The following is a 1,153,433-nucleotide window of genomic DNA, read 5'->3' as shown; positions in this document are numbered from 1 at the left end:
GCTGCTGTGCGACAGGGGGCAGACAGGCCAAGAGAACCCACTCTCCACGAGGCCCTATCCTCCATCATGGGAGCATACCACCACTCCCAGGAGACAATGGCGACGGTCCTGGACAAGTTTCAGGAGACCCAGCGCCTGCAGGAGGAGCAGTATTTGGGGTTCAGGGAGGAGCTCAGAAACATCAGCTCCGCCCTGGGCACCATCGTAGGGGTGCTGAAGGACATACAAAGGACCATGAGGGACACCGTGGCACTCCAAGGGGCCCCTGGCACTAACCTGGACGATGAACTGCCCCCCACCTCCGCCGGAGCTAGTGGACAGGACGCCCCGCCACAGGACCACCACACCAGCACCCCACCCCCTGCAGACGGACAACCACCACGCAGCAAGCGGTCCCTGAGATCCAGGAACAGGACAGAGCAAGATGGCAAGACCCCCGCCAGGAAATGAGACCACCCTGATTGTCCTCCCACTGTCTCACTTTGTTACCCTGTCCATACTTAAACTGCCCCAGCTCCACTTCCTATGCCCATATAGGCAGTGCACCTGTGTGACCAATGGACTGGACTCTGCCATGGACATTCCTCCACCGTCCCCCATCACCATATTCCAACCCCCCTCCATTTTTGAGCACTTAACTTAAATAAACACCCTTGAACCACAAAACAATCTGGAGTCAGTCTGTGATTTGGTAAATTTGTATTATCAATGACAGTGTCAAAATGCGTTCTCAATTGTAAAGCCAACATACCTATGTCACACATCACAAGTCCTTGAAGGATGCAAGCAGATGACACACATTGGTAACCACACCTGTGAAACCGTAATGGAAAGGTACAACTCAGTGACCAAATACTGCTATGAAATGACAGACAGGATATAGGTAGAAGTGTGAAAGGGAATGTAATGGTAAAAAAAAAAAACTGTTCTCACCTGTGTGTCACTGGAAATATTGCTGTATGACTGACTCCCTGTTGTCTATTACTTCTTCCTCAGCTTCCTCCTCATCACTGTCCACAGGCTCCACAGCTGCCACAACACCGCCATCTGGACTATCCTCCTGCAGAAAAGGTGCCTGGCATCGCAAAGCAAGATTGTGAAGCATCGAGCAGGCACACCTTCGTCGGTGAGTAGAATAGGGAACCACCTGTCATATGGAGGCACCTGAACCTGGCCTTCAGGAGGCCGAAGGTGCGTTCGATCACCCTCCTAGTCCGCCCATGGGCCTCATTGTAGCGTTCCTCTGCCCTGGTCCTGGGATTCCTCACTGGGGTCAGTAGCCATGACAGGTTGGGGTAACCAGAGTCCCCTAATAGCCACACACGGTGCCTCTGGAGTTGACCCATCATATAAGGGATGCTGCTATTCCGCAGGATGTAGGCGTCATGCACTGAGCCAGGGAACATAGCATTTACCTGCGAGATGTATTGGTCTGCCAAACATACCATCTGTACATTCATTGAATGATAACTCTTCCGGTTCCTGTACACCTGTTCACTCCTGTGGGGGGGGACCAGAGCTACATGGGTTCCATCAATAGCACCTATGATGTTGGGGATATGTCCAAGGGCATAGAAGTCACCTTTCACTGTAGCCAAATCCTCCACCTGAGGGAAAACGATGTAGCTCCTTACGTGTTTCAGCAGGGCAGCCAACACTCTGGACAACACGTTGGAAAACATAGGCTGGGACATCCCTGATGCCATGGCCACTGTTGTCTGAAAATACCCACTTGCAAGGAAATGGAGCACTGACAGCACCTGCACGTCAGGGGGGATTCCAGTGGGATGGCGGATTGGTGACATCAGGTCTGGCTCCAACTGGGTACATAGTTCCTGGATAGTGGCACGGTCAAACCTGTAGGTGATGATTAAATGTCACTCCTCCATTGTCTCACTGGATGACTAGCTTCATCATTGGGAAAGCTCCTCGTTAGGCCGGTGCTGCAATGCCTAACGGGCTCCCTGAGGGGGGCTCTTAACCGTATTGCTCTAATAGATGGAATTAGATGATATAAATGGAGTAACAAAATTCAGGTACTCAAGCAACAGTGGAGAGAATGAAATAATAAAATTGGTTATCCATCATATAGTGTTAATCATACATTTTAATCAGTGCTAGTAGGATGGAGACCAAGACTAAAAACGAAGTGAGAGTCAAAGGGTGAGTAGTAATGCTCACGTACTCTCAACAATTACGCTGGATGATTAAACCAATTATGGCACCTCTAGTCATCAGGTCTACCTGGATCCATTGACGCTTCATCAGGATCAAAAATACTTTTACAACTTCTCCAAAATGAAATAATATTGACCCTACTCGGGAGAGAAATACAAAAACAGTCACTTACTTTTATCTACTTGCTATGTCAAATAAGGTCGCCCATCTCCGGTATCAGGATAGAGCTCCTAGGAATCGCATGTCAGGAACTGGAACTGACATTAATTCTCACGTCACTCGTAGGTTATTAAACCTACCCGCCTGACAGCGTCCCCGATAGCAGTAAAAAAGTAAAAAAAGTAAGTGACTGTTTTTGTATTTCTCTCTCGAGTAGGGTCAATATTATTTAATTTTGGAGAAGTTGTAAAAGTATTTTTGGTCCTGATGAAGTGTCAATGGATCCAGCTGGACCACCAGACGCGAAACATGTAGACCTGATGACTAGAGGCACCATAATTGGTTTAATTCTCTTGCGTAATTGTTGAGAGCACGTGAGCATTACTACTCACCCTTTCACTCTCACTTTGTTTTTAATCTTGGTCTCCATCCTACTAGCACTGATTAAAATGTATGATTAACACTATATTATGGATAACCAATTTTATTATTTCATTCTCTCCACTGTTGCTTTAGTACCTGAATTTTGTTACTTCATTTATATGATCTAATTCCATCTATTAGAGCAATACGGTTAAGAGCCCCCCCGGGGAGCCCATTAGGCATTGCAGCACCGGCCTAACGATGAGCTTTCCCAATGATGAAGCTAGTCATCCAGTGAGATGCTTGAGGGTTCTCGCTCCTGTCGAATTAGGTCTCCATCCTTTTCTTCTTGATTGGAATAGTGCACCTCTTTTTCTTTAGAATTCATATTGGGAGACTGTACACTGGACCATTAACCTCCCGGTCCCTCCTCTTTGTTCCTTTGCTCCTCCATTGTCAACAGGTCCACCAGCGGTCGGTACACCGGAGGATTCCGCCATCTTCTCAAATGTCCCAGCTGACGGTGCCTAGGAAGGACAACAGCGACCACAGAGTCAACAAAATCCCAGGTATGTACCCACAGATACACAGAACACGACACCAAAGACAAAACTCTTCCTGTATGTGTGTCGAGTGTAGGCCTAGGTATGTGGGACGCAGTAGTAAATGAAGCCATGTGGGCCCCTGAAATGGCGGCTGCCTGACCTCTAAACGGGGACAATGGGATGTGAGGTATCTGCGCTGGCGTTGTACACCGTCGCGGTAGGCGGTCGTAGACTGCGGCGCAATTCTGCATTGGTTAACATTGGACCCTATGGGTCCCAGGAGCCAATGATGAAGTGCGCCGGCGGGGATGATACGCACCGCCGCGGACGTCACCACCATTTTCTATCTGTTCAATCACTCGATACCTGATCTTCGACAGGAGAGGACCTACACTGCAAGTGCTGCTGTGACCTCGGTCTGGAAGAGACAATGGCTGCTGCGTCTGGGGAAAGGGCCCCTGCCTTCACTGCTCAGGAGTTGGAGAAGCTAGTCGACGGGGTCCTCCCCCAGTACACGCTACTCTACGGTCCTCCAGACCAACAGGTAAGTACACAGGGAGCACGTATGGGCTATGCCTGGGTGGAGAGGGCTGGTTGTAAGAGGGAAGGGGGCAGAGTTCAGGAAACATGAAGGACTGTGAATGCATGTGCCACATGGCAAGGGTAGGGATGGGGGCCACTCACATCGATGGTGCAGTTGGTAATGACTTCTCTTCTTCCCCTGTGCATGTCATGTAGGTCAGCGCCCACCAGAAGAAGGACATTTGGTGTGCCATCGCCAAGGACTTCCGGACCCTGGGGGTCCACCAGAGACGGGGCACCCACTGCCGTAAAAGATGGGAGGACATTCACCGCTGGAGCAAGAAGACAGCGGAGGCTCAGCTGGGGATGGCCTCCCAACGTGGGAGGGGTGCCCGTCGCCCCATGACCCCCCTGATGTTCCAGATCCTGGCGGTGGCCTACCCGGAGTTGGATGGGCGCTTGAGGGCATCACAGCAGACACAAGGGGGTGAGTAAACCCTCATTCTGGGGACTTTGAGCGCAGTTGAGGGGTCTGGGTGTGGGAGGAGGGCTGTGGGTTTCCCTAGGCCAGGGCGACTTACGTAGGTTAGGCCCCTCGTAATGCAGGCCATGTGCCACTCCACCCCACCTCAGTAGAGGGCCAAGTACAGGTATACATGCCCCTGTGGCATCCATGTGTGCAGATGTCCACCATAGCCATGTAGGCCATATCCCAGGAATTGCATCTGTAGAGGCCAAGAGCACGGCGTAGTGCAGGGGGCTGCTGTGTCTGTATTGTCCGCCAACGGTAGCGGTAAGCCATGCACTCAACCTGTCTTTCTTCTGTCGTCCCCCCCTCTTTTTCTGCTCTCCCTATTCTTTTGTGCATCAGCATCATCAGGCGGAGGTACAGTGGCACCCGAGCACGAGGGAGCTGCATCCCACATGGCCATGGAGGGCCACACCACGGACTCTGAACGCACCAGTGGGACGGGGGCGAGGGGATCTACACGTCGGTCACCGGATCACCAACCAGCGACACAGACTCGTCCGCCAATGGGAGCTCCCTTGTGGTGGCGGCACCATCTGTGCCCCCCACTTCTACAGGTACAGCCGCCACCTCCCCTACCAGCACCGCCCTCCCAGCAGCCCCTCAGCGTTCGCCCCGTGCCCGCTCACCCAGGAGGGTGGGCATCACCTTCGCCCCAGGCACCTCAGCCCCTGCTCCTGTCACCCCTGCTGCCCTCAGTGAGGAGGCCAGTCTACCATTGTGAATGCCATCCAGGGTGTAGAAAGGGAGTTGCAACACACTAATGCATTCCTGGAGGGCATTCATTCTGGTCAGGCTGCCCATCATCGAACCCTGCAATCTCTGGCCTCAGCACTGATGGCAGCCATTGTCCCTGTGTCTAGCCTCCCCCCTCCAACTTCCTCCACCCAGACCCAATCCCCTGTACCCCAGCCTATCCCAAGCACACCATCAGACAAGCATGCATACACCTCAACACACACATGTAGCTCAGGCAAACATAGGCACCACACAACCCACAGGCACTCACACAAGCATCACCCACATACAGACACAGCAACATCCACTACCTCCACTGTGTCCCCCTCCTCGTCGTCTCCCTCCTCCCTCCCAGTGTTGTCTACACTCTCACCTGCATGCACTACATCTACAGCCACTAGGACTCGCACCAGAACACCCAGCACCACACCCCGCTCACCTGCACTCACCACCCCCACTACCATTTACACGTCCCCTGTGTCCTCTCCCAGTGTGTCTGTGACGCCCCCTCCCAAAGTACACAATCGCGGGCACCCACACACCCAACATCCATCCACCCCACGACAGCCTCCAGTACCTGCACCTGCACCCAAAACACCTAAAGTGACACCTCCTACAACCACCTCCTCTTCCTCCACTCCCAGACCCCTTCCAGCTACCCATCCCAGTATTCGTCAGAAACTCTCCCTCAGCAACGTTGACCTCTTTGCCCCCACCTCCACCCCTCCAATTCATAAGTCCTATAGTAGCGCCTCAGCCAAAAAGACTCCAGTACCAGTGGTGCGTGTTACAGGTGTGTGGAGTGCACCGGCCACCAGGGCAGGCAGTGTGACACAGAGCCAAAGCACTGCCAGTCCACCCCCTGTAAAGCATCTCAAGTTGGAAAGTGTCCAACGGGACAGGGTGAAGACTCCTGGCGGCAAAACTGCTCACAAGGGTCCCAGGGGGATTGCAGAGTCAGCTGTGACTCCTCCAAAGGTGGTGAAGGGCCAGAAGAAGTCTGCACAGTCTGGTAAGAGCAGCACGGCGGAGAAGGGCGCCATCCTCCCCGGCGGCCGGGACGCCACCGCCAGCACCGTCATCACTGGTCAGAAGACCACCGCCGGAGTCAGTGCCCAGGAGGGCAGGAGTATCGTCACTGGTCAGGGGACCACAGCTGGAGTCAGTGCCCAGGAGGGCAGCAGTATCGTCACTGGTCAGGGGACCACCGCCAGAGTCAGTGCCCAGGAGGGCAGCAGTATCGTCACTGGTCAGGAGACCACCGCCGGAGTCAGTGCCCAGGAGGGCAGCAGTATCGTCACTGGTCAGGGGACCACCGCCGGAGTCAGTGCCCAGGAGGGCAGGAGTATCGTCACTGGTCAGGAGACCACCGCCGGAGTCAGTGCCCAGAAGGGCAGGAGTATCGTCACTGGTCAGGAGACCACCGCCGGAGTCAGTGCCCAGGAGGGCCCCGGCTGCCACAGCCCCGCTGGGCAATGAGGGACCATCATGCCACATACCAATGCACAGGTCAGAGACCGCCATGGCAAAGCACCGCTGAACAAGGTAATCACCACCATGGTGAAGACCGCTGAACAGGGCAAAGCACTGCTGAACAGGGCAAAGCACCGCTGAACAGGGCAGAGACCCCCATGGCAAAGCACCGCTGAACAAGGTAATCACCGCCATAGTGAAGACCGCTGAACAGGGCAAAGCACCGCTGAACAAGGCAAAGCACCGCTGAACAGGGCAAAGCACTGCTGAAGAGGTCAGAGACCGCCATGGCAAAGCACCGCTGAACAAGGTAATCACCGCCATGGTGAAGACCGCTGAACAGGGCAAAGCACCGCTGAACAGGGCTGAGCACCGCTGAACAGGGCCGAGCACCGCTGAGCAGGTCAGAGACCGCCATGGCAAAGCACCGCTGAACAAGGAATTCACCGCCATGGTGAAGACCGCTGAACAGGGCAAGACACCGCTGAACAGGGCAAAGCACAGCTGAACAAGGAAAACACCTCCACATCAAGCATTGTTATCCCATGTGCAGCTGGGACAGTGATGGAACAGGAACCGTCATGGGGAGCCTAATGCAGTCAGGGCACCATTCCCCCTCCAGAACCAGTGGAGACATGCATCCACTCCGTCTGTCGTTAAGAGGATGAAGCACTCTGGGCACCAGTCCCCCTCCAGAACCAGTGGAGACGGTTATCCACTTGAGAGACTGTGGCTTTGCACTCCCCAGGATGGTACAGTGGGCAAGCCACCCACTGTAGAGACTTGAGACTGTGGCTTTGCACTCCCCAGGATGGTATGTAGAGACTTGAGAGACTGTGGCTTTGCACTCCCCAGGATGGTACAGTGGGCAAGCCACCCACTGTAGAGACTTGAGAGACTGTGGCTTTGCACTCCCCAGGATACATCAATGGGCATGGAGCCCCGTCGTGGATATGGCGTGGTGCTGCAATCCGTCTGAGGTGCCCCCCTTCCCTTCCCCCTGAGGTGCCTGTTGTATTTCTATCTGATGCCCCTGCAGTGTTCTCTCCGTTTGTGGACAGGTATCTAGTGTGGGCCTCGCCCATGCATTTTTGGCCCAGTGGTGCACGGACATTGATATGTGCATACCTGCACTACTTCTCGTAATGTATATAATTTTGAATGTGTATATATATCTGTATATATTTGGTAACTGTATTTTGATACATTACAATTTTTTGAACTGATTTCCTTTTGTCTTTGCATTCTTCCGGGGGGGGTTGTGGGTTGTTACTGTGTTGTTTGGAAATGCATTGGTTTGTGTGTTGGAATGTGCGAGGGTGAGGGTGAGGGTGGGGGTGGGGGTGTTGCGTGTGTGTGTCCCTGACTTTTGCCTCCCCCCTCCCCTATGTCGTAGGTGCAGTACTCACCGTTGTCTTCGCCACCGCCGTTGCTGGTGTTCGTAGATGAGCAGGAAGACAAGGGCAGGGAGTATTTGTAATGCTGGCTCCATGGTGTCCTCCTTCCTCATGGGATGTGTAGAGGTGAGCGTTTTCCCATTGCAAAAGCTGTTTCCGCCGTGTTTTTATCCACGATGAATCCGCCCCGGAAAAGGTGGCGGATTGGCGGGTTGTGATACTGTGGGCGGTACATTGTCTCCCGCCTGTCTGTTGGCGGTGACCGCCGCGCTGCTTGTCTGTACCGCCGTGGCGGGCGGAGTGTTAAAGTAGCTGTCTATTTTGGCGGTTTCCGCCACAGTCATAATTCCCTTTTTTTGTCCGCCGGCCTGTTTGTGGTATTACCGCACCTTTAACACCGTCCGCCAGGGTTGTAATGACCACCTATATGTTGACATGGTCTGCAAGGATTTGGTAGATGTGAAACAGAGGAGTGTGTACTTTGGCACCTAGCCAAAGAGGGAATGTCCAAACGTATATTCAACTATGTAGACTAGCGTGTGTTTGTGTGTGTGTGTATGGTCCACCATTGCCTTGGTTGAGAACAAGAAGTTCATACCCCAAATTAATCAATGTTGATGCTCATAACCCAAATTAATCAATACCTCACAGTCAACTGTATATAAATAAAAATCATATTTATTAGACACAGCGTACACATTGAGGAATAGAGGATGTAACCACTACAGCTGGTCAGCTCATTGTTAGTCAAGAAGGTTGTTAGTGCCAACACATCATTCCCCACATCTTGGCAAAACAGTGTCATCAAGGCACTTCCCAATTGGCAAGCGGTGTGCAAATCAAACTGGGCTTTAGCTAAACTGTCATGTTGTCTGGTCCCACGCAGAAACAAACTTATATTGTTGGTGCTTTCAATCTTCTTGCTTTCTGAGTCATCCTTGTTCTTTTTCCTTTGGGCCTCCCCCACAGGCCAGGAATGCGAATATCCCAGTGGCGGAGGTCGCAAATCTCAAGAGGAGGGGCGGGGACAACAGGGGATATGGAAGGGAAATATAGTAATATGTATATTTTTTTTAACTTACCTGCTGCTGCCACCCATCTCAAACCTCTTCCTGCGATTGTGCTGGTGTCCCAGCAGTCCCTGGGATACCAGTACACGCTCCCCAGCAATCCTGATGCTGCTCTCATGCTGTACCTAGCATGACAGCAGCATCAGGATTGGTCTGGGCAGCTTGTTCTGCTGCTCAGACAGTGTCCTGGGGTCTGTGCAGTTTCTCCAACCCGACTGTAACACAGCTGGGTTGGAGAAACCTAAGTGTGCATGTCAGTTTGCCCAGCCTAAGACGCACTTAGTGCACACTGACTCCACTCCCTCACCTCCCCATCCCATGGACCAGCCCACCCCTCCCTGCACTTGCTGGCTGAGCCAGCAGCTGAAAAATAAAAAAATATTAAAATATTGCTGCATTGCGAAAGAGCTGCCCCTGGATTATCCCCAGAATGTTCTTCAAGCGTGATTGAGGTGATGCTGCAATGCAGTGGGATGTACAGGTGAAGCTTGTGGAAATGATTTAGATCTTCTCTATGTATGATATGGGGCATCTGGACGAACTTGCCTCCTGTTGTAGATTCCTTTTGCTTTTAGAAGGTTTAGGGTGGCTGGCTCACCATAACCCTTTGCAACTGGGCCCTTTCACTTTTTTTGTTTAAATCTGTTCATTAATTTTCTTCCTTTTGTTACGTTAGTCAAAAGTATTTAATTTAAAGAGTAGCTCATAGAGTTAAGCCATATGCCTGTAAGCCAGTAATACAATATTGAACATATTCCAATAGGCTACAATGCATTAACATCTACTAAGTCTGACAAATTGGATCTGTTACGTAGTAATACTGAAGCTGTGCCTAAGTGTTAAGGTTGTGTCAACAAGAGGATTTCACAGTGTTCTTGTATACATTACTCATGTGTGACTGAGGTGCCCAGTAATAGGTATAAATAGTGTCGTTTTCGCATAATAACAAAACAAACTTCCTGGATATCCTAACTTCTATTTCCACTGGTCCTATAGTTGCCACCAAACATTACATTTTGCCTCATAAGGGGGAAAGTTAGACGTATATCTATGAATATCTTGTTTGCCATTCAGCATGTTGTGCTGGGGTGTGCTTGGTCGTGTGTCAGTGCTTAATGGGGCTCAGCTTCCATGAGGGCTGGGTTTTATGTCTCCCCAGTGAACCAGGCTCGGTAGTAGATGCCACAGGTGTAATGTCTGCAGGATAATGTATTGCGGTATGTAGGTCAGGTACAATGGCATCCCAGGCATTAGCTATCAGGCATTTACGGAGCCCTAAATTATCCTCTCTGTGCAGGGCAAGCCTCTCTGCCCGCATCCACACCACCAACAATTGCATCCAGGACGTTAGCGACAGATGGCCAGGTGATTTCCACCTGCAGGTGAGGAGTGTTGGCCAGTAAAAGGCCAAGATCTATGAAGCGAGATCTGACTCTGTATTTCTTGCATCTAGATATAAGACCAGTATGCATGCCTCCAATGTAATTAGTACGTCTGGGCTAGTGCAGAGGGACAGGTAATGTTTCACTCCGTGCCAGTAGTGGTGTAGTAGAGGGCAGGACCACAGCATGTGCACAATATCTGCATTCACCAGGCAGCATCTAGAGCACTTTGCATCAACAGAGTGGAAATATCTGTTGATCTTGGCAGGGGTGAGATAAGCCCTGTGTAGAATGTATAATTGTAATTGTATGAAACGAAATAGGGCGTTTCAAAGGACATGAGTTGGGCCTTATGGGCCCCTTTCACCTTAACGTGAAAGAAAATGTGCGTGTTATTGAAACACTATGGCCCTCATTATGACATTGGTGGTATTTTCCAAATACCGCTGTGTTGACGGCCGCCAACATACAGCCGCGCAGGTGAACATCTGCCCGCCAGATTATGACACACACACACAAAACCAACAGAAACCAGCCTCAGCCACAAATCCTCCAGACCCAACAAACGTGAAAAATTGTCGGAACTAGCACCCATTTCCTTACGGCAGCAAAAAAAAAAAACTCCAAAAAAGGACCCATGAATCACCACAGCGGACATTCAATGGCGGTAAACCATTGGCGGTGCACACCACTGCGTCGGAAATGGCCACCCAAAACAAAAACAAGCCAACATTGGCCAGACCAAAAAACCCACACCTGACACAAATACACCGCCCCAACACACACACACACCAACAGCACTATAAAGCACACCCACACATCACCCACAATCCTTTGCAAACATGAGAAGACCGCTACACCTTGCCAGGCCAATCCCAGAGATAACTGCACACACTCACATCACAACTACCCATTCATCCATCACGCACCAGACACCCCACCACATCACTCAACACCCTCTGCACAACACACACACCACACAACACCCATGTCCCCACAAAGGCACCCCCGTTTCACTGATGAGCAGTTGCGGGTGATGGTGGAGGAAATAGTCAGGGTAGAGCCACAGCTGTTTGGAGCACAGGTACAGCAGATCTCCATTGCCAGGAAGATGGACCTATAGCGGAGGATCGTGGACAGTGTGAATGGCCTGGGACAATACCCATGACCAAGAGACGACATTGGGAAGAGGTGGAACGACCTACGGGGGAAGGTGCATTCCACTGCAGCAAGGCACCCGCTCGCCATCAGGAGGACTGGCGGTGGAACCCTACCTCCTCCCCCACAGTTGACACCATGGGAGGAGCAAGTTTTGGCAATACTGCATCCTGAGGGCCTCACTGGAGTAGCCGGAGGTCTGGACACTGGTGAGTCACTAACACCAACATCAACCTACCACCACCCATACCTGCATGTCATGTCACCCCCTCACTCTGACTCCCTTCACCCCACTCCATCCCACACAGTGCATATCCCCAAATAAAACACCTAAATGTCTACCCCTGCATGTCATACCCACTTCAAGCACATCCCTCCCAGCTCTGCATGCACAACCACCAACAATGCATGGACAGCATGTAAAACTACCAATCCCACAATCCATCACCGTACACTACTAAAGGTGGGAGGACAACACCAATATCATTGAGAAAGGTAGAAATGCGGAATATGTGACAGACAATTACCCTAACAAATCACTTACATCCCCGGAGGTGTCCCAGCCAATGTCAGCGGTGAGGAGGTGCCATGGCAACCCAATCCCCCACCAGAAGATGTTCTCATTGATGACAGCAACTCTGGAGGTCTTGATACGGATGAACTCCCTGGGCCATCTGGGACCACCAGTCAGTCGGCTATCACATCCCACAGCCAGTCCACTACAGGGCCCCCCTCAGAATCAAACCCCAGAGCAGCCAGCCAACACCCCCAAACCTCTGTCCCCAGGATACGTCTATTAGTAGTGCGCCCACCTGTACAGTGACCCAAGTCGACACCACACATGCAAGACGAGGAAGGCCCTGGTGTAAGTGGGATTGGCACACCATTCAAGGGACACAGGCCGGGGGCAAAGGGCAGTCGGAGGATAGGTGTGCGCCAGGGGGAGGCCAGGCCCAGGGAACTGAGTGCCCAGGAGGCACTCACAAATGTCCTGGGGGCATACCAACAATCCCAGGACAGGATGGGTCAGGTGATCAACATCATTCAGGAGAACCAGTGGCTGCAGGGGGGACACCACCAGGAGGTCATGCAACAATTGCAGGCATTGAATACCACCATGGTCTCCATTGCAGGGGTGCTGAGGGACATGGCAAACATCATGCGCGAGTACACAACACACCAGCAGGCCCCTTCCACTAGCCAATGTACTGACCAGCCCTCCACATCTGCTGCAGCTAGTGGACAGGATGCCCTGCCACAGGACTCACAGGCCACCAGCACCCCTCCCCCTGCAGAAGGTGAACCACCCTGCAAACATTCCCTGCAGCCCAGACAGACACCAGAGACAGTTGCCAAGACCAAGACCACAGCCAGGAAATTAGCCACTCCAGAATGTCCCCCTTGGGTCCCCACTGATTCACCTTGTCCACTCTGGACTGCCATTGCTCTTCTTTCTACGGCCCCATGAACACTGGGCCTGTGTTACAAACAGACTGGGCCACTACACTGGACTTTTCCCAACCATCACCCCACTCTATTGCACTTTCCATTGTTTTTTTGTTATTCAAATAACACCCTTAAACACAACTTGAGTAATAGTGCTTTATGAGAAAGAAATGTGCAATGTATTGAACTGTATTGAACTACATTATCCTGTGCAAATGTCCTGTAATGTGTGAATCCATCCAGCAAATGTGTTTCAGCAGTCTGTAGTCATCACATCAGTGCACTGTTGTAACCACACCAAGATCTGCAATAAGGGAAGGTATAGGTGACAGTCAATTGTGATGCAAAGATAGTGACTGGCACAACACAACAGCCACACAGCACTTTACAAAAATGGAGACATGTATAGATCATCAGTCTTATCTGAGTGTCATTGGAAGTACTGCTGAATGATATGTGTCCTGTTGTCCACATCCTTCTTCTCTTCCTCCTCATCACTGTCCTCAGTGTCCACTGCTGTCACGGGTGCATTGTCACCCCCCTTCTCCTGCAGATAGGGCGCATAGCGGCTGAGGGCCAACTTGTGCAGCATGCAGCAGACCACTACAATCTGGCAGACCCTCTCCAGGGGGTAGCACACGGATCCACCATCCACCAATTAAATGTAGGCACCTGAACCTGGCTTTCAGGGGACTGAAAGTGTGTTCCACAGTCCTCTTGGTACACCCATGTGCATCACTGTACCGAGTTTCAGCCCCTGTTCTCGGATTCCTAACAGGTTTGGGTAGCCGGAGTCACCTGGAAGACGTGAGGGACACACATTAGCCATGCACAATGGCATGTGTTATGACTCCAGTAGGCATACACTGACATACATCGGATGGGGACTCAAGCTCACCTATAACCCACACTCTGTGCCTCTGTAGTCATGCCATCACCTGTGGGACACTGCTCTTCCTCAAGACATAGGCATCATGCACAGATCCAGGATACTTGGCAATGACGTGGGAGATGTACTGGTCAGCAAGTCACACCATCTAGACATTGAGAGAGTGGAAACTCTTGCTATTCCTGTGCACGTGCTCATTTGCCCTGGGAGGGACTAAAGCAATATGGGTCCCGTCAATGGCCCCAATCACATGTGGTATGTGTCCCATTGCGTAGAATCCAGCCTTCACAGTGGGAAAATCATCATCATGGGGGAATGTGATGTAGCTGCTCATGTGTTTCAGCCAGGCAGACAAAACCCTTCCAAGCACAATAGAGAACATTGGCTGTGACATTCCTGCAGCCAAGCCCACAGTCACCAGGAAAGAACCAGTTGCCGGGAAATGGAGCACTGACAGTACCTGCACAAGAGGGGGAATTGCTGTGGTGCTACGGATAGCAGGTATCAGATCAGGCTTCAATTGTGCACACAGCTCTGTGATTGTGGCCCTGTCCAGACAATAGGTGAGTTTGATGTGCCGGTCCTCCAGTGTATACAAGTCCACAAGGGGTCTGTACACGGGTGCTTACCTCCTCCTATTCCTCCACAATGGTTGGTATCTAAGTGAGCCAAAAGTAAAATGGGTGTGACAACAGGACCTATGGACACACATCATAGTACACAGAGCATGTATGTATGTAAGACACTACAATTGTCCAGGTGTGTACACCAATGATGTACATATAAATTAAAAACATGAGTACTAGCAGTAGAAAATGGCAACCGGCTCTCCTGTATGCTGGGACAGGTTGAAGTGACCTCACTCCGCCTCCTCATGGCGGAAGGTGGTATGCAACGCCATGCTATTCCTCATTGGTTAACATGGGGCTCTATAGAGTACAAGAACCAATAATGATCAACGCCGGCGACGGTGGTGTTCACAGCTGCGGACGTGACTGCCATTTTCTTTCTACCACTTCACTTGATTTTGGACTTTCCACTCAATGACATCTCCACTGCGTGTGCTGCTGTGACCTGTGTCTGGAACCCACATATGGCCCCTGCTACATGGGGAAACGGCCCCAGCCTTCATTTTAGAGAAGTTCGAGAATCTTGTGGATGGGGTCCTACCCCTGTATGGGCAGTTGTATGGGCCTCCAGACTAACGGGCGAGTACATCATGGGTACGTTGCATGCGACGTGGCTGCATGTAGATGTATGTGTGTGCTAGTAGTGTGTCATTTGGGGGGTATGGCTGCAGGCAGTGTGAATGCAGAGGTATGGGTCATGTGTGTGCTTGATGAGGGGCAAATGCAGTATGTAAGCCATTTGTGTGACAGACTGGATTGTATGGTTCATGGTGTCCTTCTGTCTGTTTTTCCTCTGCAGGTCAGCGCCCATCAGAAGAAGGGGTTGGGGCATGCCATCGCCAAAGATGTGCAGACCCTGAGGGTCCATAGCCGGCAGAGCACCCACTGTAGGAAACAATGGGAGGACCTGAAACGCTGGGCCCTGAAGACTGCGGAGGCCCAGCTGAGGACGGCCTCCCAACGAGGGTTGGGGTGCCTATAAGAGTCTGACACCCCCAATGGCCCACATACTGGCGGTGGCTAATCCTGAGTTGGATGGGCGCTTGAGGGCAGCACAGCAGCCACAAGGGGTAAGTACACACTGTGTGGTATTTTGTATATGTTGCCTGCCATGGGGTTTGGGTGCAAGGTTCTAGTCGATGGATGCCCCAATATGCTGGTTTAGCCATTCCTGTGCAGTCCTGCTTAGCTATGTAGGGTGGGATGCCTTTTTTGGTATTGCTAGGTAGCTAGCATACCAACCAGACAGGGCTTAGTTGGTCCCAGTATGTGTGCAGATGGTAGTGTTTGGATTATTTCCTGCTGTAGTACCTAGGCAATGGTTTGTCACTGTGGTCCATACTACCCAATGTAAGTCCCAGGGAGTGATTGTGATGTGTATACCATCTGTGCTGTTAGTGCTGTGATTGACCCTGTGATCCTTTTCTTTCTCCCCCACCCTCTCTCCTTTTGTCATCTTGTCCATGTGTACATTAGCATCATCTAGCGAAGTAGCAGGGGCACCGGCGAGTGAGGGAGCTGCAGCCCCCGGGACCCACGAGGCAGAGTCCACTGACACCGAAGGGACCAGTGGGTTGGAGGGTGAGGGGAGCACCATGGGGGAGACTGGAGCAATGACTACAAACTGATTTCTCTTCCGATGGAAGCTCCCTGGTGGGGGTGGACCCCTCTCGGACCACCTTAGCTACTTCAGCTTCCGCCGCCCCCATACCAGCACCGCACTCCCAGTAGCACACCACCCAGTTGCCCGTGCCCGCTCACCCACGAGGGTGGGTGTCTCCTTCTCCCCAGGCACCTCAGGCCCTGCCCAAGTCAGCCCTGATGCACTCAGTGAGGAGGATATTGACCTCCTGAAATCCATCTCTGTAGAGCAGTCAACCATAGTGAATGCCATCCAGGTGTTGGCATCTCAGATGCAGCAATGCAATGCCTTCCTGGAGGGCATTCACGGTGGCTTGGCAGCCCTACAGAGATCGTTTCAGGCTCTGGCCTCCTCTCTGACAGCAGCCAGTGTCCCTGTTTCTTCCGTTCCCCCTCCAACTACCTGTTCCCAGTCCCATAGCCCTCTCCCCTAACCCATCCCACATACAACAATCTGACAAGCACGCACACAGAACAACAGACAGGCCTCGCACAGACAAACACAGGCACTACACTTGACTCCACAACCAGACACACAGCCAACACCCAGATGCACATACTACTGCCTCCACTGTCACCCGCCTCCTTTTCCCTCACAGTCACGTCAGCACTCACACCTGCATGCACTGCATCATCAGTCCCAGATCCTGTCACCTGTACAGCCTTGTTCACAGTCAACACAACAGCACACATGCAGACATGCACACCACATGCGCAGTCACCTCCACCACCATCGCCACCTCATGCAGCACAACCACCTCACTTGCAGACACCACCACAACATACATCCACATGTCCTCTTTGCCTCCCCACCCTATCTGCCCCTCTCCAAAGACGCATAAACGCTCCTACTCAGACCCCCAACAGCCATCTACCTCACACATGCACACTGTCCATGCACCTGCACCCAATTCCAGCACAACTCCTCCTCCTACAATCACTCCCTCTACCTCTACTCCCATTCCTCCTCCCACACCCTGCCCCACTGGTCCTAACAAGCTTTTCCTTTCCTGCCTTGACCTCTTCCCTACCCCACCCCCACCGCCCTGCCTGTAAGAAGAAATTAAGTCCCCCTGGCCCCCAGCCCAGGACCCCCAGCTCCCATTCGACTCCTGTTCCTCCTACTAAGAGTTCCCCCACCACTAAGGGGAACAAGAGTGGCCCTCTGGCCGCCCCGTCCCAAGGCTACTCCTCTGTCCCCTATCCAGAAGGGCAAGGACCCGCCCCCTCCCAAACCCAAGCCCAAGGACCTCCCTCCCAAGAAACAGCCCCCCCACGTTCCTCCCACACCCTTCCACCTGAGGTGACTGCCTGCCATCTCCATGATGTCCCAGAGTAGTGCCTAGGCTGTCAGGAGTCAAGTTGGGCCTTGGATGTTGCCCTGTAATAATTTTGGACTGGCCAATGGCCCTTTCTGTACATATATATATTTATATTTATCTCTTTTTACAATTGAGGTCGCTGTTCCCACCTAATTACAGTGGTTGGACAACAGGTATGTGTCCTGGCTTTCTTTGCTACTGGGTTATGTTGTTGTTGATTTACTCTGCAGATTGTTCTAGGTATGTGGCATGTGTGCTTGGTGTGTGTTGTGCGTGTGTGTGTGTCAGTCTTTCCTCCCTCCCTTGTGTGCCAGGCGGCTGTACTCACCGTCGTCGAAGTTGGTGCTTCTGGACAGCCATCTCGTGGTACAGCATAAGGAAGTCTTCCAGTTCGGGGCACTCTCCTGTGTCGCTGGAGGTGAGTGTCTTCTTTTACATGATGTGTTTCCGCCAGGCTTTTGGTGGCGATGCTAACGTCCTGGAAATCCTGGCAGTCTGCTATATCATAATATGATGGATGGATTCTTGTCTTCCTCCAGCCTGTAGGTGACCACCACCCTGGTCAGTGGCCATACCGCACTGGCGGTTGGGGTGGTACATTGGCTGTCTATGGGGGGGATCATAATTTGGCAGTCATTACCGCCAGCCTGGCAACTGTACTACCGCCATGACTGGCATGGCGGTCATCTGACCGCCAGTGTCATAATGAGGGCCTATTTGTCCTCACTTACCCAGCACTAGTGAAGAGACTGCAGAGTATCAGCAAAGATGCTGCCCTCCAGCTTCGTGATCTCTTCTTCCAAGAGCTCAGTCTAATATTGTATGGAGCCCTCAAATCTAGCCACATAGGCTTATTTGGCAATCACAATAGCTTCTTTCTTTTCTTCTTTCAACGTCTTTACTTCATAGCGCTATAAATGCGCAAGCTCCAGTCTCCAGTGTTTGTATGAAGTATCTGATTTTTTGTGGGGCCTAGTCATAAGCACTGGTGGGGATGGAATTCACCCATCTGGGTCATAGGGAGCTCAAGGCAAAGTATCACACTAATCCTCCCAATACCTACTGAAAGCAACACTCCTGCTTGTCATCCAGTCCTGCCCTCTTTTCGTACGAAGTGGGTTCTAACCTTCCAGCACACACTGGGAGGATGCAGATATTCTAGTCAGGCATTAGAAGACTCGGTCAATGTTAGGTCAGAACAATCCCCCACTCTGAGTGCCCAACTGCATATATATCTAGTTTCCTGACTTTTATTTTGGCCCTTCCTGTCCTTGTCCTGGAAATAGCACATAAAGCACTGGTGACAGCACACTGTGTTTTTAAACAAAATTAGTAGTGTGACCGGATGTTTTTATCTGCTTCACTGGGAGTGAGGTCCACCAGCCAGTTGTGTAAAGTTCCATTGCTATGTGTATGCCAAGACCCTTGCTCTGGCATTCTCTATATCATGTGAGTGTGTATGTGTATTGCATGTAACAACTGGGCCGTCTTGAAATGTGAGTGTGTGAGTGAGCCTGAGTAAGAGGCAAGAGGGATCTATTTTGAATGTGCGTGGCCTACCACTAAATGCAGGATGAGGACTGTGCTTCAAGATAGTGGAAGTATATTGCCTGCTGCTATAGGGAGGAGATCGAGGCACTGAAGTGAGGAGGATGGAGACATGCTACCTTTAGAAATTCCATGACACCTTTTGTTAGCAAAGAGCTGCTTAGCTTCCTTGAGCGCTGCCATTTTGCGGCTAGCAAGATGAGGGTTGGACTGCAGTTTCTGTGTTGCGAGGTGAGGATGTTTCTATGTAAAGCCTGTCCTGTTGTATGTTCCTGATTACTCCTTCAGTTCTCAGCCAGTTGTAGAGACCTCACACCTCAATGTCCCTTATTGTGGGTGCTTCAGGTTAGAGACAGCCCCAATGCTATCCTCCATGACAACTATCACTCTAAACAAAGGCTGTGTTTGGAGAGCAGCCTGAGAACATTTGAAAGAAACATTACATTTAGAACTTTAGAGGTGCGTTTGTAAATGCCAATGGGCTTATATTTTTTGTGGGGGTGTCTGTCCTTCCCTAAACCTTGCCTTATCCTCCTTTTTCCCCTCCTTTTTTCCCTCCTTAAACTTCACCTGTTTTGTAGGAAGTATGCCTCATTTTTCAACCACTCCACAGGTCCCTCCCACACTGAACACTAAGGGACTGATTTTGAACTTTAGGCAGACAGGTTACTCAGTCACAACGGTGACTCATGTTCCATTTGCTGAAATCTAAATCCCAATGTATTCCATGGGATTTAGATTTTGGCAGACAGGATAGTCTTCACCGTTGTGCTGGAGTAAACTGGCCGCTGAATTCTAAATCAGGCCCTAAGCAATAAACTTTCACTTATGAGGAACTCCTCATAGAAAAGGTATGAGATGTGGAGGTGGAGATTTATACTTGAAGGTTTGTGAATAGTAGTTTGTAGTACTACTGTAGCACTACTAAACATCTGAGAAAATGCAGTTCGAGAATAGGCCTCTATCTATTCACTTCTGTATGCCACACTGTTTCAATAAATACTGCTTAGAAATAAGTCATAAATGTCATTTCCAAGCCTCTAATTTGTAAACCTTGTTTCACTCACAAAACCCATATTAGTGCAAGGTATAGAGAAGAACAGACAGAGCGGGCAGAACTGGCTTCAAGACCTTGGATGTCTTCAACTGTACATCTGTGACTGATCCACCTATGTCCTGTTTCTCGACAATTTAATGATTTACATTTAACATAACATGTGATGTATGCATGTTTGTCTCTGGTGGTCTTTGGCTAGCCAGAACCTAGCCAAAGACAGCAGCTTGCTGTAGATGGTCGAAGTTCAACATCAAGAAGGTGCTTCCTACCCTTCTAGGACTTACTTGTGCCTGGTCCTCTGACTAGATATGGCCCTTTTGGACCCCTTTCCTGTGCGTATGAGGCTCCTGCCTTGCTTCTGGCAGCATCCCCCTTGTCGCTCTCTCTCCTCTCTCACGCTTGCACCACTTTCTCTTCTAATTTGTCTGTTATTATTTGTTATTGTCAATGATCAGTTGCTTGCCTCTAAGCTTTGCCTATTGGTTGCCTCCGATTTGATGTTTTTATACTTATCTCTGTCTTATTGCCATTACCCTGCTTTTATCACCTTATTTGCACGTTTATTTCACTCTCACTTTTGCCTTTCTTCTCTCAGCATCCTTTCAGATCCTAACTCTTTATTTGTCATTTCTGCCTTTTCTTTCATTCTCCCTTACATTTTCACACATTGAGCATGTATGCTTTTTTTTAGCTATTTCCACTTTGATAATTTTTCACTAATTTCTTTGTTGTTCCCCCTTCATTGTGCCTTCCCACTCTTTTCCCCCTCTCTGCCTCCCTGCAAACTCATTATTTCTTTCCCACCTTGTCACGCTCTCCCCATCCCACCTCCCATGGTCCCTCCCAGCCCTGCTCACCACCCCTTGAACTCCTCCCCCCTCGAGTACTTACTTAATGGCAGCAGCGCTCTGACACACAAAAGGTGTGCCAAAGGCAAGTCAGTCTGTAACTGTCTGTGCCCCACCCACAACCAGCACCAGAAACTCTGGTCCTTCCTCTGTTACGACTGTTGTCCCTTCTCTGGGGGACGCTATACACAAACTATCTGCAGCCTAGGAATCACCATTAAAACTAATCCAGAGTCCCTTTCTAACTCCTGCTTGCCTCCCATTTTGATATTGTTTGCTATTGAAGGTTTAGATTTGCTTCTATGGACTTCAGGTCTCATAATGCACTGCCTAGTAGTCAGTAATCTGCTGTACATTGCTTCCTATAGGAATAGTTCTGCTGTTCATTTGTACTAGATTCTCTTCTCCAGGACTTGTGAGAGACTGGTACTGCACACACCTGTAAAAAAAACAAAAAAACCTTCACACTTGTATAGCGCACTACTCACCCATTAGGGTCTCAAGGCACTGTACGCATACCACTGTGGAACCCCTCCTGGCTTTTCAGCTTGAGGTGCCCACTCCTGGGCACCACCACACTGTCAGGGACATTGTGGAGATTAAGCAAGCTATTGCCCAGAGTTACAGAGTGGGACCCATTAATCAGATTAGGCACCAAGGAGAGAATTATCTGGTCCAAGGGAATTGAGCCCAAGACCCACAGAGGCAGGAATTGAACTCTGGTCCCAGGCCAGATCTCTACATCAGAGTCTGCTGCTCTAACCATTGTGCCACACTTCTCCACCCTGTAACCACTCTTGTGCAGCCCAGCCAGGTGACTTCACCCTGGCTTGCTGCTGCCTGGAAGTGCTTATAAACTGCCATTTCCTGAAGCTCCCGGTCATGCATTGGAGTTTGTTTCCTTTGTGTTGGCTTGTTTTGCAGTCCTATTCGTGCTTGCTTCAGCCAAAGCCTGTGCCCTATTTTCCAGTCCTGTTCCTGCTTTACTCTAGCCTGAGCCTGTTCCCTGTTTTCCAGGCCTGTTCCTGCTTTGCTTCCTAGTTTGTTCCTTCTGTTTCTGGTATTCTTTTCCCTTTACCTATTCCTTTTGCTTCTTCCTTAGTGCCTGTAATTTTCTCTTCTGTATCTTAGACTTGGCCGCTAGTTTCTATTCTCTTTCTCCGTGATTCTTGCAGTCTCTAGTTCTCTTGTAGTTAGTCTCTTGCTTGTTACAGTTTCCTAGAATTCCTGTGTATATTTTTCTAGCTCTTACTCTGTAATTTCCTCTTGGGGTATTGTGTCTGGTAAGTGTACTATTAGTCCTCACCTGTGTTTAAGTGCTTTCCTTTGTACAGGGGTTGGCTCCTGGTTTCCAGGAGGCAATTCCTTTCCCATCCTTTGTCTAATGTTGTATGTAGTATTAAGTGCCTAACTGGGACAGTATGACATTGCTGTTCTCCAGCTGGACCCACAAGGGCTTGTCTTATGTATGTAAGTACAATCCTTATTTGTGTCCTAAGGGTCCAGAGACAGATCCACTTCTGCTGCATTCTTTCTATGGGGCTTGCGGGATGACTACCTGTAAGAGTAATCTGCACAGAGGCATTGACGTTCCCTGTCGCTGTGGAAAGTTCTGAGCCTTACCTGTGTACAACCTTAGTGGTAACCCCAGTGTGTTTGTCCATTACTGATCCGTCCCCTGTTTGTTCACTCTAAGGTTGCTCTGCCCTCAGTATCCTGCTTCTGTGCTTTACTATAGCTGTTCATTCCTGGTGTATGCCTCTATATTCTCCTCTGCTTCGACACACTACATACACATGGGGATAATCCGTGACCTCAAGGGGTGACCCTCCCGGAGTCCTGATAGAACTGTCCGGGGCCGTGACATCCTCTGTTATTACCCCACCGCAGCCTTCCACTCTCTCAATCCCAGTTGGTGCTTTCCACGCTGCTGCCTCAGTGTACCACGCAACACATGTGGAACTCTTTGAACATCTCTTCTGCTTGGATTACAAAGCCTACGTGGCAAGAGTCCATGATGAAAGGGGCAAGGCAGGGAGCTTATTGGTGGGGCTCTCCAACCAGCACAAACACTGGGAGCTCATACTGGTGATCCATATAGTCCGTGGCTAAGCGGTCCACTCTCAGATGGAAATCAATCAGGTCTTCTTTTACTATTATGGAAGCCTCCCTGATGCTGTTCATCCACACCTGGTGGACATGGTGACCTGGTTTCACCGGAATGCAAACCTCCTGACCTTGCTGCCTGATGAATGCTGCACCTCTTAGTGAAGCAATCATTGAGGTTCAAATCTGGATGACAATTAAAGTATTTGCTTGAGAGAAAATACTTGGCTCAGATGGCCTCCTCATTGAGGTTTATGCCACATATGTGGATTATTTAGGGACAAGGTTGATGGCTATGTATAATAATGCTTATATGACACTAGAACTTTTCCCACAGCTCAGAAGTCACTAGTGGGCTCTCTATTTAAGATGGATAGGCTCAAGGACAGGTCTTATTTTATCTATGCATGCTGAACGTTGATTATAAAGTTCCATTTTGTCCTACAGGTTGCTCCTGGTTATGCCTCAGTTTATCCATTCAGACCAATCTGGATTCAGTCCGTGTACAAACACTGCATTGAATATGCAAAGGACCATAGATGTACTTTTCTAGTCTGCGAACATTCACTCCGGCGCTTTGATTCTCTCAATTGACATCGAAAAAGCATTTGATTCCTGAGCTGACAGTCTATCCTATGTAATGGAGATGATTGCCCTGGGGGAAGGATCCATTAAATCAACATGATTGCCCTATACCGACCCTACTGCTACAGGGCATACTGGGACCCTCGAATTGGAAGCATATGTAATGTAGAGGGGTTCAAAATAAGCTTGCCCCTTATCTCCACTCTTGTGTGGACCCTCTAACGGCTGATAAATGCCTACACCAAGCTGCTGTACATCAGAGACATGTTGGAGGGCTCTCAACATGCCATGTAGGTACTGGAGAGATTTGGCCTGTGTTGGACTTGGCTTTTTGACAGGGTCATCCCCAAACTTTTTGCCTCCTTCCTCCTATTTTTTCTGACCTGTTGTTGTTGGCTTTTGAACTATGGGCACCTTACCACTGGTAACCAGTGCTAAAGTGCATATGCTCTCTGTATCAATTGTACTATTGATTGGTTTATCCATGATTGGCTATTTAATTTACTTGTAAGTCCCTAGTAGAGTGCACTATATGTGCCTAGGGCCTGTAGATTAAATGCTACTAGTAGGCTTGCAGCACTGGTTGTGCCACCCACTTCAGTAGCCCCATAACCTTGTCTCAGGCCTGTCATTGCAAGGCCTGTGTGTGCAGTTTCACTGCCACTTCGACTTGACATTTAAAAGTACTTGCCAAGCCTAGAACTCCCCTTTTTCTACATATAAGTCACCCCTAATGTGTGCCCTAGGTGACCTCTAGAGCAGGGTGCGGTGTGGGTAAAAGGCAGGACATGTACCTGTGTAGTTTATATGTCCTGGTAGTGTAATACTCCTAAATTCTTTTTTACACTACTGTGAGGCCTGCTCCCTTCATAGGCTAACATTGGGTCTGCCCTCATACATTGTTGAAGTGGCAGCTGCTGATCTGAAAGGAGCAGGAAGGTCACATTTAGTATGGCCAGAATGGTAATACAAAATCCTGCTGACTGGTGAAGTCGGAGTTAATATTACTATTCTAGAAATGCCACTTTTAGAAAGTGAGCAATTCTTTGCACTTAAATCTTTCTGTGCCTTTCAATCCATGTCTGGCGAGGTTTAGTTGACAGCTCCTTGTGCATTCACTCAGACACACCCCGAACACAGGGTTCTCAGCCTCACTTGCATACATCTGCATTTTAAATGGGTCTTCCTGGATTGGGAGGGTGGAGGGCCTGCCCTCACACAAAGGACTGCCACACCCCCTACTGGGACCCTGGCAGACAGGATTGAACTGAAAGGGGATCTGGTGCATTTCTTAGCCACTCTTTGAAGTCACCCCCACTTCAAAGGCACAATTTAGTATAAAACAGGGCCTCTGCCCTACCTCATCGGACACTTGCTGGAGAAAAAACCTGAACCAGAAACTACATCCTGACAAGAAGAACTGCCAGGCTGCTCAAAGGACTCACCTGTCTGCTTTCTCCAAAGGACTGCTGCCTTGCTGTTGGCCTGCTGCCTTGCTGAACTCTTGTCTAGCTGTAAAAGTGCTCTCCAAGGGCTTGGATAGAGCTTGCCTCCTGTTCCCTGAAGTCTCAGGACCAAAAAGACTTCTCTTTTTCATTTGGACTCTTCGTGCGCCGCAAATTTCGACGCACAGCTTGCTCCGCTGCGAGAAAATCGCCGCACACCGACGCGACGCCTACGGGGCGGCCGGAACTTCGACGCACGGCCTCTCATGTACAACACCACCCGACTTCCAGAGGGGAAATCGACGCGACGCCTGCCGTGAGAAAGAAAATTCCACGCACAGCCTTGTGTAACGACGCGCAGCCAGAAAACAAGCCGAAGAATCCACGCACAGACCCTGGGACATCTGGTAATCCTGCGATCCATAGAAGGAGACGGTCCGCGTGCCGGAAAACGACGCACGTCTTCCCCGAGTGAAAAATAACGACGCAAGTCCGTGTGTGAAGGGGCGCAACCGACGCACACACCATTTTTCCTCCTGTAGAACGACGCACGTCTCCCCGCGTGAAAAATAATGACGCAAGTCAGTGTGTGAAGGGGCGTAACCGACGCACACACCATTTTTCCACGCATCTCCTCTTCTGCGGCCCTCTGAAGACACTGTATATCACTTTTTAGTGATATCTTTACAAATTCATATTGCATCTTTGTTCGTTTTGACCTGCAAATACCCAGATAAATATTATATATTTTTCTAAACACTGTGTGGTGTATTTTTGTGGTGCTATATTATGTTATTGTATGTTTTATTGCACAAATGCTTTACACATTGCCTTCTAAGTTAAGCCTGACTGCTTGTGCCAAGCTACCAGAGGGTGGGCACAGGATAATTTGGATTGTGTGTGACTAGAATGAGGGTTCTTGCTTGGACAGAGGGTAACCTGACTGCCAACCAAAAACCCCATTTCTAACAGCCTGCTGTCTGGACTTTGAGTGAATTGGAGCAAATCGGGGGCCATCTCTATGCACATCCCAGATGCCAATGTGGAGCCTACAACAGCATCGAGGGCCCTTTGTTGGTGACCCATTGTCATCAGATGCTTGAGGGTCCAATTTTAATTGATCCGATGAGGACTTCTTGGACAGAAATATGCAACCTGTATTAAAAGCCTTTCACAGCAGTATGCAGCTTTGGAGATCACTCCCCTTACCCGTCAAGGGTAGAGCAGCAGTAGTCAAAATGGTGGCTCTCCACAGCCGATACTTATTTATTTTGTGACTTTGCCTGTATTCATTCCTACTGATTAGTTTGAAGAGTTATACACCATACTTAGTACCCTGATTTGGGGCACTAACAGCCACAGAGTGGCCCTGGCTAAGCTTCAGTTACTTATGTCAGAGGGAGGAATGGAAGCCCCAAACTGAAAACTATATTATTTGGCCACACAGCTGAGTGGCTTACATGCAAAGTATCAACAGTTATTATGGAATTGGGAGAGAACTGTTGCAATCAAGGGTTCAGTAGCTGCACTGTTTATTTAAATATATTTATTGGTTAAGGAAGATTGGAAGTGACTTCTGTCCTTTCCAGCTCAAAGCAATTGACAATCGCAGAAGCTTCACGTTCCTATCACAACCACAGAAAGATATAGCATTCCAAGGCTCCCTATTGGAGCCTAAGGTTGCATATTACAAATGTATTACTTCATGTAACATTACAACATACCCTCATCTCTTCATATTCATAAGGCATTTTACACATTAACAACATGCTAAGATATTCAATGGCAATACATGGCATCTTGTACTACATCATTAAAAACACAACCTGCATATTAGGCTTTTACCAGATGAAAACGTCCTTTACACTGCATTAGCTCACATAATCCTGTAAATACGTCGGAGCTCTTCTCTGTCTTTGGGCTCGCACTTCTACATCATCATTTCTTATCAACATTGAAGCAGTATCCTGTGTATTATGTACAGGAGCTGATATCTCATTAGGGGCAAGCGGTGACCCAGGCCCAGGTTTGCTTACACAACTCTCCTCCAAAAACCAATAGCTTTCACTCTCACTCTCTTTCCCCCTCTCCTCACACTTCTGCCCTTCACCTTTTGAAGCAAAGTTTGCAACTCTTCTGTTAATCCACTTCTCTCTATTGTCAAGCACCCCATGCCACCTAGGTACTTCTTTGACACAGTAGGGTCTCTTAAATTTACTTGGACCTCTGACAGTCCTTCCTGGCTTAACCTTCACTAAATCCCCTGGCTCAAGCCTACTTTTGCTCCTTACATTACTCCTGACACATTCTCCACCACTCTTAATCCCAATACTTCTTGTGACTTCCCTACCAGACTATAACTACTTCTTCAACCAAAACAGCATCATCCTGGTATTGGGTTTTCTTCTACGCAAGATAAAAAATGAAGAGGTATTTACTCTGCAATTCTCAGTTGTGGAATAAGCCCTAATTAAATCAGCTACAGTGCATTCCACACTCATGTTGTTGGCCTTTGCGAACTTGATGGATTCTTTAATCATCCTGTTAGCCCTTTCCACAATACCACTGGTTTGTGGATTGTACAAAGCAGTAGGTGAATGATTCACACCACAATCTCTCAAAAACTCTGTCATTTCATATCTTAATTGTGTACCAGTCAGTCATTTGGCAACTTGGAAAACCCTCATCTTTGAAGATCGCCACTAATACATCTATGGTGGACGCTGTTGTAATCTCTGATATAAACTTGACAATCAACCACCTGGAGGGTGCATCTATAAGGAAAAATGCAAATCTCAGTCCAGCTCTGATGCCCGCAATGGGACCAACAAAGTCTCCACAACCCATATGTTAGAAATGGGGTCTCTAGTTGGCAGTCCGTTTGTACCCTGTCTAAGTAGGGACCCTCACTCGTCAGGTTAAGGGAGATACCTAGCTCAGATAACCCCTGCTCACCCCCTTGGTACTATGATATGAGCAGTCAGGCTTATCTCAGAAGCAATGTGTAAAGCATTTGCACATAACACACAGTAATACAGCGAAAACACTACAAAAGGACACCACACCAGTTTTAGAACAATAGCCAATATTTATCTGTGTAAAACAAGACCAAAACGAGAAAAATACAACATACAATATTAAAGAGATGAATTTAGCAAGAATTACTTAAACTTACAGTTCCTTGAAGCCAATAGCTCCATCTGGGGCTATCACAGCGTCGTGAACAAGAAATCCAACAGGTCAGGCCAGCCACAGCGTCGCGGGCCAGCTTCGGTATCGGGAAGACCCGCAAACAGTACCTTGGAAATGCAGGGCGTCGTTATCCTCGCAATGAGATCCGGAGTGTGGCATTGCTGGCGTCAGTTCCAGAGGTCGGTGCATGAGTCGTCAGACCCTTAAAGTCACACGTGTTGCAGATCAAACTGCAGGCTGAGGATTAAGTTAGGAGCGCTGGTGTGGATGGCATGGGGGCTGCGGTGCGAAGCGGCACGGTGCAACGTGCAGTGCCCACAGGTCACAATGCAGGCAGCCTCGCTGTGACAGCGTCCTGCAGCCTTGGTGAGACCAGGGCTGCAGTGTGAAGTGGACGGTGTGACGTGCGGTGTCTCCAGGTCATAGTGCAGGCAGCGGTGTTGTCGTTGCTGAAGTGGTGTCGTCAATAGGCCCAAGTCAGTGGTGAGGCACGGGACGGGCTCCGTGCAGCATCCACAGGTCACGGTGCAAACAGACGCCTAGTGACGACACTAGAGTTGATGGTGCTGGCGTTGGTGGACCGGGGCTGTGGTGCGGGTCGGGACAGTGCTTCATGTACCTCACAAGCAGTGTCCACAGGCCATCGTGCAGGCAGCAGCACCAGTGTCAGCAGGAGCATTGTCGTCAGGGTTGCCAAGGCTGTGGTGTGAGCAAGGCGATCCTGGAGATCAGGACCCACAGGTCACTGTGCAAGCAGAAGCTCAGTGGCAGCATCAGATGGCAGTGTCGGTGAGACCAGGGTTGCGGTTTTAAACGGGGCAGTGCGGCTCCGTGCGGCATAGGCAGGTCACAGTGCAGGCCAGCGGCATCGTTGGCGGCGCAGTGGTTTTTCTTCTTGAGCAGCACAGGACACACAGTTCCCAGTGCTGCAGGCAGATGAAACTGAAATCCTTGGTATCCCTGAGACTTCCAACAGGAGGCAAACTCTTCTCCAAGCCCTTGGAGAACTCTCTCAAGCAGGATAAACAGCAAACTTCATACTTTTAAGGCAGAAGCAGCAACTGCAGGCGCACCCAGCAAAACACACACATCAAAGGGGCAGTACTCCTCCTCCAACTCTTCCGCTCTTCTCCTTGGCAGAGGTTCCGCTTGATCCAGAAAGATTCCTGAGGTGATCTAAAGTCTGGGGTTTTGGGTCCAATACTTATATCCCTTTCTGCCTATGAAGTTGCCCAATTTCAAAGAGAAGTCTCTGTTGTTTACAGGATCCTGCCTTGCCCAGGCCAGGCCCCAGACACACACCACAGGGTTGAAGACTGCATAGTGTGAGAGTGGGCACAGCCCATTCAGGAGTAAGTGACCACTCCTCCTTACACTCTAGCCCAGATGGTTCATCAGGATATGCAGGTTACACCCAGCTCCCTTTGTGCCATGTCTAGAGGAGATTCACAAACAGCCCAACTGTCAGTCGGACTCAGACAGGGAATTCACAAACAGGCAGAGTCACAGAATGGTTTAAGCAAGAAAATGCCCACTTTCTAAAAGTTGCATTTTCAAACTAACAATCTAAAAACCAACTTCACTAAAATATGTATTTTTAGATTGTGAGTTCAGAAACTCCAAACTCCATATTTCTATCTGCTCTCAAAGGGAAACTGCACTTTATGGATATTTAAAGGCAGCCCCCATGTTAACGTCTGAGAGAGATACATGCCCCACCTTTAACATACACTGCACCCTGCCCATGGGGCTACCAAGGGCATACCTTTGGGGTGCATTATGTGTATAAAAGGGACGGTTTGGGCCTGGCAAGTGGGTACACTTGCCAGTTCAACTTGGCAGTGCAAGACTTCACACACAGACACTACAATGGCAGGTCTAAGACATGTTTACAGGGCTAGTCGTGCGGATGGCACAATCAGTGCTGCAGGTCCACTAGTAGCATTTGATTTACAAGCCCTGGGCACACACAGTGTGTTTTACTAAGGACTTGTTAGTAAATCAAATATGCCAATTGTGGATAAACCAATCATCACTACAATTTACTTAGGGAGCACTTGCACTTTAGCACTGATCTCCAGTGCTAAAGTGTTCAGAGACAATAAACCAGCAAAAACAGAGCCCAGCATACCATAAAAAGAGGAGGCCAGAAGGCAAAAAAAAAGGGAGAGGAAACATGTCAAAAGGTGCCAGGTCTAACACCGTATGTCACACTTGGTCAAGGTCACTGATGTTCCCAAAATCTGTCTGACTTCCCACTTTCAACCACTTCTCACCTTCTATGCAACTAGTACATCTTTCAACCCACTGCACCACATCATCATCATCCATACCTGGCCACCAAAATTCTGTCCTTAACCTCTTCTTCGTCATGATCTGCCCCAGGTGACCCTCATGTGCTATGGAAAACAATTTTTTCCTCAATCCAACAGGTGGTATAATTCTTTCTCCTCGCACCAGTACCTTATTGTCTATTAAGGATATCTCATCTAGTATTTTTCCATAAGAGCATAACAACTTAGGTAGGGTGCTCTCTCTCCTACCACCCTTAACTACCATAGTGACCACTTCTTTTAGAACATCATCTTGCTGCATGGCCATAATCCATTCCTCACTGTGCAAGGTCTCTGAAGACCAACGCACCAACGCACTGAGAGGCTTATGATCAGTATGTAGTTTGACTTGGTTTCCCCAAACAAACGTTGTAAAATACTCCATTCCACATGCTGTTGCTAACGTTTCCCTTTCTAGCACCGAATAGTGATGCTCAGCATATGTTAACGAGCGTGAGGCAAAAGCAATAGTTTCCTCCTAATTATTCCTAATCTGTAAGAGTACTCCTCCTATCACACATGCACTGGCATCTACCGTTATAAGAGATTTGCTCCTAGTATCAAAAGGTGAAAGAATGCCTGCCTCAAACATCTTTTTTTTTATATCCTCAAAACTTTTCTGCTGTAAGGTAGACCAAGTGAAATTGACACCTTTCCTCAGTAACTTTTTGAGGTCTTCTGTTTTGGAAGCAAAGTTATTCACACATTTCGAGTAATACTCTATCAGACTTACAAAAATATCTTAGTTGATCTTTGTCGTGAGGTGGCGGTGCCAATCTTAAGGCCCCCACCGAGTCCTTCTAAGGTTTAATGCCTTCAGCCGTTATTGTATGGCCTAAATATTCAATTTCTTTGGTAAGATACCCACAATGTTCATTCCTTAGAGTTAATCCAGATTTCAAAATTATATCTAGAACCAGTTTTTGCGTAAAAGTGTGGTTTGCTTCTGTGTCACCATATACTAGGATATAATTTTGGAAAAAGATAACATTGCTCATTTCCTTAAAAATCTAAACCATTACTCGCTGAAAGACGCAGGCTGCAGAACATGACCCAAATGGCATCCTTGTAAATTGGAACATGCCCTCCCAAGGCCATGAATGGTTTAGAATTTTCATGAAGTTTCACCTGATGATAAGCATGCTTTTAATCAAGCTTGGAGAAAAAATGTCCTCCTTTTAATGGAGTTATGAGTTTGTTTATGTTTGGAAGAGGAAACTTATCTGCCACAACATTTTGATTTAAGCTCCTTAAATCAATGCAAAACCTCAGCTTCCAATCAGCTTTGGTCATGATGACCACTGGACTAATCCAATCTGACGCTCAACACATTTAACAATTCCTTGACTTTGTTTCTAACCATTTTAGGTACCCTCCTAACCTTGTGTTGTACAGGGATTGCACCTTGTTTTTACTTTATTTTGTGTGTAAATAAAAACTTTTAAAAGTCCCATTTCCTCACGGAAAACCTCTGCAGCATCCTTGAAGATATTATCAAATGATTACTCCTCCACCACCATTACTTGAATGGGAGTATGAGGGTGAATAACTATATGGAGATCATACTGATGAACCCATCCCTGTATTGGAGGCCCTGATTCTGTTAAGTATACTTTAACATTTGTTTTCTTGCTGTTGAAGCATATATCAGCAATCATATACCCTATGAAGTCTATCTTTTTGCCGTGATTTGCTCCTAGGTTAATGTCTTTTGGAAGTAACTCTACTTGTGGCCACTGAGTTAGGTGCACTCTCTTGGGTACAATCGTATATAATGATCTAGAGTCAACCATCAGCTCAACTTTTTTTCCCTTTCACCACAAACTCAGCTTTGGGTCTCTGTTTTCTGCTTGACAATTATTCCTCTCTTCCACACAAAACACTCTCTCAGTCAACCCACACTCATTGTTCTGCTCACTCTCTTCAGATAGTACCACTACCTTACTCTTCATCGTACTCCAACACATATACACAAAGGGGGTCATTCTGACCCTGGCGGTCACCGACCGCCAGGGCCAACGACCACGGAAGCACCGCCAACAGGCTGGCGGTGCTTCCTGGGCCATTCTGACCGCGGCGGTAAAGCCGCGGTCAGAAAAGGGGAACCGGCGGTTTCCCACCGGTTTACCCCTGGCCCAGGGAATCCTCCAAGGCGGTGCTGCAAGCAGTGCCGGCATGGGGATTCCGACCCCCTTCCCGCCATCCTGTTCCTGGCGGTTTTTACCGCCAGGAACAGGATGGTGGGAACGGGCGTCGTGGGGCCCCTGGGGGCCCCTGCACTGCCCATGCCACTGGCATGGGCAGTGCAGGGGCCACCTAACAGGGCCCCACAAAGATTTTCAGTGTCTGCAAAGCAGACACTGAAAATCGCGACGGGTGCCACTGCACCCGTCGCACCCCTGCAAATCCGCCGGCTCCATTCGGAGCCGGCTTCCTCTTTGCAGGGGCTTTCCCGCTGGGCCGGCGGGCGATCTTTTGGAGATCGCCCGCCGGCCCAGCGGGAAAGTCAGAATGACCGCCGCGGTCATTTGACCGCGGTGCGGTCTTTTGGCGGTCTCCGCCCGGCGGGCGGTGCCCGCCGCCCGCCGGGGTCGGAATGACCCCCAAAGTGTCCTTTGCGACCACTCTTCCGACACACTTTACCAGTGGTAAAACAAAATTGCGCTTCAGTTTGTGAGAGGCACTTCCACACTTGCCGCACACTTTACTTGATGGTTCATCAACAAGTTGAGTCTTATGCAACTTACTAGGCATGTTAGTGGCTTTTGCTATTGATCCCCGATCCCTAGTACTCAAATTTGTTGTCGCTACATCAACTTTTGACTCCCTCTTGTCCATCGCTCTCATGCACTATTCTGATTTCCCCACCACCTTTGCTATCTCTATAGCATCTTTTAACGTTGGGTCTTTTGCTGCCCATAATCTCTCTTGTGTTTTCCGACTTCTGCGTTGAACAATAAGCTAACCGTAAATCATTTGATTAATCATAGTCCCAAATTGACGCTTAAGTGGCAATTCCCTCAACCTGGAGACAAAGCTATCTATTGATTTTCCTGCCCCTTGAGGTTGCATATTGAATTTATACCTTCTCATTACCACAATGGCACACAGACTCTCAGCCTGGTTCAATGTTTTGTGCTCCATGTTAGTTCTAAAGGTACACCGGTTGAATATGCAGGTCGAAGAGAAGTCAGCTATCACCATGGCACGTAGACTCTTAGCCTGGTTCAATACTTTGTACACCGTATTGATTCTAGAGGTACACCGGGGTGGGTACCATTCACATAGAAGCTCATGTCCTGATCTCCCTAGCAATGAGCCAGCTTCAAGTCGTCTTCAAAAATCTGTTACAATCAAGGGTCCACTAGCCGCACCATTTATGTATATATATATATATATATATATATATATTCGTTAAGGAAGATCGGACGTGACTTCTGTCCTTGCCTGCTCAAAGCAACTGACAATCACAGAAACTTCACGTTCCCATAACAACAACAAAACTCTATAACATTCCACAGCTCCCTGTTGGAGTCAAAGTTTACATATTACAAACATATTACTTCACGTAACATTACAACAAGAACCACATGAATTTTCAAATGCTTGCTGAGCTCCTTTGCATGATAGTTCAATTTCCAGCATTCCTTTGCGCACCATTAAATGGCACATTCAAGGTCCTCACACTTTGTTGGCACTGCTGCCTGAGGAAGACAAACTTCCATGGCCTTAATAAGTTGTGACTGGGGAGCTTTATAGAGGGACAGCAAGTTTGAGATGATAGGGGACTTGCATAGAGAGGGTGTACTCTTAGGGTTTGATGACCTGTGTGACACATTTGAAATACCTCTTGGACGATTCCTTCTCCACTAAGAGATTAATTGAGGCAATGCTAAAAAACACATGCAAGGCAGGACTGAATGAACCTGAAACGCATCAGAATCCAAACTTGCTGCTCACCACTACTGGCGCACACAAAACATTCACACTCATATACAGGGCATTGCCCCTTTACATTCAATCATCCGTGGAGACACTGCATGCCACTATGCCCAATAATATGGATATCCCCTTTTCTGATTCAATCGAGCAGGCCTTAAAAAACTGCTTCCAATTGATTAATTTCTGCTACATTCACCGGGCATACCTTACACCTGAAAAAGATCAATAGAATTCCACTGGGAACCCAAGCATGATGTCTTAGATGTAAAACAGAGTGGGCTAGGTACTTACACATGGCATGGATGCTGCCACACTTATGGCCCGATTTATATGTTGGAGGAAAGGGTACTCCTTCGCAACGATGACAGAGTACCCTTCCCGCCAAAGTAACGGTCTAGACCTTTGGTGTAACCAAGGGGGAGACTATTACATCTTCACCATGGATAGACTCCTCCATCTGCCCTAATTAGTAAGGGCTACTGGAGGTTGGCCTGTATGTCCATTCACCTAAAATAGATTGGCAGACACACTAGTCAGTTTTTACTGCAAATATCACCAGGAAAACTCTGGAGGTAAGGGGTAGTAAAAACTGCAAAATGCCCCCCTTGCCATGGGAGATAACTCTCATTGCTACTAGGGGGGCATTGTGTTTTTATTTTTAGTTTTGAAAATAAAAATCACACCCTAGGTGTTTGTTTTGAAAATAGTAAAAAACAAAAATTCGAACTTTGCCATACATCTCCATCATGTTTGATGGCAACACAAGGCAAAGTTGAAATTTATTGATAGGAACAGCCTTGACAGCAGTTCATGTCAATGCATTAAATGCCTGCCAGACTGATGGATATTTATAAATTTGGCAGTCGGGCCTCTGCCAGGGCTGTCAGAGTTAAATACTCTGTCACCCTGGCAGAGGACTGCCTGACCGCCAATACACAAATTGGCCCTTAATTTTGGACAATGTGGTGTGCTTTGTGAAAACTACCACTGATGGAAACATTCTTTCTACCCCTGCTACCTGACCTTTGTCTGGTATATCTCCACCCTAAGAGAAAAAACTTCAGTAGAAAACTCATAAACCTGTCTTTGGTCTTGGCAAGAGACAGATCATCTTGTATTGGAAATCACCTGAGCCTCCCTAAGGGACTATATGGCACAGGGACATAATGAAATAGGAGGACTACAAAGGTTTTCTGTCACATCAAGCTGCTAAAATGGGTCTGGGTAAACAAGTGGTGGCGCACACCTGGGAGCTCCTTATAGGCTCATTTCAGGAAGATGTGGAGGAGCATAATAGCCAACAGGAATAGGCCCCCTGGGTGCTTCTCTCCCCTAGTTTTCCCAAGATGCATGTCAGTGCGCCCTCCTTCACCCCCTCCACCCTCTTGCCTCAGGGTTTGCCTGCATTGTCCTCTGGGGCTCGAGGACCGACCACGTGAGTCGCAAGATGGTGGCTGCAGCTTTTCCTTCAGGTTGTGGTCAGCCAATCATGTATGCTTGAGCTCGCGGATCAGCAGATCCACTGCAGTGGATCTGCAGCATGAAATATACATACTACTGATAGATTTTCACCAAATAAACACATGCATACTTTCTGTGTAAAGATCTAGCTCTCTATGATATTTAGTGTAATACCATTCCACCATTTTGACTGAAGGTAGGAGCTGAGTTGGATGAACCTTTTTTTGGAAAGTTTCTTGAAGATTCGTCAAACTGTACCAAGGTTATTAGCAAACAAATAAATCCATTTGCTTTGGAAACCTGCTCATAATTGTACATGGTTTTATAGTTAGGTGAATATGTCAATCATAACATCATGTTTTAAATGCAAAACAAAAAGACCAGCTATAGTTTACAATTAAACTGCAATTCCCTGCTTCTGACGTCAAATATGACATCACTCATGAAATGTTCAATCACATCATTGTTGACATCACTGATGACATACCAACATGCTGCCTCATATCGCTTTGAATGCCCACAAGAGTTTGGCTGGCTCTTAAAGCTTTGGTACAGGGCAAAGGTTGTACATAGTAGTTGCTTACTCTTTTATTGGGCCTTACCAATCTGTAGGGAGTGGTTTCTGCATGAAAAGCTGTGCATAGGAGTGCAGACAGTACGCATCAGTTAATTGCCCAGCCATATGTGCTTGATTGCCACAAGAGGTTGGCTATTTGCAGAGTGTTCAGTAACGGGCGAAAGCTGTGCATAGTAAGGCCTTCACTACCTAAAAGCCCTTGAGAGTGTAGCGGGAGCGGGCTTTCCTTGGAGTACTTCTACACAATACACAACCGGTTTCTGATAAGTACTTTCCCACCTGTGTGTGGTTGTTTGCCTGTGTGAGATCCATTTTCTGCAAAGGTTTCAGTACAGGATAAAGGAGTACGTAGTAGGGGCTTGGCCACCTTCTAGGGCTTAGGTGTCTAGATGGGGTGGGTTCTCCATGGAAAGCTGTTCATAAAACAAAGATCTTCTCCAGCAGGGACTTGCTGACTCATATCTGGTTTATTACCCACATGAGTACTTAATTTAATTTCTGAAATCCTGCACTGGTCTATACAGTAATCTAAGCAGCATTAGCTTTTGATTATCTTATCAGTAATGTCATCAATGGTATCTTTGAGATGTCATCACTAATGTCATCAATGATGTCATTAAACATGCCTTGAGCATTATAATATGCGTAATCATAAGCAATGCATGGTGGGGTTTCAAGTTATAGCTAGTTCAGTAGACTACAACTAGTGAATTTCAGTTCTTTGTGCATTTAAAACCTGATGTGATATTTATGACTGACATTTTCAACTAATTTTAACTTCACTTTAACCTTTGTTTTTTTTCAATGAGTTTTAGGCTTATTTTAATGCAAAGTTAGATGTTATTAGCATACCAAATTATAACATCACTTTGACCATTGCATTTTCTCAGTGAATTGGTGTTATCCATTTCTCTGACTAAGGGATTTGGATTGATCCACACAAGGTGGCAGACCTCAGTGATGCAGAGCCTCCAGAGTCCCTACGAGAAGTCAGGTACTTCTTAGGGCTTTCAGCCTACTGTGGGAAGTTCATCCCCAAACTTGCACAATGGCTGGGCCACTGTAAGAAGTATGAAGACATCACAGCACAATTGGCAGCATTCTTAGTAACCCCTGATGAAATTCATTTTGTGATCTCTACTGATGAAGGATAAAATCTAGAAACACGTGTCTAGAAATGTACAGCACTATCAGCACCATCTCAGGTGAAAAGCCACAGCTAATATTCAAGAAAGCACAGACTTTGTACAGCATTTACCACAATGCAAAGGGCCAAACTGTAATGTGATGTGAGGCAGTGTGCTCCCATCCCTCTTCTGTTTAAAAAGACTCAGTTGAGCCAACAAGCTTTTGGAGATGCACCTGTGTGCCAGTGAAAGGTATTGAAATCTGAGAGGACTGTGGAATCAATCCCAGCAACCCCTGATGAAATTTGATTTTTGATCTCTACTGATGAAGTATAAAATCCAGAAACAAGTGTCTAGAGAAGTATAGCACTATCTGCACTAACTCTGGTGAGGAGGGGTGTGTGGCCAAGATGGCGTCCAGAGCGGACGCTAGGTAAATAGCTCTGCTCCCAGCCCAGAAGTAATCCTGCCGAAATACCCTAGCCGGACCCCCCCCCCCGATGTCGGCTCTGCGGCCCTATTGGTCCTAGACAAGAGGAGTGTTGCTGTGGGGTCTCAATTTGCCCACTGGTGACGACCGGCATGCCCGGCGGCAGAGCGGCCTGTGCGGTCATCTGGAGAGAGAAGGCGGGACTCCGCCACGGCCTGTTTTGGTGCCAAGCAGACAGAGGGGTTGCGGCACACCGCGGCACTGCCTGCCGGCATGAATCTGGAAATCATAAGAGATTGCGACTGCTGAAATTGACGGCGCTGGAGGAGAAGGCGAGTGAGGCTTGGGGTGAGCTGGGAGAACCGTGTCGCCTCGAAGGACCGTGAGGCAGCAGAGGCGCTACGGAGTACACGCACGGGCCCTGAAATAACAAGCTGCGCTTACTGTGGCCCAGGTTCGCGGTGAGAGTGCATTTAAAGCCCCAGGCCTCTCCTTTGAAAACAGGGGGGCAGCCCTCCTTTTGCCACTTTGCTACGCCTCTGGAGAGGGCATGGATGTACTATGCCTGAGCAGTGAAGATCCTTGGAAGGAAAGCCATGCGCTGACCGGCTCCTGAGAACTTAACATCGACTGCAGGGGGTGAAGGAGAGGGGACCGGACCCCTTTGGCTGCGCAGGACGTCGAACTCATGCTGACAAGGGAACCATACTGGGGAACTGCTCAGTTGTAGGATCGGCTCTACGAGGCCCTGTTGATAAACCGTGTGGGCCCAACACGATATTGTGGGCCTGGAAATTGCGATCCAGCTCTGGGGCCCTATGGGTGGCTTCTTCCAAGCAACCCAATCAGACATTGATGCTGGCCAAGAGAAAGGCCACAATAGGCTCCCTGTTATAAGAACACTAATGGACTTTGTCTCTAATCATCTGGTTGATGAGAATATAAGATAGAGAGTCGCACACTAGTGAGTGTGTTCATCCAATCGCCAGCAATCATGGTCAACCCAAAAGCAGCTCAGTTGCCACCACTTGCTGAGAAAGCGATGCCACTCCTGTCTACCATTGCTAAAGACAATGCGGCAACCCTCCAACAGATGAATGAGACTCTACAAGTACATTCCACACAATTTGATAAGCTCTTACAGGCAGTATTGGACACTAAGGCCCTGATTTATACTTTTTTTTAGCACCGCATTTGCGTCATTTTTTGACGCAAAAGTGGCGCAAACTTAAAAAATCCAATTATATTTTGTAAGTTTGCGCCGCCTTTGCTTAAAAAAATGACGCAAATGCAGCGATAAAAAAAGTATAAACCAGGCCCTAAAACGTCTTTGGAGGTAAAAATTGACTCAGTGGTGCAGGTGGTCAATCTGCTTTGAGTAGATCATCGCAAACTAGTTGACAGGGTGTCTGAGAACAAGGCCTCATTGGCTGTAGTACAACCAGGGGTTAAAGATCTTTAGAACCAGGTGACACAGCTCACTGCGGAGGTCTCTTCTCTGCAACGCAGAGCAGAAGATGCAGAGGGACGATCACGGAGAAATATCATTTGTTTTCTAGGGTTTCCAGAGCGTGTGGAGGCGCCTAATGCTGAATTATTCCTTGAACAATGGCTGAAGACCACGGTGTTAGCAAATAAGGTACTACCTTTCTTCTCAATAGAATGAGCACACCGCATTCCGGGAAGGCCACCACGACCTAGAACACTGCCTATGCCGTTAATAGCCGATCTTCTCAGTTTCCGAGACCGCAACTTGACTCTCCAAAGCTTCCACACATTGGGCCCCTGGAAGTTTGATAATACTATCATCACGGCCTACCCTGACTATACCTTGGAGGTGCAATGAAAGCAATCCAGGTCCTGCGCGAATGTAACATCACCTATTCCCTGTTGTTTCTAACATGCTTGCGGGTAGTGGATGAGGAGAAAACTCATACTTTCCCTTCACCTGATGATGTGTAGCTGTGGTTGCATGCCAAGGACTTGGTTAAACTGCACCGTGAGGATCCTCCAGGGGGGGCCTGGCTGACACTCCAGCCCTGGCGCACAAAGAGATGTGGTAGCAGGATGCGCCCCCCCCCCCCAGGGCGCAAGCAGCTGAGGGCCAAGCACAGGCACTACTTGAGGCGACCCAACTCTCATCTAATCAATATGCTGCCCTTCACGATGATAAACCATCGGATTCCAACTCTTCGATGGGCCGTACTAGTGACTCCACAACTCCCTCGACATTGGGCCCGGAAGTAACTCCACGTACAGCTGACAACCTCTAATATCACAGGTTCCCTTTGAATGACATTACTCTGTTCCCAAGCTACGAGTGATGTCAAGCTTGCCTTCAGAAGCCTAGTCGACGGAGCTCAGGTCCTACATTTACTGTGTCACACTGGGTGGCACTGCTGCTTGGCCTTTCGTTTTACTTGCTGGGTGATATAATGTATTCATGAGGAAAATGGTGACCCGGGTGCATATGTCTTCAGCTGGCGAAGGGGGGGGGGTCGTTAGGTGGGGAAACTGCCGTAATTGATGAGGGCTGGCAGGGATACAATGTCAACTTTTAACATCAACGCCCCCCCACTCCGAATGGATTTCCAAATGGACACTGTTCACAACATTATTATTAATTGCACCTGTTGTGCTGACCCGTTACTGGGTGGTCTAGGCCCTGTTGGCCGAAGCCCTGGTGGGTTGAACACTGTTTGTTGTTTTTCCAATGTCGTTTGGTTCTGACATTGATGATGAACACCGGTGGGGGAGGGGCACGGTGGGTGGGAGACAGGGACCTCTTGACTTTATTGTCTCTACCATGGCGAGAAGTCGCAAGATAATAGCCCACACATTGTACCACATAATCACGCACTCATGCAGAATGACAGCTATAACATAGTAACGTGGAATGTCAGAGGAATGGCCAATCGTATCAAATGGAATAGGATACACACGTACTTAAAGCGTCACAGGATCCATAGAGCGATCCTGCAAGAAACGCATCTCACAGACAGAGACCTGCACAACATTAAAACTAAATGGCAAAATGGTGTGGACTAGTGCATGGTACGGCAATGTCGACATTTGCTAAAGAAGTGTTGATATGGTTGGCTCCAGAGGTTCTCTATGTAATTGAGCGTTCTAAAGTGGACAGGGAGGGCAGATATGTGCTGCTGGAGGGCTCCCTAGATGGCAATCCCCTATCCATAGTTGGAATATATGCCCCCAATTCGAAGCAGAGGGATTTCCTGAAGTTAGTCACACCGGCGCTCTTCCAAGACACAATGGCTAATTGCATATGAGGGGGCGACTTTAACTGCGTACCAAGTGTGGATATGGACAGATCTCATCCACCACTGGGGGGCGCCCCCAGTAGGACAATGGCAAGTGAATTGTGCCATTGGATGTCCGATAGGGGGCTCCATGATATATGGCACCTTTTACACCCTCAGGATCGAGAATAATCTTTCTATTCCCCAGTCCATGGGTTACATACCCGTATAGACTTGCTGTTAAGCCATGTAAGTTTGGCCCATGAAGCTTTGAGGGGGGACTACTTAGCCAAGACGTTATCAGATCACTGCCCACTGAGGGTCAACATGCGATGGGGTAGACAGCGCGCCCATATACCCACTTGGCGTCTACAGCCTGATATGCTGCTGCATCCTCCTTCCGCCAGGAAGTGCTTGATTGCATTTCCAAATACTTCAAATTACCTGGAGAGACAGCCACAATACGTGCCCATAAGGTTGTGGTTCGAGGCCATTGCCTTGCAGCCACAGGAGGAGTACAGCGTACGCTGGTGCGGGAACTAGCCGCACTGGGAAAATGCCTACACAGCATGGAATGTGCAGTAGCGCAGGGTTCATCTGACCCTGATACTCTTCGTGAACAACGTGTACGACACAGAGAGGAAGACAAGCGTTTGCACCTTAATGATTATCAACATTACATTTCTAGATCACATGCAGAGGGCGATCGGTCTGGCAGCTGCTAGCGTGGCTGACCCGGGGCGAGCAGTAGCATGCTCCTATTGGGGCAATAAGGCTTGACTCAGGAATTGTGGTTATTACTCAAATGGCCATAAATTATGCCTTTAGACTTTACTATAGCACACTCTACACGGCAGGACCGGACTCCCCCAGCTACACAACTAGTGGACTTTGACTCGCTTCCCCTTGCTCGCCTTACTCCACTACAACGCATGAAGCTGGATGTACCTATAGAGATTGACGAGATCCAAACAGCGTTGCGTCAATTAGCTCGCAATAAGATTCCCAGCTCGGACGGGCTGCCCGTGGAATATTATGCAACGTTTGTTAACTAAACAATCCCTGAAAGTGCTACACGAAGCACAACAGTGAGGGCAACTTACGGACTCACAACGGGAAGCACTGATTGTGGTTCTGCCCAAGCCAGGCCATGACACCCTAGATGTGCGATCCTACAGGCCTTTGTCATTGCTTAACCTCGATTGCAAGATATTAGGCAAGGTCCTTGCAAATCGTTTGCTTCCGCTGATAACACACTTGGTGCATAAGGACTAATCAGGTTTAATTCCAGGAAGGAACACTTTCCTAAATATCAGACAACTCTTGATGTTAATGACGGACGCTCCGGAAGGAGACAGTGACAAATTTGCGTTATCATTAGACATCGAGAAGGCCTTTGACACCCTTGGGTGGCCTTTCCTAACAGAGACTTTATGTAATATGGCATTTGGTCAAGTATTTTTAAGCTGGATCAATATACTGTATTCCAACCCCATTGCCTGTGTTAAAACAGGCCAAGTAATTTCCAAAAGCTTCCCCATTTGTCGTGGCACCAGACAGGGGTGTCCCTTATCATGGCTGTTATTCGTATTAGCGGTTGAGCCGTTAGCGGCTCAGCTCAGACTATGGGCGCAACAATGGGGGATACCCGATGTTAGCAAACAACATATAGTATCCCTCTATGCTGATGATGCGTTAATATACTTACGCAAATGTACATCGTCCCTTCAGGAGCTCTTATAGTTACTAGATCATTTTTATCTCTCCGGATTGCATGTACATTCGTCAAAATCCTGTTTCTTTCCGTTGACTCTGGTACTGGAAAACTTGCGGCCTGCTCTTCCACTCCATAGGCTACTTTGGTGCCATTCCACGTTTAAGTATCTTGGCATCCACATTTACCATACTAAAGAGGATTTACTGGAGGGCAATTTGGAATGAGCGATGCATGATATTAAGAGATCCTTGCCGTTTGGGGAGGGGTCATTGCCACTGTCACCTTTGGGACGAGTGGCTATTGCAAAGATGATAATACTCCCCAGACTACTATATTTCTTTAATGCACCTCGCTCTTTCATTAGAAACCTGAATGGCTTGATGCTTGGTTTGATATGGGGAAATGGTCTTCAGCGAGTCGCACTTACTGAAATACATCAGCCGCTTACGAAAGGGGGCATGGGCATGCCAAATTTCGAATTGTATTATGCAGCAATTCGACTGCAGTGGCCGCTTAAGCGGTTAAGGAATTCCCCTTATGGAGACACTGACAATACATAACAGTTTGGGAGCGGTGGACCTGCTTGCATGGTTACAGGATCACACAATCCCTCCCCTTTAAGGAAACAACCTGATAGAAGTGGCTCGCAAGTGTTGGAGCCGTTATGTGCGTGGAAAGGACATAACTCCACCTTACTCGCCTAAGATTCCACTGCTACATATCCCAGGCGCAAGGAAACTACAAACACAACACACCTTAGCACCATGGTTAGAGCTGGGAATACACACCATAGGTGACCTATTTCAGGAAGGTTTCAAAATGATGACCCAGAGGATACAAGAGACGGGGTCAACCTGGGGGAAAGTGGTCGAGAAGCCGGAGCAAGGGCCAAGGAAGGGCTCACCGAGACAGAGTGGGAAGGACACAGTCTCTGCTACCGCCGACATCAGAGGCCAACAGCCAGAAGTTGCATGTGACACCATATCATAATTTGTGTCCTTCTATAAATTGAATAATGGGTTGCACTCGGGGTGATGCATGTAATTTTCTCTCTCTGTCTAATATCCTAACATTGTGCGGTAATAAATAGGTGGTGTTGGTTTTTTTCTTTCTCCTTTTTTCATGACTTATAAGTTGTTGCACTGGAATTAGGATGAGTAGGGTGGTGATTTTATATTGTTTTTCTTTTAATAAAATAAAAATGTTTTTATTAAATAAATGTGTTATATATATTTTTAGAAATATATATGTATATGCTGTAATGTGAGTTAGTGGTGTGAGGCAAGTGGTGGCCGATTTATAATTTGAATTGAACCATTCTACTAGTTCACAACTAAATGAAACTTCTGTGAGGAACGTGGAAGAGAGCTGTCACTGTGCTGTCTCGTCCTCCTGCTAAAGGAGCACGTGCTTGCAGGCCCTACATGAATTAGGCCCTGCCTAATTTCAGCACGTTCCCTGCCACCCATTACCGTTAAGCATTTATAATACTGTTGAAAAAATACATGGAAGCGGGTTATTAGCTTCTCATTGCTTCCAAGGGGCTGGCTGCACTTTTGAAGGCAATAAGTGAGAGGCCTGGAGGAGGGTCAAGGTAGTGCCTATAAGGGTGTCTTGAGACACCCCCTCACACAGTTCTCAGACGTGGCATTACTATTTCCAGCTCCAAAGTTTGATTAGATCACCTGTGTTTTAATTTGCCGCTGCAATAATTTTCGTTTGCATTATGCTTGCTGCCACCTACTGACCAAACAAGGGTCCTGGAAAGAAAACCTGCATATTAGAAAGAAATACTGTGATTCACTCTGCACTCCAAATTGCCTGCTAACATTCTGCTCCCCCAGCACCACCGCCAGTGTGGTTGCATCCCAATAGAGCCTCCACGTACGGTAACTTGTTTTTTCTTTGTTGTTTTTTAATATAGCCATTGCTCCTGGAGCTGGCGAGCCACTGTAGGCTTAATCCAGTTGTTTAGCTCTGGCTAAGCTCGAAGTCCTCTTCTTGATCCTTTGAGCCCCAAACAAGACGAGTTTTCATGTGGCTACTGCCTGCCACTCACGCTGTAACCTCATGAGCCAAGATTTAAAGAACAAGCATTGGCAAAGCCACCAGGTCTCGGCTTTGAGACCTAGTGGCTTTGCCAATCGTTTTAGCCATGCAGCACAGCATCTGCAGTGCGTGCTGCCTGACAGCGTTTGATGCTGCTGGCCATGTCATTTGGTAGCCACTCACACCACGTATGTGCGCACCTACAATTCGACATGGTTGTACTTTGGATCGTAACTAAAAAGAAAACACGCAAAAGTGTTACTTGTTTGTGGAAGTATGGGGGTATGATACACGGGGAAGTAAGAGGGATGAGTTTTTAAAATGGGATGTTGGATCAGCACAAGAGGCAGAAGCAACCTGGGAAAGAAGCAATATGGGATGTGGGTGGGGGGAAACAACACAGAGGTGCAGATGGGAAGACCAAACAAGCAAGAGAGAAAGGTGGAGCTGACAGGCAAAAAGCAGACCGGTGGGGGAAAAAACACAAAGCGAGAGAGAAGAACTGAGTCAGGGGAAGAAGCGGAATATGAGGGAGACAGCGGGAAAACATATGTACCCTGGTAAACTACGTAAACAAAAAGAAAAAGGTGGTGCCTCAAAAAGTGAGCAGTGGAAGGACACAGTAATGCATTCATGCTCCCGGGGTGATACAAACCTAAAACAAGCATTTGCAATGTAATAGGGTCTCGCATTTCTCCGAGTTACAGCTATTAGCCGTTGTAAACTCACAACCGGATTTTTCTTTCCACATTGAAAGAAAAAAACAGCGCGATTGCGCTGCTACAGTTCACTCGTAATGAAACCTATCAGCAAAAGTGCAATTATCTACATAACCAGCAAAAGTGTAATTAACTATGTAACAGAGTCGATGTTATGCAAAGCGCTCAACTCTGCCAAATGAGATCGCGCTGCAAACAAATGATCAAAAGTAGTCCACAAACCTGACGGGAAACAGCGAGCCTCGCATGTTTTCAGTACTTGGTCGCTGCACTCGAGGAAGGCTAACCACTGGAAAAGGCATGACGTATGCATGTCTTCCACTAATGAAAGCAAAGAGATTTTATTTAACAGGCAAGCCCACGAACCAATGAAAGACAACTGACATGACGTGAACGGGGCTCAGAGCCCTTTTCTAATTCCTAAAGCGTCTCACAAGCGAAACACATGTGCAAGCGCATGCGACGCAGGCACGACCCTAAAGAGGAAGGAAAGACCACACAGCTAAGAATAAAAAAGCAAGCACATGAGAGTGACGATGAAGCCAACAAATGGTTAGCATTGGGTAGGCTCCAAGCACTCTATAACAATATGTCCTGCAATGGATAGCACATGTGCTGTCTTAGACGAGACCTTAAAACAGTCAACCTTTGATTTAAAACAGGAGCGAGGAAGAGGTTCCCATCTAGAGGCATCGTTATACATTGTGACACCAGAAAAACGGGGATCAATCTCAGCTTCCCTTCTCGATCAAATTTGTGATCCTAAGCAAATATTTTATTTCACCAAGGCTACATTTTCTTCATTATCACAAATGACAGCACCAAATATGTGAGTTTAGAATATGCGCTATACAAAAACCTCTCTTATGTTTGATTTGACAGAATCTAATGTTGCTCCATGTATAATACAAATAAAGACCACATACCATGTGCCTATGAAAACTGACTTACCTTTCAGTTTATTAAAGGCATTGTTGTCAGGGTAGGAGGGCATGAAAGGTTCCAAGTTCATATTTAAAAAGTATCTCTTTTATTAAATGGCTCGCAATGTATGCATTATTTGATATACTAGGGTGAAATGCTTCTGTCTGTTAAAAAAATACAATTTTGAAGAGACTTTATCATATTTTTACTGGAAGTTTGCTGCACGATTTACATTCCTAACATTTCCTTGGCTTGGGCAAGTGTATGAACTCTTAGAGCCAAACCAGGCCCAAGACGTGGCTTTGGTTCTCCTCTTTAATTTATTGTCTTGCAGAGTTGGACTGGCCTATAGGGCAATCAGACAGTGACGGAAGGGCTGGCCTGATAGGTCTGTGTGTGGCCTTTTTTCTGGCTGTTTCTGTGCCTATTTTAAGCTGTGGAGGGCCAATTTTAATATTGGTTTCCCTGTAATTAACACAAACATTGCCTGCAACAAGCTCAAATTCACACAGCCCCCCTTACCCTGCAAATACCTATACAGCATGTCTTAACAAGTTCAAGACTGCCCATATTTGAAAATGTGGGCAATTTTTGGAGCTCTCTCATTCGCTATTGGGACCCTTTTTTCATTTGCTCTCTGGGACCATTTTCTGTCCCAGTCCGACAGTATTGACTCGCCCACCTCTACTTACTACAGGAGCATTAGTCAACAAGGTGAATAACATATGCTACTGCCAACTAGCACTGATCTGTAATCTTTTTTTTTTTTACCTCTTGTTGGACCTAGCCCTTTTTGCAGAGTCACCCCCAGATTTTTGGCTTTTGTTGCAGAACCCGATTTTGTTGACATTAGGACTCTGTGCACATTTATCTGCTAACCAGTGGTAAAATGTTTGTGCTCTCTCCTTCAAACATAGTAAAATTGGTCTACACCTAAATGCCACATTTAATTTACTTGTAAGCCACTAGTAAATGGCACTACATGTACCAAGGGGCAGTATATTAAATGATACTAGTGGTCCTGCAGCACTCATTGTTCCACCCACTAAAGTAGCCTTAAGTCACCCCTAAGGTAGGTCCTGAAGGCTCATAGGGTAGGAAGCATTGTATTTAATAAGTAGGACACATGTACTTAACATTTACATGCTCTAGCAGCGAAAAACTCCTAAAGTCGTTTATTACTGTTTTAAGGGCTGTGTCACCCATTAACATTTAATAAGTGATACCTTTTGATTGACTCAAGATAGAGATCTTTTGTTTACTCTGAAAGCAATTGTAATTTAAAACCCTCTTTATTGCTAAGGTCAGATTTTAGGTCACAATTCTGAAAATGCCACTTTTAGAAAATTGACATTTTCTTCTCCTAACCCTTTGTGCTGTCTGCCAGTGTCCTGGGTCACATGTATGTGAACAGCTCTGCTCACAGAGCAGAGAACTGCCCACTTTCTAAAAATGGCCTTTCTAAAATAGTAATGTGAAATCCAACTCTACCTGTCGAGAGGTCTTATCATTACCATTCAAATGATATGAAACATGACAAAGCTACTCCTCTCTGATCAGGAATTACAGCTTAAAGGGATATTATGGAATTCCCAAAGCTGCCTATGAGAGGATCAGGCCCCACAGCAGTGAAAAATGAAATAGGCTGTTTGTCACTACCAGGACATCTGAAACATAAATACACGTCTTGCCTTTTACTTACATGGCACCCTGCCCTTAAGGTTAATTAGTGCCTACCTTTGGGGTGACATATGAAACAAGTATTTGCAATGCAATGGGCCTCACGTTTGCTCGAGTTAGAGCTATTAGATTTGAGAATTCCTAACTGGACTTTTCTTGCACATAAATTAAACAAGAGTCTCAAATGGGTGATTTGTGGCAGCAAATTCATACAATGTATTAATCAGACAGTGAGCACAACTGGAAACCATTCCGGACTACAAAAAGCCAGGTGATTACAGCTATCAGGGGACAAAAACTCAAAAGTGAAACAGAAAAAAGATTACAGAGAAGGCGATCAATGACTTCTGTTGTAACTGTAAAGACCTCCGAGTATGTGCCATGCTGCAATATGCCATGCAAATGGTGCCTTGATTCCACAGGGCAGATCATCTAAATATTTGTGCGTTTTTCAAGCATGGAAATGAGGTTGCTGCAGTACTCATGCTTAAATTGAGGTTTTATGTTCACTGTAAAGCTCTCCAACAGTACAGATGTTAAATGTCAATAGGATAACAGACAAAGAAAAAGGTTCAAATATATTTTGGTATAAGAAATGCACAGTAACGCCACAATAACTTGCTTATACTGGGATAGGACTGTTCGCGTACTGCAGCATTTTCATGTCGGCCTCTTTAAAATCAAGAGACCATGTAGTTACATGTTTCAAACCACAGAGCACAGGCAAGCAAGGCAAGGGCAGTGTTTATATGTTAACAGAAAGAAAAGGCTTGCAAGCATTTTTCCTTGCATTTCAACAAAGTTCTAATGATGTTAGCAGAGCAGCCTGAGAAGATTTATGACCCCGATAAAGGAGATAAGCAATGCCCTGTGTGCGATGTCATGAAAGCTGGCAGGGAGGGGGGCTGGAGAGAGAGACTCTTTGCGATGCAATGCGAGGGCATATGATTTTTGTTTGGTAAAATAAGCTTATTTTAGGAGCCGGGTAAACAAGGACAGCACTGGAATAAAGCCAAAACAAATGTCATCAACAGCATGGAAGGAGCTGGGAGGAACAAAATGCTGCAAAAAAACACAGGCAGCTACCAGCCTAAAACACGCACAGTGAAAGGAACCACCAAATAAATGTAAAAAAGTAGTCCATCACAGCAACATATAAAGAAACAAAAGTGAAACAATACAGTAGTTGGTCACTGCTCTGAAACAGAAAAAGGAGGGAGAGAAAGGAAGAAATGACCACTACCGAGCAAGAATTTTTAAAGGACACTGCAACCAACAAATGAAATTGCTTTATCCCACAGTATAAGTATACTTAAGTATTCCTCAGGTCAAACACTTACGCTTGACCTAAAAAGGGGGGGAGGGGCTTAAGGCTTGGCAAGAGGTTTTAAATGTCAAGCCAAAGTGGCAGTGAAACTTCACACATAGGCTCTGCAATGGCAGGCCTGAGACATGTTTACAGGGCTACTTAAGTGGGTAGCACAATCCATGCTGAATGTTCACTAGTAGCATTTACTTTACATGCCCTAGGGGTATGGTATGCCACTTTACAAAGGACTTACAAGTAAATTAAATGTGCCAATTGTGTATACACTAATTGCACCATGTTTTAGCGGAGAAGCACATACACTTTAGCACTGGATAGCAGTGGTAAAGTGCTCAGAGTCCTAATGCCAACAAGAAGATGTAGCAAAAACAGGAGGTGAAAGGTAAACATTCTGGGGTAAGACCACCTTAAGGATGCCAGTTCTAAAACCTACCATGGCACATATTAGTGTTTATGAGCATAGCCTACATTTCTAATGACACAATAGGCTCTCATGTTTAACTCTATAGTCTTTCTCCTCAACTTACCATGACCACCATTTCCCTCCCTGAAGGTCCTCTTGTTAATGTATGTAAAATAGTGATAATGTGTGTACACATGTGTTTGCAAACTTGCACATATGTGAGAACAGTGTGATATAGGCCCTCATTATGACATTGGCAGTGATTGAAAATGTGGTGGTAATACCGCCACCATGCTGGCGGTAATTACTGCCAAATTATGACCATGGCTGTGATAACTTCAATAGACAGCCAATGTACCACACCAACCGCCAGGGCATTAACACTACTGACCACGGCGGTAGCCATCAACAGCCAGGCGGAAGACAAAGTACCCCCCACCATGTCATGACCCAGGAAACCGCCACGATTTCTGGGCCGGTACCAATGCCATCAAAAGTCTGGCAGAAACAGAACACAGAAGACCAAAGACTCACCATCGGAGATACAGGGAAGAATAACACCGCCATGGAACCGGAACTGCAAGTCTTCCTGATGCTCATCTACTCCATGCTCCACCTCGAACACCAACGCCGACGAAGACGATGACGGTGAGTACACCTGCTTAGCACACACGGGAGGGAGGGAGGAAAAGGGGAGAGACACACACACACGATACACACAACCAGCTGCAGATGAAAAACAATGGCACACGACACATAATAATGTAAGGACAACAAGAATACAGAAATGAGAATGTATTGATTGTGAACGGCTACCAAAAGAACCAATTGTAAGATAAACAGATATGTACAAATGTACACAAAGGGCCAATGCCCAGTCCAAAGTACTAAAGGCCCACATAGCCACATGGCACAGTCCAAGGCCCAACTCTAATCCTGACTTCATGCGGATAGAACTCTGCAGGGGCATCAGTTTACAAGTGGGCAGACACCTCAGGGTGATGGGGGCACCTCAGCCGAATACGGGAACAAGCCCACTGGTTCTGGAGGTGGGCTTCATGCCCATTTCTCTCTGCTGGAGAGTGCAAGGCCACAGTCTCTGGAGTGGGTGACTTTCTCACTGGTTCTGGAGGGGGCTTCATACCTATTTCTCTCTGCTGGAAAGTGCAAGGCCACAGTCTCTCAGGTAGGGAACATGCCCACTGCTTCTGGAGGGGGCCCCATTGTAAAGCAGTCCCTGGAGGGTGGCCTACATGGCTTCGGATGGTGGTGAGGGGTGCACTGTGTCATCTGGAGGTGAGGGCTGCACTGTATCAGCAGGTGAAGGTGCCTCTTGGGCAGCCTCTGATGGAGGTGAGGGCTGCACTTCCTCAGCTGGTGGTGAGGGCCCCGTGGCCACTGGTGGTGGTGGTAGTGTCACCCTGAGAGTCTCTGCTTGAGGTAAGGACTGCATTGTGTCAGCAGGTGAAGGCGCCTCCTGGGCAGCCCCTGCTGGAGGTGAGGGCGGCACTGTCTTAGCAGGTGAAGGTGCCTCCTGGGCAGCCTCTGCAGGATGAGTAGGCTGCACTTCCTCAGCTGGCGGTGAGGGCCCCGTGACCACCGGTGGTGGTGGTGTCACCCTGACAGCCTCCGCTGGAGTCGAGAGGTTCTTCCACTTCATGGTAGGAGCTCTTGGATCCTTACCCTTCCTGGCAGGAGTTGAGGGCTTCTTCCCCTTCATGGCAGGATGAGCGGGCTCCTTCCCCTTCATGGCAGGAGGTGTGGGATCCTTAACCTTCCTGGCTGGTGGAGTGGGATCCTTCACTGACTTGCCACCACGACTAGGTGGTGCCACCACTGTCCGTGTGGACTGTTTGGCTGAGGTGCTGGGCTGGGTCATTGGGACCCTGCTCTTTCGGGCAGGATAGGGAGGGGGGAGGGAAGAGGTTAAGTTGGGCAAGGAAAAGCTTCTTAGGGCAGTGGGGCGGGACGAGGGAGGAGGGATGGGAGTGGAGGTTGAGGGAGTGGTTGTTGGAGGAGTATGTCCGCTGGACTTGGGTGCAGGTGCATGGGCAGTTTCCTGATGTGAGGTGGATGGCTGTTGGGTGTCTGAGTGCTTGCGTTTGTGTCCATTGGGAGGGCAGACAGGGTGGGAGAGGACAGAGGACACGTGCATTGATGTTGTGGAGGTGTCGGCTAGTGAGATGTGTGTGCTGCTTGGTGTGGTGATGCTGGTGGTGGATGTTGATGCAGTGCATGCAGGTGTGAGTGAGGATGTGACTGTGAAGTAGGTGGAGGAGGAGGAGGTGGGGGAGGCAGTGGATGTGGTTGTGTCTGCAACTGTCTGGTGTATGCGTGAGTGCTTGTGGGATGAAGTGTGGTGCCTGTGTTTGACTGTGCTACTCTTGCATGTTTTCTTGTGTGCATGCTCGTCTGTATGCGTGCATGGGATGGGTTGTGGTTGAGGAGACTGGGACTAGGAAGTGGTAGTTGGAGGGGGATGTTACGAACAGGGACAATGGCTGCCATCAAAAAGGAGGCCAGAGCCTGAATTGATCTCTGTTGGGCCACCAGTCCACTGTGGATTCACTCCAGGAATGCATTACATTGCTGCATCTGGGATGTCAGCCCCTGGATGGCATTCACAATGCTTGACTTCCCTACAGAGATTGATTTTAGGAGGTCAATAGCCTCTCACTCAGGGCAGCAGGGCTCACTGGGGCAGGGCCCCAGGTGCCTGGGGTGAAGAGATGCCCACCCTCCTGGGTGAGCGTGAACGGGCAACTCGCTGAGGGTCTACTGGGAGGGCGGTACTGGTACGGGAGTGACGTCTGTACCTGCAACTGGGGTGGTCACAGAGGTGTCCACCACCACCAGGGAGCTTCCATCAGAGGAGGTATCTGAGTCTGTGATGCCGCCTCCTGTCCCCGCCGTGGTGCTCCCCTCGCCCTCCGTCCCACTGGTTCCCTCGGCGTTGGTGGACTCTGCCTCCAGGGTCCTGTGGGATGCAGCTCCCTCTGTCACCGGTGTCCCTGCTCCTCTGCCAGATGATGGTAATGCACACATGGACAGGATGACAGAAGAAAAAAGGGGGGAGAGAGAGAAAGGAAACACTGGGTCAAATACTGCATCAACACCACAGTTGGCATACACAGCACTGTCACACACAGGGATCAGGTTGAGCACTATGCATTGCACTGCCAGTGATTTGGCTAGATGCCACGGCAGGATGAGGGCCACACACTGCCAACTGCACCCCTCCTGGGACCAACAGAGCCCTGACTGACATGGAATGCTAACAAGCTAGGTTACCTGCATTTGCCATACATCTATTACCCTTGAGCTGGATCACGCTGCAATGTCTGACCTGCCATTAAGGGGCACCCACTAACTCACACCCACCACCCAGATCCCATGCCTCCTACCAATTATTGTAGTAATGCCCACTGTACTCACCCCCTTGTGGCTGCTGTGATACCCTCAAGCGCCCATCTAGCTCTGGGTAGGCCACCGCCAGTGGCCACGGTCAGTTTCCGACGGCACCCGTTCCTTGTTGGGAGGCCATCCCCAGCAGGGCCTCCTCGGTCTTCCATGCCCAGCGTCTCAGGTCCTCCCACTGTTTCCGACACTCGGTGCTCCACCTGCCATAGATGCCCAGGGTCCACATGTCCTTGGCGATGGCATGCCATAATCCCTTCTTTTGATGGGCACTGACCTGCAGAGGTAATACAGTCAGGAGGACACCATTACACATACAATCCAGCCTGTCACACATATGGCCCACCAGTCCCGTTTCCATCACCATTGGCACACATATCACCCAGCACACACCAGGTACACCAACACAAGACATCCCCCCAATGACATGATGCTTGCACACACATCTCCATGTATCCTTCACACATGCATCGTGGCCAAGGTGTACTCACCCGTTGGTCTGTAGGCCTATACAGCAGTCCGTACTCCTCCGCAGTGAAGGCAGGGGCCCTTTCCCACATGGTAGGTTCCAGACACAGGTCACAGCAGCACACGCAGTGTAGGTGTTGTCCTGTGGAAAGTCAGAAATCAAGTGAGGTTATAGACAGAAAATGGCAGTCACGTCCACAGCGGTGTACATCGTCACCGCCGCTGGTGATCCCCATTGGCCACTGTACTCCATAGAGCCCCATATTAGCCAATGAGGAATAGCACGGCGGTGCAAGACCACCTTCCGCCATGACAACCTACACCGGCAGAGTTACCTCACTTCCACCTGTCCCTACATACAGGACAGGCGATCACCATTTTATAGTGGTGGACAACATTCAGATAAACGAGAACTGCGTCATTTCTATAATTTGCACATACATTGCCATTGTCCCATCACATCACTGTACTATGTACTCTGTGGTGGTGGTTCCATTGTTCAAATTGTGACACCCTATTCACTCTTGTGTCCCTTAGATACCTACCACTGCTGAGGAACTGGAGGAGGAGACAAGACCCTTTGTACAGACCCCTTGTGGACTTGGCTACACTGGAGGACAGGCACATTATACTCACTTATAGACTGGACAGGGCTACAATCACAGAGCTGTGTGCCCAATTGGAGCCTGACCTGATATCTGCTATCTGTCATCCTACTGAGAGCACCCCCTCTTGTGCAATTGCTATCAGTGCTCCATTTCCTGGCAACTGGTTCTTTCCAAGTGACAGTGGGCTTGGCAGCAAGAATGTCACAGCCAATGTTTCAATCGTGCTGGCAAGAGTTTTGTCTGCCCTGGTGAAACACATGTGCAGCTACATAGCTTTCCCCCAGGTGGAAGATCTGGCCACTGTGAAGGCCGGATTCTATGCAATGGGACATATCCCCAATATTGTTGAAGCGATTGACTGGGCACATATTGCGGTAGTCCCTCCCCCCCCCGCCAGAATGAACAGGTGTTCAGGAATCGGAAGAGTTTTCACTCACTGAATGTGCAAATGGTGTGCCTGGCGGACCAGTACATCTCCCACGTCATTACTAAGTATCCTGGGTCGATGCATGACGCCTTTGTCCTGAGGAATAGCAGCATCCCAAATGTGATGGCCCAACTACAGAGGCACAGGGTGTGGCTAATAGGTGAGCTATGGTCCCCAATCACTGTATGTTAGTGTATGCCTTAAGGTGTCATCCCCATAGCATCGTGTGACGCTAAATGTTGTCCCTCAATACTTGCAGATGACTCTGGCTACCCAAACCTATCGTGGCTGCTGACCCCTGTGAGGAATGCCAGGACAGGGGCTGAGGAACGTTATAATGAGGCACATAAGTGAACCAGAAGGATCATCGAGAGGACCTTCGGGCTCCTGAAGGCCAGGTTCAGGTACCTCCATCTGACAGGTGGATCCCTGTGCTACTCACATGGGAAGGTCTGCCAGATAGTAGTGGCATGCTGCATGTAGAACAACCTGGCACTCAGATGGCAGTACCTTTTCTGCAGGATGAGGAGACTGGAGATGCCCCTGTGGCAGCAGTGGACCCTGAGGACAGTGAGGATGAGGAGGTAGAGGATGAGGAGGCAGAGGATGAGGACAACCGAACATCAGTTATACGTCAATACTTCCAATGAAACACAGGTGAGACAGTGCAACTGACCATTCCTCTGACTATTGATGTTTTCTGTGTGGCTGTAACATGATGGCATTAACTTCCATCGCATATCAACTTACTGTCACCTATGCCTTGTCATTTTACACATGTTAGTGAGATAACAACTGTGCACTGATGTGATGACTACAGACAGCTACAGGTCATTGTTTCTATGCTCTCACAGTGTTCAGATCATTTGCACTAGATGTGACTGTTTCCATAAATGCACATTTTCAACAAATAAAATACTAGTAGTCAAGTTGTGTTCAAGGGTGTGTATTGTAGTGCTATGAAATTGAGGGAAAAGTGCAAAGGAATGGGGTGATGATGGAGGAAAGTCCAGGGTATTGTTCCAGTCTGTTTGTAGCACAGGTCCAGTGTCCAAGGGGCCATAGTAATGGGAGTAAAGGCAGTTCAAAGTGGACAAGGTGGCAGTGTGGGACACAAGGGGGATAATCAGGAGAGCCTCATTTCCTGGCGGTGGTCTTGGCAAGTGTCTCTGGCTTCTGTCTGGATCGCAGGGAACAATTGCAGGGTGGTTCACCTTCTGCAGGGGGAGGGGTGCTGGTTGGCGTGTGGGTGCTGTGGCAGGGCCTTCTGCCCACTAGCTGCAGCGGAAGTGGAGGGCAGGTCAATGGACTGGCTAGTGGTAGGGGCCTGCTGGTGTCCTGTTGCTTCGCTCATTATGTTGCCCATGTCTGCCAGCACCCCTCCTATGGAGATCAAGGTGGTGTTGATGGCCTGCAAGTCCTCCCTGATCCCCCGGATACTGTTCCTCCTGCAGCTGCCTGTTCTCCTGCACGTTGTCAAGGATCTAGCCCATCGTGTCCTGGGAATGTAGGCTCCCAGGATCTCGGTGATTGCCTCCTGGAGAGTCGGTTCCCTGGGCCTGTCCTCCCCCTGGCACACAGCGGTCCTCCCAGTGTCCCTGTTGCCCTGTGGCTCTGTCCCCCGAACGGTGTGCCCACTGCCACTGACCCCAGGTCCCTGATTGTCCTGGGGCGAGGTGTGGACTGGGGCCCCTGTACAGGTGGGCTCACTGCTGATTGACGTGTCCTGAGGACAGAGGTGTGGGTACGCTGGGTGGGTGCTGTGGTGTTGGATACTGATGGGCGAGGCTCTGTGGTGGACTGTGAGTGGGCTGGGGTGACAGACTGTCCAGTGATCCTTGATGGGCCAGGTTGTTGGTCCAGATCCTGAAGTCCAGAGATACTGTCATCACTGGGGTCATCTTCTGTTGGAGGACTGGATAGTCGTGGCACCTCCTCTCCACTGGGAATGGCTGGGGCACCTATGGGGATGTAAATTATGAATTTGGCTTCATGTCTGTGACATATAGTACATCCCTAGCTTACCCTCTATCGTTGCTGTTGCCTTGCCACCTTTGTTTGTGTATGGTGATGTATTGTGCCGTTCTTAGATTCCCTATGCTGTGTGTGCTTTAGTGATTGGTGCCCATACAGGGCTGGGAGGGCTGTCCATGTTTTGGTATGGCATGCAGGATTTGGCATTGGGGTTAGTCAGATGTGTAGGTGCGGTGTGTGGGATGGATTGAGGGTGAGGGGGTGTATTGGCATGCAGGTATAGTGAGTGATAAGTAGTAAATATTGACTCACCAGTGTCCAGTTCTCCGGCTACTCCAGCGAGTCCCTCAGGATGCAGCAATGCCAAGACTTGCTCCTCCCATGCTGTGAGTTGTGGGGGGGGAGGTGGAGGTGGGGGTCCACTGCCAGTCCTCTTTATCCGAGTTGGTACCTTGCTGCCACGGACAGTACCTTCCCCCATAGGTCGTTCCACCTCTTCCTGATGTCGTCTCTTGTTCTCGGATGTTGTCCCACAACATTCACCCTGTCCATGATTCTCCACCATAGCTCCATCTTCCTCGCAATGGATATTTGCTGTACCTGTGCTTCAAACATCTGTGGCTTTACCCTGACTATTTCCTCCACCATGACCATTAACTCCTCATTAGTGAAATGGGGGTGCTTTAGTGGGGACATGGGTGTTGTCTGGTGTGTGTTGGTGAGAGTGTGTCGAGTAATGTGGTGGGGTGTGTGATGTAGGGTGCGTGAGGGATGTATGGGTGTATGTGGTGTGTGTGTCTAGTTGTCTCTGTGCTGTTCGTGTCAATCTACTGGCAGTAATTGTTGTTCGTAAAGGTTGTGGGTAATGTGGGTGTGTGTTTTATGGTGCTGTGGGTCAGTGTGTGTGGTGTGTGTATGCGTGTCAGGTGTGTGTTTTAGTATCGGCCAATGTAGTGTTGTTTTGTATGTGGGTGTTCTTTCTGAGTGTGGCGGTATGTACTGCAAATGGTTTACCGATATTGAATGTCCACTGTGGTGATTCGTGGGTCATGATGTGGTGGGGGCGTTGTTTTGTTGGTGTAACGGTATGGGTGCTGGTACTGCCACTTTAGCACTGACCTTTGGGCTTGCGGATTTGTGTATGTGGCTGTATTCTGTCGGATTGGTGTGTGTGTGTCATAATATGGCGAACGGATATTTACCGCTGCAGCGGTATGTTGGCGGCCGTCACCGTGGCGGTAAGCGGGATTTACCGCCATAGTCATAATGAGGGTGATAGTGTGCTAAAGTGTGAATGAGAATTAATACCTGTAAGTATGATTGTGTGAGGGTATTCATGACCATGTATGAATGTGAGCAATCGTACATGTCAACTTGTAAATTTTTGGGTAAAAACTCTGCCGCAGAATTAATTTAAAACAAGGCCACACATGGAAGTAATTTGATTAGGGAAAATTAATTTGTCAAAAACAGGATACATTTAAATATTTAAGATATTTATTGGAACTAAGGCACCTGCTGCCAAGATCTTTGTATACCCAATAAGTTCTACTCTGTAAAAGCAGTGACATACATCTGGTGAATGATGCACTTGCTGATGAGATCTGTAAGCATTTTACTCACCTTTGACTTAACATTAAGTAGCAAAGGGAGTAATGTGCCCTCGACAAAGCATAGGAAATGTGTACATGCACGTCAGGTCACCTTTCAGTATTTTATGTAGAAACGTGAGGGGGTTGAGCACTTTGGGTTAACAATTCACAAGTTCTAATTCTTTATAATATCTTAGTAAGACTCAGACAATATTGATGACAGGTGATTTTTGTCCATCATTTATCAACACTGGAAATAGGGAACCTCTTTAAAGAAATTCAGTAAAAAACACACATAGTTTAAAAATGTCCCAACTGCCACTCTTCTTTTTCAAAATGTTCTGGGTTGAGAACCCTCACTCACCCCCCAACTCTGTTTATGCCAGTCCCACTCGCTGCACTCAAACTTGTCCAACTTTTATGACACGCCACTTTAATAATTCAACATACCTTTAACTTTGCATCAAGCTTAACAAAAAAACTCTTCCAATGTCTGAATTGGTGTATTCTGTAATTTATAAAGAAATCTGGGCACTGAGATTATTTTGTAGTAAGGAGCTGTCACTCCAAAGAGAGTGGAAGCCTCTTCCAGGATATTACAGAATTCATGAAATGACCTAGTGCTACATAGAGATGTTCCTCTTGAAAACTATTCCTATCTCTAGTACTAAACATACCTAGGTATTACAACCCCATGTAATAATCTGGAAAGGACACACACTATCCCCCAGAATTGGATCAGCTTATGTTGATGCCAGCTATGCTGAATATCTCCAGACACCCTAAGAACTGCAGCCTCCAGATCTGTTATACAGAGGAATAACAAGTTACAAGTTACAGTATACAATGATACGCTTTGACTCACCCCCCGGTCCCAGAGTAGCCCCTAAGGCATCCCTCTGAATTCAAGTAGCCAATTTTCCCAACACCAACACAAAAGGAAGAGGAGAGAAGGTGCAGCCCTGTCACATCCCTCTCTCTTTACTCAAAGCAGAAGATAACACTTCACTTACCTTAACTCTTGCTTTGAGTATGCAGAGAGTACAACAAATGAAGCCATGAATTGTAGGACCAGACCAATTTTACAGAGAACAATCAACATAAAAGGCTACTCCAGTGCATCAAGACCCTTTTTTGCCATCTGAAGACAGAATTGTTCCAGCATCTTTGCTGAATATTTCAAACTGCACTGTCAATAGTGTACATTAAGGCCATTTGATAACCTAGACATAATGCGGGACTGGTCTGGCTGTATCAGTGTCAAAAAATACCCTGGAATTAACCTAGTTCCATGGACTTGTTTAGTAAGCATCTAGCTACCTCCACTGCAAAGGCTCTGCAAAGGATATATTTAAAGATGTTTGGAGGTGCTTGGTCTTAAAGTAATCTTGGTAGCTTTCTTGCAATCAGAATGTCAAGGAAATCTTATTCTGAGAGTATATTGAAAGCACTTAGTAGTGAAAGAGTGCTTCCAATATCTCAAAGGTCTAATCTAGTGATAGGGATCAATCACTAACTCATTGAAATCAGTTTTGGCACATGATAGCCGAGAGCCACAGAGTGAGCGATAGTAGTCGGCAATGTTTCCACTATCTCTGGATCCACAATATCTAGGTTACCTGGCCTATCACTCAGTTCTGGAAACCAGCTTAGAACCACTTCCTGGCAGTTAAGCCACACAAACAGAATGGCAAGGTTATTGCCAACATTGTACAGTGCTCTTGCCTCCCTGTCAACCAAAATCCTAATTCCTCATATCTTACCTCCCACTGAGTGATTGGTCTCTGGAGAGAGTGCAGCCACATAGTAATTCTTCAGGGTAATAAGATTTTCTTCCAGCTTTTTAACCATGCATTTTGGAAATAGCCTGCTTCTTGTGTACTGCCTTGTATGCTTTCTGTGTTATCATTGCAGAGCTAAGGGCCAGATGTAGGTAGGAAACATTTAGCAAGTAGGAAATTGCGAGTCGTTGCGACTCGCAATTTCCGACTCACTAAATGGTATCCAAGAAGAAAACGCGACTTCAATCTGCGACTCTCAAATGAAGTCGCACCGCAGATTGCGAGTCCGCTGTTTGCGAGGTCGCTTTTTGCGACCGCACTCAAAACGAACACGCAATTTGCGAGTGGGTGTCGCAAATTGCGACTGTGCTGCAAATTGAATGCAGGTGCTGCAGAACACTCTGGAAAACACTTCCTGGCTCATGATGATGACATCACAGCCAGGAAGTTTACAAATACACCTGGGAGGAGGGAGGACCACACCCATTTTAACAGCAGAACTGCAAACAGAGGGAACAGCAGCTACCATGGCTGAGACACCAAGGAAGCGCAAACTTAAATTTGCAGAGAAAGAGCTGGAGGTGCCGACAGAGGAGTGCTGTCAACACCATGACCAACTATTTGGGAGGGCAGCCCTCACTGTGCCAGAGGTGGAAAAGAGAAAAATATGGATGGACATCCAAGACAAAGTGAACTCCCTGGGTGTCAGCCACCGGAGCATCGAAGAACTCAAAAAAATGTGGTATGACCTGCACTCCCGGACCAAGGAGAGGGTGGCAGAGCGGCTCCGGGAGATGAGGGGGACCGTCCACAATACCACCACCCACACCCCTGGAGGAAAGAGTAGAGGAGACCCTTGAGCCTGAGGCAGTGTGCGGGATGGGAGAGCTGGATACATCAGAGCCAGGACCATCAACCGGTGAGTACCATGAGACATGCATGTACCCTCAATAATGCCATACCCCCACCCACCTTGTACACCGTAGCATGCACAACCAAAATAGCTCCATTTCAGAGTTGCAACCACCAGAATGGTGCATTATGGGCAATGTAGTCAAGTAGGCAGTTGATAGGCAACAGTTTATTAGGAAGTTGATTACAGATAGTAGATACCGACAGTGTGTTCCCTATGTCCCACAGGTCTCCCACAAGACACCCCCACCAGCCAAAGCATCCAGGGGCCAATGGTCAGCCAGCAGCCAACAGATGACTCAGGACCAGCCACCACTGAGACCTGCACCACCAACACACAGTCCCCTCATGATACACCAGTTGCCATACTGGTGTCTGATCCAGCACCTGGTCCCAGCCACAGTGCCACTGTAGAAGACACGGAGCCTCCACTGCGTCGCAGGCGACGTGTAAATGTACCATCACAGCGGCAGGCAGAGTCAGGGGACGCCTCCATATCGCGTGCTGAGGCCGCACTCCTACGGGGTCAGCGCCTGCAAACACAGGAGATTAGGAGAATTACAGGGGCATTGCGGCGCATGGAGCGAAACCAAGGCAGTAGCATGCAGCTTGTGCACACAGAATTGCAACAAATGAACGCACATATGGGCAACCTTGCACTCTCCATGCGAGACCTTGTGGCTGGACTCCTAACTCAGACAGAGGGTGCAAGGCGTCGTGACGGGCAGCTACTTAACCGGCTGGACCGCATGTCTGCCTCCATAATCAGGCTGGCTGTGAACACTACTGGCCTTTCTAGGCGCACGGTCAGCCTCCAAGTTGACATGGGCCACGTTGCCAGTGATGTGGCACGTGGACTGGGCCGTCTCAGCCATGCTGTTGACATAATGGAGGCACGGCAGGTGGCCAGGGGCGCGGCCGACACGCCGCAAGACAGTGAGGAGGGCTCCACCATCAGCAGTGTCTCTACCAGTGACACCAGGGTGTTACGCAGTGGAAGCGCAAGGCAGGGCACTGCTGACACCCCTGGTACCAGCCATGCTGGCCGAGGCTGGCGTAGGATCTGAGCTCCACACTGTCCTGGGGTTGGGGCATATGAGGTCAATGTGTCCTCATGCCAGGAGGACTGTTACAGCCCCTGAACTGTTGACAATGTATATAGTTTTTTTGGTTGCACAAATTAAATCACTTGTTAGTTCCACTTAACACCTGGACTCTTTGTGTGTGACACTAGTGAGTGTGGTGACAGCACGTACCTTCCTGTCTCAGTCTGCCTTGATTTGCAATGCTTCTATCCCCATGATGGCGATGTGGTAGCTCTTGCTCTTCATCCTCCGAATCTCGGTCTTCAGGGGTGAGAGGTAGCCCACGTCTGGTGGCAATGTTGTGCAGTATAGCGAATGCGACAGCAATCTTGAAAGCTGGTATTGGGGTATACTGGAGGGCACCTCCACTTCTGTGGAGGCATCTGAATCTTGCTTTCAGCACTCCAAAGGTCCGTTCTATGATATTTCTGGTCCTCTTATGTGCACTGTTATATCGCCTCTCTGTCTCATTGCTGGGTGTTAAGTATGGGGTGAGTATCCATGGTCGAAGTGCATGTGCACTGTCACCTGTTTGGCATAAAATGCACAATGTTAGCAGGGCATAGATGGGTTCCACATTGACCTGTGTGTATGTCTGCAAGGTGTATTCAGCTATACCTAGGAAGTATCCGTCTCCAAACTCCCCACGTTTGGAGACGGATACCACGTTCTAGGCGTTGGTGTATCCCATTGTGTCTGAAAACGTAGGAGTCATGTGTACTCCCAGGCAATTTGGCAACCATGTCAGTGATAACATAATGGGCGTCACATACCACCTGGATGTTGAGTGAGTGGGTACACTTCCTATTGCGGAACAGATATTCCAGATTTGCAGGAGGGTATATTTGTATATGTGTCCCGTCTACACACCCTATGACATGGGGGAAGTTGGCAATCCTGTAGAATTCCAACTTGGTGCTGTTGATTTCTGCCTCATTCCTGGGTAGGTATATGTATCTGGACATGTGTGTGAGTAAGGCATCTAGGAATGCCCTGATGAACCGTGAGAGTGAACTTTGGGATACCCCACCTGCCACGGCAATGACCCCCTGATAGCTACCCGAGGCCAAGAGGTGCAGTGAGCAAAGCACTTGCACATGCGTAGGGATGGCGCAGCCGTGCACAGTCTGGCGTTGTAGCTGTGGTTTGACTAATTCTATTAAATCTAGTATTGCTGCACTGCTGAGTCTATATTTATCATAAATCTCCTCCTCAGTTTGTTGGAAAAGTGTCTGCCTGGTTCTTTTATATCTTCTCCTGTCTCTGGCTCCTCCTCCTCCTCTGCTGTGCGGCATGGGCTCTCCTCCTCATTCCTATCACATATATCTCCGCCATCTTGAGTAACCCAGATGCCTTTTGGGTCTCCTTTTATACTTTGGTAATGGTTACCACCTGCTCTGAGTTAGTGGTAAATTGGAAGTGCAAAATGGGCTTTTTGCGACTAGTCGCAATTTGCGAGTGGCTATTGCATATGGTTTGTGACTCGCAAATTGCGACTTCCTATTTGCGGGTCGCAAAATGGGGTCGCTATTTTTGCGAGTCGGTAACGGCTCGCGTCGCATTTTGCGAGTCGGAAATGGGATTTCTGCATCCCATTTCCGATTTTGCGGGGTCGCAAATTGCGATTCGGGCCATTTGCGACTCACAAAAGTTTTCTACATCTTGCCCTAAGTGAACCCAAACAGTCAGTGAAGTAAATCATCTGTCATCATCATTGTAGGAGGCTGGCCTGGTTTGTAGTGAGTACCTTGGGTACTTTCACCTTACACCAGGTACAGTTATCCCTTGTTAGTGAATGTGGTAGTGTTCTAGCAGCTTAGGCTGATAGAGGTAGCTATAGCAGAGCAGCTTAGGCTGAACTAGGAGGCATGCAAAACTCATGCAATACCACTTATAGTTACACAGTACTAATACACAAGTAAAGACAATACTCAGTGTTACCAAAAATAAAGATATTTATTTCGGTGAATCAGTACCAAAAATATCTTAGAGACAATACTCCTTCTGAAGGTAAGTATTATACACAATATATACACTAGACATAAAAATTAGACAAGTAAATAGTCATAGAACAATTCAAACAGTAGAGATCCTATAGAATGCAATGGGAGAAAATAAGTCTAGGGGCAACACAAACCATATACTAAAACAGTGGAATGTGAATCACAAATTCCCCCCGGACAAGTGTAGTGTGTGCTGGGAGAGTAAGAATACAGTAAAAGTAAGTAAATTACCCCACCCCAGAGCCCAGAAAAGCAGGAGTAAAGTACTACAAGTTTCCTTAGGACACACTACACCTCGTTTTGGGGATTTTGCAGCAGTCAACCAAGTCTGCAAAGAGCAACTGCTTGGACCTGAAGACCTGCAAAGGAAGGGGACCAAGTCCAGAAGTCAAAAGAAGTTCCAGGAAGGACAGGAGCCCCTGCTAACCCAGAAGAGGGTGCAAAAGAAGAGTCCCCGGTTAGTCGAAGACTGCAGAAATGCACCCTAGGAAGATACCAGCTGGTTCCTGCATGATGCAAAAGATGACCCATGGCGTGAAGATCGTTGCAGATGAGATTTCATGTTGGAAGGCGCCAACAAGCCTTGGCTACGGCAAAATTGTGTTTTTCATCAAAAAGGCTGGATGCACCCAGGACGGACCTGGGGGCCTCAACTCTGTGTGAAGAGGAAGAGGGGGCCATCTGCACTTTAGAGAGCCCTCGGGATGCCAGCCAGCACCCCCAGAAGCTGCAGGATCCAGGTTCAAAGGAGGTGCAAAACGGGGTTGATGCAGCACAACAAAAGAAGGTCCCACCCTGCCAGGAGAACAACTCAGCGAGTTGAGCATCGCAGGGTGGAGTGCTGGGGACCTGGGCCAGGCTGTGCACAAAGGAATTTTGCAAAGAGTGCACAGAGGCCTCAAGAGGCGAAGAAGACACAATACATGTCGTTTTCGGGGCAGGCAAGGTCTTACCTCCTCCAAATTGTGTCAACAGGACCTCAGGACAGTCTATGTCGATGATGTTCACCCTCTGTGTCCTTGGAAGCATGCTCGTTGCCGTGAGAGGAATCCCAGGGTACCGGTCGTCACCTTGGAAGGTGCCTGCTTGGAGCAGGGGAGTGACTCCTTCACTCCACGGGAGATTTCTTCAGTCCTTCTGGTGCAGGATGAAGACAGAGAGTCCCCAGAGCAGGCACACCATGGAAACGGACGCAGTTGCTGACCTGGAGCTCAGGTTGCTGAAGAAAAGTGTCTCTCGTAGATACTCTGTTGCAGTTACAGCGTTTCTTGGAGCAGGCTGCGGTTGATCCAAGGTCAGAAGAGTCTGAAGGTTTTCAGAGGATTCCTGAAAAAACTTGCAAGCAGAATCTGAAGAGAACCCACAGGAGATAAGCTAAATAGCCCTGAGAGGGGGTTTGGCTACCTTATCAGGTATGGACCTATCAGGAAGGGGTCTCTGACGTCACGTGCTGGCACTGGCCACTCAGAGCCCTCCAGAGTGCCCCCACACCTTGCAAAGCAAGATGGCTGAAGTCTGGGGCTGAAGTCTGGGACACACTGGAGGAGCTCTGGGCACAACCCCTAGGTTGGTGATGGACAGGGGAGGGGTCACTCCCCATTCCTTTGCCCATTTTCCTGCCAGAGCAAGGGACAAAGGGTCCCTGAACCAGTGTAGAATGGTTTATGCAAGGAGGGCACCATCTGTGCCCTTCAAAGCATTTCCAGAGTCTGTGGGAGGCTAACCCTCCCCAGCCTGTAACACCTATTTCCAAAGGGAGAGGGTGTAACACCGTGCTCTTAGAGGATATGCTTTGTTCTGCCTTCCTGGGACTGGGCTGCCCAGACCCCAGGAGGGCAGAACCCTGTCTGTGAGGTGGCAGCAGCTGTAGCTGCAGTGCAATCCTCAGAGAGCTGGTTTGGCAGTACTGGGGGTCCATGGTGGAGCCCCTAGGATGCATGGAATTGGCTCCCCAGTACCAGATTTGGAATGGGGGGACAATTCCATGATCTTAGACATGTTACATGGCCATATTCAGAGTTACCATTGTGAAGCTTCATATAGGTATTGACCTATATGTAGTGCACACGTGTAATGGCATCCCCGCACTCACAAAGTCCGGGGAAATGGCCCTGAACTATGTGGGGGCACCTTTGCTAGTGCAAGGGTGCCCTCACACTTAGTAACTTTGCACCTAACCTTCAGCAAGTGAAGGTTAGACATAGAGGTGACTTATAAGTTACTTAAGTGCAGTGCAAATGGCTGGGAAATAGTGTGTGCACTATTTCACACAGGCTACAGTGGCAGTCCTGTGTAAGGGTTTGTCTGAGCTCCCTATGGGTGGCAAAAGAAATGCTACAGCTCATATGGATCTCCTGGAACTCCAATGCCCTGGGTACCTAGGTACCATATACTAGGAACTTATAAGGGGGGTCCAGTATGCCAATTGAAATTGCTAAATGAAGTCACTGGCCTACAGTGACAAAGTTAAAAGCAGAAAGAGCATAAGCACTGAGGTTCTGGTTAGCAGAGCCCCAATGACACAGTTAGGCACTACACTGGCATACACGTTAGGCCACAGACTATTAGCACTGGGGTCCTGACCAGCAGGATCCCAGTGAGACAGGCAGAAACATATTGATGTACATGTGAAAAATGGGGGTAACATGCCAAGGAAGATGGTACTTTCCTACACAACCCCCCCCCCCCAACAAACGAGGGACAATAAGGCTAACCTGGCCCAGATGAGTCTTCATTGTCTAAGTGGAAATATCTGGAGAGTACATCTGCATTGGAGTGGGTACTCCCAGGTCTATGTTCCACTGTATAGTCCATTCCCTGTAGGGAGATGGACCTCCTCAACAATTTAGGGTTTTCACCTTTCATTTGTTTAAGCCATAATAGAGGTTTGTGGTCTGTCTGAACAATAAAGTGAGTCCCAAACAAGTAGGGTCTTAGCTTTTTCAGTGCCCAGATCACAGCAAAGGCCTCCCTCCCTCGCAGACCAACGCTTTTCTCTAGGGGTCAACCTCCTGCTAATAAAAGCAAAAGGTTGATCATGGCCCTCTGAGTTAAGTTTTGATAGTACAGCCCCTACCCCTAATTCAGAAGCATCTGTTTGGACAATGAATTTTTGGAGTAGTTTGGGCTCTTTAAGACAGGTGCAGAGCACATTGCCTGATTAAGCTCCTCAAAAGCTTTTTGACTGCTAGCTGTCCACAATACCTTTTTAGGCATTTTCTTGCTGGTGAGGTCATTAAGAGGTGCTGCAATGGAGCCATAGTTCTTAACCCCTTCGTTGCCAGGCCTTTTCCCCCTCCTGTGCCAGGTCTTTTTTTGCCTATTTGGAATAGTTCTCACTTAGGCCCTCATAACTTTTTGTCCACATAAGCTACTCAGGGGGAGCAGAAATGGCCTAGAAATAATTTGTCCCCCGAGGAGCAGCCCTTGCCCAAGGGGCTGCTCCCCTTACTTTAAATAGCCCACAAAAAAAAATATTCCCTGGTGTCTAGTGGATTTCTGCCCCCAGGCCGATCTGGATTTCTGCCCCTAATGATATTTTGCCCCCCCCCCCCGGAGCGACCTTTGCCCAAGGGGTCGCTCCCCAAACATAAAAAAAATAAACAAAGCAATAAATTATATTTTCCCTGGTGTCTAGGGGGGCAGGAACAGCCAAAAAACAAATTGCCCCCCTGGAGAGCGGCCCTTGCCAAGGGGCCGCTCTCCTTTTGAAGTAAATCATAAAAAAAAAAAATCCCTGGTGTCTAGTGGCATTTCTGCTGCCTGATCGCGTCGCGATTGGGAAGTAGAAATGCTCAGAGAAGCCTGAAAGGAGAGGCCCCCTCCACGTGATCGGAGAAGAAATGCTTTGCATTTCTCCTCCAATCGGGCGCTGGAAGCTGAGCTTCCAGCGCCGGAGGGAAGGCCTCTGATGAGGTCAGCGTGCTTTCGCGCGCTGACGTCATCAGACGCCACGGGGGGCAGGGGTGGAAGGGGAAGTGATTCCCCTTCCATCCCTGCCTAGGGGAGGGGTGTGCCTTGCCATCGGGGGGAGCTCTAGCGCTCCCCCCGGGGGCCCCTAGCAGGACGAGGCGATCTCGTCCAAGGCACCGGGGAACCCGCGACTTGGACGAGATCACCTCGTCCTGGGCACACAAGGGGTTAATGGACCTCCTATAATACCCAGTGAGGCCTAAGAAGGCTCTAACCTGGGTCTGAGTTGTAGGGGGGGCAGTCCATAATGGTCTGAATCTTCCCCTGAAGTGGTGCAATCTGTTTCCCACTTACCAGGTTGCCCAAATAAACCACTTTCCCCCACCCTATCTGGTACTTTGAAGCCTTGATAGTTAGGCCTGCCTTTTGCTGGGCCTTCAAAACTTCCCAGAGGTGGACCAGGTGATCATCCCAGGTGGAGCTAAAGACAGCAATATCGTCCAAACATGCTGCACTAAAAGCTTCCAATCCTTGGAGGACTGTATTCACCAGCTTCTCAAAAGTGGCAGGTGCATTTTTCAAACCAAAGGGCATCAATGCGAAGAGATAATGCCCTCCTATGGTAGAAAATGCAGTTTTTGCTTTAGCATCTTCTGACATTTTTATCTACCAATACCCTGCAGTCAAGTTAAAAGTGCTTAGATACTTGCCAGATGCCAGTGTATGTATTAGCTCATCTGCCCTGGGTATACGGTGAGCATCTATTTTGGTTACTGTATTGAGACCCCTATAGTCCACCCAAAACCACATTTCTCTCTTTCCTTCTTTGTTAGGAGGTTTGGGGACAAGCACCACTGGGCTAGTGCAGGGGCTATCAGAAGGCTTAATAACTCCAAAGTCTAACATTTTCTGAACTTCAGCTTTTATGCAATCTCTGACATGGTCAGGTTGCCTGTAAATTTTACTTTTGACAGGTAACCTGTCTCCAGTGTCAATTGTATGTTCACACCAAGTAGTTGTACCAGGTGTGAGTGAGAAAAGTTCAGAAAACTGATCAAGGAGGGTTAAGTCCGCCCTGTCATGGTAAGGCTTTAGGCGACTGACATGAAGCACCCTAAGGGGGCTTCTGGCAGTGCCCAGGCCCACCAAGTAGATGATCTCACCTTTTTTCTCTACAATTAGATGGAATCCACTCCTTTTGTCCTGGAGTGCTCTTGGGGCCACCGGCTCCAAATCCTACAACTTCTGTCCTGGGTGGTACTGGGTCAGGATAGCATTCTGGTCAAACCATTGCTTTTGGAGCTCTTTGCTGGCCTGAATGCTTTTGCTGGCCTTTTTCATGTACTTAGCCATCCTACTTCTCAGGCCAAGTACATAGTCTACTATCTCCTGTTTTGGAGCTTTTAAAGGTTGTTCCCAACCCTCCTTAACAAGAACAAGTGGACCCCTCACAGCGTGACCAAAGAGGAGTTCAAAGGGGCTGTAGCCCACTCCTTTTTCGGGTACCTCCCTGTAGGCGAAAAGAAGGCATGGTAAGGAGCACATCACATCTCCTTCTGAGTTTTTCAGAGAGACCCATAATCATACCTTTTAATAGAACTCTCAACCAATCCGTTAGTTTGTGGATGATAAGGGGTGGTGAACTTGTATGTAACACCACACTCCTTCCACATTGCTTTTAGGTATGCAGCCATGAAGTTACTACCTCTGTCTGACACCACTTCCTCAGGGAAGCCCACTCTGGAAAAAAGTCCCAGGAGGGCCCTTTGCCACTGCAGGAGCTGTAGTGGTCCTTAAGGAGATAGCTTCTGGGTACCTTGTGGCATGGTCCACCACCACAAGGATAAACCTATTGCCAGAAGCTGTTGGAGGGTCAAGGGGGCCAACAATATCAACCCCTACCCTTTCAAAGTGCACCCCAACCACTGGTAGTGGGATTGAAGGAGCTTTGGGTGCCACCAGTCTTGCCACTGGCTTGGCAGGTGACACAGGAGCAACAAAACTCCTTTGTGTCTTTTGACATATGGGGCCAGTGAAAATGTGGAACATGTCTGTCCCATGTTTTACTCTGGCCTAAATGCCCAGCTGATGGGATGTCATGAGCCAGAGTTAGAAGGAATTCTCTGTACTGAAGGGGGATAGCCAGTCTCCTGGTCGCACCAGGTTTAGGGTCCCTTGCTTCAATATAAAGGAGATTATTATCCCAGTAAACTCTGTCTGTGTCAGTGACATCACCATTTTGCTGCTTGACAGCTTGCTGTCTGAGGCCCTCCAATGTGGAACAGGTCTGCTGTGCCACACTCAGCTCTTCCCTGGCAGGCCCCCCTGCACCCAAAAGCTCAGCTGTATCAGCTTCCAGCTCCTCTGGTGTAGGTTCTGCACAGGGAGAGAATTCCTCTTCCTCACAAGGGGAATCATCTGTGAAGGGAGGGATAGTGGACAAGGGTTTGCCCTTCCTACCCCTAGTTTTTAGGAGCGCTTGGTCCATTGTTCCAGGATTCAAGTTTCCCTGTCCTCTTTGCTTCTTGGCCTGAGCCCTGGTAAGAGCAAAGATGTGCCCTGGAATGCCCAGCATTGCTGCATGGGCCTCCGACTCCACTTCAGCCTAAGCTGAAGTCTCCAAATCATTGCCTAGCAGACATTCTACAGGTAAATCAGTGGCTACCACAACTTTCTTTGCCCCAGTAACCGCCCCCCCCCATTTGAGATTCACAAAAGCCATGGGGTGGCTTACAGGGTTGCTCTGGGAGTCTGTCACTTGGTACTGGTGACCAAGTAGGTGTTGCTCAGGGGCAACCAGTTTGTCCATCACCATGGTTATACTGGCACCTGTGTAGGCCTCAACCTGAACACCATAAATCAGGGGTAGCTGATTGTACTTATCCATATTAAGGGGACAAGCAACTAAAGTGGCTAGGTCAATGTCACCACCAGAGACTAAAACAGCCTCAGTGATCTCCTTAACTAGACCAACCCCAACTACATTACCTATGGTGAGCCCAGCTACACCCTTTGACTGGCTATTAGTAGTGTTTTCCCACCACCACTGCTATTACTAGGGGCACTGGTGGCTGCAGTTGGGGTTGTGGTGGTGGGAGTTTTGGTGTTTTTCTTTGGACAATGAGGATCAGTTGCCCATTGGCCTTTGGCTTTACACATATAACACCAAGGTTTCTTATCTTTGTGAGAAGAGGATTTGGACCCACCACCCCCAGAGGATTTTTGTGGGCCTGATGAAGACTCTGATTATTTTTTATTTTTGTCCCTACCCTTGTCATGTGACTTACCATCCTTCTTCTTGCCATCTTTGTCACCCCCTGTATGAGCTTTTCTGCTCACCCTTGTTCTGACCCATTTGTCTGCCTTCTTTGCCAATTCTTGGGGAGAGGTCAGATCTGAGTCCACAACATACTGATGTAACAAGTCAGACACACAATTATTTAAGATATGATCTCTCAGAATCAAGTTATATAGGCTTTTATAATCAGTCACCTTACTGCCATGTACCCAACCTTCTAGGGCCTTTACAGAACAGTCCACAAAGTCTGTCCAGTCCTGTGATGACTCCTTTCTGGTCTCTCTGAACTTAAGTCTGTACTGTTCAGTGGTTAAGCCGAGACCATCGAAGAATGCATTTTTAAGAACCTGGTAATTATCTGCATCATCCTCTCTGACAATCAGAAGTCTGTCTCTACCTTTGCCAGAGAAGGATAACCAAAGGATAGCAGCCCACTGTACATGAGGGACCCTCTGAACTTTGCAGGCCCTCTCAAGTGCAGCAAACCACTTTTTGATGTCATCCCATCCTTGTAAGGAGTGACAACTTTGTACAGATTCCTAGAATCAAATGAAGGTTCCTTAACATTTGTATTTCTAAAGCTGCTGCTGCCACCATGGGGAACTAACCCCAAACCCTGCCTCTCTTTCTCCACAGCCAGGGATTCAGTGTCTAAGGCCAACTACTGCTGCATTAGCTTTAGTCTGTCCTCCTCTAACCTCAGTTTTCTGAGTTCCCTATCTAGGGACTGGTCCTCAGGGTTAGAATTATGTGAAGCCTCTGAAGCAGAGGTAACATGAGAGTGTGCAGAGACAGACCTATCTCTAACAGGGGCCACTCTAGTGACCTGGCCTCTGGGGTGAAGGGAGCCCTACTTGTGTGTGAACCCTTCCCACTACCAGTTATACTAGGGGGCTTGTTGACAGATAGGTCTGTGGAAGGACCCTCCCCAGGATTGTCATCATGCTCCTCAGCCTTCCTGTTGGAGTTATCCTCTACCTCTTCCCCAGTCTGATCTGGACCAGTGCTGAGTCCCTGGTTATCTTGGAGGAGAAGATTTAAGAGGAGCTCCTTATTGGGGTTCTTCCCAATCCCTAAACTTCTTTCAATACAGAGACCCCTCAAACTTTTAAAGTTTAGATTCTCATATGTTGTTTTCACAACTCTAGGGGTGGCATCTACAGAACACATATTGAAAGAAAAAGGTTTTGGGAAAGTGAGTAAAAAGTTAGTAGAATAACAGAGCTAACTTTTTAGAAAAAAAGAAGAAAACTTTTCAGAACTCTGAAAAACTTTTGCAAAGTTAAACAGAACTTTTAAGAAAGTTATAAAATTGTTTCCTGGTATAAATTATATATGCTCTAAGTATTGGAGAAAGCTTTTCTTGTGAAAAGCACAGGTAACAAAGTGGTAAAGCAATTGCAAATACTTATCCCACCGCTGCACCACCAATGTAGGAGGCTGGCCTGGTTTGTAGTGGGTACCTTTGGTACTTACACCAGGTCCAGTTATCCCTTGTTAGTGAATGTAGTAGTGGTCCAGCAGCTTAGGCTGATAGATGTAGCCTTAGCAGAGCAGCTTAGGCTGAACTAGGAGACATGCAAAGCTCATGCAATACCACTTATAATTACACAGTACTAATACACAAGTAAAGACAATACTCAGTGTTACCAAAAATAAAAGGTATTTATTTGGGTGACAGAGTACCAAAAATATCTTAGAGACAATACTCCTTCTGGAGGTAAGTATTATACACTAGACATCAAAATTAGACAAGTAAATAGTCATAGAACAATGCAAACAGTAGGAGATCCTGTAGAATACAATGGGAGAAAATAGGTCACAAACCATATACTAAAAAACTGGAATGTGAATCACAAATTCCCCCCTGGACAAGTGTAGTGTGTGCAAAATCACTGGGAGAGTAAGAATACAGTACAGGTAAGTAAATTACCCCACTCTAGAGCCCAGAAAAGCAGTATTAAAGTACTGCAAGTTTCCTTAGGACACACTACACCTCGTTTTTGGGCTTTTGCAGCAGCCAACCAAGTCTGCAAAGAACAACTGCTGGATTATTGGACCGAAATACCTGCAAAGGAAGGGGACCAAGTCCAGAAGTTGAAAGAAGTTCCAGGAAAGAACAGGAGCCTCTGCCAACCCAGAAGAGGGTGCAAAAGAAGAGTCCCCTGTTAGTCGAAGACTGCAGAAATGCAACCTAGGAAGATGCCAGTTGGTTCCTGCATGATGCAAAAGATGTCCCACAGCGTGAAGATCGTTGCAGACGAGATTTTGTGTTGGAAGGCACCAACAAGCCTTGGCTACGGCAGAAGTGCGTTTTTCATCAAAATGGCACTGGATGGACCCGGGACGGACCTGGGGTCCTCAACTCTGTGTGAGGAGGAGGAGGAGGGGGCTCTCAGCACTTTGGAGAGCCCTCAGGATGCCAGCCAGCACACCCAGAAGCTACAGGATCTGGGTTCAAAGGAGGTGCAAAATTCAGTTGATGCAGCACAACAAAAGAAGGTCCCATGCCACCGGAGAACAACTCAGCAAGTTGAGCCTCACAGGGTGGAGTTCTGGGGACCTGGGCCAGGCTGTGCACAACGGAATTTTGCAAAGAGTGCACAGAGGCCTCAGGAGGAGAAGAAGACACAATACACAGGGGTAATATTGTTCTCAAGGAAGGCAAGGTCTTACATCCTCCAATTTGAGTCAGCAGGACCTCAGGACAGTCTATGTCGATGATGTCCACCCTCTGTGTCCTTAGGAGCACGCTTGTTGCCGTGAGAGAAGTCCCAGGGTACCGGTCATCGCCTTGGAAGGTGCCTGCTTGGAGCAGGGGAGTGACTGTCACTCCAGGGGAGATTTCTTCGGCCCTTCTGGTGCAGGATGAAGACAGGGAGTCCCCAGAGCATGCACACCATGGAAACTGTTGCAGTCGCTGACTTGGAGCTGAGGTTGCTGAATAAAAGTGTCTCTCGTAGACACTTTGTTGCAGTTACAGCGTTTCTTGGAGCAGGCTGCGGTTGATCACAGGTCAGAAGAGTCTGAAGGTGTTGCATAGGGTTCCTGAAGGAAACTTGCAAGCAAAATCTGAAGAGAACCCACAGGAGAGACCATAAAAACTCATGAGAGGGGGATTGGCTACCTTATCAGGTATGGACCTATCAGGATAGGTCTCTGACGTCACCTGCTGGCACTGGCCACTAAGAGCCCTCCAGAGTGCCCCCACACCTTGCAAAGCAAGATGGCTGAAGTCTGGGACACACCGGAGGAGCTCTGGGCACCACCCCTGGGGTGGTGATCGACAAGGGAGTGTTCATTCCCCTTTCCTTTGTCCAGTTTCCTGCCAGAGCAGGGGAGAAAGGGTCCCTGAACTGGTGAAGACTGGTTTATGCATGAAGGGCACCATCTGTGCCCTTCAAAGCATTTCCAGAGGCTGGGGGAAGCTACCCCTCCCCAGCCTGTAACACCTATTTCCAAAGGAAGGGGGTGTAACACCCTGCTCTCAGAGGAAATGCTTTGTTCTGCCTTCCTGGGACTGGGCTGCCCAGACCCCAGGAGGGCAGAACCCTGTCTGTGAGGTGGCAGTAGCTGTAGCTGCAGTGCAAGCCTCAGAGAGCTGGTTTGGCAGTACTGGGGGTCCATGGTGGAGCCCCCAGGATGCATGGAATTGGCTCCCCAATACCAGATTTGGAATGGGGGGGACAATTCCATGATCTTAGACATGTTACATGGCCATATTCGGAGCTATCATTGTGAAGCTACATATAGGTATTGACCTATATATCGTGCAAGCGTGTAATGGCGTCCCTGCACTCACAAAGTCCGGGGAAATGGCCCTGAACTATGTGGGGGCACCTTTGCAAGTGCAAGGGTGCCCTCACACTTAGTAACTTTGCACCTAACCTTCAGAAAGTAAAGGTTAGACAAACAGGTGACTTATAAGTTACTTAAGTGCAGTGAAAATGGCTGTGAAATAGTGTGTGCACTATTTCACGCAGGCTGCAGTGGCATTCCTGTGTAAGGGTTTGTCTGAGCTCCCTATGGTTGGCAAAAGAAATGCTGCAGCCCATATGGATCTCCTGGAACCCCAATGCCTAGGGTACCTAGGTACCATATACTAGGGACTTATAAGGGGGTCCAGTATGCCAATTGAAATTGCTAAATTAAGTCTCAGGCCTACAGTGACAAATTTAAAAGCAGAGAGAGCATAAGCACTGAGGTCCAGATGGCACAGCCCCAGTGACACAGTTAGGCACTACACAGGCATACACATTAGGCCACAAACTATGAGCACTGGGGTCCTGACCAGCAGGATCCCAGTGAGACAGGCAAAAACATACTGACATACATGTGAAAAATGCGGGTAACATGCCAAGAAAGATGGTACTTTCCTACAATCATGAAGTGGGATAGTACTTCTTTGTCATTGCATTCCTCACCCACAGGACATGCAAAGGGGAAAGTAAAGTCATTACTATGAGGAAAGTAGTCTGAGAACCCTCTAGACAAGAATGGTGTATTATGACATCTTAGATAAAAAATACCTAAAGTCAGTATAGACTCTAGCTTGGAGAAGAATGATCCATGCGACACAGAGTAGAAAGCCTATCATACAGTTAGAAGCTCTAGGGCTGTTACCAAGGACTCAAACCTAGACTTCTGCAGCAACCCCAGACTGTCAGTGTGTGTCTTTCTCATCCTTCTTCCATCACCAGGTTAGAGGCCCCATCCACAATAATGCAGAGTACAAGGTCTGTAGTAGAGCAGGCTAAACCTTTGTAAAGTAGGACAGTGGTTCTTAACCTTTTTACTTCTGTGGGTCCCCACTGAAGCATTATTGGATTCCAGGGACCCCTCCTGAGTAGTCGTGGTGAGGACCCCTGGCCCAAGTTATTTCTATGATTTAAAATAATACACAAAAATACAATACTCAAAACAATACACAAAAATACAAAAACAAGTATAGACCAAGAAAATGCTCAAAATTGAAATATTTTGTTTACTATAGTCAAACATAATATATAAATCAAATTTAGAAAAAACCTGTCCACACATTCAGTTTTGTTTCTTTTTTAGTATAATTTCTTAATTTGAATTCATTAATTGTAGTATTATTTCATTTTGTAGACCTCCTGAATAGGCCCCATGAATCCCTGGAGGCTGTCGGACCAAAGGTTAAGAACCACTGAAGTGAAGATTAGAGATGGGGAAGTATAATGACAGCAGCAATATCCTTTGACCATCCTAAATACCAAGGATAGCTGCATCAGACCTGAGAAGATCTGTCCATACCCCCTTGATCAACAAAGGGGACCAATTTCACCAAATATCTTACATCCCATTGGAGCCATTCGTAAATCCTGCAAGTGCTAGTTACCTATATTTTCGCCCCCCTGATAAAGTTGCACTGATTACCTACTAAATGGATTTCTTGCAGCAGTGCCACATCGAGCCCATGCCTATTCAAAAATTTAAGGACAAGCCTTAGCTTGATCTTACGACCCAGGATCTCGTCTTGTCATGTAGGTATCGGAAAAGGCTGCTTCTATGTAACATTACTGTGTACAGGTACAACACTCCCACTCCAGATCTCAAAAAAGCTTTAGGAAAGACCAAACTTGGATTGGTGAAAATACCTCACCAGCAACATCAAAACTAATGGAAAAGTATCCTACAACCTAACACAATGGAACTAAAACTATTTCTGCAACACAGGAGGTACATGTCACCATAACAATTCATATATATCTCCACACCAGACTTCCAAATGAGTTGTGTTAATATGAGGAAATAGAAGAAATGCACTACCCAGTCCTTCCATCCAACCAGCCATATAATAAAAACACACACGTACATGAGTAATGCCACTCTTTAAATATTTACTCACAAGCAGAGTTGTATTATTCTCAACAATCATCACCACTCACAATAAGGCTTGACAGGCAAAGCTGACATTCAGAAAAAAACACAAATACACCACTCCCTCTTGCCTACTTCACGCCTTTGCTCCAAAGGGACATTATGGGGCCCAGCAGTTCTCTCACTGAGACTCTCATCCCTAAAAACCTCCTGGGAACCTTTTCGGAGCTGCTCGTCATCAAAAAGAGTGCATAATCTCTGTCTAGATCAAGTGTGCTTAAAAATTCAGGTCCAAAGGGCTACGCTGACTGTCACCTCTTCCATCAATTTTTTTCATATTGGCATCATGGACCCTGATCATGACCTACAGCATACAGAAGAGGAGAGGCCAGGGTTTCACCTCATCAAATAATCCAAAGCCGGACTGGGAAGAGCACCATTACTGGCAATTACTCTTGAAAAACTTACATTTTACTACCTTCACTCTACACTGCCGCTATATCTCCTGTGTTAGGTCATGCTAAAGGAGTATTTTCACGTCACCAGAAGTTAAGGTCCATGTTTTCTATCCACCTTCAGGATGAAAGCCCTGTCAGAAATATTAAAGAATATTGGAATGGTAGACCTAGCAGCACCCCCACCTTCAGTAGGGGAAGGAAGGAATCAGCGCCCTTTGTTTCCTCTATTAAAAAGAATGTGGTTAGTTCCTTAGGGTATTGGTGTTTAACAATCAAGTCTTTGATAAACAGTTCAATACACTGGTATTCAACCCTCTTGGACAAATATTGAATTTTAGAATTCCCCAAGCACTGATAGACATAGGTTATATTTTGTGGTCGACAGCAACTCTAGAGGCGCTTACCATGGCAATAACATCCCTCATTGTTGGTTTAGAGTCTGTGTTCTCTTAAGGCTGGTCTATCAGGGCCCTATTCTATTCATCTCAGGCACTCACCACAAAAGGCTAGTTTGGCTTATTCGGCTGCCATGAGCAGAACCATTATCCCACCCTATTTTGTCTTATTTTATCCTCTGCCATGCTGACTTGCTTTAAAACACCACAGACTGTCATCACTGCTAATGCTGTTCATAAAGCTTTCAATAAACATATAAATCAATATGAAATTGTTAAGTGGGAGACAGAAGCTAGGCCTAACTGTAGTTGCTTGTGGTAGTCATAAACTCTCTATAACCTCTGTGTGACCTATGCTGCTTGACTTGCTGAAGGAAAACTGTTAATGTTTCTAACACATTTCTTTGCAATACAAATGTTTTGCTTCTGACCTGTTAATTGCGGATGCATGTTGCAACCTTCTTCCATTTTAGACAACAGAAACAGTATTATATATAATATTGTGCTTGCTAACCTGCTTTGGAATGCACTGACTTGTACATAGTATACACTAAATTGCTTCTTGTTTAATGGATCTACAGTGTGGAAGATATGGGAAGGGAGATGGTGATTTTATTCATGCGTCTTCTTTATTCTTTCAGAAGTAGGCTATGCATGGGAAACCGTACAAATGTTTCCATCCACCTCTGAAAATGAACAAACCAATTGTATTGAAAGTTTCTACATGCAAAATTGTTAGTGATTCTAACTCTTATTTTGAATATTATTTTTGGAATTTCGATATGATGCTTTCTAACGTGCCACTAATGAAAAGCATGAATTTACATCCATAAGCTAAAGAGATGGAGACAGCTTGGCATTACTTTAGACCATTACTTGGCGTAAATACTGTTAAAACACATGAGAAAAACTTCATCTGTTTAATGAGTTCACAAGAAAAGATTTTTATACAAATGCTAGAAGAGAGAAATGAGAAACATACAAAGAGTGAATAAAGGAGAAAGGATGTGCAGGAAAAAAGAGGAACATGAATTTAGGACAAAGATAGCTGTACCAAAAATGAAATTAGAAAAAAGAATGAAATGAAAAGTGTGCATGTTTAAAGGGAGAATAAGTGGGAAATAGGAATTGCGAACACACATTTCAATTATCGGAAGAGAATGGCAGATGTTGCAAGAGGATGATCCAATGATACCAGAAGTTGTTTTGTATGTGGGAGATTTGCATATTATAGGTTAACTACATTTTGGGAGGAAATATGTTATTTGGGGTTGTTGTTTCCAAACATTTATCATGTACATACTTTAGAGACATTAACAATGTCAGCAGCACACAGGAGATACATACAAAGTGTGAGTGAAGGAACACAAATGATGGGAGATATATTTGGAGCTTTAATATCTGCAGTGAGTGTGATATTATATGATGAGAAAATTAGAAGGTCGCCAACTGTGGTTGATAAGTTGGCAGCAAGCACATCAGGAGCTATGTTATTCGAGAACACAGAGATTGTAGCTATTAGGTCTATGGTTATTCAAAACTGCTATGCATTAGACATACTTTTAGCTGAGAAGGGCAGAGTCTGTACGATGCTAAGAATTGAGAATAGCTGCAGCTATATACAGTACAAGATCAGTGCAAGAAAATACTAGACTATGCTAAGAACATAACTAACTTAAAGCTTGATCTTACACTTTTGGAAACTCCTACTATAGCTCAAAGGTTTTCTAAGGGATTTGCAACAGTAGCAACCTGGGTGAAACGACTGGGAGGAGGAATCCTTGAAACTATATTAGTATCTGTGTTAGTAGTAATAGTCTGTTTTCTGCCTACACTAGGTATTTATAAGACTATTAAGATGATTATAATAAAGAAATGAGCAAGATAAATTAACAAACAAATGAAGAAAGGTTTGGAATTGAGTGACAGGATGAATAAAGAATATAAGAAAATAAAAGAGAGAGAAACTCTAAAGAGAAAAAGACAAAAGTCTGGCAATGATGAAAATGAAAATGCATTATGACAAATACATTTGTTGAAGTGAGGTTGATGATGGTTCCAAACAATCAGAAGGGGGAAACTGCTAAAGCTTTCAATAAAAATATAAATAAATCAATATGAAATTGCTAAATGATAGAAAGAAGCTTGGCCTAACTGAAGTTGCTTTTTGTAGTTATAAACTTGCTTTAATTTCTGTGTGACCCATGCTGCTTGAGTTGCTGAAGTAAAATTGTTAACATTAACACATTTCTTTTCACAACAAATGTTTTGCTTCTGATTTGTGCATGACCTATGCGTGTTGCAAACAACTTCTGTTTTGGACAAAGGAAGCAGTATTATGAATAATATGGTGCTTATTAATTGGCTTTGGAATGCACTGACCTGCACATAATATATACTAAATTGCTTCTTTTGTGAATTGATCTACAGTGTGGAAGCTATGGGGAGGAAGATGTTGATTATATTCATACATGATCTCTATTCTTTCACAATTAAGCTATGCATGGGAAGCCGTACCAGTGTTTCCATCCGTAGGAGGCTGGCATGGCTTATAGTGGGTACCTTGTGGTATTTACACCTTGTGCCAGGTCCAGTTATCCCTTATTAGTAGATTAGTAGTTTTCTAGCAGCTTAGGCTGATAGAGGTAGCTATAGCAGAGCAGCTTAGGCTGAACTAGGAGACATTCAAAGCTCTTAATATACCACGTATGTCAGATAGCACAATATCATAAGAATCACAATACTCAGGGTTACTAAAAATAAAGGTACTTTATTTTGGTGACAATATGCCAAAAGTATCTCAGAGGATATACTCCCTTAGGAGGTTATTAAAATACACAAAATATACACACAAACCAAAATCAGGTAAGTAAAACACTTAGAAAAGTAGTGCAAACTCTGTAGAATGCAATAGGAGACAATAGGCCTAGGGGCAACACAAACCATATACTCCAAAAGTGGAATGCGAACCACAAATGGACCCCAGGCCTAGTGTAGTGTGTAGAGGGTCGCTGGGAGTGTAAGAAAATACTAAGGGTGTCCAAGATACCCCACCCCAAGACCCTGAAAAGTAGGAGTAAAGTTACCCTACTACCCCAGAAAGACAGTAAAGTCGAGATAGGGGATTCTGCAAAGGCAACAACTGACTGCAAAGCACTGAAGACAGATTCATGGACCTGAGGACCTGCAAAGGAAGGGGACCAAGTCCAAGAGTCACGCAAGTGTCCGGGGGGGAGCAGGAGGCCACAAAACCAAGGATGAAGGTGCAAAAGGGCTGCCTCCGGGTGGAAGAAGCCGAAGATTCTGCAACAACCGAAGGTGCCAGGAACTTTTCCTTTGGTCAGAAGATGTCCCACGGCGTGCTGGATGATGCAGAGTTGTTTCTACGCAGAAAGACCGCAAACAAGCCTTGCTAGCTGCAAGAGGTGCAGTTGAAGATTATGGGTGCTGCCAGGGCCCAGGAAGGACCAGGAGGTCAACCCTTAGAGGAGGAGACAAAGGCTCAGCAACAGAGAGCCCACGCAGAAGCAGGCAGCACCTGCAGAAGCGCTTGAACACGCATTCAAGAAATCTGAGCATGCGGTCGTCTCAACACAACAAAAGAGGGTCCCACGAAGCCAGAGGTCAACTCAGCTAGTTGGGCAATGCAGGACGGAGTGCTGGGGACCTGGGCTGTGCTGTGCACGAAGGAAGTCTTGCAAAAGTGCACAGAAGCCCTAGCAGCTGCAGATCACGCAGTACACAGGATTACTGTCTGGCATGGGGAGGGAAGGACTTACCTCCACCAAATTTGGACAGAGGGACCACTGGACTGTCAGGGTCACTTGGATCCAGCTCCTGTATTCCAGGGACCACGCTCGTCAAGATGAGAGGGGTCCCAGAGGACTGGTGATGCATAAGTTTGGTGCCTGCATTAGCAGGGGGAAGATTCCGTCGACCCACGGGAGATTTCTTCTTGGTTTCCAGTGCAGGGTGAAGGCAGACAGCCCTCAGAGCATGCACCACCAGGAAACAGTCGATAAAGCCGGCAGGATTAGGCGCTACAATGTTGCTGGTAGTCGTCTTGCAACTTTGTTGCGGTTTTGCAGGCGTCCTGGAGCAGTCAGTGGTCGATCCTTGGCAGAAGTTGAAGAGAGAAGTGCAGAGGAACTCTGGTGAGCTCTTGCATTCGTTATCTGAAGAGAAACCCACAGGAGAGACCCTAAATAGCCCTCAACGGTGGATTGGCTACCTAACCAGGTAAGAGCCTATCAGGAGGGGTCTCTGACGTCACCTGCTGGCAGGCTGAGTGAAATAACGTCCACGTTATTTCACAGTGAAATAACGTGGACGTTATTTCACTCAGCCTGCAGTGGCAGTTCTGTGTAAGAATTGTCTGAGCTCCCTATGGGTGGCAAAAGATATGCTGCAGCCCAAAGGGATCTCCTGGAACCCCAATACCCTGGGTACCTAGGTACCATATACTAAGGAATTATAAAGGTGTTTCAGTGTGCCAATCAGAATTGGTAAAAATGGTCGCTAGCCTGCAGTGACAATTTTAAAAGCAGAGAGAGCATAAACACTGAGGTTCGGTTAGCAGAGCATCAGTGATACAGTTAGGCACCACACAGGGAACACATACAGGCCGCAATTATGAGCACTGGGGTCTTGGATAGCAGAATCCCAGTGACACAGGCAAAAACAAACTGACATATAAGTAAAAAATGGGGGTAACATGCCAGGCAAGATCGTACTTTCCTACACCATCCACCTCTGAAAATGAACTAACCTAATGTATTGAAAGTTTCAACATGTGGAGAGAAATTACATTTATGTGAAACTGTTAATAATTGTAACTTTTATTTTGTTATAAAAAGGTGTCCAAGGGAAAGAGTAGGGAGCACCCAATGCAAAGCAAGGCAGATACAAGAGGGTGCTGCTTGGGTTCCTGGCGTTTGGGCATTTCATCTTGTTTCATTCTATTTAGTCATTTTAGATTTTCTGCTTCACCACAGAGCAGCATACTGACAATTTCTAGAAGGAGAGAGAAAGCTGGATAGACTTGCAGAATAGCGTGATAGATGAAGCTTACTGAGTTGATAGGTGTGAGAACTGTTTAGAGATAAGCTAAAGAATTACTTTTTTAAATTATTAACTGTGTTTTCCCAGGCTTCTTCAATTTAACTAGACCATCTGCAACTGTATTCTTTATGAGCACAGGGAATTTAGGCCAAATAGACTGCGACAAACAGAACAGGGACAGATTCAGGACACGCTATATGCAATTGTTCTGTAAACTATGTAAGCCATATAAACTAATAATACCTACTACCCTATTGGTGAATAAATACTTTAAACGATCTTAAACTCTCGCTATTGTCTCCTATTTGTCTTTTATAAGGTTAACTTGTGATTAACAAGGTTCATATTGCAGCTTATTTTATACCCAACAGCCACCCCAACTATCCAAAGACCAGTAATGGGCTCAGCAGCAAGGCGGCATAATTATACAAGGGGTATTTAGTGAGGATACACTACCCAACAGGCTTTTACCATTAGTCCCTGGTGGTCACACCTTATGAGTCCTGTCTGATCTGCATTGCCTCAGTCCGCCTGGACGCAGGAAGGACCCCACTGATAAATCACGCTCAGTAACCCCTGCTCAACAGACCAATCATGTACCAGTGCAGCTCATGCCTGTCTTGGCATGGATTATGTCCAAATAACCCAGCACAGTAGGGAGCAGAGAACCACAAGATTTTAAGCAAGCAAATACAGCTGTTTCAACACAACAGTCTGACCTCAAAGAGCATGTCCACTCAGTCAGCTTTTATTTGTAATAACGGGGTAGCATTACATAGTTGTCACTGCAGGACGTTGCATTTATGGCAGTTGCGGGACCCTTCCCCTTGTATTGGGGTGCATATAGTAACCAAACGGCAGGCCCACAACACTGCAAAGCCAAAGAGAAGCACAGCAGATTGGGGTCCACCAGAAGCTCCAAGCTATGGATCCCCGCTGCCAATCGCAGGAACACTGTCCCTTACTGCTCAAACAACCATTACGGAAGTACAAACCCACAAGGTAATCTCGCAGCCTGCAGCTATCCAAAAGCCCTACATTGGCCTGTTTCTCACAATTAGCTCTGCGTTCGGGTCCTGGTGTCTGAAGATGACATCCTAGAATAAGCACGTTCTCCCTCAGTTCATCCTTCAAGTGGCCACAATACCAGCAATGCCCCTCCATGGTTCCAGCTCAAGCTGGATATTGGGCCCACACTTGTAGGCTGCACACGTTTCTCCATACGGGCTTCCAGCGGAGTCACTGGGCTCAACTCAGGCACAGGAACCAAAGTGATAACCCCACAGCTGTCGCAGTCTGTAAGAGAGACAGCCATTGGTGCCAGGTTATAAGGGCGTGCGGGACGTCGGCACCAACAATAAGTTTTCAGAAGTGCCCAAGGCTTGGTCCAGAACCCTTCTCATTGTTTACTGGTTGAATGTGTGTGAGGGCTATGTATGGCCAGGACGCTGCTTTCAGAAAGACAAGGTATGAAAGAGTGATCGGTGTTTCTAGAAGGGGCAGTGGGTGTAATTAAAAGCCATCTCTCATTTCACATACCCTTAGCGCCCAAACATTATGACATTCCAGGCAGTTGAAAAATAGTCCTTCTTATGATGAAATTACATTGACGTACATTGCGCCTATGCTACATTTCCCACCCTCTACTTTCATTATGACTTGGGTTCAAGCGATAGCAAGCTTGGCCATTCAGCACTGGTTGGTTGATTCACAAATTGAATAACTAAGTTGCTTATTTATTGTTACCCGAGATAGGGTGAGTTATTTAATTCCTGTTTTTTTCCATGGACCATCATGCATGTGTGTCAAGGCATCCTTGGGGCATACTCTCCAGCATAAATCCTCGTGAAACTGCTCATAAAACCTGGGAGCCACAAATAATTTGGTGCACCTGCCTTCTATTGATACGGCGGGGTTTAAGGGTTGTGGGCGGGTCTGGGTGGATGCGGCAGACGCCCGAAGCTCTCCTAGAGTGTGGCTACTTCAGCCATTTTGAGTGCACTGACTCTTCAAGACTGTATAATAACCGTTGTGAGTGCAGCACCACTCAGGCATTCATTCACACAGGACCAGTGCTTAATATGAGCCGGTGGTTTCCGGTGGGGGTCGCCAGCACTTATTTTTGAAGGCCGGCACTTATTTTTCAGCATCAGGTTTACTGCGATCAAAAGACAGATCTGGGAAAGACGGAAGAAGACAAAAACGAGACTGCGTGACCATGGGAGAAAGCTGCACGAGTGAGCTGAAGGGACAGGGAGTAGCTGTAAATGGATTAAAGCACATTTTTATTTTCACGATTAAGCACTGCACGGGATGCGTCTGACACTACAGAGGCATTCGAATACATTCATATTCTTTTAAACACAAGAGCCCAGGCTATTGCATTTAAACTAAAGAGGGACACAACTAGAATTGCTTCCCAGGCCATCAATGGTACGATAGGCGGTCTTCTACCGATCATTAAAGCATGCCCCACAACTTCCTGAATGTGACTGGGCGGAATGTACTGACCCTTCAAAACTATATATATATATATATATATATGTTTTTTGTTTTTTTAGAACCAACCTCAACAAGTTTCCAAAGCTTGAGTGAACATAAAAAATGACAACTCCAGTGTTGTTTATTGGCTCCATATTTGTCATGTTTTACCCAGAACCATAAATGTGAAAACAGATTAAAACAAAGCGCGTCACAAATACTGAGATCAAGCTCATCAGTGGTTAGGCAAGATGTCAATGTTCTGGAGTCATGGGAGAAAGGCTTTTATTTTTAACAAATATAAAGGTCTTGTACTAGCATTAACTAAATATTGTGTGTGAACAATCAAGCTGTTCCGGGTACGGCTTGCTCCCTTGTGGGATTAGCAGAGTTTTGTTGAAAGTACAAGGAGCATTGCTCCGAGGAGAGATGGCGCCGGTCGCCTGACAGCTGGGAGCCACATGATTTAACCGCGCTGACTTCTAGTTTTCCTATTTCAAAAAGCGCAATAAAACGGTGATTTTGGCCAGCTGCGCTGCAAAAGCACGCGTGGTGCGTTTTTTCGTTATGTTGGGGTTCTTGTAATAGTCAAACTACTGTGAGGAGGAGAACCTATACTATGTGTGTGCGCTAAGGGGCTTGCCATGCATACGTTTATAGTTAATGCACTTTAACAATTTAGCTACAAAAAACGTTTTACGTGTGCCCGCCAACTACTTTTGGAACGAACTCTAAACCGGGCAACCATGGTATTGCAGGAAAATGAACGGATAAGACGAACTCGCGAATTTATTTAATTGAACGCTGTTCTGCAGAAAGAGGGAAACCCTTGTATTTTATTTGTTATTGGCGCCATCTAGTGTAAAAAATATACAACTGCCCAGGAGACGAAGCCACCAGTTTTGGAAATCAGTCATGCAGCAGGCCGGCCGGCTTCTTCAGTTTTAATGGGATGTTTAACTTCTTTTCAACTTTTCTTACTTAGAACATCCTCAATGTGAAATTGCTTGCCATGTGTTGTGTCTTTTTACTTATGCCTGACAAGTCTTTACCGCCATATTATTGTATCACTTGAAAGCAACCCCAGCATCACCTCCAGCTCGTTCTTCATCATCCTCCTTATTTCACATCATCGTCCTTACTGTCAAAGCAGATATGCCTTCAGGCTTGGTCCACTAATTAGGGTCTCAGATGCGCCACTCTCAGTCTCCATCCGCTATGAAGGGCAATAAACAGGAAACGTGCTCCGACAAAGCAAGACAAACTGAGAAGCTATGAGCAGCCCCGGCCAGCGGGAAGTTGCTAATTAGTATAATTAGTGAGATCATAGGAAGTGACATCACTGGAAGTGATTACACATGTCAAAAATAAATGTAGAATTACTAATTCACGGTTTCGCATAATGCCTACACAGCACTGTGCGAAAATATTGTACCAGCATAAATACACGTATCATCAGATGTTTGCCATTTGACTGTTTCTTATCTTTACATTGCGAGTGAACTACGCTAGCTGTCAGTCTTTTTTTCATTGCTGTTATTAAACGCACATATCACAAGAAAGGTAACCTCAATATCAATAAATAATTCTCGCTATCAGGACAGCACTCCTGTATTTTTTTGACATGTTTCTATGTGGCAGTACGTTTTTACGTGACCGGGTGGGCTCAACTCCTCTTGTGGGGGGAGAACTTTGTTGTTACCTGCAGATTTAGTCAAGGGGAATAGAAAAAGGGGAGTTAAAAATGCATAAGCTAGCTTGTTTGTGATTTTTTTTTCATTTTAATATGAAGCGCACCCTTGGCACCACTACAACCAGGAACGGAACCTCTAGGAGAGCTTAATACCCCCCCCAGTCAACATGTTTCAGCTGTTTTTGTAACAGGCAAACAGGTCTTCCAGCTTTCGCCAGGACCATTCAGAGTTAATTCAGGCCTCCTTTATAAATGTGAATAGCCTGGCCTTGCACCTAGAATGGTTCAATGGCTCCTGAATGTCAGGAACAAACCAATGTGCTCTTAAGCAAATCTCCAGGAATGATTGCCCACAAAGAACAATGCTAAAACCCAAAAGCGATTGTTTTGTATATGTTGTGAAATAAATATGACTTACTGTTTTTTTAAATGGGTGCGGACAACACATCCTGCTTGGATTTAAAGATAATTTGTTAACGTTTTTTTCTCATTTTGCTATGAACTGCTGATGTATTGAAATATTTTGGAACATCTTGGACCTTTTCATTCAATGGACTCTTTCTATCTTTTGTATTCTCCTTTTTAGGGCTGGCTCGACAGAACAGTAAACAATGAGGGAGTCCTAGCATCCTTGTTCAGCCACTGGTTTGAGGCTTTGTCAATCACATCTTGGATCATGTCAGTGGATTATACATCTCTCAACTCAGGCATTGCAATGCATGATGGATATTTAACATCTACAAGAATACTAAACCATCACACTCTTTGTCACGTTAAGTTATTTTTGTTTAACCCATACACGCGTTGTATGCAGTAAGCATTCTTTAGTGCAGCAGGCAGTTTTCGAGGAATTGTTTTGGGACTGAAGTACGAAACCGAACGTACCATGGTGGCATCATTTATTTCTCTGTCACCGAAATGTCTGCCTTATTTTAATTGTGTTTTTTGTTCCGCGATTTTTAGTCCATGTTGGAAACTCCTCCCCAAACTTATTTCCCACACAGCAAGAGAAGCATTAGAATAATCAATAGGTTTCGCTTTAATGAAGTAAAGCAGGCAACATTTGTCCAAGCCTCTATTTGCTTATGCTTGCGTCTTAAAAGCAAACCCATTGGCACATGCAATGCTTATTTATTTTGTGAGCTGTGACGCATTAGCAATGGCATAAGGCGCCCACATTGAACAACTGTGCACTGGATAAATCCACTTCAATTTCAAAGCTCTTACTGAATGGCTGCACAGACAATACATTTGCTCTTGTTGTTGAAGGCAGTACTTATCTCCTTCCAAACGAAGATTTTCATGGCTTCCCAATTAATTTCAGTCAGGGTTCAAGGCATCAGTAACAAGAGCCTGATTATAAGCCAAACCCGTGTGGCTTCACTCACACAGCAAATAATGAATGCATCAAAATATTTTCCATAGCTTCGGCTAATGGATACCAGAAGAGGCCTATTTGCTCTGAAACACCAAATCATTGAGTGTCCATGCAAACTCATGGTGAAACGCAGCAGTCTGTCTGTCTCTCCCTTGTATAGAGACCCCCAAGCCCCAGGTCAGTGGGTGAGGCTGATTGGCTCTGCTGGCCTTTCCCTGACTCACCAGCATGGCTAGAGAGTCAAGGAGGCAGTAGTAACAAGAGTGGGCCTCCACCTCAGCTCCAAAATCCTTATCATGGCTATTAAAGGGGAACTGATCTAGCCGGACACCGAACAGCCACTGCCATTTAAAATGGGCGCGACATGGCACAGTGTGGATAGAATGCAAAGTGCATTGACACTGACCCATGCGGCCACTGGTGCAAGGCCTTTCCCTGGTTCTGCCGCACATAGGCAAATGTAAATAATCCTTATCAAACTATTCATCTGTGTGAGGCGCTCTTGTGCTTAGCGCTCTGTCAAACTGCATCCACCAATGTTGTCCTGCGTATTTCAGAGAGCGGAGACGTTCATCCCCCGATAAACCGTAATAGTGAGCTGCAGCGCCTAACCAATACACCAAGGGACGTCATTTAGGGGTCGTCAGAGGTCGCAACTGCGACTCCTGGATTGCCATTTGCGACCCAGGGAACTGCCTTTTTGCGACCCTCTGGCTTCAGAAGTGACAACACTCAGTGCCTGGAAAACAGTGGCAGCTCGTCCTCATGGACCTCAGATAAGGCTCCATTCTACTTGTTTTCTGTCAATGTTCTATTACACTATTAGTGAATAATAATGTACTATTCACTATTAATGTAATAAAATGGAGTACAATTAACTGGAATATCCCCTTCCACGGCAGCTGAGGTAAGTAAAAAATGCTTTTAAGTGCACGTTGTGTGTGTGCTTGCGGGTGAGTGTGTTCATGCGAGAGAGTGAATGGAAGTGTGCATTTCTGTGTATGTGAGAGTGTGTATGAGTGATAGTGGAGGTTAAAGGCCGTGTGATGTCACTTCCGCTACTCCTGGCACTTCCGTAAATTGACTTCCATCAATACACCTTGGGCATTTGTATAAGTAGTGCCTTGAACCTCTAGGCAGTACAATAAGGGATGTTCCTAATGCGGGTAAAACCCTGTGCAACACTCTTAATGTACTCTACCCCTCCTGTGAGTTGTTGCGAACAGGACCCTGAGTTTTGCATCACCCACTTGTAAATTAACACACTGGTATTCAACAGACAAGCCAAATAGCTCTCAATTGTGGAAGCCAGTGTCCTGCAGCTCCTCACAGCATAGACGTGTTTTCCATGTGAAAACATTTCAAAGCATTTTATTTCAATCAGTTTGAGATTTTTAAAGTGTTACTCACGTGCCTAAGTTTTGTACGGCACGGGACGTTAATATGTAAATGCAAATATGCTTGTAATGCATCTGGGATATGTTGAACGCCACAGCGAGATTTACTGGGGCACTGTATAAAAGCATTTATGCATTCACGTATGCTGTAAATTGGGTGTTGAGCGTTCACACCATGTGCTTTGGGTACAGTAAATGTGAGCTAATAGGGCCTTCTTCTCCCAATTGAGAATAATAATCGTCTGTGATACGAATTAAAACATGAAGGGCCTTCTCACTTCTCAGCCTATTTAAATCACATATTTGTTACCACTTTATTCTACAGTAAACGTGGAGGTCATGTTTGCTGCTCTGATTTTAAGGGAGTGATTGTAAAATATATTTTCATATTGCAGTTGTTTCCTTAAAAAGTGTACTTTTTAAATTGGCCAAAGAATTTCAGAAGAAAGCAGGACACTGGTTTCTTATAGGTTACAGAGCATTAATAGGTTTTCTGAGGAGCTGGTCACTGTACTGTACTAATTCCATTTATACAATTAATGATGCTAGCATTAACAAGAGTTTAATGTTATTGCATGTAAAACAATATTTTAACCAGGGATACATATGTGTTATGTTACATCTCTACATGAGACAAAGGATGAAAATGGGGTCAAAAAGAGAATTTTCTAAATACTGCCACCACTTGCGATTCTGGATCATAAAATCTGTATGCAGAATTTAGGTTCTGGGTACAGCCAGTTAAGGAACTGAGGGGGTCATTCCAACCTCGGCGGTAAAAGTCGCTTACCGCCAGACAGAAGACCGCCATAACACCACCGCGGTCGCGGTAAACCGCCACGGTCATTCTGACCCACAACAGGCAAACCGCCAAAATCCCGACATCCACAAAAGTCCGCCACACCAAAGGCCAGCGATAAACTGGCGATGATCAAACCTCCACCGTCACGCCAACAGAAATACGCCCATGCCATTACGACCCACGAATCCACGCGGCGGTCTTTCAACCGCGGTATTCCATTGGTGGTACACACCGCCGCGCTCAAAATACACATACCTGTACAAAACACTATCACATTGGACAATTCAAAATACACACACCTGATACACATACACACACCACACCCACACACCCAATACAATATAAAACACACACCCACATCACACACAAACCCTTACGACCGCAATTGCGACAGAAGGCCAGAGAGAGACACCACCATCTACAAACTAGCAGCCACAGGCACACAACACCATCACCCACACAACTCCCACGCACAAAACACCACACACCACTACATATCACCACACTTATCACCACACACACCACCCCACACATCACCCACACCACCCCATGGCACCTCAAAGACACCCCAGGTTCTCAGATGATGAACTAAGGGTCATGGTGGAGGAAATTGTACGAGTAGAGCCACAGCTATTCGGGACACAGGTGCAGCACACCACCATTGCCAGGAAGATGGAGCTATGGAGCCGAATAGTGGACAGGGTCAACGCTGTGGGACAGCACCCAAGAAATCGGGACGACATCAGGAAGAGGTGGAACGACCTACAGGGGAAGGTGCGTTCCATGGTATCCAGGCACAACATCGCGGTGCAGAAGACTGGCGGCGGACCCCCACCTCCTCCCCAAGAATTTACAGCATGGGAGGAGCAAGTCTTGAACATCCTGCATCCTGAGGGCCTCGCAGGAGTAGCTGGAGGAATGAACTCTGGTAAGTGAAATCTTCACTACTTCATCCCCCCCACCCCACCTGCATGCCAAATCATACCCCCACCCTCACCCCATCACACCTACTCCTTGCAAATGTCTCACCATCACAACCCACCCATCCCAAAACCTGGCCCTGCATCCGACCACAAAGCATGGACACCCATCACCAAAGCATGCCCACTGCACATACCCATCCCCCCCCCAAAGCACTGTCACAACAGCCCCCACAAAGGAATGCCAGCCCTGGGGTACACGGGCACCCACCCATTGCACACTATGGCACACACAGAAGCAATAATCATACTTTCGTACCCCTGCAGGACCCGAACGCCACGTCACCGCGCAGGAGGGTCCACAAATGTCCACTCCACCCCCAGAAGAGGCCCACAGTGAGGACAGCAGCTCTGTCGACCTGGATCTAGATGACCAGCCCGGTCCATCAGGGACCTCGGGACAGTCGGTTACCCTCAGGCAGTCACAGGCCACAGCAGACCTTCCCCCCTCTGGGAACACCAGCACAGCACCCACCCAGCGGGCCTATACCTCTGTCCCCAGGACACGTCAATGAGCTGTGTGTCCACCACTACAGGGAACCCAGGATAACCCAACACCCCAACAACAACAGGGACCTGGGGGCAGTGGTAGTGGGCACACGGTTCAGGGGACAGAGGCCCAGGGAAACAGGGGAACTGTGAGGGCTGCTGTGCGACAGGGGGGGGACAGGCCCAGGGAACCCACTCTCCACGAGGCCCTCTCCTCCATCATGGGAGCATACCACCACTCCCAGGAGACGATGGTGACGGTCCTGGCCAGGTTTCAGGAGATCCAACTTCTGCAGGAGCAACAGTATATGGGGTTCAGGGAGGAGCTAAGAAACATCAGTTCCGCAATGGGTACCATAGTAGTGGCCCTGAATCAGGTAGTCACCACATTGCGGGACACTGTGGCACCACAAAGGGCCCTTGACACTAGCATGGACCAAGAAATGCCTACCACCTCCGCCGGCGCTAGTGGACAGGAGGCCCCAACACAAGACCAACAGGCCACCAGAACCCCACCCCCTGCAGAAGGAGAACCACCCTGCAAGCAGGCCCTGAGATCCAGGAAGAAGACAGAGTAAGATGTCAAGACCCCCGCCAGCAAAGGATACCGCCCTGATTGTCATCCCACTGTCCCACATTGTCACCCTGTCCAATCCTTAAATTGCCCCTGCTCCACTTCCCACAGGCATTTGGACAATGCACCTGTGATACTGATAGTCTGGACTCTGCCATGGACAATCCTCCACCATCACCCCTCACCGATTTGCAACCACCCATCCAATTTAGAGCACTTGAATAAACACACTTGTTGCACAAAACAATCTGGAGTCTGGCTGTGATTTTGAACAAATGTATTAGACATGACCGTGCAAAAATGTCCATTCACATTGTGATGCCAACAAACCGCTGTCACACAGCTGTAGTCCATGGGGAAACAAAGCAGATGTCACGCAGTGGGGCCCACATCTCTGAAAACGGAAGGCAAAGTCACAACACAGTTACCATACACTGGGGAAAAAAGTCAGACAGTAGAGAGATAGGAGTGTTGAAGAATATGTAAAATGACGGTTTGGACTCTTACCTGTGGGTCACTGAAAATACTGCTGTATTACTGTGCTCCTGTTCTCTATGTCGTCCTCTTTGGCTTCCTCCTCTTCACTTGCAACAGGCTCCACAGCTGCTACAACTCCACCATCTGGACCATCCTCCTGCAGAAAAGGCACCTGGCGTCGCAATGCCAGGTTGTGAAGCATACAGCAGGCCACGATGATCTGGCACACCTTCTTTGGTGAGTACATTAGGGATCCACCTGTCATATGGAGGCACCTAAACCTGGCCTTCAGGAGGCCAAAGGTTCGCTCGATCACCCTCCTAGTTCTCCCATGGGCCTCATTGTACCGTTCCTCTGCCCTGGTCCTGGGATTCCTCACTGGGGTCAGTAGCCATGACAGGTTGGGGTAACCAGAGTCCCCTAATAGCCACACCCGGTGCCTCTGGAGTTGACCCATCACATAAGGGATGCTGCTATTCCGCAGGATGTACGCGTCATGCACTGACCCAGGGAACTTGGCATTCACATGGGAGATGTACTGGTCTGCCAGACAGACCACCTGGATATTCATGGAATAATAACTCTTCCTGTTCCTGTACACCTGTTCACTACTGCTGGGGGGGACCAAAGCAACATGTGTCCCATCAATGGCACCAATTATGTTGGGGATATGTCCAAGGGCATATAAATCACCCTTCACGGTAGGCAAATCCACCACCTCAGAGAAAACTATGTAGCTCCGCGTGTGTTTGAGCAGGGCTGACAACACTCTGGACAACACCTTGGAAAACATAGGCTGGGACATCCCTGATGATATGGCCACTGTTGTTTGAAATGACCCACTTGCAAGGAAATGGAGTACTGACAGCACCTGCATTAGAAGGGGGATCCCTGTGGGTTGGCGGATGGGTGACATCAGGTCGGGCTCCAACTGGGTACATAGTTCCCGTATAGTGGCTCGGTCAAGCCTGTATGTCAGTATGACATGTCGTTCCTCCATTGTCGACAGGTCCACCAGCGGTCTGTACACGGGAAGATTCCTCCATCTCCTCGCATGTACTAGCGGACGGTGCCTAGGAAGGACAACATGGAGCACAGAGTCAATCAACCCACAGGTAAGTTCCTACAGCTTGCACACAACACGATTCCCAATGCATTGAATGGCTTGTATGAGTGTTGATGCAAGGCCTAGGTATCTGTGACACAGTAGAATTTAAGCCATGTGGGCCCTTGAAATGGCAGCTGCCTGACCTGTGAAGTGCAACAGTGGGATGTGAGGTCAATGCGCTGGCGTGGCACACCGTGGCGGTAGGCGGTCGAAGACCGCGGCGCAAAGCCGCATTGGTTAACATTGAACCCTATGTGTTTCAGGAGCCAATGACGATGTGCGCCGGCGGTCGCGGTACGCACCGCCGCGGCCGTGACCGCCATTTTCTATCTGCTTAATCACTCAATACCTGATCATCCACAGGAGAGGACCTATACTGCAAGTGCTGCTGTGACCTCGGTCTGGAAGAGACAATGGCTGCTGCGACTGGGAAAAGGGCCCCTGCCTTCACTTCTGAAGAATTGGAGAAACTCATGGATGGGGTCCTCCCCCAGTATGCGCTACTCTACGGTCCTCCAGACCAACAGGTAAGTACACTGGGACCATGCTTTGTGGCCAATGCCTGTGTTGAGTGGGGTGGATGAAAGATGGTGGGGAGGGGTGCGATTGAGGCATGCATCAAATGACAGATGAGAGCATGTCCCACATGGCAAGAGTGGGAATAGGGGGCCACTCACATCGAGCATGCAGAAGGTGATGATTTTTTCTCCCCCTGTACATGTCACATAGCTCAGCGCCCATCAGAAAATCGACATTTGGCGTGCCATCGCCAAGGACGTCCGGACCCTGGGGGTCCACAACAGACGGGGCACCCACTGCCGGAAGAGGTGGGAGGACATCCGACGCTGGAGCAGGAAGACGGCGGAGGCTCAGCTGGGGATGGCCTCCCAACGTAGGAGGGGTGCCAGTCGTACTTTGACCCCCCTGATGTCCCGGATCCTGGCAGTGGCCTACCCCGATTTGGATGGGCGCGTGAGGACATCACAGCAGACACAAGGGGGTGGGTACAAGCACATTCTGCTGACTTTTCGCGCAGTGGAGGTGTCTGGGTGGGGGAGGAGGGCTGTGGGTATCCCTAGGCCAGGGCGATTTCTGTAGGCTAGGCCCCTCCGTTTGGCATGGCCCTGTGCCCCCGCCCCCCACCTCTGTAGGTTGCCTAGTACAGCTATTCATGGCCCTGTGTCACCTATGTGTGGAGTTGTCGTCCATAGGGTTGTAGGCCATGTCCCACTGATTCAGTCGTGTACCCCAAGTGTGCGGCGTAGTGCAGGGGGCTTCTGTGTCTGTCCTCTCCGCCAAAGGTGTCGCCAATGCATGCACTCAACATGTCTTTATTTCTCCCCCTCCCCCCCATTTTTTGGTGGTCTTCCTGTTCATGTGTGCATTAGCATCATCAGGCGGAGAAGAAGTGGCATCGGAGCACGAGGGAGCTGCATCTCACATGGCCATGGAGGGCCATGCAACGGACTCAGAATTCACCAGTGAGACGGAGGGCGAGGGGAGCTCCACAGCGGGGACACGTGGTGACACCAGCGACAGACTCGTCCTCGGAAGGGAGCTCCCTTGTGGTGGCGGCAACATCCGTGCCCCCCGCAACAACAGGTACAGCCGCCACCCAGTGCACCAGCCACGCCCTCCCAGCAGCCCCTCAGCGTTCGCCCCGTGCCTGCTCACCCAGGAAGGTGGGCATCTCCTTCGCCCCAGGCACCTCAGGCCCTGCCCCAGTTACCCCTGCTGCCTTCAGTGAGGAGGTCATTGACCTCCTGAGGACCCTCATTGTTGGGCAGTCTACCCTTTTGAATGCCATCCAGGGTGTAGAAAGGGAGGTGCACCGGAGTAATGCATACCTGGAGGGTATTCATTCGGGTCAGGCTGCCCATCAGCGATCGTTCAACGCTCTGGCCTCAGCACTGACGGCAGCCATTGTCCCTGTCTCCTGCCTCCCTCCTCCAACTTCCTCCACCCAGTCCCACTCCCCTGTACCTCTGCCTATCCCAGACACACCTACAGACCAGCCTGCACACACCTCAACACCCAAGGGAAGCTTATCCAGACATAAGCACCACACATCACACAAGCATTCACCCAAGCAACATCCACATGCAGACATACCAACAGCCACTGCCTCCTCTGTGTCCCCCTCCTCCTCGTCTCCCTCCTCCCTCCCTGTGACGTCTCCACTCACACTTGCATGCACAACATCTTCAGCCACTACGTCCATCACCAGCACACCCACCAGAACACTCCGCACACATGCAGTCACCACCCCCACTACCATTTACACGTCCCCTGTGTCCTCTCCCAGTGTGTCTGTCACCCCCTCTTCCAAACCACACAAACGCAGGCAGCCACCCACCCAACAGCCATCCACCTGACGACAGCCTCCAGCACCAGCACCTGCACCCAAAGACACCAGACTTCGCTCTCCTACAACCACATCCTCTTCCTCCACTCCCATACCCACTACACCTACCCGTCCCTCTCTTTCTAAATTGCTTTTCCTTTCCAAACTTGACCTCTTTCCAACAACTCACCCACCCCGTCCATCTCATAAGACTCCAATCAGCACCTCAGCCACCACAAAACCTGGACCTACAAAGACAATAGTCCAAGGATTTTGGAGTCCCCCACCTACAAGGCCAGCTAGTTCGGCTAGGAGCAAAGAGACGGCCAGCCCACCCCCTGAAAAAAAAAAGGAAAAAAAGCCAGTGCCCGGCACGAGAGGCCAAAGACAGCAGGCTCCAAAATCACTACCCTGGCTCCGTCAGGAAGTGGGGTGCCACCTGGCACACCGCCAAAGGGAGGAAAGGGCCACAGACGAGCAGGGAAGGGTGGCAAGGGCAGCACGTCCGACAAGTCCGGCAGCAGGCCAGCTGCCCAGGAGGGCCCACCAGCCCCATTCCAGGTGTGCAGGAGGACACCCACAGGCCCGGTACGGCAGCAAAGGAGGGCCCCGCAAGCGATAAAACAGATGGGCAGGAAGGGCCCGGCAGCCACATGTCAGGTGGCGAGTGAAATCCATGGCATGGCCGGATCTGGTGACCTGGACACTCATGTCAAGCACCGCTGAACAGGGCCCTTCAAGTGAAGAACCGCTGAACAGGGCCCTTCAAGTGAAGAACCGCTGAACAGGGCCCTTCAAGTGAAGAACCGCTGAACAGGGCACTTCAAGTGAAGAACCGCTGAACAGGGCCCTTCAAGTGAAGATCCGCTGAACAGGGCCCTTCAAGTGAAGATCTGCTGAACAGGGCCCTTCAAGTCAAGAACCGCTGAACAGGGCCCTTCAAGTCAAGCACCGCTGAACATGGCCCTTCAAGTCAAGAACCGCTGAACATGGCCCTTCAAGTGAAGATCCGCTGAACAGGGCCCTTCAAGTGAAGAACCGCTGAACATGGCCCTTCAAGTGAAGAACCGCTGAACATGGCCCTTCAAGTGAAGATCCGCTGAACAGGGCCCTTCAAGTGAAGAACCGCTGAACAGGGCCCTTCAAGTCAAGAACCGCTGAACAGGGCCCTTCAAGTCGAGCACCGCTGAACAGGGCTCTTCAAGTCAAGCACCGCTGAACATGGCCCTTCAAGTCAAGAACCGCTGAACATGGCCCTTCAAGTGAAGATCCGCTGAACAGGGCCCTTCAAGTGAAGAACCGCTGAACAGGGCCCTTCAAGTGAAGAACCGCTGAACAGGGCCCTTCAAGTGAAGATCCGCTGAACAGGGCCCTTCAAGTGAAGATCCGCTGAACAGGGCCCTTCAAGTCAAGAACCGCTGAACAGGGCCCTTCAAGTCAAGCACCGCTGAACAGGGCCCTTCAAGTGAAGAACCGCTGAACAGGGCCCTTCATGTGAAGATCCGCTGAACAGGGCCCTTCAAGTCAAGAACCGCTGAACAGGGCCCTTCAAGTCAAGCACCGCTGAACATGGCCCTTCAAGTCAAGAACCGCTGAACATGGCCCTTCGAGTGAAGATCCGCTGAACATGGCCCTTCAAGTGAAGATCCGCTGAACATGGCCCTTCAAGTGAAGATCCGCTGAACAGGGCCCTTCAAGTCAAGAACCGCTGAACAGGGCCCTTAAAGTCAAGCACCGCTGAACAGGGCCCTTCAAGTCAAGCACCGCTGAACATGGCCCTTCAAGTCAAGAACCGCTGAACATGGCCCTTCAAGTGAAGATCTGCTGAACAGGGCCCTTCAAGTCAAGAACCGCTGAACATGGCCCTTCAAGTGAAGATCCGCTGAACAGGGCCCTTCAAGTCAAGAACCGCTGAACAGGGCCCTTCAAGTCAAGAACCGCTGAACAGGGCCCTTCAAGTCAAGCACCGCTGAACATGGCCCTTCAAGTCAAGAACCGCTGAACAGGGCACCGCCGTCTCAAGCACCGCTCCGCTGGGCACCGCCGTCTCAAGCACCGCTCCGCTGGGCACCGCCGTCTCAAGCACCGCTCCGCTGGGCCCTTCATCTCAAGCACCGCTCCGCTGGGCACTTCATCTCAAGCACCGCTCCGCTGGGCCCTTCATCTCAAGCACCGCTCCGCTGGGCCCTTCATCTCAAGCACCGCTCCGCTGGGCACTTCATCTCAAGCACCGCTCCGCTGGGCCCTTCATTTCAAGCACTGCTCCGCTGGGCACCGCCGTCTCAAGCACCGCTCCACTGGGTCCTTCATCTCAAGCACCGCTCCGCTGGGCCATTGGCAGAAGGAGCAGGCCCGCATCTATGTCGGGCAGGGCTGCATGAAGCAATCTGGGCACCATGCCTCCTCCAGAACCAGTGGAGTCTGTAATCCACTTGTGAGACTGTGGCTTTGCACTCCCCAGGATGGCACAGTGGGCAAACCACCCACTGTAGAGACTTGAGAGACTGTGGCTTTGCACTCCCCAGGATGGCACAGTGGGCAAACCACCCACTGTATGGACTTGAGAGACTGTGGCTTTGCACTCCCCAGGATTGCACAGTGGCCATGGAGGCCCCTCGTGGATCTGGCGTCATGGACTCATCTGGCTGAGGTGCCCCCCCTTCCCTTCCCCCTGAGGTGCCTGTAGTTTTCCTATCTGATGCCCCTGCAGTGTTCTCTCCATTGGAGTCGGGTATCGTGTGTGGGCTTTGCCCATGTGTTTTGGCCCAGTGGCCCACGAACAATGGCTGCTACACAATTCGGACTGGACTTTTTATATATATATATATATATAGTTATAGATGTTTGATATATTTTTTTACTCAGCCGTACAATATAATTCAAATTTCATCATCATTTTCTTTTGTATTTGCATTCTTCCAGGGAGTTTGGGGGTGCCACTCTGAGTTGTTGCTATGCATTGATGTGTGTGTAGTGGTGGGTGAGGGTGAGGGTGGGTGTGTCGCGTATGTGTGTGCCCATAGTCTTTTCTCCTCCCCCCTCCCCTGTGTCGTAGGTGCAGTACTCACCGTTGTCTTCTGCGCCGGCGTTCGTGCTCCTGGTAGAGGAGCAGGAATACAATAGCTGGCAGTATGTGTAGTTCGGGTTCCATGCTGTCCAGATTCCTCGTGGAGTGTGTAGAGGTGAGCGTTTTCCGTTTGAAATGGCTGTTTCCGCCGTGTTTTTATCGGCGGGGCTACCGCCCCGGAAAAGGTGGCGGATTGGTGGGTTGTGATAGGGTGGGCGGTACATTGACTCACGCCTGTCTGTTGGCGGTGACCGCCAAGCTGTTTGTTTGTCCCGCCGTGGTGGTCGGTGTGTTAAAGTGGCGGTCTCTGTTGGCGGTTTCCGCCAGGGTCAGAATTCCATTTTTTTTACCGCCCGTCTGTTGGCGGGTTAGCCGCCGCTTTAACACCGACAGCCAGGGTTGGAATGACCCCCTGAATCTTTATCTACTGATGTTAAATGTCTCAATTGTAATTAGGATTCGATTTTAGGGAGATTATTTGATCATAAAACTGCATAATGTTATATAGTTACTTATGTATTTCTAGATCAAATTATCGTGTAGGCTCTCATTATCCTAAAGAGACTACAGGATTTGGGCAGCAGAATCACTTGCACTGTAGGGGACTGAGTCTGAACCCACTACAGGTGACACCTGTCAGCCTAATCTGGGTTTTGCTCCAGCTAACTAGCAGTGCCTCATCTCCACCCAAGAGTAGGGATGATTGGGCAACCGAGCGCGTTACACAATTGACTCCTCGGAAATCGTGGTCACTCAGATCTTGTCCGTTTCTCTCAGTTACATTAGTCTCACATATACATGGACAATCAGAGGCAGAATAGAGTTCAATAAGGTTTTATTGAAGTACCTGCATCTTAGATAATAAAACATGAAATGCAATAACAAGGACAATGAAGCATGACAGGATTAAAATTGTGACAAGGAGAGAGAAACATAAAAATAACGTTACCATATTGTCACTAGAGTCGTTAAGATAGCTCCTACCTAGGCTATGTTAGAGCACAGCATGTTAAGCTCTAATTCTACCCTTCAGCTTCCCCGGAAAGACATCATCCCTCATACCATCCAGGCAGAGTGGATGGATCTGGTGGGTGTGTGGAAGAGACGTGGTGGTTCAGGTAGGCTGGTCCTGCATTGTGTATGGCCTTGTACGTGTGGGTGAGTATCTTGAAGCTAATTTGTTTCTTGACCAGGAGCCAGTGGAGGGGCCTCAGGTGTTGGGAGATGTGTTCTCGGCGTTGGAGGTCCAGGATGAGTCTGGCGGCGCCGTTCTGGATGAGTTGCAGTTTTTTGATGTTTCTAGTCGAGGTGGCGGCGTAGAGGGCATTGCCGTAGTCAAGCTTGATTGTGACTAAGGCGTGGGTGGCTGCCCTGCGACAGTCTGCTGCGATCCATTTGAATATCTTCCGAAGTTTGCGAAGTGTGTGCCAGCAGGAGGATGCGACTGAGTTTACTCGGTGGGTCATGGATAGGGAGGAGTCGAGGATGATGCCTAGGTTGCGGGCGTGCTCAGTCGGTGCAAGGGGGGGGGTGCTGAGGGATGTGGGCCACCAGGATTCGTCCCAAGCTGAGGTGGTGTTTCTGAAGATAATGAGCTCAGTCTTGTCAGAGTTGAGCTTGAGGCAGCTTTCTCTCATCCAAGTGGCGACTGCTTCCATTCCTGAGTGGAAGTTCCTTTTGGCCCTGTCCGCGTCTTCGGTGAGAGAAATGATGAGCTGTGTGTCATCGGCATATGACACAATGTTCATACCATGGCTTCTGACTATGGCTGCAAGATGGACTGTGTATACGTTGAACAGCGTGGGACTCAATGAGGATCCTTGGGGGCCTCCGCAGTTGACTCCTTTGGATCTGTATGTGTAGGGTGAAAGTCTGACCCTCTGCGTCCTCCCAGAGAGGAAGGAGTGGATCCATTCCAGGACTCTTCTGTAGATTCCTATGTTGTGGAGTCTGGTGCGTAGAGTGCTGTGGGAGACCGTGTTGAAGGCTGCTGAGAGGTCGAAGAGTAGGAGCGCTGCACTGTGGCCGCGGTCTAGGAGTAATCGGATTTCGTCGGTGGCTCCCAGGAGCACTGTCTCCGTGCTGTGGTTGCTGCGGAAGCCAGACTGGGAGCTGTCCAGGGTGTTGTTGGCCTCAATGAAATTCCGTAGTTGGGAGTTGATTGCTTTCTCCAGTACTTTGGCAGGGTAGGGTAGCAGCAAGATGGACCGGAAATTCTTTAGTTCTGATGGGTTGTCTGAAGGTTTCTTCAGGAGAGGGTGTATTTCGGCGTGTTTCCAGTCCTCTGCGAAGGTGACAGTATTGATGGAGCAGTTTATTGTATTTCGGAGCTCGGGGCGATGGATGCGCTGGCTCTGATGTATATGTGGTGTGGGCAGGGGTCCATGGGGGCTCCGAAGTAGGTGATGGTCATGATGCTGACTGTTTTCTCTGTGGTGAGCATGGACCAGCTGTGGATGGTCTGGGTGGGTTCTGGGGGGTGGTGGGTTGGTCACAGGTTCTGGTGCTAGGATTTTCCAGGAGGAAGCTGTCGTAGATGTCCTGGATCGTTCAGTGGAAAAAGGTGGCGAGTTTGTCGCAGAGGTCCTTTGACGGGGGATGCTGGTGGCTTCGGAGGGGGGATCTGTGAACTCGTTGATGAGTGAGAAGAGTTCCTTAGAGTTGTGTGTGGAGGAGTTGATGCACTCCCGGAGTGCATCCTTCCTTGCGTTCTTGATTTTTAAGCAGCTGTTGCGGCTCTGAAGATGGCGATGTCTTTGCTGGTTTGGCTGTTTCTTCATTTTTTCTCTATATGTCTGTGGGGATGCTTTGATTCTTGGAGTTCGGTGGTGAAACAGCTGGCTTTCTTAGGTATGCGTTTGGCCGATGTCAGTCAGAGGGGGGCTAGAGTGTCGGTGCATTTGGTGATCCATGTGTTGAGATTGCGTGCTGCTGTGTTGGCGTCATTGGAGGGAGAGATTTGGCAAGAGATGAGGCGAGTTGGTCGTTGGTGATTTTGTTCCATTTCCTGTGGGGGGCACTGGGGCTGCAGCTTCTGGGTGCAGTGATTGTGGAGTGAATGCAGCGGTGGTCGGTCCAGTCTGGGGTGGAGACGGTCTCAATGGTAATCCGGTTGCTTAAGGTGAAGATGGGGTCCAGTGTGTGTCCTGCAATGTGTGTGGGTGCGGAGACCAGCTGTCTGAGGCCGAGGGTGGTGAGGTTGTAGAGAAGAGCGGTGGTGTTTGGATCGGCGCGGTACTCGAGGTGGAAATTCAGGTTGCCGAGGAGGAGGTCGTCTGCCGCCAGGGCCTGGAAGGTAGCGATGTCTCCAACGTTGTCTATTAATGCTGGGTGGGGCCGGGTGGCCTGCACTCCAGGGTGTCGCAGATGGAGGAGTTGTGGTGGGAGTGGACCAGGAAATGAAGGTGTTCCATGCATTGTTCTTCTGGGATGCCCTTGACACGTAGTGAGGACTTGTGTACGATGGCGAGACCTCCGCCCCGGCGGGAGGGCTGGTCCCGCCTTAGGATGCCACTGACCTCCACATCCCGAACACTGGGAAATCTTGTAGGCAATGCATTTTAGCCTCCCCTTGCATGGATGATGCATTCTCCTGTGCTACCTGTTGCTTCTCCTACATATCACCTTTCTCTAACCCCCACCCCTCCTCAACCAACGCACGTCTGAATCTCACACCACATCACCACGCATAACACCCACCCCACCCTCTGATATCTTCACCTCAACACCCATTCACTTATCAGACAGATCATCAAAGTCTGGGACCTCCTGCACAAACTCTCACTAGACCTGCTCTTCCTAACTGAGACCTGGGTCAAACTAAGGTTGGCCGCTGACATTGCAGTGGCTATTTCCCAGGTGTTAAAATCGCAAGGCAGGACAGAACTTGCAAACCCAGAAGAGGACTAGCCATCGTCTACAAAGAAAACATCCACTGCTCCATCACATCCGATAACTCACAAGACCACCTAGAAAACCTGGCTTTTAAGGTCAATATCGCCAGCAACACCATCCTGGGAGGGTTCCTGCTCAACCGACCTTCCAGCCCGAGATGCAACATCAGAAATAGACTTGCATACCTCACCTCCCCCTCACATGTGCCTGCGTCCAGCTCCTTCATCCTTCTTGGTTCCCTTAACTTTCACCTCGAGGACCACACTTACCCGAACACCAACAATCTTCTCCAAGGCCTAAACATACCAACATTCACCCAACGAGTGAAGGGCCACACCCATGCTGCCAGACAACTCCTCAAGTTTGTTTTCACCAACCAACCTCCTTGATATCATGGTGGACAAGCCCACCCACTCACCTGGACTGACCACATCCTTGTCCGCTTCTACCTACACCCGCCCTATCAACGTGAAACCACTGCCATTAAAACCAACTTATGCAACTGGAACAGGATCCAAGAGGAAACCTGGACCACTGACTTCTAAACACGCCACTCACCACACCTGGACGACCTCCCCCAATCCATCACCAACTTCAACTACTGGATCACCTCTGGTGCAGACACCCTGGTTCAGCTCAAGATCATCACAAGCCCATAGACTAGACCAGTAGCCAGCTGGTTCACAGAAAAATTACCACTACCAAATATTGCAAACAAATCGAACACCAATGGAGATACACCCAGGGCAAAATCGACAGAAGCACCACTAGACATGCCCTTCAGATTTATCACCAGCGACTCAGATCTATTTAGAACTCATATCTGACTGAAGGAATTGAAACAGAAACAGTTCCAACAACTTCGAAGAGATACTCTGGATAGTAAAGTAATTTACCACCCGCACCACAACCATCACCGCTACTCTGGAGCTCTGCATCCAGCTCTCCCAATACTTCAGCAACAAAATCAGCACCATTTATATTAACCGAACCTGTCCACTCTTGCCTCTCTCAAACCCAAAGAGATGAGTGCTCTGGAAACCAAAATGACCAGCTGACCCATCGTCACCACTATGTAAACGTCCGTGTGTGCTCCATTTACTTGAGAGCACCAAGGGACTCCTGCCCCCATTTCATCTTCACCAAACGACTCAAGCCCATACGCGCTGCTCTTAACCCCAATACTCAACAACTCCCTCACTACTTACACTCTTTCAGATGCCTTTAAATACACCACCAAACTACCTATACTGAAGAAACCTTCAATAGACCCAAAGGCTTTGGTCAACTACAGACTGATATCCTTGTTGTCCTACCCCACTAAAGTCCTGGAAAAACACTTCAACAAATGACTGGCTGACCACCTCAATGACAACCACTTCCCGGACGCTTCACAATCTGGATTCAGGCCCAAAGACAGCAGGGAAACAACTTCATAGACCCTTCACAATATGGATTCAGGTCCAATCACAGCACCGAAACTGCCCTCATTGCTGCCATTGACGACCTCTATGTAATCATGGACAAGGCAGACACAGCGACACTCATCCTCATCAACCTCTTTGCGCATTTGACACTATCTCTCACCCCATCCTCATCAAATGCCTCCATGAAACAGGCATACATGGTTCCACTCTCCAATGGCTTAGTTCCTTCCTCACTGACGGTGCTCAGTTTGTCAGCCTGGATTTGGACAACTCTTCTGCCTCCAACTTGATCTGCAAAGTTCCCCAAGGATCCTCGCAGAGCCCCCATGCTCTTCACTGCTTACATGGTACCACTCACCAATATTGTCCATAAGCAAGCCCTCAGTATTGTTTCGTATGACCCTCTCCAATGACACCTCAACACCAAATGGATGAAGACTGACTTAGATAGAGGTGCTATTCTTCAGAGAAGCTGTGGACTGCAACCTGGTGGCCACCTGAACTAGGATATTCAATTAGTTGAACCAAGCCAGGAATCTAGGTATAGTAAATGACAGCCTAATGTCAATCTCCAGCCAGGTCAACTTGGTAATCTTCTCCTCCTTTCATACCCTCAAGCTCTTCAAATTTTCAGATGATCCACCTGAAGAACTATTACACATGCTGATCACAAGCAAGCTGGACTATGGAAACATAGGCTTCATCTGCATCACTGCACAGCTCAAGAGACTCCGGGTCATACAAAAAGCAGTAGCCAGACTCACTCTCAAACTCTAATCACGCAGTCACATTTTCACATATCTCAAAGACCTCCACTTGCTCCCAGTTCACAAACACGCACTGCTCATCCTCCTCACACACTCTTACAAACCCTGCACAGTCTAGGTCTTGCATATCTGAACAGCAGCATCAGCTTCCACACACCAAACAGAAACCTCCGCTGGCCTCTGGCTCACCGACGTCCCCCACATCGGAAGAACCAGAGTCTGCAGATGCCTATTCATGTGCCTGGCTCCTAAAGCCTGGCAGGACATCCCCCTGCATATCGGAGCCACCAGCTCATTCTTGGAATTTTGCAAAGTACTAAAAACCTTGCTTTCCGAACGGTCTCTGTAAGGACAGCACCCTCCTTTGGCAGCGCAGCTAGGATAATTTCCCAGGTGAAATGCGTGCCATGCAATATTCATAATACATTATGTAACATTAGTGCGGGTACGTATCGCATCATGGCGCGTTCTAATTTCATATCTGGTAACTAAATGATTATTCTACAAAGGATGCTTGCAATAGTACACATATAACTTTTTAATAAAACATTGCTATCAACGTTCTTCTTATTAAAACTCTTCACCATCTTAAGATGGCGACCAGTGTCTGAATCACGTACACCGTCACCTACAAAGTACTATACAGTGGCTAAAAATGGGGTTTCTTTTTTCATAAGCATTATGGTGTATGGCTCAGACAACCAGATTTTGACATGAGCATTATTGGCGGGATGGACTATCTTTAGCACTTTGATTGTTGCTTGTCCCACATATATGTTTTTACTTGTGACGTCCCACGGTGGGTTGCCAATCTTGACAGTATTAATAAAAAAAACATTGATGCACATACAACAGCCATAGATGTTTAGATGGTGACTCACACTTCATATGTACCCCTAACAATTTTAAGAAGGCAACCAGTGTTGTAATCACACCCCTTCCACCTCCATCCATGTGATACATGTACCGTATAGTGCCTGAAAATGGCATGTGCTCTTCCCATAACTATAATAATATATATCAAGTAGAACCAGACTTTTATGTGGACATTATTGGCTGAATGGATTATCTTTACTACTTTGATGGTTGCTTGTTCCACATATGTGGTTCTTCTTTGAAATGCTTGAGAGTGGGTTTCACTTTTCGTTAGTATCAACAAAAAATATGTCAATGTAGAAATTACAGACATAGGTGGTCATTATTAACATGGCGGGAAACCCAGTACCTCCAGCGGTGGCAGTAACTACCGCCAACAGGCTGGTGGTCCGGACTGTCAAATAATGAAGCACATGAGAAACAAGTAGCGGTCTAGCCACACACCGCCAGCATTGGAGTGGCAATGAGGATGGAGGAGGCCGCTCACATGTTGGCGGAAAGGCCTCACCCGCCCACCAAATAATGAAGCACAAAACCGCCTTCAGTTCCGGGGCCGGAACCACTGCCACGCTTTTGGAAACAAAATAGATAAATGGAAACACTCACCGGCGTCACACACAACACGCCGAAGTAGACATGGAGAGAGAGTTGCAAATAATGCCAGTACTGCTCCTTGCCATATACCTCCACAAGCGTGACCGCCGTCGAAGACGACTATGGTAAGTACTGCAACCTAGTACACATGGGAAGAAAGGGCACAGCTACATACCCACTCCACATTTAGGGACAAGACGGGGTGGGCCAGTGGGTTCAAACAGGTCAACACAGGAGAGGAAACGTTTCTTAGGAGCAGTTGGGGTGGATTTGGAGGAAGGTGTGGGAGTGGAGGTACCAGGTATTTGTGTGCTGGACGTGGATGCAGGTGCCTGAACAGTATGATTATGTGTGGTGGATGTGTGTTGTGTGGGTGTCTGTGAATGTTTGAGTATTTTGGGAGGAGGGGGGGTGCACACAGTGGGTCTAGAGAGGCTGTCAGTGTACATGGATGTTGTCTGGGTGTCTGCAGGTCTGGTGAGTGTGCTGCATGTGTCAGTCAATGTAGTTGTGGTGAGTGCAGGTGTGGTGTCTGAGGTGGATGACTGGATGTCACATGTTGTGGTGACTGCAAGAATGGGGGCAGCAGCAGTGACTGAGGGTGCAGTGCTTGTGGGTGTGCATGGTGAGGTGACAGACAGGGAGGCAGGAGAGGTGGACACAGTGGGGGAAGTGGATCTTGTTGTGTGTGCCTTTGTATGTTGGGTGTGTGTATGCCTGTGGTGGGAAGTGTGGTACTTGTGTATGTCTGTGTGCTTCTTGTGTGTTGGTGTGTGTGCATGGCTGTCTGGACGTGTGCTTGGGATGGGTGAAGGGAGTGGGGTGCTGGAAGGGGTAGAGGTGGTTGGAGGGGGGACAGAAAGACCAGGGACACTGGCTGCCGTCAAAGAGGAGTCCAGAGTCTGAAGTCTCTGTAGGCCAGACATGGCACCGTGAAGGCCTTCCAGGTATGCATTGCATTGCTGCATCTGGGATGTTGGTCCCTGGATGGCATTCACAATGGTTGTCTGCCCTACAGAGATGGTCCTCAGGAGGTCAATAGCTTCCTCCATGAGGGCTGCAGGGCTGACCTGGGCATGGGATGAGGTACCTGGGGCGAAGGAGTCTCCCACCCTCCTGGGTGAGCGGGCACGGGCAACTGGGTGGAGAGCAACTGGGAGGGCGGAGATGGCATGGGGGGTGGCAGAAGATGACAAAGAGTGGGTGGGCCCACTAGGGTCCACCACCACCAGGGAGCTGCCATCGAAGGAGGTACAGTTGCCATTGTGTGCTGGGAAAGCCCAGGAAAAGGACTCTTGCAGCTTATTGTAGCCCTTTATCCTGAAGAGAAGGTCAGCCTTATGACCTTTGGAGTCCAGTTCCTTGTCCTGGATACAAGAGGGAGCAGGTCCAGTCCTTCAGGGCTCCCATCAGATCAATGACAACAGGTCCAGTCCTCTTCTGATCTTTCGCAGGTCCAGGAATTGTTCTGAAGTGGGTGCCTTGAGGTGCCACATTTATGTCTGGCATTAGCTAGTTGGTGGGAATGAATCCTGGGCACGCCGCAACCAATAAGGTAAAGATTCTTGGGTAAACCCTATCCACACTGGGCATTTTTAAGATAGTAAACGTTTTTGGCCACTCTAAACTTGGGCATTGAGGGCTGGTGCTGTGTGTGGCGAGTGTACTACTGTAATTGTGGTATCTTCCCACATCTACCACTAGAATCCAATTTGAGGAAGGCTGTGTAACCACAACAAAGCCGCAGACAGAGGTCTGGTAGTAAAAAAGCAGAGTTCTTCAGCAACCCGACAGTGGATGTGCAAGGACTGAGTTGGAATCCTGTTCTCCATCTTTCAATTGTGCCCCAAGTGTTATACAGGAATCCAGATTTGACACTCAAGCAGGATTTGACACCGGATTGTCAAATAGGATGACCACATCCCCCATCTTCCATATTCTGTGCAGCTCAGAGGAGTCATCTCTGTCCATTCAGGTCAGCCTGTTTCTTGCTCCTGGCAAGCACTTCATGCCTATTCAATGTTAATTATTGGCTGGGAGAAGCCAGAGAGCAAATGCAAATTAGCTTTCAGGAAATTCAGCCATGGAAATTCCTTAATATTTAGTAGAAATCAGACTGACATTGAATTGGATTTTTAATAACTATTAAAAATAGTTGTTTAATTGTGTTTTTAGTTGTCCCATTCCCAAGATACATTTGAGTATTTTAGTCTATATTCTGGTTTTGTACATAGGACAGCTAGGCTTGCCACAAAGAAAATAACTTTTAGGTGCTAATTGCTGTAAGGATTTGTTAACCTTAAATATCTACATGTCCTACTTTTAAATACTGTGTATACTACCTCGTGGGCTACAAGGCCCACAGAATGGTGACTAATTAACATTTAAAAGCAATGTTTATACCTGTCTAAAGGGTTTTCTTTGGCTGGTAGAATTGCAGTATTTACATGGCTACAGTGAAGCTTGAATGCTAGGCCTGAAGAAATATGTGAGATGACACTGTAGTGGATGGCAGGTTAGTTACTGCCATCACCTAGTAGCATTTAACTTCCACAGCCTACGTACACTTTGTAATTTATACTAGTGAATCATAGGCAAGTTAAATATGCCAGTTACGAGTAGGCCAATTCAAGCATCTTTAAAAGGGAGAGTGTAAGGAAATGCCTCCTTGGCATGGTTACCCCCTAATTTGTTGCCTTTTGCTGATGTCAGTTATGATTGAAAGTGTGCTGGGACCCTGCTAACCAGGCCCCAGTACCAGTGTTCTTTCCCTAAACTGTACCTTTGCTTCCACAACTGGCACAGCCCTGGCACGCAGATGAGTCCCTTGTAAATGGTACCCCTGGTACCAAGGGCCCTGATGCCAGGGAAGGTCTCTAAGGGCTGCAGCATGTCTTATGCCACCCTAGGGACCCCTCGCTCAGCACATGCACACTACCTAGCTTGCGTGTGCTGGTGGGGAGAAAATTACTAAGTCGACATGGCACTCCCCTCAGAGTGCCCTGCCAACCTCACACTGCCTGTTGCATAGGTAAGTCACCCCTCTAGCAGGCCTTACAGCCCTAACACAGGGTGCACTATGCCACAGGTGAGGGCATATGTGCATGAGCACTATGCCCCAACAGTGTTTAAGCAAAACCTTAGACATTGTAAGTACAGGGTAGCCATAAAGAGTATATGGTCTGGGAGTTTGTCAAACACAAACTCCACAGTTCCATAATGGCTACATTGAAATCTGGGAAGTTTGGTATCAAACTTCTCAGCACAATAAATGCACGCTGATGCCAGTGTGGAATTTATTGTAAAATGCACCCAGAGGGCATCTTAGAGATGTCCCCTGGATACCAGTCTGACTCCTAGTGCTAGGCTGACCAGTTTCTGCCAGCCTGCCACAACCAGACGAGTTGCTGGCCACATGGGGAGAGTGCCTTTGTCACTCTGTGGCCAGGAACAAAGCCTGTACTGGGTGGAGGTGCTTCTCACCTCCCATTGCAGGAACTCTAACACCTGGCGGTGAGCCCCAAAGGCTCATGCCTTTTGTTACAGCACTCCAGGGCATCCCAGGTAGTGGAGATGCCCTCCCCTCCAGCCACTTCCCCCCACGTTTGGCGGCAAGGCTGGAAGAGATAATGAAAAAAACAAAGAGGAGTCACCCACCAGTCAGGACAGCCCCTAAGGTGTCCTGAGCTGAGGTGACCCCTGCCTTTAGAAATCCTCCATCTTGAGATTGGAGGATTCACCCAATAGGATTAGGGATGGCCCCCCTCCCCTCAGGGAGGATGCACAAAGAGGGTGTAGCCACCCTCCAGGACAGTAGCCATTGGCTACTGCCCCCCAGACCTAAACCCCTCCCTAAATGTAGTATTTAGGTGCACCCCAGAACCCAGGAAATCAGATTCCTGCAACCTGAAACAAGAAGAAGGACTGCAGACCTGAAAACCCTGCAGAGACGACGGAGACGACAACTGCTTTGGCCCCAGCCCTACCGGCCCGTCTCCTGATCGAAGAAAACTGCAACAGTGGCGCATCCGACAGGGACCAGCGACCTCTGAAGCCTCAGAGGACTGCCCTGAACCAAAGGACCAAGAAACTCCCGTGAACAGCGGCTCTGCTCAACAACAGCAACAACTTTGCAACTTTCTTGCAACTTTTAAAGACCTCACTCTTCCCGCCGGAAGCGTGAGACTTCACCATCTGCACCCAACGCCCCTGGCTCAAGCTCCAGAGAACCAACACCACAAGGAGGACTCCCAGGTGACTGTGACCTCGTGAGTAGCCCGAGACGACCCCCCTGGACCTCGACAGCGACGCATGCAGAGAGAATCCAGAGGCTCCCCCTGACCGCGACTGACTGTAACAAGGAACCCAACGCCTGGACCAAGCACTGCATCCCTGGCCCCCAGGACCAGAAGGAACCGAACCACAGTGCAGTAGTGACCATCAGGCGACCCTCTGCCTAGACCAGTCGGTGGCTGGCCCGAGAAGCCCCCCTGTGCCCTGCCTGCACCGCTAGAGTGACCCCCGGATCCCTCCATTGTTTCTAATACAAAACCTGATGCTTGCTTTGCACACTGCACCTGGCCGCCCCTGTGCCGCTGAGGGTGTGTTTTGTGTGCCTACTTGTGTCCCCCCAGTGCTCTACAAAACCCCCCTGGTCTGCCCTCCGAGGACACAGGTACTTACCTGCTGGCAGACTTGAACTGGAGCACCCCTGTTCTTCATAGGCGCCTATGTGTTTTGGGCACCTCTTTGACCTCTACACCTGACCGGCCCTGAGCTGCTGGTGTGGTAACTTTGGGGTTGCCTTGAACCCCCAACGGTGGGCTGCCTATGTTCAGGAACTTAGGGCCAGATGTATCAAACGATTTTGCATTCGCAAACGGTGCGATTTGCAGAAATCGTCCGTTTGCGAATGCAAAAACTTGATTTGCGATGTATGAAAGGCATTCGCAGGCCAAAAACAAGGAATCACAAAAATTGCTAATTTTAGCGAAGCAACATGGTTTTGCGTGTCGAAATCTGTGTATCGCATTTTGCGACATGAAATACCGAATCGCTATTTGCATTCGTAAATTGCGAGTCCGAATAGCGACTCGCAAATACAGAATCTGTAATTCTCTTCGCAAATTGCTATACGCAGATTGCGACATGCAAAACCATGTCGCAATTCGATGCTTCAAAAATTGCGAATATTCGCAGAATGGCCTTTTGCACATGCAAATTACCACGGATTGAAACCAGGTGGTAACCAGGGCAACCTATATAAAGAGGCCCAGAATGCCTCAGCCTCTTTTCCACAATGGCTGCACTCTACGTCATGGCGAAGAGAATGAGGATCTTGGCAGGTTTGAGGAGAGGGAGGAGGAGACAGGAACGCATTTTCAGAGTGCGCATTACCCTTTTTGATCAGACTGAGGAGGAAATATTTGAGAAGTACAGGTTGAGCTCAGCCATGATACTTGACCTGATAGCTGAGCTACAACCCATACTGCAACACACAGGACCAATAACATACCCACCCATGTGCAGGTATTATGCTCCCTGCACCTACTTGCCTCAGGGAGCTATCAAGGGGTCATAGCAGCAGCTGGAGGGGTATCACAGAGTGCCCTCTCTAGATTTTTCAAAGCATTTCTAAATGCCATGCTGAGCAGGATACGCCAGTACATCAGATTCCCTCACACCCCACAGTAAATACAGCAGACAAAAATAGATTTCTATCAGATAGCACAGTTCCCACATGTCCTAGGTGCCATAGATGGGACACATGTTGCAATCTGTCCACCATCGGCCACAGACCGTAAACCGTAAATACCAACATTCAATGAACATACAGGTGATATGCAATGCCTCCTACATCATAACTGATCTTGTGGCCAGGTACCCAGGGAGTACACATGATTCGTACATCTTTTGCCACAGCGGGATTCACACAAGACTGGTAGCTGGGGAATATGGTGAAGGTTATCTACTAGGTAATTTCCAACTTTACAATGTTGCATTGATGCCAGTGTGACGTCAGATGGCACAGCTACTCATTATACCCTCTGTTCCTTCCAGGAGACAGTGCCTACGCAGTGCTCACCTACATGATGACGCCCTATCTAAATCCTGCAACACCAGCAGAGCGGAGATACAATTCAACACACAGGGCAACCCGCAATGTTGTGGAGCGCACCTTTGGCCTGCTGAAGAGTCGCTTCCGATGCATCCACAAAAGTGGAGGGGCACTACAGTACAGACCGGACACTACCGGTAGAATAGTGGCCACATGTGCGATCTTGCACAATATAGCTACCACCAGGGGCATACCTGTGGAAATATCGGAGCTAGACTCAGATGAGGATGATGATCCCATACCACCCCTACAGCCAGCAGACAGGACCAGTGCAGCAGAGGGCAGGCAAAGGCCTGCTGACATCACGCACAACCATTTCAGATGTAAGTAATGACAACACAACCTCACTGACATGTATTCCGGTAGTTAGCACCTTTATTACGTTGACTTCAGGTAACACATGTGTCACTAGGACAAAGCAATACACATGAGTCAGACATGAGCCATTAACAGTGTCACACTATTGTCATCATAGTTTACTGTATTGCTACATGTGAAGGTAGTCCCCTATAGCTCTCAATGTCACTTCTTACGACCACGCATTCCACTTGAGTGTGCAGTGGCCTCGCCGGCACCTCTTGTATCAGGCTCACAGGCAGTACTGTGCCTGGCACTGCGAAGCCTAGGATCCATAACGGGGACTGCAAGACTGCTGAGGCTAGATGACTCCTCAGTATCCCCAACTCCCAGTTTGCTGGGTGAAGCACTGCGTGCTGTCAGCATAGCATCCAGAACGTTGGTAATTTGCACCAATCCCTGGGCAACATCCCGACTGCTATGTGCTACCACCACCTGTGCGGCCACAGCACGCCGTGATATCAGGGCAGTAGATATAGCAAGAAGATTAACACATCTGCAAAAGCCATTGAACATTCCCATGAATTGCCTTTCGCGCCTGCGGTGGCTAACTCGCTCATGCCTGATCTCAGTACCGTGTTCCTTAATGGCATTTGTCAGTTCCGCGGTGTTCTCCGCAGCTGTTTGCTGTCCCTCATGCAGCTTGCAGATGTTTGTATTCAGATACTCCAACTGCTTGTGTAGCCCCCCCATATTGGCATTGTGTGACTGCAACTGCCTGTGCATTTCCCTCATGTTTTTCCATTGCAGGTGCTGCACTTTGAGCATGGATGCTTCAAGGCCACCAAAGAATGATGGGCCCTCACCTACATCTGTGTGCTGTGTGCCTGCATCGTGAGGCCTCCTGCGGGGAGTTGAGTGACGCTGGGGCAGGGACTGCTGCCTTCCTGTGGATCTAGCTTCTGGGGGTGGTGTGTGGCCTTCATCCGGCATGTCATCGGAGTCCTGGTTCAACTCGTGGTGAGGTAACACCCTTGCCCTGCGTCTGATTGGTGCTATGCACAATGACTCCCTGGTGTTTGAGTTGGACAGAGGCTGTGTTTCTGCATCCCCCACATTGGCACCTTCTGCTGCTGCTGGGCCTGACCCATCTGCAACGACAATGTGCAGCATGTCATTTAGGTATGTATCACCAAATGTGGCTCAATGGTAATAAATGTACAATTACATCGTATCACTATTAGCTGTGTGTTTTGTTCTTCTGTGTGTCGCTATACTTAATTGCATTCTATGTGCTATTTTCAGCTCTGGGTTGTGGACTACCACTCCCTTAAGGCATTGTTGTGCTGCATGTAAGATGTGGAATGGATTACGTATCCCAATGCTTTGCACTACTTGCTATTTCCTAAGGGACATCTGTAAATGCACATATGGGGTTACATATCATTATTGGACTTACCTTTACTGGTGCTGGGTGTGCCGGAAGTGTCAATGTCAGTGACCCCACTGACAGCTTCTGGAAGCAGTGTGGAATCCACCAGGTCTTCCATGGGGGTGGAGGGTGTCTGGGTGGATGGTCCACCTCCTGTGCTCCTTGCCTCCTTTAGCCTGCTGGCCACCCTCTCCTTGGCACGGGAACGCAGGTCGTACCACCTATTGCGTATTTCTTCCACCGAGCGCTGCGCAACCCCCACTGCGCAGATTTTGGACTGGATGTCAGCCCAAAGTTTCCGCTTCTCACTCTCTGGTATCTGGAGTGAGCTCTTCCCAAAGAGCTGGTCATGGCTCCTGACCACCTCCTCAGTGAGCACCTCTAATTCTTGCTCACTGAATTTCAGCTTCCTCTTCCTCTCTCCCTTCTCCTTCCCATTTCCAGCATTGGCCATGTTGGTGTCAGGTCCTGGCTTGCTCACAAACTTGCTCCCTGGGGCTGGTCTGTGACTCTCTGACTGCTCCTGTGGGTGTGGTACCTGGAAACAGCCTGGGCTGACTCACTTCCTGTTTGTGATGTCATCAGGCTGTGCCAGGTGACCGTTTTCGCAATTTGCGATTTTCAAATACCGAATCGCAATTATTTTTGCGATTCGGTATTTGGACCTCGCAAATTGCATTAGCGAATTTTAGGAAATCGCTATTTCCGACTCACAATTTTGTTACATCACATTTTGCATGCCGGAAATAGCGATTTCTTAAAATTCGCTATTAGGGACTCGCAAATGACATTCTTCATACATCTGGCCCTTAGACTTGTAAGTGTCTTACTTACCTGACAAACTAAGCAATATTTACCTCCCCCAGGAACTGTTGATTTTTGCAGTGTGCCCACTGTTAAAATAGCTTATTGCCATTTTTACTAATACTGTGTATGCTATTGCTCTAATTCAAAGTTCCTAACTTACCTGTGTGTAGTACCTTGCATTTTATGTATTTACTTCAAATCTTGAACTTGTGGTTCTAAAAATAAATTAAGAAAAGATATTTTTCTATATAAAAGCTATTGGCCTGGAGTTAAGTTTTTCAGTATGTGTTCCTCATTTATTGCCTGTGTGTGTAGAACAAATGCTTAACACTACCCTCTGATAACCCTACTGCTCGACCACACTACCACAAAATAGAGCAAATAGAATTATCTAATTTTGCCACTATCTTACCTCTAAGGGGAACCCTTGGACTCTGTGTACACTATCTCTTACTTTAAGATAGTACATACAGAGCCAACTTCCTACAGAGAGCATCAACACTTTTCTTCTGATTAGCAGGGGTAAAGTGCAAAGAGTTCTTAATCCAGCTAAAGCATACAGTCCAGCAAAAGGCGAAAATCCATGGTGACCTCGCAAAAAAGGCAGATTTCCTACTCTCTTCATATCTGCTTCAGTTTCATCAACTGATCTTTGGCTATGCATTCAACCAGGTGGACTGCAGAATACACTAATTGAAACACACTTTCTTGTGAAAAAATAATTATCTATTTGTCCTTATTCCTAATAATGGCATTTACTTTGATAATTATCTGACATGGGAAAGTACAAGAATTAATTAATGATTAATATGGACATCTGGATATCCTCTGTTCTCCAGTACTTATTGGGAAATAGTTGTGCAAATTAAATTTGCATTATGCATACGCTACATGGAAACCAGATTACATGCCAAACATGTAGATTAATAGGCCATCTATATGAACCCATGCTTTATCACAACTATTTATATTAGTTTTCGTGTTTTTTCAGATATTGTGTTATAAATAGGAATCATGGGCCAGATGTACCAAAGGATTTTACCCATTCTGTGTCTATGGGAAAAAGCTTTCGTACATATGGCCCCATATGTGTTAAATTTGTCATTGTAAAATGTTGCATATTTCCGTCAACTTTCAGTCTGCAAAGAAGTTTCAAATACGTCAAGGAACGAAACGTGTTGGGTGATTTTACAAGGAATGGAGAATAAAAAAATGTTTTAACCTTGATGACAGAGTTCATGCCTTGATTTATTCGCAGATTGTGCACTCTCCTTATCTCATAATTGATTTGTTCTCTGCATCATATGTCAGCAGTAGCTGTTGCAGCTTGTTATTGTTTGGAGGCGCACCACTGGACACTGAAATGACTGATCTAAGGAGTATTATTACTGTTGTTATCCTGGCTGCTCATTGTAAATCTTCTTAGCTCATAGTACATCCTCTTAGTTCATTTGGAGACTGATTTCCAATACGGAGGGTATGCAAGGGTGTGCCAAGCATCTGGATACATCTCCTGTGGTTCATTTATGGGATATTTTCTCAGTGACCACCTGGGAGACTCCCAGTAAGGTGTTCTTGGTTGTGTCGGCCATTGTCAGACTTCATTTTAGTACACCCCAGAAGTAAAAACTGAGACAAGGAAAAGGTAGGTGTATATAATTCCTATATGATTTACTAATAATCTCCATTACACCTAGTTAAGTAGCTTGATTATGATTCCAAAGGGTTTCTGAGAAAGGAAAGGGATAGTACCTGGGAGGATGAATGATTGAGTTTATTTGAACAGGATCAATATTCCTGCCAGGAGGCAAGCGATTCTCTTATGTAATGACGGTGATAAAGAAGAGAAAGGCTAGCAGTAATGACAATTACAGGTAAGTAATGAAGGCATTTGCAGTTTTTAAATGATAAAGAGTCCCAAAATGGCTACCAATATTTTCTTGTTGAATTGTTGGAGGTCAATCAGATCTCAGCACAAGATAGGGAGTGTTTGCGAAGCCTCCGCGTCTGTATATATACACATTTTGATTTTCTTTAATATCTCATAAACTACTAAACATATTTACACCAAGTAACAAAAAAGCCTCTTTCTGGACCAAGAGCTACCTTTCTGCCAAATTTGGTGTAATTCTATCCAGCGGTTCGGGCGTTACGTTGTTCAAAATCCCTATGGAAAAATGAATGGGGAAAAAGCGTTTTGGGACCCCCCTTTTTCTCAGCCCCCGTTTGACAGATCACCCCGAAACTTTCTAGACAGCAGCTGAAGTGAGCACTGTTTTTTGTTTTAAATTTCATGAAGATTTAGCATATGGCGCCAAAGTTTTTAGCAAAACAAACACGCTTTTCTATAGAAACTAGGTCCTAACAATAACTACCTAGTGATGACGCCATATATATATATATATATATATATATATATATATATATATATATGAACAATAAGATTGCCTCTAAACTTACTCATTTATCTGCATCATATGTTTAAAGGTTTTTTCCTGCAATTTCATGTAGTTATTAAAAAGCTTTTCACAGCTGAAATTAGCACAGGAAATGGTAATATCTGTAAATATATAAATGCTGGTGTCACATGGGCAGGCAAACTGCTTCGTAGATGGATAAATTAAGTACTCTATGCCTTGTTTGGTTACTTATGTGTCTCTTTACTTTCTATATGTAAGTCTCATGCTTTGCTCCTCTGTGGTTTGGTTTGTAATGATCGTCTCCATTCTTCCTCCGTGGTTGTCGTGCCCCTCGGACAGAAGAGGAAAGAACCAAAGGTTAGTGTATACTTTTTAATTTTGTCTTGTTTTTATGTGGGTGGGTGTGAGGGAGATAATCACTGTTTTCCCTATTCCGTCACCGAGTTGTCAAGCTTGTTTCTTTTACTTGAAAACATAGTATGCGAGGCTCGTTCCTATCTTCTAAATAAGAAGAGGAGTCTGTCTCTTACATGGGTGTCCCCTCCTCGCAACTACCCATTTTCCACCCTCCCACTCATCCTGGCAGATGCTCACATACCTGGGTTAGCCATGCTCCTCAGGGAGTGTGGCGGGGCGACACGAGGAGACGGTGGCCTCCCGGCTTACTCAATCAACTTTCATCCGGTTCCCTGGAAATCTCCAACAGACAGGACGCTGGAGCCACCCGAGTCGTCCTGTGCCAGTCAGTCTGGTCCTTTGTCGGTCTCTCACGGTGTCTCCGTTTGGTGCTCCTCTCTTGTCGACACTCCTTCCTTCCGGGTTTGTCATCCTTCCGATTTCCGGCCACCAATTATCAGGGGGATGATCAGTGTCACACTCAAGTCCATGCCCCTCCTCATATCACTCAGAAGATGTCTTAAAGGGACAGACATCCCATGTAGTCTGTAAGAAAAAGATACACACATCTTGTGCTGCAGGCGGAGAAGGGAAGGGCCAGGTTAAAACCTCACCTAATCTGACATTATCCATGCCACACACCCCCACCCCAGGATTTTCCCGCTTGGGGAAAGGGAGAAAACGAGAGAGGTAGTCAGAGTTTCCCTGTTCCCTACCCTTCCTATGGCAGACCTCAAACCTGAACGGCTGCAAACACAAAAACCACCTCAGGACTCAGTCATTGTTCCCTTTGTTACATTGAAGCCAAGTGAGGGGAGCATGATCGGTGTACAGTACAAAAGACCTGCCCTCTAGATAGTAGCGCAGCTTCTCAATACTCCATATCAGGGACAGACACTCTTTTTCTATGGTGGGGTACACCTTTTCACAAGCAAACAGTTTCCTACTGATATTGAGAAGAGGTCTCTCTTGCCCCTCAGCATCCAACTGTGACAAAATAGCACCAATGTCTACATCTGAAGCGTCTGTTTGTAGAATAAAGGGTTTACTAAAGTCAGGAGACAATAGTACCGGAACAGTAGTAAGAGCGTTTGTCTAACCCTGGAAGGCTACAAGGTTGGTAGCTGGAGGGTTTATAAAGATAGACGGAGATACCAATTTCTTTAATAAGTCCGTAAGGGAAACTGATCGCTCAGAGAAGCAAGGGATAAATCTTCTGTAATATCCTAGGAGACAGAGAAATGCTCGCATTTCCCTTTTTGTTTTGGGAAATGGGGTTTCTGTTATGGCTTCTAGCTTCTCTCTTTGGGGTATGATCACCATGTCTCCAAGGATATAACCCAGATATTTTACTTTATGGTGTGCAAATCTGGACTTTTGTGCATTGGTATGGAGGTGGGCCTGTTGTAATTCCAATAGAACTGATCTAAGATGGTCAAGATGTTCTGGCCATGTCTTGCTGTATACACTATATCATCCAGGTAAGTGGCTGAATACCCCTGGTGTCTTGCTAGTAGGCTGTTCATGAATCTCTGGAAGGTGGCAGGGGACCCATGTAACCCAAAGGGAGGAAAGTGAAGTGGTACAATCTGTTAGGCAAAGCAAAGGCTGTTTTCTCTTGGCCAGCTGGGTTTAACTGGATCTGCCAATAGCTTTTCATCAAGGCAATAGTGGTTGTGTAGTGTGCTTCCCCAAGCCTCTAAAACATCTCGTCTACTCCAGGTAAGGGGTATCCATCCAGTTTGGAAACTCTGTTCACAGCCTGGAAGTCAATACAAAAACTTAGACTGCCATACGGTTTTGGAACGAGTACTATAGGCGAACACCATTCGCTTTTGGATGGGACAATAACCCCCATTTTAAGCAGTTGTGTGTCCTCTGCCTGGAGGGCAATACGTCTTGCTTCAGGAATCCAATACAGTAGTTGCTTGATCACAAACCCCCTCTTGGGTTGGTATGGAATACATAGCGATGTTAGTCCTACCAGGTAGATCTGAAAAAAATGTCCGCATAATCTGATAGTACAGTCAGAAGTCCATCTTTTTTCCTTTGGATAGGGAATTATTGATGTCTGTGTTACTTATAGTGTATTTTATCTCCTCTACGGAGTTCACCATTTGTACAGTCTTGGAAGAGGGTCCTAATTATTTTTAAGGATGTTAATGTGATATAACTGTTTTCGGTTTTGGGGTAGGCATAGGTGGTAGGTGACTCTTCCTACTCTCTTAACTATCGCATAGGGTCCTTGCCACTCTTTATTCATACTGGCAGCGGAATTGGGTAGAAGGACCAGCGCTCAATCGCCTACAGCGAGTTCCCTCCAACATTTACCCTTGTCATAGAAATACTCTGGCCCTCATTACAACCCTGGCGGTCGGTGTTAAGGCGACGGTAATACCGCAAACAGGCCGGCAATAAAAAAATGGGATCAGGACCACGGCGGAAACCGCCAACACAAACAGCCACTTTAACATTCCGACCGCCATGGCGGTAGCAACAAACACTTCGGCGGTCACCACCAACAGACAGGCGGAAGTCAATGTACCGCCCACAGAATTACAACCCGCCCATCCACCAGCTTTTCCGGGGCGGTACCAACGCCATCAAAAGCACAGCGGAAACAGAACACCGAAGGGAAACCACTCACCTCTCGACACTCAACAAAGAACCAAGATGCCATGGAGCCCGAGCTACAGGTCCTGCCCATGCTGGTCTACCTCCTCATCTACCAGGAATACGAAAGGCGGCGGCGACGACCACGGTGAGTACTGTACCTAGCACACAGGGGAGGGGGAAGGAAAAAGAGAGTGACAAACACATGCAACACCCCCACCCTCACTCATAACACCATACACACAAACACATGAAGCAATATTACATTTACACCCCGTAACCCCCTGGAAGAACGCAAGGACAAAAGGAATGGAGTCAAATCAGTGATATATTAGAAATAGGCAGATAAACATAATGAATAGCAAAACAGTATTTACAAAAATATACAATATGTACAGAAGTCCGTACATTGTCCATGTAAAATGTCTGTGGCCCACTGGGCCAAAAATCATGGGCCAAGCCCACACTTGACTACTGCCTCAATACGGAGATAACACTGCAGGGGCATCAGGTCGAAAACACACCTCAGGGGGACGGGGAATGGGGGCACCTCAGCCGGACGATGGTACTACGCCACTGCTCCCTGAGGGGGCTCCATGCCCACTGCTTGGTCCGGGGGAGTGCAAGGCCACACTCTCTCAGGTGGGTGGTTTGCCCGCTGCTTGGTCCTGGGGAGTGCAAAGCCACAGTCTCTCAAGTGGGTGGTTTGCCCACTGCCTGGTCCTGGGGAGTGCAAAACCACAGTCTCTCTAGTGGATGGCTTCTCCACTGGTTCTGCAGGGGGCCTTGTGCCCAGTGTGCTTCATCCTGCGAAGAAAGGGGTGAGTGGATGCATATCTCCACTGGTTCTGGAAGGAGCCTTGTGCCCAGTGTGCTTCATCCTGCCAATGATGGGGTGAGTGGATGCATATCTCCACTGGTTCTGGAGGGGGCCTTGTGCCCAGTGATGCAGCACTTGGGGTGTGGCAGTACACATTCCCTCACCTGGGTGTCTTAGGCATGAGATTTGCAATGACCAGGTTGCATGATAGTCCATGGAGGCAGGGCTAGACTCCATCCTGCAGCGGCTTAGGCTGCAAACTGGTGGTAGTGCCTGTGCTGGTGGGGGTGCTGCCATTGGTGGTGGGAGGCTGCAGCCCGTCTCCTGCAGCTTTGGACGGCTGCCCACTGGGGCTGCTGCTGCTGGTTGTGGTCCTACTGTCAGCGGTGCAGGTGGCGGTGCTTGCGGCGGGGCTGCTGGCAGTGCTGGCCGTGGTGCAGGTGCCGATGCTGCCAGTGGTGGAGGGAGGCTCCAGCCCTTCTCCTGCAGCCTCAGACGGCTGCCCACTGGGGATGCTGCTGCTGACAGTAGTGGTGCTAGCGGCATTGCAGGTGGCGGTGCTTGCGGTGGGGCTTGCGGCGGGGCTGCTGGCGGTGCTGCCGCGGTACAGGTGGTGGGGCTGGCGGTTGTGCTGGTGGGCACCAGGCCTTCACCTGCAGCCTCCGACGGCTGAAGTGCCTTGCCTGGTGTTTTCTGCCCCTTCCTCACCTTGGCAAATGCTGTTGTGACCTTGGCTCTGGCAGCTGGAGTTTTGGAGGAAGCCTTGCTGGGTGGTTCGTGCTCCTTGCCCTTGCTGCATGCTGTCCCCTTCTTCATCTTGGCAGTTGGCGGAATGGTTCTGTCCTTTGCAGGGGTTGGTGGCACACTTGCTGGGCTGACGGTTGCCCCCTTTGAGCCTCTGTGAGTTGCAGGTACCACAGCGGACGCCGGCTTGGTGGCTGAGGTGCTGGCCTGGGTTCTGGACACCCTGGCCCGAGGGGAAGGATGGGGGGGGAGGGGTAGGGAAGAGGTCAGTGTTTGCCAGGAAAAGCTTTTTAGACACACTGGGGTGGGAAGAGGGAGAGGGTATGGGAGTGGAGTAAGAGGGAGTGGTTGTAGGAGGTGTCTGTCTGCTGAGGTTGGGTGAAGGTGCATGGGCTGGATGCTGCTGTGAGGTGGATGGCTCTTGGGTGGTTGGGTGCTTGCGTTTGTATTCTTTGGGAGGAGGGGTCACAGACACACTGGGAGAGGACACAGGGTGTGTGTGCATGGATGTGGGGGTGGTGACTGCCAGTGAGGGGTGAGTAGTGATGGGTGTGCTGGTGATGGAGGTAGTGGATGAGGATGTAGTGCATGCAGGTGCAGCAGGTGCTACTGGCAGGGAGGTGGACGACGACGAGGAGGGGGACACAGAGGAGGCAGTGGATGTTGGTGTGTCTGCATAGGGATGGTGCTTGTGTGAGTGCCTGTGAGATGAAGTGTGGGTGCTTGTGTTTTCCTGAGTCACTTTTGTGTGTTGATTTGGGTGAATGCTGGTCTGATGGTGTGCTTGGATAGGCTGAGGTAGACGGGATTGGGACTGGGTAGAAGAAGTTGGAGGGTGAGGCTGGAGACAGGGACAATGGCTGCCATCAGTGCGGAGGCCAGAGCCTGAAATGCTCTCTGTTGGGCCGCCACGCCAGACTGAATGCCCTCCAGGTATGCATTTGTTTGTTGCAAATGCCTCTCAACACCCTGGGTGGCATTGAGAATGGTTGACTGCCCAACAGTGTGGGATCTCAGGAGGTCAATAGCCTCCTCACTGAGAGCAGCAGGGCTGACTGGGGAAGGGCCTGAGGTGCCTGGGGCGAAGGAGATGCCACTCTCCTGGGTGAGCGGGCACGGGAAACACGCTGAGGGGCGGCTTTCTGCATTCGAAATAGTAATGCTTCCAAGTATTTTTCAAGGTAGAATTTTTCCATGATTTCTTACTTTGTTGATTCCAAGGGTTTAAGCCAGTGATCTGTGGCATCCTTTCTCCTATAAAATAAGGTTTTCAGGGTATCTCCAGTTGTACCTCTTTCCTTCCTAAATTTCCGTCTGTAGGTTTCTTCATCTATGCCTACACGATCCATATTAAACCGTTTCACTTCCCCATAACTTGTCCCATCCAGATTGACGATCTGATTGGCCACTTGTGCTTCTCCTGTAAGCATTGGTGCCAGATAGAAAGGCCATCTTTCGGTTGGCCAGGTGCAAGCACAAGCAACTCACTCAAAGTTCAGAAAGAATGTCACTGGCTCTTCCCCGGGAACATACTTCTGTAATTGTAACATCAGTGCTTAATTTGTGCTTGTTGTTTCCGGTGCAGAGCAGAGGCACTTATTTTTGAGTGCTGGCACTTATTTTTCTGCCTCAAGCATTTACTGCGAATGGAAGGCACGTATGGGAAAGACGGAGGAAGAGAAAAACGAAATAGTGTCACAATGGGAGAAAGCAGAAAGCTGCAGGAGTGAGCTGTGGGAGCAGTAGGATGGATGTAAGTGGACTGAAGAGGCCCGTGATGGCTTCAGGATTATGCTGCCTCAGTATTCTGTGCTCACACATTTAATTGCAGTAGCCGCGTGTTTAAGAGGAGAGCCTTGGGCACCGGCACATTTTTATTTACAAATTAAGTGCTGGGTGACTTAGCCCCTGATACTGTCGGTCCTTGTGAATGCGCAACGCCAGCGACCAACTAATAATGTCCTTCTGCCATTTTAGTGAGATTATCTCCTTGTGAACGAATGGCAATGGTGAATACAGTCTGGTCTACGTCCGCTTGCTTCATGTGTTTTTCGAGGGCCCATTCCAGTTTCTGCGGGCCCTATAGTAATTGATGTACAACTTGTTCCATCTTGTAGGAGACAGTGTCTTATGCCCATGTTCTCCACCACTTGTCACATGGGCAGGCAAACAACTACGTAGACTGATAAATTAAGTACTCTACGCCTTGTTTGGTTACTTATGTGTCTCTTTATGTTCTCTTTGTAAGTCTCATGCTTTGCTCCTTTGTGGCTAGTTTCGTAATGGTCGTCTCTGTTCTTCCCCTCCCTTCTAGTCTGGACAGGACTAGACCACCGTGCCTGTGGCTCCCCTCAGACAGAAGAGGAAAGAACCATAGGTCAGTGTTCACTCTTCAATTTTGTAATTTTTATGGGGGTGGGTGTGAGGGAGATAATCACTGTTTTTCCTATCCCGTCATCGTGTTGTCATGCTTGTTTCTTTTACTTGAAAATACAGTATGCGAGGCTCGTTCCTATCTTCTAAATAATAAGAGGAGCCTGTCTCTTAGACGGGTGTCCCCTCCTCGCTATTATCCATTTTCCACCCTCCCACTCGTCCTGGCAGACGCCCACGTACCTTGGTTAACCACGCTCCTCTAGAAGCATGGCAGAGCGCCACAAGGGGATGGTGGCCTCTCGGCTTACTCCACCAACTTTCATCCGGTTCCCTGGAAATCTCTGACAGGGTGCTGGAGCCTCCCGAGTCGTCCTGTGCCAGTCAGTCTGCTCCTTTGCTGGTCTCCGTTTGGTGCTCCACTCTCCCCCTCTCATCGACACTCCTTCCTTCCAAGTTCATTGTCCTTCTGATTTCCATCCATCATTTATCAGGGGGCTGATCAGTGTCACACTCAAGGCCACACCCCTCCTCACGTCTCCCTGTAGATGTCTTAAAGGGACAGATGTTCCATGTGGTCTGTAAGAAAAAGACAGGCGCATCTCGTGTTGCGGATGGAGAAGGGAAGGGCCAGGGTAAAACCTCATCTAAGCTGACATAATCCACGTCACAGCTGGTTTACAGTCCTTGAGTTTCGGAAGAAACTCAAAATCTTGTTTTTCAACTAGGCCTCAGCCTGCTGCTATTTTCCAGGTGCCAGGATACTCTCCTAGGTGAATGTGTGCCATACAAATATGGTAACATATTATAATATGACCGTTTTTAAAGTGTGTCTGTAGTAACAATGGTTTTAAATGTTTTAATTGTTTTTTTTAAGGGAGGAAAGAAAAAAAGGAAGTGCAAGGTAGATAAAGAAGCATCATGATAATAGCTGGTTTTATTATTTAGGGTGAGTGGTATAATAGGGATTTCTTACGAACGTGCCCCTGATCTTACCTTACCTGAATTGTGTCAAGAGGAATCTAGCATAATTAGCCATAAAAAGAGATAAATACATTTCCACATTTGATGCCCGTTTAATAAGTAAAGATGCCTTCACTTTTTTAGAGCTCAAGATCAAAATGACTGGTAAGAAAATTCTATGTAAGTAGAAGTCTCTGCTTTTTTATCACAAAGACATGAACTCTCTCCAATTTAAGAAGCGCATGTAACACATGACGCAGTTATAGAATATCAAATGCTGCGTACACATGGCAAACACTGCATATTATGCTGTGCATCAGAACAGTGTCTGACCCATTTTAATATTCAATGCTATTGAGTTTCACAAGTCATCAGAGGCACACTCTGTCTAGTCTGATGTAGAAGCCAAATGCAACTAATGATGGATTATTTAGGTGAGATTACCAAAGACTTACCCTGTAACAGACTATCAAAAATTACTAACCTTGTAGTCCAGATCCACTATTAGAGATGCATTTTTATGCAATTTAACAAATCCAATAAAACCCCACAGAATAGGAATATGTTGGCTAATAATAGCCAGGAAATGGTTAAGCGAGAAAAGAGAGACACTCTGATATGCCCCTCTCCTGTGCTCAGACGTCTAAGGGTTGTAGTGGGCTTCTAAAGACTAAGGGGGTCATTACAACCCTGGTGGACGGTGTTAAAGGTGCGGTAATACCGCAAACAGGACGGCGGACAATAAAAGGGAATTATGACTGTGGCGGAAACTGTCAACATAGAGAGCCACTTTAACACTCCGACTGCCACGGCTGTACAGACAAGCAGCGCGGCGGTCACCGCCAACAGACAGGCGGAAGAGAATATACCGCCCACAGTATCACAACCCGCCAATCCGCCACCTTTTTACGGGGCGGATTCACCGTGGATAAAAACACGGCGGAAACAGCTATTGCAATGGGAAAACGCTCACCTGAACACACTCCACGAGGAAGGAGGCCACCATGGAGCCCGAACTACAAATACTCCCTTCCCTTGTCTTTCTGCTCCTCTACGATCACCAACTACGTAGGCGCGAAGACAACGGTGAGTACTGCACCTACGACATAGGGGAGGCAAAAGTCAGGGGGACACACACGCAACACCCCCACCCCGAGACCCTCACCCACTACAACACACACCAATGCATGTCCAAACAGCACAGTAACAAACCCCCCCCCCCCGGAAGAATGCAAAGACAAAAGGAAATCAGTTAAAACATTGTAATGTATCAAAATATAGTAACCAAATATATACAGATATATATACACATTCCAGATTTTATACATTACGATAAGTAGTGCAGGTATGCACATATCAATGTCCGTGCACCACTGAGCCCAAAATGCATGGGCGAGGCCCACACTAGATACCTGTCCACAAACGGAGAGAACACTGCAGGGGCATCAGATAGAAATACAACAGGCACCTCAGGGAGAAGGGAAGGGGGGGCACCTCAGCCGGATTACAGCACCACGCCAGATCCACGATGGGGTTCCATGCCCATAGATGTATCCTGGGGAGTGCAAAGCCACAGTCTCTCAAGTCTCTACAGTGGGTGGATTGCCATCTGTACCATCCTGGGGAGTGCAAAGCCACAGTCTCTCAAGTCTCTACAAGTGGATAACAGTCTCCGCTGGTTCTGGAGGGGGACTGGTGCCCAGACTGCATCAGGCTCCCCGTGACGGTTCCTGTCCCGTCACTGTCCCATTTGGCATTTTTTCCCCTGTCCAGCGGTGCTTTGCCATGTCGGTCTTTGCCCTGTTCAGCAGTGATTTGCCATGTTCAGCAGTCTTCACCATGGCGGTCTTTTCCCTGTTCAGCGGTGCTTTGCCATGGCGGTCTGTGCCCTGTTCAGCGGTGCTTTGCCATGTCGGTCTGTGCCCTGTTCAGCGGTGCTTTGCCATGTTCAGCGGTCTTCACCATGGCGGTCTTTTCCCTGTTCAGCGGTGCTTTGCCATGGCGGTCTGTGCCCTGTTCAGCTGTGCTTTGCCATGGCGGTCTGTGCCCTGTTCAGCGGTGCTTTGCCATGGCGGTCTGTGCCCTGTTCAGTGGTGCTTTGCCCTGTTCAGTGGTCTTCACCATGTCGGTCTTTTCCCTGTTCAGCGGTCTTCACCATGTCGGTCTTTTCCCTGTTCAGCGGTGCTTTGCCATGGCGGTCTCTGACCTGTTCAGCGGTGCTTGCCTTTGCTGTCTGACCTGTGCATTGGCGTGTGGCATGACGGTCCCTCATTGCCCAGCGAGGCTGTGGCTGCCAGGGCCCTCCAGGGCACTGACTTTGGCGGTGGTCTCCGGACCAGTGACGATTGTGCTGCCCTCCAGGGTACTGACTCTGGCGGTGGTCTCCTCCAGGGCACTGACTCTGGCGGTGGTCTCCGGACCAGTGACGATTGTGCTGCCCTCCTGGGCACTGACTCTGGCAGTGGTCTCCGGACCAGTGACGACTGTGCTGGCGGTGGCGTCCCGGCTGTGCTGCTCTTACCAGACTGTGCAGACTTCTTCTGGCCCTTCACCACCTTTGGAGGAGTCACAGCTGACTCTGCACTCCCCCTGGGACCCTTGTGAGCAGTTTTGCCACCAGGAGTCTTCACCCTGTCCCGTCGGCCACTTACCAACTTAAGGTGCTTTACAGGGGGTGGACTGGCAGTGCTTTGGCTCCGTGTCACACTGGCTGCCCTGGTGGCTGGTGCACTCCACACACCTTTAACACGCACCACTGGTACTGGACTTTTTTTGGCTGAGGTGCTACTACGGGACCTATCAATTGGAGGGGTGGGAGTGGGGGCAAAGAGGTCAACGTTGCTGAGGAAGAGTTGCTGACGAAGACTGGGATGGGTAGCTGGAGGGGGTCTGGGATTGGAGGAAGAGGAGGTGGTTGTAGGAGGTGTAACTTAAGGTGATTTTGGTGCAGGTGCAGGTACTGGAGGCTGTCGTGAGGTGGATGGATGTTGGGTGTGTGGGTGCCCGCGTTTGTGTACTTTGGGAGGGGGCGTCACAGACACACTGGGAGTGGACACAGGGGACGTGTAAATGGTAGTGGGGGTGGTGAGTGCAGGTGAGCGGGGTGTGGTTCTGGGTGTTCTGGTGCGAGTCCTAGTGCCTGTAGATGTAGTGCATGCAGGTGAGAGTGTAGACGACACTGGGAGGGAGGAAGGAGACAACGAGGAGGGGGACACAGTGGACGCAGTGGATGTTGCTGTGTCTGTATGTGGGTGATGCTTGTGTGAGTGCCTGTGGGTTGTGTGGTGCTTATGTTTGCCTGAGCTACTTTTGTGTGTTGAGGTGTATGCATGCTTGTCTGATGGTGTGCTTGGGATAGGCTGGGGTACAGGGGACTGGGTCTGGGTGGAGGAAGTTGGAGGGGGGAGGCTAGATACAGGGACAATGGCTGCCATCAGTGCTGAGGCCAGAGATTGCAGGGTTCGATGAAGGGCAGCCTGACCAGAATGAATGCCCTCCAGGAATGCATTACCGTGTTGCAACTCCCTTTCTACACCCTGGATGGCATTCACAATGGTAGACTGCCCAACAGTGAGTGACCTGAAGAGGTCAATGGCCTCCTCACTGAGGGCAGCAGGGGTGGCAGGGGCGGAGGTGCCTGGGGCGAAGGTGATGCCCAACCTCCCGGGTGAGCGGGCACGGGGAGAAGGCTGAGGGGCTGCTGGGAGGGCGGTGCTGGTATGGGAGGTGGCGGCTGTACCTGTAGAAGTGGGGGGCACAGATAGTGCCGCCACCACAAGGGAGCTCCCATCGGCGGACGAGACCGTGTCGCTGTTTGGTGATCTGGTGACCGACGTGAAGCTCCCCTCGCCCTCCGTCCCACTGGTGTATTCAGAGTCTGTGGTGTGGCCCTCCATGGCCATGTGAGATGCAGCTCCCTCGTGCTCCGGTGCCACTGTACCTCCGCCTGATGATGCTGATGCACAAAAGAACAGGGAGAGCACAAAAAGGGGGGGGACGACAGAAGAAAGACAGGTTGAGTGCATGGCTTACCGCTACCGTTGGCGGACAATACACACACAGCAGCCCCCTGCACTACGCCGTGCTCTTGGCCTCTAAGGATGCAATTCCTGGGATATGGCCTACATGGCTATGGTGGACATCTGCACACATAGATGCCACAGGGGCATGTATACCTGTACTTGGCACTCTACTGAGGTGGGGTGGAGTGCCACTTGGCCTGCATTACGGAGGGGCCTAGCCTACGGAACTCGCCCTGGCCAAGGGAAACCCACAGCCCTCCTCCCCCACCCAGACCCCTACACTGCGCGCTAAATCAGCAGGATGAGAGTGTACTCAGCCCCTTGTGTCTGCTGTGATGCCCATCCAACTCAGGGTAGGCCACCGCCAGGATCCGGAACATCAGGGGGGTCATGGTGCGACGGGCACCCCTCCCACGTTGGGAGGCCATCCCCAGCTGAGCCTCCGCTGTCTTCTTGCTCCAGCGGCGAATGTCCTCCCATCTTTTCCGGCAGTGAGTGCCCTGTCTCTGGTGGACCCCCAGGGTCCAGACGTCCTTGGCGATGGCACACCAAATGTCCTTCTTCTGGTGGGCGCTGACCTACATGACATGTACAGGGGAAGAAGAGAAGTCATTACCAACTGCACCGTCTAAGTGAGTGGCCCCCATCCCTACCCTTGCCATGTGGCACATGCATTCACAGTCCTTCATGTTCCCTGAACTCAGCCCACTTCCAACTAACATCCAGCCCTCTCCACCCAGGCATAGCCCATACAACGCGCTCCCTGTGTACTTACCTGTTGGTCTGGAGGACCGTAGAGTAGCGTGTACTGGGGGAGGACCCCGTCCACGAGCTTCTCCAACTCCTGAGCAGTGAAGGCAGGGGCCCTTTGCCCAGACGCAGCAGTCATTGTCTCTTCCAGACCGAGGTCACAGCAACACTTGCAGTGTAGGTCCTCTCCTGTCGAAGATCAGGTATCGAGTGATTGAACAGATAGAAAATGGCGGTCACGTCCACGGCGGTGACGTCTGCGGCGGTGCGTATCATCACCGCCGGCGCACTTCATCATTGGCTCCTGGGACCCATAAGGTCCAATGTTAACAAATGCAGCATTGCGCCGCGGTCTACGACCGCCTATCGCGACGGTGTACAACTCCAGCGCAGATACCTCACATCCCATTGTCCCACTTTAGAGGTCAGGCAGCCGCCATTTCAGGGGCCCACATGGCTTAATTTACTACTGCGTCACACATACCTAGGCCTACACTCAACACACATACAGGAAGAGTTTTGTGTTTGGTGTCGTGTTCTGTGTATCTGTGGGTACATACCTGGGAATTTGCTGACTCTGTGGTCGCTGTTGTCCTTCCTAGGCACCGTCAGCTGGGACATTTGAGAAGATGGCGGAATCCTCCAGTGTACCGACCGCTGATGGACCTGTTGACAATGGAGGAGCGACATTTAATCATCACCTACAGGTTTGACCGTGCCACTATCCAGGAACTATGTACCCAGTTGGAGCCAGACCTGATGTCACCAATCCGCCATCCCACAGGAATCCCCCCTCAAGTGCAGGTGCTGTCAGTGCTCCATTTCCTTGCAAGTGGGTCTTTTCAGACAACAGTGGCCATGGCATCAGGGATGTCCCAACCTATGTTTTCCAACGTGTTGTCCAGAGTGTTGTCTGCCCTGCTGAAACACGTAAGGAGCTACATCGTTTTCCCTCAGGTGGAGGATTTGGCTACAGTGAAAGGTGACTTCTATGCCCTTGGACATATCCCCAACATCATAGGTGCTATTGATGGGACCCATGTAGTTCTGCTCCCCCCCGCAGGAGTGAACAGGTGTACAGGAACCGGAAGAGTTATCATTCGATGAATGTACAGATGGTGTGTTTGGCAGACCAGTACATCTCGCAGGTAAATGCTATGATCCCTGGCTTTGTGCATGACGCCTACATCCTGTGGAATAGCAGCATCCCGTATGTGATGGGTCAACTCCAGAGGCACGGTGTGTGGCTATTAGGGGACTCTGGTTACCCCAACCTGTCATGGCTATTGACCCCAGTGAGAAATCCCAGGACCAGGGCAGAGGAACGCTACAATGAGGCCCATGGGCGGACTAGGAGGGTGATCAAAACGCGCCTTCGGCCTCCTGAAGGCCAGGTTCAGGTGCCTCCATATGACAGGTGGTTCCCTATTCTACTCACCAAAGAAGGTGTGCCAGATCATCATCGCCTCCTCGATGCTTCACAATCTTGCTTTGCGACGCCAGGTGCCTTTTCTGCAGTAGGATGATCCAGATGGCGGTGTTGTGGCATCTGTGGAGCCTGTGGACAGTGAGGAGGAGGAAGCTGAGGAAGAAGACATAGACAACAGGGAGTCAGTCATTCAGCAATATTTCCAGTGACACACAGGTGAGAACATTTTTTTTTACTATTACATTCCTTTTCACACTTCTACCTCTATCCTGTCTGTCATTTAGTAGCAGTATTTGATAACTGAGTTGTACCTTTCCATTACGGTTTCACATGTATGGTTACCAACGTGTGTCATCTGCTTGCATCCTTCATGGACTTGTGATGTGTGACATAGGTAGGTTGGCATTACAATTGAAAACGCATTTTGACACTGTCATTGATAATACAAATTTACCAAATCACAGACTGACTCCAGATTGTTTTGTGCTTCAAGGGTGTTTATTTCAGTGCTCAAAAATGGAGGGGGGTTAAAAAAAGGTGAAGGGGGATGGTGGAGGAATGTCCATGGCAGAGTCCAGTCTATTGGTCACACAGGTGCACTGCCCATATGGGCATAGGAAGTGGAGCTGGGGCAGTTAAAGTATGGACAGGGAAACAAAGTGTGACAGTGGGAGGACAATCAGGGTGGTCTAATTTCCTGGTGGGGGTCTTGCCATCTTGCTCTGTCCTGTTCCTGGATCTCAGGGACCGCTTGCGGGGTGGTTCTCCGTCTGCAGGGGGTGGAGTGCTGGTGTGGTGGTCCTGTGGCGGGGCGCCCTGTCCACTAGCGCCGGCGGAGGTGGTGGGCAGTTCATCATCCATGCTAGTGTCAGGGGCCCCTTGGAGTGCCACAGTGTCCCTCACGGCCTTCTGTATGTCCTTCAGCACCCCTACGATGGTGCCCAGGGCGGAGCTGATGGTTCTGAGCTCCTCCCTGAACCCCAAATACTGCTCCTCCTGCAGGCGCTGGGTCTCCTGAAACATGGCCAGGACCGTCGCCATCGTCTCCTGGGAGTGGTGGTATGCTCCCATGATGGAGGAGAGGGCCTCGTGGAGAGTGGGTTCCCTTGGCCTGTCCGCCCCCTGTCGCACAGCAGCCCTCCCAGTTCCCCTGTGTTCCTGTGCCTCCGTCCCCTGGACCGTGTGCCCACTACCACTGCCCCCAGGTCTGTGTTGTTGTTGGGGTGGTGGGTTATCCTGGGTTCCCTGTAGTGGTGGACACACCGCTGATTGACGTGTCCCTGGTACGGAGGTATGGGCCCGCTGGGTGGGTGCTGTGCTGGTGTTACCAGAGGGTGGAAGGTCAGTGTTGGGCTGTGCCTGTGCAAGGGGAACCGACTGTCCCGAGGCCCACGATGGTCCGGGCTGGTCATCAGGATCCAGTTGGCCAGAGCTGCTGTTGTCACTGTGGGCCTCTTCTGTGGGTGGAGTGGAGATGTCTGGACCCTCCTGTGTGGTGACGTTCCGTATTGGTCCTGCAGGGATATAAGAGCATGATTATTGCATCTGTGTGTGTAATGGTGTGCAATGGGTGGGTGTGCGTGTACCCCAGTGCAAGCATTCCTGTGTGTGGGTTTGTGTGATGATAGTTAGGGGGTTGTTCTGGGTATGTGCAGTGAGCATGCTTTGGTGAGGGGTGACCATGCTTAGTTGTGTCATGCAGGGCTTGGCCAATGGAATACCGCGGTTGAAAGACCGCTGAGTGGATTCGTGGGTCGTGATAGCATGGGCGTGTTTCTGTTGGCGTGACGGTGGAGGAATTGTTTTCGCCAGTTTAACACTGACCTTTGGTGTGGTGGACTTGTGTGGGTGTCTGAATTTCGGTGGATTCCGAGATGTGGGTCATAATAGCTGTGGCGGAATTCCGCCGCCGTGGCGGTGTACTGGCGATCTTCTGCACGGCGGTAAGCGGCTTTTACCGCCAATGTTGTAATGACACCCTAAGGCCCTCATTTTGACTTCGGCGGTCTTTTTGAAAGACCGCCGAAGCCACTGCAGCAGCAAACTGCTAGTGCTGGTGGTCTGCTGACCGCCATATCAGGAGTCATTTGAGGACTTGGCGGAAGTCCGACTCAGAAGAGGCGGTTGCATCGACAGCACTGCCACGGCAGCAAGACTCTGTCCGCCGTATTACGAGCCGTAATATGGCTTGGTGGAGTCTTGCTGGCGTGGTGGTGCTGGCAATGCAAGACCACCAGGACCCATCCCTTCCTGGATGACCTCCTCAACAGAGAAGGTAAGTGATCCTCTGAAAGGTGGGGGTGGGGGTTGGGGAGTGCTAGGTGCATGTCTGTGTTGTATGCGTGCATGTGTGCGAATGGGGTGTATGGGTGCGTGTGTGTGTGCGAATGGGGTGTAAGAGTGCATGTATGTGAGCGAGTGAATGGGGTGTTGTGTCATGTATGCGAGTGAGTGGGGGTGTCTGTGTGAATGTATGCGAGTGAATGGGGAGGTGTGCCTGCATGTATGCGAGTGAGTGGTGGTGTCTGTATGAATGTATGCGTATGCCGAGGGGTGTGTATGTGATGTGGCGGTCTTTACCGCCAGGGCAACGGCGGTAAGTCCGTCACAGTGAGGCATGAGGGCCTAAATGATATATTTTAGAATTTGTCATTAGGGAGATTCCTCCAACACTGACAATAGAAAGGCTATACCTTAAGAATTCTTTCTTTCAAACTCTCTATGCTCTGATAGAATGCTGACATTCCTGAAACTGGGGTAGAAATGATACCCAAATAGCTAGGGGCCACATGAACAAAGCATTTTTCTAGTAGCAAATGGGCCTATTCGCAGAATCGGCCCATTTGTGACTAGAAAAATGCTTTTTGGGATGTACAAAGCCCAAAGTGCGATTCAGCCACTTGTTACAGAATCGCGCTTTGGGTTTTGCAATTCGGTATTAGAAAGGGGCGTGCCCTCCTAATACCGAATCTGAATGGTATGGATGATTGTTTTGTGACCGTGAATGCAGTTGCAAAACAAACCCAGTTAGCACCAATTTCAAATTGGTGCTAACCCATTCGGACAGGGTAAGGGGTCCCTAAGGTCTACTTTGTGAATGCATGCAAAAACGTTTTTTTAAACGTTTCATTTTTGTCTTTTTAAAAGCAGCCCGTTGTCGTTTAAGGAAAATGGACTGTGTTTAAAAAAAAAAAAAAAAGATTGCTTTATTTAAAAAGAATCACAGACATGGTGGTCTGCTGACACCAGCATGTCACCATCCCTGTGATTTTTGCGATTCCAGGTGGGTCGCAAATTGCGACCTACCTCATTAATATTAATGAGGCAGCTCTATTTGCGACCCACTGGGAATATCAAAAGAAACTCAATGGAGTTTCTTACATTTGGAATTGCGATTCCCTAATTGCGATTCACATGTAATCGCAAACACGAAATCACAATTCCAAATATTCATTCATGTTGCTCTAGGTGTCTTGACTGAACTTCATTCCCTGTTGCTAAGGAAACTCCATTATGCCTTTGGCATTACATGCTACTTGCTTACTTTCGAGATTGTCATTAATATTCTGTGGTACCCGCTATGAGCAATAAATCGGTTTCCTAAATACCATGTGTACCTCAACACATGCACGCACCCACACACACCCACACACAGACGCACACACTCTTAATGCTCATTAATCTTTCTGGAGAGGATACTTCCTAATTCCTTAGGATAATGCAAAATCCAAGGTGCGTACAAAATAGAGCTCAACTTCTTCATATCACTCAGAATCAGTTTCAAAAACTTTGAGTCCATGTCTAGACACAGCTTAGTTCCCAGAATACTTACTTCTCTGTATTCCTTAACAGTCCAACACTCTGCAATGGGAAAAAATATTGGGCCAGATGTAGCACGCGAAAAACGCAGTTTGCGCCATGCAAACGGCCTCACGCGATGCACATTCCAAAATTGCGAGTCGGTACCGACTCGCAATTTGGGAATGCGACTCGCAAATAGGAAGGGGTGTTCCCTTCCTATTTGCGACTCACATCGCAATTCAGAGTTGCTTTGTGACCGCGAATGCGGTCGCAAACCAACTCGCAGTTACCACCAGTGTCACACTGGTGGCAACACATTCCCAAAAGGGAAGGAGTCCCCATGGGACCCCTTCCCCTTTGTGAATGTCGATAAAAATATTTTCTCAGAGTAGGCAGTGGTCCTATGGACCACTGCCTACTCTGAAAAAAACGAAACCAAATGGTTTCGGTTTATTATTCATTTTGCAACTCGTTTTCCTTTAAGGAAAAAGGGCTGCAAAATGAAAAAAAAAACTGCTTTATTTATAAAGCAGTCACAGACATGGAGGTCTGCTGACTACAGCAGGCCACCATCCCTGTGAGTGCAGGGACTCGCTATGGGGTCGCAAAATGTGACCCACCTCATGAATATTGATGAGGTGGGTCTTTGCGACCCCATAGCGTGTCGTAAAAGGTGTCTGGGACACCATTCTGCATCCGTTTTTGTGACTTGCAAATTGCGAGTCGCTCAGACTCGCAATTTGCAAGTTGCAAAAACAGATTTTTCTACATCTGGCCCATTCTTCTTTAGTGGCTCACAAAACAGAGTAGCAGGGTCCGGTCTTCAGCATCAACGTATCTCTGTTGCCTAGCAAGGATGCTGTGAAACATGAGGAAACTGATACCCATTAATTCAAAATGGCCACCACCATTTCCAAACAACGCAAGTGTTCACAGATTCGTTGTCCGGTACCGTAGCATACTGTGTTCTCCAGTGACGCAAAGCCTTTTGCCTAGCAGCGCCAACACTCGGGTATTATTGCACCTGCGTGCCCACCAAGCACTGAAATGTGATCCATGACTCCTGAGACACATGGATATACCTGTTTTCCTTAAATTGGATAGAAAAAAGACTTGTCACAACCCCAAACCCTCATGATATGGATAGCTGTAGGGGTTCATTTTAATTTAAATATATTTACTGGGCCATCCACAGGTTTGTACAAGCACTTCTTAGGAAAACAAAATATAACTAGGCTATTGTCTTCTGACATTCACACCTAGGACTTTTTTTTCTTTAGCAGCTTAAAAGTGAGCCCTAGACATACAAAGGACATAGGGCCACATGTGCAAAGCTTTTTTATCATCGCAAACGGCTCGATTTGCATAATTGGGCCGTTTGCGATGAGAAAAAATAATTTTGCGATGCACAAACACAATTTTGCAATTCGGTAATTTCTTTACCGAATAGCGAAAAGGGTTTGCGAGTCGCAATTAGGAAGGGGTGTTCCCTTCCAAGTTGTGAGTCGCAGTGCGATGTATAATTGTTTTGTGACTGTAAATGAGGTTACAAAACAATCGCAGTTAGCACCAGTTTTAAATTGGTGTTAACCCATTCACAAATGGGAAGGAGTCCCCATGGAACCCCTTCCTTTTGTGAATGCAGGCAGAAATATTTTTTTAGAGCAGGAAGTGGTCGCAGGGACCACTACTTGCTCTGAAAAATTGAAAAGAAAACTTTTCATTTTTGTTTTTGAAATGTATTCTATTTTCCTTTCAAGAAAACGAGCTGCATTTAAAAAAAAAATACTGCTTTATTTAAAAGCAGTCACAGATATGGTGGTCTGCTGTCCACAGCATGCCATTAACCCTGTGAGTGGGACTAGTCCCAGTTGGGTCGCAAATTGCGACCTACCTCATGAATATGAATGAGGTGGGTCATTTGCGACCCCATTGGGAATCGCAAACAGTGTGAGCTACACTGTTGTGCATTTGGTATTTTGACTCGCAATGATTTGCAAATTGCGAGTCGCAGTACCAAAGGGTCATACATCTGGCCCGTAATATGTTCCAACCGCTGAGCACAGAAAAATATTCCACCAGCTGAATGATAGGAAACTGCCATGACTTTTAATTTCATTATGTCTGAACACACAGATCTGTGAGGCCTGGGAAATAGCATATGGATTCACCAGCATTTATAATCCCTTTGGTGCGCGTGAGATAAGAACATTTCATGAGCATAAAAGGCAAGTGAGGTACAATGAAACAAATGCGTGACTACAGATCACTTTTGTGTACACTCAACAAAAAGGGCGCCGGTATGCACCCTTTGCTGACACCGACTGTTAGCTGCAGTTGCTGTACAATCATCTTTATTACTGTATCAAACCAATTCTTGACTATGCACGAGGCGAAGCAGTGAAAATACCTTTAATTATACACATTTTACGGTCACAGTTTCTGCCAGTCTAGTAAAGTGGCCACCAGAACCATAAAGGCTATATAGATCCTTCCATATTTTGCTCTGGTATATTTCACAGCAGTCAAGTATAAATGTGAACATGGTTCCGCCACTACAGCCCCCTTCCATGGAACCATACTATACATCAGGCATCACCTTATTTTTTGGCCATTTCTGAAGCCTGCAGAGGGTAATCTGCGGATCCTGTAGAATCTAAAATGGAGACAAGCGCAGGGCTGGCGCTAGGCATGGGCAGCCGCTCAGCCCGCCAACATGGGATCTCGTGCCAGTGTCCACCCTGACCTGGACCTCACACCTATGCTCCAGCACTGCGAGGCCCACGGGATGGGCATTTCTTTCCTGGGCCTGGCAGACGTGTAGCGCTGCCAGGAATAGGGGAAGGCCCTTCAGAAGGAGAAGCATTTCTCATTCTTTCAGCCTCATGAGCTGTGAAAGAGATGCCTGCCAGTGTCTGAAGGGGGAGTTCCTGCAAAACATGCAGGTTCAGGATCACCTTCAACTTTTGGGATGCAAATAGGGTTGCCACCTTCCCAAGAGGAAAATCCAGGCCATTTGCTGCTGTGTTAGGAGTCTGCAAAGGGCAGGACTCAATACTAATTAGCGCTTTAAACTTTAAAGAAAATCGTATGTATTTATTCATAGCAAGACATTTTTATCTTTGTTTACCTTAATTATTACTCAGGGATTCGACACAGCTCTAAAACAGTTTAAATATGTTTTCTGTTTACATTTTTTTTTATTATGTAAAAATAAGGGGCTAAAAAAATCGACTTTAGGTGGTTTGCTTATTTTAGCTTATTTTTGTATCTGCCAGGACATGAAACAGAACGGGACACTAAACCAGCCAGGTGGCAACCCTAGATGCAAACACTCTTGAATGAAGAATGAAACCCATTTTATGCACTTTGTATAGCGCAAACTCAACCCGAAGGTATTGGAGTGCTGTACATGAGAACCGGTTAAATTACACAAGGACACATTCTTTTTTTAGGCACAGGGGGATTAAGTGATTTGCCCAGAATCACAGGATCTTGTACTGACGCCAAGACTTTAACCAGGGCCCCAGGTACGAAGTTGACAGTTCCAGGCCTAATGTCAAATCCTAGTTAAACAGAGGGTGGCAGGCAGAACCCACATGAAAGCTCGACTTTTTATGGACTAGTGGTTTAAACTGGACCGCAGGCTGAGCCAGGGAGAATTCCTTTGTTGTCTATTTCAAAATGCTACCTTACTGTCAGATCAGTGGACGAGGCACAGAGAAAGAATTATTTGCCAAGGATCAAACAGTTTGCTAAATTAGTAGGCCCAAGACTGGAGTACTTGGTACAAAGGCTATATGTTTACCACTGTACTCCATTTAGGTGACTATTACAAATGACTGGACACCGTCCTTCTCTCAGGTAATATTCATAATTTTTTTTAAATCTCAGTGACTAGCAGTTTTTACAGTGAATCAAAATACTCCTAATCTTGCCAAAAAGGGAGCTGTAGAGCAATAAACAGGGCCACTGGAATTATGTAGGAGGGGAGGGTCAAATTATGCAGCAGAGATGGGTAAATTATGCACCAAGAAAAGGCATATTATGCAGCATTATTCAGCATATTTTATGATAATAATACTTCACCATATTGTAATTTTTGCACTTGTTAACAATGCCTGGGCATTTGTTGCACTTAATTAGTAACAGTTTAACATCCAAATGTAGTAATAAGCAACAGAAAGGTAACCAGTCTAGCTCAGCAAAAGCTCTTCAGCTGCACTGCAACATGTTTTGTTGATTTATTAGGAACTTTTGAACCATTTGAGTTAGAAACAAAACTTTTTATCGTTAAAACCTGCAGATTATGCACTAGATGATGGATTATTTGGCAAATGTGTCAAATCTATAATTATGCCAAAATGCAGCCACACAAATGCATAATTCCAGTGGCCCTGGCAATAAATTCAGAAAAGTGATTGCTCAAGAGCACACAATTTGGCCAAATTGGAGGACAGGATTAAAGAAAAACACATCTCCTCATTCCATATCTCCAATTAGTCCATTAGACCACAACAGGGACGTCAGTGATTCTGATGGCAAGGCGAAGGGGCTGCCCCTCCTAAGGTATTGCCATCCTGTTATCAATCCTGCTCAGCTTTAGAACATGGTGATTATTTCCATCACAAAACTGAGATTAGTTGTCAATATCCTTGTTCCATGGTTACAATGTGCCAGTTGGACCAGGTCCTGTGACAGTCGGTACTTACTGGATAGGAAGAGTGTTAGATACCTATATTTACAACTGGTGTTTCAAACCTAACACTATTTCATTCTGTTTGAGTACCAGAGTTCTTTTTTTTTTTACTTATTGATCAAAATCAGCTATTGTGAGCAGTTAGGACTTACTCCATGGGGTGGTAATGGGATTAGGCCTCAAATATAATATTAAGAGTAATCACACTTGATAAACGCAAACTCCAGATGAGTTAACTTGTAACATGACCTGTTTTAGAGGGGGAATTTAAAATTAAACTCCAAAAATCTGCTAAGTGATTCTTAGTTCCCCTACTCCCCAATAAACATCCTCTGAAGTCTTTGTTTATCCAAACGCATAAATTGTCCTGTGAAGTGATAATGGAAAATTGGCCACAGTACTTGCAGTGATGGCTGGTGTCCATGGCTGTGAGGCCCAGGGAAGGAGATTCTCCTTCCCTTGGTCTTGCAGCAGCAGGTCGTGGATGTGAAGCCCAGAGTGGTGGGGCCACATGCCATGGGCCTTGCAGCACTCCATCATACTTGTGAGGCCATAGGATGGGAAAACAGTCTCATGGGCCTCACAGCTGTGGATCATGGTGTGATGGTCCATGTGAGGCAACGCTCTTCCCCTCGGTTGCAGTGCTACACTATTGTTGTGAGGCTAGTCGTAGAGGACTCCCCTATCATGGGTTCCCTCTCTTGTGCCTTGCAGAACTAGACCATAGTTGCAAGGCCTAGGAGAGTCGAGGCCCCTACCCTATGCCTCGTAGCCATGGTGTAGCACTGTCAGGTCATAGGGAGGGCCCCTCTCCCCTAAGCCTTGCTGTCATGCTTATGTGCTGTGGGACCCATGGGTTAGTGGGCTCCCTCCCCCAATCCTCTCAGTGCTACACCATGCCTGAGAGGCCCAGCGGGTGGAAGGCACCTTGTGTGGGCCCCATTGACACTGTCTCACAGCTCTGTACTATGGCTCTGTGCATAGTTCGATGTCAAGGTCCATGTTTGTGATGTCATTTCCTGTGATTTCATGTTGCATGGAAAGTAGAGGGGCCTAGCATATTCCCCTTCTGCCCGGGCATAGCCATCGGTCAGGGGCATAGCCATCAGTAGTGCAGCAAGAGCAGTGGCACTGGGCCCAGAGGTATTATGTGCCCAATGTTCCCAAATTATGGATTTATTTTACTGTGTAGCCAGTTTACTTTGCACCAGCACCCATGGTGCCATTGTTGTGCTATGTGCCTCTCTTCCATGGACACTGCAGCCATTTTCCAGAGCATTGAGGCCTTGAAAAAACCTTTCCTCCCCTGGGCACTGCAGACGGCCACCGTTGGACACTCAGTGGAGGAAGCACAAGTCCATGAGCTTAGCAGAGCAGAAGTATGGCTGTGAGGCTAATTTCTCATTGGGGGCATCCCTCATGGGTATAGCTATTAGTAGTACAGCAGTTGCAGTGGCACCAGCACTCTTGGAGGTTATGGACCCAATTATGGCTGCTTTTTACTGTCCAACTTCATTTACTTCCATCAGGACCCTTGGCGACACTACTATACCAAAGATCCCTTCTCTCGTACACTGCACAGCCATGATCCAGAGCTGAGAAGGTCAGGAAAGGTCCATCCTCCCCTAGGCCTACCAGCCATGGTCCAACCCTGAGAGGCCCAGTGGAGGAAGCCTGCTGTTCTGGGCCTTTCAGCACTTGTCCATGGCTGAAAGGCCCAGGGAAAGAGGCCCCATTGAAGGGCATATATATCAACAGTGCAGCAAGTGCAGTGGGACAGTGGCCTTGTAGGGTTATGGGCCCAATATGCCCACATTATGGTTGTATTTTACTGTCCACCAAAAAAGTATACATAAATTGATGGATGGAATGCTTGCATTCATCACAGCCACTAGTAATTACTCAGGCTGCATCCCACTCCATTGTTATTTTGCACACCATGCCACCTCCCAACCCAACCATATGCAAATCAGTCTTGACCCTACTCCAATGTTAACAGTCCAGGCCGAAATACCAGGCCAGATCCTCCCTGACCAGAACACAAGCAACCCAGGACAGATGTTTTCCTAGTTAGGGATCATTAACCAGTTATGACTTGGTTCCGGTGACACAGTGTGCACAGAACCAACATATGGGCATACCCATCCCACTAAGGGTGACTCACTAAATTATACAAACAAAGTGAAAGATGGAATGATTGAATTAATCTGAGCCACTGCTGAGGCTGATGCCCCTATAAGATTAATTGAGGTCCACCAGGGGAGTCTTGTCCCAGTTTGAAGTCCACTGCTTACACCATTAGTCTTTTTATTTTTTGCACTTATGATTTGAGAGATTTTACTTAGGTGATGAGGTACAGTTATTTTGTTCTATATTGTTATATCCCTATAAGTTCTATTGAGATCTTATGCTTTTTTGCTCTGTTTTAGACATGAAAATACTATCCATGATGGTAAAATACTGATTAGGCACAACCCGTGAGGCCTGGCGTCTTTCCCAGGGGCCTTGCAGCCATAGTCCAGCACTGTGAGGCCCAAGGAAATGGACTGATGAGTGTGCCTGGCTCGCAGCAATATTACATTGCATTTAAACCTATGTATTCCAGGTTTTGTTCAAAATTAGGTGAAATCAAATGAGAGGAGATGTATCTCAAATCTGTTAACTGAATCTGCATCATGCTAATTTACAAAATGAAATGCACTCTGGCGCCATGTGAGTGTATACTAATTATTAGTATCAGAATATTTAAAGGCTTTGGAGGACATTGAAAGGGGTGTTGTAATCATTGCTAATGGCACATAACATTAGACCCTTTTAACCTACATATGATTGTATTCTGGTAGTTTCTGGTTTATTTCAGTGACTAGGGGGATGCCTTTAATAAAAGTCATTCTATTTTCAACAAGTGTATTTGTTTTCATATCTTTTTTTGCACATACCCTATCTTTCACTATGTATCTGGGAAACCATCTTGGAATTTTAAGGCCAGATGTACAAAGCCATTTAGCATTTCTTAACATTTCAAATTGCTATTTCGGGCCGTTAAGAAATGCTAAATGGGCTTTTCAGATGTACAAAACCCTTTTGAGAATCGCAATAGGGGATACCTATTTGCGATTCCTATTCAGATGTACAAAGCATTTTCTAAATGCGAATTGGGCATTTAGGAAATGCAATTACCATTGACTCCACCTCGATGGTAACTATGTGCAGTTTGAAAAAAACACCCAACAATGCTTTTTTTAAAGTGCAATAGAGGAGACACATGCCCCTAGGGCTTACGTGTGCTCTACATGTGCACCACTATTTTTGGGATGCATCACAGGGGCCTTTTGCCTATAGCCATCCTTGGTTTTGCATTTAGAAAATAGCGATTTTCTAATAGGAAATTGCTATTTTGGAAATGCAAAAGTAGCCCATTGTAACGAACGGCATTCGATTTAATTAAGATTTCCTAATAGTGATTTCTACTTTGTAGGAATCGCTTTTAGGAAATTGGTATTTTGGTACATATCATTTTGCATTTCCTAAATAGCAATTTCTATGGAGTCGCCTTTTAGGAAATGCAAAATTACATCTACATACATCTGACCCTATATCCACACTGGCCCCCTTAAGTGCATTCTACATGCTGCAGCACACCTCACTAAGCTATGAAGAAATATGACCACATCATAACACCGTGATGGAACTTCACAGGTCCTCCTTGCTAGCCCGCACCATCCTCAAGCTCAGCTGCATTATCTGCAAAGCTATCACAATGTGCTAACACTCCACTAACCAGCTACCTTTCCCATCAATCCTCCACTTTATGCTTGTCATTGACCTTGCTGCTTTTTCTAGGTTTGCACTATGGATGACAAACTTGCCTTCTCCAGTGGCTCGCCACACACCCGCAGCAAGGACACCTTCAGACAGAAAAAGAAGAAGATATGCTAAAAAGAAAAAAAAAGAAAAACAAAAGGCTTTTCCCATCTATGCCCCAAGTATCTGGGGCCAGATGTACAAAGCCATTTAGCATTTCTTGACCGTCCGAATCGCTATTTCAGGCCATTAACAATTGCTAAATGGGCTATTCAGATGTACAGAGCCCTTTAGGGAATCTCTAGTTGCACTTTCTACCCAGTAGAAATCGCAATTTGCGTTCCTCTAAACAGAAAATCACAAATAGGGATTACCTACTTGTGGTTCCTATTCAGTTGTACAAAGCATTTCTTAAAAGCAAATTGGGCATTTTGGAAATGCAATTATCATCAACTCCAAATGGCGGGCAACCATGTGAATCGTTTTAAAAAGCTTCCAAAGAAGTTTTTTTAAAGTGCAATAGAGCACAAACATGCCCCTAGGGCATATGTGTGCTCTATATGTGCACCACTATTTTTGGAGTGCATCACGAGGGCCTTTTGCCCATAGTCATCCTAGGTTTTGCATTTCTAAAATATTGGAAATGCAAAACCTGCCCATTGTAACAAATGGCATGAGATTTCTTAATTGTGATTTCTTAATAGCGAGTCCTTTGTAGAAATTGCTATTAGGAAATCTGTATTTTGATAATATCATTTTGCATTTCCTAAACAGCGATTTCTATTGAGTCACTACTTAAGAATTTCAAAATTGCATCTACCTACATCTGGCCCCTGGAATGCAATTCCCTTATCCATCTGGGCAGCCCAAAGTCAGCTCGAATTTAGGAAACAGCAAACACTCAACAACAACAAAATCATGATGCAGTCACAATACATAAACCATCTAGTCCTCTTATCACAAATAGACTGTTGACCCTGTACAGTGTTTAGCAGCCTTTCGGCTTGGTTTGCGCTATATAATTACCACATATACGTATATAATGCACTAATCTGTAAACAAATTGTTAACATTTGATTGAACTTCTAAGTTTTGGAGAGACCTAGGCCACACCTTTCCGCTCAGTCTGACTAATATAATGTATTTCCAGTTAATTGAAATGTTATATATATGTACTTATTTTATTAGTGTTAATATCTATGTTTTTGTTTTACTAATATAAGCACCTAGAAAGTTGATTCTTGCAAAGTTGCTCTACAATACACAATTGATGGCACTTTCTATGATGTAATTATCTGTGATTTCATGTTGTATGCAAATTAGGTGGGTCTCACACATTCCCTTTTTGCTTGGGCCCTGGCCGGCCCTGGACAAGCCTACAAGAAGCCGAATCACTTCTGCCACCACCTTCCAAAAAATGTTATAACAGATTCCGTCCACGATTTCGAAATCATACTGCTAAACAATGCACTTTGAAACACACAGCTTGAATGTGGTATTCAGAGGCTTTTAAACACACAGATTGAATGTGGTGTTCAGAGGTCAGTAAGGACCAAATATACATCAATCCATACTTTGTTTAGCCAATGGATTTTATTTAAACCACAATTTTTCAATACTTGTTGCACCTCTCCCATCAGTATTTTAGAGACTGTGACTTGAGAAGGGTTTTGTTCTGGGGCGGAAAGTACTCCCCCATAAAGGTTACAAATATTCAACCCAAATTGGAGGAAGAAAAGTAAACTCTTGCATCAACCTTTAAGTCACCTTGTTTTTTTGTAAAAGGAACTAACCTCCAGATTTGGGATAGATTTGGGATGAAGCTTCAGGTTCGCAGGCTGCTTCTAAGAAGTGTGCCATCCATTCCTGACAAAACTGGCTTACTTTTTGCCAAGCATTTCCTATATTTGCCCTTCTTGAAATCCACCACGTGAAAATTGTGTTCTTCACAGTTATGTACTTTATTTAAACACTTCTATGCTGACCTGCACTCAAGATCAAATCATATGTGACTCTTCAATCTAAAAGAGAGGTTGATCCAGTAGCTAAATTATTTGTTTCAACACTGATTAGATTAGCTTTGCCCCGTCATGAGTAGGCTGAATGAGTATGATTGCACATAAGGTCTCTTCCAATGGGAACAGGCTCAATCAGAGAAGGGGTAATGTAGGAAATTGGGTTCCTGGTTGAAGGGCAGAAACCCTACTTAAGCAGCAACCACAATTTTTCCCAGGGTGAAACACAAGCCAAACCCAAATTAACATGTGCTTAACCCTATGGTAGTTTGGTACAACCAGTCGGCCTTAATTTAGAGGGAATGTGTAGCATTTATGCAGCACTTCAAACAGTAATAAAGTAAAAACACAACACAATACAAATATCATGCCAATTTAGAAAAATAGAATAAAATGTAATCAATTATTTGAGATGAAAATGACAAAAATCCAATCACAAGAACCAGAGATATGCAATTAGATTTCAAGTAAGTACAGTGCCTAAAAACACAAAACACCATTCATGGTTATCTGGTCGTGCAAGACAGGGTGAAAGTCAAATGTTCAGTCTGCCTCAATAGAGCGTGGCTGGAGACAGGGACCAGGTTAGTCCTGCTGAAAGAGTTACCTTTGATAGTCCGGGACGAATAGTACAAGGTAGACGGGCCACAAGGAGAAAGAAGAGCGTTGAAGATGGTTGTCGCTGTAAAACAAAGAGTAGGCCGGGCATCCTGGATGGTCATCACTGTAGTGCAAAAATGCTGTTGGAAGTTGCAGATGTTTGCTGCTTGCGTTTTGCGTCAGCAGCCACTGTGGCCTGTTGATGCTTGTAGAGCGAAGAGCGGATCTCGCTCTGCCGGTTGTCGCTACTGTTCTCTCTAGCACAAAGAAGTCAGGTTCACCAGAGTTTCACGCTGGCAGGTGGCAAGATCTTGCCGCAAACAGGACCATTCGTGGTTGCAAAGAGCCTAAAGCTTTAACATTTTCTCTTTTCTCTTAAATGGGAGCACAACTGATGCCACACCAAGGGTCCAGGAGCTGATGTGCACCTCTTAGGGATCAGGAACGCACTCCAGTAGAGGCCAGCAGGGCTCAGGAGTTCTAGTTGGAGATCCAGGCAGCAGGTAAACTGGGCAGATGCAGGGAGGCCTCTGGAACTTGATAGCCTGTAGCTCAGAACAGGAGGTCTGTCAGCCAACCCTTGGAGTCACTTCACGCTGGGATCAAGGGTGCATGTAGGAAAGTGCCATGGTTAGTATGGTTAACCCCCAATTTTCTGCCTAGTGTTGATCCCAACTGTGATTGAAAGTGTGCTAGGACCCTGCTAACCAGGCCCCAGCACCAGTGTTCCTTCCTTAAAATTGTACCTTTGTTTCCACCATTGGCACAGCCCTGGCACACAGTTAAGTCCCTTGTAAAAGGTACCCCTGGTACCAAGGGCCCTGTGGCCAGGGAAGGTCTCTAAGGGCTTCAGCCTGTATTATGCCACCCTAGGGGACCCCTCACTCAGCCCATGCAGACTGCCTTGCAGCTTGTGTGTGCTGAAGGGGAGAAAAAGACAAAGTCGATATGACACCCCTCCAAGGGTGCCATGCCCACATCCCACTGCCTGTGGCATAGGTAAATCACCCCTCTAGCAGCCCTCACAGCCCTTAGACAGGGTGCACTATACCACAGGTGAGGACCTAGCTGCATGAGCAATATGTCCCTACAGTGTCTAAGTCCATTCTTAGAAATTGTAAGGGCAGTGTAGCCGTATTGAGTATATGGTCTGGGAGTTTGACCTTACAAACTCCACATCACCATAAAGGCTTCACTGAACACTGGGAAGTTTGGTATCAAACTTCTCAGCACAATAAACCCACACTGATGCCATTGTGGGATTTATTGAAAAATGCACACAGAGGGCATCTTAGAGATGCCCCCTGCATGTTAGCCCAACTGCTACTGTAAGACTGACTGGTCTGTGCCAGCCTGCCACTTTCAGACGAGTTTCCGACCACATGGGGTGAGTGCCTTTATGCACTCTGTGGCCAGAAACAAAGCCTGTCCTGGGTGGAGGTGCTTCACACCTCCCCCTGCAGGAACTGTAACACCTGTCGATGAGCCTCAAAGGTTCCAGGTTTGGCGGCAAGTCCGGCGGGAAAATTAGGGAAAACAGGGAGGAGTGACCACCCCAGCCAGGACCACCCCTAAGGTGTCCAGAGCTGAGGTGACCTATTCCATGCAGAATCCTCCATCTTGGTTTGAAGGACAGGGACCAATAGGAATAAGAATGTGCCCCCCCTCCCCAAAGGGCACAAGGAGGGTGTAGCCACCCTCAGGAACAGTAGCCATTGACTACTGCCCCCTGACCCCAACACACCCCTAAATTTAGGATTTAAGGGCCTCACTAAAACCCAGCTCACCAGATTCCTGGTGACCTACAAGAAGAGAAGGACTGATAAGCTGAAAGCCCCAGCAGAGAAAAGGAAGATGACAACTGCTTTGGCCCCAGCCCTGCTAGCCTGTCTCCTGCTTCAGAGAACCTGCAAAAAGACCAGTGACGCATCCAGCGGGCCCAGCAACCTCTGCCAACTCAGAAGATTGCCCTGCACCCAAAAGGACCAAGACAACTAAGGACTCCCACCTCACTCCAGATTCATGAGTCCTGAACCCTGTGCTCCCGACGCCCACAGCCCGTATCCTGGTGGTCCACCAGGCAAGAAAGGGTTTCCAACCGATTGTGAACAAGAGCCCGCCCTTGGTTGACCCCTCCACGACAACACCTGCTCAGGGAATCCCGAGGACCCCCTGACCACGAGCTCCGGATGAAGATAACCGACGCCTGAAGAACCACTGCACCCGCAGCCCCCAGGTCTTGGAGAAACCGACCCCCAGTGCAGCATCGTCCAGCAGGTAGCCCTCCTCCCTGCCAAGCCAGTGGTTTGCCAGAGAAGCCCCCCTTGGACCTCGTCTGCAGCCTCAGAGTGATCCCCAGTGTCCCCTCATGAAGTTGCATTGAAAACCCGACGGCCTGTTTGCACCCTGCACCCGGTCGCCCTAGTCCCGCTAAGGGCACATGTTTGTTGCCCAGCAAGGGCCCCTCCAGTGCTCTCTTGAACCTCCTCCGGTCTGCCCTCCGCAACAGTGGATACTGCCAGCAGACCAAGTTCCGAGTGCCCCCTGTCTCCGTAGGAGCCCACATTAATTTGGTGCCTCTTTGACCACTGCACCCAACCGACCCTGTGTTGCTGGTGGTGGGTGTTTGGGTTTACCTTGAACCCCCAGTGATGGACTACCTATACCACGGAGATAATAACTGTAAGTTGTATACTTACCTGCAAAACTGTACTATCTTTTCAGCCTCCAGGAACTGTTGAAAAATGCAGTGTCCACTTTTAAAATCGCTTTTTGCCATTTTAAGCAAAACTGTATAACGTGTTGATTCCATTAAATGTCCTGATCATATATATGCGAAGGACTTTTTATTTTATGTACTTACTTGCAAAATTAATCTTGTGATTCTAGAAATAAATTAACAAAACATATTTTTCTAAACAAAATCCTATTTGTCTGGAGTTAAGTCATTGAGTGTGTGTATCTTCTCTTGTTGGTGTATGTACAACAAATGCTTAACACTACCCTCTGATAAGCCTAACTCATCAACCACACTACAATAAATAGAGCATTAGTATTATCTATTTCAGCCTCTGTCAAGCCTCTGGGGAACCCCTGGACTCTGTGCACACTGTGGCCCTCATCATGACATTGGTGGCAAATGCCACCTACTGCCACAGTGACGGCCACCAACATACCGTCGCCGTGGCTACCAACCGTCCATGCCATTATGACTGTAGAGGGAATACTGCCAGAAGGCTGGCGGAATTCCATTGACGGTCATGGCGGCCGACGGCGGTAAGGCACCGCCTACCATAACATGTTCCATGATACGGCCTTGCAGTGTTTTGCTGGCGGATGCTGCTTCTGGCAGCAGCGCCGCGTCCCATCTCCTGCCGTTGCAAGCAGGTAAGTCAGGTCCTCCGACAGGAGAGGGGGGTAAGAGGTGTTGTGTGTGTGGGGGTGTGTGTGAGAGTGGGGGTGAATGCGTGCATGCATGTGTAATGCATGTGTGCACAAGTGGGTGTACGTGTATGTTGTATCATGTGATTGCGTGTCTGCCTGGATGCATGTTTGTGAGTGCTGTTGTGAGTGTGTATGAATGTATGAATGCATGGGTGACTGTGTGTATGGGTGAGTATGTATGTATGTGCGGGTATGTGTGTAAATGTGTGGGGGGGTCGGGAAAGGTAGGGGGAGGGCTGTGGGGAGGGGGCTGTGGAGACCCCTATCAGTGCCAGGGAAGGAATTCCCTGGCACTGATAGTGCCTACCGCCATGTTTTCAGTGGCGGTACAGAAACCACTGAAACCATGGCAGTGGGCAGGGTCATAATACCATGGGCAGCCTAGTGACGGCCGCCGGGCTGGAGACTGTAGTCTCCAGCCCGGCAGTCGTTACCACTGTGGCAGTCGGTGTTGTACATTGGCGGTTTGGCTTTGGCCAAACTGCCAATGTCATAATAGTGAAGGTAGGTACCGCCAGCCTGTTGGCGTTAATACCTCCAATATTCCACCAACCGCCAGGGTTGTAATGAAGGCCTATATCTCATTTTGATATAGTATACACAGAGCCAGCTTCCTACACTGCAGGTCCAGCCTTTCTTCTAAGCAAGCAGGGCAGGAGGCAGCAGCGCAGCAGAGTAGCAGTCCTTCTGGCAGCAGAGCATCACAGCAGTCTTTCTTCAAAAGTATCTACAGGTCCAGCAGTGTAATGAAGATTTGGGACTGAGGATCCAATATTTATACTTAGTGCCAGCTTTGAAGTATGAGAAGGTTCGGGAGTTTTCCACCCCAGAGGTGTTTGGAATTTCCTGTTTCCCTGCCCCCACCCTATCTGGGGGCACAAAAGACTAGTATCAAAACTCTTTGTGTGTGTGCTCAGGCAGAGCCTTTTTGATGTGCAAGTGTGACAGCTGCTCCCCCTCATCAAGTCAGAGATGTCTGATCCTACCAAACCCTCTTAGCCCTTTGTCTCATTATCTGGGAGCAATACACAAAGAACAACTGTCATTTACACCTAGGCATGTGACCCAGGACACAGGTTGCAGTCACCAAATGGTTGGGAAAAGAAAATGCCTACTTTCTAAATTTACAATTCGTTAAACACCAAACTTGGCATCCCAACCTGCTCCCAAGTAAAAGTTATCACTTATTAAATGTAATAATGCAATCCAATGTTATCCTATAGAAGAGGTAGGCCTTGCAGTAGTGAAAAAGTAATGTAAGAGTTTTTTACTACCAGCACATGTCAAAGTTACAGGTACATGTCCAACGTTTAAAATACACTGCACCCTACCCAATGAGCTCTTTAGGTCTTACCATAAGGGCAACTTATATATACTAAAAAGGAGGGTTTGGGCCTGGCAAAAGGTTTATTTTGCCAGGTAGAAATGGCAGTTTAAAATTGCACGCACACATGCTGAAATGTCAGGCCTGAGACATGTTTAAAAGAGCTACTTATGTGGGTGGCACAATCCTTGCTGTAGGCCCAATAGTAACCATTTAATTTACATGCCATGGGTACATGTAGTACTACTTTACTGGGGACTCACAAGTAAATTAATGTGCCAATTGGGTGTAAACTGATATCACAATGTTAAAAGGAGAGAGCACACAAACTTTAGCACTGGTTAGAAGTGGTAAAGTGCACAGAATCCGAAGGCCAACAAAAACGAAATCAGCAAAAATGGAGGACCAAGGCAAACAGTTTTGGGGAAGACCACACTAAGGCTGACAGGTATAACACCCCCCTCCCCACCAACCGAAAGTAGGGAGAACTACCCAACCTCCTGGGAGTTCTTATCATTAACGCAGACGGACTTGGAGGGACCCTCAGTATTGACGTGGTCTGACCAGGACTGTGATCCACCGTAAAGCCCATTCCCTGTAGGGAGATGGACTACGTCAACAGATTGGGATTTTCACCGCTCATTTGCATGAGCCATCTGAGGGACCTGTGGTCTGTCTAAACCTGGAAGTGAACCCCAAACATGTATGGGCTCAACTTCTTCAGCATCCTGACCACAGCAAAGACCTCCCTCTCAATAGCACTCCACCTCTGTTCCCAGGGAAGTAACCTCCTGTTAGTGAAAGCTAAAGGCTGGTTTAGGCCCTCCTCATTTAACTGTGCTAAGACAGCCCCTACGTTATGCTCTGAAGCATCTGCGTGCACAATAAACTCACTGGAGAAGTCAGGAGCCTTGAGTACAGGAATTGAACAGAAGGCTTCCTTGAGGGAGTCAAAGGCATTCTGACAGGCCTCTGTCCAGATCAATTTCTTGTGATGCTTCTTAGAAGTCAGCTCAGTTAAGGGGTTAATGGTGCCATACCCTTAACAAACCTCCTATAATGTCCGGTGAGGCCCAGGAAGGCCCTCACCTAAGCCTGTGTTTTGGGAAGTTGGCAGGCCAGGATAGTCTGAATCTTGAACCACAAACCATCCCAGGGGAAAGGGGGGAGAGAAATTTAGAAACAGGATAACATTCTCCCTATCAATATATCCTCAATCACCTGAAGATATCCCACTCCACTATATAGTCACATGGGTTTAGGATTCTATGAATGTCACCCTACGCAATGAAAAAAAAACAAGTGTTTTTGTTAGACCCTCACTCAGTCTGCTAATGGTATATTTCATCATCAGGTCTCATCCTGGTCCCTAAAAACCAGGATGGGCTAACCATATACCAGGGATCACCTATGATATAAACTGTAATCGGAATCTTCTCAGAATAAAAATACCCACAACAACCAAGGTATCCCTTGTAATGGTAGTTATTCAGGTATGGTTAAAAGCCAACAGGTGGGGGTAAAAAATGGGAAATACTAACCCCATTACTCTAATAAAATGTCTTCATGCATCAGCCCTTATAAAATGGCCCCTGTGGGAGCCAAGGCTTTCATCAAGACAAAAACGTACCTCAGAAACCGTTGACTTGTTAAACCATGCTACTACAGGGGGACAGACAATCATGCGACACAGGGGTTCATGCATATGATGGATTACTAGCCTGCTTCATCAAAGGTATATTCAATCTTGATTCCTATAAGAGAAAGGCACATCGTATTATATAGAGAGTATACATATGTTCGGGTCAGCTCATGATCCACTGTGAGTCTGGGGTCTACACACTTTGATCGTGCAAATACATGTGATACTCTTAAACCGTAGCACACATGCCATTCACAAACACTGATAGGTGACATGCACAGAGATACACTGCAGGCATCCGTTCTTACCAAAATATGGAATCCCTTAGATTTGCATGGGAGGAGTAGGGGTACATGCCCCTATAGCCACACCCTGTGAATGGATAATCACAGTATAAGAAGCGGCGATGATGAAAATAAAACGAAATATAATGAAGATCACTAAGTAAAATCATCAAAAGGAAGAAATAGCACAGAGGTATCAGGGTGGTAGTCCTGGTCCACTTTGCTTATGTCATCAAGGGTGCCATGTCGCCAGCACTTAATCCTACTGGCTCTGTCTCGGTTAATTGCCAGGACACCTCTGTATAAAAAGCCATCCTCCTAAGGGTGCCACAGGGACTGCTGGTTGTGATTGTGTCATCACTGGAGGGGGGGAGGGGGTGACGTGCCTAGGGGGAATATAGGAATTGTAATTGAAATTGTAAAACTGTAAGTATATGGTGTATGGGCCGCATCTCTCTACGGAAAATGAAGAACAAATATGGCCAGCTCAATGCAACCACAATATATAAAGGAATGATTGTTTCTTTGCGACGAAAGTGTAATAAAAACATACAAAGAAAATCATTTTTTCTAACGTTGAGAGTGGAAACAAATAGTTCTAATCAACACTGATCACAGCAAAAAGTATATTGAAACAAACTGCCTGGAGGGGTTACAACTTGTGGCCCAGATACACCATGATACCCAACTTATCTGGCTCTTACTGGCCTTGATAGTCAGGCCTGCCTACTGCTCCTTCCAGCTGAAGGTGAAGACAGCTGTGTCATCTAGGTAGCTGGCATTGAATGCCTCCTTTCTAGCCAGGACCCTATTCATTAAACTCTGAAAGGTGGCATGGGCGTTGTTTAGGCCTTTAGGCCAAAGGGCATAACCCTGAACTAGACGTCGAGAATGCAGACTTTCTTTTGCCCCCACAGTCAGAGCAATCTGCCAGTCCCTTATGTGAGATCAAATGTACAGAGGAAGCAGGCACCACCCAGGTGGGATCATCAGCTCAGGAGATGGGGGTGAACGTTAGTCTTAGTGACAGAGTTGAGTCCTCTGCACTATACTTCTGGGGTGGCAACCAGTGAGGCAGCCTTGGGTACCAGCACAACTGGGGTGGCCCAGGGACTGTTGGAGGGCTCAATCACCCCTGATGCCAGCATCTTGGAGACCTCCTTCTTGATATTGGCCCTCACCTTATCTGACAGCCTGTAAATTTTATTTTTGACAGGCATACTGTCTCCAGTATTTATGTCGTTGGTACACAAATAGGTCGGCCCATGGAGGAGTGAGAACAGAGAAGAAAAGAGCCCCAGTAACTGGTAACAATTGCTGTTCTGTTCTGGGGTAATAGTAGAGGAGATGTTAACACCATCTACTGACCCATTGTGCTCCTTGAAAAACAGGCAGTCAGGGAGACGTTCACTCTCCTCTTCCACTCTGAGAGGTCCAAGGTCACCACGTTCTTGGTGACAAATGACAAAGTGTGGTTTGAGGTGGTTTATGTGGAGCACCCTTAAGCCGTTTCTAGGGGTCTTGAGGACTACAGGGTATGTGGCATTCCCCTGCCGCTCCTTCACCTCATATGGGCCTGTTCAACAATCTTGGAGACCTCTGGCCTACACGGTATCCAAGACCCACACCTTCTGGCCAGGCGAAAACTCCTCCGGAGTGGCTGTCGTACCAGGGTTTCATTACTTCTGGACTGACCTCAAGAATATCTTTCATTGTTTCGAGAAGTGCTGCATTTGGTTACGGAGAGCCAGTACGTAGCTGACTACAACCTAGGGGGTTTAATGGGCACTTGCTATCACCCCTCTCTCAAAAGCGCAAGGGTCACCCTAACACAGTGACCGCTAAGGAGCTCAAATGGGCTAAACCCAACCCCCTTCTGCGGCATCAACTTGGAGGCAAACAGCTGGCATAGGAAGAGGACGTCCCACTGCTGCCCCATGGGCTCAGGCAGGCCCATTATGATACCTTTTATAGTCTTGTTGAATCTTTCAAGAAGACTGTTGGTTTGGAGGTAGTAAGGTGTGGAAAAAATGTATGTTACCTCACACTCCTCCCTCATGTATGTTGACATGAAGTCCGTGCCCCTGTCTAACACTACTTCCTTGGGGAACCCCACAGGTGCAGTCACCGACCTCAGAAGGATGAGCTCTGGGTACAGTGTGATGTGATCTACCAAAACCAGGATGGACGTGTTACCTAAGGCTGTCTTGGGGTCTAAGAATGTTGATGCCAAACCCTCTCAAAGGGAGTGCCAGTGACAGGCAAGGAAGTAAGTGGTACCTTCAGCTATTTCCCTCCTTTCCAGCTGACCTGGTAGGTGGGACAAACCCTGCAGAATTAATCTGAGGCTGTCTTGATCCGGTGCTAGCAAAAGTGGAGGACAAACCTGCAAGGGTCTTGTCCTGCCGTAGATGTCCTGCCATTGGTATATCATGAGCCAGCCCCAGTAGGAAGGATCTGTAACACTGAAGGACCACCAGCACACAGGCTACCCCAGATCCAGAAACCTTAGACTCAATGTAAAGTAGGTAATTCTCCCAGTAGATAACGTGATCTCCAGAGGTATCACCTGCAGTCTGGGCCTCAGCATGTTGCCTCAGACCCTCAAGAGTTGGGCACTCTTTCTGCACCTTGCAGAATTCCTCCCTGGTGGGGGCACCCTCAACTTGCCATCCAGCATGTTCAGACAGATCTCCCCAGGAGGCAATGTCCTCCTCTGTAGGCTCAGGGACAGCTTCCTCAGATGCCTTGTAAACCTGGACCATAGCAAATTCAGCAGCTGGTTTTCCGTCCCACTTGCCCTTCGTCTTCTTGGCAGCTGCCTGGGCCACTTTTCCAGGCTCCAGACTTCCTTGACTCCTCTTTTGGGCAGCCATGGGCCTTGTGGTCACACAGACCCATTAATGCAAGCTTAACCTCTCCAGGTGTGACCTGAGCTCCACTTCCTTCCAGACAGTGTGCTCTAAGGCATTACCTAACAGACAATCTACAGGCATGGCAGAGTTCACAGCTTCTTTTAGAGAACCTGAGATCCCCCCTCCCCCACTCAAAAAGAACCAGACTATGACTTGGTGACAGGGATGACAACCTGTTCTGAGGACACCGGATGACACCTCTTACTGGCTCCCGTGCCTCTCTGAGCCTCCACCCTTTCCCCATTGGGGGTGACCCACTACCCACACATAGAAGTATTGGAAGGCATAAGGGATTTTTGCAACATCTCTCTATCCTTTAGAGATACTAAAGTAACCTCTGCTCTCTCCTCCAAGCTGGATGGGGCACCTGCTCCTCAAGCTCTACAATCGCCAACCCCAGTGTCTGTCCACTAGTGGAGGGATGTGCCCTTTTGGGGCATTTGATGTCTCCCATGTTGTGTCCATACTTGGAGCACTCAGTACAAAGGGGAACAACCCTCCCTGTCCCCTTTCTTTAGACTCATACTTGGGCTGGTTACTATTGTTCCCTTGGGTATTATTTTGGGGGCCTTTAGAGAACTCCTTATTTTTATGTTTTTCTGCCCATTCTTCTGGTGGGACTCCGGACTATTCTTCTGGTGATCAGTCCCCAACACTCCCAGATACATTTTCAGAAACTCTGGGCTTACCAAGCGGACTGCCTCATTAGCAAGATCCCTGGGATCAATAAGCTTATTATTGGCTAGGTGCTGGCACAGCTCTGTAAAACAAATATTGACTATGTGCTCACTTAGTATCAGATTAAAACACCCAGTAAAATCATCACCTTTGCTGCCTCGCACCCCACACTTCAATGCCTTGCTGGCAGAATCAAGAAAATCCATCCAAGACTGGTTCTGCATCTTTTGACTATCCCTGAACCTAATGCTATACTTCTAAGGGCTAAGTTCAAACTTGGTGACAAAGATGGTTTTTCGTTAAGATGTACTTCATCTGGTCTCCTACCTCTAGTGTAAGCAAGGCATCCCTCCAGGATGTGATACTCCACTGGTTCTGGAGGGGGCTTTGTGCCTAGAGTGCTTCATCCTGCCAAGGACTGAGGTAGTGGATGCCTTTCTCCACTGGTTCTGGAGGGGGCTTTGTGCACAGAGTGCTTCATCCTGCCAAGGACAGAGTTAGTGGATGCCTTTCTCCACTGGTTCTGGAGGGGGCTTTGTACCCAGAGTGCTTCATCCTGCCAAGGACTGAGGTAGTGGATGTGATACGCCACTGGTTCTGGAGGGGGCTTTGTGCCCAGAGTGCTTCATCCTGCCAAGGACAGAGGTAGTGGATGTGATACTCCACTGGTTCTGGAGGGGGCTTGGTGCCCAGAGTGCTTCATCCTGCTCATGGTGAACTCAGTAGCGTCAGTGCTCTTGGCGCTCATCGGCCAGCGGTGTTTGTTGCGGTGGTGTCCTTGGCAGCGGTGCTTGTGGCGGTGGTGTCCTTGGCAGCGGTGCTTGTGGTGGCGGTGTCCTGTTCAGCGGTGCTTGTGGCGGCGGAGTCCTGTTCAGCGGTGCTTGTTGCGGCGGTGTCCTTGGCAGCGGTGCTTGTGGCGGCCGTGTCCTGTTCAGCGGTGCTTGTGGTGGCGGGGTCCTTGGCAGCGGTGCTTGTGGCGGCGGTGTCCTTGGCAATGGTGCTTGTTGCGGCGGTGTCCTTGGCAGCTGTGCTTGTGGCGGTGGTGTCCTGTTCAGCAGTGCTTGTGCGGCGGTGTCCTTGGCAGCGACTCAGCTGCTGGCGGTCCTGTCTGGGCCAGCAGGGCTGAAGCTGGCCGTCGCCTCCTGGCCAGCGGGGCTGGGGCTGGCAGTCCTGTCTGGGCCTGCGGGGCTGCTGCTGGCGGTCCTATCTGGGCCAGCGGGGCTGCTGCTGGCGGTCCTATCTGGGCCAGCGGGACTGGTGCTGGTGGTCGCCTCCTGACCAGCGGGGCTGGTGCTGGTGGTCCTGTCTGGGCCTGTGGGGCTGCTGCTGACTGTCCTGTCTGGGCCAGCGGGGCTGGTGCTGGCAGTCGCCTCCTGGCCAGCGGGGCTGGTGCTGGTGGTCCTGTCTGGGCCGGCGGGGCTGCTGCTGGCGGTCCTGTCTGGGCCAGTGGGGCTGATGGCGGTCGCCTCCTGGGCAGCGGGGCTGATGGCAGTCGCCTCCTGAGCAGCGGGGCTGATGGCGGTCACCTCCTGGGCAGCGGGGCTGATGACAGTCTTCTCCACCCTGCTGATCTTCCCAGACTAGCCGGGTTTCTTGTGCCCCTTCCCCACCTTGGAAGGTGTTGCAGCTGACTCCACACTCCCACCTGTACCCCTGGGAGCGGCGTTGGTGGCTGGTGTCTTCCCCTCTCCCGCTGGGCACTGCCCAACTTTTGATGCTTGACAGGTGGGGGACTGTCCGTGCAGTGGCTCCTTGCCACACTGGCTGCCCTGCTGCAAGGTGCACTCCAGAATCCGGTGACTACTGGCACCACTGATCCCGCCGATGTCGTGGCTGAGGTGCTAGGTTGGGACCTGGAGAGTCGGGCCCTAGGAGACTGACGGGGTGGTGAAAGAGGTCAAGGGTGGACAGGAAAAGTTTCTTGGGAACACTGGGACGGGTAGCCGGAGGGGGTTTGGGAGTGGAGGAAGAGGTTGTGGTTGTAGGAGGTGTACGTTTGGTGACTTTGGGTGAAGGTGCAAGCGCTGGAGGCTGTTGTGAGGTGGATGGCTGTTGGGTGGGTGTGTGCCTGCGTTTGTGTACCTTGGGAGGTGGTGTCACAGACACACTGGGAGAGGACACAGGGGATGTGTGAATGGTAGTGGGGGTGGTGACTGCACGTGAGCAGGGTGTGGTGGTGGGTGTGCTGGTGATGGAAGTAGTGGCTGTAGATGTAGTGCATGCAGGTGTGAATGGAGACGAGACTGGGAGGGAGGAGGGAGACGAGGAGGAGGGGGACACAGTGGAGGCAGTGGATGTTGATATGTCTGCATGTCTGTGATGCTTGCGTGAGTGCCTGTGGGATGTGTGGTGCTTATGTTTGCCTGAGCTTCCTTTGTGTGTTGAGGTTTGTGCATGCTGGTCTGATGGAGTGCTTGGGATAGGCTGAGGTACAGGGGATTGAGTCTGGGCGGAGGAAGTTGGGGGGGGGGAGGCTAGAGACAGGGACAATGGCTGCCATCAGTGCTGAGGCCAGAGTCTGCAAAGTTCACTGAAGGGCTGCCTGACCAGAATGAATGCCCTCCAGGAATTCATTGGTTTGTTGCAACTGCCTCTCTACACCCTGGATGGCATTCAAAATGGTAGACTGCCCAACAGTGAGGGACCTGAGGAGGTCAATGGCCTCCTCACTGAGGGCAGCAGGGGTGACTGGGGCAGGGCCTGGGGTGCCTGGGGCGAAGAAGATGCCCACCCTCCTGGGTGAGCAGGCACGGGGCAAAGGCTGAGGGGTTGCTGGGAGGGCGGTGCTGGTAGGGGGGGTGGCAGCTGTACCTGTAGATGCAGGGGGCACAGATGGGCCAACCACCACAATGGAGCTCCCATCAGAGGAAGAGTCCGTATCACTGATGTCAGCTCCTGTCCCCGCCGTGGAGCTCCCCTCGCCCTCCGTCCCACTGGTGGAATCAGACTCCATAGTGTCGCCCTCCAGGGCCATGTGGGATGCAGCTCCCTCCTGCTCCGGTGCCACTGCTCCTCTGCCTGATGATGCTAATGCACACAAGAACAGGGAGACCACAAAAAGGGGGGGGGACGACAGAAGAAAGACATGTTGAGTGCATGCATTACCGCTACCGTTGGCGGGCATGACAGACACAGAAGCCCCCTGCACTACGCCGCACACTTGGGGTCCACTATTCAATCCCTGAGACATAGCCTACAAGGCTATGGCCGACATCTGCACACATGGATGTCACAAGTACTGTACACAGGTGGGGTGGGGTGCCACAGGGTCTGCCTGAAAAAGGGGACCTAACTAGCACACTCGCCCTGGCCTAGGGAAACCCACAGCCCACCTCCCCCACCCAGACACCTCCACTGCGCACTGAATCAGCAGAATGAGAATGTACTCACCCCCCCTTGTTGCTGCTGTGATGCCCTCAAGTGCCCATCCAACTCCGGGTACACCACCGCCAGGATCCTGAATCAGGGGGGTCATGGTGCGATGGGCACTCCTCCCACGTTGGGAGGCCATCCCCAGCTGGGCCTCCACCGTCTTCTTGCTCCAGCGGCGAATGTCCTCCCATCTCTTACGGCAGTGGTGCTCCGTCTGTGATAGACCCCCAGGGTCCGGACGTCCTTGGCGATGGCACACCAGATGTCCTTCTTCTGGTGGGCGCTGACCTACATGAATTGTACAGGGGAAAAAGAGAAGTTATTTCCAACTGCACCGTCACAGTCATTGGCCCGCATCCCAATCCTTGGGACTCACCGTCGTTTCATGCACGCCTCATTCCCCCCCCCTATCTTTCATCCACCCCACTCCACACAGGCATAGCCCATACAGCATGCTCCCAGTGTACTGTTTGTCTGGAGGACCGTAGAGTAGCGTGTACTGGGGGAGGACCCCATCCACGAGTTTCTCGAACACCTCCGATATGAAAGCAGGGGCCCTTTCCCCAGACGCAAGAGCCATTGTCTCTTTCAGACTGAGGTCACAGTAGCACTTGCAGTGTAGGTCCTCTCCTATCGAAGATCAGGTATCGAGTGATTGAACAGATAGAAAATGGTGGTCACGTCCGCAGCGGTGCGTACCGTCACCGCCGGCGTACATCGTCATTGGCTCCTGGGACCCATAGGGTCCAATGTTAACCAATGCAGAATTGCGCTGCGGTCTTCGACCGCCTACCGCAACAGTGTACAACCCCAGCGCAGTTACCTCACATCCCATTGTCCCACTTTACAGGCCAGGCAGTCACCATATCAGGGGCCCACATGGCTTTATTTTTAACTGCGTCACACATACCTAGGCTTTGCCTCAACACTCATACATGCAAATTTCGGATTAGGAATAATGTTCTGTGTAAACTATGTGTACGTACCTCTGAGTTGATTGACTCTGTGCTCGCTGTTGTCCTTCATAGGCACCGTCCGCTGGGACATGTGAGGAGATGGCGACATCCTCCGGTGTACAGACTGCTGGTGGACCTGTCGAAAATGGAGGAAAGACATGTAATCATCACCTACAGGCTTGATCGTGCCACAATCCTGGAACTGTGTGCCCAGTTGGAGCCAGACCTGATGTCAGCTATCCGCCGTCCCACAGGATTCCCCTCTCTAGTGCAGGTGCTGTCAGTACTCCATTTCCTTGCAAGTGGGTCATTTCGAACAACAGTGGCCATAGCATCAGGGATGTCCCAGCCTATGTTTTCCAACGTGTTGTCCAGAGTGTTGTCTGCCCTTCTGAAACACATGCGGAGCTACATCGTTTTTCCTCAGGTGGAGGATTTGCCTACAGTGAAAGGTGACTTCTATGCCCTGGGACATATCCCCAACATCATTGGTGCCATTGATGGGACACATGTGGCCTTGGTACCCCCCCGCAGGAGTGAAAAGGTGTAAAGAAACCAGAAGAGTTATCATTCGATGAATGTGCAGATGGTGTGTTTGGCAGACCAGTACATCTCCCATGTGAATGCCAAATTCCCTGGCTCAGTGCATGACGCTTACATCCTGTGGAATAGCAGCATCCCTTATGTGATGGGTCAACTCCAGATGCACCGTGTGTGGCTATTAGGTGAGCACCTGGAAGCAAGTGAGTGGGAATAGTTGTCTGGGTCTGGGGATATCCTTACAGGTTAGTGTGTGTCTAACAGTTGTCCCTCGCCATTTTCAGGTGACTCTGGTTACCCCACCCTGTCATGGCTACTGACCCCAGTGAGGAATCCCAGGACAAGGGCAGAGGAACGCTACAATGAGGCCCATGGGCAAACTAGGAGGATTATAGAGAGGACCTTCGGCCCCTGAAGGCCAGGTTCAGGTGCCTCCATATGATAGGTGGTTCCCTATTCTACTCATCAAAGAAGGTGTGCCAGATCATCGTGGCCTGCTGTATGCTTCAAAACTTAGCTTTGCAACAGGTGCCTTTTCTGCAGGAGGATGGTCCAGATGTAGATGTTGTGGCAGCTGTGGAGGCTGTGGACAGTGAAGACGAGGAAGCAGAAGAAGAGGACATCGACAACAGGAACTTGGTTATCCTGCAATACTTCCAGTGAGACACAGGTAAGAAGACAAACCTGCCTACTACATGTACTTTAACACTACTACCTCTCTACTGTCTGTCCTTTTCACCTAGTGTATGGTCACTGAGTTGTCACTTTCCCTTACGATTTCACAGATGTGGGTCCCACTGTGTGACATCTGCTTTGTTTCCTCATGGGCCAGAGCTGTGTGACATAGGTATGTTGACTTTACAATTGAAAGAGCATTTTGCCACTATAATTGCTAATACACTATTTCAAAATCACAGACAGACTCCAGATTGTTTTGTGCTTTAAGGGTGTTTATTTAAGTGCTCAATATTGGAGGGTGCTGTAAAATGGTGAGGGGGGATGGTGGAGGAATGTCCATGGCAGAGTCCAGTCTATTAGTCTCACTGGTGCATTGCCCAAAGGGGCATAGGAAGTGGAGCTGGGGCAGTTTGAGGATGGACAGGTGTATTGCTACATGCACTACGTGCATGTAGCAGCACTACGTGCAAGGTAAACAGTGGTGCAGGGTGTGGACCATTGGCCTCTGCTTCCATTGGCCTTCGCTTCCATTTTGGTTCACGACTCCATTTTGTCGAGTCTGGTTCAGTGCGTAAGGCACTGTTCTGTGTTTTTCCACAAGCTTCGGCAAGCTGAAGGGTGGGGTGTTTTTCTGCTCAACTTCGCTCCATCTGCCTGATACGAAGAGCGCTATTTACATTCCACGAGCTATCAGTTAGAACAACAGGGGGATGCGCCTGTACACAAGGAGGAATGCAAGCTGCCTGTACACAAGGAGGAATGCAAGCTGCCTGTACACAAGGAGGAATGCAAGCTTCACCTTGGAGCCCTCTCCTGGGAACTTGGCCCGTTCTGAGGAGACGTCTCGAAGGGTGAACAAGGTACCGCCGATTGCACAATTTGTAAAGGAGGGGGTCTTTTTCTAGAAAAGACTCCTGGGTGTTAGTAAATACTATAAAAGTTGGGGGCCTGGATGGACTGGTTTAGGAACTCTCTTCTGGGTTGGACGCAACGCCAGGAGGACTGATTGTCCCGAAAGAGGCTCCCTGTGCCAGCCGATTTGGGTTCCCCGGCTTTGTGTACGGCGGAGGGATGAAGACGCTCTTTTCGGTGAAGCTTTTCAATTTATTAAGTATATTGTGTGTGCGTGCGTAATATGCACTTATTCTTGCAGTCACTTTCATGCTATTAAGCATTGAAGTATATTGTGTGTGCGTGTATTATATGCACTTACTCTTGTAGTGATTCACAGAGTGCTTATATTCTCACCATTATTCTCATGTTATTCTCTTGATATATATATATATATGTATATATTAGTGTGGTTAGCTTTGCCATATGAGAACTTGCCCCTTAAATAAACTTGATTATTTTACCCACTAAGGTGTCTGAGAGTGCTTGCTTTACATTGTGCCTTAAAATATCCTGAAGTGCATAGTTTTGATATTCTGAAGAGTAAAGCAACACAAATTGGCGTAGTCGTTTGCAGGATTTAAAAAAAAAAAAAAGGGAAAATGCTTAATAAGATCAAAGCGAACTCAAAAGCAAGTTCTCATGTAGCACATCCAGACATAGAAATACCGGGGTGGGAAACTGCCCCGTATAAACTTTTAGCTCAGGAATGGTCATGTTGTGCTGGTTTGTGTGAAAATTGGAATGCGTGTATGTTAAATACAGAACCTGAAGATGTTCTTACATGTTTACAAAAAGTTTCAATTGACAAGGGAAGGGAGATTTGTGCGTTGGGGAGGCGAGGCTGGATCTTGCTTTCTGCGTACCGAAAGTTGTATGAAAAATGTTTACAGTTACAAAAAGACCACGAGCAGCTGGAGAAGTAGTTAGTAGAAGCCCGAAATTCCTCTACCATGCTAGCTTGTCAAAATAAATTATTAAGTGATAAGCTGGAAATGTACCAACTGGTTGCAGAGAGAACGGCCGTTAGCGTCGCTAAATATAAACACAAGAAACGAAGAGGGAAAGTTAATAAAAAGAAGGTGCATTTAGCTATCTCTCAGGTAGGATTAGCCTTTGACCCTGAATTTTGGGATGGAAACATCTGGGATACATCTGATTTTTCAGATGAGTCTGGGGGTGATAACTGTCAAGATGTTAGTCAGGGAAAGACAGAGCGCAGGAATGTTGTCCGTGCGCAGCCCATATATCGGCGAAAGTTACAGCATAGCCCAGCTAATCCTGGAGGGGTGATGTTGGATGCCCTGGAGGATTATACACAGCAAGAACTAAGTGATGTGTTAGACAGATTTCGACAGAGCTCTGGGGAAACATTGTTTACGTGGATGGTGCTGATATGGGAGGCCAGGGGGTCCAATTGGATCACGGCGACGCCCCGAGGCTTTGTATGTTAAGTACAGACCCGGTTATCCAAAATGAGTTTAGAACTTATCCAGGGAATGGTCCCATGACCAATTTGTTGGAGTTAGCTGCGCAAGGGTGTGCTCAGAAGTATCCGACAGAGTCAGACTGGCCGCCTAATGATAAACCTTGGTATACTTTGAGAGATGCAGTACAGAGATTGAAGGAAGAAGGGATGAAAACAGCTATCTTTATGGGTAATGCCCATGATTTGATGAATGGAATTTTAAGTGTGTCTGTGCGAAACCGGTTGATTAGGGCCGCTCCTCCTGCATATAAGCATGTCATCATGACTTTGTTAATTAATCAGACGGGTAACCCATTGTCTCAGGTGGTAGAAGCGGTGCGTGAGTTAAGTGACTTAGGAGAATGGGCTAAGCCAGAGAGGAATTCACGGTCTGAGAATCGTACTGATAACAACAGGGTGACAAGGCGAGACATGTTTCAGGCCTTGCTGCGAGATGGGGTGACCAGGGATGAAATTGATGGGATAAGCACCAAGGACATCTGGGAAATGTACCGCAAACGCGGTTTGGATAAAAAGGAGGGGAGCAGGAAAGGGAACAAGAAGGATAACAAAGTGGTGAACCAGAGAAAGGCAGGAGGGGAGGAGCGTGAGGGTGAAAAGGGAGAGAGAGGGAGAGAGCCCCACAGTAGAGAGAGATCCCCAGATGATGGAGATTGGGAGGAAAAGCACTGAAGCTCAGAGGGAACCCGGAGCAGGGAGAGAGACCGGGAACTGACAGGTTCTGGGAAAACTCGAGGGAGAGAGTGGGAGAGGGAGCTGGTAAGCTCAGAGAGGTTGCGAAGCAGAGACAGGGAGGAGGAGTTCCCTGAGAATTACCGCAAACTGTATCCAGATCTGACTTGGGCAGACTCTGATGTGCGCAGAGTGAAAATAGATTAGGAAACAGGTCAAACTCCGGTGCAGGGATGGGCTCGCAAAGATAACAGACCTCATGTCAAAGTAGAAATTTATTGGAAACGTGGAAATGTTCAAAAGGTTCGAGCCCTCGTTGACACCGGAGCGGAGGCCACTTTGATTCATGGCAACCCAAGAAAATTCAGGGGACAGTACTTCACCATTACGGGATTGGGCGGAAAAGAAACTCCAGCAGTGCAGATAGTGGTTCCCATGAAAATAGGGGCACTGCCAAAGAGAGAATACACTGTCTTGATTGTGCCCATTCCCGAGTACATTATTGGAATTGACATTTTGAAAGGGATGACCCTACATTTGGAAGATGGATGCTATCAATTTGGTTCCAAAAGATTTATATCAATAGCCGCCGCAAGGGTGGGGCTGTTGAAGATTCCTCCGGTAACACTTCCCCAAGCTACTAAGGTGATTCAAATGAAACAGTACAGAATACCGGGAGGACATTAGCTAGACTATACATGATTTACTGGAGGCCGGGGTAATAGTTCCCATCACCACTGCGTGGAATAATGCCCTCTGGCCTGTTCGTAAAAGTGATAACAGTTGGAGGATTTGCATTGATTATCGCCAATTGAATAAACATACACCTCCTTTGACTGCAGCGGTCCCAGACACCATTACCTTGATTGAGAACATACAGAAACACAGTGGGACTTGGTATGCCACCATTGACATTGCCAATGCGTTCTTTACGATACCAATAGCTGCTGAGAGCCAGCCTCAGCTGGCATTCCAGTGGGCGGGGCGTCAGTACACCTTCTGTAGATTGCCCATGGGGTATTTACATAGCCCCACCATCTGCCACCGGCTGGTGGCAGAGCATTTGGATGAAGTACCAGTGGTTCCCAGAGTGCAAATTTCCCACTATATAGATGACGTGATGATGCAGGGAGAGACACAAGAACAGGTGCAAATTCAGCTAGACAGGGTGGTGGAACATTTGCAGAATAAAGGGTGGGAGATTAACCCCGAGAAAGTGCAGGGACCATCTCAGAGCGTGAAATTTTTGGGCATTCAGTGGAATCAGGGACACAGAGAAGTGTTGCCAAAAGTGAAACAAAAGATTAAGGAATTTGCAGTGCCGCGAAATCGGAAGGAAGTCCAGAGTTTTATTGGACTATTCGGGTATTGGAGACAGCATATAACCCATTTGTCTCAGATTTTGGCCCCATTGTACAAAGTTACACGAAAGAAAAATGCGTTTGAATGGGGAGAGCAGGAGCAGCGCACGTTTGAATTGGCGAAAGACGCCATTCAGCATGCTTTCGATTTGTGGCCGATTCGGGAGGGAGACATTGAGTTGAATGTGACAGTCCAGGGGCAGTATGCCAATTGGAGTTTATGGCAAAAACAAGGAAGAAAGAGGGTGCCCCTGGGATTTTGGACAAAGAAGTTACCCGAGGCAGGAGAGCGGTATACTCCCTTTGAGAAGCAGCTGCTGGCCTGCTATTGGGCCCTGGTTGATACTGAGCAAATTACACTGGGACACAATGTGATTTTAAGGCCTGAAATTCCCATCATGCAGTGGGTGATGAGTTCCCCTAAAACTCATAGAATTGGACATGCGCAGGAAGCCAGCATTATAAAATGGAAATGGTATGTCCAGGACAGGGCACGAGCGGGTCCAAAAGGAACCGCCGTTTTGCATGAGCAGGTAGCGCAGGCTCCAGTGGAGAATTCCGAAATGTTGCATGATGTACCTTCAGTGTGTGAATACCCAGTAGGGTGGGGCCAGCCGTTCGCAGACTTGTCTGCAGATGACAAAAAACATGTGTGGTTCACACATGGCTCAGCAAAATATGTTGGAGCGAAAAGGCACTGGAAGGCAGTGTCCTATAATCCTGTTACAAAGAAGCTTTTGACAACTACAGGACAGGGAAAAAGTAGCCAGTTTGCAGAGCTTTATGCCGTGTATCAGGCTTTAAAACAAGAGCTACCCGGAAAATGTCACATTTATACAGATTCCTGGTCTACCGCCAATGGGTTAGCTACTTGGCTTCCTACGTGGCATGCACATCAGTACAAAATCCATAACAAAGAGGTATGGGGGAAGGAGTTATGGCAGGAAATCTGGGAAATGTTACCTCAAAGCACTGTGACTGTCTATCATGTGGACGCTCACTGTCCAACTGATTCATTAGACCGATGGTTCAATTGTCTTGCAGACGATCGAGCCAAGATTCAAGAGGCTGAAGTGGAGACGCAGAATTCTGATTTGGTGGGAATGGCTAAATGGGCACACCAGAAATGCGGACATCTTGGAGAAAAGGCTACTCACAGGTGGGCCGAGATTAGAGGGATGCATCTTCCGCTAGATTTGATTAAAACAGCAATCATTGAATGTCCCATTTGTCAGCATGCACAGCACAGACCGGTCCCACAGGTGGTGAGAGGCCAGCTAGGCAGAGGTAAATTGCCAGGACAGATTTGGCAGATTGATTACATTGGACCAATGCCAGTGAGCAGAGGGTGTCAGTATGCCTGCACCATGGTAGACACTTACTCTGGTTATCTCATAGCCTTTCCCTGCAAGCGCGCAACTCAGCAAAGCACCCTGAAAACATTAGATCTATTGATTCTGTACTATGGGGTGCCACTCCAGATTCAAAGTGATAACGCCAGCCACTTCAAGGGCAGACTAGTGCAGGACTATTGTGCACAACACAATATTGAGTGGATTTTTCACATACCTTACTACCCACAAGCAGCGGGACTGATTGAGAGAATGAATGGGTTGCTGAAAGAACAATTGCGTAAACTGTCTGATGGGACACTGAAGGGGTGGAGAGATAATTTGTACGATGCTTTGCAAATTTTGAACAACCAACCCCTTACAAATGCCGAGACACCTCTCATGAGAATGCTCACACCTGCTTTACAGATTAATCCGTTTACAGCGAGCAATACCATTGTGTATTGGGAAACAGCTCCAGGAGCTTTGGCCCCATATCGAGCTACACCAGAATCCGCGGGACTTGACTTACATGCTTTACACATGCATCGATTGAAGCCTAGAGACATCACTCTGATTGAAACTGGGGTGGGAATTCAGATTCCCCCTGAGCATTACGGTCTGATCGCCCCTCGATCTGGGCTTGCCCTGAGAGGCATCCAAGTTTTAGGAGGCGTGATAGATGCAGACTACCAGGGCGAGTTAAAAGTCATTCTCTTGAACAGTGGTGACGCAGACCTAGTGGTGCAACCTGGTGATCGCGTTGCCCAAATTGTCATCATGCCGGTTTATGGAGGTGTTGTTAAGAAGGGGAGCGCCCCAGCTCTTCTCACTGTAAGAGGCAAAGGAGGGTTCGGATCTACTGACAAGAACCCAGGGGCCAAAGTGTGGATTGAATCCCCAAATAACCCTCCTCAACCCGCTGATGTCATCGCCACTGGACCAGACAATGTCCTGGTAGTTATGCGACCTGGTCAAGACAAATGGGAACATGTTCCCGCTGACAAATACTATTTGTGAGAATGATAATACGTGTTTTGTCCTTTGTTCTTTTCAGATCATCCTGTGGAGTGCCTGTGCCATGAGTGTGGTGTATGGAGCCAGTTCGGGAGACTCCACTGGGGAGCGGGAGGGGCTCATAGCCCAAAAATTCAACCGTCAGCCGCAGATGCCGACGCTGCTGCATCAACCGAACAATGTTTGGATTCATCTAGCGCAGGAAGTGCTGAATATATCTCACTTCTGTATGAGTAACATGCAAAGCGTTCAAGATCTGATTACCACTTGTCTAGTGGCAGTGCCCACTCCTGCTGCTGTATTATTGCACATCTTTAACAATACAAACCAGGATGGAATAGTGGATGTGAGTGACGTTCGCTCCCATCTGTCACTCTATGAGTACTGCCGTCATTGCCCGGAGGTGGGCAGGCGGTTGTGGAGGAACATGACATCTATACTCACGTTTAACATCTCAAATGGGGATGTGTGCTATTCATTGACCTGTGATCCTATGAAAATAGGTAAATGTGCTCAGCTCAAATTGGAGAAAAGAGACAAAAACTTAACTGCTGCACAACGGACATTGTGCCACTCACGGAATGATCTGACCTGTTTGAATGTAAATAATTTGATGTTTTGCCAGCATGTGGTGCCTGCTGCCAACCACATTCAAAATGTTAAGTTGCCTAAAGGTTGGCTCTTTTCTTGTGGTAACCTTTCTTTTACTTATATTCCAGCCAATCTAACCGGAGGGCCTTGTGCCTGGTCACGCTTAGGCTTTCTCATGTTTCCTATGGATACTGCTCTACACCCTCGCTATACCAGAGACACTATTCAATTACCTACGGACTGTGATTCTGAAATTTCATTGCTTTCCAAAACAGAATATGTTAGTTTAGCTGGTTCTATCGTAGGGGTGCCAGGACTTGCAGTATATAATACCAGAGTTATTAATAAACTTGCATGTTTAGTAGTCAAGAATATTAACTATACATCAGCTGCCTTAGCTGAGCTATTATTAGATGTACAGGGAATTAGAAGAGCTGCTTTGCAGAATCGCGCTGCTATTGATTATTTATTGCTTAAACACAACCATGGCTGCAGTGATTTTGAAGGGTTGTGTTGCTTCAATTTATCCGACCACTCCATATCAATCAACTCCCATATAAAGGCCCTGCATAAATTAGTGAAGGGGTGCAGCAGGATGTTGACAAGGGGTGGTGGGATTGGGCTTTTGGATGGCTACCTAATTTAGGCCAACTGCGTTATATCTTTGGTGTAATCATTATCATAACAGTTATTTTAATTTCGTTATGTTGTTGTATTCAGTGTGTGCCTAACCTTCTATCTCAGTGTCGCCCAAGAGCATTGCCATTTCAGCTTATAGGATATACTTAGTTGTAAGTTGGTCAAATGGTCCAAGGGTGGAGATGTATTGCTACATGCACTACGTGCATGTAGCAGCACTACATGCAAGGTAAACAGTGGTGCAGGGTGTGGACCATTGGCCTCTGCTTCCATTGGCCTTCGCTTCCATTTTGGTTCACGACTCCATTTTGTCGAGTCTGGTTCAGTGCGTAAGGCACTGTTCTGTGTTTTTCCACAAGCTTCGGCAAGCTGAAGGGTGGGGTGTTTTTCTGCTCAACTTCGCTCCATCTGCCTGATACGAAGAGCGCTATTTACATTCCACGAGCTATCAGTTAGAACAACAGGGGGATGCGCCTGTACACAAGGAGGAATGCAAGCTGCCTGTACACAAGGAGGAATGCAAGCTTCACCTTGGAGCCCTCTCCTGGGAACTTGGCCCGTTCTGAGGAGACGTCTCGAAGGGTGAACAAGGTACCGCCGATTGCACAATTTGTAAAGGAGGGGGTCTTTTTCTAGAAAAGACTCCTGGGTGTTAGTAAATACTATAAAGGTTGGGGGCCTGGATGGACTGGTTTAGGAACTCTCTTCTGGGTTGGACGCAACGCCAGGAGGACTGATTGTCCCGAAAGAGGCTCCCTGTGCCAGCCGATTTGGGATCCCCGGCTTTGTGTACGGCAGAGGGATGCAGACGCTCTTTTCGGTGAAGCTTTTCAATTTATTAAGTATATTGTGTGTGCGTGCGTAATATGCATTTATTCTTGCAGTCACTTTCATGCTATTAAGCATTGAAGTATATTGTGTGTGCGTGTATTATATGCACTTACTGTTGCAGTGATTCACAGAGTGCTTATATTCTCACCATTATTCTCATGTTATTCTCTTGATATATATATATATGTATATATTAGTGTGGTTAGCTTTGCCATATGAGAACTTGCCCCTTAAATAAACTTGATTATTTTACCCACTAAGGTGTCTGAGAGTGCTTGCTTTACATTGTGCCTTAAAATATTCTGAAGTGCATAGTTTTGATATTCTGAAGAGTAAAGCAACACAACAGGGTGACAAAGTGGGACAAAAGGATGACATTCAGGGCGGTCTCATTTCTTGGCCGGGGTCTTGGCATCGTTCTCTGTCTTTGTTCTGGATCTCAGGGACCTTTTGCGGGGTGGTTCTCCATCTGCAGGGGGTGGGGTGCTGGTGTGGTGGTCCTGTGGCAGTGCCTCCTGTCCTCTACCGCCGGCAGAGGTGGTGGGCAGTTCATCGTCCAGGCTAGTGTCAGGGGCCCCTTGTGCAACAGTGTCCCTCCTGGTGTTGAGGACTTCCTTCAGCACCCCTACGATGGTGCCTAGGGTGAAATTGATGGATCGGAGTTCCTCCCTGAAGTCCAAATACTGTTGCTCTTGCAGCCGCTAGGTCTCCTGAAACTTGGACAGTACCGTTGCCATCGTCTCCTGGGAATTATGGTATGCTCCCATGATGTTGGAGAGGGCCTCGTGGAGAGTGGGTTCCCTGGGCCTGTCCTCCCTCTGTCGCACAGCAGCCCTCCCAGTTCCCCTGTGTTCCTGGGCCTCTGTCCCCTGAACGGTGTGCCCACTGCCACTGCCCCCAGGTCCATGTTGTTGTTTGGGTGGTGGGTTAGCATGGGTTCCCTGTAGTGGTGGACACACTGCTGATTGACGTGTCCTGGGGACAGAGGTATGGGCCCGCTGGGTGGGTGCTGTGCTGGTGTTCCCAGGGGGGGGAAGCTCTGTGGTGGCCTGTGACTGTGTGGGGGGAACAGACTGCCATGAGGGCCCAGATGGGCCGGGCTGGTCGTCTAGATCCAGTTGGACAGAGCTGCTGTCATCACTGTGGGCCTCTTCTGTTGGTGGTGTGGACATGTGTGGACCCTCCAGTGCGGTGAAATTGGGTAGGAGTCCTGCAGGGGTGTAAAAGCATGATTATTGCATCTGGGTGTACCATGGTGTGCAATGGGTGGGTGACCGTGTACCCCAGTGCTTGCATTCCTGTGTGGGACTTTGTGTGATGATGGTTTAGGGGGGTGTATGTGTATGTGTTGTGGCCATGCATTGGTGATGGGTGTCCATGCTTTGGTGTTGCATGCAGGGCTTGGTGTTGGGATGTGTGGTTTGTGATAGTGGGACATCTGTGAGGAGTTGGAGTGATGGGGGTGAGGGCGAGGGTGGGGCTATGTGATAGCATGCAGGTAGGGTGGGGATATAGTAGTTAAGGTTTGACTTACCAGAGTCTATTCCTCCAGCTATTCCTTCGAGGCCCTCAGGATGCAGAATCGCCAAGACTTGCTCCTCCCATGTTGTTAGTTGTGGGGGAGGAGGTGGGAATCTGCCCCAGTCCTCTGAACCACAGGGTAGTATCTGGATACCACGGAACGCACCTTCCCCCGTAGGTCGTTCCATCTCTTCCTGATGTCATCCCTATTTCTTGGGTGCTGTCCGACTGCGTTGACCCTCTCCACTATACTGCGCCATAGCTCCATCTTCCTAGCTATGGAGGTGTGCTGCACCTGTGATCCGAATAGCTGTGGCTCTACCTGGATGATTTCCTCCACCATGACCCTGAGCTCCTCCTCAGAGAACCTGGGGTGTCTTTGCCGTGCCATGGGGTGGTGTGGGTGATGTGTGGGGTGGTGTGTGTTGTGATATGTGGGGTGATATTTAGTGGTGTGTTGTGTGGGGTGTGTGGATGTTATGTGGGTGATCTCTCTGGCCTTCTTTCGGGATTTTGGTTGTAGGGGTTTGTGGGTGATATGGGTGCGTGATTTATATTGTATTGGGTGTGTGGGAGTGGTGTGTGTATGTGTATCAGGTGTGTGTATTTGGAATTGTCCAATGTGGTAGTGTTTTGTAAGAGTGTGTGTATTTTGAGAGCGGAGGTGTGTACCACCAATGGAATACCGCGGTTGAAAGACCACCGCGTGGATTCGTGGGTCCTGATAGTGTGGGCGTATTCCTGTTGGCGTGACGGTGGAGGTTTTGTTATCACCAGTTTATCACTGACCTTTGGTGTGGCGGACTTGTGTGGGTGTCTCAATTTTGGTGGATTCCGAGCTGTGGGTCATAATGGCCATGGCTTAATTCCGCGGCAGTGTGTTGGTGGTCTTCTGCACTGTGGTAAGTGGCTTTTACCGCCAATGTTGTAATGACCCCCCAGATCTTTTGGTATACAAACTTTCTCACCCCCTTCAGACACTGTGAGTATGCTGCCACCATGGTTGCTGAACTCTGTTTGGCTTTAAAATCCATCTTTCTGGGGCCCCTTTCATGAGTCAATCACTCTGAAGCTAGTCTCTACTCCATCTTGAGTTTGGCCATTTGCAGCTAAACACCCTCTCTGCCTTCCTGACTGCTGGTTCCTTTAGAGCCAGGCAATGTGAAGATACACTGCTTCCTGCTCTGGCAGGGACTTTCAGCTCAGGAAATGAGCCATTCCCTCCTCTGAGTGCTGCCTCTCAGGGCTGGTGCCGGGCCCTTTACTGCTCATCCATATCCTTCTTCTCATTCCCATCCTCTGTTGCTGTTAGCAACTGGTTGATCTCCATCCAGGCCCAAGCTCCAACTTCTTGGTGCCTTTCTTGACAGTCAGGTAGCAGTGAGAGTAGGTTTTGAAAAACAAAAGAGGCAATCAAGGTGGGTGTTAAAAAAAACTCAAATTTGAATCAAATCATTTATCTGGGATTTTAGTATAAAACAAAAATCAATGTATGGCACTACACAAACAGAAGTCCAGGTCCTAACTGCTGACCACTAATGTGAGAAATTGGGTTGTTGGTTGGGGGGTGTAAGATATTGGGTTACTTGTTGAGGGGGAAAAATCCTTCTCAAGCAGCAACCACAATTCTTCTGTAACACAGTGCAATCACACAACAAATGGATCGCACAACAGTTTAGAAAAATACAGTACAATTTAATAAATAAAACAAGACTACAATAAAAAAATCTAATCAGCAGAACTGGATATATGCAATTCAAAAGATTTTTGTAAAAATAGTGCCAAAACGCAAAAAGCGCCAAGTGTGGACATCTGGTCATACTGGACTGCGACAAAGTCACAAGTTCATGCTGACTGCACTGTAGTGCGGGACAGCTGCAGGGACCCAGTTAGGCCCATTGAACAAAATACCTTCAATCCTGGTTTTTGGAGAGTCGGTGTTGAAGATGTGTGGCACAGACAAAGTGATGCATACGTTCTGAGATGCGGCAAGGCATGCGGTGTGAGGTCATGTTGCTTTGCTGTTGAAGATCCAGCTGGACGAGGGCTTGTGATGCAAAGGCTGGAGTCTGGATTGTATCACACGGTCAGGGCAGTTGCATCGGTTCGGAGGAGCTGTGAGGCTGCGATGTGGAGTCTGGCGTCATCATCAAGGCTGCCGTAGATAAGGGATGTGAGGGCCTGCACCGAGGGTCTGCCATGCATCGTGCAGTGGTAGTTCTGAACGGGATGCAGGCTGCGGCGGCGATGAGAGTTTTTGTGACGGGTCCAATTAATGCAGCAACAGAGATGTCTCAGTTCTGCTGAAGGTTGCTTTGCACAGTGAAGGAGATGTGTTGGTTGCATTGGGTCCACAGAGGCTGGCAAAGCACCTTAAACCCACTTCCAAGGGTCCAGGACTGGGGTGGCACCACTTGGCAGGACAGACTCACAGATGGCAGAGTCCAAGTGCAGGTGCAAGGTTGTTGGAGCCATCTGTCCCTGAGGCTCAAGTCAGCAGGCCAACCAACTAGGCCTTGGAGTCACTCTGGGCTTCTGGGTTCAAGAGATGTAGGTCCAGTCCTTCTCTCACAAGCAGAAGGGCAGCGGGCCAGCACAGCAAAGCAGCAGCATAAGAAGACAATAGTCCAGCAGAGTGCAGTCCAACACAGTGGCAGTCCTTCAGCTGCTCAGCAGTCATTCTTCCAGGCAGAGTATCCACAGGTCCAGAAGGGTACTGAAGTGCTTGCGCAAGAGGTCCAGTTTTTATACCCAGTTGTGCGTTTGAAGTGGGGAGAAGCTTCTAGATGTTTCCCTTTGAAGTCCTCAGGCATCCTGCCTTCCTCCTAGCTCCAGTAAGTACAGGGGTATGCAGCCATTTGTGTGGAGCCAGGACACTGCCAATTCAGGTGTAAGTGGGGCTGTGTACAGCTCTCCTCTCCCATCCTGCCAGTGATGCCCCATCCAGGCATACCTAAGCTCCCTATTGTGTGTAGCTGTCTAGGAGGACTACACAAAGCCCATCTGTCAGCTACACCCAGTCATGTGACCAGAGACAGGCATTAAGGGCCTCATTTCAACCTCAGCGGTCTTTAAGCAAGAACGCCAAGGTACCGCCATGCTGAAGACCGCCAGTGCAGGTGTTTTTTTGCACAGCGTTATCATGACTGCTGGCAGCCCTCTGTCCTTTTTCGGATGGAGAGCCGCCACCAGCCATACTGGCGGTCGGCGTGGAAGTGGAGGCTGTTCCACCTCCACCGCCACGTCGTCAGAACACCGCCCACCGAATCACGTCCCATGATTCGGTGTGGTTGTGTTCTGGTGACGGGGAGCTGGCGGCGGAGCAGCCCCCATGGATCCTGTTCCCTCCCGGAGGATCACCGGTCCAGGTAAGGTGATCGTCCGTTAGGGGAGGGTGGTGGGGGGTGTTGTGTGCGTGCATGGGGGTGTGCATGTGAGTGTGTAGAAGGGGTGTGTGAGTGCGTGTATGCCTGCGGGTGGTGTGTTTGGAAAAGGTGTGCGTGTCTGTCTGTGTGTATGTCTTTGTGTATGTGTAGTTGTAGTGTAAGTGTGCGTGTAGGGGTGTGTGTGTGTGTGTGTCAATGTTGAGAGGGTGGGGAGGGGGGTCCTACCACCTTTGGGGGGCAGTGTGGGGGTCGTGGGTTTGGGGGGAGGACTCTGGGGAGGGGGAGTGGGGGAGACCCTTATCAGTGCCAGGGAACTAATTCCCTGGCACTGATAGTGCCTACCGCCATAGATTTCGTGGCTGTACAGGACCCCATGAAATACATGGTGGTATGCGGGGTCGTGATGCCACCAGCGGTGTAGTAACGGCCGCTGGGCTGGAGACCCAAGTCTCCAGCCCAGCGGTCTTTACCACCCTGGCGGTCGGAGTGGAGAAGTGGCGGTTTTGCATGGCGGTCACCACCATGCTTGTAATTCCAATTTTTTTACCGCTGGCTTGTTTGCGGCATCATAAGTTATGATTTTAAATTCCAATTCTAGAAACATGAAATAGAAACTGGTTAACTGTTCCCATTTGAAAATTACACTTATAAAATGTAATACAGTAACTCCAGTGTTATCCAAAGGGAGAGGTGGGCTTTGCAGTAGTGAAAAATTAATTTAAGGGCTTGCCGCTGCCAGGACATGTAAAACTAAAAAGCACATGTCCTACATTTTAAATACATTGCATGCATCCATCTGGGCTGACCAAGGCCTTCCCTAGGGGTGACATATGTATTAAAAAGGAAGGTTTGGGCCTGGGAAAAGGTTTATTTTGCCAGGTCGAAATGGCAGTTCAAGCTGTACACACAGGCTGTAATGGCAGGCCTGAGATATGTTTAAAGGGCTACTTAAGTGGGTGGCACAATCAGTGCTGCAAACCTACCAGTAGCATTTAATTTACAGGCCCTGGATACATGTAGTACCTCTTTACTAGAGAATTATACGTGAATTGAATATGTCAAATGGGGATGAGTCAATGTTGCCCTGTTTTAAGACGGAAGCACGTACACTTTAGCACTGGTAAAGTCTGTGGGGTCCTAAGGCCAGTAAAAACAACATCAGCAAAAATGGAGGAGGAAGGCAAAATGTTTGGGGGAATATCACCCCAAGGCTGACAGGCCTAACAGGGGTGAAACCCTACTCAGCCAACAGCTGCACTTCTTGTCAGGGTGAAGTGACAAACAAACCTCAATTTAACCTGTGATTAACACTCTGGTACCTTGGCACAAGCTGTCAGGCTCAACCTAGAGGCAATAAGTAAAGTATTTATGCAGCACTTCAAACAGTAATAAAGTGAAAATACAACACAGGAAAGGTCCCACACAAAGTGAGAAAAATAGAGTAAAATGTGATAACTTATTTGACATAAATAATGACAAAAATACAATCAGTACAACTGTAGATATGCAATTTTACAGATTTAAGTGAAAATAGTGACAAAAAGCACAAAGCACCAACTGTGGTTATCTAGTCGTGCTGGACCGGGACTAACTCACGTGTTCAGGCCAACCGTGATGCAGCACAGACTGGATCCAGGGACCAAGCTTGGCCTACTGTATAAGAGTATCTTAAATCCTGGTTATGGAGCGTTGCAAGATCCCAAGACGAGGATGCGCCACACAGCGGTGGTTCCAAAGAGCTGTGTGGCAATGTTATGGAGTCATGCGCCATTGTCGAGGATGCCGTTGACCAGGGGTTTGTGAGGTAAAGTTCTGTGGCGATGATGTGTCATGCACTGACTGTTCCAAAGAAGTTGTGGGGCTGCGATGTGAAGTTCTGCATTGTCATCAAGGATACCATCGATGAGGGGCCAGAGATGCAAAGCCCTGCTTCAAGGATGCATCACACAGCTGTGGTTTTCCCGAGGAAACTGTGGGCTACGATGTGAAGTCCTGAGTCTGGGATGCATCACGCAGTGGTGGATCCATAGTAGAGCTGCAAGGTGATGCATCAAAATGTGTAAGTTCTGCCCAGAGGACTACGGCTGGGCTGGCAGAGCGCCTTCATGCCCACTTTCAAGGGACCAGATATAGGGTGGTATTATTGGGGGTTAGGACTCATAGCAGACAGAGTCCAGGTGCTGGGTAAAAGATGGTTGGAGCCTTTTCTGTCCAAGAGTCTCTGATCAAGAAGCTAGCCAACTAGCCCTTGGAGTCATTCTCGTGGTCCTGGGTTCAAGATGCAGTTCCAGTCCTTTCAGTCAGGCAGCAAGGCAGCAGAGTAGCAGTCCTTCTTGCAGAGCTGCACGGTAGTCCTTCAACAGGTCCAGAAGTGTTCTGAAAAGTTGAGTCTGAGGGTCCATTATTTATAACTGGTGCCCACTTTGAAGTAGGAGAAGGTTCTGGATAATTCCGTCCCCAGAGGTGTTTGGAATTTTCTCCCACCCTGCCCTGGCCCCAGCTTGTTTGGGGTCACAATACACTACGGTCAAACTCTTTGTGAGTGTGCTCAGGCAGCTTTTATGATGTGCAAGTGTGGTAGGTGGCGGCTCTTCCCCCCATCAAGTCAGAGATAGCCCATTCTGCACCCAGGCACCTTTTTTTTTTAACTATCTGGGAGCAATACACAAAGACCAACTGCCAGCTACACCTAGTCATGTGACCCAGTAAACAGGCTGCATGCACCAAATAGTTGGGGCAAGAAAATACCAACTTTTTAAAAGGGTAAAGAACAGATGATGGACGGAATGCAGAACAAATCAAAAATTCACCCCCAGATCTGGATTTAATCCATCACTGTGCCACTGGATTCAATCTAGCCTGGCTGATGAGGGGTGATACTCAGAAACCGTTCCCAGGATGCTTCTTTCCGGTCCAGGAAGGCCCTGGCTTGGTAGTTCGGGCTGCACTGTTCCTATTGGGGAGCAGGGTCAAGACTGATTTGCATATGGCTGGGTCCAAACTGGGGTGGCATGGTCAGCAAAAGAACGCTGGTTTAAACCCAGATCTGGGACTGGGTGAGTGTTTGAAAAGTTTCAGCACCCCGTTCTTCATCCATTTGTGTTGTTAAAGTCGCCCTATGTGGCTAGGGTATGCCCAGATGTAGGTCCCTTGCTCACTGTGCCACTGGATTTAAGCTAGTCTAGCTGATGAGGGGTGATACCCTGAAACCGGTCCTAGGATGCTTGTTTCCGGTCCAGGAAGGGCCTGGCAGTTTGGGCTGGACTGTTCCCATGGGGAGCAGGGTCAAGACTGATTTGCATATTGCTGGGTCCAAACTGGGGCAGTATGGTCAGCAAAAGAACAATGGATTAAACCCAGATCTGTGACGGGGTGACTGTTTGAAAAGTTTCAACAGTCCATCCATCATCCATTTGTGTTGCTAAAACCTCCGTAAGTGGCCAGGGTATGCCCAGGCGTGAGTCCCTTGCTCACTGTGCCACTGGATTCAAGCTAGCCTGGCTGATGAGGGGCAATACCCCGAAACCGGTCCCAGGATGCTAGTTTCCAGTTCCGGGAGGACCTGGCCTGGCAGTTCGGGCCAGACTGTTCTCTTGGGGAGCAGGGTCAAGACTGATTTGCATATGGCTGGGTCCAAACTGGGGTGGTGTGATGAGCAAAAGAATAATGGATTAAACCCATATCAGTGACTGGGGGTGAGTGTTTGAAAAGTTTCAGCACTCCCTCAATCATACTTTCATATTGCTAACTTTCTAAAAGCGGCATTTTAAGAACTGTGACTTAAGATCCAATTTTACCATTGAAGTGGGCTTCAAATTACAATTCTTTAAGCACCAAACTTGGTATTCCTACCTGCTCCCAGTTGAAAGTTATCACTTATTAAATGTAATATGACAACCTAATGTTATTTAAAGGGAGAGGTAGGCCTTGCATTAGTGAAAAACAAATGTAGGTGTTTTTCAGTACCAGGACATGTAAAAGTTAAAAGTACTTTTCCAACTTTTTAAATACACTGCACCTGTTCCTGGGGGTGTTTAGGGTCTACCCTAGGGATGACATATGTATTAAAAAAGGAATGTCTATGCCTTGCAAGAGGTTTATTTTGCCAGGTGGCACTGGTAGTTTAAAATTGCACAGAAACATGCTGCAATGGCAGACCTGAGGCATGTTTAAAAAAGCAACTAAGGTGTGTGGCACAATCATTCTTGCAGGCCCACTGGTATCCATTTAATTTACAGGCCATGGGTACATGTAGTAACACTTTACTTGAGACTTACAAGTAAATTAATGTGCCAACTGGGTGTAAACCGATTTCACCATGTTTAAAGGAGAGAGCCCACACACTGTAGAACTGTTTAGCAGTGGTAAAGTGCACAGAGTCCTAAGGCCAACAAAAGCAAGATCAGAAAAAATGGAGGAGTAAAACAAAAGGTAAAGGGGAAGACCAACCCTAAGGCTGACAGTACTATATTAGGAACAGACCACAAGTAGTGCGGTACAGAATGACAGTGTCATGGCACAGAGTTATAATACCAGCAAACTTAGACCATGCAAAAAAGGTAGATTTTCTGCAACATGCAAGAAATAAACAACTAAAATAAAGGATGGGTTAGTAGGACTAGGTCTTCTGATACTCAAAGAAATAAAATATAATAGGAATAAAATGAAAAGATTTTAAAGCAGTGCAACACACTCCATTATAGTAAGGCACCCACATAACCAGTTTCACCAACTGATAATATATTGAGTATGGTTTATGAAACAGTCGCTGCTATTTTAATAACCTTATTCTTCCACTTTTCATTTGCTGCCTATATGGTGCCTCGTTTAGGTATTGTATTGTTTTTGGTGGTGTCAATTTATTATTATATTTTCCTTGTCCATGTGCAGGTCCTTTTTCGTTCTGAAAAATCAATTTGATGTTGATGATAAATTGGTCATAAACAGGAAAAGGAGTACTTCCAGTAATAATAAGTACATCTGTTTGATAGGGGATTTTATTACTGATGATGATCAATGTGATAGCCCTCGTGGAAGTTCAAGGCATACCAGTAAATATAGCGGACCCATTTTTGAGATTTGTGTTGACAGGCATTTGTTATGTAACCCACTGATAGGAATTAGCCATGTTCGTTTACAAACTATGCCCTGTACCACAACTTTTGCTCTGTATGTTTCCACTTAATAGCACTTTATAATTATGTAAAATGTATTTTTTATGTTTTTATTTGTATGTTTACAGTCAAAAGTGACCGAAATAAAGAATTCATTGATTGAGTAAATGAGTGCAATGGATTAAAATAAATAAAATTTATGTGATAATGTCTGCATCCCTAAAAAGAAAATTCTTTGGAAGTTTGAAGAAAATGGACAAGGGGCCAAGCCGCCAGGTCACGGGCACCGAAGACAGGTGTGGGCCGGATCGGACCGGTCAGAGGCAGGGGCCAACAGTAGCCACTTTTTGTATTTTCCTATCCCCCACGGTGAGCAACCATTGCTCACATCGGTGGCGGGGTCGCCTGGGCGATCATCAGGGGGCAGGGCATGTTAAGTACCAGGCCAAAGTCGCCAGGTTACACATCACTGCCTGGGCCCCCAGCCCCTGACGATCGCTGCCGCCGCCCACCTGTTTATGTCTTTCGAGCAACGGAGTGCTCCTCTTTTTTCCCTCTGTTTTTCTGAGGCCCTCCATGGGCCTGTTAAGGGGTCGCCTCCGTGGGGCTCCTGGTGCGGCGATAGGCAAAGGACGTTTTCCCCCGTCTCTTGTGGGAGGTAGTGCCTGTTGCCTTGTCGGGGACCTTGGTGTGGAGGCGGTCATGCGGAATCGGAGGTGAGGCGAGGTGAGTCTCGCAGGGTGCTCTGGAGTTGATGAGGGTGAGGGGTGGCGGTCTACCCTGGGGGGGGTCAGAGCGATGTTTTTCTGTTTTATGGCGTGCCTGGGCAACTGTTAGAATCAGAGTGCCGCAGTGTGGTGGAATGGGATCGGCGGGGAATCGACTCTCACCGTTATGCCATTACTCTTGAGAGGGGTCCAGGCTTCCTGATTCTAGCCTGTAAAACAAAAGGCATTTTGACGATCGCTGCTGCCGCCCGCAACTATTAGGACGAATCATAAATAAGCTGTAAACACTAGCTGTTCTCCTATACAGCTTTAGTTTGTTCACATTCAGATACAGCCGCCTCAAACAGTCGTCAACTTGCTGTAGGAACAGATTACGTTAGTGTCTGGTCTTTATCGCAGTGAGGTCTTGGTGTGTTTTTTCCCTGTTGACGCCATGCTGTACGGGTGTTGGTAAATGGGGTTATCCCTGTGTATTGAATGTTTTTGTTTGCCGCCGGGCATGAAAAATATGACCACTTTTCTGATTTTCTTAATGCCAAGGACTTTTTTGTTGACAGAAATTAGGATGGTAGATAAATATTTTCTATCCGGGAGTGGCAAGGTCTAGTGCCTTCGGTGCAGCAGGCTACCGGTGTACAGGGGTTCGAATCCGGCCAACGCACTAACAATATGTTGACAGAGAGGCAGCCCCGTGAGTGGCAGGAGCAGACAGGTGCTTAAAAACCCAGTGCTTAATTTGTAAATAAAAATGTGCCGGTGCCAAAAGCTCTCCTCTTAAGCCTGCGGCTGCTACACTTAAATGGGCGAGCACCCCATACTGAGGGTTGGCTATGCGTTGGGTCCTTTGTCACTCGTATTTACTGTCTCCTACTTGGCCAGTATGCGCCTTGGCGTCACTTCTGAGGCAGGGTAAGCCTGAGGCCATCTCGGGCCTCTTTAATCCATTTTACAGCCACTCCTTGCCCCTTCACAACTCACACTGGCAGCTGTCTGCTTTCTACCTTTGTGACTTATTTTTCGTTTTCTCTTTCTCCGTCTTTTGCATATGTGTCCTTTGCTTGCAGCAAATACTTGAGGCAGAAGAATAAGCGCCGGCCCTCAAAATTAACTGCTAGTGCTCAGCACCGGAAACAATAAGCACAAATTAAGCTCTGTTAAACCCAATATTCGAGGAGAATATAATGAAAACAGAGAGCGAGGTGGGGGGTGATGTATGACTCACCTTTAATTACAGTTAGTGTGATGGGGAATCGGAGTCCTATTAGTTGGGTCCCAAAATTGTTTGTACAGAGTCTTGCACAGCGCCAAGACTTCAAGGCGCTACGACGGAGCAAAGTATGATACAGTAGTGGTAACACAATCATCAATTATTTGCTAGAGCTTTAAACGTCACAAAACATTGGTTCACTGATGGCTTTTGTCCACGGAAGCTGACAGGAGGGGTCACATTTCATGAAACCTATTTGACTAAAATGAAGGCTCGCCTCGCATGTAAGGACGGCCGAACACCGTTCCACCGCTCAGAGACCGTTCATTGATTCATACGCGCTGCTGATTGTTCCTAGGTGTTAATCGGTGTGATGTGTGTACTAGGCTTGGAGCACTTCCTGCCACTAGGGTGTCCTGTGTGTAGATCAATGAGCAGCGCTAAGAAGGGTCTTGGGTTAGGTTGGTGCTGGGTGTGCTCTTCTCTCATGCATGTGGGTTTATGACGCAGCTGACCTTGTGTAGATCTGTCTTCAGATCAGAATGTTGCGTGTTCCACGGCGCGGGGTCACAAAGTTGTTTCGTAGTGTTTCACTTCTGGTGGTGCATGCCCTCCTATTGAGTGTGCTCGTTTGAGTTTAATTTATGTCTGATGACATCTCTTCTCTTGTAGATCAACAAACAGACACGCTCACCTGTTGTTTTTTCGGTAGGGCTTCAACTCGCCCAGAACTCATCTTGGTGGAAGACAAGTTTGTGTCACTTCTTTTCAGGATCCCTGAAATAATCCACAGCTGTGATGCAGTCCTTGTTTAAATTACATTTTAATTTGGGTCTTCCTTGCTATAAGAGTAATCTTTTTCACACATGTTGTGTCTGAATACTTTTGAAGTGCAGCATACAAGTCCTTTCACATCACTTCGGGACGTCTGGATTAGTTCTGGCGGTGGGTGAGTATTCACTGCGAGATATGAGTAAGCACTCTACAGATGAGTCGGACACTGTGCTAATTCCTCACCAGCCCTGTCACTGTTTTATTAAGATGTTCCGACATAATCCACATGTGATCAGGGCTACTGAAAAGTATGCTCTCACTGCACATGCCTAGCTAGGGGTAGGCATGGTCATCCTCACGCTCCCTGAAATTATCAGCTAAACCATTAGAATAAATGAAAGGGGCTTTGTTTCAAATGTTTTATAATACCTTGTATCCTCATGCCTTTCAACACTGTGCAAACTGTAAGACAGTTAATGCCGAAGTGTGGGTCCAATTCTTAGAGTTTATTATGGAGCGCCCCCATTTTTATTCAGACATATTGCAGTTTTTGTTGGTCTGGGAGGTTACAACTCAAACCCGAGGAAAGTACATTCACTATTTCTCGGAACATAGAGCCAATACTATAAATTTATAACTGCTGGAACAAGGGGTGGGGGTCTCAACAGCCTTTAAGGGACCATGGACTTGATAGCAGGAGCCCCATAACACCTAGTGTATTTATTATGACGGCCTCCCTGATTCAGATTGATCGAGGGCTAGGTCACTTCAGGTCGGGGTACTGGGCAGGCACACAAAGTGTCTTTTTAATATATTACAGGCATTTATAGGGATAGCGGGACTCCGAGGAAGAAGGTGTGAATGGGTGAACAATCACACCACTTCGCAAATACCACTTGGTTGCAGCAAAACCCTTGCTTAAACGCCAAGTCCTGTTGGGGGAGTTTTAAATATTGGCCAAATACGGTTGCAATCCAGTGGGGTTCCTTAGTGGTTGCGGTGTTATAAATTAGCTGGTACAGCATGAGTCCAGCTGAAGAATCTAGGAGGGGTGACCAGTTGGCCCCAGGGGTCCGTCATCCTCAAATGCCACCCTTGTCATAAAGACTACCTACGTTGCTGACAATCATTCAGAGCTAGGGAATACTGCAGGAATCTTGGTATTGACCACGTGAGGGCATGTGCACAGGAGTCGTGTAAACATGTGCTAGTTTGGATAGGCTGGTCAACACAAATGGGAGCTGCTTTTTCGGGTGGCTCGGGCGGCAAGTTCCCCACAAGCTACTGCCTAGAGACACCTAGTCTTCAATCACTGTTAGCACCCACTGAGCACACCCACTGTTAGGTGTGGGAGAAGGTAATCTCCTCATTCCCTGGAGAACAGAGCATACCTAAAATGATGTAACTGCAATTGACTAGCACTGTTTTTTATATGTCTACTGATATTTATTTTATCTTGTTTGAAATCCAAACTTTAGGTCACGTGGCTACAGCCAGTGCATTGATCCCCGGTCACGCTGCCATTAGCAGTCGAAGTCAACTTCTGCCCAGAACCAGAGTGACAGACAATGCAGAAAAGCGGACCATTTCTCTTCTAAGTGGGATGTGTAGGTTGGTCTCTGTTGGAATATGGTATGCCAGTTTGCCCATGAGGTCACGGACAGGGAGCTACATCACTCCACAATTTGCATGGTCTCTAGTCATCCCAGGGTGTGGTTGGGGGGAGGCCGTAGGTGGGGCCCGCCTCCGGCAGGCCAACTATTACAGTGGAACAGTTGTCCTTCAACAGGGATAAGGTTCATTTTTTTATTAGCCTGTGGGGGCAATAAGTCTGTTTTGAAGCCTATGATGGCATCAGCTACAGTCCCACTAACAGAATCTGGTGGGAGGCCTTGCTGGTCGGGAAACCATCCAGGCCTGTGGCGGAGGAGGAGTCATGTTTGGCCACTAAAAGAATGGTAGACAACATTGGCATCAAGAATATGTGTAGGCGAATTTGGGATAGAATTGGATTGTTTAAGCATTTAGCTCAATCCGGGGCAGGGGTTCTGCAGTCACTACTGGAAGGCTGGGGACGCCCGCTACCGCGCTTGCCCATAGCCAGCCGGGATACTCCATCACACGGCCCTGGGGATACAGGGGATGGTGGGCTAGTATAGGAACCAATATATTGCCCCAGTTGGCCAAGGCCCACCTCCCAATGGGTGCTAGGGGGAATCCCTGTATTGGGTAGCTCTGGTATGGTTGTTTGGGGGTACAGCTGTTATGCTGGCCCAAGCTCCCTCTGTCTTGAGGAAAGTGAGTTTGCCTTGTAGAAGACAACTTATGGAGAGACCGGCAGGGTCTTGCCCTGGGTCCAAGTCAATTAAGTCAAGTCAATTGAATCAGTCAACACCACAAGGGGCCTGAGGGTGGTCAAGCATGACTCCTTAATTTGATGTAAATTAATGTATTCATGTATTAGTTATGGAATATTTGATAGGAGAATGTATGTATTAGATATGGTCATGTGGCCACTATGCTGTACTTTACTTAATTTCGTATTTATATGGAAAAACAAAACATTTGTTGTGTTTGTGATTTGTAAGAAATACGGCTGGAGAATGTTATATTCTTCAAACGCAAGAAAATTGCCTTGCATTGGGTTCTTCTTGTATAATTTACCATATGAAGGGTGAGTAATGGTATGTCTGGTTGAGATTTGACTGGTCTTGCTGCGGTCCCCCACCTGTGGACAAGGGGCCAAGCCGCCAGGTCACCGAAGACAGGTGTGGGCCGGATCAGACCGGTCAGAGGCAGGGGCCAACAGTGGCCACTTTTTGTATTTTCCTATCCCCCACGGTGAGCAACCATTGGTTGCTCATATCGGTGGCGGGGTTGCCTGGGCGATCGTCACGGGGCAGGGCATGTTAAGTACCAGGACAAGGTCGCCAGGTTACACATCGCCGCCTGGGCCCCCACCCACTGACGATCACTGCCGCCGCCCACCTGTTTTTGTCTTTCGAGCAACGGAGTGCTCCTCTTTTTTACCCACACTCCCATCCCTGTGTTTAGCCCTATGGGGGAATGTTCAATCATTGTTTGGAGGAGAAGGAGTAGACTGGTAGACAACATTGGCATCAAGAGTTTGTGTAGGCGAATTTGGGATGGAATTGGATTGTTTAAGCATTTAGCTCAATCCGGGGCAGGGGTACTGCGGTCACTACTGGAAGGCTGGGGACGCCCGCTACCGCGATTGTCCATAGCCAGCCGGGGTACTCCATCGCACGGCCCTGGGGGCACGGGGATGGTGGGCTGGTATAGGGACCAATATATGGCCCCAGCTGGCCAAGGCCCACCTCTCAATGGGTGCCAGGGGGAATCCCTGTATTGGGTAGCTCTGGCATGGTTGTTTGGGGGTACAGCTGTTATGCTGGCCTAAGCTCCCTCTGTCATGAGGGGGCAAGTGAGTTTGCCTTGTAGAAGACTACTTATGGAGAGACCAGCACGGTCTTGCCCTGGGTCAAAGTCAATTAAGTCAAGTCAATTGAATCAGTCAACACCACAAGGGGCCTGAGGGTGGTCAAGCATGACTCCTTAATTTGATGTAAATTACTGTATTAGTTATTTAATATTTGATAGGAGAATTTATGTATTAGATATGGCTATGTGGCCACTATGCGGTACTTTACTTATTGTCATATTTATATGGAAAAACAAAACATTTGTCGTGTTTGTGATTTGTAATAAATATGGCCAGCGAATGTTATATTCTTTAAACGCAAGAAAATCAGCTTGCTTTGGGTTCTTCTTGTATAATTTGCCATATGAAGGGTGAGTAATTGTATGTCTGGTTGAGATAGGACTGGTCTCGCTGCGGTCCCCCACCTGTGCATTCCAGACTGAATTTGAGTTGTGTGAAAGATTCTAAAGCTCTCCCTAATTTGAGATGTATTCATACTTGCCCAGTTATAAGGAAAGACAGGATTTATTGTTGTAATAACTTGCCTGTGAATGAAATATGTAAGCCTGTGCTTTATATAGTACATCTACCCTCCCCCACAATCAAAATCTAAAGCTTCTCGTGCTCTAGTAGCAAGAGACTGACTGGAAGTCACCTTGTGTGGAAAGCTGTTCAAGAAGACTGTAGATAGTAAGAAGAAAAACTGAATGCAACATCAAATTTATTGTTTGTTTCATTCACTCAAGGCATCTTTTTTAAATATGTATTTCTGGAAGGGGAACACAAATATTTTGCATTACACAGCCTATAAAAAAATATTTTGGGATCCATATGAAACGGATAACATGAATCTTAAAAAGAGGAAATATGTTGATAACAAAAATAACAAATGAGGTCGGTAAGGAACGCTGGAAGATCGAAGAGGACTTTTTTCACTACAGTAACTATTCTATTGCAATGGCATGCATTTTCATGGGAAATAAAAAGGCACGATAAACTGCGGGAAAACACAACTGTGTTCTGTTCCTGGACTAGGAAATTTGACCCACTTGGCAAAGAATTAAATGCAAAGCATTTACAAACTAATTTCAATTCCCATGCATTATTCATGAAGACAGCCATCTTTCACTGAGGTTTCAGAATGGACATGCAAAAACATTTAAATGCTGTTTGCCTTGTTCACCTGAATTGTTACCTAATACAACACACGTGGGACATTTTTAGTTCAAGTTTATGTGAAGATCACTGTTGCTTGTCTATACTGAATGGAAAGTTATACAACTTGAACATTGGCCTAAATCTACCCTTGAGTGCTTCTTTCTATGCTTTACTTTAAACTGACAAATCTCTCTTTCGAGAAAAGGTGCCAAAACTACCATATTACTTAAAACGATATTGTTTGGTATCATGCAGGCTCTAGTTAGCATACAATGAGTGATAAAATTAAGTTACTCCGAACAGGGGCCCTCAAATATGCCTTGCACGGGGCTCCACAAATTCTTAAAACAGCACCGAGGTACAGATGAGAAATTGGTAAGAGCCTGAGGGGACCTTTTGCTCGTTTGCGTCAATAACTGCAGCGGCCGTCTCCTTGCAGCAACGCCTGATGTTTTCTGATATATATTCAGGGCGTTTTCAGCGTGGCTTACTCACGTTTCCTCCTCCTGTCATGCATCTCTTTTGCCCTCCTGCCAAATTAATTAATAAGCTTGTTTGCAAGACAGCTTGAGAACTCCTCCTCCTGCATCATCCTTTTGGGGATAATTCTAGGTTACGCGACGTCACCCTCATTGATTTCGTCTATTAATGGCCGAAGGGCGGGAGAATCAGAAAGCATGTGAATGTGAGGTATACTGGGGACCGTTATGCAAGTGAAAATACGGATGAGAATTATGCATAGCTGCGAGAACCTGTCCCATGTCCTAACATCTGTTGTGGTTTTTTAGTCATCTTAAAATTGCACTCTGTGAGCAGTAGTTAAGCTCTCATAGTCATAAGCAGATGGTGCCTAAAATACCGCTGGCTGAAGGAGAAGAGGTGACATGAGACCACTCTGTAAGAGGCATTGCAAATGGATATATGGAAATAAATGTTTTTGAAGTACAAATTTAAGACAATGGATGAAATTTAAAAACGTGCGCCCAGCAATTGTGAGAAGTAGTATACGCGCACACACACAAAGGTATGCAAGTAAACGAGATGCAGCCTTTGTTTTATGCAGTCGTGAAAGGTATGAAAGTAATTAGTGTGCAAGTAAGCAATGTCCATGTTTTTAAGGAAAATAAAAACAAGTATAAGATGCGTATTATGCGCCAGCCACAGACATGGAAAGGAAATTGTATCGAAATGAGACGGAATGTGCTAGATAGGTAAAGAAGAGGTGTATACAGCAAAAAGTATGATCGTGAGATATAAAAATTAAAGATATATGAGTAATATTAATATGAAAGATAAAGTCAGCTTTGTAACTGTGGAATTGATAAATAAGTAAATCGGAGAAGCACATCAGAAATATATTCAGATTGTGGGGGTCCATCGGAAGGATAAACTTCTGCACAAATGAGAGCCTACCTGCGAAAAAACAGATATAGATTGTTGTAGGACGGGCCCTTTGCCAGCCCTCCATAAAGCTTTAATACTGATGGATAGCTACTGCTACGTTTAAAAAAAAAACAGAACTGATGAGCCACGCTTTCATCCGTCGTAGCCTGGTGCGCGATTAATCTTGGTCACTTGGTTTCTACAATGAGATTACACTGCGCGGAAATGCGTCACGCGATGGAGAGAGAGAAGCGTTTCGTCGGGATGAGATAATCTAGGAAAACTGGGGGCTGGGGTCCCCATGCACGATGCCTCTAGTGTATTGTCGGGCAGAGACGCAGGTTGATCCCAGCTGTTCACGTGACCAAACAGCATGCTGGGGAGATTGGTTGCTCCGTTAGAAACAAGGTAACTGGAGTTAAGAGGTGCTCGTTTATGAAGACAAAAAGACGGCCATCTTCAATGTGTATGTATTGTAATCATCATAAAGGGAATAGGAAAAGAATAAAGATTTTTTTTCAAAAGTACTGGAATGACTAATTATTATTTTGCAGCTGCAACCTATGCGAGGAGCTGCACTACGATTTTTTAAAATTATTTTGGCACTACAAAATTGTGTTGCGTGACAAAATTAAATGTAATAAATTCCAGGCGAGCCGACAACAATATATTTGTTAAAGTTCTATTTTGGTGTATTTTCAGAGACTGCGAACTGCAGCTTCTCCAGTTACAACACAACACAGCCGTGCACCTGCAGCTCTACCGGGGCGAGTCCTTCCTCCGTGTCTATGCCGGCAGCTTCGGGCGTGTGAGCTGGGCGAGGGCTGCCTGCTCCTTCTCCCCCCGCCTCCTCTCAGCATCCTTCCGCCTGCTCCTGGAGGTGATGCGAGCGGCAGAGCAGCGGCATCCGACCATGGCCTCTCCGCCTTAGCTGGAGCGGTTTCCTCCACCGGCAAGAAGGGCGTGGAGGCAGTGATTTTGCGCTGGTTTGTTAAGGTTTCGCGGATATTGAGGAATGCGATTCTGCCATCATGATGGAAGGTAGGTGCTGGCCTCTCTCCTTGTGGTGCCGCTCTCCATGCGTGTCCTCTACAGGCTTTCGCGGCAGGTGCTCGGCTGGGCCACTGGACGATTCTTAGACGGTCAGGCGCTTCTTGAAGACACTCAGGGCTGGGGGGCAGTCCACCTCGGGCTGGCATGTGGCGGACTCAGTTTAAGTTCTGCCCGTCGCAGAAGCCGACCTGTCAGCCATTCTCCTACTAGTCCACCCTCTGAACGGGGAGGGTGCCTCGCCAAGGGCTGTCATCTCACGGTGTTCGCTGCCCGCAGGTGTCTGTGAAGCGTGCTCTGCTGAGACGGCAGGTGTTTCCACTGAGGCTTACCTCCCCCCCGGCCGCTCTTCTTAACATGAAGGTTGTGTGCGCGTCCTCGTCTTTCCAGGGAATTATGGTAGTGCCCTAGTGAGTTTAAGGTGGACGCTGAGCAGCCTGTCATGGAGCTTGTGATACCAATCCGAGGGCCGAGCAGAGCTGCTAGTCTGTCCGAAACGGCATTTAAGTGTTCTCTCACAACCTTGCATGTGACAGTTATTTCCCGATAGTCCAAAATCTTGAGTATGTATGCTCGTCTATTTCTCTGTATCTATATACCTTTTTATTTCAGAGCGCAATCAAACTACTTACCACTTTAAATCAAACAAGTGCCAGATATATCTACCGCCACAATCTCTTCATTTGTGTACCATTTTGATATTCTTGAAAATGTACATAGTTGACAAATCCACTACCATAGTTGGTACTAGATGAAACATGAGCACATGCAAATATTTGCCGAAAACGTATTTAAAATGCTTTCATAATTTCAAATTTACGTTTATAAAATATGTTTGAGGCATCTAACTTTCTATGTATCCGCACAATTATTTTTCATTACTATATCTGTGTGGACACAAGTTTACCGCTTGCAATGACGTAAAATCTTTCACTTAATTAAACAATCAGAACCCATTCATTACAGATGGACGTTGTGGTGTTGGCAGAATATACGATCTGTGGAACGCGTGAAGTCTTTTTCTGTAAACACAGACCTGCTAAGAATGGATGCAAATGATGATATTCCATCAGTTCTGTTTATGCGCATGGTTGATAGTTATTTTTGAAGAGTCCAAGTCTTTAAGGGCTAACTTTAGAGAGAGTGCATTCTGTTCACAACATGCTCCATTTTGTAACGAGTATTATCAGAAAAGCATTATTTTGCAAACTGTATCTGAGAAAAGACATAAATGTTGAAGTTTTATAAAGTGGAGTAAGTCTGATTTCTGTTTGTGTTTATGAATTGCACTAACCTAATGATGGTCTATCAATAACACAAAGAGATAACTGGTGATTTCACATCAAGAAAGACATGAATGAGGCAGAAATTATTGATTTTTTTTTTTTTCTCGTGTGTGCTCGCAGTGGAAATATTAGCTTGTTTCTTTGAGTATAACTGCAATACCTTCTGGTTTTTGAAAATGGTCTTGCAGCATTCCACATATTTCTAATGTCTATGACCATAACGCACCAGGAATGGGGTTCGGGTTTTCTCGCCCATCCTACTATGACAAACTAGTAGCTTTTGTCTTTTGTATTGTAACCAGTAATTCATTTGACAGCTTTGCAAGGATAATCAAGGACGTTGATTAGTTTTGTGCATAATCACAACTTCATCTTAATGTGTTTTCTAGTGAATAATTGTAGATTCGTAATGGTCTGCTTTTTCCAGTAGCTTGAGTTTGTCTGTACCCCTGCCACTCAGGGCTTTTGGCACATTTGGCTTTGGTCGCAAAGCATGGTCTTTAGCCACAGTCTGTACATGAGCCCCTTACCCTAAAGTCTATTAGGCATTTACTACAGCTGTACCTAGCAGGCTCTGTGTTTCAGAGCTTGGTCTTTGGCCAAGCCCTTCTCCTAGTCGCCCATCTTTAAAAAATCACTGGTCTTGGACTTCAGTGGTGCCAAAGCAGGCTTGGAGAGCAGAGCACAAGTCATGCCATGCACCACCCCCGCTGCTAGATCCTGAATGGCTGCTTTCATCCACGTCAGCATTTACTTCAGGCCTCGGTGGACATTACAGTACCCACTCTGCCTTTTACCCAGTACCCATGGTGCCAGATCTGACTGGCATGGCTTTGGGGCGTTCCCCGTGTTCTCTTTGAGTAGTGTGTGAAAATGACCCAATTTTTATACTCAGTGAACAGTTGCGGTAACATCCAATCTGCAAGTTTTGTGATTTCTGACTGATATTTTAACAGTTTGTAAGGTCAGTAGTGATGTCATCCGACATGCAAATGACAATCCTGTAATTCCATCAGCCAGCACTACATCTACTCATAGCAATTAAATGTAATTGGAAGGCTGCAGTCCCCCTTGCCATGTGTCGATGTCCCAGTAATGAATACATATAAAGACACAGCTGTATTTATACTGTCGACAAATACATGGTGGTTGCAGCTGCCAACTTTACTGTCTTACAAGTGTTAGGTTGACAATCTTAAATGTGAATTCCGAAGCCCCTTTGAAGGTTGGGCCACTGTCATACCGACTCATTCTTTCCCACTGAGGTTTAGTCTCCCAGTCTTGTGAGAGCCTGGTTTTGATGTCACAAGGATGTGAGAATTGTCAGCTGCCCGCTTTTCATCCACCTACACAAACATGTTGATTGTAGAAGAATGAGGCAGCTATGAGATGCGCCGGCTATTTGGCCATTATAGCAGTTGAATTTAGAAGGCCACTGCACAAACATTGCTCCCTGGGCCAGGAACTGACAAAGGGGTGGGTTCCCACCTCATCGGGATGCAGGTAAATAACTTTTCCCTTCCTAAGTCGAGGGCAAATATATATGTGTGTGTGTATATGTATATTAACTTTAAAAAAAAACCAAAGGTTATAGAGACGTTATAGTTAGGTTCTGTATTTACTTGCACAAAACCAGAGAAATTCATCAGTGACAGTTGTTTCAGGCAACTTGAACTTGCACCCTATGCTACAGGGACGTTATAGTTAGGCTCACATTTTAAATGTACAAAAATATAGAAATTCAGTTATAAATAGTTACTTCAAATGACTTTAAGTGGTACCTAACGCAACTATAACTCACACCCCTGCCATGCACATTTATCTCCTCAATAATTTTACTGCAAATGTTACAGTAACATTATCAATGGTGTTCTAAAAGATGTCATGAGTGCTGTAATATCTGGGGTAATTAACAGTGCATGGCAAAAGTTATATTTACCTTAGTGCACGAGTTATGGTTACTTGAAGTACCTCTAACTATAATAGCTGATATTCTATATTTTTATACCTTTAAATGTGAGCTTAACTATTACGTCCCTGTAACCTTTGTTTTTTTAATGTAAAATTATTTTAATTACTATATGTTAATCCAACCACCTCCCACACCCACCCTGAACCCCAAAAACACTGTACCACCCAAAAACAGCATACCCACACCATAAACACATTAAACCCATAACCACCCAAAACATTTCCTTGCCACCCAAAAATCCATACCCACCCTAAAATTACCCCTGCCACTCAACCCATACCCACCCAAAAACTACCTCTGCCGCTCAAAAACCCATATCCTCCCTAAAAACACATTAAAATCCTAAAACCCATACACACCCTAAAAATTTCCTTGTCACCCAAAAAAGCCATACCGACCCTTAACCATAAAACTACACTTGTCACCCAGAAACCCATACCCGCCCTAAACCCTAAAATTACCCTTGTCCCCCATACACACCCTAAACCATAAAAAACCCTTGCTACCCAAAACCCATATCCACCCAAAAACACATTAAAACCCCAAAACCCATCCCCACCTTAAAAATGTCCTTGCCACCCAAAAACATATACCCACCATAAAACTGCCCTTGCCACCCAAAACCCCATACCTACCCTAAAACACATCAAACCCCATACCCACCCTAAAAATTTCCTTGCCAACCAAAAAAGCATATCCACCCTAAACCCATACCCACCCTAAAACCTAAATGTATCCTCACCACCCAAAAATCCCATACCCTCCCTAACCCTAAAGTATCATTTGCTCCTCAAAAACCTGTACCTACCCAAAACACTTAAATCACCCTTGCCACTCAAAAACCCATACCCACCTTGCATCTTAAAATTGTTGTTAAGGCTGTTTCCCCTACAGCACTAATAATAATTTCTATGACAATAGGAACACACCCAATTTGTTCATTTCTCAATTAAATGTTTCAAGTTTTACCAGTTTGACTCAATCGAGATTACTTCAGGTGTGCCACACTTTTGTCATAAGTAAGACTGTTAGTGCTCTAGTTCTTTATAACACTGTGGGAGGCCGCAGTAGAACACAAGAGAATCAACTGACAGCCTGCTCTTGTTGGAAGTACACGTTGTACTGCAAATGTCAGACTTCATTCTCCTATGGCTGAGAAAGATGTGTGAATTTACAGAAAATATGCTCATTTTTGCTTCAGGAGCACCTTCCATCACCTCCGTGGGAAAATCATGAGAAAACAGTTTTCTCTCAAACATGAGTCATGAAATCCAGCAGGGTAAAATCATCTTAGAACACACCACAATTCCTAAAATTAGTATGGTACTACCAACAAACGATTTATATTGTAACTAAAATTTGTTATCACCCTTTATATGTTCTCCCTTTTGTGACCCTCAAAACTTCCCATTCGCTACAATGCATTTCAGTGGGGTGCTAGCATATATACTGGTCCCAAAGTGACTGGCAGCAGTTCCTGGCTAAGGTGCTGGCAGCCAGTCAGATCTCCCCATGAGATCTATGCTTAGCTCTACTCGGATATACAAATTTGGATTTTCTTTAATGTCTTCTAAACTTCTGAGCGGAGTTACACCTAGTTTAAAAAAAAAAAAAAAAAAAAAAAGCATACTCTGCAGAACAAAACCTAGCTTTCTGCCAAATTTGGTGTAAGTATATCCAGCGGTTCGGGCTGTAGTTGTGGTCTAAACACCTATAGGAATTAACATAGGAAACACTTTTTATTTATTTTTATTTTTTATTTTTATTTTTAAAAACTACTCCCCATCTTTTTCTCATCCCGCTTGACAAATCACCTGGAAACTTTCCATGCGCAACAAGAATCACCGCACACTTTTGTTTTGGAAAAGTTCGCGAAGATTTGCCAAAGGACACCAAAGATAAAGGCAAGTCAAAAAATACTTTTCCTGTGGAAACATGGTCCTAACTATAACTACCTAATGGCAACCATCAGTAGGTAAAATATATTCACTGAAAAAAAACAAAAAAACAAAGGATACAGGCGCGTTACAGTTAGGCTCAGATTTCACTCCTACTAAACCATTGAAATCCAGCAGCTATAGTTAGTTATTTCAAGTAATTATAACTCGCGGCCCAAGGTAACTATAACTCGCGCCCCTGCCATGCACAGTTTTTTTTCTTCATTAATTTTACTTCTAATGTATCATTGAGATTTTTATTGATGTTATAAAAGTTGTCATGAGTACTGTAACTGGGGTAATTAGCAGTGCCTGGCAAGGGGCGCAAGGTATAGTTACCTTAGGCCGCAAGTTATAGTTGCTTGAAATAACTCTAACTGCTGGATTTCAGTGGTTTAGTATGAGTAGAATCTGAGCCTAACTATAACGTTCCTGTAACCTTTTGTTTTTTTATTTCAGTGAATTTCTAAGGTTTCTTTTTACAGTTTTCTAACTAACGTCCCTGCAACCTTTGTGGGTAGTTTTGTGGCTGTGTGGGTATATGAGTGGATGTGTGTGACAGCTGTGTTGCTCTGTGAGTGGATGTGAGAGTGGCTACCTTGGTGTGCGAGTGGGAGTGTGTGGCTGTACGGGTGTGTGAGTGGGTATGTAAGTGGATGTATGCGTGTGTGTGTGTTGTCGAGTGGGTGTGATAGTGTGTGAATGAGTGTTTGAGTAGGCGTGTGGATCTCTGAGTGAGTTTGTTTTATTTTAAATAGGGGTCTGGATCCCCAAATCCTCCCCAAATCCACCAGAATCTGTGAGGATCCAAGAAGGATCTGCTGCTCCTTGCTTGGATTAAAAAAAAAAATATATATATATATATATGTATGTATGTTTTAGACAATTTCTTGCCTGTGAGGGGTCCCTCACAAATCCCTCCATTAGTACCATGGGGGTCAGGGTACCCCTACCTTGACCCCTTCTGTCAGTTTTTATCTATTTTTTCCCCAGTGGGAGCGAAGTCCTGATGAACAAAAATGGCAGGTGCAACTTTCCTCAGGATGCGTCCAGCCAGTTGCTATTGGCGCTTGGATTTGCGAATCCTCTTCCCCGCCTTTCACCCCCTTCCCCCACACACACACACTTATCTCGGCCCCTCTTGATGGATCACCTCAAAATGTTCCAGATATAAGCTGACATGAGTCCTATTTTTTTTTTTGGAAAAGTTTGTGAAGCTTCGTCAACCGGTGGCAAAGATATAGGCAAGTAAATAAAACATGCTTTTTCTATAGAAACTAGGTCCTAACTATAACTATCTAGTAGCGACCACCATTAGGTAATATGTTTTATTTTACATATATCTCCAAACAAGCCTGCCCTCCTTTGGGCGGATAGTCAGCGCTGTTCTCTGTCATTACGTGGTGGTGCCGGCCCACGGCTGGGCAAGCTGTTAAACCTCCTGAAACATCCAATCCTAATATCCAGGGAAAGAAAGGACCGCACTCAGTGGACTGCTCTTTCGTATTTTATTTTCAAAGGAGTTGGCAACCGTGCCCAAATATATATATATATATATATATATATATATATATATATATATATATATATATATATATAAATACCGACCTCCTGTCTACATCTTATTTTTTTCTCAGTCATTAGAAGGTCCCCTAATGCTTTTTGCACACTGAGTTAGCCTTTTATTTTTTTCCTTAAGAGTTATAGTGTCAAGATGGATTTTGGCCTTTTTTCTTGTAAGGTTCAGAACCATAAAATGGCTAACAAATGAAATGTGAGGATAGTGAGCATCTTAGCCAGTCAGCTTAAATGTGGGGTTCATGAACCAGCTCACAAACAAAAATGTCAGTATAGTTGTAACATTCTTCACGTTAATATTGAAAATCTGCTCTGCTGATTTACAATTCACAAAGGAATTTAAGGGTTAACCAAGCCTTTCCTACTGGTCTGGCTTAGTGTGAAATAGTTTTTGCTGAATGCTTGAACCTATCAAGTTTTTATGATAAGCACTTTTTTGTACAGTGATATCAATGTTGCATCCCTTGACCAATCTGCACTGAACATTTCAGTATTAAATTTAGTTGGACACATTTTATTTTTTTCAAAATGTTTTTCTTTTGGATCAGTAAAACTGCCAGAGTTGCTAGCGATCAAAAATACTTTCTTATTGGAGTAACAAACGCAACCATAATGAGAGTCTTTATAGCAGTTTCTTTATTATACATAGAAAAATCCATTCCAACCCAGAGGGTTACTTAGTGCCATTTGTTTTAAATCCAGGCACTAAGGAGTGAGCATAAAGTGATTTCTTAAGCACAGTGGAAATAAGCACACTCTTTATTCCCTGCTATTGGGGAAGGCTAAAATGGTCTTCCTATTTTGTCACCTTTCTGCAGATCTGCATACTGGGCTGGAGGTATCCGTAGGCTGTAATTCCAGGATTGGAATGTCCTCTTGAGTGTGTGCAAACCTACTACCTTGCATGTTTCATGGGTTTTCGCCAGCTCTTTAGTCTTCTCCCATATTGAAAAAGGTTAGAAATTTACTCCTGACAAGGGTAAAAGTAAAACAACTTCCAGGGTTGGGAAAAATGTTGTTGGAGGGAAAGTGAACTTGTAAACGCTAAACAGATTTTCGCATGAGTAAATCTATACATGCATATTTGCGCATGCTAAAATGCAGTTCACAAATATTTTAGTACAATTTCCTGGCCTACTTTTGTAAAATCTTGTGAATTCATGAAAGCCATAAATCTACACTAACGCAAGGACATATTATTTTTGGAAGGAACTCACGACCATGACAACAGTATAGCCATAGGACACAGGACGCTTCTCCTTTTCTAATATGGGTTAGAGGTATGGGAACACTGTTGCATGCAACACAACGTGTGACTAGTTTCTGGACGGTGGACACAAGCTTAATTGGTTTAAAAAAGCAATTCACTAAGGCAGCACCTCAGTGGGCAGGTGAGATATTTAGAGAAGTGATTGGAATGGAGCTATTCTGCAAATGGGATATAAGCATATGAAAACGTGGAGACAAGGCTGGTTCGAAGAGGGTACATGAAAACATTTTGAGGGAGGCTTTCTACTGTTAGCTTAGTGGCCAACACACATTTACAGGAAGCACAATACATGTTGGGATGATATAATGGATTATTCACAGATAGAAGCAGGGTACTTACCTTTGTATTTACCAATGGAGTGATATCTAAGAGCTTCATATTGCGCACACATAACATATAGGACAACCTGGACTTTCTCAGATGGTAGGGAGACCTAGGAATGTTAAATGTCACAGACTGGGAGGAGGCACTTACCAGTTTTTTTATAGGTGAACATTCAAGCCAGTTGACATATGCTCCATAGGAAGTATTCTAACTGATAAAGACTATGCAACTTGTGAATTCTATCAGACCCGCCCCGTATTAATTGTGAGGCAGTGATGAAATTCAAACCTTCTTGCAAAGGAAATAGCTTAATCTCAGAGTGGCCCAAGGACAGATCTGACCAGTCAAGACAAGTCCAAACAGACAAATTATTCCTTGGGCTGATGATTGCATGGGAGGGTATCTTCAATGACTGGAGTTGCCCTAGGATACCTGAAGTGGGCACTTGAACAAGGGATTGGACTGGTGTATGCTCTCTGAAAAAGTGGTTTGTGGTGGACAAGGCTGCCCTAAGAAATGTATAAAATTTGGAAACCTAGAAGGGAGCACTTTGGTCTGAATGGAGTTGTACTCAAAGTCGAATTTCATATAATTCAACTCTTTTTTTGCTCATGCGCCATGATTTATATCTTTGATCTAATTACAGACAGGCAGAAGACACCATTGTTCATAGACCTGCTGTTCCACTCCTAATGTTTAGAATGTTATTTTTCAGTTTATCTTCTTAAACCAATTATTTTAATCAATAGGGCTAAAATAGGCAAGGGAATGCATTAACAGTAATCATCCGCTTGAGTCTGTTAAATATTGGCAGTTGATCACTGTTCACGTTTTATTCAATTTTGAATTCTGCATACACAGATCATGCGTGCATACATGGTTTTAATTTTAAAATACAGTCTCTGTTCTGTGAAAGAGTAAAAACACTGGTAAGGCAAAATACTCTGGTTTTAGTCTTGTGTTGGTGATATCATAGTGTGTGGTGTTAGAAGAGACTTTGCAAGAATATTCGATCTAAGCAATGTTTTTGTAATGTTGAGCGTAAATTAGTTTTTAATGTTGGACACATTTATACTCTGAAAAGAAACGGCCATTTGAGACAATCAGAAGAAATAGCATTTCCATTTGCTTGAGTCCATGACTTTTGTGATTTGGAAATTGAACGGAATCATACATTGTAAGGTCGTACCTTTTTACTTTTGTAGGGCTGTACAGCATTTAAACCATGAAATGCTTCTTCATTACAGGTTCACTTTGGAAATAGTGTTGATTTAATAATAATGCAAGCTATACATCGCGATGCACTCCAAAAGATCACCTTGCATTTTTGCTAATTTATTTAGGTTTCTTGAACCAAATGCATGCTTGCTTTTCCCAGTGTAGGCAATGATGGAACATTTGTTTCAGTATAATTTGTACAACAATCATATACCTAGCTAAGTAAAGGAGTTCTTCCTAATCGATAGGGCTAGATGCTCCATATACTTTCTGAACCATTGTTATATAGATAGTTATTAGTGTTCTGAACAATCCTTTCATAGAGAGTGTCTGATAGGATACACCTTTAGTATACTTCCTCAGTGGTAAGTGTTGTTTATTGCATCAATTCTGTGATGCTTCAGGGATGGATAGATTACCTTTTATTAATTTATTTTAATATGTTTATGTAGTACACTATAATCCTTTATCATTTATGTGCTTTACGTCTAATTGAGAACATTACCTCTAAGTGGAAGAATGTGTATCGCCAAAAATAAGGTAAGCGTGTGCTGGGAGACTTTAAAATGTATTAGAGCAGTTATAAAGGCAGGACTACCTGTAGATAGTGGGGCAAAGAGGTGTGAAACCCACGGGTAAACCGAGAAAGCTATGCATTTCTGCAGACTAGACAAAATTCCTGATTCAGCAAGGGGCCATTGTTGCATAAGGTTTTCCCAAGGAGACAAATTGCTGAAATAAGTAGTGAAAATAAGTCCGGGAAAAAGAATACGTGATCCTGTTTTAATTTGTAAGTTTTTACACAGAAGACTCCTCTACAGAAGTAATATACTGTTACATCTGTCGGGCTCCTTTGGTCACAGAGATATAAAGTTTTTGTCGGTTGTCCAAAAACCTGCAATCCCCGCCCAGACCATCAGCAAAGCAGCACCTTGCAATGAGTTTTCATTGCCGACCGAACAACCATCAATTCATAAGGAAAAAGCTTATAGATAAAAACATTTATCAAGGAAAGCTGGTCATTTCTTTTATTTTTTTTATCTGTACTCAAGAATCTGAGTTTAGGGACACAGGTTATTTGTGCCACTCCAAATTTTGGATTACCCAGAATGGCAGGGTAATAGTGAGGTACTTTTTCAAAATGTGTGTTTTGTGCACACTGATACAGTGTGAAGAAAAAAATATAAAGAAATTCAATAGAGAGTGACAATTATCTTACCTTGTTGTGGTACCACACTCCTCATGATCAAAAACAGTACCCCTGTATGTATGAGACCTGCTGTATTTGGACCCAGGCCTTACTTTAACCTGAAGACATCTTACAGCCCTCAACATTTCTGAAACTTAGAGATTTTGGTGACTCGAGGATGCTATGCGATGCTCCGATCTCACCAGATTTTCTTAGAGAGAATTTCTTGCCAATATCAAGTTTTGGTTTGGGTGAAATCAAAGAACTTCTTCACACTTGTGTGAGAGAGAGTTCTGAAGTTTGTGGTGAATAACAAATGTCCTTGAAACAGCATCCCACACTTCTTATAAAAAAAACTGTTGCCTCCCTTGTGATTAACACATAGTCAGGACAGGAAAGGGCCAGAAATGCACATTGGAAACAACAAGATTTTTACTTCGAAATTACATTGATTCCGGGACATTGGGTAGCTAAAGCATTTGGGCCCAGGTTGCCCCAGCACCCAGAGAAACCTTCCAACCCAGACATTTCTGAAAATTAGACAGCTGGGGGAGAACAGGGTGGTGTGGCTTGCATGAATTCATTACCATTTCTTACCAAGAACATCCTGTAGATATTAAACATTGAGTTAAATCCCAGAATTGTTGAAGTTTTTGTCAGGCAAATATCAAAATCTTGGGTGAAAGATAAATGTCCAGTCACCCAGTGTTCCCACGCTTCTCCCAGTAAAAACTGTACCCCACTTGAAAGGCTTCGTCTGCCAAGACAGAAAAGGCCCAAAGACGCAGTATGCAAATGCGAAGGATTTTGCTTTGATGCTTGGGATGTGAGTAGCTGCGTTATTTGGGCATGAAATCTGACGACCTCTTTAGACACGTACCAACCCCAGACATTTCTGAAAATCAGAGACTGGAGGGAGTCCAGTGTAGTGTGGCGTGTATGGATCCTAGTCAGCATTCTTACTCCTTAAAGATTGTTGTAAATATAAGAAAAAATACTCTGTGTTGTTACTTTCCAGCGGACCCTACCAACGCTGCACTTTTCTGAAAACTAGAAATTTATTATAATCCAGGAAGATATGTGGATCGCAGTATGATTTCTTGCACAGGCTGGTTGTAGGATGCCAGTAAAACAAAACATCTTTGGGAGTAAGGAATAACCGATATTGGTTAAGATTCTAATCCATGGTGAGAGGTTGCATAGTTGTCGTCATAGCTTTACAGACTCCCGTCACCCCCCTTTTTTTTTTTTTTTTTTTTTTTTTTTTTTTTTTTTTTTTTTACCTATTTGCCTTCCTTATAGTCTCCTTCAGTTTAAACTGCATACAATCTCAAATACATGACTTTTATTCCATGAGTGCATCCAATCGCAAATCCAGCGACCACCTTCATTTGAAGTACAAACACCTATCTGCTGTGAATTACGACCATCATCCTATCGGCTGTAGGACATTGAAATACATTACATTTGTTCACCTAGAAATACTATATTTCTTTAATGCAGCATTCACCGTTGTAACTGCTACTAATTCACCTCTCATTTATCTCCACACAAACAATCTCTTTTTGTCATATTAGTCAACACAATCTGTGGTTGCAACCTGCATCCCAGCCCACATTATGTCAAATTGTTATTATCTACAAATTCGAATTGTTTAAAAATACATTTCCATCTACATATCTGGATATGTTCTGGCAACAAGCCAAAAGCAGTTTTACCATTAATACTGCTCGTATAGTTTTCCACCCCCTCAGTGAAGTTGAAACCACCAAGCCAGAACAGCAGGGAAGGTTATATCTGTTTCCTAACAAAAGTGGAATTATGCTTGTGAACATAACCAAAGCTGTATGTGGGTTATGATGTGAATTTGGTAGCTGCTATCTATTGCGCAGTACTGAGAGACTGTTCTGGGGAAACTCTCATTCCAAGGTTAGAGTGAACTGAGCAGAGCCCAGAGTCTGCAGCCACTGAGAATGCAAGGATTGCAAGTTCTTCCTAAGGTTAAAAAACAAAAAAACGACAGTGGAAGTCCTTAAAGTTAGACCATCAAAGTTATATATGTTTGGCTACAGTTGTGATTGTTTACACAATTGAGTTTGCTGTTCAACAACATTTTATTGGTGCTCAAGGAAGGAATTTATCGATTTTAAGGTTCTTAAATAGTGTGGCTCTAACTGCTAGGTCTTAATATCCTTCATAATAAACAACTGTACCAGGTGTATATTAACAGTTGTAGTAGAACAGTTCATCTCCCCAATAAGGGTTTGATTAAGGCTGGAGCGTTGAGGGGTGGCTTTTTATTAGGAGTTGGTGGGAATCAATTGAGGATATTTTAGCTTTTGAGAATGTGAACTTTCAAACGTTTCAACCAGAACGTGTTTTTTTTTTTTGTTTTTTTTCCACAAATGGCACAAGTATTTTTCACGTCTGAGCTGATCTGACCGAGGTCTGCAGTGTTGGGTTGCACCAATGGAGGACTTGTAGGTGGCTTGGAAGGAATTCTTGCTTTCAGCACTGGGTGGATTCTTTGGTCCTCAAGATTCTTTCACTGCCACAGATATGAAACAGGGGGTGAAAGTAGAGCAGTTTACTGAGTATAAAGGGCTTAAAAGTCTCAGTCAAGCTTAACTTTTTAATTTGTTTTTTTTCCTGTTTGCAAACAATTCAAGCTCAGAATAAGAGATTGGAAGAATTGCAAGATACATACTTCAGAAAGTATATAATTAGTTTCAGGCATAGACATATCATTTGGGACACCAAACCATAGAGCCAGGACAAGGGGACCATCTAGACACCCCAGGGATCCATCCTAACACCTCTTCTTCTCAATACCCCTCCCCCCCCCCCCATTCAAACTTCCTCCATCATCCTTTTGTGTTGTTAGTCACCCTAAGTGGCCAGGGTATGCTCAGACATGGGTTCCTTGCTCACTGTGCCACTGGATTCAAGCTAGCCTGGCTGATGAGGGGTGATACCCCCAAACCAGTCCCAGGATGCTTGTTTCCGGTCCAGGGAGAACCTGGCCTGGCAGTTCAAGCTGGCTGTTCCCATGAGGAACAGGGTCAAGACTGATTTGCATAAGGTTGAGGCCAAACTGAGGTGGCATGGTGAGCAAAAGAACAATGGATTAAACTCAGATCTGTGACTGGGGTGTTGAAAAGTTTCAGTACTCCGTCCATCATTCTTTTGTGTTGCTAACGCTTGATCTTACTGCCCATGCCATGTACATTCCACATCAGGATCCTTAAGGATTGAGTTTAGGGGTAATGCTGCCCCTCCACGGGGTCTTTGCCCTGCTGTGAGTCTGGTTGCCGCCCTCCGCCTGTCATCTGGGCCCGCACCCCGGGACCCGCCGAGCCCTCCTTGCCATGACTGCCTTGAGTACAGCATCCATCCAACTAGTCCCAGGATTTGCCTTCCGCAATTACCTGCAGTCAAACTGGGTAGAGCATCATACATTTTCACTCCCCGAGTGCTTTCTTGACCTCATCAAAACTACATCGCTGGCACTGCACGTTTAGTGGGAAATCGTGGAAAAACTGGATCATTGTGTTTTCGCACTGGAGGCCGTCACTGGACTGCAGGATAACATCACTGTAATTAAACACTCTTGCAATGATCGTCCATGGGAGAGCACCCGGCAGGGGAGCACCCGGTTCTCTGTATCTGAGCCCTTTGTGCTCATTTGATAGGCACAAATTTGGATAGGTGTTTGGTGCAAAGTTTGTTGGTGATCAAGTCTTGGGATCCTCAGCCCCCCTCCGGGACTTCCACCACCCTAATATTGTTCCATCGAGCCCTCTCTTCCTGATCTTATAGCTTAGCGGATATTATGACATTTTGTTTGGTAAGGAACTGCAGATGGGACTCTAGTCTCTTAGTGGTCGCTTGGAGTTGGTAGATGTGAGACTCAGCAATCATTACTTTTTCATTGATCTTTTTCCATATCAGCACAGAGGAGCATAACGTCAATTGTCACAGCATCCAGCTTAGGTTCCAGTGATCCCTTAAGGTCCCGAATGGCTGCTCTGATTGCCCAACGATGGCTCACCCATCAAGTGGGGTTCTGTATCCAGGCCCGCATCTGCAGCGTCACCTGGTCCAGCTCCTCGGCTGTTTCAGCCACTGTGTATCTGTCCATTTTATTGGCCTAATGCTACTTCTTCACCACAGGAGAAGGGGGCAACAGCGGGTGCAGAGGCTTAGTCAGTAAGGTCATTCCAGTGATCTCCCCATAGCGCTGGCGAACCTCGCAGCCCCTTCTGCGACAGATGCACAGCTCCACTGTCCTCCAGTAGGTCTATGGTGGGCCCTCATGGTCCCCGTCTCCTAGCAGGCTGCTCTCCATATCCTTCGAGAGCCACCCCACCCCAGTGCTCTTCAGCTGACACAGAGAGCAGGGGAGAGAGCAGAATGCATTGTCAGCAGTTCCTCCGCGACTGCGCAGCCCGCCCGTTTCGACCCAGCTTGGCAGGCATACAGCCATCAGCAGCCTGGCTGCGGTTTTGGAAGCCACCAGATGAGCAGAGCCCCCAGAATGGATGGCAAGGGATTGTACGTAACCTGTGGCAGCAGATAGGTCCGAATCAAAGGACTGATGGCGAGGGATTTATTCTAGGCGTTACAAAGCTTGCCTAGATTGCAGCCATCTTGGCTGGCGCTTAGCAACACCCCATCAATCAAGCTTAAATTTAATCTTAGCCTCTAAAGGGAGCCTCTGGGGGACGTTTCAATATGGGCGACATGTCGGTGGTGGACGGCTTTTACAGGCATCAATGGAGTCTTTGTAGTTCCTGTGATCACGTAATTTCTGTAATAACATTTTGGACTGACCATGATTTCTCTAGTTCAGCGCCCCAGTAGTTGGGTGGAGAGAGTTCTAATAAATGAACAATATGTACTAAATGGTACGAGGAGAGCAAAAATATTTATATATAGTATTAAGTGCACCTCACTTAGGTGACGTGCTACGGTACATATCGTTTTTAAAGATGGCGTTGGGCTGAAAGTTATGTTGCACACTGTAGGAAAATAATTTTAGTTGGCAAACAGTTTTGCGCTTTATTTTATGAGGATTGAATAGACATTAAACATGAAGGATTTTCCTGTATGCAGGTGTTTTGTGAGATAATGTCCTGCTCTTCTTGCATGCAGTAACATTGGAGGAGCACAATGTGTTTCACTCACACAGCCACGGAGGTCTGGTTGTTTACATTTTTTGAACATGGGGCCAAGAACGCCACGGAACATGTTGGGATAACATCTGCAGTTCAGGGAATAAATATTTCCTGTTTTCCTCTATGGGGGCTTGATATAAAAATGATTGCGTCATTTAAGTAATTATAAATGTATTGTTTCATGTAAATGAAACGCTAAGATGAAATTTTGTACAATTTGTTACGCACTCAGAGGTATACATAGTGCTTGATGTTTACAATTGAATACCAGAGACCATTTACAGTGATGCTAGTAAAAGCATAATGTGTTGCGCTTATATGGTTTCCTAAATACAGTTATATCAAAAGCGTGTCATATCAAGTAAAGGCTTAAAGGGCTTCTATTTTATGGCCACATATAGAAAGTTATTCAGGAGATTATAAAATGAAACTTATTTGAGCCTTCAAAGACTTTTGAGAAATTATGGTCCTTTCCCTTTGCATGTGACATTATCTTAAAACGCAAAGAACATTCTTCATGTGGTCACATATACAATGATATTTGAGATATTCCAGGATGGCACCTCTCTTTCCTATTCGTGTTATATTATTAATTATAAAAGTGATGAGAGCCCAGTGTGTGAAAATACGTGCAACTAAATATCTCAGCATGCCGGATGATGATGTATCAAAGTATTTTGAGGTATCATGCTTTATTACTTTATCTGAAACAGTAATGGATGTGCTTACATATGTCTCCCCATCTGTACTACTTGAAGACTGTGAGATAGCAGAATTTAGGACCAGGCTCCACAACAGTTTCAATCTTTTTTTCCTTGGACACACCTTTCAGCTCACTTTAAAATATTGATCGTCCTCTGTTAACCAAATGCTGTTTGCGGTTCCACGAGGATCCTCCATGAGTCCCACTTTCCAACATCTATGTCTGCTTGTTGGCGGACATAGTAGAGGCTTTTGGCCTAACATTGTTCTCATGACAATTAAAAGCAGATTGTCTTTTTCATGTGTACTTTGGAGGGTAACAGATGCTCTAGCCTCAGCCCTTGCCTAATCACTGTGGCACAATCAATGAAAGACAGTTGCCTGAAACTAAATGGCAAAAAAACAAAATTTTGGTTGTTGGAAATTGGCCACATCTTTGGAGCTGACAATGGTGGCCAGAAGAACAGTGCCGCTTCCTATTCCAAAACAGGTGGCCAAAGACGTGGGAGTCTCCTAATACTTGAGGAAGATTCTTTGACTCTGTCCTGTTTAGGCCCCAAGGACGGTTGTTCAAGCTCTTATTGGCTCTCACCTTGACTATGGCAATGTTGTCTACCTGGGAACCTTTAGGTCCTTGTTTGAAGAGACTGCAGACTTATGCTTGTCTTCTCTGCCATGCCCCACGGCATGCTTCAGTCTCTGCTTAGCTTCAGAACTTGCACTGGCATGATCGTTAAGTGTGTAGTTTAAAGCGCCTTGCTCCCTGCATATAAAGCCATGACTCACCCCGGCCCTCAATATCTAAAACAACCATTTGCAATGCAATAGGTCTCGCACATTTCGAACAAGTTAATTGTCATCTTTTGACAACAGCACCAACAAGCAAAACCAAAGAAAATTAGTGGAAACTGAGAAAAGAGGACTTAACAAAATAAAATAAAATTAGCTTTAAAAAAAAAAAAAAAACCTTTGCAATTTTGTTTGCCCTGCCGGGCACCTTTTTTCCAAGGGCACTGGAAGTTAGATAAAATAGTACCTCAATCACATTGGGAGCAGCGGAAGGGTACTAATTAAGTAGTGATCGATCCCTGCTCCACACAGGAACGGAAATGATGGCAGACATGCCTTGACGAATTACAAGGCTGTGAAGAAGAGTGCCACGCAAACCGGACTCCAAGTCCTTTACTGAACACAACAGTGTCTCGCATGCACAAGTACATGCACTCACAGGCTCGACCCTAAAAACGAGTGTCTCTGTTTGTTCCTATACGCTCTCTGTGCTCTGAGTTTTGCGCCAACCCCTTGTTTTAAGTTGCTCAGCCCAGGACTCCATTCCTTTAGATATTTGGGGACCAAATTGTGGAATAATCTGTTGCTTAGGCTAAGACTGCACTTCTATAGAGAGTGTCCGGAAGCAGTTAAAAACGGCTATTTTAATCTAGCTTTGTTTAGCTTGGGTCTGTTTATGCTAGCGCTAGCATTTTTGTGGTCAGCCATGCTCTTTAGAAATAAACATAATAGGTATAGAAACGGTATTTAAGACTTCTCAAGATGGTGCAGATTATAAACACTTTCCAACTTGTGCTTACTTGTCCTCTATAGTTCAAATTTTAAAGGTGATCTAATAAGATGGTGACCATTGAGGCACAGAAATTCTTTTAGAGGTTAGAGGTTCTCTCCTTGTGTAATATGAATGGAAGTATAATGAGCAATTCATTTTTGGCCCTATATGTAGTAATACCTAAAATGCTTCAGAGTGGTGCTCATTATAGACACATTGGGATTTATGCTTCTATAGTTAAATCATAAAGCGATCCAAATTGGTAAATCTGGTATGTGAGCAAGGGACCTGAAAATTCACTGTGGTTCATAGAACATATACTTTCAGAGTACATGCAAAATCAAACTATTAGAATTTGACCCATTTCTCTTGGTTAGTGTTCCGTTTTGTATTCAGAAGATGTTTTATGTGAAGGTTGGAGCGTCCTGTAGGAATGCTAGGTATACTTAAAGAATAAGGTGTAATTTTCTTTTTTACATAGTATTGAATTTATGGTACTGTATTTGTTTTCTCTTTTATCGATTTAGGAGACAAAAGTTTACATCACCTTGTGGTTTACTAGAGGCTTAAAAGACATTTGTTGCTGTTACATTAGTACTTACTCATCACTGGTATTCGGTATTAATATTAATGAGAAACACTTAAGTATATAAACATTGAGTCAAATCCATTTTCCTTCATTCAAGATATTACTTCTATTAAAAACCATGTTTCCACCATTAAGTGGTATATACTTAAGACAACCCAATTTGGTATGCAGCGTCTTTTTTGTGTGAAAGAATAACATCATTATTTTGTAGGAACACATACAATCATTTTGTATGTTCTCATTTACTTTTGAAGAAGGCACCACATTCTGTAACATTTAGTAAGCTGTTAGACTTTTCATCCTTGGCGTGGTCTCCCTTAACTTTTTGCCTCTGTTCCCCAGGTTGTTGATGTGTGCTGGACTCTGATTTTACTGTTTTTGTTACTCTGGGCACTTTACCACTGCTAACCAGTGCTAAAGTGCAAGTGCTCCTGTTTAAAATGTGTACGTAATTGGTTCTCCATGATTGGCATATTTGTTTTACTGTTAAGTCCCTAGTAAAGTGCACTAGAGGTGCCCACTGGTTGTGCCACCCACACAAGTAACCCTGTAATCATGTCTCACACCTGCCACTGCAGTGTCTGTGTGTGTGTGTATTTTTACTCTGTAAATTCGACTTGGCAAGTGTGCCCACTTGCCAGGCCTAAACCTTCCCTTTTCTTACATGTAAGGCACCCCTAAGGTAGGCCCTAGGTAGCCCCAAGGGCAGGGTGCAGTGTATGGTTAAGGTAGGACATATAGTAATGTTGTTTATATGTCCTGACAGTGAAATATTGTTAAATTAGTTTTTCACTGTTGCAAGGACTGTCTCTCTCTCATAGGATAATATGGGGGCTACCTTTAAATATGATTAAAGCGTAGATTCCCCTAGAGAGTAGATGGACATGTGGAGTTTGGGGTCCCTGAACTCACAATTTAAAAATACATCTTTTAGTAAAGTTGATTTTGAGATTGTGCGTTTGAAAATGCCACTTTTAGAAAGTGAGCATTTTCTTGCTTAAACCATTTTGTGACTCTGCCGTGTTTGTGGATTCCCTGTCTGGGTCAGTTTGACAGTTGGGTTGTTTTTCACCTCACACCAGACAGTGACACAAAGGGGGCTGGGGTGTAACCTGCATTTCCTGATTAGCCATCTCTGCTAGGAGGGAGGGGTGGAGTGGTCACTCTCATCTAAAAGGACTGTGCCTGCCTCTGACAATGCCGGCTCCAACCCCCTGCTGTGTGTCTGATGACTTGCCTGGGCAAGGCAGGATTTCACAAGTAGGTGTGAGTCCCCTTTGAAGAAAGGTGACTTCAAAGACTAAAATGGGTATAAGAAGGGCACCCAAATCTACAGACTTTAGAAACACTTCTGGAACCAAGAGGAACCTCTGCCTGGAGAAGAGCAGATAGCTGAGGAAGAAGTGCTGCCCTGCCTGTGACTGTGCTTTGTGGAGCTTTCCTGCAGTGCTGCTTCTGACAGTGTAAGAGGGCAAAGACTGGACTTTGTGTGCCTTCCATCTTGTGAAGAAATCTCCAAGGGCTTGAGTTAGAGCTTGCCTCCTGTTGTTTGAAGTCTCAGGGACAGCAAAGACTTCTCTCTGCCAGCACCTGGAGTCTCTGGAGAGACTCCTGCTCTGACAAGTGGTGCCCTATCCAGTTCCTGGGCCCTTGAAAGGAAAGCTGGTGGAAATCCAAGAAAATCGACTTCGGACGACTTTGGACCGACGCCGCTGCTGAATCCGGTAACGCCGCCTGCACCTGACGCCGTGACCTTCGCTGGAACGCGACGCTCTTCGTAGGCCTGACGCCGCAGCAGCCCCGCTGAAGTTCGCAACTCCGTGGAAGTCGCCGCACCACGTCGTGACCGACGCCGCTTTGAGTTTAATCTTTAAAAATTCATAACTTGACTTGTGTATGTTGAATTTTTGTCATTTTGGTCTTGTTTTGTTTAGATAAATATTTCCAATTTTTCTAAACCGGTGTTGTCATTTTGTAGTGTTTTCATTAAGTTACTGTGTGTGTTGGTACAAATACTTTACACCTAGCACTCTGAGGTTAAGCCTACTGCTCTGCCAAGCTACCAAGGGGGTAAGCAGGGGTTAGCTGAGGGTGATTCTCTTTTACCCTGACTAGAGTGAGGGTCCTTGCTTGAACAGGGGGTAACCTGACTGTCAACCAAAGACCCCATTTCTTACATAAGCCATAAGAGTTTTTCTCACTGCTGGTATATGATTAAGCATATCTTTTATTACAGCACTGAAGAACTTCCTAAACATGAATGATTTGTATTGGCTGGGGATGTATTTTAATATGAAGTATAAATTAAAAATATATAATGTACATTCAAGCCCTTTTTACGACCTTTTGATGAACACGAAGTAAAGCCAAAAACACTTGATGCATAAATAATTGGGACTTTAGAAATTTGAAAGGACCTTTTATATGAATGGTCATATGAGATACATGCTTTATAGTGCATTCCAGTGTTTTGTAAAATTGTCTGTCATATTGCGGCTTGTTTTTGAACCAGTACTTAGTAGCAAGAATTTTTAGATGACTTGAAGCCATTAAACAGATTAAAAATAACAGCATACACCTGCTAAACCACAACTGCTTATTATAAAATATACTTATACGACAGAAGATGAAGGCAGAAGCACTCTTGTCCCTTCAAGCCAGTGTCTCAAATAATACTGCACACAATTCCCTCTTATTAAGTACCACTTGTGGACAATCACTGTTACCCTATTTGGTAGTTTCCCTTTGTATACTTGGATGCCTCTGTCCTATCCATATATGTGTGGTTGCGACCCAATATTTTTTTGTGTCCAGCATAAGGTTTGCACCAAAACCTTACTTTACAATCCTTGCTCTCACTTACATTGTAGTATAATTGTCCAGCAACCCCAAAGCAGAAGTAGATGATATTGCAGCCTCAAATTTGCTGCCTCCTGAAGTGCAATCTAGGCAGAACGAGAACCTTTGAAAATGCCCTCAATGCAACAGATGCTGCGGGGAAGCGTCTGACTTGATACCATCCCCACTTTTAATTCTCGAAGAGGAAACAGAAATTGGGAAATTGCGTTCAAATGGGGGAGTCTGCACAAATAAAGTTGTTTTCCAAATACAGTATTCAGGTTTGCAGCACTTTTTGGAGTCTTATTAGGTTAGAGACAAATGCAGACTATTTAAGAATAAATATATGTGATGGGCATTGTTTAATTGTCTGTCCTTTTTCCAAATATTTAAATACATTAATTGGCTGTTAAACCTCTCTTCTTGGCATGATTTTTCACATAACGTCCATGTGACGATGAGATCATACCCGTTTGGTGCTTCTTTCTGGGTTCAGACAGACCACAGACCCCTCCGATAGCTAATACTGATGAAGGGCGAAAATCTCAAACTGTTGAGGTGGTCCATCTCCCTACAGGGAATGGGCTTTATGGTTGGAAAACCATCCTGGAACAGACCACACCAATGCTGCTTGTCTCTCCAGGTTTTTCTGCCTTAGTGAAGAGAACTCCCAAGGGTTTGGGTTGTTCTCCCAACTTTCAGTGGGAGTCACATGTTAGACCTGGCATCCTTGGTGTGCTTTTTCCCCTAACCTTTTGCCTTCAGACCTCCTGTTTTGGTGACTTTGTTTTTGCTGGCCTTAGGACTCTGAGCACTTTGCTACTGCTAACCAGTGCTAAAGTGCTTGTGTTCTCTCCTTAAAAAATTGTTAGATTGGCTTATATCCAAATGGCATATTTAATTTACTTGTAATTGCATAGTAAAGTGGAAATATCTATGCCCAGGGCCTGTAAATTATATTCTCCATGTGGGCCTGCAGCACTGATTGTGTCACCCACCTGCCTGCCATTGCAGCCTGTGTGGGCAGTTTTAAACAGCCATTTTGACCTGGCAAAATCAGGCCCAAACCTTCCTTATAAATATGTATGTCACCCCTATGGTAAGACCTGGACAGCCAGAGGGCAGGGTGCAGTGTATTTAAAAAAGTTGGACATGTACCATTACATTTTACGGGTAGTGAAAAACTCTCATTTGTTTTTCACTACTGTAAGGCCTACCTCTCCCATAGGATAGCATTAGAGTTACCTTATTATGATTAATACACTATAATTTCCAAATGAGAGCAAGTAACTAGTTCCTTTTTATTGTCTTTGGAATTGTAACAGAAAAATCAATCCTAATTTATTGTGAAGCCAGGTTTTAAATTACAGTTTTTAAAATGCCACTTTTAGATAAACACAAATGATGGACAGAATGCGGAACCAATCAAACATTCACCCCCCCCAGTCACAGATCTGGGTTAAATCCATCAATTATTTTGCTAACCATGCCACCCCAGTTTGGACCCAGCCATATGCAAATCAGTCTTAATCCTGTTCCCCATAGGAACTGTCCAGCCCAAACTGCCAGGTCCTCCCTGGACAGGAAACAAGCATTCTGGGACCGGTTTCAGGGTATCACCCTTCATCAGCCAGGCTAGCTTGAATCCAGTGGCATAGTGAGCCCAGGACCCACACCAGGGCATACCCAGCGCACATATGGCGACAAAAGCAAACCAACACATCTTTTAGAAAGTTGGCATTTTTCCTGCCTTTGCCATTAGGTGCCTTCAGCCTGTCTCTTGGTCACACGACTGGGTGTAGTTAATAGTTGTGCTTTGTGTATTTCTACTAGACAGCTACAAACAATAAGGAGCTTAGATGTGCCTGTATGGGCAATCACTGGCCGTATGAGAGAGAGCAACTGGGCACAGCCCCAGTTACACAGGAATAGGCTGTATCCTGCCTCCACACAAATTCTATTCTGTTCTCTGGATTTATAAAGCGTATGGCCACCCAGAAGGGCCTCCTGGTTTTAAGCTAGCAATCAGGTCCTCTAACCTTGCTGACAATTTATTTGAAAAGGGCCCCATACTCCCTTTAGTTAGTCTGGAGCCAGGGCCGGGAAGACATGGCACCTATCCACTTCAAAGGCTTGCCTGTAGAAACTTCTTCCCACTTCAGAGGCACAACTGGGTATAAATACTGAACTTCAGACATCAACTCTTCAGTACACTTCTGGACCTGTAGATACTCTGCCAGGAAGGACCGTTGTGCTGCTGACACTCTGCTGGACTACTGCTCTAAAGGACGTCTGCCCTGCTGTGCTGACCTGCTGTCCTCTTTCCTAGTTGAGAAAGACTAGACCTGCATCTATTGAAGCTAGGATCACCAGAGTGACTCCAAGGGCTAGTGGGCTGGCCTCTTAGCTTGAGCTTCAGGGACAGAAAGCTTCCTCAACGTTGATCCCAGCACCTGGACTCTTCCATTTGTGAGTCTACCCTGCCAAGCGGAGAGTGTGGCTTTGTCCTGGTCTGGAGTGACCAAATACCCACAGTTAATGCTTTGTGCTTTTTGGCACTATTTTCACTAAAATGTTTAAAACTGCATATCTACGGTTTTACTTATTGGACCTTTGCCATTTTAGTCTTGTTTTATTTATTTACATAAAATCACTCTATTTTTCTAACTTGGTGTGGGATCCTTTTCTCATGGTGTTTTCACTGTTTTACTGTTTGAAGTGCTGCACCAATACTTTACACATAGCATCTACGTTAAGTACGATAAGCTTGACTGCTCTGTGCCAAGCTACCAGAAGGTTGAGCACAGGTTAATTTAGGGTTGGCTTTTGCCTCACCCTGTCAACAAGTGTAATTTTTGTTAGACAATGGCTCATACCCCCAATCAGTCAACAACCCTATTTTGTAGAGTCTCCAATTTTGGTTATCTTTTTATGACTGCCTAATGACCGAAGTAGAAAACGTAAGTTGAAAAAAAATACCTTAAGCTCAAGCAAGCATCTGTGTGGGAAGTAGCAAGATGGCCAGTATATTGCAGTTAAATATGTTCACTGAAACATTAAAATACCCTCCTCTCAAAAAGAGTGGTTCACTTTGTAAACCCTAAGGGAATGTAAAGCACAGGTAAGCTTTTGCTTTAGTCAAGGAGACTGGCCCATGAAGAACAGTAGGCAAAATCAGGGGTGTCCATTGCTTCCCTTCCTTTCACCCTGTAGGGGAGCTAGCTGCAATACGGGCTACCTCCGAGCTTGCATACTGGGCCAGGGATGATAAATAACTTCCTCATATAAGTATCTGGAATAGGATGTGTTACATTCTGTCCACTGCAGACATTCAACTTTGTGAGCACCCAAAAGAATCCCTATTGGACAATGGTAGATAGAGTGCTGAGCTGAAGGTTTGAGCAGAGGTCTGGCTGTGCCTGTGGTGATCGTGGTATATTTATACTTCTCAGAGCATCTGTTGTAGCTGTATCTTTTATGTTAGCCTTCTGCTGTGTCTTCCTTTTGCTATTACCTATTGGACATGCCCTTTGACTGCTTCACCTTCTTTTCCCCCATCTCATGGATATATGTGGGACTGATGGCCACTTTTCGTCTCCTGGGTTTAGTGGTATTATTTCATTTAATCCTTCTGGACCTTAGATCCGTTTGTCTTACTGTGGACAGTGCTGCTCCTTTGGTGCTTCTGGGTTCTGAATTGAATGGCTCTAATCAGTGTTTGAGGCCCATTCCTCTGCCCTTTATCTCTAGCTGATGACCATCTTGCGGTGATGATTGGTTACTGATGTTTGAATTGGCAATCAATCTTGTGTTGCTAAAGAAATCCATTGCAATTCCAGTTGATGTTGTCTTTCATGTTATTTGATCCCCATATGTGAGCATAGACTTGAAACATACTCCTTTTCTGTGAATTTAGGTTCACATTTCTAAAACATTGCTTTTTGTTCAATACGGTAACGTAATTTACCAACTACAATGGGGAAATACAAACAAACTTCAGAGTAAGCTGCAATAATAATAAATTCCAAACATGTTCCATCCATCCCTGTTAAGGATTTACTTTTGGTATTGTGACTATCAAAACTTAGACATGATCTAATATGCATGCCATGAAGATAAGTATAAATTCATTTAATTTGAAAGCAGATAAACTCAAGAACAAAGTGGATTGTAGACTAGCGTCGACTAATGGGGAACCAGTGAACAACTAAGTAAAAAAATGTGGCTAAAATGTATTTTGTATTGACAATTGCTTGTTTCTAGGCTATTACTGTGTCTGGTTGACTGCACCCTGATACCCTTTCAGATAAGTCATCCGTTCTTCCCCATTTGAGCTTACCGCTAGATACCTTCAAAACATAGAATATGACATTTAATAAATTATGTATTAGGGATGCATAATTTAAAAATGATACTTGCAGTGCCATTAGAGAATCCTTCAAGAGTGAGGTTTTGAATGTTTAACTAGGGGAATGCAAGATTTAAGGAATTTGTACAAGGTCTCTCCATCAGGAAACAGGCCTACTTGGTGGAAGTGAGGAAGGCACTGATTGTCTTTTGTAATAACTTAGTGGAAATCACAGTTGTATCTGGGAAAGGGAAATTATTCCCAGGTTGCACCCAAAATGTACGGGAAGGGTTACAGAGACTCATTCTCCTAACTGCTTAGTCACAAGTGTTCCTTCAGAGCCAATATTCAGAAACAGCAGTGTTTGCATTGTTTAGTGATGACCTCATGATCAGGCCATCCTTTCTCATTATCTTGAACTCACTTCAGGGGTAGAATGGTCTGTGTCACAGACATCCCAGTGCCTTGATCTGGTAAGTCTCACTTGCATTGACAGTACCTGTAAAGTAAAATGAGAGTTTGTGATACTAAAGGACACAATATGAAATGCAATAAAATCTTTGCATGTAAAAAAACAACCCTCCTAAGTGGTCTTAAGGATGAATTGTAAAAAGTTTATGATGAGGTACTGGCCTGTCCATCTTCATCATTTATAAGACACTGTTGTCTGTGTTACATCCCTCTACGAAAAACATGCTACGTTTTTGCTCATTCGAATTTTCATAAGCATGCGCATTTATGTTCTTGAAGTCACCCACTAGCACTTAATAACTTGGACAACAAAATATTAGCCAAGGTTCTTGTTAATTTGTTCAAGTGAACAATGGTGTTTTCTGGTTTTACCTAGCCAGGGTATTCTAAAAAGGTCTGCGTTTCATAACATTTAGGCCCATGCTCTCTAGTCTGCATCGCTGGGTACCAAATAGGCTTTCTATTCCTGCTAATAACATTTATGTTTGAGGTTCTTCACAGGATGGGGGTTGATAATCATGTTTTTGTTTTTTAACAACTTAGTTTCCTAACTGCCCCCTTTTTGTATTGACTTCTGTTGTCAGTCAGATGGGATATGCATTGCAGGGCTTAAAACTTGAGGGTACGTAGACCTTTTTATACAAGCCATCTCACAAACTGCATACTAGCTTGCCTTAAGTGCCACTTCCAAAATCACCTCCAGTGTAGCTCCCAGTCTGAAAAAAACAGTCCAGTTATTCCAAAGTGAGACTGTTAAAAACCACGGTGATTGATTTTGAACTACAAATACAGGAATACCAACAGCAAATGCTAGTTTATGCATTAAGTAAGCCATCCTGATGTATACCACTCATTATGTATGCCAAATGAGTTTCTTCTGGAAACTTAAGGTATATTTTTGTAAGCTGGTACTACTGAATAAACTATAAACATTCACCCTGATATTTTCGTGGTCACAGGCAGCCTTCCCTTTTCAGTGTTGAGCTGACACACTGACTTGTATAATTAAAGTACCATTCCTGTATTGGTAACTGAAATAAATCTAATTGTAAGAATACTTCTTCTAATACCGCTGTCATCAAGCAGTAGCCAATATAATTAACTCTAACAACCCTTTTTCAAACATAGCTCCTTTGCCAGGGTTTGTTTGCAGAACAAAAGCAATGCTCCATATAACCACATGACTGCCACACAGAGGCTACATAATGATCTGCTGCTAGCTTATATCTTTAACCCCTTTCACGCCATGGACGTAATGGTTACGTCCATGTCTGCGCCTGTGAGGCTCCATGGACGTAACCATGACGTCCATTTACCTGTCCCCCGAGGGCCGCCCCTTCACCCCCCCAGGTCAGGGCTGGAAGGGGAATTGCTTGTTTTTCTTTTATGTTTAATGAGCGACCCCTTCAGCAAGGGTCGCTCCATGGGGGGCCAAATTGTTTCTAGGCCATTTCTGCCCGCTCCCCAGGGGAGAAAATCCCACCAGAGACCAGGAAAGATTTGTTTTCAAAATGAGGGTGGGGGTATGGCCATAACCCCACCCCAAATAAATGGGGCCATAGTTGTTCTGCCACCAGTGGGCAGATGGGGCAATTACCCCCGATCCACACCCCGGGGGAGGAGGGGGTGCAGAAAGTCTAGTAGATGGCATGGAATAAAAAAAATAAAAATAGTGAGGTGGTGGCTACAAACCAGTATGGGCTGGTTATGCCACCACCCCAACTGAAGGGGGTAACAGTCTTTCAGCTCTCCCCTCTCCCCCCCTCCCCACACACACTAAAACATCTTATCCCACGGCAAGTTTGGTTTGGTTTTACATTTGGGCCATGAGAGCTTGGTAACTCTCAAAATCGTCCCACTTGGAATAGTGAGGGCTGCACTTTTTTTTACTTTGGGACGCTGCCATTCAGAAAAATCCACAAGACCCAGACACATCTGAAAACTAAACATCTGGCTGATTCCAGGGTGGTGTATTTCACATGCACCCCACACCATTTTCTTACCCACAAAGCCCTGCAAACCTCCATCTTTGCTGGAAATCACACATTTTCCCCACATTTTTGTGATGGAACCTTCCGGAATCTGCAGGAATCCACAAAATTCCTACCACCCAACATTATCCTATCTAATCCGATAAAAATTCTGCTGCACTTGTCAGCCTAAAAATGTTTTATTTTTTTCAAACTGCCCTTTTGTCCCCGCTTTGGTTCCCCCTCAATTTCGACATGTTTTTGGCTCTTCCCTGTCACAGGCACTTGGCCCACCTACACAAGTGAGGTATAGTTTTTTCTGGGAGACTGAGGGGAACATTGTGTGGTAGGAAATTTGTCCCGGTGCAGTGATCCCACACAGAAATGTGGGAAAAAAATGTTTGGTTTTTTTAGCTAAATTTGAGGTTTGCTCAGGATACTGGGTAAGAAATCATTGGGGGATCAACGCAAGTCATACCTCCCTGGACTCCCTCAGGTGTCTAGTTTTCAGAAATGTCTGGGTTTGGTAGGTTTCCCTAGATGGCTGCTGAGCCCAGGACCAAAAACGCAAGTTGCCCCCACCCCCCCCCCCCCCAAAAAAAAACCAGGTAGTTTTGTATTTGATAATTTTGATGTGTCCAGATAGTGTTTTGGGGCATTTCCTGTCACGGGCACTAGGCCTACCCACACAAGCGAGGTATCATTTTTATCAGGATACTTGGGGGAATGCTGGGTGGAAGGACATTTGTGGCTCCTCTCAGATTCCAGAACTTTCTGTAACCGAAATGTGAGGAAAAAGTGTTTTTTTTTTTTTAGCCAAATTTTGAGGTTTGCAAAGGATTCTGGGTAACAGAATGTGGTCAGAGTCACCCCATTGTGGATTCCCCTAGGTGTCTAAGTTTTTAAAATGCTCTGGTTTGCTAGGTTTCCCTAGGTGCCGGCTGAGCTATATGCCAAAATCTACAGCTAGGCACTTTCCAAAAAACACATCCGATTTCAATGTAAAAATGTGATGTGTCCATGTTGGGTTTCCTGTTGCGAGCATCAGGCCTACACACACAAGTGAGGTAACATTTTTATCTGGGGACTTGGGGAAACACAGAATAGCAAAACAAGTGTTATTGCCCCTCGTCTTTCTCTTCATTTTTTCCTTCCAAATGTAAGACTGTGTAAAAAAGATGTGTAATTGAGAAATGCCCTGTAATTCACATGCTAGTATGGGCACCCCGGAATTCAGAGATGTGCAAATAACCACTGCTTCTCAACACCTTATCTTGTGCCCATTTTGGAAATACAAAGGTTTTCTTGATACCTATTTTTCACTTTTTATATTTCAGCAAATGAATTGCTGTATACCCGGTATAGAAAGAAAACCCATTGCAAGGTGCAGCTCATTTATAGGCTCTGGGTACCTAGTGTTCTTGATGAACCTATTTTTTTTTAATTCAGCTGTTATTTTCTGTAGGAAACCCTTGTAGGATCTACACAAATGACCCCTTGCTGAATTCAGAATTGTGTCTACTTTGCAAAAATGTTTAGCTTTCTGGGATCCAGCATTGGTTTCACACCCATTTCTGTCATTAAGTGGAAGGAGGCTGAAAGCACACAAAATAGTAAAAATGGGGTATGTCCCAGTAAAATGACACAATTGTGTTGAAAAATTGGGTTTTCTGACTCAAGTCTGCCTGTTCCTGAAAGCTGGGAAGATGGTGATTTTAGCACCACAAACCCCTTCTTGATGCCATTTTCATGGAAAAAAACACAAGCCTTCTTCTGCAGACCTTTTTCCCCATTTTTTTTTATTTTTTTTTTTTTAAACAAAATGAAGTTTTCGTTGTGTTTTTCTTGGTCTCCCTCAGAGGAACCCACAAAGTCTGGGTACCTTTATAATCCCTAGGATGTTGGAAAAAAAAGGATGCAAATTCGGTGTGGGTAGCTTATGTGGACAAAAAGTTATGAGTGCATACGCGCAAACTGCCCCAAATAGCCAAAAAAAGGCTTGGCACTTGAGGGGGAAAAGGCCTGGCAGCAAAGGGGTTAATTTAAGCGATACACCAATAGCATTGGCAATGTATGCAATAAGCATTTTGAGTATGTTGATAATAGTCAAGCAATCAAATACCATAATGTAAACAGAATGATATAGGGCAAACTAGTTAATTACAAAAGGTCATCATCTGATTGTGGTAAAGCAACACACTTGATAATGAACAATTGTGCATAACACTAAGTGTTAAATGCACTTGGTGGGACAGGATTTTTTCCTGCATGGTAAATGAGTCTACTATACCTTTGCCTTTAGTGCTCGATTCCATGTGAATCTGGTATCCTGACTTTTTGTTTGGCCCTGACACCATGTTAACCTAGCTTGCACACAGAGATCTAGACCGGTCTATGTTAATGGAAGGCCCAGAATCTGTTCTGTAACTTGGATGGGCGCCACAAATGTGAAATTCATAATTGGCATAAGACCACTAACTGTCCTATGATGTCACATAAAGCAGTGGTGTCAGCATACTGAGTTTTGTGAATCATGACCAGATCTTTTTTTCTGTGTCAGAATAAAATGCAGTCTACTGACCCCACTCATAAAATTCCATTGAGTGTGCATCCTGATCTGTATGTGGACATTCCCCGTGTTTATAAAGTGCATGTGTGTGCAGTAAATATGTAACCTGTAGTAGGTTGTTTGTGGTTGGAGTCTGAGTATTGAGGCTATTGGGGTCCATTTGGAATGTTCTCTAGTTTAGCATGGCGGATGAAATGGGGTGAATACGTCTTACCCAGACAATTTAAGTGTGTTGCCTTCATTCCTGTGACTGGAGTATGGAGAGCCAGACACTGAAGTGAAGGAAGATGGAGATAATTCAGAGAGGGCCTTGATGATGCTGCAGCATTTTTCACCCACACGAATGAACATGCCCTTACAGGAGGTGGACTATTTTTCACCCATCTGGAGGTAAGAGGATGTTAGGGGACAACAAATCTTTCACAAAACTACAAACAGCGTTATTCAATACAGTATGACCAATGTGGCCACATAAGGAAAACCAAGCTGGGGAAAAAATTTCAATGGGCTTTATTACAAACAAATGCATAGGTTAATATAGACAATCCTCATTAGCAAATTATAATGATAGAAAATCACTAAAGGGTGATTAAAATGCTGTACATGTCTAAGTTGTATTACCATCAAGCAGACCTAACACACACTGCAGATGATACAAAATAACAACATAGCTTGGTGACTGCATAACACGCGTACATCACGCTCAACATGGAAACAATTTCAAATACAAACAGTTAGTTACAAAGTAGGACTATCCCTACAAAGAAGGTCACTAGCTGACATTACCAGGGCTAGTCAGATTTGTGAACAAAACAAAAAGAGAACAAAAATAATTTGGATAAGTGACATCTCGGCCAACCTCAGGCTAACTAGAATTGGCAAAAAGTAAATAAAAGGAGACGTCAGCATTTGAAGCTCTGCTAAGAGTCTTCAAATAGGGTCGGAAAAATCCTAAATCTAAGCTTTAGCATCAGGATAGTTTAGGGAAAATCAAACATATAAAACTAATTTATACCTAGCAAAACCCATTAGGAGATTTAGTCAATGCAGAAAAGAGTCACCAGCAATAGTGACAAGGGCAAAATTCAGCAAAGTCTTTGATAATCAGCATTAGGAAAAAGTGTCAGTGTGTCCATGGGCCGGGGCAATAGCTTGAAGATTCAACCTGGGCAAAAAGTTAAAAAAATAAATAAAAAAAAGCATGTCCAAGCAAAGAAAACTGCAGCAAAGTCAGGATACAGAGTGCTCAGAGCAAGATCAGGGAAAGCATGCAAAAACGTCTATCCAAGAACGATAAGTTAAAGACCATAAATTGTTCTCATTCGCTGAAAATTCTAAATTTTTGGATCAAATGATTTCATTATCCAATCAAAAGACATCACATGTTGGGCTGCTGTTACCTTGCGAAAGCCGTCCATTATTGTCTTGGGAAAAGGGTCCATCTTCCCCTTGAATACATTATTTGCAACACGTTTTAGGACCATGTTCCTGCTGCTAGGGCATCAATATAAAGTCACAGGCAAAATACAATGGGATATTTAAAATCCACAGTTTAGTTGGCAAGAACGGATGTAAATGGTAACATTATTAACAACTTATAAATAATCATCCTAAAAGAAATGTCATGTTAGCAAGTTGAAAGGGTTTCTTCTCAAAGAAACTGCACAGGTATGGGCCTAACAAACTACTGTGGCTAAGCATTAACTCAAATGTGCCATTTTAATAATTAAAATAACTTAATTTAGCATCTAATTAATTCTACATTATCACTTATTAAGCATAAAACAAAAGATTTAAACATTTAGAAAGAAAATGTGTACTTCAAAATTCATATTGGTCACTATTAAATCTGCAGTTATGCATAACCTCTTACATGGCAACAAGGGTTAACTTGTGAAAATAAAATACTTTCAAAGAAATCTGTTAATTTACATGCTAGAAAATTGTAATATGGCAAAACGATTTTAGTAGAATACTTTATTCTTATTATGCCACATGTGTAAAATAAACAATCACATTTGTGAATGCACATTGTTAGGTTCTGAAGTGCCCCACTTTATTACTGAACTGTTAGACATTAGTATTCGTAAATAAATATATGGGCACGTCTAAGAATATATTGTGACTAAATATGTGCAGTCATTATCACAGCTGCAACAGTGACAAAGGGCTTCTGATTAGTTCTCTCTCAGCACTGCCCTATGGTAGATGCTACAGGTAAGGGTGGTACTGTAGTCTGTTGTTCAAAGTGAGAATGCTTTTAGACACTGTCTGCTTTTGTCTGTCCCTGGTTACGCTTCAGTAAGGTAGATGACAGAAGCGGGGACCCGACACTTCATTGTGCCCTTTTTTGAGTACTCTTCTTGGAGCCAGCTTCATTGCTACCAGCTGTGAGAGCCTTCACCATGCATACAAAGGCTGTGCCTGAAAAAGAGCAAGAAAATTACGTTTGAAAGAGAACCACCTAAACAGCTTCTGGCACCTTGGACTTTGTATCCACATCCATTATCTGGAAAGTGGGCTCCAAATCACACTAAGCAATTCTAAGCTCTTCTTGACTAAGTAAGGGTTGCTCTGCAGATTACTTGAAGGACTGCTATGTGACTGATGGTGTCTGCATGACCTCCAGTCTCTCGGAGGTAAGGGGACATCACTTGAAGTCTGGCTGGAAAAACAGAGGGCCTGTGCCATCTTGGAGAGGAAAGAAGAAAGCCCCAACGTGTTCTCAGCATGGGGAGTTCCCAGACTGACTGCTTTCTAGGGGCAAAGCCATTGTTGTTTCGAGGGGTTTCCTAGTTTTATCCCAGCTCAGTTCTCTTTCTTAGCTGCATGAAGATATCCACTAAAATCTCATTGTGCTGTTGGCAGATCCGCCTCAGGTCCTCTCAGCTGTCAGAAGCTGCAAAGTTGGCCTGGAAGCTGTGGCTGCCAAAGACAAGTGCCTTCCTGCATCGGCTCAAAGGCTGCAACTGCTGAAGCAGAGTACCCGACAAGCAAGCCTTAACATGCAGTTCAACACGAGTGGCCTAAAGGGAAGAGAGACTCCTGTCTGCAGTCCTCCTTCAATGACGCTAAAACCTGAGGGTGCAAAGTTGCATACCACACTAGTTACCACCACTGATCATCAATATTGTTGAGCAGGTAATGTGAAAGCGAATCTGGCTGGCTGATTGAACTCTAACATTTGCCAGTACAAACATATTGAGAATAAAATCTATTGAACTGATCTACAAACTATCCATTGGTATAGTTGATAGTGAACCACATTTGTCAAGTCATACCAGTTCATTACTTAAGTTACTTTGGTTACTTCCCAGAGAAAGGACGGAGGACATGACGAGGTAATCATCACACTTTACTAGTGCTCATAAGTGAGGATGCAACCTTGTAACTGAAACATCCTTGAAACATCTTTGTAGTGTATATTACTTTGCTTTGCTGTAAGGTAAAGTACTTCTTTTTAACTAAAGATAACACAGGACTGAACAATATGTTACCGTATCTACTTGAGTTTTGAGCTATTGCTGACCATACTACCATCCTGAGAATACTTTTGATCCTCACCACTAAACAAGACAGGTGTGGACAGGGTGAATTCAGACATGTTTACATAGCCATAGTAAGATGGGCACCATTAGCAAATGACTCAAACCACCACGGTTAGAGCCCAGTTGCCCGTCTACCCTGTGGCCTCCGTGGGTCTGAAAGCACTTTAGAGTGCAATGAAAGGCAGAAACCCTCTGAGTGCTTTAATGAGCTAAGTCACTGCACGATAGCCTGTACCCGAATGTCTCTCTATTTAACCAGATACAGTGACCTCCTCTTATTGCATGCACTTTGTTGTTTTTGGTTCTCTTCTTTTCATATTACATTCAGAGAAACATAGGTGCTGTGAAAGTATATCCCAGAATATTATTTCAGGGTAGAACTCAGATGGGATTTTAGTGGTTGAAGTCTTAGTGTTTCTTGTAAAACCCACAAAGCACCAGCCTTAGTTTATACACTTTAGTAATTAGCAACAAGGGGCTGGGGTAACCATTATATGGGTCTAACGAGCCCCAAAAAACTGATACAACAAAGAAGAAAAACTTTGAGATCAATTTACATATAAAAAAAAAGTAATTTATTATCTATGAACCTAGACACCCTACTCTAAACCACACAGATTTGTCCCTAATCTTTAAAAATACAATTCACAAAATGTATACATATACAGTTACATATAAGACTAAGGGAACAAACAGATCAAGAATTGTTTTTACTAAATGTGCACAAACCTCCACTTGCTTGAAAAAAGAATGCCCTGTGTCTTATTAGCAACACTTCGGTAACCCCTATGATGATTACAGATTTCTACGTTTTGGTCCCATAAATGTGTCTATTGGGACCATCATCAGGACTTGGTGATGGTTATACACAATCCAAAGGAATAGGATGCTTCCAAGTCACAGGTTACAATAACACTTGATCCATACTATTTAGATGGATATCAAGGCCAAGATTATATTGCCCCTGCTGTCATCGTTATTTCAAAACTTTCCACTACTGCTCTGAAAAAACATTACATTCACAAGATTTACTGGGTTTTAAAAGTAGCAAAGTCCTAATAACATCCATTTAATGTATTGATTTGCAGCCACAAATGTGAAAAATCCCAGCATGTGTCCTGCACTGTGATAAAACAGTACTGTACTTAGTTTATAATGGTAATTTTTAACTGACGCTTTCACCTAACTATAACCGCACTGTTAGAAATTGGGTCTTTATTTGGCAGAGGTATGCACCCTGTCCTAGTAGGGATCACAATCCTAGTCTGGGTAGAGAAACATCCTAAATTAACCTGTGTTCACCCTCTGGTAGCTTGGCACAGAGAAGTCAGACTTGAGCAGCAATGTGTAAAGTATTTTGAAAGACACCACAAAAAGACTCCACCGTTTAGAAACAAAGAGAATAGTTGTCTGAGTAAAACAAGACCAAAACAAAAAAAATCCAATAAATACAAGTTGAGATATGAAATTTTAAAGACTAAATGTGAAAAGGGTGTTTAAAAGTCTCTCTCTGTCAAAAGGTTACTTGATGTCATGAGGGACAGGTGCAAATCCAAAGTTCAGGCCAACTGCGGTGGAGGGTAGACCAACTACAGATTCCAGTCAAGGTCCGCTGAAACAGTACCTTTGATGGAGTAAAGCCTCAAACTCGAGCGTATGATGCATCAGTTTTTGCAGAAATCAGCAGCAGAACCCACTTCTGAGGCCCAGGCCTGGAGGGGGCACCTCTGGCAAAGGTAGGACTCACATAAGGCAGAGTCCTGCAGCAGTCTTTGATGTCCCTGAGACTGCGGATAACAGGGGGAAAGCCAACAAGCCCTTGGAGAATCTTGGATTCAAGAATGTAGAGAACAGTTCCAGTCCTTCTCACTCCAGGCAAGAAGCAACAGGCCAACACAGCAATGCAGTTGCAGAGTGGCAGTCCCTCCTGGCAGCACAGCGGTCCTTCCTTGCAGAATGTTCTTGGTTCTAGTAGAGTTCTGATTTGGTGGGGTTTGGTGTCCAGTACTTACACCCAAATGTGCCTTTGAAGATCACAAGGTCCCTGTCCTTCCTTCCCTGGCTCCAGGCACTCTACAGGGGATTATGCAGCCCTTTGTGTGTGGAGAGGCACAGCCCTGCTGAGATGTGAGGCTGTGCTAAGCTTCCCCCCCCCCCACCCCACCAATCATGCCCATTAAGGCCCAATAAGTCACACCTAAGCTCTCATTGTATGTGACTGTATAGAGGGAATGCAAACAGCCCTACTGTCACTAACCCTAGATGTGTATTCAGAGACAGGCAGAGGCGCAGAATGGTTAAAGTAAGAAAATGTCAACTTTCTAAAAGTGGCATTTTCAGACCTGCGTTTTAAAATTCGACTTCACCATAAGGTGAGATTTTTAAATTGTGAGCCTAGAGACACCAAACTCTCTAAATTGTTATCCTCTCCCAATTGGAAGTTACACTTCAGGCTGCTTCAAGGTAACCTCAATATTAACCCATGGAAGAGATGGATCTTGCAGTAATGAAATAGTTTTTCACTACCAGCACATGTTAAACTTGAAAGTATTTGTCCATCCTTTTCAATACACTGCAGCCTGCCCTTGGGGCTAACTAGGGCCTACCTTAGGGGGACTTAAATGTAATAAAAAAGAAAGCTTTGGCCTGGCAAGTTGGTGTAGTTGCCAGGTCGAAATGGCAGTTTAAAACTGCACACAGGCTCTGCATTAACAGGCATAATACATGTTTGAAAGGCTCCGGTAGTGGGTGGCACAATCAGTGCTGCAGGCCCAGTAGTTGCAGTTAATTTTCAGGTCCTGGACCCACATGGTACACTTTACTAGGGTCATGTGAGTAAGTTTAATATGTCAATAGTGGACAAGACAATGTTACCATGTTCTAAGCAGAGAGCAAGCGCACTTTAGCACTGGTTAGCTGTGGCAAAGTGCCCAGAATCCTAAAACCAACAAAAGCAAGGCCAGAAAATGAGGAGGAGGAAAGCAAGGAGTCTGGGGTTGACCCTACAGAAAGAGCCATTTTCAACACTCACTAAGATGTTATTACCAGAACTAGCTACAACATCACTTCAACCCTTTTTTTCAGTGATTTTCTATGTTTGTTTTAATGTAAAGTAAAATATTGTGGGGGGGGAGGAGTGTGTGTGTCAGTCTAAACAGTGAATGCAGACTGTGTAGCAGGGGCTTGCCCACTTAATGGAGCTTCATGGTGTATTAAGAGCTGCAAACAGCCTATGCTTTTTTTTATTTTTTATTCTCGCGGCAGCTGTCTTGCGCCCTTAGGAGTGAAATGCCTGGCGGGAAAAAAGTTTTGGTCAATCAAAATCAAGAAGCAGCATTTTGGGACTCCCCATTTTCTTGGCCCGTCTTGACAATATCCCCAAAACTTTAAAGGAGGGAGCTGATGTGAATGAACGTTCTTTGGACAGTTTTGTGAAGATTCATCAAATGGCGCCAAAGTTACTAGTGAAAGACAAAAATGTCTTCATATTGAAACTCAGTATGTACTGATTGTGCAAGTCCATTTTTTGTTTTTGTTTTTTTACACACATACAAATTGACCAAGGCACCTGGACTTGCTTAACCCCTTACCAGCTGAAGGCTTTCCGGCTCCAGTGCTGAGTCTTGCACTACAGCTTTCATAACTTTCTTTTTTTCCACAGCTTGTACCAGGCCAAATTTGTATCCTTTCTGAACTCATTTTGGAGATCCGAAAGGTACTCATTATTGCCATGGAATGAACTGAGAAAATATATCAAGAGATTTTTTTATTTTTATTTTTTTTTTGGTCGGGAGATTTGAAAACGGTGCTGTCCAAGAAAGCATTTTTTCCCTAAAAATTATTCCAATTTAAGGTTTGCTGTACGATGATCCTCCCCCTCCTCAAAGCTTTCAGGGCAAAGAGTTGTAAAAAAACAAAACAAAAAAAAAACTTTTTTTACTGCAACTTTTTAAATTTCTTAACGGGAAGTACATGCTTCCTATTTTTTATGGTTTCAACCTGCTTGTAATTTGTGGTGATAACAAGAATGATACCCATGGATGAAGCAGGAAAGCTTTATATTTCTGAAAACTAGATTGATGGGTGGTAAAAAAGCCCACTAGCCACCAGGGAATAAGTAGTTGTAAAAAGTGAAAGGGAGCAGCACCTGTGCCATCTGCCTGCCTGTCCCTTCCTTGTCCCTATTGTCGTCAGCAGGGTTGTACCCTAGTGACCCTATTACAACTAGATACATAAATATAGTGTACACCAAATGAGGTTTGTAGAACACATTTATTATAATTCATCAGCTTCGTGCAATAGTCTGTTGCCTAATGCACCCAGTACCAGAAGTATAAAAACATCATAACTTATCACATACATCAACAAATCACAAATTAGTCACTGGAAATATAATAATTTCAACTGAATTGTACTTGTACCTTCCTTGTCCCTAGGTACAATAGCCTTCCCCCTCTAGCCCCCACCCCAGGAGAGGATAAGGGCTTTTTATCCCCAATCTGAATTGGGCGCCAGTACACCACTAGACACGAGGGAAGAAGTAGGAGGAAAAAGTGGGTTGGGGGAACAGCCACAGCCCCTGTGGGCATGGGTCTGTGCTCCCCTCGACCTCAGCCCAGGTACAGTAGTATTTCTCCTCCCCCAGTGTGTCTCTGTGACAGAAAGCCCAGATAGACACCAATGATAAAGGAGTTTAATATAAAAAAAAGATTTAGGGTGGTCCACTCAGACTTGTAGCCTGCCCACGCCTGATTTAGGGTGATCCACTCAGACATCTAGCTTGCCCACACCCCAGAACAGGTGCAACAGTCTCCTTGTGCCCTCTGACCCCTCCCTCAGCCCCTGGGATTAATTGATTAAGGGTTTACTCACAATGTAACCCACACAGAGCAGAAGGCTTACTAGCTACTAGGGAGTAAATGACTAAAATGAAGAAATAGAGGGGACTGTCTGGGCAGTGGTTTGTGCCCTCACCCAATAGCAGGCTCAAGTCATTCTATTCCCAATGAGGGCAGATTGCAGGTTTTATCACCCAGCAGCTCACCGAGGGGTGGAGGAGGCAGGAAGCCCACTAGACCTAAACACCAAGTTTCCATAGGAAATTGATTTTTTGGTTTGCTAATAGTTTTGTCCTGATTTGATGAATCTTCATAACACTTTCCAAACAAAAGGTTCATCCATCTTGGCTTCTTCCTGCAAAGTTTCAGGGTGGTTCATCAAGCATAAACAGGTATAAATTAGGGGTCCCAAAATGCATTCTCTCCATGCAGTTTCCCATAGGAACATTAAACAATGCTGCTGTGAAAACAGCTGAATGGAAATAAACTAAATTTGGCAGAGAGCTAGATGTTCATCCACAAAGTTTGAGTAGATTTTGAGAAATTGAGATTTAAAATGTATAGATGTCTAGGTACTCATGAGGTACACCAACAGGACTTTAATGGGTCCTCGAGGGGAAAAATGTGAGCTGATTGGCTTTTCCGGTGCAGGTTTCGCAGGACCAACCAATGTGATTGGCATGCCGCAATGGGGAGAAATTTTGAAGCTGCCATTACAGAACTAGGGAGCTCAGTTCCCAAGTCTTGAAAAATGAACAAAGAAACGAAAAATGACATAAGAAGGCAGGGTATGGATTCCCTGACCCCCCACCCTTTGTGGGATGGGGGTTAGGGGTTCCCTCTCTGGCCAAAATGGTTTAAAAAAAACAAAAAACAAAAAAAAATCAAAAAATGTAACTGTTTTCACGATCCTGCGGAACTCAGCATGGCCCCTGTGTCCTTCTGCAGGACCATTAAGAAGAAAAAAAAGCTACTTCGCACAGCTTTCACCCTATATAGAGGTCAGTCCCTCACCAAACCTTTCTATACTCAGCCTTTGCCCTGCTGTAGGCCTTGCTTGCTGTGGGGGTTGGACACCTTTAGGGGGGGTTGTGAGTTGGAGGCAGGGTCAGGCTGAAGGGCTTGCACGCAGGGGTTCAGAAGCCCAAAAGTGTGATGCCCAGGTCCTGCAGCCAATCCCACACTGTGCACGGCCTGCCTAGTAGATAATGGTAATAAAACCTTACTTTACGTTTAAAAAAAAAAAAAAAAAAACTAGAAATTCACTGAAAAATTCAAAGGTTAAAGTCTCTTTATAGCAAGGTATGTGAATAACAACTTACTTTCTATTAAAAAAAAACCAAAAAAAAAAAAAACCTGAGAAATTCACTGAAAGAACCAAAGGTTAAAGTGAGGTTATAGTTAGATGAAAATGTCAGTTAAAATGTTGCAGATAAAACTCAAAAATCACTGAAGTTCACTAATTCCAGTTAACTGAATTAACTATAACTCACTCCCCTGCCCTGCACGATGTTGTCATCAGTGATGTCATTTCAGATGTCTAACTAATGTTATCATTGATATCATAGAACATGTCATAAGTGAGGTTATAAGCAGGGCTTGGGGGCATGAGTTTTAGTTAAGTTACTTCAGTTAACTTTCACTGGTGAATTTAAGTATTTTTTTAACTTTAAAATGTAACATTTTAACTGACATTTTCACCTAGCTAGAATGCCACTTTAACCCTTGTTTTGTTTTTGTGAATTTGTCTTTTTTTAAATTTAAATATTTAAGAATATTTTATTTTAGATGAATGTTTTTTATGCAAAAGTATTATTACAATGGCTAACTTGGATGGACTGGGCTGCCCAAGCGTAGGGCCAATCCTCCACCCCCAAAAGTTCCAATAGTTTGTATCTGTGCTGGGGCCTAGAGTCCCAATAAACACAGTAAGCAATAGGAAGTGTGTATTCTTTTGGGTGTAGTTTTGACATATGGGCTGGCTGATTGGAGGTGAATCGAGATTTCCTATCCCTTGCCATGCTAAATAGCTTTACTATTCGGGCTTGGCTGCCACCCAGTTTAACCTTTCAAACCCAAACATTTCTAAAAACTAGACATCCAGGGAAGTCCAGAGCCAGGGTGATGTGACTTGTTTGAATCTCACTCCATTTTCTTACTCACAGTGCGCTGCAAACCTCAAACCTTGGCTAAAATCATGCACTTTCTTTGCTTTCCTGTGAGGGGAAAATCCAGAATCTGTGAGGAGCCACAAAAAAAACAGTACCCTACTTCTGTGGATGGTTCTAGCTCCCATGACCCAAAAGGCCCCAAAGCGTGACATAAAAATCTTACATTTTCCCATCAAAACTAACCGGCAATGTGGTTAGCTGCATTATTTGGCCCCTACCTTGGCCATCACGTAGGGGATCCTAGCAAATCTGAAAATAGACACCTACGGTAGTGTGACTTGTGTGTATCCCGCAAAGTTTTTTTTTGTTTTTTTTTACCAGAATAACCTGCAGCCCCAAACCAGCGCTAAAATGTATTTTTTTTTTTTTGAGGAAAAGGAAAAGGCCTGGCATCTACATGGATCTACAGCGTTCCTGTTCATACTTCTGCTAATCAAAACGGTATCTCACGTGTGTGGTTGTGCTGTATGCCTGTGATGTTAATAGATCAACCCAGGGAACATGAACTGCACGTGGAAAAAGATATTGTTGCATGATGCTAAAATTCACATTTCCCTATTTGAATCACTAGAATTGGCAAAGAAAAGAAGATCTGCAGATTATCAAAAAAGAGAATTTCCTTGGAGGCAGATACATCTCTGATGATCTAAGTTGAGTCACACATAAAAGCTAGATTTTCTTCTCCCTACTGCAGCCTGAAAGAAAGGAAGATGTAATATCACCCTAAAAGGTTGCGTTGTTAATGAATGCTTCTTGTTTTTCCATGAGCTTGTCTGAAGGGACAGTCTGTGTCTCAGTTGATGAGGGAGGCATTTTCTTTGAGTTTGTTGTAAATAGATGTGGTTTGTTGTTTGTTGATAGTCACCTACTGAACCCTCGTAGGTGCTTAGGGGTCCTTCTCACTTATTCCATACCTGTCATGGGGTGAGGGACTGTGATCCTGGCCACTGGAGGACTTTTTGTGGAGGGTTTATAGTTGTAATTGTATAATAATAAAATTATAATAATAAAGTACGTTTTGTGAGTTTATAATTGAACTCATATGTACATATGCTAAGATCTTTGAATTTGATTAATTAATTGTACTCTTTCTGCAATGAATTTCACACTGTGCTGTTTTTCCTTCTAAAACATCTCAACCAAAGACCCCTCACCCCACCCCTTCCTCCCCAGATGGTATTACGCTAGAAAATAAACTGCTGCCTGGCTTGAGCTCTTCAGGGAGCTTTTAGAGCTTCTGCCATAAATAAACGTTTGGGAAAACAAACTCAGACAGTGTAGAGTGGTTAACTTGTTCACATCGCATATTGTGGAAGCAGAAAAAGCAACCGGCTCCAGCGTTCTCCAAGTGGGGATTCGGTGGGTTCTCCCGTGATGGAATTTAAGCAAAACACTTAGTTTTACAGCACACGTTATACACAAATTTGGCAAATGGCACAGGATTGTGAAGGGACAGCTGTACCTATTAATATATGTTTTGAGTACTATGGAACACTTGTAATAACACACTAGTATCCTTGGTTATTAGAAGTCACTCATTCATTCGAGTGCCTTCAGTGTTATCATGTTTTTGAATGCCATTATACTTCTTTTGCTTATATTAAAGGCCAAGGCCCTGCTGTGGTAGGAACAAGAAGAATTTCAATCTTACTAAAATTAATGATTTTTATTCAACTGTGTATGAACACACACTTATATATTTATTTATTTCTAATGCATACCTCTAAATAAAGTAGGCATAGGCTCACTTATATCAGAGTGTGAATTACCAAAGTACACAATCTCTATCTGGTTTCTACTATTACTAACCGATTTCTGGGAGATGCAGTCCATACTTTCCTTAAAGGGTGCACTAGTGATTTTAAAAAACAAACATTCAATTAAAATCACAAAAAGGTATACTAAAGTCCTCTCTCCATCCCATAATACAAGTTCAGTCAGTTCATTGTGATCAATTGTAGTAGTACCATACCCTTATTTGTGTTACACTATCTTGAGTTGTCATTCAAATGAGACTGTTTACTCCTAATCCTATTTACATGTTCAGTATAATACTATTCTCTGAATCCTGTATTTCTTCTCAGTTTCATTCAAGCCCTCTTGTGAGCTTTGATAATTTGATTTTTAGCCTGTATTACTTATGTTGTTCCTATTGATCCTTTCAACTCTATTCCAAACCAATAATCTCGGCGTCCAATGGGCGGAGTCAGTGTTACTCTATTTAAATCTTTACCCTGTGATTTGTAATGTTATGATCCACATGTATCCCTATCACTTATGGATGGAATTTATTTTTACAAAAATCAACCTGAAATGTAATCACACATAATTAAAGCAAACCAACTAAATCTGATGTACGGAAAGCGGTTCATCCTGATTGAGACCATTGGTCGGGCCAGTCATTGTCTCTATGCTCAGGGAATACCATGATACTTGTCTACATAGTGCTAGTTCTCTAACACCCCCCTCTCGTTTCTTTCCACTATGTGAAATCCAAACGTCCTCATTCTTTTCACCAGCCACTGTTGTGCTTCAAACTGTCTCACTGCTAGGTATGTTCTATCCTTGTTGGTTATTGCCCTTGTGTGTGTGTTCCAGTATTCTTTTTTTCATCTCACATGTAGTACTTCCAACATAAGCTCGGTCACACATACAACGTAAATTACAAATTTACTTTTACATGATGTATTACTTTTGATAATTCTCTCTTTTCCATTTCTCATTTCAAATTATTTGGTGTGGACAGGAACCTGACAGATCTTGCATTGGTTGCATTTGAAAAAAAACTGTTTGTGTATTCCACTATTATTTTCTTTCACTCTATCTTAATGCTCTCAGCTATTATATACATTATTGTAGTTATGTCTCCCAAAATTCTGTCCAATGTATGGTCGCTCTTTGATATTCTCCAGTTCTTTTTTTAGGATTTGTTTAATTTGGGTTGATACATTTGTTAATGTCAATATCATCGTTTCACCTCATCATTTGCTATGCCCTTTTCTCTTTTGGGGACCAATAATTCTTGTCTATTTCGTGTAGCTGCTCTGTCTGATCACACTCTTAGAATATCCTCTCTTTATAAATTTGTTTGCAGCATCCCTATTCCATCTCTTCAAGTCTTTCTTTGTAGAACAGTTTCTTTTTATTCTTAAAAGTTCACCAAACAGGATACTATTTAACAAGCTTGGTTGATGAGAGCTCTTGACATGTAGGACATTGTTATTAGATGTGGGCTTTCAATGTAGTGTGGATTGGAGTATTACATTCTTAATGAATATTTATCCAGAAATATAACTCTTTCATTGTTTATTTCTTAGATGAATCGCAGATTCAGATCAGAAGTGTTCAATTTATGTTGGCAACATTGGAATTCACCTTTTGTGCCATCCCAGATGATCAGTAAATAGACTTTGAACCTCGTGTTAGACCTGACATGCTGAGGTGGTATGTCCCTAAACATTTTTGATCTTTCTGGGAAGTTTTGCTGATTCCCCTCAGTGGCCTTAGGGTCTGGCACTTTCCCACTGTAAGTACAGTGTGAAAGTACACATGCGCCTTCCCGCACATGTTGGGAAGTGGCGCTGGCCTAGGTGCTATGGTGCTTTAAACATGTAACTCGCCTGACATAGCAGGCCTGTGTGTCCACTTGCACCTTTGATGCTTTTAAACATGTGTCCAGCCTGCCAATGCAGGCTTGATTGTGCGCAAGGACAGGTATGTCCAGAGAGTGAAGAATACCCTTATTTGTTTTCACTGCATAGGAAAGCTGCTCTGCCCATAGGTTGACATGGGAGAAGTGTTGTAATTACTCCTAGCTGCAGCAGTGGATTGCAACCGAGTAGACTCATGTTATTTACTATCATTGTATTTGTCCTGGCAAACTCATTTCTATAATAAAGGTGATTTTGTCAATCATCTAGAAAGTGGACATTTCTCTGCCCTAAAACGCTTTGTGTGCCTTTTAATTTGAGTTCACACTGGGGGATGGAGCAGCACATCTGTGCATTCCCCACGACAGCTATACAAATTTGGCACACAATTGGAACAAAGACCTCTGCCAATTGTGGGCTTGGCTGGATAGATTGAAAGGAGAGGTTTTGACATTTGGCCTCCTCGAAACAGATCACGGCCTCACTGAAGATTACGATCTGCATTCCACTGCCCCTTGACAGACGACTGAAATTTAGGGGAGACGTCTGTGGTTCAAAGGGGAACCCTCTGAATGGCCCACAACTTCAAAGGCACACGACAGTATGACTACTGGTGCCCCACTGCAGCAAAGTAGAGATACACTTGCAGGAACGTGGTGCACACTACCAAAAGAATCTGTGCACAAGGAGTAATTACTCTAGGAAGAGACTGCACTCCCTTTCTGCATCGTGGCTGGCCTGGGCAAAAATGGTTGCTGCTGTGTGGCACTCTGAAGTCTGCTCTCCAAAGGCTTGTTGGCTTGTCCCCAGTTCTCTGGTGGATTTCTCAGGGACATCAAAGACCTCCCATGAGGGATCTGCACCTTCTAGTGATGTCCTCAAGCACTCTGTAGTAAAACAGAAAGGAATTAAAACAAAATACTACCAAAAGATAACAATACAGGTGAGGAAGCAGTACCCTGTTCATAATAGGGAAGCATCACAGTCATGTGAGTATCATGATGTGGCACTACTTTGAATGCATTATCCATGTGTCTCACATCAGGTGGTGAATGGAGCAGGTGAGGTGAGAATTCATGACCGATGTCCATTACTGAGTGAAGTCAAACATCCCGCTAAGGCTTGGGTGATGGTAGAGAAACTAGAATAGCGATTCCTTCTTCATGTAGAGCGCCAGGCGAATCCGGCAGGGGTTACGGCGGCAGGGTGTCATATTTTGCATCAGCTTTAAGGTTGAATAACATGTCATCGAATCCACTGGTTATAGGACGTTTCCTGAGACCTTTGACCTCTTCTCAGGTCTCTGCTCTTAACCTCACCCCACCTTGACATAACCTGATGCCATGCATACATTGTAGAGGGCGTACCAATCTCCTATCTCATTATTATAATACATTTGATTAGAAGTAGGGCAAGTTCTTGAAATTGAGCAGTCAATCTGTTCTTTAATCTCATAGTGACCCAAAGCGAGCACCACCCAGCTCTTCCAATTAGGGCAGCTGATGATGGCAATAAGAATGTCTGTGACTGCAGACCAGTAGTCCTTAGAGAGGAGTAATCTTCTAGCATGTACTGGAGACCCACTGAGGAAGCATCAGAGTGGGGTCCTACATTGTTACAGTCAACAGAACCTGTCTTGAAGCTATCTGGTTAGGTAGGCCTTATGCAGAATATTGAATGAATGTATGTTATTTTGGCATTGTAAGAGACTGCGTGTGGGTAGGTTATTGTCCTGTCCCATTCCTTATTGTTAAGCACTCTCCCCTACTCGAGTCTCTCGTGTCTCACGTAGACCTTATTAATCCAGCTCCTGAGCTTCATGCCATTACCCATCATAAATAAGGTCTTATAATGGTGAGTGCTTGGCACTGTTCAGTAATGTTGTTCCACTTAGCCCGAAGAGCCTTAGTCAAGAGTGTGTAGGTCAAGAATTGACATGTAAATATCAAACTGCTCTATAGGTTCTTTAAATGTGAGAAGCTAGCCGTCTTGACACAGCTCACCCAATGCCATGAAGTCCATTTTACTCCAGTGCCTTAAGTCCCCAGTGGTAAGGTGACCTTGGTGAGTAGGTAGGCTCAGTGGGGGACCTGATGACCAGTAAACTCCTTAAGCAGTCCTAAAAAGACTGAACAGGTAATTGGGCTTTAAGGGGCCACATCCTGAGCAGATGTCTTCTTGGGAGTCTTCCAAGAACCAGAGCAAGCCCATTGTAACTGGTCTATCGGATAATAACCTTCAAAGTTAGGGCTCCCCAGCCTGCCCTTGTCAATCAGAAGTCTCCGCTTGGTTGAAGCAACTCCATGCCTGCAATTGTACTGTGTAAGCTCAACAAGCAGCGTATCCAGGACCTGAAACAATTTCCTCATGAAGTATGATAGGAGACTGGCAAAGTAGTACAATAAGTGGGAAAGTGTTACCATGCTGGTCAAAGGTGATGTGGCGCATGACCAAGTACTGGGGGGACTGATAACTTTATCCAAAATGTTACTTGAGCCCTCAAGGCCGAAACTGCCTTGGTGTAGTACCTTTCAAGTAGATCATGTTAAGAATGGAAGATTCCGCTCCAAAAGTAGCAAAGAGATGTGCCTTCACAGTTTAGTATCCTGTCATCCTTATCTAATTGTACAGCAGGGATTCCCGGGCAAAGGAAACATATAGCAGTTGAACCATTTAACACAGAGCCCTGAATCTTATCCTATGCTTGAAGCGCATGAGCCATGTCGCTGTGGTCTGCCCTAATGACCCTGACCTGCTCCAACAGTCTGTTTAGAGTACCGTGTCATCTGCATATAGTGAGATGGCATAAGTTATATTTCCTAATACCCCAAATATTCCTATCTCAGTGTAACCTGATCGCTATAGGCTCTGTGGCAAGTGGGCAAAGCAGGAGGGATAGTTGGCATTCTTGACAGGTCCCCTAATAGACTTTAATGGCTGGAAATTATCTTGCTCATCCCACACTAGCTGTTGGACCTGTCTAAACAGGCCTTGAAAAATCTACTCATCCTAGTCCTATTTTATCAGGTGGAGCTATTTTGAGGACTTACTAGTTGACAAAGGTGTTCTGTTCAGTCAGAAAGTGAAAAAATAGCATTAAATCTTGTACTTGTTACATTTGCTCTGTGTTCAGAGACAGAGGTCAAAAGTCAGTTTGTCTTTATTTTGACTCTAGAGCTCCAGGATTTTGTAAGGTGACCTGTCTGACCTGCTGTAAAAAGTATGAAATGAAAGGCTGTGTGGGATTTTCCTAACACAGAACATTTAAATAACTAAGCCAACTGTACAAACATTTCAAAATACATCAGTATTGTGAAAGACTATTTTTTGTTCAGTGTGGTGAAAAAAATATTTTAATAGGATTAAAACAAATAAAAACACTTTACTTGGTGATGTGCAAATGATTTTCTTGAAACCCTGTTTTCACAGATTATTAATACACTACATAGTTTATCAGTAAAGCTGCAATTTAGTGGAAAGGTTTGTAGACATTTCTTGGAAACTTACTGCCTGCAAAGGACAGTGTACCACCACATCATCCTTTAGTAATGTAGCTATTAAAAGTGAGTGTTTAAAATTTAAGCTGGGAAATACTTCTGCATTGATGGCAACGCTATTAGTAAACTAAGACAAGTCACGGTTCATGTGTACCTTGCATGTGGGCTAGATTCTTATTAAACTTGTAGCAAACGTTGCGTCGATTTAATCAACAAAATAGGTTTTTTGTTCACATATTTGAATGTGCACTCATGTTAGAATGAAGGAAAAGGCCACTCTGTAAAATAAAATATTTGCCTCGGATCACACAGTTTGAGACCCATTTACGGGTCAAGTACATTACAGTTATGTAAAGTAAATTATTCAAATTACTCGACCTGCAGGTCTAGTAACAATTTTCTAGGCTTGCTAGAGTAACCTAATCAGTCTTATTTCCACTCTCCAAATCCTCATTTGGTCAACACCCTAAACTGGTAATTCCTGTCCACTGCGTGGAATGCTTTCTCCTAGTTCAGAACCAGGCAGGCCGAACTGGGGCAGGTTGTAGGAGACATCTCCATGATTCTTTTGAATATTCAGTCAGTTGTTTCTTTGTGGGTCAAAACCATTCTGATCAGGCAGGACTAGGTTAGGAAGCATCTATAGTATCTACCAGGCGATAATTTTGCTAAGGATTTTATCATCAATATTAGGGATTTCGAGTGGGCTACATGAAAGTTGGGGGGGGGGGGAGGAGGGGGTCATGTCCTGATTTAGGCATTGAGATGATTAGAGCCTCCCTGAGGGAAGGGGGTAGCCTACGCTCTGTAACGGTAGCCTCATATAACTGAACAACATTTGATACATTTCCACCAGGCATGGAGCATGGAGTTTTTCACATTGCTAGGTCACACATGACGTGTGTGAATACATGAGCATTTATAGATGCATCCATCGGATTATATCTTTGAGTGGATGAGCGAGAACCACGTGCAATACCACACTAATTTATAACAGATCTCACATATTGGTCAGAATAAGGGAGAACTTGTTGTCAAATTTTGGCGGGAATCCCTACCTCCACTGCTTCAGCCTGTTAATGTGTGGAGAAACGTGGAAATTAAATTTGGTTGTAGTCTCTCTTTCCAGCCTTTCCAGCACTGTGTCATCCGGGCTTGAGGGAGAGGAGGGTAAGCTCTATCGAGCCCAATGTTAAAATGCAATCAAAGACCCCACCCAACAATCAAAGTATGGCAGCCATTTAGCAAACCGCTCCAACAATCTGTTCAGAAAAGTGATTCACTCTGTTGGGGGCCCCTGTCTAGCCTTCCAACAAAAACTATCTGCCTTCCCTTTTTAGTATTATGGTGAGTGGTTGAAAGGGGATTCCGGCTCTTACCCAGATGAACCAAAGCATAACAGTAATTTGTGGAAAAGTCCCGACCTCTCCGGGACTCTTGAAGCCATTGGATGGAGTTGCAGTTGATCTGTGGGTTAGAGTTATTCATGAATCTTCTGCATTAACATTTGTCTTTCCCGTTTCTTGGAGGGTCTGCTTGACAAAGTTACCTGCTGCTCGGCCCAGTCCCAGTGCGCTGCAAGGTCACAAAGAAGTGCAAAGTATACCCTGGGATAATCTTGAGTATACCAGGAAATAACAGAGTATTTCAGGTTTAGGTCCATCGATTTCTGTTTCACTCCTGCAAAAGATGCCCTCTGCTGTTGAGCTGCAAGAAAGATTGTGATCAGAAAACACTATAAGCCAGTGATTGGGTCGAGGTGGACAGCTTTCCCAACTGCCCTCAGGATTTCATCTTGGTCCTAGAAATGCAACATCGTTGCAACAATTGCATAGATGCAGAGCTGGGGGAGTCTTCACACCAGTACTATTTGGGCCCATCTGATGGAGAATACAGGGTAGAGTTTGTGCAGAGCAACAAAGTGTTTGGTCCATCTTTGTCCAGAAAGTTAGCAGTGCCCTGCCTATCTAATCACTCCATCAGTCCTGTGTTTCTGGGATTTCTTTGCCAAACGTGGGATTCTGCGTTCTCTGCTCTGTCCTCCAAGAAATATACATGGTCTGTTTGTCTGCCCAAGAATTAGTTGTTTCAGGTCGATTGTGATTTCAACTCCAGCAGTGTGTGTTCCGACTGCGACGTTCTGCGATATAGTTGTTTTGTGGTCGTCCTGCAGAAGTCCCTGCATCGATAGCTACAGTATCGATCTAGGTCTTGATGGATGTCCTGGTCATACCTATGCCTTCCAGAACAGTGTCTGGTTTATAATTTCCTGCAGGTTGGTGCACTAGCATTTTTGCTACAGATGAGTCTGTTTTGCTTGAGTCCTGATTTTCTGTGGGCAACTAATTAGCATTTGACCTGATTAGAATGTTCCCGTTTTTACAGCAACCTTCACTTTGAGGAGATGTCAGATTAAAGCACTCATATAGCTGCGTATGGTGGGGTGGCATCGGGGGCAGTCTCTTTATTATTATTTTTTTTCAAGTTGAGAAAGTTATTAGAGTTTTAAATACAAAACAGGTGGTTGGCGTACATATAAGTACTAAGTGTATTGTTAATATTACAGTTGTTCAAGTATTACTTAATGATAGTACAGTACCCTTAAGACCCACCTTCCTTAGCCGGCCAATTCCAGAGGATGCAGCCAGAGGCAGTGGAATAAGCAGCCCGTTAGTTAAGAGGAAGGTGGTGTCCTGTAAAATGTTGTTCCCTGTGCTCCTGCAAGCTGCCAACCCATGTAGCTGAGGGCAGGCGCTTGGCAAACAATACTTATGCTTGGTTAAAGCTAGTGCACGTGCTGCTTGAATATCTCCTGCTGTACAATCCAGAAGCTTGTCGACTACTTGGAAACAAAGGCAACGACCTGCCAGCACCTCATGACTACCCAGAGGAAAGGGGCACTGTGTACCAAACGAATAAGGGGTGTCCACTGCCAGTGTCTCTGTACTTTCCAATGTCAAAATGCTGTGGCAGGCAGCATCAAGTGGGAAGTGGGGAGGGAGCAAGGCCCTGCAGGAGTTACGCCATAAGGCTGAGGAGCAAGGGTTTTGCTAGATCCATAACCTGCATCTTAGGAACAAAGTCTCATAGAACAGTAGCCGTTTGATTTTTGCCAAAGACTGCACACTTTATATGCCTGTGCGGCTTCCAACGATTGGCCAGAAGGCAGAGGGCACTGTGTTAGGAGGGGCTTTGTGTGAAAGGAAGGCATAGGGCTCTGCAGCACCCAAAGAGTTTGCCCAAGTTGAGGTGGGAGAGGGTGGCGAGGGTCCTGCTCAAAGGGGCAGTGTTTATCCGGATGGGAAGACCCAGTCATCTAATTCTCTCCAAAGGCATCTGACTGGCCCCCAAAGTTATCTGCCTTTCCTGACCTGTCCAGATTCTGCAGCGCTCTAAGGAAGGGTGGGGCATCACCCAGGTGCTCTTCACCAGTGACCCACCCTCTGGCACCCACTCTATAAGGCTACAGGTTTGCGTTGGTAGGCCACATCTGCCACTCTTCTCCTCTGTCAGGACATCACTCATCCTAGTTTGGAGCAGCTGACTAGTCTGGGCTGTACCCTGCAAGAGTGTGGTCCGATTGCAGGCTCCCATTGCACAGCAAATTAGTTTATCCCCATATCACAGGCCAGAGGGTAGATTGCAGCCATGAGGCAAATGAGAGCACTAGGCCTCCTGTCAAGAATGTAGTCTCTTGCTCCCTCTCTCTGTTGTGATGTGACCTCAAACCTGTATTCTCAGCCGCAACTCAAGTCGTGGTGGATGTCCGCTCTTTATGGGGCCCGTAGGACATTGCAATGCTGGTCCTACAAGAAGCATGCCCTATGATAAAGCACGACATCCCCATGGGTTGTGTGAGGGCACCACAAAACAATCTATATGATTCCCTTTCCAAGCTTGTCCATTGTTCTGCCTGTTGTTTCCTCTGTTGATAGGAATAGTACCTTCCTTTGTATTGAGTTACCCTCTTAAACACACCTCCTAACCCACAATTTTAAGTTAAGATGTTGGCAGGTATACATTTGCCACTGAAGAAAACACTCTAAGGCCCTACTGACAACCCTCTGTAGTTTCGTAAAATACACTACTCACGTTCCTGGGATGGGTACAGTGGCATACAACCTTAGAGCCATGCTTACAATATTGTTAAAAAAATAAAATTAAAATAAAACACCTCTAAGTGGATCCATACATTCTATATTATTCTGCAGTGCCTAAAACTCTTCAGCAAAGTTCTGTACATAAATATCCACAGTTAATGATCCCCCCCCCCAAGCTATGTAGAGTTTGTGTATACCACTGCATTACATCTCTTTAAAAAGGACCACATGGCCAGATATCCACTGCTGGTTAATCTGTTGTCAACAGCTTTGTCCTTTTTTACAGATGTTTTAGAAAAAGCATTAGAATTAAGCCACAACCTACCTCCTGTTATAAATCCACAACTCACATCAGGTGCGCTCAGCATTTACCTTGTTTGACAAGGAGCACTGACTCCACCCCAAACTTTAGTTGATTAAGAAACTGGGCCAGTGGGAAACCGGAATGGCAGGTTTCTGTCCTAAAGAGTTTGGTCCGCCGCCCGCCAAACTCAAAATGAGGCCCCAGGTGTTATTCTGAAGGCCAAAACCTCTCATTTTGATTTTTTGCATCACTAGTGAGAGAAGGTTATTTTTGTATAGAGCTTAAAAGCAGATTTTTGACCATAACTATGGGTTTCTCCTTGCTCACCGAGGGAGTAACATTCTTACTGTTAACTATATATTTATATTACGCTGTTAATTTAATGATCAGTTGAAGTAAGCATATGTTGAAATTGCCAGTACAGCTGTCTGATTCTTTGACTTTGTTCATATTGTCCAAGTGAGCAAATTGCAAGATTTACTTAATAATTTGTTTTTGTACTTTAAGAATTTTCATTTCTGTTTCCTCATTCTTGGGCAGGTTCATATATGTAATGTAATGTGTGTTTTGCACTACGGCTGCATATAGAGATTTATAACATTTAGTGAATTCTTTGATATTTTTTCCCCTTTGCCCTGGTTAGTTTTGAGCCTGTGTCTATTATATCATGGAGACCATCTCAACTTCTCTCTATTGTCGGGCTAAGTGCATGCCCACCTTATTGCTCCCTTATTAAGAATGTCACTTAAGATGGAGTAGGGTCTATTCCAACTTACTAATCACAGTACCTCTTTGTTGCTTTTATGTATGTAATTTTTCTTAAAACTAAGAGTTAGTCTGCTTAGAATCTCAATGTTTTTAAGTTCTTTTTTTTTTTTTTTTTCTTCAATACGCATAGTATGCGAAGCCCTGCCATCATGACAATGCATTTGCTCCTTAGCATCACTTTGAAAACATCTTGTACCCTTATGGCCGATATTGGTCTCCTTTTTTTTATGTCAAAATGCTCTGCATTAGGTGCCTCAGAGACCTTCCTAAGTATTGGATCTTTAAGTAGCAAGGGGTATAGGTTCCGTTTTCCACGCCTTTTCAGTTTAAGGTCTTTAAGTTACACTTTGACCAGGGTGAATTCAGAGGTCAAAATGAATCTTATTTCTGTTGCACCACAATTACTTACAAAAATATCCTCTATCCTTGAAGGATCTTTGCCATGCGTCCCTCAAGCCTATGTTGTTCTGTGAGGTCTTAACTTTCTTAAAGAAGATGCAAGTAAATCCCTACCCAAAGCCTGTTCTGTGAAGGCTTGTATCCTACAATTCAAATAACTTTTAAGTAGAACATTCTCTTGAGCAAAGGCAGGTAAGTGTTGCAAATATGTTTAGGAGAAATGTATTTTGTCCCACATTGGGTGAGTAGACATTTGCCAAAGTAACCTGTGTGCCCCTGGTTGTCACTCACCATGAAATATCCAGCATTAGCTTCCCTTTTGGTTTCTGCTGTGGAGATCTTTATCTACAAACACAGCTACTACATTGTGTTTAGTGTTTGCAGAGGAATAAATTGCATCTCGATTCTGGCTAGGATTTTTTTCTCTATTGGCAAGTATGATTAAAGTGTGTTCCTTGGAGACCGATTATCCCAGGCTGGTAACCCAGAATGGATTCTCGCACCACAACTCTCAACGCTGATGAATTTGGGTCATTCACTTTTAAAGAAGTTATTTGAACCATGTTTGCTACATTTTAGAAGCCCCTTGCAGCGAGGACTCAAGATCTGCATCCATCCATTCCTCAAGATTACCCTGCGCAGGACATGTTAAGAATCACAGTAGTTACATTCATCTCGCCATCCCCTATTTCTCAAACTCTTATTACTGGCAGCAGGAACATTACTAAATAAAAAGACAAAAGATTCTATCTTGAGGGTTACCATGTTAGAACAAAACCTTGCAAACCTTTTACCTAGCCCAGTAGTGTGATTCTTGTTCTGTAGGTAGACAGTTGGGCAGTAGTGAGAGAACTTGGTGAGGCCTGCTCTCCAACCTGTTGAATTTCTAGCCATAAGTCAATGGGGGAACTTCCCCACTACAAATGATATATTTATTTTAATAGAACTGTTGTATCTTTAGGGCATATCTAGCGGTGAGGTAAATATGAGCCATGCAGATTCTTACCATTCTTTTTGTCCCTTCTTTATTACCTTGTATGTGAGAGGGTTGTGACTTTTTTCATGAGACTGAGTACTCCACCTTTTTTCGTTCATCTCTTCTTCACTGTGAGTTTGACCTTTCTAATTGGACCATGCAGCTCAAGCGTTCTGTTGAGGACCCAGGAACTTTCCATTGGCTTTTGAACCCCCTGCTCCTTGGTCGGTGTGAGATTCTTGCAGTGATTTCCAGCTGGTCAAAAAGTCTTGTTTGTCTATTGATGTGTGCATTTTGTTGTCTTTCTCCAATGCTATGCCAAAGGGTAGAGTTCACCTGTAATGATTTCCATTCTCTAATTTTATCAGCTATCAGTTTAATTTAAATCCTTTTCTGGGGTGTCAGATGGTATATCTTGACTATATAATCCTTGCCACTTTGGTCAGTACATCTGAAGGAGGGGGGGGGGGGGCTATATGTTTGTGCCTCTCTCTCTGGCCATTCATGTACCATCAACTATGTGCCGCTGCAGAAAGGTATCTTGCCTCACTATAGGTAGCTAAAAGTCAGTGTGTTGGGATTTAACAGGGATGTGTGGGGCCCGGCAAGCAGGTTCATGGTGGGGGAGTGGGATCCTGGAAGGGGGCCCAGATGGGGAGAAGAGGTCCATGGGGTCTTGACACTGGTATATCATCTGTTCATAGGACACTATTTTGTGCATTTACAACTTCCATTCACCACAGGAGGGTAGTTGTGATGTCCTCCAGTGTCGTAAAATGCACAACGTATTGGTGGTCAGCAAATACATGGGCGGCATGCGAGATGCCAGGGAGATCCACTGTATTGTGCAGCATGACAAACACAAGAGTGTGTGTGGGAGGTCTAAGGAGTGGCTGAGTATGTTTGGAACTTGGGGCCATTATCAGAGCTCTTCAGGGCAGTCGTAGCTAATATGCGTTATGTTACACACTGGGATGGCGCAGCACCAGCAATGAGTGGTGAAGGATGCCCAAGATCGTCAATTTTGGGTTGTCTTAAAAAGACAAAATGTCATCTGAGATTCACCGGTCCCTCTGTTAAAGTCTTATATTTCTTATGCCCAGTCTTCATCATCGTATTTTATTTCAAGTTGCAATGCCATGTAGTGCGTAAGAGGACCAATAATGGTCACTAGTGCAGGTGGTGAGTGTAAGGTTGTAGAAACTGGACATCATCCCTTTGAAGGAGCGCCAAATGTTCAGGTATTGTGAGACGGAGGAGTCGGGGAATTACTACAGTCTGGGCCCTAAATGCTATACAGGCAGTGTCGGAGCTGCCCTTACCTTCTTTTACCTCTACCAACCCTAATGCTAAAATCACTCATAGATCAGTTTGTCTTTCCCTGCAGTTAAACTCTTTTTTTTTTTTTTTTTTTTTTTTTACTACGAAATTATTTAAAAGATGTATATACTTACCTGCATGGTAAAGGTTAAAACCTATACTATGTACTTACCTAGGTGGTAAAGGCTGTTTTCCCCCATGTTTTCCAAGCTTAGTCAGTGTATTTTTTTTTTTAATCTGTAAGAGTGGTCCCCATGTCAATATGACATATCGAACCGCTGCTACATTGTCCATCTTCAGGAGGACACAACGAGTCTTGCCTTTGGTCCAGCATTTTACAGCGAAGGGACCTGCCATTAATTCCAGACAGTTTACGCGCCTTTTCTGCGGATGGACATTTTCCTCCTGTGGAATATTCCCTGCAACATGCTCCCCACCCCGTAACGCTGGCTTCAGGCTCGATCACTAGATCAGGATGGAAGTAAAAAATTGTCCGCCTATTCCAGGCTTCCATATGTGAAATCCACCACTGAGGTGCCTCTCTAGCTTCTGTGGAGAGAAGAATGTCCTGGGAGTAGATAAGACCTTGATGAAGATTAGAAATCTTCAGACGGAAGTCCCGAGAGTGGAGGGGACCGAGGAAATTAGCTTGCATGGAGGATGAGAAGCCCTACGATTTGTTAGATGACTTGGCTGAGATCCATTTTTGGGCAAGGTTCTCCTCAACTCATGTCATGTGATGGAAGACTGAGGGTTGCTTTTATGAACCCAAGGATTTGTAGGGACTCTAAAGGGGGAGAAGGGAGGATTTAATCTTGTCGACCACAAACCCAGAAGATTTCAGTAGGGAGATAGTCCACTGCAGGTGTTTGGTCAAGTGTAATGGGTGTTGGTTCATCAGAAGGATGTCTAGATAAACAATAAGACTTATGCCCGAGCCCTTAAGTGTTCGGCCACTGGCTTCAGTACATGCGTGACACACTGTGAAGTGGAAGATAGAAAGGAAGGGACGTAAATTTGAATATCTGAGCCCCCCCCCCCCCCCCCCCCCACTGGAACTGTAAAAACAGTCTTTGAGGGAGTCGATGGAAATCGCTAGATAGGCGTCCTTTACATCCAGACAGACCATCCAATCTTTTACTTGTAAAAGTTCCCCTGGAAGGTGAATTCCCTGTATTGTGAATTGGCGGTAAACAAGCCACTTGTTCACTTCCCTTAGATTGATAACCGGGCGTTGTCTGCCATCCCGCTTTTCTACTAAGAAAAGATTGTAGAGGAAGACAGAGTGTTGTCGAGTGGTCAAAATGATCGCACCCTTCTCCAACAGTTGTGCAGTCTTCTGATCCAACAGTTTTGATTGCTCAAGAGAAAAAGTGAGGGGTTTTGGTCTTTGTTGTTGAAATTGAACGCCATAGAATTCTATTTGGAAACCCTTTATGATTTGAAGAACCCATGCGTCTGAAGAAAGAGCCACCCAAGTGTGCAGAAAATGTGCCAAACAGACCCCAAGTTTTAACCCTTCCGAGTTCTTTAACTTACCTTGGGAATTGTTGTAGGTGCTGATGCCTCTGGAACCACCTCTGGCACCCAGACAGGGAAAGCTCCTTGTTATGTAGAAATTCCCAAATTTGGAGGAATCCTGACATTGTCATTGTTGGGTATCAGCACATCCGGCGGAGGCTGGTTGAAAGGGGCGGCCAGTCAAGCACCCCCTACCACGACTGACTGCAGCAAAAACACTGGGTAAAAGATACGTTTAATGGAGGACTGGACCTTGTCTAGTAAATTGAAGGTATTTACAAATTTGTCTAGGTCCTGGACAAATGGATCCCCAAATAAATTACTCTGGGCCATGGGACCCGCCTCAGAAGTAGAACGATCCCCCAATTTGGGGTCAATTTTATTCAGGAGTGATCTCCGGTGCTCAGTGAAGATCGCACAATTGGCTTTCCCTAAGGAAATTATGGCCGTTTGAGCCAAGTTAAACAGGTCTTCGGGAGATATTAGCAGGCCAGACGCCTTGGCGTCCTCGGCCATGTCCCAAATCTTTGCCAGGGACCCTGCTACATCTAGGAACTTACCATGGCACGAAAGCCAGGATAGTCGGTCTATGCCTTTTTTGGGGCCTCGGACAAATTTTGCCAGGAAAGTGTCCATCTTGGTATCGATGTCAGGAGGAAGGGCCACAATATCCTCCAAAGAGGGTCTGGGGCATTCTACTCATAGACAGCTTCTCATCTCCTTATCTAGGGGTTTGCACACCCTGCCCTCTGTGTAAGAGGCCACCTTAGGTGCCGAGCACTATTCCGCTAAACGAGGGTCCATCAGTTAATCTGGGTCTAACATATTTGCTTCAGGGACTGATGAATTAGTGGTCACATGAGGACCATTATCCAATACTAAGGGCTTAGATGATGGGCACCATGGCCTACTAGGGTCCACCTTGCCATCCAAAGCTTTAGGGGAATCAACTCTATCTGTAGGGTCAAAAAGGGGGAAGGGGAAGAGAGGTAGTCCCCCAAGGTAGCAGGGTTGTCATAGTCCAAGCGGTGGGGTAGGAGCTTGACAATCCATAAAGGCCTTTTTAAGACGCGCAAAGGCATCTAGATTAATCCCCTGGATCATCTGAGTGTTTGTGCTTAGAGTCTGAATTAGCTATGGTTGGCTACCCTGGAGGTTGAGGGTCCAGTGGCCCAGTAGTGTCTTCCCTCTGCCTGAGGGTTTTTTGGCATTGCGTCTGCATTTGTACAATTTTCTTCTCCAGAGGTGCCACCAGCTGTGTAACCACCTTGAAGATGTAGGCGTCTATCCCCTGACAAAACTAATCATCATTTGGGAGGGAAGTAATACCCTCTTCCTCTATATATGCATCTGAATTTTCAAAACCCTCCATAGTTGCTAAGATTAATGTTAATGGGTTAATACTCTGTATGAAATAGTCCCAGAGTTTTTGGCAGAAAAATAAGCGAGGCAAAGGCCAGACGTATAGGGAGCAGTAATGGAGGGCTAAAAATAAAAAATAAAGCCTAAATATCATGGCCCCCGTTTAAACGTGGCCCGATGCGTTTCATTACTAAGCGAATGAATGAAAGTGCCAGGAGCAGCCGACAGGAGGTCGGGATGTGCAGGGCGCGAAGGGAAATTGTGTATGGGTTTGCTATGCGGCCGGTAGGCCGCACTGCACACCAGAGCTGGACTTGAAAGAGAAAGCAGCTGCATAGGAGTGAGAACGTTCCCGCAGCTGTGCTGGAAGAAAGACTGATTAAGCACAATGTACAGAGAAAGAATTAGACCTGAAAACTAAGCGATGTTCACCGCAGTGAGGAATAGATCTTTTACTTGGTGTCGCTATGAAGCTTGGCAGGACAAAGTACGATTCAATACAAGTGAGAGAGAATACCAAAGAACTTAACTTGGCTGCTGGAGCAGCGAAGAAGGAGGAGGCTAGACAGTCTTCAGTGGTTATATGACTACACAGCGTTCTGATTGGAGGAACTGTTTTCTTCTTTTTGCCCATAGGACTCATGGGAAATGTCGTTTTATTGACCTTGCGTAAAATTTAAAGGCTGCCGTAGAGAATAAAGTGGAGAAAGTTAAGCCTAATACTTGCCCCCTGGGTCCTGACATAGAATTGAGCTGTCTTAGTCATTACCTTGACGAAGCCATCCACTCTTGTCACTGCAACCCTCCTGTGTTTGTGTGTACCACAGGTCGGCAGACCAACAGCACCCACAGCATTAGCCTGGGATCTGTCCTCTTTTCACCGCCTGATAGTAGCTGAAGTTTGGGGGGATGTGAGGGGTGGTGAAGAGTTAGCAGCTTGGCACACAAGCAGGTCCTTAAACCCTCCAGGGTCATGTGAATTCAAAGCATTTCATTTCCCATGCTTCCTTTAAGTATAGGCACCATCTTGGACATGCACATTATGGTGATAGGGTCTTCATGTATCCGTCTCAAATGTGAGAATAGCAAGCGATTCTGCATTGCTTCTTTAGTTTTGAGAGGATTTCTACAGCTCTTGATGGTAGGTAAAACAGTTGTTCAAGCAGAATGGACGTGAAGCTCCCGCGATATGTCGCTGTAAAGCACAGTGCCTTGCCCTGCTCCTCTCTTTGAAAATAATCTTAACAATTCAAAAATACGGGGGCGTGGCCCAGCAGGATGGCTGGCGGGACGCGCTCTTGGTGAGCTCCCGCTCTCCAGCCTACTCCTGCATAATATCCTGGGGTATCCGTGATTGTAAGTTTCCCCCCACAGCAGGGTAAGGTGCCCAGACCTTGCAAATGCCCTCGGCTCCTGGATTGAGGGCTTGGGTCCGCGGCTGTCAGACCGAGCAGATCGTCCGGAAATCTCTGGGCTGCACGACATGGAGTGTGTGTGTGTGTGTGTGTGTGTGTGTGTGTGTGTGTGTGTGTGTGTGTGTAGGCCCCATTAAGCGTGCCACGCTTGGAGCCGCATGAGCAGGGGGAGATCGACCCCCCCCCCCCCCCCCCCCCCCCCAGTGGAGGATTCCCGGGTCGGCTGGCCTGGTGGGAGCGCGGTGCCGCGGCATGGGCGGAGCTGGTTGCTGGGGTGCTGCGGCCCGGGTTTAGAGCAGGCCTGTGCTCTCAAATGCCTGTGGAGGGCCCTGCCTCGACCTATCTCTTCATCCTGGTGCATGGTGAGGAGCGGGGACCTGGCGACAAACTCTGGGTTGACTGAGTGGAGGCAGTGAAGGAGCAGCTTGTAGCTCCTGGACACACAATGGTACTGCCTCTATGGTTGAGCTGCGGACTCTAGAGTGGTGACTTAGCTGGCCAACGAAGCGCTTGTAGCCCAGTTGTGGGCCTGCCTGGTACAGTTGTATGGAATTTGCTACTTGGGACTTCTGGGGAAGAACGAACATACTGACCCTGGCCAGACACGGTCCGGGGGCACGAGGATGTTCTCGGTGTGCCCGGGACCACCGGTGAGCCGTCGGAAGCGGAACTTCTTACAGCTATACAGGGCTCCAGGGTGGCCCTTGAGGGGAAAATAGAAACAGTGGTGGTGGAGGTCAATCTCATGCGGGCAGATCTCAGGAAGGTCTCTGAGAAGGTCAAGGTTGCAGAGGGTTCCATAGTGGAACTGCAGACCGGGGTGGGCTCTCTATGCAAACAGATGGTGCTGGTCAATTCCATTGTCGGAAGGTTGGAAGCCAGATTGAAGGATGTAGAGGGCAGGTCATGTCGGAATAATATCCGTTTACTGGGGTTCCCAGAACATGCAGAGGGAGCTAGGGTGGAAGGCTTCGTGGAAAGTTGGATAAAGGATGTGTTGCAACCGGTTGGATTGTCCAGGGTGTTTGTGGTGGAGCGAGCTCACAAATCCCTGGTGGCGCTGCCTCGTCCCAGGGTGCCCCCGACAGCTATTATTGCTCGACTACTTAATTATAAGGATAGGGACTGTATCTTGAGGGCAACCCGCAAGTCTGAGAGAGCGGTTTTTGAGAATTGCAAAATCTCCATTTATCCTGACTATACAAACAAGGTTCAGACCTCTAGGAAGGGGTTTATGGAGGTGAAAGCCAACCTCCGTGCCATGAACCTCAGATACATGTTGGTATACCTGACAAACCTGAAGGCGATATCCGGCGTGAAATCTCTTTTTCGATTGACTGGAGGAGGTTTGAAGGTGGCTGGACATGTGGGACAAAGCTGCTCCTAGTAGGATGGAGAGGACTGGCCTGACTGTCTATTGCCCTTCGGACCCTGCTAGCCTGGATTGGAGATCTTGCGGGGAGAGACAGCTGGAGGGCACTGCAGACCAGATAGTGGACATTGTTGCTCCCACCAGAGTCGAGATTCAACAAGATCGGATAATGGCTGTGGTAACTCCTGAATCGACGGATGGATCGATGGGAACAATGGTTCCAGGTGCGGAGTCGCTCCCGGTAGACACTTGACCTGTTATTTGACTTTGGAATACCGATGTTGTGCTTTCTTAATGGAAGGTCTGGATCTTCATGCACAGTGCCTGAAATGTTGCTGGGGGGTCTGCTACACGGGGGGCACTGTTAAACTTTTAATTTGCACATAAGTTGTATGATGGGGGAGGAGGCAGTTTTCTGCGTTCTGTTCATCAGGTACTCAACTACATAACTGTTGTAATCGGGGTGGGGGTTGGTCACGCCACAGTTGTGGTAGGACCTTGTAGATGGGGAGTTGGGGATTAGGCTGTTGTCCTGGCAGCGAGCATATGTATGGATCTACAGTATGGTTTGATGTGTTTGAATTACTGTTCACCCGGGGTGGGAACTGGTGAGTTGGGTTTTTTGGTTGGTGCACTGTGTGAATGTTTGCAGGTTATAATAGTAGTGCATGTGTGTGTGCGTGCAGGAGATGGAATGGGCTCTCACTCTGTTTAATTCCCTGGTATGGAGGAAAGGGATGAGGGGCAGGTGGGACTGGAGGGGAAAACCTATTTGGTGTGGGACGGCAGATTAATATACTGATATGGAACGTCAGGGGGCTGAAGAATTACACCACACGGTACAGGGTGCATTCCTTTTTGAAACTTCATAAGGTCCATATAGCCTGTCTCCAGGAAACACATATGAATGAGGAGGAAACTAAAAAGTTTGCGAAGAAGTGGCGGGGTCAGATGTTCTCCTCGTCCCTCTCGTCTTACGTGAGGGGGGGACGATATGGATTGCTCCTTGGGTTCCCTTTACCCATGTATATAATGAGGTGGATGTTGAGGGGAGGTATGTGCATATGAAAGGCACGTTTGATGTGGAGCCCCTCACCATTCTGAATATTTATGCACCTAATGTGGATGATCCCTCCTTTTATGATAGTATCCCTGAGATTATAGGGGATGGGATGGATGCGCCTCTTATTTGGGCGGGTGATTATATCTGTATCCTGGATGACTAAAAGGATCGTCTCCCGCCCAGATTGGGGAGCAAACCACTGATGACGAGATCCCTTGCGGAGGTAATGCACAATCTAGGGCTATGGGATGCATGGAGGATACTATACCCGGAGGGCAGGGAGAATACATGTCACGCTAAGACGCATAACACACATAGTAGGCTTGATCGGTTTCTCCTGGGTGGCTGGAACTCATCACAGATTTTGGATGTTGGTCATCTGGGCAGGTTTTTTGTCTGATCATGTACCTGTGTTGATACAGCTGCCGTGGGTACCCGATAATACTGAGCTAACACGTAGTTGGAGGATGTCTGTGGGCTTTCTGGAAGATGTTGGCTGTCGTGATAAGGTGGCGGTGGCTATCAAGGACAATACGGACCTAAATTGGTCCACTATGGATTCTAGAGGTACGGAATGGAAGGCGCTGAAGGCGGTTGTGAGGGGGGGTTGTGCATTGGTACAGCTTGTGGGGTGCGTAAACAAATGGAGCAAGAACTTACTGAATGGAAGGACAAGTTGGTGGCGTTGCAGGTTCGGACACCACTTACGCGGGAGGCTGAGAGGGAACAGCTTCAGCTGTACAAGATGGTGAACAAATGCTGGGATACATTAAGCAAGGTTACACTTCAAGCATATAGACAGCACTAGCATAGGGAGGGGGATAAGTCAGGCAAATTATTGGCATGGATTCTAAAAAGAGAAGTGGAGAATCCCCCCATATTGTATATTAGGAATGCCAAAGATGAGATGATTACAAAGCTCAAGGATATACTTAAGGTATTCGTGGAACACCTCAGAGAGTATTGCAGATGGGTGCGGTAGTCCCTGATGAGGAGTTGGCAGGGTTTCTACTGCTCATGCAGATGCCACGTTTAGAGCCGGAATACAGGGAGGCTCTTGAAACAGCCGTAACAGTAGAAGAGGTGAGCGAGGCGATGGAGGCTATGTCAAAATCGAAGTCGCCGGAGGGTGACGGGTTTCCAATTGATCTATATCAAGTGTTTCCCCTACTTTTGCTGGAGAAACTGTTGGGGCGCGACAGCGTGGTGTCTTGCCGGAAACCATGCACCAGGGCATTGTCTGTTTGATGCTTAAACCTGGGGAGATCCGGTTGATCCCTCCTCCTATCGCTTGCTTACTATGTTGAATAGTGATGTGAAGGTCCTTTGCTAAATATTGGCCACTAGGCTTCAAGGAGTAATTCGGAGTTTAGTGCATGAAGACCAATGTGGTTTAATTCCCAGTCGCAGCATGGCCTATGATTTACGCCGCTTGACACATGTGCTGCATGAGACTGTGGGTGGGAAGGATGAGCTGGCACTAGTTTCATTGGACCTGGAGAAAGCCTTCGACACGGAATGGGGCTACCTACTAGCGGTGCTGCGGGGCATGGGTTTTGGCCCACAATTTTATGAGTGTGTGCTACTGCTATATACTGCAACCCTCGCACGTGTTCGAGTAGTGGGAGAGCTATCAGAAGCGTGGGAGATTGGCAGGGGAACTAGGCAGGTCTGTCTGCTTTCTCCGCTTCACTTTGCTTTAGCTTTGGAGCCACTGGTGATCTGGATCCAAGGGGAGCTAGAGCCTCTGGGATATCCGAGTGGGGCAGGCCACACATACTCTCTCTTTATATGCGGATGATGCGCTGGTGTATCTTCGTAAACCCAGTGTTTCGGTACCTGCGCTGTTTCAGGTGTTGGTGGCTTTTGGAGCTGTGTCCGGTCTTCGAGTGAATAGGAACAAGTCACTCCTGTACCCATTGGGTTCTCTCTGTGGTACCCCTCTGGAGGAGCTACCAAGGGTGGGGCTCTGATCGGAGATTGAAAGCTTTAGATATCTGGGGATTTGGGTGACTCAAACCATGGCAGCCCATGAAAAACACAATGTGGAACGAGTGGTGTCCGGTCTTGAGCGGTCGGTGCTATTCTGGAATAAACTACCTCTCTCGATAATGGGGAGAGCGGCTGTAGCCAAAATGGTATTTTTTCCAAGGTGTCTTTGTCTGGTTCAGAACTCACTGTTCCCGCTGCCTGCTCGTGTTTTTATTTTTTTTTTATTTTTTATCGACTGGTTAGCTTGCTGATCTCGTTGGTATGGGCTGGGTGGCATTGTCTACGATGCAGAGGGAGTTGGAGTAGGGAGGATTGGTAATCCCTAACATTAGAAATTACCTCTATGCAGCGCACCTTCCACACACTGCGAAGTGGATGACGGACTTGGATAACTGGGAGAAGAGATTGTTTGTAGGATTGTTGAGCGGGAAGACGCTGGTACATTTACTAATGTCAGGTGGCCGGTCTGAGTCAGATGTACCATATCTGGTTAGAACTACTGCTTGGCTATGGGAGCAGGCAGTCAAGAAGGTTCTCAAACGTGCCTGCTTGATAGAGAGTTAAAGATCTGGGACTTAGGCCCTTTAGGGATATGGACACCTTAATGTCAATGGAAGCCTGGAGATTTAGAGGATGTGCATTGGTGGGAGATTTATACCCCAAAGGAGAGTTCATCTCATTCTTGGATGCTCCGGATGCATTCGGACTGGGCCCAAGTCAGTTCTTGCAATATGCCAAAATGGAGAGTGTGGCCAAGGAGATCTGGTGTGAATTTCCGTTGGCCCCTAAACCATCGTCTGTGTTGAATGGACTATTGAATTGGGGTGATGACGCCCATCTTATCACTCTGTTTTATAAGGCCCTTCGGGAGGGCCAATCGGGTCCTACGAGTGTAGCACGCAGGGCATGGGAGCGAGATTTTGGTGAGCCCATGGAGGATGCGGATTGGGCAGTGGCACTATCACTAGTGTGTGCTGTGTCATACAAGCACAGGTTCAAACTATTACACTTTAACTTTGTGCACAGGACGTACATCACACCTGATCGGCTCAATAAGATCGACCCAGCGAGGGGGGGCGAGTTGTCCTAAATGTGGCATGTTGGATGCTTCTTTTCTCTATTTGGCCTGGTCCTTTCAGATGGTGTATCAATTCTGGCAGGAGGTGGTGGGTAAAGTGGAGGAGGTAACGGGATAAGTGCTCGAGGTGTCATCTGTGACATGCCTTCTAAGAGTGGTGAAGGGGCCCCCGGGGTAGGACTATCCCATACAAACTCGCACAACTGGCCTTAGTGTTGGCCAAACGTAGGGTGGCCATTGGTTGGATGAGCCCCCGGTGCCAGGCAGTCTCCGGCTGGATTCAAGACTTGATGGAATGGGGTGCTGCCAAAAAACATCTGCTCATGATGCGGAGAGGGAAAGGGGCACTCACGGATGTGATTGCGTGGGGGACATTATTGGAACACTTCTCCGGTGTGGAGGAGTCAAGTCTCGAAGAGAGCACGGATGAGGATGACTGATGGAATGATATATGTCATGCTTAAAGGAACGACGATGTGGTTAGATCGTGTTTACGCAATTCTTCAGATATGTACAATTTGGTCTCAGGTGGATCCTTCCTGGGGGTGCAGGGGAATGTAATTCTCATTGTAGTGGGTGTTAGAAATGGGATCTTTGGTTGACAGTCAGGTTACCCCCTGTTCAAGCAAGGACCCTCACTCTAGTCAGGGTAAAAGAGAATCACCCTCAGCTAACCCCTGCTTACCCCCTTGGTAGCTTGGCAGAAGCAGTAGGCTTAACTTCAGAGTACTAGGTGTAAAGGATTTGTACCAACACACAGTAAATTAATGAAAACACTACAAAATAACACAACACAGGTTTAGAAAAATAGAGAATATTTATCTAAACAAAACAAGACCAAAACGACACAAATCCCCCATACACAAGTCAAGTCATCAATAAAAAGGAAAAAGAGTATTTATGTAGTTTAAAACACACACTAACACTGTTAGCGTATAAATGTACCTTGGGTGTGTCAAAAGTAACTCTGTACGGTTGAGTGTGCGTCAAAAAGAGCTTGGGATGCGTCGATTCCATTCATGTGCGGGACCTTGCGTCATTTCGCCTTTCATTGGGTCGGGCGCGTCGTTCCTTCTCTCCGCTGGAGGGCGATGCATCGATCCAGTCAGCACTGTCTGGTTCAGACAGGCCTTGCGTTGTTACACGCCCAGCGAATGCTTGCGCGGAAATCCAGCCGCACGATGATCCGAAAACCACGCAGTGTGGGTTGCGATCTCCCAGCCTCCGTCAGCGATGCAGTGCGTCGTTTCTCCAGCTCGGTGCATCGATTTTTCGGTCGTGTTTCCGCGAGCATCGATTTTCAGCCATGGAGCTGACATCGCGTTGTTTCTTCAGCCGCAGATCGGAGTCGCATTGATCTTTTCCCCGCACGGCTCTCTGTGCGTGGAATTCCTCCTCTTAGGCTGCCTGCTTCTCCTTTCAGGGTCCCAGGAACTGGATGGGCACCACAGGGCAGAGCAGGAGTCTCTCCAGTGACTCCAGGTGCTGGCACAGAGAAGTCTTTGTTGTCCCTGAGACTTCAAACAACAGGAGGCAAGCTCTAAATCAAGCCCTTGGAGATTTATTCTCAATATGGAAGGCACACAAAGTCCAGTCTTTGCCCTGTTACTCTGGCAGAAGCAGCAACTGCAGGATAGCTCCACAAAGCAAAGTCACAGGCAGGGCAGCTGTTCTTCCTCAGCTCTTCTCCAGGCAGAGGCTTCTCTTGCTTTCCATAAGTGTTCTAAAGTCTGTAGTTTTGGGTGCCCTTCTTATACCCAATTTCTCCTTTGAAGTAGGCCTACTTCAAAGCAAAGACTCTCTTGAATGTGAAATCCTGCCTTGCGCAGGCCAGGCCCCAGACACTCACCAGGGGATTGGAGACTGCATTGTGTGAGGACAGGCACAGCTATTTCAGGTGTAAGTGACCTCTCCTCCCCTCCCTCCTAGCACAGATGGCTCATCAGGAAATGCAGACTACACCCCAGCTCCCTTTGTGTCACTGTCTAGTGTGAGGAACAACCAGCCCAACTGTCAAACTGACCCGAACAGGCAATCCACAAACAGGCAGAGTCACAGAAATGGTATAAGCAAGAAAATGTCCACTTTCTAAAAGTGGCATTTTCAAACACACAATCTTAAAATTAACTTTACTAAAAGATGTATTTTTAAATTGTGAGCTCAGAGACCCCAAACTCCACATGTCCATCCGCTTCCAAAGGGAATCTACACTTTAATCAGATTTAAAGGCAGCCCCCATGTTAACCTATGAGAGGGACAGGCCTCGCAACAGTGAAAACCGAATGTAGCAGTATTTCACTGTCGGGACACATAAAACGCATTACTATGTCCTACCTTAACCATACACTGCACCCTGCCCTTGGGGCTACCTAGGGCCTACCTTATATGTAAGAAAATGGGTTCCCTTGACAAGTCGAATTTACAGTTAAAACTGCACACAGAGACACTGCAATGGCAGGTCTGAGACATGATTACAGAGCTACTTATGTGGGTGGCACAACCAGTGCTGCAGGCCCACTAGTAGCATTTGATTACAGGCCCTGGGCCCCTCTAGTACACTGTACTCGGGACTTACTAATAAATCAAATATGCCAATCATGGATAAGCCAATTACATACACATTTTGTAAAGGAGCACTTGCACGTTTACACTGGTTAGCAGCGGTGAAGTGCCCAGAGTAACAAACAGCAAAATCAGAGTCCAGCACACATCAACAACCTGGGAAACAGTGGCAAAAAGTTAAGGGAGACAGTGCCAAGGATGAAAAGTCTAACAGTGGGTATCATAGATTCTTATACCTGAATGCTGGCCTGCCTTATCCTAGTGAAACCTGACCAATAGGTACAAAAAAAAAAAAAGCATGTCATCCTTGTATTGATGCGCACTGCACTGTATTGATTTTGATGGTTCTGTTTATTAAGATCAATAAAAACAGTTATTAAAAAAAAATATATATCAAAAATACATTTCCCTGTCTTTCTTACATCTTTCCTTCATCAAGGTCTCTCGTCATTCTTACATTTTTATTTTTTACTGATGGAACATAAAATTTCCCTAGAGCATTCAAATCAGTGAGGGAATATGATGATAGCTGCAAAAAAAGGTCTTTGAAAAAATGGGTTTTACTCAGCATGGGTACATTTATATAATGGAGAGAAAAACTTGGTGAAAAGTGCATGTTGGTTTATTTAGAACAGTATCACAGGGGCACCCAGTTATTTAATGAGGAGTCATGTTTTGACAGCTGTGATGTATTGTATAGTTTCAAATTGTAAAAGGTTGTGACCTTTTTCTTTGTACCCCCGCCGTTCACAATTCCTATTTTTCGGGCACCCTCATTCCCCCTAAATCTGGTTTAGGTAAATTTTATCACATTGAGATTGAAAGGTATTCCCTATTTGCATATGAGATGTTAGTTAATGTTGATAGGATGTTAAGTCATTTTATTTGTTGTTATACATATTTTGAGCGGTCCATTCAGGGAGGGGGGTGAGTTACGGATTTCATTGCAGGGGCACAAGTTAATTAGTGAATGTCGGGGGTATTTCAGTTTCATTTCTAACTATATTTTCATTGTAACTTTTTTCAGAAATTTCTGAAGATTTGTTTATTTTGCATTAGTAAACGTTAATGTGTTAGGAGCAGACAAAACGATATCTTTATTAATATATATTTGAATTTACTTATGTACATCGATTAAGAACAGATATCTTGCACACTGCATGACATGAGAAGTTTCACAAAGCAAGAAAATATTTTTCCAAATCGTTATTTAAATTTTTTAATTAAAGCTGTCCAACTTAAGTCTTACAAAGCATTAACAAAACTAACAGCCCATGCACAATGACTATTTCATCTTACGTAGCAGTAATAGTCATTTGTACATTTCTGTCCTGTGTTCATATCGGGCAGCCCCCCACTTCCGCCTTGTCAAAGCACAATGGCTAGGTCAGAAGGATATTCTGTTAGATTATCTTCCAAGTTATTGTGTGTAAAGGGCAATTTCATATGCATTTCTCCATTCTCCATTATCTTTAGTCCAGTACTGTAGTTAAAGCACACTTTTAGTAATCAATAAGACAGTGCTTCTTTTCACCAACAGCAGTGCAAATTGGGTAGCTTTTATTCTTGTATTTTAGTCTTGAATGGGAACACTCCCATCAAGTAGCCGTTTGATATTTTATACAGAGGTAGGTGTATGTCTTTCATATTTTTTCGTCAAATTACTGCAGTATTTCTGCAACTTGGCCAGAAGATGTGAAATTTCGGAAATAAGCAGGGTCGTGGAATCCTATTTAAGACATCACTTTTTCATGTTTATTTTGTCCAGTTCAGAGACCCACTTTATCGATCTTTGAAAAGGCATTGTCTGTAGTTGTGCCAAGATTTGCACCCATTTGTTCATGCTGTTAGAACTTGTATTTATGGTTCATTAATACGAATTCTTTATTAATAGGGTAAGCGCTGTAACCATATGATGTGAGATCAGCTTGTACTACTGGCAGTGGTTCAGTATAAAATCTTTACACGCTTGCAAGATGTCATAATTTGAGGCTACATGTAATGCTCCCAGAATGCTCTCTGATTAGATGCAAGTACATAAGAAGACTGCAAGCAAAAATTGATGATTCTTAGCTCTCAAAATAAAATGTACACAAAAAATATCAACTTGCAGAAAAACATTTTACTGAACTGCAGTTTTAGAAACCGTTCTTTTGAGGCAAGTGAAAAACCATTGGCTAGAAGCAGAAATGTTTTTGGTCTCAAAAAGCACACACTGCCAATAGTAGTCCTTAGAACTGGAAAAACTCCTGTGTGTGCCGATGTTCTCCTTGTGAAAGAGCAGAATGCCATAATTTAACAGTGAAGTGAAGCTAGATATATATGTTTCATAAAAATAAAAAGGCCTTAGTTAGCACCAGGTATAATCGGGGGCTCAATTATTAAAGAAAGTCACAAAAGTTCCCACAGCGTATGTCCTACCATTAGTGCTGATTTAGGACTTCATGAATTTACAAGTATTTACAGAAGCAGGCCTGGAAACTATACTCCTTTGTGAACTGCATTTTTGCATGAGCATGACCAGCTGTCCTTGTTCAATGCACCAGTTGTGATGAGTTTCCTTAAAGGTTTGTAACATATATTTCTGCCTAAGCCCTTTGTGTTGCCACAGTTGGACATAAATCTAGTTCTCACTTTTCTCATGTGTGCCACTTTAAATAAATACACAGCTGTCCCTTATGCATCCCCACCTTAAACTGTCTTTCTGGGTGCAGTAACATGCACGCCGAGTGAGAGAGCTTCAGGCCCTCTTGGCTTACACCACCTTTATTTCTGCAATACTGTTAAGGACACAAGCAGCATTCTGACCAAATAGTGATGCCTTTTCATGCCGAACAACCACTCTTCTGACCTACTTTGCTCTGCCTCATTCTTTAAACAGAAAGAGGGACTCCATTTATTTAGACCCTCAAAAGTGCACTGAGCTTTTAATAGACGTCACTGAGGGACATTGGCTAGGCCCTCAGCACCTTTTGGTATTCGTATGAGAGACAGACCTCAGTATTAATATCTGCTGTGCATTATCTTAGAAGTGGCCCCAGAAGGTCTGAGGCTCATTCCAACAGGGCCAAAGCTACTACCACTGCGTTGGCATTATACCAGTGTGCTGGCACGCAGATTGCCTGTCCTGGATATCTGTCAGGCAGCTACATGAGTATCAGTGCACATGTTCATGAAGCACTACTGCCTTGACATCTAGGTGCGCCGAGAGGAGCATTTTGCTTGTTCAGTCCACAAGTACTTTTTAGTCTTAGCCATTCCACAGACCACCATCTTGGCAGGTACTGCTTGGGTATCTAGGAATCAGTGGTCAGATGTATCCATCGAAAGAACAAGTTACTTTTTGGTAAAGCTCTATCTGGTGGCTAGTCTTTCCAACTGCAGGTTCTTGACTGGCCTCCCACCTCCTCGTTCAGGGGAATATTTTTTTTTCGTTTTTTCTAAATCTAAAAGCTTCATGTTTAGGAATCTGCTCTTTGCTTTGTTAAATTAGCTGGTGAGTTTTCGTACTGCAGCCTAGGACACGGACAGGCTTATGAAAAGAAACTGATCTCAGATCCCATGAGTTGCTTTACTCTTTAATTTCTAGATGGGAATGCAGTCACATAACGTTACCTTTGATGCTCAGGAGCACTGCTTTTTGAGTTTTTCGGATCCTGTCTGGTGCTTGGAAGATTCTCAAGGCAAGGGATATGTGGTTAGATTGAGTATCCACCAGAAAGATCATTACCAAAGGGAAGTAATTTTTTCTTCTTGTCAATTTCAGCCTTTTTGTGTTTACCCAATCGGCCATCCCCGTTTAGTTACTAGATGTAATGTTAGTTTTTTTTAAAGGGCAGTTATACATGTTTCCTCCTGTGCCTTTTGGACCCTAATTGCTGTTCCTAAAGGCTATCGACCGTTAAAGTCTCCTCATGGTGATTACTTGCATAGACCTTGTCAGTGAACTGTAGACTGTTAGTTCAACCACCATATTCCACTTTCTCTCCCATACAGGCTGGTGCTTTTGGCTCCTGAATAATTTCTGCCAAAGATGGTAACACTGTACCATGTTGGCCCATTCATCATGTTCCTGCTTTTTTGTCTATGCCCACCTCCTCCTGTGCTGATTCTTTTTTGGTTATTTGAGGTAGTTCGCATTTAGGCCTCCCTAACGTTTTGTCCATATGAGGCTTCCATGCCAAATTTGCGTCCTTTTTTTCCAACTTGCTGGGGATTCTAAGAGTACCCAGGGTTTGTAAATTCATCAGGACAGGGCTGAGAAAAAAAACATCTGAAGGGGACCACGATAATAAGCAAAATATTGCTACATTTTGAGGGTTTTTTGGGCACAAATAACAAAAACGTGCAAAGTGCTCTGAATAAGTGATTTTTCCCCTAAAAAGGGCTTCAAGGAATGGTTTGCTGTGCTAAAGTCACCACTTTTCCAGCGTCCAGGGACATGCAGCACTGAATCGAAAGAAATAATTTCTTACTACAGTTTTGGCATTTTTCAATGTAATAGCTTTCAACCTACTTCTAGTTTGTTGTGGAAACCAGTGTGAAACTCATGGGTGATCCAGGAAAGCTAGAGATTTCAGAAAAGTAGGCAAACTTTTGAAATTTAGCAAGGAGTTGTGTAAATCCCTTAAGGTTTTCTCAAAAGAAACCAACTGTTGAAATAACGAAATATTGAACATGGGTAGGAAAAAAATGAGATTGAGGACTGTTTTCATCTGTAACTTTTTGTCAGAATGTCCGATTCACAAAAAGAGTATAACATTACGTCTGCTAAACCCTTCTGGTTGCAGCGATATATGTTTGTAGGCTGTTTAAGAACCCGGGGTACCAAGAGCCAACAACTGAGCTGCACTGTTTAATGTTTTTTCATTGTGTACCGAGTATAGTTAATTCATATGGTGAAATATGTAGAGTGAAAAATGGGTATCAAGGAAACCTTTGTTTCTGAAATGGGCACCGGATTTGACTTTTAGGATCTATAGTCAGTTGTACATCTCTGAATATGTGGGTACGCATAATAGCATGTGATTCAAAGGACATTTTTCAAAACGTCTGCTGTCTTACGCACTGCCTTACATTCATGAGGCACAAATGCAGCAAAGTCCAATTGCTGGTAACAAATATTTTACTATTCTGTGTTCCCACAAGTCTTTGTAAAAAAAATCGGACCTCACTTGTGTGGGTAAGCCTATTGCCCGTGGCAAGAAACAAGCCCCAAAAGTAATGGACAAATCATATTTTTTCGTTGAAAACTGACACTTTCTTTGTAATGTGTGGCTGTGAATTGTGGTCCCAGTTCAGCCAGCATCTAGGGGAACCTAGAAAATCTGCACATTTAAAAAAAACTGCACAAACATGTAGTCCAGGGGTTTGTAACTTGTGTGGCTCTTACCAGGTATTTTTACCCAGAATGCTTTGCAGAATGCTTTGCAAACCACAAACTTTGACTAACATACATTCTCCAGATACTTCTGTGATGGAAAGCTCTAGAATCTGTGGCACATTTTCTACCATCCAACCCCCCAAGTCTCCCAGTAAGAACGGTACCCCACTTATGTTAGTGGGCTAAGAGACCATGACACAAATGTCCCTATAGTGAAACATTGAGAGATAATTAATAGTGGTAGCAGAGGTATTTGGGGTCATGCAACACCCCTGCATACCGCAGACATTTTTGAAAACTAGACAACCAGGGGATTCAAGGGCGGTGGTGGGCCTTGCACAGATCCCACGAGGCTTTCTTATCCACAATGCTCTGCAAACCTCAAACTGTGCCTTCAATCATATATTTTCCTTACATTTCTGTGAGGGAAATTTGAGGTTCCGCAGAAATCCACTGATTCCTACCACTTGTGCTGATAAAAATGCTGCGCCACTGTGGCTAGGCAGAGTGTCTGCTACAGAAAGGGATCAAACCGAGGTCAATGAGAGTCCCCTGGCAAGGGCTCCCATTTACCTTGGTTTGATCCGTTGCTGTGGTGGGCACTAGGGCAGATTGTGGAATGCAGGAATTTTAGAGCCTGCACAGTTGTGTTGGGGCGCAGGTCATTTCGCCCTTTCAGCGCACATTAGAAGTTAGTTCAAACTAAGGCAAATATGCAGGGAAAGACTGCTTAAGTTCCTTGAAGAGCACTTCAAAAACTAATCAAGATTTCACGTTTTTACCACAGAGGGTACTTCCTGACAAGGTGGCTTATGTTCCATCCACCATTATGTGCAGAGTGGCGAATATAATGCACTCGGCATTCATCGCGCAGAACACCTACCACCTTCAAACAATGGATAGAGGTGAAGAGCAGGCCAAAACCAAGTCCATGATTTCCGCAATTAGATGAAAATAATTGTGTGGATGCTTGCCTAGTGAAGTAGTGGCTCATTGAAGGTAGGTATCCATACACAGCCATTGAAAGGTGTATGTTATGGTGGCTCCACCTCTGTCAATTTCCCAATACTTCACTATTGTATGGTACAACATAAAGTAAGTAGAAAAACACATGGCTGGCTGAGATGGGCATTGGGGTCACTAACAATGACTCCTCTGCCTTTTCCCTTGCTTAGAACCGACTCCGCAACTACGACATTGTCAAGTCTTTTTAGCTGTTGCAGGAATGTGGCCCGAAAGTGCTGATCCTGCGGCGTTGCCACGTTCTCCAAAGAATATGAAGGGCAGGCTGCTGCTTCTGTTCTGTAGCAGTAGAACTTTCAGTGACAATCAACAAAAAGACACGAGTCTTACTCTGGTGGTCTGATGATAAACAACATATGCATTGTATGTTGCCATCTGAATCAGGTGGGTAAACATCTTCTTTTACCAAATGTGAGTACTACAACTCGCATTGTGTGGCTGAGGAACCTGGCCATTTCTTATCCACTCTGCCCGTGTATTTGCTGTATTCAGGTTTACGGGTGGCCTTGTGAACTTGGGCAATCTGACCCCAAAATGTGACCTGGGAAGTGCACTCATCATGAATTGTAGTGAACATGTACATGATGAATATCAGAGAAAGTGACTGTGAGCAGTTTGTTGGAAAGCAAACAGTGCCTTGGAATATTTGGAGCTTCTTACAAACAAGCCCCTGTGGGAATCCTTTGCAAGGACAAGGACCTGTACCGTTTGTGACAGTGCCAGCCTTGTACAGCTCACTGAACAGCTCTACTACTATATAGAAATTGGCCACATAAAGGTTATAACCCTTGTGAAAAAGTGTCTGGACAAGCTCCCATACAGTCTTTCCCATTGCTCCTAGCGTGGAATGGCAACCTACAGGGTTTAGAGTGGAGTCCTTCCCTGTATACACTCTCAAGCTGTAAACATAGCCAGTAGTTCTCTCACGCAGCTTGTACAACTTGATGCCATAGTAAACTCTTTTGCTTGGACTGTACTGTCCGAACAGCCTCCCTTTGTACATGATCAAGGACTCCTCAATGGCTGTGTTCTTTCTGTGTTGATACATCCTTGGAAACCTGCCAGACAAGTGTTCCAGGGCAAAACTCGAATCTCTGGTCATGTACGGTGTGAAGTTGGGTGGTAACTAAACCATGCCAGTATACCAGTAGGGCTGCAAGGTTGGTTTGTGCACTAATCCGATTTTGAATGTAAGGCCGCAAAATGTTTTGAACTGCTCAAGTTAAGCTGGAGTCCACCGGTGTGCCCTAGAATGAGGCCCTAGAGTGCCTCCATGCTCCCTCAGAAACTGTTTTGCACACAGATTTGTTTGCTGCACAGTTTCCTCAAGGTAGTCAACATCCAAAAGAGATGGACGTAGTTGATTGGCAAAAATGTGCTGTATCGACTTTACATCCAGTGTCCCCAGTCAGTGGGGAAATTTGGGGCTGTACTAAATTGCGGGGCTGCAAAGAGACCACTCTGTCTACATTTGTTGCCATACATGCCTGGTCTCTTGGGTGGTCCACCCCGGGTATGGTCACAGACTGTGCTTGCAAAGGGACATCACAACTGTCATTATCACGTCCCTCAGAATCGAAGAAAGACTAACTTTTGGAGGAAACTCCACAAGTGCAAAATCGCTTCAAGATTCTACTACATCTTCCTCTCCCTCGGATGCCATCTCAGTTTCTTATCCTGCCTCAGCACTGTCGTCCATAACTTGAGTTAGTCTTTGGGCAGCAGTCCTCTACCAAGACTCCATCTCTGCTGACTAGCTAAAACCTTCCTTCCAAAACACCGTCCTACGTAGAAGGTAGAAATATTGTACTAAATCTGTTAGTGGCTGTCTGAGCCTGTGAGATGTGTGCAACAGTAAAAGAGCAATTACTTGTCTTTATAGATGAAGCTGGAGGTTCTCCAAAGACAATAAGAAAGACATAAAAGAGACAGTATCACAACTGATCACATACCCCCACCACAGCATACATTTGTCGTGGCTTATGCACAACTTTATTGTGGGGGAGCTGCTGGTCCTTTGCCACTATGAAAGTAATTTCCTGAAGCCACAAATCTACTAAGGTATGTAGCAAGAAAAGGCAAATTATACAACATCAAGCAGCACATTTCTTTGATAGTATTACTTCATTATTGCTTAATATGTAAACATACTAATAACCCCTTGGCAAAGGTCCTCTTCAGCATCAGTATATCAACCAAATACTGAAAATAAACAACTGAAAGATGACCCTACAGCATTTGCACAGAGCCTTTCACTGCGTTTGAACAGGTCACCACATTTTCCATAACTTTTGACACGCTTGAACGAAATACATATTTTTTAATATAATCTGCACATAATACAGTGGGTAGTAATGTGGCTTTTCTTTAAAATTCCCCTTGTGGAGGGTGGGCACAGTCGTCCTTCCAGGGGTAAAAACACACACACACACACACACATAAACACACATATATATATATATATATATATATATATATATATATATATGTATATATATATATATATCGCCCAAAGGGTTCGACCCATGCTTAGAGGGCAGACCTCCTACCTATATTTATGTTTTTTGGGAAATATGTGGTTTCGCTGGTGCTGCAATTGGCTCCTCAAGGAAAACCTGCATTTCCCCAAAACATTTGGGGCCATTAAGGGTTAGTCCGTAGGCATGATTTCACTCAGTGGGGTGGGGTCAGCCCATGTCCCAGGGTGGCTGCCTATCCCTCCCCCATCCTCCTAAAAACAAACTATTTTAGGCCTCCATGTTTTTTTCCTGGGGGTGCACGATTGAGCTCCGGTGGGGGGGGGGGGGAATTAATCAAATAAAAGGCCCCCCGTGGGGGCCATGGGGGTGAAGCCATGTTCCGGTAGGCTGACGTCTAAAGTCCCTGGTGTCAAGTAGTTCCTGGTCTTTGATCGCTGTCCATTCAAAATCGAAAAGTAGAAAGTGTTTTGAGAAAGGCATCGCTGGAAAGGGAAGAGTCCCCTCTCTGGCGATACCTCCCTTTAAACTGGGAAGGCTGCCTGACGGGCAAAATCCCCACCTGATGTGGCAGAGAAACACAAGTTTCTCCTTGTTGCTCCATTTGAGCATAGTGATGTCAGCGTGCTGCAGGCTGGGATGGCAGGAGCTTAAGCAGAAGCAGTTCCATTTCGCCCCTAGCTTTTTTTTTAATAAAACAAAAATAATCCTCTTGTGCGAGCACTGGAGGATCCTTCATAGTCCCCCGTGTCGGCCATCAAACAAAGGGGTTTAAATAGACTAAATTCACAGCGCCTTGTGAATACTTGCTGGTTCTGACTGTCGTTCCTTACTTACAAAGCATAACAGGAGCATAGCACTCCTTGGACTACAATTTATTTCAGTACCAAGTTGAGACAGGAGCCAACGTCTTGGGTCACTTTTTATGCCAAAGGACCCTTTTGCAGATATAGAGGTTATTCATGTTAACTGTTCTTTGAGGTGAGATACTCTTCATGTTTTCAGGCTGCTGTGGAAGGACCGGGCAGGCTGAGGTTGGAGTTAGTTTACTAGAACAGTCCTAAATGTCCACATAACTATCCTTCCTCCCCCGTTGTGCGTTGAAAATTGAATATTTTACATGTCTTTATTGGTCATTAAATGCATTGTATGCATGAATTGTTTTGCACTGTTTACTACTTTTATTCTTTTGGAAATCAAACTATAAATGTCCATTTATATAATAATCCTACATACTTATGAATACAACAGCTCTCTTAATAGTGCACCAACGACTGTCCGGTCAATGCAGGTTAAAATTGTTTATATCGTACTAGATCTGTGGCGAGTTAGATATTTCCGGTTCAAATCTTTGTGCTTGAACTAATGCATGATGCCATTGAAAATTGCTATGAATAATAGATTGGTGATAGATGTTTTAATCAACAATCAATTTTACTTGAGTGATTCAGAACGTATTGTGGGTTTAAGGTTAGGCATGTTCCTGCAAGGATACTCATTACTGTATTAAAGCAGATTTAATGAGAGTGCGACGTAAAGATGAATGAGTTGATACCATTGCTTTTGTTCATCATCCGAGCTTCTGTTATTCAACTATTTTGTTTATAATTATGTGACGTCCTCCATAAAAGACGCCCCCTCCCCAATGGCATTATGCTCTTGCAACTTTTGTATATTACGCGCTGTTTTCTGCTAAGAGCATCTGGATATTTGCATAGGGCCTTGGTGAACTAATGGCAGCCATGCATGGTTTTTGTCTGTCTTGGCATGTGTTTTTTTGCAAATTCTTGGTCGGTTTATCCTCTGCACTCCGCTCTCCCTACTAGCCTTCTTGTTACATTTGAAAGAGCAAGTATGTATTTCCCAAGACTTAATTAGGCGAGGTGTGAACTTGGTTTAACAAAAAAAAAAAAGTTTGAAAATTTTGGGTAATTCAGAATTTGGGAATATCATGAATATCGCCGCTGTAATTAATATTTCGCCCAATCACACTTAATATTCAGTTTTGGGTATGTGGAAGTAGTAGTTAGACCGCAGATGGAAAATAAACTTTAGTTCTTAATTAACAGTCCAATTACAGTGTCAGACACGCATCTCTCTTGCTCTTTGATTTGTTTTACTTTCCTGTCACAACGACAACTTCTTGGATTTAGAGTTTAATTCTTAGGCTCCATTTCTGTTGCAATGTTTGTTCTTACCTCAACTGAGTAAGTTAATATTTTAAGAAGTAAAGCAACAACTGTGAGCCTTAGCTCCATCGGTGAGCTGTGAAAATTGTCGTAAGCTAAATAATGGCATACTTATGATACCAAAAATGTAACAACATGTTGGGCTAAACGGGCGTGCTTCACTAAGAACCATTGTAGACAGTAAATGAAAAATATATAACTGATAAAAGTGTTTCCTTAAAAGTACATGCATGCATGTGGGCTTTAAAAAAGAAACAAAAAAACCCACAAAACTGGCATTTGTCAGTGTTTTGGCCGAGATAGCACACTGTCACCTTGGTGTGTATTCATTGAATCCATCATGTTCTACATATGTGACACAATTCGAGATTAGACAATAACATTTTTAGTTAATAATTATTGGTATTTATTTTTGAATATGAGAATGTTTTCCCATTTCACTTTTTCATCTTTGTCTATAGCTATGTAGTCGTCTCTTGCCATAGCTCTCCCCACCCGTACTTCTTCCAACCTGTACCCCTTCTGAATTATTCCCTTCCTTGTACATAATTATGCTTGTCTACACCTCTGCCACCCTGTTCCCGTCCAGCACTTTAAGTCTAAGCACCTGTCTTGGATCATTACTTTCTCAGCTGTGCCTCTTCTTCCCTATATCTTTACCTCACGCCACCTGTATAAGATTGAAGCTCATGCCCCCTGTACGTCTCCCTCCCAGGCTGCACTACTCCCTTCGCTCGACCCCTATCTTCCCCTTCTTCTCCCAGGCCACACCTATCTCACCCTGCATGTCTTTCTGCTGGAATCAGCTGATGCGCATACCTTTCTTCACATGTACGTCTCCCTGGCAGCACCTACCTATCCCAGCATGTGTAATGACGAGGTAAATGGAGTAACGTTTAACCCTTCTTTATTTCCGATCTTAGTTCACATAATGGGTGCTCAGCTGTCGTAACACAGAGCCTCCTCAACATTCCAAAAGCCACGTGCGGCGTATGCCGTGCGCACAGACACATGACGATGACAGACAGGGCATGTGCAGACACAACGCAGGGGCTAGTTTACAGTGCGTTACATCTCACCGTTTTAACAGTAGATTACATCTTTTCCCTTTTTTCAACAATTAATTCAATATGTAATCTTTGACTCTGATGGTTGGTACAATGGTTCTTCTGGTTATTACAGTATCCTTTGGATCAGGCACAGTCATAGTTGAAGACATGTCTGAAGAATTATTTGCAGTATTGGCATAGCTTGTTTGGCATTGCTCATGGTGATCAGCTTTTCTGTTGGATTCAAGCACATTACTAAGAACAACTTTATGGTCCCTGACTGGTTCTGACAATCTAACGCCTACCACGTTTGATCCATTCCACCATTGACCATGGTCTAATGAAACAGCAGTGCCATTGATCTTAACTACACATCTTGGTTCACTGTACTTGCTCATATAGGCTCCCTTCTTTCAATACTTCACTATTACAAAATCACCAGCTCACACATTAATTTGTAGTTGCTACGCATGTGTGTTTGACGTTTGTCTGCTAACTCTCTCTGGTTTCCTTTTCCTTCATGTTCTCCTCTTCCCGTTTCTTCCAGGCTAAAGATCAGTATGGCTGCAATTGTGTGATGGCTAATCTACACCTGAGCAACTCGAAGGGCCTTCTACACGTAGTGTTGTGTGGAGTGGCGCAGTATGACCATAGCCTGGTTCTAAGGGCCACCTCAATGGGGATATGAGACCTTAAAGCCATTTGAATGGTTTCGTTGACTAGGTGATTGGCCCACTCGACCTGCCCATTACGTTGGGGGTGATATGAGGAAGACTATAAATGTTCTATGTTATTTACCTTCAGGAATGTAACCATTTCTTGGGATAGAAACTGCACTCAATTGTAAGACTAACTGATGTGGTAAACCCTCTCTACAAAACAATTCCTTCAGAAATGTTGTTACTTCAGATGTAGTGAGTTGTGGCACAAGCTTAGCTTCGATCCTTCTACAGAAATAGTCTATAATAACAATGGCGTAACACATGTGTATGGGTAACGCATTCATTGTTCCGATAAAGTAGATTCCGACTCTTATCCAGGGGCCTTCTGGTAGCTCTACAGATGACATGGGGCACCGGTGAGTAGTAATGGATTTGTCCGCTGTAGCACAAATGGAACATTGACTGATAAATATGTCAACATCATGTTTGATGGCTGGCCACCAATATATTCCCCTAAACTTTTGTTTAGTTCCTGCCATTCCCATATGGCCTTCATGGGCAACGGTCATCAATCTACCTCTTAGGGACACTGGCGCAATTAGGGTTTCTCAGCAGAGAAGAACCTCATCAACTATGGTGATGTAATCTCTAATTTTCCAATAAGGTTACAACGTTTCTTTCAATAACTTTTAACATGGCCAACTTTCAATTACGTACTTTTGTATTTCTGTAAACACATAGTCATTTCTAGCGGCCTTCCTCCACTCTTGTTTGCTGATAGCACTACTGTATTCTTCACAATCAAACAAACATGCAACCAGAAAATCATCATTGCACTCATCTTTTTTTACAATATGATTCATCATCAGATATAGCTCTTGACTATTGGTCAGCTGAAACTTTCACTGTGCCAGAAATGTGCTCCATTTTGAATTGGTACTGTAGGCGGGTGTCGTCCACCTCGCCTACCGACGAGCAGTCATGGCGCCGTCAGCGCACCTCTTCCGTCCCCATTCCGTGTCGTCAAGGAGACGCGTGGGGGCGGAGCACCCGATCGGCACCGGACTTCCGGGTTGCCGGATCGGAAAAGGAGGAGAACGCCACAAAAGAGAGGAACGCCGAACCGGAGACGAGGGAGGCGAGAGAAGGAATCGAAACGGAGGAACCATCCGGAGCAGAACAGAGTGCGGCCGAAACGAGGACTGAGGAGCGGAAGCCCAGCCCTTGCACTGGCGCTGAAGAGAACCCCCGAGGAAGAGAGAAATCCTGCCACGACCCAGGAGGGTCGTGGCTGCACAAGATACGGGCAATATTCAGGGGCACCAATATTAAAGGGGTGAGGGGGAGGTGGAAGGAGGAAAAGGAGACTGGGGAGGGCAGAAAGGGAACAGGGCAGGTTGGACTGAGTGCTGGGGAGTTGGGGACCACAGACCACCTTTTCACTTGCCTGACACAGCCACAGTAACAGTCCGTTTTCCCCCTCTTCTGTTTGACCTAACCCCAATTAAAACACCACCTCCTGTAGTTCCTTCCCTCACACCCCCCCCCTTTACTAATAAGATAATAAAGATAATAAACTACCGTCCTACTTACCTGGACATATCCTCTTGTTCTTCCGAGAATCCACGGGAACCCAGAAGAAGCTACCGGGAGATCGCCACCTAACAGGAAAAAAAGAAAGAACATTACGGACTCATGCAAGCCACCCAACCCCTATAATGGAAAAACCCCAAAGAAAGACCAAGAAGAAGTTCATCTACTATTGCAATATCTTTACTATAATCAATAAAACCACGGCTACAGCCTTATAGAGCCTTAAAGTCCGAGTCCTCTGTACCACTGAGCCCAACCCCACAGTGGTGTCAGAAGTGGGATAGATTATTCTATATTACCCCCTCCACCCCCCCCCCCCGGGTCGTACAGAGGTATTGTAAGCATGGAGGAGAAACCTTCCCTCGAGGACATGATAAAACAACTGGCAGAGGGTCAACGCCACCTCCAATTAGTGTGGGAGGCGCAACAAAGGGAGGCCAAAGAAGACAGAGAGGCCCTGCAAGCCGCCTTGAAAAGTCAGGCCACTATAATGGCCAATAATCAATTAGTCCATGAGATGCTCTTCAAAAATTGACCGATACAATTGCTGACAGTAAAGTGCACCCGAATGTGCCGAGCTCGGTATTACAAAAATATCAGGAGGGTGAGGATCCTGACTCTTTTTTCACGAACTTTGAAAGAGTAGCCTCATCAGCTCAATGGCCTGAAAACCGATGGGGCCAATACATCGCTCCCCTCTTAACAGGCACACTCCAGTCCGCCTATCAGGCTGCAAATCCTGGGGGCACCACCCCATATTCCGAGATTAAGAAGAGTATTTTAGAACGAGTGGGGCATGATACTGAATATTATAGGACAAAGTTTCGCAAAGTTAAATGGGGACCAAATGAAGATCCACGTACATTCTACTACCGGGTGAGGATCTAGGACTGAAGTGGTTGGGACCCTTAGGGACTAACCGTGAAGATGTCATTAAGGCCATTATTCTAGAACAATATCTAGATTCACTCCCTACGAGCACCCAAAACTGGATAAGACAGCACCCTAAAATCGACACCGAACTAGCTGTCGACTTAGCATGCGCCTATCACAGGTCAGTGGATGTGAAAAGCCAGACTTCCAGACCGCTGAGCAAAATACCTTTAACTCCTCCTCAATATACCACAAGACAAACCCCTGAGGAACCCGGATCCTCCCGGAGTACAGAGAGAAACCCCATGCAACAACCTCAGTGTTTCAGTTGTGGGGAGTGGGGCCACATAGCCCGAGGATGTCCAAAGAAACATGAGGGAGTGGAACCGATGGAGATAGGGGTTACTCGAGGGAGAGTCCTGTGCATAGGGAAAGGTGATACGTCGTTCAAACATCCCCTGCGAATAAATGGACAATTGGTCATGGCCTTGATTGACTCCGGGTGTAGTCAATCAGTGATACGTCGAGATATAGTCAAGTCTGTAAACTCCACTGCAGATCACTGGGTAACGATATGTTGTATCCATGGGGACCGAGCTCAGTATCCCCTTGAGTTGGTAGAAGTAGAGTGGAACACCTATCATGACTTCCTCTCCATGGGACTCATGGATAATTTGATAGAAGACTGTGTCATTGGGACTGATTACCAGCGGTTTAATGATATTCTAGACCAAACACGGAAGCCCAACCCTATCGATGGCTGGTGGGTTGCCGCTCCATTCCGGGATACCCCCATTTATAGTCCCCCCGAACAGAAAAAATTAACCCGAAAAGGGCAGAAAAACATAAACATGCTGGTAATCAAAGACAGAAGGAAGCCGAGAAAACAGTGGCCAATATAACCAGCGCCCCAGTGCCATTTAGAGTAAGCCAACGCGAAGATCCCACCCTCGAGCACGCCTGGAGAAGTGCCAAAAATGACTCTGCCGGAGAGGTAGGTCCCCACTTTATAATACATAAGGACCTATTATATAGAGTGTCCACGACAGTAAATGGCAAAAAACGACAACTAGTGGTCCCTGAGCCTTACCGGACTCAGGTATTGTTCCTAGCTCACAACCAGCCGGGAGGAGGCCATTGTGGCCGCGAAAAAACAGAGGAATACTTATTGAGACGTTTTTACTGGCCGGGAGTCTATGCCCATATTCGAAGGTACTGTACCCACTGCCCAAAATGCCAACTAGTAGAACCAGGAGCCACCAGAAGAGCCCCGTTACATCCGCTACCAATTATAGACACCCCCTTCAAAAGAGTAGGCATGGACTTAGTCGGACCTCTTTTACCATCTACTAAGGGCCACACTCATATCCTCGTTCTGGTTGATTATGCCAGCCGATATCCAGAGGCAATTCCCCTTACTAGTACCACCACCAAAGCCGTTGCACAAGCCATGATAGCATTTTTTTCACGGGTGGGTTTCTCTGAAGAAATTCTTACCGATCAAGGGACACCATTCATATCTGGGCTTATGAAACAGATATGTAAGACCCTAGGCATTACCCAGATAAAGACATCGGTATATCATCCACAAACCGATGGTTTAGTGGAGCGGTATAACCGCACCATCAAGACCCTTTTGCGGAAAATAGTAAGCGATTCGAGAAAAGACTGGGATCAGAAATTACCCCTAGTGCTTTATGCAATCAGGACACATGAACAGTCCTCTACTGGGCATAGTCCGTTTGAGCTGGTATTCGGGAGACAGCCCCGTAACTTACTAGATATGGCAGAAGAATTGTGGGAAGAAGAGAACAGTGATGAGAGACCCCTCCTAGACTATATCCACAAATTAAAGACACACCTCCAGACGGTCTGGGAGGATGTAAGGCACCACTTAGAAAAAGCACAAGAAGCCCCAAAAAATTATTATGATTAGGGCACCAAACTGCGGGTTCTTCACCCCAATGATCAGGTATTGATCATGCGACCCACCTCTGAACATACGTTACTGGCAAAATAGCAGGGCCCATATCGAGTAGTAAAAGCAGTTACCCCTGTTACTTACTTGATTGAATTAAATGATAACCCTAAACGGACTCAAATTTACCACATCAATTTGTTAAAGAAATGGGAGTATCCTGAGGACGATAGTGGTCCTCCTGCTACAGGATGCATGGTAACACCAACCAACTCATTAGGGTTAGAACTATGCCCCACCCTCCAACCGGAAAAACAAAAAAAACCTTGTGTCAATGATTCCCTACCTGATACAGAGAAACGTCAATTATTTGAGTTAATTCAAAATCATTCCGAATTCTTTTCAGAACTTCCCGGACGAACGTCTTTGGTCCAACATCATATTCGAACACCTGAGGGCCAAACCGTACACCTACAGCCCTACCGAATTCCCGAAGCAAGAAAGATTCTTATAGAGGAAGAGATAACAAAGATGTTGTCTCTAAAAGTCATTGAACCTTCCACAAGTCTGTGGTGTTCACCTGTCGTTTTAGTACCAAAACCAGATGGCTCGGTCCGGTTTTGTATCGACTTTAGAAAGCTCAACGAGATATCACTTTTCGATACCTATCCTATTCTCCGGGTAGATGAGGTACTAGAGAAGATAGGACATGCACGTTTTATGTCCATTATTGAACTAACGAAGGGATATTGGCAAATTCCCTTAGCCCCACAAGACAAAGAAAAGACAGCGTTTGCAACCCCTTCGGGTTTATATCAGTTTACCGTCCTTTACTTTGGACTTCACGGTGCCCCTGCTACATTCCAACGCTTAATGGACGACTCCTACGGCCCTTCCAAGAGTTTACTGCCGCTTATCTTGACGACATTGTCATATTTAGTACATCCTGGACAGACCATCTCCAACACCTAGATAAAGTGTTCTCCACCTTAGCAAAAGCAGGACTCACCGCCAATCCTCCAAAGTGTGTCCTAGGACAAACCCAAATCGCATATCTCGGTTATGTCATCGGTATGGGAGTTATACATCCTCAGAAAGATAAAGTACACACCATTCGAGGGATACCACTCCCCAAAACAAAAAAATGAACTCCGTTCCTTCCTGGGGTTGGTGGGATATTATCGTAGATTCATTCCACAATATTCTACCATTACTGCCCCCCTCACAGACCTGCTAAGGAAACAATATCCTACCACCCTTCCTTCTTTCTCTCCCTCACAACTTAAAGGTTTTCAATTACTGAAAGAGGCCCTCGCAACCAAACCTGTATTGCGATGTCCTGATTTTTCTAGTCCCTTTCACCTTTTTACTGATGCTTCCAACGTCGGCCTGGGTGCAGTTCTAGCACAGCCAGATGAGCAGGGGTATGACCACCCCATTGTCTATATTAGTCGTAAGCGGTTGCCTAGGGAAACTCACTATCCCACTATCGAGAAGGAATGCCTTCCCATAAAATGGGTGATTGAGTGTCTGCAATATTATCTCTTAGGTCGACCTTTCGTCCTCTATACTGATCATGCGCCTTTGACTTGGTTGGCCTCCCATAAGGATACTAATTCCCGGGTGTTGCGCTGGTTCCTTGAACTCCAGCCCTTTACCTTTCAGGTCCGTCACATCCCTGGGTCCAGCCAGTGCTCCGCTGACTTTCTCTCCCGCTGCCCGGATTCCACGGTCCTATACCAGTCCCGTTCATGGGATGGGGTATGTAGGCGGGTGTCGTCCACCTCGCCTAACGACGAGCAGTCATGGCGCCGTCAGCGCACCTCCTCCGTCCCCATTCTGCGTCGTCAAGGAGACGCGTGGGGGCGGAGCACCCGATCGGCACCGGACTTCCGGGTTGCCGGATCGGAAAAGGAGGAGAACGCCACAAAAGAGAGGAACGCCGAACCGGAGACGAGGGAGGCGAGCGAAGGAATCAAAGCGGAGGAACCATCCGGAGCAGAACAGAGTGCGCCGAAACGAGGACTGAGGAGCGGAAGCCCAGCCCTTGCGCTGGAGCTGAAGAGAACCCCCGAGGAAGAGAGAAATCCTGCCACGACCCAGGAGGGTCGTGGCTGCACAAGGTACGGGCGATATTCAGGGGCACCTATATTAAAGGGGTGAGGGGGAGGTGGAAGGAGGAAAAGGAGACTGGGGAGGGCAGAAAGGGAACAGGGCAGGTTGGACTGAGTGCTGGGGAGTTGGGGACCACAGACCACCTTTCCACCCTATCACTTGCCTGACACAGCCACAGTAACAGTCCGTTTTCCCCCTCTTCTGTTTGCCCTAACCCCAATTAAAACACCACCTCCTGTAGTTCCTTCCCTAATGCTAATTTTGCTATCCTTGGAGTAGGTTTGCTAGAACGTTTTCCTTCCAAGATGTTGACTAAAAACTTGTGATCTGTGCATATAATGAACTCTTTGCCCCAAAGAAAACTTTTAAACTTTTTGACAGCCCAGACACAGGCTCCTCTCAGCTTTCCTGATGCAAAGGCAATACTTTTTTTCTCCTTTAACTGTTCTCTGGCTGACCACCGCCCCAACCCAGTTTGGCTAGCACCAGTGGTTACTATACTATGTAGTTTTTCCACTGAAGGACTGCAGGGATGGTGCCAGCCCAAGTTCTTTTTTTTAGGTCCTTCATGCTCTGCTCACATGTCCCATCCCATATGAACTCTGCATCCTTTTTCATAAATTTTCGAAGTGGTTCAACTTTTATTGCATGATTTTGTATAATTTTCGAGTGAAATTCGCATATGCCAAAAAATAATGCAAGTTCTTCCTTGTTATTCGGGGTTGGTGACGTTGAAATTGCAGATATCAAGGATGGCTGTGGTCACGCTCTATGTTCATCAGTGAGGTGTCCTAAGTACTCTACTGAGCCTTTGAAAAAAATAAGTTTGTCTCTTTGTAATGTTAGACCACTGTCTTGGAATATTTGTAGAATGTTCCGCAAGATAGACATGTGTTCTTCTTCTGTTTTGTTGTAAATTAGTATGTCATCTTGAAATGACCTTACGCCTTACATGTCTGAGAAAAGTTGGTTCATTATGCGTTGGAAGACCGCTGGTGCTGAACATAACCCAAAAGGTCTGCAAAATTGGTAAACTCCTTCAGGAGTTATGAATGCTGTGGTACCTGTTGAACCCTCCTCCAATTGTACTTGATGGTAAGCCGCACTGAAGTCAAGAGTTGTGAAGATCTTTGCTTTCTCCAAGATCATCACCATTTCATTTATTAGAGGCAACGGTTGACAATCAGCTACCACATGATGGTTGAGTTGGCGAAGGTCAATGCATAAACCGATTGATCCATTTATTTGTTTAGCTATGACCATTGGTGATAACCATTCTGATAGTTTGATGGGTTCTGTTATTCTGTTGTCAAACCAATTCTTTAAAATATCTTTGACCTTGGAGCGGGCTGAGAAGGGTATATTTCTTACACGTTGTTTGACAGGTTGTGTGTTTCTTTTCAGAATTGTTTTATGTTTAGAGTTCCTTAAGCATCCAAGTTTTCCAATGAGCACCTTCTTGTACTCTTCAAGAATAGCTTCTACGCTGTCTTCTTGGATGCTGAACACATAAGGAGGTTGACATTGATTAATCAACATTTTCAGTTTCTGTTGCTCCACCCTACCAAGGACGTTGACATTGTAGTCTACTACGAATACCTTTGATGAAGCACTTTTCTCCTTTAACATCTAATCGGCGCAAAAAACTCCTTCCAGCTTTATTTTGTGACCTCCATAGGCTGCTGGGATGATCCTGCTAATAAGTAATGGTGCTTTACATTCTAAGTTTTCGTAGGTGTCCTTTGATAAAATAGTGATTCTGGATCCAGTGTCAGCTAGCCTCTCCACACTTTACCCATTCATGTGCACATTGCATTTGGGTTTATTCTGTATGTTTTCCTTATTGATGATGGCCACAAGTAACACTACTTTTTCCATCATTTCACGGTCATCTGAGTCTTCCTCTGATTTAAATTCTTCCACTTTGAAGACTTTCTTTACACAAGACATTTTGCAAACTTTACCCCCTTCGCTGCCAGGCCTTTTCCCCCTCAGGTTCCTATTTGGGGAAGTTCGCACTTAGGCCCCCATACCTTTTTCTCCACATAAGCTACCCATGCCAAATGTGCGTTCTTTTTTCCAACATCCTAGGGATTCCAGAGGTACCCAAAGTTTGCGAGATCTCCTGGAGGGAGACCAAGAAATTAGCCAAAATACAGCTAAAATATTGTTTAAAGAAATGGGTAAAAAGGGCTGCAGAAGAAAGCTTGTGTTTTTTTCCCTGAAAATGGCATCAGCAAAGGGTTTGTAGTGCTAAAATTACCATCTTCCCAGCTTTCAGGAACAGGCAGACTTGAATCAGAAAACCACATTTTTCAACACAATTTTGACATTTTACTGGGACATACCCCATTTTTACTATCTTTTTTTGTGCTTTCAGCCTCCTTCCAGTTAGTGACAGAAATCGGTGTGAAACCAATGCTGAATCCTGGACAGCTAACCATTTCTGATAACTAGACAAAATTCTAGATTCAGCAAGGGGCCAGTTGTGTAGATCCTTCAAGCATTCCTACAGAAAGTAGCAGCTGAAATAAAAAATATATATATATTGAAATTGAGGTAAAACAAAAAAGAGCAATTTCTATCCACATTTTCTTCTATAACTTTTGGCAGCTATGACAGATTTTTGAAAGCAATATATTGTTACGTCTGCTGGACTCTTCCCGGTTGCAGGGATGTAGAGGGCTTGTAGGTTAGGAACCTTAGGTACCCAGAGCCAATAAAAGAGCAATGGTTTTTCATTGTATACCGGGTATACAGCAATTCATTTGGTGTAATATAAAGAGTGAAAAATAGGTATCAAGAAAACCTTTGTATTTACATAATGGACACAAGATAAGGTGTTGAGAAGCAGTGGTTATTTGCACATCTCTGAATTCCGGGGTCCCCATACTAGCATTTGAATTACAGGGCATTTCTCAAATAGACGTCTTTGTTACGCACTGTCTTACATTTAAAAGGAAAGAATGTAGAGAAAGACAAGGGGCAATAACACTTGTTCTTCTTTTCTGTGATCCCCTAAGTCTCCCGATAAAAATGGTACCTCACTTGTGTGGGTAGGCCTAATGACCGCGATAGAAAACGCAACATGGACACATCACATTTTTATATTGAAATCTGATGTGTTTTTTGGAAAGTCCTTAGCTGTGGATTTTGGCCTCTAGCTCAGCCAGCACCTAGGGAAACCTACCAAACCTGTGCATTTTTTAAAACTAGACACCTAGGGTAGTCCAAGTTCTGGAATCTGAGAGAAGCCACACATTTCCTTCCACCCAGCATTCCCCCAAGACTCTTGATAAAAATGGTACCTCACTTGTGTGTGTCGGCCTAGTGCCCACGACAGGAAATGAGCCTAAACTCTAAGTGGACACATGAAAATTATCAAATACAAAACAACCTGTTTTTGCGGGGGTGTTTGGTCTTTGGTTCAGCAGCCATCTATGGAACCCTACCAAACCCAGACATTTCTGAAAACTAGACACCCGAGGTAGTCCAGAGAGGTTTGACTTGCGTGGATCTTCCAGTGTTTTTATCCAGAATCCTCAGCAAACCTCCGATTAGGTAAAAAAAAAAAAAAACATCTAACTTTCCCCACATTTCTGTGTGGGATCACTGCACCGACACAAATTTCCTACCACCCACTGTTCTCCTCAGCCTCCCGATAAAAATGATTCCTCACTTATGTAGATGGGCCAAGTGCCTGTGACAGAAAAGAGCCAAAAACATGCCAAAATTGAGGGGGAACCAAAGCGGGTCCAAAAGGGCAGTTTGAAAAAAGTGTTTTTAGGCTGACAAGTGAGGCCAACTTTTTATCAGTATAGATGCAACAATGTTGGGTGGTAGGAATTTTGTGGTTTCCTTCAGATTCCGGAAGGTTCTATCACAAAAATGTGGGGAAAATGTGCGATTTCAAGCAAAGTTGGAGGTTTGCAGGGCATTGTGGGTAAGAAAATGGTGCGGTGGTGCATGTGTAGCACACCACTCTGGACTCACCCAGATGTTATTTTTTTCTACATGGCAGCGTCCCACAGTCCAAAAAGTGCAGCCCTCACCTTTCCAAGTGGGATGATCTTGAGAGTTAGACGAGCCCTCATTGCCCAAATGTAAAACCAAAGCCATCAAATGTCCTCTTGCTTGCCATTGGGATACGATCTTTTAGTGTGCGGATGGAGAGCTGAAAGACTGTTAACCCCTTCAGTTGGGGTGGGGGCATAACCACCCCACTATTTTAATTTTTTTAAATTCCATGGCATCTAGTAGTCTTTCTGCCCCCCTGAAGATTGGATCGGGGGTAATTGCCCCATCTGCCCACCGGTGGGCAGAACAAATTTGTCCTTATTTATTTGGGTGTGGGGGTATTGGCATACCCTCCACCTTTATTTGTTTTTTTTGTTTTTGTTTTTTTTAATAAAGATTCTTCCCTGGTGTCTGTTGGGCTTTCTGCCTCCCCTGGGGGAATATCGGCCTAACAGAAATAGGCCTGTCTGCTCCCAAGGGGGGCAGGAATGGCCTAAAATAAATGTGCACCCCTAGGGGAGCGACACATCTGTTTAAAAATAAAAAATACAAAACCCTGGTGCCTAGTGGTTTCTGCCCCTTGGGGGCTGATGTCTAATTAAAATAGGCTGATCTCCCCCCAAAGGGGACAGAAATAGACTAAATAAATTTGCTCCCCCCCCCCCCCCCCAGTGAAGTGACCCTTGCCTTAGGGGTCGCTCCTCTTGCATGAAATTGGTGCAAAAAAGATACCTGGTGTCTAGTGGTTTCTGCCCCCAATAAATTTTGCTCCCCAGGGGAGCGACTCTTGCCTAAGGGGTCGCTCCTTTGAGTGAAATAGATGTGCGAAAAAAAAATCCCTGGTGTCTAGTGGTTTCTGTTTCCCCTGGGGGCATATTGGCCTAAAAACATAGCCCGATCTGCCCCTAAGGAGGGTAGAAATGGTCTAAAAATAATTTGCCCCCCAGGGGAGCGACTATTGTCCAAGGCGTTGCTCCCCTTTATTGTTTATTGGAAAAAAAATCCTCCCTGGTGTCTAGTGGGCATTTCTGTAGCCTTATCGCTTTACGATCGGGCTGCAGTAATGCTCAGAAATGCATGAAAGGAAAGGCCTTTGCTTTCATGTTTGCCTGCCGTCCCTAACCCCCCGATCTGAAGAGAAATGCAAGCATTTCTTTTCCAATCTCGCTGGAAAATGGGGGTGACCTCTGATTAGAGGTCATCAGATGTCACGGGGGACGTCGGGGGTCAAAGGGGAAGATTCCCCTTCCGTCCCTGCCCATGGGAGGGGGGGTGGAAGGCCCACTGGGGTAAGTGCATGTGCTCCCCCCGTGGGCCGGGTGCAATATGTGCTGGTTACGTCGTAATGATGAGCGCCTCATGAACATTCCAATGGACACACGGGGATGACAGACAGGGCAGGGGCAGGCACAACAGAGGGGCTAGTTAATGGTGCATTACATCTCACCGTTTTAGCAGGACACTACACATGCTCCCAACCTACCAAGTACCTCGTGCTGTGTGTACTTCTCCCTGCCCATACTTAATCATGCTTGCACTTCTCCTCGCCTCCACATCTCCCTGTTGGTACCTCTACCTACTGGTACCTTTCCTTACCGGGACTTCACTCTGTTGTCATCCAGGCCTCATCTCTCCCAACCTGTGTATTTGGCTGCCCCGGTCTCGCTATCCATAATTTATTGGAACTCTCTCAGCAAATCTAATTGCTTGAACTTCTCCCTGCACTTGCCTCTCATCCCCCTGTCACAGCCTGCGCCCTGCCTGCACCTGTCACAGCAGATACCCTTCTCAAATAAAACACTCCTCCACCTCTACAAGCTTTCCTGTACCTCTTTCAACTGCACTTCTCACAGTTCGCATCTGTTCTTCTCCACCCTTCTTACAACCAGTATTTTCTGAATGCATATCTCTCAGCCTTCACATGTCCTGCTCACACATCTGCCAATCTGCATCCGCCCCACACCTTTCCTTGCTCATACTTCATGGCCACACCTGCCTCTGCCCACACCTCTGCTTCTCAGATCTGCATGCCTTAGCAATGTCTAAGCTAGTGAATCTGGCTTACTATCGAAAATGCAGGCCAGACCTATTGACTTTGCCAATGTTTGTTTTATGTACACCAGTTCAAGATAACTCCTAAGGTTTTGAGCTGTGTGTGAGCAGAAACCTTGTGAGATGGCCGGCCTCTCAAAAGACTACACGCAACTATATTATTTGCCTGTTTTGGTTTCAGGTTGACTGAACTATTTCTCTTTCTGGTCATTATACCATGGTACACAAAGTAAGGAATGATGTGTTGTAATCTTTAGTGAGGAAAATGTTTTATAAAACATAAGCGGGCACGAATCAAGGGGAGTACATGTCCGTAGTAGCAATAAATAAGGAGTTCATGCTGGGAAGGACAGGAGCATAGCAGGCATACCAGCATTTGAAATACATTAGAGCACCAACAGTGAAAACGACCAACACCCAGACAACTTGGAAAATCCTGATGTTAGGCGAGCTGCAAATCCTTTGCATCTTGAAAAAAATCATTGTTTTCTTTGGGGGCAGTTTGGGCTTATGTACTTATCCCCCTTTGTTGTTTAGTCATTGTAAGAATTCCATATGAGCGAGGATTTTGTGCCTTTCCTTGACTGGGGAGATGTTGCACAGCTTAAGCGTTAGATTCTCCCTGCACTTTTAGCTTGATATACATCTTTGTTTTACTGCCCAGCTATTAGTGTATTTTTAGAGGCGACAATCCCAGCAGGGCAGCAGGTAAGGCCATAATTTCCAAACGAATAATGTAATTTACCACCTGCTCCAGTTTAAATTGAACCTACCCTCCATCTGGTGTCTATTCACACTCTTTAGGGGCTAAGATATTGGTAGTGCAATACTCCAGGCATGTCTCTGTTATACATTTGTGCCCGATAGTCTACCCACATTTGTTTCAAGGCACTTTTGAGACTTCCTCTTGGATGAATGCAAAATTGGACCAGTAAGTTCACTGCAACCTGACGCTGCCTCATCTCATTTTCATATGTTGTGGAACCTCTTTCCCATATCAAGACCCTCTTGCCGAACTCCTAGTCGTTGGCTTTATTTTCAAGAAAGGACATGGTGAATGCAAGGATGGAAGCATGCTGCCCATGATAAATGTATACATTCACATTACTGGCAGGAATACTGACTCTAAAGTTAATAAATGTTGAAGTGGTTTCTGGTCAAGTCACTCTGGCTGAATATCAGGTGTGAACTGCCTACAGACTGAGAGTGGTGAAGATGCCTTAAAATGAGCTTCATCCTTTTTCTCCATTTTATATGTCTAGTGTTAGCCAAGACATTTTGATTTAACTAAAAGTATATTAAATGAAACTATAAAAATTATAAAGCACACAGTTACTAAGAGGTGTCAAGGTGCTAAAAGGGGAGCAGGTTTCCAAGGAAGGAAAGAAACTTGTATAAAAAAAAAATAAAAAAAAATACAGCCAATCATAGAGTAAAGAGCCAGGTCTTCAGTGCTATCCGGAAGCTATTATGTTCCTGTAGATCACTACAGATATCTCTGAAACATCCTAGTTAATGTTCTGGGTCTGATATCTTGCACTACCCTCTGAACAATGCATAAACGCGTAAAGGAAATGTGTGTGTTCACAGGCAGCCAGTGCAAGGAATGTAAAGTATCAGTATGGCAGCCACATTCTGTACTAACTGTAGTTTAGCAGTTGTGGTTTTGTTGATCCCAAAATAAAGAGCATTGCAGTAGTCTGCCTAGAGGGTATCAAGGGAAGAACAACCTGCTTACGTGCTTTCAGCTGGAACAAGGCACCATTTTCAACATGTGTACAATCCAAAAACAAGAATGTTACTGTATTTTTGACCTGAAGTTCAAACGATCACTTGGTGTCTACAAGTACTCTAAGAGTTTTAGCAGAGTTGATCGGAGTAGGAAATGCCTCTGTGTGTGGCCACCACAAGTTATTCAAAATAGAGGGTTGGGTACAAAACAATCAAAACCTCGGTCTTATCACCATTTAGTCTAAGATATTGAATATGTCTCCAAGACGCTACTGCCTGCATACAGTTCTTGGAATTAGCTGCAGTTGTCTCCAAGACCTAGGTGATGGACATGATCATTTACGTGTCCACCTAGGATAAGGCCAGTCCGATGGACCTATCAAATTGGCCAGAAGGGGGATATAGATTAAAAAGGGTCAGGCTCAAAGAAGAGCCCTGCTGCACACCACATGGCAAAGAGATCGGATCAGAACTAAATTGGTTCATGACAACTGTCTGAGATCTATCCTTCAAATATGTTGTTAACATGTCTAACTCTGACCCAGAAAAGCCCAAGTGTTCGCAGCCAATCTGTTAGCAGAGCAGGAGAGATGGTACCAAAGGCTGCAGATAGATTCAAAAGGATCAGTGCCGCTGCCTGCCCTGCATCAGCCACAGAACAGATATTATCCACAGCTGAAACAAAAACGGTTTCAGTCCCATGGTTAGTTCTGAACCCAAATTGAGAGGGATCTAGAAGTTCTTGCTCCTCCAAATAAGCAAGCAGTTGTAAGTTAAGGTGCTTCTCCAAGATTTTAGATGGAGTGGGCAAAAGAAAAATGGGCCTATTTTCACATGGGTGGGATCTAGATGAGGGTTTTTTTAAACAAAGACTTAACAACTGCCCTTTTCCACAATAGGGGGTATGTTACTGTGCAGATAGCTTTGTTAATAGTGGAAGCAAGGTAAGAAGCAACCATCTTGGATACCAGCTGCAGCTTTGATAGGAGAACCAGATTCTATTGTTAGAAGGTAGGCCTCTACTTGCTCAGCAGTCAGGCAGGAAAAACTATAAAGTCCTTTCCTCTGCTTGAGCACAAAATCTCTGGCCTCAGGAGGGATATCATCCCCCTGCTTATTATCCAGGGTAGAAGTACAAGAATCGTTGTCAATTAGATCAGGTTCCCTATAGATATTAAGAATATTGGTTTGAAAAAAGCTCGCCAGCCATTTACAAAATTCTTGGGTCCCTTCAGTACTGTCGTCTACGGTGGGCATAGAGAGAAGATTGATCAGTTTGAATAGCTCTCAAGAGGACTTGGATGATTCAAGTTGTTTTGTACCAAAGCAAATTTTTCTTCTTTAATAACGTCCTATATAGTTTTCACATGTAGATTGTAGTTTTGTCTCCACATACTTTCTTGGCGCCTGCATACCTGTCTTAGGATTCTGAGCTTCTCAGAAAATCATGGAATTATGGTTGCTTGCTATGGGTACAACTTTCCTTAATATGCACACTAGTATCAATGGCTGACATAAGCCAGATGGAGAATTCAGCTGCCTCCAAAGCTGTGTTGTTGTGGCTAGTCCAACTACAATTCATTAAAGCTTAAGGAAAAGTTAATTCCAAAATCCCCTTCCAATTCCTTTTAAAGGTTGTAATGCTATGACCTTTAGGATTCACTTGATAATGAGATTAATCCATCAGAAAAGGGACAGCATAATTACCAGACCAGGTTAATGGCAGTGCTGTTGAGACATTAACATGAGCGTCATTAGAAAAAATACCATCCAATGTATGGCCTGCCCTAGGAGTTGGATCCTTGACCAGTTGTGAGAAGCCACAACTTAACATCCCATCTCTAAGTTCCCAAGAATCTCAACAATTTTAGTCCTTCACATAAAAAAACTAAATCCACACTTAAAGGTGATACTATGCTTACTGAGATGAGTTTCTGTCAAATGTAGGAACTCAGAAGTAAAGGAAGACCTAAGTCCAGGAGGCCTATATGCAAGAATTCCCATGAACGAACAAATGAAGTTGATTTTAATGGAAAAGTGTAATGCTTCACAGGGAGTCGACACCTGCAGCGGATCAATAAGACAGGAAAAAGAAGATTTAAAAATAATAGCCAACCCGCCTCCTACTCTTCCCTCCTTATGTCTAAGGACCGTGAAACCAGGGGGAGTGGCGTCCACCCGGTCAGGCACTGAGGACTCCTTAGTCCATGTTTCAGTGATAGACTCAGTCGGGGTCATGAGCTAGGATAAATTCCTTCAGTTTTATCTTTAATAAGGGAGTGACAGTTAATCAGAAAACCCTTTAAACAAGAGTTGCCGGGGGAATTTTGTTTAATAGTAAAAGTGGAACCAGCAAAGGTGTGACCACAAACCACAGCATGTGCATATGCAGCTACAGTAATAGTATAGTTTGTCAAACTCCATAGTCTGAGAGCATTGAAAAACCTTACTGCGCCAACTTAAGAGTTGCCCTCTTGAATACATACTACTAGTGGTCTCGTGTAAAAAATTGACCATGGGTTTTGGCGCAAGGCGCAGTTGAGGCATGGATGGGCTCGCCTTTTGCACTCTGCACCTCCCCTGTCCATTTATAGGCGTTTTAGTTTAAAGCACAAAGGAGTAGACCGCTGACCCACTTCTGAGAGCAGTCAATGGAAATGGAAAAAAGCGTTTCCTTCTGCTGAGACGGCTACCAAGAAAGGCTTGTAGAGCAAGGAAGCTGCAGCCTAACCACAGGCACAGTTTCTGTTTTTATTCTTCCTAACGTTGTTGCTTGGTTCCTTCTTTCGCTGTTGCTTGCTTCTTTCCTTTCTTCCGCCTTACTTTCCCTTCCATCTTTTCCTACTTCCTTTCTCGCCTTCTCTTTCTTGCCACCTTTCAAGCTTTCTCGCTTTCCTTCCCAGAGGCAAGAGACTGGCAGCCAATGCCCTGGCCTATTGACATTTTTAAAGTTTGTTAGCCAAGGCCTTTTGATTGTACAACATTTTTTCTGTCAAATACAGTTACTTAGATAGGATTTCATTCAGACTTTGTCCATTGGTCTGTTTCTGTCATTTACGTTTTTCTTCCTCCCACTCCATCATGCATCAAATGGCAATATGTCAGTCCACATCAGCCATTGGCTGACTTCACTTTGAGTTACGGCTTGCTGCCTTTACACAAGGAGCATATCAACACACAAAGCAGTTCTCTTCAGTGACAGGGAGTACTATGGCGATGTGTGCTTTTTTCAGAGACCAATACAACGGTTTTGTCTTTTGCCAATGTTTTTGTTTAGATTTGTGAAGGTCAGGAAGCTCCCTGTACAATAACATTTTTCAAAAATCATGAAAAAAAAGAGAATTGGCAAAAGGCTGATGCCAGCGGCCTAATGGTGCGCAGCATAACTCTGACCAGACACCGCAATATATTGCTGAGGGTAGGGGGCTTGGAAGTTGCAAACAGTACAGAGTGCCTAAAGGAGTCTCAACTCTGAGGAAAACAGGATGTAGTAGCATCAGTGTTGCCATCCTACACGTGGGGTTTGGTTCATTGTGCTACTGTGAACTACCCGAAGTGATCTGCTAGGGGCCTTCATGGTGATGATTTGGGTGGCTGGAACAGAGATGTCTAAGTAGCAGTGTCCCTTAGAGCCTTTATGATTTTCTCCCACGGCCCCAGCACATGCCTGCAACAACATTTTTCAATAGGTCCCATAATTCCCCCCCATCCCCAGCTCAATTTTGCAGTTATAGAGAGATTAAGTGTACCAAATGCTTCGAATATAGCTTCTTTTCGAGATTTATACTCCAAGTGGCTATTGTTAATGTAGTCATCCTGTACCATAAAATAATTCTGGAAAACACTCCTTAGAGTCATTCCTGTGAAGTTACCACCTGATAAAACTGCGGCCTGTTTTGATACCAGCAATCTTGAAGGTTCATAATCTCATCCTCTTCTGTGCCTCTGTTCAACCACTTAAGTTGGTGATAGAGTGCCAGTAGAAGAAAGAAAAAGTATTAAATTCACCTGAATGTTTCCTGATCTAATCAGCCGCTCCCAATTTCACCATAGATCCCTATGGTAGATTTCTAATCCATGTGGAATAGAGAAACCATGTAAAGCTGGCACAATCAAGGCCCCCAGAACATTCCAAAAGAACTGTAGCTACTAAAAGTACAGAGTAAGTGTCTAAAAACAGTTGAGGCCAATATGCTTCCTCATTCGGTGGCACTAGAAGCAGGAATGAAAACATCTGGCCCTGTGCTCCTTCATGAATTCCACGTAGGTCTGGGTTTCTCATTCAAGCTGGGTTCAGTTAACATTTCAAAATATCAACACAGAAGGAAGGAAAATTTGTCTACAAGTACAATGACAGTATTCCATTGGATGATAGACTTATGTGGCACATAATGCAAAAGCTAATATAAAAGAAGAGATCATGTATTCTACCTTTGAGTAACCCACTGACAATTGTTACTGGCCAACTAATACATAGCCCTTCAAGTCAATCTAGCCCCTTGAGTGCAGCACTCCATCAGGGGGAGGTAAGATATTCCAACATCAGTCCCACCCCATAATTGTCCGCAAACTAAGCCCATCAAATGCAACAACTTCTGTAGAAATTACTGCCCATTGTGCATTCATTGATTTCCTCCCTTGAAGTGTGTTTACTGGCCACACTTACTTTTGTATCCTGTAGGTAAAACCCTAGTGACACATATCTAGCCTCTTGACCTTGTAGAGAAGAAAATAATGTAGTAAGTCACTGAACGCAATCCATCCTCACACATTCAGGCTCGTATAAGATATCAAAATCAAAAGAGGCGGCTCAGCACATCCTACCTGCGAAGATGGAGGTAAAGGATCAAAGAACTCAGATTTCTCTTCCAGGGGATCCTCATCAATAGTCAGAAACATTGAATATTCCCGCCCCCATGCGGGGATCCCGGAGCATATATAAAAACACACATGTATAAGTATGAAATATATATGAAAAAATAACATTTTTAGTAGATAGTTTCCATACCAGAATCATGTATACATGTGTATAATAGCAATGCAGACTATGTTGATAAACAGGCTAAAATGCTTTATTTCTATGGAGTTTAAAAAAAAAAATTGTTTTAATACATCAACACTCTCCCTTATAATTACAAAAAACTCTCTGAAGCCCAATTGGAGGGCACAGAAAAAATACCAGCAACACATGTGAAAAGAGAAAAAACTACATTGAAAACAACAGAGCATTATTAGCCAATAGGCTGCATGCAAGTCAATACAGTAGAACCACAAAATTTGGCACCGTGCCTTTAAGACCCTGAGCACCTCCAGTATCCCACCATACCTCAGGGGTGAAGGAGAGGTGACAGTTGGTTCACAGTTAGGTCAGTTCTTTTTTCCGGCTTCTTCTGAGAGGATCCTGGAGCACTGAGCTCTGTTTTTCTGAGTTTTTCACAGAAAAATATATAAAAACCTTGTTTTTTCTACCTTAACTCAACGTTTTTCACCTTTTTCTGAGTGAGGGGATTTCTTCCTGTCTGGAAAATGCCTTCTCTTTTTGTGAAGTGTCCTTCCTGTGTGAAGAAGAAGGCCCGGTCTGATCCACACTCTCGCTGCATTGTGTGTTTGCCTCAGAGCCACTGTCCTGACACATGCAGGCACTGTAAAAACATGTCTAAAAGGACTCTGAAGGACAGAGAGAATATACGACTTCATGGGCTTCATGAGAGGCAGAAAACATCATCCTCTTCTCTTCCCAGACAGTCAACAAGCCATTCTCATGAGCGACAGGCTAGATCGACGTCAGCTGGTAAGAAGATACCTGTTTGTTCTCAGTCAACGTCATCTCTGCCACCGTTGCATCATCGGACCTTATTGACGGCGACCCGACCGGCGTCGAAGGATACGACGTCGAAAGCTCTCATCGGGGCAGATCTCCGTCGACTGCAACCCACCAATCGAAGTCGTGCCAGCACCAGAGTGCTCATACGCCGTCGAAGGCATCACAACCCTTGACGGCACGGAAGGCGATGTCGAGGTCGCCGCATCGTGCAGAGCAGAGACTTCCATCGTCAGCTGCCCATCACTCGACGGCGAAGCATACGACGTTGAGTCGTACACATGGAAAGGACTATCAGTCGCCTTCGAGGCGCTCGACATTGAGACCTGAGCAGCCCACGACACATTCTGGGCCTCCTTCGACGTCGTTACACCGATCGACGTTGAGACAGCTACCGCCTGTCTCTCAAGGAGAAGAGAGTCAGCAACCACCGGCCGACAAGAATCTCACTCCACCAAGTCCAGTGGTCTCCATAAGGAGTGGATCGTCCAGACGGTCAAGGGCCTTCTCGTCAAGGCACATCTCGCCCATAAACCTATCGCCTAGGTGGTTGGAGAGCCTTAACAAGGCGCCGGCTTCTCCGGACTCTCAGTACTCACGTATGTACTCACCCTCAGCGTCGCTTCCGAGGACACCATCGCCAACGGCGCATACAGAGCGGGCTGGCTCTATGTCTCGCCAATCTATCACTAGGCCTCAACGCACTCCCACAAGATCTCGGAGCAGGTCACGCTCCCAGAGGAGGTCTAGGTTAAGGTCGCCCCTTCTTGGTCCACATCGTCTAGGTCTTCCATAGGAGGTTACTCCCCGACTCTGACAGACTCTCCACCAGCTAGAGTTTCCCTGATGGATGATATAACAACTTTCAATGAGGTGCTGCTTAGGGGAGCACAAAAGCTTAACATTGATGTCCCCGAACCCTCAACTTCCTCATCAGTGATCTTTGAAACCTTGCAGCACAGAACGGCTTCAAGGAAGTTGTTACCACTCCTTCCCGGTCTTCTCCAGCCGACCATGGAGACTTTTTTTTTTTTTTTACACCAGCAAGCCTCCGTTCAGCTCCTGCTAGGATCTTGAAAAAGTACAAAGCCCCAGATCAGGATCCTTTATTTCTCAGGGCTGATCTACCACCAGACTCAGTCATATTAGCCGCAGCCCGCAAGACTCATTCTGTGGCATCATCCTCAATGGTACCGTCAGACAAGGAGAGCAGACATCTGGACTCACTGGGTAGGAAGATGTGTGGCACGGCGGCACCGATGATGAAGGTCTCCAGTGCCTCCGCACTCCTAGGCAGATATGATCGGTCCCTCTGGGACTCGCTAAACAGATTTGCGGAAAAGCTGCCTAGGGAGGACAGGCAGGACTTCCAGGAGATCTTTCAGGAGGGAAGTTTGGTGTCCAATCAAATCATCAGCGCAGACGGTGCAGACTTGGCGGTACATGGATACGCGCATGGGGTTTGCGCAAGATGATCTTCCTGGCTGAGGCTCACGGGGTTAAAGCAAGAGGCGCAACAGCATATCGTGAATCTTCCGTTTAACGGAAACTCGTTATTTGGTGCCCACACGGATGATGAAATGGCACGTGTGAAGTCTGAGGTCGACACAATGAGGGCAGTTGGTCTGGAAAGAAGGAAAGACTTCAGAAGGAGGTATAGACCTTACGACAGGCACCCGTTCCAACAGAGGGTTCAAACCCCTCATTGGTCCCAGAGATCGCAACAGAAGCAAGGGCGGCCCCTCTTCCAGTCCCGCAAGGCCACAAGAGACCGAGGGTCAAGCGGACCTCAGCAGTCTACCCCCAAAATCCCTGCAAAACAATGAGGGTTCACTTCCCTTAATACCGTCCACCACTCCGCTTGGGGGAAGTATCACAGAGTTCGCTCACGAGTGGCATGGCATAACAAGAGACAAATGGGTGCTGAACATTGTAGAGAATGGATACTCTCTTCTTTTCCGACAACCTCCACCTCATTTGCCACCAACCAAGTCGAGATCTGCTCACATGAACTTACTACGCAAAGAAGTTTGCATCCTGTTAGAGAAAAGAGCGATAGAAAAGGTGCCAGCTGCCCAAAGGGGAAAAGGAGTATACTCCCGATATTTTCTAGTAGCAAAAAAGGGTCGGGAAGGAGTCTTCAGACCTATTCTAGACTTGAGGCTGCTCAACAAGTTCATACGGAAACAAAAATTCAGAATGCTGGCTCTTCATCAGATTTTCCCTCGGCTGCATCGAGGAGACTGGATGTGCTCCATAGATCTGCAGGATGCGTATTTTCATATTCCGATTGTACCCAAACATCGAAAATTCCTTCGATTTCTGATAGCCTCTCAACACTATCACTTCAAGGTGATGCCTTTTGGCCTCAAATCTGCCTCTCGCACATTCTCCAAGTGTGTAGCAACGGTAGCGGCACATTTAAGGAAACAGAAAATCTTAATTTATCCATACCTAGACGATTGGCTGCTGAAAGCCTTCTCTCCGGAACAGGCGAAAAAACATCTGAACATGGTTCTCACTGTTTTCCGCTCTCTAGGTCTGCAAGTCAACTTCCAAAAGTCCACTCTCATCCCAACTCAAACCCTCCACTACCTGGGGGCAATACTGAATACAGAGCTAGAAAAAGTGTATCCTTCGGAGGAACGACTATTATCAATAAGGAGGAAGTGTCACGATCTTCTTGGTTCCCCCGCGCCTACAGCCCGTCAGGTGACATCTCTGTTGGGCTCCATGGCCTCTTGCATTTTCATTGTCCCGAACGCCAGACTGCATATGAGACCTCTTTAAGAGACTATAGAAGAACATTGGAATCAACACACAGACCAATGGGAGGACAGGATACTTCTTCCTGTCGCAGCGCGGCAATCATTGCAATGGTGGACGCGCAGACATCACCTGTCAGTAGGGGTTCCATTTCACCAACCATTTCCTTCCGACACTCTGGTAACAGATGCATCCCTACAGGGCTGGGGAGCTCATCCGGGTTATCTTCAAGCTCAGAGCTTGTGGTCCAGCAAAGAGAAGACTTATCATATCAACCTGCTGGAACTCAGAGCGATTCATCTGTCACTCAAATCATTTGCGCCATCGATTCAGGGAAAGTCTCTGCTGCTGCAGACGGACAATACAACGCCAATGTATTATCTGAACAAACAGGGGGGTACGAGATCCCGCCCCCTGTCTCGGGAGTCTGAAACCATTTGGCACTGGCTCATAGCGAGGGGAATGTCTCCACCTCCCAGGGCAGCAAAACGTGGAGGCAGATTTCCTAAGCAGAACCCTCGCGGACGCCCACGACTGGGTTCTTCACGATGAGTTCGTCGCAGACATCTTCTTTCAATGGGGTCAGCCTCAGTTAGATCGGTTTGCAGACGAAGTAAACAAAAAATGCCCAGACTAAGCGTCCAGGTTCTACCGTCCGGGGACTCGAGGGAATGCCCTGTTGATAGATTGGTCAGGGATATTTCTCTACGCTTTTCCACCGATCCCCCTGATACCAGCAGTGATAAACTCTACAGATCCAACACCAGAATGATACTCATAGCCTCGCAATGGCCTCGACAATTCTGGTACACGGATCTTCTCAAGTTGTCAGAGCAACCGCACAAGAGGCTGCCGTGCAGACCGGATCTCCTTTGCAGGCTGGGAGGCAAGATTCTTCACCCCAACCTTCCCTCTCTGAACTTGACGGCATGGCTCCTGAATTCCTGCAGTATGTGCATCGAGGGCTCTCGCAGGAATGCATGAACATTTTAAAGGAGTCCAGAAGGCCGTCCGCGCGACGCTCCTACACGTTCAAGTGGAAGAGATTCTACATGTGGTGTCGACAACAGGTTCAGAATCCTATTCTAGCTCAGGAGGCGGTCATATTGTCTTACCTGCTCCATCTGGCGAAATCGGGACTGCAGTTGTCATCTATTAAGGTACATTTATCTGCCATTACAGCTTATCGTAAGTCACCTTCTCAGAAATCCTTCTTTACCAAGCCAGTAGTCAAGGATTTCTTAGAAGGTTTGAAGAAGGTTTTTCCACCCATTCGAAAACCCTCACCTCCATGGGAGCTGAACATAGTGTTATCTAAACTCATGGGCCCTCCTTTCGAGCCTACTCACAGAGCTTCTTTGCAACCCCTTCGTGGAAGACAGCTTTTCTCGTAGCCATTACTTCGGCTAGGAGGGTCAGTGAGATTCAGGCTTTGTCCTCCAGGGAACCGTATATGGTTTTCCATGATAATAGAGTTGTTCTGAGAACTCATCCATCATTCCTACCGAAGGTGGTGTCGGATTTTCACATCAATCAGACTATATCACTCCCAACTTTTTTCCCCAATCCAGATACTCCGGCAGAGAAAGCCTTGCACTCCCTGGATCATAAGAGTGCTAAAATTTTACCTGGATAAGACCGAATTGATTAGACAATCTCACCACCTGTTTGTAAACTATGGACATATGAGGACAGGCAATGCTGCCTCAAAACAAACTATTTCTAGGCGGATAGTCTCATGTATTGTAACTGCATATCAATTGGCTAACAAACAGTTATTGGCTAGGCCTAAGGCTCATTCAACAAGAGGAAAAGCGACTACTGCTGCCCTCCTTAACAATGTTCCAATCTCGGAGATCTGTAAGGCCGCTACATGGAGATCTGTACATACGGTTACTAGGAATTACTGTTTAGATTCAGATGCCAAAGCAGACGCACAAGTTGGTCAAGCGTCTCTGAGAAATTTATTTGCATAGTGTATGTCTTTTCCTGCACTTCTATTAGACAGTCCGCAGAGATAAGGGATGGGCTTGCTAATCTAATCAGTGTTTATGCCTATTGATGAGGATCCCCTGGAAGAGAAGGATAAGTTACTTACCTGTAAATCCTAGTTCTGATGGATACAACTACCTGTGGATTCCTCACCTATTGAATACTCCCCTTGCGCCAGCATCCGACGGAAATCATCTTCCTAGCTTCTGCACGTTGACGAGGACGTCACAATTGCCACTCGACGCCGTCTGACGTCATAAAGGCAATAAGAGGTCGTCGCCGACGTCAGTTCCCTTTTTTTTGTGCCATTTGAACGACGGTTATTCTTTGAGGAAGCTACTGTTACTACTCGACGTAGTTACGGGTATTTTTGCTGTTTCTTCTTTGAGAAAAGATAGAATGTCGCAAAGAAAATCCGGATTCAAGCCTTGCAATGAGTGCGGTGGCAAGATGTTGGTTACGGACCCACATACTGACTGTTTGTGGTGTCTCAGCTCCGACCAAGACGTTGACAAATGTGACTCTTGTCAACGGATGAATCCAAAGGCTTTAAAAGAGTGAGAAGCAAAGCTCTTTTTGGCGAAGTCGTAGAAAAAAGAAAAGCGACATCATCGCAAGTCATCTTCTCCGAAGTCTCATCAGGGTCATCGTGACTCCCGGCGTCGTCTAATCTCGGCGCCGGTCGAGTAGGGAGAGATCGCGTTCGAAGTCGCCTTCAGCTCGACGCCGGAAGACATGGGAAGTGAGTCCCGCCATCTCTCCCCAGCCACAGACGCCGTTTGCATCACCGACATCTCCGACTTCGCCAACGTCGCCTGTGAATCCTCCTTCGGTATTTGAGGTTCCTCAGCGTCAGGAGTTCTCTCCAGCTTCACAGAAGCCGGGGCCGGCGCCGATGTCGCCTCCAACCCAGGCTCCTCAGTACCCGGCTTTCCCGGCCCCTGGAGCCGACAGTTCTGCATTCTTGAATGCGATGTTTACAATTTTTCAGCAGATGGCTCCAGGTGGTGGACCGGCTGGTCCTTCGGGCCCATTGGCCTTCCACATGGGTGCTCTGGCTCCGTTACGACCGGCACCTTTTATGCCCTTCCTTCCCATGGGAAATGTGGGCTCGGCGCCGCCGCCTATGGCGTCAGCCTCTCAACCGGTGACGCTGAGTAGACCTGTGGCTCCGGCGCCGGAACAGTCTCCTATCCGCCCTTCGCTTTGTACGGCTCCGAAGAAATCCATGGCGCAGATGGATCCGGCGTCTGATGGATCCGAGGATCAGCGTCGAGCTTCGATGTCTGCTGAAGCCATGTCGGTGCCTAGGATTGAGGCCAGGTTACACTCGAGGAGGCTTGCTCTTCGCCTCCTTGAGGAGCAAGAATATCAGAGACAAGTGTTGGAGCAAGGAGAGATTGAGGAATCTCAAGGAGACCTCCATGGTTTAGACACAGCCCGTGGTCTGGACACCTCTCCAGAATGGGACTTAACATCACCTGGAGAGTATACGGAGGAGGCTGCATCATTTCATTCAGTCATTAAGAAAGCAGCTGATTTTTTAGACCTCCCTTTGCCGGTGTCTGAGCCTAAGCCTAATATTTTAACGGAAGTATTGCATCCTGTTTCAACAGCTGCAGAGCCACTTCTGCCTTTTAATGAGGCTCTGTTAGATCCAGTTCTGGAAATATGGAAGAAACCGGTGTCATCTTCGGCAGTGAACAGATCGGTGGCTCGAAGATATCGAGTGGCTCCTGCTGATCCAGGCTTTCTCTCCAGGCACCCAACCCCTGAAAGCCTGGTGGTTCAGGCTTCATGTTCATCTCGATCTGCCCCAGGTTCATTTCCAGCTGTGCCCTCGGACAGACTCAAAGAAGATGGACCTTTCGTCTAAAAAGGCTTTTTCGTCATGTAGCATGGCTTTAAAATCCACAAATGCTACATGTATTTTAGGGAGATACATTTACACCCTGATGGACGAAATAAAGTCATCTCATACTGAAGTGCCTCAAGAGGTGATGAGCCTAGTTTCTGAAGCTCAAGCAGCGGCAACCCAAGTTATTCAATCTGGACTGGATACGACTGACTCTGTAGCCAGGGCTATGGGTACTGCTGTTGCTACAAGGAGGCAAGCCTGGCTTTGTAGCTCTGGTTTCTCGTCTGATGTACAGTCAACCCTCTTGGACCTTCCCTTCGATGGGGATAAACTTTTTGGCTCTAAGGCGGACTCTGCTCTAGAGAGGTTTAAGGAGAGTAGGGCCACGGCAAAGTCTTTAGGCTTGCAGGCCTCCTCTTCTGTTTCCTCCAGACTTTTTAGAAGGTTTAGGGGGTTTGGTCGTGGTTCCTCCTCCTCCTTTCGAGGCAGATTTCAGCAACAACCCGCCTCTGCTCTCTGCTACAGATCCTACAAGGGGAGGGGGAGGGGTAGGGTCCGAACCAGGGGAGCCGCCCAGCAGCACTCTGCCTCTTCCTCCTCCTCTGGAGGGGTGCAGCATGGGAAGCAGCCTTAGCCTTCCACCAATTCCTTCTCACACCACTCCTGTAGGGGGGAGGTTATTGAACTTTCTCCACAAGTGGGAGGTTATAACATCAGACTCCTGGGTCATCAGCATTGTGGGGAAAGGCTATGCAGGAGGTTCAAGTCCTCCTTTTCAAAGGTGCGGTGGAGTTGGTTCCAGAGCAGGAGAGGGGTCAGGGTTGTTACTCAAGGTACTTCCTGATCCCCAAGAAGGATGGTCGGTTGAGGTCAATCCGGGACCTGAGGATCTTGAATTGGTTCCTTAAACAGGAGAAGTTCAAGATGCTGACCCTAGCTCAGGTGCTTTTGGCGCTGAACGATGGAGATTGGATGGTGTCTGTCGACTTGCAGGATGCTTACTTTCATATCCCAATACTCAAGTCGCACAGGAAGTATCTCCGGTTTGTGGTGGGGTCGCAGTACTATCAGTTTGCGGTCCTTCCATTTGGTCTTACTTCAGCACCTCGAGTCTTCACGAAGGTGATGTCGGTGGTTGCGGCAGAGCTCAGAAGGAAGGGGATAGCAGTATTTCCTTACCTGGACGACTGGTTGATCAAAGCCAAGTCTCCGGAGCTCGTGTTGGATCACCTACAGTCGACAACCCAGTTGTTGTTTGACCTGGGTTATTCAGTGACTGTGCCCAAATCTCACCTAGAGCCCTCTCAGCGCCTCCTGTTCATAGGGACAGTACTGGATACAACATTGAGTCGCGCCTTTCCTCCGCTTCAGCGGATTCAGGACATTCAGGCGTTGGTTCCAATGTTTCAAAGTGGAGCGGTCGTTCCAGTCCTCAAGGTCCTACGTCTGCTCGGTCTGTTTGCTTCTTGCCTTCTGCTGGTCACTCACACTTGCTGGCACATGAGGGCTCTTCAGTGGTACCTCCGGAAGCAGTGGTCTCAACACAAAGGGGATCTCGAGGGATCGGTAAAGATCTCCAGGGATGCTGCTGCGGATTTAAAATGGTGGATTGCGGACGGCAATCTTTCCAGAGGAAGGCCGTTCTCGCAACCTCTGCCGGTGACCACAGTAATAACGGATGCTTCCACTCTAGGGTGGGGAGCTCATCTGAGGGACCTGGAGATCAAAGGTCTTTGGTCTCCAGTGGAACAGATGTTTCATATAAATCTGTTGGAGTTGCGGGCGATACGTCTTGCACTCAAGGCCTTCCTCCCTTCCCTTCGCGGTCAGTCGGTTCAGGTCCTGACGGACAATACTACCGCGATGTGGTATATAAACAAACAGGGAGGAGTAGGGTCGTACCTTCTCTGCAGAGAAGCTCTGCGCTATGGTCCTGGGCAAGGGACCATCGGATTTGCTTGGTAGCAAATCATCTGGCCGGAGTCTTGAACATGCGTGCGGACATTCTCAGTCGGAATTTCTCGACCGATCACGAGTGGCGTCTCCATCCGGATCAAGTCCGTCAAATCTTCCAGATGTGGGGGATCCCTCGGATGGATCTGTTTGCCACTCAGGAGAACTCACACTGCCCGTTATTCTGCAGCCTCCAGTATTCGGTACAAGGAGCGTTGGGGGGTGCGTTTCAGATGACCTGGCGCAACCAGTTGCTTTACTTGTTTCCCCCCATACCTTTGATTCCTCGAGTTTTGAGGAAAATTCGCCAAGACCGGGCCCAAGTCATCTTAATAGCTCCGGATTGGCCAAGGGGGGGTATGGTATTCGGATCTTCTCCAACTCTGTGCCCCCCGCTCCGTCTCCCTCTCAGGGCAGACCTCCTCTCGCAATCGCAGGGGCAGGTTTTACACCCCCACCTCCAGAGCCTGCACCTTCATGCCTGGAGATTGAACGGGGCAACCTGAGTTCCTTTTCTCTCCCACCTGAGGTAGTGGATGTTATTTTATCGGCCAGGCGATACTCCACTAAATCTATCTACGCAAGCAGGTGGGCTAAATTTGTGAATTGGTGTGGAGAGAAGCAAATTGATCCCTTACGTGCCCGCTTATCGGATATCTTGTCTTTTGCGTTGTCCCTGGCACAGAGGGGTTGTGCAGTTGCTACAGTTAAGGGCTATTTGTCGGCTCTGTCAGCCTTTCTATGTCTTCCAGACCAGCCTTCTTTATTTAAATCCCCTATAGTACTAAGATTTTTAAAAGGTCTCATTAATACATTTCCTCCCACTCCTTTCATTATGCCCCAGTGGGATCTAAACCTAGTCTTGACTTTTCTTATGGGTTCACCGTTTGAGCCTATGCATTCTTGCCCTTTAAGTTGGTTCTGAAGACTGTTTTCCTTGTTGCAATTACTTCAGCAAGAAGAGTGAGTGAGCTGCAGGCTCTATCTGTTAGACCCCCTTACACATCTTTTTATGGGGATAAGGTGGTGTTGAGGACCAAGGCTGCTTTCCTGCCGAAGGTTGTTTCACCCTTTCATATGGCCCAAACAATTACTCTTTCCTCGTTTTATCCTCCACCTCATCCTTCGAAAGAGGAAGAAAGACTACACCGCTTAGACCCGAGGAGAGCGCTGAGCTTCTATGTGGACAGAACAAAGGATTTCAGGTTGGAGGATCAACTCTTCATCGGGTACGTGGGAAAGAGGAGAGGAAGGGCAGTCCACAAGAGAACACTCTGCAGGTGGGTCATTCTTTGCATTAAACTGTGTTATTCTCTAGCAAAGAAGGAACCCCCTGACGGAATAAGAGCTCATTTCACCAGAGCTAAGTCGGCCTCTTCAGCCTTGGCTAGGGGTGTTCCGGTGGTCGACATCTGCAAGGCCGCAACTTGGTCATCCCTCCACTTTTGCGAAGCATTACTGCTTGGATTCTGAGGTTAGGAGGGGTGGCCATTTTGCACGGTCAGTGCTGCAGGATTTCTTGGTTTGACCATTCAGGCATCCTCCACTGAGTGCAGTACTGCTTTGGGACTCTTTTCAATAGGTGAGGAATCCGCAGGTAGTTGTATCCATCAGAAGAACGAGTTACTTACCTTCGGTAACGACTTTTCTGGTGGATACATTAGCTACCTGTGGATTCCTCACGGTATGTTATTTTTTCCTATATATTTCATACTTATACATGTGTGTTTTTATATATGCTCTGGGATCCCCGCACGGGGATGGAATATTCAATGTTTGACTATGATGAGGATACCCCTGGAAGAGAACTAGGATTTACAGGTAAGTAACTTATCCATCTCGTCTCAGCCCATTGCTTTTCAACCTGATCTAATGAGCCCTTTTGCCAGATTTGCAGCAGAAAAAAAACAATGGAGGGAAAACAAACAGGTGTATTGTGGACTGCTATAATTAATCTTCTCCACTGGTAGTCACAGAGGGCCACATTTCACTCTTTAATTTGTTTTGCCTAGTGGGCCACTCTAGACGGAAACCAGCCATATGCAAATCAGCCTTAGCCCTACTCTGACAGAAACAGTCCAACCTGAACTGCCTGATGATATCCCCTGCATATATGAACACAAGCAACCCCAGATAGTTTCTGCCTAGTTAACACTGAGCAGTAGCATACCTGCTGTGGCGCAGTGAGCACAGGACCTTTCTCTGGTCAAACTCATCACACTTAGGCCGTCCATTGAAGAAAATAAGAAGATAATGGGTGGAATCTGTGAATTAATCTCAGCTATGTGTAATTACTCTGCATTCCAGTCCATCTTTTATTTCATTCACTATGAGAGTCTAGACAGAGTTCAGCCACATACAAATCAGCTTTGCTTCTGATCCGGTGAGAGCAGTCCATCCCGAATTGCCGGACCATATGTTTGTTGTAAATTGCTGTCTGCCATAGAGATCATTTAGCTCAAGGGAGAAATGCCATGAGTAGTTCACAGTAATATGTCCAGATCGACCTTGTACCATTACATGTCCCCTTGTATCTCAAATGAAATGAATCTTTAATAGCCTTCACTCTTCTCCTCCTACCTTTCCAACTGACACCGGTTTGCACTCATGGGCACCTCGAAGTTCAAAAAAATCTCTATCACTTGCGAGGTCCCTCAGGGTTTCATCCTCTTCCTGGTGGTCATCAGCCTCTGCATGGAGATTTTTGGTGCTTTTTTATAGATAACAGCATCAAGATTCACCAATATGCTGATAAATCGCAACTCTAACTGAAAGCAGTGTCGGACTGGGACAGAAAATAGGAAGCAAAATAAAATGCCACTATTAGTGAATTAGACAGCTAAAAAAGTGACCCATGTTTGCCTCTTGGGGCAATTTTGAACTTATAAAGTTGCTGTATAAGTGTTTTGTACGCTATTGGAGACTTCATGGATCTGAGCATGCTGCAGGCAATGTTTGCTTTAATGTCAGGGAAAACAACAGTAAAAAATAAAACATCCAGAGACTATAAAACAGGCTGACAGACAGAAAAAAAAAGCCACACGCTGACCTGTTAGACCAGCCCATTGGGCACTGCCTGATTGCCCTATAGGCTAGTCTGACCCAGCCTGAAAATCTCCTTAGCTTTAGACACCCAGTGTCTCAAGCACGGATTACACCAAAACCAGGCTTCACCTTAAAGCTCAGCTGAAGGAATACTGAATTAATTTTAATTGCCAAGAACAACAAACATTACTAACCAGGCTCAATTACATGAATCTCAATGGCTTTGAATACCACCTTTTACCTGAATACCAAGTCACTTGGAGTAACCCTATACGCCAACCTCAACTTCAAGGAACACAGTCAAAAACAGAGACTGCCTGCTGCCAGCTCTTGCTTTAAAGAAAATGAGATTTGTTTTGTTTTCCAGAGAGTTATTTGAGTACTGCTGCTCAAGACCTTGTACTCTGGTGGGAAAGCCCTACTTTATGGCCTCTTAGACTCCACACTGGACACCCCTTCAGGGTTTTTTAAATGTCATAGTGCATCTGATCCAGGGCCTGGAGGAATATCACATCACCTGGATCCAGATACATCTCAATTGGCTTTCTTGCCAGCTTCCATCATCTTCAAAACAAGATATGGTAAGATTAAACAGTACAGCAATATTTTTAGAATTATTTTTCTTTGCTGTGGATTTTTGCATTACACTTGTTAGAAGTGGGGTTTCTGGTTGGCTATGGTATGCACCTAAGCCAGGCACAACCTACCCACTCTAGTCAGGGTGAGGGAGTTGCACACCCAAGATAACCCCTGCTCCCCCCTTGATAGCTTGGCATGAGCAGTCAGGCCTATCCCAAAGGCAATGTGTAAAGCGATTGAACAACACACACAACACACGTGACTCACTATGTAGAACACAAAGGAAACACAACACCAAGTTATGTAAAAATAAACTGTATTGCACAAAATAGCATTGGGCCAAACACAATAAGTCAGTAATACCCTGCTACACAAGCAGTTGTCAGAACATTACACAGTAACTAGTACTCTGGAAAAGCCAGCAGTAGTCAGGTTGTCATCATTATCAAAGGGCACGTCATAGTAAAACACATTATCATAACTGTCAAAACATTACCATGAATTCCCATAACAATGAAACATCAGAAACGCTCATGGCATTATCATACTGCATCATCATGGCTGCACCCAATAGGAAACATCACCCCAAAAATACACATGGTGCAGTAATTGCATTATCAGGGGCCAGGACATTGTGATGAACACATCCCCCAAAAGGTACACATCAGGCCCAAAGCAAATGCACAAAGCATGCAAACATTATCACCCGTCATGAGGGCATGATAAAGTACTTAGCCTAGCAGGACTGGGGGCCTTTGTCGAGGGTCAACGCCCTCCACCCCCAGCCTGCTAAAGATACCTCAGCTGAATGCTCCACGGGGCCTCCGATGAGGCTTCCCTCACGGGAGTCCCAAGGACAGCAAGGGTGCCCGGCAGGAATGGGGGGAGCCTTGATGAGGCTTCGCTCCCGTGAGTCACAAAGACCGCATGGAGGCGTGGCAGGAACGGGGGCCTCCGTGAGGCTTCGCTCCCGTCCGCGAGCCACAACAATGGGAAGGGGGACCGGCAGGAGCGAGGAACCTCCAATGAGGTTTCCCCTCCTCCGGGCAGCTGCTCCCCTGCCGGACGACATGCCCGCACATGACCAGGTGCGCAATCCTCCATCTCCAGCCCTTCCAGGCTGTGGCGGTGAACGCACCAAAGCAAGTGCCTGGGGGCACTCCTCACCCTGGGGTCACTACACAGAGCGCAATCAGTCCGGACTCCGTTCTCCTGTGCCCCGGGGGCACTCCACAAAGCGCGTTCGGACCCGCTAGCTCCTTGCGACCCACCCGGGTCGCGGCTGTGAATACTCCCTTGGGGAGACTGAGATAAATGCTCCAACGAGCTTAAACAAATAAAGGGAACAAGCGCTACGCTCCTACAGAGGAGCCTTTGATTATAGCGCTATCGTCACGCTTTCAGCACACAGTCCACAATGGTTCCCCCATGCTGGGGAAACAGAGTATTGCTCTCTGCTAGCGCTGTGAAGCAGAGAACAGGGGCCTCAGCACCCAGACTCTGTAGACAGTCAAAGGGAGCACAGGGCTGTAGGGCCCAAACAAGCAGGTCAGCAAAATGTGTTGCAGTCAAAGGCAGTTCCTTCTAGTGACACAGTAGATCACAGGTCAGCACAACACCAGCAGCCCAAGGCGGTTCCTGGTGAGTCCCTTCAGCAGCATTCTGTGTCCAGTTCAGTAGTGAATTAATGTCTCTCCTACATGGGGAAAACCTCCTGTACTAATACTCAGTTTTGCACAAGTTTTCACAAAAGGGAGAGAAGAGGTTCCAACAAGTTCCAACTGGTTCTATGAGTGTCCTATCTCTCCTGCAGCACAGGCTCCAGACATCAGTTAGGGGTAAACAAGCCCTTTGCGTGAGACCAGGGCACAGCCTTTACAAATGCAGGTGTGCCCCGCCTCTCCTTCTCACAGCTCAGGAAGACCAATATGTAGATGCACCTCTGTGACACCTCCACCCTTCGTGTGTACAGAGTGTCTGAAAAGTATGCACAAAGCGCAGCTGGCACTCTGCCCCAGATGTGGATTGGAGTTAAGCTGCAAAACACCAGAGTCATAAGCACAGAGAAATTCTCACTTTCTAGAAGTGGCATTTCGATAATAGTAATAAGAAATACACCTACCCCAGTAAGCAGCATTTCTCACTACCATTACAACCATAACAAACATGCCTGTGCTACTCCTCATAGATCAGACAGTACCCCCCTAGGCATAAGGCAGGGCCTTTCCAATGCAATCCCATGAGCAAGGCAGCACTAGCAGCAGTGAGAAACCAAATAGGCTGTTTGTCCCTACCAGGACAGGCAACACAACCAGGCACATGTCCTGCCTTATACATACATAGCTCCCTGTCCATACGGCTAGTTAAGGCCTACCTTAGGGGTAACCTACATGTAGTAAAAGGGGAGTTCCAGGCTTAGCAAGTACATTTAGCTGCCAGGTCCCTGTGGCAGTAAACTGCGCATGCACGCCCTGTGCTACCAGGCCTGAAACAGGTTTGAAAAGCTACTTCGGGGGGTGGCGCAAGCAGTGCTGTAGGCCTACTAGTAGCATTGAATTTCCAGGCCCTGGGTGTAGGGATACCACTGTACAAGGGACTTAAAGGTAAATTAAATAAATGTGCCAATCAGGAGTAAGCCAATCATACGAAGTTTAGAAGGGAGAGCACCTGCACTTTAGCACTGATCAGCAGTGATAAAGTGATCAGAGTCCTAGAGCCAACAAGAGGTCAGAAAAAAATAAGGGGAGGAAGGCCAAAAGTTCGGGGATGACCCTGCAAAAAGGGCCATGTCCAACAACGCTTCATTTACTCATTGAATGCAACTCCCCATGGTCTCCCTAGAAAAATTTGAATCTATGTCAGTAGTATAACTGATTCATGCGTGTGAGAGTGCAGGTCCATTTCTTGACTTATCCACTTCTTGTGTACCATGACTAGAAGTATGCCGACATGTCACTGATTGAAAGTGAAACCAGTACACTGCGTCAGCTAGGTTCACTTTAATCCGTGCTCGATGGTTGCCGAGGAGGAGGGCCTAACGCTAAAAGTGGAAGCGGTACTGCTCAAAATGGGGTATTGTCACCCTTCCAGCAGTACATTTTCTTAGTGAATTCCTGCTTGAGAATTACCCCAGGAGGGTGACCTGGAGCCCAATATGGAATCCATTCACTAGACCACAGAGATTTTCTTTTTTGGGGATTGGGTCGCTCAGGCAAGTGCAAATGATTTCACTCCTCATCCCAAGAAAGGTCCTTCTGGCCTGCAGGGAAATGAAAGCCCGCTAGATACCAGGGATTTGTTTTTTATTTTTTATTTAAGAAGCGTTTGAGTCGGCTAACCCGGGAGACTGTTCCTGCTCCCCTAACCCCCCCCCCCGCCTTCGCACCGCTAAAGAGCAGCACAGTCTTTATGCCTCCATAGAGGAGCAGAAAACCACAAGTCGTCAGCAATTCTATGTATTTCTTTTTAAAAAGGTATGGGGCAGCCAGCCAGGAAAAAGGCTGCACCCCCACCCCATAGCAACCCCAGCAGTCCACTATATATGACATATTATTTTTGTGATGAAAAGAAAATATGATGGGGGATGCTGGCCCAGACATCAGGCCTCACCTCCACCCCTAAATGACAGCACAGTCTTTCTCCTCCACTACACCCAGAGCTGTTTTTATTGAGGAAAAATGGGATTGGCAAAGGCCCCCAATGGTTCATGCCCACAACTGTTTTTCTGACCCCCCCCACTAGAGAAGAAAATTGTAGGATTCTTTCTCCCCCATACCCCTCTCACCCCCCAAATGGTTCGTTCATTCGATTTTACCAAATTAATTGATGCATGATTGATCCATAGTGAAAAATCATTTTGCTGCAGTTCAGCTCATGGCTATGGGTTCCACATATTTTTGGACAACCCACAAACACAATATATCCCTGTTACCAAACGGGTATGATGGATGTAATGGTATATTATATTTGTAATTTGCTCATTTAGGGGAAAGAATTACAGATGGAAATGTGACCTATTTCAGTTTATTCTACTTATTTTCATTTTTTTTAGTCTAAATGGTTATTTTTATTGTAAAAACAATGAGCAATCTATACAAATTGCCCTTGCTAAATTTGAAATTCTAGCTACTTTAACTAAATGTACAGCTTTCTGGTTTCAACCATGGATTTCACACGTTTCCAAACAAACTGCAAGGAATTAGATACCACAAAAAATAGGAAAAATCTACTACCATTTAAAAAAAAAGAAAAAAAAAAAAGAAAAAAATGCAAGTAAATTTTTCATGTATTTATGTTTTAAGCAACCCTGCTTGTTTATAAACGGGCCAGGGCCTGGGAAAAAATGTTATGGAGGCTTATGCTTGAAATAATACAAACTTCAAAAAATGTTTCAGCACTTGGTGGAGGTTGATGTAAGCATGGGTGTTAGCATGGGTGCCGAAGCAGCTAAGGGGTTAGGTCAACTTCCTCAAATTAGCTTAAACATTTGTCACCAGTCGTCTTGGCAAGCCGCCCTACTTCTTCTAGGTGAACTGGGGTTGTTTACTCTATTTCATATTGGTAATTTTCTAAAGTGCTAACCAGGCTTAGGTGGGTTGTTAAATGGTGCAGATAAATAGCATATGACAAGAAGTTTCAATAGTATAGACAACAATTGCTATTTTATGTCAACATGTCAAAGTTTTATTTTTCTTGGCCCTCAGGCAGTGAAAATATACCAGATTACAATTTAGAGCTGAATGCTCCACGGGGGTAAATTGACAGATGTCCCTTCAACCTCTCCCAAACGTACCTGAAAAAGCATTTGTTAGGAGTAGACAAACCTACCAGAGACCATATGTATATTTGTCTCTATTCCCTCTCCCTTTCCCCTAGGTAGCTCACCTACATTTGACATCTGGGCTAGTGGTATTGGAAGCCTTTGTTAGAAGTCAAGATAGAGCACAGAATGTCCACAATAATGGAAAATATCACAGTTATGGTGTTAATAGAGAATATTCAGAATGTAAATATTATGATAATAGAACAATCATTTTGGTAATTGTTTTCCTACCAAGTGTCTGCTCATGAAAATTGGGATCTAAAATGTCTTCCATATTAAAAGGTGACATACATCATAGCTTACTTGTTTGCTAAGTGCTGTCAACCATCACTTCACAAGACCAGGCCCAGTCAGTGAGACTACTCAGTTTATCAGCCATTGTCCATGGTAAGACAATCACCCTGGTTGCAAGAATGTGCCTCTCTACCTGAGAGAACTCAAGGGATATTTTTAGTCCTGTTTTAAAGAAGGACCGTGGGAAGGTGTCCTTGCGATATCTGACACAGTGTGTGAGTATGGTGTTGGTAATATTTACGTTCCTATTTGTGAATATACACGAGAGCAAAGTCGTCCTAAATTTGACACTGTACCATACTTAATTCTAGCGTAATAGGCCAACTTTCTGCATAATAAATAAAGACAGTAAAGCAATGATCACTTAGGGGCATAAAGCCAAAGGTGAACGGTGGCCACAAAATAACATGTAGGTTGGGTGGATTTGGATAGGGTGGCTGTTTCCATTCTCTCTTGTACTGTTTCTAAATTAGTCTAAGACAGTGAATCCGTATAAGATCATTAGCACTAAACAGTTCACACATCTAATCAAATTTGGAAGACAGAATTAAAATTAATTTGGAATCTGCAAACTATTTTTAAACAGTGCTTCCCTACCTCTATTTATTTAGTTTTTATGATTTTTTTCTGTAGTGTATCAATTTTTCAACCATAGGTTAAAATGCTTGACAATGAGGTGAGGAGGCTTATACAGAAAATGTATTAACATTTCGCAAAGTGATATTTAGGGTCGAGTGCACAAGTGCTCAGTCCCTGTTGTAATCTCTCTTTGGGCTTTCAACCTTGCCAAGTCACGCCTGTCGTTTCCGTTGATTTGTGTGCTTGCATTTTAGAATCCGCTTGCTTTCATTATTGTAAGACCTGCATACGTCATGCCTTTTCTGGTGTTTAGCCCACTTACACAGCACCAGTAAACTACTGAAAAAATACGAGGCTCCATGTTTTCAGCCTGGTTTCTGCACTACATATCTTTTTATTTTCCACGTAGCGCAATCGTGCTGAGTTTTACATAGCACGCTCACACTTTTTTTCTTTCATTTTATATGACAAGAAAAGTCCGGTTAGGAGTTTAGAATGCTAATAGCTCTAACTTGAGCAAATGCGAGACCCGTTGCATTGCAAATGCTTTTTTTTTTTTTGTTATAGATCCCATCCAGAGGATCTGTCTGAATTTATGAAATGCATTTCATGTTATAAATGTAGTTTGTTGTCCTTTCTGGTCATTGTGCATTATTACACCCAAATCGTGCTTTACCGCTTTCTCAAGGCTGTTAATACAATAATAGAAAAACATCCCGTCATTTTATACAGTATCACAAAGTTTTAAAAATAAAATGCAGGAGGCGTAATTCCAAAGTACGAAAAATGTCAGTTTACATTTTTTCCTCTTTCAATCATCCTCGTGCCTCAATAAATGTAAATCAAATCGTAGATTTACATAGTTTAAAGATTATACACAGCAATTTCAGGTAGTCTCAGTCACCGTCAAATAGTTACACCATTGTGTATTGATCCCCTAAGATGATCAACTTATTATTCATAAACCATAAATCCACATGTTTGTAAGAAAAACTTTTTTTCCTAACATCTACATGAACCATTGTCAGGATGTTTTGTGAATTTGTTTTGTGCACAAGTAAGCTTAAAGTAGTTTAGATGCCGGTACCTAGCAATGTAACTCCGTGTGCCATGGCTGAAAATGAGAAACACTTTTTCAGTTTAACTTGGGATCTGAGATGGAACTTGGTTATGCAGTCCTTAATGAAGACATTGGATAGGACTTTACTGATTTTAAATAAATTTGCTTTTCACCCTTGTAACAGTGGTATGACCGGCCAACGTTTAGTTAATTCACCAGAGGTTTCACAGGGGTGTGGAATTTAATAAAATGTCTACTTGACAATGGGACAGGTTGCTTCATAAATCTACTTGCCCTGTCAAACAAATCCCCTTGTCTGATTATAGCATCTCTGATTATGCCAGAGCTCATAATATAGTAAGGTTTTAACACTACAAATTTTCTTATTTTGCACATTTTAGCAGTTCTAGATACTGGGCTTGGTGCAAGTTGGAAGAAATAGTTTCAGGGGTTCCAGGGTTGGAATGCCCTTTTGAGTCTGTGCAAACCTACCTTGCATGTTTTAGGAGTTTTCACTAGGGGAAGGGCAGAAGTAAAACTTCCAGGAATGGGGAAAAAAGTGGTTGAAGGGAAAGTGAATTTATAAACGCTGAACAGACTTTATGTGAGCAAATCTACATATCTATATTTACTTGTGCTAAAATGCAGTTAATAAATATTTTTTAGGAGTACGATTTCCTTGCAAACGTATGTAAATTCTTGTGTTTCATGAAAGGTGTATCTCTGCACTAATGCAAGGACATTTAAAATGGGTGCACTTCTGTGATTTTCTTTAAGAAATGGGCCCCTAGTTAGGTCTGGCGTTAACTAAGACCTTTGAGTTTTTTTTTTTTCTTCATTAAAATTCTAGCTATCAGCGAGGTCCACTGTGAGTGAAAGCATTTTGCTCTTTCACAAGAAGCAGATCAGCACACAAAGTAATTTTGTTCAGTAGCAGGACCAACTGTGGAAATGTGTGATTTTTGAGACCAAAAAATATTTTTGCTTTTTGCCAATGTTTGTTATGGTTGTTAAGGACCAACAGCACTCACAACTAAAAATAAAAAAATAAACACCCAAATACTGCTTTGCCTTAATGAACTATAAATGAAAGTTTGAACAGCTGTAACATATGGACACACAGACAATGCCTTTTCCTGATCCATAATGTTCTGTAAATTGCCAGCCAAAGGGTTTGTGCTGCAAGGGGTCGGCCCTACTTGTCCCAAGGACAAAATAAACATGAAAACTTGTTGTCCTTGACCCCAAACAGTATGTCCTGGGTGTCGGTATATAGGACTTTTTCGGGACACCATGAAGAGTTGTTTTCAGATGTCAGAAAGCAGTGGCTGCCACTCTTCTGACATTACGCCTACGTGGTCCATAGAAACTCAGTCTACCTCCCAGAAGGGGATCAGTGAATCCTGATTTCTCCCCTCAGTAAGACCCACGATCACTTCTCTTTCCGAGTCCCTCTACACCCACAGCCCTTTTTCGTATTGTAAGGGGCCTCTATAGCCTCTCTTCTATTGGTGCCCTACCCCACAAAGAGCATAAAAGTCACCTGCTGTACTTTACTGTGAAACCCTGCATGTACAGCCTCTGTCTTTTTTGAGGGCCTTCTGTGCAGGCCCTCTCCCTTCGTGTGAGTTGCCTGAGAGCCTATATTTGCCTCTCTGAAGGATCTTCTGGTAGATCATTTCTATACTCTTCTAAGACCACCTGCATCCCCTCATTCTCTTGGTGGGGGGCCTATTGGCATCCTGTTATCCCTATAACTATCTAGCTTATCTGGCTCTGTGCTTTCACTCATCAGTGAGAATCACATGCAACCCTTCTACCATCAGTGCACCCATATTGTGTTATACGACAATTGACCTTCTGCGTTTTCTTTTAGGATTAGCAAGTAGTGCATGAACGTTTGTAACCATTTATGTAGTCTACTTTCAAAATTGTAACTTCAAGATATATGAAATAAAGGAGTGTTATTTTTAAACTTTTTTGGGGCTGATTTTGTAGTTCATTATGGGATCCCAGTTAATATTCATTTGGTGTAGCTACACTGCACTGCAACTGCTGTTTGTAAGTGTAAACAGAATAAATACTGATGGTTTCTATAAGTAATAAAACAAGATGCTAACACGTCAGATGTATGAAATGTGTTAGTGATGATGCGGTGAACAATTTATATATGGCACTTTCTGTATCCAACTCTATGGTAACTCATTAAGCGTAAAGTAAATCAGAGTTCGGCTGCCAAAATTCCATCCTACCAACTGAATGTTAGTCGCAGAGCTCTATGGTGGACAATCAGCATTTTGAGCAATTTTGTCAGCATGTTAACTATCCTCTAATATGGTGTGTAGTCATGCATTTTTAGGTCTCGCCTGAGTCTGTACATGTGCAGTCTCTTGCAGTTTTGTTAACTTACAGTGGGGTCAGAGCCCTCCTATTGATTACCATTGGCTAACTTAATTTTCACTCATTTGCTTGCTTCTGATTTTTTGCATTTGTTGAACCCATGAAAGCTTCATGTCCTCTTCATGTTTGACCCACTGTGAAGAATGGCCAAAGTACTTTTCTTTCCACTGCTTGTGACGTGGGGGGTGATTTTTTTTTTTGTCTTTCTGTTGAAGCACTTTGTGTGAGTGCATGTTTGTGTTGGTTTGCTCTGCTTCCTTTCACCCCTTCCCTCAAACTCTCCCTGTCTGTGTTGCCTCCTGCCCCACTCACTCATTTGCTTGCTTATGATTTGTTAACCTATGAAAGCTTCAAGCCCTCTTTTCGTGTTTGACCCACCGTAAAGCATGGCCAAAGTAATTTTCTTTCCACTGCGAGTGTTGTGGGAGCTGATTTTCATCTTGCTTTTGAAGCACTTTGTATGTGTGTGTGCGTTTGCTCTGCTTCCTTCCAGCCCCTCCCTTAAACTATCCCTGTCTTTGTGTTGCCTCCTGCCCCACAATACAAAACAAAGTAGTGACGCAGCCACGCTGGCTGAGTCATCGTGTTTACTTTTTGTCCCTGTTGACCCCCCATACACCCTCCTGCCCTCTGACTTGCTTCATGACCCTTACTCCCTACCACCAATTAATTAATTAAAAAACTGATAATGTGACAAGTGCACCATGCGCCATAAAGCATTTTTTTAACTTTTTTTTTTTTCCACTCAGCCATCCTGCAGAGCAGCCCTACTGATGTGCAGCATGGCTAAATTGTGGTGCTGCTTCACAAAGGCTCACACCCCAGTCCACTACCAATGCAATTTCTTACAGAAGTCTTCTGATGACTGGTCTTGCAGAAAACATTGAACCCATTATTGCATTTTAGCCTTAAGAACACAGTGCAAAAGCAGCCCTGCACCTCAATACCACCAAATATCTGGTTGACTCTTGCATTCCATCAGGAAAAATGTAAGAACATGAGATGCTCTTCGGCAAAAAAATTGTTTTTACAGTGAATTACATTACACTCTGTTTATCACCGTGATGACCATCCAAGACGTGCAACGTTATTAGAGGTCCCTTTCTATGTCAAGAGCCAGTCCAGGCCCCAGGCCATCCAGGGTTCTTTGGCCTCTGTGCTTCTCAGAGTGGGGACGGTAGCCCTCTGGTGTTTGGTACCGTTCTTCCATTCTACCACCCACCAGTTCAGGGGTGCTATCCTGAGACTTGCCACTCAGCCTGGGGTCTGCAGCCTGAGTCTCTTCCCTCACCCAGCCCCTCCAGCTGGGCTCCTATTCTGTCCACTTTGGAGTGGTACCCACCAAAAAACGGAACTGTCAGGCGCTCTGGGGGGGGCCTTTCCTCTCAGTTCTCTTGACACCCTTTGCAACTCATTCCCCAGAATGCAGTCTATGGTCATCTGGTGACTGACCTTTCTCTGTCACCTCCCCACACAGCTACAGGGTTACTAGGGCCATAGTAAAGTCCTGCCCATGGGCCTGAGTTACCCTCCACACCTGTTCCGTGTACTGCTCTGGAGAAACTACCTATTCCACTGTCATGGTTTGGCTAGACCCTGTGTTGCTCAGAGCAGTGACAGGGACCCCATTCACCTGGTGGGAGTGACGACTTCCACCCTCAGGGATGATCAGCTCTCTCCGATTCTATCCCCCAGCTAAGGGAGATCATGGTCTACTTACCCCTAAGGCCACACCTTTACAGGTCCCACCAGTGGGTGGTTTTTTTGGACAGCCAGTGTCCCCCCTCTTTGTGTTCTTACTAGAAGCACTCAAAGCAGTGGGTTTGGAAATGGTACACCCTGGGCCGCTTCACACCCGAACCTCCTCCTTGTTTCTCAGAAGGGACATGGGAACCTCTTACTCCCCTTTATTCTGATGGTTGTCCGTGGTGTGAGCCCCAGTCAAACAGCAACCACAATCCTTGTCAAGGTGGAGGCACAACCTGACCCCATATTCACCTGTGCTCCACCTTCTGGTAGCTTGGTACAAAGTAGTCAGCCTTGACTTAGAGGCAATGTGTAAAATATTTTTGCAACCCTTCAAACTGTATCCCACCAACAACAACACCACAAAAGGATCCCACACTAATTTAGAAAAATAGTGGAGACTCTAATAATAAAAAAAAGTCCAGGCAACAAAAATTCAATCAGTAGAACCAGAGTTATGAATTTTTAAAGATTGAAGTGTAAAAGAGCACCAAAAAGCACAAAGCGGCAAACGTAGCTATCTAGTAGTGCTGGATTGGGCCAAAGTCACACTTTCAGGTAGACTGTAATGGAGCGCAGGTTGCTACAGTTGTTAGGTTTGGCCCACTGAAGTTTACCTTCCCAAATCCGTGCCAAGAGTACTGTGTGCAAAGGAGGAGGCTGGGAGGGACAGGGAGAGCGTCGAAAGAGGCTGCAACAGTAACGCAAAGAGCACACCTGGTATTGCAGGTTTGCTGGAGCTTTCCTTTGGCAGTCCCCTGCTAGCAATTGATTTGTGCGCAAAGAGGTGGCTGCTGGAGCTTCGCTTTTAATCACAGTGGGAGAGGTCTTGGTACGAACGGGCTTGTTTGCAGTGTCAAAGAGCCCAAAAGCTTGCATCCAGGGCCCTGAGCCACACCAAGGGTCCAAGACTTAAGAGGCACCACTTGGTGTCTGGAACTCACTGCAGCTGGTGCAGGATTTTAGGAAGCCTTTTATGTCCCTGAGGCTCAAATCAGGATTTCAGCAGACTTAGCCCTTGGAGTCAAACTGGTGTCCGTGTCTCAAGCTTGGAGTCTAGTTCTCTTCGTAATTAGGCAAGAGGACCGCAGGAAGGACAGTAAACACCCCTCCACCGGTGGAGTATGCAGAGTCCTGCCAGTCCGTGCTCTGCTTGGAGCACGGAGTTCAGCAAAAACATCACCATCCGCAGCATGGCAGAGTTTACCAGTGCCCACTAATGAGCACATTTATCATCTGCGTCCTTGATTTAGTCACTGATTTTCGATTAACAGATTCCTCTTTCTACCATGCTCATTCCTGTTAGCGCGTTGGTACTTAATAAGTAAACTTACAAGGGGACGAGTATAGATCGATGAACCTTTTGACTTGTTTAAGATGTTCTTACCATAGCTCCAGAACAGAAACAATAGTCAATACACAATAATCATTAGTTAAATCAATAAATGGAGTCAGTGATTATCACACACACCATGACCTTCCAGCCATGAATAACCACACCTTTAGTAAAAGTTTAGTACGTTTATTTCCCCCTGTATTAACAATGCTAAAGTCATGTAGATTACCCTCAAAATCAAATGAAACACATATAAAAACAGTACTAGTTGACCAAAGCGACGAATGAAACACAATCTAATCAAGGCTAGAGTCGCAATGCATTCTAAAGCAATGGTGCAGATCAATAACAAAGTCAGCTGCAACAAAGTAATCACGTACATAGAATTCACCAAGATAACTCGTCAAACATTTGTCCGTGCAATTTGTCACTTATCATGTGAATAGCCTCAACTAACCCAGATTAGCATCAGCATGTGGGGCTTCATGCAAAACAATTTAGATCACAAATTTTGGAAAACATCTAGCTAGAGAAACAATCAAAACGGTGCAGTTGGTACCTAGAAAGAAAAGGCATAAAAATGCATTTCAGTCACATTGTCATATCTTCCTGTCCACGGAATGGGTCAGCAAGCAGAATCAGTCTTGGTCCTCAGGTCATCAATCGATCAGCAAAGCATCAGGCTCTCACTCAGAGAGTATGAGCCCACTGACAGAATCTCAAATCTCTTCTTCTCTCAATATCTCTGGTCTCAATAATGGTCTGAGGTCTTTTCCCTCTGTCACGTTGTTAAATCAAAGTCACCCAAACTATCCCCTAATTTTCTATTGGCCAATTAATCGTACGTTATTACTCTACCCTATAATATTTCTATACCAAATCTATGAATTCTAATTTCTCTCTTCACACAGCATTGATTGGTCCGTCTTACGATGTTCTCATCATCCAGCTCATTGGGTATCACATTTTTTGCATCTTCGTCTCCAGTCAGTGTCTTTATTGTTCGCGTCCTAGGACACTACTTCTCACACACATTACACACAGCTTGTTACATTTTTAAGGACACTGTCTCTTGTTACTTGGTTCTCATGGAAAGCTTCTGCTAGGCACTTTTAACAAGACAATGAACATTTCACAGTTAGTCCACTCTGTCAGCATTTTCTATTAACAACTAAGAAATACAGCTTCTGCATGAGGCCTGGCAAAAACTAGGCCAAGACATTCGCTAAATTAAAGCCTGCAATTAATAAACTAAAGCATATTTCATAACCCTAAATATGACATATTACTACATTAATTTAATACATTTTCAATATTTCATAAGTATTAACCATCAATTAGTACATTTGGTGAACAATGGTGGCCATTCTTCAAGGTCCCAATTTCAAACATGTGCATTATTTTTCTACATTATTTCATTTTCTACGTAATTCAATTATTCAAAATACATAAACATTCATTAATAATCTCTAATTAAGACACCTGCTTCAGCATTCCCTATGGGGGTCACCCTATCTCTAATCCTTCTGACTCCGGATGGGGCTAGGCTTCCGCTCTTCTGTTATGTAATTATAAACAACTAGAGAACTCCCTACGTACTCAGGTTCACCATTATTCTCACATGCTCACTGGTCCATTACCATCACGTGTGCAAAAAAGAAGCATGTTAGATGAATTGTGGCAGGCAGCCAATGGTGGCAGCCCCGAGTCTGGGACCCTTACTGATTTAACCCTGTATGGGCCGACAGGGGGAGCTGAGAAAGTCTGACGGGTCTGTGGCATGTGCAAGTGGCCACCTGTCCCCAACAAAGTTGCTGCTTATTTTAGCCCTGGCTGCTCTCACAGGCCCGAGTCCGGGTTGACAGAGGAGGCAAGCATAATTCCTCGAGCACCCCATCACTGTTGGATGCAAAAGGCACAGAGGACAAGTTGCGTCAGGCACAGGAGGGGAGGCAAGGAATGACAAGAAGTGAACAGCGAGACCTTTTTTTTTAAATAATAAAATATAACTGCGTTGCTCAGATATGACCACTGCTTTGTTCTAAAGCTAGAGTTGCAGAGGGTTTGAGCTGCACTGGTCAGTAGCCGAGTGTGCTGTACGAGGACCAGCTGGCATGTGCTGAATGTACTCATTCGCAAATGTACCGCTCACAATATTTTTAATGTCTGCATCATTGAGATGCATCTTGATTTCTCGTATCTCGCTTGTTTCTGTATTTGGTGGGAGATTATTGCAGTGTAAGCAACCAGGTTGCATTTCATGAGTCAGACATAACTGAACTCGGTTCGGTGCTCTGTGCAGACAGCGTGTATACATTTAACACTTGCCATTTATTGGATCAATCAATCTTAAGTATAGACATTATTTTATGGAGGTTTTATAAAGCACGACCTCTGTCATTTATGTGGCCTCCTAACACTGACGGTTGTCTGAGCTAGCAGAGTTTGTCAACTAACGTGAATTAATGTCAGATCATTCACATCTGATGCTCACTCACAGCATCCTCTTGAAAAGCACACAACACTTTAGCTTTCTCATAAAACACCCGATGGGCAGAACTCCCAATCTCAGAGTTTTTACATAACTCTTTGATTTCTGATGAGTGAAACGCTGTGAACTCCGTCCACCCTTAGTTAGAACAGCAGGGCAGCAGTTCCTTCAGAGTAGCAGTCCAGCAGATTGGCAGTCCTTTCAGCCACACAGCAGTTCTCCTTCCTGGCAGAGTATCTACAGGTCCAGAAGTGTACTAAAGACCTTGGTTTTAGACTTATTTATTCGCATGTCATTGATCATACAATAGTCTGAAAACCCATCCAGATGCCTCTGTAGGCTAACTGGCTTAAAGTCCAATAGCACAGTGTCATCAGCATAAAACAGTGACAAAAAGGCCTTCGCTTCTAATTTTAGCGTGAAAGAACAAACCTTATTTTTTGCTGTCATAGCATCAGCAATATAAATTGAGAAATGAAGCGGAGTTAAGATGCACCCCTGTCTAATACTATAGGAGTGACTATTTTTCTGGACGTGGTTCTACTGCCCCCTAGTTTAACCCTTGTCCATGATCCCTCATGCAATTGAATTATCAGCTTTAATAAGCCAGGCGGGCAATTCCATTCATGTATTTTATTTTCCCCAAAAGTAGTGCTCGATTTAGTGTGTAAAACGCTGTTGACTAGTCAATAGATAACACATGTTTACGTTTGAAGGCATATTTTTCAGCCAAAAGATTTAAAATTGAACAACCATTGATTGTTGAATATTCTTTAAGGAAACCCATTTGGATTGTTGGTACAACTCTGAGTCTGATTACCCAATCTTCCAGTAGACCCAGCAGATGTTTTGCGTACATTTTACTGGAAGTGTCCAACAGGGTGATCATATAATACTGCTAGGGAAGTCCCTTCTCCCTTTTTTTTTATACAAAGAACCCCTAATGCTTCCTCTCCAGGATTTTCGTAAATCATGGCCACTTATTATCACTCCAGACATCAGAGTCATAACTTGGACCGTCAAACTTGGATTGTTTCATTATGTCTGACGAAATACTATCAAGACCTTGAGCCCTGCAGCTTGTTAAGCCTTTTATAACTGTCTTGATATTACTTACTAAGGGGAACAGATTACTTTCCACCAACCCCTTCTCCTGAAAACCTGGATACTTGCTCCCCATATTTCCATGTATTTACCTGTATTTATGTTTTACTTGTATAGCTCAGATATGTACCTAATCCATGTTTCTTCAGGGATCAGCACTCCTGTTTTTTTTTTTTTTTGGATAGTCCAAAAACACTATTAACCGTGTTCCAAAAGCCATTTATTCTTCCAGTTCGAAGGTAAACAATTACCTTCATCCGTGCAGTCTTTTTTTTTTTTTTGTTTTTTCTATCCACCTAGACACTTCCGATCAACCCCCGCCTACTTTATAAGCCTCCCTTATGTTCTTATTTATTGCAGACTTTGCCCTTGCCTTGGCAGCAATATGTATACCCTTTCTTGCCGGGCCACAGTTGTAGCCCACCCTCGCTGCTGCCCACATAGAGACAATTAGGTTCTCATAATTCTTCACGATGGACTGAGGTGTTAGAAACTCAACAATACAACTCATAGATTTTTTTTTTAATTTAGCTGACTCCACTAGACTATGCTTAATCCTACAGTAAATTGGCTGACTGTTCTGCCAGTGCTCTCTTAAATATGTACCACTATACAGTGAAAGCCAGAGTTGTTTGTGGTCGCTGCCTGCTAAATTGCCTATTACGAGGCCCTTTACTAAGCTAACATTTGTGGGGGAAATTATAGCATAGTTGATCAGTGTAGCCACCCTCCCATTATCAAAAGTGAACTCAGCCGGCTGGTCACCTGAGCATCGGCCATTGATGATAGGTATGTTCAAGTTGTCTAGCAATGTATCTAATTGCCTACCAATCCCATCCACCCGCTGGCAAGGCAAGACCTGGTATGGAATCCCAAAGCATTTTCTTTATGCAATTGTAACTCATCCTTTGTGGAAGAATGGGGAATCTTCACATTAAAATCACCAACCAATAAGACTGGCAGGTTTCGGATGTCAGGTTAACATTATCCATTAATACTACCATCTCCTTTAGCAGTTTTTTTTCTGACTTTTCTTTCTTGGGGAGGGGTGGAGGTAGAATATGCATTATTTAAAACTAGATCTGTAACACTTTTTATTTTTTATTTTTACCCTTTTTGCCCTACAATGTCAAAAAGTTAGTAAAGTCCTTAAATATTATGTCCCCATTAACACCATAATTTACAGCTGTCTTAACAGCTGCGCCCCCAGCAGGGAGGCCAAATTAACCATTGACTGCCTGAACACTGAAAAGTTCCTATAATCCCTCATCACCACCTCTTCCAATTTCCAAGTTTCTTGCAGGACAGTTTTATCATTTACAACATAAAGAAGATATTCAAAGTTCCTTTCCAGTTCAATGATGTGCCAGGTCAGAAAATTAACTCCACCATCATCAGGATCTGCAAAATAGAAGTTTTGAAATTGGTTTTTTTTTTTTTTTTTAAACTAATTGTTCCCGCTACCTAGTTCCAGTCATTGTCCTGTTTTTCTGATAGGACTTCTCATTAGTATAGATATGCCTCCTCTTCTCTGATTTAACCATAAAAATCCTTTTCAGACTTCTGGCCCCCCAAGCCCCCTAACGAGAGAGCATGGTTGGGCCCCATTGCGTTGGCAACCCCTTATTAGATGCAGGCTGCCGGGTACATGAATCATAGATATCAAAGCCTTCCTGACGTTGCTTGTCAGTTGAGTTCAGGACTTCATCTGCTATTAACCTGGAACAAAAATGAACCAACACATGAGGCTAGGAGGCCGCAGTATCACTTGCCTTAGGGAAAAAACCAGGGCAATGTCTTTCGAGGAGGCCAACTAAGGAATAGATTAAAAAAAAAAAAAAGGATAATGTGTTTAAAACACATTCTATATCAGGGTTGACAAAAATGTACTCCAATTGAATAACCCAATCCACTACCTCATAGGGGTTAGCTGGGGCCCCCTTAACCCACCGTTGAATGACCTCCGGCCTAATGACCTCGGCTCCAGCAGCAGTAGGAAGAACAACCGTACCATTTGAGGGCGCTGATATGTCCTTGCCCATCTGCACAAGCTTAAGGACAGAGACCTTAACCATAGGTTCATTTTTCACTGTTAATTCAGGGCAGGTTTCGGGTGTTTGACTATGGCTAGTGTTTTCAGTAGAAATATTATCTAAGTGTACCCTCATTGCAGAATTACTTCCCCAGGGATATCTTGAATTTTTTGGTTTTAATCTACCTTTTGTTCAAATGTTTCTTTACTAGATCAGGCTTGAACATAAACACTCTTCTTGCTTTTTTGTTATTCTGTTCTTCCTGTTTTTCTTCGGTTTGATTTGAATCGATGCGTTCCTTAGTTTTGCTTTCTCTTGGAAGAGCGGAAACATCCTTTCATCTGGAACCACTCCATCCTCTTCTCCAATGTTAGTTTTTTCTAGTTGATTTACACAGGTGGTGTCATCTGGGCCAATACAAGAAGGTTGAGGTCTCTTGTTGGGGACACCTGTCGAGGATGCTGCATCCCTTAGATTAGTCTGAATTGCTTCATCACACATCACAAGTGCATGGTTATATTTACTCTTTGCACCTGTCAAAGCTGCTGCTCGGGAGCAGTGCTTACCACACTATCTCAACTTTGTTTCCTCATAACATTATCCTTCTCCTTTTTTGTCCTTATCTCGGATAGGACCAAAATAGTTTCAACATTGCAATCGTGTCTCTCATAAGTTTAGAAACAAGTTGGACAGCCAGTTGTAATATTTTATTTTTTGTTGCCATCCAATTGGAATTAATAGTAACTTTCTCGTCTCAAGGGCGATTTCTATTTTGGGCCCCTGGTGGACTGTCTATTGGTGATTTCTGCTCAGATAACTTGTGCCTACTGTCTTTATTACGGATGGGTTTTATGAACACATGATGCACTTCAGCAGTCACCACCAGTTCACCCTTTTTCCACAGGGCATTGCCTGCCACCAAATTCCTGCTAACATCCACGGAGATCTGACCGCTGAAGTCCCTGTGGATAGGAGAGACACCTGATTGAATCAGTAAATGCACCTCTTGCAGGGACCTTATTTAGCCCAGCGTCCGCTATGATCACTCGAGTGACTTGGATCCAACCCAACAGCAGCAGTTTACATAAGGTCCCCCTCTTTCGTCAGCTTGGTTTGCAGATATGACCTTATTGAATAATTCTGAAACCTTGTAGTGTTGAGGCTCTTAATTAGTTCCCTCCGCCTTACAACTCAAGATCTCAGAACTTGTAGTGACTGATTGCACATTGAGGTACTTGGACGCCACTGGTATGGGTGCTAGGGTGAGCCCTGGGCTGAGCATCGGAGAGAGCAACAGCTCCACCCCCCCCTCCTCATCCTCCATTCAACCTTGGCCTGTCTATGTTAAAGCACAAGATTCTAGCACGTTCCAGTTAATTTTCACCATGCTGACAAGCTGGATAAGATGACAGATAGCATAGCAGGGTAGTGATCTTCTCCCCTGCTGAGATCTGGGGCAATCTGTACACCACTGACCTCTAGCCGAGCACCCCCTGCTGGACTCCCTTCGGTCACACCTGCTGTGACCAAACTCTGTGCCTCCTGGGGAGCCACGAAGGGCAGAGCTGTGGTAAACGACCAACCTCTGCTCATTTTTTGTTCTCTCTCGCGCGCACACACACTCACACTCTCACAAGCACACACACACAGACAACAAAATTACAACAGACACTTAAAGCCGTCACTTTCCAAGAGATGCGCTCAAAGCTCATAAACAAAAGTCCCACTGAATCAAAAGTTCCCTTTGTTCTTCCGGTTGATATGTCATAGGGCAAGAAGGCACAGGTGTGGGAGGAGGGCGAATGTGGGCACAGTCTGATACAAATGCAGGGGAGCTCTCCTAGGGTCACAAGCTTCACCAGATCCTAATCAGGCCTCTTCTGAGAGCCTTGGGCTGAATCAGCTGTGCCTGCTCTACTCTTGTTGCAGCAGCAACCACAGCTGTCTGCCACTACTGCCCACTACATCACCTCCTCCTTACCGCTGCTCTGCACCAGGAGTCCACAAGCCAGCCCGACTGGATGTACGAATGTGTTGGGAGCGTTGGATGAGTTGGGGGCAAGTGAGGTGAAGATAGAAGCTAGTGGGCCTGCACTAATCTTCGAAAGCATATAGGGGTGGAAAGCAGTGCGATAGCCCGGGAGCCATTACTGCCAGCCCTGCATGTCGCCTCTCTTCCAGTGGTTGCTGCTTGCAGCTGACTCCTCCTCCATGCACAATGTCTTCGGCTCACGTCAATACCAGATATTACTCAGTATTTTTAAATCACTCCAAGGAGCTTTGCACATATATCTGGATAACTCTGTCTAAAAGTCTAACATCCTCGAAACTCCCTGTCACAAGTAGTTTGTGACATCCTTTGTCTTCTGAAACTCAGTATTGCCCACAATCTATGTAAATTCACCATTCTGTTGATAAAATTAACCACTGAACTAATCAAGGTTTTCTCTATAACCAGATCACCAGCCCGGCCGGCGCCCCTCAAATATATTTATTAAACATCCTCCTAACATCACCAGCTATATGACCAAAACGATTATCCGTTCATTAGTATCAACTAGGCAATTGTTAAACAAGCTAAAAACTTATTTCGCTAATATAGTACTAAAGAAGCAATGACCTGAACAGTCAAATACAGCAAACTGCATGCCATTTCTCAGTAATCTTAGCGAAAAGGCTGCCTTCATTCAAATCTCTGAATTCCTCATACAATACAACCTGGCAATCCAACAGGGGCCTGTTTTGGGAGGAGCACTGAATTTGTGATAAATATAGTCTCCGATTACCTCAAAAACACTGTGACCTCTCTCAATGGCTTTTCTGCTATTTGTCTTAATCTGTCTTAATCTTAATTTGCAACTGTTGAACATCATCTCGTACTCTAAAGATTAGGTAGAGCTCGGAGTACATTGCTTAATGGATTAAGACCTGACTGACAGAAACGAAATTGTTATACAACCTCTGTCTGCGCCCTACCTTTCAGCTATTAAGTAGGTGCCCTTTCAAGCAAAACAATAGCTCCCTGTTTTTAATGTGTACGTGTTGCCACACTCGGAGTTTATCAACTTCTTCAAAATTACGTAGTACACCTATGTTGGGCACACCCTCATCTAAAAATTAAAAAACCTTCAGACCTGTATACGTTACGAATATGCCAGTGCCTGCAAGCAGTAGCTTGTACCACTTAACCTCAGCTTCAAAAAACGGAAAAACTTTTTTATGGAGCAGGGCATAAATATGACCCACCACCACCTAGTTTAAGGAAACTAGATCACCATGAAACATCTGTTTAGAAATAAAGAATCGGGGTGTGATCATGGGCTGCAGCGGTTAACGCACATCTCTGCTTAAAATGTTCCGTTGTGTTGTTTTCACCACGATAATTCCTACAATGGATCCCCCCTCATAGCGACTGTCTTACAGGGTGTTGGTCTTGGGAGCCCTTGTTCTGTATTGTCTTGACTATGCCAGTGACCTCTGTGAAATGAGCTCCTATTAACAAGCTAAAGTGAATCTAAAATGCTGAAGCGAGACTAGTGCAAAGCCTTATCTGACACCATATTACCACTACTTCCAAGCCCATGCTCTGGCTTCCAGTTGCTAGAAGGGTCTTGTTGAAGGTTCTCTCCACTGTCCACTGGACCTATTTATGTACATATTTATGTATATTCAAATGTAGGGTCTGCTTCTAAAATGCTCATCATCCCTTCCGTTTAAAAGAACTCTACTAGGAGAAGATACTTTTGCAGACAAGCAAGTTATGATGCATGCTCTCAAAGCAAATAAAGAATCGGCAATTGTCTACAATTCAAAAGGGCAGTAAAGACCTGACTGTTTTCTAAAACATAATTTCATAATTACTGTTCTCTGCATGCATACTGCAGACCTATCTCTCACACCTTCTCATCAGACGTCATGTAGTATTGAACTTCAACATGCCCGCTGAAAGACGAGTGGAATCCTCAACCACAACACCAATACATTTATCTTACTGGCAACCCTCAACCAATAGTCTTTTACTCGTGCATAACAAGTACACACACACTTGTCAATCTGGAAGAGGCTTTGGGCCTTGCAAGGGATGGGAAAGTGCTATATAAATGTTTGCACATTTCTCTTGACAGTGTCTTGCTTTCAGTTTGGGTGTTCTCCTAGATGATGGGTTACTGAGGGTTAGGACAGCTCCAGTATCCAAGTCGTTTAATGTAAAATACTAACCTCCGAAGTATACTAAGCAAAGCCTGCTTTACTAAATTCTACTTCACGTAACGTAATGATGATAACATCTTATTTGTTAGGACATGGTACAGGGAATCGGAGCTGGTTGTCCAGACTAAATTGCTCAACAGACACAACTTGCTCATTCTTCAGAAATTTAAGACAGTAGTTTAAAAGAACACCAAACGTGTTTGACGCGCCGTCATGCCTGCTTTTCTGCAACTCACTCGCTCTGGGTGAGTGCATTGTTTGAAGGTTTCTGTTAACCAAGTAGTGAGTAATTACAACCTTTTCGACGTGTTTGTCGGTTTTGCTGAACTGAGATGGCACATCATTTCTGAATTGTTTCTTCCAGACTGTGAATTTTTTTTTTTTAACAATGTAACTGTTCTTGGGCTTGGATCAGCTGAAAACAGTCTTCAGCAACTTTGCTGTCACCAGTCCACAGTTGAGTGGATGTCAGTGAGTTGATGGCAAAGCGCATGCTGATGTTTATTAAGGGTAATTAAATTGGAGTGTCGTTATAGATCTGCTCACTGATTTCTCAGTGGTCTGTACAGCAATGCTCTGCTTGAAGATTAATACTCTAGGGATTCAGCTGTCTCCACAGCAGAGCGTGACTCACTAACAACTAGCAAATGTTATCCGTTTTAGGCATTTCTGTAGTGGGGTGATGCTTAAAATAGCGGCTCATTTGATTTTGTCTTTTTAATCTATCGTTTTTTGGATATTATTCAGTAATCAAATATTTCATTTTAGCAGCTTGTGGTCGTCTCCATAAAATAAGTCACAGGGTTACTTTCTCGTTCCCTTTAAACACTTTGTTTTTCCAATTTGCCTTACTGATTGACATGAAGCAATTATACCTGCAAGTGAATGCAACTAAAATATTAATGCTAGTATCACGTTAGACTTTGTTGTAACTGTTTTTCCATTATTAAGCACATTGCAAGGGTTACGTTACTCACTTTGAACCTAGGCTACGCCTCTGGCTGTCTGGATCATATTATATTCTTTAAATATTAAGGCTCTTTTTTATAAAGCTATCACGGATTGAATTGATAGTTATGGCGCAATGTTGATGAGATTGTTTATAAAGTTATCAGTGAATGCTAACGAGTGAAGTAAATAGCTGACCGAGTGATCTTGATGAGACAAATGTGTTTCTCGTTCTTAAGTGACATTTAGCACTATCCACGAAAGAAAGTGATCATTTCCAAAAAGCTACAAAAGTGCAAGCAGGAAAGTAATGAATAGAGTCGTAGCTGTGTGGAGTGTTTAGTCACACTAAAAAAGCATTGACAATGCCAGTAGCTGTGGCTTAAAGTAGCTCTTCAGTCATTGTGAGTTTAGGCACTCAATAAGTCATCATACATGCACTGTAGCACTCATTCTTGTACTCGAGGAGCCATTCATATGCTTCTTTTAGGAATTTGGCATTTTCTTTCCCTAACCATTTATGCCTTCTGCCAGTGTCCTTGAAAAATCATAAAAATGTTACTAAACCTGCAGGTCTAGTGACTTAAATAATCTACTCTACCTGATTATAATACTCTTGACCCATAAACTGGTTTCAAAAATATGTGATCCTGGGTAAATAGTTTAATTCACTGAGCACCCATTTTGTTCTTTATAACATACGAGAGAACCTTCAAATAATTGAGTTCAACATTTCTGCTGTACAAAAAACACTTATTTTTGATTTAATAAACTAAACTTTTGCTCTATATACAATACAAATCTAGCCACATAGGATACACATGACCGCTGACTTGCCTCTTAGTTCATTAACAGCATTGTCATCATTACGGGCGCAGTAATGTTTCTCAAAATATTTATTAAATACATCCCTAAGGCATGAAGTGGTAGCACACTTATTTGCAATCAGCAGATTTTCCATTGAAATGCCCACAAAATGTCCCACTGACATGGTTTTATTGATAAAACTGTATAGTCTACAGTGTGTGGAATTAGAGTTTTTTTGCAAATATTTGTCATTTGCATTCACCAAGTTAAGTGTTCTGATTTGTTTTGCTAAAAATTTAAATCTTTCTTTGAATCACACTTCTGAATTTAAAATAGGAATTTATTTGGTAATTCCCGACATATTTCGAAATACTTGTACTATTCATTGACAAGCTGTTTAAATGCATATTAGAGAAAAACTGTCATCTTGCAGCCATTTGTTTTACAATGATTGTCAGACAGCTCATTTGAAAAAAAACTAATGTAAGAGAAAGAAAGGTAATCACATTTTTCCACAATAAGGTAAGCAACAATTAGTAAAATGATAAACTGACATTTGACCTGCGTCCCGGAACGGACAGCAAGTGTGTTAAGACAAAAAATAAGATTTAAAGGCATCTTTATTGCTCATTCACTTTCTGAAGTAACAGAACACGTATTCCTTTCCAGCTTATGCTCACTCGCCAGAAGGGACTTGAGTAGGTGCTCAAAATAGCTTGACCTGATAAAATGTGTCTGTCATATCGAGGGGGTGAGTAGCTTTTTTTAAGGCCTGCCTTGGGTACATGACTGTGAACGGCTCTGGTTGGAGTTATATATTCCTGCCAGATAGTAGCACAAGGTGGACTAGTTGTGGGCAGGATGAGCAATCCTTCCAGGATGGCTGAGGGCCGACCTATGCCCTGCCCTACTTGTCCTTCAAAGGGCTTGTGTCTAGCACAACACAAAGGACCCTCTAACCAGCCTATTTTCACCCCACATAGTGTGGAGCAATGACGGGTGAAGGGAAGTACTTTCCAGAAAGATATGGTGTAGTCCAGGGCATCCCCACCACACGAAGGCTGGTACCAGGTATAAATGTTGAACCATCAGAACAACTCAGTACACTCCTGGACATGTGCTATATTTAGAAGGACTGCTTGGTAGCCCTGCTGCTGAAAGGGTTGTCCTGCTGCCTTAAGGAGATGGATTGGATGCCTTCCTTGAATCCATTACTGCCACAGTGATATGAAGGGTTAGTTGGCGTGCCTCCTGTGTGAGCTACAAGGGCACAATAGGTTTTGTGCTACTGGCCTCTGCCAAAGTGCGTCCTAACCCCTAAAGTGATGCCCTTCAGGTCCTGGACCCTTGGAAATGGTGTTGATAGTACTCCTAAGACTGCTTTTGTGCCAAGCTACCAGAGGGTTAAACACGGGTTAATTTAGTGACTTTTTGTGGTCCACTGTGACAAGGATTGTGTTTATTATTTAAGTGCGACTTTCACTCATCTCAGCTAATAACTCGGTTTCTTACAGTGATGATGCCTAAACATGGTAGGCGTGTGCTTACAATGAGAAAATTAAACAGTAGCAGCAGATGGTCACTTTTCAGGTGAATAGTACATGGAGCATCACTGCTTTTAAGTTCTAAGACTGTATGAAAAATAATCCATAACACAATAAACAACACAATAAACAACACAATACATTAGTACCAGTTCATTTTCCAGTAATAGAACTTAATTACCGTTGTCATAACCTCAGCAGGAATACTCAAATGACAGTGAGCTCTCTGTGCAGGAATATCTTCTGTTTTAGTGGCTGATCTCATCCTGCACTAAGTCTTATAAAGCAGCCAAGAGGTTGAGAGCCGTAATGCAGAGGTAATCAGTTCAAAAGGTGTCAAAACCAATGAGATCCAGGAACAGCTCAAAAAGAGTGCTGTTCTTTATATTCTTAATTTGTTTAAGTTTTTAAGTAAGTTGTAGGAAACACTTTTCAAATTCTTATGCAAGCTAAGGAGTTTTTTTTTTTTAAATGTCAATGTCTTGAATAAAAACATTGATTTGGCATGTGATTAACCTAGTCCTGTCAAACAAATCCACTGATTTTAAAATACTGCAATGGGGCCTGATGCACCTAATGGAAATCAACCCCCAGCTATAGAGAAAACTTGGACAGAAAAACGTTTATTGGGAGATTCAGAGATTACCCAAATAGAATCTCTCAAGTGGCAGCTTCAAAATGATCTCGAAATAGGAGCTTCCTAAATCATAGACTGGAAGTCTCCACAGCCACACTGACTCTACCTGAATCAGAAAAGGCTCTCTCAGGAATGGTATTTAAACCAAACACTATTTCAGCCCATAAACATGGTAATATTGTAGCAAAGGCGCCTTAGAAGCCAGTTTTAACACTACTGACACTGAGCTAACCCTTCATCTTATATTGTATTCCATACCTCTCTCGTACAGCACTTATTCCGCTCTGAGGTATCTGGTTCTTCCTAAATAAAATTCACAATTAGTAATTAAATAGAAACAGCTCCAAAAGCTGACTTTTGGGGAAAACTGGGACCCTCATTACGAGGCTGGCAGTCATGAGACCGCCAGCCTCGCTGGGGCGGTCATTCCGCCGCAGAGCCGGCGGTAAGGACCGCCACATTAAGAGTTGTGGGGCTTGGCTGACGCCAAGCCTCCAAACCCCGCTGGTGCAGTCGCACTGCCATGACCAGTGGTGAGCACCTCCAACCCAGCAGCAGGCCTCCACCTGACGGACGGATTACAAGGCTGCAAAACCGCCAGGCTTTCAGTCGTGGTCACCCTGCCATGAAAACCCTGGTGGTCCCGCACCCAGCGACAGGAATCTCCATTTCTGTCGCCAACACACACATGCGCACATGTCCCCACACATGTGCCCATCACCCCCACCTGTCCACACACCCCCCACTCCTTCACCATGCATGCATTCACACCCATTCAGCATACCCATTCATCCACACAGACACCCCACTCACTCACATTTATCCGCACAGACACCCCTGCTCACTCGCATTCATCCACACACACACCCCCACTCACTCGCATTCATCCACATGGACACCCCCATACACTCACATTCATTCGCATACACCTACGCATTCACCACCCCCATTTGGCAGACACACACCCAAACGTTCTGACACCCTCCCACCCCCTCTATCGGACCCCCATTTACCTTCTCCGTCGAGGAGGACGTCCGGGAGGGGGTGGGTCATGGCGATCTTCCATCTCCAGCACCACCATGCTAGCAGGGCTCCGCCAAGCCGTATTACGGCTTGTAATACGATGGGCGGATGCCTGCTGCCGTGGCAGTGCCGGCGATGAAACCTCCTCTGCACCGCCGACTGCAAGCACGACTGCTGGTGACTTTCCACTACAAGTATGGCAGATGGCTGCCAGCAGTTGTAGTATGGCGGTCTGCAGACCGCCAGCACTGGCGGTCTGGTGGCGGGTTTGGCTTTGGCAGTCAGGCAAATTGACTGCCAAAGTCAAAATGAGGGCCTATATCTTTAAAAATACATACTTTATTTACATTTGCAAATAGCATGTGATTCTAGATGAGCCTTTATGTTTGAGAGATGGAACATTTCACCACAGTCACCTGCCAGACCGTTGTCAGATTAGGATGTATGGGAGAAAAAGATCCAGAAGCTGGAACTGGGGGCGCAGAGGATAATACCTAGAATAACTACTAACTTTATTCTTTACAGGAGGAAGACTTTGAGGCCATTTTCACCCTAGCGGGCAATCCACTAAGCCTTTGTCAGCAGAGACACTTGCCTCTACCTTTACAGCGAAGCACCAACTGATTCTCGGCTGTGTGGTGAAGATTGTTACGTTAAGAGCCTCAGCTTCTGTGGTGGTAGCACTTTTGCTCAAACTGAATGTCTGGTGTTTTTCTGTATTTTTGCAAGCCACTTTTGATTTTCCCAGTATGGGACCACCATACTTTGCATGTTGGACCCTGCCTGGAAAACTCTACTAAAAGAGGATCTCTCCAGAATAAGGCAGACCTCTTGATTTACTAAAGGTGGTTGACAATCAGTGCTTCCGCTACCTTTAATTCGGGCTCTATGGCTTTAAGAGTCTTGTACTCTACTACCCCTCACTGCCTTCCCCTCTACATTAAACATAGCCTACCATTCTGTAATTGATGAGTAATTTTATAACAATGGTGTGGTCATGCATTGGGAAACTGAATCATATGTGAGGCGAAAAATTACGTAAATTATTCTGTGATCATTTTTTGACAGGGACAATCCAATTGATTTGCTTCTTTGCATTAACTGGAAGCTAAATGGGTGATCTGGAAATAGAAATGAGATTCTGTAAACTTTACCTGATTACTGGAGCACAGAAAATGAATCATAAGACAGTCTGCTCATATCAAAATGTCAATCATTTTGAGTTCAGTGTCATACAATAAGGATAGCAACATTGTTGGTGACAGAACAACATTTAAACCCAATCTGTTTCGGCACTGAAGAAACCGAGTCAATTATTGCCTCCTAGCATGCAATGTGGAGTTTACATTGTCTCCGACTGAGATCGATTGAAAACATGCTGAGAAGAACTGTGTGAGCGTTCATCGTGGGCATTTATAATCCGTTGTGCTTACAACGGTTGACTTTGGTGTAGCCTGAAGTATGCACCACCCTCTTCTTCGTCATTAAAGAGTCTAAAATGTACTTAGCGGGAATTAAACATTGCTCCTTATAAACTAGCTGTATGTTCATGAGGTTTGTTGTTTTTTTGTATCCTTCCTGCGACAAGTGACTGTACTTTGCAATGAGCTGATTTGCTGTCAAAAAGCTCCGAGGTAATATATATTTTTTTAAACATCTCTAGTATAAAATGTTCATTTTGCAAGGTAATTGTTATTTACACTGTCGTGTGTAGAGGGGTATACCTTAACAGAATTTTTTTGTTGCAATTACTCCAGTGCACTTCTTCCTCGATATAAATAAAGGTACACATGACTGGGGTGTCTTGGAATGATGTAGCTGACTTTATTTCATTGGCCTTTCACGTATAGATTTCTTTATGAAATCTCACTTTACACTTAATACAAATAGTAAAGATAACGAACTGGAGTTGGGACAACACAAACATTTTAACTCTAATGGCTTTAATGCACTCGAATTGCTTTGACTGACTGGATAGTGAATGGAGTTAGAGTAACATGAATGAAATATGTTTAGTTAAAGATTTCGCATTAAACTAATTATGTGAGGAGAGTGAATTTTAAATAGCACAAGAACTGTTGTTTAAATAAATAAAACAAATACGTAGAGGGTACTAGGCAGTCATTGGCTAAAGGGACTTCTCCTGCATTGTAGGGTATTCTGGAATAGACGTCAAATGTCCCTTTAAAAAATAGGATTGCCTTAATGGAGAGAAGGTAAGAAAGCAGTTTGAAGTAAATTAGTTATAGATATTCAGAAGCAGATTGGCCAAAATCATTTATTAAGTGATGCAGAGTTTAAGATATTCCATTTTTTAATTGTACAGTCGTATGCTAGAGCTGACTGGTGAAAGAAAGATGTGGTGGTACCTTGGTGTGAAGTCAGTACTAATAAAGGAGCGGATTATACAATATCTGTGAAGAGACTAGATGTGGCTAATTCAAATATTGAATTAGGTAGACTTTCTGTTAATGTTGAATAAGAATATTAATGCAGAATAGTTGTATATTCATTTTCTGATTATTCTTTTAAAGTATATTCTGACGTGCAGTTAGCTTAAGCATTTTTTAAAAGGGTGGCTTTATAGAGTATTAATTCATGGCATAGTGTGTCGATTGTATGATGATTGAATATCATCTTTTTACGTTTTGTAATTTGTCTCCATCGCAAACAAAATATCATAACTTTCCCACCTCTGTTGCGAAACCCTCATTAAGTCCACCAACCCTACTGTATATGTGGTTGAGCCTTTTTTTTATAGAGGCATGGACACATTAGGTTTATACGGTTTGTTTGTGGTCACCTCCTCTCACATGTTACTTCTCAAGATAAGGTAAGAGATGAGGCAATATTTGATTTGTTTACTAGCAGTTTTGTGTAATGAGAACTAGACTTAGAGGTGACCTAGCAATCAATATACATTAAAATGCTTGTCCATCGTTTACTCATTAAATGTTTTAATACTAAACTGATCAACTAAAGCTTTGATGTTTCTTCTAAGGTGATCTAAGTTATATAAGTACATTCTAGCCGAATAATAGAAGAGTGGTTCATCTGCAGATTTTCTGACATGATTGCTATGGAATAACTATAGGAAATGATGGAACTTTAGGACTTTCAGCTCCTCTTGAAAGTTTGGTTCATATGTTGTTCTGATTGAGAAGCGCAGGGAGTTCCATATTGTGGGCATGTAATGCATTTTAAGTTATAAACCTTTTTTTTTTTTTTTTAATGTAGTCTAGCCCTGTTACGTGGTCTGATGATGAAACAAGAGACTAGCAGTCAGGAGTTAATATACTGGGGTCCTGGGGTTTATAGGCTTTCTCCAAAAACACTTGGCTATAAAGAGTTTGAGACCGTCTAAATTTCCAAGAGGTCTAACAGCTACCTCTGGTGCCACAAATACTATGACACTAGGCATGTTGGAGTTACAGCTAAATGCTTATCTCCTTATGCACACAATAGGTTGCATGTCTAACAATTTTTTTTTTTTTCTTCAAACAGACAGTGGTGTGATTTTGAAAATAACCTGCAAACCATGGGCATTGAGGTTTACTTGTAGAGGGTACTATTCCACGAGTTTGCAAGTTAACACTAAATAGTCTGTGACCTAAACCTTTATCCCTTTTGGGCTTGAAAATGACAATTGAAACAATTGTTCCTACAATTGCAGCAGCATCAGTTCATTTATTTGCATTCCTTATGGCTCAAAAAACATTTGTCCATAGTAAACCTAATTCCTGCGGGAAAATAGTTATTTAGTCTTCTTTTGTTCTGGAAGATTTTGAAGATCACATCTGTGATTTGAAGCTGTTTTGAAGAAGATAGCTTCTTTGAAGTTGTCAGTGACCTACTATAAATCCTAAGCCTGTTGAGCTATGTGTACATTGGCCTTTGTGGGATTAGTCCTATGGCCATGAGATTATAGGGATCGAATGGAGGAACGCCTTTCCCTTATAAATTCCCTTATAAATTACCAAGTAATGACATACCCACCTGTCCAAAAGATCTGTTTATTTGCCTGGAAAAGCAGCTTGAAACTGAAATTTCTCTAGTTCAATTCAGATCATTGATATGATCTATCTTTCCACAAGACAGGGAAGCATTTAATTATCTTCCAATCTGTAACAATGTTTAGTAATGCTCTTATATTTTAAAATATCTGCAACAGTATTCTTCAGATATGTATTGGCATAACTGTAGTGTATGAAACACAAGCAAGTATTGTTTGACTATTGTATAAAACATGTTGTCTCAGCTTTTACATATTTGCCTTTCCTCAATAGAGACCTGGCATTTGGATCCTGGACGTATATGTGGTCAGTTTTGAAGCACAGGACAAACCTCTATATGTGTGTGTGTGTGTGTGTGTGTGAGAGAGAAAGACCTGCACAGCTGACATGCACACCCTTTGCCTTCGCCTGTATTGCTCCCTTTGTGATCTTTCCTCTTATTGGCAACAATATTGGTCCTGCAAACTACAGATTAGTGTTCATAAGCTCAGGGTCAACCTTTTGGGTGGACTTGGGAGAACAGGAGAGCCATTGGTCCTCCCAACCTTGGTCATAACGGTTAAGATTCCCTTTGGCTGCCTGGGATTGTCCCATTGCTGGTGGCAGCTTCTTTATAGTATTTGAGTGCCTAGGTGCAGGCAGCGGAGTTGCCTTCCATCAATGTTAGTATAAGTGAAGTAACATAAAGGGCTTCGTCAACTTTACTGGTACCTATAGTTCAGATTTAAATGTAACTGATCCCACACCTTTGCAAGATAGTTGCCTCATACGGGCCAAACACATCCATTACTTTCTTCCTCTTCTATCTTGTTTTCTGTGGTCTGGAGTGAATACACACAGCTTCCCACAACAGGAACTCATTGTCAGCTGAGCTCCTGGATGTATGCTGAGATGTATGCCATACCAGAATCCTGTCCGTAGAGGGAATACTGTGACCTAGCCCGATGCTTAGGTCCTTTCATGGTTTTGATAGTGATTAGCAGTGGGCATCTGTCCAACTGCCCAGTTCTAGGAATAGAAACTAGAGCTGCCCAGCACCTCACTGAACATCTTTTACACTGAGGTACTGCATGGATGCCTTTGCTGAATATGCATTCTGGAAAGGGGAGCTGATGTGTTGCCCACTTCCTCACATTTATAAATAAGCCTGTGGTCCTGGAAAAGTTCTGCTGGCTGTCATACTGCTGACCTTTGCTTACAAGGAAGCCCCAAATGACCCCAGGAAGTCCTGCATTTTTGAAGAGTCTGTGTTCATTCTAGCCCTCATCAAGAGATGTAGGTGGTTTTCTGACGATTTTTCCTCAATGGCATTGGACATTAGATAATGTCTGCTGGGCCCCTCATATACCTCCCCCCTCCCCCCAAACCTTTCCCGGTGTCAGAAACAGGCTGCTGCAGTTGATTTTTGCTGTGAGCGTAGTCTGTCTGACAATCGCATCCCTCTGTGCACAAACATTTCTTTATTTCTATTAATTTATTTGTTGTTCTTTTGACCTTACCTAGCACAGTGATGCAGTACCCGGCTAGTAAGAGCCATGTGTGCTGTGTGGGCAGTTGGGGCTTGTGTCCACAACACCCTGAGGTCAGTGTAACTCTCTGGTGTTCAGAAGCCGTCTCACAAATTTCAAGACAGTGTCTCCTTTCTTTGCAGGTATTCTTGACTGTGTAATTGCCAAAATGCCATCCTTTGTTTTGTGCTGTTTCCAACATTCATGAATCTGTTGGGTTGTGAACCTAAACCATTACTATTGATGCACAGAAACCTGTTTTGGCAGGCATTCGTAAGACTTTGTTAACATTTAAACTAAGTTGCCTGTTTGGGCTTCGCAAAGAGTAGCTATTTGCAAACTTGTACTTTTTTTTAAATCTGTGGTTTGTTGCGTTGGTGCTTTGTCCTTTCTTTCTGGTCTAGGTGTTTTCTGAGCCTCACGATCCCTGGTGCTTAACAACATGTGAAACTTTGTGAAACTTAACTGATACCATGGATCGTATAGTGCATTTACCCAGGGTAGCTAGTTCGATTTCTGTATAATACTTAACCCTCTGCTTTTACCGCTGCCTCTGGATGGGCATTCTCATCAAGAGATTAGCTCTGCATTTATCATCATTTGTGTTAGAAATTGGGTCTCTAGTTGACACCATGTCCAAGTAGGGACCCTCACTCTAGTCAGGGTAAGGGAGATGCACAGCTCATATAACCCCTGCTCACCACCTTGGTTGCTTGGCACAAGCAGTCAGGCTCATCTCGGAGGCAAGGTGTAAAGTATTTGTACCAACACACACAGTAACACATTGAAAATACCGCAAAAGGGCTCCACACCAGTTTGGAAAAATAGCCAATATTTATCTAAATCAAATAAAACGACAAAAATCCAACATACACAGAGATATGAATTTAAAAAGTTAAATCCCGATAAAACACTTAGAAACACAATAGTTCCAACTAGTGCTAACACAATGTCGTTGACGGAGTTGTTCCCAATAATCCGACGCCCCTCGCGGGGAGGATGACTCTTGTCACGGAGTCGCAAGGACTCCCAGGTACAGTACCTTTTGTAACGAAGAAAACTAGCCAGTGCAGAGAGTCAGTGAGGTGAGGCGAGGCGTCGCTGATTCCGGGGTGGTGTCTGCTCCTTACTGCAGAACAGGGGAGGTGATGCAGCACTGGTGCGAGGTGTCGGTTCCTTACAATTTGGTGGGATTGCTGAATCCGTCGGATCAAGATGTGGTCTGGCGATCTCTCGGGTCGCTGTTCACGCCACAGGCCTGCGGGTGCCGCTGCAGAATCAGGTGTCACGGATGTTGGTGACATGGCACTCAGGACTCATAATCTTGTGGGATTTAATCAAGGCTGTGGCAGCATCGGGCCTGCAGCATCGGTCGGGGTTGTCGCACTCCAACGGGGACCATGGCTTCGAGTTTGCAGGCAGCAGCGCAAAGTCGTGCAGCAATGCTTGTTCTGGAGTCTGTGTGCCTGTTTTCTTTTGGTTTCAAGACAACTTTCACTTCCAAAAGGCCCAGGAACTGGATTGGCACCACTTGGCAAGTCAGGGTCCTCAGCAGGAGTACCCAGCTGCTGGCAGGTGAAGTCTTTGATATCCCTGAGACTTCTTAACAGGAGGTAAGCTTAGTCCAAGCCCTTGGAGAATCTTCACTAGCAGGGTACACAGCAAAGTCCAATCTTTTCCCTCCCAAGACAGAAGAAGCAGCAGCAGGCCAGTACAGCAAAGCAACAGGCAGAGTGGCAGGTCCTCCTCAAGCATCTAGCTCTTCTCCCTGGTAGAGGTTCCTCTTGATCCAGAAGTGTTCTTAGAGTCTGGAGTTTTGGGTCAACTACTTATACTTATTTCTCCTTTTGAAGTAGGCAAACTTCAAAGGAAAGTCTTTGTAGTGCACTCTGCCTCTTCCTTGCCCTGCCCCAGCCACACTCTAAGGGGTTGGAGACTGTATTGTGAGGGGACAGATTCAGTCCTTTCAAGTACAGGTGACAGCGCCTCCCTCCGACTGTAGCCCAGAAAGACTCATCAGGATATACAGGACACACCTCAGCTCCCTTTGTGTCACAGTCTGGAGTGAATTCACAAACAGCCCAACTGTCAGTCTGACCTAACCATGGATTCAGCAGCCAGGCAGAGGCACAGACTGGTTAATCAAGAACACACACACTTTTTAAAAATTGCATTTTCAGACAGACCATCTAAATCCCAACTTTACCAAAAGATGTATTTTTAAATTGTGATTTCAGAGACCCCAAACCTCTCAATGGGAAACTGCATTTAAAAGAGATTTAAAGGCCATCCTCATGTCAACCTGTGGGAGAGATAGGTCTTGCAATAGTGAAATCAAATTTGGTAGTAGGATCAGGACATGTAAAACACACCAGTAAATGTCCTGTCTTTTAAATACACTGCTCCCTACCTATGGGGCTGCCTTGGGCCTACCTTAGAGGTGACTTACATGTAGTAAAGGGAAGGTTTGGGCTTGGCAAGTGGGTGCACTTGCCAGGTTGAACTAGCAGTTCCAAACTGCCCACACAGACACTGCAGTGCCAGGTCTGAGATATGTCTACAGGGCTACTCATGTGGTTGGCGCAATCAGTGCTCAAGGCCTACTAGTAGAATTAGATTTACAGGCCCTGGGCACACATAGTGAACTTTACTAGGGACTTAGACAATTTAGACAGAGAGCATATGCACTTTAGCACTGGTTAGCAGTGGTAATGTGTCCAGAGTCCTAAAGCCCCAAAAAACGGGTAAAAAAATAAATAAATAGGAGGAAGGAGGCAAAAATGTTTCGGGATGACCCTGCAAAAAGGTCCAGGTCCAACACAACCCCCCACCAGCCTAAAGCCCAGGGAGACTATTCAATACCTTGATGGACTTCTCTGATTGGGGCAATGCAACATGGACCCTGGCCTGCAACAGCAGGGGCACATTCCTGTTCTAGGTCTTCCTGAACCCAGTTGGATCGCTCTATCCATAATCTCAAGGCTCACTAAGCTAACCCATGGGTAATCCTCCTCCTCACCTATGGACCCCATCTGTGCAGCACCTAATGTTTGCTCACAAACGTATCCCCGTGGGCAGACAGTACCACCATGGCCAAAGTAGGGGTGCTGCCCATTCCACCCAAAGGGCGTGACTCCTGTCCCCAACTCAGTGGCAAACCTGTCCACTAGGACAGCAACCCACAGTGGTCACTGACAACTGTCAGTGATGGGAGCCAGATCTCTGGCCTTCCAGGGTTCTCTAGCCGGTATTGTTCCTCAGAGTGGGGGGAGGGGGGGAGAGGAGAGGGCAGTAGCCCAGGTGACTGGCACCCTTTTTCCACTCTCCCTCCCACAAGTACAGGGGTGCTATCCTGAGACTGGTACTCCAGCCAAGGGTCTCTATACTTAGACTGGACAGAGGCCCGGGGCAAGTCCTTCGTCCCCCTGCCCTCTTCCTGATGGCTCTGCACCCGCCTTTTGGGAGTGGTGCCCCCAGACTCCAGAACTCTCAGGGTGCTGGTGCCACCTGACCTGCACAATTCTCCTACAAGGGCAGGGCCACTGCCCTGTAACTGGTCTCCCAACCCAGGGGCTGTATCCTTTGATTGAACTGGGATCAGTGATGAGTCTCTCCCTCCACTGCCCCCACTTTGAGTTCTGCACCACTCCCCTCCCTTCCCGCCCACCACCACCAAGGAGAGTACCCTGAGTAGATAACACGGTAGGGACACTGTTAGCTGTCGCTCCTCCCTCCAGATCAGGGGACACAGCCTGAGCCTGGCTGTTCAATCTAGGGTCTGTAACTTGAGACTGGACCTGTGCCTGGCAATCTAGGGCTTCCTGGAGAGTACTCCTGGAAGGGAAACACCTTTGTCAGTTTTAGTGCAAGAGTCAGTCTCCTGACCCCTGTCCATTTGGTAGAGCGTGAAGCCCCCTAGATCAGACGTGGTATCACCAGGGCCATTCCTGACTCTCCTGGTTCTCCACTGGGTGCCGGCTACCCCTCTTACCTCTCTGTCTGGCCTCCCGCATCCTCCCACTAAGGAGAGTAGTACCAGACACTAGGACGGACAGGATGCCTGTGACAGGCACCCCCTTCAAGTCCTCCTGACACTAAGGGGTCCCCTTCAGATTGCCTCCCAGTACAGGCTAGGCTCCCCCCCAACACCACCACCATCAAGGAGAGTACCCCAAGTAGGCTCCCCTGCCCCTCTAACCCCTTGCCCAGGCCCCTTGTTCCCGCCACCGGTATTGTCTCATGGAACCCTCCCAGGCTCAGGGACTGGGTCTTGGGCAACCTGGGCCTCTGCCCACCCCCACTCCTTTTCTCGTGAGACAGAACATGGGATCCCTTACCACTTCCACTACACGGGGACCTACCTGGGTCACTGCAAACCACCCCCACCTCCCTTGTTTGGGATAACCTGAGCCACTCCCTTCAGGAGCACTCACAAATAACTCTTCGGACTCTGGTACTCACTCAGAGGTCTGCCTCCAGTGCAAGTTCCCTTGTGTCAGAACTCACACCCCACCTGGTGTTTGCATAAATCTGGAAAACAGGGACTGAACATATGCTCTTCAGCTATCACATCACACAGCCCCTCACATGTGTTAACCAAACTACCCTTCACCTCACCATCCATTGCCTTGAAAAAGTACCCCACATCACCCTCCTGAGACTGGTGAGACAGTATCTGACTGTCCCTGACACTCAGCCCACACTCTTCTGGGATGTATCCATAGTTTAATACCAGGACTTTTACCGGTGGGGACCTCTTTCCCTGTCACTTTCACCTAGAGCCAGTAGAGCATCCCTCCCACCACTAGGAGTATGACTCCCCATGCCCATTTCCCAGTCCACCTCAGGGATCCTGTGCACTACTGGAGCTGCCTAATAAACCTGAATCTCTGAGTGTAGGTCATCCCCCCCCTTCAAGTTTGGTACCAAGTCTCTGGGCATGTTCACTTTTTCTGTAATGGACATAACACTTTTGCTGCCACCATCTAAACTGGACTCAGCCTGCATGGCTTCCACCTTCAGCTCTCCACAGTTCATTTCATGAGCTACCAACATGTCTTTTTCCTTGGCCAAGGCTCTCTCAGCCTCAGCTCTCTTGAGCTCTTCATCTAGCTCTCTCAGCCTCCGCTTGCAAGCTAGACGCCATTCCTCATGCTCTGTTTCCCTGTCAGAGTCATTGCCCTTCTCATCAGAGCAGTCCTCAGAATCATCTGGTAAGATTCCTTCCCAGCGTTTCATCTTATACTAAATCAGGTTTGTCTCAAGAACCCACCTTTGGGACCTTCTCTTCACAGCCAGCCCCCTTTCCTTGAAGAAAACTTTTAGCTTCCTCATTAAATAGATTCACAGGTGCCAGAAGTTGATTTCCATTTTGCCAAGGCTTCACAAGTGCAATCACATTCCAGAGTCCCAAATGTAAAAAAAAAAAAAAAAAAGTCCAGGAGGACACCAGAGGACATAAGAGGAAAAAACAGTATGTGGTCACCTAATGGTCTGCCCTGGAAGTAGTGTACATGAATCACTGTCAAGTACAAATACAAGTTTTATCCTCACGGCTGATTACCAATTTTAGAAATGGGGTCTCTAGTTGGCGGTCAGTTTACACCCTTTCCTAGTAGGGACCCTCACTCTAGTCAGGGTAAAGGAGATTCGCAGCTCAGATAACCCCTGCTCACCCCCTTGGTAGCTCGGCCCAAGCAGTCAGGCTCATCTCAGAGGCAAGGTGTAAATTATTTGTACAAACATACAAGGTAACTGAGTGAAAACACAACAAAAGAACTCCACACCAGTTGAGAGAAATAGCCAATATTTATCTAAATTAAACAGGACCAAAACAATAAAAATCCAACATACACCAGCAGATATGAATTTTAAAAGGTTAAATCCCAATAAAAACACTTAGCCCCATGTGGAGCTATTGTATTTCTATCACAGCGTTGTTGACTGAGTCGTTCCCAATAGTCCGATGCCACTTGCAGGGAGGGTGGCGCTGGTCACGGAGTCCCACGGACCCCCAGGTACAATACTTTTGGGAATGAGCAAAACAAGCCTGTGCAGTGAGTTGGGGAGGCTTTGCTGGATCTTGCTGGATCTGGTACACCATCTGCTCCTTTCTGCAGAACAGGGGAGGTGATGTGACATAAGGGCAAGACATTGGTTCCTTACGATCTGGCAGGTCAAGACATGGTGTAATGACCTCTCAGGGTCTCTGTTCTCACCACTGGGCTACAGGCGCCATGGCGGAGTTGGAGGATTTCAGCAAGGCGGCGTTGGTCAGGTTGGTCAGATTTGTCTCACTCCAACGGGGACCACGGCTTCAAGTTTTTGCAGGCAGTGGTGTCCCAGCCACCCTCTATTGTGGGGGGACAGACACAGCCCTTTCAAGCATAGGTAACAGCTCCTGGCCTCCTACTCTAGCCCAGGAAGATTCATCAGGGTATGCTGGACACAACTCTGCTCCCTTTGTGTCATTGTCAAGAGTCAATTCACAGCCCAACTGTCAGTGTGACCCAGACGTGGATTCCACAGCCAAGCAGAGGCACAGAATGGTTAATGAAGAAAATGTCCACCTTTAAAAATTGCATTTTGCAAACAGAAAATCTAGAAACTAACTTTACCAAAAGATGTATTTTTAAATTGTGAGTTCAAAGACCCCAAACTCCACATCTCTATATCTCCCAATGGGAAATTGCACTTAAAAGAGATGTAAAGACAATCCTCATGTTAACCTAGGGGAGGGATAGGCCTTGCAATAGTGAAAACCGAATTTAGTGGTATTTCACTATCAGGACATGTAAAACACGCCAGTAAATGTCCTGTCTTTTAAATACACTGCTCCCTACCGATGGGGCTGCCTCGGGCCTATCTTAGAGGTGACTTACATGTAGTAAAAGGGAAGGTTTGGGCTTGGCAAGTGGACACTACAGTGACAGGTCTGAGATACTCCTGTGGGTAGCCTAATCAGTGCTGCAGGCCCACTAGTAGAATTTGATTTACAGGCCCTGGGCACACACAGTGCACTTTACTAGGGACTTACTAGTAAATCAGATATACCAATCATGGATAAACCAATCACCAATACTATTTAGACAGAGTGAGTATGCACTTTAGCACTTGTTAGCAGTGGTGAAGTGTCCAGAGTCCTAAAACCAAGCAAAAACAAGTAAAACAATAGAAGGAAGAAGGAAGAAGGCAAAGCGTTTTGGGATGACTCTGCAAAAAGGGCCAGGTCCAACAATTTGTATTACACTGGTACACTGCTTATTATTGCGCGTTGTGCTTACCATAGATTAAAACTGCTTATACTGTAAATATATTTAAAATATAGGAAATACGTGAACGCAGCCTTAGCTGGAGTGATACTTCATTTTTGTATTAACAGTATTGTGTTGTATCTAATCTGCCCACAAAACACTTCTGAGCTAATATTTGACCCCTCGCCCACCCAGAGAGTTGAAAATGCTGCTGACCCACATTTTCTTTTGTTGACTGAATGCCGATTGTCAGGGTTCTGACTTACTGTTATTGTGCCCCCTTTATTTACCTGCTCGCGAGAACCTGGCTTTATCATCTCAAACGCAATTTTAAGTAAAACTAACAACACTGTAATGGGTGCAGAATACATCAGACATGGAAGATAAGAGACTGGCTCCTGTTTCATACTGTGGTTTAGTGTATAGATGAATTGTTTTTAAGTAGCACACGGCTTCAGTTTGTATTCTCTCATTCTACGTTTTTTTTATTTTCATGATACACCGATTCTTCAAAATGGTTAGTTTATTAACTAGATAATTTTTTAATAAGTGTTTTATTTAATTATTTTTAATTTATTCAATAAAAAGTGGTTCTTTACGGCTCATTGTTGTGGCTGCAATTTGATCCGGACTTGCAGAAACCATATGGTTAATACAAGGCCTGTCTTCATAGTGAGTTTAAGTGTAGGCAGCTTGGGTTGTCTTGCTGCTAATGGAGTGTTCAGGTGCCGTCATCACTGTGTTAAGTCTTAGGGTCATCAAGCGTATGCATTACCATTGCAGTGGGCTTTAAATAAAGACATGAAAACACTTGGTTAGTTGAATAACTCCTAGTAATGGCAGAAGTAAAAGCATCTTAGGTGTACTTTACACTACTGCAAGACGAGCACCTGTTTTCAAAACATACAGCAATACACATGATCCCTATGTACATGGAATATATGTGTAAAACAATACAGAATGTTTCAAGTGACCCATCTCACTTGGTAGCTTAATTGGATGCCTTTTTCCTATGGATGAAGCCTGACAAGTGATTCATGGTCTATTGTAGCATATATATTCAATGCAAACCGTAGAGTGCCACACTTAGACATGCACCTTTGTGTGTCTCACAGTCTTGTTCTCTGAGTGATGCTCAGTGAAGCTAGACAACTCTTCTGTTTATGGCAAGTGCAGCATTATTGAGACTCGAGCAGTAGGATATGGTTAGTTGCAGTACTGAGGTTAGTATCATAGATCCTTTGGCTTTTTCCCTGGTATACTCTTGGGAGCTGTCCATCAGGATCAACAGTATCTGGTAGAAGTCCTTTTAATTTTCATGTAATTTACTGTTTAGATGTGTGGCCCACCCAGATAAATTCTTGCCATTAAACATGCTCTCATTCCTTGTTGCCCAAATGTGCATACACATGAGAATATTTGATTTCTAAAATCTTGTAAGACCTCCTTTCACTTAGGAAGGGTGACCAAGTTTTGGCTGTCCGATAAACATCTCCACTCTATTTTCCTGACACATATGAAGGTTAAGCACATATAATGCTCCTGCTTGGAGGAGGATCTTAAGATTACTGATGATCTGTATGCTAAAATTAAACCTTATTAAGAAAGCTCGTGCAAGATGGCCTCCCTGTGATCACCCTTTAATTTAATAGCACTTGGCATCCGACTGTGAACCAGACTGGACTTGGTCTACTCAGTGGCCTAATGAAACTTAAAGGGCGTCCCCTGCAAAATACCTAGAGGGGGGTCCCATCCTCTTTGGGTGCAATCAGGGGCCTGCGCACAGTATACTGTGTTGAGGGGGGCCCCTCAAGCATGCCCCACCGCGGGGGCCATTGTTATGCCACTGCTTCTACTTATTAACGTATTGGAATCTAACACAATGTTTTCTTTAGTGTGTGAAAAAAGAGGATACAGTTTAAATTAATTCTAAAATTACACTTGACAATGCTTAAATTGTTCCAGATAGACTGACTTCCTACCTGATTGCTGCAGAGGGTACATTGAAGGCACCATAATCTGTATTCTCTGGTTATGATGCTTTGTCCGTTGGATTGGAAAGATAGTAATTCTCTTCAGCCTTACCCAATTTGGCTAATATTGGAATGGATGTTTTAATTAATATACTTTTATTATTTGCACCTTTGCGTCTCACACATACCATTGGTATTTACTCAATTTGGCAAATTGGCACTTAAAATTTAGAATCCCTCAGTTTCAAAAATGTTTATTTCAAAGAATGTATTATTTAAAGTGTAAAATTCTTCCAGATTGATAGTTGACATAAAACAGTAGATCATTGTTATCCTTTCCACAGGACTGAAAAAGCGTACACGAAAAGCATTTGGAATGCGAAAAAAAGAAAAGGACACTGATTCACAGTATGTATTTTAAAAAGAAAATAGACACAACCGTATTGTATTATAAATGTGTCCAAACTTTTTAAAGAATGTTGATGTATTCTGCTTACTAGATTGAATGAATTTTAAATAGTGTATGTCATTCAGAAAGTTTTAACAAACTGGATCCAAGGAATTTTCCCATTCCACTATAAGATGTATGGGGAAAGATGGCAACCAACCATTAAAATTATTTTTGTGTAGTTTATGGGACCTTGTTTTTATGTTTGTTTGAGATTCTGCCGAAGTAGCTTTGTGATGTAGATGTTATTCTAAAGTGTATTTACTCTCAGATCAGTCAATATGTAGCCTTGGCAATAGAATATATTATGAACTATTTTAAAGGATGTAACTATTTTAACATTGATGTGCACCAGACTTGTTTCAAGGAAGTTTGGAGCACTGCAGAAAATAAATATCAAAGTTTTGAGGACAGTGTGAAAATACACTTGCAGTTAGAGGTGAAATCAGAAATTACAAATGCATGGCCCCTTTAACCACAAAGCAGTGCCAACATTCCTCTCAGTGGAATTGTCAGAGGAAATTCCGGTTCAAGGTGTGCATTTCTTCGTTCTCCAATCATCTCTGCAATTAATACTCGCATGTTTGATCTTTAATGAAGAATCGCATGTTGGCCACCGTTAGTAGCCTGAGGAAAAATGCAGTAAGTGTACCACATAGCTCTGCTTTTAATTAAATGCTTTTTAATGTTCAACTGCTTCCATGCATGAGGGCATAACTTACTTACTGAAGAGTAAGTAATGTCTGTGTGTCAGTATTTCAGAGGACTTGAACAGATTTACTGATGCTTTTTTTTTGTTATAGCTAGGACTTCTTCCTTACTAATGTTGGAGTGCTTTACAGAGGATAGACCAGGTTAAAAGGATAACATCACGAGTGGTATATTGATAGATGGGTTACAATACCTTGAAAGAGTGGTCTTGGAGATCGCAACTAAGTAATGTTGGCTAAGAACTAAGTCATATGTTTAGGATGTAAAAACTGGGAATGAGAAAGCACTACAGGTTTTTAGTTGAGGCTTTGAAGGTGGCAACATGAAAGGGACGCTGTTAGGACTATTGAGACAATGTGACAAAGCTCTAGGAGGAAGGGGAAAATTGAGGTGCTTAGGAATATGTTTAGCCTGCTGCATGTCGAATGATATGTTTCCACTTTTCATATCAATTATATTTAGTGGGGCATGACCAACCGCCTGAGATGGCGGACGCAATCCAGTAGAGCTCCCGAGAGGTGTGCGGGATTCATCATTATCTGCTGCCAATCCAATACACTACTACCCTCCTAAAATAGAGAGGGAGTGGGGGGCTGAATGTTGCTTTCTCCCTTGTGCTGCTACTCCAGTTTGTGTGGTCCCGAGGACTGGACTGCCCTCTGCTGTGGAGGGCAGTGTGGCAGAGCAGGCCTAGTCGGAGTGGAGCCTGGTGACCGGCCTGCCCCATCTGTGTCAGCAGTGCTGACTCCCAATGTGATATCTGGCCCTGATTACTGCAAGAACTTACCCTGGGTCCTGATAGTAAACTCAAGCCCCCTACTTGTGAGTGCTCCCGGTCTGCCAGTGAGTGGGACGCCTGTCCAAGTGATGCAGTGGTGCTCCAGGGGGTGGCCTGCGTTTAGACTTTGAGTGTCGCTGGAGCCCAATGCCTACTTGTCCTGGGGACCAACGCTTGCCGGACCTGGCCTACAATAAGGAGATCTGACAGATTTCTGCGGTTGACCCTCCTTGGTGTGGGGCTCCTGGGGCGTGCAGTGGAGCGCATTAAATTTCTTTGCTGGAGGGTGGCTAACTGCAGATCCGGCCTTGGAACAAAAGTAAGACTAAGTCCCTTTGATAAGGGTATGTGAACTCCCTCTCTGGTGCCATTAGCCTGACAGGCCCCAGCCCCGTCAATCAATCAGTCAGTGTATTTGTAGAGCGCACTACCTCCCGTAAGGGTCTCATGGCGCCGGGGGAGAGGGGTGAGGGGGGGTGTATGTGAGGGTGCTGCTACTGCTCAAATAGCCAGGTTTTGAGCCACTTCCTGAAAGTCAGCAGGTCTTCAGTCTGTCATAGGGGCAAGGGAAGGGTGTTCCAGGTCTTGGCGGTGAGGTGGGAGAAGGATCTGCCTCCGGTAGTTGCTCTTCGGATGTGGGGGGCGGTGGCGAGGGCGAGGTCGGCTGAGCGGAGTTGGCGGGACGGGGTGTAGAAGGTGAGTCGTCTGTTGAGGTAGGCAAGACCAGTGTTGTGGAGCGCCTTGTGTGCGTGGGTGAGGAGCTTGAAGGTTATCCTTTTGTTGACGTGGAGCCAGTGTAGGTCTTTCAGAAGGGGGGTGATGTGGCGGTGGGCATCTAGGATCAGGCGTGCAGAGGCGTTTTGTATGCGTTGCAGTCGTTTGAGGAGTTTGGCCGGGGCTCCTGCGTTGAGGGTGTTTCCGTAGTCAAGTTTGCTGCTGACGAGGGCTTGGGTGACTGTTCTTTTTGTATCTGTGGGGACCCATCTGTAGGTCATGCAGAGAGTGTTGAAGCAGGTTGAGGAGACAGCGCTGACTTGCTTGGTCAAGGAGAGTGTTGAGTCCAGGATGATGCCCATGTTGCGTGTGTGGTTGATGAGTGTTGGGGCTGCTCCCAGAGTGGTCGGCCACCAGGAGTCGTCCCAGGCTGAGGGGTTGGCGCCGAAGAGGAGGACCTCCGTCTTATCTGAGTTCAACTTCAGTTTGCTGTTCCTCATCCATTCGGCAACAGCCTTCATTCCTTCGTGGAGGTTGGATTTGGCGGTGAGGGGGTCCTTGGTGAGGGAGAGGATAATTTGGGTGTTGTCGGCGCAGGAGATGATGTTGAGGTTGTGCAGCCGGGCAAAGCGGTCGAGCGGGCCATGTAGATGTTGAAAAGTGTAGGGCTGAGGGACGAAACTTGGGGAACGCCGCAGATTATCTTGGAGGCTTTGGAACGGAAAGTGGGGAGGCAGATGCTCTGTGTTCTGCCAGAGAGGAAAGAGGTGGTCCACTCCAGAGCCTTGTCACGGATCCCTGCGTTTTGAAGGCGTGTGCGTAGTATGCAGTGGCAGATGGTGTCGAAGGCGGCCGAGAGGTCCAGGAGGATGAGGGCTGTGGTTTCGCCGTTGTCTAGCAGGGCCCTGATGTCGTCAGTGGCGACGATGAGGGCGGTTTCCGTACTGTGGTTGCTGCGGAACCCTGACTGGGATGGGTCCAGGATGTTGTTTTCTTCGAGGTAGTAGGTCAGTTGTCTGTTGACGATCTTCTCGATGACCTTGGCCGGGAATGGGAGCAGGGAGATGGGGCGGAAGCCCCATAACACTCCTATATCAATTGGCAGTCTTAGAATAGGTGCATTTTGTTGGAATACCAACCATGGAATTATAATTTTCCTATTTGCAGACTTGCCATTGACAGTGTCTTACTGCTGCCTGTATGCCACCTTTATTGACCTGAAACAATGGGCTGGCCCCGGGGCTTCCTATTAACTCTGTAGCACTCGCTCTGGAATTGATTTTGCGGCATGTGGTCCACAGTTTCGAAATTGAAATTCAGCCAAAATCAGTGAGCAACAATTCTGGCTTCCACTTTCTCAGGTTGGATGACTAATGCTTCCTGCCGTGGAGGTTCACATTCTGTAGCACCTACACATCTACTGTGTGATGATTGTGTAAGACTGTAACTGCCAGTCCTCAGGTCCCTCTCGGCCCCTCCTGAATTACTTCCCATTCCCTCACGTGCAGAAAGCACTTGTTCATACTGATTCGATCCCCGTGCATGGGACCTCCTTGAACACTCCTCTCCTACAATCCTGCATAATGGTTTGTGGGGGGGGGGGGTGCCAGGACCCCTGTGAGCACTAGACTAATTAGGCTGGAGGTAGAATTTTAGCCGCACCTGCACTTGGGCTACATTGAGGGGCACAGAGCTGGGACCACAGATTAGTGATGTATTTTGGAAGCGCACATTGGAGAGAAAACTCCAGTATTGGTTGCACCAAGGAAACAAAACCAGGCACAACATTGAACCAGGATGGTGGAGAGAGCTTACAACCTCAGACGGTCCACGCTGACAGATCTCTGGACCATATGGGAAGGGACTATATTTCTCCAACAGCACCCAATCTGGCCCCTGAGAAACTTAGACAATCCTGAAGGAAATCGATGACTCCAGATTAACCACAGAACATCAAATTGGCACACTGGTGTGTAAATTGGGGATACTTCGCAATGAATATCGGAAACCGGCAGAGTAAAAAAAAAAACTGGAGTAGATGTGGCGAACATGGCGCCTCAACAAAAAGTTCATACACACCAGCTGGAGGACTAGTGCTCACAGCTATGTCTTCTGCGTGACCGAGCAAAGGATGCTGAGGGCAGAGCATAGCGCAATGATGTGCGTATTATAGGAATGCCAGAAAACACAAAGAGCTCCACTGCTACCCTATTTATAGAAAACTGGTTGAAAACTATAGTGGCTCCTCTGGCACTCTCGAACTGTTCACAGTAGAAAGAGCATACGGGGTGCCCACTTGTAGGCCACCTCCTGGAGCTCTCCCAAGGCCCATTGTGGCACGCATTGTAAGCTTTAGAGACTGAGATGTTCTGCTTCACAAAACCAGAGAAAATTCTCTGATACAAGTGGATAATGTTGTGCTGTAGCTTTTCCCTGATTATACGCTGGAGGTATCATGTAAACAGTCATCATTTCTTGCTGCAAAAAAACAACTTGGGGCAGATGGACTGTCATACGTCCTTATGTTTCCTGCTCGAGGGTAGTGCATGACCAGCACCCCTTGTTCTTCCATACCCCTGAGTACGTGTGGAACTGACTCAAGACACAGTACCTCAATACTCATCGTCCACCCCCATGAAACACAACGAGGTTCTAGTTGACATTTCAAAGAACTTGCAGAATGGGGGCGCAAAGACAACCATTCTGCAAAGCTGTTCCCCCTCCTCAACAAGCGTAACAGGCATGCTGAGCAGTTCTGAAGACTTTCCATAGCCAGAGAAGGGCAATTGTGAAATTCCCTCTCAAATACTTCTAGTGCAGCTGCTCCAACTCTGATTTCAACATAAGCATGGCCCTCATCCTTTCAGTGACACCACTAACAAATGATACTATGATTTGATTTGTCCGGACACTGCTACACATGAATAGGATTCACGATGCATGCCTGGGGAGCCCATACCTGCTCTCTGCCCTCAAGTATAGTTTCAACCATACAAACTATCCTATACTGTAGGATGTGGTTGCGTTAATTCTTTATCCTGTGACCCCTCTATATCTAGAAGAATCACTTCTACTCATGCAGGTTAACATATGTTTTATCCTGTAGGATTTTTTGGCCACCCCTCAGGGTAACTGCTACAGTTTATTTACTCAAGGTTGATTTTATTGGTTGAACAATTGTTTCTCGCTGGACCTAGAATTGGGAATGATTATTATGTTTTCTTACCTATTTTGTGTGCTGCGGGATTGTAGCATACGTGGTCTGGTGGGGGGATGGAGTGGGGATTTTTATGGTTTATACCATTGTTCTAATGTTTATTAATGTTGCAGTAGCCAACACTCTCAAAATACTGACTTGGAATGGTCGGGAAATCACAGGGTACCGAATTCACTCTCAAACTAATCGCAAACTAAAAAGTCCCAGAAACTACGATCCAAATGGAAGGGGCAATTGTATCCCACCAAATATTCAGCTTATGCAAGAGGTGCTACGTCTGGATATGTGTTGAGAGACCCTTTGAGGTGGTAGATAAGAGGATAGACGCAAATGGCCACTGTGTATTTATTCCAGGGAATTCGGACAGCAGATCCGTGGTATTGGGTATTGTCTATGTCCCAAATGCAGATCAAGATTTATTTCTCTCACACACCTCCGTGTGTCAGCCGATTGGTCCCATCTCCCATGGATAATATGGGGAGACTTTAATGCAATATTAGATACAAACTTCATTCACTCCCATCCTCTTTTGCTCAGTGCCCCCTCCTTTAGACCAATGCAAAAACAGATGATGGACAGAATGCTGAAAAAATCAAACATTCATCCCCAGTCACAGATCTGGGTTTAATCTATCGGTTATTTTGCTTGGCGTGCCATTCTAGTTTGGACCCAGCCATATGCAAATCAGTCTTGACCCTGTTCCCCATGAGAACATTCCAGTCTGAAATGCCACGCCAGGTCCTCCCTGGACCAGAAACAAGCATCCTGGGCCCAGTTTCAGCCAGGCCAGCTTGAATCTGGTGGCATAGCAAGCACAGGGCATACCCTTCCCACTTGGGGCGTCAAATGCAAAATCCTTTGGAAAGGCACAAGCATTGCGAGATTGGGCATTGAGATGGGCTTTATTGGATATGTGGAGAGAACTGAATGCAGGAGTGTGAGAATACTCCTTTTGTTACCCTCCACATAGGTTGCAGTCCTGCCTTGATTTAATCTTTTGTCCTGCAACTCTGCTTCCAAGCATTTCCAATCCCACTTATTTGGGCAAGACATTATCAGGCCACAATCTCCTGGAGGTTATGTTCACTTGGGGACGCATTCCTACTCCAGTCCCAACCTAGTGTTTTGAAACCCTTGATTTAGAAGACGCTGTGTTACACTGGCTACCATCATCACCAATTACTTTAAGGTGAACGCTGACACAGCTTCGTAATTACTGACAGAATGGGAAGCCTTTAAGGTGGTTGTGTGCCTAGTGTCGTTGTCCACATTGGCTGGAGCACATCACTTGATCCTGGTAGACCTCACTTCCACCGGGGCACATTTGGGAGGGCTTGAGCAAGAAAATGCATGTGATAACTCTAAACAGGCAGAATTACAAGAATGTTTTATCTGTTATGCGAAACTGCTAGAACACCTAAAAATCCTTGCTTATAACACATACACCCTCACACTACATACAAATGGAGATAAGGCCAGTGCACTTTTAACACACCGTCCTCAATTGTCCCCTATTCCTCTGTTGTCAATAAATACGCCTGCAGGCATTAGATACACATCACAATTGGATATCAATGATGCCTTTAGAGAATGTTATGTCCACCTTTATGTATCGTGCCCACCCTCATCCCCAATAGTTATCACAAAGTTCCTCTCAGGGTTACGCCTATCACAGGTGTCAGCGCCACGTCAGGTGGAAATGGCTGCCCCCATGCCCCCTGACACAGGGGAAATTCACAGTGCTATTTTAGAACTTCTGGGCAAGAAGTCCCCTGGGCTGGATAGGTTACCCTCCAAGTTTTATACTATCTTTAATGCCCGTCTAGTACTGCAGTTTAAGAAACAATATAATATCTCATTGGAAATGGGTATACTTCCTCCCACGATTCGTCATGCTCTAGTGACATCTTTGCTCAAACCTGGCCATGACCCGAAGGATATGTCCTCTTACAGACTTTTATCCTTGTTAACAAAAGAGTCCAAAATATTAAGCAAAGTATTGGCAAAAAGATTACTGCCCATGCTTTCAGACTTAATCCACTCAAACCAAAATGGATTTATATCCCGCACATCCTTGAACATTCTTTGCTCTACAGGTAATGGAAATTGCTAAAACGGACTACCCAGGCGCTGGGTGTCTCTCATTAGACCTATAGCAAGCGTTTGGCACACTTAACTGGGACTACTAGTTTGTAAACCTACACAAATTTGCTATGCCCTCCACATATTAGATGGGTCAAGCCTTTATAAATGTACCACACTGCACAAGTGTGTACTGGGGCACGTTTCAGCATCCTATCCAATCTATAGAAGAACCAGACAGGACTGTCCCTGTTATTATTTGCCCTCAAAATATGGCCATCAGCTCAGAGCTTTAGACAGTCATCCAAGAACTGGGGTATAGTTCAGGGACCACAATGCCATGCGGTATCCCTGTATGCTGATGATATCGTTTTATGTCTGTGACTTGACTATGGACCTCGCCCCACTCTGAACCCTTTTTTCCCTGTTTGGAGACATGTCTGGTTTCAGAGTCATGCATGCCAAGTCATATGCGTTCTCCTTTAGAGAATGGACATTGCATGACTTCATAACACAGGGTGAGTCTGCTATACTAATTGCTCCCAACATATTTAGTTACAAGGGAGTGGAGATATACTGGTCTACGAATAATTTAATAGATGGTAATCTGTTAAAAACGTTTAATTCTCTCCGTGCACAGGTCGAGTTGTGGATCCCCCTCCCCTATTGGTAATGGGGCGCTTGACGCTTTCCAAGATGGTAATGCTTACCTGGTTACTAGATTTCTTCGTGAATCTCCCTATTGTGGTCCTTATGTTTTATTTTAGACCTCTTAATCCACTACTTACAGACCTGGATTGGGGGCAGCGGAAGATGTAGAGTGAGCCTTTCCAAACTGCAGTTGCCTCTGGATGGGGGTGGGGGCGTTATGGGTGCACTCAATTTTTGTGCCTATTGCTATGCAGCTCTGCTACAATGACTAGCATACTAGGTGGGGGGGCTTCCATTTGTCCAAAATAAATTATACTCCTCAAATGCTAAGGCAGGGTACGTTCCATAATGCTTCCAGGAGTGTCTTGTAATGCACCTCTGATCCTCAGTAACACACTTAAATATTGGAGACAGGCTCTCAATACATATCTTCTACACCACAGTGTGCACCTAACATACCACTACATGGGTTATCGACACCAATGGGCCCACTTAGATCACAGGTACGTGCACCGTGGAAAATGGCTGGGATCTCTACAGTGGAGGACCTCTTTACTAACAGTGAATTATTGTCACACCAAAACTTGACCCAAACGTATAGTTTGCCCACATCACTTTTTAATACGCACATGAGTATCTCCCATTTTATTCGGAAATACTTAGCTTCCAATGGTACAGAACCTGTCTCGTACTCATTAATAATACAGGAAATTTATGGAAGGAGTTCTGTGTGATATACAGACTTCCCTAATGCCGCTCTGAACACTCTGGGAAGGGGACCTGAACAGAGCTTTGCATGTTAAGGATTGGCAGTTTCTCGCAACCTATCACACCAGGATCCCACGAAACTATAGATTCAAAATGGAGTTTTCCATATTACACAGGACCTATTTTACACCCCAGAAATTACATAGAATCTTCCCAGCGGTGTTCCCTTCCTGTCTCAGGTGCCATACTGATCAGGCGGATTTACTGAACATGATGCGGGTTTTGCCCTCCTTTAAGTCCTACTGGTCTGATATACATACTTGCCTCTCAGAACAAGTGGGTACTGCCCATTGGGATACTATGGAACACTGTCTTCTGGGATAATATCCTTGCCCTAAACAGAATAAACCCTGACATGCTTTGTGGATCTGGCCCTCCTATTGGCCAAGTGTCACATTACTAGGTGTTGGAAGTCGCCCCGTGCCCCACAGTGGACGGCTTGGCGGAAGGAAGTCTTAAGACAGGGCGAAGCTGAAATGGTGGGATGGATATCAAGGGCTTAGGGGGCAACCAATCGCCGTGACCTGGGATCTTTATCTGGAATCGTTTAAGGTCCAAATGGATGAATTTCCTGAATAAGTTATGACACTGTTGCTAAAGATAGACGACCCTCTGACTTTCTCATACTAGCTCCATTTGGTAGACACCTACTTGGGAAGTTGGGTACCAAACTGTTTGACCTACACACTGCTCACCCTCCTTTTCCCCCCGCCCTCCCCCAACCCCGTCCACTTCTACAGATGATATTGTCATTTACATGCACAGTTCAGTCCCGCACAACAGATCTTTAGTTGGGGGGAGGGAGGGGTGGGGATTATCATCAAACCACAATATTCTGTTTTGATCCTCATAGGTACTAAAATGCAACATTGTGGATACCCACCAGAACATGAGAATGATTTAATGTATGGGTTATCAGCTGCCTCTCTGTATAGAATGATGATGGTATCAAATGTCAACATGACATGCGTTTAAATTGTGATTGTTGTCATACATGCCTTCATGTATTTGTTGCCTGATAAAAATTCCAATAGTTTAAAAAAACGAGATTTGACCCATGCATTGTTTAGATCTCAAGACCACTACATTGAACGAAAGGTTGACTACCATTAATGGAGAAAACTTTTTCAGGGAATGTGAACTAAAAGCAGAGAGATAAGAAAGGGGTATGGGTAGGGAGTGACTTTAAAATTTTGCCATGCCTCAGATTATAAGATGGTGGCTAAACGAATGTCACTTCAAGACAAACAACCTGTGGATATTTTATTTGGCTAGCTGCTTTTCCGGATGACGTGAGATCTTACCCAAATGTGGTCCTTCAAGCTTTCAGGAGAGGTCTTAGTTTTTATTTCACGAAACACATTTGTTACTTGCTGGGTAAGTAATGATAGTTTAAAAATATCTCTCTATTAAGCATGACTGCTGGAAAATGACAGATTATGTGAATATTTGTCCTGGTGTTTCATTAGAGGTCTACAGAGCACCCTTTCTTAATATGGATGGTTTTGCTACTTCCTCGACTGCCTTTGATTTAGACAGTTTGTCAAATATAAATCTTCCACGAAGTTAGAAATTAAAAACCTTTTCTATGAAGTAGTATTGAATATCTGTATCTGCCTAGCAATAAAAGTGTAAAACAAAGATCAATAAAGCATTAGTCTCACGATAGCAGCTGTTTGAGAAAAAGGCAAACTGTACAGTTCCACATTCCCTGGTAACAAAAATAAGAGGTAGGCTATGTGAAAATTGTAGGTCCTTACTGGCTGCTCAAGTACATTTCTATACTGGTCTACATTTCCCTTATTTAGAGCTAAGAACAGTCTTTTAGAAATTTTTAAGACTTCTGAAGTCACAGTGCTTAATTATACATAAAGGACACTTTCCGTCTGAACTAGGAAGCAATCACTCCCTTACTACAGTTCTTTCTCTATTTTCCTATGCGCTGTCCATCTCTGACGCAAGATGTGTAGACACTCATAGCAACCATGCCTTGCAAATATAGCAACTAGATGTTTCCCGTTACATGTTCAGCAGCTTTGTCTTTGCTTAATTTACTATTTTGTAGTAATTTCATCTTCTGTGTGCGATGATGAATGGAATGCTGAACAATGGAAATATTCACACCAGTCTCAAAGATCTAGGTTTAATCCATCATTTTTTATTGCCTACCACGCCACCCCAGTTTTGACCCACCTGTATGCTGATTAGTCTTAACCCCGTTCCCTATGGTAAACAGGGCAGCCCGAACTGCCAAGCCAAGTCCTTCCTGGACTGGAAATAAGCATCCTAGGATTGGTTTTGGGGTATCACCCCATATCAGCCAGGCTAGCTTGAATCCAGTGGCGCAGTGAGCACAGGACCTACGACTGGGCGCACCATTCACACTTAGGGCGACAAAAGCAACAAAAAAAACTGATGATGGACGGAATGGAACAATGCAAACATTCACACCCAATGACAAAGATCTGTGTTTAATCCATAGTTTTCTTGTCCACCATGCCACCAGTTTGGACCTGCCATATGTAGATCAGTCTTGACCCTATTTCCCATGGTAACAGTCCAGCCTGAACTGCCAAGCCAGGTCCTCCCTTTGCCCTAAACAAGAATCCTGGGACGGGTTGAGGGGTATCACCCCTCATCAGCCAGGCTAGCTTGAGAAATAAGCTTGGGAAATTAACTAGTTGCATAAAAATTAAATGTAATTCGTGGAGCACAGTGTACATTTAAACCTTTAACATGTGTGAATGGAAATAGCTGGGGTCCATACTTTTAGTGCAGCTAGGCTTGCTGCAGCTTAAAACACTGCAGTAACATGTAGAAAAGAAATGGGTTTAACATGTAGGAAAACCTACTTTTATACATTAGAGAAGTCTCTCCTCTCAGTGTTCCTTGTAGCACACAAGGCTGGGTGGTGTAGGTATAGAAGTGGGACATGCTACTCCAAAGTATTTTCTTCACTTTGTTGATTTTCTTTTGCAGAGACGTTTGATTAAAAGTTAATTTTCATACAATTAAGGCCAGACAGATTCTAAATAATCCTAGTGTATTTTTAATATTTATCAGAATTGTCTCTCTGATCCCAGTTGGGGACAGTCTGTTTCTTGGAGAGCCAGAGAAAAGGATGGGTCCTGATTACTGCAGACAGGTCCTGGTAGGAGTTTAGGAGCTCTCTGGAGTTTAGGTCCTTCCTCTCGTAACTGAAGTATCTGGGAAGGGTGGGATGGCTGGACTGTGGAGCTGCTGTATATGGATTAGAGAAATGGTTGTCTGTCACCAGTCAGGGGATAAAAAATACTTTCCACTCTAAACACGTCTAAACACAATTGTTAATGGTGAAGAAAGAGTCTACCTTGAATTGTCTGTACAAAGGAATTTGGGAGAGGGGTGTCAACGTGCTCTGCACTTTTATCCAGTGATTAGAAGTGCTCTTCGAGCATCAGTTGTCTGACCTTCTAGCTTTCCATCAGGGACACTCAAGGATGAAGAAAATCTCCTTGTGTGGGAGAGCCTGCTGCCCACTTCAGAGTTGACTGCACTTTGATAACCATTTCCCATTAGGCAGCATCACTATCCGTTCCCGCTTAGCAGTTATCTTTGACATTTTGCATTAACCATGAGGACTGTAGTTAGGGGATATAGACGAAGTTCTGAGAGATTTAATCCATTGTACCATCCCTCACCTTAAGCTCCTTACTTTGATGCTTGTGAAAGTTGGATGGAAGGTGTGAAGCATGGTAGAATTACATAAGGTCACTACATTGAATCTGACCAGGGAGTTGATATCTGAATTTTAAATAACTGAAGAAGAGCAGACACAGTTCACATTCTGTTACCTCCCCCCTGTTCTTTTGGCTAATGCAGACAACCCAGATTCAGATGTGTGTTGCAACAGATTCAGATCTGAGCATCAGTCAGCACTTAATCAGAAGAGAGACTGAGGACAGCAATCCCTTCTTCTGCCTCTCTCTCTTACTATGCCCAAGCACAGATCCATAATGAAGGGCCTGCGTAATAAAGAACCCCATACTAGGCTCTCCCCCAAATTGTACTCTACTTTGTGACCAGCCATATATCGTAATGCCCAGTCTCCAGCTACAGGATATTGGTCCTTGTGCCCAGTCTTCAGCCATAGGAGGTTGGTCATCGTACCTAGTCTCCAGCCATAGGAGAGTAGTTTTCAAGCACCAATTAGTTTTTCTCTTTCTGTCTGAGCTCAAAAAATGTATTTCCCATTGAAGAACAAACCTCTCCACTTAACTCTAAGTTTCTTATATGGGCCATAAGTACAACCACTTTTTTTAAGGGATGTCTGCATTCTATGTCATTGATAAGATATAGACAAGGCAACAGCCCATCTCAGTTTAAGCACCCAGGATCTGGAATGAATGTTCGATGTCATGTGTGTCTGTAGATACACATGCTCTGCATACTCCTGTCATCTAGTGTGGGGTCCAGAGTGGTGTAAATTGTTATTCTTCAAAGAAATGTTCAGAGTCATGAGATCAAGTGACTCCTCTTCTTGGTGATATTGTGCATGGCCATCGACTCCTTTGTTAGATTGTTTTCTCTCCGCCATCGGATTCGGACATGTGTGCCTCTGCTCCGTCTATTGTTTCTGTTCGGTTCTTCCAGTCTTTTCTTTCTTATGTTGACGATATTGTTATTGTTTGTGCTTCACCCATCTTATCGCTCTTGTCATTTGGATGGTTCGGGCACCGACTGCCCGCCCGGCCGCCCCTCTGGGCTCCAGCATCCACTTTTGGCCTACAATCCATGTGGTTCTGGCAGCTATGGGAATGGTTTCCTGGTGGAACGGACTTCATTCCGATTCTGTCCTCTGTATCACGCAAGTTCCCGCATACCAGCCTACACCTCCTGTGTAACCTCTGTCTCTTTCCGGACTACCTCGAGACCGACTGCAATGCCTGCAAGTCACTCCACTCCAAAAAATATCCTTCACGATTGACGCACTTGTTGGCTGGAAATGGCCCGGAAGACACCAGACTACACCCCATCTTGGGAGAGGAACATGCTCAGGAGGAACCTGAGCAGGCGGATGAAGCCCTTTCCATAAAGGACAGCTCCGAGTTTGACTTCGAATTCGACATCGAAAGCCACAAGGTGGCTTCTGTCCAGCGCATGAGTACTGTGGCCCCTGCTGTCCCACATATGTCCTCCAAAAAGAATACAGCTGATTCTTGAGGTCACCAGTCCACCACTGCCACCCCTTCCTGCTCAGGGCTGAAAATAGCTGCCAATGCCAAAGCTGTGTGGTCAGTTCCCACCTCCAGATTCGGATCAAAAGATCTTTCCGGCATCTATTCGAATATCAGGACTGAGCCACCAGCCTCCTCTTCAGTTCCGACCAAGCTCCCGAAACTGAAGACCTTGGCGCCAAGGGCCTTGGAGCCAAAAAGATCAGAAGCCGGAGACTCAGACTAGTCTTCCACCCACTCTTCACCAGTCGAGCCCATACTGGAGAAAATGGACGCTTGGCAGCACAGGCTCCAGCTACAAGAGGGCACAGGTAGGACCATTGCCACTACTTTCTCATCTGTGCTCCCTAAAAGGGAACTTTCCTTTCAAGAGGCTCTGGATGTTCCTGTCCCTTCTGCAAAAAACAAAAACAAGGACAAGGCTACTAGCCATCTATGCAGGCCCTTCTCTCCGACCTCCTCCACCTCTAACACCTCCTCCAACTTCACCTCCACCCCCTTCACCTTCACATTCCTCCACATCACCCATACACGGGAATTATGCTCCTCAGAGTTCCTGCATTCTTACACTGGCAGTTTAGGGAATCCTTCAAATTCTATTGACCCTTGGGATGCCTATGACCCTGATCCTATTCCTCCCAATGATCGCGACCTGTACCCCGCACGCCCCTCACCACCTGAGAAAACTACTTCGTACCTCCAGGTAGTTGCCAGAGCAGCCACGTTTCACATCTTGGAGCTGCACAAAGATTCTACCGAGCAGGGCTTCCTGTTTGACACTCTAGCGACCACTCACAGAAACACAGTACCTCCTCATGCTCTCTGGGATGCTTTGCCATGCTGAAGATATCTTTAAAGAGCCTGTTCGCTCCCGGGTAATCATACCAGGGGTGTACAACAGGTACAAAGCGGCCCCCTCTGACCCACTTTACATCAGGGCAAAGGTACCACCAGGTTCCATTATGACAATGACGGCCCGTAAAGAGGCTAATAGTTAGGCTACTGGGGACTCTCCTCCCCCAGAGAAGGAGAGTAAACAAATCGATACTGCCAGAAAGAGGGTAGCGGCCGAGGCTGTAAACCATTGTTGAATAGCCAACTCTTAAGCCCTTTTGGCCCTGTATGACCGGGTCCATTGGGATGAGATGGAGGAGCTCTTAGCTTCCTGAGAAGCATCGCAGCAGGGTCGGTCTCTTCAGTGGTCTCAGTCACAAGGTCACCTGGAAGATCTAGTGGTGTTAGACTGTCAGACTCACCGCTCTCGTGGACATGGTCTTCTCAACTGTCACAACTCTCTCTGACCATATGGAAGTGGGCCCATCACCACCATGTTCACCTGTTCACCACCATGTTCACCTGTTGGCAGAGTAACTGCCCAGGATGGACAATTACTTTGCCGACCAGCTCAGCAGGATGCAGCAGCAAGTCCATGAGTGGGAACTCCACTCACAAGTCCTTCACTTATACTTCAAAAGGTGGGGGAGTCCCTACGTAGACCTTTTTGTCGCAGGAAAAAACACAGTGCCCAAACATAGCCTCCTGATATCTATACACGCACTCTATCCAAGGTCAACGCTCTATGGATGAGTTGGTCAGGGATATTTGCCTACGCTTTTCCGCCTCTTCTTTTCATTCCCTTTGTGGTTCAGAGGATCAGGCCAACGCCTCTCGCCATGATCCTTGTGGCTCCCACTTGGGCACACCAGCCTTGTTTCGCCACACTCTTGGATCTCCCAGTAGTCACACACGAGAAGCTTCTCACTCAAAATCAAGGTCAAATCAGGCATCCAAACCCCAAGTCTATCAACCTTGCGATAAGGCTCCTGAGGTCATGGAGTTTGGTTACTTGGGCTTGTCTGCAGATTTTATGCACATTCTCAAGGAAGCTGTAAAACTACTACCAGAGCCTGTTTTGCTGCAAAATGGAAATGTTCCTTTTTGCTACTACCAACCCAAACGCATTAAACCTATGAAAGCTATAGTACAAGAAATCGTCTGTTATTTGCTCCACTTACAGAAAACAAATCTAGCTTACAATTCCATCCGCCTACATCATGCAGCTATAGCTGCATATTTTCAGAACAAACAACATATTTCCTTGTTCAGAATCCCGGACATTAAGGCTTTCATGGAAGGTCTTAAATGTGTAATTCCTCCTAGGGTACCCCTGCACCATCGTGGAACCTTAACATTGTGCTCACCAGCCTCATGGCTCCCACTTATAAACCACTCCATTCATTTCCGCTTTACTTTGTCTCATTGAAAGTGGCTTTCTTAGTCATCATCACATCACTCAGGCATGTTAGTGAGTTTCAGGCTCTAAGTTTGGAAGAGCCTTTCTTCCAAAGTCATAGGGATAAAGTAGTCCTTCGCACTAACCCTAAATTTCTACCTAAAGTGTTTTTTCAGTTTCACCTTAACCAGTCTATTGAACTACTAGTCTTCTTCCTGCAACCTGACTCTGTTGCGGAAAGAGCCCTTCACACTCTAGATATAAAAAGGGCACTCATGTTCTACATTGACAGAACTAAAGACTAGGAAAACCAAGCAACTCTTTGTAGTGTTTTCTCTACCTCACAAAGGCAACCCAATATCCAAGTCAGGCATAGCCCAGTGGGTAGTCAGATGCATACAGACTTGCTGTGTAAGGCCAAGGGACCGTTACCTGTTTCTCTCAGAGTTCATTCTACCACAAAGAAGGGTGCTACTATGGCTTTTTTTTGGTAACATTCCCATAACTGACATTTGCAAGGCACCTACTTGGTCTACACCACGCACATTCACAAAACACTGCTGTGTGGATGTTGTAGTACCCCAGCAAGCTAACGTAGGTCAGGCAGTGCTACATCTACTTTTCCAGTCAACTGCAAATCCTACAGGCTAGACACCGCTTTATGGAGGGACTGCTTTAAAGTCTATGCAGAGCATGTGTATCTACATATGCCATCGAACATGTGTTGTTGCCATGTAAGCATCTCTTCGTTGCATGTAGTGCTGTAGATTCATATGCATCCTCCCCGGACCTGTGCAGTATCACCAAGAGGAGTCACTCTATATCATGACTCTGAACACTTCTTCGAAGAAAAAAAAAAAAAACTTGCTTTCACTTCTCTGGACCCAACACTAGATGGCAGGAGTGTGTTGAGCATGTTAATCTACTGCATTCCACGACCAGATGCTTGCAGGGTAAAAAACATAATCCTTATGATTCCATAAGGAACACCTCAACCCTGCTCTGATTTAGAAAAGAGCTGAAGATATGCCTCCATTAAATCACCTCATAACAACAAAGTAAGAAGCCACCTCCACTTTTAAAGCCCATCTTCCCCTCCAATCACTCAATGACTGTATCTTTGCATTTGATCCTGTACAATGCTCCATTGCCTTTTGGCTTAGTTGGTTATAAAGACAGCACCTACATACATATAAAAATTAGTACAAACGTATTAAGCGAAACTTCGGTTAGTCTACTTTCTTCTTTTTGTGCTACCAGTACTCCCAGTTTTGCCCTCTTTTCTATCCACATTTTAACACTTCACTCTTGATTGGCCTTGCTACGTGTTAGACCTGGCATTCTATGCATAGTTTCTCCTGTCTTTTTTTGTCTTTGCTTCCTGTTTTTTTTTTACTGTGTGGTGGGCTTCGTTGTTGCTGGGTTTTGTTACTCTGGGCACTTTACCACTGCTGACCAGTGCTAAAGTGCATGTGCTCCCTGTGTAAATTCTGATTATGATTGATTAGCCCTGATTGGCATATTTGATTTACTAGTAAGTCCCTAGTAAAGTTCACTAAAGGTGCCAATGGCCTGTAAATCAAATGCTACTAGGGGGCCTGCAGCACTGATATGAGTAGCCCTGTAAACATGTCTCAGACCTGTCATAGCAGTGTCTGTGTGTGCAGTCCTGCACTGCCAATTTGACCTGGCATGTGTATCCACTTGCCAGGCCCAAACACATTCCCTTTTAGTACATGTAAGGTACCCCTAAGGTGGCCCTAATTAGTCCCATGGGCAGGGTGTAGTGTATTTAAAATGTAGGACATGTATTTGTTTGTTTTACATGTCCTGATAGTGAAATACTGCCAAATTCAGTTTTCACTATTGTAGTTTCCCATTGGGAGCAGATAAAAATATGGAGTTTGGGGTCTCTGAACTCTGCATTTAAAAATACATCTTTTGGTAAAGTTGTTTTTTTAGAATTTGAGTTTGAAAATGCCACTTTTAGAAAGTGGCATTCTCTTGCTTAACCATTCATTCTGTGCCTCTGCTTGGCTGCTGGATCCACGTTTGAGTCAGCCCCACAGTTGGCCTGTTTGTGAATTCACTCTAAATAATGACCCAAAGGGAGCTGAGGTGTGTCCTGCCTATCCTGATGAGTCTTCTTGGGCTAGAGTGGGATGGAGGAGCTGTCACCTGCACTTGAAATGGCTGTGCCTGACCTCACACAATGCAGTCTCCAATGCCCTAGTGTATGGCTAGAGCAAGGGAGAGACAGGGTCCTGTGCACTACAAAGACTTTCTTTTGAAATTTGACCACTTCAAAGGCAGAAATGAATTTAAGTACTGGACTGCTGACCCCACGATTTTAGAACATATGGATTAAGGGGAACCTCTGTCAATGAGAAGAGCTGTTAGGATGAGTACTGCCTCATTGCTATGTGCGCTTTGCTGGGTTGGCCTGCAGTTGCTGCTTCTGCCTTAGAGAGGACAACTAGACTTTACTGTTTATCCTGCTTGTGAAGATTCCCCAAGGACTTGGACTGAGCTTGCCCCCTGTTAAGAAATCTCAGGGACATCAAAGACTTTATCTGCCGGCACTTGGTCTCTCATGCTGAGTACCCCTGACTTTGCCAAGTGGTGCCACATCCAGTCCCTGGGCTCCTAGAAGATGAAACTAGCAGAACCAGAGTGAAAATCCACACACTGGAGCCGAGCGGCAGGAAACATCGATGCAGTGCCTGCACTACAGCTGAAAAATCAAACTAGCACAGGTGAAATTGACGCATTGCCAGCTCAATGTGGATTCATCACTGCTGTGTGTGGATTTTCCATGCTTCATCCCTGGGTTTCAAATCTTCAACATCACCCCACAGCCCTACGGCTGCCTGTCCAGAAATCAACACATCCCTGCGAGGAAAGAATAAATGCGCCGTTTACCCAATAGAGAAAGAATCGACATACAGCCTAATTTGCGATTAAGGAATCATCTTGCTTTTCTGACACACCGTCGCCCCCTGAGGCTTTATTTTTGACGCATACCAGGTACTTTGTGCTAAAACAACGCATCCATTGATTCTTATGGATGAAGACTTTTTCCTTTAAAATGTGATAATTTTACTTGTGTATGTTGAATTTTTGTCATTTTGGTCTTGTTTGATTTAGATACATATTGCCTATTTTTCTAAACTGGTGTGGAGTCCTTTTGTGGGACTTTCACTGTGTTACGGTATGTTTTTATGGAAATGCTTTACACACTGCCTCCGAGATACGCCTGACGGCTTGTGCCCACCTACCAAAGGGGTGAGCAGGAGCTATCCAAGCAGGGTATCTCCGTCACCCTGACTAGAGTGAGGGTCCCTCCTTGGACAGGATGTAACCTGACTGCCAACTAGAAACCCCATTTCTAACACTACTTCTTTGATATCTCTTTAAATTCCATCCCTCACAACACTTCACCATTCATGAAAACATTTTGAACATCCAGGGTAGAGATTGAGACAGACGCAAGAAGAACATATCTCCTTTTTGGAGATTAATTACAATAAGCAACCTCTATAAAAAAAGACTTTGCCTGAGAGAATCATTTTCTTTCTAAATTCAGCATTGACATGTACGTAGAACACAGCTTGAATAAGTATGAATGTTGTTGTCTTTTACTTTGCCCTTGTCACACTTTTTGTAATGGTATATTTTGAATTTGTGTTGCACCTAATGCAGCAAGTATTGTAATGTTTGTATAACATAAAGAGCTGGTCTGGGCATGATATGTCAGAAAGGAAAGCGACATTTGACATACAAACAGGTGAGTTAAAGGTTAAATTCAGATCTGTGACTGGGAGTGAATATTTGATTGGTTCTGCACTCCGTCCATCATTTGTGTTTGTTTGCTTTTGTCATCCTAAGTGCGCTGGGTATGCCCAGACATGGGTCCTGGGCTCACTGTGCCACTGGATTCAAGCTAGCCTGGCTGATGAAGGGTGATACCCTAAAACCGATCCCAGGATGCTTGTTTCCGGTCCAGGGAGGACCTGGACTGGCAGTTCGGGCTGGACCGTTCCCATGGGGAACAGGGTCAAGACTGATTTGCATATGGTTTGGTTCAAACTGGGGTGGCAAGGGGTGCGCAAAAGAATTGATGGATTAAACCCAGACCTGTGACTGGGCGTGTGTGTTTGAAATGTTTCAGCTCTCCGTCCGTCATCCTTTTTCTGTAGGCATGTATCACCTGTGGGACTTTAGCCTCTTTTGTTTTCCCACCTCGGATGCTGATCACATGTATCCTGAAGGTCTGTTCATTACGATAGCCCCAGATTAGGTCAGAGATTCTGTTTTCCATAACCTGCTACATCTGCCATCCAAGTTCCAACAAAATCAAAGTCTGATGTCCAAACAGGAGGGCTGAGCTCTGCACCTGAATCTCTACAATCTATGTGGAGTTTGAGTGGAATCAACTTAGTGACTTTGACTTCTCACTAATGGTGGTGGTTGTGAATTTGGCTGCTTGCATTCATCCACAAAGTTCATCCATTCTAGACGTTGGTCTAATTTTGTCACATGGTGTAAGAACAGACTGATTCTCTTCAAGTTAAGTCATCCAATGTGTTTTTTTTTTTTCTTTTGCCTTTCTTAGCAGGGCTCTATTAAGAGCACATTTTGATGTTACTTAATTCCCCCGTTTCAGCTGTTCATTTCCCTGCTGAGCCCTCATTACTCAAGTAAACTATTGCTTTGTGATTCTTAAGAGTTTCATATACGTTTCTCTCTGCTCTTTTTATTTTGCCATACTGGGACCTTAGTTTGGTCCTTAGCTCTTTTGCTGTGTGAACTGTTTGAGCCTATGCACAGTTGCACCTTGAGACTTTTGAGACTCAAAATGTTTTCTCTTATCACTTCCACATGTTGTGTAAGTGCATTGCAGGCTTTCAGCTGTCATATACCACTTTTTCCCTCCAAAATGTTGGTGCTTTGACTTGAGCAGCCTTTCTTCTGAAAGTGGTGTTGCCTTTTCATTTGGAGAAATCTATCATGCGCCCTGCATTCTTCTCTCCATCATATCCCTCTAATTAGGAGGAGAAGCTACCCCACTTGGATCCTTTGAGTTTCTATATTGATAGGACTAAGGAGTACCATAGACACTTTCCCAATATGAACACTCTTACAGGAACCCTTCTGCCCTTTCTCACAGATTGAAGCCTGTTGGAAGTGCCCATGCCTACAAGGAGACGGTCATGCTGCATTTGATGTACACATACTTCTCCAGTATTGGATCTTTCATAGATTCACATGCTTGAATCATCCCCGTCGTCGAGGTGGGAGCCTCACGGTAAACTTAAATATATAAAAAGCAGTAAGTCAGTAAAAATAAAACCAGTAGGCCCTAGTAGGCCTCATAGGGTATTTTACAGTCTATCCACTTTGTTTTGTGAAAAGACCCAAACTTGAGTATCAACCAATCAGGATTCAGCCCCTCCCAAACACTCCTAACAGAGGCTGAATTCCCTCAGATTTTCTACCGCACGTCGTGTGAAGGGAGTCTCCCTGAGCTCTGCTCAGTTTTTTTTTTCCTATTTTCTGACTGAAGATTGTTTTTTCTCTCAGGAAACTAGTTACAACTTTACTATGTCTGAAAAGGCAAAGAAGGGTCTGTTCAGAGACTGTGACAACTGTGGGAAGAAGAGACTACATATTGATGACCCCCACAAGAAGTGTATTTACTGCCTTCATCCAGACCATAAGGTGAGAGACTGCAAAATCTGTCGCACCTTTAGTCAAAAAACCCTCAAAGACCGAGAGGGTAGACTTCTCTTATGGCTGCAAAAACAGAAAGCCTTAGAGCATCCTTCATCAGACAGCGAAGAGTCACCACAAACTTCTCGCCCTCAGAAAAGAACAGGTGAGAGAGATAGAGGTGCGGATGAACCACCAAGAAAAATGCACAAAAAGACTAAACAAGTCTTAACTGAAGAGGCAGTTAAACATGGACCAAAAAAGGTTCATTCAGAACCTACTACGCCGTTACACCGGAAAAGCACCTCAAAGAAACCATCCCTGTCTCTGTCACCACAAAAAGAGACAGAAAAACTCTTTTTGGTGAAAAAACAACCGTCGACGACCGCCCCGTCGACGACAGTGTCGACGGTAACAGCGACCACGGTATCGTCGACGTTCACAACACCATCCTCACCGATGATTATGACGTCGTCGCCTTTGTCATCGACGACGATTATTACTGCAAAAATCTTCAAAAGAGCTTCGTCGGCAACCACATCGTCGACAGCGGAGGCCTCCTGGGTTCACAAATCATCCAGGGCACTCCCATCTACGCAAACTACGTCGGCGAAGCGACCGTCGTCGCTAAAATACCCGTCGACGAAGGGACCGTCGACTAAGGACCCATTGACAAAGACGCAGTCAGGGACGGAAGCGTCGACGAGAGACCTGTCGACGAGAGACCTGTCGACGACAGTACAGTTGACGAGGGAGCCGTCGACGAGGGAGCCGTCGACGAGGGAGCCGTCGACGAGGGAGCCGTCGACGAGGGAGCCGTCGACGAGGGAGCCGTCGACGAGGGAACCGTCGACGAGGAAACCGTCGACGATGGAACCGTCGACGATGGATCCGACGATCACCACAGCATTAACAGTTTACAAACCTTTGGACATTTCACCAGATCATTCCTCATACCATCATGAGGACTCCACCAGATTCTTACCCCTTTCCCTTATTAATATAGGGGACAAGCCATCTGACATTTTGCCGATGCATACATCACCAAGTAAGGTGCTGCCATACCCACCGCAACATCTTTTAGACGATGAGGATGATGAGGATCAAGGAATGTTTGGGGCAGCTAGTAGCCCGTCCCAACTAAATGTCAAATGTCAAGAGTTTGATGAAGAAGAGGATCAACATTACCAGCATAGTTATGCTTCAACATCTTATCCACAGGCAAACCAACCATCGCCTCTAGCTATGCCTAGCACATTAGTGACAGATTTACAACATATGTTGAAGGACTACTATAAAAGGTTCCCACCGTCAACTCAGTCCACGCCACCTAGACCTCAGAGTTACCAGCAAGCTCAAACTACTAATGTTTCCGAAACGCCACAGGCTAGTAGACCTGTAACTAGCCAAGCTCCGGAAGCTTACCTCTCGTCGGACGACGAAAGGGAAGAGGGCGAGCTAGCAGATTCAGCGGCTAGTGAATGGGACGACTATCTCGTTCCCACACCATCTCCACCTCCAGCAGCTCCAGTGGATTCTCCTCCAGAAGACATAGGAGGTTTCCATAATATCATAGAGAGAGCGGCGAAACGTTTTGGCCTGGCAATTGTTTCCCATGAAACTGAGTGTTTTTTGTATGACTTTAAAGAGCCATCAAAGAGATCTGTAAGAGCCATACCGATTGTGGATTTCTTATGGCAGGAGGGTTTGAAGGCAATGAAAAACCCGGCAACAGTGCCTTCACAAATGCCAAGGCTAGAGAAAAAATACAAGGCCCCAGATGATTCTCCGGCCTGTTTAGTCTCACAGCCGAAACCTGACTCGGTTATATCACAGGCGGCTCAACGACGATCCAAAAACCCCTCTACACCTATTGCGTCTCCCCCAGACAAAGAGGGAAGGAGACTAGACAATATCGGTAAGAAATTCTCCTCGGTTGCTGCAGTAACGGTCAAGGCGGCCAATTCCCTCGCCATCCTGGGAAGGTACGATCGGCAGATGTGGGCAGACATGTCCGCTTTTGTAGATTCACTGCCAGAAGATCTCAAGGTGGAGGCTAAAAAGGTCTTGCAGGAGGGAGAAAGGGTTTCCGCAGAGATAATAGACAGTGCAATAGATATTTCCCTCACTGGCTTTCGACAATTAGCTGGAGCAGCAGTCCTGCGCAGACAAGGGTGGCTTAAAGCTACTTCATTCAGACCAGAAGTCCAGACTCGTGTTCTCGACATGCCCTTCGATGGAGAGAGTTTGTTTGGCAAACATGTCGATGATATGCTGCAGGCTATCAAGACGGATACCGATACAGCAAAATCCCTAGGTACCCTGCAATATAAAAAACTACCTTTTCGTGGAGCAAGGGGTAGAGGTAATTACTCCTTTCGAGGTGGATACCAACAATACAGGTCACAATATACATCTTCCTCCACAGGACCAGGACATCAGCACCATCAACAACAGCAGCATTATCGATTACCACCAGCCGCAGCTTACAAACATCCAGCTAGAGGAAGAGGAGCTGCCCGAGCAAGAGATACAGGCAGAAAGCAATGACCAGCGGATAATCTCAACACCTCCCCAATCAATATTGAAGGTCGGAGGTCGCATCAATTCTTATTTCCCCAAGTGGAAGGCTATAACATCGGACAGATGGGTACTAGATGTGGTGACCAGAGGTCATACTCTGGAATTCATCCAAACACCACCGAGTGTCCCTCCATCGGGTACACCGCCTCTGAGGTTGAGCCAACTTCTCAGGGAAGTAAGGATAATGCTAACAAAAGGAGCAATAGAACCAGTCCCTTTATCTCAAAGGAACAAGGGATTCTACTCCCGGTTTTTCCTTCTCAAGAAACCCTCAGGAGACTGGCGCCCCATCCTGGACTTGAGAGCACTAAACAAGTTTCTAAAGAAACAATCGTTCAGGATGGTAACGTTGCAGGATGTCCTGCGTCTCTTAAACACGGGCGATTGGATGGCATCCCTAGACCTCCAGGATGCTTATTTTCATATCCCCATATATCGCAAATTTTTAAGGTTCAGGGTAGGAAGTATGCACCTCCAATTCCGGGTTCTACCATTCGGTCTCAAATCAGCCCCCAGAATCTTCACAAAAATGCTAGCTCCAGTAGCAGCACATCTTCGCCAGGCAGGTATCCAGGTCTTCCCTTACCTGGACGACTGGCTTATAAAGGCACCCTCAAAATTCCAAGTAACAAATCATATTTCCTATTGCCTTCAATTGTTACACAGCCTGGGGTTTGTAGTCAACTACCAGAAATCTCAGATATACCCCAAACAAGAATTGAGTTTCTTGGGAGCAATTTTGGACACAGTACACAGCAAAGCGTACCCATCACACGAGAGGAAACAAAAGTTAACCTCGTTGGCAGACAACCTATCCAGAAAAAAGTTCGTTTCAGTCCGCATCTACAAATCATTGCTCGGAATGATATCATCGTGCATTCCGCTAGTCCCAGATTGCAGGCTCCATATGCGACCCCTGCAAGAGCAATTGGACATACAATGGACACAGGTCCTCGGCTCCTTCGAAGACAAGATTCGCATAACGCCTCTAATGAAGAACACTATGAGGTGGTGGGCGACTCAAACCAATTTCTCAAAAGGGCTGTCTTTTCTTCTTCAAACACCAAGTTACATAGTAACAACGGATGCCTCTCTCGAAGGATGGGGTGCACACTGCCAGGACCTGCAAATCAGCGGAATCTGGAATCAGCAAGAGAGCCAGCTCCACATCAATTATCTAGAACTCAAAGCAATACACTTAGCTCTAAAAGCTTTCTTGCCAAAGATACAATGTTCAAGCGTCTTAATCCGGACGGACAACATGACCAGCATGTTTTATCTAAACAAGCAAGGAGGCACAAGATCCCTACAACTCTCGCAGCTAGCCCAACAAATTTGGACATGGGCCATCAAACACAATATTTCACTAAAAGCGGAGCATGTGCCAGGACAGATCAATATTCTAGCAGACACCTTGAGCAGGACAGTAATTCCTTATCACGAGTGGGAGCTAGACCAGAAAACTCTCAATGGCCTGTTTCTATTATGGGGCAAACCAAACTTAGACCTATTTGCCACTCTCGAGAACAAGAAATGCCAGTTCTACGCAAGTTGGCTTCCCCAAAAAGATTCGTGGGGGAATGCGTTTTCGATGAGATGGTCAGGAGTTTATGCCTACGCTTTTCCTCCGATCCCGCTCATTCCGAGAGTCATCAGAAAAATGAAGACGGAGGGGTGTCGACTTCTACTCCTAGCTCCCAGATGGCCCAGACAAATATGGTATACGGAGCTCCTCATGCTCTCCGAACGACCACATCTACCACTCAGACAGAGTCCGACTCTTTTAACGATGCACCAGGGACAAGTCACACACCCACATCCGTCGTCTCTTCATTTGTCGGCTTGGCTCCTGAACACAATGAATACTTAAATCTCAAAATTTCCCCAGAGTGTAGAGACATATTAGCAAAAGCTAGAGCTGACACTACCAACAAAACCTATAGACTTAAATGGAAACGGTTTTGTGTTTGGTGTGCAGCGGAAAATATACATCCTTTATCTTCTACTTCGGAAAAGATACTTCCATATCTCCTGCTCCTGGCAAAATCAGGACTTGCATATTCTTCCATACGGGTACATCTGGCAGCAATCTCCAGATACCGCAGATCACCAGATAGACTCTCTTTGTGTTCCACAAGAATTGTCAAACAATTTATGAAGGGCCTTTTTCGGGTCTTCCCGCCAATTAGGAAACCCCCGCCTCTATGGTCATTGAATGTTGTGTTGATGCAACTCATGAAAGCTCCTTTTGAGCCGATCCACAAAGCTGACCTAAAATTCCTCGCATGGAAAACAGCGTTACTGTTAGCTCTTACTTCGGCAAAAAGAGTCAGTGACATTCAGGCGTTCACCATCAAACAGCCGTTCCTCCAGTTTACAAACTCAGGTGTCATCCTGCGGACAAATCCTAAATTCATTCCGAAAGTTCCCTCAACATTTCATTTAAATGAACCAGTCATCTTAAAAACCTTTTTTCCAAATCCGCAAACAGTGGCGGAAAAAACATTACATTCTCTCGATATTAAAAGATGTTTAAAGTTTTATCTACAGAAAACTCAGGCCATCCGCCAGTCGGATCAATTATTTGTAGCATTCGGCGGAACAAAGAAGGGACACGCGGTGTCCAAACAGACTTTAGCAAGATGGATTGGCCTGGCGATTCAATTCTGCCATTCAAAAGCAGGAAAGCCGCTCCACACCAGGGTGAGAGCCCACTCTACAAGATCGGTAGCCACTTCAGCTGCACTCTTTGCAGGTGTACCACTACATAGCATCTGTAGAGCAGCAACATGGTCCAGCCAACACACATTTACAAGACTTTACTGTCTAGAGGAGACTAACCAGGTCGATACTGCAGTGGGACAAGCAGTGCTGAGGCATCTATTTCGTTAAGGTGAGCCTCTTACACATCCCACCACCACACTCGAGGTATGGTCATTAATGGTTCATTTTCTTATACTGTTTAACGTGTCGTATTCTCCATAATAATAGCATAAACTGTGTCAGGATTTCTTGCCACACACATTTTATTGCTCTTATATTCGTATGTTTGTGAATATAAATATAATTATATGTAAGTGCATATTTAAAACTGAACTAATGTGAATCACATCACGTATAGAATTACGATGGAATTACAGTCAATGTAATTCAGTAAGTAAGAAAACATTACTGCTCGTTACTCGGATTCAAGCATGTGAATCTATGAAAGATCCAATACTGGAGAAGAAAATTAGTTACTTACCTGTAACTGCAGTTCTCCAGTATTGGTATCTTTCATAGATTCACATGCGACCCACCCTCCTCCCCTCAGAGGCTCCCCTATTATACAGATATTAAACTTCACACTCCTACTAGAAAATCTGAGGGAATTCAGCCTCTGTTGGGAGTGTTTGGGAGGGGCTGAATCCTGATTGGTTGATACTCAAGTTTGGGTCTTTTCACAAAACAAAGTGGATAGACTGTAAAATACCCTATGAGGCCTACTAGGGCCTACTGGTTTTATTTTTACTGACTTACTGCTTTTTATATATTTAAGTTTACCGTGAGGCTCCCACCTCGACGACGGGGATGATTCAAGCATGTGAATCTATGAAAGATACCAATACTGGAGAACTGCAGTTACAGGTAAGTAACTAATTTTCTTATCTGGTGTCCTAGAAATATCCAAACTCAATGAAAACAGTTATTGACCATAAAGCTGTAGAACTCTTTGGGAAGTTGTGGCTGATGGTGGTTGATCAAATAGCAAATCGCACTGAGAAGATCAGCCCTGATAATGAAAATCCATATTCAGTCCCTCTTTGGAGAGGTAGTGTAAGAACCTTCGTGGGTGACCTCAAAACCGATTTATCATTCCTTTTGAGTAGTTCTTTTATATTATTAATTCTGTCACTTAAATTGTCTAATGCTTTTGGTCCTGACAGCCTTGCTAGTTCTACTTTGCATAAGGAGCCAAAATGGTGGGTCTCAGTTAAGCCCTTCTGCATGCCACAGTGACCATAGGAGATTTGCTTTAAGAATGGAGAGGGTATTATTATTATAGTATATAGTCAGACCGGCTTTCAGGCTGGCCATTTCAAGTTCCAAGAATAGCTTGCACTTAACTCTTCTGGTTGTGCTCTCCCTTGCCAGATTTTTACAGCTTAGCTCACTGCCTTCTGTGGTTTATGCTGGCCAGATTTGGAAAATCCCATTCTCCCAGCTGAATTGAGTAAGATTAATAACCATTGAATTGAAAAGTAGGAACGTTTTTTTGCTTTTTAATGCATTCATAGCTGAGATTGAAACATTTTTGGCATTCTCTCAACCATTCACTACGGTTAGGCACACTACTATAACTGCTCCTAATTATCCTGAGAGTATGCCCTTTGTGGGACGGGATTTGGGGGGAATATCTGAAATGGGTGGGACTTCTTCTGTATAAGATCCCATTCGCCATAGTTGGGTCGAATGGAATTATATCAAGCAGCTGGAGGTTGGAAGGAGGGACTACGGAGGGAGGTCCACTGGCGACCCTGTTGTTTGGAATAGCAATAGGACCATTAGCAATTCAACTGACTGACATGTAATAAACCCATGGGGAATACAAGTGGTGGAGGTGATCCATGAGCTGTCTCAGTATTCAGACAGGACCCTGGTGTACCTGGCTAAGCCCTCTGTGCCCATACCTGTACTTCTACAGGAATTAAAGGAGTTTGGGACAATATGAGTTGTAATAAGCAAAATACTCTACTATTTTCCCTAGCAGGTCTGACAGACATGTCAAGATCGGAATTGCCTGACCTGAAGTTGTGCTGGGAGTGTGTGACGTTTCGATATCTGGGACTCCAGGTGTAGTATGATGCACATAACCTGGGGAATGGCCCTAGGGGGCTTAAAGCCTCTATATCTTTCTGGAACTCACTCCCTCTTTCTGTTATGGTCAGAGTGGCACTATTAAAAGTTGTTTTGCTGCCGCATTGCTTATAATTATTGCAAAATTCCATGTCCCCTGAATTGAAGCCAGCTTTCCAAGGAATAGTCTACTGATCCTGATGGGATGGGAACAGAAATGGTGCAGTTGGAGATCTTAAAAATAGAGCAAGAGAGGGACTGAGTCTACTGGACCTGGTGCTTTACTATGTTGCTGCACAGTTGCAACACATGGCGAAATGGTGTGTTCAAAGTCCTAACTGTGGCTCCTGTACACCCTTTGATTCATCTGTCAGGTGGATGCTGCATGGGAATTGGCAGTCAAAAGAGTACCAAAGTACCCACAGTTCAGTAGGTTTCTGCCGCTTGAGTGGCTAATGCCATTTTGTCACATACATGAGTCCTTGACACTAGCAGCATTAGAGGGTCCATAACATTTGGGGAGGCTCAAAATGACTTTGGCCTGGGAGCAGGGCAGATCCTGTAATTCGCCAAAGTGGCATGCACTACCAGGGAGGTTGTACAACCTTCCTAGTGGTCACGGAGACCTCCAGGACTATGGAGATGTTACTAGAGCGGGGTGGAGGGTGGAGACTCTTCACAAGGCTCTATAAAGCATTGATGTTACTAGAGCGGGGTGGAGGGTGGAGACTCTTCACAAGGCTCTATAAAGCATTGATTGATGACAGACCTTTAGGCACAAGGGCTAGGCCGACTTGGGATGGCGACATTCTGACTCCATTGACAGAAGAGGACTGGAGAAAAATGAATGTGCAAGTACAAGAAATTGAAAGTAATGTGTGGTTCATGTTGCTGAATTTTAATTATATACGCTGCATATACCGTAAACCCATTAGACTGCAGAGAATATATCCAAATATGAATGTGTTCTGCCTCAAATGCTCTGAGCCAGGAGCCAAGTTTCTGCATTTGACATAGAAATGTGGAACATTTTCAGACTACTGGGAGGTGGTGGTATCTGGTCTCAAACAAGTAACATACAGTTGCCCTAATGAGCATCATACAACATCCCAAAAGAGGGAAGATGCAGCACAGGTTTGCAATGAATGAAAGCAATTAGGACAGAGGAAGATCTAAGTGAATGGGCAAACACAGGGCCTACTGGATTTACAGGAGCGAAGGGATATGAGGAAGGTGTGTGTTGTGGGGGTGATGTGCCTGAGAGATCTGATGAGCTATAACAGGTGATATTGAGTGCTGGCTCTAAGGTAGGCACAACTGTTGCATACTGAGGCAAAGCTGACCACATATACTGGTGCAATAAGGAGATGAAATGGAGAATGTTGAGAGCACAGGAAGAGGTGGCATGGATGTCAAATCTGATCCCGCTTTCCATACATATTCTAGTGTATGTACATTGTAGAGTCGATTGTTGTTGCAATTGGCTTCTGTCCCTTCAGTACATCTGGATTTTTTGCTTTTTCTGACCACCTAGTTTTAGACTTCTTACTGTGAATGAGTCTCTCTACCGGTGTCTCACCCACGGTTATCATGTGGCAAACTGACTGAGCGTGTTTACTGCCAGTGTCTGTCTTTTAAGATAAGGCCGCTGTGACGCAGCAAGAGTAAGGGGCACTTGGCTGCTTGCATTGTACATGTATGGCGCACAGGTAGCCTGGCTCATTGACGACTCTGCAGGATTTGGTATTCACCTACGATAGGCCTTATGAACATAGTGTTAATAATAGGGAAAGTCAGTGTGATTTATTGTTTTGTGTGTGATTTATTGTTTTGACTATAGTGACACCCCATTATATACATTGGAAGAGAACTTCCTTGATGTGCAATTTCGTTCCCCTTTGGCCTACAGAGGCCATTGATACCTTGAATTGGAGTGTAACTTGTGCGGGACAATCAATTATGTAACTTCCAATATGATATCTATACACCTCATGAGTCATCCAGAGTTTTCATATTTCCATTGCTCAGCTCAGGCCTTTTGCCACCCTGCTGTGCCTAGTTAATTACATTACATTTCTCTCCAGCAGCAGGGACAAAAACTGCCGCACGCAAAGACGCATTAACAGTACTCCTCCCAGCTCCTCAAGAGGAAAGGAGTGGGATTGAAATGATCTGCATCAATCACTCCGCTATCACATTGTACCAGGAATAGGCCTGCCAAAGCCCAATAAAAACAGGAGAGTGCCCAGAAAACTGGAGCCAACCCAGAAGGGGGCTTTCTTTGAAATTCTAGTGTGCAAGTTCCTGACAGTGATGTCCACGAGGGGCAGAGCTGAGACCCCCAGGAGTTGATGTGACCAGTGATTCCTGGATGACGCCGGTTGACCCTAGGACCAATGGGTCCCCCCCAAGGACCAGTGAGGCTGGCACCCTTTTACCACCTGAGAACCAGTAGAGGTATAGCACTGGACTTTTATGCACCCAGAAACAAAGAACGAGAGGAGAGCTGCCACAGGGAACCAGGAGTATCAGCTCTTTTGAGGACAGCAATGCTTTGGATGTAAAAAGGGTTGTTGAAACTGCTACTGGTGGCTGGTGCTAACCGCCCTGAGTGAAATGGGCCCAGGATCGTCCAAATCTGCCCACTGGGACCCATGTTATGACATTTTAAAGTTTGGCAGCCTTTTACCTTTTCTGCCACCAAGTGTGCCACCAAGTGTGTGGTTCTCCGGTGCAGGTCATGGAAATTCCACAGGGTGGCCCAGGGAATGGCACAATAAAGACATATTTAAACAAAAAAAATAAACCAGAAAAAATAAATAAATAAATATATATATATATATGTTCGATGGCATGTGTAGCTGCAGATACACATGCTGTGCACATCCCGCCATCTGGTGTTGGGCTCGGAGTGTTACAAGTTGTTTTTCTTCGAAGAAGTCTTTTCGAGTCACAAGATCGAGGGACTCCTCCCATTTCAGCTCCATTGCGCATGGGCGTCGACTCCATCTTAGATAGTTTTTTTTCCGCCATCGGGTTCGGACGTGTTCCTTTTCGCTCCAGGTTTCGGTTCGGAAAGTTAGTTAGAATCTCAGAAAAATCGTCGGTATTGTTTGCGTTCGGTATCGGGTTAGTTATAACAGGTTGACACCGACTTTTGAAGAGCTCCGGTGGCCCTTCAGGGTTTTTTCGATCCCCCGTCGGGGCCTGGTCGCCCCGGCCACGTGTCTCTTCAAGGCTGATGGAATGGACCCCATTCCGCTTCTGCCCAAAATGCCATAACCAGTATCCATATACAGATCAGCATCTGGTCTGTAACTTGTGTTTGTCGCCAGAACACAAGGAAGATACTTGTGAAGCCTGTCGAGCGTTTCGGTCCAGGAAGACACTAAGAGACCGAAGAGCAAGAAGACTGCAAATGGCGTCGGCGCCGACAGGACAAGGGCATTTCGAGGAGGAAGAAGAAACCTTCTCCATCCAGGAATCGGACTCGGATGAGATCGATCCCGAAGAAACGCCGAAAACCGTCAGTAAGACGTCGAAACATAAAACTCACGAGAAGACCACAAAAGCCCAGGGGACGCCACCGCCAACAGGCCATGGCTTAACCCGAAAAATAGGTGACCGATCATCGGCACCGAAAAAGGGCACGGTGGTGTCGAAGTGATCCAGCTCCGGTCGAGATACCGCCACACAGCAATCTCGGGCCTGAGATAGCGGCTCCGAGCAAGTTAGGCACCGAGACAGCGGCACCGAAATGAGTCTGCACCGAGAGACAACGATGCCGAAAATAAAAAAAGGTTTCATCGGAACCGAAAAAAAGTAGCCGAAAAGGTTTTGATACCGAAACATCCGGCCTCGGAACTGAAATCAAGTTCCTACACAGAGGAACAAGGACTGTCCTCACAAATGAAAATACATAGATTTGGACAGGAATTGGAGACAATGGAGCCAGACTACACCCAAAGAAGGCTCCACATCCAAAAAGAAACTGGGAAGATCAGCACTCTCCCTCCTATTAGAATGAAACGCAAACTTGCCTTCCAGGAGAAAGACAAGCAGCCACAGGCAAAGGTGGCTAAACAAGTAAGCCCGCCACCGTCTCCACAACGCTCGCCGCAAACATCACCGGTAGCCACTCCACCTATGATGCAATCCCCGACTCATACAGGGATGAGTCAAGATGACCCTGACGCGTGGGACCTTTATGATGCGCCAGTGTCAGATAATAGTCCGGACTGTTATCCAGCTAGACAGTCGCCACCAGAAGATAGTACAGCCTACGCACAGGTGGTGTCGAGGGCAGCGGCATTTCATAATGTCAGCCTGCATGCAGAGCCCATTGAAGACGACTTTCTATTTAATACACTGTCGTCCACACACAGCCAGTACCAGAGTCTTCCCATGCTACCCGGAATGCTAAAACACTTCAAACAAGTGTTTGAGGAGCCTGTAAAAGGAAGGGCCATTACTCCAAGAGTGGAGAAAAAATATAAACCGCCACCAACAGACCCCGTGTACATCACACAACAGCTAACACCGGACTCAGTTGTAGTAGGGGCAGCTCGCAAAAGAGCGAACTCACATACTTCAGGAGATGCACCACCTCCAGATAAAGAAAGTCGAAAATTCGACGCAGCAGGCAAAAGGGTGGCGGCACAGGCAGCAAACCAGTGGCGTATTGCAAACTCACAGGCTTTGTTGGCCAGATACGATAGGGCTCATTGGGATGAAATGCAACACTTTATAGAACATTTGCCCAAGGAGTTCCAGAAGAGAGCACAGCAAGTAGTAGAAGAAGGACAGAGTATCTCCACCAATCAGATACGGTCAGCAATGGATGCAGCAGACACAGCTGCTAGAACTGTCAACACAGCAGTGACAATAAGGAGACATGCATGGCTGCGTACATCAGGATTTAAACCAGAAATACAGCAAGCTGTGCTGAATATGCCATTTAACGGACAGCAGTTGTTTGGGCCGGAGGTGGACACTGCTATTGAAAAACTTAAGAAAGACACTGATACGGCCAAAGCCATGGGCGCACTCTACTCCCCACAGAGCAGAGGCACATTTCGAAAAACACAGTTTCGAGGGCAAAGCACAGAACCCACGACCTCACAAACAAGGCCCACTTATCAGAGCCAATATCTGCGGGGAAGTTTTCGGGGACAATATGTAGGGGGACAGTTCCAAAAAAGTAGAGGGAAGTTCCAAAGCCCCAAAACACCTCAAAACAAGCAGTGACTTCCAAGTCACACATCCCCAACACAACACCTGTGGGGGGGAGACTACGCAAATTTTACAAACATTGGGAGGCGATAACAACAAACACTTGGGTACTGGCAATTATCCAGCATGGTTATTGCATAGAATTTCTCAAATTCCCTCCAAACGTCCCACCGAAAACACACAATATTTCAAGACAACATATAGATCTTCTAGGACTAGAAGTTCAGGCATTGCTACAGAAAGAAGCAATCGAATTAGTACCAAACCAACAGAAAGGAGCAGGAGTTTACTCTCTGTACTTTCTCATACCCCAAAAAGACAAGAGTCTGAGACCTATATTAGATCTCCGAACATTAAATACCTACATCAAATCAGATCACTTTCAGATGGTGACATTACAGGACGTAATCCCACTGCTCAAACAACAAGACTACATGACAACACTAGACCTAAAGGATGCATATTTCCATATACCGATACATCCTTCACACAGAAAGTACTTAAGGTTTGTATCCCAAAGGGTACATTACCAATTCAAGGTGTTGCCATTCGGAATAACAACTGCGCCAAGAGTTTTTACAAAATGCCTGGCAGTCGTAGCTGCACATATCAGAAGGCAGCAAATACATGTGTTCCCATACCTAGACGATTGGTTAATCAAAACCAACACGCTAGAACGGTGTTCACAACACACAAAGTATGTCATAGAAACCCTCCACAAACTAGGTTTCTCAATCAACTACACAAAGTCACACCTTCTGCCGTGTCAAACACAGCAATACTTAGGGGCGACAATCAACACAGCAAAAGGGATTGCCACTCCAAGCCCACAAAGGGTTCAGGCATTTCACAATGTAATACAGGCCATGTATCCAAAACAAAAAATACAAGTCAAAATGGTGATGAAACTCCTAGGCATGATGTCCTCATGCATAGCCATTGTCCCAAACGCAAGGTTGCACATGCGGCCCTTACAACAGTGCCTAGCATCACAGTGGTCACATGCACAGGGTCAACTTCTAGATCTGGTGTTGGTCGACCGCCAAACATACACCTCGCTTCAATGGTGGAACAGTATAAATTTAAACCAAGGGCAGCCTTTCCAAGACCCAGTGCCACAATATGTAATAACGAAAGATGCCTCCATGATAGGGTGGGGAGCACACCTCAATCAACACAGCATCCAAGGACAATGGGACACTCAGCAAAAAGTTTCACATAAATCACTTAGAACTATTGGCAGTATTTCTAGCGCTGAAAGCATTTCAACCCATAATAAGCCACAAGCACATTCTTGTCAAAACAGACAACATGACAATGATGTATTACCTAAACAAACAGGGAGGGACACACTCAACACAGTTGTGTCTCCTGGCACAGAGAATATGGCATTGGGCGATTCACAACCACATTCGCCTAATAGCACAATTTATTCCAGGAATTCAGAATCAGTTAGCAGACAATCTCTCGGGATCACCAACAGATCCACGAATGGGAGATTCACCCCCAAATACTGAACACTTACTTCCAAAGTTGGGGAACATCACAAATAGATCTATTTGCAACAAAAGAAAACGCAAAATGCCGAAACTTCGCATCCAGGTACCCACAAGATCAGTCTCAGGGCAATTCGTTATGAATGAGCTGGTCAGGGATATTTGCTTACGCTTTTCCCCCTCTCCCACTCCTTCTATATCTGGTAAACAAGTTGAGTCAAAACAAACTCAGACTCATACTAATAGCACCAACATGGGCAAGACAACCTTGGTACACAACACTACTAGACCTCTCAGTAGTGCCTCATGTCAAACTACCAAACAGACCAGATCTGTTAACGCAACACAAACAACAGATCAGACACCCAAATCCAGCATCGCTGAATCTAGCAATTTGGCTCCTGAAGTCCTAGAGTTCGGACACTTAGACCTTACACAGGAATGTATGGAGGTCATAAAACAAGCTAGGAAACCTACCACTAGACATTGCTATGCAAATAAGTGGAAAAGATTTGTTTATTACTGCCATAATAATCAAATTCAACCCTTACACGCATCTGCCAAAGACATCGTAAGATACTTACTACATTTGCAAAAGTCAAAGCTAGCTTTTTCTTCCATTAAGATACATCTTACCGCAATTTCAGCTTACCTGCAAATTACACACTCAACTTCACTATTTAGGATACCAGTCATAAAAGCGTTTATGGAAGGCCTAAAGAGAATTATACCACCAAGAACACCACCAGTTCCTTCATGGAACCTCAACATTGTCTTAACACGACTCATGGGTCCACCTTTTGAGCCCATGCACTCTTGTGAAATGCAATACTTAACATGGAAAGTTGCATTTTTAATTGCCATCACATCTCTAAGAAGAGTAAGCGAGATTCAAGCATTTACCATACAAGAACCATTTATTCAAATACACAAGCATAAAGTAGTTCTACAGACAAATCCTCATTTTTACCAAAAGTCATATCACTGTTCCACTTGAATCAAACAGTAGAATTACCAGTGTTCTTCCCACAGCCAGATTCTGTAGCTGAAAGAGCACTACATACATTAGACATCAAAAGAGCGTTAATGTACTACATTGACAGAACAAAACTAATTCGAAAAACAAAACAATTATTTATTGCTTTCCAAAAACCTCATACAGGAAATCCAATTTCTAAACAAGGCATTGCTAGATGGATAGTTAAGTGCATTCAAACCTGTTATCTTAAAGCAAAAAGAGAACTGCCTATTACACCAAAGGCACACTCAACTAGAAAGAAAGGTGCTACCATGGCCTTTCTGGGAAATATTCCAATGACCGAAATATGTAAGGCAGCTACATGGTCTACGCCTCATACATTTACCAAACACTACTGTGTAGATGTGTTAACGGCACAACAAGCCACAGTAGGTCAAGCAGTACTACGAACATTGTTTCAAACAACTTCAACTCCTACAGGCTGAACCACCGCTTTTGGGGAGATAACTGCTTACTAGTCTATGCACAGCATATGTATCTGCAGCTACACATGCCATCGAACGGAAAATGTCACTTACCCAGTGTACATCTGTTCGTGGCATTAGTTGCTGCAGATTCACATGCGCCCACCCGCCTCCCCGGGAGCCTGTAGCCGTTTAAAAGTTGATCTTGAACATTTGTAAATTTGTAAATATATTACTTTAAACTTCATTATGTACATACGTATTCACTCCATTGCATGGGCACTATTACTAGCATACACAACTCCTACCTCACCCTCTGCGGGGAAAACAATCTAAGATGGAGTCGACGCCCATGCGCAATGGAGCCGAAATGGGAGGATTCCCTCGATCTCGTGACTCGAAAACACTTCTTCGAAGAAAAACAACTTGTAACACTCCGAGCCCAACACCAGATGGCGGGATGTGCACAGCATGTGAATCTGCAGCAACTAATGCCACGAACAGATGTACACTGGGTAAGTGACATTTTCCATATATATATATATATGTATATATATATATATTTTAGATATATATATATTTTAGATATTGTTTGGGGAGGGTGTGGTGGGGGGCCCCCTCCATTTCCTTTCCTCGCCTGGGGACACCATCACCATCATTCCCCATCATTCATTGTTTAGGGGGCCAGGTTCCCATCCCCACGCCTCGAAGCGAGGAAGCATCTATGCTCTTTCCCTTGATTTTGGGAAGGGGCCCAAACCCAATCCCTGAGCTCCAAGAACCTAGGTTGCCTACAGGAGCAGGCAGAGTAGAATGCCAGGCACCCCGCGAAGGAAAAAAACAAGGCGAGGCTGCAGATGTAAACAAGAACACACCAGAAAAAGGCAACACAGCGGGAGAGCCAATCATATAAAATTCACTGCACTTGCTTTGCATGACATTGACCCTGTTACATAGATAATTGCATAACTGCTGATACGTTGGACTGCGAGCGAACTTCTGTTTCCTCTTGTGTGCTCCATCATGCTCATGACATGGCACTTTCAATTGTCTCGCTTATGTAAAACTGTATTACTTTTCATTTTCAATTTATGTGGCAAGAAAAGTCTGGTTAGGACTTTACAATGCTAATAGCTCTAAGTCGATCAAATGTGAGACCCTTTGCATTGCAAATGCTTGTTTAACCTGTTTTTGGTGATTTCTCCCCTTCTGGTGGACCCAGGGCAAAGGGGTCCCCACCAACGGCATCACAAAGGCACCGTCTTTCCCCACCATGGATTTCAGGAGTCTCCACTTTAAGTGGGTAGGGGCTCCAAAACATTCACCACCCCTGAATTTTCATTGCGTTTTCAAGCTCTCCCAAGGCTGGACCGTTTGCTCTACAGCTGGGAGTGTTGCACACTGTAGGGGCTGTGTTTATGGCGACGTTCATGAGAGCCCTAAAGGTGGTTAAATGTAATACTGGTATTGAAGCACTTTCTAGGGGCCAAGTATATAGTTGCAATGCAATAGTAAATCAATGTGATGCACTCTATGGGCTGTTTTTATAATCACAGTTTGGTATAAAATGTATAAGCAATTCACAAATATGGTGTTTATTTGTGACAAATGCTTTATTGGGTCAACATAATGATTTCAAATGCTTTATTGGTTCTCCATAAGGATTTTAAATGCTTTATTGGTTACTACAATGATGACAGTGACTACTGCTAAAGGTATATAAATGTGTTTTATTTCAGTATGAAATGGTGAAACTCATTTGATATGTTTGGGTGACCCCTTTAGCTGGTCACAAGTGATTACACAGTGTCATATATGGTATTTTCCATCTTTGTAAATACTGCATTGTATTTAGTCATGTATATGTAGTAAATGTACTCATTTTTCTGAAGACAAAGTACTTACTCAACAATCATTTATTGAGTGAAGGTTGATTACTATCCCACATAGCCTCCTTTGAAGTAGGCCTTGGACAGCTCTGCTCCGCTACCTCTTAAGAGTAAAGCGCTACAATGGGGTGTTTGATTCCTAGTAAGGACAATTGTGGACCTATAACTTGTGCAGCCTAATTTCCTACAATGGTGCTGCACATGACTTGCATGTATAAATGTTACCTTGTTACTACTGTTGATGGCTGAAACTAAATAAAGACATTTTACATATATACTGACAAAATAGTGCTTCCTTCTTTAACTACTGTACACGCTATAAAGTAGTCATGCTCCATAATTTGGGTTAACTCGCTAGATATTTTGACAAAAAAGAACCACGCTTGCTGTTATTACTATAAAAATTAAGAGCATGACTTTTAAGTGACAGTGTCAAAATGGGGAATGATGGTATAACGCATAAAAGCTTTGATCATCTGGGTTGGCTAATGGATTACAAACCTTTTAGGGCCCCCCTAATAAAGTTGGTAAAAAAGGCAAAGAATTGTGCCAGGGTGAATGTTAAATAGTAAGTATAACAGTAATTCATTCTTCCCACTTAAGTGTGTCCACAGCTGAATGGCAGTTCCCCAGTTAATTGATGGTAGCTCTGTTTGGCGTCTTGGCACATGTTCCTTTTGGAAAGAATTGCATACTTCAGTTCCAATTCAAACAGTGAGGATGAAGCAATTGCTTGAATCCTCATATACAGCCATAATAAAATAACTTACGGACGGATGTCAAAGGAAGTTTACTATAGGTATTTATTAAAGAACTCTCTAAAATGTAATCATTCCCATCTGCACATTTTAGATTGAAAACTTGGGACTCTGGCTTTTTTTTTTCTACACTGAAAAAAACAACAGCAAAGTTTACAAACATATGTTCAAAGTAAAAATTCATGAATACAGTTGTTCTTGCAGCAGTTCTTATTTACAAATGAGAACATTGAGCTTAGGCCAAAAACATGGCGGTTGCGCTTCCTTGATGCTCTGTCTCACTCATAGCAAACCTTGCAGCATCCTGTATCTTGTCAGCTTCCACCATGGCAGTAAGAGCAAGTCATTGCAAATTTTTGGCTGTGTTGAGATGGTAGATTACTAAGTGATTCAGGGGAACCCATGCTGGAGAACTACTCAGACTGTCATCCCCATGATGGCGGTGTTGGTTTGAAGCGGTGGCAGCTGACTGCACGTGGATGGGGAGGTAGGAGAGCAGCAGACCTAAGAGTGCTGCTGTTCTGACTCCTCCTGCACCTCCTCCCTCCCACATGTTGCCTAGACCTAGGATGTGTAACCTGGGAGAGGTGAGGGTGAGCCAGCTTTAATTGGAACTACGATGAAGAGAGGATTCCAAAACATTCAGTGAGTAGTGTCAGGGGAGAAGGCCTGGGAGAGCACGAGAAAAGTGGAAGAAGAAGTCTGCTGGCCAGTTCTCCTACAGTGCAGAAATTGTTTTAACTGTTTGGCCCATGTTAATTATGGGGCTTGCATGGAGGAGGTCTGGTGGTCTCCCAGCTGCATGTGTAATAGTGCATAGGGTCAAATATTGATCAAAAGAGGAACTGATCTCTGACTTGGGGTAGAAAGGAGGCGCACGCCTGACCAGCTTGAAGTGGCTCTTCGGACTCTAGAGCATGAGGGGGGTATACTAATAATTGGAGGCGTTGGGTAATGGGCTGTGTTAGCCCTCCCTTTTCCCTCTGATTTGATTTTTAAAAAAATATCTTTATTGGGTTTTGCAAATCACATCCAAATGTTATACATCACATGAAAGTAGGCAAAGGGGCATAGCAAATAACGTGCAGCCCAATATTATTTAGTACTACATCCACAGGAAGAAATGGAAACAAGGCAAAAGCAATAAAATAACGGGTGCTGTAATAATAATGGCAAGGGATGATACAATTCAAAGTTCTGTGTCCCACCTTTCTGAATAAAATCAAACATGTATTGCATCTAAACCAAAACTAACTATAGAATCATCTGGCTGAAGGGGTGACAAGGCGGTTCAAGACTGGGAGGGGAAGGCAAGGAGGGTCTCTGATAGGTATCAGCTGTGTGTAGCCATCAGGACACACATGGGGGAGGAGAAGAGAAGGAGGGGACTGTAGGGCTGAGGAGCAGGGGTGATAATACACAGTCATGTCAAGCTCCTTCATCGTCTGTCAGCAGTGCCAGCAACTATGTGTTGTCATCCACTGGGGCGGTGTTGGGAGGGGTGGGGGATGTAGTATGTCAGAGGTGAAGTACAGAAGTGTCCCAAAGTGTGACCGCCCCCTCACCTCTGTGTCACCACTGGTCGGACACCAAGGCGTCTGCCTCAGCCAGGGCCCATTTGTGTGTTGCCCGAAGCCAATTATTAATTGTGGGTGGCTACGTGGCCTTCCAGGTCATAGCTATGAGAAGCTTGAATAGGACCAGAGCGAGATCCACAATTCTTAAATCGGATTTAGCACGTTTGGTACATTTCGTGCTCACCAACAGACAGAAGATAGATCCCGATGCAGCTGGACATCGATCACAGCAGATCTATAAAAGGGTCATCACCTGGGTCCAAATGCATACCAAAGGGGTGGGGGGGCAGTTCTATACCATGTGGAGGAACATGGCATCACCATGTCCCCACCTGGGGCGGGTAGGTGATGCTGTTGGGAAAATCAAGTGAAGCTGTTCTGGGGTGATGTATGTTTGTTGAATATAATTCCCTTTTACGTCTGATGGGTAAGAATGAACATTGTTTGGTTTTTGTGAGATACACAATGAAGACCCTTGGTTTAGAAGGCCAGAGATATTATGGTCGAACCCCAGTGGTCCCGGTACATCTGCTCGTCCTGTAGACGACTAGCCTAATACACCTCCCTCCTGAAATAACTGAGGACTAAATATTGTTGGAAGATGTTCTTGTTGAAAGCAGTCAGCATGATGTGCACCCACGTTGTGGAGCAGGAAGGGCCACAAGAACGGATGGCACACACAACTACTACACAACAGACCAGAAATATCTCTGGCCAACACAAAAATAAGACAAAATGGACAAATATAAGCTTCTTCTGCCACCACAGACATTGAGGGATAGGTGATGTGGTGAACACTTGGGATGCCAGAGTCGGCCTGGAAGATTCACCCTCTACAGAATTGATTCTGTAAGCTAATTGCAAGTCAAGAACAGACCAAGAAAGCGATATTTGGGATGGATGTAACTGTTCTGCTGCAGAACTTCAGAAATTTGGTGCACAGGGTCATGGAGGAAGAGGGTCACATGTTTGATGTTGAAAACACTGTCAAGGAGATTCAGAATACAATGCAGCAGCTGAGGTCATCTTCCAAGGAAACTGTGGCACTCTTAGAGGACGCAGTGGTGTGTATCAAGAACATGGGATTTGGGGGATTTCCAGAAGGGGCAGAGATGGTTAACCCAGAACTGTTCCTGGAAACATGGCTGAAATAGAATATTCTGGCTGAAAGACTTTCCAATTGCTTTGTAATTGAGAGAGTCCACGAGGTGCCAAGTGCCAAGCCTCTGCCTGGAGCTCCATAATGGCCTCTGATTGCCCAGTTTTTGAATTATAAAGACAAGGGTACAACAGTGAAGGTCATCAGAGAGAGAATGTGAGGTCCTCTTTGAATCTCTCAAGAACCAGACCTTTCTGAGGTCCTGCTTGAACTTTGCAAGACACAGATCTTTCCCAATTACACCAGACTCCTGCATAAGCAGCAAATGATCTTTGAATAGTTCTATGCATGTTTGTGGTCAGTCCACTAGAGATACATGCTTCTGTACCTTGGTAAGTTGAAGGTTCTCTTGCTAAATAAGTCTCTTTGACCTGCTAGAATATGCATAGTTGTGAGTAGAAAAGCTGAAGGCACTTGACAGAAGTGAGCTGACCAGGCAAAGACTACTAGAGAGTGGGCATACAAGAGGTACCAAATATAAGAAGCGGTGTCCAAGTCCTACGCCACATACATACGACATAAACAATACTATGAAAACCAGACATGGGGTACCTGCACAGAGTTTCGCAAGGGAATCATCTAGTGCAGAGATCTAAACAAGTGACCATCCTCAAGCATCAGTCGAACTACCACAGACAGTGGATGAAACAAGCTGCGACACACTGGGATCTGCATACTCATACACCATAGATGGAACATTTCTCACAGATTGCGGCAGTGTCTTATCAAACCAGTTGATGACAGGCAGCATGCACTACTGAGCTCTGCACGCATTGTTCATTTGAAGATGGTGTGAGTCGTGATGTGGTAGTATGTAACATTATAAGTAAAGCTGGCAAGAAGGTATTCAAGTTATTGACTTTTCACAGATTGGGCGGTGTCGGATCCAACCTATTGATGACAGGCAGCATGGACTTGTGAGCTTTGCACAAATTGTTCATGATGATGGTGTCAGTCGTGATGTGGCACTATATAACATTATAAGTAGAGCTGGCAAGAAGGTATTGAGGTTATTAACTTCTTCTTTGGAACTGCCATGCCTTCCCCAAAACCTTAAGTTGTAGTTGGGTAGAGTATTTGGGAATAGATCATTGTCACTTAATCTGTGACCAACTGAGGGTCAGTCCACCCGATGTAAGACAGTAGATACTTCAGGTTGAGAAATGTGGGGTGGGGAAAAGGAAAGTCATTTATGTTAGTAGGCAGTTTTGTTTGAGAGTGAATCACTATGAATGGCACAACATGTACAACGTGGACCTGCATGCAAGAATGATTGTGACATCCCATGACACTGTCACCAATGGGAGACATCACTTATCATGGAATGTGATTGAATGTGAAAGGGCTCCTAAGTAAGATCAGAAGGGCTGTGGTTTACTAACAGCCAGACATGATTGTCCTGACATTGTTATGCTTATCCTCTGTAGAATCCCTATGAGCTGTTGGTGCAGTTTGAGGGTATGTCTGGTCACATGGATATTCACTGCAGTTAATCACATTGTTTGTTGTACAGCTCATAAAATGTTGTAATTTCCATTCTTTACCATTAATATTGCCATATTTTATTGTTCATGTTGTGACACACGCCATACAATCACCATATCGGTGGTGGACTATTAGTGGTTCAAGACCCAACATTTGTGTTAAAGTACATTTTTCTGGTTCCTTATATGGTCTTGCAAGGCTGCCTCTTGAATGGTGACCTCTTGTGAAAGCAACTAAAGGTTTTCCAATGGTAAAACATTTTTTTATTTTTTATAATATCATTCAACTCCATGCCAAAGGTAGTAACACACAGCCAATGAGTGTGTGTTTCTCTGATGTTTAGTGGGGAGTCATGGTATTTGTACCATGTACTTTTCAGTGATTAATGTTTTGTGACCAACTGATATGGACACCTTCTTGCTATCAGTTTTGATGCTGGTATTTTCCTTTATGTGATGTATTCATTTTCTTTGAGCAGTTACGTCTGATACATAAAAATGGCAAATCATCCCTAAAATTCCTTGAGTGATAACTGTTGGATTTTAAAAATGTGTTACATGCAGTTGGTTTTGTACATAGACAAATACATAATGTGCCTTCATCTTCTTTAATAGTCAAACCTAGTAAGTTAGTCATAGTGGTGCTGTAGATTATAGTAAATTGTAAATTATTGTTTTGCCTATTGACACATTTATGAAATCATTCTTTCACCTGTGAACTCCTCCAGATCATGAACATATCATCAGAGTAACAACAGAACCATTTCTTTATGCGAGTTATGTATGGAATTAGTGTCACTATAGATGGTGGTATCTTCAAAGGCTGATTCTTATAGGCTAGCTATCTCTGGAACATAAATTGTGCCTATAGCCGTGCCTTTAAATTAGTCATTAAAGATAACCTATTTTCTTTTAATGGTTATAGTTGCACATTCTATTGTATAGGATAACAGAGTTGCTTTACCTCCAAACTGGCTTGGGTTTGGTCCTTTCCTACTTCAGTTGGTGGTGACAGTACTCACACATTGATGCATTAATGAACAAGTATGATTGTATGACTCAGCTCTTGCTAGCCACCAAAAGTTCTGTACTAGCAAAGTCAATTTGTAGGCAGAAATGTCGCTAGAACTCAATATGCTATTGTCTTATAAGGAAATGCCTAATAAAAACAGTTTTAAAAAATGATGAATATTAGATGATAAATGAAGTAGGTATACGGAGTGGTCTAGTCAGAGTCTCTAGAAAGGAATTTAGGATTTGTGGAGCTTCAGTTTAGGGCAAAGTTCATACATAAGCTTTCTATGTTCATTATAGAAAAGAGTTGATGTATTAAACCAAAGGTTACAGAATGGATTGACTTCCTGCCTTGTTAGCGTGTCCCAGTGTTTTTTATGAATTTCCGTATAATTTATTGAGATAGATCCGGCTGCCTTCATTTATGCCAGTTGGGATGTTTCTGTCCAGTCCAAGATGGAGTTCATTAAACTTGTTTATCATACAGACTCACATGCATGGTACCCTTCTGTTGATTAGTTGAACTCAAAGCGACTTCACAGGTGCTTCTTCCCTTGTATTTGAGCTTTGTCCTTTAAGATTGATGGCACTATTTCCTCTGTATTTGACTAAGCCATGTTTACCAATTATGGTTTTAATGTGGCTTATTTCGATTTGTTTTGATGCTTTATAGTTATTTGGATGTACATATGATTATATATATATTGTTTAAGTAAGAATTTGATTTGATTGGGTAACTTTTTCTTCTGGATTTAGAATTTATTATCTGTGGAAGAGAAAAGTTGATTTACCTTTAGGATATTGCTGGTTCCGGTGCAATGATATGCTGTAATGCGGGTCTGTGCAGCAGTTCTGATCTGTGCAGCAGCAGCGATATCGTTGCACAGCAGAGGAGATGCGTCTGTTCTGTTCCATCAGCAGAGGCTGGCGGAGCACCTTGGGCCCACCTTCAAGGGTCAAGGACTGTGGTGGCCCCACTCAGAAGCTCAGACTCACTGATGACAACATCCAGGTGCATGAACACCGTTGGTGGAGCCTTCTGTCCCTGAGGCTCAAGTCAGGAGGCTGTCCAGCTAGCCGTTGGAGTCATTCTAGGCTGGTTCAAGAGATGCAGGTTCAGTCCTTCTCCCCCCACTTCATAGGAACGTTTGGGTGTAGGTACTGGGGCTCGGACCCTACCAAATCAATACACTTCTTGTCTTAGGAAGGACTCTGCTAGACTAAAGACTGCTGTGCAGTAAGGATTGCCACTTTGCCTGGAAGGACTGTTCAAGGAACTGCTACTCTGCTTTGCTGATCTAGCCTGCTGATCTCTGCCCTGCTGAGGATAAGGAGTGAACTCATTCTGCTTAACTCAGTGACTCCAAGGGCTTGTCCCCTGTTCTTCTGCAGTTTCAGGGACATCAAAGACTGTCTGCAACTCCCTGGTGCTGCTGGTCTCTGGCATCTGAGAGTCCTACGCTTGCTTGAGGCACCCCCTTCTGTCCTGGGCTGCAGAAGTTGGTTCTGCAGCTGCTTTCTGTAAAAACCAATGTAACGCCTCAAGTGCGTTAGAAAATCTGGTGCATCGCTCCTATGATGCAGAAGAAGAGGCTGCAGATTCAGAGCCTGCGCAGCCAGACAGCGATGCTCTACGCAGCTCAATGACGACTTACTGCATTCACTTCAGTGGAGCCTAACAACGATGCAGTGACCCGACTACGTGCAAAATACTGTTGCGTAGAGTCCTAGATGGCGACGCTTTCCTCCATCTAAAATACTGTTCCAGCAGGCCTTGCATGGGTTCTTCTGTAGCTGGCCTACCCTCCATTGTTAACCAAAAGACATTTAGCGGAACACACACATATAAAAGTCCTAAGCTAGCCAGAGTAACGTATTCAATAATCATTATGCATCAATATAAGAACCAAAATACAGTTTCAAGATATGATTGCTAAAAATATGAATGGATATGTGGCAAATTATTACAAATTACTCTATTTAGCACAAATGTGTCTATTACAAAATACATTTCCTAACAATCCTAATTCAAGTATATTAAAACAATATCAAAATGTAATATGTAATCCGGCCTGATTCTAGAAAATTCAAGAAAGGTCCATCTGTAGGCAATCTCACAAATGTTGGCCGGATTCAAACATCCAGCCTAATTTTAAATAGTTCGTAAAAAGTCCAACTGTAAACAGTTTCAGAGATGTTGACAGGATTCAGCCAAAGTTGACAGGATTCAGGAGACACGTGTTTCGTCCTGTTGTAGGACTTTTTCAAGGCTGATTAAATACCAACATATGAGCAAATATTACAAAAAATATATTTATATTAATCAATCAAAATAACAAATCTTACAAAAATAATTATTTTAAAAGTTTCAAATATCATACCATCATATGTTTAAAACAGCTAACAAATATACTAAACATTTACAACTACAAAAAATAGTAAATAAGCCACATACCCAAAGAAACACCAAGTTATAAACTAAATCTGCTTTAAGACATACACCAATTACCCAAGTGTCAAAATATGATAGTGATGAAAAAAGAGAAGAATAGAAAAGACGTAAACACAATACGACAACGTGATACCTTAACCCAAAATATGCAAAGGATTAGTAGTTTGTGAATAAATACTATCTCATATAGTAAAGATTACAACACTAGTTATACCTCTTTACAAATGAAGAGATCCGTTTAATTCCGAGACATCACTAAGAATAGAAGAGAAAGATCCATTGCCATGTAGCCACACATTATGCTGACATATATCACCCATAAATATCCAATTCCATTGCTCAACCAACCTTATATTTGTTGTTTGGTTAGCAAATAAGTTTTAATTCCACTGCAAGGTTCATCCAAGACCATCATTCCAATTTGAAATTGATATGTATATTGTGGCCAGTTTGTTTCTCAAAACCTCATATATGTGTATCTGCAGTAAATAGAAAAAAACAAACGAAAAAGAGACCAAATTAATTACCTATCAAAGGAATATACACTCCTCTGATATATCCATTCCAATATACAACTAAATGACCTTCCTAGAAAGTAGCCAACCTCAAATATGTGGAACAAATACATGGTTCCACTAATGAGTCATCATAATTATATTTATTTGGATATTGTTGTTATCTTTTCAAAGAAATCCCGCAATATCACTGCAATTAGTCTCCAAAAACAATAATTTTATATAGTTTGTTTACTTCAAATTCCATATCAGAGTTGATATACTAATGTAAACTACTCATTTTATACAAAGTGTGAAATAAATCACTCCATCTAATTATTTACCTTCATAGTCTGCAAGTTTGTAATTCACCATCAAAAACACGCCGTATCCATTATGATGCCAAGCAACCAGAGGAGCAGCAGGTCCTATCCTTATATAGTGCGAGAAACTACAGTTGGTCCATGTCTGCGAACGTCATCGAAAAGCGTCTAAAAGCATATTGGCAATATCGGTCGCCATATTTGAATGGAGCACACCGATGCTGTGACCTCATGAGTATACCATTTATATACAATTCGATTGAAGATTCCCATCTATATTTTTAAATCACCAAAACATGTTAGCAATTAAATCAAAAGTGTGAATACTGCCAATAGACCCTGAAACAACACGAAATCCGTCTTGAATATGATGGCCATTTTGGAATGGGCCAACAAACATCCAAAAGTATGCTGACAAGAAAGGTCGTCGCATTCAAATGACTTAGTCTGAAAGTGTAGCATTACTGTGATGTCCTTCACAAACACATCAACGCAAATAGTTTTTGTTTTAGTTTTAAAACTGCCTCCACCAATCCTCAAAATTCGCATTACAATCAAGTATCTGAGCTTATTTTCTTACTCAGAGTTGTCAGAGTAGTCGTCCCAGAAACAGCGGCCCTTTGGAAAATGAGCTAATATATCAGTACATAGGAGTAGAGTGACATGAATATAAGAAACCACCCTTACACTAATCAATCCCATACCAGAAAAATAAGATAAAACAATAAGACTAAATAAAAACAATAAAAATAAAAATTGTAAAAATGGGACAATGTTAGTATTAGCCCCTTTAGAATGTGTACATATACCATTCGAAGGGCCTCTATATTTTCAATATGTATTTAGCCATATGAAGCACAAGGCATGTTAACAGTGTGAATGGCAAAACATCAGATGAAAATATCTTAATATAATTATAGTCTGTTTTTTGAATGTGTAGAACCCATATAAGGGTTGAAGTGTAAGAGACATATATAGAATTATCAAAGAGATGTGTAACATCATCATTTATAATTTGTGATACAAGTCATGCTCAATGAACTTTTCAAAAATAGATAGTTCATGTCATTGACTAATCGTCTAAGTCAATTGTATGCATTGTTATTTTCCTAGTTTACATAATTATAGAAAATGATGCATCTCATGATCCAAATTCATGCCCAGTTCAATACTCCTAAGTCTAATTATCTACCTGGCCTCATTTCTTCTGAGTTCGATCTCTCGATTGCCACCTCTAGGATGTAAAGGAGTTTGGCTGATACCATATATTAATCAAAGGAACCTCTGATGTTGCATGTTCCTTATTTATGTGTCGAACAATGGGTGATGAAGGATCATTATTCCTCAAGGTATGCATATGTTCCTGGATCCTCTCTTTTAGGACCTAATGGTACTCCCTACATAAATTTTGCCGCAATCACATAACAATATATACACAACATATTTGGTGTTGCAGTTAAGCAAAGTTTGAATCTTGTATAGTTTACTGGCACTAAAGATGAAGGTAAGAGTTTTATGTAGAGCTATATAACACATTACAAATTTTGCATTTATAGAAACCAGTTAGTTTTCCCAGTAGCCATGTATTCAAATTGGCCTTGAGTGGTGGTAAGAAACTCTTACAAACCAAATCCCTGATGGTTGTGCCCCTCTTAATCATTTTGAGGCTTAGTTGGTAAACTTTTTTAAGGTACAGTCAGTGTGTAGGACATTCCAGTGTTTGAATAACATTTTATAAATGTCCTGACTATTTTGACTAAACGGTGTACAAAACCGTATAAACTTCTGAGAAGTTGAATTTTTAATCTTTGTTCGTTTTTTCAAAAGAGGTGATCTCTGCAATTTATTGATCTTATTTCTATCTGTCTTTATAGTCTGCTTCGAGTAACCCCTTTTAATAAATCTCTTCTCCAAACACTCCAATTCCAATTCACATAGATCTGACTTACTACAATTCCTTTTAATCCGAATCGTTTCTCCAAAAGGTATGGCATTTATCTGAGTATTGGGATGTGAACTGTTAGCATGCAGTAATGCATTACAGGCTGTGGGTTTGCGATATGTTTGAGAATGGACTGTACTGTTCTCAGTGAATATTTCCAGATCTAAGAATTGTATCCGATCCTTACTATATTCATATGTCATTTTTATATTGAAATCATTTATATTAATGTAATTGACAAATTCTGTCAAGAATGACTCTCATCATGTCCAATTCATTAGCACATCGTCAATGTATCGCCCCCAAAAGAAAATGTATTCAGTTAAGTGAGGGGGTCCATTTTGCCAGGTATGCATCTTTATACACAAGCCCATATATAAATTGGCATACGATGGTGAAAATCGTGAGCCCATAGCTACTTCTTGGGCCTGTTTGTACCATTCTCCCTCATGAATGAATACATTGTTCTCCAATATGAAATCAATCATATCAAACAGCATATCTGTATGTTCCAAATATGATGGCGATCAATTGGAGAGGAAATGTAGTACCGCTTCTAGACCCTTAGTTTTAGGTATAAATGTGTATAGAGAACTAACATCCATGGTTACCCAAATCATCTCTGGAGACCATGCAATGTCTTCCAATTTCATTAGGACATCTCTTGTATCCTGTAAGTATGATGGTAAGTTGTTTTACAATGGGCTGTAAGTAACTGTCAATATATTCTGGGAGTCCCTGACGCAACAGTAGCAAAATATCCAAGGACCAAGTGATCTCCACCCTCGCCCATACACCCCCACCCCCACCCCGGATCTCAGACCCCAACACAGCTGCCACCAACCTGCACCACTGGATAGAAGACTGCGCCAACACCCTCGCACTGCTCAAAAAACACCCAAACACCCCGCACAGAATCAAGGCCAGCTGGTTCACCCCAGATTTACAGGAATCCAAACGACGATGCCGCAGAATGGAAAAAAGCTGGGGCTGTGACCCTACCACCTCCAATCGCCTCACCTTCAAGGAGGCCCTACGCAGACATCACCAATTGATACGCACCGCCGAAAGGACCCACTTAAAAAAACGCATCAACACCAACACTCACAACAGCAAAGAACTCTTTGGCATCATCAAGGAGCTATCCACCCCCAGGGCCTGCTCCAACGAACCCCCGCCATCACAGGAGCTCTGCAACTCACTTGCATCCCATTTCCGTCGAAAGATAGAAGAAATCCACAACAGCTTCAACTCCCAGTCCCACCAGCTAACTACAAACACCCTCGAACACTACGCTCCAAGCAACACCCGCCTCCTCCACACCTGGACCCCAGTCAACACAGAAGACACCGCGAACACCCTGGCCACCATCCACTCCGGATCACCATCGGACCCCTGTCCACACCACATCTTCAACAAAGCTAACACCATCATCGCCCCCCCCATCTCTGCCACACCATCAACAGTTCTGTTGTAATCAGAGTCAGTAGCCCAGATGATTAACGTAGGTTTATTGGTAAACTCCTTGCATTACACCTTCACAGTTCACTGCTTATCACCCTCTCTCAAGCTTCCACCAACTCTCTTCATCCAACATTCTAAGGTGCACTCCAGATTGTACCATTCGTCAACATTCTATAGGAATGGTTGGAATGCACCAATTCACTAGTATAATTACACTGTAGATTACACAGATTTAGTAAATAGGAAATAAGATTATTAGAATAATAATAATAGTGTACCTAACTTAGGAAAAGAACTATGTTACATATATTGGGTTAATTGAACAACACATTACAACAAGTTCCTTCGAATCAGCCACCTTCCCAGAGAGATGGAAGCACGCAGAAATCAACGCCTTGCTAAAGAAACCCAAGGCAGACCCTGACGACCCCAAGAACTACCAACCGATATCCCTCCTCCCCTTCCCAGCCAAGGTCATCGAAAAAATCGTGAACAATCAACTATCCCTGTTCCCGGAAGACAACAAGGCACTCAACACCTCCCAATCCGGATTCCGCAAAAACCACAGCACCGAAACCGCACTCATTGCTGCAACAGACAACATCAGCACCATGCTTGACAAAGGAGAAACAGCAGCACTCATCCTCCTGGACCTCTCCGCAGCTTTCCACACGGTATGCCATCACACTCTCCGCACACACCTCCACAACACTGGAATCCGCGACAAAGCCCTGGACTGGATCTCGTCATTTCTCACGGACAGGACCCAAAGAGTCCGCCTCCCGCCGTTACTATCAGAAGCCTCCAATATCACCTGTGGCGTCTCTCAAGGATCTTTACTCAGTCCCACACTTTTCAACGTGTACATGGCCCCCCTCGGCAACATTGCACGAACACACCACATCAACATAGTCTCTTACGCTGACCACACTCAGCTCTTCATCTCCCTCACGAAAGATTCCACTACTGAAAAGGACAGCCTCCACAACGGACTCCACGCCATCGCCAGCTGGATGGAATCAAGCCACCTCAAGTTAAACACAGACAAGACAGAATTACGCATCTTCGGCACCAACCCCTCCGCTTGGAACGACTCCTGGTGGCCCACCTCCCTAGGATACGCACCCTCACCCACCACTCACGCATGCACGCAACTTGGGCTTCATCATGGATTCCACACCCAGCATGACTCAGCAGGTCAATGCCATCTCCTCTTCCTGCTACAACACCCTCCGCCTGCTCTGCAGAATCTTCAAATGGATTCCTATCGAAACCAGGAAAACTGTCACCCACGCCTTAGTCAGTAGCCGATTGGAATATGGAAACACCCTATATGCAGGAATAACAAACAAACTCCAAACAAAACTGCAAAGAATCCAGAACGCATCCGCCCGCCTCATTCTGGACATCCCATGCTGCGACCACATCTCACCCCACCTCAGAGACCTACACTGGCTACCAGTATCGAAGAGGATCACCTTCAAAATCCTCATCCACGCACACAAGGCCCTCCACAACACAGGTCCCGCCTACCTCAACGACAGACTCACCTTTCACACCCCTACCCGCAACCTTCGCTCCGCCAACCACGCCCTCGCCTACGTTCCTCGCGTCCGCCGCACGACCGCCGGAGGAAGTTCATTCTCTCACCTTGCCGCAAAGACCTGGAACTCCCTACCGTTCCACCTCTGCCTGACCCAAGACCTTCTATCTTTCAGGAAACACCTCAAGACTTGGCTTTTTGATCAATAGCTCTCCCCCCTCCCCCCCTCCCTAGCGCCTTGAGACCTTACCGGGTGAGTAGTGCGCTTTATAAATCCCTGATTGATTGATTGAGTCCCTCAGTAGGTGAACCTATGCCTGATATAATAGGTCTTCCAGGGGGTGACGTCATATGCTTACGTATCTTCGGTAGTATATACATACAGGGTGCCCTAGGAAGTGTATTAAATATACATCTATATTCCAAGTCCGAGATTAGGCTTTGTTCTAACCACACGTGTAATAATACATCCAATTTCTGAACAATCTGAGTTAATGGGTTGTCCCTCAATTTAATGTATGACATCTCATCAGCCAGTTGTCGATTTGATTTCATTCACATAGTCTGATCTTTTCAGAATGACGATGTTGCCTCCCTTGTCTGCCTCTTTAAAAACCAGAGTATGATTGTCACACAGATTTTGTAAAGGCAGTCTTTCCTTTCAAGTTATATTGTATGAGGTATATGTTTTACCCTCATTAATCTTTTTCTCCAAAATGTTTAGATCAGCTTTGACCAATTTGTCAAAGATGTCTATAACATTATCAGTAAGTAGTGTAGGTATAAAATTAGACTTGGGTTTCAATCCACTATTGAGTGACAAATCTTGTTCGATGCTTAGATCATCTAATTTTTGTTGTATATCAATTTCTTCATTGTCCATACCATCTAGAGAAAGTAAAGTTTGAATATCCCCAATGTCCTTAATTGTGAGTGTGCTGGGCAGGGTGGTTACCGAGTCTAAATTTGATCTCTTATTTTTCTCCCAAAAATATTTTCTAAGTTCAAGTTGTCGCACAAATTTAAAGAGATCAATATATACCGGAGTCATATTACAATGACTGGAAAGACAAAAACCTAATCCTTTGCCTAACCCATATATTTGTTCTTCAGTTAGTACACAGTTGGATAAATTGACAATTGAGATATCAACATTACACACATTGTTATGAATTGCATTTCCATCATGAGAACATATTGTTGTCAATTGTTTGAGTGGCTGAATTTTGATTATGGCAGCTCTGGTTTGTACTCCGGCTGCTTTGATTTCCCAGACAGCCCCTTTTCCTCTACGTGTTTGTCTCTTCGTTTCGATTGTATTTGTTGTGGGAAATTCCTTCTGTTGCCCAGCCGATATCTCTTGGCCTTCCGTAAAAATCCATATTTGAAGCTACACTTATATTATCACTTAATTCTTCTCTCTCCTGTTCCCCCAATGTGATTGAGATTTCCGATTCACTTTCAGATGTATATCTGATGTCAACTGTATCTTGCTTGATTAGAGGACTTAGTTGGCAAACCATCAAATCTTTTGGCAAAAGTATAAATTCAGGCATTCTTATAGTCCCTGTCATCTTTGTATTTTAGTCATTTTTTTAGTCTTGATGTACAGTTGATGTTTATCCAGTACATCTTTAAATATTTTATCATTTTTTTCCTTAGCCTCTGGTAAATTCAAAGTTTGAATCTCTAATTCTAGTTCCTGTATTTCCTTCAATAGGCTTTCTCTTTTCTGTTCAGCATGTTCTATCAAGATTTGCATCATTCCTTTGGATGCCTCAAAAAGCAGTTGTTCCCAATCTGAAATGTGTTTAGGTGATAACTCATCAAATGAAGGAAATATTATTATCCTAAGCCCCTGTGGCAGTTTTCTGTCTTCAATGTATCTTTTTATTCTGTGGCATCCCACCAGTGAGATCATTCCTGTTTGTGAAGTTTTTCTAATCAAATGTATTTTTTCTTCATCCCTTCTGAGTGATTTATTTCAGATTTTACCCTGCGATCCTCTTCTGATCGTTGTAAGAACATTTCCAAAAACAATTTGTGTCTCATCTCCAAACGAATCCATTGGAATTGAAAAAATGTTATGCAATACATGGTCAGCAATATGTTATTCACTCAGGATGTGCAAACTGTCATTCAGAAATACTGAGAAATTATGGCAACAATAGACTATTTTTCAGCTGCACCTTCCTGCCAGTTCAATTGAATACACAAACGGTGCTCAAACACTAAACACGTACCTGCTGGCAAAGTACGTATGCTGGGATAGAAAAAATCTAAACCAGTTCATCACAAACCAAAAGACAGTTAGCGGAGCATACATATATATAAAAGTCCTAAACTAGCCAGAGTAACGGATTCAATAATCATTATGCATCAATACAAGAACCAAAATACAGTTTCAAGATATGATTGCTAAAAATATGAATGGAGATGTGGCAAATTATTACAAAGGACTCTATTTATGTAGCACAAATGTGTCCATTACAAAATTAATTTTCTAACAATCCTAATTCAAGTACATTAAAACAATATCAAAATGTAATATGTAATCCGGCCTGATTCTAAAAAATTCAAGAAAGGTTCATCCGTAGGCAGTCTCACAAATGTTGGCCGGATTCAAACTTCCAGCCTAATTTTAAATAGTTCGTAAAAAGTCCAACTGTAAACAGTTTCACAGATGTTGACAGGATTCAGCCAAAGTTGACAGGATTCAGCAGACACGTGTTTCGTCCTGTTGTAGGACTTTTTCAAGGCTGATTAAATACCAACATATGAGCTAATTATTACAAAAAATATATTTATATTAATCAATCAAAATACCAAATCTTACAAAAATAATTATTTTAAGTTTCAAATATCATACCATCATATGTTTAAAACAGCTAACAAATATACTAAACATTTACAACTACAAAAAATAGTAAATAAGCCACATACCCAAAGAAACACCAAGTTATAAACTAAATCTGTTTTAAGACATACACCAATTACCCAAGTGTCAAAATATGATAGTGATGAAAAAAAGAGAATAGAAAAGATGTAAACACTATAACACAATACAACGACGTGATACCTTAACACAAAATATGCAAAGGATTAGTAGTTTGTGAATAAATACTATCTCATATAGTAAAGATTACAACACTAGTTATACCTCTTTACAAATGAAGAGATCCATTTCATTCCGAGACATCACTAAGAATAGAAAGATCCATTGCCATGTTGCCACACATTATGCTGACATATATCACCCATAAATATCCAATTCCATTGCTCAACCAACCTTATATTTGTTGTTTGGTTAGCGAATAAGTTTTAATTCCACTGCAAGGTTCATCCAAGACCATCATTCCAATTTGAAATTGATATGTATATTGTGGCCAGTTTGTTTCTCAAAACATCAAATATGTGTATCTACAGTAGATAGAAAAAAGCAAACGGAGAAGAGACCAAATTAATCACCTATCAAAGGAATATACACTCCTCTGATATATCCATTCCAATATACAACTAAATGACCTTCCAAGAAAGTAGCCAACCTCAAATACATGGTTCCGCTAATGAGTCATCATAATTATATTTATTTGGATATTGTTGTTATCTTTACAGAGAAATCCTGCAATATCACTTCAATTCATCTCCAAAAATAATTTATGGTAGCACTATTTTATATAGTTTGTTTACTTCACATTCCATATCAGAGTTGATATACTAATGTAAACTACTCATTATACACAGAAAGTGAGAAATAAATCACTCCATCTAATTATTTACCTTCATAGTCTGCGAGTTTGTAATTCACCATCAAAAACACGCCGTATCCACTATGACGCCAAGCAACCCGAGGAGCAGCAGGTCCTGTCCTCATATAGTGCGAGAAACTACGGTTGGGACGCGTCTGCGAGTGTCATCCAAAAGCATCTAAAAGCATATTGCCAATATCGTCGCCATATTTGATTGGAGCACACCGATGCTGTGACCTCATGAGTATACCATTTATATACAATTCAATTGAAGATTCCCATCTATATTTTTAAATCACCAAAAATTTTTTGCAATTAAATCAAAAGTCTGAATACTGCCAATAGACCCTGAAACAAAACGAAGTCCGTCTCAAATATGGTGGCCATTTTGGAATGGGCCAGCAAACGTCCAAAATATGTTGACAAGAAAGGTCGTCGCATTCAAATGACTTAGCCCGAAAGTGTAGCATTACTGCGATGTCCTTTGCAAATACATCAGCGAAAATAGTTTTGTTTTAGTTTTAAAACTGCCTCCACCAACCCTCAAAATTTGCATTACAATCAAGTATCTAAGTCTATTTTCGAACTCAGGGTAGTCGTCCCAGAAACAGCGGCCATTTGGAAAATGAGCTACTACATCAGTACATAGGAGTGGAGTGACATGAATATAAGAAAACATCCTTACACTAATCAATCCCATACCAGAAAAATAAGCTAAAATAATAAGACTAAATAAAAATAAAAATCCTCCATTGTGGTTTCCCTGGATTTTGGGTTTGCACCGGTCCCTCGCGACATCAAGTAGACTTTTGACCGCTAGTGACTTCTAAGCACTGTTTTCGCACTTATTCTTTACAAATTAATATCTTGACTACTACTGATTGGATTTTTGTTGTTTTGATCTTGTTTTACTCAGATAATTATTCTCTATTTTTCTAAACTGGTGTGGAGCCCTTTTTGTGGTGTTTTCGTTGCGAGTGTTGCACATATACTTTCCACATTGCCTCATAAATTAAGCCTGCCTGCTCTGCTTTCATAGGGAGAGCACAGGTTGATTAAAGTGTGTATCTGACTTGCCCTGACTAGGATTGTGGTCCCTACCTGGACAGGGTGCATACCTCTGCCAGTTGAGACCTAATTTCTAACAGTTACCATGTTTTAAGGAGTGAGCACATGCACTTTAGCACTGGAAAGCAGAGTCTTATGCCAGCAAAAACGAGATCAGCAAAAAAGTGGAGGATGAAGGCAAAATTTTGAGGGGAGACCATCCAAAGGCTAACTGTCCTAATATACGTTTAAACCTAAGTGTAGGTATTTTGATATTCATTTGTGAAGTGCTTCAGCATTTTGGTGAGTTTCTTTACTTGGAGTTCTGTTCATACTTTACAGTATAGTTGTATATGTTGCATGGTTTTTAGTGATGATTCAACGATTGCACAGCAAGCAATGGTACTTGAAGGGCTGCTGCTGTTTTCAATTGACTGGTAGTGGATTACTTACTGTATCTTATAGGTGTACTTGCCTGTGCCATTTAATATATCTTATATTATTGAGAATCCTATGGATCTACTTTTTTCTCACTAGGATCAAAATATTGAGTATGCCATTTGTGTTTCACACTTTGTCCTGAGGATGATCTCATGTACACTTTAACCCAGTTGACCAATATGTTGATGGATTGTTCAGCTTATCCTTCTTACTCTAATTAAAATGTGTCCACTAAAAGGAATAGAAAGACTATTTAATGGACCTAATATGGATAAGTAGACTCCTCTGCTGACAAAGGTCACAACAAAATGAACTCGCGGTTTTAGTTCTGTGAAAACTGTGAAGCACAGTAAATATTTTCTTAAGTTTGTTTCTTTGCTTAGTAGGTTTTAGTAATACCCTAGATATTACTTTGTGATTGAAATATTGTTCCTTCTCTAATTGAAGTAAAGGTTGGATTCCTTTGATACTAGCCAGAAATAATTCATGCAATTATTTGAATTTACTCATTCGTAAGTCCTCTTTTGATTTTCGAAGGTTGTGAGTTGGTAGGGGAATGTAACACAGCAAACTCCATTGTGGATTGGAGTGATCATGCCACACGTGGTGGTGTTAGATGGGTTCTAAGGCTGAAACACACTCAGGGTCTCAACACTATGAAATGGTGACTGGTAGTATTGTTGTCACTCACTGACATTCTCAAAGAATTTAGGTTACTTAGCTAAATAGGATTTTAAAGCTATGATGCATTCTCTTGCTTTGTAGCTTACCAGCCTATACCATTTAGAATTTAGACCAGTGGAAGTGAAGATTACCATGTCTTCCGTCCTCAGTACAGAAGATCTTGTAGAGATATAAAACACTATGTATACACGAGCCAGACACCTTTCCAAACCTTTAGCTGAACTAGGAGGTAGACCTAAGTGACTTGATAATTTGGATTGACAAACAGCACCTCAAAGTCATATTGATGAGTTTGGCACCTCAAAGACATATTCACTTTAAATACTTAATCCTATCTATTACATCAGGGTGAAACGGTGGTGAAAGCTAAGAGAGCCCTCCCCAACCTACTTGTGATGACATGCAGACAGTGAAACCTTTCTGCACTCAGTGAGAGGAAGCCTGACCATGCTGGGATACTTGGACAGGTTGGCCAGATTTCTCTCTGAGATTACTCAACTGTTGCCATGTGTTATTGTTGGATATCCTTGGCAAGTTAGATTTTCATAGGTGTATGTTTATAAGTTTTGTGCAGCTGTTTTTGCTGATTATCATAAAGGATTTAGCAAAAATATGTCAGGCAACAACAGCTCTGACTTTATACAAGTGGAAGGGGGCAGACAAGACCGCCCCTGGAGTTTAGAAAAACAGGTATACAAGCTAAGAGAATGTCCATGCAAACAGGATCAAATATGGAGTGGAACAGGGTCTTCCTGTGAAGGGCTATGCAGGCCTGACCAGTGGTAGTGTTAAGTTCACATTTGTGCTGTTGCCCTACACAGATATAGTGGAAGGGTAAGTATATGTTCTACTTCTCTTAACAGAGCTGCACTGGCTTCCAGTTAGCAATTGCTCTGCCTTTAACACCCCTTGTTTTCATAATCGTTTTTTAATAGTGTTTTTATTCAACAGAAACTCAGAAAGTATGTTCCTGCATGACTTACTTTCCTCTGTGGCTTACCTACTTTTGGTACCAAAGATTTGTAAGCATAAAGGCAGAGAAATCCCGTTCTCATATATGGGACCCAAATTTTTGAATTCACTTACTTAAATCCTGTCTTTTTTTTTTTTTTTTCTGGAAAAAGATGAAAACTTGATTGTTCAATTAGCTTGGTTCTCTTTGGTACTCTTATTGAGTTTTCTGTTTCTGCAGCTCTCTCACCTTGCACAGCACCAGAAAACTATTTGGAATAATTGCATGCTTTATAAAACCATATGTCAGTCAAGTCCATTATTTCTGAAAAAGCACTCGTCGATTTCGCAAAACTGTTGTGAGGTATTTGAGATGTAAGGCTCGTTGAGATTTGGTCAGAAGCCAATATTGTGCTGTAAACCAACTACATTCATGCTATTTGTACAACAGCATGCGGACACTTCTCCATTTGTTGTCCATTTGGAAATTTTAAGTGCTAAATTATATTTCCCAACTATCTGGAGGATCTGATAGAGACTTCTAGTTGCAGATTCCTTACCTTAGAATTTTCCTCTAGGTGTCAGACTGGATCCAGAGATTTTTTCTTCGAGCAAATACCCTTGCGCGTCAGTAGGTGGTGTCAGTCGACCCCACGCGCGTTGGTGGCGTCATAGTCGCCGTGATGACGTCAGGAGTAGTACATAGATGCTGTCTCAGCACAGTGACGTTTGTCCTTTTCTTTCCCTGCCACACGCTGATCCAGAGAGAGCTACCCTTGTCTCTTTTTGACTGACTTTGACCCTTTTGTCGAGTTTTTTGGTACGTTGAGGATGTCCCCGAAGACTGGTTTCAAACCATGTGAGGATTGTCACCGCATGATGTCTGTTTGTGGTGCCTGCAGTGCGACCACGATCCGAAGTCATGCGCCGAGTGCTGGGTCATGCACCCGAAGGCCTTGAGAGAGCAGTCCCTCAAGCTTATGGCGGCCCGGCACTCAACTCCGCGTAGGTCCCGGTCTCGTTCGAGGGGAAGTTCTTGAGACCGGTTGCAAAGTGTTTTGCTTCACTGCTGACCAAGCTGAAATACACACACACTGAAAAGAATCTCTTGAATACACCTCTTAGTCTAGAGAATACGTTTATTAAATCACTCGGCAAAGCTCGGAAAAAGCTGGTCAGTACAACCGAAAGTGCTCGTTTAAAATGTGTGCAATAATGAAGTGAAAACATGTACAAAGAATCTTCAATCTATAAAAGCAAATATATTTGCAAAGACACAGATACCGCGATATATATATATATATATATATACACACAATGCAAAGCAAATAATTATAAAAAAATTCATCACCATAGGACACAGTTGCTCCTTCATCTTTCTCTCAGCAGCTTCAAGTCGTAGACCCCAGATCGACTGTTAAAAGAGATCTACCCTCACGGGAAGGATGACAGGTGTCAGCGTCCTGACCCTGTCTGAGGTGTCTGAATCTCTTCACCGTCATTCCTGGGCCTCTTATATACCTTAAACAAGCCAGAGAGGAGATTTGTAGAACCAACACCCCTTAAACCCCCCCCCCCCCCCCCCCAATCCCCCCTGCGCTTTGTTGTTAAAAAAAATGCTGGCTATTTCAGGTCAGTTTTGAAACTAACATGTTGGAACTGGCCAAAATCCCAAAGGTGCTTTCCCAAAACAAAACTGTTCCCTGCCATACCATAAACATCATCCTAGCACATTCTTATCAGCCTAACGCCCCCGTGTTATGCCTTAGCGCTTGTTGAGAAAGAACATGCAAACATGTAGAATAAAACGTGAGCAAGAAGCACATTGCATAACATGGGCATGGAAAAATACTTGCAGCTTTTATATTGGTGGTGAAGCTAAGCAATACAAAATGGAGTCTGTAGCTGGTGACTGCTAATGTGACGGTGGACAAGCTAAGCTAAATGCGACGCAGTGCAATATAGTCAGTTGTCAAAATACAAATATCACTACACGGAGCCACCACCATTCTTCTTCCTCAAAGTCTTCGAGCCAGGTTAGAAGAAGTCGAAGCGATCCCGTCACCCTTTGACTTCACCCCGTCGCTCGGCCGATGCATCACAGGAGGAATGTCGACGCTCGAGGCCTCTGTCTTCAGAGCCTGCCTCCGGGTCCGCCCCGCGCTTCCCCAAGATTCAGGGAGCCGGAGCTAGTGCCTTTGGGCTCAAGGGGTTCGGGCAGGGGGCATTTGGGTTCTGTGCTGGTGACTTCGGCTCCAGCCATGGAGGTTCTCTCCGGATCTGCTCTTGGATTCCCACCAATGCCGGTCATACCATTGAGACCTTTCCCAGTGCTGGTCGAATGTCGATGATCCCAACGTCAGTGGTGCCCACAATTGACCCGATCCTCATCCTTGATGACTGAGTTGTACCGGCATTGGCCGACACTGCCTCCTTCGATGGGGGTTATTCACCCCAGGTCGGATTCTGATCCCTTTTCTTATGTGTACGAATTCAGGGAAGGGTTGGAGGGGTCCCTCGACCCTGATGAATACCAGGAGGACCCTAACTTGGACTGGGCACAGGAGTTGGACGAGGCCAGTGGCCTTGACACTTCTCCAGATGCTGGCATGCTGTCGTCTCCTACAGTGGCTACGGTGGAGGGAGCGACTTATTTGAATGATGGGTCCTCGGTCTTGAGCTGCCTACTGTTCAGGTCAGGTCTAATCTCCTGACTGAGGTGCTTCAGCCAGGGGCTTCCATATCTGAGCCTCTTCTGCCATTCAATTAAGCCCTCACCGATCTCCTATTAGGTACTTGGTCCAGACCCAACACAGGGGCTGGCTCCTGTGAACAGTATATTGCACGCGCCATTGGCCCGACTCTAAATTCCTGTCCTAACACCCCACGCCTGAGAGCCTTGTCATCCAGGCATCCTCTTCCTTGGCCGCATTCCCTTCCGCACCCCCGGACAGGGAATCAAAAAGGCTGGAACAACTTGGCAACAAGATGCTTTCTTCCTTCAGTCTCGCGCTGCGGTCAGTGAACACTGCATGCCTTTTGGGCCACTATACCCACTCTCTGTGGGATATGGTCGCACAAGGTCTGCCACAGATGCAGAGGAGGCCCTTGCTATCATCTCCCTAGCTGTCACCAATGGGAGAGATGCGGCAAAGTTCACAATCAGATGTGGACTGGACACGACCGCCTCTCTAGGTAGATGGGTTGTGACGACGGTGACCTTGAGGCCCCATGCCTGGTTGCGTACTTGTGGTTTTTCGGGGAATGTCCAGCAGTCTCTTATGGACATGCCTTTTGATGGCTCCAGTTTCTTTAGAAACAAGGCGAACTCGGCTTTGGAGAGGTTCAAAGACTCCTGGGCTATGGCTTGGTCCCTCAGCCTTTCTACTGCCCCTCTCCCCCAGCAGTCTGCCTTTCGGCCCTTTCGTGGCAGCAGAAGGGGCTCCCTGTCACGTCCCTATCCCAGCCACCATGCAATCCATGCTGTTCAGCCGCTGCGTGGCTGAGGACGCTGACTCCCACGTGGGTGTGAGACAGAGAACCAGAGGTCTGCCCAGTCCACCCGTGCCCCTGCTTCAGCCTCCAAACACTTCTAGTCCATCCCCTCACTCCAATCCAATTGGAGACAGGATTCGCCATCACCTGCCCCACTGGGAATCCATCACTACAGACTGGTGGGTTTTGCAGATCGTTCGAAGGAGCTACTCCCTCCCCTTCAAATCTGCCCTACCAGCCCTGCCTCATCAGTCAGCCGTATTCCGGAGGATCATTTGGCACTGATCTGCCAGGAAGTTTTGTTCTCTTGGTCAAGGAAGCCATAGAGAAGGTCCCTGCGCCAGAAGTAGGTCGTTGTTGTTATTACCGCTTCTTTCTGGTGCCCAAAAGAACAAGGACTTACAGCCTATCCTAGACCTTCGGGCCTTAATCTCTTTCTCAAGAAGCAGAAATTTGAAAATGCTCACCCTGGCCCAGGTTCTGCCTGCCTTAGACCCAGGAGACTGAATGGTAGCGTTGGACTTGCAGGACGCTTATTTCCACATCCCCTATCGTGACTGCCCAAAGACGTTACCTACGATTCATGGTAGGTCACGAGCACTTTCAATTTACCCTGTTCCCCTTCGCCCTTACCAGTGCTTCTTGGCTGCTCACGAAAGTGATGGCGGTGGTTGCAGCTCATATGTGCAGATTGGGGGTTTCAGCCTTCCTCTACCTTGACGACTGGCTGTTGAAGGCGACTCACCCCAGAAAGATATCTCCCACCTCCTGACTACGGTGAAACTCCGGCACATGCTGGGGTTCACTATAAATGGGCTGAAGTTACACCTGACTTCCTCTCAGATGCGCGCTTTCATTGGAGCTGCTCTGGACACAGTGCAGTTTAGGGCCTATCATCCGAAAAGCGAGTCCAAGATATTCAAGCTATGATTCCGATCTTTCAGCCTCTGTTTGTTTTGGTGAGACTGACTCTGAGGCTGCTGGGCCTCATGGCCTCCTGCTAGTGACACATGCCAGATGGCATATGCGGGCTCTGCAGTGAGATTTGACGTTCCAGTGGGCGCAGCCTCACGAAAATCTCTGACATGGTCCAGATCTTGAAGAGGACTGCCAAAGACCTGCAGTGGTGGCTTTCAAATCTGATTTGGGTCCACGGCAGATCCCTTTCCCTTCCCCACTCACGTCTGTCCATAGTGACAGATGTGTTTCTTCTAGGATGGGGCGGCCACGTGGGAGAGGCAGAGAGAGGCCTCTGGTCTCCGGCGGAGTCTGGGCTCCATATCAATCTTCTGGAGCTCTGGGCAATCAGGCTTGCATTGAAAGCATTTCTTCCCTCACTCAAAGGTAAAGTAGTGCAAGTGTTGACGGACAACACTACCGCCATGTGGTACTGCAATGAACAGGGCAGAGTAGGGTCCTGGACCCTTTGTCAGGAGGCACTACGCCTCTGGACATGGCTGGAACATAAGGACATTTCCCTGGTGGTTCATCATCTGGCGGGCTCTCTGAACCCCAGAGCAGACAAGCTCAGCCGTCGATGCATAGCCGATCACGAATTACATCTCCAGCCGGAGGTGACGCAAGGTCTCTTTCAGCAGTGGGGGGGAGCCTTGGTTAGATATGTTCGCCTCCGCAGAGAATGCGCAATGTCAGCTGTTTTGCACATTGGAGTTTCCAAGGCGGCACTCGCTCAGACGCTTTTCTTCTCCAGTGGAACTCCGGCCTACTCTAGGCCTTTTCTGCCTATACCACTTATGCCCAGAGTTCTCAAGAAGATCAGGAACGACCAGGCCCAAGCTATCTTGGTGGCTCCAGACTGGGCATGGTGAGTATGGTATCCCGAGCTATTGAGCATAGCCACGATCCTCTACTCAGGCTGCCTCTTCGGGAGGATCTGGATCGTCTGTTGCAGCAGCAGGGGACGGTTCTCCACCCGAATCTGTCCACTCTCCACCTTCATGCACGGCGATTGAGTGGCGGCAGTTGACAGCTTTTGACCTTCCACCCGAAGTCTGTGATGTTATCTTGGCATAAATTTCTGACATGGTGTACCTACAAATCTATTGACCCCCTCTCTACTTCTCTTTCTGAGGTTCTTTTGTTCATTCTTTCTTTAGCCCAGCAGGTCTCAGCTTTGGGCATCTTCAAAGGTTATTTATCGGCTATTTCGGCCTTTCTTAGGTTACGTGATGAGCCTTCACTCTTTAAGACTCCTATTGTCAATAGATTCCTTAAAGGTCTCACCTATTTGTTTTCTCCCAATCCATTTATTATGCCTCAGTGGGAACTCAATCTTGTACTTACGTATTTAATGTGTACTCCCTTCGAGCCGGTTCACAATTATCCATTATAGGTCCTTACTTTCAAGACTGTTTTTCTTGTTGCCATCACTTCTGCTAGCAGAGTGAGTGAGCTTCAGGCTCTTTCTTCAAAGCCCCCATACTTGTCTATGCACCCTGACAAAGTGGTGTTGCTCACTAAGGCTTCCTTCTTTCCAAAGGTTCTTACACCTTTTCATGTAGGCCAGTCCATCATCTTGCCTACTTTTTTTTCGCACCTCCACATCCTTCTCATGAGGAGGTGATACTCCACTCTCTGGACCTAAATAGAGCGTTGGCGTTCTATCTCAGTCGTACTAAAGATTTCCGGGTAGACAATCAACTCTTTGTTGGATATGTGGGTGCGAAGAAAGGGAAGTCGGTGCAAAAATGTACCATCTCTCGATGGGTACTTCTTTGCATCAAGATGTGCTATGCTTTGGTCAAGAAGCAACCCCCTGGGGGCCTGCACGCTCACCCCACCAGAACGACTGCTGCTTCCATTGCGTTAGCACGCGGAGTTCCTATCCTGGATATCTGCCAAGCAACTACGTGGACATCCTTGCACACGTTTGCTAAACATTACTGCCTGGACAGTCAAGTCCATTGGGCGGCTACTTTGGTCGTTCAGACCTGCAGGACTTTCTAGTATTATCTTGGTTCGTAGCCCGCCTCTGAGGATGGCATTGCTTGGATATCTATCCTAAGGTAAGGAATCTGTAACTAGAAGTCTCTATCAGATTTACAAGTTACTTACCTTCGGTAACTATATATCTTGTAGACATATTCTAGTTGCAGATTCCTTACTGACCCACCCATCCTCCCTGCTTTCGAACTGATTTCTAGGAACAGAGCTTCCCCATTCCAGGCCTTAACTCTGGTGCACCAATCTTAGTGTTCTTTGCGGCTCTGCTCTTTGACGTGGGATGTCGTGAAAAGAAACTGACGTCTCTGCGCCGAGGTGGCATCTATGTACTACTCCCGACTTCATCACAGAGACTATGATGCTGGTGACTATAATGCCAGCGATGCCCGCGGAGTCGACCAATGCCACCTACTGATGCGCAAGGGTATTGTTTTGAATTAAAAATCTCTGGATCCAGTCTGATGCCTGAGGGAAAATTCTAAGGTAAGGAATCTGCACCTAGAATATGTTTCTACCAGATATATCGTTACCAAAGGTAAGTAATTTGTACTTTAATACTGATATTTTGCATTGTTCGATTAGATAACTGGCTCTTTATTATTAACATGTGCCCGTTTATATGTTTAATAATGTACTATTTCCTTTATTGCAGAGGATCACCAGATAGAGATGGCGGTGTAAGTATCATATTCTTTTTCTTAAGTATTTTGTGCAATGCCAGTACTTATCTTCATTAATCTCTCTATGAACATCGCTACATATTTGCAATTCTTTAGCAATCAAATGACTTTGTATTAAGTGTATATTTGCTAAATGTAGACCAATGAGAACGCTGTTCCATTCTCGATCATCTTGAACATGTATGTATAGCTTAACATGTCACAGGAATGTGCCAACGGGGAACATCCATACAAAGAGGGTGTGCATAATGCATTGATTGCAAGATGCAGAACTCTGTGTGTCCTGGGATATTTTTAGCCGGTGCATACCACCTAGATTCTGCGTGAACAAATTTCTTTGTAAATCTAAGGTTTCCACTTTTTAATTTTCTGAAAGATATCAATATATTCCACACCAGTCATAACGGGTACAGTTGTAAATGAAGTGATTACTTTTGCACTATGTACTCATTAAGGATAGTTTTGACCAGTACCTATATAAAGATATGTTTAAATACCACGATGATATTTTAAAGATCGGGCAGAGTCTGTAACTTGAACATAAAATATACAATAGCCTGAGGGCACATAATTTAGTTTGTGCTGTATGCATCCACGTATGTGCCTGCAGATTAATCTGACGAATAGTAGTGAGAAGTTCGGTGTTCATGCCGATAAACTGCAACATACTCCACATTTTTCCGATATACGAAATGCTGCACAACGTCTTAGTTCACGTTTCAAGTCCTACCACCAAAGCATTGCAGTTCCTAATCAACACAAACCTATGGCCTCGGTGGCAGCCAGTCATCCTTGGAAGCATTTAAGTGCAAATGCCTGCTCAGGGAAACTATATATGACCAAGTCTCATTTCCTGCGGGTGACTTATGGGGAAGGCTGGTGTTTCCACGCCATCGAGAAAAGTTTGACAAAATAGTCCAAGTAGGTATTTTACAGCGCAGCTTTCATATTCGTTGTCTTAAAGTCATAGGTTTGCTTAAAAGTCATAGGTCCTTCAAGAGCGCATCTAAAATATGCCAGTACTTTCATGGTGTGCCAGATGTCAGAGTTCGCTCATATGCCTACTCTAGGTCGGAGCACGTTTATTAAGCATAAACAGGAAAAGCATGTTTATCTCCCTCACAAATACTTCGAGGAAGTAATTAATATTTCAGCACGGTTGCTCTAAAAATGTTGATTGATTGCACTTCAGAAAACGTGGCGTCAGTTTGCCTGTCACTGTAATAACATCCTGTATCAGTCCGGTGCAGTCGCTCACTGACACCTGCCTGCAAGGGGGTCTCTCTCCCCTCTTTGAAGTGCATGCCTGCACTGTGAAATACAGAGCGGCTTTAAAGCAGCTGTGTAGCATGCTCATGTATCACAATCTTGTGCCATGAATATACAGTATAGTCCAATAATTACCATTATTGAGGAAGGATAAGTACTGTTCTTGGGCTGGGCCCCCCATAACAAACACACAAATGTATGCACGCAGATACATACACTGTCCTTTCTCAGACACAACTTCACATCCACTGTCTCATACATACACATTCTCTTATACTCGTGCAGTAAACTAATGTATTAATTGTTGATCTGTGTGTAATCTGAAGGATACATGTTCAAATACCATTTTCATCCACCAGAAGTCGATGAAATGTTAATATTGAGTTGGATAATACCAGCTGTTATCAACAAGTAGAGGCCAGTCAGACACATGTAAGTGCTTACTATAAGCATATTGTTTTTAGCTATGCCTAGAAAAGTAAAAGTTAGACTGCTTAGGGGAGTGAAAAAGTGATAGTCAATACAGTAGAATACAAACGAAGACATAGTTACCAGGAACCTAAGGCTGTTTCTGCTCAGACAGACCAGTAAATACGCGCACAAACACAGCTACCCCTCATCCCGATGGGTCTCTATAGACCCTAGACTGTACTGGGGTCTGCTATTTCTCTGACGTTCTTTGATGTTCTTGCCGTTCACACTTGGTTTCATAATTGCTGAAGAAATCCCACTGTTAGCCATGAACATCACGTTACCAAAAGGCCAGGGGTAGCGGAATTGAAATCACAAGCCATGTCACCTTTAAGTTCACTCGTGTGCGCACACACACACACTCTTGCCTACATGCATGCACACAACATACAAATAAAGGTATTTTTTACTTACCTCTGCTGCCAGAGGGGGGTCATATTCCAGCTATTTGCTTTCATTTTTTATTACACTAATAGTGAATAATATACTATTACTCACTGCCAGTGTAATTAAAACATCGACAGAAAGCGAGGAAATTCGAGCCCCGACCAGTGTCCAGGCAGATGAGCTGCCCCTGTGTTCTTGCCACTTATATTGCTACCTCTGAGACCAGGGGTTACAAATGTAGTGCTGAGGGCTGCAAGGGGCAAGCCAGGGGTCGAAGCTGCGACCCCTAAATGACGTCCATGCTGTTAGTGGGGGAAGTAGTGAACCTCATCTACTATTCCAGTAGGTTGCCAAAAAATTGAATCTAAAGATTTAGCAGTCTAGAATGGAATTACATGATATAACGAAAATAAGCTAGCCTACTGTTTCGGAAAACAACTACAACTGAGAGATGAATTTCAACAACAGCCTTCACAAAGCTTTAACTGATGGACAAAAACGATAAGTCAGTGGAGGGCGTAGGGAAGATGTTGCTTTCTAACATGGCCCTTTCAACTCCTCTTCAACTGGGTCAGTTAACCACAGCCTGTTGTTTCAGAAAGTAATCTAGGACAGCAAAAATCAGTACTTCAAGGCCCTGACAAAGGAAACAGTAGTAACCTACACTCAGCTGGGACCTCTAGGTCAGTGATTTTTTTTTTTTTTAAGTTCGACTCTTTCTCCCTCCACCCCCCCCCCAGTGGAAAAAAAATGAAGCATCCCCTCTCTCCCCCAGAATGTTTCATTACTATTCTATCAACAATGTCTAGACTTATTTTAACTTTGCAGTTAAGTTCTGTTACCTCTTAAAAAATGCAATAAAAAATGTTCTGCTTAAAACAAAGCAAAATTATCTGCATAATACTTCTTTTGACCAGAGCCTGGTGCCCCCCATGAGATCACTTGAGGCCCCCCAGTTTGAAGACTCCTGCTCTAGACTGAGATTGAAAATGAATTGCTGGTGACTGCCAGACATGAAGAAAACAAGCTGGTGAACACCACGGCTAAGCCCATCAGTTGGCTAAAAGAAGAGTGCTGCTCTACAAACTGTTATAAGGGATTCCACAGGAGCCGGCTAACGATTAAAACACTTTATTGCTGTAGTGGCGCACACCCACAGCCAGGAGCATCTGGCGACTGCGAGGTGCGTCAAGCAACTGACTAACGTTGCAATGCATCCTGCAGGCACCGTTCAACGCCAGAGTTTGGAACACAAGTAAAAGAATAAAAAGGCTGACACTATTATGTTGTGTGAGGACATTTCGTATTAAAATATTCTTATTCTTATTACATTGCACAGTGTTTCTGCATTACATGTGAATGAACAGAGTAAATATGAGTTCCACTGTATTTCCACACTCTCTTACTTCTTAACCATTCAGGAAGTAAGCTTCTATGCACATTTCTGTCTCTTAACAGGGTAAATGGCCGAGCAATCTTGGTGCTGTGAGGTGTGGTATTGTAATTACTAATTTTAGCATTGACAAAGCCTTGCACATCCTTCCCTGGGGAGATTATAGTCTGAATTCCCTATTTCACTAGTCTATTTGCTCTCTTTCTAGAACATTCGAGGATGGAGAGTACAAGGGCACCTTAACATGCTGTACATTATTAAGATCATAAGATCAAGAAACGTGCACATACCAGCGCTCAGTTCGTTTAGATGCATTATGGTAAATGCGGTTCAAAATAGCACGTCAATAAAATCTTCTGTTTTTACCATTGTTGGTGCAGGCAGTTTTGTGTATCTCCAAACATGTTTCAGGATTGTTGTCCTTCAGTGGAGAGTAATACTGAAATGATGTGAGTAACACTTTCTTTATGTTCAATACTGAAATGATGTGAGTAACACTTTCTTTATGTTCAATTCTGCTTCAGTTTATTCAAGATATACAATCATGAAACACCCCAGCCAACAGACGTCTTCTCTCTCCTCTCTGTCAGATCACCCTTAGTTACTGTCACCAGGTTCCTCCTGTGACATACATTCTACATTAAGATTCTACATACAGAATGCCACACATCTCCCTCCCTTCAGCAACAAAAGAAAGAAAGAAAAAAAAACATCCAAGTAAAATGACCTCATATAACATGAGAACCCATTAAAATAAAGAAACATAAATACTAAAAAAAGTCATCTAAAATTTTGGGGCGTTTGATAATTCTTGATGATCTTCTTGGTAAAGAATAATTGTCAACATTACCATGTTTTCCCTCTACACCATCTTCCTTTTCTCCACAAACAGTTTTCACTTTCACCACTCTCCCAATATTCCACACTTTGTGATCTTCAGTTCGTACAGCATTTCCCAGAACTTTCTTAACTTTGAGAGGAATAGAACATTTTGAATGTTCTTTTGAAAGACCAAAGCGAGGACTTTTTACCCTCACAAAATCACCTACTCGAATCACTACTTTCTTCACTGCTCTCTGATAATCAAATCTGATCTTTCTTTCAGAAACTTTCTTAAGTTCTTTCAAACATTTCTGCTTGTCATTACATAAAGTTTCAGATTTTGAACCAACCTTGTCATTTACCCATGAAGGACACACCAACGTGTTAGGTTTTCTCCTTCTGAATAACTCAAAAGGTGAAAAGCCCGTAACAGAATGAGAAGTCAACCGATAGATCTTGATCTTATGTTACACTTCCTCCTTCCAGCATTTATTATTTGCCAAAGCCATTTGAATAGTTTCCTTTATTAATCTATTTAGACTCTCCACCATACCATTGGTCTCAGGATGGTAAAGAGAAGTTTTCTTATGTTTAATGCCTCTCTCGCTCAAGAAGCGTTACATGTCCTGCAAGACCAATTGTACAACATCATCTGTGAGTATAGAGGATGGAAACCCTTCTCTGTCAAAAATATCATTGAGAAAGCCTATCATATCGCGTGTTTCCACGGAGGTAGTGATTTTGAATTCAGGCCACCTTGAATACATGTCCATTAAGACGATTACATATTTATCAGAGCCAGAATGTCTAATCGGACCCAACATGTCTAATGAAATTTCTTGCCAAGGTTCTTTTGGTAGCTCCCTCACTTTCATGGGTTGGACTCTACAAGTTAAAGTCTTGTCAGCCTTGGAACACTCCGCACACTCCCTAACACATCTTTCGATTAACACATCCATACCCGACCACCAATACATGAATCTCAACCTTTCTTTTATTTTAGAAATGCCAGGATGACTCTCATGAGCTATGGAGATTAGCTCATCTCTCAACTTCTCAGGAGGAACAAGCCTAGTTCCTCTCAATATGAGATCACCATGAGTTGACAATTCATCTCTGGCTCTCCAGAATCCACATAATTTTTGATCATTCTTTTTAGTACCATCCCATCCACCTCTGATTTTTTTAAAGAACTTTCTGTAAAACTTCATCACTGACTAACTCCAACATCCATTCACTCTCCTTAATTACACCATCCCTGACCACACATACATGAAATTCATTACTACCATACATGGAAACATCTTCAGTCTCCGAAATGTCACTTACTAACCTTGAACAACAATCTGCAGGGCTGTTTTCAACTCCAGGTATGTACTGGACACCAAATGTGAATTCCTGCAAAGCTACTACACACTTTCTGATTCTACCAGATACAGCATCCAAACCCTTTCTTTCCAAGATCTCTTAACGGTTTATGGTCCGTTCTTACCAAATATTTGCTACCCCATACGAACTTTCTAAGCTTAATTACCGCCCAGAACACGGCTAACGCTTCCTTTTCGATAACCGAATAGTTTAATTCTGCCCCCTTGAAGGACCTCGAATCCCATCCTTGTCGCCAATGAAATGATGTGAGTAACACTTTCTTTATGTTCAATTCTGCTTCAGTTTATTCAAGATATACGATCATGAAACACCCCAGCCAACAGACGTCTTCTCTCTCCTCTCTAACTGTCAGATCACCCTTAGTTACTGTCACCAGGTTCCTCCTGTGACATACATTCTACATTAAGATTCTACATACAGAATGCCACACATACATTATCGTATAGGTGTTGGAAAATGCTGCTCTCAGTCTTCCGAGGTCTCTGTACAACTCACTGAGCACTGGTGCATCGACCAGAGCTTGTCAACTCAATAGAGCCTTAACAGACGTAGGAAGAAGGGAGCACTCTGCCTCACATATCAGCACTTAGTTAGCTCCAATGCATTATGGTAAATGCAATGTATTATAACACTTACAAAAGTCTTTATTATTCACTATTGTTGGTACAGCAAGTGCTGTGAATCTCTAGACGTGCTTCAGGATTGTTGTCCTTCAGTAGCACATATGTATATGGATGATATTATGGTCACATTGACTCATCGACGGGGCTTGCTGACTGCTAGGCAACCTGAGGGAATACAGGGATGTATCGGGCTTCATTATCAATCAAATCACAGATCTTAAACATCTCAACACTAAGGAGGAGATGGCTTTCAACCAGCAGAAATAGCCATTCCAGTGGGTAGAACACAAGGTCACATACTTATGGATGCAAATACTATCCTCATGTGAGAAAACAGATATAATTAAGCTTGATAATGTGGTGAAATTCCTAAAGTGGGACTGTAAAAAACAGCGCATGGGAGAATTATCCTAGTGCAACAGAAAGCAGCTTTTAAAATAATGTTGCTTCCTAGGATATTCTACATCTTTCAAATGCTACCACTTCGAGTGCCCGAAGGGCTGCCGAAGTAAGTCTGATACATGATTGATGATTTCATAAGGGTAGGTAAATCATGAATGCGAAAACACCAAAAGAGGAAGGACAGAAAGTCCCAGATATCAGACTGCATTAAACACTCTGGCCTCTAATCTGCGACAAGGGTGATGCCCCTTGTAATCACATATTTGTCAGAGCATCGTTTGAGTGCACCTAAATGATGCCTCTCCGAGAGGCATAATTTAGGTACACTTGAGCAATGCTCCCTCTGACAAATGTGTGACTACAAGGGGCACCGCCCCTGTCCCAGAAAAGAGGCCACTAACCCAATGTAAATAGGGTTCTCAAATGATCATTGCCACTCAGGTAGGACTTGAGTGTGTTCCTCTTCTTTTCACCCTTAAATAGGTTAGGTGAGATTCTGTTAAGACGTAGATAGAGATCTATAGCTCTGATGAATGCCCCAGACTGATACAGGCTCCGAGCGCGGGCAGAAACATGTTAAATGTTTTAATGACGAGCTGAGCCATTGCATTCATGTTTATTATCTACTTTTGCTTTTAACCATACCAGTGGACACCCCTATTAAAGGTAAAATTACTGGCAGTCCAGGAGGTCTTTTAGTGACCTGGATCCCTGTATTATCCATAAATCTTTATCTGAGAACTCCCTCTGGTACGCCCGAACCAAGAGGTTGAGACCGTCCTTGTGACATTGTCCTACCTGGGTGGGGAGAGGTGGTCTATGATGAAGCATGACACTATTAAGTGTGTGACCCCACCTCTTCCGAAAATAAAATATAATATTGCCTGTGGAAGTAGTAATGGTGTTTGGGTCAAGTCTCAAGTCAGCGTACCCGCAACAACTAAGTTGTTTTCCCCTCCGGATTTTTTTGTGTGCATTAGTTATATTTTCTGGCAGCCCAACTGCAAAATATGTTGTAGTGGGAGTCAGTTGAATCTGAGAAGCAGTGGTGCATCATTAAGCAGATATTAAGAGGAAAGCATAACAGGTGTCTCTTGGTTCATGAGAGAACTTGGAGCTTAGAATCTCTACTCTTCACCAGTGACCAATACTACACTGGGGCCTGGCATAAGGTAGCAGTGGCACCTGATCTGACCACTTTCTCATTCTCTGACTCCATTGGCAGGAAACCCAGACTTCTCACTGGGAATGAACAAAGACGTTTGTGCCCAGTGGGTGACACATGGCTGGAATAATGTTTGATGAAAAAGGGTAAGATCCTTTGAGTTCCTCAAAAGTGAATTTTCTGGCTCAGTATCAAAGCAATACCCTTAGGTGAGACTCTGAGTTCTTCACTCAGAAAACAAAGTCTTTATGGAGAGACTTCTCACTAGTTATGAGCAATGCTGACGTGTCAAAGGGGCAGGTGAGGGGGCAGGGGGAGACACAGAAGCTCTTCCATGTCTCCCAGCGTTTTTTTAAATAAAAAAAATAATAATCCTCCGGTGCGATGCACCCCTCCCTGGAGTTGGCCACTGGTCGTGACCCGTCCGAAGGAGGTAGTGTGGGTGGTGGCCAGTGGCAGACGCCCACACTAATGAGGTTATGAAAAATACAAAATTACTGTCAAAAGAGTACAGAACAATTTTGCTAAACTGAAACTTAACCAAGCATTTGCAAAGTCAATAGACATGCTTAAATCTTCATTCATAAGCCATACCAATTGGCTTTATTTTGGCTTTGTTTTCACAAGTCATGTAAACAAAGGCACACTCATTTACTGTGCTTAGACTTTGGTACATTAAAGCCCAACCTCTTAGCTTTTGGAAAATACATAATTAGGAGCAGCAGAGGACTGTTAAGAGGAGCATCGGACCATGTTGAGTAGTTGGTTGAGAACAGGCGTGGAGTGCTACAAAGAGGAGTGGACAACAAGAGTTGCAGAAGAGTAAATAACAAAAGGGAACCCAGCATACATCAATAGGAAGAGTAGCCAGAATACTGTGGTGGGGATCACTGACAGAACATCGGAAACAAAAATATTGTGTGGACTAAATATAGTGCCAAAAATATTGCGGAACAAAATATTGAAGATACGTGCAAATATGTAAGTATAGATTTACTATTCTTAACTTGACATCTAAGTATTCCAAGGATATGTATATCCTCAAGATACATCTGTGTGGAGGTGTATATATAGTAAAAGTTGTTTACCTATAGAAGCTTACCTTCACAATATTTTTGTCCTTGATATATGTCCCTTTATTTGCTTCTGATATTCTGGCTACAGAAAGGATCAATGGGTTGTGTATTGGCATAGGCAGGTGCATGTGTAAGGGGGTGAGGGCAGTATTGCCTCCCCATGCTCAGCACCTCCCGAGCATGCATCCATAGCCATCCAGTCAGTGGTTTCCTCACTCCAGATGCCTGCTGTCTGCAGAAGGCTGTTCAGAGACTAGGCTACAAACCGAAAGATCAGTAGGAGTTCTGTCACTGGCAGAAGCTGCTTTCTGTCGTGTGCTGGCTATGAGCGATGTTCAGATTGAGACACAGGTGAAAACACCATGTTTACCGCACCATAGAAGGTGGTTGGGCCTGTTTTCACAGAAGATTTCCAATGTGCTTGTACAGTTCACAGGTTGTTTCTTGAAGCCCCTCATTCCCAGCCAAGTAAAGCTTCAGTTATGACTTTTATGTGATAACACACACAGAGAGCAAATGTTGAAGTAAGGTTGTGTGTGTATGCCTCTTTCATGTGATGTGCAACTGCAAAAACAGAATGAGAAGTATGTGGGAGGTAAAACCTTACCACTATGTTTTAAGAGGCCAAAACTTTACCTCCTACAGTTCTCCCACAGAAAATATTTGCACAAAAAGGCACCCTACCTGACATCAGTTTAGCATAGTATCAAAATACGAAAGTGTGGGCATTTAATAAAAGAAATTCTATATAAAGGAAAAGTTAAAGATTTTATTACAAAAATAAATAGAAAGAATGTCTTAACCGGTTCTGTGCCGAGGACGTAGTGATTACGTCCTTCGGCACAGTGCTGCTGTGCAGAGGACATAACCACTAAGTCCTCGGCACACAGCCCAGAGGGACACCAGGGAATTTATTTATTTTTTTTAAATGGACCTAAGGGAGCGACCCCTTGGGCAAGGGTCGCATTTTTTTGGGAAGACCATTTTTTTTTTGTTTCTTTTTTAGGTGGGGAGCAACCCCTTAGGCAAGGGTCGCTCCCCTAGGGGGCAAATTATATTTAGGCCATTTCTGCCCCCCTTGGGGGCAGATTGCCCTATTTTGATGAGGCCAATCTGCCCCCAAGGGGGGCAGAAACCACTAGACACCAGGGAGTTTTTTTTTTTTTACGTGAATTTCACACAAGGGGAGCGACCCCTGAGGCAAGGGTTGCTCCCTGGGTGGGGGGGGGAATTATTTTAGGCCATTTCTTTCCCCCCTGGGGGGTAGATCAGCCTATTTTGATTAGGCTGATCTGCCCCCAAGGGGGGCAGAAACCACTAGGCACCAGGGATTTTTAGCTTTTTTTGTTTTACAGATGGGGAGCGACCCCTTGGACAAATTTTAGGCCATTTCTGCCCCCCTGGGGCCGGCTGAGCTAGAGGCCAAAATCCACAGGTAGGCACTGTTATCTATGAAAAAATTTCATGTGTCCACGTTGTGTTTTGGGCCATTTCCTGTCGTGGGCGCTAGGCCTACCCACACAAGTGAGGTATCATTTTTATTGGGAGACTTGGGGGAACGCTGGGTGGAAGGAAATGTGTGGCTCCTCTCAGATTCCAGAACTTTCTGTCACCGAAATGTGAGGAAAACGTGTTTTATTTTTTTAGCCACATTTTGAGGTTTGCAAAGGATTCTGGGTAACAGAACCTGGTCAAAGCCCCACAAGTCACCCCATCTTGGATTCCCCTGGGTTTCTAGTTTTCAAAAATGCGCTGGTTTGCTAGGTTTCCCCATGTGCCAGGTGAGCTAGAGGCCAAAATCCACAGGTAGGCACTGTTTTCTATGAAAAAATTTGATGTGTCCACGTTGTGTTTTGGGCCATTTCCTGTGGCGGGCCCTAGGCCTACCCACACAAGTGAGGTATCATTTTTATCGGGAGACTTGGGGGAACGCTGGGTGGAAGGAAATTTGTGGCTTCTCTCTGATTCCAGAACTTTCTGTCCCCAAAATTTGAGGAAAATGTGTTTTTTCTTTAGCCAAAGTTTGGGGTTTGCAAAGGATTCTGGGTAACAGAACATGGTCAGAGCCCCACAAGTCACCCCATCTTGGATTCCCCTAGGTCTCTAGTTTTCAAAAATGCACAGGTTTGGTAGGTTTCCCTAGGTGCCGGCTGAGCTACAGGCCAAAATCTACAGGTAGGCACTTTGCAAAAAACACCTCTGTTTTCTTTCAAAAAATGTGATGTGTCCACGTTGCGTTTTGGGGCATTTCCTGTCGCGGGCGCTAGGCCTACCTACACAAGTGAGGTATCATTTTTATTGGGAGACTTGGGGAAAATAGATTAGCAAAACAAGTGTTATTGCCCCTTGTCTTTCTCTACATTTTCTCCTTCCAAATGTAAGAGTGTGTGTAAAAAAGACATCTATTTGAGAAATGCCCTGTAATTCACATGCTAATATGGTCACCCCGGAATTCAGAGATGTGCAAATAACCACTGCTCCTCAACACCTTATCTTGTGCCCTTGTTGGAAATACAAAGGTTTTCTTGATAGCTATTTTTCACTCTTTATATTTCAGCAAATGAATTGCTGTATACCCGGTATAGAGTGAAAACGCACTGCAGGGTGCAGCTCATTTATTGGCTCTGGGTACCTAGGGTTCTTGTGAACCTACAAGCCCTATATATCCCTGCAACCAGAGAAGTCCAGCAGACGTAACGGTATATTGCTTTAGAAAATCTGACATTGCAGGAAAAAGTTAAAAAACGTAGAGAAAAAGTGATGTTTTTTTCACCTCAATTTCAATATTTTTCTTTTTCAGTTGTTATTTTCTGTAGGAAACCCTTGTAGGGTCTACACAAATGACCCCTCGCTGAATTCAGAATCTTGTCTACTTTTCAGAAATGTTTAGGTTTCTGGGATCCGGCATTGGTTTCACGCCCATTTCTGTCACTGACTGGAAGGAGGCTGAACGCACCAAAATTTTTAAAAAAGGGGTATGTCCCAGTAAAATGCCAAATTTGTGTTGAGAAATTGGGTTTTCTGATTCAAGTCTGCCTGTTCCTGAAAGCTGGAAAGCTGGTCATTTTAGCACCGCAAACCCTTTGTTGATGCCATTTTCAGGGAAAAAACCACAAGCCTTCTTCTGCAGCCACTTTTTCCAATTTCTTTTTTTTTTTTTTTAATGAAATTTTCACTGTATTTTGGCTAATTTCTTGGCCTCCTTTAAGGGAACCCACAAAGTCTCGGTACCTCTAGAATCCCTAGGATGTTGGAAAAAAAAGGACGCAAATTTGGCTTGGCTAGCTTATGTGGACAAAAAGTTATGAGGGCCTTATCGCGAACTGCCCCAATTAGCCACAAAAAAGGCTTGGCACAGGAGGGGGAAAAGGCCTGGCAGCGAAGGGGTTAAAGGCTTAAAATGCAGAGTGATTAGAAAGTAATCCCAAATGAGCAGCAGCGTCAGAAAAATCTCAGAAAGCATCCCTATTAGCATCTAGGAAACTAAATAAGTCTATAATTACTGGGAGCAGAGGCATAAAGGTAGACCCCGGGCCTTCTGTCAGGCTTATAGATATCTTACCTTTCTGGAGCAGCTGGCTTTTAGCTTAAGAAAAAACGAGTACACATGATCACAGAGAGCTTGGGAATACAGGATTCAGTTGTGGCAGTTTTCTGGACTGGGAAGATTGTTAGCTATTTTAAAGTTGGTTGTGAAAGAATAATTAGCCTATTTAAATTGTGATGTGAAATCAAATGTTCTTGCTGAGTATCTTAGTATTAGGGTACAAAGGTCTAGTTTGCTGGTAATGGCCAATTTCGCATAGAACTACTTGATCACTTGCGGCTGATCATAATTGCTAATAGTGCTTGCAATGGAAATGGCTGGTGTTGGAGGAGGAGTGAGGGAATTGTAAACGATATTATGAGCAACTTTGTGCCAGGGATTTTGGGGAAATGCCAAAGTGATGAATTTAGCTTTTGTTGAGGTAGGAATTTCAAGTGGAAGTTGAGCACTGCATGGTCAGACCAGATAACTTGTGAAACACGGAGTGATATAGACCTCTTGGCGTGCTGATAGCAGCTTGAAATATGGAAGACACCGTTTCCAATCATTGCACTTAGTATATATAATCCAAGCAGCGTGAAGGAAAGTTCTTCTCAGAATGTGTATACTTAGAGTTGTAATGTTATGTTAGTGCCTTCAAATGTTAGGGAATCCAAATTGGAGATTTGAGAAGAGACTAGGCAAAAGAGGAATAAAAATCATACTGAAATGTCGCATTTTTCAAAGAAAGCAAAAACTTTCAGAGAACAATGTAGTGGTATCTGTTGCAGGGCAATTTGAGCACACACTAAGACTGTGCAGTGGTAATTGCCTACAAGAAACAAAAACACAGCTCGGGCCAATTTACCTGCTTGTCAGATGGTCCTCAGGCTCAGTGCTAGTCACAGCAGACTTGTGTTATGGGAAGAGTGCCCACAGCACTACTCTCTATAAACTGTGGTCCAGATAAGAGTATGGTGTACATCATCAGTAAGCACTAGAGAGCACTGCCGGCTGCCTCTGATAGATCAGAAGTCGGGGCTTTGTTTATGTTGCAGCATTAGTGAGGGTTCCACAGCAGTATAGTGTTAGCATTGAGTACTAGATGCATGTTTTCTTCTGACGTGCAATAGAAATATTAGGTGGGTACTTAATGCCAGCTTTGACACATCTGGAGGGATTATGCTATTCTTTTCTGCAGAATATGTATAGCGCATAGCTACCCAGTGGGCTTCCCAGCCCTGAAGGCAACACATCTGCCAAATAACCTGAGTGCACTTCCAAGTAGGGAACTGAAAAAGAAGAGTTTTGAGGTGTTTTTTTAAAGCTGAGTTCTAACTGGTTTATTCTGAGTAATACAGAGAGGATGTTCCACTGCTTGGAAGCTAAGTAGGCAAAAGAGTGCCTCCTGCCCCTTGCCTTTTTTATCCTGTGGACGGTCAACAACTTTAGAATCTCGGACCGCAGAGACCTCCTGGGAATATAAGGGTTGAGCAATCGATGAGCTGTGGGCCTCTCCCATGTATAGCTTGATGGACAAAGTAAAGTGCCTTTAACGTTGCTTCTTTTCTGCAACAGTGCAGGGCTGCTAGAGCTGGTGCTGCCAATTGATGCATTGGGATTTTTAGAAGAATCCTGGACGCAGCGTTCTGAACAACTTGAAGCTTCTTTATCACAGACTTACTACTTCCCAGATGAGGGGAATTTCCATAGTTGAGGCACGTTTTCACCAGTCTTTGCACGACCACTCTCCTCAAGGAGAGCTGTAGCCAGCAAAGCAGTTTTCTCAGAGTTCTCAAAAACGTCAAAGCAGCTACCAGCGAGTTTCCTGGCTTGTATTTTCATGTAAAGCTTGTTGATCAAAAAACATAGTTTTTTTTACTGCTGGATTGGAGGGAGGATGCTCAGCATGTTGGTCCAGCCATGAAAGTTCTAGACAATGTGAGAGTTTGTTACCAATGACTTATACTTCTGTCTTATCCCTGTTTAATTTTAGGCTACTTGCGGCCATCCAATCTATAACCTGTTTTAAATAGGCATTCAGTTGGTTAGAGGTTTTCCCTGTTTCTGGAGTAAGAAATATGAACATCTGAGTGTCATCACTGCAGGATGCTAGCACAAGGCTGTGTGGTTGCCCTGTCTCAGGTAGGAGATGCAAATATAGGTTAAATAATGTGGGATCTAGGAAACAGCCTTGTGAGACCCTGCATTGTAAGGGATAACTAGCAGAAAGCATGGGTTCTTCACAAATCTGAAAGCTCCTGTTTTCAGTGAAGACTTCCAGCCATTTGAATGTGGCACTGTAGATTCCAGCCCTCTCCATCCTTTGTATTAGGATGGGTTGGGAGACAGTATTAAAGGCCGTGCTCCGGTCTCATATAATCATAGGTGCTGAACCACCCTGATCCAAGATTGACCTGAATTCATCTGTGGCTGCTAGCAGGATAGTGTGCTGCTGCCAGGTCTAAGCCTGTTTCCGGGGGTGGGGGGTGGGGGGGTTGTTTAAATGGCAGCAACTAGGCAGACAGGTGCTTATTTATGTACTTCTCTAAGGCTTTGCTCGCTGCCAGGAGCAAGGAACTTGGGCTATGATTATTGGAAGGTAATGGCTCTGCAGAGGGTTTTTTACAGTAGGGGTTTTACTACTGAATGAAGTTGTCCCCTCTGAGTTTCCATGCAGGGGGGACAATCCCACTGTCCAAAGAAAGATTTAAGATGTTCGTCAAAATGGGCAAGACTGCATTGCCCCATTTTCTCAATATTCCTGGGGGTGCTGGCTCCAAATATACCCAAATATAGTCAAATAGGTAACTTTAGTTTTAATTTTACAGTGCTTGATGTACGTTGTAGAGGTATGGGCTGTGCATTGAGTTTTGTGGCAGCTAGTAGGTGTATTCTGTTGAATTTGCTTATAAATCATATTTTGTTTGACAAAAGTCCCCCCAGGCGCCAGACTGGATCAGAAGATTTTTTTTCAGCAATGCTCCCCATGCTCTGTTAGGTAGCACCATGTGGCTACACGATGACTTCATACCGGCCATAAAGTTAGGGAGTGGAGTCACATGTAAGCGCCACCACTGTGTGCCAACATCAGTTCTTTTGTTTATGCATGTTCAGTATTGACACTGAGCTCATTCCCACATTTGTTGGTTTTCCTGTGACTTCAAAATTTGTTGCATGCATATGACAGGGAAGGTATCTTCCCAAAAACAACAGGACTCAATCTGTACTGCAACTGTAGGAAACAGATGCCAGTCACAGACCTGCACAACTTTTGCATGTGGTGCTTGGGCCCTGGTCACAACTTGAAGTAGTGCAATAGGTGAACCTTGGGACAATAAGTGAGCTGGAATTCATCACTGAACATAAGAAAAAAAGCTGTGTTTGAAACAGAGACCCCACTCCAAATTGCTAGTCAGTTTTCAGCCATGAGATCAGTCCCATGAGAAGGCTTTCCATTAGTCGAAGTCAAAAAAAAGTCATAAGTGCAAAAAAGCCAATCAGGCCTCGTTCCATCTTTTTTCTCAAAATCTGGAAAGAAGTCAAAAGGGTGTCACTTGAAGGGTCTGGTGTATTTGGACTTCTAGCCGATCTTGGCGCACCTTGAATTCCCTGGGCTGTCACAGCAGATAGTAGTCTTCAAAGAGGCCTTTGTATGCATTTTCCAGAGAGTACTGGTTTCATCTCGTGATTGTTTGGGCCCAAGGGGGTTGAGACGGGCCCTGCCCAACTGGCGACAGCCTTCTTTGGAGCCATTTCTGGGCCCGTCCTGAAGCCGGGCCACACTTCTGCTGCAGATCCAGGGTCTATGCCGTTACCTTCTGTGCTGGGGTGGGCATTGTTGGTATCGTTAGCAGATCCAGTCGCAGCTCTAGTGCTGAATCAAATTGTGATACCGGTTTCTGACCTCGATCCAATGTCCATCTGCTTCAGATCTGTGTTGCGCTGTGAAATAGCTGAGGAACTAACCAGCGGTTATACAGTTAGATCCCCACCCTCAGCCCATCTCTTGATGCCAGTACTATTGGAGACGGAGTCCAGTCCATGACATGCCTAATGTCCTCCAGGACACTGATGGTGACAAGGCAGCAGAATTTGTGCTACCCCCTAATTACACTCATGAAGTGCTGCATTTAGACTTGCAAAATGCCACTTTACTAAATGCCTCACCAGCTATGGAGCTGAAATCACCAATAATAAGAAAATGTCTGAATTTTCAAGCACGTCTGATCCACTGGTTCAGTTTAGTGAGGCCCACATGGAAACTCTCATGGGCACTTGGTTTAAGCTATCTTCAGCCCTGACGGACAGCCGACTTGTGACCACATGGCACAGACAAAGCCCTTGGCAACCATCATTTTGTTTTTGTTGAGAAACCTAATTCTCTAAGGTCTTGTGGTCAAGGCATTCACTGGTATAGTCAGTCCGAATGCATTTCCTTTGAACACCCTGATGGGCGAGTATTGATGCTTTTGTTAAGAAAATGTTTTCCTCAGCTGGGCTGGCTTTACACTTTTTTTTTTTATTACACATATTATTGATTTGCTCTTGAAAGTTTCAAAGCAGCCAACACTGCCTGCACTGCAAAGGAAAATGACAAAAAATATAAACAAAATATATGTGCCCTGCCGAACCTTCCCCTCCCTCCGCCCTCATCTACTGTTATACAGAAAAACACTCTGGATGAAAAACTGATTAGCTCCCTCTCTGCAATCCTCCCATTACCTTGGAATGCTCTGACTTCTCATCGATTAGGTGCCGTATTGGACGGACCGGTTCTGATTCTATTCCCCAGTATTCCACTTATCCATTCCAAATTTTGGGATATTTTTGGGGTCAGACCCCCGCTTTGTATACAGCTTTTCCAAACCTCATGCGGTGGTCCATCCCCTTCTTCCACACTGTCAACGCTGAGGGGTGGGGGGAGGAGGCGTGCCAACTTCCATTCTCTAGCAATATATTGTTTGATTTTTGTCAGTCCACATACAGTAAGGGCAGTTTATATCTATCTGCACCCAGATCTTTCATGAGGTGTAGGAGGACCTATCTCAGATCCCGCGGGATCTGCCATCACATGCCACACCCCAGGCATGTGGTCACCCCTTGCTGAAGTCCATCTAACTGTGGCCAATTCCATACCGTATGGATAAACCACAGCAAAGACCAGCAGGGGAGGCAATTACTCCCATGCGCCAGAGCCAGTGACATATAAGATCGACTCTGTGTATGCATTTGAACTGAATCATTTGGAGCCTGGTTGCCTCCCTTGGCGTACCCAGGACCTCCATCCAGAATTCATTTTCCAACTCCCCGCACAACGGTCTCCCAGGACGCGTGAAGGGTGATATGAGAGACTGAGAGATTTTGTGACTTTATGATCTCCCAGCTCAGCCATATTTAGTTTTCCCTCTAAGAGGTTACATTCTGGAAGCTCTGAAATTGTGTTTATGTAAGAGGTTAGGGCATGGCGGAGCTTGAGATATCTATGTAATTGACTTCGGTGGAGTTGAAATTCAGTCTGAAGTGTCTGGTTTGATTTGAGGACTGTGCCCTGCAACGGGTCCACTAAAGTGGGATCCTGATGAGATCCCATTTCCTAAATCCAGTTAATGTAGCCACCTGTGGAAGTAGACTTCCCTGCCATGGTGGTGTCTGCTGTTAGTTTGCCCCATCATTTCATACGTCTGAGTGTTGAACATCATAGATTCAGGACGACACTCATCGCCGGGGGAAGACTATTACCTTTTCTTCCACTATACATGCGATCAGCGGAGTAGTACCCATCGCTCATTTGTCTAATGCATACTCCAGGTCACCCTGTGTCATACTACCAGTTGTTTATAATCAGGGGGTGAGCTGCTAGATAATGACTCAAAATTCGGTGCTGCAATGCCCCCAGAATAGGAGGACTGGAAACATTTGCTGAGGCCAACAGCAATCCCATAAGAGAGCTTTAAGGACTGAATTCAGCTTGAAGAACCATTGTTGCGGGATGTCATACGGGAAATTCTGTAGGAGGTAAAGGAATCTGGGCAAAGACACCGTTTTGAAAAAGGCTGACCGTCCTGTCAGTGACAGTGGGAGCACCGACCAAATCTCCTTAAGGCGATTAAATACTGGTTCTACATCGGCCTTCCATGCTACTGTCTGTCTGCAGACAGAAAGACTCCCAGGTATTTAAACCAGCTGGTGGCAATTTGGACACCCGCCCAAGCCTCAGGCCAATGTCCACTGCAAAAAAGGTAGATTTTAATGTGTTCATGTGTATGCCCGATGTTTCCCCAAATATGTGTGTGATCTGCAATATCCTGGGTCCCGTTGTCTGGTTCTGTAAGAAAGAAGAGGACATCAACAGCGTAAATCAGTATGCTGTCCAGCAGCCCTCCCGCCCACTTAAAGCCCCACACCTGTGCATCCATCCTCACCCACACTGCTAGCAGCTGTATGGCAAGAGAAAACACCGGGGGCAGGGGACAGCCCTGCTGTGTCCCCACTGTATGGAGAATGTGTCCGGCTTGATGCTTGCCACCCTCACTGATCTGTGAAGTCTGTATATAACAATCAGAAATACTAAATGAACTGTGGGCCAAAGTTGAGGCGCTGGAGGAGGAGAAATAAATACTCCCAGCTCTTGGAGTCAAATGCTTTGTCTATTAGTGTCAGGAGGAGTACTGCTGGCTCCTTCAGCCTTTCGGCCAGAACCATCGCATTATGTACTCAACTAATATTGTATCAGTCACCCGGTGGGACATGAATCCCAATTCATCACGGTCGACTAGAACTGGAATGTGATTTATTAGCCAGTGCCTTAGGTAAAATCTTTACCTTTAAGTTTAATAGGGATATTGAACGATACGGCGCAAGGTCGTCCGCAGCCTTTGTTGCCACGGACAGAACCGCTCCTAGAAGATGATCCTGGGCTTTGGGCATGTAGACTTTAAAGAATTTACAGCGGAGCCTGTTGGGCTCCGAAGCCTTACCAGTGTTCGTCTCAGCCACGGCTGGGGGTATTTCCTCCCCGTCAGCAAACCATCGAACGATTCATAGGCATTGGGGAAAAGAGTCCGGAGTGGGAGCACCCACACAAACGCCTCTGTCTGCGTCCCAGACACCACCTCATTTCTTTTTTTTTTTACATAGCACATCATTTTGCTTTCCATTTTGAAGCGGTCTGTCTCACCGGGGTCTGCAATTAGTGCATCAGACTCATTCTTGATGAGGGGCAATGGAGAAGATTTGGGGATGCTGTGGCATATTTTGTGAAGCATTTGTCTCAACTTGTCCCCCATTGATAGATATGGTTTTGGGAATGCCTTCCAGGCCAGTCGCGCTTCGCCCATCAAGGCCTGGTGGTACTGCTGTTGCACCAGAACAAGCTGTCTACACGCATGACTGCCATCTTGCTGATGGCCCTGCAAGTCCAGTTCTGCAATCGGTCTCAAGGTCCATCGGTCCACGTATCCTGTACCGTCGCTCCCCTGTACAGTAGCTAATGTCTGTCCCTTGGAGCATGGGCTTCATAGCCTCCAATAGCATCTGAGGGGATGTCATTTTGCCTGTATTTTGTGCAAAATAACCATCTCTAGAACACTCCATATATTAATGCAATAGTCAGGGTTTTGAAGATGCCATGGTGATAGGTGCCAGTGGAACGCCTGACGGCAGTGATCCATCTGGAGAGCCATGGCCATTGGGGAGTGATCTGACAGTGCCCTTGGTAGCATCGTAATATCCCCTATTCGGTGTATGTGCTTGTGAGAAACCATTAAAAAAAAAATCCAGTCAGGAGTACTAGCCTTGGGCAGCTGAGAAGGTGTAACCCCCAGACGTGTTGTGGTGTGCTCTCCATAACTCTGAGACCCAGTGCTGAGCGAAATGAGGATAAGTGTGTTATCCCAGTCGCTCAAGGGGGCCCGAGAAGGCGCCATATATCCACAGTCGGGTACACAACACCATTCCAATCACCCCCTAGCGCTACGAGTCAATCTGGTAACTCACCCCAGACCTCTGTCATTAATTCAGTAAAGGAGTGTCCAAGGGGGAGTGGGGTGTATACACCTATCAATGTAAGAGATTCTCCATAAAGCCTACCCTCTGTGGTGGTGTATCTGCCATATCTATCTGTCAGTATGTTGGAAGGGAACTGTTTGTCTAATCAGTATACCCGTACTCCTTGAACTCCTTGTGAATGCCGAGTGAGAAACCTGAATGTATCCCCATCTTGCCAGACATGGGACTTTGTTCCAATGGAGGTGGAACCCCTGCAGGAGTAAGACATCTGCCCCCACCGGTCTGGCCTGCTTCAGTACTGCCCCTGTCTTAACCTTGTCAAGCGGGCCATTCACATTCCACAACACTATCTGTAGGTGGTCATTGGAACTCGACTTCAACGGGGCACTCATGTCTGGGTCATGTTGTAATGTCTGTCTGCTGGGCGTGTGGATAAGCACACATTGGGTAGGCATGAAAAAGTTAAAACAATCAAGAGTGGTACATTAACCACAACTATCCTGATGCAGTAACTTCTACATTTACAACAAGCCCGAACATACCCTTCCCTATACTTTGAGAAGTGGAAGCATCTGTTGTGGGAAAGATCATCGTTAGGCCCCAATGGGGAGCCCTTTATGGCCTGTCCCAATGGATCCCTATACTCAGCATTAACAACCTGTCTGCAGGAACAAGTACCCACTCACTTTGCTGCATGGCCACTGATAGGAATATGTACTTTTGAGTTTGTGGAAGGCATCAAGCAGCATATATTTACCCACAGTAACTTACGAGCACCTGCACCAGATATCTGAGATGTAAGGGATGACCCTCCAGCCGCTGGAATGTCGGCCACCCACTTGGAACTCCTCCAAGATGAACAGGACCTGTGGCCGGTGTTAGCCTGCGTCTTTGTAGCTTTGGTCTGTTTGTTGCCTTGAGAAGACCCTGACTCTATGTTCAAAGGAATATGAAGTTTAACCTGAATCCTTTTGTCTGTCCACTGCAGTACCTCTTCAGGGGTTTTGAAGAAGTGTGTCTGCACTTGATATATCTCTAAGTTTTGTGGCATACAAGAGCATATATCGTATGTTGAACTCGTAGAAGTGCTGCTTGGTGGCTTGGAAGGACTGACGCTGCTAAACAAGCCTGGTATAGCCTGGAAATATCATGATGGGGTGTGTTGGCACAGGATTTTCTCCTGGAGCCGGGCATGTTTGAGTATGGCATACCTGTCTGTATAATTCAGGAGCTTAGCAATGATCGGTTTAGGCTGGGCACCTGTGGTTGGGCGGCGCACCAGAGCCCTATGGACTTGCTCGACCACAAAGCATGGGGAGAGGGCTTCCGACAGCAGGAACTCTCAAAGCCACTGATCTAATAACGTTCCACAGAGGATCCCCCACACCCCTTAGGAAATGCAGTTAATTGCAGTTGTTATGGTGTGCCCTCCCTTCCCGGTCTTCCATTCGGGCTTCTAGATTCCTTATCACGGTGGTTTGGACACCGTTTGCTGCAGCGATGTGGTTGAATCCTCCAATGTGGTGAGCCGCTCCACTGCATTTTTGTAGGTCTTGGCGGAGCAATGTGACTTCTGAACCCACAGCACCTGTTTTGGCATCAAGGACATCTCTTACTGCGTGATGGTGCGTGATGGTGGCCAACAAGATACCATTATCCAGTACTGAATCTTTGTGATTCCTTTCCCCTGATGGTGCAGAGGGCCTGCATGGTTGGGTATATTTGTCTAGGTTGCATTGTTTGGCCCTGGGCAGTATCATGTCTTCAGCAATGTTGCACAGTTGGATTGGGGTGCAGTCTTCACCACCCTGCATGTCTGGTTCCACCACTGACCCACCTGGCCCCCACCGCATTCCTGTGAGGGAAGCACGAGCAGTCAGAGCTTTAGATCGGAGGTAACTTCAATGCGTCAGGACTACCAACTCAGGACGTGGACGCAGAGTGTGAAACATGGATGAATAAGGATGGAGAGGGGCCCACACTGCTGCACACCGCACAAAAACTTGGTTTGGCCGTCTCTGCGACAGGTGTACCTGCTCTCGATGCAACCCCCTAATGTGATCTAAAGTTGCTGTGTTCTTGCTCCGAAGGGGGAGATCAGACCGCCTGATTTCTTCATTGAGCAATTGCTTCCAGACTTATTCTTTGGGGTGCGTCTGTAGTTGATGTGCCTCCATGGAAACAGGGCCTGCCTGCACATCACCACTCTGTGTATGAGACAAGTGTCGCCAGCCAATTTTCCTCGGGCACTAAGGATAGAGCCAGTAACACAAAGGCAAATAGATTTGCATTGGGCTGAAGAGGTGCTACCTCAGATGCCGCCCCCTCCTTCACTCGCAACCACCTTGTGATCTGGTAAGGTCCATTGTCTTTGTCTGACCGTACTGGGGTACCCTGCCCCTCTTTAACCTGGGCCAATACGTCCTGGGACTCTTCTTCGCCTCTGCCTGGACACCTACCCTGGAGTGAAGAGTTCCATGTCTCTTTTGCCCCTTGGGGTTGGGCAAGATTGTCGTGTCTGGTCTCTGGCCTACTCAAGGCCTGGCCTGCTGTGCACCTATTGTGTCACCGCTCCTGCATCCCCCAAGGCCCAGCACTTCTTAACGTGTGGCTCACAATTTCTCCCTGTATGGTCTTCCGGGTATATTCCCAGGAAGCCGCTCCACACATCGTGGCCCCCTCTCTCTGCCCTCGTCGGGCCCAGGGTCTCTGCGTGGTACAATTCTCACTCCAAACCAGTCTCCAAAGCCAGCACACCACCCAGTGGCCGGGCCGCTTATGTCTCTCACTGGGCATGGAGTGCACCGGGGGAGGTCGGCAAATCCACAGGGGCCCCCACCACTGAACACCTCTCTCCCAGCACCACATTCGGCCATCCATACCATTGTCTCACTCCGCCACAGGGGACCGTGCTCACCGTGCGGCCTCTCCCAGCAGTCTCTGTGGCCTGCCTCTCTCACTCGCTGACTATGGGTGCCTAGGGCATTGAAACACTCCGTAGTGCTGCAGGTAGTTATCGGGCCTTAACCATCAGAATAGCAAAACTTCCTCTATAGTGCAGTTGCAGGATATCGGATTTCACATGGCTGTGCAGAGCGGTTTTAAATTGCGGCCGATATGATCAGCATTCAAGCAGTGCCTCCATTAATGCTTTTTGAATGTGGCCTGCATTTATAGGACATAGCCATTGAGATACTGCCAGGCATTCTGGAGGACCTCAGGAATTCACTGGCCCATGCAATCAGTATGTTACATGCAGGCCTGGACACCACTGTTTGCATAGGTTGTGCTGTTAAAACTAGTGTGGTGCTTAATGTCCGGTCTGGATGCAATCATCCCAGCTTTTAGGACATGTCCAAGCATCTTTTCTGGACATGCCCTTTGATGGATCTAGACTGTTCACACAGTGCAATGCTCAAGTTCATGGTCTCCAGCCTCATAATTACACCATCAATACTGAACGTTTATGGGCAATTTTAAAGGCCTAGCTTACTGACTGTGGCAATCGTTCAGAAGGTGCACCAGCATCCTCCGCACTTTCAGGGCAGAGGGCATAGTTGCAGCTTAGGCCTGTCACACCAGCACAGACAGCCGCTCTCCAATCATCCTCTCCTGTTACAGTGGTTCTAAAGCTGCTTGATTTGCCCTTTCAGGTCCACTGCCAGCCTCTAGGGGTCAGAATGCAATATTTCAGCGCTTTTTGATGGACTACAGTACTGTCTTGATGCAGAAAGTCAATGTCCTGTAAGCCAAAGGTGCCATTGAGCAGGTGCCGAACTCGTAGAGAGTTGAGGGGTGCTATTTGTGCTACATCTTTGTGTAGAGGCCTCAAGCAAATACTGTACCTCCGGCTATTGAATGGTTTTCTGAAGGACAGATTCAAAATGCTCCAACAGAATCCAGAGGAATGTATGTTGTACCTGGTCTTTCAGGATGTGTATTTTCAAAACACTGTTTTTTGTACCTATGAGCCTATGCCCACCTGAGCCCTATGAAGAGGATTCCCTTTATAGGGACTATTCTGGACACAATAGTGTTAAGATTATTCGATTGCTGCAGTGAGTCAAGGACATTGAGTATATGATCCAGATTTTTTAGACTCAGTCCTGGATCTGAGTGAGGATGGTTCTGAGGTTTCTACAGTTCCTTGCCTTGTGCATCCTCCTCATCCCGCACGCCAGAAGGCAGAGGTTATATGCCGACTCCTCAGTGGATCCTAAAGTTTAATTGTGCCCAGCATCTTGGTTCCCCCTCCACATCTCACAAGCTCAGGTCCTCATGTGATGACAGAGAAATCTGTCTGCCAACTGGCATGGCACTTTCCCTGTCCCACCCAGATGTCACAGCTGTAGCAAATACACCCTTACTATGTTGGGGAGGCCATCAAGGTAAGTTGGATATCAAGGGCCTCTGGACCCCAGCAGAGAGCCAGCTTCACATCAACCTTTTTGTGCTTTGATTGATCTACCAGGCCCTGAATGCCTTCCTACTGACCATCAAGGGAAGGTTGATACCAGTTATAATGATGAAAAACCACCAAACATCATACGGTACTGCAACAAGTAGGGTGAAGTGGGTTTCATGATCCTGTCGTAGGAGACTCTGGACCCCATTACAACCCTGGCGGTCGGTGTTAAAGTGGCGGTAAATCCACCAACAGGCCGGCGGTAAAAAAAATGGAATCACAACCATGGCGGAAACCGCCAACATAGACAGCCACTTTAACACTACGACCGCCACGGCGGTACAAACAAACACCGCGGCGGTAACCGCCAACAGCCTGGCTGAAGACAATTTACCGCCCGCAGTATTACAACAGGCCAACCCGCCACCTTTTCCGGGGCGGATTCACCGCAAACAAAAACACAGCAGAAACAGGACTTGGAAGGGAAAACGCTCACCTCTACACACTCCACGAGGAACCAGGACGCCATGGAGCCCAAACTCCATATACTACCTGCCTTTGTCTTCCTGCTCCTCTACCAGAATCGCGAACACCGGCGGCGAATACCACAGTGAGTACTCCACCTATGACTTGGACCATCGGCGGATTAAGTAAGTTGTTATTATGGCAGTTGGCTCCCCTGCCTCCTTTTGAAACGAATTATATCCCTTTTTAAAATCTCGGCGAGGATTTTCTTGTCAGCAATTTGGGTGGGACCACTATGATCTTTAGATTCCTGGTGGGTTATTTGACTTGCTATCAAAAGAGATTTCGATAATAATTAAGCCAATACTATTTTTGGTATTCTGTGGGTTCAGGATCATTGCATTCCGTTCTCTACATATGTATATATATATCTATACATGTTTTTTTGCTCTAAATGTTGATTTGTTATCCAATCTCAACCTCTTTTTATGATGACAACTGCACGTAGGGCCAATTCTTGTCCCAGACATGCATTTCCCAAGGAGCCTGACCTGACTCTGGGGGTGGTAAGCTTATATTTATGTATAATATTGCACCATACACTATGTTCACGAGTGCACTTTTATCACTCAGCTCATTTCACTTTTTCCACATTCTACTTATTGTAAGTGACGGTTCTTTCTTCTTTTTACTTTACATTGCTAAGACTGTATATACAATAGTTTTTGGAGAAGATGTTCATGGATTAATTTACTTTTGGTCCTGAGGAAGCGTTGTGGGATCCGTTTGGACCGCTAGACGTGAAACATGTTGACCATTTACTAGAATCCTTAGATTTTGGAAACTTCTAGCATTTTTAAAGTAATCGAGCATCGTTACTCTTTATACTTTCCTCTGTTTTTAATCTTGGTCTCCATCATATTTAGACTGATTAAATTATGACGTGGAGTTAAGGTGGTGAACCAATTTTATTTTTATATCATTCTCTCCTGTGTTTTTTGGTTCCTTAAATCTCGTTACTATTCACTCCTTTTGGATCCTCCTGCTACCTAGAGAGCGATATGGGCAAGAGCTCCCACAGGGAGCCCACTAGGCATTGCAGTACCAGCCTGGTGTAGAGCGTTCCCGATGATGAAGCCAGTCATCCATTGAGATGCTTGAGGGTTTAACGCGCTTAGTCACTTTTGGTCCTCTGACTGGCTAATTTTGGAACAGTGTACACTTGTTGTATTTGTATCAGTTTTGGGAGACTGTACACTGGACCACTAACCTCCCGGTCCCTCCTCCTTGGTTTTTGTTACTCCACCTATGACACAGGGGAGGGGGGAGGGAAAAAGAGAGTGACACACACGCAACACTCCCACCCCCACCCACTACAACACACACAAATACATGCAGATATATTACAGTTATGCCCCCCAACCTCCCCGGAAGAATGCAAAGACAAAAGGAAATTATTGTAACGATTGTAATCAATTAAAATCCAGTACTCAAAAATATATATACACTATTTACAAATATATACACCAAGAATTTAAGTCCATGTACTGCACATACATAGTCCGTGGACCATTGGGCCCAAAATGCATGGGCGAAGCCCACACAAGATAGCCGATCAAAACGGAGAGAACACTGCTGGGGCATCAGATAGAAATACAACAGGCACCTCAGGGGGAAGGGAAGGGGGGCACCTCAGCCGGATGAGTGCATGACGCCAGATCCACGAGGGGGCTCCACGCCCATTGATGGATCCTGGGGAGTGCAAAGCCACAGTCTCTCAAGTCTCCCCAGTGGGTGGTTTGCCCACTGCTTTATCCTGGGGAGTGCAAAGCCACAGTCTCTCAAGTCTCTCCAGTGGGTGGATTGCCCACTGCTGTATCCTGGGGAGTGCAAAGACACAGTCTCGCAAGCCTCTCCAGTGGGTGGTTTGCCCACTGCTTTATCCTGGGGAGTGCAAAGCCACTGTCTCTCATGTCTCTCCAGTGGGTGGGTTGCCCACTGCTTTATCCTGGGGAGTGCGAAGCCACAGTCTCAAGTGGATAACAGTCTCCACTGGTTCTGGAGGGGGCTTTGTGCCCAGAGTGCTTCATCCTGCCAAGGACTGAGGTAGTGGATGCCATTCGCCACTGTTTCTGGAGGGGGCTTTGTGCCCAGAGTGCTTCATCCTGCCAAGGACTGAGGTAGTGAATGCCATTCTCCACTGGTTCTGGAAGGGGCTTTGTGCCCAGAGTGCTTCATCCTGCCAAGGACTGAGGTAGTGGATGCCATTCTCCACTGGTTCTGGAGGGGGCTTGGTGCCCAGAGTGCTTCATCCTGCCAAAGACTGAGGTAGTGGATACCTTTCTACACTGATTGTGGAGGGGGGCTTGGTGCCCAGAGTGCTTCATCCTGCCAAGGACTGAGGTAGTGGATGCCTTTCTAAACTGGTTCTGGAGGGGGCTTTGTGCCCAGAGTGCTTCATCCTGCCAATGACTGAGGTAGTGGATGCCATTCTCCACTGGTTCTGGAGGGGGCTTGGTGCCCAGAGTGCTTCATCCTGCCAAAGACTGAGGTAGTGGATACCTTTCTACACTGATTGTGGAGGGGGGCTTGGTGCCCAGAGTGCTTCATCCTGCCAAGGATGAGGTAGTGGATGCCTTTCTAAACTGGTTCTGGAGGGGGCTTGGTGCCCAGAGTGCTTCATCCTGCTTGTAGTGGCCTCAGTAGCGGCGTTGCTTGCAGCGCTCATTGGCCTGCGGTGCTGGTGGGTGGCTCAGTGAGTGTGCTGATGGTGGCGGTGTCCTTGGCAGCGGTGCTCGTGGCGGTGGTGACCTAGGAAGCGGTGCTGGTGGTGTCCTTGGCAGCGGTACTGGTGGCGGCGGTGTCCTGGGAAGTGGTGCTGGTGGTGGCAGTGTCCTGGGAAGTGGTGCTGGTGGCGGCGGTGTCCTGGGAAGTGGTGCTGGTGGCGGCGGTGTCCTTGGCAGCGGTGCTGGTGGCGGCGGTGTCCTTGGCAGCGGTGCTGGTGGCGGCGGTGTCCTTGGCAGCGGTGCTGGTGGCGGCGGTGTCCTTGGCAGCGGTGCTGGTGGCGGCGGTGTCCTTGGCAGCGGTGCTGGTGGCGGCGGTGTCCTGGGAAGCAGTGCTTGTGGCGGCGGTGTTCTTGGCAGCGGTGCTGGTGGTGGCGTTGTTCTTGGCAGTGGTGCTGATGGCGGCGGTGTCCTGGGAAGCGGTGCTAGTGGCGGCGGTGTTCTTGGCAGCGGTGCTGGTGGCTGTCTTGTCGCCATGCAGGTTTGCGGCGACTTGCCTTTCTTTCTGTGCCCCTTCCCCACCTTGGATGGTGGAGCAGCTGTCTTCCCACTCCCAACTGTAGTCCTGGGTGAGCCCTTGGTGGCAGGTGTTTTGCCCTTCTCCCTCCGGGCAGTGGCCAACTACTTATGCTTCTGAGGTGGGGGACTGTCCGTGGTCTGGCTCCTTTGCACACTGGCTGCCCTGCTGCTTGGCGCACTCCAGAAGCCGGTTACTGCTGCCACCACTGTTCCCGCTGATGTGGTGGCTGAGGTGCTAGGTTGGGACCTGGAAAGATGTGCCCTAGGGGACTGAAAGGGTGGGGGGGGTGAGGGGAAGAGGTCAAGGTTGTACTGGAAAAGTTTTTTAGACACACTGGGACGGGTAGATGGAGGGTATATGGGAGTGGAGGAAGAGGTAGTGGTTGTAGGAGGTGTACGTTTGCTGACTTTGTGTGAAGGTGCATGGCCTGGAGGCTGTCGTGAGGTGGACGGCTGTTGGGTGGGTGTGTGACTGCGTTTGTGTACCTTGGGAGGTGGGCTCACAGACACACTGGGAGAGGACACAGGATGTGTGAATGGTAGTGGGCTGGTGAGTGCACGTGAGCGGTGTGTGGTGATGGGTGTGCTGGTGATGGACGTAATGGCTGAAGATGTAGTGCATGCAGGTGTGAGTGGAGATGTGACGGGGAGGGAGGACGGAGACCAGGAGAAGGGGGACACAGTGGAGGCAGTGGATGTTGGTATGTCTACATGGGTATGATGCTTGTGTGAGTGCCTGTGGGATGTGTGGTGCTTATGTTTGCCAGAGCTTCCCTTGTGTGTTTAGGTGTGTGCATGCTGGTCTGAGGGTGTGCTTGGGATAGGCTGCGGTACTGGGGATTGGGTCTGGGTGGAGGAAATTGGAGAGGGAGGCTGGACACAGGGACAATGGCTGCCATCAGTGCTGAGGCCAGAGTCTGAAAAGCTCGCTGTTGGGCTGCCTGACCAGAATGAATGCCCTCCAGGTATGCATTCGTCTGTTGCAACTGCCTCTCTACACCCTGGATGGCATTCAGAATGGTAGACTGCCCAACAGTGAGGGATCTGAGGAGATCAATGGCCTCCTCACTGAGGGCAGCAGGGCTGACATGGGCAGGGGCTGAGGTGCCTGGGGCGAAGGAGATGCCCACCCTCCTGGGTGAGCGGACACAGGGCACATGCTGAGGGGCTTGTGGGAGGGTGGTGCTGGTAGGGGGGGGGGGGGTGGCTTCTGTACCTGTAGATGCGGGGGCACAGATGGGCCCGCCACCGCAAGGGAGCTCCCATCAGAGGAGGAGTCCGTGTCGCTGGTCTCGACTCCTGTCCCTGTCGTGGAGCTCCCCTCGCCCTCCGTCCCACTGGTGACTTAAGACTCTGTTGTCTCGCCCTCCAGGGCCATGTGGGATGCAGCTTCCTCCTGCTCCGGTGCCACTGCTCCTCCGCCTGATGATGCTATTGCACACAAGAACAGGGAGACCACAAAAAGAGGGGGGGGGGGGAAACAGAAAAAAGACATGTTCAGTGCATGCAATACCGCTACAGTTGGCAGACACTACAGACACAGAAGCCCTCTGCACTACGCCGTGCAGTTAGAGTTCCCTAATTGATCACAGGGACATGGGGTACAAGGCCTATGCCCGATTGCTGCACACCTGGAAGTCACAGGAGCCTGACTAGGTGTAGTTGGCTCTGAACACTGGTGGGGTGAGGTGCCACATGGCCTACCTTACGAAGGGACCTTGCCTACTAAACTCGCCCTGGCGTAGGGGAACCCACAGCCCACCTCCCCCACCCAGACACCTCCAATGCACACTGAATCAGCTGTATGTGAGTGTACTCACCCCCTTGTGGCTGCTGTGATGCCCTCAAGCACCCATATAACTCCGGATATGCCACCGCCAGGATCTGGAACATCAGGGGGGGTCATGGTGCGACAGGCACCCCTCCCACATTGGGAGGCCATCCCCAGCTGGGCCTCCGCCGTCTTCTTGCTCCAGCGGCGAATGTCCTCCCATCTTTTACGGCAGTGGGTGCTCTGTCTGTGGTGGACCCCCAGGGTCCAGACTTCCTTGGCGATGGCACGCCAAATATCCTTCTTCTGGTGGGCGCTGACCTACAGGAATAGTACAGGGGAAAAGGAGAAGATATAACGGTCCGGACCGTCACAGTCATTGGCCCGCGTCCCTACCCTTGCCATGACGCATATGCACTCACCGTCGTTTCATGCACGCCTCATTCTCTCTCCCCCCCCAATCTTCCATCCACACCACTCCACACAGGCATTGCCCATACAGCATGCACACAGTGTATTTACCTGTTTGTCTGGAGGACCCCATCCACTAGTTTCTCCAACTCCTCCGTGGTGAAGGCAGGGTCCCTTTCCCCAGACACATGAGCCATTGTCTCTTCCAGACTGAGGTCACAGCAGCACTTGCAGTGAATGTCCTCTCCTGTCGAAGATCAGGTATCAAGTGAGTGTACAGAGAGAAAATGTACAGTCACCGCCGGCATACATCGGCATTGGCTCCTGGGAGCCATAGGCCCAATGTTAACCAAAGCAGGATTGCGCTGCGGTCTTCGACCGCCTACCGCAACGGTGTAGAACGCCAGTGCAGTTACCTCATATCCCCTTGTCCCACATTACAGGTCAGGCAGCCGCCATTTCAGGGGGCCACATGGCATTATTTTTAAATGCATCACACATATCTAGGCCTTGCATACATACTAAGACAGGCACATAGCGGATTTAAAAATGTGTGCAATAAAGTTGTGTTTTCACACCCCCGTGTTGGCTGACCCTCTGCTCGCTGTTCTCCTCCATAGAGCATGTCTGCTGGGGCAGTTGAGGAGATGGCGGCATCATCCGGTGTACAGACCGCTGGTGGACCTGTCGACAATGGAAGAGCGACAAGTAATTGTCACCTACAGACTGGACCGTGCTACAATCCATGAACTGTGTGCCCAGTTGGAGACGGACCTGATGTCAGCTATCCGCCATCCCACAGGGATACCCCCTCTAGTGCAGGTGCTGTCAGTACTCCATTTCCTGGCAAGTGGGTCTTTTCAGACGACAGTGACCATAGCATCAGGGATGTCCCAGCCTATGTTCTCCAAATTGTTGTCCAGAGTATTGTCTGCCCTGCTGAAACACATGCGCAGCTACATCGTTTTCCCTCAGGTGGAGGATTTGCCTACAGTGAAAAGTGACTTCTATGCCCTGGGACATATCCCAATCATCATAGGTGCCATTGATGGAACACATGTGGCCTTGGTCCCCCTCAGCAGGAGGGAACAGGTGTACATAAACCGGAAGAGTTACCATTCAATGAATGTGCAGATGGTGTGTTTGGCCGACCAGTACATCTCCCATGTGAATGCCAAGTTTCCTGGCTCAGTGCATGACGCTTACATTCTGAAGAATAGCAGTATCCCTTATGTGATGGGGCAACTCCAGAGGCACTGTGTGTGGCTATTAGGTGAGGACATGGACCATATACAGTGTAACTAGGTGTCCGTGTCTGGGGTTGTCCCTAAGGGTTAGTGGGTGTCTAACAGTTGTCCCTCAACATTTGCAGGGGACTCTGGGTACCCCAACCTGTCATGGCTACTGACCCCAGTGAGGAATCCCAGGACAAGGGCAGTGGAACGCTACAATGAGGCACATGGGCCAACTAGGAGGGTTAAAGAGAGGACCTTCGGCCTCCTGAAGGCCAGGTTGTGCCTCCATATGACAGGTGGTTCCCTATTCTACTCACCAAAGAAGGTGTGCCAGATCATCGTGGCCTGCTGCACAACTTGGCTTTGTGATGACAGGTGTCTTTTCTGCAGGAGGATGGTCCTGAAGGAGGTGTTGTGGCAGCTGTGGAGCCTGTGGACAGTGAAGACGAGAAGAGGATATCGACCACAGGAACACAGTGATTCATCAATACTTCCAGTGAGATACAGGTAAGAAGACATCACTGACTGCTACATCTGTTACACTTGTTCTTCCTCTCATCTGCCTGTCACTTAAACCCAGTGTATGGACCCTGAGTTGTCACTTTCCCTTTCGATTTCACAAATGTGGGTCCCACTGTGTGACATCTGCTTTGTTTCCTCATGGACTAGAGCTGTGTGACATAGGTATGTTGACAATACAAAGGATATTGCATTTTTCCTCAGTTATTGCAAATACACATTTAAGAAAGCACAGACTGACTCCAGATAGTTTTGTGAATTAAGGGTGTTTATTTAAGTGCTAAATAGTGGAGGGGATTGTAAAATGGGCAGGGGTGATGGTGGAGGAATGTCCATGGCAGAGTCCAGTCTATTTGTCTCACAGGTGCATTGTCCAAAGGGGCATAGGAAGTGGAGCTGGGGCAGTTGATGGATGGACAGGGTGACAAAGTGGGACAAAAGGATGACATTCAGGGTGGTCTCATTTCTTGGCGGGGTCTTGGCATTGTTCTCTGTCTTTGTCCTGGATCTCAGGGACCGCTTGCGGGGTGGTTCTCCATCTGCAGGGGGGTGGGGTGCTGGTGTCGTGGTCCTGTGGCAGTGCCTCCTGTTCACTGGCGGTGGTGGTGGACAGTTCATCGTCCAGGCTAGTGTCAGGGGCTCCTTGTTGTGCCACAGTGTCCCTCCTTGTGTTCACAAGTTCCTTCAGCACCCCTACAATGGTGGTATTGATGGATTTGAGTTCTTCCCTGAACCCCAAATACTGTTCCTCCTGCAGCCGCTGGGTCTCCTGAAACTTGTCCAGTACCGTTGCCATCGTCTCCTGGGAATGGTGGTAGGCTCCCATGATGTTGGAGAGGGCCTTGTGGAGAGTGGGTTCCCTGGGCCTGCCCTCCCCCTGTCGCACAGCAGCCCTCCCAGTTCCCCTGTGTTCCCCGGGCCTCTGTCCCCTGAACCGTGTGGCCACTGCCTCCAGGTCCCTGCTTTTGTTGGGGTGGAGGGTTAGCCTGGGTTCCATCTAGTGGTGGACACACTGCTGCTTGACAAGCCCTGGGAACCGAGGTATGGGCCCGCTGGATGGGTGCTGTGCTGGTGTTTCCAGAGGGGGGAGGCTCTGTTGTGGCTTGTGCCAGTGTGAGGGGAACCGACTGCCCCGAGGTCCCAGATGAGCCTGGCTGGTCATCTAGATCCAGTTGGACAAAGCCGCTGTCATCACTGTTGGCCTCTTCTGTGGGGGGAGTGGACACGTCTGGAACCTCCTGTCCGGTGACGTTGGGTAGGGGTCCTGCAGGGGTGTAAAGGCATGATTATTGCATCTGTGTGCCATTGTGTGCAATGGGTGGGTGACACTGTACCCCAGTGCTTTCATTCTTGTGTAGGACCTTGTGTGCTAATTGTTTAGGGGTGTGTGCAGCAGCCATGCATTGGTGATGGGTGTCTATGCTCTGTTGTTGCATGCAGGTCTTGGTGTTGGGATGGGTGGTTTGTGATAGTGCGACATATGTGAGGAGTTGGAGTGATGGTGTAAGGGTGGGGTTATGTGTTGGCATGCAGGTAGGGTGGGGGATGAAGTAGTTAAAGCTTTGCCTTACCAGAGTCCATTCCTCCAGCTATTCCTGCGAGGCCCTCAGGATGCATTATAGCCAAGATTCTGCTCCTCCCATGTTGTTAGTTGTGGGGTAGGAGGTTGGGGGTCGCCGCCAGTCCTCTGAACTGCAATGTGGTGTCTTGAGACCACGGAACGCACCTTCCCCTGTAGGTCGTTCCACCTCTTCCTGATGTCATCCCGTGTTCTAGGGTGCTGTCCCACTGCGTTGACCCTGTCCACGATTCTGCGCCATAGCTCCATCTTTCTAGCAATGGTGTTGTGCTGCACCTGTGATCCGAATAGCTGTGGCTCTACCCTGATGATTTCCTCCACCATGACCCTGAGCTCCTCCTCAGAAAACCTGGGGTGTCTTTGCGGTGCCATGGGGTGGTGTGGGTGATGTGTGAGGTGGTGTGTGTTGCGATGTGTGGGGTGATGTTTAGGGGTGTGTGGTGTTTTGTGCGTGGATGTGTATGTGTGATGGTGTTGTGTGCCTGTGGATGCTAGTTTGTTGATGGTGGTGTCTCTCTTTGTTATAAATTTTTGTCGTAGGGGTTTGTGGGTGTGAGTTTTATATTGTATTGGGTGTGTGGGAGTGGTGTGTGTATGTGTAGCAGGTGTGTGTATTTCGAATTGTCCAATGTGGTAGTGTTTTGTAAGAGTGTGTGTATTTTGAGTGCAGCGGTGTGTACCACCAATGGAATACCGCGGTTGAAAGACCGCAGCGTGGATTCGTGGGTCGTGATAGTGTGGACGTATTCCTGTTGGCGTGACGGTGGAGGTTTTGTTATCGCCAGTTTATCACTGACCTTTGGTGTGGCGGACTTCTGTGGGTGTCTGGATTTTGGTGGATTCCGAGCTGTGGGTCGTAATAGCAGTGGTGGGATTCCGCAGCTGCAGCAGTGTGTTGGCGGTCTTCTGCAAGGCAGTAAGCGGGATTTACGGCCAATGTTGTAATGAGGAACTCTATGTCTCTGACGGTGGCTGGACCAATAGAAGATCGGTTTAGTAGCACACAAACTACCTTGGTCCTTGAGAGCCAAAGCAGGTGAGTTGAGCAGATGTTGGCTGGTGGACCATGGGTGGTGTCTCCATCCAGAGATAGAAAAGGGTTATCTTCGATCAGTGGGGCATGCCTTCACTCTATCTGTTCATTACCTTTAAAACTGCGTGTCAAAGCTTCTTCCCTCTGGAGTTTCTTCAAAAAAAGCCATTGGGAGATTCGTTCACTCCATGGTTGGACATAAGTCTCTGATTCACGCTCTTGTCACTGCCTATCTTGCCTGGAATGCTTTGAAAAGTCAGGATAGACTGGGCCGAAGTCATCTTAATAGCCCTGGACTTTGCCACAACAATATGGCACCCAAAGTCCCAGAGTCTGATCATTAACCTTCTTATCTGGAGACCTCTTTGGGGGTACTTCCTGCATCAGCAGCAGGGTAGGGTCCAGTTCCTAAATTTCTGAAATCTATACCTCTCTATGGAGATTAAACATCAACAGTTACATCATTTCAGGCGCCATTTAAAAAAAATGTATGTCATTCTTGCAGCCAGATGCTCTTCCAAGAAGTCCATATACACTGTTTGCTGGTAAAGGTTTGTGGCCTAGTGCGGTGTCCGATTATCTTGATCCTTAGCGGGTCATACTTTGTGATGTATTTTTGTTTTGTTATTGACCTCAAAAACAGTTTATCATGCCTCCGTGGAACGTAAATCTAGTCCTAGTGTTGCATATATGCACGCAGTTGAGCCTATGCACAGTTGCTCATCACAGCCTCTGACAATCGAGAGTCTTTCTGATCGTCATAACATGTATGCGCTGCATAAGTAAATTACAGGTGCTCTCCATGCATCTACCTTACACCACACAGATTGGTGCTTCAGCCTCGAGCTGGCTTCTTGCCAAATGTTGTATTACCTTTCATGTTGGTCGGTAAGTCACATTGCTGACATTTTTTCTCACCCACACCCCTCCAAAGACGAAGACATTCTCCACTATCCTGACCTTAAGTGAACATTGAGTTTCTTACGGCAACCGCACAAGAGGCCAACATGTGGATGATCAACTCTTGGTTGGGTTCACTGAGACAAAGACATGCAAAGTGGTGCAGAAGAGAGGGGATAGTCCTCTGCCTTTAAATCTGTGATGTGTTGGCCAAGAAGGAACCCCAAGAAGAACTGCAGCCTCATTCAACTAAGGCTGTTCTGATGGCATTGGCAAGAGGAGACATCTGCAAGTTTGCAATGTGGGAGTCACAGCATACATTCCTAGAACTGTACTGCCCTGACAATCCAGTCTGATGCCTGCTCTGTTCTGCAGGACTCCTTAATGTGAGTCTGCTGCTCAGACCTCCCCACTTTTGGGAGGGACTAGTGTGGTAGCTATACTAAAGGTGAGAAATCTGTGGTTAGAAATATCCATCAGAAGACATGTTACGTTCCAATGGATGCTTTATTTAACTGCAGATTCCTCACTGATTTCCCACCACCCTGCACTGTGGAGTCGACTCATGAACATAATAATAAGGTTGTACATTACATTTTGGCACACTGTTGCCCTCTGTTCGATGTACTATGCGTAAGGTTCCACAATAGATTTAGGAACTCTTTGGCCTGTAGTTTGCATGAAGTGCTCTGCGCCTGACCTTATGGAAGGTGAAAGGTGAACAAAACTGACTGCGTGATGAGCCAGTGCTTATGTGGTTCTGCTACATCATATCGGGTGTTATAAAGTCACCACAGAGCTTTATGGCACAGCGTGGGAGCATCGTCGAAAAAAACTCCATAGGGTTACCAAGGTAAGTAACATGTTTGTCTTCCATACACTCTACTTCATGTACATTTTTTTTTTTTTTTCATAATGGCTTGGTGGTGCGGCTACATTTGTCCTGCTTACTAAATAGCACCCTAATATTAGCATGTATAACTAATATTAGAGTGCTATGTAAGGTGCGTGGGGAATACGTAGAACTACTCCAGACATAAAGGCAAGCTACTTTTGCACCTGTTACTAGAGTTACTGCACAAATTGTGAAAATCTGTAAAAAGAATACATACTTAGTGGTGTTTACTTGAAAAAGCCTGCACTTTTAGGGGGCTCACCTAGATCCTTTTCTGTTTAGAGTATGGTATATGATGTGCTGACATGATAGCTGTCAGAACTATAAAGCTGACTATAAACACACCAAATATGGGCAGTTGGAGAGGGCTGCAAACTCTTCTTTCAGTACTAAATGAAACCAAATACGTAAACAACGAAATATGGATTTCTGTCAAGAGGTGAACAGATTTGTATTTGATTTTAAAAATGATATGTGGGGTGTCATGCTTATCTAAAATTGATTTTTTTAGGTGAAACTGTTTACGCAGCTGCAGGGTAGCATTCTGTTTTGAAAACATATCAGAGATGTTGTTTAGGTAAGCTAGAACATGTTATTCATGGATGTCATACTAGATGACACTGTCATTTTGTTCAAGGTTTCAACATTTCATGTTTTTTGTAACTATGTGCTAGGAACAGCAGAACTCTGAAACATTACATCGACTACAATATGAAAATAGTGACTCATCAAGCCAATCATTTTTTGTTCTACATCAGTTGCTCTCTAGAACAGGAAACAGATCCTACCTATGCAAACATCATCAAACTGTGTAATCAGAGAGGAGTATCTGCATGCTATTCTAATTATTAGGACTTTTAGTGGCATGTTTGCCAGGAATAAAAATTACATAATTACATTTGAAACTCAAGCCTAATTGTCTGGAGTTCTTAATGTCTCATGAATTGCAGGGGCATTAACGTTAGTCGTTTAATGTCTAGAAGTACATGCAATAAGTCCTAAATTACAGGTACTAGAATCCTAAGCTAGTTTTGTTTATATGATTAGAAAAGCCAAACCGAAGTGAGAAACGGGAACCAGATAATCTAGCCGGACTAACAGCACAAGGCCATAGTGGAATTCATGGCAATAAGAGCTAATGGCAGGAGCTCTTTGGTTGGCAGCATTGCTTTCTAGATGACTTCTCTTCTTCCTCAGATGCAGCCTTCCTAGCTTCTGCCCTTTCCCAAAATGTAGGGTAATGCTGCTGTGAGTTGCATCTGGGTTGGGCTTCAGAGGTTGCCCCAGCTTTACTATCCTGCCGAACTAAGCAGTAGAGAGCAGGCAGGGGCAGAGAGGCATCATGATTGGGGATCACTGCAGTGCTGATGCTACACTGCAAATTCACTAGGTCTGTGTTCGTCTTGATCGCAGCCAAGAAGGAAATAGATGTGGTACACAGCAGAGATGCTTACCCCTTTTGCTTTCTTCAGCTGAGTTTCTGCCTGTGTCCACTCCTATCAGCAAGGCGGGCACCACACTTCAGTAGCTTTCAGCTTGCCGCTGCCTGCCTACAATCTTCTTCTGGCAATGTGATGGTTACCTGGCACATCGTGACCTCTCCTTGCCTTCTACCAAACCTGTTCATCCTGAAGGTAGGTGGGCGTGTGTGCAGTGAGGTAACCATGGTGTGCACTCAGTTGTCCGCATCATTTGACATGAGGCAGCCACGTTGTGCATCTTATTGTTCATTGCAGTGTCATGTTAGGTGAAACTAACTGAACTCTGCAGGGCATTCACTCCAGCCTTTGCTTCCTCTGCTGAACTGTTCTGCCTACACATGTAATCATCTACAGCAACCACAAAAAGAGGACTAAATCCCCTTGTTGAGGACCTGGATAAGTGCATATTTCACTCAGTCAAATAAATATCTATAATGTGTTCTTTCATGTGGAAAGAATGAGAAGGTAGCTTCTAATATCGCAGTACTGAGGATTATCAGCCACTTGTGACTTTGGCCAACTTACTGATTCTTTTATACGAGATCAACTGGTAAGGCCCACTTACCTTTAAATTCAAATCTACAAGAAGCAATAGATATTTCTAGGGGAATTGAGAATACTGCCATATGGATAAAGGAAATGAAAATTCAAATAAAAAATGAATCCCTGAATGAGTCGGGGGGGGCACCAGCATAGTGGAAACAGATGAAATCTACAAAGTGAAAAATCTGCAAACACAGAAGCATACCAAAAGGATTAATAAACCATATAAGTTAAGGTGCCACAGAAGCGGCAGCACTAATCGTTTATTGAGCAATCCTAAGTGCCCTGTACTGTGTAAAAAAGCTAATAATAGGGAATAATTTTCAAAAGTGTGTAAAGACTCAAACTAAAGAAATAAATGTGGTTACATCTGTAAATGATGATTGTGAGACTTAAGACAGAATAATCTTCCAGGTAAACTCTATTGAGAAACATGATAATGTATTCTATCCTATATGTGATATTGCTTTGGACGGAGTGATCTTCAATGTGTATGCAGATTCGTGCTCCCATACACCCTCATTGATAAGAGTGTCAGAGATATGATTGCAGGGAAGGATTACACTTTAGAGCAGTGGTTCCCAACCTTTTGATTTCTGTGGACCCCCCACTTTAACATTAATGGAACCCAGGGACCCCCACTGACTCATCATGGGAATCCAGGGACCCCCACCTGAGTCATTGCTGGAAGCTGGGGACCTAATTTATCAATATTTCTTAATTTTCTAGGCTCTCACGGACCCCCTGAGAAGGCTTCACGGACCCCCAGGGGTCCCCGGACCACAGGTTGGGAACCACTGCTTTAGAGCGATCTGACATTAAACCAGGAGTTGGAATAAAGAGCCCATCACCATGGAGGGAATGATTGAAATGCAAATAACGTTTGTTAGACTTTTCATCCTTGGCGTGGTCTCCCTTAACTTTTTGCCTCTGTTCCCCAGGTTGTTGATGTGTGCTGGACTCTGATTTTATTGTGTTTGTTACTCTGGGCACTTTACCACTGCTAACCAGTGCTAAAGTGCAAGTGCTCCTGTTTAAAATGTGTACGTAATTGGTTCTCCATGATTGGCATATTTGTTTTACTGTTAAGCCCCTTCTAAAGTGCACTAGAGGTGCCCAGGGCCTGTAAATCAAATGCTACTAGTGGGCCTGCAGCACTGGTTGTGCCACCCACATAAGTAGCTCTGTAATCATGTCTCAGACCTGCCACTGCAGTGTCTGTGTGTGTATTTTTACACTGTAAATTCGACTTGGCAAGTGTACCCACTTGCCAGGCCTAAACCTTCCCTTTTCTTACATGTAAGGCACCCCTAAGGTAGGCCCTAGGTAGCCCCAAGGGCAGGGTGCAGTGTATGGATAAGGTAGGACATATAGTAATGTGGTTTATATGTCCTGACAGTGAAATACTGCTAAATTCGTTTTTCACTGTTGCAAGGACTGTCTCTCTCATAGGATAATATGGGGGCTACCTTTAAATATGATTAAAGCGTAGATTCCCCTAGAGAGTAGATGGACATGTGGAGTTTGGGGTCCCTGAACTCACAATTTAAAAATACATCTTTTAGTAAAGTTGATTTTAAGATTGTGCGTTTGAAAATGCCACTTTTAGAAAGTGAGCATTTTCTTGCTTAAACCATTCTGTGACTCTGCCTTGTTTGTGGATTCCCTGTCTGGGTCAGTTTGACAGTTGGGGTGTTTTTCACCTCACACCAGACAGTGACACAAAGGGAGCTGGGGTATAACCTGCATTTCCTGATTAGCCATCTCTGCTAGGAGGGAGGGGTGGAGTGGTCACTCTCATCTGAAAGGACTGTGCCTGCCTCTAACAATGCCGGCTCCAACCCCCTGGTGTGTGTCTGAGGCCTTGCCTGGGCAAGGCAGGATTTCACAAGTAGGTGTGAGTCCCCTTTGAAGAAAGGTGACTTCAAAGACTAAAATGGGTATAAGAAGGGCACCCAAATCTACAGACTTCAGAAACACTTCTGGAATCAAGAGGTACCTCTGCCTGGAGAAGAGCTGTTAGCTGAGGAGGAAGTGCTGCCCTGCCTGTGACTGTGCTTTGTGGAGCTTTCCTGCAGTGCTGCTTCTGCCAGAGTAAGAGGGCAAAGACTGGACTTTGTGTGCCTTCCATCTTGAGAAGAAATCTCCAAGGGCTTGATCTAGAGCTTGCCTCCTGTTGTTTGAAGTCTCAGGGACAGCAAAGACTTCTCTCTGCCAGCACCTGGAGCCTCTGGAGAGACTCCTACTCTGCCCTGTGGTGCCCATCCAGTTCCTGGGACCCGGAAAGGAGAAGCTGGCAGCCTAAAGACAAGAAAATCCACGCACAGAGCGCCGTGCGGGGAAAAGATCAACGCGAATCCGATCGGAGGCTGAAAAACGACGCGCCGCCAGCTCCGCGGCTGAGAAATGACGCTCGCAGGAAACGCGACCGAAGAATCAACGCACGGAGCAGGAGAAACGACGCGCAGCATCGCTGACGGAGGCTGGGAGATCGCAACCTGCGCGGCTGGATCGTCAACTCATCGTGCGGCTGGATTTTTGACTCGAGTACCGCCGTGCGGAGTTATTTTCGACGCACGCCCGCCCGTGCGGGGTTATTTTTGACGCACACCAGGTACATTTTCACTCTAGCAGCGCTAGTGTGTTTTTAAAACTACTTAAAGACTCTTTTTGATTTTTAATTAATAACTTGACTTGTGTATGGTGGATTTTTGTCGTTTTGGTCTTGTTTTGTTTAGATAAATATTTCCTATTTTTCTAAACCTGTGTTGTGTCATTTTGTAGTGTTTTCATTGAGTTACTGTGTGTGTTGGTACAAATACTTTACGCCTAGCACTCTGAGGTTAAGCCTACTGCTCTGCCAAGCTACCAAGGGGGTAAGCAGGGGTTAGCTGAGGGTGATTCTCTTTTACCCTGACTAGAGTGAGGGTCTTTGCTTGAACAGGGGGAAACCTGACTGTCAACCAAGGACCCCATTTCTAACAACGTTCAATGGCAGAAGCACAGTGGGAGAAGTGTACTTAACTAAATAGGATTCTAATCTATTTGGGTGGAAACATCAGAATGATCTGGGTATAAAGCTTGATCCTAACAACGAGGAGTAAGTATTGATGGTTGGCAGATCCATTGTAGGCAAAGATGTATGTGAAGAGTTCCCTGATGTTTTTTTTTTTTTTAACAGATAAATTAGGCCTATTAAAAAGATTTGTTCACAGAATTAAACTGAAAAACAGTGCTACGCCATTAGTTAAAAAAACTAGACCCATTCAGATACTTATGAAAGATCCCCTAAAAAAAGAACTAGACAACTTGGAAGCTCAAGGTGTGATTGAAATGATAGAAAGCTAAGATTGGCTTGCCCCTAAAATCATCGCCACCAAGAACAATTCTAAAGATATCCAGTTATGAGTAAACCTGTGAGACCAAAATTCTAGCATCTGGTTGGACAGACATCCTCTACCCAGAATAAATGAAATGCCAAGTCTGATAGACAGTGTTAAATATTTTATTGTGCTACATCTTTCGTCTGCTTACCATCAAGTGGCGCTCCACAGCGAATCCAGACCAGTTACATCCTTCAATACACACATTTGGGCATACTGTTACAGATGAATGCCCTTTGAATTAGCATATTCTGCTGCTCTTTTCCAAAGGGTGGTGCAACATCTATTAAAAGATTGCATGGGTACATTATGTTTTCACAATGTTATTTTGATATATCGATCATCCGAGAAAGAGCCAGATGAAAATTGTTCTCAGTAAACACCAAATAGCTGGCTTAACCATTAAAAGAGAAAAACATAAAATTGGTGTGACAGTTGTTGACTACTTAGGTCACACCATATATATAGTGAAAGTATCAAGCCAAACATCAACCTTTTAAATTCAGCAAGAAATGCACCCTTTCCTAGTATCAAAGAAGAATTGAAACCCTTTTTTAGGACTTGCTGAATATCTGTGTAAGTTTGTTTTAAAAAGACATTCAGACACAGTACAACCTTTGTGCTTACTACTTAAAAAAGGCTTCTCATTTGAGTGTAATGATACACACACACACCAAAGCTTTTACAAAGGTTAAGGAAGCAATTGTAAACACCCAACAGTGGAAAATGTAATAATGCGATCCACAAAAACATTGTAACCACTGACAGTGGCAAGGGTTTCAGGGCTACATTATCCCAAATAATAGAAGGAACAGAAAGTGTAATTGCTTTTACTTACAGACAACGCAAAGGTTCTGGATTTAATTATTCCACTGTGGAAATAGACGCTTGATCTTGTTTCTGGGGTGTTAACCATAACAAATTATTTGTGTGGGGTTTACCATTGCTGCTCAGAATTGACCATAAGCCTTTCATTCCAGTATTATTCACCAAATTGGGAAACACCACTCCATTAATAGCTAAAAGGATTCTAGGATTAAAAGACTATAACTACAAAACTGAAAATGTGCCAGGAGTAAAGTACTTAGCAGTGGATTGCTTATCCGTTTTACCTACTACTGATCACTCACCTGACGTTTTATCTTCCTATTAAATATTTTTATCCTTTACAATCCCACCAATATTGAAAAAGAGTGGGATGACAATACTAGCAAAGACATAGCCTCATTATAAGTTAAAGAGAACATTTTGCAGGGATAGGCGGAATAATGCAAAACACTACCAGAGCACTTGCAACTGTATTGGAATGTAGGAAATTAATTGTCTATTAAAGGGGAGTATGTCTTAAAAGCTATCTATCAGTCACATAAGAACACCTCTGTACTGTTCTAAAGCTAATAAACTGGTGGAGAGAACAAACAAAATGATCAAAGAATCTATCCAATTAGCTTACACCACAGGGAAATCTATACAGAAAACCTTGAGACATGTTATGGTCATACAACATTTCTCCAAATTCCATTACAGAGACCTCTCCCTTCACAGCTTTAAAAGGAAGAAAGATGTCATGTTCCAAACCCACTCCTGTGTGGGTTGATAGATATCCGTTGATACCAACATAAATACATTTCCTACTATGACAAAAAATGGCAGGGTGATGAGACAGAATTGAAACATAGGACAAATGGGTAATAGTAAAATTTCCTTTAACGAGTAAAACCAAATTCAACAAAATTTCTCAACCATCTAAGATTTATAAACTAAAACAAAATACAGTGATTCTGGAGGATGTAAGAATGTGGAGCATGGACAGGATAGCTTATTGTTCTGAGAGCTTTGTTAATAATTTATACCCTGAAGTCAAAACAGGTCAGAATAAACCAGGAGCAACAAAAAAAAGAGAGAGAGCACCAGGAACACACGAGCTCTGAATTGACTAACAGACTATGATTGAAACAAAGCATAAATTCCAGATTGAGAACATCTGCCATATATTTATGCTTAGGTTTTATTGTTCTGTTTTATATTTTTCTATTGTATTAACCATTGTAAAGATTTTGTTTTACCATCCTACCATTGTAAAGCTTTTGGTTTTGCCATTCTATGTTCTACTTATTTCTGCTTAAAAGAGGGAGATATGTTGTGATTTACCTATGTCTTAATTATGCTCCCCCGATCTTAGAGTTGGAACTTTGCTTAGAAAATTCATTTAGAATGTTAGCTTGTCTGTCAGATGGTGAGCCTGTAAGACACTGTATTGAGGTACTCTCGTATACCTTGTATAGAATATCATACTTCAATTCTGGACTTGTTTTCTTCAACCCCGCATCACAACCCAGGCTGGTAGGACTAAGCCTTAAGAGTGGGTACGTTCGCATTAGTGCCTCGCCAGCTCTTTCCAAAGCATGTTTCTAGTACCTCTTTCAGGCCACTATTTGAGAACTTCCCCCTCTCCCAATTTAAAACAGTGATCTGTCTGTCTTTGCACCTGGAGTGCTTCTTGCCCAACCTACTAACCTTCCATTCCATATGATATTATTTTTGTCCATTCTGAACAGTCATGTGTATTTCCCTTCTCCTGTTCCTCTTACATAACCTCTGTCTTTGTCAGTGTTCTTTCTGTAACACCTTGAAGTCAGTAACTGTAAATTGAAATGTGTTTCTACTCCTATGCATGTTCCTCATATGTAGCCATTAGTTATTTTTTCACGGTACAGCGTAGCGTGGGTTATAAGGCTTGTTATTGTTAAGCGTTTCAGAAAATCACTAGTGAGAGAATTTCCATCTTTTGCCATGTTCCCCGAGTTATTTTCTGACAGACATCTGCTGCAGCTGCTATCCGCTTGGTATGCCCATCTTGATGTGTTATTATGAGATATATAATATCAATTTAGACAATTTCGAACCTTGCAAGAGAACAACTATGACAAGCAATAGTGAAGGATAAACCTAAACAACTTCTCATACATGATATGATGTTCAGACTGTATATGGTGTTTTACAGCACAACTGCAGAAAGTATCTGAAGAAAGAGAAATCTAATTTAGCCTTAGGTCTCTAACTTTTGAAATGCAACCAAATTGCATTGTTTAGATATCGCCTGAAAAGACGGTTGGCAAGTTAAATTCCAAATACCATGTATATTTCTCCATTTCTCCTGTTACGCAATAATAAGTATCTTCCAAGAGTCACCTACTGTACTTTTTGTTTTATGCACATTTTGGTTGGTGTCCCCAGCTCTTTAAACAATGTAATCACTCTGTTCTACTGCTCATGATACAGAGGTCTTACACCTAAAACACAGAAGACGAGGAAGGGTTGACCTTGAAAACCTAGAGTAACAAAGCAATTATTTCCTATTTATGAGACCACATAACTCCATCCAGAAGTGGTAATGTCCTCTGTTCTGCACCCTATGGCCTACAAAGATTTGTTAATTTGTGGAGCAGCATAACGCCCTGGGGCAATCTGCGGTAGACCTTTTCCGATTCTCATACCCTAAACAATATTCCCCAGATCCTCAACAGACTGTCGCTGGCATTTTCCCAAGTAATTAAGTATCCAATTGCCAATTACGAGCTGCCTGTCGTTGATCTCTTACGAAAAAGCTAACAATGACGTTGGCACAGTAGCAAATAACTTGATATGCTCTTTTAGGCTGTCTTATAAAAGTGCATAAATGCTTTGTGAAATATTTTGTGGAAATGTTCTGTTCATGAGAATAAATACATTAACCGAAAGTTTGCCTTTATTAAAACTAACCTTTTGACTTCTGTGGACCCTGAATTCATCATTACTGGAATCAAGGATCCCCCACTGAGTCATTACTGGAAGCTAGAGACACTGGCCCAAGTAATTTCAACCATTTAAATTGCAAAACAAAGCACAAAATGCAGAAACAAGCATTTATCTGACAAATTATGAAATATTTTACTTCATTTGCAAACAAATAGGAAAAAAAACTTTTGAATCTTGATGGTAATGCTGGAGCTTTTCTAAATTTATTAGAGGCCTTCCATTACTGATACCATATTCTACTTGATGCACTTGCGCTGCTTCCACTAATCATATGAACTTATTTCGCCTAGAGTTTCAAATTCCTTCACATTTACAGAACATTTTACAATTTTCAGTTTTGTTTATTTATAAACAATTAATCTTTAATATTAAGTTTCTAAGCAATCGTGGACCTCCTGAGTTAGTGCTGTGGACTTCAGGGACCTGTGGACCACAGGTTAAGAACAGCTGATGCATTATTGGATAGGGCCTAGTGTATAACAAATGGGTTGTTTTAAAGATATTTTAGTTGGTGATTTGAGGATTTGACCACTGCTCAACCTTAGGTTGAGGTCTGCGTCCAGTTGGGTGCCTAGTTTTCTGACCTTAGTTTTCATTTGTGTTTCTCAAAAGAACATAGGAAGGGACACATGGGGTTGGTTCTCTTTAAGTGATAAGTATGATCGAGAAACCAGTCTTCATTTTGGAGCTATTGGAGCTTAAAGGGAGACAGGATTTCAGTCTTTGGGTCAGTTTCGTTCAAAACATTTTATAGTTTAATAAGGACCTAATTTACACACCCCATTCATGTGTAGTGTAATAGAAAGTATATAATCTGTTATCCTTCCAGTGGGCAAAGCTAGTCTAACTCAGCACTGCTTTTAAGCTATTTGTAGTTTATCTCAAGCTTTCTGACAGCTTATTCTACCAAAATCCCATTGGGAACTTTGTCCTAAAGAATGTGGCTGATCAACATAAAAGCTGCCGAGATGTTCACTGTCTTGCTTGGACTGTGAATAATTGGACACTTCGATAGAAATTTCTTATTGATGTGTGATATAACTATTGGACCCTTTTAACATCAAAAGTGTAAACTTGTGTGTGCCCCGCTCCCTTGGGTAGTATATTTTGTGAGAGTACATTGAATGACTATGAAATTTGTGACAGGCGTTGTAGGTTTGGATACTCATGTGCTTGTCTCGTGTTTAATATCTGGTAGACATGTTGTGCACCATTTTACAGTTAATATGTGTTTATTATCGAAGATACAGTATATGGATTACATTAGGGGTCTGCATTGCACTGAAGTTGCACACAGCCCCATGGTGATTAATGTAGCCTATTTATAATGTGTTTATTTTTTTTTATCAGACAAAGCTATTCTCTATTTCGTAAGGTTTGCCTTTTGGCTGTTTTTTTTCTGGTATTACCATAAGATCGTTTATTTGATTGATGAACATTTGAAAAGTGAGACCTCTGGGGTCATTAGAACCACTTAGTTGCTCACTAGTAGTCAGTCCACTCAAAACCAGTCTACCCACATTTTAGTCCCGTTTGAGGCAATTTTATTTAAATAAGTGTTCATATTAATTTTCTATTTCTGTATACTGTTATTTCATACATCTATGATCATACGTATGTCCTCACTGGGATGTTCCTGAAGTCTTTGCTTATGTTTATCAATAAAACTAATAACTACCCTGCACCCTTTAGTTGCAGTATTCTCATATTGTCCCTTTCAAATTGACTGTTTTTTCATTGTTCCCTCCATGATGGTCTGTTTATTTTGTACGCCTCTGATACCTTCATGTGCAGTAGTAGTCCCAGTTGAATGAAATAACTCACTCTTTTAGGAACTTCCAAAGGCCAAATGTCAAACTTCTCCATGCTCCTAGCGCCCTTACAGTAGAAGTACCGTAGAACGTGCTTTTTTATCATTGAAAGTTTCAGTTCACAGTCAAGTGACAATTCACAGTCAAGTGACCAGTTAACTTGACAATTCCCCATCGAGCCTTTCTTATTGAACTTCTGTCCCAAATCCTTTCTTTCCTGGCTTTTTTCACCCCTGTATACGGGTCCTCTGTAACTCTCTGAAGTGTTTAGAGCTGCAAATTTGACAGGTCTAGGCTACATTCAGAACAAGGTGAAAAGATATGAACCCACAAAAATTTACGGACTGCTTTCAAAATCTTTTATTCATCCCAAGAGTACACAAATCCCGACCAGGGGGAAGGGCTTTTTTGTGTCTGTCACTTAAATTGTGGAATCGCCTCCTGAGTATCTTAGGAGTATCCCAGTAGAGACAATATTTAAAGCCCAGTTAAAAGCTCGCATTTTCAATGAAGTTTAAATTGCCCCTCTCGTCTCCAATTTAGACGGCATAATTCGTTTTTCTTTTTGCTAACACCCACATCAAGCGCCCAGACGCTCCTATTGGAGCAGCTGTTCGCGCTTTATAAAAGTATGTCATTCGTTCAAATACTACCTTGCTCTGGAACTGTACAGTGGTTACGACTCCCAGCACTCAAAGTGCCTATTCTGTCATATCACTAGCTTTCTTAGCCTGCAGTGCCTCTGAGACCCCCCGGCTTCCCTGATCCCAAACACTTCAGACTCTGGTACTTTTTGGTACTTTATGCTAGCACACCTCAATAGATCCTAATGTCTTTCCGTGATTTCTGTACTCAAGTCCCACACACCCTTTATACCTTTATACACATCTTACCTTCCCTCTCCTCTTGCCTGGTCGGAAAAAAGAAGAGGAGACATGAACTAGAAGCTTTGAGAAGTAATTCCCATTAACTTGCAGGAAACATTTTCAGTATTCCTCCAGACTGATAAAGGCTTGCAAATGTAGGCACTGCCAAAAGACTTTAGGACTTGTAGCTGTCTAAAGTAGCATTGCATTGCTTGTAATCTGGTCGAAGCTCTTTCTCAGTTGGTAAGAATGCATTAGTCGATTTTATAGTTGGGCTCACTTTCCTTTGTTTTGCATTAGGCTGCCTCCATTTACGAAACAAATATGGCCTAAAAACACTTAGTTTCTCATAACACCCTCAATGAGTTACAATTGAACAGAACCAGTTCCACAATTAAAACAGAGTTCATAGGCAAAACACCTTGTTGAAAAATGATTCGTGAGAATGACTTGTTCATAGGTAGACTGTTTCAGAGTGAAGATCATCTGGTTGTGTCAAGCTTCTATTGCTGGATTCTTTATTTGGTTTTCTTCAACAGATCCCTTGGCGCCGCTAATTTAGTTTGTAAACTGATGTATGAACCGTTGGTAGAAAAAAAAATCCAACTTTCTTATCTGTATTGGTTTTGGAGCCCTTAGCCTTGTGTCTCTTTCTTCTACCGTGTGCTCAAAGCAACATGAAAGCGCACATTTTCGAAGTTGTACATCATGTTGTTTTTGCTTTAGAACAACAGTTTCTTAAGGGGGTGTCAGACATTCTCTTTCTAGGAATTACTGTTTTATGATTTACCATCTAGCTAGCCTCCATTTTATTGCTTATGTTAAAGTAGCAAATACGTTTTCCTTAGTGTCACTTGGGCACAAAAAAAGGGAAATGAATTTGGATCTGTATTAGCAAAAGACATGAGTTGGTCTTCTTGGCCTTGTATCATGGAGAGGCTTGCTGCTCCTGCAGCATTGTACATGGGACATTCTTTCAAATTTCCTGCAGTCACTAAACTCCTTTTCTCTTCCCAATCATTGTCTCCTCCTCCTTGCTCTGTGAGACATTGCTAATGTGTTATGTTAGAAAGGGGGTTCACCCAAATTTTACAAACTGTCATGGGTCTTAGAGAAGGCTTTTCTGCTTTCATGTAGTTGAATATACCAGTTCCCGTTTCTAAGATTTGATGCAGGTGTAGAACAGGCCCCTTCTTAGTCCACCTGAGCACATCAATCCTTGGCAGCATATAGGTATCCAACTCAACCATATGATCTACCTGGTTTGTTAGGGGTAGTGATGAGGGAAACAACAGTTATGAAGCAATTCAGTCATAACCATTCTTCAGTTTATATTTGACTACTTGTTCTTGGACCTTTTTAATGATATGGTGAATGCAGGTTTACGTCCCTCAGAGAGGGTGTGAGGGTTCTAGAAACTTGAAAGATATAGTAAATCTATGATCGCTAAATAAAGATAAATTATTGCACTGTGTACAAATAATGTAGCCCATGTTCTTCTAAGGTTGTTTGCAGCAGTCTTTCATACCCAAATCATCAGATAAACTTGTAAAGACTTTTGATGTGACAACACCCTGCTTTTATTTCTACACTGAGCCTCTTTGGGACTCCATTCTTTTAAAAGGAAATAGAGAGATAGTCCTTTGTAGATTATACTGTCTTTTTTGCCTAACATTGTTAGGCTCCACGTTCCCTTTCTTCAATGTCAAATTCTCAAAAAGGAGCCTGTAAAAGCTTGATTCCCTTTGTATTGGGGCAGGATCTGTAAAAGGGCACTAATCAAGTCAGCACTACATGCTTGGGCCCAAATATATTTTTTTTCATATATCATTCTTACATTTTTTTATCGCTTTCAAGGGTCCTACTTTAAAAGGGGCTGTTGGGTCCTTTGTGCTTAACGATAGGTGCAGTTAGACGAAAACAAGCAATGTTTTCTGGTAGGTCATTATAGACAAAATACCTCAAATCAATACATGGCTCTCACTACTAGAATAGTGAGGTATGCACACCACATTTATTTCTGCTCTAATTGCCACAGGCAGCTAATGTAGAATGTGCAGCAGGAGAATTGATACCCCAAGTATGAAAAAATTATTTGTTTCCCCGTATATGGAGATCCAATCTATTTGTTGTTTCAACTATGTGCCATTTGCTAGGATCAGGTAAAAATAACCAGTTTGGATGCATGTCCATGGCAATAGGTTTATTGGCCGCCTTATCGGAGAAATATGAGATACTTTAAGAATAGAATTCGAAGAATAAGGTGAAAATATTGCCAGAAGAAGCAGTGAACTTATGATCTTTGTTTACACTCCAGCCTCCAGTTCGTTCACTAGCCAGGAAACAACTGCCTCTCCACCTTAGGAAATTTGCATTCTTGGAAAGGAACACTTGGTGAAGAAGAGAGGGGAAAGCTAAAGGAAGGTAAATAGAATGGAGAACAAAAAGGAATATAACAGTGTATCAAAATCAAATCATTATAGGGTCCCAAACTCATATTGTTGTGCTTGGCAAGTGATAAAACGCCTCTCACCACACTATAATCACCAAGCATTGCAATACTGTCAAAGGAGTACCTAAGACAGTGGGATGGGCATGGCTAATCCATACTTGTATTATTTAGCAACCCAACTCCTGGTAATCCACGACTGGTTTACAGGGGGATGGGAGGACCTGGCGTATCAGCTGGAGCTTGCTTCCCTCAGCTTCCCATGGATTCTAGATCTGTTTTATGGCTCGTCGCTCCCTACAGCTATGAATTCAGTGACTGAAGTGGCACTCCTTGCCTGGCGTGCGGCTCTGCAGCATACTCAATGGATGAACACCCAGACCCAACAGACACCCCTGTGGCAGGGGACTTGGTTGAAAGAGTCAGCAGCCCTGCAAGGCTTTGGTAAGTGGGACTTATTGGACATTTCTCAGCTTGGGGATGCATGGGCTAGTACATCCATGAAATCCTTCCAAGACCTACAGGCTACCTATCAAATTTCCCACATTCAATTTTATAAATATCTGCAACTCTGCCATTCCCTCAGTGCCCATCTGCCCCACCATGACTCCCTCCCCGAATACAGTCCGCTTGAGGGCAAATTGCTTATGGGGAACTGGGAAGTGGAGGTGTGTCTCAAGTGTATGAAATGCGGATTAATCATACACCAGGTGATATGACTCATGTTAGAGCTCGATGGAAGCAATGGATGGGTCCCCTTGAGGAAAAAGGCTGCTGAGATGCCTTGATGGCACTGAGGGTGATAACTGTCTTCCAGGTTACGATTGCTACAACTGTATGTCTTACATGGGTCCTATCTCTTGCCCAATAGACTGTTTCTGATGGATACAACTACCTGTGGATTCCTCACCTAATGAATTCTCCCATGCGCCAGCATCAGACGGAAAATCTTCTTCCCAGCTCTTCACATCGACGTCACAATTGCACTGCTCCACGCCTGATGTCACCATTCCATTAAGAGGTCCTTGCCGGCGTGCTGACGTCGGTTCCCTTTTTTCCGTGCCTTCGACGCTAACGGTTTTCTCCTAGCTCTCGCTGAAGGTGTTCCATCTTGTTTCTAGTTATAATCCTGTTTCTGGTTACAATGTCTCCTCCTAGTCAGTCGGGATTTAAGCAGTGTCGAGAGTGCGGGGGTAGCATGTCGGTCACTGACCCTCATGATTGTCTTTGGTGTTTGAGCTCCGAGCATGACGTTGAGGAGTGTGTATCCTGCCAGAGCAGGAATCCTAAGGCTCTGAAGGAGAGGGAGGCCAAACTCTTTTTGGATAAGGCGAAGAAAGAACATGAGTCATCACAGGTCCTCTTCTCACACTTCGTCGAAGAAACACAAGCGGCAAGGTCGTCATGACTCTCTGCGTCGCTCAGAGCCGTTCAAGGTCCAGGTCTCCAACCCGGCTGCGATGTGGGAGGTTAGTCCGACGGTGACTCCACAACCTCAGAGCCATCAAGCTTCTCTGGCGCTGTTGGTCTTCGAGGTAGTTGCACCTCCGGAGAGTCCTCGCTTTTCACCTGTGGCTCAGGATTCGGATGCTCAGCAAGTGCAGGTGCAGCATGGAGACCAGTATCCTGCCTTCCCGGCTTCAGGAGTGGATCCGGTGGCATTTGTAAATGCCATGTTTTCTATTTTTAATGCTATGGCCCCTGCTGGTGTACCGGCTGGTCCCACGGGTCCTTTAGCATTTTCGTTGGGCTCCCCGGCTTCTTTCGAGGTGGTGCTGTTTATGCCCTTCTATCCAGCTGAGGGTGACGGTTCGGTGCCGATGACGTCGCCTCGGGGACCTGCAGTTCTGATGACGTTGCCTTCTAGACCTACGGTGCAGATCTCATCACCCTTTCAGTCAACGCCGATGATGGAGCCTCAAGTGTCCACGGCGCAGATGGGATTCGCTCCGACGCTGGATGGCTCCGGATTAGACCGAAGTCAACCTTCTTCTCCTGTTCTTCGCCTTCCTCTTCTGAAGCCGGTGTCCTCGACGTTGGCTAGTTCTGTTTCGACGCCAAGGTTAGAGGCCAGGCTAAGGTTGCGTAGAAAGGCTTTAAGACTTTTTGAAGAAGAAGAGTACCAGAGGCAGTTGTTGGAAGAAGGGGAGATTGTGGAGTCCTTGGGAGAATATTAAGGGCTGGGCTCGCCCAGTGGGCTAGACACTTCTCCGGAATGGGACCTTTCTTCACCAGGGGAGTTTACGGAGGAGGCGGCCTCTTTCAATACTGTCATCAGGAAGGCAGTGAATTTTTTGGATCTACCGTTGCCTGCTGCAGAGGTCAAAACAAATGTCTTGACTGAGGTCCTGCACCCTTCTACTTCGGCGAATCCATTGCTTCCATTTAATGATGCTCTTACGCAGCCTATCTTAGAGCTATGGAGATAGCCTCTGTCATCACCTGCTGTCCATAGATCTGTGGCAAGGAGGTACAGGGTGGCGCCTGGGGATCCAGGATTCTTGTCAAACATCCTACCCCGAGAGTCTGGTTGTTCAGGCGTCTTGTTCCCCACGGTCTGCACCAGGCTCAATCCCTGTGATTCCGTCGGACAGGGGATCCAAGAGGATGGAGCAGTCGGCAAAGAAAACTTTTTTTCTTCTTGCAGTATGGCCCTCAAGGCAGCAAAGCTACCTGTGTTCTAGGCAGATATGTGCACTCCCTGATGGACTCAGCTAGGGCTATGGTTCCGGACCTGCCGCAGGAGGTGCAGGTACAATTTGGAGAACTTCTGACGGATGCTGAGGCTGCAGCAAAGCAGATAATCCAATCTGGCCAGGGCGATGGGTACCTCTATTGCTACCAGGAGGCATGCATGGCTTTTCCTCTGAAGTACAGACTGCTCTTTTGGATTTGCCCTTTGATGGGGAAAAACTTTTTGGTGCTAAAGCTGACTCTGCCTTAGAGCGCTTTAAAGACAGTAGGGCCACAGCGTAGTCTTTGGGTCTGTAGGCCTCCACTACTCCTCCTTTCAGGTCCTTTCGGAGGTTCAGGGGGTTTTGGCATGGAGCAGTTTACAGTGGATGACCACAGTCCATCAGCCTACCAGCCTCCCTTATAGGTCCTTTAGAGGGTGGGGGAGGGTTCAGACAAGAGGTGCCACCCAGAAACACCCTAGGTCATCCTCTTTCTCTGGAGGACAGCAACAAGGGAAGCAGCCCTAGTTTTCTGCCCATTTTTAACCATACTTCTCCTGTAGGGAGATGAATATGTCTTTTTCTCCACGATTGGGAGTTAATTACATCAGACTTCTGGGTTCTGAACATTGTGAGGAAAGGATATGCTCTCCCTTTTCAGGAGTTTATCCCTCCCCGCGCCTCGTTTTGTTAAGAAGACCATCTCCTGTTGTTGCAGCAGGACGTTCAAATCCTGTTGTCAAAAGGTGCAGTGGAGTTGGTTGCAGAGCAGGAAGGGGGTTGGGGTTGTTATTCAAGATATTTCCTGATTCCAAAGAAAGACTGTCGATTAAGACCAATCCTAGGTCTGAGGATTTTGAATTGGTTCCTCAAACAGGAAAAATTCAAGATGCTGACTATAGCACAGGTACGTTTGGCGTTGAACAGAGAGGATTGGATGGTGTCTCTCGACTTGCAGGATGCTTACTTTCATAATCCCTATATTCAAGTCGCACAGGAAGTATCTCCAGTTTGTGGTGGGGTCGCAACACTACCAGTTTGCAGTCCTTCCGTTTGGTCTTACTTCAGCACCTCAAGTCTTCACGAAGGTGATGGCAGTGGTTGCAGCAAGTCTCAGAAGGAAGGGGATATTGGTATTCCCTTACATGGACGATTGGTTGATCAAAGCCAAGTCTCCAGAGCTCGTGTTGCATCATTTGCAGATGACAACTCAGTTGTTGTTCAGTCTGGGTTTTACGATAAACATGCCCAAGTCTCACCTAGAGCCAACGCCTCCTATTCATAGGGGCAGTACTGAATACAACATTGAATCAGGCTTATCCTCCGCCTCAGCGGATTCAGGACATACAGGCTTGATTCCAATGTTTCAAAATGGAGCAGTTGTTCCAGTTCTCAAGGTCCTACGGCTGCTCGGTCTGTTCGCTTCTTGCATTCTGTTGGTCACTCATGCACGTTGGCACATGAAGGCTCCCCAGTGGTGACTCCGCAAGCAGTGGTTTCAACACAAAGGGGATCTCGAGGAGTCGATAACGATCTCTAGAGACACTGCAGCGGATCTACGATGGTGTGCTGTGGACGGAAACCTTCCTTCTTAAGGAAGGCCATTTTCACTGCCCCCTCCAGTCATGACTGATGCTTCCACTTTAGGGTGGGGAGCTCATCTGGGGGACCTGGAGATCAAGGGTCGTTGGTCCCCGGTGGAACAGACTTTTCATATCAAAATGTTAGAATTGCACGCAATACATCTGGCTCTGAAAGCCTTCCTCCCGGTCAGTCAGTTCAGGTCCTGATGGACAACACTACAGCGATGTGGTATATAAACAAGCAGGGAGGAGTAGGGTCGTAGCTTCTCTGCAGAGAAGCTCTGCGACTCTGGTCCTGGCTTCGGGACCATCGGATTTGCTTGGTAGCGAATCACCTGGCCAGAGTGCTCAACGTACGTGCGGACACTATCAGTTGACATTTTTCGCCCGATCACGAGTGGCGCCTCCATCCGGATCTGGTCCTGCACATCTTTCAGATGTGGGGTTTTCCAGGGATAGATCTGTTTGCCACTCGGGAGAACACGCACTGCCCGTCATTCTGCAGCCTCCAGTATCCGGTGCTAGGAGCTTTAGGGGATGCGTTTCAGATCTCTTGGTGCAGCCAGTTGCTTTGCGCATTTCCCCCCATACATTTGATCCCTCGTGTTCTGAGGAAGATTCACCAAGATTGGGCTCAGGTTATTTTAATAGCCCCGGATTGGCCAAGAAGGGTGTGGTACACGGACCTTCTCCAACTCTCATTGTGCCCTCCGCTCCGTCTCCCTCTCAGGGCAGACCTCCTCTCGCAGTCGCAGGGGCAGGTTCTACACCCCCACCTCCAGAGCCTGCACCTTCATGTCTGGAGATTGAATGGGGCAACCGGAGTTCTTTCTCTCTCCCGCCAGAGGTAGTGGATATTATTCTATCGGCCAGGCGACACTCCACTAAGACCGTTTATGCTGGCAGGTGGGCAAAATTTGTGGCTTAGTGTGGAGAGAAGCAAATTGATCCTTTGAGGGCCCACCTCTCCGATGTTCTGTTGTTTGCTTTAGCACAAAAGGGTTGTGCAGTTGGTACTGTTAAGGGCTATTAGGCAGCACTGTCAGCCTTTCTTTGCCTCCCAGATCAGCCCTCCTTGTTTAAATCGCCTATTGCTATTCGGTTCTTAAAGGGTTTAAATAATAGGTTTCCTCCCACTCCTTTTCATATGCCTCAGTGGGATCTGAATCTCGTTTTAACTTTTTTAATGGGGTCACCGTTCGAACCCATGCATTCTTGCCTGCTAAGATTTCTAGTTCTTAAGACGGTTTTTATGGTAGCTATAACCTCGGCTAGGCATGTTGGTAAGCTTCAGGCTCTTTCTGTTAAACCCCCCTTCACCTTATTCTTTCCTGGTAAAGTGGTGCTGAAAACCAGGGCAGCTTTCCTACCAAAAGTTGTCACTCCTTTTCATATGGGGCAGACCATTACTCTTCCATCTTTTTACCCTCCTCCTCACCCCTCTAAGGAGGAAGTGAGGCTTCACCGTTTGGACCCCAAAAGGAGACTCAGTTTTTACATTGAAAGGACGAAAGACTTTCACCTGCAGGACCAGCTGTTTGTGGGATATATTGGAAAGAGAAAGGGCAGAGCGATCCATAAAAGAACGGTCTCCAGGTGCGTTGTTCTTTGTATCAAGGTTTGCTACTCGTTGGCAAAGAAGGTTCCCCCTGAGGTTATTAGAGCCTATTCCACCAGGGTTAAGTCCGCCTTGGCGAGAGGGGTTCCGGTGGTGGATATCTGCAAGGCAGCAACTTGGGCGTCCCTCCACACCTTTGCAAAGCATTACTGCTTGAACTCAGAGGTTATGAGGGACGGCCATTTTGCACAATCTGTATTGCAGCATTTCCTGGTGTAACCAGACAGGCACCCACCTCCGAGTGCGGTACTGCTTTGGGACTCTATTCATAAGGTGAGGAATCCACAGGTAGTTGTATCCATCAGAAGAACAAGATACTTACCTTCGGTAACGCTTTTTCTGTTGGATACACTACCTACCTGTAGATTCCTCACAGTCCCACCTGCATCCCTGTTGCCTGTCTGGTTATACTAAGATGTTTGTTTTACAAGTGTATATAAATTTTGATAATTATGTGTGTGTGTGTGTGTGTGTGTGTGTATATATATATATATATGTTCGATGGGATGTGTAGCTGCAGATACACATGCTGTGCACAGTCCGCCATCTGGTGTTGGGCTCGGAGTGTTACAAGTTTTTTTTCTTCGAAGAAGTCTTTTCGAGTCACGAGACCGAGGGACTCCTCCCATTTCGACTCCATTGCGCATGGGCGTCGACTCCATCTTAGATTGTTTTTTTTCTGCCATCGGGTTCGGACGTGTTCCTTTTCGCTCCGTGTTTCGGGTCGGAAAGTTAGTTAGAACCTCGGAAAAAAACTTCGGTATTGTTTGCGTTTGGTATTGGGTTAGTTAGAACAAATCGACACTGAATTTTGAAGAGATCCGGTGGCCCTTTTGGGTTTTTTCGATCCCCCGTCGGGGCCTGGTCGGCCCGGCCACACGTGACTTCAAGGCTGATGGAACGGACCCCATTCCGCTTCTGCCCAAAATGCCATAACAAGTATCCGTATACGGATCAGCATCTGGTCTGTAACTTGTGCTTGTCTCCCGAGCACAAGGAAGATACTTGTGAAGCCTGTCGAGCGTTTCGGTCGAGAAAGACATTAAGAGACCGAAGAGCCAGAAGATTGCAAATGGCGGTGACGCCGGCAGGACAAGAGCGTTTCGAGAAGGAAGAAGAAGCATTCTCCATCCACGAGTCGGACTCGGAAGTGCTCGAGGCCGAAGAAACGCCAAAAACCGTGAGTAAGATGTCGAAACAAAAGACTCACGAGAAGTCAACAAAAGCCCAGGGGACGCCACCGCCAACAGGACATGGCTTAACCCGGAAAATAGGTGACCGATCATCGACACCGAAAAAGGGCACGCTTGTGGCGAAGTCATCCGACTCAGGTCGAGATACCGCCACACAGCAACCTCGGACCCGAGACAGTGGCTCCGAAAAAATTCAGCACCGAGACAGCGGCACCGAAGACGTTCGGCACTAAGACACCACACCGAAAATAAAAAAGGTTTCTTCGGAGCCTAAAAAGACATCCGAAAAAGTTTCGGTTCCGAAACATCCAGCCTCGGAGCCGAAAACAGGTTCCTACACAGAGGAACAAGGATTAACCTCCCAAATGCAAAAGCATAGATTTGGAGTGGAACTTGAAGCTGTAGAGCCAGATTATACACAAAGAAGGCTCCACATTCATGAGGACACAGGGAAGATAACCACTCTTCCCCCAATTAAAATAAAAAGAAAACTTGCCTTTCAACAAAAGGACAAGCAGCCACAGGCAAAAGTGGCAAGGAAAACAACTCCACCGTCTCCACCACCATCAATACATGCATCACCAGTAACAACTCCACCACTGATGCACTCCCCAGCTCATACTACAATGAGTCAGGATGATCCCGATTCATGGGACCTTTACGACGCCCCAGTATCAGACAACAGCCCAGACTCGTACCCTGCAAGGCCGTCGCCACCTGAGGACAGTACATCTTACACACAGGTGGTCGCAAGGGCAGCTGCTTTTCACAACGTCACCTTGCATTCCGAACCAATTGAGGATTACTTTTTGTTTAACACCCTATCATCTACCCATAGCCAGTACCAAAGCCTACCTATGCTCCCAGGAATGCTAAAACATTCAAAACAAATCTTTCAAGATCGTGTTAAAGGCAGAGCCATAACTCCAAGGGTGGAGAAAAAATACAAGCCACCGCCAACAGATCCCGTTTATATTACAACGCAATTGACACCGGACTCAGTAGTTGTCGGGGCAGCTCGTAAGAGTGCGAACTCTCATACCTCAGGGGACGCACCACCTCCAGTCAAGGAGAGTCGTAAATTTGATGTTGCGGGCAAAAGGGTGGCAGCACAAGCAGCAAACCAATGGCGCATTGCCAATTCGCAAGCACTTTTGATAGATATGATAGAGCTCATTGGGATGAGATGCAGTATTTCATAGAACACTTACCCAAAGAGTTCCAGAAAAGGGCGCAACAGGTGGTGGAAGGAGGACAAAGTATCTCAAATAATCAGATACAGTCTTCAATGGATGCAGCAGATACGGCTGCAAGGACAGTAAACACTGCAATAACAAGAAGGCACGCATGGCTGCGTACTTCGGGGTTCAAGCCGGAAATTCAACAAGCCGTGCTAAATATGCCCTTTAATGAACAGCAGTTGTTTGGGCCGGAAGTCGACACTGCTATTGAGAAACTCAAGAAAGACACTGATACAGCCAAAGCCATGGGCGCGCTCTACTCCCCGCAGAGCAGAGGCACTTTTCGCAAAACACCTTTTAGGGGAGGGTTTCGAGGTCAACCAACAGAAACCACAACATCACAAGCAAGGCCCACTTACCAGAGCCAATATCAGCGGGGAGGTTTTCGGGGGCAATATAGAGGGGGCCAATTCCAGAAGAATAGGGGAAAGTTCCAAAGCCCCAAAACTCCTCAAAATAAACAGTGACTTACTAGTCACACAGCCCCATCACATAACACCTGTGGGGGGGAGACTAAGCCATTTTTACAAACATTGGGAGGAAATAACAACAGACAATTGGGTCTTAGCAATTATCCAGCATGGTTATTGCATAGAATTTCTCAAATTCCCTCCAAACATCCCACCGAAAACACACAGTATGTCAAAACAACATATAGACCTTCTAGGACTAGAAGTTCAAGCATTGCTACAAAAAGAAGCAATATAATTAGTACCAAAACAACAAATAAACACAGGAGTTTACTCACTGTACTTTCTAATACCCAAAAAGGACGGCAGTCTGAGACTAATACTAGATCTCAGAACACTAAATACCTACATCAAATCAGACCACTTTCACATGGTTACATTACAAGACGTAATCCCACTGCTCAAACAACAAGACTACATGACAACACTAGACCTAAAGGATGCGTATTTCCATATACCAATACATCCTTCACACAGAAAATACCTAAGGTTCGTATTCCAAGGAATACATTACCAATTCAAAGTGTTGCCATTCGGAATAACAACTGCGCCAAGAGTTTTTACAAAATGCCTGGCAGTAGTAGCTGCACATATCAGAAGGCAGCAAATACATGTGTTCCCGTACTTAGACGACTGGTTAATCAAAACCAACACGCTAAGACAGTGTTCACAGCACACAAAATATGTCATACAAATCCTCCACAAACTAGGTTTCTCGATCAACTACACAAAGTCACACCTTATGCCGTGTCAAACACAGCAATACTTAGGAGCGACAATCAACACAGTAAAAGGGATTGCCACTCCAAGTCCACAAAGGGTTGAAACATTTCACAATGTAATACAGGCCATGTACCCAAAACAAAGGATACAAGGTCAAAATGGTAATGAAACTGCTAGGCATGATGTCTTCATGCATAGCCATTGTCCCAAACGCAAGGTTGCACATGCGGCCCTTACAACAGTGCCTAGCATCACAATGGTCACTAGCACAGGGTCAGCTTCAAGATCTGGTGTTGATAGACCGCCAAACATACATCTCGCTTCTATGGTGGAACAGTATGAATTTAAACCAAGGGCGGCCTTTCCAAGACCCAGTGCCACAATACGTCATAACGACAGATGCCTCCATGACAGGGTGGGGAGCACACCTCAATCAACACAACATCCAAGGACAATGGGACATACATCAAAGACAGTTTCACATAAATCACTTAGAACTGTTAGCGGTATTTTTAGCGCTGAAAGCATTTCAGCCCATAATAACCCACAAATACATTCTGGTCAAAACAGACAACATGACAACAATGTATTACTTAAACAAACAGGGAGGGACGCACTCGACCCAGTTGTGTCTCCTTACACAAAAAATATGGCATTGGGCGATTCACAACCACATTCGCCTAATAGCACAATTTATTCCAGGGATTCAGAACCAGTTAGCAGACAATCTCTCTCGGGATCACCAACAAATCCACGAATGGGAGATTCACCCCCAAATACTAAACACTTAGTTTCAAATTTGGGGAACACCTCAAATAGATCTATTTGCAACAAAGGAAAACTCAAAATGCCAAAACTTCGCATCCAGGTACCCACAGGATCAATCCCAAGGCAATGCTCTATGGATGAACTGGTCAGGGATATTTGCGTACGCTTTTCCCCCTCTCCCGCTCCTTCCATATCTAGTAAACAGGTTAAGTCAAAACAAACTCAAACTCATACTAATAGCACCAACCTGGGCGAGGCAGCCTTGGTACACAACACTACTAGACCTTTCAGTAGTACCTCATGTCAAACTACCAAACAGACCAGATCTGTTAACACAACACAAACAACAGATCAGACATCCAAATCCAGCATCTCTGAATCTAGCAATTTGGCTCCTGAAATCCTAGAATTCGGACACTTAGACCTCACACAAGAATGTATGGAGGTCATAAGACAAGCTAGGAAACCTACCACTAGACACTGCTATGCAAATAAGTGGAAAAGATTTGTTTATTACTGCCATAATAATCAAATCCAGCCATTACACGCATCTCCAAAAGATATAGTAGGATATTTACTACATTTACAAAAGTCAAATCTAGCTTTCTCTTCCATAAAGATACATCTTACCGCGATATCAGCTTACCTGCAAATTACTCATTCAACTTCATTATTTAGAATACCAGTCATGAAAGCGTTTATGGAAGGCCTAAAAAGAATTATACCACCAAGAACACCACCTGTTCCTTCATGGAACCTCAACATTGTCTTAACACGACTCATGGGTCCACCATTTGAACCCATGCATTCTTGTGAAATGCAATACTTAACGTGGAAAGTTGCGTTTTTAATTGCCATCACATCTCTAAGAAGAGTGAGTGAAATTCAAGCTTTTACCATACAAGAACCATTTATTCAAATACACAAAAATAAAATAGTCCTACGAACAAATCCAAAATTTTTACCAAAGGTAATCTCATCGTTCCACTTGAATCAAACTGTAGAATTACCAGTGTTCTTCCCACAGCCAGATTCTGTAGCTGAAAGAGCACTACATACATTAGACATCAAAAGAGCGCTAATGTACTACATTGACAGAACAAAACTAATTCGAAAAACAAAACAACTATTTATTGCTTTTCAAAAACCTCATACAGGAAATCCAATTTCTAAACAAGGCATTGCTAGATGGATAGTTAAGTGCATTCAAACCTGCTATATTAAAGCAAAGAGAGAGCTGCCTATTACACCAAAGGCACACTGAACCAGAAAAAAGGGTGCTACCATGGCCTTTCTAGGAAATATTCCAATGAACGAAATATGTAAGGCAGCAACATGGTCTACGCCTCATACATTTACCAAGCACTACTGTGTGGATGTGTTAACTGCACAACAGGCCACAGTAGGTCAAGCTGTACTAAGAACATTATTTCAAACTACTTCAACTCCTGCAGGCCGAACCACCGCTTTTGGGGAGATAACTGCTTACTAGTCTATGCACAGCATGTGTATCTTCAGCTACACATGCCATCGAACGGAAAATGTCACTTACCCAGTGTACATCTGTTCGTGGCATTAGTCGCTGCAGATTCACATGCGCCCACCCGCCTCCCCGGCAGCCTGTAGCTGTTTAGAAGTAGATCTTGAACATTTGTACATTTGTAAATATATTACTTTAAGCTTCATTATGTAAATACGTATTCACTCCATTGCATGGGCACTATTACTAGCATACACAACTCCTACCTCACCCTCTGCGGGGAAAACAATCTAAGATGGAGTCGACGCCCATGCGCAATGGAGTCGAAATGGGAGGAGTCCCTCGGTCTCGTGACTCGAAAAGACTTCTTCGAAGAAAAACAACTTGTAACACTCCGAGCCCAACACCAGATGGCGGACTGTGCACAGCATGTGAATCTGCAGTGACTAATGCCACGAACAGATGTACACTGGTAAGTGACATTTTCCATATATGATGGTTATAATTCTATTGCATCATTATGGTTTTATGTATATATGTATTCGTTTGAGCTATTGTGAGGTCGGTTTTCACCTGTTCGCCTCAAAGGCACGTAAACAATGGGTGAAACTGACATCAGCTCGCTGGCGAGGACCTTTTATTGGCACGGTGACAGCAGACGGATTTGCGTGGAGCCGTGCAATTGTGACGTCCTCGTCAATGTGGAGAGCTTGGAAGAAGAATTTCTGTCGGATTCTGGCTCATGGGAGAATTCATAAGGTGAGAAATCCACAGGTAGCTAGTGTATGCACCAGAAAAAGTGTTACCGAAGGTAAGTAACTTGTTCATCGAGCAGGGCTCCTCCCTGACTCTAAATGAGTTATATGCTCGGCACCATCCACAGACTTCTACCATGCGATATGGGCAGGTCCACTCCTTGCACAGTACTAGACAGAAATTCCGAAGGAGCTTACTGATATAGTGGGGTGGGAGGTACCGCTATCTCCATTGTTGGTTCTCTTGGGGGTAATGGAAGACATAGATGGTCCAGAACCAAAACTTATTTTTGTAGGGACGGCCTTCATGGTGACAGAAAGAGACATTGCAGCCAATTGGAACTCCTCAAGTACACTGTTCTTCTCGAAGTGGAAGGCAAGGGATTTTCTGTTTCACCTCCGTGTAAGCAGTGTGTTGTTGCTGCATCACCCTGGTGTAATCTGGGAACAAAAAAATATTGGCATCTCTGCAGCGTAGTTCACCTTGGGAGAGGGCCTCCTTTAAGACTGCATCCCTGTCCCAGTAATTAAAGAACTGGAGTATCACTGGTCTCGGTGATGATCCAGTAGGAGGTTTAGCCATCAAAGCATGGTGAGCCTGCTCAATTGCAAACCATGGAGAGAGGCGCTCGGATGGCATCCATGTCTTCAACCAGTTCTCAAGGAAGGGGACCATCGGTTGGGGTTCCATAATTTCGGGGATGCCTATTTTTCTTACATTATTGCGCCGAGAATGATTTTCAGCGTTCTCTGCTCTACAATGCAGTTCTACGGTTGGTACCAGGAGCTTGGAAACCTGGGATTCAATGATCTACACTTCATCCCCCACACTGGAAAGCCTGGTCTCCGCTTCAGTTATTCTGGCGGTCGCGTTGCAGAGATCTTTGCATAATAGGGCCATGTCCACTCTGACCTCCCTAATTTTTGTCTCCACTGCCATCTGAGACTGTTGTATTGCCTGGAGAATAGTGGCCAGACCTCCGGCAGACAGATATTTGTCACCTGATCCAAACTTCCCAGTTAGGCCAGATGCTGAGCCCATAGTAAATTGGTCCATTTGTGTTGGCGCTGTCACTGAGTCGGCTGTCTTATCATTACTCATCGTAGGTCCTGCCTCTAGTCTCAGTAGAAGGTGGAAGTATCGGCCAGCAGTGCCTCTCCGGTGCTCCCATGGTTCCTCAACAAGGCCAGCACTAGAGGGATGGAGACTGATCTGCATCCAGGAGTCAGTGGAAGATGCAGTACCCTTTACCGCAGGGCAGCACCCCTTGAGGACCCTTTGTGCACCAGTGAGTCGATACTCCTTCTGTGGTCAATGGCGGTCCAAGGACAGCAGGGCAGGAGGGTGAAGAATATTCAGGTCTGCGGATGTGTCCCTGAGGACTCCATAAGGAGCAAACCGAAACAAGATCAGGGTTGCCCCATACAACATCGATCCATATTCAGTTAGTATGGCCACAAAGCAGAAGACGGGGGGGGGGGGGGAGTCCCCTGCACTCTTGAACCCCCAGTCCCAGGAACACCTGCCGTTGGGCTGGCCTCCGGGGCACAGCTGCAGCCCCACCAGCAACATATGGTCGTTTCAGGGATCTCTGAAACACAGTTCTTAGTTGGCCTAGTAGTTGGTTTCAGACCCTCCTTTCATCTCCAGGGCCTTCGATCCATCTCTGGTGTCAAACCCCTGTACCCAGTCTTTTAACAAATAGAGGAGCGGATTGTAGGTACAAGTAGACTTTTGCCCCTCCTCTGTAGTATTCCTGTTCATCAATAGCATTATTGTGGAAGGCAGGTTGCATATCGGGGAAAAAACAAGTGTCCCAACAGGGCCCAAAATGTACTCTTTGACGTAGCATGCGGGTCTTCAGGGCAACCCTCGTGTCAGACATCAAGTCCTTCCAGGTAAGAAGGGGACCCCACTAATTACTTGCATGCGAGATGCATTTATCTTGGATGAATGTGGCAGTACCCAAGGTATACACTGTCTGGTCCGGGGATTCCAAGTGCCACGGATACGTCACAATGCCATGCTCTTTATTGAATATTAGCGTTGCAGCCCCATCTGCCTCTGGAACCGCGAGGCCGCACAGTGCGACCTGACGGTCTCATTGATTCTTCAAGTGCTTGGCACCAGGGCAGGAATCGCCGCCCGTCCACTGGTGCTGCCCAAGTTAGTGCTGCCAAATGTGGGTGGGCGGCTCTAATCCCGGTGACCCCTGGATGCGCGAGATAGGTTCTCTAAACTGCTGGCCTGGAGAGCACAATGCCTAGTAGGTGGCAGTGCGATGAAAACTGATGACGGCCGTAACGAGTGTCTACGGGTGGGGGAAGTTGCACTCACTCACCCCAAGTAGGGTCTCTTCCTATGAGGCACCTCCACTAGCTGTGCCACACCCCTCCAAGGAGCAAGATGACACAAACGGTCACTCCAAAGGGGGCCGCAATATTGAGAAGCGACGCTGCGCTCGCCGGCAAAAGCCGTGTTTTGCAGCCTCCTCTCTTTACAGCCCTGAGCAGCACGCTAGATGTTCTCGGCTGCCCAGTATCTGATTTTCCATTGTAAAATGCTGGCGAGTAGGGTTTGGGATTAAGGCGGATGATGGAGGAGTCGGTTGCACATCTAAAGTGCGACCACCATCACAACGCCTTGACCATGCCCCCCCACTTGATATTTAGGTGCACTCGAGGGGTGTGGAGGAACTACTCCCACACCTATTCCCATGACAAATAATGTGTCACCTATTAGCCTTCAATGCTTACAATAGGTGTAGCGTGCTTCTGAGGTAGATTACCATTCAGGTGGGCTAGAGGTGCCATTGCGCAAGATGAAGTAAAGGGAGAATAAGTAGTTTACTCGCGTGAGTGAGGCACCAGAATGCGAGTGAGGACAGTGATGAGTGTGTATATGTATGCTGTGAGAATGGTTTGTGTTACAATTGTGAGAGAGATTATGTAGCTGTCTTTCATGAGAGGTGTGATGATCCTTATTGTTTCTTCTTGCTGCTACAGGGAATAATGAAAATAAACTAGAGTATGGATAATGCAGTTTTGGGGGGGCCCTAGGCCCTCATGCTGCAATAGGGTGACACAGACACATGGTTACTGGGTTCTAAAACTGGCCTTCGGCACGGGCACCCGGCCCTTTTTATTGGCGGGGGTCACCTGATGGGCAGCAGCCATTTTGGAACAAATGCACTTTTCATGTTCTTCTGAATTCTTTATTTGAAAAAGAGGAAATTTAAAAGTGTATATTTGGGCACCGTCTGCTTGCGTTGTAAAAAAAACATACACTTGTCCTTCTTAATGCCTTGCATAGAGACGGCAAATTCTGACCTGCAACTTGCCTAGTTAGTCGAGTCGAGTTGAGGTAAAGGCTAATGTCCTGGCTAAGGTGCTAAGCTCTGTGGAGCCCCTCCTCCCGTTTAAGGCCCTATGAACATTCTTCCTGGGGCCTTGGCCAAAATCTGCACAGAAGCACCTGTGCACAGACTGATCACCTTCTGCCACAGCTCCAGTCCTGGGGGCCCTAACTTCCTCTCCTAGCATATTTCCCCTGAGAGCCTGGTGGTGCAAGCCTTGACACCAAAAGTCAATCTTAGCACGTTCCCTGCTGCTCCACCAGACAGGGAATCCAAGAGGCTTGACACTTAGAAGAAGAGGATTTTTTTCTTCCACCAACCTAGCATTGATGTTCGTTAGCACTGCATACCTCTTGGGCTTGCACACCTTGTGGGACTCGGTTGTGCAAGTGCTGCCCATGATCTTTGAGGATGCCCAGGCCATGATGAACCATGCGCTTCTCGATGGCCAGGATGCAGCACAGTTTTGCCATTCGGTGTGGCTGGACACCACCAATTCACTGGGCATGACCGTGGTCTACGATGGCAGTGATAACATTTGGCAAGTGGTGCTTCTTGTTATCAAACTGAGTTATGCGCTCCTATTCCTGGGAACCCCACCGCTCTTGCCACCATCCTCAGATTAGCTGACTGAGGACGGCTGACCTTGGTACATCAGGAGGTGTATGCTCTTTTGACCAAATGCTCCATTGACACGCTACCAGCACCAGAAATAGGATGTGTTTGCTGTTACCAGTACTTTCTGGTGTCAAAAAGGATGGAGCACCATCCTAAGCTCTTCATCCTCTAAATGCCTTCCTAAGGAAGGAGAAATTCACAGTGCTCACCCTGGCCCAGGTCCTGTTTGCATTGAATCTTGGAGACAGGATAGTAGTATTTGACTTCTAGGATGCATATTTCCACATTCTCCTAATTCAGGCCCACAAGCATTACCTGTTGTTCACGGTGGAACCAGAGAGTTTTTAGTTTGCTTTTCTCCAGTTCAACTGGCCACAAAGCGCAATATCAGCATTTGTGTGCTTTTGAGTTTTCCAAAGGGGCTGTCACGAAGCCATGGTTTCCCCTTAGCATTGGAACTTGGGACTCCTGTACACCTTTCCACCAGTACCTCTCCTACTCCAAGTTCTCCAGAAGGTCAGGTCTGACCAGGCCCAAATCATCCTAGCTACTCTGGTCTGGGCACGGAGGGTGTTGTATCCAGAACTCCTGGACCTGAGCATCTGCTCTCTTATCATACCGCCCCTTTAGGCGGTTCTCCTGCCACAGAAGCAGGGCAGGTTCTTGCACATGGTTCTGCCTACTCTTTCATGCCTCGCGATTGAATGGCGAAAGTTGAGTGTCTTTGATTTTCCTCCGGATATCTGTTATGTTACTCTGGCAGACAAGCATCCTCAACAAAATCTGGATAGGCCTGCAGTTGGGACAGGTTTATGACTTGGTATTCCTCATGACAAGTTCAGGCACTTTCTGCCTTTCCGTCATAGGTGTAATTGTTTGTGCTGTTTTTAGTCCAGCAAGGCCTTCCTTTACGAACAGTTACCTTTCTGCCATCTCAACCTTTCTGGGTCTGCTCGATCAGTCCTCCTTGTCCAAGTCACCGGTTGTGACATGTTTTCTCATGGGCTTATAGCATCTGTTCCCCCCCTACCACTTTTGTTATGCATGAAAATCTGCTGCGCTCTATCTAAGAAGCAGCTCCCTGAGATTTTGCGGCTCATTCCACTAGGACAAAGGCTGCAACTACAGAGTTAGCACATGGAGTGCCTGTCATGGGCACCTTTCGGTCTATATTGACATCACGTCACACGTTCACAAAACACTACGACCTGGACAATCTGATCTGTCAAGACAGGCTTTTTTAATGCTCAGTCTATCATGATTTATTGGTTTGTATTGCTTATATGTCTATTCTAAGGAGAGGAATTTGGTTAGACGTCTCTACCAGAAGAGCAAGTTACTTACTTTCGGGTAATGCTTTTTCTGCCAGAGACACTGTCTAGCTGCGGATTACTCTCCAACCCTCTTATCCTCTCCATTCTACGAACTCGGATCTTCATCTGAAAGACTTCATTAGGTTCTGCACTTTGGTAAAACACATTCTTCTGACGTGGCTCTGCATTAATTTTCCATCATACTTCAAAATTACAAAAAAAGTGCTTCACTTTTGTCTACCTAGCTGCTGATATATTCTGAAATATGTTTACAGTTCATTTGCAGGTATTTAAATTGTGTTTTGAGTTGCACAAAATGACATCATACAACCATTCCTTTCACACTCCAGCAAGATTGTCACATCGTTGACTTTACAAGCTCTTCACACTTTGCAGTCAGAGAAAGAAAAGTTAAAACCAATACCCATGTTAAAAGAATAAGCAGCAATTTGTCAGAATACATAGCGTAATATTTGAACTTTCTTTGAACCACAACAAATGTGACAAGATAAATACAATACATAAAAGCCCCTTTATTCATTCCTCTTTCACTACCCAGACCCACAGTCTGAGAGTCCCTGTCTTTGAGCATTCCCCTTAATAGTAAAGGTTTTTGCATTATTGAATTATGCATACAAGATTGAAAAACGTGCGAACATGGATACTGTCGGATTTGGTCATCTCTGCAGGGTCACCCCCAAAATGTTTGCATTCAACTTCTGTTTTATGAACTAGGTTTTTTTGGCTTTTAGGACTCTGTACACTCTACCACTGCTAACCAATGCTAAAGTGCGTGCGCACACTCTCCTCTAAACATAGTACAATTAGCTTACATCTAATTGGCACATTTAATTTTACTAATGCTGCTAGTGAATCTGCAGCACTTATTGTGCCACCCATTAGCCTTTTTAACCATGTCTTAGGCCTGCCATTGGAGCCTGTATGCAGTTTTAAACAGCTAATTTAAACTCCCTTTTTAATATAAGTAATTCACCACTAGGGTAGGGCCTAAATAGCCTTTAGGGCAGGGTGCATTATATTTACAAAGTTGGGCACTCACATTTAAGTCTTACATGTCCTGGTAGTGAGAAGCTCACAAGTTCATTTTTTGCTGCAGCGAGGCCTGCCTATCCCATAAGATTACATTGGGTTACCTTATTTTATTTAATAAATGCTAACTTTTGTTTGGGAGCAGGTAAAATTAGCATGTTTGATGTTCGAGGAATTGTAATTTAAACAATCTTTAATAGTAAAGTCAGATTTTAAATCACAGTTCTGAAAATGCCCCTTTTAGAAAGTTACATCACATTTTGTGTTGCTACTTTAGAAAGTTGGCATTTTCTTGTCTTAAACATTTGTTGCCTGTAACTTGTTTCCTGGGTCACATGACTAAGTGTAGTTGGCCTTTGTGTATTCTTCCCAGACAGCCACACATTAGAGAGTCTGGGTGTTGGCTGGATGGGCCATCATGACTTGATGAGCGGGGCAGAGCCGCCATCTACCACACTTGAACTTCGAAGGCACAACCCCAGCCCACTCACAAAGAACTTCACACTAGCCTATTGTGCCCCCAAGCACACAGGGATCAGGGCAGGTAGGCAGGAATTTACAGACACTTCTGTGGGGGAGAGGGCTTTCCAGAAGCTTTCCCACTTCAAAGGAGGCACCAGATATAAGCATTGGACAATCAGACCCACTCTTCGGTATACTCCTGGCTCTGTGGGATACTACAGAATAAGGACTGCCCTGCTGACTCAGGCCTGCCCCGCTGTCTGAGAAGGAAGACTGAACCCAGCTCCCTTCATTCCAGGCTACCTGCGTGACTTCAAGGGTCAGCTGACTAATCTCCTGTTCTGAGCTGCAGGGACACAACAAGCTCCAGAGGCCTCCCTACAACTGCCTAGGTGACCTGCTGCACTAGACATGCTTAAGCCCTGCTGGCCTCTATTGGAGTAAGTTTGTGATCTCCAAGTGGTGCCTCCCAAAATCTTGGGCCCTTGGCTGGCATCAGAGAGCTCTTACTGGCCTAATTGAAGGCTCCACCAAATCCGGCTTGAAGCAAAACAAAGCCTTGTTGCACAGCTGCAAGCCACATCACACAGCCTTGCACAGCTGGCAGCTTCATTGGAACAGATGCCGAGCGGCACAGCATCAGATCTGGCACTGATGACGCTAAGCCTTGTAAAACAATGCTGCACATACTGTACAAAAGGGACATGTCATCCCCATGGGGCCAAACCGGGTCCTAAACCTGGCCTGCTCTCCATCGTGGTCGACCAGAGCTTGTGACTTTGTCCTGGTCCAGTGCAGCCAGATACCCTCGGTTGATGCTTTGCACTTTTGGACACTATTTTTATCTACACTTTAAAACTGCATATCCCCAATTCGACTGATAGGATTTTTGTTGTTTTGGTTTCAAATTTGTTAACTTTGACTTTGTTTTTCTGAATTGGTGTGATATTTGTCTTGTGTTGCGTTTCCACTTTCTTGCTTCTGTGTGCTGCATAAAAACTGTACGCATTGTTTGTAAGTTAAGGCTTACTGCTTTTGTGCCAAACTACCATAGGGTTATGCACAGGTTAATTTAATGACTGTTTTGGCTCATCCTGACAAGGGTTGTGCCTTTTGCTTTAGAAGGGCTCACCCCATAACCAACAGCCCAATTTCACACAGATACACATCTTGCCTCAGTGACAGAAAATCCTGTTTCACAAATTCATACTGTGGTTCTGAAAACTGGCAGACTAAGGGTTTGTGTTGCAGTGGCTTGCCCATTTTTGTCCAGTGGATAGACTAAACATTAAAGCGAATTGTCAAACAATGCATTATGGGTGCCTGGTGATTGAAATTCCACACCCTTGCCTGAGAAGGCCCTTAGACTACAATGCAGTGACTCACCATGGACCGTGTTTTGAAAGCATTCCTCAGAAATGCATGTATCCAGTGCGAGAATGTGATGGCGACAAGATGGTAAAGAGGAAATCTTCCTACGGGTTAATCAAAAATATAAATGCAACTTCCTCCAAGATATGGCTGAAGGTGGTCAGCCAAACAAACTAGTTGCAGATTCTTTCTGTATATTATTTTTGTTCATTGCAGACTTTAGCTAGAGCTAAATATGTAGGCCTCTATGTTGAAATTACGCTCCTTATTCCAGCACAAGAAGCCTAATGACAGTGACCACTATTAAGCATGCTCATAAATCTGGATTTCCTAAAAGGTACAGAGTTCACAGTGCTCAAGTGCTTGTGGTATTTTAATTACATCCACATCGAGGATTGCATAATATCATTAATTACTTGGGGCTCTGAATGCCTAAAGTGTTTCTTGATGGGACTTGAATTCTGCTGAATAACTCATTGATTGATGAAGTATTATTACGTTTTCAGTTGCTAGATAATATTGAAGAAATATATAACCCCACTGCCTATGAAGGTTGTTTGCCAGTTCCAATTTTGTTATACTGTGACAGATCTTAAATGAAGCAATACTGTAATGATGTTTTTTAATAATTAAGCATTTCTAAATGTTGAAAAAACACACAATTCCAAGTCCAGCTCTTGTTGATTCTTATCATACATATCACTGACTGTTAGTAACAAGTTAACATTGCTTTTAATTGTTATTATTCTATTGAATCTCTTTCAGAAGAAAGCAAATGGAGCCCCAAATGGATTTTATGCAGAAATCGACTGGGAACGATACGTAAGTAAGAATATTCTGATCTTCATCCTTACTTGTGTGGATTAATTGCTTGCTACTGAAACAACGATCTCTGAACCACAGGCAAAAGTGGTTAATGAAAGTGAAGGACATCGAGCTTAGCTACAGTGCAAGTTAATTAATTAATGCCACTTGGACCAAAAATCCTTCACTTTTAGTTTTATTTCCCATTTTTATGAATTTTCTCATAGAACAAGAACCGCACAAATATGAGGTTATGAGAAACAAAAATTCCATGTAGCTTTAAATAAGCATACATCAATTGTAAACTTTGGTATGACTGCCATTGTTATATAATATAATGTGAACCTCTAGTAGAGCTTATCATCCTCAGTAAATGGTGTGAGTCACATGTTGTTTGGCAGGTACACCATAATTACATCAAAGATATCAGAGAACCGAAAAGCTGGTCTTCATTATTAATTAAAGCCCCATCCATGAGCAACCCCACTGTTCAGTGCCCGGACTGATTGTTCTAAAAATAAGTACCTTATTGTCCTTCTGATTTGGTCATATGTTCAGGCATTTTCCAGACTCAGAATAACTGCTTGAAAATGATTGGATGAGTGGTTGCTTCACCATTGAAGCTGTAGCCTTCCTTTGTTCTCAGGACCATGATATTGCTGTCCCCTGAGATTGTATTTTCACATCATATATCAGAAGCAGCTTGCTGCACGTTGAATGGGTGGGGCGGCGCATGGCGGGTGGAGGGAGAGAAAAGTAAACACCTGATTCCCTGTCACCTCAACCAGCTGCAGGCACAGGCTACCAGCTGGCAGCATGACAGCAGTGTTCGGATTGGCAGGAACGCCAGGGCGCTTCGAGGCAGAGTGGGAGTCTCTGCCTGCCGTCTCCAACCCGGCAACACAGTGCCCTGCAGCTATTGCAGGATTCATGCTGAACCCAATGATTTTGCACACTGTTGGTCCGTTGGTACTGAGGACATCACTTTCAAATCACAGGTTTTTTCCCTCCTCAAACAAATGAATTACTGAACTACAATTCATTGGAGGATTGAGTGGTGATGGCCTGATAAAAGAGCTAGGGTACAGACCTCATTTTCTGTATTTATTCAGCCAAGCCAGAAAATATATTGTCCATTTCCCAAGATCCCTTTAAATCTCAGTCTCAGAAAGTTAGCCGGCTGACTTACGTCACTACACATCATCATGTAAACTTCCAGTTATTTATTCAGTTTTGTTTCCTAGTGAAAAGAAGAGCTTTTAAGACATTGTAACTCCTCAGCCCTGATGAACAGATTAAGGATCTCCTATTTCCTGTAGTTCACTTTAATACCTGATAATGTCTCATAACTCTCAAGGTCTTGCTTAAGAATCATAATGGTTCTTTTAGGTCCACCCTAGAGTGAGATGGAAATCATTGTGAAGGAGTCTGATTTCATACACTATGCCTCCAAAGAGAATCCCTGTTCTATCTTGATGTTGCCATACTTCAGCCGCAAAGGACTCAATTGGCAAACCAAACAGGTATGATGAGGGAGAGATACCCTGTCTCGTCCCTTTGATAAAGATTATGGGGTTCCTACCATTAAGCACTTACCTTGCTTTGGGATGTTTATTATTAATCCTGATGCAATTGATTTAAAGACTAGATAATACGTTGAAACACCCAACGCTAAATGTGCTGCAGGGAGGTTCTTGCACCTAACTTTTTGTAAAGGAGGAAACATGTTTTCTAATTTTGTAATGCATTTGTCTACCTGGGATAAAACCAGACTGCGTAAAAAAACATACATTTATGGGGGTGTATTGGTTAATATTTTGGGTATAACTGTACTATGGGATAGTACAGTGCACTTTACAAAAGGTCTGATTTTGTAATTAAAGTAATGCTGGATTCAATGGTGTTCTCCCTTCCTTCTCAATAAAGGTATTAAATAGGTTGGCCAAGACAGACACAAGAATACCTCCATTGGTCTTGTAAAACAGGTGTAGCCATCGTTTTCTAGTGCCCTGTTAGAGTTCATCCTGTGAATAGCCATGAGCACTTCATCAACCCTAATTGGGAAATCCATCTTGCATTGGTGCTCAGGACTTAATACTCAGTGACCAGCTGCAAGTGATCTCACACCCTTGCTAGTACATCAGTCTCCCTATAGTTGCTGATTAACTTGCTGTAATATGAGCTTCCCAACTTTAGAAAAATTACAATTCCATCTCTGATTCAAATTTTACCTTTGGCTTATTTTTTAGTATGTGTTCTGAGCCCATTGTCAATTTGCTTTCACACCATATTCCCTGTTATGTAAAAAATTGGTAATAAGCAAAGAAGCATGTGCTCCACTTTAACAATTTTGGAGTATGGTGAGTTAACCCTTAATTCTGTTTTCTGCTCTAAATGCTTAAGCACGCTTCCTTGTTTATGTTCAGTTTCCAACTCTATGAATTTTTGTCTTAAATTAATATCCACTAATCTGTTTTTATACATCTGAAACACCTGAGGGTGTCTCAGTTTGTTCAGGAGAGGTGGCACTTTGGAAAAGCAAGCCATGTGTGTTGATTCCTTACTCACAAGTGAGGCCTTGGGTTGATTCCTTCTCCTCTGGGTAAGCGATGCACCGATCCTTTCCAGGCAAGGAAGGGATATGTCGATTTCGCCAGCACAACAAAGCAACAGGTAGAGTGGCAGGTCCTCATCAAGCTCTTCTCCTTGGCAGAGGTTCCTCTTAATGCAGAAGTAATCTGAAAGTCTGGAGTTTTGGATCCACTACTTATACTCATTTCTGGCTTTGAAGCAGGCAAACTTCAAAGGAATGTCCTTGTAGTGCACAAAACCCTGCCTCTTCCTTGACCTGCCCTAGGCACACACTATGGCGTTGGAGACTATATTGTGTGAGGGCAGGCACAGCCCTTTCAAGTGCCGGTGTCAGCTCCACCCTCCCATTGTAGCTCAGGAAGACTCATCAGAATATGCAGGACACACCTCTGCTCCCTTTGTGTCACTGTCTGGAGTGAATTCACAAACAGCTCAACTGTCAGTCTGACCCAGGCGTGTACTCTGCAGCCAGGCAGAGGCACAGAATAGTTAAGCAAGAAAAGCCCATTTTCTAAAAGTAGCATTTTCAAACAGACAATCTAAAAACCAATTTCACAAAAGATGTATTTAAATTGTGAGTTCAGAGACCCCAAGCTCCACATCTCTATCTGCTCCCAATGGGGAAGCTGCACTTAAAAGATATTTCAAGGCAATCCCCATGTTAACACATGGGAGAGATAGTCCTTGCAATAGTGAAAAACACATTTGGCAGGATTTCACTATCAAGACATGTAAAACACACTAGTACATGTCCTACATTTTAAATACACTGCACCCTGCCCATGGGGCTGCCTTGGGCCTACCTTAGGGGTGACTTATGTTTAGTAAGGATGGGGCCTGGAAAATGGGTACACTTGCCAGGTCGAATTAATAGTGCAAAACTGCACACACCGACACTGCAGTGGCAGGTCTGAGCCATGTTTATAGGGCTGCTCAGGTGGGTGGCACAATCAGTGCTGCAGGCCAGGCAGTACCATTGATTTACAGGCCCGGGCACCCATAGTGTACTTTACTAGGGACTTAACAGTAAATCAAATGTGCCAATCATAGAAAACCAATTACCAATATCTTTTAGATAGAGAACACTTGCACTTTAGCACTGTTTAGCAGTGGTAAAGTGCCCAGAGTATCAAAACCAGCAAAAACAAATTATGGTACAGGATCCAAAAACAGGAGTCAGAAGCAAAAAGGTACAGGGAAACCATGCCAAGAGCCACCACCAGTAAGTCTAACACTTAGGGTGATCTTCCAAACGTTTTGCATTCACCCCTCCTATTTTTGCTGGCCTTAGGACTCTGTGCACTTTACCACTGGTAACCATTGCTAGGTTGCTTGTTCTTTCTCCTTTAAACATGATAGAATAGGCTTGCATCCAATTGGCATAGTTAATTTACTTGTAAGTCCCTATTAAAAGGTGTACTACTTGTACCCAGGGCCCTTAAATTAAATGCTGCTAGTGGGCCTACAGCACATATTGTGCCACACACTCGAGTGGATCTTTAAATAGGTGTTGGGCATACTACTGCTGCATGTCCATGCAGCTTTAAACTGCCATTTCAACCTAGCAAAATAAACCTTTTGACAGGCGCAGACTTTCATTTTTAATACACATGTCACCTCTGAGATAGGCCCTAAACAGCCGGGAGGGCAGGGTGCAGTTATTTAAAAAAGTACTTTTATGTTTTATATTTCATGGTAGTGAAAAATGCCTGCATTTGTTTTTCACTCCTGCAAAGCCTGACTCTCGATTAGGAAAACATTGAAGTTAGCTTTTTACGTTTAATAAGCTGTAACTTCCAAATGGGAACAGATAACCTACTCATGTTTCGGGTCTTTAGAATTGCAATGAAAACTCCTCTCCTATGACAAAGTTGGTTTCTTGGTTACAGTTTTGAAAATGCTACTTTTAGAAAGTTAAATAGATGATGGATGGCATACCGAAAAATGCAAACATTCACCTCCAGTCACAGATCTGGGTTTAATCCATAGATTTTTTGCTCACCACGCCACCCCAGTTTGGACACAGCCATATGGAAATCAGTCTTGATTGGGAACAAGGCAGCCCGAACTGCCTGGTCAAGCCCTCTCTGGGCTGGAAATAAGCATCTTGGGACCGGTTTAAGTTATCAGCCCCTCATCAGTTAAGCTAGCTTGAATCCAGTGGCGCAGAGAGCATGGGAACCACGTCTAGGCACAGTACTGGCGTGGGGAGCAAAAATACAATGAATTAAACCCAGATCTGTGACTGCAGTGCACTTTTATCCAAGATCCGATTGGTGGTATGTACTCTCTTCCCTCTTCTTTCAGTTTTGGTACTACTACGCTGTTAAAACCATCAATGTTGTTTTTTCTTCACTGAATTTATATTTCTGCCTTCTTTCTCCTTATCCTATTCATATTTGCTCACATTCTCAATGTATCTTCTGGTGACTATCTGCCTCTATGCATTGCATTGTTCAGCATTCCTTCCATCGTCTGTTCTTTTTGCTTTTGTCGCCCTTAGTGGAAAGTGTATGCCCAGACGTAGGTCCTGTGCTCATTGCTCCACTAGATTTAAACTAGCCTGTCTGATGAGGCGTGATACCACAAAACCTGTCCCAGGATGCTTATTTCCAGTCCGGGGAAGACCTGGCCTGGCAGATTGGGCTGGACTGTTGCCTTGGGGAGCAGGGTCAAGACTGATTTGCATGTGGCTGGGTCCAAACTGGGGTGGTGTGGTGAGCAAAAAAATGATGGATTAAACCCAGAGTGGTGACTGTGGGTGAATGTTTGCATTGTTCAGCATTCCGTCCATCATCTAATTTTTTTTAGTTTTAGAAAGTTGGCATTTTCCTGCCTTAGCTGTTTAATGCTGCTAGCCTGTCTCTGGGTCACATGACTGGGTGAAGCTGACAGTTGGGCATTGTGTTTTCCTCCTAGACAGCCACATACAATAGAGAGCTTAGGTGTGCCTGGGTGGGTAGGTAGGCAGTGGCAGGGTAGGAGGGTCAAGCTTGGTACAACCCTACTCATTCTTGTGCCCTGTTTCCACACAAAGGGCTGCATACCCCCTGTAATTAGTCTGGAGCTAGGGAAGTGTGGTACGGTTTCTACTTTGGGATTAGGGCTGCGTAGTTTAGGTTAACAGCATCACTGATTATGGGCAACTGAGTCAGTCCCACACCGTCTGGAAGCTGTTGGCCTGACGTCTGTCTAGCTTACAGTGCCTCACCAAACTTAAGAAGGTGAAGGTGATTTGTGGCAATCTCAACATGAAACCAAAACCTCTGGGAAGTTGTGGTGAACAGATAATACACTTTTTACTAAGTTACACAAATACTCACACATGACGAGGCAAACCAGGAGATGCAAAATAAGTTTCAATATATTTTCTGAAGCAGATGCATCCGATTATTACAGGAAAAAAAAAACATGGGCTAAATGAACCATAATACATATTACAATTTGATGTGGTCAATAGAGACAAAGCAGTTGTCTTTAGAACCAGGCAGTGGTGGTAGAATCACAGTTCTGATACCTTATATTCCTAGAACTGGAACCAGTGCTCAGTAGGATGGGGCCAAACTCCCTTTTCACAGGTATCTTTTCTCAAACTAGATCTCCATCATTTGTATTCCAGCCTGTGGAAGTTGTCACATCCTTCTTTCCCAAGGTGGCCGCACCTGCTGATGAATTTTCATCACATAGTTGTATTGTAAAACAATGTAACCTTCATTTTTGTCAAAAGGTGTTTCTGCCGTCCCCGCACTAGGACCATCAAGATCTAGGATGTTCATAGGAGTGCCAAATAGGTCTTCGTAAGAGGTACAACTTCCCCAAAAAACACCTAGGCAGATTATTTAATGCTTTCTGAGCTCCGTACAAGTGATGAAGCCAGCTATGTCCTGAACCTAGTACCCCAGCTGTTAAGAATTGCTTTAAGTCTCTGGTCTTCCTCTCCACTAACAAATTTCCCTCGGGATGGTATGGTGAGAAATAATGCACTACAACACCCATTGTTGCCATGGTGTCCCTGAATGCCCTGGAAGCAAATGTAGGACCGTGGTCCAAGTGCCATGCTGCCACTGCATATGTCCCAAAGAAGGCTTTCCAATCTTTATTAACAGTTCGAAAGTCAGCTAATCGCTATGGCCACACCTATAGGAATCTGGAGCAAAAGTCTACAGCAAGTAGAATATATTTGTATGTACCATCTGTTTGCAAGGGACCACAATGGTCCAGGTACACACACCTCAAAGACTTTTGGAAATCAAGAGGGATGTCTGCGGTTGATGTTTGATGATGGAACCTTTTAATTTGTTGGCAAATGTCACATCTAAGGACATACTGTCTGATCTGTTTGTATATACCAGGCCACCAATAATGTTTCTGCAGTATTGGGATTGTAGCCACCACACCACCATGGGCAGAAGCAAAAGCCTCATGTGTTGCTTGAATCAAATCTAGCCTGTGATCTTGGTCGGGGATCACACAATCACCTACCCCTGGTATTGTAGCAAAGGCAATGTTTGGGTGCTTAACTGGCAGCAATATTTGGTAGGATATGCTTTTGGTAAAGGCTTACCATCAGCCAAAGCATTCACGGCAGCCAAGATGTCATCATCCACCCTCGTATGTGAACAACTTATTGCAGCAACAAAAGCTGAAGCAACTGCAGATTTGGCCATTTCAGCAGCCAGTGAAATTCCTACAATGTGTATTCCACTACGTTGGTGACTCAGTGTATGTATTACTTGAGCACGTGACGTAGCTGGTTGAGCTGAACCATCAGGGTAGATGATAATTCTGTACTGGTAAAGAGGCATGCCGTTGGTAAACAAGGGGTGTTCTAGTTCATACTGGAGAAAATCTAAGGTATGTAATTTTGGATCAAAACCATAAACATCACCAGTGGCAGTCAAGAAGGTGGCCCATTTTATCTAACACAGAAGTAATGCTTTCATGTTTGTAACGCTTGATTTTGTGACTGCCTCAATGGCTGGTATTGGGGTAATGACAGTAATGCATTTCCCTTGGGCTAGTGGTCTCTCCTTTATGACCACAGTCTCAGCTGCAGTCATTTTTCTTTCTGTGGGTGCAAAATGCTTTTCTGCATTGGAGTAAAACTGTGATTTGTATGCTATGGGTACTATCACCTTCATTGAATGTGACATATGTGAATCCACTGGCACCTGGAATGACCCGGATTACCAAATTTGTTTTATTTACACATGTGTATGTGTTTTGCTTTAAGCATGTCAGTCTGAAGTGATCTGAGAAGCTCTGTATGTTGTGGTGCCAATATTTGCTTGAGAAATCTGGACCTATAAAATCATAAAGTGGTTTGATACGTTGTAAATAATCTGAACAGTAAGTTCTGCCAAAGTTAAAGAAACCAAGCAATAATTGCAATTTCTTGATGATTGTTGGTGGTTGTAATTGTGCACATTGCTCTAGGAACTGTTGTGCCAGGCTCTTCCTCTCATTTGATAATTTATGTCCTAGAAATAGGACACTGAGAAACACAATTTTTGTTTTCTTAAAGTTAAATTTGTAGCTATGCTCTGCAGATCCCAGAACAATGCGATCTACACTGGCTAGATGTGTGTTGAGATCATCATCATCCGTCAGATAAATATCATCTACATAGGACAGCGCCTTAGGGTCAATATCATGCATTATTAATGTCACCTGGGCTGAGAACCATCCTGGACCCTTGAGGAAGACAACAAAATTGGCATTGGGAGCCCATTGCGGAAAATGCACCTAAATTCCAGCTCTCAGGTGCTAGATTTTCACTGAAAAAAGTGTTGGAAATAACCAAGGTTGTTTTCTATATTTTGTGCTCACTGTAGTGTTAATGGCTGCTGTACTATGTGAATTTTGGCTACCATATGTGCTTGTATGACTGTTTAAATGTCTGAAATCTTAGACTATTTTAAATGAGTGGTCTGGCTTAGCAACAGGGAATAAAGGGTTATTCATAAGTGTTCAGTTACTCTTTGGTATTCAAGTTGAGAGAATTTCCCTCTTGAGGGCTTTGGCCTCACGGTTTATGGGATATTGAGTTTGTATTTGTGAATTGGATCATATTGGTATGCCATGGTAAGGAAAATCCCTATTCCAACCCACATGGTTGCGGTACATCGCTGGAGCCTGCTCCAGTGCCCAATCTGCAGCTTAGGCTTCTTTTACTGAATCAGGATCAAGGACAAGAAAGAAGGCAAAACTATGTCTTCCGCTCCATGGGAGCGTACAGAACAATTCTGGTGGCCAATCTTTTTTTGCCACTAGAATGTTATGGCTTAGTGTTAATCTTCCGCAGAAGGTCACTTTAACGGTGTGCTCAAGCTTATTGTCTCTGTCAATATGAATTTTTAGTTTGTATACCCTGTCGGGTGGGGAGATACGCCTGTCTGCTGTTTCAACTTGAAGGTATTTGTTAGTAGCGGTCACACCCAGAAGCTCTTGAAGATTCTGGCAAACTATCATGACCTCTGCCGCGCTGTCTAGCTGAGTCACGGCCCATGTCCTCTTCTTCAGTACCGTTCTCAATATGTGTGGCATATTTTGCCCAAAGTGATGCAACCTTCTTCTTTTTAAATTGGTGTTTTTATTTTTGTCTAAGTTTTTCTTCTTTATTTATTGCAACCTCCAAGGAGCATTGGTCCTTTTTCAGTTTCATGTACTCATTTCGGTGCTCTGACTGCCCTCCTCTCTCGCTCTGCTTGTCGGATGAGTCCTGGAAGGAATGACAAGGGTGTGTATCATTATACTGATATCTGTCAAGAGGTGTTTTGCATTGTCACAATTTCTAAGATTGTATCTTTTCTCAGAGTTCTCTGAATGCGGAGATTCTCTTCTTTGTTTTGCTTTCTTTATTATTTTTCTGTTTATCCTATCATTTTTTAGAACCTTCTTGTATTTGGTTGGTATTGTCCTTACTGGATTTACCTTGAAGCTGTGACTTTGCTAGATCTGGCCCCCAGACTATTGTAAAAGCCAACAAATTAAACATAGAAACTTGAACCCTTATCCCAGCATTTAGCAATTACATTTTCCCTCTTGCTTCTAGGATGATTTCTGAAACATGCACATGTTCCTAAAAATGACCACTTGAGGGTTTTCGTTTCTTATTTGGTAATTATAAAAAGCAGGTGCTGTGCAGGAGCCGCCTTATCTCAGCTATGTGCAATCAGAGGGCTTGATCCATTGTGGATCGGAAAGGAGTTATTAGTTATTTGCTGTAGATTTCCTGACATAACGTTAGACTATAAAATAGTGCTTTTAACTTAGATGAAAGTGGCGTGTGCTTGAAAATTATACCTCGTACAATGTGTAACCAGGAACTGCCCTTTATGGGAGGTTAGGCTTCTTACACAAGCAGTGCTATGTTGCTTCATACGAAGGTCTTGAAACTGACATAAGGGACGAGCACAGGACCCTTGAGATGGATTTTGTCATAAATTATTTTACTGATACACTTATCTTTCCTTTAAAGTATAACTATCTTTTCTTTGAAATATAGATCCTGCAACTGCACATAGATGATGAATTAGTATTTGTAATGCAAACTGATGAGTGTTTAAACCGATGCTTCCCAACTCGAGAACAGTGAATCACACCAACAGTTTGCTACTCGGTGTTTTCTGCCCATCGCTTAAGCAAATAAACCTTTGCTTCTTTTTAATCACCATGACTGTGAATTGACTGTTTCTTTTCAGATATTTGTTTTCTATACTATCCCAACCTATACTAGTATAAGTCTCTGCGATAATCTTAGGAACCTTGCATTTCTGATACTGTTGAGGAACGTCCCAGAGCCACTGGCTAATTGCCAATGTTGCTGCTTCCCCTTTAATATTACTTTAAAAGATTGAGGAGACTGTGTCTGCCTGGCAGTGCCATGGTAGGGGAGGGGTTGTGACCCATGACTTCCCTTGTGGCGGAGACCCAGAGACCTGGATTCAAGCTAGCCTGGCTGATGAAGGGTGATACCCTGAAACCGGTCCCAGGATGCTTGTTTCCGGTCCAGGGAGAACCTGGCTTGGCAGTTCGGGCTGAACTGTTCCCATGAGGAACAGGGTCAAGACTGATTTGTATATGGCTGGGCCCAATCTGGGATGGAATGGTGAGCAAAAGAACAATGGATTAAACCCAGATCTGTGACAGGGGGTGAATGTTTGCATTGTTCAACACTCCATCCATCATCCTTTTGCATTGCTAAAGTCGCCCTAAGGGGGGAGGGTAGGCCCAGACATGGATCCCTTGCTCACTGGACCACTGAATTCAAGCTAGCTGGCTGATGAAGGGTGATACCCTGTAACTGGTCCCACAATGCTTGTTTCCGGTCCAGGGAGGACCTGGCTTGGCAGTTTGGGCTGCACTGTTCCCATGAGAAACTGGTCAAGACTGATTTGCATATGGCTGGGTCCAAACTGGGGTGGCATGGTGAGCAAAAGAACGATGGATTAAACCCAGATCTGTGACTGGGGGTGAGTGTTTTGCATTGTTCAGCGCTCCGTCCATCATCCTGTTGTGTAGCTAAGGAGACCAACATGTTCTGCAGCCATGCATTCAACTTCAGATTCCACCTAGGCAACGGAGACAAACATAACGCCTATGCGTGGTTGCCTTTATGACAGCTGTAATTGTACCTGATTGTGTGAGAGAGGGACATGCTTTCATGACCTGCATGTTTTTTTTATTTCTGTCACTATTATGGTTATTGCTACTGTTGTTTGCAGAAATAGACCCTATTTCTGTCATTGCAAACAGTCTGCTCTTGTGGCTTGTGTGCACCAACAACCGAATTGGATTCTCTGGAAACAATGTTATAATTTTCCTGCAGACTTGTTACAAGTCTTGAATACAGATTCCTTCAAATCTGAATGTGATATGTGCACTATCTTTTCTGCCAGTGCATTGTATCATCCATTATAAAAAAGAAGATGCGGCTACTGGTACTGAAGCATTGATACTCGTTGCTTGCGCCAACAGCATGTAAAATGAAAAATTTTAATAAACAGATTTGTAAAAAAAAAATGATTGAGGAGGCTGTGTTGCAGTTACTCATCAGCTTCATCCTCAAATCTAAGCCACGGGCTGTCCCATGTTAGTTTTGAATTTGTTTGAACACTTCCGGTAAATTTGAAATGTCTGAGTACTATGTGTGGTAGTGTAAATTGCAGTAAATACTGTGCCCCAAGTGTCACAGTTGTCTGTTGAGGGAAGCATTACAAGTACATTGTGAGAATTCTGCTTATCTTGGGGTTCTGTGTGGGAAACACTGCTTCCAGCTGACTTTTTTTTTGTGCTGTCCAAAATGGAACTTCATTGTGTTTGGAGGGAATCTTACCCATTATCGGATATACAGTCCCTGGATTTATGCAGCCAATTTAGGTACATCTGGAGCAGCCTTTGCTGGGGCGATATTTAAAGTGTGTAGCATAAATTGTACTAAACGTCTATATATGTTAACTAAATTATTGTGTAATAGGGACAGGTCTGCTGCCTGTAAATTTTGTATGTTTGGTTGTGGTGTGTGTAGTCAGTTCTGGCCATGTAGGTGCATCATTACTTAAGGGACCTAATCCAGCATTTTGAATGATGTGTGGAAGGGTGCCTTGAAACCAATTATGGTGTTCTTGGCATGATAGTGGTATTTTTAAGTATGACTACGCTCTGTATTGTGCAGGTGGGTTTGCTATAGTATATCTATGAAAGTAATTTGAATTTGCTTCTACTGCAGGAAAGCTGAACCATGAATAGACAATTTGTTCTGTATGGATTGTGTGCAAAATCTCCACCCCTGTTAGGGTGCCTTTGAGCTAATAAATGTGGTGTGAGAGGTCTCATATTTCCTAGAATTATTACAGATTGTGGTTGTGCTATGTTCTTTAACAGTGGCTCATTCGGAGAGAGAAATACAAGATGGGGCATCCTTTTAAGGTTCAAGATTAAACAACCTAAGATAGGTACTACCTTGTTAGCTGAGGAGGATTTTCCCTTTCACCACAAAAGTCTCCATTTAAATGTAATTAGAGTACCCTAGGCATGCGGGAGAGAGGTGCTCATAATATTTGTTAAAATTTGTGCCCGAACAATATTGGGCACCATGTGGTACGGTTCATACTTTGGTAATAGGACTGCCATAGTTTAGTGTGGCAGCACCACAGATTGTGGGCGACTGAGTTAGTCCCACACTGTCTGGAATCTTTCGGTCTAACTTTTGACTAGCTCATAGTGCCTCACCAAACGCTAGAATGCGAAGGTAATTTCTGTCAACCTAAACATGACACACTGACTTCTCATGAAAGCTGTGGTGAGAAGGTCATACCCCTTTCTCTCAGTTGCACAAAGACGCGCACATGCCAAGGCAAACAAGGAGATGCAAAATAAGTTTCAGTATATTTATTGAAGCAATTGCATTTGATTATTAAAAAAGCATGGGCTGTGATAAATAGGCAGATGAAGCATAATACATTGATCGTTTTTACCATCTGAGTGAAGAAGAGAAACACCCCAACCTTCTTGGTATGATCCTAAAGCCTAGAGATTCCTGCCTTAACCCTTATGTCTCAAACCTGAAAGCATATCGGAGGTGATTGTCAGGGACACCAGATCCTCAGGGTCTGGGCATGTTCCCAATATGTCCACCACTAGACAGCTCCAAAACTCTGATAGAAAAATCACAGAGCATGAGAGAGTCCAAGCGGGGGAAAAGGGGATTAGAATAGGAACAGCTAGGAAGGAGACCTGTAGGAAGCAAAAGGTTAAACCACACAATATCAAGATTTTATCACATTGCTTTTTACTAGACTATGATTCTAAGCATTGTCATACTGTAACCATGGATAACTTAAGAAAGGACTATAACTAGGCCTCAAGACGTCTGGGTACCTGGGAAGGAATCAAGAATGGTTAATACTTTTTATATGAACTTTTCATTAAATGTCACATATTGTCTAGGAATATAAGAACCTTCTAGAATTATGTTTCTAGAACAAGCATGGTCTTTCTAAGGACAAAAAGTAATCTGAACATTCCCTGGAAAACAATAGGAATTGTACTACAGACTTAATATGCACATATAATGTAACGTCTTGAATTTTAACACCTTTGCAGAAATTCAAAAGCCCTGGATAGTTTTGTGCACCTCAGGAAACACTACACATCAAAGTTTTAATTGCCATGAAATGATTGCACACACTGTAAGCGATCTGAACACCTAGGCTTATATGCGGGAAATAAATCACGCACACTGTCGATTCCAACAAGTGTTTGCAAATGCCATGAAATGATCGCGCACACTGTAAGCGTTCTGAACATCAAGATTTGAATGCGGGAATGAATTGCACGTCCTGCTGATTCCAACAAGAATATGCAAATGCCATGAAATGATTGCGCACTCTGTAAGCGATCTGAACATCAAAGTTTGAATGCGGGAATGAATCGCGCGTCTTGCCGATTCAAATGCCATCATGCAAATGCCAGGAAATGGTAGTGCACAATGATTATCAAGGGTTAAATGCAAGGAATGAATTACGCGTCTTGCCGATTCGAATGCCACCATGCAAATGCCAAGAAATGGTAGCGCACAATAAGTATCAAGAATGAAATGCAAAGAATGAATTGCGCGTCTTGCTGATTCCAACAAGAATATGCAAATGCCATGAAATGATTGCACACTCTGTAAGCGATCTGAACATCAAAGTTTGAATGCGGGAATGAATCGCGCGTCTAGCCGATTCGAATGCCACCATGCAAATGCCAAGAAATGGTCGCGCACAATGATTATCAAGAGTTAAATGCAAGGAATGAATTACGCTTCTTGCCGATTCGAATGCCACCATGCAAATGCCAAGAAATGGTAGCGCACAATAAGTATCAAGAATTAAATGCAAAGAATGAATTGCGCGTCTTGCCGATTCGAAAGTCAATATGCAAATGTCAAGAAATGGTCGCGCACACTGTTGCTGACCTGAATCTCAAAAGTCAAATGCCAAGAACAAATTGTGCGTCTTGCCGATTCGAATATCAACATGTAAATGCCAGAACCCACAAGCACATTCACATGCACAAGGAAAAATCTTTCAGCATGAAAACTAGGTCCAAAAACTCGAATGCCTTTGAAAACGGGGTTAGGGGCCCAGCACGACCTCCGTCTTACCGCCCTGTTCAAGGATCACCAATACAATGAAGGGCAAGGCCTGGAAAGGTCAAAGTAGGCCTCCAGAACAGGAGCTCAGGAAGTTGCTGCTGCTCTGCACAGGGACCTCTGAATAGTGAGCACGTGGAGCTGGGCTGGCTCCCTTATATACAGTCTGGCCCAGCCCATATACCACACGAGTCATGCTGCAGGGAAAGCTTCTAGAAGGTCCTAGAAAGGGACCACACCCTAACACACTCAGTAAGCCTGCAGCAATACATTGCAAATGAACAGTTATTGCAAACATCCTCAATAGTGTTTTTCAAAGTCTGCAATGCAAAAGGTTAACATACTGCATATAAATACAATGCATGAATTAGGTCCTTGAATAAAGGTTGGGTTTTTGCATTTTAGTCACCCGTAGAGCGCGCACTGCCCTGATGTTGACAGTGATCCTTCTGCCTATTCTGGTCTATGCAAAGGCCCCCGACCCCATACCTGAAAGGCAGGTTAGGGTTTGCCTGTTGTCTGCTGGCAATCCTCCCGGTTGGTAGAATTTAGTGCCAAGATCAGCAGAGCGGTCAATGGAATGGTGTACATCGCAGGACTGCGATGACTGGAACGGCCTCTACCCTCCTTAGGACTACTTGGTGTTTATACAGCAAATCATACAGTGTTCTAAGGACAGGCCAGATGTGATAACAATTCTAGAAAATGAGGGCTGGCACCCTAACTCCTGGAGCTACAATACTAGTTAGAAAATCATGTACCAAACTTGACAGCCGTGAGCACTGCACAAAGTGAAATGCGTGCAAAGGGCTGGTAAAATGTGCACTTCGATCAACCATGCCCTTTTCAGAAAAGGTAGCTGGTTGAAATATTAAAATGGGTTAAAAGCAGGCTGTGCTAAAAAAAAAAAAAAAAAAAATTAATAAAACTTGTCTACGTGTTTAAAGGTAAAGGTGTAGGCTGCGGGCCTAAAGCTAAAATAAGGGTGTCCAACTCGGGTACTAAGGGAAACCCACAACAGAAGGGGAGGCAAGAAACCTGTGAACTTCAAAGGGAAACATCTAAACTCTTCTTTCTCTTCATAGGAGTATAAATATTGTACCTCAGACACAAGCTCTTCAGTTCACTTCTAGACCTGTGGACTCTGCCAGGAAGATGTTTTGCTGTGCTGCTGAAAGTACTTCCTCTATGCTGGACTGCTGCCCTACTGTGCTGATTTCCTGTCTGCTGCCTCATTGCATGAGTAAGAAGGACCGGACCTTCATCTGTTAATCCCAGGACCACAAAGTGACTCCAAGGGCTAGTTGCCTGGCTTACTGACCAGAGCCTCAGGGACAGAAGGCTCTGACAACCTTGAACCCAGCACCTGGACTCTGCCATCTGTTAGTCCTACCCTTCCAGGTTTTGCCAATCTAGTTCTGGGCACTTGGAAGTGGGATTGAATGTGCTCTGCCAGCCCATCTGTGGATCCAACCGAACCAACACATCTCGTCTGCTGTGCGACACAACTCTGAGCAGCACCTAGACATCGCCTCTGCTGCGTGGGCTTTCCTGACACAAGAACTTCACATTGCAACTTCACAACTCTATCCCCTCCGCAGGCCCGCACATCAAAAGCCTCTCATCGACTGGTTCCTCATTGATGATGCAGGACCTCACAGCTCTTCGGAACCGATGTATCACTTCAGGTGTGCGGTGCATCTTCTGCATCAGACATCACAGTGCAAGCCCTCGTTGACTAGATCCTAGATGCCGCAGGTCTTCGCACATCACCTCGGCTGTGCCATGCATCCTCAATGCAAGACTCATTGCCTCTGAGTTAAGCCTGAGTGCTCTATGGCAGGCTACCCCATGGCTGCGCACAGGTTAATTTGGGGTTTGCTTGTGACTTCACTCTGACAAGTATTGTGCTTGCTGCTTGAGTGGAGTTTCAAACCCCTCCCCCCCCCAACCAGTAACCCAATTTCTTAGAATGCCCTGTCAAATTTTCAATTTATGGAATAGGTATCGCCATTTAACTAAGGTCCCATCAGAGCCTATATCTGCCTAGTCTGAAACTGAGATAATTCTATATGTGCTGCACTTACTTACTTCCTCCCTCCCCTACACTTACTTCCTCCCTCCCTTTGTGTAATCAAGAAAATGTGTTTGATCGATGGACATGCAAAAAAAAAAAAAAATTATAATCCTTGTGCTCTTAATGTAAAGTTCTCCAAACATTTTGCAGCCCTATATCTGTAACAGATGTTCAAAGATGTTTACTGGCTATATAAGTGGTTGTGATTTATTCTTTACAGCAACTTCAGCAGTTGTCTCTGAAAAAAGGCCGCAAACGAGTTCTTGGCTACTATTGGGGCATAAGCTTGCATGGGCTCAAACCTTCACCTGTAGCCAGTGGCAGCTGCCGCATAACTGAAGGGGAGTGGAGGGGTGGGAAGGAGGCTGGGGACAAGGTAAGAGAAATAAAAAATAAAGAAGCACTTACCTTGCCCCTGTCCTTGCCGCCTCACGCTCCTCTTCCCCCAGTATTCGCTGCTGGGACACTGCCCTGGGGTCTGTGCAGTTTCTCCAGCCCGGCTGTTACACACAGTCGGGCTGGAGAAACCTAAGTGCGCATGTGTGTTTGGCTGGCCAAACACACATGTGCACTTAAGTGCACTGCTCCCACCTCCCGTGGCTCAGCCCACTGCCCACTGTGCTATAAACAAAAAATTTAAATGATAGAAAACTATTGCTTTATTTTTCTGCTTCTGGTGCAGCCAGTGGGGCAACCCTCCTTTGCCATAGAGAAGGAGCCGCCCCTGCCTGCAGCCATAAGAACACCGGGCCACAGACGCACAATATATCCATTACCATATTGCGCTATATGGCTTAAACTGCATTATTGACAAAACCAAGCCTTGGGAAAGTCACATGCTAGCCTGCCTCTAAGGAATGAAAATCAAGTTGGCTGAAGTGCACAACAGAAGATAGTGTCACCAACTTTGTTCAGTTATGAGGTGTTAACAATGATGTGAAATGAAAACAACATTCGTATGATATTGAAGTCTTATTCACATTAATAATAAACAGTGCAATCTCTGTTTAAGAGAATATATCTTTGAATTCAGGGCACCAAAGCTCTGTTTCTTCTGTACTTTGACCTTTGGGGCTAAAGGCCGACTCAGGACAGAGGTTCGAGGACATTATTAATCACATACCAAGTATTTAACTATGTCCGAGAGCTATTCTGCACCTCAGTCTTTTCTTTGTTAATGGGTACTGAAAATAACATGGCATATGAAACCATGTTGAAAGTGATTCAATGCATGAATGCATACTTTGAAAACAATACCACTACAAACTAATGCATGCTGTCTGATTTAAGCAGAAATTCCCGGATGCATCATCTGTGGGGATCTCTTATTTCGCCTTTTGGGAGAGGTGGTTTTAGCCCTGGGCACAAATCAGGGATGCAGCAATTAAACAACTTCTCAAAGGTTCCACGAATGTGTTTGCACTACATCTACTGTCCTGCTGATCACGTATTGATGTTTTTTCTAAGTCAAACATAGTAGCCCAAAGACTGAACAAATGTTCCCAGCTAAACTAGGAGGTCTTGGCAATGACTTAAGTTGGATAATCACTCAAGTTTTCTGGTTGCCTATTTGTGAAAGTTCTTTGGTTTCAGTGTATGTATGGGTTTCAATTAATGCAAAATGTATGGCACTTTGAGTGGCACTTTCTCTGGAGTACAACCAAGCAGTGAAGTTCAAATAAAGATATAAATATAAAAAATATTCCACTTTTTTGTAATAAGTTTTAAAAAGACCTTGGCACTGCTACAAAACACCAGAAATTGAAGGTCACTGAACTAATTTCCCTTTCTAAGATAACCATACTGCATGTATGGAGGTAGCTTGTATGTGCAATTTTTATATCGCAAACTTAGCCGAAAAGGCAGTGGAGCATTGTTTTGGATCAAAGGTAGACTTATTAAAATTGAAGTACGTCAGTGGCCTGTATCATGGCTTCATTTTCTCAGCTATGAGAATGCAAAGATTTCAGAACGCTGATGCTAGACTCTTCGTACATACATATAAAACTACAAGCACACATCTCTTGTGCCTTGAGGGCACTACGCTGGTTAAGAGTTGCCAGAAGATACTCCTTCAAGCTGTTTTGTATCACACACAAAGCAATACATGGCAAAGTACTAAGCTTTATCAGGAAGAAAATAAAAAATAAAAACAGTGGCTCAAGAATGATTCCCCACCTAATAATTGCAACATAAAAGAAAGAAAAAAAAACATTGGTGAAACATCCTTCTCTGATCAAGCAGCCAAACTATGGTATTCTCTACCTGCAAATATAACATCCACAGACAAACATCAGAAGATTAGACAAAAGCTGTCTCTTTCCCACATGATGACTATACTTACAATTTGCGAATGTACCACAACAGTATACTCAAACACGACAAACTATGTTTTTTATGATATGGAAAAGAGCTATCCTCAAATAAATGGAAGTCTTTGTAATCTGAACTAGGCGTATGTAAAAGCAGATACATTAACATTAGGGAAAAGTACATATCACACCATACAATGCATTGGCATATATAACTGTCCGAATTGCTGCTGCTTTGTAAACATAGGTGAATTTGTAGAGGATTAAATCTGTGCCTAATAAGTGCCATGCGTATATTTATGTATATATACATAAATTACCGTTATTTGAAACCATACAAATTACCACATGATAAATGTGAAAAGCAGATCATGTAAATGTTGCCACTCCAGTGTGGGTATTTATATAGAAGGGGTTAATTAGGCAAATAACACTCTACCAAGCATCATGTGTTTTCTTTATGAATGTATACATTATTTACATTTCGATATATTAAAAAGAAACTTTTGTCTCTCTAATGCCTTCTGATTCATCCTAAACCTTCTCAATAGTACGAATTCCAAAATATCCTTCTCAATCTTTCACCCCTCCTTTTTAAATCACACAACTAACAATAATCTGTTACTTATTAAACAACTCAATAATTCCATTTTCAAATACACTTCTAAATTTGTATCCATACCCCAAACTCCACTAAACACACAAGAAATCAAGAGCACAATCCTAACACAACTAACCCGCAAGAAAGGACCCCCCCCCACACACACTATTATAATAAACTTCTAATTACTAATCTGAGGTCTCGGAATAGCGTGCTACTTGGCACAATAAAGCACTTCAGTCCTGCAGGGATTGTAAGCGCTATGTAAATACATTTACCATTTGCAGTACAGTCAGCAAGTGATGGGAGAGGTAGCTGGTTGTTGGATTGTTACTGTATTGTGATGTAGTCTTCTTTAAAGAGATTAGTTTTCAACTCTTTAATGAAACCTTTGTGAACTATCAAGTGTAATCGGTAAAGCGACACACAAAGTATTTTTATAAGAATGCTTTAATAACTTACAAATGCTTAATCTTTGGAACTGGACAGGCGTATTTCAGGGAGTTCAAGAAACTCTTTAACAGAACCTTGCAGAAGTTATCGTACAGTCAAGAGAATAATATTCTGGCAAAGCACTCAAACGATTGGATCGCAATAAGAAGTTATTGTGCTTTCTCTCGCCAGCTGTATCTCGATTGATGCTACTCAAAATTCTTTAAAAAAAATTGTAGGTTTTCTAACACTGTACTTTGCCCCCAATGGATTGTCACATGTTGCAAAAAAGTTTGTAGATGGTGTAAACAAGAGCAGGAAACAATTCTGCATGTGTGCTTATGTCTTGCACTTACGTCAGAGCGAATATTCCATACTGTGCCAGACTTAAAAACCTAGTGTGTGTCCAGATTTGCAACCCAGCAGTAAGTGAATATTTGTATGGGAGCAGCACTGTCCTGAGAGCACACAGTAAAATTTCTAAGCCAGGCTGAAAGAAGTGGTCTACTAATGAATGAACATCACTTTTTTAATATGTGCTTTTAATAATCATGTTTCATTATCTTACCTTTATTAATATGTGTGTTTGTATTATAATCTATTTACAAAAGATTACTAGCATTGATTTACGTTTATATATACATAAGATGGCCTTAATTAACTATGTATGAGTAACCATCTCTTGGGAGTGGGTGCAAACATGACATTCACAGTGGGTGAGGTAGTATGTGACCTGTCCTGATTTTAGAATATTGAGGGATGGGGGGAAGGAGAGGGATGATGGGATGCAGCCACACACACCCAACCCATCCACTAGTTGGCTCCTCAGGAAGAAATGAAGGCCAAACATGTTGCATACCATACCCACCCCCTAATTTGCATGATTATGACCACTGCCCAGGTGCAGCATTGAGGTGTGACAACTGTGTATGCTACGAAGTATTGTCCCAGTGCTACGCAATTACCACCCTCTGTGGGTTGCTGGAAAAGACAAAATGTGCCCAGGACTACCTTAAACACTCTGCAAGGTTCTATCATAGCACGTAAGTCCCCACACATCTCGGCTTTCGTTAACTTTGTACTCCAGTACGATGTACCAGACATTAAAGTAAGCAAGCAGGGCTCATGCTGCGTATCTATGGAACCTGTCACCTTGCCTCAAACCTGGGCTCGGCCCATGCTCAAAACAACTGCCTGGGCAGCACACAGCAGACTGTAGTAAGCACACTGCTGGCTGAGTGCTGCCACACTGAGAGCTGCAGTGCCTCGTTCAGCAGTTAATAGAGGAGCTTAATTATACCCTGCATATCATTTTAATGAAGTGACACAGACGTGGCATTAAAATCTGTTATTCTAATGGCTGCTTTAACCACAGATTCCTTACCTTTAGAATATCCCTAAGCGCTAGACTGGAGCCGTAAGATTTTTCATTGTAGCCCCTGTGTCAATAGGTGACATTTGTCTCCACTCCACTCTAGTAGTGACTGCCAAAGCCTCATATAGGGAGCATCCATGTGCTTTGATGTCAGTTCCATTCTGTCTGCATTTATGAATGCGAATTCAGAGCTGATGCCTAACTTTTCTTGTCAATTGAGCTTTTTTTCTACTGTGCAGTGGAACATGTCCTCTTCTAAAACTACAGGGTTTAAACCTCGTAAGGACATCACAAACCTATGAAGAACATGCCCCTACTAGCAGGATTAACCACAGTTCTTTTCTTGTGACCCCACTAGAGAGAGTCAAAACGAATTGAGGCGTTGGGGGAAGAGGATATTTTCTTAGGCTAACCTCACGCTCCTGTCAGTCAATGCCAGCTGCTTGCTGGGAATGTACTCCATGCTTTATGGGACATGACCCCTAAGATCTTGCTGACAGTGCTAGAAGAATTTTGCACTAACTATTCAAGTTAGTCATGATGTAGCCAAGTATATTATACAGTCAGGCCTGGATTGTTTAAGCAAAGCAGTCATCATTAGTGTTGTGTTCCGTCACCATAAATGGATTAGATTCCTGGGCTTTTTGGGAGACATTCGAGCGTTGCTCGTGGATCGGGCTTGGACGGGTCCCACCATTTTGGAAAGAAGGCCAGCACCACTCTTGAGCTTTTCAAAGAAGGTAAGAAAGTAGAGCCACTGCACGCTCCTTCTGTCTCTCAACACCTGGGGACAGTATCCCCAGTATTTTTGCCTATTTTGAGACATTGATAGGAGGTTTCACCCACAAACAGCATCAAGGCCCACTAACCCACCAGAATTTAGCCCAGTCCTTTTTGGGTAGGGGGATCCAGCATACAGTGTTCAGGCTTGGAGGGGCACCAAGTTTCCCCCTTCCGCAGCCCCTCCGGCAGCAGCTTCAAAGCTGCTTTAGTTTGCTCTTAATGGCATACAAACACCGCGGGGAGCAGGATCAGAATTTTTTTCCATAGGTGGCAAGCCGCAAAATCCAACAGATGGGTACTGCACATAGTACAATGAGACTATAGCATGCTGCACCTTTCCATCCTGCTGCATCTTCCACCCACATTAGAGAAGCTTTCTGAGGTCCATTTACCCACTTTGCTGCAAGAAATACATGTTCTTTTGGGCACAGGAGCCATAGAGAGAATCTCGGCCTCGGAGATCGGAACAGGGAGTTAGGTCCAATACTTTCCAGTGTTGAAAAGGGCCAAAGGCCTTTTTTCTATTCTAGATCTTTGACTTCTCAATTGTTTCCTGAGGAAGGACAAATTGAGGATGCTCTCTCTTGCCCAGGTTCTGTCTTGAGGCTTGATTGTGGACTTGGACCTTCAGGACTCCTATTTCCATAACCCCATCCTGCAGGCCCACAGGAGCTCCTTGCAATTCAAGTTTGGCCATGAGCATTTTTAGTTTTCCGGTCTCCATTTTGGCATCACTAGTGGTATCTCGAGTATTTTCAGAGGTGTGATGGCTGTGGGCAAAATGTACCTTTGGGAGGATAGGGTTACTAGTTTTTCCCTACCTTGACAACTGGCTGTTGAAGGTGGGCTTGCCGCAGTCGGTCGTGTACCACCTCCATATGATGGCAAACCTCATTACATTGCTGGGATTCAAGATAAAGTCACACCTGACTCATTCTCAGAAGCTTTCCTGAAATCTTAGCTTCTACAAGTGGCAAAGGGCATCTTCCAGCAATGGGGAGAGACCTTGCTCGATCTCTTGGCCACTGCTGAGAAAGCACAGTGTTAACACTTTTGTGCGTTGGACTTTCCAAGAAGTCACTTTCTTGGAGAAGCATTCTGCCTAGAGTGGAGTATGAGACTTTACAAGAGTGAGCTTTGTAGGTTGTAACATATTATATGTTTAGTTCCCGTGAGCTTTGAAATCGGGGCAAGGCACTGGAATCAAAGCAAGTGCCATCCCCAACCTGTCTAAGTATATGGATCCGGAGAAGACTTTTGACACTAGTTTTGACCAGTGTCAGATTTTCAGCTAATTGGTGGAAATATTGGAAAGGGATTGGGGACATGTGGTGGTTGTTAGGGGATTTCCCTAATTTTCCATGCTGTACTTTGTTCAATGGAACCAATCCTAAAGTAATAACAAGAAAACACCTTTGGTAAATCTGTCTTAACATCTTTCCCATACAGTCCAGGGTAGCTGCATCAATTTTTCGAGCCACTACACAAGCACCTGGATTGTTGCTTACTTTGACTTCGAGAGTTGGAAATCCAGTTTGCGATTTACAAGTCTCGTTTTACCCTTGTCTGTTTTCTTCAGTGTTGTGATATTTTACCTTTTCATTTGTATTCTTTTTAATTAAGTATGGTTTAAACGTTGCAGTTCTTTTTTTAACCTGTTTCATTGTGTAGTTATTTTGATACTCTTATTATAGCCCACATTTAGTGTGGGAATTTCTTTACTTATTATGTTGCCAAAAGTGACTGAGAGTTATCCTTGTTGAAACTTGTTTGCCTGTGCATTCAATGTGCATTGTCTTTTTAGTAGCCTCAATCTTTTGATTAACATTGGGAATCCAAAATGAAAACAAGTTCTAGCAAGAGTAACCTTGGCCTACTTAAGCCGTGGGGGGCAATTATCCTTAACAGAATAATGACCCCCTCAACGTTTTCGTCCCCAGTGAGAAATAGTGAGTAGAGTGACGAATGTGTGGAACTGGGTATGTTATGCTAATTTATTGTTGAAGAATTTAACAAATTGAACTAGCAAGTAGGTGAGCACTACAAAGAAACTGGATCCAATGTGTACTTGACTGTCAGTTTTTGGGGATTTGGAAATTGTAGGAAAGGGCCCCTTTTAGACCTTGTCATCCCCTCCCCCTTTTTGACTGGTATTCGATGCAATCTTGACTGAAAGTGCTCTGGGTTCCTGCTAGCCTGGTCCCCAGTGCCAGATCTCTTTGCCTAAAGTTTGCAATTGTTCACCAGTTGGCAGTACCTTTGGTCCCACTGATAAGTCCCAAGCAACTGATACCCCCTGGTATCCATTGAATGGGTACCAAAGAGGGCCTCCAGAACAGAAGAGAGGGGGGCTAGGAGCTGATTAAGGTTAAGCGCCTAGGCTTGGAAAAAAATAATGAAACAAATGAGGGAGCGGGCCTGAAAAAAATATAAAAATGTTACTAGACCGACCTGCAGGTCAAGTAACTTGAATGATCTACTCAACCTAACGGAATTGTACTTGATCCGTAAACTGGTCTCACTGTGTACTCCTAGGCAAATATTTTAATATACAGAGCTGCCTTTTACTTCATTCTCGCACAAGTGCACCTTTACAAATGTGAGTTTAGTATTTCTGCTGTACAAAATAACTCTTTTGTTTGAATAAATAGACTAAACGTTTACTCCATGAATAAGAAGAATCTAGCCCACGTATAGGGTGCACATGATCTCTGACTTGCCTCCTAGATTTCTAATAGGGTTGCCATCAGGGAAGGGCAGGAGTGCTTCTCGGTTGATGTTTAAACACTCACTTTTAATAAATACATTACTAAAGCATGATGTGGTAGCGCACTGTCATTTACAAACAGTAAATTTCCCATTGAAATGGGCAAATAATTTCCCACAAACATGCAGCTTTACTAATAAAACTCAGTAAAAAACTATATAGTGTATTAAAAATAGTCAGTGAAAATTGGGTTTCAGAAACATTAATCAAAGTAAAGTGTTCTGATTTGTTTGTATCCTATTAAAATATTGTTTTCATCCCATAGAAGTACAAGCAGGCTTTCACACCTACTGAAAAGTATTTTGAAATGTTTGTACAGTTGACTTATTAGGTGTTTAAATGTGTGTTAGGAAAAATCAGACACCCTACAGCACGAGTTTCACCCTCTTTGTACAGCAGGTCAGACATTTCACTTTACAAACTCCTGGAACTCTGCCTTCAGAGAAGTCAACTGAATTCTCACCTCTTTCTCTGAACACAGAGCAAATGTGACAAGATAAAAAGATGATTTATAGGCTTTTTATTGCTCCTTCGCTTTGAGTTCTCAGAACACCTATTCTATGTCAGCTCGCCAGAACGGGCTAGTAGGTCCTAAATTTAGCTTAACCTGACAAAATCTGACCCTTTGGCCGAGTAGATTTCTCAAGGTCTTGGGAGGTACTGTTCCTATCAAGCCAAATGGATACTTTAATGTAATGGCTCTCTTTATAGGATTAAAAAACCCTTATAAAAGGGACAAGACTGACGTTGGGGCGGGATGTACTCAAGTGGCCTCTAATATGTGTGTGTTCAGGTCAACATATCTCCCCTGCTCACCTGAATCAAGAAAGAGCAGAGTTGGTGGCTCATATTTAATGTACAGCATATCAACAACGCACTGTGGATCCTTTTTGGGCCTAAGGGTGAAAAACATTTTGACCTGACCACACACTCATATTAGAGGCTACGTGTGAACATGCATGTACATGCTTGTTTGCGGCAGCTTTGTCCCTTTAAATGCCTCAAGTTAAGCATTATTTACTTTAAAATTGATTGTTTTCAATTTTTGCTTTTATTTTAATCCTGCTCCTATATCCTTGTCAGTTTTCAAACATGCTAACTACTACTTTAAGGTGTTAAGTATTGCTAGTTAACTTAACTACTTGGTATACGTGACTCATGTTAAGTAGCATAACATATATATATATATTTTTATTATATATAATGGCAATGTCAAACATTCCACAGTATTCTCAATTAACACCATTTCTGAAGAATCCATGTACACCACCAGTTGATTGGAAACATTGGTATTGCAATTTTGAAAATAATTTGGTTGTCATTGATGCAACAAAATTTGATCTTAAAAGGAAAATATCACTTCTTTTGAGCCATTTGTGTCGTTAGGGGCAGCAGATATTTGATAACTTACCAGAACTTGATGTCCTATAAGATTCCTTTGGCACGTGGAATGAGTATGCCGAAGAAGTGGTGAGACTGACAAACAAGTTTTCTGACAAAGCCATTGTACTCTTGAAGTGATTCAATTTTTTAAAACGCATATTAGGTATTGAGAAATCAGTTGAGGAATATATATACCAGCCTTAAGGAAACTAGCTGCCTCTAGCAATTTTGGGTTTAATCTTGACACATTAGAGAACAACTTGTTTACAGCTGTGCATAAAAAAAAAAATACAAGATCATTTATTAAATTACAGGGAACCCACCCTAAATGAAGTCACTGATATTGCCAAGGGGATTGAAAGAAGCATTGTTTCAAGCGGAGGGGAAATACAGTAAGGTAATCACAGTTAGTTGATGCCATTTCTTCCCTTCTTGAAAGAGACTGCTGCGATTGCCATTTTGGGCCGGTTAACGGTATAGCCTTTCTCGGCATCCAGGCTATTTTTAGCCCCGATGCAAGCGGCGCGCAGCAGAGGGGAAATACAGTAAGGTAATCACGTCTGCTATCTCCCTTCTGCTCAAATTCAGTAACTTTAAACACAGCGATCACTTTGGGTAATATAAATTAATTTTTTGAAATGTTTTAAACTGTATTTTAAGGAATGCTTTACGATAAAAGCATATTTTGCACAATCTGTATACAATTGATCTGAGTCTGTATATAATTGTTCAGAGACTTTTTTCTATCAGCCCGCGCCTTGGTCCGTGTTTAGAGCGTGTTTAGAGCCAGGTGGTGGGTATCTACAGAACGTAGTTAGTTGACGGCATTTGTTCCCTTCTTGAAAATGACTGCTATGACCGCCATTTTGGGCGGGTTAGCGGTATAGCCTTTCTTGGCATCCAGGCTATTTCTAGCCCCGGTGCAAGGGGCGTGCAGCGGATGCGCAGAGCGGGCGTGCCAGAGGCAAGCCCGTCTGCGCCTGTCCTTGCCAGAACGAGCCCAGAGCTCAGTCGTGCTGCTCAGGACACCGCCAAAGATGTCAGAATTAAATATGAGTCAGATGTTCTCTATCACTTAAATACTGCTACCCAGAGTCTCTGCATCAACATTATAGATCCCAGGAGCATGGAACATCAATGTTCTTTCTGCTATTGGTCCCCACAACTGACGCTAGGTAAGTCAGCAGCCTTAGAAAGTAACAAAGGTTTAATTCTTTTAGTTAACTGTCGTTCTTTGGTGGCACATAAACTTGATATACATCTTTTTTTAGAGCAGACTAAACCTATGATCCATTTCTTGATGGAAACCTGGTTAAATGAAGGCTCAGCACCTGATGTTGCACTGGCACTACCCAATGGATATCAAATAAGTAGACTCTGTAGAGTCAACACCAGAGGTGGAGGCATTGCACTAATCTATAGGAATACCTTCTCGGTTAATTCACATCCATTACAGATTATAGGGTGCAAAAGTATGTTCTTTTCCATCAACCTGAACCCTCAGTTTACCTTTTCAGGTGTCCTGGTCTATCGTCCTCCAGGTCCTACCGAAAACTTTCTGCATTCCTTGGCAGAGAATATTTCGGAGTTAGTATGCACTAAATCTAACTTTACGCTATTAGGCGATTTTAACGTTCATGCGGAGGAGGTAGATAGTTCAATAACTAAACTACTAATGGCAGATATGAATGCCCTTGATCTGATACAATTGATTAAGGGCCCAACAGACAATAAAGGCCATAGGATTGATCTTGTTTTTTTTCAAATATTAACATATTAAGACCTATAACAACATATCCTTTGGCATGGTCGGACCATTTTCTGATAAGAATGGAATTAACCGTGACATAAGTAAATTACTCCTAATAGGCGTCCACTGTCCAGGCGTTGGTACAAGCTAAATGCGGAGGCATGGACCAATACAATGGAAAAGAATAAGATAATCAGCCAAAACAATGTTACGGACCTGTCAAAGTCCTTAAACAACTGGATCTCTGGTAGTTTAGATGAACTCTTACCACTTTCCGTTATAAGGAAAGGTCGTTGCAGGTCGGAACGCTCCTTGGTTTACCCTGCATCTACTGCAATATAAAAGAGATTGCAGGAAATCAGAAAGGAGATGGAGAAAGTTACAGGATGAAATTTCAAAACAAGATTATAAGAAAGCGATTTGGTTATATCATACGGAAAATAAAGCTGCCCAAACTAGATACTATACTGTAAAGATTGAACAGGCAGCTAATTCTCCCAAAGAGGTCTTCCGGGTCCTCAATGAGATCACCCAGTCTCAAGAGGACATGGCACCCCTGGATGTATCTCAAGAGCATGTTAACAATCTGTCACTATATTTTCAAAAAAAAGTTTTAGATATCTATTTGTCTTTTCCCTGTGCTTTGAACACTGCACAGAAGGTTTCCAAAGAAAAGTCGATGGATCATATGATCCTGTCAGACTTTACTCCGATACAGGAAGATGTCGTGAAGAGACACCTAGTAACTATTAAATCAGGCTCTCCTCTCGACCCAGCACCTCCTCGGATCTTAGGCCTAGGTGCTCAAGTAACAGTACCTGTGATTACAAAGCTTATTAATTCTTCAATGGCCTCTGGTGTAGTGCCAGAACAATGGGAACAGGCAATTACAAAACCACTTTTGAAGAAACCCAATCTCGATCCTAGACTTTTTAGCAACTGTAGGCCCATCTCGTTGCTGCCTGCCCTGTCTAAAATAGCTGAAAAATTTGTCCATTCCCAACTTTCTCTTTTCATGGAGGGTAATAAGATTCTTCATCCTACTCAGATGGGCTTCAGACCATTACATGGTACTGAGACCGCACTGATCGCTGTAACCGAAGAAGCCAAAAAGCGCTTAGACAGGGGGATGGAAACAGCCATTATTCTTCTGGATCTCAGTGACGCTTTTGATACGATAGAGCTGGACATACTGATAGATAGGATACAAGAGATCGGAATATCTGGGCTAGCCTTAGATTGGATTACCTCATTTATTAAAGATAGGTCATATCAGTTATTAGATCTTATTTATCAAATCGTATCCTCAGTAGATGTGGAGTCCCACAGGGGTCTTCCCTTAATCTCATTTTATTTAATATCTATATGCTGCCACTTGCTGAAATAGTCCAACCCTTTGGGCTGGACTTGGTGCCGAATGCAGATGACACACAACTTATTGTATCTTTTTCACTGGATTCCTGCTCTATAGAGGCAGCACTGGGTCCATGTCTCCAAGCAGTTGCCGCATGGATGACAAAAAGTAAATTAAAATTAATGATAATAAAACGGAGGTGTTGTTCCTTAGGCAACAGACAAGGCCCAACCTGGTCCCTTTAATGATTGATGATATAGATACTATACCCCCACCTAAAGATCTCATAAAAGGTATTGGGGTCTGACTTTATCCTCAGTTGTCAATGGCCCATCATGCCAATAGAATAGCTGCTTCTGCCTTTGGCATTGGGTCTTTCATTATACCCTTTATAGCCAAAAGATCAATCATACAGGCACTGATTGGTTCTAGAATTGATTACAGAAATGCCTTGTTTATTGGCTCACCTGGCTACGTGATCAAAAGACTTCATAGAGTTCAGAATGCCTCTGCACATCTTTTGCTGAATGTCCCCAAGCAAGAATCTATAAAAGCTGGAATCATCTCGCTACACTGGCTTCCGGTAGCCAAGAGAATACAGTTTGATATTATGTCACGTGCATAGAGCTCTGCATAATCATGGTCCAGCGATGCTTAGGTCTTTAGCTTTTTTCTACTCACCTAATAGGTTACTTAGATCTTCCTCAGCATATTTAGCAGTGATCCCTAAAGTGAAGAAAGCCAGATGTGGTGGAAGAACCCTGGCATACCAGGGAGCGAAGCTTTGCAATTCCTTGCCTTTCAGTATTCAAGCAATGAATCACAAATTCTCTTTTCGGAAGGCTTTGACCTGGCTATTTGAGGCCTAATTTTTAATATACCTAATTTCTAGTATACCATTCTGTGATGTTACTGTTTTAAGCTTAAGCGCTACAAGGCCTTTTGGTAGTTATGCGCTATATAAATCCATGTAACATAACCGAACATAAGAAACTGATTACTAACAAAATCTCATCACAGTGTGTATCTTCTATAGTTGTCCCTGGAGGGGCAGACAGTGTAGCTGCCATTTACGCAAAAGAATAAAAGTATAAGACCCAGGCTACAGAAGAATGCTGGTGTATGTTATTGGTGTGGATCTAAAACACACCTAGTGAAGAATCTACATGTCCTGCAATCCACAAAAGATGCAATAAATGCATTTCCAGGAAGTATGGCAGAGTTCTAAAGTTCAGTCTAGAGTTAATAGTATTGAGTTAGACACTGAACAATGCACCACTGATTTATCTTAAGTTTGTTGACAGTAACTGCTGTTACAGACAAAGTTAATGGACCGTTGTGTCAAGCCAATATTCCTTAACTAAGTTGGCTGTTTCAGGGGCCCCAATTACAGTTATTTCAGACTTGTACAAACAAGTATGGAACAACACACCTTTAACTTTTTCTGATGTTAACCCCAAAGCATTTGGTAAATATGCTAAACAAATGTTGGGGTACTGTGTTGATCTTCTGACTTGCTTGGCGAGGAAAATTATTGCAAAGATTTATGTGGCGTGAAAGGGAGAAACATTATTGGATGGAAAGGCCAAGCTAGACTGGGCATATAATACTAAGTCCAGGTTGTGCTCTCTGACAGTCATGTGTGTTTTGTTGAAGCTGAGGAGTTGTGATCTCTAAATTTCCACAGGTATTCTCTGAAAGGATAGGAAACAGTACCTATAACAAATAAAGAAGAATATGAATCCAACTGTACACAAAGTTAGATCTGTCCTAATGAGTGTTATGAGTGAATTAAAACATTTGTTAGAAAAACTGTGTTCAGAAGTCGTCATACAGGCCGCCGAGTCACCAGACTGGGTTAGCCCAGTGGTTAGTATAGAAAAATTATGGATAGATCCACGTGTATTGTCTTTAGTTGGAAAACATTATTTTGTTTTCAATATTTTTCTACATTGTTTAGAAATAGTTGTGGGACCTTGTGTTAAGTCCTCCAGTCCAAACTATTTAGAATTTAAAACATTTTAGTTAGGCCTCTTAGAAGTGTACTCAGAATTTTTTAAAGATTTTTAAAAGGTCCCAACTAGTTTAAAACTATGCCTGAGGCAGCAGGCAGTTCCCAGGAGCTCAACCTTGGCCCCTACCAAAATCTTACGTTGGCCCAACTTAATGCCTTCGGCCAAGCATGGAATCTTGCCATGGGTTCTAAGCCCACAAAAGCCAATCTGCTGCAGTTGCTGGCTAAAAATGATAGAGCCATGGAAAGTAAAGGAGCACTACAGGAGAGTGAGGAGGCAAAGGAAGTGGAAGAGGATGATGACACCCTCCACAACTCGACTGACAATAACACCACTGGAGGCACTTCTGATAATATCTTACTAGTTGGAGACAGTGAAGATGATGAACTCCAGAGACTAGTTAGTAGTATAGAGTTAGAGTCTAGACTCTTAGCTATAGAAACATAAAGAGCTAAGATGGGCCTTGTACCCATCTCTGGAGAAAGAAGAAACTTTTGACCCTAACATCCCAAAAGGGATTGTCCCCAAATATTCAGAGGGTGATGATTTTACCAGATGGTTCACTGCCTTTGAGAGGGCTTGTGCCATGAGGAAACTCAAGCTGAAGTAATGGAGTGCTCTACTCTGGGAGCTGTTTTCAGGGAAGTTTAGGGATAGACTCCGGACACTGACTGGAACAGATGCTGAGTCCTATGACCACATGAAGGACACCCTGACTGAGGGCTTTGGAGTCACCACTAAGGAGTACTGGATCAGGTTCCAGGAGACTAGGAAAACCTCTAGGCAATCCTGGGTTGATTCTGTTGACTACACAGTCAAAATACTGGGTGGCTGGTTAACGGGAGTCGGGTGCAAGACTATGATTTAAAAAAAAAAAATCTTATTATGAAGGAACATCTGTTAAGTAACTGTGTATCTGACAGCTGTCATCAGTACCTGGTAGACCTTGGTCCAATTTATCCCCAAGAATTTTGAAAGACATCTGACCACTGTGTCAAGACTAGTAAATCCAAGACAACTCAATGGTGGGTGGGGGGGGGCAACCAAAAAAAAGGGGTACCAGACCGACCCTCCCCACTCCCTCCCCCCCAACACCCAAGGGAAAGATGGTGACCAATCTAAAGTTAAAAACAGAGAGTCCTATAAAGCCCCCCAAAAAGCTGTTCAGGAGGGTGGCCCCAAGACAAGACAAGACAGACTAGGGGTGAGTACCAGGTAAGAACTGGAACTCTAAAAAGGTTTGGCGCTTTAATTGCAAAGCCAATGGACACCAAACTGGAGACCCTGGCTATCCCAAAATAAAATCCCCCTAGTGTACTTGTAACTCCTACTGGAGTAATAAGTCTCCAGATGGGACCCAGGTGGGTCCTGACCTAGTCCGAGAGCTCACAGAAGCAACTTTAGTCTCAGAAGGTGGGGTAGGGGTAGTTGCCCTGGCTGTCTGGCCCAGTAATATGGAGAAGTACAGAGAAACAGCCTCATATTATTGGGATCAGAGTTGAAGCACTGAGGGATACAGATAAGAGTGTCACCATGGTAACTGAAAAACTCATATCCCCAGAACAGTATCTGACTTGTGAAACTTTCACAGTCATAAATGCTGACAACCAGGCTAAGGTCCATCCCATGGCAATGTTGTCCTTCAAGTGGGAGGGGTTAAGGCCAGAAGAAGGTGGTGGTATCCTCTGCAGTTCCTGTAGCCTCTCTGCTAGGAAATGATCTGGAGTCCTCAACGTGGGCTGAGGTCGGAAGAAAGACCTATGCAGCTATGCTCGGTGGGTATGTGTGAAAGCCACATTACAATGCACAGCCCAAAAAGAAAGAGGTGCTGGAGGCTGGAATAATAGTCCAGCCCTCCAAGTGAAAAGGCAGGAAGTCTTGTAAGCCAGTTTCTAATTGATCACACGCTCAGGTCCCCTCTCCTCAAGGAGAAGATTTGTCAGCCCTTGAGGGAAGCGAGCTCCAGGAACTTGGGGTTTGCATGACAGAGCTTCCAGGGCCAGGGGACTCTGAAGGGAAGAGCTGTGCCAGGGACAGAGGACCTGTCCCATTCTTGAGATCCTGAGACAGCAAGCTGCTGACCAGGAAAAGGGAGATATCAGTGACTCCCACAGAACCTACTGGGAGGAGGGGCTCCTGTACTCTGAGGACAGAGACACCAAATCTGGTGCCACTAGGAGAGTGGTAGTACCCCAGACATACAGAGAGTTTGTACTCTGACTCATGACATTGCCTTAGATGGGCATCTTGGCCAAACCAAACTTGGAGTAGTTTGGTATCTCCCTTCTACTGGCCAGGTATATCCCAGAAGGTGAAGGAGTTTCATAACCCCTGTGTCACATGTCAAGCCAGTGGCAAGACAGGTGGCCACCCAAAAGCCCCCTTAATTCCACTTCTAGTGGTTGGGGTTCCCTTTGAAAGGGTAGGGGTTGACATGGTTGGCCCTCTAGACCCTCCAGTAGCATCAGGGAACAGATGCAACTAGGTACTCTGGATCTATACCCCTTGAACTAACACTGTCCCTGCCGTTGCTAGAGCCCTACTCAGTATCTTTACTAGTGTGGGCTTCGCTAAGGAGGTGGTATAAGACAGAGGTAGGAACTTCATGTCTGCATACCTCAAGGCCATGTTGAATGAATGTGGAGTGACTTATAAGTTCACTACCACATATCACCTATAAGGAAATGGTTTAGTTGAGAAAGTCAACAAAACCATGAGAGGGCATGATTTTAGGACTCCCTGGAAAACTCAAAAGGAAATGGGATATCCTTTTACTATTGGTGCTTTTCACCTACAGAGAAGTTCCACAGAAGGGAGTAGCCCCCCCTCTTTGAACTTCTGTTTGGCCATCCTGTAAGGGGACCACTGTGTCTAGTAGTGGAAGGCTGGTAGAGGCCTCTCGAAGAGCCTAAACAAGACATTGTGGACTATATATTTGACCTACGTTCAAGGATGGCTGATTTCATAGAAAAAGCATTAAAAAAGCTTGAGGCCAGCCAAGAGCTCCAGAAGCTCTGGTATGACCAGAAGTCTGCCATGCTGGAGTTCCAACCAGGGCAAAAGCTGTGAGTACTTGGGCCTGTGGCTCCCAGGACACTCCAGGACAAATGGAGTGGCCCTTAACCCATCCTCGAAAATAAGAGTGAGGTCCCCTATCTGGTTGACCTAGGCCCCCCCAGGAATTCGTCACAGGGTCATCTACGTAAATCGCCTACAGCTCTTCTATGACAGGGCTGATATGACCATGCAGATGGTCACTGATGAGGTTCGGGAAGAAGAGAGTGAGCCTCTCCCTGACCTCCTCTCACACAAGTCCCAAAGATGGGTCATTTGATGGAGTGGTCTTTTCAGACACCCTCACTGCCCAGCAGCAAACTGACTTGCAGGCAGGTCCTCTTGTAGGCAAGTCCTACAGCAGTATGCTGAGCTCTTTACCCTCACCCCTGGTTAGTCTAACTGATGTGTCTGTGATATGGACACTGGTGACCATATGCCTGTCAAGATAAAAATCTATAAATCCAAGCATGTGAAGGGTAGCATCAGATCTGGAGTAAGCAAGATGCCGGATTAAGGAGTGATTGAGCTCCCTGACCGTCCCCGGGCAGGCCCAGTGGTCCTAATCCCCAAACTTAATTCCAAGGGAGGTAAACCAGAGCTGAGGTTTTTGTGTGGACTAGTGTCTTAGTAACAGCATTGAGACAAATGCACACCCTCTTCCAAGGGAAGAATGCCCCTTCCACCTTCCAAAGTTTGGTGAAAAAAGTCCTTGCTGGCTTGGAAGCCTCTAGTGCAGCATATCTTGAAGATATTGCTGTCTTTAGCTCCAATTGGCAGGATCACCTGATCTACCTTGGTAAGGTTTGTGAGGCTGAGCGAAATGCAGGCCTCACTATCGAGGCAAGCAAGTGCCAGATAGGGCAGGGAAAGATTGTATACTTGGATCACCTAGTAGGTGGAGGCAAAGCTCAACTACTACATCCCAGGATCCACACAACTCTGGACTTGGAAACTCCAACCACCCAGACCCATATGTTTGGGCATTCCTTGGCTTCACTAGGTATTACAGGAGGTTTATGAGGGAGTATGACACCATTGTGGCACCCATCACAGTACTAACCTCCAAAAAGATGCCAAAGAAAGTAAACTGGACAATGACCTGCCAAAAGGCTTTTCGCTCTCTGAAAGAAGCAATGTGCTCCGCGCCCATTCTAAAAGCTCCATATTATTCTAAGCAGTTCATTGTGCAGACAGATGCTTCTGAACCTGGGATAGGAGAGGTCCTATTCCAGACCAATGATGATGGCCATGACCATCCTGTTACTTTCATTAGCAGTAGTTTACTCCACAGAGAGCAGCGTTGAGAGGAATCCTTTGCTGTGGTCTGGTCCCTGAAAAGTTGATAGCATACCTGTGTGGTTCTCGCTTCCTTGTTTATATTGACCACAGGCCTCTCAGATTGCTGATGCAATTGATAATTGAAAATCCCAAACTGGAGAGATGGCCCATCTATCTACAGGGAATGGACTTTACAGTGAAGCACAGACCTGGGACTGACCACGTCAATCCAGATGGCGATTCCAGGTTCTTCTACTTAGACAATGAAGACTCTTTTGGAAATGGTTACTCTCATTCTCTTTCATTTGGGGTGTGTGGGGGAGGTACGTGTAGGAAAGTGCCCTTTTTTGACATGGTCACCCCCACTTTTTGCCTGGTATTCGATGCAATTTTGACTGAAAGTGTACTTTGATTCCTGCTAACTAGCTACCTAACAAAAGATCATTTTCCCTAAAACTGTGCAGTTATCCCCCAATTGGAAATTCTTTTGGTCTCCCTATAAGCCCCTAGCAAATGGTAACCCTGGTACCTAGGGCATGGATACCAATGAGGGTCCCCATGGACTGCACCATGTATTTTGCCACCATTCACCTAGCACATGCAGACTGCCATTGCAGGCTGCATGTCTTGGTGCATCTAAAAGTGAAAACACAACATGGCACACAGCCTATGGCCCATGTCCCCTAAACACTGCATGCAATATATGTAAGTCACTCCTACAGCTGGGCTTACACCCCTAAGGCGGGATGCATTAAATGTCTGTCGATTCTTAGACATAGTGAGGGAAACCATTTGAAGTACATGTGCTGGACACTGGTCACTACGAATTCCCCCGCTACACGATGGCTTCACTGAAACTAGGGATGTTTGATATCAAACATATCTTATTGATAAACCTTCACTGATGCCAGTGATGGATTTATCAATACATGCACCCAGAAGGGGCCACCTTATAGGTGCCCCCTGAAAACGTACCAACTACTTGTGTGGGGACTGGCTAGTTTTAGCCAGCCTGCCACCACCAGACAAGAATATGGCCCCCTAGGGTGAGAGCCATTGCTCTCGGGCGGAAGAGACAAAGCCTGCTCTGGGTGAGGTGTTAACACACAACCCAACAGGATGATCTGTGAATCTACATTCCAAGGCGGGCGGCTTCAAAGAAGCTCACCACCCTTGGTATGCAAATCTGGCTTCACTGAAAGGAGTGATTCCATACCGCCATCCCAGGGCCTATGTGGCACCTGGAGAGGCAGGAAATGTAGTATTCAGGGAGATGTGTCCACACCTCAGGTCAGTCCCACCCTTATCTTGAGCTGCCTGATGTGTACACAACATTTAGTAATCTGCCATCTTGGTGTTGACCGATTTAGGAACTCTGGGACAAAGTTCTGCCCATTTCCACAGGAAGTGGTCATATGGGTGTGTAGTGAACCCAGGGGTAAGTAGTCCATTGGCTACTACCCTATACTCCTGAAATTCAGTATTTGTGATAGCCCCTGGCACCAGGAAATGAGATTCCTGCTGACCTAAGAAGGACACTTGAGCCACAAAAGCTAAGCCCAAGGGAGAAGCACCAGACTTTGCCTCAGATCTGCCGGCCTGTCTGTTGTTTCCACCAGTTCGTGCCAAAGTTGACTTGTTCTGTAAGCTGCTGTGCCTCCAAAAGCCTAAGAGACTTGCCTGCCGTCAACAAAGACCCAGGAACATCCATGGAGCAGCAGAGCTGCTCCCCTGCATATTGCAGGCACCCCAAGACAAACTGCAAGGACTCCAGACCACCAAACCTGACACAGGAAAGCCCCACTGCACCCATGCTGCACAGCCCAAGTCGAAGTGGACCAACGGTGCCAGCATGGTTCCCCAGCCCTCTGGAGACGAAGCCCACTTTGGAGTTGCCCACTGTGGACACACCAACGTCCTCTGCAGCATCTGCACACAGGCCCCTTCTACCAGAGTGGTCGGGTGGCGAAAACCCTACGCCCTAGGACATCTCTGCACCCATGTCCCCTGGCTCATGGAGAAGAGGACTGAGGTTGTCCACATGTCCCCGGGCATTTCAAGATTGAAACCCGCTTGTTGCTTCCTCCTGACTGGATTCCCTGCAACCAGCTGCCGCAGTGCCACCTGTGTGACTTGTTGGTGTGGTCCTGTCCCTTGCCCAGTATTTACTTGAAGCCCAGGAATTTGGCCTCATAAGTTGCTGTACTGTAGCTGTTGTGCTGTCTTTGTTTTTTCCTCTATAGGATAACTGTAGCAAGGAGGCAGTATTATGTGGCATGGCGGGGAGTGTCTTACCATGTAATACTAACACATTACCCAAAAGTGGGCCTCTGGTTTACACCAGTAAACCTTAGCTCAGTCCTGGTAGAGTGGCATAGAGCAGTGAGGCTGTTTAGAGGAACATGTGTAAAGCAGTTCACAACACCAATATGGACAATAAGTAATTGCCACAACTCGAAAGAAATCCAGCACCACTGTAGAAAAATAAAGCAGGTTTTTAAATCTGAATTTAGTCACCAAAATGAATGTTCTATAACAATTGTCAATTTTTAAAGTGTTTAAAAATAGATGCACTTTTAGTTATCAAACGAATACCATTGAAGTCAATGGGGGAAAGCACAGTGTGCAATCAGTCACTTGTGGGGTAAGTTACATGGAACCCACCTGGAGTTAAGGTCTGAGGGGTCCCTGGACCAAGTTTCTGCGGACAGTATCTTTTTACCTTTTCCAGGGAGTCAGGGTGCAGAGGTAGCCTTGATGTCCTTAGATAAGACAGTGAACCACGAGTGCTGTCAATAAAAAATGCAGCACTCTGCTAAACCACACTTAGAGATGGAGTTACACTCTGCCCTCTTAGACTAGAGGCCATTGGGGTCCCAGGACCTGGCACTCCACCACTACGTTCAGCTGCTCTGGGTGCAGAGGTGGTCTTGCAGCTGTCAGTCACGGGAGGGCTGTGCCAAAGATGCTTTGCCACTTAGTCGAAGTTGCCTTCTTCAGGATCTCAGAAGTGGGGTCGATGCTGACATCGGTCACTATTATTGGGAGTTGCTTTGGAGTTGGTAACGACTGGGCATGAGTCCATTACCGGGCTGGTGGCCAATAAGCCTTAAGCAGCGGTAACAGTAATCCGCAGGTACTTGGTTGGCTGGAGGTCGACATGAGTGGTGTAGCAGCTTGAAATGTGGTGTGAGCCTCACTACAACTCCAGGGGGGCAGGTCACCGATTTTCTTTGGGCTCACTTAAGAGGGTCCAACGGATTGAACTTCTTTTGACACAGCACAATGATTCTTCTGCAGTTTGTAGGTGATTGGGTCCACCAATCAGGTGAGTGCTTCAGTTTCTGGTGTCCCCTGGAGTCCCTCTTGCTGGGGGCTACAAGCTTTTGTCACAGGCACATGTCAGACACACTGTTCCGGTATATGGTCTCCTCAGGGCACTTAAGTGTTGTCTCTTTGCGCTGCGGTGGAGTTCAAAGTCCTGTTGTTGGTGATGACGTCTTCTCTGTGCCTCGTCTGAGATTCAAAGACAGAACTGCGGTTCTGGTGCCAGCAGAGCCCTTAAATCCTATTTTAGGGGTGTTAAGGATGTGAGGGACAGTGATCGATGGGCTATTGGTCTCTGAGGCTAGTCCACCCCTACGGTAATGACTTCATATGGGAGTATGCCACTTTCTTCATTGAACCCTCTACTTACAAGGTTTGTCAATGTGGTAGGACCTTTCCTTTGCTATACAGACCTCCTAGGCCACCTTAAAAGTTTTGCTTTCCTCTTGGAGCAGTACGCCTCCTGAATATCTACTTTTCCCACCTGTGAACCTGGACAGGGTGGGAAGGGTTTTGTCCTCGAGTGGGGTAACAAGGGATTTCATATCAATGGTGGTGAAAGCCTTTGAGGCATACAATCTTGATTACTGTAAGCACTAGCCACCCTGGGAGAGTGGAGCTGTGACCTCCTCCTTGTCCAGGTCCTTTGTCACCATCCTGGGGGCAGTGTTAGCACAGTCAGCAGGAGGGCAGACTCATGTCTTGGCTACAAATGGCTAGGGGGAGCATGCCAAGGTAAGAGAAAGCTGGCATCTTGGTGGGCATCCTCTAAGAATGCCACCAGGGTACATGCTAGCTAATCCTAGGCACACAAATCGTGTTCAGGGTTAAAAAGCACGGTGTTTGACACCAAACATGGGGGAAATCGGTTGGGTCATCATGGAGACGGACATCATGGGTTTCCCCAGGTTCCAGCCAATGTTATCCTATAGACTGCTGGTCACTTGAGGTAGTATTAAGTTTTACATGCTATCACAGGGTCATATATGCTTGTGCATGTATGTTGTCACTCATAACACAGTGCACTTTGCATCCTGGGCTATTGGAAGCCTGCCTTGGGAGTGACTGGTCTGTATTATGGGCAGTGAAGGGACTCTTCCTGCACTTGGTGTGGTAGAGTCAAACTCGAGCAGACAAGCTACTCATGCATGCTGACATGGCAGCCCTGCAGGCTTTGCTTCCGGCCAAACAGCTTGGCACAATCAGTGCTTCAGCTCTGTTGACCCCTTTACCATCCTTGCCATAGGCACCACTGGTACCATTTTCTAGGGCTGTAAAGGGGTGGTAAAGTCCTTGCCAGATGGACTTACCAAGTCTCAGTACCATTTAAGGGAAAGAGCAATTGCACTGAGGTCTGATTAGCAGGCCTCAGTGTACTTTCAAATCAAAACCGACGGCATCAGTAGCCTAAATGGGGGCAAATAGTGTTGGGGGCATCTGTAAAGAGCCCAGTATCTTTCAATAACATTGCATCTTCCAAAAAAGTGCACTATTGACTTTTTTAAACTGTAAAGATTTTTCTTGAACAAAGTGATTCTGGTGCCAAAATATATGTAAAGATACTTGTTATTTTTGTAAATTGGTGTGAATCTCCTTCTTGAGTTGTCTCATTTCTTGACTAGGTGTGCATGTGTCTAACACTCCTCTCTGACAAGCCTAAGGCTGCTTAACCACACTACCCCCTTAAAAGAGGACGTTGGGATTGGTAGATCAAACCCCTGTTTATTGGTAAGGGAACCTCTGGACTCTCCATAATATATCTCATTTTAAAGAGCCAGCTTTCTACAGAAATCAAGTTGGATTTCCTGGAGTAATGCAATAGGACATTTTCATTATGTTTCTTCATTTGTTACAAGTAACTTAAATAATTTGTCTGTAGCAGTTTTTTATAGAGATTCCTTATGTCGACAATATTTGCCTTTAAGTTCAATTAACCCAATATCAAAATAGTGTTAAATTTCCCCTCATTCTCTGAGATGTTAGAATCACTTGAGGGATCTTAATATACAGTGTTGAGGAAATGTTCATAAATTTATTTTCTGATTTGACAGGCTGACTTGTCTTGATATTTAAAGAACAATTACATCTTCGATTTGGAGGCCTCTGGACTTTGATTTCTAATCTGTAATGACCTTTAATCATGGCTCCTTAAATAATGTATATATTGTTAGTAGTGAGTGGCCGGTGGGGATTGAGCTCTACCTTGCAGATCACCACGCTGGATAACATTGGACCTTTAATATTTCTCAAGCATTGCGTGTGTGCTGGACACGGTATGGTACAAAATAATTGTCTTGGGTATTAATGGGTTGCAGTCTGTGCTTTTTTTTTTTTTTTATTTATTTTTTAAACACATTTTCATTTCTTGATAGCCACTGTTAATTTGTGTTTCTTTGTAGATGACATGACCTGGCAAATGCTAAACATTTGAAGGGGGAGAGAGTTAAGCCAGAAGCTGTTGACAATTAAAATAATTTCAACTCGTCTCTCCTTGTTTATCTTAACAGTTTTTTTGTTCAACAGAACGGAATATTAACCCAGTGAAAATATCATCCATGATAGTCTGCAAAATGCTATCACAAAAGGTTTCCATCATGAGCTATTCTAGTGTACCATGCAATGGACTTCTTATCTTTGACTATATCACACCCTTCTTTAGCTTCGACCCTATTTCCAATACAAAGAGTTGGCTTTGTGTCAGCCCCTTAGCCATTGGCTTGTTTGGGTAAGCCCTTTCTACTATTACTTTGCAAATGGTCATTGGGTGTGCCATTCTGCCTCCACTTCAGTGCATGTTTTCAAAAGTACGAGGTAGCATGACTGTGTGGTGAATGCAGACGCAATCTTGAACAGAAGGTTTCCTCCCTACATCCCTCTGAATTTACTAGATTAATTTGTGTGTTAGAAAGCAGTATTTTAAATTTGATTTGTTTTGTAGGTCAACACCATTTGTACTTTACTATTTAATGTTTTGTGAATCGCTTTATGTTTATCCTTATTATGAGGGCATTGTGATACCTTTATTTTTGCACAGTTTTGGTATGTCTCACTCATGCATGCATGTATGATTATTTTGCATGCCTATGTGTAAATAGGAACATTTACGTTAATTAGCTAAGAGAGCTACGCTTGTTGCTTTAGTGGTGTTGGTGTGTTGAGAAATTGTTCTAAAGAAAGCAAAATTTCTCCCATTGTTCTTTTTCGTCTGTCACAGTGAAGCCTGCCAGTAGCAATAAGCTTGTGTTCCATTGTTTGAAATGTAAAGTTAGTACTTGAACTTGCAAATGGTCTCCTTCCCTCATCACTTAACGCTGCTGTATCCAGCTTCTGTGCTCCGGCATGAGCATACGTTTACACACAGTCACTGCTACTGAGCCTGCTGTTATTGGAGGCATATTTTGTACTTATTTTCCAGCTTCATATTTTCTTTTCATAGCACGTGAGCATACATACAAAGAAAATATGTATGCCCTCACTCTTAAATGCACAACTGCTCAGCCACAGGGAGCCGATGACCATGTCTCATCAGCCCAAGAATGAGACTCGAACCACAGTAGACAGAGTTCTCAATTTTTCAAGTGAGCCTCCATGTCACCAATCCTTTGCTTGTTTCACCACTTTGTGTTCTGAAATGCAGCTCTGGTTCTGTTTGCCAAGCTTACATTGTGTTGCCCACACTGTATGAGCTGTTACACATCTACTTCACAGCTCTGCTGCCTTGCTGAGAACCGGGTGCATACTCTAGGTCACTCAATATGTCCATGTGCCAGCACTTGCAACAAATGTGGTGTCAACAAATTTTAATGTTATGATGTAACTACCCATTTCTGGATATTTTGTTCTCCAGTATCTGCCTCTGTACTCAGGCCTAATTCAGTCACAGTTGTTGTAGTTTTCCTCCAATCTGCAACTTATGCTGCTGCTGACCTAGGCACCCAAGGTCAAATGAGAATCAGAAAACCACTGTCAGGTGCTTTAAAGCAAGACAAACCAATAACAACTCTCCTCCACCCTTGGACTTGCTAGAGTAAAGGGGGAAGAACCAAGCAGGATCTACACCTGGATCTGTGTCAACAACCTTGCAATTACCGGGGCCAATGCCCAGACCAAACCCCTGAGGTAGGTGCCATATAACATGGGAGCTGAATGCTCTCTAGAACCTGTCAAAGAAGCACTGATACAGGAGGTTAAATGTGAGCACTACATTTCTAGAGATTAACACAGCTGTGCATCAGTGGCCTCTGAAACCTTGCTACTTACAGAAATACATCACAGTACTGAAGGTGCAAGTGTACATAAAGAAGTGACTGGATTTATTGAAAACAAATGCTATTGCTGAGAGTATTGTATTACAGCTGGGGGTGTTGATGCATCTAGTTAAGAACACACACAATCCAATGCTTTGCCTAAAAATGGAGGATTAATAACTGTACAACTTTTGCTAGATATACCCCAGGTATAATATCTCATCCAGGTCCCAGTAATTAATAAGCCACTGAGACACCCAAAAGGGATATTGGGGCCTTAAAGGCTTAAAACCTTGGGTGACTAAAAGCTCAAGATGACAAGGCACTTCCTGACGTGGAAAAGGTAAATAGCTATCAACAAGGGTCCGAATGTTTTGGACTTTTTTTTCTCCCTCTCAGATCAATCTGTGAAAGATCTTAGCAGCAAAGAGAGGAGCAGTATAGATAAGGAGGCGCTTATGAAGGAGTCAAGATCTTGGGGTAGTTTCACAGACAAAGGTGTCACATTTACAGAAACTGATAGAAATCCACAAGGATAATGGTGGTAGTGGCAAGGAGGATACATTAAAATTTAATCATTCAGCATAAAGTTTTACACCCAGCTCAGAACTGCAAATTGTTAAAGGAAAGACTGAGCCCCAATTTAATCAAAGCAAACTGGACCCTCAGTATAATCTATAATATAATCTAATCAGGGCCTACAGTCACCAACTGGCCCTGCTTACATATACTAGCAATATGCCAGCTAATTGATACTATAGAGAAGAAACACATGGCTATATGACTTTGAAAAATGCAAATCACAAGACTCAAAACTCTGTCTATAGGTTATCAAATAGTTTTTATATTATGACAATTGTATTGAAACATTTCAAATCCAGTACAGATGAGCTAGAGAGCAGCAGAGGCTTCTCAAAATTTGGTCCAACACTGGAAAAAAGCCTGAGAGATATTTAGTGGAAACCTGAAGACTGAGATTCATCCACAAAGAAACAATATAAGAATCATGAGGTTTGAGGTTAGCAAGAAACTGATTGATTATTTCAGAAAGCTTTACCATTTTTTACAAGCATTAGATTTTATCATCCAGATACAATGAACACATTGGTTCCCCTTGCAGTCATAGGCTATTAAACCCAACAAAACGACCCAAGTCAGTAAAAGATTAAGAGACCTTCAGCGGTTTTGATTTATGTTGCATCTTCCTTCTAAGTACACTGATTTCCCATAATGCGTGTTTTAATAAATCCATTAAATTACTGTTACTATTTTTCTCGGTCAGATTAATGTCATGGTAAAGTTTGTTTTTGCAAAAACGTGGATGCCCTGGTTTATCTTCAAGAGTCTGCTCATTTGAAGATTATAAATGTCTAATGAACTTACTTTTGCACAACTGATAAAAGATCCTCAGGAATTACTTACCACTTGGAAATGACAATTAAAGCACTTATTAATCCTATCTTTAGTGTGTTTGACAAGATATGTTGATTTGCCTTAATTGAAATAATGCTTTGCATGAAAAAGCACTGGTGGTGAATGAAGCCTGCTGAGGTGACTTGGGGGCAGCTGAGAGAAAGAAGTCATGGCGGTGAGGAACATTCCAAGCAGGGAAACCTTAATGACCTTTAACAGAACTAAGATGTAGATCATTTTTTTCCCAGGTGTTTGTTGGATTGGAGGATGTAGGACAGGGTATGGACAGTAGGATCTAGTGGGGTCAGGAGGATGGTGGGCCAACTGGAAAAGAGGAAAGCATTGAAATGTGCAAATGCTGTATGTTTTAACTTGTCAGGCGATGGCTTTGAGTATGGTGCTGTGGGTATGGCTGAGGTTTTCATAGCCACGTAGATTTTAAATTTAGCCCGAAAAGGTACATGTTGCACAGGAACTGCAGGGTATAGGGATTATAGTAGATAGTCTTTAAGTAATCTGCCTTAACTACTTGTTTGCGAGGTAGTAGTATCCTCTTAGTTTTTTTTTTTTTTAATTGATCACAGGAGGTGGCTATATTGATAAAGCCAATTTATTACCCAATTTGGGTAATCATGGAAATGCTTTGTATTATATAAGGGATAAAGTACCCCCTGCTGTAAATTATAAGTATTTTCACTGAAGTGTTCCATAACTGTGTGGACAAACGAGGCAGAAGGCCAATTTCCTTTATAAGCTTATGGAACTCCGAGGTGAGTTGCAACATCCTTATGTATGGCATGGGGCACTTTATCCATTATAAACCATGGTCATACTGTCATTTAAACAGCTACCCACTTAAACCTTGTTTCATAGCTCTTCCCGGAAGAGAGAGCATGTTTGCAAACATGAAGAATAAAAACAGAACCTCTAGTGCAAGATTAAGTACATTAAAACCCTGGTACATATTTGTTACAAAAAGATATTAGAAACTGTTCAATACAAGTCTTTGCAGTAACTCAGAATGTGTAGAAACATGCAGAAAGATTCTAGCGTTTCTATAATTATCTACAGAAGAAAAATCATTTTCTTTCAGCTAAGGTAAAAAAAAAACAGAACAGAAGAAATGTTTCATTTTCATTGCTTTAAACAGCTGCTGTCACCTGACCTGCCTTTCACCTCGGCTGCTAGCACTGGCAGCAGACATCGTAATGTCAGAAATCGACTGCAATAGATTGTCACAGCCGAGTTTTGACGTCTTTTTTCATATTTGGGGACTGAGTGTCACTAGGTGCTGATTATTAAAAAGAAATTAGTGCTGTGCAATTCATACAGGGATTGCTGAACCCCATGTATTATGTGATCTGTACAGAACAAACTGATTATCTTGCATTGTTCAATGTTTTTGGTGAAGTTTAGAGTTGGTATCATGGAATGGAAAGATTATCTGTGGGGATTTTTTTAGATGCTCTTTGAAAAGGAGCTGGGGTATAAGTAAAGAGAGGGGACCAGCATGAGGAAGGTCAGGGTCTCCACTGGCCATCTCATTCTATTCATGTCCTTGTTGACTGGTGCCCTTTCCTAAAAAGGGGTGAACCCTTACGTTTTATTTTGATTTGTGCAAACAATATTGATCTATTGTTGTGACCAAAAGAGCTGCTAGGACACGCTGATGTAATGTGTGTAATCTTGTGTATGCATCTCGTGACACAGCATGAGACTCAGAGTTAGTTTGGTATGTTTAGTTTTAAGGTATGGTTGGCGTTCTAGGTTCGGGTCCGTTGCGAGTTGTGGTGTTGGAGCGAAAGTTTAGTAGTGCTTTAGTAGCACAGAAGTCAGCATTTGGTGACTTTATATTCACATTTAAAAGCTTAATTGAGATGCACTGACCTCTATTTTAAAAGTGTACATGTTTTGATTGATAGTGGTCATTGTGCCCATCTGTGTTTGATATAATGCTAACTTGACTTAATTATGTTGGAAAATAATCATTAGACTTCATTATTATGAGTAAAAAATTATTGATTTATGTTGCTTTATATGAGTTATTAATTGAAAGTTACAGGTGTCCAGAAAAAAAAAATGCACATCTCAGTCATATGTAATGCGTTAAAGTTTGCAATTAATATTAAAAAGTTTAGCATAATTTATGATGCTATATTAATTAAATGGATTCATATGTTCGCATAATTATGTGTTTTTCTAAGGACAATACTAATGGATTGAACTTTTTGTGTTAGTTGAACTAGGCCTGAACTTTCATATTTGCAGCAGCAGTGAAATGCTGAATTACCTTTTTCCCTTAACCTGAATTTTCCCATTAGATAGTTTCCCATGTTTAGCAAAGAGTTCTATTGTATTATTTGTATGTTTCTTCATTGACCTTCAATCTGGTACATTGAGAGCAGGAGATTTGGACATTAAGACAAACCCCACTGTTCGATCCTTTAGTCTCGAGTGAATCACTGGAATTGTTGTGAGCGATGGGAAGATGTTTGAATGTATCAAGTAATGTACATAGTTGCTAGTTAATGCCGGTGTCACAAGGTAGGAGAGATAACTTCAGACCTACCCTAAGAGAATTTGGAGATGTTGCACACCTAATGGACATTTTTCATTTCATTGGATATTGGCCTTTTTTTTACGTGATGTGGACCCATCCAGCTAACCACTTGAAATGCTTTGGACATTGCTAGTTAATCTGAGACTTTTGCAATTTTTTGTCAGTCCCCACTTGATCCTCATGCTGTTAAGCTCCCTTCTTGATTCTTGACTGCTAAGATGACCCCTCTTGATTCTCTACTGTTAAGAGCACCTTTGAATCTTGACTTGTCCCCTGGATGTTCCTGATGTGCAGCTTGAGTTCTGCACTTCCCCTGATGATGCTTCTAATGTACTTTGCTGCTGATGCAACACTTTGCTGACAAACCTGAATTGTATGCTGCTCCCAGGAGAGGTATAATCAGTTGCAATGCTAATTGTCCCTTTGTTCTGTTCTTAATTAGTTTAGCTTGCTGACACCTGTTCATTTACATTTTCTAGGTAGCTTAATCTAACCCAAAATCGATGACTTAATCAAATTATTTTTGTCTTCTTTGTTTCCTTTTGCTTTTGCCCTCATGTATTTGCCTGTTCCCACACAAGCTTGTCATAATTTGTGATAGTAGCAGGAATAACTTTGCCCATGAAATCTGGCGCATTGACCTTTGAATCTGAATTGGATCAATGTCACCATCAAATGATTTGAAATCTGTTTCTGTTGCACAAATTATATCTTTGCTAGTGTGTGTAATTATTTTGGAATGTCTAGTGGTATTGATATTGAGTAGATTAAACTTGTTTTAAAGATTTGGTCAGCCTATGGTTTTCATTTACTTGTATAATTTAATCTTGTGCACAAATTAAGTTACTTTTGCTCTGTGGTTATAATCAAGCTTTTGACATTTTTCACAGATTGGAGCTTTGTTTCATTGGCCACATTGGTCATTGTTTTTAAATTTGTTGTTGTATTGATTGACTTTGGAATGCTTGTACGTAGTTAACCACACTCCTCACTGGGTCCAAAATTACCATCAACCTAGATAAGTGTCTTTGAATCCTGACTCTGAGGAGAAAATGTGTCAGAGGAAGTCAGGTACTTCTGACAGAACGCTATTCTAGAAGGATGCAGACCTGGTTGTGGGCTCCTCTATTTCAGATTTTAATAAAGCTTATTCAACCTGCAATCCTGGTCCTGGATTATCACTACACCACATATTTGGTGACGAAGGCAAACGTCACAGAGCTAACCGACAACAGTTCATACTTCTGCACGTCCTGTTTTTCTTCGATTTGACTCGTTGGCGCTGGGTCTCCTGTGATCGCATTTCTTTTGGAACTGCTACGGGAATTTCACCAGCAGTGTGGTGCATCGCTGAGAAGTCCTGGAATGTTGGTTTGTGCTGCACCTCTTGCTTATTTTGGGCCGCTTCAGCTTAGAAGGGCTCACACAGACACACAAAAGGCTTGTGGTCAAGACTGCTTGCCAAACTGTGTGCACACTGCTCATGAGCATCACACAAGATGCTGCAGTACAAGCCCAACCTCCCTTTGAAAACTACGTCCACAGACGTCAAGGCAGCCATCTTGTGGGTCTGAGTTCACCTTCATTGACTTGAATTCTGACAGTGGCAAGTTGAACGATGGTTTGTGTGTGCAGTGCTCGCCTCGCAGGCGGCGACAAAAGTAGTTGCACAGACAACAACATTGATGATAGGCATACCTTCAAAATTCAATGTATCACAAAGTACGTGTTTGCTATAACTGTTGTTTATGTTGTGCTCAGCATCAAAATTATGGTGACAGGCACACTTTCAATAAAACAACCTGTTATGACATTTAAATATATTTAAGTGACAAAACTGCTCATCGATGATAGGCACCTCACAACCTCATTAGTTACTGTCATACATTTTTTATATACATCTTTCTGCACATGAAATGACTTAATTTAAGCATTATTTACTTTACAATTAATAATTGTTTTCAATATTTGTTTTACTTTTAACCCTGCTCCTCTATCCTCATCAGTTTTCAAACATGGTAACTAATATTAGTTAACGGTGTGAGTAAGTATTGCTAGTTAACTTAACTACTACTTGATATAAGTGACTCATATTAAGTGGCTTATCATATTTGTATATACAGGGGCAATGTAAACATCCTGCAGTACTCAATTAACATTTTTGCAAAGTACAGGTAAACCACCTGTTGATTAGAGACATTGGTTTCACAATTTTGAAAATCATTTAGTTGCCATTGATGCAACAGAATTTGATCCTAAAAAGAAAATGGAAGTCCTTTTCAACCACTTAAGTCAGGAGGGCCAGCAGATATTTGATGACTTACAGAACCTGATGTCCCATCAGATTTCTTTGCCACGTGGAATGAGTATGCAGAGGAAGTGGAGAGATTGGTGAACACGTTTTCTGAAAAACCCAGTGTACTCATGGAGTGATTACATTTTTTTAAATGGAAACAAGGGATTGAGTAATCAGTTGAGGAATATATATATATCAGCCTTAAGGAAACTGACCACCTCTTTCAATTTTGGCTTTAATCTTGACACATCAGAGATGAGTTTGTTTACAGCTGTGCATCAAAAAAAAAAAAATACAAGAGCATTTCTTAAGTTGCAGGGATCCCACCCTAAATGAAGTTATTGATATTGCCAAGGGGATTGAAAGAAGCATTGTTTTAAGCAAACGGATTACTAACGAAATCTTGTCACAATGTGTGTCTCCTTCGGATGTCCTTGGAGGGGCAGACAGTGTAGCTGCCATTTATGCAAAAAATAGAAGCATGAGACCCAGGCTACAGAAGAATGCTGGTGTATGTTATTGGTGTGGATCCAAAACTCACCTAGCAAACAATTCCACATGTCCTGCAATCAGCAAAAGATTCAATACCTACAGTTAAAAAAAGGAAATTTCAAAGAAGTATGTAAGCGTTCTAAAGTTCAGTCTAAAGTTTAAAGTATTGAGTCAGACACTGAACAATGCACCAATGATTTATCTAAAGTTGTGTTGACAGTAACTGCTGAGAAAACCGTTACAAAGTTAACGGACAATTGTGTCAACCCAATATTGATGATTATTCCTTAACTATGTTGGCTGATTCAGGAGCCCCAATTAAAATTATTTCAGAGTCATTGTACCAACAAGTATGGAACAACAATTCTTTAACTTAACCCCAAAGCATTCGGGGAACAGAATATACAAATGTTGGGGTACTTTGTTGATCTTCTGACTTGCTTTGGAAGGAAAATTGTTACAAAGATGTAAGTGGCAGTGAAAGGCAGAAACATTATTGGCTGGAAAGATCAATCTAGACTGGGTGTAATGCTAATTCCTGGTTCTGACAACTCCGTTATGCTCTCTGACAGTCATGTGTCTTTTGTTAACGCTAAATTTCCACATGTATCCTCTGAAAAGATAGGCAACATTGCCAAATTTGAATACCACATAAAGCTTTGAATCCAATTATACACAAAGCGAGACCGATCCCTATGAGTGTTACGAGTGAATTTGAAAAAAAAGGTTTTAAAAAAACTGTGTTAAAAAGAAGTCAGACAGGCCACCGAGTCATCAGAGTGGGTTAGCCCATGTGTTTATTGTGAGAAAAGAAAATGAAAAGATCTGCTTGTGTGTAGATTGACGCACAACAAACAAAAACTTAATAATTCACTGTCGGCCTCTACCCAAAGTACAGGAATTACTAGCCAATTGATGTCAAGCATTAACCTGTTCATCCCACAGAGACACAATGCTGACTTAAGTTGCTTGTTCCTATCCCCACCTAGATGTTGCTTGCCTCCCATTTACTAGTACATGATCGGCTCAGGAACGTTGGGGGGTGGGGGGAGGGGTTGGAAGAGAGAGAGAAGAAGGAAAAAAAAAAAACACACCTCCATTGCCTGCCAGGATCAGGATGGCTAACTGTGGTCTACGAAGATCAGATATTGCCTATGAGGAATTAACCATTTAGTCAAATTACACTTTTCAAGTAACAATATACTAAAACTACTGTTCACCAATTCCCACAAACTAGGTGTACCTGTCAGAGTCACCTTTCCCACTTTTGATGGCTCTCCCCTCTCTCTAGGGATCTTCAAGAAACAGTACGGAACCTGTAACCAGATACAATTCTTAGCCTTCTATACTATCTGCATGTATTCCCACCTTATTCCCAAGTCAATATGGCCCCAATGGAAGACCTACCTAAAGTGTTCTGATAATTCAGTGTACGTCTTGCACGTTGGGTTTTGATGAGACTTTCTAAAACAGTCAAACTCACAATCATAGACATATAACAGGCGGTAAAGAATGAAAATAAATTTTTAAGTATTTCGATTTCTCAAATATTCATGGAATAATTGGTACAGCGTGTTAGTATTATAAAGAATGCAGTTTAGTGTCTTAACCACACTGAGAGCATAGGGTTGACATCTGAAGCTCACTTTCGTATGTAATTGGTGTCATCACTGTTACATCACAGTGACAATGGAACATGGCAATAACAGACCGTGGAGTCAAGTTTTGAAACTAGTGTTCTTTATCATAGGCAATGATTCATATCACAAAAATGCTACATAAAACTCAAGTATGAGAAACATGTTCATAGTACATCGTTAAAATAACAATTGTCCAACACATACTCAAATCTGTACTTTCATTGTAAGCTAACAACAATGAGCGTCGATATTCGTCAGATATCAAGTATTCATGTAACCAAGGACACTGATAACATGCCCTTCTAGTGCGCCCTGCCCGTTTGAGCATCTGGCAATCAACTATCAAAGGTAACGGGTAAGAAGCCTTTCAAGCGCGTCCAGCACGTTACCGCCTTTTATGATGCTAACCTTCTTGATTTCTTCTTTTCTAGGATCGGCATCCGCAATGCTCGGCTGTGGGGGGTAGATGATCCAGGAACAAGTCCAGAGGAGCAGAGAATAACACTCCGCATCTGAAGACCTCTGACAACAAGCAATCACCTCAGCACTGGTGTGGGTTTAAATATCTACTGCACCTTACCACACCCAGTCTGAGTCATAAGGCTGCTGTACCTGGCCACACCCAGTCTGAGTCTTGAGGATGCCACAAGCTCAGGCAACACGTTGACACGTGCCCCAGATTCCTACACGAGTTCTAAAACCAGCATTGGCTCAAGTAAACATTTCTCAAATGCAACAATCATCATTGTGCCATGCAGGGACAGGTGATTTGTTTAGGGGCACACTTAACTAAATGCCAGATGTGGGTTCTGGAGCATATTCTGGTTTGCCGGCCTGACGCAATTTGGGTCGTTCAAAAGTATTTTCTCTACTTGACCTCAAATTGGGGTACCATCATATTCTACTTGCTGCAGAAAGCCAAGACCTTATCACCTTCATCACTCCATTTGGTGCTTACAAATTTCTATGAGTACCCTTTGGATTGGCCTCTGCAGCAAGTGTTTTCCAAAAATGTATGGACACTATTTTGGCTGGAATTCCTGGGGTTCAGGCTTTTCAGGATGATGATCTCATTTTTGCTGAATGTGCCAGAGAATTAAATCTTATTTTGGAAAATGTATTAAGAAAATGTGAAGATATTGATATTACTTTAAGAAGAAATGCAATTTTCAGATATGGGTATTAAACCTAAATGGTCATTAGTGCAGGCGATACAAGAAGCAGTCACACCGAACAACAAAGATATGGAACACTCATTTCTGGGCCTCTGTGAATATTATTTGTTTCATTCATGGTTATGCGATAGTGATGCAACCATCAAGAATACTTGAAAAGGACGAACATTTATTTGGTCTGAAGAGGCTCATGAGGCCTTTTTGAAAAATAGAAGACTTATCTATGGGGCACACAATCTTCACAGACCATAAGCCATTAATTTATATGCGCAATAGCAATGGGACAGGGGAAGCATCTGCAGATTGTTAAGAATTTTATCAAAACTTTGTGTACAATTTTGACGTCAAGCATCTTCGAGATGGAAAGAATTCCAGAGCAGACTGTGTGTCACAAATGCTCATGCAATGTAGGAGATGAAGGTAATCAAATTGATGTTGTGGAATGTGCTGTGGGACTCTCTGGAAACAGGTGTGCTGATAAACGATTTGTGGTACCAAAGGAGGAGTGGCTGGAAGCTTTAGAAAAAGACGTGTTACTGCGGGAAGTTATGAAATTGATCAAAACATGATGGCCAAAGGATAGAAATTTGAAGCTTGGTTTGAGGAATTATGCATAAGTGCCTGAACTTTCATTGGTTGGTGATTTTCTAACCAGACATGATTTGTAAATTCCATCTTTGAACTTTAGAAAATAATTATTTAATATATCTCAAGAAGGATATTTTGTGGGGTTTCAGCTATCCCACATAACATTAAACAGTTTTATTGGTGACCAGGTGTAGATGCTCAAGTAAATAAATGGATTGCTGAGTGTGAGACATGTTTGGTCTTTGACAAAAACTGGAAGACTCCAGAGTCAAGTTGCATTCTGTACCATTTCCAGATGATCCATGGAGAAAATGCAGAGAATTTAGCAGGACCTTTTGAATTACTCCCTTACAATGTGAAGTAGATGATTGTGCTAGTTGACTATTTTTCGAACTTCTATTATGGTTTTGTATCTTCCCCTGACACCAAGGCTGTTATTTCTTTTCTTAGCAAAATATTTGAAATTGAAGGACCCCCAGAGAAATTGTTACTGACAATGGGACACACTTCAAATCCATACAGATTAAGTTGGTCATTGAAAATCATCAATTAAAACATTTGCCAGTAGCCTTATATTCTCCTACATCCAATGGTCTTGTTGAGCGTATTAGCACATTCTTAAAAAGAGTACAGACTGCGCTTTCCACTGGTGTTAATGTAGAAAAAAGTCACAAGAAGAAAACTTGGAACTATCTGGTAACGCCACATAGTGTTACTGGTTTACTTCCTTTCAGGCTTTTTCATAAACATTTATTGAGATATGCTCTATGTCCTGATTGGGGGAAAAGTGCTGACACCTAATGACAATGGGAGTATTAAGAAAATTGTCAAAAATAAACCAGGTGCAATGTAATCCTACTTCAGTAATAAGCACAATATCAAAGATGTTGATTTTAAAGTTGGAGACTGGGTAATCATTAAAAAAAATAAACAATTGAGTAAAAAAAAAAAAAAAAAGGAGAATTTCAATTTATCTAGCCAACCAAGTTTGTAAAAGTGTCTAAGGGAGTTTTTTTTAGCAAATAAAGGATGGTGAAGCAGAAGGAGTCTTGTTAAAATTTCATCTGAACAAGCAAGGAAAATTCAAGAAACTAAGGAAAAGGAGTTGGAAAAGGTATATAATCAGAATGACAGTTCAGCCTGGTTTGATGTTTCTGAAAGTATGCCTTCAACCGACAGATGTGTGGGTAATGGTCCAATGACTGAAGCAAGTGTCTGCAGTGATAGTAATGTTCCTGTGAGAAGTTCTAATGATATTACTGATCATTTTGCACTGTCAAATACTATGAATGCAACCATGCCCATTGACAACACTATTGCAGCAAACAATTGTAGGAGAGTGTTGTAATGTTTCTGCACCAGTTAGGTTTAAGAACTATTACATGCAGTGTTATGATTCTATTGAAATTTTTAGTCATAAGTTTATTTTACAAGAATTATTATTTTAATGTGTGCAATCTTGTGTGTGCGTCTTGTGACACAGCACAATGGAAGATCTAAGCAAGCTGTAACAAATGCAGGAGTTCATTGCTGTGATTCCAAAAGGTGCATCACATGTGAATACCTTTTACAAACATCATCAGTAACTAGCTCTGTTACAAAAAGGACCTATGGAATAAGACAGCATCTTACATGTCGCTCTAGATGCATTATTTATGTGATTCAGTGCCAACGTCAAAGCTGTAAAAAACAATATGTAGGTCAAACTGTGAATGACCTCCGTACACGATTCAGGAACCACAAATCGGCAATAATTAACAAGAAACTTGACCAGCCTGTAGCCAACTATTTTAACCTTGTGGACCATTTACTATCAGATTTGAAGATTTTCCCTGTGGAACATGTTTTAAAGGAAGAACTACTGGACATCAGAGAGAATTTCTGGATGTACCGTTTAAAATCACTGCATCCAGATGGACTGAACATCACTGACAACACCACTTGATTTCTGCATATCTAAAGAGTTCTCAGGACTGCATTGATTCCACATTCCAATTGGAATCTTCACTCATGATGCTTTTTGAAAATCCACCAGTGTCAGCTGTGCAGCCACTGAGCAAAACATCTTGTACTACCTGAGGAAGGCGGAAGCTGTAACGTTGTAGTAGAAATATATTTTTGTTCTTTAGTGAGATCATCTGTTTGAGTCACTTCTTTCTTGGTTGTGACACAGCACAAGATGCACAGAGTTATTTTGGTATGTTTCGTTTTGATGTTGGGCTGGTGTTTCAGGCTCGGGTCCGTTGTGAGTTGTGGTGAGTTACTTCTGGCTAACCGCTGCTCTGGATGGATGCGGACTAGGTCGTGGCTCCTCTACTTCAGATTTTCTAAAGCTAATGCAACCTTTGATCTTGGTCCTGGATTATCATTACACTACACTGATATACAACGCTATCCCAAGTAAGATCTGATTACAACCTGTTGAATTTGAGGGTTAATTTAGCTCATAATCTGACATGGGGAAACTGATTGTACATTGGCTTTGTTGTTTTTACTTGACTGAGTATAGACTGAGGACAAGACAATGGATTAAGGAGTTTTTGATATTTAATCTTGGGTCTGCTACCCTACCTGTTTGGATCTCCCTCAAGGCGTAGGCAAGAGGCTTGAACTCTTATACTGTTAGGCAGTACAACTTAATGATCCATCCCAGAAGAAGATATTTGCCAACAGCTGATACTGGTACCAATGTTTTAGATAATTTTTGGGGCAAAGTCCCAAAAAAATTTGGGAATTAAGGGCTCAAGCATACTAAACCAATCAGGAAAGTATTGACCGTCAAAATAAGAGAAAAAGTAAGTAGTAATATTATTTCAGCAATTTGAGAGGTGGCTGGACAGTTTGTACTATGTAACAATACTATATGTTCAGTGGTTCTACATATCATGAAAAACCATACACCGAGGAGAAGGAAGTATAAAATGCAGAGGTACAATTTTGTATTAGGCAGGCCGGTGTGAACAGATTCCAAAATGAGTGCACACATTTTATTGAGGAACTAGTTACAGTGGTTGAGTACATAGATGCTGCTATATTTTTATTTACTAGAACAGACATCTGCAACAACTGCATCCACTAGACTGTTACCAATTTGTAATAACATTTTGGCCACAGCATTCTTTTTGTTCATTGAACATGTAAAAATTACTGGATATAATAATGCAAATATAATTGTATTTCTCAAAAACAAGAAAACTGAAACGGAACGTGGGTAATATAGACCTATTCCACTGATTAATTCTGATGCCAGGATATATTCTAAGATTTTCCCAAGGCAGTCACTGCAGGTTTATACCTGGGCGGGATATGACATTCTATGTTAATAGGGTATAAATGTACTTATAAACTTTTGGCTCACGGCAGGCTGTTTGGGTTGATATTTTTTAATGCAGAAAAGGCTTTTGATATGGTTTCCTTCAGATACCCATGGTGTGTGATGAAATTTATGAAATATATGATATGTTCAAGCACTTATCAGCCTCCAGTGGACAAGATAGCTAAGTCCAGTCATTGCTAGCCAGCATATTTAGGTGTGCTCATCAGGCCAACCATTGGCACTGCTATCTCCTCTATAGTTTTGGCATATACTTATATAATCGCCGTTCTCACTGATGAGTGTTGATCCAACTATTAAATTACTGAAATGGGCAACTTTAACTGTTGGTAGGTGATTGGGATACCTTCTATATGCTAAAAGACCCACAGATTATCTGTATTAAAGCCAGGGTTCATAAGCATTGTAGGGCTGTCTCCTCTGCCACTCATCGTGTCGTAAATATAACTTCATACATCAGACCTTTTCATGCCAGTTATGTACCCATTTTAAGGTAGGGCATTAATAAATTGAGAGATTGCCCTTGGTTACCACTTGTGATAATTGGTCACTGAATATTGCCGAGATGATAGGTCTTGTGTGTGCTAATATTTTCATGTGGGAACACTGTAAGCTGTGTAGAACATTGATGTTTCTTAGGTTGCCAAGAGAAGAAGGTTGGTTTGAAATAGGTCATATATTTGGGCAGCAGTGGCAACACACCTGGCAATTCTTGTATTCTGGTGTTTAAAAGGAACAATTACAGTCTGACTTTTGGACAACCTCTGTCTGTTTGTATTCAATGGCGCAAGACACCTTACAGTTTTTCAAACCATTTTATTTCTAGTAAGCAAGGTTCAAGACAGTGGAGGCTGTCCTTTGCATCTGGAAAGATCGGCAACATATGTTCATAATTTGGGACAGTCTGCCACTGCCAATTATTTTTTATGAGCCGAAGGATAGAGTCTGGCGAAAGTGTGGAGTTTGTCAGGTGGTGGAATTTTATCAAGATGGGGTTTTGCAATTCTTTTATCAGATTCAAATACAATACAGCTTCCTGAAACATGGCTTCTGTATCCTTAATTAAGGGATTTCTTGAACAAGCTAAATCTAATGCAAATCTTCAAAACCATTGCATCCTGATTTTTCCCAGGCTCAGAATAAAAGGATTAGGGGCACCATATTGGTGAAGAATTTAACGATCTCTCTGAAAATGATCTGAAGAATTAGGTAAACTGTTAGATGTAAATTTACTCATTTTGATGGATACTTTTACTGCATATTTCGTATGTGCTGAATTATCCCAGGCGTCTGTCTGTATCAGGAAAACTTCAGAGATCTTTGACTCTGGTACATAGTGCTGTTTGTGTCGATGTTGGAAGCAGTGCCTGGTGATGTCACTAAAGCCTTATAGCATCCACTGCGGTACAGCAACATCGATTCTCTTAGTTTTTCTGTGCCTTCGACATGGATCTTCCTGTTTTCTCATGGAGTTTCATGTCTTAGCTCTCTTAAATATCTCACAAAATCTTGAAATTCAGTTCTGGGATGTCTCCCCTGAAGAGTTCAGGCTTTAAGCCCCTTAGGAACTGCAAGGAACAGATGTATACCACAACCCTTTCTCTATTTGCCTTTGGAGCATGGGGTCAGGCCATCTCTCTAATTCTTGTGAATCTTGCCTCAGTATACACCAAAAGGCAATTAAGGAGAAAGGCTAAACTTTCTTATTGTGGGAACAGAGTAACAAAAAAACCGTAGTTGTCTCTTGCTCCCCGTTCCAAGTCATAACCTTTATACTCCTCGAGCAGATAGAAGAAGCACATGATACATAGACCTTTTGGAGGTAAATCACCCCAACATTCTCTGACTCAGACAGGATCCTCTGAACTGGAGCTAGTACCTCTTGCACCTTCCATACTGATTCTGCTAGCAGATTCAATCATAGGCTCCCTCCCTGGAGCCTGTGGTTATGCTGGGCCAGCCTCAGCAGCCTCTGGCTCCTGTGCCCCTGTATCTCTGCTTCCCAGCTGCAGAGTTGGATCCAGAGGCATTTCCTGATGCCATGTTCTGCATTTTATCTAGGGCCGTATCAACTGTGGCGTGCCTTAGGGCCCTATAGGACCATACAGCATGACCATGTTCATGCCCTTAAAGTTGTCTTCGGGGTTGGTCTGATCTGACCCTTCTACCTCCAGTGCCAGCCATGCTCCTCTCTTTATGCTGATCCATAGGTACGCAGCACCACCTCTCAGCTTACGATTCCAATGGCTCTACCCCCAAGACCACCAGTGACTCGACTCAAACCTTATTGGTCTACTTCTGCACCACTACTGGCTCCTATAGGGTAGAACCAATGGATACAATGGAAGATCTTGATTGAGCTGTTGATTTTGCTGCCTCACTTGGCATTGATACCTTGCCTGGAATAGAAATGGAGTTCCTATCAGGCCCTAGCCCTCCTGAGGTTGTCTTTCCCATCTGTGGAGAGGAAAGCAGTGGATGATCTGAGTTATCCCTGCCTTCAACTGAAATGAAAACAAATGTGCTCTCTGAGGTTCTTCATCATACTGCCACTTCCTTTGAACAATTGTTTCCATTCAATGAGGCCCTACTGGAATCAGTACTTTTAGTAAGGGAAAAGCCCACTTCTCTGGCAGTTAATAGATTGGAGGCAAGACGCTTTTGATGTTCCCGGGGTTTCTTTCACCCGTCCACCCATCCTTCTCCTGAGACCTGGGTAGTCTGAAATCCACCAGAGTCGTCTTTTATCCTCTACTAGGCACTTCCAGTCCCTTTAGCTCACTGCAGGTTTCTGCTTTCTCCTTTTTATGATGGTTCTGATATAGCTTACATTTTAGGACTGTTCCTTGTGCCACAAGAGTCATTGGAATGTGACACGTTTTAGTTTGACAAAGTAAGAGTGGGAGAAACTAATGTAGAATGCTAAACTGACAAGCATTTTAAATGTGTAATTGCTAGTATTTCAAAGTTTGACTTAAAGTACCTTTTGAATTAAAGCTCATGCTAGAAGGTTAAAACTGATGTTAAAATGTAATTTAGACTCTGAACTAACAGTGCATATAGAAACAATATTACATTTCTTGTGATTAATGAAAGATTAAGGAGTTTGAAAATGCATGCACAATGAGAGAAATGCAATTCTGTTATTTTTTAATGAAATACAGTTACAGCTTTTTCTATTTATAAGAAATGTATTGTTCATACTGATGAAATATTAATGCTAAATTTGTTAGTTTATATTTTATGTGTTTTATTAAAACGTATTAATTGAATGATTTTGATCTTGGCATAAGTGTAGCCTACAGAGCTCGCATTTTGTAGTGATGTAAAAATAGTGAATTCTTTTTTTTATAATGTGGTCTTCATTGTTTTATTATAACGTGGTCTTCTTTCATATTGTGTTCCCATTGTAATAAGTTCATTGTTTAAACATTGAGAGATGTACCCATTTGTCCTTGGAAACATTGCATTGCAGGAACAGCGACTGAGATCGTATACATTTGTTTCAAACCTGCTTGGAGTCGCACGGAAAGGAAATGTTCACATGAATTGCCTGGGAAGAGATGTGTGTGTTGTCACTTATAATCTTCCTACTGGTCTTGATTGGTTGGTGTCTACCCAACGTAATTTGAACAGACACCTTTGGCAAATCAGAACTATTTCTGTAACTTGAAATATCAATAGACGAATTTTAGTCAGTCAAACACAAGCTAATGCTTCTTTCTCTATGACTGGATATTTGTCTTCAGCAGAAGTCTGCAATCTTGAGGCAAATGCCACAATTCCTTCTTCTCCATTTGCATTCACCTTAGAACATGGCACCCAAACCTTTATTACTCACGGCAGTAGTGATTATACACTCCCTATTGGGTCAAACCTTAAAAGTCTTGTGTTATCTGATATGCTCCCAGTTTATGAGACTGAATTCCTCATCACACTGTTGTGACCACTCAAATTTTGCTCTAGCTTTCAAAAGTTATCTGTTGTGGAAACATTTCTCGTAAAATTTTGGTATGAGTTTTGAACAAAATTCAGCCAGACCTAAGAATGATCTAATCTCGTCTTTGTTTTTAGGTGTAGGTGCATTCTTGATTACATGTGTCAAAGATGGTTTTGGTTTAATGCCTAACTCATCAATCACGTGACTTAAATATGTGACACTTTTCTCAGCAAATTTACACTTCTTAAATTCAACAGTCAACCCTTTTGACTCCAAAATTGAGAATACCATGTCTATTTTGTAACGAAAAGGCCGAACATTCGTTTTTGAAAAACAGCAGCTGCCAAAACCGGCATATGTTTAAATTGGAAACACCAATATGGAGTGGTAAAAGCCGTTCATTTCTGGGATTCTTCTGTCAACGAGATTTGATGATACGCAGATGATGAGTCTGTTGAAGTAAACATTTTTGCGTCTTTGAGTAACATCACCATTTTGTTTATCTTGGGCAAAGGAAATTTTTCAGTAATTATATTGTTGTTCAAATGGCAGAGATCAGCACATAATCTCATCTTCCCATTACTACGTCGCTCAATAACCATCGGAGAAATACAATCTGATGCTTCTTTTCACCAGATTTCACTAACTTTTCTAACTCATTTGACACTTCCTCTCTTATCGCTATTGGCACTTTTGTCACATTGTGAACTTTTAGGCACGCATCATCTTTTATGCAAATTTTATGTTTAAATTCTACCAAGTTGCCTAACATCTGTTTGAAAACTCTTGGAAATTTCATTAGCAACTTTTCCCCAATAGACGTACTATGATCAACAATTAAGACCTGTTACTTACTATTCAGATCCAACATTATAAGTAAGTCTTTTTGACCTCTCCATCCTAAAACAGGTGGGCCTTTCCTAGGTCTGTACAGTTTGCACGTGACACTCTGTATTTAAATTTGAAATTAATCACCTGAAACCTAAAATGTCTTTTTTTTTTTTTTTTTTCTCTGAACCATAACCCTCTGGATCAGTAGCAGAAGGATTTAAGAATGCTCCAATTTTAAGTACAAACCTGACCCAAATTTCCTAATTGTATAAGGCGAAACAGAATCTGCAAAAATTGTTAACACCTTCAATTGTCATATTGCACTCTTGTTTCCCTTGGCAAATATTATCATTTACATTCAAAATTAGTTTTCCCTTAACATTCACGACCAAATGTGCATTGTCTTCATCAGAATCCTGATCTGAGGAACATTGTTAAATCATATCATTTTCATCATACACATGTTTGACATGCTTCTTTTTTTTGCATACTGGCCTTTAACTCCACAGTTACTACAAATTTGATTCATCGCAGAACAACTTCTGCTGAACGAAAAATGTGCCTTGCTATCACATCTGTAACACCTCCTTCACAGGTACTCTAGGTTTTTGTTTAATAGATATACTCTTTTTGTACCACAGCTTCTAAGAACTCTATTGACAGACACTTCCTCCCTATCATTTTGCTTTAAAATTATAGCACTTTTTTCAGAAATTTCTGCTTTCCTGACAATGGCTAATATTGTGCCCTGTGGAGAATCACCATGAACCCATGATCTTTCTTGTGTAGATGGATGGATCTTTCTTGTGTAGATGGATAACTGGCATGTATTTCTATCTGATCTTGTATTAAATCTTTCTGTAATACACCAAAGTTGCAATCACTCACTCATTTTTGTAAATCTGCAACATACTCATCTATGGTTTCTTGTTTTGTTTGCTTGCGTTGGAAATATTTGTATCTAGAAATGCCAACACAAACCTTGGGATGAAACGTTGGCCACTCATCTTTGTTAGTGGACTAGTTCAGTGAGCAACACTGTCCACTCTTCACCACTATTAAACTATGTATACTTCATGGTCAATAGATATTCTCCACGTTGTTTTGCATTTAAAGATATATATGTAATTAAGCTTTGCAGAAATTCCTTCCACAACACCTTAAAAGGATGACTGTACAAGGTGCTAATGAGGGTTTGCGTTGGTTACTGTAACTTAATGGCAATTCCAGCTGAGATTTCCTGTATGAAGAGCATGTAAATAACATGCTCTCCTCATCACCAAATTGTAGTAATTCTATCAACAAAAAGTTATCTCAAGAACTTCTTCTATTGCCAAGGTACCGGACAATGTTAACCCTCACCCATCCACAACTCCTTCTCCATCCTGCACTGACTTGCACTCCCTCCCCCCCCCCAAACCTTTCTCTGTTGTCATGACACCATTTAAAACATAACATAGCCATACACCTCGAGAATTTACACAAGACCACAACACCGTGCTTTTCCTTAACATTTTGCAAGCCACCAATACAAATGTACCATTTAGAGGTATCCTTTTTTCTTCTTCTTTCTCAGTCCTAAAAGATTTTCCTTTGCCTGGATATCGTATCAGGCCAAAGCAAACATAATATTGTTAGTCGCTGGTCTTCAAATAAATCATTGTGGCTCTCCTGTGCACATGAAGACACAAATGAAGACAAGCTCTCATCATCTACCAAGCACTTTCACATATAAAAGACCACACATATTGGCTTTATCAATGTGTGTTGAATTCTGTTTTTCATTTTTTCTTACTCTGCAGTTTGCGGGGTCTCTAACATGGCGTTCAGACTTAAATAGTGGTTCCAGTTTACTAATTTTGGTTTGCAGGTAGTTCACTCTCCTAACTAATTCACTTATTCTGATTGCGGCTGAAAGGTGTTGTGGTCCATGTTCAGAGTCAGTAACATAATCTAGAGTTCTTATAACAGAAATTAAGAAACCAGAGGCACAGCGGGGAAAGAAGGCATTGTGTTCACTTATTGCATAGGAAATTCGAACAATTTTCATACCCATTCTTTCCCTATATGCACGATTTTCTTGAGTTAATTTCCAAATGGCATGTCCGTTGCAATTGTATGCTGAAATTCCAACATAAATCCAGACATCAAATAGCCAACATTAGACTTAAAGTTGTGATGTTTTCATAAGTGTAAGTACACCACGTACATTGTTCTATATAAAATCTGTCAGATGCAGAAATGTCATTTTGTGAATTAATTATTTGCTGACTTGTTAGTCCAATGTCGAAGTACTAACACTTTGGCTGTTCTTTTTCTTTCGAGAAAAAAAATAAAATGTTATCCTGTGGTGTAATGACACGTTATATAGAAGACCTTGGTGCATTTTTGTAGTTCCTCTCAGGGCATTTACTTAACTGAAGTAGTCCGTGAGCTTAAATGCACAAGCATCGTGCTGCTTTGTAATAACTTTGTTGGTCCAAGAAGGGTGTCAAACTGAGGAGTGCTTAAGTTTCGATTGTGTTTACATTGTTTAAAAGTGTGAGCTTAATCTTGTAACTAAACTTAAAGTGGATAGATTGTTAATAGTAGGGAGGAGTCCTGAGAAGTCATTCAGAAGTAAATATTTCCTTTGCTTTTTGTTTTTTGCAGAACTCACCAGAGGTGGATGACGAAGGATACAGTATCAGACCCGACGAGGAACCTGGCGATATCCTTTATTTATATTTTTGGATCTGTTTCTTCAACTATTCATGATCAGTCCTGTATGATACATGTAGTGTAGACACATATAGATGCACAACACACTACTGGTGGTGAAATTCTCTTTCACACTCAGGCCTTTTTAGGTTGCACCTGCACAGCAATTGTGCTGTGCTTGTGAAATCTATTGTAAAGGGAAAAAAATCTTAAAAGGGGTTACGAGCCTGCCCATTACTTACCTTCACTTATCATTGGTTGGCTCCCACATCTCTCTATTCCAGTATTCCTATTGGTCAACTTTTCAGTGCAACCCCCTGCCCCCCAATCTCTCCCACCCCTTTTTCCCTTTAACACAGTAATTTTTGCTGCAGGATGATTATATGAGGCTATCTCGGCCCAAAGGTGTTGGTGCGCATTAGGTGATCACCAGTTTTATTATGCAAGTGATATTCACTCATTTGTTTTGAACAGGGAAATGAAGTGATTGTCCCAGAATCACAGGCTGTTGAGCCAACTCAGAACCTTAACCCAGTTCACAGTCGGCAGCTCTGCTCATTATGCTACGTCCTCTCCCCAGAGGAGAGGGTTTCTTTACTTTTCAGCACACACCACTCCCTATTTGCAGGTTTATATTTTACTTTTATTCTGGCTATTTCTTTTTTTTTGTACGAGCAGTGCCATATTTGAGGTATTAAGTGCTTGAGATTGTCAAATATGGCAATGAATGCCTTGTGGAGAGTAACCACAGTGTATATTTTCTCTGGATGAAGAAGTGAAAGTGTTGAGAGCCCCAAAACACTGCCAGGTCTTCTTTTACCACTTGTCAAAGAACTTGTATATCAGCCTTTCTCTGGGCAAGGATATTGCCAGTATTTGTGAGTGTTTGCCAGCAGGTTCTGATGCAAATCCACTTGACTCTTCAGAACATGTCTGTCACAGTGTTATATGGAAGTGCTTCACTCTTCCTTTAAACTGTACTTGAGCTCATTGCCTTTGACTGTTAAAGTTTGGCTGGTAACACATAAATGTGAAATTTAATGCCACAGTAGTGCTTCTATAAGCGGAGCCCATGCTAAAGCAGGTTATTTTACCTTCCACTTGTTAAATGACACTCTAGGTGCTGCCCAGTCTTCAGCAAATAGGTAAGAAGTGCCAAGTCCATGGCCGTGCATTAGTAATTCAGCAACGAACATGCAATGAATGTTTTACATGTTGCATTCGAGGACTAAAAACAACTCTGCATTAATGGAATTCATAGCTGGGCAGATGCGAGCAGGGACACCGTGCTCTTGCAGCATAATCAGTTGGGGGAGGTCACAGCTCGCCCGTCCTTTGTGGCCAGGCCACTTATGGGTGAGGCCTGACTGGTGCTCTTAAAGTGGCAGTCTCTGGAGGGGGCAGGCTTAATCGTTTGAAGCTGACCACCACAGCAGGAGCAAATCATAGGGGCTGCAGACATGAACCAAATCTACAGTCACTGCAAGGATAACCTGGAAGTGTTCAAAACAGTGATGTCACCAAAAAGTGAATGAACTTCACACCTGGGAGGGACAGTGGCTTGCTTCTGCTGGGGAAAATACGTGTGCCAATCGGTCCACAGCACACGTGCACTGCACTTAGTTGTTCTTGTACTTATATTCATTGACACTGGGTTGGTTAAATTTGCAGATGTTACTGTTACCAAATGTATGGTAGTTGAATTACCCACCCTCAAAGGATATAAAGCGGACTGTGCCTTACCAGGATTAGACAGCGGACCACCAGAACGCCACCTTTTGTTGCCGAAGATCGATCAACCCACTAAGCCATCATATGGCTCATACTTTTTGTTAATTCAGCCATTCTTTCACTCAATAGAAGCTTTTTAAACCAAAATTAGAGTGTACCATTTGGCGTGCATAACAGACTGTTACGAATGACAGTCGTTTGTTTGTAACTATATATGATCACGGAGCTAAAGCTCTCAAGTGGCAGAACTGGGGCATGTTGGCACTAGAAAATGTGCACAGACACATTAATTAATAACGTATTTTGTTAACTTGAAAATACATGACATTATATACTAGTGGCCCTTCTGTTCTGCCTTTTGTGCGGTTTCACAAGTGACTGTGATAGATATGTTATAATTGTGAATGCATTTAATACACAATGGATACTTCTGTTTTCTGAGGCTTTAAAGCTCAGCAAGAGGATACACGCTCCTCCCTTTTCAGCTAGAGACTTTGTGTTTGAAAGTGCGCATGCCCGCAGCTGCTGCCTGTGCTTTGAATGTGGCGTAAAATCCTCTCGATGGGATGGGTGAATGAAATCTACGAAGATTATTCATTGACAAATATACTAGTATAGAGACGTAAATTAACGCGAGTCCAGTTTACAGAGTTGTTTCCTGTGTTTTAAGCACACTTATGAACCATGTGCATGTCTTAAATCTATTGAACAAAGAGGTATCCTCCCATCCAGTGCATGTTAAGATGATGGTTCGTACGAATAAAGCATTTAATAAATAGAGTTCAATAAAATAACATGGAATTGTTTTGTTTTCTGTTGACAATGACACGGACATAAAGTGACATCTGTCAGAACATTCCCAACATTCGTTCTTAGAGGCATGGTGTTCTGGTACTGACAGGCAGCTCCCCTAATAAGGATTGGCAAAGCCAATAGGTTTCGCCTATGCAAAATCTATTTACTTTGTCAATGTTTTTTACATTTTGCAAAGCAGCTGAGCTTCTGTGCAACATGGCTTAAGGTAAAAAAAAAAAGGAACTATGACACAGCCAGCATTAACTGCATCATAGGGCCTTTTTTTGTTTGTTTTTCTTTAAGCCACTTCACTGCATTTCTCCCAAACTCAGAAAAACAAATACCACACTATTACATGAATGAGACATATATGGACAACACTGACTCTTGCTTGACTTAGACATGACCAAGACAAAACATAAAAACAAATCAAAACAAAAACAATGGAAAAACAGAGTACAAAGATTTTGTATTTCTGCGACGGTGTGGGATTGGCGCGTAGGTGGTACCATTTAGAGCAACCTCGTTGGGTTAGGGACCTGGGACAATCTTGCTCTTTGGACTCTTTTCAGTATGTGTCATCTGCTGGCAGGGAACTCCTTACACTTCTTGATGGTGTTCTTTGGGGCTCAGGTGTGGCAGACATAAAAACCTAATCTCAGTTGTCCTATTCTTGAGACTCTTTCTCAGGTGAGCATCTGAAACGCTTTGGAAATGGGTTTGAAATAGGCCTTGAGCTTGGCCTTCAGTGTGCCAAAGGTGTACAGTGGTGTCGTCTGTGACATTCTTGGTCAGCTTGTGCACTTCCCTGCTGGTTGGAGGAGGAGAAGGAGTCTCTTTCCAGCCTCAAATATATTGCAGCAAAATGTTTCAATTTGCTCTACCCATGTCTTCTGCGGTCAGCTTCAGCGGGCGGGGGCCCTGCGAGAAAGAAAGGCTTGATAGGTGGGATGTACGCCATGGTGGTGGTGACCAGTAGATACTGTCTGGCAAATGTGCCAGTGATGTAGCACACTGGTAACCACTATGCCCAGGAACTGAGGAGCCCACTGGCAGATGAGGGGCCCAAATGGCAGGCAAAGTCATAACTGTGGGCTTCTGCCAGTGAAGTAGTGGCCACTTGTTCAGGTCGGTACCAAGTACATCATCTGGCGCACTCATTGCACCAGGCTGGACAGGCCTGAGACATCGTCTATAAGCTGGAGGGTATTGTGGAGTCTCTCAGGGACTCCTGGATGCAGGGATGTGGTGCACATGGGTCTGGTGCCAGGAAGGGCCTCCTAGAGGTACCGAGCTCCTACTCTAGCATCCTGGCCAGGCCTCGGAAAATCTTCTGGCCCACTCGCTCTGGCAAGGTCAAGCTATTTTTAGGACATACTCACCTCTTCTGCTGAGTTTACAAAGAACAGGTGTTCTGTTCAGTCAGAAACTGAAGGAGCATTAAAAGAGCCTTTCAAACTTCTTCTTGTCACATTTGCTCTGAGTTCTGAGACAAAGCTCTAAAGTCAGTTTGTATTGCAATTAATTTTCCTTCTGACTGCAGAGTTCCAGAATTTTGCCAGGTTTTTCTTCCTAACACACAACATTTAAATAGCTAAGTCAACTGTACAGACATTTCAAAATGTATTTCAGTAGTTGTGAAATCCCATTGTTTGTACTTCTGTGTGATGGATTAAATATTCTACTAGGGTAAAAACAAATCAGAACACTTTACTCTGTAATGTGCAAAGAATACATATGTTTTCTGAAACTCGATTTTCAGATTCTTAATATATTACATAGTTTTATCAGTAAAGCTGCAAGCAGGTGTGAAGATTTTTGGACATTTCTTGGAATATTTCCATCTGTAAATGAACAGTGTGTGACCACATAATGATTTAGTAATATATTTATTAACCTAGAAACACTACTGCCCTGGTAGCAATGCTATTAGTAAACTAAGAGACAAGAAATGTATCATGCGTTCCCAATTTGTGGGCTAGCTTCTTTTTATACATGGAGCAAATGTTTAGTCTATTTAATCAAGCAAAGAAGTTTTTTTTTATAAAGCAGAAATGCTGAGCTCACATATTTGAGGGTACACTCATATGTGACAATGAAGAAACAGGTGACTCTGTAAACTAAAATATTTGCCTAGTGCCATACAGTTTGAGACCCGTTTAGGTGTCAAGTACATTACAGTTATGGTCGAGTAGATTTTTCAAGTTGCTCCACCTGCAAGCCTAGTAACATTTTTATGGATTTTCTAGGCCTGTGCCCCTTACAAGGCTGGGAGTGCATGGCAGGGATGGCAGCACCTAAAGGGTGTTGGGCACCACAGCCTGGGTCCCGACTGTCTTAAACAGTAATTTGTCTCCATGTGGTGCGGAGTGCAGTGTAGGCCTGTGTGAGCTACTGCCGTGCTGCTGAGTTACAAAGTGGTGGGACCACTGGCTGATAGACAGGTGAGGTGAGCGGCCAATGCAGAGCTGTGAGGGTTTGCCTAGGCCCCACTCATCACCATTGTAGTGAAGGCACATACAGGTACGCAACACACTACTGATGGTGAAAGTTGCTTACACACTCAAGTCTTTTATTACCTCTTATTACATCACTCGGTGACATTTCAAAATCCTCGCTTGGTGGAATAGGGAAATACAGTTCATCCCCGTTCACATAAGACCAGGTGGGCTCGCCCACCTACAACACTACAGTTTGCACAGAACACTGTGGCATGTGAGCAGCGTATGACCTTTTAACTAAATGTTTGTTATGGTGAGAAATCTGAAGAGAAAAATTCAAAGTTATAACCAAAAATGTTGGGGAAAAAAAACAAAGTGTGACAAGAAATACACTTTGAGTTGTTGAAAAGCATCGTTTATATGGAAGGTAGGCGGTCTTTCATGTCGTTTCTAGTGTTGCACCTGTGCAAGTAAGCAAATAAATCAATGTAATTTTACTGCTCCATACTTAAAAAGATGAAGCTACCTCTAAGAAATATAAAGGATAATATTGTTGTATGAGGCAATCCAGAAAGTTCAGAATTTGAACAGTTTGCATTCTACAAAAACAAAACTACATTTCTCCCTGTAGCTACGATAAGTATATATTTTAGAAGCATATTATAATTTGTGCTTCTCGGATAAGGCAAAAATGTTTGTCTCCATTTGTTTGTAAGTGACATGGAACTATCCAGTTTGTTTTTGCTTGAAGCGTACATGTTGATTAAGGCTTCCAGTTTTCTGCTGATTTTATAGATAAATACAGACATAAAACAATATATTTCTTGTCTGTATTTATTTTTAAAAGGTGAAAATTGTGATTCTTTTAAGTGACATCCGTTATTGTCCTTGATGAATTCCAGACCAACTGCTAAGCAGATAGACATCATGGGGATTTAAAACAGGATGAGATTCTGGTAAATAAAGGCATATGTTAAGAAATATAGGCATATAATACTAGTATTTACCTTTGGGTGTTTTTTTTTTTTTAAATCGGGCTGCTTAAATTGCTAAAGCGAGACAGGCATTAAAGTATGAATGCTATTTAACAGTTAAATACATTTTGAAATATACCATTTTACAACTCCATTTATTCTCAAAATATAAAATAAATATGGATAAATGGCAATAAAATAGCAACACATTAATATCGATATGTACATAAATACCATAAAACCGAGAGCCCTAATTTTGAGCATATTTTTTCTAAAATTTTCAGGATAGGGATAACGAGTGACTGATTATAATAGTTCATGTGAATGGATGAGATTACTTTTGTAGATCCATTTTTGCAATCGGTTATTCAAGGCATGGCTATTCATTCTATAATCAGTGGCCAGCATATTACCATTTTATCATTAGATTTGACAATTGTAAATATGAATGTACGTGGTATTTGTGTAGCGCAAATCTAACAAAAGGAGAGGGAGAGCTGTACTGTGTCAAAAGAAAAATATAGTCTGAGTATTTGGAGTTTTGATATTGGAGGTGGACTGTTATTTTGTTGTGATGTAGCTTTAATTAAAGAGGTATGTCTTCGGCGCCTTACTAAATTTGAGCTGTTTTGTTTTGGGGGGGGGATGGGAGGAGGAGAAGTGGGGAGAGGTTGAAAATCGGTGGACATAGGGATGTCCCCCTACCATGGTTCCGTACATAGAGAAGGCCTGTTGCCTTATTTTTTTTCCTGCACTTAGTCTCTACTTTGATAGTGTCCTGGTTGTGGGTGTGCCAGGAGATACCGGAGGGTGTGAGCTTGCCAGCCAGATATTCTGTGGTGCCACCTGTGATAGCTTTGTAGGTGATGCAGCTGATTTTGGAGATGGTTCTGGTTGGCAAGGCGAGCCAGTGAAGTTCCTTCTTAGTGGGGATGATGAGTGTGATATTTCTTCACACCCTTAAAGAGGCCTGCCATGACATTTTGGATACCATTAGGGGTGGGCCACTTTGCAGTCTTTAAGTAGTGGAGTATGGCATTTCGACCATCCAGTTGCAGGAATAGAAGGGTTCAACAACTTTTCTGACATTGCTGTTTGGGAGGAAAGGTTTCACTTTATTCAGGAGAGGAATCGCATTCCAAGACATATTGGTTTTCTCAGTGATGTATTTCTTGAGGGTGGGGTTCTTGTTTAGAGAGAATCCGAGTGACTTGGGTTTGGTGAAAGTTGGTGCTCAGATACATCCAGCTTCATGTTGTTGAGCTATACTTGAACTAGTTCCTTGTTCTTGGGGAATATTTGGAACTCTGTTGTAGTAACGTTGGGCACCTTATAGAGTTTGGAGATGATGAGGAACAAGATGGAACCCTGAGAGACTCTGCATACGATAAGGATCTTCTAGGACCAAGAGCTACCCATGTGAAAGAACTGTTTCCTGTTTGGTAGGCAAGAGCAGAGCAAACCAAGGATGTTTCCAGTGAATCTTTTTATACTTCAACGTGTGGATGAGGGTTGGATGATAAACAGTGATGAAACAGTTGAGAGGTTCATCACATCAAGAACACAGGTTCATCTTTGTCGCTGTCAGGTGGGCATCTTCTTTTATTTGTAAGATAGCAGTCTCTGTGTTGTAGCATGATAAGAAATCGGATTGGTAGTCATATAGTAGATGGCTAGCAATGATGTGATCTTGAAGTTGTAAAGTTGGGTGTTGATTCATTTTTCATTGATCTTGCAAATGAAGGGTAGGTGAGTGATGGGCCAATAGTGAGGACCTCAAGGTCCTCCAGTCACGGGCAAAAGAGATAATTCCATTCACATTTCAATTCTTGAAGATGTAATTTATTGTTTCTGGTTTATTTTTGTTGTTTGACTTTTCTTAGGCCGTAATTTTGACTTATAATTATTGAACACTAAAATACTTTTTCATAATCCATTTCAACAATCAGTTTCTTCCTGGGATAGATTTGAAATTTCCCAATTTATCAGACGAGTGACAGAGAAACTATTTTGGACTGCAATATCAGAGTAGTAGTCTATCAAGTCCTAGAAGTCAAGGTTTAACGTCACATTTTGCAGAGTTGTACACTGGTGTTTAATATTATTTGAAAACCAATTCTAGAAAGGTTTGAAAGATTAGTGGTACCAGTGTATATGCTGAACGGTGAAATGTGGATACGTTTTGCAATGAGAACACTATCAATCTTGCAAATTTTCTATAGTCAGTAAAAATAAAAACCTCTTTCGACCTGGTAGTAAAAGCCACCATTGCATTTTTTTTTTTTTTTTTTTTTTAGCAGAATCATTGTTTTGCTTTGAAATGTATGATTTTGTCTCTTGATTTTACCAGATTATTGATAATCCAGCAAAGGTAATGTAAAGATCTCTCAATATAGACTACAAATGTGGGTTTCTAACTTGTGCCACTTCAGTCCTCCTGGTAGCACTCACCATCTGGTTACTGGATTGTATAAAATCGTATTTTGATCGAGAATTCCTTGAGGCATACTTTTAGGTTGTGCCATGGTTCCTGCAAATTTAGCATTAGCTACCCAATTTTAAAAAAAATACTCAAGTTTGTAAACATAATTATGTGACAGCTTTCACGAGGATTAGATTTAACCATGAAACTCTGACACTACGTATTTCTACCTTGCCATTGAGGTTCTTGGCTCCAATGTAAAGCATTAAAACTTGTGAAAACATCTGCGTTTCTAATGCAGACAAATGCTGGCAGTACATAGGCTTAGATTGTGGAATCGCCTGTTCCTTGAGGTTAGTACTGACAGCATTATACTACTATGGTCCTTGATGGCAGGCGGTTGTTGCTGCACTGTGGTGCCATCGCCCACTCACTCCCCGACAGCCACCTCAATTCCTGGACTCCTCCACTTGTTCCCACTGTTGTCGACTCCTTTGGTTAGCAGACGTGATTGGTGTGTCTCAGTCTGATTGGCCACAAATCCAGAAGCAAAGCAAAGTTTTCTCAGAGCTAGGAACACCCTGGAACTAATGCACAGGATAGGACAATACCCCCATTGGGAAGACGCATACTAAGCAGAACTTCAAATCAATAACAGCAAGCTTGTAGTTGTCACTCACTTGGCTGGCAAAGGTTGTAATGAACCTCCTCTTGACCTGGAAATGTTGGTCTCCCTACCACACCATTAAATACTTTATTGTCATAGTGTTTTGAATAGCGCAACTTTTTCAGCAAACTTATGTTGTGTAGGCGGACAGGCCCATAGGGAACTCAGACAATTTCCTTAAGAATCTGTTAAGATCAAAGACTAGATCTGCAGAGGAGAAGAAATGTTAGTAGCAGGCCTAAAGTTATGTCCCTCTTCTGCTTAGCATCAGCTCCCTAGAACTGATGAACATTGTCTCAGGGTCACCTATAGAGAATGGTAGTATTCCTCTGTGGTTGAAAAGTCTACAGTTGACGTAAAAATATCCATAAGAAAACACATACGTGTGACATGTTATAAAAGGTAGTGTCCTTATTTATTTATATTTTTGATTCATGCTGGAGTCAATACGACATACATACAGGCCCGGTTCTAGGGGTGAGGGACATCCCACCATGGAGAGGAGTGGCTATTCCAGCATTCTGCTAGCTTCGTCAGATGCAACAGTGTGGCTGCTAAGTTTAATGGTGTAAAGGAGAGTAAAGTGTCACTGAGTGAAGTGTTGCAGAGTTGAGTGTTGAGGAATTGTGTAGAGTGTTGTGTAATGGCGTTGAGTTTTGTGGCGTGGCATTTACGAGCAACCACCTTACACCAGCCACATCTTCAAACATACATACTCAATCTCAGAAAAAACACACTGCTCATTTACTGCTCATTTCAGTGTCTCAACAACCCCCACAAAACTGCACAGACCACCTCTAAACAGACTTCTCCCCTTACTGACACACAACGGCACCTTCAAACTCATACAGACCACTTCTGTTCTATTTCCTTATCAAATTCGCACATCACCAATACAACACAAACAAAGTTATACATAGCCTTAATCTCTTCAAAACGCACTCCCTGTTCATGCAGAAAAACAGTTCTCCCCTCTACTTACTCTCAACAGACCCTTTTCCATAACCACCAAACCTATACTCAGCCCTCTCTAGTATCATCCACCAGCAACCCCCTGCGCTTCTTGTTTAACCAAAAACACACAACCAAACAATCCTTACACTCCACTCCACCATACATATTCCCTCTTCTTGCTACCAATATAAAGAAACACTCATAACATCTGTCCATCCCCTCTCACACAGCACATGCACTCTCCTTCAACACACATAACCACCCCTAAACGATTCACACTTTACTCACCAACACTTATTTATATCAAAATCCTTCACAGCAATTCACTCCATCAGTATCTCATCTCACTTCAAACATAACACACACCAGCACACCACAACCACACACACTCAATTTCATAATACATTCCGTCACAAAATAGAAACACCTACCCACTTCCACCCTCATGACTATACAACTATCCTAATCTAACTTTAATCCAAAATTTTCTGTCTTCACCAACACCTACCACAAACACTCCAACACAACACTCCTTCACCCACCTCTCATCCATTGCTCAATTTAGAGCCTTAAAACATGACCCACATGCTCCACCACCCCTAAACAGACGCAAATGAAATAAATATATACCACTCTACGCATCTCCTTGTCTATTACACAACAAAACTCCTCCACAAAACAACACAACCCACCAACTCACTATCAACCACCATCTCCACCACCTGCACACAGACCCAGCTAAATCCCTTCTAAACCTGATGGATGAGGATTAAGCCCAGTTTCAAACCTTCAGACACAGCACTCCAATTTATGCTTCCTTGATGACCTAGACATATGGTTCGACAAACCCAGTATGCCCCATCCACAAACTACCATCACTGGCCCAGACATAATTAACCCACATCAGATCATCCACAAACTCACACATTTCTAAACACATACTAGATGTCATGTTTGCAAATCCATAATTAGTTACCTTTCAAAGGATTACTCCAGTCACACGGGCAGACCACCATCAAATAGCTTTCTGATGGATACAACTACCTGTGGATTCCTCACCTAATGAATACTCCCATGGCGCCAGCATTCGACGGAAATCTTCTTACTAGTCTCTGCACGTCGACGAGGACGTCACTCTAGCCCACGCGACGCCGTCTGACGTCATACAGGCAATAAGAGGTCCTCGACGACGTGCGGACGTCAGTTCCCTTTTTTCCGTGCATTCGAAACGGTTATCTTCGAGGGAGCAACTGTTACTTTTGTGGTTACAGTGTATTTTTGCTGCGTAGTCTTTCGCTGTGGTAATAATGTCGCAGAGAAAGTCTGGATTCAAGCCTTGTCGTGAGTGTGGAGGCAAGATGTCGGTGACGGATCCTCATTCCGATTGCCTTTGGTGTTTGAGCTCCGACCACGACGTCTCGACTTGATTCATGCCAGCACATGAATCCGAAGGCCCTCAAAGAACGTGAGGCGAAGCTGTTTATGGCAAAATCGAAGGAGAAGCATCACAAGAAGTCTTCTTCTCCAAGACATCGGCGTCATCGAGACTCCCGGTGCCGTAGAGAATCTCGGCGTCATTCGAAGGAGACTCGTTCCAGGTCTTCGGATCGGCGCCGAAGGACATGGGAGATTAGTCCCACGGTTACGCCGCATCCTTCGCCGTTGCCCTCTCCGGCGTCTCCAACTTCACCTGGACAGGCGTCGGTGATTGAGGTATTGGAGCCTCAGGTGTTTTCTCCGGCGCAGACGTCGAGGCCGGCGTCGGGGTCGCCTCCGAGACAGGCACCTCAGTATCTGGCTTTTCCCACCCCTGGAGCCGATAGTTCCGCATTCTTGAATGCGATGTATGCCATCTTCCAACAGATGGCTCCAGGGGGTGCTCCGGCTGGGCCTTTGGCCTTCTCTTTGGGTGATCCTGCGCCTCTTCGGCCGGCACCCTTTATGCCCTTTCTCCCTTTTGGGAACGTGGGCTCGGCGCCAGTGTCGGCGCCGGTGGCCGCTCCGGTGGCTTCAGAAGGATTGGCCCCGGGGATTTCTATCCCGTCGACGTCGGGATTTCGGCCTGTGACTCCGGTGGGTCCATCTGCTTCAGCTGCTCTTTCGTCGGCGCCGAAGTTACCTGTGGCGCCGGACGCGGCGTCGGTGGCTTCTGAAGATCGGCGCCGATCTTCGACTTCGGCGGAGGCATTGTCGACTCCGCGTATTGAACAACGACTTCATTCGAGGAGACGTGCTCTCCGTGTATTAGAGGAGCAGGAGTACCAACGAGCCCTGGAGGAAGGAGAGCTAGAGGACTCGGGTGATGGGCTGCGTGGTCTGGAGTCGGCCAGTGGGCTGGACACTTCCCCTGAGTGGGATCTTTCGTCCCCGGGAGAATATACTGAGGAAGCTGCTTCCTTTCATGCAGTGGTACGGAAGGCAGCTAGTTTTTTGGACCTGCCTTTGCCGGTGGAGGAGGCTAAACAAAACCTTTTAACAGAGGTGTTACATCCGGCCTCAGCTGCGGCGGAGCCTCTTTTGCCATTTAATGACGCTCTGCTGGATCCGGTGTTAGAGGTGTGGAAGAGGCCGGCATCTTCCCCAGCAGTTCACAGAGCCGTGGCCAGGAGGTATCGGGCGGCTCCGACTGACCCTGGTTTTCTATCTAGGCACCCTACGCCGGAGAGCTTGGTGGTGCAGGCCTCCTGTTCATCCAAGTCAGCGCCTGGTTCTTTCCCGACGGTGCCTGGGGACAGAGATTCTAAGAAACTAGAGGCGCAGTCCAAGAAGATTTTTTCGTCCTGCAGTCTGGCGTTAAAAGCCACTAATGCAACCTGTATCCTGGGGAGGTATATTCATGCTCTGATGGATGACATTTCCTCATCGTTTACAGAGCTTCCCCAGGGTCTTTTGGATCTTGCTTCAAATGCCCAGGCTGCTGCGACCCAGATTATCCAGACGGGACTGGATACCACCGACTCGGTAGCCAGAGCAATGGGCACAACTGTGGTGGCAAGGAGACAGGCCTGGCTCCGTAACTCGGGCTTTTCTGCGGATGTACAGTCCACATTGTTGGATCTCCCGTTTGATGGGGACAAACTGTTTGGGGCCAAGGCTGATTCGGCCTTGGAACGTTTTAAGGAAAGCAGGGCCACGGCTAAGTCGTTAGGGCTCCAAGCTCCTTCTGCCACGGCCTCTTCCAGATTTTTCAGGAGGCTTCGTGGATTTGGGCGTGGCTCTTCCTCCTCTTCCTTTCGGGGAAGATATCAGCAACCTGCCTCTTCCCATCCCTATAGATCTTTTAGGGGGAGAGGTAGGGTCCGCACCAGAGGAGCCTCTCAGCAGCACTCTGCCTCTTCCTCATCCTCTGGCGGGGTGCAGCAGGGGAAGCAGCCTTAGGCTTCCGCCATTTCCCACTCACTCCTCTCCTGAAGGGGGAAGATTACAGCATTTTCTCACGAAATGGAAGACTGTTACAACGGACACGTGGGTTCTCAGTATTGTGGGAAAAGGCTACACCCTTCCCTTTCGGGAGTTCCCGCCCCTCATCCCGCCCCGCCCTTCTTATTGTTCAGAAGAACACCTCCTGTTGCTAGAACAGGAGGTACAAGTCCTCCTTTCAAAGGGCGCGGTGGAGTTGGTCCCAGAGCAGGAAAGGGGTCGAGGATGTTACTCAAGGTATTTCCTGATTCCCAAGAAGGATGGTCGTTTGAGACCAATTCTGGACCTGAGGATTTTGAATTGGTTCCTCAAGCAGGAAAAGTTCAAGATGCTGACCCTAGCACAGGTGCTTTTGGCGTTGAACAAGGAAGACTGGATGGTGTCTGTCGACTTGCAGGATGCTTACTTTCATATCCCGATACTCAAGTCACACAGGAAGTATCTCCGGTTTGTGGTGGGATCGCAGCACTATCAGTTTGCGGTCCTTCCGTTTGGTCTTACTTCAGCACCTCGAGTCTTCACGAAGGTGATGTCGGTGGTTGCGGCAGAACTCAGAAGGAAGGGGATAGCAGTATTCCCTTACTTGGATGACTGGTTGATCAAAGCCAAGTCCCCGGAGCTTGTGTCGCATCATCTGCAGTCAACAACCCAGTTGTTGTTCGACCTGGGTTTTTCAGTGAACGAGCCCAAATCTCACCTAGAGCCCTCTCAGCGCCTCCTGTTCATAGGGGCAGTACTGGATACAACATTGGGTCGGGCCTTTCCTCCGCCTCAGCGGATTCAAGATATTCAGGATTTGGTTCCAATGTTTCGAAATGGAGCGGTAGTTCCAGTCCTCATCAAGGTCCTTCGTCTGCTCGGTCTGTTTGCCTCCTGCATTCTGTTGGTCACGCATGCTCGCTGGCACATGAGGGCTCTTCAGTGGTGTCTCCGAAGGCAGTGGTCTCAGCACAAAGGGGATCTAGAGGGTGCTGTCAAGATCTCCAGAGATGCTGCTGTGGATTTGAAGTGGTGGATTGCAAGCAACAATCTTTCACAAGGAAAGCCGTTCCAGCAGTCGCCACCAGTGGCCACAGTCATAACGGATGCTTCCACTCTAGGGTGGGGAGCTCATCTGGGGGATCTGGAGATCAAAGGTCTTTGGTCTCCAGAGGAACAGATGTTTCACATCAATCTGTTAGAGTTACGGGCTGTACGTCTGGCTCTCAAGGCCTTCCTCCCTTCCCTTCGTGGTCAGTCGGTACAGGTCCTAACGGACAATACTACCACGATGTGGTACATAAACAAGCAGGGAGGAGTGGGGTCGTACCTTCTCTGCAGAGAAGCTCTTCGACTATGGTCCTGGGCAAAGGACCATCAGATTTGCCTGATAGCAAACCATCTGGCCGGAGTCTTGAACGTGCGTGCGGACAGTCTGTCGCCATTTCTCGGCAGACCACGAGTGGCGTCTCCATCCAGATCAAGTCCGTTTAATCTTCCAGAGGTGGGGGTTTCCTCGGGTAGATCTGTTTGCCACTCGAGAGAACGCGCAGTGTCCGTTATTCTGCAGCCTCCAGTATCCGATGCAGGGAGCGTTGGGGGACGCGTTTCAAATAACCTGGTGCGGCCAGTTGCTTTGCGCGTTTCCTCCCATACCCTTGATTCCTCGAGTATTGAGGAAGATTCGCCAGGACCGGGCTCTAGTCATCCTAATAGCTCCGGATTGGCCAAGGAGGGTATGGTTCTCCGACCTTCTCCAACTCTCAATGTGCCCTCCGCTCCGTCTCCCTTTCAGGGCAGACCTCCTCTCGCAGTCGCAGGGGCAGGTTCTACACCCCAACCTCCAGAGTCTGCACCTACATGCCTGGAGATTGAACGGGGCAACCTGAGTTCCTTCTCTCTCCCACCGGAGGTAGTGGATGTTATATTAGCGGCCAGGCTACACTCCACTAAATCTATCTACGCTAATAGATGGTCTAAATTTGTTGCGTGGTGTGGAGAGAGGCAGATTGATCCTTTGCATGCTCATCTATCGGACGTGTTGTCTTTTGCTCTGTCTCTAGCGCAGAAAGGTTGTGCAGTGGCTACCATTAAGGGTTATTTATCGGCCTTGTCAGCCTTCATATGTCTTCCAGACCAACCATCTTTATTTAAATCCCCTATTGTTATTAGATTCTTGAAAGGTCTTCTAAATAAATATCCTCCAAAGCCATTCATTATGCCGCAATGGGATTTGTCCTTGGTCCTGACTTTCCTTATGGGGTCCCCTTTTGAACCTATGCATTCTTGCCCCTTAAGGTATTTGGTTTTAAAAACAGTCTTCCTGATAGCTATAACATCAGCAAGGAGAGTGAGTGAGTTGCAGGCCTCATCAGTAAAGCCCCCTTATACAACTTTTTATGGGGATAAGGTGGTGTTGAGGACCAAGGCTGCTTTCCTCCCGAAGGTTGTTTCACCCTTCCATTTGGCTCAGGCAATTACTTTGTCCACGTTCTATCCTCCGCCTCATCCTTCCAAAGAGGAAGAAAGACTGCACCGTCTGGACCCAAAGAGAGCGTTGAGCTTCTTTATTGATAGAACAAAGGATTTCAGGCTGGAGGATCAGCTGTTTATTGGATACGTGGGCGAGAGGAAAGGCAGTCCACAAGAGAACACTATCCAGGTGGGTTGTTCTTTGCATTAAAATCTGTTACTCTTTGGCAAAGAAGGATCCTCCTGAGGGCATTAGAGCTCATTCCACCAGAGCTAAGTCGGCCACTTCGGCTTTGGCCAGAGGTGTTCCTGTGGTCGACATCTGCAAGGCCGCAACTTGGTCGTCCCTTCACACTTTTGCAAAACATTATTGTTTGGATTCTGAGGTTAAAAGGGACGGCCATTTTGCACGGTCAGTGCTGCAGGATTTCTTGGTTTGACCATTTAGGCACCCACCGCCAGGCGTGGTACTGCTTTGGGACTCTATTCATTAGGTGAGGAATCCACAGGTAGTTGTATCCATCAGAAGAACGAGTTACTTACCTTCGGTAACGACTTTTCTGGTGGATACATTAGCTACCTGTGGATTCCTCACGGTCCCACCCGCCTCCCCGTTGCCTTTCTGGTCTTACCAAGTAATCCTTGAGTACGCTCCTCTTGGTCTTTGAGGGTGCAATAGATGTTGTATATATATTATATTTATATATGTATATATGTATATATCTTTGTGTATATACTTGATGTGTATAAATATTTTAAAAAAGAGAGTTATATATATATATATATATATATAAAAGATTTACAGTTATTCATGCAATGTTGTGTATTTTTACAATGTAATGGGATGTTGCCTTGCTCTTTCATTGCATTGCCTGGTTGTTCTCATGCACGTAAAAAATGATTGGTACTGACGTCCGCACGTCGTCGAGGACCTCTTATTGCCTGTATGACGTCAGACGGCGTCGCGTGGGCTAGAGTGACGTCCTCGTCGACGTGCAGAGACTAGTAAGAAGATTTCCGTCGAATGCTGGCGCCATGGGAGTATTCATTAGGTGAGGCATCCACAGGTAGCTAATGTATCCACCAGAAAAGTCGTTACCGAAGGTAAGTAACTCGTTCTTCTAACACAAAACACCCAACCTATGCCCACCTAAAATGCAAACGCATATCGACCATGGAACAAACTCAATATAAAATGCTTAGAATCTCCAACACAGATCTAGACACAATAAGTTCTTTTAAACATTTTTATTAGTAGCACCCAGAACATTTTGATACCCTGATGCTAATAGGTACAAAAAAACAGGAGAGAAGAAAACATGCACGTTGGATGAAAGCAGAACTAAAAAAGACAAAACAACAAATTGCAAAGCAGCTCAAAACAAATAACAGTCAAGACAATCTTCACCTACACAAAGTTGACAGAAAAAACAAGTCAACAATTAAAAAAGCTAAACAAGAAAAAGTACTATTCAAACAGAATTCAAAATGCTAAAAGTGCAAATAAAGAATTTTATAAAATTCTTACAGAAGTTCATAAACCTAAATGCACAGAAGGTACTCACCCCATTTCTCAAGAAAATACTGACAGTCTTGCAGATCATTACACAACCAAAGCAGACATGTTGTACTTCTCTTTACAATAAAGAAAAAACATCAACCTCTGTCCATGTCCCTCTGAAGGTAGGCTACCCAACCTTTACATGACTTCAAACAACTGTCAGAAAGTGATTTTATGGATCTTGTCAAAGCAAGCAGGCCAGCCGGTTGCCCTTCTATCCCTTATCTACCACAAAACTTCAAGTCAAGATCATTCTTCTAACTATCTCTGCTGCCACACCAGTCAGAATTATCATCAATAGTTCTTAAATTACAAGAGTCTTTCCAGAAGACTTAAAAGGAACATATATGCCCATTATTAAAGAAATCAAACATGAACCCTCATGACCCAAACAGCTGCAGACTGATTAAAAATGCACCATTCCTGATCAAACTAATAAAAATAGCAGAATTCACCCAGATTTAACAATTCATTGACGATAACTCCTTACTTTCTACTTCCAAACAGGATTCCACCCAGGAAGAGGAACAGAATCTGCCCTTATCACCATCTGGGATGACCTTAAAAACACAGTAGACTGGACCAGGGTAGCTGCACTACTTCTTTGGACCTTTCAGCTGTCTTCGGCACAGCGCCTCATGATACTTTAATCCAAAGACTCTACAAAGCCAGCATAGAAGGGACTGTTCTTGACTAGATCATATGCAGCCTTCAAACCAGAGCAAATTTCAGCCACAACCGTCTTTCTCATCTAAACTCTACCACACTAAAGCAGGGGGTCTCTCGAAGCTCTTTCGTCTAACCCATGCTTTTCAATATCTACAGAAGTTATTGATCAATGAATTTCAGTTCACATGCTATAACTTTGCAGATGACACACACATACTTCCTAAACTGGAAAGCCTCAAAGACATTGGAAACTCAAAAATCTTCAGTTTCCTCTGGGCCATTGATCAGTGGAAGACTGTCTCAAATTGAATGTGTCCAATATTAAAATACTGATGTGGCAACTGGAAAAATAATGACCCACTCTGCACCTGGCCTGACAGTCTGGGACCATCTGCATGGACGCCAAGCCATCAATGAATGCCTAAGTGGGTAAATTAGCAAGATCAAGCTTTGTTACTATGAAAACTCTTCGGCGCATCTTCACACCCACCTAGGATCTCCACACAAGGTTTAAGTCACCATAATTCTTTTACTGTCTAAACTTGATTACGCCAGTGGCCTGTACCATGGATCATCTTTATCAACTATGAAACACAGCAAATTCAGACTCCCCTACAAGACTATGTAAAGCCACAAGCCCATATCTCCCCTGCCTTAAAGCCCTACATTGGTTACCGCTGGCCGGAAGATCTACCTTCGAGCTGCTTTGTCACCCACAAAGCAATACATATAACAGGACCACTTTTCATCAGGAATAAAATCACCTGATACATATAAAAAAAAGAACCTCTGCTCAGGTTAGCACCGCAACACCGAAACCCCATCATACAAGAAAAAAAGCCATGAGTGATGCATCTTTCTCTGTTGAAGCAGTGAAACAATGGATTTCATTACCCCCAGACATAAGATCCACTGGTACCTATCTTAGCTTAAGAAAACTACTCAAGATTTAGCTCTTTCCTACATGACCATCATTCTCAAAACATAAAAATACAGCATATACCGCATACACCTGTGCAATTGAACACGTACAATTTGATTATATGTATGTATTTAAATATGTGCAGTTCTTTGTACAAATATTTATACTACTTAAGGATTAAAAATATATAGTCTTATAGGTCTGCATGACAAATTTATTTTACTTACGGTTAAAATAGAGATATATTATGCTTAACATGTATACGTTGCTGCATAGTTTACACATAAGCTATTTGATTATATGCTTATGCGTCTCTTATTTATTTTATCTATCACAGTGTGTAAATATGATCATTACAGTTGTATCTATGTGCTTCACTATAAAAATAAATTTAAATAATGAAAAATAAAAACCCTTTAATATTAGTAACAATACATAAATCAGCTTTTTGTGCAGCAACACTTGAAAGTCTAAGATTCTAACTATTCATAATGTACATATGAGACTTTATATAATACAACTTTATCTCTCTTTATTATTTTCCATACACATGTATACCTTTCTGTGTAGGGGTGTGTATGTATATTTATTACTTTATTCCTACTGCCAAAAAAACCTTCAACTCTCTCCAATTCACTACTGTCTCATCCTAGGTCTTTTAACGTATCCCCTACCTCTACTCGGACTCATCCCAAGCCTCATTGTACTACTTTGATCTTCTTAGTAACACTTTATAGACTCATCCCTCCTCTGTCCCTCTTTTGACTTATCCTAAACTCCATTTTACTACTGTAATCTTGCAGATAACACTTTCTTGACTCTTCCCGTCTCTATCCCTCCTTTGGTTCATTGCAAAGCTGATTTTACTACTATGATCTCCCTAATTATCAATTCTAGACTCTTCCCTTCTCTTTCCCTTCTTTATCCTATTCAGTCCAACTAACAGACTGTTTGAATTAACTGCTTTTATTTCCCTATGCTAATCCACTTTGGGTTCTGGAGTAGCTTGCTACTCCCCGAAAAGCATTTCAAAATCTCATCAGGGCTAGTAAGTGCTCTATAAATATAATTACAATTTGAAAGTGGCATGTTTTGGGTGTCCCTTCTTCACACTAATGAATCTGAGCGGGATATATTCATGTTTTGCGATCGAATTCCAGTCGTAAAACATTAATACTTTACTGACTCCTTGAAGGAGGTGATAACCCATTCACAAATAGGAAAGGGTCCCAATCGAACCTCTTCCCCTTCTTTCTTCTCCTTTATTACTCTTCTAAAGACCATGTATTAGATGCACTGAATGCAAAATCTGTTGGTATGTAAAGATGGTAGTTTTTTTTCATGTGAAATTCTGCACAAATGTTTGTTTTGTAGTTCTTTTTGTCAAATGTATCAATAATCTCTACACCCCACACTATTATTGATTATCTTCATAGAGTCAGAGTTTTGCAGATCTATTGTAGAAGAGTTTGCAATTCTGATGCCCCATGATCTGTCAGTGTTTTCTAAATCAGAATGAAATACAAGACTGACCCATGGAGGAGGCGACCCAAAATCCTACAATCACAGCTGCCTCAAGTATTCCATTAGATATTGTGGCTAGCTTTGTGATATTGAAAGATAGGGTGATCCAAGACCTACTTACATCGTATCCAATGATTACCATACTAATTGTATCCCCAGTAAAAAAATAAATTAAGGCAAATGTTGAATCTCTAATCTCAGATGGGTACTCCAAACACCACAGACCAGTATAATGTTGTCTTCAGTGTAAATAGGACTATAAAGAAAGAAGATGCGAAGTGCCTGAATTAGAGTTTCCATCAAGAAGGCGTGTGACATTAAGAATGCCATTCAGAGGTACATCTTCTCATCAAATTTATGGAAGTTTGCCAGCCTCATCTTCATTGACACGAACCGTTGTGGTGGTGGTTCCTATCATTTTAGGAAAAGTCTTACAGATGGTACTGTCAGCTATGACAGCCAGCCATCAAATATTGATAAAGGCCTTAAGCAAGACTGTGCACTTGTATGTATGTATGTATGTATAAGGGTATTTATAGAGCGCGTTCCGGCCTTGGCATCGAAGTGCTAGAGGGCATGAAAGAGAGAAATCCGCAGACAACTAAAAAGTTACTGTGGAAACAACCACGTCCTAACCCACTTCCTGAAAGTCAGGAAGTTATGTTCTTTCCTGACCTCCAAAGAAAGAGAGTTCCAATGCCTAGCAGCAGCCACCGTAAAGGCTTTGTCTCCCCCCCTCGCTCTACGTGTTTGACAAATGTGGATTACATGAGCATTTTTAGATCTAGGGGCGCGCCCAGGGCAATACCACCTAAGTCTGCCTGCAAGGTAGTCTGCTCGTACGCCATGTACAGCCTTGAATGTTAAACAGAGAGTTTTAAAGATAATCCGCTTTCCGACCGTAAGCCAAAGAAGATGTTTAAGACTGTGGCTGGCCGAGGCAGAGCGCGGAAGATCCAGAATCAGCTGGAACGCATAGTTCTGGATTAACTGGTTTACTCAAGGATAAAACGTCTAGATCCAGCAGCAGAGAGTTGCAGTAGTCCAATCTGGACATAACCAATGCCAGAATGACCGTAACTCTTTCTTCCTGCTTCAGGTATGGTAACATTTTCCTTAAGATTTTTAAGGTCCAATAGCTGGATTTAACTATGGCATTAACTTGAGGCCTAAAACTCAGAGAATTGTCAAAAATCACTCCCAGGTTTCTGGTGGCAACACTAGGGGCGGGGAGCTTCCCACATTCAGCCGGCCACCAACGAAACCAAACAAAAAAATCTCTGTCTTGTCAGTATTCAGCTTGAGCCAATTCTGGCCCATCCAATAGTTGATCTTGCGCATACAGTTGCCAAACTGATCAGCTACTGCCTCCCAGTTGTTCCTGGACACCGGGATGATAAGTTGAGTGTCATCAGCATAGGAGGTGGGTTTAAAGCTATATGACCGAATCAGTTTGGCCAGCGGGGCAACATAGAGATTGAACAGAGTTGGGCTGAGAGCAGAGCCCTGCGGGACCTCACAAGGCAGACAGAAGGCCGATGCCTTGAAGTCTGCCCAACTCACCGTAATGGGTCTATTGCCTAAGAAAGACTCCAAGATCTTAAGAGCTGAGTCTCTTATCCCCGCTTGATGAAGACGCATCACTAAAATCTGTGGGAGATAGTTTCAAATGCCGCAGAGAGATCTTGTAGGACAAGAATAGCGCCTTGACCCTCATCCAGTAATCTCCGGAGGGAGTCAGAAGTCGTAAGAAGCTCTGATTCCGTGCTATGGGCCATCCGGAACCCATGTTGTGACTGATCCAGGCAACCAGCACGATGAAGGAAGGTGGAAAGTTCATAATTAAATCTTTGCCAATGTGGGCAATAAAGAAATAGGACGCAGATTGCTCAACTCAAAAGCAGCTTGGTCCGGCTTCTTTTTCAGGGGAATAACAGTAGCCTCCTTCCAAGAGGGCGGTTGAGCTCCTGAGGATAATACTTCCTGAAAAATAGTCCCCAGTGCTGGTACACTTGATTCCACTTTTCTTAAATATAGCTTCTAGTTGATCTCTCCTGCTATTTCAACAAGTGTGGAGGTTTGTTGTACACACACAGGTATTCTTACCAATGTAAGTGTTTCAGACATACATTATTTAACTCCAGTAAGGTCCTAACCGCCTTTAAATGGTTTGCACTAGCCTTGTAGTGCTAACAGTCTGTTGATGAACAGTGATTATTCATGACTAATGTCTGGGAGTGTTTGAATAGAGCATCTCAATGCTGAGCACTTTGGGAATGTCTTGTACTTTTTTCAGTCATGTTGGGCCCTGGACTTTTCAACAAGCAATGAGAAGGATTAGCCGTGGCTCTTGTTAAAATCTATCACAGTAAAGTAGTTTCAGAGTCACCAGATCCTCGGGGTATGTGCACGTTCCCAACACGTCCACCACTGAACAGCTCCAAGACTCTGATAGATAAATCACAGAGACTGAGGGAGTTCAAGAGGGGACGAGGGGATTAGGAAGGGAACAGCTGGGAAGGAGACCTGTAGTAAGAAAAAGGTTAGAACACACAATATAAAAATGATATCTCCTGAAATCAATACTAGACTATGATTCTAAGCCTAGTCACTCTGAAAACATGAACAATCTAAGAGTTAAGTTTTAAATGGCTAAGTTTCAATATGGCCAGATACCTGTAGGGGAATCAAGATGAATTAAATGAAAACTTTCTTATTCAAGTACTTTCCTTTACATGAGAATCAGAAAAACATTCTGACTAAATTTTAAACCAGTCATATAAATCCTGTTTTGAGAATGTATACTAGGACCATACAATATTGCATCTAGAAACTCTGGCCTTCTGTGTACTCTTAAAATGTTTCAACACAAATTGCGCATATTGCACACACATATATATATATATATATATATATATATATAATATATAAAACACCATAAAAGGATTGTGTGCCATGAATAACACAATATTGATTCAGGAAACAAATCACAAAACTTGTCAACTCGAATATTACATAATAAATATCTCGGAATAGTGGCATACAATAAACAACATGAAATAAACTCGAGGAGAGAATCGTGCGTCTTGCTGATTCGAGTGTTACCATGTACAATACCAAGAAATGGTAGCACGCAATGAATATCAAAGTCAAATCATCATTAATCAAATCGCGCGTCTTGCCGATTCGTAAAACACGATGTAAATGTCAAGAAATAACAACTCACAATAAATAACAAGATCAAAGTACAATGAAACGAATCGCGCTTCTTTTGCCGATTCTCAAGCCATCATGTAAATGTCAAGAAATGGTAGCACGCAATGATCAACAAAGTTAAATCCTCATGAAACGAGTTTTGTCTTGCCAATTCGTAAAACATCATGTAAATGTCAAGAAATAGTAGCGCGCAATGGACAACAATGTTTAAACACCATAAAACTAATTGCGCGTCTTGCCGATTCTTAAGCCACCATGCCAATGTCAAGAAATGGTAGCACGCAATAAATAACAAAGTCAATCCTTTATGAAACAAATTGCGCGTCTTGCCTATTTGTAAACTACATATAAATGTCAAGAAATGGTAGCGCGCAAGTAATCTGTTACTCATTTAAGAATTAAACCAAGAATATGAAAATTCTCAATAACGGTGTCGGGACAGTCCAACCACCATCTTACCGCCTGGAACAATGATCACCAATGAAGGATGAAGGGCAGAAGACTGGAAGATCCAAATAGGCCGTTGGGACAGGAGCTCAGGAAGAAGCTGCTGCTCTGCACCTGGACCTCTGAATAGTGAGCGCTGGGAGTTGGGCTGGCTCTCTTTTATAGAGTCTTGGCCCAGCCCAGAACCACGCCCAGGGATGTTGCAGGAAAAGTCTCTGGAAGGCCCTGGAAAGGGGCCACACCCTAACACACTCTGAAAACCTGCAGCAATACATTGCAAAGGAACAGTATTTGTAAGCATATTAAAAATACGTTTTCAGGATTGAACTCTGCAATGCAAAAGGCTAAACCACAACATATCAGCACAGTGCATAAATTACTTTGTTTTGAGAGTGCTGGGATTTTGCATTTTTGTCGCCAATAGAGTGCGTACTGCTCTGGTGTTGACAAGTAGTCAAAACTGAATGATTTGCTTACTAAGCTCTTTGTCTGTAGCTATAAGAGTAGGCCTCACAGTCAATTAATAGATTTTGACCCTGTTGTGGATGTATTCAGTCTTAATACAAGGTTGCAGAAATTTCTGGCAACAGTTAGCAATCCTAACATGCCCCCAAGTTAGAATATGCAGACTTCTTTCCACAAGGACTGTTTTAAGAAAGTTGTTTACATATTTAATAACTACGAATAACTATGCGTTGTATCTGCTTATCTGAACATATTGTTGAGGGAAATTGTTAAGCAGTCTTAATGATCTGAAATGTTATTTTGGCTTTGGCAGAAAAGGGATCCTGTTGCAACCTTTCGGCTGTACAAGAGTTATTGAGGCTCTGTGTGGATCCAAAATGGGGAATGAAAGGATTCTTATCAGGAATTAAGTTGAGTAATGGAAGATATGTGTAAATTTAAACTAAATTACAATGTTGAACATTTGATATCAACTTACCTTCTGCTTTCACTAGTAAGAAAGCACTTGTTGACAACATGGCTTATAAAGCATCAAGCTCAACCCAGACAGGATGCTGTGGAACTCTTACTAAAAGATGAGACATGTTACCCCTGTGAAGTGCTTTGTCACTTGTCACAAGGACAATAATAGGAAATTGAATAATTAACTGTGGGAATTGAAAAAAAAAATCAACTTAAAATGTATTGTTGTTCGAAACTGATTAAAGCTATATTTAGGGTAAATCATCAACTTTAATGAAGAGCATTGATTAATTCTGAATGTGGACACTCGTTTAATGTAATTGTTTTGATACTATAGAATTAACTGTGCTTTTATAATCCATGGTTCACTTTGGTCGTAATGTGTTTATTGGGAGGAATATAGAATTAATCAAACCTTTCCAACATTAGAAGTACATTACCTAAGGCAGATGACTTTGAAACTAGATCACAAAATAACTTCTAGATCCTTAATGTAATAGATGGTAGGGACAACGGATAAGTAGGCAAGGTTTGTTTAGCACTACCCGTTTGCTGCTTCCCAACATGGATATCACTTTGGAACAAACAATATGCAGGTGGCGAATTAACACAGGATGAAAATTAGGACAAAAAAGTTTGACAAAAATACTAACTGGAGATACATCAACAGAAATGTCATCCCGGGATGAATAGATTATTGGACAATTCCTTCAGAAAATGTGGTGTAAGGCACATTCTGGCATCATTCTATCAATAAAATTATAACAAAGCTCCTGATTTTCAATATTACACATACTTGTCCTGACTGATCAGAGAAGGTTAGATCTTTACAGTAAGCTACCTCAGCAGAATAGTGAAGAAGTTGCAGGGGTCTGTGTGTAAACTTGAGTCATTGCTTAAAATTCTTACAGTTTGAATCAAATGTTCATTAGTTCAACAATGAGTATCTCAGAAGAACATGCTACTAGCACCTGTTCTTTGAGGATGAACGGCATAGCTTGCATTTTGTGTTATACCGAAGACAGATGATAATTAGTAGGTATTTAAGTTAATATTATCTGCACTGTTTCACTAAGTTTGTTAGATATTCCATTATGTTATAATTTAGGTGGCCCTTTGAAGACACTGATGGCATGACTCATAATTGCACTCCTACAGTATTGAGAATCTTCTATCATTTAATACTGGCAGATCTGAATATTTGTCAGTGGCATTAACTCAGACTATCCAACAGATATTAGCCTTTTCAGGTATTTACTATGAAGTCACAGTATGATGTTTTGAGTGGTATTTGAGGTGTAGAGTGCCCTGTTATTTTAGTGTTTTTATGTAGCATATTATCGAGTTGTTTCACTCAGGGTATTTACAAGCATTGTGAAATGGTGACTCAAAAGGGTTTTCTATGGAGAAGTAGGTCTGATGCAGAAAAATAACCTGTCTGTGTGTACGCACCTCTAACTTTCAGGCACTTTAAATCAACTAAATCCTTATTGAATTGTAGGGCCAGTCTTGTGACGGTTTAATTATATAGAAATATATATCGTAATAGCTTTTTTCCATATATAATGGACCAAAGCAAAGGGCAGACTAAAGCTTCTGCCAACAAGAGGACATCTCCAGAAAACATTTAGGAATATTGAATAAAATTAACCTATAATCTTTCATAAGGAAATAAGTGGTGTAACATTTGAAAAGGGAAGTAGTGGCTAATAATGCAGCACCATACAAGAATTTGAGAGCTCATCCTGTCTAATCTTCGATGTCTTTTCTCATGGTAATTCCTAACTACTGATATTTTCTAGCCAGTTTGTTTTCTCTGTTATTGAACAAGTGGAATTTTGTTGTCAATTCAATTAGGTATCGTGAAAACGTAATGTAATTGTGGTGAAGAAGCATATGTGTACTTCACATAAATGTCTTATTATTTTGTCGCAACTGGCCTTATTGTTTAATAAGCCATTGTTCCTGTATAACGCTTGATCAAGCCATTTTCTCCATACATAAACATGATTGTTCTCTTTAACTGTGATTTACCTACCAAAGGAAAGCACTTCTATTCATCAAGTGAATCAGAAGAGGAAGAAGTTATTCGCAAGAAATTTAATATTAAGATAAAACCTCTGCAGGCGAAAGATATTAGAAGTGCTGCAACAGTAGATGAACTGAAGGCATCAATAGGCAACATTGCACTATCACCTTCGCTAGTGGTAAGTTTTTATTATGTTGTTTTGCAAATTGAACATTTTGTTATTTGTAATTTTAAACACATTCCATGTACGTGTTGAATGTTATAGCCTTGAGTCAAATGAAAATAACATGAAATAATTACAGGAAAGGTGTTTTTGTGAACCGATCGGTTGAGTGGTCTGCTTTTTTACAATTGCTTTTTCGTCTCTTTATTGGGGCCAGAGTAGGCCAGTAGATAGTATTGTTAATTTCCTTGATTCTATTTTGTGTTTGGATTCCTGTCCCCTGCTTCCCCCAATTAAAATATAAATACAATTATTTCTGTAAATACGTTCTGTTACACACTCTACCTGTGTAGGCTTCTTCTAGTTTGGTATTTCCTCAATACAAAAACTGTTCCTAAAAATCTTCCCACACAAGCGAGGAAAATGCATGTGATACTACAGACAGAATGTACCTCCCAGATCAGAGAACGCTGCCTCAGCATCTGAAGTACATTTGGGTGCCATCATGGTTCATTTGCACAATTTCTTTAATCCAAGCCCTCAAAAAACTATTTGTGTTTTGTGATTTTCCCCTATTGATTGGTGGTTGTAGCTTTCCTTTTTCTGGGTTTTATTTTTCTAATCTCTTCTTGTAAAGTTACGTTGTTTGCAAAACTGCAGTAATTGTGGTGTGGCTATTTGTTAAAGCTCCCCAAAGACCTGAAAACTGTGGTTGCAAGCTAATGTCTGTCCCTCTTCTATCACAGTCGTGACTGTTACATAGTGAAGGGCTTCAAGGATAGAGAGAGGGAAGTGCACTACATACATACATTTTTGGCTTTGGAAACAACATTATGGAAATGCACAATTAATGAATATAAAATGGCTCAGCTTTTTTTAAACAGAACTTTCACTTCTATTAAAGAGACAGAGGTGAGTGTTATGGATGACCTTTGTTTAGTCTATGCAGCAGTATTTAAAAGGCCTATCAGAGCGATAACACAACTCTCTGAAACTACATTTTCCAACATTTCAAGCAGTTAGGAGAAGCGACAAATAGCAATATTCAATCACAGTTGCTTAATTCCTCCAGTATTGGAACTTTCATAGATTCACATGTTTGAATACTTCCCTGTCGTCGAGATGGGAGTCCCCGGTGGAATGTACAACACAAACCTAAAATATACATCTACATTACATGCCTTAGGCCTTAATTCAACAACCTATCACAGTCATTTTGTAAAACAGACCCAAACTCAAAATGTTACGAATCACATTGCCTCACCCCATAGAACCTCCTGTGAGGAGCTGCCTTCCCTCAGATTTTCCACCGCACGTCGTGCTGAGGATTCTCCTTTGAGCTCTGCTCAAAACGTTTTCTCTCAGAAGCTTATTCCTGAAATTTGACATTTTCTTTTCTTCTTTGGTGCTTCAAACTGGCTGCCATGTCAGAGACACCAAGAAAGGGCCTTTTTAGAACCTGTGCCTCCTGTCTGAAGAAAAGATTGTGTGGATGATCCACATGAGGATTGCATTTACTGCTTATACCCCAGTCATAAGACCAAGGACTGCAAGAAATGTAGAAAGTTTTCTCCAAAGACTTTGAAAGACAGAGAAGGTTGTCTGCTTTTGTGGCTTCAGAAAGGTAAAGCTGGCCACTCAGCCTCTGACTAGGACAGTGCCTCTATCTCGGCTCCTAAAACGCCTGCCAAAAGGAAGCAGGAAGGCTCAGATACTCGACCCACCCAAGAAACTTTCACAGAAGTCATCTAAGGGCTCTTTAAAAATCCACAGCCTTGCACAGAAAAAGCAAACCGGCATTCAGAAATGGTCAAAATCCCTCAAAGTATTTCAAAAAGACTATTTCTGAACCATCTACGCCGCATCTGAAGATGAAACACAAATTCAAAAAGCCAAGTTCCGCACTGTCGGCAGCACCAACGGCAGCCACAGGATCCTCGTCGATGACGTTTTCATCGTCATCGACGGGGTGACCCATCTCGTCACCTGGACTCTACTCGACGACGACCCTCCGATGACTCCTCTGTCGACGACACCCGCGTCGACGGAAATCTTGTCGTCGACGACACTCGAGATGATACCTACAAAAAGACAAAGACCATCTTCATTACCTCTTTACCAGTCTTCAGAGCATACTCCTCTTAAAAGGATATTTAAAACTCATATGACGCTGTCCGTCACATCACCAAGTAAGGTGTCAAGACTTTTGCCATCACGCTTTTTAGATGGTGATGATTGAGGATTCAGATGACGACGAAGCATATGATGTGGCCAGGAGTCCTTCACAATTGCATGTAAAATGTAAGGAGTACTCTGATGATGACTTGTATTATGACCAGCCCTACTACGACCTAATCCCTCATCAACAACAGCAGGGAATGGTATGCTTGCCCTCTGGTATGGTTTCTGACCTACAAGCTATGCTGGCAGATTATAAAGAACGCTTCCGTCCACAGCCTGCAGCAGGTTCTAACCCAATGGTTACAGCACCAAGTACTCTGGTGCCCTTACCAGTTCTCCCTGCTGCTCCGCAGGTTCCTCCACAAGTTCCACAGGATCCACAAGCCCATGCTTTGTCAGATGATGCGGCTGAAGAAGGGTACGTACTTTCAGGGCAGAATGAGTGGTACGATTATGTATTACCAGCGCCTGCCTCCCCGGAGCCAGCTTCTGTTGAGTCCCATCCAGAAGATATTGGTTCTTTCCATAATTTATTGGAGAAAGCGGCTGCACGTTTTGAGCTGCAAATGCCAACCTCACAGCAAGATTGCTTCTTGTATGATTTTAAGTAGCCTCATAGGAAGGTGGTCAGGGCTATCCCTCTTATAGATCATGTGTGGAATCAGGATTTAAAAATAATGTGTAACCCTGCTACGGTACCAGCGGCCTTGCCTAAGCTAGATTAAAAATATAAGGCAACAGATGACGCTCCTGCTTGCCTTGTGGGGCATCCGAACCTGGATTCAGTGATTTCCCAAGCAGCACAACTGCGTTCGATGAACCCTTCAGCACCGCTATCTGCGCCTCCAGATAAGGATGGTAGGCGCCTTGATAACATCGTGAAAAGATTCTCTTCCTTGTCTGCCATTGTGGTGCGTGCTGCAAACTCCTTGGCGCTCCTGGGAAGGTATGATAAGCAACTCTGGTCTGACATCGCTCACTCGGTAGATGACCTTCCAGACTCTAGCAAGACTGAGGCGAGGAAGAATCTGATAGAGGGGCAGCGCACATCTGCAGAAATTATTGATTGTGCATTAGACATTGCCGCAATGGGGTTTCGGCTTCTGGCGGAATCAGCAGTATTAAGGCGCCAGGGGTTGCTTAAGGCCAACAACTTTCAACCTGAAGTCCAAACTAAGATTCTGGACCTTCCTTATGATGGACAAGACCTTTTTGGCAAGCATGTGGACAACGCTCTCCAGGCAATCAAGGCGGGCACAGATATTGCCAGATCATTAAGCTCCTTTCAATATAAGCGCACACCCTTTCGGGGTGCCAGAGGTAGAGGGCAGACTTCCTTTCAAGGAGGTTACCAATAATACAGGTACCCAACTTATTCCTCACATTTTCAATCCTCCAGACCCCAATATCATCAGAGACAACTGCCAGCAGCAGCATATAGCAGGCCTCCTCCCTGAGGAAAGTCAGGGAGGCAAACCAAAGATTCCTCCCGCAGACAATGACAACCTCCGAGGGCCGGCTACCACACCTTCCTCTCTAAAGCATTACCTACAGCATTGGCATCAGATAACAAACATCAAGTGGGTCTTGGACATTATAAATTATGGCCATCTGCTAGAGTTTACATGTATGCCCCCGGGGACACCTCCTTCCAGGGTACGTTAACAGCATCTCCATCTTCTCCTTCTGGAAACAGAGGTCATGTTATCCAAAGGAGCGATAGAGGTTGTGCCCCATTCTCAAAAGGGGAGAGTCTTCTATTCTCTCTTCTTCCTAATCAGGAAAAAATATTGTCCATGGAGACCCATCTTGGATCTAAGGAAGCTGAACAAATATCTGATGAAGCAGTCCTTCCTCATGGTGACATTGAAGGACGTCTTACAGCTTCTCAACAGAGGAGATGATATGGCTTCTTTAGACCTGCAGGGTGCCTACTTCCACATACCCATTCTCCCGAAGCACAGGAAGTTCTTGAGATTTATGGTAGCCGGCCGGTACTTTGAATTCAAAGTGCTACGTTTCGGGCTCAAGTCCGATCCACGGATTTTTACAAAGTGCCTAGCCCCTCTTGCAGCATATCTACAGTACCAGAGACATCAAATATTTCCATACCTGGATGATTGGTTCGTGAAGGCCTCTGACATCCAGTCGCTACGCTATTCTCTCAAGGCGACCTTACGGCTTTTCAAACAATTAGGTCTCACTCTCAATCGAGAGAAGTCCCATCTTCAGCCTACCAGGAGAAGAGTTTTCCTGGGCTCTATACTGGATACGACCCAAACAAGGGCTCCAGTTCATCAAACTAGCAGGAGCAGTTTAGCAAAGAAAGTCTTTCAGTTTGAAGGTTCAAGTCATTACTGGGGATGATGTCCTCATGTATCAATCCTATTCCCCACGGTCGCCTTCGGATGCGTCCACTCCAGGAGAAGCTCGACAAGCAATGAAAGCAGAGACACAAGGTTCTTTCGAGGACATAATACACGTAATGCAGATGTCAGCTTCCCTCAATAGGTGGATAACACCTGTAAACATTTCCAGGGGTTAGAATTCTTAGCTTCAGGTCCTCCGCTAATGATAACAGATGCTTCGATGGAGGGGTGGGGGTGCGTGTCTACAAAACCTCCAGGTAAGGGGCAAGTGGCCCTTTTCTCAAGCTACTATTCACATCAACCTTCTCGAGCTCAGCGCTATGTACCTGGCGCTGCAGGCTTTCCTTCCAAGAATCTGAGGCTCATCAGTGCTTGTCTGAACGGACAATACGACCACCATGCACTACATCAACTGTCAAGGGGGGGGACTCGGCCACCTCTGCTGTCCAGGGAAGTGCAGACCATTTGGGCTTGGTGCATTCAGCATTCGGTGCACATAAGGGCAGAACACCTCACAGGAGAATTCAACACCACTGCAGACTTGCTAAGCAGGCTAGGCACATCTTCCCGCGAATGGGAATTGAATCCGCAGACACTAGATGCAATATTCCTCAAATGGGGAAAACCAAGTTTGGACCTGTTTGCGATGTCTCCGAATGCAAAATGCTGATTTTATGCAAGCTGGCATCACCAACTAGGGTCATGGGGAAATGTCTTTTCGATAGCATGGTGCGGGATTTATGCTTATGCTTTTCCCCCCGATACCTCTACTTCCATGAGTGATTAGCAAAGTCAAATCGCAGCCATGTCAGATACTCCTAATTGCTCCAGCCTGGCCACGTCAACAGTGGTACACAGAGCTACTGTTATTGTCTTCGTGTCCACCCATCGGGATAACTCTGATTCCGGAGCTCTTAATCATCAACCAGGGCCAGGTGAGACACCCGGATCCCAAATCAAATCTCTCAACTTATTTGCATGGCTCCTGAATTCAATGAATTCAGCCACTTAAATATTCCTAAAGACTGCAAGACCATTCTAGCTAAAGTGTGTGCGGATAGCACTAGCCAAACATATCAATTAAAATGGAAACGATTCTGCTTGTGGTGTCTCTCTAAGGGCATTCATCCGTTCCGTCCGCTCCAATGCAGATCTTACCCGTGCATCCATCAAGGTTCACTTGGCAGCCATTTCTAGATATAGATGACTCTCTAAGGAGCCATCCCTCTGGTCTCATAGACTCATCAAGCAATTTATAAAAGGTGTTTTTTGGTCTTTCCTCCAGTTAAAGCCCCGCCTCCAGCTTGAACCCATTCATAAAGCAGACATCAAATACCTCACCTGGAAGGTAGCGCTTCTCTTAGCTTTAACATCTGCTTGCAGAGTCAGCGAAATACAAGCATTTACCATCCAAGAGCCTTTTCTGAAATTTGCTGGGGATAGTGTCATCCTGCGTACCAACCCTAAGTTTATTCCTAAGGTTCCGTCAGACTTTCATATTAATGAGCCAGTGGTGCTAAAGGCTTTCTTTCCACAACCTCAAACTGGAGCTCAAAGATCGCTTCATTCTCTCGACTTGAAAAGATGTCTCAAGTTCTACTTACAAAGAACGAGATCGGTCAGGAAATCAAACCAACTCTTTGTGGCCTTCAGTGCACCCAGAAGAGGGCATTCTGTCACTAAACAGACAATTTCTAAATGGATATCGAGCATGATAGCTTTCTGCCATCAAAGGGCTGGTCGACCTCTTGACGCCAGAGTAACTGCACACTCAACTAGGGCAGTCTCCACGTCCTGTGCACTCTTCTGGTGTGTCCCTGCCTGACATCTGCCGAGCAGCAACGTGGAGGACGACACACGCTTTCACAAAGCGTTATTGTTTGGATGCGGAGACGCTCTGAGATGCAGTGATAGGTCAAGCAGTCCTTAGGCATTTATTCCGATAAGGTGAGCTGTTTCTTTTTCCCACCATCCGCTTCTGCTTTTAATACCACATTTTCTGTTTAATAGTCAAGTATAATATATGCATATGGATTTATTTATGGGCGTGTCTGACTGTTCTTTCTCTTACATTCAATTATATTAATGCAGATGCTATCTTTTACATGGTCGAGCGTGTTCTAATAAATACAGAAAATGTGCTAGTCACTGCTTGCTAGTCTTATTCAAGCATGTGAATCTATGAAAGTTCCAATACTGGAGTAAGGAATAAGTTACTTACCTGTAACTGTAGTTCTCCAGTATTGGAAGCTTTCATAGATTCACATGTGGCCCACCCGCATCCCCGGATGAACTCCCCTTCTCTTTCTCCTCAGTGTTCTTTATTATTATAGCACTGATGCTTGGAAAACCTGAGGGAAGGCAGCTCCTCACAGGAGGTTCTATGGGGGTGAGGCAATGTGATTGAATAAATTTTGAGTTTGGGTCTGTTTTACAAAATGAGTGTGATAGGTTGTTGAATTAAGGCTGAAGGCATGTAATGTACATGCACATTGTAGGCTTGTGTTGTACATTCCACCGGGGACTCCCATCTCGACGGGGTCGTATTCAAGCATGTGAATCTATGAAAGCTTCCAATACTGGAGAAGTACAGTTACAGGTAAGTAACTTATTCCTTCTAGGTGATTATAATGGTGGAACTTACTCTTTCTTTCTTGCAAATCATACCTCCATGGCATCCTTCTCACTGGTGTGTCACCTAACCTTACTTCTGATTTGATTTGGCTGAGGTAAAAAACAAGTGTTGTGTTGATTAGCAAAGTCACAAACAGGCTTACCCCACTTACTTAATTCACATATTGTAAGCCCTTAATTAAGATCATGACCATAGTACTTATACCAGGCCTACATTCTGTCCTATAGAAGGGCTTCCCATAACCTGAATTGTTACTGCTAGGTAAGATAATCCTTGCCTCTATGTCATTAACCGAACTGAAACTTTGCAAAAGCTAGGCCATTCTATATCAGAACCAGAAGCAAGGAGTATGCATGTTCAAAGTTTGCTAACCACCAGAAAAGCCTTCAAATAGATTTTTTGGAACTCATACCCTTGGGCCAGTCTAACACAGATATGATATCCTCTACATTACCTCCCAGCAGGAAGGCTTTGGATGCCATGGTGACCATACTACCCATTCTAGCCTCAGAGATAACCCAGCAAATCTTTATGTATATGGTAGGGTAAAAGCCCTACCAGTATCTTCCAGATTGAAATCAGGAGTTGTTGGACCCCATCAAAGATTTGAAGACTATCTGGATTCCGGTTGCATTGAAAGCCTCACCACCTGCAGTAATGTACAAAGCAAAGATAATTCCCCTATTAGGGACTTTCCAGAGGAAGGGTGCTGCACCAAAACTGTGCATTAGAATGTATTGATTATCCTGTATGTCAGATCTGCTCCTGATAATTTTTACAAAAGTTCTGGACTTGGATACGCTCTACTCGTCCAAAACACCAAGAACAATTTCCCAAGGACAGTGTTGATTTCCCTTTTGGCCCACACCCGCTGAATAAGCATCTCAGCCTACCAACTGTACTTAGACCCCTCCATCAACTTCTTCAGTCTTCTACATCATTGATCAAAGAGATCCCTGCAGGGCCATCTAGTGTAATTACCTTTAACAATGCATCCACAGAAATTGAGGAAGGAGGATTGGAGAGCTCCTTGAGAGTTTATGAAGAACCAAGCATTCGAAATCCAAAGGTTTGTCATCAAGATCAGGTTCACATATGGTCTTATTACCTGTGGTTCACTCTCAGAATTATGAATGTTGGAAAGGCATAGTTGTGGTTCTTCCCAGTCCTAGGGAAAAGCACCCACTGCTACCACTTCTTATGATTTTCTCAGATTATGCAAGAGCAGACATATCTATCTTGCAAGGACCCCTTCGGGACATAAGGTTCCTGAGGATTTCGGGATTTAGCATGCAGTTGCTGCAATCATTACATCATCTGGAATTCCAATCCACTACCAGAACTGGAGTTTCTCTGGGATTTTCTGGTGTCAGCCAGAACTGAAGTGTTTGTCCACCAAATCAGAGGCTTTATCTGTAAAAATATTCAGAGACTTGAAAGAGCACAGTTTCAGGAGTACAGTGCAAGTGGAATGGAAGGCATCACACGAGGTTGTATCTTAAGAAATGTCCTACGTCTTGAAGGGACAGATATAATGTAAACCCTGTAGTATGTTACTAGTCTGTATCCTCCTGAACAGTTATTCAGTTCACCATGAAGCATTTTTTTCTGCCAACAGGAGGGATGCTAGTGACGTTTAAGGTTTCAGTTGGATGATTCACATAAATATCTTCCAAGTCCCTGCTGTGCATAAATATTGCTGCTTATTAAGTGGTGCCTTTTAAAGTTCTGGTGCCGCCTTTGAGAAACATTTCCTTCTGGACCATCTCCACATACAAGATCATTGGAATGGTCTGCAATGTCTATATTTCTGCTCACTGGGTGCTAAAGTAAAGTTGGTACCGACACATAATACTAAGAGTACGCTCAGTACCTTTCATGCACTTCTCCTGATAGGACACAGTAAAGATTAGACGCATGAGGTCAAAAAAGAGTTTCTTTACAATATTTTGTTTTCATCAGTCTCTACGTGTCTGTTGAGTGTTACTCAAATGTATTTTGCAAACTAGCCATGGAGGTTGTTAAAATAAAATGATAGAGATGTTTCACATCTTGTCCTAAAAGGGCTGGAGGTGAAAAGAACAGGTTACTGGTTGGAGCAGGATTCTAAAACTAGGATAGTAGCTATTGGGACTGCATTTATTTTTTTTAATCTTTGTGGTTTCGCTTTTTGTCAGCACATTCAGTGTTGTAAAAACATTCAACTCTAAGCAGACAATAAACTAAATGTGATTTTAGGAGAACAAGATACTTCAGTGCTTTCATTAGCTTGAAGCTACATTGTATTGCAAACGTCCATATTCTATATATCTGATGAATATGTTGTAATCTCTGATTTCACACCTTTTTAAATCTCTCAGGTGTCAGACTGGTTTGGGAAATTCTTCTGCAATAGCCACTGCACACTGGTAGATGGCTCGTGGCCTCCACAAATGCTTTGCCCTGCATCTGTAAATCACGCAGGATTAGGGCAGCCTAACACACTGACTTCGGTTTATTTTTTTTCCATGCCCTGCTACACGGATCTTGAGTTCAGCTTCCGGATTTTGCAGCAGTGTTCACCGAATTCCTAAGCACTCCTACAAGATGGTGCACTAACGGAAAACATTATCTTTGAAGACTACAGACTTTAAATCGTGCTATGCCTGCAGAAATCAGATGACGGTCCCTGATCCACACAGTGTTTAAATTTGGTGCTCAGGCTACACACATGATTCAAAATCTTGCAACAGCTGAACGTTCTCAAGGAGCTCAAAGCTGTACATTGCTGGACACAAGATGTGTTTATGTTCAAAATCCCAATCCAGCTTCAGATTCCTATCTCGTCGCCGTTCCCTGGTAAGTCCAGACAAAAGACAAGCTTCAACGTAAGTACCACACATCGAAGCCCACCCTTTCCTTCCACTCCAGGGAGAGGTTGTGCAGTTGACATTCTGGACCCTACTCCAACACAATTGTCTAGTTACTATCCTATTTCACAGTTGGAGCTGAATTCACCAGGCCATTGTCGACTCTGCAGCAGGTTGAGGCCTTAAAGGTGGTAATGCTTCAGTGATTCTGCATCCCTCTGATGCGCCTTTGGCCCACACGGAAACAGCAGGGGTCTCCAGTTGGACTTCCACTGGCAGCTCTAAATGTGGCCTTGACTGAATTAGTTAGGCCTTTGCCGGACCATGCCTCTACACCTTTGCCCAAGGCATGCCAGGTCTCACCTGAGAAGTACCAGTCTTGGTCCAGAGGTGTGAATTCTGAATCTGACCTGTGCGCCAGATTTGGAACTAAAGCTGAGTTTAGCGAGATCTCAGGCAGTGTCCCTTAACAAGATTTCCAGTCCTCAGCCCGGTCTGATGCAAATGTTACAGACCACTGGAGGCTTTTTATGGATGTGATTGTGATGCTCTCCCTGGCTTTCAGCATGTTCCATGCTTTGAAAATGACGGCAAGGAGGAGGACAGTTCCCTCAACCACCAATTACTCTCATGCTGGTCTGTATTTAGACCTGCAAAATGCTAGTGGCCCTGATAATTCCCATGAGACTAACCTGGACTCTTATTTGGGCACCCATACCCAAAAAGTTCCTTTGCTGACTGTTGGAAAATTTGATCTCAGAAAACTTGCAAACTGGTTCTTAACTTCCGAACCATTGCTGCCCTTCAAAGAGGCCCAGTGGAGCCTTTGAATGCACCACAGTCCAGGCCGTATACCTGCCTAGGGGACCTGGCCTTTCTAATACACCATCTGACGAAGTAAGCCTAGTTGTTCAGGCTTCTGCTAATAAAATACAGTAGTTCCTTCCCCATGCTTCTACCTGATGGGAAATCGAAACACCTTGATACATTGGGAAAGAGGATTTTCTCCAGTCCTCTTGGCCACTCTGGCTCTTCGTTCCTTTAATGCTGTTTGAACTATGAGGCAGTACATTCTGTGATATGGTGAGCGGGATTTTGCCTGCTCTACCCAAAGAGTTTTGGAATCACATTTGCAGAGGTTGTTCATGACGGGCTGGATCAGTACATTTTACGTGCCAGTCTGAATAACACCAACTGTGTTGGCTGTGTCATGGGTACCAGTGTGGTGATCGTTGTTAAGCTTGAATGGAGACATGGAAGTGTCTCTGATGCACTTACCATTCAATGGTTCTAGGCTCTGTGAAGACAAATAGACTCTAATTTGGAATGTTTCAAGGATAGCTGTTCTGTGGCTTGCTTCTTGGGCCTAGCATTACTGGCAATTCTATTGCTATACCTGGAGCCTTCTCTATTGCCAAGCAAAGCCCGCCCTTTCCAAATCTTTTGTTTTCTATGTTGGACGAGGTGGAGGAGAAGGTATGGCCACCAGCAATGGCAGCAATCACTGTCCTCTTCTTGCAGGGGTGATATACAACCAATTTATGTTACTTTTTAAAGTAGCAAGCACACTAGAAGAGGGCAGCAGCAGTCAATCATGCTGACGTCTATTCCTTAAGCAGTCAAAGGAATTGGAGGAAGCTGGTGTCACTTACTGGCCTCCCCTCATTCTAAAGACATAACAAGATGAAGAACACTATCTTTTGCTGATATCAGGCACTCAAAACATAATTTTGGGCCATTTTCAAAATTAATTATATAATTCTCTTCAAATAATTTTGTGAATTTCACCTAAAAGCACTTAAACAAGGGACACCATGGGTATTAGAAATTGCGTCTCTGGTTGGCAGAAGTATGCACTCTGTCCAAGTAGGGACCACAATCCTAGTCGGGGTAAGTCACAACACAACCTTAATTATCCTGTACCCACCCTCTGGTAGCTTGGCACAGAGCGTGCAGGCGTAACTTAGAAGGCAGTGTGCAAACTATTTGTGCAGTAACTCATACAGTAGCACAATGAAAACACCACAAAAGGCTCCCCACCAGATTAGCATAATAGAGAATATCTTAGTAAAATAAGACCAAAATGACAAAAATCCATCCACTGGAAGTTGAGTTATGAATTTTTAAAGATTAAATGTGAACAGTCAGAAGGTTACTTGAGGTCACAAGGGGGAAGTGCAAATCCAGAATTGAAGCCAACCGCGATGGAGGGTAGGCCAGCTACAAAACCCCTACAGGGTCTGCTGAAAGTGTACCTTGGGTGGAGTGATGCAGCGATGCTGAAGGCACGGTGCGTTGCTATTTCCCACGCAGTCAGGCCACTGCGTTGTCATCCTCTGGCAATGCCTCATCCTTGGGCAGCCGCAGCGTCATCAGAGATGTGATGCATCAATGTTTTTTTTTCTTTGCCGCACTTGGTGCGATGCAACGATTTTGGCAGCATTCGGTGCTGGAACCCACTTCTGAGGCCTAGAGTTTGGAGGGGGCACCTCAGGCAGAAGACTCACAGAGAGTCCAGCAGCACCATTAGGGTTGTGGGCAGTCTTTGATGTCCATGAGACTGCAGAAGAATAGAGGGCAAGCCAGAAAACCCTTGGAGATCACTCTGATGGGAAGGCAGAGTCCTACCAGAAGGGTCAGAGAGCAGAAGGCAGCAGGAAAACAAGCAGAAACGCAGTCCTTGCAGAAAAGCAATCCTGTTGAGTCCTTTATGCAGCACAGCAGTTCTTCCGACAAAGGTTCAGATCCAGAAACGTCTAATGCCTTTGAAGTGTGGGAGACTTCAAAGAGTGGTTTTGAAGTGCCCCAGTTCCTCTTTCAGCCCGGTCCTGTCTGCTGGTGGTGTTATTCCTTTGTGTGGGGTCAGGCCACTACCCTTTGAAGTGTAAGTAACAACCCTCTACCTTTGCTGCCCAGTGAGACCCATCAGTATGCAGATGCAGTTGAGTGCCCAGTTTATGGATGTCTGGATCAAATGCACAAGGGGAGCTGTCACCCTGTACAGATCCGACTTTGATTGGAGACAGGCTGTAAGGCACATAGAGCAGTAAGAGTAGAGAAACGCCTACTGTCTAAAAGTGGCATTTCTAAAATAGTAATGATAAATTCGAGTTTACCAGTAAAGAGGATTTATCATTACCATTACAAAGATATGAAATATGATGTAGCTACTCCTTTCTGAACAGGAATTACAGTTTACCAGTATTTTAAGATATTCCCAATGCTGGCCTATGAGAGGAGCAGGCTTCATACTAGTGAAAAACAACTTTAGGAGTATTTCACTACCAGGACACTTAAAACGTACGTATACATGTCCTGTCTTTTAAATACTCCGCACCCTGCCCTGTGGGTCACATAGGGCCTACTTTAGGGCTCACTTGTATGTAATAAAAGGTGTGTTTAAGTTTAAAGCCTGCCAAAGGGTTTAAATACCAAGTCGAGTTGGCAGTAAAACATACAGGCCTTACAAATGCAGGCCTGGGACATCGTTAAGGAGCTGCTTAATCAGTGACACAATCAGTGCTGCAGGCCCACGAGTCACATTTATTTGACAGTCCCTGGGCACATTTAGTGCACTTTACTAGGGACTTATGGGTCAATTAAATACACCAATTGGGTTAGGACCGATGTTACTTTAGCGCTGAGTGCACAAAGACCTAAAATCAGCTAAAATGAGATCGGAAATATGGAGGGAGGGAGGCAAACAGTTGGAGGAAAACCCACCTTAAGGCTATCAGGTCTAACAATGGGGAGTAAGAAAATGTCACAATAGACTATGTAACAAGGGAAAGGGGCAGTTGTAATGGGGAGTGGATGGGGATGCTGTTTGTAGATGTAGTCTTAGAGGTACTAAGGTATTAGTAGGGGTGAGTGTATTAGGTTACAGGCATGGTTAAATGAACTAAGGAAGCAGATAAAATATAAAAAATATAGATATACAAACTCTGAGAAAACTAGTATAAACATACTAAGATATAAGGGATAAAGGTAGTTGGGACTAAAGATAAGGGGCAGTTGTACTTGTTTATATTATACACAGGGTTAGGAATAAGAGGATGTAGATGGAAGTAGGGCTTTTAGGGGTAGTAATCACAGCATTGCGGTCCAGGTGGGGGTAGAGGTCCCAGGTTATATGTGATGTATAGATGACGGTAGAACTATTAGGGCATAGAACGAGGTAAAGCTGTACCTGGGTGTAAGTAGAAAGGAGGAACAATGAAAGACGTTTTAAGGACTTTGTTCAAAGGAATTGGCTGGGGTATCATGACAGTTCAGGGACCTGAGGGTTGGAGCCAGAAGAGATAGGTGGCCTGATTAAGTATAAACTTGGGATGCTTATAAAACACACATTAGCGAGTTTTAAAGGTAGGAGAAAGAGTCAGGACACATAGCCTTTTTCACTGAAAAGGGGAATATAGGAGATTTAGAAAGACAGTAAATAGGTAGGTCAGGAAACAGAAAAAGGACAAGGTCAAGTTAACAGCATTCTGACTGGAAAAAATAGGTCTGCTTTGTTTAAGGAGAACCCAGCAAAACCCGTTTCAAGATTGTAACCAATATGTAAAATGACTATTCTGGCAGAAAAGAACTAAAAGTAGTATAACAGTCTTTATAAAAAACAATAATTGATTTTGGAAGGCTGCTTCATAGATTCATAACTCTGGGTAGAATGTCAGATATTAAGTACATTGCAATAAAAAAAAAACAGAATACTTTCTTTCTAGAAATGAAGGAGGCATCCCTAATTGACCAATTATGGACACTAAACGGCAAGCTTATTAGCCACATAAAGAAATTGATGTATTGAATGCTTGAAGGCCTCACTACACTGCTTTTTCTCAGCTTTGAAGCCCCATGCTTGCCAGTGATACATGGATTATTCATCTATATTCTTATGAACCCAAAATGCTGTCAGGTGAGGCAAGAATAGGCTAATAGATTTTCCTAAGGGATGTCAGAATCCCACTCTGTGCAGGTCCTACCTGTATACTCCTCCCCTTACACAGGCATGAGATATGGGAATTGCCACACTAGAGTAGAATGTGAAGTGCACTGGGAAGTGATGATTAAAATGAGGGTTGGAAATAAGGTTGTAGATTGAACAAAATCCTGTCTGCTGATGAACTACTAGAAGTATTGATGTAGAATAAAAAGGGCACCCTCAACCCCATGTTTCCCCTCTACATGTTCTCTATCAGGTAGCCACATGACTTTAAGCACTAATAGTGTTTGTCTTGTTCACTTAGGCTTGTTTACTTTGAACTGACTAGCTTAGTGATTATTTTAAGGAATTAATATGCGCGTTAATATGTGCAGTAAAGGTTATTATTATTAGTGATTAGGCTGTTCTGGTGATAAGTTGAATATGTGTTAGCCTTTCCATTTCAGTCAATTTACTGCTGTTGCTGGCAGGGCAATTGCCTTTTAAATGCATGTGAACAGTGGAATTGGCACACAGAGTTAATTGAGAATGAATTATGATAAATATTATCACAAATGATCTGGTTTGAAACAGTAAGCACACTGTACTCATCAGAATACGGAAAATCCTCACAAGTAAGGTCCTAATCCTCTCAAAATATATTTTGTCCTTCGAAGCTCCTGTCTTGCTTGTTTGAAATGGTTTTATTGCACTGTTGCAAACAGCAATCTCCTCCTATATCATGGCAAATATTTGTCTGTAATAAGATGGCAGAGTTCCCAGATTTTCTGAAATTCTGGACATCCATGTTCTGAAGACAGACATCTTATTGATCCACTGTTTGGAAAATACATTTTCTTATGTTTATACAATGCATGGGTTGTTCTGGTAGCTGTAATGTTGAAAATGTGAGACCCCTCTCCCCTTTCCTATCGTAATTTATGTGGCAGATTCCTGTTGTGTGAATGCCGCCGAAGAGCAAAGTCTAAGCAGGGATCCACACCACTGGACCACACAGGACATTAAAGTGGGAGATCAGTCCCTTTAGCATGGCCAACTGCTTCCCTACCCAAAAAGTGACCATACAGTCTTCCTCCTTGGTAGTCTGTTTACTGTATTCAGCACAATCATGCCACTCCAGTGGGGCTGAACATCTACCAGAAGTATGGACAGTAACTTATTGTATTTTATAGAAGTGTATGGGAGACCAGTCAATGCATCAGGCTGCTCAATCTGTCCCTGGGGATTATAGTCTTTCTTCCCACGGAGTGCCCTATGAGGGTGAGTTTAGCCTCCATCTTAGAGCTTCAGAGCTTGGGATTTATGGCATAGGGTCACATTCCCCTCCTCAGGGGCATACTTAATTTTCCTGCTCTTGTGGGGACAGATTAGGGTATTTACCCCCAATTTGCTAGCCCCAGGGACCAGAGCACCCACCGACACAGTTAGGAATATTTTCTTTATTTCACTGGGCAGTGATGCTGGTCACACCCCCTACCCTAGAGCCTCAAACAGTTTATTCTGCCCCTCTCCCCCCTCCTTCCAGGAATTGAGCTGTGCTCTCCACCCAAGGGGCACTAACTCAGTTTTTTTCTGCTGCACGTGGGGTAGAGGGAGGTGCAAATCTGTTCACCCTACGAGGGCTGAAAATTTACCTATACACTAGGTATTTATTTAATTGAATGCTATGGTCATGGTAGCTGACGGAACCCACGCCCAAGGGACCAAGCAAAGTATTTCTGCTCTCTTCAAATGCATACCTTCAGAATTTGTTCTCACTTTCTCTGTAGTTTGGCTGCAGTATTTGAACCCAATGTACAGTTGTATTGAGGTAACCCTACCAACCCTGGAATATTCTGAAAACTAGATCACCATGGGGATCCAGGGTGGTATGGTTTGCGTGAAACTTAGCACAGTTTATTAAATAGAATGGCTTGCAAGTGGCAAAATGATACCTAAAAATCAAAATTTAATTTCACTTTCTGAGGGGAATAACTGTGCTTTTTGGGCCCAAGGTCTAACTGAACCCAGGGAAACCTACCAACCATAGACGTTTCTGAAAACACCTTGGGAGAGTGGCCTGCATCGATCCCACTGCATTTTCTTACCCAGATTTGCCTCAATTTTTGGCCAGGGAAATATAGTTGCTTGGTCTCAGAATATTTCAAGCAAGAACAAGGAAAAAAATGTATTTGTTTGGATCCTGTTAGGGAAAACATGGCCACCACTTTTAGGCTGCTGTCAGCTGATTACGCATAGCAGTTTCTAAGCTCGTTGTTCCTGGTAAGGTGTCTTCTCAGTATGGTAGTGGGAGTCAGGATGTCTGGACTTAGTTTCTGGCCAAATGACTGCGCGGGGCGGTGGGTGCAGATTTTGTGATTTACCACAAATCTGCTCAACCCAGGAGGGCAGAATGTGTACCAATGCAGTAGGTAGTATTTAGTGAATTGTTAGTATGGTGGGATGGCCCATCATTGTAGCTGGCCGACCCCCACACCAGGTGCTCAGCAGTCTTTCTGCCCTCTAGAAGGGGCTGGTTGAGTGGGATGTCCTTGAAACTTCAAATCTATGCCTTCAAAAAACATTTCACTCTACTTGTAGTTTTCCTGGAGTATTTGGACCCAGACTAGTTTGGTATTTGGGTAACCCTACCAACCCTCGAAACCTTTGACAAATTACATCACCAAGTGATTCAGGGCTTGCGTGAAACCTAGCAAGGTTTATTGCACAGAATTTCCTTCAAATGCCATAACTATGCCTTCAAATCCCAATTTAAACTTCCTTTCCAAGGGAGAAGACTACACTTTTTGGGCCCGAGGTCTGGTGGAACTTGAAGAAACCTACCAACGGCAAAGGTTTCTGAAAATACCTACGATAGTGTGCTGTGGCCTGCATCAGTCCCACTACTTTTTCCTACCCAGAATACTCTTACAATGTCAACATTTGAGCGGAATCAGAAAATGTCCTACTTTTCTGCAATGGGAAATATAGCTGCTTAGTCTTAAAGTATTTCCAGTGAGAACACAGAATGCAGTTTAGTTGTTAGAATCCTCTCTGGGGAAAACGTGACCACCTGTTTTAAACTGATGGTACCTGATTTGTGACCTTTTGCATGGCCATTTCTGATCTTGTTCTTCCTTGTCGGATGTCATCCCAGTATGGCAGGTGGGAGGATCAGGGTGTCTACACTTAATGTCTGCCCAAACGGTGGGTTGTGTCCTTTGCTTGGCACCTCCACCCAAACTCCCTGCCCTTCCTTTACACCCACATGCTTGATGCTGGAGACAAGCAGACATGCATGGGCCAGGTTGAATTGAGATCCCATTCCCCAGTGCTCCAGTCGCCTGACTGGGTGAGAGCCATTGGCCAGGCTGGACAGAAAATCCACATCTATGCTGGTTTTCAGCTCCACATCAGAACCACATTGAATGATTGGGAAGAAGAGGTGAGGCTATAAAGACAGCACTGGTTTTAGGCTGAAGGGGGGCGCTCCATAAAGATATTCCTACATCACTACCATCTTCCTTGCCCACATATTTACATCCTCCTTTTCTGGAGGAGGTGTGCGGTTTGATGGTCACCAAGTTTTTTTGTCTCCCGGAAGCGGACAGGAATCCTATTTGGATGTATTTCAATAAAGCATCATAGCTACAAATATGACAACTCAAATATATATTATACATAGGATTGAAGTAATTATAAACGTAGTGGGCAACGAGATAGCAGTAGAGAGTGAGCAAAGCTCCTGACATATATTTATACAGATATTTATAAGGATTGATACAATTACAAATGTGGTAGAAAATCAGACAGAGGAAAAGAGGTGGGCTGTGTGGCTGTGAAAATCCATTGCAAGATGTCAGCTATAATACAAAATATTGCTTTCTGGGCAGTATAACAGACAGTGCAAAAATATGTTCTGTCGCTGCAAAGTGTAAACTAATGCTGAACTTGGGGTGGCATTGATGGTGTCTAAGGAAAAATAGTAGAGCAAGGGAATAGAAAGAGCCAGCTGTACCTCATTACATTCAATAGACAACATTAAAAGAATCTGAGGTGGGCTATCTGGAGAAAAATATAATGACCTTTAGACTCAGCTCATGTCTGTTTATTTGTGTCAAAGCTACATTTCCACAAGGCTAAATAGACAGCCAAGCCTTGACAGTTAGTAGTACTTTACTGCTGAAGTTTGTGGCAGCCCCTCGGCTCCCTGCAAAACCATCACATAAAACTTTCTGTACAAGGTGGAGTCTGCTCACAGTGTCACGAGAGACTGGAGCACAGATCTTCCCTACTTCCATGGGAGTGGATTTTGTTAGCATATCAGGGTGGAGGGATGGGAGATGCCCACTGCACCCATTTATGGGCTGTCTGTTCCTAACCAGTTGTGCTGTAGGAGAACCATATTCCTTGCTTGTGTCCTAGGGTGCTTGCTAGTCCACTGTGTACATGTTTTCATGCTCCTGCCATTACCTGTGAATCACACTGTCAACATACATACATTGAGTGCTAGCTTTTGAAAATAAAGGGCTTCACCTAGATGTGGCCTTCCCTATAAATGTAAGGTCGGTCTTGGCATAATTTCATCTCATCATTTACTTATTGGGCTATTTTAGGAGAAGAGTGCCTGAAACATCTTGCTCAAGGCCGTGCCTCTGTTAAGAAGCTGACCATACAGGGAGTGCAGAATTATTAGGCAAATAAGTATTTTGACCACATCATCCTCTTTATGCATGTTGTCTTACTCCAAGCTGTATAGGCTCAAAAGCCTACTACCAATTAAGCATATTAGGTGATGTGCATCTCTGTAATGAGAAGGGGTGTGGTCTAATGACATCAACACCCTATATCAGGTGTGCATAATTATTAGGCAACTTCCTTTCCTTTGGCAAAATGGGTCAAAAGAAGGACTTGACAGGCTCAGAAAAGTCAAAAATAGTGAGATATCTTGCCGAGGGATGCAGCACTCTTAAAATTGCAAAGCTTCTGAAGCGTGATCATCGAACAATCAAGCGTTTCATTCAAAATAGTCAACAGGGTCGCAAGAAGCGTGTGGAAAAACCAAGGCGCAAAATAACTGCCCATGAACTGAGAAAAGTCAAGCGTGCAGCTGCCACGATGCCACTTGCCACCAGTTTGGCCATATTTCAGAGCTGCAACATCACTGGAGTGCCAAAAAGCACAAGGTGTGCAATACTCAGAGACATGGCCAAGGTAAGAAAGGCTGAAAGACGACCACCACTGAACAAGACACACAAGCTGAAACGTCAAGACTGGGCCAAGAAATATCTCAAGACTGATTTTTATAAGGTTTTATGGACTGATGAAATGAGAGTGAGTCTTGATGGGCCAGATGGATGGGCCCGTGGCTGGATTGGTAAAGGGCAGAGAGCTCCAGTCCGACTCAGACGCCAGCAAGGTGGAGATGGAGTACTGGTTTGGGCTGGTATCATCAAAGATGAGCTTGTGGGGCCTTTTCGGGTTGAGGATGGAGTCAAGCTCAACTCCCAGTCCTACTGCCAGTTCCTGGAAGACACCTTCTTCAAGCAGTGGTACAGGAAGAAGTCTGCATCCTTCAAGAAAAACATGATTGTCATGCAGGACAATGCTCCATCACACGCGTCCAAGTACTCCACAGCGTGGCTGGCAAGAAAGGGTATAAAAGAAGGAAATCTAATGACATGGCCTCCTTGTTCACCTGATATGAACCCCATTGAGAACCTGTGGTCCATCATCAAATGTGAGATTTACAAGGTGGGAAAACAGTACACCTCTCTGAACAGTGTCTGGGAGGCTGTGGTTGCTGCTGCACGCAATGTTGATGGTGAACAGATCAAAACACTGACAGAATCCATGGATGGCAGGCTTTTGAGTGTCCTTGCAAAGAAAGGTGGCTATATTGGTCACTGATTTGTTTTTGTTTTGTTTTTGAATGTCAGAAATGTATATTTGTGAATGTTGAGATGTTATATTGGTTTCACTGGTAATGAAAAATAATTGAAATGGGTATATATTTTTTTTTTGTTAAGTTGCCTAATAATTATGCACAGTGATAGTCACCTGCACACACAGATATCCCCCTAACATAGCTAAAACTAAAAACAAACTAAAAACTACTTCCAAAAATATTCAGTTTTGATATTAATGAGTTTTTTGGGTTCATTGAGAACATGGTTGTTGTTCAATAATAAAATGAATCCTCAAAAATACAACTTTCCTAATAATTCTGCACTCCCTGTAAGCCCAGAAAAACATTTTAAGATAAGGACTACCTCATCCCCTACTTTCTCTAGACAATCAAGTTTCAATCATCAGGGAAGGACTGTCCATCAGGCTCCAGAGAGATTCCCTGTCCTACAATCCAGCAAAAAATGACGGGTACTCCTTCCATTACAACTCAGTGCTATAAAGCGTGTTTACACAGTCTTCAGCACAGGACACCCCAGTGAAGGACTGTTAATCAAGCTCTAGGGAGACTCCTGTCATGCAATTCAATAGAACCCCTCCTTTTACACCTGGGAACTATGCCCAGGATGCACCAGAAAAGGACTATTCATCTACCTCCAGAGGGACTCCCTGTTTCACAATCCATCACCGGAGGAGTAACGCCCTTCCCATTACACTTAAGGGCTCTAAAGTCAGTCAGAAAATCTTAATTTCGGCTCCAATAGCCAATACAAGAACAAAGCTGAATAAAGTGCATTTGCACAGCCCGCTGTGCGGGGCGCACCAGTGGGGGACTGTTTATCAAGCTCTAGAGGGACTCCTTAGTGCGATAAAACTTTACACATCCTGCTGCGCGGGATGCACCTGGGCCACAACCAGGCAAAGCCTGAGTCAAAGGCAAACTCGTCTTCTCTTGTGATCGGCAGGAAGAGTCAGGACGGGTTGCTTGTAAAAGAAGCAATGGATATTAATTTTGCTCTGAGACTGACATCAATACAGTTAACCCTGTCACAGGATACCCGTAGGACAACTAACAAAGTTCCACCAGGGCAGTCCATTATGACACTGGAGCATTTATATATCCTTACACCCACTTCTCAGATGTGTTGTGGAGAAACTTAGGATAAAAAAGACAGGACTCTTCTTGGCAAAGTAAACCACAGCTTCTTACTGTCTGGGCAGGGAGCGTAGCTATCTATCTCCATACAAGTAAACAGCTGGCCTCAATTTGCTGCTTCACAGGCAGCCACTTATATAACAAGTACAACCAATACAAAAGAGGTTAATCAGTAAGTTTAGCAGTTACAAACTTATTGTGAGATCACATTACTGGTGTCCCTTAACCTTTGACCTATTTCTTACTTATTTCTTATTGCAGTTCTAACAGTGCTTAACAAGCTAACCATTCACCACTCTTGAATTCACATGTATTTGTGTTTGTACTTTAATAATCGGCTCCCAAGATCTCTTATCAGTTTTTGCATACCCTAGGCTAATTCAATCTCCTGCTCCCATCCTTCAAACATGCTTTTAATTTATTGAGACAACAGAATAAGTGCCTGTGTGCTTTAAACTATAAATTCCTTTAGGTTTACAAACATAGGTTCTCGTTAAACGACAACCTTGCTGGTCATGCATTCTGTTTTCAAATGAACTCTTCTGCTTTTTCACTATGTATGATTTTATATCGCTTTCTACAGTTGTCTGATGTAGCATAATTTCTTCATATTTTATTTTCCCTCCAACATTCCCTCCCTCTAGTTGATAGTTCAACTACTGAATCTACACATTGGTCTGCACTAGGTGATATATATTGCCCTGAACATCATCTACTTGTGTTGGTGTCCTAACTGGAAACATCCCTCCCACCTTTGTACTAATCCTGTTAAAACATGCTAAAATGAATTGAATACCAGAGCATATCAACAACACAGCCACAGGCGCTGACAACAAGGCTCCCAACAGTCTCGACATCCAGGATGGTAGTAAAACAAAAAAAACACCCACTAAGCCAGTTATCTTGTGCACCTCCTTCATCTACTATTTTCTTCTGTAGAATATGCAAGGAAGAATTAAACAAAAAAACATAACTTTTGTTTTGCTAGTTCAAAATATTGCCAAAAAAGCAAAGCATTGTCCAAAGGCAGGGATGGAGGATGGTCGCAATCTTCTTCCCTCCTCTTGTTTCATTTATATCTCTGATGGTTTTTGGTGTGATGCAGGGCTCAATCTAATGTCTGCTAAATTAATCCAAGACTTTCAGCCATGTACCTTGCAGGCACTGGGAGTAACCATCATCACTCTGAAAGGTCCAGTGAACCTTGGCTCTCTCTATTTACCAATATCATTCCTAACAAAAAGTGTATTTCCTATGTACACAGCTGAGAGGCCGAAAATTAACTTTACTACTTTGGTTAATTCAAAGAGATGAACATGCATTTCATCATTCAAGATTCCAGCTGTCCTTTCTTCCTGTACCTTACTTCTGGTGACAGGTATTTGCGCATTCATAAGTCTCCCTGTCACTGTCGAAGGGAATGTCAAGTGATGATTAGAACAAAGTGTGTTTTTCAGGGAGAAGAGTGCCACTGGTAAGCAGTACAATCACTGCCTATGCAAAATGGCTCATAGCATGCTAATCTTATTCTTCAGCAGACCATTAAGGCTCTCAACAATGCCTTTTCTCTGGGGATGATAAACAGAAGATAATGTATGTTTTACTCCTGAAATTGTTGTGACATGTTTGAAGGTTGCTTTAACAAAGTGTGTGTTCTCCTCAGATCTTATCCCTTCTGGAATTCCCCAGTGGGAGACGCACACTCAAAGAATAAATCGAAGTCAAATTTAGAACAAAGTAACACTTTTTCATATATACATATATATTTTGAAACCAAGACCTTTGTTACAAGGTAAGCACGTTTTTAAGCATAAATACTCTTCACTTGCAGAAATGGACACAGTGCAATTTCTGAGTTCTTCAATGTTAACTTATGGGAGGAAAACAAAGTCAACAAACAGGTTGGGTACAGCGACTCACAGAACCAATCTCCTGGATTTAAGGTGAGTAGAGGCAAGGTCCAAGGCAGCACTCACAGTACACCCTCAGTGGCACAGGAGCGACCGGGTGTTAAACAGGGTCTGGTGTCCCATGCGTTCCTATGGAGATTGGTCACTGTGAACAGAGGCTGCAAGCTAGGACTGGGCATCCTATTTGGTTGAGCCACCGAATGGGCTCAGGTCTTGCGAAGCTCCGGGAAGCAGGGACACCAGTGGTCCATCTCTCCTTGGTCCGGGTGTCCAAGTGCAGAGGGGTTTTGGACCCTCTGGTGTCCATCAGTGGTTGCGGTGAATGGGTACCCACAGAACAGGCTACAGGCATGGACTGGGGAACCAGTCCGGGTTTACCAACAATTGGGCTCAAGTCTCACTATCCTGGGTAATACGGTGACACTAGTGGTCCTCCTCTTCTCGATCCGGGTGCAGTGGACCGTTGGGGTCACCGTCATCAGAGGCAGTAGCAGTTGAGAAGAGCCTGCACAAAGAAGCTGCAGGCCTCGGTGTGAAGGTCGCAGTGGAGAAACTCACTATGGACTTTGCTACTGGAGAGGCTGGGGATCAGGTTGGCACTGTTGGCCCACATCAGCACAGGCTGGGAGACTCTGGTGCAGTGGTGCTGTGTCTGGTGGTGGTTTTGGCGGTCTCAAGTCCTCTTCAGCTGTTCTTTGGTGCCTGCAAAGATGCAGGGGAGTATCTCTGCTACTCCACTGGAGTTCCTTGTGCTGGGGGGTGAAGGCCTGCAGTCTTCCCGAGCTTTTGGAAGTTCCAGCAACTGGAAGATGAGGTGTCTTTCTTGCAATTGTTGAAGTCCATAGGCAGGCTGGCTGGGTTGGCACCAAATCCATCACGGATCTTCAGTTCTTGCCTTTTGCGTCTCTGGTGTGTCCTGCTTCTTCAGGTCAGCAGGTATTTGAGTTTTGGGGTTCAGGGCTGCCACCTAAATACTCAATTTAGGGGTGTTCCAGAGAGTGCCAGTTGGCAGCAATTGGGTTGCCTCCCTTTAGGGTAACTACACCCTTTCTATGAGCACTTATGTTGGAAAGTGGGCATAACCTTGACCATAGTGGCCTAATTACTTCCAAACCAAGATGGATGAGTTTAAAAAGTGGTGTCCACTTTAGAACACCTCCTAATCTGCCTTATTTGCCCACCCGTGTTGCTGGCTAAGGTGGGGTCAGGACCCCATTTGGGGAGACCTGGGTCGCATTCCAAAGGCGGCCAGGCCATTGAAGCTTCCTACTGTGGAATGTCCATCTGGCCTGGAGGAGGTGTCAACACCCCCACCCAGTGCAGGTTGTTGTCTCTGGGCCCCAAGATCATTGGCTCTCCCCTTGGGGTTGGGGGTTCAAAAACTTGCCAAAGGTGGCTGAACCGGTCAGGACCAGTCAGTTAACACACTAGTAGTTGGTAGTTTTTTAAGAGGCACCTTTAAGGTGCCCTCTGGATGCATGCATTGGTAAATACAACACTGGCATTAGTGTAGGTTCACCAATATGAGATGTTTGTTACCAAACATCGCTGTCTTCAGTGAAGCCATCATGTAGCTGGGGAACTCGTAGTGATCAGTGTCCAGCACATGTATCTAAAATGGCTTCCCGGGTCACTTACTGTGTCTGAGAATCGACAGACACATAGCAGGGGCATATCTTCTCATGCAGATATGCCCTCACATGCAATATAATGTACCCTGCCTTAGGGCTGTAAGGCCTGCTAGAGCGGTGACTTACATATATTGCTTGCAGTATTAGGGGACAGGGCACACAGGCTGTGCGCCATTTCGTATTTTCTCTTTGGTCTGCACCAAGACACGCTGCCTGCAATGGCAGCCTGTTATGTGTTTGGTAAGGGGGGGGGTCCCTTAGGGTGGCACAATCTGTCCTGCTGCCCTTATAGACCCTCTTTAATACCCCAGGCACCAGGGATTCCATTTACTAGGGACATAGAGGGTGCTAAAGGTTTCACCAGTTGGGGAAATAACTGCAGTTTTGGGGAAAGAGACCTGGCACAGGGGACCTGGTTGGCAGGTCCTCAGTGCACTTTCAGTCGAAATTACATCAAATATCTGGCAAAACGTAGGGGCTAACCATGCCGAAAAGTGTGCTTTCCTACACCTCAGGAATCACAAAAGTAGCAGCTGACTTAGCATCACAATGGACGCACGGTCTTGCTTAAGTCCATTGAGAAAAAGGACAAACTACAACTATGAGGTATTGATAGTTGCACCTTTCTAACATGTCTACAGAATCAAGATGGAGAGTTTTAATAGGAACTTGTGGTCATCGAATGGTAGGATTTATCGCCTTCAATGTGGTATTTGGAGAGAATTGTAGACAAGCATACAATTATGAAGGTACATGGTAAGCATATCATGTAATTTGGGAACAAACCAATCTATCTTGTTTTATTTGCGTAGAGAAATAATCTCGCGACATGTGAGCTGGTAAATGCAGTTGATCAAGAGCTATCATAAGTGTGAAGCATGTGTCATCACTGGTTTACTTGTAGATATTTGCCTATAAGCTAAGTCATCCCCTGACTGGGAGCATCCTCTAGTCTCCCATAACTGTTTTTCATATGGTGTAGTTGCTTCCTGCAATTCTCTCGAAGATGTAATCTCGCTGTTTCAGCATAATGAGGTGTGACATTATCAGTGATCGTGTCAGATTCATGCTCAGATGGCGAAGCTGTCCGGGCCATCAAAACAGGGACATGTTGTGAACCTGATGGTACAGGTGGAGGTATGCGCCTGGGTGCATCTTTGGCTCACCAGTCTGCTAGTGCATTACCTCATGACACAAAGTCCTGTCCAATTGCATGTGCTGCACACTTTAAAACTGCCAATGTATGTGTTAAAGCAGGTGCTTCTATTATAGCCTCTTAGAGTCCCCTGCATACTAGGACTTTCAACTGACTTGGGGAAACCTCTCCTGTTCCTTCTCATATTACTTGAATGTACAGTGATAGTTACATAAACCAAATCTGAATCTATTGTGCTGATTATTTCTGCTCCTTGCTTAAGAGCCACTGTCAATGCTATCAACTCGGCTGTTTGTGCAGAATAATGTGGTGGTATTGTTAACTGCTCTACTCTGTGGAGTGTCTGAAGAATCATGCTACACTACTCTGACTACTGTTGAACGTGTGTCTCTCACTCTCGTATCCTGGTCAATAGTAGAACCATTGAAAAAATAGACAGACAATAGGCTCCATTGATACTTGACTATATTCATTAGGGATTTATGTTGCGCAGTCATGCGCATCATCCTCAGAGTCTAATATAGAATGAGCAAAGAATGTTGTAGGGTTCACTATGTGACACTTCACAACCTTCAAAGATGGTAGTGACAGTATCACCTCATAGCCTGACACACACTGTGTAGTTAGAGTAGCCTTAGTCTTCTGAATGAAAGCAAATACTGCATGTTCGGCATATGGTGTAAAAGGTACCCCCATAACAATGGGGGTGCTCTTCTATGCAAAAGCTGCAGCGTCAAGAGCTTACTCACAGGGATAATGCTCTCATCTCTGAATCCAATTGTGCACTAAAATATACAATGGATTTATGTCCTAGAGGATATTATTGCGTAAGGACAGCTGTCATCACGTGACCATTGCAGTGTCAATAGAGATAAAATTCCTTGGTGTAATCTGGAGTTCCCAAAACTGGGGCGTTTGTTATCTCCGTCTTCAATTTCTGAAAAGTCTCCCTCATTTCTGGTGTCTGTTATCTTATTATTTCTGTCTTTTGCCTATTTAATACAAGCCAGCAATTTAAAGTGCTGTAATCAAAAACCCATTGTATCAAATAGTTACAGAGACCAAGAAACGTCTGCATTCCCTTAAGGGTTTCTGGCGCATTCATTTGACGTATAGATGCTGCTATTTCAGGAGTTACTAGTCGACCAGAAGCTGCAACCAGGTACTGTCGCACTGGAAATTTGCCAGATTGTTTTTCACCACTGTTAAAAATACTGGGGGACTCACAGTACCCTTGAGGTAAACAAGAACACAGATACTGAGTCCTGCAAAAGGAAAACGCTGTCAAATAATACCTGTCTGGATAAATAGGGGTGCTTAAAAAAGCACTCTTGAGATCTATAACATAGAAATATTTAGCATCCTGGGGAATGTTTGTCAAAACGATGTAAGGGTCAGGAACAATTATAAGTTCTGGAACTACTACGTCATTCAAGGGGCGCAGGTCTTGAATCATCCACCAAGTATTATCCTTTGATTTCTTAACCAGATAAATAGGAGTATTACAAGGAGATACTCCAGGGTAAATTACTCCTTGCACTAGCAAAGCCTATATAGTAGTGGTGAAGCCTTTATCTGCTCCTTTAGAAAGAGGATAGTGTCTCACCCTAGGTTATATAGCAGCTTCCATCAGTGTAATTACAAATCACATAGCAGTACGAATAAGACCTACATCTGCATCCCTGGCAGAATCAAAAGCTCTGCCTGGTGTAGACATCCTTACTTCCATGGTATGTCATCCTGCAAGAGATTTGAATTTGGTTCTGACATTCCTGTTGTGCTTCGCCACAATTGTCCTCTCTAGCTTCTCACTTTGAATGCATCTTTCCTTTTGGCCATTACATCTTCCCACAGAGTGAGTGAGCTGCAATCATTGTCATGTAAGCCGTCCTTCCTTTCCATCTTTCCTGATAATGGTGCTTTGCACTAGGGCTTCTTTTCTACCTAAAGTGTTGGCCAATCTATGACCTTGTCTACTTTTTACGCACCCCCCACATCCCTCTAAGGAAGAGGAGAGACTGCACCTCCTGGACCCAAAAAGAGCATTGGTATTCTGTCTTGGTTGTACAAATGAGTTCTGAGTGGATGATCAACTCTTTGTCTGTTAAGTGGGTACGAAGAAAGGTCGGGCAATGCAGAAGCAGAACATCTCTCGATGGGTCATACTGTGCATTAAAATCTGCTACACAGTGGCCAAAAAGCAACCCACCTAAAAGTGTGTGTGCACATTCTATCAGAGCTGTGGCTGCAACCACTTTGTGAGCACGTTGAGTTCCAGTCCTTGAGATCTGTCAGGCGGCAATATGGGCATCTCTGCACACATTTACCAAACGCTACTGCCTGAAAAGAGGTCTGTAGGGACAAGCACTTTGCCTGTTCGGTCCTGCAAGAATTTCTAGTGTGATCTTAGTTTGCAGACCCGCCTCCAGGGATGGTATTGCTTGGGTATCTATCGGAATGTAAGGAATCTGCAACTAGATGTCACTATAAGATGGACAAGTTAATTACCTTTGGTAACTTCTTATCTGGTAGAGACAATATTTAGTTGCAGGTTCTTTACTGATCCACCCATCTACCCCCTCTGCAAACTGATTTCTAAGGACAGGGACTTCTTTTCATGGCCTTAAATTTGACACGCTGTTGGTCAGTGTTCTTTATGGCTCTTGCTTCTGTCGTTGAAAATTGTGAAAAACTGTCAGTGCGCCGGGGTGGTGCCGAGATAGAACCCACAACTTCATATCTGGTGCGGACGCCACTGAACACAGAGCTAATTGACACCACCTAACGGCACGCAGTGGTACTGCTCGAGAAATATCTCTGGATCCAGACTGATGCCTGTGGGAAATTCTAAGTTAAGGAATTTGCAACTAGCTATTTTCTCTACCAGATAAGGCGTTACTGAAGATAAGTAACTTGTCCATTTTGTCATCAAATGTCCCCTCCTTTGGTCAGGGATATGTATGCTTCTGAGTAGCCTTAAACCACTCCTGATGTTTCTGTAATTTTTTCTGGTCACCTGGAAAGGTCTTTTGCATATGCTCTAAAGGAGTCTCCATTACCCCCGTATTTCTAACATTTGCAATTGAATTTTTATCGATTTACTCAGTGTGTCTCCTTTTAAAATGTTTCCGCTAGTCTTTACAAACAAAAAAAATCTGTCACCCTGTCTTCTTAATCAAATTTTAAACATTATACATCATAACAGAACACAATATTACCAACATCACTCTGTGGCCACATTTCTATTTACAAACATACATACGCACTCATCAACACTTCAACTACTGCTAAATATGAATCACAGTTGTTCTAACTCAAAATGGTAAATCCTGTATGTAGCAACCAGTCACTTCCCTTTGCTCTTCAAGAAAGGATAAACCTCAAACCATGCGTCTTATTGAATATTTAGTGACGTCTGGGCATTAGGTCCAGAAAGGTAATTCAAGTGTTCAGATTGTATTTGGAGGTAACTTAACAACATGGGCTTTTCAGTCATCTCTCTGTGTCAGAATATTGGAAAACATTGGAAACCCAAACTTCGAATCACCGACATTGATCACTTCCAACTGTTATGCCGGGGAAAAACACTAGCTCGACTATGCATAGCCTTCACTTAATAATGTGCAACACTTGTACACAATCTTGCATGCAATACCCTTATATCTATATTACATCTGTGTTTACAGTTGCCAGAGAAACAAGTCATACAGTTTATACAAAACATGAAACGAAGTCTGCATCTGTCTTCACTGCAAAAAGACAGCAATCACTGGCTCCTACCGCAGGCATGAATAGGCAGAGCTTTTGAGAGATCACGGTGTCTGCTTACCTCATCAGAGGTGTGCAAAAATCTATGCTGTGGGGCTAGGCAGTATTCTGGTGACCGCAGTCGGTTGAGGTAAAAAAAGGGACTCCTGGCCCGGGCTCGCCAAATGTTGCTCAAGATAAAAAAAGGCAGGAATCCTCTTGGTAAGGTAAACCACAGCTTTTTACTGTCTCAGCAGAAAGAGTAGCTATCACCATACAAGTAAACAGCTGGTCTAAATTTGCTGCTTCACATGCAGCCCCTTATATAGCAAGTATGAACAATACAAACAACTGAATAAGTAAGTTTAGCAATTAGAAACTTAATAGAAATCACATTACTGGTGTCCCTTAACATGTAACCTATTTCTTACACATCAATTATTGCAGTTCTAACAATGTTTAACAAACTAGCCGTTCATTACTCTTGAATGCACGTACATTTCTGTGTGTGTGCTTGATCTCTCTGTGCTCCCAAGATCTCTTATCATTTTTTTCATACCCTAGGCTAATTCAGTCTCCTGCCCCCATCCTTCAAACATGCTTTTAATTTACTGAGACAACCAAATATGGGCCTGTTTGCTTAAAACTCTAAATTCCTTTAGGTTTACAAACACAATTTTTCTTTTAACTACTACTGTACTGGTCATGCTTTCTGTTTTCAAGTGAACTGTTCACCTCTCTGGCGTCAATACAGAGTTTAGGCCTACACTGCTCTTTCACCACATATGATTTTACATATTTTTTTTCCAATGGCTGATATGTTATTTCTTCATATTTGATTTCCTCTCCAACATGTGTTTCCTTCCACAGAAGTAGGACATGCTGTATGTGTCACAAGTGCCTAAACTGTAACCCTACTCCTGAGAGGAAAAGAATTGGTCAAAAAATAAGGTTGTACACTTGATTAGGACTACCCAGCATTGCTGTTGTTCAGTGATCAGAGACAGTTTGATAACAGCAAAACGCTAGTCCTTGCCTTCTGAGCCTTTTGACTAGGTTATCTGATAGCCATTTAGCTGCACATTCCTTACCTTAGAATATTCCCCAGAAGTCAGACTGGATCTGGAAGTTTTTGAGCAGTAACTCTGCAGAGTTTGCTGGCGTCGTGCGGCTCTGCATTGATACAATGTGGCCTTGACACAAATGACTTGCTTGGTAGAGCAATTTCACTGTTTGTGGCCTTGTAGCGCCACGCCTATCTGAGAACCACTGGCTTTTCAGGGGATGTCCAGGACTCGCATACAAACATGCTCTTTGATGACTTATCTTTTTGGAGAGAAGGTGGATACAGCGCGCTGGAACCCTTAAAGGTCAGCAGAGCTACAGACCGGTCCATGGGCTTGTCTGTGGGTCCGGTCCGTGTCAGCCACCGTCCAACTTCCGCACCTTTCATAGCCACAGAAGGGGACTCCAACCACATCCATACTCTCCTGGCTCACAGGCTTCCCAGCCTCTTTGTGGCGAGAACGTGGGACCCATAGACAATGGCAGCAGTTCTGTGTGCTGCAGTTTCCAAAGCAACTATTGCTCGGAGATGCTTTTTTTGGGGGGTGGAACTCCAGCCTCTTTTATGCCTTTAGGCTTATACCACTCCTGCCCAGAGTTCTCAAGAGGATCAGGAACAACCAGGCCCTAGCTATTCTTGTGGCTCTGGATTTGGCACAGTGTCAGGTGTCCCGAGCTGTTGAGCATGATCATCGGTCTCCCGATCAGGCTGCTCATTGAGAGGATCTTTAGTTGCAGCAACAGGGGAGGGTTCTACTCCCACACCTGCACACTCTTCACTTTTATGCATTGAGATTGAGTGGCGAAAGTTGACAGCTTTTGACCTTCCTCCCAAAGTGTGTGATGTGAACCTAGCAGCCAGGTGTCTCTTCACAGAGTCGGTATGTGCCTGCCATTGGGATAAGTTTGTGACATGGTGTGATTCTGAAACCATTTACTCTCTTTTTACACTTCTCTCTAAGTTTCTTCTGTTTGTTCTATTCTTTGGCCCAGCAGGACTCTGCTCTGGGCACAGGTAAAGGTTATCTATGAGCCATTTCACCATTTTTGTGGTTGCCAGACCACATCTTGTTCTAACATCCTTGATGTGTGTGCCAATTTAGCATGTGCACAATTACTCTTTTATGCTATTGGCCATCAAAACGGCCTTTCCAGTGGTCATTACATAAGCTTGGAGCATTAGAGAGTTGTGGGGACTCTTGATGTGTCCTCCCTACATTGCCTTCTAACCAGAAAAGCTGGCCCTCCAGACGGGTGCCTCCTTCCTTCCAAAGGTTGTGGCTCTCTTTTATGTTGGCCAAAACATCACACCGCCTACCTTTTTTTGCTCCACCTCCCCCTCCAAAGAGGAGATTAAATTCTACTGTCTGAATTCAAAAAGAGCAGTCATTCTACAAGGGAATTCTGGGTGAACGATCGACTCTTCATGGAGTATGTAGGAGCCAAGAAAGGGAAAGCTGTGCAGAAACGGACTATCTCAAGATGGATAGTGGTCTACATCAAGATCTGCTACTTAGTGACCAAGAAGCAACCCCCTGTGGGTTTGTGTGCTCATTCCATAAGAGTTAAGGCTGCAACCACTGCGTTAGCTCGCAGAGTTCCCGTCTTGAAATTTTGTCAGGCAGCAACCTGGGCATCCTTGCACACATTTACCAAACACTACAGTCTGGACAGTCAGGTCCGTTTTGACTGGCACTTCGCCTGTTTAGTCCTGCAAGATTTTCTGGTTTAAATTGGCATTGCAGTCCCACCTATGATGACGTTTTGCTTTGGTATCTATTCCAAGGTAAGGAATTTACGCTACAAGCCTCTGTCAGATGAACAAGTTACTTACCTTTGTTAATGCCTTATCTGGTAGAGATGCTAGCTGCAAATTCCTTATCGACCCTTCTATCCTCCCTACTCCTTGAGCTGATTGAATTCTCATCATCTCTCCACACTCCTGGTGCGGAGTCATGAAAGTAACTGATGTCAGCACACCAGGGTGGTGTAATTTAGGTATCGGTCACATAATTTCTGGTGCCTAAGATGACCTTGATGCGGAGCCTAACAACTCCACCTACTGGCATGCAGGGCTACTGCTCAAAACATCTGAATCCAGTCTGATGCCTGTGGAAAATGAGAAGGTAAGGATTCTGCACCTAGATAGTCTCTAAAAAATAAGGCATTACCAAAGGTAATTACCTTGTTCGTTAGTACCAAATAGACATATAGGCGAAGGTTTAAATGCTTTGGACAAACAACTACACCAAGCAGTGGATCAGCAACCCAATTTAAATTGAATCCACTGTATCTTTTACCTCATGTTAATACACAGTTCAGGAATGATTAGTTGTCTTTTGGAGCCCCTAGATATTGAAAAAATGTAATGCAATGTTTGATTAATCGGGAATAGACTGATTTAGCTCTGAGTTATTGTACTGAAAGCCCTGGATCGATTCCTGTAGTGATAAATTTTCTTTGAACTCTAAAGAAAATCCCGGGGTAGTAAACGGAGGAAGGGGTGGGATGCATCACTGTACTCATTCTATGGTTCTGAGATCCAGCGATACCCCTAGCTCTGGGAGGCATCTGAATACATCCAAACGGATCTGTTTAGCAAAATCTAAAGACATGCAATATTAACACCTTCTGTCATGGAATGTGACAGGGTTTAAGTCAAGGTTACAGTTCTACTTGGGGGCAACGGGGAATTATTGATGGTGAGGAAGCTAGTTTTTTTGCATCTCAATCTTTGAGTGTGTTCTTTAAATAACCCCTGCCACTGGTCATATGGACCTTTACTCGTCGACCAGTAAAAGTAAGGAGCATTCACCTACTTAGCAATAAATCATTAAAGGCTTTCAGTTCAGCCAATAAAGAGAATTAGTGTGAGTTAAAGGGTTTTATTTTCAAATCTTTTAATCTTTCATCTGTTTTATTCATTAGTTATTAATCTTTAGTTTTCACCATTAAAAGATAATATAATTTTTTAGTCGATATTTGATTATAAAAAAAGAACAAAATATTTGTTATAGTGACTGTTAATATAGTAATAATACAATAGGTGTGCTCCATATAGGAAAATTCCTTGTTCTAAATTAAGTTGGAAAAATGGCAAAAAAAGGTGTCAGTTCAGATACCCATAAAGAGTACTGATGAGAGAATCAGTGTGCAAGCATAAAGCTTTTGCATATTAAGCTGGAAAATATTATCTTGTCAAAGATATCAGCAGACACGTCAGTAAAGTAGTCTCTCATGAAGAAAAGGCATCAGAAACTCAAAGGTGAGTATCCAGTCAGAGCGTTGGGGAAGGAATTCTGGAATATAGCAATCTAACTGCTACTGTTGGAAAAACATTAATGTAAACACACAATTTCTATATTGCAACATTTTCTTTGTACTTCTTCATCCTCCACCATAATTTCAGTAAACTCCTGGGAATAAGTTAGCTCCCATGTTTTCGTAGGTGCACAATAGTCTTTCAGTCATTGAACCTTGGAAAGTTACATTGTTGATGTTTTGCGATCCAGACTGTTCTTCCCATGAACCATTCTTCTGGTCGACTCCTCTTCTCTCGGTGAGAACTCACTATCAATTGTCTAAAACATACCAAATGCCTATTCACTAGCTAATAGGAAAAGTACAGCATTTGACACCAAGAGTAAAAAAAAATAACATTGTGTGCAAACAACTATCAGTCGCTTAACCCACACCCACCACCTGTGGACAGCCCCAAGGATCCTCCTTCAGTCCCATGCTGTTCAACGTCTGCATGGCCCAGCTAGCCACCATCATCAGAAGCTACGGAATAAACATCATCTCCTATGCTGACGACACCCAATTCATCCTCTCCAACGAACCAGACAAGGCCAGACACAACTTCAACTAGGGCATGAAAGCAGCCGCCAACTGGATGAGAGATAGCTACCTTCAACTCATTACAAACAAGACCGAGGTACTCATCCTGGGCCCCCAACGCATGGAGCGACTCTTGGTGGCCACCCACCCTCGGAAACCCACCCACCCCTGCCAGCCATGCCCGCAACCTCAGAATCATCCTGGACCCCGACCTCAGCATGAAGCATCAGATCAACGCAGTCACCTCCACTTGCTTCCGCACCCTCTGCCTCCTACGCCAGACTTTCAAATGGATCCGCCTCAAGCATAGAAAGACCGTCACACCCGCCCTCATCACCAGCAGACTGGTCTATGGCAACGCACTCCCCCTTACCACTCCTACCCGAGGTCCCCCCCCAACGCCTTGAGGCCATAACAGGTGAGTAGCTGTGCTATATAAACTCTGATTGATTGATTGATTCAATGTGAAAAACGGGTCTTTGTGTTAATGCTTTATTTTTCAGTTAACATGGCATTGACAGCTAGACTAACTTAAATAAGCACTTTTATTTAATTTCTGACCTATACCATTAAAGTATGATTTCCTACTACGAATTTTGCATTTAGCATATATATTAAACATACATTTTTCAGATCATTTGTAAAATATTGTGTGCGCAAATAACATTTGTCAACAATGGGTATTTAACTTGTGTTTTTCAAGAGAACTGAGAAGCTGACTCTAGATCTTTTTGTTTTTTCTAGTACATTGTGTAGATTTCCCCTTCCAATGCAGGTAGATCTTTCTGTGGTCTTACCCTCTTTATTAAGACTTTTGTAAGATTTAAGGTTAAAAAGTTGAACATTGGTTCCCCTTAATTATTAGGGCTTCTTATTGCCCCTCCAAAGGCTCTGCAGATCATGGTGATTAATGCATGCCTATAATAGTAGTGTTCCTTCAAACAAGGAGTCCCCTGAGTTAGAATTCCTCAAGGTTTATCTGTCTCAGGGTATGACCAGAAGCAGAGTTGTGCTCTCAGATGACTTTAATATAACTTATGAGCCCCCGGTTGGCTTTAACACTCAGACTATAAAGATGAAAATTGGGGTATCTTTGTTTTAGATGTAGCACTAATCAAGCATTTGTCAGCTACAATATTCCAGCTAGCTCCTTAGGCTTTATCCAAGGGAACCTAGAATATGTAATGGACATAGTCCTTCAGCTATCGAGGGGACTGTCAAGTTTAAGAGGTGTAATTGCAAGAGTAATATTGATTACATTATGGTAGGTCTGCGATTTTGGTCCTCTATAAAGGATATGGAAGTCGTGGAAAGGTGTGATAGGGATCATCACGCTCTTTCCTTTACACTGCAAGGGGGGTCTACTGAGTGTTTCCACTGTGGACAGTATTAAAGAAGCTTGTTTACCATTAATTACCAAAAAAATGCATCCGGTTTTGAATGGCCAGTTATAGCAAAAGAAAACAAAAAGAAAAGTATCAGAAATGTATGGTGCTTTGGTAGCAGCCTTTTAACCATTTAAAAAACAACCCTGGTCCGTGATTCTAATATGTGATATACATACTCCACTATTTGACCCAGTAAGTAACTATTTTCTTTAGGCTTGTAGCTGATCTTCGCACTTGGAGCCGTCCTGGTACTCAGAAGAATGTGAGAATGCTAATTGAAACCTATTATTAGCAATGAAAAGTCACTGCAGGGAGGCAATAAAAGAAGCCTGAAAGGTATATAAAGCGCTGCTAACTCAAAGCAAGAGGGATTGTGATGAAACCAGCTGGCAGGAAATGCTTGATCACATAGTGAGAAATGACCATTGATCATTCTGGCACAAAGGTGCACTCTTGAGTTAACACAGCAGTTATCCATGTAGAATTCTCAATTACCCCAGAAACATGGCAGAAGCATTTTAGTAACCTTTATTTAGATCCCTGGGGCCGTTTGTTTGCAGAGGCATCTGTTGACCCCGGTCTCCAGCTTAGGGCAAGCGCTAATACTCCTGCAACTCAAATTGAGCTTTCACTTCAGAATACCCTCAATTTAATTATGCGCCTAAAAACAGGGAATGTTACAGGGCTAGGTGACCTTGGATTTAAATGTTTAATTTGGACTCTATATGTAACCACCTTACATAATGCTATTCTTGCAGGAGCTAATATACAAGGAACCTAGAAGGAAACAAAATGTATCCCAATTTATTAGACGGGCAGGAAAGATATCCTGGCTACTTTAGGACTGTTCTGTATCTTTTGGATAACTTGTAAAAATATTTCTGTACAAGTGCTCAACAAATTAGACAAATAGATGGCAGAGTATTGTCTGCATTGGGTCTGCAGCATGATTTTGTGTCAAGGTCAGCACTATTAATTGGATGTTCGGTTTTGCTATGTTGCACTGGAAATGTGTGTCCATTAAGCATGAGTACTTTTACGCCACTTTTGTAGATCTGAGGTCAGCATTTTATCTTGTACCAAGAGACACTTGGTGGAAATTGTTAATCTTTAGGTATGTTGGATCAATTGCTGATGATAGTTATTTGTTTTCACTGTAACAGTTATGCACAAGAAAGGTAATGAACAAACTTGAAACTAACACACCACATCTGGATAAAGAGACTTGTATGTCAGGGTTTTGTGCTCGTTTGGACCCTGTTCACCCTCTACATCAATGAAGTTAAGTTCCTAGATAAATGTAACAAGGTATTCCCTAATTTAGCAGGTTGCAAAATCCAGTCATTGACGTAGGATACCATATTGATTATTAGAGCTCCAAAGGAGCTACAACCTTTGTTTAGCAATTTTGTAATCTTTTGCAACCAACACACCCTAGAAATCAACTCCGTAAAACAAAATATATGATTTTCCACCTTGGTAGAACATTTAGGGGTGGTTTTTGGATCGGTAAAACAGCATTAGACAGGGTTAAAAATGTTCATTTAGAGCTGAAGATGACTGATTAACTTACTTGGATCCTGCAAATTATAAGAAAACATAAAGCTTCAGCATTACTGAAAATGTTCAAATCCACTGTGTTAAGGTCTGTGTCTCTTTTATTGCAAATATACTGTGCCAACGGATTGAGCACACCATTGAGTGGTGCCAAGGAATGGCGAAATGCAAATATATATATATATATATATATATATATATATATATACATATATATATATGTGTATATATATATATATGTGTGTATATATATATATATATATATAAACTCTTTCTAGGGCTGAAAGTGAATAGATAAAGGCATATTTTAAGTTGCCTCAAAGTGTACCAGTTCTTTCTCTGTATCTAGGTCTGGGCCTTAACAGGGGCCAGGGGAATTATTGAGCACTTTCTTAATTTTAAATGTGTCTCTAGTTTGAATATATTATGAACAGCAACTTACCCGTCCTTGCCAAGAATTTGTACATTAAACTTACATGGATGTGGGCTGTAATAAAATGTCTGCTTCTCCATGGGACAGGTTGCTTCATAAATCGACTTGTCCTGTAAAAAAAAAAAAAAGAAAAAAAAAGAAATCTATTTGTCCCGTTGGTACTATGTAATGCGGCTACAAATTATTGCAGCAATCATTATATAAGAGCTCTGATAATGGCCTAGCTTATTATGCCTTGGTTAATAATATAGTAGAGCCTGAATACCTGCAATTTCCTTAGTTTGCCACCTCTCCACAGATCTACATACTGGGGCTGGAGGAAGCAGTAATCAATAGTTCCAGGGTTGGAATGCCTTTGAGTCTCTGCAAACCTACTAACCTAAATGTTTTAATAATTTGCACCAACCCTCCTCTAAGCTTTTCCCATACAGAGAAAGGCTGGAAATTTGCTTTTGACAAGGGCAGAAGTGGAAGTTCTTCCAGGGTTGGAAAAAAAGTGGTTGGAGGGAAAGTGAAGTTGTAAAAGCTCAATAGATGTCCGCATGAGGAAATCTACACATACTCATTTGCTTGTGCTAAAATAAAATGTACAAATATTTTCCAGGAATACGATTTCCTGGTCTACTTCTGTATAGTCTTGTGAAATCATGAGCTCAGATTTTATATGTTCAAAGCATTTATAGGTTGTTTTTTATTGCCATGTTTGGTGGGATTCATCTCCAAATAAACATTATGGGAAGTTACAGAAGGTTCTCTTGTACATATATAGAATACTTATAGAATCTGCACCTCTTGCATTTCTCTGAACATTGGCACCAACACTATATCTACCCCACCAAAGTCAACCTGTTTTAAATGCTTCTCCTGCAAACTCCCACCAGATGTGTAGTACCGTTGGTCCTGGAGCCACTGAAACTAGCTACACAGCTCTTTCTAGTATTTGCTATGGTCAAAGCTGCCTCACCTTACCTACAAAGAAATAAAAGCCACCAGACATGACCACCTTTATCTGACAGCAGATCTTACGCTGTTTGTTATCATACCCACAGGCAAAAGATCACAGTGCTTGCTCCCGTCTCAATAGTACCTCCTTACATGGGGAATAAGAAATGTTTGCAGCAGATGCTATGAAGATGGCAAGTGTGACTGCTTCCTCTGTAGGTCTGTGTGAAAGTTTGCAGAATACCTGCCCACAGACAAATGGGCTTATTTCCAAGAGATTCTTAATGAAGGCATGATGTTCTCTAATTAGATTACTAGTGCACCAGTAGGCTTTACAGATGTAGACACTCATCATCCCTGTCATGGAATAAACATAAAAAATATTCATGGCTCTGCTTCACTGGCCTAAATCCCTTGCATTCCAACCTCTTGTTGTCTGGCAACACTTGAGTTATCGTGCTGGCAAAAAATGCAGCATGCACATGCTGAAGCAAAAACTGGAGTTTGCAAGGGAAAGAGTATATCAGTCACAATACAGGATGCGTGAAAGGTACCACTCCAGAAGTGGGTTCAAAATCCTCAGTAGCCCAGAAACCCAGGCAGCAGCAAATATGGTCATATTGATAACGCTGCCAGGAATAGGGGGACAACCATCAGTTGCAGGAAAACCCTGAGCTGAAAGAAGACAATTATTTCCATCAATCTCTTCTCATCTTTTTCCCTGCAGAATTCATATCCTTATTAGCTAACAGAACACATTTCTTAGTGGTTGGACCTAAAAGTCAGTCATGCTAAGTCCACATACAATCAAGGCAATCAGTCCACTATCTATGTTTGTATTGGATACACTAAAAATTAATGAGTGTACGTGGAATAATCTTTAGTGCATGGTTAATTTATAAACCATTTTGGTAAAAACACAAGTGAATTAAAAACAGCAAAAAAATTAAGTCCACCTATCTAATGCAATTGTATTAGAGATAAACTTACAGTAATCGAGGCAAACACTAATATACAAAGCACAGGAATTATATTGGGGCTTTGCGCAAGACAGTCATGGTATTAACAAGCAGGGTAAAAAAGAGAATGTTAATGGAAGCGCGTTGTGTGAGGAGGCGGAGGCGGACTTCAGGGCAGGAGCCCTTTAATTCTGAATCGCGCTCCCGCTGTCGCGGGAAGCGCGTTGTGTGAGGAGGCGGAGGCGGACTTCAGGGCAGGAGCCCTTTAATTTTGAATCGCGCTCCCGCTGTCGCGGGAAGCGCGTTGTGTGAGGAGGCGGAGGCGGACTTCAGGGCAGGAGCCCTTTAATTCTGAATCGCGCTCCCGCTGTCGGGGGAAGCGCGTTGTGTGAGGAGGCGGAGGCGGACTTCAGGGCAGGAGCCCTTTAATTTTGAATCGCGCTCCCGCTGTCGCGGGACGTGCGCGGGCGGCGCCCAGGCGAAGCCCGGGCCAAGGGCGGGCCCGTCCTTCGCCCGGAAGAGGCTGGGCTGGGCCACCCCCCTGAGAATTCACTTGGGACTTTGGGACTTCTGGATCAGGCTTATCAGACTTAAGAGGTATTGCTCTTTTTTTTCTCCTGTGATTGCTTCTTCATAGTTGGTTTTTCACGGCTCAGGAGGCCCTAAGTGATTGACATCTAAGTAAAATCCGCTAAGGGAGCAGTTCCATTTATCTAATTACTATTTCATACTGTCACTACTTCCCTGCATTTCCCTGCATTTAATTTTATTCATATTGGCTCAGATTGGTGTTTTATTACTTGCAAGACGATGGGTAAAAGAAAGACCACCACACCTGGGGCCGATGGAGCACACGCTATGCCCGTCCAATCATCAATAACTAGCTATTTATCTTCAGTTATTGGGGCCATTGAAACTGAAATTGTCCAAGTGGAAGAAAGAATTGGGGTGGCAAATAATTTGACCCAAAGACCCTCTTTAGAACCTACAACTTATACACAGTCCGCTGTCTCTTCAATTGTTTCCCGTGAGTTTATCTTGCCCCTGCCTGAAGATGACGTTAATGCTTCGCATTCTTTACAGCCGTTTAACATAGCGAACAACGATCACTTAGCTGACACTCCCCCTCCCCCCAAAAAAAGGAAAGCTGGAGGATCCCGTAAGTGTAATAAGTTATTCAAACACCCAACGAAGGTCAAGGAACGTTCTTTCACACCAACGGATATCCCGGCCGACTCTCTTCCAAAGGAAATTTCAACACTGGGCGATCCAGGCTCAGACTGTAGGATGTCAAGAGATATTCACTCGACCAACTTAGACTTAATTCTCAAACCTTTTTTTTCAGCTTTAGAGGAGAAGCTAATATTACTCATTGATTCCAAATTCGAGCAGCTACAAGAAACTATTTTTAAACATCTGCCTCGGCAGCCCACTCCAAAATCTAGTTTAAACTCCCTTCCCCTTACTCCGAATTTGGTGTCTGATTTCACTGCTTCTCAGCAGGCTAACCGTCTAATGAACTGCACCCAACTCCCGTCCCATCGCATACCGATCCGCAATCCCCATGATGACTTATTAATTGACTCCCGGACTTCTCTGGCTGGTGGTGCGATTGACTTACCGAGGCCTGAGGCTGTTCTTAAACCTAGATCTTTTACTAGCACAAAGGAGGTTCTACAGCTTCCTCCGGATAGCTTGCCATATGTTTTAGTTTTAGCAAATGTTCCACCTCTTGATTGCGTCCAGAAGGAAGATACTCATGCGCTAATAAGGAAATGTGAACATTGGATGAGCCAAAAGCTTAGACACCAAGATGGTTTAAATAATAGAATAATTATGGCTAGAAGGGTGAAGTGGTTAGGCTTATCCAAAAAAGCATATGAAGGTGATTGCATAGTGATTAATTTTGCAAATTCTCATTGTGTTAATCATTTGTTGGCGTCTCTACCATCAAGTCCAAAAGGGGAAGGTGGAATTAAAGTCTATCCATTAAGCTTTTTTTACAAGCCGCCCACGTTACCACTTCCTCCTATGAGGGTTTCTCATGGTAAAAATATTCTAACAAATGTACCTGTACAGAACCCCATTTTTGACTCTGGGGCTACTCAAAATCACTCTTCCCTCGATGCAATAGATTGACAATCGGAGGGATTGGGGCTCTCAAATGAATATTTACAGGAACCATAGCTGATGGGAGTGTGCACACTTTTGCAATCATCCATAGGGCCTGATGAGTTAGTTAGCTTTCCACATCTTACAACAGATACGGCCATAATCGAGGAGTCTGGGAAAAAGCCCCAGCAGAGTAACGCACTGTTATCTTTAATTAGTTGGAACATTGCTGGGTTGCGTTCTAAAGTTGAAAATTTGGAATGGCTGGAATTTATATCCTCATTTGACATTATTTGTCTTCAAGAAACTTGGCTTACGACACCCTTCTTCTTAGACGGATACTACTCTGTATCTCAGCCAGCTACTCCATCTAGAGCAGGCAGAGCAAGTGGTGGCCTTTTGGTACTTGTGTCATTATTACTCCCAAAAATTGAGGTTTCATTGATTTGGTCTTCTGCTTTTTTTCTGGTAGTTTTATTATCAATATCTGGACGGAAAGATATTGTACTTTTAAACTTTTATAATAACATTCCAAGTGCTGCTTTGTCAGGAACTTTTGAAGAGCGTATAGACCAATTAGACTCAGCTGGGAAACTTCAGGATAGGGAATTTGACACGATTTGGGTTGGTGATTTTAATGTTCAGTTATGTAAGTATGAATTACCTCATTTATGTGGCACCGCAATTGAAGGCAGAGAGTCACTCACTCATTTTATTCATTCTAATTTAGGAAATGCCTTGAACACTCTTATTTATAAATTTGATCTTGCCTTTGCAAGGGATATTGCAAACAGTCAGACAAGAGAAACACCCACTTATACTGGAAGTATTAACGGTAGCGTTATTGATTTTATCCTGATTAACTCTTCACTTTCACGTTCAATAGTGGACTTTAAAATTAATTCTCATTGTGCTAGTGATCATAACCCCTTGAGCATAAAACTATCCTTTAAAACTAGAGTAACATTACCTAGGATTGCATATAAAGGGAAAGAGGTGTTTAAAAGAAATTCCGGCCCCCGTATAAGGTGGGAGAGAGTAAACTCTAACACTTTTCATACGAACCTTATCACTCAAAATAAGGCTGACATAAACACTTGCTTGTCCCTGCAACCCACCCCACTCCACCTTATGAATGCCTTTGAATCTTTAAGTTGTGCTATTTCTCAGGCATTGTTGTGTGCCCAACATCCTAAAGGTGCAAAACCTCAACGGTGGTTTAACTCTGCCTGTACGGCTGCCCATAGAGACCTAAAGTTAGCGATCAAAACCATTCCACGTAATCAGGATTTAATTAAGCAGGCCAGGGGCCGATATAAATCAGTCCTAGAAGAAAGAAAGAATGAAGTACGCACTAGCGCTTGGGAAGATCTTATGGCAGCGACAGAACTACGGGATCCCTCTCAATTTTGGAAGGTGGTTAATCACCCATATTTCTCAGGAAAGGAAAACAGGGAAGATGACTGTTTGATACCAGAGGGGGTTTGGGTAGACCATTTTTCATCTGTATTTCAATCTGCAGATAATCCCAATGATGGAGGGGAGGGATGTGGCCTCCCACGATTGGCTACTCCAAATCCAGCTAAGAGCGCCATCTTACTTGAGGCACACGAGATTAGTGCAGCAATAACTAAAATGAAACTAAGGAAAGCCCCTGGCCCTGAAGGGATACCGGTTGATCTATTTAAATCTCTACCTGATCTGTGGGTTCCACTAATCACAAACGTTCTGAACAGTGCTATTCAAAGCACTATTCCCTCTTCATGGTTAACGGCAATTATCGTTCCAATTTTTAAAAAGGGTAACAGGCTTGACCCCTTTTGTTATAGACCCATTTCTTTAATAGACTCTACTGCAAAGATTCTGGGGAGTGTCATCCTGACCCGGCTTGAGGATTGGGTTGTAAGGTCAAACATTTTATCGCCAACTCAATATGGGTTTAGGCCTGGATTAGGTACAGTGGACCAGGCCCTAAATTTACATCTCATCCTCAGTTAATATGTAATTGCCAAAAGGGAACCTATCCATTTAGCATTCATAGACCTGTCTAGTGCATTTGATATGGTAAATAGAGCAAAATTGTGGGTTATAATGGATAAAATGGGGATTGAGCAAGATTTGCTAATTTTGATCAAACGCTTATACTCTGACCTCCATATTTTAATCCAGTTTGGTCAACACGGTGAAAGGTCCCATCCCCTTGCTTCTACTCGAGGTGTCAGACAGGGATGTACACTGGCACCTTTCCTGTTTTTATTGTACATAAATGGCTTGCACAATTGTTTGGTCCAAAATGGTAAGGATTTCCCAAGGATGAGTTTTAGACAATTGCCAATTTTATTTTATGCCGATGATGCTGTTTTAATCGCCCGCACGGCCAATGGTCTACAGACTCTCTTGGATCTTTTTTTAACACACACACGAGAGCTGGATTTGAAAGTCAATTTTAAAAAATCACATGTTATGACCTGCGGCCCTAAAAATACTTGTACCAGATGTTTTAGAATGGGGGGGAATACCCTGACAAAGGTAAAAGACTTTTGCTATCTAGGTCTGTATTTAAGTTCCACTCTGTCTTGGAAATTCCATTTGAATTTTAAGCTTCAACAATTGATTAGAAATGTTGAGGCAATCTTTCGCTTTGCCCGCAGATTAGGGCATAGACCGGTCCATCAGATCCTCACGCTCTACAATTCTAAATGTGTTTCGGCGGCGATCTACGGGGGTGGCCTTTGGGGGTATATTAGTCCAAATACTTTGCAGCTTGCAGAGAATAAATTCCTTCATCAGCTACTTATGGTACCTAAGAACATAGCGAACATTTTATGCCATGAGGAATTAGGAATCCGCTATATTACAGATCTGATAGATATTGCCCCACTTTTGCTATGGATAAAAGTATGGTCAAATCCGGTGGCTACTTTAACACATGATTGTGTAAAAGACTGTCTCTCATTATCAAACTGTAACAAAATTCCATGGCTAAACTTTGTTCACAAAGGCTTCCGAAACTTGGATTTGGAGTTCATGTATTTTAAACCAGAGCTTATGCCAGCTAATGCGAAATAAATTGTTAAACTTCGACATAAAGAGTATGTCATGAATCTTAGATACCAAATGGCAGAGAAATTGAGCTCTTTTAATTCATATACACAAATTTTATCATCAGACTTGTTAGAACCTTATTTTGTTTGGTTCCCAACCCCTTCTTTATATTCTTTACTTGTATCTTTTAGACTTCATCTGATCCATTTTAGAGTGGCGTTTCCGATAAAATGTGTGTGGGAAAAAACACTACCTCCATGCCCTTGTGATAACTTTTCAAAACAAAGTACTTGCCACTTTATTTTGTTTTGTGAACTTTACTTGGCTCCCAGGAAATCCTTTTTATTACCCATTTTGCGTAATTTGCACACTTCTTCCTACAAAGAAGGACTGATTGGCATCCAAAGCCTCTCAACCAAACAAATTTGTATTTCTATTCTTAGTTTTATTAAATCCGCTATCACTATTAGAAATCGATATGAATTGGTAATGTGATCATTTATTAAGAGAAATTAGGCATTGTCCTTTTTACTATATTGTCTCATTGTTATATATGTTTTTATAAGCACTTATTTTTTTTTACTGTTTTAGTAAGCTTGGGTGGCAAATTTAGATTTAATAGACTTATTTTAATGAATGTTATAAGTACTGTATTTTATGATGATCTTTATGTATGCATGTTTACTTTTGTGGCTAACCGCCGAATAAAGTTATTTTGACTGACTGACTGACTGACTGACACTAAAAATTAATGAGTGTACGTGGAATAATCTTTAGTGCATGGTTAATTTATAAACCATTTTGGTAAAAACACAAGTGAATTAAAAACAGCAAAAAAATTAAGTCCACCTATCTAAAGCAATTGTGTTAGAGATAAACTTACAGTAATCGAGGCAAACACTAATATACAAAGCACAGGAATTATATTGGGGCTTTGCGCAAGACAATCATGGTATTAACAAGCTGGGTAAAAAAGAGAATGTTAATTTGCAACCAAATGCCAATGCGGGAGAGGGTGATAGCAGCAACAAAGTCAGTGTTAGGCTTTGCAAGGTAATCATCCAGTTAAGAGTGAATGAAAAGCAAATATACATCCACAACAAAGTGCCAGTGCATGGGGAAGATTTTAGAAGCAATTTTATACAGTCAGAAATAAAACATTTGGTGGGACAGCAACAGAGGGTAGCAGCAGTTGTCACCATGGAGCCAAGGACATCCATCCGATGATCTGTACAACAAGGAGCATCGTGTGCTTAACAACAGCTTTGATAAAGGAGAACTAAGTGCGGGAGCATGGGGTTCCTGTGATGGATATTAAAATATAATTATTTGGATGAGAGATAGTCTCACAGCATCTGGTAATAAAGTTGTCTTGTGCGACGGACCCCTCCTGTGGGACTCCTCCAACTGATGGACCAGCTTACGGGATCAAATGCCATCTGAGGGTTCGCTAAGAATAGGGAGCCATAGCCACTATGCAAGGTTCTGGACCGGCCATGTTTACTAACGGCTAAGGCAACAAACTTGGACAACTGAATGTTTAGAGAGGTATTGCCTGGATAGAGGGAGGTGATTATAGCCTGCCGGCATGGCCGAATGCCCAGAACATACCACCGTTGCATCAGAATTGATTTACGTCCTTCTAGGAAGGCTGGGCAGAGGCAAACAATATGTACAAGAGATTCCTCGCACAAGACACTGTCGGCAGGTTATTCCTTCCAAGTCCCAGCTCCATATGTCTAAATGCAATCCATTGATGTTCATCGGATTTCACTTTCTGTTGCATCGTATTTCCTTTTCTCCTTACATTCTGCTTGTGAGCATTGGACATCATGGGGAATAGGTTATTTTATTTTCCTCCTGACATGCTTGGATATCATTGCGTTACCTATTCTCCTTCTCTTTATCTAGTCATTCACATTTTACCTCCATGGTTCTTGAATTCATTCACATTAGGTTTTGGGATTTCTATTAAGTGTTTGTACTTTAGATTCTCCATGTTACATTGTAGGTTGATGGTCCAGTAGCTGCCTATGGGTGATAGGTGATTATTACAGTACTTTTTTCATCTGGTATATCTACGTTTTACTCCATTCATTTCAGCACCTCCTGCTAGGCCCTGAGGTCTTCAAACTTTTTGATGCCGGGACCCCCTCTTAAAAATTTTTAGGTGTAAGGACCCCCTTCTGATAAAAATTTCTAGAACCCGGAACACCTCATCATCATCAACAACAACAATAATAAACATCCCCATTTCCCACAGCAAATCATTTTTACTGTGAGGAAATATTATTAAACAGTGTTTAGCAAACCAAAGGTCAGTGAGTGTGGGGGTATGGTCAAGGGTGTGGCAAAAAACAAAGGTACTCATTTATGAGGATTTGGCATAGGAGAGTGCCACAAGTCTTCTTGCTACACTGCCCCACGCGAATACAAAAGGGCAGGAATGCACTGTATTTATGAAATACAGTGCATTCCTGTCCTTTCCCCCGCGCTGGAGCACAATTGTTGCCTAGCGCCAATATAGGCAGGATTGTATTTGTGCAGGAAGGGGCACCTTCCGACGCAAAAACAATCCAGAGAGGCATTGTACCTCTTTCTATATGTGCGGCAGATAGCAGCACGCATGGAAAGAAGAAAAAACAATGAGAAATGAAAACATTTCTCCTCATTATACCTCTGGGGAGGCGTAAGGTTTTGGCACTGCTCCAGTTCACGTGATTTTGTAAATCTGGGGCAGCATCAAAATCCATGCGTGTTGCATGGGAACACCCACCGCTACTCCCATGGAACGCCTCCTCGACGCAAAGTAAGGCAATGCAGCAACTTGCGCTGCTTTGCCTTTCTCCGTATCTCCAACGCCATTCAAAGCCACTCAGGAAGACTTTGCGTCACCTCATAGGTATGATTGAGAGGCCTGTGCCGCTGGAGTATCAAAAAAGGTGATGCTCCAGCAGCGCAAGCCTCTCATAAATAAACTCAAAATATTCTCTATGTTTTTTTTAGGTCTTTCACTGTCAGATAGCTACATATAAAATAACAGCCAGCTTAAATGAAAAATAAATAAAAGAAAGTTGTTACTTATTGGTAAATGCACTGTAGTGCATTATGAAACCTCTATTAGTTAATGCACTGCAGAGGTCTGCGTGTAACCAGAGAGCGACAGAACTAAATCTTGGTTAGTGCAGTAGAGAATAGTAACTTGTGTATTTTTTGTGCCATGAGGTCACACCCTGTGACAGAAAGCACTATGAATATGTGAGGCATTATTTTATACTTGCATTACACACAGTATAAGATAGGCCACTACAAAAAGGTTTAAGACAAAACTGTGGTTCCAAAATGTAGATTTAAGTAATACCAGAGCATATGCAATACCTTTTTTTTTTAATAGCTGTCCCTTCAACACCTCCAGGTGAAGTAAGCACTGTGGAAATACAATTACAATTAAAAGCAGGCACTTCACAGCCCAGTTGTTCACTCTGTGCACTACCCTCAAAAAGAATAAATATTTGTCGTCCCAAAGCTTTGAGTGATTCCATCGTTTAAAGCTGCTCCCAAGCACCCTTTACATTTGCAGATGAGCTCATAGAGCACATTTGCATTTCATTCAGGAAGCAGACGCCCTGGGAAGGCCTCTGCTGTCTGTGAGGCTTTCTCTGCACAGGAGACTCAAAGTTCAGCTGAGGTATTTAGGATCGGCTGGGGGACTGCGGGACCCCCTTTCCAGGACTCCGTGCCCCCCCTGGGGGTCCCGACCCCCAGATTGAAGACCTCTGTGCTAGGGTTATCATGAGTACCCTCAAACTCCACCACCCTCAAGTAGTTAGGATGATCTTTTATCAGTGGCCGAGAGTTTTCAAAAATGTTCCTTCTCCTTCCTGTTTAAGCCCCTGCATCACCTCCATTATTGATTCTGGCGTTATGTTCAAATAATTATGTTGCACTTTTCTTCCTGTCTGTTCCTTTTTTAGCATTTATACAAGAGTTTGGACAATCATTTCGATCATGTTCTGGCAATATTGCCTTTTATTTTTAGCTTCTGTAACAGTAGCACCACGGGATCATCTTGGATGCATTTTCTCATATTGATGTTCTAAGTAATCTGTTTAAGGGATTTCAACTTCTTTTTTTAATCATATTTTTATCATATTGTTTTGCAATCACTCAGTGATTTCATTAGTTTGATTCTCTTAAGTTTATTTTTTATGGACCGACTTGCCTCTAAAAGCGGTAGCAGATTTTCGTCTCCGACTCTTCTATCATCCAGTCATGTTTAACAGGTGATTATAATCTACATTTCCCTGTATCCAACTTTATACTGTTATGACTTTACCTTTTATTTCTTCTGTTACCCGCAGGGTAATATCCTTCTTATTGTAACAGTCTCACTAGGGATATTCACCTACTTTCTCTTGAACATGCACAAACTCATTTCAGAGAGTTTGAATAATCGTTTCTGCCTGTCACTGCCCCTCGTCTGAGTTGAGGGTAAGGTCTCGTTGCAGTATTCCAAGTTTGTATTTAAATGCTGTAGTTAGGGGAGGAAAAGCACTGCACTGAGGCAGGTGGGGTGAGTCACCAACTCGAATTTAGATCGCCATGCCTCGAAGGTGGTATTTCTTCGTCCACTTACACAAGTCTCATCATCATGCTAAGTTCTCCATTATATTCCTAGTGAGGATTCATGTTAATGTCCTCCATATGATTATTAATGCATTCTCGTTCACTTTTGTGGCCATACGTACCAAAGCATTTTCCCATTTACACAGAATGGGTAAAAACCTTTGATACATCTGGCCCTTGGTCTTTTATTTTTTTTTATTACTCTCATCTGCTTTATTCATCTCATATATGCCCTGAATTTTCTGTGAAATTGTCCTTGCTCGAGTTTTTCCCCTAATCCCAAATAGGTTTTCTTTCAGCATTTTTGGAATCCTTAATTCTTCACAGGTAAAATGTATTTTTGTCTTTCACTACATGGCTCATGTTTTAGGATTTTACTCATTTTGCCTTAGCTGTTTAGTGCTTCTGTTTCTTTAGGTCTTAATGTAGCAAACGTTGTATGAGAATATGTATATTTCTAACATTTCGCATGCATGTGTAGAATACCTGGGTGAATTACTGCCCATTAAGGCATACCAGGGTCGTGTTTTTCAGGCAGAGTTGGAAGTATGAAGAAAAGAAACCTTGGGATAATTATACCTGTTACCCAACGACACCTGTATCCACTTCTCCTTTTCATTATTTGGATTATATACTACAGCATATGACACCCACCAGCAGGCTAACATTATGTCCTCCATAGACATGAGATTGGCAGATCAGGACAAACTGTCAAGTTTGAAGCAGAACTTTTCACTAAAATTGCCCAGGCTCTTTGGAACATGCTATATGGCCCCATCGGCTGGAAACTGTCTCTCGTACCTGTGGAAGAGCCCCTTCACCTCACATCTTGGTTGCTGCTTTGCATCTTTGTTGTCGGTCATCATCCAGCATTCAATTAGGATATTTTCTAATCCAAATTAAGATAGGTTTATGAAATTGCTTTGCCTAGATTTGGCCTGCAAAGCCTGCTAATCTTTCCCATTGATGAGTGATACCTAGAGGAGAAAAGCAGGCACATTAGCCAAATCAAGCAAGTGCAGCGTGTCGATTAACACTTTTTGACGTACTGACACATTTAATAGCCTTTTAAGATGTCTTTATCTCCATTCAAAACCTGGACATCTTTTTTGTTTTAATCAGCTGTTTTTCCTTAATTTACTGAAGAATTGTATCATACGTATGCACTCCGAAATTGAAAAAAAAAAAAAACATGTAATAAGTGATTATTATATTCTGAAGTGTGATTAAATTAACTCACGCTTTCTAGAGGCTTGTCTTCTAACAAGTACATTACCGAAGGCTCGTCATAATTTTCATGTGCTTCACAATTCAAGAGTATAAGGCTCACAGGGTTCAAATTAAAAATGTGCACAAAAACGCTGTTTTCTATTTACAACAATGTCGTTGTTTGTATTTTTAATTAGCATTATGTGTAGACTCCTTTGGTAATTGATGTATGTAACTGCCCATCCTAATATGTAACATTGTCTCACTCGGCTGTTACTATCCTTCCTCGTACCCTCCTTAAATAAAGCATGTCCTCATTTTCTTCTTACTGCTTCATTCTTTAGAGGAGAAGTCCGGTAAGAAAACATTTTGTTTTGTCTTCCCTAACCTTAGCTAATAAATGTGCAGCCATGGAAAGCATATATATTTTCTGGAGTAGTCCACATGCTTCATTTTGTTCTGGTCAAGAAGTAAGATTACGTGCAGGTGGTAATGCAATTATTGATTATTTACTATGTCCACTCAGAAAGGAAAACCATCACTAAGGGCCTCATTTAGAACTCGGCGGACGGTTACTCATGGTGATGAATATCCCGTCCGCCGAAATCTAAATCCCGTTCTATCCTGAAGATTTCGACGGACAGGATATCCGTCACTGTTGTAGGACGGAGTGTAACCCGTCCGCCGAGTTCTAAACCGGCCAATTAATCTGTTTTTACTTCATATGCAGAAACTGACATCATTTATTTAGGATTATTTTCTAATGACTATGTAAGAATTATTCTACAAATCCTCTTACATTTCTAAATGATGAAGCATAACTGTACAAGTATTTCATTGTGACGATGAGAATGGGCTTTTGTGTCCATCACAGTCAATATCTTAAGTTGTATATTTATTCAGGCCTTCAGTTTGAATTCAATCTTTTAATGGCTGAAGCGTTAACATTGAATGTATTTTTCAACATTGGTAGCCTTTAATGCATGTTATGACGTACAGTATTTTTGTCCGCATTCTCTTATTTGCTAATATTAGTGCCATGTTTAAAAGTGTTTTAAAGTAAATTGATAGCACTTTAATGCAGAGAACACTACAAAACGTTGTTTACTATGATGAACACTTGCACCATTGTTTTTGTAATTGTTTTTTGTTGCAAACGAATAATAGAGTTAAGAGTGTTTGTCACTCACATAATAGGAATTCGCAGTCCGGGTAGGATCACTGAGAAATGGTTAACAATTTCTTGCTACATGTGCTTTGACGCTCAAGATGATCCATGATACAGAAATAACAGAATATTACTTAGCTCAGAAATTAAATGAGGTATGTTCAAGATATTCGCAACAGCTCTTGTAGATTTGTAACGAAATACATCACAAATAAGTCACATTAGGAAGGTCCTGGTTTTACCATACGTGGATATGGAGGTTTGACTCTAGCTGCAAGATAGCCTTGAGCACTTACCTCACATGCAAAATGAAAGGGTTACTGTTTGACAGGTCCCAATGTTAGCCTTAATGCCTGCTTCCCTCGTCCTCCAAAATAATGCTTTGGATGCGGAATTAGAACTATTCAGAAATGTTGGGTAACTGTGTTATTAGTGACCACAGATAATTTGAATAAGTTGTTGTGTGTGACATTGTTATTTAAATGATAATGTATGGTTAATGCCATTCTAGAAAGCTTTTATTCCTTCTGCCAGGGAAGTAGAAAGTGGAGGAAGCACTGGAATCATCCTTAACAACTCTCTACACCAGACTCTAATTGTAACCTTCCCCAGTAATCTTGCTTTTTATACCTGCAATTCATGTCTAAAGCACACCTGGGGTACCCCTATTTCCTCCACTTCTACGCAGTTCTCTGATGTGCCTGGCCCTCCAGCCAGAGAGGTTTATTTTGGTTTGAGATATTTAGCATTCATATAGTAAAACCCAATGACAGCAACAAACTGTTGCGAGCTACTTATTCTTTTTCAAGTAACATGAGTCGTACATAGTTCAGAGAACTCAAGTGAGGATGACTTCATGTTTCTCCCTTGTGCATGCTTTCCTACGACTTAATTGATCACTACACAAAGGAAATCAACCAGAACCTACACCCTGGCTGTTTTTATCTGTTAATTTTTGCGTTATTTAATATGCTCGTCTGTTGCTCTAAATCTTCATTCTTCACTTGGTCAGTGGTCCTTAACTTTAGTTCGTAATGGTCTTTCTGGTGGATACCCTTTTTTAACTGCAGATTCCTCACCTCATCCCTATCTGCACCCCTTCCCCATGCCAATTCTGTCGAGTGGACTATTTTCATCTAAAAAGGTCCCAAACTGAAGATATTCACCATGGTCAAACCAATTTGATGAGGGGCCCTGCATCTGAGAGACCAGACAATCCTATAAAAAGAAAGAGACCCCAGCTTGCATAGTTAATGCTTATATGTGTCCCTGTTCGTCATTTCTGAAGCAGAATAAACTCAGTGCAGAGCCTCATGGCACCACATACCGGTTCACCGGAATACTGCTTTAGAGTTTTACCAGAGCAAGGACCAGCTATGACATTTACTTTTGCGACTCAAGATTTGCGATCTATTTGAAAATCGCTAGTTGTAAAACAAAATGTACAACAGTGTCAAGCACACTGTTTGCGATTCCCATTGAGGTCGCAAATGACCTACCTCATTAATATTCATGAGGTAGGTCGCAGTTTACGACCCCATTGGGAATGGCTGCACTCACGGGGTGGTGACTTGTTGGGGACAGCATACCACCATGCCTGTGACTGCTTTTTAAATAAAGCAGTTTTTATTTTAATGCAGTCTGTTTTCCTCAAAGGAAAACTAGATGCATTAGAAAAAAACATGAGAAGTTTCCTTTTCATTTTTCAAAGTAGGCAGTAGTCCGTGGGACCACTGCCTGCTCTGAAAAAATGTGGCACCCCTATTCACAAAGGGGAAAGGGTCCCTTAGGGACCTCTTCCTGTTTGCGAATGGGCTACCACCACCTTAAAGTTGGTGGTAACTGCGATTGTTTTGCGAGTGCATTCACAGTCTCAAAACAATCTTACATGCCACTGTGACTCACTATTTGGAAGTGATGCCCCCGGCACTCTACTTCTAATACCAATTTGCAAAATAGGGTTTGCACATACCAAAATGCATTTTGCCTTTTCACAAACGGCCAATTCTTTGAATTGGTCCTTTTGCCACAAGAAAAAAGCTACGTACAATTGGCTCCAAGTCTGATGCCTGGGGTATATTTTAAAGGTGAGAAGTCTGAGGTTAGATAAGAGTATCCACCAGCAAGAGTGTTATTGGAGGTAAGTAGCTCGTTCTTATTTGACATGAAGGTCATTTTGTCTGTCATTATGTTTACTCTTAATGTAAGAGTTAAGTCTGATGAAGTACATGAAATATCTCTGTTAGTACAGTAACTGACTCCATGTAGCAGGTTCTCCTATCTTTTCAAAGAATGCTTGTTCTTCATGTTAAAATCCATATAATTTTTAACACCTCACTTTCAGTGTCAGTTTAGGGTTTGATGATCAGAAATGTGCAGTCCTCTACTGGAAATGAAAAGGAAAATGTTCAGTGTCATCGTTTACCTCACATCTAAGAGTGGCTTTATATTGTCAAACTCCTCGTCCTTCTGCAGACCTTTCAGACATAGTTTGTTTATTGGGGGGTGGAGGGAGAGGGTAGGAGAGAGGCAGCCTCTTGGTTCAAGTACTTACTCTGGTACTCGCTCTTGGAAGAACATCCCAGGATATATACAAGTGGACAAGAAAAGGCACAGTCCCACAAGCTTCATCCTTAAGTGCAGTGTGCTGTTTCTCAGTGTCATTGGACACACGTATACCACTCAGAGTGTCACGTAGCACACCCTGAATAACTCCTTCATTTCCTGTGGTAGGTGATGAGATGACTATCTTTGTAAAATGGATAAGCATCAAATTGTATAAAGAGGAGCAGTAGACCTATACTGCTCTTCGCAGTCTATTCATTGCAAATAATCACTTATTTTCTTTTAAAATGAAAGGATGTGTGACAGAATGTAAGGAAAAGGTGGTGACTTCTACCTTGAGATTTGAAATATGCACTATGCTAAAACATGATAAACACTGGGAGGTCAACACGCTAATGGAGGGGAGCTGCACTTTACACCCGCGTAGGGGTTGCAAGGTTAGGATACTGGGCTCTTAGAATGTTGGTAAAATAAGTCATGGATTAGATTTTATAGTTTGATGCACCAGCCTCCTGTTAGTGCACCTCAAAGGCAATGAGTCGCGGAGCATTTGTATCCCTTTCCATATTCAGTCTGTCAAAGAAGTGATTCACCTGCTTTATAACGGTGTTCTCCTTTCATCCTTGAGCCTCAATGAAAATAGATTATTAAGTTCTTCAGATCAAATACAGTTGAATGTCAGGCCGTGACGTGGGAATCATTAATGACAACAGTTTATGGATGAGGTATTTTCGACTCCTTGTAGTTAAAGGAAGGTATTAGCAGTTGCGTGAGTTCAAAATCAATGGAAAAAAACTCAGTAGAACAGCAGTTGATGACTGGGTGGTTCCAGAATGAATTGGTCTCAAACGTGTTGTGATCTGCTTTCAGCTTACACGCTGACCAAGATGTACACCAGTATAGCACAGCAAATGCGACAGTAAATGTGAAGAAGCTGGTCACACCAGGGATTTGATGGTGAAGATACAGAGACCGATGGAATGAAGTTCAGTTGAGTTTGGAGGGTGCCAGAGTACCGAGGATAAAAAGATGCTGAATAGCAGCTAGTAAGCGCTTAGTCCTGAAAAGCCATTTACTATCTTTTTAAATGACCCTAGGTTCGAAGGCTGCACATTAAGTAACATCAATTCATGCTAAAGATGAATGACAGGTGGATAGGTTTATCACTCAACGATCTCCTGTTAAAAAACGTCTGTTATAGGTATATAGTTGAATTCTCACTCGTGTTTTGGGTCATCTTTGTTAGAATCTGAACACGTACACCACCTCTCACAATTAACTTCAAGCACCTTTTGCAAGCTGTTACATTCTGATGCAAACCTATTAGTGAATGGCCTTGCTGTTTGCCCTATTGTTCAATTCCAATCGGCTCCCTGACAGTTAACCTACTCTAATGTACTTCTTCTCTGACCTATGCAGGTTGTCACTGAAAACATTAACTTCACTGACTGAATTTTGAAAAGTGTGTGGTACTGTTACTTTCTTCCCTTCATCTGTTGTAAAAGTAGTTCTTTAAATAGCCGATCCATATATGCAGCTTGATTACCACAGTCCTTTTTAATGTTTTTTGAAGATCTTTCATTTGAAAGCTGCTGACAACTTTTAAACTGCTCTGTATGCCAATGTACACCAAATTCCGAAGAAAAAGTTTGCATTGTGCTAAAAAGAGTAGCATAGTTTTGTTACCTCACTCATGGAGTTTATGGACGACGGTATAGCCTACCAATCAATAGGGGCAACAGCTTATTCAGATTCCTTTATTGTTTCCAGCCATTTTCTCAGCCCAGCTGTAATGACAGTTGGAATCTTCATTGTCAACTAGGCTACTTGTTAGGACAAAGTTGGACCAGAGGCAGATAAGGTTGAACGTTTTCAATTTCAAGATTACCAGAAGTCCAGATGCAGTCTGAGGGACGCTTTTATGGGCAGCAGTTCCACTTAGATCTTGGGACATAAAATGCCTTAATGCTTTGAGAAATGGCCACTCTCGCATCCCCCTCTTGATCGGCCCAAAAGTTAAATTCCCTTGTGATAAGAATGTGCTTGTTGTAGTTTACTAGATAATTCTCCTTCAAAGCAAACTTCAGTCCTTTTTGGTCTGTACAGATAGTTCATGAATTTAATTTTGCAGATGACTATGAATGAATAAATTTATGAGCTATTTGTAAAGCTCAACATGTACTCCTGAGGGTGTCATGGCTTTAGACTAAGACTGTCCATTTGGTGCATACTCAGCAGAAAAGCAGAGTCTTGAATGTTTTCTAGAAGAGTTTATGGCATTCTATTGTGAAGCATGCAAAGAGGCAAAGTATTCCAAAGAGAAATCCTGTCTTTCCCTTTGATAGTTTTTAGATTATGGGGCACTCAGTAGGATGTGGGATCCTGTTGTAAAGTCCTGGTACAAGTCTTTTAGAATGCTTTAGGTACCTGCCATAGTGACTTTTATTTGGCTGGAGATAGGCAGCCCACAGCTTACACTGGTTGCCTGAAAGACCCTGACAAAATATCTGTAGGTGAAGATCAGCTGGACTGTCATGTTTGTACACCTTTTATCTACTAGTGTTAGACTCCGGAGCCCAAGTACCAGGTATTCGTATAGTCAAGAGATGACAGAAGCCTTTACCTCCAGTGTTCTCATTTGATGGTAGGCAGATGAGATTACAGAGATAATCTGAGTGTTTTAGAAAATTTCTTCTCCAGCAAAAAGCCCAGCCTTTTTTCTTCTCAGCTGCTGTTTTCAAGTCCCCATTCAGTGGCCACTACTGTAGCATACACAAAATATGCATGCAGATTCAGAATAAACGAGGTTGTGTTCAGTGAGGAATAATTTAACGAAGACCCAGTCAGTGTTTGCATGAGTTTTGCTCTTTGTATGGGCACCAAGCAGAGAATAAGGAATTGAGCAACAAGGGATCAGGAATCTTTCTGTATACCCATATCTTTGAGAGGTGTTGGAGATGCATATCAGTTAGGAAGCTTCTGTTTTATAAATATAAAACTACAAGTAATCCTGTTTATGACCTGACTTGATAATGCAGTTGTCCCCAGACAATTATGCAAGAATCATCTGGAGAGGGGCTTTGACTCCGCCCACATGCTGGAGGCTAGGAATACGTGTTTTGATTAGTTATAAGTTCTGTCATTCCACAAAAAAAGTTATTGCCCTCCACAAAGCAGTGACTATTTTGTTTGTTTATCCATCTGTCTGAGCTTGAACTTTCAGGGGCTCACATGTGATATTGTAATGCTGTTAAAATGCCTTAGATTATGTATGGTGTTTTCCTCTTGCAGCAGCACAGAAGGGAAGCGGGCGGTCATTAACCTACATGGAATTTTTGATCTCGCTTGAAAGTACAACTGTCACTTTACATTTAATTAGGAACAAAAAGTGCTTTCAGAGTCCTACTGAGGATGGTCATAGACTCCACCCACATGTTGGTCCCCCCCGAAAACTGGATTTGATTGGGCCAAATCTGTTTTTCTCTCTAAAAAGGCTGCACTTTTTGGCGTGTGGCAAAGTTTATTCTTGATGCAGCAGGAATGAATTGGTTATGGTGGAAAGCCAGTAATCATGGCTATAAGTCTGATCTGTTTATTAGGAAATATTTTGTTAAAGGCCCTAGACCTGATGTATTTATTGTGAAAAGCATATGTTAACGTCAATAGGCATTAGGTTGTCGACTGTTATGTTCTGTATTAAGGGCTGGTTGGCCAGTCCCTCAGTTTAAAATGTTCTAATTTTATGATTCACGTAATTTCTTTGATTCTCATGTTTTTATTTTTAATGTTTATGAATATACCACAGCTCTTCATGCAGTGATAATGTGTCATATGCTTGCCGTTCATTTAATCTGCAGTGCGCAGCATTCCACTTGGCCACATCCTTTAAACCAGGAGATCATTACAGAATGCCGTTCTCCATAATGTATTGTTTTACTATTCCAAGATGACCAACATATTGTTTTTAAATCTGGTGGCCACGCTTAAACTAGACTATTTACAATACTTTTTCAAGAAAGACAACCACTACTGTGTTTACTTCCATTATTCAAACATATGCCCACTGTGTTTATAAAGGCAGCATGTTTTCTTTCCTCTGTGCATTCTTTTAATTTATCTTGCACAAGTTGTTGAGTTTGTGTGATTATGTCACAGCGTGAATGGAAGGATGACTCCATGAGTTGATGAAGCAACACGTGAGTGCAAAGATGAAAGATGAGACAGTGTGTGTATATGATGACTTGAGTGCCTACACCCATCAGTGACACAAAAAGCTATTCCATTCATCAGCCAGACCCATTGGCATTCTTAATGCATGTTTCATATAAAGCTTTTTATTGCACTTTTGCTGTTTCTGAATATAAAATAAAAGCTGGTACTATAGTATGAACCAGTTTAATGGTACTGAATTTATCAACTTTTGAAAGATACAAAGGTGAGCTGTGTTGTCTTGATTCTAGCTCATGATCTGCAAATCAAATGTCAGCATTATTAAATTACTTAACCACCTTACCAGCTATGTATATCCTTGCCAGCCTGTGACCAATCAAATGTCAAGAACCTCCCACTTGAATTGTCAACAGAATATCCTAAATACTGTGTGTTTGTGGGTAACAGTTAGATGTGTACAGACAGAATGTGGTCAAAGCAACAAAAATCCTTGAGAGATGAGTTGTGTTTTGACAGACATTTCCAGTACTCTTATGTGGAGGGTGGGAGTAGCTAATATGATCAGCTAAACACCGTACTTTCCATGCCCATGAAAGATAAAAGTGAGATAGTTATGCAACTAATTAGTCTTTTGACTTTGATACATAAAATATTACAGTACAGCTATAAGGCACTGTAACTGCCATGAAAGTGAGATAGTTAAGCAGTTAATTAGTCTCTTGACTTCGATACATAAAGAAATGCAGTACAGCCCTAATGCACTGTAACTGCACTGTGAAAATTGACTATTCTGGATAGCAGGTCTTATTACATAAGATCACTTTAAGGATACTTTTATAAGCCACTTGCTTCTTTGTCCCCAGGAAATTCCTAAGCCATTCTTCAATTGAACATGTTTTTGTCACATCAGTCCTCGAAAAGAGAAGTGCATTTTCTACATTTCTGACCAGTAGCTACATTGTCTCTCCAGTTTTACTTTACTCTTATTTGTGAGGGCTCCATCATCACATGATATTGATGGTGTTCAGTGTATGATGGTATACAGAACAATTCAGTGCAGTTAGATGCTTAACATTTATTTAAATTGTGCAAGGGAAAAAAGACCTATAGAGTCGGAACCTTTTGTCTAAATTGAGCAGGTAGTATATGGTTGCTTGAAAATGCAAACATGGATGCTGAAAAAAGGATGGTGCTGCATAAGTTGCCGTCCGCATGGGAGGAATATTTTAAGAATATCATTAAACCTCTTTTGGAAAAAGGAAGACACATTTGTGATTTTCACAAAGCCTATCCTAATTTATTACTGGACAAATAAAATCCATATGTCTGTACCCCTTGTAGCCTTAAACTGTTAATTTCCACTGTGAACCAGTTAACTTGACATTACCATGAAAGTTTCAATGTTGCCTTCAGGGAATTAAAAATTTCCTAGCTAACGTAAGGGAAAATTTCAGTTCTATTAAGGACACAGAGGTGAGGATTATGCTCATCTTTCTTTACTGTTTATTATTCAGCAGAGTTGAAAGAAAACCACCTTTCCCAGAACTCCACAGGAAAGGACTACAAAAAAATAAAATAACCAATGAACATTCTCCCCAATTGTCCATGTAGTCCTCTTTCCTCTCAGGCACTTCGTCTTTCTTTTTTTTTTAATTTTTTTATTAATGGATTTTTAGGCAAAAGCAAACTTACATCATATAGACACATATTCATCGTTTGCAACAACAGCTTGAAAGAGTTGAATCCATGTCTCCCACAGCAACGGGCAAAAACGGGAATGGAGGCCATGGTCACACTTATATCTCTAGAAAAGAATCAATAAAAATAACGAGACAGTGCTGGGCTTTAACCCCCTCGACTCATATAATAAGATCTTCCGACCACTTGGTCAATGCAGACCAGATTCGGTCGCCCCAGCATCGCTTCCTGTTCCCCTTGAGCCTATATAGGCTCATCTCCATGCCAAGTATGATTAACAGCCTTGCCCTCCAACTTTCCAGGGTCGGGCACTCCGCTTGCAACCATTCAGATGCAGTACAGAATCCGAGTACAGCTATAGCTATAAATAGGAAATATCGTTGCTTGAAATATGGCCCTCTCAAGAACCCAGGGCGGCTGGACGGTCCCTCACTTTGCGCTATATTATGTACGTCTCCTACAGCAAATGCAAATACTTATTACAGGCAACACAGCAGGGTACAGCTATGCAGAAACTCCATTTATATTTATATATGAAGTGATGCTGGGCTCAGAAGCTAAGGTCTGGTTTTCAAAATGCATAGATCCAAGCTATTTTAAAAGAGCACGAATTAAGGTTGTACGGGCAGCATATATGGTATGGATGCCGCTAAAAAGGCAGGCTCTTTTCGGAAGGTTCAATTTTTACACTCCAATCTCTGTGCTGACATATCCTTCCTCACTTTTCTAAGGCTTGATCCTGTATATTTGGAGACAGCTGGGATAAATAGAGTTGGGGATCTATACTCTAACACCCTGCCTAAATCCTTCAAGGACTTACAGAGCCAGTTCAATCTCCCGCAGCAGCATTTTTTCACGTTTCTGCAAATCCATTTTTTTTTATTGCAGCAAAAAGGAACTCCCCTATAGATGAAATCCCGATCATAGAAGGTATTGTGCGTAGAGATAGAATAGGCACACTTTGCAATTTATTAATAGACGGACAGTGTGATGATCTTGCTCTCCAGAATGAAAAATGGGGTATGCATTTTGGATAGGAAGGGGTATGGCTAGAAGAATCACCAGAGATGGCAGATAAGATTTTTTTTTTTTTTTTTTTTTACGGCCAGTTTAAAGACACAACACTTTAAGACTCTATTTAACCTTTACTGCACTCCGGCCATTCCTTTTATCCACTACAAACAGATTGCTCAGTAAGCCCTGAGGATGTGTTGTGGATGGGGAGAAGATTTTCTTGTTGAGCAAACCCTGAACCTCTCGATCCACCGAGGACATCTGTTCCTGTGAAAAATATCTGGGGATGCAGACAAGAAGGTTGAACTGAGGAGCCATAGAACTATAGTTGAAAGCTGCAGACTGTTTGGAGAACCCAAGCGTCTGAGGTAAGAGATTCTCAATTGATAAGAAATTGAGCCAGTCGCCCTCCTACGGATAAGAAAGAACCTGAAATAAATTTCACTGGATTGGGATCCCTGGACCTGGCCTTTAATTGCTACTCCGGTGCTTGTGCTACATTGGCTCCATCTGGTGAATAACAATTCACCATAACACTGTTGGTCTTGACCTCTGTGGAAACCTTGTTTTGAAATGGAGCCTTGCGCATAGAAGCTTCCGGTTGAGCACCCTCTACCATGACGGGCTGATGAAAAGGCATGGCTGGAAAACTTTCTTAGATGAGGACTGGGCCTTATCGATAGATGTGAGGAGGGTGGCCACGAACTTCAACAGCTCTTTAATTAAATGTTTGCTAAACAGAAACCCCCTCCCCCCACCCCCTGAGCCACTGCCCTGGCCTCTGTGGAAGCTAAATCTCCTAATTTGGCATCCACTTTATTAAGTGGTGATTGGCGCCTCTCTGGCGAGAGGGCGCAGTTAGTGTTTCCCAGAAAAATGATTTCCTTTTGGCCCCATCCAGAAACTGACTCCATTGACAATGGAGCACCCGAGGACTTTGCCTGTTCAGCCAGTTCAAGGTCTTCGTGAGGGGCCCATTTGACATCTAATAGCTTGTCCTGGCAGGACTTCCAGAGCTGGTCGATCCCTTTTTAGGATCGCAAATAAATGTATGCAAGAAGGTGGCTATTCTTGGGTCAATTTCGGGGGTGGAGGATTCTTTGCTTGGCAAGGAAGGACGGGAACATTTAGCCCAGAGTTTGACATGATCCTCTTTTTCCCAGGGCTTATTTGGACAGCCAGCGATGTAAGAACTGACTTTATTAGAAGGAAATGATTCAGATGACCGGGGGTGGACTGCTTCATCTGGTTCTAAGGATTCTTGGCCTACTTTGCTGGGGTGTCCATGGACCCCTGGATGGTTTCCAGTGCCATGACTGGCCAGCCTCATCATTTGAGTCCCCGTGAGAGTCATCATTAGCATCCCCTGAGGGCAACACTGTAAGGGATTCTCCCACCGCATCTAACACATCCAGGGAGGTTGATAGTAGAGGGGGAATCTGGTCCTTAAAAGCGCGTGCTTTACTTTGTCAGAAGATGTCATATCCACCCCAGTCTCTATCCTGTGTTTGGGAGAGCGATGCGCCGGTTGATATGTGCCCATCGAGAGACCCCTGGACTGGGGTAGAGTAAGTTTGATGGGGACCAGGCATGCATATGCCAACTGAATATGGCGTCTCTCCAGTGGTTCAATGGACGAGGCCACTGCATGGTGACTAAAGGCATCCACGGCCTTAAAGAATTCATTGTCTATGAGGAGGACCAATATGGTCTCCTCCTCCCACAATTCGTCTGCTTGCATGCTTGTTCGAGGGATAAACGTGTTACTGCTACTAATTGTGCGTCGTGGGATCAAGCTACAGTGGACAGGTAATGAGTGTTATAGGGCTGTTGGGCCAATGGCAGGCTCTGATAGGAGCCAAGAATTAAGGCGTGCTGAGGCACTGGTTTTTGGGGGGCTGGTCGAAGCCAGGAAATTTTGTGTGTGACAAGCACAGAGGTAATAGGGGTAATACCCTGGGGCCAACTTCCTTGCAATCAATGGGGCACTTTATGCCTGGGCCCGGCCCCACAGCGGCCACTAGCACTAAGCGCGATTATGAGACTAATGAAAAGGAGACCTCCAGGAAGCTTTCTTGTACTGACCTGTAGGGCATTTTACTGCTGAAGTTGAAAGGAATACGGACCCTGTGACGGGGCATCAGGGCTTCCAAGGCGATCTGTTTTCAGAGAGCGTTTTCAACACTTTCTAGGACACCCGACCCCTGTGGATCAACGAGAAGCAAGAGATGCTTTACTTGCATCGCCCGCCCTCTGTGGGCGAGAGCCTTACCTCACTCCTGTGGCACTGCAATTGACAAGCAGCCGTGATTGGAGTGGTGAATGGGCTTCCGCGCTGCATAAATCCGCAACCTGAAAGGCGAACGTTTTACCAGACAATAACAGTTATAACAATTATATACATGGAAGTATTAATGAGAGCACTTGTCTTTCTCCAAGCAGGAAAGAAAGAGTAAATACATGAGAGGAAAGAGGACTATGTGAACAATTGGGGAGAATGTTTATTGGTGTGTTTTTTTTGTTGTCCTTTCCCATAGAACTTTGGGAAACGTGGTTTCTTTAAACAGCTGAATAATAAGGAAAGAAAGATGAGCATAATCCTCTCCTCTGGTCGTGACATAGAATTGCCATGGCAATTTCTTCTTCTGTGCCAAATTTCACATTTCTTCCTAAGATTCACATTGTCCCAGTTACCCATTCAATTGTCACGCCAGTTTATGTATTCACCCAACAAAATGGTTATACCTGTGCCAGAAAATGAAACTAATTTCAAATTTCATACCAATTTCACCCTGTCACAACCTAGTTTAAAATATAAAGCCGTGTCAGTTTCTGAACTGGCCTCAGAAAATGTCAAGGTTGAGTCACTTGTTGCCTCAGTTATGCACGTATTTATAAGTCACTTGCTACTTTGTCCCCAGAAAATTCCTCCGCCATTCTCCAGTTTGACATGTTTTTGTCACATCAGTCCCTGAAAACAGAAGTGCATTTGCTACTTTACTCTGGAGTTTGAAATTGTCTTTTCAGTTTCACACTGCTTTTCTAGTTTCCACACCACTACTCCCGATGCTGCTTTCACATTGCACCGTTTGTGCACAAATTATGATGCTACATTCCACATTGATTTGCCAAGTTAATATTACCATAGATAAGTAATTACTGCCAAGCTAGTTTCTTATTTTCCTCTAGAAAATGATCATGACGGTTTCTGCATTTTAGGTAAAGTTGGACAACTTTGTGTTTGTTTCTGGGCCTGTGCTGCTGCTTTTTGGGCCCGGCGCAGTCACTGAAGAGCCCGTGAGTTCAGTGATCTGTGACACAAAGGCTTTTTGTGAAGTGAAGTCTTTCCTGATGTAAATGGGACATTGCAGCGTTTCACTGGCTTGCTTTACTTTCTTACTGGCCTTATCTAATAAAAAATAAAAAAAAAACACTTTGCTTAGAAGAAAAATAAACTATAAATAGAACAGAACGTAAGAACTGAAGGGTTCCTGAACCCGTTACAGTTACCACTGTAGTTCTTTTTTTATAAACCTCATTAGGGCAGATTGGGTTATGGTACATACATCATTAGATAAGAGAATTATGGATGCCAGTATCCTAAAAAAGAATCTGGCTTGGAAGGTCTTCAGTGTCAGAAAAAGCATATTATATTAGGACTGGAAAGGGATTATTCCAGGAGGCTCTTCACATATCTCCATTGACTGTAGCTTTAGGTTGTCTGGATACCTGCAAGCAAAATAATAGCCCAGCAATTCTTAACGTGTGGTCCGAGGACCCTCATGGGTCCACATCTGTCGCGAGATTAAATAATATTTAAATAAATTAATACATTACTTTGATAAAGTATATACAAATGAAGCAAAATTGAAATGTGAAAACATTTTCTATATTTGAATTCAGCAAGAAATGTCAATATTTGAGCATTTGTTTATAATTGTTTTTGTACTTTTATGTTTTGCTTTAAAGTTCAAATCGTAGAAATTGCATAGATCAACTGTTCTGAGTTTCCAGTAATGACTTTTGAGTTTGGGTTCTTGGAATACACTAATAATTCAGTGGGGGTCCATAGAAGTTATAAGGTTAAGAACCGCTGGCATAGACTTTTACTTATTGAAGAGCTGAAACTTTTATGCCTGTATTCCTCCAGTGATCTTTACTACAGGGAGTGCAGAATTATTAGGCAAATTAGTATTTTGACCACATCATCCTCTTTATGCATGTTGTCTTACTCCAAGCTGTATAGGCTCGAAAGCCTACTACCAATTAAGCATATTAGGTGATGTGCATCTCTGTAATGAGAAGGGGTGTGGTCTAATGACATCACCACCCTATATCAGGTGTGCATAATTATTAGGCAACTTCCTTTCCTTTGGCAAAATGGGTCAAAAGAAGGACTTGACAGGCTCAGAAAAGTCAAAAATAGTGAGATATCTTGCAGAGTGATGCAGCACTCTTAAAATTGCAAAGCTTCTGAAGCGTGATCATCGAACAATCAAGTGTTTCATTCAAAATAGTCAACAGGGTCGCAAGAAGCGTGTGGAAAAACCAAGGCGCAAAATAACTGCCCATGAACTGAGAAAAGTCAAGCGTGCAGCTGCCACGATGCCACTTGCCACCAGTTTGGCCATATTTCAGAGCTGCAACATCACTGAAGTGCCCAAAAGCACAAGGTGTGCAATACTCAGAGACATGGCCAAGGTAAGAAAGGCTGAAAGACGACCACCACTGAACAAGACACACAAGCTGAAACGTCAAGACTGGTCCAAGAAATATCTCAAGACTGATTTTCTAAGGTTTTATGGACTGATGAAATGAGAGTGAGTCTTGATGGGCCAGATGGATGGGCCCGTGGCTGGATTAGTAAAGGGCAGAGAGCTCCAGTCCGACTCAGACGCCAGCAAGGTGGAGGTGGAGTACTGGTTTGGGCTGGTATCATCAAAGATGAGCTTGTGGGGCCTTTTCGGGTTGAGGATGGAGTCAAGCTCAACTCCCAGTCCTACTGCCAGTTCCTGGTAGACACCTTCTTCAAGCAGTGGTACAGGAAGAAGTCTGCATCCTTCGAGAAAAACATGATTTTCATGCAGGACAATGCTCCATCACACGCGTCCAAGTACTCCACAGCGTGGCTGGCAAGAAAGGGTATAAAAGAAGGAAATCTAATGACATGGCCTCCTTGTTCACCTGATCTGAACCCCATTGAGAACCTGTGGTCCATCATCAAATGTGAGATTTACAAGGAGGGAAAACAGTACACCTCTCTGAACAGTGTCTGGGAGGCTGTGGTTGCTGCTGCACGCAATGTTGATGGTGAACAGATCAAAACACTGACAGAATCCATGGATGGCAGGCTTTTGAGTGTCCTTGCAAAGAAAGGTGGCTATATTGGTCACTGATTTGTTTTTGTTTTGTTTTTGAATGTCAGACATGTATATTTGTGAATGTTGAGATGTTATATTGGTTTCACTGGTAATAATAAATAATTGAAATGGGTATATATTTGTTTTTTGTTAAGTTGCCTAATAATTATGCACAGTAATAGTCACCTGCACACACAGATATCCCCCTAACATAGCTAAAACTAAAAACAAACTAAAAACTACTTCCAAAAATATTCAGCTTTGATATTAATTAGTTTTTTGGGTTCATTGAGAACATGGTTGTTGTTCAATAATAAAATTAATCCTCAAAAATACAACTTGCCTAATAATTCTGCACTCCCTGTATAACAAAAATAAAACAGCAATCAGGATCAAAATAATAGTGGTTTTGTTTCAGAGCAACAGTTCGGAGGAGAACCAGGAAATGTTTGCATGATGGAACAATTAATTTTTGCTATTTCTGTAGAGGAACAAACAAAGACTTAAGCCATTGAGTCCAACAAGGTTTCTTCAATTTCTCTTTATAACTACATGTTAGATGGGTTGGGAATGCATATCAATTAGGAAACATCTGTTTTATCAATATAACATCAAAAGTAATCCTTTATAATGTATACTTTGACTCCATCTTATTATTGCACTTCTGCGGTTTCTGAAAATTATGAAATACAAGGTGGCACTATTACCCAATGTAAAATAACTGAATTTATCAACCTTTGAAGGATGGAAGACTGAGTGACGTTGATAGGATTTTAACTTGTGATTTGCCGATCATATGTCAGCAGCATTAAATTGCTGAACCCCCATAACCAGTTACATACATCCTATGCCAGCTCGTGCATCTCGAATATCCAGTATCTCCTCATTGAATTGTCTACAGAAGGTCTTAGGTCCTTTGCTGTTCACATAGGTGTGTGTGTATATATATATATATATATGTGTGTGTGTATATGTGTATATAAATAAATATATATATACATAAATAAATATATATATACATAAATATATATATTTTATATATATGTATATATATTTATTTATTTATATATATTTATATATATATATATATATATATATCGAACGCCAACAGATCCTAGGGAGAGGCGCGCTCTACATCAGTGCCGGCATCGGGGAAGGACCTAATTCCCATTAATCTTGATACCAATTTAACCTTGAAGTTAAAGATGCCGCACTCACAGGATTCCAATAATCTTCTTTTAATTAGTACACAAAAACTCCTCCATATATATATATATATATATATATATATATATATATATATATATATATATATATATATGTTCGATGGCATGTGTAGCTGCAGATACACATGCTGTGCACATCCCGCCATCTGGTGTTGGGCTCGGAGTGTTACAAGTTGTTTTTCTTCGAAGAAGTCTTTTCGAGTCACGAGACCGAGGGACTCCTCCCATTTCGACTCCATTGCGCATGGGCGTCAACTCCATCTTAGATTGTTTTTTTTCCGCCATCGGGTTCGGACGTGTTCCTTTTCGCTCCGGGTTTCGGGTCGGAAAGTTAGTTAGAATCTCGGAAAAATCGTCGGCATTGTTTGCGTTCGGTATCGGGTTAGTTACAACAGATCGACACTGAATTAAGAAGAGCTCCGGTGGCCCTTCGGGTTTTTTTTCGATCCCCGTCGGGGCCTGGTCGGCCCGGCCACGTGTCTCTTCAAGGCTGATGGAACTGACCCCATTCCGCTTCTGTCCATAATGCCATAACAAGTATCCATATACAGATCATCACCTGGTCTGTAACTTGTGTTTGTCACCAGAACACAAGGAAGATACTTGTGAGGCCTGTCGAGCGTTTCGGTCCAGAAAGACACTCAGGGACCGAAGAGCCAGAAGACTGCAAATGGCGTCGGCGCCGACAGGACAAGGGCGTTTCGAGGAGGAGGAAGAAACCTTCTCCACCCAGGAATCGGACTCGGAGGAGATCGATCCCGAAGAAACGCCGAAAACCGTGAATAAGACGTCGAAGCAGAGAACTTACGAGAAGACCGCTAAAGCCCAGGGGACGCCACCGCCAACAGGCCACGGCTTAACCCGAAAAATAGGTGACCGTCCATCGGCACCGAAAAAGGGCGAGCTGGTGTCGAAGTCATCCGACCCCGGTCGAGATACCGGCACACAGCAATCTCGGGCCCGAGATAGTGGCTCCGAGAAGATTCGGCATCGAGACAGCGGCACCGAAATGGGTCGGCATCGAGAAGGAACGACGCCGAAAGTAAAAAAGGTTTCGTCCGAGCCGAAAAAGGCAGCGGAAAAGGTTTCGGTACCGAAACATCCGGCCTCGGAACCGAAAAGAAGTTCCTATTCAGAGGAACAAGGACTGTCCTCACAAATGAAGACACACAGATTTGAACAAGAATTAGAGACAATAGAGCCAGATCACACACAAAGGTGGCTCTTTATTCAAAAAGATACGGGGAAGATCAGCACTCTTCCTCCAATCAAAATGAAGCGTAAACTTGCCTTCCAAGACAAGGACAAACAGCCACACGCAAAGGTGGCTAAACAAGTAACACCACCCCCCATCCCCACATCACCCTCCGCCACCATCACCTGTAGCCACTCCACCAATGATGCAATCCCCAACTCATACGGGAATGAGTCAAGATGACCCTGACGCATGGGACCTTTATGACGCACCAGTGTCAGATAATAGCCCTGAATGCTATCCAGCAAGACCATCGCCACCTGAGGATAGTACAGGCTACGCTCAAGTGGTATTGAGAGCTGCAGCATTTCACAATGTCAGCCTTCATTCAGAACCCATTGAAGACGACTTTCTTTTTAATACACTGTTGTCTACACACAGTCAATATCAAAGTCTTCCGATGTTACCCGGAATGCTCAAACACTCCAGACAAGTGTTTGAAGAGCCTGTCAAGGGGAGAGCCATTACTCCAAGAGTAGATAAAAAATATAAACCGCCACCAACGGACCCAGTGTACATCACACAACAGCTAACACCAGACTCTGTTGTAGTGGGAGCAGCGCGCAAAAGAGCCAACTCACATTCTTCAGGAGATGCACCACCTCCAGATAAAGAAAGTAGAAAATTCGATGCTGCAGGCAAAAGGGTGGCGGCACAGGCAGCAAACCAGTGGCGCATTGCAAATTCCCAAGCTTTGTTAGCCAGATATAATAGGGCCCATTGGGATGAGATGCAACACTTTATTGAACATTTACCAAAAGAGTTCCAAAAAAGAGCACAGCAAGTGGTAGAAGAGGGACAGAGTATCTCTAATAATCAGATACGGTCAGCAATGGATGCTGCAGACACAGCTGCTAGAACTGTCAACACAGCAGTAACAATAAGGAGACATGCATGGCTGCGTACATCAGGATTTAAACCAGAGCTACAGCAAGATGTGCTAAATATGCTATTCAACGGACAGCAGTTGTTTGGGCCGGAGGTGGACACTGCGATAGAAAAACTTAAGAAAGACACTGAGACGGGCAAAGCCATGGGCGCACTCTACTCCCCGCAGAGCAGAGGCACTTTTCGAAAGACACAATTTCGAGGGGGGTTTCAAGGTCAGACCACAGAAGCCACAACCTCACAAACAAAGCCCACTTACCAGAGCCAGTATCAGCGGGGAGGTTTTCGGGGACAATATAGAGGAGGACAATTTCAAAAAAATAGAGGAAAATTCCAAAGTCCCAAAACTCCTCCAAACAAACAGTGACTTCAAGGTCACAAATCCCCAACACATAACACCTGTGGGGGGGGGGAGACTAACCAAGTTTTACACACATTGGGAGGAAATAACATCAGACACTTGGGTCTTAGCAATTATCCAGCATGGTTATTGCATAGAATTTCTCAAATTCCCTCCAAACGTCCCACCGAAAACACACAGTATGTCAAAACAACATATAGATCTTCTAGGACTAGAAGTTCAAGCATTGCTACAGAAAGAAGCAATAGAATTAGTACCAACACAACAATTAAACACAGGAGTTTACTCACTGTACTTTCTGATACCCAAAAAAGACAAAACTCTCAGACCTATACTAGATCTCAGAACATTAAATACCTACATCAAATCAGACCACTTTCACATGGTTACTTTACAAGACGTAATCCCACTGCTCAAACAACAAGACTACATGACAACACTAGATCTAAAGAATGCATATTTCCATATACCAATACATCCTTCACACAGAAAGTACCTAAGGTTTGTATTCCAAGGGATACATTACCAATTCAAAGTGTTGCCATTTGGAATAACAACTGCGCCAAGAGTTTTTACAAAATGCCTGGCAGTAGTAGCTGCACATATCAGAAGGCAGCAAATACATGTGTTCCCGTACCTGGACGATTGGTTAATTAAAACCAACACGCTAAGACGGTGTTTACAACACACAAAATATGTCATAGAAATCCTACACAAACTAGGTTTCTCAATCAACTACGCAAAGTCACACCTTCTGCCGTGTCAAACACAGCAATACTTGGGAGCAACAATCAACACAGCAAAAGGGATTGCCACTCCAAGTCCACAAAGAGTTCAAACATTTCTCAATGTAATACAGGCCATGTATCCAAAACAAAGGATACAAGTCAAAATAGTAATGAAACTACTAGGCATGATGTCTTCATGCATAGCCATTGTCCCAAATGCAAGGTTGCACATGCGGCCCTTACAACAGTGCCTAGCATCACAATGGTCACAAGCACAGGGTCAGCTTCTAGATCTGGTGTTGATAGACCGCCAAACATACATCTCGCTTCAATGGTGGAACAGTATAAATTTAAACCAAGGGCGGCCTTTCCAAGACCCAGTGCCACAATACGTGATAACTACAGATGCATCCATGACAGGGTGGGGAGCACACCTCAATCAGCACAGCATCCAAGGACAATGGGACATACAGCAAAGACAGTTTCACATTAATCACTTAGAACTGTTAGCGGTATTTCTAGCGCTGAAAGCATTTCAACCCATAATAACCCACAAATACATTCTTGTCAAAACAGACAACATGACAACAATGTATTACCTAAACAAACAGGGAGGGACACACTCAACACAGTTGTGTCTCCTGACACAGAAAATATGGCATTGGGCGATTCACAACCACATTCGCCTAATAGCACAATTTATTCCAGGAATTCAGAATCAGTTAGCAGACAATCTCTCTCGGGATCACCAACAGATCCACGAATGGGAGATTCACCCCCAAATACTGAACACTTACTTCCGAATTTGGGGAACACCACAAATAGATCTATTTGCAACAAAGGAAAACTCAAAATGCCAAAACTTCGCATCCAGGTACCCACAACATCAGTCTCAGGGCAATGCGCTATGGATGAACTGGTCAGGGATATTTGCGTACGCTTTTCCCCCTCTCCCACTCCTTCCATATCTAGTAAACAAGTTGAGTCAAAACAAACTCATACTAATAGCACCAACATGGGCAAGACAACCTTGGTACACAACACTACTAGACCTTTCAGTAGTACCTCATGTCAAACTACCAAACAGACCAGATCTGTTAACACAACACAAACGACAAATCAGACATCCAAATCCAGCATCGCTGAATCTATCAATTTGGCTTCTGAAATCCTAGAATTCGGACACTTAGACCTCACACAAGAATGTATGGAGGTCATAAGACAAGCTAGGAAGCCTACCACTAGACACTGCTAAGCAAATAATTGGAAAAGATTTGTTTATTACTGCCATAATAATAAAATTCAACCCTTACACGCATCTGCAAAAGATATAGTAGGATACTTACTACATTTGCAAAAGTCAAAACTAGCTTTCTCTTCCATAAAAATACATCTTACTGCAATTTCAGCTTACCTGCAAATTACGCACTCAACTTAATTATTTAGGATACCAGTCATAAAAGCATTTATGGAAGGCCTAAAGAGAATTATACCACCAAGAACACCACCAGTTCCTTCATGGAACCTCAACATTGTCTTAACACGACTCATGGGTCTGCCTTTCGAGCCCATGCACTCTTGTGAAATGCAATACTTAACGTGGAAAGTTGCATTTTTGATTGCCATCACATCTCTAAGAAGAGTGAGTGAAATTCAAGCATTTACCATACAAGAACCATTTATTCAAATACACAAGAATAAAATAGTTCTACGGACAAATCCAAAATTTTTACCAAAAGTTATCTCACCGTTCCACTTGAATCAAACGGTAGAATTACCAGTGTTCTTCCCACAGCCAGATTCTGTAGCTGAAAGAGCACTACATACATTAGACATTAAAAGAGCGCTAATGTACTACATTGACAGGACAAAACTAATTCGAAAAACAAAACAACTATTTATTGCCTTTCAAAAGCCTCATACAGGAAATCCAATTTCAAAACAAGGCATTGCTAGATGGATAGTTAAGTGTATTCAAACCTGCTATCTTAAAGCAAAGAGAGACCTGCCTATTACACCTAAGGCACACTCAACCAGAAAGAAAGGTGCTACCATGGCCTTTCTAGGAAATATTCCAATGAACGAAATATGTAAGGCAGCAACATGGTCTACGCCTCATACATTTACCAAACACTACTGTGTAGATGTGTTAACTTCACAACAAGCCACAGTAGGTCAAGCGGTACTACGAACATTGTTTCAAACAACTTCAACTCCTACAGGCTGAACCACCGCTTTTGGGGAGATAACTGCTTACTAGTCTATGCACAGCATGTGTATCTGCAGCTACACATGCCATCGAACGGAAAATGTCACTTACCCAGTGTACATCTGTTCGTGGCATTAGTCGCTGCAGATTCACATGCGCCCACCCACCTCCCCGGGAGCCTGTAGCCGTTTAGAAGTTGATCTTGAACATTTGTAAATATATTACTTTAAACTACATTATGTACATACATATTCACTCCATTGCATGGGCACTATTACTAGCATACACAACTCCTACCTCACACTCTCGACTCCCATGCGCAATGGAGTCGAAATGGGAGGAGTCCCTCGGTCTCGTGACTCGAAAAGACTTCTTCGAAGAAAAACAACTTGTAACACTCCGAGCCCAACACCAGATGGCGGGATGTGCACAGCATGTGAATCTGCAGCGACTAATGCCACGAACAGATGTACACTGGGTAAGTGACATTTTCCATATATGACTGAATGTGGTAAGAATGATAAACATCTTTGGGAGGTTGGTTGTTGTTTGGCAGCCATTTCTAGGGCACTTATATGGAATGTTGCAGTAGCTAAATGATCAGCGAAACACCTTGTATGGCCATGGACGTTGAAAGTGCAATAGTTAAGGAATTTGTCTTTTGGCACTGGAACATAAACTCCAAAATAGCCATAACTCATTCCTGTCTGTCACATGAAAAGGTGCTGTTTTGGATAGTAGGTCACATTACATATGATCACGGCCTCTTTGTGTGTGTGTGTGTGTTTGGGTGTGTGTGAATCTGATTTGATGGGGCTCAGTCATCATATGACAGATGTTATTGAGTGTATTCTGTAATACAAAATAATTCAGCACATTTAGAGACTTCTCCTTGGTTTGATCTCTGTTGTCTAGCTGCATGAGGAAAATAAATATCTGTAGGATCGGACCCTTTAGCCTAAAATTAGCAATTGATAGTCAGTTTCTTTTAGTCGGTTTATTGAATAAGTGCACCAGCTTACTAAAGAAAGTACGGTGTTGCAGAAGCTCCCTGCAGTATGAGAGGAGTATGCTGTTGCCAAAATCATCAAGCCTCTTTTCAAAAGCGGAAGACACAGGCGTAAAGCCTATCTTCATTTATTACTGTTTCCACATTGCCCGCAGGAGTACCATTGCAGTTTCCTTCTCCGAGTTTCACGTTTCCACTCAAGGCTCGTATTGCCACGGTTAACCGTTAATTGTCACGCTAAGTTTATGCTTTCACTCAATACAATTGTTGTGCAAGTGCCAGAAAATGATACCAGTTCCTACGCTACTCTTAGAAAATACCCATGTCAATTCTTTTATCACCTCTAGCTATGCACACATGTACATGCCATTTGCTGCATTTTCCCCAGAACATTCCTGTGCCATTTTCCACTTGGGCAAAGTCACTGAACTTCAACTAATCAAAGCCCTAGCCCAGGAACCGCCCGTCAACCCCACCGACCCTGACATCGCGGCACACAACCTCAAGCTATAGATCACCGACTGCGCCGACCGCCTTGCTCCACTCAGAAATCCCTCCAACAACCACATCAACATAAAAGCCACCTGGTTCACCGACGACCTCCAAGCCTCCAAACGCCACTGCCGAAAACTCAAGCAAATATGGCTACTCGAACGCACTCCAGACAACCACACGGCCCTCAAGGATGCCACACGCAAACACCACCAACTCATCAGGCTAGCAAAAAAGATCCTCCTTCAAAACCCACCTAGAAAACAACACCCACGACTGCAAAGAACTTTTCAGCATCGTAAAATAACTCTCCAACCGTAACGCCACCGTCAACGACATCACCCCCTCCCAAGAACTTTGTTACGCCCTAGCAAACGACTTCCACCGAAAACTCACAGACATCCACGACAGCTTCAACTCCCCTCACACTCCAGACGCTCTTACCCCACCCACCACGAACTCCAACCACTCCAGCCGACTGACCTCCTGGACCAACATCAGCGACGACGAAACCCGCAAGACCATGAACTCCATCCACTCCGGATCACCATCAGATACCTGCCCACACCACATCTCCAACAAAGCAGACACAGCCATCGCACCACACCTACGGAAAGCCATCAACATCTCCTTCGAAACTGCAAGATTCCCAGACAGCAGGAAACATGCCGAAATCAACGCCCTTCTCAAGAAACCAAAGGCGGACCCCAAAGACCTGAAAAACATCCGGGCCATCTCTCTGCTCCCATTCCCGGCGAAGGTCATCGAGAAAATCCTCAACACTCAGCTCACTCGGTATCTCGAGGACAACAACATCCTCAAACCCTCCCAGTCCGGCTTCAGACGCACCACAGCACCGAAACCGCCCTCCTTGCCGCCACAGACGACATCAGAAGCCACCTCGACAATGGAGAAACATCAGCCCTCATCCTCCTAGACCTATCAGCCGCCTTTGACACCGTATGTCACCACACCCTAAAATCCCGCCTCCACGCAGCAGGAATCCAGGACCAGGCCCTCGAATTGACCGCATCCTTCCTCGCCGGCAGAACCCAAAGAGTCCGCCTCCCCCGTACCAATCCAAAGCCTTCAACATCATCTGCGGCGGACCCCAGGGCTTATCCCTCAGCCCGACGCTGTTCAACATCTACATCGCCCCCCTCGCACAAGTGGCCCGTCAGCACAACCTCAACATCATCTCCTACGCCGACGAGACACAACTCATCCTCTCCCTCACCAAGGACCCGCACACCGCCAAAACTAACCTCCACAAGGGACTAAAAGCCATCGCCGACATGATGAGAGACTGCCGGCTAAAACTGAACTCGGACAAAACAGAGGTCCTCATCCTTGGGCGCACCCCCTCCGCCTGGGACAACTCATGGTGGCCGTCCACGCTGGGTCCCCCACCGACGCCCACCGACAGCTCACGAAACCTCGGCTTCACCCTCGACTCCTCACACTCCATGTCAAAGCAGGTCAGCGCCATCTCCTCCTCCTCCTGCTACAACACCCTCCGCATGCTTCGCAGAATTTACAAATGGATCCCAACAGAAACAAGAAAAACAGTAACCCAGGCCCTTGTCAGCAACAGACTCGACTACGGCAACGCCCTCTACACCGGTATCTCATCCAAACTCCTCCAACGCATCCAAAACGCCTCCGCCCGACTCATCCTCAACATCCCTCGCCACTGCCACATCACCCCCCACCTAAGAGACCTTCACTGGCTCCCCGTCAACAAGAGGATCACCTTCAAGCTCCTCACCCACGCACACAAGTCACTCCACAACACCGCACCATCATACCTGAACCACAGACTCAGCTTCTGCACCCCCACCCGGCATCTCAGCTCCGCTAACCTCGCCCTCGCCTCCGTCCCCCGCATCCGACGCAAATCTTCCGGCGGCAGATCATTCTCTTACCTCGCCGCCAAGACCTGGAACACCCTCCAGCCGGATCTACGACAGACCCAGGACCTTCTTTCCTTCAGAAAACTACTCAAGACTTGGCTCTTCGAGCAGTAGCAGCACCCCTCCACCCCGCGCCTTGAAACCCTCACGGGTATGTAGCGCGCTCTACAAATTAATTGATTGATTGACTTTGCTTGTTTTTGTCATACTGATCCTTAAAAATCGCAGTACATTTTCTACATTACTAGCCAGTATCTCTTTTGTCACTTCAGTTTCAACTTTGCTCCAGAAAACTTTGCGTGCCAGTTTCAAACTACCTTTCCAGTTTCCACACCTGTACACCCGATTACAGTTTCACATGGCATATATTATGCACAGGTTAAGAACATGCCGCTCTGCCAAATTAGCATTATCATAGATAAATATATATTGGCACACTAGTTTCTACAGAAATTACCATGCCATTTTTCACATTTTTCTTTCACGGTTGTATTGCTTAGTTATGTATGCATTCCTCCCAGCTTTCACATTACTGTTATGTTTCAAACTGGCAATGGTAAGCACCTGTGGATGCATTTTTCATCCTTTGCAGGAATCAAATGCACAAAGAGGTCGACGGACCTTTGATCCAGAAAGACATGTAGTAAAGCATCAACAAATTTCTCAATACCACTCCAATAATTTAGACTCCATGACTAATGTGGCCATGGAATCATTGGCTGGGAATAGATCAACCCTAATGTCTAACCAGATTAAGGAAATACATATGTGGGCAGAAACACATGTGGGCAAAATATAAAACAAACTGACAAAAATAATACAGAAAAGTAGAATAACTCTGGCTTCAGGACATTAAAAGAAAAACGTAAAATAAGCACCAGCATGGTATAGAGTCTAAACTAAAAAGGCCATTTCAAGGGGAAGAGGTAAATGGCAGAGAAGATACTTCTGTAACTGATACAGCATTCAGAGAATCTTCATTAGCAAAGCATCTGTTCAGCAAGTCATCTGCAAGCATCAGGAAAGTGTCTGTCTTTGACCAAGACAACACTCCTTCTGCTCTGCATGTGAGCAAAGTTCGATCAGAAAACGGTGTATTATTCCACATGAAATATTTCAATGTGTCACCATGGTCTGTTCATATTACGCTAAAGGTGCGTCATCCAATTAGGATCAATCTTCTGACTTCAGGTTGCAACAGTGCAACATTTTCCGAAGTCTGTCATGATAACATCTATTATTCTGCGTGACTCCGAAGGGTAGTAACAAATGTATTTGATTTCAGCCCATATTCCTGCATTACAGGACTCTCAAGGCCAAATGAATACAGTTAATCTACGGTTAAACAATAGAGCTTTTACAAATGGGACTTTGCTTCTAATGGGAACGGAATCTGAAAGAAGACTTCACGTTGTGAAAAAAAAACGGTTCAGCACATTTACATGACTGCAAAATGCAAGCTCTGTATGTCTCAGTTATGCTAACACTAGAAAATATGAAATGCATTTGATTTATACCTGTTAATAAAACTCATTGTTAATAAAACTCACATAGAATGCAAACTTATGAATTCATCATTAATATTTCATCAGTGTAAGTAAAACATTTAATTTTATAATTGTAAAAGCTTTGTTACTGCATCACATTAGGTATAGCTGAGAAGTGGAATTTTCTCACTTGCACATAATTTCAGTCATTAATCTTTCATTAATACCAAGAAATCTAAAAAAAAATCTATATTGGCTATTAGTTCATAGTCTAAATTACACTTAAACATCAACTTTAACCTTCTATAATGTGATTAAATTAAAAAGTCACCTATGTCGTACTGTGAAATACAAGCAAAAGGCATATTTAAAATGCGTGTTAGTGCAGCTTTTTACATTAGGTTTTCTCTTTTTTTTTTTTTTTTTTTTTTTTTACATTCATGAGCTTAAACTTTTCGTGTCTGCTGACTTAGGTGACATGAGGGGCAGAGCTAAAATTTACACTCTATGCCTGATTTGACGGCGAAATACGCATCACAAAAATGCCAAAGTCTAATTTTAATGAGACATTTCAGAATTTCGATGTCTTAATTCGATAAGGTCTGCTGTAGTTCTCTTTTTTCTTCTTGCGATCACAATAATAAATGCTTCTTTTTTTCTCCATTTCTATCTCCTTTCATTTGCTTATTCTTTACTCTTTTATATCTTTTAAAAACATGGGGTCTTAATATGGTTCCTAATATCCCCTTTGCCATGTCTTCAAACCATTTTGCAATGGCTAAATAAACACTTTCAATAACCCCCCCCATGCATCAGTGGCTGTCAAACTTTTCAGGTCTTTCTTCAGGTGACTCATGCTTGTAATGTACTTTCTTACCTCCTTGCTATTATCAGGTATGTATGTACAACAATGTTGCACATGTACTGTCTTACAGACTCCACCCTCCTTTTCGAGTAGGATTTCTAACGCAAGATAATTTTGCAAAACCGTTAATCTTACAGCAACCATCTTTGTGTCCATTAATGACATAGCTCCTGCAGTGTCAGTAAATAACTTGCCTACTACTGTTGACAATTTCCTAATCTTGAGATCATTCAAGATAACTCCCACTGATGGAATTATTGCACCAAATATATCTCCTACTATCTTTGAGGCACTTGCTCCTCTTAACTCTGGAGTTTGATTTCTCATCCCAGATTGGTTCGTTAATGCTGTCCATGTGATAAATATTCAGAAAAACGACTCCCAGGTAACAGGTTGCATACCAGTCTTTCGGCAGCTTGTAATAAGCGTTCTTCCCACATATAAAACGAACACCTGGTATTGTGGGATTCTGTCCATTCAATATAAAGTTCCATGTACTTTTCAAAACAAAAACATGTCTACATTCACTAGTTCCTTCAAAATGTGTATCTGCCTTTGACTTTGATCTATACATTTATTATTTTCCTACATGTTGCCAATCTAAAGCTAAGAACAGTTGATTTTGCAGACATTTAATGTGCTGTATCTTTTTTCTCAATTTTGTAAGATCACTCCTTTGTCCATTTTGGCTTTCCTTGTCCTCCTGATGTCAAATTGTGCAATGAACTATTTTTCTACCAAAGTAAGTATGCAGGTTAAATTATTCTTGTGTGCATAGGTTTTTCTAAATGTCGCAGTAGGTTCCACTAATCCTCCCACAATGTTAGTTTTTCACTTTAGCAGTGCTACTCAGGTGCTTCATTATAGGCACGAAAGAAGAACATATTTTGAATAGAGGAATTGATAATACTACTTACTGATCATACAGCTGTGTTAGTAACAAACTATGGAAAATTACATATGATAGTGGCAAGCTGTGATAAGTGATTCTTTCTTGTACTGATAAAGGGATTTTCGTACAGACATAGCAGTTCTGCACCTCAGTGGTTTCAATGTACTCATCTAATAATTTGTAATATACATTTGAGGTCAAATCTCCCTTAGAACTATCTGCGTGTAAAAGTTCTTCATCCTCATTTAGGAAACATTGATTTGTGAGCGAACCTTCTAAATTTGGGGCACTTGCGACTGAAATTTTCTCGATCTTTTCTTTTACATGCATACTCCATCCAATAATCATCAATATGATCACAATCACACAAGCTACTGCTAAAACTGCACACACGCATACTTATATTTACTCTTCTTAATTCGATCAGAATTCATGGCTTGTCTAGACTCAGACCACGCTATGGTGGTCATTTTGTTTTTGGCGGGATGCCCCACCGCAAACCGTGCCGGAGGTCAATGGAAGACCGCCAGTGGCTGCGGCCGGCATCCCGCCAAATAATAATGACACACGGAGCCTCGCTGCCATGCTGGCGGTCGGTGGCAGGGTTAATGCTGCTCCATCCTCACGGCCACGTCGTCCATAGCCTGCAACGCCTATAATGATGCATTCATAGGCGTGGTGGTGTATGGTGAGGCGGCGATGGTGGCGGAGCAGCATCCAGGGAGCCGTTCCTTCCCGGAGCAGCTCAACAGGAGAGGTAAGTGCTGTCCGAAAGGGAAGGGTGGAGGGGGTGGGGGGAGACAGGTGTGTGTTTGTGTGTGAGTGCATTGGGGTGTGCGTGAGTGAGTGTATGTGTGGGGGGGATGTGTGTGTCTCAGTGCATGTAGGAGAATGGGTGCATATGATTTGGGGTTTGGGGGGAACTGTATGTAGGGGTGAGGGATAGTGAGGGTCGAGCTGGGGGTGCCTACATGGGGTTTTGGGGGTGGAGGGTTGGGTGGGTTGGTTTTTGGAGTTTGGGGTTGTGGCAGATCTAGGGGTTTTGGGGGTGGGATATGTGTAGTGGCACAGGGGGGCCTGGCGTGTCCAATACAGGTGACAGTAATGGTTATTCCTGTCACCCGTATGCTTTCTGCCAGGTATTACCCCGCCAGGAAATCCCTGGTGGAAATGGAATCAAAATCCCACTGCCGGTCCGGCCCCCACCGACGGGTCGAATGTGCCTACAGTCGGCCCGGCGGTCGAATCTGGCTTGGCGGTGGGTGGTAGTGAACTGGCTGCTACTGTGTTCAGAATATGGCGGTCTGGACCGCCATGCCGTTGGCGGTAATGACCGCCGGCGTGGCGGTTAAGACCGCCATGTTCATAATGACCACCTATATGTCAAATTTAAAACGAAATAAAAAAATTGCAAAGCGGCTTACACATATTTTACTCTTTTTCAGTCTTTTCTTTGTTTGAGCAAAGCAAATTCAATAACAATCTTTTCAAAAACAAAAAATACAAATTCAAAAGTTCATCAACAGTCTTATGTATAAAAATTCCAAAGTTACAACTGAAAGTTCAAATGTCTTTAATAATAAACCATCTGGTAATTACTGATTAGCACTTCCAGCAAATAGTGTCTTTGTTCATCAAGCAGCAATGGGATTTCAAAGCGCAGTTCTAAAGCAATCTTAAGTTCCAAAATGTTCTGCTGGATTTGATTTGTTAACACAAGGCAACAAACTCCTTATCCCAGTCATCTGTTCTGAAATAAGTCAATTTCGGAGCAGAGAATCTGCGACTTGCACTCTTTTTTTTTTTTTGACCTCCTTGTCACACGACCTTCTGTTTCACTTTCTCTTTGCTGTGACTCTTCAGTTACTTCAGCAATAGTAGGAGGCACTTTTATCACTGTCACTGGGCTTTTCTCTGGCTACTGATCTCTAGTAACAACTATTTTCTCTTGCACGACTGGGATTTTAAAGTTAACTGAACTAGCAGGAGTTGCCTGACACAGCGCTCAGATTTTTACCAGACTGTGCATGCTCTGCATTAGCCACTTGTCCAGTTCCCACAGCTTGGCTAACCGGGACCCTTTCTCTCACTGTAACTTCGGGAACATGTGGTGTTTCATCAAGAGGTCTTTATTTTTTGTGTGTGTTGCTTCCATGGATCCAGTTAGAAAGTCTAGCACACTTCACAGCTGTCGTTGTAACCTTAACATTCTGATACAGCCCTTTCTAACGTGGCTCCAAGCATGTACTACATGCTTCTTCACCAGCTTCCAAGTGCCAGGAGCCAGGTCATGACGAAGTTTTTGTTGTGGTTGCGCAGTTGTTTCTCCTATCTGGTGAGACAAAGAATGAAGAACATTGTAATAATCCAGAACCAAGTCACCTGTAATGTTCACAAGTGCATTTGCAGGCACTGCTTGGAATCACATAACTTGCCCCATAATGATCTCATGAAGCGACAAGCTTATCTGCCAGGTGTGCTGCGTATACTCAAGATAAGAGGCAATGCACCTTGCCATTTCAGTGTTGTAGATGCACATACTTTCCCCGGGTGAGACTTTAATGTTTAATTTATCTGTTCTACCAGACCTAAAGCTTCTGGTCTCTAAATGCAATGCAGTGCAATTTTTGTTCAACTTGTAATGCCCCACACAAAAAATTAAGCATCTCACTGTTGAAATGAGTTCCTCGGTCTGATTCTACAGAAGTCGGAAAACCGAATCGAAGTATCAACTCCCTCAATATTTCTGCTAGTTGGGTAAGCCTCGACCCAATGGGAGAACATACAAACCACCACCAACACACATCTCAGCCCACTGCACACTGGCAATTCAGTGAAATCAAGTTGCATTATGTTGAATGGCCTGTGTGACTCATTGTGATAACTGTGCATTTCCCTACATTCATCTGCTGACACATTACACAATTGTGACACATTGATTCTTAACGTCTCTGAATCTAGGGTTGAGCCATGTTTGTCTGAATGTTCTAATCATTGTGTTGCTACCAATGAGAGCCTGTCCATGGTAGTATCTTGCCATGCTGGTACAATAAGATATTTAGCAACACTGCTTTACCATCACACGAAACCCAAACATCCTCATTCCTCTGGACACATCCTGCTCTAATGCAGCCCTCTCTCTCTTCTGTCACTTCACCCCTCAGTCTTTTGACTTCTTCCCAAGTATCAATGGCTGGCATAAAGAAATTTTGACTTGACTCATCATCACTTCTATAACTCAGTTCCTCATTAAAGGAAGTGCAATACAGAGCACAATACCTCACAACTTCGTGAGCATAGGTATTTCCCAAGGATATGTAATTATTTGACTTCTGGTGAAGTATACATTTTACATCTGCAATTTTTACAGGTAGCTGTAATGCTTTCAGAAATTGATAAACTTTTTTACCGTTTCTGATAGTTGATCTAGAAGAGGTCATGAAGCTTCTCTGGGACCACAACTGTCCAAATTCATGAATAACACCAAACCTATATTGGCAATCAGTGAACATGGTCACTTTGAGATGTTCTGAAATAAAGCATGCTCTGGTAAGAGCAATCAATTTGGCTACGTGGGCAGAAAAGACTCCTCGAAGCCAAGAAGCTTCTATCACACCTGAGACTGTGCAAACTGCATATCCCGCTCTCATGGCACCTTCAGAATCTTGTAAACAGGAGCCATCAACAAAAAGGACATACTCATTTTCGTACAAAAGGACAATTTGAATATCGGGTCATGGTTTGGGGCACATTTCAGTCACATCAAGACAGTCATGCTCAACCTCATCCTCACGGTTGCTTGCTTTTTCAGCAGGATCTGACAAAAGAGTTGCAACATAAAAAAAATTACATTGATTGAGGTTTACTTTAGGAGTGTAAAGAATCACTTGCTCGTAGCGGGTCAGATGATATTCTGTGTCTTTTTAGGGGTAAGCAAAATCTCCACTGAATGGGGAATAAAAACGTGCAGGGGGTGGCCCATAACGATGCCTTCGCACTGTTCAGTGCTAACGCTCAGCATGGTGACAGCTCTTAAACAGCTGGGCATCCAGCAGCTACATGATCAAGTGTGGCTTCAACATATGCCACAGGCTTGTTGGCACTACCATGTAATGGTTTCAAAACAGAAGAGCGCACATATATCTCTTTCACAGCAAAACAAAGAAAAACATTTGTTTTAAGCTGGCATTCCCAGAGCTGGGGCTCAGCACAAGCTTCTTCTCAGCTCAGTGAAGGATTTTATGCATTTGTCATCAAATGGTACCAAATCTGACACATCTTTGTGTGTCGGTCTCAAGAAGGGCTTGGCCAAAAGGGAAAACATTGGAATCAATTGGCAGCAGTAGCCAACTATTCCCAGGAACATTCTTACTTCCCTCTGAGTAACTGGGGGATTCATCTGCATGGTTGCTGAAAATTCTCTCTTGGGACACCTTTCTTGCACCTTTCTCAATGTGTTGACCTAAGTTTTGGACTTCTTTTTTATAGTACTGCAACTTTTCTGGGAAAACTTTGTCAATTTTCTCTTAAATGACAGAAGAGAGCTATGGTAGTTATTCTCCATGCTTCTTGAGCATTTGACGCCACCAACAGTTCATCAATATACTGCCCCAAGACTGATTGGTAGGGCACTTGAAGGGACTCCAAGTTCTTTTTTCAAAATCTGATTAAAGATTGATGGCGATTCTACATACCCCTGAGGAGAACGACACAATGTTAAAATACAACTGCCAAATCTAAATGTAAAAATGAACTGGCTGTCCTCATAGAGGGGAATGGAAAGGGAGGCTTGACATAAGCGAGTGACCGTAATCCACTCTGCTTCACAAGGAATCTGAACGAAAATCACTGCTGGATTCTGTACCACAGGACAACATGGAACAATAATTTCTTTCACTTTTAGGAAGTCCTGAACCATGTGGTGTATTTCATTGGGCTTCCGCAATCCCAAAATAGGGGAATTACATGGGTTTCCCAAAATGTCCTTCAGAGCACTGTGCTCAGACTCTCAATCAAGTGGGTTATTCCTGCAACTGTCTCGGGTGTCATGTTATAATTTGGTATCCTCCATTACACTGCATTTAACTTCACTGTTATTTTAACTGGCTCAACTCCTTTTATGAGAACAATATATTTTCCTGAAAAATGCCAGCCTTCGAGAATGACAGTTTCCCGCAATTCTTCAGGCAAATCATTACAGTCATCATTGGATACAGAGTGACAAGTGGGTACTGCTCTACAATCTTCCAAGGGACATCTTCCTCATTTGTTTGTATTTCTTTTCATTTAGATTTACAGCTAATGGAACAGTTTAGCTTAGGTCACGTCCTAACAAGTTTTCTGGACTTGAATGGCAAACTACAAATTGGTGATCGTCTTCAAATTATCCTAATTTTACTGATACATGTTCTGTCACCGGATTTGTCAATTACTTATTTCCTACTCCTATAGCCTGAATTGTTCTTCCTGATAGGGGCAAGTCTGACTCTTCTGCTGTTCTGACAGTGGAATGTCTAGCTCCAGTGTCAACCAAGAATGACACATTGTGTCCCATAACGTTTGTGTTAACATAGGGACTTTGTTGATCTACCTCTGAAGATGCGGCCAACATGCAATCCTCATTATCAGAACTATCACTGTGGAATGTTTCTAAGAGTTCCTCATCGTTTAAGTCAATTAAGTAAAATTGTGATGCTTTCTGATTCATGTTTACCTTTGCCAAGTGATTCATGTATTGCTGCGGAACAATCACCTGCTGCTGTGTTATCGGTGCTTGCGGAACCTGCATTTGCTGTTATCGGGACATTTGTATATTCAGAATTCGGGGTCTTTGGACTCTCTGAATTTGAACCTGATTGCTACCTTGAGTCAGAGCAACTCCAGCGTTCTGCACCAAATTATTTGTATTATGATAGGGGCATTCCCTCCCCCAGTGACCTAAATTTCTGCAAGCGTAAAATGGGCTTGTTTTATTCAATGCCTGAACATCGACCAAATTTCCATTCTGATCTACATGAACACCACGTCCTCTACTTCTAGGCCGAACCACATTGCTAACTTTCTGTTGCACACCTTGCATTTACACCAGCATCAATGGATTCTCACTTCCTTTACTCACAGTGTTCAATGGTATCGCCATCAACTCCTCCCTTAACGTTTTTGGCTTCAATTTAATTTCATCACTTCAGTACCTTACATACTGCAGGATCTAGTCAATGGGCTTGTTCTGCTAGCAAATCAAATGTCTGACTTCAATCCTTGCACAAATCTAAACACAAAATGACGCATATCTTTCAGCTCAATATTTTCAGTACTACTGTGCTGTTTGAAAGCTTGCAACAATCTCTCTATGGATGAATTGACTTGTTAGTTTCCTGTGCTTTCCTGTCAATTTTCTGCCAATCAGTATCTTTCGAGGACACTTAGTTCTTCAGGAATTCAGTTGTCTAATAATGCTTTTTCATCACCTCTTCAGACACTGCACCTTTCACTGAATCTCTGAGGATCACGATGTGGCCAATCAACACTTCTTTTACACTCAGTCCTCAAATCAACTGGAACAACAATGTCAAATAATGTATTCAAATCTTCCCATAGGCATTTCGAAAGTTTCACAAATCTGTCTGATTGTACCACTCCACTGGCTTTTCCCTCAATCTGTGGTAATCATTTCTGAATGACAGTACCCAGGCTGTGTTCATAGCCTCCACTTGGTATTTCTCTCAAATGCATCATTTTCACATTGTCTTCAGCCTGATGAGGGTAGGTCGCTCCCCCTGCCGCTGCAGCTCCACCAGCCCAGGCTCCTGACACCTCCCAGCAAGACCTGCTAAAAACAGTAAGTACTCCCCCCGCCCAGCCCCTCGCCCAGCCCCGCGCTACTCACCTCTCTTCTCCTGTACCTCTGTCTTCTGCCTTCCGCTCCCTCCTCCAACCTCTCTCTGCACCTCTGCTGTCCTTCTTCCCTTCGCTCTCTGCTCCTCTTCTGCAGCCCTCTTGCTGCGTGTTCTGCTCTTCCTCGGCCCGCTCCTCTTCCTCACTGCGTTCTCTTCCTGCTTGTTTCTTCATCTTTGGTCTTCATCTGTGTTCTTCATCTGTGTTCGTCTCTCCCCGCTGCACCCCGTCCTGCGTGTTCTCTCTTCCTCTGTGTCCTTCTTCTGTGTTCTTCATCTGTGTTTCTTCTTTCTTCTCTGCACCCCGTCCTGCGTGTTCTCTCTTCTTCTCTCTTCTTCTGTGTTCTTCATCTGTGTTCTTCTTTTTTCTCTGCACCCCGACCTGCGTGTTCTTTCTTCTTTCTTCATCTGTGTTCTTCATCGGTGTTCTTCTTTCTTCTCTGCTCCCCGTCCTGCGTGTTCTTCTCCTCCTCTGTACTTTTCTCTGCGTGTTCCTTCTCTTCCTCTGTGGTCTCCCCCCATCTTCTGGACGCTTCCCCATCTGCTTCCCAGGTCTCTCCTCCTCTGCCTGACTCCTCTTCTTGACTCTTCTCTCGTCTCTCCGGACTCTTCTCCTCCTCTTCTTGACTCTTCTCCCTTCTCTCTTGACTCTTCTCTCCTCTTCTTCTTTACCCTTCTTCTTGACTCTTCTCTCTTCTGTTCTTGACTCTTCTCTCCTCTGTTCTTGACTCTTCTCTCCTCTTTTCTTGACTCTTCTCTAATCTGTTCTTGACTCTTCTCTCTTCTGTTCTTGACTCTTCTCTCTTCTGTTCTTGACTCTTCTCTCCTCTCCTGTTCTTCCTTACTCCCCTCCTCTTCTGTTCTTCCTTACTCCCCTCCACCTCTGTTCTTCCTTACTCCCCTCCACCTCTGTAACCCCCCCTCTCCTATCATTTCTCCCCTCCCCTCTACCTGACCCCCCCACCCTCGCTTTCCCGGCGCCACCTCCTGCTCGGCCCCGCCCCCGCACCCATTCGTCGCATGCCCCCCGCCCCAGCTGACCCCTCCTCCCTCCCTCCTCCCTCTTATGGCGGCAAGCCCGTCTGCGCCTGGACCGCGCCCAGCGCCACGACTCCTGGCCCCCAGCACTCTAAAACCCTGCAGCACCACTACGACCCCAACACCCTCCACGCCCTCAACCCGGGGCGCTCCAGCACCTGCTTCCTAGCCAACCCGAAACGTACCCACGGACCCTTCGCATGCCACACCTGCAAAGTCACCTTCCACCGCGAAACCACCCGGCCGCCAGCCCACGCGACAATAACCGCCTCAAATGCATCCTGATCAACGCACGCTCCGTCCACAAGCACGCCATTGAACTATGGGACCTCCTGGACTCCACCGGACGTCGCCTTCATCACTGAGACCTGGATGAACGCCTCTTCGGCCCCCGACATCGCCATAGCCATCCCAGACGGCTACAAGATCTCCAGAAGAGACCGCACCAACCAAGTCGGTGGAGGAATCGCCATCGTCTTCAAGGACTCCATCAACGTCACCACCTCCACAGAAGACACCCCCCTCGCCGCCGAACACCTGTACTTCCAGATCCACACAGACCCCAGGACCATCCTCAGAGGAACTCTCATCTACAGACCCCCTGGACCTTGCGCCCTCTTCAGCGACTCTATCACTGACTTCATCTCCCCGCACGCCCTTGCTTCGCCGGACAACATCCTCCTCGGTGACCTCAACTTCCACCTGGAACAGAACAACAACCCCAACACCACCGCCCTGCTCGACAACCTCGGTCTCAAGCAACTGGTGAACACCCCCACCCACATCGCCGGACACACGCTCGACCCCATCTTCTCTGCCAGCAACCACGTATCCTTCAGCCACTCCTCCGTAATGCACTGGACCGACCACAGATGTGTCCACTTCACCTTCCGATGCGAGACTCGCCACCTCCGCACACAATCCATCCCACGCCGACATTGGAAACAAATCCCTGCGGAACATCTTCTCTCCACTCTCAGCGACAACCAACCCACCTTCTCCACCGACCCCAACGACGCAGCCCTCAGCCTCACGCAGTGGGTCACCAACTGCGCAGACAACCTCGCTCCCCTCAGACGCCTCCCAAGACAGACCAACACCAAGAAACCTCTCTGGTTCACAGACACCCTCAAGGAATCTAAAAAAAACTGCCGCACCCTCGAGAAAGACCACACCGCAGATAACATGTCTGCCCTCAAGAACGCTACCCGCGAACACCACCAACTGATCAGCGCCACCAAAAGAAATTCCTTCACAGACAGACTGGACAAGAGCACTCACAACAGCAAAGAACTCTTCAACATTGTCAAAGAGCTCTCCAACCCTAACGCCAACGCCATCACGCCCTCACAAGACCTCTGCAACTCCCTCACCACCTTCTTCCATCGTAAGATCACCGACCTACACGACAGCTTCGGACACCAGACCTAGCCAACCACCACAGAACCTACAACCCCAGCCATCACCCTCAACGCCTGGACTCACATCAACACGGAAGAGACCAAAGCCACCATGAACTCCATCCACTCCGGTGCCCCCTCGAACCCCTGCCCACACTTCATCTTCAACAAAGCCGACGACATCATCGCCCCGCATCTCCAGACCATCATCAACAGCTCGTTTGCTTCTGCCACCTTCCCCGAGAGCTGGAAACACGCAGAAGTCAACGCCCTACTGAATAAACCTACGGCGGACCCCAGCGACCTGAAGAACTTCCGCCCCATCTCGCTCCTCCCTTTCCCTGCCAAAGTCATAGAGAAGACCGTCAACAAGCAACTTACCAACTTCCTGGAAGACAACAACCTACTCGACCCCTCTCAGTCCGGATTCCGAGCCAATCACAGCACAGAAACCGCCCTCATCTCAGTCACAGATGACATCAGAACTCTGATGGACAATGGAGAAACAGTCGCCCTCATCCTCCTCGACCTCTCGGCTGCCTTCGACACCGTCTGCCACCAAACCCTAATATCCCGCCTCCGCTCCACCGGTATCCAAGGACAGGCCCTGGACTGGATCACCTCCTTCCTATCCAACCGCTCCCAAAGAGTCTACCTCCCACCTTTTCGCTCAGACCCCACCGAGATCATCTGCGGCGTCCCACAAGGCTCCTCGCTCAGCCCGACTCTCTTCAATGTCTACATGAGCCCCCTCGCCGACATCGTACGCAAACACAACATCAACATCACCTCCTACGCTGACGACACTCAGCTGATACTTTCCCTCACCAAGGACCCCACCAGCGCCAAGACCAACCTGCAAGATGGAATGAAAGACGTCGCAGAATGGATGAAACTCGGCCGTCTGAAACTGAACTCAGAGAAAACGGAAGTCCTCATCCTCTGAAACACCCCGTCCGCCTGGGACGACTCCTGGTGGCCCACGGCCCTTGGCACCGCACCAACCCCCTCAGACCACGCACGCAACCTCGGATTCATCCTGGACCCACTTCTCATCATGACCAAACAAGTCAACGCCGTATCATCCTCCTGCTTCCTCACCCTCCGCAGGCAAGATCTTCTGCTGGATCCACACCGACACCAGAAAGACCGTGACCCACGCCCTCGTCACAAGCCGCCTGGACTACGGCAACACCCTATACGCAGGAACCACCGCTAAACTCCAGAAACGCCTGCAGCGAATTCAAAACGCCTCCGCCCGCCTCGTCCTCGACATACCCCGCAACAGCCACATCTCCGCCCACCTGAGACACCTGCACTGGCTTACCGTCAACAAAAGGATCACCTTCCGGCTCCTCACCCATGCACACAAAGCCCTCCACAACAAGGGACCCGAATACCTCAACCGTCGCCTCAGTTTCTACACGCCCACCCGTCAACTTCACTCCGCCAACCTCGCACTCGCCACCGTCCCTCGCATCTGCCGCACCACAGCAGGTGGGAAATCCTTCTCCTACCTGGAGGCCAAGACATGGAATTCCCTCCCCACCAACCTCAGGACCACCTTGCATTCCGGAGGCAACTCAAGACCTGGCTCTTCGAGCAGCAGTAACCCCTTCCCCCTAGCGCCTTGAGACCCTCACGGGTGAGTAGCGCGCTTTATAAATGTTTTTGATTTGATGTGCTCCTGCCAGAGACAAATTCTGCTTTGCTTTCTTCTAATCTCTTTCCTTCGCCCATCTAATGCCTCCCCCACCCCTCCCTATTTTTAAATGTATTTAATTAGTTCCTTAATGTGCATTCTCATTCGAGGCAGTCTCCTGTTATGAATATCTTTGGTACTGTACTCGAATCTATGGCTTCTCTTTAAGGGTTTAGATTTTTCTAAATCCACTTCATATTTCTCAGCCAAGTTCTCATAGGTCGGTCCTTCATGTTGAGTAACATCTTTGCACATGAATTGCAATTCATCTTCTGTGTACATTTCTAATTGCTCCATCTCTAGCATTCCCATAATTAATTTGTTTAATTTCAGTCTGGGCACATTCACTCATCTGTCTCTCTCTGGTGTCTCTTCTGATCTAACGTGACTATTTGTTGCACTTGTTTTCTCCTTGCGGGCTCAGATTGTTTAACCAAACAGTTAACTGCTGTGCTGAAAGACCTTGCAAACTAACATTTGTTTCTGGCACATTTTGCGGGGTATTGCAGTGTAGACGTGTAATCTGATCTGATGTGGGTGTGTAAGGAAGTGGGGTTCCTTGAGGAATCCTTGCATCAAGAACTGGTCCTGCTTGATTTAACATCTTGTTAGATTCTGCAATTTGTGTAGAGGGGGTCAAAGTTGGGACAAAAGAAGCTATTCTCTCCATCTCCAAATTGTTTGAATATACTGATCACTGCATAACAATTGGTGATACACTTCAGATGCTGCTGATGTTTCAGGAACTGCTGAAACATTCATTGACTGGGCATTACTTCCAGGCACCCGAAGCATACAGTGGAACAACTGGACCTATAGTTACAGGAACTGTTAGTGCATTGAGACCTATCAGATTTTTCTGACTGTGTGGAATTGTCCTTCCAGTACTTTGACCTGTTAAGACAGTACTGGAAGTCTTTCTTGTTTGATTTGGGGTAACATTTGACATTGTCTGCTCTGGTATATAAATGGGCATAGTCTGATTCCGAATACAGTTCTGCACAGGTGTAGTCACATTAGGTGTCTGCACCATCTGATTCACATTATCTGATTCACAACTGGAGTTAAAATAGACTATGCTGTATTGACAGAACTGGTGGATAAACCATGGGCACTTGTGTTACTGGATTTGCAGGTATACCTGAAACTGTCTGAACTGGGGTCTGTTTAACTGGAGCAGTTGGCACATTTGGAGCTATGTTCTCTACTGTTTTCTCAGTTGAATGATACGACTGGGGACAATTCATCAGAACCTGATTTATGAGCTCATCTTCCTAATCACTTTCATATGTGACTGTCTTTTTACCCTCATTTTCTGCTGTCTGATCTGTCTTTGCTGACTGTTTATCCCTTGCCTTAGATTTGGTACTTCCACCACCTTCTTCAGTAATAGCTGGAAACATTTGTACTCCATCTAGTATCTCTGCTCTCCACCTTTTTTGTTCTGCTTCCCATCTAGCTTCTGCTAATGTCTTAACTGCTTTCTAGTCTCAGATTTTGTTTCTTTCTTTCGGTCTTGCAAGAAGTTCCCAAATAGCAAGAGCTTCAGATAGTGATGGTCTTGGAGGAGGCTTTAATTTGCTAATTATTCTCCTCAGATTTTCTAAAATTCTCAGATTAAATGACCCATAACAAAGAAAAGCTAATGAACCCTTGTTCTCAGTTAATTTACATCATTGTTTAAGCCTTAGGCATGCTGAAACTAGTCTTGTTTCTAACACTTCATAAGCTGGTGTTCCTTTTTCACCCTCTCTAACTGGAGTGGACACATCCCCTCTTACCACGCTTCTTAAAGCTTTGAAAAATGTATTTATTGTGCAAATTCAATTAACCACAATATTTTTTCAATCAAATCGGAAAGTAAATTATATCCCACAATACTTTTTGAGGCTGTTCTCTACCAATAGCAACACGGAACTGTTCACCAATACCAGTGTGGCTTCACACTAACCGACCTCTACCAGAGCAGCACAGAATGACATCACACTAACTTTTTGTAACAGCTGCAATCGCTTCGCAATTGTCTCTCACACAATCGCTTACTCCCACCTAATGCAAAATATTGCAGGCAAAAACCCAACAACTTGTTTGCACACTACAGGTAGGAACTCAAACACTCTGAAAGCTGTACAGGCTACACCTCTGAATGTGGCTGTTACAATTACACAGCAAGTGAATTTTGACCACCAGTCCTCACTTCTGGTTTATACAGACCCACTATATGCCTTTCGGATTCACTAAATACCAACCCACAACTCACACACACTCAAGGAACCTATTGGCACTGCCAACTACGTCTCATGACAAGTACCTCACTGCAGACAATAAGTTAACCAATGGTCTTCTATACTTGTGCATTATCCCAGAATCTTTGGCTTCGATGGAACAACCTCAGACATTTTTCAACACAAACCGCTACAATCACTTCAAGTACGATGACTCCGCAAAACACTTCACAACATCACACTTCACCGCAAACTTTAAGCCAAAAAGCATTGCAAGCGCAAATCTCTATATATACTGTTTTGCTTTTCACTAATGACCGAGCTGAACTACTCATACACTGACAGGAAGTCTCTGTAATGCACTTCTTAGTCCAAAGAAGACATTTATTATTTCAGTATGCAAGGTTCCTAAAAGGACATTAGCATGTTGAAAGCACATGTTTGAAAATAGTCACACCAATGAAATGAAAACATACCAAAATGATTCTCCACTGCAGCATACACAGCAAATATATATATCTCTATTATAATGCAAGGCAAATAATGAATTAAAAATGCGTCACTGTAGGGCCTGTCAGGTGCTTCATATTTCTCCTGCCAGCAAGTCGATGGCCCCGTTCGACTGCGAAAGAGAATGAGATCTCTACCCTCATGGGAAATCTATATCAGGCATCGAACGTCTGAATCCTGAAAGAGGGCACTGACTCTCTCACCATCGCACTGAGTCTGTTTTATATCTTAAAAAACCAAAGGAGCTTTCTGGAAAAACCCCTCCTTTTGCGATTCAAACATGCTGGCTAGTTTAGGTATGCTTTGAAAATAACACGTTGGGGTTTGGCCACAATCCCAAGATGTCAAGTCAAAGCAAGGCCGTTATCTGCCGTCTGAGTACATCCTTCTCAACCAAAGCCATTGGTGAGAAAAAGCACAAAAACAAGACGGACTACACAGTTTACAATGTGGAAATTGCCTGGCAGCCTTTAACAGTTTCTAATGCTACAATAAAGTCAAGAGGCAGACTGAATCTAAGGCTAAACTGAATACAAAATGTAGTCTGTAACTGGTGAACACTAATGTGACGGTGGGCAGCTAAGCCAAGTGCAAAGTGGTGCAACACAAAGTCAGTGGCCAAAACACACCTTTCACTACATATACTCACACAACATGACACTTGTAGTCAACGCTGGAGCTTCATTACTCTCTCGAACGGACCCTGGGACGAATTGCAGTGTGGGCAAATTTTGGTTAAGACAATTACATGAGGTCAGTCTTGTCTCCCTAACACTAAACAAAAATATGGGTCCTCCCTCTTATGGGACAAAACCGTGACTCTGCCTCCAGAACTGTGGATGCATTTTTCGGCCTTTGCAGAAATCAAACACACAGCGAGGTCGATGGACCTTTTGACTCAAGAAGATGTGTAGTGAACCATGAACAAATTACTCAACACCACCCCAGTAATTTAGACACGCTGACCAATGTAGCCACAGAATAAAAACTCTAACCAGGAACATGGTTCAAAGCTTTATTACAAACACAGGCTCAAAGTCATGTAGACTATGCACAAAACCACGTTATAGGGATACATAATCACCAAGCGTTTAGGCGTAATAACATCAGCAAAACTAAGCATTCAAGAAGCATAAGAAAGTCAATAAAAATATCTGAGACACGGAAATCATGAGGTGCTCAGATTTCATAATCACTTAGTCAATTCAATTACAATCAAGTCAGTAATCATTGGGTGGGCAAAGGTCATCCCTACGGCTAACCACATCAAGGAAATACATGTGTGGGGAGAAACATATGCAGGCAAAATACAAAGGGACAACCTCGAGCTACAGGACACTAAAAGGAAAAAAGGAAAATAAAGGTCATCATGATGGAGAATCTAAACTAAAATGGGCATGTCAAGGGGCAGGGGTAAATGGCAGAGAGTGAGATACCTCTCCAAGGGGTACTGCATTCAGGGAATATTCAGCAAAGCATCTGTTCAGCAAGCCATCTGGAAGCATCAGGAAGGTTCTCTGACCAAGACAAGGCTGCTTCAGCTCTGCATCTGAGCAAAGTTCAATCTGCTAATGATGTATTATTCCAGATGAAATGTTTGTTAGTCACCTTGGTCAGTTCATATTACGCTAAAGGGACATCATCCAATTAGGATCAATCGCCTGACTTCCGATTTGAACATTTTCCCAAGTCTGTCATGAGAACATCTCCTTTGGCATGTGACTGCAATGAGTACTAACAAATGTATCCCATTTCAGTCCATGTTCCTGCATTACAGGACTCTCAGGGCCAAATAAATATAGTGCTTCTATGGTTAAACAATAGAATTTTTACAAATGGGACTTTACTTCTCACGGGAAAGGAATTTGAGAGAAGACTTCACGTTCTGAAAAAAAAAAAAAACTCAAAACGTTTGCATGACTGAAATGCATGGCTGTAGGCCTCAGTTATGCTAGCACAAGAAAATATAAAATGCATTTGATTTACACCTGTTAATAAAACACACGTAGTATGCAAACTTATAAATTCATCATTAATAATATTTCATCAGTGTAAGTAAAACATATCATTTAAATTTATAAAAGCTTTGTTATTCCATTACATTAGGTGTAGCTGAGAAGTGCAATTTTCTCACTTGCACGTAATGTCAAAGTCATTAATCTTTCATTAAACACAAGAACTCTAAATTTGTTTCTATATTGGCTATTAGTTTATAGTCTAAATTACACTTTAACATCAACTTTAACCTTGTACCAATTGATTAAATTAAAAAGGCAAATGTCGAACTGTTAAATACAAACGAAAGGCACATTTAACATGCGTGTCAGTGCAGCTTTCTACGTTTTTCTCTTTTTTGCATTCATAAGCTTAAACTTGTCACAGTCTGACTTTAGTGACATGAGGGACAGATCTAAAGTTTATGCTTTATCACACCTTTTGCTGGGTCAGTTTCTGAATTGTACCAGAATATTGCTATTTATTCCAGATTAGAAATTGCCATGCCATTTCTAGGTTGTTCCTTTAAATCTGTCATGGTAGTTTCTTCTTTATCTTTTCATTTTCACATGAGCCCAGGAAAATTCTCAAGGCATTTTCCTCGTTGCTGTGACCCGTCCTATGGGGCTTTGTGACTTTCCACTTTCCCACCTGATGTTAGTATTCAAGGCAGAGTGGATCCTTCCAGAAATGATCCTAGTTTAGTGGCCAGATTACTTGACTTTTCTCAGTGTCTGAAATGCATGAGCCTGTTTCCTGGTACCAAAAAAAGACAATCCAGCAACTTAAAACACTCTGGTACTTTTCCATTGTTTCTGCCATAAGGCCTGCATGCTCTGTCTCTCTGACCTGTATTCATCATACACACATGTACCACTAAATCCCACCCTCCACAATCACCTTTTAAGGCTTCATTTATACACATATAGTATGATCCCTGGTTTGTGATTAACTTAACCCAGTTGCAGGAGCCCAGGCTTTTGATAGTACAGAAATTGTTGTTTGTGACGATAATGGATATTTGAATTAATAACACAGTTTTAAGCTCTGTTCTTGTATATAGTAAGTGGGCCACGTGAAGGCCTTCATTGCTAGGAAAACATGGTCAGATATTTTGTTCCAGTAATAGCCAGGCTCTGTTAAGTTTCCTTTTTTTAAAGCTTTGGTAAGCCCTGTTTTGCTTCAACCATATAGCTACATGTACCGTAGTTTGCGTTCTGATATCACTTGTGCATCCACAGTCAACATGTGATGAGGTAAGGCCAAGTAAGGCACTACATTTACACATTGTCTGATGGATACATCTTCACATTGTCTGATGGATACATCTTCCTGTGGATTTATCATCTTATGAAGTATCGTGCTTTAGGCTGGTTCAAAAAAAGCTTTTTCTCAGCAATATCTCTCCGGCTGTCAGATGGTGCTTCAGCTACAGTTTCACCTGCAGACATGACAAAACCAGATATTAAGTGCCAGCCTGTTCCTGTTTTTCCAAGCCTTACAGATGAAGGTCAGGACTTGTCTTTAGTCTCCTTACCTACAGTATTCTTCATCAGATAGCTAAATGTCTCCACCAAAATATTTCAGGTTTTATGCTTTGTTGTAGATGTGGCATGAAGCTGTCCAGTTGGAGTCACATGTGATTTGCATGTGGTGTCTGCAGTTGGAACACAATGCTACCTCCTGCTTTTCTTGTGCCTCATTGTACCCAAACACCATTATGGAGTAAAAGCCAAGGTTTTTTAGCTAAGGCCTGCACAAAAGCGCCGAAGCGATCTCCTTCATCCACAGGTATGACATTTTTAAGGGATCAGTCTCTTTAAAGATCTTCTGTTATTTAAACAAAAAATGCAGAAAGCACCATAGAAAGGAGAAGCTCCCTTCATCTGTGAGGAAACCATTTAGCCTTCAGGACCATTTGGAGACCTAGCACCTTTCCAGGACAACGCACTGTTCCTCATTGTTGGATCGGATCCTGACTTTAACAAAGATGACACTTGAGTTCCCAGGTTCATTGGCCGACCTCATGCAGATCGAGGCCTTCTAACTTGCTGTGCTGGATCTGTTCAGGAACACTCCTAAACCCTCGGGCTGCCTCCCAATGGGGAGTACATGTCTGAACTAACAGCAGTTGATGCCTTTTCACACTGCTCCTGCAAAGGCTCCAGCACCTAAGGAAAGTCGAAGTCTTTTAAGGCACCATCCTTGGCTTGGCCAGAACTTTTTTTTTAAGATGTTGACACAGGCACTGCCCGACGAGTTGCCTACTGCACTGCTCTTAAAGCCCTTGACATTTGATGGAATTCTTTGTGTGGTAAAAGAGAACGTTAGGAGAGATGCATTTGCCTCAATAGTGGATATATGTGAATTGGATACCCATGTAAGACTATGGCAGTACAGATGATTATTTAGAGTTTGATCACCGCCTTCCACGCTATGCCTATGTTGGCTTGCATCTGGATTTACAAAATGCAAGGGGCCTGAAGAGTTTACCAGAAGGGGGCATCACCTAACTCTTTGACCCTGCATCATAGGATGTTTATTTAGGACTATAGCGCAAAAACGAGTTGAAGCCTAGACTTTGAACCCACAAGAGGCAATGCTGAATGTACTATTTTGACTTAGATCTTGCAATCCTTGCAAGTGGCAAGCCCTTGCTTCTATTGAGTGAGCCCCTTATGGATAATGTCAGTACTGCATGGGAGAGAACCTTTTCTTGCCCAGAAATTCAGACGCCTTAGGCCTGCTCCAGGTGGCTCTCACTTTTTGTCTTCTCAACTATCACTCGAAAGTCTGGTTGTCCAAACATCCTGCTTGAAGGAAAACCTGAATGCCTTCCTTTGATGCCTCCTGATAGTTGAAGAAACTTGACTCTTGGCAGTAAATTTTTAACTTCTGTCTGCACCCTCTTCCACACCACTAATGCCACCTGCCTCCTAAGCCGACATGTTCATGTTTTGTGGGTTTTGGCTGAACAAACCATAACAGACTTGCCAGACCTCATTAAAAAGCCATTTACGTCCTGGTCAATGAAGAATTGGAAGTGTCCAAACAGATCTTCAAGTGTGGTCAGCACTCTTTGGACAGCTTTGCTCAATTCATTGGCTTGGATGCGATTGCTGACTTCTCTTAACATGTCCTGCCCACACTCTTGGACATGCCCTTTGATAGTCAGCAGCTGTTCATAGAGGAAGCAGACTCCTCTTTGGAGCATTTTACAAACAGTAGAGCTGTACTTGCATGCTGGGCCTAGCTTTCCACTATCCACCACCAATTCTCCATTCAGTTAACTCTATACTTCTTGTCGGATCACCTTGATCCAGACAATGGTACCCAGCCATTTTCAAATTGCTGTATTTTCAGTAAGACTGTTCAGTGATGTACAAGCATGCTGTTACACCAGGCCTTTGGCTCACAAGGTTAATGACCCAATAGGTGCTCGTCACCAAAGGCATCAACACATACCACATTAGGACGGCGCAAAAGCTAAATTGCACTCATCATTCACAGCATTTACATACCAGCTTGTTTCTCCAGTTATAAAGCAGTAAGGTCTGCTATATGCAAAATATTTGTTAAACCAGAAGCGATTGCTGTGGTTTCTGTGTTTGGGAAATGAAAAAACCTTTAGGTTTAAGTGATGTTGAGAAGACAAAAAGTCTTAACCCAAGTATTAGGAGTTCTTCTTCAAACAGCAAACTATACATACCAAACGTAAATATTTCAGCCTTTTGGAACCTTTCTTGTAGGGCAGTATTTTTTATCTGCTCGTCCCTTGATCAATTACTGAAGGGTTCCTTTTGTGGTTTTCAGCCCTGATTGCCCCACACGTTGACTGCATTGTAATCAGATGTACATACTTCTTTCACAGGTAATATTTTGGCAGTGTTTTATTTTCACCTGCAGCTGTTTCAGACATTCAGCTTAGTTTATGACTACTTAGCTCAGATGTCGATCACTTTTTGCATTATTTGTGTCATTATTGGCTCTAGAAGTAGATTGGTACTTCACGTGTAATGTCTGAACTGTTAATATTATGAAACTATATTATTTTATTATGTTGGGTAAAATCTCTACAAAGTATGTTTACTGATCTGTCACTCTCTGACTAGGTATATGTTCTCTCTTCCTTTTTGCTGATCACAGAGGCGCAGCCCGGTAAGGAGAGGCATTTTCCTTCTTTTGTACATGAAAAAAAGTTTAAGTAAACATTGCACTGACGTTATGTTTATCATTTTCTCTTTGTGCGTTTGTACTGGAGAGTTAAAATTTGTGATTTGTATCTGTTATGCGTGAGAGAACTGCAATCAGAGGTTGAACATTAAGGGGGTTATTCTAACTTTGGAGGAGGTGTTAATCCGTCCCAAAAGTGACGGGAAAGTGACGGATTTACCACCAGCCGTATTACGAGTCCATTATATCCTATGGAACTCGTAATACGGCTGGTGGTATATCCGTCATTTTACCGTCACTTTTGGGACGGATTAACACTCCTCCAAAGTTAGAATAACCCCCTAAGTGTTTTGGTAATATTTGATTTGTTTAAACTCAGTCCACTGCAGAACCATGGCTTGTATCAACATTTGCTTCTCGGTAAACCTACAGAGCATAAGTCTTTTCTGTGACTGATAGATTCAAAAGCATCTCTTCATTGACAAAGTTTGCAGATATACACTTTAGTCACAGGCCACACTAAAAGCCTACCAGTGATCGATTGTTTGAAAACCCTGGTGTCACAGTGTTGTCCAGGGATTCAGCAATTGTCACATTAACATACACCACTCATTCAAATCTTCCTCGAGTTGCTGTTCTGTCTTCGTTCTAATCATACTCATCTCTTCTGCTAGAACCCAGGCGCTATATCTTTGTACCAGGTTTATACCATGGAGCTACCTGACTGCAATCAGTGTATCTGCACAACTTCTCTAATAAGCACATATGGCATGCAGCTTATGTCAGAAGTTTCCTTTCTTCTCAGAGTGTAACGTCCCAGTGAATACGTTGTAACTGTGCCCACATCACTGACTGTAGATTGGTTAGTTTCAGCCCACTATGCCTCCAGCATCAGGCAGTCCCACACACCATAAGAAAATAAACCCATGTTCTCACTTCTACACCTTAGCTGTAGATCAGGACGGTCCAGGTATATTGTATGATGGACTTTTGGAGTAAGCATGTCAGCCAAGCTGCCCTCTCAGGAAGTCTCTTGCATGAAGCAGAACACTCCCGCCCCTTCATTCGTGCTGCACCTAAACTGAGATTTGGCTTCATCAAATGAAAAGAAGCACTCTTCATTACATAGGCCCACATTAGCGCACAGCAACTCTGGCATTCTCATAACTATTCTATCATCCTGCATCTTCCTTAAATGTGACAGCTCAGATTATGTCAATTAAATAAGGCATAGTGGTGCTGGTCTGTACTTTGGCGAATGAAGAGGTGTTGCAAAGCCTTAATGAATACTTTATTTACACAATGAATAAAAATCATCGCAATCACCATATAAAAGAACATTGTCGTATAAGAAGCATCATAAAACGACCAAATAAGTCCTATTTCACGCTAAGTGCTAAAAGCACATTAAAACCGTAATGACATGTTTGGACACCCAGTGGAAGTACTATAATACAAAGTCAGCATTGAGCCACAGGTGTCTTTTGTGCCAACATGTGGGACAACTGACAGACTGTATCTAGAAAGGTGCTGCGTTGATTACTCATATAAAAGGGCTGTTAAAGTGTGGTTTGTTTGATCTGGAGACTAGCTGATAACAGTACAGTTAAGAGGGAGGGCTGTGTCTGTTCTTCATGCAATAGGGGCTGGCAATGTTTAATTTGGACACTGGCTGATAGCTTGGTCAACTTTCTTGGTTGTTTGATGCATGCGTTAAGAGCTGTTCAGATTTAAGATAAATTTGGCCAGGCATGCCATATGTTGAGGTGTCAATCCTTTATAACAAAACAGGATTGCCTGCCGGCACAATATAATACCATTAGAGTTGAAGATATTTTTGAGATACAGCTCCCTCCAAGGTAAAAGTGCAGGGAATATACAAAGAATGTGTAAGAAGTCTTCCCGGTGATAAGCACAAAGCCTGCATCTCCCGCTGTTTGGGGGTGTGTGCCATTTTGAAGCTGCTTCCAATGAAGGAAGTAGTCAGAGTCTGGCGTGGAGCACCTTTGTTTTTAGAATCTTTTTCAATATTTCTGCCATATATGGCTGCAGTATCGGAGCCTGATAAGTGTTAATTGTCATCCATGAATGTGATCACATTCAAAACTTGTCTTTATCATTGCTCCACGAAAGTTGCTTGATTTGTTTATTTAATTGCTTGAGGGGTTTGTTCGGTAGGTACTTTTGCCATAGTTCTTCTGCCTGCAAATGCTTTACTGCCAAGGAGATTCTTTTAGCCCGTGAATTTGTGACTTCTGGCAAGTTCATACCTATTTCTTCCCAAATCAGCGCTTTGTGTGTTCACTTGCGCCTGTCTTAGCATAGAGGCTTATTTGAGGAGCGGTCCATCTTGTACCAATGCTTGGTCTTGTAGTCTGAATTCCAGCCTGATTTGCTTTGGTGAGGCACTGTGGGGAAGTTGGAAGAGAAGGCAAAACACTTTGTTCTGATCAATATTCATAAAGTTGTGAAACTTGCCTGGAAATATTTCCAGACCATATGCCAGGTAAGGCAAAAACTGTGCCTTAATCACCGTGAGGTGTGGACTCCATGTAGCGCTTTGCAGTTTCGTCAGTAGGGCTTGTACGGATGTAATGTGGGATGCCATTCTTGCTTTCAAGGTGTTAAGGTGCAGGCGGTATGACCAGCGCTCCTGCAGCCACACACCGAGGTGTTTATAGCTGCTACTTCTGCCCACTGTCTGATTCCCACAGAGCCACTGCTTTTTCTTAATTACCGGCTTGCCAAAGATGACTACCTTGTTTTTTCCAAATTTCCAGGCAGCTCTTTTGTCTTGCAGTAGTGATCAAAACTGTTTAGCCATTTTTGCAGGCCTGTGCCTAAGAGATTCAGTAAGGCGATATCATCTGCATATAATAATTAAGGGCTGATTATCCAGTTTGGGAGCTAGTGGCATTCAATTGTGTGCACAAGTCTGCCAAGTATAGATTGAAAAGCATCGGGGCCAGCACACAACCTTGCTTGACACCTCTGTCTATCTTCATTTTAGCAGTCACTCTTCCATTACCACCTGTTTTCACCCCTGCCCAGTTGTCAGAGTATAAAGCTGTGTTCCTTTTAACAGTCCTGGTGGGTTATTGTGGTTCACTAGCTTCCTCCACAACCTGTGCCTTTCTACCGAATCAAAAGCTTTGGATAAGTCCACAAAACAGGTGTAGAAGGCCATTTTCTTGCATTTGTATTCTTCTGTTAACATGGCTAGTGCTGTCAGATTGTCTGAAGTACTCGATTAGGGTCAGAAGCCAGTTTGATTCAGGGGAATTAGATTAAGCTTGGGTGCCCATTCTTTCAGTTCTTCTAGCAAGAGATCCACCAACATTTTTGCGTCAATGTCAAGCAATGCGATCAGGGGCCCTTCTTGTAGACTGGTTGAAAAACTGACCCCTTTCCAGGAATCTGGAATTTTGTTTTCTATTGCGCAGTTGTTAAACATATTGCAGAGCTGTCCAGAAAATATAAGGCCATGTTTTAGAACGCCTTCAGGGAGGCCATCTGAACCGGGAGCCTCACTCTGTCTGCAGTGTTGAAATTGTCCCCCAGCCTTTTGTAGTTCAAAGGACAATGGGTTCAACTTGCAAATGGAGTTAAAAATGAGTACCGCCACATCTTTACATCTGTAGATCTTTGAGATGTGCTTGATCCACTTCTCCTACGGCACTGCATTAATTTGGATCCCGAAGGTTCCACGCTCCAGTTGATTCACGATGGACCACAAGTGCCGGCTGCTCTTATCTTTAGTTTCCTCAACAATTTTAATCCATTCCTGGTCTATTTGGGCCTGCTTTGCTTACCATACAGCCTTCTTGTATTTCTTTCTTAAATCACGAAAGGCGCAGAGGTGGCTGTTGTCTCGCAGTTTTGGTAAGCGTTGTCTTTGTTAACTTAAGGCCGGCGTGAACAATCGTTTTTTTTTTTTACTTGGTGGAGGACCGGCCCTTGGCCATTAATTAGTAGCCAGTTCCTTAATGCTGACAACATTGCCTCCCACTTAGTGATTATATCTCCCTGTATCACTTGGTTGGAAAATATTTTGGCTTTCCATGCTTAGTATTTCTCCATACACATATTGGGCTGTCTTATGTGGTGTAGATGGCTTCCAGGGTTCTGTTCTCCTATCTTCTGTGGCAGCGCTGCATAATGAATGTTTGCTATTTCCATGATTTGTGGGTGGTGGTTGCTTTTGCATCTCACTTCTATACTAAAGTCTTGGAAATACTTGAAGATGGTCATTGAGGTAAATGTGTAGTCTACGGTAGATGGTGATTTCTTTGACTTATGAGTCGGATTCAATTGGCAGCCTGTGGGGAATCGGCCATTTTGGGCCCTTAATCCTAGTGCATCAAGGATTCTTGCAAGAGGGTGATCACATTTATCCATATCCCTGAAGGGGGATACTTGTTGCTGGATTCCCAGGCTCTGATCCCAAGTGCCTTCTCTGCAACTTCTTTTCCCGTGTTTGGCCATGTTTAAGTTAGTCACCTATAATGATCCAAGGGGCATTCTTGTACAAGGTTTTTAAGGCCAACAGTTAATTTTCCGTTATACCTGATAGGGGCTGTTTATGTGCCACGTTTCGCCTCGATTGATATGAATGTTTATTATTATGATGGACATAGATGTCTGTTCCAGTTACCAGTTTTAGATAATAACTGCTAACATATGGGCTGGTTGCAAGTCAATGTTTCTTGTGTTGAAAGATTTGCTTGTTGTCACCTAAGTTAAAAGGCCTCCTTTTGAGTTCTCTTTGGACTTTGCTTTTACAGCCGGGCTTCGGAATTCCTGGAACTCAGCTAACAGATTTTCAGTTTCTTTCCAGGTTTCCTGTAGGCAGAGGAAGTCAAGGTTCCTCAAAAAAGATTCCAAACTAGGATCTTGAGCGCTTTTTCTGCCTCCTGCAATATTCCAAGATATTACCTTTGCATTCTCCAGCTTGCATTTGGACAGAGCTCCTAAGGTTGGGTTCACTTTAACGTTGCTGGTTCCGGCTCCATCCTTGTAAAGTAGGGCTGTGTCATGATCGAAGGGTGAGTTTGTTTCTGCTAGCTTCCTTGTTTTGCATGCCCACTTATTGTAATATCTTGTCCCTAGGTGGCCCTGTGCGATGGAGATTGAGAACTCACCTTATGAAGGTGGGTGGTGCTCCCTTTGTGCATTGAATAGCGGTTTTCTTGTTGCCTGCCCTGAAGTTAGTTGTCGAGATGACGTCACTTTTTTTGTTTTCTATTTGGGGGATGAGAAAGAATGGGCATTTTATTCTGTTGACTTCCTACAGCTCTATGCCCCAGTCTTTGAATACTTCTGACTTCAACAACAATAACTACACAATCTCTATGCTGCTGAAAAAAGCTTCAGTGCACTCGCTTGCATCGCACTTTCCTGGTGCTAAGAAAGCTACGTATTCAAGGTCTTTCCTGCTCATTTGTTCCATGTCTTGGATTGCATTGCATTGCAGATTCTCATGAGGTTTCCTCAGTTGAGAATATTCCATGAACCTTGGGATTTATATGTAGGGTGAAAAATTAGGGTGTAAGCACCCCTATCGTTAAAGGGCTGCTAGTGCTTATATGCTGTCTTGTGACCTTTTGGGGTATGAAGTGAAGGGCGTATGTGATTGTGGGGTCTGTGAATGCCTTTTGCTCTGCCACAAAGGGCTCCTGGTTCGTAATGCACACACTAAACTGACTAGCTGGAGGGTTTGCATAGGGCCACATTGGTCTTGGGGCCCAAGATGGGGACCCCAGGTAGTGAGGTCGCCACATTGCACACTTGTACCCTCGGGGGCCCTCCTGAGAAGGTTTGCCTTACTGGATGTCTCATATTGATCCAGTTGGATCAATTCCTTGATCTGTTCCTGTTCCACCCTGGGTCCCCAAATTTGGTGTCTGCGTGGTAGTTTCAGCAAGAGCTGACTGCGGGTGGATTTCAGACCTTGAGGAATTTTGTTGTGATCCTTTGGGTTCTCCTATTGGGGTTAAAAAACCAGAGATCCGCGGGTTCCTGCATCCAGCTGAGTCTGTTTCTCCCTCTTCTTGCTACATTTGGAGATTGATTCCAGGTTGTGAGGTTGATAGCTGTCCTGTAGTGGACTGAGTCGCAGTGTCTGCCAGTTTGGCCAGAGGCATGCGCTCTGTTTTGTCTGCTTTTTTCCTGGCCTTTTCCTTGGATTTCCCTTTCAGTGGGCAGGCATAGCAATGTCTGGGGAGGTGTGGTTCTTTCTTCTCCTGACCCATAACTTTTTATTATGCTTTTTCCTTAAAGGTTTTTTGTTTTTCCTGGACAGAACAGGTATGAAGGGTACTTCCACTTTTCTAGCTCTTTATTTGAGCTTTCCCCTGTTTCTCCTGAAGCCCGTGCTGGGCTAGCTTCTTCCTGTGCTGCCTCATTAGGCACTCTTTGCAAGCTGCTTGTTGTCTCTGAGCTTTGTAGACACGGAGAGGGAGGCGCAGCCTGCTGTCTCTCCACTTTTCTGACTCATATTTCAAATCTGCCATTATTTTGGACATAATTGATGGCAATTCTTGCAATTTGTTCTGAATTGGGCTACCATGACGGTGGTAAATCTGGTAAGCTGACTCCCTGTTGGCCTCCACCTGAGCTTGTCCTCTTCTAATGAGCACATTTAACCTGTCCAACTTGTTGTCTATTGCCATGGTGGTGGTCCCATTGGGCTGTGATCTCGGAACTGTCCCTTCAGGGAGGGTTTTAAGGCTGACATTTTTTCTCAGTGGCGTGAAGTACTCGTTGATGTCTTTGCACCCTGTGTACACCTTTCGACCTCCCCCTTGTGTCAGTTTGTGATCTCCGGAGGTGAACTCCTTTGACTCCTTTATCTCCATTCACTCTTTTGTCCCCTGAGGCACGGCTTGTGTATTTGTTGGGAACCTGGAGGAACGCTTCAGCTTTTCCCCTTTTGCACGCCCCCCCCTGTTAGTTTGGGGCCACTTTCTCTCTTCTCATTAGGTTCTGCACCCTGCTGTGGGCCATCAGAAGGCAGGGACTGCGGGTTCTTATTCTCTCCTGAACACCTCGCGTACTACTTCGTGCAGCTTCACGAAACTTCACTCCCTCTGGGGTGGTACCAGTCGCCTGCGGATTACTCCTTGCTCCTTACTCCTCCTTCCTCCCTCGTTAAGAATAATTTGACAGCTGCTGGCGCTTGCTTCTGTCTTTATAGAATGTAGCTGTGCCTCACTGTAGGGTAGCTCGGCTTGGAGTCGTTGTTGCAGTGACTGTTTCTTCCAGTGGATCGCCCACAACATGGGTGTCACGTCCCAGCGAGCATGTGCTGGTGTTGCTGGAATTGCGCAGGATGCCAGAAGATTTCCCCGGTGGAGTCGGGTGGGAGGGCACTTGCGGACTTTTTGATCAAACCAGCCCTTCCCATTCAAACAGATTCATGCCGTTGTCTGCCCCTCTGTCCCGCTGCCTATGTCTTGTTGGCATTGCTTTTCAGGCTTCATGGCTGACTACAGTCCAATTGCTGGCCACTGTTTATGCAAAGAGGAGCCGATGGCGAGCGGGTCTCACTGGAAGCCCCCACAAGCCGCACACAGTCCTGGCTGGGCCTCTTCTGTGGGTGACCTGGGTGCACTCGTGTTGGCGTGTGTGTGTGGAGCAGTGCAGTGCAGCGCAAGGTACTTGTTTGTCCTTGCTGTCTTATCTTCCAAGCAGCTGCTGGCACACCCCCCTCGAGACAGTCTGCTGGCGGCGGGTAGGGTCCTCGCTACCGCTGCCCTGCGAGAGGTGAGAGGGGCGATGGTGCAGCGGCCAGCGGGGTTGAGATAGGGCTCCACTTGCTGCCACGCCATGCTGCATCTTGTCACCAGTGCTTGCCCGTCAGCACTAGCATGTTCTCAGTGGTTCTGGATCTTCTGGATGTGACAAAACACACACTCCTCCAAGCCTAGGGCACCAAAGGGATTGAGAAACAACTCCCAGGGAGCACCGCAAGTATGCTCTGGTCTTTTATTTAAGATTGAAAAGTCCACTGGGTGCAAAATCGGGCTGAAAACGTGGAGGTTTTATAATAGTATTTACTACAAGGCGATTAGAGGGGCTAACTTTAAAAGAATGGCTCTGTTCACAAATGTTATGCTTTATCTAACCACTGTACAAATTAGTAGAGCATTCCCAACTATGTCAGGCTCCTGTCCGCGGTGTAATGATTCAGGGGATTGGCTGCAATTGTGTTTCACCTGCCACAATCTTGTGGACTTCTGGGGCAACATATTTCAGTGGATTAGTAGGAAGACATGCTGTGTTCTTATTTCAGATACTTTGGGGGCTGTGTTTGGAATTTCGGACCATTTGAACTTAAGTGGACGGGCAAAGCAGCTGTTTTTCATAGCCTCTCTGATCTTGAAATCACTGATTTTACAAGCTTGGAAATCACCCTGTCCACCTACGTTTGAAGCTTGGGAGGCGAAGATGAAGCTGGTACGCAGGAAGGAAAAGCTGTATGCACAAAGAATAGGGGCAGGTCACTAGTTTAAGGATATTTGGGGACCAACTTTTGAGGAAGAGGAGGTATTTAGGGTATGATGTGTTACGAAAAGAGTTATTACAATCATAGTTAGTAGTTAATCAAGTATAAAGGAAACCCTGGATGAAGCAATGTGATAATATATCCTGTTCTTTGTTTTGCTCTTAAGTTTTGTTTCTGCTCAATAAAAATAAAAAAAAAGAGAAACAATCACTGGTGAAGTCATTAGGTATGGCTAAGGCTAAACCTCTCCACCTTTTCTTCTGAGTTCTGCTCCAGGATTAACAATTTAGCTGATGTTGGTAAATTTTGGAGAGTGGAGCAAAAGCCGTGCAATAGCATTTTTGGCATCCTGGAGGCAATTAAGTAGGGTTTTTGCTGCACCCAGTTATAACAGACAGGTTCTTTACGGCCACCACTGGGCTGGGAAGACTGGCCATAGTTGAAGGCCACAACTGTGAGTCCCAAGGAATAGAGAGATTGTCCACCATCAAAGCCTCAGATTTATCACCATTTAATTTCAGGGAGTTGGTGCACATCCATGCTGAAACTTGAATGAGGCATGAGAGCCTGCACATTGTGATAATCCTTAGCAGACAAAGATACAACAATGTGTATTGTTGGCACTCGAAAAGAGTGTAAGTCAATAGCTCTCCCCTACATCTGCCAATTGCCTAACATACAGATTAAAAAGCAATGGACTCAAAGTAGAGCCCAGTGGCACACCTGAAACGAGCAGGAGATATTTTGCTCTGTGTTGGTTAGTGTGAACCTGGAAAGTGCAGCCATGCAAAAAAGATCTTAACCAGCCAAGGACTGTATTCTGTATTCCCATGCCTTCAATTCTTTGCAGAAGCTTACTGTGATTTACTTTGTCAAATGCTGCACTGAGATCTAAAAGAATCAGTGCAGTGCCTCCACCATTATCCAGTTGATATCTCAGGAAGTCTGTGACACCGAGAAGGGTCAAGTCAGTGCCATGGCCTGAGCAAAACCTAGTTTACGAAGGGTGGAGAAGACTATTTTATTCTGTAAATTCTGTGAGTTGTTGATTTCCGTGTTTCTTCAACACCTTAGCAAAGATGGGTAGCAATGATATGGGTCTGTAATTGGACCAAATGAGAAGATCCAGATTCTGTTTTTCCATTAGCGACGTTACTAGAGCTGTCTTCCAGGTTTTGGGGGCAGTAACTTCTAATAAAGACAAATTTAATGGGTGATCTGGTCCAGAGCAGAATCAGAAAGTTTACCGACGACTGTAGGGGTACAGAGGTCCAGAGGGTCTCCGGGTTTGATTGAGATGAGGGTGGTTTTAAAAGAAGATACATCTAAAAGCTGAAACTTCTCCAGCATATTATTGGCTTTAAGGAGGACAGTTTGACTCTTTGCTTCTATTACATTAGGGAAAGCCGCCTGAGTATCTGCCACTTTTTTTTAAGGACAAATCGCATTGAGATTGTCAAGGAGGAGTGACTGGTTAATTACGAGTAGGGTCCGAGAGGATTTTGACTACCTGAAAAAGGGTTTTAGGGCAGTTTTGAGTTGCAGCAATTTTGCTTGTGTAATCAAGGCCCTGGGAAGGTGAATTGGACTGTAGAGGGTTGTATTGCTTTGGATTGGAGGGGGCTTATTCGAGCTGGACATATTGTTTTGGATTAGAGTGGAGAAGATTGGAGTGGGGCAGATTGTTTTGGACTGGAGTGGGGCTGTTTGAAGATGGGCAGATTGAAATGGATTGGAGACGGGCAGATTGAAATGGATTGGAGACGGGCAGATTGAAATGGATTGGAGACGGGCAGATTGAAATGGATTGGAGACGGGCAGATTGAAATGGATTGGAGACGGGCAGATTGAAATGGATTGGAGACGGGCAGATTGAAATGGATTGGAGACGGGCAGATTGAAATGGATTGGAGACGGGCAGATTGAAATGGATTGGAGACGGGCAGATTGAAATGGATTGGAGACGGGCAGATTGAAATGGATTGGAGACGGGCAGATTGAAATGGATTGGAGACGGGCAGATTGTTTGGTTTTGGATTGGAGACGGGCAGATTGTTTGGTTTTGGATTGGAGACGGGCAGATTGTTTGGTTTTGGATTGGAGACGGGCAGATTGTTTGGTTTTGGATTGGAGACGGGCAGATTGTTTGGTTTTGGATTGGAGACGGGCAGATTGTTTGGTTTTGGATTGGAGACGGGCAGATTGTTTGGTTTTGGATTGGAGACGGGCAGATGATTTGGTTTTGGATTGGAGACGGGCAGATGATTTGGTTTTGGATTGGAGACGGGCAGATGATTTGGTTTTGGATTGGAGACGGGCAGATGATTTGGTTTTGGATTGGAGACGGGCAGATGATTTGGTTTTGGATTGGAGACGGGCAGATGGTATTAATTAGGGTGGATTGGGTTGTTGTGGGTGGATTTGGGTTGGTGTGGGGTGAAATGGATTGGGGCGGATTGGATTGGACTTTAGGGGGGGTTTTGGATTGGAGGAGGATGGATTGGAGTGGGACACATTGTTTTGGATTGGAGTGGGGCAGACTAGAGTGGAGCAGATTATTTTGGATTGCAGTGGGACATATTGTTTTGGATTGGATTTGGGCATGTTGCTTTGGATTGGAATGCAGCAGATTGCAGTCGGGCAGATTGTTTTGCATTGGAGTGCGGCAGATTGTTTTTAATTGCAATGGAGCAGGTTGAAGTGGGGCAGATTGTTTTGGATAGGATCCGGAGCAGATTTCTTTTGGACTAGAGTGCAGAAGATTACAGTGAGCAGATTGATTTGGAGTGGGGCAGATTGTTTTGGATTAGAGTGGGGCAGATTGTTTTGGATTGCAATGGGGCAGACTGGAGTCGGGCAGATTGTTTTGTATTGAAATGCAGCAGATTGCAGTGGGGCAAATTGTTTGGATTGGGGAAGACTTGAATAGGGCAGATTGTTCTGGATTGAAGTGGGGCAAATTGGAGTGGGCAGATTGTTTTGGATTGGAGTGGGGCAGGTTAAATTTGGGTGGGTTGGATTGGATTGGGGTCAGCGGTTTGGATTGGAGTCGGGTGGATTGGTGGTGGGGTGAGGAGGGAAGGATTGGAGTGTACTGTACGATTATGTTTTAAAGCATCATTTCAGAAATTACACTTTGTTCATGGTCGCAGTTTATTATGTGTAACATGAGTGCAAAGTAATAAAAGACTATTTGGCAAAATAAAAGAAAGTTAGCTATAAAAAAATAAAATTTGCAGTTTTCTTTGCTCTGCTGGGCACGTTTTTGCCAGTCACAAGCCTTCTGTTTACAGGGCACTAGAAGTTAAAAACAACAAAATAGTACCTCAGTCACGTTGGGAGCAGCGGATGGGCACTAATTAGGTTGAATCATTCAGCTCCACACAGAGGACCGGAATAGATGCTTGGATTGCAGTGACGAATTACAAGGCTGTAAAGAAGAGTACCACACAAGTCAACAAATGATAAGCGACAGACGGGCTTCAAGCCCTTTACTGTACACAACAGCATTCGCAGGCTCGACTCTAAAAACGTTCCTGTGCTCCTAGCAGACAATCTATTCTCCTCTAGATGCCACTACAATACCAGAAGCCAAATCTGTGCTGGGCTCGCAGTTCAGTAGTGCAAATAAATATATGAGTAGCAGTTCTCTTCATTGTGAGCTCTCTGATTATGGAACTGTTTCTCCGTCGTGTCAGGCACTACCTGCCTGTGTTGTATTCCAGAACTTTGGTTGTTGATGCTGCTGATCTTCATATACATACACTTGCTTGATCCCAGACAGCATTTAATCAGACCTAGAAGCCTTTTGTCAGAACCCTGTTCAGAGGGCCACGCAGCAAGCAGGAGCTGCTGGGCCCAACCGTGGTGGTTGATGCCTCACTCCTGATGCTCTGGGGCTCGACCTCCTATGGACCCTGAGCAAAAAAAAAGGAGTATTTATATATGTACAGAAAGTAAATTACAACATCTCACAAACACACAGTTCACTGAGGTCTGGGCTGTAGTGTTTTACAGGCGGGCCCCTAAGTCCAACACCCTTTTTGCTAGTGGTAGTGGTTATTCATCATTCACTATATGCGAAATTCAGGTTCAGAGCAACTGTTTGTCTGAGCCTCAGGAGTCCTTTTCCAACTCTGTGAAAGTCAAATTGTTCCAGCACCAAAGTGCTATATGGCGAGTGTGTTCCCCCAGGGCCATCTGGCCCGTAAATCAGTCTTGCTTGCACCAGCAGGATCTGAGCAATCGGAATTTCTGAGTGCATCTCCTTCATGGGCGCTGAAGCTGCAGCAACTGTTTCCAGTATGTTTCCACATGCGTTCTGGGAGGGGCAGCGGCCCCTAAGGTACTTGTCCTCTCTCTGGGCTTGAGTCTGCTCTGGTCACTGTGGCGCCCTCCTGCTCATGATGGTGGACAACAGTGTCCCAGTGTTAGTTTAGTATTACTAGCAGGTAACTCTTTAAAAAAAAAAAAAAAATAGGGGTGACCACTGGAAAATGGATCATTTGTGCCAGTCTGGATTGATGTTACCTGATTCTTCAAATAAGCAATTATTCTTTGAGACTTCATTGATTGATTTGACAAAATAACTGGTCTGTTGTGTTTTTTCCCTTGCATCTTCTACGTGTTTACAGTCACCCAAATCACCATTTTATGTTATCATGCTTTTGTCTGGAAGAAACACTTTCATACTAAGTTGTTTGCTTTGTTTGAATACAAACACACCATTCCTATGTGCCACATCAGTATGTTTAAACTTTAGTAGCTTCTCCTACTAGTTGTCACAACTACTGCCTTACTTTCGTAAGGCAGTCATGCGACTTAGGGGAGAACAAGTTTTAAAGATTGTTGATTGGTGACAGGAAGAGATGTAACTTTGAAACAAATCTACTGGGTGCAGTTTGAGAGCAGTGAGGTACAGTGAAACTGCTGGTTGCAGATTGAGTAATCTAGGGTGCAGTGAGAAATATTTAATTTGTAAAGTAAGGTGACATTATTTCTGTTGTGCATCATAAATTCTTTGTTTCACAAGGCTGCGACAATTCTCATAGTGTATAGGAGATCTTACTAACTACAGTCCTTAACTGGATCTGGAGCTTCATCCCAACGTGTATTTGACAAACTGCATCACTTCTGGAAGAATCTCAGGACCCTCCTCTTTAAAGAACATCCTATGCCAGAGAAGCCACTTAAATTACTTATAACACTAACATCTGTGTGCCAGTGAAGCACGCCTTACTCTTACCTTGCCCTCAGTTACATATTTGTATTTCTTTAGTGTCTTATAGTAGTGCTGAATGTGCCAGGAAAGCGTCCGACCTCTGTTTATGGTATGGTAATGAGGTAAGGATTGATATGTTCAGTCTTCATGTATGTAGGTGTTGAATGTAGATAAAAAATAGGGAACATGACAATACACCACAGGTGTGCCGTTCAAGCAAGAGGATGATTGCTAGTATCTAGTTAATGACATTAAAATCTGTAGCTCTAGACTATAGTGTCATCATGATTGTTGTGTTTGTCTGAAGGTGCGCTAGTTCGCCAGCTTTGACTCATCAACTCACATGCTTGAATAATTCCCCGTTGTCAGGCTTGAAGTTTTAAATAGCAGTAAACAGTTATAATTGGTCATAGGCCTCAACAATACTGTTTGTTTAGTAGCACAGCACTTCATTTGAAACATTCCAAACTTCAGCCATTGAGGATGAAGTGCTAGCTCTCATAGATCCCCTAGAGGACACAGTAACTCAGATTTCTACCATACATTGTGACTGAAAGAGTCCCCAAGGAGAGCTCTGCTGTAACCTCTCAGTGACCTTAAACTGTTACCATTCTGGTAACCTTTAAAATCCAACATGAATTATGAAGCGCCATCTGTGAGTTAGAGCCCACTTAGGAGTTCTTACTCCCTCAATATGTTCTTTATCGAAAAAATAAAAACCATCAAAGAAGCTATTGCACCAATTATACCTACGTTAAAAGTCTCACATTTAGAGGGAGGAGGGGTCCCACACACCTCTTCCCTTATTTTATACCAAAGATACAAACATTACTCCCTCCACTGAATAAGGTGAAATCAGGCTCCCCAGAAGACCATTGCCCTCTGGCTATATTTCAGTTCTTGGCTAAGACTGCAGCAGACCCTATGTTAAAACTAGGTAATATGTTGCTATCCCAGGCCAGGGTCTAGTACCTCCTAAATTTAAATCAGCAGTGGCTCTACCCGTACTGGAGAAACAGAGTGATAACCCTAAGCAGTTAAAAAAAACTTCCACCCCATCACCTTTTTGCCATAGTTTATAAAGGTAATTCAAAACATGATAATGGTTGGGTGAAAAAGTGCAGAAGAGGTGGTCGTGCAAAGCTACAAGTGATCATTATGTGCACATAAAAAGATGGAATGTTAATTGCAGTGCATGCAAGCAACTGCATTAAGCCAGTCTGAGCTGAAATTGTATATCCTAATTACTGTCCTTCTGGTAGAGGTAATGTTCCAGTCAATCAAGAGTCCCCTCAAAGCATGAGTCAGTCCATGCTAGGTATCATGTTGTCGACGCTTTAACCCAGAAAATATACGCTCACTCAGAACCTTTTACATGAAACTTCATCAGAACAGGTAAATGAGGCAACCTGTGCAGGGATATTGTCAGTTAAACATGTGTCTGCTGTGTTCTCTTATAACACATTTCTTTACAAATTGCAAAACTCACCTAGGGTTGCTTGACTGCTCACCCCTCCTGCCTGCTGTACATACTTTCTTCCCCCACCCCCCTTTTTACCTCCTCTGGCACCCCTACTTCACGACTACTGGTCCCGTCAACTGCTGAAGAAATGGGGATGAAGTCTTATCGGATTTTGAGTATTTGGATTTGGAGAAAAAAGGTTAGCTCCCATAAGGAGATCATTAAGGTGATACCGAATGGGATGATTACATCTTATCCAAGAAAGGCAATAAATCGCAGAACCCAACTAGATTCCACCCCAGACAAAACATAGTTTCATGTTCTAATGGAGAGAGCGGCTAACACCTTAAATCTTCAAGTGGCTTCACTGGAGCAGAGTGCTTTTTTATGATTTTGCGGAACAGCCACATAAAACACATGAGCCATACCTATACTGGATTGTCTGGTCTGAAGGCCAAAAATTAATCAGGGCACTGCCTACGTTTCAAATGGTGGTTCCATCTCTGGATAAAAAGTACACTGTCCCGGCTTCTGCCCTTGTCTGCATTATGAGTCACCCAAAGCCAGTCTATCTTACAACCTGAGTGGAAAACAAAATACATAAATACCCCATCACAAGCTCCTCCCGATGCAGAAGTGCAGGCAAGTGATAATTTGGACAGAAAAGTTAGTACAGTGGCGGCAACGTCAATCAAGGCTGCAAGTACTTTAGCAATATTGGGCCATTATGTTTGCCAGATGTGGCATGACATCTCTCCACTATTAGACCTCATTCTAAAGGACAAGAGGGAAGCTGCAAGGGTGATGGTCAAGGTGTGAGTAGTAACCTCTGCAGCAATAATTGGTGCCGCAATGGACAATTCTAATGCAGTCTCCATTAGCTAGCTAGAGCAACGGCGTTAGGATGACAGAGAAGCTGAGGGCTACAGTCAGTATACCTTTCGATGTTTCGCTCAATTTGAAGAACCTATGGATTATGTTCTGCAGAGCTTTAAGACTGATAACGAGTCCTGCAGAATTCCTAGGATCTCCACAATATTGGCATCTCTGCTCAGCCACTTTTAGTGGCTCATGTAGATCCCAGGCCTGCAAGGCAACTTTCAGTCAGTATGGATGTAAAGGCCACCACATTATCCCCCCTGACAAACCGGATATGACCAGGAATACACAACAGTCTGGAATCAAATGCAAGACTATAGCAGATCGAATGGAGAGGAACACCTCTCAAATGTGCTCCAATGACAACTAAAAGATAGCTTGACTTCCCACATCTGCCCCCTGCCATCCCAATCTTCTCAGTCTCCGCAGATGGGAGAGAATATCCCTTTTGCCTCTGCATTGGAGTCCATAACATAAGACTGATGGGTGTGGCATATTGGACACTCTGGACATACATTGGAGTTTCTAGCCTCCAAGATCTAAGAGAAACCAGAGATTTTACTGCAGGTTATTTTTGGTAATGAAAACCAGACAATGGAGGCTGAGTCTGGACCTCAGAAAACTGAAAGTTTCTGGAAAAAGTATTATCTGATAGAGACTTCTAGTTGCACATTCCTTACCCTAGAATTTCCTCAGGCGTCAGACTGGAATCGAAGATTTTTTCTTCGAGCAGTACCTTTGAGTCAGTACCCATGGTCAGGTGATGGTGGTCGACTCCGCGTCAGTCGTTGGCGTTGTGGTCGCAGTGATGACGTCTGGGTCTCATACAGACGCCGCCTCGGCGCCGTGACGTCAGTTCTTTTCTTTCCGCGCCACGTGCTGATCCGGAGAAGAGCTACCCTGGGTGCTTTTTGACTGGCCTCAACACTTTTGGCGAATTTTCTGGTGACTTTTGCTGCGTCTAAGATGTCCCTGAAGACTGGGTTCAAGCCTTGCGAGGATTGTCACCGAATGATGTCGGTGACGGATCTGCATTGGGTCTGTTTGTGGTGTCTGGAGCGCGACCATGACCCGAAGTAGTGCTCCGAATGCCGGGCCATCACCCGAAGGCTTTGAGTGAGCGGTCCCTAAAGCACATCGCGACCCAGCGCTTGACTCCGCATCATTCCCCGCCTCGCTCGAGGGGAAGGTCTCGAGACAGGCCTCAGAGTCATCACCACTTGTCATCCTCCAAATCATCCGGACATTCGGGTAAGAAAAAGAAGTCAAAGAAGGCTGCTCATTCTTCGACTTCACCCTGTTGCTCAGATGCCACAACGCGGGAAGAGCGTTGACGCTCTAGGCCTTTGTCAACGGAGCCTGTTTCTGGGTCTGCTGTGCGCCTCCCCAAATTTCCAGGACCTGGTGTAACCCCTGCCCAACTTGCGCCATGAACCTCATATTTGGGCAGTCTGACCCTGTAGGAGGCTGGACTGGCTTGTAGTGGGTACCAAGAGGTACTTACACCTTGCACCAGGCTCAGGTATCCCTTATTAGTGTAGAGGGGTGTCTAGCAGCTTAGGCTGATAGAAAAGGTAGCTTAGCAGAGCAGCTTAGGCTGAACTAGGAGACGAGTGAAGCTCCTACAGTACCACTAGTGTCATATGCACAATATCATAAGAAAACACAATAATCAGATATACTAAAAATAAAGGTACTTTATGTTTATGACAATATGCCAAAAGTATCTCAGTGAGTACCCTCAGTATGAGGATAGCAAATATACACAAGATATTGTACACAATACCAAAATATGCAGTAATAGCAATAGAAAACAGTGCAAACAATGTATAGTCACAGTAGAATGCAATGGGGGCACATAGGGATAGGGGCAACACAAACCATATACTCTAGAAGTGGAGGAATGGACCCCAAACCTATGTGACCTTGTAGAGGGTCGCTGGGACTGTAAGAAAACAGTGAGGGTTAGAAAAATAACCCACCCCAAGACCCTGAAAAGTGTGTGCAAAGTGCACCTAAGTTCCCCAAAGAGCACAGAAGTCGTGATAGGGGAATTCTGCAAGGAAGACCAACACCAGCAATGCAACCACAATGGATTTCCTGACGAGAGTACCTGTGGAACAATCTGACCAAGTCCAAGAGTCACGATCAAGTTGGCAGTGGGCATATGCCCAGGAAATGCCAGCTGTGCGTGCAAAGAAGCTGCCACCGGATGGTAGAAGCTGTGGATTCTGCAAGAACGACAAGGGCTAGAAACTTCCCCTTTGGAGGATGGATGTCCCACGTCGTGAAGAGTCGTGCAGAGGTGTTTCCGTGCAGAAAGACCGCAAACAAGCCTTCCTAGCTGCAAGGGTCGCGGTTAGGGTTTTTGGATGTTGCTGTGGCCCAGGAGGGACCAGGTTGTCGCCAATTGTGTGAGGAGACAGAGGGGGCGTCCAGCAAGACAAAGAGCCCACTCAGAAGCAAGCAGCACCCGCTGAAGTGCCGGAACAGGCACTACGAAGTGGAGTGAACCGGAGCTCACCCGAAGTCACAAAAGGGGGTCCCACGACACCGGAGGACAACTCAGGAGGTCGTGCACTGCAGGTTAGAGTGCCGGGGACCCAGGCTTGGCTGTGCACAAAGGAAATCCTGGAAGAGTGCACAGGAGCCGGAGTAGCTGCAAAACACGCGGTTCCCAGCAATGCAGTCTAGCGTAGGGGGGCAAGGACTTACCTCCACCAAACTTGGACTGAAGAGTCACTGGACTGTGGGAGTCACTTGGACAGAGTTGCTGAGTTCAAGGGACCTTGCTCGTCGTGCTGAGAGGAGACCCAGAGGACCGGTGATGCAGTTCTTTGGTGCCTGCGGTTGCAGGGGGAAGATTCCGTCGACCCACGGGAGATTTCTTCGGAGCTTCTAGTGCAGAGAGGAGGCAGACTACCCCCACAGCATGCACCACCAGGAAAACAGTCGAGAAGGCGGCAGGATCAGCGTTACAAGGTCGCAGTAGTCGTCTTTTCTACTTTGTTGCAGTTTTGCAGGCTTTCCGCACGGTCAGCAGTCGATTCCTTGGCAGAAGGTGAAGAGAAAGATGCAGAGGAACTCTGATGAGCTCTTGCATTCGTTATCTAAGGAATTCCCCAAAGCAGAGACCCTATATAGCTAGAAAAGGAGGTTTGGCTACTTAGGAGAGAGGATAGGCTAGCAACACCTGAAGGAGCCTATCAGAAGGAGTCCCTGACGTCACCTGCTGGCACTGGCCACTCAGAGCAGTCCAGTGTGCCAGCAGCACCTCTGTTTCCAAGATGGCAGAGGTCTGGAGCACACTGGAGGAGCTCTGGGCACCTCCCAGGGGAGGTGCAGGTCAGGGGAGTGGTCACTCCCCTTTCCTTTGTCCAGTTTCGCGCCAGAGCAGGGCTGAGGGATCCCTGAACCGGTGCAGACTGGCTTATGCAGAGATGGGCACCATCTGTGCCCATCAAAGCATTTCCAGAGGCTGGGGGAGGCTACTCCTCCCCAGCCCTGACACCTTTTTCCAAAGGGAGAGGGTGTAACACCCTCTCTCTGAGGAAGTCCTTTGTTCTGCCTTCCTGGGCCAAGCCTGGCTGGACCCCAGGAGGGCAGAGACCTGTCTGAGGGGTTGGCAGCAGCAGCAGCTGCAGCTGCAGTGAGACCCCGGGAAAGGTAGTTTGGCAGTACCCGGGTCTGAGCTAGAGACTCGGGGATCATGGAATTGTCACCCCAATGCCAGAATGGCATTGGGGTGACAATTCCATGATCTTAGACATGTTACATGGCCATGTTCGGAGTTACCATTGTGACGCTATACATATGTCGTGATATATGTATAGTGCACGTGTGTAATGGTGTCCCCGCACTCACAAAGTCCGGGGAATTTGCCCTGAACAATGTGGGAGCACCTTGGCTAGTGCCAGGGTGCCCACACACTAAGTAACTTAGCACCCAACCTTTACCAGGTAAAGGTTAGACATATAGGTGACTTATAAGTTACTTAAGTGCAGTGGTAAATGGCTATGAAATAACGTGGATGTTATTTCACTCAGGCTGCACTGGCAGGCCTGTGTAAGAATTGTCAGATCTCCCTATGGGTGGCATAAGAAATGCTGCAGCCCATAGGGGTCTCCTGGAACCCCAATACCCTGGGTACCTCAGTACCATATACTAGGGAATTATAAGGGTGTTCCAGTATGCCAATGTAAATTGGTGAAATTGGTCACTAGCCTGTTAGTGACAATTTGTACAGAGAGAGCATAACCACTGAGGTTCTGGTTAGCAGAGCCTCAGTGAGACAGTTAGGCATCACACAGGGAACACATACATATAGGTCACAAACTTATGAGCACTGGGGTCCTGACTAGCAGGGTCCCAGTGACACATAACAAACATATTAGAAAACATAGGGTCTTCACTATGAGCACTGGGCCCTGGCTAGCAGGATCCCAGTGAGACAGTGAAAACACCCTGACATACACTCACAAACAGGCCAAACGTGGGGGTAACAAGGCTAGAAAGAGGCTTCTTTCTCACAGACCCCTCTACAGAACCTCTGGGGTTTGGGGGTCTGGAAGGGGGCCCTTTGGGTTCCGTGCCGGCAGCTCCAGCTCTGGCCACCGAGGGTCCCTCTGGATCTGCGTCGGCACCGGTTGTACCATTCAGACCTTCCCTGCCGTCTGCTACGTCGTCGACACTCCTGATGTTGGTTGGACCCACAATCGACGTCGACCCGATCCTAATCCCTGACGAACTGGAGCCGGAATGGCAGTGGTCGATTCCGACTTCGATGGTGCCAAGCCACCCCAGGTAGGATTCAGACCCTTTTTCCTTTGGGTATGAATAGGAGGAAGGGATGGAGGGGTCGCTGGACCCTTATATATCAGCAAGATGAGCAGAACATGGACTGGGCTCAATAATTGGTTGACGCCAGCGGCCTTGATACCTCCCCAGACACTGGCATGCTGTCTTCTCCTACTGTGGCTACGGTGGCGGGAGCTTCTTATTCCATGGTGGTCAGTAGAGTGGCTGAGGTCCTCGGCCTTGACTAATCTCCTGACGGAAATGCTTCAGCCCAGAGCCTCTGCTTCGGAACCTCTCCTTCCATTTAACGACGCCCTCACTGATGTCCTACTGGGTACCCAAAAGGCTGGATAATCTTGGGAAGATGTTTTCTTCCTCCAGCCTGGTGTTGAGGTCGGTGAACACCGCAAGCCTTTTGGGCCATTATACCCACTCCTTGCGGTGACACGATCACACAATTTTCACTGCAGATCCTGGAGGAGGCCTGTGCGATTGTCTCCCAGGCTGTTGCCACCGGTAGAGATGAGGCCAAGTTCACCATGAAATGCGGGCTGGACACGACCATCTCTCTGGGCAGATCGGTTGCATTGACAGTGGCATTACGATGCCACGCCTGATTAAGAACTTCTGTTTTTTCAGGGCATGTCCAACAGACCCTCCTGGACACGCCCTTTGATGGCGCTCATTTCTTCGGAGATAAGGCGGACTCCGCACTGGAGAGATTCAGGGACTCCCAGGCTACAGCTCGGTCCCTTGGACTTTCTGCTGCCCCTCATCCCCACCAATCCACCTTTTGCCCCTTTTGTGGACACGGAAGGGGCTCCCTGTTGCGCCCCTCCTTGGCCACAGTGCAACGCATGTTGTACAGCCCCTGCGCGGCCAGGGATGCGGAATCCCACAGGCTCGTGGGACAGGAAACCAGAGGTCTGCACAGTCCACCCCTGCCCTGGATGCAGCCTCCAGCCCTTCCTAGCCCGTCTCCCCACCTCAGACCAGTTGGTGGCAGGATAAGCCATCACCTGCCCCACTGGGAAACCATCACGATGGACAGGTGGGTTTTTCAGATCGTCCGAAGGGGGTTCTCCCACCCCTTCAAGACTTCCCCTGTGGCCAGGATCAGTTGGCACGTCTCCATGAGGAAGTTACGGCTCTTTTGGCTAAGGGGGGGCCATAGAGAGGGTTACTGTGCCAGAAGTAGGCTGTGGATGCTATTCCCGCTATTTTCTGGTGCCCAAGAAAGAGAGGGCCAGCGGCGTGTCCTCATCCTCAGAACCCTCATTCTCTTCCTCAGGAAGGAGGAGTTCAAAATACTCACCTTGGCTGAGGTCCTTTCTTCCTTGGACCCAGGTGACTGGATGGTGGCGTTGGATTAGAAAGATGCTTATTTTCATGTCCCTGTCTTGCCTGCCCACAGACGTTACCTAGGATTCGTGGTAGGTCACGAGCACTTTGTTTACCGCGCTCCCCTTCAGCCTTACCAATGCTCCTCAGGTGCTTACGAAAGTGATGACTGGTCGCAGCTCATCTCTGCAGGTCAGAAATTTCAGTCTCTCCCTACCTTGACGATTGGCTGTTGAAAGCAAACACACCCCAGAGAGTCATCTCCCATCTTCAGACTACGATAAACCTCCTGCGTTCGCTGGGGTTCACTATAAACATGCCAAAGTCATACCTGACTCCATCTCAGATGCTCCTGTTCATTGGAGCTGTTCTGGACACTGTGCAGTTTTGGGCCTATCCTCCTGATCAGCGAGTCTGGGATATTTGGGCTATGATTCCGATGTTTCAGCCTCTATCCCGGGTTTCTTTAGAATGCCTCTGGGGCTGCTGGGCCCATTGCCTCCTGCACCCTATTAGTACAATATGCAGTGGGACCTGAAGTTCCAGTGGGCGCAGCACCAGGGTAATCTTGCCGACATGTTCCAGATCTCGGAGGGAACTGCAAAAGATTGCAGTTGTGGCTTTCGAATCAGTATTGGGCAGATGCCTCTCCTTTCCCCAACCATACCTCGCAGTCATGACAGATGAGTAATTTCTAGGATGGGGTGGCCACATGCGGGAGGCGGAGATCAGAGGTCTCTGGTTTCCGATGGAGTCAGAGCTCCCCATCAACCTTTTGGACCTCCGGATGATTCGACTTGCATTGAAAGCATTCCTTCCCTCTCTCAAAGGGAAAGTGGTGCAAGTGTTCACCGACAACACCAACGCACCACCGCCGTGTGGTACTGTAAAAAAAAAAAAAAAAAAACGGCAGTGTGGGGTCGTGGACCCCTTTGTCCAGAGGTTATTTGCCTTTGGACATGGCTGGAACATCAGGGCATTTCCCTTGTGGATCACCTTCTGGTGGGCTCTCTCAAAGGCAGAGCACATGAACTCAGCCGTCAATGCATAGTCGATCATAAATGGCGTCTCTATCCTGAGATTGGCGCAACGTCTCTTTCAACAGTGGGGAGAGCCTTGGTTAGATCTGTTCGCCTCCACAGAGAACGCACAATGTCTGCAGTTTTGCGCATTGGAGTTTCCAAGGCGGATCTCTCCTGGCAACGCTTTTCGTCTTGAGTGGAGCTCAGGCCCCCCCTGTATGGCTTTCTGCCCATACCACTTCTGCCCAGAGTTCTCAAGAAGATCGATAGCGACAGTGTCCAAGTAATTCTTGTGGCTCTGGGACAGGGCACAAAGAGTTTTGTACCCAGAGCTACTAAGCATGGTCACGGATCCCCCAATCATACTGCTACTACGGGAGGGTCTTCTGTCACATTAGCATAGGACCGTTCTTCACCCGATCCTGTCCAGTCTCGGCCTTCTTGCATGGAGGTTGAGCGGCTGCAGTTGACGGCGTTTGACTTTACGACCAAAGTCTGCGATGTTATTTCGACAGCCAGGCGTCCCTCCACCAAAACGGTATACGCCTGTTGTTGGCACAAATATGTGGCATGGTGCACAGACTAGTCAGTTGATCCTCTCTCTGCCCCTCTTTCTGAGGTTCTCTTATTCATTCTTTCACTAGCTCATCAAGGGTTCTGCTTTGGCACTCTTAAAGGCTGCTTATAAGCTTTTCTTAGATTGACAAATCAACCTTCTCTCTTCAAATCCGCTATTGTAGCTAGATTTCTTAAAGGTCTACCTCACTTGTATCCTCCCATTCCATTTATCATGCCTCAGTGGGATCTCAATCTTGTCCTCATTTATTTGATGTGTGCTCCCTTTGAGCCGTTACACAATTGTCCCTTGCGGTTCATTTTTCTCAAGTCTGTCTTCCTGGTGGCTATCACTTCTGCTCTCAGCTTTAGGCTCTTTCTTTCAAGCCTGCATTCTTGTCTGTACATCCTGACAAGGTAGTGCTACTCACAAGGGCCTCCTTTCTTCCCAAGGTTGTCACACCTTTTCATGTTGGCCAACCCATCACTTTCCCTACTTTTTGCGCCCCCCCCACATCCTTCTCATGAGGAGGAGAGACTCCATCATCAGTATCCGAGAAGAGCTTTGGCGTTCTACCTTAATCGCACTAAAGATTTCTGGGTGGATGATCAACTCTTTGTTGGGTATATGGGTGCAAAGAAAGGGAAGGCTATGCAGAAGCGTACCATCTCACGATGGGTACTTCTCTGCTTCAAAATGTGCTACTCTTTGGCGAAGAAGCAATCTCCAGAGGGTTTGCGTGCTCATTCAACCAGCGCAACTGCTGCTACCACGGTGTTAGCACGCGGAGTTCCTGGACATCTGCAAGGCAGCAATGTGGGCATCATTGCACACCTTTACTAAACATTACTGCCTGGACAGTCAGGTCTTGAGAGACGGCTGCTTTGGTTGTTCGGTCCTTCATGACTTTTTAGTATGATTTCGGTTCGCAGCCCACCTCCGAGGATGGCATTGCTTGGGTTTCTATTCTAAGGTAAGGAATCTGCAACTAGAAGTCTCTATCAGATGAACAAGTTGCATACCTTCGGTAACGATTTATCTGGTAGAGACATACTCTAGTTGCAGATTACTTACCGACCCACCCATCCTCCCTGCTTGTGAACCGATTTCTAGGGACAGATTCCCCCTTAAGGGCCTTAGCTCTGGGGAATCGTCTCAGTGTTCTTCATGGCTCCGCGCTTTGGCGTGGAAAGTCATGAAAAGAAACTGACGTTGCCGAGGCAGTGCCTCTATTCGAACGATGTCATCACGGCAGCCACGACACCAACGATGGACCCTGAGTCGACCGATGCCACCTGAGGGCGCACAAGGGTACTGCTCAAAGAAAAAATCTCAAGATCCAGTCTGACGCCTGGGGAAATTCCAAGGTAAGGAATCTGAAACTAGAATATGTCTCTACCAGATAAATTGTTACCGAAGGTAATTAACTTGTTCTTTGCATGGTTACGCTCCAGGAAGGAGATAATACAGGAATCAGATTATCTGACCTCCTGTGTTTAAGATGCACCGCAAGCACAGGAAATACCTCTACTTCTCATTGGCGGGGAAGTACTACCAATTCAGTGTGCTTCCCTTTGACCTCAAGTCAGCACCTCCGATATTTATCCATCCTTAGCACCAGCTTCTGCCTTCCTCAGGCAACATGTTCACCAAGTGTACCCTTAATTGAACGACTACCTTGTCAAGACTCCAAGGGAAAAGACAAAAACTTCTTTGACTGCCTTCATCAGCCTTTTTCACGGATTGGGACTGATGCTAAGCATGAACAAATCCTTTATGGAACCACAACTAAAGTTTAAATTTCGTTGAGCTATGCTACACCGAATTGAAAATGCTTTTCACTCACTGGACAGGGCCAGGAAGCCTCAAGTGATGGCAAAGGCCTTCTCCACCAGCCATTCAATCATGGTCAGGCTGAACAAATCTCTGCTCGGCCTCATGTCATCCTACTTAGGACTTATATCCCCTTGAAGGATACAAATGAGATCCATCCTACAAGAGCTTAGACAGTGGCAGCAAATAGATGCCTCATGCGACAACATGATCCAAGTTACAAGGCAGAAGTAGGTGCTGCTGTGGTGGCGTTACCCACAAATCTCAATGTAGGAGTCCCACCATCCTCCATTGGACAGAGTGGTGCTCACAAGGGTTGCATCCATGGGCGGCTGTGGGGTTACCATGCAGGAGCTGTCGACTACATAGAGACAGCTCTATACATAGAGAAGATGCTCCATGTCAATGTCATGGAGCTTCAGGGCTTCCAGCATTCCTCCCACAACTAGACAGGTCGAGCAGTCCTCATCAGGATGCACAATACAACATAAATGTTTTACATCACAAAGTAAAGAGGAACAATGTCTTGACCTCTGTCAGAAGAGGTGCAATGGGAATGGGCCATTTCTCACCATGTTGATACTGTTGTGGAACATCTGCCAGGGCTCTACAGTGATCAAGCAGATGCGTTCAGATGAAAATTTTAAAACCTCCATGAGTGGGAACTCCACCAGGAGCAAGTCGATCGCATCTTGCGAAAGTGGGGTTACCCACCATGGATTTGTTTGCCACCCAAATCAACAAGAAATGCTGGTACTATGGCAGCATATATGGGCAACTGGCAACAATAGGCAACGCATTTCAATCAGATGGTCCATCATATTTGCATATACCTTTTTACCATTTCTGCTGATCTGTAGAGTTCTGAGGAAAGTGGAGGTGGATAACTGCACCCTTGTTCTCATTGCTCTGGCGAGGTCACACCAGTATTGGTACAGCATACTCCTCCAGTAGTCCACACATCAGGCTCCTCTCCAGACACAAAGGGGAGATACTCCATCACGTCGTCAATTCCCTAAACCTGACATCATGGTATGTGAACACTTACAGTTCAGACATTTGGTTCTACAGACGGATGGTTTATCTAGCAGCCTTATCTACATTTTGAAGTTCGGGAGGCAACTAATTCACTGTCTTCTCTCGAAGAATCATAAAACAGTTTAGAGTAGTGATTGTTAACCAGTGGTCCATTTACCCCAGGCGTCGCAAACACCTTCTTTTGAGGGTGGGGGGGAGTGAGTGACTGCTTAGAAACTAAAATAACATTATCAGATTATTAAAGTACATATAAATGGACTAACACAATATAAATCGAGCATTTGAAGATGTTTTCTAAATGTGAAGGAATTTGAAATTGGAAGCTAAAAATTAAATTGGTATCCTTAGTTTGATTTGTGGGCGCAGCTACTAGTTCATCGAACATAGTATAGTATGAACGATGGGTGACATCAATTGACTTAGAATTGCTCCAACCTTTCCATTAAAATTAAATGTTTGGGAGTTGAATAAAATCTTCATAGTTTATGTATTTGCTTCACAAATGCTTATTTGAGTATTCTTCTATATTGTTTTGATGATTGCTTAGACTGGAGTCATTGCTTTCACTAATGACTCCAGCGGCGGCCCCCAGATTCAAATAATGATTCATTGGGAGTCCCCCGATTCCTGTAATGATTAAGTGCGAGATTCACAGAAGTCAGCAGGGTAAGAACCACTGTTTTAGAGCATTTCTGCCAGTTTAAAACTTCCAGTTTCATGGGAACTCATCACTGTCTTTGACCATGCTGCCTCCTTTTAAGCCAATCCACAAGGCACAGCTAAAGTTCAGCTCCTGGAAGAACGAGCTTCTCTTAGGAATTACATTAACAAGGTGGTAGGAAAGATGGAGTCATTCACTGTAAAAGAAACCTTTCATACTTAGTCCCTACTGGATTCCATCTGAATGCACCAGAGGATTCCATCTCAGTGCACCAGTCATACTATGTTCATTATTTCTAACCCCAGCATCATCATCAGGAAAATACACTTGCTAGATAAATGCATATGTATTAGATTTTATTTTTTTTACAAAAGATAGGGCATAAGTTTATCAAACCAACTCCTTCGACCATTCGAGAAGGGGATCAACTGCTGCCCATGCAGAGGCTAGCACATTGGCTTTTGGCATGCATCACCCTTTGGCACGCATCACCCTTTGGCACAGCAAAGCCAATTGTGTCCGCTGTGGGGAAGTGAGAGCAAATTCCACTGGGAGCATGTCCACAGCTGCTGCTCACTAGGCTGGTTTATCCTTACAAGACATCTGCCATGCAGCTACCCGGAGGAGCAGGCACATACTTATGAAGCATTACTGCCTCATTGTGAATGCAGAAACTGATTCAGCAGTGGGACAAGTCGTTTTACTGAACCTGTTTCAGTAAAGGTCAGACTGCTTCCCCCTTATATTTGTTATAGTCATGACGTACTGCTTTCTGTTCTCATTCAAGCATGTGAATATATGAAATATCAAACGCTGGAGAAAAATGAGTTAACCCGTAATTCCAGTTCTCCAGCGTTGGTATGTTTCTTATATCCACATTTAAAACTACCTCCCCCCACCCCCCATCAAAGGCTCATTTATTATATACACAGATCATATTTTGTGACATGGAATTTCCGCTATAGTGGCCTCTAGGGGGGAGTAGGAGAACTAGCACTTCTGCCTCATTGGCTGAGGTTGATGTGCTATTAAACACTGTTGAGACCTGTTGCCATTATAACACTGTTTACTGCTGTTTACGTTTATTGTGAATTTATAAAAGATACCAATTCTGGTGGACTGGAGGTATAGGCAAGTAATTCTGTATGTAATTCGCAAGCATTTTGTTGAGCATATAAATGGAAAAGTGACGAATAACCTTATTATAGTGACTAAGGGAATGTGAACCAATTTTTTGGGAGAAGGTGCTGGTTAGTGTTTTTTTCTTCTGCTGAACAGAGCCCCTCCCCCCGTCCCCCAATTAGGGCACAAGAGTCATCCCCCCCCCTCCAACTCCCAACCCCCATGCTGCCATTGAAGCAAACGTGAAAAATTAAATCGCAATAAAATGAATTACCTTTTTTTTTTTTTTTTTTCACTACTCCCAGCCCAAGCAGGTTATGGGGCAGGTGGAACATTGCTGCTGACTGGCAGCGGGGGAGTGGCTCTCACTCCCCCAGTTTACACTGCGCATGTCAGTTTGGCCGGCTGTCTTGAACTGGCCAGACTCACATGCGCAGTTTAAAGCTCTCCATTCAGCTGTCTGAGACAGCTGGGTGGAGAGCAGACACAGGCCCCCCTGTGCCTGCTGGAGCGTTAAGGCAGCCTGCGTCAGCCAGTTCTGGCGCTGCTCATCAGCAGCACCAGGATTTGGAGAGGGGAACTGTCTGAGGCTCCAGGAAGTACTGTCACGCTAACTGCACGAAGAAGAGGCCGAGAAGCATGGCTAAGTACATTTTTGTTTTTTTTGGCCCACTGTGAGAAACTAACATTGCCTTCAAGCTTTAATTCCAGAGCTCTGTCATGGCCCATTATAATAGAATAATTTGAGCCTAAAGGCATTGTAATTATTTTTTGTTTATTTTCTTTTTTTTTTTTTTTACTGTGCCTGCTACTGGACTGAGGCTCGACAACCCCCCTTTGTTGAGGTTCTCTGGCCGCCACTGGTCCCGAGGTGCTCTAGTCAAGGGTTATACTTGCTTCTAACCCTTTTTTCTTTTTAAAGTATTTTTTTTAATAGATTTTATCATAACAGATAAGTACAGCAGTGACAGCCCCGGAGATAGTGGTCGCATAGTAATTATTGACATTTCAATATAGTACAAAGAAAGAAAGTAAGCAAGCACTAGTGTACATGAACAGATTTGTGAAAGCAGGAAAATTATTCATCAGCTCATAAATGATAGGATAGAAAAATAAAGGATCACTAGAACTATCTGTCCAAATAGGTGGAATCCCTGAACAAGGGAAAGAGGGAAAATGATTCAGGGCAGTGGCAGGCAGTACTAGGTAGGTAGGTTCTGGTTGCAGAGATAGCAGTGCAACAAAATGTCAAAATATTTGGATTTCTCCATAGGTGTGGTGGGGCAGGGGATCTAGTATGTGCTTATGGCCCTGAAGGGGCAGGAAAGGTGGTGAGAAGAGTAGGGGGGGAGTCAGATACATGCACATGAGGGCTTTGTTCAGGTCCTGTATACCTCATGGGGTGAGGTCATCACCTGGCGTAGGCTGCAGGAATTGGGTGAGAAGAGTATCCCATTCTTGTGAGACTGGGTGTTTGCGAAGGTGGTGTGCCTCTTCATAGCATAAGGCCTCTCCCTCTCTCTCCACCATGCATGCATTGCTCTGTACCATGCTGTCAGGGAGGCCAGATCCTCGGGGCCTGCGCACGTTCCCAACATGTCCAACACTAGACAGCTCCAAAGCTCCAATAGATATACCACAGAGCCTGAGAGAGTCCAAGTGGGGAAAAGGGGATTAGGTAGGGAACAGCTGGAAAGGAGACCTGTAGGAAGCAAGAGGTTAAACAACACAATTTCAAGATATAATCACATTGACTTTCAATAGACTATGGTTCTAAGAGTTCTTGTACTGTAATCCTGGATAACCTAAGAAATGACTATAACTAGACCTCAAGAAATCTAGGTACCTGGAAAAATCAGAATGGGTTAATACAATGTTTCATATGAGCTTTTCAGGAAATAGCATATACTGTCTAGAATACAAGAACCTTCTTCTATGATGTTTCAAAATAAAGATTGCATTTTTACATGAGGACAAAGGCTATCTGAACACTCCCTGGAAACAACAGGAACTGTACTAGGAACTTAATATGCACAAAGAATGTCGCACTTTGAGTTAAGCATTTCAAAGAAATCCAAAACCTCAGGATAAATGTGTGCACCTCAACAAACACGGTACACCAAAGTTTTCAATGTCATGAAATGATCGCGCACACTGCTGATCTAAAAGCCAAGCGTTTTATGCCAGGGTTGAATCGCGCACACTGTTAACGATTCGAAATACGCGATACAAATGTCAGGATCTTGCACAATCCAAAACCTCAGGATAAATGTGTGCACCTCAACAAACACGGTACACCAAAGTTTTCAATGTCATGAAATGATCTTGCACACTGCCGATCCAAAAACCAAGAGTTTTATGTCAGGGTTGAATCGCGCACGCTGTTGCTGATTCGAACAAAAATCTGCAAATGCCACTAAATGATCGCGCACACTGTTGCCGATCTGAATGCCAAGGTTTACATGTTAGAAATGAATTGCGCACTCTGACGATTCGAACAAGAATATGCAAATGCCATGATATGATCGCGCACACTGTTGCCGATCTGAATGCCAAGGTTTACATGTTAGAAATGAATCGCGCACTCTGCCGATTCGAACAAGAATATGCAAATGCCATGAAATGATACAAGACTATGCAAATGCCATTAAATGATCGCGCACTCTGTTGCCGATCTGAATGCCAAGGTTTACATGTTAGAGATGAATCGCGCACTCTGCCGATTCGAACAAGAATATGCAAATGCCATGAAATGATCGCGCACACTGTTACTGATGAGAATGCCTAGGTTTACGTGCTCAAAATGAATCGCGCACTCTGCCGATTCGAACAAGAATATGCAAATGCCATGAAATGATACAAGAATATGCAAATGCCATGAAATGATCGCGCACACTGTTGCCGATAAGAATGCCTAGGTTTACGTGCTCAAAATGAATCGCGCACTCTGCCGATTCGGACAAGAACATGCAACTGCCATGAAATCACACTCACGCACACAGAGAGTTTCACAACTAGGGACAAAACTCTAATGTCTTTGAGCACGGGGGTCGAGGGCCCAGCCTGACCTCCGCCTTACCGCCCTGCTCAAGGATCACCAATATAATGAGGGCAGGCCTGGAATATCAAGGTAGGCCTCCGGGACAGGAGCTCAGGAAGTTACTGCTGCTCTGCACCGGGACCTCTGAATAGTGAGCACGTGGAGCTGGGCTGGCTCCCTTATATAGAGTCAAGCCCAGCCCACAAACCACACCCAGTCATGCTGCAGGGAAAGCTTCTAGAAGGTCCTAGAAAGGGACCACACCCTAACACACTCAGTAAGCCTGCAGCAATTCCTTGCAAATGAACAGTTATTGCAAACATCATTAATAGTGTTTTTCAAGGTTAAACTCTGCAATGCAAAAGGTTAACATACTGCATATAAACCCAATGCATGATTTATGCTCCTGCATAAAGACTGGGTTTTTGCATTTTTGTCCTGATGTTGACACATGCTGCCAATGGTGGTGCTGCAGGGGCCCTCCACTGGAGGATAAGCGTCCTCTTCGTCAACAAGAGCGCCACGCCCGCAAAGCATGTCCTCATCTAGTAGCGTTTCTTCCGCTTAAAGATGAGTGCTGTGACCTCTTGCAGCGTGTCATTGATTACCTGCTAATAGATCATAAGGGCCTGGCAGGATCACATCGTGTGGCGAACATCTGCATAGGCTGTGTGACAGCGGGGCAGCGGAGATCTGCTATGGGGAAATAGTGATTGAGTTGTGCAAGAGTCAGGTGGGCTTGGTTGAAGGATGGCCTATTGTGTACTTTTAAAACAGGTGTTTCTAGAGACCTGTTGGGGAAATGCCAGGGCTTGCTCCCAGACCTGCATAGCTGTCAGGTGAACATTGGTGAGACTTGCTTCTGACCTCATGGGATCTGCCTGAAACAGTCAGTTGTGAGATTAGCAGTTGAGTGTTTTACTCTAAATAAATGGTACTCCGGTGTACTGCATTTCCTATAACACACATACGTCTTTTGAAAATAATCACCAGTTGTCAAGTAAACACAAAAAAACTGTATAACACATAATTGCCCCAAAATTGGCTAGTACCTCAGAACAGGATTACTACTCTTATTAGAAATAACCTTTTTTCTTCCAAAAAGTAGAAATTTGAGATATGTAATTGACAAATGCAGGTTTGAGTTTTTCGCCTTCAGTTGCACCAGCAAGGGCAGCAAAGTGTTGTGTGGATGTTTGAAGGTAAAATTATTCTAGTACTAGTCCTAGAACATTTGAAGAAATTCAAGCTTGCCCTAAAATAGTCAGAGGCTTACTTACTAGTCAAACTTCAGACATGAAATATTTTGAGGAAAGATAAAAATCCCCCAAGTATTTCAAACAAGAGATTAAAATACTGCATTTTTCTTAAAGACAGAATTTATAAGGCCCTTCCTTCTGCACACTGTTAGTACAGTGGAATTGTCTTATGTGTAATCTCTGGTCTTGAATGTTTTCTTTGACCAGTAATCTAGATAGAAACATCAAATTGCTTCTTCTCAGGATACTACAAGATAACTCAAAGCCAAATAAATTCGAAACCACCTGTTTTTACAGAAACTGGAGTTGGGAGGCTAGGAGCTCAAGCCTTCTTAGAAACATTTGGCGATGCGTTCAGATGTCACCACAAATTGGATACATCCAGTCTAACCTCATTCAGAAAGAGGGAAATCCTGCATTGTGCATTAGTGATTTCCCTGGTCATAACCATAAACACAAGACTTCTTGTTAGGTGAGGTTTGTGTGTTTGGGCATGTTCCATACACATAGTGAAATTTCGGGGGCATAGTAAGAGAACTGCTTGTTATACAGAACTTAGCAGGACTACGAACGCTGAACTCACTTGTGAGATGGGAATGGAATAGGTGTGTTGGGAGAAGAAATGATAGAAAGGTGAGTAGATCTCTGAGGTGGGGATCACAGTTAAAAGATAGAGACCATAGAGCAGGCAGTGAAGATCTAACATTAGTGTGTTGTATACTGATGTTAATAGTCAATCATTGTGGAGTGGGCAAATTCCATTGTTACTTCTTTAAGTGATAGCTTTTGGAGATAATTGTATTCACTTCTTTGGAGATAATTGTATTCACTTCTTTGGAGATAATTGTATTCACTTCTTTGGAGATAATTGTATTCACTTTTTTGTACAGCTGGTTTGGGCAGTCACAATTATTTTGCAGTGTTTTGATTTCAAGGTACCTGGGCCATGTTTAAAGCACTAATTCAACCAAGCAAATCTCCATTTCTTAGTTAACTCTTGAATTAACCGTGAAACTCTTAATGAGTAATTATATTAGTGTTAATTCTGCTAGTGGATGTGTTTTTACCATGCACTGTAAGTGCACCAAGTTGTATTCCTTGCTGATATTACACGTACTACGATAGAAGCTGCACTGGCTGATATTGTGTGTTAGTGAAGACTGATCCTTTCTTTCGTTTAGAGATGAAAAGAAACAAATCTTTTTGTTGAAACGGTTTGTCATAAAGAATATTGTGTTACAATATTATAGCAAAACCCTTACAGGTGGTGGTGGTGGTAAACCTATTGTCATTACCTCTCCAATAAACATTCCTAAAGATCAGCTGGAAAAATCTAATTGGGCTCTGTTTAACTCTGAGAGGTTGTCCTGGGTCTGAAGGCGTTAAGCAGACCGGCACAAAGACTACGGCCTCCAAGCTGATGAAGTGAGCCAAGTGTCATTGTTTTAGTAAGCTTGATTGTTTTAGAAGAAGGGGTGGTCAATAGGCTATGTGTAATGACCCACATTTCTTAGCCAACCAACCAGACAGACTACGATGGTTCTTTAATATTATTGCTATATTAGGTCAGAAAGGCAAGGGGGCTCTGAGATGTATCCTAACTAGTGAATTTTTTTATAGTGAACAGATTTGCCAATAATTGAGGTTTGAAAATAAGACCCTACGTTTGACTGAACCTGCAAAACAGCCTGGAACTGAATACTGAAACCTTAAACCAGCTAAAGAAAAAAACGATTGTTATAAGTCATGAAAAAATAGATTTATCTGAAGGGGGAGGGCAGGTTATTGGACAATGTCTACCCCTTTAGCCATCAGGTCATCTATAGACAGTTCTACTATGTAATAGCCATTGTATAACTTCATGTGTGGTACTTTTTTTTTCTGCACTATTAGTAATATTGCTTCATTGATTTCCTCATGAAAACCTAGGGATTTCCTAGGAAAAAGCAAGTCTTCCACGTGAACAGACCAAATGGCACAAAATATCAATATTCTAGGTGGAGATGGAGTCTTCAATCAAAGTCTTCCTGGCTAGAGCTTATAGAGAATTCAATGAAAATATTGCAAGTTCTGAACTAAAATTACAGCCCTCAGTGTACTCAGTGGCTTCAAGAACTTTACAAATCCTTAATTCATACCTGAGCACTTTGGGGTGTACGAGTGATTTGGGCCTGAGCATGACTCAGCACAGAGGTACCAAGTTAGCCACTCCTGGCCCTGGAATAAGAGATGTGAGAGCTGGGAGGGGTGGTTGTTTGGACTGTTAAAGGGCAGGGCCACATTTTCACACCATGGCTGTTGCAGTTGCAGGCCTGGAGAAGTCACTGAACATGTTTGTTCCTAGGCTTGATGTGCTTGAAAATGGGATGAGGGCATGCTTTTTCCGCAATAGTTAGGAGCCAAAAGTCAACGCATTAAATTTGTAAGAGTAGAGACAATGCACATGATCGGACATGCCTTTACTAATCTGTTGTGTTATAACTACTCTACATTGGTTGCATGCGGACTGTCTACATAATCCTCACAGACAGTGCAAACCCTATAGGGTGGGGGCAGGGCTTGGTGAAATTCTTGGCTTTAGTTGACCCAAGGTCCCTATCCTCTTGCTCCCACCACAAGCATCACTATATATATAGTTATTCTAACAAGTGTATTGCTTAACTAACAAAACAAATTGAGGAGCAGTCCTTCTTATTAAAAAAAAAAAAAAAAAAAAAAAAAAATCCCTCCAATAGCTATAATGCAATACTTACTTTAAAGCTTTACATATGCTGAATGTTAGACCTATCAGCCTTTAAGTTGTATTCCCTTCAAATATTTGTCTATCTCCTCCACTTTTCTGAACTCCTTTTTGCTGGCTTTAGGACTTTGTGCACTTTACCACTGCTAGCCAGTGCTAAAGTGCCTGGGCTGTCTCCCCTAAATCTTAGTAACATTGGCTTAACACCAGTGGACATATTTAATTTACTCTGTGCCCAGGGCCTGTCAAATGCTATTTGTAGGCCTGCAGCACTGATGGTGGATCTACTTAAGTAGCCCTCTTACCATGTGTTCGGCCTACCATTACAGAGCCTGCATGTGCCATTTACCCTGCCATGGGGACCTGGCAAACTAACCCTTTTGCCAGCTGTAAACCTTCCCTTTTTTTTTTTTTACATATAAATTACCCCTAAGCTAGGCCCTGAACCAGCGGCGGCTGCCGCTCATTTCAATGGGCTGGGTGAAAGAAACGGGCGAAAGAAAAAATAAATAAAAAGTTGAAGCTAGCATGAAAGCAGCGCCAGGATTTGTCTGAGCGGCTCGGACTGCCGCTCAGACACAGCCTTGGGGTCTGCAGTTTCCCCAGCCCAGCTGTTAAAGACAGCCGGGCTGGAGAAACCTAATTGTGCATGTGTGTTTGGCTGTCCCGAGACAGCGTGTTCAGGTGTAAATGCCAGCCCCTCACTCCCATCCTGCCCAGGATGACCCATCAGGACACCTAACCTCCATTTGTGTGTGGCTGTCTAGATGGAATTCACAAACCCAACTGTCACCCCACCCCAGACATGCATTAGAGATAGGCGGTAGTAACCTAATGGCTAAAGTAAGACAGTGCCAACTTTTTAAAAGTGCAAGAAGAACAGATGATGGACGGAATGCTGAATAATGCAAACATTCACCCCCCAGTCACAAAGATCTGGGTTTAAGCCATTGTGTTTTTGCTCACCACGCCACCCCAGTTTGGACCCAGTAATATGAAATCAGTCTTGACCCTGTTCCTCATGGGAACAGTCCAGCCCGAACTGCCAAGCCAGGTCCTCCCTGGACAGGAAACAAGCATCCTAGGACCAGTTTCAGGGTATCACCCTTCATCAGCTAGGCTAGCTTGAATCCGGTGGTGCAGTGAGCATGGGACCCACGTCTGGGCATACCCTTCCCACTTGGGGCAACAAATGCAAAAAGAATAGATGATGGACGGAATGATGAACAATGCAAACATTCACCCTCAGTCACAAAGATCTGGGTTTAATCCAAAACTGATGGATTCAACCCAGATCTGTGACTGGGGGTGAATGCTTGATTTGTTCTGCATTCTGTCCATCAACTGTTCTTTTTGTATAACTTATTAAAAGTGTCATTTCAGTGGCAATTTAAATCCGACTTTACCCTAAGTTGTGATTTTAAATTGTGTGCTCAGAGAAAACAAACTTGACAAACATATCTCTCCCAGTTGGGGAATTACACTTATAAGATCTAATAAGGTAATCCCAATGTTATCCTATAGGAGAGGTAGACCTTGCAGTTGTGTCTAGAGGGTGTCTAGAAGGATTTCACAAGCCCAACTGTCACCCCACACCTGTATTGGAGATAGGCAATAGTAACTTAACGGCTGTAGTAAGAAAATGACAACTTTTTAAAAGTGGCATTTTCAGAACTGCAGTTTAAATCAGACTTTACCATAAATTGTGATTTTAAATTGTGAGTTCAGAGACACCAAAGTTGACAAGGAAATATCTTCCAGTTTGGGAATTACACTTATAAGGTCTAATAAGGTAATCCCAATGTTATCCTATGGGAGAGGTAGGCTTTGCATTAGTGAAAAATGTTTGAAGGGTTTTCACTACCACTGTGTGTAAAACTTACACGTACATGTCCTGCCAATTAAATACATGGCACCTTGCCCTGTGGGTCATATAGGGCCTACTTTAGGGGTGGCTTATGTGTATAAAAAGGGAAGTTCTATACCTGGCAAGAGGATTATCTTGCCAGGTCGACATGGCAGTGTAAAAACTGCACACACATGCTCTGCAATGGGATGCCTAAGACATGGTTAGGGGGCTACTTAAGTGGGTGGCACAATCATTGCTGCAAGCCTACAAGTAGCTGTTAAGTTACAGGCAACGGGCCCAGGTAGTGCACTTTACTAGGGACTTAAAAGTAAATTAAATATGCCAATTGAGGTTAAACGAATGTTACTGTGACTTAGGGGAGAGAGCACAAGCACCTTAGCACTAATTAGCAATTATATAGTGCACAGAGATCTAAACAAGGTCAGAAAAGTGAGGGAGTTCAGTAGAAAGTTCAGGGGAACACCACCCTAAGGCTGCCAGGTCTAACAGAGAAGAAACAAAAATCATTAGTTTTTAGTGCCAGGATAGGTTTGATTCTCTCTCTGGTATAGATAATAATTCATGACTTTCAGGTGCAGATTGTTTTATCACTCTGTGAACTAGAATTATTGCAGGCCATACTTGGCATTATAGCCTGTCAGCTAGAACATATGCTTATAATAGGCCCATACAGATTAGGGATTTGAGCCCTGATCTTCTCCCACACATCTCAAAGCATGAAAAGCTGTAAGGTTATTGTAGGGCATTCTTGGCATTATAGCTATTTATGTAGAACATAGGATTACAGTGGGCCCTTGAGGTCCTGAATTTCAAGGCATATTCTTTTTCCCAAACACAATCCAATGTATGAAAAAAGGTGTTATGTCTGATATTACTTTCGGATCCTCTTCTTGGAATATCACAGGTCTGAAGGACAGCTTGTCTGAGAGTGGTGGCTCTCATATATTTAATTCTTAAAGGTGGTATGTGTGGAAAATGTCCTGGTTAGTTGATCCTCGCATTCCTGTCTTTTACTGTATATTTTTCCCCAGAACATACCAGAACCAGAGGACATTTCCTCAGGCAGCCTAACGACTGTATGGTCCATTAAACCTCTCTGCTGACGTTCTTTCCTAAAACTAAGTCTAGAAATTAGATGATGAAAGTTGAACTAAGGTTTCATATTGGGTTCACCCTTCTACTAGTATATTAATATTGCAGTCATTTTATGTCTACCATTTCCCCTCATTTAGCAGCATTATCTGAATTTCTTGATGATCCATGTGCCATAAAATTTACATTTATTCCCCCAAATTGGGTGTCATGATTATGAGTGACTCTAATGCTAAACTAGCATCGCTCTGGAAAAAAACTAGCTTGTACTGAATTGGGAAAGAAAATTCCTGAAATAGCTACGCCATACGGAGACATAGGCAAAAGGAATGCTCTCAGCAGATTTTTGCGGGATTTCCTTGATACGAATGACATGGCTAGGGACTTGCTTAAATTGAGGTGCCACCCAATTCACTCCTGTAGAGGGGACACCTCTCCATGTATCACCAGCATGTGTTGGTGTTTGGGCAGATTGTGGATTATGCAGCTTCCTATGAATTGACAGAAAGACATGAGTGATCGTAACCCTATAGTGTTCGTTTTTTGTCCAAATGTGAGATCTGAAACGGTCTACAAATTTATTTTGCTCACTGTTGGATATAGTCTCAAATGAATGGAGGAGTCTAGGTTGGACTCTGTTTGATTCCAAGTAACAGACTAACCTTATAGTTGAGGGCTGATAGTACATCTATCTCTAGGTTTCTAGATCAAGCTATACCTGATTTATTGGTCTTAACTGATTTTCAGAAGATTAATAACAACTGCTAATTCACTTACTGCAAAAGAAGGATATTCTGGGTATAGGATATTCTTAGTATAAGGTAACACCAGGTTCAATGCATTTTAGAGAACATCTTAATGTAAACTGTGGGTGCTATTTTTTCTCCTAATGTGGCCAACAGGATATTCAACTGTAGATGATGCACACAGCAAAACAAGAAGCTATAATGAAAGTATGAGATGTTATCTGCTGTATTTAGAGTAAGACATGTAGACCCTTCTGGAACATTAGGCAGGGAGGAGGCTTCAGCATGTTATGAATGCTGTTATACAGGCAGAGCAGTGGTTTACCAATTTTTGTGAGATACATGGCAACAGCAGGACAGGAGGGCTTAGAAATCCTCAAATGTGTGTCTGTGGTAAGTATTGAAATCGATTGACTATTCCTGCCAGCAAGAGCCCGTTGATTGATAGATATATAATATGTATATATATATATAAATATATATATATATATATATATATATATATATATATATATATATATATATATAAAATCTCTCTCTCCCCCCCCCCCCCCCAATTGTACTGACCAGATTATTCAATACAGTTTGCATCTATGGTCTTCTTTTCGAATCCATGGTTCGGACCATTCCTCTTTTGGGCTCGTGTCTGAACACAAAAAACGGGAAGGATACTGAAGAACAAACTACAGGAGTGGTTAAATAGTGGCCGAGCCATCTCAAGGGCGCAGATGGGATTCTGAGAAGCACTAAATAACTTATTTGTACCTCCTCATTAATAAATGTATGAAGATCAAAGGAGAGGGATCCATCTTGTATTATTGAGCCTGTTAACTGCGATAGACTTGTTGACAAGGTGATATAAATGAGGTTGGCTTCCTTTTTATAGTGCCCCTGTGGGGTTACGGGTAAGGTTCTGAGTTTGAACATTTGAAGGGGGAAAGCCATCTGTTAGCTCATTATTATTCATTTGATATTTGTATGACAGGGATAAGTCATGGAGGCAGCTAGACCAGATCAGAAAAAAAGCATTAAGTGGGTTCCAGCAAGAGTGATGGCTAAGGGAAGATCCAGAAAGGTGAAGTTATTTTAATTTCGGCTACATCAAAAGGAGGTTTCTAGTGTGGGGGTGCTTGGGAATATGCAACAGAGAGCCTGCTGAGGTTGCTAAAAGTAATGATGCTAGCACTAAACACCATCCTGAAAAAATGACCAAGCTAGAAAAAACAATGTATGCAGTTGGAACACATTTCAGTAGCATGGAGACCCGAGTTTAGGGATAAAATCTAAAACTGGAGCTAGGAAGGTGACAGTAAACAATATTGATACCCTGGCAATTGAGGTTGAAGCCTTGAAGGCATATCCGCAAATCCACATCTACGTCGTGTTGCTTTTGGATGAAAAAGTGGAGATGCTTGTCCCGAAGTATACACGATTACCAGGGTTTCATGCCTTAAAGAATAAAGGTGTGTTGATTAAAACCCACAACTTTTGAATTAATCTCTCTTATCTCTTCTACCTGTCCTAGCGAGTGGCCTCTTTACCCCTCAACTCTCAATCTACTGCCTTATAGCCAGCCTCCTGTTCTTGCCTAAGCAGCTTAACTAGATTCTCACGGTACCTCACTGACATTGATCTCATAACTATGTGGCTTTCTGACAATATGATCCTCAAACAACACTTACCTCTTGTTTAGTTTTGCAGCATCTGCGCACTGTAATGTTCGTTTTGCTAGCCTCACCAGTCTCCCTCTCTGTCCCCTTTAATACTGTGAATAGTACCATGCTTCTGACAGCCAAGTTGAATTTATAATGTCCAGAGCTTAAAATGGAAAAGAAGTATTGAAGGTACTCTTTGTCCCAGAGTACCTGTTTGTTACTTTGAAGTGCCTGTACACTCCCAATAGAAGCATTGCATAGTTTCTGAGAAGTGCTGATACGTCTATTTTCAAATTAAAGAAGTGCATATACTCAGTACCTGCCCATTTCAAGCACTGGTAACATCACTAAAATGTTGTGCTTAACTTCTTGCCTCTAGCATCCCCCCGTACAAAGCCCCTCTCTCAAATACATTTCATGTTTTTAAAGCGTTGGTAGAGGCTGGCAATACGAATCGCTTCAACTATCCACATAAACTACAGATCTGTTCTTTGCAGCAGGCATATTAACGCTATGAGCTACTTTATGGCGAGTCAAAACTGCCACTAGACAAAACTCGATATGTCTCATTAGCAAGAACATTAACCATAAGTTATACTGACACACAAGGAACGCAAAATGAATGGAGTATGAAGCAACAAAACACCTTCCATGACAGATGTTTTTTCAAGAAAGGAAGTGACTGGCCTAGTTCTATCCACTTAATGATTTTGAAGTTTTGTTTGGAACGGAATTTAAATAAAACATACTATTTTGTTAAGCTTTGAAAATGTCTCCTCTTACTACTTCATTGAAAAAGGGGTTTAGATTTGCCAACGGAACACATCTGAGTATTTGAAAATGGAACCCGATAAGATTCAATGATCTTCTTTGATTCTAAACTGTAATTTTTGTTTTCATTTTTAGGCGACATTTAAAAGAAACCTATCCGGTAAGTATATCTGTGATGAACAAACGTATTTTAATAGAAGCAGATAATGTTTAAACACTGTAGTTGATCATTCTGTCCTCTCCCGGTTTGCATACTCTCATGCTCTTGAAGAAAACATGATTTCATATTTTTGTGTTTTAAAGTAATCTTTTGTGGCATATAACACATATAATACACAAATATCAAAACCTGCGTGTACACTCCTGCTGCAGGGTATGGATACCTTTGCGGGTAACACGTGCGCCGTACAAATCCACATAGCACACCAGCATACAGTGCCTGGGCCATACTAACAATTCTGATTAAATACTTATGCAATTATTACCTCAAGGTAAATGAAACGGTTCAGAGTCAGAATGATAAACAATCATACGTTTTTATATTAATGACCACTAGCACTGTTGAACAACCCCAATAAAATATACTGTTGGTTTTTATTTCTACTATGTGAAAATATAGTTAATTCTGACCTGAATTCTTTCATAAATTTTTTTTCGAAATGTTCTTTCAAGCGATGGTTTACTGGTGGCTGAAAACGCAAGAATATGCATGTTAATTGACACCATCTCAGAAAAAAAATAAAATGTTCTCTTTCACCTTCGAATAATGTTAACGGTGGAGCTTGGCATTAAGAAAAAAAATCTGCACTGCAGTTGGGCATGAAAGAACAACCACCTAATACCCCAGTTTTAGTGTACGTGAATTCAATAAGGAATTCTGTGCATTCTTGTGGAAATATTGTGCAGTGATTTTTAACGTGTCTATTTATGAGCAATTTGACATCTCGTATTGGAACAAAAGTATATTTATATACAAATGTTCATTTGTCCTAATGTCATTTAGATGTTCATCAGATTAGCGAATTGATGTGGTATTAGAGGTGAATGCTTGTCCTTGCTGAATATAGCACAGATGTTTATTCTATTTAGGAAAAACAGCAGTGTTTTGGATCGCGTGTCATTTAAATCTAAATGTATGTTTTGTGTCTGTTAGGTGTTCATAGGACTGCACCTAGGAGCAGATGTTCGAAGGTCATGCAACCTTTCATTATTCAAAAGTATTTAGCATCAACATAGTACCATAGGACATTCAAATGTGTATTTAGTCATTGTGGAAGGGGTGGATAATGGGTGTTCTGGTTGTAGTTGCCAGCATATTTGTTTCTTCATCAGCGTTTGCTGTGTCCTCCTTTTAGTAACACATTTTACTTTGTGTGCTTATGGACAGTTCAGGGAATTTGCACAGAGCATTTGTTTGTTCTGACTTGGCACATTATTAGATGTACCCTTTTCCACTAGTATTGCCAAAAAAAGCACTAAGCATGACTGAAAAGTAGAAGAATTCCGACCGTATTTAAGCAGTTCTTTCTAGAAAAAAGCTGGATAATTTGTTAGGATTTTAAAGTGCACCTAATAGTGCATATCAAAAGTTGATGAAATATATAACTATAATCTATTCTAATTTTGTATCATATAAAAAAAATCCCAGGATAGCTGTGTTTATGGTATGACTTAAAACGTGTGTAAAACTTTGGAATCCTTGAGCAATGTTAACCATATTTCACTTGTCCATGGATATGAAAATTCACTTATAAATCGTGTATGTGTATTAGCCCCAGTGTAGTTCTGAATAACCTACATGCTCAATATTGGATCTCTCCCCATTTGACTAATTTCCATTTTGCATGCTTACAATTTTTTTCACCACGTTTCACATAGCTTGATCAGAAGGGGAGAAAAGTCGAGACGTGTTCCATTTCATTCACAATTTACATGAAATTAGATTGGACATATTTACACCAAGGTGCAAGGAAAGAAGTCTTAGGGCAATCTTGAATTCCTTTTACGGTCTGTGTAAAATGTGATCATTGTGCAAATATAATGATAAAAATAGCTATATGGGTGTTGCCTACATTTTGAAAAATCGGTCCAAGATCTTTTTCAGAAATGGCACGTGCTGCCTGAAAACAGAGAAGAGTTTTCCTTTGCTAGCCATTGCCAGCTTTTTCTGTCCTTGGACATCATTGTAATAAAAATGGCTGTGGTATGTGGTAGCAAGCGAGAGAGGGAAAACACCACAAACGCTGCAGTAGATCTGGCAGATGAAGAATAATGCCCCGATTCTTTTGCAAAAAATGTACATTACACTTTATTAGGGTCCGGGAATCCTCTCTTCAAGAATTGCTTCAACATCTCGATTTCTCCATCGACGAGTTATCTTCACTGTTAATGTGCCAAAAAATTACAGAAGTATATAATAAAACATTATAAATCCACTGAAAAAAGCATTGTGGTATGGTATGTTTGTAAAATCAAAACCAACATCAGGGTGAAATAATTGTGTGCTTGTGAAGTGTTGCAGTGGAAGTGGTGACCAATTTTTAGTTTTTGTAACACAGTACAGTCTGTAGTTTTCTGTCCTATCGATGTAGGTGCATCAGACGTTACTTGCTGTTTATTAAAACGAAGAAGAGGGAATGGGGTCGCACCTCGTAGAGGCAAAACTTCAAGAGGGTCATGTTGTTAGTCCTCAGCAACACCACTTAAATGCATGTTGTGTATATTATGTATGCCATGCTATATTTTCTGTGTAGCAATTAAAAGTAGGAAAATAAGTCCATTAAATAGACTATGAATGAATGGTCTAGTTCTTTTCCTTGTAAAATCAAAGCTAAATGGAACTGTGAGTCATTAAAAAGGACTCCTCAAATTGTTTATGAAATAAATGATGAATTAGAACGATTTACAGTGAGATCAGTCTCAATCATATTTTATCCGGGGCCTGCTGGTTGGAAGCATTAGGGTTCATCACTTGTTTCAATCCAGTACCCAGTGCCAGCCTGTGAGTGGTGGAAACTCCTGGCCACTCCTGTATCAATGGGATAAAAGTTCCTAGAGGTGCTCATACGCAGTGGTGCAGCACTCCCTGTGTATTTTATGGTAAGATATTGTTAGGAGGTGGGTCATTAGTTGTGTGTGTAGCCTGCACAAGTAATAGGTCCACACTCGACCGCCGCTGGGAACCAAACACTTAATTGTAGTGCATGACACTCATAGGGTAGCGTTGCCGAGCAGTCCAAGGTTTGCTCAAGGGAGGTGGTGTGATTGTCCAGTATGTGCTTTTTTCTTTTGATAAAAATAAAGTACATTTATTACACACACACACACACACTACTCAATATTATGCAGCAATTTACAAATACACACAAGCTGATGGAATTACTTTTGAGTGTCATTGCTTAATTATTCTTCTGTCCCCCAAAGGGAAAAGTAAACCAACAACCCACATGGGAAGACATTCACTTGTATCCCAATGCAATATCTGACTGTAACATGGAGTGAGAGCACCTAATACTGTCAATAAAGTACATCTACTTTGATCACCAGTGGCTGTCAGTCTCATTACTCAAAGCATTCATAAGAAGCAGATATAGGCATGTTGGAATGATTGGTGCAGTTACAATTACTCTCAGCATGATCTACACAGTCTAACCACACCCCTAAGGGGTGTTGGCAAAGTTTCATCATATACCACATTGAATCATTCAATATAAAAATGATATACAGTTGACATAGTTCCTAAAAGACATCACTTGGTTGTTCTCAGTTGCGTAATAGTTTTTCACTCCTTGAGGGTGCCTTTGTATATGACCATTGTTCGAAATGGGTTCTTTGGTTGGCAGTCAGGTTACCCCCTGTCCAAGCAAGGACCCTCAGTCTAGTCATGGCAAAGGAGAAACATACCTGGTTAACCCCTGCTCACCCCCTTGGTAGCTTGGATTGAGCAGAAAGACTTAACTCAGAAGAAATTTGTAAAGTATTTCTACGAACACACACAGTAGTATAGTGAGAACACTGCAAAATGGACACCACACCAGTTTAGAAAAATAGGTAATATTTATCTAAATCAAACAAGACCAGAATGACAAAAATCCAATATACACAAGTTGAAATATGAATTTTCAAAAGAATAAGAGTCTTATTCCATAGAAAACAATAGAAATGTTGACGCTACCAAAGTGCCTGGTTTGTGCCAAAAATAGAGCCGCACGGACGACTGTGTGTTGGAAATGTCAGTGATGCGTTGATTCCTTACTCGCAAGTGAGGCAGTGCATCGTTTCCTTCTCTGGTCGGGTCGGTGATATGTCGTTTTTGCAAGAGAGCGATGCGTCAATTTCCAGACAGGGCACCTCGGATCCGCGCAGTTTCACAATGACTGACGGCCAGCGACAATTCATGAGAAATCCATTTGTAGGGTGTTATAAAACCACGCTGCGTGGGGTTTGCGTCATTATCAGCAGCCGCAAGCGGGTGTTTCATCATTTCTCCAGCTGCGATGCGTCGAGCTCCCAGCCGGCAAAATGTTCGCCGCACTGTGTTCTGTGCATGGATTTCAGCCCTTGTTCTGCCAACTTCACCTTTCAAGGGCACCACTTGGCAGGGCAGGAGTCTCAGCAGAGAGTCCAGGTGCTGGCAGAGGAAGTCTTTTATGGCCCTGAGACTTCAAAACAAGAGGCAAGCTCAGTTCAAGCCCTTGGAGATTCTTCTCAAGCAGGAATGCAAAACAAAGTCCAGTCATTGTCCCCTTTCACAAGCAGAAGCTGCAACTGCAGGGTAACCTAACACAGCACAGTCTCAGGCGGGAGCAGCACTTCTCCTCAGCTCTTCAGCTTTTCTCCTTGGCAGAGGTTCCTCTTGGTTCCAGAAGTGATCCAAAGTCTGGGGCTTTGGGTCCACTACTTGTTCCCCTTTCTGCCTTTGAAGTAGGCAAACTGCAAAGGGAAGTCTGTTGTTCACAAGATCCTGCCTTGGCCAGGCCAGGCCCTAGACACACACCTGGGGGTTGTAGACTGCATTGTGTGAGGGAGGGCACAGCCCATTCAGGAGCCCACTCCTTCCTCAACTTTAGCTCAGATGGCTCATCAGGATATGCAGGCTACACCCCAGCTTCCTTTGTGTTACTGTCTAGAGGAGATTCTCAAACAGCCCAACTGTCAGTTTGACCCAGACAGGGAATACACAAACAGGCAGAGTCACAGAATGGTTAAAGCAAGAAAATACCTACTTTCTAAAAGTGGCATTTTCATTTTTATATTGTGAGTTCAGAGACTTCAAACTCCATATTTCTATCTGCTCTCAAAGGGAATCTGCTCTTCAATAATATTTAAAGGCAGCCCCCCCATATTAACCTGTGAGAGAGATAGGCCTTGCACAGTGCAAACCAAATCTGGCAGCATTTCATTGTCAGGACATGTAAAACACATCAGTACGTGTCCCACCTTTAACATACACTGCACCCTGCCCATGTGGCTACCTAGGACCTACCTTAGGGGTGCCTTACGTGTATAAAAAGGGAAGGTTTAGGCCTGACAAATGGTTACACTTACAAAGTCAAATTGGCAGTTTAAAACTGCACGCACAGGCTCTGCAGGGGAGGTCTGAGCCATGTTAACAGGGCTACTAATGTGGGTAGCACAACCAGTGCTGCAGGCCCCTAGTAGTATTTGATTTACAGGCCCTGGGCACCTCTAGTGCACTTTACTAGCGACTTAGTAGTAAAGCCAATTACACATACACTTTGCACAGGAGCACTTGCACTTTAGCACTGGTCAGCAGTGGTAAAGTGCCCAGAGTACCAAATCCAGCAAAAACAGAGTCCAGCACAGGGTCAAAACATGGGAAGCAGAGGAAAAAAGACAGTGGAGACCAGGCCAAGGATGCCAGATCTAACAATCATACACATGTGAGATCATTGGCCTCAGTCAGCACATCGTGCTGCACTTCAACCACAGTCCCTAAAGGGGATCACCTTAATTACATCCCCTGATGCACGTATAAACGTTCACCCCTAGGGGGTGTTGACAGTGTTTTATCACACTCACATTGGATCAGATTCGTATGGAACAATTCAGTATAAAAATACTGCTCATTTACACTGTTCCTAAAGGACTTTGCTATTACAGTCTCTTCCCCTAGAGAATGTGACTCAATATGCTTCTGTCACACGGTCACTGCCTTGTAGCCATGCATTTCTTCCACCAGGGAAAACATCGCCCTCAGCTGTAGAATAGAAGCTCCAGCCTGTGGGACTTAAAAACAAATCTAAACCCTTAAGGGGTGATCCTTTTCCAGTCTCCAGAGACTGAAGGTAGGGACATTGGAAAACCTTATTGTGGGAGGCTGTGCACCTCGTACCGCTCACCTGTGTATAGTACCTTTCTGGCAGTGACTCCCTTCTCCTGGGGTCACCATAGCCCAAAAATGAGCGACATTACTGTATAAAATGTTGGGCCTCAAAAGGCATTATGGAGTGCTCCTCCAGGAGCGTGCATACTTGATGTGCAGCTCTCCTGCTGCGCTGGGTAGAGCCACTTCGCTTTTACTTTGTTTTAACTTTATCATGTGGCCTCGCTCCGCGACCTTGGGGCCTTCTAGGTGTCTGGTCCAAATGAGACACCTCGCGTGCTCGTATTTTGTTGGAAGGCAGCTCAGGGAGCAACTTTCTAGTCTGCCTGCTCCAGCAGACAGACGTGCACAGGTGGCCCCACCCTCCCGCTCCCACCAGACTTCGACTCTGGGAGTGGGTAAGGCAGACAGCACGGGGGAGTGCTGCTTCCCCTCCCATCCTCCTCAGCGCTTCGGGCCCAGGGATGGGTTCTGGGTCCCCTTCCTGTTGCCACAGGGAGCGTGACAGCGCTACCCCCACCCTCCCTGGCATTGCTTGACGCACAGGGTCCCAGGATGGTGACCGTGGCTTCCTTCACAATTGAAGTGGGAGTGTGCGACAACACCCCTCAGCCCCCCATTAGCTGACTGGTCTCCTCGAGGCCCCGGAATGGGGTCTAGTACCCCCTTCCTCCAACACACAGAGTGCGACAGCACTCCCCTGCACTTGTCTTTTTTGTGAGGGAAGTGCGTCAGCACTTCCGCACATTCCTTTGCCTCTTGGGGCAGCCTCTGGGCCCTGCCCCACCCCGGAGGCAAGTTGGAGGTCAGTGGTGGAGCCCCATGTGCTTCATCGTTGTTTGAAGAAAGGTCAAAGGTGGCCAATCTTTGAATGAGGATATCTCAGGCCCCATTGGTCCAATTATGGTGATCTTTGACTTATTTTGCTTCTATTGATGAACCCTAGCCATCTGGAACACTTTTATCACATGTCCAGTCCTGGAAGGATGACTAATTTGGCAGGGAGCTGGTTTCACAGGCTCCCTACACCAGACTTACACTTTACTCTCCCTCTTTGCCACTCCCCTCCTGGTGCAGAGCTCAGTCTTCCCCCCCCACTGGTCAATCGGAGTCAGAGTCCTTGGTTCTGGGGACAGTCAGGGGGCTCCTCCTTCCAACTGTCCATGGCGCGAGCCGACAGTGCAGGGGTTCTTCAGCAAAAGCATCTTCCCAGAGAGAGCGAGAGCTCTTCTATGCAAGAGTTTATAAGTGGGAGCGGAAGTGTCCAGTAGGGCTGTGTCTCTGGCCTATCCTGATGTGCCCTATCATTTTTCTGCCTCTGTCCCAACCTTCCTGCACAGTCTTCTGGGATAGCTCAAAATGCCGTTGCCCGGGAGTTCGTTGCCACATGTGCTCTGAGGGTCTCAGCTCTCCTCCTCCCTGACATTCCTGCCAGGTCCTCCCCCAGCAATTCTTTCAAGGCACCTCTCCTCGCTGAGTGACCTGGGGACAGGATGACAGCTGGCTGATTGATGCATGGCCCTGTTTCTGTGGCTGGAGAGAACAGTAATCAATCTAGCCCAGCAAGTTCACAAATGCCTGGGCCCTGATCCTTAACTGAGTCAGAGAAAGATGACATTCATGGATGACCCATAGGCTGTACAGATATGCTTTTGTAACCTACTACATTGTTCTCTTCTTACAGGTTCTAGTATTCATTGGTACAACTTTGGAGTCTGTGGACCCTAGGGGACTGGAGTTGCACCTAGAGAAGCCTTTCCTAATGGCGTATAATGGAATGTCAGTACAATGAAGACCGTAAGCACACTGACTATCCCTCACATGTGTACAGCCATCTCATAAGGCCTACGGCAGGGCACCACCCACTCTGCATTGTCCCTTCTATGCCAGGCTACATTTGCTCAGTTCTTGGGCTGTGCACAGTAGGAGTTGCACACGTGATCATGTGTAACCAGCCCTGGGCCTCCTAGCCTTGCTGCGTCACAGAAGCCTTATCTTAAGGTGACACTGGCGGTAAACACAGGCAGTCAATTTTACTATGAGTTTACTGTGGGTGAGTCCCAGACTGTGAGGCTCTCGCAGTAAAAGGCCAAAAAACGGGTGTTTGAAAGCAAAGAAATCTGCCCGGACCAGATAGTCAGAACCACCCTTTCACAGATATTTTCCACAGTGCCCCTCTCTACTGAAAAAACGATATGGTAGAACCTTTTTTCCGTTATGCAGTGCTCTGGGCACACCCCTGAGGTGTGTCTAATAAAATGACAGAACTCCCTCTTCAAACCAGTAGGCCTAGGTGTGAGTTACATCTGCCCCTGACTGGGGATGCTCCTTTGAAGCTTGTGCAGTTGGTGGGCACAATCCCTAGGCCTATGTTTCAAATACCATGCACACTGCCCTCAGGAAAGTTCTGACCTACCTTAGGGGTGGCTCATAGGTTCTAAAAAGGAAGGTTAAGGCAGTTTTAAAACTGCACAGAGGCAGGCCTGAAGGCATGGTTTGTACTGTGAGTTTATTAGTGCCACAATAGGTGCTGAAGTCCAGTAGTGACATTTAACTTTCAGGCCCTGGGTACACTGAGTACCATATATTAAGAACATATTGGTAAGTTAAAGGTGCCAATTAGGATTTTTAACGAAAAGAAAACCAAAACTGCATCAGTTAACAAATTGGGGTGGTCATGCAGAAAGAGGCATTTGCGTACACTTCGTCTTTTGTATCTGGAATAACAGATTAAATGGAGGTCTCCAGTTTTTAGTTGTTACCTACAGACCGCTTTTAAATGTTTGTTGAAAAATATCTTGTGGACCATACCAAAATCTTAGTGCTCTTTGTGATATCCCATTGCTTACCATTATTTTGGCTTTCTGGACACTCATTTGCTTGCTTCTTCTTCAATGGCTTTCTGCCCTTTTAAAATTTGTCAGCATTAGGGTGGTATTCCCCTAAATGTTTTGCCTCTCCTCCATTTTGCTGGACCTATTTTTGTTGGCCTTAGGACTCTGAGCAGTTTATCACTGCTAATCAGTGCTAAGAAAGTGCATGTGCTCACTCCTTAAAACATGGTTATATTGGCAGATCCCCCAGTTGGATATTAAATGTACTCATAATTCCCTAGTAAAGTGCACTACTTATGCCCAGGGCCTGCAAATTAAATGCTACTAGCGGGCCTGCAGCACTGACTGTACCACCCACTTAAGTAGCACAAGGCCTACCATTGCAGCCTTAATGCAGTATCACACTGCCATGTGGACTTGGCATTTAAAACCTCCTGCCGAGCCTTAAACTCTTTTTATGACATATGTCACCCCTAAGGTAGGCCTAAATACCCTGTAGGGCAGGGTGCTATGTAATCAGGACATGTATCTTTCCGTTTTACATGTCCTGGTAGTGAAAACTAGCAAATTTGTTTTCACCACTGTGAGACCTAACCCTCTCATAGGATAAAATAAGGAATTCCTGATTGGGATGAGGAAGATCTGTTGTGGTTAATACCTATGGAATTGTGATGATAAATCCTCTTAAATGGTAGTCGGATTTATGGTTGTGTTAGACTTTTCATCCTTGGCGTGGTCTCCCTTAACCTTTTGCCTCTGTTTCCCAGGTTGTTGATGTGTGCTGGACTCTGTTTTTGCTGTTTTTGTTACTCTGGGCACTTTGCCACTGCTAACCAGTGCTAAAGTGCAAGTGCTCCTATACAAAATGTGTGTGTAATTGGTTTATCCATGGTTGGCATATTTGATTTACTAGTAAGTCCCTAGTAAAGTGCACTAGAGGTGCCCAGGGCCTGTAAACCAAATGCTACTAGTGGGCCTGCAGCACTGGTTGTGCCACCCACATAAGTAGCTCTGTAATCATGTCTCAGACCTGCCGCTGCATTGTCTGTGTGTGCAGTTTTTAACTATAAATTCGACTTGGCAAGTATTCCCACTTGCCAGGCCTAAACCTTCCCTTTTCTGATGTGTTTTATATGTCCCGACAGTGAAATACTGCTAAATTTGTTTTTCACTGTTGCAAGGCCTGTCCCTCTCATAAGTTAACATGGGGGCTACCTTTAAATACGATTAAAGTGTAGATTCCCTTTGGGAGCGGATAGACATGTGGAGTTTGGGGTGTCTGAGCTCACAATCAATAAAAATACATCTTTTAGTAAAGTTAATTTTAAGAATGTGTGTTTGAAAATGCCACTTTTAGAAAGTGGGCTTTTTCTTGCTTAAACCATTTCTGAGACTCTGCCTGTTTGTGGATTCCCTGTCTGGGTCAGTTTGACAGTTGGGTTGGTTGCGCCTCTCACTAGACAATGACACAAAGGGAGCTGTGGTGTATTCTGCATTTCCTGATGAGCCATCTGTGCTTGGAGGGAGGGCAGAATTGGTAATTTACACCTGAAAGGGCTTTGCCTGCCCTCACACAATGCAGTCTCCAACCCCCTGGTGTGTGCTGGGGCCTGGCCTGGGTAAGGCAGGATTTCACAAACAAGAGAGACTTTGCTTTGAAGTAGGCCTACTTCAAAGGGCAAAATGGGTATAAGAAGGGCACCCAAAACCAGAGACTTTAGATCACTTCTGGAAACCAAGAGGAACCTCCGCCTGGAGAAGAGCTGAGGAAGAAGAGCTGCCCTGCCTGTGACTGTGCTTTGAAGAGCCCTCCTGCAGTTGCTGCTTCTGCCTGTGCTAGAGGACAAAGACTGGACTTTGTGTTGCTTTCCTTCTTGTGAACAACTCTCCAAGGGCTTGATTTAGAGTTTGCCTCCTGTTGTTGTTTGAAGTTTCAGGGACAGCAAAGACTTCTCTCTGCCAGCATCTGGAATCTCTGGAGAGACTCCTACTCTGCCAAGTGTTGCCCATCCAGTTCCCGGGACCCTGAAAGGAGAAGCTGGCAGCCCAAGAGTGAGAAATCCACGCACCGACCGATGTGCGGGGAAAAGATTGATGTGACTCCTATCTACGGCTGAAAAATCGATGCACCGCTGGCTTCACTGCTGTAAATCGACGCTCGCCTGCAATGCGACCATAAGATTGACGACCGGAGCTGGGGAAACGACGTGCTGCATCGCTGACGGAGGCTGGTGAGATCACAACCCACGCTGTGTGGTTTTCGGACCATCGTGCAGCTGAATTTCTGACGCAAACACCGCTGGGCATGTAAAAACAGCGCAAGGCCTGCCTGTACCTGAGAGTGCTGACCGGATCGACGCATCGCTCTCCCGTGGAGAGAAGAAACGACGAACGCCGAACCAACTAAAGGAGAAACTACGCAAGGTCTCTCATGAGTGAAATCGATGCATCACAATCCCTTTTTGACACACGCTCGCCCTTGCCGGGTTATTTTTGACGCACCTAAGGTACATTTACACGCTAACAGCGTTAGCTTTGTTTAAAATTACATGAAGACTTTTTGCATCATTCACTTGACGTGTGTATTGTCGTTTTGGTCTTGTTTGTTTAGATACATATTTTCTGTTTTTCTAAACCTGTGTTGTCATTTTGTAGTGTTTTCATTAAGTTACTCTGTGTGTTTGTACAAATACTTTACACCTAGCACTCTGAAGTTAAGCCTACTGCTCGTGCCAAGCTACCAAGGGGGTGAGCGGGGTTAACTGAGGGTGATTCTCTTTTACCCTGACTAGAGTGAGGGTCCTTGCTTGGACAGGGGGCAACCTGACTGCCAACCAAAGACCCCATTTCTAACAGGTTGCAATTTTGAAAATGCCACTTTTAGAAAGTTGGATTTTTCCTGCTCTTAACCCTGTGTGCCTGCAGCCTCTCTCTGATGAGCTGGGCTTTGTGTATTCCTTTTAGACAACCACACAATGGGAGCTGCGGTGTGGCTTGATGATCCTTGATGGGCCATCAGTACAGCCTCATACCTAAACCTGAATAGGCTGAGTCCTGTCCCCCCACAAACAGCTGCATACCTGGCTGGAGCCAGGGCAGGAATGGAGGACCTCTGTGCACTTCATAGACTCATTTAAAGTCTCTCTCACTTCAAAGGCACCACTGGGAATAAAAATTGGACCGCTTCAGAACTCTATTGGACTGATTCTGTGGAAGAATTGCTTTCTTGCTGTGCTGACCTGCTGGGTGAGAAGGACTGGACCAACATCACTTTACCCCAGAACCCAGAGTGACTCCAAGAACCAGCTGACTCATCTCCAGTTTTCTAAAGTCTCTGGGACATAAGATTTCCAACTCATCTGCTCCTGCACCTGGACTCTGCCTTTTGCAGAGACTTGGAGTCTGCCCTTCCAAGTGTGCCCATTCAGTCCTGGTCCCTTGAAAGTTGGCCTAAAGTGCATTGCCAGTAGGATCCTTCCATCACCGTTGATGCAGAGTTTAGAACCAGCGCATGGGCATCAACATGGAGACCACAACCAGCACATCACTTCCACTGTGGATGCATCTCTGCCTTTGCGAGGATCAACACTGACTCATTTCTGCCATTGTGAGGATCAACACTGGTGCATCGCTTGTACTGCATGAATCACCAACTCATCGCTGCTGTGTGGCTCCAACCTAAGCATCACCTTAGCTGTGTGGACCGCCAACGTCGCAGCACCTCCTCTGCATGCTGCATCTTGTCTTTAACGAAGATGCAACCCAGGTACTTTCAGTAGGCCAAACCTGAGCTGGCCTGCACTGCATTGCGGTCAGCCTAAACTCTTGAGTTTGCCTTAGTCTAGCGTGACCAGATAGCCCTGGTTGGCGCTTTTTGCTTCTAAGTGCTTTTCTACAGTTTAATGTTTAAAAGTTCATACCTCAAGTTCTACTTATTGGATTCTTGTCGTTTTGATCTTGTTTTATTTATTAAATTAAGCTCTGTCTTTCTAGTCAGGTGTTGTATCCGTGTGATGTTTTCACTTCTGTTTTACTGTTTGAAGTGTTTCACAGATACTTTACACAGTGCCTTTTAAGTTAAGCCTGCCTGCTCTGTGGCAACCTGCCAGGGAGTGATCACAGGCTAATTTAGTGTGTGTTTGTGACGTACCCTGAGTAGGATTGTGGTTGTGGCTCCTACTTGGATCGGGTGCATACCTCTGCCAACCGGAAACCTAATTTCTAACACCTGTCGACCTTGTGGATCTGAATGGATATAGAATACTTGAAGGGATGAATAGTATTTTCCAAAATACAGAATGTACCGCCCAGAACTTTAGGATCTTTAGGTCTGTTTTGCATTAATGGGTGCATGAATACAGATCGCCTGGCAAAGCAAACTGTTTGCATAGGCAATCAGGCATGCCCTATTGATTATGCCTTCATAAACACTTGGCATTTTGGAGAAGTATTGTACTTTGGAATTGTGCACGAAGAGGGCAGCGATCATTGGCCCCTACAGCTAACAATCGGGTCAGTAAAGAATTCCCAAAAAGAAAGAGAACTAGTGTTGACACTACAGGTAATGTACCCACGTAGGATAACTACCCAAATCACAGAAAGTAGCCTAAGAGTGCTTAATGAATTGACAGTAAATTATAGAGATCTCAGGATAGATGAAGACCCCAATGACATTTTTAGGGTAAATAAGTTAATAATAGATTGTTTTGAAAGGGAAATTAAAAACAACAGGAGAAAAAGATAAAGGGAGAAGTAAGCAGGTCAATAAAAATACATGGTATAATCAGGAGTGTAGGAGCCAGAAGTGGAAGGTGCGAAAACTAGAAAGGGAATTTAGGAAAAGACTTACTATTGAAGCAGAACAGAAGCTCCGCCTAGCAAAGCAAGGTTATAAAACAATCTTAAGGCTGAGTAAATGGAAGTATGTAAATAGGAATTGGGAGGTAATGGTAGATGTGATAAGAACAGAAAACATTATGGGATTCTGGCAGTTGGGGAGGAAGGAAACAGCCACAGGAACTATGCGATGCTTGGTTGGTGAAGATGACTGCAATAAACATTTGAGTAATGTTCATAGAGGAAAGGATGCAGAGGGAGAATGTGGAGTTAATATGAAGATAGGTGGGGTGTAAGATCAGCTTTTTCCCTGAAAAAGATCAAAGAAATAATTGAAGCGCCTAAACTAACTAAAGCAGCAGGCCCAGACAACCTTCCAGAAACAATAATAAAAAATAAAATTGATTGGTGGGCCAAGCTCTTCTATGTCACTTTTCATAAAATTCTTTATTCCAGTTGTTTCCCTGAGAATTGGAAGGGTGCTATAATTAGGCGATCTATAAAAAAAAAAAAAAAACACGACCCAACTCAACAAAAAAATTATCGCCTAATAAGTTTATTGGATGCAGGCGAAAAAGTTTTTGCAAAGTCATTGCTGGGTCAAATCAAATCCTGGGTAGAGACAAATGACTTGATTCCTGTAGAGCAAGGCAGATTTAAAGAAGGTCCCTCACAATTGACCACTGTTTCAGTCTTTGGTAATTAGCAAAAAAAGTCAATTGAATTGCAAGGGTGTCTATTCTGCTGCTTTGTCGATTTTCGTGCCGCATTTGATTTGGTGGGTCGAAATTTGTTATAGGGTATGTTAAAACGGCTGGGGGGTCGATCCGGATCTACTTTTTCTCCATCAGGGTCTGCATTTACAAAATTGGGCCCAATTAATTTTATATATGAGCGGTTCGCTATCAGAGAAGACCCCTATAAGGAATGGATTGGGCCAAGGATGTGTTCTGGCCCCATTACTGTTTGCTATATTTCTGTCAGCCTTACCATGTTTACCAAAGGAGGCTAAAGTCCTGGCCCAAAAATGGATGGGGCTCATATTTCTTGTCTTTTATATGCGGATGACCTGGTGATAGTCGATATGACAGATTTGGGGCTACAAAGAAAATTAAAGGCTTTTCATTTTTACTGTCAAAGGAAAAAAACCTTATAGTAAACATGGATAAAACGAAAGTAATGGTAATAGGGAAAAAGAAGAGTGAATTTTCCTGGTTTCTGGGAGGAGAAAAAGTAGAAAAGGTTAAAAAAATACAAATATTTAGGCATGTGGTTTGACTCTGAATTAAGATGGAAAGAACATATTGAGGCTCTAAAAAATAGAGTTTTAATATCAGTATGGAGTTTAAACCAGTTTAGCAGGAAGTATGGGGGACCGTCCCTACGTCCTGTGGTTTCTGCTTTTAATGCTATGGTACGTCCTCAGTTTCAATATGGGGTAGAAGTCTTAACACTTTCTGGGAAGTTACGTTGGGAGATGGAAGAAAGTAAATGTGTAAAACGCTTGCTATCGCTGCCTCCCTCAAGTATGATACAAACTATAAGGGCGGAGTGCCAAATGACGGCATGGAGTTACCAGGGAACACAAGCTGCTTGAACAGCCAAGTCTTGAGAAGTCTCCTGAAGGTAAGGAGGTCCTTGGTCTGACACAGGTGGGTTCCACATCTTGGCGGCGAGGTGCAAGAAAGATCTGCTGCCGGTTTAAGTTCTGCGGATGCGTGGGATGCCTGCGAGGGCGAGGTCGGCAGAGCAGAGCTGTCGGGTCGGGGTGTAGAAGGAGAGCCGTATTTTGAGGTATTCTGGTCCGGTGGTGTGCAGTGCCTTGTGAGCGTGGGTGAGGAGTTTGAAGGTGATTCTCTTGTTGACGGGGAGCCAGTGCAGGTCTCTCAGGTGGCCTGTGATGTGAGAGTGGCGGTGAATGTCCAGGATGAGGCGTGCCGAGGCGTTCTGGATGCGTTGCAGCCTTTTCTGGAGTTTGGCAATGGTTCCTGTGTAGAGGGCATTGCCGTAGTCAAGTTTGCTGCTTAGGAGGGCTTGGGTGACTGTTCTTCTGGTTTCCGTGGGGATCCATTTGTAGATCTTTCTGAGCATGTAGAGGGTGTTGAAGCAGCAGGAGGAGGAGATGGCGTTGACTTGCTGGGTCATAGATAGTGAAGAGTCCAGGATGAATCCTAGGTTGCGTGCATGGTCGGTGAGAGTCTGAGCGGATCAGAGTGTGGCAGGCCACCAGGTGTCATCCCATGCGGAGGGGGTGAAGCATAAAGATGAGGACCTCGGTCTTGTCGGAATTAAGTTTGCTGCAGCTGTTCTTCATCCATTCGGCAGTGGCCTTCATTCCTTCGTGGAGGTTGGTCTTGGCGGTGTCCTTGGTTAGGGAGATGATCATCTGGGTGTCCTAGGTGTATGAGATGATGTTGAGGTTGTGAGATCAGGTGATGTTAGTGAGTAGAGCCATGTAGATTTTGAAGAGGGTCGGGCTGAGGGATGAACCCTGGGGTACGCCGCAGATGATTTTGGTGGCTTCAGAGCGGAATGGACAGAGGCGGACTCTCTGAGTTCTGCTTGTGAGAAAGGAGGTGAACCAGTCCAGGGCTCTGTCGCGGATTCCTGCATTGCTGAGGTGTGTGCGTAGGGTGTGGTGGTAGATGGTGTCCAACGCGGCTGAGAGGTCCAGGAGGATGAGGGCCGCAGATTCGGCATCGTCCAGTATGGTTCTGATGTCGCCGGTGGTGGCGATGCGGGCAGTTTCGGTGCTTTGGTTGCTGTGGAATCTGGATTGGGAAGGGTCCAGAGTGCTGTTCTCCTCAAGGAAGTGGGTCAGTTGTCTGTTGACAGCCTTCTCGATTACTTTTGCCGGGAAGGGGAGCAGGGAGATGGGCCAGAAGTTCTTGAGGTCCTTTGGGTCCGCCTTGAGTTTCTTGAGGAGGGTGCTGATCTCGGTGTGTTTCCAGCTCTCTGGGAAGGTGGCGGACTCGAAGGAGCTGTTGATGATCTTCCGGAGTTGGGGTGCATTGACAGAGCTTGCTTTGTTGAGGATGTGGTGAGGGCAGGGATTGGATGGTGAGCCGGTGAGCCTTACATTTTGCCCCCATAAAATGTAAGAATGTAGTATCTGAAGTTTTAAATTAAAGGTGGCACTTTTTTTAGATAAATGAAGAGATTATAAATTGGCTGCTTTTATATTTGTACCGAATGATTGTAAAATCTTTATAACTAATATTTGTTACCCCCCCCGAGCAATATAGGACAACTGTTTTATTATAAGATGTAGGTTGAAAGTAAAAGCACTGCCACTTGATCTAAACTTGCGCTATATGTAAATAACAAGAACTTTTAAACTATTAGGAATATAATCTGGTTAGGCTGGTATGCACTACACAATTTGTAAAATAATAGGTAAATAAAACTTGAATATGGGGTTAGTAAAATAATACTGCTCCACATTAGGAGGGCATTGTAAATATGAAATGGTATGAATTATGAACAACTGTGTGGGTATACACTATGTAACACATTAATTTTATGAACCATGGTATAGTCTAATTTTGTGTTATGCTTTAATGGTTTTAAGCCAACTAAAGAATGTATAACTACTACTCGTGCATCCAAGAAAGAAGGAAGGCCAAGTTAGTCTTCTAAGTGCTCCATCTCAGCTAGCGGCCTCTGTTTTTTGTTTTATGCCATAACACATTCGATATGACCCTTTAGCTCTCTTTTGTGAAATAAAGTGGCAAAGCTGTTCAGGTTCAGAGAAAACTTGAAATACTCCTTGCAAAATAATCTTCACAGCAGAGCCTGCTACAGTCACCTGGGATCTAGAAGGCACCTAATTCCGGGATCATGTTGAGCAGAAGCCTCCTGGTGAATAGCTGTTTCCTACCCAAAACGTCCTGGTAAATAGAGAATTAACCTCTCTTTAGTGAGAATGCACTTATGTGGTCTGGCATCAGAATTTTGTCCTTGAGAAGACAGTCCTTGAAAAAGACAACATTAGTACAAGACCTGAATGGGTTCTTCTATGGAATGGATGTGATTTGATGGTCTCATGCTGTTGATAAATGAACACTATTGTCTGAAATAAAGTATTAGTTTGCTTTTATGCTCTACTTCAGCTCTTTGCGGTATCACTCCTATTTGCATGTTAGAATGTATGACTGGTTCTGAAGATCCTCACATTTCAGGTAGTTTTGTGCTTTCTACTGATTCCCCTCTTTTCCAGGGTAGTTATGTGGATATCGGTCTGTTTACAAATCACCACCAAGATTTACAGACAGTCGTCGAATACCTGTAAATACCTGTATTTTATTGTTCAAGAATTCAGCCTTGGAGGCCTGTTTTGCTTAAATCTGTTCTATATTTTATTTCTTTAAAATGGTTTTAAGCTTTGTCCAAGTTGATGCTGATGAGACAGCGGAGGATTTGGTGTTGTCTGCTTCAAAGGGACTGCAGGGGGCTATTCGGAGAGGGATCTTTCTTTTACAGGGGTAGGCATCCTTTGGAAACCCCCAATTCTGATCTTTGTGTCTTTCTTGCCTCTCCTGCATTGCTGCAATTCTTAATCGCTGGGTTCTAGCAAATGTGGAGTCTCCGGTGAAATTGCTATGACCTGATATCTATTACTACATTTTTATTTGAAGGTTTATTTTATATTGTCAGCAGTACATCTCTGTACTACAACAACGTAAACCTCTATGCACAATTAATGAAATAATAATGGGTATCTGGGCTTAACTGCTGTACTTGATGGTACTGCACATGACGTAGCAGAAAACACCACCCATTAAAGTGTGTGCGGTGGCCAGCAGTGGACACTCACCAGTGGGAGAACCATGATGGCAGGAGCCAACACCACTGGGGACTGATGTTCAAGGGGACACTGTGAGGCAAACATCATCTCACCCATGGCACAAGCAGCTACTGATGTTGAGACAGCATCACATTGCTAGCAGTGACAGATCTTACCCCAAGCAGATTAAGAGCAGCCTTTTGTTATGCTTAGCTTAGATAATTTATGGACTCTTTGGCGGATGGGGGAGTAGACCCACAATACTCGGGTGTGTAAGGTGGCCGCAGTGATCCCCAACAAGCCTTAAAGGGCCCTGGAGACTCTCCCCTCAGTCCAGGGTAGGGAACTACATGGCCCCTCGACCCACTGTAGAGAGGTCTTCCTAGTTGTACAGTTGACTGCTATCTGGAAAAAGGTGGAAACATGGCCTCTTGGTCTCCTCCTACCTCCTACACCCCACCCCCTGCAGGGAGAGGAATTTCTTATTGTAATCCATATGTTCCTTCTCTTTACCATCAGGCAAATTAGCAATGCCATCTGTTCAGGGGGTGTATTGTTGTTTAATGAGGGTCTTGAGGTTTTAGTCCTAGGATTTTTGCAAGTTATTTTCCTCTTTCCCAAGAGCATTCCTCACCCATGTGCTTGGCCTTTAATTAAAAGTAAATATTTTTCTGAACTTTCATTATAAATTACTTAACTTTGATAAATGCATTAGATTTAACCTTTTTTTCTAATCAGTTTTATTATAGCATGTGTTTTGGCTTGTGTTGACATTAACAGTGGGACTGATGTATGTACACGTGGGCACAAAAAGTGGGTGCAAATTGTGCACCGTATTTATGAAATCTGCTGTAATTTTCGATGCAACCCGTGTACTTGCAGGTTAATTTCAAAATGGCCATATGGAGAGCGTCTCAAATATACCTGCTGGATGGATTTGAAGCCCATGCCCATTAAAAGGATAGGTTCTGCTTAAGAAAAGGTTCCCATTTGGAAGACATTGGGGGAGCATACAGTTGACCCCAGTATCACTGGCTGCTGTCCCAGTCACCTCAAACCCCTTTAATAACGGCTTGTTAGCTTTTAATATCTTTCTTAGGATTATCATGCATTACAGATGTGCAAAATACACATACGCTCTGCTACATTATTTTGAAATATCGGCCATATTACTAAATGTGGATCTGTTTGTGACGTTACCATCTAACCTATATACTGCATTCTAAATCGTTTGTTTTATGGAACAGGTGAAGAAATTGCAAGACCCAGACGTCCAACACCACCTATTGAGGTAGAAAAGTGAGTATCAATACACATTCCTTCCTACGTGATTGTGTATGAATTTTTGACCAACCTGAAAACAGTAGAAAGAAATACATAATAATTTTAGATTGTATTTGATAGCTAAAGGCCGACCAGTGCCGCATGCCACCGAACCGTCTTTGCATAACTGCTTGGGTTTTAGGCTTCATTCACACAGAGTCCTCGTAAAATCTGTGCAGGTTAAAAGAGTGGTCTTATTTGAGCCATCGTTTCACTCTATGTATATTGAGGTGACTACAAATTACAACTGTATCCATTACTCTGTATTAAGTTGCATACTTTGGCGATTTATGAATCAATGTCTACATACTCTGCTCTTAATTATGCATGTATAAAAACAACAACCCTGATACCTGGCAAAGCATGAATGCTATGCTAGGAGTTTTGAAGTTTTTGTGACAACTTAGATAGATTTCCGTTTTCGAAATAATAGCACTCAAGTTAATTGGTAGCCTTCTGTATGGCAGTAGAACAACTGGGATGTTTGGACCCGGTTAAAATCTTTGATGATAAATTAGTAGTTTTTCATTTTTTAAATATTCTTTCAGAAACGTTTTTCGTCAATCAATAATTATTGATCTGTTTGACTCTATAGCAGTTATAAAAATGTTAACGAGCAGTTGTACATTTCAAATATAAACGATTTATTGTGATATTAGATGGAACCGTACTTCTTGTTCGCACTTGATTCACACACTTGTACGTTCTCGATTTGATATTGAGCATACTAGGACATTTATTTACTAGGACATTTATTGTTATTCCATAGCTATGAGCTGTTGCATATAATCACTTCATAGTTCTGCAGTTTTTGTGGATTTGCATAATCTTACCAGTAACAAACATTTTGAACTAGGTTTGTGTTCACTAAACTGCAGATTGAGTGTGCCAGCAGGCATCAGTGTGTTTTTTAATTGGGAAATTACCGGTCTTTTATTCTTAACTAAAATGACATAGGTGCTTTTTTGTTCCAATGTTTTTTTTGGGGGGGAGGAGGAAAGCCTTAACCATTTATTCACACATTGAAAGTTACTAGCAAGTGCCTTTTTGTTGCAAAATGATATATTTCCTTAAGACCTCTCCTTCTCACAAGAGCCAGCCTGCCACAATTGAGTGCTTCCTAGACCTTTTTCCTCCCGGTTGTGAGGAGACTGATACATACCTGTTATATCAGGTTTTTCTCCATCCCCTTAACTACCACTAGTTTTCAGGCCTACCTACCATTACTGTTGTGGAGAGTGGAATTTCAATTTTTTTGCTTTTCACTTACTGATCATTTTGTTACCACGATGGATGAGTCTGAGGGTACCTGGTGCTTTCTCGCATCACTCTGGTGTTTTCACTCTTTTTTTTTTTCTGCTTATTTTAATTATTTTCTCATCATATCCCGTTGCCTACCATGCCTTTTGTTTTTGTTTTTTCAACGATTGACCCGCAGCAGGTTACACAGTGAGGCTGCCTGATACAGGTGTCTTTCTAATTACTTGGTTGCGTTTCACAATAAGATTGTGCACTAGATATCCTTAATAGGAATGGCCGCTAACGATGGGGTGTGCTTTCCTTTAGCTTATAGTTAATAAATGTGCTCGTTAATTCAGATGTAATTTTATATCTTAGGGTTTACCATCCAAGACTAAACTATGAAAAGGGGTTTCTCCTTCAAATATGAAGCACTAATTTTGACCAATAAGAGCCGTGGTCGCTTTTGGCAACAAGGAGTCAGATATCTATAAAAGATTGGTAAATCTAGTAGATCCCCTATTTGTCGAATTGATTGTTCTAATTCTTAAGCCGTTTCACCAGCACTGCCCTTAGACACAAAAGTATCCTCTTATAACAACAGCAGATTCTTTGTTATTTCATCTTCTGAGTAGCTAGCCTGAATATCTGGACAACAGTGAAGCTTTTGTAGAAGAATATGCCCATCTAATTAAGGTCCATTTGATTCCGATAAATCCCTGTGTATGATTCTAAAGTGAGAAACAACAAATCTTGTATTTCTTTAAATACGCTTGACACAATGTTCAGAAGTCCCTCTCACATAAGGGTGTGCAAAGATGAGAATTCATGGCAAAGTTGGGAAAATGTGTCCAGTAATGTGTGTGAGGCTTCCCTTTACCTGACTCCTATTCCTTGTAGACACATGATCGACCCTAATAGGGCACATTTTTCAGCTGAAGACAATAAGCTTCCTGCTAGGACAGGTTTTGGCAATTACCACTTAGGTCTGCCCTTAGGCTTGTGAGCCAGCATGCAAACACTGCTATAGCCTCAGGTCACTTGCCAAGTGCCATCTTGTCCCCTCGGTCTAAAGTTCCACCTCTTTCAGCAGAATGTCCTTTGAGCAGAAAATTATGCTTGCTGTTTAGTGGTAGCAGTGTGCTCACAACTCTGAGTAGATCTATTACCCGGGGTCCCCTTGTGCATCACTTTTCTTTTTAAATGTGCACTTATTGCATTGTTTTAAAAGTAGCACAAAGTTGTGACGCATTTCAGTATGCGACTTGCACACACCAGTTTCACACTCTGTGCGAACACTTACTCCCCCTTTCTACATGGCCCAAACTCCTCCAACGAAAGTGTGTGCCTCTCGGCAAAAGATCTGTAAACTCCTTTGTTCCTTGATGTGAAAATCTTACTCTGACTGTACAACCACCTTTGAAGGGCTTGAGCATCCGCTTAAGAGATTTTGCACAATACAAAGATGTAAATAGATAATTTAAAAAAATAGAAGTTGATGACATGTAAACTTTATTTCAAGATCACATCTTACATGCCTACAGTAGTAAAATAGAACGAATTCGGTGTTTGCATTCCTGTTGGTGATTGACCATGTATATCCATGTATTTTATAATTCTGTCAGTATTTCAGTTCAACCATCTGTTGTGTACAGAATATCCGACAATTCAAACTGGAAGGTGAATGCAAATACAAACCTTTCATTGTAGAACCACACAATGGTTCAAAGGGGCCACCCCCTCCATCTCTTTCTTAATTAGTCTTTGTTGAAGAACCACACTCATGATCCATTTTATCTCATCCCCTTAAGTATTGCTCTTTCTCAAAAATGTAATTAGTGGGATGTGTGCCATCTGTCTTTCATTTTGCTGGACTGCGTTTTAATTAACATTTTGTATTTTATGAGATGCAATTTCTATTTTACTATATCTCCTATACCTATTTCTCACTCTGCCCTAAAATCTGCCCTTAAAAGTTATAATTAACGTGATTTTCTCTACCCTAAGTTTGACGACTTTCAAATGTATTGAAAATAAGAAATACTAGGATAAAGCCTGGTGGCTCTCCACTGGCCACAATCTTGTCCACTTTGTTAACTACACAGAGGCGGTTCATCTTCAATAAAAAAAAAAAATAGCATGGCTATTTATAGCAAATAGGTAAATCCCTAATTACCTTTGGACAATAACTGTGGGACTATTGTTTAAAATGATTTATTGTCCAACTTTTTTCTTGGTTTTTCATATAATAGGCACCAAGGAGTTTAACTGTACCGAACTTTGCACCACATGTTCTTGCCAAAGTGGGATTGAAATGTATCAAAATGTTTTTAATACTTGTGATTTTAACTAATTTTATAAAAAATGTGCTAAAATGATTCAAATTAGCCCGAGTGTAACTACAAAGTAATCCACTCAGATGAAAAACGCATAGTTCAAGGATGCATATTTGAGTGCACTCGAAGTGTATGCAGGGAAAGCTTCCAGAACTCAGAGGTCATTCATTCTACCCTCATTCCTCTTTAGCCTTAGTTTAGATGATTGACCCTCTTGCCATCGTGGGTTTGGTTTATATTTTATTCATTGGTCTTTCTTCCCTACTTGTTTGTATTTCTTATAGCTTTTACTGTTCTACCTATATTCAGGTTTCTTCTGTTTAACATTCATCCTTTGGATATGCATCAAGCACAATAAGCACGCTTTTGTCCAAGATCCCAAACAGTCACTTCTGGCGCTAGAAACCTGTACGATGAACTTGGTGAACACAGAAGCAACATCTGCCTTTCTCTATGGAGACTTGCTATAACAGTATGTTAAACCAGGTGGTCCGATACCTGTATATCTCATCTCTTCAAAATATATCATCTAGTCATTATAAACAGGTGTCACTTTATTAGCTTTGGAGTAACCCGGTCTCTGCCAATTTCGCTAAACAGTGCTTTCTCCATGCCACAAAAAGAGTTGTAATAATAGATACTCATGAAAATGGGGTGTAGTTACTGCGATATAAAGGAAGAATTTGTACAGAGGTCAGAAGCACAACCGAGACCACGTTTAAACATGTGATGAACTGGTTTGCAAACAATTGTAACAATTCCTTTTACACGGCATTAGTTGTACTGTAGCAACCACTCTGCCTCAGAGTCAGCGACATGCCTTTGCTGTCATTCTCAGCCACTTTTATGTACATCTGATATTTGGCTAAGTTGCCTGTTCCAACATGGAGCTGGTTGAGACCACAGACATCTTACCACCATGTGTCAGGCACCTAAGCTTTCCATCGATCGATTCTAATAAGGAATTTGATTAAATCAGACTGCCTTCCTCATGAAGGACCACCATTGCGGTCTGAACTGCATTAGTCCTTCACAAACTATATATATTGAACTTTGACATTAGTGAGAGAATAACAGAGACAGTTTACGGAATTAATTGAGAATTTGCTGGTTATCATAAAAAACGGATTTCTACAAAATGTATGGTTGGATAATAAAGATGCGTTTATAAACAAAATAAATAGACCAAGTTGAGGATAAACCTTTTTTTAAAGATTTTTACAAGAGGAACAGTCAATATTGCCTAATTTCGGCTGTAAATACACGAGCTCAAGTAGGTACATTATAATTATCCAGGTTAGATGATTCTTCTTTTTAGCACACTGAGTAACGAATACAGTGATATCAATTGTATGAGTAGAGCACACATAATGGTGTACAACTAATCTGGGACACCACAAGGTCATTTGTCATTCCTGACTCAAAGAGAAGTGGGTCGGACTTGCATACTCTTAAGTCTACAAATATGCTACACAAACAAACTAAATGTAGGCAATCAATCATGTGTAGATGAAGGCTTGCAGCCGTGCCAAATCCTGCCATTCATTTTTGGTCGCTATCTTTTTGCTTTTTTTTGGCAGCAGGTAGTGTTGACCCTTACCAAGAAGGGTCCCTCCAACAGCACAGCTGAGTTCCTCAAGCGCACCTCTTTCATCTCCCTAGTGTGCAGATCAGAGTGTATAGTTCATCTTCCCCTTTTCCCTGATCCGGTAAATGTACCCAGGGAGCTGCCTACTGGCTTCCCTGTATGTTTAGGATATCTGCAAACAGCACTGGGATATCTGATGGTGCTATAGGAATGTGAGCATGGATTGATTTCTTTACAAACCCCATCAGCACACATCATTAGCATTACCTGTAACTATTTGCAAACATTTATATTGTATGAATGTTTGTTACAGGGTGGAGGATGGCTGCTGTCCACAGAGAACAACCTCATCCTTCACTGCTGCTTTTCATGTTATTTTGTGGGCTGTCTGTAGAACATGCACATATTTTCCTACCAGGTTTTGCTGCCAGAGTAGGCCCTTAGAAGGGGTACTTGATCATCTGCACATAGACTGTGGCAGCATTCTGAAATCATTACTTTTTTTAGACTCGGATCTGTACATAAAAACTGGCCCAAGTCTGGTTGGAATTACCTTTTCGGTCTGGAGGATGCATTGACTTTGGCAGTGCGACATGTCCCAACTACTTAAACTTGGACATATATGCTTCTGGCCTGTTGAACAGTTTGGGGTCTGGTTCTGAATGGATCCTAATGCTGTTAATGCTTCCCGAGCATGGAGCTGGATGCTGCCTATTTTCCTCTCACTAGCAACAAAGTGGAATGCCACTGCTTAAGTTCCCTTGGCCAGCTCCTCTGCCGACCTTGCTTGCACGGAAGCCCCCTGCCTACTCTAGGAGTCCAGAGCCATAAACACTGCTTCTTTTAACCCCCCCCCCACCCCCTTTCCCCTAACGGAAGAGCAGAAGCAAGCTACCCAAGATAACTGCTACTACAAGTGCAGGCGAGCTTGGTGATGACTGTCAGGTGAGCACATTTATTCTTTGCACCATCTTTCCGTATTTCTTTTCTCTTTGACCCATCTGTGATTGAGCTGGTTTAGCACCTCATTAGAGACCTGTGTTTTCTTAGAGGAGCCCTTTGTGCCTATAAACATGCCCTTTTTGCTGTGGGTCTAAACAGATATCCGCCTCATTATTACAATGGTTGGCCACTCTGAGTGAGTGGCGACTGACTCAGTGATGTATCTCAAATTAGTGATATGGCCCCGTTTTGGGCAACCAGCATGACTAACTCTAAACACAGGATTTGGACTTTACTCCCTTGACACATTAACCACGGTCTCTGAACTTTGAAACAAGGCCCGCTTCAGTGTGAGGTAACCAGGTATCCTCTTTGTGGTTTAGTAGGGAATTTGCTTTGTGTTTGCATTGTATTACATGTTTGTGAACACTAGTGAAGCAAACAGTAAATATTTCCGACTCAGTACAAATTACTGTTATTGTGGCTGTAGGGTTATGAGCCTCTATTTTGCAGTGTGTTACATGCAGTCAGCTAGTGATTGTCATAGTGTATATGGTACCATAATGACTCTTTTTCTTTGTGATGATATTTTATTGACCATTGCTACTTTCCAGGTGTGTTCCGAGTTCTGTTTAAGTTGTTTTGAGAGAGGTTTTTCTAGCTTACCCATGTTGCATCTTTTTGGTAACAAGGTGTTTCTTTCTCTTAATTTAAATTAGTTCTATTAACTACTGCCATTATATCTTATTCAGTGGTGTGCGATTAATTGTCTCCACCACTGTTGTTGTCAAGTTGATCATCTTCATAGGAAGTGGTTTTGAGGGAGTTGAATGTGTCAGCGAGATCTAAGAGTGCTTTGAAGGATGTCCATTGTGGGATTCTACGGGAAGGGGTGATTGTAGGAGGCCTTGTGTTATTTGTGTGCTCTTAGATCTTCTATTTTTTCACAGAAGAACCTGACATTGCCCTGTTCTGTGGAGTGAGCAATAGGCAGGTCCAGCAGGGGGTTGATGTGGTATTTGATTGTCTTGTAAAACGTTCTGCTTCTGTTGATGGCTTCATTGATGGTGTTGGTTTAGTACTATGCTTTAGCTGATGTGTTGAGCTGCATGCATGTTGCACCTGTGGATTTCAGTATCCTCGAGTCATCAAGACTTCTGTTTATCTGATAATTTCAATCTTGTCTGGGGATAGAATGTTTATTTTCTCAAACATCTTTAAAATGCCAGGGTGCTGCAGAGTTTGATTTGCACTTGCCTGTTTTGAGGTGTGGATGTCTACACAGTTTTCAAAAAGTTATAAAGTTGCTTAGACGGATGTTGGAGTCGGATATAAGCTTAAGAGGGTAGGAGATGAGTTCAGTTATTTGATTGTCAATGGAGAAGTCTTTGAAGGATCCGAAGGTTTGGTATGCTCTTCGGTTGACCTTGTTTTTGTTGGTAGGACCCTGACCAGGAAGATGGGGATTGCGAAGAGGTCTGTATGGTCCAGGGGGATGGGTGGTTTTCATTGGAATGTTAATGATATTGAGAAGACAACGGTGTTGATTGTATGACATACTGTACCTTTTTAAGTGCCTCAGTGAGATTGAGGAGGGGTCTCTTGTTTTTGCAAGCTTATTTTAGCTTATTTTGACTACAATATTGAAATCACACAGGAGGGTGGTGTGGCCATGCCGGATAGACAAGGCCACAAGGAGGTCTGAGAATTCATCACAGAAGGTGTTGTACTGCCCTGGAGACCTGTAGAGGAGACGGAAGGTTGCAGTCTGAGTTGAAGAGAGTGGGAAGTGGCATATTGGTAGCCACATGGAGTTGAGTATTAGTTGCTTGCCTTAGTTGAAAGACCAGGAGGACTTGTGGATGACAATGAGACTTACTTTTTATGCACGCAGTCATCACTGTGGATGCTCTAATCTTGGGCAATACGTACATTGAGAATGTGCAAAGATATGGGTGTAAACCATGTTTCTGTGAGGATGATGGTGTCAAGTTTGTGCCAGGTGATGAGGTCTGCAACGTCTGGTGCATGGACTACTGCAGAGCGAGCTTTAATGACTGAGTTGGAATGTGTGTTTTATTTTGAGGGTGTGTGCTAGTTAGTGGAATGTATATGAAGTTCGGTTTGTGTTGTATGGTTGCTATGTCAGTGTTTTGCTGATATGTTTCTTGGTGTGATTGTGGAGATTGGCAATATGAGGTTCTGGGTGAGGAACATAATTACATATTACCTTGTACGTTTTAGTGGAAAAGGGGTTTTGGCCAAGGCTCTTCATATCCCTGCGCAACCAAACAGGCAGTGCTCTTGTCTGTATTTGTCCTTTACTGGAAATTCCCTGAAAGGTTGATAGAAGTAGTGAGAAGGCAGTGATCTCACATCCGTTACCCATGACTGATAGGAAATTAAATCCTCTTATCTGACATCTTGTTTTAAAGATGGTATTGGTGGTAAACTAGTGGTGATGTCACGTCCTGGCCAGATGGATGTTGGGAAATCCAGCGATGTCACTGCCCACACAGATGGCTGATGCCAAATTTGTTGACCTTCCCATTTTGGGCAGCCTACAGATTTCCCAAACATCTAAAACATAGTACATATTGCACTACAGAACGTAAGGAACAGGGCTCAAACTAAATGCCCTTCACTGTACTTTTCCAATTCAAAAGTCTTTCTTCAAAAAAAAAAAAAGAAACAACATTAGCAAGAGATTAAAATGTGTGCCTGTCGGCAAGGATAAGGATTTTTCTGAAAGCCCGAATAATAATGGCACACACAAAATGTGGCTTGCAAAGCAATGTCCTAGATTTCCATTGGAGTACCAATATAGCAAAAGTTTTTTTTTACACAAATGTGATGACAAGGGTGAACTATAAGTAGAATTAACTGGGTAACCGATGAAAGTTAATCTCTCAAGGTGTAACAAAATCAGAATGTAATACAAAGGTCTACTTCTCATTTGATTTTGATTGGTTAAAATACAAAACCTTCAAGGTGCCAACTAGTAATCCCTATCTGTCCTTCTGACCCCACACACCCAAGTCGCCGCCAGGTGCCTAGCCACATTGAGTTGTCCCAGTTTAATTTTGGCCCACTGTTAACACATCTGAATATGTGATGGGGTGACTTATATGTCTTTATTACAATCAAGTCCCTGTCAACTCTGGCACCAAATTGCCAAAGCTACATAGAAGGGTTAGAGGCAGACACAATGGGAAGAGGTTAGGGCCTGAATAAAACCTACTTATAATATTTGAGAGAATAAGACTGCTTGTGTACGTTCAACCATCAGGTTAGTGGACATATTACACAAGCATATGTATCCATTGTTGGGTAATATGTATCACCAATATGTATTACATTAGTATTGTAATTATGAATGGAAAATCAATTTTGTAGGGTAAAGAGGACCATTAAATTGCTATATCCCATCCCTGTGTTAAATCATTCTTTCAGCACATTACACAAACATAAGTGAATAAGGTAATTTCTTTTTTGCATAGCAAACTGGATTTTTATTTATGTTTACATTACTAATGTACTCTATGATGTACACAAACCTCAAGGTATGGGATCTTCAGAGCGCCATATCTTAAGGATGCTTTTTATAGCCTTTAACCTTAATTCTTTCACTGGGCTTCAGCCATTTTTGGCTCCATGATAATTTTGATGTATTTACTTGCAGGACAAGAGTTACCAAAGTGGTCCTTTGATTAGACTACCCTTGGCAGTTTGTTGGGAACCGCCTTCATAGGAAGGGGATTTTAAAACTGACTAGTTTTTACTTTTTGCTCGAAAAGCACCTGTCCTTTAGCATGATTGGGGATCTTAGCTGGGCCACCTCCACTTACCAAGTACTTCTTACTCAAGACAGCAACATGAGTTGAGCATAGAATCATCTAAACCCAAGACTCAAGTACATAACAAGGTTCCCTTTTGTCGGGTCAGTGAATAAGCTTGTGTTATCAAGAGGATTTCCTCAGTTGATTCAAATACAGCGTACTAAACTTGAGCGTGCATGTACTAAAACTAAACATACTTGCGGCTGTCTACATCAAGACAACTGAAATGGTGTAGCAGTAAAATGTGTTTTAAGTGTAATTATTCAGATTGCGTTTTGAGCAATAGAGATGCAGCTCTATATTTACCCATTGGTCATGATTAAGATACACAGTATTCCTTTTTATGTAATAAAGTAGTAGTCAAAAGTCATTAAAACAGCACATGAAATAGAACTTAATTTTTTCCATTTACTTGATGCATTTTATCAAAATAATAATAGGCCCTGTTAGAGATGGGGTCTCTGGTTGGCAGTCAGCCTTCTCTCTGTCCAAGCAGGGACCCTCGCTCTATTCAGGGCAATGGAGATACACACTTAGATAACCCCTGCTCACCCCCTTGGTAGTTTGGCAAAAGCAGTCAGGCTTATCTCAAAGGCAATGTGTGAAGTATTTGTACCAGCACACACAGTATTAAAGTGAAAACACAACAAAATGAACACCCCATCAGTTTAATAAAATAGGCACTATTTATCTAAATCAATCGAGGCCAAAACAACAAAAATCCAACTTACACAAATCAAGATATTAATTTTCAGAGTAAAGAGTCTTACTCCATAGAAAACAATGGAAACATTGATTTCACATAAAGTACTTAGTTTGTGTAAAAAATAAAGCTGCATGGGTGAGCGAGCTTTGAAAAAGTCAGTGATGCGTTGATTTCTTACTCGCAAGTGCGGCTGTGCATCGTTCCTTCTTCAGTCGGGTAGGCGATGCGTTGTTTTTTCTCCCCGCAAGAGAGTGATACATCGCTTTCCGGACAAGGCACCTCGGATCCGCACTGGGTCATGTTGACTTTGACGCCCAATGACGATGCATGAGAAATCTGGTTGCATGGTGGTGGAAAACCGTGCTGCGTGGAGTTTGTCATTATCAGCAGCTGCAAGCGGTGTTGCGTTGTTTCTCCAGCCATGATGCGTCACTCGCCCAGCTGCGATGCAGGTGAGGTGTTGATTCCAGCCGCAAAGCGAGTGGGGCATTGTTGATCAACCGCATTGAAGGTGGTGCATCAAACCTTTCCCTGCATGGCTTCCTGTGCATGGCTTCCTGTGCGTGGATTTCTGTCCTTTTTCTACCAGCTACAACTTTCCATGGACTGAATAGGGCGCCACTTGGTAGGGCAGGATTCTCAGCAGAGAGTCCAGGTGCTGGCAGAGGAAGTCTTTGATGGTCCTGAGACTTCAAAACAGGAGGCAAGCTCAATCCAAGCCCTTGAAGATTCCTCTCAAGCTGGAACATTCTTCAGCTCTTCTCCTTGGCAGAGGCTCTTCTCCATGGCAGAGACTCCTCTTGAATCCAGAAGCTATCTAAAAGTCTGCGGTTTTGGGTCCACTACTTATTCCCATTTCTGCCTTTGAAGTAGGCAAACCGCAAAGGAAAGTCTCTGATAACAAGATCTTGCCTTACCCAGGCCTGGCCCCGACGCACATCAGGGGGTTGGAGACTGCATTGTATGAGGGCAGGCACAGCCCATTCAGGTGTAAGTGACCACTCCTCCCTCCACTCTAGCTTAGATGTCTCATTAGGATATGCAGGATACACCCTAGCTTCCTTTGTGTCACTATCTAGAGGAGATACACAAACAGCCCAACTGTCAGTCTGACCCAGATAGGGAATCCACAAACAGGCAGAGTCACACAATGGTTTAAGCAAGGAAATGGCTACTTTCTAAAAGTTGCATTTCCAAACTAACAGTCTAATAACCAACTTCTCTAAAATATATATTTTTCAATTGTGAGTTCAGAGATCCCAAACTCCTTATCTTTATCTGCTCTCAAAGGGAATCTGCACTTTAAGGATATTTAAAGGCAGCCCCCATGTTAACCTATAAGAGAGATAGGCCTTGCAACAGTGAAAAACAAATTTGGCTGTATTTCACTGTTAGGACATGTAAAACACTTTAGTACACATCTCACCCTAACAAATACTGCACCCTGCCCATGGGGCTACGTAGGGCCTACATTAGGGGTGCCTTACATGTATAAAAAAAGGAAGGTTTGGGCCTTGCAAGTGGGTACACTTGCCAGGTCGAATTGGCAGTTTAAACTGCACACACATACACTGCAGTGGGAGGTCTAAGCCATGTTAATAGGGCTACTCATGTGGGTGGCACAATCAGTGCTGCAGGCCCACTAGTAGCATTTGAGTTACAGGCCCCTTTGCACTTCTAGTGCACTTTACTAGGGAATTATTAAAAAATATCAAATATGCCATTCATGGAAAAGCCAATTACCCATACAATTTGCACAGGATCACTTGCACTTTAGCACTAGTCAGCAGTGGCAATGTGCCCAGAGTACCAAAAACAGAGTTCAGCACACTGTCAAAATATGGGAAGCAGAGGCAAAAAGACAGGTGAGACCACACCAAGGATGGCAGGTCTAACAGGCCCTAGTGGCAATTACCATTGACATAGCCGATCTATGTTGAACACAAGAACACTCCCAAGAGAGGCAGATTCCCTCAGATTTTCAAGCACAAGGGTGCGATTGTAGTAATAAAAAAAGGGAAAGCCTCTTAGGGGAGGATGGTGGGGGTAGCATGTGAATCTTTAAAAGATACCAATACTGGAGAACCACAGTAACAGGTAAGTAACTAGTTTCCTTCTCCAATATTGGATCTTTTATAGAATATCATGCTTGAATCCGAATAGTCAGCAGTAAATCACAACAAATAAGGAGAAACTGCACACACACACACACACATATATATATATATATATATATATATGTAACATTTATAAAAATAAGTGTACGTAACTGTATAGCAGAACAGTGGGAAACAGAGGTGTTAGAGGCTTAACCTATTGGAACACGTGTCGTAATACTGCTTGTCCCCTAGCCGCATAAGTCTTGTTAGACTTGTCAAGGCAATAATGTTTCATAAAGGTATGCCTGTTTGTCCATTTTGATGCTGTGCAGATGTGTTGGATAGGCACATCACCAAACAGAGCTGTGGAGGTGGAGACAGCCAAGGTGGAATGGGCCTTAACTTTGCTTCAGAGTGGTTTTCCTGCTTGTTTTTGACAAAATTGAATGGTGGATGAAATCCATCTGGCAGTGGTTTGTTTAGAAACTGTGTGACCCTGTCTGAAGTTACCGTATGCCACAAATAATTGTTCCTCTTTGCCAATGCGGTGGGTTCTGTGCAAATAGAATTTGATCCAACTTTTGACGTCCAAAGAGTGTAATGACTAGTCCGCAATGGTTTGTGGATTTGGGAAGAATGTTTGTAGCACGACAGACTCATTTAACTGGAAGTCCGAAGGTACCTTTGATAAAAACCTGAGATTGGTCCGAAGAATTACTTTATCACATTTCAACTTGAGGAAATGTTCTTTTATAGTAAAAGCCTGAATGTCACTAACTGTTTTCTCAGATGTGAGAGCTAGAAGTGCTGTTTTCCAAGTGAGGTATTGCAGATCCCTATGTTAATAGGCTCGAATGGAGCTTTCATGAGTTGCCCTAAAATCACATTTAGTTGCCATGATGGCTGAGGTGTCTTAACCGGGGGAAATGTTCTGAATAGACCTTTTAGGAATTGTTTTGCGATTCTGGTGGACCACAAAGACTGAGCATCACTGGAACAGCTAAATCAGGAAATTGCTGCAAGATGTACTCTGAATGAGGAATGTGTTAATCCGGATTGTGCTGGATGTAGTAAATATGGGAGAATTTGTTTGGGTAACAAAGTTAAAGAATGGATTATCTGCACACCAGATGCAAAAGCGCTTCCATTTGCATTTGTATGTTTTGTTAGTAGTCTGTGCTCTTTCTTTCGCTAGTATTTCGCTACAATCTCTAGAAATATCTAGCCTGGAAAACTCATTGAACCCAGGAGCCAGGCAAATAAATGTAGCTATGTCCGATTGGGATGACGGACCTGACCCTAGCTCATTGTCAGCAGTGTTGGTATTGGTTTGAACATGAGGTTGTTCGGTCAGGAGAAGGAGCTCCGTGAACCAAAACTGTCTGCCGCCTTTGAGCAACGAGGACGACTCAGCAGGGTTCTCTTCATTTTCCCGAGAAGCCTTGGCATCAATGAGATCAGGGGGGAAAGCGTAAGCACAGATTCCTGACCATCTCATTGAAAATGCATTCCACCGCGCTTCTTCCTGGTGATGCCAACTTGCGAAGAATGGGCATTTCTAGTGCTACCTCGTCACAAACAGGTCTAAGTTTGTTTTGCCCCACCAATGGAATAAATTGTCCAGATTGTGTTGGTTGAGCTCCCACTCATGGCAGGTAAGCTGGTCCTGCTTAATGAGTCCGCAAGGATGTTGACTACTCCGGGTACATGTTCTGCTTTGAGTATTATGTGATGTTGTGGAGCCCAGTTCCAGTTCTCCTGTGTTTGAAGAGATAGCTCTGGTGATCAAGTTCCTCGCTGCTGCTTGTTCATATAGAACATGCTGGTGGTATTGTCTGTTTGATTGAGCACTGATGAGTGTGCTATCTTGGGGAGAAAAGATCTAAACCTCAAAGCAATGGCCCTCAGCTCCAGCAGATTTATGTGCAGCTTCGTTTTGTTGTAATTCCATTTGCCACTGATCGTTACTTCTTACAGATGGGGCCCCCCAACCTTCCAGCGATGCATATGTCATTATGACATATTTGGGAATTTGTGCCAAAAAATGAGATACCCTGGGATAGATTGGATGGTTGAGTCCACCACATCATTGTTGGAATGATGGGAACAATGTCCTCAAACGAACTCTGAGTCTGTAGCCACTGCTTGTCTAACTCCTCCTGGAGTGGCCACATTCGTAGACAACAATTTGGAATGAGATGAATGCACAAAGAAGGCATTCAGAGGAGCGATTTTTATACGAAGATAGAAACTGACTTTCTTGTGGCTAAGCTGCTGAATTTTTGGCTGTCCCGTGAGGTGAATGCTTTTTTTTGGTCTGTGTTCACAAAGGCTCCTAGCAATGTCAAAGATGTTGTCGGGGTCAAGTGAGATTTTTGAAAGTTGATTACGAGGCCTGAACTCCACTCTGTCTGAGGTAGGCCACCACTGACACTAATACTGTGGTGAAGATGTGGGGTGTTGATTTGAGCCCAACTGGTAGGACTGTAAACTTGCAGTGCATGCCGGCTACCCTGAATCAAAGAAATCAGCAGTGTCTTGGGTGGATTGGTACATGATGGTATGCTTCCTGAAGGGCTAAGGCCATCATATGGTCTCATGGACTAATAAGCTGAAAGATATCCTGGAGAGTCACCATGCAGAAAGATTTTTTTCTTCAGGAATTTGTTTAACTTGCGGAGGCCTAGAATAGGACGCCAATCTCCTGACTTCTTGCAAATGAGGACAAAACAAGAGTAAAACCCCCTTCCCTCTGTGGTTTGGGGACTATTTCTGTCGCCTCTTTTCGTAGCATAGTGTATACCTCCATGAGGAATTGTTTCAAGTGTGGAAGGGGTGCTCCCTTTGGTGGGGTATTGGGCGGCATTTTGAAGAATTCTAGGGTGTGACCCCTTGCAGTGAGATCGAGTACCCACTTGTCTGATGTAATGAGTGACCATTGATGGAAATGGTGTGAAATCTGACTCGCCAATGAAGTGGGTGAGTCAAGCAGGGTAGTTGTCATTTTGGATGGGTCACTGCTTTCTGTTGGAATCCCTGCCTTGGGGGGGAACTTTCCTCTGGTTGAGTGTTTGTATTCAGCTGTTGGTGACTTGCTATAAGTTTGATGTTGCGAATATTGTTGACGTCACTGAGGCTGGCCAGAGTGGTATTGGCTTCTGTAGGGTTGATAAGCACCTCCATAGGAATATGTTCCTCTGCCCCTAGCTCCTCGAAATGCTTGTTTTTGAAACTGAAGAGTTCCTAGGGACTTAGCAGTGTCTGTATCAGTCTTGATAGACTGGAGCGCCTTGTCCACTTGCTTACAAATAAAGACTCAACGTCAAAGGGTAAGACTAATATTTTGCTTTGGACCTCCGGATAGAAAGATGTGGCTTCCCTGTTTATGTAGGACCGCTGCACCAGCCAGTTGCCTGAATCCTGTTACTGAGATATCAGTGTCACAATCAATGATCTCATCTAACGTTCTTTCTCCTTCTTGAAGGATCTTACGGGCTTCTGCCCTGGCATCTTGAGGTAATAGGTCAATGAATGTTGATCAGTCTGACCACATCTGGGGGCTGTGGTGGCCTAATATTGCCAGAGAGTTTGCCGCTCTAACTGTCATGGCTGCCATGGAAGAGAACCGTTCACCGTTGTTATTGAGCCTTCGACCATCTCTATCCGGAGGTGTTGATATTGGAGTAGACTGATTCTTGGAATGGAGTTGGGCAGCTTGGGATACCATGGAGTCTGGGTTTGGTTAGATGATTAAGCATGTTGGAGAGTCCTCAGGCACTTTGTATTTCTTATGGAGTCTGGGTATGAGAGAAGATACTGTAGCCAGACTTTTCAATATTTTAAGGCCTTCCTGCCAAATAAAGTAAATGACAGGGATAGCCCAAACACATTTTTTAGTGGGCTCTTAAAAATCGAAGAGGAAGCTATCTGCTTGTTTGGTGATAAGCGGAAGTTCAAACCTCTTAGCAGCTCTTTCCATAAGATTGTGGAATCCGCCAATATCCTCCAATGGGGAATCTGTTGGCAGTACCGGAGGAGATGGAGCTGGAATTAGATAATCATACCATTCGTTAAGGATTAAGACTCTCTCCCTTATTTCCCCTTCCTCTCTTTCCTCATCTGAGGAAGGTGGGTCATTAGCTGGAGGATCAGCTATGCTAGTAGCCACCTGTGTAAGTGGTCCAAAAAGAGGCGTTCTGGGCTGAGGAGATGGTCCTGGCCTTGGTGGCAGTTTTGCAAGAGCTGTGCCAGCTGGTTCAGGATACCTTCATCATCTTCATCTTCCTGGCACTTGACGTTAATCAACGCTACAAGCCACCTAAAAGGGGCTGGCATCTTCCAAATCATCATCGTCTAGAAGATGTGCTGGTGGAAGAGATGAGACTTTACTGGGAGAATTGTGGAATGGGAGTACCTCTGTAGGAGAGTAATGAAAGATAAGGGAAAAAATAATGTTCTCAGTGATGAGGATTTTTCTCTAGTCAACGGGTCTCTCGCCGAGGTATCCTCTCTATCCATGGGTCCTTTGTCGACAGATGTTTCGTTGTCCACGGTTCTGTCGTTGATTGTTCCCCCATCAACAGTAACTTTATCTTTGTGCTTAGAGGGAGGGCCACCAACGGCGGCGATTGTGTCTGCGTAACTGAAGGCTTGGTTATCCTTGCAGTAACAATAGTGGTCGACGACAGTGATGATGATAAACGTCGACGTTGAAGTTGTGGTAGTTACCTCTCATGAGGCAGTTGTTGTCGTAGTCGCCAGAAATTGAAATTTGATCTCATCGTTGACGATAATGATGGTGAAGTATCTTTTGTGTGTGTAAGGAAATGCCTCTTGGTTACCCCCTGACGTTTTGCCTTTGCTGATGCTAAGTTATGATTTGAAAGTGTGCTGGGACCCTGCTAGCCAGGCCCCAGCACCACTGTTCTTTCCCTAAACTGTACCTTTGTCTCTGCAATTGGCACAACCCTGGCACTCAGGTAAGTCCCTTGTAACTGGTACCTCTGGTACCAAGGGCCCTGATGCCAGGGAAGGTCTCTAAGGGCTGCAGCATTTTTTATGCCACCCTAGGGTCCCCTCACTCAGCACATACACCCTGCTTCACAGCTTGTGTGTGCTGGTGGGGAGAAAATGACTAAGTCGACATGGCACTCCCCTCAGCGTACCATGCCAACCTCTCACTGCCCGTGGCATAGGTAAGTCACCCCTCTAGCAGGCCTTAAAGCCCTAAGGCAGGGTGCACTATACCACAGGCGAGGGCATATGTGCATGAGCCCTATGCCCCTACATTGTCTAAGCAAAACCTTAGACATTGTAAGTGCAGGGTAGCCATAAGAGTATATGGTCTGGGAGTCTGTCAAACACAAACTCCACAGCACCATAAGGGCTACACTGAAAACTGTGAAGTTTGGAATCAAACTTCTCACCACAATAAATGCACACTGATGCCAGTGTGCACTTTATTGTAAAATACACAGATATGCCCCCTGAAAACATACCCGACTTCCAGTGTGGGCTGACTAGTTTTTGCCAGCCTGCCACATACCAGACATGTTGCTGGCCACATGGGGAGAGTGCCTTTGTCACTCTGTGGCCAGGAACAAAGCCTGTACTGGGTGGAGGTGCTTCTCACCTCCCCCTGCAGGAACTGTAACACTTGGCGGTGAGCCTCAAAGGCTCACCCCGTTTGTTACAGCGCCACAGGGCATCCCAGCTAGTGGAGATGCCCGCCCCTCCGGCCACTGCCCCCACTTTTGGAGGAAAGGCTGGAGGAGATAATTAGAAAAACAAGGAGGAGTCACCCACCAGTCAGGACAGCCCCTAAGAGGTCCTGAGCTAAGGTGACTCTTACTTTTAGAAATCCTCCATCTTGTAGAAGGAGGATTCCCCCAGTAGGAATAGGGATGTGCCCCCCTCCCCACAGGGAGGAGTTACAAAGAGGGTGTAGCCACCCTCAAGGACAGTAGCCATTGGCTACTGCCCTCCCAGACCTAACACACCCCTAAATTCAGTATTTAGGGGCCCCCACAACAGAGCAAGATAGATTCCTGCAACCTAAAGAAGAAGAAGGACTGCTGACCTGAAGACCTGCAGTGAAGACGGAGACGACAACTGATTTGGCCCCAGCCCCACCGGGCTGTCTCCCTACTTCGACGAAAACTGCAACAGCGACGCATTCAACAGGGACCAGCGACCTCTGAAGCCTCAGAGGACTGCCCTGCATCTAAAGGACCAAGAAGCTCCTGAGAACAGCGGCCCTGTTCAACAAACTGCAACTTTCTGCAACAAAGAAGCAACTTAAAGACCCCACGTCTCCCGCCGGAAGCGTGAGACTTTCCACTCTGCACCCGACGCCCCCGGCTCGACCTGCGGAAAACTAACACTACAGGGAGGACTCCCTGACGACTGCGAGCCCGTGAGTAGCCAGAGTGGACCCCCCTGAGCCACCACAGCGACGCCTGCAGAGGAAATCCAGAGGCTCCCCCTGACCATTACTGCCTGTAACAAGGGACCCGACGCCTGGAACCAACACTGTACCCGCAGCCCCCAGGACCTAAAGGAAACGAACTCCAGTGCAGGAGCGACCCCCCAGGGGACCCTCTGCCTAGCCCAGGTGGTGGCTACCCCGAGGAGCCCCCCTGTGCCTGCCTGCATCGTTGAAGAAACCCCCGGGTCTCCCCATTGATTCCAATTCAAAACCAGATGGCTGTTTGCACTCTGCACCCGGCCGCCCCTGTGCCGCTGAGGGTGTACTTTCTGTGCCTGCTTGTGTCCCTCCCGGTGCCCTACAAAACCCCCCCTGGTCTGCCCTCCGAGGACGCGGGTACTTACCTGCTGGCAGACTGGAACCGGGGCACCCCTGTTTCCATTGAAGCCCATGTGTTTTGGGCACCTTTTCGACCTCTGCACCTGATGGCCCTGAGCTGCTGGTGTGGTAACTTTGGGGTTGCCTTTAACCCCCAACGGTGGGCTACCTTGGACCCAACTTTGAACCCTGTAAGTGTTTTACTTACCTGTGAACTTAACAATTACTTACCTCCCCCAGGAACTGTTGATTTTTGCACTGTGTCCACTTTTAAAATAGCTTATTGCCATTTTTGTCAAAACTGTACATGCTATTGTGATTATTCAAAGTATCTAGAATACATGAGTGAAATACCTTTCATTTGAAGTATTACTTGTAAATCTTGAACCTGTGGTTCTTAAAATAAACTAAGAAAATATATTTTTCTATAAAAAAAACCTATTGGCCTGGAATTGTCTCATTTATTGCCTGTGTGTGTACAACAAATGCTTAACACTACCCTCTGATAAGCCTACTGCTCGACCATAATACCACAAAATAGAGTATTAGAATTATCTCTTTTTTCCACTATCTTACCTCTAAGGTGAACCCTTGGACTCTGTGCACACTATTTCTTACTTTGAAATAGTATATACAGAGCCAACTTCCTACAGTGTGAATCTTTTTTAGGGAAGGACTATTAGGCTCTGAATGAACCTTTTCTGAAGGAACCTTCTCCTTTTTTGAGGACGACCGACATTCCTCATGACTTTTATCTTGGCTAGAAGAGGTATGATGGGATGTCTTCATAGCTTTACTAGGTGGAGACAGTTTTTCACCAGAACTGTATTTTTTCTTAGATGTTACAGTCTTGGAAGACTCATCTTTGTCCTCTGCAAAACGAAGCTTCTGGAGCCAGAGTAAAATTCTATCTTCCATGTATTTCAGCATTTTTTGTGAAAAGGTTTGACAAATTTTGTAACCCCTCACCTTATGTTCTGGATGAAAGCAATATATACAATCCTTCTGAGGGTCATCAGAATGGAGCCTCTTTTTCCCGCACGTGTTGCAAGCTCTGAAAAGTCATTTTTTAGCTATTTCTGACATGTTCAGTCAGGGGATAAAAAATAAAATAATAGATATATATATTTTCACATATATATATAGATGTTCGATAGTATGTGTAGCTGCAGATACACTTGCTGTGCATGTACTTCTGCCATCTAGTATTGGGCTCGGAGTGTTGCAAGTTGTTTTTCTTCGAAGAAGTGTTTTCGAGTCACGGGATTGAGTGACTCCTCCTCTTCGGCTCTATTGCGCATGGGCATTGACTCCATGTTAGAATGTTTTCTTTCCGCGTCTGGTTCGGACGTGCTTCCTTTCGCTCCGATAGTTCGATTCGGAAAAATGAGAAAAAGCTTCATCTTTCATCGCATTGTATCGATCGGGTTAAATCTTTTATCAACACTTCGGTACCGTTAGAAGAGACATCTCTACTCGCCCTACGGGGGGCGTGCGCCCAACTCGGGCCTGGTAGGGCCAACCACATGGAATCCTCATGGATCGGACTCTATTCTGATTCTGTTCTCGGTGCCACACCAAATTCCCTTATACAGACCAACACCTTGTCTGTAATCTTTGCCTTTCCCCAGATCATCGGGAAGAAAATTGCAAGGCCTGCCGATCCTTCCAATCAAAAAAGACACTTCGGGACAGAAGAGCACGAAGGCTCGAGATGGCGTCAAAAAGCTCCGAACATCTCGACGTTGAAGAGGACGAGATCATGCACACAGCAGTCTCCGTTCGAGGATCCCACTCCGACAAGGAATCCGAGGAAGACAGACCGGTCACGGCAGGACAACACGTGAGTACGCCTGCCCCTGTACCATCTCAAAGACCGAAATATAAGGCTTTGGGGATGCCACTGCCAGAAGGCCATGGTTCGGCCTGAAAGAAGACACCTGGTCACCAAACCGCCTGTTCAGCACCGAAAAGGCCACTCCTCCGAAACCATTGGAGTCGACACAAGGCTCTGTCTCAGAATCGAGCAAGCACCACTCTACGGAGTCGAAATTTCGGAAATCCCTTTCGGAGCTGAGACCATCCACGACACCATCTTTTTCGATACCGAAAAAGCCAGCCTCGGAGCCGAAAAGAGCAGGTTACACCGAGGAACATGGACTTTCTAAAACACTCAAAGAAAGCCATAAGACTTCTGAGGAGGACTCCCAAGTACAGCCAATACTGGAAGTAATGGACGAAAGGCAAGCCAGGATTCAAATCCACAAAGAAACTGTCAGAATCTTAATAGCTCCTCCTCTAAAACCTAAGAGGAAATTAGCCTTTCAGGAGGAATTGGACACTACACAGCCTCCAGCTAAAGTGCCAAAGCCAAAGGAGAGACCACCACCTCCTCAATTTTCTCCTCCTCATTCTCCACACCTGCATATCTCGCTTCCTACCAGTCCTACACCAATGCAGTCATCATCACATTAGTTTGACTCACAACAAGACAATGTAGACCCATGGGATCTTTATGATCCAGATCCCATTCCCGACAACAACCCAGACTGCTATCCCTTTAAGCTTTCACCACCTGCGGATAGTACAGGGTACAATCAAGTGTTAGCTAGGGCAGCAGCATACCATAATGTCACCATGCACACTGAACCGTTGGAGGACGATTTTTCGTTTAATACACTCTCCTCCACGCATACAACATACCAGTCGCTCCCTATGCTTCCTGGCATGCCAAGACATGCTGATCAAATATTTAGCAGCCAGTCAAGGCAAGGATAATAACTCTCAGGGTAGAAAAGAAAATAAGCCACCTCCCTCTGATCCTGTCTATATAACTCAGCAACTCCCTCCAGACTCGGTAGTGGTAAGCGCTCCCAGAAAGAGGGCAAACTCAGCCATCAGGTGATGCACCCCCACCAGACAAATTAGGAAATTCGATGCTGCAGGGAAGAGAGTTGCATCCCAGGCAGCCAACCAATGGAGAATAGCCAACTCACAGGCTTTGTTGGCTAGATATGACATGGCCCATTGGGATGAGATGAAAGATATAATTCAGCATCTCTCCAAGGAACATAAAAAAACATAACAGCAAATAGTGGAGGAAGGGCAAGCCATCACCAATAATCAGATTAGCTCTGCCCTAGACTCAGCAGACACAGCTGCCAGGAGTGTCAACACACCCATAACAATAAGGAGGCATGCATGGCTCAGGTCCTCCGGTTTCAAACCTGAAATCCAACAAGCGGTGTTGAATATGCCTTTTTGGCCCAGAAGTGGACACTGCAATTGAAAAATTGCGTAAGGACTCAGACACTGCAAAAGCTATGGGTGCACTATACACCACACAATACAGGGGATCCTTTCGGAAACCTCAGTTTAGAGGTGGATTTAGGGCTCAAACTGCAGAGGCATCCACATCGCAACCAAAACCAGCCTACCAAACTCAATACCAGAGAGGTGGTTTTAAGTGAACATATAGAGGACAGTACCCCAGAACTAGAGGGAAGTATCAAACAGCTAAACAAACCTCACAACACACTAAACAGTGGCTTGTTTCATTCCCTTCCACTCCATACCTCCCCTGTGGGAGGAAGACTACAGAAGTTCCACACCAATTGGCAAAACATTACCACAGACAGTTGGGTACTATCAGTTTTCCGCAATGGTTATTGCCTAGAATTGATACAAACTCCCCCAATCATTCCACCAAAATCACACACATTGTCCACAGAACACATCAGTCTGTTACAGGAAGAAGTCAGATCTCTATTACTCCAAAAAGCAATAGAACCCGTGCTACAAAATCAAGTAGGGACGGGAGTTTACTCACTATACTTCCTGATTCCCATAAAGGATGGCACCCTAAGGCCAATATTAGATCTCAGGACCCTCAACCTTTACATCCTGTCAGAACACTTTCACATGGTAACTCTCCAGGATGTTATCCCTTTACTTCAAAAACACGATTTCATGGCAACATTAGACCTCAAGGATGCGTATTTTCATATACCCATCCATCTGGCGCACAGAAAATATGTCCAGTTTGTCATTCAAGGAAAGCACTATCGGTTCAAAGTGTTACCCTTCGGAATAACAACAGCTTCAAGGGTATTCACAAAGTGCCTAGCAGTAGTCGCAGCCTTCCTTAGAAGACAACATATACATGTCTTTCCATAGCTAGATGATTGGCTGATAAAAATCAGTCATACTCAATGTCAAAACCATGCACATTACATAATACTAACCCTGCACAAGCTGGGGTTCTCAATAAATTACCAAAAGTCGCAACTGCAACCTGCGCAAATACAACAGTACTTAGGTGCAATACTAAATCCTCAAAAAGCGCTAGCAAGTCCAAATACGCAAAGAATACAAGCATTCCAAAATATAATCGAACAGACACCCATAGGTCAACAGTACACTGTCAGATTTGTCATGAAAATATTAGGGATGATGGCATCATGTATTGCAATAGTTCCACATGCAAGACTAAACATGCGGCCCTTACAATAGTGCCTTGCACAACAATGGTCACAAGCGCACGTCAGCTTCAAGATCTAGTGTTAATAGACCGCCAAACATACATGTCCCTTCAGTGGTGGAAGTCCACAAATCTAAACAAGGGGCGGCCTTTTCAAGACCCTGTGCCCCAGACCATGATTACAACAGATTCATCAATGATTGGCTGGGGAGCTCACCTCAACAATCACAATATCCAAGGACAATGGGATACCCAAAACAAACGGCTACACATAAATCACTTAGAGCTGTTAGCTGTCTACCTAGCACTCAGCTTTTCAGCCTCTTCTCACTCAAAAGAATGACCTAATCAAAATATAAAACATGACCACCATGTATTACCTAAACAAGCAAGGAGGGACTAATTCGTCCAAACTCTCCCTCCTAGCTCAAACAATTTGGAAATGTGCCGTATACAACCAAATTCACCTGGTAGCATAATACATTCCAGGGATACACAATCAACTAGCAGATGTTCTCAGCAGAAATCATCAACAAACACACGAGTGGGAGATTCACCCTCAAGTACTTCAAAATACTTTTAACAATGGGGAACACCAAATATAGACCTGTTCGCCGCAAGCAAAATACCAAAACTTCGCATCCAGACACCCACATTCCCTATCCACGGGCAATGCTCCATGGATCAATTGGTCAGGGATATTTGCTTAAGCTTCCACCCCCCCCCCCCCCACTCATTCCATTGGTGTTCAACAAATTGCCTAAACACACACTCAATTTCATACTCCTAGCGCCAACATGGGCCCGTCAACCGTGGTACACAACATTATTAGACCTATCAGTAGTACCACACTCCAAACTCCCAAACAGACCAGACCTGTTGACACAAAACAAAGGACAAATCATACACCGAAATCCCAACACACTCAATCTGGCGATTTGGCTCCTGAGGTCATAAGAGTTTGGGTGTTTACAACTACCATCAGAATGTATGGAAGTGATTAAACAAGCAAGAAAACCCACTACTAGACAATGCTATGCTAACAAATGGAAAAGATTTGTATATTATTGTCAATCTAAACCGATTGCCCCTCTTACAGCATCAATACAAGATATTGTATGCTATTTACTTCATTTACAAATATCAAATTTAGCATTCTCTTCCATAAAAATACATCTTACTGCAATTTCAGCATATTTGCAAAATGTGCAGCACAGCTCTTTATTTAGAGTTCCTGTTATTAAAGACTTCATGGAAGACTTAAAATGCATCATTCCACCTAAAACACCTCCAGTTCCTTCTTGGAATTTAAACATAGTGCTTACGCGACTTATGGGCACACCATTTGAACCTATGCACTCATGTCAAATGCAATTCTTAACATGGAAGGTTGCCTTCATAGTTGCAATTACATCATTGTGAAGGGTCAGTGAAATTCAAGCTTTCACTATTGAAGACACAAACATAAAGTCGTACTAAGAATCAACCCTGTCTTCCAAAAGTAGTATCACCTTTTCATATCAATCAAACAGTAGTTCAAACAGTGGAACTACAAGTCTTCTTCCCACAGCCAGATTTTGTGGCAGAAAGAGCTCTTTATACATTAGACATTAAAAGAGCACTAATGTACTATATAGATAGAACAAAACCATTCAGAAAAACTAAACAGCTGTTTGTAGCCTTTCAAGAACATCATACTGGTAACCCCATTTCAAAACAAGGATTAGCAAGATGGATAGTAAGATGCATCCAAACATGCTACGTTAAAGCCAAAAGACAACTCTTAGTTACTCCTAAAGCACATTCCACAAGGAAGAAAGGTGCTACAATGTTTTTTTGTTAGCAAACATACCAATGGCAGAAATATGTAAAGCAGCTACTTGGTCAACGCCACATACATTTACTAAACACTATTGTGTAGATATTTTAGCAACACAGCAAGACACAGTAGGTCAAGCTGTACTCAGAACATTATTTCAAACAGCTTCAACAGGCTAACAACAGCTTTTATGGGAGGACTAACTGCTTTGTAGTCTATGCACAGCATGTGTATCTGCAGCTACACATGCCATCGAACTGAAAATGTCACTTACCCAGTGTACATCTGTTCGTGAAATGTTCTGCTGCAGATTCACATGCATCCTCCCACCTCCCCTGTAGTCGTTTAACTTAACATTTGTACATATGTAGATATATATATAAATGAAACATTCCATTAGCATGGACATCTCTTTTCTTTTTCATCAATATACTCTATCACTCCTACTGTACCCTCTTCGGGAAAACAATCTAACATGGAGTCGATGCCCATGCGCAATGGAGCCGAAGAGGAGGAGTCACTCGATCCTGTGACTGGAAAACACTTCTTCGAAGAAAAACAACTTGTAACACTCTAAGCCCAACACTAGATGCCAGAAGTATAAGCACAGCATGTGAATCTGCAGCAGAACATGCCACGAACAGATGTACACTGGGTAAGTTACATTTTCCATATATATTGGTGTTTCTGAAGAGAAATCTTCTCACATGTGTGATTAAATCCTGAAAACTGAGCAGAGCTCAGGTAGACTCCCATCACACGACGTGCAGTAGAAAATCTGAGGGAATCTCTTGGGAGTGTTGTCGCCTGATTGGCTAGGGTTTTCAATTTGGTCCTTTTTTTAAAAAGGACACAGATAGGCTATTCAGTCAATTGTTCATTGCCGGGGGACCTATTCTAGTAATACCCATTGTTTTAATATAGTACCATGACACTCCCACTTCAACGACGGGGAATGATTCAAGCATGTGAATCTATAAGAGATACCAATACTGTAGGACTACAGCTACAGGCAAGTAACCAGTTTTTCCTCTTTTATTTCCCTGGGTAAATCCATCTGTTGGTAAGCGGGTTGAAATATGTTGAGTTTCAAGCGTGAGATACAACAAATTTACAATTAAATAATTTTGAACAGCATAGATAAAGTTGAAACAATATTCCTATTCCCCAGTTTTGTAAATGCTGCCTTAGCCAAGGTTTCATAATTATTTTCACAGTTCCCCAAAGTACTTTGAAAGATCTTAAGTGTTCAAAAATATTTGTTTCAAGACTGGTCCTTAAATATTAATTTAATGGCCAATCTGAGCAATTCTACTCATTTTAACTTGGGTACAAATATATAAATATATGCAATTAAATATTGAAAAACGTGAATTTTATCATATTTGTTTTCACATTTCTCATTTTTGACTACTCAGCAGCAAACCTGCACCAGTTGAAAATATATCCCTCGAACCACTATTTGGACCACCACTGGAATCTGCCTTTGAAGAAGAAAAATCTGAAGGTACAATTAATATTCCTTTGTTTATCATGACTACAGTTAGGCATGTCTAAATGGCATGTCTAAACAGGAAAGATTTTGAGCTATCTTGAATCTAGATAATTAATTCTGTACTTGGCTAAACTAAACTTGTGATAAATGATAAACTGGAGTAGTTCGTTCTGGGACGTCAGTGGTGGGGGTTATGGGCGAATAGGGCTATTTTAAAATTGATTTGCTTTCATAAGACATTTTTAGTTCTTTTATGCATGCAGAGTCAAGAATTATGCATTACTCTTTATTCCTGCTCCAGCACTTATAAAACGTTGTAACACCTTAGGTTTAAACATCTTTGATAGAAAACTACATTTGCCATAAAACCTAGAAATGATGTCAATATTATGTTGAAACTCAACCAGTCACTTAACATGGTACATCATATCAAACCCAGACCACCATACACCTTCCTCTTTTCTGCTTGCAAAGTGCACATAATTAACTTCCCATCTGGACGTTACTCCTGCTTCTGGTCTAAGTCTGCGTTCAGCTGTTCTAGAACAAATAAGAAATAACATACTTTTGTAATGCCAGCAAAAACGTCAAATGTTAATCATGAAAACAACTATGACACGATACAGTGTCATTCTTATACTATTATTGTTAGATAATTATATTAAAAGATGAGCAAACATTCAAACTTTGTTAGAAGAACTTATACTTTAAGTGTTGTAGTTCCTTTAATGATAGGGAAGAAAAAATCCAAAATGTTAGTCTGATGCTGGGTGGGGTAATCTTCGCCTCTGTGCCCTTAATAGAATTGAAGCTTTGGGTTATGAAAGCTAGGAAACTTTACATTCGGTGTCCGGACTGGAAGCAAGGATTATGCACTTATCCAAAGCAAAATAAGCTATCCCTGCCACCAGCTTAAAATAAAATTGTTTGAACGTGAACTCTGATTACCTGTTGCTGCATTCATGTGTTCCAATCTCCCACCCAGGTAAGTAGGCTCTAAGATACCATAAGCCCCTCTCGCTGAAATAAGCTCTGAAAATTGATGCATCATTGCCTACTTCTGCCATGGTCCAATAGACCCATCTATCATTCATGGCTGAAGACACTATCTAAAAGAATTTCTAGATGGAAATCAAGAGCTGATTAACACCAGCTGGCATGTTGGCTTGTAAGCTTTCAAGCACCTAACCAGGCAAGGTTTGGGAAGGCCAGATAGGAACTCGACCGAGTGTTGGATTTAGTTCTCCTGACAGTGATAAAAGTTACCCCATCTGGGGTAAAGTCCCTGCATGACAAATTCAACATGTGATCTTCTGACACTCTCCTGCATACATCCAGGCAAAGTAGCTTTGCAAGCTTAGTCAAGAGTTATTTTCATTCTTAGAACAAGAGATACAAAGGTTGAGAACTAGATCAGCATCCCAGAGATGGGAGTATGAGAGTCTAGTAATTTAGATAGACTTGCTCCCCATTCATCTGAATCTATGATCAGATCCAAGATGGAACCTAAAAAAAAACTTGGACATTCCAGGCCTCCATGTGATAGCCACCACATGAGTTCCACTCTGACTTTCTACAATAAAGGAAACCGATCTGAGTATTTAAGACCCCTCCAAAAATGTAACGATTTCAGCCTTTGCATGGCCCGATAATGAAGAGGTCCTGGTTGAATAGCCTGATAAGAGGAAAGAAGGCTTTCTATCATGGCCAGGGACTACAGAGCCGTTCTGCCTTTTAGCAAAGCCTTCTTTAATTCTCCTTTTTTGTAGAGTGAGGCAAAGACTGGCTGCATTTGAATCCAAGATAGCCTCAGAAAGGTAATTCAGTTGGTCGGAACCAGTTAAAACTTTTCTGCATTAATCACAAACTCAGCCTTTGTAAATGCTGACCATGGTCACTAGATGAGACTACATCGGATCCTGGCACTGGTCCAGCAGGTTTGTTGTGAAATAGATTATCAGGCCTCTTGCTCTTAGGGTTCATGTAGTTGGATGAAATGCCAGGTGCCCTCAAGTGATCCTTGAACGGAAAGATTTGGACTTATCAATGGAATTGGGGAAACTTTTAATGCAGTTAGAAAATCCACATTTTGAGATACTTGTTCTTTACGTCCAGTCTCACGATTAAAGGATGTTCTGAAATAGCTGGATTCCCTCCATCTTGAAATGCCGATACACTAACCACTCCTTGAATCCTCTGAGGTTTATTATAGGACAAAGAGCCTTGTTTTTCCTTTGAAACGGGAACATACTGCTTAAGAACCTACAGGGATGTGATGTGGCCCACATTGTGGCTCCATGTATTTCAGTTTGTTTACTGATTTGTATACCTGTTTGTCCATAATGTTGGACTCCAGACCTGGCAGAGATGGGAGTGGGCAGCTGCTGTTTGCCACTAGCTTGTGTATTTAAGAAACAAAGGGGGGTAGAACAAGCTGGCTACACCTGTGAATCTTACTACATTAAGTGATTGGAGGCTGCAGAAGAGAGTTGGTGTCCAAAGGCGAGCAATATTTGACGCATGTATGGTGAGTGGAGAAAACAGAGTTAGTGACCCATAAGGAAGCAGCTGTTGAGTCAGGATGATGCATTGACAAGCAACGAAGTAGGTCGCTTATGCCTGTGCAATGCAGACAGATAGGCCTGCTGTGTGAGTGGCATGGAAGAACGTACAGTTCAAACCAAGCCATCCCTGTAAAAGTGGGACCCAATCAGTAAACCCAGAAAGACCGTCTTGCTTACTAATGTAAGGGGAGGGGATACAAAGACAAAACTTTTGATGATCATGAAAAGCAGATGGTCTGACTCCTTGTGAATGATACAAATCCAGGCCTGGAAGTCACCACTTATGCCAATATAATCAATATGCACTGATGTACAGACTGTTTACAGAAGGATACCGAAGAGAGATTTCCCTACTTATGTGCCTACTTGAGACATTTGAAGGTGTGGACCACTTTCTTTTGCTCACTGAGGAATGCTAGAAAACATGTATGAGGTGAACGCCAACCAAGGAAATTAAAAAAGCCTTACTGTAAAACTCAAAACGCAAAAAATTGCAAAGCACTTTGAAACTTGAAGATGAGTTTTGGTGCCCTTATGAAAAGACTGAAAATCCTGCCTGCAAGATCTGAGACAAGAATTTAAGGTAAATTTGCATCAAGGTATGAAAATTTAGAAGGTCTAATCAGGGGGTTTGTGGTACTTAATTGTGATGGCAAGCAGGTAGAATTGAGAGTGGTGAAGATCAAGGAGGTAGTACACAGGCTTGCTACCAAATCATTTGAATCCATCAGCAGATTGAAGTCACTGGATTCACAAGTATGCCTTTCAGTTACAATGTGAGGATTTGGAACACAAATACATAATATTGGAATTGGGAATGCAACAGAGGAAGCTTAAGGACCCGACATTCAATAGTATGTTCAGTCCCTCTTTGCACACATACTAAAATTAAAGGAAAGGTGGAAATGAAAAAGGTACACACAGTGTGGTCCAACAAAAATGGGAACTCTGTTTTAGTGATGAAACTATTATTGTAACCACATAGACAAGGCATACTCAGTGAGGCGAGAAATGTTTACCCCTACCTCTACTGTTGTAGTACAAGACCTCTCCCAGGCCGTTATGACCAAGAGAAGAGGGATCAAACTAGTAACGTATATTATTAACAAGAAAGATGCACAATTTCAATGGGCATTTTTTGTGACATGCTCTTTCAACTGTAAGGGAAAAAAAAAACACCATGTACACAGAGTTCAAGAGGGATTCAAAATATTAGAGGCGTAGGGACAAGAAAATCTCCCAGAGTGGCCAAAAACTGTGATCTAGAGATCTGACAACTCCCCCACAAAAACACACAGGCAGAGACTCTACTATGATGTAGCTGATCTGTCAATAGAGGATAGAAGTAATTCGAAACAATTAGGGAACTCTACAGGGCAGCCAGCTAAAAACTACGAGAAGTGAAAACAAAGATCTTTCTGTGGCGAACTCTCTGGATGGAGTCTGATAAAGTCGAAGGGGGTTTAAAAGATCTTGAGAATTGTGTCATTATAGAAAACAACAATGTTTGGATGATCAGTAAAGATGTGAAGACCTTTAACTGATGTGACCCTAGCATCTCAGCTGATGGCTAATGCATTATCCAGGCCCTAGCCAGGCTTGGGTCTTGGACACTTCTGCAGAAGATTTTCAGAACATTGCATTGAGGTAGGGCAGTTTTGATTGATTCCTATGTTAATCTTTGATTACACCTTTTATTTTTTCTTAAGTATTTGGAAGTCACTTAATGGATGCAAGTGACCAGAGCAGACTCTGGCAAAGATGTTAAAGGGCAAGAGAACACACAGTCACAAAGTGTAGAGCGAACAGAGAAGATTAAAATTCAGGTCCTGTTTAATGTGAAGGGGCCGCATACCTTTTCCAAGAAATTGTGATTGAGTAATGGAACATTTTGAAATTGAAGAGAAAAACAAGTAAGGTGGTTTCAGGACGATTTAAATCTGAACTGTACACTGCAAAGGTTTATGCAATGAGCAAGGAAAAACATGGGGGAGTGGTCATTCTAATAGAAGAGATAAAAACACTCTAGTAAAATCTCCATTGAAGAGCCTGCTGAAAGATGCAGAAAAGAAGCATAAGACATTGGGTTGTAGAGCAGACCTAAGAAAGAGGACTGCAGTACAATACCAACTCAGTGTATTATTTATGAGTCAGTAAGGAAGAGATGAACTAAATGATGCACACTCTCTTCTTGCTAAACAGATGAAAGTAAAAAATGATTGCTGAATCTAAACTGAGTTTGAAGGATAGTAAAGTAGGAATGATGTTTGATGCTCACAAATACAGGCATATTCTGCTCCTCCTATGAGCAAATATATACGAGAGGTGATTAGACAAAAGACCTAAAGAAATCATTGTTATATAAATTGAAACCTCTGAGCCTGACAAAGACCCCGCCTGAGGAATTGGGTGGTCCAGTTTAAGAAAGAAAAATAGATGCAGCCATCAGAAGGTTGAAACCAGAATAAAGTGTCCGGTCTGGACAGCGGCTTGGGGGGAGAATCTTATAGGACATTTTGCTTTAAGCTGACCTCTGGTATTGGTGAATGTCTTCTGATCCTTGACTGAGTTGTGAAAGGTGGCCCCTCCCATGTCAGTCTCAAGCAAGGTAAGGACCTTATCCTGCTGAATATTGACGTTAAAATATATTTGAGCATTTTGGTAAACAGAATTTTCATACTGCTCCTGTCCTCTGTATAAATAGATCATTTGGGATTTCTTTCGGAGATGCAAATGTTTAACAATGTATGTAGACTAACTCACCTTGCTGAGAAAAAACAATGTTAAAAATAGAAGCAGCTTTCCTGGTACTAGACACTGAGAAAGATTTTGACAATGTGAGCTGGACATTCATGGAAAGGCTCATGAACAGCTTTGGACTAGTGAGGGTTTCAATAACAGGTTGTGGGCAAGCTACTGGTGTATGCGAACGTCGTGGTTGAAGGAGTTAACATTAATTTATTTTGCCTAAAATGGGACAAGAGATAGGGGCGGCTGATGCCCCTCCCCCTCCCAACCCGCCTGTTGTTCATTATAGGTAATAAGCCCCCAACAGCTAGTGACTCACTGCCGGATCTGATGCGACCATTACTGCAATCTCTTGAGGTGTATAGCACGGTTTCTGGATTTAAGATGCCACAATTGAATATGGCTAATGGGGATTTCTCTATCACAGGAATCATCTACTTTAAAGATACAAAAGACTTGATAAAAAAAAATTGAGGGTTCAGATTGGCGGCATCCGTCAACAGACTATATGAAGTAACTATACAATCTTTATTTAAAATGTTTAGGAGGATTTATGAAGAGAGGTCTGTGTGCCGAATGGGCCACGCCACAGCTCTAAAAATTAATGTTATACCCTAGTTGCTATACTCATTTGAAGCCTTACCTGTCATACTAGAAATAAATGTATTAAGTGACCTTTAAGAACAACACTTTTGCTTTGTTTGGCATGACAAATCCCCAAAGGTATGGAAAAAGATTAGTTCCAAATATATCCGAGCTTATTACAAAGCCGCACAGCTATGGATTGTGGAAGAGTAGTCTCACAGAGAATCAGGTGAACATTGGACTTGCATGGATTTTGCGGTTGTGGGGAATCCTTAGATTGAGATTTTAAACATCACATCAACCCTAAATTCAAACTGTCCGTCCATTTCTTAGATCCAGTAATGTTATACTTTTAGTTGATCAGGAAATTCTTGCTGACCACAGTGTCCTAGCAGAAATTTTAAGAGACCTCATGTCAGAACCATGATTTAGTTTGAATACTACCTCCGAAGTCAATTTCAAAAGTTAAAGATATGTGACTCTTTGCTACTCCAGATGCTACGTCGGATGATGGGGGAGAGCTTCGCCATCTCCCGAGGCTGTTTCTTTTTTTCAGATTAGTGCGTGGTGCGCTTACGTCATTTCACTGCCTCGGTGCTCAGGGGGCTATCTCAGCACCCCAAGCACTGCGGCAGACGGGTGAGGTATCCCCTTTCGAATGGTACCCCTCCCAAGTGAATTCCTGCATAGGGATTGCCACTGGACGGAGATCCCCAAGCAGGGACCCACCCACTAGGCACCAGGACTGGGGGAGCAGATACTGGGTCAAGGGCTTTAGCTCCACCTGTTAACTTCAGGCATTTTCAGTCATCCTGCCCCCACGGGGCAGATTTGGGCAGTAACCCCCGATCTGCTACTCCCGGCAAGGGGGTGGGTGCAGGGTACGGGGGGGGGATTTGTCAGAAAGCCCACTAGGCACTAGGGATTCCCCCCCCCACCCACCAACCCACCCAAAACAAATCTGCAGCCTTTCTGCTCCCCCCCGTAGGCACATGGCTCACGTACACAAGTGAGGTATCATGTTTATCGGGAGACCAAGGGGAACACTGGGTGGTAGAAAATGTACGGCTCCCCTCAGATTCAAAACCTTTCTATCACAGAAATGTGAGGAAAATGTTTTTTTTATTTTTTATTTTTAAGACAAATTTTGAAGTTTCCAAGGGTTTCCTGGTAACAGATCCTGGTGAGAGCCACACAAGTCACCCCATCCCGGATTCCCTTGGGTGTCTAGTTTAAAAACAAATGTACAGCTTTGTTAGGTTTCCCTAGGTGACAGCTGAGGTAGGGCCCAAAAATCACAGCGACCCACTTGGCAAAAAAGCAGGTCAGGTTGCGTGGAAATATTTTATATATCCATGTTACGTTTAGGGCCATTTAATTTCACGGGCACTAGGCCTACCCACACAAGTGAGGTACCATTTTCATCAGAAGATGTAGGAGAATGCTGGGTGGAAGGAGGTTTGTAGCACTGTGCATATTCCTGAAGGATTCAGAGGAAAAATGGCACTCCGCTCCTCAGTTACAAATGTAAGAAATGCCCCCGAATTCAGTTTTTGTTGTAAACTTCAAATGACCCTGAATTAAGGTGCAACATGCCTAAGGTCCAAAGTTCTCCCAGAAATAGCAGCAATTCTCCTCTAGCGACAAGTATGTTTTTGGTTCAGTTCTGCTACCTCTCTGCTACTTGGCCAATAAGCCTTTTAGGCGTAATATCAATTTCAAGCTTGCATACAGTAAAGATGGTGTACACAAACTCTAAAAGAAAGAATATCAAAATGGCTTCAATTCTGAATTTTCGGTGATTGGATGTAACTACTGGATCAGATTTCAAAAAGTAGTTCTGCTAGGGATCTCAAGTGCAAGGTTTCTTGAGTGTTTCATATTTTTGAGAAGTAGTCAGGACCGTTAACTGAAAGTATGATGTTCATATTGTTGGCCTTTGGAAATGTCTTTGGCTAAGAAATTAACAACTGAAACGTTGGGTCTTGTACTGGTGAAGCTTGCAATGTTTGCAAGATTTATCCATTCAGTTGAAGAGTATGATGAATTTTTACAACATTTGTGCATATAGTTCCAATAATGGTGTGTTCTAAAGTAAGATTGTTCATGTGCAACATATGCCTCAGACAGTGTTTTATAGTAGTCTGGTATTTGTTCATTAACCTTTAACCTAGTTTTGTAGATGGCAACTTGTCTATGTAAATAAATGTATTCACTGTGTTACTTAATAAAATATATGTTCTAGAGAATCTCAGTCCAGTTTAGTTTGTCACATGTTATGTTTGCTGAATTCTCTCTCTGCAGTGTAATTAGATTTTTGATTTGTGCAACTGCATGCATTGTTTGCAGACCCTTGTTCCTTATAAACCACATAGCTGCATTTTTCATTGCTAATCTTGTTTCTTACAGATCAGAAACTCTGTCAATGTAATTGTTCTCTCCCTTACAGCATAGCTGTATCAAAAACAATGATGTCCATTGGACTGCAAGCAATTTATTTAAACAGAGATTCTATGAGAAAGTTTACAAAATTATTGACCAATAGCATTATTCAGTGAACCAAGAGTGTGTCAGGTGTATCTCATAACTTAAAACAAAGTAGCACACTATTCTGAATTTAGCAAGATTCCATCTTCAGGGATCAGTCAAGGCCCTCCAGTTGTGTCCACTGATGTTCCTGGTAGATAGTGTAGGTATAAGTGATGTGAAGTTTTTAGACCCATCCTAGAAACAACCCATATTTACTTTGTGGATGGAAATGGGGGCAGATATGTATAGAAGAGATTTATGAAACCTCTTTCTGATGGATACTTCTAACCACAGATTCCTCACTGGAGAATACTCCTTGAGCACCGGACTGGATCTGTAAACGTTTTCCCAGCAGTGTTCCTTTGTGCCCTTAGATGACCTCATGCGGCTTTGTGCACGCTCCATACTGTCTTGGAAGTTAGATTGGTGCTATATGTAAGTGTCAACTCTACACACTGAGATCAGTTCTTCTTTTTTTCAGCGCCTTCCAACACAGATCTGTAGATTTGCACCCAAATTCATCAGGCTACCAACATCTCCTAAAACAAAATCCAGTGTGCTAGGGAACGTCCTCTCTGAAGTCTACAGATTTCAAGCCATGCTGTGATTGGGAAGTGAAGTAGAACAACGCCAACAATATGTTTCAGCCTTCGCATAAGTCCCCCTCCAGGTCATTGCGGAGACTTTGTCTTGCCCCCTGGGCTGATCTAGCAAGAGGTCTACTTCATGGGCGCAAAGCCCTCTATTAAGTCCAAATTGAAGTCCAGTATCAAAAAGGCAAAGCGTCGCAACTCTATCCCACTACTCCATGTTAAAGAGTTAGACGCAAAGGGCTCATGATGTATGTTGGTCTGCCTGTGGGTCCCCTGCCGTTTTGCGGATGCCCTCACTGATCCCAGTGGACTTCGAGTTTCCTGGGTCATCGGAAATGCTGCAGCAAATTGAAGCGGTTGGAAAGACCATGCTGCAGATTTTCAGTGCACTCCCGGCTCACACTCTCGCACCTTCAGACCCAAAGGAATAGAAGGGAGTTCTAGTCGGGTTCCTGCTGGCAGGTTCCACGGCAGCAACATCCGACCCTTGGAGACCTGTTCCAGGTTCTGTTCTGATGCTGGCATGTATGTCTACTCTGGTTGAAGGATATGTGCTGAGTCGTTCATCATCTGCACTGATACGAACGTCACAGCTGCTGGAAGAAGATCCAGTGCTGATTTTGTTGTTTGATTTTGAATCAACTTCAGCCAGATATCAACCTGACTTTGTACCAAAGCCTCTACCAGGGCTGGCAGACCAGCAGAGACTCCTTTATTTTTTTTCCTCAGAATCTGAGCATGGTATACCACTAGTGGGATCTGAAGATGATGGTAGGGTATGGGATGCTGCTTTTTCCCTGCATATGATGATGACAATTTTACATGCACTTAGAAAAGGCCAGTGGGCTTAGTACCGCCCTTGATACAGGGTTTAACTAATGAAAGAGTGAATCATTTGCAGAATTGGTCCAATGGGCTGCTGCGGTCCAGGAGTTGTACCTGCCATCAGTTGAGACCAAAACAGTTGCTTCCCTGTAACAAGATCCTCACTTACAACTTGATGAAAGCCTTGTTCTTGCTCACCAGTAAATAGGCTTGTGGTGAGGTTTCACAGACCGATGCCTAGCTAGCCTGATTTTTTTCACTAAACACCCTACCCCAAGAGCCTGGTGGTTCAGGCTACAACCAGCAGCGGTGAAACACAATTCATTCCTCACTACCCATCCAGATAGGGAGACCAAGATGATTGAGAAGCTTGGAAAACAATGGCTCTCCTTGGAAAGCTTGGCTTTGAGATCAGTCAGTGCAGCCTGTTTGACTTACTACATGCATGACCTTTGGGACATGGGCAGTGAGATTCTGCCAGTGGTCCTGGAAGAACTTTGGGTCTCTCTGACCCTTTCAATTCTTGATCTGGCCAAATAAGTGATTTGAGTTCCTTATTACTGATGATTGCGTGGGTCAGGCAATTTGCTCATAATTGCAGTTGTTCCTGGCTTCCATGCATGGATGCATTACACAGGGTTTCAGGAGATATACAAGGCTTGCTCAAGTATATGGCGTTTGATGGCTCGCATCTTAGGCTGAAAAGCTGGTTTGACTTTGGAGCATTTTAATAACAGCTGAGTCCAGCGGGGTCCTTGACCCCGGCCATCAGCTCAGAAAATCTAGAGGCTACTCCAGGAGGTTGGTGCATAGAGAGCCATAGATGCATCCAACCACTGCAGCAGTCACCCCAGTCCTTTTGAGGTCAGGGATGTGGGTCTGACAGGCCAGCAGGGACATCAGTTCCCTCAGCACCAATCTCTGTGGTTAACAGGCAACAAGCCACATTGGTTTACCCTTAGCTGAGCACACCCATCCTGTGGGGGCAGGATTGAGATTTCCTACCATCTTGTCTAACAGATGAGCCATACGAGTAGTTCAGCAGGGCTTTGCCCCCTCTTTTACTTCCCAGAATCCCCACCCCCCACAATATACATCCAACTACCTACCTTTCAGAGGAGCATCTCTCTGTTTTATTACAGGAGGTGCAAATGAATGAATAGTTCTTATATAGCGTGTGGCTACTCCCAGTGTGTCCTGTCACTTTGGCAATCAGAAACGTACATAGTGGCATTGTTTGGGCGTCCTACTATCCCTATAGTTAGAATAAATAGGTTTTCAGCTCTTTCTTTAATCTTGTTTCCGATGAAATGGATCTTAAATACCCAGACATTTGAATCCACATATTAGCTGACCTGACCGTGTGAGAGCCCCCTCCTCTCCCCCCTCTTCGCTGTTATTTTCAATGGGGGCCTGTCAGTATATTAGTGTTACAGCGCACTGACCACCCTGATCTATATTACTTGATCTTCTCATTCAAGTATGCAGGTCTGTTATGTAGGGCTTGATGTGTCAGTGATAGAGCCTTGTACTTACAGTGCTTGTGAACTGGTAACCAAAGAAGCTTTTCACGCAGCCGAAATACAGACACAGACTTAGAAGTTTATAAAGTGCCATGTTCTGTACTACTTGTAGATGTTGAACCAGGTTTTCAGGAAGAACGAAGTACAGAACATTGGCATAGTCCAACCTGGAGTGAGTTAAAGTCTTGACCATAGTAAATTGTGTATCATGAGGCAGGAAGTTGAGAAATGTCCTGAGCATGCACCTATCCATAAGCATGAATTAACTACTCCTGCCTCCTGGGCACTCTAAGATAATTGAAAGCTGAACATAACACTCTGATTTTTGGCCACCTCCGTTGAGTGGTGAACAATGTTAGGCCATGCTGCTGGCCGCCTGGGGAAGGGATTCCAACCAAACAGTAAGTTCTGAGGTTTGTCTTGGTTTGACAGTAATTTATTAGCCCCAGGCCATTCAAGTAAAGCCTTCAATCAAAGGTCAAATGCTTCTTTTGATATTACATTGATGTGAAAGAAATCAACCAAATATGCCAAGGGGGTCTCATATGAATGTTGAAAAGAGTTGGGCTCTGTGAGGAGCTTTGAGGCACCCCCCCACCGTCAATGATTTAGCTCCAGAGGCATAAGACTTCATCTAGATTACCTGCTCTCGTCCCTCAAGAAAAGAACCTAGCCAGTCTAGGGCTGATTCCAATACTCCCAGGTGTTATAACCTGTAAAGCAAGATGCTACGATCCACTGTATCAAATGCTGCTGAAAGGTCCAACAACACCAGAGCAACATTAAGTCCAGAATCAAGATTGTGAGTGTTGCTCTCCACACATGCTATTGGGGAGGGGGGGTTGGTCTCAGAAAGAGGAGAGAGTTTAGACCTTGCGGAAGGACAAATTAAAAGTGTTCACTCTATCCCAGATCTCGGCTGCTCTGAACTTGGAAGACTGGACGATGTTCTTGCATCTGCAGAACATATTTTTACATATACTGATCCTGCAGTCCTACAGACGTTACCTGTGTTTTAAGGTCAGACAAAAGCATTTTCAGTGTGCAGTGCTTCCTTTCAGCCTCACCAACTCCCCTCGGGTGTTCATGAAAGTGATGCTGGTGGTTGTGGCACACCTTTGAAAGTTGTGGATACAAATTTTCCTCTGCTGTGCTAATTGGCTGTTGAAGGCAGGGTTACACAGTCAGTTGTAGACCACCTCCAGATGATGGCTAACTGCTTGAGATCCTTAGGGTTCACATTCAATGAGCTGAAGTTGCACCGAACTCCTTCTCACAGGTTGGCGTTCATTTGAGCTGTCTTGGATACACTGCAGTTTAAGGTCTTCCCTCCACCACATCCAGTCTAAGAGCATTTCTGTAGCTCTTTGGTCTTAGTCTCCTTCATCTTCTTGGTCGCACATGTGGGCTCTGCAGTGGAATCTCAAGTCAGAGTGGGCACAACACTGAAAAAATCTATTGAATACCATCCAGCTTTATGAATAGCCTGCACACGATTTGCAGTGATGGTTGCTTAAATGCATTTGGTCTACCTAAATCTAAAAGGGGTGACAGACGGGTCACTACTGGAATGGGGAGGTCATTTAGGGGAGGAGGAGATCAGAAGCCTGGCTCCATATCAAGCTGGAGTTCAAGGCTAATCATTTTGCACTCAAGGCTTTACTGTTGTCCATCACAGGAGGGGCTGGCGCAGGTTCTAATTGACAACCCCACCACCATGTAGTACTGCAGAGTGGGACCCTGTGCCAGGAGGCTTTGCACCTTTAGGATTGGTTGAGGCATCAGGGCCTTTCCCTAGTTTTAAACCACTTGACTTGAATTCCAAAGCGGATTAGCTAAGCAAACTCAGATTGGCAGATCACGAATGGTGTCCAAATTCCAAGGTGGCGAAGATATCTTCCAACAGTGGGAAAAATCCTGGCTAGATCTTTCCACCATTGTCAAGATCTTACATTATCAATGGTTTTGCGAGTTGGAGTTCGGTGAGAAAGCTCACTAGTAGCTGAATTCCAGCTTGATTGAAAGACATAGGTACACCTTCCTGCCCTTCCCTCTCCTGGTCCGTGTTCTGAAAATAGATTTGGAGTGACTAAACCCAGATTGGCTCTGAACTGGGCCGGGTACCCCAACTTCTGAGCATTTTTCCTCAGGTCGAGCTACCACTTCTCTAGGATCTTCTGTCTCAGCAGAAGGCCAGGGTCCTTCACTCAAATCTACACAACCTACACCTCCATGCGTGGAGGCTGAAGGGTGGCAGTTGACGGCATTTGAGCTGCTGCTTGAAGTGGAGGATGTCCTCTTTGCCTCCATGTGCCTTTCCACAAAGTCTGTTTATCCTGGGCACTCGGTAAAATGTGTAGCCTGGTATGGTGTTTGCAAGACTGACCCTTTCCAAGCAAAGCCAGCAGTTGTGCTTTTGTTTTTGTCTGGCCCTAATAAGGCCTTGCAGAGGGCAAAATTAAATATTATTTGCCAGCCCTTTTGTTTTTTCTGTGTTTACTGGATCTACTGTTCTTGTTTAAATCACCTGTTGTGATCAGATTTATTAGTTCCCTCCCAACGTTTTTTTTTTATAACTCGGTAGGAAGTTAACTTGGGCTTGACATTGCTCATGTTTACACCCTTTAAGCCGAAGCATAGAGGCTTATTGCTTCTCCTAACTGTTAAGACTGTCTTCCTCTTTGTGGTTACTTAAGCTCCTCAGGTGAGTGAACATGAGGCACTATCAGTACAGCCACCGAACACAATCATTTTCACCAGACAAATTGGTGACACCATTATTGCGAAACATTGTGGCCCCTTTCCAAGTTGGGCAATCCCATCACTATATCAGCCTTCTTTGCTTCCCTGACCCCTTCCAAGGAAAAGCAAGACTTAATAAACTGGATTCCAAAAGGGGTTTAGGCTTTTGTATTGCTAGCACCAAGGAAACACCCTTTTTCTGGGGTTTTCGGAGCAACGAAAGTGACAGCTGTGCAGAAGAGGACTTTGTTGAGACAATTGACCTCTGCATCAAGATTTGCTACTTACTGGCCAAGAAGCAGCCCCTGGAAAGTCGAGAGAACCAATTCTATGAGGGCCAAGGCTGCTGCCAGTTCACATTCACAAAGCACTACTGTCTTGACAGCCAGGTTTGGTGAGAAAGATATTTCATTTGCTTGGTCCTGCAAGACCTGTTGGTCCTCTCCACACACCCTCAACATTGGGAGGTACTGCTTTGGTATCTATTCTAATGTGAGGAATCTGCAGTTAAAGGTATCCATGAGAAGAGCAAGTTTCTTACCTTTGGTAGCACTCTGTCTGGTGGATACTCTAACTGCAGATTTCTCATTGCCCTCCCACCTCTCCGTTCTAAGGAGTGGCCTCCATCTGAAAGGGTCCCAAGTTAGGAATCTGCACAGTGGTACCAAGAATTATTCACACTGTGTGTTTGAGGATGCAGAAAGAGATGAGACGGAAACTTGACATCAGCGTGTAGGGGTGACACTTGTATGGAGCTCCACTCCATCGCTTCTGGTGCCAGCAAGAAGCCGCCTAGTGGAGTGTGGAAGCATTGCTGGCAAAAGGTTCTGTATCCAGTCTGGTGGCTGAGGAGTATGCTAAGGTGAGGAACCTGCAGTTCGAGTATCCACTAGAAAGAGCATTAGTGAAGGTAAGTAACTTGTTCTTTTGGTTCCAAAAGAATTATAGCCATGCAGTATTCTACAAAATTTAGAATGCTAGAATGTGCATACTTTTTTTATCCAGTGGTGGAGTGAATGGTGATGATGAAAAAGGAACTGTACTAGGAGCAGCTTGGGGGACTGTCACACTAGTAAATAATTACACTCTTCTTTAACCTAATTGAGGTACTAGGTAATAAAAGGAGGAATATACAGTCTTATGTTTTATGAAACCTATCAAATTAAGTGCCTAGTTTCACATTTGCTTGTTTTTAAATTTTGCAGTATAGAAACGGTTGAGTACGGTTTTAAAGGAACACAATATTGATACACAGTGGATTAATATTAATTATTCATGTCTCAATCGATATTTTGTTTTCAGTTTCTTTAGGTGAACCTGAAATATGGGGTCTTGTTCAATCAGTTAACTCTAGCATAGAGTCTCCAACGATAACATCGCGGCCTTTTCCAGCTGGAAGTAAGTAGCTCTTGACTATTTAATGTGACCATTATATCAGCACTCCTGCATTCTACAGTCCTTGAATGAATAATCATACATTTAAGTGTGATGTCTGCAAAGGTTTCTGTGCATGATTTTGTTTACACTGCTGCCATTACAGTTTTAGGACCAGCCAACTGGGGTCCCCGCCCTTTTGAGCCTCTGTGCAAATGCACAAGCTTCAGGAGTACTTGAAAACATGAAAAAGTGTTACCCTCTGCTAGACTTATGGCAGACTTTAAAAAAAAATATCTTGGGCTGTCTCTCTCCTACCCTCAAATGACATTTAAAACTTTGGTGGTTTCCCTGCCCACTCCGAGGGCACCACGAGGAGCACACTGCCGTTTTTTGAGCCCTTGAAAAAGATTTTGGGGCTCTCCTGGCCCCAAGTTGAGAATAATAAATAGGTGGCTTTGCTCCCTCTTTCCAGAGATGCTTCCTTTCATTTGTTTTAAACAAACAGCCTCACACCACGACTCTTCTCTTAAAATAGGTCACCTCTGGCCATGCTTTATGTTTTCATTAGACCCAGTTGTCCCTGCCTGTCTGATGGTGTGCTTCCATTACTGAGACCACATGGTGATCCCACTCCTGTGCAAGCCTACTGGCTCCAGGCACAGCAAAGCTGTTGTGTGCTGCCTAGAGACAGCTCACCCTTCTCCCTCCTTCCTTCCCCTGTCCGAGCGGACAGGGAGATGTCAGCAGTGTGATAGCTGCTTCCCTCAGACAAGAGCACATGCAGCACACTGCCAGGGCGTGGAGTGTGGCAGCGCTTCTCTGTGCTCCTTCTCTCCCGGGGAGATGGCAGATATACTCCTGTCATTGGAAGAAATTTGTGGCATGGTTTACAGACAAGTCTGTTGACCCCTTCTCTGCCCCTCTCCGAGGTTCTATTGTTTATACTTCAGTTGGCCCAACAGGGCACTGCTTTGGGCTCTCTCAGAGGTTATTTGTCTTCAGACTCTTCTTTATTATGGTTGCCTGATCAGCCTTATTTTTTAAATGTCCTATTGTAAATAGGTTCCTTAAAGGTCTTATTATGTTTCCTCCTTCCCCATTCATTATGCCCCAGTGGGATTCGAATTTGGTTCTGACATTCGTGATGTGTGCTCCTTTCGAGCCTCTCCACAATTGTTTTCTAAGGCTTCTCACTTTGAAATCAGCCTTCCTTGTGGCCATTACATCTGTCTGCAGGATGAGTGCGCTGCAGGCATTATCATCTAAGCCACTCTACCTTTCCATCTATCCTGACAAAGTGGCGCTTTGCATATGGGCCACCTTTCTTCCGAAAGTGGTGACACCCTTTCTTGTAGGCCAATCCATCACCTTGCCTACTCCCTCCCCCCGCTACATCCTTCTAAGGAAGAGAAGAGATCCGACCGCCTGGACCCAAAAAGAGTATTGGTGTTCTACATTAATCGTACCAAAGTGTTCCGGGAGGATGGTCAACATTTTGTTGGCTGTATGGGTACGAAGAAAGGTAAGACAGGGCAAGAGAGAACCATCTCCAGATGGGTCGTACTCTGCATTAAAATATGCTGCGCATTGGGTAATCACCGGAGGGTTTACATGCTCATTCTACTAGAGCTAAAGCTGCACCCACTGTGTTAGCACACGGAGTTCAGGTCCTGGACATCTGTCAGGCAGCAACGTGGCATCTTACCAAACACTACTGCTTGGACAATCAGATCTGTAGGGATGGGCACTTTGCCCGTTTGGTCCTGCAGGACTTTCTAGTATGATCATAGTCAGCAGACCCATCTACAGGATGGTAGTTCTGGGGTATCTATTCTAAGGTAAGGAATCTGCAACTAGATGTCTCTAGCAAAGGGACAAGTTACTCACCTTCGGCAGCACCTTATCTGGTAGAGACAATATTCTGTTGCAGATTCCTTACCGACCCACCCATTCTCCCCACTCTGCAAACTGATTTCTAGGGACAGGGACTCCTTTATAGGGCCATAGTTTTGATGCACCAGTGGTCATTGTTCTTCATGGCTCCTGCATGAAAAGTTGTGAAAAGAAACTGACATTAGCACAGTGGGGTGGCGCCTATATAGGACCCACGACGTCCTATCCAGCAGGTTAGTAGTAACTTGTTTAATAATATGTATTGTGCTTTGTATCAGTTGCTACCTGTCAGTTCTCAAACATTCTTATCATTAAATCGCCTAAGCAGTTGTAGAACCATCTGAGCAGTAACCTAAAGTAAACAAAACTACAGAGTAGCATAATCACTAGTAAGAAAACCAAACACATCACCCCACACAAATCCTAGTACTAGGCTGTAAAGTTGTAATAAATTGAACACTTATGGTTTTTGACAATTAAAAGACCTATTGAGTGTAAAGTGAAAGGTGGTATATAATTATGTGTGATCATTTGTATGATGCACATTGTACACCTGAATTGCTGTTGGGCGCTAGAAAGAAAACCGCAGTTATTTACCTGAGTATCATGCACGCATACGAAGAAATTAAACACGATAATAAATTACGGGGGTTGTTTGCGAAAATGTAGATTTGTTGCTTGAGAGCCACATCAATATAAAGTACATAAGAGCGAGCTACATCAGAAACAAACCACAAGTGCAGTTATTATGAAAGCCACAATAGTGCTGAGGTTTGAAGAGTCTTTGTGTGACAGGCTCATTCCTACAATTAATAACATAATCTTAGAATTCAAATCCACTAAAGGTGTTCTGACTAAGTGAATACTGCACAATCATCACACATTATTCAACCCCTTTGCATTGGTCATCCCCTGGTGAGAAAATAACATGAAAAACTAACCATTGCTGGCAGATCTCTGTCCACGAGGAGCAACACTTACTTTCTGGTAAAAACACCAAGAGCACTGAAGCAAAAACTGCAAACCAAGCATTGTTTGTTCTGGCCTCTAACTTTCAGAATCTTTCCTGGAAGCCATTAGGCTATCTCTGAAGCTCCTTGCATGTGGGAAACTTAATTTTTCCAAGGACTAAAAGCTGCGTCCTTTTCTTCCTAAATTCAGAGATGCGTTAACTTCCTCATCCCAGTGACTTCTACTAGATAATGAAATATGTTTTATCCCAGAGGCCTATCTATTCTGTCTTCATGTTGTACCTTTCTCATTTTAGATCAGGCCGTGAGACTGCTTTAGCTGCCTGGCCAGACTCCTGTATCACAACCATTATTAAATAATAATACACGCACACGTACATAAAGGGGCTTTGGTCATTCCACGTCATTCAGTGGTCCCAATTTGCCACATTTTAAATCCGCCCACCAAAGCATACACCAAGGCTCAGTTGGTCAGCCCACTTCATCCGTTGACTCTCTTCCCACTGAGTAACTGTAGCTTCTAGTGCCCATGTGCATATCCTACATGAAAGGTAGCCTACTGCCATGCCATGGCTGGTAGGCTAATTATTTCATGGGTTTTCATTAGTTTTTTTTTTATTTTATTTTTTTATTTTTTATTTATAATGATTTTTTGTTTCGCCATTGTTTACAAATTTCTGTCTGCAACACCACACTGTACTGCTCACTGGTTTTGTGAGGAGCAGTGTTCTGCAAGGGGTGAGATTGAGTTCACCAGCATGATTTCAGAAATAGGACTCCTACAGCAGTGGCGAAGGGGCATCGCCCCTTGGATGAGCCAGCAGATGAAAAATATAATGATAGCTTGCTATTGTTTTATTTTTCATTTTTTATCTGCTGGCTCAGCCAGCAGGTACAGGGAGGGCTGGGCCTGGCCACGGTAAAGTGGTAGAGTGCGCAAGTGTATTTGGCAAGCTGTTTCAGGCTGGCCAAACACACATGCGCACTTATGTTTCTCCAAACCGGCTGTATACACAGCCGGGCTGGAGAAACAGCACAGACCCCAGGCTTGTGTCTGAGTGGCAGTGACTGCCGCTCAGACCAATCCTGATGCTACTTACAAGCTGTGTTTAGCATGTAAGCAGCATCAGGATTGCTGGGAAGCCTCTGGTGTCTAGCGATTGCTGGGACACCAGAAGAGGATCAAGGTGGTCCGTGATGGGTGGTGCAAGGTAAGTGGTTTCTTTTCTTTTGTTCAAAAAAAATGTTTCCCCTGTCGTTGATCGTCCCCCTCCCCTCACCCTCCACCCCCCTTCTTGACATATTTGGCGGCTGCCACTGTCCTACAGAAACGGCAAGCCCAAGCTAAAGTGTCCTCTCTAAACTCACCCGACTTCATGTGACCAGCAGAGAGACAGAAGGAAAGAGTGAACAAAAAATAGCTGTACATTTTAAATCACCTTGAGAGTTAGAAAATTGCCTCCTGTTAATGTGACAATACAGTTCAGTAGCCACCCAAATAAAATTTGCCATAGTAGAGTTTCTCAGATACAGCATTGGGCCTTATGCCCCCGAAAGCTTTCCAAATAAAGAATTCCAAAGAAACAGCTCCTTTTCCAACAAACATTGGCAAAGCCAGTAGCTCTGGTTTTGAATGCGCCATTTATAAGGCAATGTTAAATGCAATATGAAGTTAATAAGCTATTAAAATAATGAGTATGTATGTTATGATTCACGTGTAATGGGGTGTGCAACAGTTGTAAGTTTGGCTTGTACCATTTTGGCAACCATTGTATTCAATACATTCTCCATATACATAGAAAGAGGCTTCAGGTCAACCTTTCACTATTGGCTTGAAACATTGTTAAACACAAGTGTGACTAAGCAGCTTACAGCTGGGCACACAGATGAGTACAGTGGAAATGAAAAGCATAGGTGCACTGTACTGCAAGCCGTTTCCCTCAGAAGAGACTCAGAGTTGAAGTTGCACAACAGGGAGTGCAGAATTATTAGGCAAATGAGTATTTTGACCACATCATCTTCTTTATGCATGTTGTCTTACTCCAAGCTGTATAGGCTCGAAAGCCTACTACCAATTAAGCATATTAGGTGATGTGCATCTCTGTAATGAGAAGGGGTGTGGTCTAATGACATCAACACCCTATATCAGGTGTGCATAATTATTAGGCAACTTCCTTTCCTTTGGCAAAATGGGTCAAAAGAAGGACTTGACAGGCTCAGAAAAGTCAAAAATAGTGAGATATCTTGCAGAGGGATGCAGCACTCTTAAAATTGCAAAGCTTCTGAAGCGTGATCATCGAACAATCAAGCGTTTCATTCAAAATAGTCAACAGGGTCGCAAGAAGCGTGTGGAAAAACCAAGGCGCAAAATAACTGCCCATGAACTGAGAAAAGTCAAGCGTGCAACTGCCACGATGCCACTTGCCACCAGTTTGGCCATATTTCAGAGCTGCAACATCACTGGAGTGCCCAAAAGCACAAGGTGTGCAATACTCAGAGACATGGCCAAGGTAAGAAAGGCTGAAAGACGACCACCACTGAACAAGACACACAAGCTGAAACGTCAAGACTGGGCCAAGAAATATCTCAAGACTGATTTTTCTAAGGTTTTATGGACTGATGAAATGAGAGTGAGTCTTGATGGGCCAGATGGATGGGCCCGTGGCTGGATTGGTAAAGGGCAGAGAGCTCCAGTCCAACTCAGACGCCAGCAAGGTGGAGGTGGAGTACTGGTTTGGGCTGGTATCATCAAAGATGAGCTTGTGGGGCCTTTTCGGGTTGAGGATGGAGTCAAGCTCAACTCCCAGTCCTACTGCCAGTTCCTGGAAGACACCTTCTTCAAGCAGTGGTACAGGAAGAAGTCTGCATCCTTCAAGAAAAACATGATTTTCATGCAGGACAATGCTCCATCACACGAGTCCAAGTACTCCACAGCGTGGCTGGCAAGAAAGGGTATAAAAGAAGGAAATCTAATGACATGGCCTCCTTGTTCACCTGATCTGAACCCCATTGAGAACCTGTGGTCCATCATCAAATGTGAGATTTACAAGGAGGGAAAACAGTACACCTCTCTGAACAGTGTCTGGGAGGCTGTGGTTGCTGCTGCACGCAATGTTGATGGTGAACAGATCAAAACACTGACAGAATCCATGGATGGCAGGCTTTTGAGTGTCCTTGCAAAGAAAGGTGGCTATATTGGTCACTGATTTGTTTTTGTTTTGTTTTTGAATGTCAGAAATGTATATTTGTGAATGTTGAGATGTTATATTGGTTTCACTGGTAATAATAAATAATTGAAATGGGTATATATTTTTTTTTGTTAAGTTGCCTAATAATTATGCACAGTAATAGTCACCTGCACACACAGATATCCCCCTAACATAGCTAAAACTAAAAACAAACTACAAACTACTTCCAAAAATATTCAGCTTTGATATTAATGAGTTTTTTGGGTTCATTGAGAACATGGTTGTTGTTCAATAATAAAATTAATCCTCAAAAATACTACTTGCCTAATAATTCTGCACTCCCTGTATACTACTAACAGAGGTACTCACATACAAGTGCAATGGAGAAGGAAAGCTGCAGTTGAGCTCTACTGCAAACAGAAGTCCCTAGAGAACAGTTCCTCTATTCTAACAACAGAGGTCCTCACATACAAGTGCAGTGAAGAAGGAAAGCTACAGTTGCGCTATACTACAGCGATCCTCACATAAGAGACAATAGACATGGAGATGCAAAGCTTGTTGCATCATATTATAAACTGAGATCCTCACAGAAGAGTACAGTGGCATCATAGTAGCTTTTCCGTGGTGTATACTTAAAATTTTGACGATCAAGTTATGCAAAAGGCACACAAATATGACTTCTTGAATACACCAAAACTGGTTTTCATACATGCTGTAATTACTTATGCTCGTTTTTTGTAGGATAAATAAATATAACAAAGCTTGTTTATAATGAGAAGTAAACATTGTAAATTACAATACATGTTCTGAGTGTTATGAAAATTGTTTTTTCCAAGCTTTTTCTATTATTTTTTTTACAACAAAAAGGATAAGTAGACAATCGGTACCCGTGTAGTCTGGGGAGATAACGTGCATACATCATTGCAAAATTGTATGTGTTTAACATGCAGTTCAGAACAGTTCAATGAGGACAATAAAGTCATGCCACGTGGAACGGTGAAACCAGACGTGCGTGAAGGAATCTGGGGTACTCGGGAGAGAATAATGAAAAGTGCGCTAGCTGTATATTTCCTAGCTAGTGTGGTACCACTGCTCAAGTGTCTGAGCATTTGCCCTCCGTCACCAGTAGGTAAGTCTGCAGGGGCTGCCAGATGTCTTTCGGCCTAGTAGTGGGGGGCATAAAGACGTGTACAGTTCGCTGATGGTGTCGCAATAAACTAAGGTGCCAAGCCGTCGCTGTTGGTTGATGTCTACTACCCCCAATGTAGTGTTGTTTTACGCTTGGCCAGGAGGAGTGCGATGGCGGTGAAACAGCTAATGATTTTAGGTATATCTTGTAAAACCCTGATATACACAGTGACTGGCAGTCAGTGGGAAGTGCAAGTGTCAAAAGTTCTATTCTTGGGGAGCACATTTTAGGTGTATGTATACATGTATAAGGTCAAAATGCAGTCACACAAAGTGAAGGGATACAATGGCTTAAGTGGGCAGGTCATTTGATCTATGCTTTGTGCATGATGGGAGAGAGCATTATTTGAGTGGCATTTGGACAGACCTATGGTGAAAGTGTTGATTGAGAGCTTCTCTTTCTGTATTTTTGTATGGTATGTGTTGGAAAAAACAGGCTGGCAAGACAGCTAGATCTGTCTGAGGCCAGACCTAAAAATTACCACTAAGCATGCTAATGCTAGCGCGCCTGGTCTTTAGTAAGTAAACTTACAAGGGGACGCATGTAGGCCGATGAACCTTTTGGATCGCATGGAGTATCCTAGTCATGTAGTGACCAATGTTATCAATATGCAATATAACCAATCAATAGCACTAAGAGAATCATTATTATACAGTTATATTAACATTTCATGAATAACCACAACTCAAAATAAGTTTTAAGTTATTTCCCTATTAGTTACAATTCTAGTGCATATGGTTAACTCGATACTTTATTCAATCAGCTCAGAATTAGCTTATTAGCGACCACCAATAACACAATCTAATCAGAACTTGAGAAAATACGTGCTCTAGTGCTTCCGCATAAACCAACAAAAATGAATATATCGACATTAATAGCAAGTTTATCAATCAGTTTGTCAATCATTTGTCACTGTCCACGTCACCCAAGAAACTCTACCTAACCCAGATTAGCATCAGCATGTTGGGACTTCATGCAAAAACAATTTAGAAAAACGTGAATTTGGAAAACATCTAGCTAGAAGAAAACCATAAAACAGCCAGTTGGTACCTAGAAGAAAAGGCATAACAGTTAATCAGTCACATTGTCATAGCTACCTATCCCCGGAATGGATCAGCAACGTCAGTCTTCATCTTCAGGTCATCAATAGATCAGCAACGCATCAGGCTCTAAGAGCATGAGCCCAATGACAGATTCTCGTACCGCGTCTCTTGACGTCATCAGCATTCAACTCGCATCTTGCATCTGAAGTTTTAGCCCCTTGTCATGACTTTTTATTAGAGTTTTTCAGTCCATCCCCCTAATTGGTCAATTAATGACCATGTGTGACGCTACCCAATATATTTAATTCTACACATCTATGAGTTCTAGTATTTCGTCGTTCTCAGTTCATTGATTGGTTCCCTGTACGATGTCCTTATCATCCGGCTCTTTAGGTATCGAAAATGTTGCATCTTCCTCTTCAGTCAGTGTCTCTGTTGTTTGTGTCCTGGGAAAGTACATCTCGTCCACACTACACATAATTGTAGCAATTTGATTCCATCATCTCCTGTCTGTCGGTACATTGCAGAAAATTCTAGCTAAGCAAACTTTAAAATTGGGTGGTTCAGGGTCAGGTTAGCATTTCAACTTCACCCCAGCATGTTCTAATAGTTCAGCTTCTGCATGAGGCCTGGCTAAACTAGGCCACAACTTCGGCTAAGTTAACTCTACGATATAATGCAAAACATAGGTTATACATCTCATTATGGCTACATTGTTATTACACATTTTCATTATTTTAAGCATTCGTAATCATTTTAATATAAATTTGTATAAGTGGGTGCCATTCCCCGTGGGCACTTTTTCAGACGTGCACATTAATTTTTCTCTACAATTAGTTTCTCTATGAACTTTTGTTAATCGAAACACATAAACATTAATTAATAATTTCTAATTAGCATATCTGCTTCAACACTGACACTGGGCATCTAACAAATTTGTTGTTCATTCTTCCTCTGTATTTATGACAGGACAAAGACAATGGAATCTCTAGGTATTTTGGATGGCTGGCATGGTGTAAAGCATTACATAGACCATTATTCCCAAATAGGCACTAGTTTTAAAAAAAAAAAAAATGTTTAATATGTTTTCGTTGAGTAATTTATCTTTGTGAGGTTTGAAGGTCTTGAGCACCTACAGTGCTGGGCCTTGGTCCATATCTTCACTTTTTAAGATGCTGTGAACAGGCTAGAGAGTATTGTCTCTTCTACCTATTCCATGATGTTGGTTACACAGGCCAATTTGTAGCGCCAGGCAGCACTTTATCATGTTTGCTATGGCTGCAGTTTGCCACTGTGGTAGCTGAGCTGCTGTTTATTTAACATGTAGGCTGTGCACAGATTCTGTGGTATGGGGAAAGAATGCAACATCACCCCCCCTATATTTTGAGGTAGAAACACAAGGATAAACAAGTGCAGATTAACATGTCTCTCTTCTGCCATATTGTGCATTGCCTTTCTCCTTGAAGCTTTGTCACCTGAGAAGCAAACTCTGTTGAGGTTCCAAGACATCTTTGTTTTTTTAATTATTTAATTGTTGTTATTGTGGTCTCAGTGAGTTAATTGAGCCTAATATCTGTGTGACCAGCAGGTCAGAAGTATGAGGCTTGGCTGTGCAACTTGGATATTTATTCTTCCAAAGTTAACTCAAGCACAGGAAATCGATTACTTAATGGTGAAATGTCAAATCGGCAACAGTATGCACCCTTTAAATACACTTCAGAATTCATTAATTTAGAATATGTAGCTAGATACATCGCTTTAAAAGACCAGTACCCGAGACATACCTAGTACTAACAGAAGTGAAATAAATGTACTGTTAGTCTACGTCTGGGCTTGTATAGCTGGGTTGAACAAGCTCAGGGTTTTACTGGCCTTGTTACTGGGACAAGGAGACAGAAGTAGATGAAAGCATCTAATGTGAGATTAATAGAGGAGACGTCGTCTTAAATGCCCGGAAACAAGTGGTTGGGGGGCTACATTAACATACTGGCCATCTTTTCATTCCTCGTGAGAGGTGAATGCCTGGCCCCAGTGGGGTGCTCCTTTGCTTTCCATATGCTCAGATGGGGCATCTTGACCTATATAGCAAATTCCTTACAACTTGAAGGGAAAATTGGTATGCTGGAACTGCTTACACGGAGCAGGCAGTGTCCTGCATCTGAGAGATCTTGCTAAGACCAACGAATTGCAGCCAGGTATGCTAGCACCAGATTAGCTGAAAGATTTCTATTGGGTTATTGATGAAGGCTGCTTCTGTGGATTGCATAATGCCTGCAACTGTTCCATGCAAGTTTTGTTGGTGCGTTTGGACTTTGTTCACCTGATCTGCTAAAGGAATGACCAGATTATCAGTTGAGTGTACATTTATGTATTTAAAAGGTCTGCCAAATAAGACAGATTCTACTTCTGTGCTGCAGGTCTTCCTTGGTTACACCTACTGACCAATGATCCTTGCAGGGTGACTATTTTAAACCTGTTGGTAAGCAATACTGCATACCTAATTGGCATTGGACTAAGTTATCAGTACCCTCACATGATGATCACATTAACTCATTGCTACTTGAAGTGAAGGACAGCCTAAAACAATTGACTGAAAGATTGGCACTTATATTACAGTTAAGACTTGAAAGAACACCTAGATAAACAATGTACGCAAATTGGCATGGCTGAAAAACTCATATTGAACATGGACTATTGCCAGTAACTCCAAAGAAGAACTTCTACGTATAATATACTGGAAATGGAGGAATCCACTAACATGGAAAAACCATTGAGGTTTTAGATGAATCATTTCATCTGGGCCTTCCTGATAGAGATAACTTCTTTTCTCTGTTTATTATAAAGAGTGTGCAGGTCTGTAGCCCCCATCCACCTGTATTGGCACATATCAAGCCAATCATTGCTTGATTATTGAGTTACCAAAACACCAAATGGCTATAGGGAACTGCTACCTACCTTGTGAAGGAACTAAGCTATCCATGTTTGCAGACTTTACCTCTTTGTTCAGGAAGCTACTATTTTGTTCAAGTGGGACAGTCTGGGATGTTAAAAGAAATTGTGAGAAAGAGGAGTACAGTATGCCATTTTATACATAAATTTCAATCTAGTTGGATGTAAGGGCAAATCCCACATACATGCAACCCTTTGAGAGCTCTGAGGTTCATCAATACTAGTTTTGGCTAGAATAACACAGTTCAAATTGACATAGAAAGGAAACAGCAAATCAAATCAATGAATAAGGCATTCTGTTGCATCAAGGTGTTTTATTAACGCATCTTATATTATGGATTGTAATTGTTGAATTTTTGATATAGATCAAAGGAGCTGTGATTTTGGGTCACGGGAACACCAGTCATTCTTGCCACGCCATGAAGAAGAGTTTTTGCCAAGGCTTTTATCCTCTGTAATTTACAGACCTGCTGTCCATATGAACTATTTTATGTATTTATTGACAACATGTAATGCTGTAATTATAATTGTAAACTTAACTCATCAGTTCTTGATGTTCAAAGAAATATGTTTGTATGTACTCCTGATGCTAGTTATTTGAGTTGATACTTTGAAATATTTTTTGCAGCCCCTCCACCGCTTCCTCCTAAGAATGTTCCTGCATCACCACCAAGAACAAGCTCTCCATTAACCACTGGATTTGGTGAGTCATGAGTGTCAGCATCTGGATGCACTTGCAAGCAAACTCTACCGTCTTATCTAACAAATAGGCCTTTATATGTTTAAAGTAGTAGTAATGCACAGTCCAGTATTTGTGTACATTGTTCCTTACAATTCTTTAAGTTCATCAGTATAATATGTATGGTCAGAACAGCCAATCCTGTGAGCTTGATTATATGCATATAAACTATGCATCTAAACTATGCATCTAACATGTCTTTCAGTATTTCATTCACATATTTCAATTAGGGAGTATCTTTCGGTTGACTAATGGCCAGCGCTTCAAGATAATCGCAAGGGTTTAAGTGGTATACAGTTACATTAAATGTGAAATATTCACACATTAGGTCATAGCCTGAAAATCTGGCATGTATTTGGCCTTTTGGGGAGTGACATTGTACAGTCCTCTTTTAAATGATCTACAAAACCTGATGTGTTATTGGGTCTCACAAGAAAACACTCTAGTACTAGAGAATATGGTTTCTATTTATGTTTCACTGAAAAAAGAAAAAGAGCTAGGGTCATTTTGACTCTCACAGAAAAGAGTAAGCAGTTTAGAAATGTAAGCTGTGAGTTAAGTTGCTGGTGTTGTAGAATAGCTGTAGAAATGCTTCAGAAAGCAAAAGCTAGTTACTTGTAAATATCATCAGAATCCATAAATTGCTTCGTTGTACCAGGATGCATATAATTCACTTTTTTAACTGTTTATTAGAGTTTTACATGCCATGTTCACACACTTCACTATATTTTACACAAGTACCATGAATACTCGTATATATTCTACAGATCATTTCTTCTCATTACCTATGGCATTTAAATTTGCATTTCATACTTTCACGTTATCTTTTTGGTAAGCAACGATATTTCTCATGTGCAAATACTTTCAATATCTAATCTTCTGAATCTGGTTGGCTCTTAGCATTTGTTAATTGTTTTGATGTTACATTATCAGCCTTGGCTTTCGGGTCAATGGCAATTTCCATTCTAGCAGTAATTTTTCCATAATGTATACTAAGGTGCCTTTGCCCGCTTCCAGTGAATGTCTATCCTTCTGCATTTTGCAGTCCTATGGCTGGGAATTTGTATATATTTTGCATATTTATTTTCCCTTTTCCAACTTTTCTGATTGTTTTCAGGACCATTTTTCTGTTTCTGTCGTGAATCAATCGTTGGCACTGTAATACTTAAATTGTAACCCCCCAAAAGATTATATTGTTTTCCCATGCATCTCCCAGTATGTTTCTTCTGTTCCTAAGCTTATTTTCCTTACACTTACTCCTTTCTCTGTGTACTTTCGTTTTGTGTTTAACTCTCATTAATTTCCTTTTTCAGCTTTCTGTTGTAGTCTTGTCGCTTTAGGCTGCATAATATTTGCAAAATCAAACATTTGTGCAGTTTGCTTCTTCCAAACATTCTTGTACTAACAAAGGTTGTTTCTTGCATTTACTAAGGATTTTTATTATATATGGTTCTTCACAAATGCCTGCTTTTTCCTCTTCATGTTATCCACAATTCACATGTATGTCCCCTTTGCTCCCTCCGCTATCATAACTTCATCAGGCACCCTACTGTGCTCAGCTGCATTGGCTTCCAACTTCACTTCTGTTTAGGCTGCGTTTTCTCTCTGTTGTTTTCAAGTGTTTCTGCTCTCTAGTTCTCTTTTGTGTATGCTCCTGTTCAAACTCTTCATTCTTGTTCCCAAATCATTTTACTTTCTTTTGCTTCTTTTGCTTATTTGTGTTTTCATTTATTACTGGCTGTAAATTATCGAACAGTCTGCCAATTGTGAGATGTTCTGCTCGTTCACTTTTTATTATTAGGAAACAAGTTAAGCTTCACTGTTCATCTGCAGGTGTAAGTTGAAGTCCGTAACCTAAAATGTTCAAGAGATCTGTTTACACTCAGGTCAACATCAATAGTGCTGCCAGGCCAGTGCTTAATTTGGGCTTGTTGTTTCCGGTACTGAGCACTGGCATTTATTTTTGTGGGCCTTGGCTTATTCTTCTGCCTCAAGCACTTCCTGCGAGAAAAAGACACCAAAGACAAAGTAGAAAGCTGAAAGAGTGAGCTGAAGGGGCAGGGAGTGGCTGTAAATGGATTGAAGAGGCCCGAGATGGCTTCGGGATTACGCTTCCTCAGTATTCTGTGCTCGCACATTTAATTGCAGCAGCCACGAGTTTCAGAGGAGGACTTTGGGCACCGTCATCTTTTTATTTACAAATTAAGCACTGTGCCAGGCACAAGCAAATACTAAGAATAATGTGTCTTCTCCCATAGGCCTAAAATGTGAATGTTAGAAACTGTTCTTAAATTGAGCAAAGCATGTTGTAGTACAGTACAAACAATCTAAAAGACAAACTGCATGGGCTCACGGCTAGTCATAGGTATGTTATGAATTGAGCTCTGATACTTCCTCCACTCCTTACGTTTCTCATCATCTATAGTGAACATCCATTTCAGAAACAATTTAATCCGTTGCTTGTGCATTTACATAGAAATACATTTTTGAAAGCACTTATGTGGTGTATGCCTTGAGCTGTCCTTGTAAACATTACATGGTCAATACTAAAGGCAAACTTAGAAAGCTAATTTTGAAACACCTGTGCTCCAAAAAATATAAGTACTGTTTGTAAACACTGACCAGACACCATTGTCAAATCCATGAATAGATCATTAAAATTTATAGAATTCGAGAATTAGAACTACATGAAAAAGGTTGTGATAGACTGACTAAACTAGAACCGTGGTAATATATACTTTACAACCACATGGTCATTATCCAGATGCTGTGATGCATGTACGTTTAGAATAACTTAATCGGATAACTTAATCAGTTGTGTTATAATTAACTCTAATTACCTACTTGAGGGTATATTTATAAGGAATGGGCCCCTTGTGAAGCTGAGGAGAAAAATGTGAAAAGAAAAAAAAATATGCATAATTGGCAACATATCCCACTACCCATTTGGTTTCAGAATCAAAAGTGGAAATGGACTTTAAAAATACTTTTAATATAGAAATAAGAAAAATAATTCTTGACCCATGATTAAGTCCTTTAGAATGACATTTGTCAGGTCTTGTTTTTAAATACGATTTTGTTCTGTTTATAGCGTTGGAGTGATACTCATGTTAAAAAAAAAAAAACTGACTATTAGAAGCCTGCGCATTCCTATTCCTTTTAGTAGTTTCTATATGTTTAAATATTTTCCATTGTACATCTTGTCTTGCTACATTGTAAATATATATATATGTTCGGTGGCATGTGTAGCTGCAGATACACATGCTATGCACAGGTCCGGCCATCTAGTGTTGGGCTTGGAGTGTTACAAGTTGTTTTTCTTGGAGCCGAAAAGGAGGAGTCACTCGGTCCCGTGACTGGAAAAGACTTCTTCGAATATTACTTAACACTGTGATATTAATGTCTGTATCAGAGTGTAGAATTTCAGCCTTAAAAGATAAAGAAAACTATTCTTAGGTTTTTCCACACGCACACATACAAACATATCATCTTGTATCTGATTGTTTTTACGACTTTAGTGTGTAAGAATTAAAAATCATACTACGAGAAACCCTTAAGTCTATATTCTCACATGTTGCCAGAAAATCATTTGAGGAAGAATGCACCACCCGTCTTAGAGTTGAAGTGAAACAGCATTGTAAATTTTGGCAGGGCCCACCCTCTTTACACATACGTAGTTTTTTCACCTATTGTTTGGATTTCTATATACCTATCTTTTTTTATTAACACTTTTATTTATTGGTATTTCAAATTATACATATTTTTATTCATGATGCCGTAATGTATTAGACAGACATACCACACACTATTCCATACCATCATTGGGTGACTGCTTCATACATTATAATACCACAAACTCTGGTTGGTACTAATCTATATTCAAACGTGGTAGTCCGTAATGCAGGCGTCTTAGGAGCCGCAGATTCATAGTGGCATGCTTGTGAGACAGGGAGTCAGTTTCCACCAGTTGCATCCCTTTAAACCCGTATAACAGCCCTCCCCCAGTACAAAAGATAACAAACTAACCAAATAACTTGCCTAGATGTGTCAAACCTGACTGTACGGTGTGCGGGTGCAATCGCCAGGCTGCGGTGCCGTGCGTTCCCCAATGTATCCCCCCACCAATCTGTGACGAGTAGACCCACATGGAGGGCTGGGTGGCGCAAGGGGGCTTGCAAAGGGGGTCCTTACCAGGTGTGTGCCGGACCAGGAATCCCTCCCCATGTAGTCTCTCCATCCAGTGTGTGCTTATCATACCTCTAACCCTCATTGATTGGAGGCCCGACAGAGTCCTCATCTGTGGCCGCATCTAGGGTTTCCCAAGCGTCCACCACCTCTCCCCACAGAGGGGCTAGCCGTCTGTGCTTCCGTCCTCTCATCTCTCTCTAGTGCCCTTTCCTCTGCCCTCGCCCAGTGTGTCATGTCTGCTACCCATGTGTCCAGTCTAGGCCCATTTTTATTTTTCCAGGCCATCACCACTCTCTTGCGCGCTAACACCAATGCCAGGTCGGCAAACCTGTTCAACCCCACCTTTTTGAAGAAGGCCTGTCATAAGACCCAATAAGCATACAGGCCCGTCTAATGCATCGTTAAGCCCTGAAAGGACCCTCCAGTAGTTTCTTAGTGTTGGGCATTCCCTGGTCATGCGACATCGATAAAGTGCCAACAGGGACATTGCCCCAACATCACTCCATATATTCGGTTAATTCTGTGTGGAGTGATGTAGGTCCTATGGATCCAGTTGCACTGTATGTACTTCAGGTGTGTATTTCGTGAAAACTTGTGTGCATGTGCTAGGGTCCTAGCCCATGCGGCGTCTGTCATGGTTCTGCCTGTATCTGTATCCCACTTTTGTCTCAGTCCTCCCAGCAACCACTCAGTCATCCCATTCAGTTCTCAGTAAATCCACGTGATCAAGTGAGATTCTCCCCCCCCCCCCCCCTAGTAGTCTGCATGGTCTGGAGGACTTCAGCCATGGGGTACTCCTTACTTCTATCACCCCACAGATCTTTCAGAGCTCATATAAGGGCCTCGTATGTTAAGAATTGGCCGGCGGGGTAGGCATGTCTGTTCCATTAAATCCCCAAAAGTTATCCGCATCCCTCCTTGGTAGCAGTCTCCATAGTCTTCACCCCCACCTCTGTCCAGACTTTTAGCTGTCCAGGGGTAAAGGAGGAACATGGTTCGCAGTGCGACAGTTTGATTAGGGGCAGGGCTGGGGCATAGGGGGCAGTTGTGCGCATTCTCTTAAGGGCTCTAGGCCAGGCGACCAAGGCTGTGGACACCGATATGTTTGGTCTGGGGGATACCTGCCTTCCACAAAGTAGCCGGACCAGGAATCCCTCCCCATGTAGTCTCTCCATCCAGGGTGATTGCTGATAATTTCAACCCATTGAGCCTCCAAACCGGCCACTGAAGTTGGGTCACCAGGTAATACAGATCAAAGTCAGGTACTCTGAGTCCCCCCTTTGTGGGGGGGGGCAGGCAGAGCGTTGCCAGTGCCACCCGATGACGCCCCCATCCCACACTAACTCTTGTAGGAGTGCATCCAGGGTTCGAAACCATAATGCTGGAATAGCCAATGGCAGATTAGCAAAGTAGTAAAGGAGTTTGCGGAGCATAATCATCTTGGAAAGTGTGACCCGTGCCATGGTGGAAGTCTTAACGTGCACCAGAAAGCCACTGTGGCCCTCAGTGCGCGGCATACTCCACCCACATTGCCTTATCACTGGTCTCTCAAGTCATGATAGATCAGGATTCCCAGATATCGAAACGTTCAGGGGGCCCAGAGTACATCTTCTGGGCTAGAGAGTGGGCATGACACCCCTTCGATCATCGGAAAAACACTAATTTTCAGTCTGTTGAGCCGTAGGCCTGAGTGTCTGCCAAAGTCCTACAGTATCTGGAGCAACACGGCATACCCATTCCGTAAGTAGATAAGGGTGTCTGTGTAAAGGGAGATAATGTTTGGGACACCTCATCTGAGCACACCCCACTCCTGGCCTATGGCCCTGAAACTCTCTGCTAGTGGTTCTATAGCTATGGCACATAGTAAAGGTGAGAGTGGTTAACCCTGTCTAGTCCCCCTGTAGATCTCATAACTGCTTGAAATTGTCCACCCGGTCTTTACTCTTGCTGTGGGGTGGGTGTAAAGTAAATTGACCCAACTCACCCATCATGCCCCAACCCCATTTGCAGCATCACAGCCTCAAGGTAGTCCCATAGCACTGTGTCAAAGGTATTTTCTAGGTCCACAAACACTATCACTGCTGCTGGGTCTGGCAGGTATAAGTCGTCGTAAAGTAATGAGTATAGCAGCCGTAAGTTTTGTGATGTATTACGTGCTGGTATAAACCCATTCTGATCTTCATGGATGAGGGTCTGCACATGCGGAAGCAATCTATTAGCAAGCGCATTACTGAGCACCTTAGTCAGTGTTGAGCATAGCGAGTGGACGAAAGTCACCGGCTGTCGCCACAGCCCGCTTACGCTTGGTGAGGGGTGTCACCAGGGCTTCCCAGATGGAGGGTGGCAATTCTCCCTTCTCATAGGCTTCTATAAACATCTCAAGTCTTGGCGACAGGGCTCCCATGAACCTTTGGTAAAATTCTGGCAGGAGACCATCAGTTCCTGGGGTTTTCCCCGTCGCCAGTACTTTGATGGCAGCCTTCACCTCTTGGGCGTCCACTGGCGCCCCAAGATTTTCGCTATGCGGCTCAGTAAGTGTTCTCAAGTTCAGGCCCTCCAGGTGATTTTGTAGTGAGCCCGTGTCCGTCGCTGAGTTATATAGGGCAGTGTAGTAAGATCTAAACTCGTCATTAATATATATTAAAATACAGAGTCTCATCTCTAGACGTCAAGTGAGTGATCGGTGTGCCCCTGCCTCCGGTTTGATCAGCAGGCCAATAACCTTCCCGTCCTCCCCTCTTCTTCGTGCACCCTGCTTGTGTATGCTTTATAATCATGGCACCAAAGGTGCTCTATTGCAATGCTGTGGGCTTCTCGTGTTTCTAAGACCTGTCGGGGGGCCTCCGGGTCAACACCCATCACTGATTCTCACCTACGCAGGTCTGTCTCCAAACGGATAAGGTCAGTTTCAAGATCCTTCCGGATCCCCACTGTTTGTCCCAGCCAGTGGCCCCTAACTACCACCTTCAAGGCCTCCCACTCCGTTCTCCTGGTAGAGGCTGTTCCCGAGTTCAGTGTGAGGTATTCCATCAGGTTGCTAATGCATTCTGGAAGACCTCGTCTTCCATGGCTTTAGGATATAGGTGCCTTGTCGGGATTGGTGGGCGATTCTCCAATGTCTACATAGTCCGTATCAGCGGGTTATAGTCGGACAGCGTGCAGTCCAGATATTCAGTGTCCCTCCACCAAAACATAGCGACTCTCTTTGTCAGCTTCTACTGAAGTAGCCTCAAAGGGCACTCCTGCCCACACCTACACCAGTGCTCCCCGAGCATACGTGGAATAGGTGGTGGCAAACATTTGCCCTGCCAAAGTTTGTGAATGCAGTCGGCCTAGATCTTAGTGAGGTGGGATTTCCGGTAGCATAGCAATGTGGACCCCTCTCCTTTTCATATGTTAGGATTGTATGTTGCTTTGATGTGGTGTCCATCTCCAGTACTTTCAGGAAATCAGTTTAAAGATAGTTGTTTTACATATGTTCACGGTGTTTCTTGTCCTGCATTCCTGTCCCTCTCCCTACATCCCCCTGTGCACCCTGCAGTGCCAGCCCCCCACACCAATTACCTACTTGGGCATCAACAATAACAATCAAACCTGAACTCCCCATCTCCAGAGCAGTTCAGCAACGTCCGACCGCCTAAACTAGTGAAGTTAATCTATGGCATTCCATCATCGACACCCTTCCGGAGCAGTCCGAGGGCGAGTGAGGGAGTGAGATAGACTTGGGTCTACAGTAGAACATTGTTTTTTGCCCAGACCAGCGCAGGTCCATGTTTGAGCTGCCGCTCCTGGTTAAAAGTCATTTGCAGAATTGAGAGGTGCCACCTACCAAATAAGGACTTCTGCTGTTTGGGATGTCACATGGGGGAGTTCTTCAAGCACGCTAGCTACCGATTCAAGGTTGGACGAACAAGGCAGAGTCAGACATTCAAATCCCAGACAGCTCATTCTGGCTCCTGAGATCCTAGAGTTTGTTTAGCTACCTTCGGATTTCATGAACGTTTTCAAATATGCAATATGACCTACCACTAGGGTATGTTATGCAGCTAAGTGGAACAAATGTGTCCACTACAGTAGTACATAGCACATTGATCCCCTAAATCCCACAGTACAAAACCTGGTATGCTACCTTCTAAACTTAATAAAAGCAGAGCTAGCTTACATGTATATATATATATATATGACTGCTCTTAGCAGCTATTGCTGCATATCTGGAGAACATGAACAACAAACACTCCTCAGAATCCCTGTTGTTAAAACATTCATGGAAGGTCTAAAGAGGGTAATACCTCCAAAGCCATGGTAACTAGCCAGACTTCTTGTCCTCCTTTTGAGTATTTACACTCATGCCCACTTCAGTTTCTTTCCTAAACAGTTGCTTTCTTGATAGCAATACCTACTTTAAGAAGAGGCAGTGAAATGCATGACCTGACTTGAAGAACCTTTGTCAGGTTCGCCAAGATAGGGCAGTCCTTTGAACTAAACCTAAATTCTTGCCATAACTAGTGTCCTCTTTTCAATTGAACCAAGCTATTGAATTACCCGTTTTTCCCCGGACTAGACTCTGTAGTGGAAAGAGATCTTCATACACTAGTTGTGAAAAGAACACTAAGATATTACATTGAAAGTACTAAATACTTCAGTAAAACATGACAATTGTTTGTTGCCTTCTTAAAACTAAGGAAAGGACTCTCTAGATCCAAGGCACTAATGGATTTTGAGTGGCAGATTCGCCTGCGGTGTGGGAGACTAAGTCTAACCCACTGCGGGTGACACCTGTCGCTCCAATCCGGGTTTTGCTCAGTGCCTTATTGTCTACCCAAGGATATGGATGACTGGGCAGCCGAGCGCATGACATACTTGGCTTCTCAGGGAAGTCGTGGTCACTCAGGTCTCATCCGTTTCTCTCATTTACAATTCAGTCTCATATATAAATGACAAACAGAAGCAGTATATGTTTTAATAATGAGTTTAATAAAATGACTGCATCTTAGATAGCAAAGCGTGAGCTGCAATAACCAGGACGACACAGCATGTCAGTATTAGAATTGTGACCAGAAGAGTGAAGCATAAAACAACGCTATCATATTGCCACTATAATCAATGGACTAGCCCGAGGCTATGATAGAGCACAGCATATTAAGCTCTAATTCTGCCCTTCAGGTTCCCCTGGGAAGACATCAACCCCCATATCTGAGCAAAGGCCTGCGGTCTGCGTTAGCATCTGTAGCAAAGCAATCAGCACACAGTCGTGGTTCCCTGGCTGGAATCTCCCTCTAACGTGTAAGGGACAAGGAAGTGTTTTTATAACAACACAGCTAATGTTCTGAGAAAATGCCCCTACGTAAGGATGTGTATTTTCTACGAATGTTGGAGACTAAACTTTTACCACGTTCACCAGCAATGTACCGTGCTCCAGCCTTGGAAGAAGCACAGAGTGATCAAGAATGTCTTGTTTGAGAACAGAGTGCTGGCCTAGGCAAAAACAGATAAACGGAAAATAAAACAAGACCGTAAAATGGTTATTGTAACAATAATAAGACGAAGCTGAATAAAATATATCTAGGTTAAAGTGCACAGCGGCCTAGTGTGTCAAAATAACATGCATGGAGCTATAACTAAAATGGCTACACAACACCCTCCCCTTGTCAGTTGAAGATGGTTCAAAGCCAAAGATATATAAAATAAAATTGCTAAAAAGCTCAACTTAAGATATATATATATATATATATATATATATATATATATATATATATATATATATATATATAAAAGCAATGTCAATGATGACAAGTCGAAGGGACACGTGAGCATATAAAGTGACAATTTACAACATGAGCATGTGGCATAAAACCGAATCTAAAAAAAACAGAGTCAATTTTGAAATGTTCCAGTCGATTCTGGGACCATAGAGGACAGGAGATCTTCCACTTCGGCCGGTGTTAAAGTTGGAAAGTCATCGCCAAGAAGGATCAAGGAGCAGTTGTGTTCCATAGCCTCAGCCAAGGCGGCATTCCGTGGTGTGCCCAGTGATGAGTCGTGAGCTACATCCTCCCGGAAGGGCAACTCATAAGTAGCTTCTTTTTGTAAACGCAACTTCAGTGCGCATGTCCGGTAATGAACCCTCAGCGAGAACATCAACAGATCAGCGTCCAATGTAGGCAAGCACTGCGTCGAAAGGCAGACTTCCAGTGCATGTTCGAAAGAGCAAGAGAGGCACCGAAACACGGGCTGCACACAATGCAAAACCAGTCTGAATGACAAAGACCAGCCACACTCCAATTGCTCCAGGAGTGTTGGTCCAAAATACTGCATCATGCGTTCACGACACAGCTGTGCTGATGGGAGCACCTTCATTCCTCCTTGTTGCAGCGGGACAGCCATTGCGCATAAAAAATAGCAACAGCAAGATGCCAGCTAATAAAGCCAAAGTTATAGGAAATCCCCCAAAAATACTAGAGAAGATTGAGTGGATTGCTGATGGTATTAAACCGAATATGGAGGAGAAGGTGTGAATGAAACCAGAACCAACAGCTTAAAAAAAATGTGCAATTCCAGTTGTACTGGACGCCCTAAATTTTCGTCCCACAAGTTCACCAAAGGTGTCTCGGAAAGTTTGTATTTAAAAGGGATTGTATTTCTGCTGACGAACTTGCCACCTGAAGTGCGTAGGTCTCACTTGCAAATGTAAGGGTCACATGCTTTTGAAATAAAGCCTTGAGTCTGCTCAACTTGTCAAAATTCACATTTAAGTAGCAGTGTGAGGCCAAATGTCAGCTACCTCTTCAATTTTAGTTGGGAAAAAGTACGTTCCCGCAGCATGTAACGACCTTAGAGACTGAAACAACGTAAACTATTCCGGCTCACATACCACAACAGTCTTCACCATTGAGGAGGACGAAGCTGTCGTTTGTAAGCACCTGGAACGCAGGTCTAATCAAGGGGGCTGGAACTCCCTTCAGATAACAAGCTAAGTTTGCTGCAGAAGCATTACACACCCCATGCAAGGATAGCTGTTTACAAACCATTGAATGGCTGACTGAAGTCTTGCATTCACTACCGCTAAGAAAGACTTCTTTCATGCCACTGAGACATTTGTATGAGAAGGGAAGCTCCCACACCTCCTGGATGTAACTATCTCCCAGCCTTTCATATGTGCCTACCAGAATGTGTTTTAAACAGGAGGTGAATTGAAGTGTAGAAATAGGCAGATTGATGACCCCGTGTATTAGCCACTCAGCAGATGGTATTTCATCCACAGTAAAAGGCAACTTTTCTAATTTCTCAATATTAATCATGACATAAGTTGCTTCCTTCTTAGCCATTAGTTGTTGTTGTCGCGTTAAATTAAAGGAAGAAAATATCTCCCTCGCTCTGACATGCTGCCAGGAAACGCGACCCGCCTTTAATGTTTGAAGTGTCCAACCCAACTGCATAATGGACCTTAGCTGACTTTGTCCATGATATAAGGAAGACATATCTGTTTGTATGATGTCTATAGCAGAAGAAACAATGTTATTTAAAGTATATATCCGGTCGGACAAAGTATTAATCCCATTATCCACAACAACTAATGCCTTTTTCAAATTTTCCTGGTCTATTTGCCTTAACTGGGCAGCTGCTTCTTGTTGGGAAAGCTTCCAAATGTCATTATATACTTCATATAAGAAACACTTCCTACAGTGTTTTCTGGGGCCTAACAGGAAATCCTGTAAATCAGTGTTATTAGACAGGAGACTGAGGTGTTCTCTAGCCGCATCTAGTGAGGAAGTTATTAACCACTGCTGGCGTAATTTCCCTACACTATATGTTGTAACTATACCCGCATGTTTGGATGATATATAGAGAGGGTCCGGCCTACTAGTTCTAAAACCCCCCAAGGAGTTGATAAAATGTTGGTGACACCTATTGGTATCTATTGGCTACAATAACAACCCGCCAGGACATGTCAGTGAAACATTAAATGTACCGTTCTGGACCCATTCGTCGAGCTGATCTTCAGTTGCATTTGGATATTTTTGCCATTTATAAAATTTTGCAGGGGCAGGTATACTGGGCATGTTTAATTCCTTAACTTTAGCTAAGCCTAAACAACTTGTTTGTTTTACTGTTTCATTTAAGACTACCATTTGTACAGGTATGGGACATGCTCTAAATAAAGCTTCCTTTCCCCTAATTTGCCAATGTCTAGTTCCCCATGTACTTTTCAGATCGATCGACTTCAGCCAATATTCATAGCCTTCTATAGACAACCGGGAAACAAAGGATTCCGAATATATACATTTCGTATTCGTCAATAGTATATGTATATCTTTAGTAGGTGGTACTTTAAAATATTATGACTCAGCATTTTTTACATTGTGCCCAGAAAAATATGTAAACTTTTCAGAATATGTTTTAGAACTGCCTTGTGGTGGAGTCGGACAATGTTCTCATTGTGTATAATGAAAAACAGTTTTGGGGCTGCTCATTCTATGTATGAAATGGTGCCCATAATAATTATAGCAAAACATATCAACATAATTGTCTTTATATTAATAAATATCTTCATTTTCAAATACAGGATAATACTGCAATTCAGTCATCATAGAATCAACTGTTTTTACATCCCTATCATCAGAAACAATGGCTGGTATTATTATATCGTTCATTGATAGTTTGAACACATATGGTATTAGAATGACTTCCGTGGGACCATAAATGTCAAATATTACTTTGTTCCAAACAATCACCAATTCAACTGTTGATTTTTCAGGGAGAAAATGACCACAAAACCAATCCAAAGTAGGAAGGTAGGACAGTCAAAGAAAGCCATAGATAGTTCCATGGAAAAATAAAATATGTTTTTTTAAGCCAGTTCGTTAGCTTACGTGCTTTTGACAGTTCAGGTGTCGAAGAGGCGAATGAGTCTGAGACGTCATCACTGAAGTCGGCAACATTTCCAGAAGCAGTACGTGCAAAAGCTGGAGCCGTGGTCATTGGTGGAGTTGGTGTTTCCTGTGGTGGTACACAATAAATAGCACCATCCGTTTGCGTTGGAGTTGAGTCAAATCAGTCAATTATTTCTGTATTGTTTGATGTTAGTGGAACCAATTCAAGATCATTTTCCACCCTCCCCAAGCTCGGAGAGCTGTTAACAACTTGTTGAGGGACTTCTTGACCAGTAGTGATAGGGATTTGAGAACTACTCGATGTTCCTTTTGGTCTGCTGTCTAGGATCAGCCACATGGTTTGACATTGTTGATGGAGACAAAACGATTTTCTTTGGCACCTGTCAACGGTGGTAGAATTACAGTTCTGGTACTGTGTATCCCCAATACTGAAACTGGTGCTCGATACGAAGGACCAAATTCCTTTTTCACAGTGACCTTTTCACGTACAAGATCCCCGAATCTGGGAATCCAGCCGGTAGGTGTTACAGGCACATCCTTAATTCCTGTGGAGGCAGTACAGATAAAAGAATTATCGTCACGGAACTGTTGCAATTCCTCTAAGACAGTGACACGTTCATTTATGTCAAAAGGTGTTTCTGCTGTCTCCACGCCAGGACCATCAAGATCCAGAACATACATTTGAGTTCCGAACAGGCACTCATATGAAGTACGACCCCCCCCCCCCCCCAGGGACCTAGGCAGATTATTAAGTTTTCTCTGGACTCCATACAGGTGATTAAGCCAACTACGACCCGTACCTAAGACTCTGGCTGTTAAGGATTGCTTTAAATCATGGTTTAATCGCTCCACAACACTATTTCCCTCGGGATGAAATGGAGACGAGTACTGGAGTTGGACCCCCAACAAAGCCATGGTGTCCCTGAATGCTCTTGAGGTGAAATCAGGGCCCTGGTCCGAGTGGAAAGCTGCAACCGCATATGTACAGATAAAGACTCACAAATCTTTAATAACAGTCCGAGCATCAGCCAAGTGTTATGGCCACACCCATAAAAATCTGGAGCATGAATCAACAGTGACTAATATATATTTGAATGCACTATCCGGTGTTAGGGGACCGCAGTGGTCCAAGTACACACATTGTAATGGTTTGTTTTAAATCAAGAGGGGTGTCTGCGGCGGGCGTTTGGCAGTGGAAACTTTAATTTGTTGGCAGTTGTCACAGCAAAGGACATACTGCTTGGTCTCTTTGTAGAGGCTGGGCCACCAATAACGGGCTTGTAAGATTGAACTTGTAGCCGCCACACCAGCATGGGCAGATGCCGCCCCTTCGTGCGCTGCTTTAATCAACCCTGGTCTTATGTCTTTGTTGGGAATATCTCTCATGCCTACACCTGGTATCCTAACTTCAATGTTCAGGCGATCTCCCATTCAGTAGGAATATTTAGCCGGAAATGTTTTAGGATAGGGCATACCATCAGCCATAGATTTCACGGCAGCCCATATGTCTGCACCTGGTTTTGTACTTAAACGTGTTACTGCAGCTACAGCAGCCATAGCTACTGCTGACTTTGCAGCTTCATCAGCCAATGTATTTCCAGCGGCGTGTATCCCAACGCGCTGGTGTCCCAAGTGTATGTACAACATGGACATTTGGTAGCGTCTCTTTTTAGATCTGCTACTTTCCCCCACAGAAGACTGTGTTTAATGGTGTTGCCTTTGGAATCTCTGAAGCCATTCTGGCGCCAGTAATACAGATAATCATTAAAGGACTGGACACAATCAGCGTAAGCTGTGTAGGATCTGTATGTTCCAGTGCCATCAACAGCGCTTTTAGCTCTGCCAATTGCGCTTTGCAATCCCCTAGGGTTTGCGTAAAGGTATTGAGGGGGCAAAATGTATTGTCCTCCATGTAGCCGCTTACGACAGCGCAAGCAGCAGAATATTGGTGTTTTGAGCCAAATGCAGGTTGTGCTGAGCCATCAGTGTACATGATTCTATGATATTGTTCAATAGGCAATGTATTTGCTGGAACTGGGTATTCTAGTTCATACTGAAAAAATTCTTGAGTTTGTAATTTTGGGTCAAAAATGTAGTCTACCTCAGTGGCTGCCAAAGACGTAGCCCATTGCATGGATGCATGGAGCGTGGATGTAATTCTTTTGCGTTTGGAACGCTGGCTTTTGTCACAGCCTCCTGGGCTGGGATCGGAGAAACAACAATAATGCATTTTCCTTGGGCAAGAGGTCGTTCTTTAATGACAGCCATCTGTACAGCAGTGAGAATTTTCTCAGTGGGAGCAAAGCGTTGTTCTGTCGCTGAATATAAGTGTGATTTGTGTGCAATCAGGACTGTCTCACCTTCATTAAATGTCACATAGGTGAAACCAATGGCATTAGCTATTACTCTGATGACCAAATGTGTTTTGTTGTCCCTCGTGTGTAAATGTTGTGCTGCAAGCATGTCTGTGGGCAATTCTCTAAGAATGCGTGTAAGTTCAATTGTCCAGAATTTGCTTGAAAAGTCAGGACGTATCAGATCATATAAAGGTTTTATGCGTGTAGCATAATCTGGAATGTAAGTTCTGCCAAAATTTAGGAAACCCAATAGAGATTCGAGATTTTTAATCGTATTCAGGGGTTGTAACTGTGCGCATTTTTCTAAGAATTGTGGAGCTAGGCTCTTCCCTTCACAGCTCATATCCCAGAAACAGGACGCTGAGGAAGGCGATTTTTGTTTTTTTTAAATTGAATTTGTAGCCAAATTCGGCAAATCCTACAACAGTGCGGGATACCCGTCTTAAATGTTGTAGCAGTTCATCATCCGTAAGATAGATATCATCTACTTAGAACAATGCTTCAGGATCAATCTCGTGCATAATTGCTGTCACGCGAGCTGTGACCAGTCCTGGGCTGTTCTTATACCCCTGAGGTAAACAGATTGTTTTCTGCGAGCCTAGTGCACTGAAACATATTAAGTCTCTACTCTCAGGCACAATATTCTGGCAGAAAAAAACCATTGGAAATGTCCAGTGTTGTTTTTTATTTTTTACGCACTATATTGTTCAATAGGTCTGTGCTTTGTGAGTTTTGTATAGCATAAGTGCATGTATGACTGTTTAAGTGTATGTAGTCTAAGACTATTCTATATGAATGGTCTGGTTTAGCTACTGGGAACAATGGATTATTCATTGGGAAAACACAGGGTTCAAACACGCCTTGGTACTCTAACTGTGTGACTGTTCTCTCACAGGTGCTTTTGCTTCATGTTTTATTAGATACTGAGGTTGGGGTTGAGGTTCATTTTTGATTGGAATTACATGGTAGGGGGATTCTTTAACCCATCCTACGTGATTTCGGTATAACGCAGGTGCCTGTGACATAGCCCAATCAGTGGCATAGGATTCAGCGAGTTCCTCTGGAACAATGGGCGAGAAAGAAGGCTTAATGACGTCTTCTCCATAAGGGCAGGTACGGACAAATTCAGGTGGCCAATCTTGTTCGCCCAACAAAACATCATATATGTTTACTACGTGATCCCAAAACATTGCATCTATTATGCGCTCTATGTCTCCTTCTAACTGTAGCGTTACTTTATACACCCTATCAGACGTGGAGACACGCATGTCCGCAGTTTCTACTTGTGTAAAGTCATCAGTTGCTTTCACCTCCAGATGCTCTAGAAGACTCCGGCGAACTATTGGGACCTCTGCCGCACTGTCTAGCAGTGCTAGTTCCCACTTCTTGTTCTTCAAGAGGACCCTCTTCCTGAGTGGCATGTCGAACTGCAACTGCTGCCACTTTTTCTTTATGAATTGGGGTTTTTGTTGGGTGGGTTTCTCTTCCTTTTTAACAGAAACCTCCGATGAGCGTTGTGATTCCTGTCTCGGTTTCACCTACTCTGTTCTTCGCTCTGATCGCCCACTTCTCTCCTTTCATTTTTCCGATGACTCCTAAAAGGAGCGAGATTGGCGTGTTTCAGTATATTGATATCTATCATGCATTTTTATATTATCTCTATTTGTGAGATTATATCTATTTTGTGGGGTCTCCATTCGTGGAGATTCTCCCCTCTCTTTTTTAGGAGCTTTTTTTTTTTTTTTATCCCAGCGTTTCTTATTACCCTCTGGAGTTTGCTTGGGAAAATCTTTATTAGAATTGCCCTGAAAGTGTGATTTAGATGGTCTGGCCCCCAAACTGTCTCGACCAACGCTAGAATAGGTCTCTGCGATAATCTTAGGCAGCTCGCGTTCCTGATCCTGTTGTGGAACGTCACAGAGCCGCATGCGCACTGCTAGTGCGACCGCTTCCCCTTTAAGGTTACTTAAAGTGATTGAGGATACTGTGGCAAAATTGCCCATCAATTGCATCCCCAAATCTAGGGCCGGGGCAGCCTCGTATTCATCTTGAATTTGTTTCAACACATCCGGTAAATTGGCAAGTGTTGGCGTACCGTGTGCGGTTGTATAGCACATGGCAAATACCGTGCCCCAGGTGCTACAGTTATCCAGTGCAGGGACCATTCCAAATTGCAAGCACATTGTTAATATTCTATGTTTATCCTGAGGTCCCATATGGGGAAATACTGCCTCCAGCGCATTTATTTGTTGTGCTAACCAAAACGGAGTTTCCTCTCGTTTGGCGGGTACTTTATCCATGATTGAATGTACAGTTGCAGGGATTATACCTGATGTTACTGCATGTGGGTGTGCTGGAGCACCACGTGCTGGGTTTGTATTTAATGTTTTCATCACGAATTGTACTAGTCGTCTATATATCGCAGTTAATTCTGTATATAAGCAACAAACCTCAGCTACTGCTAAATTTGCAACTGCAGGATGTGGTGTATAGGTGGCCAATAAAGGCCAGGGTAGGATCATCGTTACTTAGAGGACCTAACCTTACTGGTAAAATTGTGTGGGGTAGGGAGCCATCAAGCCAATTATTATGCTCATGATAAGATAATGGTATTTTTAAATATGCTAATGCTCTCTATTGTCCAGGTGCATTTGCAAGTGTATAATGATGAAATGTATTTGTGTTCCAATCAACTGCTGGAAATGTGACCCAAGAATAAAAGAGTTCTGTTCTATAAGTTGCATAGGCATCCACCACAAATGTGATTGGACCCCCCTGGGGCTTTAGGCCATTTGCTAATAAATGTGCAATCAGAGGTTGTCTCATATTAACTGCTATTTGTATCTGCTGTGGATTCGCCATCATTCACAGACTATATGTTCAGAGAAGGCACGCCAAATGGTTTTTTTCCATTTAAAGTTTAAGCTTGAACAACCTCCAGCTTCAGATAGGATAACCTATGTGGCTGGGGCGGAAATCCTCAGTACCACAGATGTCTTTATATACGGTATTAAGGCATCATTGTATATAATGAGACATATACCTCCGGAGGACCCAAAAATTAGAGCCTGGCCAAACGTTGGCGGCGCCATGTCAAGTAGGCTCTCATTATTCTAATGAGACTACTGAATTTTGGGCAGCAGAATCGCCCACGGTGTGGGAGACTAAGTCTAACCCATTGCGGGTGACACCTGTCGCTCCAATCTGGGTTTTGCTCCGGCTAACTAGCAGTGCCTCATCTCTACAAAAGGGTAGGATGTCTGGGCAGCCGATCGCATGACATACTTGGCTTCTCAGGTAAGTCGTGGTCACTCAGGTCTAATCCGTTTCTCTCATTTACAATTCAGTCTCATATATAAATGACAAACAGAAGCAGTATATGTCTTAATAATGAGTTTAATAAAAACGACTGCATCTTAGATAGAAAAGCGTGAGCTGCAATAACTAGGACGACACAACATGACCGAATTAGAATTATGACCAGAAGAGTGAAGCATAAAAACAACGCGATCATATTGCACTATAATCAATGGATTAGCTCCTACCTAGGCTATGATAGAGCACAACATGTTAAGCTCTAATTCTGCCCTTCAGGTTTCCCTGGGAAGACATCAACCCCCCATACCTGAGCATAGGCCTGCGGTCTGCGTTAGCATCTGTAGCAAAGCATTCAGCAATCAGCATACAGTTGTGGTTTCCTGGCTGGAATCTCCCTCTAACGTGTAAGGGACAAGGAAGTGTTTTTATAAGAACATAGCTGATGTTCTGAGAAAATGTCCCTGCGTAAGGATGTGTATTTTCTACGAATGTTGGAGACTAAACGTTTACCACGTTCACCGGCAATGTACCGTGCTGTAGCCTTGGAAGAAGCACAGAGTGATCAAGAATGTCTTGTTTGAGAACAGAGTGCTGGCCTAGGCAAAAATAGTTAGATAAACGGAAAATAAAACAAGACTGTAAAATGGTTATTGTAACAATAATAAGACGAAGCTGAATAAAATATATCTAGGTTAAAGCGCACAGCGGCCTAGTGTGTTAAAATAACGTGCATGGACCTATAACTAAAATGGCTACACAACATCACTAGATGGATAGCTAGATGCATCCAAACAGGTTACATCAAGGCAGGAAGGACATTACCAGTTCCACTCAAACCACATTCCACTATGAAAATGGGTGCTTCTATAGATGTTCTGGATAACACTCCCATAGCTGACATCTGCAAAGCAGCCAAATGGTCACATCCACATACGTTCACTCAACAATACTGTGTGGCTGTCCTAGCACGCCAAGAGGCATGTGTAGGTCAGACCGTACTCAGAACCTTGCATCTTCACCATCCAATGACTAGCCACTGGTAGGGGAGAACTGCTGTAGAGTCTATGCACAACATGTTTGTCTACCGCCACACATGCCCAAAATAGATTACGTAACTTAACCTGTAGACATCTGTTCGTAGCCTGTAGTGCTGTAGATTCACATGTGTCCATTCACCTCAACAGAAAGTCACTGTATGTCTCAGATACTATTTGAAGTATCTCAAAAACGTCCAATCCCAACACAAGTTGGCAGGAGTATGCACAGCATGGGAACCTACAGTACTACATGCTATGGCTCGATTATTTTAATATCTCATCTAATATGAAAACAGACCTAAGGCAAAGCCACATTGCTCTTGATAAAACCCTTAGATTTTGTCTTGTGATGGGAAAACATTGAATCTTCAAAAAAGGACTTATGGACAGCTAGTATGAAATGAATGCCTGTTTGTGATTTTGCATATTATGTTCTACTGTCTGATCCACTGGATCAACAGGCATGTTCAAAGCTGTAAATGCTCTACTCATCCAGTTATATAACTAAAATTGGAAAATGTTTGCAGTACTGTTGACATAAGAGTGTTTTCGAAATTAGTGTCAGTGGGCCTGCAGAGTCGGTAAATAAAGGCACATGAGTAGCCCTCTTTAGTGCTGTTTGATTCAAGCATCCTGGATAATGATGAAGTCTCCTTTGTACGGTGCTCAAGTGAGAAGATTATATTCTCCTTTGAAGATTGCAAAGCCATTTAATGAAGTCCATCCAAGGTTTTTTTTTTTTTAAAATATCTATTTTATTGTTTTCAACACATATAATCGATTATCATTACAAACATCAAAATATCAGGATATCAATATAACAAAAATCTGGTTCTGAACTTTAAACTTATCTTTCTCCAAAAAAGTCAATATCACGGTTAGTTGCTAGTACGTTATACAAGCCTTCCAAAGAGGGAGACTGCGGGCATTTCCCACTCATAGCCAAATATTTGTGATATACAGTATAACAACATGTGACATGTGTCCCCTTCAAGTACTTGCATATCTCTTTTGTGATGAAGTCCATCAAAGTTAATCCCATTTCCAGTTGGGTCCCATTGAATATATTTTTTATAACAAATTTTATTGAGTTTTGCATACATAGAACCTATAAATGACAAATTAAATCGCCATCCTCTGATCCCCAGAATAATCGTAACTTTATACCAATATGTAAGTACACAGCAGCACATTAGCCAATTGTTGGCGTGACATGAGTCCCAGCCTATATTTATCCCCACCATTTGTCTAATATTTTAGTGTGCTTTTGCAAGCAGCCCATAGCTACGTAGATTAGTTGTTCTTGCCACTAGCACCAGTCCACTCCTTTCCGCCAGGTGGCCAATTTTGGGGGATGGTGGCAATTCCAAGCGTATCCTGTTTCTCGCTTGGCCACCAGTGTGGCCTTCCCCACCAGTTTCCATTCACCCCTTTCCATTCACCCCTTCTGTTTAGCAGATTGTCCAGATGATTAATTTGGCCACTTGGGGCATCAGGTCCACCTGGCCGTACTGCGGAGATAGTTCTGCTAACCTGGTTCAGAAAAGCCAATGTCACTGTGCAGTGCCAGACCACATGGAAGACGTCTGCATCAGTTTCTCCACAATACGGGCAGGGCAAAGTCTTCACTCGGTCTGCTTGCTACAAGCTGCAGGTTGTAGTAAACTTTGTGTAAGTAGTAGAAGTGTTGGATGCGGGTGGAAGGCTATTGTGAGCTCTCATGGGGCCATACAAGCCTTCCTCTATGCCACATCCTCCCAACGGGCTCACTCACCCTTCCCATTTCTGTCTTAGTGGGTACAGTGACTCTGGCACATTGAGGACCAGTGTGAGATAGTTGTGACACCCCCACTCCCACCTCCCAAACCAAGGTTACCCGTTGGGCTTCCAGGGGATTGTGGTCAGGGATTTTAGCCAGATCAGCTTTGTGCTTGCCTAGTGCATGCCTTAATTAAAGATATTGGTTGAACTGAGTCTTGAAGAGGGTCTGCATTTCTTCAAAGGAGTGTACATGGTTGTCCTGCCAGACATCCCTCGGTGTGGAAATCCCAATCTTGTCACAGCTGGTGAGCCCCTCTAATTGGTTGGTATGGTGTAGGTATTTGCCCTCCCACAGGGATTCGGCCTCATCAGCATACCCTCCCACCCCATGGTCTGTAGTGCCATCTTCTATTTTTCAAGCTAGAGTAGTCACTTCAGGGAGAATCCTTGGGGTCAGGTTGGCATATTAAGTTGTCCAGCCCTATAAGGGATAGTTTTAGGGCTATGGTATGGTGGGCTGAGTCGTTTCATCCTCCATTGAGCCAATCTTTAGCCACTAAGACTTGGGATGCGCAGAAATAGAGCTAGGCATCCGTCTTTGCCATTCCCCCATCATAGGTTGAGAGGTGACATTTATTCATGGCGATCCGTGGGAGTTTATTGGCCCAGAAGAAAGCACTTGTTTTTGCCACCCTGGCAAAACACAAGTTTGGTATTGGCTGGGGGAGATTTTGCAGTACGTATAGGATATGAGCAAAGGCCATCATTTTAAAGAGAGCCACCCACCCCAGCACATTAAGACACAAGGTTTGGAATCTCATCAGGTCTTGTTTAGAGGTAGACATGAGTGGGCTAAGGTTTAGGTGACGTGTAAATTGAGGCTACGGAGCTATTGTGACACCTAAGTGTGTAAAACTCAGGCACTGGATCGCTATGAATCCCTGCCAGGCGGTGAAATCCAAGTCTCCTCGGTTCAGCACTATTAGAGATTTCTTGTCATTCAACGTAGTTTGGAGGCTTATTCCCACAGGCTCAGCTGTCTGAGGCATCTGGGTCCAGAGGGATGGGATTCCTCAATGAACAACAGGACATCATCTACGCAGAATGCAGTTCTATCTTCCAGCACATTCCCCCATCTTCAGACAGTTGTGCGTCGCATCTTACCAGCCGTGATGGCAGTTGTATGGTGAGAGAGGGCAGTCCTGACATATTCCCCCATGAATTGGGAAGGGTTGGGATAAAACCCTGTTTACCCGGACTTGAGCAACTGGTTGTGTGTAGAGGATCTTCACTAAGGTACAGAATTTTGGAACGAACACCGTGCATTCCTGGTCTCCCTTTAGGAAGGACCAGTCAATCTAATCAAAACCCTTCTCAAAATCCAGGAGTTGCAGGGTTTAAGGGCCTCATAGTTCCCCGGTCCGGGCCAGTGCTATGTGGGTCCGGCGATTACAGTGGTGGGTGCTTCTTTCGAGCATGAAGCCTCATTGTCTGGGTGGACTATGTCCTCAGTGACACAGGCGAGGCGGCGGGCTAGCAGTTTTCAGAGTATTTTAAGCTACATGTTAATCAGGGAAATAGGGCAAAAGTAGTCTCAGAAGGGTTCAGCGTGATTTGATTTGGGGATCATCAGTATTGTTGCTGCATCCATTTCTACAGGGAAGCCCCCTACTTCCTCAGCAGCTCGATAGATTGCCAGAAGATGTGGGGAAGGGAAGGCATGTAATTTGCTGTAAGATTTATGGCGGGAAGCCGACTGGTCCCAGTGTCTTCCTGGGTTTGATCGTCAGGATAGCCTACTCTATTTTGTCAGTTTTGAGGGACCCATCTATTGCTTTCGCTGCTGTGGAGGACAGGGTTGGAAGAGGTACTTGACACAAGGGATCTATTTTGCAGTGAGTTTGGGCTTTGTGCTTAGAGTTCACAGTTTTAAACTGCAAAAGTTTCTGCCATTGTCGCCATGTGCTGCAGTTGACCCCGCGCTTCCTGTACCTCTGGGACCTCCCTTGTGGCTAGGTCCCTGCTAGCCAGCCAATAAAGTAACTTTCTTTTTTTATCACCACATTCGTACACCAGTCTGGTTGATTTGGGCAAGAGTTAATTTGCATTTGGAGGTTGCAGAGTCTCCATCCGCAGTCTTCCTTTCCAGTTCAGTGATCTGGGTTTCAATGAGCAGATCCTTCGCTTTGCTCCCCTCGCTGCCACTCGCTCTCTGCTGAGCTTGCTGCCATCTGCTGGTTTCCTCCTATAGGTTGTCCTTTATTGTCTCATTATTCTTTAGTGTTATTGTTGTCCATTATCTGTTATTATCTCGTTATTGTTTAGTGGTATGGTGCTATCATCCTGTTGGTGCCCGTTGTCTGGTTAGGTGTTCCCTTTTGTTGTTTTCTGCCCTCTCGTACACCCAGCCTCCACCCTCTCATGCGCTCAGCCACCTTTTCCCACCGTTTCAGCCTTCCCGATCCCTCGCCCGCCCTCCTTCCACTTTGCCCACCCTCCCCAGGACCTACTTAATGGCAGTTGCTGCGTGACCATGCAGTGGGTGGCCACCGGTGCGCCAAAGGCAAGCCCGTTGGTGTCCAGCGACAGGACTCCTGGTCCACCTGACGCTACCACCGCTGGGGAACATCATCAAATACCGTGAACCCTGCGAAAGAAGAGAATAAAGGAGATCATCAACACCCAAGGAGAAAAGGCAGTGACTGTTATAAGGGCATCTGTACTCTACAATAAACCCACTTCTATTCAACCACCTACCTGAGTCTTTCATTAATCTCTATCGCTATACCCACTGCCACAGTGGTGTCAGAAGTGGGATAGGAGGTAGTGATAGAGGACAGTCCACCCAGACATCATGGAAGTGAAACAACTATAGAGGATATGATCCAACAACTTGCCGAAGGCCAACGTCATCACCAAATGGTATGAGAGGCCCAACAAAGGGAAGCCAAGGAGGATCGAGAGGCCCTCCAGAGTGCACAAAAAAGCCAGGCCACCATTATGGCAAATAATCAGTTGGTACACGAGACGGCCCTACAAAAGTTAACGGACACCATCGCCGCCAGTAAGGTCCACCCCAATGTACCGAATTCGGTTCTCCAAAAGTTTCAAGAGGGGGAGGACCCTGATGCGTTCTTTACAAACTTCGAAAAAGTAGCCTCCTCCGCCCAATGGCCCTAAGAGAGATGGGGTCAGTTTGTGGCCTCTTATTAACGGGCATATTGCAAACTGCCTATCAGGCAGCAAAACCGGCCGGGACCACACCATACACAGAAATCAAGAAAAGTATCTTGGAACGTGTAGGACACAACACGGAATACTATCGCCTAAGATTCCATAAGATAAAGTGGGCTCCTACCGAAGACCCCAGGACATTATATTATAGGGTAAAGGACCTCAGACTTAAATGGCTAGGCCCCATTGAAACAGATAGAGAAGACGTCATAAAAGCGCTCCGTCTGGAACAGTATTTGGAATCCCTTCCTCCTCTCACACGTAGTTGGATCAAACAACACCCTAAAGTCGACACCGCCATGGCAATTGATCTGGTCTGCACCTACCACCGGTCGACTGAATTTAGGAGTGGACCCTCCAAAATGACAAACCCTTCCACCCGACCTCAAACAGTACCTGCTCGACCCCTTTTCAGAAAGATGGTTGAAGATGCTTCCTTTCCCAGAGCCGGTGAAAAGCCTACTATGCAACAACCCCAATGCTACAGTTGTGGCGAATGGGATCACATAGCACGGGCCTGCCCTCGCAAGGAGGACAAGACAGAACCTATGGAGATCGGAATAACACGGGGACGAGTCCCATGTACGGGGAAGGGTAACCCTAGATATATGCAGGAGATAAGGGTCAACTGCAAAAACATTAAAGCCCTAGTAGACTCAGGATGTAGTCAGTCAGTCCTTAGAAACGGTTTATTTGAACTACCGGAAGACCAGCCACAACAATGGGTTTCCATATGCTGTATTCACGGAGATATGAGGGAGTAACCCTGACCTCAGTTCTTCTCGAGTGGGAAGGGAAACAGGCTGAGGTCCCAATGGGGATTATGGACCGCCTGGTTGAAGAATGTGTCGTAGGTACGGATTATATACATTATCCTGAACTATTACAGAAGGTAAAGGCAGGAATCCAGTTAGAGTCTTGGTGGGCAGAGGCTCCCTTTTCGGACATCCCAATAGAGAGCGGGCATCTCTGTTATAGACCTACTAAACGAGAAAAGTGGCGTGAGAAACAACTATATTGGACACAAGGGAAGGAAGAGGACTCAAGGAAGGTATTGGTCAGTACCCTGCCCCCCTTTCCCTCCTTCCGTAGCAGTCAAGGGAAGACCCTTCCCTTCAACATGCCTGGAGAGGAGCCAAGACAAAGTACGGACGAGGTGGGTCCATATTTCCTTGAATGCAAAAACGTCCTGTACCGCATCACCAAAGAAGACAACCACGAAAAAAGACAATTAGTAGTACCAGAGCCCTACCGAACACAGGTGCTCTACCTTGCTCACATTCAACCTTGGGCGGGGGAAGCATTATGGTAGAGAAAAGACGAAGGAGTACTTATTACGTCGGTTTTATTGGCCAGGAGTTTACGCTCACATCCTACGGTTCTGTGCCCAGTGTCCCAAATGCCAACTAGTAGACCCCGGACCCCAGAGGAAAGCTCCCTTACAACCCTTGCCGATAATAGACATCCCCTTCTCCCGAGTAGGAATGGACCTGATAGGTCCCCTCCTCCCATCCACCAAAGGGCATACTTACATATTAGTCCTCGTCGATTACGCCACCTGATACCCAGAAGCCTTACCTCTTACCAGTATGACGACCAGAAATGTAGCCCAGTCCATGATTGGCTTCTTTTCCAGAGTTGGATTTCATAGCGAAATCCTAACCGATCAGGGTACTCCATTCATGTCAGCCTTCATGGCACACATTTGTAAAACATTGGGAGTCAAACAACTTAAAACGTCGGTATACCATCCACAAACCAACGGCCTTGTCGAAAGGTATAATCGTACCATAAAATCATTATTGAAGAAAACCGTCTCGGAATCAGGACGAGACTGGGATAGGAGGCTCCCACTGGTCCTCTATGCCATAAGGTCCCACGACCAAGCCTCCACGGGACATAGTCCTTTCGAGTTGGTCTTCGGGAGACAGCCCTGTAGTTTATTGGATATGTCGGCCAAGACATGGGAAGAAGAAGAGGGGGAAAAGCCCTTATTAGAATACATCCAAGAACTCAAGTCCCAACTACAATCGGTTTGGGAAGATGTTCGCAACCACATGGAAAGGGCCCAGGGCAAGCAAAATAATTATTACAATCAGGGAACGAAAGCAAGACAACTCCATCCCAACGATAAAGTCCTCATATTACGACCAAGTTCCGACAACAAGTTTTTAGCCAAATGGCAAGGCCCCTATAAAGTTGTAAGACCAGTCTCCCCTGTTACGTATCTCGTAGAATTATCTCAGAATCCAAAAAGAGTACAGATTTATCATATCAACTTGCTAAAGAAGTGGGAAGAACCCACTATTCCCTTACCCCCTGTAGCAACGGGTTTTATGATAACACCCGATAAGCCCTTAGATATTGAGTTATATCCCACAAACCCAGAGACATCCTGGGAACGTCCCCAGATCAATCCTAGTATACCAGAAACCCAACAAAGACAGCTGAATTACCTCCTGGCTCAGCATACCGGGTTCTTTTCAGAAAAGCCCGGTAAGAAAACATTAATACAACATCATATCAAAACCCCAGAGCGTCAAACCGTACGTCTTCGGCCCTACCATGTCCCAGAGGCCCGAAGACATCTAATTGAGTAGGAAGTAAAAACCATGCTACAAATCAAAGTTATAGAACCCTCAGTCAGCCCCTGGTGTTCACCGATCGTATTGGTCCCGAAGCCGGACAGCTTGATCCGTTTCTGCATTGACTTTCGCCGGTTAAATTCCATATCCCAATTTGATACATATCCCATTCCCCGAGTCGACGATCTACTTGAGAAATTAGGCAAGGCCCGATATATGTCAACCCTTGACCTAACCAAGGGATACTGGCAAATACCACTAGCCCCAGCAGACCGGGAAAAGGCGGCTTTCTCAACACCCTCAGGGCTCTACCAATTCACAGTGCTTCCGTTTGGCCTGTATGGTGCTCCTGCTACCTTCCAGAGGTTAATGGACCACCTCCTAAGACCCCTTCAACATTGTGCGGCCGCCTATTTAGATGATATAGAGGTCTTTAACGAATCCTGGGAAGACCATCTCAACCATCTACACCGCGTTTTCCATGTCCTAAGTGCAGCAGGCCTTACAGCTAATCCGGCAAAGTGTCACATAGCCCATGACCATATTGCATACCTCGGGTATTTTATAGGGAAGGGACAACTGCGACCTCAGAAATATAAAGTAGAGGCCATCCAACTGCTACCAGTTCCAACAACAAAAAAAGAACTCCGTTCCTTTTTAGGGTTAATAGGCTATTACAGAAGGTTCATTCCCAATTATTCTACATTGGCAGCCCCCCTTACCGACCTTTTCTCTGTCTTGATTGCGGAGCAACTATCTAGTTTTCACCATTTAAAATCCAGCCTCATGGCCGAACCGGTCTTGAGATGCCCCGACTTTACTAAACCCTTTCACCTTCAAACCGATGCATCAGACGTAGGGTTAGGGGCAGTTTTGTCCCAAGCAGACAACAACAGATATAATCATCCTATAGTATTCATTAGTATAAAGCTGTTGCCCCGGGAACGGAATTACCCAATAATCGAGATGGAGTGTCTAGCCATTAAGTGGGCCATTGAGAATCTACAGTACTACCTTTTGGGTCATCCCTTTATTCTATACACCGACCATGCTCCTCTCACCTGGTTGGCTCCCATAAGAATACGAACTCACGAATCCTACAATGGTTTATGGGACTCCAGCCCTTTTCATTTCAGGTTTGTCACATCCCAGGGAATCTCCAATATACGGTGGACTATCTATCCCGTTATCCTTGGACCATGGAACTCCAACAGCCCTGTTCTTGGGAAGGGAGATGTAGCCGGGTGCCGGAGATCCCTGCTACATTTAATGACGATCCGCGGACCGATGAGTGCCCCAGGGGTCCTGCAGAGAGTGACAACGAGGAAGTCGGAAACCCGGATAGCCGGGTTTCCGAGATCCTGAAAAGCGGCGAAGGACAACGCGCGTGCGGCGCGCTGAGAGAGAAAAACAAGGAGGAGACAGACGCTGAGGGACACGGAGAGAACGCGAAGGAAGAGAACAGGACAACAAACAATCCGGACGTAGAGGAAGGAAACCCAGGTGACCGAGGGCTACCGACCCCCAGAGACAGCCCCACAGAGGGGCAAGGCGGCCCCAGAAGACAGCAGCTCCGCCACGTCCCTGAAGGGGTGTGGCTACACCAGGTACGGTCCTGTCTAAAGGACAGAATAAGGGCCATTGTGGGAAGGGAGGAAGGTGGAGAGCGGGAGTAGAGGGAGGTTGGTAAGGGATATTATGATCCTTATTTTGGGGAAAGAAAAGCCCCAAAACGAGGGGGAGCACTAAGCACCAAACGCAGAGCACAGGAGATTTTAGATTTGAGGAAGAAGTTTTGCGCACCACAGAGGTGACGGGACGGGGCCCTATAAACTAAACCCTTCTTTTGTTTTTCCTTATTCTCCTTGTTTTTGACTTGAGTATTACCCAAACCACCACCACTCACCCCATCTCTCTCTCTCTCTCTCTCTCTCCCCCCTCCCTCTCTCTACTACTACTACACCCCCTGCCCCACAATAAATCATACAAATAAATCACTCAGACATACAACTTACCGACCTTTCGTTCCTCTTTTCCGGTCCACCACCACTGGGGAACATCATCAAATACCGGGAACCCTGCGAAAGAAGAGATCAAAGGAGATCATCAACACCTAAGGAGAAAAGACAGTGACTGTTATAAGGGCACCTGTACTCTACAATAAACCCACTTCTATTCATTCACCTACCTGAGTCTTTCATTAATCCCTATCGCTATACCAACTGCCACAGTCATGTACTGACAAGAAAAGGGCCTACCTTAGTAGTAGGTGGCATGGATAATATAATGAAGAAGGGCCTACCCGTGGTATACTAAACACGGGTGGCCCTGTGATTGGAGGGCAAGTAGCCCCTGGTCTAGGGGAGGGAGAGTGTTCCTTTATAGTCACAATTTCGTCAAAGGGGACACTCCTGGCGCACCTAGTTCAGATCCCTCCACTGCTCCTCCGCAGACGACAGCACAACTCCGACCTTGGAACACCTCTAATTCCAGATCAAACCAGATGCCAATGCGGCCATCAGGGGAACTCTCGCTTACAGACCCCTGCGCCCACGCCTCAACTTCTACAACTCCATCTTGGACTTCATTGCCCCCATCGCACTCGACTCAAACCACTGCATCCTCTAGGAGACCTGAACCCCCACCTAGAAGACCCAAACACCTCTAACTTCACATCACTCCTCCAAAATATGAGCATCATTGGCCTCTTGCAACTGGTCACTGCCCCAATCCACAGTGCAGGACACACACTGGACCCCATTTTCTCCTCGAGTATTAGTCAAATTCTCCCTCAACTCTGAGGTAATGTGAATGGACCACAACATCATACGCTTCACCATCGATCGAATGCAGGGCTCCACAATGAAACTCCCCACCCTACGCTGCCGCAACTGGTGCAGTGTCGCAGAAACTCCCTGGCTCTCTGCCCTCAAAGACACTAAACCCACCTCCGCAGACACCCTCTAACTCCGTGTCTAAAATCTCTCCAACTGACTCTCATCCGACACCATTGCCCCTCTGTATAACACCACTAGCAGCAAGCCACATGGTTCACCCCAGAACTTCTGACCCTCAAACGCCACAGCAGGAAACTAGAAAGACACTGGTGCTGCAACAAGACCCTCTCCAACTTCGACTATGTCTGATCCCCCCTCAACAAATACCACTACCGACTCAGATGAAAAGAGAAGCACTCACCACCCACATCGAGGCAAGCGCCAGTCACGGAAGAGAACTCTTCAGCATTGTTAGAGAATTCTCCTGCCTCTCCGCCAGCGTGAATACGATCCACCCCACCCAAGTCCTTTGTGACAAGCTTTCGAACTACTTCCACCATAAAATATCCAACATCTACAGCAACTTCGACCCCCCCACCCCACCAACCCACCACCTCCCTGTACCCTAGCCCACTCCACCCCTCCTCCTCTGTATCACTGAATTACCGAATGGGAGCAGATTTCTACCAAAGACACCATCACCTTCATGGCCTCCATCCACTCTGGGTCCACCGCAACCCCTGCCCCCACTGTTTCTACATCCTGGGAAGAGAAGTAATCGGAGCACCCCTCTCAGAAATCCTGAACACCTCCATCTTCACAGCCACCGTCTCTGCTGACTAGAAACACACCAAAGTCAAGCCCCTTCTGAAGAAACCCATAGCTGACCCCAACTAGTTCAAAAACTATCTCCCCATCTCGCTCCTCCCATTCCCCGCCAAAGTTTTGGAAAAACCATCAACCGCTAGCCCATGGACTACCTCAAACAAAACAACCTGCTTGACCCATCCCAATGCAGCTTCCGGGCAAATCGTAGCACCAAAACCATCCTAATCGCAGCAACAGATGACATTGGATGCTCCTCGACCTCTGGGGAACTGCTACCCTCATCCTCCTCAATCTGTCCGCGGCTTTCGACACCATCTCCCACCACACGCTCGTTACCAGACTCCACAGCATAATCATCCAAGACAACGCACCCAACTGGATCGCCTCCTTCCTCTCCAGCTTAACACAGAGGATCCTCCTCCCATCATTTGTGTCCGCCCCCAAAGACATCATTTGTGGCGTTCCCCAAGGCTCCTCCCTCAGCCCCACCCTCTTCAATGCCTACATGACCCCTCTGGCAGATGATGTTCGCTCCCACGGACTCAACCTCATTTTCTAAGCCACCCAGCTTGTCCTCTTCCTCACAAACGACACCACACAAACCAGCTTCCAAAACACCATGACCGCCGTCGCCCCTGGATGAAGACTAACTGCCTCAAACTAAACTCAGACAAAACTGAAATCCTCATCTTCGGAAGCAAGCCACCCCCCTGGGACGACTCTTTGTGGCCCGCCACCCTCAGATCTCTACCCACACCATCTTGCCGCGCTCGCAACCTAGGGATCATTCGAGACACCGAACTGACCATAAAGCAACAGATCAACACCGTCGCCTCTGCCTGCTTCCACAGCCTCAGCATGCTCCGCAAGATCTTCCAGTGCATCCCATCTCCACCAGGAAGACGGTCACCCAGGCCCTCATCTCCAACCATCTTGACTACGGCAATGCTGTCTACACCAGAACCACGAAACATCGCCTGAACCGCCTCAGACCATCAAGAACGCTGCAGCGAGGCTCATCCTTGACCCCCCAGGAAGAACCCGCACCCCCCCTAACCAGGTCGGGGCCCTCCACTTGCTCCCTGTACAGCAAATATGCCTCTTCATAGTCCTCACGCACGGCTACAAGGCCCTGCACAATGCTGGACCCGCATATTCCAACAACCGCCTCACTTTTCACCGACCAACTCCGCTCAGCCACCCACGTCCCCCGCATCGATGCTAAGGCCTGGAACAATCACCCCCTCCACCTGTGCACCTGCCCTTCTCTGTTGGACTTAAGAAAACAGCTCAAGACCTGGCTCTTCCACCACCATCACCAGCAGATGAGTCCCTCAGCCCTCACTTCAGCACGTGGAGACTGCCCCCCAGGGTGATAAGTTTGCACTCTACAAGACCAGATTGATTGGAGGGAATGGTATAAGCTGTTTTTTGACTCTGTCTCCTGACATATGACTTTGCCATTCCTCAGAGGGTGGCCTTGCTTGCCTGCCTTCCACAGAATGATGGGGAGTCGTTAGAGCCCTGGTTGTTTTGGAATAGGTTTAGATTTCAGTGGTTACATATTCTTTGCATTGGGGGTCTGCGAGGTGCCAGACATAGAGACACCAGATTGGTTGGGGGCCAGAAGTGAGTGCACCAAACCGGTGCAAGTTTAGATATACCTTGGGGGTATGTATGTTGCTGGATGTAGAACTAAATCGATGTGGAATTAGGTCTTGTGAGCCGCAAAGGGGTGTGTGCGCGCCATGACCCTTGGGTGCTATTGTCTCCAGCTATTGCAAAGCCCCAGCGAGTCCAACCATCCCTGGATTTGTGAAGCATGGTGTCGACAGGAACCTGTGGGAGAGCCAGAGGCGTTGCTACCTGGTTTGGGGGAGGTAGTGTGTTGAAGTCACCCCATGTAATGGTGATGTCCAGGGAAGGGATAGGATAGGATAGGATAGGATAACTGCTTCTGTTGCCCTGAGAGTGGAAAGGCCCAGTTACGACAGAATGTAAACACTAAGAAAGTTGCGCTGCTTCCATTCCAGTGTATCCTGTATGCTCACATCTTTACCTTGGGCCTATGTGAGACAATTGGTCACTTTCAGAGGAAGTGGTCTGTAAAGGCATATGGCCACCAATGTGGACCACCCTACTGTACCCCAAGTGGAATACCCTGTTGTAGACATAGCTGCGAGGAAAGGGTAGGCCATACCCAGCAGGTGAGTTTCCTGGAGCACAATGATGGAGGGTTGGGTTCGTTTTACATAATACAGCGCAGCAGCTTGTTTGGTACGGTCTACGAGCCCATTAACATTCCAAGTCATCAGTGAAGAAGACATTATAGCTAGTGGGATGTGTTAAGAGGCTTCCGGTGGACCCAGTGAGTGGATAAATAGGCCTGGGAGGGAATCTAAGGCTGGCTGAAGAAGGCAAACAAAGGTGATTACACAGGGTGGAGGAAACGCTTCTAACAAAGCAACCTACCCTCCACCCCCAAAAACCTTCTTCCCCACACTTTCACCCCAGAAGTACATGTCGCTCCTAAGGTTTTTTCTAACACATCCCAAAAATGTAATGAAGGCAACCACAAAAGTCAGGCAATAAGAAGAAAGTGTTGGACCTCTTCCTTAAAGGATCATTTGATGACTGTTTCCTTGAGGCAACACTGGGTATTGTTTCTGGGCTGGATCATGGTCAGTTCCCTGGGACGGATGTAATTACATCCCCCAGGGGTAAGGGGCCTGGAGAGCCTCCAATTCTTGGGAACCTTCATTGGTCCACAAACGGTATTTAACACCCTCTGCAACAAGAGGCACCAAAATGCAAATTATGTTTAAAAAATATCCATTGGGTTACCACCAGGTTATCTTACTACAATCAAGGAGGCCTTGGAGAAGCAGCCTGAGTGGAGGGTCCAGCCCTCTCCAGGCCCCTTACCCCTGGGGGATGTAATTATATCCATCCCAGGGAACTGACCGTGATCCAGCCCAGAAACAATGAAAATCCCAATCTAATTTAGATAGAGTAAATTTTAATAAATAAAATTATACCAGAACGACAAAAATCCAATCTGTAGAATGGAGATATGCAGTTTCAATGTTTTAAGTAAGTATAGGGCTGAAAAGCATCAAGTGCATTGTGGTTGTTCTAGAACAAGAGAAAGTCACAAATTCAGGCCAACCGCAGTACAGCACTGGCTGGAATCAGTGTCCAGGTTAGTCCACCTGAAAAAGGTACCTTCTCAAAATCCAGCGCAAATAGTCCAGTTTGCGGTGGAGCAGGCCGCGAGAGGGTTGTGGACGGGCGTCGCAGTAGCGCAAAGAGCAGGCCTGGCATCGCGGATGGTCATCACTGTAGTGTGAAGAACCGGTCGGATGTTGTAGACAGTAATTGCTGTAGCGCGAAGATCCTGCCGGGCATCATGGACGGTCGTTGCTGGACCTTTGCATTGGCGGTCACCAAGGGCTGTCGCTGTAGCAAGAAGTGCAGATGTCACTTTGCTGGTTGTCATGGGTTCTCTGTAGCACGAAGAGTCTGGTTCACCAGAGCTTCACGTTGGCGGTCATTGGGGGCGGCAGAGTCCTTTTCTTACAGAGGAGTTCACTCTGATGCCAGCCAAGGGTCCAGGACTTGGGGCGGCACCTCTTGGAGTTCAGGTACTCACACTAACAGAGGCCAACAGGGCTCAGGCACATCCAGTAGCAGGTCCATTTGCAGCAGGTCAGCTGAGCAGTTGCAGGGAGGCCTGTTGAGCTTGCTAGTGTCCCTCTAGCTCAGAACAGGTGGTCAACCAGCTGACCCTTGAAAGCACCAGGTCCAGTCCCCCTTCTCAGAGAGCTAGGAAGGCCTCAGGCAGCATCGCAGTCCTCTGGGGAGCAAGGCAGTATTGTTCACAGATCCTGGAGGGTGCCAGCTTTTGAAGGGGAGAAGGGGTCCCTTTACCCCCACATCTGGTCCTGGAATGTTCCTCTCTTCCCCTGTCAAGGCTCTGAGATGTCTTTGGTGGCAGTAGACTAGCTAGTTCCACTGGTGACTGGAGCACTGGCAGAAGGCACAAAGGGTCAAGATAGAAAATGTCAACTTTCTAAAAGTGCCATTTTCAGAATTGTATCTTCAAATTAGACTTCACAATTAAAGAGGATTTGAAATCACAATTAATTAGAGTGAATCCAATTATCCATTTATAACAGAGCTTACCTTACCCTTACTAAGCAGAGCCTGATCTTCCCAGATGCTCAACTTTGCTGGCCCTGCTGCCAATCTGACATTGTGGAGTTTCACTACTTGCTGTGGTCCTGCCCATCCCTAGCTCAGCATTTACAAGCAGCCCTGGCCAATATAACCAAAGTCACCCATTAAGAAGGACTGAGTTACTGGGCGGGGCCTGCTCTCGGGATATCATATCCACCTAAGAGCAATAGTGTGGCAATTCTTTTTGCTGACCTGGCTCTCCTATTAGCTAAAAAGAGCAATAACTGTGAAATGACATACACAACTGCCCCCTCTGACATCCTCCTGGCGAAAAGCGCTGGCCTGCTGGACCTAAGCTGAAAGCGCTGCAATCCAAAGAGAAGAGACAAAGACCTCCACAAACATCCCATATTAATGCAATTGGTTGCCATGTTGATCTAACTTCAAAGCATAAATAAAGACCATTCCCGTCTGACATAAGAACATACCTTGACCCGGTCCCAGTAGATCCCTACTGCCCCTACACCTGACAACGCCATATTGGTCTCAGGCTCCCTGGCACTCCACCCAAGCTCTCAACCACCATTTGCCCCCTCTGCCGTAAATGTGCAGACCACATAGCACTGTCCACACTGTTACCCTGTTCCCATGTCGCCCCTGACCCCCTAGTAGCAGCAGCCCCCTACTTGCCACCTTCTAGGGTTTGTCATGCAAGCTTGTTCACCCCAGCCTATTTCGCCCCTGATTCTTCCTACATTTACTTTACACAGTAAAATATTATTCATGCCCTGTGCCTACAGTGATATACTCACTGACAGTGTCTCTATTTCAGCGCATAATCACTCTGTATGCCACTTTAAAAACTGTATGGCTATTGATTATGCAGCTTGTAAAAGACATACCTATTATAAACGTTTTAAATATAAAAAGAGGAAGAAAGAGATGCAGACTTTCGAGCAGCGCAGTCGGTATTATGAGCCTCAAACTTGTGACTGTGGGCCGACATACTAATTTGTGTTTCATTACAATGAACCTCCTGTAATGCAAATGCCAGTTGCCCTCTTAACCATACTGCCGCAAATAATGAAAACTTTCCTGAGACTAATTCCTCATCCCAAACAGTCTCTCCTGTGGTGGATGTTCACAGACACTCTGGTTGGCCTTCCATATCAACTCACCACAGACAGATTATGACAAGTAATGGTTTAATGGAAGGTTGGGAAGGGGCCCACATGCGGAAACTGTCTACAATGGACCTCTGGTCACACAAGGAAAAATGGTCTACGTAAACATCCTGGGTCAGAAGGCCTATCAGGCTGGGAGGCCTGTGGACTTTCATGTCCTAGGAGCCACAGATGCTGTGGGGCTGGGTAGAATCAAACTGAGTGGACATTTTAATGGAACACCTTCCACAAGTTCAAAACAACCAGTCAGATGCACTCAAAAGGCACTGTCCCAATGCCACAAGTTGTAGGATTACCAAAATCAGTTGCAGTATGTCTTCAGAAAATGCTGTCATCCAACTCTAAACCCGTTTGCTACTGTGCAGAACAAACATTTTTGTACTGTAACAGCTAGCACTGGCAACCGGGTCCCAGGTCAATGCCTTTTCACAGACATTGTTGAGAATCTTAGCCTATTTCTTTCTTCTATTTAACTTTTTTCCTAATGGATCACCGTGCACTAATACCGATTGCTCTAGCATGGCTGCTCCAGCTATGGTAAAGTCATCTGTTAAGATGGTCACAGTACCTGCTGATACAGATCGGAAACCATCCCGTACTTCTCCTTCATCACAACCGGGAGTCACTCAAGCTAACAGCTTGATTCCTGACCACTTAAGAGCTCGGACATCTCTGTATTCCTGCACAGTGCCTGAAAATACTGGCCTAAGAACTGTCTATAGCAAGGCCTTATAAAGCAAAGTGTAAGAGCATCTCTGTCTGGTGTACGGCTAAAAGGCTTAACCCCCCATCAAGTAGTGCGTATTTACCGAATTTAGCCCAAGATGGTCCTCCTCTGTTGGAGTTCACTTTGCTGCAGTATCAAAATTCAGGATGACTGGAGATGCTTTATCATTATTCTCCCAGAGGATCATCAAACAATTTATAAAGGTTTTGTTTTTTTGGGCTTTCTCACTGGTGAGACACCATCCAGCATCATGTGAGTGGATTGAAGTAGTTGGTCATGGGGGACTGTGTCTGAATCCACTACAGGTGACACCTGTCGGTCTAATCCGGGTTTTGCTCTGGCTAACTAGCAGTGCCTCATCTCTACCTTAGAGCAGGGATGATTGGGCAGCCAAGCGCATGGCACAATTGATTACTCAGGGAAATCGTGGTCACTCAGATCGCATCCGTTTCTCTCATTTACATTAATCTCATATATACAAGGACAATCAGAGGCAGTATATGTTTCAGTAAGGGCTTAATGAAGCACCTGCATCTTAGATAATAAAGCATGCATGTACTCCAATAACCAGAATGATGAAGCATGACAGGATTAAAATAGTGACTAGGGGAGTGAAGCATAAAAATAACGCTACCATATTGTCACTAGAATCATTAAAATAATTCCTACCTAGGCTATGTTAAAGCACAGCATGTTAAGCTCTAGTTCTGCCCTTTAGGTTCCCCTGGGAAGACATCTTCCTTCATACCTGAGTAAGAGGCATGTAGTCTACATGAGAAGCTGTAGCAAAGCATTCAGCAGTCAGCATACAGTCGTGGTCATCTGGCTGGAATCTCCCTCTCCCATGTATGGGACAGAGAAGGGTTTTTATAATAAAACAGCTGATGTTCTGAGAAAATGTCCCTATGTAAGGATGTGTATGTTTGTATGAACATTAGAGACAAAGCGTTACCACGTTTACCGGCAATCTCTCTTACTGTAGTCTTGAGAAAAGCACAGAGTGAAAGAAATGTCTTGTTTAAGAACGTAGTGCTGGCCCCGGCAAAGAACAGCTAGATAGAGAAAAATAAAACAAGATCGCAAATATGACTATTGTTAATATAATAAACAAAGCTGAATAAAATCTAGGTTAAAGGGCACAGCGGCAGGCCTAGTTCGCTAAAATAGCATGCATGGAGCTATAACTAAAATGGCTACACAACAGGTCTAACATAAGAAGGTTTTATTAAAGGTTAATTAAGTCTAAGGATTGATTGCAGCTAGCTAGCAATGTAAGTCAATGTATCAAAATATTAGTTACAAAACCAACAACTTGCAAAGGTTGGCTTAATTATTACTATTGCAAGATAATAGTTTTAGAACTTACTATCCTGAAGTTACCTAAAACAGCACTGTAGCAGCTTCTTCTGAATGGTCAGCCTTTTACAGCCTGAGCCACGCTGCTCCCCGAAGAGGTGTGAAGAGGCTTGGAGCTGAATTAATACAGCCATTTGGTGGGAGGAGGTCTGTTCCATGGAGAAGCCAGGACAGGAAAGGGGCTGGAGAGATAAATTGGTAGAAGCACAGATGTCACAGGGCCCAGGCCAGCCCCTACTTCATTGATCCCCAGCTAGCTGGAATCCCCCTAATTAAATGAGGGGCCAGACGGGGAGTGTAGGTAAAAGGTAGCCACAACTGTGGGTTGGGTGAACCAGACTTACACTCCAAGGAGAGAATTTCTCCATTTTGATTTTTGTAGATTTGTGCATTCTGGGACAAAAATATGGCAGACTTCCCAGGAAGTGATCATAGTAGAGAGTGACAACTTAAACCTCATTGATTGGGGTGCCTCCCTCCCCCTTGACAGCCCAGAATTGGGAATTAATATGGGAGATCTGCAGGAGCCCCTCAGATCTCTGCCTGAAACATCTGGAGAAGGACTGCCTTGCTGGACCCTTGGACTGCAGCACAGAAGTCTTGCACTCACAAGGCTCCACTCAAGAAAGGACTGTTCTAGCCTTAAGGATAAGGAGTAGACTTGCTGAGAAGCAACAGGCAGAAAAGTGCTGAAAGGATTATTCCAGCTGACCAGCTTCACCTGGATTGTCCTGGACTGACTAGATGAACTGTGGGAGATTTGGTCCCAAACTACAAGAGTCAAGCCAGAGCTTTCGAACCTTTGGCTGGTGCTGCTGGACACTTTCTGGTCCTCAGGAAGCCTTTCAGATGAAGATCTAAAAATGTGGAAACTTTCTACCAATTTTTTGTGAAAAGCTCCAGTAGAAGACCGACCACGAGAGTCAAGCCAGCGAAGTCAATCTACTGAAAGCTCTGGAGCTCTCTACTGTCAACGACGAAGACAAAGACCTCCAGGGCACACCGAAGCATCGTGCTGCAGCAAGCCACCATCCTCAATTTGAAATCCGGATCCAAGGATGCAGTCGCTCGATGTCGAGAAGAAATGCTCCACAAAAGTGACTGAGTGCGAAGGTAAAATTTTTATGGGGATCTCCTGCTTCTCCTGTCCGACCAGATAGCCGCGGTTGCTCTTTATGCTCTTAGGCACTAGAATGCACATACTTTTGTTGGTGCCACTACCCTTGCCCAGGTTCGAAGAGTGACACCCAATTCCACACTTAACAAGACAAAGGAATTTACTTTATTTCAAAAGGTGTGCATTGCCCAGCTCCTTTGTTTACATTGGGGAACTTTCATATCGAGGGCATTTGCACCCATTGGCAAAGCTGTCAAACAAAGAAATTTCCAACGTAACAGATAACAGAGCCAACATATTTGGTTTCTCTTTGGAGGAAGCCCAGAGAATCTATTCTTTGATAGGCGAAGTAGATTCCTCGAGCACTACCACTGGATCAGTGGAAAAAAACATTAAGTAACTTCTTTATCTTAAAAAAAGAGAAGTAAATCCGAGACTACATGTCAGTACACTTGTTAAGTAAATATCACAAAGCCCAAAGGTTCCCTAGGAGCTTGTGAATTTCTCTGAAACCCACGCTTTACAGAAATAACCCCAGATTCATTGTATTGTGGTGTGTGATTTTAAACAAAAATTCCTGGATTTAATCTTACTTATTGTAGAAGAATAATCCAGATTACTACAGGATCTTAATATTGAAATAACCCAACAAAAAAATGAATTGGCCAGTAAAATGGGGAAAAGTGACATGGGAAAAAACATTATTAGACATTAATAACCAGTTGGAACAATACATAACGGAAATTAACGAATGGAAAATTAGGAAATTCAAAAGAGACACCATTGATTATAAACTGGGAGAAGTTTACAATTGGGCTGAAGTTTATGCCAGGAGGCCACAGTATAGCAATCCACTAAAACTGTGGAAGGAGAGTCTTCATCTTTTGACAGTAACTTTATTCACGCTGCCACATACAATTCAACCATAAGTAAACCTACCCAGACAAAAAAGGATCACCTTCCAGAAATTCTAGGCACTTCTTTTTTTAGATATCAGCCCAGCCGCCAATGAAAAATCCGGTGTGGAAACGACAAGAAAAGAAAAAACTCTATCTTCCATGAGAGACTTAAGGTCATCAACCAGAAACCGTAAATGATAAGCGGTTGGTCATTAATATTTTAAGACATCAGCTGACACCTGTGGAGATCAGGGCTTTATAATAAGAAACATCCTTTGTTCCAACTTATTCAAACATGTTGGAACAAGAAATTGTTTTCCTTAAATGTTTTTTTAATAACGAATTTTATTAGTTTTTTCATCAGAGAAACAGAACCTTGCATGTACTTTTTATCACTCTACATTTACAGCTCCTCCAACAATCATGGAGCTGGTCCCCCTCTTTCCACCTCTGTACTTCAAACTTGGCAAGATCTAAGGGTCTTGAGGTCTCCCGGGATATTTAGGATGAGTGTATGGTATATTTGGGATATTTTCCTCTTGCCCATAGATCCCATAAGAAGTGTGGCTTCAAGAGGATTAAACTCTAGCAGGAAGGTGTGAACTGTATGTTTGGGAGTGCGAATTCAAGCTTCATTTCCTGGAATGATTTTATTAGCGTACCTGACCAGACATCCCCTACTTGTAGCAGGCCAATTTTGTCCCACCGCACTAAGCCCTGCTGCTGCCCCGTGCTTCGGAGCCGGGTGCCGTGCCAGAGAGAAGTTTGTTGTGTAATTTTGTTCAGCCATTGGATATGGTGCAGAGCCATTCTCCAAGCCAGTAACAGCAGTTTGAGACTGGAGCAGTTTCTCGAGGAATCGGGACACCATAAAGCATGGATAGAAGTCGAGTAAAGCTAATAACAGACAACTCTATGCGGAAAGCTGGGTCGTCCCATCCACTGTTGAACCACTCATGAATTACGAGGAGGTGGGACGCCAAGTAATACAGGTATAGGTTTGTCATACCTAAACCCCCTTCATATGTCGTGCCAACCGAGAGCATGTCCTCTTCCAAAGGAAGGAGAGCACGTACCTGTCCAGTAGGTAAAACTATTTCTGTGGTATGTCAATTGTAGTATTTTGAAAAACATAGAGAAACCGCAGCAGAATCATCATCGTAAACTGTGCCACCTGGCCCATGACATTTAGTGGTAAGTGCTGCCATTTAGCAAGATCTTGTTTGGTTTTCCTAAATAAGGGCACCAGGTTAAGAATCCATGTGAGTTACGGAATTATGGACACTCATATTCCTAGATATTTCACACTCAAGCGCCGGATAGGAATGCTGTTTTGCCAGGCAAAACAATCGCGGGAGGTGTCTAGGGGCACCGAAACTGACTTAGAAGGGTTCAGCCTAGGTCCCAAGCCAGCTCTGAAACACTGAAGAACGTGTCGGCAACTAGGCCTGGAAAGAGCAGGGTTAGCTAGGTATAGGAGGATCCGGTCTTCCCTCTCATCGCCCTAATTCCATCCCTGAATTAGAGGGTTGATACAACTCAAATACTCCAGGGGACCAATTGCAAGAGCAAACAAAAGGAGGGACAGGGGACACCCCTTCCCGGGGTTCCCTGTCTGACAGGAAAGGAGGCAAACAGAGCTCCATTGACTTGCACTCTTGCTGTGAGACGAAAGTAAAGGGCCTGAACCAATCTGCAGAATCGGGAACCCTGCCCTCAGATAACCCCATTCCATTGTATTAAACGCCTTCTCAGTCAAGAAATAACAGTGCGAGTTGAGCTGGGACGGTGGCTCGTGCTCCGCCCCGGCATGAAACCCCTCTGGTCTGGATGGATCAGGGTGGGAATAACACATCTCAATTTAGAGGCCAACAGAGTGGCAAATATCTTGACCTCACAGTTGATGAGAGATGTGCCTGGAAGGCTACCCACAACACTGCAGGAGGCTGGGTCTTCGGGATTGCCACCATTGTTGCTGCATCCAGTTCGGGTGGAAAAGCGCCTGTGTGGTCTACCTCTTGATAAAGAGCTAATAGTTTAGGGACTAAAATGTCACGAAACAGAGTGTAATATTTCTTCGGGAAGCCATCTGGCCCAGAAGTTTTTCCGGATGCCATCTCCACAAGAGCTGCAGTGATTTAATTATCCATAAGGGGTTTAGCCTCCAAACTGGAAATGTGAGGAAGGGACAGTTCCATGAGTGACTGCTCAGAGTATTCTGCATCATGTTGAGACAGGACAGTGCATAGTATACGGTAGTATTGCGCAAATGCTTGTGATATTTCAGTGGAGGTGTGTACTCTGTTACCCATGTCATCCATGATTTCGGGTATAATCCTGGACGACTGTTGATGGAGATAAGCCAGTATAAAAGTTTACTATTTTTGTCACCCCAGTCATATATATTTGCCTGTGTAGTTCTCCATGCATGTTTGGCAGCCTCGAGAGAGAGCCGGCGTATCTGATCGGGCCCAAAGACTGTTCTGAGTGTACCTTCTCCCCCCTCACAATACTAGCCTGTATCTGCAGAGCCTGGGCTTCCAAATGGGTAATTTGGAAATGGCTGGCTTTTTCCCTCACTCTCAGCTGACCCTTGGTGAAGCCAAGCAGTGTCACCATGTCGCCGGCCCAAAGGTGCCGGCAACAGAGACCAAACCCTCACTGTCCTTAAAGTAATTTAGAATCTCTTTCTAGGGCTTATACATAAGATTTATCCAGCAGATACCAAGCATTAAGACACCACATTGGATGAATACCTTCCCTGGGAGATACCGGGAGAAGCAGGATAGGTGCATGGTCCGAAATACCGCTTGGCAGGATTTGAATTTGTTTCATGCCGCGGCAGTCCTATGCGGGCAAAAAAATCATGTCTATGCGTGAGTGAGTATGATGGGCCACAAATGAGTTAGTGTACTGTCGCTCTCTTGAGTGCCATGTCCGCTACACATCTCGTGAGCCTTAAGGAGGTGATCCAGTCCGACAAGTGGGGAGCATTTATGCGTTGGGACTCAGAAGGTGGGCCCGAAGTATCCAGCTCAGGATCCAAAACAGTGTTGAACTAACCCCTTATCAGCGTCAGTACCTGCAGCAGGTCAAGTAAATAAGATGACAAGTCCCAGAGAAAGGTATGAAGTGCCACGGGTAGGGCATATATACTCATCAAATTAATAATTCCACCCTCATGCGTGCCTGACAGGGTTAGAAAGCGGCTTTGCGGATCCCCTTCTGATCGAGAGACCACCAGAAGGAAGGATCTGTGGAGAACTATAGCTACCCTTCTAGAGCCCCTAGTGTGCCCTGCATGAAACACAGAATCAAATCCTTGACGGGCCAGAAAGGGACATTTGCTGCCTAGAAGATGAGTCTCTTGCAGCAACAATAAATCTGGGGAATGGCGGTGCGCAAAATTAAAAACTGCTGCTCTCTTTATTCTGTCTAGCTGGCCATTAACATTCCATAATAGTACACGCAAATGTCTTATACTCCGGTTTGTACTAAACAGTCACCAGGGGTGGAGAAGGGGCCCCTATAGCACGTCTCCCCGCTTGGGATGTCTGTATGCGGGCCAATAGAGGCCAGGCGGAGTACCTTCCTTAGCCAAGATGGGAAAATTAACCAGTTCACAGAGGTGGATCCTTTCAAGCTTCCAGTGTCATCAAGGGTATAAACATTCAACATATTAACCAAACAGTACTGAATCCCTTCCCCCCTAACTCCCACCCCTCCCCATACTTCCCTCCCAGAAGCATCTGTTGCCCCCAAATGTTAAGAACATTACAAGAATTCACACAAAAAAACACAAATAAAGGGGACCCGTATTTCCAACTGAACTCCAGAAAGAAAAGGAGTGTGATGGTGGAACCCTCCTCTTTAAGCATAAATGTTAGCCATCAGTACTACAATTTGTATCTGTTATGTGCAAAATGTCAGTCCTGTGGTCACAATTGAGGGTTGAGTTCAGTTAGGAACATGACCGGGCTGCGCAACAAGTCAGAGTCAGATTCATTGAGACGCGGGGCCTGAGGGGGACCCCCGGATCATCAGTGGCTAGTGTTTTTCCCTCATCTGTTCCCGCTGTCTTATGCGTCGCTGACAAATGCAGATTGACCCCCCGTGCCTGGGGGGACCCAGAGCAGGAGTCCGAGGCTGCCCCCAGTGTCATTGCCTCGAGCAGGTCCTGTGATGCTGAGCCTTTGGTCTTGCTCCTGTGTCTGCCAGACCGCATCAATTAATCAGTTTTTGTAAAGCACGGCTACTCACCTGTGAAGGTCTCGAGGCACTGGGGAAAAGAGGGGCCTCACCTGAAGAACCACGTCTTAAGGTTCTTCCTGAAGATGGTGAGCAGCGGGCTTTGTCTGAGGTGCAGGGGGAGGTTGTTCCAGCTCTTTGCTGCAATGTAGGTGAAGGATCGTCCTCCGGCGGTGGTTTTGCGAATACGAGGGCTAGTGGCCAGGGCCATCTGGGCAGAGCAGAGGGATCTGGCGGGGTGTGGAAGGAGATGCGGTGGTTCAGGTAGGCTGGTCCTGCAATGTGTATGGACTTGTACGAGTAGCTTGAAGGTAATTCACTTCCCGACCAGTAGCCAGTGGAGGGTCCTCATGTGTTGGGAGATGTGTTCCTGGCGTGGGAGGTCCAGAATGAGTCTGGCGACGGCGTTCCGGATGAGTTGTAGTTTTTTTATGTTTCCAGTTTAGGTGCTGGCGTAGAGGGTGTCGCGGTAGTCAAGCTTGCATGTGACTAAGGCCTGGGTGACTGTCCTGCGACAGTCTGCTGGGATCCATCTGAGGAACTTCTGAAGTTAGCGGAGTGTGTGTCAGGGGAGGAGGTGACTGAGTTTACCTGGCGGGTCATGGATAGGGAGGAGTTGAGGATGATGCCTAGGTTGCTAGTGTGCTCAGTCGGTGAGGGGGGGCGCTGAGGAATGTGGGCCACCAGGAGTCATCCCAATCTGAGGTGGCGTTTCTGAAGATGATGAGCTCAGTCTTGTCTGAGTCCAATCGACTGTCGAGTGTGGTTCTCCAGAGGGGGTCGGCAGGGGTACTTCTCTGTAAGCCATTGCCATGCCATTTCCGCCGTATTGAAGAAATGACTTTTGTTCTCATGGATTACTCGCAATTTAGGTGTAAAAAGGAGGCAATATTGGAGCCCCATGACCCTCAGTTTCTGTTTGCCTTCAGTATATGAGCGCCTCTGTTGCTGGACCTCCCTCGTGTAATCTGGGAAGATAAGGATCTTGGGGGTCTCTACAGTGGAGGTCTGGGCGTGTGTGGGCCTCCCTGAGAACTGCATCTGTCACAAAAATTCAAGATTCATGCTATAGGTGGCCTAGGTGGAGCTTCGGGAAGAGGCTTCGGCGCCAGGGCCCGGTGAGCACGTTTAATCACAAACCAAAGTGAGAGGGGGCCTGTAGGCATCGATTCTCTGATCCATGCCTCCAGAAATTCAGCTACTTGTTGGGTTTCCACTCCTTCCGGCACTCCCACTCCTCTCAGGTTGTTGTGCTGTGCTTTATTTTCGGCATCCTCAGCACTCCGATGAAGCTCTGATGTGCGTGCAAGCAGCTTCGTCATTTGTGTTTTGAGGACACCCACCTCATCTTCCACTGTGGATATCCTGGATTCCGCATCAGCAATGCACACTGTCGCGTTGAGCATATCCCGTCCAAGCAGGGCAACATATTCATGAACCTGTCCAATTTTTGTCTCCACTGCTGATTGAGATGTTTGAATGGTTTGAATGATAGTCTCTAAATTAATGCTTGTGGATGGAGTCTTCTCCCCCACTGCTCTCCCGGCGGCGCCAGTGGTGTGGCAGGCAATATAATGGTCTATGCGAACCTGGGCTGTTGTAGAGCGTGCCGTCTTAGCTTTCCCCATGTCTCTCAGCCACTCCAATGGGGGCCTCAGCCCTTTCGTCACCACTGCCCCACCATACTGCCTGAGATACATTGGAGTGTAGCAGGGGTCTTGCCGTTTTCTTATCTCTGGCTACGGATGAGCCTCCATCCCAGGGAGCTCAGGGAGCGCAGGGATCCCTGTCGCCCTCATTTACTGCATACGGACACCAAGCACTACTCCCAGCCCACGCACCCCGGCCATTCCAAGTTGGGCGCTCGGATTGGAGGTGTGGTTGGCTATGTTCCCTTAAATGCATGCAACATCCAGTGCCACTCCCTCCTCTCTCAGCCCCCACACACCTGTGGTGCCAACCAGAAGCATGGCCTGATCTCCCCTTTCCTCTGGCGGATCTCTGCTCCTGCAGACGCCTCGCTGAGGAAAGCCTCAGGGGGGCCGGGTCTCCAGAGAGTAGAGCATCCACAGGGCGACCCAAGGCCGGCATCGCCTCAGAACCAAAGGAATGAGTCTTTGCCCCCTCCGGATGGGCCAGTCTCTAATTCCCTCACTCAGTGAGGTGGCAGAATGGAGGGGGGCTGGCAATGGGCCCACGGACCACGAGACCCCTCTTCATCCCCCCAGGGACCATCGCCCCCAGCCTGTCACCCCAGGTGAACTCTCTGATCTGGGCTGCCCACCCCTTCATTGTTGTCCAGGGCAACCCACGGCTCCATCAGCCGACCAGGTGCACCCGGGCTCCAACACCATCACTCGGGCCGCCGGGCAGGTCACCCCAGCAGCACTGCTACCGCTCTTCCGTCTTCATTCCCATCTGGGGGGCCCTGATAGTCAGCGGCTCATCTCTGTTCCTGTCCAGGCGCACACTTGGAGCCAGGGCACCCACCTCTCCGGTCAACACAAAAGGATGATGGACGGATTGTTGAACAATGCAAACACTCACCCCCAGTCACAGATCTGGGTTTAATCCATCGTTCTTTTGCGCACCATGCCACCCCAGTTTGGACCCAGCCATATGCAAATAAGTCTTGACCCTGTGCCTCATGGGAACAGCCCAGCCCGAACTGCCAAGCCAGGTCCTCACTGGACCGGAAACAAGCATCCTGGGACCGGTTTCAGTCGATGGATTTAGGCCCAGATCTCTGTACTTGGGGTGAATGTTTGACATTGTTCAGCATTCCGTCCATCACTTGTTCTTTTTGCATTTGTGGCCCTAAGTGGGAAGGGTATGCCCAGACGTGGGTCCCGTGCTTCCCATGCCACTGGATTCAAGCTAGCCTGGCTGATGAGGGGTGAAACCCCGAAACCAGTCCCAGGATGCTTGTTTCCAGTCCAGAGAAGACCTGGCCTGGCAGTTCGGGCTGGACTGTTCCCATGGGGAACAGGGTCAAGACTGATTTGCATATGGCTGGGTCCAAACTGGAATGGCATGGGCAGCAAAAAAACTATGGATTTAGGCCCAGATCTCTGTACTGGAGGTGAATGTTTGACATTGTTCAGCATTCCGTCCATAACTTGTTCTTTTTTAATTTGTCGCCCTAAGTGGGAAGTGTATGCCCAGACGTGGGTCCTGTGCTTCTCATGCCATTGGATTCAAGCTAGCCTGGCTGATGAGGGGTGAAACCCCGAAACCGGTCCCAGGATGCTTGTTTCCAGTCCAGAGAAGACCTGGCTTGGCAGTTCGGGCTGGACTGTTCCCATGGGGAACAGGGTCAAGACTGATTTGCATATGGCTGGGTCCAAACTGGAATAGCATGGGCAGCAAAAAAAAACGATGGATTTAGGCCCAGATCTTTGTACTGGGGGTGAATGTTTGACATTGTTCAGCATTCCGTCCATCACTTGTTCTTTTTGCATTTACCCACCTCTCCGGGGTCAGCCAGGGCAGCCCACGGCTCTGCCGCCAGCCCCTGGGCCCCAAAGCAGACTGCCTCCAATCTCCTCCCAGGTGAGCACCAGCAGCATCTGGGTCACTGCCCCTCCGACTCCATTCCTATCCAGAGGCCCGGGGAGTCAGCAAGTCACTCTCCAGCCAGCAACTGTCATGGGGGGCCCCATGCTGGGGACCTCCAGTAGGTCTCCCAAGAGGTTCAGTCCCCTACACTCTCTCGCAGTATTTCTGTGTCTTCATGGTCAGCACGAGCGCAGTTCATGCCGTGAGGGCCGCCATCTTGTAATCGCCCATGGCCCTCGCAGTTCCTCCTTTGCTCTCGTCCCTCACCTCCGGCAACGGGGACCACCTCTAAGCAGCTAGCATCGGGGGGGGGTCCCCAAAGCATTCTCGACGGCAAAGCATTCCCTTTGATGGTGTATCTTTCGGACGGATAACGGAGGGGTCCTGGAGCACTATTAGAATGCGACTGCCATCTTGACATCCTTCGTCACCAATGGTTTCTTTAAATTTATGAGGAACCTAAGACTTTGACACTTTCTTAAGAAAATGGTGGGTGAACAATCAAAGAAAAAAACAGGGACTTTCAGGGGTTTGAATATTAAAAGTTTGTTGTTGGCACCAACCAGCCACAAAGTGTTCGACTCATTTGAGGTAATAAACAAGAAATTCATTGAATATATAACATGAAGACATCAAAACATTCCAACATGACTGCCAAGGACAAAAGTATCATCAACAGGATAGCAAACAACCCTGACATTGTATGTGGTAAAGCTTACAAAAGTGGCACTTTTGGGGTTATGGATAGCTCTTTTTACGAACAGAATATCAGGGATCATGTGTACGACGATTCCACTTACATGAAATTGGAGTCAAAAACCACTGGTAAGTTCCAGAATATTTTGCTTACTATTTTAAGAAGGGCAGTGAACTTTGGCACTGTCACAGAGGAGGATAAGAGATACCTAATCCAAAATTACCCAAAAACACCAACCATCCACATGCTGCCAAAAATTCTTAAAGTTCCCACCAAGCCGCCATTTAGACCTATTGATTGGACTAAGAATTTCATTCAGTAACCGGTGGGCAAGTATTTGGAGCAACATCTACAACCCATTGTTCAGAATATGACAACATACTTAAAGAACACCACTGACTTTTTGAACAACTTAAGAGCCACAACATTTAACAACTACACTGTTGTACTCTGTACTATCGACGTCAAATCTCTTTATACCTCGATTCCTCACAACCTAGGCATGGAAGCCATGGCGTTTTTCTTGTCAAACACCAACATAGAAGAGCATCTGAAGATATTTTTGATGGAGTTACTACACTTCACATTATATCATAGCTATTTCATAAAAAATAGTGAATCCTTTTTGCAAAGAATGGGAACGTCTATGGGCAATTGCGCAGCGCCTTGCTTACAACAACCTTTTCATGTATAAATTTGAGCAAGAACACATTTTAACCAATATAATATGGCAGAAGAACCTTGTGATGTATTGGAGGTACATTGATGATATATTTGTCATTTGGAGGGGTCTCAAATCAAAACTTTTCGCAGCTATTGAGAAACTCATTCATATAAATGATTGCATAGGTTTTACCCATACCATCAATGAGTAGACCATTACGTTTCTTGACAGAGATTACCATCGTTGATAACATGTTGACCACGAACATCCACGTAAATAATACAGACTGCAACGATCTGTAGCATTACAACAGTTTCAGAAGGGTTCTTTGTTGAGACATCCCCCATCCTCTCAACTGTTAAGGGTGAAACATTACTTTAGATTCGGAGAGACTCCACACATGCAAGATAGACATAGTGAACAAATTTAAACAGCGTGGTTATCCAGATCCAGTCATTGCCAGGGCAATCGAGTGGGCCACAATGAAAGATAGAACAGAATTACTCAACCCCAAGAGACATATCCGTCAAACAGACTGAATAGTATATGTTTCCAAATACTGAACCAGAAGCATAATCTTGCAGTATTGGACTACGTTACAAACCGGAACCGGAAAACTTTACGGGTATTTTCAATCATCCTCCTCTTTTCGCTTACCAAAGGTCTAAGAATGTCAAGGAACTTTTGGAGCAACCAAAAACGTCGTACGATAAAGACTGTTGTAAAAGGACCTTAGCATGTCTGAACTATGGCAATTGCAATAACACCATGAAAGGAGAGACTATCAATCATCCCCGAAAAGGACCGAAAACAAAACTTCATGTTAACGCTACTTGTGACTACAAGAACGTGATTTACCTATTGAAATGCCCATGTGGCTTGGCGTATGTAGGCAAAACAGAACGCGAAATTGAAACCAGGATAACTGAACATAAGAGCAACATACGTACGAAGAAATAGAAATCAACTGTGACAGTACATTATTAACAGTCATAGCCATTGCATTTGTCAATCTAGACACGCTTGCACCCAAGAGCCTTAAAGACGGTCTGGAATTTAGGTGTTTTTTATGATTTTATGATTTGTATGATGTTCTCAAGACTGTGAGACAGTATTATACATTGTTATACATACACCAGTGTTTGACCCATGTTGGATTCTTGGATGTTCTTTTTTCACGTGATTACCAGATTTTAGTTTTGATTATGTCCTAGTTTTTCAATTTTGACATGATTGTTTTTTTGCCACTTATCAGACAAAAGATATATTTATCATTATTGCTGTCTGGACTAATATAGGTTGTCCAGAATGAACTCATTGAGATGTTGTACGGTTACAGTTCATATCACATAGGTAAATAAATACACGCAGCATCACTCTAATACTTTTGCATATTGGGCTATTTCATTTAACAATGTATATATGGCGCAGTTACCGCCCATGATACTATGCTGAGCCTGTAGTCCTGCCTTTATTTTTACTGTGCCGACGCATTTTAACCACGCACATTAGACGCCGTGGGCAGCTTCGGCAATAGCATGCATGAACTTAAAGGTGAGCACATACTGTCAGTTATTAACGCCGAAGCACGGTTATATATATTGACACTTGCTGGTTTGCATCGTGTAAGATTGCATGAAGGAGCACACAGGGTTGATATTCATTCCTTGGAACTGGCTATAATGTCAGTTTGACAGACAAATATGATGCCTTTTTATCGATACTGGCCATTGTTATTATTGTTTTACCCAGTTGTTACAGCGATCACTGGATCTCGATTCGGTCTTTACACGGCCTGCTTACTGCGTCTTTTACCGAGTCTGTTGACTATCGACACTGGTTAACCATTCTGTGCCTGCACATCACGGTTCAGTTTTGGGTTTTATCGAGAGCACTGATTCTGTTATATTATTTCAATTTACCTTGGTACTGGCATGGCTTATCTGGTCTTTGAGTGGATCTTATTGTTAGATATATGAATTACCGTAAGGACTCCGTTTGCAATTGGTTATTCATGTTGTTTACTTCACAGATTAATGTATCCACTGGAGAAGGGACACGGCCCAAAATGCATGGGGATTTTTGGAATATTTATGCATGCGTAGGAGTCAGATCAAGAAATAAAAGAGGATATTACGCTTGATGATGATAATTGAGATTTGAATCCACAATAAATGTGATGGCTTTGATAAACAATTGAGAAAATATTTTCTTTACATGAAGTATTCTAATGAAGTTATTGGATCCCATTCATGGAACAGAAACAGTAGTGCATAAAGGGGACACTGTACCGTGCTTTGAACCGTTCTTCAGAGTCATCCTCCCACCATAGCAAAATATTCATCACTCGTCTCCCCCCTCACTGATTACAATCAGTTGCTCAGAAACGGGCAGCTTGGTTCAAAGTTGGAAAAAAGCATAGGCGAAACCTGTTGGCTTTTCAATTCTTGATTTTTTTTTTCTAAATCCTCTCCTTCATCCAAAAACGAAAAGCGTTACTTATGGCATGCATTAATCACCTTGTCGTTTAGTCCTTGCATTTGACGACCATTTTTGTCTGTGGTGTTGTTCAACAGTCCACTTACTGCTAATAGTGTTAACAATTTTGTTGCGGTCATGCTGAGATAATGGAATACTCTGGAGAGAGGCGATTAATTGTTTTATGTAACTGAATTTCATATGTAATGAACTTTAATGGTTTGTTTTTATTGTGTTTTTATGATTCTGTACAAATCGAAATAACCGATTGATTGACAGCTATATTACAGCTTGATAATTTAGGAGTATCCTGTTTCTGTATCCATATCGTTTAGAGTATTTAAGAATTAGCTTAATTTATTTCTATGATCACTTATTTTGGATGTTTCAAATGATAAGGTGATCAGGCTTCACCCGCGTTATTTGCAATTTTTTAAACCACCTCTATCATCCCCGCAACTGAAATTGCTTCCTGCAATCATTAGTATTGGGAATCGATTTATTTTGTAGCCACGAGGTGTGTTTTTAGCATTAGCAAAAGTAAGGTAATTCCAGCTGGCACCAGAAAAACACCAAAGTTGAATGTAAGCACTAATGAGCTGGCTTTATAGGAATTTCATTCATTCAGTTATCTTGGCCTAAGGTTTTCTGTTACAAAAACTGGAGTTAAAACAAGTTTGTAAAAGTATTGCAAGCAGTTCTTCGTTTTAATCATAAATTCTATGGCTAATGCATTACACACCGCTTAATATTTCTCACCTACGCTAGTTCGCTCGACCTTTATGGATGCAGTGCCTCAATCGGTTTCATTTGTGATTTATTTATTTGACAACATAATTTGTTAATAAAAATGTATGCTTCCCAAAAGGGATCTTTATGAACCTGTCTGATAGTTGAATTTATAATTAGGAACTTTAGTGAATTAGCAGACTTAAAAGCCATAATAAAATGTATGAAATTGTGAATGATTTTTCAGGGTGAAATAAATACTCTCCAAAGTGTTCTGTTATTTAAAAAATCCACTCTTTCATGAGTAAAATATGTATAAAAATGTATGTAAATATATCACTTGGTATGGGGTGGTCCTATTGTTATTAACACAGATTGCAGTGAGATGGTGATAGCTTCCTATTGGGATTAGATAGACTGAGTCAATCTCAAATTATTATTATAAGAAGAGTTGTTGTAACATACTTTTGATCCTATGCCAAGGCAGTGCCTGGTGTCTAAATCATACATATCTGGTATTCAGCAAAAACTGGGGTACACCCCACAGCTTGTGTTATTATAAATGTGCTCCCACCCTCCCTACCCCCAAATAACTGCCTCTGTACACGTATGATTGAAACATTGGTTCATAGCTTGTTTTTTCTGTCATACTTTTAAGAATTTTACAGAAAGGGTTGCTTATTCTCTTATTAAGATATATGGAGATTTGAGATATTATCAGCTTTAATATAGTCAAACTGTCATCCTTGTAAGATTGCTTGTGGATCTTGTTAGTTTTGAAAGGAGCAAGTAAAGTTTTTTATTTTTTTTTCTCTAATGTCAATTTGCATTCCTTCCTGTACTTTACATTTCTGCGATCTGGCCATGTCCTGAAATCTCTCTTGTAATAAGGAGCCTACAAAATTGAGTCAGGCAAGGCGAGCTATTGTTAGGATTTATTAATTTACTGCAGTTTTAAACAGCTCAAACTCGACCCGAAGGTATTGGGATCTTCACACAAGCACCGTTACATTATACAAGGTCACATTCAGGTTTTTTTTAAGGCACAGTGAGATACTAAATGATTTGCCCAGAATCACAGGATGTTGAGTCAATGTCTAGATTTGAACCTGGTTCTCAAGTCCTAAAGCCGGCATCTCTGGACATAGTCACATCTTCTCCCAGGATTTATCCTGAAAGGACAGGTAATTATTGGGTCCATAAAACACTTGTATCGCACCTCAGCGTGACATGCCTAGAAACATATACTAAAGCAACATAGTCATATATCACCTGCCATCTAACCTGTAGCATGTTACGAAACCCAAAAATATTATACCTGGTGTGGTGGGCCTTTTTCTTTAAGTCATTAGTTTTATACATTTTTTAGAATGTTTTTATTGGTTTTTGAATAAACAGTGAACAATGCACAGCAGTAATCACTCAAGCCCCCACATGTTCCATCCCTAGATCTCCCTTGCTCCCTTTCTTGTCCATCGATAACGGTTTCTGAAGCAGGTGTTTTAACTAGAAATTATTAATGAGTGTTTATGTATTTTGGATAATGAATTATGTAGAAAATGAGTAATGTAGAAAAATAATGCACACATTTGAAATTGTGTCCTTGGAGAATGGCCACCATTGTTCACGATATGTACTAATTAATGATTAATACTAGACTAATGTAGTAATATGTCATATTAAGGGTCATGAAGTGTATGTTAGCTTATTAATTGTAGGCCTTAACTTAGCAAGTGTCTTGGCCTAGTTTTGCCAGGCCTCATGCAGCATACATTGTCTTGTTAAAAGTGCTTAACAGAAGCTTTCCACTGGAACCAACTAACAGGAGAGGATTCTCCTAGCAACGTAACAAATGGCGTGTAATGTGTGTGAGATGTACTTTCCCAGGACGCGAACAATGAAGACACTGACTGGAGATGAAGATGCAACATTATTGTTACCCAACGAGCCGGATGATGAGGACATCGGAAAGTGAACAAATCAACTTTGTGTGAAGAGCGAAATATTAGAATTGATAGCTTTGGTATCGAAACATTTTTGGGTAGTGTATAAATGTATGATTAGCTGACTAATAGGGAATTAGAGGATAGTTTAGGTGACTTTGATATACCAACGCAACAGAGGCGAATTATTCAGATTTTAGGCAGACCTTATTCCAATTTGAGATGCGATATTGGGAGAGACTTTTAGAAGAGATTCGAGATTCTGTCATTGGGCTCATACTCTCTGAGAGCCTGATGCGTTGCTGATTGTTTGATGACCTGATGACGAAGACTGATTCTGCTTGCTGACCCATACTGTGGATAGGTAGATATGACAATGTGACTGAAATGCATTGTTTTGCCTTTCCTTTCTAGGTACCTACTGCGCTGTTTTATTAGATCCATAGATATATGTTTTTCTAAATTTGTGTTCTAAATTGTTTTGCATGAAGCCCAACATGCTGATGCTAATCTGAGGTTAGGTGAGGGTATTCACATAATGACTGACAAATTTACAGGGATTAATGTTTGACGAGTTATCTTGCTGAATTCTATGTACCTGATTACTTTGCTGCAACTGACTCTGCTATTGATATGCACCGTAACCTTAGACTGTTTTGTCATTCAAGCTTTAATTAGATTGCGTTTCTTTTGCCGCTTTGGACAACCAGTTATGTTCTTATGTGTTTCATTTGATTTTGAGATTAATCTACATGACTTAAGCATTGTTATTATAAGGGAAACAAACTTGCTAAACCTTTATTAAAGGTGTGGCTAGTCATGGCTGAAAGGTCATGGTGCGTGCCATTTACTGACTCCATTGCTTATCGATTTTGACTAATGATTATCGATTATTGGGTATTGATTTTTGTTTATGTACTTGAACTATGGTAAGAACATCTTCCCAAAGGAAATGACTCTTAGGTGGAGAATGTGTTTCAGTTGATCTTGAAACTATCTACTCTGAGAGATTTCGATTTTTTTGTAATAGCTGTGTATATTTCCTTTTGCACCTTATCTATTTGATAAATGTTAGTTTCATTTTAAAACTAAGCATTTCACCGCTATAGTATACAATTATTCTAGTTAATCATATTCGTGTCCCCTTGTAAGTTTACTTATTAAGGTCAGACGCGCTACTGCAGTCGCCATGGGCTCCTCTGCCAGCACAGTTCGTCTCGCTGCCCCCTGTGCTAGCAGGGGTTTATGTTGAGGTCTGCACCTCTGATGGGTCACATGAGCTGTTTATCAGCCCGTGGTGGGCTATCCATTGCCCTCAAACTTTTTTCAAATTTCTTTGGACAACCCCAGCTGTCGTAGACCACTCTGCCTCCACAATCTGTTCATTCCTTCTCGCCATTTACCCCTTGTCGGAGTGTGATCCCTCCCCCAAATTTTAGCTACATCCCTTTTTGCCACAACAAAACCCAGTTTACGTCATTGGTTATGCTTAGTATAATCAGTTGGGGTGTTTTTGGAATGACTCTCCACAAAATCGCCTCCACTCGGTGATAGTTGTTCCCCAGTACATCCACACCTTCCGGCAGTTCAAAATCACCTGTGGGAACGTACCCTCCTCGTAGTCACACGGAAGAAAATCTGCTCTCCTGGTTTTGTGCAGCCGCTACCTATTGTAACATGCCCTCTGGAGGATGGTGAAATCAATCAGTCGCAGTCTGGCTTTGATGGCAACTTCTCTGGGGTGCGTCAGGGCTGCTTCCGAATCAGTATCTTCAAGGATTCCCACATCAGTCTCCCATTTCTCCCATTGGTTCTCCAGGTTGCCCGGGGTGTTGAGAATGGTGCGATATAACTGGGATACTGCTCTATGGGTAAACGGGCTCCTAAGGGCCCAGCTCTCAAGCGGGCTATGTTCTGGAAGGTCCAGCTCCAGAACCCCTTCTTTCTTGGTGTGCCAGTAGCATGTATCAAAACTGTTGAGTGTTGTTTAAGGCGTCTTACTGCAGTAATGCCTCAGACGACCTGTACTCCCTGTCCGCCAGCTAGATAGGCATTGTTAAATATTTGGTGTAGACTTGTCTGTTAGCTATTACAGAGAAAATGTCTGCAATAATAGATTGCGAAATGGAGTGCAAACTAGGCTGGTAATCTTTACATTTTGGTTGTTTTGTAACATCTCCTAATTGGTTTCTACAGTGATGACACAAGTCAAATTATGTCATAAAAAAGGATCGCTGAAAGATATTTTAGCAATCCATCCTGATTACACAATGTGTTCATCCTTACACACATTTTCATCCTTTCTTCCTTTTGTTTCGTTGGTGTGCTACTTTAGTGGGTTGCAGCAGGTGAACTATGCTTGTTATATTTCAATGAAAGTGTTAGGGCCGACTCAGACTCCTCTTTTCATGAATTTTTTCTAATTCTTCTCTGCTTCATTTTTTGTACAGTACTCAGTGAACGATGTATGTTCTTGAGATTAGTGAGTTTCATAGCATATAGTTTACGAGGAAGAATTTTCAGTTTTTTTCCTGAATTAGCATTCGTGGTCTGGATGAGATTCATCTTGCTTGCTGGTCTTCTTAAATTTTTATGTCATCCAGTGCGTCTGATTAAACAAACAAATTGTTCAGACCATCATCTCACAATGTTATTCTACACATCAAGAGAGTTCTTAAGTATTAGAGAAATTGCTTGTGTTACTTCAGTCTAGTGATTGAGATTTCACTTGAGCAATAAAAGTAAGGTTAGGATTGTGGAATATTACTTGGCGCACTCAAAGCACCAGCATTTCGGTCTTGTTGTCTACTTCTGGAGTGTTACTTTGCAGTGGTGGCTTGTCACACACACTCACTCTCACTCACTCACACACACACACACACTCTGACACACACACACTCACACACACTCACTCACTCACTCACTCACTCACTCACTCACACACACTCACACACACTCACTCACACACACACTCTCTCACACTCTCTCATGCACCCATTCACAAGCACACACACTTTCACGCATCCACCCATTCACAAGCACCCACACTCACTCATTTCCACTCATCCACCCATTCACAAGCACGCAGACTCTCACCCACCATTAAGAATCACATATGTGCACACACCTATCCACATGCGCGCACGTACACATGCATTCATATATATACACAAACTCACCTAAACATTCAAAAAAGCATTTACCGGGTTTCAGCCATAAAAGCAGACAACCAGCAGGCGGCAGTAGGGAGAAGCACGAAGGCCCCAGAAAGTGTTTGAGGCTTTGAGGAAGGAAGGGAAAACGAGAAGATCCCAATGCCTCCTCTCATTGGCTAACCTTATTATGGGCCAGCCAAACAGGTGGACCTTTCCTAACTTCTCACAGAGTGGGGGGGAGGTCATTGTGACTTGCTGTGCACGCCCACATTGTGACAAGGTGCCATTGATAGCCAATCAGCCCGCGGCACTTAAGGTGTTAACTGGAGGAGCCCAAAGAAGAGTGTATTGGTGACGCTCCCTTTTTTTCATAACAAATTCAATTGAATTTTTACCAGAAACAGGTAGCTATTCAGGACAGCAAACATACATAGAATAAAACAATCTGAATGTCTATGAACATTGATACAAAACTCACACATACAACCCCCACCCAGCCACCAGACAGCAAAGTGTAGAGTCCACAACAACTTGATTTTCAATTTTACATTCGATTTACCCTTCTCTTGTCTCCTTACATCCAGACCTCTTCCTCAGCAAAGGGACTGACAGAGCAAGTCGGTTCCAGAACAATCCCCCTACAGTCTGCCCACCTCTGCCAGATTTTGGGGTGTTTCTGGGGACAATCCCTTGCCTGATAGATCGCAGCCTCCAGCCCCATGCAATGTTCTAGCCCTTTCTTCCATGCTGCAAGGGAAGGGAGAGTTGAGACTTTCCATGCTTTGGCAATGTCTCTCTTTGCTAGTGGTAAACCCAAGAACAGAAGTGCTCTTTTATATCTGTTTCCTTCAAGACCACCGGTGACATGCAGAAGGATCATTTTCGGGTCCAGGTGGATCCTCCAGGAGAGAACCTCACTGAAGCAGGAGGTTACCCCATGCCAAAAATGGTCCAATGGCATGCAGCTCCACACTGAATGCAGGAAAGTTCCCTCACCCGTTCGCAGCACAGCCATATCAGAGAGCCCAGCACCCCCATGCGCCACAGATGGTATCTCGTGTATTAAGCCCTGTGGAGGTATTTAAGTTGTATGAGTCGCTCTCAGAGCCTCAGTCCAGTCATTGTCATCCAGGGCATCAATATCTGTCTCCCATGTTGCTCTAAGGGTGGCCAATTTGTTTGGGCTATTCAAAACAAGCGATCGGTATATTTTTGTCATTTTATGATCCCCCAAGTCTCCTGGGGTGAGCTTACCCTCAAGAGGGTTAAATTCAGAGAGGGCCTTGAGTTGTCCATTGTAGGGGGTAAGAGCATGGCGGAGTTGCAGGTAGCAATGAAATTGGCTGCAATGGAATTGACATCCCGTCTAGCTCTTGGAATGATTTCAGGACTGTGCCACTCATGAAGATATCTATAGTGTCGAACTTCTGAAAGCCTTTCAATTGGGCCACTGGCCACAGCACACAACAATGTCATAGTAGCATGCATCCATTCAGTCAGTTTCCCCCCACTACCCCATATGCCGCAGGGAGCCCTCCATATGTTTAGGACCATCTGTGTTGCCAGGCTGAGAGAGCCAATTCTACCTCCACTGTATAAGTAATCAAGCAGAGAAACCGTGTTCAGTGCCCATTTCTCAGCTGCATATGTCGTATCTCCAAGGTCATCATACCACCGATCATTGATGATCAACAGGTGTGAGCAGAATAGTAGGAGTAGACATCCCCCACTGCAGTGATCCCAAAATAGGTGGATTGGAAACATTAATTAAGTGTAATACTTAGGGTCGTCGTCGTCGTCGTCCCCCCTCCTATTCCCCCCCCCCCCCCACCCCCAAGGAATGCAGTAAGTACTGCATTAATTTGCCAAAACTATGACTGAGGGATAACATAGGGATAGTTGTACAAGTCATAGAGCAGTCAGGACAAGGAGACCATTTTAAATGTAGCCAATTGGCCTGTCAATGACTAAGGGCCGGAGCGACCAAATCCTTGCCTCCTCCCTCACACGGGCTATGGCGGACTCCAGGTTCTGCAGCCACTACAGTGTCAAGTCTGTTGTTGCATAGACCTCTAAATATTTAAAACTGCCATCTGCCAACATCAATCCAGGTGCCAGACTTGCAGGCCCTGTATATCAATTCACAGGTAATGCTATGGGTTTTGAGGCATTCACATAGAGACCAGAGGTCTCGCCAAAAATATGCACAATCTGCATGAGCCTCAGTCCTGAGGTTTTCAGATCTGTAAGGAAGAACAGAACGTCATCAGTGTAAAGGGCTATCCTGTCTGATAACTCCATGCTCCACTCAAAACCATGCACCTGGGCATCCATCCTGCCTCAAATGGCCAGGGGCTGCACAACCAGTGCAAATAAGAGTGGGGAAAAGGGGCACCCCTGACGTGTCCCTCGTTGATTCGGAAATGGGTATCATATGGCGCCTGCAGGTATGACATATGGGATGTTAAGGTCATATATTACTCATAGTGTATTAGGGTGGGATAATTTGAATTGCTGTGTGATCCTGGGCATGAATGTATGGTTGGAAATGACTTTCCCCAAACTTCCCTTCTTCCAAATACTTCAACAAACAAGTTTAAGTTTAATGGATTTATAAACCGCATGGCTACCCGAAGGCCTCCCAGTGCTAAAAAGGAGACGGAAGAACCAAAGTGGAGTTTATACTGGAAAGAATAGGTCAGGTTGGTATATAGCAGGTGAACATAGAAGAGGAGTCTGATACCAGAATTCTGTCTCCGGAGCAATACAAACAGATAGTCCTAGCTGGAGTTGAAAGTTGGTCTACATCCACCAGGAGCACCACAGCAGGCTGCCTCAGGCAATTTACGACGGCTACGGCATTATACATGTGACAAATTTTATATTTTGTGGCACGGTGGAGCATAAAGTCCACCTGCTATGGATGAACAAAGTCTGGGATAAAGCATACCAGTCTATTCGCCAAGGTTTTAGCAAGAAGTTTCCCCTCCATATTCAGGAGGGAGATTGGGTGATAGGAAGAATTTTCTTCTGGTGGGTCACCGGGATTGGGGAAGACCACAATTTCTGCATGCTGCCACTTCTGTGAAAGCATTGTCATCAGCTGCTGTTTGGATTGCCTCTAATAAATGTCTTCTGAGTCTGGGCATTAACGCTTTAAAACATTCACAGGGGAACTCATTAGGACCTGGTGCCTTACCAGATCAGAGTCCTGAGAGGGTCAACAAGATCATTTCCTCTGTAATCGTCTCGTCTAGTTGTACCCACAAAGTCCAAAGAGGTAGAGCATCTACAAACTTGATCATCTGTTTCCAAGTCAGTGTCTCCCCTCAAGCATATACAGCTATAAAATAGGTTACATAGCTCTCAGCAACGTGCTGGGGGTCTACCAGCAGTGCCTTCTGTGTGTCGCAGATTAAAGAGATGGATACAGGGCAGCATGGCACAGCTGATGGAGCATTTTGCTCTGTTTATCTCTGCATTGATATATGCAGCTCTGCGCCGCCAGCCAGGTTTGCTTGGCCTCGTTCAAGAGTAGCTACTTATATTGCTGTTGCACCCAACCCCAGTTGTTGTCGCGCTGCCTGTCCATCAATCTGAGGCGCCACTCCTCCAATTCCTTCATCTGCAGTTCAAGATCTACTAGGCCCTGTGTGGCTGCTGTCGCTCCCCTGTGCAGTAGCTAAATCTACCCCCATGCAGCATCGGTTTAAAGGCCTCACATAGCATTACCCTGGACGACACCATGACTTTATTGAGGGCAAAGTACTCTTGTATGGATCGTGTAAGGTGTAGTCGGTAAGCGGACTTTCGTAGATGCCATGGTGAGAAGCACCAGCAGAAGGCCGGCCTCTAAAGCCCAATTCAAAGTCTAATAGCTATTAGGGAATGATCAGAGATTCCTCTAGCTAAATTGTTAACGTCCGACACGTAAGTGGTGGGGATAAAGACGTAATCTAACCTAGATAAGGAGCCATGGGCTGTGGAAAGTTAAGTGTATCCTGATCCGGAAGGTTGGTGAATTCTCCATGCGCCCACTAGTTCCAGTGTGAATGTCATGGTGAAAAGTTTGGACCTGGCCAGTTCGCGGCGCTGCCATGTGTGAACCACCACCTGTCCACACTGAGTCCATTACATCATTCCAGTCCCCTTCCCTGATCACTGACAGGTCCCCCATGAATTCCCCCCATAAATGCACAGTGAGGTCCACAAAGGTCTTCCCTGAAGGAGGAGGGGCTTATATAAAACAAAGTGTGATGGATTTGCCATATAGGATGCCCATGACCATCATGTATTTGCCGAGGTGATCTGACCAAGTCTTGACTGGTTGAGAAGGGACACCAAGCTGTATCAGTATGCAGGTACCTATGGATCTGCTCGTAAACTTTGAATGAAATATAACTATAGCCGTATCTGGTTAGGTAGGGGGTATTATTGCCAAGGAGATGTCTCCTGTAACAGCAATTAATATGCCCCCATTCTCTTAGTGTACTTCAAGACTGCCTCATGTTAAATCTTGTCTGGAACCACTCAGACAATCCATGACACTTTGCTGGTATGACATATGGGATGTTCAGGTCTTATATTACTCAGTGTATTAGGGTGGGAGAATTTGAATTGCTGTGTGATCCTGGGCATGAATGTATGGTTGGAAATAACTTTCCCCAAACTTCCCTTCTTCCAAATACTTCAACAAACAAGTTTAAGTTTAATAGATTTATAAACCGCATGGCTACCCGAAGGCCTCCCAGTGCTAAAAAGTAGACGGAAGAACCAAAGTGGAGTTTATGCTGGAAAGAATAGATAAGAAGTACCTATCGCGAAAAGTGAAGACATGGGGGCCTAACGGGGGACCCCGCATGTCTGCCCCCATTTCCCACTAATACAAACCACTAGAAACTACTGTCTCTAGGGTATTGTGGTCTATACTGCTGAACACACAGGCATTATCGAACAAGCAAGTGATTCCCTGGTTCTGTTACAGTTTGGTCTTTTGCGTGTAGGCAAACACCCTCAGCTGGCCACCATGGCCCACGTCTGAGTTTCTCTGTCTTGTCAGGAGCTCCGCCAGGAGCACCCGGACCTATTGCGTCATTTCACCTGAGTCTTTGTGGAAGGGACACTTCTGTCGCCTTGTGACTAATCCATGTGTGACGGGATTTCATCAGTCCAATGGGAGACTTCCTCAGGAGACTAAATAAATAGAGTTTGCATGTTAAATGTGACTCTTATACTGCAACTTCAGCTCTCAAAGGCTCTGCTTAGCTGCCACAAAAGACTGGGGTGGTTGTTGTACCATTTTTATATAGTCTGGAAAGATCATAATGTGGTGGGATTGGTAAGTTATTTTATCCTGTAGGTGTGCATATTTGAGAATCGCATCCTTGCTCACATCGTTTAGGATCCAGGTGAGTAGGCAACTTTCTGGAAGGTCAAGGCCAAGGCAGTATTCAATCACTGTACCTGCCTGATACCAGTCTCCACTGTATTCATGGGCCCTCCCAGTCTCATCCAGACCCTTTTGCGTACCTTAGGGCTGGAGCCGCTATATCCACCAGTGCCACCTGGACCATGGCCGATGCTACGCCCTGGCCTCCCAGACCCATGCCGCAGTCATTCAGGTCCTCTGAATTGGTGGGGGGGACTCGGCATCCCAGAGACCAGCAAAGTCTAGCTGTAGCTGCACGCCGCACCTGCAAGCAGGCCAAGCAGGAGTCTGGCCGAACCAGGCCCCCCTATCCAGTGGCCACTGCCTTCTCCGATAGTGGAAAGCGGTGCTTCTCTGACGTCGCTTACACCCATAGGGTGTGGGGAAAAGCAAAGAGCCCTGGACCCAGCTGTCCCACAGGCCATTCCTCCGCCGCAGCTCCTTTGGCGCAGAGCAGAGGCATACTCTGGCATCCATCTCCACGCCTCAGTCTCTGAAATCATGCGGCCCTCTCAAATCCAGCGATCTTTACAGGGTTTATAGAGGGAATGGCTGATCCAGGTGCAGCCCTCAATCCCTCTCCGCTCCGATGGAACTGGTGGGAGCTCAATTAGTGGCTGCCATGTTCGACAGTTGGGCCACGCTTCCCAATGCTCCTTTTTTTTCATGAGGAGGACGATCTCATAGGGTCCGAGCTTGGCTCAGGCTACTAGGCACCTGCTCCTTAGCACATGTAAAGTGGGGCTGAGGAGGTCACTACCCACAGGCCTGTGAAGTTGTCAGTCCTAGCGCATGTAAAGTACATGACCCTGACATAGTGGATCTTCTGTCAGGCTGACCTGTGCTCGCCCGACAGATACATCATGCTGTGTAAAATGAAGGGGGGGGGGGTCATGGCTGAACTTGCTCTTTTGTCACGAGCTTACACATTCTACACCACACTTCAGAACTTGCAATCTGTAAATGTGGTTTAACCCTTCTGCGCTTGCAGACGTCTTGACCAAAGAGGAGTGTCTTAGACTGCTGAGCCAATCTCTGGAGCTTCCACACACTCCTCCCCTCTCTCTTTGTCTCTCTCTCCCCCTCACCCCCCCCCTCCAAAGTCTATTTAATTATAAGATATTGTAGGAGGTTTGAAAAATGATCTGTCGTAATCTGTAGTGTTCATGTGCTGTGGCTCTTGCCAAGTCTGTGCCACATTTCTTACCAGGCTGGAGAATTGTGGGAACTGCTATGCAGCGACAGCCATGAAAATTAATTCTTAGGTCCACAGCAGTCACACTCCCGCTACACCATTGTTAAGTGATATAGATCAAACAAAAAAGGTAATCAGTTCTCTTTTCTTTTGTTTCCAATGTATTTCAATTGCTGGAAACAATGTGTTTTTACAATTTTCAGGGTGTTTCACTGTGTAGTTGGTTATTGACTTTTTCACAAGGTGAAACTGTATTTCGATTGTTAGCCAAAGCCTTTATCAATAGCCCCTTTTACCTACTGAGTTAGCCACACTGGTGAACTCATTGTGCCATGTGATTGGGATTGTAAAAGAGAGGCGAATTGCTTACGAATCTATGTACTCTGTTCAGACCGCACCTTCCTTGTATGCTATTTAGATGTGCTGGGTGTGCTGTTTATAGTTCTTGCGTATCAATTCAGTGACATCTTCCATGCCATGTAAACCTGCTACTTTGTTGTTCTGTACCAGGCTCTATCACTCTTTCTCTGTCCCACTTGCTTTGCTGTTGTTTCGTACCTGATGCCTGTAAGAAACAGGACCCACTACGTGGTGCTTGCCCTGACGAAGAGCCTGTGGGCAACATTTCACCTCTCAGGGTCTTGTAAGTTCCTTTAGAGCTTTCTACACTGCTTGTCTTTCCTCCTGTACCTAAACATGGATTTTTCTGTTCCTGGAATCTTTTCCACAGAGTGAACCCACCTTTTCAAGGCATGGGTTGGAACTGCAGGCCAGAGAGGCTTTGGACTTCAGTCCTAGGGGTGAGCTTTCTTTACACCCAGAGGTCTCTGTTTATCATCGACTCCGCACCAGAAGCGGTATCACTTAACTTTCAGTACAAGGCAGAAGTGCAGTTACTGGTAAGAGAAGTGTTGGATTGCGTTGTTTCACACTCCAGTGTGGCTCCCTCACACCTCATCCGTTCACTAGATGGGTACACCACGACTGCCTCCTATCTTTAACCTTCTGCAAAAACGTGTGACGTAAGATGTGCAAAGCTCTACATTCATACATTGTTAACTATAGCCAAAAAAGCTTGGCCTAAATACAAACACTGTCTTTCTCAAACCATGTTTAAAAATACAGATAGAAATGCAACCCTCCTATAAATTCCATAAGAAAGTGGGTTATTAGTAGATAGAGGTATGTACCTTCAGCTAGTAACAATACCGCAATCATTAATAAGGTACAGTCAAGTGTCAAATTAATCCTTCCTTAACCATTTGTAGCCTGGCTATGAACAGTCAGGCTTAATTTAGGAAATAGGCAAGTGTAAAGCATTTAATATCATCAAACCAGTAAATAAGTTAGAGACACAACACAATAAAATTCCACACCGATTTATAAAAATAAAGAATATTCTTATCTTTAACATGGCATCCAAACAATACAAATCCAATTTAGGGAGCCAGAGATATGACTTTTCAAAGAATAAATTAAACAAAATTGCATACTAGCGCCAAAAAGCATAAAGGGCCAGCTGTGGCCATTTGGTCGCACTGGACTGGGACAAAGTCAGAGTTTCCGGCAGACCATGATGGAGCGCAGGTCGGATAGGGGAAGCAGGAGGTCCCGGTCAAGGTTTCACCTTTGTACTTAGCTACTTTTTTTTTTTTTTGCTTTTTTCCTCGACGTTGAGCAGTCAGGTCCATGAATCTGGAGTTGGCACCAATGGCAGGATACTGCAGCATGATGGCTTGGTGAGTACCGGAGGTATTTGTACTAAGCATCAACAGCTAGGAGCTCCAGAGCTTTCAGTGGGACAGACCAGTAGGTCAGGCCGACTCACGATTGGACATTTGGTGGATTGATTCTTGTTATCGTTGCAGGTCCTCTCCTGGATCTTTTTAACAAAACTTTGTCAAAAGTTACCATACGTTCAGGACTTATTCTGAGTAACTTATTTTGGGTTGAAAAGTGTCCAGCAGCACAAGCCAATGATTCAGAAGCTCTGGTTTTCCTCTTGGGAGTTGGGACTCGGCCTCTCACAATGCACCAGCGCAGTTCAAGCAAAATCAAGTTACCACTGGTCAGCTTTGATGATCCTCTCTTTGGGCTTGCAGGTGATTTCTTCAGCACTTTTCTTCCTTTTGCTTCTGCTAGCGCACCTTGTCCTTAATGAGTAAACTCCTAAGGGGACGCGTATAGGTCGATGAATCTTTTGGATCGCATAGGGTATCCTAGTCAAATGTTATGAGTAAGAAACATCCACAATAATAAATTCAGTCATCAAATAATACCAAAGACTAGTCTAATTTAAGAATACCATCACTCATAAGAAAGTTAGTTCATTTTATTCCCTATTAATTACAACTCTAATCAAAAACCTTTATTCAAAGTAACCATAATCACCATAACTTTATTAGCAACATGAGTAATGAATCAACAAGATTTTAGTAATATGCAATCAACAATTATCAAAGCATAGCAATTCATGAGCATTGAACAATTCAGCAATATGAGTCGGTCAGTCTAAGTCAAAATCACCATTAGTCACCCTCGGTAGTCTACCTATCTCAGATTAGCATCAGCATGTGGGCCTTCATGCGAAAACAATGTTGTCAAAAATTGTAATTTAGAAAAAATCTAACTAAAAGAGAAAAACATTTTAAAAACAGCGCAGTTGGTACCTAGAAGAAAAAGCACACGTTAGTCAGTTGAGTTATAGCTACCTGTCCAAGATCGATCAGCAACGAGTCAGTCTTCGTCTCCAGGTCATCAGTCATCAGCTAGGCTTGGCTCATAAGAAGCAAGCCCAGAATTTCAGCAGTTCAGACAGTGTCTCCTGACGTCATCAACTTTTTCCTCTCCGTTCTGATTTTCCCCCCTGTGTCATTACTTTTTATTAGGGTCTCTCAATCCATCCCACAATCCGCCAATTGGTCAACCTGATCAGAGGTTATGACTCTAACCTATAGTTTTTGTTACCAAAGTACACAGAAACATCAAAAGCAATGTGACCACAGCACACAGAAATAAGCAGTCCAATCACGTAGCAAGGATTTGTATCCCTGGTTGTATAGTTGAAGTTGGAGATAACAAAACGCGAAGATCCCGAATCTGTTGTGGAAAGGGTCTTTATTTGTAGGCACAGTTAACCTCAGGATTGTGCATTCATCAAGATACAGCCGACACGTGTTTTGTCACTCAGGTGACTTCATCAAGGCTGGGCCGTCCGGCCAGAGAAACAAAAACTTGAAAGAACCCTACGGTAAGGCAGGTGGGCCTTGGGCGGTAGGTAGAAATCTTGTACAGTAGGATGTAAATATGGGGTAGTAACCTCACAGCAACAGGTGTAGTGGGTCCAAGTGGTGACCACGTGAGATTGAAGATTGAAGGAGGCCCTGATAAGCCTGAAGTCAAGACCCTTCGAAAAGGGCCGTAGCAGTGAGGCAGTCAATAAGCAGTGCTCAATTTTGTGCCTACTGGGTAGTAAGGCACCTGACCATCTGGCACCAGACTCCAACTGCATTTACATTTGTTAACTATACTGCTTTACTCCCTAGATGTGCGGCATCTCTTCACCCTTACTACCCCTATAGTTTTTGTTTACCACTTGTCTACGTTTATTTGAAAGTCAAGTTCCATTAACATGATTGGTCCTTCTGTCGATGAGGACTTTCATCCGGCTCTTCTGGTAACAAAATTGTTGCCCCAGCTTTTAGTCAGTAGCTCCTTTGTTCAAGTCCTGGGAAAGTACATTTAGCCTACTCTACACATAATTGTATCAATTTGTTCTGATCGTCTCCTGTCTGCTGGTGAGGTTGCAGATTTTTCTAGCAGGGTTCGTTGTTGAACTCTGTACAGTTCAAGGTCTTTTTTTTCCTCCAGTTCCAGTCTTCGGCAGCTCATCGTGTCTCCATGTTTAAGCAAGCAAGGCCCAGCTCCGACCAGGCCCTTGGTACAGCTAGGTTAAGAACATAAACTATCACAAACATAAGGTTATACTGTTGATTATGACATATTAATACATAATTTCATAAATTCCACATTATTTTAGTTCTGTTAACACGCATGGTGACCACTCCCCGTGGGCACATTTTACACATTACACGTTATTTCAATTATTAGCTCAGATTGTCATTATTTCTCTTAGTATGTATACGCAAATCATTAAAATATTCTCATATTAGCATATCAGCTGCAACAGTCCCTCTGATGACTAAATATGTCATCACACCTTTCTTTTATTGATCATTACAAATTACTTTCAGTTACATTTTGGTCTCTTCTGTTTCTATTTTCCCTGTAGATTCTTCTTCTGGGCTGTTCTTCCCTCCTCTGATTATTTTTAGCTCATTTGAATTGAATTCTGTGCCATAATTTACATGCCCCCCATAATCCTAGTATGATAGTGATCACAATTAATATTCCTTGAACAATTTTCCACAATATCCCGCCCAAAATTTGACTAAACAAATTGCCTAGTGTGGCAAATCCATTTCCTGCTTTCTCCCAAACTCCTGGTTCCTTCAACTCTTTTAAATCCTTACTTGCATTAAAAACCAGTAAGCAGTTATTTTACTTCCTGCTCATTTGCAGGAATGTATGAACAACAGTGCCTTTCATTAATCATTTAGCAGACTCATCCGTCTGTCGCCAAAATTCTGTCTAAAGCAAGCCTGTTTTGAACCGTCAGAGCTCTATCCGCAGCTAACTCAGTATTTAGTAATAGTATAGCTCCTGTGAAGTTAGTTAACATATTATCTACTATAGTTGATAGCTTTCAAATCTTGTTTTCATTTAATATAACTCCTACGGAAGGAATCACTGCTCTAAAAATATCTCCTATTGCAGAGGCAGTTTCTCTTCTTTGTCTTACTTGATGTAATTCATTCATCTTTGGTATTTTCTTTAAATCATCTGTTTGATAAATCTTAGGGAACACTATTCCCAAGTAACATGTCCAATACCATCCCTTAGGGAGACGGTAATAAGCATCAAGTCCACAAATATAATAAATTCCAGGAATCACAGGGTCGGCACCATTCAACATGAACGTCCATTTACTCTGAAACAAAAACACATGTCTACATTCACTCGTTCCCACAAATAAAGTGTCTGTGCGTGACTTTGGCCTATATATACACAAAGCTTCCCTACATGTAAGGCACCTAGAGCTAACTTTCCTTCTGTTTTAATAGCAGTGTAAGCATAAACATTTTTGTAAGTACTTTTCTCTAATCCTTTTTCTAGTTTTTCTTTTAATGCTTTTCTTCTATCATCAGTATGCCCAATAAAGCTCTTTTCCATGGGGGTTAATAAGCAAGTCAAATTGTTACGATGAGCATAAGCTGTGCCAAAAGTTAGTGTAGGCTCAAAGAATCCTCTAACTAATACTATATCATGATCCTTAGCTATTCTACTCCTATATCTAAGTATAGGAACAAAAGAAAATACTAAATCGTAATTTGAATAAAAATATTGAATGTACTCCTGGTTATAGAAACGTGTTAGTAGCAGACTACAAGTTATACCGTAAGTCAGAGGTAGACTATAACCCCTTCCTCCACAGAGAAGGGTATTTGCGCACACACAAGACAATCCTTTGCATCCATCGTTTCCACATACTCACTCAATAACCTATAAAAGACGTTAAAAGACAACTCTCCCTTCGTGTTAGTATAATCATGCACATATCGTTCATCTAATTTGAACTTCTCTATAGCTGTTAGTGTAGTAGTTTCATGCAGAAATGTAACTTTTGCTTCTTTCATTTAATGTAGTGACATTCCCACACACACAATCGCCATTCCTACACTCAAATATCTGCAGTACTTAGTGTTCCTAACGTTGTTGTCTAAACTAGCCATGATCTATAAAGAATCAGGAAGCAGAATTTCAACTCTTTTTAATATGCAGCAAATCAAAAATCAAAAAAATCAAGATATACTAATTCTCTTTTACATTTCAATTTCATACAGGAGGACCCTTTTTACTTCCTTTGTCAATCCGGTTAGCAGCTGGTCATATCTGGGTTTCTAAGTGTCATATCAGGCTTTAATGTCTTCTTCCGATAGAATCAATAATCTCAATTTGCCTTCTGTTTCGACTGCACAGTCAAATGCTTTTCTTCTTCAAGTTGCATCAAAATACTGGTTTGGAACCTCCCTATCAAAACAAAAGGACATTTCTGCCAGTCACTTGTCAAGGCGTATCCCCATTCTGGTCCCGCATACTTCCGACTTGCCACTCTTTCTTTTCAATCTCCTTTCTCCTGTTAATTCTCCATCACTCAGTTCATCTTTCTTTGTGGTGTCTTGTTCTTCCTCTAATGTCTCATTTATTACCAAGTCCTTTTTCTTGCCTATTTGTGACTCAGGCCAATGATCTCCTTTTCTTACTCCTTCTGTCAACAATCTTTTCAAGATTGGACAGTTCTCTTTCACCTTGTCTGACGTTCCCTCTCTTGATGGGCCTGCAACGGGTTCAGGAGGAGTCAGATAACTTTTGCTTTGACCTGCCTCAACTCTATCCCCCTCAGGCTCTGGCACTGGGTCTTCTTGTGTTTCAGTCTCTTTTGCTGGTTTTATTACTTCTCCTGTACATGGATCCCTTATCACTTCTGTTACATTGTTCTCACGTTCTGCCTCTTGATTTTCCACACCCTCATCTCTCACTGGGGTGATTGAGCCTTCTTCCGCCAATTCTGGGTCTACTTCCGACTCAACCTGTTCTGACTCTGGTTCAGGTAGAATTATTCGTTTTGCTGCTGCTGGTGTTCTCAGCAACACCTCTTCATGATCTTGAGGACTCACCACCTTTTTCGTATGACTTGCATGTACCCAATTAGGCAATCCTGCACATTTTACAGCTGTAGTTGCCGTCAACACCACTTGATATGGGCCTCGTCAACGTGGCTCGAGGCAAGTCATTCGCACATGCTTTTTGATCACGACCCAGTCTCCGGCTCTTAGATTGTGACCTGGGTCATGGATAGGTGGCAGGGTAACGGCTTGTACCTGCTGAGAGAAAGATTAAACCACATCAGCTAGACCCTTGTAGTAGTCCAAAACCATATCACCTATAATATTGACTAGAGCAGTGGCTGGTATTGCTGGCAGTCTCATTGCTCTCCCCATGAGAATCTCGTGTGGGGATAATCCTGTCTTTCTGTCAGGTACATTCCTCATTGACATCAACACTAAAGGCAATGCTACTGGCCATTTCAGATTTGCGGCAGCGCACATTTTTGCAATTCTTGATTTCAGGGTACCATTCATTTGTTCAACCAATCCTGATGCTTCTGGTCGATAGCTGCAATGTAGCTTTTGTTCAATGTTCAATGCTGCACATAAGAGCTTAATCACTTCGTTATTGAAGTGCGTTCCCCTATCTGATTCTAAAGAGATCGGGAATTCGAACCTTGGTATCAGTTCTCTGAGGAGCAATTTTGCAACTGTGAGACTATGATTTCTGCGTGTGGGGTATGCTTCGATCCAATGACTGAACATACACACAATCACCGACACGTACTTCAATCCACCACATGCAGGCATATCATTGAAATCCAATTGCATTCTGCTGAATGGTCCTCCTGCTCTTCCAATGTGGCTCAAATTCACCACTGTCCCCTTTCCCACATTTAGTTGCTGACAGATCACACACCTATGACATACTGCTTCTGCTGCCTGCCTGAATTTCGGATTGAACCAATCAACTTTGAATAGTGTAATCATGGCATCCCTTCCAATGTGTGCCTGACCATGGTAATACCGAGCCACCTGAGTCAACAGACAATTCGGTAACTCCATTTGGCCCTACTCAGATACCCAAATCTCATCTGGTCTTTGTACACATTTCAACTTTATCCACAATTTATTTTCTTCCCCGCTGCATTTTCTTGCAATTTCTTTAATTCCTCTAGGGTGTCAATTACTTTTAAAGCAAAATTTGCACAACTGTTTTCCTCATCTTGCATTAGTTCCCACTTATCCTTCAATGATACACAGTTCAGGTTGCAGAACCTTGCTACCTGATCCGCATACCCATTTCCCGAAGATATGGAGTCTGGTGTTTTTTGGTGTGCACTGCATTTTACTACAGCAATCTCTTCAGGTAACTGTATGGCAAACAGCAACTCTTTTTTTCTGTCACCATTTCGTACAGGGGTTCCACTAGAGGTCATGAAACCTCTTTGTGACCACAATTGACCAAAATCATGAACAATTCCAAATCCGTATTGACTGTCTGTGTATATTGTCACTCGCAGCCTGGTAGAGACATAACATGCTCTAGTGAGAGCCACCAATTCTGCTACTTGTGCTGAATATACTCCAGGAAGCCAAGATGCTTCCAGAGTTCCTGTAATGGTACATACAGCATATCCTGCCCTCAGCGTGCCTCTTCCATCTCTGAGACATGAACCATCAACAAAAACAATTTGATCATTTTCGTCTAAACGGGTGTCTCTGATATCAGGTCTAGGCTTTGTACAGAGGTCGGTAATCTCCAGACAATCATGCTCTATATCTTCCTCCTTTTCAATTTCAATGGCATCACTTGGCAATAATGTTGCTGGATTCAACATTGTACATATTTTCAAAGTAACATTTTGAGCTCCTAATATGCTCGTCGCATACCTTGTCAGTCGAGCGCCTGTCAAATGTTGTGTTTTTGTTCTTGTCAGCAAAAGTTCAACAGAATCTGGCACCATTACCGTCACTGGGTATCCCTTGACCACCCCTTCACATTGGGAAAGACTTTGACCAACTGCGACTACTGCTTGCAGACAACCTGGTAAAGCTGCTGCAACTGGGTCCAAGGTAGCTGAAAAATAGGCTATTGGGTGATAAGCACCTCCATGTACATGTGTCAAGACAGATAAAAAACAAGCATCACGTTCATGACAAAACAATGTGAAAGGCTTTGTGTGATCAGGCATTCCCAACGCCAGAGCTCTGCACAAACTCTCCCTCAATTCAGTGAAAGCCCTCATCTGATCTTCACCTAGAACAATGGGGTCTGTGACTCCCTTGTGTGTTCATTGTTGTAAAGGCTTGGCAATTTCAGCAAAATTTGGAATCCATTGTCTACAGTATCCTACCATTCCCAGGAACATGTGCACATCTTTCTGGGAAGTCGGTGGGTTCCTTTGCAAAATCATTGTAATTCTTTCTTGGGAAATTCTCCTCAACCCCTTTCTCAATCTGATGACCCAAATATTTGACAGATTTCTGACAGTATTGTAATTTTGCAGGCGAGTCCTTGTGACCAAATTCTCCCAAATGATTCAACAGGGCAATCGAGTCATGTTTACACTTGTCTCTTGTTCTGGATACAATCAATACGTCATCAGTGTATTGGACAAAAGTCGATTGGCAGGGTAATTCCAATTACTTCAAATTCTTTTTCAGAATCTGATTAAACAAGGATGGTGACTCTATACCCTTGTGGAAGCCTGAACCAGCTGTAGACTTTATCTGGGAATTTGAAACTAAAAAGAAACTGACTATCCTCATGAAGTGGTACTGAAAAGAAAGCTAGTGACAGATCAACTACTGTGAACCACTCTGCCTCGCATGGAATCTGAAACAGTATCACTGCTGGATTGGGCACATTTGGACAACACTTAACTACCATGTCATTCACTTTTCACAAATCCTGCACAACTCCCGCTTTCCCACAAGGCTTTTTCAATCCCATTGTCGCTGAATTACATGGACTGCTGAGCACCTCTTTTAGAACACCCTGCTTCAGGAAATCCCCAATTATTTGTGCCACTTTCATCATCACATCTTGCAGCATATTGTACTGTGGCAGTTTCAGGAACTCCGCATTTGGCTTTAATGTGATTTTAATCGGTTCTACTCCTTTGACCAAACCCACTTCTTTTCCTGTGAAATCCCAGACTTTCTCCTTCACAGTTCCCCACAAGTCTGCGTGCAACTTCTTCATTGTGAACATTGGAAAAATCTCAATCAATGGGTACTCTTCAAATGCCTCATTAAGAATCACGACTGATGCCGGCTCTTCCTCATCATCACTGTTAGTTTGGACTTCTATCCCTGCATCTGTACAATTTATGGAGCATTTGGTTTTGAATAATAGGTCTCTGCCTAACAAGGATACAGGACTTGAGTCGCACACCACAAATCTATGCAAACCCATATCATTTTCAATCTCGATTTGCACCCGTTCTGTGATAGGGTTTGTTAGCTGTCTATTCTCCACTCCCACAACATGCACGGTTCTTCCGGAAACGGGTAAATCTGGCACTTCCACACTACTCAATGTGGAGCGCATGGCTCCAGTGTCCACTAAGAATGAGACCTTATGTCCCATTACCTCTCCCTTTACAAAGGGCCCTCTCTGATCTACCTCTAGGGACGCAGCAAGTATACAGGGTCCTTCATCTGAACTGTCACTCATACATTCATCGTTTATTTCATCCTCACTGTGAAATGGGAATTGGTGTACTGTGTTGTTACTGTTATCTGATCTCTGACCATTAACCTGTTGAGTAAGCATAACTTGTTGCTGCTCCATCGGGGCTTGGGGTATGTGCATTTGCTGTCTAGGCACCATAGGAATCTGCTTCTGTACTGGTGCTAAAGCAGTAAATTGTGCTCGAGTCACCTGCATCTGCTGTAGAGGCAAAAGGTTTTGACCTCGGTTTTGAACATTCGGAACTTGGCCCCTCATTCTGGGGACTCTTGCAGTTTGAACTGTACTGACATCGCCTTGCTGAACCATTCCTTCCTGCACCATCAATGGGCACTCCCGCTTCCAGTGTCCCACGTTTCCGCACAGGTGACATGGCAACATCCTTTTCATACCCTGCATGTCATTTTGAACAACCACCGTACTCTGATCCGGACCACGCATCACATCCATACCACGTCCTCTACCCCTCACTTGTGGCTGAAACGCAATAGCTCTCTGTTGCGGCGGCATCTGCGGCACTAAGGCTCCTTGCACTCCTGATTGTGCTGCCTTAATCTGCATCACCATTGCCTTTTCCTTCAATTTATTTTGTTTTGATTCACTCTCATCACTACAATATTTAGCATACCGCAGCACCTCGTCAATCCGTTTTGCCTGCCAACAAATCAAATGATTCTTAATCATCTGCCCTACTTCAGGTCTCAATCCTTCAACAAATCTGAACACAAAATGCAGCATGTCCTTTGGTTCAACTGCTTCCTTGCCACTGTATTCTTTAAAAGCCTTTAACAATCTCTCGTAATAGGTGTGTGTTGACTCTTTTGTTTCCTCACCCGTCCCATCAATTCTCTGCCAATCAATATTTTTCGGTGAAATTCTAGTTTTCAGATACTCAATCACCTTATAATAATTTTTCATTACCTCAGGTGATGGTGCGCCCGTAATCTTATGTCTCTCAGGTTCACTTTTTGGCCAGTCTACTGCTCTCTTACATTCAACCCATAAATCAGCTGGTACAACTATCTCGAACAAAGTGTTCAAGTCTTCCCACAAACACTTGGAGAGTTTCACAAACCTCTCTGTCTGTTGGTACCATTCAACTGGCTTCTCCCTCAATTTAGGATAATCATTTGTAAAGGAAAGTATGTCACTTCAATGCCATGGGACATGAACAAACTGCCCTCCTGGAATTTCCCTCATCAGCAACATTTTGACTGCTTCTCCTTTCTCCATTCCCTCTGTTTCACCTTCTATCTCTTTTTCGTTTGTCTTTCCTTTTTGCCCATCTGCCTTCCCGCTTCTCTTGTGCTCCCCAAATCTGCACACTGTGCAGCAAGTCCCTTAAATGTGCCTTCATTCCTGCTGACCTCATATGTTCAAAATCCTTTGCTTCGAAGTCTAATGTGTAACTGCGTTTCAAGTGCTTTGTTGTTTTAAGATCAATGTCATGCTTCTCGCTGCTTCTGCTAATTTCTGATGTATTTTCCCAACTTCCTTTGTAATCCTTGGACACAAATACCTCAGCTCTTCTTCAGTATAGGATTCTAACCTATTCGATCCCATTATTTCCTCAACTAATTCATTTGCTTCAATATTTAGTCCCACTCGATTCAGTTGCTCTTCCCCCTTTGAGGCACCTTGCGATGAACTTAGACTATCCAGCCAACTAGTTAACTGCTGTGCTGTTAACCCTTGTAATGAAATGATATTCACATTAACCGCTGGCAACTGTTGTGCCCCTGTTCCCACAGCTTGTGGTGTCAAAAGTCTCATACTCTGATTGGCATCTGGCAATGCCACAAGAGGACTAAATCCCACAGGAGATTTAAGCTCACCCGGACAAGTACTTGAAGATGATGTTGTCGGTGCTGAGTCTCCCACTCCCCTTCTTCCTAAGCTCTGTGAGATCCTAGTTTGTTCCCCACCCTCTGTATGCTTCTGGGCATACAAGGGTACCGCTGGTCCTACAGTAATCTGTAACAATATTGCATCTGGGGCTGCTCTAGACCCTGCACTTTGTGAGAGTGGTACTCCCATTGCCTGATTCATGACTGGTGCGAGATCCACTGATGTCCCTGTTAACTGACCGAATCTTGATATATTCGGTGTCTGTGCTGGTGGCAGTAACATTGGAGTCAAGTCAGTCTGCACTAACATTGGCTGCGATTGCACCTGCTCCCTCTGCACCACAATGTTTGAAACCATCTCAAGAGTTGGTACATTTGGATACATTCCTGGCGCTGAAGGTGTAGGTACCTGTGCTTGAGCTTCCGCTCTCGTTCTGAGTTCTTTAAAGATGTGTTTGCCAGGGAAGGATATCCTGAGGTTCCGATATCTTACAATGGGGTTCAGTTAGTGGCAAAAGAAATGAAAAGTTTTTTTTTAGGTATAGTAATATCAAGCATGTTACCACTCCACTCCTCCTTCTAGGTTACTTAAAGAAAGACATCCTGTGTTTAGATTGTGTCAATGGTAGTTCAAGAAGAAACAAAGAAAAGAGTGGGAAGATGTGTGTGTTGAAGAGGTCAGAGAAAGAATGAGGAGGAAACAGGAGAAGTTCAAGGAAGCATGTGATAAATGGAAAGTTAAGGAATCTGGAATTGCTGTTAGAGATTGGGTCAAAATACGCAAACCAGGGTTTGTGAGGAAAGATACGTCCAAGTTTGGGAGAGCTTTGAAAGTGATAAAGGTATATCACAAGAGTGTGGTTACACAGGACGGGAAAGTGTGGAATGTGAGGAGAGTGGCGAAGTGCAATAATGACGAGGAGTGCTCTGGTGGTGAAAGTTAAGTAATAAAAGCAGGGAATAATGTAAGTATGAGAGGAGTGCCGTCAGCAGGATGTTGTGTTGAGAGTGTGAATCCAGAACAGATGGTTGTTGGAAATGAGCTTGATAGGGAAGAAGATTACCCTGAGACTGTCGGTGATGATATTGATACAGTGGAAAATAGTACTAGAACAAGATGTTGGACAGCCAAATTTGGGGCCTTTGTCTCGGGTTGATAATGTTATGTGGCCAACCATATTTAGGATCTTCTTAGAATGGTTAAGATAGAATATAATGTAAATATAAAATATAATATAACCGTCCTTGTATTCAATTTTATTTTTCTGTGTTTGTTTAAAGGAGGGAAATATGTTATAGATTAATATTGTAGAATGTGGGGTTAAGAATGTTGTGGGGCTCTAGAAGAAGCAATGTGAAGGGATGGTATTACTTGTTGGACCTTGGTGGCGTAAGGAGTGTACTGTGCTGTCTACCATTAAACACACTCAATACTTTCTTTGTGTGTTTGGATTTTACACAGTCTCCTTCTGATGTTCCAGGCAGTGGTCTGAGGGGCTCCTGCAGATTTCCCATATTTAGTCCCCAATCTGGGCTGACAAGAGGGGGGTACAGCTCAACCAATGGGGTTCAAGTTGCCACCCTTTGCTATGACACATCCTGGGACTTGTGGCATATTTTTGTGCCAGAATGAACAGTTCCACAAAAATCAAAATGGGAAAATTATCTCTGTTAAATGCAGGTCTGGCTAATTTTTCTCTACACTCTCCTTCCCACCCCTCTCCTAATCTAATTAGGGGAGGCTCCCATCTGGCTGTGGGTCAAGGACGTGGGGGCTGGCCTGGGACCTGTGACATCCGTGCTTCTACCTTTGAAGTACAGTTTATATCACCAGCCCCCTTCCTGCCTTGGTTTCTCCAGTATACAGATCTCCTCCCACCAGATGACTGTGTTGTTTCAGCCCCTGGCCTCTTTACACCTACCTACTTGGCTCTAAACGGCTGACCATTCAGAAGAGGCTGCTACAGGATAGTAGGTTCTAAGTTCTAAACCCGCTATCTTGCAATAGTAATAATAAATAAAGCCAACCCTGGCAAGTTGCTGGTTTCGTAACTAATATTTTGATACGTTGACTTTCATTGCTAGCTAACTGCAATCAATCGTTAGACTTAACGTTTAATAAAGCCTTCCCATCTTAGCCTATGGGGGCAGCAGCACTACAATGGGGAAAAGACTACTTTGGCTGTTTTTCCTACCAGGGCATTTAAAACATATTTTATAATGGCCCTGCCTTTTATAACAATGCACCCTACCCTTGTAAAACTACTGTCCTGCAATAGTTATATTAAATCCGACTCTGACAAGTTGTTGGATTTTTTTGTATCTTATTTTGATATTTGAATCATGTTGCTAGCTAACTCAATCAAAAGTTAGACTTTTTTAAAGTTTAATAAAGCCTTCCCATGTTAGCCTATGGGGTTAGCAGCACTATAATGGGTAAGAAAACTTTGGATGGATTGCCCCACTAGGGCCTATTCTAAACAGATTTTATAATGTCCCTACCATTTATAACAAGGCAAACTACCCCTGGGGCACCTAGGATAGACCTTAGGGGTTACTAGTTAAGCTACTGCTTGTTTTTTTTTCTTTCGGCAGTCGCTTCCAAAACAGACAGTTGTTGAGTTTTGATGCAGTCCTGATAATTATACAATATATAACATATTACCGTTTGTTTTATCATCATTTATAGTTAATCCTCAAGGCATTTTTTATGCCAAATAATAGAATTTTTAATTGTCGTTTCAGATCGTGTTAATTTAGCATTGTTGAATGTATCGGGTAATCCCTATTTCACCACTCCATTATGGTCTAATAACACTGTCTCATTGACATATAATAATGAAGTTATGTGGTCTGGTCCCTACTTCAGAAGATAACCCCATGTTTTTTCCAGTGCTACTGGCAAATCGTCCAAACTAGCGCCCAGATCTATTGAAATACTGATGACCAAAGTATCCATATCAAGGGACTGCATTTTCATTAAGCAGTACGAATAGGCTGCCCCATGCAGCAACTGTTTCTTAAAGTTAAGCAGTAGAGAAGCCAGTAACAGTGGAAGTCAAGAGGTCTATTGTTTAGCATCTGTCAATAGCCATGTTTAGTTGTTGGAAGTTCAGCTTAGTGATCCGCCTAGACATTCTGATATCTATAATGCACATTAAAAAAGAAAACATTCGGTCTAACATAGCTTAACGTCTACATTCCTTATTTCCCATCTGCCAGGTTCCTGGTACATTTAGCCTTCAGGCCATTGCTGTGAAAAGAGGCTGCACAATCTGTCTCCAGTAAGGGGCTTCTAATTGAGAGCAGAGGCACTCTGGTCTCATTGCTCTCAGCAGATTGAGACCACTTTTGGTCTCTTCCAGTAATTTATTTGACAGCACCTCGATTTTGTTACTGTTATCTACCTGCATATGAACACCTTCTGCACCCGATAATGTTCTAGTGTGTCGTTATCAAAGACACTGCTTTTAAACCTTCTGCAACCAAGTAGTGAAACTGCTTTCTGTCATCTATAGTAACAAAGCTTGGGGTCCTGGTTCCTATTTCTGAGCAAGCTTTTCTTGTACTTGATAATTGTCTTAAGTCTTTCTCGTCTTTACCATTTCTGTGCAAAAATCAGGGGGGAATTGTACTCCCAGTCAAGGGATTTAAGTCTCCTTTCATCTGATGTGTTATGATCTAACGGAGCAAGCCAGCTTCCTGGAATTCTAGTTGACTACATATCTAGTCAGCTTTGCATCACCTTGGCTGTCTATTTTACATGTGTTTTTCATGCCCTGTGTGATGTTGTCTTTGTTAGTGTGCATAATTCCCTCTTGTCTACTGCACTTTTCACTTCGAAGATGACATTCATGTGGGGTGTAGTTCTTTCATATATATTTGCTGTTCAAAACTATTCATATATCCAAAATAATTCCTCTGAATCCACTGCCAGAATCTGTTTTCAGTACATTGCACAGTGTCAACAAGCATGGGTGCTTCAGTGGAGGAGGGAATTAAGTGGAATTGTGAGTGCAGTGCTTGGCCGAAACACTTGTAAATTAACAGTATGTAGAGGAGCATATTTAAATTGTTTACAAATTGAAGCACATTGCAGGTATTCAGTATTCACGTCTTAACATTGTCTGTTTTGGCTACAGGAATGGACCGACCGGCAGAAGAGATCAAAAGGGATAAACTTCCATCAATAACTGATTTGGACAACATTTTTGGGCCAGTATTATCCCCAAAATCGGTTATTGTTCATGAGGAAGACAGATGGATCCGTTTTTCCGACCAATCTCCAGAACATGAAGCAAATGTGTTGACTTCAAGTGAAACAGCTGAATCCCCAACTCTGGAATCACAGACTCAGGAAAATTCTGTAACCTCTCCACCTGCTGAATCCTCCCACAGTATTCCTTCTCCTCTTAATCTAGAAGATGTTCAAGAGAAAAATGTGGATCTGGCTTCCAAAGATGATGTTTTTGAATCCACATCTTCCCCAAAAGATTTCGGACTGGGACAGAGAGCTACACCTCCCCCTCCCCCACCTCCCACCTACAGAACAGTGGTGTCGTCTCCTGGACCCAGCTCCAGCAGTGGCACTGGGACCGCAAGTGGTAAGTATGCCCTTAATTATACTTAACAGTTTGTAGTTCTACGTATGACTGTTTTATGGAGCTGTGTGTATGAAAATATTATGCACTGTTTGTTTTTTTTTTTTTTTGTTTTTTTTAACTCGTCAGTTTCTGTGCCGTATTGTGTCGTTGTTTAGTTCCCAGAATGTTACTAATTTATTTTTTTCCAAGTGTTATTTGCAGATGGCAGTGTAATGTATTTAAGCTATTTACTGTTTGGAGGATGGGAAAGCTGTCTGTTTCTTTTTGTACTATATAAAATATTTTCACCAGATTGCATCTTTTACTTTCTTTGTATTTTGAAGCAAGTTTCTATTCTCATGCAGTACAAAATCATCGTACCGGAAAGGCACGAATTGATAATTTACAGTGCTGTAGTTGCCATTAGCACAGATCATGTATTGGTCGGTTACAATGTACTTTTTTTGTGGGTACAGTTGGGTGCTGTTTCTGAATGAGATGCTACGTCATTTAGCAACTACACGTCTCGAACCATTGGAGCCTTTGGTGAACTGATTCAGCTGAGGCAAATGCCCACTTCAGCACCAGCTTTGAATGGACAGCGCTATGCATGCTTCCGCTTGTTATTTTTCCCTCCTTTTGTACCGCCTCCAGATCACATGTTTTGGGACATTATTTAAATGTACCAAAATGCTCTCCAGTTTATTGACGTGGCCTGTAAGCTCCACGTTTGTGATCCATCCAAATTTAGAAAGCACATGATAGGTTTGTTGCACGCTAGTAAAATGGGTTAACTTTGGCTGGCTTGTAAATATTTTGCAGTTGTTTCTTTGGTCCTATTGCATTTGCGCATGCCCATAATATTACATAGGTTCCTGGAGAGGAGTTCCTTATTGTTTGACCTGTCCATCTTGCAAATTATTTAACTTACATTTCCCTCCATCTAGCTTTGTGATATTCACATTTTTCGTATTTTTACATTATTTCGTGTAGGCTCCGGTGCGAAATCAACTGCTCCCAAACCCTACATTTCTGACTATCCACAGGCATCATGGATATGATTTCATAGGACTTTTAGGGATTCTATCTATGTGGTGTTTGTGACGTGTACTTGCAATCCATCGGTTTCCAAAGGCTTATTGAAGTTGTACGTAAATGTAGTCTTGCCACCTTTGCCCGTAGTACGTGTTCTGTGGATTCACTGTTTAGGAGCTGAGCTCTGTGTCTGTGTGGGGGCATGTCCGGTCATTGAAGAGCTGATCAGAGGGTAACGGGTGATAATACTGTGAATAAATCCTATGATCATCGGCTCATGCCTTGAATCCGTCTCTGCTCAAGCATTTAGATGTGTGTTTTTTTTTAAAGGGTTAAAGAGCGGCTAATATGGCAAGGTAAAAGATGAAGCAGAACTACCATGCTCTCTCCGACCCTGGCAAAATAAACCAGAATACCGGTTTTATTTACCCTTCTATAATTCAGTAACACGCTGTTTACCTCATTTCCAAATAAAATAAGATTTCCTTTTGAAGCAGCCGTGCGCTTTATAAGTTGAATTAATTCATTCTTTCCTGTTTATGCAATTGCACTATGAGATGGCCAATATTAACTGTTTATGGGTTTTCATAATAAATAGAGGCCAGAGTTTTCCACCTATAACTGGTAACACAATTATACCCTTGATGCATTCTTTCAAGATTATGTACTTTTGTTCATGCACATGACTTGTATGGAACAGCACTATTGCAATCCCCAAATACAACACATAAGCAAGCAACGAAGTTAATTATTTTTAATCGAGCCATTATGCCAATAAACCGTATCATGAAATACACGTATGTTACAAATGCTTGTAACCCTAATGGCGAGTTTACAGTACATATAAAATGTGTTTACAGTTCATACAAAATATTTTTCATGTTCAATTTCGTTACAAAATAAGTTTCATAGAACATAATTGAATTCCAAAGATTACGCTATATCACACACTGGTAAAATTATTTAACAATTTACTCACAAGTTTACGTATCCACTTTAAACAGTTTATTTTTTTAATTATTATTGCAATATATATTATAATATAGACCAAATCACAATTTCAGGTTCACCTGTTCTTTTCAGGAAAACTTTCCCTAATAATTGGTGGCGTGAAGTACCCTAGGTGACGTGTACTAGTGACTCTTGCAGAGCGGTGATAGTTTTCGTTGAAACAGTACTATTGAAGGAAAAGAATCTGAAGCGGTGGCTACTGAAAAGTGTTTGATGACAGCCGAGCCTTATCCAGTGTAGGTCACTGGAAGATGTTCTAATGTGAATCACTGCACCTGGGAAGCTGTTGAAGGGAGTGGGAAAAAAGGTGTACAAAGAAAATAGTGTTGTTAGAAAGGTCTTTCTAGTTCTCAGCTGCTAGACAGAGCGCGTGCTGTTTGTTGTGAGACATATTGTTATCTTGCAGTGGGCCTACTGCCTCCCCACTGCTTACCATAAGTTTGCTTAATGGTCACTCACATTAGCTTCTTTCTTATCCATTAGCGTGTGTGGAGTTTATTTCCATTTCTTTTTTTTTTTTTTTTCCCTTCCCTGGACTATGGATGCATTACTAGTGCCCTTCTACTGCTCACTTTTTAAGAGCTACTTTTTCTTTTTATGTACTCTACAAGAGTTAGTGTTTTTCAGCTATATCCCTTGTATGCTTCTTTGCCAGTCGTATTTTGGTTTTCCTCTCTCCCGCTTGTGTGCGTCTCCCGCCCCCCAGCCTCTACTTGTTTCTCGTGTGGATGCTTCTCTCCAATAGCCCCACGTTGCTCTTTTTTCCCGTTGGCACCCTCCCCCCCCCCCAAGTGCACCACTTTTATTCCTCTCCCCCTCCTGCATTCCTCGTGTAACTGCCACCCCTTCATTGCTTCCACGGCCAGTCCCTTATTTTGTTTTCTGCTACTCGTCCACCAAGCTGCTTCATCACATATTACTTCCCCTCACCCGCTTGAAAAAACGCTTTTGCATGTTTTTCCTTTTAGTTACTACTTTAACTTGGACCTGTAATGAAAAAGCAAGAAAAGCAGCTGCATCATTTTTACCCATATGCACCCGTGGTGCGTGTGCTTACAAAGTGATGCATCTGCTCTTTAAAAGCGATGATATATTTATATCTTAATTTCCTCAATTGGGCAATGCTGCGCTGCTCCTAATCGCTGGTGGTGCTGTCACGCCGCTTTGCCACCACAGCGTTCTATTCACACTCCCCCCCACATAATCCAAAAGAGGACAGCACTCACAAGGACATAAGAGGTGATTGGTGGAGGTGTTTCAAGTGAAATGGTAAATAGTAGGAGGCAACATGGCGCCTCTCAGGTTAAGACCGGCACAAGTGTGCTGAAACACATTCCGTAAAGGCCACTCAGTAAAAGATTGAGAGCTGACATTGGAAGTGCTGCCCTCTTTTGAATTATGGGTTTATTTGAATGGAATGTGAATAAGAATAATATATATATATATATATATATGTGTATATATATATATATATATATATATGTTCGATGGCATGTGTAGCTGCAGATACACATGCTGTGCACATCCCGCCATCTGGTGTTGGGCTCGGAGTGTTACAAGTTGTTTTTCTTCGAAGAAGTCTTTTCGAGTCACGAGACTGAGGGACGCCTCCCATTTCGACTCCATTGCGCATGGGCGTCGACTCCATCTTAGATTGTTTTTTTTCCGCCATCGGGTTCAGACGTGTTCCTTTTCGCTCCGTGTTTCGGGTCGGAAAGTTAGTTAGAATCTCGGAAAAATCGTCGGTATTGTTTGCGTTCGGTATCGGGTTAGTTACAACAGATCGACACCGAATTAAGAAGAGCTCCGGTGGCCCTTCGTTTTTTTTTTCGATCCCTGTCGGGGCCTGGTCGGCCCGGCCACGTGTCTCTTCAAGGCTGATGGAACGGACCCCATTCCGCTTCTGTCCAAAATGCCATAACAAGTATCCATATACAGATCAACACCTGGTCTGTAACTTGTGTTTGTCACCAGAACACAAGGAGGATACTTGTGAGGCCTGTCGAGCGTTTCGGTCCAGGAAGACACTCAGGGACCGAAGAGCAAGAAGACTGCAAATGGCGTCGGCGCCGACAGGACAAGGGCGTTTCGAGGAGGAGGAAGAAACATTCTCCACCCAGGATTCGGACTCGGAGGAGATCGATCCCGAAGAAATGGCGAAAACCGCGAGTAAGACGTTGAAACAAAGAACTCACGAGAAGACCGCTAAAGCCCAGGGGACGCCACCGCCCACAGGCCATGGCTTAACCCGAAAAATAGGTGACCGTCCATCGGCACCGAAAAAGGGCGAGCTGGTGTCGAAGTCATCCGACTCCGGTCGAGATACCGGCACACAGCAATCTCGGGCCCGAGAGAGTGGCTCCGAGAAGATTCGGCATCGAGACAGCGGCACCGAAATGGGTCGGCACCGAGAGGGCATGACGCCGAAAGTAGAGAAGGTTTCGTCCGAGCCGAAAAAAGCAGCCGAAAAGGTTTCGGTACCGAAACATCCGGCCTCGGAACCGAAAATAAGTTCCTATTCAGAGGAACAAGGACTGTCCTCACAAATGAAGACACACAGATTTGGACAAGAATTAGAGACAATAGAGCCAGATCACACACAAAGGCGGCTCTTTATTCAAAAAGATACGGGGAAGATCAGCACTCTTCCTCCAATCAAAATGAAACGTAAACTTGCCTTCCAAGACAAGGACAAACAGCCACACGCAAAGGTGGCTAAACAAGTAACACCACCACCATCCCCACATCACTCTCCGCAACCATCACCGGTAGCCACTCCACCAATGATGCAATCCCCAACTCATACGGGAATGAGTCAAGATGACCCTGACGCATGGGACCTTTATGACGCACCAGTGTCAGATAATAGTCCTGAATGCTATCCAGCGAGACCATCGCCACCAGAGGATAGTACAGGCTATGCTCAAGTGTTATCGAGAGCAGCGGCATTTCACAATGTCAGCCTTCATTCAGAACCCATTGAAGACGACTTTCTTTTTAATACACTGTCTACACACAGTCAATATCAGAGTCTTCCGATGTTACCCGGAATGCTAAAACACTCCAAACAAGTGTTTGAGGAGCCTGTCAAAGGGAGAGCTATTACCCCAAGAGTAGATAAAAAATATAAACCGCCACCAACAGACCCAGTGTACATCACACAACAGCTAACACCAGACTCTGTAGTGGGAGCAGCACGCAAAAGAGCCAACTCTCATACTTCAGGAGATGCACCACCTCCAGATAAAGAAAGTAGAAAATTCGATGCTGCAGGCAAAAGGGTGGCGGCACAGGCAGCAAACCAATGGCGTATTGCAAATTCGCAAGCTTTGTTAGCCAGATATGATAGGGCCCATTGGGATGAGATGCAACACTTTATTGAACATTTACCAAAAGAGTTCCAAAAAAGAGCGCAGCAAGTGGTAGAAGAGGGACAGAGTATCTCCAATAATCAGATACGGTCAGCAATGGATGCTGCAGACACAGCTGCTAGAACTGTCAACACAGCAGTAACAATAAGGAGACATGCATGGCTGCGTACATCAGGATTTAAATCCGAGATACAGCAAGCTGTGCTGAATATGCCATTCAACGGACAGCAGTTGTTTGGGCCGGAGGTGGACACTGCAATAGAAAAACTTAAGAAAGACACTGACACGGCCAAAGCCATGGGCACACTCTACTCCCCGCAGAGCAGAGGCACATTTCGAAAGACACAATTTCGAGGGGGGTTTCGAGGGCAGACCACAGAAGCCACAACCTCACAAACAAAGCCCACTTACCAGAGCCAGTATCAGCGGGGAGGTTTTCGGGGACAATATAGAGGAGGACAATTTCAAAGAAATAGAGGAAAGTTCCAAAGTCCCAAAACTCCTCCAAACAAACAGGGACTTCAAGGTCACAAATCCCCAACACATAAAACCTGTGGGGGGGAGACTAACCAAGATTTACACACATTGGGAGGAAATAACAACAGACACTTGGGTCTTAGCAATTATCCAGCATGGTTATGGCATAGATTTTCTCAAATTCCCTCCAAACGTCCCACCGAAAACACACAGTATGTCAAAACAACATATAGATCTTCTAGGACTAGAGGTTCAGGCATTGCTACAGAAAGAAGCAATAGAATTAGTACCAAGACAACAATTAAACACAGGAGTTTACTCACTGTACTTTCTGATACCCAAAAAAGACAAGAGTCTGAGACCTATACTAGATCTCAGAACATTAAATACCTACATCAAATCAGACCACTTTCACATGGTTACTTTACAAGACGTAATCCCACTGCTCAAACAACAAGACTACATGACAACACTAGACCTAAAGGATGCATATTTCCATATACCAATACATCCTTCACACAGAAAGTACCTAAGGTTTGTATTCCAAGGGATACATTACCAATTCAAAGTGTTGCCATTCGGAATAACAACTGCGCCAAGAGTTTTTACAAAATGCCTGGCAGTAGTAGCTGCACATATCAGAAGGCAGCAAATACATGTGTTCCCGTACCTGGACGATTGGTTAATCAAAACCAACACACTAAGACGGTGTTCACAACACACAAAATATGTCATAGAAATCCTACACAAACTAGGTTTCTCGATCAACTACGCAAAGTCACACCTTCTGCCGTGTCAAACACAGCAATACTTAGGAGCGACAATCAACACAGCAAAAGGGATCGCCACTCCAAGTCCACAAAGAGTTCAAACATTTCACAATGTAATACAGGCCATGTATCCAAAACAAAGGATACAAGTCAAAATGGTAATGAAACTACTAGGCATGATGTCTTCATGCATAGCCATTGTCCCAAATGCAAGGTTGCACATGCGGCCCTTACAACAGTGCCTAGCATCACAATGGTCACAAGCACAGGGTCAGCTTCTAGATCTGGTGTTGATAGACCGCCAAACATACATCTCGCTTCAATGGTGGAACAGTATAAATTTAAACCAAGGGCGGCCTTTCCAAGACCCAGTGCCACAATACGTGATAACGACAGATGCTTCCATGACAGGGTGGGGAGCACACCTCAATCAACACAGCATCCAAGGACAATGGGACATACAGCAAAGACAGTTTCACATAAATCACTTAGAACTGTTAGCGGTATTTCTAGCGCTGAAAGCATTTCAACCCATAATAACCCACAAATACATTCTTGTCAAAACAGACAACATGACAACAATGTATTACCTAAACAAACAGGGAGGGACACACTCAACACAGTTGTGTCTCCTGACACAGAAAATATGGCATTGGGCGATTCACAACCACATTCGCCTAATAGCACAATTTATTCCAGGAATTCAGAATCAGTTAGCAGACAATCTCTCTCGGGATCACCAACAGATCCACGAATGGGAGATTCACCCCCAAATACTGAACACTTACTTCCAAATTTGGGGAACACCACAAATAGATCTATTTGCAACAAAGGAAAACTCAAAATGCCAAAACTTCGCATCCAGGTACCCACAACATCAGTCTCAGGGCAATGCGCTATGGATGAACTGGTCAGGGATATTTGCGTACGCATTTCCCCCTCTCCCACTCCTTCCATATCTAGTAAACAAGTTGAGTCAAAACAAACTCAAACTCATACTAATAGCACCAACATGGGCAAGACAACACTACTAGACCTTTCAGTAGTACCTCATGTCAAACTACCAAACAGACCAGATCTGTTAACACAACACAAACAACAGATCAGACATCCAAATCCAGCATCGCTGAATCTAGCAATTTGGCTCCTGAAATCCTAGAATTCGGACACTTCGACCTCACACAAGAATGTATGGAGGTTATAAGACAAGCTAGGAAGCCTACCACCAGACACTGCTATGCAAATAAGTGGAAAAGATTTGTTTATTACTGCCATAATAATCAAATTCAACCCTTACACACATCTGCAAAAGATATAGTAGGATACTTACTACATTTGCAAAAGTCGAAACTAGCTTTCTCTTCCGTAAAGATACATCTTACTGCAATTTCAGCTTACCTGCAAATTACGCACTCAACTTCATTATTTAGGATACCAGTCATAAAAGCGTTTATGGAAGGCCTAAAGAGAATTATACCACCAAGAACACCACCAGTTCCTTCATGGAACCTCAACATTGTCTTAACACGACTCATGGGTCCGCCTTTTCAGCCCATGCACTCTTGTGAAATGCAATACTTAACGTGGAAAGTTGCATTTTTGATTGCCATCACATCTCTAAGAAGGGTGAGTGAAATTCAAGCATTTACCATACAAGAACCATTTATTCAAATGCACGAGAATAAAGTAGTTCTACGGACAAATCCAAAATTTTTACCAAAAGTGATCTCACCGTTCCACTTGAATCAAACGGTAGAATTACCAGTGTTCTTCCCACAGCCAGATTCTGTAGCTGAAAGAGCACTACATACATTAGACATCAAAAGAGCGCTAATGTACTACATTGACAGAACAAAACTAATTCGAAAAACAAAACAACTATTTATTGCCTTTCAAAAACCTCATACAGGAAATCCAATTTCAAAACAAGGCATTGCTAGATGGATAGTTAAGTGTATTCAAACCTGCTATCTTAAAGCAAAGTGAGAGCTGCCTATTACACCAAAGACACACTCAACCAGAAAGAAAGGTGCTACCATGGCCTTTCTAGGAAATATTCCAATGAACGAAATATGTAAGGCAGCAACATGGTCTACTCCTCATACATTTACCAAACACTACTGTGTAGATGTGTTAACTTCACAACAAGCCACAGTAGGTCAAGCTGTACTACGAACATTGTTTCAAACAACTTCAACTCCTACAGGCTGAACCACCGCTTTTGGGGAGATAACTGCTTACTAGTCTATGCACAGCATGTGTATCTGCAGCTACACATGCCATCGAACGGAAAATGTCACTTACCCAGTGTACATCTGTTCGTGGCATTAGTCGCTGCAGATTCACATGCGCCCACCCGCCTCCCCGGGAGCCTGTAGCCGTTTAGAAGTTGATCTTGAACATTTCTAAATTTGTAAATATATTACTTTAAACTTCATTATGTACATACGTATTCACTCCATTGCATGGGCACTATTACTAGCATACACAAGTCATACCTCACCCTCTGCGGGGAAAACAATCTAAGATGGAGTCGACGCCCATGCGCAATGGAGTCGAAATGGGAGGAGTCCCTCGGTCTCGTGACTCGAAAAGACTTCTTCGAAGAAAAACAACTTGTAACACTCCGAGCCCAACACCAGATGGCGGGATGTGCACAGCATGTGAATCTGCAGCGACTAATGCCACGAACAGATGTACACTGGGTAAGTGACATTTTCCATATAGCTGTTCGATGGCATGTGTAGCTGCAGATACACATGCTGTGCATTAGTCCACCATCTAGATTTGGGCTCGGAGTGTTACAAGTTGTTTTTCTTTGAAGAAGTGTTTTTCGAGTCACAAGATCGAGTGATGACTCCTCTTCGGTTCCATTGCGCATGTGCATCGACTCCATTGTTAGATTGATTTATTTCCGCTGTCTGGTTCGGATGTGTTTCCTCTCGCTCCGAGATTTCGATTCAGAAAACTTTTTAAAACTCTCTTTTTGTCGGTATTGTATAGATCGGGTTAATATTCTTCCATCGACACAGCAGTACCGTCAGGAAAACAACTTTGTTCGCCCTTTGGGGCGCACGCTCCCAACTCTGGCATATTCGGGCCGACTGCGTGGAAAGCCTCATGGATCGGACTCCATTATGATTATGTCCTCTGTGCCAGGCGAAGTGCCCATACACAGACCAGCATCGGGTTTGCAACCTCTGCCTTTCCCCCAGACCATCGGGAGGAAAACTGCGAGGCCTGTCGATCCTTCCGATCGAAAAAGACTCTGAGACCGAAGAGCAAGAAGGCTCGAAATGGTGTAGAAGAGCAGGGAACATCTCGATGTGGAAGAGGAAGAATTGATGCAGACAGCGGTCTCAGTTCGAGATTCGGAGTCGGAGCAGGAATCAGAGGAAGCCAGACCAGTCACAGCCAGACAACATGTGAGTACGTCTGCCCCTGCACACTCACAAAAGAAAAAACAAAAGGCCTTGGGTACGCCACTGCCGGAAGGCCATGGCTCGGCCCAAAAAAAGACTGTCGGTGACCAACCTCCCAGTTCGGCACAGAAAAAGGCCACTTCTCCAAAAACCTCGGTGACAACAAAAACCTCCATTTCCGACTCCAGTAGACATCAATTTTCGGAGCCGAAAATAAGAAAGACAGTTTCAGAGCCGAAACCTTCTTCGTCCTCATCTTTTTCGATCCCAAAAAAGCATGCTTCGGAGCCGAAAAGACCAACATACACAGATGAGCATGGACTTTTGAAAAGACTTAAAGCCACAAAACCTCTGAAGAGGAGTTAGAGGTAGAACCAATTCTGGAAATTATGGATGAAAGGCAATCCAGGATCCACATCCATAAAGAAACAGGGAGAATTCTTACAGCACCTCCTTTAAAAACAGATGAAGCTAGCATTTCAGGAGGAATTGGACACTATGCAGCTTCCAGTTAAAGTGCCAAAACAGAAGGAGAAACCACCACCTCCTCAGTCTTCTCCTCCTCATTCTCCCCACCCACCTACCTCTCCTCCCACCAGCCCTACACCAGTGCAGTCACCCACTCATTCATATGACTCACAACAGAACACTGTTGATCCATGGGATCTTTATGACCCTGATCCCATTCCAAGTAATGATCTAGACAGCTACCCCTCTAAACCATCCCCACCTGAGGATAGTACTGTCTATAACCAGGTCATAGCTAGGGCGGCAGCATATCATGGGGTTACCATACTGTAGACGGGTCTCGAAGACCGCGTCTTACTTACCCCGAATCCGCCATTACTCAGCAGGCTCCCCGGAGACGACGTTGCGTTCCCCTGGCAACGAGGGGACGCCACGCCGTAACAGCTACGACGACTTCCGGGTTCCGGCAGAGGTAAAGAAAAAGGACAACGATCCTGGGAAGAGGCAGAACGCGACGGAGAAGCCGAACGAGACGGAGAGAACGCCGACCGGGAGAACAGAGTCACCGGCAGCCCCATCGAGGAAGCAGGAGTCAGACCGTGGAAGGAGTGAAGAAACGCGGGAGGCGGCGAAAAGAGAGACGCCGGAGACCCGAGAATGCCGCCACGACCCTGGAGGGTCGTGGCTTAATAAGGTACGGTCCCTCCTAGGGACAGGAGGGTTACGGGGAATCACGGGCACTAGAAAAGGCACCAGGGAGGCGGGAGGAAGTACGGGGAGGGTGAAGGAGTTACAAGGGAAGGGGAAGGAAGGGAACCAGGCACTATACGGACACCAGAAACCCTAAACCCCAACCGTGACCACCCCCTCACGCACTTACCCTGCTTGCTGCCCTTTCCCTCACGAGCACAATAAACAGCCCGGTTCTGCAGAAGGACTTACCTGTTCCTTTCTTTTCCCTTCATGCCCGGAATTATAGAGAGAGAGAGAGACGCCCACATCCTTCACAACCGGGACAGACCAGAGGGAGAGGAAACCTAAGAAAGAAAGAAAGAAAGAAATTGAGAAGAGCAGAAAACCTGAGGCTTACCAAATATCTATAAACATTGAATAAGTGAATATCCTGTGAATAAAACAGAGAATAAAACTTCAAGCATAAAACACATATGCCCCTTCACTGACTCTACTTGAGCCGCTCGTACAGAAGCCTACCACAGTGGTGTCAGAAGTGGGATTTGAATTCCCAGGTGGGCTTACAAGCGTGCTTCATCATGAGTGAATCCCCATCCCTCGAGGATATGATTAAGCAACTTGCAGAAGGACAAAGACATCTGCAGCTGGTGTGGGAAGCACACCAAAGAGAGGCCAAGGAAGACCGGGAGGCCTTACAGTCGGCCTTAAAAAGTCAGGCTACAATCTTAGCCAATAACCAACTAGTACATGAGACCGCATTACAAAAGTTAACCGATACAATAGCGACCAGTAAGGTACATCCAAACATTCCCAGTTCGGTCCTACAAAAGTACCAAAAGGGGGAAGACCCAGACTCGTTTTTTTACTAACTTTGAGAGGGTAGCCGCGTCTGCTCAATGGCCAGAGGACCGCTGGGGTCAGTATGTGGCACCCCTGCTTACTGGATTCCTACAGACCGCATACTAGTCCGCCAACCCTGACGGTACTACCCCTTACAAAGATATAAAAAAGAGTATCCTGGGGCGAGTCAGACATGATACGGAATATTATTGTTTAAAATTTAGAAAAATAAAATGGAGTACGAACGAAGACCCTCGCTCCTTCTACTTCCGGGTGAAAGACTTGTCTCTAAAATGGTTGGGACCCATAGGGACAACCCGGGAGGATGTCATTAAGACCATTATTTTAGAACAGTATTTAGATTCCCTGCCCCCTAGTACTAAGAACTGGATCCAACAACACCCAAAGGTGGACACTGAGGTTGCTATTGATTTGGCTTGTGCTTTCCATCGCTCCGCAGAAATTAAACCCTTGTCTCCTAGACCTTTCCAAAAACCTCCCACCCCTCCATCAAAACCAGTTCCCAGGTATCTCCCAGAAGAAATCCGGTTCCCTAAACCCGTTGAACATCACCCTATGTAGTCCCCACAATGCTTCCACTGTGGAGAGTGGGTCCATATTGCACAAATATGTCCAAGGAAAGCTGAAGGACCGGAACCCATGGAAATTGGGGTCACACAACGTAGAGTTCTATGTACAGGAAAAGGGAATGAGAAATTTAGATACGCTGTCACCATAAATGGACAGGTCATTTCGGCATTAATTGATTCAGGATGCAGCCAATCTGTAATGCGGAAGGATCTAATCCATCTTGATACTTCCGTTACTGACCACTGGGTCTCCATCTGTTGTATACATGGAGACAAAGGAAGTTATCCCCTCACAATGGTTAAAATTGAATGGGGTCCCTTTCAGGATATGGTTTCGATAGGGGTTATGGATCGATTAATCGAGGACTGTATTATAGGGACTGATTATACTCGATTTTATGACCTATTAGACCAAGTCCGCGGACCCGCTGTGACTCCCGAGTGGTGGACCGAAGCCCCTTTTTCCGATTCCACCATTGAAGTACCACCCCACCGAAAGAAACTCACACAAAATGAGAAAAGACTTGAGAGAAGACAATATCAGGAAGCCCAAAGGACAAAGGAAGTTCCTAAACTAGTAGCAGAAATTAGTAGCAGGCCCATTTCCTTCCAAACCAGCCAGAGAGAAGATCCTACCCTTTCCCACACCTGGAGTTCGGCCAAAACTGAGATCACCAATGAGGTGGGTCCTTATTTTCTTGTCAAGAAAAACCTCCTATACCGAATAACTATAACTGTTACGGGAGAAACCAAGCAACAATTAGTAGACCCTGAACCATTTCGAGCCCAAGCACTGTTTTTAGCCCATAATCAACCCGGGGGAGGTCATTATGGTCGGGAAAAAACAGAAGAATATCTTATGCGAAAATTTTATTGGCCCGGAGTGTATGCTCAGATACGCAGATACTGTTCCCAATGTCCTAGATGCCAATTAACTGAACCAGGAATGCCCAGGAAAGCACCACTATACCTTTTACCCATTATTGATATTCCTTTTAAACGGGTGGGTATGGACCTCATAGGGCCCCTACTTCCCTCTTCTAAAGGACATACTTAAATTTTAGTCATAGTTGACTATACGACTAGATACCCCGAAGCCATACCCCTTTCCAGCATGACAACCAAAACAATAGCACAAGCCATGATAACAGTGTTCTCCTGAATAGGTTTTCCCCAGGAAATACTGACAGATCAAGGTACACCCTTTATGTCAAAACTCATGAAACAGATATGTCAGATATTAGGGATCACCCAACTACGGACCTCGGTCTATCACCCCCAGACAGACGGGTTGGTAGAACGATATAACCGCACTATAAAGACACTGCTGCGGAAAACTGTGGACGAATCCGGTCGCAACTGGGATCAGAAGCTTCCCTTGGTCCTGTATGCCATTCGAACCCACAAACAGTCTTCTACGGGACACAGTCCCTTTGAATTGGTGTTCGGGAGACAACCTCGTTGTCTCCTAGATATGGCCGCCGAGACGTGGGAGGAAGAACAGGAAGAAGGGAAACCTCTGATTGACTATATCCACCAACTCAAAAATCAGTTACAGACCCTCTGGGAAGACGTCCATAGTCATTTAGTCACGGCTCAAAAACAACAAAAATCATACTATGACAAGGGAAGCAAAATACGGTCTTTTCTCCCCAATGACCAGGTCCTCATCATGCGGCCTACATCTGATCATAAACTGATTGCTAAATGGCAAGGACCCTATAGGGTTATTAGAGCAGTCTCTCCTGTTACATATCTATTAGAGATAAACACCTGCCCGAGGAAAACCCAAATTTACCATATAAATTTATTAAAACAATGGAGACCTTCAGAAGAGACTGAGGAACAAACGGACACCGGTTGTTTTGTCTCCTCTACCAAAGAACGGGAACTAGATCTATGCCCTTTAAGAATAACACATCCAGAAGAGAAACCCAGTATTAATGAGGAGCTAGCCGAAACTAAAAAAAAACCAATTATACACCCTAATCGAACAACATCCCCATTTCTTCTCAGAAATACCGGGAAAAACGTCATTGATATATCATCACATTAAAACACCTGTAAGACATGTAGTACGTCTTCGTCCTTATCGCATCCCTGAAGCACGAAAACCCATCATTGAAACCGAAGTCGAAACCATGTTAGCGTTAGGGGTCATTGAACCCTCTAACAGTCCCTGGAATTCCCCGGTAGTGTTGGTTCCTAAACCAGACGGATCAATTAGATTTTGTATTGATTTTCGCAAACTTAATGAGATCTCCTTGTTCGACACCTACCCTATCCCCAGAGTGGATGACATCTTAGAGAAATTAGGGAAGGCTCGTTATTTATCCACCCTTGACTTAACCAAGGGGTATTGGCAGATACCCCTCCACCCCGATGCCAAAGAAAAAACAGCCTTTTCAACCTCCTCCGGTCTTTATCAATTCACGGTTTTACCTTTTGGCCTTCACGGCGCTCCCGCGACTTTTCAGCACCTGATGGATCGAATCTTAAAACCCTTCCAGACCTTTACCGCAGCCTACCTAGACGACATTGTCATCTTTAGCGAAACCTGGCAAGATCACTTATTGCATCTGCATACAATCTTCTCCGCCTTAACTGAGGCCGGTTTAACTGCCAACCCTAAGAAATGTTTACTAGGAAGCACTGAAGTCTCATATCTAGGTTATGTCATAGGGAGCGGCACTCTACAACCGCAGAAAAGCTAAGTTGAGGCCATACTCCAAGCAGCTAAACCAAGAACGAAGAAAGACCTACGATCATTCCTAGGCTTAGTAGGATACTACCGCTGATTTATCCCCAGTTATTCTACCATTGCAGCCCCTCTGACTGACCTCCTGACTAAACAAAGCCCCACGAAACTGGCCCCATTTACCGAATCCCAACAGAGTAGTTTTGAATGATTGAAACAGTCCCTTACCACTGACCCGATACTTAAATGTCCAGATTTTTCAAACAGTTTTCACTTATATACTGATGCTTCGGACGTCGGTCTCGGAGCTGTACTCACCCAGCCCGATGGGGAGGGATTCGACCACCCTGTGGTTTTTCTAAGTAGAAAACTGTTTCCGCGAGAGACCCATTACCCAACTATCGAAAAAGAATGTCTTGCCATCAAATGGGCTGTGGACTCCTTGCAGTATTATCTTTTAGGCAGGCCCTTCGTTTTATTTACTGACCATGCCCCTCTCACCTGGCTTGCCTCTCACAAAGACTCTAACTCCAGAATCTTGAGATGGTTCCTAGAACTGCAACCATTTACGTTCCAGGTACGCCACATCCCTGGTTCCCAACAAGGTCCAGCCGACTACCTCTCCCGGTTTCCTCCTTCGTCCTCCTCGGTCCTCGAGCAGTCCCGATCATGGGTAGGGGACTGTAGACGGGTCTCGGAGACCGCGTATTACTTACCCCGAATCCGCCATTACTCTGCAGGCTCCCGGGAGACGACGTTGCGTTCCCCTGGCAACGAGGGGACGCCACGCCGTAACAGCTACGACGACTTCCGGGTTCCGGCAGAGGTAAAGAAAAAGGACAACGATCCTGGGAAAAGGCAGAACGCGACGGAGAAGCCGAACGAGACGGAGAGAACGCCGACCGGGAGAACAGAGTCACCGGCAGCCCCTTCGAGGAAGCAGGAGTCAGACCGTGGAAGGAGTGAAGAAACACGGGAGGCGGCGAAAGGAGAGACGCCGGAGACCCGAGAATGCCGCCACGACCCTGGAGGGTTGTGGCTTAATAAGGTACGGTCCCTCCTAGGGACAGGAGGGTTACGGGGAATCACGGGCACTAGAAAAGGCACCAGGGAGGCGGGAGGAAGTACGGGGAGGGTGAAGGAGTTACAAGGGAAGGGGAAGGAAGGGAACCAGGCACTATACGGACACCAGGAACCCTAAACCCCAACCCTGACCACCCCCTCACGGACTTACCCTGCTTGCTGCCCTTTCCCTCACGAGCACAATAAACAGCCCGGTTCTGCAGAAGGACTTACCTGTTCCTTTCTTTTCCCTTCATGCCCGGAATTCGAGAGAGAGAGAGACGCCCACATCCTTCACAACCGGGACAGACCAGAGGGAGAGGAAACCTAAGAAAGAAAGAAAGAAAGAAATTGAGAAGAGCAGAAAACCCGAGGCTTACCAAATATCTATAAACATTGAATAAGTGAATATCCTGTGAATAAAACAGAGAATAAAACTTCAAGCATAAAACACATATACCCCTTCACTGACTCTACTTGATCCGCTCGTATAGAAGCCTACCACACATGCGTACGGAGCCACTTGAACAGGATTTTGTATTCAACACATTATCCTCAACTCATTCTACGTACCAATGCCTCCAAATGCTCCCAGGCATAGTAAAACATGCAGATCAGATCTTTAACGAACCAGTAAAAGCGCACATTATAACTCCTAGGAAAGAGAAGAAATACACCCCTGCACCTTCTGACCCTGATTATATCACACATCAGGTACCACCTGATTCTGTTGTAGTTAGCGCTGCCAGGAAAGGGGCAAATAGTCAGTCCTCAGGAGATGCAGCCCCTCCTGTTAAAGAAAGCAGGAAATTCGATACTGCAGGAAAAAGAATTGCATCCCAGGCAGGAAATCAGTGGAGGATAGCCAACTCGCAAGCACTATTAGCTTGTTATGACAGAGCCCATTGGGACGAGATGCAGCTCCTTAGTAATGGGATGAGAGATAAATCCATGACATGAAAGGAAATAAACCTGTTATCTACATGTTTCCTGATTTGTGTGGCTCTTTTCCACATCTTATTCTGAAAGAGACGTCTAGATGCAGATTGTTAACTTTTTGTATATTCCCCAGGCTTCAGACTGGATCCGGAATCTTAAAAGCACTACTTCTGCGCACCGATAAGTGGTGCTGTGCGGCTCTGCACTGATGCCGTTCTGCTCCAGAAATAATGCGTGGGTCCTATAGAGGCACCACTCCCTCGTGCTAAAACCAGTTTCTTTCTTTCCACACCAGCAGGTGCTGATCCAGAGCTGTCTGTCGTCTTTTGCAGACTTCGATCCCAAAAATATTTTTCGGTGTACAAGGGATATGTTACCTCCCAAAATGACAGGTTTTAGGTCCTGTAAGGACTTTTGCAAACAAATGTCTGTGACAGATCCTCACCAAATTTGCCTATGGTGCCTCAGGTCGAGCCACAACTCTAAGGCCTGCAGTGATTGCATGTGGATAAAGCTGACGGCCGTATGAGACCACTAGGTCGAACTCTTCATCATCAGGCTGCAGACAGCTCTGCAACACGACCACTGCAAGTCTAAAGTTAAGTCCCGTTCCAGAGGACAGTCTTAGTCTCAATCAAAGTAGTCGGGCAAGTCGAAGAAAAAAACACAAGAAATCTAAGCAGGGCTCAGCCACTTCCTGGCGTTTTTCCCTCTCCTAAGACGGTGCACCATACTTCTTGATCTCACTCCTGAACATGATCAAAGTTGGAGTCTATCCCACAATTTGTTCTGGCACAACCTGAGTTTCTGGAGCCATCTGGCACTCCAAAACAGGTGTTACATAGATTGTAGCTTTTAACAAAGCACACTGAGTGAATTATAAGCTCCCTTGTGTGCTTAAGTGGAGCAAAAAAAGATAAGACTGTACTGAAGAGAGTCATCTCTTGCTGGATCATCCTTTGCCAAAAGATCTGCTACGCGTTGGCTAAAAAGCAGCCTTTGGAAGGACTGGGTGCTCACTCTACCAGGGTCAAAGCTGCTGCCACTGCTTTGGCCCGCAGAGTATCTGTCCTCTGAATTTTCCAGCTGGCTGTGTGGACATCCCTCCATACGTTCATGAAGCACTATTGTCTAGACAGGTTAGTTGAGAGGGGCTTTTAGCCCGCTTGGTCCGCAGCCACCTCCAAATAGGTACTGATTCGGTATCTATTCAAAAGTTGAGGGATCTGCTGCTAGACATTTCTATCAGAAGAACAAGTTACTTCTCTTTGGTAATGCTTTTGCTGGTAGAGACTCTATCTCACCAAAGATTTGACCAATCCTCCCATTCACACCGTTCTGTGATTAGACTTTACCCTTTAATAAGATCCCAAGTCTAAGAATCTGCATACTTGTCACACCAATTTGCTTTTGGGGTTCTGTACTTTGTGGCGCAGACACTCTTCAAAACAACTGACCTTGGCATGCGTAATTGGCGGCTACGTAGGCTCCTCACGTCATTTTCGGAGCAGAACATCAGTGCAGAGCAGCATGGCGCCACCTACTGGCGTGCATCAGTACTGCTGAAAAGTTTCTGGATCCAGACTGACGTCTGGGCAGCATTTAAAAGATGAGTATTCTGTGGCAAGTTTGTCTCTACCAGAAATAATGTTACCGGAAGTAAATAACTTGTTCATTTCTGCACGTAATTCCAAACAAGGGCTCCTGCCAAGCCATTTCCCCATTATCTATTCCTGCACCTCTAAGGTATGAAAAATGTCCTCCATGCTGACTGGACAAGGACCTTTGCTGCAGACTATGCCTTGTAAATAGCAGCAGCCAAATATTACTAATTGGAACTGTACAGAGGAAATGCCACAGCCATAGTCTGTGGGTGTAATGAGCACTATGCACATAACATATTTGGGTAGGACTTCGACATAGGACTTTGTTCTGGGCACGATCATATTATAGATATACCATCATGCCATTAAATGTCTCTAATGCATCGATTTTTGTCCATCATTAAATGGCAAGTTTTTCCAGGAAAGTTATGCTTGCCATCTAAATTTGGCCAAGCTTATTTTAGACAAGTTTGCAAAATATTATTGAATGGGTGCCAGAAGAGAAGCCTTTGTTGGAAACAATAGTCAAATACTGAATAAAGTGTGTTTTTAATTGTAATATCCATGACAAGTTTTAACCAAACTTCACATATGTAAGAATATGTGCGTTCCACAAAGTTGTGTTAAATTTGGTACCCAATTCAAAGTTTCAAAATAGAAAAAATATATATATATAGTTTTAATCCTCACAGCAAAATACAAATTATCAGCTTAGTTAGACAAATGAACGTAGGGAGAATAACTCTAAGGAGTATTCCCAATGTGAATTTTCATTTGTAATGTTTTGAATGCTCTTGGCAAATAGAGATCTTTTCTTTTCTTTCAATGTTTGTATGCAGTTGGATGCACAAAAGAAACAAACAATGGGGAATGTTTGCATCACATCCTAAAAATGTACTGCCTCGCTCAATTTACAATTTATAGTGTACCAATTGATAATTACTTGTTCTTGTTGGCGAACATCTGGAGTTTTGTCAAATGAATTGCTGTACGTTTATAGTGTTAAAAACGCAACCTCCTCCATATTCCTTCTCATTGATAATACGCGTTTCTAGATTTTACCATTTGTTTTGTTGGGTTTCCTTTAATTGATATTTCATAAACCCATATTCCCACGGAAACGTGGTTCGTGGCTTACTCCACTGATTACAGATATACATTCCAGATAGCAAATGCATGCCCACCCCGAAGCTCAAGTGTTTACTTTATACTGCCCTTCAGTAAACCCAGCAGGCATAGCTTCAGACGCATCTGTGATTCTCAGCTCAGGAATCCATCTGGCTTCTCACCACACCCTCCCAAAGAAGCACCTGTGTTCCCACACTCCCCACTACATGCGTCAGTAGAGTAATATGCCCCCCATCCCAGCCGCCACCCACCCTCCCCCAGTGTGGCACCAAGATTCTGGCTCATTTGCGCCCCTCACAGCTGAGTTCTATGTTATTTTTCTTTGGAATACTTGACCTTTTTGTGGCTTTTTTTGACTACATGCCATCTCCATGCTACTTGAAAGACTAATCTTGGTTATGTATGCAGTTTCATGACACTTATTCTCAGTATACTCACATACCTTGCCATCTAGCTCTTAGTTCCAGGATTTCAGGATAGTCAGTGGGTTTGTTGTCAATAGATTATTAGATATTGTCCCTATTTTCCCTTCCAGCGGTGGTTTTTGAAAGCAAGGTGGCTTCTCAGAAGCCCTGTCATAACTTGGGCTATTATAGCTAATGGAAGAAAGAGATATAACTTAGAGCTAGAGTTCAATGTACTGACATCTAAGAATACGTTTTTTTACATTCTATTTAAAAAAATTGGTATGCAGATTAAATGCAAAAAATATTCCATGCAAGAAGCAAATATGGGTGAAACATCTATGAATTCGCATATAAAATACGGAAATGCTTGTAGTATACACACCCCAAATAGCCTCCCAAATCAAAAACCCCACAGCATATACACTTCCCAACAAAAACAAATACAAAATAAAGCAGAAGCGTGCAAAATGAGTAAAGACAATTTGTTTGTAAATTCTATCAGAGCATCCCCATATACGTAGCATTGTGGCAATTAAAGATTATTTTGTTTTAAAACAGACGTTGTTAGGGCATTCTGCCTAACTTTTGCTTTGGTTTCAATCTCCTCTTATAAATCTTTATTCTTTCTGCTACAATTAATGTTCTTAAAAGCTATGTTAATATACCTATAAAATTCAAAGATACCCATAATGGGAAAACATCACTAAGTCAGGGCATTTCATACTTGGGCCTGTTACTAAGCTCAAGCATCAAAAGCTTTTTTCAGAAATCGATTACACAAGCACAAATGACCAGCATATGATTCCAAGTATCTAATACTCTATCACAAGCTAACACTACTCATCAGGAAGAAAGCGTAGACATTCCCCAGCTAAGCATCAGGGTGTACATGCACCGTACTTTCTAAACTTATATTTGTGTTATGGTCAGCAGAGAGTTAAATCCAAGGATTTGAGCTGGTTTCCAATCAAATTCAACTCTTATCCATAGTGTTCACCTTGCAGACCCAATTCATCAGACCAGACATAATAAATCCTGGAATTCTGTTGGCTAGTAAAAGATAATGTGATTGGTTTATGGACTGGAACTGCTACAAAATGCTCCTTCTAAGAATACTGGCCAAGGGTAACAATGTGTTCTCACTTCGTTTCTGTTGTAAGACTTTGAGTGTCAAATATGTCAAAGGAATTCTGTGTCTTCAAGATAAAATTTCTCGTTGAGTGGAAAAGTAAACCCCATCAGTTACAAAATGTTTATTTCCCTACAACGATATGCCTGTTAATTCAAGATTTATGGAACACGGAATTTACATTATTGCAAATATTGGCTTTACTAGCAGGCTTCAAGGGTGTCGTACATTCTCTAAACAAGAAGAATACAGATTTTGGAAAGCTTCTAAAGTTCTGTTTTCTTGTAGCAGAAAAAGATGCAGTTAACGAATTGGCTTCATCTCCTATCAGCTTTGACACAAGTATCCAGGTTTCAAACCACATGTATAAACTAAGCACTGTTTGGAGTTCCTAAAACTCTATTCATGGCAAATTTGAGCCAATGTAATGGAAACCATGTAAAATAAATATTTGCCAGATTGTTTTTATATGAGTAAGCCTGAGCTTATGAAATCTCCCTTAAAGGACCATCTTTGACTTGTAGTAAAGGTAATAATTATAGCCAAGTTCTCTACCATCCAGAAGTCGTTCTAGAACAAAAGACCAGGTCACCCATAGAATTTGTTTCGCCTCCTTTTACTTTATAACCAACTAGGGATCTCTGTTCTATTAACCTAGACACAATCAACCAACAAAGTTAAAGCTGCAAAAGCACAGTGAAGGTTCCTCTGAGGTTTGGTCTTTTGGAACTCTAATTGTCAGTCGAAGCACAGCCACCCTATCTGCTCTTCAGAAACCTTAAAAAATAAAATAAAAAAAAACTGGTATATTCCACCCTGAACTCCACAGCCATACATTAGCACGTGATTTTACAGTTTAATATTGAAAAGGAACTCCAGCTCATAAATGGTTTGTACTGCCCTCCCACGTGTTGCATTATATGCACTCTATTCTAATTAAACACTTCACAATTACATGGTATCCAAACCAGGTTGATGAGCTTTGCCTCTGAAGTAAATGCCTCTTCTTTGGTGTGTGGCTTAACTGAACTCAGAAATCCAATCTGGACATATGAGTGGTCTGAGGAGGTACCAAGGCAAAAAATTTTATGTGATAAAAAACACTTGAGATAAACTAAGTCACATCCTTTCTCAGTGCAGATGACTCAGTAAAAAGTAGTGTCTGCAGTCTGGGCTCTGCCATATATTTCGGGTTGTCTTGCACCCACTTGCATAAGCTAGTTCTATGAATTTCTTTAAACCTATCTCAAGTTCCCCCAATATTACAATGAAACGACAGCCTGAGCATCTTCAGAAAATAAGGAATCTGATAGAGACTTCTAGTTAAAGATTCCTTACCTTAGAATTTCCCCCAGGCGTCAGACTGGATCCGGAGATTTTTCTTCAAGCAATACCTTTGCACGTCAGAAGGTGGCGTCGGTCGACTCCGCGGGCGTCGTTGGCGTCGTGGTAGCCTTGATGACATCAGGAGTAGTATATAGACGCCACCCTTGTGAAGTGACGTCAGTTCTTTTCTTTTCGCACCACGCGCTGATCCGGAGAAGAACTACCATGGCAATTTTTTGGCCGAATTAGTCCGTTTTGGTGAGTTTTTCTGTGAAACTTTGGTGCGCCGAGGAGGTCTCCGAAGACCGGGTTCAAGCCATGCAAGGGCTGTCATCGTACGATGTCGGTGACGGATCATCATCGGGTTTGTTTTTGGTGTCTCGAGCGCAACCACGGCCCGAAGTAGTGCTCCACGTGCCGGGCCATGCACCCGATGGCTTTGAGGGAGCGGTCCCTAAAGCTTATGGCGGCCCGGCACTCGACTCCGTGTAGGTCCCGGTCTCGCTCGAGAGGAAAGTCTTGATCAGTTGCGGAGTCATCACCACTCGTCTTCTTCCAAATCCTCGTGTCAAGGTAAGAAGAAGCTGAAGAAGTCCCATCGGTCTCTGACTTCGCCCCGTCGCTTGGCCAACGCAACGGGGGAAGAATGTCTACGCACAAAGCCTCCGTCCTCGGAGCTTGTGTCTGGGTCGGCTCCGCGCTTCCCAGAGTTTGCCGGAGTGACACCTGTCCAACTTAAAGAGTTTTATGGGGCCATGCGCCTCATATTTGGGAGATCCGACCACGATATGGTGCCTTCGGGCCCAAGGGGTTCGGCTGAGGGGCCTTCGGGGTCCACGCCGGCAGCTTCAGTTCCAGCCACCAAGGTCACCTCCGGATCCGTCTGCGGATCTGCACCGGTCGCACCCTTGAGACCTTCCCCGGCACCGGGTCGATCATCGACTCACCCGATGTCAGTAGTGCCCACTATCGATGTCGACCCAATTCTTATCCCCGACGACTCGGAGTCAGAGCTGCGTCAGCCAATGCCGCCTTTGACTTCGATGGGGCCTATTTGCCCCAGGTCGGATTCGGACCCTTTTTCTTATCAGTACGAATATGGGGAGTGATTGGAGGGGTCCCTGGACCCTTATGAATACCAGGATGATCCTTCTATGGACTGGGCTCAGGAATTGGGCGAAGCCAGTGGTCTGAATACTTCTGACACTGGCATGCTGTCTCCTCCTACCGTGGATGCGGCAGAGGGAGCAACTTATGGTATGGTGGTCAGTAAGGCAGCTGAGGTCCTTGTTCTCGAGCTTCCCACTGTTGAGGTCAGGTCTGATCTCCTGACGGAGGTGCTTCAGCCTCTGGGGCTTCTATTTCAGAACCTCTTTTACCGTTTAATGAAGCCCTCACTGAAGTCCTTTTGGGTACATGGTCCAAACCCAAGACCGGGGCTCCTGTGAATAGTACTATCACAGGCCGCCATCGGCCCGCTCCGAACGACCCTAAATTCCTGTCCCAACACCCCACGCCTGAGAGTCTTGTTATCCAGGCTTCCTCTTCTTCAGTCACATTCCCTTCCGCACCCCCGGATAGGGAATCCAAAAGACTGGAACAGTTTGGCAAGAAGTTTTCTTCCTCTAGTCTCGCGCTGCGGTCTGTGAACACCGCATGCCTTTTGGGCCGCTATACCCACTCTTTGCGAGATATGGTTTCACAAGTCCTGCCGCAGATAAAGGAGGAGGCCCATGCAATTGTCTCCCAAGCTGTGAACGATGGGAAAGATGCGGCAAAGTTCACAATCCATTGTGGGCTGGACACGACCGACTCTCTGGGCAGATCGGTTGTTATGACAATGGCCTTACGACGCCACGCCTGGTTACGTACTTCTGGTTTTTCTGGGGATGTCCAACAGTCACTCATGGACATACCCTTTTACGGCTCCCGTCTCTTCGGAGACAAAGCGGACTTGGCCTTGGAGAGATTCAAGGATTCTCGGGCTACGGCTCGGTCCCTCAGTCGTTCCTCTGCTCCTCGCCCACCACAATCCGCTTTTCGGCCCTCTCATGGCCACGGAATGGATTCCCTGTCGCATCCTCCACCCAGCCACTGTGCCGGGCACGCTGTTCAGCCTCTGTGTGGCCAGGGACTCAGAATCCCACGTGGCCGTGGGACAGGGAACCAGAGGTCTGCCTAGTCCACCTCTGCCCCCACTGCAGCCTCCAAACCCTCCTAGTCTGTCCCCACACTTCCGTCCAGTTGGTGGCATGATTCGCCATCACCTGCCCCACTGGGAATCCATCACTATGGACAGGTGGGGTTTGCAGATCGTTTGAAAAGGCTACTCCCTCCCTTTCGAATCTGCTCCACCACGCATGCCACCATCCTTCAATCACCTTCCAGAGGATCATTTGGCACTTCTCCGCCAGGGAGTCGCAGCTCTTTGGGCCAAGGGAGCTATAGAAAAGGTCCCTGTGCCAGAAGTAGGTCATGGTTGTTATTCCCACTACTTTCTGATACCAGAAAAGGAAAGGGGCTTACTTCCTATCCTAGACCTCCAGGACCTAAACTACTTCCTCAAGAAGGAGAAATTCAAAATGCTCACCCTAGCTCAGGTTCTGTCTGCCTTGGACCAAGGAGACTGGATGGTAACGTTAAACTTGCAGGATGCTTATTTCCACATCCCCATCCTGCCTGCCCACAAACGTTACCTACGATTCGTGGTAGGTCACAAGAACTTTCAGTTTACCGTGCTCCCCTTCGGCCTTACCAGCGCCCCTTGGGTGTTCACGAAAGTGATGGTGGTGGTTGCAGCTCATCTGCGCAGGTTAGGGATCTCAGTCTTCCCCTACCTCGATGACTGGCTGTTGAAGGCGGATTCACCATAAACGTGCTGAAGTCACACCTGACTCCCTCTCAGTCGCTCCTTTGTATCAGAGCGGTGCTGGACACAGTGCAGTTTCGGGCTTATCCTCCCAAAACGCGAGTCCAAGACATTCAGGCTATGATTCCGATCTTTCGGCCTCAGTCTTGGGTTTCGGTCAGACTGACTCTGAGGCTGCTGGGCCTCATGACCTCCTGCATGCTGCTAGTGACACATGCCAGATGGCATATGCAGGCTCTGCAGTGGGACCTGAAGTTCCAGTGGGTGCAGCATCAGGTGAATCTCTCTGACCTGGTCCAGATCTCAGAGGGGACTGCGAAAGACCTGCAGTGGTGGCTTTCAAATCCACATTGGGTCCATGGCAGATCCCAATCCTTCCCCAACCAGATCTGTCTATAGTGACAGATGTGTCCCTTCTGGATTGGGGCGGCACATGGAAGAGGCGGAAATCAGAGGCCTCTGGTCTCCGGCGGAGTCTGGGCTCCATATCAGTCTGCTGGAGCTCCAGGCGGTCAGGCTTGCGTCGAAAGCATTCCTTCTCTCTCACAAAGGGAAAGTGGTGCAGGTTTTCACAGACAATACTACCGCCATGTGGTGCTCCAACAAACAGGGCGGAGTAGGGTCCTGGACCCTTTGTCAGGAGGCACTACACCTCTGGACCAGGCTAGAACATCAGGGCATTACCCTGATGGTTCAACATCTGGCGGGTTCCCTTACCGCCAGAGTGGACGAACTCAGCTGTCGATGCACAGCTGATCACGAATGGCGTCTCCATCCAGAGGTGGCGCATTGGGGAGAGCCTTGGTTAGATCTGTTCGCCTCCGCAGAGAATGTGCAATGTCAGCTGTTTTGCATTTTGGGGTTTCCAAGACGGCACTCGCTCGGAGACGCTTTTCGTCTCGAGTGGAACTCCAGCCTCCTTTACGCCTTTCCACCTATACCTCTTCTGCCCAGAGTTCTCAAGAAAATCAGGAATGACCGGGCCCAAGTCATCTTGGTGGCTCCGGACTGGGCACGAAGGTTATGGTATCCAGAGATATTGAGCATGTCCATCCATCCACAACTCAGGCTGCCTCTTCGGGCGGATCTTCTGTCACAGCAACAGGAGACAGTTCTTCACTTGAACCTGTCCAACCTCCGCCTTCATGCGTGGAGATTGAGCAGCACCAGTTGACGGCTTTTGCCCTTCCACCCGAAGTCTGCAATGTTATCTTGGCAGCCAGGCGTCCATTAACCACGACTGTATACGCCTGTCATTGGGATAAATTTGTGGCATGGTTACCAACAAATCTGTTGATCCCCTTTCCGCCCCTCTATCCGAGGTTCTTTTGTTCATTCTTTCTTTGGCCCAGCAGGGCTCTGCTTTGGGCACCCTTAAAGGGTATTTATCTGCCATTTCGGCCTTTCTTAGGCTACCTGATCAGCCCTCACTCTCTAAATCTCCTATTGTGAGTAGATTCCTAAAAGGGCTCACCCATTTATTTCCTCCCACTCCATTTATCATGCCTCAGTGGGACCTTAATCTTGTACTTACTTATTTGATGTGTACCCCCTTCGAGCCAATGCATAATTGTCCCTTGTGGCTCCTCACCTTCAAAACTGTCTTTCTGGTCACTATCACCACTGCTCGCAGGTTGAGTGAGCTTCAAGCCCTTTTCTCAAAACCTCCATACTTATCTGTGCACCCTGACAAAGTAGTGTTGCGCACTAGGGCTTGCTTCCTTCCTACGGTGGTTACACCTTTTCATGTAGGCCAGTTCATCACTCTGCCTACTTTCTAAGCACCCCCACATCCTTCCCATGAGGAGGAGGAGAGACTCCACCATCTGGACCCAAAAAGAGCGTTGGCGTTCTACCTCAATCGTACTAAAGATTTCCAGGTGGACGATCAACTCTTCATTGCATATGTAGGTGTGAAAAAAGGGAAGGCGGTGCAAAAGCATACCATCTCTCGATGGGTGCTTCTTTGCATCAAAATGTGCTACGCCTTGGCCAAGAAGCAACCCCCTGAAGGCTTGCGTACTCATTCTACCAGAGCAAATACTGCTTCCACTGCGGTAGCACATGGATTTCCTGTCCTGGATATCTGCCAGGCAGCTACGTCAGCGTCCCTGCACACGTTTGCTAAGCGCTACTGCCTGGACAGTCAGGTCTTTCGGGACAGCTATTTTGATTGTTCGGTCCTGCAGGACTTCCTAGTATGATCTTGGTTCGCAGCCCACCACCGAGGATGGCATTGCTTGGGTATCCACTCTACGGTAAGGAACCTGCAATTAGAAGTCTCTATCAGATGTACATCTTACTTACCTTCGGTAACTAAATATCTGGTAGAGACACATTCTGGTTGCAGATTCCTTACCGCCCAGCCATCCTCCCTGCTTGCGAACTGATTTCTAGGGACAGGGATTCCCCCTTTCAGTTCCTTAGCTCTGGCTCACCAATCTCAGTGTTCTTAGCAGCTCTGCGCTTTGGTGTGGAAAGTCGTTAAAAGAAACTGACATCACTGCGCAAGTGCGGCGTCTATATACTACTCCTGACATCATCACAGCGACCACAAATGCCAATGACGCCTGCGGAGTCGACTGATGCCACCTGCCGACACGCAAGGGTATTGCTCGAAGAGAAATCTCCAGATCCAGTCTGAGGCCTGGGGGAATTTCTAAGGTAAGGAATCTGCAACTAGAATATGTATCTACCAGATATTTTGTTACCAACAGTAAGTAACTTGTACGTTCTGGAGAGTTCCTAGATTTATCAACTTATTTGTGTCTTCCTCTCGTCTCCTTTTTCTGGTTGGTGACAACATGTATGGTCTAGTATTCTTGTCATGATAGCTCACTTCTCATATGTAAGAAGCTGTGTTACCCCTAATAGGGACAGAGCCTGCACTTTCTTGATTGAACCTCTTGTAGGATGGTGTTCTGACATGTACTCTCTGGTAGTCCTTTCATTTAGAGGTCATTTTACTTGCTGTCTAACTTACAGTAATGCTATTTTCCTATCATTTCTGCAAAACACATTTGTTAAACTTAGTGAGTCTGAACCAATTAGTGATTGGCTAAAGAATATTGTGATTGCTCTTCCAATATCAGTATGGTGAGAAAGTCATCCTTTTGCCCTGATTGCTCCCACTTTTTGACTGATATTGGTAGTTACTAACTCTGACTGTGCACTGGACTCTGTTAACCAGACCCAGGGCCAGTTCTCTGTTAAAAGGGATATGCAAATCAGGCATACTTCTATTTGGCTGTGACAGCCTACCTATTTGTCTCTTGTATATATTAAGCCATGGAGGATTAGAGGCCAAGTGGGTTTAATGCACTCTAGTGGGCACTGTGGCAGTGCCTGCCGTCATTTAAAGGCAGCCCTGCTTCACAGGCTGTTTTTAAAAGTAAATTATGTGCAAATTCAACTTCGGAATTAAAAGTATTTCCAAAGCCTCAAAACTACCTTACTTATAACTCACCCTTAAGGTCTCCCATAAGTGCCTCAGGGGTAAAGTGCCTTGTAACTATAAGCAGGGACATGATAAGATGTTTTATGTGCCCTGGGTAGGGAAAAACTGTCAATTTTGTTTTTCCCCATTGTAGTAGTACAGTAGCTCCATAGGCTAAAATTGGGAAACATAATTAAAGTATAACTTTCAATAGAAATGAGTTACAATTTCCATTATTGGACTCAAAATGATAGTTAGAATAAGTCCAACAATTTGCGAACCTTTAGATGTCTTAGAACTATCACAGAAAATAAGTTAGAGAACTTGCTTTTCTGTTAAGCCAAAACCAAGCTCTCCAGCGGCTCTTCTCTGATTGGCCAGTCTCTACAGTGCTGAGCCAAGCTGCCTTAATGAGGTGTGAAGTGGCCTGCGTTGAGATAGTGGGATGACTGGTAAAGAGAGATCTGCAAGCTGCAGAGCAAAAGGCAGGAAAGGGGTTGGATGGCAAAACTGGTCTTCAAAGGGAACATGGCAGAACAAGACAAAGGCTCACCCCCTCTTCCTGCCACCCCAGCCAGAAGGGAGCCCCAGAAATAAGAGTAGCAAATGGACTGGAGAGGGCATGTTTAGGGAAATAAGACACACCAATGGGGTGGCTTAGCCAGATCTTAACTCCCAGGAGGGATTTCCTCCATCTTGGCTTTTGAAAGAATAGTACTTCCTGGGATTGCTTTTTGCCACACTTCGAAGGAAGTGTTCACCCCAGAGGGTGGGACCCTGCAGCCCATTGGTCAGGGGTGCCCCTGCTTGCGAGTCCGGGAACACTGGATAAATATGACAGGGTTGCCTAGCAACTCAGATCACTGCCTGAAATACAAGGAGAAGAATGACTGCCCTTTTGGAACCGTGGTCTGCACCCCAAATGACTGCACTCTGCATGACTTCACCTGCTGTGCACTGATGATCTACAGCTCTAAGGAAGTTGCCTGGCTTCAAGAGAGGAAAGGAGTGGACTGCCTAACAACAACAGGTTAAAATAGCTTCACCTGCAACACCCCAGCAAAGAGAACCCAGCTGACTACCTTCAGCTGGACTTTTGAGAATTCGCCAGGTGCATTATGGGAAATGTAATCCAAACCCCCCAAGGACCATCTCAAAGCTTCCAGATGCTTGGATTTGTGTTGTGGCCACTGGAGACCCAAAGGAGGACTTAGGGAAGCAGGTCCAGAAGTTTGGCGAAGATTAAAGAACTTTTGGAAAGAAAGCTCCATAAGGTGTCTGACTTGTTGACGAGAGTCAAGCTTCCAACATTGAACCGCGACCCGGCCTACAATCCAGGTTCGTCCCACTAAAGCTCCAGAACTTTTCTCCGTCAACGAGACATCCAGGAGTTGACCATGAGCTTGTGCTGAGCCAAGCCTACAATGTTGCATTGGATCCCGGTCTGACGAGGAGCCTTGCCCGACAACGAGAGAAGAAGCTCCAGAAAAATTACTACGTCCGAAGGTACAACTTTGACCGTGGCCTCCCGCTCAGTGTATCAGAGCAGGGCTCCATTGAGGTCAGCCTCAGATTGTGACTTGGTGCTGGTCAAGCATGAACAGAAGTCCCCGGTTGCGCCATTGGTTTTTAAGCACTAGACAGCACATTTTTTGATTTATTCTTTGAAAATTCATATCTCCAGCTCCCTGCATTGGATTTTATTTGTTTTGGTGGCATTTTAAAGCTAAAAATATTTCCCATTGTCGTAAATTAGTGTTCGATTTTTCTTGTATGTTGTCTCTTACTTATTTATTGCATTGGTGTTTTTATATGCTTTATATGCCTGTCTCCTAATTAAGCCTGCCTGCTTATTGCCAGCTAACGGGCTGAGCAAGGGATTAATTTACTTTGATCTTGACTGTACCTTATATTGTGATTGTGTTATTATTACTAGTGGTGGGTACCTACCAACCCGTACTAATAAACCACTTTCCAACAAGTATGCACTTACACATCTTGCTGGGAATTAATAATATAACATCATCGTTGTGTAATTTGTTTATGCCTTTGCCTATTAGGAGTATTAATTTAGCACTCCTCTTTCTTTAAAAGTCGATTTCTTTATATGAAAATAATGTTATATGGCCACTTCTAGAAAGCACAGTGGCCTAAATATTTTTTTCCTTAGTGACTTGTATGGATTTTACCCATATAGCTTATGAAAATACTTTGCACTATTTTGCTAAAGTAGGCTTACTATACCAGTTTCATAAACTGTGTCTATGTACAAAAGGTAGGTCTCATGGAGGTAGTTAATAAGCAGGCATATTTCATAACTGATTCAAATCACAAACATTAGTGTATGGCAGTTGTGGAAAATACATACTTTTTTTGCCCAGCTCAGCGCTTGCAAATTTGATGTATTGCTTAACATACTCTAGTACACTAATTTCCTATGGGCAACTATTTTGCCCTATAATGTGCTTCCATCACCAATATGTATATTGATGGTGTTGTTAAGGTCTAAGCCTTTTATTGGCATAGTTCAGCAATATGCAGCACTACCACATTTAATATATAGTTTATTACTGTATAGCTCTGGTTAACATGTTTTTGTAAGTTGTTTCTTTTTTTATTTCTTTAATTTTATTAGTTTGGTATAAATTCATATTTGCTGTTTTTATACGGGTGCATACAGATATTCAGCTGTGTGTAATGCATAGATCTGTGTATTTTATTCATTTCTGTTGTTCCATTATTTTATTATGTATTTATGTTAATGCTGTAGTTTTACAGATAGTTTTTTCTAATTGTTACTGGTTGAATTGTTATCGGGAACATTTAAATGTGTACTAATTAAATATTCTGTTTTATGTATATATTTTGTATTGTTATATATATATATACTGCAAACTAGTTCCATGTGGGTAAAACTGAGCTTAACAAAATGTTGGAGTGCGAGCCATAGGGTTGGAAAAACACAAATTACAATGTACAAAGTTAAAGGAAGCCACATTACAAGAATTATGAAAAATCATTGAGGGTTTAAGTTGCATCTTTCCAGGACATATTTAGTGTAGGGAAACGGAATGCAAAAAGTAAGCATGCTAGTACCATACATATTTACGTAGTAATGGCACAGTAACTATGACAAAGTCTGGATTAATGAATCAGTTGGAGAAAAGATGTTAGCATAATGCATTATTTCACCTTTTCAAGTCTTTGAATGAGAGGTTCTGATGACAGTTTGTATGCAGTTCCACACCATAAGTGCACTCCCAGAAACGTCTTGCCTGAATATTCTCCTCTTTTTTTAAGTTGGTGGTTCAAGCATGCGGTTTTGAGGGTTTCCAATCTCCCCAGATATTACTGTCCAACTTAGATAACCAATTTAGATTCTAGATAGTTTGGCTTCCTAAAATGTTGATATTTATGAATACTATGCATCAGTTTGAGTACACCCCTAACCTCACTCAGGAGCCACCTCACATAATTCAGGATGGGAACACTGTGTTTATATATCCTGCAGCAAGTGACCAGCCTGGCAGCTGTGGGGATTCCATTAAGTAAGAAGTTAACATTGTCTGATCTTGATTAGTCTAGGTACTGAACCACTTGCTTGAATTCTTTACTTAGGATTTGATGTGAGGCATCCTCACATGATCCAGATTTGAAATTGTGCCTCTTTTGCCATTGTATTAGCTTAAAGAGTGAGATTTGTGACTAACATGAAACAGGAATTTGACACTCATTTATGGACAGAAAACTCTCATAGGTTCATAATGTTTAACCGGGCCTGCACAGGCATTGAGCATTGGTTGGCAAGAGGAATGTTTTGAAAAGTTTTGTTTGGGGGTTGTGATAAGTCATGTAGGCTGGATATTTTTAAGACTGTCTGACCAAAATAGTGTCTTCTGGGGATGCAACTTTCGGATTTTAGGCCGTGCACGAATAAATGCAGAGCATCTGGGAGAGAACTTGGTCTTAAAGCACTCTGCTATAAAAGGGTAGAGATTTGAGAGGGAATTTTGGATTTCTGTATGTTGCCCTTAGTTATCAAGGTAAGCTGTGAACCAATTTGGTACTGAATCTTTTATTCCCATTATTTTGCTGAGGACTGAGATTTCGGACTGTCAAATGCTGCATACATGTTGAGGATGAGAAGGCAGGAATCCCCTTTATCTAAGATTCAAAGTGTTTTAATGATTTGTAGCATTGCTGTATTCATGCAACATCCTGATCTAAAGCCTAATGAAGTAGTCTGGCAAGTAATTTCCTATTGTAATTTTTCCAGGCTGCTTCCCCCAGAGAGCATTCTAGGACTTCAGTGAAGATGGATAAATTGGACACAGAACAACTTTGTTCAAATCTTCTGGGTGTACATCCCAATACTTCAGCAGAGGAGTCAGCTCTCCTATGTCTTAGGAATTTTACTGTTATTTCTGGCAAGAGAAGGGCATTTATTGGATTCTCCGAGAACCACAAAACAGATGAACTTAAGTCTTTAATGGGAGCAGCGTGTATAAGATTTGTGAAGTGAGCAGATGGTCTCACTTCTGAGGTTGAATTTTCCGCCTCCTTTCTGAAGATTTCTCTTAACTCTGTCCATGAACCCTTACGTTTTAGTGTGCTCCAAATTTAAGTAGATTTTGGGACTCCGAGGTAAGGGTAGTTTTAGTTTTGGCAAATATCCTTTTAAATTATTGTGACTTTTTAGCCGTTTTCTCTGGATTTATGTTGTAGAGTATTGATGGGAGGAGAGTGTGGATGAGTTGGCTTTACCTGTGTCAACTAGCTATGTGGGGTTCTAACATAAAGTTTGTTTTTTCCTTCTCATTGTGGAATATATCGAGGTTCTGCACTGACGGATTTTAATGCAAGAACCTTTAGACTCTGAGGGCTTTTGTTTCTTTGTTAAAATGTTTGAAGAATTATTGCGCAGATGTCTTAGATTTTGGGATTTTGGGGAGCTCACTAATTGATGGTCTCTATCATATCTTCATTGTATAGATTGATCAGCCTGGTGTCCCCTGTGTTACAGCATTGAAGAATCCTTAGCAGTTAGTTAGTGTCCTTGCAGTCTCTGAACCATTATTTAGTTTTTTTTCTATTGATTCTGGGTCACTACATTTGAGGCAAGTGGACAATGGAATTATGAATTGATCAGACTAGTCAAGACGGATTGTAATTTAAGTTGTAAGTGTTCATTAGCTAGCCGGTTCAGAAGTCAAGAACAACAGCTTTATAATGCGTGGGGGAAAGATGACTTCTAAGAGAGATTGGTTCAAGTGGGGCTCTTCAGGCAGTCGTTTTGCTCCAGTTATCACACTGAGTTACCAATGGAGTGTTTGCCACATTTGGTGTAGTTCTGTTCAGCTGTTATTTCTGTATCTGAAAGCAAAGGTTCCCACAGGAATTAACATGGGTAATCACACTTTTGAGACCCGGTCTTTTTTATTGTCCCCTCTTGATGGATCAACGCAAATGTTTCCATAAAAGGAGCCCAGGTGGGTGAACGTTTGTTTTGGAATGTTTTGAGCATTTTTAGTCAACACTGGAGGCTGGTAGTAGAAGTAAGCACACGCCTATCACTAGCAATAATGCTCCCAGACAATGTTAGATCCAGTCAAGGTCTCAAAACGTAGCCCCTGGGGTAGGCAGGCTTAGCTTAGGAGACAGGTATATAAAGCATTTACATATATCAGTACAGTAAATAGGTAAGACATAACACACAATAAAAATCCCACACCAATTTATAAAAATAGTAAATATTTGTATCTTTAAAATGACACCAAAATGACAAAAATCCAATATAGGGAACCCTGAGTTATGAGTTTTTAAAGATTAAATGGAAAAAAGTGCTTTCTTGTGCTTAGAAATCAATAGCACCCACCTGGTACACCTGGTCGTGCTTGACTGGGACAAAGTCAAAGTTTGAGGCCGACCATGATGGAGCCCTGCTCGGATACACTGAGCGGGAGGCCTCGTCAAAATTTTACCTTTGCAATTAGAAACTTTTCTAGAGCTTTAATCTCTTGGCATTGTGCGGTCCTCCTCAGCAAGCCGATTTCGATGCAACATCGTCGGACTTCTTTTTCACAGGCCCCAGTCAAGTCCTGGAAGTCTGGAGCTCCAGAGCTTTCAGCAGTACAAACCTGAAATCCTTGTGGGTCGCGGTTGAAGGTAGTCAGCTTGACTCATGCTGGAGAGGCGGTCCACTTATGGAGATTTTTCTAAAAGTTGCCACAAACTTCTGGAACTTCTTGAGGGTTTAAAGTGTCCAAAGGTCTTGAAGCTCTGAGATGGTCCTTGGAAGTTTAGGGCTACAGTTCCCACAATGTACCTGGCCAAATCCTTAAGTCCAGGGGACATTTGTGAAAGTTGGTGCTGACAAGCTCTGTTAATTTGTTGCTTTCAGGGAATCCACTTCTGAGTCCTTTTTGAAGCAAGATAAAGTTCTTAGGGCTGTTGTTCCAGTGTGCAACAGGAGCCATACTTCAACGTGCAATCCTCTGGGTTGCAGACCAGGGTTCCAGCAGGGCAGTCCTCCTTCTTGTGGTTTCATGCAGCAGATCTGAGTTGCAATGCAGGTCAGCCACATTTGTTCAATCATTTTTGGGGACAAGCGGGGAGGTGCCCTTGCCCAGTGAGCTGCCGGGTGTCACTCAAAAGTATGACAACTTCCTCCATAGTGTGGCATTTTGTTGTCCACTAAAGCGCTGCACTTTAAAATTCCAAGAAGGAAGATTTTCCTTGAGAGTAGCAAGACCTGGCTAAACAAACCTGCTGGTGTGGATCATTTCCATTATCACCCCCCCTCGGGGCATCTGCAAATTCCTTTCCTGGGCCTGCTATCTAACAGGTTCACAGTGATAGGTGAGGCCTGGCTGGCATTCCTTCCTGTCCTTCTTCCTTTGAAGCCAAGTTTGATTTACCCAGGCCCCTTCCTGGCCTTCACTCAGCATCTGCCAACCTTCTGCCATCAGATAACCTCTGCTCAGTGCAGGCCACTTTATCACCTCATCAAAGGAGCCTGGCTAATCCTCTTTGGGCTGACCAGTCAGGAGAGGCCACTAGCAGGTTGGAATTTGACTTACAGAAAAGAAAGTCTTCTTACTTCTCTTCTGTATTAGTTATGATAAATTCAACAGTGGCAATTTGTTGGATGTATTATTACAATTCTTTTGAGTCCTTTCATGACACATTGAGCTCCTTCCTAGCAATACTTATGCTTATGGAAAATATTCCCATGTTAGCTTATGGAGCTAGTCACATACAATGAGGAAAAATGAAAGGTGCAGTTTTCCCTGTGCATACAATGAGGAAAAATGATAGGTGCAATTTTTCCCTCACCAAAGCATATAAAATATATTTTATAATGTCCCTTCTTAAAGTTACATAGCACTCCTCCCCCAGGGCATCTAGGGAAGACCTTAGGGGTGACTTATATGTAAATATAAGATACATTATCACTTGGGAAGTACCTTTAATTTCAAAGTCGAATTTGCACACATTTCAGTTTTCTAAGACAGTCTGCAAGGCAGGGCTGCCTTTAAAAATGACAGCAGGGCACACTCCAGTGCAGAAAATCTACTAGGCCTCTAACCTTCCCTGCCCTATTACATACTAGAGACTTATAGGTAGTTTGAATCCCTCTTGCCCTATTATCAAGATTTACAGAAGTCTGCAGTTGCTAATTGGAATTGTGTCATTTTTCCTTATACTTTTTATTCAGAGCACTGGCCCTGGGCCTGTATAGCAGAGCCCAGGTCGCAGTCAGGGTAAATTGAACATGCTAAAAGGGTGACGTTCTCACAGTCAAACAGCACAAAAATAATTAAGACAACAAAAAATGCTGTTCCTGTTAAACTCTAACCTAAGTATAACTACATAGTTGTGACCGCCCCTGTGTATAATGTAAAATGCGTAACTTTATAGTTGACTGGTGAGTTACGTTTTGAGGAGTGCTCAGCTCTTCTGAAATGAAGCAGTTAAAGAATGCTGGTCTCTGTTTTGGTACATATACTGCTAAAAATATATGGATAATTTTGGGGATTTTAGCCCTGGTGCCACACTTGCTATAATTTTCATACGCCCTAAAACCACAATACATATTTCTTTGGGTATTTAATATTTTGTGACCCTCTCTCAAGAAAGTCAACAGCTTAAAAAAAAGTTATGACAGCGGAAGCTTCGAAAATATGGAGTGTGTTCTAGGAGGCAGTATTTTGTATGTGAAGTGTTTTTGCAACTGCAGTACTGGAATGTGATGGGATGTTGAGAGGAATGGAAACATAAAATTAGAAAGGTACTTGACAGAACACAGTACAGATTTTTAATGTCCGAGAGATCTGACCAAAATTCGAGCTTGTTAAATCCTTTTGTTATGGACTGCTCCCGCACAACATGCAGTGGAGAAAACATTTCATCTCCCTCGTGCTGTTTGTTCACTTCCAAATAACTCCTTAGTCATGCGCCTGACTGTGGGGTGGCTTGAGGGCTGTTATTTGAAATTCTGCAGTTGAACGGATATATCCGAAGTAAAGCTTAAGGTAAGTACTATCTGGTACTACTGTTAGTTTTTGAAAAGCCAATACTTTTCTGACAAGGATCTTTATTCCCAGTTTTCATTCTATAGCACCACATATACCAATAATAAAATGATGCCTAAAGAGAAAAAGTTGGAGTTTCAATAGATCAGAATATCTGACTAGAATACATAACCTTGAACACCAAATATAATTGCCAAAGCAGTACATTTCCTTCCCTCTGTTTTCACCAAGTACAGTTCTAGTGAATAAACTTTGTATTGGAATGAATGCCCTCCTAAACAAAATAGAACCTTCAACCAAAACAGCCTTGACACCTGAACAGCAGTATGTCAGAAAATGTTCGATTCTCGAGGAGCACTAAAATCTGTCTCTGCTAAACTTAGTCATTCCATTAATCTGTGCAATACCCTTTTACCCAACTTTGTACACATCTGAGAGACTTAAAATTTCCCTTCCTCAGCCACCTTCTGCTCCGAATTTTTTTCAGAAGACCCGGTCACCCCATAGGACCCTCATCTATACCGTTACTCTGTCAGGAGTAGATGTTTAATGTAGGATGCGTTGAAGAGGTAAAGCCAGGGAAAAGGGCAAAGTGAGCACATGTATCTTCAGTGAGGTTACTGAAAGTCTACCTCATCAGCATAAACCGCTACTTCCTCTGGTCATTGACTCAGTTTGAAAGACACCCTGTCTGGTTCAGTCTAGAGTCAAGGGCTTAGGTGAGAGAGAACAGAAATTGGAATGTATTCACCCCATTTCGATTCTGCCCTCCCTCTCTTCTTTCCCTGCATTTCTCAGTGCTTCACTGCACCCAGTGGGCCATACTGTTGCCGTGGAGAGTGCCTGGTGCTTAGAAAGTCAAGGTCTCAAAATTCAGTTTTGCACGGTTATTTTGGTAGACAGATGCGTTTGTTAGAATCAGCTTCAGTCAGTAGTTCACTTGTAAATCCATTTGACACCCTGGAATTTGATGTCTAAAAAGTTACGTTGACCGCATAAGTGTCTGCTTTGCATTTACTAACCTTGTGTATTTTAGGTTCTTCTTCACCTGCACGCCCAGCAACACCCCTTACTGCCTGCAGCACTGCTGCACCTCCTCCTCCACCTCCTCGCCCTTCTTCTCGGCCAAAGCTACCTCCAGGAAAACCCGGAGTAGGCGATGTGGTAAGCCAGATTTAATTGGCAATATGTGGGTCAAATAAAGGCCTTTTAATTTGCAGTTTATTTTTGTTCATCTGCATGACTCGAAATTCATTGTGTTGATTTTCAATAAAAATTTCTGAACTTGTGAAAACCCTCATTCTTGTTCTTTTATGTTTCTGGAATTTATGTAGCACACACCTGCCATTTGTGTTGGCTCTTGCCCATCTGGCCTCCCTGGAATGTGTTTATTCACAGTTTTAGGTTTTGTGCACACCGAAATCTGGTTTGCAGAGGTTTGTTGTGTCTTTTGAGTACTTTTAGCGGGTGAATATGCTCAGAAGCGTAGCTCAGGAATAGTCTGAAAGCTGTGGTCCTTTTGATTGAGATACGTTTTAATATAAGAGATGACCGCTCTGCAGGCCATTTTATATGCCTTGGTGCGATACTTCCCTGCACCATTTGGGTTCACATTTTTGACGGAGGGTGTTTGCCCATCGCTTCTTAGATCAATATGTACTCATTGTTTTACATCATAGTGTGCCTGATATTTGTGTGAGCTGCGACTACACATATCGTGTAACACTAGTCTTGTAAGCAATGCATAATGTTTGACCCTGTCTTCCTTACCACCCCCACTCAATTTCATTCATATTTTCGGTGCCACCCAGTGGTCGCAAACTTCAGAGATCTCTTTAGGCATGTTTTATAGTTTCCAACAATTAGCACAGAGGCATATCCTAGAGTGGATGTGTCTAACATGTTACAACATAAGAAGCAGTGTTGTTTTTTGAACATGGTGCACATTGTTGGCTTGGTCAACTATCAACAATCATTTAAGCAGATGGCTGCCCTCGACATGTCACCCTCTGTTGGATCAATACATGACATGAAACAATACTGGTAGACTGTATGAACCATAATCCATTGCTGAGGCTACTAGTGTTATTTATGAAGCGTATCCACACCTCCCACAAAAAACAGAGTTCAAATGGCAAAGATGTGTCAGGTGTATTTAGTTGTGTGGGATGAGATGGACTTTGCGTGGTCTGTGTGAGTGACATTGTATAACTGACGGTCGTGTGAAAACATAATGAAGAGCCTGAGTTTGTAGTGTGTTATTTGTGTGTAGAGCAGTTCGAGAGAAAAACGTTTTCCACGGTATAGCTTTTAGTATTTTATTTTTTGTGTAATGTAAAGATACTTAACTACAAAAGACCATCACATCGTTTGGAAACATCTTGCAGTTGCAGCAAACAGTGCTAGCTTCAGACATTAATGGGCGTGGGACAGTGTACATGCAGGCAAGAGTCCTGGGTTAGCCAGAAACATGATTTACAAAGTTCATCTGTTACCTGGCACACACTACACACAGTTCCCCCCATAGCTACTTCTAATGACCCTGCTTCGTCTTCAAGTTCACCGCTTATTGTACCTATCGCATGTTGCCTCATAGGATATGAAATATTACTGAGTTGGCTGCATCCTGGCAAGTATAAAATAATAGTCACATACATTTTCTCCTCTACTGTATACTACAAACTACATGACAAACAGTGTTTAGAGTAAGGAAGCAGCACCCACAAATTTGGAAATGTAAAAGTCTTAAATATTCTTCCCTGTGTTCTCTCTTACATTTGAAGCAGGTTTCCATTTTGTTGGTGTTAGACCTGGCATCCTTGGTGTGGTCTCCCCTAACTTTTTGCCTCTGCTTCCCAGGTTGTTGTTCTGTGCTTGACTCTGTTTTAGCTGTCTTTGTTCCTCCTGGCACTTTACCACTGCTAAAGTGCAAGTGCTCCCTATGTGAAATTACATGTGTAATTGGCTTGTCCATGATTGGTATATTTGATTTACTAATAAGTCCCTAGTAAAGTGCATTAGAGATGCCTAGGGCCCATAAAATAAATGCTACTAGCTGGCCTGCAGCACAGATTGTGCCACCCACCTGAGTAGCCCTGTAAGCATGGCTCAGACTTGCCATTGCAGTGTCAGTGTGTGCAGCTTTAAACTGCCAATTCGACCTGGCAAGTGTACCCACGTGCCAGGCCCAAACCTTCCCTTTTTATACATGTAAGGCACCCCTAAGGTAGGCCTAGGTAGCCCCATGGGCAGGGTGCAGTGTATGTTAAAGGTGGGACATGTACTGATGTGTTTTACATGCCCCAACAGTGAAATACTGCCAGATTTGTTTTTCACTGTTGCAAGGCCTATCTCTTTCATAGGTTAACATGGGAGCTGCCTTTAAATATTCTTAAAGTGTGGTTTCCCTTGGAGAGCATATAGAGATCAGGAGTTTGGGGTCTCTGAATTCACAATTTAAAAATATATCTTTTAGTGAAGCTGGTTTTAAGATTGTTAGTTTGAAAATGCCACTTTTAGAAAGTAGGCATTTTCTTGCTTTAACCATTCTGTGACTCTGCCTGTTTGTGGATTCCCTTTCTGGGTCGGACTGACAGTTGGGCTGTTTGTGAATCTCCTCTGTACAGTGACACAAAGGGAGCTGAATTGTAGCCTGTATATCCAGATGAGCCATCTGGGCTAGAGTGTAGGGAGGAGTGGTCACTTACACCTGAATAGGCTGTAACTACCCTCACACAATGCAGTCTCCAAACTACTGGTGTGTGTCTGGGGCCTGACCTGGGCAAGGCAGGATCCTGTAAACAACTGAGACTTTTCTTTGAAATTGGGCAACTTCAAAGGCAGAAAGAGGTGTAAGTAGTGGACCCAAAACCCCAGGCTTTAGATTCTTCAAGATTTGCTTGAGGAACCTCTGCCAAGGAGAAGAGCTGAGAAGTGCTGCCTGTGACTGTGCTTTGTCGGGCTATCTTGCAGTTGCTGCTTCTGCCTGGGACTTTGTGATATATTCCTGAAGAATCTTTAAGGGCTTGGACTGAGCTTGCTCCCTGTTCTGAAGGCTCCCTGTTCTGAAGTCTCAGGGCCATCAAATACTTCCTCTGCCAGCACCTGGACTCTCTGCCCTGCCAAGTGGTGCCTAATCCAGTCCCTGAGCCTTTGTGAGGAGAAGCTGGTAAACTGACTCCAGACTGATGCTGCTGCCGAATCCGGTGACGCTGTCTGCAACTGAAGCCGTGGTCCTTGCTGGAGTGTGACTACCCCTGCAGGCCCGATGCCACTGCAGTCCCGCTGAAGTCCACAACTCTGTGGAAGTTGCCGCTCCATGTTGTGACTGCTGCACACTGACTCTGCCGGAAGTGCGCAGATCCAACGCTTCGCACCGATGCCCCCTCACCTCCCACCACTCCGCAGCAAGTACCTGACGCCTCTTCGTGACTCATTTGCTCTGCAGCACTGGAACCGATGCCGCCTCGGATCCAGTAACGCCACAATCCCCGACTCCGTGCACCAGCTTGTTTCCTCAATTTTCACAAGGTACTGTACCTGGGGGTCTGTGTGATTCCGTTACCGGCGGCATTGGCATCGGTTTGTTGGGAACGACTCGGTTATGACCTCGTGATATCACCTCATTGAAGCATTTGTGTTTCTAAGCGCTGTTTTTGTTTTTAATCTTTGAAAATTCCTAACTTTGCATGTGTTTTTAGGATTTTTGTTGTTTTGGGCTTGTTTTGTTTAGATAAATATTGGCTGTTCTTCTAACCTGGTGTTGAGTCATGGTGTAGTGGCTTCACTGTATTACTGTGTGTTGGTACAAATACTTTACACATTGTCTGGATTAAGCCTTTCTGCTCGTGCCAAGCTTAAGCAGGGGTTAACCGGGTGTGTTTCTCCTTTGCCCTAACTAGAGGGAGGGTCCTTGCTTGGATAGGGGGTAACCTGACTGCCAACCAAAGACCTCATTTATAACAGTTGGCATTCACAAAGATTCACGCATGTTTTCCACCCTTGTGGACACATATACTCACACAAAATCTTGGAGTGAATAAAACCTTTGAGTAAATTGCCAGCTTCTTTCAAGTTCAGCAAGTGGGTTTTCTACTGGAAAAAATATTTGCATTTGTAATAAACCACCCTTCACATGAAGGGACTTGCAAATGGGGTTGTGGTACATATTTACAGCAGTACTAAACTACTACAACTTTATTAGCAGGAACCATACTAATGGATGTTATTGTGCGAATCCTCAATTATTATATCAGTCACCAGGAAAATTTGGAGGCATCACTGAAATGTGGGATTCGCCAGAAAGAGAAACATTTTAAAGAGGATATGGAGTTCGCTTTTTCATAAAAAAAAACAAAAAAAAACCTGCATTTCAGAAATTGAGCTGAGCTACAAAGATAACTTTGACTATTTAAATAGAGATTAAAGGTACTAGAAATAAGTAAAGTTTAATATTTTCACTTAGCACTTGGACGTACATTGTTTGAAGTGCAGAAAGTACTTATTGACTGCGTAGTGTGATTTAAACTGATTTGTGGTAAATTGTATATCTTTTTTTTTTCAGCCAAGGCCATTTAGTCCTCCAATTCACTCTGCCAGTCCTCCTCCAGTAGCACCTTTAGCTCGTGCTGAAAGCACGTCTTCAATCTCGTCGACTAATTCGCTGAGTGCGGCAACAACACCCACAGTTGGTAAAAACAGTTTTCATTTTGGTCTATTTTTAAATTTTGAAACTGGCTTGGAATTTTCTAAAGTTCTTGAAATCTCATATTTCCTATGTTTATCTTGGGTAATATACTAAAAATCAAATAAATTTGGAACAGCTTTAAGGTTAATTGGAGTAATTTTCTTGAATGAAATTGAAGGGTTTGGTTTTTGGCACTGTGTGCAACTCGTACTTGAACATGCATGTCGCACCTTTCCTTAGTCACACTTTTTTTTTTTTTTTTTTTTTTTTTTTAAGTTCTTAAACATAAAAAAAGGCAATGTAGCATATTTTCAGTACAAATGAATGCTCTTCAAATATACATTTGTTTTGGAGAAGCAGCTGTTTAATATAAATTGGCCATATTACTCAATGCTAATCCGAAAATAACACCAATATTAAAGCTGCTGAACTTGATTTATCCCTTTCAAAATGGAAAGAGGATATAGGTTGCACAGATGAATTTTAAATTTGCCACATTCGCAGGCTAAGGTAATGCTTTTTCTTTCTCTGTTACTTGAAACACAGTCAAACCAGTAACAAAACACAATATATCTTAACATCATGCCGTAAAACTAAAAATCAAGTGCACAAAAACATCAGAACAGGCTCGCAGTAATATTTTGCTGCTTGGCAGTTGTGTCCTTTTACTTCTCTATACTCTGTGTTTTGGCATGTGATAGCTGTTCACATGTGGTGGAGTGTGCAGAGTTAAGCATACCTGTTTGAAGGTCGCTTTAACAATGCTGTACTTCATTTCGTGTTACTCTGCTTGTTTTCTTCATTTTTTTGGTGACGACCAGCAGCCATATCAGTCTCTTTTGTGGGCCACTACCGTCTGTGGTGCTGGAAGTGGCCGTGTATGCCTTTCGAATTATGGTGCTTGCAGACTTTGGGTACGATAGGGTGGAGAAGAGATACATTTTGGGACGGGAAAGGTGGGAGCTGCTGGCAGATGGTGTAGATCCTACCTGCACCATTCGGATTCCTCACACTGAAGCTCTTACATGTATGTAAGCCCTTCCTCAATGTTAGTGACACTGGCTAGGATGTGCCTTGTCATTTAATGCATTTTCTCTCTGTAGAACTAATTATGACCAATATAACTGCCTTTGGCAGTACACAGGCCCCATACTTCTCCAGGTGCCTAAAATCTGTCTTTGGCCAAACATGTTTAGAGTATATCTCAGTGTTTTTCTTGGAAACGGTGTAAGTTTTGTTAGTTAGCTTCTCTGACCATTTAGTGTACCAAAGGGCACCTTGATTTCTCTGAATGACACGAACATGCAATAGGTCAACATGGAGGAGTAACAGACTGCTTACAGAATTTACCTTGAGTGGGCCCAAGTTCTGGGTAGGTCAGTCTAGAATTCAGTCCCATGGGGAAATCAAAGATGCTTTCAGGTGGCTACACTAGATTCCCATGCCTGGCTTTGAGCCACGTCTGAAATCATGCATCCAAATGACACCAGCATAGCCTTTCTGGGGCTTCTTTGGAGGCAAGATCCATTAAACAAGAACCTTTTTGAGAAATATATAGAGGAGTCCTGAAATGTTTGTGTAACTGTCCCAGAGCCAGTGTTGAGCAAGCAGGTCTTAGTCGACATGTTCCCCATGCTCACCCAGCGTGACTGATCCCAAAGTCTCTTATGAAGAAGATATTCATTGGTTCATATGTGAATGCTTCCAAGAACTCAGATGCAGTGTTCAAGAGGTTGAGGAGTTGATATCCCTGAGTAGGTGCCAGAAAAGGCTAAGGGAATATAAGGCAATGCCCCCCTTGTCAGGGATCCTATCCTGGAAGGCACAAGGAACATGCTTGATCCGGAGGTCATCGAGTACCCTAAGCCTCCCAAGTGGGAGCCAGCCCTAAATGTGGAGTGTTGCAGCTAAGCAGACCCCTGAATAAGGGATGAGGAGCCATGATAGGGTGGCATGCACCTGACCCTCCATTGCAGACAAGTGCCCAAGTTAGAATGTAAGAATTTGATGTTTATCTGAAAGTTATCCTGAGATCCTAAGAGAAGTTAAGAGGTCCTGGCATGAATGCAAGTACAATCGGTTATCTTGGAAAGAGAGCTGTTGTAATGAATTGATTTAGGGGTATTGTGTGGATGGGCGTAATGAATGCTATGCCTTATGGGGAATGCACAATGTAGGATTTCTGATAGGTACTTCTAACTACAGATTCCTAACCTTTTGAATACCCCTAGACACAAGACTAGATATGGAGAGTGTTTGTACTGGTGCTCCCATGCTGATTGGTATTGTCATTTGGCTCTGCAGTGGCTCCGTTCCACCACGGCTTAATGGGACCATATATAAGTGCCACATCTGCTTGCTTAAAGTCCTTCATTTCCATCTCCTTCGATGGGTCCTAACTTTGTTGGTCTTCTGATTTCTTTGACAGTTTGCTAGGGAACAGCAGGGTTCAAGCAATTCCAAGACTGCAGGAAACTGATGTCGTCATGCATCAACTCAAACTGTTTGTGGTGCTTCAGGTTCGGCCATTACTCTGTCGTGTAATGTGCCTTTATGTACCCAAAGGTGATTTAGGAGCAGAAGAAAAAGCTCTACATCGCCAAACATAAGAATAGGTTGCTCATTGAAGGACAGATCTCGCTCCTGCTCCAAGTCACATGTGCGGTTCCTGTCTCGAGACCTCTACTGTGAAAAGTCCTCTTCCCAGTCAAAGTCTACCAGTAAGTTGAGGTCTAAATATAAGATCCTCCCACCCCTCAGATTTTCCTAGTCCGTCTTCAGACCCACACCAGATAGCAGATTTCAGAGACAGTATGTTTTAGATTCTCAATGCCATTCTGTCTCCTCTGAGGCTCACTTGAGTCCCGTAGAGCTCTAGGCATCTCCAGTTGCCTTTCTTGCAGCTTGTTCACCTCATCTTTTACTGCTTTCACTAAACTGGCTACTGGTCTCGTACCGACTCCTGTCCAGGCTTCTACACAAGAACTGAGATCCACATAGGCAGCTATTCCACCAGCACAAGTTCAAGATACAGCCCTAAAGCCATTTTGACCCTGAAACGACAGCAACACACTCCAGGCACATGTCGCAGTATGAGATAATAGCACAGGAGGGTGGATAAGACCTATCACAGGGCCAAAAGGGCCCAAGGGAACTTGTTCTGTCACATAGCGCTTTGCTTGCTCAAATACTTTAGACTTTGAAAGAGTTGAAGTTGGACTCCTCAGACTACTAGTGGGGCTTTAATCTGAATGTCACATATGGTGACTGGGGAACAAGCTGTACCATTAGTGAGAGGGAAGTGGAATTCAGGAACCCTGGCCTCACTGGGCGTTGTGTATTGTTTGCGTATGCTTTATTTTACTTTGTGTTATTATATAAATACTCCTTATGGTATAAAAACAAGTATTTGACTGTACAATTATTTATTGCTGGTATTGAACATATTGTTGTGAGCCTGTGTTCACCCCCTGTATCTGCCTTCCTCCTGAGAATCCTTTGACTTTTGACCCACGCTAGTACTGAGAGCAAAATACTGAAAGGGTACTTGGTACAGTTCCTCAGGTTCCATAGTAAGTCAGGCCCTAGGACATCAGGAGTAAAAGGCCCCAGCCCCCACGGTTGGGCCCAGTAGCTCCTGCTTGCTCTGAGGCCTCCTGAAAGGAACTCTTATCAGTGGAATCTGACAAGGCTTATCAGAGATTTATTTTGTATCATTCTGAGATTTCAGTGGGTCACAGTTTGATGGGGTGGGGGAGTCGAAAGGGTAAAACCAGTTGGTTTGTAAGTTATTGAAGTTTATGCAATTGACTAACCCCAGGGAAGTAGATACTCATAACTCTCAAATGCCAGTTGGATGATTAATTTGTCGGTACTACTAGGTTTATCTGATGTTGTCGATTGTCAGATACATGGGCACTTGATTTACTTGGAAGATTTTCACCTGAAGGGGCCGTTTATGGTTTCCAGAAGAACAGAGCAGAAAATATAGGTTATCTTGTACTCCACTTTCCCAACATTTGGATAAAATAGAATTAAGTTATTTACATCTTATGGGTGTAAATTTGTAAAAAAAAAAATAATAATAAATAATCTTCAGGAAGATAATTATAGCACTTTTCCCACACCTCGGTTTGGTGGGTGACATGGAAGTTGAGGTGCACATTTTTCTAGGGGACTAAGGTTTCCAAAGCTTTGTTGCAGGGTGTGATGCTATTTTAAAAGTTACTGTCTAGTTTTCCACATAGTCTTTTAAGAAGAGTAAGCTAATCTTTGATCTTGCTGTCTTGGTGATTAGGAACAATTGTGCCTGCCTAGTTCTTGCCTCTAGTCCTTTGCTTAACAGTCACAATTCCATCCAGGATACAAAAGATCATTATCCCTCACAGATAGAGAGTGTATAGTCGCACCACGTGATAGTTGTCCATGTATATTTTTTTTTAATTGCTTTGATGTGCTTGTTTTCTATCTTATCTTAAACATTACGGTGGATGTTAGATGTCATTATGATCCTTCTAGTCTTTTGTATTGTGCTTTTGGGTTTCCACTAGCTGACAAGAAGCAGTCCTTACTGGGGATGAACCACATTTAGACTGGAGTTGGCAGGACTCTTCTATCCACATTGCAGCAAGAGAAGATTATGGGATAGTGCTCAGACATTTTGTTGGAGTTTTGTTGCCTTAATGATTGTTTTCAAATAAGTCACTTTTACTTTTATCCCGTGGTGTTTTTTTTGTGTTGTGTTGTTGTATTGTTTTGGTTGCTATTTCAAGTAATACATCGAGAAATATAACTCTCACCTCTATGTTCTCAATAGTATTGTGAATTTCCTTCACAGTAGCTAGCTAGGAAATTTGACATTACCTCTTCCATGTTAAGAGGGAGCAGTGGATGAACAAGTGAAACATGCAGAAAAGGACATGTGCAGTGAGAAAGAGAAGAAAAGAACTGGTGTAAGAAGGGACAAAATAAGGTGTGTTTGTAACTAAAGATTGCTTAATGAAACTGAAGAGAATGTAAACAGAAGCTGAGAATACAGTGTTAAGCATGGGAAGCTGAGAAAAATATCAAGAAGTTTAAATGGGAGCCCCAATGTCTGCAAAAAGAGCAGTTATAGGATCTCACTCTAACAAACCCAGTTTTGATTGTGTACTTCTAAGCTGTGGGGTAAAGAACAATTATGTATGTTTTACAACTAAGTTTTGTAGGGAGAATGTTTCTGCAAACAAATTAAGGTCTTGATACATTTTTTAACATAAACTATATTTTTTTAAGCTCCACCACTACCATACTTAAAAGTAGAGCTTTCTGTGCAATGTTCCGGGCGCTTCTCCTCCCATCTTGGAGGAACTCTACCCTTCTCCAAGACTCCAGATGTGGTGTAGTACCAAAGGGTTGGTCATGTGCCGACCACATGTATACCACGCTAACAGGGCAAAGTGCAGGACCTGGCACTCTACCATTTTGGTATTAGATTCCATAACTTAAAATGTATTGCAGTTCATTTTTTGACACTATGCAGAACATCAGAACAATACTTCTTGAAAAGCAGTGAGTCTCTAAAAAGAGAGTGATAGATGTTCGTCCACTATGTTTCTGAACACAAATAAATATGGTGGTAATAACTGACAACTCTCTCCTTAAATATGCAATTGAAATTCATAATCGGATGGACGTTTTGCTCAAATACTGATCCCACACAACCATATTAAATGCTACACCAGTCGCCTAGATAAGAAGTGTGGTAGAGTGGGTTGCTACTATGATAAGCAACGGTTTAATGCCCAGTAAGCCTACCCACTGTCATTTATATGGAGGAGAATTTCTTTCTTTATCCCTCCACAACCTTAGTGCAACACCGGTTTCCTTTTTCTACATATGTAGTCCACTTGATTGTGACCCCATTTTGATTTCCAATCTTTAACCCACGCTGGAAGATTTAACAAAGCACAAATTCTTTACCCTACTAGGTGATTTTAATTTTAATTTACCAGTGTTCAGTATCAAGGCAAAACATCTATGGTCACTTGCGGTGTCCCTCAGGGTTTTGTGTTATCTCTATATTGTTTTTAGTATCTGTATTTAAGTCTTAGCCACAGTAATTTTCCCTGTTGGATTGTTCTTCTACTCATATGAAGACAACTACTAGCTTTTATTTCAGTAAAACGACCCATTGGAGACATCTCACAAAGTCCTCATCAGTGCGAAGTAGACCATTAAATCTGGGTGATTGAACATTTCCGGGTTTTAGTGATACAGAAACAACCATCAGCTATAATATGTCTTATGCTGAGCTTGGATCACTTCCTTTAGCTTCTGTTGTAGTTCAAAGCATGGGGATCAAACTTGTTAATAAGCGCAATATGGGCCCCCCCCCCATTGTCAGCTGTTTCCACTGCTTGCTGTGTTCAGATGAGAAAACTGTTAAGGCTTATGCCTAAAATCAAACCATGAAACTAGTTCTAGCTTGCGTTTCCATAGTGTCCATTCTGCTCCCCTAAATTCATGGGTTGAGGGCCAATTGCATAATTCCGTTTATAACCCTCTGGAGAGCCCACACATTTTTTTTATTTTTTTTTTTATTTGACTTCCCTTGTCTATCTCTGCGTTTCCATGTATACCAGCTAACCCATTCTCTTCTGTGTGGAAAAATTCCTCCTATTCCAGTTAGCACTAATTTGTAAAATGAAAATGGGAGGTAATTAATTTTATATCAGGCTGCCAAAACTTGCAATACACTTCCTGTATCCTTCAGGTGATCTGTCTTTCACCTAGAGTTCACAAGAAAACGATAAACTTTTCTGAACTAAGATGGCTGCCCATCTACTCTCCTCCCTCAATGTCATAAGACCAAACAGTGACTGAGTGTTCTATAAAACTGATGTACAATACAATGTAATACAAGTTAACATAATATCCTCTTGCTTGATGTGGTCCTCCTACCAAATGAAGCACATAAGCAGTTTCAAGATTCTGCTTTCAAGTCAGCAATAGTCCTCCTGGACTGATGACACACGCACTCCTCAAACTTCCACAAATTCGTCCTATGAACTTCTGATGATTTTCAGCTCTGACTTGCAGCTTTTTTCAAGTTGCACCAATAAAAATAAATTGAAAAACAGATTGGAAAAAGTAAAAGAAACTTCTAAATTCAGATTCAGACATCACGTTTCTAAATACCGGATATTATTTATAATTCAGACCTTCCTATATATTTCACAAATCATCATGTTATATTGATTTAAATTAATTTTGGTTCCATATCAGGATTTCAGTTCTTCCTTCACTCTGGTCAACTGTGATGACAGAGTAAGCGCAACTGCTGTTTTTTTCATGTACCCTTTACATGTATACAATGCAGTTTACAGAAGGAATCACATTGAAGCTTTCTGGAGGTAAAACTCCAAATACTAGTCGCGTCCTTAGTAAACTTATTATTCGCATCATTTTAGAGCAAAATATCCATCTGATTCATATGAACACCAAATGCCAGTATACAACGCAAATTTATCATGAGTGCCTATTAAATTAATTCATGTTCTTCATAATCTGGGGGATCCTGCATTATCCTGAATTCAAACAAATTTCTCATTAGAGTCTGCTCACATTTTAGTATCATCAAATAATTCAGTATTTGATTCAGTCAGCCTTCTGTACTTTAGCCATGGATATTTGCAATTCAGTTATAAAATGTATCCTGATTACAGTCTACTTGGTGATTTTCTTAGTCCTGCCCCCTCTGATCGATTTTACAGCCGTGTCAATGCCAAAATATTGTAACGTTTCTTAATGAATTTAACTATGTCCCAAAAATATCTGGCAACACGGTTGTGTCCAAGATAAACATTTGTATTCATTATTTTTCCCAAAGTAGCTATGCACCCGTTTGTCTTTTAATTATGCCACCTTCGTGGGAGTGATAGATGATTTTTTGCCTAAGCCATTGCCAGTCACAAAATAGTTTCAATGTATCCCCAAAATCGATCTTCTATTATATGAATCTCTGTTTAAAATGTAATAATAAACCTTATGGTTAGTACATATTTTCTCTCTTTAAACGCAGTTGCAGAAGAGAGCAGTTTATCCCTTGTCTTTTCATCAGCTCTTTTAGAGGCTATTCTCACATTTCTTGTCTGCATTAGAGTTAAAATTACACTTTAAAATCATGACAATGTTTTTGATAAAATAGACCGATTGTAAAGAGACTAAAAATACTGATTATATAATCAGCTATATCTCAGCTACATCTTAACAGCCAGCGATGTTTTTTTAAAACATAGATGTTTTTACAGAATTGTAATAAATCCCAGAAGATAGGATTCAGGAAAGTTAAGGGTGGTGTGGAGTTTTTTCGTAATGAAATTAATACTTTTAGGTCTCAGCCAGTGTTATAGTGAAAGATAAGTCATTTTGACTATCCAGCGTAAATTAAACACAGTTGCAGTATTGTTTTCTTGCTTTGCGAGCACACTTCCTTCTATCGCCTTTGAACAAGGTTATGTCATCTATGTATGAGATGCTATGAAATAGCAATGCCCAGTTAAACAGGCCTGCTCTAAGACAGTGGCATTCAGGTTCCTACAATTTTGAAGCATGTATACTAATGTTCTCTTTTAATACTAGATTGCTATGGATATGAATTTTATTTAAAATAAAATGAGAGCTTTTTGGGGGGTCTCTAATTGTTACCAATGCTTTGAAATGTACTTTGAGAGGGTTTTCGCTGATTACAGAGAAGTATTTTCCCTCAACTCATGCTATTGACTGATGTATTATTCCGGCTCTCAATGTGTGCTTTTATTAAAATCCATGAGTGAATATTTCGCATCTAAAAAGTACACTAAAGCATCACACATTAGTCGTTATCACGTACATGCGTTGTTTACAGAAAGCAGTCCTCTTTAATTTTCACACTACTACACGCTTTTTTGTTAATGTTTTAGTCCGTCATTGGGTGCAAGTCAAGGACTAAAACAAGCATTGGCACAGGCAATATGTTTGGCTTTATTGGGGTAACACAGAAAGCACAAGCATGGACTCATGCAGTTTGCATGCATTGGCACGTCAAATTTGAAACTGTTGACTTAACTATTTTATTTCGTGCATTGTAAGATAAACTCTTAGTTGTGAAATCTGATCACACATGTTAACCAACGATCACTTTTCTTTGCAGTTAGGTTGGGCTCCTGCAAATGTGTCAACCAGTAGGCAAAATATCCGGAAATATTTGTGCATTAATAGTTGCTTGTTCGAGCACATTCTTCGGAATATATTAGTCATGCACTTTGTTTGCAGAAGAGAAGGCGGCATTAGAAAGTAAACTGTCACTCGGCGGTTCTGCGACATATAAAATAGGAATGGAAATAAGCTGCAGAGTTCTCACAACCCGGTTCACATTTGTGTTATAATATTATTTATTGCCTGGTATTTGTGGTGTGTATGCATGTATTTGTTTTAGTTAAATTGTGCAATCTAGAGTCTAGTCTCATGTTTTTTTTTTGTTTTTTTTTTTTGTTGGCCGTTTGCTCCCTTTTACTTTAATTTGTTAATTTGTGCATTTTCTTTCATTCTTTTGTTCTTTACATTATTTTGTTCACAATGTCAGAAGATGAGTTTATTGACAAACTGCCCACGTTTGAAAGGCGTTGTGAAACCCCTGCAGGTACTGTACCAGCCTACAGGTTTCAAGAAATTTGGAATACTGATCCAAGTCTTTCCCCTGTCGTCTTATATTTTAAATGCAATCTGAGGCAATATTCTCCATATATTCAGTGCGTCAAAAAGCATTTGCATGCGTTTTTCTGAATAGTGGAGCACGTATTGCACAGCAAAGCAGCAGATTGCATGACAGTTTCTCAAGCTAAAACGTATATTTAAGGGTGTGAAGCAAACGAATGACACTAGCACCGTTGCATATTTCTCACTGTTTCAATAGTGCATGTTTCTTGATAAATGCTACGCAAAGGTACACCTGCAATTTTTCTTGTTACATTTTTTAAGCATGTGGTTTACGGTCATTGTAAAGTTACGATGTGAAAAAATGCATATTACTGAGTTAACAGAGGTAATTAATATTGCTTTCTACCTGCTGTCGAGTGCGAATTCTGCACATGATCTATTTTGAATGCTTTGACCGATTATATTTCAAGACATCGCCTACTAAATCCAGTGTTGCTAACCATATTTAGCACAATCCACAGAATGAATAGAGAAGTTGTTTTTTTTCTTAAACATCCACCCATCTCCTCCTGTGCTCCCTGTACCTGGCTTCTGCTTTCTGTGGTGTGCACCAAGAGCAGACGTAGATATCCCAACCCTTATACCCACTCCTTAATAGCTTGCCGTGCCTTTCCTTACCCTCTACTACAGTCATATAGCTGCTCTGTGTCTGACACTGTGTCCTTCTTTCTCCCTCTCCTTAACCTTTCCCATCCCGCTTCAACTCCTGGCCACACAGAGAATGAACAGCCTTCCCTCGTTTGGTTTGACAGAGGAAAGTTTTATTTGACTTTTGAAGGTAAGTAGTACATAGCATACCAGAGTATACTCTGTCCCTGATACTCTCCAACCAGACAATTGTGCTTCTTTGTCTTTCCTTCAGATAACCCATCCCTTACTAATCCTGTGGCTACTTAGGTACCAAGATTTAGGAATCCTTTTGATTCAAAGTGCATACGTTTGGCTTTATCAAGTTTGCTAAAAATCAGCCTTCTGCAGTAAAAAAGTGCTATTTCTGATAGTGCTCTTATGAAATCCATTGTGTTTTATAAAACGTTTCCAGGATTTCAAACACCTTTCTGTCAGCCAGGATTTAATTTAAACCCAATTCACACGTGAGATGGCTTTAATGTTCATTTATTTGTGTCTGCATGTCTAAATATGTAAATATAGCTGTATGTGTATATTTACATCTATACCACTAAGTGCAGATGTTTTTTATTGTTGCCTATGTTTAAATGTATTTAAATGTTGCATTTCCAACAACTGATATGTTTGGTTTTACCCGAGACGTGTAGTCTCATCATGACACAACTGTTTCATGAGCTTGTTCCTAAAATCTCTCAAAACGAGCAGCTGGTTGAGAATCAATCATAAAACATTACCTGTCTCATAATACTTTAATTATGTTCACTTAGAATTGAAGTTCTGTACTAATTGCTGTTAGCAGAAAAAAATAAACCTTAAAAACATATCTTTGAAGAGAAAGCCCCCAAAATCTAACCTCTCACACTTTCTAAGATCCAAGGACGCTAGTTATTCTATACCCCTCAAAATTGTATACTACTTGGAATCAATCCTTTTACCACCAGTACTAGCCGTTAAAGAGAGACAGACACCAATTTAGTCTATTCATGTGCTAGACTGAATGGTAGTACTTTCGGTTCCTGCATTGTCAGTAAAGAGTGTTGCTGAATTTATTACAGTGTTTATGAGGGGTATTTAGATTGAGTTTGGCGTGTAGAGCAGTAGTTATAAATACTACCATGTTTTGCAGAATGCCTACCCATTGGATTCTGAGTAATGTTCTTGTAAGCAATTGTACTTAGAATAGTCTTTTCTTTTGACTCCATGAAGAACGTGAAGTCTCAGCATTTACAGAGATTTGTGTGTCTCTTTTCACACTTGTGATGGTTGCTTGAGTAGGTATATTTAAAGGGGAAGGATGTACGCCTATAATGTGCCCTTTGATTCACTTGCCTTCTAATATTTTTCCCTAAAAACTTAAGTGAATGAATGAGTCAATGAAAAAATTTCAGAAAGCTTAGCCTAGTGGGAATAACATTTATTTTGGTAATCTGGTGATTATGCCAATAATAAAAACAGAAAATAGTTCTAGGAAAGTAAGAACAAAATATATTGGGGATTACATTTTTGTTGCCATGTTTAGTTCTGTGTATGTAACCACCATAATTAGTTTCTATTTTAAATTAGAACATTGGAATGTTCGGATCTCCATTGCAGACAATGGAGTGCTCTGGGCTTTTACTGGCCAATAAAAGCCCGGAGCCAACATTCCAATGTTCTCTTTGTTCAAAGCAACAGCTGTGAACAAAGCCTCACCGAGCACGAGGGGATTTTAATCCTTTGTGAGGAATTTGTTTTATTTAATAGAACATTCTGTGCCCCTGTGCCCCTGTGGCAGAATGTTCTAATAGCCTTAGAACCTGCCGTAGTGGGCTCTACCGCCCATTAAATGCCCTCTCTCCTGTTAAAGGCCCTCACCTTCGGCTCAGGCCTTTAACGGTCGATAGTGCCCGCTACGGTGGATTCTGAGGCTATAGTATAGTATTTTTTCACTTTTTATGAAATGTCAACAGACAAGTAAAATTAAAGGTGATAAGTACTGTGAAAGACTGTTGAAATGTGCTTTTGTCAGTCATGTTTAATGTGCTGCATTAAGGCCTACTCTCCCAGACTCGTGTTTAAAAAAACAAAATATCTCATGCACAAAAAAAACATTTAAATGGGCTTTCAGTAAACACTTTTACCATTGGTCTGTTCAGATGCCACTCAAATGATGTTCCTACTCACCACAGCACAAAATATAGATGAATGGACTAGCCCACTCTAGCCGTTTGATGCTTTTATTTTGTGACTGCATTTTGTTCTTCAACATAAATACATAGGCCAAAAAACATAGCTCCCCAATAAAATAACTTATTAGACACTTGTACGTCTCACTGCCAGCTAATACCTTAGATAGTAGGGTGTCACCAACTGTTTCCATCACGCAAAAGACATTTATTTTAATTTGCATGTTTACTTCTCACTATAAACAAGTTTTGGTATATTTCTTTTCCTACAGAAAGTAGGCACAAGTTATTAGAGGGACTAGAGTATTTATGAAAATTGATAGCATGAAGTCAAACTCCCTCTGGTTTGTGATTTGTCATTTCAAGCACTTCTAAATGACTTAAGAGGAACTGCAGATTATTATATATATAAAGTGGGGCACAATGGTTAGAGCGGCAGACCCTGATGCAGAGATCTGGCCCTAGACCAGGGTTCAGTTCCTGTCTCGGCGGGTCTTGGGCTCAATTCCCTTGGACCATATAATTCTCACCTCAGTGCCTAATCTAATTAATGGGTCCCACTCTGTAACTCTGGGCAATAGCTTAGTTAATCTCCACAACGGCCCTGACAGCGCTTGGACGCCTGGTTTTACCCCAGGGGTCGCCCAGGAGTGGGCGCCTCAGAGGGAAAAGTCAGGAGGGGTTCCACAGCGGTATGCGTGTACAGCGCCTTGAGACCCTAATGGTTGAGGAGTGCGCTATACAAGTGCAAAGTTCAGTTTAGTGTGTGTGTGTATATATATATATATATATATATATATATATATATGTTCGCTGGCATGTGTAGCTGCAGATACACATGCTATGCATAGTCTTGCCATCTAGTGTTGGGCTTGGAGTGTTACAAGTTGTTTTTCTTTGAAGAAGTGTTTTCGAGTCACAGGATCTAGTGACTCCTCCTCTTCGGCTCCATTGCGCATGGGCATCGACTCCATATTAGATTGTTTTCTTTCCGTCATCGGGTTTGGATGTGTTTCTTTTCGATCCGGTAGTTTGAGTCGGAAAAGTTCTAAAAATTCTCTAAATCGTCGGTATTGTTTCGATCGCGTATCATCTCTCATCAACACTTCGGTACCGTCAGATCCAACTTCTTTACTCGGCCTTCGGGGCACCCCCACCCAACTCGGGCCTGGTCGGGCCGACCTCGTGGAAGCCTCATGGACCGGACCCCATTTCACTTCTGTCCTCGGTGCCACGCCAAATTCCCATATACAGACCAACATCTTGTCTGTAATCTTTGTCTATCTCCAGACCATCGAGAGGATACTTGTGAGGCCTGCAGATCCTTCCACTCGAAGAAGACTCTACGAGACAGAAGAGCCCGAAGGTTGGAAATGGTGTCGAGAAGCACCGAACGTCTCGACGTGGAGGAAGAGGAGATTATGCACACTGCAGTCTCCGTCTGAGGGTCCGATTCTGAGCAGGAGTCCAAGGAGGACAGACCGGCCACGGCAGGACAGCACGTGAGTACGCCTGCCCCTGTCCAATCCAAGCCCCAAAATAAGGCCTCGGGAACGCCACTGCCAGAAGGCCATTGCTCGACCCGCGAAAAGACCTCCGGTAATCAAGCAACAACTTTGGCACCGAGAAAGGCCACGCCACCGAAACCTTCGGACTCGAGCCGAAGCACTGGCTCCGAAACAGGCAAACACCAACCCATTGAGTCGAAGCCTCAAAAATCACTTTCGGAGTCGAGTCCAACATCCACTCCTGGCCTTTCGATCCCGAGAAAACGGCCTTTGGAGCCGAAAAGACCCAGCTACACAGAGGAGCCTGGACTTTCAAAACAACTTAATGAACGCCATAGATTTTCGGAGCAACACACACAAATGGAGGACATTGATGAAAGGCAGGCCGGAATTCAAATTCATAAAGACACTGGCAAGATTACAACTGCACCTCCTCTGAAGACTAAGAGGAAGCTAGCCTTTCAAGGACAATTGGACACTGATCAGCCACCAGCTAAAGTGCCAACGCCCAAGCAAAAATCTCCACCTCCACAATTTTTACCTCAACAGTCTCCTCATTCTCCTCACCTGCTTGTCCCTCCACCTACTACTCCTACACCTGCACAGTCTCCTGTACATTCTGTGGATTCACAACAGGACAATGTTGATCCATGGGCTCTCTATGATCCAGATCCCATTCCGGATAACAGCCCATACTGCTATCCTTCCAAACCATCACCACCAGAAGGTAGCACTGGATACACTCGAGTTCTGGCTAGGGCGGCATCATACCACAATGTCTCCATGCACACCGAGCCTTTTGAGGATGATTTTCTCTTTAATACATTATGCTTCACTCTCACTACTCACCAGTCCCTTTCCATGCTTCCAGGCATGTTAAAGCATGCACATCAAATATTTCAAGAGCCAGTCAAGGCCAGGATCATCACTCCCAGATTGGAGAAAAAATATAAACCACCTCCCTCTGACCCAGCATTTATTACACAACAACTGCCTCCTGATTCAGTAGCTGTGAGTGCAGCAAGGAAAAGGGCCAACTCTCAGTCATCTGATGATGCACCACCACCAGACAAGTAGAGCAGAAAATTCGATGCTACAGGCAAAAGAGTAGCATCGCAAGCAGCCAATCAATGGAGAATAGCCAACTCCCAAGTACTACTGGCTAGGTATGATAGGGCCAACTGGAACGAGTTGAAATATATTATCCAGCATCTCCCCAAAGACCAACAAAAGAGGGCACAGCAAATAGTTGAGGAAGGGCAGGCTATTACTAACAACCAGATTAGATCAGCCCTAGACTCAGCAGACACAGCAGCTAGGACAATCAATACTGCTGTTACTATTCAGAGACACGCATGGCCTTGGTCGTCAGGGTTTAAGCCTGAAACTCAGCAGGCTGTCCTTTGTCATTCAATGAGAAACAGCTTTTTGGCCCTGAAGTTGATACGGCCATTGAAAAGATGAAGAAAGACTCAGAAACCGCTAAAGCCATGGGAGCTCTGTATACTACACAATACAGAGGTTCATTTCGGACACCTCAATACAGGGGTGGTTTTAGAGCACAAACACCTGAGGTATCCACTTCACAATCCATATCATCTTACCAGCCTCAACACCAACGAGGTGGGTTTCGAGGAATTTATAAAGGCCAATTCCCCAGAGGTAGGGGAAAATATCAGCCAGCAGAACAAGCCTCACAGCCAAAACAGTGACTCTCTCCACCTCTTCCCTCATCACACTTCACCTGTGGGAGGAATACTGTAAACTTTCCACAAAAATTGGTAACCCATTACAACAGACAACTGGGTATTGTCTATTATCCGCAATGGTTACTGCATAGAATTGGCACAAATTCCCCCAGGTACACCTCCAAAACCACATAAACTCTCCTCCCAACACATCTCCATGTTGCAAGAAAAAGTACAGTTACTATTACTCAAACAAGCCATAGAGCTTGTACCACAAATTCGAATAGGAACAGGGGTTTACTCCTTGTACTTCCTTATTCCCAAAAAAGATGGAACCTTGAGGCCAATACTAGATCTCAGAACTCTGTTTTTACATCCTATCAGAACACTTTCACATGGTAACACTAAAGGATGTAGTCTCACTGCTACACATCAAGATTTCATGGCAACATTAGACCTCAAGGATGCGTATTTTCACATACCCATCTATCCAGCGCACAGAAAATATCTCAGGTTTGTAATACAGGGAAAACATTACCAGTTCAAAGTGTTACCTTTCGGGATAACAGCTCCCACAGTATTTACAAAATGCCTTGTGGTAGTTGCAGCCTACGTAAGAAGGCAACACATCCATGTCTTTCCATATCTGGACAATTGACTTATAAAATCCAACAGTCATACACAGTGTCAAAACCACACACATTATGTAATACAAACCCTACAAACTCTAGGGTTCTCTATAAACTACCAAAAATCCCACTTGTAACCTACGCAAATTCAACAGTATTTAGGTGCCACACTAAATACGCAAACAGCACTTCCAAGCCCACAAAGGCTCTAACCATTCCACAATGTATTAGCTCAAATTCTGTCAAACCGACAGTACACAGTCAAATTTGTAATGAAACTGTTGGGCATGATGGCATCATGCATCTTTATTGTCCCAAATGCAATATTAAACAGGCGGCCCTTACAACAGTGCCTTGCAAAACAATGGTCACAGGCACACGGTCAACTTCAAGATCTAGTGTTGATAGACCGCAAAACACACATATCACTTCAGTGGTGGAATTCCACAAATTTAAACAAAGCGCAGCCATTTCATGACCCTGTGCCTCAAACCACACTTAGAACAGATGCATCAGTGATTGGATGTGGAGCACACCTCAACAATCACAAAATTCAAGGACAATGGGACACCGAACACAAACAACTTCACATAAATCACCTAGAATTGCTAGCCGTATTCGTAGCACTCAGAGCCTTTCAACCTCTTCTCGTTCACAAACACATTCTGATCAAAACAGACAACATGACTACAATGTATTACCTAAACAAACAAGGAGGGACCCACTCATCGCAACTGTCCCTTCTAGCACAAAAGATTTGGCATTGGACAGTACACAACAACATTCACTTGGTAGCACAATACATTCCAGGGATACACAACCAATTGGCAGATGTTCTCAGGCGAGATCATCAACAAACACACAAGTGGGAAATTCATCCCCAAGTGCTTCAGACAAACTTTCATCACTGGGGAACGCCAGACAGATCGCCACCAGCGAAAACTGCCCAAACTTCGCATCCAGGTTCCCACATTGCAAAGGCAATGCTCTATGGATCAACTGGTCAGGGATATTTGCTTATTCTTTTCCCTCTCTTCCGCTCATTCCATTTCTAGTCAACAAACTGAGTCAGAACAAACTCAAACTCATACTTATAGTGCCAACGTGGGCACGTCAACCCTGGTACACAACACTGTTAGATCTGTCAGTAGTACCACACATCAAACTCCCCAACAGACCAGATCTGTTAACACAAAACAAACAACAAATTAGGCATCCAGATCCAGCAATACTCAATCTAGCGGTTTGGCTCCTGAAGTCTTAGAGTTTGGATATCTACATCTTCCAATAGAGTGTATGGGAGTAATTAAACAAGCTAGAAAACCCACTACCAGGCAGTGTTATGCGAACAAATGGAAAAGGTTTGTGTTTTACTGTCAATCTAAACAGATTGCCCCTCTTTCAGCATCAATACAAGACATTGTAGGTTACTTGCTTCATCTGCAAAAAGCAAATTTAGCCTTCTCATCCATCAAAATACATCTCACTGCTATTTCAGCGTATTTCCAAACTATATAACACACCTCTCTATTTAGAGTCACAGTTATCAAAGCCTTCATGGAAGGACTAAAAAGCATCATACCACCAATAACACCCCCAGTGCCTTTGTGGAATCTAAATATTGTACTCACAGGACTCATGGGTCTACCATTTGAACCTATGCATTCATGTCAGATTCAACATGGAATATGGAAGATTAACATGGAAATTTGCATTCCTAGTTGCAATTACTTCATTAAGGAGAGTTAGTGAAATCCAAGCTTTCACTATTGAACAACCCTTCATACAAGTACACAAACATAAAGTGGTACTTCGGACAAACCCAAAATTTCTACCAAAGGTGATATCACTGTTTCATATCAATCAGACAGTGGAACTCCCAGTTTTCTTCCCACAGCCAAACTCTGTAGCAGAAAGAGTGCTGCATACATTGGATATTAAAAGAGCTATAATGTATTACATTGATAGAACTAAATCATTCAGGAAAACCAAACGTTCCAGAAACCACATACTGGTAATCCTATCTCAAAACAAGGACTAGCTAGATGGACAGTAAAATGCATCCAAACATGCTACCTAAAAGCTAAAAGGCATCTATTGGTAACACCAAAAGTTCATTCCACCAGGAAAAAAGGAGCAACAATTGCATTTTTAGGAAATATACCAATGACAGAAATCTTTAAAGCAGCCACTTGGTCAACACCCCATACATTTACCAAGCATTACTGTGTAGATGTGTTAGCAACACTACAGGCCACAGTAGGACAGGCTGTACTAAGAACCCTATTTCTAACAACTTCGACTCTTACAGGCTGACCACCGCTTATGGGAGGCAGAACTGCTTTGTAGTCTATACATAGCATGTGTATCTGCAGCTACACATGACATCGAACTGAAAATGTCACTTAACAAGTGTACATCTGTTCGTTGCATGTTCCGCTGCAGATTCACATGCGCCCTCCCCGGAAGCCTGTAGCTGTTTAAGTTAAAACATTAATTTGTGTGTATGTATATATATATATACATATATATATATCTATTCCATTTGCATGGACATCTCTTTTCTTTATACTCTATCACTCCTACCTTACCCTCTGCGGGAAAACAATCTAATATGGAGTCGATGCCCATGCGCAATGTAGCTGAAGAGGAGGAGTCACACAATTCCGTGACTCAAAAACCCTTTGTCGAAGAAAAACAACTTGTAACACTCCGAGCCCAACACTAGATGGCAGGACTATGCATAGCATGTGAATCTGCAGCGGAATATGCCACGAACAGATGTACACTGGGTAAGTGACATTTTCCATATATGTTCGGTGGCATGTGTCGCTGCAGATACACATATATGCTGTGCATAGTGTTGGGCTCGGAGTGTTACAAGTTGTTTTTCTTCGAATACATTTTTTCCTTTCGCTCCAAAAGTTCAATTCGGAAAACTTAGAAAACGCCTTATTTTCATCGGTATTGTATTGATCGGGTTTACATCTTCCATTGACACATCGGTACCGTCGGAGAAGACAACTTTACTCGCCCATCTCAGGCCTAGTCGGGCCGACCGCGTGAAAGCCTCATGGATCGGACTCCATTCTGATTCTGTCCTTGGTGCCACACAAAATTCCCTTATACATACCAACATTTCGTCTGTAATCTCTGCCTTTCCCCCAGATCATCGGGAAGAAAATTGTGATGCCTGTCAATCCTTCCAGTCCAAAAAGACACTTCAAGACAGGAGGGCACGAAGACTCGAGATGGCGTCCAGAGCTCCAAACATCTGGACGTGGAGGAGGAACAGATCATGCAGACAGCAGTCTCCGTCCGAGGTTCCGACTCCGACCAGGAATCTGAGGAAGACAGACTGGTCACAGCAGGAGAGCATGTGAGTACGCCTGCCCCTGTACCATCACAAAGACACAAGCATAAGGCCTTGGGTACGCCACTGCCGGAAGGCCATGGCTCGGCCCGAAAAGAGACATCCGGTGACCAAACTGCCAGTTCGGCAACGAAAACGGCCACTCCTCAGAAACCATTGGAGTCGATAAAAGTCTCCGTATCCGACTCGAGTAAACACAATTTTTTCAGAGTCTGAAATCCCTTTCAGAGCCGAGAACATCCACTACATCTTTTTCGATACCGAAAAAAACAAGATACACAGGGGAACATGGACTTTCAAAAAGACTAAAAGAAAGCCACAAAACCTCTGAAGAGGAGACTCAAGTACAGCCAATACTTGAAGTAATGGACAAGAGGCAAGCCAGGATTCATATCAACAAGGAAACCGGCAGAATCCTAACAGCACCTCTTCTAAAACCTCTAAAACCTAAGAGGAAATCATCCTTTCAGGAGGAACTGGACACTATGCAGTCTCCAGCTAAAGTGCTAAAGCCAAAGGAGAGACCACCACCTCCTCAATTTTCTCCTCCTCACTCTCCACACCTGTATACCTCTCCTCCTACCAGTCCTACACCAGTGCAGTCACCATCAAATTCGTTTGACTCACAACAGGACAATGTAGATCCTTGGGATCTTTATGATCCAGATCCCATTCCCAACAACAACCCGGACTGCTATTCCTCTAAGCCTTCACCACCTGAGGATAGTACAGTGTACAATCAGTTTTTAGCTAGGGCTGCAGCATACCATGTTGTCACCATGTACACTGAACCGTTGGAGGAGGATTTTTTGTTTAATACACTCTCCTCCACACATTCAAAATACCAGTCGCTCCACATGCTCCCAGGCATGCTAAAACACGCTGATCAAATATTTAATGAGCCAGTTAAAGCAAGGATAATTACTCCCAGGATAGAGAAAAAATACGAACCACCGCCCTCTGATACTGATTACATAACTCAACAAATCCCTTTAGATTTGGTAGTAAGCACTGCCAGAAAAAGGGCAAACTCTCAGTCATCAGGTGATGCACCCCCACCAGACAAAGAAAGCAGGAAGTTTGATGCTGCAGGGAAGAGAGTTGCATCCCAGGCAGCAAATCAATGGAGGATAGCTAACTCACAGGCGTTGTTAGCTAGATATGACAGGGCCCATTGGGATGAGATGCAAGACATAATTCAGCATCTCCCCAAAGAACATCAAAAAAGGGCACAGCAAATAGTGGAGGAAGGGCAAGCCATCACCAATAATCAGATTAGGTCTGCCCTAGATCCAGCAGACACAGCTGCGAGGAGTGTCAACACTGCTGTGACAATAAGGAGGCATGCATGGCTCAGGTCCTCGGGTTTTAAACCCGAAATCCAGCAAGCGGTGTTAAATATGCCGTTCAATAAAAAACAACTTTTCGGCCCAGAAGTTGACACTGCAATTGAGAAACTGCGCAAAGATTCAGATACCTCTGTCCAAGGGCAATGCTCTATGGATCAATTGTTCAGGGATATTTGCTTATGCTTTTCCCCCCTCTCCCACTCATTCCATTTGTAGTCAACAAATTGCGTCAAACCGCACTCAATATGATACTCATAGCGCCAACATGGGCCGGTCAACTGTGGTACACAACATTGTTAGACCTGTCAGTAGTACCACACTCCAAACTCCCAAACAGGCCAGACCTGTTGACACAAAACAAAGGACAAATCAGGCACCCAAATCCCAACACACTCATTCTGGCGATTTGGCTCCTGAGGTCATAGAATTTGGATATTTACAACAGCCATCAGAATGTATGGACCTTATTAAACAAGCAAGAAAACCCACTACTAGACAGTGCAATGCTAACAAGTGGAAAATATTTGTATGTTACTGTCAATCTAAACAGATTTACCCTCTTACAGCATCAATACAAGATATTGTATGCTATTTACTTCATTTACAGAAATCAAATTTAGCATTCTCTTCCATAAAAATACATCTTACTGCAATTTCAGCATATTTACAAAATATACAGCACAGCTTCTTATTTAGAGTTCCTGTTATTAAAGCTTTCATGGAAGGCTTAAAACGCATCATTCCACCCAGGACACCGCCAGTTCCCTCTTGGAATTTAAACATAGTGCTTAAACGACTTATGGGCCCTCCATTTGAACCTAGGCACTCATGCCGAATGCAATTCGTAACATGGAAGGTTGCCTTCCTAGTCGCAATTACGTCATTGCAGAGAGTCAGTGAAATTCAAGCATTCTATTGAAGAACTGTTTATATCCCCTTTTCATATAAATCTACCAGTCTTCTTCCCACAGCCAGATTCTGTGGCAGAAAGAGCTCTATATACATTAGACATTAAAAGAGCACTAATGTACTACATAGACAGAAAAGAACCATTTAGAAAAACAAAACGGCTGTTTTCAAAAACCTCATACAGGTAACCCTGTTTCAAAACAAGGATTAGCGAGATAGATTGTAAGATGCATCCAAACATGCTACATTAAAGCCAAAAGACAACTTTTAGTTACTCCTAAAGCACATTCTACAAGGACAAAAGGTGCTACATTGGCTTTTTTAGGAAATATACCAATTGCTGAAATATGTAAAGCAGCTACTTGGTCAACACCACATACATTCGCTGAGCACTACTGTGTAGATGTTTTAGCAACACAAGAAGCCACAGTAGGTCAAGCTGTACTCAGAACATTATTTCAAACAACTTCAACTCCTACAGGCTAACCACTGCTTTTATGGGAGGACAAACTGCTTTGTAGTCTATGCACAGCATGTGTATCTGCAGCTACACATGCCACGAACGGAAAATGTCACTTACCCAGTGTACATCTGTTCGTGGCATGTTCCGCTGCAGATTCACATGGCATCCTCCCACCGCCCCGGGTGCCTGTAGTCATTTAAATTAACAAGACTTGTACATATTTATATAGATATATAGATTTGTATTAGCATGGTCATCTCTTTTCTTTATCACCTATATACTGTATCACTCGTACCTTACCCTCTGCGGGAAAACAATCTAACATGGAGTCGATGCCCAATGCGCATTGGAACCGAAGAGGAGGAGTCACTCGATCCTGTGACTCGAAAACACTTTTCCGAAGAAAAACAACTTGTAAAACTCCGAGCCCAACACTAGATGGCAGAAGTATAATGCACAGCATGTGAATCTGCAGCGGAACAGATGTACACTAGGTAAGTGACATTTTCCATATATATATATATATATATATATATATGTGTATAAAATTTCAGTTAGAGGGACTTTATAGTTAGGTTCCGAATTTACTCGTGCCCTGAGGTAGCCATACCTTGCACCCCTGCCATGCACAGTATTCTTAGCAAAAATGTTATTGCAAACATTGCCATCAGTGTTGCCATAGGCGATGTCATGAATGATTTACTATGTGGGGTAATTAGCTGTAAGTGGTGAGGGCATGAGTTTTACCTACCTTAGGGTGCAAGATATAGTTCCTTTAAATACCTCTGACTATAACAGCTGAATTTCTATGGATTTGTGCGTGTAAATATAGAACCTAACTATAATGTCCCTGTAATCTTTGTTTTGTCAGTGAATTTCTAAGGTTTAAAAAAAAATGTTAATTCTTAACTGAAATGTCCCCCCACATGCATCTAGCCCCACACTGCACATGGCACCCCCCCGGTGCATCCTGCTCCATGCATCCAACCCCTCAGCTGAAGGCTCTACACAGTGTAGGGTTGCCTGCAGAGCCAGGCCCTTTGTCTAACCCCATGCTGCGGACTGCCAGCTCACCATGTGCATCCAACGCAGGCCGTGCAAGGCCTTTGGCCATGGGCGTCGCGGGGTAGGATGCACATGGGGTCGCAGGCCGTGCATGATGTAGGGATGGCGGCAGGGCCTGGCTGTGCTGTCAGCCACCAGCATGGATCCAGCCACTGTCACACCCAACCCCACACGGAGTTGGTAAGTGTATCAGTGGGTGTATATTTATTGGGCTTGGGATTTGCTGATCAGTAGCAGATTTACACTGGTGGGGTCACACTGAGCCCCGCTGTGGATCCACAAATTGGCCCAAAAAAAAATTGGGCACATTAATACCCATGAAGGATCCCTAGGGGAACCCTCTATCCTTCCTGTGGGGTCAGGATACATCTCTTAGGCCACTTTTCACTTTTATTTCCCCCCTCCCCGCCTTCCCCTCCTCATGTCCTCCAGAGCCCCCCCCCACGTGCGCACACAACCCACCTACCGACCCACCAAAATGGTGGCCGCAATTTTTCTGTCAGGTTTTGGCCAGCAAGTCAGGGCCTTGCTTTGGCGTGAGAATCGGCATCTCTAGATATATAGATTGTTTTTTTCATCAGTAACTCTGCAACTACTGAACAGATGTACATCAAATCATAACAAGCATTTTCAATGCATGGGTCTCGCATTTGCTCAGTTAGAGCTATTAGCGTTGTAAACTCCTAACCTGACTTTTCTTGCCACACAAATTAAAAGGAAAAAAAAATGCAGTGCGATCGTACTATGCGAAATGCAGCTGGATCGTGCTGAAATTGAAAACGGAAAAACCGAGTGCGCTATGTGAACCCCAGCGGGATCGTGCTGCGTGGAAAATAAACAGATAAAGTAGTCCAGAAACCATGCTGAAAACATGGAGCCTCGTATGTTTTCAGTAGTTTACCGGTGCTGTGTTGGTGGGCTAAACACCCGAAAAGGCATGACGTATACAGGCCTTTCACAAATTAAAGCAAGCGGATTTTAAAAGGCAAGCCCACAAACCAATGAAAGTGACTGACGTGACATGGGCTTGGTTGGAAGCCCAAAGAGAGATTACTACAGGGGATGGAGCTCTTTGTGCTCACCCCTAAAAAGGGCTCTTTCTGGACCAAAAGCTAGCTTTCTACCAAATTTGGTGTAATTCCATTCAGCGGTTTGGGCTGTAGTGTTGTCTAAAATCCCTATAGGGAAATTGCATGGGAAGAACTTATCTTGGGACCCCTGAGACCCTTTTTCTTAGCCCTCGCTTGATGGATCATCACAGAACCTTCCACATATATATGTGTGTATGTGTATGTATTTCCATTTGCTTAAGTGTTGTATGTCAAGGCTTTGTGTGCCAGTATCGTAAATGTCACTTCTGTTACTTCACAGGAAGAACGTGCTCACACAGGCATTGATGCAGTACATATAATGTTCTAGACAAAAGTGAATCCGATGCATTTTGAACTTCCAAGAAGTCCTCTTTTTTTTTTTATTTCTTTTTTTTTTTTTAAAGGTAGTTGCTATCTTGACTTTTGCTTGTATAAATACTTATTAAATATTCAATACTTATTCTGTTGAAAGTAGAAAAAAATACGACAAATATAAACTAATTATGGTGATCTACACAGTATAGAAATAAATGTACAGTTTTCAAGAAATAATGACAGATGGACTACCAAAAATGGCTATAGGACTGTAAAAAATCTAGAAAATGTGGGAACATGAATATGACACAGGAGAACCGGAGTGCATTGAAGGATTTACGAGAAGACAATACAATCATTATCAAGCCATTGGGTAAAGCAGGAAATATTGTATTGATGAATAGCATTAATTGCATCAAGGAAGCTAAAAAAACAATTGGGAAACAGAGGAAATTATAGTGAACTGAAAAGTAACCCCTTGGAAACATACTGTGGAATATCTGAAATTACAGACATGGTTAGACAAAGGATTATTGGAGGAAGAAGAATATAAATATCTTAAGACAGATCATCCAGTTATTCCTACGATATATTTTTGGCCAAAAATCCATAAGAGTGGATCTAATCCATGTGGACGTTCAATAGTAAGCTCAGTTGGATCACTACATGAAAACACTTCCAGATTCATAGATATCTTCTTGTTCCCATATGGTTCGAGTCTACCATTATACTTAAGGGATTATATGGATTTCTTAAATAGAATTAATAATATACCTTGGAAAAACAATTATATAATGGCTGCGATTGAGGTTATATCTCTTTACACTTCAATTAAACACAAAGATGGTTTAGAAGCCTGTCAACATTTCTTACGATCCATTAGCCTTTTAGAACATTCAGAAATGCTAATAGAAATGTTGCAATACTATCTTACCCACAATGCCTTCCTACTTGATGGTAAATATTATTTACAAGAACAAGGGACAGCCATGGGAACTTTATTTGCACCATCCTATGCAAACCTTTTAATGGGCATGTGGGAATCAGAAGTAGTGTGGCAAGAGAACAATCAAGAAATATTAGACCACGTTATTTTGTGGGTATGTTATATCGATGATCTCCTCCTCATATGGGGAGGGGGGACAAGAGGCTTTGGTGCAGTTTATAACTTCTCTCAATGATAACCCTCAACAATTGAAATTTACGTATGAAATGAGCAATTTGAAGATCAATTATTTAGACTTTGGAGTGTATATTAACAATGGATGAATTTGCACAAAAATGCATATGAAACCAACAAGTGCAAATAGCCTGTTACATGCAAATAGTGAACACCTGAAGGCGTTAAAATGGAGTGTACCATATGGAGAATTTTTGAGAGTGAAGCGCAACTGTACAGAGTAATTGGAATTGAAAGCTCAAATGAATGACATGTAGGAGAGATTTTATAAAAGAGGATATCCAAGATCAGTCCTAAATGATGCCTTAAGAAGAGCAATGCATCATAAGAGATGAATTGTTGACATCCAAAATAAAAAAAAGCTGTGATGATTCAGAAATGAATGATATAGGATACATCATGCACTTTGATGCAGGCAGTCAAATGACAAAGAAACTATTGAAAGATAACTGGAAATGGTTACTACTGGATAAAACATTAAACAAATCTTTGCCTAATCACCCACTGATTACGTATAGAAGAACTCCAACATTGGGTGACCATCTAACTAGCAGTCATATGACTTCACAGAAAAAGGGGGAAAAAGATGGATCAAATTGGTTGATGTTTCATCAACAAGGGTTTTGGAAATGTACAAAGTGCAAATCATGCACCTTTGGGAAGAATATGACGCAGTTCGAAATAATTGAAGGTAGAATAATGAAAATCATGAAGCGAATAAACTGTGAAACACCCTATGTGATCTATGTACTGGAATGCAGCTGTGGCAAACAATACGTTGGTAGTACAGTAAAAAAACTAAAACTACGTATATATTACAGCACCTGAGGGCAATAAACAATCAAGATCCAACATATTCAATGGCAAAACATATTTGGGAACATCATCAAGGTGAACAAAAAGGATTGAAATATTATGGCATTCAGCATATAGACAGAATGCTAGAGGAGGAAATTGTGAACAAACATTAAGGAGAATGGAATCTACATGGATTATTCTGATTGGGAGTGAGATGCACTGGGGCTTAAACACGGACACGGAATTACATAGACATTTATAAAAGCTAAACATTTAGAACAACTTAGATGAAATAAATTAAAGTCAACTATCTTTAGAATGAAAACTGATTAATAAACATATCATTTGGGAGTTGGATGTGACTTTGGAATTATATGATTTAGATATAACATATGTATTGTGAGTATTACATGTAATTGGACTCCTGATTAGATTCAGATGACCGTTCAATCCTTAACGTCTCTGGTGGATACTGGTAATATGTTTTGGGACATTGATATATAAGCTGTGAAAATGAAGATTTGGTGAAGACTTGCCAATAAGATCTTTGCTTTTTTACCCCCAGTTCCAAAGAACCTAATCTGTTTCTTGGAACAGATTAGGTACTTTGGAACTTAGGTACTTTACTGATATTAGAAATTCGTATTAAGCCTGTTTTATATAAGGTAGGAAAATGAGAAACTATTGACAAAACTTTATGAAAACAGGATAGGGCAGCTTAGGTATTCATTTATTTTTTTCACCATATTACATAATATGAAATCATGCAGGAATGGGTACTTTACCTATTTGCATTGAAAGGCTAAAATTGTAAATAGGGATAAGATGATTTAAAACTCTTAATTTGTTAAGTAACATTAAATATCAACACCTTATCATTATCCTGCAACAAAAGTGTGACAAATGAGAGTTAGAGTAATAACGAGAGAATTAGCAATCGTAAGAAAGAAATGGATTTTAATTTGTGCATGGTGGGTGGTCACATGATTTAAATACACCAATGTTGCACATCTCTATATGGCCAGTCGAAGGCTCAGTATGAAACGCGTTGCCGTTGTTTTGAAATTACCGCCGTGGATTTCGACCTGCCACGAAATCCATGGCGGTAGGCACTATCAGTGCCAGGGAATTCATTCCCTGGCACTGATTGGGGTCAACTCCCCCCCCCCCCCCCCCCAGGTTCTACCCCAACCCCTCTACTGCCCCCCAAAGGTGGTAGGGCACCCCCGACCTCCATAGGCCACCCTACACACACCCTCTACACACTCACACCCCAATTCACGCACACACAACACAACACCCCCACCTCCATCCCCTCTCGGACGATCACTTTACCTGCTTCGGTGGTGTTCCGGGAGGGAACGGCATCCATGGGGGATGCTCCGCCACCAGCACCCCGTCTCCAGAACACCGCCACGCCAAATACGGGTACGTAAATTTGCTGGGTGGTGTTCTGATGATGTGGCGGTGACGGAGGAGCAGCCTCCACTACTCCGCCGACCGTCAGTATGGCTGCTGGCAGTGCTCCGTCCAAATAATGGCAGAGGGTCTGGTTGGAGGAAGACCACCAACACTGGCAGTCTTCTGTCCGGAGGGAGGTCGAAATGAGGGCCATAATGTTCTAGACAAAAGTGAATCCAATGCGTTTTGAACTTCCAAGTAGTCCTCTTTTTTTTTTTTTTAATAATGGTAGTTGCTATCTTGACTTTTCCTTGTATAAATACGTATTAATTATACTTGAAAATATAAACTAATCGTGGTGATGACCTACACAGTATAGAAATAAATGTACTCCCTTCGCCAGCATGATTAGTTATACCAAGATATAAATTGCATAATAAAATATTATTTCTTACCTATTACTGCAGTGATATTTTACTACAAATCTAGTGAAACCGAAGATTTAATAATTCTCACAAAATGTCGTCATAAAGCACTTTAACGTTGATTTTGTATATATTGCCATTTGGTCTTACTGTAGGCCAATTCCAAAGCATGACTTTGCTGTAACATAAATAGTATATGGTCCTTGTGACCTAAAAATCAACATGATCATGTATACATGTCTAAAGTTAACCATAATTGAGTCAGTTCTTCTCTTGTGTATTATAATAACACCATACTGTTACCACAATAGGTGCCCTCAAATTTTTCCCTTTCGGATAAATAGTACTGCAGTGGGTCATCTCGAAATGGTTTAAATTCCAAAATGGTAGCTACTTAAGTGAGGAGAAAGAAAGGAAAAAAAGAGGACAAGAGGAATGAAAAGTTAGAAATTACAAAATTTATAAATCTCCATCACAACGGAACAGATACAAGATTAAGCTTACTGTAGCAGCTTGAGCGATTCGGCAGGTATACATCCAAAAAATAATTTTACTATAGATCGCATCTCAAATAGGTAGATTACAAATCTCCATGAAACTTTGCAGACCTATTCCTTTTTTTTTTTTTTAACATTGGTTGATGATGCAAAGATTTGCGGTGATTAGTTAAAGGTGCTTCATTAAAAAATAAGTGGGGTCCCAAAACACGTTTTTTTCATCAATGCATTTTCTATATACTTTTTAAACAGACATTAAGGCAAAAAGGCTGAACCAATTTTGGTAACATTTGGCAGGAAGATAAATTATGGTGTGGAAAGGGCTCTTTTTGGTAGGTATAAATTGGTTCACTAGTTTTTAAATAAGAAGGGACACAAATGTATTGATGTGTTGAGCTGCAGTATACTGCAGTAATTTTGTTGTATAAACTGGGACATGGCAATGACAAAACACAATATTATTGGCGCATGACATCCCTTACAAAATAAAAAGTCAGCCATGTTGTTTAGAGCACACTTTAGGTTTGTTGTGGATTTCAAGGTTAAATGTATTGTAGAACTGTTTTACAGTGTATTGAAAGAAATAAGGCACTTTACAAAAGTATCTATAGTTACGGGACAGTATTTTTATAATTTTATATATTTTTCAAAACATGTATGGAGTACTGCAGAACTTCCTCCAAACTGTCCAGGAAGTACTGCAAGACCTATGTAAGTAAAAAATAAAAAATATGACAAAGGCACTATATCAAATCCCACTCCACTCTTCTACACGATAATCCACTGTACGAGTATGCCACTCTACAGCATTCCACTCCGTTCCACTGTAAGACACAAAACTCTAACAACCTACTCCACTCTGACAATCTACTCCACCCTGCCCACTCCAAGACACTCTACTATACTCTACACCAACGGTTCCAAACCTGTGATCCCTGGACCCCCAGGGATCTGTGAAACATTCCCAGGGGGTCCACAGGCCTGGGCTGGCAGGAAGGCACTTCTCCAGCTGGGGCCTCTAGAGAAGCATGTGCATGTTTTTTTATATTTGTTACTTCATTTGTGCAGCAGCTTTAAAAGCACTGCAAAGTTACTTGTACATTAAGCAGCTTTCTGGCAAATATAAAACTGTCAATTTAACTGGTGATTAATATACCTGCTGGAGAGAGATGAGAGTTTTGTCTAGTGGCAGTTTTGACTCATCTAAGGTAGTGCAGACGGTTAATATGCCTGCTGTTAATAATGTGTATCTGCAAAGAAAAGTATTTTATGTGCATATGACCGGGGGTGCTGCTTTTTTCACAGAGATTCTTTTGTTACTATGCTGTTCATAAGTTACAATCGTAATCTAGCACAATGAGCTATGAAGTGCCATCAAGGAACTGCATGCAAATTGCATGGAACAAATTAGAAAGTTTATTCCCAGTCTTTCATTATCCTTATGCTGCTAACAAAAAAGGGTTGCTTGCAGAGTAATACATTATTATTAAAGTCAATGCTAGCCACTGTGTTATGTTCTGAATCCTGAGTTTGTGCTTCCCCAGACCAAGCCCTCTTAGAAAATGCCTACCAGTATGGATGACGTGAATCCTACACCTTGTAGTCCCAAGTAAAGTGCTCCAAAACCCTACGTTGGTATGAGAGGGGCTACAAAACGAAGAAAACACATGTGGCACAGAGGCTATGAAGAGATGTGAGGCCCTTATGGTTTTACTTCCTTTCCCTACCACACGTTTTATGACAAAGCGGTCTCAGATCTTCGGTACCTAAAAAAGAAAAAGAAAAATTGCTTGGGAAATGTAGAATCTGACCTGAGGATTCAGCTTTCCTAAAAAAAAAAAAAAAAACATTGAAAAGTTAGTTGCCGAGATGCAGCACCAGCCTTCCCATTAAAATCTTTCAATTTTTGCATATTTTTTTTATGTAAAAAATAATTATATCTTTAGTAGTTCGAGCATTTGTTTGGTGTGTACTTGTTTGTGTATTTTTTGTAAATTACTGTTTTAACGTTTGAAATTTAAATTGAACAAATTGCTTTGGGGTCTCCGGCTCCTGGTAGTGATTCAGTGGGAGTCCTCAGGATTCAAAAGGTTGGGAACCACTGCTCTACGCCCCTCCATGCCCCCACTCTACCACACTCTGTTCTAACCCACTCCAATGTACAACATTCTGAGACTGTTTGCCAGTCTCCAACACAATACTCCACTCTACCCCACTTCATTCTAGTATATGACAAACTACTCCACTCAACTCCACTCCATTGTTCAACACGCATATATTATGAGAGGTTCAAAGCTATTTAGACTACAGTTTTTTTAAGTTCTATCCAGCAGTACTTCTCTCAGTTATTGTATTTGTGGCTCAAGGCGATGTTTTCCTTCCCACCATCAAACCATGCAAATTTTGATCTGCCAAGTTGAGATAATTGTACCAAAGCAGGAGTCACGCTGAGCATCTGCACGTTTCCTTAAAACCGCATTATCGTGACTAGCTTTTGAAAACGAAACACAACCTGCTGCAGAAAACACCATCTTTTAATAGATGTACTCGTTTACGTGCAAGTGGGGGAAAGTATTCCTTTCACTGCCCAAAACATTAGAACACATTTACATATGACGCACCAGAGTATCAGTTATGGCAAGTTTAAGGAAAAAAATGTTTTTCTTTTCCACGCAGAGCGCTTGTAGCTGGAACCTTGAAAGCAGGCCTCGACTACCTATTCTTTTAAAATACCAGGGGCCAGATGTAGCAAAAAAGCAATTTGCGACTTGCAAATTGCGAGTCCCTGCGACTCACAATTTGCAAGTCGCAAATTGCTATGCAGTACGGTGTCTCAGACACCGACTGCAACTCGCAATGGGGTCGCAATGACCCACCTCATGAATATTCATGAGGTGGGTCGCAAATTGCGGCCCCATTGCGAGTATAGGCACTCGCTAACATGGAGGCCTGCTGATGTCAGCAGACCTCCATGTTAGCGACCTGCTTTTAAATAAAGCAGTTTTTTTTTTTTTAAATGTAGCCCGTTTTCCCTAAGGGAAAACGACCTGCATTTCAAAAAAATCCGAAACCTTTTGTTTCGGTTTTTTCAGGGCAGGGAGTGGTCCCTTGGACCACTCCCTGCCCTGAAAAAATGTTTTGGGGTCCAGTCTCAAACTGGAAGGGGTCCCATAGGGACCCCTTCCAATTTGCGACTGGGTTACCATCCACTTGAAGTGGATGGTAACTGCAAATCCATTTGCGACCGCGTACGCGGTCGCAAATGGAGTTGCATACCACTGCGACTCGCAAATAGGAAGGGAACACCCCTTCCTATTTGCGATTCGGAAATGCACTTTGCGAGTCGGTAACGACTCGCAAAATGCATTTCTGCATAGGAAACACGCATTTGCGAGTCGCAAACGGCAGATTTTGCCGTTTGCGACTCGCAAAGTGTTTCCTACATCTGGCCCTAAGTTTCTTGTCCAAAAAGGGTGGAATGCAGCAGAATGATAATTTCCTCATGAGAAGTTAATACTAGTCCAAGATATAACAATTATTACCAGCTCTGTTAACATCTGGAGAAACAGGTTAAATGTGTTGTCTATGAATGACCAATCCCAAATACTAGCAAATGCCTCAGCTATTCTAGAATTCTTGGGACATCCTTTTAAATATTGCTTATATAAATCATTCATCAGTTGTCCTTTCTTCATTGCACTGATTCCCTGAAAGCCCTGGAATTGTATGAAACGTATAAGTTAGAAGTCACATAGCTAACGCCAAATATTCACAGAGAGAGGCATCAGTAAAGTCTGTCAGGTGCCAGCCTTCAGTTGTATCCATTGTGTTTTCAAATTGTTAACATCAACCTAAACGTTTGGTTCAATGTGTAATAGTTGAGTTGTTCTCATAAGTCACTTAACAAATCCTATCCTACTTTATATCACCTATGGACAGGAGTGGCTCGCGTCAAGCAGAAGGGGCAGAGCGGCGCGTGGGTGGGGATTAAAATAAAATTAAAAATAATTTAGAAAAACAAAAAAACACTTACCTTAACCCCGTACGCCGCCCTGCTCCTCCAGCTCCTCACTGCAGGCACAGGCTCCCAGCCTGCCCTGCGGCCAATTCCGACGCTGCTCCAAGCAGCATTAGGATTGTCTGGGAGCGCCCAGCCAGGGCACTCCCAGTCAGGCTCTCTCCAGCGTGGCAACTGTGTTGCCGGACTGAAGAGAGTCTACTGCACATGTGTGTTTGACCGGCCCGAGACGGCCAGCCAAACACATGCGCTCTGAAGGGGAGTGCTGAGCATTCCCCCTCACTGCTCCTCACCCCCACGGCCCCGCCTTTTTACCAAAAAACAATAATAAACACAGTTTATAGTTTTTTGGTAAAAGGTTTTCAGCTTCTGATGGGGGGCGGGGAGGACACTCCTTCGCCCTAATGGAGGAGCCGCCCCTGCCTATGGGTAATTCCATGACAGCATTTCAAAAGCTGTAGGTATTTTAATAGCCATTCGTGCATTCTGGGCTTCTACACCATACCAGTTGTAGAATATCTAGCATGTTTGTGCATTAAACGCAGTAGCCTGGCTCTAAATGCATTTGTTTTTTGAGCACCAAAAGTGGATTTGACACACCTTATGTCTTACTGGCACCTATATATTGAAGTTCAAGGACGCAACAAGACTTGATAAACTTTGACTATTTCAAGCAACAACCGTTCAACTTTTCTTTTATTATTACGAATTCAATGGTCCGAAGACTTATTTTTCAAGTGTATGTGACTTTCGGTATTTTCTTGAAGGTTAATTCTTGAGCCATGGAATGGTGAACCCCTAATTAGTGGTACTGCTTGTGCTATTAATTAATCATTTAAATATTGCTTAATAATATCCCCTTCTACACTAATCTTTTCAGCAGACAATTCCTCATGCAGCTTTTATAAAATCTACTGGTTCAGATCGTTGCCACCCTTACCTTTATAATTTTTCAACATATCCAATGCTTTAATCTAGAGGTATGTAAATTCTGCAAACTAGTAACTTAAATGGTTATTTTCTGACTTTTGCTTTATTAACAGAAGACATCTGCAATCTAGTGGCTTAAAATTTTATATCCTAAAACTTCAGCATATCGACTCTTTCAAATCGAGTCCGTTTCGTTTCTGTTTCTTACTAATCGTTATATCAGATGACGTTGCAGCAATGTTCTGATGTACACTGTTTCTTAGCAACATATTAAATGGTACCTAGGTCTGTTTTTTGTTTTAACAGCCCGCCATCTAATGACTTTGCATCTATTAGCATGTGGAGTATCGCCGCTTGTATACCTGTCTGTAAATTATCCTTCAGGATTTAATGTTAACCTCTTGACCTCTTGTATATAAAAGCCAACAGAAAGTCCCGATTACTTAATCTGGGCAATCTAATAACTCAAATGCACAAATGATTAGAACAGGCCAACATTTCCGAAAAGGTGGGCACTTTTCTCAACTAAAGCAAAGAACAGAAACAACTCTTTTAAATATACTCTGTAACTTGCACTGCCAGAAAGGCTTAAAAATATTCATCTTTTGTTGTTGCGGATGAATGTTTTCCATGCTTTATACGCCATTGGGCACTCGATTGTCCTGATTAGAATTTCTTGGGCTATCAAAACAGGAGTCACGCTCAGCAGCTGCACGTTACTTTATAACCGCGTTAGCATGAGGACAAGGACCTACTCTGCCATTCCCATTGTCTCCTTCAGTTGATTCTACAGTCCAAGGCGTTGGACTATAATTGACTCATGGATCGTTATGGTTCATATCTGTTTATTGTTAATGATTATAACACACATACCTACGGCTGGTGGAGGGTATTGTGGAAAAGAGAAAGGAGGTAAGAGGGCGATCGGAGATGGAAGGCAGGAGGAGGGTATGGACAAACCAGAGGTATAAAAATGAACGTCTGCAAACGTCACCAAAGGACTGAGGCAGAGAACAAATATGGGTGATCATTTAGGCTGAGGTTAGTCTAGTATGTCTCGAGTATTATAATAAACACTGTTGAACTGGCGAAGCTAGGGAGGAAGTTTATGTCTGGTAAGTCTCGAGACCCGCAAGTAGGTGGGGCAGGAGAGTTCGTAAAATTCTTGAGAGGGACGATGCACAGAACCCCCCACTTTTTTAAATTTGTTTTCCAGTGTTGCAGTTATTCTTTCAATGCAGAAGAGGCCTCGCAGTTTATGCAACCGGTCTGTGTGGTCCTGTATTTTGTCAGTTCCCCATCTGACTGTGATGTAAAGGCGGGTATGATTGCTTTGGTTCTACATGATTTCAATGGGTAGGTTTTATTGTTCGTAAGCCCAGGAAGAAAGCAACTGGGAAAGCTTGGGAAGTCTGTATTAAACATATCCGCTACTTCCCAAAACACTGCTAGCCAGTATTGCTTAAGGCTGAGGCATCTCTATAGAAGGTGGTTCAGCATTCCTACACTTAGGCCAGCATTCCCAGATGCGGAAGCTTTTCCTGGTAATTTGTGTATGTTTGTAATACCATTAGTGGGTAATTTTTAACATCGCCTCTTTGCCAGCTTCACTAAACATTAAGGTACGGGTTCTTCAGAGAAAGGGTGCACATCCTTGATGATGTAGACTATGTCCCAGACCTTCATTGTAGCTCTGGTTATTGGTGAAGAATATACACCACATGACCAGTGACTTTTTTTTTTTTTTAACCATGGCACTTTCCAAATATGAATTCCAATTATAGTTTCTCCTATGAAACACCATTTTTTTTTTCCAGAGGAAGACCTATTACACTCAAGTAAATGTTGCTGTTGGGCGGCTAGGCTATAATACCCAGGACACTCTTGTACCATGGCAGGTGAGCCCTTTTTCTCGCCATGTAAGGTTTCTTGCTAAACCGGATGAAAGATTCGATGAGTTAGTGTATGGGGAGAGTTTTCATAACATATAGGAAGATTTTTGGTACGAGGGTCCTCTTGACCGCTGCATTTTTGCCCACTCCTGACAACCCACCTGACTACTAGGAGTTGAAAGTCTGATAGTCTAATTGAGAGGAGGTCTGTGTGGTTTCAGTTAGCAGTTTTCCCTGCAGATAATCAAAGTTGCGATCCCAGGTGAGGTCCTCCAGGGGAGCCCTAGCCTCATATGTTGTGGTGAAGTTGAGGGTCTGCGACTTTTGTATGTTAATCTTAAAGCCTGATATCTGGTTAAATTCCTAAAGTTATGAAATCAGAGGTGCTACAGGCTTGTGGGTTTGATAGGACAGGAAGAATATCATCAGCCTAGAGAGCCAGTATGTGTTCATGGCGTCCCATGGTAACTCATGTGTTTGAGAGGTTGGACTGATCCTTTTCAGGAAGGGGTTCCATGCATAGGCTGAGGAGAAATGGTGAGAGTGGGCACCCCAGCCTTGTTAAACTGCACACCTCAAAGGCCTGCGTTGTAATTACATTGACTTTCACACTGTCTCTTGGTCACGCAAAGCCACATCATACTATCTTCTTAAAACTGGGGCCAAAACCTAAAAACTAAAATGGTCTAGTGTCTTAAGTCGGAAGGGCCAATGGTCGATCAACAGGAGAATGACACCTTGTCAGTAATATCAAGAATTTGCATGGTATTATCACTGCAGTGTTCTTTCCAGGATAAATCCAGTCCAATCTAGGTCTGTCAAACCATGTATGTATGAGTTGAGGTGCGAGGCCAGGGTGCCTGTAAAGAGCTTAGCATTAACATTCAGAAGGGAAATGGGCCTGTATGAGGCACAGAGTGTGGGGTTCTCCCCTTAATTGTGGATTACTATTTTGACTGGGCATAAGGCTTTGCAACAGTCTGCCTTGATTCCGTTGAAGCCAGGATATTTGTCTGATTGGGGTATGACAATACTCAATACCACCTCCTCTCTTCAGATGTCCAATTCAAGTGGAGTGTCAGTTTGGTGGGGGGGCTGGGATCTGGACCGAGGAAAGGTATTTTCTTCTGCTCATGTAGTTAATTTGCTTTTCTTTCTAATTTCAGTCTTTAGTCTCTCTGGTCTATGTTGAATCTAGCTTGGATAGCTATAAAGGTGCCTCTGGTTCCAGGGTGTTTCATAGGAAAGGGGTGATGGTGTAGTTGATGTGCAGGAACTTGTTGTATCTCTGTTTTGACAACATTATTCTGGAGGAGGTGGTCTCCTTCAGTTGGTTTCTGGGGGTCAGGGTATTCTATTCTAAGTAAAATCAAAATTGGGGCGTGAACAGATTAGGTTGAAACCCCGATTTCCACTTATGTAATGATGGTCTCAGCAGAGGGGGAGAAAGAATATTAGTCCAATTTCTCATTCTGTCTGCTGGAATGACAATTAGTAGGAATAGTCTCTTGTGGGATTATGGTATTGCCAGATGTCCAACAGGCCCACATTGGAGAGACCTCCAGGAGATAGTGCTGCTCAGTGATATTTATAGGATACAGAACATGCAAATTTACTGATTCATAGTCCATCAATAATGTTGTTTTGACAAGAGAGCTCACCACGGCTCTGTAGAAACTTTGGCCAATACTGCTTATTTTAAGTAGGCATTTACTTTAACACATAATACTAGGCAATCACCCTGGAGACCTGGTTCAGTATTCACTGAGGGCAGACATCTTCTGAGGAGCCTCTGCCAAGTGTCACGGCTATGAACGACCATATCTGAGATTGAGAAGGCAGAAAGTTTGTGAGATGTTAGGTGAGTGAGATTCTAAGTAGTTCTCCAGTATTTAATCTTTCATAGATTCTCATGCTTAAATCGTTCCCTGTCGCCGAGATGTGAGTCCCCGGTACCATAACAAGTAGTGCACATTATACTAATAGGCTTTAAAAGGATGCCAAATTAAATTTAACAGTCTACCCATATTCTTTGTTAAGGAAAGAGCCAAATCTATGCACTGACCAATCAGGCGACAGCACCCTCTCGAACCCTCATCACACAGGCTCCAGTTCCTGCGCCAGGTGATAGGAGTCTCCCTCAGCCCTGCTCAGTTTTCTCTTCAGAACCGCTAACTTCAACTGTAGACTTCTCAGGTCAGCTTCAAATTTTATTTTATTACAACCTGGGAGACACTGACTATGTCAGGATCTCGAAGAAAAGGACTTTTTAAGCCATGTAACACCTGTGGCAAAAAAAGACTTTACTTAGAAGACCCTCACAGAGAGTGTATTTGTTGTCCGTATCCAGAACATAAGGTTGTGCAAAATCTGTAGAACTTTCTCACAGAAAACCCTACAAGACAGAGAAGGAAGACTGCTCTTGTCGTTACAAAAATGTAAATCAAAGGAACATACATTCTCTAGGAAAGAGAGTGATGACTTCGCAAACTGAGAAATCCCACAAGAGAGAAAGAGGTTTGGAAGCGGAGCCTTCAGAGCCCCACAAAAAAAGCGCTTAAAAAATATCTTGAAAAAGAGAGAGTGCCACATAAGAAACCCTCCTCGAGTCTTTTGTGAGCCTTCGACACCGGCTACCAGAGAAAGTTCTGTAAATTTTTTAATTGCTTCCTTCTGCATCAAAAATGATTTCTGAGAAAAAATAAAAAAAATGAAAAATGTCTTCATTGTCGATGACAGTCATGTCGACAATATCGTCAGCAACGATATCCTCAACAAAATCTACTACCATAACACTGACTTTCACAACAGCGGCATTGCCTATGAAATGCCCTCATCTCCATTGACATCGACGACCATTGTATCCTGCAAGATTACAAGGAGGCCTTAGTCGACTAAAAAAAAGTAAAGAGCTACCATCGACTAGCTCAGCGACGACAGCTACAACTCTAGTGACATCCTCACTGTCAACAGTACCACCGTCAATGAGGTTTACTGCAAAAATATCTACGTTGCTGACACTACCATCAACTACATCATCGCCGACGACACCACCGTCAACGACACCATTGTCGATCAAGCCATCGTTGGCGATACTATTTTCGTTGACGAGGTTACCTATAAGAACCACACTGTCTTCAAACACCTTTGATACCTGTTGCTGGTCTGTCCCCTGCAGACCAGCTATTACTTCCAGAGCACACCTCATCAAGAAAAGTCGCACCATTTCCTCCGCATCATCTATTAGACGACGAATTGGAGAATGAAGGACCTTTGGAGTAGTGCACAGCCCCTCTGAGTTGCAAGTTAAGTACCAGGATGATGACCAGTACTATCATTCCAACGTTTACATCACTGAGAACGTACAGTAGGGCTACCAGCCCAGCTCACCACATAATATTCAGGATCAAACAATCCAGATGCCACAGGACTTGATATTTAACCTGCAAGTAATGCTGCAGGACTACTGTAAGCGCTGTCCCGAACCGTCACAATCTGCACGTCAATCGCAGCTTCAAACACTGGCGAGATCACCTCGGCAAATGCTGCCTACTCGTCCCACTACGATATCCTTTTCAGGGATTCCGCTATCTACAAAGCCATTAGTGGATCCACCGTCAGATGATCAACATACATTGCAGGATGAACAGGTGGAAGAAGGAGAAATAAGAGATCAAGCCTCCACGTCTTCAGAGTGGGACACTTATGTCATACAACCATCATCACCACCACAGTCGTCTCCACCAGACGACATTGGTGGCTTTCATAGCATAATGGAGCGTGCGGTGAAAAGGATTGTTACCTCTTACCTATAAACAGACTGTCTCCTGTATGATTTTAAGGAACCCAGAGAGAAATCAGTGAAAGCAATAACCATAATAGATTTTATCTGGCAAGAGGGTATTCGTACAATGAAGGATCCAGCCACCATTTCAGCAGTCATGCCCAGACTGGATAAGAAATATAAAGTACCAGACAATGCACCAGCTTGTTTAATCGGACATCCGCCACCAGACCCTGTTATAAGTCAAGCTGCCCAGATGTGCTCTAAAAATCCATCAGCACCCATCACAACACCACCTGATAGGGATGGGCACCGCCTCGACTCAATTTGAAAACAATTCTTGAGTATCACAGGGCTTAAAGTTCATTAGCTAATTCTCTTGCGATTCTGGCAAGGTTCAACAGACAGATGTGGTTGGACATGTCACAGTACATGGATCTCCTTCCAGAAGATTCTAGAGAGGAAGCCGGAAAGATTCTCCTAGAAGGCCAGAAAGCTTCCGCAGTGATTATAGACTCCGCAATTGACATCTCCGCAACCGATTTTTGGCAGCTGGCAGGAGCAGCTGTGTGTAGAAGACAAGCCTGGCTAAAAGCCATGCCCTTTAGGCCTGAGGTGCAGAGCAAAATTTTGGACATACCTTATGATGGTGAATCATGATTCGGGAAGCACATATATGATGCCATACAGGCTATTAAAACTGGTACCGATACAGCCAGGTCATTGGGTACGTTACAATTGAAACAGCAACCCTTTCGAGGTGCCAGAGGCAGGAGTAACTTTTCCTTTCAGGGGGTTTTCAGCCTTATCAGCATTAATATCAGCACTACCAAGTGCAGTACCGTTCTCAAAACTCTCAGCAGTATAGACAACCACCTACTGCAGCCTAAAAGCAACCAACTAGGGGTAAACAACCCACCAGAGGTCGAGATTCATAAAGGAAACAATGACCTAACAGCACAGGCTACCCCGCATTCCAAATTGACATACAGATTAGGAGGTTGAATTGCCTAATTTTTACACCAATGGGATACTATAACAGACAGATGGGTCCTAGATGTCATATCTCGAGGGCACACCCTCTTATTTATCAACAAACCGACAAGTCTCCCGCCCAAGGGTCCACCCCCTTCACGTCTAAAACAGCTACTAAACAAAGTTTCCCTCATGTTAACAAAAGGAGCAATAGAAAGAGTTCTGTATACTCAAAAGGGAATGGGGTTTTATTCCCGTTTCTTTCTGATCAAGAAAAAAAAATCCGGAGATTGGCATCCAATATTAGACCTTCGCAAACTGAACAAATATCTCAAAAAACAATCCTTTCAGGTGCTTACCTTAAAGGACATTTTGCACCTTCTAAACCATGGCGACTGCATGACATCTTTCGACCTCGAAGATGCATATTTCCACATACCCATTCATGCAAGTCATTGAAAATATTTACGATTCCAGGTAGCCGGTGCTCATTTTCATTTCAAGGTGCTCCCCTTTGGTTTAAAATCAGCCTCTTGAATATTTATAAAGATGCTAACCCCATTGGAAACACATCTAAGGCAAAAAGGAGTTAAACTATTACCTTACTTGGACGACTGGTTGATCAAAGCACCATCACAACAATCAACCACAGAGCACACAAACATGTGCCTCAAATTGTTCGACAAGTTGGGTCTCACTAGAAACCTTCAAAAGTCCTCCCTCATTCCAAATAAATAACCTTCCTAAGTGCAGTTAACAACACCAATACAGACAAGGTGACTGCCTCGTTGGACAGACAGATAAAAATGCAACAATTGCCCAACAAACTGATCAAAAGAGAGCCTGTTTCAGTTCGAACATACAAATCATTCCTAGGAATGCTCTCTTCTTCCATCCCTTTAATCCCGAACTGCAGACTTCGCATGAGACCACTGCAAGAAGAAGAGGTAGACAGGCAGTGAAAACAATCTTAGGGCTCCTTAGACGACATCATACAAATAATAGTAGCAATGAGATCCTCCATACAATGGTGGACGCAGAGGAACAATTTTGCAGAAGGTCTAACATTTCTGTCCCCAGTAACAGACTACGTAATAACAGATGCGTCCCTACAGGGCTGGGGCTCTCACTTGCAGGACCTTTCCATCAGTGGAAAATGGGACAATCCAGAAAAAAAGGCACATCAACTATCTCGAGCTCAAAGCCATAGCTCTGGCGCTCCGTTCGTTCCTTCCCAGAATTGCAAAATCATCCGTGCTCATCAGAACGGCCAGCACCACGTGCATGCACTACTTAAACAAGCAGGGGGGGGACAAGATCAGCACTGACCAGATTGTCATCAACCTGCCATGATTGGGAAATTGACCATCAAATACTGCAGACCATATTCATCCGATGGGACATGCCGAAGTTGGAACTCTTCGCCACCAGGAGCAACCACAAATGCCAGTACTACGCAAGTTGGTGTCACCAAATAGGTTCATGGGTAGATGCATTTTCGATCAGATGGTCAAAGATATTTGCTTACGCTTTTCCCCCAATTCCTCTAATCCCTCGAACACTTCGCAATTCAAGAGAGAACCATGCAGGATCATTCTCATAGCCCCCAAAAGGCCCAGACAGTTCTGGTACATGGAACTTCTCCTGCTGTCGGAAAGTCCACACATACAGTTAATGCCCAGTCATACATTGCTAACAATGAACAATGGCCAGCTCCTACATCCCAATCCGAAGCATCTACACTTGACGGCTTGGCTCCGGAACACCATGAATTTCGAAACCTAGACATCCCTCCTGGGTGTCGAGAAATTCTAGCTAAGGCAAGAGCTGATTCAACAAATAGAACATTTAAATTAAAATGGAAGCGTTTTTGATATTGGCAGCAGAACAACTCACACCCGTTTTCCTCAAATCCGGAACAGATATTACCATACCTTCTACAGCTAGCAACATCTGGGCTCACGCACTCATCTATAAGAGTTCACTTAGCAGCAATATCCCAATTTTGAAGAGAGGACAGAACGCCTTATCTCTGGTCCTCACAAATTATGAAACAATTTATGAAAGGGCTTTTCAGAGTTTTCCCCCGGTAAAAACACCACCACCTAGGTGGCATCTTAATATTGTCTTGACCCAGTTGATGAAAGCCCCTTTTGAGCCTGTACATAAAGCAGAACTAAAATAGCTTACATGGAAAACTGTGCCGCTACTAGCGCTTACATCTGCTAGAAGACTGAATGAAATACAAGCCTTTGCTAAAAAAAAAAAAAAAAAAAAACCTTCATGCAGTTCACAAAAGGACAGTATTCTCCTTAGAACATACCCTAGATTTATGCCAAAAATCCCATTGGAGTTTTCATCTAAATTAACCCATTATTTTAAGAACATTTTTTTCCAAATCTCAGTCGCCTGCCGATCAAACACTGTACACTTTGAATGTTAAAAGGTGTATAAGATTCTATTTATAGAGAACACAGCAATTTTGTAAGTCAAACCAGATCTTTGTCACCTGTGGTAATTTAAAAAAAAGGCTTTCCAGCAACCAAGGCCACAATAGGAAAATGGATTGCAGAAACCATTCAATTCTGCCATGCTAAGACATGGAAACCATTAACTGATACGAGAGCTGTATCTACGTCAACAGCGCTTTTTGTGGGTGTGTCAATCCAACATATCTGCAAAGCAGCAACCTGGTCTAGCAGACACAATTTCACACAACACTACTGCCTGGATGAAGCTGACAAATCGGATGCAGCAGTGGGGCAAGCAGTTTTATGCCATCTTTTCCAATAAGGTGAGCCATGCTATATTTTATTTACCCACCATCCATTTCAGTTGTATATGCATGTATTTGGAATTGTAGACTAACTACTCACTTCGAGCATGCGCATCTATGAAAGATTAGATTACTGGAGAAATGCAGTTACAAGTAAGTAACTTATTTTCTTCTCCACAGTAGGTGGGGAATACATAGGCAAAAGAGCTGCTGTGACCGAGTACTGACAGGATACTTATTTCACCTGATTTTCCGCTGCATCTTATGGCTGGTTTTTAAACTGCATACTAGGGCACTGCTGTTCAGTGCACAGTGAATGTACTCTTACCTCTAAAACACATAGAAATTGGCTAATCCCTGTTTTGCATATTTAACTCTTCTATAAGGCCATAGCATATGATTTACAAACTACACCCATGGCATGGAAAGCTAAAGGTCACAAGCACTTTCAGTTTACCGTGCTCCCCTTCGGCCTTATCAGCGCCCCTTGTGTGTTCACAGAAGTAATGGCAGTGGCTGCAGCTCATCCGCGCAGGTTAGGGGTATCAGTATTCCCCTACCTCAACGACTGGCTGTTGAAGGTGGACTTGCCCCAGAAAGTAGTCTCCTGCCTTCAGACTACAGCGAACCTCCTGCACACGCTGGGGTTCACTATAAACATGCTGAAGTCACACCTGAGGTCCTCTCAGGTGCTCCCCTTCATCTGAGCTTTTTCTGGCCTTATCTTCCCGAAAAGCAAGTCCGTGACATTCAGGCTATTATTCCGATCTTTCAGCCTCTGTTTTGGTGAGACTGACTCTGAGGCTGCTGAGCCTCATGGCCTCCTGCATCCTGCTAGTAACACATGCCAGATGGCATATGTAAGCTCTGCAGTGTGACTTGAAGATCCAGTGGGCGCAGCATCAGGGGAATCTCTCCGACATGGTCCAGATCTCGGAGAGGACTTCGAAAGACCTGCAGCGGTTGCTTTCAAATCCGCGTTAGGTCCACGGCAGATCCCACTCCGTTCCCCAACCAGATCTATCTATAGTGACAGATGTGTCACTTCTGGGTTGGGGTGGCCACATGGGAGAGGTGGCGATCAAAGGCCTCTGGTCTCTGGCGGAGTCCGGGCTCCATATTTTCTGGAGCTCCGGGCGATCAGGCTTGCGTTGAAAGCATTGTTTCTCTCTCTCAAAGGGAAAGTAGTGCAGGTGTTCACAAACACTACTACCGCCATGCAGTACTGCAACACACAGGGCAGTGTATGGGCCTGGACCCTTTGTCAGGAGGCACTACACTTCTGGACCCAGCTGGAACATCAGGTGGTTCAACATCTGGTGGGTTCTCTTAATGCCAGAGAGGACGAACTCAGCCGTCAATGCACAGCCGATCACGTATGGCGTCTCCATCCACAGGTGGCGCAAGGTCTCTTTCAACAGTGGGGAGAGCCTAGGTTAGATCTGTTTGCCTCTGCAGAGAACGTGCAATGTCAGCTGATTTGCATGTTGGAATTTCCAATGCGACACTCGCTCGGAGATGCTTTTCGTCTCGAGTGGAACTCCGGCTTCCTTTCCGCCTATACCACTTCTGCCCAGAGTTCTCAAGAAGATCAGGAACAACCGGGCACAAGTCATCTTGGTGGCTCCAGACTGGGCACGGAGAGTCTGGTATCCAGAGCTATTGAGCATGTCAATCAATCCTCCACTCAGACTGCCTGTTTGGGCGGATCTTCTGTCGCAGCAACAGGGGACAGTTCTTCACCCGAACCTGTCCAACCTCCTCCTCCATGCGTGGAGATTGAGCGGCAACAGTTGACAACTTCTGATCTTCCACCCGAAGTCTGCGATGTTATCTTGGCAGCCAGGTGTCCCTCCACCTAAACTGTAAACGCATGTAGTTGGAATAAATGTGTGGCATGGTGCACCAACAAATCTGTTGATCCTCTCTCTGCCCCTCTATCCTAGGTTCTTCTGTTCAATCTTTCTTTGGCCCAGCAGGGCTCTGCTTTGGGCACCGTTAAAGGGTATTATTCTGCCATTTCGGCCTTACTTAGTTTACCTGATAAGCCCTCACTTTTTAAATCTCCTATTGTGAGTAGATTCCTAAAGGGTCTCACCCATTTATTTCCTCCCACTCCATTTATCATGCCTCAGTGGGACCTCAGTCTTGTCCTTACTTATTTAATGTGTACGCCCTTTGAGCCGATGCACAATTGTCCCTCACGGCTCCTCACCTTCAAACCTGTCCTCCTTGTTGCCATCACCTCTGCTCCCAGGGTGAGTGAGCTTCAAGCCCTTTCGTCCAAACCTCCATACTTGTCTGTGCACCCTGACAAAGTGGTGTTGCACACTAAAGCTTCCTTCCTTACAAAGGTGGTTATGCCTTTTTATATAGGCCAGTCCATCACCTTGCCTACTTTCTACGCACCCCCACATTCTTCTCATGAGGAGGAAAGACTCCACTGTCTGGACCCAAAAAGGGCGTTGGCATTCTATCTTAATTGTACTAAAGATTTCCAGGTGGACAATCAACTCTTTGTCGGATATATGGGTGCGAAAAAAGGGAAAGCAGTGCAAAAATGTACATCACTCAATGGCTGCTTCTTTGCACCTAAATGTGCTATGCTTTGGCCAAGAAGCAACCCCCTGAGGGCTTGTGTGCTCATTCCACCAGAGCAACTGCTTCTTCCACTGCGTTAGCATGCGGATTCCTGTCCTGGATATCTGCCAGCTACGTGGGCTCCCCTGCACACGTTTGCTAAACACTACTGCCTGGACAGTCAGGTCTGTTGGGACGGCTACTTTGGTAGTTCGGTCCTGCAGGGCTTCCTAGTATGCTCTTGGTTCGCAGCCCACCTCCGAGAATGGCATTGCTTACGTATCTCTTCTAAGGTAAGGAATCTGCCACTACGAGTCTCTATCAGATGTACAAGTTACTTACTTTCAGTAACGAAATATCTGGTAGAGACATATTCTAGTTGCAGATTCCTTACTGCCCAGCCATCCTCCCTGCTTGAAAACTGATTTCTAGGGACAGGGATTCCCCCTTCAGGTCCTTAGCTCTGGCGCACCAATCTCACTGTTCTTAGCGGCTCTGCGCTTTGGTATGGATGGAAATTTGTTAAAAGAAACTGAAGTCACTGCACAAAGGCGGCGTCTATGTACTACTACCAACATCATCACGGCGACTACAATGGCAACGATGCCCGCGGAGTCGACCGATGCCACCTATAGATGCGCAAGGGTATTGCTCAAAGAAAAATCTCCTCATCCAGTCTGACGCCTGAGGGAAATTCTAAGGTAAGGTATCTGCAACTAGAATATGTCTCTACCAGATATTTTGTTACCGAAGGTAAGTAACTTGTACTTTAGAAGCAGCAAGGGTTATTTGTATATCTCTGAATTTGTAGGTACCCAAGGGCATTTCCGAGACTTCTTTCTTAAACAATGTCTTACATTTGGACGGTGCAAATGCAGAGAAATCTGTGTTCCTCTAAGTCTCCCGATTAAAATGTAGGCCTATTGACCACAGTAGGAAATGGCCAAAAATGCAACATGGACACACCACATTTTTCCACTGAAAACTGACTCGTTATTTGCAATGTGCCTAGCTGTGGATTTTGGGCCCTAGCTCATCCATCACCTGACATAGCAAACCAATACATTTTTTTAAACCAGACACCTAGGAGAACCTAGGATCGGGTGACTTGCATGGCTCTCACCAGAATGTGTTACGCAGAATCCCTTGTAACCCTCAAACTTTCACTAAAAAACACATTTCCCTCACATTTCTGTGATGAAGTGTTCTGGAATCAGCAAGGAGCTACAAACTTCCTTCTACCTAGAATTTCCCTAATTATTCTGATAAAAATGGTACCTCATTTTTGTGGTAGACCTAGTGCCTGCAACAGGAGACGGCCCAAAATGCAACATTGATACATCTGATTTTTCTACGCAAATCTGACTTGTTTTTTGCAAAGTGGGTAGCTGTAGTTTTTGGGCCTTAGTGCAGCTGGTAACTAGGGAAACCTAGTAAACCTGTACATTTTTTTAAACTAGACAGCTAGGAAACTCCAAGATGAGGTGTACTGCATGCGTCACATAAGATTCTTTTTTTTTTCCCACGATGCCCTCCAAACCTCAAACCGGGCCTGAAATCGCACATTTTCCTTACGTTTCTATAATGGAAACTTCTAAAATCTACATAATTCTTCCACTCAGCATTCTCTTAAGTCGTCTGATAAAAATGACACATCACTTGTGTAGTACCTGCATCAGGAAACGGCCCAAAATGCAACATGGATACATCAACTTTTTTCATGCAAAACTGCCCCATTGTTTTGCAAAGTGGATAGCTGTGGTTTTTGGGCCCTAGCTCAGCCGGCACGTATGGAAATCTAGTAAACCTGTACATTTGTTAAAACTAGACACTGGTGGAATTCCAGGATAGGGTGACTTGCTTGTCTCTGACCAGGTTGTTCTACCCAGAATCCCTTGTAAATGTAAAACGTTGACTAAACAAAAAAACAATTTTTTACTAAAATTTCTGTGATGGGAAGTTCTGCAATCTGCACAGAGCCTCACAGGTCCTTCCACTGAGCATTCTCCTAGGTCTCCCAATAAAAATAGTACCTCACTTGGGTGTGTATGTTAGTTCCCTCAACAGAAAATAGTCCAAAACGCAACATGAATACATCAGATATTTCCATGAAAAACTGTCCTGTTTTTTGCAAAGTGGGTAGCTGTGGTTTTTGGGCCCTAGCTCAGCAGGCACCTGGAAAACCTAGAAAACCGGTACATTTTTGGGTGTCCTCCACCCACAGGCTGATGAGCCCTACAAAGCTGGATCCTCACCTAGCCTTCCGCAGAACAATGCTGGACTTGTGAAAGAATACCCGTTGGACTGAACCGGTTTCACTTCTCATTGGTGACTTGTGAGAGAGGGGTCTGAGCAAGTTGGACCCTCTTCCATTTGAAATCCAAAGACAGAAAAGATCTCCAAGGATCATACGTTTGATCCCCTTTGGTGGCTCCAAAACATAAAAACTGTTGAGGAGAACATTCCTGTGAAGAATCCGAACATAAGTGTGACAACTGGATCTTGACTGGACTTTGCTGTTGCCCAGGGTCTTGGAGGTGCACATCTGTGATTGTTTAGGCACCAACATAAGTTTGGTTACTTTTCTAAATCGGATTAAATGTGAGGTCTGTCATTTTTCCTCAGAAAGCCAACAAAGTTCCTTTCAGATTGGGACTTACAAATTTGTCAATCTTCCCTATTTCTTGGGGCCAAGTCACACCTAGGTCCTGGTCGGCTAGAACCAGTGACCACTATTTTCGCTTTGCTCTTTTTACACCATTTTCACTTAAACCTTTAAAAAATAATTTGCCTAGTTATTTTTGGTGTAATTTTACTTTTTGTTTTTTTCATAAATAATTTGGAGCAAGATTTTTATTGTTTTATAGTTTTTACTTTGTTAGCTGTTTTGGTACTGTAAATGCCAAACACCTTTTTGTTAAGTTTAGACTGTGTGCTTTATGCTACAGTTACTATTGGTTGAGCTAAGGTTGAAATTATTGAACCCTTTGCCTTTATTTCTTGTGCTGGGCACCAGTCCTCACGCCAACTATAAGTGTTCATATTTGTATAATATAATGTTGCAATTGTATTAGCTGTGTATTTTTGTACAGAAAAAAAAATCGTAAATAGCTTTAAGGATGTGCTACATTTCATGCTGACGACAAAATATATTTTGTGTTGAAATTGACTTTATACTTTAGCTCATATTCCTGGCAAAATACCTTGGGTTGAGATTCAGATGCTACATAGCATTTATTTTGTTCTTCAAATAAATGAGCAAGAACAAATCTGGCAAGAAGAATTGAAAATATGCTTTTCTTCTATCTCAGGCTGGGGTCAGTTTATGCAGTATTTTGAAAAGTCAACTGTTCATCAAGACAAACATTTTTGTAACATTATTGAAAGCAGGACAAATAGGGTTTACATGGTTGAAAGGAGAATAGTGTCAAGATAGCACAGGAGCTTGTAAGAGATGACTAAAGCATTTTTGGTGAAAGAAGAAAATGAGGTTAATTTGATTAATATTTCAGGTCATGAGTAAAAAGGATACCAACATATCAAAGGTGTGTGGATTTTCTTGAGTGTGAGCCTCCCCACCCCAAACATTGGTTGAGACATACACCTTGGCATAAAAAGTAGAAAAATAACTCGTATTTACTTTGTCGACAGGACCAGATATTTGGCATTTGATTTTCTATGGGATGCCTATTTTGGAGAAAACTTTTTGAAGGTAAGTATGTTGTTTCCAGTGTTTCTGGCCTGGTTTAAAGCAGGCAGTATTTGGTAAAAAATCCCTGGGTTTGCAACTGAATGATAGCTAAGTTGCTCGATAACGCAACACTGAGAGTGATCAATGTATTTGCCAATCGCAGAAGGAAAGTGGGAATCTGCAATTTTCGAGATGACATAAGTGAAGCAATGAAAATCCTTGCTTAACAAACCCCTCACACTCATGTCTATTGATTTTAACAGTGAGATGGGACAATGGAGAGATGGTTCTGAAATCATACTTGAACTGTAACACTCACTTGGCATCCCCTCTCTGCTCCATGATTTTGACAAAACAGACATAAGAGGAAAGTGCATAAAATCTTTTTGTGCAAGAGAAGGCTTAAGTTTGGCTAGACATTCCTACAAGAACTTAATTTTTACTTATGATGCATGTGGTGCCCCAACAGTAATTGACTATATATTGTTAGAAGTGAAGAACCTGCATAAATAAGAGAATAGTGACATACCCTGCAAGGTTGATCGAGATGCATTGTACTCCACCTGGGCCTCATGGGTAGATCGCAAACCTTGCTCCTGAAATGTATTAGTTGGATTTCAGTAGCTCGCCCTAATGGATCCAAAACAGGTTTTCAAAGAAATCTTGTTAGTGGATTGAGAAAAGCTACTAACTTCTATGATGCCATTAGTCACTAAAGGCCCAAGTGACAAGAAGTCCAAAGGTACAAAGTAAGTGAGCCTGTAGAGTGTTTGATGAAGACTTCAAACTAAAAATGGAAGACCTCAGGAACTTAGTTCATTCAAGTGTGCGGTAGAGAATATTAACATAGCAAAAAAGGGCTACAAATTCATGGTAAACAGAAAAAGTGGAATGTTTGCAGAAGGGGTGGAGAACTCTGTAGGTGGCCGCTCAGGAGTTAGATACACAGACTTTTTGGAGGTAAACAGGTAAGGGCTCAGCGGCTTGAGGAATACTTTAGAGGAGACCACTGAATGGCCTTCTTTACAAAAGTCTTCCGTGTGGCAAGGTCAGCAAGTAGTGAACCACACACTAGAACTCCAGCAAGAAGTTGGTCAAGGCTAAAGGATGAGAGAGAAGAGAAGACCTCCTCAAGAGATGAAAATAAAAGTATATCGTAGAAAGTGAGAAGCCAATGTAAAAACTCACAAAGGGCAGGGGTTTGGGCTCAAATATGATACACCCAGAGACCATCAAACACAAATCACAGTTGTATCAATACTGGCACAATTTTTCACAGATCTCAGCCCTTTGGGCCTTCCTTCCTCATGGCACAACAGTATTTTATATCCACTATTCATGAAAAGCCCCAAAAATGACAGAAATAATTTTCCCCCAACAGGATTATCAGCCAGGTTATACTCCAAATTAGTTCTGTCGGTTGTTGAGTATTTGTTTTTTTCCTTACATTTTGTAAAAATTACACACAGCAATACAATTCACAATATGTGGCAATCCTGGAATTTTCATCAACCTTTGACCTGCTACCCAGGGGCAAATTATTTAGTAAGCTTCAGAACTGGGTTTGAAGTCCACTCTGTTATCGTCAGACAGTTCCCTATCACTTGCGGAGTCAAACGGGGCTGCTTATTTGCCCCTCTTCTGTGTTTGCTCAATATAAGTGATATCTACAAGGAGTTACTGCAAGCTACCTAAGAGGTTCCTTCATAGACGGCTTCAAGGTCCATCACTATTGTATGCCAGTGACTCTATTCTTACTATATGCACCTCAAAGGTCTACAGGCACAGGTACAAGTCATGGAGACGTTCTGCAACACAAACGGCCTTAAGATTAAAAGCAAGACGAGAAGTAAAATGGTCTTCAGCAATAACTTGTGGCAGAGAATTTACCCTTGTGTATACACAACTGGAGGTCAGCATCTTCCCTTAGGTTAACTTCACCTTGTCTAGCAAGTTGAACTGGAAGGAACATGTTAACAAAACAAAAGAAGATTTGAAGCATAACACAGTATCATTATCATCTAGTCTGTACGCTCACATAGAAGTATAATTCTCCCAACAAATAAACAGTGACCCAGGCAAAAGTTAGGCCTACATGGCCCAGTTCTCAGGACTAGACAAATTTACTGTCAAAGTAGGCCCATCCTCTTTCAGCCTCTGGATTTTGTCCTTTTTCTGTCTCATCATACCCCAAGTGATAGGAGAACAGGCTGCCTATCAAGCAAATGATTGTAGGTAAGAAAGAAATCTGCTTGCTCTTTGTACCATGTGGGGTTTGCAAATATGTGCATTGTTCACTGTGAATTGAGCGTTGATGCTGCTCAGTTTGCCACTAAAAAGACTGCCCTCTTTGGCCCTGAGTAGGCCCTGCAGACCAGGGGTAAGCGTGGGATGCCTAGGGGCGCACATATGGTGGTCGTACCATGCAGGGTATGACTGGGTGCTGCTCCCATGGCATGCCCTGGCCCTGGAAGTAATAGTGCTGGGGTGATGAAGCCTCCAAAGGCCCCATAGACTTGCTCCTTTCACTTCTTGCCCACTCACCCCCTTTAAGTCTGAGTGGGTTTGGGGGATCAACACAGGGAGCTCATCCCCTGCACCGCAATGGTGCTGGATGGGCCCGGCTGCAGGTGCTGCCGGGCCCATGGGTGCGTCTGCACGCAAGCGGGTTGTGGCCCCCATTGTGCCGACAGTGCACCCAATGCAGCTGGAGAAGTAATGCCCTGCCCAGCGCTTGGAATTCTGGGGGCCTGGAGGACAGAGTGAATGTCAGGAGCAGGATGATCACGCAAGGTAGTGGGTGAACTCAACTGCCGGGGCATGGGTGCCCCTGCAGAATGTTGGACTTAAACAGACCCTGGGGTCCTCTGTCACCTGCCTTAGTTGCACCTGACTGCTTTCCTGCTTCCGAGCTGGGAAGGGTTGGGCATTGGGCTGAGTGAGTCAGATCCTGGTGCCACGGTGAACCAGTGGTAATTGCATGAGGGGCCCAACTGCTCATGCTGCTAGGTCTGCGGACAGGTCTCTTTGCATGCGAGTCAGTGGCCCTCACCCAACATACTTTGTGAATAGGGTGCCAGGCAGACTACCATATCTCGGATGCAGAGCCACTGGGGCCTCCGGGGTCATACCATCAACATTCACTGAAAGATCGGGGAAAGGTTTAGGGTGCTGGGGACCAAGCCCGACTCAGGCACTAACCAAAATAGATAAATTCACAGCACTCCCACCCACTGCAACAAAATCAGCCAGTGACAACATCATCTCTGCATCGAAATCCATTCCGTTACTCCCCTGCAAACCCCCAAACCTGCCTCCACAGGCACCTTGGAAAACCTGATTGTCATACACGTGTCTTGGACGGCATTGGAAACCAAAATTGGAGAAGTCGGGTGGATGTCACTGTTTTGCGATAAGACCTAAGTAACGCCACTGAAAGAGTGGTGGGAACAGAAGGTTGCATTTCAGACCTAGAGGACTCTGTCACCACTCTCAGGTGGAAGTGGCCTGCTTTACCACAGCATCCCATACCCTACTCGGAAGATGTAGAAATCCTAGCTGGGTGGAATAATCATCTCTCTGTGGGCTTCCCCAGGGGAGCTTCTGGGACTGTGGTTCTTATCATGGATCCCTGAAGGACATCTGTTTCCCAGCTTTAACACTGAGTGGGCGTGCAAATCATTGGCACAATAACCATTCCCCAAAGACACTTCCTTTCCTCATGATCACCAAAATCCTAAACTACAGAGACAGTATCCTCTGTGCAGCCGAAGAGCAAGATCTAACACAGTTTGAATCCTCCATGATCCTCATTTTTCCAGACTACACTCTGCTAGTCCAGCGGGAACATAAATTGCTTTAGGGCATCAAATAGAAATGGAGAGCACTGGACATAGGGTACATGCTTCTCTTCCTGGCCAGGCTGTGGGTCCTCTACATCTCCAAATCCTCCTTTTTCGATACCTCCTAGACAGCCTGAGAGTGGGCAGTGGAGCACCAGACCCACCTACAACCCATCCATCCCCTAATGCGCCTGAGGTGGGGAAAATCAAGTCCGGGAGAGGACGGTAGGAATGGTCCTCACTGTTGGGGCCACAACAGATTAATAGAGTCCCATAGGCGGAGACCCCGCACCGGAAGGTTCTTGGCTGCCTTCACCATGTACCCATATAGCCCCAAATGCAGATGTGTTGCTCCTGGCGATGCGTTTACCAAAGCTGGCCCACCTGGAAGACTGCCTTAATGATGGACCAAGTGACCTAAGGGGCGGTTCCGTGAAGCAACGTAATGTGCTTTGCCAGCAGCAAGATATCCGTACAGTAGAGTTTTATTCCAGAGTGGTGACATGGATTGACTTTTCCTAGAGTTGTTCTTATATTGTGTGTATTTGGTATTGCTGGGGTGACAGATGCTTTTACAATGGAAGTGTGGGGATGGGTGGAGTTGGTAGGGGGAGTTATACCATGCTGGAGTGGCTATCTTAATTCACCGACGGCCCACAGTGGTTTCCCACAGCATAGCTGATCCGCGGGGTGAATTTTTTTATGGTGGAGGGTGCTGTGGCAGGACAAGCATACAACCTAGTCAGTGTCTCTGCCCCTCCCCAGTTTTCTGGGCCTACTCTAGCTGCAGTAAAGACTGTACTACTCTTGCTGGGTGGGTCTCGGAGAGCAGGGGGGCTTCAACAGGTTAATGTCTATGACCAGGGATTGTTCTTGGAAACCAGGGAAGGCCCCCTGCGCGCCTCACTCCTGCAGACTAAGCATCCAGCCTAAGAGTTTGTGATGTCTGATGCACCTGCAGCCTGGAACAATTGGCATTTACCCACACATCAGCTGCATATAGGACGAAGTCACATATTGGCATCCTCTTCATGCCTGCCACTGACTTGAACCACACCTCCGGATCTGGCATCTTCCCTTGGGGGCTATCTGACCACTCCATGGTTGCCCTGATTGAAGGGGGGGCTCAACTTGATACACTCCCCATCTGGCCACTTAATGTTTGGCGCCTTACTAATACGAAAGTTGTGGACTTACCATTGCAAGAATTGGATGCTTTCCTAACATCGACTAGGGCTTCATGGGCTCTCCTGGGACTATATGGGCGGCTGGCAAAGCATACATGCGGAGTTTCATGCAAAGTCATTTTCAAGCACAAGACAGGAGGAACACTCTGCGAGGTGGGGTCGGGGGAGAGAAACAAAGTCTTGCCAGATAGAAAACGGATTGCATCCCAGAGCAGGGTTTACAGGTGAGAAGACAAAACAGGCAAACTACCATACTGGCTGGCTACACTTAGGGGGTCATTATGATTTTGGCAGATGGTTTACACCGTTCGGTGAAGTTCCGACGGTCAGGTTGCCACCCCATTAAGAGTTTCCCGCCGGCCTAGCGCGAAAGGCACAACAGCATTGTCTCTGGCTCATAATAGAGCCGGCGGCAAAAGCTGTTGTGCGTGGGGTGCACCAGCAGTGGCGAAGAAGGGACTCATAATCCCCAGAGCAGCACTGCCCTGGTGGATTAGGACCACCAGCCCCCCCCCCCCCCCCTGTGGGGGAAAACTGGTGATGCTGACAGTCCGACTGTGGCGCAACCGCCACAGTTGTAATGTAGCTGTCGGACCGCCACTGCAGGCCTGGTGGTCTTAAGACGCCAGGGTCGTAATAAGGACCTAAGTCTGGCCAACAGGGTGGTTTCACGCATTTTTGGACCCAGAGTGGAGGATTGTTACGGAGGACCAGGAAAATAGCATCCATGTTTGCTGAATATTATTGCATCATATATGTGAAACACCACTTTGTCAGCACCTGATACGGCTGACCTGGAATGACCCATTAGTCTTGAAGAGACAGACGAGTTCCTCTCACATATGAATCTGGGCAACACTCTGGGGCCGGACTGTATTCAAATGAATACTAACTGAAACTCCCCCACCAGTTGACATTGTATAATATAGCCATAACAAAAGGCTGTTTCCCAGAGGGACTGAATGTGGCAACCATAGTAGTCCTACACAAGGCCAGGGACCCCCTGAGGACTGCATGTCCCATTGCCCAATTTTCCTCATCAGTAGTGAACTAAAGGTATTTGATAAGGTACTGGCTAACAGACTCCTCAAAGCCATACATAAGTTGATTCACCCTCACCAATTCAGTTTTTTGCCCCAATGCTTTATGCTGCTCTGCATCCGTGAAGTGCAGATGGCCGTGGCATACCGTCATCGGCTTGTGGGGCCTAACGTCTTCCCACTGATATACTTTGAGAAAGCTTTTGACTCTCTTGACACACTTAATAGCCTGGGACTTGAGCCCCACTTTGTATCATACACAAAGGCACTCTCCGCTAGCCCTACGTACAGATGCCAGTAAATGAGGTTGTGTCACAGATCTTTCCAATAAAGCGTGACACCAGAAAAGGATCCTAACTATCCCACTTTGCCTTAGCAATGGAACTGTTGGCGACGTTAGTACAGGGCAGTGCTCTGGTTCAGGGTTTTTTGATGGGGTGAAGGGCTGGAAGACCATATCACCTTATATGCGGACAATGTACTTCTCTTCGTCTCTGACCCGGGTACCATGGTACCTAGATTACTCCCCATGCTGGACCTGTATGGGTAGGCCTCGGCCTGCTTGTTAGCAGTTCCAAGTCTTTTCTGTTTACCCAGACAGGGGGGGCGACAGAGGAGATGGCCAGCAAACCCAAGTACAGGTTCATAGATTGAGCTTCCTATATCTTGGCCTCTACAACTCCCTACTTCCAACACTTACCTGGCTCCTTAACTTGACAACACTGGTCAGTAAGGTGAGGAGAGATTTGTGGAACCGCTTGTGACTCAACATTCAAGGGAAGGTGGCCATCTTTGATGATGGTCTTACCACGTTTTCCTATATGTTTTACAGAATTTCCTGTATCGACTCCCCAAAGAATAGGTAATCAGAATACAGGCCACGGTGCACTCCTTCCTCTCGGCTGGCCACGTACCATACATAAATGCCTGAGTCCCCATGGGTACAGAAAAATCATCCACCCCCCTACAGATTTACATACCTATTTTCTTACAATTATTGAATAAAATTGACATCTCTGAATATGTTTAACAAGTCAAACACTGCAGTTATATTCACTTATCCCATTTTAAAATGCAATCAAAAGCACTATTGCTAACATTCTAATGGCAATTGGCAGGGCTTGTATTTGGGAATTATATATTAATACATTCTGTTATGCAGGTGAAAGCAAATCGATTTTAAGCTGTCTCCTTGGGCTACTTCATTCAACAGGGGGCGTGTTCATCGTACATGAGAAACTGGGTCTGATGTAGCTAGAGGGCCGAATTGGAGTGACCCCAATTTTGGTATGGGTGTCTTTGTGGAGCCATCCTTAAGCCAAATTAAATTTGGAAATCGTCGTCTGACTCTCTTAGGATAACTGAAGTAAAATCCAGTGACTTACTCACATTGAGTGTGTGCTCCATCATGGATCATCCAGATTTATTTCACAAACCAGCTAAGAAATGGGTTAAAGTTTTTCAGTGGGATGATCAAGTGTTCGAGCTTGAACTCAGTTCTATTAGAGCTTACCTCCCTCCACAGATGATAAAAGGCATGGCACTGTCTTTTGCCAACTACGGTCAAGTTTGTAAACAAAGGACGATCTCTATCTCAGTGACATCCGAGACAGACAATGGGGCATGCACTTTTTCAGCTCTTATAACTAGTTTTTATAAAGTAGGTGCTATATTGTACCTGTAGTAATGGAGAGCCAAATCAATAATTGGCTTTGCTGCTCTACCTTAATTGCATTCTTCTTTGATTTGCTGTTGATAGGTTCTTAATTACAGCAATAGGCATTAGAAAGTTGGTGGCCAAGTAATATTAATGCCACTGTTAACAGTCTCAAATTTCATGATCTCTGATTAATCTATAATTGAATATATTTTGCACAAACTCGCACTGTCCTATTTGCTTATGTGTACTACGTTTATGCCAGGCCATGCTGACTCAGATTTGTGGAATTTTGTTGTATTCAATTGTCCATGGGATGAGATGCTTCATAAATCTATCTGGCCTATAAAAAGTAAAAATCCACTTGTCTCATTTGGTGCCATGCACTGAGGTGACAAGTTATGGCAGCTTTCTCATTATATCAAGACTCCCAATATGCCATCTTTCTGATAATACAAGACTATGAACATACCAGTTCTCCATTTATGTCAAAGCGTGGAATATTCACGGGCTGTACATACCCAGAGGCTGTAATTATGTATGGGCTCTGAACAGGTCAGCTTATTGATGATAGATGTCTAAATGTGCCAGTATTGTCATTAAGCCTGACTTCTGAATACTTCTGGACATACTATAGTTCTAATGGAACCATTTTCACCTTCTTATTTTAATTTCTGGGAAAGTTTCTTGTGAATTTTCTCTGGCAATTTTAATTTTTTATGGATTCATGCGAGTTCACAAAATGTTACTGTAAGTACACCCAGAATATTGTTGTGGTCCAGTCCTTAGGTTGCCAGCTGCGGATCAAAGAGACCAACCACAGTCTGACCTTCTCCACTTTGACCACATTGTGTAATTATTGAATATATAACTTGAATTCACTTTGCTGCTTTTCCTTTGTTTTCCATAGCTGAACAAATATCAAGCGTTATATCAGTGGCTGGACATTTAACTTTTGCACATAGATTAACTCTGGGAGGTCTGGTGTGAGCCAAAATGCCTTCGCCCAATTCTGACAGCTACTGACATCTGCATGTTTGGCTTACATACGGAAAAGTCAGTTGCACACTTATAAACTGAATTACTCTCATGAACATTTTTGTGTGAGGAAATCTATTCACAGAGACTAGAACTGGAAATTCAGGGCTGAAATGCTTTGTGAGTTTGCGCTTAAATATATAGATTTTTAAGAGCAATCACTAGCTCCTCTCCAACTTCTTCTCATCCTTTAAAAGACCTGAAATTTACTCCTGACAAAATGTTTACAATTTTTCCTAAGATGGAAATTGTAGCAAGGTGGAAGTATTATGTGATATGACTGGTGAGCGTTACCATGTAATAGCACGTTACAAAGTAGTGTACCTCGGGTTCACATTAGTAAACAGCAGCTCAGTCCTGGTATTGTAGCATAGAGCAGCTAGGCTACTTAGAAGAACATGTGTAAAGCATTTCTCAAAACCAACATGGACGATAAGTAAATGACATGACTCGAAAAAATTAGAAAAATGAAATGGATTTTTGAGGTAAATTTAGACACCAAAATGAACTTTTTAAGTTGCACACAAAAGGAGTTATGAATTTTAGAAGCTTTAGAGAATAGGGTATTTTCACTGTTTAAATGCCTTTCATTGAAGTCAGTGGAGTGCACTCAGCACTTGCAGGGTGAATTCTGGGGAACCCACCTGGACCGAAGGCTCAGCCGGGCCCTATACCAGGAGTCAACAGTCAGTCTCTTATTACCTTGCCAAGGGAGTCTGAGTGCAAAGGTGCATTGGCTGTTTTTGGTGCTGACGGGTCCGCAGTGGCTGGTGCGTTTGCCTCACTTGGCAAACGGTATTCTGGGTGGACACATGCTCTACCCTTTGAATGTAGAGGTCTTGGTATGGGGACCAGGAATCAACACTTGGAACTTTGCCACGATGTGCAGTGGCTCCGGGTGTAGAGGTGGCTTCTAGCTGTCAGTCATGGGAGCTGGTCACACCAAAGATGCTTTGCTGCTCCTCTCACTCTTCAGGATGCAGAACCACAGGAGAGGGGTCGTTGCTGACATCGGTCTTTATGCTGGGGGTCTGCTCTGGAGTCAGTGAGGTCCAAGTGGCCATCGTTTTCTGGATTGGCAGCTGCAAAGGTGGTCTGCTGGTACTTCGTCGGCTGGAGGTTGTCTGGCAGGGAGTAGAGCCTTGAAACTTGGCACCTCTTTCCCACCATTTGGGCACTGAGTTTCTTTAGGCTCACTCACACAGAGCCTGTTGGGTCGCAGTTCTTTGACTTCAGCACTGTGTTTACAGGGGGCTGGTACCACCAGTCAGGAGAGTATTTCTTGGCTTCTCTGTGTCCACTGGGGTTCCTCGTGCTGGGACCAACAAGCTTTCACCTCGGGCACATGATGGTCACTCAGTTCCAATGATGGTCTCCGTAGGTCACTTCTCTGTCCTGTCTCTGCGCTGCGGCAGGAGTCCAGACTCTGTGCCTCTTCTTCATTGCAAGTTAGATCTAACTTTCTGGCCAGGCCATCCTGAAGCTGGACATCTGGGAGCTGCCCAGATACCAGTCCATGGTGTCCTCTGGACCACCGGTTACTCGTTGTAGTATTGCTTTTTTTAAATGCTAACACTGGGTCATATATGCCCATGCATATATGTCCTCACTCATAGTACAGTGCATCCTGCCTCCTGGGCTATATAAGGCCTGCCTTAGGGGTGACTGGCCCCTACTATGGGCAGTAAAAGGACTCTGCCTGCACCAGAGTCGCACTCGAGCAGCAAACTGCTTGTGCAGGCTGACATGGGAGCTCTGCAGTCTCACCTTTACCTGGGTCACACAGGGTGGCACAATCAGTGCTGCAGCCCTGGTGTGACCCCTTTACCACCCTTGCCACCACTGGTACCAATTACTAGGGACTTACAGGGGTGGTAAAGTCCTTGCCAAGTGGCCTGTGAAATTCGACATACAGTTTAGTAATAAGAGCATAAGTACTGATGTCTGGTTAGCAGGCCTCAGTACACTGAGGTCAAAACCAACAGTATCAAGCAGCAAAAAGTGAGGGGGTGACCACCCAAAAAGGGCACTTTACAACAGAAAGACACTCCCTCAAGTAAAAAGGGAGTTCATAAGAAACGGAGAAAAATAAAAGTTTGCTGAAGTGAAATATGCATTTGCTCAGCAGATTCACACAAGCACATGTGGATACGTTAATGTGAAAATGAAACTCTCAAAAGTTTGCTAAGGGTATGCTTAAAAACCTGCAACTTTTGTAAACTGTTCTAATTCCTCTAACTTGCAGATCTGCATTCATGCAAGGTCACAGAGTTGAGGCCGTACTTTTGTGAATTATTTTAAGAATGGGGGCCCTTTGTTTATTTTTCGTGTGTTGGTGAGAGAGGTTTTTACTGATTCTCGATCAAACACTTTTTATTTAATGATACGCTAGAAAAATATTATTTAAAGTTATGCAATAATGTAGCAAAACAGTCTCTAACTATTGTCTGCTTTATCTTTCAAATAGCAGATATGTTTTTTGAGTATATTGTATTTTGAAAGTAAATAAATTGGACGATTATTTATCAAATCTATCTGCTACTTTCGTTCATGTTTTTCAAGTTGAAAATATGTTTTTGGTGCACTTTAATCTGAACGCAAGCAATCACTAATCTTGCTCCCCTATTTGTAACACATATGAATATAATCACAAATCATTCTTAGAACATTATATGTAGCCACAAATCTGTATTTGTTCTTAGTTTTATATTGGAACTACTGTCAGTAATGTTGGTTAAGTTTATAGCTCACTGTATTTCCTTAAAGTGCTCGTTTTCACAGTTTTTCCAGTAAGTTTCAACATCCCGTGCTTGTAGATGTATATCTTGTCCTAATGGCAATCCTATTTCTCACAACCATACTGTGGTACTTCACACTGGCAGGGTTTTGCAACAGAAGGTTAACCCAGTTGTCCATCAGACAAAAGAAACCCGACGCCTTGTTCTTCTTGACTCACGCAACACGGCTGTGTGAGGACAGAGAAATTCCTCGTCCCTCCTTTTTTTTTTTTTATGCTTTCCATAATGTACACTTTTTATGTTTTTACCTGATGCTTTGTAGCTTGTGAAAAACTGAATTTAGTGTTATTTTTTAGTTTTATACACTCTAAAAATAAAACTGGACTACATTTGACTAATTTCCAAAATCAAATTTGGCTAAAAAAATAATTTGGAAAATAAAGCTTTTGACCTGTCATGCAAACCCTGCTGCTAGAAGATTGACAAACATATTTGAAGGAGTTACTAAATGAAATGAGTACATGCAGTTGTAGAAGATCGTGCACCAATTAGTAAAATTGTTATAATTGTGGTAATCTGTCCCGTTTGTGTCTGTCTTCATTCGTTCCCACAAAAGTAATTTATCAATAGCATCTTTTTTTATCATAAATCTACTGTTGTGCAAACCTTAAGGAGAGAAAGTAGCTGTTTCGTCTGTTGCAGGATCTTCCCGTGGTCCCAGCCCTTTGACTATGGGAGCCCAGGACACACTTCCCGTGGCAGCAGCCTTCACAGAGACGGTTAATGCCTACTTCAAAGGGGCTGATCCAAACAAGTGAGTATCTATTGATTTGGATGAATTACAATGTAAGGACTTGATATATATGCTTACCTTTTAATTCTATTAACTATAGGCTGAAACTTCCAAAAGCCATAACATATGCTAAATTTAATAGTGAAGTAAGGATTGCATGTATGCTTTTCTTTTGTTGCCATCATTCAGTTTGTTAAATTAGCAAGAACAAAGATTAAATGTAGTCTTATTTTGGGGAAAAGATGTATGTGTGCCACCTCTTAAATAAGGTTATTTCAGTTATCTTTTCAGTGGCATAGCTGGTCATTGGGGATAACTTATGATTACTTCTACCACAAATTGATCACCTGTTGAATAATCCCAGGCATTGGACTGGATCTGGAAACTTCAAAGCTCTCAAAACTGGTAGAGGGTGATGGCTCCACATCGGCACTGAAAGTGACATCCAGCAACGTCACAGAGGCTGTATAGTGCCCACGCAGAGATAACAGCGTCAGTTCCCTTTTTTCCATGCCTTCAATGAGGATGCGAAGCTCGCTCTCCTTAACTAATTTTATGGATCTCAGCTCTTCAAAATATTTTGATCTGCATTGCACTTATGCTTTAGATGGTCTTCCCCCAAAGCATTCAGACTTTAAGCTCCATCTGGACTGCAAGAGACAGATGCCCATTGACAGAACCTCTCTCTGATTGCCTGTGGTGGGATCCTGATTCCAGGCCCTGTGAGTCTTTTTGCAGTATGCACCCTAGGGCAAATAAACAGGGGAATTAAACTTTTCATGGCGAGGGAATGTCAGAGTAAACAAGGCTGGTGTCGTGGTGTTGGACTTGGGCCTTCTCAAGGGCACCAACGTCACACTCCTCGAGAAGGTAAAAAGAAGCATTTGTCAAGATGTCGCCCACTGCTCCCCCAGGATCCTTGTCCTTGAAGCCAGAGTTGGTGTTATTAGAGCCTTCTGAACTGACACTGCTGACAAACTCTTCCTCGGCACCGCCTCTAGAGCCGGTGGCTGAACTGGTCCTACCTGAGAGGCCAGTGGCTACATTCCCAGACTTTCCAGTGGCATTCCTTATCTCCATGTTTGTGATTTTTTCCAGGACGGAGAACCCATCCAGGTTGCCTTTGGGCTTCATGGGACCTCATGGCAAGTTTATGTTCATGGTCTTTGGGACAACGTTGATATCATTTGGTGGGGAACTGTTGGTCTCTGGTGCTGTTCCAGCTCACTTTTTCTTCTCAGTCCAGTGCTTTGGGGCGCCACCCCCTTCGAAAATTATGGCTCTTCTTCTGTGGCCCCTGATGCCATCTTCAATGACTCTGCTGGTGAAATGCTCCTTTTCAGATTTAGGGGTGGTTCATCTTTCATAGAACAATGAGAGAGACTCATTGATTTCTTGAAGAGGAGAAATACTGCCAAGAAGCATCTATCATATCTGGTATATTTCATGTGCTCTTTAAGGTGCTCATTGACCCTCTTGGCATTTATGATGCTGGGCTGGACTAGGTACCTACTGACCTGAAGTTGGTATTTGCAGACCTGTTTCAGCCAGTGGTATATATGCATCCTCTGAGCTACAGGAGGAATTTCCTTTTGCTCTCCTGCCTCCAGAGGTCACTTCCTTCAACTCTGTCATAAGTAAGGCTGCTAAAGTGTGCAAACTACCCCTACTATGTATGGAAGCAAAAATAAATATCCTAAAGTATGTTTTGCATACTTCCACTGAACCACTTCTGCCTTTTGTTAATGCCCTGTTGGAGCTGGTGCTGGATGCTTGGGAAGAACCTTCTTCCACTCCGGCTGTGAATTGGTTAGTGGCAAGAGTCTATTGTCCTGAAACTTATTATTCTACTTTTTTTGTCTGCCCATTTGTCATTGAAAAGCTTGATGATTCACACATCTTGTTCTTCGAAGGAACCTTCCCTACTATTCCTTTCAACAGCGAATCCAAACCCTTAAAGGCATGGGGGAAGAAAATCTTCACTGCTGGCATTATGTCACTCAAATACCTCATTGCATCATGCCTCCTTGGTAAATATGTGCATGCTCTGTGGGACATGGCTCAGTTGGTTGCGTCACGTGTCCTGAAGACCGTAAAGGTAATTTTTCTTAGGTCGTCAAAGATTGGTAGGATGCTTCTGACACATTTCTAAATCAGGCCTGGACACTGCCTATTCAGTCGCTCGAGCCATGGGTTCATATGTTGCTGTCAGTCAACAGGCTTGACATTGCACATCAGAGTTCTCCTCAGATATGCAGGCTACCCTTATGGGCCTCCCACTCGATGGTGTAAACCTCTTTGGTCATAAAGCGGACATGGTGTTGGAATCATTCAAGACCAATGGACGACAGCTAGTTCTCTTGGCCTAAAATATCAGCTCCCATGGGACTACTGGCAGTTTCACAGATTTCGGGCTCTTTGAACTGGTTTCAGTGTTCCCCAGGAACAGGCTCAGTATCAACAACAGTAGTGTTGAGATCTCCTCAGTTAGATCAGAGGCGGTGGAAAAGCCAAAGGAAGAGGGTTGCATCACCATTTTATCTCCTGCTCTTCCCCAGCGCTACCAGGGAAGCTCTTGTAGTTCATTCCTGTTGGAAACTCTGGAGTCTGTAGGAGGTCAGATCTATTCGTTTCTTTGGGTCTGGCAGGCGATTCCTTCAGATCAGTGAGTCCTTCTGATATTGGGAAGAGGGTATAACCTATCCCTCCTTCAGCCTCCTTCCCCCCCCCCCAAATCCCTCCCCAACCTTCTTCCCTGTCCAAAGACCATCTCTCCATTTTACTGTGGGAGTAGCAGCACTTCTCATGAAAGGAGCAGTGGAGTTGGTGCCAGAACAGGAAATTGGACAGGGAAAGTGAACTTTTACTGTAACATTATAGTAGTGTTGATTGTGGTTGTTTTTGTAAATATGGGGAAAGTGGTAGCAGTGGTAACAGTGTTCCTGATGGTTGCTCTTATGACAGTATGGATGAAAGTGGTATTAGTGGTGATGGTGTTCGAAGCTTAGCGTCCTGCTTTTAACATTTATAGAACAATACTTTCAGGCAGAAAAGAGAAAATGGTTATATAAACAGAGAAAGCACTTCTCTATAGGTATCATGTTTATTAGCAACCACATTACTTATAGAGTCCGGGAAAGCACTTCAATAACTTGATATACCCCAGTGCTCTTCAGGATCACTCAAAAACCATGAATAAAACCAATGTCCAGGCGGTAATGCCATACCGAAACAGTGCTACCAAGCAGACAGAAGATCATGAACTAAGGTAACAAGGCACTCTGGTTTAAACATTAAGGTAATAATGTACTTGCAGAAAACAGGCAAGGTTTGTGTAGATGGAGGGATCAGAGTACACAGTACTTTGTGTATTAATAACAGCATCACTCCCATGGCCTACAATAAAGTGCCTTTGCCCATGCGTTCCGTCCATGTAAGATCATGTGGAGTAAGGCAGAGAAACGGGTCTTGAAAATACACAGGGAACCTGAAGGATACTATTGGTATTTGTAAATTAGATTTATTTTATTTTGCTGTGTTTTTTTAATTGGAATTTTGCATCTCGAATGGGAGGAAAAAAAGGATGAGGGAGTGGCAGAAATGGGTGCCCGCAAATGCTTGTGTTAAATATAGTAACTGTCTATTTATCACACTGCCTGAGGTGTATTTTAGAAGTTTTGTCTCTGTTGTATGAGGTTTCAGTTTGGGATAAACACGTGGCCATTGGCCTCCATAAGCTTAACCCGTTCTGTGCCGGGGACGTAATGGTTACGTCCACCGGCACAGTGCTCCTGTGCCGAGGATGTAACCATTACGTCCTGACACGTGAGCTCATAGGGAGCGCTAACGCTCCGTGGGCTGCCCTCCATCCCAGGGTAGGGATTGAAGGGGAAGCAAAGCAAAGCATTTCTCTTCCAATCATGTGATGGGGACCTGAGAGGCTTTAAAGGAAAGAAATGGAATTTCCTTCCCTTTGAAGTCTCTCAGAGCATTTTAGCAGCCTAATCGTGTAGCGATCTGGCTGCTGAAATGCCCACTAGACACCAGGGATTTTTTCCAATAAGGAAATTGGCATCAGGGGAGCGATCCCGACCCCTTGGGCAAGGGTCGCTCCCCAAGGGGGCAATTTTTTTCAAGGCCTTTTCTGCCCCGCCTGGTGGCAGATTGGCCTATTGTTATTAGGCTGATCTGCCCCCAAGGGGGGGCAGAAACCTCTAGGCGCCAGGGATCCATTTTTTGTGGGTTTTTTTTTTTCTTTTTCTTTTTTAGAGGTGGGGAGCGACCCCTTAGGCAAGGGTTGCTCCCCTGAGGGCAAATTATCTTTAAGCCATTTCTGCCCTCCCTTGGGGGCAGATTGGCCTATTTTTTTATGAATTCAACCGGCTCCCAAGGGGCAGAAACCACTAGACACCAGGATTTTTTTTTTTTTTAATACTTGCCCATTAGGGGAGTGGCCATAGGGCTGAAAAGACAGAGTTAAAAAGTGCGGAAGCAGAGGTTGCAAATCCCATTTGTACATGCATCTGTATCATCGGAAAGAAAGCATGGTGCAACCATTCAGCAGCTCAAGCTTAATTCTCGATTCGTATTTCAGGGGACGATGTCACGGCTAATTTCGTTACTGTGATTCCAGAAAGGAACACAAAGGTGCCCAGATATCGCGCTGGCGAGATCCCTCTGGGACCAATTCCCAGAAAGCAGTTAACTGCTCCTGGCAAAACTCAACATCTCTGAGCCCATCATACTTACACAGAGCCTTTCCATGCCCCCATTACATTGCCACTCTGCATTTAGCCAGTACCATTAGCAAGCCTACCAGATGTCGCACCTCTGTCGGCCATCCTTCAACTATTCCGAGCAGCGCTATCGCAGGTGTAAGAGGCGGCTCCACGCCAGACACTTCCGTAGTCACATGTTCCACCTTCATCCAGAACTCTCGCACCTTCTCACAGTTCCATGCTAAATGTAAAAAATCCGCACTTGGCATGTGGCATCTCTCACAGTCAGCAGTTGTGCGCAGTCCTATCGCATGCATTCCTTGAGGGGTATAATGTAGGCGATGTATAAATTTAAAATGTATAAGCCGAAAGTTTGGTGGTAGCAATCTCATGTGTGCGCAGCATTTCTTCCAGGTTTCATCCGAGATATCCTGCCCGACGTCCACCTCCCACTTAGCTCTAGCGGTAGCAACTATGGCACTCTGCTGTTCCTGTATACAGCTGTATAGCTTAGTGATGAGCTTCTGCGGCGATTGAGCTCTCCATAGTGTTTCCAATGCCTGACAGACCTTCGGGGGGATGTAGATTTTGTAAATCGCACGCAAAGCACAGCTCCGACGCGTAAAACATATAGGCGGTGTAATGCGCTATCCGTTCCCCTCCCAATCACCGATTCCAAGGATATCAGCCGTTCTCCCTCAAACCACTCCCCCGGGTTGATAATTCTGACCCAGCCAGGAATTTCCTCAACTGCCCATCCCGGGACATCACTTCATCTGCTACAGCAAGCACTGGCATCGAAGGAGCGTACAGTTCACTCATCCCAGATTTGCGCACGAGGGCAGCCCAGGCTCTGGAGGTGCATGTCAGTGTTTATATCGCGGGTCCGGGGACGGGCCGTACTCCCAATAATTCGCTGCAGATCATCCGGCCAAACCATCTCACTTTCAGGAGCAAGAAGTGGTAAGTATCTCTCCAGCAGATCCAGAAATACGCAAACTGAGCCTGCGCACAGTAATAATAGTCCCAAATCTGGTGCAGCCAATCCCCCCATCTCGAAGGGCAGCGTTAGTTTCTCCCAAGAGATCCTGGGCTATCCACCCGCCCAGACCAATCTTATCATAGCTGAACGAAGACGCCTCAAAAAGCCAGCTGTTAGTAGCAGGGGAAGGTTCACAAACAAATACAGAAATTTTGGTAGCACAATAATTTTTGCTAGTGCAATTCTTCCAATAAGTGATAGCGGTAGCGATTTCCACGCATCTACTCTCTCCTCCAGCCCGGTCATCAGTCTACCATAATTGGCAGACCAAAGCGTGTCTATCTCACTGCTTAGCCAAATACTTAAATATCTGACCGGGCCGCTCGCCCACTCAATCGGGTATCTGGAGGAGAACCTCTTCATCTCCTCAGTGAGGGGTAATATCACCGACTTTGACCAATTTATCATGAGGCCTGACAGGGAACCAAATCGTACGATCTCATTCAGCGGGACATCTAAGTTTGCCTCTGGATCCCGGATGTACAAAGCTATGTCGTCAGCGTACATTGAAATCAAAACTGGCCGCTGCTGATATTGCAGTCCTCTCTCGTTGTGGCGCTGTTGAAGGGAGGTTGCCAGAGGCTCTACTGCCACAGCAAAGAGTAGGGGGGGACAGAGGGCAACCCTGATGGGTCCCCCGCGACACTGGAAAAGGGTCAGGCATGCTGTTGTTCAACCGTAATCGAGCGACGGGGTCCGTATATACAATTGAATCAACTTCACGAATGGCGCGCTCATGCCCAGTCTGCCCAAAAGCGCAAACAGATATTTCCATTCCAGTGAGTCGAATGCCTTCGCAACATCCAAAAAAAACGCTGCAGCTCTTGTATCCCTGTATAGCGTGTCCATAGTCGCAAAAAAAGTTTGCAGGTTGTTCATCGTCGACCGACCAAGAATAAATCCTGCCTGGTCCGGGAGTACCAGTCTCGGCATTAGTGGCTGTAGTCTAGCCGCTATCATTTTGGCCAGAATCTTATTGTCTGTGTTAATCATTGAGAGAGGACGATATGAATCACAGCTGAACGAGACTTTACCAGTCCTAAGGATGGTGACGATCAGTGCTTCTTTAAGGGAGGCGGGGAGAACCCCAGTCTCCATTGCTTCAGTGTAGACCTCCAAAAGTGGGGGGGGGGGGGTGAACCATATTAGAGTATTCTTTATAGAATGCAGAAGTGAGGCCATCCAGGCCTGGGGACTTCTCACTAGGTAAACTGCGTATTGCAGTCTTCACCTCTTCCAAAGTGAATGGAGCATCAAAATATGCTCTATGCGCGTCGTCGAACCAGAGCAGACTGATTTCAGAAAAGTAATTTTGTGCATCTTCTTCACTCTGCTCAGTGGTTGTGGAATATAGGTCGGTAAAGAAATTAGTGAAGACCTTCATAACTCTATCTGTGCCCGTTACTCGCTCACCCTTTGGTCCATCTATTTCAGTGATATAGCCGTTAGCCCACGGCCTACGTATCATGTTGGCTAGTGTGCGTCCCGCTCTATCACCCTCACCTTAGCGTCTTGCTCTGGCGTGTTTCCCCAAGAAGCAAACTTCTTGCATAGCGGCTTCCTCATATTGAGATACCGTGATTCGCAGTGCCGCCAGTGTATCGCCCGACCACTCCAAGGTCAGCTCCTACTCTAGTTCCACTATTCGCGCCTCCAACGCAGCCAGCTCCCTGCACAGCGATCGCAGCACCCCATGTTGTTTCGATAAGCACACCCCACGGATAACCACCTTAGAGGCCTCCCACAGCGTTCCAGCTGAGTTCACTGACCCTCCATTCGCGTTAAAATAATTTACTTTGGATTTGTGCACTTCCTCACGGGACGCCATGTCCCGGAGCGCCCCCCAACATTCACTCCTCCAAGTATCGCTAGCTCCAGTATTACCGGAGAGTGGTCAGACAGGGTGCGCGCCATATGTTTCACAGAGCGCGTCCAAAGCTCCACATCTCGCGTGCCCAGCTATCGGTCTAAGCGAGACCAGCTGCTATGTACATAGTTAACATAGGTGCCCTCTCTCCATTCCCCGTGTTTGGCTCTCCACAGATCAATCAGATCTCCATCCTCCATTATCGTCCCTAGAGCACTAGCAGCAGCAGTGCTTCGTGCCCTGGATGCACTCTCCTGATCCCTCTCTAGGTCTAATACCACATTAAAATCTCCACCGCTCCTGCGCCTAATGTATTTATCAATCGCCAAATCTCGCAGAAGAACTCCGGGTCATCCACATTAGGACCATATATTGACACAATTCTGCAGGGCCTATCTATTAGCATTCCACTCAGCAATACATAGCGTCCATTCGGATCTGCTATTACCCGCTGCATTCGCCACTGCAATCCCTTCCGTATCAGGATTGCTACTCCCGAGCGCATCTCGAGAAAACCGCATTATGACATTCTCCAACCCATCCAGCCTTCAAGCAGTTCAATGTGTCTGTTACCAAATGAATTTCTTGCAAAAGGCATATATCTACACTTTGGCGCTTAACATAAGCAGACATAAGGTGCACTTTGCGTCTATCATTCAAGCCACGTACGTTCCAAGTGAGGCAGCGAATTGATGTCATCCCCGCCGGAGCCATTTAAGTTGCCATTTCAGAGCATCGCACCTCCACCCCTTTCTGGGGAACTCAGCCGCACATAGATAGAATAAAGAGAGAGAGGAAAGTAAAGAAACAGTATTGCAATAAACATCAAACGGTCCCGCCCCCACCCACACAGACCCCCCAAACGGGTCAAAGCTGAAAACCCCCCCTCCCCATCCCAGATTTCCCTTTGTGAATGACCAGAGTAAATTAACAGGACTCATCCAGGGGCCGTAAGGCTAGCCTCCGTCCAAGAGGATAGGGGAGGAAGGTCGAGGAGCAAAGCGCTGGATGTGTAGTCAGATCGGCAATAAGAAAGGAGTATTGTCTTGATACATCTTTGCGGCCGCTCCGGGCTCCCGGGCCGCCATTAGAACAAGTCTCTAGTCATTATCGCTGAGGTCAGCGTGTGCGCTTCCAGGACTGTCAGCTTTCTCAGTCTCAATTTTCCGTGGGATGGTCTTGACGAATTTGGCAGCTACCTTAGGGTCTGTAAAGAAGGGCAGTGTAGCACCATGCTGTATCCAAAGTTTAGCAGGGTAGATGCGGGAGAAGCGAGCATTTGTGAGTCTTAGCGAACGTTTAATCGGAAGGAAGGCCTTCTGCGCCATCTGTACGCCAGTGGTGTAGTCTGGGAAAAAGTTTAATTCAGTGTTCTTATACAGCACCGGGCGTTTTTCTCTGGCCAATCGGAGCACAGCATCCCTGTCGCGATAGTTTAACAGGCGGAGTATAATGGGCTGGGGTGGAGTTCCCAGGGGAGGGTGAGGCCCAAGAGATCTGTGGGCTCTCTCGACCACCAGCATTCAAGACAACTCCCCCGGGAATAAATCAGTCAGCAGTTGTTCCATTAAGTCCTCCATCCTGCCCATATCTGTGGATTCCGGAATGCCAATCATTCTTATGTTGTTTCTTCGCGATCTTGCCTCAAGGTCTTCATTTTATTGCGTATCACTTCTAATACGCGCTCCATCCGTAGCAGTTTTTCTCGTTCTCCATTACTCTGATCCTCCATCTCTGATGTGCATGTCTCCAATTGGTCAAAGCGTGAGTCATGGTAATCTACCCTTGCCTTGATACGGTCCATTTGTTCAGTTAGGTGGTCCAGTTTAGCATCTATATTTGTCAGGCTGCTCTTAAGATCCAGGAACATGGCCCTGACCGATGTGTCCGCTGGGCCCTCCTCCACCGGTGGATCCCCGGTTTGAGAAGCAGAGCTTCCATCTTTTTTCCGACTCCCATCAAATGAGATCTTTGCTTGCTTTTTGCTCCGCCTTCCCCATTTTGGAGTTCACTTATATCGTTCAATGCAATGTCCACTGATAGAGCTACCAGCTCAGCGGGGGGCCCAGGCCGTCGCATCTCAAACCGTCAACTATACAGCAGTCTCTTTCGCACACCATGTCCTCCTTTTGCAACATCAGGGTGCAGCCAGTTGCAGGAGACAGTCCTCTGCCGTCAGATATCACTGACATCGCCAAAAAGTACGATTTATAGCTCGCAGGAATCTTCTAGCTGCCTCCCAATGTGTTTCCTGTGGCACCCTGGTCAGATCCAGCCAGTGCCAGGCTCTGCTTGTCAGCCCCCCCCCCACCCCCCCAGCCTCACCGTTTGTAGTTACAGCCGATGCAGGGGCCTCTCCTCTCCAGCGTCACCAGGTTCTCTCTAGTCATCACAGAACGACCGTCTGCCCCAATTCACGAGCAGACGCTCTGATATTTCTTTCACCTGGCCAGTCAGGGGGGAAGAGCTCTGCCTCAGCTCTCCAGCCGAGCAGAGGCCGCCAGACCAGCCATCATTCAGGAGGACGTCCACGCCTCGATCAGGCGAGCCGGGCCTCCCTACGAGCCTCACTCCTCCCTCCAAGCCGAGCACTCTGCGCTCGGGGGCCAAGGCTCCAAGCGCTGAGAACGCCCGGGGGAGACAAACCCCCCGCGGCAGCCCCAGTACGTCGCAGGCGGCCGAGGACGGAAGCGCCCACTGCAGCGGCGGCCCAGGAAGGCCCGCAGCAGCCACCCCGTCAGCTGGGGCCGGGCCCGTAACAGCTCCACAGGCAAACAACTAGCGATCCTGGCTCACCGGCACCTCAGGCAGCCCAGAAGACAGAAGTTTTATCGCGATTCAGGATAATTTAAAGGATTCTGTCCCTCGATCGGCAGAGCCGCACTACGAGGCAGCCACCTTGCCGTAGGGCTAGCTACACCCGCCCTACCTAGAGTTCTTGATGAACCTACAAGCCCTATATATCCCCGATACCTGAAGAGTCTAGCAGACGTAACGGTATATTGCTTCTAAAAATATGACTTTGCAGGAAACAGTTAGAGTAAAACGTGGAGAAAAATGGCTGTTTTTTTTTTACCTCAATTTCAATTTTTTTTTTTATTTCAGCTGTTGTTTGCTGTAGGAAACTCTTGTAGGATCTATACAAATTACCCCTTGCTGAATTTAGAATTTTGTCTACTTTTCAGAAATGTTTAGCTTTCTGGGATCCAGCATTGGTTTTACACCCATTTTTGTCACTAACTGAAAGGAGGCTGAAAGCACAAAAAATAGTAAAAATGGGGTATGTCCCAGTAAAATGCCAAAATTGTGTTGAAAAATGTAATTTTCGGATTCAAGTCTGCCTGTTTCTGAAAGCTGGGAAGATGGCGATTTTAGCACTGCAAACCCCTTGTTGATGCAATTTTCAGGGGAAAAAACCACATGCCCTCTTCTGCAGCCCTTTATTCAATTTCTTTTTTTTTTTAACAACCTTTTCGCTGTATTTTGGCTAATTTCTTGGTCTCCTCCAGGGTAACCCACAAACTCTGGGTACTTCTAGAATCCCTAGGATGTTGGATAAAATGGGTGCAAATTTAGAGCGAATAGCTTATGTGGACAAAACGTTATGAGGGCCTAAGCACAAACTGCCCCAAATAGCCAAAAAAAGGCTCAGCACAGGAGGGGAAAAGGCCTGGCAGCGAAGGGGTTAAGAGCATCTTCGTATTTCAGGACAGAATTAAAAAAATATATATTGATGGTTGATTCCATGAGTTATAATAAATATTTGAATGACAAAACATCTACAGCATAGTAGCTTATGTACATCAAATGTGTTGGTCTAAGAATTTTGAATGTGTTTCTTGCACGAAGAACTAAGTTTATGCGGATTACAGTTGAACAGCTACCACTATTGTGTATGGAAAGGGATGTCCAGAGAGATAAGCGGATATACAACCTGTAAAGAACAACTGGAGGTGGTCTGTTTGTTATTTGAATATAAAGGCATGAGGAAGTTGAGGTGGAGTTTAATATCTCCCCATCTGGAAGTAGGGCATTACAATAATGGATTCAGATAAAAGGTAATTGTTAAAATCATAGTTTGAAATTGTTTCAACATGCAGTAAGAAATACTGAAGGCAAGACGTTCCTTAATTTTAATGCTGAAGTGTATTCTCACTTGTCTATTTGAGTTCCTTTTGTTTATTTCGTTTAACTAGTTAATAAACATTTTTGAAACTGATACTCAAATTAAACTACAGCCTTTTAGTTCATTCAAAACAAGCTTGATCTCACTTGGCGAGATCCTGATATGCAAAACTAGTATGAACAAGCATTTGCAATGCAATCTGTCTTGGGTTTGCTCGACTAAGCGATATTAGCGCTGTAAACTCCTAACAGGACTTTGCTTGCAACATTAAATGAAAAGAAATAAATTTTCACAAAAGGGGGCCGATTTAAAACGCCACGCCATGAGCGTGAAGGTGACTAATCAGAGCAAAAAAAACCTGTCCGGTTTCGCCTTTGTATAGTGATACAAAAACAAATGAGCTTGATTGTGCTGTGTAAAACCTTGAATTCGCGAAGGAGCGCTATGATAAACAATAGAATTAAACTGGTAGTCATGAAAAGCCCTCGATTACTGCCCAGCAAGATCACGCTGCCTTCAAAATAAAGAGAAAAAGTAGTGCAGAAACCATCGGAAAACATGGAGCCCCGTATGTTTTCTGTAGTTGGCCGGTGTTCTTGAGAAGGGCTAAACGCAGGATAAGGCATGACGTATGCATGCCTTTCCCTAATGAAATCAAGTGAATTTTAAAAGGCAAGCCTACGAACTAATGAAAGTAATGGGTGTGGTTAAAAGCCCACAGAGAGATTACAACAAAGGCCAAAGCACTTGCGCTCGACCATAAAAAAAGTCAATAATGGCATACAAGGCAGACATAAGCACTCGTTTCTGGGTATGCTTACTACAGAGATGACTATTCCTTCTGTGGAGTGACAAAAACAGCCATAAAGAATGGCAGTGTCAAATATCAAGCCAGTCTCTCCTGACAATAAATTGGTGATTTACATTGATATTTTCAGTGTAATAAATGTGTGAGATAAATGCGGCCACAACAAATCACTATTGAAAGGGTATAGAAGTTCCCCTAATTTCCATAGAGTTGGGACGCTTGAATTAGGATAGACGTGCTGCCGACACATGGATAGGGCTGCACATCGTAATTAGGCAAAAGCCATCCTGGCGATCATGAATTCATGTCTTGAAATCTGGACAGACAAGGGGACGTTAACTACATTGGATTACTAGGAGAAACTAAGAAGAAACCAACACAAGCGGGCGTCCAATGCAGCTCACTAAACCGAGGAGCCATGTTCTCAAGGCCTATATTCAAGGCACCCACTGCCTGTATGCAGCAAGGTGCAGAGGTTACCAGTACCAGTTTGGACGGTGCATAAAACATGAGCTCTTCTGCTGGAAATGGGGAGACTTGTGACCTTGCCTCTCACTTCCAGGGTTGGGCAAGTTCATAAATAGATCTTACCTATGTACATATTTCACTTAGTCATTACTCTGCCAACGACGGAGCTAAACGAAGATACAGGGTGGCTGTTCAAAAACACATCTAACTTTTCACATGGAAGAAACCGGCGGGGGCAGGGAGAAACCAAGTAGAAGGGTGTGGAGAGCTGTCGGCCCCTCTCCAAAAAGCAACAACCATTGGCAAAGCCAAGGGGTCTGGGCTACTTTAAATTAATGTGTTCTTTCGGTAGGCTTGTATGTTGCGTGATAATGTGTATACTCAGATACATCCCACAGGCGGACACAGGTGAATAATATAACTGGGGTAATTTAGATTTGACAGTGCGAGACCTAAAACAGCTGGCTGTAAGCAGACTGTCTGCAAAACACACAGACCACCAAGCTTCGGCCCAAGGCGGCAGACCTTTTCCTCTTGCAACAATGTAACTTGGTTGCCAGTTCAGCCCTCAATTTACGGTGAAAATTAGCTGTGAAACGGCTAGCTCATGTGGTTGACTTACGCTAAAAGCCTCCTTTTCATCCAATTGCCCAAAACATGGCGACACATTTACTTTCACTTTCCAAATTATATTTAAGAGAACACTCAGTTCTCAGCAAGCTTGCTTCTGTTCACTGGGAACACATAACTGAGTGAACATCAACCATTTGTGAAGTTTAACACTTGAAACTGCTTCCCCACAGGTCTAGATAGAGAGACAACTTAGGAACGGACGATTAATTAACCCCTTCGCTGCCAGGCCTTTTCCCCCTCCTGTGCCAGGCCTTTTTTTGCCTATTTGGGGCAGTTCGCGCTTAGGCCCTCATAACTTTTTGTCCACATAAGCTAACCAAGCCAAATTTGCGTCCTTTTTTTCCAACATCCTAGGGATTCTAGAGGTACCCAGACTTTGTGGGTTCCCTTGAAGGAGGCCAAGAAATTGGCCAAAATACAGTGAAAATTTCGTTTTAAAAAAAAAAATGGAAAAAGTGGCTGCAGAAGAAGGCTTGTGGATTTCCCCCTGAAAATGGCATCAACAAAGGGTTTGTAGTGCTAAACTCAGCAGCTTCCTAGCTTTCAGGAACAGGCAGACTTGAATCAGAAAACCCAATTTTTCAACACAATTTTGGCATTTTACTGGGGCATACCCCATTTTTGCAATTTTTTGTGCTTTCAGCCTCCTTCCAGTCAGTGACAGGAATGGGCATGAAACCAATGCTGGATCCCAGAAACCTAACCATTTCTGAAAAGTAGACACAATTCTGAATTCAGCAAGGGGTCATTTGTGTAGATCCTACAAGGGTTTCCTACAGAAAATAACAGCTGAAAAAGAAAAATATTGAAATTGAGGTGAAAAAAACATCAATTTTTCTCTATGTTTTACTCTGTAACTTTTCCCTGCAATGTCAGATTATGGAAAGCAATATACCGTTACGTCTGCTGGACTCCTCTGGTTGCGGGGATATATAGGGTTTGTAGGTTCATCAAGAACCAGAGGAACCCAGAGCCAATAAATGAGCTGCACCCTGCAGTGCGTTTTCATTCTATACCGGGTATACAGCAATTCATTTGCTGAAATATAAAGAGTAAAACATTGCTATCAAGAAAACCTTTGCATTTCCAAAAAGGGCACAAGATAAGGTGCTGAGGAGCAGTGGTTATTTGCACATCTCTGAATTCCGGGGTGACCATACAAGCATGTGAATTATAGGGAATTTCTCAAATAGATGTCTTTTTTACACACACTCCTATATTTGGAAGGAAAAAATGTAGAGAAAGACAAGGGGCAATAGCACTTGTTTTGCTAATCTATGTTCCCCCAAGTCTCCCGATAAAAATGATACCTCACTTGCGTGGGTAGGCCTAGCGCCCGCGACAGGAAACGCCCCAAAGCGCAACGTGGACACATCCAAAATTTTGGGGGAAAACAGAGGTGTTTTTTGCGGAGTGCCTACCTGTAGATTTTGGCCTCTAGCTCAGCCGGCACCTAGGGAAACCTACCAAACCTGTGCATTTCTGAAAACTAGAGACCTAGGGGAATCCAAGGAGGGGTGACTTGCGGGGCTCGGACCAGGTTCTGTTACCCAGAATCCTTTGCAAACCTCAAAATTTGGCTAAAAAAACACATGTCCCTCACATTTCTGTGGCAGAAAGTTCTGGAATCTGAGAGGAGCTACAAATTTCCTTCCACCCAGCGTTCCCCCAAGTCTCCCGATAGAAATGATACCTCACTTGCGTGGGTAGGCCTAGCGCCGGCGACAGGAAACACCCCAAAGCGCAACGTGGACACATCCTAAATTTTGGAAAAAAACAGAGGTGTTTTTTGCGAAGTGCCTACCTGTACATTTTGGCCTCTAGCTCAGCCGGCACCTAGGGAAACCTACCAACCCTGTACATTTCTGAAAACTAGAGACCTAGGGGAATCCAAGGAGGGGTGACTTGCGGGGCTCGGACCAGGTTCTGTTACCCAGAATCCTTTGCAAACCTCAAAATTTGGCTAAAAATACACATGTCACTCACATTTCTGTGGCAGAAAGTTCTGGAATCTGAGAGGAGCCACAAATTTCCTTCTACCCAGCGTTCCCCCAAGTCTCCCGATAAAAATGATACCTCACTTGTGTGGGTAGGACTAGCGCCCACGAAAGGAAAGGGCCCAAAACACAACGTGGACACATCACATTTTTTTATAAAAAGCAGTGCCTACCTGTGGATTTTGGCCTGTAGCTCAGCCGACACCTGAGGAAACTTAGCAAACCAGTGCATTTTTGAAAACTAGAAACCCAGGGGAATCCAAGATGGGGTGACTTGCGGGGCTCTGACCAGGTTATGTTACCCAGAATCCTTTGCAAACATCAAAATTTGGCCCAAAAAACACTTTTTCCTCTCATTTCGGTGACAGAAAGTTGTGGAATCTGAGAGGAGCCACAAATTTCCTTCCACCCAGCGTTCCCCTAAGTCTCTCGATAAAAATGGTACCTCACTTCTGTGGGTAGGCCTAGCGCCCACAAAAGGAAATGGCCCAAAACACAACGTGGACACAACATATTTTTTCACAGAAAACAGAGGTGTTTTTTGCAAGGTGCCTACCTGTGGTGTTTGGCCTGTAGCTCAGCCGGCCCCAGGGGGGGGGGGGCAGAAATGCCCTAAAATAAATTTGCCCCCCCAACCCCCACCCTCCCCGGGAGCGACCCTTGCCTACGGGGTTGCTCCCCCTGCGTGACATTGGCACCAAAAAACAAATCCCCGGTGCCTAGTGGTTTCTGCCCCCTTGGGGGCAGATTGACCTAAACTCTGCCAATCTGTCCCCAGGGGGGCAGAAATGGTCTAAATACAATTTGCCCTCCTGGGGAGCGACCCTTGCCTGATGGGTCACTCCCCATCTCTAAAAAAACAACAAAAAAAAAAAAAAAAACACAAAACAAAATTTGCCCTGGCGCCTAGAGGTTTCTGCCCAGGGGGGGCAGAAATGGCCTAAAATAAATTTCTCACCCCCCAAACTCCACCCCCTTCCACCCCCCCCCCCCCGTGAGCGACCCTTGCCTACGGGGTCGCTCCCCCTGCGTGACATTGGCGCCAAAAAACAAATCCCCGGTGCCTAGTGGTTTCTGCCCCCTTGGGGGCAGATTGACCTAAAATTGGCCAATCTGCCCCCAGGGGGGCAGAAATGGTCTAAATACAATGTGCCCCCCCCCCAGGGGAGCGACCCTTGCCTGATGGGTCGCTCCCCATCTCTAAAAAAAGAAATAACAACAAAAAAAAAACACAAAAAAAAATTGCCCTGGCGCCTAGAGGGTTCTGCCCCCTTGGGGGCAGATTGACCTAAAATTGGCCAATCTGCCCCCAGGGGGGCAGAAATGGTCTAAATACAATTTGCCCACCCAGGGGAGCGACCCTTGCCTGATGGGTCGCTCCCCATCTCTAAAAAAAGAAACAACAACAAAAAAAAACACAAAAAAAATAATTGCCCTGGCGCCTAGAGGGTTCTGCCCCCCCCTGGGGGCAGTTCGGCCTAATAAGGCCGATCTGCCCCCAGGGGGGGGCAGAAAAGGCCTTCTCAAAAAAATGCCCCCCCTGGGAGCGACCCTTGCCCAAGGGGTCGCTCCCTTTTGTCACTTTCAATTAAAAAAAAAAAAAAATCCCTGGTGTCTAGTGGGGTTTCAAAAGCCGGATTGCAAGCAATCCGGCTTTTGAAACCCTCGGAGGGACTTCAAAGGGAAGGAAATACTTTTCCTTCCCTTTGAAGCCCCTCCGGGCCTCCCAGTGATTGAAAAAGAAATGCTTTTGCATTTCTTTTTCAATCGCGCTGGAAGCAGAGCTTCCAGCGCGACTAGGGAGGCCCCTGTGATACATCAGCGTGCGCGCGCGCGCTGACGTCACAGGGGGGGGGGGGGGGGGGGTCAGGGGTGTAAGGGGAAGGTCTTCCCCTTCCATCCCCGACTTGGGGGGGGAGGGGGGTGCAGTTCCCCTGTGCCTAGGACGAGATGATCTCGTCCAAGGCACAGGGGAACTGTAGCCTTGGACGAGATCATCTCGTCCAAGGCACAGAAGGGGTTAAAAGAAATGTTGGTTCTAAGTCACCTGAAGAAAAAGTTGTGGTGAGACAAGGAAAGGCTGTGCTACGGAATAGACAAAATGAGCTTAGCAGTCCTCCTCGATCAAACAAGTTGTCTAGATTTTTTATAATGCTGTGGGGGGGGGTGCCTAGAATGGTTATTGTGGGGTAAGCTTCTAACAGTTAGTGGAAATCGGTGACACACGTCTATTGCAATTGTCGTAGTGTTCGATATGGGCCGAAAATTATCATAACATAAGTCAGCTGGATAGTAAAGCAGACCTTTAGTATCTCTCATTAAGATAATTTTAACATCATGGTCCGACTATTGATAACGAGCGTAACATCTGTAATCAATGTACGTAAGGGCCTACAAGTGTCAGCACGATTGATGCTTCTGGCTGAAAAAAAAATGAACTAGTCCCCACTCAAGTGTAGAAATTTTGCAAACAATGCAGGCCACAACGTGTCAAATAGTTTCACATTCTGGTAAATTGAAACAACTTACTTATTAGTAGGCCCTGCTCCTCCGTATGGGAGGAGGAGTGTCGCCCCCTCCTAACACAGTTGCTGGGCTGGAGGGAGCCTGCCCAGGCTCTCAGGCTGGGAACCTTTGCCTGCAGCAGTGACGGGAGAGGAGCAGCGCGGAAGCAAAGCAGGTAAGTGTTTTTTGTTTTTTTTGTTTGTTTTTTTACTTTTTTCCTGCTTCCTCTGCCCAGCATCAGCCAAGCGAGCCACACAAGCATATTAGTAATGAAACTGTTTGCTATATTATTGGTAAGCGTGCTTTCAGCATCCACCCTGAACGTTTGCATCGGGTACCTAGCTACTTGATAGCTTTGTGTTGTGATTTTGTTCCCTTTCCTCAGCTTTTAGCCAAAAATACTTTCAAACCCAATGTTTTTTTTATAAATCATGAAGCCCTGCAAAGTTTCCCAGGTCCATGTGTGTCTTTCTATTGCAGTCCAAGTTTGTTCCTTATGTTCTGGGACTTGCAGGCTTACTGCTGTCATGTAGATCAGCTACACACGCCCGGACATTGCAACTTGGCAGCTCTGATATGAAATGAAAGATTGAAACTTTAGGTTTTCAAGCGCATTGTTGATTCCAAAGCCAGGGCTGACTGAGGGTGTCGTAAGAGACACAAGGTAAATTGTAAGGAAGTATCTTATTTGTCAAATGTAAAATGGTATTTGAACCTTAGGAGGATTAATTTAACAGTCCTTTGGTAGTTTAAACCACTGCTGTAAAAGAAAGTCACCCAGCTGTCTTGTATGCGTAGATATGGCCCACCCTATGGGGTAACGATATGTACGAAGGGATAAGTGCGTGACCTTTGAAAAAGTGATCTAAAAAGGTAGGAGTGCCTATTTCAGCAAATGTAGCATTCCCAGTTCATCATTTTATCACTCTTACGAGGAAGGAGATGGCGGTGCGAGAATCATTCACTGGGGAAAAGGAGGCTTGTTTTCACTTTTCAAGCCCAGTGTGTTTTTCATGTGTGCACCCTGATTCTTCAGGTATAGTCTGGTCGAGGAGAATACTCTGTAAACATTCCGTGGTATCCGACCAGGGTAAACACGAGTCGCGTGGAGTAACACTGCCTTGTACAACAATGTGGGGGCGATGGGCGGCTGCTGAATTAGTCAACATAGCGGCTTGAGGAGCAGAGGTGGTGAAAAAAGCTTCACAGACAGTGGGGCAGTAAATTAAGCTGCAGAGGCGAGAACACACAGCACAAGCCATAGTGGGATAGTGCTGAATGCTTCGCTCTAAGTTACATCATTGCAAAATCAGCCTGAAAAACTTCCACTTCATGTGTCTTTATAAATAACAGACTTCTTTATAATTTGAATAATTGCTTAAGGAATATTTCCTAGTATTTCTTGTGATGTTCAAGGTGCAATATGTCCACTCTGCTAGTAAACTGTTGATGCAGGTGGATGTGATGCTTGTAAGTCTAGGGAGAGGAGCCTGACTTTTGCTGCTGTTGTAGAACTCCCTGTCCTCCCGGCAGCTGGGCTCTTTTGGTGCAGATTTAGAGATCAAGTGGCACTATGCACTCACAGTTAATCATGGTACCATCCCCTGTGATTGTCCAGTGGGCTGATCAAAAGTACAATTGACACTGTGAACTGATCAACCACTGATGGGGACTGAACCATTGCGTCCTCTGTATGTATTTATCAATTAAGTATGTACTATAACCCAGACCTAAAAAAAACACCAAACCAACAAAAAGTATTGCTGAAGTAGTTGACAAAAGGAAAGGAAAGCAAAGGATTCCTGGCACTTGAGACAACTTTTTTTGTAGAATTTTGGACACTAGCATACAGGCACAATGCTTTCAAATGCAGTGAGGGGAGCTAATCAGTGAGGCAAGGTTATTCATTGCCCGATTCTGTGTGCTTTAAGGAAGTGTAAGCAAAATTTGAATGACACTTTGGCAGACCACTACATTAAGACTGCTTGCCAAAAGCCTATTTATGTATGTGTGGATGTGTATTTTTTTATTTGTGAACTTGTTTACAAAATATGTCTGGTGCGAGAACTACAGTTGCCTGAATGCAGACCTAAAATATATCTTTGTGATACCAATACAAAATGTAGTCATGGAAAAGCAAAGTATAGCATTGCATAGCTGCATTTATTTTCCCCCATTTGATCACTTGGATTTCACTTCAGCATTTAGGCACAATCCTTTTATATGTGGGCACTTGCAGCCCTGCTCCTCAAGGGCTTATGCATGACAAAGTTTACATTTGGCCGTGTGAGGAGTGACATTAGTACTCACAGTGTGACTACACCAAACTAGGACATTTTTGTTAACACATAAAAATATAGAAAGGGGTGAATTGGGAACGGATTTGTTTTGAAAATATTATAGAATAACAATTGGCAAGGCCCTTTGTTTTGTTTCACTTGAAAAAAGAAGTTTGGTATAACATTAAATTCCTGCAAGCTTCTAAATAACTAATGACAGAAAGTCATAGTAATTGTCTTTGAAATATTTTGGCTTTATCACATAATGATTAATGTTGTATTCAAGTGATGAAAAAAGGTGAGTAAGCTACATTTCAAATTTGTACTCTCGCCAAGGAACTTTTGAAAATGTCCCTTTGACAGGGTTAGCCCAAAAAGCTTTACTTCTGATCTCATCTTAATGATCTAGTGCTGCATTTCGTTTTTGCTGGCTTTAGGACTCTGTGCACTTTACCACTGCTGACCAGTACTAAAGTACGAGTGCTTTCTGTCTAAGTTGTATTGGTAATTGGTTTGTCTGTGATTGCCATATTTTATTTATTAGTACGTCCCTTCTAAAGTGCAGTGTGTGTGAGCAGGGCCTGTAAACCACAAGCTACTAATGGACCTGGAGCACTGATTGTGCCACCCACGAGTAGCCCTGTAAACATGTCTTAGACCTGTCACTGCAGTGCCTGTGTGTGCAGTTTTTACTGCCAGTTCAACCTGATAAGTGCAGCCACTTGCCAGCCCCAAGCCATCCCTTTTACTACCTGTACGTCACCCTAAGGTAGGCCCAAGGCAGCCTTATGGGCAGTGTGAAATACTGCTAAATTTGTTTTCCACTATTGCAAGGCATTTCTCTCCCATAGGTTAACGCAGGGATTGCCCGGAAATACCTTTCCAGTGTAATTTCCCATTGGGAGCAGATAGAGATGTGGAGTTTGGGGTCTCTGAACTCACTATTTAAAAATACATTTTTTGCTGAAGTTGGTTTTTAGATTGTAAGTTCGAAAATGCCACTTTTAGAAAGTGAGCATTTTCTTGCTTAACCATTCTGGGCCTCTGCCTGTCTTAGGAATACACGGCTGGGTCAGGATGACAGTTGGGCTGTGAATTCTCCAAGGTCTTAAGCTTGCCTCCTGTTATAAGTCTCAGGGACCTCAAAGACTTAATTTGCTAGTGCCTCGACTCTTCTGCTGAAAGTCCTGACTGCCAAGTGGTGCCAAATCCAGTTCCTGGGCCCTTATAAGTGGAAACTGGTGTCCTGAGGAAGTAAATCCATACATCGACGTGCTGCGGCTGAAAATCGGTGCAACGCTTGGCTTGTGGCAAAAGAATCTACGCAGCACCTGTAGGACTTATGCAGCGCATGTTCCACCGCCACTCTATCATCACGGCGCGTCTAAATTGTCCCACGTATCGTCCCTGGGCATCACTTTCTTATCGACCCCATGCCGCAGCAAGGGACCAAGGCTGTGTGACCAGAAGGTGACTCATCACATCTCCTGCAAGGAGAGACCCACTCCTGCGAGGTGGAAATCAACGCATCACCTCCCCTGCCAGTAAGGAACTGACACATCACCTGCACTGCGCAGGAAAGGACCGTCCCCTTGTTTTTCCAGCACCTCACCACCTCTGTGGCCCGCATTGTCTTTGTTTTTGATGCATCCTGAGTACTGTGTGCTAAAAAGAGACAACCATTGATTTTGCTGGATTAAGACTCATGTCAATTTTTAAAAAGTCATATCTTCCCTTGTGTATGTAGGATTTTTGTCTTTTTAGTCTTGTTTTAGACAGATAAATATTGGCTATTTTTCCAAACTGGTGTGGAGGCCTTTTGTAGTGTTTTCCCTGTGTTAGTGTGTGTGCACAAATACTTTGCACATTGCCTCTGAGATAAGCCTGACTGGTTGAGCCAAGCTACCAAGGGGGTGAGCAGGAGTTATCTTAGCAGTGTGACCCCTTATCCTGACTAGGGTGAGGGTCCCTCCTTGGACAGAGTGCAAACAACTGCCAGCTGGAGGCCCCATTTTCTAACAGGAGCTATCTTTTCAAACTCTTCCAAATGTTTCAGGACGAACTACCGTCTACCCAAGAAATTATGTCCCTGGACCAGTGCTAATGCACGCACAATCTAGAAAGCCATAATGTTGATGTGGAAATCATGGTACCCTCTACTTCTGTAGCTCTCTTTAGTTTTCATGTTAGGATTGTTAAAACAAACAAAGAAATGTACACTATATACAGTGAGAACAAACTTTACCTCTGTAGTTTCAGCTGTATGTGCCTTTTTGAACCACCAACCTATACAATATCACTCATTTCAAGTGCTTGATGGACTAAAAGGTGGCATTTCCAACTAATGGAACAAGCAGTGGCAAAACAGTAGGTCTGGTGTTGGCTGTCAGCCTTTTGGCGTTGTCGGTACTTGTTTTATTACATTTTTCTGAAAACTTTAATTTTCGGGCAAGCTGCCGGGCTGAATCAATCCAATAGGAAAGGTATTCGCTAAAAGCAAAAATATTTTTCATCTCAAGAGGCACATAGTACCCGCTGGCACTGAAAGGAACTATCTTTTGTGTGGATGTGCTCCGTAGTAAAGGACAAAATGTGGCAGAATGCTGTCACTTGCAGTGAAGACAGACAGCAGCTGAAGAGGCCTGACCCTATGCTGTATTGAGTGGAAGAAAAATGTGAGTGGCATAATAACATACCAGTGGATAAAGAGGTCTGGCTGAAAGCCCCTGTGATCAAAGCAAATGGTCTTGGCTAGCGCCAGGCCTAACAATTACAGTGGTAAAAGCAAAACGTCTTGGCTAACGCCAAAAATTACAGTGAGTTGCCTTGGTGAATGTGGTGTTTACTTGAATACCTGTTGTCACACTACAGAATGACAGGCAGTGCTTAACATTGATGATAAGTATAGTTACTAACTATGCACTGTTCTGTGCAAAGCAACCTGAAATAGTGATACAAACGTATGGATGATTATGTATTTGTAATTGTGAACAGTGCAATGAAAAGCATTAAAATAACTAAGTCATTTTTTCTTACTGTTTAAGGTGTATTGTGAAGATCACCGGAGAAATGGTGCTTTCCTTTCCTGCTGGAATCACTCGGCACTTCGCCAACAGCCCTTCCCCAGCTGTTCTCACCTTCCGTATAACCAATTACAACCGGTTAGAGCACGTCCTGCCAAACCCACAACTTCTCTGTTGGTAAGGAATATTTCTAATCAACGCAAATATAATTATTGAGCTCACATTCATAGTAGCATATCATTTTTAAAAAAATGATATCTAGATTTGTTATTTTCTTTATTATGACACTGGTTCACTGTCAAACGAGCAATAGAATGTTAAATCAGTAAACTATGGTCTTGTGTTGTGGAAGGCAACAGAGGGTATATAATATTGAGCCCTTCAAAATTTTAAAATCTTACTTTACGCAAGGGCAATGTAAAGTCATTGCTTATTCGGTGTACCCACAGTAGCACAAAAAATAGCAAATACAAACCATGCCTTTCATATGTTGCATGTTTCTCTTTCAGACTGTTTTCAACTGCCCAAAGGTTTACGTATGCTTCGTTATGAATGTACTGCAGCTGCTGAGGTTTTTTTCACAGCAAAATTGCTAACATTTACTCATTTTTCCACCCAACCCCTTCTTGACTCTTCGTTTTTTTTTTTTTTCAAGGTCTCTTCATCTAGTCAGCAACTGTCTCAATTCCCTTCTATGTCTCCCCAGTAATAGGGTGAAGGCACTATTTGCATGCAAATCTGGTTCTCCTCAGGATCCATGCCTGCCTCATACAATTATAAGAGCTTTGGATATCCTCTGGCCTGACATCACAGATCTTTTGACCTATTCTTTAACTACAGTTAGAGACTCTGCAATATGGAAACCACAGTTCTTTTCCTATTTTCTGTATTCAATGAAAAACAGGGATGCATTCTCAGCATCAAATACTTCTGCATTTTGTGGCTGCTTCTTCATTTTTGTGGTTACTCAGTGCTTAATTTGAGCCAGCCAATCAATCAATCAATCAAGGACTTTTATAGCGCACTACTCACCGGTTATGGTCTCCAGGTGCTGGGGGGAGGGCTACTGGTCGAAAAGCCAAGTCTTGAGACGTTTCCTGAATGATAGAGGGTCTTGGGCAGGCAGAGGTGGAGCGGTAGGGAGTTCCAGGTCTTGGCGGCTAGGTGAGAGAAGGATCTTCCGGCGGTGGTGCGACGGATGCGGGGGACGTGGGCGAGGTTGGCGGAGCGAAGGTTGCAGGTGGGGGTGTGAAAGATGAGTCTGTCGTTGAGGTAGGCGGGACCAGTGTTGTGGAGGGCTTTGTGTGCGTGGATGAGGATTTTGAAGGTGATCCTCTTTGATACTGGTAGCCAGTGTAGGTCTCTGAGGTGGAGTGAGATGTGGTTGCGGCTTGGGACGTCTAGAATGAGGCGGGCAGACGCGTTCTGGATTCTTTGCAGCTTTGTTTGGAGTTTGTTTGTTATTCCTGCATATAGGGCGTTTCCGTAGTCCAATCGGCTACTGACCAAGGCGTGGGTGATGGTTTTTCTGGTTTCTATGGGAATCCACTTGAAGAATTTGCGGAGCAAGCGGAGGGTGTTGTAGCAGGAAGAGGAGATGGCATTGACCTGCTGAGTCATGCTGAGTGTGGAATCCAAGATGAAGCCCAGGTTGCGTGCGTGGGTGGTGGCTGAGGGTGCGGATCCTAGGGAGGTGGGCTACCAGGAGTAGTTCCAAGCTGAGGGGTTCGAGCCAAAGACGAGTATTTCTGTCTTGTCTGTGTTGAACTTGAGGTGGCTTGATTCCATCCAGCTGGCGATGGCGTGGAATCCGTTGTGGAGATTGTCCTTTGCAGTAGTAGGGTCTTTCGTGAGGGAGATGATGAGCTGCGTGTCGTCTGCGTAGGAGATTGTTGATGTGGTATGTTCGTGCGATGTTGGCGAGGGGGGCCATGTAAATGTTGAAGAGTGTGGTGCTGAGCGAAGATCCTTGGGGGACGCCACAGGTGATTCCGGAGGTTTCTGACAGGAACGGCGGTAGGCGGACTCTCTGGGTTCTGCCTGTGAGAAATGACGAGATCCAGTCCAGTGCTTTGTTGCAGATTCCAGCGTTGTGGAGTCGTGTGCGGAGAGTGTGATGACATACCGTGTCGAAAGCTGCGGAGAGGTCCAAGAGGGCGAGTGCTCCTGTTTCTCCTTCGTCGAGCATGGTCCTGATGTCGTCTGTGGCAGCAATGAGTGCGGTCTCGGTGCTGTGGTTTTTGCCGAATCCGGATTGGGAGGTGTCGAGTGCCTTGCTGTCTTCCAGGAACCGGGATAGTTGATTGTTCACGATTTTTTTGATGACCTTGGCTGGGAAGGGGAGGTGGGAGATTGGTTGGTAGTTCTTGGGGTCGTCAGGGTCTGCCTTTGGTTTCTTTAGCAGGGTGTTGATTTCTGCGTGCTTCCATCTCTCAGGGAAGGTGGCTGACTCGAAGGAGCTGTTGATGGTGTTGCAGAGATGGGGAGCGATGATGGTGTTGGCTCTGTTGATGATATGGTGTGGGCACGGGTCCGATGGAGATCCTGAGTGGATGGAGGCCATGGCTCTGGCGGTGTCTTCTATGTTGACAGGGGTCCAGGTGTGGAGGAAGTGGGTGTTGCTTGGAGCGTTGGGTCTTTAGGTGTTTGTGGCTAGCTGGTGGGTCTGGGGGTTGAAGCTGTTGTGGATTTCTTCTATCTTTCGACGGAAGTGGGTTGCGAGTGAGTTGCAGAGCTCCTGTGATGGCGGGGGTTCGTTGGAGCAGGCCCTGGGGGTGGAGAGCTCTTTGATGATGCCAAAGAGCTCCTTGCTGTTGTGAGCGTTGGTGTCAATGCGGTTGTTGAAGTGGGTCCTTTTGGTGGTGTGGATCAGTTGGTGATGTTTGCGTAGGGCATCCTTAAAGGCGATGTGATTGGAGTTGGTAGGGTCACAGTGCCAGGTTTTTTCCATTGGTTTCTAGTGCCCAGCACTTAATTGCTAATACAGGCACTTATGACAACCGCCACTTGGTGCTGTTTCTGCAGTTGGAAGAGGAGCAGAACAGTTGTTTATTAATTCAATATACATTAACAACAACTAATGCTGAGTGCCCAATCAATTCCTACAGCTTTGGGGGCACTGATCAGTCTGAATAGTCATACTTGTAGCAGTGTAATGGTTAGTAGTTGAATGGTGCTGTCACTGGCAGCGCTGACAAAGACAATGAGCGATGCAAGCAGCGTTGCCCTGTTGACGAGGTCCCTGACATGCACTTTCTTGTAAGTCCAGCATTGTGGTAGCCATGTTTTGAAACTCTCCCTTTTGACCTCTGTTCTTTGACTGAGCAATAGTAAAATACTGAAAACTTGCTGATTCGACTATAACCATCTCTTTAGTCTGTCCTGGGGATCTGTCAAGACTCCTTAGTGCCAGGTTGCCTTATCAGGGTTAAAGCACACTTATTAAATTCATTTAATTCATTAATTTATTGTTCAGAATGGGTGTGCTCGATTGACTGGCTAGTCTGAGCCACATGGATTGTTTGGTGCTTTGATACTAAAGTGACAGGGAATTGGGAAAGAGTGCCACGAGGAGAGAGACAGCCCCAGGATCTGTGGGGACCTAGTCAAGGCGGCTGATGTGACTAATTCCCAGCCAGGGAGCCTCACTTTTTGAGATAATGGACTTTATCAGTTGCTGCAGAACCTCCGATTTCCAGCCAAACCTCCATACCCACAAGTGTTTTGAGATTAATTCAAACATTAAACCTTTCACTTTTGGTTTTTATAAACAAGACTCTATAAGTGCCATTGAGATGTCAATGCATGATCCCTGTGCTTACTGTGCGACTGGACTCCGGCTGCACCCTCTGCCAGACAGGCCGCAGTATTGCTAAACGCCAGTATAAATGTGAAAGTGTGTGGCTTCTCTCTTTACAATATTGAGAGAAGGCCTTCTGTTTAGGTGGATTTGAAATAATTAGAGAATCCCAACAGGAGTATGCTTTCAGAAAGCTAAGAAACGCACACAACTACTTTAGAGGTATGTGACTAAAATATGTTCAACCACATCTTAAAGGGCTTTATCTCTAAATGGAACCTGGATGAAACCACTCAATGATAGGTTCAGTAGCCAAAACAACTTGTTTATTAATACTACGTTGGGAAGCCATGTATCTTGTGATCTAAAGGCGACATTGTGTGAAGTATGTCCACCCTGACATATTAAAACAGAGATGTATGGTTTTGTTTGGGGGAAAAAGCCAATTATTGCATGGTCAAGCCTGTTTGCATGAGGTACCCTAAGTACGTTTGATACACAACATGAGGAGGTACTATATTACAGGTACTACACTTGAAGTCATTATATTGCAGGCACATTTTCAGTACTATTACATCCGGAATCGCTACAGTGCAAGAGTTAAGCTATCAGATAAGTAAGTATTAATATCAAAATATATTTGTGTGCATTCTTTAGCAATACCATATACACAAAAATACATGCAAAATTAGACTCAGGTTAAGGACGTTTAACGAAAAATATATATCATAGACAAGAGATAGCAGTTACGTTAAATAGTACTTAAAATAAAAAAGGTCATATATTTATTAAACACCCATTTAAAAAGGTTTAAGATAGAAAATAAATGGGGAACAGTCTTAAGGGGCATAGTAATGGGGAAAAAGGAAAAGGGCACCATGTACAAAGTCTGTAGGTTTCTCCCTGTCCCCCTCTGCCCAAAACACAGGCAATGACAAAGGCATTTGTCTTTGGTTTTGGAGAGGTTAGTTAATTATATACAATAACGTGCATAACAAAATGATTTACCTTTGTGCCTTGACACCATCATATCATATCTTCCTGCAGTAAGCAAGAGATTACCACAATTGTCCTAGAACTGGCATGCTGTCACCGACTGCCACCATTGTGCCGGTTGCCAACATGTTGCAAGGGCCCACTATTGTGCCAGGACGGGCATGTTGCTAGTAATTACCTGAAGTGTGGCTGTGTCAGCATGTTCCTAGAGATATGAGAGGGACGTTATTGTACCAGGAAGTGGTGCCATGGTTGGCTTGTTTCTATTGATTACCATCATTGTGTTAGGTCTCCCAATTTACCAGGGATTGCCACTGTTGTGCCAGGTCCAGCATTTCACCTGGAATTACCACCATTATGCCAGGGCCAGCATGTTGATAAGGATTACTACCTTTGTGCTAAAGCTTCCATTGTATCAGGAATCACCACTATTGTGCCAGGGCCAGCATGTTGTTCGGAATAACCACTATTGTACTAGTGTGAGAAAGTGGATTATTAGTTGGGGTGGATGGTAGCCACAACAGGTAACCTCTCCATTCTTGTTAGGTCCAGTAACAATTTCAGTAATTGAAACCTAAGCTCAACCCTGGTAACTATTCTACGGAGTAGACTGCCACAGACTTAAGAAAATATGTAAAGTATTTAGAAGTTCCCAAACACTTAAAGTTGAACACCCAACACAATAAAAATTACACTCCAATTTGTAATAAACAATAGAGAATACTTTAATTAAACAGATGACACAAAAATGGGAAAAATCCAATTATGGGAATAACAGATATGAATTTTTAAAGTTTTTAATACAAATAGTGCCAACCGCAATACTCTGGTTGCAATTGACCGATACCTAGGCTCCAGTTAAAGCAGACTGCTTTTGAGCACGGGTTGGATACAGGAAGCAGGTTTGCTCCAGTTGAAAGTTTTACCCTCTGAAATGGAAGCCAAAAATCCTTAGCAGGATGTATCTGAGGTGGGCTCTGTGAGGCTGGGTAGCCGCCTGACCAGGTCTTGGTGAAGCCATCGACTTTTGGCAGGAAAACTCTGAGGAGGAGGAATCCAAAATTCATGCCCAAGGAAGGTCACTTGTCAGCTGGACACTTTTGGTGCCTTCACCCAGTGAAGATTTCCATGTTCAGAGGCTGGCATATCTTCTCTGGTACAGCCCACTGAAATGTATTTGCTGCTGAGTAAAAGCTCTGAGCAGGAGCAACTTTAATGTTTGGCCCAGCAGCAACACACATTCTTCGGGTTGACTTGACAGGTTTTGAAGAGACAGGTTTTTCAGTATGCTAGGTGTAGACTTTGGAACAACCAAGGGCCTCAACACCTCAAACAGCACATGAGTCAAGACTGGAGTAGTGCATTAATGCACGGTCGGCAGACAAAAGAGTGAGTGAGTTAAAAGAAGCTGCATGAACACAAAAGCATGAAGATGTCAAGCAAGTGGAAGAATTGGGATAGGGAGACGTGAGCACCTGGAAAAAGAATGTTGCATTGTGTGTGAATAACCATACCTCATGATAACATTAGGGATAACATTTTAAGGAAACCTCGACATGTATCCAGTATCTGTCTCACTTTCTCATCCGAAGTTGACTTTCTAATGAACAAAGCTCAACTCGTAACCGCTTTAGCTAAAATGTAATCCATTATATGTTGCATTACCTTATCAATTACTCCGAAGTTTAAAGTTCACAAGACCGCAGTTAATACTCTGCGATTTCCTGACCTTCGAAGGTAAATCCAAGATTGAGGCCTTGACAGGACCATTGCGATTGCCTACTTAAATACATTGCAAATTGTAGGAGCTGGACAATAACGAACCTCTCAAACCAGTAGTAAATTCTGGTATTTATTGTAAGCTGCATCAGGAAGATTTATTGATCTTGTTGGATAGCAAGTGTAGAACATATTTATTTTAGAACATATTTAACAGGTTTTTGTTACTGATGGGCGCAGCTTAATTTAGCTTTGCCAAAACAAGATGCCGAAAAATACCACATTTGTTGCTAACAAAAATTAATCTATAAAATCGAACTACTTTGCCCCCTTCTTCCTCACTAAATGCCATCCTCGTGCAGCACATGAGGGCAGCCATCACAAGAAGGTCTGGGTACCACAAGTGTGATACTTGGACATGTCCGTGTCACAATGGCACTGACAGCAACCAGTACAGAAAATAAGCCGTTTTGTGGCTTGCATACACTACTCCATATAATTTTGTGATTTCTTTTTTTGTGTTTTTAGGTGAACAAAAAAAGAGAAACAGCAATGAGGACAAAAATGGTAGGCCGACTCAGGCACTCCATACAAAAACTGTCTGACAACATGATGTTTAGCGCTCAGAATGGAATTCATGGTTCAAGGGCAACGAGGGCCCCTTCTACACCAACAGGATGTCGAAGACGACATTAAAATGTCGGGGCAATACAGCTTGCTAGTGCAGTGCGCCTAAATGTACAAAAACAGGAAAATTCCTCCTAATATTTCTCCTCCAGTTGCACGGAGGAAGTCTCCACTAAGCGTTGGAGCACATGGGCATTGTGTGCGTATTGAGCAAAAGGAAGTGGCCGAAAAGTGACAGATAAAAAGCAATGCATGACCAGAGATTTCTTGGCCAATATCCTACCCTACACTGTACGTTTTGATTGCTCTTTATATTTGATACGTGTGTGGTACACTCGGAAATATGTCAAGGTGCCCAGGATATTACATCATGGCTAAGGTATTTGAAAGAGAACAAGTGGAAGGTCCTGTTCATTTCCCTGGCCCCTGCCATCCAGTGTTGTTATGGCCTCTAAGCGACGGAGTGATATCTGTTTTTGTACCTGTAAGTTATTTAATATTTCAAAGGAAATATGCTCAGTGCATTAGTAGGTTGAGATAGAATAAAATGCTAGTACACACGCAATCGGACATTGCGCACCAGAAAGTATAACCAACCAACTATTGCTACATTTTAAACCCGTCAGGTATATTTTTCCTTACATTTCAAATATGAGTAAAGCCTAAGCAGGACAAACGAAATAATATGCATTGACCTCTGCTTAATTTCACATTTGACAGAAATAATTAACAACACTTCATAGACAAACACTAGACTCTAACATCTTCATATGAAAAGATAAAAGAAAAGAAAAAGAACTAACCAGCCTACGCTCGAACCTTAAAGAAAACAACGATTAAAATGAGAGAAAAAGTCTTCATACTTTTTGCATATCAACTTTGCTCTATAAATTTTTCACGCTTGAAGTCGAGACATATCAGGTATCCACAGTTCTAATTTTCTTAAGTTCAAGACTAGCCTTTTAGCCTCTACCAAGGCTTTAATAATCCATAACATATTTAAAAATGAAAAGCTCGTTTTGTTAGTACATCTTAGACACCACTAGCCAGTGTTTGTTTTTCTGGTAATGTGATGAGTCATCACAATTAGGGTTCTTTTGGACTTTTTAGCAGTGCTCATGAAGTTAGTACTGACGCATCTTCCTGACTTTTTAAATACACATGCTAAATGGTGCTCTCTCATGGATAGCCACTCACTTTAAATCTCACTAACATCTTGCCATCTGTGATGAACTGCAGACAAAGTTTGCATGAGATCTATTAAAGAACATCTTCAGTTAGTCATGTTCTGGTCATTACAATCACAATTTCCCTTTGAATGCAGATAGCTGTTCCCTACCCCCTCACCTGTTTTGGGTTACTGGGAAATTCAATTCCTCTTCAAGGCATCCTACTCCCATGTCAGTCCTTATGATATGTTTTTAGGGTTGCACTCGTATGTACATGCCTGAATACTTGGAATGAAAGTAAATTACTTATAAGCAGTTGTGAGGGTAGGTGTAAGCAACCCGCTGTTAGTTTTCACTACGTTTTTACCATATCCACACATTTACTTTAAACAACCAGTTTCCGTTCTTTTTTTTAACTACAGTATCTAATTAATTTATCCAAATTGTTAACCTGCTGTAAAGGTTTGTGATGCAACATTGGTAGAAAGCTTCCTTATAAAAGTTAATTCTGAAATAGCATCATTTATGTGTAGACATATTTTTGGAACTTTAGTTTACCTCAGAGCCAGCAATAAAGTTCCATTTTTAAATTATAATTGAGTGTGACACAGGGGCAAGTAGCTGTGAGGAAAAGTATTACAAACTACTGAATTAAAAACAAGGGAGATTTAATCACAGAATAGGTCATACAGCTTGATCTTATTTCTTGCTATCTTCGTAGGTTGTTAACCCTGATTATGGTCTTGTGCATCCCATCTAAATGTTGAATTTGGCATACTGACTAATTAAAAATAAACTGATTGGATGGCATTCTAGAGGGAGTTGAGGGTGGTGTTCCAGAAGAAATAGTAATAGATGGCTCAATTGTATTTTGAAAGTGACAAATTGTAAAACATTCGAAACAAGAGCAGAAAGTATCATCCTGGTTTTTGGAATTCGAAGGGAAAATAAATGCAAAATAGTAACAAGAAAGACATGAATATTGTTGGAAGGAAGTTTAATTAATAATTTATTGTAAAGAAGAGAAAAAAAGGTGAAAACTAGTAACGAGGTACTTTTGTAGAATGGCTGGATCATGAAAGGAAAATAAGTTCAAGAATTTCTTCATTTGAATATGTGGAGAAATGTTAAGCCATAGTTGGTCAGGTATGAAAAACATTGGTCAATATGAAATACAAACAAGCGTGACAAGTAGGGCCAAGCTCCCAAAACACAGAATACCAAGCATGGAAATAATCACCATTAAAATCCATTTAGTAAAAATTGTCACATTAGTATTTTTTTTTTGCCTAACCCGGAACCCTAATTGGATTTACTATTTGAATGGTTGCTCATCCCTGCACCAATTGTAAGATGAACAGCCATGGTTGGGATGCCATAATGCTACAAAACACAAATGCTTCATTCAGATAATTGGTTTACACTTATAATAAAATATATTGATTGGTATATGAATGAAATACTTGTCAAAACAACCTGCTTATAGTATCTTCACTGAAAATGTGGTAAACTGTTGATGAAGTTGAGGAATAACTGTCATGCCCATGTTGTTTTTGGCTTAAGACTGCTGTACCTTAAATGTTTTGGTAGTATGATTACCTGGTGTATAGGTTGTGGAGCTTATCAGAGCAATAGAAAACTGAATGAGAAGATTCAACAAGAGGAGAAAAAAACTTAGAAAAGCTCCAAAGGATTAAGGTTCAGAAATCTAAGTCTAAGGACCTATTATGTCACCCACTTAAGTAGTCCTGTAACCATGTCTGAGGCCTGCCATTGCAGAGCCTGTGTGCGCGGTTTTATACTGCCATGTCGACCTGGCAAAATAACTCTTTTGTCAGACCCAAACCTTCCCTTTTTATTATACATATAAGTCATCCCTAAGGTAGGCTCTGGACAACTCAGAAGGCAGGGCACAATGTATTTAAAAGGCAGGACATGTACTTTTAGGTTTTACATGTACTGATAGTACAACACCCAAAGTCATCTTTCACCACAGCAAGGCCTGTCCCTCTCATAGGATAACATTGGGATTACCGTTTTACATCTTATAAGTGCAGTTCCCAGTCTGGAAGAGATATTTATCAAGTTTGGTGTCTCTGGACTACAATTTAAAATCGCAAATTATGGTGAAGTCAGATTTTAAATTGCAGTTCTGAAAATGACACTTCTAGAAAGTTGGCATCTTCTTACTTTAACCATTTGGTGCCAACTGCCTGTCTCCAATACATGCCTGGGGTGGGGTGAGAGCTGCTCTTTTGCATCCCCTCCAGGCAGCCACACACAATGGGAGCTTAGGTGTGCCTGGTGGATCATCAACATCCTGATGGAACCATCCTGGGCAGGATGGGGAAGGAGGAGTTGACATACCTGAATAGGCAGTGTCTGCCCCCTGTAGTGAATCTGGAGCCAGAGCAGGCAGGGAGGACCTCTGTGCACTTCAAAGACTTTTATTTGAAGTCTCCCCCACTTCAGTGGCTAATCTGGGTATAAGTACTGGACCTCTAACACCACCAACTCAGTACACTTCTGGACTTGTGGATACTCGGCCAGGAAAATTCACTACTGTGCTGCTACTCTGCTGAGCCACTATTCTGCTGGACTGTTTTTCTGAGCTGACCTGCTGATCTCTTGCTTGGCAGTTAGAAGGACTGGACCTGCATCTCTACATACCAGAACCAAAGTGACTCCCAAGGGCTTGCTGACTTGCCTCCTGTTTTCTCAAGTCTCAGGGACACAAAAAGCTTTCAACTCACATGTTATATCTCCTGGACCTGTCTTCAACCAGCTCCTGGGCCTGTCTTCAGCCAGCTTCTGACCCTCAAAAAGCACCTCTCCCATCTTGTGGCTCTTTAAATCAAGCTTTTGGGCTCTTTGCAACAGGCCTGCTTGCACCGAAAGCGCACCACTCACCCGAAGCATCAGCGCAAACTGCCACAAGTTTGTCTGTTCGTAGAGAAATTATTTTCCCAGCCCACCCATCTATGACATGCGGCCGACTCTTTGCACCCACGGAACACTTTCCTTGCTCCCAGTGAACTTCTTCCGCGTGAACAGGACTCTTGGCCCAATTCTTGAGAAGGTAAATTTCAGCAGGGCTTGCCTGGGACAGTATCCAACCATCCATTATGGTCGTCATCAACTTCTGGATTTAACTAGGTCTCGTTCACCCAGATTTCCCAGTTGGCGCTTGATACTTTTAACCACTATATATTGCATTTTAATCTTTAAAAATGTAGATCTCAATGTCTACTTATTTTTGTTGTTTTGGTCAGTAAATTAGGCACAATTTTTCTAACCTGGTGTGGATTGTTTTTGTGTGGTGTTTTGTTTCACTGAAGTGTTGCACAAATACTTTACACATTGCCTCTTACATTGAGCCTCACCTGATCTGTGCCAAGCTACAAGAGTGTGAGCACAGGCTAGCCCACGGTGCGTTTGTGATATACCCTGACTAGGATTGAGGTTCCCACTTGGACTGGGTGCATACCTCTGCCAACCAGAAACCCAGTTTTTAACAGAGAACGACTGGTAAATGTTAAAAACCAGGTGGCTCGCTTAATTCACAGAAGGAATAAGGATGCCATCTTTATAATGTTTTTTTTTTTTTTTTAACTGTTTCCAAGTAAATAATAGCTGGCCATGGCACATGTAATTAATGTATCAAATACACTTATAAGTTTACTCTTTCCTATGCAGTAATAATTTCTAAACACAAATGATTTTTATTACTGTTTGCAGAATCTGGCTTTAAACAAATCTGTGTAATAATTCCCTGTGTTTGCCATTTTAATTTCACAGTGACAATGCACAGCCCAATGCCAACACAAAGGAATTTTGGGTAAACATGCCAAACTTGATGTCCCATCTCAAGAAAGTGTCTGAACAGAAACCACAAGCAACGTATTACAATGTTGATATGTTAAAATATCAGGTAAAGTAATGAAACAATATAAAGATTTGCCTGCATTTGCTTGTAAATAAGAATTACATGTAGTCCTCAAATTTAAAGCATTAATATGAAACTTCCCATTATTTTAATTTGACACCACAGAATCAATATCAATTCGTATAAAGAAAATGTATAGAAAGATAACCGCAGTGAAGTATGCAATGCTGATATGTTAATCACTAAAATTTGTCTAGCTTGCTAATAGAGATGAGAGGAATTTAAATCAAACTAAGTCAAAGACTAAACTCATGTATATAGTAAAGAATTGGACTTTTCTATCTTAGAGTGTAGGAAAACTAAATCCTAACCCTTTCAGTGTGATGTTTATGAAATGCGGGATTAGATGTTGTAGTTTTTGTAAGAAAATCAATGTAAATTTCGGCCTTTAGATAAACTGGAAATCACAGTGATAGAATGAAGTATGACAGAAATCAACCCATTTACTTCCATCATGAACACTGTTTAGCTCTACCGGTTCCTGGAAAACCTTACAAGAAAAAAATCTTTGTATTTTCACATCTATTCCTATCTGAAGTCACATCTTCCTTTTAAAAATAGCCCATTAAAGAAAGAGAATAGCCAGATAAAGTAGTATACCTCATAAAGAGTGAAATCTGTGGTGGTGCATTCAGACACCATAAGGAACCTGTTATGCGGGTCGCACACCTTTAGCAATTGAATGATAGTCACTGTCCTATTTTTTAGTCTGAGGATCTTTAGACCCTTGGCTTACCCTGTTACTTTAGATATTTAATTGCTTTTTAGTCGGAGTATTTGCGAACATGACACTTGTTCTCATTTTTTGTTTTTTTGATCATGTTTTACACTTATTTCAGCTACCATATATTCTCTATTTTTTTATCCTCATGCACTCTATATCTTTCGTCTTCAGGACAGCCACTCAGTGCAGTCTGTCAGATGATTTCCAGGAGGATAATAAGATCAGGAGAGGGTTTTCTTAGGTAGGGAGCATTGTAGGGCATCCTCTGAATACGATACTTGTGGAGCTCAGACAGGGCGGAAACAGTGCTTAATTTGCATTGAAAAATACTGCCTGGGCCCTGGTCAGGAGGCCACAGAAGCTTGTGCCACCCTTTGTCCCTCCACACTGCCAGTGAGAGTACAAACACAACTACTAACCATCAGTCACCTACAAGTGTGACAATTCAGACTATTCCAGGAGCCTAACACTATGAGATTGACTTGGGCGGAGCCTATTGCTCCTTTTTTAATGTATATTGAATTAATAAATAAGAGTTGTATTGCTCATTTCTAAATTAGACAGCGCCACCATGTGGCAGACTGCCATAATTGCCAGTGCTGACAATTAAGTGCAGGGGCTGCACACAGGAAACCACTGGCTCAAATTAAGCACTGCTTGGCTAAGGGCACTGACAAGGTTATTTATCGGGCCTTTCTACATTTGCCTGACCAACCTTTGTCATTCAAGTTACCAGTTGTGTTTCTTAAAAGTGTCAGTGAGCCACCACCACTGTCAGTGCAGCATCCATTCCCCACCTTCTTCCCTGACAAATTGGTGCTGTTATCTCCCACTTTTGTACTGCCAAATAAGTTGTCACATTTCAACATGGGACAGTCAACCATTCGCTCTGCTGATTTCACTCAGCCACACCCATCAAAGGAGGAGGACAGGCATAACCAGTTCGGCCTAAATAGAGTCCTTAGCTTCTACATTGAGCGCATTAAGGCTTACAAGATGGTTGACAATCTTAGTATCGGCCCTGCTGATGCTTAGAAAGAAAGGACATTCAGAAACTAACTTTGTCTGGGTGCATCCACCTGTGTATAAAAACATTCTATGGCTTGGATAAAAAAGAAGCCATCTTGGGGGCTTTGCATGTTCATCCACTGAAGCCAAGGCTGTCACTACTGTTTCGGACATTAGTGTTCTGGTGTTGAACATCTGCCAGGCTACTAAATGATCATTCATGCATATGTTAATCAAGCATTACTGCCTCAAGTCCCAAGGGTGGGCCATTTTGCCTGCTGGGTCCTGTACAACTTCCTGGTGTAAGCACACGTCGCAGAAACCCTCCATCTTCTGGGAGGTACTGATTTGGTATCTATTTAAAAGGTGAGTTATTTGTGGTTAGAAGTATCCATATGAAGAAAAAGTTATTTATCTTTGGTAACACTCCTTCTAGTAGATACTCATAGATTACTCACTGCCATACCTTCTTCCTTTTCTATGGAGTGCACTTTCAGGATTTTCGAAAAATGCCAAGTTAGATTTTGCACACCCTCTCTTGCAGTCTGTCATGGTCGATCAGTGTCTGAGATTATGAAAAGTTTCCAAGTGGAACGGACATCAACATGCAGGAGTGGTGCCCATATGTGTCTCCTTGCCATCACTTTGGAAGTTGTTTTAATGCTGTCACAGAGCACAATAGCACAACATTTTGAGAAACATTGCTAGGAAAAGTTCTGCCTTCAATCTGGTGCCTCTGTAGAATTCAGATGGAGTATCCACTCAGAAGAGCCTTACCGAAAGCAAGTAACTTTTTCACTTGCCTAGTACCAAATCAGGCTCTAAGAGCATAACTTCTACTAAGTCATATTTTTGTTTTGCAGAGTAAACAGAATCACAGAGGCGTTATGGTGTTCCAGTCTAAGAATCCCATTCTGTTTACAGATGTGAAAACAATGCTGGGTCCATATTATACCTGGACACCCTAGTGTCCTGACTGGATCCATTCTTACTTGAGACACTTAAATGTATTGACTTGAATCACTGGCCACAGAAAGTATTTGGATTAAAAAAAACTAAAAAAAAAAGCTTTACAAAACTTAGCACTTCACTGTTCTCAAGAAATTAGTTCTCCCCACTTGTACTGATTCAAGGGGACATTAAGACTGATTATTTTTTTCAAAGGGTTAAGGAAAGACGAAGGGTTACTGCACCATCCTAACAGTGTTGTCTGACCCTATGATTAACGCATTTAGTCTCTCTCGACGAATCTGAGGTGATGTACTGCATGTTGATTCTATTCAAAGCATGCTTTATTTGAACATCGTGGCTATGCCCTTGATATAATTCAAGGCAGGTTCCCCTCAAACAGGCCTTGTGATACAAGCTGTCATGTCCACTCCTCTTTAACTGAGCTACTAGAATGGCATACATTATCATGCAGTCATCTACTACCCAATTGAAGGAACAGACATGGTAATGGCAGATATTCAGACTGAAACAAGCATTTTCAATGCAATAGGTCTCGCATTTGCTTGAGTTACAGCTATTGTTGTTGTAAATTCTTAACTGGACTTTTCGTGCCACATACATTGGTCAACCCTGCCTCATAATTTGGTGTTTTCCTACTGCATAATTCCAGTGGCCCTGTATGTCACTAAGCGCTTCCATTTACCTTCTTCCTCTATCTGCAGCCCAAAATGTAAATGTTGTCATTTAGCATCCTACTTTAAATCTGACATGCTGATTCCAATAGACTACCACTGTCACCACCTCACCATCAGAGTTGCTGGCTGGCTAACACAATTCCCAAAATAGAGACAAGACTGCCATGGAGGAGTAAGAAGAGAAATAAACTAGAACGGTCACCCAGACATATCAAGAGTGTTCAAACAGTCACAGTGCAATAAGGATGTTAAGTTGACCTGAATCATGGTCATAAGTGCAATAAGGAGAGGATAATAAAACATATACAATTATTGTGTAAACCCAATAAAAATCAGAAATAAACTTTTGGCATTAGACTGTAATCCCCAAGAAGACATCACAATGAAAATAGCATTTGTAAGAAACATGGTCATGTAACCATAAAGGTAGTCCCTAGAGGGCATACACACATGAAAAGAAAAAGTCAGAAAGTAATGCACTGTAACCATATATGTAGCCCCTTGAGGGCATAGGGCATTACACATTGTAATGCCTAGCAGACCTACTGCAATTAAATTATAAACAAGGCCCTTAAAACACAAACTACTCCTAGCTACAAAACATAAGTTACAACCATGAGAGCGCTAAAAAAAAGACACTGAATGGTGGGAGGAATTATTATTTTGGGGTCCCCGCTAACCTAGTGTGGAGACCAATAGATGATGTAGACGGAAAGAGCACATTGCGGTGAACATTTTGAAGGTGGTCCCATTGTTGTAGGTCCACCACAGGAGTTATGAGCAAACATGTTTTGTAAAATTAATGCTGTGCAAAACATTATGGGGTGAGTTTTCTTGCCTGTGAAAATTGTAGTATGTTGACTGTAATGCCCCTAGAGGACAGCACAATAAAAACAGCACTCGTAAGAAACCTGGTCATGTAACCATTTAGTTAGCCCCTAGAGGGCATAACCACACAAAAAGAAAATGGCAGAAAGTAATGCAGTGTAACCATATATTTAGCCCCTAGAGGGCATAGTGCCTTATACGTTTGCTGAGCTAACAGGCCACCATTGAACATGCAGGGGAGAGACAAAAGAAAAAAATAGTTCTCTCACGCTGAAGTATATTGGCAATCGTGATACAATCCATGTAACAGGCTCAGTCTGCAAGGTGGTAACAAAACCGCCTCAAGGCGGAACAAACGGAAAGAAGCATTTACCAATTGCATTAAGGGATTTTTGAAAGGCAAGCCCATGAACTAGTGGAAGTAATGGGTTTGGTTGAAACCCCACAGAATACTTACAAAAGGTCGAAAAGTGCTTGTGCTCTCAACCTAAAAATGGGAGTTGGAAAGAGAATGACATTCTTAGATTATTTTGTTCCAATTCTGTGCTATATTCAGTGTCATAAGTCAGTCATGGAGGTCAGACTTTTAGTCTTATGATGTACCCAGCTTAAAGGAATAGTGTTGGAGTCTCTGATGAAAGGAGGAGCCTAGTCATTGTTGTATGGGGTTGTAGTCACATTGTGGCTTGATTCCTAGTTACAATGCTCATTGGGCAAACTCGTTTTTAGTGTTTTCTTCAATGCAGTTAGTTTTTAGCACTGAGGGTCTGAGGAATTCTAAGGTTATATGTCCTCATTCCTGACCAAAAAACAATTCTTTAGTGGTCACTGATGTATGCAAACATAGACTATCATTAGAATGCTGCTTGCCGTACCGTATGCCAAAGCAAGTAAGCACGCATTGGCAAAACCAATAGGTCTGGGCCTCCATATTAAAGGCACTACCTATTGCCTTTGCTGGTGCTTGTTAGAACAGCAGGCAAGTGACTCAACATCAGATTTCAAAGAAGGATATCTTGACGCTGAATAACAGATGTTTGTTACCCAACTCAATGATACTCATTTCATGGACCTCCCAAGGCTGAGTGGACCCTCTGGGATTTTTGACTGTGACTATGAGGCCGAAAACAGGCACCTAGAGTGAACCATTAGTCCTCTAAGCCACCAAATCCCGATGAGTCTCGATAGATTGTATAATTTAATGATGTTTGTTAGAAGTGGGGTCTCTAGTTGGCAGTCAATTTACACCCTATTCAAGTAGGGACCCTCACAGTAGTCAGGTTAAGGGAGATACACAGCTCAGAAAACCTCTGCTCACCCTCTTGGTAGCTTGGCCCAAGCATTCAGGCTTATCTCAGAGGCAACGTGTAAAGTATTTGCACAAACACATACAGTAACACAGTGAAAACGACTTCACACCAGTTTAGACTAATAGCCAATATTTATCTAAAGCAAACATCCAAAATGACAAAATTCCAACATACACAAGCAAAGATATGAATTTTTAAAGTAAAAAGAGTCTTAATCCATAGAAATCAATAGATGCGTTGTTTTAGCACAAAGTACCTGGTATGCGTCAAAAATAAAGCCGCATGAGCGAGCGTGCGTTGAAAAAGCAGGCAATGTGTTGATTCTTTACTCCCAAGTGAGGCCGTGCGTTGATTCTTTCTCTACCAGGTAAGCGGTGCATCTGTTTCCGGACCAGCAGCCTCAGGTCCATGCGGCGATGCTGAAGATTTTGACACCCAGGGACAATGTGTGGAAAATCCAGATGCACAGCAATGATAAATCCATGCTTACTTGGCGATGCGTAAATTTAACTGGTGCTATGTTGATTTTTCAGTCGCAGTGCAGGAGCTGCTTCGACTTTCCTACTGCTCGGCTCCGGTGCTTAGATTTTCACTTTGGTTCTGCCAGCTTCTCCTTCAAGAGACTGGATGTGGCACCACTTGGCAAGTCAGGGTATCTCAGCAAGCGGGCTCTGGCAGATGAAGTCTTTGATATCCATGAGTCTTCTTGACAGGAGACAAGCTCAGTCCAAGCCCTTGGAGAATCTTCACAAGCAGGATACGCAGCAAAGTCCAGTCTTTGTCCTCTCTAAGACAGAAGCAGTAACTGCAGGCCAAACCAGCAAAGCACAAAGAGCAAAGGGGCAATACTCCCCCTCACAGCTCTTCAGCTCTTTTCCTTGGAAAAGGTTCCTCTTGATCCAGAGTATTCTAAAGTTGTGGGGTCAGCAGTCCAATACTTAAACTCATTTCTGCCTTTGAAGTAGGCAAACATCAAAGGAAAGTCTTTGGTGTGCACAAGACCCTGTCTCTTCCTTAGCCTGCCCCAGGCACACACTAGGAGGTTATAGACTGTATTGTGTGGGGCTAAACACAGCCCTTTCAAGTGCAGGTGAAAGCCAGCTCCTCCCTCACTCTCTAGCCCAGGAAGGCTCATCAGGAAATGCAGGACACACCTCAGCTCCCTTTGTGTTATTGTCTAGAGTGAATTCACTAACAGCCCCAACTGTCAGTCTGACCCAGACGTGGATCCAGCAGACCAGGAGATGCACAGAATGGTTAAGCAAGAAAATGCCCACTTTCTAAAAGTAAAAACAACAGATGATGGATGGAATGCAGAGCAAATCAAACATTCATCCCCAGTCCCAGATCTGGGTGTAATCCCTCATTGTTTTTGCTTGCCATGCCATGGACCAGTAAAAAAGCATCCTGGGACCGGTTTCAGGGTGTCACCGTTCCTTAGCCAGGCTTGCTTGAATTTGGTGGCATAGCAAGCACGGGATCCACGTTTGGGCATACCCTTCCCACTTCGGGCAACAAAAGCAAAAACAACAGATAATGGACGGAATCTAGAGCAAATCAAACATTCACCCCCAGTCACAGATCTGGGTGTAATCCATCAGTTTTTTTGCTTGCCATGCCATTCCAGTTTGGACCCAGCCATCTGCAAATCAGTCTTGATCCTGTTCCCCATGGGAACAGTCCAGCCGGAACTGCCAGGACAGGGTCAAGAAAGGTGAGCCGCCGCTGGAGACCGAAATGCGGGGATAAAACGGGATACACAGAAAACGGTGCCCTTGCGCGAGACCCGGCCCCCTCGCAGTCGGAGCTCATTGATCCGGCTTAAAGCCCAGGCACTGAGAAGCGGACAGCTTTGCAAAAGACCCTGAAAGGTGAGCCGCCGCTGGGGACCAAAATGCGGGGATAAAACGGGATACACTGAAAACGGCACCCTTGCGCGAGACCGGGCCCCCTCGCAGTCTGAGCTCATTGATCCCGCATAAGGCCCAGGCACTGAGAAGCGGGGCAGCGATTTGGATTGGAGGCACCCTGCCCCATAAATAAAGAAAAGAGAATCCGCAGGCCACCTAAGATGAAAGGATGGCCGGATCATCACGGAGAGTCACCTTGAAGGGAAGCATGAGATGGGTAGAAGGCCATAAAATGCTGCAAGCGCGTGGAAAATAGGGCGCGGACCCAAAGCCACAAGGTGAGGAGGCGTCTGCACCTCACAATCTCTCTCCCAGTTTGCTCTCTCACCGGGAGGAAGACCCATCTCCAAAAGCATTGCACTTCATATCCGGGGTGCAGACCCTCCTCGCCTCTTTTCCTCCTCCTGCAAATCTCTTCTCTTCTCGCTCTGGCCTCACGGTCCCCCTCAAATACAAAAGAGACTAGACCCAAGATCACTTTTGGAAATAATTCAAAATAACACAGAACTGAAAGTTGACCCAAACAACAATAAGGATATAATCTAAACAGTATAACTTTCTAACGCTCTGAACCTGTCTATCTGATCCGGACTACGTAGAGGGACACAGCGGACAAGTACCCAATCCACAAGAGAATATCGTTTGGCCTTCAAATAAAACAAGACAACTTCATCAAAACACATGACCGGTTAAGCATTGCGGCCCTTGTGAGCTCAAAACTAACACCAATGGGCAAAGACAAATCTGCCAAACAGGCAACGGCACAAACTGGCATAGACCAGTTTACTACAGGTGAGATGGGCCCCCGGTCGGAAGACCCGACTCCAAACGAGGGCGGTGAACCGCAGCAATCCTTCAGGCGATTCAGGCCTCCGAAGTGGCGGTCGAATCCAAAATCGGAGAAGTTAGGGTGGATGTCGCACTGGTCCGACAAGACCTTTGTAATGCCACAGCCCGAATCACAGAAGCCGAATCCAGAATCTCCACAACAGAGGATGAGATAGCTGCTCTCAAAGCCCAGGTCTCATTGCTAACTACGTGCACATCGGAACTGCACAGGAGAGCCGAAGATGATGAGAGCAGATCTAGACGCAACAACCTTCGCATGGTAGGGCTCCCTGAAACCACCGCAGAATCATCCCTAGCCACCCACCTGGAGGAATGGTTCAGAACCTGGGTAGCCACAGACCGCCTCACACCATGGTTCACGATTGAAAGGGCCCACAGATCGCTGCGGGCCAGTCCTCCGCCCGGGTCCCCACCCCGACCGGTAATAATCCGCCTATTTAATTTTAAAGACAGAGATATGGTGTTGCAAGAGGCACGCTCCAGAGGAGATCTTCTCTATAATGGGACCAAAGTCCTCCTTTTCCTAAACTACACATATGAAGTCCAACAACAACGCCAGTCATTCATTGAAGTAAAACAAAAACTAAGGTCTATGGATATCCAATACCGCCTCCTGTTTCCAGCGAGACTCCGGGTGATCTATAATAATAAGACACACTTCTTTGAACAACCAGACACAGCCTGGATGTGGTTGACAGAACAGATCCCACTGAATATAGACAAACCAGGACGAAGGCCGCCACCCAAAACAATGCCAACCCACTCAAAAGGGCAACCGCCCGGCCGGCGCTCGCAGTGATGAAAGGACAGACATGGATCTCGCTCGAGCTCCCCTCTAGGGACCCGCCAACCGGGACCAAGGGAATCACAGTCTCCCGAAAACTCTGTAAATACTCCCGAAAACCAGAGTCCACAGAATGCCACCCGATCACAACGGGACACACCTGACGACACAGATTTATCCCGCAGCCTGACTCAATGAACCCACAGACCGAAAATTGCTCCGAGGGGGGAAATTGAACAGATGAGTGAAATCCAGGCTTAACTTGAACACCTACTAACTAATCATTATGCATTCTTCGATGATCCGACATTATGGAGGGGTCCACCGCCACCATTACCACAACCCGCCAGTTGAAAACCACCTCACCAGTTATAGAAGTGAGGTGTCATGTATATATGGGCGACAGATGCTTCTGGGGGGGAAGTATGGGGAGGGGAGGGGAGGGAGTTGGAGGGCAAAGGGGTTCAGGCCTAGTTTCCAAGGCCACTGTTCAACCGGTTCTGTTAATGCAATGTTCATGTTTATATTTGTAAATTTACACACAAAGCAAGGGTTTTAAAAATACTGTTGACACAATTGGGGCGCAAGATCAGCTAAAGGGAAAGCAAGAAGTAGGCTCCCCAGAAATGCATGTCTCCATAACTAAAAACAAGGACAGCCATTGTGAAACCCTACTCAAAACCACCCATCCACCATGAGTCAGACACAGATTATTTCATGGAATGTTAATGGTCTCCTTGACAAAATCAAACGCACCACAATATTCTCATATATACAGAGATATCGACCAGAAATACTTATGCTGCAAGAAACGCACCTGCTAGGTGATAACTGTCCCTTTCTGGCCCGCCGCGGGTTTGATAGACTGTATCATGCAGGATTTACACGCGGATCACGAGGGGTAGCTATATTATTACGCTGCACGTTCCCCATAACACACATCCAGGTACGGAGAGACAAACAAGGTCGATACATAGCCCTCACCTGCAAAACTGAAGGAGCCACAATTAATATAATCAGTGTCTACACTCCCCCATCCTTGATCAGCAAAATACTCCAAGCACTCACCACACTCCTTTCCGACCTACCCCCTGGATGTACTATACTAGGTGGCAACTTCAACGCAACCCCAGACCCAACCCTTGACATAACCGGACCAATTTCAACACACAGGTCCACGTTAGCGAGAGAAATCAATGGATGGCTCTCAGCGACAGGGCTTTGTGATGCCTGCCGAATATGGCACTCTAGAAAGTGACAATTCACTCACACCTCGGCAGCTCATGGCTCCCAATCTAGCATAGACCTGGTGCTTCTCCCAAGCACTGACTGTGCAGCCCTTACACACGTGGAAATTTTAGCAAGAGGGATCTCGGATCACGCTCCACTCCGGCTTACTCTGGGCCAACCTCAGCCCCATCTCCGCCCGATGTGGCGAATAAATGCATGGTACCTTCAAGACAAACAATACAGGGATCAAATACAACAGGCATTAAAATAATGTTTTCACTTAAACGAAAGATCAGTGTCCTCAACAGGCACTCTATGGACAGCGGGTACAGTGGTACTACGAGGTGTGGTGAAAAATCTGATACGAAATCAAGAAAGCACCAAAATCCAACTAATCACACAACTAGAACTCCGGGCGATCGCCCTTGAAAACAAAAACACAACAAACCCAAGTGAGAAGCAAAAGCGGCAACTCCTTCTAATCCGAGAGGAAATCCGAGACCGCTCTCTAGAAACTGCAAGACACATATGGAGGGCAAACATGGGGAAATTATACGGGTGGGGGGACAAAACCGGCAGAATGCTATACTCACTAATTTCCCATCAACATGCCTCCAGAATTGTCCCCGAAGTCTATGATAAAGGAACCACCCTGGTTACAGGACACTCCGAAATTGCAAATGCCTTTGCCAAATACTACACTGCTCTATACCAGGCATCCACACAAATAGGCCTACATCAGGTCCGTCAAACACTACAAGGGACCCCCCTCCCACAACTGCCCACGGCAGAAATACAAATATTGGAGGAGCCCATCGGAACAAAGGAAATTGGAGAAGCAATCTCAACACTAGGCACGGGCAAGACGCCAGGCCCCGATGGGTTCCCTTCAGAGTATTACAAGGCATACAGGGAAGAACTGACCCCATACCTGTTGCGATTTTACACGGAAGTCAAGTAAAATGGGTCCTTCCCCCAGGAGCTGGACACTGCCACAATTGTAGTGCTCCCTAAAACCCAACCCCCCTCACCACACTGCGCGATATCACTAACAAACACTGAAATTAAAATGTTTGCTTCCATCCTTGCCACTCGTCTCAAAAGGGTCCTGCCATCCACCCAGATCCATGTGGGTTTATGGCAACCCGTAGTACACGGCACTGCATCCGCTGACTACACGTGGCTTTGACGGAGAGACGCCGACTGCCCCGAAACCTTTCCCTCCTGCTCATCGATTTCGAAAAGGCATTTGATTCGGTTGATTGGGGTTTCCTTTTCTTGGTGCTCCAACGCGCAGGTTTTGGAACACAATTCCGTTGATTGGTCAAGGCGTTGTACACTAACCCTACGGCTCGGGTGCAGGTCAATGGGACGCTGTCCCCTGCATTTGACATCCGCAGGGGCACGCGGCAGGGATGCCCCTTATCCCCTCTCTTGTTTACCCTGGCCATTGAGCCTTTGGCCCAGATGATCAGGACCGACGCAATCTACCGCGGGTGGAGATGGGGCCCCTCTCACGAGGATAGGATAGCACTGTACGTGGACGATGTCCTGCTATACATGGCAGAGCCCAACACAACCGGCCCAAGAAGTCTTTGCCTTTTACGACAATATGAACAAATATCGGGACTCAAGATGAACTCTACTAAATCAATTCTGATCCCTTTGGTGAATTCACATGATTGCTTTGACTGGCAAAGCACTATACCCCTGCGTAGGCTCAGCTTCAAATATTTAGGTATCTGGTATCCCTCCTGCCTGAAATGACATGGGCTAAAAACCTATCTCCTTTACTAACACAAATCAAATTAGACCTACAGAAATGGCAAACCCTGCCACTAAACGTGATGGGCAGAGTGGCCCCATATAAAATGATGATCCTACCAAGACTCCTATACATATTTCAGAGCTTTCCCCTTCCTATCCCTCACTCCTGGTTCAGAAACCTCGAAGGTAACCCAGGGAAATTTCTTTGGCGAGGTGCCAGACATAGAGTAGCAATACACCACTGTCGGAAAGGAGTATATGACGGGGGCCTAGGCGCATCAGACCCCTACCTGTATTACCTGGCCACCCAATTAATTGTGATCCACGATTGGTTCACTGGGGGTTGGGACGACACGGCCTACAAAACAACTGACAATCCTGGGCCTCCCTTGTGTTCTTGACATGCTATACGGTTCACCGCTCCCCCGGGATATGGAGGACGTAACTAAGGCAGTCTTCCTGGCTTGGCGAGCAGCATTGCGGTACACCCACTGGAACGCCATTGTCACCCTCCAAACCCCGTTATGGAGAGGGAAATGGCTGAGCGCCTCTGCTGCACTAAAGGGATTTACAGAATGGCACCGAATAGGTATTTCCTTGGTGGGAGACATATGGAAAGGGAGCATCCATGAAATGATTTCAGGAGCTCCAGACAGATTTTCAACTAAACTCGACTCAATTCTTCAGATACCTCCAACTACGACACGCCCTGAGAATACATTTGCCCACCACAGGACATATGCCGGAATTTAACCCACTCAAACCCAAACTACTCATGGGAAACCTAGAGGGGAAAGGCATCTCTCAAATTTATAAGACACTCATCAATAATGTCCCAGATAAATTAGCCCCAATTAGGACCAAATGAGAATCCTGGGTGGGAACCCTGGAAGAGACAGAGTGGAGAGGAGCCCTGATGGCACCCAAGATACTGGCGGTGTCAACTAGATTCCGTGTAATGCAATTCTACTACCTATACGAAGAATACCTGACACCATCCAGACTTCACAAAATGGGAGCCCGCCCCTCTCCCAGATGCCCAAGATGCCTGAGTGACCCAGCAGATTTCTTCCATATGGTATGGACCTGCCCAATAATACAGAAGTACTGGGATGGGGTATTTCAGGAATTGGAAAGAGCCCTGGGGCAAGAAATACAAAAATCCGCAAAATTAACTTTATTAGGAATAATGGAAGAAATGGATGGAACACGCGCAATACGCACCCTAGTGGCCACAGCATTACTAGTTGCCAAAAGAGACATTGCAGCGGCCTGGAGTTTCCCTAGGGGCCCATCTCTCAAGAAATGGAAGAGGGGGATGGACTGGTGTGCTAACCCGGAGAAAATAGTATTCGAATCAAGAGGATGCCCACAAAAATTCAGAAAGATCTGGGGACGATGGCTAGAATTATTGACATAAACCAGAAAGATCACATGGCTAGAAATATTGTATTATTGTATGATTGTAACACGGTGAGGAGACATGGAAGGCTACTACAACAATTGTCAGCCCCTCAACCAATAATGCTGTCTAAACATCACTATGAAAATGGAAATGATAACTATACTCTGTAAGATGCATACGTCGTTTGCTTTGTACCCTTCCTTTTTTCCCTTCCCTTTGAAAATAATAAAAAATGTTTATTAAAAAAATAAAAAAAGGGACACACACACTGCAGTGGCTTGTCTGAGACATGTTTACAGTGCTACTCGTGTGGGTGGCACAATCAGTGCCACAGGCCCACTGGTAACATTTGATTTACAGGCCCTGGGCACCTCTAGTGCACTTTACTAGGGACTTACTGGTAAATCAGATATGCCAATCATGGATAAACCAATCACCAATACAATTTAGACGGAGAGCATATGCACTTTAGCACTGGTTGGCAGTGGTAAAGATCCTAGAGTCCTAAAGCCAACAAAAACAGGTCAGAAAAAAAATAGGAGGAAGGAGGCAAAACGTTTGGTTATCACTCTGCAAAAAGGGCCAGGTCCAACAACTTTGTCCATAGAAAAGCAAGCATTGCTGTCTACACCTTTGAGAAAAATATAATAAAAAAGAAAACGGACAAATAAAAGGAGGTTCTGAATCCAGTTAAGGGGCTGTTGGAGAGAGAGGGCTATGCAATGGTTTTTTTTTTTCATACTGAATGTTGATTGGCGATTTCATGTTCTCAAAAATGTCATTTCTTTTTTAACTGGTCCGAGTGCAAAGCTACAGTAAATTTAATACCATTATCTGGGCCTCCATCTAGCCTTGCCACAAACATATAGCATTCATAGTTAGTAAATGTGCACAATTCAGTCCACCTCCCTTAAAACTAACCGCACTGCCCAAAACTGTTAGCTGTGAACACACATGAGAATCACAAGGTATGAGCACCACCACCTCTGTGGTTCTGCAGCAGGTATTTGTTTTGATGAGGAAGACTCAATTGTATTGCTTTCATGTATGTTTATGGAACAGCAATTTGATTTTCAAAGTAACAAAGGTTTTTTTGTTATCAGGTATCTGCCCAAGGTCTTCAGTCTACTCCTCTGAACCTTGCAGTGAGCTGGCGTTGTGAACCAACAAGCACTGATCTCCGTATAGACTACAAGTTTAACTCTGAAGCAGTGACTACACCGGTCGCTCTCAACAATGTCCAGTTCATTATTCCCATTGATGGAGGAGTAAACAAACTCCAAGCTGTGCTTCCACCCGCTGTTTGGTAAGAAAATACTGATGTATCTGCAGCCTTTTCGAACTCCTACTTTGTAGAGGCAGTTTTCCTGTGTTAATTCTTACGTTGCCTGGACATTATATTGTGTTTCATATAAAGATTTTTAATAGGTTAGTGAGACTCACTCTAGTCATCCACTGGGAGCTACTTGAAATTCAACAAGGTTAGGGAAATCTCTGAACTTAAACTCGTAAGTGAAATATTTGTTAGAATATAGTGTATTAAGTAGGTTTGGGTAGGATATAGAATGGGGAGATTTAGCAGTGTTTTTCAGGCAGTTAGGAAAGGTGCAGTTTCAGTTTTTTCAGGGTTGCAAAATTACGCATTTTTTTCTTTTAGCAGATCATATGTAAAAACATGTATTAATTTTATTAATTTGTTAGTTTTTAATTTGCAATCAATTGAGGCTGTTAAAGGGGTGCTCTAGCTTGTATTGGGAAGACTAAAATAGAAATGACTTCACAGCTGAGATTAAGGCTTCATTATTCAAGCAAATGTTCTATTGAAATTGAATTTTGCTTATTCGAAAAGTGTAGGCAAGTGATATGTGCTACTGCTGACATTGTTTGGAAAAAGATCGGGGATCGTAGCATTGATGATACTGGTAGCGTTTTTAACTGAATTTTTAATCTTATTTAGCCGAAACGCTTGAAGCAGAGCATACCGTGGGCATTCTTGGCATGATGCCTACCCTTGACATAATGCCTACTCCGGTATAGTGTTGCTAATTCTTTACACAGTGTGGGCATACTTGGCATGGTTGTACTTACCTCTGACCTTCTATTCACACTGGCATATGGATTGTCATATTTGACATTCTGGAGACATCCCTGGCATAAGGCTGGCCTTGGTTACTGTGGTACGGGTCTGTAAATTGTGCCTAGCTCTGCTAAGTCCTCGGTTCAATAAATCTGTGTAATTTTTCATCTTTTCACCCTTTTGCCTCTGAATAGAATCCGAGTCATGACATATCATTGAGAATTGACTCGGAAGGGGTAAGCTGCAAAACTGAAAGGAAAGCAATATGAAGATGCTGTGAATAGGCAAGTTGAACTGCAACTTTTAAACTACCTGTTGCTTTCTAGACATTTTTAGAGAGTGCATGCTGGGCGTATGCACCATTTTGCAACAATTCTTTCAAAGTTTTCTTGACAAGCTGAATCTTAACACCCCCTAGAAGGGTCAGACGTGCTTGGAGCACCATAAAAATATTGAAATAATCCATGCAAGGCCCTTTAAATCGGCTTTATGGCAAAGTTATGTGAAAACGGTTAGTTGAAATACAACATTTATCACTATTCCTAATCTAGCACCCCCTCCCCCAACCCCAAAATTCTCATGTAGGGACCACCCCATTCCCGAGCTTGGGCAAAGATTGTGCCTTTAGGTAAACAGTGTACAGTAGGCATCAGACTGAAAAAGAAATGTTTACACATATTAAACCCTTATTTAAAAAAACACAAAAAAATAAAGCAGCAAGCCTACCATAAACTAAAACAGATGGTAACCCATTCTCTGTTAATTTTTGTCGTCTGAACAAAAGGAATTAGGTGTGCCAGAACTTAAACACATTTTATTTTTACATTGCTTTGATGAAGTTATGCTGTTTTTTTTCATCTCCATTAAAATGACATAGTGTGGCTCTCAATTCTGGGATCAGCTTCATCATTGGTCTACAAGAAGGTATTGGACTGCCCCCGAGTAGTCATGAACTACATATTAGTCACGACAAGTGGCGGAAAGAAAGATAATTTTATCTTTTTCCTTCCATTTTAAGAAGTGATGGGTATGGAAATACTGACCGTGAGAGAATATCTAAGGGTCTTCCTCCCAGTACACCCTTTTAGTTGGGGAAACCCTTCTGATATCTGTAGCCGCTTTCCAAGAATGTGTGTGGTTCTTTGTACCAGCAAGCATCACAATTGTATTTGTCTCTGTGTATTAAATATTACAAAAGGAATATTTGCACTCAAAAAAACTCACTTGTGTTTTTCTAACAAGGAAAATGGGTCACCTATTACATCAGTACTTTTATCCTTTATGAAACAAGAAATCGAGGAGTAATTTGAACTCAGTTGTTATACACAGGATTTGTTTGGATGCTTAATTCTAGTGTTTGTGTAAATTCACACCTCTGCATTCAGTGTTTAAAACCTAATTAATGTGTTTTCAGGAATGCTGAACAGGAGCGAATATTATGGAAGATTCCCGAAATATCTCAAAAATCTGAAAACGGAGGTAATACTTTTAATAAATAGGGAGGGGGTTGACAGAGTCTGTAAGACAAATTGGGTTCCCATTCCAAACTATACTTTGGTTATCTTGTATTTGTAAATAACCTTTATGCTATCCTGCATTTACTTTTTTTGTAGTTTCTTGCCTGTCATATTTTAGGTCTCTTTGAAAATCTGGAGATTAATACCTTAGTCGTTCTTCGAAAGCCATGATGCCATCTACTATCTATTGCACATTCCTCATGAATTGCGAAAACCATAGGATAATTATTGACGTGCTGTGCTGTGCTGTTTTGTGGTTGGCCACACTTAAATATAAATAGAACCTTAAGTAGAGAAATATCTTTATTCCATGACCACCTGCTATGTTATTTGTTATATTTCTTCTATAATTTAAAATGTTTTTTTTTTTTGCCGTCTTATTTTTAAATGTTTTGTTTTCTATTTTCTGTTTGTTGTTAGGACGACATAGGATGTGTTCTTGTGTTTAAGTATGTCGCGTGGGCTCTCATTATCCTAAATGAGACTACTGGATTTCTAGGCAGCAGGATCGATCACAGTGTGGGGGACTGAGTCTGACCCACTTGTAAGGAACTCTGTCACCCTAAATCCGGTTTTTGCTCTGGCTAACTAGCAGTACCTCATTTCTCCCAAGGGGAAGAGTTGATTGGGCAGCCGAGCGCATGACATCTTTGGAACTTCTCAGGGAAGTCGTGGTCACTCAGATCCAAACCAACTCTCTCATTTACAGTATGATCTCATATACAAATGACAAAGGCAGTATAAGTTTTATATAATGTTTTAATAAAACAACTGCATTTTAGATAATAAGGCATGAGCCGCAATAACCAGAAACCTACAACACAGTAGGATTGAAATAGTCACCAGGAGAGTAAAACATAAGAACAACGCTATCATGGTGTCTAATAGTTTCTACTCTCCCTCTGCTTGTTCTTTTTCGAGCACAGCATGTGAAGCTTCTAACTTTCCTTTCTGAATCACTGGGGAGACATCAGCCCTCATACCTGAGCAAAGGCCTGTGATCTTGGTTCTGCAGCGAGGCAGTCAGCGTCTAGTTGTGGTTCCCTGGTCGGAATCTCCCTCTTGCGTGTATTGGGACAAGGAAGTGTTTTTATAACTAACATGTCAGCGTGATCACAAAATGTCCCTACGCAGGAATGCCAAAGACTAAACTCCTACCACGTCTATCGGCAATGTACCAGACTGTATCCTTGACTGAAGCACAGAGTGAACAAGAATGTGTTATGGAGAACTCCAGTGCTGAAGTGGGTTAAACAGTGTGATTTGAATATAAAACAAGACCGTAGAACTGGCTATTTGAAAAATAACAGTACGAAGCCTAATATAAAAGCATTTAGAGCAAAGTGCACAGAGGCTCTAAGCTGCAAGCAAATGAATAAAATACATCCAGGGCAAAGTGCACAAAGGCCTAAAGCCTGAAGCTAATGCGCAAAGGATACGTAAAACTAACCACACTACAAGTAGATGTTCCCTGAGCAAGAATCCCCCTTCTAACATTTTACACAGAACGTTCTGCCGGATAATGCAATTTTAACGTAGCCCTGTAGAACACAGTGGTTTCACTTTTGATGGATCCGTCCTTCTACAGTTTTCCATTGTTTAGAGATTTACATCCACAAGTTATCATACATGCTTATCTCCGCATTAGGTTTGAGAGTACTCGCAAAGATGTTGGGCATCTGCAATAACCTCTGCTGGTAGCAGTTATCTTGAGCTTCATTATGTTCTTTGAGTGACTAACACTTGTCCATTTTTGGTTCTGTAAACATCCATTCTATTCTGTCATCCCCATACTGATCAGAGGTTCACCTTGCTAGTAACACACCTATTGTTGATATATGTTTTTCAAATTTAATTTTCTGTGTCTGAGTGTCCGGGAACCAGTAAACAGAAAAATACGAGTTTTGCTGCTTAAGCAAAGCTGTTTGACAATAAAACCAAAGGAGCTAGATAAACTAGATTGTGAAAGACAACAGCAGAAAGACAGCAAGTAATGTTTTTAAGTTTAAGGCTTTCGCAAAGAATGGACATCCAAGTCCTAATACCTACTTTCACGTCTTATGGTGACTGTATGTATCACTTGCAGACTTGTTTACTATTTCCTGTTGTTAAAACATCCAACGTTAAACATTCTATTTGGGATGCAGTGATCAGAAGAGGGATATAACCACATCGAGGCATGAGAACCATTTTAAGAGCCCTGCCTTTAGAAAATTTGAGAACCTTGCCTTTAGACTGAGTTGTGGTTATGGAGGCCATAATTAATGATGAAGCCTGTCCCCTTCTCCTGGTCTTCCCAGGAAGGGAGTGATGTAATTTGTCTTCTGGCTTATTCAACATAGCTTGAGAGTAAACCTTCTTTGTATTGAATACCCCCACTCTCATTCATTTTTATTTTCTCCATTTCCTGGCCCAGGTAGCCACCTCTGTGCGGTAATCTATTCTCTTTGACGTTTCTGTTGGCTTGTTTGGAGTCTCGATTGGTATTGTGCCATCTCTTGGGAGCTGCCTCATCATTTGCAGTATCTGTGTGACTTGCCACTGAGCGTATGGAGACCTCGAGTGATAAGATGTCACTCTTAACAACGTTATGAGCTGGTGCTGGCTGACTGCTGGCCAGTATGCTCTCCGTCTCCCTGTCAGTGGGGGTGTTTAGCCGTAGGCTCACTGGGTGGCACTAGCCTGGTTATTCTGATATGACTTGTTGAACTGTGGATTCTGTTCGGACTGTTTTCGCCTTCAGGTGACTTCACAGAAGGTGCATAGGGAGCAGTGATAGTAGCCACTAGAAGAGGAATGATCTCTGATGCCATTTGTCAATGAATTGTTTTCAATGAATACACTTGTACTACGAATGTCGTTCACATCTGGTATGCAAGATTACACTCTCCCATATATTAAATTATATTCTACACAAGTCTGTCTGTGATACTACATAATTTATAAGTAACAGGTTGTTTTCCATTTTTTGCTTGTAAATTTGTGTTGAAGTCTATTGACATTTTAACCCACATTTAGCTGTCTCGAAGCACTGAAAAATCTGGAATAATACATTTTAGCTTGAAAACCTAGCAGTCGGTGTTGTTCTTCTTTTGCCTCTGGCAATAGTGCTTACGATGGGTATGCTCATGGTCTGCTGATTCCCAATAGGTTATTCAGAGCCCTTAACATGTCCATTTATATGCTCCCAGAGTCAGCTGAATTGTGATAGTTGCAGATTCGTTGATGGCGCCATGCAGTTATTTAGTAAGTGTGTTTCAGAGAAGGTGGTGAAGTTGAACTCCCAAGGGGGGCTGCTGGTAACCAGAGCTTGAATTTTTCAGTTCATCTGTCAGTGGCATACGCCTTTCCAAGACGTCACCTCTTGAGTGACTGAGCCAGGAGAGCACTGAGGAGTGTTAAGACCACAGAGGAGTAGCAGTGCAATCAAACATCAGGAGTGCTTACCGTCAAAGGGGACCCATTCACATCTATTAGAGCTGTGAGTTTATGCAGCATAGAAGCGACCCACCCATCATGTATATAGTCTGTGGTCTGTAGGAAGAGTGACGTAATGTCATTAAAGAGGCTGATTTGGGAATCCGGAATAGAAAGTGGAAAAACTTCAGGTTTCCATGGGAGGAGGAACCCTGAAGATTGGACTATGGAATTCCTAACCCAGAGGTGGAGAAAGAAACTATGTGACACTCACCACACCATTCTAGCTCAGCGTTTTGAGGACTCTGGATTTATCCTAGTCTGTAGGTGTAAGGAAATGCCTCCTTGGCATGGTTACCCCCTGACTTTTTGCCTTTGCTGATGCCAAGTTATGATTTGAAAGTGTGCTGAGGCCTGCTAATCAGGCCCCAGCACCAGTGTTCTTTCCCTAACCTGTACTTTTGTTTCCACAATTGGCACACCCTGACATCCAGGTAAGTCCCTTGTAACTGGTACCTCTGGTACCAAGGGCCCTGATGCCAGGGAAGGTCTCTAAGGGCTGCAGCGTGTCTTATGCCACCCTGGGGACCCCTTACTCAGCACAGACACACTGCTTGCCAGCTTGTGTGTGCTAGTGGGGATAAAAAGACTAAGTTGACATGGCACTCCCCTCAGGGTGCCATGCCAACCTCACACTGCCTATAGGTATAGATAAGTCACCCCTCTAGCAGGCCTTACAGCCCTAAGGCAGGGTGCACTATACCATAGGTGAGGGCATAAGTGCATGAGCACTCTGCCCCTACAGTCTCTAAGCAAAACCTTAGACATTGTAAGGGCAGGGTATCCATAAGAGTATATGGTCTGGGAGTCTGTCATACACGAACTCCACAGCACCATAATGGCTACACTGAAAACTGTGAAGTTTGGTATCAAACTTCTCAGCACAATAAATGCACACTGATGCCAGTGTACATTTTATTGTAACATACACCCCAGAGGGCACCTTACAGGTGCCCTCTGAAACCTTAACCGACTACCAGTGTGGGCTGACTAGTTTTAGCAGCCTGCCACACACCAGACATGTTGCTGGCCACATGGGGAGAGTGCCTTTGTCACTCTGTGGCTAGTAACAAAGCCTGTACTGGGTGGAGGTGCTTCTCACATCCCCCTGCAGGAACTGTAACACCTGGTGGTGAGCCTCAAAGGCTCACCCCGTTTGTTACAGCACCCCGGGGCACTCCAGCTAGTGGAGTTGCCCTCCCCCTCCGGCCACGGCCCCACTTTTGACGGCAAGGCCAGAGGAGATGATGAGAAAAACAAGGAGTCGTCACTGGCCAGTCAGGACAGCCCCTAAGGTGTCCTGAGCTGAGGTGACTCTGACTTTTAGAAATCCTCCATCTTGCAGATGGAGGATTCCCCCAATAGGATTAGGGATGTGCCCCCCTCCCCTCAGGGAGGAGGCACAAAGAGGGTGTAGCCACCCTCAGGGCTAGTAGCCATTGGCTACCAACCCCCCAGACCTAAACACACCCCTAAATTGAGTATTTAGGGGCTCCCAGAACACAGCAAGATAGATTCCTGCAACCTAAGAAGAAGAAGGACTGCTGAGCTGAAAACCTGCAGAGAAGACGGAGACACCAACTGCTTTGGGCCCAGCTCTACCGGCCTGTCTCCCCACTTCTAAAGACACTGCTCCAGCGACACATTCCACAGGGTCCAGCGACTTCTGAAACCTCAGAGGACTACCCTGCATCTAGAAGGACCAAGAACTCCCGAGGACAGCGGTTCTGCTCCACAAAGACTGCAACTTTGCAACAAAGAAGCAACTTTGAAACAACACACGTTTCCCGCCGGAAGCGTGAGACTTCGCACTCTGCACCCGACACCCCCGGCTCGACTTGTGGAGAACAAACACCACAGGGAGGACTCCCCGGCGACTATGAGACCATGAGTAGCCAGAGTTGGGCCCCCCTGAGCCCCAGCAGCGACGCCTGCAGAGGGAATCCCGAGGCTCCCCCTGACCGCGACTGCCTGCTTCAGAGACCCGACGCCTGGTAAAGACACTGCACCCGCAGCCCCCAGGACCTGAAGGAACCGACCTCCAGTGCAGGAGCGACCCCCAGGTGGCCCTCTCCCCTGCCCAGGTGGTGGCTACCCCGAGGAGCCCCCGCCCCCCCCCCCCCCCTTGCCTGCCTGCATCGCTGAAGAGACCCCTTGGTCTCCCATTGAAACCTATTGCGAACCCGACGCCTGTATGCACACTGCACCTGGCCGCCCCGTGCCGCTGAGGGTGTACTTTTTGTGCTGACTTGTGTCCCCCCCCCGGTGCCCACTTTGACCTCTGCACCTGACCAGCCCTGAGCTGCTGGTGTGGTAACTTTGGGGTTGCCCTGAACCCCCAATGGTGGGCTACCTTGGACCCAACTTTGAACCCTATAGGTGGTTTACTTACCTGCAAAACTAACAAACACTTACCTCCCCAAGGAACTGTTGAAAATTGCACTTCTAGTTTTAAAATAGCTATATGCCATTTGTGTGAAAACTGTATATGCTATTTTGCTAATTTAAAGTTCCTAAGTGAAATACCTTTCATTTAAAGTATTGTTTGTAAATCTTGAACCTGTGGTTCTTAAAATAAACTAAGAAAATATATTTTTCTATACAAAGGCCTATTGGCCTGGAATTGTCTCTGAGTGTGTGTTCCTCATTTATTGCCTGTGTGTGTACAACAAATGCTTAACACTACCCTCTGATAAGCCTACTGCTCGACCACACTACCACAAAGTAGAGCATTAGAATGATCTCTTTTTGCCACTATCTTACCTCTAAGGGGAACCCTTGGACTCTGTGCATGCTATTTCTTTCTTTGAAATAGTACATACAGAGCCAACTTCCTACAGTAGGTGTTCCCATTTACAATGTTATCTTTTTCAGAATATTCATATACTCCTGCATCATAAAACATCTAGGCTGCTCACAAATGTTCTTGTGGTGCCTTGCCTGATCCCGGAACATTTCTGCCTTATAGCATACACAAGGCCGGGTACCCCACTGTGTGGATGAGCTTATTGCTGAGACAGAAAAGATGCCAAAATGCAATGTGGAAACATCAAGATTTCGCCTTGAATTTTCAGTCACTATGAGGATGTGGGTAGGTGTGGTATTTTTGCTTGGCTTGGCAGGCACCAAACGTAACCTACCAACCACAGACATTTTTGAAAATTTGAAACCCAAGAGAGTCCCAGTTATGGTTTGTGTGGATCTCGTTAAGGTTTTTTATTTACCTTGCAGGAATCTCAACTATTTCTGTGATTACCCAAGTTCCTCTCACTGTCTGTGAGAGAAGGCTGCACTATTTGGGTGGCTTACTAATAGCACATTAGCCTTGCGGGGTTCATTCTAGAGTGGGTGCCTTATCTGTCTGTTTGAGGTATCCACTTTGGAATGAGCCCCACGTGACTAATCTAATGTTCTGTTAATAACTCTTGACCCTGGTCCTGTTGGCATAGAGGATTGTCACTGCTATGTGTACTCTTCGTATTTAGGTGTCTGGCACCCTCTAAGCCCTAACAACCCTGGAAGCTTCTGAAAGGAGGGCCAGGGTGATTTGGCTTGCATCAAACACAGTACGTTTCTTACACAGAATGTCCTGCAAGCATCATAACTATACCTAAAGAGGAAATTCGGTCTTTTAGGCATTGTTTTGACAATCACAGACCATCCTAGTTAAGGGAGCATGCAGACAATCACGCAAGTCATATCACCCTGGATTCCCCTAGTCTTAGAAATTCCAAGAGATGGTACGGTCCCTTGTTGAGAGCCAACTCTGTGCTCAAATATTGCAGCGATCCCCCACAGCAAGTGAGTAACATGAGTGTTTTTAGGCAGTGTTTGACATTTACTGGACATTCTGGGTTCTACATTGTGCTGGGATGCACACAGGCCACCTCACGCTGTATTCCCGAGTCCCTATGTTTCAGAAATACCCAACGTAGGGGTAGCCGCAGCCCTACTGCCCGAGTACTGTAGCCATTCCCCATGACAAGTGAGAAGAAATTGGGATTTCTTCGGATATAATTGAGATATGTACTGTTGGGGAGGGGACAGGAAGACTGCCTAGGGCTAAATAGTATCTGGCAGCCTAATGTCAGGACAGGCCATCATCTCATCCCATACTTGTAAAATTTGTATCCTGGTGTTCTAGCGGTGATAGGCAGCCCAATGCCAGGGCAGTTAGGACCCCCAACCTCACACATTCTACAAAAAAAAAAATCTCTTATATCTAGTGGTGCTTTTTGTCCCTCCCTGGGTGAGCATATTCTGGACAAACTCCCCATTGTGTCTCTTAGGAGACCATAGACACTGTTTAGGCATCTCTGGTGGAGGGGTGAGGCCTGATGGCAGTGTATCGACCCGCCCCAAGATTTAATAAAACATTAATGACCCCTGATGTCTCCCCCATAGATCCCACCACCCTGCTTGGTCGTCAGATTGAGGAAAACGTCCCAAAATACCTTCTGTGGGAAAGTCTGCCTGGGCGTGGAGGCGTGTGACCGGATTCCCCTACCCCTGTACACAATAAAAAAAAATCCTGATGATCCTCCATTCACAAAGGGATCGAAATGCTGTCGGCCTTTAAAAAGCAGAAATCCTATCGCACTGTACTTTTATGACAGGCCGTGCTGGTCTTGTTAGTGTGATACACTTGTTGAGCACATGTTATCTCTTTAGTGAATCACTACAAAAGAGAATACCAAGCACGTTTGTTTTCACCAATACCCACTGCAGCGTTGTGTGTGTTTTTAAATTGCTGGTTCAATTTTCTCAACCAGTTAAAATGCCATTTCGTTCTTTGCACTTTAACTACCATTACTACGGATCAGTATTTTATTTGTTGCTATCAATAACCCAGTACCCTGTTGATCCGTGGGCCTCCTTTGAACAAACAAAACTTAGATTTTAGGCATGACTTGAACACACTCTTTGTCTATGTTTTACATTTTTCAAAAGGCATCTATTCGGGTTAACAAACAGCGTTTTCCACACTTAATACCATGAGTAATCGTGGCTCACACATTTTGTGAGGGGTCACTTTCATTCACATCGTGGATTAAACCAATCATTGTCATTGTGAATCCTTTTGCCTTTTGTGTAGTAGTAGTTGATAAAGAGCTTTAAATCACAGTAAAGGAACGGCATGGAACGCAGCAGCACAACCTTCCCTAACACACATAATAAATACAAAACAGGTTGCAGAGGTGCAAGGGACATCAACACGATTCTCTCACAAATACAGAAGTACAGTACAAGTAGCTGTCACACTAAAAAGGGAGTGAGAGAAGGACTGTTGTATGTTGTCCATGAACAGATATAAATATACAAGAAGTACAGCAGTCCTGCAAGAAGTAGTCAACCCTCGTATTGAATTACTGTACATTTGCGTACTCACATACGTTGATGAACCTTCACCTACCTATTATGATGTACTTCATCAGTGGGTTTCATATATAGCACTGGGAAGCGTCCAAGAGTATTCTTATAACACTGGTAGTACAATTATCCTAGATATAGGTTCCATAGTTGGAGTAAGACTATCTCCCTCAACCTTTCCATCAACGTTTATGTTCTCCCTTTGTTAAACTCCGACATATATTATTACAATTATATGTGGATGAGCTAAAAATGTTTTTCTGGTGTCTTCCTACTACAATATTGAAAACAGGAAGGTCAAGCAACAAACAGTACTTCTGTTTCCATCACCATGTTTCAACTTACGAATATTAATTCTACGGGTCAGGTGCCTTTTTCCTGACCACTAGTCTTGGTACCTCACATCAAATACTATAAACTGGTTTTGGTACCGCACATCAAATATTGTGAAACAGTCCCTGATTTTTAGGCCATGTTATGCAAATGCACTCAATATGTACTTTTTTACAAGATAGGGCAGCATCAGCAGTGGAAGCACCCCTTCTCTATAGAACTGGCAAATCTTGGGCAGACAAAGTGCAAGCTTCCATCCATCAGTGGATAGGTACAGCTAGAGTAGCAACTTCATGCGCTTTCCCCATCACAGGACATGTACAAATCAGCAGTACAAGCTTCTCTTTCTCACATAATAGGGACACTGTGGCAGTAGCAAAGCAAGCACCCCTAGCTCACAGAAAGCAGATATTTCAGTCTTCTATTCCACAGTTGAACAGATTCAGTGAGACAGACTAGTACAAGCTATCATCACATAAAGAACATGCACAGTTACGGCATTTGTTTAATGTGCGTTGCTGCCTCATCTGTGCAGCGTGTGATTAACTCACTGAGAGGAATGTGTAATTGGATTAGTGAGTGAATATGCAACTTCTGATACCTTTCTGACTTAAGTGATATTCCATGCCAGCATCCTGAAAGTCCTACTGCTGTCACTTAGAGACCTGCTGTCACTGCTGTAACTCCCCGTGTCATAACCTGCAGTCTTGCTGCTGTCACTTTCTTTAGATCCAGCTACTGCTGTTCACATGGACATTTATCAAAATCTGGACCCTTGCTATACCAGTACAGAAACTTTTCTTACTTATGGTGTGAAATGGGATGGAGGGATCTACATGTGCCTGGTAGGGACTTTTTAAAGATAAAAAAACACTCCTTTCTGAAGCTCTGTTTTTCTTCCCCACCTGCACTATTTTCCTTCTGTCTAAATTATCACCTACTTTGGGAAAGTTGCCACATTTGCTTCTTATAATGGAAATATAGCACCCCTTGATGGGGGCAACCTAGGCATCCAGCTAGTATTCTCCTCCCCAAAAATTGCCTCTACTGCCATGTGTCTCACACTGCCCTCTGTTCTCACAGCTGCTCTCTGGAACTTTCTTGTATACTTCATGCCTTTCCTTTTCTTAAATGTTTGAGGTTAACACTTTCTTTTACAGCACTCCACCTCCCTTTCCCACTCTCATGTCTACTTTACTTTCACACTTTTCCTTCACATCCAAATTTCTGTCCATCCGCTGACAACCTGCTGTCTCCATCCTTATCACTCTCCTCATGCTCACAACACGCAGTACTGTTAAAGGAAGTCTTCTCACTACTGTATCTCATACACTCCTCATCATTCTTTCATGAATTTTCTAGTTCACCTTCTCCTCACACCCTTCTCTCAAACCCCTTTTTCTGCCCTATAAATTCCTCTTGCCATCCCATTGTCACTCACACGCACTCACTCCTCACCTCTCAGTTAAATGCACACATTCCATTCCCTCTTTCAGATCCTCCTTTCCTTTTCAAACCCAACTTACTTGGTCTTCTCTCATACTTAACCTTCCGCAGCCTGAGACATCTCTTGCTCTTATTCTCTTTCTCAGCTTGTTTCTTGCAAGCACTTTCACTTTTCACTGTCTCTTACCACAGACTCACATCTTCAAGGATGTCTTATTGAAAATTAAATTTGTGAAAAAAAAAAAATTCTTCCATGGTTTGACAGTACTGACTTGGAGGCTCTCCTGATCAGGTCTGGAGTGAAAATTGTGCGCAGGATGATTTTAAGATGAAACATGAAGATCCGATAGAGACGACTAGCCGCAGATTCCTTACCTTAGAATTCTCCCCAGACGCCAGACTGGATCTGGAAAAAATCTTCAGCAATACCTCTGCGCATCAGTAGAGGGGGTTGAGCGACTCCTTATAAACGTCAGCCTCCGGATATGATGTAGACGGAGTCCATATATTCCCTCCCCTGATGCGCTGACGTCAGTTTCTTTTCTGCGCAGCAACGTGGATCCGGAGAAGCTGTTACCTCTCACAATTTTTGGGCCTTCCCTTTTGTCGTTTTTCGGCAATGAAACCATGTTTATGCCTTCTGTCTTTAAGCCTTGTGGGTCCTGTGTTCAACAAATGTCATTCACAGACCTCATTCTGTTTGTATGTGGTGCCTAGGCACCCACCACAACACAGAAGATTGTGATGCCTGTCAATAGTTGAGGCCTAAGGCGTTGCTGGTGAGGCCGATGAAGCTCCTATTGGCGCAGGTGTCAGTCTTCACAGGACTCGTGTAGACGTCGTAGTCCTTCTTCCAGAGCTCATCCTAGAGACTCTTCCAGGACACGCTTGCAGTTGGCTCCTTCCACATCTTCATATCCTGCAATGTCTCGCGGTAAGTGTCGCCCACGGTTTAAGTTACATCCTCCCCTGGCTTCACCACCCTGCGCGGCTCGTACCATTCCTCTGAGGAAGAGTCTGCGCAGGAGCCAACCCCATGTTTCCTACTTTATCCCGGTGCTGGGGATACTCTGGCCAAGATGTGGGACCATTACTCGTCCTTGCATGCTATTTTTGGGCTTACCCCTCCCTCTGGAGAAACTACAGACCCCTAAGGAGGTGGCGGGTGCTGTGACTGTTTTATCATCGGCGGCTTCATCCTCGGAGCCCGTTGGGCCCCTTGACTCCGACTCCGGAGTCGGATTGCCACCGATGCACAGCCTCCTACAACTTATATCTTCCACGTCTGTCTCTTCACTTCTGGCTCCAATTTTGGCCAGTTCTGACTTGCCGGCTTTGGTGGTAGTGGTGCCTGCAGCTTCGCTTGATGCCCTAATTGTATCCCCGGAGTCGGATGACACCCCTTCCAATGTCAAGGTCTCTCCTTCCCAACGTCGGTCAACCGTCATGCCGGGAGTGGTGCTGTTGGAGTTGGTTATTCTTCAATCTGCACTTCTGTCTTCTGGGACTCATCTTCCAGTTCTTCCATCGGAAGGGTCCGGTTTCCATTCTCAGCCTCCCAATTCCGATACCTTTCCGCCTCATCAAATGGATTGGTTATTTGACTTGGCCAATGCTAGCAGCCTCGACTCCTTCCCGGCTTCCAGTATCCTGTCATCCCCTGGGTTGGCTTTGGAGGCTAGTTCTACTCTAGCAGACATGTTAAAGCGTGTGTCAGAAGTGTTACCCTTACTACTTCCTCCTGTGCAATTGTCCACGGACCATTTGCTTGATGTCTCACATCCTGACCAGTCTTCTGTGGAGCCAGTACTTCCTTATTGTGGGGCTCTCTATGATATCCTCTTGGGTGTTTGGACCCAACCAGTTTCTGGTCCCCCTGTGGAGTGCTTTATCTCACATAGAAACAGGATAGCCCCAGAGGATCTGTCTTGCCTCCGGCGGCCTCCAAATACTCACAGCTTTGTGGTGCAAACTGCTTTGACTGCACACAGTTTTGTGCAGGTTCCTCCTGTCCCGCCAAAGCGAGAAGCCAGACAGCTGGACGCTTCTGGTAGGCGGATTTTCCCTTCGTCTAGTTCTGCCTTACGTTCAGTCAGTACTACCTGTGTCCTTGCTCGCTTCTCCCAAGTTTTTGTGGGACTCAGAGCACATTTTGCCTTCTGTTGGGACTAGAAATGCTCTAACACCTATTGCACGGGAGGGTCATCAGGCTGCCAAGCTTAGTATCAGATGTGGTATGGATACCACCTATTCTGTTGAAAGGATTATGGCTTCTTCCGTAGCGCTGCGACAAAGGGCATTGTTACGTTCTTCCAATTTTTCAGAAGCTGTGGAGGCATCTTTACGTGATATGCCTTTTGATGGCACCTCCCTTTTTAGCGCGCATGCCGACTCAGCTTTACGCCGCTTTAGAGATGCTCATGGTGGAACTCAGCCTTAAGGCCTCTTCATTGTACGGAGTCTTCCTCTGGCTTGGTTCCTTTGTTCAGGGGCAGTTGTATTTTCCCCTGTTGCACTTTTTTCGACTGCCCTTACAGCGATGTGCTTCTTGTTTATGTTGTGACACCCAGTGTGTTGTTTCTGCTTCTCGCAGGTGCTTTTTTTCTTATCAAAATTCTAGTTCTCAAGGTGGTGCTCCTGCATTGCATGTGTTGTGTTTCTATTTACCACTGTTGTGGACAGGTTTAATTATTTCTCCAACACTGTTTGGGTCTATTACCTCTAAAAAGGTTTTTTTCTGTGTTACTCTGCTGATAGGCGGGTCTCCTAAGAAATTGTGTTCTCTAAGGGGTTCTTCATCGTGTTAGTCGTTTTCAGTCCCTGCTCTTTAGAACAATTGGTGTAGGCCTTTAGCCATTCTTTTATAGTTACCTGTTCCTGTATGGAAATGCCTCCTTGGCATAGTTACCCCCTGACATTTTGCCTTTGCTGATGCTAAGTTATGATTTGAAAGTGTGCTGGGACCCTGCTAACCAGGCCCCAGCACCAGTGTTCTTTCCCTAAACTGTACCTTTGTCTCCACAATTGGCACAACCCTGGCACTCAGGTAAGTCCCTTGTAACTGGTACCCCGGTACCAAGGGCCCTGATGCCAGGGAAGGTCTTGAAGGGCTGCGGCATGTCTTATGCCACCCTAGGGACCCCTCACTCAGCACATACACACTGCTTGCCAGCTTGTGTGTGCTGGTGGGGAGAAAATGGCTAAGTTGACATGGCACTCCCCTCAGAGTGCCCTGCCAACCTCACACTGCCTGTGGCATAGGTAAGTCACCCCTCTAGCAGGGCTTACAGCCCTAAGGCAGGGTGCACTATTCCACAGGTGAGGGCATAGGTGCATGAGCACTATGTCCCTACAATGTCTAAGCAAAACCTTAGACATTGTAAGTGCAGGGTAGCCATAAGAGTATATGGTCTGGGAGTTTGTCAAAAACGAACTCCACAGCTCCATAATGGCTACACTGAAACTAGGAAGTTTGGTATCAAACTTCTCAGCACAATAAATTCACACTGATGCCAGTGTGCACTTTATTGTAAAATACACCCAGAAGGCATCTTAGAGATGCCCCCTGAAAACATACCCAGACTTCCAGTGTGGGCTGACTAGTTTTTGCCAGCCTGCCACACACCAGACATAACCACACATTTTGCTGGCCACATGGGGAGAGTGCCTTTGTCACTCTGTGGCCAGGAACAAAGGCTGTACTGGGTGGAGGTGCTTCTCACCTCCCCCTGCAGGAACTGTAACACCTGGCAGTGAGCCTCAAAGGCTCACCCCCTTTGTTACAGCGCCACAGTGCATCCCAGCTAGTGGAGATGCCCGCCCCTCCGGCCACTGCCCCCACTTTTGGCAGCAAGGCTGGATGAGATAATGAGGAAAACAAGGAGGAGTCACCCCCTCAGTCAAGACAGCCCCTAAGGTGTCCTGAGCTGAGGTGACTCTTACTTTTAGAAATCCTCCATCTTGTAGAAGGAGGATTCCCCCAATAGGATTAGGGATGTGCCCCCCTCCCCACAGGGAGGAGGCACAAAGAGGGTGTAGCCACCCTCAAGGACAGTAGCCATTGGCTACTGCTCTCCCAGACTTAAACACACCCCTAAATCCAGTATTTAGGGGCCCCCAGAACGGAGGAAGATAGATTCCTGCAACCCAAAGAAGAAGGACTGCTGACCTGAAGCCCTGCAGTGAAGACGGAGGTGACAACTGATTTGGCCCCAGCCCTATCGGCCTGTCTCCCTACTTCGACGAAAACTGCACCAGCAACGCATCCAACAGGGACCAGCGACCTCTGAAGCCTCAGAGGACTGCCCTGCATCTAAAGGACCAAGAAGCTCCCGCGAACAGCGGCCCTGTTCAAGAAACTGCAACTTTCTGCAACAAAGAAGCAACTTTAAAGACCCCACGTTTCCCGCCAGAAGCGTGAGACTTCCCACTCTGCACCCGTCACCCCCGGCTCGACCTGTGGAAAACTAACACTACAGGGAGGACTCCTCGGCGACTGCGAGCCCGTGAGTAGCCAGAGTTGACCCTCCTGAGTCCCCACAGCGACGCCTGCAGAGGAAATCCAGAGGCTCCCCGTGACCGCAACTGCCTGTAACAAGGAACCAGACGCCTGGAACCAGCACTGCACCCGCAGCCCCCAGGACCTTAAGGAACCGAACTCCAGTGCAGGAGTGACCCCCAGGCGACCCTCTGCCTAGCCCAGGTGGTGGCTACCCCGAGGAGCCCCCGTGCCTGCCTGTATTGTTGAAAAGACCCCCGGGCCTCCCATTGATTCCTATCTGAAACCCGATGCCTGTTTGCACTCTGCACCCGGCCGCCCCTGTGCCGCTGAGGGTGTACTTTCTGTGCCTGCTTGTGTTCCCCCCCCCCCTGCTGGCAGACTGGAACCGGGGGACCCCTGTTTCCATTGAAGCCTGTGTGTTTTGGGCACCACTTTGACCTCTGCACCTGACCGGCCCTGAGCTGCTGGTGTGGTAACTTTGGGGTTGCCTTGCACCCCCAACGGTGGGCTACCTTGGACCCAACTTTGGACCCTGTAAGTGTTTTACTTACCTGTGAACTTAACAATTACTTACCTCCCCCGGGAACTGTTGATTTTTGCAGTGTCCACTTTTAAAATAGCTTATTGCCATTTTTGTCAAAACTGTACATGCTATTGTGATTATTCAAAGTTCCTAGGATACCTGAGTGAAATACCTTTCATTTGAAGTACTACTTGTAAATCTTGAACCTGTGGTTCTTAAAATAAACTAAGAAAATATATTTTTCTATATAAAAACCTATTGGCCTGGAGTAAGTCTTTGAGTGTGTGTTCCTCATTTATTGCCTGTGAGTGTACAACAGATGCTTAACACTACCCTCTGATAAGCCTACTGCTCGACCACACTTCCACAAAATAGGGCATTAGAATTATCTCTTTTTGCCACTATCTTACCTCTAAGGGGAACCCTTGGACTCTGTGCACTCTATTTCTTACTTTGAAATAGTACATACAGAGCCAGCTTCCTACAGTTCCCTACTGGGAACTTGCTCCCTGACCTGGTTTCTGGCCAGGAGTCCACTTGGCTCCACCAGCCTGCCTCCGTGCCCCTGACCCTGTCGACTGCCACTTGGACTGAAGTTCGAGGCCCTCCACCACCCAGAGGCACCCGCCTGTGCCTCATCCCTGGTGCCTAGTGGTAGGCATATCTTGCTGTGCTCTGCTATTAATTTTCCCTGTTTTTCTTTTTTGTTTAAAAGCATTTTTAGTTTTCTGCATTGTGTATTCCTGCCCCCATTGTGTATTTCTGCATTGGGTACTTCAGCCCCTGTGCCCCTTTTGTAATCCACTTCATTTTTTGTCCGTTTGCTGTGCTCGCCTGTTTTTTCAGCCGGCTCTCGCCGGTCCCGTTTGCCCTGCTGCTGCATCCCCTGTGGCCCGCCCCTCTCGCGCACCCATTGGCTCTGCCCTCCCAACTCCCAGCTGCTCCACCCTCCCACCTCCCCCTCTTAATGGTGGCCGTGCGCAGCGGGCGCGCCAGAGGCAAGCACGTCTGCGCCTGGCCCACGCCCAGCGCCAGTCCCCCTGGCCCTCGCTGCCCCGACCCCCCCCCCCCAAGGCAGCTCTACTCCTCCACAAAACTCCACGCCCCCAACCCAGGACAGCACCCTGCCTGCGCCCAAGCCAACCCCAAGCGCACACACGGACCTTTCACATTTCATCCAGGCCACTTCTCCTGCACCCCCACAAACACCAACAACACTAACACGCTCCACACCAACTCTAACACACCCCACAACAACACTAACACGCTCCACAACAGCCCCCGCAACCACCTTAACTGCATACTCCTAAACACCTGCTCCCTACATAAGCACGCCATCGAGCTCTGGGACTTGATCACAACACACTCCCCTGACATCGCCTTTCTCACGGAAACTTGGAAGAACCCCCTCATCAGAACTGGACATAGGCATAGCCATCCCAGAAGGCTACAAAATCTCTCGTAGAGACCGTATAAACAAACCGGGAGGAGGCATCGCCATCATACATAAAGTTTAGTTTAGTTTAACAATGTTATAGAGCGCAAGGCTACCCTATGGCCTCCCAGCGCTAAAGAGACGTGACAACCACATAGGTAAAATTATTAACTAATAAAGTTAGCTACCGAAAAGAACAGTTTTTAATTTTTTCCGGAACAAGCGTTCGGAAGGTTCTTGGCGAAGCTCTAAAAGGGAGGGCATTCCAGAGGCGAGCTGCTTCAACTGAGAAGGAATTACCTCCCCATGAGGATCTCTTGAACCGTGCTATATGTACTAACCGGGAAGTGGAAGATCTCAGCATTCTAGTGGGAACATGAAAAAAAATACTTTGCCTGAGAAAAAGAGGACCTTTATTGTGCAAGGCTTTATGGGTCATACATAGGGCCTTAAAGTGAATATGTTGTTTTATAGGTAACCAGTGAAGTGCGGCAAGAGCTGGCTTAGCAGTATGGTGTCTAGGTAAGTTCATAAGGAGCCTGGCTGCCGCGTTCTGCACGACCTGAAGTTTTTTCACTACATATTCTGGAGAGCTGAGAAATAGGGAGTTGCCATAGTCAAGCCGTGAAAGTATAATGGCCTGAACGAGGATTCTTCTGGCTGGAGAGGGTAAAAGATTAAAAATCTTCCTGAGAGATCTTAGGAGACCAAAGCATGAGGAGGACTTTTTTTTTTTTTACTGTTGTTCCATGGTTAAACGAGGATCGAGCCAGAAACCAAGGCTTCTTTATATGCTCCTTGAGTGGAGGGAGATTGCTAAAAGCCTCTGAGTATAGTGGCAAAGGGATTGGGGGGGCTCCGTTGCCCACAATCATCACCTCTGATTTCCCATCATTGAATTTAAATTTAGACAGGTTCATCCAATTACTGATGTCTGCCCGACATAGAGAAAGATTAGTTAAAGAGGGAGCCTTGGTGTTTGAATGGGATACCATCAATTGAGTATTGTCAGCGTAGGTGACCATTGAGAGTTCGAAGGGTTTAACTACTTTGGCCAAAGAGGATAAATAAACATTAAAAAGAGTAGGACTCAGGGAAGAGCCCTGGGGGACTCCACATGTCAGGGGAAAAATGTCTGATAGAAACAAACTATCAAGATCACCACCAACACCCACGACACCCTAGACAGCGTAGAACACCTACGCTTCTTAATTCACATAAACGCCAACATCACCCTCAGAGGAACCCTCATTTACAGACCACCAGGACCTCGCCCCCCCATTTCTGTGACGCCATCGCTGACACCATCAGCCCCCACACCCTCACCTTCACATACTACATCCTCCTTGGTGACATCAACTTTCACCTGGAAAACACCCACTACCACAACTCCACAACCCTGCTAGACAATCTCACGAACCTAGGACTCAAACAACTGGTCACCTCACCCACTCACTCAGCAGGACACACGCTAGACAATTTTTACCTCCAGCAAGGTTTATGGGACAAGATCCCCACAGAACACCTGAACGCCAGGCTCGCACAAGCTCCTCCCCCCCTCACCAACGACTCCAACATCGCTGCCCACAACCTCACACAATGGCTTACGACCTGCGCAGACTCCCTTGCCCCTCTGAAATGCAACACCACCACCCGCAACATCAAGACCGCCCCCTGGTTCACCACTGAACTCCAAGCCTCCATGCGTGAATGCTTCAAAACCGAGAAAGCTTGGCACCAAGAACCTTCCATGATCAACTTCTCCACCCTCAAAACCACCATATGCAAACACCACCAACTCATCCGAACCAGCCAAAGGGCTTACTACAAAGAACGCATAGATAGAAACTCGCATGACAGCAAGGAACTTTTTACCATCATCAAAGAGCTCACCAAACCTAAATCCTGCAACATCGACCCCACTCACACACAAAACCTTTGCAACTCCCTCTCCAACCACTTTCACCTCAAAATTTTAGACATACACAACAGCTTCACACCATCTGCACCCACCATCACCACCACCGACACGACCAACATCACCCCCCTCCAACCCCCCCACACTCCAACCAGCTGCACACCTGGGCCCCTACCGACGATGAAGAAACCGAAAAAAAAACATGAACTGCATCCACTCAGGCTCCCCCACAGACCCCTGCCCCCATCACATCTTCAACAAGGCCAGCCCAATCATCGCTCCCCAGCTTTGCACCGTAAACAACAGCTCCTTCGACGACGCCACCTCCCCAGACACCTGGAAGCACGCCGAAGTAACCGCACTCATTAAAAAACCCAAAGCAGACCCGGAAGACCTCACGAACTACCGCCCCATTTCTCTTATCCCCTTCCCCGCCAAGGTCACCGACAAGATAGTGAACGCCCTCCTGTCTCACTTCCTAGAGGAAAACAACACACTCACCGCTTCCCAGTCTGGATTCCACAAGAACCACAGCACTGAGACTGCCCTCATCGCCTGCACTGACGACATCAGAACCAGAGTTGACAAGGGCAAGACCGTCGCTCTCATCCTCCGTCACCCATGCACTCATCAGCAGCAGACTAGACTACGGAAACGCCCTCTACGCAGGTACCACAGCCAAGCTTCAGCAGAAACTCCAGCTAATCCCCAACGCAGCCGCACGTCTCATCTTGAACCACTCACGCAATGAACACATCTCCGCCCACCTCAGATCCCTTCACTGGCTACCGATCAGCAAAAGGATCATTTTCAAAGTCCTCATCCATGCCTACAAATCCCTCCACAACACTGGATCCTTCTCCTACCTTGCCTCCAAAACCTGGAACTCCCTCCCACCAGCCTACGCAAGACCCAGGACCTCCTGACTTTCAGAAAACACCTCAAGACATGGCTTTTTGAGCAGTAAATGGGCATATCCCTCTCCTCTCCTCCCCCCCTCCCCCCCCCAAAAAAAAAACAGCACCTTGAGACCCTACCGGGTGAGTAGCACCCTTAATAAACTTTTTGATTGATTGAACTTGCTTACTGCTTCTTTTGGTAATAGTATATTTCCTTGTATCAATAACGATTCTGCTGCTGTTTTTTTACAGATACCATCTCCCACCCCACCAATGGGAAAGGGTATTTCCGCCTCTTTTCCATGGTCTGCTCCCATTGGTGATGTTGGTACCTGTTTGATTCAAAGTGCCCCTCTTCTGTCTCTATTATATGCCACTTGTAGGGAGCTTAATCTGTTGCCCTAATAGGGCACTCGTTTCATAACCTTTGATTTGTTTTCACATGTTCTCTTGTCTGGGCTAGTGCCACATTCATCTTTCTTCTTCATGAACATCTTCATCCTCCTTCTGACCTTTCAGTCTTGTTCATGGACGCAGTCCACTTATGGCTAGTATATATATATATATATATATATATATATATATATATATATATATATATATATATATATATATGCACTGAACTCAGCGTAGCTCATCTGCTCCGAATCGTCAGTGGTGCCAATGTCGGATTTGCGTCACCGTTTCAAAAATCTCCACTTTTCCTTTAATATTAAAGACAGGAATACGGCACTCCACAGTTGCTGAAAAATAATTTGACACGCTAAGGAACTCATTTCGGCGTTTATGCCTTTGTCGCGGTCGCCATCTTGGATTCTCTTTTTATACCATACAATCCATGTAACATATCATTGTTTCATGAAGTTCATTCAATTTTAGTTGTTTAACCTGACAGCCAGTATCAATTTGTTTCTCACATAATAATATTGTAGTAAAAATTATTAATTTAACTTATCTGAAATACTACTCGTAAGTCGCTCCAAAATAAACATAAAAATGTCAACAACCACAAAAATTAAGATTAAACATATTGCTAATTTTGTGCCAAATCCCTCCAAATAATAGCACTATAGCGAGATGGATAATTATACAATAAACATAAATTCAATGCAATAAATGCGCACTTCAGCATTCAACTTCAATGCGGTAAATGCGCACTTCAACATTAACACTCCCAAAATTAAAATTTGATATGAGTGATTCCTACAATACATTAATCATATAAGTTTCTTCCAGAATTTTACACTCTCCATATCTACACTTATATCTCTCGAAAAATGCTTGATTCTAAGTACTAATGCTAAATTATCCAATTACTACACCTTGTCCTGCTATAATTAATTGTAGAAATGACGTGATCACTATGCAATCATCAACATACTTTCCACAATAGGATTTACTGTCAATGTATAAACATTTCCTCACTACTATTCAATCCAGTCAGTTCTTTAGTGTCCAAGATGATTATATATCTTGATTCTAATGCTCTCAGTTTCAACTCTATTACCGCCTCTAATATCCTTAGTTATTCCGTAATCACACTGTATTTGATCCAACCTTCCATTATGTATATCATGAATGTGGCGCACAACAGGATAAGTATCATCCTTATTTTGTATAGCTCTTAGGTGCAGTAAAATCAGTTTGTGAACCTGTAATTTGGTGCTCCCTACATATATTTTAGGACAACTACACTTTAAGATATATATCACAAAATCACTCTTACATGTATATCGTCTCCTGATAATATGTATCTATTTCTGTCCCACCATCAAGGATTTTATACTCCCACCATTCTTCCAAGCTTTACACTTAGAGCATTTATAAATTCCATCCTGTAGTTGCAGCCACATGCTTTCTTTCTCATGTTTCCTAATATCACTTTTAACCAATATATTCCTCATGGGTCTGCTCTTGTAGGTTTGAGATATCATCCATGTGTGTATGGGTTCCTGTCCCATTAGGGGTTTTGTTCCCTTCCTGGTATTCTTCCTACTTCAGTGTGTGTCCTCAGTCTTTCTTCTGACAGCTATATTTGGGCATTTCATGTGTAGGATTCCAATCCTCGCATTTGTTTAATCCTTCCTATGTCATCTGCAAGAAGGTAGTCATTTTTGTTCCTTCCGTTGGACATTTACTCCTTCCTAACCTCATATTGTTTTTCTGTCTAGGACTGTTGTCCACGGATATGGACATTTACATTTGGCCTTGCAGACTTCTGTAGGTCCGGTGTCTGATTCGCATTCTGAGAATCAAAGTCAAATATACCTTATATTTCAGAATATTTCATTATTGTCCACATATTGGATTGCTTTCTTACACCCTGGTTGTTACTCCGGAATTCTGACACTTTTTCCTTTGGTCCTTTCTTCAATGACTTTTTACTGTCTGCTGGATTGTCATTGTCATTGCCTTACTCTTTCTTTGGTTGGCATCTCTTCATATGGCTTTTGTCTGCCTCGTGTTGATCCTTTTCATGTACCACAAGGTTTCTGTTGGTTTCTATCAGCAGGTGATTGTGCCAACCCCTTTTGACTTTTAGTCCACTAGCATGGTTTCTCTGGCTTGGCTTCTTTTTCCTTTTTAAGGGGTGTTCTTTCTCTCTCTCTCTCTCTCTCTCTCTTCCCCCACTCCATCGCCCCCCCTTTTCTTTTACTCCTGTATTCTTGTTGTTGAGCAACATTTTAATTTTATGTTACACTATATCTTATATAAGTTTGAATGTATGTCCATGTATCATTTATGCTTCATTGGTCTATGTCTTTATATTTTTATCTCTGCATATGTGTCAACCTGACACTATACATATCTATAAGCACCATATGTATGGTCACATTCATGTCTTTATATCAAGCAAGGACCCTCACTCTAGTCAGGGTAAAAGAGAATCACCCTCAGCTAACCACTGCTTACCCCCTAGGTAGCTTGGCACAAGCAGTAGGCTTAACTTCAGAGTGCTAGGTGTAAAGTATTTGTACCAGCACACACAGTAAATCAATGAAAACACTACAAAATGACAAAACACTGGTTTAAAAAATAGAAAAAATATCTAATCAAAACAAGACCAAAACGACAAAAATTCACAAGTCGATATCACTAAAAATGCAAAAAGAGTCTTCATATAATTTTAAACACACACTAACACTGTTAGCGTGAAAAATGTACCTTGGGTGCGTGAAAAATAACCTGCACGGGTGTTTGTGCGTCAAAAAGGGCTTGCGATGCTTCTATTTCACTCACAAGCGAGACCTTGCGTTGTTTCTCTTTTAGTAGGGTCGGCGTGTGTTGTTTCTTCTCTCCGCAGGTGAGAGATGTCGATCCGGTCATCACTCTCTGGTCCGGGCAGGCCTTGCGTTGTTTTTACACACCCAGCGGTGTTTCATCGGAAATCCAGCCGCAAGATGATCTAAAAACCACGCAGTGCGGGTTGCGATATCCCCAGCCTCCGTCAGCGAAGATGTGGATTGTTTCTCCGGCCCCGGGTGTCGATCTTCAGGTCACGTTGCAGGCGAGCGTTGATTTTCTGCCACGAAGCCGGTGGCGCGTCAATTTTTCAGCCGCAGATCGGAGTCACGTCAATCCTTTCCGCGCATGGTGGTCAGTGCGTGGATTTCTCACTCTTGGGCTGCCAGCTTCTCCTTTCAGGGTCCCTGGAACTGGATGGGCACCACTTGGCAGAGTAGGAGTCTCTCCAGAGACTCCAGGTGCTGGCAGAGAGAAGTCTTTGCTGTCCCTGAGACTTCAAATAACAGGAGGCAAGTTCTAAATCAAGCCATTGGAGATCTTCACAAGAAGGAAGGCAACACAAAATCCAGTCTTTGCACTCTTAGCACAGGCAGAAGCAGTAACTGCAGGATAGCTCCACAAAGCACAGTCACAGACAGGGCAGCTCTTCTTCCACAGCTCTTCTCCAGGCAGAGGTTCCTCTTGATCTCCAGAAGTGATCTAATGTCTGTAGTTTTGGGTGCCCTTCTTTTACCCATTTTGCCCTTTGAAGTAGGCCTACTTCAAAGGAAAGTCTCTCTTGATTGTGAAATCCTGCTTTGCCCAGGCCAGGCACACACCAGGAGGTTGGAGACTTCATTGTTTGAGGGCAGGCACAGCCCTTTCAGGTGTAAGTGACCACTTCTCCCCACCCTCCTAGCACAGATGTCTCATCAGGAAAGGCAGACTACACCCCAGCTCCCTTTGTGTCACTGTCTAGTGAGAGGTGCAACCAGCCCAACTGTCAAACTGACCCAGACAGAGAATCCACAAACAGGCAGAGTCACAGAAATAGTTTAAGCAAGAAAATGCCCACTTTCTAAAAGTGGCATTTTCAAACACACAATCTTAAAATCTAAAACTAAAGGATTTATTTTTAAATTGTGAGCTCAGAGACCTCAAACTCCACATGTCTGTCTGCTCCCAAAGGGAATCTACACTTTAATCATATTTAAAGGTAGCCCACATGTTAACCTATGAGAGGGACAGGCCTTGCAACAGTGAAAAACGAATTTCGCAATATTTCACTCAGGACACATAAAACACATTACTGTATGTCCTAACTTAACCATACACTGCACCCTTCCCTTGGGGCTACCAAGGGCCTACCTTAGGGGTGCCTTACTTGTAAGAAAAGGGAAGGTTTAGCCTGGCAAGTGGGTACGCTTGCCAAGTCGAATTTACAGTTTACAACTGCACACACAGGCACTGCAGTGGCAGGTCTGAGACATGATTAAAGAGCTACTTAGGTTGGTGGCACAACCAGTGCTGCACGCACACTAGTAGCATTTGTTTTACAGGCCCTTGGCACCTCTAGTGCACTTTACTAGGGACTTACTAGTAAATATGCCAATCATGGATAAGCCAATTACATACACATTTTGTATAGGAGCACTAGCACTTTTCACTGGTAAAGTGCCCAGAGTAACAAAAACATCAAAAACAGAGTCCAGCATACATCAACAGCCTGGGAAACGGAGGCAAAAAGTTAAGGGAGACCACACCAAGGATGAAAAGTCTAACATGTATGTGTGTGTGTGTGTATATATATATATATATATATATATATACTGTATGTATATATATATATATATATACATGTTCGATAGCATGTGTAGCTGCAGATACACATGCTGTGCATTATCCTGCCATCTAGTGTTGGGCTCAGAGTGTTACAAGTTGTTTTTCTTTGAAGAAGTCTTTTCAAGTCACAAGACCGAGGAACTCCTCCCTTTCGGCTCCATTGCGCATGGGCGTTGACTCCATCTTAGATTGTTTTCTTTACGCCATCGGGTTTGGACGTGTTCCTCTTTGCTCCGTATTTAGGTTTGGAAAAGTTAGTTAGATATCGGTAAATTAGACGGTATTGTTTGCGCTCGGTACCGGAGTAGTGCTAGCACATCGACCCCGAAGAAAAAAAGCGTTCCGGCGGCACTTCGGGGCTTCCATTCCTCGGTGGGGCCTGGTCAGCCCGACCGCGTCCATCTTCAAAACCTCATGGACCGGACCCCCTTCCGCTTCTGCCCCAACTGCCACGCAAAGTATCCTTATACAGACCAACACTTGGTCTATAATCAGTGTTTGTCTCCCGAAGTCAAAGAGGATACTTGAGAGGCCTGTCGGGCATTTTGATCAAAGAAAACGCTACGGGATCAAAGAGCTCGAAGACTCCAGATGGCGTCGACACCGGCGGGGCACATCGACGTCGAAGAAGAGGAGAGATTCTCCATTCGAGACTCGGACGAGCCCGAGATTGGGCAGCCGAAGACTAAACAAACCGTGAGTAAACCAGCCCAGGTAAAAACTCACACCAAAATTATGAAGGCCAAGGGGATGCCACCGCCAACAGGCCATGGCTTAACCCAAAAACACTGTGACCAAACATCGGCACCGAAAAAGGCCTCCCAGCAGCCGAAGACATCCGACTCCGGTCAAGATGCCCGCTCCGACCAGACTCTGCACCAAGAGTTCGGCACCCGAAAGTCAAAAACGTTTCCTCGGAGCCGAAAAAGTCTATCGAAAAGATTTTGGTGCCGAAACATGCGGCCTCAGAGCCTAAACAAGGCTCCTATACAGAGGAACAAGGCCTTTCAACACAATTACAAGGTCACAGATTTGAACAAGAACTGGGCATAGGAGAGCCAGACCATACCCAAAGAAGGCTGCATATACAAAAAGACACTGGAAGAATCAGAACTCTTCCTCCAATAAAAATGAAGCGCAAGCTCGCATTCCAAGAGGTGGAAATGCTTCCAAAAGCGAAAGTGGCTAAAGAAAAGACACCACCACGGTTCTCGCCACAGCAATCGCCAGCACATTCGCCACATCTGTCCCCGGTAGCGACACCCCCAATGATGCAGTCACCAATACACACAGGAATGAGCCAGGATGACCCGGATGCATGGGATTTGTATGATGCACCGGTCTCGGACAATAGTCCTGATTGCTACCCGGCAAGGCCGTCACCACCTGAGGACAGTACTGCATACATGCAGGTGGTTTCAAGCGCAGCTACGTTCCATAATGTAGCATTGCAAGCAGAGCCGATAGAGGACAACTTTTTGTTCAACACCCTGTCATCTACGCACAGCCAATACCAGAGCTTGCCAATGCTGCCAGGCATGTTGAAACACGCCAAACAGGTGTTTCAGGACCCAGTAAAAGGCAGAGCCATCACGCCTAGGGTGGAGAAGAAATAGACACCTCCACCTACTGACCTTGTATATATCACACAACAGTTAACTCCTGATTCGGTGGTAGTAGGAACAGCCCGGAAAAGGGCAAACTCCCAAAGTTCTGGAGACGCACCACCGCCCGACAAAGAAAGTCGGAAATTCGATGCAGCAGACAAGAGGGTGGGAGCACAGGCAGCCAATCAATGCCGAATTGCCAATTCTCAAGCTCTACTGGCAAGATACAACAGGGCACATTGGGGTGAAATGCAACATCTCATTCAACACCTTCCCAAAGAGTTCCAGAAACGTGCCCAACAAGTTATGGAGGAGGGCCAAACTATCTCCAACAACCAAATAAGGTCGGCTATGGACTCAGCAGACACGGCGGCCAGGACAGTAAACACGGCGGTAACCATTCGGAGACACACATGGCTACGAACCTTCGGATTCAAGCCAGAAATTCAGCAGGCTGTGCTGAATATGCCTTTCAATGAACAACAATTATTTGGGCCGGAGGTCGATACGGCTATAGAAAAACTGAAAAAAGACACGGCTAAAGCCATGGGCGCGCTCTACTCCCCACATAGCAGAGGCACTTTTAGGAAGACGCACTTTAGAGGGGGGTTTCGTGCTCAATCCACAGAGCCTTCCACCTCACAAGTCAGAACCACATATCAGGGCCAGTATCAGAGAGGAGGGTTTCGAGGACATTATAGGGGTGGACAATTCCCTAAACCAAGGGGGAAATTCCAGAGCCCAAAAACTCCACAAGCTAAACAGTGACTTCAATGTCACAAACCCCCACACTGCAACACCAGTGGGGGGGGGGGGAGACTTACAGAATATTACCACAACTGGGAACACATAACTACGGACGCGTGAGTCCTAGCCATTATCCAACATGGTTATTGCATAGAATTCCTACATTTGCCACCAGATGTGCCTCCAAGAGAACACAATATGTCCAAACAACACTTAGACCTGTTACAACTAGAAGTCCAAGCATTGTTACAAAAAGAAGCAATAGAACTAGTACCCAACCATCAAAAAGGAACAGGTGTATACTCCCTGTTTTTTCTAATTCCAAAGAAAGACAAAACACTGAGACCCATATTAGAACTCAGTACACTGAATCTTGACATCAAATCAGATCACTTTCACATGGTGACACTTCAAGACGTGATTCCCTTGCTCAAACAACAAGACTACATGTCAACATTAGATCTTAAGGATGCTTATTTCCACATACCCATACATCCTTCACACAGGATATACCTAAGGTTTGTAATCCAAGGAGTGCATTACCAATTCAAAGTATTACCATTCGGCATAACAACAGCCCCAAGGGTATTCACAAAATGCCTTGCAGTAGTAGCCGCTCACATCAGGAGACAGCACATGCACGTATTCCCTTACTTAGACGATTAGTTAATAAAAACCAGCACTCAGCAACAGTGTCTTCTACACACAAAATACGTCATAGAAACCCTACACAAACTAGGGTTCTCTATAAACTACCAAAAATCACATCTACAACCTTGTCAAATACAACAATACTTAGGAGCAACAATCAACACACAAAAGGGGATTGCCACTCCGAGTCCACAAAGGGTACAAGCCTTCCAAAATGTGATATTAAACATGTACCCAAATCAATATTATCAAGTTAAGTTTGTAATGAAACTCCTAGGCATGATGTCTTCTTGCATAGCCATTGTCCCAAACGCAAGACTACACATGCGGCCCTTACAACAGTGCCTAGCAACACAATGGACACAAGCACAGGGTCAACTTCAAGATCTAGTGTTGATAGACCGCCAAACACACTTCTCGCTTCAATGGTGGAATACTATAAATTTAAACCAAGGGTGGCCATTCCAAGACCTAGTGCCTCAATACGTGATCACAACAGATGCTTCCATGATAGGGTGGGGAGCACACCTCAAACAGCACAGTATACAGGGACAATGGGACGTTCAACAAAGGCAACTGCATATAAATCATTTAGAACTACTAGCAGCGTTTCTAGCATTGAAAGCATTTCAACCGCTAATAGCCCACAAACACATTCTTGTCAAAACAGACAACATGACAACAGTGTATTACCTAAACAAACAAGGAGGGACACACTCCTCACAACTGTGTCTCAGCACAAAAGATTTGGCATTGGGCGATTCACAATCACATTCACCTAATAGCACAGTACATCCAAGGGATTCAAAACCAGTTGGCCGACAATCTCAGTCGAGATCACCAACAAACACACGAATGGGAAATTCACCCCCAGATAATACAAACTTACTTTCTACGCTGGGGAACACCAGAAATAGACCTATTCGCAACAAAACAAAACGCAAAATGCCAAAACTTCGCGTCCAGGTATCCACACCCTCAGTCCAAGGGCAATGCGTTATGGATGAGTTGGTCAGGGATATTTGCTTACGCTTTTCCCCCTCTCCCACTCCTTCCTTATCTAATAAACAAATTGAGTCAAAACAAACTCAAACTAATACTAATAGCACCAACCTGGGCCCGTCAGCCATGGTATACAACACTATTGGATCTGTCAGTAGTACCTCATATCAAACTACCAAACAGACCGGATCTGTTAACTCAACACAAACAACAGATCAGACACCTGAATCCAGTATCGCTCAATCTAGCAATCTGACTCCTGAAATCTTAGAATTTGGACATTTAGGCCTTACACAAGAATGTATGGATGTCATTAAACAAGCTAGAAAACCTACTACAAGACATTGTTATGCAAACAAATGGAAAAGATTTGTTTATTACTGCCATAATAATCAAATTCAACCACTACATGCTTCCGCCAAAAACATTGTAGGCTACTTATTACACTTACAAAAATCTAAACTAGCATTTTCTTCTATTAAAATACATCTCACAGCAATATCTGCCTACCTGCAGATTACACATTCAACATCACTCTTTAGAATCCCAGTCATCAAAGCATTTATGGAGGGCTTAAAAAGAATCATACCCCCAAGAACACCACCAGTTCCTCGTGGAACCTCAATATTGTATTAACACAACTCATGGGTCCACCATTTGAACCCATGCACTCTTGTGAGATGCAATACTTAACCTGGAAAGTAGCCTTCCTAATAGCTATCACATCTCTTAGGAGAGTAAGTGAAATACAAGCATTTACTATACAAGATCCCTTTATACATAAACATAAAGTGGTTCTCCGTACAAATCCCAAATTCTTACCAAAAGTTATATCACCATTCCACCTAAACCAAACCGTGGAACTCCCAGGTTTTTTTCCGCAACCAGACTCAGTAGCTGAAAGAGCCTTACATACGTTAGACATTAAAAGAGCACTAATGTATTACATTGATAGAACAAAACAGTTTAGCAAAACAAAACAATTATTTATAGCCTTCCAAAAACCTCATGCAGGCAGGAAATCCAATATCCAAACAAGGCATTGGCAGATGGATAGTGAAATATATTCAGACCTGCTATATTAAATCAAAAAGAGACCTATCTATTACGCCAAAGGCGCACTCCACTAGGAAAAAAGGCGCCACAATGGCCTTTCTAGGGAATATACCTATGACTGAAATCTGTAAGGCTGCAACATGGTCTACGCCTCATACATTCACAAAACATTACTGTGTAGATGTGTTAACAACACAACAAGCCACAGTAGGACAGGCTGTATTACGAACTTTATTTCAGACAACTTCAACTCCTACAGGCTAAGCCACCGCTTTTGGGGAGATAACTGCTTACTGGTCTATGCACAGCATGTGCATCTGCAGCTACACATGCCATCGAACGGAAAATGTCACTTACCCAGTGTACATCTGTTCGTGGCATGAGACGCTGCAGATTCACATGTGCCCTCCCGCCTCCCCGGGAGCCTGTAGCTGTTATTAGTTGATGAAACTTTACATTTGTAAATTTGTAAATATACAGTAGACTATTTTTTATATACATTATGTACATACATACTTACTCCATTGCATGGGCACCTTTACTATATACACAACTCTTACCTCACCCTCTGTGGGGAAAACAATCTAAGATGGAGTCGACGATCATGCACAATGGAGCCGAAAGGGAAGAGTCCCTCGGTCTTGTGACTCGAAAAGACTTCTTAGAAGAAAAACAACTTGTAACACTCCGAGCCCAACACTAGATGGCAGGATAATGCACAGCATGTGAATCTGCAGCGTCCCATGCCACGAACAGATGTACACTGGGTAAGTGACATTTTCCATACATAATCTGTGCGTATCAGTGTCTAGGCTTGTATCTTCCAACCTCCTCATTTAACTATTGTGTGTCATGCATATGGCAAACCTTTTGTGTCTCCTGTCGATTGCCACTGTGTCTCAGAGTTATGTTACACCTCTCTTCAGGTTTCCCGTTTGGTGTTCCTGGAGATGTACATTCTGTCTTTTGAGTTACTCTCCCTATTAGCATAAAGCTTCCTTCTTCTTACAGGTTCTGACTGTGCATCCTGGTGGAATCAGCATGCATACATCACTTTCTCTTGTTCATATCCTCTAGGGTTCCTCCTTGATGGGTGTGCCATTCCTCTTGTCTCAGACTCCGTTGGGGCACTTTTGCACTTGCTCCTCAGCTCCTCTTCAGTTTAAGCTCTTGCTTTGGTGCACTTCGTGGTATTTTTCCTGTTGTTGTTCTCTTTCAACAGATCCACTTTCATTGCTGGTCGAAATGGGGTCTTTGGTTGGCAGTTAGGGTACCCCCTGTTCAAGCAAGGACCCTCACACTAGTCAGTGTAAAGGAGAATCACACTCACCCCGCTCACCCCTTTGGTAGCTTGGCACGAGCAGGCAGGCTTAACTTCAGAAGAAATTTGTAAAGTGTTTGTACCAACACACACAGTAATGCAGTGAATACACTACAAAATGGACACCACACCAGTTTAGAGAAATAGTAATATTTATCTGAATCAAACAAGAACAAAACCACAAAAATCCTACATATACAACTCAAGATATGAATTTTGAAAAGAATAAGTCTTAGATAACAGTGAGAATGCTGCTGTTACACAAAGTACCTGGTTAGCGTTAAAAATATAGTCACACAGGCGAGCGTGCGTTGGAAAAGGATAGTGCTGCATCGCTTCCTTACTCACAATTGAGGTCGTGCATCGTTTCCTTCTCCGGTCGGGTCGGCAATGCATCATTTTTCTCCCCTGCAAGAAAGTGATGCGTCAATTTCCGGACGGTGCACCTTGGATCGGTGCAGTCGGGTTGACTTTGATGCCCAGGGATGATGTGTGGGCAATCTGGTCGCACTGCTCTGCATTGGGTTTGCATCGTTATCAGCCTCTGTAAGCAGTGCTGCGTGTCGTTTCTCTAGCCGCGATGCAGGTGATGCGTCGATTTCAGCCGCAAAGCTGGCGGCGTGTCGTTTATCAGAAGGTTCATCAAATTTCCCACACGGCGTTCTGTGCGTGGATTTTAAGTTGTTGTCTGCCAGCTTCACCCTTCAAGGGCCCAGGGACTAAATAGGGTACCACTTGGCAGGGCAGGAATCTCAGCAGAGAGTCCAGGTGCTGGCCGAGAAAGTCTTTGATGGCCCTCAGACTTCAACAACAGGAGGCAAGCTCAGTTCCCTTGGAGATTCTTCTCAAGAAGGAATGCACAACAAAGTCCAGTCTATATCCCCCTTTCTCAGGCAGAAACAGCAACTGCAAGATAGCCAAACACAGCACAGTCACAGGCAGGGGCTGCACTTCTCCTCAGCTCTTCTCTTTGGCAGAGGTTCCCCTTGGTTCCGGAAGTGATCTTAAAGAAATCTGAAGTCTAGAGTTTTGGGTCCACTACTTATACCCCTTTCTGCCTTAGAACTAGGTAAACTTTAAAGGAACGTCTCTGTTGTTCACAAGATCCTGCCTTGCCCAGTCCAGGCCCCAGACACACACCTTGGGGTTTGAGACTGCATTGTGAGAGGGCAGGCACAGCCCATTCAGGTGTAATTGACTAGTCTTCCCTCCACTTTAGCACAGATGGCTCATCAGGATATGCAGGCTACCCCCCAGCTCCCTTTGTCTCACTGTCTAAAGGGGATTCATAAACAGCCCAACTGTCAAATTAACCCAGACCGGCATCCACAAACAGGCAGAGTCACGGAATGGTTTAAGCAAGAAAATGTCTACTTTATAAATGTGGCATTTTCAAACCAACAATCTAAAAAATAACTTCACTAAAAGATGTATTTCTAAATTGTGAGTTCAGAGACCCCAAACTCCAAATTTCTATCTGCTCTCAAAGGGAATCTGCACTTTAAAGTTATTTAAAGGCAGCCCCCATGTTACCCTATGAGAGAGATAGGCCTTGCAACAGGGAAAACCAGGTTTATTTGTATTTCACTATTAGGACATGTAAAACACATCCGTATACGTCCCACCTTAACATACACTGCACCTTGCCCATGGGGCTGCCTAGGGCCTACGTTAGGGGTGCCTTACATGTATAAAAAGAGAAGGTTTGGGCCTGGCAAGTGGGTACGCTTGCCAAGTTGAATTGGCAGGTTAAAACTGAACTCACAGACACTGCAGTGGCAGGTCTGAGACATGTTTACAGGGCTACTCATGAAGGTGGCACAACCAGTGCTTCAGGCCCACTAGTAGCATTTGATTTACATGCCCTGGGCACCTCGAGTGCACTTTACTAGGGAGTTATTAGTAAATCAAATATGCCAATCGGGGATAAACCAATCACCAAGACAATTTACACAGAGAGCATATGACTTTAGCACTGGTTAGCAGTGGTAAAGTGCCCAGAGTCCTAAAGCCAACAAAAACAGGCCAGAAAAAATAGGAGGAAGGAGGCAAAAAGTTTAGGGATGACCCTGCAAAAAGGGTCATTTGCCATATGCTCTGCCCCCATGGCGTTTCATATTTTCTTAAAATATTCTGTGGGTCGGCCATTGCTTTTTTGGTGAGATGAATGCTTCTTCTCACCTTTCTATCTCTCTCATATCTGGTCTACTACTCCTTTAGCTAGACCAGTTGTTTATTGCAAGACTTGGGTAGGATGTTTTTGCAGACCCTCCTGGGATGATATTGCTTTGGTATCTAATTCTAAGGTAAGGAATCTGGGGATTGGTGTCTCTGAGTTGAAAAAGTTACTTACCTTCGGAAACGTCTTATCTGGTAGAGACATAGACTAGCCCCAGATTCCTTACCGACCCACCCATCATCCGTGCTCTGCGAACCGCTTCATCTTACTTCAGTCTTTCTTTCTTGGCATTGTATTGCCATGCTTTTCAATTTAGTAGTTGTAAATCAAATTGACATCTACCTCTCTTGTTGGTACACTGTTCCATTGCCAGTTTCTATAGTGGCTCTGCGTTGTTGAGCGGACTCTAGTCACATAAGAAACTGACGTCCGCGCATCAGGGGAGGGATTATATGGACTCCATTGATGTCATATCCAGAGGATGACGTCGATACGGAGTCACACAATGCCCTCTACCGACGCGCAGCGGTACTGCTAAAGATTTTTTCAGGATCCAGTCTGGCGCCTGGGGAGAATTCTGAGGTAAAGAATCTGGGGCTAGTCAATGTCTCTACCACATAAGCATTACTGAAGGTAGGTAACTGGGTTGTTTAGTTGAGAAACTCAAGCAAAGTGAAAGTTTGAGGCCATTAACAAATTGATGTAGTTTGTGTTGATTCTTCGGTTTTTTACCTTTTGAGAAATAACCGTTCCTTAGCTGGCCATTGTTATTTGGAACAGCACAGCCGCTGTAAGTATGCTGCAGACAGGCACACAGCTTCCAAATGTTGGTGCTGTTCAATCCCAGCCCTGTGCTGCACATCTGCAAAATGTTGAGGGCCGCCAGTGGTAAAGTATATAAAGTGCTCTTGACATCAGGAGGCTCCCAAGCTAGTCTCAAATGGCCAACAGGCATTATTGTTAAAGCATTTAAATAGCTGATACGGCATTAGCTTATTTAATACTTGTAAAGAGGTTTCACGGGCTGCTGTGACAACTTTGTTGCCATTTGCCGGTAACCTTTTATGCCTTTTCTCTGTAGCTCTGGCCTACGGCGTTAAACGTCGGGCTTAATGTTTTAGTTAAGGATGTAAAACATTCTCGATTTCGCCTGCCTGCAGATGAACATACTCCATTGCTCTGCTGCCTATTACTGTGCACGACTGGCGTACAGTGCAGTTTGGGACAAACAAAGCAAGCATTTGCAATGTAACGGGTCTCGAATTTGCTAGAGTTAGAGCTATTAGCATTGTAAACTACTAACTGGACTTTTCTTGCCACATAAATTGAAAGAAAAAGAAAAAAAACTAGCACAATCACGCTATGTAAAACCCAGCGCAATCGCGCTGAAATTGAAAACCAAAAAAATCAAGTGTGATCGCGCTATGCAAAACCCAGCACGATCGCACTGCGTGGAAAATAAAAAGATAAAGTAGTGCAGAAACGAGGCTGAAAACATGGAGCCTCGTATGTTTTCAGTAGTTGGCCGGTGCGCTCGAGGAGGGCTAAACACTTCAACAGGCATGATGTATGCATGTCTTTCACTAATGAAATCAAGCGGATTTTAAAAGGCAAGCACACGAACCAGTGAAAGTGACAGGCGTGACATGGGTGTGGTTAAAAACCCAAAGAGATTACAAAAAATGAACTCTCAGATACTTTATAGAGTCATGTTCCAAGAACAGTTTCTAAAAACCTGATATATTTTTCTTTCTGTGTTAAGCTGAGTTATATTTTTTTAAGCATTTGCTACTCAGGTTTCAGAGTATAGCAGTGCATGCAAGAGGCCGTACCATGGTGCCATCTACCACGTGGGTAGGCATTTCCAAATAACGATCTTTAAATAAAATGAGCAAATTATGTTTAGATTACTTCGTAATAAAGTTGTTGTTCATTTCCAAATTTATTCCTGTACCAATAAAATAATTGTTCTCTGTTTCATCATTTTATGTGATGGTTAGCATGGGTGTATGTGGGTTGTTATGACTATATTTTAACAGTTGTTTTATCATTCCAGTTGCAGGTGTTTTATTGACCAGTACGCTGTTTTTAACCACAAACCATCTCCAACTATAAAACTGATAACATAGTTGCAATATATATAGTCTTTCGAAATAATTACTCCTCCTGTGGTTACAACCTAATCTCAGGTCCTACACTAGATTAAAACGTACATGTCTTTATATCTCCTGTCAGTAGTAAATATATTTTGTAGTTGAGGATTACCTATTTAATTTCATGGCATTTTAGTAATTTCATACACTTCGCTTTCATGTTTACCAAGGTCGCTTTCTTGAGGTTGTGGACTAAGGGCGTATAGCTATAAAGTACATGGTGGGCGTAATTTTTACAAAATTCTTCTCAACTGAAAGCGAGAAAGCGGCTATATCTTTATGTCCCCTCTCGAAGTCTAAGGTCCTCCTCCTCTCGACTTGTGACCATCTTGCGGTCTAAGAGAGCCTGGGGGGCCAACTCTTTCTCCACCAAGGCCGCTCGTCTCTGGAATGATCTTCCCTCTGAACTCCGTCATGAACACTCAGATCTGCTTTTTAGAAAAAAACTTAAGACCATTCTTTTCTGTAGGTAGCTCTCTGAATTCTCCTATTGCTAGCACTGGTCAGGTTAGGTTTAGCGCTGGGATGCCTTCGGGTCACTACGCGCTTTATAAATCATTAAAACTAAAACTAAAACTAAACTGCAATATTCAGGGCAATTCCGTTAAAACTGACTCCATTGTGATTTATCAAAATAAGACTCTTTTGTAAATGGCAACAGGTGTGTCCCAGCTAAGCAACCCGCAGCTGGATAAGACTGAACAGTATGGAATAATTTAATTACCATATATGGGCGTATAACTTGTACCGATAATGCATAAGCAAAGTCAAATCTGCCCCTGGGCATCTTTTTATTTTAGAATAGGTCTAGGGAATCACATATCAGTCTGTTAAAATATAGCCGCTACCATATCAACTCCTGCCTCCTACCAAATTTTGAGCCTGTGCTTCCATTGTGACCCTCTTGGACCTAGGTGGCACATTATTGGAGATGTGTTTTTGTAGATGCTTTTAAGTCGTGCTCTACTAAGACGTTTTCCAACAGGACAGGAGTACCTTAATGACCTCTGGCGCACTAACTTGGTCTTGGTCTCTTATAGACCCCTTCCATGTTCCTCAATTGAAAGTCCAGCCAAGATATGTGCATGATTATCCTCTGGCTGAGAGCATTTTCTAGGCTGCGCAGTCGTTCAACTCAGAGTCTGGTACTGCAAGGCCTCCTTTTGTTGGCTGTATCTTGAATTTTTAGTGCGCAGTTCCGCGGCTCCTGTCTCAGCATATCATTTGAGTTCTTTGAACAGACAGGCGCAAAGCTGAGCTGGGAGTCTCATCAAAAAATACTGCAGCCTTTGAAGTAACACCAATTTTTCTAGAACAATTCTACCCATCGTTGAGCGTGAGACCCGACTCAAAACACCGATCACACTGTTTATTTCATTATATTTCCCTCTACCATGTCTGACATCGTTCTGTAGATCTGCATGGCGAGATATTTGAATGTTGTCTGTCCCCATACATATATCCATTTTTATTTTCTCCTGAGTTTGGAATGGAGTTCTAGCTTTTCCGTAATTCACTAAGAATCCCACGTCATGTATTTGTTGGTGTACCCCAAACCACAAATTGTACCCATGCCGATTATCCTTGTATTAATCAATGTGCAATTGTGCAGTGCTTGTTTAGTGTATTGTGTTTATTGGGTAATTACTGTTCAGTGCGGAGAAAACATTCTCTTCATATACATTAAGTGTGATTTGTCCTTCCCATTCCCGTTCTGAAGATACGTCTATTGCTGCGCTCGCAAGAACAGATGTAGGGAAACTAACTTGAAGATGTACAAGAAAACTCCCGCACTTGAAACTTTGTGTGTTGACCTACATTTCCAATGTGGCTTCCCCTCTCCTGCCTCCAAAACAAAAAAGAAAAAAAAGTCGAAAAATCTTTCAAGTAACAAATTGTCATGATCTTAAGTAGACGTTACTTTTAAAAATTTCCAAAACCCTGTACACAGTACCCAGTTGACAAAGACAAATTGATTTTTGTGCACCTCAATACACTTTAAAAAATGTGTAACGTTTCTTGCATCCTTTGCAAAGCAAAGGGAAAGCGTTTGCTGATAAATCTGAAAACTTTTCCATAAGAATTAAATTACAAAATGGCAGTTGCGTGGTTCATGACGTTGGAAAAGTGGCTAAAAGTACTGACGAGGCCGAAAGGCTGTCGTAGTTGCACAGCATAGTGTGTTGTGTTCTGTTTGCCAGTTTAATTTTAAATTCACTCATATATAAGACGTTTTCATTTCTGCCTTGAAAACGCCTCAATACATAGTAGCATAATTTATTTTAAAAGTGTATGTTTAATTATTCGTTTTGTGAGAAAACAGTTCAAGTATTCAGAACAATTAGAGTTGACTGGATCGCACGTGTATCGGTGAGGGATGTGTGTATCAGTCCTCTGTACTGTTGGCTCTTGAACTCAAAACAAAAGAACCCTTTCAGTACTTGACTCGCAGCATAAAAAGTGAGCAGTCCTTGGCTCACTCGTAGGGGCTGCGGATTAGACTGTCGATGCTCTACAACACTCGCCTGTAACACTCAGTAAATCAGTTTTCAGGCGGTGCTTTTCCTTTTTTTCCTTTTTTGGTTATGCTCTCCATGAGTTATTGTGTTTTCAAGCTGTCTCCCTCAATTGCTTCACGTCCCCCACTCACTCCCATGCCCTGGGCTGTTCTCTACCACCTGTGCTTCTCCTCCTCCCCACAGTGTTTCTCTGCCAGCTCCTTCACAATTTTTAAAAAATGCGCTTTCATCCTACTTTCTCATATTTCTTTTTGACTATTCACCTCTGATTTTTTTTTTTATTTTTTTTTAAAAGCCTCCCTCATCATTTCATAGATACATTAATGCGTGGTGATGTGCACGTGGTGTGGGTTTTTGTGTCTTTTTTTGTCATGTTGCACAGCATTAGCAGGAAATGCTTTTCCCATACTGTACAGCATCACCAAAAGGAATTGGCAAAAGTTCCCAAATGCAAGAGCTATTGACTTTGCTAGTGCTTGTTCTTTTTTGCACTTTTTTGTCTACAATCTGATGGCATCCTAGTTCCAGGCGAGCAAAGAGCCATTGGATGTTGTGAGCTTGTAGATGATAGAGCTGTTTTTTAAGTTGGTGCCGGCTGACATGGGCAGCCAGTGGCATCCCATCAGGATTGGGGTGATGTGGGTATATGGTGATATTTCTTCAGGCCTGTGATGCTGCCGTATATAGACATAAAGGGGCCAGTGTGAAGTCTGGTAGGCCGTTGAGCAGTGCATTACCACAAGTCAGATGAAGGAGTACAAGGGATTAAGCAGCTGTTTTAAAGTTCTTTCTGGGAAAAGCCGCTTTACTTTATCTATAAGAGGGTGGTGACTCCAGTTTACTTTAGGTTTCTTTTTAGTGATTTGATTATCAACCGCATGATTGGTCTCCAGGGTGAATCCAAGAGACTTGGCATTAGATGAAAGTTGGGGTTTAAATCTGTCCAGTTCCAAGTGTTTGAGCTAGATTTGAACTAGCTGCTTGTTCTGTTTTTATTTTGATGGAGATAACCTTCTGCCATGTGCTGTAAATCCAGGTCTGGATGACATGCAATAAGTGTTTGAAGTGTGGATGACTGGAGCATAAGAAATTTTCAAATGCAGTTGTGTTTCATTGTCCATATTGTACATAAGTATGTCGTCTGTGAGTAGAACTCCGAGGGGGTTCATGTAAAGATTAAAGATGACTGGTTAGAAGATGGGAACTCTTATTTATGCCAGAGTCCAAGGATCTTGTGAGACCTGAAGGTGTCCATGTGAACATACTGGTGGTGTTTGCATAGATAGGAGGAGAACTAGTGAAAGATATTACCAATGGCCCCACTCTAGACTTGAGTGTGAAGATGAGGGTGAGGTGGTGGGGCAGCAGTGTTGAAGCCAACTAAGAGGTCCAGTAACATCAGACGGCAGGGGTCCTCTTTGTGGTCGAAGGCATCATTTAAGGTTTTTGAGTTTTATTACAGGGAGATTTTGTGAAAAATACATGATACACAAGTATATGAAAGAATCCAGGTAGGGCCCAACTTACCTTTGATCTGGATTTTGTACTTTGAAAAACGCACCTGAAAAAAACGTCCTTATGATGTGCATAATATTGAAAATTGAAAGCTGCATTCCATGTTGGTATGGAAATGAACTTCAAATTACCATCACTGTGTCAGACCGGAAAATGTTTAGACTGTATGTACTATTTCAAAGTAAGCAATAGCATGCATAGAGTCCAACGATTCCCCTTAAAGGTAAGATAGTGGCAAAAAGAGATAATTCTAATGCTCTATTTTGTGGTAGTGTGGTCGAGCAGTAGGCTTATCAGAGGGTAGTGTTAAGCATTTGTTGTACACACACAGGCAATAAATGAGGAACACACACTCAAAGACAATTCCAGGCCAATAGGTTTTTATATAGAAAAATATCTTTTCTTCGTTTATTTTAAGAACCACAGGTTCAAGATTTACAAACAATACTTTAAATGAAAGGTATTTTCACTTAGGAACTTTAGGAACTTTGAATTAGCAAAATACTATATACAGTTTTCACACAAATGGCAATAAGCTATTTTAAAACTGGACACTGCAATTTTCAACAGTTCCTGGGGGAGGTAAGTGTTTGTTAGTTTTGCAGGTAAGTAAACCACCTACAGGGTTCAAAGTTGGGTACAAGGTAGCCCACCGTTGGGGGTTCAGGGCAACCCCAAAGTTACCACACCAGCAGCTCAGGGCCGGTCAGGTGCAGAGGTCAAAGTGGTGCTCAAAACGCTTAGGCTTCAATGGAGAAGGGGGTGCCCCGGTTCCAGTCTGCCAGCAGGTAAGTACCCGCGTCTCCAGAGGGCAGACCAGGGGGGTTTTGTAGGGCACCGGGGGGGGACACAAGTCAGCACAAAAAGTACACCCTCAGCGGCACGGGGGCGGCCGGGTGCAGTATGCAAACAGGCGTTGGGTTTGTAATGAAGTTCAATGGGAGACCAAGGGGTCTCTTCAGCGATGCAGACAAGGGGGGGGGGCTCCTCGGGGTAGCCACCACCTAGGCAAGGAAGAGGGCCACCTGGGGGTCGCTCCTGCACTGGAGGTCGGATCCTTCAGGTCCTGTGGGCTGCGGGTGCAGTGTCCTTAACAGGCGTCGGGGTCTTTGAAGCAGGCAGTCGCGGTCAGGGGGAGCCTCTGGATTCCCTCTGCAGGCGTCGCTGTGGGGGCTCAGGGTGGTCAACTCTGGCTACTCACGGGCTCGCAGTCGCCCGGGAGTCCTCCCTGTAGTGATTGTTCTCCACAAGTCGAGCCAGGGGCGTCAGGTGCAGAGTGCAAAGTCTCACGCTTCCGGCGGGAAACGTGTATTCTTTCAAAGTTGCTTCTTTGTTGCAAAGATGCTTCTTTCTTGGAGCAGAGCCGCTGTCCTCAGGAGTTCTTGGTCCTTTTAGATGCAGGGTAGTCCTCTGAGGCTTCAGAGGTCGCTGGACCCTGTGGAATGCGTCGCTGGAGTAGTTCTTTTGAAGTGGGGAGACAGGCCGGTAGAGTTCGGGCCAAAGCAGTTGGTGTCTCCGTCTTCTCTGCAGGTTTTTCAGCTCACCAGTCCTTCTTAGTCTTAGGTTGCAGGAATCTATCTTGCTGTGTTCTGGGAGCCCCTAAATACTCGATTTAGGGGTGTGTCTAGGTCTGGGGGGTTAGTAGGCAATGGCTACTAGCCCTGAGGGTGGCTTCACCCTCTTTGTGCCTCCTCCCTGAGGGGAGGGGGGCACATCCCTAATCCTATTGGGGAAATCCTCCATCTGCAAGATGGAGGATTTCTAAAAGTCAGTCACCTCAGCTCAGGACACCTTAGGGGCTGTCCTGACTGGCCAGTGACTCCTCCTTGTTTTTCTCATTATCTCCTCCGGCCTTGCCGCCAAAAGTGGGGCCGTGGCTGGAGGAGGCGGGCAACTTCACTTGCTGGAGTGCCCTGGGGTGCTGTTACAAAGGGGGTGAGCCTTTGAGGCTCATCGCCAGGTGTTACAGTTCCTGCAGGGGGAGGTGAGAAGTACCTCCACCCAGTACAGGCTTTGTTACTAGCCACAGAGTGACAAAGGCACTCTCCCCATGTGGCCAGCAACATGTCTGGTGTGTGGCAGGCTGCTAAAACTAGTCAGCCCACACTGGTAGTAGGTATGGTTTCAGGGGGAATCTCTAAGATGCCCTCTGGGGTGTATTTCACAATAAAATGTACACTGGCATCAGTGTGCATTTATTGTGCTGAGAAGTTTGATATCAAACTTTCCAGTTTTCAGTGTAGCCATTATGGTGCTGTGGAGTTTGTGTATGACAGACTCCCAGCCCATATACTCTTATGGCTACCCTGCACTTACAATGTCTAAGGTTTTGCTTAGACACTGTAGGGATATAGTGCTCATGCACTTATGCCCTCACCTATGGTATAGTGCACCCTGCCTTAAGGCTGTAAGGCCTGCTAGAGGGGTGACTTATCTATACCTAAAGGCAGTGTGAGGTTGGCATGGCACCCTGAGGGGAGTTCCATGTCGACTTAGTCGTTTTATCCCCACCAGCACACACAATCTGGCAAGCAGTGTGTCTGTGCTGAGTGAGGGGTCCCCAGGGTGGCATAAGATATGCTGCAGCCCTCAGAGACCTTCCCTGCCATCAGGGCCCTTGGTACCAGGGGTACCAGTTACAAGGGACTTACTTGGATGCCAGGGTGTGCCAATTGTGGAAACAAAAGTACAGGTTAGGGAAAGAACACTGGTGCTGGGGCCTGGTTAGCAGGCCTCAGCACACTTTCAAATCATAACTTGACATCAGCAAAGGCAAAAAGTCAGGGGGTAACCATTCCAAGGAGGCATTTCCTTACAGACTGGGTAGTCAACAGGGATACCCATGAGCAGATAACGTGCTGAGCCAATCAGCTGTCTTCCCCGTTCAGTCTACATATGTGCTTACTTTTGTTATTTGCAGCTTTTCCAGAGCTCCTTACTCTCGCTGTGTGTATTTAGCTGACCTAACCGATGAGCAATAGAGTTTCTCCAGTATTGGATCTTTCATAGAGTAACATGCTTGAATCATCCTGTCGTCTAGGTGGGAGTCTCACGGTAACCTGAAATACACATAGCAGTACACTTTATACACTAGGTCCCAAGGGCGTCCTTTGGTTCTTTTATGGTCTATCCATGTCGTTTTGCAAAAAGACCCAAAGTTGAACCTCAGCCAATCAGGCGTCAACACCCTCTAGAACACTCCCAACAGAGGCTCTTTCCCTCAGATTTTCTACCGCACGTCGTGTGAAGGGAGTCTCCCTGAGCTCTGCTCAGTATACCTTTCCGACAGGAATTTTTCTCTCAGAAAATTTCACTTTTACCATTCTAACATGTCTCAGCAGGCTAAGAAAGGTCTGTTTAGAGATTGTGGCAGCTGTGGGAAGAAGAGACTTCACGTTGATGACCCCCACAGAAAGTGTATCTACTGCCTCCAACCTGACCACAAGGTGAGAGACTGTAAAATATGTCGCACCTTTAGTCAGAAAACCCTCAAGGACCTTGAGGGTACGCTTCTGTTGTGGCTCCAGAGACAGAAGCCAGATGAGAGTGAAGCATCATCTTGCTCCCTCAAACGTCCTGGAGAAAAGGGGACCCCCAAGGAAGATCATGAAAAAGACAAAGCATAAATCTATGGAGAAACGGGGCACCAAGAGCCTACTACTCCCAGATCAGAGACCAAGGCAAAACTCTTAAAGGTTCGTTCAGAGCCTATGACGCCTGTGGGGAAAAAAGGCACCCGCAAAAAGTGCCTCTCTGTCACTGTCGCCGACGAGTGATCCGGTAAGGCCTTCCTCCGATGTCACCAAAAAAACATTCGTCGTCGACGGTCACAGCGATGACTTTGACGACGGAGGTATCTCCAATGATTATAACATCATCACTGCTTTCATCGACGACGATAATAATGGCCAAAATATTCAAAAAGGCATTGTCGAAGACATCGTCAACAGCGGAAGCAGAAGTGGTCCACCTGTTGACGACAGCACTATCGTCAACAAAGCTCCTGTACTCTAGGATGAGGAAAACAACGTCGACAAGCACACCTGCGTCGTCGGCGAGAGACCCGTCAACGACACCACCACCGGCGACGACAGATCCGTCAACGGCACAACCGTCGACGAGAGTCCCGTTGGTGGCAACACCGTAGACAAGAGAACCGTCGACGACAAACACTACAGTGTCAGCGGCAGGGATGGAAGTTTTGTCCTCTCAATCGTCGACCATCATGCCCCCCTCTGGAGATTTCGGAGCACAGCAGGAGTCCACAAGATTCCTCCCTCTTTCTTTTATCTTCATGGGAGAAAGGCCATCATCAATCCTTCCAAGACCTACATCTCCAAGCAAAGTCTTGCCATATCCCCCGCAGCATCTCCTGGATGACGATGAAGACAATTATTCCCAGGATGAGGGAATGTTTGGTGCAGCCAGTAGCCCATCTCAGCTGCATGTAAAGTGCCAAGACTTGGATGAGGAGGAAGAAGAACAACAGCAGCAGCTCTATTATTCCTCAACTGTATATCAGGAGGGCTCTTCATACCCAACGGGGAAGCAGGAATCTTCTTTCCCCATGCCCAGGTCTCTGGTGACAAATCTGCAGGGTATGCTCAAGGACTACTATAGACGGTTCCCACCGTCAACGCCGGTAACTCCATCTAGACCGTACAGTCAACGGACACCTATACAGGCCCCTTTTACTAGCCTCCCAGGAACACCGCACAGAAGTGTCCCATTGGTTCCACCAAGTCTCGACAGATGAAGAGAGGGAAGAAGGAGAGATTTCTGAGGCAGCCCTTAGTGAGTGGGATGACTACCTCATTCCCACGCCGTCGCCGCCGGCAGGACCAGTTGATTCGCCTCCTGAGGACATCTGGAGTTTCCACAATTTAATGGAAAGGGCGGCTAAGAGATTCGACTTGCGTATCGTTTCCCAAGAAAAAGATTGTTTTTTTATATGATTTCAAGGAGCCATCAAGGAAATCAGTAAGAGCAATCCCAATAGTGGACTTCCTATGGCAGGAGGGATTGAAGGCAATGAAGAACCCAGCCACAGTGCCTTCACCGATGCCAAAGTTGGAAAAGAAATACAAGGCCCCTGACAACACTCCAGCCTGTTTAATATTGCAACCAAAGCCGGACTCTGTAATATCCCGGGCTGCACAACGTCGGTCAAAGAACCCTTCGGCACCTATTGCAGCGCCTCCAGACAAGGATGGGAGGAGGTTGGATAACATTGGAAAAAAGGTAGCGGCAATCACAGTAAAGGTGGCCAACTCCTTGGCCAAACTAGGGAAGTACGAACGCCAGATGTGGGCGGACATCTCAGCTTACGTGGATTTGTTACCTGGGGATGTCAAGGTGGAAGCAAAGAAAGTGCTGCAAGAGGGTGAACGGATCGCAGTGGAAATCATTGACTGTGCGATAGACATTTCGTTAACAGGATACCGCCAACTCGCAGGAGCAGCTCAAGTCTACATCTTTCCGCCCAGAAGTCCAAAGCCGCATTCTAGATATGCCGTATGATGGGGAAAGTCTATTTGGGAAGCATGTTGACGACATGCTACAGTCCATCAAGACAGATACTGACACTGCGAGATCGCTTGGTACCTTGCAGTACCGCAGGCAGCCCTTTTGTGGGGCAAGAGGCACAGGAAATTACTCCTTTCGAGGGGGTTTTCAACAACACAGACCCCAGTATCAGTCCTCTACAGCAGGACCCAGACAGCAATACGGCCAACATCAACAGCATTACCGGTTACCACCTACCGCGGCATATCGGCACCCGGCGAAGGGAAGACCAGCGCCACAGGGAAGAGATACCAGCAGGAACAAATGACCAGCTAGCCATACCAGCTTCCTACACTACCAGGGGCTCCAAGGTCGGTGTCACATCACTTCTCACTTTCTTCGTTGGAAAGTCATAACATCAGACAGGTGGGTGTTGGACATAGTGGCCAGAGGACATACTCTTGAGTTCATACAGAAACCACCGGACGTCCCTCCACCTCCACGAGTAGCCCAACTCCTCAAAGAAGTACAAGTGATGCTACGCAAGGAAGCAATAGAGCTGGTCCCTGCTCCTCACAGGAACAAGGGGTTCTATTCACGCTTCTTTCTGGTAAAGAAACCTTCAGGAGACTGGCGCCCCATTCTGGACTTAAGGTCGCTAAACAAGTTTCTGAAGAAACAATTGTTCAGGATGGTAACACTGCAGGACATCTTGCGCCTCCTGAGTACTGGAGATCATATGGCATCCCTAGACCTCCAGGATGCGTATTTTCATGTTCCGAACACCGCAACTATCGGAAATTCCTCAGGTTCAAGGTAGCTGGTATGCATCTACAGTTTCGGGTTCTACCTTTCGGTTTAAAATCAGCCCCCAGAATTTTTACAAAGACGCTGGCTCTAGTGGCAGCTCATCTTCGCCAGTCGGGTATACAGGTGTTTCCCTCTCTCGACGACTGGCTCATAAAAGCACCTTCAAAACGTCAAGTGGTGCATCACATATCTCTCTGCCTCCAGTTGTTCGACGATCTGGGACTTAGCGTCAACTACCAGAAATCGCATCTTCATCCCATGCAGATATTAAACTTCTTAGGAGCGGTACTGGACACTGTCCAAAGCAAAGCGTACCCGTCGCAGGAAAGGAAATTAAACCTCAACAGGTTAGCCCGCAACCTCTCGGCAAAAAAGTGCGTTTCAGTTCGCACTTACAAGTCATTGCTGGGAATGATCTCGTCATGCATTCCACTGGTTCCAGACTGCAGGCTGTACATGCTGCCCCTGCAGGAGCATTTGGATGTACAATGGCGCCAGGTTCAGGGATCTTTCGAGGACAACATTCTCATCACACCGGAAATTAGAGCGGCCATGGCTTGGTGGACAACACTGGCAAATTTGTCCAGAGGTCTCATGTTTCTTCATCAGGTGCCTCGCTATATCTTGACGACGGATGCTTCCCTCGAAGGTTGGGGTGCCCACCTTCAAGATCTTCGAACCCGTGGGTCTTGGACTCCAAAGGACAGACAGCTCCACATCAATCAGCTGGAGCTCAAAGCAATAGGTTTCACTCTAAAAGCTTTCTTGCCAAGACTTCAGGGCTCAGATGTCTTAATCAGAACGGACTATACCACGAGCATGTTTTACCTAAACAAACAGGGTGGCACAAGGTCTCTACAGCTCTCGCAACAGGCTCAAAACATCTGGAAATGGGCCATAACGCACAACATTTCTCTGAAAGCAGGGCATGTGCCAGGACACAGCAACGTGCTGGCGGATACCTTGAGCAGGACAATCATCCCCTACCACGAGTGGGAACTAGACCAGGAGATTCTGGATTAACTCTTCCAGTTATGGGGAAAACCAAACATCGATCTGTTTGCCACGTTCGAGAACAAAAAATGCCCCTACTACGCAAGCTGGCTTCCCCAAAGAGGATCGTGGCGGGAATGCGTTTTCGATTAGATGGTCCGGCATTTATGCCTATGCCTTTCCTCCGATTCCACTGATACCGAGAGTTATCAGCATGATGAAGACGGAGGGTTGTTGCCTTCTATTAATAGCACCAAGATGGCCCAGACAGGTGTGGTTCACGGAGCTCCTTATGCTCTCGGAACAACCACGTGTGCTACTCAAACGGAAGCCAGCCCTAATAACGATGCACCGGGGCCAAGTCAGACATCCGGATCTGTCATCTCTCCACTTATCGGCCTGGCTCCTGAGTTCCAGGAGTACTCCACCGTAAACATCTCTTCTGAATGCAGGGAGATTCTAGCCAGAGCTAGAGCGGATACTACCAACAGAACCTACAGGTTGAAATGGAAGTGTTTTTGTCTTTGGTGCGCAGCTGAAAAGATCCACCCGATCTCCTCCCCTCTAGAACAGGTATTACCGTACTTGTTACACATGGCAAAGTCTGGACTCTCATACTCTTCAATCCGCGTGCACGTGGCGGCAATTTCAAGATACCTCAGGTCTCTGGATACGGTTTCATTGTATTCCACCATAATTGTAAAGCAGTTCCTTAAAGGCTTGTTTCGTACTTTTCCACCAGTGCAGAAGCCTCCACCGTTGTGGTCCCTAAACGTGGTCCTGGGACAGCTCATGAAACCTCCTTTTGAGCCCATTCATAGAGCGGAGTTAAAGTTCATTTCATGGAAAACTGCGCTGTTGCTGGCTCTTACCTCCGCTAAGAGAGTGAGTGACATACAGGCATTCACCATTAAAGAGCCTTTTCTTCAGTTCACCACTACTAGCGTGATTCTGAGAATGAATCCTAAGTACATTCCGAAAGTGCCCTCAACTTTCCATCTGAATGAACCGGTTGTTTTGAAAACCTTTTTTCCTAATCCACAGACAGTGGCAGAAAAAACACTGCATTCCCTGGACGTTAAAAGATGTCTAAAGTTTTACCTACAAAAGACTCACAGCATACGCAAGTCAGACCAATTGTTTGTGGCCCTTGGAAACGCAAGGAAGGGCTTTGCAGTATCCAAACAGACTGTAGCTAGGTGGATTGGCCTGGCAATCCAATTCTGTCATATTCAGGCTGGTAAGCCTCTCCACAACAGGGTAAGAGCCCACTCAACAAGGGTGGTAGCCGCATCGGCTGCCCTCTTTGCAGGAGTACCCCTACGGCAGATCTGCAGAGCGGCCACATGGTCCAGCCAGCTTACGTTCACGAAACACTACTGTCTTGATGAAGCGAATAACATGGACACAGCAGTGGGTCAAGCAGACTTGAGGCATTTGTTTCGTTAAGGTGAGCCTCTTGGATCATCCCACCTCCACAACCAGGGTAATGTGAACAATGGTTTCTTGCTCTAATCAAGATTAAATCTGTTCTATTTCTTATGCTTATGCTAGAGCCTGATTATCGTAGAACGCCACATATTTGTTGTAAAGCATAGATCTGTGCTTATTATGACTGATGGTTACTTACAGAGGAACATTATTACGTTACCATTGAACACTAACTGGAGGTACTGTTAGTCTCATTTCTATTGAAATTCTAATGTTGGTTCGGATTGTAAAGGTACGGCTGTATGTCTACTTAATCAATATCACTGCTCGCTACTCTAATTCAAGCATGTGAATCTATGAAAGATCCAATACTGGAGAAGAAAATGTATTACTTACCTGTAACTGTGGATCTCCAGTATTGGTATCTTTCATAGATTTACATGCAACCCACCCTCCTCCCTGCAGAGGCTCCCCTTCTACATGAGCTCTGATCTTCACACTTGTACTAGAAAATCTGAGGGAAAGTGTTCTAGAGGGTATCGATGCCTGATTGGCTGAGGTTCAACATTGGGTCTTTTTGCAAAATGACATGGATAGACTATAAAAGAACCAAAGGGGGTCCTTGGGGCCTAGTGTATAAAGTGTACTGCCATGTGTATTTCAGGTAACCGTGAGGCTCCCACCTCGACGATGGGGATGATTCAGTCATGTGAATCTATGAAAGATACCAATACTGGAGAACCACTGTTACAGGTAGGTAACTCATTTTCTTTCTGGCTTATAAACATGTCCCCAGGAGCATTATACTGAGCAAGGCTCTGTTTGAAAATCTTACACTATAGCAGAGGTCCAAAGATCCAAAACGAAAAACCTGGACGTTTTATGATTAGAACTCACATCCCTTCAAGAATATTTAATTTCCTAATAATGCATTAAGAGATCATAACTATTGTAAGAATTGCAGTATAATGTTTCTACTGGGTTGTTTGTTTTACAGGTGTGGGCTCTTTGTTGGCAAGATTCCAGCTGTCTGAGGGCCCCAGTACACCCGCCCCACTTGCACTTCAGTTTACCAGTGAAGGATGTACTCTTTCTGGATGTGATATTGAGCTTTTGGGGGCCGGGTATCGATTTTCACTCATTAAAAAGCGGTTTGCAGCAGGTAAGAAATTCAGGCAAATGGTTATATGATTATTTTTTTTTACTTACCACTCTGACTACAGTATTTAATAACGTATTGTGGTATGACTGTTGAAACGAGGGCCCCTTGATCTCTGAGAAGTAATGTTAAAAAATCACATCATTTTTAAATAGTATTGTTTCTCCATCTCACCCATAGGCGTATCTGAAGTAGCAGTTTAAAAAAAAAAAAACTTTTTGTAGACAATTTTCCAACTTGGCAAAGTTTTTACTTTGCCCTATAAGTGTGAATATAATGATTTTAGAACGATCTGTGTCACCTGTATCCTTTTGAACGATCTGTGTCACCTGTATCCTTATTTAACATTAACAAAAAGATTCTGCATAAATTATAGTTCACAAAAAGTGTTCTCCCATTCAGTGCTGTTGTACATAAAGAACATAGCAAAAGGTAAACTTGTAGAGAAACATTGTGCTAACTGGGGTGTTCAATTAGATTAAAAATCTTCTAGCGACATCTAGCTGCATATTCCTTACCTTTGAATTCTCCCCAGGTGCCAGACTGGATCTGAAATTTTTCTCAGCAGAACCTCTGTGTCAGAAGAGGGCGTTTTGCAACTCCATAGTAACATCATTCACTGGATGTGACTTTGGCGGAGTCCATATGACCCTCTCTCTGACGCGCTGTCAGTTCCCTCTTTTCTGCGTTTCCAACTCCGATCCAGACCGTTTCCTCTGCCCTTTTTTGGCCTATCTTGACATTTTCCTGTTGAAGGAACAGTGTGCACATTTTGTATTATCCTCGGGGTTCAAACCATGTGGGTCCTGTGGCAGGCAGATGTCGAAGGCTTTTGGAGGTGAAGGAGAGAGGAGCTGGGGTTTAGGAACCCCGTTGACAAGACTTTCAGCCTCCTCTAGAGGGTAGCTGGGTGAGACTAGTGGCTTTGAGTCCTTGCCGGCTTCGGACTCCTTTCCCTCCTCAGCCTTTCTACAAAGGTGAGCTCCTCATTCCCTGAGGTGCTAAAGAGGGCAGCTGCAGGCCTAGACTTGCAGCTTCGCTCTTTGGCGGTGAACACTGACCCCTCGATAAAAATGCTTCACCAGGGCCAAACGGGAGTAGAGCCTGTGCTCCCCTATAGTGAAGCACTGGATGACCTTTTATTAGGGGCCTGGACTAAGGCTGCTACTGAGTCCCTTGCCCACCCCAGGGGACCCGACCTGTCTCTTCTGGCACCATACTCTGAGAAGTCTTGTGGTGCATGACTGCTACGGTCTCTTGTGACCCCAGTGTCCTCCGTGACGTTCCTCCGGACTGGGAGTCCAGATGTCTGGAAACTTGTGAAAAAAACATTTGCTCCTCCTTGCAGTCAGTAAACACTGCATGTGTTCTGGGCCGCTGCGTTGTGGGATTCAGTAGCACGCCTGCTTCCCTAGCGTCCGGAGGAGACCCTAAGCAAACTCGCCCAGATACTCCAGGATGGGTGAGAGGCAGCTAAGTTTGAAATAAAATGAGTTATGGATACTACAGACTCAGTAGGTCGAGCCATGGCTCATTTGGTAGCGCGCCGCTGTCATGCCTGGCTTTTCGGAGGCCATCCAAACCACCCTAGCGAACATGCGCTTCAATGGTTCCCACCTGTTCAGCACAATCTGATTCTGCATTGTAAAGCTTTAGGGACAGTTAGGGTGAAAGAGAATCTCTATTCCTGTACCGTCTGGCTCCCTAGATCCCAACCTTCTAAGGGGGTCGCTCATCTTGGACTCTTCTTACAGATGGACCGATACCAAAGTGAAGTTGTATACTGTTGACAGCAAGCTTCAGCCCCCCACTTCCCCCTTTTTTCTTTTTTTTTTTTTCTTCATCTGAACCATTCTACCTTCTGGTGGCACCCAGTGTGATGGATGGTCCTGCCTTGTGCAGGTATTACCAATATTTCTTAAGGACTGTCGATGGCAGCTTTTGCTTCCACTCTCTGGGAGTTATTTCTGTTGTGGTCCTAAGTGAGTTTAACAACTGATGGAATAGGGATTTTTCTATTTCTTCGTGCCCAAGAGATATTTACCTGTATGGTATGTTCCCTGCTCTGTGTAAAGCATCGCATCACATCTTGTATATGCCTTAAAGGCATTACTGGTTATATTTGTGGTACTTTTGGTATCCCTTGTAGGGAGCTTATAATTATAACTCTCTGGGTGCATTTGTACATGGCTCACCGCTTTGCACATAAGCCCATTTATGGTGATTCTCTTGTTCCTTCTTCGTTCTTCCTTTAATCTTTTGAACATTACTTATACTTCTCTTTCTAGGGTTGTTCTACTTCTCCTGAGAGACTCTTAATTTCCCAATCAGGGCAGTGGGGCAAGTGGTAATGCCATTCCACATCTGTGCGTCCTTGCACTTCTTTAGCGAGTTGCTTTCACTATACCTCAGCAGCATGGGTGGTTGCATCTGGTCTCTCTGGCACTGGTGGTACACGGATTCAAATTCCTTCACGTGTTTTCTGTAGAATGGGATTTTTCTTCATTCTTGTACCCTGCTGGTCTTTATTGTTTGTTGCATCTTTCTTACATTCCTAGTCTGTGCAGTTCATGCTCCTGGCACTCTTTTCTTGTTCCGCCTGTCTTGTTGTCATTGCACTGACTCTTCACCGCAAGGAGATGTGTGATACTTACTTATCGCTTAGAGGCAAGGTCTTGTTCCTTTGCTGCTATAGGCACCTCTTATGCAGGAGTCCACACACTACCCAGGGCCTCAAGATGTCTGCATATTTATTCGTAAGGCACCGCTGTGAAGCCATCGTCGGTGTTGATGGCTGTCTTCTATCTTACATCGGATACCTGGTAGTCTACACATGTTCCTTGAACATTATGGTTCCGTCTTTCTTGGGATTAGGTCGTAATGGGCATTGGTTACTTCCTTCGGACACAGTCTCCCTGGTCGGTTCCTCTCACTCTATTCTACAGGGTGTCATAATACTTCTAGCCCTCTGGGGGTAGTTATAACGCTTCTGCATTATTGTTAGGGTTCCATACTTAAAAAGTGACTATTCCCATCTTGCTGTGTACCTCACTTCCTTCGGAAGGTGCCCATATAACATTAATATAATGCAGTTGGTAGGAGGCTTTGTCTTATACCATCCAGTGATTTTAATGTCTCCTATTTCCTGAAGGGACATTATTTCCTATAATCAACAATTGTTGCTCTTCTATAGGTTGCAACTCCTTCCATTGATTCAGCTTTTACTACATTTTTGTCATTTTTTAGACTTTCACTTTGTAGGGTTTTGTCCCTAGAGGACTATGTATTTTACCTTTTCGTTTCATACTTCAGCCAGGTCCTCTTCTGTCTGATATCACTTACAGTTGGGTGTTGATGCAGAATATCTGTTCTAGGCCTTCTGTGTGTTGGCCTATTTTTCATCTTGACCTTTTTGTAGGTTCAAGTTGTGGCTTTGGTTTTTCTATACTAGCAAGATAATTTTTCCACACCTGCTGTCTTCTGATATCAGCAACCTGATTGTTGGCTACTCAGTGAGTTGTCATTGGTTTAAATGCTTTGGCGGCCTTTACTTTACTTGGGTGTGTGATGTCCTCCACACTTTCTATCCTCTTTTATTAGTACTATCTGATAGAGACTTCTAGTTGCAGATTCCTTAGCTTAGAATTTCCCCAGGGGTCAGTTTGGATCCGGAGATTTTTTCTCGAGCAAGACCCTTGCGCGCCTCAGGTGGCGTCAGTCAGTATCGTGTCCGTCGTCTGCGTCATGCGTGCTGGAAATGACATTCTGGGTCCTATATAGGCACCACCCTGGTGTGCTGATGTTGGTTCTTTTCTTTCCTGCCAGCCAGCGTTGATCCAAAGAAGAGCTACCCCTCAGTCACTTTTTGACAGGCTTTTTTTTTGCTGAAGATTTTTTAGGGTCTACACTGCTGGTGCGTCGAGGATGTCTTCTCGTAAGACCGGGTTCAATCCCTGCTGATCCTGTCATCAGATGATGTCCATGACAGATCTGCACCTCATTGTCTTGTGGTGTTTAGAGCACAACATCAACCCGAAGTTGTGCTCCGAGTGCCAGGCCATGAACCCCAAAACTTTGAGGTGTTACCTAAGGCTTCTGGTGGCCAGGCACTCAGCTCCAGGTTGCTCCCAATATCGGTTGAGAGGGATGTCCTGAGAATGGCCTCAGAGCCCACCTTTATATTTGTCCCACTCCAAGTCATCAAGACGATCAGGTAGGTTGAGGCACAAGGAGAAGTCAAAAAAGCACAAGCATTCTTCAACTTAACCCCGTCTGTTGGCCAACAAGGGAAGGGAACTTCCGTCGCTCTAGGCCTCTGTCCTCGAAGCCTGCGTCTATGCTGGCTCCGCACTGCCCCCATTTTCAGGGAGCCAGAGACACACCTGACCAACTCAGAGAGTCTAATGAGGCTATGCGTCTCCTCTTTGGGCAGTCTGACTCCACTGGATGGCGCATTGTCCCCCCCCCAGGGTCCGTGCTAGCAGCTTCAGCCTTGGCTCCAGGGGGTACTCATGGATCCGTTCCTGGATCCGAACTGGTGTCGGTCATACCAACTCAACCTTTCTTGGTGCTGGTTCTGACATCTGATGTTTCCCGTGCCCCCTGTTGGCATCGACCCAAGCATTATTGCTGACTCCATCACGGAGCTGGATCGGCATGGTGCAACGCCGACTCTGACTTTGGCAGGAGCCTTGCCCCCTATGATGAATCCTGACCTTTATTCTTATGGGTTGTGGTATGGTGAGGGATGGGACCCTTTAGAATACCTGCTCCGGGACCCTGTAGACTGGTGGATGGACCTGGGTGAGGCCAGTGGTCTGGATACTTCCCTTGACACTGGCTTTCGCCCCCTACTGTGGCAATGGAGACGGTAGCGTCCCATACAGTGGTGGTGCGAAGAGCGGCCTACGTCCTGGACCTCGAGCCACCCTTGGTGGCAGTCAGGAATAACCTCCTGACAGAGGTTCTTCAGCCTAGGACTTTATCCTCTGAACCCCTTTTGTCCTTTAACAAAGCCCTTACTAATGTCCTGCTGCATACCTGGTCCAAACCCAGCACAGGGGCTTCTGTGACCAGGGCAATCGCCTGCCGCCATAGACCTGCACCAAATGACCCAAGAATTCTAGTGCTACAGCCAGGTCCTTGGGCCTAGCATGTGCCCCTCGCCACCCTCAGTCTGCTTTTCACCCCTTTTTCGTGGCTATGGAAGGGGCACCCAACCACATCTGTTCCCCTCCAGCCACCGTGCCCTTCATGCTGCCCAGCCTCTGCATGGCCGGGGTCATGGGATCCACTGTCCTTGTGGATTAGGAAGCCTGAGGTCTGGCCGGTCCACCGCTCCTCCTCTTCCCCCCCCTCACCCCCCCTTGCAACTGCCTCCAAACCTGCCTATTCTGACGCTTCCCCACCAGTCAGAGGCAGGATTCGCTGTCTCCTTCTCCGCTGGCGGTCCATCACATTGGACAGGTTGCTTTTGCAGATACTCTGAAGGGACTACTCCCTCCCTTTCAGGACTGCCCTTGATGCATGCCCAAGGGAGCCATAGAGATGGTCCCTGTCCCCGAAGTAGGTTGTGGTGTTATTCCTGCTACTTTCAGCTACCCAGAAAAGACAAGGACCTGTGTCGTATCTTGGACCTTAACTCCCTCAATTTTTTCCTTTAAAAAAAAAAAGAGAAGTTTAAAATGCTTACTCTGGCTGATGTTTTATCTGCCCTGGACCAGGTGACTGGATGGTAGCGTTGGACCTGCAGGACACCTATTTTCATATCCCCATCCTGCCTGCCCACAGAGGTTACTTGTGGTTCACGTTCGGCCACAAGCACTATCCGTTTACTGTGCTCCCCTTTAGCATTAGCAGTGCCCCTCGGGTTTTGGCGGTAGTCGCAGTTTATCTGCGCATGTTAGAGATTTCAGTCTTCCCCTACCTCAACTACTGGCTGTTGAAGGCGGGCTCTGCCCAGACTGTCTCCCACTTTCACTCTAGGGCTAACCTCCTGCATTCACTGGGGGTCACTATAAACATGCCAAAGTCACACCTAACCTTCTCTAGGATGCTCCCTTTCATCTGAACTGTTATGGAAACAGTACAGTGTTGGGCTTATCCTCCCATGCAGCAAGTCCAGGAGATTCAGGCTATGATACTGATGTTTCAGCCTCTATCTTGGATTTCGGTGAGAATGACTCTGAGGCTGCTGAGTCTTATAGCCTCCTGTATCCTGGTGGTGAATTCTACCAGATGGCTTTTGCAGGCTCTGTAGTGGGTCCTGAGGGAATCTAACCGACATGGTCCAGATCTTAGAGGGAACAGCGCAAGATCTGCAGTGGTGGCTAACGAACCGCGATTTGGTCAGAGGCAGATCCTTGTCTCTTTCCCAACCAGGTCTGACAAGTACTCCTTCCCCCCCCATTCCTCCTCTGTCCAGAGTTATCAAGAACGAACAGGCCCAAGTAACCCTTGTGGCTCTGGAATGGGCATGAAAGAGTCTGGCATCACGAGCTGTTGAGCATGGCCATTGATCCTTTGATCAGACTGCCCCTTCGGGAGGATCATCTGTCGCAGCAGCAGGTGAGGGTTCTCCACCCCAAATCTGTCCAGTCTCAGCCTTCTTGTGAGGAGATTGAGCGGTGGCAGTTGACAACTTTTGACCTTCAACCCGAAGTCTGTAACATTATCTTGGCAGCCTGCCGTCCCTCCACATTATACGCCTGTCATTGGAACAAATTTGGGGCATGTTGTGCAGACCAGTCTGTTGACCCATACCCCCTCAACCCCCCCTCTGCCCCTCTTTCCGAGGTCCTCTTTTCCATTCCTTTTTACCCAGGCAGGGCTCTGCTTTGGGCACCATCAAAGGTTAGCTATCTGCCATCTCTGCATTTTTTTGATTACTCGATCAACCCTCTTTATGTCTCCTATTGGTAGTAGGTTCCTTAAGGGACTTACACAAGTTTTCTCCATCCCCATTCATCAAGCCTCCATGGGATTTGAATTTGGTTCTGACATTCCCAAAGTATGCTCCTTTTGAGTCACTCCACAACTGTCCCTTCAGGCGTCTGACGTTAAAAACAGCCTTCCTTGTGGCCATTACCTCTGCCCGTATGGTGAGTAAGCTGCAGGCATTATCATCTAAGTCACTCTACCATTCCATCCATCCTTACAAAGTGCTGCTTCGCACTAGGGCTTCTTTCCTCCCTAAGGAAAAATACCTGCACCTTTAACGTGACGGTGGCTGAAGCTAAGCTAAACACAAAATGGAGTCTGTAATTAAAATGGAGCTGTGGCCACCAATGTGACGGTGTGTGAAGCTAAGCTAAGCACAAAATGGAGTCAGTGGTCAAGATGGAGCAGTGATTAAATATAGATATCATTACACCATGCCTACTTTTTAGGCACCCCCATATCCTTGTAAGAAAGAGAAGAGACTCCACTGCCTGGACCCAAAACAAAAGCATTGGTGTTCTACCTTGATCGTACCAAAGAGTTCTGGGTGGATGATCAACTCTTTATTGGTTATGTGGGTGCATAGAAAGGTTGAACATTGCAGAAGAGAACCATCTCCAGATGGGTTGTTCTGTATTAAAATGTGCTATGCAATGGGTAAAAAGCAACCCCCGAAGGGTTTGCGTGCTCATTCTACTGGAGCAACAGCTGCAAACCACTATGTTAGCATGCGTTGTTCCAGTCTTGGATGTCTGTCAGGGAGCAACATAGGCATCCTTGCATATGTTCATCAAACATTACTGCCTGGACAGTGAGGTCTGAAGGGACAGGCACTTTGCCCGTTTGGCCCTGCAGAACTTCCTTCTGTGATCTTGGTTCGCTGACCCACCTCTGGTGCTGATATTGCTTGGGAATCTATTCTGAGGTAAGGAATCTGCAACTAAAAGTCTCTATCAGATTAACAAGGTACTTACCTTGGTAAACGCCTTGTCTGGTAGAGACATATTCTTGTTGCAGATTCCATAGTGACCCACCCATCCATCCTCCCCGCTCTGCGAACTGATTTCTAGGGATCGTGACTTTCCTTTCAGAATCCTAGTTTTAATGCACCGGTGACCAGTGTTCTTCATAGCTCCGCGCTTCTGGTGCGGGAGTCATGAAAATAAACTGACGTCAGTGCGATGGAGTCCCATACAGATGGGACCAGCAACAGCATATCTGTCACGGACGACGGATGCAGAACCAACTTATGCCACTTGACGGCATGCAGGGGTACTGCTTGAGAAAAATCTCTGGGTCCAGACTGACGCCTGGGGAAATTCTAAGATGAGGAATCTGCAACTAGAATGTCTCTACTAAATGAATCAGAGTTTGTTGTAAGGTAAAACCAAGGAATTCTATAGTGGTGGCTAATTTGATCCCAGTTCATCTGAAACTTTACCTTTTCCTTGTTCTAAAAGTACGGTTTCCTCATTCATTAAGTATAAATTCAGCTTCTTCAATTCATACAGTCTGAATAAATGAACTCAGTACATTTCACACCTAATTCCTCGGTTATTTATATCTCCTTCAGACGAGTTCAATAAATCATACTCTAAGAAGAAGCAACCTACAGTGTAATATAACATCATTCAGAAATGCCAAAACAAATCAACTTGTAATAAATTCCACCTGAAAATAATAGTTGCATTTCTGCTCTTCATTTTACGCAGTCATGCTGTCATTGCTCCACTTATCTGATACATGATTCCACAAAGTAGATAATTACAATTTTTTTATTTTCCACTAAGCTTCACGGTTTTACTGATAGTCGCGTCTTTCTGGGTTTAGTCTTTATCCATCCTATTTTTGTTTTTTGTAGTTCAAAACCTAGACATAACAATATAAATCTAACCTCTCAATTGAGAACTTGTGTGCTATCAGATCAAAATGTCTAATCAAGTAGACTTCGACTTGTAGTTACCTCCATTACCAGCCCTCTGTAAATGGAGAATCATTTCTAAAACCTGAAAGTGAAGTTGAGTTGTAATCATGTTCTTTAAATTGCACAGCTACTGACCGTTTTATATTATCAGCATGGATACTATTCTAGTGCCATTTAATCTTAAATTGAGTTTTTGTTCTGTTTCCCAATATATGTTAATCTACAAAGACATTTGACTACATATATGCAATCTGACAAATGTTTTATGGCCTTCTATTACCTGTTTGTGGATACAGCACTTGGTTGGTTTTAATTGGGTTTTTGCTATTTGAACATAAGTAACTGTAAACTGTGAACTAGTCCATGCCTAGGACAATGTAGTTAATGTAGCAGGCCCCCCTTTGCCATCAGGAATATTGAACGAATAAGCATTCCCTCTCCTGTAGAAGGGTGACCACCCACCAGGGCTAAAAGACACTCAAGGCATTCCCCACCTCTGGGGGTAGAGCAGGTGTTGTCCCCTTGATTATCTCCTTGGGGGCAAGGAAAGCTCATGATCTAATGACCTTTAGCTTAAAAATTATTTATTGAACAGTTGCAAAACTTAAAACAGTGTAAGTACAACATGATCGGAATGGAACATATTAGAATAGTGTAGTTGAAAGTATTGTTGTATATTTAACAAAGATCAATATTAATAGCACAAATGATTATAGCAATATGCAACTTCAGCAGAAAGACATTCTAATGAACAATAAGATAATATAACACATCAATTTATAGTTTTTATAACGGCGTGGTGAAGGGGTGGGAATGAGAAACAGAAAGCCTAATAAACAGAGAAAGAGGATACAATGACATTGACGATGTGTGACATCTCAACTAAGCAAGGTGATTATATAGGGTCGAGCTGATGAGGAACAGCAGAAGAAGTGTGCAGTAGTCGAGAACGAAAAAGGAAAGTGGCAGTCACAGAATATCTTGTTTGATTAGGTGTTTTGTCTAAATGACTTTAGCACAACTGAGTCTGTGGTGGTTACAGAGCATATTTCACCATTTAATGAAGATTTGTTATGCCAAAGAGGGAGCCAGCAGGAAGTTCTTGTTATCTGAATGTGAATGCGAAATTGTTTTTCTAGGGAGATAGAAAAACGTAGTGAGAGGTGAAGAAAAATATTTGGGAGGTTGTGAAATACATACCACATTATGGAAAGGGGTATATCTGGAACTTTCTAGCCATTGCCAAATAATGGGGATGGGCCCAGGATTCTCATGTAAAGCGGTCCAAATCTTTTTGAGAGTATAAGCAGAGTGATATTTCCTAAAATTGGGAATGTTCACTCCATCAAGAACTTTGAGATGTTGGAGCCTAAGAAAACAAGTACATGCTTTCTTTGTTTTTCCACAAACATTTCATATGTAGCTATTTAAAAAATGAAAAAAGACTAAGGGAGCTTCACCTGAAATATGAATAGGTAGAAGTTGATTATAGGCAGCATCATAATCTTAATAGTGTCTAAGCGATACATAAAAATAATGGTGTTCATTGCTCCAAAAGGGTACTTTTTGCTTAACTGTCAACATGTTCATCTTTATAATTTCTTCTTAAATGACTGGTTGGTTGAGGGGATCGGCAGTCTGGCATATGCTGTAGAGGGATGAATAATGGGCTGCAAGAGTAACTCACACCAGCTCTACGGATGCACCAGCCCAGCTGCTGTGCCCACTACCTCGGGTTGTGCTGTCAACGTGGTCGGATACACTGAGGTCCATGGGCTGGGCATGCAAGCTCACTTTTTAGACCCCGCTATGGAGGGAGAACAGTCTCCAGCAGGTCATGACACTTCACGGTCTTTCCACTTTGGACACCTTTGGTATCTTTGTGCTGGGGGACGTGATGAGCGGCGGTTCTTTGAAGTCTTTCCTTGCACTGTACCCAGTTCTTCCTGTACCTCCAACTCCAACATGCAGTCATGCCCTACATACAGTCTGCAGCGGAAATTGCTGAGCACTCCTCCATGGAAGCTCCATCCTACTTACTAACATTCCCTGTCCCAACTCTCCGTAATATAGTGCATGCTACTCCGTAATATGTTGGATCCTGTGGTGTGTGCAAGGGAGGCATGGGAGAGAGACTTGGGACCACTGGAAAACTAGGACTGGATCGAGGCACTAGCTGCCCCTAGGGAGGCAGTGATGTCACCCCATGTTACGACTGATCCAACTTAAACTCTTGCACCACATTTACCTTACTAGGGCTCGGTTGTTGAAAATGGGTCTCATTCCCACAAGCACATGGCTAAGGTTCAATACTCCTAGCGGAGACATCCTAGACACATTTTGGCATTGCCCTGTCCTCTCTCGCTTCTGGAGTGGGACTCTGGGTACAATAGAAGGGATGCTGAAATGAAAGATTCCCAGATACCCCAGGCGAATGAATCCTACTTCATGTCACAGAGAACACAGCGGGGAACACCAGAGACCATTGTTTTAGTTGTGCTTGGTGATTGCTAAAATGGACATAGCATAGGTGTGGAAGGCTACAGAGACTCCGTCTGTTAAAGGAGATGCAGGTATGGATCACTGCATGAGCCTGGAACAGCCAGTGTACCTAGCGAGGTGTTGCCCCCAGAAGCATCACAAGATCTGGTAAGGCTGGGCTGACTTTAGGGGTATTTACATTGGAACCATGTCCACCCAGGTCCTGGTCTGGTAACAGGGGCTTGCTTCCTCACAGTACAGCCCTGGACTGCTTAAGAGGGGGTTGAGTCAACTGGGGATTGCCTTATTGTGTCTGAATCTAGTACCACTTTGTATTTGCTGTCATGGCCGTTTACTGCTCATTTTATGATGTCTTGCTGTGTTTTTATATAACATGCTGTGTGCAGTGTACCAATTGTGAGAGTTGTATGGTTCAAAACAATTAACTTTTTTTTTTTTTAAAGAGGGTGGAAATATCTGAAATAGTTTGTATATGATTAGAAGTCAAAAGAAGGGCATTGTCTGCGTAAGCTGTAAATTTGGCCACAATGTCTTTGTTTAAAGCTGGAGAACAAACTTGATTGGTGTATCTTTTCCAAAAACGTTTCAAAAGAAAGGATGAACAATTAAAGGGAAAAAGAGCAGCCCTGTTGAGTGCCTTCATGCAGCTGAAGGAAGATTGGTGGAAAGGGAAGAATATAACAAACTTATGATTCTTAAAATAGCCGGCCCAAAACCATGCCATTTGAGATCCCAAAACTTCAAAATCCCATTTCACATTTCTGCATTAAGGGTTATAGCTGTAAGTGGAATCATTTATTTAGAGGTGAGATGTATATTTAAAAAGGTTCTGGAATTGTCAGTCATATTACGTCCTTTGAGAAAGCCAGATTGTTCCATGCCAATTAGGCCTGGGATTATATGGTTATTGTGAAAAGCCAGTAGTTTTGTGATAATCTTGCAGTACGTATTAACGAGAGAAATAAGTCTATAATTCCTACGCAGTGTTAAATATTTGTCTTTTTTAGGAATTAAGAAAAGCATTCACTCGAGGAAGGATCCTCGAGCATTGTTAACAGAGAGGAATTGCTTGAAAAGAGGTGTTTGGGAATAAGGAGTTTAGAGAATTTTGAGTAAAACTCCACTGAAAACCAATCTGTCTCAGGGACTTTATGCTTAGTTGACTTTGATAATGCATCAAGGAGCTCTGCTGCTGGAAGATCCTTGTCCAAAGAAGAAAGGTCAATACGTATGTTGTGATTTCAGTAATAGAGGCAAAAAATGCACCTAAAGCTTCAATTGTGGGGAGTTTTCAGTACTCTACATTTTAGTGTTAAAGTCCTAGAAGCATTTTTAAATGTTGAGGTCATTATGGTGGTTAGTTCTGTGTTTGTCTTTGACATTAATTTTAGATGTATTTTTATCTTTAAATAATTGGCTAAGAATTACCAGCTTTGTTACATCCCCCGTAGTATTTTGCATTTATTTTTTAAGAGGCAACTTTATGTATGTTCCATAGAAGTTTTATTAAATTGCAGTTTAGCGGTAATGACGTGATATTGTGCCCTTAGGGTTGGAAATGAAATACTTGTGTCCTAAAACTTTGATGTGTTTCAGCATGGTGGATTTATCTTTATGAGCAAGTTTCTTTTTAGAGGTGACATAATCAATGATGCATACTCTGGCTTTTGCTTTAAAAGTATCCCAGATATAATTCATTCGAAAATCTTCAATTATATTAAGAACAAAGTATAAACTGAAGAGTTGTTGGGATTTTTTTCTATGAATGTACAATCTTGTAATACGCAGTTGTTAACTCTCCATCTATTAGTATGCGTATGTTGTATGAATAAGTTTGTTGACATTGACAGGAGTGTGATCCAATATGATGATGGAGCCAAGTTCAGCTTGTGTCAAGTGTAGTAAAATATTGTTTGTTGCAAACTCCACACTATCTGGGGAAGAAAGATCCAAAGATTGGCAAGTTCCTTAGAATGAATCTCTTTTATAAAGGATTTTTGCATTTTATAAAGGACATATCTAGATCTATAAAAGGGTCGATTAATTGATTACAAACCCACCCACAATAAGGTTATATTGAGAGCATGTTTAAACTAAAGTGGAAAAGTGGTCCCAATATTAAAAACCATAATGTAACATATAGATAGAGGCACAGTAATAATTTTAAAGGTCAAAAGTAGCTATGTAGCATTTTTATCTTTCACTTTAGTTATGTTGTCCAAGGCTATGGGTTTATGAACTAGAACAATTACACCACTTTTATGATTACTAACAAAAGAACAAAAATATTGCCCAACCATGGCTTTTAAAAGTCATATCACCTTCTAGAAGGTGCGTTTCCTGGACTAAAGATAAATGTCAATACTCCTTGTTTTATTACAAAGGTATTTAACAATTTATGAGACAATACAGAGAATATCCATAATAAATATTACAGAAAAAGAATATATATATCAGCAAAATAAGTTGTGAGAAATTCATCATTTTGGCCCTGATCACCCCCATCTTTTTGTTACTGTTATGGATGGTTACTGACTGGTGGTGCCCTGGGCTCTGCTAACCGGGCCCAGGGCTAGTGCTCTGTTTGAAAGGCATATGCAAATTAGGAGTAATTATAATTGGCTCTGACAACCTACCTGTACGTCTCCAGTATATAGTAGGGCATGTAGGTTTAGGGACCTCAGTGGAGTTAGGGCATCCAAGGGTGCACTGCTGTGGTGTCTGGTGTCCTTTAAGACACCCCTAAAGTTTGCCCTATGTTCCGCAAGGGTTGGATACAGTGTAACTATAAGCGGGGACATTTTAAAAGCTGTTTTATAAGCCCTGGTGAGGGAATGCTGCCAATTTCGTTTTTCCCCCTTTGCATTGCATTAGCTCTAACAGCTAACATTGGAAAGCCTTATTTTAAAACAATAAAGTCTTATTTTTGATAGGAATGTGCTACATATCTTATATAAGATAACAAATTAATATAATGAAGCCAATAACTTGCCATTGATCTATTATAATTATTACAGGGAAAGAGTTTTAGAACTCTTTCTATATGTTACCTAAATCAGTCCTGTAGTAGCCTTTCCTGATTGGTCAGCCTTTGGCAGGCAGAGCCAAGCTACCTTAATGAGGTTTCAAGTGACCAGGGCTGAAATAAAGGAATCATGTGGTGGGTGGAGATATCTGCAACAGCAGATGGCAGGGGAGAAAGGGATAGGATGCCCAAACTGACCTTCAAAGGAGGGAAAGGCACTAAGAATAGAAACCAGAACCCACCCCCCATTCCCTGCAACCCAGATGGAAGCCCGATAATTGAATTACCAGAGAGGGTGGAAGGGGTGTGCTAGAGAAATGTAGCCAGATCTATCCTCTGAGGAGAGATGTTCCACATTTTGGATTTTTGTGAAGTAGTGCCTTCTGGGATTGAATGTTGCCCAGCTTCACAGGAAGTGGTCACCCTAGAGTGTGGCACCCTGCAACCCATTGGTCAGGGGAGTTCCCGCCCCCGCGCTTGCCAACCCAGTAGCATGGATAAATACGAAAGAGCTGCCCAGCAACCCAGATGCCCGCAGGACAAAAATCAGAAGGCTGCTTTGCTGTACCCCTGGTCTGCACCTGAAGGACTGCACCCATAAGGACAGCACCAGCTTCACCACAAAAACGACTTTGTCTTGTTTCTAAAGATCCCAGAGTAGACTTCCGGTAAGCAGCAGGTGCAGAGGAGCTACAAAGAGTCCCCTGTATCAAGTCCTGCAAGAAGAGCCCAGCTGACAAGTATCCAGTGGCCTTTTGAGGATTCTGACCAGGTCCATTTTAGGAATTGTAGACCCTACTCCCAAGTACCAACTTGGAGCTTCTAGAACCATGGATCAAGTTTGTGGGCACTACAAGACCCCAAAAAGGACTTCTGGAAGAAGATCCAGATATTTGGCGCAACTTTGAATAAAAGCTCTATAAGGTGACCGACCCATTGACGAGAGGCAAGCCGGCGATGCTGAATCTCGACCTGGCCTGAGTTTCAAGTTTATCCCGCTGAACAAATACACAAACCATACAGAGCAGTAGTCTGCCTACTGTGATCACACAAGTGCTATTATTCTGATTTTACTGTGTAGTGCTACACCTTAGAAAAAGACTCCACCATTCACAGACATCACAATATACAATACAAATAGAATTGGAAGCGCTCTCCTACTAATCACTGGGGCATTGGAATAGTATCCATATTAAGGCCAGAAAGAGAATTTAATCATATTAAAGTCCATACTTATGGGTACAGAGATTCTTGCAGTTAGCTCATAAACACAGGACTAGAGGTAGAGGTAGAGGTGAGTCTTCAAAACACTTTATTCTTCACATATTGAACATTCAGCCCAGCCAACTCGTTTCGCTGTGAAAAAATGTGTAAGGTACAATATTCCAGATCAGTGATGGCCATTGGACATGAGTCATCCTTAAAAAGGTCTGGCTCCTGGCGTGTTCACTCTTCCTCTCTACCAGAATATTGTACCTTATGAGTATAATACTGCACATGGTAACAGTATTAGAAAGATATTTGTATTCCCTGATGAAGCCCTTGTTCAGGGGCGAAATGCATTGGCTCGGCTGGATGTTCATTATGTGAAGAATAAAGTGTTTTGAAGACTCACCTCTATATCTAGTTGTGCATTTATGAACTGAATGGAATAATCTTTGTGACTTTGTGGTGTCGCGAACACACCACAGGGCTGCAGGTGCTGAGGCAGAGGCAGAGTCGGAGTCAGGTGTCTTGGACGTGAGGGACACGACACTCAGGACTCATGCTGTGACAGGACTTTGAGGGAGCTGCAGCGGCATCTGGCCGCGGCATAGGTCGTGGTCATGGCACTCAGCAGGGACCATGGCTCCGGTGCAGACAGCAGCGCGGAGTCGGACAGTGGCTCCGGTTCTGCAATTGCTCTGGAGTCTATGTACTTGGTTTCTTCTTGATTACACGAGAACTCACCCCCAAGGGCCCAGGGACTGGATTTGGCACAACCTGGTGAGTCAGAACTCTCAACAAGAGAGCCCAGGTGCTGGCAGATGAAGTCTTTGATGTCCCTGAGACTTCTAACAGGCGACAAGCTTAGTCCAAGCCCTTGGTGAACTTTTGGAAGCAGGACACAGAAAGCAAAGTCCAGTCCTTTTGCTCACAGCACAGAAGCAGCAAGCAGCAGGTCAGCACAGCAAAGCAACATGCAAAGTGTCTGTTCCTCCTATAGCATCTAGCTCTTCTTCCTGGCAGAATGTCCTCAGTCCTCAGTCCAGAACGATTCTAAAGTTGTGTGGTCTCAGAGGTCCAATACGTATACTCATTTCTGCCTTTGAAGTAGGCAAACTTCAAAGGAAAATCTTTGAAGTAATACCCTGCCTTTCCTGCCCTGGCCCCAGACATACTCCAGGGGGTTGAAGACTGCTTTGTGTAAGGACCAATTCAGGTGCAAGTATTGGCTCCTCCCACCACTCTAGCTCAGGAAGACCCAACAGGATATGCAGGGCACACATCAGCTTCCTTTGTGTGACTGTCTAGAGTAACTACACGACCAGCCGTCATCCTGACCCAAACGTGTATTCGATAGATGGGCAAAGGCACAGAATGGTTAAGCAAGAAAATGCCCACTTTCTAAAAGTAGCCTTTTCAATCTTACAATTTAAAAAACAACTTCACTAAAAGATGTGTTTTTAAAATTTTGAGTTCAGAGACCCCAAACTCCATATCTCTATCAGTTCCCAGTGGGAAATTACTCTTGAAAGATATTTCAAGGCAATTCTGATGTTAGTCTATGGGAGAGATAGTTCTTGCAATAGTGAAAAACAAATTTAGCAATATTACACTATCAGGAAATGTAAAGCACACAAGTACATGTCCTACATTTTACATACACTGCACCCCACCCATGGGGCTGCATTGAGCCTAACGTAGTGGTGACTTACATGTGGTAAAAGGGAAAGTTTAGGCCTTGCAATTGGGTGCACTTGCCAGGTCAAAATGACAGTTTAATACTCCCCATACAGGCACTGCAGTGGCAGGTCTGAGACATATTAACAGAGCTATTACTTTGGGTCGTACAATCAGTGCTGCAGGCCCATTATTAGCATTTGATTTACATGCCCTGGGCACACATGGTGCACTATACTAGGGACATACTGGTAAATCAGATATGACAATCATGGATAAACCAATCACTAATAACATTTAGACAAAGAGCACTTGCACTAGTCAGCAGTGGTAAAGTGCCCAGAGTCCTAAGGCCAGCAAAAGCAAAATCCAGCACAAGCTCTAAAACAGGCGGTCAGAATCCAAAAAGACTCCAGAAGGGGCCATTTCCAACAAGTATCATTTGTTTCCATGACAAGAGGTTTCAAGTTTTTAATGTTCTCCAACAGGTCATCCAAAGTAAGAGGCATAGGGGACGTAGCAAGCGATACCGGGTCCTTTTTTACTCTCTTGTTAATGTGTCCAGGTTGTTCCTTCCTGGGAACAGCGGAGGGCAGTGGGAGGATTGAAATGCTTGTTGTGGATGGTTGAAGATCCATGGTGAGTGCTGAAGGTGCAAAACAGAAGAATAGATGGAGGCAGTTGAAAAGGAATAATGAGAGCACCGCTAATGCATCAGTGGGGAAAAATAAATAGATGCAGTAATGAATCGGGTTTCAGTGAGTATCAATCAATCAATCATTAAATTTGTACAGCGCTCTACGTACCCATGAGGGTTTCAAGGCGCTGGGGGGGGGGGGGGTGGGGGAGGGGGTTTGAGCTGATGTTACTGATCGAAGAGCCAGGTCTTGAGGAGTCTTCCTGGGTCTGTCGTAGGTTGGCGGCAAGGTATGAGAAGGATCTGCCGCCAGAGGTTTTTCGTTGGATGCGGGGGGTGAGGGCGTCATTTGCAGAGCGGAGTTGACGGGTGGGGGTGTAGAAGCTGAGTCTGTTGTTCAGGTAGGTTGGTCCGGTGTCGTGGAGTGCTTTGTGAGCGTGGGTGAGAAGCTTGAAAGTGATCCTCTTGTCCACGGGGAGCCCGTGAAGGTTTCTCAGGTGGTGTGAGATGTGGCTGCGGCGGGGTACATCGAAGATCAGCCGGGCGGATGCGTTTTGGATGCGTTGGAGGCATAGTAGGTCTTTTGCTTGGATGCCTGTGTAGAGTGCGTTGCCGTAGTCTAGCCTGCTGCTGACGAGGGCTTGTGTCACCGTTCTTCTTGTTTCTATCGGGATCCACTTGAAGATCCTACAGAGCATGCGGAGTGTGTTGTAGCAAGAAGAGGAGACTGCGTTAACCTGTTTGGACATGGTGAGGGAGGAGCCGAGGACAAAGCCCAGGTTGCGTGCGTGGTTGGTTGGTGTCGGTGGGGTTCCTAGAGCGGTAGGCCACCAGAAGTCGTCCCAGGCGGAAGGGGAGGGTCCTAGGATAAGGACCTCCGTCTTGTCCGGATTGAGTTTCAGACGACTGTTTTTCATCCATTCAGCAATGGATTCCATTCCCTCGTGGAGGTTGGATTTGGCTGTGCGCGGGTCTTTGGTGATCGAGAGGATGAGCTGGGTGTCGTCGGCGTAGGTGCTAATGGTGAGGTTGTGTTGTTGGGCTACTTGTGCAAGGGGGGGCCATGTAAATGTTGAACAGCGTCGGGCTGAGGGATAAGCCTTGGGGGACGCCGCAGATGATGTTGGTGGCTTCGGAGCAGAAGTGGGGGTGGGGTGGACTCTCTGGGTTCTGCCAGAGGGGAATGAGATGATCTAGTCGAGGGCTTTGCCTTGGATTCCGATTTTGTGGAGGAGAGTTTTCAGGGTGCGGTGGCAGACTGTGTCAAAGGCAGCAGATAGGTCCAGGAGGATGAGGGCTGTTGTTTTGCTGTTGTCCATTTGACGTCTGATGTCATCTGTGGCGGCGAGAAGGACGGTCTCAGAGCTGTGGTTTCGTCTGAAGCCGGATTGGGAGGTAGCCAGGATGTTGTTGTCTTCGAGGTGGCTGGTTAGTTGTGTGTTGTAGGAATTTGGCTCTGTATGTACTATTTCAAAGTAAGAAATAGCATGCACAGAGTCCAAGGGTTCCCCCTTAGAGGTAAGATAGTGGCAAAAAGAGATAATTCTAATGCTCTGTTTTGTGGTAGTGTGGTCGAGCAATAGGCTTATCAGAGGGTAGTGTTAAGCATTTGTTGTACACACACAGGCAATAAATGAGGAACACACACTCAGAGACAATTCCAGGCCAATAGGTTTTTGTATAGAAAAATATATTTTCTTAGTCTATTTTAAGAACCACAGGTTCAAGATTTACAAACAATACTTTAAATGAAAGGTATTTCACTTAGGAACTTTAGGAACTTTAGGAACTTTGAATTAGCAAAATAGCGTATACAGTTTTCACACAAATGGCAAATAGCTATTTTAAAACTAGAGACAGTGCAATTTTCAACAGTTCCTGGGGAAGGTGAGTGTTTGTTAGTTTTGCAGGTAAGTAAACCACCTACAGGGTTCAAAGTCGGGTCCAAGGTAGCCCACCGTTGGGGGTTCAGGGCAACCCCAAAGTTACCACACCAGCAGCTCAGGGCCGGTCAGGTGCAGAGGTCAAAGTGGTGCCCAAAAGGGGGGTTTTGTAGGGCACCGGAGGGACACAAGTGAGCACAAAAAAGTACACCCTCGGCACGGGGCGGCCGGGTGCAGTGTGCAAACAGGCGTCGGGTTCGCAATAGGTTTCAATGGGAGACCAATGGGTCTCTTCAGCGATGCAGGCAGGCAAGGGGGGGGGGGCTCCTCAGGGTAGCCAACACCTGGGCAAGGGAGAGGGCCACCTGGGGGTCGCTCCTGCACTGGAGGACGGATCCTTCAGGGCCTGGGGGCTGCGGGTGCAATGTATTTACCAGGCGTCGGATCTTTGAAGCAGGCAGTCGCGGTCAGGGGGAGCCTCGGGATTCCCTCTGCAGGCGTCGCTGTGGGGCCTCAGGGGGGTCAACTCTGGCTACTCACGGTCTCATAGTCGCCGGGGACTCCTCCCTGTGGTGTTTGTTCTCCACAAGTCGAGCCGGGGGCGTCGGGTGTAGAGTGCAAAGTCTCACGCTTCCGGCGGGAAACGTGTGTTGTTTCAAAGTTGCTTCTTTGTTGCAAAGTTGCAGTCTTTGTAGAACAGAGCCGCTCTCCTCAGGAGTTCTTGGTCCTTCTAGATGCAGGGTAGTCCTCTGAGGCTTCAGAGGTCGCTGGACCCTGTGGAACGCGTTTCTGGAGCAGTGTCTTTAGAAGTGGGGAGATAGGCCGGTAGAGCTGGGGCCAAAGCAGTTGGTGTCTCTGTCTTCTCTGCAGGTTTTTCAGCTCAGCAGTCCTTCTTCGTCTTAGGTTGCAGTAATCTAGTTACCTAGGTTCTGGGAGGCCCTAAATACTCGATTTAGGGGTGTGTTTAGGTCTGGGGGTTAGTAGCCAGTGGCTACTAGCCCTGAGGGTGGCTACACCCTCTTTGTGCCTCCTCCCTGAGGGGAGGAGGCACATCCCTAATCCTACTGGGGGAATCCTCCATCTGCAAGATGGAGGATTTCTAAAAGTCAGTCACCTCAGCTCAGGACACCTTAGGGGCTGTCCTGACTGGCCAGTGACTCCTCCTTGTTTTTCTCATTATCTCCTCCGGCCTTGCCGCGAGGGGGCGGGCAACTCCACTAGCTGGAGTGCCCTGGGGTGCTGTAACAAAGGGGGTGAGCCTTTGAGGCTCACCACCAGGTGTTACAGTTCCTGCAGGGGGAGGTGAGAAGCACCTCCACCCAGTACAGGCTTTGTTACTAGCCACAGAGTGACAAAAGCACTCTCCCCATGTGGCCAACAACATGTCTGGTGTGTGGCAGACTGCTAAAACTAGTCATCCCACACTGGTAGTCGGTTAAGGTTTCAGGGGGCACCTCTAAGGTGCCCTCTGGGTGTATGTTACAATAAAATGTACACTGGCATCAGTGTGCATTTATTGTGCTGAGAAGTTTGATACCAAACTTCACAGTTTTCAGTGTAGCCATTATGGTGCTGTGGAGTTCGTGCATGACAGACTCCCAGACCATATACTCTTATGGCTACCCTGCACTTACAATGTCTAAGGTTTTGCTTAGACGCTGTAGGGGCATAGTGCTCATGCACTTATGCCCTCACCTATGGTATAGTGCACCCTGCCTTAGGGCTGTAAGGCCTGCTAGAGGGGTGACTTATCTATACCTATAGGCAGTGTGAGGTTGGCATGGCACCCTGAGAGGAGTGCCATGGCGACTTAGTCATTTTATCCCCACTAGCACACACAAGCTGGCAAGCAGTGTGTCTGTGCTGAGTGAGGGGTCCCCAGGGTGGCATAAGACATGCTGCAGCCCTTAGAGACCTTCCTTGGCATTAGGGCCCTTGGTACCAGGGGTACCAGTTACAAGGGACTTACCTGGATGCCAGGGTGTGCCAATTGTGGAAACAAAAGTACAGGTTAGGGAAAGAACACTGGTGCTGGGGCCTGGTTAGCAGGCCTCAACACACTTTCAAATCATAACTTGGCATCAGCAAAGGCAAAAAGTCAGGGGGTAACCATGCCAAGGAGGCATTTCCTTACGTGTTTTGACTATTTTTTCAATCACCTTCGCTGGGAAAGGGAGTAGGGAGATGGGTCGGAAGTTCTTGAGGTCGTTGGGGTCTGCTTTGGGCTTCTTGAGGAGGGCGCGGATTTCGGCGTGCTTCCAACTTTCCAGGAACGTCGCTGTTTCGAAGGAGATGTTGATGACCTTCCGTAGTTGTGGGGTGATGGTCGCGTCGGCCTTGTTGTATATGTGGTGGGGGCAGGGTCTGACGTAGATCCTGATTGGATGGAGTTCATGATCTTACGTGTCTCTGTGTTGTTGACGCTGGCCCAGGAGGTCAGGTGGTTTGCATAGGTGGAGCTTTCGGGGGTGGGGTCTGGCGTGGGAGCGGCGTTGAAGCTATCGTGGATGTCAGTGATCTTTCGGAGGAAGAAGGTGGACAGTGCGTTGCAGAGTTCTTGGGATGGAGGAATGACGTTGGCGCCGGGGTTGGAGAGTTCTTTTACGATGCTGAAGAGCTCTTTGCTGTCATGTGCGTTGTTGTCCAGGCGGTCTTTGAAGTGGGATTGTTTGGCTTGTCTGATGAGTTGGTGGTGTCTGCGGGTGGCGTCCTTGTGGGCTATGAGGCTGTCAGGTGTGCGTTTGAGGAGCCATTCCTTTTTTAGTTTTCGACAGTCGCGCTTGGAGTTTAGGAGCTCGTCGGTGAATCAGGCGGCTTTTCTTCTGGCTTGCTTGTTAGTGGGTTCCTTCAGAGGCGCAAGGATGTTGGCGCAGTCGTTGATCCACAGAGTGAGGTTGTGGGCAGCGGTGTCTGTCTCGGTGGGGTCGGAGGGTGGGTTCTGGGCAAGGGTGTTGGTAAGCTGGTCTTACGTAACTTTGCTCCAGCATCGGCGGGGTGGTTGTTGGGTACGGTGGTGCTCGGTATGTTTCTTGTAGGTGAAGTGTATGCAGTGGTGGTCGGTCCAGTGGAGTACGGTGGTGTGGTTGAAGGTGACGTTTGGCGCTTAAGGAGAAGATGGGATCAAGCGTGTGGCCGGCGATGTGGGTTGGTGTGTTAACGAGTTGTCTGAGGCCGTGGTTTGTGAGGTTGTCTATCTCTGTAGAGATGAGGAGAAGCCAGTAATCTTGTAATTCGCAAGAGCTAATAGGGGAAAATACCACCATAATCCTACCAGAAGACACTTGTAGCTGGTCCCAATTTAGTAGGGGCAGTAATTTATGTAGATGGAGAGGAATTTTCAGTTCCTCCTCCCCTCATCAGAAGATGGAAAATAAGCCTCAGCACACTGTTGCTGAGGCGGCAGGAGGTTTCCTCTCAAAATGGTGGCCACAGCAGCTCGACATGAAATGTCATGCGTTAGTATTATTCCAGAACATACACTTCACTACTTGTTCACTGTGGTAAATATCAGTTCACTTAGAAGATGGCCAGTCCATATGCCACCATTTTGTCAATCCATTCTGGGGGAAATCGCTTAGACATGTGATGCCGTGAGTCCATTGTCATCTTTTCAGTGAGCGACGGGCTTATGGCAGAGGTAACTGGAGGAAGCTAACAACCCTGATACCAAGGTATAGCTTTCGTCAGGAGAAGCAATTAACTACAACTTTGTCTTTGGCAGACGTCTGTTTCAATTAAAGCCCATTGGTATAGTTGCTCCCTTGACAGAAAGCCAAAAAATGAGGGAAGCTAAATTGAAATAGAGAATCCATTGGTTTACTGTTCAGCTTCGGTGCCCATAACAAAGCAGTACTCAGCAGAGGCGTGGCACCCTCTGCCCACTGTAAACCTCAACTCTGTACAGTAACCCTAAATAGTCATTATATACAGTGCTGAAATTAATCAGGTTTCCTACTCTGTCCTGATTCGAAGAACATTGGGTGGTCAGGTTCTAACCAATTCATTATTGCAGTCATCCTTCTTTCAAGTTAAAGTACATCATGATACATGATTACTAGCCACTTGCAAACAGAATATTCTTCAATAAAGTTGCTACGTTTATTTAGTCAGCAAAAATCTACAGTGCAAACATCTGCACCATACCCTCTGCGATAGCCCCCTCTCAGAAATGTCAGAACTGAGGATGTGGTTAAGTCACATGAGAAATAGGGGGCCTGAATAAAATTTACTATTTTCTTAGTCTGACATTTTCCAAAAATGAAACGTCTTTGCATTGTAACCTCAGGAGACGATCAAGCCTGTCTCTAAACTGGAGATTTACTGCTAGACTCTCAATTTTATAAGGGCACAGATTGACCACTACAGGAAAAGTATCCATGCCAGGCACAAATCTATGCTTCCTACTCCCAGAGAGGCTTGTGAACAGTGTGCTTTGCATTTGTTTTAGTCCCAATTGAGACGTATGTAATGTACTAAATGATTTAGGATCCCAATTTTTGTGAACTTCAGTCTGCATGTCTGCTGTTATTGCATTGTGAGTAGCATGAATTGGTAATGGCAGGTTCTACATAAAACAGTGCACAGAACATGCACAGAAGCCAGCAGTTTCTCAATAATACCCCAGAATCTTCAATCAAATTATTAATGTCATATTCAGTAAATGTCTAATATTTTTGTAGCCAGCCCTTCATAGTTGAAGACATCCAGATTTCCAATTGGCCATAGTCCAATCAAGGAGCACAAAAGCCACATTGAGGAAAGATAAGGGAAACTTCCAAGAAAATGTATTCAGTCATTCACAACAAAATCACCAGAAGTGTCCCAGTTCAGACTCTACCAACAGGATCATGATAGGATACCGCCGTTTGGCCTTTGTGTATGACCATGCTATGATCTGTACGTTCCATCTTTATAGTTTCTGACACTGATGTCAGAGAGCTGAGGCAACTAGCACTTGTAATCTCTGATGAAGCGTGGCTGTGCTGTGTTTTATGCCCTTGCCAGTGTCTTGCCTGGACATCACCGGACTGGAAGAGTACTGATCCACAGGCATCAGGAAAGGATCAGTATTTTTTTGGGAGGATTCTGTATGAGCAGATGTTGGAAGCACATATACATAGGTTATGTCCAGCGCTCTATAAACACGACTGGATATTTACATTTACTCTGCAGTTACATGGACGAGTGTTAGACCTGGCATCCTTGGCGTGGTCTCCCCTGTCTTTTTTTTTTGCTTCTGCTTCCCATGTTTTGACTGTGTGCTGGACTCTTTTTTGGTACTCTGGACACTTCACCACTGCTGACCAGTGCTAAAGTGCAAGTGCTCCTGGGTAAATGATATGTGAAATCAGCTTTTCCATGATTGGCATATTTGATTTACTAACCAGTCCCTAGTAAAGTGCACTAGAGGTGCTCAGGGCTTGTAAATCAAATGCTAATAATGGGCCTGCAGCACTGGTTGTGCCACCCACATTAGTAGCCCGGTAAACATGCCTCAGACCTGCCACTGCAGTGTCTGTGTGCAGTTTTAAACTGCCAATTCGACTTGGCAAGTTCACCCACTTGCCAGGCCCAAACCTTTCCTTTTTATACATGTAAGGTGCCCCTAAGGTAGGCCCTAGATAGCCTCATGAGCAGGGTGCAGTGTATGTTAAAGGTGGGACATGTACTGATGTGTTTTACATGTCCTAACAGTGAAATACTGCCAAATTCGGTTCTAACTCTCTCATAGGTTAACATAGGGGCTGCATTTAAATATTCTTAAAGTACAGATTCCCTTTGAGAGCAGATGGAGATGTGTAGGTTGGTGTCTCTGAACTCAATTTTTTTAAATACATTTTTTAGTGAAGTTGGTTTTTAGATTTAGTTTGAAAATGCAACTTTTAGAAAGTAAGCATTTTCTTGCTTTAACCATTCTGTGACTCTGCCTGTTTGTGGATTGCCTGCCGGGGTCAGACTGGCAGTTTGGCTGTTTGTGAATCTCCTCTAGATAGTAACACAAAGGGAGCTTGGGTGTAGCCTGCATATCCTGATGAGCCATCTGAGCTAGAGTGGAAGGAGGAGTGGTCACTTACACCTGAATGGGCTGTGCCTGCCCTCACACAATAGTCTCCAACCCTTGGGGTGTGTCTGGGGCAAGGCAGCATCCTGTAAACAACAGAGACTTTCCTATGAAGTTTGCCTACTTCAAAGGCAGAAAGGGGTATAAGTAGTGGACCCAAAACCCCAGACTTTAGATTTCTTCAAGGTCACTTCTGGATTCAAGAGGAACCTCTGCCAAGGAGAAGAGCTGAGAAGTGCTGCCCCTGCCTGTGACTGTGCTTTGTTGGGCTATCCTGCAGTTGCTGCTTCTGCCTGTGAAAGGGGACAAAGACTGGGCTTTGTTGTGCATTCTTGCTTGAGCTGAATCTCCAAGGGCTTGGACTGAGCTTGCCCCCTGTTCTGAAGTCTCAGGGCTATCAAAGACTTCCTCTGCCAGCACCTGGACTCTCAGCTGAGACTCCTGCGCTGCCAGTCCCTGGACCCATGAAAGGAGAAGCTGGTGGAAAACCAAGAAACTCCAAAGAAAGCGAGTTTGGACGACTCCGGACCGTCGCTGAATCCCATGAAGCCGCCTGCAACTGAAGCTGTGGTCCTCGCTAGAGGGTGACAACCTCGCTGGCCCGATGCCGCTGCATCCTCGCTGAATTCCGTAACTCTGAGGAAGTCACCAGGTCGTGACCGCCGGACATTGACTCCGCTGGAAGTGCGCGGATCCAACGTTTCGCACCGACGCTGCCTCATCTCCACAGCTGTGCAGCAAGGACCCAATGCCTCTTTGTGAAGCCTTAGCTCCGCAGCACCAGAGCCGACGCTGCCTCGATCCCCGACTCTGTGCACCAGCTTATTTCCTCATTTTTCACAAGGTAATGTACCTGTGTGACTGTGACAGGTGCCTGCGTCTGATTGTTGGGAACGACTCAGTCATGACGCCGTGATCTCACCTAATCAAAGCATTTGTGTTTCTAAGCTCTATTTTTGGGTTAAATCTTTAAAACATAAGTTGATTTGTGTATGTTGGACGTTTGTTGTTTTGGTCTTGTGTTCAGATAAATGTTGGCTATTTTTCTAACCTGGTGTTGTCATTTTCTAGTGTTTTTCCCTATATTACTGTGCATGTTGATACAAATACTCTAGACACTGTCTCTGGTTGAAGCCTTTCTGCTCGTGCCAAGCTACCAAAGGGGTGAGCGTGGGTTAACTAGGTGTGTTTCTCTTTTGCCCTGCTTAGAGTGAGGGTGTTTGCTTGGACAGGGGTTAACTTGACCGCCACCCAAAGACCCCATTTCTAACGACGAGATATAATGTACAATTTCACAGTAAATTGTTCAAAATCTGTACCTTTTTGGAATGCAGCATTTACTAGCAGTCTGGTCATGAAGAAAGTAAATTGAATGTGAGGACTGGCAGATGCAAGAAAGTAAAGGTAATGTATGTACGGAAATATTATTTTCTAGGCTATAGGTTCAGAAATCACCTGAGATAACTACCTGTAACAAGTCAACAACTGATAAAACTTACAGGGACAATTGTCCTTTCTGGAGACTGATTAGAAAATTGAATGTAAACCTTCTAGATCTCCTACAGGTCTGAAAATAACACAGTACTCCCGAACATAATTTAGCAGTCGGAAAATTGGGGCCCATTTTCATGGAATTTGATTGAGGCATATAAATACTTGTTGAACTGAAAGCCTAAACAAAAAGATGACTTCACAACTGAAGTTAAAAAAAGTGTTCTTGGTATGAAGATATCACATTTCAAGCATTAAGCAAGTCAGAAATCAGAGTGCATAAATTCTTAAATAAAAACTCATTCAAATTTTGGAATAACCGGTACATTCGAGTTCTAGGTGAGGGAAGCTTTATTACGGTACACTAAAATCGGATGCATAGATACAAAAAACAAACATATAAAATCAGCAATCTAGCAGATTTACGCCCTATGAACTGTTTAAAACTTCGTACTGACATGATTTAAAAGAGAATGTGTGGCATATTTACAGTTTCTAAAACACATATAGAAAGTTGTGGTTCATACTTAAGCATCGGGTCTGGCATTTAAAATTGTATAGTTTTTTAAATTGTCTAAAGTACATGGTGAAAAAAAGTTCAGTTTATAATTGAACAACAGTTCTGTCTGTGTGTTTTCGGACATTCAGCAGACATGATAGCGAAAGACAAGCCTTAGAGTTGATGTCATAACTTCTGTTTATCCATGCAAATGGTAAGGTTTTTGTGTCAGTTCGTTGCTAACAACCTGTATTTGATATATCTGGCCACAGCCTGAGCAGGCAGAAACTGACAGCATGACGACATATACAAATGATGTATTGAATGAAGATATGCCATAATAGAAGTCTGAGCTCAGTGCATAGACGGGGGCAGGTGCATAAGAGATGCTCCACAGTCTGAGTATTATGAGCACAGTCAACCTTTTTGTAAAACTAGCCTCTCAACCCATTTGGGCAAGAAGTTATGCGAAAGCAAGCTGCATTTACGGGTTGATGACCAGCTATGCATGTAGTCATGGCTCATGGGGGTTACAGGGAGCGGAGCAGCATGCGGGGTGGGGGGGGGGGAGATCAATAACATTAAATAAAATATATTTTTTTTTAAACTTACCACTGTGCAGGCCAATCCTGGCAGTGCTCAAAGCAGCGTTGGGATTGGCTGGGAGCACCCAGCTAGGGCGCTCCCAGGCAGGGGACTCTGTGCCTGCTCTCGCCAGCCCAGCAACACAGTGCTAGGCTGGAGAGAGCACAGTGCGCATGTGTGTTTGGCCTGCCTGAGGCAGCCGGCCATACATACATGCGCACTGAGGGGAGTGCACAGTGCACTCCCCTCAGTGCTCGTCATCCCCAATGCCCCGCCACTTTAACAATAAAAGGATAATAAACTCAGTTTATTATTCTTCCATTGGTAAAGGATTTGCAGCACTTGCTGCTGGTAGAGGGCAGCGCTCCTCCGCCATAGCATAGGAGCCATTGCATGCATGGCTTCTTTTACTGACGCCGTGTTTGCCTTACAAGTTATTTTACCACCTTGTTGAGCTGCTTCTTGAAGAGTGTATGTGTCATGTTCAATCTATATATCTTTGACGCCATCCAACTTCAGGGTAGTATTCTGAACATGGGATCAGGTGTTTTTAAGGTTGAGCTTGCAAGCGATCTGGCCTGGTGTAATCTCTCTGTGGGCTTTTAACCACACCGACTCTTGCTTTTCGTTTTTTGCTGTGCTTGTTTTAAATGCTTCATTTCTATTTGCGCATATTGTGAAATGTCCCAACCTTTGTGTGCTGAGTTCCCTGCCAAAGGTGATGTCACTAAGTGAACATTTTTGCTGGCCATCACTGTCACACTTCCTCCTGTTACAGCGTGTGATGGCCCCTCCTCCAGTTTCGGTTTGCCTTTCATCCCAGCTGCGATCCTTGCTAGACATTCATGCAGGGAGCCAATTTAACTCTTGCGCTCATGGCTGTTGTGGCACTTTGATTTGACTTGTTTCTCTCTGGCATCCTGTCGACCACCCATCCCCCTCCCTAATTCGGTATTCCTCTCCATGTGTCCGCCTCCCTTTAGCTCCGCCCCTGGCATCTCGCAGTGCACACAGAGTTTCAGTGAGCGGAAAGGGGAACACCTAAGCAAGTAAGTGTAGCGCATGCCAGAAACTCATCGAGCACTTTAGAACTCTGTGTTTACCGAACGCTATATATCAACGCTGTGGTGATGTTTGTCTGGCGCTAAAGTGCAGAGCCAAAACTTTCCCTTCAAATTCACTGACTCAGTTTATGTTTTAGAAGGTCACACCAGTAAGTGGATTTTTTAACCAAGGATTAGCGTATCAGAGCCTGCAAATTATTAACAGTCCAGAGCGATGTGTCTCAGAAACCTCATCAGGGGTACTGAGCGCTATATAAAATAAATAAAGTGTAATATGGGCACCTACTGTTCAGCACATGGAACTGCAGCGCTAAAACCTAAGCGTGCACTATAGTCACATTTACAGGATTGGGCACTATACTTGTAAACTTGTAATCATTTCACTCCAGAAGCGCATGCCCCACATCTGTGCATTCATTTCGCACGTGCAGTACAGTGCACAATATCTGTCAACTGTTTCACTCTTTGTGCAGATAGGCCTGTGCAGGCGGTCAGTTTTGTATAGTACAGGAAGCTATATCTTCAGTTACTTCACTAGCATGCAGTGCAGAGTGCTATATCTATGCACAATTAACCCCCGCTCCCCCTCCCCAATATAGTAGAAGAATATGCATAGGCAAGACTGATCACGAAGAGTCAAGGAATTCATGACGCTACATCTGTGCATTTTTGGCGCTATACTTTTTAAATGAGACAACCATTCGTACAAAGTGCTGTTAGCAGATCAGCTGGAGGAATCATCCAGTAAAGTAAGCACTGGCAAAGCCAGATGTGATTCGTTCAAGCGCGCCTAAAGTTTGCTGCTGATAGAACCTGAAGAGAGCACCACAGCAGACAGAGTCTACCACATACTGTGTACTGGAGATATGTTCAGACTTAGTTCATTTCGGCGTGCTGCGGGTGTGGTTTCAGGGAGAAGCTCCCTTTTTCAGCTTTCTAGAGATGAGCAGGGTGTGCTCCAGCTGACCAGTTCTACAGGGCACAATGCTTTTGTAATCGTGAGGTTAAAACACAAACATATCAGACACAGGCAGCTTGAGGCACAAGTATAAGACTATCTGGCTGCTTCCCACGGAGGCTACCAGTTTCTGTGTTTTTAATTCCCTCTATTTTCATTTAGTGTTGAATGTTACCCACCCACCTGTCAGTGATCAGTATGGTGTGACCAACATAAGAGAAACATGCCTACCTGTGCATTCTTTTAATTTCTTTATACATTCTTTCTGTTTTTTAGGGTTGAGCGCGCAAGCACTCTGGCCTGTTGTAATCTATCTGTGGGCTTTTAACCACACCCACTTTTACTATTCGTTCTTTGTTGTGCTTGTTTTAAATGCTTAATTTTTATTGGTGCATTTTTTGAAATGTCCCTCCTTTATGTGTTTACTTCCCTCCTAGGCGATTTCACGAGGTGAACATTTTTGTTGGCTATCATACTACATCACGCTGGTGATGGCCCCTCCAACGCTTTGTTTGCCTTTCATCCCAGCCATGATCCTTTCTAGACATTCACGCAGTGAGCCAACAACTCTTGCGCTCACGGCGGCCGTGGCGCTTTGGATTGACTTGCCAATGTCAACTGTTTTACTTTTCATTTTCAGTTTATGTGGCAAGAGTAGTTCAGTTAGGAATTTACAACACTAATAGCGTAAACGCAAGACCCATTGCATTGAAAATGCTTGTTCTTAGTGGATTCAACGGAGTTCATTTCGTCCCAAATGAAATGCTTTAGAGTTGTAGTTTGAGCAGTTTTTATGGTGTGCGCGTAATTTAGATAGGCTGTCTTTTCCTCCAAGTGTTTTTCTGTTAAATAAAATTTGAGCATATCTATGCAGCAGATTGGTTTGAGGTAACCTGAATAGAGAACGGTATATTTAACTTTGGGTGTTGTTCTAGAAGGAACCAAATTTCTCAGGAAAGGCTAAGGTGTGCTGTATGGATGGTGGGGATACGTTTTGCTTTTATTAAATCTGGTTCAGAAGTGATTCAAATGCGAACAGCAAAGAAGCATTTTTCACTTTCAGTGTGTTAAGATGTTGGAAGTATCCCACCACCTATATATTCTGCCACACCGCATGGTACCGCCAGGTACATGGCATTTCTCCATGTACCAGGCTCATTGTTGTCTTTTTCCCCCAAAATTACTATATTTATTTTAGCACAGTTTACAAACCTTTTATTTGCTTTGCAGTAGTTTGTGATCGTATTGAATAAACCCTGTAGGCCAACCCCAGATTGCTTCAGCTGTACCACGTCATCACATTATAGTAAAGATGTAGTTAGTTAAGAACCTATATGTTCAAGTATACTTTATTTTGATGGATATTTCTTCTTTAGACTATCCCCAGGCACCAGCCTGGATTTGAAAGATTTTTTAGCATAGACTCTCTGTGCCAATAGGTGGCATCATGCTACTCTGCATAAGCCCCATACAAGCTCACTGATGTTAGTTCCTTTTGTGATTTATTTTTTGTTTTTCTGTCAAATATGCTTTTCCTGTGTGCAAGGGAACATGTCACCCACCAATATACAGAGTTTAAATCTTGAAGGACTGTCATAGGCAGATGTCTTTGACAGATCCCCAAGAGTTGTCTATGGTTTTTTGGATTCAAACTCAAAGTTTTGCGGAGAGTGTGCCCTCATGAATCCAGTGGGAATCCCGGGACACTAAGTCAAGCTGAACACTTCAGGAAGTCATACAAGCCGAACTGATGCGAAGTTCAGAGTGCAGACCCATTCCTGCTCTCAAGCCTGCTCCTGTGACCAGTCTTCATTGAGGTCCAAGACTTCAAACTAAGTCCAACTGTGGTGGCATGCAGGGCAAAAAACAATGGGTTGGGATATGGCCCGAGCAATTGTCATTGACTGAGATTAATTCAAGCAATATATTCACCACCTTGTTTTTGTTACCCAAAGTCCATGAAAGAGCACAAGAAAGCAAAGTGGGGCTTTTCCTAGTCTCGCCACTCTTTCTGAAAAGTCACAAGGCTGACAAGGTGTCACTGCCAATCCATGCCGAGGAGCTAATTCCACAGTTCTGATTCAGGAAGGATCTGGTCTAGCAGTTTCGTTTGGACTGTTTTCATTAGAGCAGGTTCAAGAATGATTTGCATACGGCTGGGTTCAAACTGAGGTGGCATGGTGGGTAGAAAATGATAGTTTGGGATGTGGCCTGAGCAATTGCCAGTGGCTGAAATTATTTCAAGCATTCCATCACCTTTTTTTTGTTTCCCTAAATCCATGAAAGAGCACAAGAAAGCAAAGCGCAGCTCTTCCCAGTCTCGCCACTCTTTCTGAGAAGTTCCCAGGTCGATCGAGGAGCTGATTCCACAGCTGATCCGTCTCCATGCACACCAAATTTCTGGGTCTGTCTGCAAAGTTGCAGAGAATTGAGGCATTCTAGGAAGCCATGTTGTGAATATTTGCCACCCTACTGGCTCCCTCTGTTGCGCCATCGGGCCCCAAGGACTCACGGAGGCTTTCTGCCAAGTTAGCGTTGACTCATCCATCCTCAGCTGAGATCAGGTTTAGCTTTAACTTGAGAGCAGATTGCTTACCCAACGCCAAGACCCATGACAGTTCCTGCCACATCAAACCTGGCTGGATGACACCAGAGAAAGATGCAGTTGATATTGTCCTGTACGGCTCTGAACCTAATTCTCTTGACTATGGCAGATGTCATGCCCTTGAACTGTTCTGGAAGAACCTGCTAGAGGCAAGTGGATTGGACAAGTCCCCTGACATGGGGCTGAACTCTCCCTCTGGGCCTTCTACAGAAGAGGCATTCTCGTTTGCTCTAGTCATCAGATGAGCAGGTGAGGTCTTGGACCTACAGTTGCCTTCTATTGCAACTTCTTCACGTATTGCAACCTGTCTAGACTTTGTCTGAACCCTTGCTACCATTTCAGGAATCCCTGACAGAACTCTAATGGGTACATGGGCTAAGCCTGATTCCTGTCTACCTGTGAATAGACAGGCAGCACAGCACCAAAGATGCGCTTTGAATGACTATGCTTTCACGAGGAAGCAACTTACTCCTGAGAGCTTGGTAGTTCAGGATGTGATTAGCACAATTAATCCCAACTCATTACCCTTACCCCTCCCCCTAAAACAGAGTTGGAGAGGATTGAGGCATTCAGGACACAGATGTTCTCCTTGGTTAGCCTCACCCCTCAGTCAGTCAGAGCCAGCTGCTTGTTCGGTATGTGCTCTCATGCAGTATGGGACATGGTGCAGAGATTATGCTGGCTTTCCCAGAGAAATTCTGTGCCAATCTGGCACAACCTATTCAGAACGGTCAGGATGAAGCAAAATATTTCATAGCATCAGGACTGGACATAAATGACTGCTTAGTGAGAGCAGTCGGGGCTAGGGTGGTGCTCCGAATCCATGGCCTTCTCGGGTGACAATCTGGCATCAGTAGTGGATATGCCTTTTGATGGGTCTCGCCGGTTTGACCAGCTACAAGGAAAAAGCCACAGCAAACTCCTTCAGTCTCTTCATGTCCACCCTGCAATATCCTCAACAGTTTTGCCCCTTTCAACGCCTCACCAGGTGTTTTGCATATCAGCAACACTGAGGCACCATATCTTAGCAACAGGCATGCCAGGGTTCAGGGATCCAACAGACAACGTCCTGGTCAGCAGGGTCAGTGAACCTCTCAGTGCTCACTCTGGCAGCAGCTTTCAAACTGTGTTAGTTTGCTCTTAGTAGCACATAACCTCCCAACAGCTGGCAGAATCAGTTATTTTCTCCATGGGTGGCTGGCCATAACCTCTGACTGGGAGATAAAATAACCAAACTATGCCCTGCTATTGCTTTCTGACCCACTGCATCTTCCACCCACATCAGACTAACTTGTCCATTGTGCTGCAGGGAGTACAGGCTGTTTTGGTCAAAGGACCCTTCAAGAGATTCAGATTTCCTGTTGTGATGTGATTTTTTTAAAGGTTTAATTCATATGTTTCCTCCTAAGCCCTTTGTGATACCACAGTGGGATCTTAATTTGGTCCTTACTTTTCTTATGTGCACCCTTTATGCGTTGATGCACAGTTGCCCACTAAGTCTTTTAGCGCAAGACATAATAACTTCAGCTGTTCACATGAGTAAGCTTCAGGCTTCAGGTCCAGCCGGCCTACAATACCTTCTTTCAGGACAGACTGACGCCAAGGACTACAATGCTATTCTACCAAAGTTTTTGTCTTCCTTTCATGTAAGACAGTCCATCACAATCCCAACATTCTTTGCTCCACTTCAGGCCTTGAAAGACGAGAAACTCCATTGATAGGACCCCAAAAAAGCACTTCGTTTTACATTGATCACACCAAGGACCATTGGGGAGACTGTTAGTGCTTTAAGGCTTTATCTGGAGCAATGAAAGGCAAGGCAGTGCAGAAAAGAACTTTTTTTCTCGGTGGATAGTCCTCTGCATTGAAATCTGCTGTGCTCTGGCTATGAAGCAGCCTTCTTCAGGTTTGAGGGCCTTGTCCACAGGGCCAAGGCTGCTAATACTACACTGAAACCCAGGGTGCCTATCCTTGACACTTGCCGGGACACAGCATGGGCTGCAGTACACCCATTCACGAAGCACTAAAGCTTTGACAGCCAGGTCTGAAAGAAAGGTCATTTTAGCAGTTTGAGCTATTGCACAGACCCACCACCTGGGGTAGTACTGCTTTGCTTTCTATTCTAAAAGTGAGGATCCTATGGTTAAAAGAGCGTGCTAATTACCTTCAGTAACTTTGCCTGGTGGATACTCGTATCTAACAGCAGATTCCTCATTGCCCTCTCATCTCCCCATTCTGTAGAATGATCTTTTTTCCATCTGAAAAGGCCTCAAATTAGTGATCTGCACACTACATAGATAATTATGTTTGGGCACTGTGTCCAGGGTTGTGGACAGTGTCACAAAAGAAACTGACATCAGCACACTTGGGTGGCACTTATACGCAGCTCTAACCATCACTTCCGGGACGGAATGGGGTCAGTGAGGAACCACATACCATTATCTATTGGCATGCAGGAGCGATGGTGTAAAATCTTCTGCATCCACTCTGGAGCCTGGGGATATTCTAACAGCGAGGAATCTGCAGCTGGATAGAGTATCCACTAGGAAGAGTATTACCAAAGGTAAGTAACTTGTTCATCTTGAAAGACCATAATATATCAGTGATGCAGCTACTATTTAGTAATCAGTAGCCAGGGCCTTAAACCAATACCGAGACCTTTGCACAGGTTGGTAAAACAATGCGTCCTTCACAGATCAGATGAGACAACTAACGACCACCATGTGGAAGTCTTTTTTTGGGTGGGTTTCGGGGGAGGGCTCACTTCCTGACATATTTCATCAGCATGCCTATGTGGTAACAGGTACTGAAACATAAAAGTACAAGATAAATACGGAACTTATCTAGATAAAATATTAAGATCAAATGCCCTTTTAAAAGCAATTTCTGGTTGTCTGACGTAAGTTCTGCTACCAACCCATTGTACTCGTTCAAAACACAACTAGTAGATTCCTCTTTGAAAAATGTCATCTCTGTTCATAATTTTTCACTGCATATGTTTTCCTCATAAATCTTATTTCAGTAAGTTTCACAGGAGAGTCATGTAAACTTAAAACAAATTATAATGTTCTCAAGAGTATTTCCACAAATAGATATGACTTTAAGATTTTATTTTTAGGAGCAATATTTAAGGTTTTAAGGATGTTTGTTACATAAACTAATTTTACATGTTTGTGCAGATATTTTTCAAGTAGATGTGAACATATTTGTCAGCGAAGTCATTTAAAAAAAAAAAAAATCTCTACTAAGGTGTAACCTACATTTTCTATTTTTACAGGAAAATACCTGGCTGATATCTGATATGCCATGTGGTTATGGAAACCTTGGTCAACGAGAGGAATGCTGTACATTTTGTTATGGTTTTGAGGAAATGAACTGAGTTCTGTATTTGGGGCATTGCTGTTGAAAGTGTTTCAATTACTTTCAGCATTTTTCCTCAGAAGTCCACTGTGGCCCCGTCCTACAGTATTTACGACTAGATGTAACATTGTTAATGGTTTTAAAATGTAATTATTGTATTTGTATATTGTACTCATTACAGTAAGGCTGTATTTTGGCAGTTATACCCTTGAGTTTTAGCATTTTACCATTCATGAAATGGGTGTAATTTAAATTGTGGTATATAAATTTATCAGTAGTTCAGTTGAATGGCACAATGCTTTGGGAGATAGTTTACATTTTGTGAATACATACACTTAAATAAAATATTGATTACTGTTATGGGGGTGCCTAATATATAACAGGCTAGGTGGAACATGTGGTAAGAAAATTTCATTTTACATGTCCAGGAAGTGTGCATCGGAAAAAATGTTCTAACTCTGAGATTAACTGATTGAAATCAACACAACGTAAGCACCGGAGGGACTTGTATGCAACTGGAGGACTTTATTCAATGAGCATTCTCAAAACTGCACACACCTTTTTTACTTTAAGACAATGGTGCATATACCCTCATTTGGAGACTCCAATACTGCTATATCACGGTGCACGGTCACAGACATATTTTTCTTCTATTAATTACACAACGGATTGTGTTTTTTTCAGGATGTTTTTTTGCCACACTTTACCTTGGTGGATGATATTGAAGTACAGTTTATTGCCCTGTGCTATCCCAGCTATCAGTCGGGGAATGCCATGAAAATGCTTATTTTGCACATATGATCTTATTTTCTTGAAATCCAAAAACGACATATGTTAGTTTAAAAATGTAAAATTATAATTTGTATTGAAATAAGGTTTGTCTATTTATAGTTTTCAAACTCGATAAATGTGAAAGTTCTGAAGTAAACCATCTCTATTCCATTGCTTTAAGTAATTATGCACACACTTGGCTTGTATTGACACCATGTTTCCACTGATGCATATTTCAAACTTTGCCCTGTGGGAGTTTTGCTCCAGCAATATGATCCTCTGATCAAAAAGTTTCTTTCATTTAGCTTGTGGGTTTTAATGAACTGAGGGTGATATTGAATACTGTGAATGCTTATGGTTCGAAATTGCACCTTTATTGATCGTAGTCATTCGTGTCTTAAGGAGTAACTTGTCTTGTTTCCATAATGCAAATGACTAGTAGCACGGGTAAGACCAACTGGCAATAATTTCTCGATCTTCGCCTACCAGTCCTTAATTTTGAATTAGTAATTTCATAATTGTACAGTAGGTGACATAGGGACATACAGAACAAAAAATCAGACTGTATGTATTAATACACATGATATGAAAGACATTTTTAAAGGTGCATCTTCAAAGTTCTTGACAAACATGGATCAGAGTTGAAAGGTATTCATAGAACAGGTTGGTGTAGGCTTTCAAGCAGAGACCTCACCTCTGTTCAGGATGCCAGTGCATGCTATGAATAATTTTACCATAAGGGACACTGGATGGTTTGGTCTTGAATAGGCAGACTTCAAGGATGCCTTTCAATTTTAAATTAATGTGTCATGGCCTTGAATTATGTACATTTATTTGTTGGTAGGTTTTTGGAACCATAGTGGCTTTTAGAGTGGATGCTCCTATTGTCTAATAGTATTCAAATGCAATTGGGTGAAAAAGTATAGCAACCAAGGTATTTGTATTGGCCATTATGCACAAGTCCATCTGAAACCATGGAGGTGATGGGAGGAGGACATCACTGCCCTAACCTGGTGTGCCACTGAGAGTACAGTATTCATGTTGGGGCCTTTATGATATAAATATTGATTACCTGGGGGAAATACTTTGCTTTAGCTAATTTGGCACACACCTAACCCTAAGGTTTGTCAGAGTAGTATATTGAAACCTAAACTTCAAATAAGTATCAGCCATGCACTTACAAAAAAACTAATATAACCCACAGATCATGTATTTTTAGAGTAGTCTGATACTTGATGGAATGGGAAACTTCTAAATGATGGTGGATAAAATAAAACCAGTAGGGAGGGCTCATTTCAGATTCTAGCATTGAGAGAGTGACTAAATGTGTATATTACATTCCCCACACATTAAAACATATGATTAAGAACATCCAGCAGTGACAACATTTTTGTCTAACTAAAGATATTTGAAATCTCCTGTGACCTAGGCCTTGTAATAAAAATGTGATTGACCCTTCCTCAAACAAGTTGACCACATTGAGGTGCCCGGAGGATCACAACTGACCACACAATCCACTTGCATTTCTCTGTTAATATTTTATATAGCAAATGTTTCTGGAAAAGAAGTCCTAAAACCTAGTAAACTCAGCAAACCACAATGTAAAAACAACTCCTCTTATGACCTATTAAAACTGCACATACAACAAATTACAAAGACTATGAGCATTGACAAATCAATACAACTTACCTATGCAAGCTGGTGTGATTATGATTTTTTTGTGTTTTTTTAATTTTTTTTTATTGCAAGCTTACATCACAAAAAGAAATCATGCACTCTATACAAGGCATGTGTACTTGTCACAGTATAGAAAGCTTTGTTATCAATGCAGTTCAGAAGAAAATATATTTATTTGTGCATAAACAATTTTCTATTGTCTTTGAATTTCTGTATCCTGACATAAAACATAGTCTAAAAACAGAAGTTTGACTAAAAACAAATAAAAAAGGTGCAATGAATGGAAATAAAAAAAACTTGGGCAGCGTAAAGTATTGCCCCACCAACCCTAGCATTGAAGTACAAGTCTATTTAGTCACAGGTGCACATGCGATCAGGCAAAATGTTATAGCTCACTGTGCACCATTTCATTATGCCATTATGTAGTGCTATGGTGGGTGTAAGCAGAATGAGAATGTCAGTTGAAAAAAACTAAAGATTAAGAGTGCTGATCAAATGCCTCTCTGTATTTATGTATATATTTTTGTAGTTATGATTTTGTTTTTGGTTTCATAAAGTTGTCCCTAGACCATACCTAAAAAGAACTAAAACTCCAGGTAAACATGTTCCGACTGATACAACGGTGCTTGCAAATAGTGCATTAAACAGTATAAAATATCACAAATGGAAATGTTGGTAGGCCCTATAGCAGGCTGTAAGTCATGAATTTAACAGAAATTTGGAGACTGTGGATGTTTCTGTTGGGTGACAACTGGAGGAATAACATATTACTAGGAGTTTATTGGGACTAGAACTATGTTTTTAGAGATTGATGTAATAGTTTAGTATCTTGCGCTATTCTATATGTTTATCTTCCTAAGAAATATATTTATAATACTTGCAGAGAGTCGCAAGTTATATATCTAAAGCCTGGGCTATGCAAAGAGTATGCACTGGGAATAATAATTTAGGATCAGTGTTAGACTTTTCATCCTTGTCGTGGTCTCCCTTAACTTTTTGCCTCTGTTTCCCAGGTTGTTGATGTGTTCTGGACTCTGTTTTTGTTACTCTGGGCACTTTACCACTGCTAACCAGTGCTAACGTGCAAGTGCTCCTATACAAAATGTGTATGTAATTGGTTCATCCATGATTGGCATATTTGATTTACTGGTAAGTCCCTACTACAGTGCACTATAGGTGCCCAGGGCCTGTAAACCAAATGCTACTAGTGGGCCTGCAGCACTGGTTGTGCCACCCACACAAATAGCTCTCTAATCATGTCTCAGACCTGCCACTGCAGTGTCTGTGTGTGCAGTTTTTAACTCTAGATTCGACTTGGCAAGTGTACCCACTTGCCAAACCTAAAACGTCCCTTTTCTTACATGTAAGGCACCCCTAGGGTAGGCCCTAGGTAGCCCCAAGGGCAGGGGCCAGTGTATGGTTAAGGTAGGACATATAGTAATGTGTTTTATATGTCCTGACAGAGAAATACTGCTAAATTTGTTTTTCACTGTTGCAAGGCCTGTCCCTCTCATAGGTTAACATTGGGGCTACCTTTAAATATGAATAAAGTATTCCTTTTGGGAGCAGATAGACATGTGGAGTTTGGGGTCTCTGAGCTTACAATTTAAAAATACATCTTTTAGTAAAGTTGATTTTAAGATTGTATGTTTGAAAATGCCACTGTTAGAAAGTGAGCATTTTCCTGCTTAAACCATTTCTGTGACTCTGCCTGTTTGTGGATTCCCTGTCTGTGTCAGTTTGGCAGTTGGGCTGGTTGCACCTCTCACTAGACAGTGACACAAAGGGAGCTGGGGTGTAGTATGCATTTCCTGATGTGCCATCTGCTAGGAAGGAGGGAAGGAGTGGCCGCTCACAGCTGAAAGGGCTGTGCCGGCCCTCACACAATGCAGTCTCCAACCCCCTGGTGTGTGTCTGGGGCCTGGCCTAAGCAAGGCAGGATTTCACAATCAAGAGACTTTCCTTTGAAGTAAGCCTACTTCAAAGGGAAAAATGGGTATAAGAAGGGCACCCAAAACCACAGACTTTAGATCACTTCTGGAAACCAAGAGAAATCTCTACCTGGAGAAGAGCTGCCCTGCCTGTGACTGTGATTTGTGGAGCCTTCCTGCAGTTGCTGCTTCTGCCTGTGCTAGAGGACAAAGACTGGACTTTGGGTTGCCTTCCTTCTTGTGAAGAACTCTCCAAGGGCTTGATTTAGAGCTTGCCTCCTGTTGTTTGAAATCTCAGGGACAGCAAATACGTCTCTCTGCCAGCACCTGGAGCCTCTGCTGAGACTCCTGCTCTGCCAAGTGGTGCCCATCCAGATCCTGGGATCCTGAAAGGAGAAGCTGGCAGCCCAAGAGTGAGAAATCCACGCACAGACCGCCGTGCAAGGAAAAGATCAACACAACTCCAATCTGCAGCTGAAAAATCGATGCACCGCCGGCTTCGCGGCTGAAAATCAACGCTCTCCTTCAACACGAACGGAAGTTTGACGCCCGAAGCTGGAGAAACGACGCACAGCATCGCTGACGGAGGCTGGTGAGATCGCAACCCGCGCTGCATGGTTTTCAGACCATCGTGTGGCTGAATTTCTGCCGCAAACACGGTTGGGCATGTAAAAACGAGGCAAGGCCTGCCCAGACCCGAGAGTGCTGACCGGAATGACGCATCGCTCTCCTGCAGAGAGAAGAAACGATGCATGCCGACCCAACTAAAGGAGAAACGACGCAAGGGTGAAATTTACGCATCGCAAGCCCTTTCTGACACACACTTGACCGTGCAGGGTTATTCTTGACGCACCCAAGGTACATTTTCACCCTAACAGCGTTAGCGTTGTGTTTAAAACTACATTAAGACTTTCTTTGGTTTTTAATTGATAACTTGACTTGTGTATTGGGGATTTTTGTCATTTGGGTCTTGTTTTGTTTACATATATATTTTCTATTTTTCTAAACCTGTGTTGTCATTTTTTAGTGTTTTCACTGAGTTAGTGTGTGTGTTAGTACAAATACTTTACACCTAGCACTCTGAAGTTAAGTCTACTGCTTGTGCCAAGCTACCAAGCGAGTAAGCTGGGGTTGGCTGAGGGTAATTATCTTTTACCCTGACTAGAGTGAGGGTCCTTGCTTGGACAGGGGGTAACCTGACTGCCAACCAAAGACCCCATTTCTAACAGTCACCAGAACTGCAGGACATGTGGTGCATGTTCAGCCATACTGAATAATCAGAAATGCGATATAAAAGATCCCCCTAGGGCACAAACATGGCCTGCAGAAAAAGTGGAGCAGAAACCAATTTTGCCAGAATTCTGTTTCAGGAATGTATTTATTTTAAATGTTTATGTTTCAATACCATTACCATAAGTCTTGCAGATATATTTGATCCCTCAATTGTTGAAAATAGTATTGAATTTCTACTTAGTGTGAATAAGGCATGTCTTTTTTTGCACTAAAAGCTCAATTTATTAATCCTTAAATATTTCTATTTCACATAGTATATTTTCATTGTAGGGCATTGTTTCAAAGAGCATGTGAACCATTCAAATTAAATGTTAAAAAAACAAGTTAACTAAATATTGCAAGCCTGGGGGTTAAATTTATTATTTGATGGACTTCCAGCCAAAGATTCCTTACCTTAGAATATTCCCAAGGCATCAGACAGGCTTGCAAATTTCGAGCAGTACCCCCTGGGTGCCGGAAGGTGGTGGTGTTCAGTTCTGCATTGGTGTTGTCTGCACTGGAAGTGATGCATGCTGTTCCTTTATAGGCACCACCCCAGAATGCTGACATCAGATGCAGATCCGTACACAGCTACCCCCAGTCATTTTGGTCTGACTATTTTCTCTGTTTTTGTCAAAGCTCTTTTGAGATTTTCATCTTTGTGTTAGGGATGTCCCCTAAAAAGCCAATAGGCTTTAAACCACGTGGTGCCTGTGACAAACAGATGTCTGTGACGGACCCTTATTTGGTTTGCCTATGGTGTTTGGACCGGGACCATGACTCCAAGACCTGCGAGGACTGTTCTACCATGAATTCCAAGCTGCTGAGAAAATGGTCACTGAAGCTCCTTGACGCCCGGTGTTGGATGACCCTGCAATACTCTTGATTGTGTGGAAGGTCCTGGGACGGCGTGCGGAGCCATTCCTTGTCTTCCTTTGGTCCACCACTCATAAGAGCGCAACCTTCCCTGACGCCTGCTTCAGTGCCATTGCTCCCGATGCCACTGACACCCCATGCTAGCGCAGATCCCACTATCATACCCAACTCGGACATGAAGACGGATGGGCGTCGTCTGGTGCTGACGGGTACCGTGCCCTCCAAACCGGGGCCTTTTTCCTTTGACAGGCATGGAGAAAGTGATGACTGGGAGGGATCTGAGGACCTCTATGGTTACCACCATCCCCTTGATGAACCAGAGGACAGCTGGTACGAAGAACTGGTGGATGTTCATGGTTTAGACACCACCAGACACTGGTATGGTGTTTCCTCCTACAATGCCTAAGGAGGAGGGTGCCTCATTTGCAGTGATGGTGCAGAGGGCAGCTGATGTCTTGGACCTTTAGTTGCCCACAGTGGTAGTCAAGACGAGCTTCTTGACAGAGGTGCCTCAGCCAGGAGTCACCCCCTTCAAACCCTCATGGATGTTCTTTCAAGGGCCTGATTCAAGCCCTGCACAGAGGGGCTCCCGTGCATAGACCTTTTCCTACTGCAATTAGCTTTCCTCCTGGGGACCGCAGTTTCCTCACCCAGCACCCTATGCTGGAGAGCGTGGTGGTCCAAGCCCCACTTCCAGGATCAATCCTAGTGCCTTCCCTACCACTCCACCAGATAGGGAATCTAAAAGGCTGGATACCTTTAGTAAGAGTATGTTCTCTTCCACCAGCCTAGCGCTGCGGTCGGTGAACCGATAAACCCACACTGTCATATTCAGTTGGGTAAGTGCTGCCTACTGCCTCGGAGGAGGCCCAAGCCGTACTCTCCTGAGATATTGCTAACAGGCCGGATGGAGCAAGGTTCACCATTAGGTGTAGACTAGACACAATTGAATTGCTGGGAAGAGTGATTGTGTCATCTGTGGCATACAGATGCCATGCCTTGCTGAAAACCACTGGCTTTTCAAGGGATTTTGGAAAGAAAGCGGACTCAGCGCAGGAGTGCTCTAAGGACGCAGAGCTGCCCCTAGTTCCTTGTGCCTATCAATTGCACCACGCCAATCCCAGTCAGCCTTTTGCCTCTTTCCGGGCTACCAACTACGTACCTTCCAGCCCAGCCAGAGCCAACAGGCTTCTCAGCTTTTTTCTGGCCATGAACGTGGTTCCCCCAAACCACATGGGACCACCAGTGCCCCTGGCAGCTGCCTAGTCTCTTTAGTTTTCCCTTCTACCAGCACAGGCACTTATTGGGAAGTAGGGTCTGCCATCACCTGCCCACTGCTGGTCTATAAGATACGAGTGGGTTTTACAAGTAGTCCACCCCCTTTCTGGAGACTCCTCCACCCATCCAGCCACTTATGTGTGACTGACGGGCGATCCTCTCTCCTTGCTGCTCTGGCAAGTGTTGTCCCTTTTGGCCAAGGGGGCCATAGAAAGGGTGCCAGCATCAGAAGTAGGTTGTGGTTGCTGTGCCCGTTACTTTCTGTTTCCCAAAAATGACGGAAGCCTCCGTCCTATCCTAGACCTGCATCTTCTCAACTTCTTCCTGAAGAAGGAGAAGTTCATGTTTCTCACCTTAGCTCAGAGCCTGTCTGCCCTGGAGACTGGGGGGTAGCATTAGACTTGCAAGACACATATTACCATATCGCTGCCCTGCCTGCTTTTCATGGGGGGGGGGGGCCAAGAGCATTTTCAGTTGTGCCGTGCTCACCCTTGGTCTCTCCAGCACCTGTCAGTTGTTCACCAAGGTGATGGGGGATGCAGCCCATCTATGGAGGCTGGGGATTCTCTTGTTCCCCTACCTTGAAGACTGGTTGCTGATGGCAGGCTTACCTCATGCAGTCGTATCCCACCTCTGACTACTTTGGACCTCCTGCATTCGCTGGGGTTCTCCATCAGTAAGGCAAAGTCGCATCGGACTCATTCTCAGATGCTTCCTTTCATCAGGGCTGTTCTGACCGCAGTGCAGTTTTGGGCCTATCCTCGGGAACCATGAGCCAGAATATTCAGGCTAAGATACCAATGTTTCAGCCTCTGTCCTGGATTTTGGTGAGACTGACTAAGGCTATTGGGCCTCATGGCCTCCTGCATCCTTCTAGTGACACATGCCTGTTGGCATATTAGGGCTGTGCAGTGAGACCTAAAGTTCCAGTGGGCACAGCATCAGAGAAATCTCTCCGACTTAGTCCAAATCTAGGTTGGAGCTGTAAAAGACCTGCAGTGGTGGCTGGTGCACCACGATTGGGGTCAGAGGCAGACCCCTCTCCCTTCCCACCCAGATCTGACTTTGGTGACAGATGTCATTCCTGGGCTAGGTTGGACAGCTGGGAGAGATGAAGATCAAAGGACTGGTCTCCTGCTGATCCGGTTGGCATTGAAAGACTATCTTTCCTCGATCGGAGGAGGGCTGGTATAGGTGTTAACAGACAATACCACTACCATGTGGTACTGCAGCAAACCGGGCAGGGTGGGGTCGTAGACCGTTTGTAAGAGGCCCTGTACCTCTGGACTGTGCTGGAACTTCAGGGCATTCCCCTGGGGGTTGAACGCCAGGCAGGCTCTCTTAATGCCAGGGCAGACAAACTTAGTTGTCTATGCCTCGCGAGTGGCATCACCACCCGGATGTGGTGCAAGGTCTCTTTCAAGAGTGGGGATAGCATTGGTTAGATCTATTTGCCACTGCTGAAAATGCACAATGTCAGCAGTTCTGCATGCTGGAGTTTCAAGGGAGAGTCTAGCTCAGAAACGTTTTTTGTCTTGAGTGGAGCTCTATCCTCCTTATGCCTTTTCACTAATACTACTCCAACCCAGAGTTCTCAAGAACATCAGGAATTACCAGGCCCAAATCATATTTGTTCTTCTGGATTGGGCACGGAGAGACTGGCATCGCAAGCTCCTGTACATGACCTTCAGGCCTACATTCATGTTGCCCCTTCGGAAGAATCTTCGGTCACAGCAGCAGGCACGGACCTGCACACAAACCTGTTCACGCTCCTCCTTCATGTGTGCTGATTGAGCGCCAACAGTTGACGGCTTTCGACCTTCCTTCCGAAGTTTTCAATGCTCTTCTGGCCTCCAGGCATCCCTCCACCAAGACAGTATACGCCTGCCATTGGGACACGTTCGAGGCAAGGTGAGCATCCAAGGATTTTGATCCTCTTTCTTTGCCTGTATCCCAAGTTCCATTGTTTGGTCATTCACTTACCCAGTAGGGCTCTCCTGTTGCCACTTTTAAAGGTTACTTGTTTGCCATTTCAGTTCCATGTGGTTGCTGGAGGGCCAACTTTCTTTGTTCAGGTCTCCTACTGTGACTAGATTCCTCATAGGTCTACAACAGGTTTCCTTCCAGGTCATTTATCATGCCCAATCGGATCCTGATCTAGTCCTGACTTATGTGCGTACCTTTCGAGCCACTGCACAACTGTCCACTTCACTCACTTTTCATCAAAACTGCTTTTCTGTTGGCCATAACACTAACCCGGAGAACTACAGGCACTTGCTGTGCAACCTCCTTATGCCACCTTTTACTCAGACAAGTGGACCCGTGCTTCTTTTCTCCCTAAGGTTGACACCTTTTCATGTAGGTCAAAACATCACCTTGCCTACCTTCTTTGTTTCACATCACCCTTCTAGAGAAAAGGAGAGACTCCATCATCTGGACCCCAAAATAGCATTCTTGTTCTCCCTACATTGCACATTGGTTTCTGGTTGGGCGATCAACTTGTTGTCTGGTGTCAGGGCTAAGAAAGAGTAGGCTGCCCAGAAAAGGTCCATCTCATGATGGATAGTCCTCTGCATAAAGATCTGCTATGCATTGGCAAAGAAGCAACCTCCTGAGGGCTTGCATGCTCATTCCACCAGAGCCAACGCTGCGACCACTGCGTTTGCTTGTGGATTTCTTGTTCTGGATTCCGGTCAGGCAGCAATATGGGGATCCTTGCAGATGTTCACCAAACATTACTGTCTCAATGGTTAGATCCATCGTGACTGGCAGTTTGCTCATTCGGCCCTGCATGACTTATTAGTTTAATCTGTGTCACAGACCCACCTCCAGGGAGGTATTGCTTGAGTGTCTATTCTAAAGTAAGGAATCTGCGGCTAGAAGTCTCTCTCAGATGAAAAAGTTACTTGCCTTTGGTAGTGATTTATCTGGTAGATACTATCTAGCTGCAGATTCCTTACCGACCCTCCCATCCTCTCCGTTGTGCAAACTGATTTCACACGGTCACCCTTCTCAGGGCCTTAGCAATACCCACCAGTGTGCCCGCATTCTTTGTCACTGAAATGTACTGCACATGAGCTGTTAGATTGAGAAAGTTCATTCTTTACCTGATATTTTCACCATAAGCATAAAAAGTATTCCGGTCTACATTACAGTGTTGGCTGTTTGTGGAACTGGTCGAAAGATTCTGTAACATTTGTTTGTTCAGTGTAACTGAACCCATTTATTTATTTCCTGCAGTAATTCTCAGGAGAATCGAGATCTGAGACATCCATTCTAAAGTCCAGCAGGGACCTCTGGCAGGAAAGATGCAGTCGTATGGTCAGTTGTAGCTGCAAAAAATAACAGCCTTCTACAGACTGTTCCATATCCTGTCCAGTAGGAACCTGAATTCAGTTATAACATGAGTTTGACATCCCAAAGTGAATGGGGGCTAGAGGTGGTAAAACTTGTTATTTCATAGTTTCCTCGTCCTCTAGAAGAGCCTCCTTACAGAAAAAAATCCTTACATTGCCAATCACTACTGTAAGGGCTCGAATCTTGTGCTAGAGACAAGCTGTAGCGACAGTGTCTCAGGAACAAGGAAGACAACTAGGTTTCTATCCTATGGTGTTTCTAGAACCAATTACCTCAAGAGCAGGGAGGCGAACTAGGTTTCTATTCTATTGAATAGTCCTCAAATCAAATGGAGGATTTTGCCCAATTTTAGACCAGAAGTAAGTGAAAAAATGGTAAAATATTCACCATTCAGTATGGTGGCATTACATTCAGTCCTTCGGTTGATTGCTTCAGGGGACATTTAGACGTAAAGAGTGCCTAGTTTAGCATGCCAGTTCATCTGTCAAGTTAGTCTTCTATGGATTGTAGAAAATCCTAATTTTTAATGCAAAGTTATCTCTGTCAACCTTTTGTCTGCTTCAAGGGGATTCACTAATGTATTGGCTTCAGTTGTAGCGTATTTACAATTAGAAGGAATTCAAGCTTTTCCTCTTTTCAAAGGTGGAATGCGATGCATGTAAGGTCTTCAGCCATTTTAAAGAGCTGGGGTTTCTTTTGGATGTGGAAAAATCTCAACTTTTTAAATCACAGAAACGACAGTTCATTACTGCCGTCCACGAACATATACAGGATCAGTATTTCTTCCCTAGAACAGACACGCCTGTCTGCATACAGTCCCACTGGTCATCATTGCCTGAAGCGTCTACCATGCATAGTTTAAAGCACCTCGAGACCCTCACGGGTGATTTGCCGAAACTCTATAAATGTTTGATTGATTAAAGATCTAGGGATATGTGGCGTCAACAAATGTAGTAATTCCATGGACCCATTCATACCACTAGGCCTTTGGAGTTCGTTTCCTGAAACACTGGGCTTCAGAATCCCAAAATTAGGATGTTCCAGTTCCTGCGACTCCAGTATTTCCCTGAGCCTTAGCTTGGTGTCCGAAGCATTTTCAAAGGAATGTCTCTTTAGCTGCCACTTCTTCATTAATGATTACAACAGATGTGATTTGATGTGGTTGGGTGCTACAGTGGAGGATCAGGAATTTTAGGAACAGTAGTTTCAGTTCAAACCAAATTAGTCCTAAAATAGTAGGGAACTTCCAGCACTCGTATAAGCTATATAGCTGGTCACTTTTCTTTCTCTTGGTGCAAGACTACAACAGTTATCCTACACCACTGTGAATTTGCTGCATGAGTGTACAACTGTGTCACAACACTTGCATTCTACGAGCCATGGCTTTTATTCAAGCACTGCAACGTGCCAGTAAACAATTTGGACTCAACACACAAAGTCTAAATCTTGGATCTCTAAATACACCTATATTTTCCATGTTTTAGTTCCAGTCCGTGCTCCTTACTTACTGATGTTAGCTCTTTGCACACCCTTTCTTTAGCTTACAATTCTTAGCTCTTTTCATGTAGTACTCCCGTGCCCAGCTCCTCCGTTAATATTTTTCCCATTATGTTGCTTTCGCACACAGTGTAACGTTTCCATTTCTTTCTTCTGTTCTTTCCTTTTTTTCATACTGTTTGCCTTTCCAGTATAAAACATCCTTTTTATTAGACCTAACATCACTGCTTTACCATATTTTTCCTTTTTTCCGCGCTGCTCTCATGTTGACGATTCACTTTTTTTCTTTTCCTCACGTGTTTGTCCAACGTCTTTCCTGTGGTTTGTAAACCCTAATTCCTTCATCTTACACTCTGCCTTTTTGCCCCTCTAACATGAGGGCCGCTACATCTTATTTATTGTATATGTTCTTTTGATTACAGTTTTTCATCAACAACATTCTTTGTAAGTATGTGAACCTCCGTGCACTCTGTTCTCTTCACGCTGCTTTAGCATTCATTCATTCATACTTTTCCATCTCAGTATAATGCACACTGACTTTGGGAACCTTGCATCTTATTGCACCTGAAATTACTCTTCAATTCTTTCAAAATATAAACAAACCATATCTCTACATTAAAACGTTTGTGCACATCAAATTTACTTTACACACGCTACATAATACTGTTAAATTATTATTCAAACATTAATTTCTGCACACATAAATTATCTGAACCCACACATTCAGAGTCTCATTATGTCTGGTGACCGCCAGGGTCATGGTCGGACCGCCGCCAAAGTGGCGGTCTTACCGCAACATTACAACCGTGGTGAAAGCGCCATGGTCGGACTGCAGGCACTGCCACTTTTTGGCCAACAGATGGCCTGACAGTGCCAGCGGTCCCAATCGGCCAGGACAGTGCTGCACTGGGGATTACAAGCCCTCTCTCTGCCGGCTTTGCAGACAGTGATTTGCACGACGGATGCTGTTGCACCCGACTTACAACAGCATTGCTGCTGTCCGTATTCTGAGCCAGCGTCAATGTTGTTGCTTGGTCAGCGGGAAACTCATAATAGGGCCAGCAGGAAGGAGACCGCACCTGTCTTTATACAGCTACATTTCTAAACATTTACCTTTTGATCAATGAATACAATACAACTACATATAAAGAAGCACAAATTAACCAAAACATACTCTCTGCCATGTCATATTTGGCTTTAGCCATTCTTGTTCCTTTGCAGTACAAGCGAAAACAGTTCTGATAAAAATGGACAAGCAGATCGCAAAAGCATAAGTCCGTCTTGAAGTGGACAGTCCTGGCTTTATTGACTCAGAGCAGTCTCTATTCCGAGGAGGGCAGATCTGATGGCGTACCAGCTCAGCAAGATTTTTCTTCCTGAGTGAAGTACCATCTGTCAAAGGAGATTTTTTTTTTGGAAGATGATTGTAGATCCTTGGCATGATCGGTTTACTTCCAAAGGGACGCCCCTTCTTCCCTAGTTCTGCAAGACAGTTGGTGTTGGGAAGCTTCCAGGTAGATGTGCTATATCTGAATTTCCCAGAGTGTCTTTCTATGTCTTTTTTTCCCTAATTCCCTCCCTTTACAGGGTTTTGAGTAAGATGTGGGAGGAAGCAAGCTAAACAATACAATTTGCACCATTCTGGCCTCTCAGCCTTTGGTGTCATTCTTGTCTCATTTCCTCTCAATCTTTATCTTCAATTTCCTCATCTTTTCTGCATGCTCGTCTCCGCCTTTACCTCAAGGTTTGGATGTTGAAAAGGTGGATATACACTTAGACGTCTCTTCTAGAGATATACTCTTGAATGTTCAGAAATCCTAACACCCATTTTTGGGACAGGAATGCCCACTGCTTGGTGTAAAAGTGTTTTTTTTCTACCCTGAGTTGTCAACAGTGTGTGTGTCTGGTAGCCTTATTTTTGCCTTAACGTTGCACTAATCTAAAGTTGTGGATAGAGGTCTTTGTCCTTGAATGTTTGTGGACCTGTACAACTGCCAAGCAGGCCCAACGCGGACTGCAACTGGTTGCTTCAGCTTGGGTATGGCCAACAACTAACCTAGTGTCCCAACGAAACTGCAACAGCTGGGCCTGCACCAGTGCTCAGGGATTGTGTAGGCAGCAGCATTTACAGAGACATGGCTTGTGCTTCACTACCTGCCAGCCTCTGGGAATATCTTAATTTAGAATGGTATGCTCTGGAGGGGTGAGGAGAAGACTAATAACTGCTGCACCACTAGTGGTTAGAAGCAAAAGAAAAATGTGAACTGAGTGCATTTGATTTGTGGGAGAAAATGTGACCGCATCTGAAGTAGGCAGGAGTATCTCCAAGACGAACAAATTGTATCATGATCACTGCCCTATAAACAAAATTGAAATATGTAGTATTACTTCTGTGTGATTTAAAAGGTAAGTACTGGTCTGAGCTTTGAAGTTATTTATTTATGTATGTATGTTGGGTGATTGTTCATTACTGAGCTCGAGCATGCCACACAACCCACCTGAGAAACCTGTGTCTCCTAACCCTGTGTACCCAGAAAATTAATTGCAGAAAGGGATGTATTTGGCCCAGTGCTAGAAATTAGGTTTCTAGTTGACAGTGGTTTGCACCATGACCAAGCCGGAACCACAATCGTAGTCGGGGTAAATCACAAACACACCCTAAATGGTACTGTTTTTACCATCTGGTAACTTGGCATAGAGCAGTCAGGCTTATCTTAAGAGGCAATATGTAAAGTTTTTGTGCAACACTTCAAACATTAAATACACCACACACAAAGAGACCACACCTTGTTAGAAAAATAGAACATCATTTAATAAATAAAGACCAAATGCCATAAAATCCAATATGCAGAGCGGTATGAATTTTTAAAGAATAAACTGTAGAAAAGTGCTTAGAAGTAAATAATGCCAAACAGGACTGTCTGGCTGTGTCAGACCAGACAGAGTCAAAAGTTCAGGCCAGCCACAATGGACTATGGGTCAGCTGCAGGGACCCAGTTGGGCCTGCTGAGCCAAAGTACCTTGACATCCCAGTGTGGGATGATTGCAGTGGTTCGAAACCTTGCCTTCAATAAGATGCGTCGAATTTCCCCATGCAGTCAAGGAGTAGCATTGAAGTTCCCCATACAGTGGGGGAGATGCATTAGAGCCGCGATGTGATAGAGTTTGGATGCAGGAGCCAGCTGCGTTAAGGCGATGTGCTGACTCCAATGAGCGCAATGGCTCGGATGTGAATTTCGTCATCAACAGGGAAACAGGAGCATTGCATCCAAGGAAATGCCGCAGTGCTGGTTCCAAAAACAATACACCGGTTCTGTCAACGCAACAGCGGAGATGTGGTTTTGCTGGAGCAGCACCTGAAGATCTACCTCCAAGGGTCCAGTACTGGGGTGGCATCACTTGGCAGGTCAGGCCCACAGCTGGCAGAGTTCAGTTGGGCTAGTTGGAACATTTTTTTTGTCTCCAATACTTCAAATCAGGAGATCAGTTGGCTGGCCCTTGGAGTCACTTTGGGCTTGAGGTTGGAGAGATGCAGGTTCAGTCATCCTCACCCAGGCAAGGAGGGCAGGAGGTCAGCACAGCTCAATGACAGTTCTTCCAGAGTAGTATTCCTTGTAGCAGCACAACACTCCTCCTTTCTGGCAAGGTATCCACAGGTCCAGAAGTGTACTGAAGTGGTGGGGTCCGAGGTTCAGTTCTTATACCCACTGGTGCCTTTGAAGTGCACAGAGGTCCTCCCCTCCTTCTATACTCACTCTAGGGGGGACTGCTGCCTTTTGGGGATAGGACACATCCTATTCCGGTGTGTCTGGCTCCAGCCTGCTTCTCCCTCCCATCCTGTCCTGATGGCACATCAGGGACCATTAAGCCACACCCAAGCTCCCATTGTGTAGCTGTCTAGAGGGAATACATAAAGCCCAGTCGTCACTCACCACAGACAGGTGATCAGAGGCGGCTGCAGGCACGAAGGGGTCAGAGCACGAAATTGTCAAATTTCTAAAAGTGGTATTTTCAAAATTGTAACAGTAGATATGACTTTACCATTAAAGTGGATTTAACATTACAATTCCATAGGTACTAAACGCAATATATCTACCGCCTCTCAATCAGGAATTACAGCTTGTTAAACGTAATAAGGAATCCCAGTGTTATCCTCTGAGAGAGATGGACCTCACAGTAGTGAAAAACAAAGTTGGGAGTTTTTCACTACCAGGAAATCCAAAACTCAAAGGTACATGTCCTACCTTTCAATTAGCACCTTGTCCTATGGGCTTCCTAAGGCCTACCTTAAGGGTGCCTTATGTAAAAAAAGAGGAATTTACGGCTTGGCAGGGGGTTTAAAATGCCAAGTCGACTTGGCAGTGTGACACTGCATTCAGACTCCAGTGGCAGGCCTGGTACATGTTTAACCCCTTCTCTGACAGGCCTTTCCCCCCCCCTCAGGTGCCAGGCCTTTTTTTGGCTACTTGGAGCAGGGCACACTTAGGCCCTCATAACGTTTTGTCCACATAAGCTACCCATGCCAGATTTGTGTCCTTTTTTTCTAACATCCTAGGGATTCTAGAGGTACCCAGACTTTGTGGGTTCCCCTGAAGGAGGCCGAGAAATTAGCCAAAATACAGTGAAAATGTTGTTATTCAAAAAAACAAAATGGGAAAAAGGGCTGCAGAAGAAGGCTTGTGGCTTTTTCCTTGAAAATGGCATTAACAAAGGGTTTGCAGTGCTAAAATCACTAGCTTTCCAGCTTTCAGGAACAGGCAGACTTGAATCAGAAAACCCAATTTTTCAATACAATTTTTCCATTTGACTGGGACATACCCCATTTTTACGATTATTTGTTCTTTCCAGTCAGTGACAGAATAGGTGTGAAACCAATGCTGGATTCAAGAAACCTAAACATTTCTGAAAAGTAGACAAAATTCAGAATTCAGCAATGGGTAATTTGTGTACATCCTACAAGGGTTTCCTACAGAAAATAACAACTGAAATAATAACATATTGAAATTGAGGTAAAAAAACGGCCATTTTTCTCTACGTTTTACTCTGTAACTTTTTCCTGCGATGTCAGATGTTTGAAAACAATATATCATTACGTCTGCTGGACCCTTCTGGTTGTGGGGATATATAGGGCTTGTAGGTTCATCAAGAACCCTAGGTACCCAGAGAAAATAAATGAGCTGCACCTTGCAGTGGGTTTTCATTCCGGGACCAGCAATTCATTTGCTGAAATGTAGAGTGAAAAATAGGTACCAAGATAACCTTTGTATTTCCAAAATAGGCACAAGATAAAGTGTTGAGGAGCAGTGGTTATTTGCACATCTCTGAATTCCGGGGTGCCCATACTAGCATGTGAGTTACAGGGCATTTCTCAAATAGACGTTTTTTTCACACACTCTTTTATATTTGGAAGGAAAACAAGTAGAGAAAGACAAGGGGCAATAACACTTGTTTTGCTATTCTATGTTCCCCCAAGTCTCCTGATCAAAATGGTACCTCACTTGTGTGGGTAGGCCTAGTGCCTGCGACAGGAAATGCCCCAAAACACAAGGTGGATACATCACATTTTTCCACAGAAAACAGAGGTGTTTTTTGCAAATTGCCTATCTGTGGAATTTGGCCTGTAGCTCAGCCGGCACCTAGGGAAACCTACCAAATGTGTGCATTATTGAAATCTAGAGACCTAGGGGAATCCAAGATGAGGTGACTTGTGAGGCTCTCACCAGGTTCTGTTACCCAGATTCCTTTGCAAACCTCAACATTTGGCTTAAAAAAACACTTTTTCCTCACATTTTGGTGACAGAAAGTTCTGTAATCTGAGAGGAGCCACACATTTCCTTCTACCCAGCGTTCCCATGAGTCTCCTGATAAAAATCATACTTCACTTGTGTGGGTAGGCCTAGTGCCCACGACAGGAAATGCCCCATAACACAAAGTGGACACATCGCATTTTTCCACAGAAAACAAAGGTGTTTTTTGCAAAATGCCTACCTGTGGATTTGGGCCTCTAGCTCAGCCGGCACCTAGGGAAACCTACTAAACCTGTACATTTTTTAAAACTAGAGACCTAGGGGAATCCAAGATGGGGCGACTTGTGGGGCTCTCACCAGGTTCTGTTACCCAGAATCCTACGCAAACCTCTAATTGCGGCAAAAAAAAAAAAAACACTTTTTCCTCACATTTCGGTGACAGAAAGTTCTGGAATCTGAGAGGAGACATGAATTTTCTTCCACCCAGCGTTCCCCCAAGTCTGACGATAAAAATGACACCTCACTTGTGTGGGTGGGCCAGGTGCCTGCAACTGAAAAAGGCCAATAACTTGTAGAGATGGAGGGGATAGCACAGCGAGTTGATAAGCACATATTCTTCTTTAGTACATCTTTAGGCTGACTCTGCTTTGGGGAACCACACAAGTGAGGTGTCATTTTACTTTGGAGACTGAGCGGAATGCTGGGGAGTAGGAATTTTGTGCTGGAGCGGTGATCCTACTAAGGAAAGTCAGGAAAATATGCTTTTCTAAGCAAATTTTGAGTTTTACAGAGGAGTCTGGGTAAGAAAATGTTGGGGGATTCACGCAAGCCACACCTCCTTCGACTCCTTGGGGTGTCTAGTTTAAAAAAAATGTCTGGGTTTTGTAGGTTTCCCTAGATTAAGGGTGCACCCAGGACCAAAAACATAGGTGCCCCCCCCCCCCCCCCACCAAACACAGGTAGTTTTGCAATATATAATTTTGATATGTCCATGTATGTCTGTGATGTGCCAAACACTAAAATTGTGAAAAGAAACACACCTAGGTTATGTGAAAAGACCCCTCACCCACCAACCAAGTTGGTGGCATGCTTCATCATCCGGGTCCCACCCGAGACACCTAGCGTGTCACAAGTGTGCTGCAACACCTGATTACAACGGAGCAGGTTTTGTCATTTTTACCACGCATACTGGTTGGATTTGGCATGAGGGTGAGTGATGGTTCAGTAGATCAAATTTTATTGTCAAGAGATTTCACGAAAGTGAAATGCGCTGTTAATAACTGAAAGGCCAAAAAATTTAACCAATGACTCACAGCTCGTGAGCTGTAAAGCTGCATCAAGGCACCAACCGTTTTACAGTCCATTCAGACTCTTTTCATACATGACATGCACAAGACCATTGATGCCGCCAGCCACGGGCCCAGCACATTACAACACTCGCATCGACAGACAGCGCCACTCAAGGGCCCATCACTTACACACACCCACATGCCTGATACAGCAGTCACACTAGCTGATGGGAGTGTGTGGACTGATGTTTGCTGGTACCGCCAGCCAAGCGCCACCCCACGTACACCACCAGCCAAGTGCCACTCCACGCACACAGCCATCACTTTTTTTTTTTAAATAAAAAACAAAGAAACCACTAACTAATTATAAAAATAAGTACAAAACTACAAATACAAAAGCTCTAACTAAATACATGACAGTAATGCCAACCGTGAAACTGAACATATGAAAATATAAAATAGGCAGTTTGTGCTCACTGTATTTCCCAATAATGTTTTGGTGTGTGGTAATTTCTAAAACAGCTGGCCACCCACAGCCCAGGCTTTGAAGGGCAATCGGGACAGTACACCCGGCACTCCCTGCGGATACCTCTTCGGGCACATACTCCACATTTCTTAGTGGGCAAGTCTTTTTTGGGAGTGGGAGGAATGTGATCTGGAAAGTGGCGATCTTTCAATCTCGCCACATCCTCCACCACTGCTACTATAGGAACTCTTGCCTGTTCCACCACAATAAGGCTCTCTATCGCTTACTCCTGAAATGTAACAAATTTCATCCTTGACTCAGGTGAACAATCCTTGAACACAATAAAAGTATTAAAAGTTGCCAAATGAAATAAATGTAGGGCCAACTATTTATATCACATGTAAGACTTACGAAGAGCAATGTAAGGTTCCAACCTCTGATCTACTCTATCAACACCACCCATGTGCCTATTGTAGTCCAAAATGCATGCAGATTTGCACACTTTGGCAACCTGACCCCAAACAGTCACGGGTAAAGTACTCTCATCATGGATGGTAGATAGCATGTACACATTCCTCCTCTCTGAAAATGTCAGCGCTAGCAGCTCATTATTGCGCAAGGCACTGCACTGTCCCCTCTCAAGTTTTTTTTTTTCTTCAGACAAGCTCCCTTTGATAGCCTTTCCGGTTAGAACGGATTGTGCCACAAGCAACAGTGTCCACTCTAAACAACTCCTCGAACAACTGCCTTCCAGTGTAGAAATTACCTGCGTACAAATGGTGACCTTTGTTAAACAGTCGTCTACCAAGTTCCCACACAATTTTTTACCTAACTCCAAAAGTGGGCGGACAACCAGGAGGGTCAATACTGGAATCCCTACCAGTGTTGACGCGGAAATTATACACGTATCCTGTACTGCTTTCTGACAGCATATACAAATTTATCCCATACCGTTCCCTCTTACTAGGAATGTACTGCTTAAAAACTAAACGCCCCTTGAAAAGGACCAAAGACTCGTCCACACTTATCTCTTTGCCTCGAACATAGACCTCTGAAAACCGATCTACAAAATGATCAAGGACCGGCCTAATCTTAAAAAGACAGTCAAAATCAGGGTGATCTTGTGGCAAGGCTAAAGCATTGTCTACAAAATGCAGCATACGAGGAAGAAGCAAATAGCGATTATGTGTCATAGTTGCAGGAAATATAGCCGTTGCCATCAAGGGACTAGTAGACCAATAAGAAGCCAGTGACGGCTTCCTTATCAACCCCTTCCAAAAAGTCAAACCTAAAAACTTTTTCATCTCTTACAGATATGTGGGAACACACTGAGTAGCTCTAGACTGAGGCCTAAGTCTGGCAGCGATGTCCCTCAAATATTGCTCTGCATACAAAATAGTCTGCTCCACAATCTCTTCCAGAAATACATCGTCCATAAACAAGTGAAAGAAATTGACAGGCAAAAAGTTTTCCGTATTGACAACACCCTGGGAGAACAGTAAATGCAGGTAAGTGTGGCTGCTCCATGTTTGGGGCAATCCAGGTGTCAAGTCTTCTAAATGGAAACCCTTCAGCCCCAGGCTGCTGCACTCTTGGCACATCAATGTCCTTCTCTAAAACAGGCCCTTCATCTGCACTGAGATTGGCTTCCTCATCAGAAGAATCCTCTCGGACAGAACCGTGTACCTGGATGAGACCAGCTCGCCCCAGGCACTCTGGGGGTTAAAGAGCTACTTAAGTGGTTGGCACATTCAGTGCTGCAGGCACACTAGTAGCACTTAATTTACAGGCCATGGGCATATTTAGTGCACCTTACTACGAACTGCTCCGTCAGACCCGAAATTCCTCACCCAACACCCCATGCCTGAGAGCCTTGTCATCCAGGCTTCTTCTTCATCTGGCACATTCCCTGCAGCACCCCGAAGAGGAAATTAAAAAGACTGAATCATTTGGGGAAGAAGTTGTTTTCTTCCAAAAGTCTAGCGCTGCGGTCTGTGAACACTGCATGCCTTTTTGTGCCGCTATACCCATACTCTCTGGGATACGGTTGCGCAAGTGCTGCCTGCAGTTCCGGAGGAGGTCAAGACTGTCTCTTCCTAAGCCATAACAGATGGGATGGATGCAGCGAAGTTCATGATTTGTTGTGGACTGGATACGACCGAATCTCTGGGCAGATTGGTTGCATCTACGGTGGCATTGAGACGACACGCCTGGCTGAGAACATCTGGCTTTTCAGGGGATGTCCAGCGATGCTTGATGGACATGCCCTTTGATGACACACATCTCTTCGGAGACAAGGCGGACTCTGCGCTCAAGCGCTTTAAGGATTCCCGAGCCACAGCCCGGTCCCTTGGCCTCGTGCCTACTCCTAGACCCCAACAGTCTGCCTTTCACTCCTTTCGTGGCTACGGAAGGGGCACCCAACCGAATCCTTTCCACCCGGCCATCGACCTGCGAATGCTGGACAGCCCCTGTGCGGCTGCGGGACCGCACGCCCCTGGGGATCAGGGAGCCAGCAAGTCGCCCAGTCCACCCCACCCTCTCTTCAACCTCCCTAGTCCGCAGGCACATCAGGAGCCAGTGGGTGGCAGGATTTGCCATCACCTGCCCCAATGGCAATCCATTACCTTGGACAGGTGGGTCCTCCAAATTGTCTGAAGGGGCTACTCCCTCCCTTTCGAGACATCTCCAGCCATGCCACCTTCATACAATCAGATATCGGCGGATCATATTGCGCTTCTTTGTGAGGAAGTCCAAGCCCTTTTGGTCAGAGGAGCTATAGAGAGGGTACCGTTGCCAGAAGTAGGTCATGGTTGCTATTCCTGCTACTTTCTGGTTCCGAAAAAGGACAAAGGTCTTCGGCCTATATTAGATCTTCAGTCCCTCAGTCTCTTCCTCAAAAAGGAGAAGTTCAAAATGTTGACATTGGCTCAGGTCCTATCTGTATCCCGGAGACTGGATGGTAGCGTTGGACTAGCAAGACGCATACTTCCACATTCCCAACTTGCCGGCCCACAGACGTTACCTACAATTCGTGGTAGGTCACGTGCAATTTCAGTTTACCGTGCTCCCCTTTGGCCTTACCAGTGCCCCTCGGGTGTTCACGAAAGTGATGGTAGTGGTGGCATCTCATCCGCGCAGATTAGGGGTCCCAGTCTTCCCCTACCTCGATGATTGGCTGTTGAAGGCGAATTCGCCCCAGACAGTTGTCTCCTACCTCCAGACTACGGTGAACCTTTTGCATTCACTATCAACGTGCCTAAGTCACAGCTGACTTCTTCTCAGACGCTCCCTTTCATCAGAGCTGTTCTAGATACAGTTCAATTTCAGGCATATCCTCCTGAAAAGAGAGTCCAGGATATTCGGGCTACGATACTGATGCTTCATCCTTTGTCCTGGATTGTGGTGAGAATGTGACTCTGAGGCTGCTGGGCCTCATGGCCTCCTGCTGGTTCAAAAGGCCAGATGGCATATGCGGGCTCTGCAGTGCGACCTGAAGTTCCAGTGGGTGCAGCATCAGGGGAATCTCTCCGACAAGGTCCAGATCTCGGAAGGGACTGCGAGAGACCTGCAGTGGTGGTTAACAAATCAGGATTGGGTTAAGGGCAGATCCCTCTCCTTTCCTCCACCAGATCTTACAGTCGTGACAGATGCGTCACTCCTGGGATGGGGTGGCCACATGGGAGAGGTGGAGATCAGCGGCATCTGGTCTCCAGCGGAAACCAGGCTCCATATCAATCACCTGGAGCTCCGAGCGATTGGACTAGCATTAATAGCATTCCTTCCCTCCCTCAAGAGGAAAGCAGTACAGGTGTTCACAGACAATACTACCGCCATGTGGTATTGCAACAAACAAGGTGGGGTGGGGTCGTGGACCCTTTGTCAAGAGGCTGGAACATCAGGGCATTTCCCCGGTGGTTCAACACCTGGCAGGCTCCTTGAATGCCAGAGCAGACAAACTCGGCCGACGATGCGCGGTCGATCACAAATGGCTTCTCCATCCAAAGGTGACGTAAGGTGGGGAGAACCTTGGTTAGACTTGTTCGCCTCTGTAGAGAACATGCAATGTCAGCTGTTTTGCAAGTTGGAGTTTCCAAGGCAGCACTTGCTCAGTGACTCTTTTTGTTGTGAGTGGAATTCAGGCCTTCTGTATGCATTTCCGCCTAGACCACTTCTGCCCAGAGTTCTGAAGAAGATCAGGCAAGACCAGGTCCAAGTAATACTGGTGGCTCCGGACTGGGCACAAAGAGTCTGGTATCCCGAGCTCTTGAACATAGCCATAGTTCTTCTGATCAGACTGCCCCTGCGGGAGGACCTTCTGTCGCAGCAGCAGGGGAGGGTCCTCCACCCGAAGCTATCAACTCTGCGGCTTCATGCGTAGAGATTGAGCAGTGACAGTTGACGTCTTTTGACCTACCACCCGAAGTCTGTGATGTTATCTTGGCAGCCTGGCATCCGCAGACGCCTGTCGTTGGAGGAAATTTGTGGCAGGGTGCATGGACAAATCTGTTGATCCTCTATCTGCTCCCCTTTCTCAAGTTCTTCTCTTTATTCTTTCCCTTCCCTGGCAGGGTACCACCTTGGGCACTCTTGAGGGATATCTTTCTGCTTTCTTGAAGTTACCAGATCAGCCTTCCTTATTTAAATCTCCCCTAGTTTCCTCCTATCCCATTCATCATGCCCCAATGGGATCTCAACCTGGTCTTAACTTACCTTATGTGTACCCCGTTTGAACCGCTTCACAACTGTCCTTTACGGCTCTTAAGTATAAAGACTGTCTTTTTAGTTGCCATTTCTTCTGCCTGCAGAGTTAGTGAACTCCAGGCTCTATCATCTAAGCCACCTTTTCTGGCCATACATCCTGACAAAGTGGTGCTTCGCACAAGGGCTTCTGTTCTACCTAATGTAGTAACACCCTTCCGTGTCGGACAGTCCATCACCTTGCCTACCTTTTATGCACCCCCACATCCCTCTCATGAACAGGAGAGACTCCACCATCTGGACCCAAAAGGAGCGTTGGCGTTCTGTCTTGATCTTACCAAAGACTTCTGGGTGGACGGTCAACTCTTTGTGGGATATGTGGGTGCAAAGAAGGGGAAGGTGGTGCAGAAGAGGACCATTTCACTCTTATGCATCAAAATGTGCTATGCTCTGGCTAAAAAGCAAACTCCCGAAGGTTTGCAAGCTCACTCCACCAGAGCTACTGCTGCTACCACAGCGCTAGCACGCGGTGTTCCAGTCCTGTACATCTGTCAGGCAGTGATGTGGGCATCTATGCACACTTTTACCAAACACAACTGCCTAGACTATCTGGTCCGAAGGGACGGCTACTTTGGCCGTTCGGTCCTGCAGGACTTCTCCGCATGATCTAGGTTTGCAGCCCACCAGCAGGGATGGTATTGCTCGGGTATCTATTCAAAGGTAAGAAATCTGCAACTAGAAGTCTCTATCATAGGTACAAGTTACTTACCTTCAGGGAAGATATATCTGGAAGACACATTCTAGTTGCAGATTCCTTGCCGACCCGCCCATCCTCTCCGCACTGCGAACTGATTTCTAGGGACAGGAACTTACCCTTAAGTGCCCTAATTTTGGCGCACCACTCTGTGTTCCTCATGGCTCTGCGCTACTGGTGTGGAAAGTTGTGAAAAGAAACTGACATCAGCGTACCGGGGTGGTGCCTATATACGACTGTGACGTCATCACAGCGAACGCTACGGCAATGGCACCCGTGGAGTCGACCGATGCAACCTGACTGCACGCAGAGGTACTGCTCGAAGAAAAATCTCCAGATCCAGTCTGACGCCTGGGGAAATTCAAAGGTAAGGAATCTGCAACTAGAATATATCTCTACCAGATATATTGTTACCAAAAGTAACCAATCAAACCATGTTTAGGGGAGGGAGCACTTTAGCACCGGTTAGCAGTGGTAAAGTGCACAGAGTCCTGAGGCCAACAAAAATAAGTTCAGCAAAATTGAAGGGAAGAAGGCAAAACGCTTGTGGGCAGACCACCCTACGGCTGATAGGTCAAACACCCACTTTGCTGAGCAATAGAAGGATGAGTCCCAGGACACCAGTGCCAAAGTTCCTCAACGGCCATTGTTGAAGCCCAGCGTACCCTGTTTACTCTGTGGGCATGCATCCTCTTTTTCATGGTAGGTTAATCATTGACACCACTTTGAATTTTGGTGCAAGGATCAAGGGGCTCTAAATCCCAGATTTTATGATCCATTTTTCAATAAGATTTACTGATCTTTCATATATCCAAAAAACAAGACAATGAAAAAGGGGGAAATAAGACAATGTATGCAGTCATGTACAGTTGTACCATTCACACACCCTTTATACAAAATAATGGAAAAACAAAAATATATAAGTTTTCAAGTAGTGGAAATATAACTTGGGGGTACATACAAAAGATCTGATGCGGCAAATCAGTGAACTAAATACACTGGAGAACTCATAAAGGGATCACACCCCCCCCCCCCCCCCCCCTCCTCCCCCAATACGATAGAATTGTCTGAGATTAAAATACTCCACTTTTAGGATTTAACTATGTACAATAACAGCCTAAAAAGAAAACTACAAACATAAGTTCAGCTGCAAATTGCTCGTGTCTGGGGCCTAACCTAGAAACCTAAAAGAAAGAAAAAAAAAGAGGGAGAGAGGGGAGTAAGAGGCCAAAGACCACAAAGTAACAGCTTTAGCGTGTTTGTATCTCATACTTTGAGAAAGTGTTTAGCTTCGACACTGACAAGTGAAACCGTACGGACATGTACCGTTAGTATATAACCCCATTAGTGCAAAATAAATTCATAGTGAGTGTAACAAATACTAATTGATTATAGCTATTGAAGTTTCCGTAAAATTCGAGGTTTGCACTTCGGCAGATAAACTCAAAACGTTATACATTAATAAGGCGTATTTTCTTTATCTCCCTGCCCCCTACCACATGTCTAGCATATATCTGAGTTTACTAAAATACGTTTATGAAATCACGTAGATGTCCAGTATGTCTGGTGTAAGAGCAAGAAACGTGATTGTGCCAGACACGAGGTGATTTTTACTTTCAAAGGGGAGTACCAATTAGCCTTCCAAACCGAGTCTGTAAAAGGAGCAACGTAGGAGGGGGGAAAATGGGGAACCCATGTAGATTTAAGTGCTGAGCAATGGATCTTTTGGGAGGTTCAGGACATATTTATATTCTATAGAGAGCAGGACCACCTTTCCTAAAGTTGCCCAATAAAGTGGGGACGTCTGGGGGATGAGGTTGAGGCATTTCCCTAAGAGCATTCAAAGTCTCCCGATTAGTATTTCTCAGTGCAGAACAAGTCTTGGGGTGCTCTCAAACCCGGATCACCAACAAAGTAGATCCCAGCTTTTGCCCAATGTTCCCAGTAAATAGATTTAGGTACGACTTATATTCGTCAGTTGTGCCTGGGTGAAACTACGATAGAGCCTGGTACCCGATTTTGCAGTTTCTTATCCAGGAATTTCAGGGCTTGTTTCGTATTAAGTATTCTACACCGAGAGATTTCCAGTGCTATCCGAGGGGCCTGAGTAGCACTTAAAGGGATAGGGTCAAGTAGTTGGGATACTATTTGCAGCCATAATGGAGTGGTTTTTAATCACAACCAGAAAACCACCAAGTTCCTTCGTCTGACATGAAAGCCATCTGGAATCTAGAGAAGACAGGGAATTTAAAGCCTTTTTTGCATTTATTCTTTTTAAGAGTCTGTACGAAATTCGGTTACTGGTTGAGGAGGATGAATCCCTACCCAAGCAGCAAACTCGATAGTTGCCATGGGGGAAGTCACAAGCAAACCCCAAATGAACCAATGCTCAGCCCACTGGTAGCTTGGTACAGTGTAGTTAGGCTTATCTTAGAAGCAATGTGTAACATATTTGTCCAGCAATTCAAACAGTAGCACAGGGTAAACGCACCCCAAAGGGATCCCACAACAGATGTAGAAAAATAGAATACATTTTAATAAATCAAAACCAAAACAACAAAAATCCATTAAGTGGAGCTGGAGAAATGCAATTTTAAAGATTTCAGTAAAAACAGATTTGAAAAGCACAAAGCCACAGTTGGATATCTGGTTGTGCTGGACTGGCACAAAGTTACAAGTTCAGGCCGTTTGCAGTGGAGTGTGGGCTGGCTGCAGGAACCCAATAAGGCCTGCTGAACAAAAGTACCTTAAATTCTGACTGCTGAATGTTGCAAGGTCCCTTGTTGAGGATGCTCAAGCGGGGGTGATGCATCTGTTCAGAGGAGCTGCAAGTTCTTGCATCTTTGTTGAGTATCCCGCCAACATAGGCTTGTGATGCAAAGTCCGGTGGTGGACGTGTTGCTCGGCCAAGGCAAAGCATCTGTTCCAAAGAGCTGCAGTGCGAGAACCTGCGTTGTCATTGAAGTTGCTGTTTCCGAGAGATTTGCGATGCAAGGACCTACGTCAGGGATGTGTTGCATGGGTTCTGATGCACTGGAAGAGTCCTCCAACAGAGGCAATGTGTATTTCTTTTTTGATCCATCGATGGGCTGGCTAAGCACCTGCAGGCCCACTTTCACGGGCCTAGGATTGAGATGGCAGCACTTGGCGGGGTAGAACTCAATGATGACAGAATTCAGGTGCTGGGTTCAAGGTTGTTGGAGCCTTCTGCCCCTGAGGTTCTAATCAGGAGACTAGCCATCTAGCCCTAATAGTCACTCTGGGGTCCTGGGTTCAACAGATGGAGGTTCAGGCCTTCTCACCCAGGTAAGAGGGCAGCAGGTCAGTAATCCTTCAGAACAGCAGTCCAACAGAGTCGCAGACCTTCCTTGCAGAGTCCCGAAGTATACTGAAGAGTTGGTACCTGAAGTCCAATATTTAAACCATGTGCCTCCTTTGTAGTGTGAGAATCTTCTAGAGGTTTCCATTTGAAGTGCCCAGGTTTCCTGCCTCCCCTGCACTGGCTCCAGTCTAACTACATGCGGTAAGCAGCATATGTGTGGAGGCAGGAGTAAGCCTATTGAAGTGTAAGTAGGGCTGCGCCCAGACCTGCCGTCC

General features: G+C 44.4%; 1 protein-coding gene across 3 annotated transcripts; it reads left to right on the top strand.

Moving 5' to 3' along the window:
- Positions 1-191,542: 191,542 nt before the first annotated feature.
- SGIP1 (SH3GL interacting endocytic adaptor 1) lies at positions 191,543-1,125,094 on the top strand. 3 transcript variants are annotated; one of them, XM_069232486.1, is made up of 25 exons: positions 191,543-191,633; positions 191,928-192,266; positions 348,431-348,494; positions 416,289-416,313; positions 489,137-489,193; positions 553,586-553,643; positions 580,789-580,961; positions 723,567-723,591; positions 743,481-743,532; positions 770,831-770,916; positions 786,316-786,411; positions 798,252-798,326; positions 879,310-879,771; positions 918,596-918,723; positions 923,123-923,258; positions 932,850-932,906; positions 933,702-933,761; positions 985,320-985,431; positions 1,008,898-1,009,053; positions 1,020,985-1,021,117; positions 1,035,697-1,035,899; positions 1,038,085-1,038,149; positions 1,087,643-1,087,807; positions 1,117,217-1,117,282; positions 1,124,138-1,125,094. In XM_069232486.1, exons 2-24 carry the CDS (start codon positions 192,257-192,259, stop codon positions 1,117,276-1,117,278), a joined length of 2,460 nt encoding a protein of 819 aa, XP_069088587.1. In that variant the 5' UTR covers positions 191,543-191,633; positions 191,928-192,256; the 3' UTR covers positions 1,117,279-1,117,282; positions 1,124,138-1,125,094. The 3 variants fall into 3 exon arrangements, with proteins under 3 accessions (XP_069088587.1, XP_069088585.1, XP_069088586.1); XM_069232484.1 differs by lacking the exons at positions 932,850-932,906; positions 1,117,217-1,117,282 and having other exon boundaries at positions 191,545-191,633; positions 770,828-770,916; positions 923,123-923,249; XM_069232485.1 differs by lacking the exons at positions 932,850-932,906; positions 933,702-933,761; positions 1,117,217-1,117,282 and having other exon boundaries at positions 191,546-191,633; positions 770,828-770,916; positions 923,123-923,249.
- Positions 1,125,095-1,153,433: the final 28,339 nt, after the last annotated feature.

This window comes from Pleurodeles waltl, chromosome 4_2, assembly GCF_031143425.1.
Source record: "Pleurodeles waltl isolate 20211129_DDA chromosome 4_2, aPleWal1.hap1.20221129, whole genome shotgun sequence".
NCBI lineage: Eukaryota > Metazoa > Chordata > Amphibia > Caudata > Salamandridae > Pleurodeles > Pleurodeles waltl.
This window is presented reverse-complemented; position numbering and strand designations above follow the sequence as displayed.

What these genes read in the sequence shown, in the direction of transcription:
- SGIP1 (XM_069232486.1), top strand. An exon ending in GAAAAGGACACTGATTCACA is followed by an intron (nt 348,495 to 416,288) that starts GTATGTATTTTA and finishes CCTTTATTGCAG; the next exon opens with AGGATCACCAGATAGAGATG. An exon ending in TTGATATGTTAAAATATCAG is followed by an intron (nt 1,021,118 to 1,035,696) that starts GTAAAGTAATGA and finishes TTTTGTTATCAG; the next exon opens with GTATCTGCCCAAGGTCTTCA.